At 57.9% G+C, this 1,011,581-nt stretch overlaps 296 protein-coding genes and 4 non-coding genes across 300 annotated transcripts; 156 read left to right on the top strand and 144 right to left on the bottom strand.

Moving 5' to 3' along the window:
- Nucleotides 1-5,857: 5,857 nt before the first annotated feature.
- On the bottom strand, nt 5,858-7,630 carry THITE_2112431 (uncharacterized protein). The gene is made up of 3 exons (XM_003651731.1): nt 7,023-7,630; nt 6,892-6,956; nt 5,858-6,825 (listed from the first exon to the last, which is right to left on the bottom strand). The coding sequence occupies exons 1-3, from the start codon at nt 7,025-7,027 to the stop codon at nt 5,996-5,998; spliced, it is 900 nt and encodes a 299-aa protein (XP_003651779.1). The 5' UTR covers nt 7,028-7,630; the 3' UTR covers nt 5,858-5,995.
- A 4,505-nt stretch (nt 7,631-12,135) lies between these two features.
- Nucleotides 12,136-13,313, top strand: THITE_2127637 (uncharacterized protein; the record flags this gene model as incomplete). The annotated part of the gene is made up of 4 exons (XM_003651732.1): nt 12,136-12,239; nt 12,760-12,899; nt 12,937-13,013; nt 13,092-13,313. 4 exons carry the CDS (start codon nt 12,136-12,138, stop codon nt 13,311-13,313), a joined length of 543 nt encoding a protein of 180 aa, XP_003651780.1.
- A 5,582-nt stretch (nt 13,314-18,895) lies between these two features.
- On the bottom strand, nt 18,896-22,292 carry THITE_68231 (uncharacterized protein; the record flags this gene model as incomplete). The annotated part of the gene is made up of 5 exons (XM_003651733.1): nt 18,896-19,394; nt 19,611-19,744; nt 19,976-20,198; nt 20,273-22,045; nt 22,116-22,292. The coding sequence occupies 5 exons, from the start codon at nt 22,290-22,292 to the stop codon at nt 19,230-19,232; spliced, it is 2,472 nt and encodes an 823-aa protein (XP_003651781.1). The 3' UTR covers nt 18,896-19,229.
- Nucleotides 22,293-23,643: 1,351 nt separating this feature from the next.
- THITE_2169983 (uncharacterized protein) lies at nt 23,644-24,797 on the top strand. The gene has a single exon (XM_003651734.1). It carries the CDS (start codon nt 24,061-24,063, stop codon nt 24,583-24,585), a length of 525 nt encoding a protein of 174 aa, XP_003651782.1. The 5' UTR covers nt 23,644-24,060; the 3' UTR covers nt 24,586-24,797.
- Nucleotides 24,798-24,810: 13 nt separating this feature from the next.
- On the top strand, nt 24,811-25,996 carry THITE_2112439 (uncharacterized protein). Its single transcript, XM_003651735.1, has 2 exons — nt 24,811-25,272; nt 25,391-25,996. Exons 1-2 carry the CDS (start codon nt 25,259-25,261, stop codon nt 25,740-25,742), a joined length of 366 nt encoding a protein of 121 aa, XP_003651783.1. The 5' UTR covers nt 24,811-25,258; the 3' UTR covers nt 25,743-25,996.
- THITE_2112440 (uncharacterized protein) lies at nt 25,986-27,702 on the bottom strand. Its single transcript, XM_003651736.1, has one exon. It carries the CDS (start codon nt 27,322-27,324, stop codon nt 26,221-26,223), a length of 1,104 nt encoding a protein of 367 aa, XP_003651784.1. The 5' UTR covers nt 27,325-27,702; the 3' UTR covers nt 25,986-26,220.
- A 1-nt stretch (nt 27,703) lies between these two features.
- On the bottom strand, nt 27,704-32,271 carry THITE_2112444 (uncharacterized protein). The gene is made up of 6 exons (XM_003651737.1): nt 31,245-32,271; nt 30,867-31,139; nt 30,435-30,752; nt 30,317-30,380; nt 28,437-30,257; nt 27,704-28,084 (listed from the first exon to the last, which is right to left on the bottom strand). Exons 1-5 carry the CDS (start codon nt 32,093-32,095, stop codon nt 29,091-29,093), a joined length of 2,673 nt encoding a protein of 890 aa, XP_003651785.1. The 5' UTR covers nt 32,096-32,271; the 3' UTR covers nt 27,704-28,084; nt 28,437-29,090.
- Nucleotides 32,272-32,831: 560 nt separating this feature from the next.
- On the bottom strand, nt 32,832-34,202 carry THITE_2112447 (uncharacterized protein). The gene is made up of 4 exons (XM_003651738.1): nt 34,062-34,202; nt 33,521-33,975; nt 33,199-33,421; nt 32,832-33,129 (listed from the first exon to the last, which is right to left on the bottom strand). Exons 1-4 carry the CDS (start codon nt 34,090-34,092, stop codon nt 33,104-33,106), a joined length of 735 nt encoding a protein of 244 aa, XP_003651786.1. The 5' UTR covers nt 34,093-34,202; the 3' UTR covers nt 32,832-33,103.
- Nucleotides 34,203-34,330: 128 nt separating this feature from the next.
- Nucleotides 34,331-36,352, top strand: THITE_2112449 (uncharacterized protein). The gene is made up of 3 exons (XM_003651739.1): nt 34,331-35,077; nt 35,144-36,026; nt 36,080-36,352. Exons 1-3 carry the CDS (start codon nt 34,434-34,436, stop codon nt 36,221-36,223), a joined length of 1,671 nt encoding a protein of 556 aa, XP_003651787.1. The 5' UTR covers nt 34,331-34,433; the 3' UTR covers nt 36,224-36,352.
- A 2,402-nt stretch (nt 36,353-38,754) lies between these two features.
- On the top strand, nt 38,755-39,636 carry THITE_2112452 (uncharacterized protein). The gene is made up of 2 exons (XM_003651740.1): nt 38,755-39,497; nt 39,586-39,636. The coding sequence occupies exon 1, from the start codon at nt 39,262-39,264 to the stop codon at nt 39,487-39,489; it is 228 nt and encodes a 75-aa protein (XP_003651788.1). The 5' UTR covers nt 38,755-39,261; the 3' UTR covers nt 39,490-39,497; nt 39,586-39,636.
- A 514-nt stretch (nt 39,637-40,150) lies between these two features.
- Nucleotides 40,151-40,523, bottom strand: THITE_2112454 (uncharacterized protein). The gene has a single exon (XM_003651741.1). It carries the CDS (start codon nt 40,502-40,504, stop codon nt 40,310-40,312), a length of 195 nt encoding a protein of 64 aa, XP_003651789.1. The 5' UTR covers nt 40,505-40,523; the 3' UTR covers nt 40,151-40,309.
- A 2,897-nt stretch (nt 40,524-43,420) lies between these two features.
- THITE_2112457 (uncharacterized protein) lies at nt 43,421-46,242 on the top strand. The gene is made up of 3 exons (XM_003651742.1): nt 43,421-43,498; nt 43,904-44,807; nt 44,909-46,242. The coding sequence occupies exons 2-3, from the start codon at nt 44,002-44,004 to the stop codon at nt 46,008-46,010; spliced, it is 1,908 nt and encodes a 635-aa protein (XP_003651790.1). The 5' UTR covers nt 43,421-43,498; nt 43,904-44,001; the 3' UTR covers nt 46,011-46,242.
- Nucleotides 46,243-51,498: 5,256 nt separating this feature from the next.
- On the bottom strand, nt 51,499-53,394 carry THITE_2112464 (uncharacterized protein). Its single transcript, XM_003651743.1, has 4 exons — nt 52,590-53,394; nt 52,036-52,376; nt 51,914-51,972; nt 51,499-51,661 (listed from the first exon to the last, which is right to left on the bottom strand). The coding sequence occupies exons 1-4, from the start codon at nt 53,306-53,308 to the stop codon at nt 51,593-51,595; spliced, it is 1,188 nt and encodes a 395-aa protein (XP_003651791.1). The 5' UTR covers nt 53,309-53,394; the 3' UTR covers nt 51,499-51,592.
- Nucleotides 53,395-53,952: 558 nt separating this feature from the next.
- On the top strand, nt 53,953-54,047 carry THITE_t42. Its single transcript has one exon. It is a non-coding gene; the product is annotated as a tRNA-Ile (tRNA).
- A 559-nt stretch (nt 54,048-54,606) lies between these two features.
- On the bottom strand, nt 54,607-57,838 carry THITE_2112467 (uncharacterized protein). The gene is made up of 2 exons (XM_003651744.1): nt 57,640-57,838; nt 54,607-57,546 (listed from the first exon to the last, which is right to left on the bottom strand). Exons 1-2 carry the CDS (start codon nt 57,654-57,656, stop codon nt 54,651-54,653), a joined length of 2,913 nt encoding a protein of 970 aa, XP_003651792.1. The 5' UTR covers nt 57,657-57,838; the 3' UTR covers nt 54,607-54,650.
- A 125-nt stretch (nt 57,839-57,963) lies between these two features.
- Nucleotides 57,964-59,562, top strand: THITE_2112469 (uncharacterized protein). Its single transcript, XM_003651745.1, has 6 exons — nt 57,964-58,149; nt 58,291-58,532; nt 58,611-59,033; nt 59,090-59,190; nt 59,239-59,287; nt 59,338-59,562. Exons 1-6 carry the CDS (start codon nt 58,088-58,090, stop codon nt 59,415-59,417), a joined length of 957 nt encoding a protein of 318 aa, XP_003651793.1. The 5' UTR covers nt 57,964-58,087; the 3' UTR covers nt 59,418-59,562.
- Nucleotides 59,563-59,636: 74 nt separating this feature from the next.
- THITE_2112471 (uncharacterized protein) lies at nt 59,637-61,946 on the bottom strand. The gene is made up of 7 exons (XM_003651746.1): nt 61,613-61,946; nt 61,543-61,562; nt 61,452-61,472; nt 61,226-61,400; nt 61,010-61,171; nt 60,760-60,947; nt 59,637-60,687 (listed from the first exon to the last, which is right to left on the bottom strand). Exons 1-7 carry the CDS (start codon nt 61,825-61,827, stop codon nt 59,708-59,710), a joined length of 1,761 nt encoding a protein of 586 aa, XP_003651794.1. The 5' UTR covers nt 61,828-61,946; the 3' UTR covers nt 59,637-59,707.
- Nucleotides 61,947-63,456: 1,510 nt separating this feature from the next.
- On the bottom strand, nt 63,457-65,299 carry THITE_2112476 (uncharacterized protein). The gene is made up of 5 exons (XM_003651747.1): nt 65,058-65,299; nt 64,542-64,997; nt 64,376-64,487; nt 64,266-64,321; nt 63,457-64,175 (listed from the first exon to the last, which is right to left on the bottom strand). The coding sequence occupies exons 1-5, from the start codon at nt 65,176-65,178 to the stop codon at nt 63,607-63,609; spliced, it is 1,314 nt and encodes a 437-aa protein (XP_003651795.1). The 5' UTR covers nt 65,179-65,299; the 3' UTR covers nt 63,457-63,606.
- Nucleotides 65,300-65,750: 451 nt separating this feature from the next.
- On the top strand, nt 65,751-67,552 carry THITE_2112481 (uncharacterized protein). The gene is made up of 4 exons (XM_003651748.1): nt 65,751-66,142; nt 66,212-66,479; nt 66,538-66,725; nt 66,794-67,552. Exons 1-4 carry the CDS (start codon nt 65,903-65,905, stop codon nt 67,145-67,147), a joined length of 1,050 nt encoding a protein of 349 aa, XP_003651796.1. The 5' UTR covers nt 65,751-65,902; the 3' UTR covers nt 67,148-67,552.
- An 807-nt stretch (nt 67,553-68,359) lies between these two features.
- THITE_2112484 (uncharacterized protein) lies at nt 68,360-69,334 on the top strand. Its single transcript, XM_003651749.1, has one exon. The coding sequence runs from the start codon at nt 68,554-68,556 to the stop codon at nt 68,812-68,814; it is 261 nt and encodes an 86-aa protein (XP_003651797.1). The 5' UTR covers nt 68,360-68,553; the 3' UTR covers nt 68,815-69,334.
- A 40-nt stretch (nt 69,335-69,374) lies between these two features.
- On the top strand, nt 69,375-69,617 carry THITE_27672 (uncharacterized protein; the record flags this gene model as incomplete). The annotated part of the gene is made up of 1 exon (XM_003651750.1): nt 69,375-69,617. A coding segment is annotated over one exon (243 nt), but the record flags the coding sequence as incomplete, so codon positions are not given.
- A 1,080-nt stretch (nt 69,618-70,697) lies between these two features.
- On the top strand, nt 70,698-72,107 carry THITE_2112485 (uncharacterized protein). The gene is made up of 2 exons (XM_003651751.1): nt 70,698-71,226; nt 71,317-72,107. The coding sequence occupies exons 1-2, from the start codon at nt 70,858-70,860 to the stop codon at nt 71,785-71,787; spliced, it is 840 nt and encodes a 279-aa protein (XP_003651799.1). The 5' UTR covers nt 70,698-70,857; the 3' UTR covers nt 71,788-72,107.
- A 1,516-nt stretch (nt 72,108-73,623) lies between these two features.
- THITE_2112490 (uncharacterized protein) lies at nt 73,624-78,406 on the top strand. Its single transcript, XM_003651752.1, has one exon. It carries the CDS (start codon nt 74,338-74,340, stop codon nt 78,106-78,108), a length of 3,771 nt encoding a protein of 1,256 aa, XP_003651800.1. The 5' UTR covers nt 73,624-74,337; the 3' UTR covers nt 78,109-78,406.
- Nucleotides 78,407-84,182: 5,776 nt separating this feature from the next.
- Nucleotides 84,183-84,954, bottom strand: THITE_2086945 (uncharacterized protein; the record flags this gene model as incomplete). The annotated part of the gene is made up of 3 exons (XM_003651753.1): nt 84,183-84,397; nt 84,586-84,789; nt 84,903-84,954. The coding sequence occupies 3 exons, from the start codon at nt 84,952-84,954 to the stop codon at nt 84,183-84,185; spliced, it is 471 nt and encodes a 156-aa protein (XP_003651801.1).
- A 7,985-nt stretch (nt 84,955-92,939) lies between these two features.
- Nucleotides 92,940-94,635, top strand: THITE_2112492 (uncharacterized protein). The gene is made up of 3 exons (XM_003651754.1): nt 92,940-93,687; nt 93,775-94,229; nt 94,305-94,635. Exons 1-3 carry the CDS (start codon nt 93,137-93,139, stop codon nt 94,436-94,438), a joined length of 1,140 nt encoding a protein of 379 aa, XP_003651802.1. The 5' UTR covers nt 92,940-93,136; the 3' UTR covers nt 94,439-94,635.
- A 438-nt stretch (nt 94,636-95,073) lies between these two features.
- On the top strand, nt 95,074-95,512 carry THITE_2112494 (uncharacterized protein). The gene has a single exon (XM_003651755.1). It carries the CDS (start codon nt 95,295-95,297, stop codon nt 95,451-95,453), a length of 159 nt encoding a protein of 52 aa, XP_003651803.1. The 5' UTR covers nt 95,074-95,294; the 3' UTR covers nt 95,454-95,512.
- A 977-nt stretch (nt 95,513-96,489) lies between these two features.
- THITE_2127658 (uncharacterized protein) lies at nt 96,490-97,346 on the top strand (the record flags this gene model as incomplete). Its single annotated transcript, XM_003651756.1, has 3 exons — nt 96,490-96,606; nt 96,844-97,058; nt 97,094-97,346. The coding sequence occupies 3 exons, from the start codon at nt 96,490-96,492 to the stop codon at nt 97,344-97,346; spliced, it is 585 nt and encodes a 194-aa protein (XP_003651804.1).
- Nucleotides 97,347-102,125: 4,779 nt separating this feature from the next.
- Nucleotides 102,126-106,541, bottom strand: THITE_2112496 (uncharacterized protein). The gene has a single exon (XM_003651757.1). It carries the CDS (start codon nt 106,252-106,254, stop codon nt 102,598-102,600), a length of 3,657 nt encoding a protein of 1,218 aa, XP_003651805.1. The 5' UTR covers nt 106,255-106,541; the 3' UTR covers nt 102,126-102,597.
- Nucleotides 106,542-106,669: 128 nt separating this feature from the next.
- Nucleotides 106,670-108,691, top strand: THITE_2112499 (uncharacterized protein). Its single transcript, XM_003651758.1, has 2 exons — nt 106,670-107,447; nt 107,828-108,691. The coding sequence occupies exons 1-2, from the start codon at nt 106,812-106,814 to the stop codon at nt 108,425-108,427; spliced, it is 1,236 nt and encodes a 411-aa protein (XP_003651806.1). The 5' UTR covers nt 106,670-106,811; the 3' UTR covers nt 108,428-108,691.
- A 303-nt stretch (nt 108,692-108,994) lies between these two features.
- Nucleotides 108,995-110,602, bottom strand: THITE_2086949 (uncharacterized protein; the record flags this gene model as incomplete). The annotated part of the gene is made up of 1 exon (XM_003651759.1): nt 108,995-110,602. One exon carries the CDS (start codon nt 110,600-110,602, stop codon nt 108,995-108,997), a length of 1,608 nt encoding a protein of 535 aa, XP_003651807.1.
- Nucleotides 110,603-110,747: 145 nt separating this feature from the next.
- Nucleotides 110,748-112,614, bottom strand: THITE_2112505 (uncharacterized protein). The gene is made up of 3 exons (XM_003651760.1): nt 112,309-112,614; nt 112,189-112,222; nt 110,748-112,100 (listed from the first exon to the last, which is right to left on the bottom strand). The coding sequence occupies exons 1-3, from the start codon at nt 112,391-112,393 to the stop codon at nt 110,894-110,896; spliced, it is 1,326 nt and encodes a 441-aa protein (XP_003651808.1). The 5' UTR covers nt 112,394-112,614; the 3' UTR covers nt 110,748-110,893.
- Nucleotides 112,615-112,697: 83 nt separating this feature from the next.
- THITE_2112508 (uncharacterized protein) lies at nt 112,698-115,115 on the top strand. The gene is made up of 5 exons (XM_003651761.1): nt 112,698-112,905; nt 112,960-114,125; nt 114,190-114,448; nt 114,514-114,725; nt 114,785-115,115. Exons 1-5 carry the CDS (start codon nt 112,878-112,880, stop codon nt 114,809-114,811), a joined length of 1,692 nt encoding a protein of 563 aa, XP_003651809.1. The 5' UTR covers nt 112,698-112,877; the 3' UTR covers nt 114,812-115,115.
- A 615-nt stretch (nt 115,116-115,730) lies between these two features.
- Nucleotides 115,731-117,218, top strand: THITE_2112511 (40S ribosomal protein S13). Its single transcript, XM_003651762.1, has 4 exons — nt 115,731-116,081; nt 116,154-116,186; nt 116,388-116,434; nt 116,535-117,218. The coding sequence occupies exons 1-4, from the start codon at nt 115,880-115,882 to the stop codon at nt 116,706-116,708; spliced, it is 456 nt and encodes a 151-aa protein (XP_003651810.1). The 5' UTR covers nt 115,731-115,879; the 3' UTR covers nt 116,709-117,218.
- Nucleotides 117,196-118,074, bottom strand: THITE_2127665 (uncharacterized protein; the record flags this gene model as incomplete). Its single annotated transcript, XM_003651763.1, has 3 exons — nt 117,196-117,271; nt 117,462-117,781; nt 117,973-118,074. 3 exons carry the CDS (start codon nt 118,072-118,074, stop codon nt 117,196-117,198), a joined length of 498 nt encoding a protein of 165 aa, XP_003651811.1.
- A 227-nt stretch (nt 118,075-118,301) lies between these two features.
- THITE_2112518 (uncharacterized protein) lies at nt 118,302-121,256 on the top strand. The gene is made up of 2 exons (XM_003651764.1): nt 118,302-119,000; nt 119,074-121,256. Exons 1-2 carry the CDS (start codon nt 118,453-118,455, stop codon nt 121,121-121,123), a joined length of 2,598 nt encoding a protein of 865 aa, XP_003651812.1. The 5' UTR covers nt 118,302-118,452; the 3' UTR covers nt 121,124-121,256.
- A 2,661-nt stretch (nt 121,257-123,917) lies between these two features.
- THITE_2112522 (uncharacterized protein) lies at nt 123,918-125,371 on the bottom strand. Its single transcript, XM_003651765.1, has one exon. It carries the CDS (start codon nt 125,115-125,117, stop codon nt 124,095-124,097), a length of 1,023 nt encoding a protein of 340 aa, XP_003651813.1. The 5' UTR covers nt 125,118-125,371; the 3' UTR covers nt 123,918-124,094.
- Nucleotides 125,372-125,989: 618 nt separating this feature from the next.
- On the bottom strand, nt 125,990-127,426 carry THITE_153029 (uncharacterized protein; the record flags this gene model as incomplete). The annotated part of the gene is made up of 4 exons (XM_003651766.1): nt 125,990-126,207; nt 126,366-126,486; nt 127,185-127,197; nt 127,269-127,426. 4 exons carry the CDS (start codon nt 127,424-127,426, stop codon nt 125,990-125,992), a joined length of 510 nt encoding a protein of 169 aa, XP_003651814.1.
- Nucleotides 127,427-130,316: 2,890 nt separating this feature from the next.
- On the top strand, nt 130,317-131,959 carry THITE_2127668 (uncharacterized protein; the record flags this gene model as incomplete). Its single annotated transcript, XM_003651767.1, has 6 exons — nt 130,317-130,341; nt 130,797-130,898; nt 131,032-131,090; nt 131,408-131,427; nt 131,551-131,558; nt 131,652-131,959. 6 exons carry the CDS (start codon nt 130,317-130,319, stop codon nt 131,957-131,959), a joined length of 522 nt encoding a protein of 173 aa, XP_003651815.1.
- A 4,832-nt stretch (nt 131,960-136,791) lies between these two features.
- On the top strand, nt 136,792-136,953 carry THITE_2014610 (uncharacterized protein; the record flags this gene model as incomplete). Its single annotated transcript, XM_003651768.1, has 1 exon — nt 136,792-136,953. A coding segment is annotated over one exon (162 nt), but the record flags the coding sequence as incomplete, so codon positions are not given.
- A 36-nt stretch (nt 136,954-136,989) lies between these two features.
- On the top strand, nt 136,990-138,590 carry THITE_2112524 (uncharacterized protein). Its single transcript, XM_003651769.1, has one exon. The coding sequence runs from the start codon at nt 137,239-137,241 to the stop codon at nt 138,199-138,201; it is 963 nt and encodes a 320-aa protein (XP_003651817.1). The 5' UTR covers nt 136,990-137,238; the 3' UTR covers nt 138,202-138,590.
- Nucleotides 138,591-139,703: 1,113 nt separating this feature from the next.
- Nucleotides 139,704-140,833, top strand: THITE_2112526 (uncharacterized protein). The gene is made up of 4 exons (XM_003651770.1): nt 139,704-139,898; nt 140,170-140,317; nt 140,492-140,594; nt 140,702-140,833. The coding sequence occupies exons 1-4, from the start codon at nt 139,885-139,887 to the stop codon at nt 140,731-140,733; spliced, it is 297 nt and encodes a 98-aa protein (XP_003651818.1). The 5' UTR covers nt 139,704-139,884; the 3' UTR covers nt 140,734-140,833.
- Nucleotides 140,834-141,117: 284 nt separating this feature from the next.
- Nucleotides 141,118-144,530, bottom strand: THITE_2112528 (uncharacterized protein). Its single transcript, XM_003651771.1, has one exon. The coding sequence runs from the start codon at nt 144,409-144,411 to the stop codon at nt 141,457-141,459; it is 2,955 nt and encodes a 984-aa protein (XP_003651819.1). The 5' UTR covers nt 144,412-144,530; the 3' UTR covers nt 141,118-141,456.
- An 80-nt stretch (nt 144,531-144,610) lies between these two features.
- THITE_2112530 (uncharacterized protein) lies at nt 144,611-147,104 on the bottom strand. Its single transcript, XM_003651772.1, has 3 exons — nt 146,619-147,104; nt 145,287-146,529; nt 144,611-145,213 (listed from the first exon to the last, which is right to left on the bottom strand). The coding sequence occupies exons 1-3, from the start codon at nt 146,842-146,844 to the stop codon at nt 144,910-144,912; spliced, it is 1,773 nt and encodes a 590-aa protein (XP_003651820.1). The 5' UTR covers nt 146,845-147,104; the 3' UTR covers nt 144,611-144,909.
- Nucleotides 147,105-149,835, bottom strand: THITE_2112534 (uncharacterized protein). The gene is made up of 7 exons (XM_003651773.1): nt 149,620-149,835; nt 149,143-149,364; nt 148,988-149,075; nt 148,421-148,918; nt 147,728-148,201; nt 147,320-147,537; nt 147,105-147,235 (listed from the first exon to the last, which is right to left on the bottom strand). Exons 2-6 carry the CDS (start codon nt 149,276-149,278, stop codon nt 147,450-147,452), a joined length of 1,284 nt encoding a protein of 427 aa, XP_003651821.1. The 5' UTR covers nt 149,279-149,364; nt 149,620-149,835; the 3' UTR covers nt 147,105-147,235; nt 147,320-147,449.
- Nucleotides 149,836-153,665: 3,830 nt separating this feature from the next.
- Nucleotides 153,666-160,136, top strand: THITE_2112540 (uncharacterized protein). The gene is made up of 2 exons (XM_003651774.1): nt 153,666-154,417; nt 154,485-160,136. The coding sequence occupies exons 1-2, from the start codon at nt 153,935-153,937 to the stop codon at nt 159,942-159,944; spliced, it is 5,943 nt and encodes a 1,980-aa protein (XP_003651822.1). The 5' UTR covers nt 153,666-153,934; the 3' UTR covers nt 159,945-160,136.
- Nucleotides 160,137-163,309: 3,173 nt separating this feature from the next.
- On the top strand, nt 163,310-165,710 carry THITE_2112541 (uncharacterized protein). The gene is made up of 2 exons (XM_003651775.1): nt 163,310-164,100; nt 164,178-165,710. Exons 1-2 carry the CDS (start codon nt 163,431-163,433, stop codon nt 165,560-165,562), a joined length of 2,055 nt encoding a protein of 684 aa, XP_003651823.1. The 5' UTR covers nt 163,310-163,430; the 3' UTR covers nt 165,563-165,710.
- A 583-nt stretch (nt 165,711-166,293) lies between these two features.
- On the bottom strand, nt 166,294-169,518 carry THITE_2112545 (uncharacterized protein). The gene is made up of 8 exons (XM_003651776.1): nt 169,033-169,518; nt 168,811-168,923; nt 167,885-168,730; nt 167,796-167,826; nt 167,681-167,736; nt 167,544-167,618; nt 167,286-167,482; nt 166,294-167,217 (listed from the first exon to the last, which is right to left on the bottom strand). Exons 1-8 carry the CDS (start codon nt 169,150-169,152, stop codon nt 166,457-166,459), a joined length of 2,199 nt encoding a protein of 732 aa, XP_003651824.1. The 5' UTR covers nt 169,153-169,518; the 3' UTR covers nt 166,294-166,456.
- Nucleotides 169,519-181,077: 11,559 nt separating this feature from the next.
- Nucleotides 181,078-181,944, top strand: THITE_111467 (uncharacterized protein; the record flags this gene model as incomplete). Its single annotated transcript, XM_003651777.1, has 4 exons — nt 181,078-181,099; nt 181,147-181,241; nt 181,324-181,351; nt 181,487-181,944. 4 exons carry the CDS (start codon nt 181,078-181,080, stop codon nt 181,942-181,944), a joined length of 603 nt encoding a protein of 200 aa, XP_003651825.1.
- Nucleotides 181,945-183,779: 1,835 nt separating this feature from the next.
- On the top strand, nt 183,780-183,947 carry THITE_119654 (uncharacterized protein; the record flags this gene model as incomplete). The annotated part of the gene is made up of 1 exon (XM_003651778.1): nt 183,780-183,947. The coding sequence occupies one exon, from the start codon at nt 183,780-183,782 to the stop codon at nt 183,945-183,947; it is 168 nt and encodes a 55-aa protein (XP_003651826.1).
- A 5,572-nt stretch (nt 183,948-189,519) lies between these two features.
- THITE_2112550 (uncharacterized protein) lies at nt 189,520-192,726 on the top strand. Its single transcript, XM_003651779.1, has 2 exons — nt 189,520-192,503; nt 192,563-192,726. The coding sequence occupies exons 1-2, from the start codon at nt 189,639-189,641 to the stop codon at nt 192,656-192,658; spliced, it is 2,961 nt and encodes a 986-aa protein (XP_003651827.1). The 5' UTR covers nt 189,520-189,638; the 3' UTR covers nt 192,659-192,726.
- Nucleotides 192,694-193,460, top strand: THITE_2112551 (uncharacterized protein). The gene has a single exon (XM_003651780.1). It carries the CDS (start codon nt 192,742-192,744, stop codon nt 193,330-193,332), a length of 591 nt encoding a protein of 196 aa, XP_003651828.1. The 5' UTR covers nt 192,694-192,741; the 3' UTR covers nt 193,333-193,460.
- Nucleotides 193,461-195,925: 2,465 nt separating this feature from the next.
- Nucleotides 195,926-196,591, bottom strand: THITE_2112552 (uncharacterized protein). The gene has a single exon (XM_003651781.1). It carries the CDS (start codon nt 196,386-196,388, stop codon nt 195,996-195,998), a length of 393 nt encoding a protein of 130 aa, XP_003651829.1. The 5' UTR covers nt 196,389-196,591; the 3' UTR covers nt 195,926-195,995.
- A 203-nt stretch (nt 196,592-196,794) lies between these two features.
- On the top strand, nt 196,795-199,344 carry THITE_2143208 (uncharacterized protein; the record flags this gene model as incomplete). Its single annotated transcript, XM_003651782.1, has 2 exons — nt 196,795-198,734; nt 198,816-199,344. The coding sequence occupies 2 exons, from the start codon at nt 196,795-196,797 to the stop codon at nt 199,342-199,344; spliced, it is 2,469 nt and encodes an 822-aa protein (XP_003651830.1).
- Nucleotides 199,345-199,748: 404 nt separating this feature from the next.
- Nucleotides 199,749-201,245, top strand: THITE_2112553 (uncharacterized protein). Its single transcript, XM_003651783.1, has one exon. The coding sequence runs from the start codon at nt 200,088-200,090 to the stop codon at nt 201,063-201,065; it is 978 nt and encodes a 325-aa protein (XP_003651831.1). The 5' UTR covers nt 199,749-200,087; the 3' UTR covers nt 201,066-201,245.
- Nucleotides 201,246-201,708: 463 nt separating this feature from the next.
- THITE_2112556 (uncharacterized protein) lies at nt 201,709-203,003 on the bottom strand. The gene is made up of 2 exons (XM_003651784.1): nt 202,472-203,003; nt 201,709-202,412 (listed from the first exon to the last, which is right to left on the bottom strand). Exons 1-2 carry the CDS (start codon nt 202,622-202,624, stop codon nt 201,825-201,827), a joined length of 741 nt encoding a protein of 246 aa, XP_003651832.1. The 5' UTR covers nt 202,625-203,003; the 3' UTR covers nt 201,709-201,824.
- Nucleotides 203,004-204,473: 1,470 nt separating this feature from the next.
- On the top strand, nt 204,474-206,046 carry THITE_2112557 (uncharacterized protein). The gene has a single exon (XM_003651785.1). It carries the CDS (start codon nt 204,577-204,579, stop codon nt 205,834-205,836), a length of 1,260 nt encoding a protein of 419 aa, XP_003651833.1. The 5' UTR covers nt 204,474-204,576; the 3' UTR covers nt 205,837-206,046.
- Nucleotides 205,998-207,760, bottom strand: THITE_2112559 (uncharacterized protein). The gene is made up of 4 exons (XM_003651786.1): nt 207,084-207,760; nt 206,907-207,000; nt 206,602-206,799; nt 205,998-206,472 (listed from the first exon to the last, which is right to left on the bottom strand). Exons 1-4 carry the CDS (start codon nt 207,295-207,297, stop codon nt 206,160-206,162), a joined length of 819 nt encoding a protein of 272 aa, XP_003651834.1. The 5' UTR covers nt 207,298-207,760; the 3' UTR covers nt 205,998-206,159.
- Nucleotides 207,761-207,762: 2 nt separating this feature from the next.
- THITE_2112562 (uncharacterized protein) lies at nt 207,763-209,708 on the top strand. The gene is made up of 2 exons (XM_003651787.1): nt 207,763-208,198; nt 208,271-209,708. The coding sequence occupies exons 1-2, from the start codon at nt 208,171-208,173 to the stop codon at nt 209,689-209,691; spliced, it is 1,449 nt and encodes a 482-aa protein (XP_003651835.1). The 5' UTR covers nt 207,763-208,170; the 3' UTR covers nt 209,692-209,708.
- A 3,727-nt stretch (nt 209,709-213,435) lies between these two features.
- Nucleotides 213,436-215,473, top strand: THITE_2170004 (uncharacterized protein). The gene is made up of 4 exons (XM_003651788.1): nt 213,436-213,836; nt 213,895-214,322; nt 214,384-214,508; nt 214,565-215,473. Exons 1-4 carry the CDS (start codon nt 213,688-213,690, stop codon nt 214,910-214,912), a joined length of 1,050 nt encoding a protein of 349 aa, XP_003651836.1. The 5' UTR covers nt 213,436-213,687; the 3' UTR covers nt 214,913-215,473.
- Nucleotides 215,474-215,561: 88 nt separating this feature from the next.
- Nucleotides 215,562-216,822, bottom strand: THITE_119644 (uncharacterized protein; the record flags this gene model as incomplete). Its single annotated transcript, XM_003651789.1, has 2 exons — nt 215,562-216,280; nt 216,762-216,822. 2 exons carry the CDS (start codon nt 216,820-216,822, stop codon nt 215,562-215,564), a joined length of 780 nt encoding a protein of 259 aa, XP_003651837.1.
- A 231-nt stretch (nt 216,823-217,053) lies between these two features.
- On the top strand, nt 217,054-218,373 carry THITE_2112572 (uncharacterized protein). Its single transcript, XM_003651790.1, has 3 exons — nt 217,054-217,299; nt 217,365-217,512; nt 217,600-218,373. Exons 1-3 carry the CDS (start codon nt 217,270-217,272, stop codon nt 218,235-218,237), a joined length of 816 nt encoding a protein of 271 aa, XP_003651838.1. The 5' UTR covers nt 217,054-217,269; the 3' UTR covers nt 218,238-218,373.
- Nucleotides 218,374-218,430: 57 nt separating this feature from the next.
- Nucleotides 218,431-221,632, bottom strand: THITE_68146 (uncharacterized protein). Its single transcript, XM_003651791.1, has 5 exons — nt 221,455-221,632; nt 221,226-221,296; nt 220,835-221,066; nt 219,141-220,723; nt 218,431-219,065 (listed from the first exon to the last, which is right to left on the bottom strand). The coding sequence occupies exons 1-5, from the start codon at nt 221,457-221,459 to the stop codon at nt 218,845-218,847; spliced, it is 2,112 nt and encodes a 703-aa protein (XP_003651839.1). The 5' UTR covers nt 221,460-221,632; the 3' UTR covers nt 218,431-218,844.
- A 2,293-nt stretch (nt 221,633-223,925) lies between these two features.
- Nucleotides 223,926-225,631, bottom strand: THITE_2112577 (uncharacterized protein). The gene is made up of 4 exons (XM_003651792.1): nt 225,314-225,631; nt 224,850-225,236; nt 224,297-224,753; nt 223,926-224,221 (listed from the first exon to the last, which is right to left on the bottom strand). Exons 1-4 carry the CDS (start codon nt 225,522-225,524, stop codon nt 224,101-224,103), a joined length of 1,176 nt encoding a protein of 391 aa, XP_003651840.1. The 5' UTR covers nt 225,525-225,631; the 3' UTR covers nt 223,926-224,100.
- Nucleotides 225,632-226,481: 850 nt separating this feature from the next.
- Nucleotides 226,482-227,324, top strand: THITE_153004 (uncharacterized protein; the record flags this gene model as incomplete). The annotated part of the gene is made up of 3 exons (XM_003651793.1): nt 226,482-226,756; nt 226,995-227,180; nt 227,234-227,324. 3 exons carry the CDS (start codon nt 226,482-226,484, stop codon nt 227,322-227,324), a joined length of 552 nt encoding a protein of 183 aa, XP_003651841.1.
- Nucleotides 227,325-227,730: 406 nt separating this feature from the next.
- THITE_2154078 (uncharacterized protein) lies at nt 227,731-228,859 on the bottom strand (the record flags this gene model as incomplete). The annotated part of the gene is made up of 4 exons (XM_003651794.1): nt 228,679-228,859; nt 228,330-228,600; nt 227,838-228,211; nt 227,731-227,792 (listed from the first exon to the last, which is right to left on the bottom strand). Exons 1-4 carry the CDS (start codon nt 228,785-228,787, stop codon nt 227,731-227,733), a joined length of 816 nt encoding a protein of 271 aa, XP_003651842.1. The 5' UTR covers nt 228,788-228,859.
- Nucleotides 228,860-229,388: 529 nt separating this feature from the next.
- THITE_2086982 (uncharacterized protein) lies at nt 229,389-230,983 on the bottom strand (the record flags this gene model as incomplete). Its single annotated transcript, XM_003651795.1, has 3 exons — nt 229,389-229,845; nt 229,918-230,882; nt 230,960-230,983. The coding sequence occupies 3 exons, from the start codon at nt 230,981-230,983 to the stop codon at nt 229,389-229,391; spliced, it is 1,446 nt and encodes a 481-aa protein (XP_003651843.1).
- A 1,394-nt stretch (nt 230,984-232,377) lies between these two features.
- THITE_153001 (uncharacterized protein) lies at nt 232,378-233,159 on the bottom strand (the record flags this gene model as incomplete). The annotated part of the gene is made up of 4 exons (XM_003651796.1): nt 232,378-232,443; nt 232,516-232,718; nt 232,796-232,931; nt 232,995-233,159. 4 exons carry the CDS (start codon nt 233,157-233,159, stop codon nt 232,378-232,380), a joined length of 570 nt encoding a protein of 189 aa, XP_003651844.1.
- Nucleotides 233,160-234,081: 922 nt separating this feature from the next.
- On the top strand, nt 234,082-236,316 carry THITE_2170008 (uncharacterized protein). Its single transcript, XM_003651797.1, has 11 exons — nt 234,082-234,232; nt 234,303-234,338; nt 234,398-234,453; nt 234,520-234,556; nt 234,620-234,930; nt 235,002-235,147; nt 235,179-235,181; nt 235,257-235,301; nt 235,356-235,507; nt 235,565-235,833; nt 235,898-236,316. The coding sequence occupies exons 1-11, from the start codon at nt 234,230-234,232 to the stop codon at nt 235,914-235,916; spliced, it is 1,077 nt and encodes a 358-aa protein (XP_003651845.1). The 5' UTR covers nt 234,082-234,229; the 3' UTR covers nt 235,917-236,316.
- Nucleotides 236,317-236,776: 460 nt separating this feature from the next.
- THITE_2086985 (uncharacterized protein) lies at nt 236,777-240,150 on the bottom strand (the record flags this gene model as incomplete). Its single annotated transcript, XM_003651798.1, has 2 exons — nt 236,777-239,703; nt 239,769-240,150. 2 exons carry the CDS (start codon nt 240,148-240,150, stop codon nt 236,777-236,779), a joined length of 3,309 nt encoding a protein of 1,102 aa, XP_003651846.1.
- A 2,272-nt stretch (nt 240,151-242,422) lies between these two features.
- Nucleotides 242,423-242,863, bottom strand: THITE_32294 (uncharacterized protein; the record flags this gene model as incomplete). Its single annotated transcript, XM_003651799.1, has 1 exon — nt 242,423-242,863. A coding segment is annotated over one exon (441 nt), but the record flags the coding sequence as incomplete, so codon positions are not given.
- An 832-nt stretch (nt 242,864-243,695) lies between these two features.
- On the bottom strand, nt 243,696-243,976 carry THITE_2047936 (uncharacterized protein; the record flags this gene model as incomplete). Its single annotated transcript, XM_003651800.1, has 2 exons — nt 243,696-243,803; nt 243,872-243,976. The coding sequence occupies 2 exons, from the start codon at nt 243,974-243,976 to the stop codon at nt 243,696-243,698; spliced, it is 213 nt and encodes a 70-aa protein (XP_003651848.1).
- A 688-nt stretch (nt 243,977-244,664) lies between these two features.
- THITE_152995 (uncharacterized protein) lies at nt 244,665-245,219 on the top strand (the record flags this gene model as incomplete). Its single annotated transcript, XM_003651801.1, has 1 exon — nt 244,665-245,219. The coding sequence occupies one exon, from the start codon at nt 244,665-244,667 to the stop codon at nt 245,217-245,219; it is 555 nt and encodes a 184-aa protein (XP_003651849.1).
- Nucleotides 245,220-246,089: 870 nt separating this feature from the next.
- Nucleotides 246,090-248,137, top strand: THITE_2112596 (uncharacterized protein). Its single transcript, XM_003651802.1, has 4 exons — nt 246,090-246,394; nt 246,559-247,231; nt 247,287-247,527; nt 247,665-248,137. The coding sequence occupies exons 1-4, from the start codon at nt 246,160-246,162 to the stop codon at nt 248,007-248,009; spliced, it is 1,494 nt and encodes a 497-aa protein (XP_003651850.1). The 5' UTR covers nt 246,090-246,159; the 3' UTR covers nt 248,010-248,137.
- Nucleotides 248,138-249,184: 1,047 nt separating this feature from the next.
- On the bottom strand, nt 249,185-251,014 carry THITE_2143224 (uncharacterized protein; the record flags this gene model as incomplete). The annotated part of the gene is made up of 3 exons (XM_003651803.1): nt 249,185-249,583; nt 249,646-250,695; nt 250,757-251,014. 3 exons carry the CDS (start codon nt 251,012-251,014, stop codon nt 249,185-249,187), a joined length of 1,707 nt encoding a protein of 568 aa, XP_003651851.1.
- Nucleotides 251,015-251,858: 844 nt separating this feature from the next.
- THITE_2149928 (uncharacterized protein) lies at nt 251,859-255,742 on the top strand (the record flags this gene model as incomplete). Its single annotated transcript, XM_003651804.1, has 5 exons — nt 251,859-251,975; nt 252,030-252,524; nt 252,578-252,709; nt 252,761-252,986; nt 253,053-255,742. Exons 2-5 carry the CDS (start codon nt 252,405-252,407, stop codon nt 255,740-255,742), a joined length of 3,168 nt encoding a protein of 1,055 aa, XP_003651852.1. The 5' UTR covers nt 251,859-251,975; nt 252,030-252,404.
- A 324-nt stretch (nt 255,743-256,066) lies between these two features.
- On the bottom strand, nt 256,067-257,951 carry THITE_119631 (uncharacterized protein; the record flags this gene model as incomplete). The annotated part of the gene is made up of 5 exons (XM_003651805.1): nt 256,067-256,776; nt 256,836-257,016; nt 257,073-257,408; nt 257,513-257,794; nt 257,877-257,951. The coding sequence occupies 5 exons, from the start codon at nt 257,949-257,951 to the stop codon at nt 256,067-256,069; spliced, it is 1,584 nt and encodes a 527-aa protein (XP_003651853.1).
- Nucleotides 257,952-260,247: 2,296 nt separating this feature from the next.
- On the bottom strand, nt 260,248-263,583 carry THITE_2045058 (uncharacterized protein; the record flags this gene model as incomplete). Its single annotated transcript, XM_003651806.1, has 2 exons — nt 260,248-260,630; nt 261,165-263,583. 2 exons carry the CDS (start codon nt 263,581-263,583, stop codon nt 260,248-260,250), a joined length of 2,802 nt encoding a protein of 933 aa, XP_003651854.1.
- A 1,026-nt stretch (nt 263,584-264,609) lies between these two features.
- THITE_2112602 (uncharacterized protein) lies at nt 264,610-266,456 on the bottom strand. The gene is made up of 3 exons (XM_003651807.1): nt 265,826-266,456; nt 265,174-265,759; nt 264,610-265,090 (listed from the first exon to the last, which is right to left on the bottom strand). Exons 1-3 carry the CDS (start codon nt 266,267-266,269, stop codon nt 264,795-264,797), a joined length of 1,326 nt encoding a protein of 441 aa, XP_003651855.1. The 5' UTR covers nt 266,270-266,456; the 3' UTR covers nt 264,610-264,794.
- Nucleotides 266,457-268,898: 2,442 nt separating this feature from the next.
- Nucleotides 268,899-269,802, top strand: THITE_152988 (uncharacterized protein; the record flags this gene model as incomplete). The annotated part of the gene is made up of 4 exons (XM_003651808.1): nt 268,899-268,961; nt 269,025-269,149; nt 269,277-269,367; nt 269,428-269,802. The coding sequence occupies 4 exons, from the start codon at nt 268,899-268,901 to the stop codon at nt 269,800-269,802; spliced, it is 654 nt and encodes a 217-aa protein (XP_003651856.1).
- Nucleotides 269,803-270,507: 705 nt separating this feature from the next.
- On the top strand, nt 270,508-272,562 carry THITE_2112607 (uncharacterized protein). Its single transcript, XM_003651809.1, has 2 exons — nt 270,508-271,841; nt 271,915-272,562. The coding sequence occupies exons 1-2, from the start codon at nt 270,612-270,614 to the stop codon at nt 272,440-272,442; spliced, it is 1,758 nt and encodes a 585-aa protein (XP_003651857.1). The 5' UTR covers nt 270,508-270,611; the 3' UTR covers nt 272,443-272,562.
- Nucleotides 272,563-273,365: 803 nt separating this feature from the next.
- THITE_2095021 (uncharacterized protein) lies at nt 273,366-274,605 on the top strand (the record flags this gene model as incomplete). The annotated part of the gene is made up of 1 exon (XM_003651810.1): nt 273,366-274,605. One exon carries the CDS (start codon nt 273,366-273,368, stop codon nt 274,494-274,496), a length of 1,131 nt encoding a protein of 376 aa, XP_003651858.1. The 3' UTR covers nt 274,497-274,605.
- An 847-nt stretch (nt 274,606-275,452) lies between these two features.
- On the top strand, nt 275,453-276,545 carry THITE_2076806 (uncharacterized protein; the record flags this gene model as incomplete). Its single annotated transcript, XM_003651811.1, has 1 exon — nt 275,453-276,545. The coding sequence occupies exon 1, from the start codon at nt 275,496-275,498 to the stop codon at nt 276,543-276,545; it is 1,050 nt and encodes a 349-aa protein (XP_003651859.1). The 5' UTR covers nt 275,453-275,495.
- A 69-nt stretch (nt 276,546-276,614) lies between these two features.
- THITE_2112611 (uncharacterized protein) lies at nt 276,615-278,285 on the bottom strand. Its single transcript, XM_003651812.1, has 2 exons — nt 277,932-278,285; nt 276,615-277,861 (listed from the first exon to the last, which is right to left on the bottom strand). Exons 1-2 carry the CDS (start codon nt 278,158-278,160, stop codon nt 276,684-276,686), a joined length of 1,407 nt encoding a protein of 468 aa, XP_003651860.1. The 5' UTR covers nt 278,161-278,285; the 3' UTR covers nt 276,615-276,683.
- A 377-nt stretch (nt 278,286-278,662) lies between these two features.
- Nucleotides 278,663-279,421, bottom strand: THITE_2112612 (uncharacterized protein). Its single transcript, XM_003651813.1, has one exon. It carries the CDS (start codon nt 279,188-279,190, stop codon nt 278,930-278,932), a length of 261 nt encoding a protein of 86 aa, XP_003651861.1. The 5' UTR covers nt 279,191-279,421; the 3' UTR covers nt 278,663-278,929.
- A 1,928-nt stretch (nt 279,422-281,349) lies between these two features.
- Nucleotides 281,350-282,580, top strand: THITE_2112613 (uncharacterized protein). Its single transcript, XM_003651814.1, has one exon. The coding sequence runs from the start codon at nt 281,494-281,496 to the stop codon at nt 282,187-282,189; it is 696 nt and encodes a 231-aa protein (XP_003651862.1). The 5' UTR covers nt 281,350-281,493; the 3' UTR covers nt 282,190-282,580.
- A 350-nt stretch (nt 282,581-282,930) lies between these two features.
- THITE_2112614 (glycoside hydrolase family 2 protein) lies at nt 282,931-286,031 on the top strand. Its single transcript, XM_003651815.1, has 7 exons — nt 282,931-283,423; nt 283,482-284,134; nt 284,192-284,370; nt 284,428-284,834; nt 284,907-285,233; nt 285,295-285,425; nt 285,520-286,031. Exons 2-7 carry the CDS (start codon nt 283,617-283,619, stop codon nt 285,797-285,799), a joined length of 1,842 nt encoding a protein of 613 aa, XP_003651863.1. The 5' UTR covers nt 282,931-283,423; nt 283,482-283,616; the 3' UTR covers nt 285,800-286,031.
- Nucleotides 286,032-287,314: 1,283 nt separating this feature from the next.
- THITE_2143236 (uncharacterized protein) lies at nt 287,315-287,843 on the top strand (the record flags this gene model as incomplete). Its single annotated transcript, XM_003651816.1, has 2 exons — nt 287,315-287,504; nt 287,560-287,843. The coding sequence occupies 2 exons, from the start codon at nt 287,315-287,317 to the stop codon at nt 287,841-287,843; spliced, it is 474 nt and encodes a 157-aa protein (XP_003651864.1).
- A 203-nt stretch (nt 287,844-288,046) lies between these two features.
- On the bottom strand, nt 288,047-290,217 carry THITE_2112616 (uncharacterized protein). The gene is made up of 5 exons (XM_003651817.1): nt 289,833-290,217; nt 289,456-289,774; nt 289,019-289,366; nt 288,441-288,909; nt 288,047-288,375 (listed from the first exon to the last, which is right to left on the bottom strand). Exons 1-5 carry the CDS (start codon nt 289,888-289,890, stop codon nt 288,262-288,264), a joined length of 1,308 nt encoding a protein of 435 aa, XP_003651865.1. The 5' UTR covers nt 289,891-290,217; the 3' UTR covers nt 288,047-288,261.
- A 499-nt stretch (nt 290,218-290,716) lies between these two features.
- Nucleotides 290,717-292,486, top strand: THITE_2112618 (uncharacterized protein). The gene is made up of 2 exons (XM_003651818.1): nt 290,717-291,156; nt 291,213-292,486. Exons 1-2 carry the CDS (start codon nt 290,909-290,911, stop codon nt 292,369-292,371), a joined length of 1,407 nt encoding a protein of 468 aa, XP_003651866.1. The 5' UTR covers nt 290,717-290,908; the 3' UTR covers nt 292,372-292,486.
- Nucleotides 292,487-293,371: 885 nt separating this feature from the next.
- Nucleotides 293,372-297,451, top strand: THITE_2112620 (uncharacterized protein). The gene is made up of 5 exons (XM_003651819.1): nt 293,372-293,803; nt 293,866-294,827; nt 294,887-295,435; nt 295,490-296,601; nt 296,688-297,451. The coding sequence occupies exons 1-5, from the start codon at nt 293,800-293,802 to the stop codon at nt 297,100-297,102; spliced, it is 3,042 nt and encodes a 1,013-aa protein (XP_003651867.1). The 5' UTR covers nt 293,372-293,799; the 3' UTR covers nt 297,103-297,451.
- A 1,944-nt stretch (nt 297,452-299,395) lies between these two features.
- On the bottom strand, nt 299,396-301,292 carry THITE_2112626 (glycoside hydrolase family 61 protein). Its single transcript, XM_003651820.1, has 6 exons — nt 300,962-301,292; nt 300,660-300,830; nt 300,537-300,610; nt 300,434-300,478; nt 300,151-300,368; nt 299,396-300,064 (listed from the first exon to the last, which is right to left on the bottom strand). The coding sequence occupies exons 1-6, from the start codon at nt 301,072-301,074 to the stop codon at nt 299,771-299,773; spliced, it is 915 nt and encodes a 304-aa protein (XP_003651868.1). The 5' UTR covers nt 301,075-301,292; the 3' UTR covers nt 299,396-299,770.
- A 6,264-nt stretch (nt 301,293-307,556) lies between these two features.
- Nucleotides 307,557-310,143, top strand: THITE_2033176 (uncharacterized protein; the record flags this gene model as incomplete). Its single annotated transcript, XM_003651821.2, has 2 exons — nt 307,557-309,683; nt 309,784-310,143. Coding segments are annotated over 2 exons (2,487 nt in total), but the record flags the coding sequence as incomplete, so codon positions are not given.
- Nucleotides 310,144-310,954: 811 nt separating this feature from the next.
- Nucleotides 310,955-311,891, bottom strand: THITE_2127715 (uncharacterized protein; the record flags this gene model as incomplete). The annotated part of the gene is made up of 2 exons (XM_003651822.1): nt 310,955-311,104; nt 311,250-311,891. The coding sequence occupies 2 exons, from the start codon at nt 311,889-311,891 to the stop codon at nt 310,955-310,957; spliced, it is 792 nt and encodes a 263-aa protein (XP_003651870.1).
- A 3,605-nt stretch (nt 311,892-315,496) lies between these two features.
- Nucleotides 315,497-316,924, top strand: THITE_2030560 (uncharacterized protein; the record flags this gene model as incomplete). The annotated part of the gene is made up of 2 exons (XM_003651823.1): nt 315,497-315,713; nt 315,936-316,924. Coding segments are annotated over 2 exons (1,206 nt in total), but the record flags the coding sequence as incomplete, so codon positions are not given.
- A 459-nt stretch (nt 316,925-317,383) lies between these two features.
- Nucleotides 317,384-317,698, bottom strand: THITE_152972 (uncharacterized protein; the record flags this gene model as incomplete). The annotated part of the gene is made up of 1 exon (XM_003651824.1): nt 317,384-317,698. One exon carries the CDS (start codon nt 317,696-317,698, stop codon nt 317,384-317,386), a length of 315 nt encoding a protein of 104 aa, XP_003651872.1.
- Nucleotides 317,699-318,982: 1,284 nt separating this feature from the next.
- Nucleotides 318,983-319,623, top strand: THITE_2143242 (uncharacterized protein; the record flags this gene model as incomplete). Its single annotated transcript, XM_003651825.1, has 3 exons — nt 318,983-319,042; nt 319,128-319,274; nt 319,384-319,623. The coding sequence occupies 3 exons, from the start codon at nt 318,983-318,985 to the stop codon at nt 319,621-319,623; spliced, it is 447 nt and encodes a 148-aa protein (XP_003651873.1).
- A 970-nt stretch (nt 319,624-320,593) lies between these two features.
- Nucleotides 320,594-322,599, top strand: THITE_2045470 (polysaccharide lyase family 4 protein; the record flags this gene model as incomplete). Its single annotated transcript, XM_003651826.1, has 5 exons — nt 320,594-320,819; nt 320,886-321,313; nt 321,384-321,422; nt 321,483-321,608; nt 321,694-322,599. 5 exons carry the CDS (start codon nt 320,594-320,596, stop codon nt 322,597-322,599), a joined length of 1,725 nt encoding a protein of 574 aa, XP_003651874.1.
- Nucleotides 322,600-323,328: 729 nt separating this feature from the next.
- On the bottom strand, nt 323,329-324,394 carry THITE_2112630 (uncharacterized protein). Its single transcript, XM_003651827.1, has 2 exons — nt 324,162-324,394; nt 323,329-324,092 (listed from the first exon to the last, which is right to left on the bottom strand). The coding sequence occupies exons 1-2, from the start codon at nt 324,243-324,245 to the stop codon at nt 323,580-323,582; spliced, it is 597 nt and encodes a 198-aa protein (XP_003651875.1). The 5' UTR covers nt 324,246-324,394; the 3' UTR covers nt 323,329-323,579.
- THITE_t43 lies at nt 323,336-323,406 on the top strand. Its single transcript has one exon. It is a non-coding gene; the product is annotated as a tRNA-Gly (tRNA).
- A 1,331-nt stretch (nt 324,395-325,725) lies between the features above and the next one.
- On the top strand, nt 325,726-328,448 carry THITE_68116 (glycoside hydrolase family 17 protein; the record flags this gene model as incomplete). Its single annotated transcript, XM_003651828.1, has 1 exon — nt 325,726-328,448. The coding sequence occupies exon 1, from the start codon at nt 326,130-326,132 to the stop codon at nt 328,446-328,448; it is 2,319 nt and encodes a 772-aa protein (XP_003651876.1). The 5' UTR covers nt 325,726-326,129.
- A 1,812-nt stretch (nt 328,449-330,260) lies between these two features.
- THITE_2112633 (uncharacterized protein) lies at nt 330,261-332,149 on the top strand. Its single transcript, XM_003651829.1, has one exon. The coding sequence runs from the start codon at nt 330,579-330,581 to the stop codon at nt 331,902-331,904; it is 1,326 nt and encodes a 441-aa protein (XP_003651877.1). The 5' UTR covers nt 330,261-330,578; the 3' UTR covers nt 331,905-332,149.
- A 514-nt stretch (nt 332,150-332,663) lies between these two features.
- THITE_2047521 (uncharacterized protein) lies at nt 332,664-333,914 on the top strand (the record flags this gene model as incomplete). The annotated part of the gene is made up of 3 exons (XM_003651830.1): nt 332,664-332,802; nt 332,884-333,562; nt 333,623-333,914. The coding sequence occupies 3 exons, from the start codon at nt 332,664-332,666 to the stop codon at nt 333,912-333,914; spliced, it is 1,110 nt and encodes a 369-aa protein (XP_003651878.1).
- Nucleotides 333,915-334,641: 727 nt separating this feature from the next.
- THITE_2143248 (uncharacterized protein) lies at nt 334,642-336,807 on the top strand (the record flags this gene model as incomplete). Its single annotated transcript, XM_003651831.1, has 6 exons — nt 334,642-334,827; nt 334,904-334,929; nt 335,005-335,388; nt 335,465-335,790; nt 335,870-336,170; nt 336,249-336,807. 6 exons carry the CDS (start codon nt 334,642-334,644, stop codon nt 336,805-336,807), a joined length of 1,782 nt encoding a protein of 593 aa, XP_003651879.1.
- A 1,170-nt stretch (nt 336,808-337,977) lies between these two features.
- On the top strand, nt 337,978-339,272 carry THITE_2112638 (uncharacterized protein). Its single transcript, XM_003651832.1, has 3 exons — nt 337,978-338,312; nt 338,401-338,716; nt 338,801-339,272. Exons 1-3 carry the CDS (start codon nt 338,300-338,302, stop codon nt 338,838-338,840), a joined length of 369 nt encoding a protein of 122 aa, XP_003651880.1. The 5' UTR covers nt 337,978-338,299; the 3' UTR covers nt 338,841-339,272.
- A 568-nt stretch (nt 339,273-339,840) lies between these two features.
- On the top strand, nt 339,841-340,616 carry THITE_2112639 (uncharacterized protein). The gene has a single exon (XM_003651833.1). The coding sequence runs from the start codon at nt 340,079-340,081 to the stop codon at nt 340,307-340,309; it is 231 nt and encodes a 76-aa protein (XP_003651881.1). The 5' UTR covers nt 339,841-340,078; the 3' UTR covers nt 340,310-340,616.
- A 1-nt stretch (nt 340,617) lies between these two features.
- THITE_2112640 (uncharacterized protein) lies at nt 340,618-341,878 on the bottom strand. Its single transcript, XM_003651834.1, has 3 exons — nt 341,500-341,878; nt 340,778-341,432; nt 340,618-340,721 (listed from the first exon to the last, which is right to left on the bottom strand). The coding sequence occupies exons 1-2, from the start codon at nt 341,786-341,788 to the stop codon at nt 340,840-340,842; spliced, it is 882 nt and encodes a 293-aa protein (XP_003651882.1). The 5' UTR covers nt 341,789-341,878; the 3' UTR covers nt 340,618-340,721; nt 340,778-340,839.
- A 405-nt stretch (nt 341,879-342,283) lies between these two features.
- Nucleotides 342,284-344,952, bottom strand: THITE_2112643 (uncharacterized protein). Its single transcript, XM_003651835.1, has 2 exons — nt 344,122-344,952; nt 342,284-344,054 (listed from the first exon to the last, which is right to left on the bottom strand). Exons 1-2 carry the CDS (start codon nt 344,688-344,690, stop codon nt 342,512-342,514), a joined length of 2,112 nt encoding a protein of 703 aa, XP_003651883.1. The 5' UTR covers nt 344,691-344,952; the 3' UTR covers nt 342,284-342,511.
- Nucleotides 344,953-346,106: 1,154 nt separating this feature from the next.
- THITE_2112645 (uncharacterized protein) lies at nt 346,107-347,542 on the top strand. The gene is made up of 3 exons (XM_003651836.1): nt 346,107-346,419; nt 346,504-347,198; nt 347,259-347,542. The coding sequence occupies exons 1-3, from the start codon at nt 346,376-346,378 to the stop codon at nt 347,321-347,323; spliced, it is 804 nt and encodes a 267-aa protein (XP_003651884.1). The 5' UTR covers nt 346,107-346,375; the 3' UTR covers nt 347,324-347,542.
- A 1,788-nt stretch (nt 347,543-349,330) lies between these two features.
- On the top strand, nt 349,331-350,819 carry THITE_119606 (uncharacterized protein; the record flags this gene model as incomplete). The annotated part of the gene is made up of 8 exons (XM_003651837.1): nt 349,331-349,377; nt 349,450-349,504; nt 349,590-349,826; nt 349,891-350,093; nt 350,153-350,294; nt 350,362-350,447; nt 350,533-350,705; nt 350,782-350,819. The coding sequence occupies 8 exons, from the start codon at nt 349,331-349,333 to the stop codon at nt 350,817-350,819; spliced, it is 981 nt and encodes a 326-aa protein (XP_003651885.1).
- Nucleotides 350,820-351,830: 1,011 nt separating this feature from the next.
- Nucleotides 351,831-356,363, top strand: THITE_2149938 (uncharacterized protein; the record flags this gene model as incomplete). The annotated part of the gene is made up of 5 exons (XM_003651838.1): nt 351,831-352,056; nt 352,148-352,447; nt 352,516-352,877; nt 352,939-355,122; nt 355,283-356,363. Exons 1-5 carry the CDS (start codon nt 351,976-351,978, stop codon nt 356,361-356,363), a joined length of 4,008 nt encoding a protein of 1,335 aa, XP_003651886.1. The 5' UTR covers nt 351,831-351,975.
- A 704-nt stretch (nt 356,364-357,067) lies between these two features.
- THITE_2112646 (SPT8-like protein) lies at nt 357,068-359,850 on the bottom strand. Its single transcript, XM_003651839.1, has one exon. The coding sequence runs from the start codon at nt 359,567-359,569 to the stop codon at nt 357,461-357,463; it is 2,109 nt and encodes a 702-aa protein (XP_003651887.1). The 5' UTR covers nt 359,570-359,850; the 3' UTR covers nt 357,068-357,460.
- Nucleotides 359,851-360,767: 917 nt separating this feature from the next.
- Nucleotides 360,768-362,289, bottom strand: THITE_2112648 (uncharacterized protein). Its single transcript, XM_003651840.1, has 2 exons — nt 361,793-362,289; nt 360,768-361,730 (listed from the first exon to the last, which is right to left on the bottom strand). Exons 1-2 carry the CDS (start codon nt 361,920-361,922, stop codon nt 360,790-360,792), a joined length of 1,071 nt encoding a protein of 356 aa, XP_003651888.1. The 5' UTR covers nt 361,923-362,289; the 3' UTR covers nt 360,768-360,789.
- Nucleotides 362,290-362,905: 616 nt separating this feature from the next.
- On the top strand, nt 362,906-365,693 carry THITE_2112650 (uncharacterized protein). The gene is made up of 3 exons (XM_003651841.1): nt 362,906-363,107; nt 363,174-364,284; nt 364,346-365,693. The coding sequence occupies exons 1-3, from the start codon at nt 363,060-363,062 to the stop codon at nt 365,635-365,637; spliced, it is 2,451 nt and encodes an 816-aa protein (XP_003651889.1). The 5' UTR covers nt 362,906-363,059; the 3' UTR covers nt 365,638-365,693.
- Nucleotides 365,694-366,500: 807 nt separating this feature from the next.
- Nucleotides 366,501-368,148, bottom strand: THITE_2065215 (uncharacterized protein). Its single transcript, XM_003651842.1, has 3 exons — nt 367,638-368,148; nt 367,255-367,568; nt 366,501-367,158 (listed from the first exon to the last, which is right to left on the bottom strand). Exons 1-3 carry the CDS (start codon nt 367,774-367,776, stop codon nt 366,919-366,921), a joined length of 693 nt encoding a protein of 230 aa, XP_003651890.1. The 5' UTR covers nt 367,777-368,148; the 3' UTR covers nt 366,501-366,918.
- Nucleotides 368,149-369,597: 1,449 nt separating this feature from the next.
- THITE_2112654 (uncharacterized protein) lies at nt 369,598-370,707 on the top strand. The gene is made up of 2 exons (XM_003651843.1): nt 369,598-370,160; nt 370,223-370,707. Exons 1-2 carry the CDS (start codon nt 369,779-369,781, stop codon nt 370,600-370,602), a joined length of 762 nt encoding a protein of 253 aa, XP_003651891.1. The 5' UTR covers nt 369,598-369,778; the 3' UTR covers nt 370,603-370,707.
- Nucleotides 370,708-371,113: 406 nt separating this feature from the next.
- Nucleotides 371,114-372,634, top strand: THITE_2112655 (uncharacterized protein). Its single transcript, XM_003651844.1, has one exon. The coding sequence runs from the start codon at nt 371,469-371,471 to the stop codon at nt 372,309-372,311; it is 843 nt and encodes a 280-aa protein (XP_003651892.1). The 5' UTR covers nt 371,114-371,468; the 3' UTR covers nt 372,312-372,634.
- A 1,301-nt stretch (nt 372,635-373,935) lies between these two features.
- Nucleotides 373,936-374,460, bottom strand: THITE_2112656 (uncharacterized protein). The gene is made up of 2 exons (XM_003651845.1): nt 374,112-374,460; nt 373,936-374,030 (listed from the first exon to the last, which is right to left on the bottom strand). The coding sequence occupies exons 1-2, from the start codon at nt 374,393-374,395 to the stop codon at nt 374,018-374,020; spliced, it is 297 nt and encodes a 98-aa protein (XP_003651893.1). The 5' UTR covers nt 374,396-374,460; the 3' UTR covers nt 373,936-374,017.
- Nucleotides 374,461-375,518: 1,058 nt separating this feature from the next.
- On the top strand, nt 375,519-377,194 carry THITE_2112658 (uncharacterized protein). The gene is made up of 2 exons (XM_003651846.1): nt 375,519-376,625; nt 376,681-377,194. The coding sequence occupies exons 1-2, from the start codon at nt 376,009-376,011 to the stop codon at nt 377,111-377,113; spliced, it is 1,050 nt and encodes a 349-aa protein (XP_003651894.1). The 5' UTR covers nt 375,519-376,008; the 3' UTR covers nt 377,114-377,194.
- A 69-nt stretch (nt 377,195-377,263) lies between these two features.
- On the bottom strand, nt 377,264-379,243 carry THITE_2112659 (uncharacterized protein). The gene is made up of 5 exons (XM_003651847.1): nt 378,945-379,243; nt 378,643-378,882; nt 377,619-378,558; nt 377,468-377,561; nt 377,264-377,399 (listed from the first exon to the last, which is right to left on the bottom strand). Exons 1-4 carry the CDS (start codon nt 378,973-378,975, stop codon nt 377,483-377,485), a joined length of 1,290 nt encoding a protein of 429 aa, XP_003651895.1. The 5' UTR covers nt 378,976-379,243; the 3' UTR covers nt 377,264-377,399; nt 377,468-377,482.
- A 9,994-nt stretch (nt 379,244-389,237) lies between these two features.
- Nucleotides 389,238-389,510, top strand: THITE_2047704 (uncharacterized protein; the record flags this gene model as incomplete). The annotated part of the gene is made up of 1 exon (XM_003651848.1): nt 389,238-389,510. A coding segment is annotated over one exon (273 nt), but the record flags the coding sequence as incomplete, so codon positions are not given.
- A 7,899-nt stretch (nt 389,511-397,409) lies between these two features.
- THITE_2045382 (uncharacterized protein) lies at nt 397,410-397,959 on the top strand (the record flags this gene model as incomplete). Its single annotated transcript, XM_003651849.1, has 2 exons — nt 397,410-397,757; nt 397,855-397,959. Coding segments are annotated over 2 exons (453 nt in total), but the record flags the coding sequence as incomplete, so codon positions are not given.
- A 1,810-nt stretch (nt 397,960-399,769) lies between these two features.
- Nucleotides 399,770-400,383, top strand: THITE_2112661 (uncharacterized protein). Its single transcript, XM_003651850.1, has one exon. It carries the CDS (start codon nt 400,033-400,035, stop codon nt 400,306-400,308), a length of 276 nt encoding a protein of 91 aa, XP_003651898.1. The 5' UTR covers nt 399,770-400,032; the 3' UTR covers nt 400,309-400,383.
- A 451-nt stretch (nt 400,384-400,834) lies between these two features.
- Nucleotides 400,835-404,099, top strand: THITE_2112663 (uncharacterized protein). The gene is made up of 5 exons (XM_003651851.1): nt 400,835-401,400; nt 401,478-401,498; nt 401,558-401,615; nt 401,685-401,744; nt 401,803-404,099. The coding sequence occupies exons 1-5, from the start codon at nt 401,359-401,361 to the stop codon at nt 403,743-403,745; spliced, it is 2,124 nt and encodes a 707-aa protein (XP_003651899.1). The 5' UTR covers nt 400,835-401,358; the 3' UTR covers nt 403,746-404,099.
- Nucleotides 404,100-404,573: 474 nt separating this feature from the next.
- On the top strand, nt 404,574-404,847 carry THITE_2048650 (uncharacterized protein; the record flags this gene model as incomplete). Its single annotated transcript, XM_003651852.1, has 2 exons — nt 404,574-404,671; nt 404,754-404,847. Coding segments are annotated over 2 exons (192 nt in total), but the record flags the coding sequence as incomplete, so codon positions are not given.
- A 682-nt stretch (nt 404,848-405,529) lies between these two features.
- Nucleotides 405,530-408,490, bottom strand: THITE_2143262 (uncharacterized protein; the record flags this gene model as incomplete). The annotated part of the gene is made up of 3 exons (XM_003651853.1): nt 405,530-406,990; nt 407,021-408,340; nt 408,467-408,490. 3 exons carry the CDS (start codon nt 408,488-408,490, stop codon nt 405,530-405,532), a joined length of 2,805 nt encoding a protein of 934 aa, XP_003651901.1.
- Nucleotides 408,491-412,126: 3,636 nt separating this feature from the next.
- On the bottom strand, nt 412,127-413,005 carry THITE_2112667 (uncharacterized protein). The gene is made up of 2 exons (XM_003651854.1): nt 412,718-413,005; nt 412,127-412,649 (listed from the first exon to the last, which is right to left on the bottom strand). The coding sequence occupies exons 1-2, from the start codon at nt 412,842-412,844 to the stop codon at nt 412,171-412,173; spliced, it is 606 nt and encodes a 201-aa protein (XP_003651902.1). The 5' UTR covers nt 412,845-413,005; the 3' UTR covers nt 412,127-412,170.
- A 2,062-nt stretch (nt 413,006-415,067) lies between these two features.
- THITE_2112671 (uncharacterized protein) lies at nt 415,068-418,649 on the bottom strand. The gene is made up of 6 exons (XM_003651855.1): nt 418,385-418,649; nt 417,874-418,316; nt 416,646-417,781; nt 416,461-416,579; nt 416,172-416,406; nt 415,068-416,060 (listed from the first exon to the last, which is right to left on the bottom strand). Exons 2-6 carry the CDS (start codon nt 418,123-418,125, stop codon nt 415,322-415,324), a joined length of 2,481 nt encoding a protein of 826 aa, XP_003651903.1. The 5' UTR covers nt 418,126-418,316; nt 418,385-418,649; the 3' UTR covers nt 415,068-415,321.
- A 923-nt stretch (nt 418,650-419,572) lies between these two features.
- Nucleotides 419,573-421,749, bottom strand: THITE_2112675 (uncharacterized protein). The gene is made up of 3 exons (XM_003651856.1): nt 421,518-421,749; nt 420,372-421,336; nt 419,573-420,309 (listed from the first exon to the last, which is right to left on the bottom strand). Exons 1-3 carry the CDS (start codon nt 421,621-421,623, stop codon nt 419,959-419,961), a joined length of 1,422 nt encoding a protein of 473 aa, XP_003651904.1. The 5' UTR covers nt 421,624-421,749; the 3' UTR covers nt 419,573-419,958.
- Nucleotides 421,750-421,883: 134 nt separating this feature from the next.
- THITE_2112678 (uncharacterized protein) lies at nt 421,884-423,664 on the top strand. Its single transcript, XM_003651857.1, has 3 exons — nt 421,884-422,732; nt 422,790-423,268; nt 423,345-423,664. The coding sequence occupies exons 1-3, from the start codon at nt 422,169-422,171 to the stop codon at nt 423,631-423,633; spliced, it is 1,332 nt and encodes a 443-aa protein (XP_003651905.1). The 5' UTR covers nt 421,884-422,168; the 3' UTR covers nt 423,634-423,664.
- A 1,761-nt stretch (nt 423,665-425,425) lies between these two features.
- Nucleotides 425,426-427,518, bottom strand: THITE_2112680 (uncharacterized protein). The gene is made up of 2 exons (XM_003651858.1): nt 426,114-427,518; nt 425,426-426,016 (listed from the first exon to the last, which is right to left on the bottom strand). Exons 1-2 carry the CDS (start codon nt 427,290-427,292, stop codon nt 425,576-425,578), a joined length of 1,620 nt encoding a protein of 539 aa, XP_003651906.1. The 5' UTR covers nt 427,293-427,518; the 3' UTR covers nt 425,426-425,575.
- A 3,688-nt stretch (nt 427,519-431,206) lies between these two features.
- On the bottom strand, nt 431,207-433,584 carry THITE_2112686 (uncharacterized protein). The gene is made up of 5 exons (XM_003651859.1): nt 433,165-433,584; nt 432,726-433,083; nt 432,539-432,656; nt 432,404-432,468; nt 431,207-432,286 (listed from the first exon to the last, which is right to left on the bottom strand). Exons 1-5 carry the CDS (start codon nt 433,330-433,332, stop codon nt 431,778-431,780), a joined length of 1,218 nt encoding a protein of 405 aa, XP_003651907.1. The 5' UTR covers nt 433,333-433,584; the 3' UTR covers nt 431,207-431,777.
- A 1,544-nt stretch (nt 433,585-435,128) lies between these two features.
- Nucleotides 435,129-435,907, bottom strand: THITE_35330 (uncharacterized protein; the record flags this gene model as incomplete). The annotated part of the gene is made up of 2 exons (XM_003651860.1): nt 435,129-435,593; nt 435,701-435,907. Coding segments are annotated over 2 exons (672 nt in total), but the record flags the coding sequence as incomplete, so codon positions are not given.
- An 817-nt stretch (nt 435,908-436,724) lies between these two features.
- On the bottom strand, nt 436,725-438,445 carry THITE_2127744 (uncharacterized protein; the record flags this gene model as incomplete). Its single annotated transcript, XM_003651861.1, has 2 exons — nt 436,725-437,933; nt 437,978-438,445. The coding sequence occupies 2 exons, from the start codon at nt 438,443-438,445 to the stop codon at nt 436,725-436,727; spliced, it is 1,677 nt and encodes a 558-aa protein (XP_003651909.1).
- A 3,173-nt stretch (nt 438,446-441,618) lies between these two features.
- Nucleotides 441,619-443,121, top strand: THITE_2046868 (uncharacterized protein; the record flags this gene model as incomplete). The annotated part of the gene is made up of 5 exons (XM_003651862.1): nt 441,619-441,746; nt 441,849-442,011; nt 442,063-442,149; nt 442,213-442,376; nt 442,533-443,121. The coding sequence occupies 5 exons, from the start codon at nt 441,619-441,621 to the stop codon at nt 443,119-443,121; spliced, it is 1,131 nt and encodes a 376-aa protein (XP_003651910.1).
- A 284-nt stretch (nt 443,122-443,405) lies between these two features.
- On the bottom strand, nt 443,406-445,296 carry THITE_2112691 (uncharacterized protein). Its single transcript, XM_003651863.1, has one exon. The coding sequence runs from the start codon at nt 444,884-444,886 to the stop codon at nt 443,546-443,548; it is 1,341 nt and encodes a 446-aa protein (XP_003651911.1). The 5' UTR covers nt 444,887-445,296; the 3' UTR covers nt 443,406-443,545.
- A 1-nt stretch (nt 445,297) lies between these two features.
- Nucleotides 445,298-447,287, bottom strand: THITE_2112692 (uncharacterized protein). Its single transcript, XM_003651864.1, has one exon. The coding sequence runs from the start codon at nt 447,149-447,151 to the stop codon at nt 445,982-445,984; it is 1,170 nt and encodes a 389-aa protein (XP_003651912.1). The 5' UTR covers nt 447,152-447,287; the 3' UTR covers nt 445,298-445,981.
- Nucleotides 447,288-447,908: 621 nt separating this feature from the next.
- On the top strand, nt 447,909-449,602 carry THITE_68084 (sterol 24-C-methyltransferase). The gene is made up of 4 exons (XM_003651865.1): nt 447,909-448,276; nt 448,337-448,371; nt 448,437-448,758; nt 448,820-449,602. The coding sequence occupies exons 1-4, from the start codon at nt 448,058-448,060 to the stop codon at nt 449,393-449,395; spliced, it is 1,152 nt and encodes a 383-aa protein (XP_003651913.1). The 5' UTR covers nt 447,909-448,057; the 3' UTR covers nt 449,396-449,602.
- A 379-nt stretch (nt 449,603-449,981) lies between these two features.
- THITE_2112699 (uncharacterized protein) lies at nt 449,982-451,726 on the top strand. Its single transcript, XM_003651866.1, has 2 exons — nt 449,982-450,606; nt 450,720-451,726. Exons 1-2 carry the CDS (start codon nt 450,229-450,231, stop codon nt 451,476-451,478), a joined length of 1,137 nt encoding a protein of 378 aa, XP_003651914.1. The 5' UTR covers nt 449,982-450,228; the 3' UTR covers nt 451,479-451,726.
- An 852-nt stretch (nt 451,727-452,578) lies between these two features.
- Nucleotides 452,579-453,378, bottom strand: THITE_2112701 (uncharacterized protein). The gene has a single exon (XM_003651867.1). It carries the CDS (start codon nt 453,269-453,271, stop codon nt 452,600-452,602), a length of 672 nt encoding a protein of 223 aa, XP_003651915.1. The 5' UTR covers nt 453,272-453,378; the 3' UTR covers nt 452,579-452,599.
- Nucleotides 453,379-455,482: 2,104 nt separating this feature from the next.
- Nucleotides 455,483-456,852, top strand: THITE_2076863 (glycoside hydrolase family 61 protein). The gene is made up of 2 exons (XM_003651868.1): nt 455,483-456,463; nt 456,522-456,852. Exons 1-2 carry the CDS (start codon nt 455,819-455,821, stop codon nt 456,594-456,596), a joined length of 720 nt encoding a protein of 239 aa, XP_003651916.1. The 5' UTR covers nt 455,483-455,818; the 3' UTR covers nt 456,597-456,852.
- Nucleotides 456,853-457,152: 300 nt separating this feature from the next.
- THITE_2112703 (uncharacterized protein) lies at nt 457,153-458,390 on the bottom strand. The gene has a single exon (XM_003651869.1). It carries the CDS (start codon nt 458,207-458,209, stop codon nt 457,259-457,261), a length of 951 nt encoding a protein of 316 aa, XP_003651917.1. The 5' UTR covers nt 458,210-458,390; the 3' UTR covers nt 457,153-457,258.
- Nucleotide 458,391: 1 nt separating this feature from the next.
- THITE_2112705 (uncharacterized protein) lies at nt 458,392-460,354 on the bottom strand. Its single transcript, XM_003651870.1, has one exon. It carries the CDS (start codon nt 460,149-460,151, stop codon nt 458,904-458,906), a length of 1,248 nt encoding a protein of 415 aa, XP_003651918.1. The 5' UTR covers nt 460,152-460,354; the 3' UTR covers nt 458,392-458,903.
- Nucleotides 460,355-465,953: 5,599 nt separating this feature from the next.
- Nucleotides 465,954-467,560, top strand: THITE_2112708 (uncharacterized protein). The gene is made up of 3 exons (XM_003651871.1): nt 465,954-466,169; nt 466,242-466,472; nt 466,759-467,560. The coding sequence occupies exons 2-3, from the start codon at nt 466,283-466,285 to the stop codon at nt 467,526-467,528; spliced, it is 960 nt and encodes a 319-aa protein (XP_003651919.1). The 5' UTR covers nt 465,954-466,169; nt 466,242-466,282; the 3' UTR covers nt 467,529-467,560.
- Nucleotides 467,561-470,851: 3,291 nt separating this feature from the next.
- THITE_2112710 (uncharacterized protein) lies at nt 470,852-471,432 on the bottom strand. Its single transcript, XM_003651872.1, has one exon. It carries the CDS (start codon nt 471,328-471,330, stop codon nt 470,863-470,865), a length of 468 nt encoding a protein of 155 aa, XP_003651920.1. The 5' UTR covers nt 471,331-471,432; the 3' UTR covers nt 470,852-470,862.
- A 4,120-nt stretch (nt 471,433-475,552) lies between these two features.
- THITE_2112714 (uncharacterized protein) lies at nt 475,553-479,961 on the top strand. The gene is made up of 4 exons (XM_003651873.1): nt 475,553-476,788; nt 476,856-476,927; nt 476,980-477,198; nt 477,262-479,961. The coding sequence occupies exons 1-4, from the start codon at nt 475,771-475,773 to the stop codon at nt 479,778-479,780; spliced, it is 3,828 nt and encodes a 1,275-aa protein (XP_003651921.1). The 5' UTR covers nt 475,553-475,770; the 3' UTR covers nt 479,781-479,961.
- A 2,754-nt stretch (nt 479,962-482,715) lies between these two features.
- On the bottom strand, nt 482,716-484,234 carry THITE_2112718 (uncharacterized protein). The gene is made up of 2 exons (XM_003651874.1): nt 483,668-484,234; nt 482,716-483,569 (listed from the first exon to the last, which is right to left on the bottom strand). The coding sequence occupies exons 1-2, from the start codon at nt 484,118-484,120 to the stop codon at nt 482,871-482,873; spliced, it is 1,152 nt and encodes a 383-aa protein (XP_003651922.1). The 5' UTR covers nt 484,121-484,234; the 3' UTR covers nt 482,716-482,870.
- Nucleotides 484,235-484,634: 400 nt separating this feature from the next.
- THITE_37833 (homoserine O-acetyltransferase-like protein) lies at nt 484,635-486,305 on the top strand (the record flags this gene model as incomplete). Its single annotated transcript, XM_003651875.1, has 2 exons — nt 484,635-484,732; nt 484,811-486,305. 2 exons carry the CDS (start codon nt 484,635-484,637, stop codon nt 486,303-486,305), a joined length of 1,593 nt encoding a protein of 530 aa, XP_003651923.1.
- Nucleotides 486,306-486,370: 65 nt separating this feature from the next.
- On the bottom strand, nt 486,371-489,822 carry THITE_2112722 (uncharacterized protein). Its single transcript, XM_003651876.1, has 3 exons — nt 489,726-489,822; nt 489,550-489,636; nt 486,371-489,489 (listed from the first exon to the last, which is right to left on the bottom strand). The coding sequence occupies exons 2-3, from the start codon at nt 489,588-489,590 to the stop codon at nt 486,765-486,767; spliced, it is 2,766 nt and encodes a 921-aa protein (XP_003651924.1). The 5' UTR covers nt 489,591-489,636; nt 489,726-489,822; the 3' UTR covers nt 486,371-486,764.
- A 1,894-nt stretch (nt 489,823-491,716) lies between these two features.
- On the bottom strand, nt 491,717-492,949 carry THITE_2112724 (uncharacterized protein). The gene has a single exon (XM_003651877.1). It carries the CDS (start codon nt 492,833-492,835, stop codon nt 491,879-491,881), a length of 957 nt encoding a protein of 318 aa, XP_003651925.1. The 5' UTR covers nt 492,836-492,949; the 3' UTR covers nt 491,717-491,878.
- A 2,256-nt stretch (nt 492,950-495,205) lies between these two features.
- On the top strand, nt 495,206-495,850 carry THITE_2112726 (uncharacterized protein). Its single transcript, XM_003651878.1, has 3 exons — nt 495,206-495,432; nt 495,509-495,543; nt 495,611-495,850. Exons 1-3 carry the CDS (start codon nt 495,391-495,393, stop codon nt 495,789-495,791), a joined length of 258 nt encoding a protein of 85 aa, XP_003651926.1. The 5' UTR covers nt 495,206-495,390; the 3' UTR covers nt 495,792-495,850.
- A 330-nt stretch (nt 495,851-496,180) lies between these two features.
- On the bottom strand, nt 496,181-497,675 carry THITE_2112728 (uncharacterized protein). The gene is made up of 3 exons (XM_003651879.1): nt 497,365-497,675; nt 496,376-497,245; nt 496,181-496,281 (listed from the first exon to the last, which is right to left on the bottom strand). The coding sequence occupies exons 1-2, from the start codon at nt 497,455-497,457 to the stop codon at nt 496,412-496,414; spliced, it is 927 nt and encodes a 308-aa protein (XP_003651927.1). The 5' UTR covers nt 497,458-497,675; the 3' UTR covers nt 496,181-496,281; nt 496,376-496,411.
- A 109-nt stretch (nt 497,676-497,784) lies between these two features.
- Nucleotides 497,785-498,624, top strand: THITE_2112729 (uncharacterized protein). The gene is made up of 2 exons (XM_003651880.1): nt 497,785-498,129; nt 498,248-498,624. The coding sequence occupies exons 1-2, from the start codon at nt 498,049-498,051 to the stop codon at nt 498,380-498,382; spliced, it is 216 nt and encodes a 71-aa protein (XP_003651928.1). The 5' UTR covers nt 497,785-498,048; the 3' UTR covers nt 498,383-498,624.
- A 1,114-nt stretch (nt 498,625-499,738) lies between these two features.
- On the top strand, nt 499,739-499,830 carry THITE_t44. Its single transcript has one exon. It is a non-coding gene; the product is annotated as a tRNA-Pro (tRNA).
- A 1,282-nt stretch (nt 499,831-501,112) lies between these two features.
- Nucleotides 501,113-502,790, top strand: THITE_2095046 (uncharacterized protein; the record flags this gene model as incomplete). The annotated part of the gene is made up of 2 exons (XM_003651881.1): nt 501,113-502,117; nt 502,174-502,790. The coding sequence occupies exons 1-2, from the start codon at nt 501,265-501,267 to the stop codon at nt 502,788-502,790; spliced, it is 1,470 nt and encodes a 489-aa protein (XP_003651929.1). The 5' UTR covers nt 501,113-501,264.
- Nucleotides 502,791-503,801: 1,011 nt separating this feature from the next.
- On the top strand, nt 503,802-505,310 carry THITE_2112730 (uncharacterized protein). The gene is made up of 2 exons (XM_003651882.1): nt 503,802-503,860; nt 503,921-505,310. Exon 2 carries the CDS (start codon nt 503,944-503,946, stop codon nt 504,904-504,906), a length of 963 nt encoding a protein of 320 aa, XP_003651930.1. The 5' UTR covers nt 503,802-503,860; nt 503,921-503,943; the 3' UTR covers nt 504,907-505,310.
- Nucleotides 505,311-505,984: 674 nt separating this feature from the next.
- THITE_68068 (uncharacterized protein) lies at nt 505,985-507,399 on the top strand (the record flags this gene model as incomplete). Its single annotated transcript, XM_003651883.1, has 2 exons — nt 505,985-506,135; nt 506,231-507,399. 2 exons carry the CDS (start codon nt 505,985-505,987, stop codon nt 507,286-507,288), a joined length of 1,209 nt encoding a protein of 402 aa, XP_003651931.1. The 3' UTR covers nt 507,289-507,399.
- A 658-nt stretch (nt 507,400-508,057) lies between these two features.
- On the top strand, nt 508,058-509,152 carry THITE_152912 (uncharacterized protein; the record flags this gene model as incomplete). The annotated part of the gene is made up of 1 exon (XM_003651884.1): nt 508,058-509,152. The coding sequence occupies one exon, from the start codon at nt 508,058-508,060 to the stop codon at nt 509,150-509,152; it is 1,095 nt and encodes a 364-aa protein (XP_003651932.1).
- Nucleotides 509,153-511,031: 1,879 nt separating this feature from the next.
- Nucleotides 511,032-512,835, top strand: THITE_2112733 (uncharacterized protein). The gene is made up of 2 exons (XM_003651885.1): nt 511,032-511,741; nt 511,828-512,835. The coding sequence occupies exons 1-2, from the start codon at nt 511,377-511,379 to the stop codon at nt 512,498-512,500; spliced, it is 1,038 nt and encodes a 345-aa protein (XP_003651933.1). The 5' UTR covers nt 511,032-511,376; the 3' UTR covers nt 512,501-512,835.
- A 1,195-nt stretch (nt 512,836-514,030) lies between these two features.
- Nucleotides 514,031-516,552, bottom strand: THITE_2112735 (uncharacterized protein). The gene is made up of 2 exons (XM_003651886.1): nt 515,283-516,552; nt 514,031-515,227 (listed from the first exon to the last, which is right to left on the bottom strand). Exons 1-2 carry the CDS (start codon nt 516,417-516,419, stop codon nt 514,037-514,039), a joined length of 2,328 nt encoding a protein of 775 aa, XP_003651934.1. The 5' UTR covers nt 516,420-516,552; the 3' UTR covers nt 514,031-514,036.
- Nucleotides 516,553-518,034: 1,482 nt separating this feature from the next.
- THITE_2112737 (uncharacterized protein) lies at nt 518,035-519,137 on the top strand. Its single transcript, XM_003651887.1, has 5 exons — nt 518,035-518,284; nt 518,366-518,392; nt 518,464-518,493; nt 518,563-518,653; nt 518,720-519,137. Exons 1-5 carry the CDS (start codon nt 518,230-518,232, stop codon nt 518,865-518,867), a joined length of 351 nt encoding a protein of 116 aa, XP_003651935.1. The 5' UTR covers nt 518,035-518,229; the 3' UTR covers nt 518,868-519,137.
- A 1,549-nt stretch (nt 519,138-520,686) lies between these two features.
- On the top strand, nt 520,687-523,059 carry THITE_2112741 (multicopper like protein). The gene is made up of 5 exons (XM_003651888.1): nt 520,687-521,079; nt 521,142-521,698; nt 521,761-522,553; nt 522,607-522,764; nt 522,825-523,059. Exons 1-5 carry the CDS (start codon nt 520,985-520,987, stop codon nt 523,004-523,006), a joined length of 1,785 nt encoding a protein of 594 aa, XP_003651936.1. The 5' UTR covers nt 520,687-520,984; the 3' UTR covers nt 523,007-523,059.
- Nucleotides 523,060-523,460: 401 nt separating this feature from the next.
- On the bottom strand, nt 523,461-525,446 carry THITE_34894 (uncharacterized protein; the record flags this gene model as incomplete). The annotated part of the gene is made up of 2 exons (XM_003651889.1): nt 523,461-524,990; nt 525,057-525,446. 2 exons carry the CDS (start codon nt 525,444-525,446, stop codon nt 523,461-523,463), a joined length of 1,920 nt encoding a protein of 639 aa, XP_003651937.1.
- A 761-nt stretch (nt 525,447-526,207) lies between these two features.
- THITE_2065268 (uncharacterized protein) lies at nt 526,208-528,239 on the bottom strand. The gene is made up of 5 exons (XM_003651890.1): nt 527,723-528,239; nt 527,569-527,619; nt 527,464-527,513; nt 527,303-527,392; nt 526,208-527,227 (listed from the first exon to the last, which is right to left on the bottom strand). The coding sequence occupies exons 1-5, from the start codon at nt 527,773-527,775 to the stop codon at nt 526,854-526,856; spliced, it is 618 nt and encodes a 205-aa protein (XP_003651938.1). The 5' UTR covers nt 527,776-528,239; the 3' UTR covers nt 526,208-526,853.
- Nucleotides 528,240-529,055: 816 nt separating this feature from the next.
- THITE_2112745 (uncharacterized protein) lies at nt 529,056-530,796 on the bottom strand. The gene has a single exon (XM_003651891.1). It carries the CDS (start codon nt 530,609-530,611, stop codon nt 529,205-529,207), a length of 1,407 nt encoding a protein of 468 aa, XP_003651939.1. The 5' UTR covers nt 530,612-530,796; the 3' UTR covers nt 529,056-529,204.
- Nucleotides 530,797-530,965: 169 nt separating this feature from the next.
- Nucleotides 530,966-532,790, top strand: THITE_2112746 (uncharacterized protein). The gene is made up of 2 exons (XM_003651892.1): nt 530,966-531,365; nt 531,426-532,790. Exons 1-2 carry the CDS (start codon nt 531,108-531,110, stop codon nt 532,656-532,658), a joined length of 1,491 nt encoding a protein of 496 aa, XP_003651940.1. The 5' UTR covers nt 530,966-531,107; the 3' UTR covers nt 532,659-532,790.
- Nucleotides 532,791-535,086: 2,296 nt separating this feature from the next.
- Nucleotides 535,087-535,473, bottom strand: THITE_2087076 (uncharacterized protein; the record flags this gene model as incomplete). The annotated part of the gene is made up of 1 exon (XM_003651893.1): nt 535,087-535,473. The coding sequence occupies one exon, from the start codon at nt 535,471-535,473 to the stop codon at nt 535,087-535,089; it is 387 nt and encodes a 128-aa protein (XP_003651941.1).
- Nucleotides 535,474-536,244: 771 nt separating this feature from the next.
- THITE_111374 (uncharacterized protein) lies at nt 536,245-537,638 on the top strand (the record flags this gene model as incomplete). Its single annotated transcript, XM_003651894.1, has 5 exons — nt 536,245-536,283; nt 536,680-536,782; nt 537,060-537,171; nt 537,250-537,373; nt 537,417-537,638. The coding sequence occupies 5 exons, from the start codon at nt 536,245-536,247 to the stop codon at nt 537,636-537,638; spliced, it is 600 nt and encodes a 199-aa protein (XP_003651942.1).
- Nucleotides 537,639-540,090: 2,452 nt separating this feature from the next.
- On the top strand, nt 540,091-542,871 carry THITE_2112754 (uncharacterized protein). Its single transcript, XM_003651895.1, has 4 exons — nt 540,091-541,207; nt 541,300-541,386; nt 541,452-541,515; nt 541,582-542,871. The coding sequence occupies exons 1-4, from the start codon at nt 540,770-540,772 to the stop codon at nt 542,688-542,690; spliced, it is 1,698 nt and encodes a 565-aa protein (XP_003651943.1). The 5' UTR covers nt 540,091-540,769; the 3' UTR covers nt 542,691-542,871.
- A 1,749-nt stretch (nt 542,872-544,620) lies between these two features.
- On the bottom strand, nt 544,621-546,337 carry THITE_2170030 (uncharacterized protein). Its single transcript, XM_003651896.1, has one exon. The coding sequence runs from the start codon at nt 545,891-545,893 to the stop codon at nt 544,733-544,735; it is 1,161 nt and encodes a 386-aa protein (XP_003651944.1). The 5' UTR covers nt 545,894-546,337; the 3' UTR covers nt 544,621-544,732.
- Nucleotides 546,338-547,900: 1,563 nt separating this feature from the next.
- THITE_2112758 (uncharacterized protein) lies at nt 547,901-551,045 on the bottom strand. The gene has a single exon (XM_003651897.1). The coding sequence runs from the start codon at nt 550,821-550,823 to the stop codon at nt 548,211-548,213; it is 2,613 nt and encodes an 870-aa protein (XP_003651945.1). The 5' UTR covers nt 550,824-551,045; the 3' UTR covers nt 547,901-548,210.
- A 565-nt stretch (nt 551,046-551,610) lies between these two features.
- THITE_68045 (uncharacterized protein) lies at nt 551,611-552,701 on the bottom strand (the record flags this gene model as incomplete). The annotated part of the gene is made up of 2 exons (XM_003651898.1): nt 551,803-552,701; nt 551,611-551,739 (listed from the first exon to the last, which is right to left on the bottom strand). Exons 1-2 carry the CDS (start codon nt 552,217-552,219, stop codon nt 551,611-551,613), a joined length of 546 nt encoding a protein of 181 aa, XP_003651946.1. The 5' UTR covers nt 552,220-552,701.
- Nucleotides 552,702-552,790: 89 nt separating this feature from the next.
- On the top strand, nt 552,791-554,247 carry THITE_2112761 (uncharacterized protein). Its single transcript, XM_003651899.1, has 4 exons — nt 552,791-552,952; nt 553,068-553,179; nt 553,255-553,608; nt 553,671-554,247. Exons 2-4 carry the CDS (start codon nt 553,088-553,090, stop codon nt 554,185-554,187), a joined length of 963 nt encoding a protein of 320 aa, XP_003651947.1. The 5' UTR covers nt 552,791-552,952; nt 553,068-553,087; the 3' UTR covers nt 554,188-554,247.
- Nucleotides 554,248-557,044: 2,797 nt separating this feature from the next.
- THITE_152897 (uncharacterized protein) lies at nt 557,045-557,350 on the top strand (the record flags this gene model as incomplete). Its single annotated transcript, XM_003651900.1, has 1 exon — nt 557,045-557,350. The coding sequence occupies one exon, from the start codon at nt 557,045-557,047 to the stop codon at nt 557,348-557,350; it is 306 nt and encodes a 101-aa protein (XP_003651948.1).
- An 857-nt stretch (nt 557,351-558,207) lies between these two features.
- THITE_2112764 (uncharacterized protein) lies at nt 558,208-559,961 on the bottom strand. The gene is made up of 5 exons (XM_003651901.1): nt 559,897-559,961; nt 559,704-559,819; nt 559,329-559,621; nt 559,009-559,263; nt 558,208-558,916 (listed from the first exon to the last, which is right to left on the bottom strand). The coding sequence occupies exons 3-5, from the start codon at nt 559,575-559,577 to the stop codon at nt 558,278-558,280; spliced, it is 1,143 nt and encodes a 380-aa protein (XP_003651949.1). The 5' UTR covers nt 559,578-559,621; nt 559,704-559,819; nt 559,897-559,961; the 3' UTR covers nt 558,208-558,277.
- Nucleotides 559,962-560,893: 932 nt separating this feature from the next.
- THITE_2112765 (uncharacterized protein) lies at nt 560,894-562,267 on the top strand. Its single transcript, XM_003651902.1, has one exon. The coding sequence runs from the start codon at nt 560,927-560,929 to the stop codon at nt 562,130-562,132; it is 1,206 nt and encodes a 401-aa protein (XP_003651950.1). The 5' UTR covers nt 560,894-560,926; the 3' UTR covers nt 562,133-562,267.
- Nucleotides 562,268-562,563: 296 nt separating this feature from the next.
- Nucleotides 562,564-564,809, bottom strand: THITE_2112766 (uncharacterized protein). The gene has a single exon (XM_003651903.1). It carries the CDS (start codon nt 564,663-564,665, stop codon nt 562,626-562,628), a length of 2,040 nt encoding a protein of 679 aa, XP_003651951.1. The 5' UTR covers nt 564,666-564,809; the 3' UTR covers nt 562,564-562,625.
- Nucleotides 564,810-565,951: 1,142 nt separating this feature from the next.
- THITE_2112768 (uncharacterized protein) lies at nt 565,952-567,453 on the top strand. The gene is made up of 2 exons (XM_003651904.1): nt 565,952-566,669; nt 566,751-567,453. Exons 1-2 carry the CDS (start codon nt 566,334-566,336, stop codon nt 567,393-567,395), a joined length of 981 nt encoding a protein of 326 aa, XP_003651952.1. The 5' UTR covers nt 565,952-566,333; the 3' UTR covers nt 567,396-567,453.
- Nucleotides 567,454-568,302: 849 nt separating this feature from the next.
- On the top strand, nt 568,303-569,172 carry THITE_2127786 (uncharacterized protein; the record flags this gene model as incomplete). Its single annotated transcript, XM_003651905.1, has 1 exon — nt 568,303-569,172. The coding sequence occupies one exon, from the start codon at nt 568,303-568,305 to the stop codon at nt 569,170-569,172; it is 870 nt and encodes a 289-aa protein (XP_003651953.1).
- A 2,154-nt stretch (nt 569,173-571,326) lies between these two features.
- On the top strand, nt 571,327-572,226 carry THITE_2127787 (uncharacterized protein; the record flags this gene model as incomplete). The annotated part of the gene is made up of 2 exons (XM_003651906.1): nt 571,327-571,461; nt 571,966-572,226. The coding sequence occupies 2 exons, from the start codon at nt 571,327-571,329 to the stop codon at nt 572,224-572,226; spliced, it is 396 nt and encodes a 131-aa protein (XP_003651954.1).
- A 1,309-nt stretch (nt 572,227-573,535) lies between these two features.
- On the top strand, nt 573,536-575,031 carry THITE_2112770 (uncharacterized protein). The gene has a single exon (XM_003651907.1). It carries the CDS (start codon nt 573,596-573,598, stop codon nt 574,643-574,645), a length of 1,050 nt encoding a protein of 349 aa, XP_003651955.1. The 5' UTR covers nt 573,536-573,595; the 3' UTR covers nt 574,646-575,031.
- A 6,525-nt stretch (nt 575,032-581,556) lies between these two features.
- Nucleotides 581,557-583,221, bottom strand: THITE_111359 (uncharacterized protein; the record flags this gene model as incomplete). The annotated part of the gene is made up of 6 exons (XM_003651908.1): nt 581,557-581,583; nt 581,882-581,977; nt 582,325-582,339; nt 582,404-582,642; nt 582,876-582,894; nt 583,123-583,221. The coding sequence occupies 6 exons, from the start codon at nt 583,219-583,221 to the stop codon at nt 581,557-581,559; spliced, it is 495 nt and encodes a 164-aa protein (XP_003651956.1).
- A 16,107-nt stretch (nt 583,222-599,328) lies between these two features.
- THITE_2044078 (uncharacterized protein) lies at nt 599,329-601,244 on the bottom strand (the record flags this gene model as incomplete). The annotated part of the gene is made up of 4 exons (XM_003651909.1): nt 599,329-600,036; nt 600,396-600,415; nt 600,470-600,963; nt 601,027-601,244. 4 exons carry the CDS (start codon nt 601,242-601,244, stop codon nt 599,329-599,331), a joined length of 1,440 nt encoding a protein of 479 aa, XP_003651957.1.
- A 1,266-nt stretch (nt 601,245-602,510) lies between these two features.
- THITE_2087092 (uncharacterized protein) lies at nt 602,511-604,803 on the top strand (the record flags this gene model as incomplete). Its single annotated transcript, XM_003651910.1, has 2 exons — nt 602,511-602,825; nt 602,899-604,803. The coding sequence occupies 2 exons, from the start codon at nt 602,511-602,513 to the stop codon at nt 604,801-604,803; spliced, it is 2,220 nt and encodes a 739-aa protein (XP_003651958.1).
- Nucleotides 604,804-605,063: 260 nt separating this feature from the next.
- On the bottom strand, nt 605,064-608,151 carry THITE_2112771 (uncharacterized protein). The gene has a single exon (XM_003651911.1). It carries the CDS (start codon nt 607,843-607,845, stop codon nt 605,764-605,766), a length of 2,082 nt encoding a protein of 693 aa, XP_003651959.1. The 5' UTR covers nt 607,846-608,151; the 3' UTR covers nt 605,064-605,763.
- Nucleotides 608,152-609,716, top strand: THITE_2112772 (uncharacterized protein). Its single transcript, XM_003651912.1, has 3 exons — nt 608,152-608,340; nt 608,431-608,833; nt 608,915-609,716. The coding sequence occupies exons 2-3, from the start codon at nt 608,548-608,550 to the stop codon at nt 609,409-609,411; spliced, it is 783 nt and encodes a 260-aa protein (XP_003651960.1). The 5' UTR covers nt 608,152-608,340; nt 608,431-608,547; the 3' UTR covers nt 609,412-609,716.
- On the bottom strand, nt 609,683-612,105 carry THITE_2112774 (uncharacterized protein). Its single transcript, XM_003651913.1, has 2 exons — nt 610,166-612,105; nt 609,683-610,026 (listed from the first exon to the last, which is right to left on the bottom strand). The coding sequence occupies exons 1-2, from the start codon at nt 611,923-611,925 to the stop codon at nt 609,954-609,956; spliced, it is 1,833 nt and encodes a 610-aa protein (XP_003651961.1). The 5' UTR covers nt 611,926-612,105; the 3' UTR covers nt 609,683-609,953.
- Nucleotides 612,106-614,139: 2,034 nt separating this feature from the next.
- On the top strand, nt 614,140-617,701 carry THITE_2170037 (uncharacterized protein). The gene is made up of 2 exons (XM_003651914.1): nt 614,140-616,584; nt 616,669-617,701. Exons 1-2 carry the CDS (start codon nt 614,989-614,991, stop codon nt 617,092-617,094), a joined length of 2,022 nt encoding a protein of 673 aa, XP_003651962.1. The 5' UTR covers nt 614,140-614,988; the 3' UTR covers nt 617,095-617,701.
- A 228-nt stretch (nt 617,702-617,929) lies between these two features.
- THITE_34542 (uncharacterized protein) lies at nt 617,930-618,791 on the bottom strand (the record flags this gene model as incomplete). Its single annotated transcript, XM_003651915.1, has 2 exons — nt 617,930-618,218; nt 618,328-618,791. Coding segments are annotated over 2 exons (753 nt in total), but the record flags the coding sequence as incomplete, so codon positions are not given.
- Nucleotides 618,792-620,143: 1,352 nt separating this feature from the next.
- Nucleotides 620,144-622,729, bottom strand: THITE_161819 (uncharacterized protein; the record flags this gene model as incomplete). The annotated part of the gene is made up of 6 exons (XM_003651916.1): nt 620,144-620,956; nt 621,031-621,302; nt 621,366-621,590; nt 621,695-621,915; nt 621,984-622,335; nt 622,509-622,729. The coding sequence occupies 6 exons, from the start codon at nt 622,727-622,729 to the stop codon at nt 620,253-620,255; spliced, it is 1,995 nt and encodes a 664-aa protein (XP_003651964.1). The 3' UTR covers nt 620,144-620,252.
- A 689-nt stretch (nt 622,730-623,418) lies between these two features.
- Nucleotides 623,419-625,433, top strand: THITE_2143312 (uncharacterized protein; the record flags this gene model as incomplete). Its single annotated transcript, XM_003651917.1, has 5 exons — nt 623,419-623,586; nt 623,654-623,730; nt 623,798-624,120; nt 624,203-624,709; nt 624,814-625,433. The coding sequence occupies 5 exons, from the start codon at nt 623,419-623,421 to the stop codon at nt 625,431-625,433; spliced, it is 1,695 nt and encodes a 564-aa protein (XP_003651965.1).
- A 208-nt stretch (nt 625,434-625,641) lies between these two features.
- THITE_2112781 (uncharacterized protein) lies at nt 625,642-627,250 on the bottom strand. Its single transcript, XM_003651918.1, has one exon. The coding sequence runs from the start codon at nt 626,876-626,878 to the stop codon at nt 625,781-625,783; it is 1,098 nt and encodes a 365-aa protein (XP_003651966.1). The 5' UTR covers nt 626,879-627,250; the 3' UTR covers nt 625,642-625,780.
- Nucleotides 627,251-629,134: 1,884 nt separating this feature from the next.
- THITE_2112782 (uncharacterized protein) lies at nt 629,135-631,326 on the bottom strand. Its single transcript, XM_003651919.1, has 2 exons — nt 630,297-631,326; nt 629,135-630,226 (listed from the first exon to the last, which is right to left on the bottom strand). Exons 1-2 carry the CDS (start codon nt 631,205-631,207, stop codon nt 629,464-629,466), a joined length of 1,674 nt encoding a protein of 557 aa, XP_003651967.1. The 5' UTR covers nt 631,208-631,326; the 3' UTR covers nt 629,135-629,463.
- A 446-nt stretch (nt 631,327-631,772) lies between these two features.
- On the top strand, nt 631,773-632,516 carry THITE_2112784 (uncharacterized protein). Its single transcript, XM_003651920.1, has 2 exons — nt 631,773-631,998; nt 632,062-632,516. Exons 1-2 carry the CDS (start codon nt 631,882-631,884, stop codon nt 632,332-632,334), a joined length of 390 nt encoding a protein of 129 aa, XP_003651968.1. The 5' UTR covers nt 631,773-631,881; the 3' UTR covers nt 632,335-632,516.
- On the bottom strand, nt 632,517-633,484 carry THITE_2112787 (uncharacterized protein). The gene is made up of 2 exons (XM_003651921.1): nt 632,824-633,484; nt 632,517-632,734 (listed from the first exon to the last, which is right to left on the bottom strand). The coding sequence occupies exon 1, from the start codon at nt 633,160-633,162 to the stop codon at nt 632,839-632,841; it is 324 nt and encodes a 107-aa protein (XP_003651969.1). The 5' UTR covers nt 633,163-633,484; the 3' UTR covers nt 632,517-632,734; nt 632,824-632,838.
- Nucleotides 633,485-633,813: 329 nt separating this feature from the next.
- On the top strand, nt 633,814-634,990 carry THITE_2112788 (uncharacterized protein). Its single transcript, XM_003651922.1, has 2 exons — nt 633,814-634,162; nt 634,230-634,990. Exons 1-2 carry the CDS (start codon nt 634,130-634,132, stop codon nt 634,851-634,853), a joined length of 657 nt encoding a protein of 218 aa, XP_003651970.1. The 5' UTR covers nt 633,814-634,129; the 3' UTR covers nt 634,854-634,990.
- A 663-nt stretch (nt 634,991-635,653) lies between these two features.
- On the top strand, nt 635,654-636,271 carry THITE_2127803 (uncharacterized protein; the record flags this gene model as incomplete). Its single annotated transcript, XM_003651923.1, has 1 exon — nt 635,654-636,271. The coding sequence occupies one exon, from the start codon at nt 635,654-635,656 to the stop codon at nt 636,269-636,271; it is 618 nt and encodes a 205-aa protein (XP_003651971.1).
- A 961-nt stretch (nt 636,272-637,232) lies between these two features.
- THITE_2112789 (uncharacterized protein) lies at nt 637,233-640,224 on the bottom strand. The gene is made up of 4 exons (XM_003651924.1): nt 639,185-640,224; nt 638,998-639,102; nt 637,555-638,926; nt 637,233-637,481 (listed from the first exon to the last, which is right to left on the bottom strand). Exons 1-4 carry the CDS (start codon nt 639,914-639,916, stop codon nt 637,282-637,284), a joined length of 2,409 nt encoding a protein of 802 aa, XP_003651972.1. The 5' UTR covers nt 639,917-640,224; the 3' UTR covers nt 637,233-637,281.
- A 2,790-nt stretch (nt 640,225-643,014) lies between these two features.
- Nucleotides 643,015-644,372, bottom strand: THITE_111343 (uncharacterized protein; the record flags this gene model as incomplete). Its single annotated transcript, XM_003651925.1, has 6 exons — nt 643,015-643,133; nt 643,164-643,285; nt 643,360-643,496; nt 643,697-643,907; nt 644,097-644,117; nt 644,215-644,372. The coding sequence occupies 6 exons, from the start codon at nt 644,370-644,372 to the stop codon at nt 643,015-643,017; spliced, it is 768 nt and encodes a 255-aa protein (XP_003651973.1).
- Nucleotides 644,373-644,620: 248 nt separating this feature from the next.
- Nucleotides 644,621-646,699, top strand: THITE_2112792 (uncharacterized protein). Its single transcript, XM_003651926.1, has 3 exons — nt 644,621-644,875; nt 644,936-645,015; nt 645,101-646,699. Exons 1-3 carry the CDS (start codon nt 644,779-644,781, stop codon nt 646,514-646,516), a joined length of 1,593 nt encoding a protein of 530 aa, XP_003651974.1. The 5' UTR covers nt 644,621-644,778; the 3' UTR covers nt 646,517-646,699.
- Nucleotides 646,700-647,406: 707 nt separating this feature from the next.
- On the bottom strand, nt 647,407-649,160 carry THITE_2112794 (uncharacterized protein). Its single transcript, XM_003651927.1, has one exon. The coding sequence runs from the start codon at nt 648,989-648,991 to the stop codon at nt 647,585-647,587; it is 1,407 nt and encodes a 468-aa protein (XP_003651975.1). The 5' UTR covers nt 648,992-649,160; the 3' UTR covers nt 647,407-647,584.
- A 191-nt stretch (nt 649,161-649,351) lies between these two features.
- Nucleotides 649,352-649,540, top strand: THITE_2112795 (uncharacterized protein). Its single transcript, XM_003651928.1, has one exon. The coding sequence runs from the start codon at nt 649,372-649,374 to the stop codon at nt 649,531-649,533; it is 162 nt and encodes a 53-aa protein (XP_003651976.1). The 5' UTR covers nt 649,352-649,371; the 3' UTR covers nt 649,534-649,540.
- Nucleotides 649,541-649,989: 449 nt separating this feature from the next.
- THITE_2112796 (uncharacterized protein) lies at nt 649,990-651,598 on the top strand. Its single transcript, XM_003651929.1, has 3 exons — nt 649,990-650,019; nt 650,179-650,342; nt 650,406-651,598. Exons 2-3 carry the CDS (start codon nt 650,265-650,267, stop codon nt 651,522-651,524), a joined length of 1,197 nt encoding a protein of 398 aa, XP_003651977.1. The 5' UTR covers nt 649,990-650,019; nt 650,179-650,264; the 3' UTR covers nt 651,525-651,598.
- Nucleotides 651,599-652,212: 614 nt separating this feature from the next.
- Nucleotides 652,213-653,277, bottom strand: THITE_2112800 (uncharacterized protein). The gene is made up of 2 exons (XM_003651930.1): nt 652,761-653,277; nt 652,213-652,596 (listed from the first exon to the last, which is right to left on the bottom strand). Exons 1-2 carry the CDS (start codon nt 653,095-653,097, stop codon nt 652,316-652,318), a joined length of 618 nt encoding a protein of 205 aa, XP_003651978.1. The 5' UTR covers nt 653,098-653,277; the 3' UTR covers nt 652,213-652,315.
- A 739-nt stretch (nt 653,278-654,016) lies between these two features.
- On the bottom strand, nt 654,017-654,346 carry THITE_2087110 (uncharacterized protein; the record flags this gene model as incomplete). Its single annotated transcript, XM_003651931.1, has 2 exons — nt 654,017-654,169; nt 654,230-654,346. 2 exons carry the CDS (start codon nt 654,344-654,346, stop codon nt 654,017-654,019), a joined length of 270 nt encoding a protein of 89 aa, XP_003651979.1.
- An 895-nt stretch (nt 654,347-655,241) lies between these two features.
- On the bottom strand, nt 655,242-655,945 carry THITE_2112801 (uncharacterized protein). The gene has a single exon (XM_003651932.1). It carries the CDS (start codon nt 655,490-655,492, stop codon nt 655,316-655,318), a length of 177 nt encoding a protein of 58 aa, XP_003651980.1. The 5' UTR covers nt 655,493-655,945; the 3' UTR covers nt 655,242-655,315.
- A 2,021-nt stretch (nt 655,946-657,966) lies between these two features.
- THITE_t77 lies at nt 657,967-658,056 on the bottom strand. The gene has a single exon. It is a non-coding gene; the product is annotated as a tRNA-Asn (tRNA).
- A 653-nt stretch (nt 658,057-658,709) lies between these two features.
- On the bottom strand, nt 658,710-663,128 carry THITE_2112803 (uncharacterized protein). The gene is made up of 3 exons (XM_003651933.1): nt 662,883-663,128; nt 660,188-662,726; nt 658,710-660,116 (listed from the first exon to the last, which is right to left on the bottom strand). Exons 2-3 carry the CDS (start codon nt 662,531-662,533, stop codon nt 658,875-658,877), a joined length of 3,588 nt encoding a protein of 1,195 aa, XP_003651981.1. The 5' UTR covers nt 662,534-662,726; nt 662,883-663,128; the 3' UTR covers nt 658,710-658,874.
- Nucleotides 663,129-663,842: 714 nt separating this feature from the next.
- On the top strand, nt 663,843-665,867 carry THITE_2112805 (uncharacterized protein). The gene is made up of 3 exons (XM_003651934.1): nt 663,843-664,306; nt 664,523-665,566; nt 665,635-665,867. Exons 1-3 carry the CDS (start codon nt 664,205-664,207, stop codon nt 665,686-665,688), a joined length of 1,200 nt encoding a protein of 399 aa, XP_003651982.1. The 5' UTR covers nt 663,843-664,204; the 3' UTR covers nt 665,689-665,867.
- A 547-nt stretch (nt 665,868-666,414) lies between these two features.
- On the bottom strand, nt 666,415-670,757 carry THITE_2112807 (uncharacterized protein). The gene is made up of 4 exons (XM_003651935.1): nt 669,706-670,757; nt 667,118-669,645; nt 666,829-667,069; nt 666,415-666,733 (listed from the first exon to the last, which is right to left on the bottom strand). The coding sequence occupies exons 1-4, from the start codon at nt 670,349-670,351 to the stop codon at nt 666,522-666,524; spliced, it is 3,627 nt and encodes a 1,208-aa protein (XP_003651983.1). The 5' UTR covers nt 670,352-670,757; the 3' UTR covers nt 666,415-666,521.
- A 7,351-nt stretch (nt 670,758-678,108) lies between these two features.
- THITE_2112812 (uncharacterized protein) lies at nt 678,109-679,056 on the top strand. Its single transcript, XM_003651936.1, has one exon. It carries the CDS (start codon nt 678,325-678,327, stop codon nt 678,670-678,672), a length of 348 nt encoding a protein of 115 aa, XP_003651984.1. The 5' UTR covers nt 678,109-678,324; the 3' UTR covers nt 678,673-679,056.
- An 8,371-nt stretch (nt 679,057-687,427) lies between these two features.
- Nucleotides 687,428-690,264, top strand: THITE_2112819 (uncharacterized protein). The gene is made up of 3 exons (XM_003651937.1): nt 687,428-687,814; nt 687,873-689,288; nt 689,345-690,264. Exons 1-3 carry the CDS (start codon nt 687,510-687,512, stop codon nt 690,222-690,224), a joined length of 2,601 nt encoding a protein of 866 aa, XP_003651985.1. The 5' UTR covers nt 687,428-687,509; the 3' UTR covers nt 690,225-690,264.
- Nucleotides 690,265-694,250: 3,986 nt separating this feature from the next.
- THITE_2143328 (uncharacterized protein) lies at nt 694,251-696,558 on the bottom strand (the record flags this gene model as incomplete). Its single annotated transcript, XM_003651938.1, has 3 exons — nt 694,251-695,064; nt 695,270-695,503; nt 695,552-696,558. 3 exons carry the CDS (start codon nt 696,556-696,558, stop codon nt 694,251-694,253), a joined length of 2,055 nt encoding a protein of 684 aa, XP_003651986.1.
- A 7,399-nt stretch (nt 696,559-703,957) lies between these two features.
- Nucleotides 703,958-704,908, top strand: THITE_2112823 (uncharacterized protein). Its single transcript, XM_003651939.1, has 2 exons — nt 703,958-704,454; nt 704,535-704,908. The coding sequence occupies exons 1-2, from the start codon at nt 704,093-704,095 to the stop codon at nt 704,695-704,697; spliced, it is 525 nt and encodes a 174-aa protein (XP_003651987.1). The 5' UTR covers nt 703,958-704,092; the 3' UTR covers nt 704,698-704,908.
- A 4,414-nt stretch (nt 704,909-709,322) lies between these two features.
- Nucleotides 709,323-710,748, top strand: THITE_2149978 (uncharacterized protein; the record flags this gene model as incomplete). Its single annotated transcript, XM_003651940.1, has 2 exons — nt 709,323-709,774; nt 709,876-710,748. 2 exons carry the CDS (start codon nt 709,323-709,325, stop codon nt 710,336-710,338), a joined length of 915 nt encoding a protein of 304 aa, XP_003651988.1. The 3' UTR covers nt 710,339-710,748.
- A 5,974-nt stretch (nt 710,749-716,722) lies between these two features.
- Nucleotides 716,723-718,785, top strand: THITE_2095073 (glycosyltransferase family 32 protein). Its single transcript, XM_003651941.1, has 2 exons — nt 716,723-718,081; nt 718,185-718,785. The coding sequence occupies exons 1-2, from the start codon at nt 716,980-716,982 to the stop codon at nt 718,223-718,225; spliced, it is 1,143 nt and encodes a 380-aa protein (XP_003651989.1). The 5' UTR covers nt 716,723-716,979; the 3' UTR covers nt 718,226-718,785.
- A 314-nt stretch (nt 718,786-719,099) lies between these two features.
- Nucleotides 719,100-721,753, top strand: THITE_2112827 (uncharacterized protein). The gene is made up of 2 exons (XM_003651942.1): nt 719,100-719,566; nt 719,619-721,753. Exons 1-2 carry the CDS (start codon nt 719,378-719,380, stop codon nt 721,578-721,580), a joined length of 2,151 nt encoding a protein of 716 aa, XP_003651990.1. The 5' UTR covers nt 719,100-719,377; the 3' UTR covers nt 721,581-721,753.
- Nucleotides 721,754-722,221: 468 nt separating this feature from the next.
- THITE_2112829 (uncharacterized protein) lies at nt 722,222-723,223 on the top strand. Its single transcript, XM_003651943.1, has 2 exons — nt 722,222-722,789; nt 722,939-723,223. The coding sequence occupies exons 1-2, from the start codon at nt 722,520-722,522 to the stop codon at nt 723,023-723,025; spliced, it is 357 nt and encodes a 118-aa protein (XP_003651991.1). The 5' UTR covers nt 722,222-722,519; the 3' UTR covers nt 723,026-723,223.
- A 165-nt stretch (nt 723,224-723,388) lies between these two features.
- THITE_2112832 (uncharacterized protein) lies at nt 723,389-725,026 on the bottom strand. Its single transcript, XM_003651944.1, has 2 exons — nt 724,286-725,026; nt 723,389-724,220 (listed from the first exon to the last, which is right to left on the bottom strand). The coding sequence occupies exon 2, from the start codon at nt 724,202-724,204 to the stop codon at nt 723,422-723,424; it is 783 nt and encodes a 260-aa protein (XP_003651992.1). The 5' UTR covers nt 724,205-724,220; nt 724,286-725,026; the 3' UTR covers nt 723,389-723,421.
- A 284-nt stretch (nt 725,027-725,310) lies between these two features.
- THITE_2046268 (uncharacterized protein) lies at nt 725,311-726,996 on the top strand (the record flags this gene model as incomplete). Its single annotated transcript, XM_003651945.1, has 3 exons — nt 725,311-725,481; nt 725,585-726,467; nt 726,527-726,996. The coding sequence occupies 3 exons, from the start codon at nt 725,311-725,313 to the stop codon at nt 726,994-726,996; spliced, it is 1,524 nt and encodes a 507-aa protein (XP_003651993.1).
- A 36-nt stretch (nt 726,997-727,032) lies between these two features.
- On the bottom strand, nt 727,033-729,086 carry THITE_2112839 (uncharacterized protein). Its single transcript, XM_003651946.1, has 4 exons — nt 728,896-729,086; nt 728,585-728,771; nt 728,402-728,485; nt 727,033-728,293 (listed from the first exon to the last, which is right to left on the bottom strand). The coding sequence occupies exons 2-4, from the start codon at nt 728,733-728,735 to the stop codon at nt 727,284-727,286; spliced, it is 1,245 nt and encodes a 414-aa protein (XP_003651994.1). The 5' UTR covers nt 728,736-728,771; nt 728,896-729,086; the 3' UTR covers nt 727,033-727,283.
- Nucleotides 729,087-730,004: 918 nt separating this feature from the next.
- Nucleotides 730,005-731,762, bottom strand: THITE_2112843 (uncharacterized protein). The gene is made up of 3 exons (XM_003651947.1): nt 730,439-731,762; nt 730,266-730,322; nt 730,005-730,166 (listed from the first exon to the last, which is right to left on the bottom strand). The coding sequence occupies exons 1-3, from the start codon at nt 731,248-731,250 to the stop codon at nt 730,091-730,093; spliced, it is 945 nt and encodes a 314-aa protein (XP_003651995.1). The 5' UTR covers nt 731,251-731,762; the 3' UTR covers nt 730,005-730,090.
- Nucleotides 731,763-735,341: 3,579 nt separating this feature from the next.
- THITE_2112846 (uncharacterized protein) lies at nt 735,342-736,404 on the bottom strand. The gene has a single exon (XM_003651948.1). The coding sequence runs from the start codon at nt 735,907-735,909 to the stop codon at nt 735,481-735,483; it is 429 nt and encodes a 142-aa protein (XP_003651996.1). The 5' UTR covers nt 735,910-736,404; the 3' UTR covers nt 735,342-735,480.
- Nucleotides 736,405-737,103: 699 nt separating this feature from the next.
- Nucleotides 737,104-738,771, bottom strand: THITE_2112849 (uncharacterized protein). Its single transcript, XM_003651949.1, has 3 exons — nt 737,667-738,771; nt 737,368-737,601; nt 737,104-737,250 (listed from the first exon to the last, which is right to left on the bottom strand). The coding sequence occupies exons 1-2, from the start codon at nt 738,481-738,483 to the stop codon at nt 737,495-737,497; spliced, it is 924 nt and encodes a 307-aa protein (XP_003651997.1). The 5' UTR covers nt 738,484-738,771; the 3' UTR covers nt 737,104-737,250; nt 737,368-737,494.
- A 371-nt stretch (nt 738,772-739,142) lies between these two features.
- THITE_2112852 (uncharacterized protein) lies at nt 739,143-740,966 on the top strand. The gene is made up of 2 exons (XM_003651950.1): nt 739,143-739,899; nt 739,956-740,966. The coding sequence occupies exons 1-2, from the start codon at nt 739,222-739,224 to the stop codon at nt 740,808-740,810; spliced, it is 1,533 nt and encodes a 510-aa protein (XP_003651998.1). The 5' UTR covers nt 739,143-739,221; the 3' UTR covers nt 740,811-740,966.
- Nucleotides 740,967-742,613: 1,647 nt separating this feature from the next.
- Nucleotides 742,614-745,772, bottom strand: THITE_2112855 (uncharacterized protein). The gene is made up of 2 exons (XM_003651951.1): nt 743,015-745,772; nt 742,614-742,862 (listed from the first exon to the last, which is right to left on the bottom strand). Exons 1-2 carry the CDS (start codon nt 745,608-745,610, stop codon nt 742,807-742,809), a joined length of 2,652 nt encoding a protein of 883 aa, XP_003651999.1. The 5' UTR covers nt 745,611-745,772; the 3' UTR covers nt 742,614-742,806.
- A 1,057-nt stretch (nt 745,773-746,829) lies between these two features.
- Nucleotides 746,830-748,084, bottom strand: THITE_2112860 (uncharacterized protein). The gene is made up of 3 exons (XM_003651952.1): nt 747,945-748,084; nt 747,171-747,467; nt 746,830-747,114 (listed from the first exon to the last, which is right to left on the bottom strand). Exons 1-2 carry the CDS (start codon nt 748,020-748,022, stop codon nt 747,234-747,236), a joined length of 312 nt encoding a protein of 103 aa, XP_003652000.1. The 5' UTR covers nt 748,023-748,084; the 3' UTR covers nt 746,830-747,114; nt 747,171-747,233.
- Nucleotides 748,085-749,555: 1,471 nt separating this feature from the next.
- Nucleotides 749,556-751,102, top strand: THITE_2112862 (uncharacterized protein). The gene is made up of 2 exons (XM_003651953.1): nt 749,556-750,665; nt 750,722-751,102. Exons 1-2 carry the CDS (start codon nt 749,690-749,692, stop codon nt 751,015-751,017), a joined length of 1,272 nt encoding a protein of 423 aa, XP_003652001.1. The 5' UTR covers nt 749,556-749,689; the 3' UTR covers nt 751,018-751,102.
- Nucleotides 751,103-751,183: 81 nt separating this feature from the next.
- THITE_2112864 (mitochondrial 37S ribosomal protein MRP2) lies at nt 751,184-752,039 on the bottom strand. Its single transcript, XM_003651954.1, has 3 exons — nt 751,747-752,039; nt 751,493-751,664; nt 751,184-751,413 (listed from the first exon to the last, which is right to left on the bottom strand). Exons 1-3 carry the CDS (start codon nt 751,851-751,853, stop codon nt 751,351-751,353), a joined length of 342 nt encoding a protein of 113 aa, XP_003652002.1. The 5' UTR covers nt 751,854-752,039; the 3' UTR covers nt 751,184-751,350.
- Nucleotides 752,040-754,807: 2,768 nt separating this feature from the next.
- Nucleotides 754,808-756,463, top strand: THITE_56097 (uncharacterized protein; the record flags this gene model as incomplete). Its single annotated transcript, XM_003651955.1, has 4 exons — nt 754,808-755,168; nt 755,246-755,361; nt 755,473-756,158; nt 756,221-756,463. Coding segments are annotated over exons 1-4 (1,113 nt in total), but the record flags the coding sequence as incomplete, so codon positions are not given.
- A 21-nt stretch (nt 756,464-756,484) lies between these two features.
- Nucleotides 756,485-758,901, bottom strand: THITE_56092 (uncharacterized protein; the record flags this gene model as incomplete). The annotated part of the gene is made up of 2 exons (XM_003651956.1): nt 756,485-756,787; nt 756,911-758,901. One exon carries the CDS (start codon nt 758,896-758,898, stop codon nt 757,150-757,152), a length of 1,749 nt encoding a protein of 582 aa, XP_003652004.1. The 3' UTR covers nt 756,485-756,787; nt 756,911-757,149.
- A 1,033-nt stretch (nt 758,902-759,934) lies between these two features.
- Nucleotides 759,935-761,918, bottom strand: THITE_2112871 (uncharacterized protein). The gene is made up of 2 exons (XM_003651957.1): nt 761,154-761,918; nt 759,935-761,094 (listed from the first exon to the last, which is right to left on the bottom strand). The coding sequence occupies exons 1-2, from the start codon at nt 761,487-761,489 to the stop codon at nt 760,117-760,119; spliced, it is 1,314 nt and encodes a 437-aa protein (XP_003652005.1). The 5' UTR covers nt 761,490-761,918; the 3' UTR covers nt 759,935-760,116.
- Nucleotides 761,919-762,949: 1,031 nt separating this feature from the next.
- On the top strand, nt 762,950-766,159 carry THITE_2112873 (uncharacterized protein). The gene is made up of 2 exons (XM_003651958.1): nt 762,950-763,006; nt 763,232-766,159. Exon 2 carries the CDS (start codon nt 763,362-763,364, stop codon nt 765,987-765,989), a length of 2,628 nt encoding a protein of 875 aa, XP_003652006.1. The 5' UTR covers nt 762,950-763,006; nt 763,232-763,361; the 3' UTR covers nt 765,990-766,159.
- Nucleotides 766,160-766,966: 807 nt separating this feature from the next.
- THITE_2127834 (uncharacterized protein) lies at nt 766,967-769,751 on the top strand (the record flags this gene model as incomplete). The annotated part of the gene is made up of 5 exons (XM_003651959.1): nt 766,967-767,052; nt 767,197-767,265; nt 767,360-768,202; nt 768,264-768,446; nt 768,518-769,751. The coding sequence occupies 5 exons, from the start codon at nt 766,967-766,969 to the stop codon at nt 769,749-769,751; spliced, it is 2,415 nt and encodes an 804-aa protein (XP_003652007.1).
- Nucleotides 769,752-774,772: 5,021 nt separating this feature from the next.
- Nucleotides 774,773-777,115, top strand: THITE_2112877 (uncharacterized protein). Its single transcript, XM_003651960.1, has 2 exons — nt 774,773-775,074; nt 775,155-777,115. The coding sequence occupies exon 2, from the start codon at nt 775,347-775,349 to the stop codon at nt 776,886-776,888; it is 1,542 nt and encodes a 513-aa protein (XP_003652008.1). The 5' UTR covers nt 774,773-775,074; nt 775,155-775,346; the 3' UTR covers nt 776,889-777,115.
- Nucleotides 777,116-779,695: 2,580 nt separating this feature from the next.
- Nucleotides 779,696-781,036, bottom strand: THITE_2046563 (uncharacterized protein; the record flags this gene model as incomplete). Its single annotated transcript, XM_003651961.1, has 4 exons — nt 779,696-779,917; nt 780,011-780,206; nt 780,232-780,239; nt 780,293-781,036. The coding sequence occupies 4 exons, from the start codon at nt 781,034-781,036 to the stop codon at nt 779,696-779,698; spliced, it is 1,170 nt and encodes a 389-aa protein (XP_003652009.1).
- A 1,420-nt stretch (nt 781,037-782,456) lies between these two features.
- Nucleotides 782,457-784,028, top strand: THITE_2112880 (uncharacterized protein). Its single transcript, XM_003651962.1, has 3 exons — nt 782,457-782,685; nt 782,803-783,795; nt 783,861-784,028. The coding sequence occupies exons 1-3, from the start codon at nt 782,658-782,660 to the stop codon at nt 783,926-783,928; spliced, it is 1,089 nt and encodes a 362-aa protein (XP_003652010.1). The 5' UTR covers nt 782,457-782,657; the 3' UTR covers nt 783,929-784,028.
- A 1,503-nt stretch (nt 784,029-785,531) lies between these two features.
- Nucleotides 785,532-788,492, top strand: THITE_2112882 (uncharacterized protein). Its single transcript, XM_003651963.1, has 7 exons — nt 785,532-785,860; nt 785,932-785,985; nt 786,060-786,678; nt 786,734-786,924; nt 786,978-787,746; nt 787,807-787,956; nt 788,052-788,492. The coding sequence occupies exons 1-7, from the start codon at nt 785,744-785,746 to the stop codon at nt 788,330-788,332; spliced, it is 2,181 nt and encodes a 726-aa protein (XP_003652011.1). The 5' UTR covers nt 785,532-785,743; the 3' UTR covers nt 788,333-788,492.
- A 401-nt stretch (nt 788,493-788,893) lies between these two features.
- Nucleotides 788,894-792,358, bottom strand: THITE_2112885 (uncharacterized protein). The gene is made up of 2 exons (XM_003651964.1): nt 789,252-792,358; nt 788,894-789,098 (listed from the first exon to the last, which is right to left on the bottom strand). Exons 1-2 carry the CDS (start codon nt 792,246-792,248, stop codon nt 789,054-789,056), a joined length of 3,042 nt encoding a protein of 1,013 aa, XP_003652012.1. The 5' UTR covers nt 792,249-792,358; the 3' UTR covers nt 788,894-789,053.
- Nucleotides 792,359-792,883: 525 nt separating this feature from the next.
- Nucleotides 792,884-794,954, bottom strand: THITE_2112887 (uncharacterized protein). Its single transcript, XM_003651965.1, has 2 exons — nt 794,228-794,954; nt 792,884-794,170 (listed from the first exon to the last, which is right to left on the bottom strand). Exons 1-2 carry the CDS (start codon nt 794,782-794,784, stop codon nt 793,081-793,083), a joined length of 1,647 nt encoding a protein of 548 aa, XP_003652013.1. The 5' UTR covers nt 794,785-794,954; the 3' UTR covers nt 792,884-793,080.
- A 529-nt stretch (nt 794,955-795,483) lies between these two features.
- Nucleotides 795,484-796,019, bottom strand: THITE_2112889 (uncharacterized protein). Its single transcript, XM_003651966.1, has one exon. The coding sequence runs from the start codon at nt 795,995-795,997 to the stop codon at nt 795,653-795,655; it is 345 nt and encodes a 114-aa protein (XP_003652014.1). The 5' UTR covers nt 795,998-796,019; the 3' UTR covers nt 795,484-795,652.
- A 3,826-nt stretch (nt 796,020-799,845) lies between these two features.
- Nucleotides 799,846-802,160, bottom strand: THITE_2112890 (uncharacterized protein). Its single transcript, XM_003651967.1, has 3 exons — nt 801,043-802,160; nt 800,812-800,981; nt 799,846-800,748 (listed from the first exon to the last, which is right to left on the bottom strand). Exons 1-3 carry the CDS (start codon nt 801,992-801,994, stop codon nt 800,125-800,127), a joined length of 1,746 nt encoding a protein of 581 aa, XP_003652015.1. The 5' UTR covers nt 801,995-802,160; the 3' UTR covers nt 799,846-800,124.
- Nucleotides 802,161-802,593: 433 nt separating this feature from the next.
- THITE_33902 (uncharacterized protein) lies at nt 802,594-804,328 on the top strand (the record flags this gene model as incomplete). Its single annotated transcript, XM_003651968.1, has 3 exons — nt 802,594-802,844; nt 802,981-803,729; nt 803,820-804,328. The coding sequence occupies 3 exons, from the start codon at nt 802,594-802,596 to the stop codon at nt 804,326-804,328; spliced, it is 1,509 nt and encodes a 502-aa protein (XP_003652016.1).
- Nucleotides 804,329-804,627: 299 nt separating this feature from the next.
- THITE_2112897 (uncharacterized protein) lies at nt 804,628-806,006 on the bottom strand (the record flags this gene model as incomplete). The annotated part of the gene is made up of 1 exon (XM_003651969.1): nt 804,628-806,006. A coding segment is annotated over exon 1 (962 nt), but the record flags the coding sequence as incomplete, so codon positions are not given.
- A 788-nt stretch (nt 806,007-806,794) lies between these two features.
- Nucleotides 806,795-807,932, bottom strand: THITE_56072 (40S ribosomal protein S27). Its single transcript, XM_003651970.1, has 3 exons — nt 807,818-807,932; nt 807,508-807,570; nt 806,795-807,452 (listed from the first exon to the last, which is right to left on the bottom strand). Exons 1-3 carry the CDS (start codon nt 807,818-807,820, stop codon nt 807,270-807,272), a joined length of 249 nt encoding a protein of 82 aa, XP_003652018.1. The 5' UTR covers nt 807,821-807,932; the 3' UTR covers nt 806,795-807,269.
- A 307-nt stretch (nt 807,933-808,239) lies between these two features.
- THITE_2112901 (uncharacterized protein) lies at nt 808,240-809,261 on the top strand. Its single transcript, XM_003651971.1, has 2 exons — nt 808,240-808,395; nt 808,465-809,261. Exons 1-2 carry the CDS (start codon nt 808,331-808,333, stop codon nt 809,177-809,179), a joined length of 780 nt encoding a protein of 259 aa, XP_003652019.1. The 5' UTR covers nt 808,240-808,330; the 3' UTR covers nt 809,180-809,261.
- Nucleotides 809,262-810,380: 1,119 nt separating this feature from the next.
- THITE_2112905 (uncharacterized protein) lies at nt 810,381-815,399 on the bottom strand. The gene is made up of 3 exons (XM_003651972.1): nt 814,373-815,399; nt 813,289-814,228; nt 810,381-813,209 (listed from the first exon to the last, which is right to left on the bottom strand). The coding sequence occupies exons 1-3, from the start codon at nt 814,928-814,930 to the stop codon at nt 810,517-810,519; spliced, it is 4,191 nt and encodes a 1,396-aa protein (XP_003652020.1). The 5' UTR covers nt 814,931-815,399; the 3' UTR covers nt 810,381-810,516.
- A 4,596-nt stretch (nt 815,400-819,995) lies between these two features.
- Nucleotides 819,996-823,740, top strand: THITE_2112908 (uncharacterized protein). The gene has a single exon (XM_003651973.1). The coding sequence runs from the start codon at nt 820,067-820,069 to the stop codon at nt 823,520-823,522; it is 3,456 nt and encodes a 1,151-aa protein (XP_003652021.1). The 5' UTR covers nt 819,996-820,066; the 3' UTR covers nt 823,523-823,740.
- A 1,585-nt stretch (nt 823,741-825,325) lies between these two features.
- THITE_2112909 (uncharacterized protein) lies at nt 825,326-826,431 on the bottom strand. The gene is made up of 2 exons (XM_003651974.1): nt 826,150-826,431; nt 825,326-826,086 (listed from the first exon to the last, which is right to left on the bottom strand). The coding sequence occupies exons 1-2, from the start codon at nt 826,243-826,245 to the stop codon at nt 825,469-825,471; spliced, it is 714 nt and encodes a 237-aa protein (XP_003652022.1). The 5' UTR covers nt 826,246-826,431; the 3' UTR covers nt 825,326-825,468.
- A 1-nt stretch (nt 826,432) lies between these two features.
- On the bottom strand, nt 826,433-828,001 carry THITE_2112913 (uncharacterized protein). Its single transcript, XM_003651975.1, has 3 exons — nt 827,629-828,001; nt 827,021-827,551; nt 826,433-826,959 (listed from the first exon to the last, which is right to left on the bottom strand). The coding sequence occupies exons 1-3, from the start codon at nt 827,905-827,907 to the stop codon at nt 826,786-826,788; spliced, it is 984 nt and encodes a 327-aa protein (XP_003652023.1). The 5' UTR covers nt 827,908-828,001; the 3' UTR covers nt 826,433-826,785.
- A 293-nt stretch (nt 828,002-828,294) lies between these two features.
- Nucleotides 828,295-829,762, top strand: THITE_2112916 (uncharacterized protein). Its single transcript, XM_003651976.1, has 2 exons — nt 828,295-828,608; nt 828,691-829,762. Exons 1-2 carry the CDS (start codon nt 828,375-828,377, stop codon nt 829,678-829,680), a joined length of 1,224 nt encoding a protein of 407 aa, XP_003652024.1. The 5' UTR covers nt 828,295-828,374; the 3' UTR covers nt 829,681-829,762.
- Nucleotides 829,763-829,851: 89 nt separating this feature from the next.
- Nucleotides 829,852-843,498, top strand: THITE_119498 (uncharacterized protein; the record flags this gene model as incomplete). Its single annotated transcript, XM_003651977.1, has 16 exons — nt 829,852-830,235; nt 831,058-831,643; nt 831,729-832,141; nt 832,407-832,684; nt 832,738-833,881; nt 833,938-835,416; nt 835,780-835,858; nt 836,007-836,481; nt 836,585-838,685; nt 840,527-840,551; nt 842,071-842,109; nt 842,354-842,489; nt 842,578-842,682; nt 842,752-842,827; nt 842,889-842,975; nt 843,028-843,498. 16 exons carry the CDS (start codon nt 829,852-829,854, stop codon nt 843,496-843,498), a joined length of 7,878 nt encoding a protein of 2,625 aa, XP_003652025.1.
- Nucleotides 843,499-845,917: 2,419 nt separating this feature from the next.
- Nucleotides 845,918-848,222, top strand: THITE_2112930 (uncharacterized protein). The gene is made up of 3 exons (XM_003651978.1): nt 845,918-846,920; nt 846,990-847,777; nt 847,879-848,222. Exons 1-3 carry the CDS (start codon nt 846,380-846,382, stop codon nt 848,137-848,139), a joined length of 1,590 nt encoding a protein of 529 aa, XP_003652026.1. The 5' UTR covers nt 845,918-846,379; the 3' UTR covers nt 848,140-848,222.
- Nucleotides 848,223-848,656: 434 nt separating this feature from the next.
- On the bottom strand, nt 848,657-851,155 carry THITE_2112931 (uncharacterized protein). Its single transcript, XM_003651979.1, has one exon. The coding sequence runs from the start codon at nt 851,052-851,054 to the stop codon at nt 849,102-849,104; it is 1,953 nt and encodes a 650-aa protein (XP_003652027.1). The 5' UTR covers nt 851,055-851,155; the 3' UTR covers nt 848,657-849,101.
- Nucleotides 851,156-852,204: 1,049 nt separating this feature from the next.
- THITE_2112932 (uncharacterized protein) lies at nt 852,205-855,266 on the top strand. Its single transcript, XM_003651980.1, has 4 exons — nt 852,205-853,218; nt 853,323-853,790; nt 853,890-855,017; nt 855,083-855,266. The coding sequence occupies exons 1-4, from the start codon at nt 852,505-852,507 to the stop codon at nt 855,128-855,130; spliced, it is 2,358 nt and encodes a 785-aa protein (XP_003652028.1). The 5' UTR covers nt 852,205-852,504; the 3' UTR covers nt 855,131-855,266.
- Nucleotides 855,267-856,986: 1,720 nt separating this feature from the next.
- Nucleotides 856,987-858,827, bottom strand: THITE_111291 (uncharacterized protein; the record flags this gene model as incomplete). The annotated part of the gene is made up of 8 exons (XM_003651981.1): nt 856,987-856,992; nt 857,052-857,080; nt 857,133-857,163; nt 857,214-857,236; nt 857,366-857,388; nt 857,443-857,483; nt 857,638-857,795; nt 858,806-858,827. The coding sequence occupies 8 exons, from the start codon at nt 858,825-858,827 to the stop codon at nt 856,987-856,989; spliced, it is 333 nt and encodes a 110-aa protein (XP_003652029.1).
- Nucleotides 858,828-866,816: 7,989 nt separating this feature from the next.
- Nucleotides 866,817-867,068, bottom strand: THITE_2043440 (uncharacterized protein; the record flags this gene model as incomplete). Its single annotated transcript, XM_003651982.1, has 1 exon — nt 866,817-867,068. A coding segment is annotated over one exon (252 nt), but the record flags the coding sequence as incomplete, so codon positions are not given.
- A 7,436-nt stretch (nt 867,069-874,504) lies between these two features.
- On the top strand, nt 874,505-876,438 carry THITE_2112937 (uncharacterized protein). Its single transcript, XM_003651983.1, has 3 exons — nt 874,505-874,912; nt 874,972-875,363; nt 875,428-876,438. Exons 1-3 carry the CDS (start codon nt 874,650-874,652, stop codon nt 876,294-876,296), a joined length of 1,524 nt encoding a protein of 507 aa, XP_003652031.1. The 5' UTR covers nt 874,505-874,649; the 3' UTR covers nt 876,297-876,438.
- A 997-nt stretch (nt 876,439-877,435) lies between these two features.
- Nucleotides 877,436-882,073, bottom strand: THITE_2112938 (uncharacterized protein). The gene is made up of 6 exons (XM_003651984.1): nt 881,573-882,073; nt 881,200-881,506; nt 879,936-881,079; nt 879,387-879,872; nt 878,176-879,328; nt 877,436-878,057 (listed from the first exon to the last, which is right to left on the bottom strand). Exons 1-6 carry the CDS (start codon nt 881,793-881,795, stop codon nt 877,495-877,497), a joined length of 3,876 nt encoding a protein of 1,291 aa, XP_003652032.1. The 5' UTR covers nt 881,796-882,073; the 3' UTR covers nt 877,436-877,494.
- An 827-nt stretch (nt 882,074-882,900) lies between these two features.
- On the bottom strand, nt 882,901-885,513 carry THITE_2112939 (uncharacterized protein). Its single transcript, XM_003651985.1, has 2 exons — nt 883,555-885,513; nt 882,901-883,490 (listed from the first exon to the last, which is right to left on the bottom strand). The coding sequence occupies exons 1-2, from the start codon at nt 885,389-885,391 to the stop codon at nt 883,000-883,002; spliced, it is 2,328 nt and encodes a 775-aa protein (XP_003652033.1). The 5' UTR covers nt 885,392-885,513; the 3' UTR covers nt 882,901-882,999.
- THITE_2112942 (uncharacterized protein) lies at nt 885,514-885,865 on the top strand. The gene has a single exon (XM_003651986.1). It carries the CDS (start codon nt 885,657-885,659, stop codon nt 885,819-885,821), a length of 165 nt encoding a protein of 54 aa, XP_003652034.1. The 5' UTR covers nt 885,514-885,656; the 3' UTR covers nt 885,822-885,865.
- Nucleotides 885,866-887,505: 1,640 nt separating this feature from the next.
- Nucleotides 887,506-888,623, top strand: THITE_2170059 (60S ribosomal protein L14). The gene is made up of 3 exons (XM_003651987.1): nt 887,506-887,549; nt 887,705-887,831; nt 887,927-888,623. Exons 2-3 carry the CDS (start codon nt 887,718-887,720, stop codon nt 888,239-888,241), a joined length of 429 nt encoding a protein of 142 aa, XP_003652035.1. The 5' UTR covers nt 887,506-887,549; nt 887,705-887,717; the 3' UTR covers nt 888,242-888,623.
- Nucleotides 888,624-888,837: 214 nt separating this feature from the next.
- Nucleotides 888,838-891,414, top strand: THITE_133152 (uncharacterized protein). Its single transcript, XM_003651988.1, has 6 exons — nt 888,838-888,872; nt 889,054-889,319; nt 889,451-889,509; nt 889,621-889,888; nt 890,681-891,163; nt 891,244-891,414. Exons 2-6 carry the CDS (start codon nt 889,074-889,076, stop codon nt 891,271-891,273), a joined length of 1,086 nt encoding a protein of 361 aa, XP_003652036.1. The 5' UTR covers nt 888,838-888,872; nt 889,054-889,073; the 3' UTR covers nt 891,274-891,414.
- A 2,478-nt stretch (nt 891,415-893,892) lies between these two features.
- Nucleotides 893,893-895,088, top strand: THITE_2170062 (uncharacterized protein). Its single transcript, XM_003651989.1, has 2 exons — nt 893,893-894,251; nt 894,358-895,088. Exons 1-2 carry the CDS (start codon nt 893,985-893,987, stop codon nt 894,436-894,438), a joined length of 348 nt encoding a protein of 115 aa, XP_003652037.1. The 5' UTR covers nt 893,893-893,984; the 3' UTR covers nt 894,439-895,088.
- A 791-nt stretch (nt 895,089-895,879) lies between these two features.
- On the bottom strand, nt 895,880-898,905 carry THITE_67951 (uncharacterized protein). Its single transcript, XM_003651990.1, has 11 exons — nt 898,752-898,905; nt 897,807-898,678; nt 897,533-897,670; nt 897,430-897,457; nt 897,327-897,379; nt 897,132-897,257; nt 896,904-897,067; nt 896,814-896,848; nt 896,556-896,748; nt 896,391-896,502; nt 895,880-896,330 (listed from the first exon to the last, which is right to left on the bottom strand). Exons 1-11 carry the CDS (start codon nt 898,874-898,876, stop codon nt 896,062-896,064), a joined length of 2,115 nt encoding a protein of 704 aa, XP_003652038.1. The 5' UTR covers nt 898,877-898,905; the 3' UTR covers nt 895,880-896,061.
- Nucleotides 898,906-902,016: 3,111 nt separating this feature from the next.
- THITE_2150001 (uncharacterized protein) lies at nt 902,017-903,267 on the top strand. The gene is made up of 2 exons (XM_003651991.1): nt 902,017-902,606; nt 902,700-903,267. The coding sequence occupies exons 1-2, from the start codon at nt 902,346-902,348 to the stop codon at nt 903,147-903,149; spliced, it is 711 nt and encodes a 236-aa protein (XP_003652039.1). The 5' UTR covers nt 902,017-902,345; the 3' UTR covers nt 903,150-903,267.
- Nucleotides 903,268-904,852: 1,585 nt separating this feature from the next.
- Nucleotides 904,853-906,892, bottom strand: THITE_2112966 (uncharacterized protein). Its single transcript, XM_003651992.1, has 2 exons — nt 906,508-906,892; nt 904,853-906,424 (listed from the first exon to the last, which is right to left on the bottom strand). The coding sequence occupies exons 1-2, from the start codon at nt 906,692-906,694 to the stop codon at nt 905,043-905,045; spliced, it is 1,569 nt and encodes a 522-aa protein (XP_003652040.1). The 5' UTR covers nt 906,695-906,892; the 3' UTR covers nt 904,853-905,042.
- A 118-nt stretch (nt 906,893-907,010) lies between these two features.
- On the top strand, nt 907,011-908,338 carry THITE_2112968 (uncharacterized protein). The gene is made up of 2 exons (XM_003651993.1): nt 907,011-907,502; nt 907,589-908,338. Exons 1-2 carry the CDS (start codon nt 907,102-907,104, stop codon nt 908,253-908,255), a joined length of 1,068 nt encoding a protein of 355 aa, XP_003652041.1. The 5' UTR covers nt 907,011-907,101; the 3' UTR covers nt 908,256-908,338.
- A 29-nt stretch (nt 908,339-908,367) lies between these two features.
- Nucleotides 908,368-910,115, bottom strand: THITE_2112971 (uncharacterized protein). Its single transcript, XM_003651994.1, has 3 exons — nt 909,364-910,115; nt 909,167-909,280; nt 908,368-909,076 (listed from the first exon to the last, which is right to left on the bottom strand). Exons 1-3 carry the CDS (start codon nt 909,427-909,429, stop codon nt 908,573-908,575), a joined length of 684 nt encoding a protein of 227 aa, XP_003652042.1. The 5' UTR covers nt 909,430-910,115; the 3' UTR covers nt 908,368-908,572.
- A 327-nt stretch (nt 910,116-910,442) lies between these two features.
- On the bottom strand, nt 910,443-911,903 carry THITE_2154157 (60S ribosomal protein L6). The gene is made up of 3 exons (XM_003651995.1): nt 911,699-911,903; nt 911,090-911,425; nt 910,443-911,019 (listed from the first exon to the last, which is right to left on the bottom strand). Exons 1-3 carry the CDS (start codon nt 911,816-911,818, stop codon nt 910,867-910,869), a joined length of 609 nt encoding a protein of 202 aa, XP_003652043.1. The 5' UTR covers nt 911,819-911,903; the 3' UTR covers nt 910,443-910,866.
- A 77-nt stretch (nt 911,904-911,980) lies between these two features.
- On the top strand, nt 911,981-913,009 carry THITE_2112976 (60S ribosomal protein L35). The gene is made up of 4 exons (XM_003651996.1): nt 911,981-912,194; nt 912,343-912,482; nt 912,588-912,813; nt 912,883-913,009. The coding sequence occupies exons 1-4, from the start codon at nt 912,192-912,194 to the stop codon at nt 912,889-912,891; spliced, it is 378 nt and encodes a 125-aa protein (XP_003652044.1). The 5' UTR covers nt 911,981-912,191; the 3' UTR covers nt 912,892-913,009.
- Nucleotides 913,010-913,609: 600 nt separating this feature from the next.
- Nucleotides 913,610-917,234, top strand: THITE_2112979 (glycosyltransferase family 66 protein). The gene is made up of 6 exons (XM_003651997.1): nt 913,610-913,837; nt 913,981-914,004; nt 914,118-914,792; nt 914,870-916,013; nt 916,088-916,397; nt 916,878-917,234. The coding sequence occupies exons 1-5, from the start codon at nt 913,708-913,710 to the stop codon at nt 916,356-916,358; spliced, it is 2,244 nt and encodes a 747-aa protein (XP_003652045.1). The 5' UTR covers nt 913,610-913,707; the 3' UTR covers nt 916,359-916,397; nt 916,878-917,234.
- A 2,200-nt stretch (nt 917,235-919,434) lies between these two features.
- Nucleotides 919,435-924,124, bottom strand: THITE_2112983 (uncharacterized protein). The gene is made up of 5 exons (XM_003651998.1): nt 923,665-924,124; nt 922,901-923,592; nt 922,498-922,839; nt 919,709-922,434; nt 919,435-919,501 (listed from the first exon to the last, which is right to left on the bottom strand). The coding sequence occupies exons 1-4, from the start codon at nt 923,696-923,698 to the stop codon at nt 919,747-919,749; spliced, it is 3,756 nt and encodes a 1,251-aa protein (XP_003652046.1). The 5' UTR covers nt 923,699-924,124; the 3' UTR covers nt 919,435-919,501; nt 919,709-919,746.
- A 5,093-nt stretch (nt 924,125-929,217) lies between these two features.
- Nucleotides 929,218-933,264, top strand: THITE_2112987 (uncharacterized protein). The gene is made up of 3 exons (XM_003651999.1): nt 929,218-929,403; nt 929,475-932,709; nt 932,791-933,264. Exons 1-3 carry the CDS (start codon nt 929,401-929,403, stop codon nt 933,159-933,161), a joined length of 3,609 nt encoding a protein of 1,202 aa, XP_003652047.1. The 5' UTR covers nt 929,218-929,400; the 3' UTR covers nt 933,162-933,264.
- A 615-nt stretch (nt 933,265-933,879) lies between these two features.
- Nucleotides 933,880-935,980, top strand: THITE_2112991 (uncharacterized protein). Its single transcript, XM_003652000.1, has 3 exons — nt 933,880-934,694; nt 934,773-935,584; nt 935,659-935,980. Exons 1-3 carry the CDS (start codon nt 934,102-934,104, stop codon nt 935,712-935,714), a joined length of 1,461 nt encoding a protein of 486 aa, XP_003652048.1. The 5' UTR covers nt 933,880-934,101; the 3' UTR covers nt 935,715-935,980.
- A 378-nt stretch (nt 935,981-936,358) lies between these two features.
- Nucleotides 936,359-937,482, top strand: THITE_2112992 (uncharacterized protein). The gene is made up of 4 exons (XM_003652001.1): nt 936,359-936,796; nt 936,888-937,100; nt 937,174-937,233; nt 937,292-937,482. The coding sequence occupies exons 1-4, from the start codon at nt 936,608-936,610 to the stop codon at nt 937,352-937,354; spliced, it is 525 nt and encodes a 174-aa protein (XP_003652049.1). The 5' UTR covers nt 936,359-936,607; the 3' UTR covers nt 937,355-937,482.
- Nucleotides 937,483-938,235: 753 nt separating this feature from the next.
- On the top strand, nt 938,236-942,847 carry THITE_2112995 (uncharacterized protein). Its single transcript, XM_003652002.1, has 2 exons — nt 938,236-940,648; nt 940,734-942,847. The coding sequence occupies exons 1-2, from the start codon at nt 938,534-938,536 to the stop codon at nt 942,204-942,206; spliced, it is 3,588 nt and encodes a 1,195-aa protein (XP_003652050.1). The 5' UTR covers nt 938,236-938,533; the 3' UTR covers nt 942,207-942,847.
- Nucleotides 942,848-943,861: 1,014 nt separating this feature from the next.
- THITE_2113000 (uncharacterized protein) lies at nt 943,862-945,639 on the bottom strand. Its single transcript, XM_003652003.1, has 3 exons — nt 945,227-945,639; nt 944,639-945,167; nt 943,862-944,573 (listed from the first exon to the last, which is right to left on the bottom strand). Exons 1-3 carry the CDS (start codon nt 945,522-945,524, stop codon nt 943,958-943,960), a joined length of 1,443 nt encoding a protein of 480 aa, XP_003652051.1. The 5' UTR covers nt 945,525-945,639; the 3' UTR covers nt 943,862-943,957.
- A 1,340-nt stretch (nt 945,640-946,979) lies between these two features.
- On the top strand, nt 946,980-948,279 carry THITE_2113003 (uncharacterized protein). The gene has a single exon (XM_003652004.1). The coding sequence runs from the start codon at nt 947,053-947,055 to the stop codon at nt 948,106-948,108; it is 1,056 nt and encodes a 351-aa protein (XP_003652052.1). The 5' UTR covers nt 946,980-947,052; the 3' UTR covers nt 948,109-948,279.
- A 578-nt stretch (nt 948,280-948,857) lies between these two features.
- On the bottom strand, nt 948,858-950,158 carry THITE_2113006 (60S ribosomal protein L9). Its single transcript, XM_003652005.1, has 4 exons — nt 950,009-950,158; nt 949,482-949,785; nt 949,170-949,347; nt 948,858-949,107 (listed from the first exon to the last, which is right to left on the bottom strand). Exons 1-4 carry the CDS (start codon nt 950,052-950,054, stop codon nt 949,060-949,062), a joined length of 576 nt encoding a protein of 191 aa, XP_003652053.1. The 5' UTR covers nt 950,055-950,158; the 3' UTR covers nt 948,858-949,059.
- Nucleotides 950,159-951,226: 1,068 nt separating this feature from the next.
- Nucleotides 951,227-952,832, top strand: THITE_2154163 (uncharacterized protein). The gene is made up of 4 exons (XM_003652006.1): nt 951,227-951,669; nt 951,741-952,213; nt 952,303-952,444; nt 952,519-952,832. The coding sequence occupies exons 1-4, from the start codon at nt 951,453-951,455 to the stop codon at nt 952,641-952,643; spliced, it is 957 nt and encodes a 318-aa protein (XP_003652054.1). The 5' UTR covers nt 951,227-951,452; the 3' UTR covers nt 952,644-952,832.
- Nucleotides 952,833-952,950: 118 nt separating this feature from the next.
- THITE_2113013 (uncharacterized protein) lies at nt 952,951-956,903 on the bottom strand. Its single transcript, XM_003652007.1, has 2 exons — nt 956,163-956,903; nt 952,951-956,098 (listed from the first exon to the last, which is right to left on the bottom strand). The coding sequence occupies exons 1-2, from the start codon at nt 956,791-956,793 to the stop codon at nt 953,040-953,042; spliced, it is 3,690 nt and encodes a 1,229-aa protein (XP_003652055.1). The 5' UTR covers nt 956,794-956,903; the 3' UTR covers nt 952,951-953,039.
- Nucleotides 956,904-959,151: 2,248 nt separating this feature from the next.
- On the bottom strand, nt 959,152-960,663 carry THITE_2113018 (uncharacterized protein). The gene has a single exon (XM_003652008.1). The coding sequence runs from the start codon at nt 960,084-960,086 to the stop codon at nt 959,364-959,366; it is 723 nt and encodes a 240-aa protein (XP_003652056.1). The 5' UTR covers nt 960,087-960,663; the 3' UTR covers nt 959,152-959,363.
- Nucleotides 960,664-961,767: 1,104 nt separating this feature from the next.
- On the bottom strand, nt 961,768-963,185 carry THITE_2113023 (uncharacterized protein). The gene is made up of 2 exons (XM_003652009.1): nt 962,979-963,185; nt 961,768-962,849 (listed from the first exon to the last, which is right to left on the bottom strand). The coding sequence occupies exons 1-2, from the start codon at nt 962,999-963,001 to the stop codon at nt 962,018-962,020; spliced, it is 855 nt and encodes a 284-aa protein (XP_003652057.1). The 5' UTR covers nt 963,002-963,185; the 3' UTR covers nt 961,768-962,017.
- Nucleotides 963,186-963,537: 352 nt separating this feature from the next.
- On the top strand, nt 963,538-964,112 carry THITE_2087193 (uncharacterized protein; the record flags this gene model as incomplete). Its single annotated transcript, XM_003652010.1, has 2 exons — nt 963,538-963,603; nt 963,735-964,112. The coding sequence occupies 2 exons, from the start codon at nt 963,538-963,540 to the stop codon at nt 964,110-964,112; spliced, it is 444 nt and encodes a 147-aa protein (XP_003652058.1).
- Nucleotides 964,113-964,382: 270 nt separating this feature from the next.
- THITE_2113026 (uncharacterized protein) lies at nt 964,383-966,491 on the bottom strand. The gene is made up of 3 exons (XM_003652011.1): nt 966,264-966,491; nt 965,843-966,166; nt 964,383-965,779 (listed from the first exon to the last, which is right to left on the bottom strand). The coding sequence occupies exons 1-3, from the start codon at nt 966,375-966,377 to the stop codon at nt 964,862-964,864; spliced, it is 1,356 nt and encodes a 451-aa protein (XP_003652059.1). The 5' UTR covers nt 966,378-966,491; the 3' UTR covers nt 964,383-964,861.
- A 2,098-nt stretch (nt 966,492-968,589) lies between these two features.
- On the bottom strand, nt 968,590-969,772 carry THITE_2047498 (uncharacterized protein; the record flags this gene model as incomplete). The annotated part of the gene is made up of 4 exons (XM_003652012.1): nt 968,590-969,053; nt 969,159-969,480; nt 969,578-969,596; nt 969,732-969,772. 4 exons carry the CDS (start codon nt 969,770-969,772, stop codon nt 968,590-968,592), a joined length of 846 nt encoding a protein of 281 aa, XP_003652060.1.
- Nucleotides 969,773-971,278: 1,506 nt separating this feature from the next.
- Nucleotides 971,279-972,627, top strand: THITE_36621 (uncharacterized protein; the record flags this gene model as incomplete). Its single annotated transcript, XM_003652013.1, has 4 exons — nt 971,279-971,334; nt 971,403-971,434; nt 971,531-971,584; nt 971,930-972,627. 4 exons carry the CDS (start codon nt 971,279-971,281, stop codon nt 972,625-972,627), a joined length of 840 nt encoding a protein of 279 aa, XP_003652061.1.
- Nucleotides 972,628-973,030: 403 nt separating this feature from the next.
- On the bottom strand, nt 973,031-974,038 carry THITE_2113039 (uncharacterized protein). Its single transcript, XM_003652014.1, has 3 exons — nt 974,001-974,038; nt 973,682-973,932; nt 973,031-973,626 (listed from the first exon to the last, which is right to left on the bottom strand). Exons 1-3 carry the CDS (start codon nt 974,021-974,023, stop codon nt 973,532-973,534), a joined length of 369 nt encoding a protein of 122 aa, XP_003652062.1. The 5' UTR covers nt 974,024-974,038; the 3' UTR covers nt 973,031-973,531.
- Nucleotides 974,039-979,011: 4,973 nt separating this feature from the next.
- Nucleotides 979,012-980,287, top strand: THITE_2127887 (uncharacterized protein; the record flags this gene model as incomplete). Its single annotated transcript, XM_003652015.1, has 3 exons — nt 979,012-979,393; nt 979,712-979,930; nt 980,241-980,287. The coding sequence occupies 3 exons, from the start codon at nt 979,012-979,014 to the stop codon at nt 980,285-980,287; spliced, it is 648 nt and encodes a 215-aa protein (XP_003652063.1).
- A 1,031-nt stretch (nt 980,288-981,318) lies between these two features.
- THITE_67903 (uncharacterized protein) lies at nt 981,319-982,853 on the bottom strand. Its single transcript, XM_003652016.1, has 3 exons — nt 982,601-982,853; nt 981,834-982,529; nt 981,319-981,595 (listed from the first exon to the last, which is right to left on the bottom strand). The coding sequence occupies exons 1-3, from the start codon at nt 982,644-982,646 to the stop codon at nt 981,339-981,341; spliced, it is 999 nt and encodes a 332-aa protein (XP_003652064.1). The 5' UTR covers nt 982,647-982,853; the 3' UTR covers nt 981,319-981,338.
- A 161-nt stretch (nt 982,854-983,014) lies between these two features.
- Nucleotides 983,015-984,158, top strand: THITE_2113044 (uncharacterized protein). The gene is made up of 4 exons (XM_003652017.1): nt 983,015-983,207; nt 983,300-983,345; nt 983,444-983,727; nt 983,839-984,158. The coding sequence occupies exons 1-4, from the start codon at nt 983,117-983,119 to the stop codon at nt 983,991-983,993; spliced, it is 576 nt and encodes a 191-aa protein (XP_003652065.1). The 5' UTR covers nt 983,015-983,116; the 3' UTR covers nt 983,994-984,158.
- A 493-nt stretch (nt 984,159-984,651) lies between these two features.
- Nucleotides 984,652-986,628, bottom strand: THITE_2113048 (uncharacterized protein). The gene is made up of 2 exons (XM_003652018.1): nt 985,777-986,628; nt 984,652-985,709 (listed from the first exon to the last, which is right to left on the bottom strand). Exons 1-2 carry the CDS (start codon nt 986,180-986,182, stop codon nt 984,730-984,732), a joined length of 1,386 nt encoding a protein of 461 aa, XP_003652066.1. The 5' UTR covers nt 986,183-986,628; the 3' UTR covers nt 984,652-984,729.
- An 857-nt stretch (nt 986,629-987,485) lies between these two features.
- On the bottom strand, nt 987,486-988,938 carry THITE_2113051 (uncharacterized protein). The gene is made up of 3 exons (XM_003652019.1): nt 988,400-988,938; nt 987,919-988,343; nt 987,486-987,850 (listed from the first exon to the last, which is right to left on the bottom strand). The coding sequence occupies exons 1-3, from the start codon at nt 988,840-988,842 to the stop codon at nt 987,561-987,563; spliced, it is 1,158 nt and encodes a 385-aa protein (XP_003652067.1). The 5' UTR covers nt 988,843-988,938; the 3' UTR covers nt 987,486-987,560.
- A 498-nt stretch (nt 988,939-989,436) lies between these two features.
- THITE_2127891 (uncharacterized protein) lies at nt 989,437-990,163 on the bottom strand (the record flags this gene model as incomplete). Its single annotated transcript, XM_003652020.1, has 3 exons — nt 989,437-989,708; nt 989,789-989,874; nt 990,006-990,163. The coding sequence occupies 3 exons, from the start codon at nt 990,161-990,163 to the stop codon at nt 989,437-989,439; spliced, it is 516 nt and encodes a 171-aa protein (XP_003652068.1).
- Nucleotides 990,164-990,453: 290 nt separating this feature from the next.
- Nucleotides 990,454-992,840, bottom strand: THITE_2170077 (uncharacterized protein). The gene has a single exon (XM_003652021.1). The coding sequence runs from the start codon at nt 991,939-991,941 to the stop codon at nt 990,967-990,969; it is 975 nt and encodes a 324-aa protein (XP_003652069.1). The 5' UTR covers nt 991,942-992,840; the 3' UTR covers nt 990,454-990,966.
- Nucleotides 992,841-995,929: 3,089 nt separating this feature from the next.
- Nucleotides 995,930-997,831, bottom strand: THITE_2113056 (uncharacterized protein). The gene is made up of 2 exons (XM_003652022.1): nt 997,491-997,831; nt 995,930-997,422 (listed from the first exon to the last, which is right to left on the bottom strand). Exons 1-2 carry the CDS (start codon nt 997,727-997,729, stop codon nt 996,021-996,023), a joined length of 1,641 nt encoding a protein of 546 aa, XP_003652070.1. The 5' UTR covers nt 997,730-997,831; the 3' UTR covers nt 995,930-996,020.
- A 3,418-nt stretch (nt 997,832-1,001,249) lies between these two features.
- Nucleotides 1,001,250-1,003,227, top strand: THITE_2113061 (uncharacterized protein). Its single transcript, XM_003652023.1, has 2 exons — nt 1,001,250-1,003,073; nt 1,003,147-1,003,227. Exon 1 carries the CDS (start codon nt 1,001,542-1,001,544, stop codon nt 1,003,012-1,003,014), a length of 1,473 nt encoding a protein of 490 aa, XP_003652071.1. The 5' UTR covers nt 1,001,250-1,001,541; the 3' UTR covers nt 1,003,015-1,003,073; nt 1,003,147-1,003,227.
- Nucleotides 1,003,228-1,003,614: 387 nt separating this feature from the next.
- On the bottom strand, nt 1,003,615-1,005,226 carry THITE_2113062 (uncharacterized protein). The gene is made up of 2 exons (XM_003652024.1): nt 1,004,285-1,005,226; nt 1,003,615-1,004,213 (listed from the first exon to the last, which is right to left on the bottom strand). Exons 1-2 carry the CDS (start codon nt 1,005,065-1,005,067, stop codon nt 1,003,674-1,003,676), a joined length of 1,323 nt encoding a protein of 440 aa, XP_003652072.1. The 5' UTR covers nt 1,005,068-1,005,226; the 3' UTR covers nt 1,003,615-1,003,673.
- Nucleotides 1,005,227-1,005,754: 528 nt separating this feature from the next.
- On the top strand, nt 1,005,755-1,009,241 carry THITE_2113066 (uncharacterized protein). The gene is made up of 3 exons (XM_003652025.1): nt 1,005,755-1,006,847; nt 1,006,905-1,007,301; nt 1,007,376-1,009,241. Exons 1-3 carry the CDS (start codon nt 1,005,962-1,005,964, stop codon nt 1,008,868-1,008,870), a joined length of 2,778 nt encoding a protein of 925 aa, XP_003652073.1. The 5' UTR covers nt 1,005,755-1,005,961; the 3' UTR covers nt 1,008,871-1,009,241.
- THITE_2113068 (uncharacterized protein) lies at nt 1,009,190-1,011,543 on the bottom strand. The gene is made up of 3 exons (XM_003652026.1): nt 1,011,471-1,011,543; nt 1,009,550-1,011,306; nt 1,009,190-1,009,446 (listed from the first exon to the last, which is right to left on the bottom strand). The coding sequence occupies exon 2, from the start codon at nt 1,011,190-1,011,192 to the stop codon at nt 1,009,612-1,009,614; it is 1,581 nt and encodes a 526-aa protein (XP_003652074.1). The 5' UTR covers nt 1,011,193-1,011,306; nt 1,011,471-1,011,543; the 3' UTR covers nt 1,009,190-1,009,446; nt 1,009,550-1,009,611.
- Nucleotides 1,011,544-1,011,581: the final 38 nt, after the last annotated feature.

Genomic DNA, 1,011,581 nt, shown 5'->3' on the forward strand with positions numbered 1-1,011,581 from the left:
TACGGACAGCAAAGATTAGGCCTCAAAACCAGACCTTCAAGCTCCAACAGGATAACGCCCCAGCTTACAACTCCAGGTCGATAGTGCGTATCTTGTCACCTGGCCTCCCCACTCTCCGGGCCTCAATCCTATCGAAAATGTGTGATCTGGATGAAGCGGTGGATCGAACGCAACTATCTCCCTGGCCAACTGGCCAGGCGTTGAAGGAAGCTGTTTCGCTGGCGTGGGTTGCGGTCCCCTGACTCTCCGTTGCGGTCCATGCCAAGACTGCTGGATGAGGTGGTTGAGAATCAGGGAGGGGGGTTACACGGGGTACTAAGATTGACCTGTTCTCCTTCTGTTTTTGTATAAAGGATCGAGTACTTTGCTGTCCTTTCAATACCTCGTTGATTGACTTGCACATGCCTGTCGTGGACCGACCTGGAAGCTATACTACACTAAAGAACAAACTCGGGGAGGATTGTATTCCCGCAAAGGCAGGTGCCCATACCAAGGAGCCAGTTTAGTTCTGTTGCTAAACGTTATTCGTTATCCGGACTTATTCGCTGTTCCCGATTCCCCGTCCCTGGCTCACCTGGGACCCTGGTACACATGCCACGCCCCGCTCCGAAACAAGCAGCAGGTAAAAAAAATCATCCGGTAGCATCGGGGTTGTGGGGGTTGTTATCCGGCAGCCATGTGGGAGGCCGGTGTGTACCTCCGTACGGAGTAACTCTCCACACTAGTGCAACTCCGCCAGTAGGCTGGCCTGGTTGAGAAACAGCAGAAGCGGTAACGGTACTCTGTAGCGAGGTGAGCACAAACTACGGATCACCTTCTCTGTATGTATTCCGGGTCCCATGATGTGTCTTGGCATATCGGGTGAGCAGTGACCCGAAATGACTGCCATACCACATCACTCCACAGGACTATGGCCATGGCTATGGTTACACAACTTTATCTCGGCGGGCTCATAAGGGAGGTAGCCATCCTGGCCCCCGCCGTGCTCGAAAACCAGCCAGGGCAATTCTCCGCCGGGTTTCACCGCTGCAAGTAACTTACACTAAGTGTATAGCATCGTCTCAAATATGTCCACTACGCTCTCTCTCTCTCAGGCAGAGAACCGAATCTGTTGGCACGGCATGAGGTTGCTCGTTACCAACCACGTGCCTCGGGTTGGCTTGCTGTGCGGCACAGTCCGGGGGGAGCGGGCCAAGGTGCGACCTTCTGGTAGCTGTATGGAACACCGGGCTCGCCGTTGCGGCGGTTTCCTGGGCAGTTGCGTGTGGAGAAAGCCGCTGACGCGGGGCCATGTCTCCTGTCTCCCTGCGGCGCAAAGCTTCTGGAAAAACACAAAGGCACCTTCCAAGAGAATCTGTCTTGTGCGTGCCGCTCTCTTGCTGCGCTGTTTCAGACCTCTCCTGTTGTCAATGCTGATTTGCCTTCCTGTTCTGCACCCTCATCCCAGTACGGCTTAGTGTATGTTCTGTGATGAGCCAAGAACGCCATGCCGCCGAGGGCGATGCACCTCTATCCGCTTCGCCGAGACACGAGTGAACCCGTGTCCGGCGCGGCAGTTGATATTTCGATGCAAGCGGCGGGCCCTGGCCGACGGGGGCCATTTGCTGCTGCCTGCTGGAAAGCTCCGTCCCGGCGGCCGAGCCAGGGGTTCGTTTGGTTCCGACCCCATTAAATCCACAACCCCTTTTCATTAGAACCACAACCCCTCCAGGGATGGCCCGTGCGCTCCCACCCAAATTTTGCAGCGCGCATCACCACGAGCCCGAGTTACATAAGCACATGTCACCCTAACCCTAGGTGCGAGTCACCACAGGATTACATAACAATGTCGTTACTACAGTAAAGAACAAAGCTATGGCCACGCCTTCGAAGGCTGGTCCAGGGCTTCGGTGTCTACCGAGTACGTTTCTAAGCGCCTTGCCTAGCGTATTGCCCCTTTAACAATACTAGCAGTGTGTGCGTTCTCTGTCTGTACGTTTCCTGTGTGTGCGTTTCCTATGTGCGCAGTTCCTGCGTGTGCATTTCTTGGGAGCGCACGGGCCGCCCCTCGGGGGTTGTGGTTCTAATGAAGAGGGGTTGTGGATTTAATGGGGTCGGTTTGGTTCTGGCGAAGCGAAAACTTTGTTGGCGCCGCCGTGCAATCGCATCAGGTCCCTTTCTGCCCGCCGCCGTCGAGGCCGGGCGGTCGGTGGAGTCGTGTTCGGCTCCGACGCCCAGGCGGTGCCGGCGATGGTCTAGTGTACACTAATGCTAGTGCACACTAGCGGATGACATAACGCGCAACGAAAATAGAAACGAAGTCGCAGATTGTTACCCCGCCAAGGACCTTGGTGAGGTTGACGTTGCATTGTGCCGAGCTTTCCTTGAGGCTCGAACATCCCGTATGTAGTGTACCACAGGCACACGTGGCTCTGTAATGAGAATGTCTGTCGACATTTGCCGCAGGTATGTACAAGTGTACATACAATGCTAGGTCAGGTAGTCTCATGCCACAGCACACTAGCACCCAAGCACCTCAGCAGTAGTGTAAGTTCCGATGTCTCCGAGATGCCGTTACACAGTAGTGTAGTGGTTGGTGCAACAAGGCAAAACCCTTCAATGCCAAACACCATTAGTTAGAACCTTTCTCGCAAGCCTATCCGCAACGATCATGGAAAGCCCCATTGGGCGGCAACAACATCCCTATCAGTACGAATTAACTACCTTACTGTGATGCCGGATTGGACGGCAATCGAAACCGCCGTGGACGTCCTCTCCGATTCGTGCGCAACTGCCCGGGGGAGAGAGAAGAGACCAGTGTAGTGTATATCGAGTGGCCGTCAACAAGGGCCAGCACAACGGGCCTCCATGCTCATCTCGGTAGCCGAGCTGCCGGTGCGTCCCCTGCATGGCAGCATCGGCCCAGCAGGGTCCTGGTAACGTCATGCACATGCACTACCTGCTGCGTCCGGTTAGTGCGGCCGGGGGGGGGGGGGGGGGGGGGGGCGGGGCGGGGACGGGGAAGCTCGCCTTTTGAAGATATCGCCATCACGGATCTGGGCACCTTGCACTACTGTACACTACTATCAGATTTGGAGCAAGACCAGTGTTAGTATGGATGATGGGCAGCGAACCTGGGAACTTTTCCTGCGCCATTCCAGCTTGATGCCTGCAGTGAATCTTGGTTTTAACTTTATTCAGTTGCAACACAGCTAGGTCCCCACACACTGTGCTGCACTGTACAGTCCAACAGCTTGTTTTTGTTAGCGTGGTTCTTCCCCCCGCTTCCATTGAACAGGGCACCAAAAGTCGGCCTTTTCCACCATCCGTTCCACGCTAATGAACAAGAGGGGAGTGTAGGATAGACGGTGGGCACCTCCGGCCTTACGCCCACGTATGTCCGCCGGGCTAAGGACCCTGTTGTGAGTGAAGTTGAACTTTGAGCAGCGGTGAGCTGTTGTCCGCTAAAGCCGCCAGGCGAATGAGAGCGCGAGATCGCCTGGGGAAGCCGCCGCGGCCCGGCGGGATGCACTCCGTGAGATCGGCCGAGCACGCCCAGTAAGGCCGGGGCCCAAGGCAGCTCATTGCACAGTACGAATGTATACTATGTGCAGATGCACTACACTACCACAGTAGCGTGTGGCTTCTTGCCATGACTGCCCCGAAACCAGCGATCGGGTGTATTTTCACTGTGCACTCCGTAGTGTAGTCTCCTGGCTGACGGTGACAATTGCAATCGACAGACAGTTCCCGCGGGGTCTCGGGCAATGGGACTCGGTACGCAGCCATTGAGGTACCACTACCAACGGCTGTGCCACGGGCGGCCGGTTTCTCGTCGCCTCGGCACCCTGTCCTCCGGGTAAGTGGTGAGATCTCGGAGTTTGCCGTGTGTGCCGTGCGTGGACCGTTTCTTCGTAACCAACTGAGTGGTTACGGAGTACCAGGTAGTTACCTAGGTAGTCAGCGGTGGCGGCAATCTGATGTCCCCGCCAAGACCTGCTATTTCCAGAGGGGCTGTGTCGCTCAGACGCCAAAGCCTCCAGAGAATTGGGAATGAAGCTCATGCTTGAAACAAAGCTTCCCTAGATTCAATGTGTGAAAATCAGTCAACAGCATTCTCTCAACGATCATTGGCGGGCGCCGCGTTCCCCAAGCCTGCCGCTTCCCCCAATGAGCCTCGCTCAGCGACCGCGTCTGGCCAACCCTTGTTTCTTCGCAGCTGCGGGTTCTGATGCCGAGGGCCAACCGCTCGGCGTGATGATCTTGATGTCCTAGCAGTCGCCGAATTGCTATCAGCATTCGCGACGCTCGGCGCTTCCCCATGCCGTCCATGGGCTAGACCGCCTCGCTGGAAATAGTCGGTGATGACGGGGTGTCACGGGCAACGCAACGGCGCGGGTCTGGGTGGCATCTTCGTCGACCTCCTGCCATGGTTGGCCCCCTGCTTAGAGAGTCGGGCGGCCTTGACTTTGACGGCCTCAATAGTTCCGCGCCCGCAAAGCTTCCCGATGAATGGGGGTGCCGAGCCTGCTGCCGCAACGAACAGGGCCGTGAGTTGCCTTTCCAGCTCCACTGGGCTGTGTTACCCTGTTCTCTTTAGGTCGAGGCGCGTCTTCGATGCGAGAAGGCGAGTTGACTTCAGAGTGGCCCCCCCCCCTTCCCCCCCGCGTGGCCGACGCATGCTGTTGTGCACCGAAGTTGGGGGCGTCTGGACGGAGTGTGGGTGGTTACGGCAGAGAAAGGGGGGTTGTATCTTCGAGGGCGATTCAGAGGAATCGCACGCAAACCCCCTCCCGCAAATTTGCGTAGTGGTGCTCTCTCCATGGTTCCACAGCATGTCTTTTCCCTTTTGATCATCCTCGATCCTGATATTTGGCGGGCGGTCGCTTGTGTTGGCCGGACCTGCGTCATAAGCGCCGGACTGCTTGGTGCAGGCTCTTCACTGCCAATCGCGATCTCCAGGACAAGGCTTCGCACACCCGAGGTTCAGGCAGTTGCAGATGTGATGGATGTAGTTATGCATCTGCCGAACGAATGCCAAGGGATAGGATCGCCTCAACCATTAGGAACTTGCCGTTGTCATCATTGACCGGCAGCAGCCCCCATCCTTCCCACTCTCTTTGGACTGACTGTTGGTTTGCAAAGCCGGTAGGATCGGCGGCCTTGCCTGGGATTGGCTGTCTGCAAGTGTTTGCGAGTGTGTGCAGGAGGGTGTCGTGAGTCCAGGGAGTGCTGTGTAGACGGCATTGGTCGTCTTGTGTAAGTGGGAACGTCTGCAGGTGTTGGATGTCAAAGTGTGCTTGACTGAAGTTTCCGTCTTCCGCCCGTTGATGCTACGGATCTTACACCAAAACTCTGAACCGGGCAGGAGCCGCCCTGCTGTTTTGGAATGGCAAAGTCACGGAAGTCGCCCAGAACGAACTGCTCTTTCTGTGTTTCTCATTTCCCCCGGTCGCTCAAGGAGGTCCAAGCTTGATGCAAATATCTCGCCGCTTGAGGCGCAGATGAAATATAATACAATCAAGAACAGAAAGATAACATGATGTCCCATTCCATCCCATCGCCAAATGCCTTGCCTGATGCGGTGGTCAAATATGCCTAACGATCGGAGATTTTTTGCCCAGACCTATGCCTGTGTATGTACCTGGTATTTCCTCCTTTCCTTCCGTGGATGTCAAGCCCGATGGTGTAACCCCTGTCCAAAATCGGCATTCGAGCGCCAAACGCAGGTAACCCGTTAACCCTGATATCCCGGAGCGAACGACAGCCGCTTTTTGCGGCTAATGCAAGAAAGTTTATGCAAGGGCAAAGATGAAGAGAATAAAAACAAAGAAACCGAAAAATAAGAAAAAAAAATAAAAAAAAAAGGACTCCAACACTCCACGGCAACCGAATTGTGTGATCCCCGGAGACCGGTTTGGTGACGGTGTCGTCGCCAGGATTCCCTGTTCCTTCCGCCCCATTAGTCCGCGTGATTTCCAACCTCCTTTTGCCCCGTGAGGTCGTCCGGGTCGCCCTAGTTGTTTGCGTTCTTCTTCTTGCACTTGTCGTGTAATAGGTGGCCGTTCCTGGCCGTCGTCCTCGTGAACTCGGCGCCGCAGTTGGGACACGTCGCCTTGGCCGCCTGGCCCGACTTCTCCCGCTGGTGCCGGAGGAGGTTGCTGAAGGTCGAGAACTGCCGCCCGTTGCAGCCGTGCTCCCAGCACTGCGGCTTCGGCCGGCTGTGCACCACTCGCACTTGCCCGCTCGCGTCCGCCGGTCCTGGCTGCATGACCGGCGCCACCGGGTACATCCCGAGGTTCGGGTCCGGGACAAGCGGCCTGCTGCTGGGCTCCAGATGAGTCTTCGGGTTCTGGAGCGGGCTACACGCGCGAGACACATACCCATAGTGCGACGGCAGGCTCGGCGCGGTTGTCGAAGGGTACCCGTAATCGGAGATGTAGGGCTGGGAGGGATAGTGGTTCGCGAACATGGTCGCCTGGTTGGGGTCCGGGATCGGTGGCGAAAAGGGAGGCAAGTACTGCTGCGCTGCGGGCTCGGCCAGCAGCGAGATCTGCGGCGGCGCCGTTGTGTACACGGGCATGCTCGACGTGCCGGTCGTCATGTCGGCCAGCGAGACTGGTGGAGAATAAACAGATGACGCGCTCTCAGTTCTCCGGACGCGGGCCTGCAGTTTGGCGTTGTGTCGTGCGTGGTCTCTTTGCCGCTTCAGTTCCCGCTGCTCCGCGCTGAGCGTCCTCGGCGGGCTTGAGGTAACCGATCGTGATCCGCTGGGAGGTGTGAGGCTCGCATCCGAGCCGTAGTGGCCGAGTTCCGGAGGCATGAGGCCACCGCTGGATTCCAACCCTGCTCCGGTAAGCATCCAACCTGCGCATAGCGAGCGGGACGGCATGGAGAAGCCGGATGGCGTACCAGGCCAAGTGAAGGATGATCTGGTGCCCATGTTGAATGCCGGGTCGTAGGAGACGGCGACGGCGCTGCTTCGCGCGTCAGCAAACGTCACGTGGAATAGTAGGCCAGCTGAGCCGACGAGAGGGTGTTACCTCATAGTTTCTGTCTCGATAGATGCCCGTGTCGACGACGGTGATGGCGCTGCGGGCTGGTCGTGCGCGGGCTCAAGTCGGAGGAGTGGCGCTCCTCGGGCTCGTGGCCGTTCTGCCTCGAACCAACAATCTGCGTCTGAGACTGCAGCTGCTTCGGATGGGAGAGACGGAAAGGCGGGCTGATGTTGGGAGAGAGGAGTGGTGAGTAAGCCCGGCGAGTGGGACAGGCTCGGACTTAAGTAAGCGGGCGAGGCCAGTTCACGGCTGGACGTAGGCCTGCTACTGCTGTACGGGCTGGTCTCGAACGAAGCCGACTCCGCCAGCAGAGGGCTCTGGAGGAGGCCTTGTGTTGTTGATACTCCGCTGCCGGCTCTCGACCTGGGGCTGCGTAAGTGAGTGACGTCGAAAGCTGGGCTCGAGTGGGCCGGGTCCGTCATTGAAGACGCTGTGTCCATGGCAGGATGGACGGTATGGGAAGACTGAACGGGTATAAACATACGTGGACCGTCAGCGTTATGTCGACGACGTGGCTGTCGAGGCGTACGAGGACATATAAGAAGCGACGAGACTAGTTGGCGATGAACCGCTGGCGGCGGCGAGCGACTAGGTAGCAAGATTTCAACGACGCCCAAGATCTATCTTTGGGGTAGGTCGAATGTCAAGATGCACCACAGCCTCAACAGGTCGTGGAGCAGGACGGCTTTAAGTGTGAGGCAGTACCTACCGCAGAATATCCCCACAGAACGTGGTGCCGTCAGTGCATGGGGGAGGGGCCTGGTCAACGAGGGCACTGACATCGCTGACTGGGGGGGTGAAATAGAGTGTGTACTGTGTACCGCGGCCAGCAAGGGACATGGATGTGTGTAAGTGGATAGCAAGGCCAGTGACAAGGGCGGTACGTGTAGGGACCAGGGACGCGGACTGGGCATGCACCGGGGGTAGAGGGGTGTGTCGCCCGCCGGTGGCAGGGGCAAGGAGACCACCCCACCCCTCCCCTCCGTCTTTTCTTAAGTGGGGAGGCATGGTCTGCCCACGGTGATTACACTAGTGTAGTGAAGTTAACGTCAGCCGGGGGCCGGCGAGGGGGAAGGTAGCGCAAACATACACACGCAACGGTACTGTGGATCATTATCCAGTATGCCCTGGAGGGGAACATGGAGGTAGCTAGCGATTGCAAGTGCTAGTGGGCAGCGCAAGTGCCTGGTGCACTTCGATGTTTCTCGCTACTCGCTCATCATGAGCAAACGCTACTTGGGTGATAATTGGGCCTTGCCCCGAGTATGAGGGAACAAGAAAGCGAGGTCGGCCAAAGTGGCGAAGGGGGGGAGGGGGGTAGGGGGGCCGAAACGACCGTGGCTGCTCTTAGGCTCCAGCATTTCTCTCAGGCTTGGCTGGTGGACAGCTGTGCCGCTCGCAGTGCTCTGAAGCCAAATGCCCTGCGCCGTGCCCGTGTCAAACAGTGTCCTGTGGCAGAAGCGGTAAGGAGCTTGCGTGAGGGACAGTCGAGCTGGTGATTGGGATGTGGGAGAGTCCCTTGGCCCCATGTCCTTGCGTCGCACGATGTGGACGTCCGAACGGGACGGCTGACGGCCTGCCGCTCAACAAGAGGTCTGCCGAAGTCACGGCAGCGACATGGCAGCGGTTGTCTCACGAGCTAGACGCGCAAGCCAACCTGTCACCGGAGGCGCGGCAATATTCGCGGCTGCTTGCTCGCTTTGCGCGGCTGGCGTTTGTCCCGCGCATTGCTTCTTGCGGTCTGTGGCAACAACGATCCTCTCGCCAGAACCTGCAGGGCATCCCCGGAACAGTGGTTGCCCCTCGCGCAGTGAGATAACGGGGCAGGATCGGGATGTATTGTACTGTACATACATACAGTGCAGAGCAGGGGGAGGGAGATGGAGGGAGGCAATCCACCAGAGAGCAGTGGGAGAAGAGCGGGCGGGTTGGAAAGGGCGGATATCGGGGGCAGCATCAAAGACGGGGAATTGCCACGGGGAATTGCCGATGGCGCCGGCTTGCCCAGAGTTGATGCCAGCTCATTAGGTACCTCTAGGTAGCTATCCGCAAGCTAGTGTACGCTACTGAAAGAGTGAATGAAATGAGGAGTGAACCGTGGCGAGAAGCTTGCTGGATTGACGCGGTCGAAGGATGCGGATCCCTGTCCCGACGCTGGCGCCTTCCCGTTAACTCCATACCTGTACGGAATAGTTACCTTGACTACGGGGCTATTCCCCGGAGTGTATCCGTAAAGATTCGGATACTGTAGTATCTTATCGACGCCGCCAATTGCTTGTGGCAGCCTCACTCAGCATGAACCACAGCAAGCAGACAAGGGGACGAGGTGAGCTCACAAACGGGGCTCGCGCATAGCTCGCCAGTTGGCGGATAAGCAGGCGCAGCTAGGCCGCCACTTTCGTGAGACTGCAGAACCGGGCGTCTCCTGCTGACTCGAGCACGCACGGTGATTCGAGGACTTGGCGAGATGCGTTCCTCACAGTGTGTGGGAGATTGTAAATGCTGTATGTCGCTGAGAACTGGGAGGTGCGACAACACCAACAACAATACACTACCTTTTCCAAGCGAGGTTGGTGAAGGACTTGACGTTGCTGCGGCGGCGTCTTGAACGTGTTCTGTGGTTGTTCTGTGTTCTGTGGTTGTTCTGGAAGCAACAGCGACGCTGCCAGGGCTGGGCACAGCGCGCCAAAACCTGCTCGTGTGCGGCGCTTACCCACCACCGCGGTCGCCGCATACCCGACATGCCGTCCTCGGGTGCTGCAAGGAGGCGACATCTTCGCGAAGTCCGTCTCATGGCGATTCCAAATACCTGCACTACTGTGATAGGCGACCAAGTTGTAGGTGCAGTTCGTAGATCAGGGAACCTCGGTGGCCCAAGGACCCCTCGGCGGTGATTGGCTACGGAACACCCTCCGACCGGGTTCTCTCTCTCACTGCACATGTCAAATGTCAAACGAGAGAATTGCTGCGTCTGCCCAATGCAACATCTGGAACGGTCTTCTTCAATTCCAAATACACACATCAGGTGCGTGCGTAAGGAAGTGAGAGCGGAGCAGAAGGCCAGAGTCGAATGGGCTTGCTGCAACCCCACTGGCCAGAACGACCCAATGACTGCCACAAACCCGCTAGCTCCATCTCGCTAGCCTCCTGTACACAGTAGCGCCGGCGCTTGCGATAGTGGTGGATTTTTGTTTGTCCCGTGGTATTGGGGGCCACGGCAGAAGATCATGCCAATTCAAGGCCGCCAAGTGCTTACAGAGCACAAAGTACCTTAGGCATGTACGGATTACGTGAGTGAGGCATGGTAAGCTCTCAAACCATTTGCACGTATTCTGTACACTAAGATACTTAGAAGCGCGAGTGTAGGTCGTCTTCTAAGGGGAATTGCTGTGCCCAGAGCGAAACTCCTCGGTCGACTGTGTAACACCGTGCTGATCCCCGGTGATAACGGCCGACTTAGTAGTGTCATATGCTACTAAGCAACTTTGGAAGGTGCGACCAACCACCGCCAGGCCCTGCCTCGTCCCAAGTACCCAGTGGTCTGTGCTCTGGTGTTCCTCCACAATCCTCTTGCTCTTTTAGGACAATCCCGAAAGCCCGCGAAGCGATCTGCTCAAGCTCATGTCGGATTGACATTTTCCTCCCTTGCTCTCGTTTAATCAGATCGTGCACATGCGCATACTTAGGCTGAGTCCCGGGTACATGGGCTGGAAAACCAGGGCGCAGCTCCCGCGTCCAACCGCAGCAGCGCCATGCGACGATCCCATCGTCATGGTCGGCCCGTCAACGTTACACTCTGCCACCCCAAACCATGATACCGGTAGAGCGCCGCCGTATCCGTATATTCCTGTACCGAGTCTTCCGCATAACCACACAGTAGACAGGTAACACGACTCGGTAAACAGAAGGCTTCACGAGAACACCATCTTTGAATTACTCGTTGGACACTTTTCTAGCCCCCAACAGCAGGAAAAATCGCCATGGTGCTCCTGTGTAACTCTGTGCTTCCATCGGAGTGCACAGTATGGATACCGAACATACGGAATACACCCAGGCCCCGACGAGGCCGGTGTGGCAGGACATAATGACTCTCAATAAGGGGGGTGTGGCTTGGCGATGCTTGCTGCCAGACCAGGACTTGGACAAGCCTCATCAGACCATTCGCCGGTGGAGCAGGCTGGGGGCCCGGGGGGCCAGCGAGAAGGTAAGTTATTCTGCTGCCTGATGGCAATCTCCCCTGAACCACGACCCCATGTTCCAAATCGGGCACAGATCTGGCTTCCCACGCGGGCAGTGAGAACCCAAAACTTGGGATCACGAACGGCACAGCGCTTGGCCAATTTGCGACAGAAGAGAAGTGGAGTTCCACGCCGCCAACCGGGTGACATTGCTGATGAGTTTCAAGCGCTCGTTGGTTAACGTTAGTTATATACTGTAGTAGTTCGCCTGTTTCGAACATCGCCGATGCCGAACGATGAAACGCTCGGCGACGAAAACGTTAACTATACTACTGCATACTGCGTAGGGAGTTACCGAGCCCGCCATCTCGAGCGTCTTGGCAGCAAGGTGCTCTTACTAAGGTAAGTATGTACACAGTACAGAACTAATGTTGACTACCTACACTACACAGTACTAGTGTAGTGTAGTGGAAGTTGCTCAGCTTCCTCACTCGGCTGTTCTCCTGCATGGCGCCTGCACAAAGGATCCAGTGCGGTGCGCTGGGGCGCCCCTCCACCCACGCGAACAAATGCACTGCAGGCTGGCGGCTAATCAGTCCAATGACAGCCAGTCCCCAGTCCAGCTTTGGAGTCCGACGTGGCGTCCGGTTTGGAGCTGGATCCGGTGAATCACGCACACCCACCCAAAACAGACGCCAACCGCGCATATGCGGATTACACAAGCAGTCATTGGCAAGCGCATGGCGCTAGTAGGCTTCGCAATCAATCCCGCCCCACTCAAGCGCGCGTGTGACCGCTTCTCGGCTGGCCCAGGTCATGAAAATCTCACGGCTGCGTCCTGCGGAGTGGGTGGCGCGTTTGTGTTGTTCGTGTGAGGGCAGCAGCCGCAGGCGGTGAGCGAGCGACTTGCGAACAACACAATGCGCGCGCGGTCCCCACACAGCAAAGACCTCAAACCTCAGACGGAAGGTGCCAGGGCAGACCAGGGGGGGAACCCGTGGCTTCCGAAAATCCCGCCGCCAAGGTAAGCGTGCTGGTGGGGGCCAAAGTGGCTTGCTTGCCGGGACGGGTATGGCGCGGGGCCTGTTTTTTTCTTCCGATTGGTCCCGGCGCCGCGTCCGGCCAGTCCCTCGGGGTTTCCTTGTCGGGTTCCAGGCGCACTTGAGCAGCCAGTCCCGGTTCCGAACTGATCTCGGGTCCGGGTCCCGCGCCTGGGCGGGCTGTTGCCGGCCGCGGACAATCACCGCGACAAAGAAGGCCTCTGCTACACGAGGATCCCTCCAGGCAACAGGACCCATCATATCCATGGCAATGCGGATGCTCGACTCGAGTTGAGCCGCGCATTCGACAATTTTTTTCGCTTTTTAATTTCACCTATCCAGAGTTTTGACGAGGAATGGCGGCTTCGACCCGCCTTCGCTTGTTTTCGCGGTCTCGGATTTTCATGGATTCCTCAGCGCCCGCCAGCGGAGTTAGCGACTCTCCACCTAGCGCACTGCACTACACTACTGTGTACGCTAACGTTACTGTGCTTTTTGTGTCAGCACTACTCCGTACTCCGTTCGCAAAAAGTTACCGACGCCGTTTATCGTCACCGAGGAAACTTCGATGGTGGCGGAAGGGTACACTAAACGGTCGTGTCTCTCCGCACTCTCGACCTCGACGCCGCAAAGCTGCGTCGAGGGTGCGTGTCCACTGGCAAACTCGAGGCTTGCTTCTAGAACCGATTGCGGCAACCAATCCATCAACCACCGTCCCTTCCCCGCCTAGTGTAATGCCTGATCTGGTGACGCCCAATGTTTGTCGCAGCTCATCAGCCCAACGCACCGCGTCACCTCGGTAATTAAACATTGACTGGTGGGCTCGCCTGTCCCAGTTTCCCCCGCTCACTGAAGCTGCACCTGGCAGCTTCACCGACTCGTCGCCTCCTCTCTCCAGCTTCGACGCTTCTGCGCGGAGAGCTTGCATTGTCAGCGGGTCGCAACCCCACACGCGGACTGCGACCGTGTCGCCGCAGCGGCTTCATTGGAGAAGGCTGGCACACGAAATCCTGACCGTCCCGGGCGTGGCGCCATGCTCTCCCGCGTGCCACCAATGAGGGGGACGCAGGGGAAGAGGACGTCGTCGAGTCCTGTCTTCGCTGACACACGTGATACATGATCTCGCAGTCCATCTCGTCGCCCGCATCTTGAGTAGTGTAACTAGGTACTTGTTACGGAGTAGCTGCGACGCAGTGCTACCTACCGCGCGACTGCGTGTGCAAAGAAGATCCGCGGTTCACTCAGCAGCAACGCGGCTGCCCCTCGCGAGTCATGCACCCACCTCATCACGGGGCCTCTCGTCGGCTCGCTCGTCTGATGATCCTGCGCGGCCGATGTCAGAAGCTTATTCGCAATCCTACAGCCCTGTAGGGAACCGCAACGCAAGGGTCATGATCGTGCCATCTCCTTTTTCGAGTTTTCGATCCCGAGGCGTGTCGGCGGAGATAGTGGATGGAGATAATGGGAAACCTGGTATCGCCCTGCCGGATGACGCGGTTGGTTCATCGAGAGGGGAACCTTGCCTTGGCGGAGATGCTCCCTGTCGTATCATGGCCAGTCGTCGCGTCCGTTGTGTTGACAGGGAGCGGACTTCCGCCAGGGGCCCCGTCTCCGTCCGTGCAGACGCTCGGGAACGGATTAGGCTCTCCGCACGGAATATGCCGTCGCATACCGCTTACACAGCACAGTCGTGTTGTTATCCGCGCCTCGAAAAGACACTGGGCGGGACACAACCCGTCGGTTCACGCAGCAGCCTGGTGGCACCAGCCCCAACTGACGAATATCCGCCACACGCGGCGCTGCGTGGCTGCGTCCTCGTGCAACTTCCATTCCATCTTCGCAAACGTTACGGTTACCTTAGGTAGGTAGGTCCCTCGGCGCTGTACGGAGAACCAGTTACAAATGACTACCAGGCACGGAATACTTACTTGGCAAGAAAGATCGGCCAGCACCATGCCAACCGCTGATCTGTGTAGCTACTAGGCCGCCTCACAAAAGTGCGATGCGAAAAGCGGCCGAGTCCGAGCGAGGCCGAGCGGTGGCTGCTCCGGGCTCGGGGTTCGGGTTCGGGTCCGTGTCGCTGCCCCGGAGGTCTGCTGTGTATCTGTATTGTGTAGTTATTCCTGACTCATAACTAGGTAAGGTATGTATTCCGTAGTCATAGCGTTGTTTCAAACCGTGCGCCCGCGAAATGCATCCGCAACAAGCGCCGCGCATAACTACACTAACATGGAGTTGGCTGGCGTGACAACAAGCCTCGCCGACCCTCCGCGGAGGGTCCGGCGAGCCGGGCATACCTCATGCGCCTGACGCGGCCGCACGAGACACAGACAAAAACAACCAAACAAGCGAACAGTGATCCCTCACGTCTAGTTAACTCGTCATGCTAGCACTGTTGATCGTTGACACAGCGTATACCGTCCCATCCACCATCTTGCCGCATTGTTTAGTCAACCGCCAGGTACGAGACACAAGATGCGAGATGGCGAGGCTTCAGATGCCAGGCCAGTCCGGCAGCCGAGCCAGCTATCAGCCTTCCTACTATACGAGGGCAGCCCCTTACGTAGGGAACATGGACTGGTTGGGTCAGGTCGGGGGAGGGCAGGCGGGGGAGGCAGGAAAGCTTGTCGCTGCTCGCTGGTCGATGGTACTGGGGTAGGTGATTTGCCGTACCGTTGGATGCTGAATGCTCTAGTGTACATACACTGCGGAATACTCCGTACGGTTTGTTTCGGCTCTAACTTTCATTATAAATGCGCCCAGGGATCAAGAGGGTGAAGTGTGATGGCGGAATCCTACTCAACAACCAACAAGCAACAAGTGAACAAAGGCATGCGTACCCCCACTCCGGCATTCCGTTCTGCCACTCTGTTCGGGATACTATATATGGATGTACTGTACCAGCCTGGCCGTTATATCCGTGACTATCTTCAAACCGTTGGTAGGGGGGCTTCTCGTCGGAGGATCTGCCACGCGATCCATACCCCGGTAGGCTGTTTACACACTCCTATTCCGGCCAATGGGCCATACGGGTTTAAGTGAACCGAGCAGGGGCGCAGCGCGGCGGCCGGTACACTAACGCCGGGAACCGTCTTTTCCAGAACTACATGCAGACCGCCGCGGCCGGGAACGGCAGGTCCGATCTCGCGGGCTTCATAACGGCTACGGCACGCCTGGTATGTATGTATCGTGAACATGGCAGGGGTGTGAACAGCTTCGGTTGAGATTGGGATATGCAGAGCAGGCCTCGCGGGAGGCGCAGCGCGCTTGCCGCTGCTTGTACGGTAGTATTGCACATACTTATTGTCAAGGGGAGTGTGCTTAAGGGGAGGACTGGAAGTATCGCAGGACGCGGCAATCTCCGTGGCTCTGCGGCCGACAGACCCAACAGACTGACTGACTAACTGCCGGCAGGATACATCTCAAATTTGATCATCCGCATTGCTCGCTGCCTGGAGGAACGGGGCCCGAGCTCTGATGTTTCAGGGGCACCATGTTGTATGTACGGAGAGCACGGTCTCTCTCAGGACTCCGACGGTCTCTCGCGGGACCGAAGGGCCAAGTCCTCGGGGAAGTTCAAGTGACTTTGTAACTCAACGAGTCGAGCATCGGCCAACGCTCTCACGTCTGGCCACCTCTTCCCCTGCCAAGTCACTGGGTTTACAGATTAACTACACTCAGGAACACTGCCATGGCTCTGGCGTCCTGGGTCGTCTCGCCTGCGAGCCCCGTGCGGAGGATTCCCTCGAGAAGGATTCAGGACCCATGCGCTCCCTCCCGGGTTCGAGGTTCCCGGGCTCGTGGCTAAATACCATCGCTACACTGTAATTCCTGCGCCACCCAGCCAGATCTCAAGACGGAATATTCCATGTTCCTGCTGGCCAAGCTATCCGGGGTAGGAGTGTGTATAGCAGCACGAGGGGTGAGTTGTGGTAGGGCATGCTCGGCAAGTCAAAGGTCAACAATTTAGCTTGGTGATCCTTCGAGCGTTTGCTGCGAGTCGAGCACGCCGTCCGATGTCGCCTTCCTGCGCTTGATTGCGGCCTCCTTCTTCCTGTGTGCATGCTCTCCGACTGATCCGTACATACTTCATGATATCCTGGGATATCCTCCCATCTCCGGCAGCATCAGCAGCAGTGGGATGGGTCCTCGACAGAACACATCAATCACTTACACAGTAGACCCTGTTGTTGCAAAAATAGTCTGGACATCAGAACCTGTCAGGGGACAGCGTCCAGGTTGCGCCGCTCTCGCTTTCGCTCCCCAGGGGGTGTGCTCTGTTGCGGCAACTGAGACCTCCAGGGGGGCGCACATGGGCCAACAAAGGCTGGGCAGCAGCTTCACACCTTCCTTGACAGGCAGTGCCTCTCCACAGCTCTCCTGATGTGAACTATGCCATTCCCGACCAGTTCCCACTCACAAAGTCACGACGTGGCAGGAGGTTCGCCCCCGAGAGATCACCGGCTGAGTTGCTGGCCAAGAGTTGGGAGGTGGGAGGGAGGGGGTGGAGCGCTTAACCGCTCGGAGTCCTTCGTAAACACGAAAGGGGCGAAGGGGCGAAGGGACGAAGGCTCCAATGTGCCCGGCCGGATATGGGGATTGGAAAGGGGGGCCGAGCCCGACGTGCGCAAGAATCAACTACGTTAATGCTCTGGCACAGTCGAGAAAGATGCACAGCCAAGCGACGCAGCTTAGAAGTGGACCATCCCTGCCTCATCTCCCCATCTTCAACCAGCAATCCGTTCACCGGGGAGGGGTGGAAAGCTTGGAATCCCTCTCACACCGACGCCCACTCTCTCCTGGACCTGCCTCGGCCCAGTCATCTAGGCGCCAGCACCACGCCCTGTCTTGCCACAGTCGGTGAGCACTTGCGTCATAAGCCAGAGAGTGGCAGACGCGAGGGCGAGGGCGCAAGCCAACATCATCCGGATACCGGTCGCGTTTGATTAGGGCTTGACTGGCAGGTCACGAAGATGGGGGCCGTATCAGGCTCATTAGGTCCCTCGGCGGTGCTTTCCTCCTCCTGTAGCCGTGGTGCGTAAGTTGAAGCACGCTGGGCACGCATGATGAAGAAAACTGCTGCTCAGAACCGTGTAACACATCCTCGAGGACAAAGCCGATGTCCGTCAGTCACATAAGTCCCTGTTCAGCCCGTCCCGTTGCCCAGTCCCCCGGCCCCCGACCTTCGTGTTTACTCTCCTGTTAGTCCCTACTCAACGTTATTCCTTCATGTGAACTGTTGCCATGAAGTTGATACTGCTCGGGAGCAAGAGAAAACCGACTCTTCGTAACAGGCTGCCCTACAGCAGCAGCCCCTGAGCCCGCCATGGAGGGAGAACCGTTCCCTGCCCTCCCTTGACAAAGGCATAAACCACGTGAAGCCGCTAGGAAGCAAGCTGTTGTCCATTTGTTGTTTACCGCCTCTCTCTCAGATAACATCCGTTCCCGCGTAGCTGCCCTCGTTCCACAGCAAACCAAACCACATCAGAGCCAGCATCAAGCGTTGACACACGACGCATACTAACCATTATACCCAGATTAAAGACCTCAAAAGAGTGAATAGGCCACACTAGGAATGCAGCAGCAGAACGCTGCCGCTGTTGAGAGGACCTGATGACCTTACGTAACTGCCTGTCGGTCCTGACTCGGACATCCCAAGAGTAATATAGCAAGCTACTACCCTCAGCGGTACAATAGCCACCTGCCCTGAGTCTCAGCAAAAGTCCTCGAATGTGATGTGCCACGTGTCGTTACAGTAAGCAAATACGTTATGCGTTGGCTCAACGGTCTCAAGCAAACCCTGATCGCCGTTGGCCCCCTTTTTTTTGCCGGCCCTTCCACCCCCTTTCACGCTTCTGGGGTGCGTCGCTGCTCCAAACACCTTCCTCACTGGCTGCAAAAAAAGGGGAAAATAAACTCACAAAAAAGAAAAGAGAGAGAGGGAGACAGAGAAGGACGAGGAGAAGGCAAGAAAAAGAGAAAGAGAGAGAGAGGTATGTACAGTGACAGTGTAAACAAAGTAGACAAGCACACCTACCTGCATGTACGTCCGTCCACCGGATCGAGCTACAACCATTATTCCCTTACCTCGCTTCCTGACAATCACTCTACACAACAAACAAACCAAGCCCCGCAGTCTCCCCAAAGCTCCCTCGTCATCAAGCGAGATCAAGACCGGGCAACAAGGCAAGGAGGAAGGCAGCAGCTCAGCAGAAAGCCGAGCTCATTGGGCAAGCAATCTGCTAGCACACAACACGAGACAACAGCGGCCTAACAGGCCAGGAACTACACCCCTGGCCAGCTAATGTGTAACTGGTTGTTCCATTCGAGGAGGAGAAAAGCGAAATTCAAGATAAAGTAGGCAGGCAATAAGGCAAGCAGGTGGGCAGGCAAGAAGACAAGAAGTCAAGAAGGCAAGAAGGCAAGCAGGCCCCCGCCCGCAACGCCACTCACCTCCTCCACCCGCCAGGGTGACATCCCTGGCACTGTTGAACCATCAGTCAGAAAGTGAAAGCGGCCGCCGCCCTCCCAGCACGCACCTCTGTAGAGCGCCGATACCGCAGATGGCAGCAGGCAAGTGTGCGACGGCCCTACGCCACGGCCGAGTAACGCAATGTTCACAAGGCCATGCATGCAAGATGGAAGAAAACGTATGTATCATGTAGTTAACTGTACGGGTATGGGTATGAGCATGACGAGGAAAAAGAGAAGGAAGATAAAAGGAAGTCCGTCCACGCGATATCGCTTTGATCAGCCCGGACCGGCCCAGCCCAGCCTAGCAAGCCATTCAACTGTTTGACGAGATTGCTTGACGACGATGCCACGACGCGACTCGCAACCCAGCCCAACGCACGGCCAGCCCGTCTCCGTCCTGCCCTGTCCAGTCCTATCTTCCGTCCCATCGAGCGCCTAAATCCCAGGCCAAATCCAGACCAAATCAATCAAATCAAAGCCATCTCAAGCAGATCAATCCATCACAGTTTGCCGTGTCGGGCCCTGAAGATGGCCACCTTGTCGTCGTAAAACAAGATCTCCCTCAGCTTTAGCTTGATGCCGCCGGGCTCGACAAACCCGTCGTCGTCGTCATCTTCGTCCTCCTCGTCATCATCATCGTCGTCCTCTTCCTCGTCCTCTTCGTCCTCCACAGCTGGCTGTTGCTGCTGCTGTTGCTGGTGGCCAAATCCCACACCAGTGCCGCCGAACGTAACACCGGGAGCAGCAGCAGCCGCCGCCTCCGCGTCATCCTCGCCCTCGCTCTGCGTCTCGTCCGGATCGCTGGTGGTAGTGGTCGGCGTGGTGCCCATCAATACTCCGTTCCCCCCCGGATGCCCCCCTGCCACCGCCACTTGCTGCACCTCGCCGTTGGTGCCTCCTACCCCCTCACCCTCGCCTTCTCCTTCCTCCTCGTCATCATCATCATCCTCCTCATCACTGCCCTCATCGCTGTGCGCCTCAACACCGGCACCGGCTCCAGCAGCTGCACCTGCACCTGCGCCGGCCACGGCCGCGGGCGCTCCCCCTATCTCCCCCTCGTCGTCCTCCGACTCGTCCGGATCGAACGCGTCCGTCACGTCCGGGTCATTCCCACCGCCGCCGCCACCGCCACCGCCAACGACGAGACCGCCGGTGGTGCCAAGCGGGGCGTGCAGCGGAGCGGGCGTGACAGGCGTGGTAGCGCCGCTGGCTCCGCCGAAAGCGGAATTGAAATTGGGGCGGGAACCTCGCTTTCCAGTTCGAGCGGGCTCCGTCGACTCGAGGATCTCGAAGCACTTGGGGCCGACGCCGATGTAGCAGAGGCGGATGTCCGGCCGGAGGGTGATGATGTCGACGAGCTGAAGGGCGAGCTCCCTGGGGTCGAACGCGCCGCCGGGGTACTCGGCCATGTGCGGGATGTTGATGGAGCGGAGCTGGGGTATGTTGGGCAAGCGCTGGAGGAATGTGTGCTACAGCGAATTGTTAGAAGGAGATTGGCTAACGAGGGGTGGACCACAAACGGGCGCGAAGTAGTGAGGCTTACCCAGTCTTTGTACTCCAGCGAGACAGCCAGCTCGCGCAAGTTACTCATCCGGCCGCTCGTGATGTACTGCACCATGTCCGTGGTGAGCGCCCAGTGGACCCACCGGTTGTTGACTGCGGTCTGTCTGGAGGAGCTGTCCAGGAGGAGCTTGCGCAGGCTGGAAGCGTGCCGTTTGATTGCTCCCCTGAAGATGTCATTCAGCGGGATCGGGTCACCGGTGTGCCTCACATCCTGCAGAAACAGGAGCTCGAGTGAGTTTGGAGCGAGTGTCTCTTTGATGAATGTTACCAGAGCGTGCGTCGTCCTGTCTGTGTGGATAGCCTTGAGTGCCAGGTGGTACTGAAGGGAGGTGGTACCCGTAGGAGACGATTTATTGCGCGGCGATGCGCCCGAAACAGCGCCCACCGGCGTCGGCTGGAACTGTTTGTTGAGCATCTTCCAAAACACATCGTGATGCTGGGCGCAGTTGAGCAGGGTGAGGGTCGTCAAGACGGACCAGTCGATAGCAAATCGACAGACTTGGAGCGACAGCACCACTCCCTCAAGCTCCAAGGTGTGCAGCTTCAGCTTGCCGTCCAGCCTCTTCTTGCGAGCGGTGCTGGACCTGCTAAGCTTCGATCCTTTGGACGGGCCGTGCGAGTTTGACCTTTCATCGTCCGGCGACGCTTTTCCGGCGCTACCGGGCTTTTGGGTCTCTGCCCCGTCCTTCACATCTAGATGCGTCTGAGGGCTTGTCGATGGCGGCAAACTTGGAGAGGCGTCTCCGGGAGCGGAACCTTCGACCGTCGACTTGTGCTTGGTCAAGTGACGCTTCCGAATGTCATAAATCCTGCCTACCAGCACGCCAAGCACTCCGCCCAGCCGTCTGTCGCCAATGGTACTCTCACCCGGCCACCGGGCTCGGTGGTCGATCTGCTTCAGCCCAGGACCATCCCATGGTTGCGTCCAGGCCTTGTTCCGCACCTTGGGCGACATGCTGACCCGGAGCTCGCGAAGGCAGTCCTTGGAGCGCTCGATGAGGACGGCCATCTCGTCCAGATAGCCGATCTCGTCGATATCCAAGACTGTCAGACTTTTGAGCGGCGGCAGCACGCTGAAGGTGGGATACTCGCAACGGTACTCGGAGTACCGCACTGGTGGTCGTGGAGGCGGGTGGCTGGCAGTCGGTGGCAGGAGGAAACCTACAGGGGTATGCTGGGTCCCCTGATGAGGAGCGAAGCTGGGGGGAATGACGGGAGGCAGCTGTTCGGGATTATCAGAGTTGTCGTGCCATCGCACCCACACCCGATTGAGCTTGCACTCGCCATCTGGTTGATTGGCCAGCGAAGCCAGCGCTTCGAAGACTCGCGACGGGACGCCGGTGGGCATATCCCACACGAAGGTCTCGAGGTTCTTCATCTTGGTGATGGCGGTAGCGGCGAGGGTGCCGAGCATCTTGCCGCTTTCCTTCGAAATCACGTACTCTGCGACCCATTCCCTCGGGCCGTTACCCAGGGAGAACTTCTTGGTGTAGGAGGCATAGTCGTTGTCGGCGAGCTTGGACAGGTTTGAGGCCCTCGGGTCGAAGGTCCTGCGCACGGTGCGTGCAAACGAGCTGCCGAGGCTGAGGGTCGACAAGCCGTATGTGAGAGCATCGACGCTCTTAGACTCGGTGGCTTCGGACTGCCCATCCGGCCAGACGATGTCGAAGCGAGCGTAGATGAGGGGGATGGCGAGACTGTACAGGGCCGAGTTGGTCAGAGCCAGCTGCGTCAGGTCATTGGTATGTGTTATCTGAGACGGGACCACGGTCAGCAGACGGGATAGATGCACTCCGGGGGCAGGAACCACGTGCCTCCTTGACGATCAGCTGCAGGATGTCGATGGGAAGTTCGAGGAGAGTCAAGGGGCGTTTGCGCTCGTAGATAGCACGCCATTGCTGGGTCCTCTCCCTGAAATACTCGGACACGGACACGGCCCGAGCCGTCTTCTCCCGGGTGGACTCGGCGGCGCCCGTGGGTGAAAGGTCCGTTGTGGACATTGTGGAGACCGGGAGTCTCGCTCAGGTCGGGCGAAGAAATGGCATGCCCAGCCTGGCAGGACGCCCTGCTTAAACTAGAAGAACTACCGATGGGTCGCAGTAGTGGAGGGTGAATTGAATTGGGCTGTAAAGATGCCGACAGCGCGGTATACGACTCGGGGATGCTCGGTTCGGTTGCAAGCCCAGGCGTGAGAGGCTCGGGCTGCCTCCGGCGGCTGTTGTTGGCGTTGCCCAGCTGGCCTGTCGGCTGTCTTGGATAACTTACAACACCGCAGGCGAATGTGGAGCTCCGGCGCGCGGGACGAGGGAACGCGGGCCCAGAACCGCGCACTGCTTGCAGCTTCTGACGTTCACGTTGATTTTCTCGCGGAGGCGTCGCCGTCGGGAATCGCGAGGCGTAGGAGGTGGCAGTCAGAATATTTCTAAAATTTGTTTTGCCTGTAGCTTTGCACGGCACGAGGCTGCCGATTCTGGGGAAGGTCAAGAAAGGCAATGCTGCGTCTTGGTCCGATGTCAGGGTTAGTATTACGCACTTACGGCCGGGCAGCTGGCCAGCAGCTTTGGTGGAGGTTTCGAGAGCTCCTTCCGGAACCGAGCGGCGGGCGGAGCCGGCGGAGCCCTTGGCGGTTGGCCAGGCGCCAACAAATTCTTCCTAAACAGGTTAGTTCGCCTTAACTTACTGAGTTAGTCACTGACTGAATACACTAACTACCTTAACTTAACTCTTACTATTTTGCTACCGAGGTATGTTTGTAATCCATAAATCGAAATGGAAGGTAGGCCTTCAGATTTACTGCATTAGGAGTATCCATGCATGTCCACTGCTCTCTAGGCAGAGGCAGAGCTTCAGTAATGAACCCAACGAGATCTGATGTGCTGAGAGATCGCAATCCGTTGGTTGGGCAATTTTCCTATCAGGTGAAGACGGCTGACTTCTCCGTTTGTGGCAGCGCGTCCAGGCAGACCCCGCCTGACCATGATTCCTACCCCGCCGTTCCATTGGCGTCGGGCAGACCAGACACGGCCGCATGGCGCGCAAACGCTGGGCCGCTGAGTTTGTTGCGGTTTTCTGATATATTCCGGCGCTTCAGCATCCTGTTGCTGCCCGGACTACTCTCTGGCACCACGCACAGTGACCAGTTGCGGTATTCTCTGCCGTCGCAAGAGTTCCAGGTTCATTCAGTTGTGTTTTGCATGCTCTCCGCTGGCGCGGTTGCCGCAGCACCCTAAAGGCTTGGCACTGCGGAAAGCTGCCGCTCCACGGAGGACCCTCCAGCGTCACGTCATCATCAGTGCCTGACCTCCCGCTGCTGCTTGACACGCTGTTTCTCCCCGAGTCCACCATTGTCTGCCCAAACAAACAGACCACGTTGCCCCAAATCACGAGGCGAATATTGTGTGTGGTCGACGGAGTCACCGATTACTTCTACGAGTATGCAACCGTGTCATGCAGATCTCATTACCGGGTTTTCAGGCTGCCCGATGGCTGGCTCGGCTCGTTTAAAATGGCCGGGCCGCGCCCTGTGATCGCGCGCTGACGCTGTTTGCTTTCCAGCCTTGCACGCCCACACGCCGACTGCCAACGCGCCGCTCAGCATCCCACCGTTTCAAGTCCTCGCGCGGAGTCGCAACACAATCGACGAGACACTATCTGCCCGCCGCGGTGCAACCGTTCTCGAAGCCAGTCCTATTCAGCGCAGAGCGTCAGCCGTCTCTGTCGCTAGCCCGAACCTCGGTTAACCCCTCATTGAGTATATCGCGGGGAGCCATGGCATCCTTCTTCGTGGGGCTCTGGGAGTCCATCTTCACGCCCGGCCCGACGCCGACGCTGCTCGTGACCACAAACGTCACATTCGCCGCCCTGCAGGTGGTCCTGGCCGCGCTTCTCCTGGCCACATACAGCGTGCACTTTCTGGTGCTGTCGGGGCTCTGCGGCGGCCTGTGGGCGGCCATCAACTGGTTTGCGCGCGAGCTGAAGGCGCACCAGTTGCAGGAGGAGGAGAAGGCGCGCCGCGCCCTCGCGGCCAGGCCGTCACCGGCGCTCTCCCCGGACGACAGCGAGACCGAGGTGGAAGCGGCAAAGTCGACGGCAAGCCTGCGCAGGGGACCGCCCGGGCCGGCGCCGTCTGCGAAGGCGGCGGCCGTCAGCAGCGAGGTGGAGCCCGCCGAGGCACAAGGGGAGCTGAAGCTCAGGACTGTCCAGGAGGTGCCGAGTCTCAGCCAAGGACAAAAGAGCGGGGTCAGCACGGAGGACGAGTGGGAGAAGGTGTCGGAGAACGAGAAGGAGAAGTAGACAGGCCCATATTCCTGGGCAGGGTCGGAGGCAATGGCGGTGTGGCATTTGGCATATAGCATGACGTGGCTTGGTATCTGAGTTGTATATAACGGAGGCCGGGCTGCGATCTGAGTGTGCATTTAAATGCGCCGAGTTCCCGGGCCTGGAGAGTAAACCCCGGGAGACTTGAATACAAGTGAAAAGCAAAGTTTGCAAATTTGGAGTGGTTTAACCCGCGCGCTGAACCTGGCGCCACCTGAGGTGTCTCTCAAATCTCTATGCTACTTTGTGCGGTATTGCAGCTTCCTCAAGGCAGGTTGACGGCGGAAAGTCAGTCTCCTTGGAACAGCGGACGGAGCGTACGGAAGGCGGAAGGCGATACAATATTTTACCGCGCACACATGGAACGTCATTGCCCAAGCCGACCCGACCAGCCGGACCGGGAACGCAAGCGGAGCCGACCACGTGATCATAAATTTCAGGCTTGGCAGCGATCAAATGCTTGGACCTCCATCAGCCTCGCCGCGAACCAAGGTACTTCAGGAATACCGCCATACAGAACCAGTTCGAGCTGAGACACGCTCAACTGCGGCCAAACTTTACAATTTCCACTTCCGTCTCTCCGACCTTCACACGCAAGACAACGGGTTGATACCGGAGCAGGCCGCCTGTCTCCACCAAACCCATCAAGATGAAGCTGGTCAGGTAAGCCATGTTATGCTTTCTCTCACCGTTTCCTGCCCTGCTGCCTGCACATGCACTCGCCGACTGCGCTGCGCCTGCGGAGTGCTGACCCTTCTCTCTCGGCCACCCGCGCACACAGGTTCCTGATGAAATGCGCCAACGAGACGGTCACGATCGAGCTCAAGAACGGCACCGTCGTGCACGGCACCATCGCGTCCGTGTCGCCGCAGATGAACACGGCGCTGCGCAACGTCAAGATGACCCCCAAGGGCCAGGACGCCATCTCGCTCGAGACGCTCAACGTGCGCGGCAGCACGATCCGCTACTTCATCCTGCCAGACTCCCTCCCGCTCGACACCCTGCTGATCGACGACGCGCCCAAGCCCAAGAACAAGGCCCGCAAGGAGGCCGATCGCGGCGGCCGCGGCGGACGCGGCGGGAGGGGGCGGGGGCGTGGCGGACGCGGTGGCCGTGGGAGAGGGAGGGGTTAAGGGGTGCATGTCGGGAGGCTGGGCATTGATGGGCTGGATTGGGTTGCGCTGGGGCGCATTGCAGTTTTGGCTCTGCGCTGGCGGGTCGCGCGGTTTTGGCCCGAGGCTGTCTTCCGGTATCAAGCGGCGGGGAGGGGGGGGAATAAATCTGGTCAACCACGAGGATGGTCGCAAGCCCGATGCGGGAACGTCGAGAAAAAAAACGGACAAGGGGCTAGACTATGCCGGCTGGGTCTGATGTGGACGGAGTTGTCTTCTTTTTTTTTGGTGATAGCTGCCCAACATCTATGGGCGGCAGGCAACTATGGGCGTTCTAGGATGGACTGAAAAGTAGCCAGCATGGCAGCCAGCATGGCATGTCACGGAGAATAGACCGAATCGTCTGCTGGCGGTTCCCGCTCCGAGACGGTAGCGGCAGATAACCGCAAACAATACGCCCCCGCTTCCCCCCTGCCATTCGACGTTACCCATGTGACTACTACGCCCTCCATATCCTCACGATTTGCAGCTTCTCCCACCCGGCCTGCTTCCCACTCGATCCGACCGTCTCCGCCCTCCACCTGCCGCCGCCCTCCATCTGCCTGATCCTCTCCTTCACCTCCTCCGGTCTGTTCTGCGCGCACAGCAGCAGATACGCCACGCCGCGGTCCGACAGCACCGCCGGCAGCGCCGCAATCACCCGCTCCGTGACCTCCATCCCGTCCTTCCCGCCCGCGTAGCTCAGCGCCAGCAGTGCCGAGTCTTCTTCGAACGTCGTCCTCATCCTCTCTCCGTCTCCGTCTCCGCCGCCGCCCCCTCCCGCCGCCGCCGGCACCGCCGGCACCTCCTCGGTCGGCACGTACGGCGGGTTAAACACCAGCACGTCCACCGTGCCGGGGCGCACCGCCCCGACGAGATCGCCTTGCGCCACGCCGAGGAAGTACCCGGCCGTGTCTCCTGCCTCACCCTCCCCCTCGCCCTCCTCCTCCATTTCCTCCTCCTGCTGCCCGCCGTCGTCGTTCTCCCCGGTCCCACCCTCATCACCAGCAGCACCAGAACCTCCAGCAGCACCACCACCACTACCACCCCCATCAGCATCACCCCCGCTTCTCCTCCTCCTCCCCTTCCTCCTCCTCGGCACCGAGGAAGCCGCCACGGCCTTGCGCACCGTCTCGCGCGTCGCGCGGCACGCGAAGCGGTTGACGTCGATGCCGAGCGCGAGCACGTCGCGGCGGCCGCCGAACAGCGCGGCGGCGTGGGCCGTGGCGAAGGCCAGCACGACGCCGGAGCCGGGGCCGATCTCGAGGAGCAGCAGCGGTGCGGAGGCTGTCGTTGCCGTGGCCCTGCTGGCCGTGGCTGTTGCCGTCGCCGTGGTCGTGCCAGATAAGGGGTGTGGGGACAAAGATGATGATGACGGTGGAGATGGTGTGGTGGTGGTGGTCGTGGTAGTGGTGGTCGTGGTCGTGGTGACCGCCGGGAAGTGCGCGGCGAGAAAGGCGGTCTCGGACGCGGACGACAGCGTGTCCAGCAGCAGGAAGGAGTCCTCGGCCGGCTCGTAGACGCGCTCGTAGGGCACGTGGGAGGTGCACGGAGTGGGCAGCATTGTGGGTTTTTTATTGTTGACTTGTTTCTGGCGGCGGGTTGTAAAAAGAGGGGCGTGCGGGTGGTGATGGCTTCGGTTTTGGGGACGGTTGTGGCAAGAGAGAGGTGAGCTGCGAGTGAGCGATATGAGTTGTAAATGAGTGCTTTGAAAGTGCTTTGAAAATTCGGCGGGTGGGGCACTTGAGAGGGTGTAAGTCCTCTGACGGGAGACTTGTTTCCCATAAGTTTTAAGTTGTCTCTTTCAATGTCAAGTGAAAATGTAACTGGAGTACACAGCACTATTCAAGCTTTGTTTTCGCCTGAATGAGTGGCGGGTGCTCTATTTGCCCGTGTTTACCTGCAAGTATAATGAACCTGTCTAGCCGCGCTGTACTGAGGCACAACTGCCGAAGAGCCTCTCGACAACAACAATACAGCTTTTAGCATTCACATCTTCGACTCACTTTCCCAACTCTTGATTAGTGCCAACTTGACTTTGCCAACTTGACTTTACTCATGAATCGGGGTCTGTTGCTAAGCAAGTCAGCCGTCACCCTCTGCGGCCGCAGCCCCTCGCAACGTGAGCTAGGTCACCCCTGAGCGAGCACCACCCCCTACCCCAACCGCCAACACATCACCTCCTATCCGGCCTACATCACATCAACGAACACACAATATCACACCCAGGATCCGCCGCGTCCGGCCCCAGCCCCCAGCGGAACCCGTAGCGCACCTTGGCCACCATACGCGTCTGGTTGCGATCATACACCCCGCCGAGGTCACTGCACATTCAGTCAGCCAGTCAGTCAGTAAGCACACAGACAGGCCAGCACAAGCGAGGCCGTTTTTGTTTTTCCACACACGGCAGCTTTGACCACGGAAGAAGGAAATGAACAGAACACAAGTGAAAATAAGAAAGTAAAAACAGCAGGGTAGGAAGGGAAGAAAAAAAAAAAAAGGACGCACCACTTCGGACAGAGCTCGCCCTGCGCCACCAGCCGCGACGGCAGCGGCCGCGCCCGGCCGTCGACAAACCCCGGGCAGGTGTCGAAGCCCATGCCCGGGCCGCACGGCACGGCGATGGTGGCCCAGCGGTGCCCGCAGTGGAAGTCGCGGTAGTGGGTGACGACGCACATTTCTGTTCACTGGCTCCGTTTCTTCGTTGCCGTTTCCTTTCCTTTCCTTTCCTTTTCTTTCGTTTCTCGACCTCGACCGGAGGAGGGGGCGGGGGAGGGAATATTGGGAGTTTTTGCTGCAGTGGTGGAAGGAGGTTGGGGTAGTTTATCCTGAATCGTCTCTGCTGCTGCTGCTGCCGCCGCCGTTGTTTCTGCTCTGCTGCTGCTGCTGTCGTCGTGGAAACCCCGATGTTGCAGGACGCGCAGCGAAAGGTGGTAACACCGATGCGTGTGTAGGTATCTATCTCAGAGTCGAGGACGTGTGAGAGCACTTTTGGGAAGGCGCAGGCCTCATGAACTGTGATGTTGTGTGTTTACTTACGTTTGGAACGTCAGGCGGGTTGGGCTGCCCAGGTCACGAACGAGAAGTACAAAGAGGCTTAAGTCCCTCCACAGCTTCGCGATCGATAGGACCTCAACATACCACGAGGATCCGGACGAGACACAGCACAGCAGAGCACAGCTTCCATTGCCATACCAAAGTGCGGACTGGACAAAGCACAGCGCTGATCAACGCCCAGCAATGCAAATCCAAACGGATGCAGCCCCCTTCCCCGGTTCCCTATATCCATCCCATTGCATCCCATCTCACCTTCCCCGACAGCGGGCACGGTCACTCCTCCTCCGCCTCACGATTCAGCTCCGCCAACGACTTCCGCCGCCCGCGCGCCTGCCTCTCCCCTTCCCCTGCCCCCTCATCCAGCCCATCCCGCTCCCCCGGCCCGAATACAGACCCAGACCTCCCATCACCACCACCGCCGCCACCACCGCCGCCACCGCCGCCACTGCCATCCACACCCGCCAGCTTCTCCAGCAGCTGCTGGATCCTGGCCACGCTGCCCTCCAGCGCCTCCAGCCGGGCGACGATGTCGCTCACCTCGTCGCTCTCGCCCAGCACCCCCTGCAGCTCGGCCCGCAGGCCGGGGAAGGGCGCGATGCTGTCCCGCCGGCCGATCACGCGGGGTCCGCCTTGTTGCGCCGCCGAGGCCGGGGCCGGGGCCGGGGTCGGGGCCGGGACTTGTCCTGCTGCTGTTGTTGTTGCTGTTGCTGCTGGTTGTGGTGGCTTACCAAGCTCGGGAGAAGGCAGAGACGGGGGTGGCTGTTGCGGCTGTGGCTGTTGGAACTGCGGCGGCTGCGGCGGCTGCTGCTGCTGTGTTCGTGACGCCGACTGGCCGGCCCCAGCCCCCTCGACGGGCGGCGCGGGCGCTCGGGCCGACGCAAACTGCCTGCGGATGAGGTGGCGCGTCATGTCGTCGTCGGTGGCGATCTCGTTGAGCACCGAGTCCGGCAGCGGCACCTCGAAGACGGTGGAGATGTCGCTGTGCGCGCTGATGCGCCAGCGGTCCCAGAAGCGCCGGCGGAGCCGGATGGTGGTGTGGCCCTTGGAGAGGCTCGGCGCCGGCGACAGCGGCGGGAGCTTGTGCGGCGAGAGCGAGCGGCGCTCGGCCAGCGCGATCACGAGCAGGATCGGCAGGTTGATGAGGCGCACCGACATGACGTGGATCTTGTGGAACCAGCGCGGCGAGACGCAGAACTTCAGCGGCACGAGCAGCAGGATGGCGAGGATGTTGAATGGCGGCGGGTACGCGAAGATGGCGTCGCCCTTGACGCCTTCCAGGGTCATCACGGCGCGGCGGAACTGGATCTCGGCCGGCGCGTTGTTGACAATGTGGCTGAAGGTCGTCGACAGCATGGACACGAGGATGGTCAGGAAGAGCGTATTCCCCAGGAAGGCAAAGGTGATCATGAGGGACGGGCCGAGGATCCTGTGGAAGTCGGTCTGGATAGGTAATGCTGTTAGCCGTCGGGGTAGTGCGTGTGTCATGGGGCATGACAAACCGAGTGTTGGATGCCGGACCCGTCCAGGCCGAACCAGATGTATATCATCCACTTGCTGATGGTCCTGCTTGCGTGTCAGCCAAGCTCGCTCCCGACGCACGTTTTGGACCACACTTACGCGGGACCGAAGCTACCGTTGCCGAGCCAAAACAACGACAGCAGGAAGCCAAGGAAGCACCAGGCAGCCAGGCCCGACAGCAGGGCGAAGTCGGACATCATGGACCGGAGAGACAGGAAGACCAGGTTGTCTGAGAGCAGGTTGAAAGCCAGCCGGGGCACCAGCACCGGCGCGCCGATGGCCAGGACGTCTAGCGCCTGCTGCCCGGCCTCGAGGCTCCCCGTGCTCCAGCCGTAGAGGCGAAGGACCAGGTAGACCCAGTAGATGATGGAAAACGTGACGTCGAGGAAGGACCACAGGTTCTGCGCATACACGTCCCTAGGTAGTCACCGGAATGTCAGCCAAGAGATTCCCCCCTGAATCAGGGGTGTTTAGCTTGGTTCTGCATACCATCCGTGTTCTAACAGCGTGGCAAACTGGTCGAGCACCCACCCCAAGGCGTAGACGGTAAAGCACACCTCGAGGGTGCTGATCCGGGCCGCGTCGCGCTCGCTCATAAAGGCGAGATACAGTCCCAGCAGCACCACGAAGTGCATGATCTCGAGGTAGTTCCTGGTCCGCGGCACGACCAGGCGGTATTGATTGAGCAGGGGCGCCTCGCGGGGGTTGTACAGCGAGATGGGCCGCTGCTTGTAGCGGTCGGGGATGATGTCCATGAAGCTCGAGGGCGTGTAAATGACACGGCCTTCGTAGATGGCGTCGACGCTTTTTTGCACGTTGTGCATTCTGTCAGCCACCACAGCAACAGGCAAGCCTTGCGTAGGGAGGAGGGGACGGGGGGAAGGGGGGGATAGAAGACGAAAGACTTACATCTTCTGGCAGCTCGTCGATGCCAAAAAGATGCGGCTCTCGCTCAGGATGGCCACCTCCAGGGCGGGCAGCGTGCGGTTCGGGGCCGTCGACGCGCCGACCTCGCGGCGGATCTCCTCGGGGGCGTTCTGGAAGGGCTCGAAGCCGGCGATGAGGATGTGGGCCAGCACCAGCAGGTTCCGCGGGCCTTCGTTGTCCTCGTTGAAGCGGCGCAGGATGCGGGTGGCGATCAGCTCGCACAGCATGGCGCGCGTGTAGTTGACGTTCTGGCGGTTGCTCAGGTGGGCCTGCTCGGCCAGGAACTGGGCGCGGTTGACCAGCAGGCAGTAGACGATGGAGATGTCGTCCTGCTCGTACAGCTTGTCGACGAGCGGGCGCAGCACGCTGACGTTGAGGCGCACGTCGCGCAGCTGGTCCAGCGACAGGTAGTCCTCGACGACCGAGATGATGTCGCGGCGGATGCGGTGGATGGTCGTGTAGACGGGCAGGTGGCGGTGCGGCGAGTTGTGCGGGCCCGGGCCGGGCCCCGTGCCGTAGCTGTAGCAGCTGAAGACCTCGCCGTCGAGGTTGTGCGGGAAGGCAGCCCGCTGCGGGAGGAGCGGGCGGCGCTCGGGCGGCTCTTGGATCCGGATGGCCTGGTGGCGGAAGCCTCCCGGGGCGGCGGCAGCGGGGGCGGCGGCGCTGTTCTGGGCCGGAGCGGCGGGTGTCAGACCCGTCACCCCCGTTCCGGCCCGGCAGTTGCTGCGCGTGTTGCGGCGCGTGTTGCTGTCGTGGCTGTCATTGCTGTTCCTCCTGGTGCTGCCACCGTCGCTGCTGGTTTGGCTGCCGCTATCGCTACTGCTGCTGGACATGAAGACGGGCCCGGGGCTGAGCCGCCGAAGCCCCGGTCTCTTGCCAGTAACCCTTTCGCCGGCCGTGGCGGTTGGTCCTTTGGCCTCCAATTGCTGTGGCCGAGCTCTGATGCCGCGTTCAGCAGGGGTAGGCAAGCCTTTCGAGAGGCCAAAGTGCGTGCAATGCGAACCAATGTGAGGAAGAAAGGGGAGAAGGAGGAAGAAGAGGAGGAGGACGCAATTACGGATGTGATTTTTCAGATTCCGTTGCTGCAAGGGAGACACCAAGCTTGGAAATAGCTATTCCGCATAAAACTGGTGCGAGTGCCCTCTACTGTGTAGCGACCCTAACGTTAACCTAAATTTCGTGACCTTCATGAGGTCATTCTTGTATCGGGCAGGTGAACTGAATGAACCACGATGGGGGCCGTGCTTGCTCCCGTGTTGGCCCCAGCGGGGCAGAGAAGTACTCCGTAGGACGACTTGGGACGGGGGCTAAGGAAGCTCGCTGTGCCCCACTCACAACAAAGAGCAACAACGCCTTCACTCATGATGCTGCTGCTTTGTTTGGTTGACACTCGCCTGGACTGCAGCGGGTTACCGCATTTTGGAGATATCGCGATCCCACAAAACCCAATTGGGAAGGAAACCAGCCCCAGGACGGAGTACAGAATACTCCGGCCCGCTCTATGTGGGACTATCAACCTTTAATCGTCAAGCCTCCATGGTTAGCAGGAATCTCAACTGAGTGGCGCCGCAGCTGACGAGATGGGAACGGTGAGTCCAAGTTGTCTGGTCCCTTCCCTTCATCAGCCCAACAGCCCTGTACACTAGCAGGGCTCTGCATGCTATTGACTTCACAGAGAACTCGATGAGCAGGCACATGCCACTCGAACAGCGATGGGGGCAACGGCCGTCGGGGCGAGACAAAAGGAGGCTGTATTGGGGGGCTAATGCACAGGTATGTGTATGGACACGGGCACAACAAAGGGAATCTCTCTCGCTCTACCGCTCCGTCAGAGCAACTGTCTATTGCGCCTTGGAAGAGACGATTTCTGGCGAAGCCGTTAGTCACTCGTCATTCGTCACTCGTCGCTTGTCAAGCAAGCAGGATGGCAACTCACTCTCAACATCCGCCACGCTCTGCTGCAGAATCTGCTGCAGCACCTTGGGGTTCTCGAGCTCCTTCTGCACCTTGGCAATGACGGTCTGGGCGAGCTCCTTCTGCTGCCGCTGCTTGACCTGGCTCTCGTACCGCACCCACGAGTCCAGCACGTTCTTGGCCTCGGCGGCCAGCGCCGTCCGCTGCTCGAGCTCGTAGGCCTGGGCCTCGAGCCTGGCAGTTTCCTGGGGGAAGCTCCCGCGTCAGCCAAATCGCCCGCGGCGTGTCCGCTCACGTCTGTGCGTGTGCGAGAGCATGGTCATCATCCATGATCTGCGACCCACCTTGGACACCTCGAACAGGGCCTTGGTCACGTCAACGACGCCCGACATCTGCTTGACGTCCTCGATGCGGGTCTTGACGGCCTGCGTGTGGTCGGCGCGGGCCGAGTTGAGGATGTTCTTGATCTTGGCGTTCTGCGCCTCGGCCCACTCGCGGTACACGGGGCCGCCGTACTTGATGAGCGCGGCCCACACGCTGAGCAGGCAGAAGGCCACGACCGTCTCCTCGTTCATCACGTAGTATTCGTTGCTGAGCGCGTAGATGGACAAGCCGGCCGCCGACGAGAGGATAGCCGTCTTGGAGAGCAGGCTGCTGCCGGGGAGCGCATCGATGATCGACTGGGCCTTAGACTTGGGGTCCTGCGACGGCACGTTCGAGTTGTAGCGCGCCGTGACGAGCGACGAGACGGCGGGGAGGGCGCGCGGAGCAGCGATGCTCGGTCGCAGGCGGGCAGCCCCTACCGGGAGTTGCGCAACCGCGCCTGCGTCAGCTTCGGATCCGCTGCTCAATTGGGGCACCGCCGGCGTTCCATCTTGCACTCACCGACAGCACTCCTCGCCAAGCGGGACGCCATTTGTGAAGTGGTGGGATATCGGGCGGGTGACGGCTGCGAGTCGTTTGTCGGAGCTTGCTCTCGTTGGCCAAGTGCGAATTGAGGTTTTAACGGAATGCCTTGGCCCGGCTCTTTGCCGTGGTTGTGTCACGTGCACTGACATGGAAACGCCAAAGCCCCGCAGCGACACAGCGAGCTCCCCAATGCTCGTCCCTGAGTGGATTGGGTGCGACCCACTTAAATTTTGGCAGTACTCCGTAGCGCATTCCGCAAACTCGAAAGTGCACGTCGAAGCCCCCGACCACGACACACGACACACGTGTTCCCCACGGTAGGAGTGCCAGGTCGACGAATTCGTCAAAATGCCGGCTGCTGTAGCGGAAGCCGCAGCAGTGAAAAAGACCGCGGCCAAGCGGAAACGCCAGGAGAACGGCGACCAGGCCACGAAACGGCGGAAATCGTCGTCGGGCAACGCGGATGACCCCAACGACGACGGCGAACATGTGCTCCAGGCGCACATCGAGAAGCTCGAGACCGAGGTGCAAGAGTCCCGGAAGCACTACAACAACATCGCAGCCCTGATTGAGCTCGCGCAGAAATCAGGCGAGGACCCAAGAGCTGCCCTGGCCGCTGCGGAAGCGCTATGTCGCATCTTCATCCGCCTGCTGGCGGCCGGCAGCCTGGCGAAGAGGAAAGACGTGTCGGAAAAGGACGCCACAGTTGCAAGCTGGCTGCGGGACCGGCTGGCGGACTACAGGGGCGCTCTGCTGCCCCTCTTTCGGAGCAAGACGCTGGCTCTGCACGCCCTCATGCTGGCCATGGCCCTGCTCAAGGCCGAAGCGCAACACCTAGGCAACCGGGACGACGCAGTGTTCCCCCGTTCTTTCTTTGCCGAGATCGTCGCCGGCGTCCTCGAGTCCCCTTTCGAACAACTGCGCGAGCAATTCTCCGAGAAGTTCGTCCATGAATACGACGACATCCGCTTCTACACCTTCGAGGCCATCAAGTACGCATAGCTCGTTCTCTGCCATGTTCTGGAGTCTGGGGGCATTGATGACTGACCTTCAAATAGAACCTACCTGACAGAGCGCGAGCATTCCGTCGACGAGGATGTCCGGAAGACCGTTTTTGAGATGCTAATCAGCATGCAAGATGTGCCCGGGGCGAGCGAGGACCTGAAGGATTTCTACATCGAGCCGCCCCAAAAGAAGAAGCACCCGCTACGCTCCCTGACGCAGCACAAGAAGCAGGCTCAGGAGGCCTGGCTGGCGCTCATGCACCTCGGCCTGAGCAAGGACCAGAGGAAAAAGGTGCTGGAGGCCATGGCCGCCTCCATCGCCCCCTGGTTCACCCAGCCGGAGCTGCTCATGGACTTCTTGACCGATTGCTACAACGCGGGCGGCTCCCTCTCGCTTCTCGCTCTCTCGGGCGTCTTTTACCTGATCCAGGAGCGCAATCTCGACTACCCCGAGTTCTACACCAAGCTCTACTCCTTACTCGACGCCGACATCCTTCACTCCAAGCACCGCTCTCGCTTCTTCCGCCTGCTCGACACCTTCCTCGGGTCATCCCATTTGCCCGCCGTGCTAGTAGCGAGCTTTATCAAGCGTCTTGCCCGGTTGGCGCTCAATGCCCCTCCCGCCGCCATCGTCGTGATCGTGCCTTGGTTCTACAACCTCTTCAAGAAGCACCCTCTCACGACCTTCATGATGCACCGCGTGCCTCGGACCAAGGAGGAGAAGGACCTGCTGGAGAGTGAGGGCCTGGACGACCCATTCCTGCCGGACGAGAAAGACCCGATGGAGACGCGCGCCATCGACAGCTGTCTGTGGGAGATCGTTCAGCTGCAGTCCCACTACCACCCAAACGTCGCTACCATCGCCAAGATCATCTCGGAGCAGTTCACCAAGCAGGCCTACGGTCTGGAGGATTTCCTGGATCACTCTTACGGCAGTGTAAGTTTTTGTTAACGTCCTTAAGCTATTGAATCGAACTAATAGCGCCACAGCTTCTCGAGGCTGAAATGGCCAAGGATGTCAAGAAGCCCCCTGTCGTGGAGTTCATGATTCCCAAGCGCATCTTCACCAAAGCTGGAGCGCCAGAGGAGAAGGACAGCTTGCTAGTCAGTCTCTGGGATTTTGGGTCGCCATAGGCGCAGCCTCCTGCTCAAGCCATCGGACTTCGCATGCCAAGGGGAGCGACAAAAGCCGTTAAGCCACTACCCTCCCAGAAGCCTCGTGGCACTCATGCGGCCCTCACTCCTGTGCTGCTCAGCACGTGCTGATGTCTCGGATACAGAGGTGCGCAGGGCGTGCGACGTGAGCAACGAGGGTTGGGTCTCATCCCGCGGTTGCGAAACCCACGCCCGCTTCCGACGCTGCACGCTGCGCACCGTAGTGCGGGAGCACAATGGCGCGGCCCCTGGCGCACAGCGCTGCGCGACGTTACTCCGACCGGCTCAAGAGAGAGGTGTGGTATCCCCCAGATGAAGCATCTCGGGGGATACGCTCGACTTCCACAAACCTGCCGGGTGACTGCTCACGTCTCACTTCCATTGCCGATATGGGTGGAACGGTATCACTGCGCTCTACCGAGCCCCCCTCTTTCTGTCACCATCGGAAGCGGGTCCGGGTCATTCGCTGCGGTGGACAGCCTCGCTCTGTGTGACGGGTAGCTTCTCACAAGGTCACGCAAATCTGGGGCACTGTTCCACCGATGCTATATCCGGGGTTGCTGTCATACGGTGGGAATGTATCGCCTTATACCCGTGGGTGTGGGCCGTGGCTCCATCACTCTAGGGGGCCGCGCAATCAGGAGAATACATGTGCTACTTACTATCCCGCGCTTCGGTGTTCCTTTTTGCTTTTCTTGATTCCGGGGCGATGTGGTTTCCATCCATAGCTGTCTTCCTCCGCCAGTGGCGTGAAAGGCAGGGCGAGAATGCAGTCGAAGCGCCGGGTCCCGATTGCATTTGCTGCATGCCATCTCGCTCCACCAATCCAGCAGAGCCTCACAACGCTGTTGCGCGTTTGTCTCTACACCAACGAACTCCGGTCTACCAACGCCGTGGCTCTAACCCGAAACCAACATGCCTTGCGCTCAACGCGTCCGCAAACACAACTACCAGACCTCCGTGAGGTTGGTTGATGCCTACTGAACATGCAACTCGCGATGTCCTTCCTCGAGGATTCAGCCGGGGCTTCTTGTCTCCCGTGTGAATCGTTCTTGCTGCGCCACCACCCGGCTTTGCTCGCTGCCTGCCCGCCTCCCTAGCGTACTCCTGCTTCCATCTTCGCATTGCGCACATACGCAGACCCGACCCACCGCTTCGTCGAGCCACCCGCTCAGCCCCGTCATCGCGAATGACGGTGACGGTGATGATGACGGGTGACTGCACCTCCCCGGCGTGAGGAAGGAATGCCATCCCCACAGGGAAGGGAAGTTTAGCCGCTGACCGCCAGATGGTCGCCGGTCGATGCCCAGTCTCATGCGCGCCTTCTCCGTCCGTCGTTTCAGAAGCTGCGGCGCATCGTATGGACATTCAGACACAGTCCAGAGTTGCATGCCATGCAGTGTGTTTGTTTCTGCCTCTCTCAAGCAGGGCTCCTCCAACAACCTGACCTCCAGGAGAAGCCGTCGTCAGATGTCCCATCCAACATCCTCCGGGCGCCACCCCTGCTCTCCTTGTCCGTTGATTCCGGGTTTCTTGGCCCTTGAACCGGGTCCGGCCGGGTTCGGAAATGTCACCCCGGTCTGTCTGACATGAGATGGGCACGACAGGGCGACACGGCAAAGCATTCAGTCCACTTTCGTTTGTACATACATCGTGTACAGACACAGAAGAGGAGACCGCCTTGAACCCTTGCACCCTTGAGTGTACCTCTCCGTACCGAGCGACCTACACAGTAGGCTAGCAACCTTCTTTCTTCCCCGACGACCCTAGTGTATGTATGTACAACAGAATACTGATACCCGCCTACCACACCACAAGCCCACCCAGAAAACACAAGGGTAAGGGAAGGGAGAGAGGTCCGATCAACGTGCTGCTCGATCCCTTATCACCAGCGATGGGAATAGGGATGGGTAAGGAAGGACGGAGCCTGCCAACCGACTCCATCTGAAGCAAAGCAAGGGTGTTGTCGAAGTGTAAGTTGTGTCGGGAGCAGTCTCATAACGCCAAAGACAAGGGCAAGGGAGGAAAAGGAAAGGCACCAGAAATCCGGAAACACTGAAGGGGTGGTGGAAAGGGGACCAAAAAAAGGAAAAACAATCCGACAAAAAGCAAGGGTCGGCAAGATCTAACCGAGCCGATCGGATCAACAAGGGTTGTCGTGAAAAGTCTGAAAACGCCGGCGCCGTCGGGGCTTCCGAATCTTCTTCACCGCTAGTTTGCTCAGATCCGTACCGCCTTCCTGGGACCCTCACAGTGAACGAAGAACAACAGAGACACACCGGATTGATGTGGCAGCAAAGGAGGAGAGACACGCAGCAAGTCATGGATGAGTTCTTATTCCTCGATACTGGCAATACACTGTCAAAGTCTCTCGAGATCTGATCGTGAGGGATTACCAAACATATAAGGACGCTTCACCGCGCGCCTCTGGTTTCTAGAACTCGCGCAAAACGCGCTGAAATGACCATGGCGGCTCTCTCGGAGCAGGACCAACTTGACCAGCGTGACAAAGATCTCTCCGTCACCAACTTCCTGGCCGGCCAAGGGGGGAAGAGAAACGAGATCCAGACCGGAGACCGACCCCAAAACATTCGGCCGAATCCCGCTCGTGGAGACACCGCCGCTGACACCGAGTTTGTTTAGCGACTTGTGTCTCACACGAACCCCCCGGCCCTGCGCGGCGCTGCGCTGCACTGCATGTCGCACGTTGAGAAGCGCTGCAGCCAGCCGCCAAGCAGGACCAAGCAGGAAGCAGGGAAGCACGCAATACGCGAGACAGCAGCCCCGCGAATTCCTGGCTGCTGCTGCCTGCACGGATCGAGAGAGCAGCGGCCGACCCAGGCTTGCGGATCGAGGCGCCAGCTGACGGGACCCTTCCTGCTGGGACGAAGGAGGACAAGTCGGTTCAAGGGTTTGTCGCCAAGGTTATACCCGGCGTGTCCCCGTGCGTCGCCGTCCCGTGAAGATGAGACTTTTCGATGCGTCTTCGAAAGAGTGGACTGTGGGGCTTCATGGAAATGCCCTTCAGCTCGGTACACGGTCGTGGTGGTACCGAGTCAGGATCACAACCTCTCATGCGCTCACAAGCCCACTCGCTCGGCGTAACAGCCCATTTTGGCGCCTTCCAGCCGAACGTGGACTTTGTCTCTCAAGGGTTCGAACTTTGCGAGTATGTCGGCAATCGAAATGGCACTCTTAGCCTCGTCAACTTGAGCATCGCGACCTCTGGATTCATTGCGCGGTGACAGACAAGCTTCACAGTAAGTTAGCATGACGGCTAGAAAGCTAACTCACCAGAGGAAAGGCGGCCATTGGGCGTAGAGCCGAGGAAAGACTTCAACCTTTTGCAGAGCGTGTCTTGGGGTCTTGTGCATCACGATCCCTTCCAGGATCTTTTACTCCACAGGGGAAGAAACTCGTCTACCTGTGCACAACGGGGAGCACAGTTGACCCTGAAAACGAGACCGCCAGTATGACTCAGTCTTCAGACAGACGGAAGCCCGTCGCGGATCGTTCACCTGGGCGCCTGATACGCGACATGCGAGAATGCCGTTCCAGTATTCCATAAAAAGGAGCGAATAGGAAGCTTCCCTCAACTCCCTATGCGAAGACTCCAGCGTGACGTTGCCACCCCGTGAAGGGTCTCTGGACACGCCCGTATTGGTAGGACTGCGGGAGTTGGGCCGAACACCTGACACTTGTTGATTTGATCCCAGCTGCGACCATTGAGAAAGATCCAAAAAGCAGTCTCGGGCCACGAAATCAGGCCTTGATCGCCCTGGAGCGCCCAGTCTCCAGATTGCATGCAGGACGTCTCACGGCCTGGTTCTTGAAGCTTCGATGACGTGCCAGCTTCGGAGAGGAATTCGATGCAAACATCAACACCGCGAGGCCGGGCACTGGGACCAGCAGATGATGCGCAAAGAGATGGAACAGGAAACGGGATCGATCGGTGGAGGCTCTGCAGCTGTGTTCCGTCGAGAATCCATGTAAGGTGTTGTTCCCAGGATGCCGGGACCCCGGCTTGATGCGTGGCTGATGAGTCACGCTGCTTTGGGGAGCCACTCAAGGAATGCCGGAGCCGTTCAGTGCAGGATGGTGTCCGATGGTCTCAATATGGTGATTGGGCGGTACAGCGTAGTTCGCGCACTTCTCAGTGGTCGGGTTCCCGGAACGGTCCCGGAGTGAGGCTTCATCCGGCAGGCTTGCCGCGTGGGCCACTGCTCGCTCTGGTGCGCACCGTGATGAAATGCGGATCATTTCAAGGTCCGTATTCCGGGCCCAGGGAACGAAGCAATCGCCGCGAGGAGGGCGGGAGCACGGAGGCCGAAGTGACTGAGCCGGCTTTCAGGGTCTCCTCGCCCCGGTTACTCAGCGAGTCAGCTCATGCCCCAAGCCCATCTCAAGTGAAGTGAGGTGACCAAAAACAGACCACCAAACTGAGGGGAGGAGCGGGCCGCGTCCTGCCCCTGGTGAGGATCCAAGCTCTGCTGTTTGGGAACCGGCTCGAGATCCGACCAGACGCGTTCCTTCGCGTCTCAGAGGAGTCGAAACAGAAACACACCGACACTTTGTGTTGGGTATGAAGGGTTGTTTGGGTCGCCATGGCCCGGGCCTGAGGATATGCGGCCAAATGCACGCCAGGGTCTGGGCAGGCACCGCGACTGGCCAGCAGCCTTCGTCGCAGCTGCACACGCTCCGTTCTGCCGTCAGGTTATCCGCAGTTGGCAGTCGACGGCGACAAGAGTGGACCCGGGGAAACATGGACGCGCCGCAACCAGCCACCGCATTTTCCTTGGGCGAATTTCTGTTGACAGAGCGGGTGGCTCCATCATTCTCGCGCGCCGCAGCGCGAGAAAAGAGGAAGGACGCGAGTTATTGCCATAACAATCCACGCCTCTCCGCGGATGCACGAGAGGGACGAAAACAGACGCTGCGGTTTCAGGCAGGAGCAGGGTAAGAATGGTGTGTTTGACGCTGTGTTGCGGCGTGGTGCAGCTGTCTGGGGCGGTTTGGAGCGAGAAGGCAGGAGCGCCTCACTGGCACGGTCAGATGACGGCTTCTCGAAGAACCCGTTGTGGAAGGCACAACATGGGCAACATGGGCTGGGCGGACAAATCTATCTAATCACGTGACTCGAGTGTTTCCTGGCTGCTGCAGTGGCTGTTTGGCTGTGGTGGGGTTTGGCTTGTCGCAATCCACCATCTGGCGACTCGCCAGCTCCTTCCCACTTCACGGCGCCGCTCACGCAACGCTGCCTATGATTGGAACGCGGATGGAAGCACGGCGTCCCGCAAGGGCCCCCTTCTGTTCCACTCAATTCCAGTTTGCCGGACTGCCCCTCGCGCTCGCAGCCACTGCCAACCACCGCCAGCCGTTGTTAACGTTGCGTGGAGGAGAGGCAGAAAGGACACAGCCGAGGGTTTTGCGAAACGCTTTGCTAGTCTGCTGTTGCAGTTGCGGTTGCTGTTGCTGCTGCTCTTCGTGTTTCTGTTCCCTGGTTCTGGCCGGTTAGACAATGTTGCGGGCGGAGATAATGGCGAGAAGGGAAACATGTCTCGCATCGCGTCAACAATCCCCCATTCCCATTTGACCGCCCACGCCTGATCCCGCGGTTCTGCGCCGATCAACGACCATCACGCAGTTGAAGGCAGCGTGACAGTGTCTTCGAGGTCATGCTCCCCGCGACATCAAGTGGTGGTGTTTACTAAGACCAAAGGAGCACCGTCGTGCTGCCAGCCTCGGAGCACGCACGCATGGGCCTATCGTTCTGCTACGGGCACGGCGCCACCCACTAGTTGCTGCGCGAAGAGGATGGCCACCTCGTTGGATACTGGCTGATTTTCGGTTGGTGCCCTCGAACTCTTTCGGTCGGCGCCAGAGACAAGATGGGGGTCTCTGCTCACGGGGCTCGGCTGGACCCTGGCACGCCCCGTCGCTAGAGGGTGGGAGCAGCTGCGCGTCTGCGGCAGGCGACTGGTCTAAAGCGTGCCTTTGGGTATCGATGCCCCCAAGGCCCATTTCTGCCCAACCTGCCGGGGCGGTCATCCACGGCCACTCCTTCACACCAGCCCAATCACAACGGCTCAGCATTCCTCGTCCTGGGCGCGCAGTTCGTCGTGCTCACCCCTGCGAGATATGGAGTACTCAGCGCTCTTGTTCCTCTCCAGCGGGCTCGAGGACTCTCAGGGCTTGCACCCGCGATCGGTCGCCGCTCCGGCCACGCCCCCCGTCGGTGCAGCGGCCAGCCGCTCCTTTCAGCCCATCTTGCCGTGTTGGGCCACTCCGCAACGGCAACTACTTGGTACACGACGGGAGCGATTCCACACCCGGCCCGGCGGGCGATCAGTGATTCGATCTCGGGTGCCACCACTGCGCACTTTTTCCAGTTGACCGCAGCTGACAGGCCGCGGGGGTCGCGCCACGGTTCCTATTGGAGAGCCCGAATACGACTGTACTTCCGTCCTGTTCTTCAACCCGAGAGATGCTGTTCTTCTTCACGGTGGCCGCGGCGAGACGTCCCTCTCGGAAGCGAAGGGCAGCGGGCAAGACAGCTCTTGAAGCTACCGTACCGCGGATACCGCCGCCCAAGGAGGCTCTGGCTCTCTGCTCGTCCGACATCTCTCTTTGTGCCCTTTCCGGTGCACGGAAAAGTACGAAATACTGTGGTACACTACTGTGGTGCAAGCTAGGGGGCCCCCCGCCCCTCCCCGACCCTTCCCAGATCGGATGTCTCTTCTGGTCACACTCCCATGCCAAGCCCAAGACTCCACCCCTCCCGCTCCGAGAAGGGCTCCCGACCCACAAGTTCCCGCGCTGAGCAGGTCCTCCGCAACTTCCACTCGAGGTACACTACCACCACCCGGCCGCAGTTCTCAGAGCCCGCTTCCGCTGCCATTGGGCAAGCCTCGGATACACACCCCGTTTCGTGAGGGCTCTGCAGACGATGGCCTGACCACAGTCCCAGCGCAAAACATATAGAAAGAGGAGCCCACATCATCCCATTTCCTTGTCCTGGTGTCCATCCACAGCCAGACCAGAGTCATCTCCCTTTGCACACTACCATCTCTCTTGGACAGGAGCAGCATTGTGACTGCTCGGCTGACGAAGAGTCACCGAACCTTCTTCACCCACTCAGTGATCCCCTACTTTCCGACCTCACTCACACAACCCGGGTTCTGGTCCGAATCGGATACCCCTCTTTCCAGAAGACGGCAGCGTTGTGCGACTTACACACCAGGAAAAGTGTGCTGTGTAAGTAACATTTGTCTCCCGTTCCATGTTAAAAACCCTTCCCGTGCCTCCCGCTCTCCCCGCCCCCGGTGTTTCCCCCACCAGACCTCTTATCGTTGTTACGCCCAAGCACTCTTGTTTCCCTTCCAAATCCTCAAGTGCATCGCTCAGTGAGCCGAGTGCTTGACTTTCCCTCCGTCACCAACGCAACACATCAACATCAACAAGCACTCCAAGACCCCAGATTTCGGAATCTGAAGGGTAAGCGCTCTCAGAGGCTGGGCCCTTTTCGTGGCGTTCTTGGTGCTCCCTTGCTCTCGGCTCTCATCCCCCTGCAACCACCCCCGCGGGCCGCTCCCCAAAATAAAAACGCTCACCGCTCCCTTCGGATTCTGTGTGCCCATGCACTGCTAACACACACAACAGGAACTGTCCACACTTTTTTTCCACCCTCGCTCACCCTCTGCCGGGAGCCAACCTTCACGCACACACTCATCACACTCTGACACACTCGGTGGCCCACCATGGTCTCAACATTCCAGATGCAGCCGTTCTACAGCAGGACACCATTATCGGTAGACACCACCCACGCGCAAAAATTCTTTGAGGACGAGGACGGTACGCTAGACGACAACATCCTTGACCAGAGCGCACTCGACTCGGGCCTGGAGATGTCGCCGCCGATGGCAGAGAGCAGGAGAGACTCGTTCGCGGTCGCCCCGTCACTGTTTTCTCCCAAGACGGAGGACTGGCAGTCAGTAGAGATGCAGTCCGTACCGTCGAACAACCCCTTCTTCGACCAGCAGAGCAACAACCCGTTCCTGCGGATGGACCAGAGCCAGCAAGCGGCTTACCAGAGCCACGCCTGGCCCATGGCCAGCTCCGGATCTGCGACTCCCCAGCTCCAGGCCTTTGACGGCCTGCCGGTCGAGTACGACTCGACCAACCTCGCCATGTTCCACAGGCCAGCCACCATGCAGACTCCGACGCCGACGCCCTTCAATGTCCCGGCCAACCCGGTCCCCATGTTCCAGCAGCTCGGACAGCCGGGGCCACAGTCGATCCCGACGTCGCCCCAGAAGGAGGGCTGGATGGCCCAGGACTTCAAGGCCCAGGCGATGGCCAAGAAACCGCGTCCGGCCAGCCCGCTGATCCGGTCGCACAACGAACTCCGGCGGGGCGACGGCATCCGGAAGAAGAACGCGCGCTTCGACATTCCTGCCGAGCGCAACCTCAGCAACATCGACCAGCTCATCGCCCAGTCCACCGACGAGCAGGAGATCAAGGAGCTCAAGCAGCAAAAACGCCTGCTGCGCAACAGGCAAGCAGCGTAAGTGCCCGAAAGAGAAGCACACCTCTCCTCTGTCTCCTCTCTACTCTTCCCTCCCCCCGAGGCTGGTTGGACCAGTCGATGCTGACAGATACCCACAGCCTCGACTCGAGACAGCGCAAGAAGCTGCACACTGAGCGGCTCGAGGACGAGAAGAAGCAGTTCACCGAGATGATTGCCAACATGGAGGAAGCCATGGCCAAGATGGAGAGGGAGATGCAGAAGCTCGTGCTGGAAAAGCAGAACTACGAGTCGTACATCCACGAACTCGAGAGGAAGCAGGAAGAGATGATCAGCAGACACACCATCGAGACGGGTGAGCTGCGCAAGAAGATCAGCATCCTGACCAACGAAGTGCAGTCGATGGGTCGTGCCGCCACCACCGCGCCGGGATTCTCCGGCGCTTTTAACGAGATGGACGGCATCACCTTGGACTGCTCCTGGGACAGCATGCCGATGTTCGGCGACTTCTCCATGGAGCAGCCCGCTGCTGCCACCGAGGTCAAGCAGGAGATGCAGATTGTGCCGGCCACCAAGAAGTCCGAGGTCGTGCCCCTGCCGGCCGCGGCCGACTCGGAGAAGCCTGCCCAGCACGGCGGGCTCCTCTTCATGCTCTTCCTCGTCGGCGCCTTCGTGCTCTCGAGCCGGTCCTCGACGCCCAGCATCCCGCGTGTCTCGGAGGACGTCCGCGCCGCGTCCGCGACCCTCCTGGAAAACGTGCTCAAGGATGCCGGCGTGTCGCAGGTCGGCTCGGGCCTCGAGACCATGGCCCCGCAGCCGTCGGGCGCCACCAACTGGGGACCGCAGCCGTCGGCGCCGTCCCTGAGCATGGCGACGCCTATGGTCGAAAACGTCGCGCCGTCGACACTGGGCGACATGGCCGACGCCCTGACGCAGCCCACCGAACAGCAGACCAACGAGCAGGTCTTCTCGCTGTCGGCTGCGCAATACAATGACCTGACCTCGCAGGATTTCCTCCCTAGCGCTCCTCCAGCCGAAAGGTCGACGAGCCAGGGGAGACGCAATCTCGCCGAGGCCCTGGCCAGCATGCGCAGCTCGGCCAAGCAGTCGTCTGCCGCCGAGGTCTACACAAGGTCGCTGCTCTGGGACCAGATCCCGAGCGACGTCGTCCGGACCTTTGCCAAGATGGTCGCGGAATGTAACAACGCCGCGGCCGCCGGAGGCAACGAGGACCGGGCTTGAACGTCTCCGTCTCCTCCAACGAGTTCACGATTGTTATGACTTGCCACGCCCAACCCACCCAGCCACGGGTACGACCAGCATGATGCCCATGAACGGAACAACAGCTTGAACACCGCGGGAGGCATGCAACAGCACTCGAGCGTCGTTTTTATCGCTTCTTGTTCCTCCTTGATTTTCTCCTTTCCGGCTTCGCGTATTTCCCCCTTCTCGGACCACAATACAGTTACTCCGCTCCCGCGACACACAACCACAGACATCTGCAGCTCACGCACCGGAAGTTTGTTGCTTCTTCTGGCAGCACCTGCACTGGGACACAGGTGCTGCCTCCCACCTTTCCGTTCTCCGTCTCTGATAGTTATGTTTGGCTTTGGTCTTCTGAGAAGAAATTGGCAAGCGAGCATTTGGCTTTTCTGTTACTTTCGGTTCCGATCTCGGTCTCTTTGGCGGCGCATCTCAACTTTTAATGGTTGTGCTTGTATTTCAGCGGTTTCCTTGGCTCATTTCTCTTGTTCACTTGGCGCTGGCATGGGATCGGATGGTTAGGGTTCTGCGGCACAGCCTTGCTGCGAGGTCGGCGGGGTTCACGGGGATAACGGCGAAAACTGGCGGCTATGGATCTTTTGTGTTGTTGCTTTTCTGGGGACCGGCGACGGCTGGACGGCAGCGTTGCCACTTTTTTGTCTTCTGTTCCTCTCTGAAGGGGGCTGGCTGGGGTTTCTGTCTTGCTCGCGAGCGGAGAAATCTCTCGCTGACACACAGACGAACAACCCAGCACGCATCCATCAGCTTGGCATCGGGGATTTCTGGAAAGGGATTTTCCACGGCTATGTGGAGCAAGGCTGCGATCCTGGCGGGGAGGAAGGGCCCGGCCACGGAACGCTGTTGCGACACAACCCACATGTCTGACGACACCCTGTTTCCTTTGTCCACGACAACGCCATCGCGCTCGTTTTGCTTCGCGTTTTACTTCGGGCAACGGCCTGGCCGTCACGAAACGGATTTCAGTGCCTGCCAATGTTGGAGGGCACCTCACCGGGCTCGGATGAGTGGATTGCGACGTCTACCACCGAGATGCCTGCAGATGAGGATCCCCGACAATATTTTTTCATATACCAACAACCATCGATCCAGAGATGGAGTCTCAACGACAGACACATCTGACGAACGAACGGCGAAGGAGGAAACCCGGACGCCCGCGGCTGGAAGAGCTTGAAACAGCTCGTCAGGCCTGCTTTCGACATTCCCTTTGCTTTCCTTTGTTCTCTTCACTTCACTCCTTGACACAAAGACCCTCAAGATCTTGTAGCTAGGCTAGGCAGCACAGAACCTTGGCAGGAGAACTTGAAAAAATAACCGAGACTGGATATGACAGCTTCTGCCGCAACGTCGAAGGCCACCGCTGTGCGACGCATTTCGTGCAGGTGATAGTGATGATTTGCTGAGCGGTTACAAGCACCAAATGCAAGGCAAGTAGGTAAGGCACTTGAGAGGTAGCTACTGACATGAAAGCCACCCGGCAGAACAGATAGTCGAACATACACCAGGGCCCAGGAACTCTGCATGACCAGCCCAGAGGGTCATATCGGTCCGTTAGCGAGGGGCGCGGAGCCGAACGAGTCCGCTGGAAATTGAGGGCAGACACGCTGCAGGGTGCCCCGGTGGGTGCGGCAGTTGTATTATTGGGGCGAGCGGGGGAATGATCCGCCTGTGATGGGGGGATCCAGCGTAAACTTACCACAGGTACTGATACACCCGCGCAGTTGATGGAGGGACAACCGCCTCTCTTATCCCCCTCACCCCCCTCTCCTCATTCGCTGTACCATGCTCGCCAGGCATACCACGTTGTCCTCCGTCCCCTCGCGGAGACAAAGCCGACACCCGCGCTAACACTCACACACTCACACACACACATGACTGATATGACAACTCACCGCTCACGAGGGCAGCATCAACCCTCCACAACCTTCCTGCCTCCCTGCCTCCCCGCCTCCTCCGCCTGGTAACACAACAAGCACAGCACAGAAAATGGCCCTGAACGGGTTCCGAGCTCCGCTCCCGGACCCGACATCATGGAACCCGATACCCCTCATCGCTCACACGGTCATCAGTGAAATAATATGGCACCCCCCCCCCCCAGGGTCTGACACATCCTTACCTAAACACACCGTTCAGTCATGCTGTGTAAGTAGCGAAGGTAGTAGTAGTTACCTCTAGGTAACTATAGTAGTAGAGAATGAGTAGCATTTCCGTCTGCCCGTTCGCTCGTTCCGGACTGGACGAGGCTGGAGTGGGTGCACCTCCCGTCCGCCCGGTCCAGCAGGAGCAGGTAGATATCATGGGTTGGCAAATTTCCCTTTTCTCCTCCTCTCTTTCTCTTGCCTCTTCCAATCCCGTTTCCCGAGTCCAACCCCCAACTCAATATCACCGCTAGTAGCTGCTATTGTAGTTGGCAAGTGCAATGGCGTGGCAGGGGAGGACGATGATGATGATTGCTCTGCCGAGGGACTGGGCCGGGTTGGTTTCGTGATTAACTTGCTCCCAGAGTATAGGCTTGCAGGTATAGGAGGTCGGGTGTCCAATCCAGTATGTAGTATGCATGCGTGCGAGCGGAGGGGGGATTGGGCAGCGACCGCTGCGGCTGGGCTGAGGGTTCGAGGGTGCTTCACGCAGTACACAGTAGTTCGCAGTCGGTGGGTTCCGCCAGCCTGTGGCCGCTTTGCTCGGCTGAGGTAAAAAGCTTGTATCTTTTTTTGGTCAATCTGGTTGCTGGTATATCTGAACGTTCGGGAAGGTTAAGAGTCCAACGGAATAAGTGGCTTGGAATGGATAGTGGCCGCCTGGTAAATACTTCTGCTGCCCCTTTCAGCCCCTTCTCAACGACCATATGGAGAGTAAGGCACTGTACATACATCGCTTCAGACGAGAGCTGATCTGGGCAGTTGGGCTTGAAGAGCGGGGGAATGGATGAGCGACTGGCCCTCTCCTGGGGAATGGAGATACAGCACGGCACTGCTGCGTCCCGCGCACATTGCAGTCTGCCGTGGCACATTCCAGTTACACGCACGCAGATGCTCCCCGCAAAGCGGCTGTGCCGTTGATCAAGCATAGGCGGCCAACGAGATGTCAGCATGACTTGTGTACTGCTGTGGCACGAAATATGCTGTGGAACGCGATCAGAGAGAAGCCAAGATCTGGTTGCTCCGGGATTTCCGAAGAGGCCTGGCTCAGACCGGTCACCATTGGAGGCAAGGAGGGGATGTGGCCGGCAAATGGTGAAGAGGAAGAGGCTAACGGCTACGAACGAACCCCTGGTTTTAAGGACTCACACCACTCAAGGAAGCCCTCCCCCTTGTCCCCTTAAGCGAGTCGCGATTCCCTGACAGAAGACAGTCGGGGATGTGTTGTAAGATTGCCGGTGGCAATGGGGCAGTTTTGGTGACAAGAAGCCCAAGAGAAGCTGCTCACTTGTCTCATTGCGCAGCACTAGGTAAGCCTTGAGGCAAGTATTTGACATTGGCACGTTTGAAGAAAATACACTCCGCGTCCGCACTTCATTTTTTGAACACATTCCGAGAGACCAGCACTTGCTGGTGGGCTGCTTGGGCCGGAGACTGGGCCAGCCGAGGACAAGCCCCTTCTCTCAAACACGGCGTCCTCGCGGTATGGCGCATGCCTAGGCCCCGACCACTTACATGTTGATCCTCGCAAACTGAAAATTGCCCACAACGGCGTCCTCAGAAAGTACTTCCACTTGACCAGCCCGTCATGTCATAGAATAGAATCCCTGTGTATGCTGGCGTCATACCCCAAGGGGGGGTGCCAAGGGCAGGCATTCAGCAACGCGAGCCCGTCTTCACTTCTCCCTTACTCGACTGGTGCTTCTCCTCTGTGCGTCCAGAAGGGCAATGCGGTAGTACTGTCACAAGTAGACGGACATGCCCCATTTCCGGTGCGTCAAACCAAGGTGCAAAAATTGACAAGACGAAGATCGAAAGTGAGATGCGGCGGAACAGTGGAGGCAACCTAAGTTCACAGCGGCAAAGCTGCCCGAGCCGAACCAGCAGAGAAGCTAAGGCCTGCTAGGAAGAAAGAGAAGGGTCCCACGCAACAACCCTGCTGCCTGACCCAATGGAAGTCAGTCCTCTAAAGGAGGGAGGGAAGAGTGAAAGTGCAGAAACCATCGGTGGGGCAATGACAGGAAAGAGACAGGAGGTCTGACAGGAAAGAGACAGGAGGTCTGACAGGAAAGAGACAGGAGGTCTGACAGGAAAGAGACAGGAGGTCTGACAGGAAAGAGACAGGAGGTCTGGAGCTCGAGCACACCCAAGGGTGGTCAGGGAATTCAGCGTTCCGGCCGGGCGTACTGGATGGTCGACAAATCCTGAGCAGCGTCGAGACTTCGGCACCCAATACGTACCAGTCATCGAACAGGGGCGCTCTGCATGCAAGATACCTGTACCATAGAATATGGAAATGGCGACGTGATCAACAATGCCCAGCAGTAGGAGTCATTCGACGAATCCGATATCCAGCAGAGAAACACCCAGCCGCCACAACAAGCGGTCCTGGCAGAAGAACCTGTCCCCGTCGGCCCGGCCATCCCGGCAGCCGTAGATCTCGACACGCAACAGCTCCTGACACGCCTAACAAGAACAACAACAAGAATAACAACAACAACAACAACAACAACAACAACAACAACAACAACAACAACAACAACAACAACCAACCAACCTCAGCCAGTCGTTTCCCTCCACCAAACTCCGAGACCTGGCTGACAAGACGCCCTACTTCTTGCCATGACCAGGGTCATACTTTTCCTTCCAAATCCTACACAGATGTGCGGTCAGCAATTAGTGAGCGCACGGAAAACCCAAATCACGACCACCCACAACAGCAAGGAAAAACAGCCACGAAGATGCACGCCTCACAACAATAACAATAACAACGATCCCCAACCCGCGAATCAGGCGCGTTGTAAACACGGCCACAGACGAGACAACCACCCTCCCAAGTGATGATGATCAACGCCAGGTCCAATCCGGCCTCAAGATATGGGACAGTTAAGGATAGTAAGCGAAGCCCATCGGGGAGGGGACAAGAACTTGGGCGGGACCACTCAGGCCGGCCAGTCAGCCGGGCGGGCGGGCGGCCGGAGTGGCGGGCCCGCAGCCCCCAGTCTCGTCGTGGTGGGTGGCCCCAGCAGCAAGTTAAGCTGTCCGGTTATCTGATTGGGGGGGGGGGGGGGGGGGGGGGGTGGGTATGAGAGGAGAAACAAGAGGGGGAAGCGGATAAACAAAAAACAGAAGCAGAAACAGGAATAGGGCACGAAACGCAGGGCGAACAGCGACATGAGTGGTAGGGATGGGGCGCGAGAGGCATTTGTCCCTGTCATAGGCCGGCAGGCCGGCAGGCAGGCAGGCAGGCTGGTAAACAAACACACGAGCAAGTCTGTTTGGACTGACAGGCTGCCTGGCTGACTGACTGGCCGACAGTTTGGGAAGGGGTTTACCCCTTCGCGGGGGTGGTGTCTGAGACCGAGGCGTGGAGAAAGGAAACGAATGGTAAGGAAAGAGGCAGGCTTACCAAGAGTTGCCAAGGATTTTGTTCCCGTTCTTCTCTGCCAGACGGTAGTACTTGGCGGCTGCGTACTGTTGTTGCGGGAAGTGTCAGCCTGATGTGATGGATCGCAAGCGCAGAGAGACTGAGGAGGGGGCTTTGAGGATGTGATTCGTCGAGAGCTGCTGCTGAGCCTACGGCCCGTTGGTGCCCAACGCTCCCGAGTTTTGGGACGAGTGAGCGAACACGAACGGTCGGCATCACCGTCGACAATCGGAACGGAGATGCACAACCGGTCCAGCTCCTCTTGTGCCGAAATGGTGTGTCTGGGGCGTCTGACTGACCTTGTCTTTCTTCGTGCCGAATCCTTCCAGATAGCACCACGCTACCTCGTTCATGGCATCTACAGTGGGATGTTGGTCAGTCTCGAAGCTGGGTTCGATCCCCGAATGTACTGCCGACATACCGGTGTCTCCAAGATTGGCGGCTGTCTCGTAGTACTGCGGTTTCCCCGTCAGCGCAACGGACCACAATATCCCCTCCACGCACGACCACCGCTCTCCGTCGCCAGTAGAGCAAGACAGGCAACCCACCTGCTTGGCCGCAACTGGATCCTTGGGAATGCCCCATCCGTGGCGGAAGCAATTGGCCAATTCGAAGATGGCCAGAACCAGCTCGCCCTTAGCCGCACCTCCTTTCTTGAGCCCCGCCTGCAGGGCAAGCTGCTCGATGTCGGCGGCATTGGACGCCGCCGCCGAGAGGTAGCTCACGGCCGCAGCCGTGTCGGGCTTGCAGCCCCAACCGTGCCTGGTTCAGCGTTAGTTCCTGATGCTCGTCTGACGCTCGTCGTCATTGGCCAATTCCCCCGTTGTTGTGGCCAACGACACACCCGCGAAAGACGCACCAACGCCGGCGTGACGGACGTGCATGGGCAACCCCGCGCGGGCGTGGAGCGACTCGCTGAGGAGACGAGTTGGAGAGCGTTTTGGGGGTGGCGGGATGGCTGATGCATGCACGCACCTCAGAGCGAGACCATACAGGACCTGGCTCAGCGGGTTGTTGGCGCCCTTGGGGTCGGCCAACCGGCCAAAGATCGCGGTGGACTCCTCCAGACGCCCCTCCTCATGCAGCCTGATGGCCTCTTGAATGTCTGCGTCGATCTCCTTGGAGGACACAGCCTTGCCTAGCGGGGGCGCCAAGTCCTCGCTGGCCCGGCCGTCCAACCGCAGCCCGGAAAGCGCGGGCGGAGACGAGCCGTGGACGGGGGTGCCCGGGCGGCTCCGGTGCTTCTCGTTCTCGCGGGCCAGGATGGTGGCGCGCTTCTCCCACTGCGACTCGGTGCCATCCTTGTCCTCCTCGCCGCCCTCGGGCACGACAATCTCTGGCAGGTCCTGGGGCACGTTCTCGGAGCTGGGGGGGCTGCGGCTCAGGTGCAGGCGTTCCGAGAGGCGCTTGTGGCCGGAGCTGTGGTTGCTCGACACCGAGGCGCTCCGGCTCCGGCTGCTCCGGAAGACGTCGAGGCTGCGGCGCGGCCTGGAATCGGACCTGGGCTCGGCCGACAGGAAGTGGCTGCCGGCATCCAGGTGGCCGTCGGCGCTTGGAGGATGGATCACCTCGGCAGTGTGGGTGTCGGTGCGGATGAAGGTGAACTCGGGCGTCGAGTGGCCCGCGAGGGCACCAGCCCCGCCGTCGTCCTCGGAATCATGCCACCTCCTCAGTTTCTCGCGGAGTCCGACCATCACGGCTGCGGCGACGCGGCTGAAAGAGCGAGCGCTAGGTCGGTTGGATTGCGGGGCGGGGCAGGACCAGGGAGGGCCAGGCTCGAGACTGTGAGACACGAACGTGCAAAAGAGCAGAGAGGAAGAAGCAACGGCGTATCGAGATGGAAATAACAACAACAACAGAAATTGGCTACAAATACGGATTCACATGAGCTGTCGAAGGAGGCGCCATTTTAAATGGCAGGTTCAGCCCGCCGCGACGCGCACTCAAGAGCGCATCCACGGATCCGTCGTTCTGGGATTCGGTCTCGGGAGCTGAGCGGGGCTGTGCCTCGCTCAGCTGAATGAGTGTTGGCGGAGCAGCCTGCGCAGTGGCGCCCCTGCATCCTTTGATTGACCCCTGGAAACGTCCGTTAATGGATGATGCGCGTCTTGGCTCGTCGCAAAGTCCGAGGATCGAGTCCCAGGAACGAAAAAAGAAATGATGAACCAGATACAAAGTAAAAGCAGAGTGAAAAACAATCCAGGTCGAGATGAACTTATCTTGGGGACGGGAAGACCATGATGTTCAGATGGCAGGAACGTCCAAGCACCAACGATCGGGCAGTCTGGCTGCTCCGCAATATGAGTCAAAGAACTGGTGTCTAACTTTTAATCAACAAGCCCGATTAGCTCAGCTGGTTAGAGCGTCGTACTAATACCGGGTCCACCTGTATATGGTATGCGAAGGTCAACAGTTCAATCCTGTTATTGGGCACATTGGAATTTCTTTTGCCCCCCTACTTTTGCGCTCCTGCTTTTTTTTTTTCCCTAACTGGCCTGGTATGTATAGCGTAGCGGCAAGTTAAATACCAGAACGTTCGTCTTGATGGCTCCGACGAAACCTGAACCTGAACCGGGCCGGATCCTGCGACCTCGGCTCGGGAAACCGGATGGACGTTGACGCACCTATGTGGCCATATCTCCCCATCTAACCGAGGACGCAACACCTCGTTGAACAATATGGGACAAAAAAAGCGCTGAGAAACTGCTCGTATTTAGCAGTCAATTGATCTTGTGCTTGATTCGCCGCGGATGTGCCGAGCGGGACGTCAGGGGTTTCCTCGCTCAGGGGCTTGTTTACTTCCGCTGTTCAACAAGCGTGCTCCTCCATGGCTACTCCTTGGCTATCGCTCGTCAACACGATTTGGCCACCGAACTGAACAGCCAGTTTCAAATCAAATCATATCTAACTCCGATCTATTCCTCCCCCACCCCGCAACACCTATGTAGCGGAACAAACAAAGACTAGACTATTCCAACCCCAAGGCTCCGAAATGCTACACCATCGTCCCCTCGCCCCTTCCTACTAGCAGAGAGCCTACGAAACATTCGCAAAAACCCTCTTGCGCCCGCCGCCGACCGCCGCCTCCTGACCGGCCTCCCAGTTCTCGTCGACGTACTCCTTCACGCTGCGCTCGCGCATCTGCAGCTCGACGACCTTCAGGGCGGCCAGGTTGAAGCCCATCTCGTCCTTCTGGCGGCGCAGGGCGGCGCGCAGGTTGGCGCGGATGCGCTCGAGCATGGCGCGCATGGTGCGGCTGGCGACGACCTGGCGGTGGTGGGTCTTGAGCATGAAGAAGAGGATGCGGCAGGTCAGCGGGACGGCGGCGGCGCGGGCGGCGAACAGGTTGAGGAAGGTGAAGAGCATGGGCACAGCCGCGAAGGGCAGCACGAGCAGGGCGTCGTGCAGCGCCGCCGGCTTGATCCGCTGCAGCGTCGAGAGCACGTACGCCTCGGCCGAGATGTTGCCGAGCGCGACGAAGACCGGGTTGCGCTGCGGCGGCGCCACCGCCGGGTTGCTCTGCCGCGCGAGCTCCCACTCGCGCATCGTGTTGAGGTCGGCCATGCCGAGCTCGAGTGCCTCGGCGATGCGCTCGCCCGCCTTGAGCGTCTCCACCGTCTGCTTGCTGGCCGCCGCGACCTCGCGCTTCTCGTCCTGCTCGTCCGGGTCCTGCTCGAGCGATGTGGTGAGCGTGGACTCGTAGAGCTCTTCGAGCTCCTTCTCGCGCTCTTCTTCCAGGAAGATCTGCTCTTCCGTCTCCTCCCACACGCGGATGCTCTTGTCGTGGCTGGCGCTGACGAGGAAGGTGCCGCTGTGGCTGACGGCGAGCGCCCAGATCTCGCCGTGGTGGCCGTCGATGCGCTGGATCTGCTCGAACTTGTCCCCGTCCCAGTACTTGATGGTGCGGTCCTTGCTGGCGCTGAAGAAGTGGTGCCCGTTGCCGTCGGAGTTGTGCGGGACGAAGGCGACCTGCAGGATGCTGTCCTGGTGGCCGAAGAGGGCCTTGTGGCAGTCGCCGAAGTCGAGCCCCCATATCCTGATGTTCTTGTCGGCCGAGCTGGTGACGATGAGCTTGCTGTCGTACGAGATGTCCATGCTGAGCACGGGCAGCTTGTGGCCGTAGAGGTTGAGGTACAACTTCAGCGTGTCGGTGAAGAAGACCTTCACGGTGCTGTCGAGGAGAGCCACGGCGAGCAGCTTCGCGTCGGGGGAGAACCGCAAGCTCAAGATGTCGTCGGACACCTTCAATATCCTTGACTGCACGAGCTTCAACTTCGGTGTTGTCCGGGTCGTGCCAAGAACTTGTTCTTGCACAATCTTGAAGTCCCAGAACTTGGCCGTCTTGTCGGCGCCGCCCGACACAACAGACTTGCCGTCGGGGTGTACTTGCAGCGACCAAATGGCGTGCCCCTCGTGCGCATTGACCGTCTCGAGCAATGCCGCCGAGGCGACGTCGTAGAGCTGGAGGTCGCCCTCCTTTGTGCCAACCACCACCACCTTGTCGCCGGGAAGGAATGCGCAGCAGAGCGCATACCCGCACTCGAAGGTGCGGATGCATGCCTGGGTCCGAATGTTCCATATTTTCAAGGAGCCGTTCGCGGCAGAGGCCAGCATCTTGTCGTCGGAGCTGATGGCCAGCGAACGGACGTCTGTCCTGTGCCCTGGAAGCTCGACAGCCAACGCTTTGTTGTAATCGGGGACGTCGCTCTTGGACTTGAGCTTGTCCTTGCCGACAATCGAGTAGAATTCGAGCAGGTTGTTGGTGGAACCGACGAGGAGTTGCAGGTCCTTGCTGCTCCCCTGGCTCGTGGCCCAGTCGACCGACCGCACCTTGCCGGTGGTTCTGACGATAACGTGCTGCACGATCACGTCGGAGATGTCGGCTTTCGTGATGTCGTCGGCCCTGTCCTCGGCGTCGTCCATGTCAATATCGCCCTCGCTTTCGCCCTTCTTATCCTTGGCCAGCTTTTCCCTCCTCCTCCTCTTTTTCCTGGCCAGACTCTTCTTTATCTCCGCCTCGTTCCGTATCCTCCAGATCTCGACCGACTTTTCTACACCATGCACGGCAAAGTAGTCGCGCCGTGGGTGGAAGGTCACCTCGACCGCTCTCTCCTTGCTCTGCCGGTGTAATGTCCCCCTGTCGCGAAGGAAGTTGACGGATTGCGACAGGTCGATCTTCTGCGCTGCGGAGGCAAGAGCGGCAACGTCCAGTGCCCATACTGTCATCTCGCCGTCGTTGCCCGCGGTGACGCAGCCGCTGAGGTCGGGCGTCACGCCCAAGGCCCAGCACTCGCCATTGGTCTGGGCAACATGGGTCTCAATGCAGTGTCGAGACGTGAGGTCCCAGAGCTTGATCAGCGCGTCCTTCCCGGTCGTGAGGAGGAAGCCTTCTGCGGCCTCGCTGTCCACAGCCATCAAGGCCTGCTCCTCCTCGCCCTCGCCCTGCACGACGGGGTCTGGTTCGACAAAATGCAGGCCGGTAATCTGGTCCTTGTGCCCGCGCAGCTTGTACTGTCCCACCTCCGCGACCAGGTCCCAGATGATGACGTCGGTGTCCTTGGCGCCGCTGGCGAGGCGCACGCCGGCCCTGTCGAAGGCGAGGGTCGTGATGGCGGACTTGTGACCGTTGAAGCTCACCACCGAGGTGGCGATCTTGCTGTCCCAGAGGCGGATGCTGCCATCTTCGTAGCCGACAGCGAACACGTCCGGATCGGTGCGGCTCTGGGCGATGGCGGTCACGCTGGCGCGGCAGTTCTCGTCACGCCAGCGGCTGAGCAGCTCGCCCTTCTTGATGTCCCACACGAGCACCTCCTCGTTCGCCGCGACGATGGCCTGGCCGGCGCCGGTGCCCGTCTTGCCCCTGGACGGCGACCAAACGAGGTTCGAGTTGCTGGATGCGACGACACCGAACGACTTGGAGGGCTCGAATTTCCTGAGGGTTGTTGCGAAGCGTCCGTTGTTAGGGAGGAAAGGGAAGAGGAAACGGGGAGCATTTGGAAAATAGGGGGAATAGCATGCGGCTTACAGGTACGACTTGACCATATTTGCGACACGCGGCTGCCAACTTGCAATCCAGTCCAACTGCAATCCCGTCCCGTCTCTCGCCGTCTCAATCGCGTCCTGGAACGGGTGCTCAGCGGGATGGTCCCCTGTTGCACTTCTCACAGTAACTTTTTTTGGCGGCGATAAGATAAGCAAGCAGCCAGAGGCCCGGGGAATTCCTGTGCAGCCTGAGAGAGCCCTTGCTCTGCACTGCTTGGTTGAAATGCGGGGCAACTTCCAGGGGTTGGGGTTCGGCAGCCTGCTCTCCTCCCCCCCTGCCCGCCACAACGTCAGCCTCTGGCTCAACGCCGGCCCCACTAACATTACCGTATCTACAACCTCCCTCCAGACACAGCGCCCTCATTCACCTCCCGGCGACAGAACGACACAAGCCAACGGGCAAGCGATTGGAGCGGGGCCCACCATCCAAGATGCTCCTCCTCGACTACCAGAATGTGCTGATACAGTCGGTGCTCACGGAGCGCTTTTCCGGGTGAGTAGCCGGAGGCGGGCTGCTGTGTTGTTGCGACTTGCGTTGCTGCGGTTTCCGATGCTGCCCTGCGCACTGAAGCTGCTGCATGCCCGTGTGGCCTCTTCATCGCTGACCATGGCCTCGTGCCTCCCGTGACCGTAGAGCGCCGCCCGTGTCCATCGACCAGACCGTATCCGACTTCGACGGCGTCACGTTCCACATCTCGACCCCTGAGTCCAAGACCAAGATCATGGTCTCCATCCAGATCCGCTGCTTCAAGGACCTGCTGCGCTACGGCGCTGAGGAGGTGCTCAATCGCGAGTACGGTCCCTACGTCGTGCCGCCAGAGCCCGGCTTCGACTTCTCCATCGTCGTCGACCTGGAGAATCTGCCCGCAGACAAGGGTCGGTGGCCCCCCTCCCCGCGTGACCGGGTGACCGCGCGCCGAACCACATGTGTAGTGTGCTGAGACAGGATTGCAGAGGCCCGCGACGAGCTGGTCAAGAAGATCTCGCTGCTGAAGCGCAACGCCATGGCCGCCCCCTTCGAGCAGGCCTACCAGGAGCACTATCACCTCAAGGCCGAGGCGGCCAAGTTCACCTCCGAGGAGGCTCCCCAGGGCGTGCGCGAGGGCGGCGAGGTCAAGGCGATCCACTACCGCGAAGAGGAGGCCATCTACGTCAAGGCCAGCCACGACCGCGTCACCGTCATCTTCAGCACCATCTTCCGGGAAGAGACGGACCGCGTGTTCGGCAAGGTCTTCATCCAGGAGTTCGTCGATGCCCGCCGGCGCGCCATCCAGAACGCGCCCCAGGTGCTGTTCCGCAATGACCCGCCGCTCGAGCTGCAGGGCGTGCCGGGCGTGAAGAATACGGGAACCGGCGAGATCGGCTACGTTACGTTTGGTACGAACCTCACAGGTTACATGCGGTCGGTGTGGTGTGCGTGCTGACAGCGGCAGTCCTCTTCCCGCGACACCTGACCCCGCAGCGAATGCCCGAGGTCATCTCGCACATCCAGACCTTCCGCGACTACTTCCACTACCACATTAAGGCCTCCAAGGTGCGTGCCCGTCACAGGCATGATCCGACAGAGCTAACCGGCTCCTAGGCGTATATTCACTCCCGCATGAGGCGGCGGACAGCAGACTTCCTCCAAGGTGGGCAGCCTACCCCGCTCGGCGACTCCTCAGGGCTGACAGTGTCTCAGTCCTCCGCAGAGCCAGGCCGGACAACGAAGAGAAGGAGCGCAAGACGGCGAGCGGGAGAACCTTCAAGGTCGGGAGCTGAGGATCTAACGTGTATAGACCTGACACGACAAACGACGATAGCATATGCGGACGAATGCAGATTAAATTGCCTGAACTGCCTGCGTGTTGACCTACGCCGAGAGGTTCCTTCTCTCCTCCCGTGCAAAAAAAGGGTTGCTGTGCTTTGAACGTTGCGGTCCCACGCGTGCCGCACGGCTGAATGAAGCCCGGTAGGCTGCCCCAGAGAGCGCAACTCCCTCCCTCAAACTACTGCATGATAATAGCCACACAGCGCCAGCGAGTCCAAAAATTCATTTCACCTCTCCACCCTCAATACGACCACGGCCTTGCCCGGTACCGCTTATTGTCCTCCGGCCGCCCCTCCACCGGCACCTCGACCTCATCTGGATTGATATACCACGACGGATCACCCGGCTCGCTATTCCCATTACCCAGCCACCTCAGTGCATTGCCCCCCTCGCCCTCGAGGCTCTCGTACTCCCAGTCCTCCCAGCGCGGATTCCGCAGCGTCTCGAGCGCGTGCAGCGTGGACCCGGGCCACAGGCCGACCACCTTGCCGTCGCGCGTGTACCAGCTGCGGCACTGGTCCGTGTAGACGGTGCGCTTGAAGTAGCCGTCGACGTAGGCCATGAAGTCGCGCACGCGCGCGCGCCGCGGCGCCATGCTCGCGTAGTCCTCCTTCTGCAGCTTGCGCACCGCCGCCAGGATGTAGTCCGCCTCCGCCTCCAGGATCTTGGTCAGGCTGCCCGACCCGATCGCGCTGTTGGGCCCGAACAGCATCAGCAGGTTCGGGAACCCGTCCACCGCCAGCGAGAGGTACGATTCGGCGCGCTTGTGCCAGCGCGCGGAGAGCGGTAGCCGGTTCAGGCCTAGCAGCGGGAAGGGCGGCGGCGACGAGACGTGGAAGCCTGTCGCGCAGACGAGGACGTCGAGGGGGTGGTGGGCGGTGGCGTCCGTGGTCTTGGTCTCGACGCCGGTGGGCGTGATTTGTGCGATGGGCGAGCTGACCACCGTCACGTTGGGCTCAAGCAGCGACTCGAGGAAGCCCTTGCCCGGGGTCAGGCGGCGGCAGCCCGGCGCGAAGGCCGGGATCAGCAGGGCGAGCAGGTCGGGCCGCGTGGCGAGCTTGACCTGCATGGACTCGCGGAAGGACTCCTGGAAGGCTATCTGCATAGGCGTGCCGCGGATCGTGCTGTCGTGGATGATGTTGCCGCCCGTCTCGAAAACCTTGCGGACCTTGAAGAGCTCGTCCGGGTTGGCGGCCAGCTTTTGGCGTTGCTCATCGGAGACTGTGGTGGTGGGAAGGTTGGTCAGCGGAGGGCAGGGACAAGGGGGCCGCCGCAAGATGGGTTGGGCATTACAGGCTGTCTCAGCGGGATCCAAGCCCAGTTCAATCATTCCTTGATCTCCAAAGGGTGACGCGATCCAGGTCGGCGAGCGCATGAAGCAGGTGAGCTTGGCGCCCTCGACCTTCTGCAGGTTTGGAATAATCTGGATGGCGCTGGAGCCGTTGCCGATGACGCCGATTCGCTTGTTGCGGAAGTCATAGCTGATGCGTGTCAGTTGGCTGGCGCCGGCTTGCTGAGAGAGGCAAGCAATGACAACGCCTACCTCGTGTCCCACTCTCCCGAGTGCATAACCTTTCCCTGGAACGTGTCAAGGCCAGGGATGTTTGGCCACGACACGTTGTTGAGCTGGCCCCGCGCCGTGATCAAGACGTTTGCTGCGTCCTCGAACGTCTCCCCGGTGGCAAGGTTCGTGACCTTGACCCTCCTGGTGCACGTCAGCGAATAGCTTGTAGAGCAAGGATCGGACTGGAGGACAAACCATTTCTTTGCCGCATCATCCCACTCGCCGTGGTCGACCCGGTGGCGCGTCTTGATGAACCTCATGGCGCCAAACCTCTCGGCCACGCCCTCGAGATACTTCTGGATCTCGCTGCCGGGCGCATACAGGTTGCTCCAGTGCGGATTCGGGGCAAACGAGTATTGGTATGAGTGAGCTGGCGGCGAGTTAGTTCCGGCTGGCTTATCTGCCTGAGCAGGCGACTTACATGGGATGTCGCAGGCAACTCCTTCGACTGACTGTTAGCCATCCTCGAGCTTTCCAATGCAGCAGTAGTCCTATTCAAGTCCTGTTCATACCGGGATATCTATTCAGCCACCTAGCAACGTCAGCCTTCTTCTAGAGCTGTTGGGCGAGTTGAACCCCTACCAGACTCCACCAACACCGTCGTTCTTCTCGTACACGACCAGCTCAACGTTCCTCAGCCTCTCGGGTATCCTGATGGCCATCAAGATGCCCGAAAAGCCCGCCCCGACGACGATCACCTTGAGCGGCCGCAGGTTCTCGACGGGAGCTTCCTTGAGCAGCAGCTCGTCGCCGTGGTGCCCATTGCAGGTGCCGTTCACAGCCGGTATGTCGCCCATCGTGTGTCACTGTCCGCTGACGTTCGGCTGTGGAAGTTGATTATGTGGAGAATAAAAGCTTCTGTAGATCAAGGCTGACGAACATCCGAAGTCCGTGAAACGAAGCTACAAGTTCTGCGACTCTATCTGCGTGCGTGCGCGATCCCGCTCCACCATCACGGCCTCCGGCGGACAACGGACAAGGGCCTCGGTTATATAACTGCATGTAAGTATGTGACCGCACCACACCCTTGACGAGATCAGTGTAAGTCCGCTGCAGCCCGCAGCACGGGCCCAAATACCCGGCAGAAAACCCGCCGAGGGAGGCGGCCGGCCTGCCACCCCAGGTGCCGGGACGCCGCATGCCCCAGCGGCGGGGAGCTATATCCTCGAGTGTGCTGACACAGACCAGACTAAGACTGTCTCCCCTCCCCTGTTGGTCTGGGTCAGGCACCCGAAGGCGGCCACCCCCGAGCACTGGGGCGTCCACTTGGCATTGGGACCGAATCTGTAGGTAGCAAAGCCTACTTAGTACTACCGTGACGTTAGTGTAATAAAGGAGGGAAATCAAGAAGTCATCGATGTAACTTGACGAGGGACAAGGTGACAGGCCAGCTTCAACATCGACCAAGTAAATCTACCACGACCAGGGTTGGATAAGATCAGTCTCCTCTGCACCCTCCAAGTGAAGAAACGCCTCTGAATACACTATAAACCATTCCATCTTCCCAGCCCTTCCCCGTCCTGCTGGAACCTAAAATCCCTCGGCGGACTTTCCATGCAGCCAAGCCGGGGGACCATAAGCACGACGTCCAGAACCCCCCAACAATCACACCACCCCACCAGCCAGCCCCACGATCATCAGCGCCTCAGTACACTAGTGGAGAAGCGCCCACCCACACCGGGGGAAGAAGAAGGAGAAGAAGAAGAGGGGCACGGGGAGCAGATCATGGCAGAGCAGAGCAAACCGTGGAAAATAGTTGCCGGGCACACTGCTTGTCCTTTTGCTGCCCAACCCCCTTTTCCTTGACTCTTCTTCCCGGGAATTGGTAGCTTGGCTGAAGCCGTCGCAAGTGATCATCTACCTACCTACATGCATACAATACAGAACCTCCCTAGGTAGGTAGGTAGGTAGCTACCTGGCACGGGAAAACTAAGGGACGGACTGGCAGCTCCCGGTGCGCATTCTGCCTGGTAACTCACTCACGTTTGGACAACTCTGAGTGTGCGCTTGGTTATGTAGTGTACGTAAAGTCCGGAATGCTGGGGGTCATCAGCTCCGTCGCACCCCAGATCTTGGCCCCCGATCACCCCCTCAACTGCCGACCCCGCCTGCAACCAACTGCTCTGGTGCACCCCGGTGGATAAGGGGCGGGCGTGAGACGGCAAAGCACACCCGCCCCGAGGAGAGCGGAGGGGACCGAGGTGTGGGGTCAGTGGAACACCACCGCAGGGGACCACGAGACGTTGCTTGCATGTCCAGTTCAGTACTCCGTACATCTTTCTTCATCCATCTACGGAAGCTATGGATGTATGACTTATTCATGAATAACCCAACACGACTGCTCACACGAGGCATCGCTGTGCCGCCATTATTTCTTTCTTTTTCTTTTTCTTTTTTTTTTTCTTGTTTTCCCCTCTTTTTCCCCTGGCGCCATCACCGTGGCCCAACTCCGTTTCTTTCCCAGTAAAGACGGCAATAAGGCAATGGGGGGTATCGATGCCAGCAGGCAATGCAAGGAAGAGATGATGGACGCAACGCATCAGACATCAGGAAGGAGCACGGCAGAGGGAGCAGCATCATAGAGCGATGAAGTCCCTCTGCTCCGCGAATTCAAGACCCTCGTGCTCGTCGTGGCCAATAAACTCGTCCACCTCATCCGAGTCGACGTCGTCATCGTCAATCGACTCTCCGTCCTCGTCGCTTGAGAGATCTGCCATCTCCTTGTCCTCCTCCTCCATGCTGGACAGATCCCGTCCGCCAGCTCCTCTCCGCAGGACGCTTGCCCTCTCCCGATGCGGCAGCTTACAGCCCTTGATCTTACAGGTGCCCGTGTTGCTGAAGTCGGGACACTCGAAGACGTGGCGGTCCGGGCAGCTGGCGCCCTTCTCGCAGTAGCCGTAGAAGCCGAAATCGCGGCACACAGGAGCAGCTGGTGACACTTTCACGTGAGCATACTTGCAGTCAGGTTTGGTGCAGCTATCCCGGGCAAAATGCAGACAAGTCGGCGTGCGCTCGGGAATGGGCTCATGCGACAGATCGCAGTGCTCGCCGCTTTGGCAGCCACCGCCTTGCAAGAACTCTCGGCAAATTGCCACCTTGTGTGGGTCGTGGACGTAGCGGCAGCGCGGGCCTTGGGTGCAGGAACCTGAGTCTCGGTTAGCGAGTCCCGCGTCACTTACCGAAGCCCGGTCGGTCGAATGTCGCGCGGGGCGTCGGTCGAGGAAAATGGAGTTACCCGTCATGGAAAATTGCTTGCAAGGCACGTTGACTTTCTTGACGACGCCCGATTGCCTGCCGCGAGACGCTGGAGTCAGTTGGCCGGCCCCACGGTTCCAGGAAACATACCGCTGGGCTTTCACGATGCCGTGGCGGTACAGGTTACCGTTCTTGCTTCGATAAAACCTGACGCCTCCAACGACGGCAATCTTGGGTGTCGCCTTGGCCGAGTTGTTTTCGCCTGCCGATTGGTGAGCACCCTGCGCAGCCCGTGGACATGGTGAGAAGAACGCACCGGGAACCCTGATAAGCTTGCTGCCGTTCTTGGCGACCCTGAAGCGCACGCCCTGAACGGCAATCTCGTACTTATCGGCCGCGGCCTGCTGGTTAGCGGACCCAAATCCTCCGCTGTTTACCATGTGGTTGAGGTGGCTGATCAGTTTAGCGCGCTCTTGCTTGTCCCTGAGAGCAAGCTTCTGGCGCCGCGCCTGCTCCATGGCAGCCGTCCGCACCGGCGCATCTCGCTTGTAGACGTTGGAATTGATAAGCTGCAAATGTCGATCGTTTTTCGTAACCCACGAGGACGAGGACGCGTCCGACGTAGCTCCGGCGTCTTGGTCGCCCGATTGCTTCTGCTGTGAAGCGCCGTTCAGGATGAGCGTCTTGTTGCGGTAAACGGGCATCCGCGCGCTGTGATGGCCGCCACGATGAGGAAATCCACGCGCGCGCCATCCGTCAACAGGTCCTGTGTCTCGAGGCACGTCAGCTGGGCGGAGAGGAGGGCGGACATGCCATCGGTCGATTCGCGTACGGTGAGGCGGCCGGCCGGCAGGCGTCGGGGCGAAGCCCGCCAGCTCGTTCTTGTAGCGATTGATGCGGCCAGCCAAACGGCCGATCTTCTCCATCATTTCGCGGTCCTCTGCCGACGCCATCGTGAATGCTGCGAAAGCCAGTGCTTGCCGATCTATCCGTCTTGATACCGTGGGAAAGCGCAGCCTATCCAGCGCTAAGTCCGGTAGATACCTTAATATCAAGTCGTCGTTGAGGAGGGTCGTGGATACAAGGCAAAGAGCGATCGAAGCGCGAGGGTTGGAAATGATGTTGGGAAAGAAAGTGGATGCACTGAGCTGTGGCCAGGTTTTGAAAGCTTTTATCACGGCCGTCAGGGTCGCGCTTAACGCAGCCAATCAGGTGACCGGAGGTGCTGCCTAGAGCATGAGCATGCAGGTTTGTCATGGAAAGGGGCCCGAAGGGCATGCGAAATCCACCATGGAAGTGACTGCATACAAGTAGGATGCCGCTGCCCGTGGTTGACTTGCGGAGTCAACTGCCTACGTGGTCGGGTGTTGAGCAGCCTTCCGAAATTCAGGAGCAACAACCTGTCTGGGGAAGCCTCCAGCACAAAGCACCTTCTGCCGCCACTGTCCGCAAAGGGAAAGCGTAGCGGGCGCCAAGCTAAAGGCCCCACTTTAGTTAGCCTGCAGCCGCCTGCAATGACCTCAGCAGACAAGGCAAGGCGCAGCCGTGCTCTGTGCTTTGTCACGCCCCTCGGATCTCTCGCCCCAGTCACACGCCCTTCGTTTTACCCAACACCAGCGTCAACCATCGATTTCGCTCGATACACGCCCTGCAGCGCACTGCACTGGTGATATCAGGATGGCAGAACAGCCGCAGATCAAGCCGGAACCCGACGCCGGCCCGCAGTTCATGGACGAGGCGCTGGACGAGACTCCGGATTTGGAATTCTACGACAAGCAATCCGACGCGGACGGCTACAGCCGCATGTATCTCGCGCGACTGCCCAGCTACGTCTGGGATGCCTGGTCGAAGCTGGACGATGACGCCGAGATCGAGATTGGCACAATTCGACAGTGGATGGACAAGGATGGCAATCTGGTCAGTCGTGCCGTCTCGGGAGATGGAGGGCGCCGATTCCCGCCTCTGACACCTGCCTCTGGCTTCTAGAGACTGCAAATGCGCCTCAGGTCGGACCTCAAGGCCCACAAGAAGGTGCCCAAAGAGTACAACATGGACGTGGTAAACCACGACGTCAACAACACCTTCGTCTTCACCGAGCAGGACCTGCCGAGCTTCGCTGCGAAGAACAAAGAGAGGGCCAATGCTCTGGCGCAGGGCATTCCTGCCCACCTCCTGCGGAAGCAGCAGAGACTGATGGAGCAGCCCGTCGAGCGAGGCAAGAGGGGCGCGCAATATGCGCGCAGGCCCATTCCAAGTCGGTCGCTTGCTTGCCTCTCCAGGGCGGAACAGACTGTGCTGACTTGGCGATGCAGAGAAAACGAGAATTGCAGGCAAGATCAAACACGAAGTGGTCTGCACTCCGGTGCAGAACGCCGAAGCCAACCGATTCCTGGCCCTCCGCGCAAACGCCGCCGAGAACACCCAGAAGAGGACGAAGATGGTTAACGGGTTGATGCCATCTCAGGGTCTTACGAATCCGAAAGAGTGGGACGCCTTCCTCGTATGTGGCCGTGTTTTCATCCTCTCTTCATCCTCTCCTTCCGCCCGGCTTGCTGACACGCGGTGCAGAAAACCCGGGAGAAGCCGACCAAGGCGAAGAAGCTGGAGAACAAGGCGACGCGCTGGCCAGAGAACCAGCTCCTGGACGCCATCGCTCGGTGCTTCTCGGAACACAAGTACTGGTCCATCAGGGCCTTCCGCGGCAGGATCCCGCAGCCCGAGGCCTATCTGCGCGAGTGTCTCGACAAGATTGCCGTTCTGCAGCGGTCCGGCACGTTTGCCAACCACTGGTCTCTCAAGCCCGAGTACCAGAGCATGGTGGCTTCGTTGCCTAAGCCGGCCGATGACGCAGCGGTGCCCAAGGCTGACGCACTGTCGGACGAGGAGGAGGATGAAGACCTCAAAATGGAAGATGTTTTGTGATGGATCGGGCATCCGCCGATTGGAACTCTGACTCTGGAACTCTGACTTTGGCATCTCTGGGCTGGCGTTCTAGGAAACAGCGCTTAGGTTTGCGGGTTAACCGGGGCGGCCTCTGAGCAGGAAAGATAACACGATAGATACCCTGGGTCAAAAATGACAGCATCAGCAATTAGGCATGTGACTTCGGTGTCTTGGATCCCAAGATGCGTGCAGTGACCTAGGAACGAGAGACGTGGCAGCCGGGTGCCACTCATACACTAGCAGGGCAACCGATGAGAGAGCACGGTGAGTTCCAGGAATTGTGGGGATCCTTTTTCGACCGGTTTTGAGATCTGAATGCTATGTAACTTCCAACTGGAGCTCAATAAAACCACCCGGCTTAGAGTCTCCTGAGACCCTTTCTTCAAGACTGCTTCTGTCTTTTTCACCATCAATCCCACCGCCACCACGTCCCCAAGGTTTAGCATACCAGTCACTCCAATATCCCCAATCGCACAATTGAAAAAATGGGCCGAAATCTGCTGCTCCTAGACTTCGACGGCACAATCACCGCCCACGACACCCTGGACTCCCTCGTCACCCTCGCTATCTCCGCTACAGCCACCACCACCAGCAGTACAGACACTGCTACCTCAACCCTCCCCCCTAACTCCAACTCCAACCACCCCAACCCCAACCCCAACCAAACCCACAACCTCACCTCCCCAACTCCCACCACCAACCACGAGCCCGACCCCGACCCCGACGAGTCCGCTGCAGACGAAACCAACATCAACAAAGCCACCACCACCATCCCCTCATCCCAGCAGTCCCAGACCGCCCTCTGGCAGCGCATAGTGGCGGACTACGCCGCCGCGCGCGCGGCGCACGTCGCCGCGTACGCGCCGCCCGCGGCCGCCCGCACGACGCTCGCGGACGAGCTCGCCTTCCTCGAGGCGCTGGGCCCCGTCGAGGCGCACGCCGTGTCGCGCGTCAGCGCCGCCGGGTTCTTCCGCGGCTTGCGGCCTGCGGGGCTGCGGAGGCTGGGCAGGACTGCTGTTGCTTTGGCTGGGGCGTCCGGGGAGGGGGAGGGTGGAAAGGAGGGTGGAAATAGGAAAGGGAGTGGGGATGGGAAGGAGGGTGAGGAGGAAGGGAGGGTGAGGGTCAGGAAGGGGTTTGCGCGGTTCCTCGGTGCCTTGGGGGCGGCCGGGGGAGACGGGAGGGAGGGGAAGTGGGATGTGGCAGTTGTGAGTGTCAACTGGTCGGGCGAGTTTATTCGCGGGGTTATCGAGGGGACTTGTGGGGGCGGGGATGGAGGAGTGAGGAGGGTGGTGGCGAACGGGGTGAGTTGGCCCCGGGGCGAGGTGGAGGGACCGGCGGAGCTCGGCGGACAGCCGCTCTCTACGGCAGGTGATAAGCTGCGGGCGATGAGGTCGCTGCGGGAGGGGCTCGAGGAGCAGACGGTGGTGTACTTTGGGGACTCGACGACAGACCTGGCGTGCCTGGCCGCCGCGGATTTCGGCGTGGTCATGGCGGACGATGCGGAGAGCAAGTTGCTGAAGACGTTGAAGCGGATCGGCTTCGAGGTGCCGCATGTTGCGGACGCTGCAGCGGGGAGTAAGATTGTTTGGGCGAGGGACTTCGACGAGGTTACCCAGAGTGGTCTCATGGACAGGATAGGGGTTTGAGAGCTGCCGTTTACACGGTAGAAAGAGGGACAGCTGCTGTCAGCTTTGCTGGGTAGCAACCGACAGATACAGTCGTGCGTAGTTTTCTTTTTCCCTCTTGGGTTCCCTTTCATGCGCGCTTAGTTTCTGGACACAACACAAGGTGCTCATCTGGGGAGAATTAACTATCAGTTACCCCTGGGTTGTTTAGATCAGCTGAACAAAGACGCCATGCGCAGTTCGGCAATGCACCTAGACAGACATACACAGGATCAGAAAGCAGCGACTCAAACAAAGCGTCCTGTCCCCTGCTGTTTACTGCAATATCCCCTACCATGCGTGGAACAATGCCTTTCACCTGCCAACGACTTCTGTGCCAACCAACGCATGCACTATCAGGATAAGCGAACAACCATGCCACTGCTGTGTAGCATATAAACAAGCATGGACAGCTTCATCCATCCCCTCAGTCGAAGCATCAGCCTACTACTCATCTCCCCACTCGCCCACCACCTCAACTCACCTCACCTCACCTCGCAAGCAAGCAAGCAAGCAAGCAGGCAACCCAGCCATCGCCGACCATGTGCTTCCACAGACGCGTCGTTTTCGGCTGCGGCCACCACGCCTGGCAGGGGCTGACCCGGCCCTGCGAGCGCGAGAAGGCGTTCAACCGCGGCGAGGTCGACACGGGGTGCAGCGTGATGTGGTCGCACGGATTCGACACGACCCGCGTCCAGGAAGACTGCGCCAAGTGCAAGGACACCAAGGCCGGCCAGGAGTTCCGCCTGGGCGTGGTCAAGGAGCAGATCAAGGCGCTCAAGGAGCACCTCAGGCTGATCAAGGGCGGCGAGTCCGAGGAAGAGGCTGAGGCTGAGGCTGAGGCTAAAGCTGAGACCAAGGAGGAGGGCGCTCAGGAACAGGATTCGTCCGCCTCGGGCTCGGGCTCGGGCTCGGGCTCAAGCTCCGGCTCCGGCTCCGGCTCGGACTGCGGCACCAAGGATGCCTCCTCCGGTTGTGCTTCTTCACCTCCGGACACTGAGGCGACGGCCTACACGGCCTACAAGGCCTACACGGACGCGCTAGAGGTTGACTGTCTGGAGGAGACCATGGACGAGGTGAGATACGACCCCAAGCACCGGCCCCTGAAGTTGCCCCAGATTGTTTCCGAGCAGATCGTCCGGGAGGCCGAAGCGCGGGAGGCCGCGGCGGGGGGATTAGCTTAGGGTTGCGAGTGTTCCGTACTTGCGTAGGTAACGTTTGCCACCCGGTTTCTATCTCATAATAGACAGTATATCTGCTTTGCTTTGCTTTGTACAACTGTCTTCAGTCTGCTAATTCGTGAGTGACCAAGAACAAGGCGTTTATCAATTATCAATTGTAAATGCATTCGGCCACGTCCGGCCGCTGACTGGTCACGGACGCGAGCGTCAGTGAGCAGAAAGATGCGGAGGCGCGCAGCAGGAACCGGAAGCGCCGACTGACACAAATGTGAGCTAGTGTTACCGCCACTTGTCAATGAATCCATCATGTATCCGTAAATGAGAGTGTATGGAACACGTTCCAGACGTTCCTGATGAGATTGCGGGGTGACGTCCTTGGCAAACGTTTCTGGCGAAAATTAGCCGAAGAGTCGTAAGATAGTGCTTGGGTCATCTAATAGATGTTGAGGCTGCTAGTTGTTCCTCTTCGGTTCTGTACAGGCAAACAGTTGTTGTTCTGAGAGTTGTTCATTCAACCAGCTCCGAACCAAAGGGGATGTTTGGAGATCTGGGCCCGCCAACGTGAGTGCTGAGTGCGAGTGCGTTGCGCCGTTGAAAGCCCGCTAGCGTGCAGGCCCCACTCATTGAGTGTCCGCCGTTACGGAGCTTACCGATTAGTTAATCCCACAACATCGCTCCGGATGGGGCGCATCTGCCGACTGCAACCGCCGCCGTCCAAGGTCAGCCCGCCCCATCAAGCCGCGGCAACACCATGCCATGGGGCCATTCGTCCGCTCCAACATCGAGCGGTCGTGGAGATGACGAGGGAGATCCAAGATTTACGCGGAGCAGAACCGGGGCGCAGATGACAGAGAACGACCGTTCGAGGCCCTCCTCACCGCCGCCTCCAGCAAAAGAAGACAAGTCGTGGACCGACTCAATACCACGCAGCATCCGGGACCATTTCAGTGTCCCGCACAACTGGCTCGCGCCGGTTGCTGCTGCGGGCCTCACCTTGGGTCTCTGGACCTTCTACCAGTCCTATCTGCGCCGCTTTCCCGGGACGGACCATATCGCGCCCAGCTTCTTCCGCCGCCGCAGTCTGTTTGGCACGGTGACGAGCGTCGGGGACGGCGATGGCTTCCACATGTTCCACACCCCCGGCGGACGCCTGGCCGGCTGGGGCTGGCTGCGTCGTGTGCCCAAAGACCGGAAGGAACTGAAGGACCGGACCGTGAGTGAAGCCGAAGCCGTTCCATTCCCATCGACGAGGGACTTTTGTGGGTTCGGGCCCATCCTAGCCAACGCTGACCTACCGCACCAGATATCCGTCCGCATCGCCGGCATCGACGCCCCCGAAGGTGCCCACTTCGGCAAGCCGGCGCAGCCGTTCGCGGCCGAGGCGCAGGCGTTCCTGGAGAGCTACGTGCTGCACCGGCGGGTGCGCGCCTACATCTACAGGCGGGACCAGTACGAGCGCGTGGTGGCGACCGTGTACGTGCGCAGGCCGCCCTTCTTCTTCCCGCGCCGGGACGTCGGGCTGGAGATGCTGAGACGCGGGCTGGCGACCACGTACGAGGGCAAGACGGGCGCCGAGTTCGGCGGGCCCAAGATGGAGGCGCTGTACAAGGCGACCGAGGCGGCGGCGAGGAAGAAAGGCAGGGGTATGTGGTCGGCCGAGAAGCAGCCGCTGTTTTTCTTTGGCATGGGAAAGCGGCACGAGGAGCCTGTCGAAACCCCGATGGCGTTCAAGAGGCGGATGAAGAGTTTGGATGAGGAGAAGGGCAAGGGGTGATTGGCATGGCAGGGCATGACGTGGTGTAGCACGAATGAATGGACATGATACCCAGGAGATCAAGGATGGAGTTGTTGAGAGATCTACGGTTCGATCCTTAGTTGGATCTCAGGAACGGACATGCACGCCCGCGGCATGGTTTTGCCAGCCACATGGCAGTTTGGCGCATGGAAAACCAGCCAGAGATGTTTTTCCACAAGACAGCGGGAAACATTCAGCACCCGGTCGCGCAGCTCGATCAGTTGATGCAAGCTCACCTACGTGCATCCACCTATAACTACAGCCCTTGCATATAGGATGGAAGTCGACCGTTCCGAACCATTTACCTGGGTGTCCGGTCGCCATGTTTCGCATGACGCGGGAGGGCAAGGTTACCACGCCGGTATCCGGGCTGCAGTTCACGGGATTGGCGTGTGATCTGCCGGTAACTCAGGCGTGGCCGGAGTGATCATATCACGACGCACGCCTTGTTATGGACCAGGAGGTGCCTTGGTAATCGGCGCCGGCGTCTTCAAAATCGAGCTGCCCTCAAAACTGCCACGCCATGAAGCCCTTCCATTGACCTCGTCCGACCAAGTCACGGTGGACCCCGGTCCTTCTTGCGGGCCGGGGGTGGGGGTTGAACAAGGCGCAGGGCATTCAAGGCGGACTTCTCTTCAGATGACAGCCGGGCCATTGCCGTGGATTGTATATATCCGTTTCGCAGAATCGAGACGTCAGTGTTGAGCATGTTTTCCACGTATGTACACGTGTGGACAGCCGCCAGTGCAGGATGCGGTGGAGAGAACTTGACTGGGCGGGCGTTTGGCTCTTATGCAAGGGGCTGGACCTCCCCTGTCGCCATGCGCAACATGTCGCCCCATCGACACCCAATCGCCATGAGCAACCCCTGAATCTAACAGCGGTGGACCAGAGTAGCAGCGGTCTTCCCTCTCGTGCGTTTTGTTTCCATCGCTTCTCTCTGTTCTTTCTCTGAGCTGTCGTGAGAGAGGAGCTGGGAACGGTGAGGGACAACATATTCTTTTCTAATAACTTCTGCCAACTTAGTGCCGCTCTTTTTCTGCTGGAGTACAAAGTAACGAAATCTGGGACCCGGAAACTCAAGAAGCTCCCGTCCCCTGACGCTCACTCGTTTTTTCTGCAGGTGCGTTTCTCAAGCCGCCCATTCTGCTCCAATCGACGGCGAAACGGCGCGGGCCCCTGATCCCCATCTCCCAGACCATCACAGCAGGATCTCTAACAGGAACCTCCAGACCAGGAATCGCGCGACACATCGGCCTGCGCAGTAACCGCCCGCGCGACCTGTCGTTGCCCGTTTGGTCCCCCACACTCATTTTCGAGATACCATTACACCGTTCATTCGTTCCGACGCAACCATTTCCGGTACACACAGCGCACCGGGCCAGGCTGTACGACGCAGCCCGTCGCATGCACGAGATTCGCACGAGTGGCTGGAGACCTGACTTCTGCTGGGCACAGGAACAGGATCCCGCCCGAAGGCCCCTTCCCAGCCTCCCGATCCGAGATCTCAGGCGCCCGAGCCGGTAAACAGCCCAGGAAACATTCGCTGGGAACACGAGGTTCGTCCCACATTCTCCACCACAAGCTGGTCGTTTGCCTCGGACGGGGAAGCGTCATTACTCCGGGGATACGTACCCCTCCAGCAATGCCGAAATATTGAGCCGTCCGGTATTTCGTGCAGGTGGCATCGAGCCACGCCACTTCATACGAGAACCTGCCGCATCGCGATCTGTGGCTGACATCGAAGGGGGCAGGGCACTGACGTCGCAAGTGTTGCAAAGTGGTTGCAAGTGTGGCTGCAACTGGTGAGGTGCGAACCGTTTTGCTCTTTCCACAATCCCGTCCCATCTTTCTCAAACTTCTTCTAGCCCGTTGTGGTCTAGACCCGCCGCGCCGACCAGTGAGCGCCAGCGCCGCAGGTTCGCAGGGTCGTGTCTGCTCCGCCCAAATCTCCGTTGCCGTTCGTTAGCAGGGCTGCTGCCGGCTGGCGGGCAGCCACATTGGCCGAGAAACCACTGCAGCTGACGGAACCGCAACGCCCAGCTCACGATGCTTGATTCGTGATTCGAGGCCCAAACCACCACCAAGCAAATCCGCACGGCTCGCGACACTCGTTTTGCTTTTTTTTTCTTTTCCCGCCCGAACCTCCACCTGAATCGAAGCACTTTCGCGATATTGCGATACCGCAATCGCTCGAGTCATTCCCGTCATCTCGCGTCTCGAACCACGCCACGCTCGTTTAACGTCATCCCGTTCAAACCCCCGTTTCTCCCGCGACGAGCTTCCACGCGTGTCTCGGCCGACAATTCCTGTGCGACGAGCCCATTTCATTTCCAGCGACGCAGTAGTTACACGGCATTTCCCTGCCACGCCCGTCATAACAACCTGGAAGTAATCGACAGGTGCGCGGCCTGTTATGGCCTCCCACTGATGACAGACCGCTTGGGCCAGACCGCGACTCCTTGGGCAACTTGACTGGTCGTCGGTCACCAAGCTTGATCTCTGCTCCCGGATCTCGACCGAGGCACGATGCGATTACCCTTCAGGCGGCGCCGTGCCGCTCACAGCGACCCCTTATCCCTAACCTCCCTCGCCGTCTCGCTATTCTCGCTTGCAGCATCACCAGCAGCCGCCATCTCGTTCACCCCTGTGCCCTCGGCGAACCTCGATCTCTCGCAGCTCGGCCGCGTGGTCCTCGCTGGCGACTTCTCGGGAATATCCCTTTACCAGTTCGCGGAGCAGAATGAGCAGCAATTCCAAAGCAATGGCAGCCAACAGCTCCTGGCCCAGATGCCAAATGGCCTGTTCGCCCCGATTGCAAAGACTGATGCCAGCATCCGCACAATGTGCACCTTCAACACCGACCACGGGACGGTAGTTGTTCTGGGCGGTAACTTCACGAGCATCCGTGCTCCCGGTGCTGACGCGAAGGCCATGCAATCTACCGCCGTCGCCCTGTTTGACCCAACCACTGCCGCCATCACCCCGCTGCCCGGCTTATCAGGGCAGGTCAATGCCCTCCTCTGCGACCAAGACAGCAACACGGTCTACGTCGGAGGGAGCTTTGTTGGGGCGAATTCGACCAATGCGCTGGCCTGGACGGGTGGACAGAACTGGGTCAACCTACCGTTTGCGGGATTCAACGGACCCGTCACCTCCATCGCCAAAGCCTCCAACGGGAACATCGTCTTCGGCGGCAGCTTCACGGGGTTGGGGAATGCCAGTGCTCCGAGCACGCCCGACGGTCAGGTCATCAACCTCTCGACAGCCACCATTACCAGCGGATCTTCGAGCACAAGCGCCGGCTTCAGTGATCCGAGGAACATCATCTGCAAGACGAGCGGCGCTGACGGGCCGGGCAATACCTGGCTGCTGCAGGACAACGCCCCGGGCTTCTGGCAGGCGACGTTTAACCACGGCTTCAGGCCGACGAAGTTGCGCCTGTACAACACGCACCAGGACGGGAGAGGCACGAAGACGTGGCGCTTCACAGCCTTGCCGATCAACGGCATCATGAACTTCACCTACATCGACCCTGCGACCAACCAGAACGCCAGCTGCACGAACGAATGCCCCCTAAGCAGCGACAAGACCGTCACGTTCCAGGACTTCCACTTCGTCAACGTCATCGGCATGAACGAGTTCCGCATTGACATATCGGCGTTTTATGGCAGCGGCGGCGGTCTGAACGGGATTGAGTTGTTCGAAGATGACATCTTCTCCTATGCCGTGAATGACTTCAACGAGCCGACGTGCGCCGGCATCCAGTTCCCATCCACGGCGACCGCGACTGGCCCCTGGACTGTCACGCCATCCTACTCGAGCACCGCCGAGTATCTGACCGCCCAGCTGGCTGCGCCGATCTCGAACACATCGGCATCGGTTGTCTTTGAGCCTGACATCAGAGAGTCGGGACACTACTCGGTCAACCTGTACACCCCTGGCTGTCTCCAGGACAACACTTGCTCCACGCGAGGTCAGATCAAGCTGACAGGGCAGATGACGGCCGACCCAACCAAGAGCTCACCGATCGACGTGAGCCTGTACCAGACCAACAACTTTGACAAGTATGACCAGATCTACTTCGGCCTGATCGACGCGAGCTCGAGCAGCTTCCGTCCCCGGGTGACCATGACTCCGTTGGCGGGTCAGTCCCTGACAGAGATGACCTTCGTTGCTCAGCGCGTCGGCTTCACCTTAATTAACAGCACCGGTGGCTTGAACGGGCTCTACGAATACGCCCCTGGGGCCGCCGTTAACACCAGCGACTTCACCAAGTCCGCTTTCGACCGCCTGGGAGCCAGCTTCTCGACCGGTTCTGCCGTCAACGCGCTGGCAACGTCGGGAGATGTGATGTATATTGCAGGAAACTTCACGTCTCGCAGTGCGCGCAACATCGTCGCCCTGAAGGGCAACGACTCGGACGCTCAGTCTCTCGACGGGGGCCTCAATGGTCAGGTCCTCTCCCTGTTCTCCAACGGCACCAATCTGTACGTGGGAGGCGATTTCAACAACACTCTGGACAAGTCGACCGATGGGTTGAACCACGTTGCCGTTTACGACACGTCGAAGAACAGCTGGAGTCCGCTCGGCGCCGGGGTCAACGGCAGGGTGCTCCGGGTGGTGGGCATGACGATGAACGTGACAGGCTCCAACCCCGAGGTTGTGGTCAGCGTGAACGGCGATTTCGATCAGCTGCTGGCTTTTGGTAGCAACTCGGCAGTCGACGTAGACGGATTTGGCATCTGGGTGCCCTCCCAGGGGAATTGGCTGCAGAATCTGAACCTGGCGGTCGAATCGGTGGACGGCATCCTCTCCGCGTCCATCCTCAACTTCACTGGTGGGCCGTCGCTCTATGCTGGCTCTCTCTCCTCCTCCACTCTGAGCGCTAGCGGTGCCGCAATTCTGGGCAGCGGAAGCCTGGGCCGCCTTCCTGTGGATATTCAGCCCCCGACCAATTCCTCGACCTCGACCGGGCTGACGAAGCGTGACGAGACGTTGGCCGAGGGCAACCTCCAGGGGGTTGTCAGTGTCGTCTTCGACGTCAACAATGGCAGGAACCTCACTATTCTTGGCGGCCATTTCACTGCAAAAGCCACCGACGGCTCCACGATCCACAACATCCTCCTCCTTGACGGCGCAGACCACGATCGGGTTACCGGCCTCGGCGACCAGATCTCGGCTAATTCAACCTTTGCGGCCCTGGCCGTGGAAGGAGACATCCTCTTTGCCGGAGGCAAAATAGCAGGGACCGTGAATGGCGGCAATGTGAACGGCCTGGTCACTTACAACCTCGCCAGCAGGACCTTCAACACGCAGCCGCCCGTGCTCTCGGGTGGTAACGGCACGGTCTCGTCCATCGCCGTACGCACGAGTACCAAGGATGTCTATGTGGGCGGGTCGTTTACCTCGGCCGGGTCTCTCGGCTGCCCTGGTGTGTGCTTCTTCAGTACCACGGCCTCGCAATGGAACCAGCCGGGCCGGAACCTGGAGGGCAACGTCAGCGCTCTGATGTGGGCTACCGACAGCATTTTGCTGGCTGGCGGCGATCTCCGAGTCAACAGCTCAGTCCCGTCCTTCCTCGCGAGGTACGACGCCAGCACCCAGACCTGGGACAAGTATCCCGGCGCAGACCAACTCCCCGGTCCCGCCACCGTCCTCACCGCCGGCACGAGCGACGGCGCCCAGATCTGGGCGGCGGGAACCTCGTCCAAGGACGGGTCCACCTACCTCATGAAGTACGACGGCGCCGCCTGGCAGCAGGCCGGCCAGTCCGTCCTCCAGCCGGGCACCGACATCCGCGGCCTCCAAGTCTTCTCCCTCACGGCCTCCCACAACAGCTCCGCTCTCGTCAACGAAGACGAGGCCCTTCTCCTCACGGGTTCCATCGTCCTCCCCAGCTTCGGCCCCGCCGCAGCAGTTCTTTTCGACGGTAACTCATTCACCCCCTTCGCCCTCGCCACCACCACCACCACCACCACCAACGGCGGCAGCAGCAGCAGCAGCAGCAACCCCGGCAGCATCGCGAGCGTCTTCGCGGAGCGCAGTAACTACTTCGCCAAGGGCGGCGGCAACATGCCGCTCGTCTTCGTCGTGCTCATCGGCCTCGCCATCGCGCTCGGCCTCATGCTGCTGCTCGTCCTGGCCGGCCTGCTCCTCGACCGCCTGCGCAAGCGCCGCGAGGGGTACGTGCCCGCGCCGACGTCCATGTTCGACCGCGGCAGCGGCCTGCAGCGCGTGCCCCCGCGCGAGCTGCTCGGCGAGATGAACCGCCAGCGCGGCGGCGCGCCGCGCGTCTGATTTGCGTCTGGCCGTCCGTCCCGGCCGTCGGGAAAGGTGGTTTTTTGCTGCTGGCTGGGCGGCTGGGTGGCTTGGTGTAATGGTAATATGGGGGGTTGGCCCAACATACGGGTGCCGGGGGGGAAGTGAAGGAGTGGGAGTTAGAGGCTTCTGCGCCGCGCCCCCCCCGAGCGCGAACGCGCGAGCATCATCCATCATTTGCATCGGGAGTGGACTGGACTGGACTGGGGGGCTGGCGTTTCAAATGCTTTGTTCACTTCGCCTGGGCGGGCATGGTAAAGGGACTACACGGATGGAGTCTGGGGTTTGGGCTTGCTTCAAGGTGCTCCAATTGGAGTCGGCTCGGTGCAAGGTGCTTCAAGGTGCTTCAAGGTTTCCTTGCCGGCTGCAATTTACAAAAAAGGTTTATTTCGGCTGGTTATATTTTCGTGGTATTGATTTTTTTTTCTTTTTTTTTTTTTCTTTCACCCCCTTCTGTTTCCGTCTCCCTGGTTGCGGACGTTGTCCTTGTTGTCCAAGCTGCATGCCTGCGTTGACTGGGTGGTTTTGGTGGTTGTTGGTGTGTGTGTGTGTGTGTGTGTGTGTGGAGTATACATATGTGCTGTACATACCCTACTGCGGTACATACATACTTGTCGGCTCCAGCGAAGGGTGGTGTGGGAGGGTTTCACACAGCGAACGGGAGAGCTAGCGAACGGGAGGGAGCTGGAGGCGAAGGGGCAGGGAACAGGGGAAGCGGGATGGAGAAGGGAGGAGGAACACGGGGGTGGAGGCGGGTATTTCACATCCCCCCCTTACCGGCCACGGTTGTCTTCGCATCCCTCTCAGTGTCGTCGATGGGAAATGGCGGCAGCGAGCGGTTCGACTTGGTCTCCTTCCGGCCTGCCCTGCTGGGGTGTGTGTGGGCAATACCTTGCTTGGCTGAGCGATGGGGATGCATCTGCCCTGTGAAGGGAGTGGTTGGTTGGTTGGATGGATGGATCGCTCTCCTCTCCTCCTCCTCCGGCTTGGAGCGGCGGCAGGCCTGCGAATGTCTACCTACCTTTCTCTGGGGTGGTTTCTTCACCCTTCGTCCTCTCTCTCTCTCTCTCGACGAGGACGACATCTCGGTGACGGGGGGGTGGGGTTGAGCGGTCTATCCCTTTTCTCAGCCGTTGCTGTTGCTGTCGTGGTAGTGGTCGGGTGCTGCTCTGCGCAGCCTAGCCTGGCTTGTTTAATGTTTAAGATAGTTTACATTTTTACCTTGCTCCTCCTCCGTTCCGCATACCCCTCTCTCCCCTCTGTCTGGACTCACGGTTAACTTGTGTGCGGTGTGCATCATGCTTGCTGCCCGGGTTCAGCTCTATTGATAGTCCTTTTGTGTTGCTTTCCCCCAGGCGTGTTTTGTCTGCGCGAGCGTGTCGTTGGCCCTCGCTGTTGCTGTGTCCCTACTTCCCTGCTGTTGCCGGACGAGGTCAGGAATGGGGGCTGGGCAGGCAGGTGATGATGGCACAGGGGCCAGCGAGGCCTCGCTTAAAAAGATTCGGGTGAGTGTCTTGATAGGGCCCGGATGGATGGATGGATAGTCCTGACTGAGGACCGGTGTGTTCTAGCGGGTGTGTCTAAGGTACGATGGTAGCCCCTTATCCCCGCGCTTCATATTCTCTTCCGGTGACGAAAGGTCGGTGAGTAAGGACGTTGTAGTAGAGGACACCTTGCCTGCTCGCCATAGCTGGGAGTTGAGTATGGGTGTGTTGGGTCTGGTCTGTCACGGTGGCTCTTACGTGGCCAGCTGTTGGTGTCCTGCCTAGTTGTGTATAAATGGGTGCCTCTGGGGTAGATACAGACCTTGCCACCTGCTGTAGCCTATGGTACGTTGTTTCTGTTTAGCTGGAGCTCGACATGGCTGGAGCTCGACATGCTGTTGTGTCTATCATTGTTTTATACAGAGGCCTCGGAAGTCGCTGTTTGAGGGGGCGGGTTTCCGCGGCGAGGCCGCGCTTCCTTGTTTACCTTGAACCAGCTTCAGCATCTCGCAAACTCCTGAACAAACATGATCTGTTTCCCAGCATTCAGTATTCACTAGCAGTTGGCGACTGTTGATGATGTTCAGGGCAACAGTGAATGGGAAATATCTTCCCAACGGCTCTCTCAGGCCAGCAAAGCAAAAGAATAAAGTGGGAAGCCTTCTCACTCGTCCACTTCACTTCTTAAGGCAATCCCGTCTCCTTTCTTTGCCTCCATGCCCTCTACAACCCGTCGGCCAAGTGAAGGATGTCAGAAGTTGGACACTGGCGCGGTGCTGTCACGAGAACAGAAGGCTTCCTCAATGTGCTGGTCCGTTAATCTCAGGGGCTTACCCACCAAGCCTCCGGAGTAGATCTCAAAATTCCCTATCACATTAGACGGGCTGCCATGGAGCAGAGGATGTTATGTAAGTTATTGTGGCCATGAAGCTAGCCACTGCCGGGTCAGAGGTGCTTCCCTCCTCATGTGGCCGTCTGCCTGCGTTGGACTCACTTGGCGGTCTCTGCAAGACGATACCTCGAGGCAGCACCATTGTTGCGCCGTCCCACATGGTCAGGTGAACTCGCTCCTCTGCATCCCATTTCATTCCCACCCCGAGGCACGCCCACAGCCGGGCCAGGGAGCCGTCCACCGCGGGCAAGAGGATGGCGGTGGTGGCCTAGACGGCATCAACAGAACGTGATGACTTACACCCACAGCACAAGTGCTGTGTAAGACAGGCAATCAAGCAAAGACAAACAAACCTGCATATCAGACCTGCATGCGCCACTGTTGACGACCGAGCAATTCGGATTACAGCCGAGCCATCAACCCGCGTGCTAGGCGCCTGTCGTCGAATTCCAATTACAAGCTTCCCCTTTCCTTTTCACACTCTATGGCAAGCAGTGGCCCAACCACGGCTCCCCACCGCCCTCCACCATCCTCCCCCACCCGATGTTTACCTTTGTCACCATCGTCATCCAACATCCGACACCGGGCCAATGACCCGCGAGAATGAACTCCCGCGAACTGGGTTACCCGATGGTTGAGTGAGACAATCATTTACCCTGCCTTTCCTCGTTCCGAAGGTCGTCGATCTAGCTACGCCGGGCAAGAGAGAGGAATGGCGGTCGGATGCCACAACAACGACATCAGCCACTTACACGACAGCCTACACTACGCATCTTCCTCTCTTGCCTCCCGTGGCAGCACTCAGCATGCCGTCAACAAGGCGCCTGCGCACGAATCAGTCAGCGTGGGTAATACCCCAGGTCCTTTCACTCCCGCCCCCTTCCTCCATCCTCTGCCCTGGCGGAAGGAGGCCTGGGTCTGGCTCTCGAACGTTTTCGCTTGATCCTGACTCTGATCTAACCGGACTTGACCACAGCATCACAGTGCGCTGCACAGCATGACATGGCATAACGCTTTCATGTAGCTACACAGTAGCTCAGCCATGCTACTCACCAACAATCTGGGGGATCGAGGCAGAGGAATCTTGCCTCGCATTGCTTGTCTGCAATGCTTGCTGCTGCTGTCTCACACGAAAAAAACCCATCCTCCCCAATTCCATTCCCCATATTCCGTCTCAACTCCGAGCCAAAACTCCGTCCCGCGCTCACCTACCAACCTACCAACACAGTACGCCCAAGCAAACTCAAGGAAAAACAAGCGCCACAGCAGGCGGCAGAGATCCCGGTCTCCTCTCACACTCTCGGAAGCTTCTACCAACCCCGTTCTTCACCACCCACACGCTGGCCCAGCCACAAACCACAGCCAAAGACCCGCCGGCCGAGAGGGAAAAGAAAAGGACGAGACGAGACGAGCACTGGGCGAGGCAACGACTGGATCGCGTAGACAACGCCGTCGGCCGGGCCCTCGCTGAGATTTGACGTGCCGCTTGCTTGGGGGCCCCGTCCCCGTCCCTGCTCCCCGATGGAATGTCTAACTAAGTAGTTATCGTGTCGTGTATCAAGTCACCAGAGACCCGCCATTCATTCCAGTTGGCTACGTTCTTCCCTCGGGCACGGCAGGCACACCGGGTTGGCTGGAGGGGGCGGGGCGACTACTCTACCCGGCCGTGTGCTATACGGAGAGGGGGGCAAGACGGAGGCGGGCGAGGTTAAGACGGCGTTTCTCAGAATGGCTGTGAGGCAGCTAACAATAATGATAATAATGGTACATTCGGGATGGCTCTCCGGAGTTGGCGCCCGCATGGGCACGGGGAAAGTATGTACTGTACGCGAAAGAACAGAGCGGAGGGGGAGGCGGAGAGCAAGATCATGCCCTTTCCCCTCCCCCACAACACACACGCAAACAACACATGCCCGCCGGCCTGCCTGCCTGCCTGCCTGCCGCCCTGGCGCTTCGCAGCGGTGGTTAACCACCGGCGTGACCAGCCGGCCGGGTCCGGCGCCGGGGACTGTGCGGAGATACAGATTGGTGGATAGGTACTGTGTAGGTACGCTCCAGCGGAACGGGATGGTTGGGCGACACGGCTTCCTACGACGCAGTACTGAGCCTACGCTAAGTCTTGGCTGCTGGCTGCTGGACGCTGGCTGTTGGCTGATGGCTGATGGCTGCTGGACGCTGGGATGCTGGGTGGTGGGCAAATATCCCGCAGTGTGGGCGCCCAGCAGCCAGATGTGCGATGTCCTCTGCGGTGATGATGTGTGATGCACGATGGCCCATCGGCGGCGGCAGCGGCGGCCTCACGGTGGTTGCTGGCGGCCTGTTTACACAGTCACTAGCTAGCGAGCTGTCTGTCAGCCTGTCTGTTTGTTTGGCTGGCCGTCTGGCAGCCTGTCCTTCGCGCGCTGGGCAGGAGATTGGACAAGACCCGAGAGGAGAGAACAGAGAGGAAAGGCAAGGGGAGGGAAAGGGACAACAGTGGCCCAGCTTGTGGATGGATGGATGAATGGGATGAGCTGGACGGGTGTGCCGACGTGAACTGAACTGCAGCGTGCTGCGCGTCGCCCAGCGGCCGTCACACGCCGGTCGAGACTAACTGGCTACTTGCTTGTCTGTGTCTCTCCTTTGCAGCGTGCAGAAGTGATGGCGGGATTCACTGGTCCTCGCCCGCGCCCGGATTACACGACTGTGGAGGCCAGCCTGGGGCTGGCAGCGATCCACGAAGCATGCCGGGCTTGCATACATCACGACTTAGTGCATAGCTTACTCCGTACCTTAGGGGCAGTTGCCAAGCGGGCCACTTCGCGGTGGACCTGCTGCTGCTGCTGCAAGATGGCGTCGACGATGGGCGATCAAGGGGACGGAGCTGCTGCTGTTGCTGCTGCTGGTGCTGCTGCTGCTGCTGGTGGAGACAGAGCTTGGTACTGAGTGGTGAGGTAGGTAGGGAGGTATCCGCGCGACGGGTGAGTGAGAGTGCCAAGGGAGAATTGCCGTTCAACCGCCATCCCGATCCAGCAGCCGTCCACGACACACACCCACGGATGGCGTCCAACGTGCTTTGTCGGGGCCCGAACTCCACAGCGTGCCTCCACGTACACTACCGTGTATGCTCTCTTGTCAACCGCGCCCCCCGCTCCTCCCCTTCCTCCCCTCCCCGTCGGGCCTGGGGCCCCGCCAGTTCGGCTACGATGCGGCCCATGACCTGTCCTGCCTGATGCATGTACAGTACCACCTCCATGTCGGCCTCCCTCCCTCCCTGCCTGCCTGCCCGCCTCCCGGTGTGCGCTGTGTGACGGGACGGGGAGGGGCAGTAAGCTCCGGTTCGGCGGGAAGCAAAACCCGCGTGTTGGGAGGAGAAGGGAGGGGGGATTGGGTTACAGCAGGTCTCGGGATTTCCTGTGGAGCGAGGTCGTATCAGCCAACTACAGAGTAACTAACTACGGAGAAGTTACTGTAGCTACACTAGCGGCAGAAGAACAGACGGGCGCCGGGGCCCTGGACCAGTGTGGCCGGTTGTCTCACAAATGGCACGGGACACACATCTGCTCCTCCGACTTCACGCTGCATCCGTCTATCCCGAGTTGAGAAGCTGCGGAAGACGAGAAGGCACGGGCGAGTCAGCAAGTTTTTCTCTCTCGCGCTTTTCCCACGTCCCGTCTGTCGTCCGTCCACTCACACCGCTAGTCTCGCGCCGCGGTCGCCTTCCAGCAGCTTGAGGGGGCGTCCACCTGTGCTCTGAAGGGGTTCATGGTTGGCTGGAGGGAGGGGGGGTTGGTGAGAGGGTTCTTAACGACCTTCCTTTCTGGTCGTGGCGAGCATGAGTGAGGGTGCGAAAGCAGCCTTGCCCAGCCGGTGGGGAGGAGAGTGTGGCTGCCTCGCTTGGCGCCTGCTCTGCCTGCTTGGCTAGTCAGTTACGGATACCTGTGTGGGTGCGTGCGTGCTTGCCAGCGAGCCGGGGGGGAAGGGAAAGCATAAGCATTCTTCGACAGGCACAGGACAGGGTTACGACGGCGATGGATCGGGGGGATGAGACAACGTGACCAGCGGAGTGGACGCCTGTGTCCGCCGTCGCCCACGGCCCACGGTGATGTCTCGGGGGGATCCTCGTAGGGCAGATGGACGCCCGGCACTGCGTCGTCGACGACGGCATGCAGCTCTGGGTCGCTTGGATCTCGCTGGCGAAGCGGGACCATCCCAGCCCCGTGGCGCGCTGGGCGTGCGGATCAACGCTACCCCCTGCGTAGTGGAGCGCACGGCGATGCTCGCGGGCGGGCGGCGTGCCGATCACTGGCCGAAAAGGGCCATGGCTCAAGGTCGGGTCAGCAAAAATTTGCCAGGTCGAGCTTGTGGTGCCATGGAGAACTGATGAGTTATTCACTCACGGCACAGGCACGACTCACCACGTTGCGTCCCTCCTGAGGCATGAGTCGGGAGTTGATGCACACCGCACATGTCTGTCGATGACGGCCAACGTCAGGTATCCACCCCTGAGATGGATGAGAGAGCAAAAGTGTGTGCGTGTATGAAAGGGAGAGCAGCATGGCCCCAGCACGGGACCTGCGGTTGCCGCCGAGAGACGACGGCGGTGCGGCTCTGGGGTTCGGTAATTTGGCTGCTGCCAAGCCGCCGGCTGTTTGTGCGTCGCCGTGGCAGGAACGACCAGGGACGCTTGTGATCAAGCCCATCCGAGTGAACAGCAGATGAATGATTTTCTTTTCTGGCGGCGGAAGGAACAGGGTCGAGAGTGCGGACCAAACCTCTACATTGCCAGATAAGGGGAATGCCCCTGAGTTGCTGATGATGCCCTTACATGCAACACGTTAGCACATATCGAGTTTTGTGTGGACGTACATAGTAAGAGGAGGATAGTAACCTGACTAACGCCAGGTAATAAATTACCTCCATAGTAGCTTCACACAGTACCGTAGTTGCTCCGTACCACATATACTACACTACTTGTATCTATGTACACGACGCTAGTCCTGCCAGAGCCGTGGTGCTGGGCGCGCAACGGGACCCACCCCCACACGAGATGAAACAGAACAGACGAGATGATGCTCATAACTGCCGGTCCCACGGCTGGCAACAAGCTCAAAACGTGAGAAAGCTTGGGCGTCTCAGTACGGAATACTTCCGTACTCTCCTGCACATTGTTAGTGTAGAGGTGACGCGACCGGAGCACTTTTTATTTTCTCCGCTGTGTTTCCTGCAATGACCTTCGCACGTGTAACCCGCCGAACTGAGCCGGTCTGGTGTGAAAGCAGGCGAGCCTGCAGGAGGGGAAGACCGCTTCCTGTGGGTGACGGCGTGGTCAGCGCACAGTAGATAACTCAGCCGTCTCCCTTGGTCATCTGTCCGTGAGTTGCTGGCGGTTGAGGGATGGGGTGGGAATGGGTGTGTCTCCCGACTCGGCCCGGCTTGTCGGTAAAAGCCGTTTTGTGATCAGCGACTAGCCAGATCTATCTCGTCGCTGAGCTGAGGCTAGGCTACTGTGTAGTTACTGTGCAGCGGAGTGTGGCCGGCGTTGAACCCCTGTCGGCGGAAGTGGCTTGCCATTTCTTTTCCTCTGGCGGAACGGGGCAGGCAAGTTTGGATTTCTCTTCTTTTCTTTTCTTTCCTTTTTCTTTTTTCTTTTTTTTCGTTCGCATTTTCTTTTCAACAGGAGAAACCAAATTACACTAGGCGCAAAAAAAAAGGGATATTGGCGTCGATGCTCGGAGGACAGCCAGGTGGGCGCACGGCGCAAGGGCGAAACCCATCTCGCTGCATGACAGATCTTGACAGATGCAGCGGCGCGTCGATCATGATGCGAGGGCGCTCTCCCGGGGTTGCGTCCCAGTGCCGGGTCTTGGCGGTGCAGAAGAGGGAAGGTGGGCGCGCCGAATCGAGCAAGCAAGTGCCAGGCGAGACACTGCCATGCCAGGGTCATCGCTGGCCTGCCATCCGTTTACGGCATTCCGAGATGCTGCTGTGTGCTCTGGACACCTTGATGGCCCGCACGAAAAGGAAAAGGGGGGGCGTCCCGGGTCGTCGTTAAAGAGGTCCCGCCAAGACTAATTTCGGAGACTGCCACGTACAAGTAATTACAAATCGGCAGGCTACGACGACTTCGAGTAACATCAACAACGAACAATCGCAAAGACTCGTCGCAACAACTTTACGAAAACTCAACTAAATCGAAAAAAAAGAAAACGAGGATAACCCGCACTCTAACTATAACCCGTATCCTAACCTTAACCTAAACCCTAACTAGTGGGGGGCTGGCGCCGCCCTCTGTACCCCCGGCGAACTAACCCTTGGCGATAGAGCAAACGCCTTGGCGATGGTGGCTACGTAAAAACGTTGTAAAAACATTGCCGACAATTGGCCGAAATTAGTCTTGGCGGGACCTCTTTAACGTCCACCGCGTCCCGAGCAGTGCTTGCGGCTTGCATTGCGCGCTCATCTTCCCAACCATCGAGCTCAGTGGGGCCGCACTCCCTTTCCCCCACCCCACTCCCCGGGACGGGCGCACATCGCACATCGAGGGACAGCATCCGCCGTTCCTGCAAGCCTCCCAAGGCCGTCTCATTCCAACACGGACCACGTTGGGCGCCGGTTGGTGTTCCCGTTCGTGGGCGAGTGCGCTTTAATGTGATCTTTGCACGGTTGAGTTTGTTGAAGGCCCGAATTCCCAAATTCGACGCGGCTGCATGCAGCATGGCGTTCTGAAGGGCGCTGGTCGTGTATACTAGTGTACCTAGTGTTCAAGCACATGTAGTGTACCTGAGTGAACGCTGGCCTCGATCAGGGCCCACTCCGAGCGATGATCTCCCTCGAGCTTTTCGCGGAGCCGGCGCCATCCCGTGATCCCTCCTCCTGCCCCGGACCACCACTTTACCACTTTAACTGACTATACTATACTAGTATAACTAGCGCACGGCTACTGAGAGTGCAATTCCCGGAGCCGCAGCTTGGCTTGGGAGAGGCCCCACCTCCCACCATCCGGCGTGCATGTGTTGAGATTGCAATCCCAAGCTGGCGGGTTGGCCAGGGACTCTTGGATCGCGGTGACTGCGGTTGCTTTTGCGCGTTGTAGTGTAACCCCACCGCCAGCGCCAAGTACTGCACAGTATGATGAGGCCCTCGTATCAGCAGAGAAGTCATTTGAAGGCTAGTGTACTACACTAAGTTAATGACAAGATCTCTTCGGTCCTCTGCAAAATTCTTGGCGGGCTTCAATGAGCCGATGCTCAGCAGCAACAAGCAACAACTTGGCCAGCCAACTCAGTTAGCGACCATGAAGCCTGTTGGATTCGCCGGCGCCATCCAGATGAGTTCTCGTCACTGGCATGCCTAGGTGCGGATAGGAATGTCCCGGGTAACTCAGTTACCTACCTGAAGTTGGCACTGGAAATTATTCCCTCAGTCAGTCCCGGAAGAGCTGCGATGCGGTGCCCAGGTCGAATCCAGCTGCTCATGCATAGCGGTATCAACACGCTACTCTGGGAGGTGACGAGCAGGAATGCTTGCGCTTATCGCGCTCGTACCTGACTATCGCAGTACGGGATACCCACAGCCTCATGCGCGCGGAATAACTTCTCGTTAGTGTACCTGAACTACGGGACACGGCGATCCAGGCGAGCAGCGTCGGCAGGTTATGGCTGCGGATGACTCGGTACGCGGTAACTAACCAGTGGAAGATGAGTGCCCCTGCCCCTGCCACCATCACCATTTCTTGATCAAGAAATCTTGTCCTGCTTGACTGCCTCTTTTGCATGGCCCATCCCCAATGCTGCTGGCGACACATCTCGTGATGCTCGGACACCCATTTGCATTCCGCGGAATTGCGCCTCTCGGCTCTTCCTCGCTCAAATTTTAACGGGCCCAGCCGCATGGCAAGTGCGCGGGGGGCTTGACCGTTGCCAACTGGCGCTTGCCCTTCAGCGCGCAGAGACCCGTCCGCGCTTGGCTCCTTTTCGCGAACCCCCCCTTGTCGATTCTGTAACGCACCCTTGCGGGTCGATCCTGGGCCCTGCATCCATTCCGGCAGTCAGATTGCAGAGTGCCGGCTCCACATATGCTCCTGCCAATTTCCCGTCCCCGGCAAAGTTGAGATCGCCTTGCTTTTGCCTCTTTGGAGATCTCGATTGAGATGACTGCTGGAGCCGCAGAGGGAACAGGACCCCGAGATTCGGAGGGCCAGAGCCCCGTGAACCGGCACGTGAGAAGCCCCCGGGATGTCTGGGCACGGGCTGTTCTCACCGGCGAAGCCGAAGGGGGCGGCCGGGACCGGTTGGCACACTGCTGGTTCCTGGTCCGCACCCGGTGCCTGACAATCCGCACTGGTCATGCGAAGCCGGCATCCACGGACTGCCCCCTGTTCTGTCTGTGCCTGCTGACAGTGAAGTGAATTCCGCAAGTCGCCTTCCGCCGTCAATGAGCTCATCGAGTCATGTGCGGGGCTTGTTGCTTCGGCTTGGTATCAAGGGCAAGTTCCGAGACACTCCATTCCACCTGCGGAATCTGGTTTGGCGTGTAGTGTACGGCGTGCTGTATCCGCACGCACACAGTTGCCAGTTGAGCTGGTGAAATTTGCATGCTGGCTGTCTTGTTGAAGCCTGCGAAGGCTGAAGAGCCAATGTCGGGCTGAGTTGAATGACATCGGCGACCTACCGGGGTGCCCTGTCCGAGATTTGTTGGGCCGTGCCTCATTGCGGTTTAGCTCGCGAAGTCGCTTTTGCAGCAATGGGAGAGAAACATCGCACTCCATCTTGGCACAATACCAAGAGCAGCTGCCGTCGCTGTCATCACCACTTGCTGCGTCGTCGGGCAGGAGCAAGATATCCCACAAAGAGGTCCACCGTAAGTTGGTTCACTGTCTCCCCGGCCAGGGCGTTTCTCAGGCCTTGATCCCTAACAGCAAAATACTGTGAAGTTAACTGACGTTATGTACTTACACAGTACGGAGTAGTTAGTGCGCTGTACTCTACACATTTGTGTAGAGGCGAGATAACCCACAGCAACGGCGGCTGCATTGAACCCGCTGGTTGTGTGGGCGCTTGGAAGTTATGTGTTTGTATTCCGTACTCCGTAGTGTAGCTACACTACTTTGGAGTAGTGTAGCATCCGGCAGAATGCGTCGCGTCGTCGTGAATGTTATGTACTGTACACAGTCAATACCCGCACGCTAGTCAACCCATGGCTGGGACGTGGACGCGGTGACGGCGCTCGTCGCGAACCTCATGATCCCCGACGAAGCACTCGTTGTCCAGGGCTGCAGAACGGGACTGACCCGCCGACTGTGCCGCCATTGGCTGCCGGATGCCGTTGGCTTGCTGGGGTGCTGCGCGGGACCGGGCTGCCGTACCCTTGCTTTTGGTGGCATTCGGGTGGGCTCCTCCCCAATGCGTTGTCTTGTTGCTGCATTTTCCCGATGCCTGCGTCGTGGTGACTGAGAGACCCGCTTCCCTGTTGAGGTCGCCGGTAACGCGGCCGGTCGATACTCCGTAGAGGGCGCCGGGCGGCGCCGGAGAACTTCACAGTCAGTCAAGGTTCACTGATCTCGAGCTGAGATCGTTGTGCGTTTGAGGACGTCAACCACCCTTGGTCATGCGAGATTTACGGCGGTGCTCGGAGGAAGGGAACCAAGAGGACAGAGCGATTGCAAAGCCCAGAAGGCGGAGGCGACCAGTCGCTCGTTACTCGGTGGAGTCGATAGTTATGGCCTTGCTGTCTCGCTATGTTTGCTCGTCGCGAAAAGCATTCAATGCCGCGCCTAGGCCGGGGATACCGTGTAACCAAGGTGGTTTTGGTTTTACGCAACATCAGCGGCTGTTTTTGATTCGGGCATCGGTGAGCAGCGTAAGATACCTGCATACTTGGATTACCCGTCGGGTAAGGTAAGAACGAGAGGTGGGCTCTCCGCTCCGAGCCGAGCGGGGATGGGCTTGCACGGCCAGCTGCCAGGGACAGAGATTGCCGAAGCGGTCAAGAGACTCAGAACACCGACATTCAACATTGAACTGGTAACGAGCAATTTGGTGACGTCCGTATTCGATGACCATGCGTCATTGCCGACAGCGCGGATTGCACGGTAATAAGAGTCAATGTAATCCGTACAATGTGGTTTGGGCTTCCGCATCTCAAAATCAAGGCTCTGGCAAATGTTTGCACCATGTTGGACAGGAGCCCGGGGCGCCGACGTCACAATCAGAAAGAAAACTCGAAAATGGGCCTCCGCATTCCCCTGTTTCCTCTGTTTCCTGGCAAGTGCGGAATGGCTCCACAGCGCTAAGTTCAACCGTAACTTCCTCGTGAGGAGAGAGTATGTTCACACACTCACTTCACTGCCTGTCCCTGCTAACTTCCAGGATAAGGGAGTTAAATGCAGTGATGGTTTGCTCAGCTGACCGGAGGTGTAGTAGCGAGCAGCCGCAATGTTAAGAACCTAAAGAAGTCGCAGAACTCGGTCGAGCCCTCAGAGTAAAGGAGCTTGGGAGATACTTGGCGGAGCAGACGCTGCTACGCCATTCAAGACTACAAAGTAGGAGTAAGAGGAATCACGTATTGGTGTGGATGTATTCCGTACGCAGTACACTGCCTGGCAGTTACCGATAAAGTTACTTGTTCGTGTAACACCTCTGTACGGAGTGCGTAGTATAACTCGTGGCATTGGTCAGAGCATGTCCAAGTTTCCCGAGCATTGACTGACCAGGGGTTGGCGCAGCGCCAACTCAAATGGGTATCGGTTACTGCCATTTAAGGCTTAGGCAGGGCAGACGCCACTCATTCTAACTTTGATTCGCCCATCTTGCTTTGCTCCTGCCAATTCTGGCATTTCCTTCCCAGTGTCAGCATGCAATTCACACAAAATTCGATGCCAACCATTCCCGTGGAGTGAGTGCCTGGCAACCACACAGCAGCCACCCACACTTCGTCCTCCAACAGATCAGGTTGCTTACCCGACACGGTCGATGCACGCAACAAAGCAAAAGATGGACAGGCAGCTTGGTTTTCAACTTTCAGCCGCCTGAGCTGAATTCGTCCAGCACAGTCCCGAGGCAGGCCCCTTGTTTGTGAGGTCTGCCGCAGCGAGCGTTGCCGAGTTCGACCGAGAGACTGTGACTTGGATCCGATCCGTAGACAGACCAAAAGAAGGGCTCTGCCTGGTACCTGGCGTGCGTTCGATCTCTGGGTTGTGCCAGCTCGCCCAGACTGTATATAAGTAGTATGTAAGAGGCGCCAGATAGCACAAACAGTGAAGATTCGAGGGTTTCCCTCTTCGCCACTCTGAATCGAGCAAGGAATGCTACCAAGTCGTCTCTGTGTCAGTAGCCTTCCAGGCAATTCACATTTCACCGCATTTCACTCCCGCAGTCCTCCGGATGGAGAACCTGCACAGCAACAACTGGCCTAGCAAATGCTGGCAATATCTCATGGCCCCGCCAGACTGCGTCGTAGCCACTTGCATCGGCAGGGAGACCCTGACCCAGCTCCACCGCATACATCCACCCCCCCTCCCCTTCCCAAATCCTCCCTTTTCAACACGCCTCCAGAGTTTATTGCCTCTGAAGCCCTGCCAGGGTCTTGCTATATACACTAAGCTTGCGAGGTGCAGGATACTGCGGTAACGCACCCACAAGAGCACCAGCTCTTGCCTGGCTGCCGGCTAGTCCACTGACTTCATTGTTTTTTTTGCACGACCAGTGTAGTCGTGTGCAGGGCAAGTGGAGGATTAGGTAGGTACGGAAGTTAAAAGCCTGTCCCCTTGGGTCTCTCGTCCCGACACGTAGTGTAGTTACTCGAACTACACAACACGCCCAAATTTGACCGTTGATTCCCCGGATCGTCCAAAAGCCGGCCCCCTCTCGGCTGACTCCCAAGCCCTGGTCTCCTCAAGTTGTGTTGGGCTAGTGTAGTCAAGCGCGGTTGATATCAGCACCGTCTTGCCCACCTCGACCAAGGTACACTACACTACGGAATAGTGTACACTGCATACTCTAGTGTACACTCCCGGACCCCACGTCCCTTGGTTGGGTGTGCCGGCATCAAGCATCACCGGATCTTGAGCGAGACCCACACGGCGTACATCGGGAGAGGGGTGAGTTCGCTGCGGATCTTGAGAGGGCGTTCCACCTTACTGCGTTCACGCCATCCCGTCCGGCCTGTAAGCCCTGCTCCGCGCCGTTCAGACGACATTCCCCCAAGTTCACACCCATCCCAATTGGCAAGCCCGCCCTGACAAGGCCCCTTGGCAAAAGGGATATTTCAACCGTCGATCGCTCTCACGGTACCGGACAGTCGTCAGAGGTTGCTTGAAACGCCATCCCCACCGAGTCCCGCCCGCCCAAAGAGGGTAATAAGGTTCGGGCGACACAACTGCTTGGCTGGGGAACCGATTGGCCCCAGCGCTCAACTGGTCCAAGCCCTTCCGCGTCGATTCTGTCGCGCCCCTCAAAGACTCTTAAGGCCGCTGATCCGTCCCTTCGGACTCGCGGCTGCCACACCTGATCAGCATCTACCTTGGTTGATCTCACTTCCCAGTTCGGCCGGAAGAGAGACAGCCTGTCGACCGTACTCTCGGGACCTCACCATGACGATGACCCTGGATGACCACAGTCGGCGTCGCTTCGGACCCTTGAGCTTCCACCACATGCCTGCCTACTCGAGCCAGCCTCACTTCACGGACCCGTGGACGTCGTCGTCCTCGCCGACGGGACCGGCTCCCCAGGGCGGGAGCCAGCCACATGCCCTCTACACCGGCAACCAGGACAGCTCAGGCCTGCCTCACCTCAACCTCAGCCCGCTCCCAAGACAGCCGCCGAGCGCGCAGCACCCGCACCACCACCACCCACAACACGCTCAGCACGCCGGCTCAACGGGCGGCAGTACCTCAATGGCGCCGTACGGCTCGCTCCCGGTCACTGCGGCGTCGGCGGGCAGCGCGCCCATGGCAGGTGTCTACCGGCAGCAGGACTTGCTCTCCATCCCGCCAGATCCCTTCAGTCTGAACCGCCTCCAGCCCCCCTCGACGTCGGCGGCGTATGACGCATCGGCATACACCAGCTCCTCTTCGCCGGTGAGCGCGACGTACGCAACAACGTCGGCGTCTCCGTACGACCAGCTCGGCTACGCGCCGGCGCCGTTGAGGGGGACGGCGTTCGCGCTCGGACAGGAAGACGGCTCGAGGCGGTATTCCCAGCAGTCAGTAGCCTCGGACCTCCGCCCCCCTGCCGAGGGAGCCGCAGCCGCAGCCGCGGCGTGCTCTGCATGTTCTGACCGTGATCACAGAAGTCTGCAAGCAGACGACCGGAGGAGCTTTCAGGATGCGCTGGAGGCGAGCCACGGGATGCTCTCGATGAGTCAGGAGACGCCGCGGAACATCTACGACGTGCGTAACAGGGCGCGGGGGTCGGCAGACTCATACGGGTTCCCTTCGACACACTCGTCGACATCCAGCGTCTCGTCGACCGGCTTCAGCGGCTACTACGGCGGCTCTGTCGACGGCTCGATCAGCGACTACTCGGCGACGGGCTCCGACATCGAGTCGCTGTCCGGCCGGACACTGCCCCGGCCACAGGGGCTGATGTCCACCCAGCCGCCGGCGCCCCAGTCCATGATGGGGTCCTTCAGTTCCAGGGTGTCGTCGAGCGCGCAGAAGAAGCACAAGTGCAAGGTCTGCGACAAGCGCTTCACGAGGCCCAGCTCGCTGCAGACGCACATGTATAGCCACACGGGCGAGAAGCGTAAGCACAGCTGCCCCTGGATTCGCGACGTGTCTCCTTGGCCAACAACTCGTACTGACTTTGGTTTCGTCACAGCATTTGGGTGTGAGGTGGAAGGCTGCGGTCGCCGGTTCTCGGTTGTGTCCAACCTGCGCCGCCACAAGAAAGTTCACAAGAGAGGAGGCGAGACGCCATCAGACACGGGCTCCGAGGACCACCAGTCGCCGTAACAAGATGCCTCGATACCCTTTGCTACCACCCCTCAAAAACAACAGACGGCCTTGCAGCACACGCGGTCTTTCCCCCTTGCACGACATCCTTGATAGACTTCTTTTACATACGACCTTTTGATTCCGCATCGCTCGCTGCATGTGCGCGGTCACTCGCCAATATATCACCACGACGGAGAGCAAAACCGATTCTCGGCATTCATCCACGGCAGCCGGGCATCGGGTTCCCGCTCTCTCTCGGCCCTCGGTGCACACCTCAGTGGCGGGCCTCCCGACCTACCTCCTGCTCTCCTTTCCCATCACTTTTTTATACCATCCTTTTAATACCGTTTATATTTGGATGTCTCGAATGGTTGTGGCAGAGAGACGCATCTTCCAACAGGCGACTGGGGGATGCGATGCCGTGGACGATACCCTCATGGATTGGCGTTTCGGGGTCATTTTTTTTACTGGGCAGTCGTTCTCCTGCGGTCGAGGAATATCTTTTTTAGGTTCGGGCCCCTCAAGGAAGCGGTCGGAGGTTTCTCAGTGTTCAGTCCTCTCGCTGCGTGTTACCTTATTCTCTTTCATCTCTGCCCTCTCAAACGGTCTTCGGGGGGAGGTTCTGGAACTGGGAACTGACGCGAGGGAGGGCGCGGGTATGTCATCTCACGGCTGGCCGCTACGCACACGAATTGGTGTCCTGAGAGGACGTGGGAGCTGCATGGAAGGAAGGCATCTGGCGATGACAGGATGGGAATTGGGAGGAATGTACACGCTTACAACCCTAATCATGTATACTAGTACCTTACCTCTGGCTGCGTGGTCCTCGTTGAGGCGATTGCAGAGGAGAGAAATACCTAATTGGAAGAGAAACATGTCCCCTGGGCAAACATTGGCAGTCTTGGGTTCCTTCCCGTGCTCTCCTGGCCCGGTGGCCGCTGCAGTCTCAATGCTCCTTCCACAACTTACCTGTGGGAACCACCTTGCTCATTCTCGCTGCCTGGAGTTCCGCAGTACCCTATCCGTTAGCTAACAAGTGGGACGGTCAAAGGCTCCGCTGCCTTCGGTGGTGAAACTCCCCGCAAGGCCGCGAGTCATCGGCTGAGCACTTCCCGCAGCAGCATCACGGCCGGCCCGATCTCCCATCGAGAACACTTCCACACCTCATCTGAGCGTTGTTTCAAGACAATTACCTTCCCCGACCACGAATCTTGGTCTTGCAGCGCGCTGCGGCGCGTCCCACCGCGGGCCATGCCTGCGGCTTCCCCGATACGTCGAAAGGATGCAAGCACGGTTGCGTCTTCTGCAACGGGATGTTCAGCTCAACGCTCAGCGGAGCCGTAGGAAGCACAGAGGATGCATTCAGGATGGCCGGTTCCCCGCCGGCGCTGCTTTGGGTTGGCTTTGGTTGGCCCCTCGGAGCCGCGCAAAGATCGGTAACAGCTGCCCACTGGCCACTGTGTACACCAGAACCCCTACATTACGCTCCCTACCTTCTTAGCCGTTGTTACGTTAACCGCCCGTCTCGGCAACGATACCACAGTAACAAGGGGTTATCTTCGTTCCGGCCACGGCAGTTTATCTAGCAGCCCGATGCACACTGGCTTCAGCAAATGGTGGTTGTTGAAAAAGTCGACCATGGCACATTGCAGCATAGCCTGTATGAGACGGCGAACTATCGCACAGGAGCGTATGTCTTGCCTCATCTCCCCACGCCCGGTGAGGTCACCAGCGGTCGGAGAGGCGAGCATGACCAGGGAGGCAGGCCGTTGCGTTGTGTGGATACGGTTGAGGGAGGAAGCAAGAGTGGAGGACTCCCTTCGGCTCAGTGATGCCCCGGGCAGCCCGCCCGCCGAAAAAGGGGCTTCATCCGGCAGGCTCGTCCTGGGTGGGGAGACTTCCGGAGGGTGAAGGGGAAGGCGAAGCGACCAGAAGAGGAAGGGGATCTTCCCTTCCCATGCTGCGTCCCCCTGGCCGCGCTCACCCGCCTCGGTTTTCGATCCACCCCCAAACAGCACCCCGAAAGCCTCATTACTGCGGAGGCCCCTGCCCACAGGTGAACTAACGAGATGGGCAAGAAGTCGAGAGCGGCGAAGCTGGGCACACCTGACGCTTGGTTCTCTCGGGCGAACAAGTTTCGAGAAGGGTGGTTGTGGGGCGAGTCACGGCCGCCTACACAGTACACCGTGCCTTGTGCGAGGAGCAGTAGTGTAGTGTACCTCGCCAGGGATGCTGACCCGTGCATGTTTCAAGCAGTTATTCCGTACGCACATCAGTGCGTCCCTTTCGAAGGGGCGGCTCTCCGATCTTTACCCCCAAGGGCAAGCACCGACAGAATAGGCGTGTACAGCGGACAGAATAGGCATTATACAGCGTCACAGCGGATGCGAAGCCTAAACAACCTTCTGGAACACGCTGATCAGCCTCTTTTCGGCTTCGGCTCCGGGTGCTTTAACGCCGGACGCCGTCGCGGAGGCAAGGAGCGGGGATCCGGCACGTGGACGGTACGGAGCCGTCTTGTAACGAGTCGGACCACGCGGCCACTGCTCGACTCGAGCTCGTCCGTAACCGGTCGCAGGATACTGCACGGTCGCCCGAGTGGCAACTCCGCTGGATATTACACCGATATTGGCCCTGCGTGAGTTCTTCCTTCCTTTCCTTACCATGTATCAGTGCGAGAGGAGGGGGCGCGGGGCGACACATCTTCGGAAGCCAAGTCACACGCCCATACCGGGTTCGAGCAAGGAAGAAAAGACTTGAGGAGGAGGAGGCGACGCCCGATGTCCATGGATCCTACCACAGAGCGCAATTACTATTCGACAGCGGCGGCGCGGTGACGCAACCTGCCGCTAGGGCAAACCCGGCATCCCGCCCCGAACGAGACACAGCAACCCCGTTCGGATGGAGTTCGGTACCCCGCCCATGAGAAGTGCCTTGGTGGCCAAACGAAGCTTGTTGCAGAAGAGGCTGCTCGAGTCGCCGCGCCCCTAGAGAGAGCACATTGGGCGAGATAGCGCTGGCTCATGCTCGGACGGCTTGAAGCGGTGCGGGGGTTCGCTCATACCAACAACCGCAGCCGACGCCTTGGAACTTGTGGCATCCTGCTGACAGAAATGTGCTGCCGTGCCAGGTTTGACGTCGTCTCGAGACGTCACCTTGCACTTCTGTTGGCTGCTGAGGTTGGCGGCATCGCTACCGACGTCCCCGCCCAATGACGTCGGCGTGTGCGATGCCGCCCGACAACGCTGAATCAGGGCTCTCGCCTGGCGTTGTCTGCTGACTCTCGTGCACTACAGTACTGCTGAAGTGCCCCTTGGGGGCAATTACACTTCAAGTTTGGAGTTTGGTCTGGCGAGATAGTGGCGACCTTCAAGTCAACAGACGACGCCCGCCCACAATCATTTCGGACCAATCAGCAGCCAGCGATGTTAGGCTGGCAAGACGGGATCTTCAGGGTCCTCCTGTTTGGCAGCCCACAGCCCCGGGTGGAGGATGCTCAGGCGGGAGAACTGCGGGGGGCAAGCATGGAAATTTTTCCTTGTACGGCAAACCGCTTGATGCTACGGCACAAGGAACAGTTTAACCACTTTCCACTGCAGGGACAGCGCGAAAGACAAATTCCCTCGGCTCAACAGCACCCAACCACAACCCAACGCGGTCACGTCATCTGCTGAACTGCGAGGGCTGCCGCAGCGAAATTGGCTGTCTTCCGCAATGTCACCACAACCATGCACGTCCCCCAAGCCGGGCGCAGTGGTGTGTTCAGCCAACCTGCATGACTCCACATTGAGCTCTCCCAGCCGCGTCGAGCAGGAAGCTGCCTCGGCATCGCGAGCACAGTTGACGGAGCATTGTGAAGGACGGCCGGCGAGTTAGCTGTTCACCAGAATGTTGCCCCTTGTTTGTCGAGGAAGCCTCGTTCAATGGGACTGATTCAATTTTGTGGGTTGCCCCCCTCGGGATGACGTCTGGATACAGCCCGCTGGTAACTCCGTACCGGCGCGATCTGACGTCATAGGGCTCACAGACGCCAAGGCGGTTAAGTACCCTGCAGTTAGTGTACAGTAAATAATCTGTAGCGCATGCACTGTACAACAGCGCTGTGGTTGGTCGCTGATGCGATGAAGGAAGGTCAGCTGTGGCTTGGCACATAACCAGGAGACGGGAGACGCCCAGCCAGCCAGAAGGTGCAGCATGGTAACTGTGGCAATTGCCTGCACCATTTGCAGGCCGACTCTCATCGGGCGTTGGAAAGGCCATGGATCATCTATACTACCTTACACTAGCAATGTGCGGAATAGTGTACACTACTCCGTAATGTATGTACAGACACCGACTCTCTGGTGCACCTCTTGCTTCTTTAGTCTCCACAGGAGTGTAGGGCAACGCAGCTTACATCATCACTATCAAGAGGACGCAGTCTGTCTCTCTGGAGTGTTGGCTGACAAGATCGAACTGACGTGGCATCTCGTCAGCCTTCTTTTTTGTGTGCTTTTTTTTTTTTTTTCTTTTTCACTTTTTTTTTTCTAATGAAGGCTTGTTTTCCCAACAATCCGCGGGAAATTAGACAAAAAAAGACCGAAGAACGACCGCTTGCCGCTGTCGCACTCGATCCGGTATTAAATCATTTCGAGAATCAGCTTGGGTGCGTGATGACCCGAGTGGGAAATGGGATGCTGGATGCGGGAGTGGAAGGGGAAAGGGCTGCTGTGTGTAGGTGTGTACTGTACACGAACGTAGTGTTGTTAGTGTACGGAATAGTCCGGAAAGTAATCTGTAATTTTGCCGAGTGATACATCAAATGAACCCCTTTCCTCCATTTCCAGGTTCTTTGCGTTTTCGCCTTGTCCCTCTTTTTTTCCCCTCGAAAAGAAGACGGGTCACGGGGAGGAAAAATGAACACGGCATCATCAAAGAAAAGACCCGCCAAAACTCGGAAGCTAGTACAGACACATATCTAGCGGGCTGTCTACCCCATCCATCCATTCGTATGTCGTTTAACTCCTCCGTACCGCGTGAGCAGTGAGCGTTCCATCGCACCGTTACACTTGTACTCCGGAGTTACAACCTCGGTGGACACCGCAAGGCGCAGCACCCCATGCACGTGCAGAATCTGAAACAAACTATGATGTCATCCGCCTGGGGGGGCCTCACGATGGGGGCGGGTTATGCTATTACACCACGTTCAGTAAATTGTTGGAGCAGGGACATGGGCGGGGGGGAGTGTCGATGGGTGGATGGTTGTCGGATTGGGGGTTCTCGTTTTCTGGGGTGGGTGTACACGGATGAACTGCAGAATACACACTAGACAACTGTCCACCGGGCACTACACTAGGGAGTCTAATCTGTACACTAAGTGCGATACGGGCTGTGGCGTTGCAGTGATCCTGGATCATGGCGGTGATGCCGAGTGGATTGGACGGGTTTATGGGAGTGAGATGACGACGGGATGGATGTGGGATGGGAAATGTACTGCTCGTAGTGTAGTGTAGTAAAGAGGCGGAGGGGGTGACCCGTTGGATGGGGGCTTCGATCAGTAATACTTGGCGAGGAGAGGTAGGCATGCATGTCATTTTTTATTTCATTTTTCCTTGTTTTCCTTTCAAGATATATTATTTATTTTATCCCGAACAGCACACCTACCCGGGCTGTTCTTTGACGTCGTTATCTCGCCCCCTGCTCTGGGAAATCTATCCATACACTGACCTGCATGTTCCCGGCTTTCCCTCCCCGGCGTGTGCGAACCGGCATGATCATGACTCGAAACCGCAAATTCGCAGATTGCCATGCCATGCCGGCGCGGCTCCGCGAATTGCCATGCTCCAGCATGGCCAAAAGTGAGCCGCGGGTGCCTCGCTGAGGAGGAGGACCCTGGATTTGCTCCGCTTCCTTCCTGTGGGACGCCGTTGAAGCCCCTGGCGTCCGAGTTCGGGTTCGACCGGGGAACGCCGTGAGTGGGTCTTGTCACTCTTTTGTGTATTGTATCACTCTCTTACTGCCTTTATTTTCGAGACGTCCCTGTCCAAAGAGTTGTGCTTCCCTGCGTTCGTTCCACATGGCGCTCCATCCATTACGGCGTCGCCGCATCCCGGGCAGCAGCATGACATAGGTTCTCGACTCCATGCATGGCGAGCCGCTCCCTCGAACCATGTCCAGTGGTGTAGCCCCCTTTTTCTCCTGACTTTGGGGTCCATCATAGTGGTGGTTTCCCGATTCTGTCTTGTACATGAGGTCCTTGAAACCCCCTTTTCCTCCTTCACCTCCCATTCGACGGGCGACCTCCCTACCGATACTTGGCCTCCGGGAAGTACGGGCGAGCTAACGCGCTCCGCTACCATACACCGCTTCTTCTTGGGCCCCGGGGGGTGGTTCATCGCTCAGCGTGTGGGGTCAACAATACATGTACGGAATACTAGTAACTGCATGCACACGGTACATTGCTCTGGGGGAGAAAAAAGGCCTGTCATCATCCCGGAACACGCTCCGTAGCGGTTACGTATTCACTGCACCTTTCACTCTGAAAATTACTGCACACAATGCTTGACCATACGCCGGAATAATACAGCGAGATGATTTCCTCGCTAGCGAAGGATGAATGTCCGAGGCCGGCCTGCTTTTAACTGATATCTCGATCTTGTCTTTTTCGGGTCCAAGGCCCCCGACAGGTGACCTGTGCCATGGTCCGCGGCTGTCCAATAGCCAGATGTGGATGGTCGAGGACTACCGTTCTGTGGGAGCGCGTTGGTACGGCCGCGCCGAGGCCGAGCTGGATACAACCCGCGGCCCGAAAAACACGTTTAACCTGAGCCGGACAACGGAGATATGCCGGTTCAATGGTGTGCTGCATCGTGAGCTGTGTTGCAACTGCTGTTCTGTGCTGGTTCCGCGGGAGATAAATGGAGGATTGGCTACCGAGCGGGCTGGGTGCAACCCTCGTTGGCGGCGTACTTACGCGTAGTAGTCGGGAAATACACCAATGTTATGCAGACACTAGCTATGATGGTGGGTGTGTACCGGTGAGTCTGTGCGTGAGTCTCGTAGTTATCTGGTGACACAGGCGAGTTCTGATGCGTAGTTCGGCTTTAACTGGTCCGGCACGCCGAAGGTCTCTCTGTCCGGGCCGTGTTCAGAGACTCGAAGAGACCTTTTGGGAGATGAGACGTCTCCCGCAATCTCCACGATGGAGTCTACAATGGCGGAACCTCTCCAGAGGCGTGTTGGGGGTTGCAAACGGGATTAGGAGCATTGTACCCCTGAGACGTCCTGCGGTTGCCCCGGAAGGCAGATGCTTCCGTTACACTACCTTCTTTGTGTACGGCGGACAACACGTGAAAATTATCCGGCGTGGTACGGTGAGTTGTTGCGGAAGCAGACTGCCAATGTTCTCCGAGACGCGGGCCGACATCGCACAGCCTCCCTTGGCGGCACCCCTGGAGTCCGACATGCTGGCAAATAGTCACACCGAGGTTTCGGAAGTCGTTGTTCAAGTAAAGTTGGTTGGAGGCTCTGGCCCAACAGCGGTGTACCATGTATCAAGTAACTAGTGTAACTACGAGTAGACAGTAAACAGCGTCTTGCAGGTTCGGAAGACATGCTGCTGCCCCTGAAAGGTAAACTTGTGCCACAACAACCGCTCGGGAACAGACCACAATACATCGATACATGCCACACTTCAGGATCATAATCCCAGTACTAATCGGTAGCTATGATATGAGGAAAGAGAAAACCAAGGGCCAAGCTACGCATTAGCCAAACACAACGAGGCAGACAGAGACAGTCACATAAACTTACACGCAGCTGGCAAATACATCAGCCTAACTAACCACAACTTCAAGGGACCATCAACTCCCCAGGAACAACCCAAGTCGGTGACACAAACACATATTGAGTCCCAGTGAGACGAAACCATGTGATATGTATTGCCTGCTTTACCCAACCCAACACCGCTCAGTCCCAGTCCCAGCCCAAATGTCGCCCCGTCACACAATCACACACTTGCTTTTCAAGCCCTCCACTCTCACCTGCCCTCATCACTATTGATGATCCTCCACCATTTATACTGATGCCACTAATGCTACTACCTACTGTCCCGAGTGCCGCAAGAGAGGGAAAAGCAAGAATAGAAAAGGAACAAAAAACCAGCCCAATGCCAACTTAGTCAATTAGCACACCGTAAACTACAGCACGATGGCCAAGTCGCCGCGATCAATGCCCTCATCGACCAGATTCGGATAATACGGCACCATGGCGTCGGCGCCCCACACGTACGCGTCGTTGTACAGGCGCCAGTAGGGCGTGCGGACCTTCCTGGCCGGATGGAAGAGGCCGGCCCAGACGTAGTTGAGGACGAGGCCCGGGCCGACGGCCATGCGGATGGCCTCGATGGCCTCGATGATGCGGTCGATGACGTGGGGGCTGGTCTCGAACAGGTTGGGGTAGAGCAGGTTGAGCAGGTGGACCATGGCGTCCTCGCAGCCGAGGCCGACGACGCCGAGGGCGATGTGCTTGACGACGGAGGCGGCGGTCTGGCGGTGGACCTGGTCGCGGTCGATGAGCGCGTCCTCCAGCAGCGGCGTGACGGCGTAGACGTAGTCCTTGGCCATCTCGCCGATGTACTCGAACAGGAAGGAGAGCGACTTCAGCACGCCGTTCTGCACGTTGAGCTCCGGCACGCGGTACTCGTTCATGAGCGCCGGCAGGACGGTGAAGGGCGCGCACGTCTCGGCCACGATGCCGATGGCCACGGCCGTGTTGACGCGCGACTGGCGCTCCTGCACCCGCAGGTTGTTGAGCAGCGTCGCCAGCACGTCCTGCGGGCCGATGGCCTTGGCGATGAAGCCGAACGTGTTGTTGGCCGCGCGCCGGATGCCCTTCTTGTGCGCCTTGAGCATGTCGAGCAGCTCGAAGCAGATGCGCATCCACTCGCGCGCGTTGACGCTCTCGGGCCCGCGGTCCGCGATGCGCCCGACCAGGTCGATCGTGTTCTCCTGCACCTTCTCGTGCCGGTTGCGCAGGATTGGCGTGAGCCGCGGGAGGAGGTCCTTGATGGGCGGCTGCATCTGGCTGATGCCGACCACGGTGACGATGGAGCGGAGCGCGCCCAGGATGGAGCCGAGCACCTCGGGGTACTCCTCGCCGAGGTACTCGTAGAGCACGACACCCAGCTTGCCCATCAACGCGTCCTCGCCGCACTGCTTCATGACCATGGCGATCCGCGAGACGAGGTCGGCGGCCTGCTGCCGCACGGTGGCCGACTTGTTGTTGAGACGCCAGAGGATCGTGCTGACGATCTGGGGGAGGTACGGCTTGCAGCGGGTGCCGAGCGCGTTGACGACGGAGCCGAAGCCGTTGAGCATGACGATGTCCTCGACGCTCTGCTCCTGGAACGCGTGCAGGATGCCGTCAATGAGGCGCTCCTCCAGCCGCTCGCCAATGTCGGCGGCGCCGAGCGAGGCCACTAGCTTCTCAACCGTCTCGACCGTCATCTTGCGGTAGGCCTCGCTCTCGTCCTTCAGGTTGACCACGATCCTCTCGAGAATCTCGCTGACGCCCACCTTCTGGCCGATGTCGACCGTCGTCTCGACCACCTGCCTATAGTTGCGCTTGTCGAGGGCCATGCGGCGCACCCAGAAGCTCTTGAAGAACTCGTCCAGCACGTGCTCCTTGAGGTAGCCAGCCGTCACGCCGTCGGTGGCGGCGCACTGCGAGATGACCTTCAAGACGACCTTCTTCATCTCCTCGTCCGGGGAGGAGAACTCGCGCAGGAGGATCTCCATGATCTGGCTGGTGTAGTAGTTTGCGTAATCTTCGTCCATCAGGGGAATGATGTAGCCGACGGCCTTGAGGAAGCCGGCCAGGCCCTTACCGCGCTGCTTGCGCGCGCCGGTCCACAACGGGTTCAAGATATCGTCGAAACTCTCGATACCGTACGGGTTCGATGCCTCGGCCAGAGCAGCGATGGCCAAGCTGGTCACCGTCCGGACCTTGGTCTGCTCGTCGTTCAGGTTCGGGCCGATGCAGTCGACCAACTGCTTGAGGTGCGGCAGGACGGCACAGCCCATCAGGATGGGGATCTGCTGCACGATCTTAACGCCGGTGTGGCGAGCCTGCCACGACTTCTTGCTGCGGCAGACGGCCCGGAGGAACGGGAGAAGGGCGGGGATGCCAAGAGCAGAGGCGACAACGGCGAACGCTCGGGCGGTCGTGTTCCTCACGTACTCGTCTACGTGATCGATGTCGGGCCGCATGACGCTGATCATGGTGGCAAGGCCCGCGGCTTTGGCGAGGTTGGAGATGATTTCGCGACCCTCGACGCGCGCGTAGTAGTCCTGGTCGATGAGGAGCGGCTCAATGACGACCAGGATCTTGTGGACGTACGGCCGCACCATATCGTCCAGCTTGTACAGGATGCGGTCGATGACCTTGACGAGCAGATGGCGCTCCTGGTCCTCGAGCGTCTTCTCCATGAGCAGCGGGAGGATCTGGTTGAAGAGAGGTCCGGCACCAAAGTTGCGTGCGTTATCTGTGAGCTGTCTGAGCGCCGTCTTCCTCATCGGAGGAGTGCCATTCTTGACCTTCAGCAGAAGACGCATGATCTTCCTCTCCTTGAGTTCCTCGACGCTGAGTTCATCCTCGTTGGCTCCGTCCGTCAGCTTGCCAAAGTAGGCCATGTCTTCGGGTTTGAAGAACTGCAGATCGCCGACCCCGGGGATCTCTTTGGGTATCTGCTGGCCGAGGATGCGGCTGCTGCTGGGGTCCTGCATCATGAACCCGGTCGCCGGGGTGGGCACCGACGCCAGTTTGTGCGCGGGAGCCCGCACCGGAGCGTAGCCGGGCGGAGGTTCGAGGATCTTGTAGCCCTCCTCGGGACCGGGGAGCATCGCGTCGAGCTCCTCGTCGCTCAGGGGCATATAGCGGCCAGTGGTATCCGTGCCGAAGGCGGCGGGCAGCACGGCCGCCTGGGACGGGTGCATCGGGGTGGCGAGACCGACGTTGCCGACGGGTGTCGCCGCCGGCGCCTGGTCCCACCTGGACTTCTTCTTCGGTTCTGCGCCGGGCGCCGCGCCGATGACCGGCACCGACGGGGCTTGGTCCCACCGCGATTTCTTCTTGGGCTCGGCTGGGGCGGGAGCAGCCTGGTCGGTCGTCTCGGTCGACGCGACGTCCCACCTCGTCTTGCGCTTGCGGCCAGCCGTGGCGGCCGCACCCTCATTTTCCTTGTCAGAAGTATCCTTCAGCACAGGTTTGTGCTCTTCGACCGGGCCGTCCTTGAGCTTCTGCTCAATAGCGCGGCGGACGCGCTCCTCCTCCCGCTCGAGCTCTCGGCGCTCCATGACGTCGCGGTAGGTGTCGCCCTCTTGGGCAGCGCCGTCCTGGCGGTTGGCAGCGAAGGGGTCTGCGCGGGTGGGGGTCAGGGTGCGGTTGAAGCGGCGTTTCTGATAGTCAGTCTCGCGGTCGGTGATGCGGTTGCTGCGCTCGCCACGGCCGGCGAGGGGGTCGTCCTCCTCGACTCCATTGCCGCGGGCGAACTCGTCGATCTGGGCGCGGGTGGCGGTGTACTGGCCGACGAGTCGGCGCGAGGTGTCGGCGTCGGCCATCTCCTCGTCTTCATCGCCGTCGGCAGCGGGCAGGCTGCGGTGGTAACCGGCGAACTTGTCGCCGCCATTCTCGCGGTCGTAGAGCTCCGTGTCCCAGGCTTCGGTCAGCTTGGCCTTGGTGGAGACGTCAGCACGCTGGGTGGCGGGATCAAAGGTCCGCGACCCCTTCTTTGCCGCGGCGGCGGCATTGCGCTCGGCCTGGAGCTTCCGGATCTGCTCAAATTCCGCGTCCGACATGGTGCTGCTGCTGCTGCTGCTGCTGCTGCCCGCTTGGCGCCGAGCTCATCCCATTCGGTAAGTGGCTGGGTGGGTAGCGGCAAGGGTAGTTGGACGGGCGGACGGGCGGACGGAGGGGCGGATGGATGGACGCGTTGCGCTCGCTAATCTGCGTTGGGGGAAATCCGCAGTTGCGTGTTGTTGCGTCGTCGCGGGGGGAGATGGAAGTGGGTGTCGTCGGTGCTGAGGAAACGGTCGTTGGCTGGAAGAGACGTGCACTTCCCGATGGAGCTTGTTCGGCTGCGTTTGCTGACTGAAATTTTGTTAATGGTAGGGTCGGGGCCAGTGGCAGGCCAGGCTGCCGCGCTAAAAGGCTTGGCAGCCTATGAGGCAACTAACGTTACACCACACAGTTCTGGTCAGCAATCCAGGCCTGTTCTCATTGGCCTCACCCACATGCGGCTTAAGTCGGTTCTTTCTCAATTCAACGCAATCCAAAGGAAGCATGCTTTTCTTTCTGATTCACCAAGGATGTAATCGAGTTTCCGAGGCAGCAACAGTGCGCAGCCGCTGAAATCATGGCCCCGTCCGGCGAATGTGCGCTTTATGCCGAGCTGCTGGCCAACATCCGGCAGATTTCTCTTGCCGCCTCGCTTTCTTCACCAAGCGACGCCTCAACCCGAGTCTCAATATCCGCCGACTGCAGAACAGTCGAGCTGAGACATCGCGGTGTTGTCAGCCAGCTGCAGCTCCCCGCGAAAGCATCGCTCGGCGGCACGCTGCTCCCCATCCAAGACAGGCAGAGAGGCACCACAACGCTCTCATGGCGCCTCCCTCTCGATGCATCATCGTCCCCCTCCCCATCCCGGCAGGGCGATGACGTGCCTTGGTCAGCGACAGACCTGGTCCCGGGTTCCGTGGTTTCCTGCAGAGCCTGCACCGCTGCTGTTGTTCCGGCTGGCGCGGTGAAAGCGTGGAAGGATCTCCCCAGCGAGAACTGGGCCGAGATGATGGAGTTCTGGCATTGCCACAAGCCGCATCATCACCACGGCCGCGGCCACAACCACGAGGGTGAAGAGGGCGGTAAAGCCGATGAGCAAAGTCTTGCTGCCAGGGGCTACGGCGCATCCTCAGCAATCTCGGCTCAAGAAGGTGTCGGCTTTATCGACCTCACCGCCCTGATGTTTGCCGAGAGCGACTGCCGAGGTGTGACGGTAAGCTGTTCTTGCTGCGACCGAGTGCACAGTTCCAGTGCGCTTGGCCGGCCTCCCCTATTGTGAGCTACATTGCAACACGCTGCCTGAAGGGCATCAAGAAGGTAGCCAAGCCGGCGCACGCCGCCTTGATGGCGTGGATATCGATGCAAATGCCCGAGATCGAGACGAACGGGCATACCCTGCCTTCTATGCAGGCCGTCGGCGGGTTCGGAACCTCCCCGCAACGGGACGGATCCGTTCCCACCGGTGGACAGCCCGCCCTCCGCGCTTCGCCAGATCATTCACAAGTCAAGGATGCTCGGGGATTAATGGAGGGACATTCCTGTCTATCTTGCTACGGTCCCGTTCAGCCAGTCGCTGACCGCTGCCTCCTCTAGTTCTCCTTGTCCACCTTCGAGCAGGGCTCCTCTGACAGACAGAGTGTGCCGTTGACTGATCCCCCAACATCCCCAACCCGCAACCTAAACATCTTCTGCTCGTCCTGCCGTGCCCAACTGGGTTTGTTCAACTTCCGCACTGCCGCAGTAACCCTGCTCAAGTGGCAGATCTCCTGCCAGTCCACGTTGGATGCGGCTCCTGGCATTTCGGAATGTCTTGCCGCCACCCTCACGTCCACCATTGCCCGGTCCGGATCCTCCAAGTCGCTAATCACGCCAATACCGGAAACCGTCCTCGACGCAGATGACACCGCGCTTCATGCCTGGGTCCTCAACGGCAGTATCGTGTACTCATCATCAGGCGGCGCGCCGCGGCCTACACCGGCCATCAAGCTCCTCTACAGGCAGATACACCGCGAGGAGGCCGACAGGATGCTGGATGCGGTCACCTGCGAAGCCCAGGAGATAAACCTGCCGGCGCAAGCCCTGGGCGAAGTGGTGCGGCGCCTGGAGGCGAGCAACGGGTTGCTGCCGCCAACCGAGCGGGTGTTTAAGGAGTGGAAGGTCGGCTTGCTGACGAAGTGGGAGGCCAAGGTGTAGTCTAAGGGCAGTTGCAGTGTGGAGTTGTGGAAAGTAGGTTGTGCATAGCACACACAAGAGGCGAAGAACAAGCCTCTCGATTTATTTGTTTACATTCAGAGGTGTTCGCCGCCGAGCAAGGATGCACAACACGGCAAGTACCTATATATGGAATATGTGCTCCTAGCGCGGGACCAGCAGTACTCCGTAGCCTAGACCCCGACGTCTTGAGTTTTCTAATCAACAAATAGTGGAAGATCATAGTACAGAGCTCGAACATCTTCAACGATCGGCGTATTCTCGGCTGTTGAATCTGACGTTGTCCTCAAGGACGACGCACACCGTTAACGAAGTCATAGGTGCTATAAAGCGCAAATCCCGAGAGTTCATGTACATAGGGATCTCGCCAACGCAATGGCCAGCGAGACCCGGCGACTCGGGGTCCATTGTGTTCGACAGGGAGCGGAGGCATTTTATATACAGAATCATACACACCGCTACGCTGGCTTCATACTCGAGAGCGACGGCAACAAGCCAAGCAGTCTTCAATGAATAATCAGACGCTTGCTGTGAAACATCGCTGCCACGCTAATCCTCCCAGTAAATATCCTCCTTCAGGTCCGCTAGACACGGATCAGCCATCGGACCGACACCCCTCGGCGGCCGGTCTGCCCGTCCTGACTCCCCATCTTCGCCCTGCAGAAGCGTTCCTCCCGGCATCTCCGCCACGGCCACCGGCGCCGCCGCCGTCGCCGCCGCCGCCCGATGTTGCTCCGTCGTCGTCGCCGGATCATCAGTCGGGTCATTGGAGCCGTCATCAAGCGCCTCCTTCGCCAAACCGGCCCCGCGCAGCGCCAGAGAGTCAGCCGACTTCGCATCCTCGCCGGCCTCCCCGCCCTCTCCACCCCCGCCAGGCACCCCAGCCGGCCGCCGCAGCAGCCCCGCACACACCAAGATCCGCTCCAGCAGCCTGCGCCGCGCGTCCCACACCCGCGGCGTCGTCCGCGCCTGCTCCCCGTCGTCCCAATAGGAAGAAGAAGAAGAAGAACAAGAAGACGACAACGACGACGAGGAGGAGGCGATCATCCGGCCGGCGCGGGCGAGGGCCGAGCGCAGGGCCGGGTCGGCGTCTTCTCCGCGGGCAAGGAAGCGCGCCGCGCAGTCGACGGCGGGCGGCACGACGGCAGCGTCGTCGTCGTCGTCGCCTGCTGCTCCCTCTCCCTCTCCCTCTCCCTCTCCCTCCTGCTCTCCCGAGGACGAGGAGGAGCGCGCGCGCCGGGGGTGGTGGTAGTACCGGCCGGCGGCGAGGGCTGCGACGCAGCGCACGAGCGGGTGGTAGCAGGGCCCCTTGCGCGGGGGCACGGCGCGCGCGAGCAGGGCCATGGTGGGCATCGGGTTGGGCAGGCGCCACAGGGCGAAGTTCATGGCGGCGCGGACGGCGCGGGCCACGACGGCGGCGGAGGCGGCGGTGTCGTCGGACGGGAGCAGCAGCACCTGGCGCGCGAGGCGGTCGATGACGGGCTGCGCGCAGGCGAGGGACGCGTGCGAGGGGCAGCCGTACCGGTCCGCGGTGCGCTCCAGCAGCAAGGCGGCAGCGGCTCGAGGCTGCTGCGGTGGTGCGGTGGTGCTCGCCGCTTGGGCGCCGTGGTCGAGGAGGCAGAGCATCGTCGCGGCTGGGCAGGTTCCCCGGCGGTCTGTGCTGAGGGCACCGTCCAGGGCGAGCCGTAGCGGGGTGTGCACGATGGGCAGCTGGCGCAACCTCGCGGCGGGGGCGTTGGGGTCGCCGCCGAGGGCGAGCAGTTGCGTGACGCGGTCGGCGAGGCCGTGCCAGGCCGCCATGCCGACGAGGCTCCAGGCGTCGAAGCCTTCGATGCCCTTGCCAGCGGCGGGGTAGACCAGGCGGTTGGGGTCGGCGCCGTACCGGACCACGGCGAGCTCCACGAGGGTGGCGTCTTGGAGCTCGCAGACGGCCCACGACGCACTGGCGTATGTCCCCTCGGCGATGTCGTCCTTCCACATTTTGGGATGGAGCTTCCTAGAAAGGTGTCGACACGTTAGGGCCATGGAGTTTGCGTCTCCCCTCGAAAGCTGCTCGGCGATGAGGAGCAGAAGCTCGTCGGGAAGGGCGAGAAGGGAGGGAGAGGCGGCGAGGGAGGCAACGGCGTCGCGGGGAGCATCAGGCTGGCATCTGTTCATTGCGCCGTCGTCGATTAAGTGCTGGCCGACTTGAATGGTCCAGCGTGCCTGAGCGTGGAAGGGTATCTCGCCCACAGGAGTCTGAGCTTAGGGCGGATTGATGCCAGTTGCGGTCTGAGGGTGGGGGAGGGGGAGGGTCAGGGACCAGAATGACAACAACGGGCCACCTATTTATCCTCACATTGACGGCTTATGCGAGAGTCTTGCGAGAGGCAAAGTTCAAGATGGCGTACATGATGCGTCAATTGGAGGCCGAGACACGAACCAAGAAGCTCAATTGCGTCGTGTGCGCTAGGTCGCAGCTGTTTTCCGCCTCTTGCTCGCTCTCCAGGCGCTGCGCTCGTCCCCCTGCCTAGTATCAGATGATTGCTTCATCATTGTCATGGCCAGGTTGCTGGATCCGCTGCGTGTCCTGAGCGTAGTCGTGTGCTCGCTCCCAAAGACCTGCCCCGTGTCTGTGCCTCCATCAGACGAGAGTGGAGGACTGACAAGCGCCGTTCTCTCCACATTCGCCATCTCGACGACAGCCTCTGACTTGGCGGCAGAAGCTTGCTCAGCGAACGACTTCAGGTTTGCGGTAAACAGCACGCTTTGCGCCCAGCCCGCCTGAGGACCCCATATCTTGCGGAAATGGTCGCCGACTGCATCGTACATGGTCTTGCTCAAGGTCTTGCTCTTGTATCCTTTCCCAAAGTTGTAGTCCCGCTGGGCGATTTGCCAAACGTGCGTATCGACAGGGACTGCTTCGCCCCAGCCGAGTCCCATCAGACATACACAGTCGGCAACCTTAGGCCCAACCCCAGCCAGCTGGAGGAGGGCCTCGTGAGCAGTCCGGTATGTAGGTGGTGCTGCAGCGGTCTCGTCATCACCCTCACTTAGGCTGCTGAGGGGAGCGCCCAATGCTGCACAGGCGGGGTTTCTGAGCTGCAGAAGCCAGCCCGCCGGTTTCTCTGACGACACAATACGCGCGGTCTCGGCGATGTACTTCGCGCGGTAACCAAAGCCGAGCTGCCGAAGGTGGGCCTCGACCTCGCTGCCCGACAAGACCTCGGGCCCGGGAAAGTCATGGAACGGCTCACCCTCGATGGACCCGATGTAGGGACCATAATGCGCACAGAGCTTCAGCACCATCTGGCTGATGCGCGAGATGTTGTTGTTGCTGCTGCAGATGAAGGCAACCAGGGTCTCCCAGGGGTCCTGGTTCAGGATGCGGATGCCCGTGAACGCCGGGGCACGGCGCGCAAAGTTGGCGTCAGAGGCAGCCCAGTGTTTGTAGAGCGACGATAACGAGTGCGACAGAGCGAAATAGCTGCGTAAGAGGGATTCAGTGTCGTCTTCTTCCGCACCAACATCCTTGCCGCGTGCTGGAGGCACGGACGGAGGTGGTGTCATGGGCCCTGGGGCGGGGCCGGTCGTGGGCTCGGGCCATGTTGCTCGGTAATGCAGATGATCAGAGTCTTGCCTGAGCGAGATGATGCGGCCGCGGAGCACACAATGCCTAGGAAGCGTCAGGCAGCCGTCAGGACCCTGTCATCGGCATCGTTGCATAGTCCGCCCTTCACTGGGGACGAAGTCTTCGTATGTACCATTCATCCTTGATTTTCCGCCACCGGAAGGATTCTAACAACCGTGTTAACAACTGGCTGGATAAGAGACTACTTAGATCGGGGCTCCAAGAGAGAAGAGACAAGAAAGATGCAACATACGACCGCAGCGGAGAGTGGTGTCGATGCAGAGCTCGGCGAGGCTCAGGGGCAGCTTGCGCCAATCGGAGACCGCTTGCAGGCCCATTAAGGCAGAGGAAGTTGTTCAAGAGAGAGAGATCAATGAAATGAGTGTTGCCTGCATGTGAATTGAAAGGAAAGGACACTGGTCTCTTCGCTGGATCGGCCTCGAGAGTTGAGCGAGTGTTGAGTTTCCGAGAAGGAAGGAAGGTTTGTGCTATACTCTGCATAGGTCGATGCGGGCACTTACCTAAGTTGCTCTGTGTCCGAGTTCACTGAGTGACCCACTGAAGCCCAGGTTCTTCTGTGTCGGGTCGGGTGTTGTGCATGCCTGGAAGGAACAAGGTGCGGCGCTAAACCAAAAGAGGACTCGCGTGGCAAGCAAGCCGCAACCTGCACCAACCCAAAAAAGTTCCAGCCTCGCGGTTCCTTGCGCAGCAGTATCAGATTCACGCCTCGCAACTTGGCTTGGGTGTGCTTGCCTTCCCTTCCATACCTATCTGCGCTTCACCCATCGCATCAAAACTTGGTCACCGGGAGCCGCTGCGACGATGAACGGAGACAATTACTCGGCCAGAGGTGCGCCCAGCCTGCGTCCCAGTGCACGGATTGATGCTGACGGACGCGACGCAGACAGCGGCCGACACGGCTCGTCTCGCGACTACCCCGCCTCCCGGAGAGACCGCGACGACAGGCGCGAGCGAGGAGACACGCGAGACCGAGGCAGCGGGCGGAGGAGGTCGCGCTCGCCCGACTACCGCAGCAGCGGTCGGTCCCGTCGCGAGGATGGAGATGTCGACGCTTACTCGTCCAGTCGAAGCCATCGCGACCGTGAGCGCGAGGATCGCTACGCGGCGCGGGACCGCCGGGGAGACGACCGGGGTGAGAGAGATTGGGAACGCGACCGTGGCGCCAGGAGCAGGCGAGACGACGACGACCGGCGCGACCGTCGTCGAGAGCGGGACCTGTTCGACGATCGCCGTGGGAGCAGGCGTGACCGGGACCTAGAGAGGGAACGCGAGCGCCGCCGTAGCCTGTCGCCTCCCCCCAGGAAGCGCGAACCGACCCCTGACCTCACCGACGTCGTCCCTATCCTGGAGCGGAAGCGGCGTCTGACACAATGGGATATCAAGCCGCCCGGATACGACAACGTGACGGCCGAGCAGGCGAAGCTTTCCGGCATGTTCCCGCTGCCCGGGGCGCCGCGACAGCAAGCCATGGACCCCACCAAGCTCCAGGCGTTCATGAACCAGCCTGGAGGCTCCGTTAACAGCGCCGCCCTCCGCCCGACTAATTCTCGTCAGAGCAAGCGCCTTGTCGTCGAAAATCTGCCGGCTTCAGCCACCGAGGAAAGCATGGTCAATTTCATCAACCTCCAACTCAACGGCTTAAATGTCATCGAGAACACAGACCCATGCCTGCAATGCCTCATTGCGCCCGACCGCTCCTTTGCCATGCTCGAGTTCAGGAACAGCCCGGATGCGACGGTGGCGTTGGCGTTCGACGGAATCTCGATGGAGGCCGATGATGCACACGCGGCTAATGGCAACGGTGCCGCCCCGGCCGGTCTGCGCATCCGTCGGCCGAAGGACTACATCGTGCCCGCGGTGGTCGAGGACCCCAACTACGACCCCGATTCGGACGTTCCGTCGAGCGTGGTGATCGACAGCCCCAACAAGATCAGCGTGACGAACCTCCCGCTCTACCTGACCGACGACCAAGTCATGGAGCTGCTCGTCAGTTTCGGCAAGCTCAAGTCCTTTGTGCTGGTCAAGGACAACGGCACGCAAGAGTCACGGGTAAGGCTTGTCGCCGGATCAGGGAGATCGTTGAGCTTGGGATTAGTTAGCTAATGAGCCTCAGGGCATCGCATTCCTGGAATATGTCGACCCCTCCGTCACCAACGTTGCCATCCAGGGGCTCAACAACATGATGCTCGGCGAACGCGCGCTGAAGGTCCAGAAGGCCAGCATCGGCATCACCCAGGTGGCCGGCGAGATGGGCGTCAATGCCATGTCCATGCTCGCGGGCACGACATCCACCGACTCGGACGTGAGCAGGGTGCTGCAGCTCCTTAACATGGTGACGGCCGACGAGCTGATGGACAACGACGATTACGAAGGCATGTCCCTTTTCGCCCGCCCATTGCTTCCATTCTACCGTACGTTTTTGCTAACTCTACTGCAGAAATCCGCGACGACGTCCAGGATGAGTGCGAGAAGTTCGGCACGGTCTTGTCCCTCAAGATCCCGAGACCAACCGGCGGCGGCAGGCAATCGGCTGGCGTGGGCAAGATCTTCATCAAGTTCGAGACTCCAGAGGTGGCGACCAAGGCGCTACGGGGCCTGGCGGGCCGGAAGTTTGCTGATCGCACCGTCGTCGCTACCTACTTCCCCGAGGCAAGCGGCCCGTCTCTCCCTTTCGACCATGTTGTTCCGCTCGCTGACACTTTAAACAGGAAAACTTCGAAGTGAATGCTTGGTGATGGAAGGGGCTGAGTGGAGGGATGCTGGGACAGAGCGGGACGAGGTCTCAAGCAAGGACGTGTGCGCTCGTCTCGGGATAGAGCCGGACACAAGTAACGGGATGTCCCGGGGCTCTCTGCGCTTCTTTGGGGTGTTCATCTTTGCGAAGGGCGAACTCTTGGTATCATGTCAGGTGTACGATTACAGGCGAGGAGGAACCGGAACGGGGTGCACTGCGAAAAGTATCTTGCTTGGTGGGCCAGCATTTGCAACACTGGGCTGCCAGGAGCTAAAGAATACGGCTGATGCTATCCATCGAAAATTGCTATCTCGCAGCGGATGAGCGATACTCATTAACAAGAAACAAGGAGACTAAACGGTGAAGCGGCATCCTGTTGGTGTCGACTACCGGACGAATGAACCTACGAGCAGGTCAGCTCTGAGTATCGCAATGGGTGTTTTGATAAATCGAAGTGTTTGATGCCAAAAGATCAGAAGTCCAGTTCATTCATTGAGCCCCGAAGGGCTCTAACATAAGAGGTACCAGAATTTAAAGAATTTGGTTGTTGCTCATCATAGAAATGGCGGCTGCGGAGGGGAACCAACTATCGATGGCTTACCTGCACAGATGTGTCGAGATGCCGAGTCTGCTGGTCAGTATTCGAGGGCAACCGTCACGTCTATCACACAGACGTCTAGCACCAGGGCAACGCAAAACACGAGCGCAAAGGGTAACGCGTTATGGTGCCGGCGGTTGACAGTTGTTTTTCAACAGCAACAGGAAGAGAGCAGGAGCTCTTTTTGTCGCTGAAAAATTCCGACTCAAATCCAGGCACTCTGGGCCCACCTGCCAGAGGTCTTGGCAAAGGGATTCCGCACCACGTGACTTTGGCAGCCATCAACCAATCACAGCCGGACCCTAGGTAATTTCTCCGCCCACACGAATTATCTTCGGTGCCCCGTCCTCCGCCTGGTGTAAATTTCGAATCGGAGTTCCCTCTCGGCCAGCGACCAACTCGACAACCCGACGACGACGACAACGACAGATCGCCCGTCTCCCACCTTAACACACAACCACCGCCGCCAACATGGGTCGTCTTCACAGCAAGGGCAAGGGCATCTCGTCCTCGGCCATCCCCTACTCGCGCAACCCGCCCTCGTGGCTGAAGACCACGCCGGAGCAGGTCGTCGACCAGATCTGCAAGCTCGCCAAGAAGGGCGCGACCCCGTCGCAGATCGGCGTCATCCTCCGTGACTCGCACGGCATTGCCCAGGTCAAGGTCGTCACCGGTACGTTTTTTGGGTGGCTTTTTGGCCCGGCTGTTGGAAGGGTCGCGATGCTAATGACCGTGCGGTGGGCAGGTAACAAGATCCTTCGGATCCTGAAGAGCAATGGTATGGATTGAGAGGGTTTCTTTGTGAAACTGAGAAGAGGCGGACCGAATGAATGCGTTCTTTGTGACGCTGCCGCCGCTCAAGTGCAACCCGATTGCACGAGCGGGCATGGCGCTCGCCAACATGGGACACCGGCATATGGAGAAAGAGATGGAGTATGCCTCTGTTTGGTCGCCAGGCTGACAGAGTGATGTGTGACAGGCCTTGCCCCCGATATCCCGGAGGACCTGTACATGCTCATCAGGAAGGTAAGATATCCCTCCTCGCGCGCCGGCTGCCGTGTGCTCTCTCAGCTGCGAGGGGCCCTGCTTGAAGTGAAAGAAGTGCCTGTGCTAAATTATCCACCAGGCTGTTGCCGTCCGCAAGCACCTTGAGCGCAACCGCAAGGACAAGGACTCCAAGTTCCGCCTGATTCTCATCGAGTCCCGCATCCACCGCCTGGCCCGCTACTACAAGACCGTCGGCGTCCTCCCGCCCACGTGGAAGTACGAGTCCGCGACCGCCAGCACCCTCGTTGCCTAAGCGAAGGGCTATGTGTTGCGCACGCCGAGTCAGGAAGGGAGTCATTGGTCGGGGATGTTCTGGGAACGGTTCTGGTTCTTTGCAGCTTTCGGCTCGCCGCTGCGTCGTTGTCCGCAGGTCAGGCGGGACCATTGGAGTTGGGGCACGGAAAGGAAACCTGCATTCTAGAACACTGGAACGGGCACAGGGTATCGCTGTTTCCCCGTCATGAAAAGCGTGGGAGCGGCGGCGACGACAATGACTTGGAGGGTACCAATGCAAAGCATGATCCTCTATTCCGATGCTGTCCTGCCTGACGTGGTATCTCAAAAAATCCAACCGGAAAATTATCAATTGCATGCCATTGAACGCCGTCCCAAAATAACCGCCAAGGATTCTGTCCCGCCAACACTCCTCCGATTCCGTCCCCAGATGTAGCCGCCCCCTCCTGGCCACCTGCTCCCTTCTTCCGGCCAGAGCCGTGACTTCTCCCTGACAAGCACGGGCGTCATGGATCCTTGCCCTCCAATTCCTTCGACCGCTGTAATAGATACTCCCCCAGCACCCGCAGCGGATCCTTCGGCCTGTTGTTGAATTTCACACAGCGTCAGCATCCGCTCATCACTCGTTGTTATCTCCCACTGGCACTTCACTCCAACCCCACCCCCAATCTCTCTCTCCCCACTCTCACCAGCTCGGTGATGCAACATATACTCGGGGTCAAACCAGGGGAATCAGATCAGGGTTGGCCGGTCGTTAAAAAAAAGCACTTACTGCTCCCGCGCAACCATCTTCATGCCCTCCAGCAGCACGCCCGTGATCCGCCCGTTGATGTACTGCCGCACCGGCGCGCCGTGCGCCGCTGCCTCTGCTGGCATCGCGAAGCCGGCGGTCGTCCCTGCGTGAGGTGGCATGCCCGGCGCCGTCGCCGCCGGGGTTGTGGTTGTGGTTGGTGTGGGCACGCGCGCGGGTGGCGCGGCGGGGGGTTGCGGGTGAGAGGGCGAGGGCGAGGGCGCGGTCGGCGGGGCGGAGAGGAAGGGTGCCGCCGCGTTGTTGTTGTTGTTTGGTTGGGCGTGTGCGGTTGAGGCTGGCGGCTGGAGGCGGGGAGTGTGGGTTAGCTTCTTCTCTGGCGAGAGGCCGGTTTTTGGGCGGAGGGAGCGGAGGAATGGTGATCTGTCAGGATGTTTTGTGTTTATAGGGTCAAAGGCAGTGGAACTGAAAGAGACTGCTCAAACGAAGGCCGGTTGAGCGCCAATTAGAAAGTTGAGAGGGAAAGCAAGCGTACAGCTGTTTGGGCGGGCGCATCGGTCATGGGCGTGTCGTGTGCCTCAGGCGCGGCCGCGGCGGCGGTGTCGACAGCGCTGTGACCGGCATTGGCGTTTTCCATCCCTGGGGGCTGCTGAGCAGCACTTGAGTCCGCCATGTTTGTGAGTTTTGCGAGATTCAGGTAGCGAGGGCAATTGCAATGACAACTGCAAGCTATACACGGCCACCAGTTTCGGCGTCGAAGGCTGTTAGGCGGGCTTCCATGGAGTGGGACGAGAGTTGAAGTTGGGCCCCACAAGGCCCCACTTACAATGGCTAACGCGAAGTCACGGGTTGGCGCGCCTCGTGTGCCTGGAACCTGTTCGCGCTGTCCTTTCACGTTTCTGACTGGTCTAAGTTCAAGGCAGCCTGATCGCGCCAACCTTCCCTGCTCCCAATTCCTGCCCTGCAAGCGCCATGTTTTCCTTGAGCTGTCTTTCCCGCCCTTCGCTACCACGAAATGGATCGGTTTATTCAGCGATCCAGGCCCGCGGAGACTCGCACCCAGGGGCCAGCCGCTGCAATCCAATCCTTGCAGGCACAGGAAGCCCTTGAACCGCCGAAGAAGAGGCTGCGGGTCGGGGAAGTCGGGGACAGCGACGACGAGGATGAATCTGAAGAAGACGGAGAAGACGTGCCGGTCTCCCGGGAACTCACTCCAGAAACTCCTGCACGTGAGTCTGCGGCTGACAACGATGACGGTGTGCCGGTCCGTCCAGAACATCAGACGGCGTTTGAAAGCTCGCTGCCCGCAGTCTCAACAGACCAGGCGGCCATCGAGGAGTACGAAACTCTGCGTGCTTCGCAAGCCGCTGAGGACGAAGGCGACACCGCGCCTGCCAGGACTGGCGAGAAGGGCGAGTGGGTTCGAGGACGCAGCTCCATCTACGTTGACGCATTCAACCTCGCGCTAGACACTGTGCTGGAGGACGAGGCGCATCTCTTCGACGAGAAAGAGAAGTGCGTCTTCAGGCAGTGGCGAGGCCTGAGTTACGAGGCTCAGTATCTGTTAGTTTCTTGCATCCCTCCAGGTCTCCAGGTGCGCGCCTTCGTACGTGGCCGGTCGTCTGACAAGGCCCAGGTACGTTCGTTTGTTTCTGCGCAAGACCGCCGTGTGGCATCGTGTAGAGTGCTTGGGATACCACAGTGACGTGTCCGACATGGCTCTCGCCGTTGCCCAACTGCTCGAGTCTCGACCCTTGCCCGGCGCTTCCGATTCAGTGCTGCCGAAGAAGCCCGGGGCGGACCTGCAGGACTGGGCGTTGGGCGCCAGTTTTCGCTTTGCTGATGACTCTGAATCATGCATCAAAACGATGGAGGAGGCCGTCGCATTACTGAGCCTCGATGAGCTGAAGACGCTTGCAAAGGAGGCCAAGGTCCAAGGCAAGAACAAGGCCGATTTGATGCGGTCCTTCTGCCGCGCGAGCGCTCAGCAATCAGGACTAATGGCTGTCGGCCTCCGCCGGTCGGGGACGAACGGGACGACCGAGTCTGGCGGCAGTCCAGGCAACCAAGACTTGAATCGAAACTCGCATTTTCTGACCAAAATTCTTGCCGTGACGGGCCCGCTGATCAGGCTGTCTGAGCCCGTCTTCAAGCTGTTCGAGCGTGTGCATCTGGTCTTCTACCGTTCGACCGAATGGACCGAGAAATCCTTAACGACCATTATCCTGGCCAAGATTGCGAGAAGGAATTATCCTGAATACATTGTGTGCCGTTCATCCAACATCTTTGCTTCCCGACACCACCTCCTCGAGTTCGAACTGTCCATGAGAAAAGAGTACGAGGTCGACAAGGTTCTCGAGTTCAATGGGCCACCGGGGGAAGAAGGCTTCCTCAAGGTCCTCGACGTCTTCGACAGCATAGCGTCTCGCTGGAGGGAGTTGGTCAAGGAAGAAGGCCAGCGGGAGGAACAGCTCTATGAGTTCGGCGAGGGCGGGTACCTACGTCGGTTCAGCCCAGGCCACGCTTTCACGCGCATCGCACACAAGGCGGCCTACGCCCTTGGCCGTCTACACAGGTACAGAGAGGAACACGAGCTGCTCACCGAGCTCCTCGATCAGCGTCTTTTTCACCCCGCTCGGCGCGGCTCCTGGTACCAGCGCAAGGCACTGCTGGAGGAGCGGTATATGTGGCAGGCAGAAGCAGAGCCGATATCGGCTGACCCGGAGGTGCGGAAGAAGCACTGGCAGAGGATCGCATTGACCACATGCGAAGCCGCTCTCGAGGACCGCGATTGCCATTTGATTTATCATTACGACCTCCAGAAACGCCTTCTCAAGCTCGAGAAGAAGCTGCGTGTTCCCCGACGTCTGCAGCACGACTTTGGCCACGTCAAGCTGCGCGAGCCCGAGGAACACACGGTGAGTGGTGTCCAGCTCGTACGAGACAACCTGGATGTCAAGGGGAAGGTTGGCCGCGGACCGAGCGCCAAGACGGTGTGGCTCGATGAGTTGAGCGACCCGGGCGAGGACGGCCAGCCCCTCCACGTCAGCGTCGAGGAGATGTGTTTGTCGCACTACCGCAGCCGGGGTTGGAAGGGTTACCACAGCGAAGGCGGCATCCTGCGGACGCTCTTTGCCTACCTGTTCTTTGACGTGCTGTTCGTCTACGTGCCCAACGTCTTCCAGACCGCTTACCAGACCTGCCCGTTGGACTTGCACACAGACGCCTTCTATCCCGCCCGTGCGAGCCAGATAAACCACCGGCTGGTGGAGATCGAAAACGGGGATGCCGAACGGATACTGCGGGAGGTCCACGGGCGGGAACATGAGCGGCGCACCTGCGTGGTGGGCCTGAACTGGGACTTCGACATCGAGGATCTGGTGGAGCTGGTGACCTGCTTCGATGGCGGGGCGCTTGCGGCCGTGTGCAAAGTCATGGCGCAGGAGTACAAGGCCCGCGGAAGCGGCGTGCCGGACCTCATCCTTTGGAGAGTGGGTGGAAACGAGGCGCCTGGCCCGCGCGACGGTGACAGCCAGAGAAAAGGGGAGGTCATGTTTGCCGAAGTCAAAAGCGCCAACGACCGGCTCAGCGACACCCAGCGGCTCTGGATCAACGTCCTCGCGGGAGCGGGCATACGTGTTGCCCTCTGCAACGCGGTGGCGCGCGAAGTGCGGACTGTGAGCTGATGGCGGGACTTGTCGTTTCTCGGCGTCGCCGGGCTGTCGAACGTCTCCTCAAGCCCGCCGGCTCGCGGTCTGAAAATAGCAACCTCATCTCCGAGCAACAGCCGTGTGCTCTCTGAGCAGAGTCCCAACTATCTATCCGCTGCGTGACGACTCGAGAGACGACGGCTCATCACGCACAGCAGCCGTGACCCCTAGCAGCAACCGGCGTTGCCAGGCGCGAACCAATTGAGGAGCCTCCCGCGCGCGGAAAGGCGGGAGGAGATTAAATGACTCCAAATATAGAGGACCCCAGAGCAGACTGTTTCGAAACCTTCGGCCAGGCTTCGAAACACGGACATCTGGCGTCTCCTCCTGTGGTGTCAACCCCACAAAAGGGGCAATGGGCGCCCCCTGGCAGGCAGATGTTTCGGCTTGAGCGTCGTTTCAACCCCATGGGCTACACTACACTACCTCCTGACGAACACAGCACAGCGCGCCGGGGCAAAATACCTCGGGGATCTCGCCTATCTTACTTGCCCAGGATGACGCTCCGAGGGCTGGCCTTGTTTACGATGACCTTCTGCACGCCGGCGAGCAGCCGCCGCCAATCGGATGCGCTGGCTTGCGGCCAGACGTGACGCGCTGCGACCGCACTGAGTGGGTGGACCGGATGAAACACTGCCATCGTTGTTGCCATGCAAGTGGTTGCACACCGACACTCGCCTGCTTCGCTCACCTGCGGACGTCTCCTGCCTGCGGGGCGGGAGGGATCACCTCCGCTCAAACCAAAACCCGGTGATGCAGCAGCAGGCGAGCTTGTGCAAATGGAACAGGCCTCTCGCGTCCAGTCTCTCCTGGAGCAGTGGACACTGACGGGTCGTTGGTGAGTGCTGTGTCGTCCGTACTGTATGGATGGTAGTCTACAACAGTTTCGGGCGCTCACTCGCTCGACAGGGTGCAAATGAATCTCGCAGCAATCTTGGGCCATTAAAACAATCCCGTCGCCAGTGCCGGAACTGTCCCCGACTGAATCATTTGCCCTCAACCTTGTCATCAGCTGGGCAAATTAACGACGGATGCCGCCCAGTCCCCACCTCCCCTGTATACCTACATACCATGCACAGCACAGAGCAGGGCGCTTAAATCCCCAAACCCCAGTCCCCCTTCAGCCAATCATCGCTCTCTGCTGCAGACTGCAATGAGAGTGGTGATGACATTCCCTCACCCACCCAGCTACACCAGGAGTGTAATTGGTAGTTAGTTACCCAGCAAGTCAGCCAGCGATAACCGATCCGATCGCACTCACACTCGCACTCATACCGCACCCGTACCACACCGCAACGAGTGGGAAGCCAGAGGAAAGGGGAAGGGAAGTCAACATGGAGAGACCACCAGCGCCTCGAAGGGGTGGACAGGGGGGCAGTTCCTTAACCAAGCGCAGTGGGGAGGGGTTGAAGTTGGGCGCTTAGCAGCACGATCTGGCCTTGCCAGTGGCCACTCAGACACGCGCCGGTGGGGCGGCAGCCGGCGTCGGTGGGGGCTCGCTTGAAGCTTGACCATGCGGGCGGGATGGCGCTAGCACGGATTGGGGTGCTGGGGTGTGCAGGGGTGCAGGGGTGCAGGCCCCTTGCCGCTTTTACGGTTTTGGGGGGCGCTTTGGTTGCTTCTCTGTGTGTCTGTCTGTGTGTTCTAAGTTAAGGTACCTGAGTTATGTGAGAGAGAGAGTGCGTGTGTGTTTTGCGGCTGGGTTGATTCAGCGCACTCACACACATCTAGAGATCTTGGACGCAAGCAAGAAAGCAAGCAAGCAAGCAAGCATTGTGTATACACTACATACAAGTAACTACACTTCCTACCTACCTAAGGCAATAATTGCGAGGAAAAGAAGGTAGCCAACTCCGTTTCTTTTCTTTCTATTTCTGACATGGCACAAGCTCAAAGTCCAGTGCATTCCCCCGCCGCATGCACTGTACAGTCTGCGAGACCAGATCTCCGCCGCCCCAGAGCAGCAGCACAGCGAGATCATCTGATCACCCGATAGTTGGATAATAGTTGGTGGAAAACGCGCCCTCTGCGCGCTTTCCGTGTTTGTGCAGAAGAAAAAAAAAGATCAAAACAAAAACAACATGGCCGAGATATCTGGCCAGGCGGCGGCTGTGCTGTGGCAAGGGAGGACAAGCAAGGAACCCCACAAACAAACAAAACAGATAAGCAGGTGGTGTAGTGTAGTGTAAACAGATCAAGGCAAGAGAAGCGGCCAGCGACTTGGTCACGACACAAGCGCGTCGCCAAGCAACTTGGTTGATTGTTTAGATAGATGAAATGGTATTCACCTCTCTCATGACCTCCCTCTTCTCATCTCTCTGCCCGCCTACCCCGTATGTGCACACACACAACCCCGCTGCTATGCACACGTACACTAGATGGATACATGTGTACAGACAATACAGTACCGCTACCACCTCTTTGCGCACATCAGCCTCCTTTCCAAGCTAACTACAGCAAAACAAAGCCCATGGTATCGAGAGTAAATTCCCTGCCTGCCTGCCTGCCTTTCCCTGCAATGTGGACGCCGTCCTGCAACGCCAGTTACTCCGCCGCGCCTTCCGGCCATCATCACCATGAGAAAGTTGTTTAAGAGTTAGTTGACTTAGTTAAGCAAAGACGGTGCAAGTTCCATCGCCTCGTGGGGGCCAAAAAAAGTCCATCTCTTTGTGAACCAACGTGTCATAACTATCCCCTGCTCGTTGTCCCACCTGTTCCGCCCAGATCCTCTCCAACCCAAAGCGGGCTCTGACCCTTTTTTCGCAGGTGTGCGGTTTTGTTGTGTTGTTGTTATTGTTGTCGTCGTCGGTGTGGTGAGACAAAGGCAATGCGCCGTAACTGATACGCTCCGCCGCTAAGGAGTAGGAGAGGTGAACAGCGGTAAACCAGTACCGCTGCAAAACATTATGTACGCGGGTTTCCTTGATCTGTCCTCGTCCAGTCCTCTTCATGATTTGACCCCCGTTTCCTCCGGGTCGATCTTTCTCCTCTTCCCCTTGGGCGCGGGCCCCATTCGCGGGGTGTAAGTGACAGTCCTCGTGACGACCTCGCGAATATGCCGGATGCTCGACCTCGAGTCCCTCTTCGTCTGCCCTGCTGTGCCTGGCGTGGCGGCGGCGGCAGCCGGGATCCCGGGGGTGTCTGGCGCGGCAGGGCGCTTCGACCCCGGCGTCTCGGCGAACCTCCTGGCCCGCAGCGCTGCTTCCCAGTCGAAGGGAGATTTCACCGACGCGGCGCTGAGGGGTGACCTTGGCGAGTACAGGCCAGAGGCGGAAATCGCCGGGGACGCGGGGAGCTTCATGCTTGGGAATACTGTTGGCCCCACAGGCGGCGCAGACATAGGGCAGTTGGAGCTGCGAGGTGAAATTGGCCGCTTTGTCTCGGTTGACGCAGGCTTCGGATTCCTCGCCTTGTCCTGGTCCTTTTCCTTTTCCTTTTCCTTGTCCTTGTCCTTGTCCTTGTCCTCCTCACCCTCGCAGCTGAGCTCGGATCGCGCTGTCGTTGGCGCGCTCTCGATCTGCTCGCCCTTCTCCTTCTCGGAATCATCCGGCTCCGTCGAGGCGTTGGTAGTGCTGCTGTCATTGCTGCGTGTGCTGCTGGCAGTGCTTGTCCGGTTCAGCATCGACCTGCCGGTCTGTGGTGGCGAGGCGATGCTCGGCGACGCCAGCGACATGCCCTTCAGGAAATCCAGGTACGCGACAGGAGGCGTGATGGGCGTCTTCTGGAGGTCATGTTCGAGCTTGATGGTGGCGCTGAAAGGTCCCGCCGAAGGTAGGCCGGCGGAGGGCAGTCCGGAGGATCGGATCGGATCCCGGAAGGCCGAGCTGCGCGAGACAGCAGAGAGGGGTGTGGTGGTGGAGACGGCCGAGGGAAGCGACGCGGCGGAACGCAGCTCTGAGGGTGTCGGCGGGATGTGAGGGAAGTTGGCCGTGAGCGGCGTCGACACCCGTAGGGTAGGTTTGGCTGACATCTCGGCGGTGGTATGGATGGAGAAGAGAGGACAACCGACCGATGGCTCCAATGTATGCCGTGCCGCGTTGATGGGCGACTCACCTCGCAGGTGGGCGGGAGGGGGTCCGGCAAGTGGGAGGGAAGGGAGGTAGAAGGTACAAGAGGATGGGTAGCCAATGGCTGAATATATGAAGCTCTGGGTGGAAAAGCGGAGGAGCGTCCGGGCTCCAGTCCGAAGGATCGCGCACTAGCGCCCCGCGTGGGCTAGTTTGGGGCGAAGTTTCTAGCGCGGTATCCTTGTCCCCCAAATCCCAGAGCGCCGGGCTGGTGCACCGGGGTTCAGTGGTGTGGCTTTCAACAACAGCAACCAGTGCCGTTGATGCCTGGAAAGCGGCCGCAATGAGGCCTGGTGGGGGGTTGCAAACGCGAGTTGGACTGAGCAACAGCTGGAACAATGTTAGCAGTGATTCGGCACCCGGAACATGCCACAAGGAAGAACCAAGTAGCAGCAGGCCCAAGGCCACTTGGAGAAGCATTCGCACTGCAGGCCAGCCATTGGCATTGGGGCAAGTGGGTGACTGCGCACCTCGTCACTCGGAGGGGCTTAAAGCAGCGGGCAAATCAGGAGCGTGGCCGGGGTGGGACGGCCCTCGACAAGGAGAAACGACAACTCGACAGGGGGGCTCAGGCGGCAGTGAAGTGTGCTGAGATGTGACTCGGGTTGCAGCTGGCAGCCCCGTGTCGATGCCCCGTGCTTTCTTCGCTTTTGATCCTCCGCCGCTTCCTTTTGCCAAGATGTTTTGTTTCGGCGGAAGCAGGCCAGGGCAATATACTACGTTCCTGGCCGGGGGGCGGATAAGGAAAAGGAGATGAGATGAAGAGACGATGCACTTACTCCCTGGTTAAGAGAAGCGCTTCGCCGCGTCCAATATTCCGAGCCGCCGAGGCAGACACGGCGGTGATATCCGTGTCTGGGCTCAGAGCTGTCCACGGGCGGGCGCTCCGGTCCACGGGCTTATTTGCTGGTCTGCGGAAGGCGAAGCTCCCGCTTCCGCCGTCTTTCCCAGTGCTGCGGATGGCGCTGGCCGGGGGGAATTGCCACAAGTGGCCTGGGCCACGACAGCGGATCCTGATACGTCGGTCTTAACCGCCCAACGTGGGGATCTCGCGCCTGATTGGCGCTGTCTGCCGGAAGTTTTGCAGGGACGGGCGCTAAGGTCATATTATTAGCATCACGGCATTCGATTGGTCACAGCCTGCCGCTTACCAGCAACGACAACAACACTGGACGGAAGCGACCGCGGCTCAAAGTTGATGCCCTCAACAGTCGTGGCACCGCAGGTGAGCACCGAAAACACAAGTCGCCGAGGAGAGCCGATAATTCTCAGCTGAGGGGTTGTCTGTGGTGTTGCCGCTCGAGATGGACAGCGTCCGTCAGGGCAAGTGAGGCCGGTCGAAGATCAGATATAACGAAATATGTGCGTTCAGGGGGCCGGCCTCTGAATAACAAGATGCCTTTTTTTCGGTTCGAGGCGGAAGTGGGATGCGGCTGTTTGCGTTTCCACGTGAAGAGCCGGGGGTTGATCCTTTCCCAAGTGGCAGTTTGTCTTGAACTTCAGTCCCTTGGTAACTCGGTCTCGTGGGAAATCGAGCGCATATATGCACTTCCATCTGTGGCAAGCGGAGTCTAGCCGCCTCGCTGGCTGCAGCTCGGAGATTACGGGCCTTTGGCGGGTAGGCGTCCGCATTGCTCTGCCATGACCACTGGCCAGATCCTGTCCTCGAACCGCCTTCAAAATGCTTCAGCGGAGCGCGCGCCATCCTGCTGCATCTCTAAGCCATCAGAGCCCAAGCAAGCTTCCTCATTTCCCTTTGCCGCTGGGCAGCCCGGCAACTCAGTGGCTGTCCTCCTGCGAAGCCGATACTTGCAGGTGCGCTTATTCCTCAGGCCGCCGCTGCTAACCCCTGATGCAGCCGCGACCAACGCTGCGCGCGGCTGTTGACGCGCCTGCAAGAAGCAGCGCAGGTTTCGATGCTTCCGTTGGTTAAGGTTCCGAGATGGGAGCATCAAGGATGGGCTACGTACCTTGCCGCGCTCACTGCAGGTCAACCATTGGATCACCATCTCCATCATTCCGTACCACCTTGACCCTGGAAATATAACAACCACAGAGCGCGCGCCTGTTCCCCGGGTAACAATTCTTCGGCATATCGGATGGCGGCGGTCGGCCCTCCCAGCGGCCGGGTCGGCGATGCGTCGATGGCGGCTTCGCCCGACCCTTCCGCGCGCAAGGCCTTCCCCGCTGGCCGCTGCCCGAGGACAAACATAGTTCTTGGTCGAGCGAGTCCGATCCGACCTTTCCATCCCATGTCTCGTCCCGGCCCTTGTGCGCAGGTTCTGGACTGAGCAGCTACACCCGGCTGAATCGTCACGCGAGCCCATTCCAGCGCTCACGCAGACAAGCCTTCGGGATCTCGCGAACGATTGGCCTGTCAAGATGTGCGGTAACCGCTATCGAAAGCAGGGCGACAGCATCTCCCCCACTCAGCCATGTGGGTAGCCGCGTGGACATGCCAGCCATCTTCCATGTCGCCCAGCCGCCACACGTTGTCGAAACCCCCCGGCATCTCCGACTGATTGGACTGGTCCACATCTCGCAGGATTGTCATGCAGCGGAAGCGGCACAGCGCTTCTACCCACCTTCCATGGCTTTTGCGCCATCACTTCCTTCACGCTGTCGAGGCAGAGCATCACCACCCTGAATGCTCCGGCGTCCGGTGGACGAGCACTTCTGGCGTCAGGCGGAACACGAAATATCCTGGGTATGTGATTCGTGACTCTCAGGCATGCCTCCAATTCCAAGTTTCTCCGGCGGTCGGTCGTAATACTGAATTGAACCCAAGGATGGAGGAGTCTCTGGACACGGAGTGACGCAGCTCATTGCCTCGCTTGCCGCCTCAAGGTGCCCGAGCGTCGAATAATGGCGGCCAGAATCCGCGCTTAAGCGGCTTTGGCCAACTGCCTGCAGCTAGTAAACGCCACAGGAGCCTCTCAAAATCCTCCGCCGGAGTTCCTGGACCGGGCCGGATGGAAGGTCACGAGTGAAGGCTTTGACTCTGTATTTCTGCGTTCGCATGGGTCAGCCACTACGTCTTCTGCCTTCCAAGGCATGTTCGATGTGTGCCTTTCTCCGCCTCTTTTCCGTTGTGGCTCGGTGCCCGCGATCCAGCCCGCAAGCCTCTCTCTGTGAGCTCAAGTTGCATATCCTTGGATCCTTCTGCTGCATGGCGCATCCTACTCAATCCTCACGACGCTGGCCGCTGCATGGTTGCCAGTGGGGGATACTGTGCGCCGGCTCAGGATCCCCTTAAACCCGTGGTTGACCCTCAAGATGGGCGGACGGTGGGCCACACTTCCAGATGCGCCGTCTGTGTGAGGGGAAGCACGGCCACAAACAACCTCGGTTTCCCCCGTGGAGCCTCGGGGCAGTGTAAGTTATGCATTCCAAGCATCAGGGCCCGGATGTTGGCCTTTTGGCGTCCAACCCATAAGCTTTGCTGTTCAACGAGGGTGCGTGCTACAACTCATCTCGGCAAGGCATCGCCATGAGAAGCAGCCAACAGATCGGATAACCCGGCGGCGTATGCTGGCACTTTCTGGCCTTCCCAAGGAGTGGCCCGATGCTCCGAGTTCGCGGGGTCGGCATCATTGATCTCTTCTTGGCCGTGTGGCCAGGCCTGGTCTTTCCGGCCCGGGCCCTCCCTCGAACGTTGGCTGCTGCGTTGATTTGCTCCCCCTGTCGTGAGTCTTCGTCAATAAAGTATTTTGAAACTTCGAGAGCTGCTTGGCATGGGGTGGATCCCTAACCTTCCATTTCATGGAGTTTGACTTTGGAGTCGGATTTGCCTAGCGATCAGCATCAAACGCTTATCCGGGTAGGAGTTCGTATTCATTAGGTGTGGACTCTGCGCGGGTCTGGGAAGTAGATTTACTGAGCAGGAAGGACCGAACTTGTTGTGAGCATTGGCAAATTTGGGAAGAGCAGGATCATGGGGCCTTTCGAGTTTTTCCATTGGGAAAGCACGATCTAACCTCTGCCATCTAGCAACCACATGGGCGACAGGTACGGTCTGCCAGCCGGACTCAGAAGGGCCTGGCTCTTCGAGAACCGTTTGACAGGGCAAGCACCTGTACAAGCTCGAGAGTTCAAAGACTCGGTACACAGCAATGGCATTCATGGCAGCGTACATGCGTGAGCCTTGCAGTCCTGATCCTTTCCGGAACAACCTGGTGCTCATTGCGCGTATTGCAAAATCACAGAAACTCCTCTGCAGAACACGGAAGGAACCAGGTTATGGCCATAAGCAAAACATGTCCGTCTGCATGGAACCCGCTTTGATGGGCAAACAAAACCACCCCCCCCCCCCGCCAGGGCACCAGTTTACAGGCCACCTCTGCCGCCTCGAGATCACAACATCGAGTAATAGACAATGTGACATTGGAACCTGAATTGTCCAGCCCCCGTGCATCATCTTGTGGACCCTCTGCTCTCGTTCCTCGAATGGGCATCACCACACGCGGCATGTTGAGCCAATCCATGGACAAGCTGACAGCCGCTGAGCGAATGATGTTCCAGCGCCAGTCAAGTTCCACACTTCCCAGGAACAAATTGAGTTCGTGAATACGAGGCTCATGGATCAGAGGAAACAGTGCCCGTTAATGGCAACTCATTGTCTCCCCGCTCCCGTAACCTGCCCTTTTGGGGTGCCAGGCGACGTCTTCAGGGCCGGTCGCTCATCACCCCAGCCAGAGAAACACACCAATTCAGGAAAGTTCCCGCAAGATCGACAATGATGGGGCGGTTGTGACTGATAAAAAATCTCAGTGGATTAGTTGACCCGGCCCATATCGCCACTTTCGTCACACAATGCCGGCCGGAGGCTGATGAAAGCTAGTCACAGAGCAGGCAGCTCGACAGGTCTTTCGGGACAAATTCAGGCGACATCTGACTGCCATTGCCAGTAGCGTCCCGAGAGAAGGGACGGACGATCAGCATCCTTGTTACAGCCGTCTCTGAAGCGGAGTAGCCGCACGCCTCCGTATCCTGAATAGTCTCGACTGGTTTAGGAGTTCAGCCGAAGGGCTGATATACTCCGATTCCCAGCCTCAGCGGAGATTGACGATGATACTCGGTGATGGGGCGACAATTAAGCCGAAATGACGAGCACAGCAAAATCTGTTTGTATGTATCTACACTAGACCATTCCTCCCTGTGCCTGTCCCCGCTTGCTGATCGTGTCACGTCCCGCCGGGCAGCTAACGAGTTCAAGTTCTATCTAGCGTCTCGGGGGCATCTCCCGTTGCACAGATGCGGCGTGACTTGTCCTTATTGCCTTCCTGAATGCGAGATTGGCCGCGATTTAGAGGCAAGGGGCACCGTTGCTCGCCACGCCTGGGTTTCTGCGCTGTTTCCCATGCTTGTCAGGACAGGAGGGTGAGCGGCTGGTGTCACATATGAGCGTGCCCAGGTGAAACAAAAAGGATAGAATCCTAAGCATAATAAGCTGTAGAACATTCTCTGATGCTGACGGGATGATAAACGCATGTTTGTGCCCTGCCATATCCGTCCAGGGGTAAAAAACCGAGCGCTCAAGCATAATGGGGAAGTAAACAAAACAAAACAAAAACAAGAATTAGGGGAACTGATGCAGGGGAACAACGCCGAACGGAAGGACGAGTCAGAGCCGCAATCAGGACCTAGACATTACGCCGATGGCCATACTACCAGGCCAAGCCCGTGTACGTTCGCGAGGGCCGTCTGACCCAACCAGCTACAAGACGGGAAGCCAGCGCTGCGGCGGCTCCGGAATGAACGCGAGACCACGACGAGACATGCCAGATTAAAGAGACTTCCTTGCAGGAACCACCGCAGGCGGCATCGTCGTGCCCGTATTCGGTCATACACCCCATCACTGCAGGAAGTTCCTCGACGTGCGTGATCTACGACGGAGTAATGACCCTGTCTAAGAGACGCCCGATCCGCCCCGAATTCCAATTCCCCAAATGCAGTCAATTCGCCGCGCCGTGGCTGACCCGTCATGGCTTGGATGAGGCTAAGGCGGCCAGATCAACTGACCTACGGGCGCCTAGCCGTGGTCTAGGCCGAGGAATGTCGGCGTCCTTGCCGTCCCTCGTGCTTAGCAGCCGCTAGCCCACCGGCGAGGCCCGCCCTTGAAACAACGCGATCGGTGCCGAGGACGCAAGGAACACGTGTGAGCGGGACTTTGAACAACTAAATTAAGTTGCAGGTTCAACTGCGCCGTGATATGTGAGATCGAATAGCACGGCAGAACGCCGAATTTGCACTCTCATTCGCCCGGTGGAAGTTTAAACTTCGAACAGGGGGACAGGGGGGAAACCGGGGAGCTTGTTGCCCAAATCGGTAAGGCAGGCTGGCAGGTAAGCGGGCAACAAAGCTCACGAGACAATGAAGCTCTGGGAGGAGGGCTTCATTGCGCTCCGAGCTGCTGGGAGCTTTACGTAGCAAAACAGGGTCGACGGGCTGGGCTGGAATCCAGATTGCAATCCGCGACGATGCGATGGATCATGTGCGCCGGCTCCGGGTTTCACACATTGCGCTGTCTGGTTGCTCATCTCCGGTCGCTGAGAGCTACCTCGGGAACTTGCGGTCGAAACAAAGCCATAGCTCCTTGCATCACATCCGCAAAATCCGGGGAAAGACAATCTGGAAAGCCAAGAAAGCTAGGCTCGGTGGGCTAATTTGGAGCACGGCAAGAGCCTCGCATCCCAACCAGTCCCCGTTGGAGAAGCGAGGAGAGCGAAACCGTGACACGACGTGACGTCGATGATCATTGGCGCCTGGTGCCCCCGGGCTGCTTCTTCGCCGTCAGCCTGCCGGGAAGGGCCCGATTCCGCGCTACGCGGCGGGGTCTTGCGCCGGCCGATCCCGCTCTTGCACAGGGCCATCTACACTTCACGACACTAGTTAGTGTAGTAGACGGAACACACTAAACCCCAGACACGAGCCAAGCGTGACAAGGCTGCTTGGCTGCTTGGCCGCTGACTGCTGGCTTCCGAGGCTGCCGGGGATGGCTCGCTCACGGCGGTAGCTGCGGGAAGTCGTGCATGGCACTTCGACCCTTTGACGGGATGGATGAGCGCGGGAGCGAGATTACGCCGGTGATCAGGTCAGCATGACGAGCGGCATTGACTGCAATTTGAGCCAGCCTTTTCCATTATTGACGTTACTGCCGCGGGCACGTATTACGCCGAGTGCACGCCTTGGGAAGAGGGATGGGTGTGACACTGCAACGGACCAGGGTTCGCGTCGCGTCCAGTGGTCGCGACCTTGCAAGACGGTCGTGGTAACGATGGGAATTTGGGGAACTTTGCTGGCGGCTGAAGAGGGGGGTTCAAAAAGAGGGTTAGGGATAGATGCCAGCTGACAGCCGCACAAAGTGATTCGCCCAAAAAGCTGTCAGAACAAGCGTGCCTTTCCAGCCATTCAGGACCCGCAGCAGCCCGGCATTTGTGGAGCACTCTCGTCCAACAACTGCTGCCTGCTCCGAACCCGCCAGCAGCCGAGGGCCTGCGGAGAAGTGGCGCCGTTCGGCTCCGACCAACTTCCAAAAAAGTTGGGACAACTCATCCTGCGTCTCCTACCTTGACATTGTGTCATCACCTGATCGGGATCGGGACTTCGTGCATAAGGACCAGAGGCGTCCCTTCGTGTTTGTGATAAAGACAACTGCGAGGTCCCGCTTATTGTAAACTGATTAATAAGAGCGTCGACTAAGTTGACCTGGCTCGGTCGACGGTTCTGGCGCCTCGGCTGACGTGCACTCGACTCGGCACCCTATGGAGTTTAGATGTAGCTAGAATCTGACGTCTATGCGCCCAGCAAGGAGAGAAGGCAAAAAACCTCCGGTGTATGCTCTGAAATTGTCCGCTGTCTGCCACCGCGGAGGCCAACCACATCTGAACGAACAACGATGACGCTGCCATCGGATCGCAAACGATCGGCCTTGAGCATGAGCCGGATGATTGGACCGCATGTGGGGCCCACACCGACTTTTCGGGCTGCATATTGGAGCCCGAGCTTTTCCTGCATTTTCGTGCTGGCGCTGTGTTGGCAAGTTCCCAAACTTGGCGCTTGCCCCCCTGCAGCCCTGGGCCCCTGGTCCAACACCCGGCCACGCCCAAACTTCCCTGCCCGGACGTGCCGACCCCATCGAGTGGCGCTTTTGTCAACTGCTGAAGCTGATGAGAGTTGATATTCGGGCTGGCAGTTGACTTTTTGGGAGCACATTTCAACTCAATTCTTGGGGTTACTTCACTATAGTACGGATAGTTAGCTCGAGTCCTGTAGTTACAAGAGACGGGTGCGGGCAGTCAGAAGTTCGGCTTTGGTAGAGTTGGATCACTCGGCTACAGAGCAACAGTATTCGAATATTCCTTGTCGGTAGAACTTCCAGAAGACGTCACAGCATCTTCCTTGCTTCGCACTCTCGAGGCTGAATTCGGGTGACGTTGCTTGGGCTAGATTTAGGCCTGGTCCGAACAACCCACGGCAGACGGAGCAGGAGTTGTCCGTCAGCAGCAGGTGAGCTCCTCTATCTGATGTCCCCAAGTTATCGTGCACTCGACTCTGCCTCCGCCGATCGTCGGTGAAGCTCACACCTGCGTGTCCCAGACACGGCGGAGCCAGTGACCGCCCTGCCTACAACGTACACGGAGTGTGCCTCAGCCAGGAGTGTCGTTGGTATTGCTGCCGGCCTCCATGGAGAGGGAGCGCAGCGCCACGGACCTTGCCGCCTTCGTGTTTATCTCAAGTGTCCCCAAGTCCGGGGAGGCGGTCCGCGGCTTGTCGTCCGTGTGCCGTGTTCAGTCGACTGCTGCTTGAGAGGTCTGAGGCGAGGAAGTTAAATGCCGCAATTGAAGGTCGGTCATTCGATTTCCTTCCTCTTCTTGGATACTTGATCCGATCCAGAACACTTTGAATTGGGTCTTGCCTTGTCTGGTCCGGCTTCCCACTATTTCGTGTGTACTATAACCACGAGGCGCAACGCCAAAAGTGAAGGGTCTTCCATCGCGGTGGCCCACGGCGTAGTTCTTCCAAACCCTGGTTCACACACCCGCCAGGTTTGTCAGCTGTTGACACTGGCATTGAAGATGTAAACGCGGCCATCGCAGCTGCCAGAATTGACCGCTACGTTACAGGTACCCGACCGACTGCTGCCAGCACATCCCCCGCTTCCGCACTTTCCTGCAGTGAACCCCCGGGCCCCTCATCTCACCCTCGGAGCTGGACCCTCCCTTTCCAGGCTTCAACCCCACCAGCCACCAGCCTGCAAAATCCTCCTGCTGCCGCCCCACTCGGGTCGCTGATTCACCCAACCATATCCTCCAGTTAAAGCAGTCTGACCGCGCCCTCAAATCATCGTTCGGCTCTTCCCTCGTCTCTCGTCCTTTCCCTCGCACAACCAATCAATCCGCCGCTCGCCCTCTCCACCGTCGAACGCGAGAGCCGGTCCGTTCACCCCCCTCCCAAATTCATCAAATCAACGGCCGTCTCCAATCGCAACAACAGCGACTGACGTTGGGCAGTCCAATTAGGAGTGCCGAAAGCGTCCGCAACCGCATTTTGCGCAGCCTTATTCGGAGTCGCCCGTCGCATCGAGTCGCTTTACTCCCGTTTTGGTCGATTCAGGCCAGGGGCACCGACCACCATCGCGCCAGCACTCGAGGCGCATCTTGCGCGCCAGAGGCTGCAGCTTCAGCAAGCATCAGAACAGGTATGTGTTGTGTTCAATGCTGTGAACCCGCAGTTTCCATTCTACACGCGCCGTCCTCCCTGGGCATCCGAACTGCGGTTCTTCTCTCCGTCCGGGCCCTCGGGATTCCAGGACAGTTTGCGCTCCCGTCTTTTCATGATGCAATGCCCGCGCATCCCCAGCCTCCGTCAGCCTCCCAACGTCGCAGCTTGGGAGGCTCAGCATAAGCATTCTTTCCCAACCCGTCATCAGTCGAGGCCGAACAAATCCACTCACAGCTCGCCGCAGACACCGCTTGGTTTGACCTGCGGCTAGCACGATCGCCCTGGGTATCCACTTGGCAGCGACTGTGCGCGTCGAAACAGTTCCCAGACTTCCCTGCCAGCCAGTCAACAGCCGAGCGCAAAAGGCACCAAACATCGCGCAGCAAATCAGCCCCCGGTCCTCCCGACATTGGAAGGGGAAAACACCACCAGCCCGGATACCTATCAACGGACTCAGCCTCGATACCAGACGCACCATTGGCCGCGGCCCGGTCCCGTGATAGTTCTTGCCTGCGGACGTCAATTAACGCTATCTCACCGGGCGTGCAATCAACAGAGCCGTTGTTTAGATCCGCTGCGGGTTTGATTTCGCGCCTCAACCCACTGCAATTCCATCCTCGGCGCAACTGCCCATCAGGTAAGTTCTTGACCCCTTCCTGATGTTCTTCCAGGGTCCCTGCACGTGTCTGGCCTTTGTTCCTTGCCTTGCCCTGCCTCCCGCCCGCAGATGATATGCCTGCGCTTCTCGCGACGCGCCGTTGACTAGACCAATCTACGTGCTCGTCTTTTATTTTCACAGTACCCCCACGGTCAGGAACTGCATGGATTTCCCACTGCCTGCCCACGCGCTTTCCCGACCCTCGTGCGGTCGCACTGACTCAACCAGCTACAGTTCTGAGGCCTGCCTCAGTCAGCGTGGATAGGAGAGGATTCTGCTCGCAGAACCTCGGCGGTATAAGGTATCCGCAGATCCAAAGAGGTGCGTTCGCGCTCTTTCTTTTTCTTCCTTATTTACTCTTCGGTCACGCTTCTCAGACCCATCCTCCCACCTGGGGAGCGGTTCTCCAAGCACAGCACTCCCCCACACCGTCGGACCTCACGAGGAGCCCATACACATTGCGTGTTGGAACTTCCCCACTCTCTCCAGAGTCTCGTGCAACCCATAAACACCCTCTCCTCCTGTTCTCGGCCCTGCAATGCAGCCTAGCCGCAGGGTAAGGAGCGGCGGCAAGGAGCTGCATGCATCAGTGGATGAGCTGCGGCGGAAGATTTGTTTGGCGGCGCTCTTCTGCTTGCTGATGTCTCGGGGACCAACCGTTCTGCTGCGGCTCGACTCCGCGAGAGAGTCGACATGGACAACCAAAAGTCCATGGAGCAATCAGCCTCGCGCCCCCAGAGTCCAAGAGCTCTGTGTCTTGGTTGCCTCTGCCCCTCCCACCCTAACCCCGTGTTATCCCCTCCTGTCCAATTTTGGTGCTGTTGTCCCGACTAGGCTAGGGGCGATGAGCTGGTTGACGGGGTGGGCCCTCCTCTTGCATATTCCGTCATGCATGCCAGCGCATCAAACTGGCCCTGGCCCAAGGCGCCAAAGACGAAGGCGCCCACGCCCCGGCCTGCCATCTGAGCTTCTTCGTTCATATACTGGATGATCGCGTATTAATGCTTTGGGTTCATAGATCTGAGGAAGCCAGTCGAAACTCCCCCCTGCGGTTACCCGTTGGGGCATCATCCGGTCGACTGATATTTCGTCTGCACGACCGTTTGTCTCCCCTCTGCTGTCGCACCCGACTTCGGCCCTCGGGCATTATTAGGCTTGTCCCTCACGACAGAGCCCAGTGCCTCCGCGCACTCCCATCCGCCCTCACGTGGCTGCGCTTGTCCACGCCATCTTCCGAAGAGAGGCCTGTGACTGAGCCACCCAGGTTTCGCCTTGCAACGACATCAGCCTGCATAAGCTGCGGTGCGACCAATCGCGCAGCTCCGCTGCCATCCCGTCGAGTGCCAACGCATCACTCCAATAGATTGGGTGCACAACCCGCCCAACCCACAGGTACCGAGTGACCTTGGAGTGTCAGTGCTTCTCGAGCCCAAACAGGCTCAGAATCTCGAAGCCTTATTATCAAAGGTCCTGAAGACGACTGGGGATCAACACGAGTGGTAAAACTTTGTGTTGCATCTTGAACAGACAGGCTGGATCAGCTTCCGAGCCAACCTGCTCTTCCCGCCGTCTTCATTGACTGTGCCGCAGCTTACTCAGTCGCAACCTGATTCGACGAATACGTCAGGATCTCTTCGAGGATGATGGAATACGCTCAATATCAGCAACAACCGCAGAGCGCACATTCACAACCACACATTCAGACGGGTTATCCCAGCACCGCCGCCGGCAACAGCATCACCTCTCCATCAACTCAGCACCTCTCGCAGACATCACCGATCCTTCCGTCGCAGCAGCACCAGCCGTCGCCGACGCAAACACACAACATGTACCAGGCACAGTACACGGTCCCCCAACAAGGCATGCATTATGGCATGCCCGGGATCCAGGCTGCAGCCATGGCTGCAACTGCGGCGGCGTCCGGGTCCTCCTATCCCTACATGGCATCGGACCCAAGCCTGCAGCAGTCGCCTAGGATGTCGGGGGTTAACGCGAAGAAGGACGCTAGGGCAGGGCCGCGGTCGCCGCAGCAGATGAATAGCATGTCTCAGCAGCGGCGGCTCAGCCAGGTCGCGAGTCCCGGCGTTCCGACGGCGCCGACAATGCTGAACCACGCCGGACCGCGCCCCGCGGTCCCCCCTCCCATGACCGCCGCCCAGCAGATGCCACCGCCGCAGTCGCCCGAGATGCCGTCTGGGACGGTGGAGGAGTCGCCGCTCTATGTCAACGCGAAGCAGTTCCACCGCATCCTGAAGCGGCGGGTGGCCCGGCAGAGGTTGGAGGAGGCGCTTCGGCTGACTAGCAAGGGCCGGAAGCCATACCTTCACGAGTCGAGGCATAACCACGCGATGCGGCGTCCGCGCGGCCCAGGAGGGCGCTTCTTGACGGCCGAAGAGGTCGCGCAGATGGAGAGGGAGAAGGCGAACGCCGCAGGCGCAGGTGGCGAGGCAAAGTCGGAAGGCCAGGACCAGTCCGGTGCGAGCACCAAGACGGCGTCGGGCGCGACAAAGCGGAAGTCGGAAGGCGCCACTTCAAGCCCGCCATCCAAAAAGACGAAACAAGCGGCGTCGTCGAGCCCCGAGGATGAAGAGGACGAGGAAGAGTGAATGATCGAAGCGCCGGCTGGGCAGAAGCAACGAAGATCGCGAAAACGAAAAAGCCACATGCTGCTTGGGCTTCTATTATACCTATACCCCGCTCTCCCACCTTGTCCAAGACAGGTCATGAAGTTATGACAAAACCGCCCGCATCTTGTTTTATCTAGCACCGAGATGTTGTGCAAACAGGTGCAGTTTGGTGAGAACTCTTGGCGCGAAGGGGCGGGCTGGTGAGGCGAACTTGTGTTGTGGTTTGTGACTGACGTGTGCATCTCTTCTTTTCCGTTTTTTGTTTTCCTTTTAGCAGATTGGGAAACCTTTCTTCTCTCTGTGCATCAACCAACACGGCTGGCTATCGGGGCGAGGCGACACTCGTTTTTCTCTTGCCTTCGGTGCGAGCGTATCTTTGGGTTTCTGGTTCTGGTTGGCTCCTTGCTTCTTCCTCATCAATACACTTGGCCTCACAGCATATCAGCGACTGCATTTGCGCACTCCCTGTTTGGCAGGCTGGGGTTTTTCGGACTTGGGGGAGTTCCTGGCATGGTGGGAGGACTGGATCAGCGACGGTCGGCAAGGTGAATGGGAAGATTGTGCATGACGTCGGATTTGGAATGGGTTACGACGGATACCCTTAACATACCCCCCTCTCCGTCTATGGATGTTTTCTGTTCTTTTGCCCCCATTGATGCAATTTATCTTACATTTTAGTTTTCCACTGGACGGGAGTACATCGTTGGTGCTGTGCTCCTGCTCTGGCGGGAGGATGTAGATGGTCTGGCCACCGGCATGGGGCAATTGGGCGCTGCGGAGGGAGCAGTGGAAGCAAATCGGAAGGCACAGAAGGACACAAGAGAAAAGAGGTCACCCCAAAGACGATCACAACAAAGCAAAAGAAAAAAAGGAAAAAAAGAAACAGCAAGGGATTCTGGACGGGGCTTCAATCGCAGTGCTGCCGCGGGTTATCCGGGCTTGAAGGTCTTGCGTACTGTGGAGGTCTTCTTTCTCCTCTTCATGACAATCCCCTTTTTCTGTTTTCACACCTGGTCTGGTGACTGGGCACGCTTATTATGGAAGGATGGATGGATGTTAGACTTGACTGGCCCAATCCGTCGCCGGAATATAATCGAGTCGCAATTGAGATGTCAGTCTCGACCATGCGCCTCAGGTAGACTACGCTTGCTTGAACCGGACGGAGACTGACTGTTGATGTTGACCATTTACCCCTGCGACCAATCCCTGCGACGAACGTTGCTGCGTTGCGGCCCGCAATAGGAATGTGCCGATGGCTGGCAGCCGATTCGATGAGGCCGGTGAGATCTAGGGAACGGGACGGCACGCGGGGGTCCGCTCGGAGGTTTTCTTGCTTTCGTCCAATTCGAAGTCCGTATTGCCATCCGGTGTTTTTGCGGCGGCGTGGTCAGACAGCACCAAACCCTACCCCTAACCCGAACCCAGAGCGATAAGCGATCTCGCGATCTCCTGGTACGTCAGGCAGACTCTTGCTTGGGTTTCAAGAGTGTGCCCCACCTCGATGATTCCACTTCGGGGATGTGGGTCCTCTTGAGACAACGGCACACAGCGCCTGAGTGGGTGGTTGACAAGACAACTGGACTGCTGCTGCTGTCAAGCTTCAACCTCTCTCATTGCAGCTGCTCTTGTCGCTGGCTAGCTGACGGCAGCGCAAGAGCCAAAATGTTGTTCTTCAGGTGCGTGATCATTTCTCTCTCCCTTTGGCTCAAACAGCGTCACCCTTGCTTTTTTTTTTTGGTCTATGGCGTGCGACTGGATATTGGCTTCATTCAACCGCGCGTGCGCGAGTGGGCAGGCAAAGGAGGCAAGCATTAGTTAGGGATTATGATGAGGCTTCCAAACCTCCTAGAGCGAGCATCAGTCAAACGACCAACAGCCCGCTTCACACACATGCACATCAACCAACTAAACCGGCAACATCAATCCCGTGCGCTAACGGATGAACAGCTTCTTTAAGACGCTCATCGACCACGAGGTCACGGTCGAGCTCAAGAACGACATCCAGATCCGCGGCGTCCTCAAGAGCGTCGACCAGTACCTCAACATCAAGCTCGACAACATCCAGGTTATGGAGGAGCTCAAGTATCCGCACATGGTGAGTCCCTCATCCATCCTCTTGCATTGTTTTTCTTTTCTTCTAATATTTTCCCCGCCTCTTCTAACCCCCCCCCCCCCCTCTCCTCCTGCCCCTCCGGCCCCTCTTCTGACCTCGACGCGTAACATTGCTGACTCGTTATGTCCCGGGGTGGACGGCTGGGTCCTTCTCTAGAGCGCGGTCAAGAACGTCTTCATCCGCGGCTCGGTCGTGCGCTACGTCCATCTGCCGGCGGCGGCGGTGGATATCCCGCTTCTGGAGGACGCGACGAGGAGAGGTAAGGCCTTGTACCTTTTTTTTTTTTTTTTCCCTCCGCATTCTTTCTTCCTCGTCTTTGCTGCGCTGCGCTGTTTCTGCTTGACGGGATGGGCTAACTCTGCGCAGAAGCTGCGAACCAGGCGGGTAAGGGTAAATGAGGGCGCAGTGGAGATGAAGGTTCGGGGTGGGTGAGCGAGAGACATGAGGCTTGCCGCAACTACGTAGAACTTACTGGTCTGGGGTGGAGCGAAGCTGCGCAGCGGGCTCCATCGTCAGGTACCGGCCGAGGTATCATCTTATTTTTAACTGCTTTGCGTTGCCACTGGGATTGCAATCCGGGCGGGAAAGGTTACTACGATGGCGTTTCGATGGCAACTCGGGCTAATTGCCCGTGGGGTGAGTGCTGCGGGAAGTTCCTCGAGATATCGCACATCTACAGGCAGTCTTGAGTCGCAGTTCCCTCACCGTGTTGCGTGTCTCCTCCGGCTGAGCCAGTTCCGTACCTCTTCTCTATTCGATTCCTGTCTAGGAGCCTGGAACTAACTGACTCGGATCACCTGCCGTCGCGAGTCCGTGCTGTCCAGCTCCCCAATCCCCAGTAGCTTTTGCTTTCGTGCTTTTCAAGGTCATTTCTGAGTTGCATGAATCCTCCGGTCTCTACTTTTTTGCTTAGTTGTCAATGCGAGTCGGAGTGCTCGAGCAGGAGTTGAACAACGAAGGCCGAAAAAGGGGGTATCTTTTACGGAATACATGTACTGGTTTGCTACACAGTATGCACGTCTCCCGACAGAAAGATCATTACGGCCGGCAGTCCTGCAGACACGAGATCCCCCCAACTCCCTCCTCAGAGAGATACACCATCACCACCCCAGCCTCCTTCCCTACCAATAAACCCCGCCGCCGCGCCCGTCCTTGCCCTCCCACAACACCACCTCCCCCGTCCCATTCTCCTCCCCACCGCCCTTCAAAACCCTGACGAACCCGCCCCTCCTCCGCTCGGCCAGCCACCGGTCGATCCAGCCCTTCATGCGGCGGCGCGCGGCCTCGCTGCCGACGTTGACGGTCGGCACGACGCGCTCGATGCGCAGCGCCATGACGAACAGCGCCAGCTCGCGGAAGCTGCTGTGCTCGCTGTACGGCACGGCCAGGCACAGCGCCTCGCGCGAGCTGCCGCGCTGCGGCGCGAGGTCGCGCGCCGTGAAGTGCGTCCGCCAGCGCGGGCCGTGCAGCAGCTGCGCGGTGGGCAGCGCGGTCGGGGACAGGTTGGCCAGGCTTCCTTTGGCGGTGGCGGTGGCGGTGGAGTTGTTGTTGTTTTTGTTGGTGCCTGCGGCCGTGGCGGTGGATGGGGAGAAGGACGAAGAACCCGGGGGAGGGGGCCGGTAGTTCCAGCCCGACGGGCGGATGCCGACGATGCGGGCGAACTCGCCGCGTGCCTTGAACGGCGCGAGGTACTCGGCCAGGGTCTCGGCGCGGATCTCCATCAGCATCTGCATGTGCACCTGGGCTTCGCTCGGGTTGGGCGTGAGCAGCGCGGAGAGCTCCGCGTCGTCCAGCTGCGCGCACATGCGGATCTTGGCGGGCGTCGCGTAGATCTTGGAGCGCAGCGCCTTGGCGATGGCGACGCAGATGCGCTCCTTGCCGATGCTGTATGTGCCGCAGACGACGAGGAGGCGGTTGGGGTTGTGTGGTTTTCCGTTGAGCGCGGTGAAGGCATTGTCGGGTGGCGGTGGGGTGGGTTGCTGTGCGGGCGAGGCTGATGAGGATGACGCGGTGGCGGTGAAGAACTTGGTGACGCTTTCTGTGCCTGCTGAGCCGTTAGTGCCGCGTTCTCGCCGTCGCAGCAGGGCGTCCCATTCGCGGTCATCGTCGGCGAGGAGGCCTTTGTTGAGCTGGGCGCAGAGCTCGGCGCACGCATCCACCACTTCATCCTGCGGAGGGAAGGAGTAGCGCGGGTTGAGATAAGTCGTGTCGAGGTAGCAGACGTCGATTTTCTGCTGTTTTGTCCGTCCCGAGATGGCGTCGACCGTCTCGGGCCGCAGCTTCGGGTGCTCGACGTGTGCGGGACAGGCGCGGAAGTCACCGCAGTGGAGGATCCGCTGCGTTCTTCCGCCAGTGGTCTTCTCGAAAAGGAAGAGCGAGCTCCCGGGGCAGTGGTTGGCGGGTATCATGGTGACCGTGACGCCGTTGGTCTGGGGCACCGGCACTGTCTTCTCGAACTCCAGCTCGACCACATACTTTGCTGCCGTCTTCAGCTGCGACTTGACCAGCGAGCCCGTGACCTTGCTGCAGTAGATGGGGCCGTGCGTCCAGCTCGCCGTCAGGCCGATGTAGTGGTCGCTATGAAAATGGCTTAGAAAGTATGCCTGGCACCCTTCAACGGCGCCATACCGAAAGGCGTCGACGCAGATGGAGAAGCCAGGCATGATCTTGTAGAACGGACAGGTCCGCTTGTAGGCGGGCATGCCCCTGGACGCATTCTCTGCCGCCGCAGCGGTCGCCCAGGCGGCGTCTTCGGCGTGACCGGACATGAGCTTGGTAAATGCCGAGCTGGCTGAGCCCTCGCCTGCGTCGTCGCCGAGACTGATGGGATTCGGCTGCCCTGGCCGCGCGACGGCAGCTTTGGCGAACCGCTTGCCCACAATTGCAGCCTCCGCCTCGATAACATCGCCCGGCGGCCTCGGCAGCGGCGTCGGATTGCCGTCCAGACAGGAGTTGACGTGCGCTGTCGCCTGGTCCGGCGTTGCCCCGGCGAGGCTGCCGTTGCAGACTGGACAGCTCTCCGTCATGGGCTCGTCGTTGCCCTCGCTATTTAGACCCGTGTACTCCTCTCCCTCAGCCTCCGCCTCCAGCCGAGCCTGCTCTTCCATATATCGCATCGCCAAGAGCTCTTCGCCAGTAAATTCCTCGTCCTCGGTTGGGCCGACGACGCCGCTATCTGGTCGCTCGGCAGAGTCACCGCCTGCGCTATCCGCTCCCGATGTCTGCTGCCGTAGTAGCGGCACCTCCCTGGATCCACTCTCGCCACTGGTAAGCCGGGCCGGTCGCGAACACGGGTCTTGCTCGTAGGGATCATCAAACACAGGCGGCGGCGATCTCACCCTGTCGGTAGCCGACGGCTCATTTTCCTTGTTGTTCTCCTCGTCGTCGTCGGAGGAATCATCGTCCAAAAACGGATTGCCCGCCTTCTTCGCTCTCTTCTTCTCAACTGGCCTCCTTGTCGCAACCGCAGGCCCTTCCACGGCCGCCGAGGAGGATCTCGACCCCTCCAAGCCCAGCTCAGACCCGGAACCACCACCCAACCCAGCACTCATGACCTTCCTCCTCTTCACACTCCCCTCGACCTCGTTGAACCTCTCCTCTTCCCCCTCTCGCCCACCACTACCCCCCTTCCGTGGCGGACTAGCCCCATACAAATCCTCAACCCCCTCCCCGTCCCCCATCCCCTCCACAGTATCGTCGCCATCCCCAGCCTCCAGACCAGCAAGGCCACCACCACCCCCCTCGCAGCTATCCTCGTCCTCCCCGACCGGCCACAACTCGCCGGCGGCAGCAGCAGCAGCACCCCCGCCAATAAACAGCCCGTCGTCCGCGTCGCGCGTGCCCGCGGGCGCCGCCTCCTTCTTGAAAAAGCTCAGGATGCTCTGGTTCGGCTTCGGTTTTTGTTTCGGCTGCGTCTTCGGGCTCGGTCTGCCGGTGGTCGGGAAGGGGGAGGAGGTATTGGCGCCGGTGTTGGTTTGGGCTCTGGGACCGGGGGCAGGCTTCTTTTGCGGGGTGAGTAACCGGGTTTGGGACAGTTTCTGCTGTCTTTTTAAAGGTTTCGCTGCCGACGGGGCCATGATCTAGCTCCTTTGCTGTCGGCCGTTGTAGCTATGCGGGGAATTGAGGTCGGGTTGTCTGAGGGAGATGGGAGGGGAGGGGAAGATGAATGAATGGGTGCACGTGTGGAGCATGGATTGATGGATATGGACGGGAGAGGTTGATTCCGGATTTCTGGGCAGACGCGGTTGGACCAAAAAAGGTGGGGGAGGCAGACGCCCCTGAGCGCGCGCTGTCACGTGGAACAAATTTACAGGAGTGAATGCACCATGGGCAGAATTCATTACCTCCAGCCGAATTCAGGGCAAGTCCAGAGGACGGGAGCACCGTCAAGATGGGAAGCGACAGTAGATCAAACTCAATTCATCAACCCGCGCTTAACAGCGTCGGACCCGATGCGGACGAAAACCGCTGACCCATTTTCATTCTATTGCGCTTTTTTCCGGCCCCAGTTTCGACCACCTGCTGCCCACTCTCTCAGACCGTCTACTTTGACTGCTCTTGTTGAGCAAGTATGTTTACTCCTCGGCCTCCGCCTCCGCGTCCGCCTCAGCCTCCTGCTCACCCTCGGCAACCTCGTCGTCCTCGTCCAGGCCGCCGGCCGGGACCTCGTACAGGCGCAGGATGCTCTTGTTGGGGTCCTTGACGAGCACGTACTTGCCCTCGTCGCGCTGCAGGCACATGTCGGCGATGGTGCGCACGATGCCCCAGCCGTTGGACAGCTGCAGGTTCATCTGGCTGGCGAAGTCGCGCGGCTTCCAGCCGACGACGCCGAGGATGACGTGCTTGTCGTTCACCTTGGGCGACACGCGGGACACGAAGCTGCATGCCAGGTCAGTCACACAAATCCATTTTTTTCACGGTTGAGACTGGAGAGAAGATGGAGGAGACGCACCCCAGCTTCATGACATCGGCCTTGGCCAGGATGCTCTGCACCGTCCAGCGCGCCAGCTTGCAGCTGTTGTTCTTCATCTCGGTGGCCACGACGGCGCCGCGCTGCGTCACCAGCTTGGTCCGCCAGTCGAGCGCGCCGCCGCTGCCCTGCGCCTTGTTGTCGAACTCGTTGAGCGCGTGCACGGTGACAAACTGGTCCTCGCCGCTGATGGCGTTCTTCTGCACCGCGTCCAGCTCGGTGCGCACGATCAGGTACGTCGGGTCCTCCTCGCTCGTCGACAGGTCGAAGCGCCGGTACTTGTACGCCTTGGACGCCGGCGGCTCCGTCTCGTGCGACGCGCTGTAGAACGGGTTCTCGTGCGCCATGTCGACCTTCTGGGTCTCGCTCTCGATCACCACCTGGTTGGCGAAGTTGTGGTTGATGTACGTCGCCTCCTCCGCCAGCGCGGCCGGCTGGTTGATGCTCTCCTTGGAGCCCTCCGACGCCTCGAGCGGCGCGTCGGCCGCGTTCTCGTTGACCGTCACCATGTCGAGCGCCGCGTTGTCGCGCTTGTCGAGGAACACCTTGTTGCCCTGCCGGAGGATGACGATGTCCCACGGGTAGACGGACCGCGGCGCGCACATGAGCATCGACAGGATGCTGTCGGTGGCGAAGATGGTCGCCTCGTCCTTCTCGGCGAGCTCCTGGATGATGGGGTCCGACGACGTCGTGACGTTGTACACGGCGCGGTCCACGACGGCCAGCTTGCGCTCGGCGCTCTTGACCGGCTGCTTGTCGAACGAGCGGTCGTAGTAGTACAGGAAGCCGTAGCTGTCGATGTCCTCGCCGTCGTCCGCGTCCAGGTTGAGCTTGCTGAGACGGTTAAAGTCGATCTCCTCGAGGAGCTTCCAGTCGGGCTTGATGTTGATCGACGCGTCACGGCTGCGCGCCGGCTTGTCGTAGTCCTTCCAGCCGAAGCGCCGCGCGCGCGCGCCGCCGCCCTGCCGTGCGCCGCCACGACCGTCGTAGCCGCTGCCATACTGCTGCCCAGCGCGCCCCTGACGCTGGAGCTGCTGGCGGCCGCCGGCCCTGGCGTCCTGGCGAGCGCCGCCACGCTGGCCGCGGCCGCGGGTGAAGACGGCGCCTCGCCCGAAGCGGGCCTTGCCCGTGTCCCTCACGTTGGAGACGACCGAGAATGAGGCCTCGTCCTCCGCCATGGGGGCGGCAAAGAGCGAGGCAGAGCCGGCACCGTAGACTTGCTGATCTGTGAGAGAGAAACAAAGAGGAAAAGGTCAGCTGCACGTGCTGGGTCTACTCCGCATCGCGACTCGCAAATTCGCAACCGCAACGCACCACGGTAGTTCCGGTTGTACTGTTGCCTGCCACGGCCGTCCCTGCCGTCCTTGGAATCGGTCCAGTCGGCCATGCGGCCGAGCTTGTCGCTCTTGGAGAACGGGGCGTAGGGGACGCCATTGAGGGTCGTCTCGGTCGTGACGGGCGGGCCCCAGGTGCCGTCGGGGTCGGGCAGCGAGTTGATCAGGTCGACGAGCGGCGACAACCCGGGTGCTGGTTCCGCCATGGCTGGTTGCGCAAGGATTCAAGAGAGCAGGAGATGCTGATCGGTTGGGATATCTCGGTGGTGCCAGCGACGCAATTCGACCGCAGAATCCACGAGCGCGCAGTTGCGTGGAGGGAGTCGGGGCGATAGCTCGCTGAATCCAGAAATGGCTTGCCCTTGATTTTGGTCGAAATTCTCTTGTGGTGGGTGTTTGTGGGTGGGGCACTTACCCAGTGCCACTCAACGGCGCTCCTCAGCAGCGCTCACAGCTCCCAGCACTGACGTGCAAAGCCTCTGCTCTTTGACAGGCAGAGCGCGGATTCCATGCATTACTGAGGTCTCGGCCTGCTTTCGCTCTGGCCGGCGATGCGAAGCTTCAGAGACACCATGCGCCAACAAACATTGTAATCGTCTGGCGGATTAGATCGAAATGGCTCCTGATGTAACAGTCCCGCCTGTTATTACAAACGGTATTCGCCGCCATAGCACAACTTACACTTAGCGAGATAACCTCCGTCTAGCCAACCAAGCGAGGCAACAGACTTCCATCCAACCTTTAACCCTCTGCCCGAAGTGTACTTACCACGACAAAAGCCAACGCCATAGATAACCATAACCATAAGCATTCAATACCCAGTTCCAAAATCAGGTTTAGTGGAGAAAATGTTTTCCAGCGCATCGCGCACCTCGAACTCCTCCAGCACGGCCCCGAATCTGTCCCAAAAGCCACAGCGGTCAGCCGAAGGGCACCCTCGCAGTGTACAACTCACTCTCAGCTCCAAGGACAAAGAATAACAGCAAGAGAGAGTAAAACGGAAAGATGGGCAAAAAGGTGCAAAAAAAAAAAAAAAAAAAAAAAAAAAAAAAAAAAAAAAAAAAAAAAAAAAAAAAAAAAAAAACGTACCCATAACAGCGGACTTTCCCGAGCAGCTCCTCCGCCAGCCGTGCGAAGTCCTCGGCCCGCAGCTCGCCCAGCCGCGGGTGCGCCAGCACCATGCCCCAGGCCATGACCGGCGTGATCTCGCCGTCCAGGTTCAGCCGCCGGCTCAGGTCCAGCAGCGTCGCCAGGTCGCCCTTGTTGAGCGTCCACGTGCCCGGCGTGGAGGAGCCGTCGTTGTCGATATTGACATTGTAGTTGCTGTCGTTGGTGGTGTTGTTGTTGTTGTTTTGGCTGTCAAGGCGCTGCTGCTGCTGCGCCTGCTGCTGCGGCTGGTGCAGCTGGTGCTGGTGATGGCTGAAGGGGATGTCGGACGAGAGCTGGGAGAAGGGCTGGGGCGGGCACGAGGCCATCAGCGCGTGCCCGCACGGCTCGCGGCCGCCTGTTTCGGAGTTGCGCTCCAGCATCCAGGGCAGGTGGTTCATGCACGGCTTCTCGAGGCTGCGCGGCGGCGGTTGTGGTGTGTTAGTAACGTTTTTCTTCTCCTCAAGCTTGCCCTCGCCAGATATCTCGCGCTGAAATGTCATGTCATGGGGAGGGGAGTGAGCGGTATTCGTGCACTCGGGCAACAGGACGCTAGGATATCAGGGGTTGTATGTATTGGGGTGGGTGCTCCGTGCCACGGGGGCGGTGTCAGGGGGGGGGAACAGAGGTTCATACGTTAAGACAAAGTCAATGCCGGCCTGCTCATAATCCAGATTCAGATTCTGGTTCGGATGGCTCCCCACTCCCGCGCCGGCGCTCGGGTTCCCCTGGACGGATGGGTGGTGCTGGTGGTGGCCGCCATGGGAGTATGCTGCGCTGTGCGGCGACATGCCGCCGCCGCCGCCGTGGCTCCCGTTGCTTGCTGATAGCGGTGGCGGCGTAAGGGCGGTTGTGTTGCTGGAGGCCGGGATGTAGCTGCCCGCCATGCTGCTGCTCGGTGAGTAGCCGACGCTCGGGTTGCTCACCGAGTCATCCCCAACACCGCCGCCGCCGCCGCCGCGGCCAATCAGCGCCCCGACACCGAGCCCGTTCTGGGCGAGGATGGCCTTGAGCTGCCGGTTCTCCTCGGCGAGGCGCTCCTTGTCCTGCGACACGTGGCTGAAGATCTCCTTTAGCCGCAGCACTTCGTCCTCGAGCGCCCTGATGTAGAGCTCCTTGCGCTCTCGATGGGTTCTGCAGCAAGGGAGAGAGAAACGCTAAGCGTTAGAGGAGACATGCGAGAATGGCAGCTGATGCGCTAACCTCTGGGCCTGCCGGTTCAACTCTTGCCGCCTTGTGAGGGCTGGCTTGCTGTCTGGCTTTGGCCCCCTTCGTTTCTGCGGCTGTCCATCTGGAGTCGAGGTTAGCCCGACAGGGCACTTCCTGGCGGCAGAGCAGAGGCACTTTGAGCGGCGAACCTCGTGTGGTTCTCTTCTCCGTCAGGGTCCTGAGGATGTCGAGATTCATTGTCGAGAGCAGAGGCCTATCCTGAGTGGTGGAGGAGCCGCCACCAAAGCTCCGTTGAGAGGGCTGGTTGGATGAGACAGAAGCCATGGCTGCCGGTTGGTCGAGCGACGGGGCTGAAGGCTCCCTGCGCAGAGGGTACGAGTAGCTTGGCGGGGACCTGTACGCCGCGGCAGCTATGAGGCCCAGGTCAGCAGACATCTCGATACGACGGTTTCTTGAATCGCGACGCTGAGGCTGTAGATGAATTCAACAAGCATGCACCGGTGGTTCCGTGCTTTTGTCGGGACGATGACAGCGCTTCGTGGTAGGGCATTGGCAGGGCATCGACCGGGAAGGGGGTGTCCAGCCCCTTTTCAGAAAGCCCAGCAAGTCGGGAAGGGTTGTAGGATGAGCGTAGTAGCCAGAGCAGAGACGGGGCGCGTATGTACCTGGACGTTGCTGAGACTCGTTCCGGGCCGGTTCACAGTGCAATGCGCAAGTAAGCGGCTGGTGCTGAGTTCTGAGTATCGGTACCAGTTGGAGTCAGAACCGTCTCGGCGGGAAGGGGTATCATCTGCAATGAGCATTTGAGAGTCTGAGCTGCTGCCGGATCATGCGAACAACATGCTTGGCGTTGTCGAGGGTGAGGGAAGGACGGCGTGGCAGCACGGTTACTGGAATCATGAAACCGTTCTGACCGACCCCTTGTCTGAGATCGAGCCTTGCCCCGCGCCACGCGCCCCGCGCCGCACGCCTCGAGCCCCGCTACGCGCTGAGCTTGCGATGAGATGGAGTGTTCTTGGGAACGCGAATTCTATACGTCAAGCTCTGCAGGAGGACATGAAGTCAAGGATTGTCGAGGGCTGAGATCCGGCGGATGTACATTGCGCATTCGTCTATCCGGGGCCAAAAACGTTAAATAAGCTTCTTACAGCACTGTCCGAAAACACTCCAAGCTTGGTTCTCAATGGCACCTAGCCTGGAACACCAGTCAGTCAGACAGACGTGCGGTGGCCGAGTCGGAGCTAGCGGATTTCAATACGCTCAAAATGGTCGGTCTTGTGGGATGTCCGTCCGTTCCTTTCACAGGATATCGTGGATGCTGTCGGCCGACTCTTGTTTGCGCGATCACGTTGATAGCTCCGGATGCCTGAGCAACTGTCGAGGACTGTCCCCGGTCTCTGGATACGAGCATCGACGCGCATTTCCATCCTGTGCATTCAACTTCAACGCAGCACCGTGCGTGCGGTACCTCTGTACACTGTGCTTAAAGTGCCGCTACCTGTGGTAAAAATTCAGGGTCCCCACAGTGCGGGGCCCAGTGAGCGAGGCAGGATTATCCGAGGCCCCACAACTGTTTAAACCAGACATCAATCTCCATCCAACAACTTCAGTCGATCGATCGACAAGGCTGTTGCGGCGCTGCAAGTTGCAAACCGTCCTCTGGTGTCCTAAGACTAACGTGACACCGCGGAACCGTGGCTATGGGACTTCCAACAGATAGGTGCAGTGGACACCATGTGCTGTGGCTCTCGGCATGTTCAGCGAGTGTGGAAAGCAAAGGGTTCCTTCTTTTCCTGCGTAATCCGGAGCTAGACAGTACGCACTCGGAAGACTCGTCTTGGAGCTTCGCTTCAATACACTCCAGAGCAGGAGGGGGGAGGGTCCTCTCTGGCGTTACACAGGGCTCTGACGCAGCGCAGCCAGTCGATCGGGATCAACTCATTCTTCTGGAGCAGGTCGAGGCCCTCTGAAAGGGGGCTTGCAGTCTGCCGGCCATCACGTGGTCGGTGGTGCCAGACCACTTCGGGGTAGCTAGTGTATGGTTAAATGGTCGAACCGTTTGGTTCGCATTGAGGGGCTTGTCGAATCGGAACCCGCCGGTGTTGGCCGATCGTCCCGGCAGAATCGAACACGATGGTGTGTAAGTCATGATGGAGCGAGCAGCGACTGGAGGGGAACTCGGTCGTGTGGGACCAATGCTGTGGTCGAGAGCTCTCTTTGGTGGCGACCTGATGCAGTACCACTTCCCATACAGCTGCCCCCGCGGGCCAAAGCAATGTTGTGCGCGCTGCTGTGCGGTTTTCCGGGAAACCCAGTTTCTGCCGCCGTCACCCTTGGGTGGCGATTCCACCCTTCTCTTGTCCTTGTGGCCAGGGCGTCACTACATTAGTTATCCACGTAGTCAAGCCGGCGCATCGGCACAGGTGGGGTCTCTCGGATATGGTTGCTGCATTCATCACGTTCCTGTTACTGTGGTATATCGGAGGAGTGTGGCAGTAGTTATCCTTTCGCATGTTGCTTATTTGGAGAAGCGGGGACGAAACTGTTGGAAGATACAATACGTCCCGTGCCTTTCCGGGGCACCTCATCTGTCGATTCTGTGGCAGCCTGGGAACCTACTTCCCGAATAACGTCGAGCGACCTTCTGGATGGCACAGTCGTTGGAGTGGAGGACGCAGCGGGAGAGCAGAGAGCCTGGAGCTTGCTGTGCAGCACGGCCAGTGCCACCCTCGTGCAGAGAATCCTACCCAGCATCTGCAGCTGTGAGCCGGGGAATGCTCTGGGCTGGAGCGGTGACGGCCTCGTCCAATGGCATCAACGTGACCTTGGTCTCTGCTGCTGCCCCACGAAAACGGGCGCGACTTGCTTGGCGGGATGCTGGACGATGTCGTCTCAGCGTTTCTGTCTACTCCGTCTTCGAGCTGTTTACATATCCCCAGGTCAATGTGCGGATATGACCTATCCTCAGGTCAATGTGAGGATATGGCTAGACACCCAAAGCTGGGAGAAGGAAAATCGAGGAGACAGCCATAAATCCACAAGGATGATCCCAAGTCGTCAGCGGCCGATCCGTGGTGCGTGCGTTGCCCCAACGTGGATCTGGCTTTCATCCCATTGCTCGCTTGCAACACTCGGGGCGTCATCTGTTCAGCTCTCGGGAGCTATGAGGTCACTCGAAAGCTCAAGTTGACGCTAGGGTAGTTAGTGCGAGCATGGAGAAACAAAGAAACGGGCATCTCGTGCGACCTGGCACGGCCGCTCTTGGCCGAAGTCAGGAAGGTCATGTTGAAGTCAAAAATCGCCGACGATCAGCCTGATGCTTTCCAGGCCCAGCCCATGCCTTTCCAAACCCCAAAACTAAACGCTGTCGTAGAAAAGCAGGAGGGAGAAGGAACTGTAATAAACATGTCTGTCGGAATTTGGTGGTACGCGATAAAGCGTCGATCGTCGGACTCGACATGAAGTCTCTGGGAACCTCGCCTGGGTACCCTAATCACCATTGAATGAGCCGGGGAAGACCGCACAGTGGGTGCACGTTGCCTTCGAAGAGAGAAGGGAACAATTGAGGGTCCTGTCGCGCTTCTGCTTTCATCTGATAGTTACCAGGTTACCCGGTGTTTCTCCGTGCTAAAGCGCTCCAGGCCCGAATCTCCCAGGATGGGTGGTAAGCCGTGAAGCACTGGGCTGCCGGCCTGTGTTGGCCTCTGTATTGGAGATTCGGCGGGAAAAGCAAGGGCAAACACCCAACCTTAGTCGCACAACCTTGGTTCCGGAACGCCTGCTAGCACGTTCTACACTAAGGTTGTGTAAGGATTACTGTGTACGGAGTTAGCGCTCGTTATTAGTGTAGAAGCATCCCCCCAAACTGAGGCCAGCGCCTCTATGATTGGCCAGCTGTGGTTTCCCCGCTTCCAACGGCACCCCACGATGCGAGCGCCGAGCACATTTTTCAAGGGAGCCAAGCCGCCACACAGTGTGATTCGCTTTTGCGAACGCGGTGGCCGTTCCGTTCCCTCGTGAGGTCTCTCGTGCAGCCAGCCTGCTGTCCGTGTGATTCTTTCTGTTGTTGGTCTGCAGGGTGGTTGATGGACCAAGTCCAACACACCAGAGCCCTCGACAACCACGCAGCAGAACCGGGGAGTTTCTCTCAGAAGTCGGCAAACTCGGCTGGCTGCTCCACGCTGGTCTTGGCTACCGCCAACGCAAGGGCCGCCTTGCTCACCCGCCCGATCTCTTTCCCGCTCCCACCATCCCACTGGAGAGGTGCGCGGAGCCGAACAAAGAAGGAATCCCCACTTAAACTTTGGCTTTCTGGATCAACAGAAACCCAATCTCGGGTCGAGTCGCCGGCGACAAGACGACACCACCACCGCGACACCAGGCATATGCGTGCTCTGGCACCGGCGACGCCTTCCTCAGTCCATCCCGCGGCCTCAATCTAGGAATTGTCGCGTCCGGTTCGGCCCAGGTACCGTCCCAGGTGCCGTCCCAGCGCCGCCCCGCGTTTGCCGTGATCGACCCGCAACGACGCCGCCCCGTCGGGCACTGAATGCCATCGACGACACGTCTCGCGTCCTCCTGCGTTTGCAACACCCTTCTCGTGCAAGCGGAACCCTCTGTTGCCGTCGATGCACACACAGCCACGAGACGCATCCCCCCGAACTCGCCAGCACGCCCAATCGGTGCCGATAACCCTCAGCTGTTGATCGCGGGACAATTGCGTCTACCGCACCGCATTATGTCTCAAGTTTGTGCAGCGCTCTAGCTTCTGGCACTTTGGCCGGAACCCTCCTGGTTGGTTCCATCTGGACCTCCAGACCGACCGACCGACCGCCCGCCGGCCCACCCGCCCTCCGGGGCAACGAGTCCCGCCAATTCGCATAGGTTGCCGCGAGAACGCTGCGGCAACGGCTGAGCCATTGTTAAATCGCTGCAAATGGTATCGGAAGCATTGATCTCCGGAACAGTCTCTACGCTGTCATGGAGGGAGAGTCCGCCACTCCGCCCAACACGCTGGCTCCGCCGGCCGTCGCCTCGCTGAGGGCCGGCATGATGGAGCGGTCACTGAGCGAGAACATCCGCGAGGAGAGGAAAGAGCTCCGCGAGGCTGCTGAGCAGACCCTCAACGTCATCCTAGATCTCAACATCGACGGGACCATCAGATGGGTCAGCCCTTCCTGGGTCGACGTCATTGGGACGCCTCCGGATTCGGTCGTGGGCACCCGGATTGCCGACCTTATCGTGAGCGACAACCCCAACATCTTCTCCGAGGTAGTCGAGGGCATGAAGCAGGATGACGGGCGGAGCCAGTTCATCCGCTTCTCCGTCCAACTGGGGCCGCTTTCCAAGCTTCTGCCCCTGGAGATGGTCAAGGAGCCCGAGGGGCCTGTTCAGCCCGTCGTTGTCGACCTGGAGGCCCAGGGCATCGTAGTTTACAGCGGCCCCTCGGGCGGGGAAAGCCATGTAAGTCCCTTCAAGCGTCTCCATTATTCCCCGTGGTTCCTGCCTACTAATTTCTTGCGTTCTCCAGACCATGTGGATGATACGCCAATGGGTTCCGCCACGCGAAATCAAGATCGACTTGCCTCCAGTAATCGTCGACTCCCTGGGATCCGGCGCGCAGGTGCTCGCGAGCTACCTCACTCAGCTCGCAGAGTCGGGCCTCGATGACCCGGCACAGCATCCTCCACCTCTGCCTGTCCTTTGCCGGATCTGTGAACGCCAAATCTCGCCTTGGTGGTTCGAGAAACATACGGAGCTCTGCTTGCAGGAGCATCGCGCTGAGATGGAGGTCCAGATGTCACAGGAAGCCCTGACTGAGCATCGCCATGCCATCGTCAAGGTGCTTGATGCGCTCGAGGCGAGACACAGCCGGTCCCTGGCGGGAGGAGACCAGACAAACCTACCACTCGCCGAATATAAGGGCCTGCCGATTGGCCCTCCGACCTCGTCAAGCTCGTCTTCTGGCAACTCGTCCCCCGTGCCTGGTTCAGTCCCTGGCCGGTCGCGTGATCGGTCTTCCGGCTTCGGACACGCGCGAGCTCGATCGTTTGCCATCCGTAGACCGCAGGCGAGGATAGTCGAACTTCTGATGGACTTGTGCGACACGGCTATCGAGATTAGCACCCCGGCGATCAAGGAGTCGTCCCAAACTCCGGGCGACTTCCGCACCCAGTCGCCGCAGTCCGAAAGCCGGATCGCTCAGGTACTCCAGTGGGAGACGCCCGGCACGAATACTCTCGAGCAGGAGCAAGGGCTCGCCCTGCTTTGTGCCGACACCGAGAAGGTTGCCAAAGATAAGGTGGAGGCCGTCTTCCGTCACCGCCGCATCCTCGAATACTCCGAGCGGATTCGTATCGAGTTTGCCTACATTGTCCAGGACTGCATTGATGCCGCTCTGCGCAAAGCTGCCAAGATTGCGGCTGGCCGTCTGAGCGACTCTACCGACGAGGAAGTAGAGCTCGAAGTCCCGCCACCTGCTGCCGAAGAAGGCATCTTCCCGGGCTCGTTTGATGCCCCTTCTACCCTGGCCTTGGCCCTGCAGAACGCCGATCTCAGCGAAGATCCTGACAAGCGCCAACTGTCCATGCCGCTGCACTCTCCGAGGTCAAGCAGCCCTAAGGAATGCCCGACGCCCCGGTCCGGCCGCGGCCCCCTTGGCGGTCTGGCTGGTGCCAGTCAATCTCGGCGCGAGTCTATGATCTTCGAGAGCGACGCAGGGGCGGATAGTGACGGCAGTCTAAGGTCTTCTTCGGTAGCCTCTAGGCCGCCCCAGCGGACGGACTCTCCCATGTCCGAATTTGGCGATCTTCGCCGGCAGGCGAGCTCGCGACAACACCACCGCAGGAGTCTGATTCTCCCCGGCGCCGTGTCGCCGCGCAGGCAAGAGTCGCCCTCTCGAAGCGGACAGCCATCCTCACCCCTGCGGATCCACAAGCCTCGGAACCTCCCTTTCCCTTCGGACGCTCTGATGTCTCCCGAGGCATCGCCGATGCTCCCGAGCAGCGAATTCACATCCCCCAGCATATCCCACACCTACCACCGCCATCGGAGGCAGTCGTCGGCCGCGGTTTCTTCGAACCCAGGGGAGATAGCAGCATCGAAGCCCCCGCCTTCGCCCCGGCTGAGCGCGGTTGTGGGCGGCCCGCAGGCCAAAGCCGTCCCGCCTTCGATCAAAGACTTCGAGATCATCAAGCCCATCAGCAAGGGCGCTTTCGGCAGTGTCTACCTGTCCAAGAAGAAGTCAACTGGCGAGTATTTCGCCATCAAGGTGCTGAAGAAAGCCGACATGGTGGCCAAAAACCAAATCACAAACGTCAAGGCAGAGCGGGCCATCATGATGTGGCAGGGCGAGAGCGACTTCGTTGCCAAGCTGTACTGGACCTTCTCCAGCAAGGACTACTTGTACTTGGTAATGGAGTATCTCAACGGAGGCGACTGTGCCTCCCTGATCAAGGTGCTGGGCGGTCTTCCTGAGGATTGGGTCAAGAAGTATCTCGCGGAGGTCGTTCTCGGCGTCGAACATCTGCACAGTCGAGGGATCGTCCACCGGGATCTGAAGCCCGACAATCTGCTGATCGACCAGAAGGGACATCTGAAGTTGACCGACTTCGGCTTGTCGCGCATGGGCCTTGTCGGACGCCAGAAGCGCGCGTTGAATAGCGGCGCAGAGGCGGCCCCCGACCTCCTCAAACAGGGCCCGTTCGCTCGATCTGCTTCGATGGCGTCATCCCGTTCCACTTCGCTCGACCTCCACGGCCGAAACCAGTCTCCCGGTTCTACGCCGCAAATGACGCCGAGCGACTACGGGGCGAGCATGGGACAGCCGTCGTACTTCAACCTGGGCGCGTACTCGCAAGAACCGCGTCGCGTCTCCAACCAACGCAGCGACAGTGGCGGGAGCGAGGCCTTGACGCAGATGCTCGGAGGCTTGTCCCTCAATGAGGCCCCCCAGGCGAATGGCTCGCAGGTCGTTTTGTTCCCCGCCGAGGGCAGTGAGGCTGATACTACCGGCTCCCCCGACCTCGCCTCGCTCTCGCACGCGACCACGCACAGCAGCGTCGAGTCCAAGGGCACCCCTCCGCAGCCGGCCATGCCCCCGCCAAACTGGTCGCTCTTCGATCCGGAAGACACGAACCGTCGGTTCGTGGGCACCCCTGACTACCTGGCGCCCGAGACGATCAAGGGCGAACCGCAGGATGAGACGAGCGATTGGTGGTCCGTGGGGTGCATCATGTACGAATTCCTGTACGGCATTCCGCCCTTCCACGCGAGCGAGGCGGACAAGGTCTTTGAAAATATCCTGGCGCGCAGACTGGAGTGGCCGCCCGAGAGCGAGGACGAGGTCTCGCCGGAGGCCAAGGATCTGATCAATAAGCTCCTCTGCACGGATCCCCGCCAGCGGCTGGGAGCCAACCGCGAGGAGAAGTTCCAGTCGGGGGGTGAGGAGATCCGCAACCACCCCTGGTTCCGAGATGTGAACTGGGACACGCTGCTGCAGGACGAAGCCCAGTTTGTCCCGCAGCCCGAGAATCCCGAGGATACCGAGTATTTCGACTCTCGTGGCGCCACCTTGCAGTCCTTTGCGGAAGAGATCGAGGACCAGCACTCTCCGCCTGCGACTGCACCCGCGGCCGATTACCCCGATCGCCCGCACGACGCCCTTTCCCGCGTCCGGGCTCAGGTCAACTCGATGAAGCGCGGCCTCATACCATTGCACATTCCCCCACATGTTCGAGACTTGAAGACCAGGCGGTTGAGCGAGCCAATCGCCGCCGATGACTTCGGCAACTTTTCGTTCAAGAACTTGCCCGTCCTCGAGAAGGCAAACAAGGACGTGATCCAGAAGCTGCGGGCCGAAGCCCTGGCTGCTCAAAGCAAGACGCCCAACCTGGGCGGTCTCGGCAGCCTGACATCTCCGGGGCCGGCGCTCGATGGCAGCCCGACCATCGCGAACCCAGTTCAGAGAACGCTCTCGAACGCCAAGGCATCACACAGGCCGCATTCTCCTTCCGCCGTGAGCCACGCAAACTCGTCTCCAAGCCGAGCCTCGCAGCCGTCGTCCCCGTTGATGGTCTCATTTGTCGCCGGGCCAGGGGCAGAAGGCCGGCGAAAGGCGTCAAACAATGCCTCCAACTCATCTCAGCCTTCCAACAACTCGCTGCAGCCAGGAAACTTCATCGAGGTGCCCCGCGTGCCGCCTAGTTTGCAGAAAGCGGCCACCACGATTTCCGCCACGTCGTCGCCGGTCAAATGCAAGGGAGGCGCACCCGCTCCGCTGGCCCTTCCGGGGCAGAAGGCCGTGCCGAACCACGTCATGTCCACGCCCCGGCACAGCAGCAGCTCGTCCGGCGGTCGTTCACGCTCGCTCACGGTTGGCTCACAGGAAGGGAGCCCCGTGACCACGGACATGCTGGCGGCTCATCACCGGAACCGCCGCAGTCAGGTGTTCGACATGTCGCCGTCGTCTTCAGACAACGAGGCGGACAAGGCAAACGCGCTGCTCAGGGTGCAGCGACGCCGTCAAAGCTCGCGGCGCATGTCGTATATCGCCGCGGGAGATGGTCCCGTTTTCCGGCCTCTGGATGTGCTCATTTGCGATGGCCATCCCGTCTCCCGGATGGTGATGGAGAAGCTGCTCGAGAAGCTGCGCTGCCGCACCATCTCAGCGGCGACCGGTAGCGAAGCGATCCGCTATGCGATGAGCGACATCAAGTTTGACATCATGTTCCTGGAGTTTGAGCTCCCGCAGCTCTCCGGGTCCGACGTCGCGCGCATGATACGCGATACGAAGCACACCAACACGCACACCCCCATGGTCGCCATCACCTCGTACCTGAAGGAGCTGCCTGCGCCTCAGTACTTTGACTCGCTCGTGGAAAAGCCCATCAGCTCGTCGAAGCTCACGGAGGTGTTGAGTACGCTCTGCCACTGGAAACCTCCGGCGCCCGATCAGACCAACTCGTTGTCTCTGACGCTGCCGCACCCCGTCCCGTCCGGCCTGCGTCAAGAGAGCCTGCGTGTCGAAGACAGTCCGACGTCGGCCTCGTCCGGCTACGCGATTCGGTCGGGCAGCAGCTTCCGCGAGGACTCGATCAGCTCCAGCCTCTTCGGCGACTCGGAGTCCGTCGCGACCGACGACATCCCGGTCCTCATCAGCAGGAAAGCGACGGGCGACTGGGACGAGGGCGGGCTCGGCATTACCGGGCCCGAGGAGACCCTCTTGGGCTCGAGCAACGCAGCGCAATTCCCGCTGCTCCCTCGCCTCGTCACACAGCAATCGGCACCCCCGCAGATTGACTCGTCGCCGATCCGCGCGAAGGGGCCCGTCCCGCAGCGCTTGCTGGAGAAACTGAAAGCGAAGCGCGAGTCGATGGAGAAGCGCAGGTACGAAGGCAGCGTCGACTCGGCCGACGACGAGGACGACGAGCTCGGCCTCGGCGCGACCCCCAGCCAGACAAGCAGCGGGAGCGGGAGCGGCAGCGGCAGCGGCAGCGGGAGCGGCAGCAGCCCCGGATCGCCGTCGGGCCAACCGTTCCGCAGCAAGCCGGTGCTGCCGTCGTCCAAGCTCGGCATCGAGATGATGCGCGCGAACAGCCACGACAGCTTGACCGCCGGCACGGAGAGCGTCAGCACCGTGGAACCGGCCACCCAGGTGGTCACGCCGAGTCAAGAGGCGCAACTGCAACTCGGCTTCATCCCCCAGCACGACCCGGCGGCGGACGGTGACCCCGCAACGCCGGGCTGTAGTCCTGCTGCCGCCGAGGCCCGCCGCCACTACCCGCCGCCTGCCGTCTTGCGCACCCCGCCGGGTCTCGAGTCAGGCGTGGTGAGCAACCAGCCCTACCTCGACGTCGACGAGACGCCGCGGCCGAGCTCGTCGCTCGGGGGGCGGGACCTGGTCGAGGACGAGGACCCGACCCCGCGGCGCCCGCCGGTGAGGACTGCCGACAGGGACGATACTATGTCACCGTTTCCCGGCGCCATTTGAGCTCTGACCTTAACGGCTAGAAGAACACGTGGACCGGCCGATTGGGGGGGCAGCAGGCGTGGCTCTACAGATGCTCATCTGCTGCTACTACAACACCACCACAAGAGGACAACACTACTTCACGACTCAGCATCATCGCCAACTTGCTTGCTTTGATGCTATCTTGCTGCCATTTTCATCAATCTGTCTTGCTCCGCTACCAGCTAGGCCTATATTTAGGCCTTTATCTCTGATCTTTTTTTTTTTTTTTTTTTCGTCATTTCCTTTGCTCACATCACAACTAGCGCGGCGTTTCTCGGCGGGGTATTTCAACCACGGACAAGCGCAGGCAGGCAGGGAGGGAAGCAGGCCGTCGGACGGGACGTATATGCCGAGATTGCATCATCAGTTTACTTTCATTTCCTTTTCATTTTCACGGGCATTTCTTTTGTCATGGTCATGTGGGGGGAGTAGTGTAGATTGCGTCGTCGGGCGCGAGGCATTGGGCGGCTGGTGGCCTTCTTCTTCTGTGGGAAGGAGCGCCGTTCTGGGTTGGTTCTCGCTCATGATTTGGACTTGGGAGGGGGAGAGGTGGCGGGCTGTTTTCGGTAGGGAAGGGAGGAGCATGATGAACAGCATTCTTCGGAGCTGGATGCTGGACGTGTGTGTGTGTGTGTGTGTGGTTTGCAACAGAACGCCGCCCAACGCCGAAGTCCTGTGCCGCCGGCCTCGCTAACTGCTTGCGTGTTACTCATCCAATTTTTTTTTCTTCTTTTCTCCTTTCCGTTGCCACAGTTACGCCTGCGGCAAGCTCGCCCAGGTCGATCACGAGCGAGGGTTCCACGAGTCGTTGACGCGGCTGCATTATGTCATGTGCTGTCTGGTCGGTTGGTCTGTACCCCTATCCTGTCCTGTCTGTGCGGTTTCTGGGTATCGTTTCCTTTTTCTTTCCTCTGTCTTTCCTTGCGGGCGTCCGAGGCATGTGAGGGGAGCGGTGGAAAAGAAGGGGCGGTCGGGACTCGGGACGCGGAAAACTGCGCAACTTTGCTTGCTTGCCTGCTTTCTTGCTTGCTTGCCTGCTTTCTTGCTTGCTTTGCAGCCGGCTACATCTATCTGAATGAAATGCGTTTGGGAGCTGCGGCGGTAACCAGATATCTATCAGCTACGTGCATACAGGATCCCGAATATAACTGGTAGGGAGGAACGGAAATATACTGATGTGAGATTGCATGTGCGTGTGTGTGTGTTCTTGTGGTTGGGTTACTGTGTGACACTTGCATGGGCAGGAGATTTATTAGCGTAGACGGAATAGAGCTGTGCACACACTAGTTAAGCAGTTATTCCGTTAGTGTATGTCTGGACAGGACAGGCTGCCTGCTGCACTGTTCTGGTTGAGGCTGAAGGTTTGACGATTCTCCGAGGAGTTCTTGATTCCCATCTCGTGTATCCGGACCCACGTCGCTCTCTCTGAGGATGCGGCGTCCAGCATTTTAGTGTGTAGTTATGTAGGATCGTCGACGACCAACGCTGGCATTTAGCCACACCGAGACCAAGGGAGCTCGGTGTGCTATAAGGAAACTACAATCACGATCTTGGTAAGTGGTTTCATGTCTACCGTTCCCCTGGCAAAAGGATCCGAGCCGGGCAGGGGGAAGGGGGATCAACATTTGATGTACTAGTCGATCCGAACAGGACCTGAGTTGCTGCCAACAAAGTATTGCACCAGTGTCAAGAACGTCGGGGAGGGAGCAACGCTGTAAACACAAGACCTACATGTACATGTATGTAGTACCCGTAGAATGTGTGTGCACTTTGCACAGTGAAGTCCTGTTGGTCCCGCCCTCCTCGCCCCCTTCCCTTTCACCCCGCAAACCGAGGACTCTGAATGTGCCTCGCGAGACCTCTTACGTACGACACGTGGGTGTGAAAAGAACCAGGCACGGTAACTACTGCGTAATAGTAATATATTGCAGCGTCTGCTCGGTCGCTCGAATTGGGAAAGCAAGCACGCGACAGCCGGACCACCGCCAAGCAGCCGCCAATGCAAGCCCAGAAGCCAAGCCCGTGTCTTTTGCAGACCCGAAGCGATGCTTGTGACACCCACTAGTATCCATATCGAGTGACATCGCGGAAGCGGCAGCCTGGCACTGCGGGGCTCGGGGGAGGGCTGTTGTGGGGTTTGGTGGTTGGCACAGCGTTGATTTTCGGCCTCGGGCTTTTTTTCCTGGCCCCAATCATTGCACCACGTGGGCGGGGCTGGATCTGTGGTTGGCCAGATTTCGCTGGGTCCAGGGCCGCACCGAGATCTGCGCTCTTTCCCGTTTTGGGTCGCAGATGGTGTCGCATCTGCGCTTGGCATGACCGGGGCCTTGGCGCGCGGGCGGCGACGGGCTTGGCGAGGGCATTGGGTGCGCCATTCTGCCGGACAGTTGTTAGGTAAGTTAGTTAACATCATGATATGCAGATCCCGGGCCGCTGTGGCGCTCGGGGGCCAAGGAAGCTTGTCACTGTTTGGCTTCAGAGGTGTGCCGGATGCTCCATTCCACTGCGGCGGCCGACGGTTCGTTGGATCCTTGCGAACGTAGTATACTCCATACTGAGCATTCAGATGTGTGCTCAATCTGTGCGAGCGGAGAGGAAGGCGGTGAGCGCGTGGGGTGGTTGTGGAGAGCCGGGTGGGCCCGCGTTTATCCCTCAAGTTCCCAAGACGGCGGACCTGTCTTGGTTCGATTCGGCATCGACGGCCGGTGAAAATGGAAAATTGAATCAAGCGTGGGAATTGACAGGGAAGAGTACGTATTACACTAGTGTGTGGCACTGCCCACAGCGCAGTGTAGCTGAGCACGCACCTCCGTACGCAGTATTCCGTCATATGTCGCTGTATGCATTGTCTCCGTCGCAGGCCATGTGCGGTGACTGAGCAATTGACGAGTCCACGCACTGCCCCATGGTTCCCCGGGAGGAAAAGGAGAACAATCTAGGCCGGCGTCTATGGACATGCATGCCTACACTAGAGTTGCGCATGTTGCTGGTAGCACGCGACCTCCTGCCGAACGGGGTAACGGACATCGTGAGTGGTCAGAACGGCCAAGACCGAGAATCAGGTGCAGAGAGACGTAAGAGGGATTGTCCCATCTTGGGACACCGAAGACCCGATCCACAGTGCGTGCTGCAAGCAGTGGGGTGCGTCCACGGGTTAGACCCGAACCGCCCGCACAGCTTCGCCGCTCAACTAGTGTATTTACTCCGTACGGAGTACGCTCATTTTGGTGACCGGGGCATGTGCTCCTGCCATGTTGTCGCAGTTAAGTAGGGAAGTCGCGCGCTGATCTCGTCCCTTCTTTCCCTCATCCGATCTCCCACTTCACACATTCTTACCTCCCTGGTACCTACCTTAGCTTCCTTAGCTTCCTTAAACCTTACCTTAGAGTGGAATATTAGCAGCCCACACACGACATCTCAACCACCAACCACACGCAACCGTCCCCCCTCTTCGCAACCGCAGCGATGGCCGATCTGATTCGGCACCATCGCCATCACGACCCCGACGTGGGCGAGGTCCCCGTCCCTCACGGCCCCGTCACGGGCGATGAGCATGGACACTACCCGCCGCCCCCCGCACCCGGCGCCCCGGAACAAGAGCACGCCATCGTCGCGCAGCTGACCCGTCCCGACGACATCTACACAGAGGATGGCGTCTACTGGGCAGACCTCCCGCTGAAGAAGCGCATCGCCTTCGTCAACAAGGTCCAGAACGCCGAAGCCGCCAAGGAGCTGGGCGCCATCGGGTCCATGCTCAAGGCCGACCCTCTCAGCCCCATCTCTTGGTACTTCCGCAACGCCGTCCTGCCCGGCGCCGGTCTCGGTCTTGAGGGCTACGTGCTCTTCAGCATCGGCAACCTCGCCCCGCTGTTCAGCTCCACCTGGCCCACCTGCTGGGGCAAGAAGCCCACCGAGTGCGATCCCAACTGGATTGCCTCCGTCACCTATCTCGAGGTCATCGGCATCATGGTCGGCCAGATGGTCGTCGGCGTCATTGGCGACTGGATTGGCCGCCGCTGGGGTCTGATCCAGGACGCCGCCATCATGTTTGTCGGCCTGCTCATGATCACCGCCAGCTGGGGCCTCAACCTGAACGGCTGGGTCATCTGCTACGCCTGGTCTTTGTTCTTCTATGGTACGTCGTCGAGCCGACTCCACCAGACGCGCGCTTTCTGTCAACATCGTGTCCCTCTAATGCCCCCGTCTCTGCAGGCTTTGGCGTCGGCGGTGAGTACCCCATCACCGCGACGTCGTCCATGGAGAACGCCGTCTCCGCCGGAAAGGTCTCGACTCGCGAGGACCGCCTGCACCGCGGCCGCAAGGTCACCATGGCTTTCCTGATGCAGGGTTGGGGCCAGCTCATCAACCAGGTCATCCTCATCCTGCTGCTCCTGATCCTGCACCACGGCGACGGAAACCCCCCTTACGGCACCACGACAACACAGTGGATCTGGCGCCTGTCCTTCGCCATCCCGGCCGTCGGAACCCTCTGGCTCGTCTACTACAGAGCTTACAAGATGCCGCACGCCAGCCGCCAGCTCACCGCCGCCAAGAAGAAGAGCAATGTCACGGGCTACGATGTCGACTCGCTGCGTCTGACCACCACCTTCTTCGGTGGTCGCCTGCTCGCCACCGCCGGCACCTGGTTCTGCAACGATGTGTTCTTCTACGGCAACAAGCTCTTCCAGTCCCAATTCATCTCGGTCATCAGCGACAACCCGTCGTCTGTCTTGACCGGATGGATTTGGAACCTGTACAACGTCATCATCTCGCTCGCCGGCTACTACTGCGCCTCGCTGCTCATTGACAACAAGTTCTATGGCCGCAAGATGATGCAGCAGGTCGGCTTCCTCATGTGTTTCATTATGTTTGTCATTCCGGCCTTCAACTACGACTACTACACCTCCCCCGCGGGCATCAAGTCGTTCCAGGCCATGTACTTTTTGTCTAGTTTCTTCAACCAGTTCGGCCCCAACAGCGTCACCTTCCTGGTGGCCGGCGAGGTGTTCCCGACGCCGATCCGCGCCTCGGCCCACGGGTTCAGCGCCTGCATCGGCAAGTCCGGTGCGCTGCTTGCGTCGGTGTTGTACAACTACATCGACACCCAGACCAAGTTCTACGTGGTGCCCTGGTTCGGCCTCGCCGGCATGCTCCTCACGTTCCTGTTCCTGCCCGACACGACGGGCCTCGACCTCAAGGAGCAGGAACGCCGCTGGGCGTACATCCGGGCCGGCCGCGGCGATGACTATCACGGCATCGCCATCCACCCCAAGCACCTCTCCGTCTGGGAGCGTCTGCGCGGCGTCCACAAGCGGTACGACGCCGCCCTCGACGCCCGCCAGAAGATCGACGACTTGCGGGAGGAGTGGGTCGGCAAGGAGCGCGCCCGCCGACACAAGGAGGCCGGCGGCGAGCCCACCGGCGTCGACGACCTCGACGACGACGACGAGTGGTCCGACGAGGTCAACGACTACTTCCGCCGGACCACTCACGAGGGCCTGTTGGTGCCGGAAGGCCACGCCGCCGCCGACGCCGCGGGGGGACAGGCGCTGCCGCGGGTGCAGGAAAAGACGAGCTCGGTCGGGTCGAGCAGTTAGTCTTTTCCTTGCCGTTAGTTCTCTTTTTGTACAGTTTTGCATCTTAGAATCTTGCCGATGAGCATCCTGGGCGTTGGGGGAGTCTCTTGGATAATTTACTTATATTGCATCATGACCATCGGTAGAAGTGTTGATAGACTGAAGACTTTATTGATGTCGTACCTCGTCTTTCTTGACCCGCCTCTTGCGTAGGTTGTCAAGCTGGTGAGGAGATGTACCGAGCAAGATCATCGAGAAAATATTTGTCTTGCTCATGTGGCATTTTCTCCTGAATCTGGTCATATTTGCTGCGTCTTGTTTGTCCACTCAGTGTATTCTTATATTGATAAGCTGCCTATATCTAGCTTATTTCGCGACTAAACCTGGGTATTATCCCGGCTCACTACTTCTAGAATCCCTTATGCTGAAGACCCCTCTGTCTCTTGTTTATTTTGCGGCTAAACTCGGCAATGATCCCTGCTGATTACTTGGAGATCCAGTGGTGTTGATCGGTGGTGCTGTTCTGCTTCTGAGCACACTCGAACGAACACGTGGTGTTGACGATAGGTCGGTCCCTTTGTTTGCTTTGCTTCTGAACCTGGCGATTGCTTAGTCGGCGATGTTCTTATGTACACAGAAGAAGCCGGCCATGAGCTATGCTGCTGCCTCTGGTATACAGCTAGCTCATCCAGTCTACCTTCGCATGCTGTAGCGTTCAAACACCCACGACGCAGCCGCGGTTCCAAGCTCGCCGACGCCCCTCGCCCACCGTGCCCACCATGCCATCCTGCCCTGTACTACCCTACGCTACAAGGGTTCTCTCCAACCCCTCCAAGTTCCTTGATCTATCCCACATTCTCATCCCACATATCCTCTTTATGCTGAGACAAAACACACCAAGAACAGTTCCGCCACTTAGTTGTCCAGCCCGTAGATCGCCTTGATAATCTCCCAATGCCACTGGGTGCTGGCGTCGACAACATGCAGATCACGCAGCCAGTCCAAGTACAACCCGACCGTCTCGGCCGCATCGATCTCAAAGCGCTCGCCGCAAAGTGTGCTGCGGATTCGGCGCAGGATCGGCACAGTGGTGCTGAGGTGCAGCAGGACGAGGATGCCGAAGAAGTTCTGCGTGAAGAAGAAGCTGCACGGCACAAGTCGCTTGTGTCGGCAGGTGGGCGACATGGCTACAGGCCACTTGAGGCACGCCTTGAGGCACTCGGCCGCGCCGACCGCGTCGTCGTTTCCCACGGCGTCCGGGTGCTGCAGCGCCTTGTACAAGAACGGGCGGTGGATCAGGTACTTGGTGTAGTAGTACCGCGAGCGCAGGAGGGCGGCTTGGATGTCGAGGACGTAGGGGTATCGTGGCGGCGGTGCGTCGAGGTCGGTGGTGAACATGAACCGGGCGGTCACGGCGGAGGCGGGGGCGGGCTGCGCCGTAGGGATAGCGGGCGACACGGGCGTGGCTGCCGGGGTGAAGAGCGCCGTGTTGCACACCTCCTCGCCAGAGTTTGGGAAGGACTCCAGCGAGTCCTCGTGCCATCGCAGGTGAGCAGGGAGCATGCCGCGCCATTGTTCGAGTTGCAGCGCAAGCTGGCGTATTGTGACCTGATTGACCCCAGAATAGGCCGCTACTGGGCTGAACGGCCCAGATGTCGGCCCGATCGACGAGGATGCTGACCCGCCTGAAGTATGAGCTAGTTCGGGAGGATCAGTGCAATAGGGGGTGAAGGGCAAGACATACTTTGACTCAAGACGCCGTGGAAGTCCACCAAGAGTCGCCGGAGAACGATTTGGGAAGCAAAATGCTCCTGGAAATGCGACTCTTGGTTGCTGATGTAGTCTTCGTCGGAGAACGGGGCGCTGAAGTCGGGCAGGCCAACAACAGATTCCATCTTGTCCAACCCCGTGAGAGGAAATCCAAGCTCAAGATTCAGGCCGCTAGACAAACGATGGGTCAGACAAACCTCGACAGAGTCTTGCCAAAAATAAGAGGCCATACCTTTCCATGATCGAACAGTGCCAAAATGCGCGCCGCGTTAGATCGGCCTGCCCCGAGGACAACACGCCAGGATGGCTGACATTGATTAGCTACAAGACGACAACGCGGCTGAGAGCGAAGGGTGAGTAGGCAGATACCTCGTAATGAGCGCCTGGCAGGCCATAGATGCGGAAGTAGTCATCCTCCAGAAAGCCTAAGATGTGTCAGCAGCAGCCGCTGCGGGGGTTGCGCGAAACGAGAAGGCCGCCATACCAGGGGATAGAAGCAGGTTCCGTAGTAGATGCTGTGTGACAGTTAGCCATGCATAAGACGCTTAACCCGCAGCAGGGATGCGGCCGTACCTCGCAAGCTCAAAGATCTGGACATTCTCGAGGCTGCACTCTGTCAAGTGAAAACCCATGCGCCGCCTCGCTTCGTTGAACAATTCCAAACCCGGAGGTCGGTCCTTGCTGCCCCCCCTTATGCCGCTCGAGCGGCCGTTGTAGGCATGAACGGGAAGTCCTTCGACTCCTGCGATGGCGACCTCCCCCAAGGCGAAGACAAGAAGCGCGACAGTTGCCGTTATATCTTGATTGAAGCCGTTGTTGAACAGGGCAGGCAACGTGTCGGACATGAAGGACTGGCGGTTGAGAATGGGACAGAGAAGGTTGAAGGTGTCGAAGTAGGCCTTGCTCAGCTTCTGCATAGCTTCCCAGTTCGGATTCGAAAGATTCAGCGGCGCCTGGGCATTCATCGGGTTATGAAGGCCGATGCCAGAGCCTCGTCCGGCGGGAACGGAAGTGTCTGTCAGCAAGCCTTGCGTTGTGGAGCGGCGAAGAGCGACGATGCTGGCCGGCCCCTCTCGCTCAAGCGAAGACAGGTCGATGTTCGGTAGCTTGGGCTGTACCGAAGCGAAAAGCTGTCGTATGGCCGGCCATTTGAGCATCTGATGAACGGAAGGGACATATTGGTAGTAATTATCGCTTCCCGTTGCGACGCTGGACGTGTCTGAGAACTGGAATGCTGAGTTTGGGGCAGCAGACGCGCTCGCGATGGCCGGAGCAGCGGGGAGTGGGGAGGGCAGCGAGTTCGGCTGGGCGGAGTAGGCCGGCGTTGACGGCGGACCTGCCCCGCGGCGGCTCAAGTTGTCAATTTTGCCCTCCAAATTCTTGATTCGGTCGAGTATCTCGACTAGCGTCCTGTCTTTTCTGTGACTGCGTCAGTTTGCGGGCCAGACGAGGGCCGAGAGCTTGAACCTTCTGTGCTGAACATATATATAAGAGCATACTTGGTTGGCTGAGGTTCCCGGTAGTTGCACTCGAGGCGAAACTTTTGGCATGTGCCGCACTTGGGGCGCTGCTCGTCGCATCTCTGCTTACGGCTCCGGCAAGTGTCGCAGGCCTAGAGGGAATTAGACATCCGTAAGGGAAAGAGTGGGAGTGCTGGAGCTGGGTGTACGAAGCGGCAGACTGGCGGCAGGCAAAAGCGGGCTGGCAAGGCTGCGACTAACCTGGGCTGCGATGGCTCCCCGCTCCTTCCTGAGGCTCGAGGCCGACGAGACCAGCGAGTTCAAGGACGGCGGGGGCGCTTGGGAGGACTGGGTGGCAGGCGTGATGGGAAGGCCATCCATCTTGTTCCGCGGAGGAGGCCGTCTCAGACTGGCGTTGACCGCGAGCCCGCGGGGCTGGTTGAGTAAGCTGCGCTTGCCTGTGGTTCCTGCCACATGGACACGTGCGGACACGGGACGGGGAAGACCAAGCGGCGTTGGTGTGGGATGAGGATGGGGATGCGGATGTTCCTCCGGTTCAAGCCCGCTGCCCCGAGGCGTCCAAGGCATCAATTGCCTGCACGCCGGCCATGCCTAGGGGACCAAAAAGGGGTTGGGCGACGGACAAGAGGCTGGCAGCGCCTCGAGACGACCGGTCAATGGCAACTTGGCTTATGAGGTTGAACAAGAGCGGACGGGTAGCCAGCCGCCGGGCGGGGCGATGCAGCCGATGCCGGGAATGGGATCGACTGGGAGGTCTTGGGAGCTGTCGAGTTGCGCGGTGCCTACACCGTTATTCAGGAGAGGCAAGATGGCCTCCTGGCTGCAGAAGGGGCCTCAAGGGCGCCAAAAGAGCACAGGTCGGGATTGGAAGAGGCGCTGGATGCCGGTCTGGGCGCTCTTGTTGCCGAAGTAGGAAGGAGCGTAGTGGCCGAGAGGAAGAAGCTGCGCTGGCAAGGCCTGGGGAAGATTGGCTTCAGTGGGATCACGATGTTGGTACGGCGCGGCAGCCACGACCCGCGAGATCCAGGCTGCCTAGAATTTCATGGCTCTGCGGAGTTCGCTGTGCCCGGGGTTGGAACTGCGAACTGGCAGGCGACTACGTCATCGAGCAGCGGGCCAGGCGACGATGCCCAGCTGGCGCCGTCAACCAAACAACACAACTCAAACAGTTCCAACTCGCCCCTTCCGTCTGAACTGAGCGCCACTGCATTCCCATCTTAAGTTTGTTTGGCGTGTGCCAGAACTTCGATCTCGCCGCCGGCTAGTGTGCGGAGACCATGGCCAATAAGGACTGCATCCTTGGGAGATTGCTCGGGCTCGAGGGTCTCATCGTGGCGGTAAACTACCGTGCTGGTGCCGATCCTTACCTAAACCTAGAGGCAACGAGCTGGCTGCCCGAACCCGCGCGGCGACCGTTCCTGAATATCGTTACATCTCCAAGCCATGGTCGTGCTGTGAACTTGCCCATGTTTCCATGTCCAGGAATGCAATTCGCAGCTTGTGGGGCGGGATGTTCAGGGATCCGGAATTGCTCTTTTGAAGGAGGGACTGTCGCTCAGTTGTCGGGGCGCACCGCACAGACCTCGCAGGCTCGTTGATCTTTCTTATCAATCACGGCGAGACCCACCGCCGTCGCTACGTCAGGCAACAACAACGCTGGGGGATCTGCGTTCGCTGAAGGATGTTCTACGGAAGCAACAGAGAACCAGCAATGCAAGTTCCATGTCGTTGGATCTTAAGCCACCAACTTTCAGCGGCTTTAGATTAAACAGGCACTTTATTCTAGCTCTTCACCGTTCCGCCGCTAGAACCTTCCAATGAACAGACCAGAACCCCAGGACCAGACGGGGGGCACGGCTTACAAAGAGGGCTCGAGTAACCTGAGTGGACAGAGCCCAAGGTTTTCATGGGAGCAACGCGGGGAACTGGCTGCCTGCACACGAAGTCAGTCGGCTCTGGCATCGATTGGACTGTATGTGATTGCCTCCCAGACAGGCAAACCCGCTACTCGGGCAACCGGGCATCCGCAGGATCGGGCAAAACCATATTCTACGCACAAGCAGGCAGGTCACTTCAACCCGTCTGCTGGCTGGCCAAAGAAACTTTTGGGTACAGAAGAGGCAATTGATAGAGAGGAGCCGAGACAGAGCGGATACTCGAAAATAGGAAGAGTTGGGAGAGGATAGAAGAGAAAAGGAATGAAAGGTACAAGGCAGTAAATTGTACAGGGAGAGAGAGGGGTCTTCAAGGTGAGGTTAACTGGAGGAGAGACTATATGGTAAGACGAGGTAAGAAGAGGAGAAGAAGTAGGGTCCAGCGGGCTCACTCACCGTGACGACAGAAACACCATCCAACCAGGCCCACAAATTTCAGAGAGCAAGCACGGGTTGTGGGGCCAGGAGATAGTCGGCGAGGACGATATTATGGTCAATTACTGTCTTGTCCCCGAAAGGGAAACCGGCCTCCGTTGAAGAGACACACAGGAAAGGTGGATCATATACCCGCCGCCCATAACGATTATTTTGCCAAGAGCTCTTTTGGACATGATTGATGCTTTCCGCCTTGGGGAGAAAGCTAGGAGAGAGTTACACTTCCAAACCCGTCCCAATCCCCCGGATACCCCGGGGCCCCACATCTTCGCCATCCCGCCGGCACGGTCCGCCGCCAAACGCGGTAAGGTTCAGCCCTATGAAGGCTTTGGGTCCCGATTGGTCCCCCTCGTGTGCAACGCGGGATCCTTTCGGCTTACTCAACGGAGGAATAAGTGCGGGAGCAACCAATGTGCACATATGTAACGTTTAGCTCGCGAACGAACCAGAGTCTGCTGCACGTGGTAGCTACGGAGGTAGTTTTCACCGCAGTCCTTAGTTGCTCACTAAGCCACTGCCTAGTCTCAGCTGCCTGTACGTTTGTATGCACATCCTTGGGTGTAGAAACGAGAGTGAATAAGGTGCCTTGGCCGTTCGGGCAGGGACAGAGGCCTTAATTAACTCAGACCTGGGTCGGTTCGGATCAATCGCTTTTCTCCCGAGCAAACTTGAGTTCGAATCAAGCTTTTCCGACCCGACCTTGATGGCATCCGAGTTGGAGGGAACTACACATTTCAAACAGCGAGTGCAGGTATTTTTTCGTACTGCTTCCCAAATTAGCGTCCGCTAATTTCCAAGAATCTGTGGTCTGTTGGCAATGCTATTCCAGCCTGTAATGTGGCGTTGGGTTGATAAGGGGAAGTGCTGAGGAGGAGGGCATAGGCACTGGGAGCGTGATGCCGTCCGTTGAAGTAGAAAATCCAGCGACAATGTTTGATTCGTGGCATTTCAGCGCATTTAGAACTCAGGGAAGATGACAGGGAAGGGGGCTTGTTCGGACAACCACCGGAACCTTCAAGGGAGCCGTCCAGCGGACAAAACAATTTGTATTGTGATAGCCAGAAATACAACTATCCTACTACATCCCAAAGGAAAGCCCATAGAAAACGACGATGCAAACACTGTGAATATGATATTCCCCTGCGGACAGTAGACCCTCATCAACTTGCATTGGGACTTCTATCAGCTGCATCTTCTCGCCGCTTTGTGCGACTCGATAAGTCGTGTGGTTCAGTTTTGCTGCCCCGTTGGCTGGATGGGCCGCAAAAGGAACCTATATGAGAGCCGCGTATGTGTTTCCAGCCAGTTGAGCTCACTTATCTAAGTATTATCGTTCTCTTTCAGCCTATTACCAGTTCTTTGATTCTGTCAAGTCCTCCATATGTGTTTATGTGTTTGTATCGCGGTCTAAGGGTATGCAAGACGTGTGTCTCTACTCTCCAAGCTTGACTTCCTCTCATTCCGCAGCGCAAACCATCCTATTTCTTTGCCCGTTTTTCTTGTGTTCTCATGTGAATAAACAGGGACAAAAGCAGAGCAAAAGGACGGTCATCAATTGTTCTGTAATAGACTCGCGAAGTAGCACCGGGACGTCGGCGAGCACACTCGAAGGGCGCTCTGCCACGGCACAATCGACGAAAAAAGGTGTGGCTAGGAGCAGTCAAGGTTACTTCTTAAGTGCTAGGTCAGTTGCGCGTTGGTACTCGCTGCGACAGCAGCGGTGCTTGAGGACGACTGTAATTACCGTGGTCACCGCAGTTGCCCCTGAGCGCATGCGCTTGACAACAACCACCGGCAGAGCATCACCTTTCTCAACCAGACTCTTTCCTTTTCCTTTCCCCTTGGCTCCCAGATTTCATCGGTCGTCCCTGGTATTGATTGGATTATGTCTTTTACTGCTTTTACTGTTTTGCTGGGACATGTTGGTGATCAACAGGTGGGATTCTTGCCTTTTTGCCCTTCGCCTATGTTTCTTTGACGTGCCCCTGATTCACTTCTACCAATTCTCACACTGGTTCCGACATCTATCACAGGACCAGAAGGTCCTATACAGTTTCGGCAGCCTCACTGCTGCTGGCTTCCCGGGGCCTTCCCATCAATATAATGTCCCTCTCCAACAATCCTAGAGGCTGAAGCAGGCTTCATGTGGAACTACATCGAGGCATAAGATATGCTACTAGGTAGTTTCTATCACGTTTGTATCCAGAGATGCTACGGAGTTCAACAGCTTTCCAATCGTTTCCCGCCCTTTTGGGAAGTTGGACAACTTGGGGAGCCATTCCTGTGCATCCTACGATACTACTCATCACTGGGAGCGCCGTCTCCGACAATGTTTGCTTTGAGATTGCTCCTGACTTGGGCAGGATGACGGAATGTAGGCAAGCGAGAAGCCAACTCCTTTCTCCTCCTCCGGTATAATTCTGACAGAGGGTGGCCGGCCTTTCGCTTGTCGCCTGTTCATCTGCTTCTTCGTAGGTCCCGCCAGGGGTTTGAACATATCCCTGGCAGCCGAGGGCATTTGGCGACGGCGAGCTGGCCGGCATTGAGAAACTCGCAACGCACAGCACCGTTTCCAGTTATTTCCCCTGCCAGAAGTCCTGTTCCCAAATGCCGAGGAACATCGCGCATGAGCAAGGGGCCTCGAGCGGGGAATGAGCAGAGATGACGAAGACCCTGACAGTGGAGAACTTGGGTGAACATCAGAAACACAAATAAGCGGTGTACGCGCTTGATGTCAGCGACACCCCCAAGAGCGCAATGCACACTTTTAGCCCAACGTTGAAACGAAGTGGAGAGGGGTACCTCGGGTGCCATTATGGGGCAACCCCGGAGTGGTGTCTCGGAAGGAAAACCTGATTTCAGCACCTTTCCGCTTCTGATATTTGTCCGAGCTTGTTCGGCCACAGGAACTGAGCTGCAGGCCGCGTTGACTAGTGTACCATTCCCGCTGTCTCTTCTGCCTCACATGAGTGGATGAAACTTAGAGAGTCGGGCGAGCGACCCTGCTTTTTGGCAGTTACAACTGTGCTGAGAATCCTTGTGGTGGAGAAATTTGGAGAGGAGCGGTAGGATTGGTGTGCCAAGGACAGGGGTCCGCTGCCGAAGCCGCCGAGGGAGAAGGGCAGTCGTGAATGCCTGACCGATCCGAGTAGCGTCCAGTAGGATTTTGCTGACACATTGGGAGAGAGGAGAAGGGGTCCAGTGCGGCCTACGGGTTACTGCCTGGGTACCAGGTGCCTTTCTATGGATCTTACCTAGGTATATTCCGCACTGCGTGCCGTTATCTGGCCAAGCCTTTGGCTGTCTGTGCTTGAAGGCCAAGGGTGCAGTGGCGAAACATGCGTGGGGGTTCACAAAACTCCCAGGGCTTCCATTGCTCTGTGCGAATGCCCACTGCACAGCAACTACGTCGCATCTAGGTACTGTACCTATCTTACCTACCTCCGCACTCTGATATCCCAAGTGAGTTGTCGTTGTCCCTGGCTGTTTGTGCCACGGTGAGCATCCGTCGGACCGAAGTGGGCTGACTGGCCAAGTGAGCTACCGAGGAATGACGAGTACCTTCGTCCTACACCAGAGCCACGCCTGAACACGTACAGTGACTTCCAGGTTGGTACACTACCTTACCGGTGGACGGCTCGTGGCTTGTGGGGCGCTCAACCCCCACCCTCCAGGTTGGACATCAGGTTGGTCGGCCGACGCGTGAAGAGTTGAGACGCTACCCGAAAGAGAAGTTTGCGTGCTGGGAGGCGGGGGCATGTCACCGCGATCCCGGCTGGGACGTCCCCCCCAGCAGAGGTTGAGAAAAGGCTTCGTGTCAGACAGATATCGGCGCGTATATTTTGGTCTGGCATTTGAACAGAAGACGAGAAACAGCACCAATCGCTAGGACAGAGTAGACGCCTTTTTTTTTCTTTTCTTTCTTCCTTTTTTGTGGGGAGGGGGGAAGCCTGGTGCAGGGGACCGGAACTAGGGTGCTGGCTTCCGCAGAGCAGATGCCGTCCGCCCCCCGCGCGGCCTGACTGAGCAGCGGGACGCGAGGATGCTCTGCAGCTGGTTGAAGAATCATGCAGAGGACATCATACACTCCGGATGTACATACAGTACATCGCAGGGCGGGCCGTTCCTTCCCCCGTCCGTTTCGCTACTGCCTGATCGAATCGGAGTCTCTTGCAGATTGCGGCCTGGTGCGGTGTTCCTGTGACGGAAGGAGCGCGTCAAGAGACCGCTTGACACCGCCAGGGATCGTGCTTGGTCAGGAAATGCGCTGCGCCTCTCACTCACTCCCTTCAGATGTGGAATCTGCCAGCGTCCCGACTGTGGATTATCGCATACACGACGACGCGCGTCACATCTTGCGTCGCCTTGCCTGACAGCAGCTCCGCCGCATCCTGGACCGGTGCAATGTTGGCCGTCGGCCGATCACTGTCCTCCCCCGGGGGGGGGGGGGGGGGCAGCGTTACGGGATACTGGTTGTCCGCCGCACCTCACCTCCAGTATGTTAGGGAACCGACTGCGGTACTCCGTACACTCTCGCAAGTCCTGCGCTCGCCAGCCGTCCTGCATGGTTGGTCGCGGAAGCGCCGCCCGCAGTGCATGTATCCTGTGTACTCTATGTAAGGTTATTCCCGTAATGTATCCGCATTCCGTATCCGTCTCCATGGGCGTCCTATCGCCGAGCCGCCGAGCCGATGGAGCCCGGCCGCAAGGACCGGGGCCTGGGGGCCATGGACCGGGAAACCGAGGCCGTGACATCTCAAGCCTGACGCAAGGTGCTGCCCAATCGCAGCTGTCCAGATGCCAAATCTGTGATGACGCTGGACGTTGCATTCGGCCGCCATTGCAACGATGAGATCGCCATTTTGGGCCAGGACTGAACACGGACTGGCGCCCCGAGGCTCTTTCCTGCTGCAGCAGGACATTGCGTGGCAGCGCGCACAGGAGGGCGATCAGCTTTAACGGCATACAACCAGGATGGAGGTTTCGTAACACAAGGGACTGCAACCGCCTGACCATAAGGGCCGAAATTGACCAGAAACACCGGCAGATCCTTTTCCGGCTGCTCCGCCACAGATCGAGCATGCGCCGGCGGGAGAGGGCAGATCGGTCGATAAGACCGCCGTGACCGTTTGCGGCTGTTGGACAGGCGCACTTTGGTGGATGCTTCACCCGTGGCCAGTGCCGAGGAGGGGTAAAGGGTTAATCATCCAATGGGTTCTCCACCAGGATTTTGACGTCGCGTGGCGTGGAGGCGTGGGGCGGGTCCCGATCTGCCAAGCACATGGGGCTCCTGCCCCTCTGCTGCAGTTTGACATGCCAAGCAGCTGCACCACCATTTTGGAAAGCCGGGACCTCGCTTCCACGAATTGGATCGACCACATGCGGCCAAGAGGAGAGCTTGCTTCCTGCAGTACACTAGGTAGTGTATACTATACTAGTGTACACTAAACTACCTAACACTACACTAGCGTACTCTGGAGAGTTCAATGCTTTTCGGAGCATGCCGCGGACCCCCCCACCAGGATTGATCACCACAGCAAATGGATGCCCCGTGCTCGGGCGTGCATGCACGCTGCGCACGAACTCGGGTGTTTGGTCCAGGACCCCTCGTGGCGTCACCTAGCATTTCTGGTGCGAACCACACCTCCATGGATGTGTACTGTACGCCACATCGACTACCTGACGCATTACATTACACTCGTGTACACTACTGTGTATCTCAGCGCTACACTAGGTAGGTACTGTGTAGCGCAGCTCCGCAATGGCCAGGGCTCGGGCTCTTGTGCCTGTAACTGGAAATGATCTTTGCCGCTCCGGCAAAGGATCCGAGCTGTGCTGTCAAGCCCGCCAGCCAATGGACTCACTAAGGGCGATCGAGATTCGGATCTTGGCTCCTGAGAGCCAGTGGCATGGCTGCATGAAAAACATTGCGGAAGATATCTTGCGCTTTGAATCTCATCGGCGATCTCGGCGAACTCGGACGGCGAATCCGAACTAGTTAACGTTACTGTTGCAGTCACTAGTATAGCGTAGGTAAGGGAGTTACTGCGCAGGGTGGACTTGGGTGTTGAGGGGCAGGGCTAAAGTAAATCCAACACGGCCTCCCATTCAGGGGTTCCCTCACCTTACTGTGTATCCATATCACGTTAACGCTACCAGCCGACCAAGAGAAAAGCTTCCGCGGGCTCAGAGTATGATCGGTCAGAGCGTCCAAAGCCATGCCAGAATTCTCCTAACGCAGTAAAGTTTCGGGCCGGATCCTGTCAAGAGGCGGACGGGCGGCATCCGTAGCGTTCCTCAGCTGGATCGATCCTGCCAACGTCAGCCCAGATTCCAGGGATATCCGCAGGCTTATCAAGCTCAGAACTCCAGCGGCTGAACGGCGCATGTACACTACAACCTGGAAGTACCTCGTTGAGAAATACTGTGCCTGCGTGCACTACGAGTTGAGACTCCACAACTTTGCGGCACGGGGTGCTTGGACCTTGCTTGGTGCTCGAGAATGGGGAACGCCGTTGACAGCGGCAAGGGTGCGGGTTAAATTCGTGCAGAAAGAATACCGCTAGTTAACCCCGCCGAGATTCCGACCCCTCGAAGACAACCTGGAAGCCAGTCAACAGGGCATTGCATAACCGCTACACAGTAGGTAACTACACTACACACATACATAGGTACCTCCGCACCATTTGTGATGACGGCCGAGAGTGATGATTCTTCGCCAAATCAGGTAGGTGACGGGGATCAGGCGGCGCCTGAAACGTACCTAGACGTTAGTTATACCCTCCCTGCCCGTTTGCTCAGTGTCAGTGCGCTCGCGAGGCGCTGCGTCCTTGGAACATCATTTGACACGGCCCATCATCGATTTGTCAATTTGGAGCCCAAGGTCCTGGCCGCCCCCGGAGGCTTGGGAGGAGGGGGCACGGTCCTCGCGAATGTTTGCTGAAGCTCCATCGGCGCCTTTCTTATCCAAGGTAAAAGGGATGGACGGGGGGTCGTGTTAGCGGACGGATATTCCAGGAGAGCGCGGCGCTGAGTGGACCAAGATCGGCGTCCCGTTTAACGACACTAGTATACAGTACCTTAATGTGCACTACACTACGCTAGTGTAGCTCGAAGGTGGATGTTCCTTTACACTAAGGAGGAGTTAATCCGCAGGTACTCCGGACCCTCACCACACCTGCACGCCCCTCCCTCTCCATCACTTTCGCGCATCTTCCCCCCTGGCTCAGCACGCTATGACAGCACCCCACTTGAGACCCCTTGCACCAAGGGCGCCAGCAATTCCGACTTTTTTAAAATGACAACCCCCTTTTTTTTTAGAATGACAACCCCAAGGGGCGGTCCGTGCGTCTCCCACTAAATTTTGCAGCGCACGTTACCTACACTCCCTAGCAATGCGTCGCTATAAGAAATGTTGTAAATCGACGATGTTGCTGGCCTTGTTGAAGAGGCTAGAAAATGCAGATTTAGTGGAAAACGTAGAATTGGCTGAAAAGCTTAAAAATGTAGTAAAATCAGCGTTGCAACTAGAAATAATGCCGCTATTGACCGCCTTGCCCGCCTGTGCCCGCCTAGCCCTACGTTCCTTGTATACTATACGACGCTAGCTCGCCCTAGAAAATGAAGCTGTAGATAGTTAGCCTCGCCTATAGATGTGGGATCTTGATAGTGGTTAGCCGTACCCGCCTTACGTGCCTAGCCTTCCTTACGCGCCTAGCCAGAACTGCGTTCTCTATGTGCCTGATGGTGCCTATGTTCCTTGCGTGCCTTGTGGCGCCTACGTGCCTAGCTAGAACTACGTTCTCTGTGTACCTAATGGCGCCTATGTTCTTTACGTGCTTTATAGCGCCTACGTGCTTGGCTAGAACTGCGTTCTTTGCGTGCCTAATGGCGCCTACGTTCCTTGCGTGCTTTGTAGCGCCTACGTGCCTAGCTAGAACTATATTCCCTACGTTCCTTATGTACTAGGCTAGACCTATATGCTTTATAGCGCCTATATACTAGGCTAGACCTACGTTCTTTACGTTCCTAGCTAGCCTTGTAAACTGAGTGGCAGCAATGCTAGCTACAACAACTAGGCTTGGGAGAAAGTAGCCAACTGCTATTTTATAATCTATAACTCTACCTCCTTTTTAATAAGCTTTTTAGTCGTTGTAGGCCTTTTTATCCTCTTTGCTATATAAGGTGCCTTATTATAGGAGAGGTCCCGCTTAGTACTAGCGCTTATACCCTGGCTATATAGTCTTAGAACACCGCCCTCCTCTTGTAATATATATATCTTAGTAGGCAATGCTTGTAGGCCGTTTTTAATAGTATACTACTGTCTATTGACGACCTTCTTAGGATTACCCTTTTAAAGAATAGCTTTAATGTTAGGATCAAGCGGCTAATATAGTTAGCAATATATATAAAAACCTAGTATATAAAGACTGACCTACTCTAACTTAAGCTACTAGTGCTGGTTGATATCCTATAGCTTAAGCTATATAGTAGTATATATCTTAGCTAAGATTTCGTATTAGTAAGGAAGGCTATATTGCCGCCTCTATACGTCTAAGTATAGCGATAGTAACGGCTAGTTTTCCTTCAACGCCTTCTCTATAGCTTTAATATAGCTATTAAAAAGGAGAAAGACTTTGAAATATACCTTATACCTCAACTATAGTACAATAGTGTATATATACTTCGTAAGTTTCCTCTTCGTCTCTTTATAGAGCCTTTCCCTATAATTCTCCTTTAACTGTACTAAGGTTAGTTTAATCGCTAAGAGCAGGGTATTTAGGCTAATGTTCTAGTTCTTAATAAAGGCCTTAAGTATACTGTATACGCCTTTAGTATATATGGTCGCTTAAATGCCAAAATTACAGTGGTTTTTCGTCGAATACTAGGCGAATTCAGTATAGAGAGGGAGGTATATATCGCGAACATAGTTGACGAGAGCTATATAGGTGTAAAAGAAAAGAATTATAGCTAGATATAGCTAAATTTACTAGGCTAGTCCCTAAACTTATTTTCTAAATCCCTCTATATATTCTAAAAAGCTTCTTTGTCAATAGTATAGACTATAGTACGCTAGGTATAGAGAAAACTATCTACGTTGTTAACCTACTTATATAAAGAGCCTATAGGAGCCTTGCTATTAAGCGGTAGTAAATAGCTATTTATAGCGGTTTTCCCTAGGTATTAGTGGTAGTTGTTATCGTTAAGAAGGCGTAAGCCTATAGTATACGCTACTTTGTTAAAGTTAGCGATATTAATGTATATATCGTCGTTATTATCGTTATATAAATAGCTTCTATCGCTCCTTCTTTCTTTTAAAGCAATGCCTTCCAACGGACCGTTCTATTTCTTCTTAGTGTTGAAGGCAACGTTCTTTATAATGTACTATATATAAATTTAGTGCTAGACATTGTAGTTGAAGATCCTTCTATATACCTTCTTAAAAGCCTTGTTATAATCTAAGATGATGATATAGGGGCGTTGAATTTTATAGATCTAGAGGAACTTCTATAAGACTGTAAGTACCTATATAAAATAGTCCTCCTTCTTACTATTAAGCAAGTAGTATACAATGTTGAAGGTTATATAGAGGTTAGTTATACTATAGATCTAAAATAGTGGTATATCGAAGATGTTGACCTTATATATATAGTCGAGGGACTACAACTTAGGGTTTTTCTTCTATTGTTCAAGGTACTAGTTGTAGGTCTAGAAGATATATTCAACTATGCTATATTGCAAGCCGCCTTTACAGTAGAGGCGATGATAAATATCTTCCTTTGTCCTTAAGGTATAGAGGAACTATTGTATAGCTGATAATAGCCTAGCCTAGCGAGCCTATATAGTATAAACTACGTTAAAGACGTCTTGCCTAGTAAACTCGATATTAGGGAATTCTAGCTATATTATAGTAGTAATGTTCAAATACGTCAACTATAGTAGCTAGGTATACTAGAGGATACTAGTAATAACCTTAGGATTATAGTCTTTACGTCGATAGGCTATAAAAAGCCCTATAGTCTCTTGGTCAAGAGGATAGTTGTAGACGGGTTTAAGCACTTCGAAGTGCTAGAGTCCATTGTACTTATAGCGTAGTACCCTTGCTAGCTAGGGGTAGCCTTTTTTTATAGACGAGGTGTTCTAAGTGCTTTTCTTAGCCTAGGATTTGAAGGTCCTGCCTTTGCAACAGTGTAAGTCAAAGCGCCTAACCTTATTAGTATAGCGATCGTATATACAACGGCGCTTCTAAATAGCGAAGCTGTGGCGCTGTGCAAAGTCGTAGGCAAGGTTGAGAAGGCTCTTATCCGATGACTGTGGTTCGATAGCAAGGAGAGGCGCGTTGCAAGGCGCGTTGAGAGTAGGCAAGGCACTTGGCAATGCGGTGGGCGATGCGGCAGGCGAGGATCTGGGCGATGCGCTAGGCGATACAGTGGGCGATACGGGAGGCCAGGCGCTGGGCGATGCGGCAGGCGATGCGGCAGGCGATACGGCAGGCGATACGGCAGGCGATGCAGCAGGCGATGTGGCAGGTGATACGGTGGGCAATGCCGTAGGCGATGTGGTAGGCGATGCGGCGGGCGATGCGGCAGGCGATGCGGCAGGCGATGTGGCAGGCGATGCGGTGGGCGATGCCGCAGGCGATGTGGCAGGCGATGCGGCGGGCGAGGATCTGGGCGATACGGCAGGCGATGCGGCAGGCGATGTGGCAGGCGATGCGGCAGGCGATGCGGCAGGCGATGTGGTAGGCGATGCTATAGGCGAGGCTTTGGGCGATGCCTTGTAGCTATCGAGGGCGGCGAGGTTGGCGATGGCTTCGTTCGATGGCGATATCGGTATGTACTCTACCCTGTGGCGAGTTTCTGGTGGCGACGCATTGCTAGGGAGTGTGGGTGACGTGCGCTGCAAAATTTGGTAGGAGACGTATGGACTGCCCCTTGGGGTTGTTATTCTAAAAAAAAGGGGGTTGTCATTTTAAAAAAGTCGCAGCAATTCCCCTCCGACAGGCCGCGGCACCCTTTCCCCCCACCCCCCCCTGAGGGACCGTTAAGGGCGCCAATGCAAGGTTGCACAGATGAGGCGAGAAGCAGATTTACCTCGCAGCATGCACACGTTGTTCGAGGAGGGGTGCATGCTGCGCGCAGTGCAGAAGGGTGTGGCATCATCAAAGCGGTCCAGCCATCGAGGTGTTCAGCATGCAAAAACGGGTTGAGCGCATTTCTCGGACTGAACACACGCGTTCAACAGGCGTGAGACGTCCATCCGCAGGCCTCGGATAGGCGCCATACCACAGTACGGCTGCCCAGTCACTTCTCTGATGCGGATTCCCTGGGAGGAGACCCTTGGAGAGCCGGCTGCTCCCTGCGTCGGACTGCGGGGATTCATAAGAGGGCAGCAAGATTTGCCATATCCGTACCACTCAGGACGACCCAGGACCCAGGTCCCAAGCACGGAACACGACCGGGAGAAGTGCTTTTGCGACCCACCTGTCAAAAATCCAGGATCAAGGCCAGTGCGTGCGGGCTTCCTGTTTGCGTTACCGCATCCTACACGAGAGGGAGGTACACTACTGTGTACAGATATCCAGTGTACTCCGTGCAATTTGGGCGTTTCCTTGTCGCCCCATCGCCAGCGGTACACTAGATGGGGCCACAGCTCCTCCGGCGCGTCATGGCTACATTTGCGCTGTGGTGTCTCTCAGACGCGGAACGTCTCCCGTTTTCTTCTTATGGTCAGCGCGGCCAAGAGGGTCTTGTCTTATTACACACCCCCCTCCTCTTTTTCGATTTCTGTTTCCGGCTTGTTTGATGGATCTTGCTTCTCTTTCTCTTTCCGTCGGTCAGCCGATTCCGCCCTCCCGCTGTCTGGTGTCACCGGCGACATCTGCACGAGTTACACGTCACTCACCTTCCCAGAGATGATGGCCGCCGAGAGGGCTGCTTCAAGTGCCTAAATGCCGCCGTTCAACCTGCCTTTCCACCCAGCTCTTTGTCCGCTGCCCGCCGTCGATAACGCGAGCATTACAACTCCCGTGCTTTCTCACAGCTCGGACCACCATCTGACACATCTGATATTGCCCTGCCTTGTCGTTTCTTGTTTTTGGCCTGGCCGCCACAGCAAACAAGTCCCGAGCTTTTGCGCATGGTCTTATCATACTATACATTCGGGATCGCTATAGACCCGTCTTGATTCACCCCTCACCTTGCTTTTGCGCCGACTCTGTGCTTCTGGGTGGGCCCATAGCGCCTGTGGCCTCGTTTCTGATATACCCTTTCCGTCTGGCTCGGTTGTTTATATAAGTCGGCAAGGATTGCCGGATCCTTCCGCCCGCTTTAGTAGCCCCAACCCATCATCGCACCACCAGCATCAGCATCGGCTCATCGTCTTCCCCTGACATTCCGCCGTTGCATCCGCGGGGGGCCCCTCTTGACCAGCCATCCCGCCATACGCTCACGTACTTGGCGATTTATATCTACCTGTAGGCTTCGCCCCTTCCCGCCTCTGCTCCTCGCTCGGTTCCCCCCAGGCGCCGCCTCCCAGGAGCTAACACCAGTCCAAGCCGCTTGCCAACAGCACTTCGCATCCCGTCTGCACAGGGCAGCCTCTTCCGGGCCGTCAACCATGTGCGACTTCACCAAGAACTACTACGTCTACACTACCTGCGTCGACCCGGGGGCCCACTTCTTCCGCACCTCCGTCGACGGCAGCCGCAAGAGCGCCTGTCCCAAGAGCCCGCATGAGCGCTACATCATGCTGCCGGGACAGTGCCCACTCTGCCAGGGCGGCTGAAAGCCCGTCGAAGCCCCGGGGGGGGGGGGGCAGGCGGAAAGCACTGCAGGATCTGGGCACCCTACTCTCTCTCTGCTGTGCGGCTACGGGGTCGGATTTCGGCTCCTTTCTTCCTCCCTGCTTGTTCTGAGGGAAGCCGGGCCATGACTAAACGGATGGGGCGAAGGAACTAAACGGGCGGAGGAGGGATGGAGGGAGGGAAGGGAAGGAAAGGAAAGGAAAGGACCTAGTGGTGGGATGGGAAACGAACGAGCATCAACCGGGCTGAGCTGCTTGGCTCGTCCTGGACGGAACCAAACATGGTACACGGCACGGCACGAAACCGCTCGGATCTCAGCTGTCATACACACACACACACACACACACACGCACACACACTCGCACTCACGCAGCATCACTCCCTGATCTTCATCGCTAAAACGAAACATCTACCCGCTCACCTCCCCTGCTCACCACCATCTTTCCCCCGCAACTATTCTAGGTTTTTTCTGAGTGTTTGAGTGAGCAAAGCGAGCACAGCGAAGCGCAGCGTTCCAGCAGGTTAACTACACTACACCTCCTCATGTAATGACAACGGACACGAATAACGGCCGATGTTTCTTTTTCTTCCCTTTTTTTTTTTCTTCGTTTTATTTTCTCTCAAGGTCTGCGTTCTGGCTTGTCACTTTCCTCTTTCCTCCGCCATAATTTTTTTTTTTCCCATGGGCAACTCGGTACAATAATACATGGTCCAGCACAGCACAGCACAGCACAGCACAGCACGGAGCGGCGTTGTCTCTTCCATTTTTCCTCCCCAGCTCTCATATTTTCCTCCTGTCTTTCCCTTTCCAGGTTCCTTCTGCCCCTGCTACCTCATGTACCTCTCTTTCCGCAAGCACGGCACGGAATGGAACAGTGTGTGGGACCGATGACGTGCAGCGTCGCCTTGCTTATGTTTTTTGCTTTAGTCCTTTTCCTTCTCCTTCCGTCTCTGCATGTTTGTTTGCAGATTCGATCAGCTCACGGTCTACGCGAAACCTGACTGTCTGTAGAAGTGGAGAAGCAGGCCGGGAGTGGAATGGAAAGGACGGATCGGACGGGCTGTGCCGAGACACGGAGCAGAACGACACACCAGCCTGGCGGGCGAGGAGGAAAGAGAAGGGGCAGGGATACGGCGAGAGGCGGCTCCTGGATGTGGGTTCTGCTGTTACGGTTACGGGAACGGTCTTATTCGAGAGCCTGGTTAGTCTAGGAGGGTGTGTGGGTGGGTGTGGAGGTTGGGCCCGGCGCATGCTCCTGCATGTGTCCTCGCCCGTCTATCCGTTCACCCGTCCTCCCATCCTTCCAAGAGGGGCGGACAGCGCAGGGGATGTATTGGGGTCGGGCCAGTGTCTGATAGGCAATCGTGATGTGTGCATACCTCGGTCGTCTGAGAACGAAACAAGTCGCAATGCATTCGTGGGAACAACCTGTGGTGTATGCCACCATCCTGGTTGTGGTTGTGATATGATGATGATGACGCCACATGATTCATCCTGGGGTTCTGTCTGGGCGTGTCTCGTATTCCTGTGGCCTCATCGTTGATGTCTTGGGAAGGGGCAACTAAGCTTGTCTGTATCTTAATGAAGGGGACAGCTACTACCCCGGAGGAATCACAATGCTCGCCCCTCTCCATCATCCCTTTCCCGACGCGTCGACATGCATAAGTCGTCGGTGGTCAAGCCAGGCCAAGGCTGTATGGAAGATCACGGAAGCGTGACTGGAATGGGAGAGGTCCCATCTGATCCCGACCGATGTCCGCTTATTGTCGGCGCACATATGAAGCATCGTAAGTGGAGGTAGGGTATAGGTGGTGTTGGGCTCTTGGTCCTCACCCGGCCTTTGCCTCTTCGCGAATGAATGGCCCTCCAGGTCGATCTCGGGGCCTGGTCTGAACGGGGGAGGGGGGGGGGAAGGCGAGCATGGCTCCTTTCTCTCACGGCGGCGAAGATCACTGCTCCAGTAGGGACCAGGCCCCCTAGGCCTGCCGAGGAGCAACCCGATCCGAATTCCGGTCGACGTGGCAACCAAAGATCCACCCCAGGCATGCACGTCCCCCCATCCGTAGGTCTGAGCCCTGCAGCGTCGGGTCCCATTATTGCCTCTCTTAAGCCAGCAACCCGGGCTGAGGGTGGTAGAGGGGGCGCTCACTTGAGTGTCCCCATGATCAGGTTCCTTTCACCTGTGGCTTGGGGCTGATTGGCGGGAGAGAAATGGTTCCGACCTTGCTGACTGCCTCGGAGGCTCAAGCCCGCCGACATGGTGTCTGAACAGTCATCATCGCCAGGGTACTGTTATCATCACTGGTTGTCTAGCTGACCGTGTGCCAATATCTCGGTAGATTGAGTTGACCCGTTTGTGGTCAGCAGCTCAACCAGCAGCCCAGTCAGAGACCACCAAGGCGAGCCGAACTCATTCTTGGAGGCAATATGTGCCGCCTCGTAAAAGGCGTGTCCGTCAGCCCATGAGCGATTAACCACAGGTGATGATGGCCTGGTTCAGGCGGCCGCCATGAAGCGGGAGGCGGCGTAGAGGCATGCAGGAAAAGGGGGGTCATATGGAGGGGGAGGGCTTCCGCTCCGCCCGTCGGTGGGCCAGAGCCAGCCCGGGAGGGATGGAAGGGCGCCAACAAGGACAATGGGCCCCGTCACGGATGGCACCATGATGAGCTGGCAGGCGTCACTGTTCGGACCCCCACGGTAGGGCCTTCGCCGGCGATAGCAGCAAGCTGACCTCGTCAACGGCCCAAGGACGCGCCCAGAAGGGAGTATAGCAGCGCCAAGCTATAGCCTGGAGCCGAGCGCCCACGTTCCCCTCAGGTCCTGCCCTTCCGTGCCTCCGGCTTCCCCTCTTCAAAAACGAACCGGAGCCTTGCACAGTGGGTTGGTGTTGGGACTGCGGCGCCGACCCCTGAACCTTAGCGGGCTGCCCCTCGCTCGATCTGGCTTCAGGCTTGGGGGTGGCTCGGACGCATCTCGGAGCAAGTTGACGGATGGTGTGTGAGCATAGAAACGGTCGGTTTCCCAGCTGGGCTCCCGGTTTGATGATCCGTGGATCCGTTTATGATGGGGTGCAGAAAGACATCTGCACATCATAGCGAGCCAGGAATGGGGACTGGTAAGGTGTCCGTAAAGTATCCGGAAGAGTACTTACCTCCTCTGCATTCAGCATGCCGCAGGAGAGCCGTGCGATTATGGCGCTCCCACCAGAAAAGGCGAGCAGTTGTTTCGCCGAGGAGGAAATGATGTGCGTAGCTACAGGCAAGAGGCTGTCATGCGTAGTGGTCTGGCTCCGCAGCACCGTTGCCCCCTTGGCGTAACTCGGGACCTGACATCCTTGTCTCAAGCCAACGATCCGCAAATCTCACTCGAGCGGGCGGCCGGCGGGCCGATGGTCTCCCCAGGGCCAAAGGGGCGCCAACTTAAGGTTGATGATGATGTGCTGATTCAGTGCCATGTCAGCGCGACGGGAACACTCGTAGCTGGCGACAGGCATGAAGAAAGAGCAGATCCTTCTCGCCGCACGACGTCGGTGGGGGACAGGGGCAGCCCATGTCCAGAACGGGACGGGCAAGCACGGACGGGTATCGGGCCTGGGTGGACGCTCATGGCTGATCCGCGATTCGGCGGCCTGACGGGAACGTGGGGATCAGAGCTGGAACGGAGCCCTTTGCAGAGGGCGTATCGGGTCCCGGAAACATGGCTCGAGCGTCGTGTAGCAGTGTAGGTGTGGCCCAAGGAATGTGGAAAGCTGGTGCAGGGAGATTAGCGACAGAGCGGTTGCTCTCCCGCCCGGGGCGTATGATTGGATACGAGATGCCAATTCGATCTGGGTGAATCGGATGGACAGCAGGTGTCTGCGGACGTGGAGCAACATTCTGCGTTTCCGGCCATGGTAGCCAATCCCGTCAAAAGCCGGGCTGGCGCGGTCCGTAACGCTGAGCTTGACAAAAGCATGCTGCCCCTCCGTGCGGAGCTGGATTTGCCAATCTGTTGCTGAAAGCACCCCCGATCCCTTGACGATCGATTTGAGCCGAGACTGGGCTCATCCACCTGAGCTCGGCTGCGCCCAGGCCCTTGTCATTTGCCTTCAATGCGCGAAGGCGTGCTGGTGGGCCGTCTTGAGCGATTTGGACGAGCAAGACCATTCCACAGGGCGTCCTACCCCCGCTTGACAAAACGGTAACGGTAGCAGAATGGTCAGAACGCACAGCCGCGACGGCGAGCACTGATCCTCCCAACGTTTTAGGCAGCTGGTCGATCATTGAGACGAGCAGTGCTCTCCCGGATCGGGAAAGGCGTCGTCGACATCAAACGGACTCGGACCGGGCCCTCGGGCGGGCTTGGCATGTTGTGGAGTGCGGGGCCGTCTTTTTTTGGGCCCCGCCACGGTCATGCTGTCACCGTCCGATGGCGTCCAAGGCGTGCGGGGGGAACGCTGGCTGGGGTGAAAATCCCGGCGACGGGGCGTTCCTGGCTGGCGTATCAGGCGTGTTTTCCGAGATCCCTCGCTGCAGCTGGGGAAAAGTTGTGAATCCGTCTCGCCATGCTTCTGATCTCGCCGATGAGACGCCAGGGGTCCCGAAGGGGTGCCCGCGCTTTGACCCGCAGCCAAGCGGAGCATGCCGAGGAAGAAACGGCCCCCCAAGTTCCTGGATCCTGTACGGAATATTCCGTAGTTATTTTCGCTACACAGTAACGTTACTGTGGTCTGCGCTTTTTGCGAGCTGAAATGCTCCGCAATTATCCGTAATAACCTCTGTATGCGGCTTTGCGGACTCCAGTCAGGCACGCCCGAAGGGCGAGCACGGCCTTTCAGACCCCTGATCTGGTCCTTCAGGGCGCCGTTCCTGGGGACCGAGCGACGGTGACTGGCCGGAGAGCTGTTCAACTCGTCAGCGGCTATTGAGCAGTACCTCTAGTTACATGGCAAGCCAATTGATCACCGGATTTGGGTGCAGAGGAGGCGCGTGCCCCATTCGGTGTTGCCTGAGTCTGGAGCTGCATGCCGCAACACAGAGCGCAGAGCGAAGGATGCAGAGCGCAGAGCGTTTCTTCACTGCAGCTATTGTGGGAGGAGACCAGGGACCGGGGACTTAGGCCGAGACTGAACCCGGCATACTGTCGCTGAGGTGAATGCTGCGAGACTGATGACAGGAAGTCGGGTTCCTCGCCGCAGAGATCCTCGTTCCCAAGTTGCATTCGAGTCGATGACTTTAGCGCCATTAAGACCGAGTCATCCCTTCGTCGAAACTGGGTGCGGGTCGCAGCGTTGAATGTTGGTGGGATCAGAGTCCGAATTCGCAGCTGTTCAAATGGTTGCAAGCCCAGCAGGATGTGTCAATTCAATCATCATGGTTTGCATTTCTGTCCCATGCCTGATCGGCTCGTTGTGAGCAGTGCAATGCAGGCAGACCTCCGATATTTTGATTTGGCGCAGGTGAAGCTTTCCCCGCTAAAGTTAGGCGGCTGCTGCCTGCCCGCCAGCCAATCATTAACTCCGCAGCCACATCGGTGCTTTAAGGTTATCGCTGGGTCGTGGCTTGATCCACCCAGCTCTCACCATCGCGGCAGGCAACACTCGAGCTCACTCCTTCTGGCCTCCTGCGGGTGCGCCGACATGAGGATGACTGCCTCCCGATTTTTTGTTCCGGCTTGTCAATGACCGGAAACGATGCTGCCGACGGAGCTTTCCCGCTACGTCGCGGCCGGATGCTTGAGTCTCGCCAAGACCGGGAACCGACTTCCCGACGAGATTTGGTCGCTTGTGCAGCCCGGAGAATGGCATCATCTCGTCTCTTTTACGGACTCGGATTCGGATGAGCAGGATGGGATTCGCAGTCAGCATCAACGAAATGGCAATGGCCATCACCAGGCAGCCCAGGACCATGCTGGTTCTCACCGTCTTGTCTTTCTTGATCCTGGGGTCCAGCATTGCCTAGTCTCCCATCCCGGGCCTCTCGCCCCCTTCGGCGCTCTTCTGCGCAAAGGTTGGGTCCACATGAGTCTCGGCATCAGCTTGAACGACCCGGAAATGGCCCTCGTCCGGGTCTACCTCCTTCCAGACGATATTGAGAACCGCAGCATCCCCCGCTCGGATGCCGCGCTGCGGAAGGCGAGGCTCAGTCTGCTTGCGCAGCTGGACTTCTCACGGAGCACTTGGCGAGGGGAGACAAGTGCGCACTGCTCCCCAAGCCCATTGCCCTTTGCCGATTCCGAAGAGACAGCCGCCCTGCAGGTTGGCGAAGAGCAGCAGTCTTTGTTGCAGATGTTCAACAGCATGCCGTCGCCTGATCCGAGGCCAGAAGATATCTGCGATCTCGATGTCCGTGATGCCGCCTACAGACTGTTGAACAGCGATGTGCCCGGTCTCACAACCACTTTATACCTGTACCAGCGCCGATCGGCAGCCCTGATGCTCCAGAGGGAGTCGCAGACCCAGCAGGTGCTGGATCCGCGCCTGGCCGTGGTCGCCGACCAGCTGGGCTCTCCATGGTACTACGATGCCGTCGCGGGCACCGTTCTTCGGGAGCCAAGGCACTACGACGCGCCGTGCGGTGGCATCCTTGCCGAAGAAATGGGTTCGGGAAAGACACTGATATGCCTGGCGCTCATCCTAGCCACGAGGCATATTCCATCTGCCACCCCGGACCATTTACGGACGGATGAGCCGGTGATCCGTCGTCGAGTTGGGAGCCTAGCTGACATGGCTGCGGCGTGCATCACGCGTAACTCCGTGCCCTGGAAGCATGTGTTCTGCGGACTCGGGTCGGACGACGTTGAGTATCCTCGTTGCGTCGACGCAATCCGGCGAAACGAGGGTTTCTATCATCTGCCTCCACCGCCGCGCCGCCGAGTGACCCGGCAGCCGGCTACCACTCCACCGCCAACAAAGATACGGTTGAGTCACAGCTCCCTGGTCGTCGTCCCGCCCAACCTTGTGCAGCAATGGAAAGAAGAAATTGCCAAGCACACGATGGGCCTGAAAGTCCTGATCATGGACAAGAAACAGCAGCTCCCGCCTGTAGAGGAACTCGTCGAGTACGACATTATTCTGTTCTCATCGACGCGCTTCGAGAGGTTGTGGGAGGACCACCCGGACTTTGATCGGACTGGTTCTCAGATTCTCTCGAGCCCTCTGGCGACCATCCACTTCAAACGCTGTATTGTCGACGAAGGCCACAAGCTGGGCAATTCTACGATGCACAAAAAGAGCAACTTGCACTTGATCATCGATCACTTGCAGATATCCGCCAAGTGGATAGTGACTGGCACGCCGTCCAAGGGGCTCTTCGGGGTTGATAACAAAACCCCTAGTCAACATCCTAATGGTGGGCCACGTCACCCCACCAGACAACAAGTCGAATCCTCGCCGGATATGGAAAGGGAAGATCTCAGACGTATCGGCTCGATTGCGACGCTCTACTTGCATATGCGGCCTTGGGCTAACCAGTGGGCCGAGGTCGGGGACACACCGGCGGACTGGGCAGTGTACGTCATGCAACCCAGGCATTCTGCCCGGAGCACTGGGAGCGCAGCGTGCCTCAGGACGACGCTTGAGTCGCTGATTATCCGGCACCGCTTGTCCGAGATTGGTGACCTGCTCCCAAGTGTGGACGAGAAGGTCGTCTGGCTCGACGGGTCGTTCCAGGATCGACTGGTCCTCAATCTCTTCTCTATGATGATTATCTTCAACGCTGTCCAGTCTCAGCGGACGGACCAGGACTATTTCTTCCACCCCCGGCAGAGGAAGGCCCTGATCGAGCTGGTGTCCAACCTGAGACAGGCGAGCTTCTTCGGCGGGTCGTTCTTCTCGCCCGCCCAAATCCACAAGGCGATCGACACGGCCGAGGACTTCCTGAGAGAAGGCAAGGTTCCGATCAGTGCCGCGGACGAAGCTTTGTTGCGGGATGCGATAGACTTCGGAAGGTTAGCGGTACGGAACAGCATCAAGACTTGCGCCAATCTGTTTCGCGAGGTGCCGCTGTACATCCAGAACTTCCCCTTCGGAGCAGGCCGTGAGTGGTCCCTCGATCTGGAGGATGGTGACCCAGTCCTCACCGATTCGCGCCTGGTTTCTGCGCTCCAAAAGTTCCTCCACCCCTTGGTCGACGCCCCGACGTCATTGCAGATCATGTTTGACAGCGGCCGGTTTGCCGAGCGCGGCCGTGAAGAGCGGCTCAAGGGAATCGAGGATCAAGTCCCGAACGGAGAGGCGGCGGCGCAGCAGAAGGGTCAGCAGAAGAGGCTTGCTGGAAATACAGAGCAGGGTCAGGATAACAGCTCTCCGGGCAGACGGCGCTCCGCCATCTTGACCAACCTGATGATCCCCAAGAGCGACGAGACTGCCATCAGTGCCGAAACAGCCGCCGAAGCAGACGTCGCCGCCTCCTTGGCAGGTGTCCAGCTCATCGCCACGGCGTCGGCAAAGCTCTCTTACCTGGTCGACCAGATCGTCAAGCACCAACAGTCGGAGCAGATCATCATCTTCTACGAGAACGATAATGTGGCATACTACCTCGCCGGCGTTCTTGACGTGGTAGGTTTTCCCCTCCGACTCATCACCGCACAATGCTCGCTAACAGACGACAACTGCAGCTTCAGATTCAGTACCTGATCTACGCCAAGGGCTTGACACCTCAGCGAAGGGCGCAATACGTCGCAACTTTCAACCATAACCCGAAGTTCCGGTAAGAAAGATAGACGTCCCCGTCCCCATACCAAGCGGGAGGGGGGAAATAGTACGCTAACAAGTCTACGTCGGCAGGGTCCTGCTCATGGACATCACGCAGGCGGCCTTCGGGTTGGACATGAAGTCGGCGTCGCGCATCTACTTCATCAACCCGGTGCTGAACCCGCAGGTGGAGGCGCAGGCGATCGGGCGGGCGCGGCGCATCAGCCAGACGCGGGCGGTGACGGTCGAGACGCTGGTGCTGCGCGGCAGTGTCGAGGAGGTGATCGTGCGGCGCCGCGGCGAGATGACGCAGGCCGAGCAGCGCAGGTGCCGCTCCATCCTCGACGACAGGCCGATATACGAGTGGATCCTCAACGCGCGGATCCTGCCCCTCCCTACGGGCGAGGGTGGGCGGGAGCTGTCGGGCCCGGAGCAGATGGCTGCGCTGAGGGAGCCGCAGTTCATCTTTGGCCGCGGCTTTGGGCGCGAGCTGAGCCACCCGGACCAGGATCTGGTGACGGTGAATGGGTCGCCGGTGGGCAAGAAGCGAAGTAATGGCGTGGTCGTTGTGGAGAGGGGTCTCAAGAGGCCGTCTCCGCCGGCGACTCCGCCGCCGCGGGAGGGCAGCGCTACGCCCACGAAGAAGAGAGTTCGAGTACGGTTTGCTGAGTCTGGCCACGAGGAGGGAGGATGAAGAATAGGATCGCTGCCGGCTGTCTCGAGGGCTAATTGTATTCTGGTGATCGAGTCAAAGATGTATCGTGTTGGCCGCTACGGCGGCGCAACCCGACGGCGGTGGTGTCAGGGGCCATTCCAATCGACAACAACGGCGGGGATTCGAGCAGCAATTTGGGCTACCGAGCCAGGCCGTGCGATGCGAGGTTGGAATGTGGCCCCCTGTTTGGGTAGATTCATAGGCCCAGGATTGGCCACGATCTGAGACTCCGTTAGCTAAGCGGCCTGCTCCTGCGAAGAGACTCGAAAGGGGGGGGGGGGGGGGTTATAAAAGACAGGGTGGGGGCTGGCAGCTCGCAGTCGTCTCGTTCCCTGCTTCTGTGCACATCGAAACTGCTGCTCATCAACCATAGGAGTACTACGGGAACAGTGGTGAAGAAGGCTCTTCAAACAAACTACGGCGGACCGAGGGTTTAAACAATTCTTTGATCTCAGCTGGGAATATACCACAATATGCGCATTACTCTGCATACCCATGTGATCATCCGCACTGCAGCGGTGCATTAGCGCTTCCTGCCAACATGGCGAGCTCGCGGGATACGAAGGCGCTAACTACACTATTGTAAAAGGCCTGCTGCTGTTCGCTCCTGTGTCTTGGCCCTGGTCCGAGGCACACGCACAGCCGGTAGGTGACGGCCACTCGGCGGCTCTGAAAAGTTGCAGGTTGCAGGTCGACGGAAAAAAAGGGAGAAAAAAAAAAAAAAAAAAAAGGAAAATAAAGGGAAAGGAAAAGCAGGCCGCGCCCGCCCAACTTTCCAGCTGTCGTGCCCCGCGGTTACTCAATAAATAAACTTAAGGCAGGTTGCTGGCGGTCTGACCTTGCGCGCGGCAACATTCCACTCAGGACAACGCATCTCGTGCCTTGTTGCGGACCCGAACTGGAGGGCCGAGCGAGACACCACGCTGCATGTCGGCGCACCAGCAGCTGGAACCATTCAGCAGTGGAGTAGCAAACGGAACTGTGATTTGTGGAGGGGGGCTTCCGCAGCGCGGAGGCCAGAGGGCAAACAGGCAACGCTAGTGGTGTACTGTGGTAGGCAGTATAGGCAGGTGACTTGCAGACACGACACAATTCGCATCGGGCCTTTCAGGTTTTTTTTCCCCTCTCGGCCTGAGTGGGTGTTTGCGGGGGCGATGCATCGCTTTGTTTTTCCCACCGAGCGGGCCGGTGGTGCAGGTCCGGTTGGTGGTTGGGCGAGGACGGGAAAACGGCATTTTTTGGAAAAGCCAAGATCTCGATCGCGGCTTGCCCGCTGCTGGCGCGAGTTTAAATGTGCTGATGCCCACCCCCGTTGTGCGTGTGCCCCCTCCGGCTCGAATCTTGAGATCGATGCCATCGCTGAGAGCAGGGGGTTGGTGAGCACAGAGGCGCCTTCAGCGTTGCATTGCAGTCCGCCCTCTCACGACCGACGGCCGTCACGGGCATTGACCGTGCAACCAACCCGCTGTTCCGCCCTCGCCCTGCTGATCCACAGCCTGTGTCCAGCAGAGCACCGCCCGGTTGAGGAACAAAGGCGGAGGAAGACTGGAACCTCAACAACGTTTAAGGCCAGCTGGCTCGGCCAGCCAGATATGGCTGCCTGCGCTCCCCGACCATCCATCCACACCGTCGGGTCAGCAGCTCAACACCGTCGAAACTTGATGCCGACGACAAAGGGAGGATGTGCGGCTGAGGCTTCGATTCGGGAACCGTCAAATAACCTTCGGCCGGCTGCATGGTGGCGTCGGTAAGGCTGCGCCGAACGCCAAACCCCGATCTCGACGCGAGCCCAGCATCAAACCAACGAGGCCATGGCCGCCAAGACGGGCAGCAGCTCTCCTCCGCCGCCGCCGCCGCAGAAGCCCTCGTGGCCGTGGAGCAGCGGGCGCAAGAGACGCAGCAGCGAGAGCTCCGTGACGACACTCAGAGAACTCGTGACGGGGAGGCGGAATTCGCTCTCGAGTGCCGGCGCCGCCGAGCCTAACGTGCTGCGCAAAAAGCCGCCGCCCGAGCTTGCCGCTCCCAGATCGCGGCCTCGAACAGCAGAGGGTGGCCGACAGGAAGGAACGGACGAGAAGGGGGCAGCGGCGGGTGATGCGAAGGATAAGAGTCACAGCGGGAAACCGCAGAAGCCACAGTCTCGGTGAGTATATCTTTTTTTCCGTCGCTGTTCGATCCAGTCGATCTACTTCATTTTCGCCACACCGGCGTAAATTCTCCATTGTCCAGTCCGGCTCAGTTCTTGAGCGCCCGCGCGCGCGGGCGGCTGAAGATGGGTATGGTGGAGTGGACCCTGGACATTTCCGGGTCTCGTCGCTTGCAACCCTGTCCCCTAACCATGTCTTCCGTATGCCCCTGCCCCCTGTCCCCTGTCCATGGAATTGCTGCTTTCGGTCCAAGGAAAATCTCCATTTGGAAATACCAGCCCCTTTTTCTTCCCACACATGCAGCCGCAACCTTGGAATGAGGGACAAGGGAAAAGAGAAAGAAAAAGGGGGCTAGGATCGCCATTGTCGCCATCAAGTGATCTGTCGTTTGGGATTCGGGCCTGTGGAGAGTTCCTCCAGGCTCCAGGGAAGACCCTTCGGCAGTGCATTGCAAACGGCGCCGATGCTTAATTTCCACCGTTGGTGCCCGTGGCGCTATTGCTGTCCACTCCCACCCTCAGCTCTTCCAAAGCGGTTAGTGCTGGGCCAGTCGTGTTCTCGAGCAAGCGCTCGGTCGACACGAGGCTCGCGTTCCTGCATCGAACGTGGACTATTTCCTCTCTCGGCTGCAGGACGTTGCAGGGCCCGCCTGGACTTGACGCCGGCTACACTACTGCGAACACGACAGGCTGCCTTGTCAACCTGCTGCTGAGTAACGCCTGACTGGTCCGCTCGCCCGGCAGGCCAGAGAGCAGTGCAAGCAGTCAGATTCTTCTTGACTTTGAGTAGTTCAGACTTTCGGACGTTGCGCTTGTGGCCGTCTGCCTCCGCGTCTTGCGGCTGAGATCTGCGTGTCAATTTAAAAAAACGCGACTCGGCCCACCCCATCGTCCCATCGCCACGGCATCTATTCCGCACACTACCTATACCTTGAATCTTTCTCTCCTTTCCCTTTCTTTTTCTTCACTACGTGCATACCAGTACCTCCAACATTCGTGGCAGTTGAGGCGGACTGAATCCGTTGCTGATCCCGCGGTTCAACACACTACCCGCATCCAATAGCCCGCCGCCCGTGTTCTTCAACAAAGTCGGCCGCCGGCACACCTTCTCGGCCTCGGCAATCCTGCGCTGGTACAAGATCAGCAACGACGATGACGCCGCGCCGCTGAACCCGCCACCAACGCGATTCCGGCCCTCATCCTCTGGCGGCCCACCCTCGCACCTGAAGCCCACCCCCGCGCCTGCGTCTCTGCGTCCACCACCCAGATCCCCGTTGGACAGCAACCCGCGCGCTATGTACCCGCCCGATGAGCACGAGTTCGTGCTCAGGACACAGCGGGCGAGTACGAGGGTCCAGCAGATCGCCGGCTCCCAACCCAACCCGGCCGGTCCCGGTATGGAGCACACGCCCATCGTGCACAGGCCCACGGCCTTCTCGGAAGCACCGCTGTCCGGCCCTGAGCGCCCGGGCGGATACAACGTACCGCGGCGGCTGTCGAACAGCAGTGCCAGCTCAGCCACGAGCAGCGTGGTGTCCGGCAGCGACGGCTTCGACGGCCGGGCACGCAGCGCGTCGTTTAGCAGCAGCCAGACGAGCATCGACTCCTGGCCGAACAGCCCGGGCGCCGCCAACCCGCGCCCGGTTTCGTCGCCCGTGACCTGGGCGACGCAGAACGGCGCGGCGGGGCCGGGTCCGAGCTACCCATGGCACAGGCCGGCGCCCATCAAGACGTACCGCCGGAAAGCGCAGCCCGGCGAGCTGTTCGCCGCGCTGCCGGGCGAGGTGCTGGAGTTCATCCTGGAGGAGCTGCGCACGCTGCACCTGCAGCCGGGGAGCAGCAGCTGTGCGACGTGCTGGATGCGCGACTGCTGCGCCGTCGCCGTCAGCGCCCGCAAGTTCCTCAAGTACGCCCGCGAGGCTCTGTATCGCCACATCCAGCTGGTCGGCCATGAGGGCCCGAGCATGAAGAAGAGGACCAAGACGACGTACGGGTCGAGACTGGTGCTGCTGCGACGGACGTTGAGGGCGAACCCCCAGATCGCGGCCATGGTGCGCTCGCTGAAGCCGCCGGCCCGGCCTCTCTCTGTCGGGGCCGTTGCGTACAACGATCTGGTCGCCTCGGTGGTGATGGCGTGCCCAAACCTCGAACGGCTGGTCGGCTTCTACCCGACCTACGACCACTCATTTCAGCGGCTATTTCACGCCCTCTCGACGAGGCCGAAACTGAAGGAGATGAACTGGATTCTGGAGCCGTCGCCGCTTCAACGACAGCAGAGGACGCGCTCGGCCGGCCCCAGCGACGACGACCACTGGAGACCGGCAGAACTGCAGCCGCAGGAGTCGCAGTTGTTCCTGGCCTTCCACTCGGATTGGAGCCAGCTCACGAGCCTGGTCGTGCATTGTCTACCAGGGGCGGCGCTGAGTCCCCCCAACCTGCTCGAGTGCGCCATTCGGTCGCTGCCCTCGCTGCAGAACCTCTACCTTTCGCAGATACCCCCCACGACGTTCAGCGATACCAACCTCCTCTCGCTCCCCGCGCTCAAAAAGCTGTCTCTGAGTCACTGCCCCGGCGTGACAACTGCCGGCCTCTCGCTGCTCGCCACACGGCCCGCCAGCGCCTCGATCCAGACGCTCACGCTCGTGCACATGAACGTCGAGTCCCTCCCCGCCATCGCCCGGATCTTCTCCTACCTGCATGAGCTCGAAACGTTCAATTTCGTGCAGACCTACCCCCCCGAAATGCCTCCCGACGAGCTCATCATGCTCTTCCCCTACCTCGCCTCGGCGTCCCTGCGCAAGCTGCACTGGGACATCCCGTACCTCCCCACGGCCGCCGCCCCCGCCGACACCATCCTCGCGCGGAGCATCAGCGCCGGCGGCTTCCCCTCGCTCCGCGCCCTCTGCACGCCCCACGACCCAGAAGGCCTCTTCCAGGCGCTCTGCTCCCCGCGCGATCGCATCGACCACCCGGCAGACCGCTACCGCGCCGCCGCCCGCCCGCGCACCGCCAGCCCGGGGCCCGGCGCCTGGCACGGCTTCGGCCACACGCGCAACTCGTCCAGCTTCTCGTCCACCCGCACCGGCGGCAGCACCACCGCCACCACCCCCACCACGACCGCCTTCAACTTCCGCAACCCCTTCCCCGGTGGCAGCAACAGCAGCAGCAATACCACCAACCACACGCCGCCCGCAAGCCCGCTCTTCCCGCCGCCCTCGCCGCTCTTCCCCCCGCCGTCCCCGCTCTTCGCCCCGTCTCACGACGCCCTCCTCGGCCCGCTTGCCCGCGAGCACTACAACAGCATCAGCAACTACAGCAACAGCAACCTGGCGCAGGCGCGGCTCGCCGCGCAGGCACGCCTCGAGGCGGCGCAGCGCGGGCCCGCGCGGTACCTGGTGCACGTGACGGACGAGCGCGGCGCGCCCGTCGAGCGGCTCGCGGTGGGCGCCTTCCTGGGCACGGTCGAGTCGCGGGTGCGGTACGTGCTGGCGCCGGAGCCGGGCACGGGCGCGACCGACGAGGGCGGCGGGCTGGTCGGCGTCGAGGACATGATCATGGGCGACGGCGGGGAGGGGCTCGGCGGGCTGGTTTCCTCCTCCTCCTCCGCTGGTGCTGATGGTGGGAATGCTGGTGTGGGGAGGAAGGGGCGGGGGAGACGGAAGAGTAGGGGGGATAAGGATCGGGATAGGGAGGAGAGCGATGTCGAGGGCTCTGGCGGCGGTGGTGGGCGGGAGGGGTGTCAGGGGAGGTGGAACACGTTTAGTGGTGCCGTGGTGGACAAAAAGGATCGCGAGCGGTGGTGGCATCAGGAACGGGGGCGGTGGAGGGGGGTGGTCCTTTCATGATGGGTAGTCGCGGGAGGGAAAGAAAAAGAAAAAGGGTGGCCACGTCGAGGCGAAGGAGGGAAATTTCGAGCTTGGGCTTATGATGTAACGACGGACGCTGGCTTGGATGTATTATATCACTTGTACTTACCTTAGTATTATCGTAATCACGACGGCATGAGCGCTGTACTGTTCAGAGTAAAGTCTGGTATGAAGCTATCTGAAATCCATCGACTTCTGCGGAGAGTCTGCTGACGGCAGGAAGAGGACTACTGTGGTGTGACATGGTGTTTGAGGAGACGCGGCCTATAAAACTTATGCGGACATGCATGCCCCTGGCCACCAGGCTCTGGCTGATTTCCCTGGGGTGTTTCGAGTTGTTTCCTCAGGGGTAATCTAGGGTTAGGGTTGGCTACTCTCGGCCGTCGGAGTGGTTTTATCGGAGAATCCGCGGCGGAGACCGTGGCGAGAGAGGGAGACCGACGTCATTTCCTCACTCGGCCTCCTGCAAACGCCGAATTTCTTCTCGGAGGCGAACTCCCAGCAACTGAACCGAAGCGTACACAGCAACCCTTGACCCCGGCCATCCGAGCCTTTCCAGCGCACACGCAACAGTCCCGCGCAACAGTCCCTGTGCTTCTTTGCACGCAGCACAATTTGAGCGCCATTAAGGTTCATTGTATCGCCGGTAAATTATTCTGCGCAATTGCAGTGAAAAAGGAGGGAGTTCATCGACCGTGTTGGGCTTTGCCTGCTTTTGCAAGATGAGAGCGTCCCTGATCTCGGGCTCCGCTCGCGCAGCCGCGGACCTCTGCGCCGCCTGCCGGAGAGAGGCGGTCACGGCCCTGACAGCCCGGAGCGCGGCGGCTGGAGCTGCGGCGACGTGGCCTTCGCGACGGACCCTCCGGACAGCTGCGTCGTCGCACATCCAAAGTACTGCAGCCGCCGCCGCCGCCGCTCGGCGCTGGGGTTCAACAGCATCCCAGTCCCGGGACAGCGTCTCAACCGACTCGGCCTCCGCCGCCCCAGCCTCCGGCGAGTCCCCTTCGCCCTCCTCCTCGATCCCGCTCTACTACGCCCTCTTCCCGGAAACCCTCCCGCACGGCCCCCCGCCGGCCGGCAAGTTCGACATCGACCTCCGCGCCCTCCGCCGCGAGTTCCTCCGCCTGCAGGCCGCCTCGCATCCGGACTTCCACCACCACGCCGCCGAGGAGGCGGCGGCGGCGGCGGCGGAAGCGGCCCCAGGCGATGACTCCTCCTCCTCCTCCGCCCAACACTCGAACGCGAACAACAACAAATCCGCCGCCCGCCTCCGCGCCGAGGCGCACTCGGCGCTGCTCAACACGGCCTACCGCACGCTGTGCAGCCCGCTGTTGCGCGCGCAGTACCTGCTGCAGACACGGCACGGCGTGGACCTGGCGGGCGACGAGACGGGCAGCGCGAGCGCCAGCGCCAGCGCCGGCGCCGGCGGCGCGTCCGAAAGGAACGACGCGGCGCTGCTGGCCGAGGTGCTGGAGGCGCGCGAGGCCATCGAGGAGGCCGAGTGCGAGGCCGATCTGGAGGAGGTGCGCGCCGCCAACGAGCGGCGCGTGCGCGAGTGCGAGCAGAAGCTCGGCGCCGCGCTCGAGGCCGACGACGTCCCCGCCGCCGTGGAGCAGGCGGTCCGGTTGCGCTATTGGGTTAATATCCGGGAGGGCATCGACGAGTGGGAGAGGGGCAAGCCTGTTGTTTTGCAGCATTGAATTCACTGATTGGGTTCGATAGGGGGGGAATCGTTGGATTGGGTGAGTTACGGGTGAACAGGGTGTGTGAATGGTTGCGTGCGCGGGAAAGGGGCTGTCTGGTTTGGAATGGGAATCTCGGAAGATAGACGGTTTGGGCTGCTGCTTCGCAGGCGGTGGCCCGCGGCGGGCCCTAGCGAAAGATCGGCCATTTGATGTACAAGTTACTGCTTGGAAATAAATACCCAACTCGTGGATCGTTGCGCCGTAGTGCTGGTATCAGCAAGTGGTGATGAAAATGGCTGGAGAGGGAACCGGGCCGGAGCGTGCTCGTGGTAGAATCTGCACTCGAGTTATGGGAGTCGAGAGGGAAGAAGAGCATGGGATGCAAGTTCCGAGTCCGAATTGCTCAAGAGTGCGGCCGTTTTGTGGCGCCAGCCGGGCATCGTACGATGTTGACATCAGCGTTAGACCCGCGTAGAGGATCGCCCTCGGCCCCCGCACCCGCCTGCCCCCGCCGCACTATGTACCAAGTAAACACACGTTGAGCACTGCGAACGGTTCTGCAAACTCGATCTCGTTCAAAACACGCCAAAGAAGGTACAATACAAAAAGCACTCCTCTTCTATGTACAACCGGCACTGCTCGGCCTGCTCGGCACGCTCAGCACTCTCACTCCATCGCCAGCTTTGACTCCTATACACCGATCAGCTAGCTCAGATGTCATCCCAGCCACAAGGAAGCAGCCCATCCACCCCCCTTCCCCTTACATAAGGCCGATCAAGCCTGGAACGACCGAGCACAGGCCGCCGCGGCCGACTGTTGGTTAGCGGCGCCGCCGGCCGCGGCAATCTGCACGGGCACGACGCCGCCGAAGGGGCCGGCCTTGTTGGAGTTGGCGATCTTGACCAGGCACACGTTGGTCATCCCGGCGACGGTGCCGGTGCAGTTGGTGCCGGCGGGCACCGAGAATTTGAAGTCGAAGCTCTCGTTGACGTTGGCGGCGCGCTTCATGATGCCGGCCGCCGCGAGCGCGCGCGCCCACAGCGAGCGCTGCTGCTTCTTGCCCGGAGCGATGTTGCCGTTGGTGCCGGGGATCTGCTGCAGCACCGTGAGCGGCACGCCCTGGGAGAACTTGCCCGTCGCCGTCGGGTCGAGCACGGCCTGGATGGGCCCCGCGCCGTCCGTCGTCACGATGTGAAACGTGCCCGAGATGTTGCCGCCATTGCTAATCTGCGGGAGGGTGGGACCCGACTGGGCCATGGCTTCGACGATCATGTTGAGGCTGTTCTGGCCGGAACCGGTGGTTCGGCCGAGGCCGTCCGAGAGGATGTTGGTCTTGCTGAAGACGGTGGTGTCCACCTCGGTCTGTCGTCTTGGTTAGCTGAGGTGCGTGCGGCGAGACGGCGGCTGTGGGAGCCCCTGACCTTAGAGTTCGGGCCGGTGCCCGGGACGATGCCGCCCTTGATGGCGAGGGCAGTGCCGTTGCCGCCGGCATCGCCCGTCGCGACGATGACCTTGCCATGGGCGGAAACGAGGGGAGCAATGGAGAGGGCGAGGACGAAGATCTTGGAGAACATCTTGACTGGAGCAGGAGATGGTAGCGGCAGAAGGAGCAAGGAGATAATGATCAAGAGTCTGACAGCTCAGCGTCAAGTAGAAGTGAATGAGAAGGGAAAGGGAACGAATCAATCGCTGCCCTGGTTGGAAAGGAAAGGCTTGCGTGTGATGAAGAGACGAGCGTGTTGGTGATGGAGAGCGAGCTGGGACACAGAGCGGAGATCTGAGATGATTTATACTTGTGCAACAGGCAGACGCCCACGAGACCCCGGTGCTGTTGTCGACCATCTCACGATACCGCCCACCTCCCCCTTTGTTACACACAGACGAAGATATGCCGAGGAAGACTTCTCAGACTACCCTTCCCCGCAGCAGTCGAGACAAACGAGAAGCGAGAGATGGGTCCGAAACAGGCGGCGACAGCCCTGATGACAAAGCTGAGGTGCCAGTGCATGGTGTTGGTCCAGGGTCACGGGAGATCGGCTCCAATCGACGGATCTTCGGCAGATCAACGCTGGCGTGATGAAACCAGCACGGCAGAGGCAGATCCCCTGGGGAAGGCGGCGGGAGTGCTGCCGCTGGACCAGGCTACGACGTAAAGAGCGCCGGCCATTGCGGCGGCCCTATTGCCCCTGGCGGACGAGATCCCGAGATGCCAGAACGCGAGCACGGGGACGAGAGCGGAAGGAGACAGTTCGCGTGGGACCGCGGCCCACCGCCTCAGAAATCGAGACAGAGGCGGGGCAGCTCTCCTCGTGTAGATGTTTCTTTGACAGTTCTACATGCACTAGGCAGCTGAGGCATGTAAGTTACGGATGCATAGGGGGGTGCATGGGGGGGGGGGGGGGGGGGAACGGCAGTTGGAGCGGAGGATGCTGGCCCTCGTTGGCTACGCGACCCCAGACCATCTGTCCGTCTCCGCGAGCCCGAGATCCCCAGATCGAAGCGAGAATAGACGAGGGCCGCTTCTCCTGCGCAGGGAGAGCAATGCATCAACGGAGACGATGCTAGCAGCCTGGTAGGGACGTGCCCAATGGGCTGGACGGACTTTTCGGCACATTCGGCACAGCTACCATGGCCGAAGCCGATGCTACTGTGTAGTGGAAGGGGTGAAAGGAGGAAGAAGAAACGGTCTAAGTCGGAGAGCGTGGAATCGACAACGGCCAATTGGCCCAAAGCGGGTGAACATGAGGCAGCAGCTGGTGCCCCCTTGATGGTGTTTTGCATTGACGCCGCCAAGCGCGCTTAGAAACCCGGGGAAACCGAACGGTTTCATCCCACGGCGCACCACTGGGAACAACGATGGAACCGTGGGGCTTGTGCAAGGGGGGAAAGCGATGCAGGAGTCCCTCCGGATACACGAGAAATGGGAAGTCGGATTCTTTGTGCGGAATAAACAGAACTGGCGTCAGGACCTAAAGACATCGCTGGCTGACCAGGCAAGTGCGGGCCGTGCTCGTTTCACTGGCCACTACCAGGGGGCTCCATCAATGCAAAGTCTGCCTTCGCTGAGAAAGAGGCGGCGCTTGATGCCCGAGGAAAGCTTTTCGAAGGAAGAGTACCACGGTAGGGGAGAATGGAACGCATGCCCCATGATGGATGGCTGGGAAGCGGCGTTTGTGTGCAGTCGGAGAGTTTCCACTGTTGATCTTGCAGTTTGTTGCTCTGAGTTGACACCGTGCTGGGGTCTGAATCGAAGCCCCTTTTGGTCCAATCGCCCATGCGTTTCTTGGCATCCGTCTCCACGACCCCGCCAAACCCCACATCAGGCTGCAGCTCACGAAGCTGAGCTTCCCATCCGCAACCTCCAGCTTTCAGCCTCAGCTGACGACGAGACCAGTAACGCTGCCTATCTGGTTCATTTCTGCCGCCAATCCCTGGACTACACAGCGGCAGATTTGGATACTGGATACTGGAGTTTGGTTAACACCAACCTTTTACCAGCTCCTCGGCATCGCCGCCCAGACGCGCCATGGCGTCACCCCGAGTGGCGGAAGCTCTGGGGCGGGCTCGGACGGCGAGCCCGGCGATTGCCGAGTACCAACAGCTCATCCCCAACATCAAGTCGCTTTCCACGCCATCCAGTCTGGCTGACGACTTCAACGCCGTCTTTGATGCCATCCTTGCCGACGGCCTCGGCGTCATCCACACGCGCACCCTCCTCAACGACCTGATCGCCAGCCTCCGGACCGTCGAAAACCGCGACGTCCAGATCGATGTCGGCCTGCACGCGTTGCGCGTGATCCCCACCGCGCCCCAATCCTCCTCGCTCGTCGAGCAGTCGGCCGCCCTGCGCGAGCTTATCGCTGGCGCCTACGAGGCCAACGAGGACTTCCTCGCTGCGGCCAAGGTGCTCGCCGAGATCCCGCTCGACAGCTCGCAGCGGCGGGTGCCCGACGCCGACAAGGCGGCCGTGTGGATTCGCATCGTGCGCAACTACCTCGAGGTCGACGACAGCACGTCGGCCGAGACGTACCTCAACAAGCTCAAGAACGTGATGCACACGGTCGACGACGCCGAGCTGAACCTGCATTTCCGCCTGAGCGCCGCCCGCATCCAGGACTCGAACCGCCAGTTCCTGCAGGCCGCCAAGAGCTACCACGACATCAGCTTCTCGCCCGCCATCGCCGAGGAGGAGCGCCTGCACACCCTCGCCATGGCCATCAAGTGCGCCGTGCTGGCCCCCGCCGGCCCGCTGCGCAGCCGCACCCTGGGCCAGCTGTACAAGGACGAGCGGTCCGCCGGGCTCGAGGAGCACGGCATTCTCGAGAAGATGTTCTTCGACCGCCTGCTGAGCGCCGCCGAGGTCGAGAAGTTCGCCCAGGGGCTCGCCCCGCACCAGCTGGCCACCACGTCCGACGGCTCGACCGTGCTGGCCCGCGCCGTGGTCGAGCACAACCTGCTGAGCGCGAGCCGGTTGTACAGCAACATCGGCTTCGACGAGCTGGGCCTGCTGCTCGGCCTGGACGGCGACAAGGCCGAGGACACGACGGCCAAGATGATCGAGCAGGGCCGGCTGGCCGGGTCGATCGACCAGATCGACAGGATTATCTGGTTCGAGGGCGGCGAGGCGTCGGGCGAGAAGGGCAGCGGCCGAGCCGAGGTGCCCGTGGGCAAGGAGATGCGGCGGTGGGATAGCAATGTGCAGGCCCTGGCTGAGGATTTGGAGCGGCTTACCGATGCGCTGCAAGCCGAGTTCCCCGAGTTTGTGGCGGCCCAGATTGCGGTATGAGAGTGAGATTTGGGCGATATCGGATGACGGGATGTATGGAGCAATACCCGCTGAGATGGGTAACGCTACCTCACGGAGACCAAACCAACATTGGTGGCGTCTAGAAGCATAGATCCATTAATCATGACCCACAAAGATGCACAACCAATTGCTTCCCAATCATTCCCAGGTCCATTTGCGCTCAAATACCATCCCAAGTCATAAACCTCCCATGTATCCAAACGCCAAGTCCATCCACCCACTTACTCCCTTTCCAGCCCTGTATCCCGGCCGATCATCGCTCGTCACGCGCCGCTAAAACCCTCAGCCCCGCTATCCGTAGTTCAATCCAGGTCCGCGCGGCGGACCACGACATAGCCCTGGTCAATAACGGACGGGTCGCCGGCCTCCTCGTCGAACGTCTTGTCGTCGTCCCTAAACATGCGCCGCCGCTTCGGCGGGCGCGCGTGCGCGTCGCCGCCAGCGGCAGCCGCCGCCCGCTCGGCCACCAGGATGCTGACCAGCGCCACGCCGATCTTGTTGCCCATCAGGTCGTACCCGTCCGGCGTCAGGTGCAGGTGGTCGTCCCAGTACCGCTTGCGGTCCGTGTCCGACATGGCCCAGTAGGGGATGGCTTTGTGTAGGTCGAAGACATGGCTGTTTTTGTTGGCGTGGAGGGGGCGCAGGGTGTGTCAATAACAGCAGTGGAATACGGATCAATGGATTGGTGGGGAGGGAGGGGGACGAGAGGTGAGGGGTGGGGGGGAGGAAGAAGGCAAGACTCACAACCCCTCCCGACTGTACCCCTTGATGAGGTCGTTCAGCGTGTTGCGTTTCGCGTCGATCCGCTCCCGGATCTTGCCCTCCACGCCAGCCTCGGGCACCGTAAGCGCGAGCACTTTGCACTTGTGCGCGAGCGGCACCGCCCACACTTTCTTGAGCGCCTCGAAGATGTCCTCGGGGGGCACGCCCATGCCGAGGTCACTATTGCGTTGCACCGTGTCAGGGCGTCCATGTATGCGCGGCGTTGTGTGCGGATATTTAATATGCAAGGCAGAGAGTGGGTGCCGTAACGGGGCAAGAAAACGTACTTTGTCCCCCCCAACACGATCGCCCAGTCGTACCGTTTCCCGTCCTCCTCCTCGTCCTTGCTCTTGCTCTTCTTCGGCCCCTTCGGCGGGAGGACTGTTCACAATGAACACACAGCGCACCTAGTTAGCCATGGGCCCCACACAACACAACAAAAGACAATCCACCCGGCAACCCACACTGCGCATTCATCCGCGCCTGGTAGCCAAACTTGACCGTGGCGCCGGACACGCCGTCCTCGACCGTCTCGATCTTGAGGTCCGGGAACGCCATGGCCAGCATCTGCACCAACGTCTCCTCGTATGGATGGTGGACCGCGCCGTGCGAGGTGTAGCCGGCGGTGAGCGAGTCGCCGAAGCACAGGACGCGCAGCCGCGGGCGACGGGCAGCCATCTTGGCGAGCAGGGCGCCCATGCGCTGGCGCGCGGAGCAACGCGGGGTGGTGGTGTTGTGCTGGACTTATGCGGCGTCGGGGGGTGTCGGGGAACCTGCTGGTTGGGACATTCACCCTGTCGTGGTGGAGGGAGAAGTTGAAGCGCGCAAACAAACGGGCCACGGTTTCGACGAGATCGGTGTATTCCGTACACGGCAACGCCTGTGTAGGTCACCGGTGTGTTCGTCGCCCGTGCCTGGCTTCCAGGTTGGGAGTGTCGTTCACGCGGCTCAGGCAGGTGAGACCGCTTTGGGAGCTGTTGGATGGCGGGGGTGGGGCGGTTGCCTGACCGACCCCTGGTCTGTCACCAAACTGTGGGGGCCGGCCCGTGCATGTTCGACAGAGGACTCAGCTCAAGTTCCGGGAGCTGGTTGCACTCTTGGTGAGCGCATAGGAAAATAAGAGAAATTCACAGTATGAAACACGACGGATAGGATTCTGCTCAGAGTCAAATGACGTTCGCGGCCGGGAAATATAACTTAGAGCGGACTATCTCCGGAATACCTTGCCAAGACCCGGACCGGGTCCCCGGCGAGCTGCTGCCGTCCTCGGAGGCCGATTTTCCCTCCAATCTCCCCGCGCGGAACCCCGCGACTACCCCAATTAGGGGTGGATATGGCGACTCCACAGCCACCGATCCACGCTTCAGGATAACAACATCCAATCACCAGGCACGAATTCAACTCTGGCTCCGACTCCGCAGGCGGCCAGGCCCTGGTGTCGAAATAAAATGACCGCCTTGCGAGCTGGCAGTCCCGGGATCAACTGAACTTTTTGCGTGTTGTCCAACTTACATCGGGTGCAAAGCCAGTGGCGGTCTGGTGCGCTGCAAGATGGCGAAGGTCTTCAGCGCGGAGGAGGGCAAGTGAATTCAACCAACGCTGGCTGCGGTGCCCGACACTAGACAGAACCGCTACTGACACCTCCGCGCAGTCGCAAAGCACAACACCGCAGACAGCTGCTGGGTGGTGATCCACGGCAATGTCTACGACGTGACCGAATTCCTGCCCGAGCACCCCGGCGGGTCGCGCATCATCCTGCAGCTCGCCGGGCGAGACGCCACGGCCGAGTTCGACCCGATCCACCCGCCGGGCACGCTCGAGGAGAACCTCAAGCCGGAGGCGAAGCTCGGCGTTGTCGATCCGGAGAGCCTCAAGCAGCTGCAGCGCCAAAGCGGCAAGGGGGCAGCCGAGGAATCCAAGCCACCGCCGCCGCCGCCGCTCGACACGCTGCTCAACCTGGACGACATCGAAGCGGCCGCCAAGACGCAGATCTCCAAGAAGTGCTGGGCCTACTACTTCTCCGCCTCGGACGACCTGCTCAGCAAGACGCTCAACAACACGGCCTACCGCTCCATCCTGCTGCGCCCGCGCGTCTTCGTCGACGTCACGCGCGCCGACACGCGCACGAGCCTGCTCTCGGGCGCCCTGCAGCTGGCGACGCCGCTGTACGTCTCGCCGGCGGCGATGGCGCGGCTCGCGCACCCGGACGGCGAGGCGGGCATCGCGCGGGGCGTGGCGCGCTTCGGCGCGCTGCAGATCGTCTCGCACAACGCGAGCATGACGCCCGAGCAGATCGTCGCCGACGCCGCCCCCGGCCAGGTCTTCGGCTGGCAGCTGTACGTGCAGACGAACCGGGCCAAGAGCGAGGCCATGCTCGCCCGCATCAACCGGCTGCGCGACCGGTACAAGTTCGTCGTGCTGACGCTGGACGCGCCCGTGCCGAGCAAGCGGGAGCACGACGAGCGCGCGGGGATCGAGGCCAGGATGGTGCTCGAGGGGAGCAAACCGCCCGGGGATCTGGCGGGGGCAGGAAAGAGTAATAACGCTCGACCAGACGCGGACAGCGGCGTCGGGAAGCAGCTGTTCTTCGGCACGGCGGCGGACCTGACGTGGGAGACGACGCTGCCGTGGCTGGCGGCGCACACGGACCTGCCGATCGTGCTCAAGGGCATCCAGACGCACGAGGACGCCTACCTGGCGGCGCGGTGGGCGCGCGCCCACCCGGGCTCGATCCGCGCGCTGATCCTGTCGAACCACGGCGGCCGCTCGCTCGACACGGCGCCGCCCGCCGTCCACACGCTGCTCGAGATCCGCAAGTACTGCCCGGAGGTGTTCGACGCCGTCGAGCTGTGGGTCGACGGCGGCATCCGCCGCGGCACCGACGTCGTCAAGGCGCTCTGCCTCGGCGCCAAGGCCGTCGGCGTCGGCCGCGCCGCCCTGTGGGGGCTCGGCGCCGGCGGCTGGAGAGGGGTCGACCGGACGTTCGAGAGTGAGTCCCATCCCATCCCAACCGCGCGAGCGCGCGCGCGCGTGTGTGCACGCATCCCTTCTGGTTGGATGAGACCTGGCTAACCGACTTGCGCGTTTCGTGCGTGTGCGTTGTTGCTAGTCCTGCAAGGGGAGATCGAGACGTGCATGAAGATGCTGGGCGCTAGGGACCTCTCGGAGCTGGGACCGCGCTTCGTGAGTATTCCGTCCTTCTCCCCTCTTATGAAAATGGGTTACACTGGACATGGCGTTGTTGGAGCTGACGCAGCCGATTCCCCAGATCAACACTCGTGCGGTGGAGCGCGACATCTTCGACGGCGAGGCGGGGCTGGACCGGTCCGGCCTGTGGACATCGTCGCGCGCCAAGCTCTGAGCGGGCTGAAAGCGACCTAGCTTGGCTGGCTTGTCTGTCCCTGCCAAGCAGGCCGAGGAGGGTGATCTCTGGGGTTGGTGGTGGGGGATGTGCTGGATCTTAAAGAGGTCCCGCCAAGACTAATTTCGGCCAATTGTCGGCAATGTTTTTACAGCGTCAGTACCCCGCCAAGACCGCCAAGGGGTTTGCACTATCGCCACGGGTTAGCCACGGGTTAGTTCGCCGGGGGTGCGGGGGGCGGCGCCAGCCCCCCGCTGGTTAGGGTGAGGGTTATAGTTAGGGTGAGGGTCAAGGTTAGGGTGCGGGTTAACTTCGTTTTCTTTTTTTTCAATTTGGTTGAGGTTTCACGAAGTTGCTGCTACGAGTCTTTGCAATTCTTCGTTGTTGATGTTGCTCGAAGTCGTGGCGACCCCGCTCCCTCGTAGCAATTTGTAAATACTTGTAAGCGGCAGGTTCCGAAATTAGTCTTGGCGGGACCTCTTTAAGAATAACCGGGGATGTCGTGGCAGCCGAGGGTGGATGTTTGGCCGACATGTGGGCAAGGAGGCGAAGGGATAGGCCGGTCACGCGGGGAGTTCGGACCCGGGCCCCAGCCAATCTTGGCCTTTTGTTTCTGGTTTGAGACATATGTACGAGGGAAGGGTTCAGGAACTGCACTTGGGAAGACTTGATAGAGACGATAATGTTCCTAGAGCGCGTTTTGTCACTTATGACCGTTATTTGTGTGACCCGAGGCTCGCGCTGTGTTCTGTGGCACGTGGCACATGACATGAGGCATGCGTGTCTGCCTTGCTTGGTCTGTCGCGCTGTTGGCCTCATGCTTGTGTGGTATGTGTGTCCAGCATTGTTGTATAAGCTACTGGCATCGCCGAGTTGTCGAGCCTACGATGGAGGTGGCACCGACTTGCAATAACTTTTGCCCAAGTTCTTCTCTATAGTCTGTCTGTCCCTCCATCCTACATAGCGTTCATCATGCCGCAAATGCGGGTTTTCCAAGACAGTTTTGTGGGACTGCTGTCTTTCGTCCCACCTCCCGATTTCAGATGGCCCCTTTTCCATGCCAGTTCGGATGAACCGATTATTGTGTACCAAGTACGGAATACTCCGTACACTACATCCGTTCTGCGTGCACTCACTCCTGCAGGTTGGCAATTGTAGTGCATGCAACAATTCGGCGCTGCAATAACCTGGAGATTGCAGTGGTGTTTACCATGTTTCATTCTGGAAAAGTGGTCTTCAGGCGCAGCACATCGGAGTCGCGAATTTTGCCCCTTCCCCAAGTGCGGCTGGTCAAAGAAACAGGCGGAAGGGGGATGGCACGGGCTGGTCGGCCGCCGATTGGCTTGTCCAAATTGTTTTGGGAAGGTGTGAGGTCATGCAGCTCATGCACCGGGTGGCGAGTCGGAGCGGTCGAAGGGATGTGTCCTCGAAATGTGGCTTTTGCCTGACGATTCTCTTCGTCGACTGGCAACCGAACGCGCTGCTCGTGGTTTTCAGGTCATTTATCACTTTACCCCCATGCTTGCTGATACGGCCCTGTTTTGCAGCGCAGTTTCGTGCCCCTGGGCCGCCCCGGCAAGCACCCCTGGACCGGCCGGGACCTGGGCGGAGATTGGACTTCAGGGAATCCGTAAAGATCGAGGTTAACGTTACAGTGTAGTGGAGTGTAGGTTTTGGATGCTGCTCAAATTTCCGAGCGGCTCCAGTCCGACCTCAGCCGCTGAATCATGTCTTCTCGCGGACCGTGCCGTTGAGGGATGCGTGTGGAGGAGCGATATGCTGTTGGAGGGGCCAAGAAGTGCAAACCAACAGCAGCAGGCAAAAATCAAAACCCGCTGCCGCCAGACACGACCCGTCTTGTCTTTCCGTTTGGTGGCGCCGCCAACCTGAATCCTGGTTGCACATGCCAATTCCCCCGGTCATTGTTGGTCCTTCCTTCTCCTCCGGTTTGCAGTAGTGTACACTACCACTCCCCATTAAAATCTCCCAGAGCTTTTCTTGGCTGACCGCCGTCACCGTCAAGTTTCCCGATCGTCCAAATCGTCCACTGATCCGTTTAGGATGGAGGGATTTGTGAATCTCAGAAATTTTCATGTGCTCCATCGCAACCCTCGGCATCTGGTGAGGATCAACAAGGGTTGCTTCACACCCCTGCCGCCACCCCCGGACGGAGCGGGGCACACGGCCAAATCAGCTCTCGGTATCATCTTCTTCAGGCAGTCACGCCCGTCGCGGGCGGTGTGAAACCGTTGCAAGGCCCGCGAAACTGAAGTACAGTTATAGTGTATTCCGTACACAGCAAGCAATTCGGCGAGACGTTGCCCAGGAAAAGTAGGCTTCGCGACAGCAAAGCACAGAACACAGCGAACACTGCGGGCGCCTTCAACCTGCTTACACGAGCGAGTGCCCAGTGATCTGCCCGCGTGAGGGTGTGCAGTGCAGTGACCGTGCACAGTGCAGGGCTCCATCGCGCACCGCGGATCGCAACACATCAGACAAATCATCGACACCGAGAAACCGGGTTGGGAGGGTTGCTCGACTCGCCTGCCCCAGTCCTCCGGCGGGAAATGACGCCAACAGCGGAAGGAGCAACTAGACTGCATCCGGCAAAGGCAGCGACAGTCAGCTGCGCTGCCGATGGCTCCCGGCGAACCGTCGACCACGCCGCACCACCACCATCCCCACACCCCCGGCCTTCCAAGGTGTCAATTCAATGGGCGAGGAATCGAGGATGGATGACCATCCCATCTGGGCAACCGGTTTGCCCCCCCCGCATGTTCTCCGCCTCCCCCGCAGTCCCTGTTCCGGCCATGCCCTGACAAGTGCCGTTTGTTCGGCTTTCCAGGGAACGAAGACCGTAAGACGGGCGTACACAGTGGTTAACTACACTACTGCGTAAGACGGGACCCACCGCCAACAGCCGGCTAACTGCGGTGCAATGCACTCGGTGCTTCCCGTCGTTACACAGTACCTCATGTATTCTGTACGCCACGCGCATTCTTGGGTTTCCAGAAGTCATGCGACAAATGGGCATCCATTTCCTGGTTTGCCTTGAGCTAGAAACACAGCCAGCCTGTGGCACCTGGGTTAGGGTTCTACGCATGGGTTGCCTCCCTATTCCATGGAGGGCCAGGGTTCGGACGACCTGCTCGAACGGGCTAGCGGTCCCCCGGTCGAGGGCCGAATCAGGCCCGGCCAATGGCCGGGTTGGGGTGGCTCCGCCATCGTGCTCGTGAACTGCTCGTTTGTCCGTTTACTGGGCTTGGCGGACGGCTTGGTGGCAACAAGGTTGCTCCTTCCTCTTGCCCTCCACTCGGGACCGTCGATCCCATCTTCCCCCCCATGCCCATTCTCAGATGGAAGGCCTGCAGGGTGGGGAGCCGCAAGCAGCTGTGCCCCTGCAAAATCGGCCGAATCGACCCCCTCTCCTCCCCCCCAACCGCGAGGGCGGCCGAGGACCGTATTTAGAATAAAGTGGGCGCGCGACCCCAGAGCCTGGACACTAACGTTATCTCGTTTTGTCCGGAATGCACCCCTCTGCTTCGCTCTCTCAACCTGCCGCCCGCGCCTGCCTTGCCGTCGTCGCCGTCGACGCTGGCCCTGTCGACGACACACTCGTTCAGTGAGAGGAGGAGGAGTGGTATCGTTATCGCCGAGCCACGAGTTTGAATTAATAAGGGAACTGCCACCGAACGAAGCTCGCCATCATGGCAGAGGTCGACAAGCCGGCCGTCTCGCAGACGGAGAACTTCTCCGGCAAGCCGCGGCGCCGCGGATGCCTGGGCCACTGCGCCCGGTTCTGGTGGGCGTATCTGATTGCCCTCGCCGTCATCGTCGTCGTGGTGGTGCCCTGCGTGTAAGTCTCGGCACCGCATCGCGGACTTGCCTGACTCCTGTCCTAACCGTCATCTCAGCATCCTCGTCGCCGTCCCCAAGCTGGCGCAGCAGAAAGTCGACGAGGCCCAGTTCGAGGTCGACAGCATCGTCGTCACCAACACGAAGACGCAGAACTTGACCATGGCCATCAACAGCGTCATCAGGACCGATGGCTCTGTGCACGCCACCATCGATGCCTTCCAGGGCGTCATGTATCTGGAGGACATCCCGTCGCACACCCCGTTCGCTACTCTCGACTTCCCCCAGACGACTGCCGATGCGTTCCAGACGGTCAACGTCAGCCAGTTCCTCCCCATCACCGACGTCAAGGCCCTGACTGTCTTCAACACCTGGCTGCTCGCGAACGAGTCGCTCCGTGTGACCGTCTCCGGCGACACCCACGTCCACGTCCGCGGCATCTCGCGCGCCTACCCCATCACCTTCAAGAAGACGCTCACCCTCTCGGGTACGCGCGCCGCCACCAATTGCCACTCGATGCTTGGGGATTGCCACTGACAGGAAGCCAGGCCTGAACGCGCTCAACGGTCTCGTGGTCAACCAGAGCTCCATCTCGCTGAAGCCCGACGCGCAGGGTGACAATTTCTTTGCAACCGTCTATGTCCCCAATGCCTCGCCTGTGACCTTCGAACTTGTGAGTTGAATGGGCCTTCATGGACGTCTCGGAGCGGTGATGCTGACCGGTTCCAGGGCAACGTGAGCTTCCACAACTACCTCTTCGGCCAGGATATCGGCACCGTCTACATCGACAACGTCATACTCAAGTCCGGCATGAACGTCTACCCCCTGCGCGCCAACATCTCTCAGACCCCCGTGGTCAATGCCCTCGGGCAGAAGGATTTCTGCCAGGGCCCCAACCAAGGCATTCTCCCCTTCGTGCTGTCGGGCAAGTCGGTGGTCAACCACGGCCAGTCGCTGCCCTACTTCGCTGATGCCCTGGCTGCCGTGAACAAGTCCGTGTCGATCGACATCGGCACGCCCATCAAGAAGTTGCTGGGTCAGAGCATCCCTTGCAGCAAGAACGACACCAGCAGCTAAAAGGAAAAACCGGACCAATCTTTTTGTTTCATTCTTAATCATGGGCTAGTTTGTTCAGATGTCTTAATATTCCCGTCCTTTTTTCTTTTTTCCCTTTTTTTTCCTATGTGCGGGTCAGGAGATACCATTTAACTTCGTGATCGGTGGGAGATACCATGCATGAGCTGGGGTCTAAGCTACGGCGGGAGGCATACGACGAGGGGATTGCAGTCGGAGCTGCCTGTGGCGGTTCACGACGGGCCCGTTTTGGGTTGGCAAACGCGGCAGGCGGACATCCATGTAGCTCTTACGCCAAGTGCGGGCGGCGGCATCAGCGGCGGCAGCGCTCCAGTAGCAGCTAGACAGGCCATCAAATGTAATGTGGAACGCTAATGGATGAAGGGCGTTCGTCTGTGCGCACGCCGCCCAGTCGCCGCTTTAGCATGGGATTGCTGAAACGCCAGTGTGCCTTGGTCTCGTGTTCGAGTCCTTGGGAACCTGGCGGGGGAATTCCTCGAAACTAGACCCATTCATGTCAACTATCTAGGCAAGACGTGCCGAAATAGCATTGTTCCTACCGGGTATCATGGACCTCCATTACAGTCTGTATGCTTAACACAACCCACATCCGTACACAACAGCCTTGCCAAACCCTTCCCTGCCGGCTGCATCACGTATCAAACCTCCCCTTCCTCTTCACGCCCGCCACGCCAGGCGTCCCAGCCCTGCTCCCGGCCTTCGACCCGGCCGCCGACCCGCCACTGCCCGTTCCCGAAGCAGCAGCAGCTGCAGGCACAAACTCGACCGGCTCTCCTTTACCCCTCTCCCTCTCCCGCGCCGCCCGCTCCTGCGCCTTCCTCAGCTCCCCGCGGTACGCCCAGGCCGGAAACCCGTGCGGATCCCACACGTCGGCGCCCAGCACCGTCGCGTACTGCTCCGTGGGCCGGCGCTTGTTCCCAAGACCCCCACCACCACTAGCACCACCATCCTTATCCCCCTCCCCATTCCCACCCTCATCCCCCCCAGCCACCGACGCATCATCAAACTCGGTCTCGACCCCAACAAACTGCAACAGCCGACCCATCAGCGCCGGGTTCCGCATCCCCACGCTGCCCGCCAGCCGCGCGTTGAAGTGCTGCTGCTGCTCCCCCTCCCGCTCCCCCTCCCCGCCGCCACCACCCTCGCGCCGCCGCCTCCTCTTGAGCCGCAGGAACCCCTCGACCTTGGCGGTCAGCGCGTCGTCGGCGGCCGACGGCGCGCCCGGCGGCGAGCCGGGTATGTCCAGGTCCGCCACCGCCGGCAGCGTCAGGTCGCGCAGCAGGGCGCGCGTCGCCGTGTACGGCGAGCGGCTTTGCTCGGGCTCGGCTGGGTCGGGGACAGAGGTGGGATCTGGGGGGGACGGCGCCGAGAGGAAGGCCAGGTCTACTGCTGCTGCTGCTGCTGCTGCTGCTGCGTCGGAGGAGGAGAGGGGAGGCGGGCGGGAGGGGCCCAGGACGGGGCCCAGGACGGGGGCACGGGGTGGAGTGGTGGGCGCCGGTTGAGTTGCTGCGGGCTGTGGTGATGGTGCTGCTGGTGGTGATGCTGGTGCTGGTGGTGCTGCGGAGGGTTGTTGTGGGGGGGTAGATGGGGGCTTGGGTGAGGCGGTGGGTGCTCGTGCTGTGAGGTGGTTAGCAGCTGTAATGTGTGAGGCGGCTAAGCGGGGAGGAGAGGTCCCTTACCGGGTGCTTCCTCTAGGGTGGATGTTGAAGGCTGGACTGGGGGTTTTGAAGGCTGCTAATGCGATGTCAGCTGACCATTTCTCTCAGTGGCCGATTGCCTGCTCAAAGACGCGCGGGAACACTGAAATGGAGACGACTCACCTGCGTCTCACTTGGAATCGGAGTCTGGACTTCCTCCTCTTCGTCGCTGCTGTCGTACTGCACGAGACCCATTGTATTTTATCTCTCGAGTAATTCGGCAAGAGGTGGGTTTATTCGGCCAGAGAAGTCATGAAACTGCTCTTCAATCGCCTGGGTTGTTTCGTTTTGTCGGTTGAGCAAATAGGTGTCACGTGCGATGGTTTATGAGTGAAGTTACGAGCGAGAGTCTTGTTTGGTTGCAAGGTTGGATGACTGTGGGCGGGAGCCTGAGGCAGGGGTGCGGTCTTGGCGCATCCGCCCAGGCTGGCGGTTCCGGAAGGCAGCACTCTGACGCGAAGCTCCAGGGAGCTCCAGCCGCAGTGCAACCGCAAGCTTCCAACCACGGCGAAACCACCACCACACCACCGAGAACCCGACTTTCACCAACAATTCCTCGCCGAATCGCTTGCCGCTTGACGAGCGCAGGACAATAACATTCCGCATCTCACCCTTTGACGTATCTCCGCATTATTGTACAGGATGGATCACCGCCCGCAAGCATGGGGTCGTGTGCGTTTGTCCCAACTCCGTCCCAATCATCGCCAGCGATGATCGCCAGGCTGACGCTCCTACAGCCCAGAGATGACGTCTACGGCCCGTACGATGCCTCCTACCTCCAGACCAGCGGCCCCAAGACGGCGACACAATCGCCCGTCGTAACCGGCACCTCGGTCATCGCGATCAAGTTCAAGGACGGCGTCGTCATGGCCGCCGACAACCTGGGTGCGTCCCACTCACTCTTTCCACTCCTCCCTTGTGTACACCACAAATATGCAACGTCCGCTAACCATACTCCCCCCCCAAAAACAGCCTCGTACGGCTCGCTAGCGCGCTTCACCGACGTCAAGCGGCTGCGCCCCTTCCTCTCGACATCAGTCGTCGGCTTCGGCGGCGACGTGTCCGACATGCAGTACCTAGACCGGCACCTGACCGAGCTGGCGATCGACGAAGCTTACGAGCACGAGTCCTCGGCGGCGGGCACGTCGGGCGGCGCACCGGGCGGCCAGCTCAACGCGGCGAACCTGCACAAGTACCTGTCGAAGCTGATGTACCGGCGGCGCAACGACTTCGACCCGCTGTGGAACCAGGTGCTGGTGGCCGGGTTCGACGGGGCGGGCAAGCCGTTCCTGGGGTCGGTGGACCTGCGCGGGACGGCGTTCGCGGCGCCGTCGCTGGCCAGCGGGTTCGGCGCCATGCTGGCGCAGCCCATCATGCGGCGGCACGCCGCCACGGACGCCGACGCGGCCGCCCTCAGCCGCGAGCAGGCCGTGCAGATCGTGCGCGACTGCATGAAGGTGCTCTTCTACCGCGACGCCCGCTCGCTCGACCGGTACAGCCTCGCCGTCGTGACGCGCGACGGCGTCGAGATCAGCGAGGACGAGCGGCTCGAGCAGCAGAGCTGGGCCTTTGCCGAGCGCGTCCGCGGCTATGGTACGCAGGTCGTCTAGAGGAGGGTGCCGGTGTTTATGAGGAAGTATGGCGGGGAAAGAAAGATAGGGCTCGGCGCGTAGGAGATATTCATGCATCTAGAATTGCTCTCTTTCTCTCTCCGTGCGAGTGAGAGATACTAGGGTAAACCGTCGGTTGCCGTGGTCCACATGGCACTTGTGAGAATTCGGACCCAAGCCGGTTCACCAGCGTCCCGATACCACTATCGATTTCAACAGAACCGTTTGTGATTGTCCGCATAACAAGTAGATTATTATCGCCCACAGCAGGTATGAGTAGTTCCCCCGCCCGAGGTTTCCTGACACGCTCAGTACGGCTACTATTCCTGATCCCAATCAGGCCATCCCGGCATTCAACACCGGACCCCCCCAAGCCCCAATCCTCCGCGGCGCTGCAAATCCTTCAACCCCTCAGTTTTCGTCGCGCGCCGACTCCTGACCACCGTGGGGACTGGAGAGATGGCCAATAATACTGATACATGACAAAACGGGTCACTGTCCAAGAACAGGAGGAAGAACCTGTCGGCGTCCTTGCTTATCGCTCGGACGACACCTCCTCGCTTCTCTTTGACAGAGTGGCAAGAAAGTCCCAGCTTGCCGATTGCTTTCACTCGACAGTCACCGACTTGGCAAGGTTGCGCGGGAAGTCGACGTTGAGGCCCTCCATGACGGCGAGCCAGTAGGCGATCAGCTGCAGGGGGATGACGTTCAGGATGCCCTGCAGGACGTCGACCGTCTTGGGGATCTCAATCTTCTCGGCCTGGCTTGCCTTGAACTCCTCGTCGCCCGGGTTGCAAATCACGATAGGCTTTCCACCGCGGGCGATGACTGTGGGAAGCACGAGTGTTAGCGGGAGTGAAGAGAAAACGAATGAGACCGCAGCATTGAGACGGGAGGACATACCTTGTTGGTAGGCATTCAGACTCTTCTTGAAGAGGTCGTCGCGCGTCAGGATCATGATGATGGGCAGGTTCTCGTCCACAAGGGCGAGCACGCCGTGCTTGAGCTCGCCGCTCATGACCGCCTCGCAGTGCAGGTAGCTGATTTCCTTGATCTTGAGGGCGCCCTCCAGCGCCGTGCTGTACTGGCTGCCGCGGCCGAGCAGCAGCAGGCTCTTCTGGTTCTTGAACTTTTGCTCGCACAGCTGCTTGATCTTCTTGTCCTGCGCCAGCACCGACTTGATCTGGTCGCTGATCTTGCTGAGGCCCTCCATGATCTCCTCGCGCCGCCGCTGCTTCGACGCCCGGTCCTCGCTAAGCGACAGGGCGAACATGACCATGGCGATGAACTGCGACGTGTACGCCTTGGTCGACGCGACGCCAATCTCCGGGCCGGCGTTGACGTGCACGCCACAGTGCGTCAGCAGCGAGATGCTCGAGCCCACCACGTTCACTATGCCGACGGTCAGGGCGCCCCGCTCCAGGCAGTATCTCAGCGCCATAAGCGAGTCAGCCGTCTCGCCCGACTGCGACACGAACACGCACGTGTCGTCGCGGAACACGGGCGCCTGGCGGTCGAGGAAGTCGGACGCGAGCTCGACGGCAATGGGGATCTCGGCGAGCTCCTCGAAGATGCCGCGCACGGCCATGCAGCTGTGGTACGAGGTGCCGCAGGCGATGAAGATGATGCGGCGGCACCGGCGGATCGTGCTGATGTAGTTGCGCAGGCCGCCCAGCGTCACCGTCTTGTTGGCGATGTCGAGACGGCCGCGCATCGTGTTGATGACGGACTCGGGCTGCTCAAAGATCTCCTTCTGCATGAAGTGGTCAAACTTGCCCTTCATGATCTCCTGCAGCTCGAGCTCGAGCGTCTGGATAGCGCGCACGTTGCTGCTACCGTCCGCCTTCTTCAGGCGGTGGATGTTGAGCGAGCCCTCGTGGATGTGCGCGATGTCGTCGTCCTCGAGGTACATGACCTTCTTGGTGTGCTCGACGATGGCCGACGGGTCCGACGACAGGAAGAACTCGGTCGGCATCGGCAGGCCGTCGTCCGTCATAAAGGCGCGCGACTGCGAGCGGTGGAGCAGCGACTTGTCGGGGGCGCCCAGCAGACCGTTAGGCGAGAGGAGGCTGCCGGCGCCCGACGACTTCTTCAGGGCCACGTTCTGCGACGCCGTCTCGGCCGGCAGCGGGCTGTTCTCGTCGGCATACTCGACATCGACAAAGTCGACCTTCATGCGCTTCTGCGTCTTGACGCCGATGACCAGCGGCGAACCCTTGCGGGCGGCGATCACCTCGTGCGGGAAGTGCACGCTCTTGATCAGCAGACCATAGGCGCCCTCAAGCTCGCTGATAACGGCCTTGGCCAGGTCGGTAAAGCCCACATTAGGGTGCTGGTCGTAGATGAACTTGGCCAGCTTGGCGATGCACTCGGTGTCGGTCTCGGTCTCGAACCGGAAGCCCTTGCTCTCGAGCAACGTCTTGAGCTCCTTGTAGTTGGTGATGATGCCATTGTGGACGATGGAGAACTCCCAGTTGGGATCGGACCTGGTTGCGGGCAATCGTGTCAGCTGCGTTGCGAAACCAAAACCACATCACTCCACTCCACGCATGCCAATGCCGCTCGGGTCCCATTCCACATCCGGCAACGCAACCTACCTGTGGGGGTGGCAGTTCAGGCGGGAAGGCGGGCCGTGGGTAGCCCAGCGGGTGTGGGCGATGCCGCAGTGCGAGTCGAAGACCTTGGTCAGGTCGAGATGGGACTCATCAATGAGCTGCTTCAGCTTCGCAACCTTGCCGACCTCCTTGAAGGCAAACACCTCCTTCTTCTTGTCGCCATCGATGGCCAGACCGGCAGAGTCGTAGCCGCGGTACTCGAGACGGGACAGGCCTATTTTCCCGGAGAGCGGCGTACGTCAGCAGCGGCACCGAGTGGGTTTCTGGCAACGTGCCGGCTTTGCGCAGAAGAGGGTGGGGAAGCGATGCGTTCCTGCAGCATCAGGGACGCCAGGTGCCGCGCGCAAGGCGCGGAACGCAATGTGGGACGCACCGTTTATGAGGGTGTCGATGATAAACTTCCGGTCCTTCTCGACCAGGTAGTTGACGTAACCGAAAATGCCACTGCAGGAGATCCCAGGACTCGTCAGCAGACCGTTCCAAGCGCTTTCTCAAGGGCCGGCTGGGATCTGTCCAGCAAACGGGCTTGCTCTCTGCTGACCACCGGGCAGCGAAACAGAGCCAAGGCGCAAGGCGGGGTTGGGGCCTGGAATTGTTCCTACCACATGTTGACGGGCCAACCAGCGAACGACGGGAAGAGGAAGCGAACGGGAAGGATGGCAAATGCGGGCGCGGCAAGCTGGGGGGTATCACGAAAAGAGCTGGTACAGCAAGGCCCGAATGCCAGAGGGCGGACGAGATTTTTGCACGACGCTGGCGAGGGACAGGATGATGATGATGGGATGGGCCAGATGGGCTGCGGCGGTCGCGCCGGGGAGCTTGATCTTTATGCTTGGCCGATTTGGGAGGGGGGCTCAGGTAGGAATGCTGCAAGGCCAGCAGGGGGGATGTGGAGCCCCCGCCAGCTCGCCAGCCAAGCATGACAGGGGTCAGACCCGAGCCAGGCCAAGGAGCCAGGGACAAAGTCGTCATTGCCCTGACTGGCAGACAGGCACCTTCATCCCAAAAGCATCCTCAATTCTGGAAGGAGAGCTCCCAAGGAGAGCTTCCGTCTTTCTTTGTTCTTCTCTCCACGCAAAGAATGACTGGAGGTCGATCGCACTCAGAAAACGCACAACATGTTTCCAGTTTTCTCTCTCTGGCTCTGGCATGTACCTGACTCTGCGCGCGGCCGCTCATTGCAGGGGATCCACATGCTGCATGTGTTTCGGGCGCCTGGAGCAGCCCCTTCCCCGCCTTCGTTCATCCTTTATCGCATTTATTGTGGTAGCTACTGGTCACAGAATTATTGTTTTGTCCCCAACACGCTCGAGAATTCGGTCGTTTATTCTGCAGTCGCTTGAGACATGAACAAGATGGATGCAGTAACATGTCTCACTGCGATAAAGAGAGTCGTCATTTCAGTTGCTGGATCAGGAGATTCAAGGCGTTCATTGTGCAGGTCTAACAGCACTAGAAAGGTCTGGACGCTGCCTTGCGAGTCGATTCACCGCCCGATCTTGACCTTGACGGGCAGTCTGCCTTGTCAGCGCATGGCGCCGTTAGCACCATGCCGTCTTTGGGTCCGGACAAGCAAGATCTGGGGATCTCCGCCTTTCGGACTGTCCATGGTGGATTCCACAACTCCCATTGGCAGCGTGCTGGCCCTCTTTGGCTGTTTACCCCAGCAACAATGCAAGCCTGAGGCCGGGCGGCCGATCTGGTAACTTGCGCGTCGACCGTGCAATGCATGCCAAGAGCCTGTTGTGCAGCTCAACAATGGAAAATGGCTTCACCGCCACACCCCATAGTTATTGGACTGCTTGACCCGCTGTTGCTGACTACGGATACCGCTGATGATCCAAACGATGCTCTTGACACTGAGCCTGGGGTCCCTCGGCCACGGCAGTGGAGAGCTTTTGTGTCTTGGTGGGCCGGGCCTTCCGCCCTTTGCTGAGCAATAATGAGCATGGATGGCCACGGCATTTCCTTGGCTGTCAGTTTTCTAGCCGCATCCGATTGACGTTGTCGGTTACACCAGCAACGGGCTCTATCAACGGAGTATTCCGCAGTGTAACTAAGGGACCTACGGAGATTCCGCACATGTGGATGCCTCAGCATCTGCACTAACATGGTTAAGCCAAGATCTCCGGAGGCGATGCAGCAACCGCTCGGAACTCTCAAGCAACGTCGGACTGGCCCCGTTTCCGAGCATCCGTACCGCGGCCGCGGCTCGTGTCGACCAGGAACAGCCGCGCAGCACAACGTTTAACGCTGACCAATGCAATGGCGATCACAGCCTGTCCCTCGCTCTTTGGGTACCAGATTCAGGGACCGAGGGTTTGGGAGCCCACTTTTTGCGGCTGTGAAGCGCCCACAAGAAAGGGGCAGCCTTGCCTGGCCGCTATTCTTAGAAACTCCGCGGGCCAATTACTGAACACGACATGGCTCATCAATGAGCCAGGCCAACACGAGGCATCGCTGCCATGGGGAATTTCATAAACTTCCCGATAGGGCCAACTCTAAACTTGAGCCAACGTCAGTCGCTTGTTGGGATAAACGGAGGGATCACCAACTCAGGCACCGCCATTCAATAGATCCATCGCCAATTTAATTGATCATCAGCACATCAGCATATCAGCGCATCCGTAAGTTCGTCAATTCGCGTATAGCCCCTGACAGCAACCGTTGGCCCAGGGGCGGGCTGCAACGTCATGGCTGCTTAACTCCCTTCTTGCATTCCTCTCCAAGTGCGAGCGTCTCGGGATAGGCTCTGCACCGGGGCGCCCTCCCCGAGCGAGCGGCACCGCCGCACCGCCTCAACGTCCGAACGGGTTGGCTTTGGAGAGCGAACGACCCGGGGGTATACTGTGTCCAGGTTGAGGTGGTGCTTAGCGGAGGACTCGGGAAGGAAGCCATTTCCGGGAAGCGAAGCAGGGCAGCTAGTCGATCGGATCCCGGAAGAGGATGTCTTCGCGACCTCCAGCCGGAAGTCCAGATATTACGCTGGCGGCCAAGGTACGGAGTAGGTGAGATCCGGACATCTCAGATCCTCACCACTCACCAACGAGCCCTGGCCGGTTCGCTTGCGGGTGGGATGCCTCCCGTACATACACGTACAATATTACACTCGCCGCCGACGCTGATTGAAGTGTATCCATGGCGGCATCTACTGCGTTGCCCACGCGTCGCGTGGCATGTCTATGCACATTCATGCACCTCAAGCCTCGGCACACAGCCATGCCGTCCAACCCCAGCCAGCCCAGCCCTTACAGCTTCTGATATTCGAGCTTGCCCTCCAGCTTCTTCGCCTCGACCACCTTGCGCACCGCCTTATTGAAGTCGTCCTGGTTGATGGCCTCTCTCTCGGCCTTGATGGCGAATAGGCCCCTGCAGAATAGCAAATGTGAGCAGAAGCGGACATGGAAGGAGAATACCGTGACAGAAGTAGAAAAATCCACTTACGCCTCTGTCACCACGTTCCGCAGATCGGCGCCGTTCAGGCCGTCGCTCATCTTGACGACGCTCTCAAAGTCGATCTCGCCCTCCTTGGCCACGCCGGCGGCGTGGATCTTGAGAATCTCCAGCCGGCCGACCTCGTTGGGCAGGGGGATCTCGATTTTGCGGTCGAGGCGGCCGGCGCGCAGCAGCGCCGGGTCCAGCGTGTCGGGCCGGTTGGTCGCCATGATGATCTTGGTCTTGCCGAGGTAGTCGAAGCCGTCGAGCTGGTTGAGCAGCTCCATGAGCGTGCGCTGAATTTCGCGGTCCGCGCTGGTGCCTTCGCTGAACCGCCGCCCGCCGATCGCGTCGATCTCGTCCATGAAGATGATGCACGGCTCGTGCTCCTTGGCGTAGCCGAACATCTCGCGGATCAACCGCGCCGACTCGCCGATGTATTTGTCGACGATGGCCGAGGAGACGACTGAGAGGGAGGAAAAACCACGTCAGTAACACATCGCACGAGGGGACATGGGCTGGACGGGAAAAGCGAAGAGGAACAGAACACTATCACTCCCACCTTTCAGGAAGTTCGTCTCGAGGCTGCTCGCCACCGCCCTCGCGAGCAGCGTCTTGCCCGTGCCGGGCGGCCCGTAGAGGAGGACGCCCTTGGGCGGCTTGATGCCGACGCGCATGAACAGCTCCGGGTTCTTGAGCGGCAGCTCGATGACCTCTCGCAGCTCGCGGATCTGGTCGTTGAGCCCGCCGATGCCGGCGAAGCTGACCTGGCCCGGGTCCTCGAGCGACATGTTGTACACGAGCGGGTCGACCTCGCGCGGCAGCATGCGCATGATGGTCAGCGTCGTCATGTCGAGCGCCACGCGCGTCCCCTGCTTCAGCTTGCTCTTGTCGACCTTGGATCGGCAACCGACGACATAGCGCGGTCCTGAGGAGGCCTTGACGATGACTGCAGCGTTCGGAGAGAGGTCAGTCGCTGCAACAGGGGAATTGAGTTGACCTGGGGGTTGCGGGCGTGCCACGCACATCTCTCATCGTCCAGCTGCTTCAGCACCTCGCCAATAATCTGCCCGACGCTTTGTAGCGCCTTGATGTTCTCTTCTGTTTCGTCGTACTTCTTCTGCAGGTCCTTGATTTCTAGCCGGAGGTTCTTGAGCTTTGTTTCCCACTCCCGCGATTCGATCAGCTTTTGCTTGAACGAGGCCAGGGCGTGCTCGCGCTCTTGGTCCGACGCCATGGTTGGGGTGGAGATGATCTGGCGCCGATTTTAGGGGCTGCGGTGGTTGAGTCCAGCAATGCTAGTATTCGCAACCTGAATCTTGTACCGGAATGGGTATCGTCGGTTCGGTGCGTCGCGGTGGATGGGTTCGATCGCCGAGGTTCGTCGCTCTTAGTTTGGGTTGCAACTGCAGCTTGCTGCGGTCGCGGCGCACGCCGGTCAATGGACGAGCTTACTCAAGCTTCTGTTGCCTTGCAAGAGTGGGCCCGTGCTGCATGCGCTGGCCCCACTTTCTACATAAGTTAACGTTAGGTGGCTAACAAAGAGTTGCTGCCACAGATTCCAGGCGCAGCGAAAAGCGGGTCAAAATGCAAACCAGACTCCTGTCCGTGGGACTCACTCCGCGGCTCGTAGAAAGACACTCTGTTGAACCAGTCTTGTCGAACGGCGCTATCCGGAATACGTTATTGATGGACTGGAAGAGCTAGAGATTCAGGGGCAGCCTGAATTCTGAATCAAAAAAAAAAAAAAAAAAAAAAAAAAAAGCCATGTGGTTGCTTTTCATCCTTCATTACGAGCCCCGGTCTCCGCTCCTATTTCATTCCACTGGGCCAAAATAAGTTCCGTAGGAGTCCTTGCCTTGTGGGGTTGTGCGTGGCTCAGGCCGACCTTTGAGACGGGCCATCTACTGCTTGATTTCTTCGACCTCCTGAGAGGATGAAGACGCTATTCATTCAACCCGAACGGTGCCGGGTAAAATCAGCCAAGCTACCGATGCTTCTCTGCAGACTTGAACTTCCGTTTTCGATACGCTTGTTGGGTTGCTATTTTATAGAATCACTGTTCTCGGGGGTTTTGAGGCCATAGTAGCAACTCACAACTCTAGCTCCCAGAGTCAAGTTTAACATCTTTCCCCTGAATTCAATCAGTGGTGTTGAGGAACTCTTTCTGCGCCGATTCCCACCATTGACTTGAATGGCGCCTCCTATCAACTTCGACGCCCCCTTGGCCGTCATTCACATTGAAACGGTCACCGCCGTCGTCTACGTCGACGGCATCAACCTGCTTACGGATCCCTTTTTCTCCCCGGCCGGCACTGAGTTCGACGTCGGCACCACGACGCTCAAAATCGCCGAGGGCCCTGCCTTTGGACCTGGTGACATTCCCCCCATCGACGCGGTCTTGCTTAGCTACGAGGACAATCCAGAAAGCCTGACGAGCTGGGACATCAACTCCTGGATGGAAGGCATGTGTTCACCACCGTCGACGGGGCGAGCTAGCTCGCGCCGCGCCCGGGGGCGAAGCCACTCAAACCTTGGCAAGCTCCAACTTCGACCTCAACTCTCTTCCGGTTAATCGTATGCGAGAGGCAAATGACTGGTCTCCAACTTGTGTTTGCTCCATCGAACACCACCCCACACATTCAGGGAAACGCTCATTCTCGAGATTGGCGCCCGCAGCTTCGTGATCACCGGCACGCCCTGCGAGCACATTCCCGGCGCCGACCCGGGAAGTCACCGGCTTCATCGTCACGGCGCCATCTTTCGCCACCATCGAGGGCAAGCCCAACGCAATCTACTTCTCCGGCGACACCATCTACGTGCCCGAATTGCAGCAAATGCGCAACCGCTTCCGTCGGTTCCCCTCTTTCCTGCGGCGCGGCTGTGCCGGGACGTCGGCGCCGACGTGCTGCTGCCGATGCACTTCGAGTTGTGAGCGCATTTCAGCGAGAAGGCGGAGCTGGCGGAGGCGCTGCTGGTGGAGGGAGTCATGCAGAAGGTGGTGCCGGAGCCCGGGGTGAAGACGACGCTTGCTTGAGGGGCCACTTGAGACAGGCTCGCTTGCCAGCACTTTCTGCGGCTATAAGGAATTTGCGGCTGGTTCCAGGGGATGTCGGTAGGAGGCTAGTTGAGCCAATAGTGCGCGTTGCTCTCCCGAACGTCTTACTGCGAGGGAACAAGCGACATGAGAGCGCTTCACAGGGCTTCCTTCCCCCCCTCGTTCCCATTTTGCATTTCCTCCGCGAGCCTCGTCTCGAGAGAAAAATGCACCGGCCTCCAAAGCCAACCTATCCGGGTCGATATCTATAGTACATACAAGAATGCTTCCGACGCTGTGTTTCAAACCACTCGCTACTTGCACAACTCGATGCGCATCCAGGAGCGGATTCTGGACATCATCAACGAGGGTCACGCCGGGCGCAACACCGTCGGAGGCAGCTCACCTAGGGCAGGGCATGGTCGCCTCCCGAGAAAGGACAGCCCCCCTCCACCTTCGCTTCTTGCCCTTCTCCCCGCGTCGTCCCATTACTCTCAGAAGGACAAACGGTACTATCACTCCCCTCATCCTCACCCTTCCCCTCCTCCCCTCCTTCTCCCCCCTCCTCATCCTCATTCACGAGCACCCTCTTGCCATGCAGCCAGCCCTCCTTCTCGACGCTGCGCACGCCGGCCGCCGGCCCGCCCGCGTCGTCGTCGGCGAAGAACTCCTCGCCGTCGCGCACGTACCACTTGGCGAACAGGTCGTTCTGGATCCAGAGCACCTTGCCGACGGCCTTGAGGATGGCGGCCTTGCGCGCCAGCGGCAGCCGCGGGTGCGACAGGATCGCCTCGCCCAGCACGTCCTGGATGATCGCCAGCGTGGGGCCGATGTGCACGTACTCGATGCGCAGCGGGTTGGCGCGGCCGACGCCGGTGTGCATCATGCTGGGGTTTTTGAAAAAAGCACGCCGTCAGCAGGGTCCGGTCGGTTCATTACCTAGTGGTTGTTGCGCTGCGGCCCGGGCGGGGGAGTCTTGCAGGAGGGGATATTTTGCCTACTTACCCTACTTTGTCGAGGTACTCCCAGAATTCCATCTGAGTGGGGTCCGAGCACAGCTTCTTGAGGTAGGCGCGGAGGAAGGACTTGCGGTGCAGGATCTGCGGACTTGTCTCGTCCGGCTCCTCGTCCATGGGGCCTTCGAACGCGGTGCTCCTTGTTTGGAACGCGCGCGCGGTGATGTCGTACTGCAGCAGCTTCCGGTAGACGATGTTGACGACGGCGGGGATGAGCGCGTGTATGTATTTTGCGCCGGACCGGAGGGCTTCGATGTCGCCTGCCGAACCGAGGGGTGTCAACAGCCTGGCCGCCGGCGGGGTTGGCTATTCACGAGCAGGGGTAAGGTTTAACGTACTGGAGCCAAAGTCGAGGAATGAATGCAGGTAGCGGATGCGGGCCTCGAGGTCCGTGTACAGCGACTTCCGGTCGATGTGCTGCATCGGCCGAGTCCTTGCCGTCGACATCTTCAGACTCGCGTCCTTGGTGGGAGGGAGAGTTCGCAGACGATTCAGGGGAGATTGCTAAAACACGGTCTCTCTGGCTTGACGACCCAGAGGCATCAGTACAGGTGAGCCAGACATATGTTTATCTTTTAAGCTCTACACAGACAGGCTTGGCATGGCACTAGCAGTTGGCGTTGGTGGCGTGAGCTCTCTGGTGAAGCGGCGGTGGTCTGATGGCCTGACCCTGAGCCGGCGTCGAACCACTCGCACCCGCTGAGAAAGCAGGGCTCCCAAGACGCTGATTGGCCGCCTCGGGAATCTTCGGCCAAAACAGGAAACCACGCAGCAAACGGCTTGCCCCGGACTCTTCCGTTGCTGCCGAGACTTCTTGCTACTGATTCTGGCTCGGGCAGCCTGCATTATTGCTCTCCCGGACCGAAACTGAAGTCGGCCTCCGCGCACTGGGAGCATGGAAAAAGATTGAGAGGCGGAAACATCGTCGGCATCTTGCCACTCAGGAGTCGGGGGCCATGCCCCGGCCTAACCTGGTAGTAAATGCATGCTGTAGCTTGTCCGATGACACATTCGGCTCAGTTCGTTAAGCAGCCTTCGCTACCTTACCTTAGTCAAACACCTTCTTCCACACCCAGATGCTTCTCGAGTTGGTGAAGTGCCTGAAGCCCTCCAGCCCCCACTCCATGCCAATGCCGCTCTCCTTGTGCCCGCCGAACGGCACGTCGGGCGCGACGTCGAAGTGCGAGTTGACCCAAACGCTGCCGGCGTCGATGAGGCGCGCCATGCGCTCGGCCCGCGCCAGGTCCCTGCTCCAGACCGACGCGCCCAGGCCCGTCTCGAGCCCGTTCGCCCGCCGGATGACGTCCTCCTCGTCCGACCACCGCAGCAGCGGCACGATCGGGCCGAACGGCTCCTCCACCACGATGCGCGAGTCGTCGGGCGGGTTGTCGATGATGGCCGGCTCCACGAAGTAGCCCCTGCCCGGCTCGCGCACCCGGCCCTCCAGCGCCGCCTTCCACCCGCTTTTCGCGATCTGCGCGTACATGTCCTTGACGATCTCGAACCTGGGGAGGGTAGCGACGGGCGCTGGATTAGAGAGAAAGAGAGAGAGCGTTCAGCGTGAGGACGAGACGTACTGCATGCTGTTCTGCACCGGCCCGACCACGACGTCCGGCTCGAAGCCGCTGCCCGTCTTGATGTGGTTCTTGGTGAATTCGACCATGGAGTCCCGGAACTGGTCGTAGATCTTCTCGTGGACGTAGATGCGCTTGCACAGCATGCAGATCTGGCCCGAGTTGAGGAAGGCCATCGTGGCGATCTTGGGAACGCACTTCTCAATGTCCACGTCGTCGCACACGATGGCGGCGTCGTTGCCGCCTAGCTCGAGCACGTAGCGCTTCAGCGTCTTTGCGCAGCTCGCGGCCACCTTCTTGCCCGTCGGGATCGAGCCGGTGAAGCTGATCATGTTGATGCCCGGATGTTCGGTCATCCACGGGCCGAGCTCGTCGTCGCCGCTGAGCACCTGGAACACACCGGGAGGGAAGATGGTCATGGCGAGCTCGCCGAGCTTCAGGTCGCAGTAGGGCGTGAAGGGCGACGGCTTCATGATGACGGTGTTGCCAGTCATCAGCGCCGGGCCGACCTTGCCCAGGCCGAGAAGTATCGGCCAGTTCCAGGGGACGATGGCGCCGACGACTCCCAGCGGCACGCGGGTCGAGTAGATGGTGCGCTCTTCCGTGTCCTCGAGCACCTCGTCGGTCAGCTGCATGGTCGCGAACGTACGGAGCCAATGCAGCGCCATTCCGACTTCGGTCTGGGAGAGGCCCAGCGGCTTGCCCTGCTCCAAGGTCAGCAACCTCTCGAGGTCCTCGCGATTCGCCTCGACGGCGTCGACGAAGGCCCTCAGGAGCTTGGCCCGGTCCTCGTGCGTCGTCTTGGACCATGTCTTGAAGGCGGCGCGCGCATGGCTGACGGCCGCATCCAGGTCTTCCTTGCGGGCCACGGGCACCTCATAGAGAGGCTTGCCGGTGGCCGGGTCGATTGAGTGCCGCGTCGTCTGGGTCGGCACGAACTCGCCGTTTATGATGTTTCCTGGGTAGGTCTGCGATCGTCAACCAGGGGTGTCAACCCGCTGGGAAGTGCTAACGAATTAGCACAGATATACGGATCCGGGCGTACCGTGATATCGATCTTGGGGGCCATAATGGTGGTTGCTCTGTCGAAATGCCTTGCTGATCTGGGCTGTCAAGCTGAGGGGAGGAAAGGTCCTTTGCATATACACAAGGGCAAGTGGCATCGAGGTTCATAACCTCCTCGTCTCTCCACACCCAACATCGGTCTTCCCCTCATCATGTGGATACGTTACACATCGCAGGCACACCCGTGCGTGCTACCCTATTACCGAAGTGTCTCGGCGCGAAAGACAAGGTCGCGTAGTTCCCTACCGCCCCCGCTTCCCCGCTGCCGATGGCTGTGGAAATCGAGTCGTGTGCAGTTTGTTGTCCAATCGCGAGCCCCGAGGTGACCGGGTTGTGTGGTGGCTCTGCATTCAATTTTCGTTTCGGCTTCCAGGGTATTGTCGTATTGCTGCAAAGCACGAAGTGTAGAGGCTCGCATAATACACTCCTGCGAAGATCATACCTAACTAGACAATAGGCAGTATCCATAGCTGCGCTTTCAACGGGCAACAAGTTCCATGCTTCAATACAACTGTTGGCATACATGGCATTCCCGCTCTTTGTCTTGATGTAGTATAGCTCCCTTTGAAGAATTCCGCCAGGCGACCTGCAGCAGCCGGGTACCAACCCCTGCCGTGGACCGTTGACGCTAAAATGTTGGTGCATGTAGTAAATAGTCACACCTCGGGTCCTCCCTCCTGAATGTAAGAGCCCGGGAACAGACCGCCAAAGAGTTGAATTCTCGTATCATGTTCGCCTTGCCGCTCCTGGGCCCAGGGGCAATGCCGTCAGCACGCGACAGTGGGAAAAACGACATGGCCTAGCTCCCGATGACTTTCCCCGGTAATCATTGCCATCGTGCGTATTTTCCTATATCGGGGAGCTGCGGGCCATAAAACTGGCGCTGCTGGCCTGGCAGAATGGCTCACGATGTCGGCGCACAATGGCTGGTTTGGCCAACAGCCCCTTGCCATGATTAGTGCCAAGCCAACCACCTCAGCGGGATTCCGTTCGACTTCCGCCCTCGTTTCGCGGTCTGATCGATGCAGAGCGCGAGTCATAAACTTTCGCAGCCTCAAATACCATCTCTGTGTTAGGGGCTCGCAGACGCGACTGTCTGGTGGCTAGTTATGTGCATTGTCCTCCTGCGGTAGTTCAAGACGCCCTGAATGTACTTCTCTAAGCTTCTCAGCGATGGCGGGGGCCCGGATGCGGCGCAAGATAAACATCAGCTCCATCTTTGTCGGTACGACTCTTTTTGCTGTCTTTGGGTCTTTGGATGGTGTCACATAATGTGCCGGTAGATATATGCTAACCTGAAACCTAAAGAGAAAGTTCTTTCGCCCTCTCCCGGTCTGAGTCCCTACCTTCTCTCAATAACAAAGCGCCAATAGCTGGGCTGGACGGAGCAGACGTCTCTTACCGCGCTGTATCGGACTCCAGGGGGCGAAATTCGCTCAGCCCACCCCCGAAGGTCCTCAGCCGCTATACGACGAGTATATAGCCAGGGTAACACCTCGCCGCCGACCGCCCCTGCAGGCTTGCTAGCCGCCGCACCAAGAGTGAGAGACTTGGACACCGCCTCCCCGGCCTATTTATCTCGGACAGCAGAAACCACCACTTGAAGCCGAGCTCGCGGAGGAACCAGCATAGGTCCATCACCGTTTCGTCCTCGTCGGCCGCGGCCCTCGTGATAAGCTTGGGGTTACCGGCCTCGTAGCTGGGGTCAGAGTCGTTTTGACGAGATTGAATGTCGTCAACTGGACGGCTCGAGGTAGACGCCCTTGATCGTGCCCGTCATCCACACCATCAGCAAGAACGCCAGCCAGTCTGCAACCGAGCTCATGGTGGAACCAGCGCAGGTCCTTGACGGTCTCGTCTTGGCCGGCTGCGGCCCTGGTGATGATATGCTTCGGGTCGCCAGCGTCGTAGCTGGGGTCGAATGTGTCTTGGACGAGGCCAGATGTCGTCAACTGGACGGGCTGGAGGGATATATCCTTGATGGCTGCCGTTGTCTACACCATCCAAGAAATCACCTGCCAGCCGGTCACCCGGCTCTTGGCTGGCGTGGCTGTTTTGAACCCGACCGCGTCCTTTGGCAATGCGTTGATCATGCGCCATCCCAGGCTCTTAGAGTTCCGCAGGGCGGCGGCCTCGTTGACGATGACCGCCCGCCAACGGAAGTCCGTTGCGACCGTCATCCAAATCACGTACCGCTTGCACTGGATGATGCAGCCCTTGCCTCATGTCGATCCCCATGCCCCCAGGGGTGAGAGCGCCTACAAACAATAGCCCACTGCAACCAGCAGAGAAACATCAGGCTATACCGCGAAGAGAGTGTTATAGGAGAATTTTCTATTTTTCTTCCTGTTCTTTTCTTTAATTCTTTCTTCCACTTTCTGTGTTCTCTCTCATTTTTTTCTCTATTTTGTTTATTTCTTCCCCCTTCTATTTCCCCCCTATCCTTATACTCTTTTTCTTTTCTTTCCTTTTTTTTTCTTTTCTTTTTTTCTTTCTTTTTTTTTTTTTTGTTTTCAAATTTTTCTATTTGTTTTTCCCACTTGACGAGGCAAGAGAGGTGCTGACAAGCGCTTGCAAGTTGGAACGAACTGTGCGTCTGAAAATGAGAACGGAAGACAGGTCTTGGCGTGCCGAAACCGGTTGCACCGACCCCTCTGAACAAGCAGCCGCACTGCATGGTGGAGTGATATTGCATTCGTCTGCTGGTCCGCGGATGCACATGGGAAGGGAGGTGGCGGGACCCTGCAGGCTCCAACTGGCCAGGCGGTATCCAATGACTTCGCGGGGATGGTAAGAGCATGTGTTGGGCCAATAGGGGGAGGGCGATAAGAGGCATCCCCCGCGGAGGGGCATCCGGGCCACGTCTAGCCCAGGGGCTTCTGCGGGGGATCCTATCTCGGGGAAGATAGCACCGCACTGTCTCAGCCGGTAAGTCTTTCCTGCCGTCGCCGGTGGGATGTCCAAAGTCTTTATTCCAAGCGGCGGGAAAAAGATAAGCTAGTATACGAGGCACATGCACCGTTATCGGGCGCCATGCCGCAAAAAATTTAAATACCATCTTCAAGCCCTCTGTTCCCCATTCGCTGAGCGCTCCGATTTTCACCGTTCTCCGTCTCTCGAAATCCAATCCGGGATTGCCCTATAGCGATTTGAAGCCTTCTCTGTCCTCTCGGTGAGAATAAAAGAAGCTCGGCGTGCTTCGAAACTCGGAAGCAGTTTCTCGATCGCGGCCAAAGGTCAGACCGCAGCCATGGTACGTGACCGTCGTGACCTGAGGCCATCCCTGCAAGTTGATGACATGAGACTGACGGTGCCCCGAACAGGCGACCTCTTCCTCCGTCGTCTCCAACGCTGGCCTTGTGAGCAGAACCAAACACACACGGAAATGACTCTCACTCCATACTCACGCGTGGACCAGCTCGAGAAGTACTTGTCGCTCGACCAGAAGGGCACCATCATCGCCGAGTACATATGGTATGTTTGTGCTTGGTTTATGTTCGACTCCTTTGCCCTCGTGACACAGCTGACAGTGATGGCCAGGATCGACTCCGAGGGCGGCACCCGGTCCAAGTCGAGGGTAAGACTGCCGCAGCGACTGGTTCTCCCCACCGTGTAACCTTCCTGACCTCGCGTCCCACAGACACTCCCGGAGAAGGACTACAAGCCTGAGGACCTGCCCATGTGGAACTTTGACGGCTCGTCCACCGGCCAGGCCCCCGGCGATAACTCGGACGTGTACCTCAAGCCGGTTGCCGTGTTCCCGGACCCGCTGCGGCGCGGCAAGAACATCCTGGTGCTCGCCGAGTGCTGGGATGCCGACGGCACGCCCAACAAGTACAACTACCGCCACGAGACCGCTAAGCTCATGGAGGCCCATGCCGAGCACGAGCCGTGGTTCGGGCTCGAGCAGGAGTACACGCTGCTGGATTTGAACGATCGGCCGTATGGCTGGTACGTGGTTCCTGCTGTCTACCCACAGAATCAGGGAAGTTTAGTTTGGTGCTGACGGGCGGATGAACCAGGCCCGTGAACGGCTTCCCGGCTCCGCAGGGGCCCTACTACTGCGGTGTGGGTGCCGGCAAGGTTGTGCAGCGTGACATCGTCGAGGCGCACTACCGCGCCTGCCTGTATGCCGGCATCAAGGTGTCGGGGACCAACGCAGAAGTAGGTCATTCAAGGTCTTCATCATCAAGGGTCAATGCTAACAGTGACCTAGGTGATGCGTATGTATATTTACAGGCCTTCATTTGTCAGGTCCACTTACTGACGCTTATCAGCTGCCCAGTGGGAGTTCCAGGTCGGGCCATGCGTCGGCATCGAGAGTAAGTCTGGACGCAACTCTAATAGTGCAAAGACCCGTGACTAACCCTTTCTAGTGGGTGACCAGCTCTGGGTGGCCCGCTTCCTGCTGCACCGCATCGCCGAGGAGTTCGGTGCCAAGGTGTCGGTCCACCCGAAGCCGATCCCTGGTGATTGGAACGGCGCGGGTCTGCACACCAACTTCTCCACCAAGGAGATGCGCAAAGAGGCAAGCCTATCCCCGCCCGCTTGAATCGTCTCCCTCGGTCTAACCCTTCAACCACAGGGCGGCATGAAGCACATCGAGGCGGCGATCGCCAAGCTCGGGACGCGCCACCAGGAGCACATTGCCGTGTACGGCGAGGAGAACGAGAAGCGGCTGACGGGCCGGCACGAGACGGGCGCCATCGACCAGTTCACCTACGGCGTGGCCAACCGCGGCGCCTCCATCCGCATCCCGCGCGAGTGCGCCGCCAAGGGCTACGGCTACTTCGAGGACCGCCGGCCGGCGTCGAACGCCGACCCGTACCAGATCACGGGCATCATCATGGAGACGTGAGTTTCACCGAAGCGTGAGACGATTTCCGTCACGAGTGTTGTGCTAATCCATGTGCTGCAGCATCTTCGGCCCTGTCTAAGATGGCAGAGGGCTCGGAGGGGTGGACGGTGTTTCGTGTGGCTGTTTGGCGGGGAGTTGCTGGTGTTGTGGGGCATTGGGAAATCTTCAGGGTCAACTGGACTCTCAATAGTGGCAATTGTATTGCTCAGTTGAGTCGACGGATCTGCTCGGTTGCCCCTAGACCGCTAGGGTGCGCCTGATCTTTATGGAAGGCAGATCCACGCAGTTTTCCGGGTGGGTTAAGGGGAGGCTGAAGATTCACAACTCTCGTCGAGTTGGATGGAACATGGATTGCTGGATGCCTCCTCGCGGGGCGCTAACGGAATTCAACCTTGTTAGAGGAAGTTTGACAAGGATTGGCACTGAGTCGTCATGCCATTCGTTGCTACACCCGTCTCCGTATACTACGGTACTTCCTTATTTATTTGCCTATTCCTGGCAAGCTGCACTTGCAAGTACCGTCCCGGGCCCGGCTACGGATACCCGCAACGGCCGGCCACCGAACCGCCATTGGCCAGTGGCGGCGAGCATAACGTCGGGATCATTGGTCCCTGGAAGTCAACACGACGCGTTTGGAGAGCACTTCCCCCTCTATGGTAGCGACGCCCGGTTCGAGCTCCTGGACTAACAGAGCATAACATATTTTGATTCCGGCGACTCTGCTTGTTCCAACCGTTCTTTTCCCACACGCCACTTCTCCTCTCTGTCCAACCCAGAGCCCAAGAGAGAAGCGGCAGTTGTTGGTGGAGGTTCCTTTCTGTGATGTTGAATCATCCCCTTACGCAACACACCCTAGGAGCCCCCCATTTCCATCCAGTACTCCATCAGATGCTAACATTTCGTGGCGCTCCACGCCAACCAAGCAGCTAGCTGCCGTGGTCAGATCTTGGACCATCGCAGCAGCGTGGCCGCAGCGATGACAGGCAAGACACTAACCAGCTCGCCTAAGCCGGCAAACTTGGGCGGGATCCTCGCGTGGACAAACGCACCGGCGGCGAGCAGGATGGCAAAGAGGTTGTAAACGAAGCCCCAGCCAAAGTTGAAGGCGATCCTGCGAATCGACTTCCTGCTCACGGCGATGGTGGTGAGAATACCAGCGAGGTCGGGGCGCATGAGGACAACATCGGCCGCGGACTGGGCGACGTCGGTTCCTCCCTCGCTCATGTGCACGCCAACGGTAGCCTGGGCTAGGGCAGGCGCGTCGTTGGTACCGTCGCCGCAGAAGAGGACGACCGGCTTCTTCTTCTTCTTGCTCTTCGTGGTGTGATTCGGAGAGGTAGTGCCTCCAAGAAGCGCCTGGATGTAAGCTTGCTTGTCAGACGGGGTACAGCGGGATCGGATGTTCGTCTCCGCAATGTTCAGCTGTGCTCCAACGCGGCGCACGGCGGCATCGTCATCGCCCGAGACGATGTGGATCGATATGCCACGTTCGAGCAGAGTCTTCACCGTAGAAGCGGCGTCGGGTCGGATCGAGTCTTCGAGACCGAAGACTGCAGCGACAGAACCGGCGATGGTAAAGCAGAAGGCCGTGTATCCTTGCGACAAGACCGACTGCACTTCTGGATGGGGACCGAGGTTGAGCCACCGTGAATTACCTGCTCGAAGGAGCAAGCCGGACCCCTTGTCAACGCCTTCTACACCCCTTCCTGTCAGGGTCTTCGGCTCAGATACGGGGGAGGGTAACACGTTTTGAGCTTTCAGATGGGCTGCTACAGCAGCGGAAACGGGGTGCTTGATGCCCCCCGCCAGGCCTAGAAGCAGCGATTTGGTGGTGTTTTGGTCGCCTCCCGCATACCATTCCCGAGTCACGGAGAGTTTGCCTTCGGTAATCGTGCCGGTTTTGTCGAGAACGACATGGGACGTTTTGTAGGCAACCTCGATGCTCTCCGCCGATTTGAAGATAACTCCTCGCTCGGCGGCAACGCCGCTAGCAATAACGATCGCCATAGGGACCGCAAGGCCGATGGCACAGGGACAAGATACGATCAGGACCGCGATCGCGTATGTGATTGCTTGAATCGTAGCCTCGTTTCCCGGCTGTTGGCGTACAGCGACACCGATGGCAATCCAGACAAGGAACGTGACAATTGTCAGGGCAACAACAACCGGGACGAAGTAGCTCGCAACACGGTCTGCGAGATCCTGGATTTTCGGCTTGGATAATTTTGCCTCGTCAATCATTCCGGCGATAGTACTGATGGTATTGTCGCCGGGGAGTCGCGTCAGCCGAACAAGCAGCGTACCTGGACCGTTCACGGATCCGGCGATGACTGGCGATCTGACGTGCTTCACGACTGGCCTGGACTCTCCGGTGATCATTGACTCGTCGACTTCCGATGAGCCTGACACCACCGTGCCATCGGTAGGGATTCTCGAATCAGGAACAACTTTGAAAACATCCCCGTACTGAAGGAGGCGGGCGTCGATTTCCGTTTCCCCGTCGTCGCTGACGAGGAGGGCGGTAGACGTCTGAAGGGATCGTATGGAGATGGACTCCACGGCATTCTGACGGGCCAAGGCACCAACCCAGCGGCCCACCATGATCAGGGTGACCAGTAGCGTGCTTGTTTCGAAGAATTCGCCCGTTGACAGCGGCTGGCCCGAGACAAGGTAGCCGAACGAGACAACCGAGAAGATGTAAGCCGCGCTAGTGCTCAAAACAATGAGCAAGTCCATTTCGATAACCCTCGAGAATATGAAACTCTTGAGGGCCTTTGGGTAGAAGGGGCCCGCGATGACGAACTGAAGGATAGTCGCCAAGGCCAAGGATGCCGAGCCGTACTCAATTTTGTGCTCAGGAAGCGGAGCCCAAGCCATGGTCAGAACAGGAACGGTTAGGCACGCGGAGAGCAAGGTCATGTAACCGACGTGACGAACATGTCTCCTGCCCGCTTCGAGCGTCAGGTCGCGGCGAGGGGGGCCGAGATGGACTTGGCTGTCGCCCCAGCCGTTCTTGACGAGATCCCTAGCTCCGATGATCTTGGCGTCGAAGCTGACGTTGACGGTCTTGCTGTCCACTACTCTAACTTCAGTAACCCCGTCCGGCCAAGGCTGGTTGATGAAAGCAGCTGCATCGCCGCGAGAGACGACAAGATCAAGGTTAGAGCCGTTGTTCGTCACCCTCTCGCACTTGAACTCGGTCGTTCTCTCGAGATGCTTCATGACTTCGGTGGCGGAAGTAGCACCAACTACATCAAACTCGGCGCGAGAAAGCACTAGACTGGTCCTCAGGTTCCTGACCGCCGGATGGGTGCCGAGAGCCCGAGCAAGTTTGGTCTCGCAGCCGGTGCACGTCATACCGGAGATGCTGAGGATGACATGGTCCTTCTCATTGCCCGTGGATCCCTTCTCGAGGTCGGTAGCGTGCGCTATGTCCGAGAAGATTTCCATCGCCCCGTTGACGCGGCTGGCTGGTCGCTCCCCGGCGCAGCAGGAATCGGCACAAGCACCTAAAGTTCTAGGAGGCACAGGCTCGGCATCCGTCCCGTCGGAGCTGCGACGTCCTTTCTTAGAGCGCGGTCGCCTCTTCGCGGAGCAACCGGCTGCATCTACGCCGCTGGCAGCGCAGCAGGAGTCGGTAGAGGTGCGGGAGCGCGACGGTATCTCCTTGGGCCGGCGGCGAGTGCTGCTCCCAGTGGACGAACGGCGCGGAGGCAGGCAGCAAGACTCTTGTCCCAGGGCGATCAGAGCACGGCAGATACAGCCGAGAGCCTCGAGTCTCTCCGCGTACGCCAGGCGGGTCTTGTTCGCGTGGTTGACGCATGGCTTGCCGTCCTTACCTCGGCCACAAGCAGAGGCAGTCGAGCCTGTGAAAACAAGCCAGCTTAGCACCCACGAGCAGGGGGGTGGGCGTAGGTGGTGGAGAACTTACCGTGGGCTGTAAGGCCAGGCCCGTACTTCTCGCATTCGCGCAGCGCGAGGCGATCGAGGCAGGACTCGTCGCAGCAAGGAGCGGCTTTACCCTCGCAGCAGCTGGGCACGGGCGTGTCATCCGGACGCGGCGGCGTCGGCGCAGAGCAGCAGCCCTTCCCGCAGCCAGGGGTTGCGTGCTTGGGATCGCAGCAGTCATCCTCCTCGGTAGGCCTATTACGCGCGGCGCCAGCAAGCCCGAGCTGGTCGGGGTTTTTGTCGGCTATCGGGTTTGGGTTGCTGCAGCAGCTGTCGCGATCGTCCTGCATCGGAGCGGCGGCGGAGTTGGACTGCCGGGGAGGAGTTGAAGCTGGCTTCCCGCAACAACAGGAGCCGCAAGCCATGATTGATGATTGTGTAACTAGTGTCAGACTCTTGAACAGGTAGCTGGGAGATTAATTGAAGCGAAGCTTAAAGATGAAGCTCCGTAACAGTGGTTACATACATATAGTGTATACACTGTAGGAGCGAAGCTAAGCTTCGCTTTATTTACCGGGGAAATCCTCCAGAGTTTTTGGTGTTTCGATTGGCCGAGAGGCCCAAGTCATGTGACTTAGCGCGGTTTGTACAGTGCCAATTTCTCTGTAAATTACCGCGCGCTTCGCTTCACACTTACGGGGGCAGGGGCAGACAGTCACCGTAGGGTCTAGTAGATTGGCTGGCCACTTAGGAGGAGACGTTGAGATGAGTTGGATGTGCCTGGAGGAGCATTTTGTTCCGAAAGGTTCCTTTGCCTGGAGGAACGACGTGCGAGGATGCGAGTCTGATGCAGCGCTATACCCGATCTGGAGGGCCGCTACACAGTACACCCGGCGGGCACAACAGCATGTTCTGCATTACGAAGTGCATGTAGACGTCTAGGGTAATGGCGATTGATTGTCTGCAGTCTATATGGTGGGCTCCGCGGCTGTTCTACATGATCGAAGCTCCAATGACGAGCCTTTCGAATGTGTACTGTGTACATACACAGAGGAAGTGAGGAAGGAGGCTCCGGTTCATTTACTGGGCAAATAGTTCGTTGTCCGCTTAAGGTGGATATAGGATCATCAATGGCCATTTGACATATCTTGAAAATGTAGTGTAGTAAACGCTATTGAGGGTAGTGTTAACGTCATAGTGTTGATAGCGTTGTAGCTTAGCTACTGTAAGTCGATTCAACAACTACAAGCAGGTTCAACTACTCTAAGCTAGTTCGACCACCGCAAGCAGGTTCAACCACCTAGGTTAGTGGTTGGGTCAGGGTTAACGTTTCTTTTTTTTCTTTTTCTTTTTCTTTTTCTTTTTTTTTTCTTGTTTTTTTTCTTTTTTTTCTTTTTTTTTTTTTTTTCCACACGGTCCTCGGCTACAGTAGGCTGGTGGGGGCGATGGCATCGGCCTCGACCCTATCAAACTTCGCTTCACCACTTACTGGGGCGTGGCACAATCAAATGCCTTGTAGGGAGACAAGGCTATGAGAAGGAGACGGGCGACAGGACGGACTTACCTGCCTGAGCCTGACTACTGCCACGCGGGCGGAACATCCATGTCTTTCAGCTGTTCGACGGGGTCATTGACCTCCAGCGACGACGCCCGCAAAGCGGCCCTCTGCTGCCTCTCCAGTCTCTCTCGTCGCAGCACGGCCTCGACGTCGGCACGCCACACCTCCTGCGGGCACCGGCAGTCGGGGCCGTGCAGTAGCCTGTGCAAAAAGCTGGTCCAGCGACCATCCGATGTGGCGATGCGGGCGCGTCCTGCCCGCCGCCGGTCGTAGTGCTGCTCCCCGTTAAAAGGTTCATCCTCGCTGTTGGGGCTGTCCGCCTGTTTTTTCTTCCCATCTTTACCTTGTTCGCTCTCCTCCTTTCCGCTCGCGTTGTCCGTCGAAGAAGGAGTGGCTACGGGAGCCGGATCGTCTCCCCCGCTCGAGGAAGAGGAGGGCTGTGGCGTAAGCTTGCCAGAGGAATCCACGGAAGACGTGTACGAAGCGCTGCTTTTCTTTCTCCGCTCATCGACCGAGCTATAGAGCTCGCCAAGCCATGGACCCTGTTCCGGCTCCGGGTTGGTGGTTGACAGGTCCTCCTCGCCATCGTGCAGCTTCACACCGTCTCGGTTGGGCCTGTGATGCACGACGCCGTCAGCCTCAGCGGGCGCCCAGTTGCGGTCGGCGTGCACCAGCGACCAAGGGCCGTGAATTGCCACGGGGGTCGGCTCGCGATCAGGGTGAAAGCGCCGGGGCCGCAGGGCGTCCGCCTTGGTCCCTTGGACAACAAACGGGCGCTCCTTCTCCACCTGCAGCGCGATGCGTTTCTCCTCGGTTGTGTATTTGACGTAACACTCCGACTGTGTTTCGTCGGCAATCCCGCCCTTGCCAAACTCCTGCTCAAGGTCCTTGGCCCAGTTGATGAGCGGGATCAGGTCGGGCGGTCTATCCGAGGCAAATGATTTCAGCTTCCACTGGTGGATGGCGTCGGAAATCCCGTCCGACAGCCGCCGCAGCGCCTTCACCCCTGGGTCGCCGTGCCCCCGCCGGCTGCCAAGCATGTCGACCAGCACGGCGAGGCCGTGCCAGAAATTGTGCAGGTCGTCGATGGGGCGGCCGGCCCAGCCGGGCTCCCCGGTCTCCAGGTACGGGCGCCTGTGTTCGGCGAGCGTGGCCTCAGAGAAGTCGCCCAGGTAAAAGTCCGGCAGCGGCTCCTCGGCCGTCCAGTGCGCCCATATGTTCCCAAAATGCGAGTCTCCATTGAAAATGGGCTCGGGCCCGGCCGTGTACAGGTAGTGGAGCGTGCTGAGGACCTGCCGCACCATGCGGGCACACGCAACGACCGGAGGGTTTACCTGGCCCGACAGCCAACGCGTGTAGACGGACCTTCCGTTGTACAGCTTCCAGTACGAGACGGAGTGGTATCTTGGCCGCCCGTCGTGGTCTGGGTGGTTGGAACGAATGTACTCGTGCCCGTACAGCTCGGTGATGTAACAGGGAAGACCGGGCTCGGCGGGGTTGAACGTGGTCTGAATCGTCCGGAGAACTTGGATCTCGCGCGGCGCCTCGAGGCGCTGCGCTTCTTCCGTGGAAGCATGCCAGCCTAAGCGCAGACTGTGGACACCTACCTTCCGGATCAGGTTCGTGTTGGAGTTGCAGTCATGGACCAGCTGGGCCACGGACGTAACGCCCGAACCGTAGTTCCGGACGAAGAGCAAGCGCTGTAAGCCAGTCTCCTGTAGGCCTGGGCCCGCGGGACTGCTCCACGTAACATCCCCGAGTCCGGCCCTGAACAGGTACGCATACTCCGCAGGCTGCTCCATCGTCTTGGACTGGGAATCCATGGAGTCTGCCATGACGCGTGCCAGTGCGAGCAGAAGAAACCGGGCATTAAGTTGGTAGGGCTGCTTAGAGATTGAGGCGAGAAGGGAACCCACTTTTAAGGACAATTCAGCAGTAGTATAACCCTGCTCGGCCTGTGCGTCCGATTTATTGTTCAAAACGCAGAATAAAGAAGGCTGTCCGGGAGGGGGAGACATTTTTGAGACAACTGCCCAAGGCAACAAAGATTAGGTTGTCGGCAGACTCGTTCCTCAACAATTCCTTTATGTCACGGTGAGCCCGGACTCTTCAGGACGATGTTGAGAATCAACTCCAAGCTTCGACCTCAGAGACGCGGGATGGGCAGCAAAAAGTCACTCGTGATGTGTGTACTGTACCAAGCTCCGACTAGGTAAGTCCATAATACCCCGTGCTCCAAGGGCCACGGAGGCTGTGACTGTGTGGAGATACACCACTGGGTTGTAAGGGACTCGGTTGAATATTCGGGTAACTGCCTGAGTTGTAAATGTAAATATTCTTTGAGAACTGAAACTGCCAGCCCGACTGCCCGCAAGCGCCAAGCGGCCCATTCAATGATCGGATCTGAGACCGTCAGTCACCCCCGGGAACGCACAGCGCTTCGCCGTCAAAGGTGGCACATCGAAGGCCGGCGCAGCAGTCGACAGCCGCGCGGCAGGAGCTCAGTATCGGGTGGCATGCCTGCCGTCTAGCGTCAGCCCTGTCCTCCCCCATGCATAATAGCCCGATCAGTCGCCCGTTTCACACACCTCCTTGCCAGAGAACTCGACGGTAGAAAACTGCTCGGGAATCGCCAAGCCGGCAACCAGGCCGAGTAGGACAAAGAGAAGGACCGCCCGGATCGAGGACTTCATGTCGGCCTCCTCGAGTTGTTGTACAAAGCGAATGTAAGAGACCTAGAAGGAAGTGACAAGTTGGGTAGACATCCTCCGTCCTGGGAGGCGTGGAGAGAAAAAAGAAGGTGAAGCTTAGCAGCTCAGAACAAGCCGTGGGGAAGCTTTCAGGCCGCCGTTGGCGAGGTGGATGGGCTCCGGCGGCGCGGCTTTAATCACCGGCCCATCGAGCCCCTGGGGTGGGGATCTTGAAACGTTCCAACCTGGAACTCGGGGACCGTTAACGAATGGGTCCCCTATACCCCGCAAATTCTGCTAACTACGTGCGATGCGGCGCCACATGGCCCGGAGGAACGCGTTTCAAGTTAAATGACGGCCGAGGAACACTACGGCAAGGGCTGCGTAGTGTATACTAGACCACGAATGTTCGTGAATATCTGGTGATCGACGAGATCTTCCGATCGCCGATCGCCGATCGCCGCCGCTCACGACTGCGTCAACTCGCAATGACCATGTAACGTTAGTTAGTCGGAGCCCCGGATAACCATGTTAATTCATGCCACCGAGTTCTTTGTGAAGATGAGGCGGGAAAGTAGGTAGCCAAGCCATCCTCGACCTTGGAGCACCGCCAGTGACTCTGCTGGCGCTGCCGTCATTGCACCTGCATCGGGGCTAGGGCGACCCGGAGAAGTTCGTTGCCTACCTTCAAATGGCACTGCGCGAGCTCATCAAGGCCTTGGAGAAACTTGAATCAGGAACTGCAGGATTTGATGCTGTGGACGAGCAACACGCAGCCCGGAAGGCCCAGGATGCCCGGCTGGTACTTGAGCGTCTGGAGGGGAGCAGAGACAACGGCCACACACGCAACCGGACACACTACCGAGATGTCTTCGCCCGATCCGATGGTAGCCATTTCGTGATGGGCAGGCTAGTTATGGAAGTCGACAAAGCGCAGGAGGGACAGGGTCTACTGCGGGATTCTCATATGGTCTTCCCTGCTTCTTTCGAGTCGCAGTTGTACTACCTGCCGTTTGTCTTGCTCGGCCGTGCGCCGAAGCGCATCGTTGACGACGCATGGGTCGACGTCTACCCGCGCCGGCCCATCATACCAGGCTGGTTCAACACGGGCCTCATCTTCGTCGCGGGGTTCTTGTACTGTGCAGCGCGGCTCACAATCATCGGCGTCGCCTTCTCCTGCCTGCGGTCGATGCCCGACTCGGTCTACGTCCAGACGTGGGCCAAGAACATACCGAGTTTCCAGTGACCTATGAACATCCAGCCCAGAACGCCGGAAGGAGACTGCTGTCATCGGGCCCGACATCATCGGCGAGTGAGAATCAAACGTTGCTGCGGGAAGGGAGGGCGTGAAGATGCAGGACGGCTGCCTCGCAGGGAGCGCGAGACGACAGACCTCAGTTTGTTCGATCTTCCCTATGACGTGCGCTCGAAAAGGGAACATGATTCGGGAAGCAGGAAATGATAGATGGTGGAAATGTACTATAGGTGGACGGGATACAGCGCGCCTGCCGCAACCTCGAGGAAGCAGGGTCCAGACGGGATTTTGGAGTTTCTGAGCGGAATGAGGGAGGCTGTGTGACTCTCGGTAACTGCTCGTGGCTCTGACCTGCTTTCGGCCCTTGGGCTCGGTGACGAGAATAGCGGCCGAGAAGGCCGGCTGGAAGACGTCGTCAATGGCTGTCCAATTTGACAGATATGTCAGACGCCGACACCAAGCCTGAGCCCACAGTCACGGGCCGGAAGCCAACGACGTCGCGAGCATGCATTCAAATCCCAGGTTCCGAGAACCCCCGTTGCTTCTTAGCACCGTTGGCACCAGCCCGCTTCGAAGGTGAATGGCCGCCACGCGTTGTCCTGCAAGATAGAAGGTATTGCGAGGTTGCCAATAGGTTGTACAGCGGTGACCGTTTTTCGCACAGGGGGTAAGGAGGAGGCAATCATACGCTATCTGCGCGGTAGCGTCATCCTTTCTGTATTCAGGGGCCAATGCCCTCACACCAAGCAGCCACCCTTGGAGGTTGCCCGCTAGGCAAGCGCACAGACGTCTGCTCCACTGCTCGGGTGAGCCCTCAGCTGGAACTCGGAACCGTCGGGTCTCTTCTTTTTCCCTCCCGAAATCGCGATTGACTCGGAAGGCCAACGCAACGTGACACCACAAGAAGATGGACCTCACGGGATGGCCGCCCATGCCAACGGCCGTCGCGATTGTGGTGTTGTTGCTGGCCTGTTATTTAATCCGTCTCAACCAGTTGCTGCTCCGCACCCCCGACGAGGTCCGGAAGTTGACGCCAACGCGATGGACGAAAGACCTACTCTTTGACACTTACCGGCGGATGGAAAACCGCCCGGTCACAACCGGCAGCTATGCCACACGCATCCCGCCGAAGCTCGATAGACGCTACATCGTCACCGGCGGCTCTGGTAAGTTCACCTAGAACGTCGCTCGCGAGTCCCGACTGCGGCCTCCACCCCCCTGGGCCGAAATTGCGCCCCGCAACCCCCGCCGCTAGGCGCAGCTTCTCGTTCCCCCGGACCGAGGAACTTGACGACGTCTCTCCACCAAGTAGGTTAACAGGATGGCCTAGGTCTTGTGGGAGGCTACATTGTCCTGCAGCTCCTTGAGCGGGGCACCCCTCCAGAGGCCATCCGTATCGTCGACTTCCGGCCCCCCAACCGAGCCGACATGAGCCACGGACCGGCCTCGGAAGTCGATTTCGTCCAGACCGACATCTCGTCGGCCGAGGCGACGGACAAGGCGTTCAGGAAGCCCTGGGATCCGTCAATAGCGAAACTGCCTCTGACTGTGTTCCACACGGCCGCCGTTATCGTTCCCTCGGACCGCTCTAAGCTTGTCTATGGCTTCTGCGAGGCAGTCAACGTAACGGGCACCCAGAACGTGGTCGACGCCGCGCGGCGGGCCGGCGCTGACGTGCTCGTCTCCACGACGTCCGGCAGCATCAGCATCCGGCCGGTTGAGTTGTTTGTGCCCCCCTGGAGACTGTGGTCGAACGGCGGCGGGAGCTGCTGGCCACGCCACTTCTGGCAGGTCCTGGACGTGAAGGACTTCTTCGAGCCACTCCGGCCGCACGAGCAGTTCTTCGCCAACTATCCCGCCTCGAAAGCCGCTGCCGAGAGGATTGTGTGCGCGGCGAACTCCAAGGAGCTCCGCACCGGCTGCATCCGCCCCGCCAACGGAGTCTATGGCAATCCCACCGACAACACCGTCGGCGGGGCGCTGGCAAACGCTGTCCTCCCAACGTTTGAGCCACCCCCGTCCTTGTCACCAGAGTCTATGCGCTGACTCCTCAACCAGGTGGACCTCCCATATCGTCCAAAGCTTCGTCCACGGCATCAACGTGGCCGTCGCCCATCTCGACTTCGAGGCCATCCTCGCTGCGGAGGACTCGGCCTCGCGCCCGCAGGCGGGACGCCCGTTCGTCGTCACTGACCCCAACCCCCCAATTACCTACAGTGATCTGTACTTTCTCGTGCAGACTCTGGCCGTCACGCCGTTCCGCATCCTCTCCCTCTCGCCCGTCGTCATGGTCTTGCTGGTCCGTCAAACCCGATCTTTCTTTTGCCGAATACGGTCTCGGGTAGCTCTTAGTTGCTCCCGAGACAGTTCCTTTGCTCCCGAGTTTCTCCAAATGTCCCGAATAGGGGAAGAACTAACTCGTATTGTTGACCTAAGTCGTACCCCATCGAGTGGTACTCCCTGTTGCGCGTCAAGTACCCATTCGTGGGCCGTCTGCTCCCCGAGCTCACCGGCGACGTGAAGCATCTGAAACCGGGCATATTCTCCATCTGCACGCACCTCGTGGCGTCCAACGCGGAGGCGAGCCGGCCGGTGAGCGAAGGTGGGCTTGGATATACGGGCGTGCTGACGACGTTGGAGGGCATGGTGCAGGAGGTGGTGGAGTGGAACCGCGATCATAAAGACGTGCCGGGAACGCGAAAGGCGTACCAGACCAGTGTCTCGCTCGCGGACGAGATAGCCAAGGCTGCCGCGGCTGCTAAGTTGGTCGCCGGCGGCTAGAAAGCTCACCTGAATACACATTCAGTACATGTAATATAAGGGTAGCCGCCGTCTTCCGTTGCTGCTGTCCCCTCATCCGCGGCTTAGGTGAAGTCAGTACAACAACAGTTGCGCTTCTCCGAGGTGGACCAGGAAAGCGTTAATGCGCTCCCCCAGGATTACTTGGACAGCGCCAAGAGTTATCCTATTGGAGGCCGCGGATCTGGATCAGGGGGGTTCCATATTCTCCAGGCTGAAGCCGAGCTCGAGGCTGTGTATGTTGCGTCCTAGCCATTGAGGATATTGCCTCAGTAAGGGCCGAGCTAGCCCAAGACCGAGCCAGAGTCAGGGAAGTGAGATGGCCGAGCCAGGCCGAAGCCCAGATGGCAAAAGCCGTCGGAGACTTCGGCGGGAGTCGGGAGGCGGCTCGCTGGCTCGGGCGGTCGTCAGCTACAGTAGGCTGCGGATGGCGTTACGACCAGTACAAAGTGACCAAGTACGAGGAGCTCATCAACTTCTTGGAACGGGAGCTCTGGGAAAACAACGATGTCATCCCCCTGCGCTTCCGCCGTTACGTGTACATACAACCGGTGCCGCGACACTTTCGGCGCTGCCGACTTCGTCGCAACAACCCTAGTAGTGGCCAGCAACCACGTTAAGGGGATGTCCAAGCCGGACCTGATGTTTTTCGACGAGTCGCCCTATACCCACGAACTCTACAGCCTAATTGCAATTGCGAACTCTAACCCCATGGTATAGTTCTGCTATAGCGACTACCGCGTCCAATGACCGGGTAAGGACGCTGTCTTTAGCGGGCCTCCCACGACCGGGCAAGGGCCCCGTCGCCGAGCACAAGCCTCAGTCTCTCAGGAAGGCTTGAAAGCCCACAAGGGAAGCTCTCACGCGACGGAGATGTCTATCAAATGCCGAAAAGGTTGCTCAAAGGTGTTCACCACCACGAGTAACAGGCTGAAACCCGCGCAGCGGTTCCAACATGTCTTAAGGTAATCATAGACTACATGCTTCAATGGCTCTGTCTTTGCCGGCAGCGCTGTGACATTTGCGCTTATGTGATTGAGATTAACATTAATTATCTTGATCCTCGTGTTGCAGATCTCTATAAGTAGGTAGGTAGATGGTCATTGAGTGGCAGTTGGAACAGTTTAGTCAACGCATTTATTGGTTCATGAGACCCGTCAGTGTTCGAACCGCTGCCGGCCCAGCTCCGTCCGTTTGAGGCTGACGTCCTCGATGAAAAGCGAGGTAAACAACCCGGCCGCGCTTAAGCCCGTCATGGTGTAGAAGACGGCGCGCATGGACGCTGCGTAAGCCTGCAAAACGGGCCCCAGGACGTCGGCGGGGACGTTCAAGCTTCTGAGCTGCGGAATGAAGGCGATGGCCTGGCTGGCATCCCGCACGGTGGCCAGGGAGTCTGGAAGCTCCAGGTGGTTGATGGACGAGGTGAAGACGCTGTTGAAGATGGTGGAGGAGAGCGCGAGGCCGACGACGCCGCCTAGCTGGCGAATGACCAGAAGCAGGCCGATGACGAGGCCTGTGTCGTTGACATCGGACACGCTGGCCTGCATGGGGAGGTGCTATCGACAATCTCAGTCATCTGGCTCGAATATTTTGGCGTCTCTTGGGCCGTGTTTCTCACCAGAAGACGCATCAGCGCGCCGATTGCTGCGCCCCAGAGGACCGGCAGACCCAGCAGCATGCTGGTGGGCGTGTTCACACCCGAGAGGCCTAGGAGGCCGCTGCCCAGTGTGAGAAGGAGCCAGTACGCCCGGATGGGCCACCGGTATCCCTTTCCAATGACGCCAACCATGATCACGCCGCCAACGGCAAACACGACGCTCGTGACGCTGGTGGGAAGCAGCTTGATGGCAGACCCGAGGGCTGTGTTGACAGTGACGGCTTGGAGGAAAAGTGGCAAGTACTGCAGCAGCGAATAGAGCGAGGCGCCCTGGATGAAGTTGCCAAGGAGGGTTAGATTGGCCGTCCGAGAGCGAAAGAGGCGGAGAGGGAAGATGGGCGCTTTGGGCACCTTGAACTCGTACAACAAGAAGGCAAGCACAAGCAGTATCCCCACAACCAGGGGGGCGATGGTCTCCCACGACTTCCAAGGGTACAGGGCACCGGCCCAGCTGAGGGGCACGACGAGGAGGGCAACTCCCACAAGGGAGAGCCCGGCCCCGGCCCAGTCGACACGCTTGAGCTTAATCGCGATGGAGCTGTCCACCGGGCGCAGGCGCAGGAAGAAGAGGAGCAGCAAGAAGGCAGCGGCCAGGATCGGCAGGTTGAACCAGCCGATCCAGCGCCAGGACACGTTGGTCGTGAAGAGGGCGCCCTGGGTCGGGCCCAGGATGCTGCCGACGGCGGTGGGGATGGCGAGCAGGCCGAGGTAGAGGGAGCGCTCCTGCAGGGTGGTCATGTCGGCCACGATGACCTCGGCCATCAGGTCCATGCCGCCGCCGCCGATGCCCTGGAGCACGCGCCCGGCGACGACGGTGATCATGCCCCGGGCGACGGCGAAGACGAGCGAGCCGACGGCGAAAAGCACGAGGCCGAAGTAGAGCGTCGGCTTGCGGCCGAAGACGTCCGAGACGGCCGTGTACAGCGGCTGGGTGACGACGACGCACAGCAAGTACCCGATGTTTGCCCAGAAGGACTGCAGCGTGGTGCCGCCGAGCTGGTCGGCGATGACCTGCGGCGAGCTGAGGTCAGCCGGGGGTGCTGCCTGCTCTTCCGAGCGAGCCGGAACTCACGGGAAGTGCCACTGCCTGAGTGGTGGCATCGAGAGAAAACAGAAAGGCAACCAGTGCGATGCCGACGAAGCTCAGGTGGAATGCGAGAGACTTCTTGTTGCCGTTGGCATTTGTGGCGGCGTCCGCATGGCCGGATGGCAGCTGGGCCTCCTGATCAGGATTTGCGTTGCTGCCGCCGTTCTCGCCGTGCTTCTCCTGAGGCTGGGCCTCCGGCGGAGCTGGATTGTCACCGCAGGCATGCGATGGTTGCGGATCCATTGGGACCCGTGCCTTTCAACTCTCTCTGACCCAAATTTGCAGCCGCAATGCCGTGGAACTTCGCCTTCGTTACGAGATGAGAACTGAAGACAGCTTGCTGGCTGTTGATTGATACACCGCGCAAAAAGAAGGCTTGAAATAGAACGCTGGTGGGGGCTAAGCAGGGGTGATACCGTGGGATGGAGATCATGTCGCGTTCCGGTATTTCCCAGGTTTATTTGCAAGACGTTAAGCCTGAGCTCGCACAGACCGGCGTTATAACACTGTTAATGACTGACATGTTCGACGGAATATAGGGCAGTTTATGTTGCGTTCGGCGCTAAGTTGTACGTCCCGTTTGCCTGGAAAATGTCAAAAGCTGAAGTCGCGCTATCCAACGGCATACAACCCGCACATACCCAGGTATGGACCGTAGAGCTGTGGAATGATTCCACAGCCAGTCGTTATGTGGCTCGAAGGAGAGGACACTTGCAGAGTCCGATTCGGAAGCACACAGAGACTACCTCCTACTGTTGCGGCGGTTTGGGGCCGAAAACGCAGTATAGATGGCCTGGAATCTCTGCGGGGCGCCCCCAAATGGGGGCGCTCGAGAGTTTGGGGGCGCCCAAATTGCCCCTGAAAGTGAGTAACCTAAGCGACAGTTACACTCCGTGGTTCGCACACGATGATTCGATGAAGCCTGGAAACAGGCAGAGTGGTCGCCGATGCGTTTCTGCACGGGTAGGTGTGGCTCGCTTAGACCCACTTTTATTAGGCAGCGAACTCTCAACACCTAAGGGCAAAGGTGTGGCATCGACGAGACACAACTTACCCAACAACAATTCACAGGCCAGCTGACAAAGACAGCCCTGCGATCCGCTCGGGCCGGGCTGTCACACCGTTATTTCATATGCCTCTCTTTCATCGTGGGGATGCCCCCGGGGAGGGGTTATTGAAGGTTGGGTTTGGGTCTTGATTACTTGTATTTACTGTGTCACACCCACTTCGCAACCTCTCCGCTGACCGACTCCCCCAGCCGGAACGCCGACGAGACCGCATTCGCAGGTTGTTCTCGCGGTCAAGACCACCATCGCCGTCCCCGAGCCGTGTGCAAGCTGGGAATGAAAATGAGACAGCATCTGCCGCAAAACCAGCGTCTGCCGCTAAACCAGCGTCTGCCGCAAACCAGGCGGATCCTCGGACGAGCGGTGATCAGCAGGCTGTCGCCGAGGCGCTCGAGTTTGACGGCAAAGCGGAGGAGCTTCCAGAGTCTGCCTACCAGCGCGCCCTATCCTCGTTCTCCGAAGACCAAAAGGCGAAGTTGACGAAGCAGGAGACCTTGCGGAGCCTCTTCCAACAGCTGAATCAAGCAGACCAACAGCACGAGCAGCAATCTTATCTGCGGAGAGGGATGAAGGCTGTGAGGCCTTACCTTGAACGGCTAAACACCATGATCGACTTTATCAGCCCCTTCACCAGCACGGAGCCCGCGGTGGGCACGGCCCTTGGGCTCGTCAAAGGTGTTGCCTCGGTACGTGTCCATTTCATAAGCCAAGCGGATGGATCTAAGCTGATGGATTGCAGGTTGCCATTGGCATTTGCGGACGCTTTGAGGATATGACAAAGGACATTGCAGGTTTTCTTGAAATAATTCCAGCCATCGACCGCTGCGCCGAGGTCGCACGAGATGGTGGACCACTAGCCGAGATATACAATGTACGCTTCTCCCACTTCTCTGCAACCGTCCCTCCGCTGACCACGTGATAGGCATTGGTCAACATATATAAAGATCTCTTGCGATTCTACCTGAAAATGGTGGTGCTGTTTGAGGAGTCCCGGTTCTTTCTAGACACGGCGCTCGAAGTTTTGCGGCCCGCCGTGGCCGACATTACCTCGTCCTTTAACACGCATATGGCCCTTCTCTCCAAACTAGTTGAGGCCGAGAACTTTGCCTCAATTCAAGAGATCAAAGATGAGCTGGTGGACACCTTGAGTGAGCCTCCTTTCTTTGTCCGGCGCGCGCGAGGAAAAACACGCAGTTACTGAGACGGGTTGCCAGTCCGAGACAATTTAGAGCGCAACGCGGAATACGAATGGTCCTACCACGCCAAGCTTGAAGAGCGCACCGACGAGGCCTGCCGCTGGCTCCCGGCCACCGACGCCTTCGCGTACTGGCTGCTCAACGCGCGCGACTCCAACATCTTCGCCTTGTTTGGCGACATGGGCACGGGCAAGACCATGACCACAGCCTTCGTCGCAGACACCCTGACCCAGCCGGGCCGCACGCTGTGCGTCTACTACTGCAAAGACGAGCACGAGGCCGCCCAGCTCGGGACCATCTACCGCAGCATCCTGCGACAGTTCCTAAACCAGAAGCCCGAGCTGAAGCGCTTCTTCGCGAAATGGTACAAGGACACGAGCCTTGTCAGCCGCGTGAACCCCACGCAATCCCCTGAGAAGCTGCGTGGGCTCTTGCACGACATCATCTCTTCCTCCAAGTCTCCCGTCTTCCTGGTGCTGGACGCACTCGACGAATGCGAGGCCCATTGTCGGAAGCAACTGCTCTCCTTGTTTCAGGACCTGTTCGACAGCAATGCCCGCCTGAAAGTCTTCGTTTCTTCGCGATACGACGCCGCCATCGAGGCAGCCCTCCCGTCAGGGCTGACCAGGGTGGAGATGCGTTCATCTCGAGACAGAGACAGGGCCATCGCGGCATATCACGTCGGCGAACGCTACCCGCACTCCCCGTTCTATTCAAAAATCGTGGATGTGCTTGCCGAGAGGGCCGACGGCTCTGCCATCTGGCTGCGCCTCGCAGCCGAGTACATCGCCGAGTGTCGCATCGACAACGATGAGGGCCTCGAGAATGCCCTGGCCCAGCTGCCTTCATCCAAGCGCCTCGCCGAGCTGTACGGGAGACTCTTCGCCAAGCGCTGCAAGGGGATCAAGCAAAATAAGACCCTTCTGCGGCTCGCGCTCGAGCTCCTCGCCGTTGCCCGACGGCCCCTCACCCGAGAGGAGCTCCTCTTTGCCATCTTCGTCGTCAACCCCATCGGCAAGGACAAGGCAACTCTTGCCGAGCTGGACCGCCTTGCTCACAGCGTCGACGTGGTCGACATCGGCCGTCCCTTCCTCAGCGTGGTCGACATTGGCCGTCCCTTCATCAGCGTTGCCGACGGCAAGGGGGGGAAGAGTCCGCGGTTGCGCCTGGTCCACCAGTCTCTCAGGGAGCTCATTCTCGCCGCCCCGCCTCTCCAATGGGATTCGGCTGAAGACAACGAAGATGAGGAGCGCGCCGGCGAGCTGGAAGCGAATCTGCTGCAGCGCTGCGTCAAATATCTTCTCTTCAATGAGTGCGAGGAGAGCAGCCTCTTGCCGGCGCCCGCCCAAGAGTTTAGCGAGACCGGGCTGTCCGCTTTCGGCGGCATGTTCGACGACGAGGCGGACGAGCAGGCGGACGCCGAGGGCCCGACGCCCTCCGGCTTCGACCCATCCGAGCGTGGCTTCGGACCCTTCTTCGCCTACGCCGCCAGTTACTGGACGAGCCACTACGCCGCCGCGCCAGCAGGACGACGGCCCAGTGCTCGGCAGCTCGCAGCGCTGTGTCGCAAAGGTTCCCGGCGGCTAGAGAACTGGGTCGAGCAATGGCAGAGGCCATCGTGTTCCTCCGCCCCAGAGCGAGAGTTCCCTGAGGACATGTCAAGCCTTGACCCGCTCACCGTCGCCGCCATCTTCGGACCTGCGGGATCCGCAGCCGACCTTCTCGAGCTCGATCTCGACAGTTCGGTTCTCGCCCGAGATTCGGCGTGGACGGCGGCCCGGCGTTTGATCAAAAGAGCCGACGTGCGGACCCTCCATGATCTGGCGCGGCACAAGGACCTGCGGCCGATCCTGTGCTGCTGCAGGCTTCTGTTCATGGCAATAGACGTTTTCCAATGGCCCGACGCGCCGGACGACGATGCATTGGCAAGCGACTGGGCAGCGCTCTTCGACTTCGTGATCGACCAGGCCCGCGAGGGCCTCCTCACCCAAGCGAACGACATGCTTCGGCGGGCCGCTCGGCGCGGGTGCTTGGTGTTGATCAAGAGACTCTGCTCCGCGGCGGCCGCGGACCCAGACCTCCGCGACGCGCTCCTGGCGCCGGGTCCGGACTACGCCCGGGCCCTGTCCCTCCAGGTGCATCAGTCTATTGGCGAAGCGGCGTACGGCGGCCGCGCGGCCGTCGTGCGCTTCCTGTGCGAGCAGCCCATGTTCGAGCCCCACCTGCGCCACGTCAACAAGCACGGCTTCACCGTCTTCCACCAAGCCGTCTGGAAGCCCGACGAGGACATCCTGCGCACGCTCGTCCGGCACTGGCCCGAGGGGGTCGACGTCCGCGACGTCGACGACGACACCCCGCTGGGCTACCTGCTCTTCAACATGGGCGGAACCATGGAGGCCACGCTGCTGCGGAGCCTCGAGGTGCTCCTGCGCGAGGGCAAGGCGGACGCCACGGGCCGACACGATCCGCCGGGGTCCTCACCGCTGTGCACAGCTGTGCGAGCGGGGGTTGGGGAGAAGGGGCTGAGGTTTCTCGTCGTCGAGGGCGGCGCCGATGTGTGGGAGGCCGTGGGCGTGGACGAGGCGACGGGCAGGCCGTTCCTGCTGAAAGAGGTGGCCAGGTATCCCGACGAACAGGTGCGGGAGAAGGCGTTGAAGGTGCTGTGCTCGCTGCTGCCGTTTGCGGCGTCGGTTGACTATCTCACTTGAGCGAGCCATGCACCGTCCTCAGGTAACGCCTTGACGCACTCTTCCGTTGGCATACCTAAGTGTTCGAGACAGCGCAAAGCTGCGCGTTCAGTCGCCGTCAGCGGACGATTCATCAACGTGGGGGTGTCGCACTCAAGTGTCATCAACAGAATCGAAATTCCCGAGGGCGGAGATCCGTTCTATGCTACTATACAGTCGTGGCAAGAGGATTGAATGGAGTGCGACATTTAGCGTACACGCCTCTCCGGGTCCGGCACATAACTAGGCCTGGAACATGAAAAGCAGCCCAAGCAGATGTTTACCTGCCTTTGAAAGAGCGAACGTTCAAGCGCTGGCCTTCTCTTGCTTGCCCTCCTCAGCTGCCCTCGCGCCGTCACCACCGTCGTTTGGCGGCTGGGGCTTCTTTTTGACGCTACGCCATTCCATTGCGAGGGCGCAAGGGATGGACAGGCAGGCCATGATGAGGGCGACCCGGAAGCATACGCGCAGTGAGTCGTTGTAAGCGACTAACGCCGCGGCGTAGGACGAGGGGGGGATGTGCTGAAGGAGCTCGGTGGCGCCCGACCCCTGGATCAACTTGGGGTTGATGCCCGGAACAATACTGGCAAGGCGGTTAGCCAGTTGGTTGTCGAGCACGTTCTGTCCGACCGTCGTAAAGACGGAACCGAAAAGCTGCTGGCCGAAGAACATGACCGACGCGCCAATTGCCACGTCGACGCGAGGCAGCACCGTCTGCGCCGCCATATTCGGGGCCTGAGCGGAAGTTCCGATACCGAAGCCGTAAAGGATCTGGTAGCCGATCCACTTGCCCTTCGAGGTCGCAGTCGCGTCAAACGTGGTGAAGAGCCCAGCGCCGACAGCCGTGAGGCAGACGCCGAATATCATGAATGGTGTATAGTAGCCGATGCGGGAAACTAGGATGCCCGTGACAATGGAAGCGACCACCAGCGGAATCACCATTGGGAGAATGTGAATGCCACTGCTGACAGCCGAGTCGCCCTTGATGGCCTGGAACCAGATTGGGAGGTAGTATACTTACGTCCCTGTATCAGAACACCACGGCCGTGCTTGCAGGGAATCTGACACGACTTACCGATTAACATCATGTGCGAACCGACACAGCTGCTGACCAAGAACCCGGAGGCGATGCTACGCTGAGAAATAATGGGAGGCGGAACCGTAGCTTGTGTGGGTTTCCAAATCTGCACCAAGGCGAAGCCGATCAAGAGCGCAAATGCGAGCACAAGTAGTGCGATAATCCGCCCCTCGCTCCACTAAACAACGTGTCATCCTTTTGGATCTGACGTACTGGGCCGAAGACTTTACTCACAGCATATATAGTGCCACCCCATTGAAGGGCCAGACACAGGCAGACGACTCCGGGAAGGAGGAAGACGAGGCCGATGGCGTTCAGCTGTCGGAGCTTCTCTTTGAGGGGGACCTTCGTCTCGGGCCTCTCAGGAATATGGAGCAGGAGGAAGACGAACAATATCACGGCGCCGCCAAAGGGCAGGTTCAAGTAGAAACACCACCTCCAAGTGACGTTCGTGGTAAAAGCGCCACCAACAAGAGGGCCCAACACCGACGAGACGCCGAAGACAGCACCAAAGAAACCCTGGTACTGGGGCCGCTGCTGTAGCGGAACCGCATAGGTAATAATGACGATCTAATGGCCGCGGGATTAGTACGCAAATCACCCAGACCAAGCCCTGCAGACAACAGCAGGAAGGAAAAATGGAACCAAGAGGGGACGAAAAGAGAGAGTCGCACAATCCCAGCCGAAATCCCACCAGGTCCCACGCCCGCGATGGCCCTCCCGAAGATGAAAGCGATGGAGTTCGGAGCGGCGCCGCAGACGGCCGACCCGACTTCGAACAGGACGATCGAGCCCAGGAAGACGGTCTTGACGGCGAACACGGTGTACAGCTTCCCAAACACCAGCTGGAAGGCGCAGCTGGTGAGCAGGTATGCTGTGCCGTACCAGCCGATGTCGCCCGCCGAAGTGAACTCGTTTGTGATCTGGGGAATGGCGGTCGAGACGATGAGGCGGTCCTACACATACATCCAGGTGGGCTCGTTAGCTGGCGCCATGTGAGTCAGAACAGAAAAAATGGTAGCAAAGGAGCGTATGTACCAGGGCCACCAGGAACATAGAGATGAAGGTCGAGGTCATCAGCAGCGCCAGCTTCAGACCTGAGGGGTAGACCATTTCCAGTGTGGTGTTCCCCTGATTCTGAGCCGTGGCGGTTGCCTTTTCGTCCGAACTCGTCGGGATAGTATCAGCTGGCGGTTCGCCATCCTTTGGCGCTGCCGGAGGGAGTCCGGCCTCCTTTTCCTGCTCTGAGGACAACATGATGCCGTGGACAAGCGGGTTTAGCCGGCGAGGAGAGAGCTTGTCAACGACAACTACCTGTGCATTGTTGCGCTGTGGACAACTAGGTGTACAATTGAGCAATGAGAAGAAGAAGAGCAGAAGCAGAAAACAAACGAAGTGTGCGGAAAGAGAGAACGCACTAAGATCCACGCCAGAAAATTAAGATAGTGCGTAACAACTTCGTACTGGCTTTGAATTCGCTGCCTGCATCCCGTCTTCGGGCACCATCGTTACATCCGGTCCTCGGACATCTAACAACGCCGACGCTCTGGGCCCCTTGCTATTTTGCTCCTGGTAGTTAGTGTAGTGGCACTTCCAAGGTTCATGGCCTCTGCGCAGGCATCAAAACAGCTCGACCTTGCAAAGCATCCCTCACTTGCCAGACAACAACGCCAGCTGCTCCGAATTAAGCCCCTAGGAAATCCAATTTCAGTGGGACGTAATGCTGTATGTACATAGGTACATAGGTCGTAATTCCGACGTAAATGTAGTATAGACAGGCCATGAATCCAGTCCTCCCTAGCACGCCCCCGCCATCACTCCCCCAAGAACACTAAAAGTGTGTCACATCGCTGAAGCTATTTTCGGCCTCTGAGTTCCGGCAGAGATGCCCCGGGCCGGAACGCATGGTGGAGATGAATTAGAGCAGAACACACGCGCGTTAGCCCCCTTTGTAGGGCGATGTCGATTTTCACTGGCGCTGGGCCCTCAATGGTAAAACGCAGCCATGCCTAACCACCTCTGATCTAGCGTCGCCGTTTATTCTCATGGACAGCGGCGTTCACGACCGGGATGAGAGCGTCCTCTTCGCGAAATAGACGAGTGCGGGGCTGCTATCAGGGCCGGTGGCGGTGACTCAGAGGACCTAGGTGCCAATTGTTAAGGCGCAAGCAGGCAAGAAGGGGAGAGGCGGAGATGTAAGGGTTGGAAATAGTGAATTGTACCTATGTATGTTCTCGAGGGGGGACTGCTGAATTTCTGGCGCAGAGGTTGGGAGAGTACAGTACAACGAAGACGGATGGATGCGAGACGCGGAAGGCAGTAAGGCGATGGTTTTAGACACAGCTGGTTGTACATAGATATTAATAGAATAAGCTTAATGAACTCAGGAACTTACTGAAAGGCTCTAAAGGTGATTCAATTCAACTCTTCAGTTGGCTTACTCTCTTCTTCTCCTCTTCGGTTTCCTTCTCTTTTTTCCTCCTCTTTTTTTTCTCCTTTTTTTTCTTCTTGCTCTCTTCTTCTTTCTTGTTTTCTTTTCTTCTTATCTTCTTTTTATATATTTTCTTCTTCTTTTGTTTCTTTTCTTTCGCTTTCCTTCTTTACTGTCTACCATCAAAATCTATACCGCCTCTCTGACAGGTCAGAGCTAATATCTTAAGGCGTGGGTCACCGCCGAGGCTATTTCATAACCTATATCAGGGCCACGGCACTTCAACTCCGAAGCTTCGTCTCGAAGATCGCTGTTCCCCTTAGGCATGGTCTCCCGCTTCCGTTGTCAGCGCGACCTAGCGGATGAGCTACGCCAAACACTTGATTGTTGTCAGGACATTCCTGGACCTTGGCCCTCGTTGGGTCCAGCATAAGCCAAACCAGTCGGGACGGACAGGCCGGCGGCGAGGGCCTGGCCGGCCCGCTGATGATCTCGCCCGGCCTTCAGGTCACTGACGAATGGGTCGTCGGCATCGCCGCCGCCTGCCTGCCGGTCTCAAGACTTTCTTCTCCGCCCTCCTGGCGAGGCTGGGGTTCGCTTCCCAGCAGACACAAACCACGCAGGCCTAGGGGGCATACAATTGTCCTCTGCCGACCATCGGCTCTGTCCGGGCTCTCTCAGGTCGCCAGACGACCGGAAGGGGGCCCTAAATAGCGAGGAGGCGCTGTGTACGGATGATTTGATCGATTGGTTACCTCACTAAACGCCCTGCCAACGCCTTCTTCGATTTTACATGGGTTTCGTTGTTCGGAAAGACTCCAAGTTGGTTTCATGAGTCCTAAGGCCCTTTTTCCCTTACAAGATCAGTCTGTAGCTAATAAGGGTAAGCCCTGGCAGAGAGCCGTAAACTGCAGATACCATCCGCGTCCAAACTCCAAGACCCAGCCAGTCAACCCCCTACCACCCAACCCAACCGGCCTACTTCAACATCGACCCATCCCCGCACAAGAGCAAGGTCCTCGCCTTCTCACAGTACACCTCCAGGGTGAAAACCCCGCCATTCCGCAGGTCCTCGTCCAGCCACTCGCGCGCCTTGTCGGCGAGCATCTCCCACTCGTCGCGCCGGTCGGCCAGCCGCAGCTCCAGGAAGGCCAGCACCAGGGCGGTGGCCAGCCGGTCCGACGCGCCGACCAGGTCCGCCGCCGCCGCGCGCGCGGCCACAAACTTGGGCCGCTGGAACCCCAGCAGCTCTAGCAGCCCCTCGTCCCACCGCCACGCGCCGGTGAAGGTCTGCAGCGCCACGAGCTGCGCTAGCTTGTCGCCTTCACTGGCGCTGGCGCTGGCGCTGGAGCTGGCGGTGGCTGGGCGGTGTTGGTCGGCCTTCTGAGCGTTGTTGTTGTTGTCGCCTTCGACGGCGCCGTCCAGCACGGTGGCGCCAGGGGCGTGCTCCCGGCCGAGTTCTAGGTCCAGGAGGTCGTTTCTGGCGACGGGCGGTGCGCGGCGCGCGGCGGGTTGGGACATGCCCAGGCTGAATAAGGCACTTGTGCGAGACGCGGCACCGGCAGCTGGTGGTGGCGGCGGGGGTGCTGGGGCAGCTGCCGAGTGGGACTTCGACATCAATCCAAATAGACTTGGGTTTTGTCGTTGTTGTTGTTGAATGGAATCTTGCGGGGCGCCGCTTCCAAAGAACGAGGCCGTCGGAACGGCTGGCTGTTTTGACATGAAGCCTTGGGGAGTGGCTCTTGGAGGGGGCGGGGCACCAAATAGATTTGAATGTTGTTGTTGAACGAAACCCTGCTTGGCGCTGCTTCCAAAGAGCGAGCTCGTCGGAACGGCTGGTTTTGACATGAAACCTTGGGGAGTGCGCCCCTGAGAGAGCGAGGCACCAAATAGACTTGGCTGTTGTGGTTGTTGAGCGAGAACCTGCGGGGCGCCGCCAAAGAGCGAGCTCGTCGGAACGGCTGGGAGAGAAAGAGTCAGCGGTTTCAGCTGGCTACGGTACCGGGCGGCAGGTTGAAGTCGGGGAGACTTACATTGCTGGATGCCGTGCTGGAAGGGAGCCGAGGAGGCTGGAGTGCTGTTAATATCGTGGCAGGGCGCGACATCAGGGGAGCGTGGAGCACCGGGCTGCAGGGACTTACAACCAGGAGGGATTCTGCTGTCTTTCTCAAACTGAAAGCCAGAGGAGATAGGAGTTTTCGTAGCGCCCTCGTCGTTCGGGTCAATCGCGACAAAGCTGCACCACTTTCCGCCGACCTGATAGGTAACGCCCAGCCTGACGGCCTCACGCTCCACCATATCGGAAAAGAGGCCGGGATACCTGTCCTTGAGCAGTGGGCTGGGGCTCTGGGTTGCGTCCCTGGCGTGGTAAATCCAGCCGCGGCCCTCCTCCAGCTCCTTCACGGCCTTGCGGGCGGCCAGCTGATGAATTGTCTCGCCCCTCTCGGAGAGCACCGTCACGGGGATCTCAAGCTCCAGTGGTCCGTGGAGCGACGTGCCGCGGAGGACGACCGACTTGGGCTGCTTTTGAGCCGTATCGGGGGAGAGGAGCAGATACACGGTGGTGCGGCTGAACGGATAGAGCGCCGGGATGACGAAGGGCGCCTGCAACAGCTTCGGCTCGGGCACCGGCGGGACGTGGGAGTACCTGCCCCCGGCTGCGGCGGACGCATCGGCCATCTCCATGTCCAGGTCGACGTTTTCGTCAAATAGGGAAATTGGCTTTTTGGGCGGCGCCTCCTTCTGCTCAGGAGTCTGGCCAGGATTCTGCACGTCAAGGGCCAGCGCATCCATGGCTTTTTCAACAATCTCAAAGTCATCGTCGCTGCTGCCGGTGCTGGCGTTCGTATCGACCTCCGGTTCTTTGCCGTACTTGATCTCCAATGTGTAGTCGGAAACATGGGGCGTCAGCGCGGCCTTCAGCATCCGCACCACCTTGCTGTTCATGTTCTCGTGCTCTCCCACGAATTGAGCGAAGCCGTTGCCCGCAGCCGCGACGCCCTCAACCAGCGCATGGCTGGCGTCTCCGCCGATGCCCAGGCTGAACACGCGAATCGTGCCCTTGCTCTCGGCGACCTGCTCGTTCACCAAGCGGAACACGGCGTTCTGATTCCAGACGTCGCCGTCGGTGAGCAGGAAGACCTCCAGGTCCATGTCGCGGTAGCGTTTACCGAACACGTCCTTCAGTGAGCGGAGAATCTCGGTGCCGCCGAAGTTCGCGGCGAACGTGTTTACGTAGCGAGTGGCCTCTTCGAGGGTGAACGCGTCATAGGGCCGCGAGCCGTCGGGAAACAGAAACTCGTGGCTCGTACCGAAGGAGCAAATATTCAATTTGACGCCGACGGGCAGACTCTTTAAAAAGAGATGCAGGGCAGACTTGAGGTTGGGGATCTTGTTGCCTTGGCCCATGGATCCAGAGCGGTCGCAGAGAAAGACGATTTCTGGCCGACTGGAAGGGAGGGAGAACTTTGGCACAAGCGTGGCCATCAATGCTCGGTGGTTGGGAATGGTCGGGTGAGTCTCGAGCACCGCACTCGGGTTGCCGGTGTTTGCCGCAACTAGGAGAACGAAGTCTTTGTCCAACTCCATGGTGTTTAGCGCCAGAGTCGCCGATGCCTTCTGGAGAGACATGTCGGCACCGCTCGAGGCTCCGGTGGAAGTGTTGCCCAACGTGACAGCGATGGGGTGTGAGGGCGACTGGACGCTCTTGATGTTGGAGCCGTTTGGCATCTCGACGTCCACGACAATGCGGATTCCGGCGCTGCTGTCGACGTCACTGGACCGCAGCAGTTGACCAGGGTAACTGCCGTATCGCGGAGCGATGTGAGTAGGGATGGTAAAGCGGACCCCGTCGAGCTCGGCGTCGTGCCTGAGCTCCTCGAGGTACGTGATGTCGATTTTGATGGTCGCCTTCGCTGGGACGTTGCCAACCGTGGTGGTGAAAACGTCGCTCGCCTCGGGCAGCTGCTCCAGGAGACCGGCAGTCTCGCCACGGTCGACAGCAGCCTGGAAAGTGCGCTTTGCCTCCTCACGCTCCTTGACGACGCCACGGATGATGCGGTCGCCATTGATGGTGCAGACAAAGCCGACGACGGACACGCCATCGCGCAGAGGGAACGTGTACCTGAGCTCGGGGATCGGCTCCGGCTTGGGGTTCAGAAAGGTCTGGGTGAGAGTGGTCCGGCTGGCCGAGGAGACGATCTTGGTGTGGGCCGAGAGGGTCAGCTGTGGCAGGTACTGGCGAGATGGCGCGAAGTGGCCAGGTGCCGGCACAAGGCAGTAAACGCCACATATGTGATTGTACCACCGATCCATGGTGGTTTCCGTTTTGGAGGCCCGCTATCTGCTAGGTTCGGCGGTTATCGACCTCAGTCGGTGTCAAGACTGAAGTCGGTGTCAAGATGGTGGTGCGCAACGGCGGAAAAGAAAGAGGAAGAGGAAGGAGGGGGAGTTGGGAAATAAATCGTCCAGTTGAGCCTATGGTGACTCAGAGCGAACGCGGTTGGGAATTGGGAGCTGGATGGACGAATCGTCATGCGGAAAACAAACGAGGCCAGACTGGGGAATCTTGCCAGTTTTCCCCTCTTCGTTCGATCAAAAATGCTGATTCTTGGAGGGGTCTTCTCTCATCCCACCTGCAGCGATTAGGCAGCGGAGCGGCTGAGGGTGGCAGTGGGTGGTGGCAGTGCTGCTGCAGGTGCCGGTAGCCAATCATGGGCAGTGGAGGTTAATAGGTTGGTGCCTCAACGTCATGGCGGGGCAGCCGTTTCGCACAATTGAGCAGAACTTCACAACCGTGGCTGCAAGTTCTTCGATTCTTTTGCTTTGGTCTGTGTGGATCTCAATGCTCATGCCACGTGGCAACACCGTGAACGTGAAGGACCGGTCATCCTTATTTACCAGCAATGCCATGTATCTGCTGTTGAGAATGTCTGTGCAACAAGCCAGGCTTGAGCTGAACAGAGCATTGCGAGCGCATCCTACCTACCTACCTAAGGTACCTAGAGGTACCTGGCCTGCTCCAACTCGCCCAAGCTCAGCAAGTTTGGGGAATTATCTGCGTTGGCTTAAGCGGTGCCAGCCAGTGTTGCGCCAGGCAACCAACGAGCCTGAGAAACTACGCGGCAGGCCACGCGCGATCATTAAGGACAGGTAATAGTTAAGGTATCACAAGTCAACGGTATCTCTCCCGGTAGCTCGGTCAGCTCGACTACCTGATCCGGCTCGGTCAGGGACTGCCAGTCCAGGCACGGCTTCTGTCCCTTTCAGTCTCTCGACTTCGGCTCGGCGCACGGGGGAGGCAGGTGACCTCGGGTTTTCTGGAAAGACACTCCTCGGTACGTGAGAACGGGCCTTGCTCACAATTAGCCTCCTGGGATGCGAACCACCAGGAGTCCAGATTAACGCCTCTCCCAAGTGCAGCGCGAGAATTATGCACAGCTGAGCGCTCCTCTCCGGAACCCAGTCCGGCACCAGTAATGCCCCGTCCATAGTTGCCGGTGAGACCACCCTTGGAATCTCCGACCTCACGGCTTGTGTATCCTCAGCATGGCCAAGAAGTAGTCCTCGAGCGGCAGCAGGTTGAGCAGGACACCATTGCAGTGCCAGGCCAGGACGCACGCGCCGGCACCCACCACGGCGTCCAGCACGAAATGGTTGGCGGTCGCGACAATAGCTGCAAGGATGATCGCCGGGTACACCATGCCGGCGGCCGCGATGGCGAGCCGCCTCCAACCCAAGCGGCCTCTCTTCCGCAGCGGCACCGTCGCGATCGTGAGGCCGATGAGGAAAGAATAGCCGAAGTGCAGCGACGGCATGGCGGCTATCCCAATCCCAAGTTATTGTGACAATCAGCAAGCGGTCTAGCACCTCAGAGCGCAAGAAATGGACAGGGCAGGCGCTCACCGTATTGATTGCAGAACCGGTTGGTCGTCCACACGCTGCTGTCGCCATCGGCGCCGTGCACCGTGTCGACGAACCCGAAGCTCTTAGCCTCGGCCGCGTGCTCGCCCTCGTAGTCGGGATTGCTCAGCAGCCGCGGCGGCATGCACGGCCAGAAGGTGAAGACGATGAAGGCCAGCAGGTTGCACATGGCCATGGTGCGCCGCCGGCGCTCGTACACGGCGGGGCCGAACGGCGCGGCGAGGTCGCGCCAGTTGGCGGGGGTTGGGGTCGCCTGTGTTGTTGTGCGGTCGCCGTCGGGTTGTGGATGCTGTTGTTCTGCCGCCAGCTTGCGCCTTGGCCGCGCGGTCGTGACGTGGTAAAGAACGATGAGGAAGAGGATGGTTCCCGGGATGTGGATGAACGAGTACGTGCGGTTGGTCCACCGCATCAGCGTGGGGCTCGCGAGGAACCAGCGCTGCACCGCGGGCTCGACGAAGATGCCGAGGCGCTGCTCCAAGTGGATGATTTGGAGAGCGTGCTCGCGGGCCGCGTTGACCGTCGACGTCTGCAGCGTCACGGCGGTGAAGGCGCGCCCGAGTTGGTACACCTGGTTTTGGCATGAGCAAAGGGCCGTCAGGCAGTTGATACGGGACCAGGAGAGGTGCATAGTTACCCAGTATATCAGGGCCCAGTACCAGACTTCAACCAGGAAGGGAAACCGCTGGAGCACCCAGCTGAGAAGGCGGTCTCTGAAGATCTCGGTGTTCGGCGTGGTCACCTCCTTCTCCCAGCCCAGCAATCGCACTCTCCGCTGTCGCCACCCCGCGGTACTGTTGTTCGCCTTGTCGAAGATATCCTCCGCCAGCAACCTGTCCGAGCTGCTGCTCGACCTACTCGACGTCGACGACAGCAGGCTGCATTCGTCGTCTTTCCCGTGGCCCGCTTCAACACATTGCTGCTCCGGATCTGAGCCGTATTTGACGCCCCGCCACGCACTCGGGCGAACGGACGACCATGGCGACCGGGTGGACCTATAGCTGTTGTTGCGGTTGAGGATCGTGCCAAAGGCCAGCAGGCTGACGACGACCAGCGGCTCCAAGACGGCGCCGACCGCCATCTAAACGGGCGGGAAGGGGGGCGAGAGGGGCTTCAGCCTGTCGACACGAATGCGGGACGTTCAGGGTCGAATAGAGGAGGGTTGGCAAGAATATTCGAACGAGCGGCGGAGCGAGATTCTTACCAACGGACATCGGAGGCATAAATCGATGCGGCCCGTCTCGCATTAGCGAGGCGGGAGGTAAGGTTGCTCCGGCCCAACATTCTTGGTCGTTCCAACATCCCAGCAGTCCCTTCCCGCATGATGTCGTCGGTTGCCCCACTCGCCTCGTGCGCCCGGACGGTGGAAAAGAGCGACAAACCGGGTTCGACTGCTTGTTCGCGGACACTGTGTAGTTGGCCCACTTCACCAAGAACGAGAGCCATTCCGCCGCTATGGTCCCGGCGAAGGCGCCATCTGCTACGACAGGGACGTGTCCCGTTCATCTCTTGACGGATGGTGACCAGTCGTTACCGCCAAGAGCTTCCAAGACTCGTTCGGATATGTCGGAATATGTGTTAGTGGTGGGGTTCCAGTTGTTGGCCCTGAGCACCAGGTCTGCGGAAAGGGCAAAAGCACCGGCAGTGTTCTCTCATACATGGAGCCATGCACAAACGAAGGTCGGAGGTGATCCATGTCGTCGTGTCCTTCGTCGCCCTGGAGTGAAACGTCCTGGCCGAGCGACAAGGAGAACTGCAAGACCGTGTAAGGATTGTCGTGTTATGAGACCAGGGATGCAGAAAAGGCAAGCTGATCAGCCCGTTGTCTCCTCGTCTACCTCCATATTCGTCAGCTTCCACGACGACTGTCTGGATTCAAGACCCTGTTCAGGGGTTGGTATCGCAACCCCTTCAAGGCCGGTACGTCAGTCGTCATCAGACGCCGCGATGGAGGGAGGGAGTACTGTGTAGTCCCGTCAATCCTACCAGACATGGTATGCGAAACCTAGAAGTGGAGAACATACACCATAAATCAGGAATAGCGGAATGGGGATGATAGGAGGGATTGAATGAGATACGTCATTATTGGGTTACGTGGACTCCGTACGGAATACCGCGAGGGATTTGAAGTGGAGCTACACTAATACACATGTGGTGTCGATACAGATTCGGCTCCGCATCCGTGTAATTACACTACGGAGCTACACCAACTCTTGGCCTAGGGAAGCTTGCCCCATGAGGCTGATGGCTAAAGAGGTCCCGCCAAGACTAATTTCGGCCAATTGTCAGCAATGTTTTTACAACATCATTACGTAGCCACGATCTCCAAGGCGTTTGCATTATCGCCAAGCGGTTAGTTCGCCGGGGGTACAGGGGGCGGCGCTAGCCCCCGCTAGTTAGGGTTCGGGTATATAGTTAGGATATAGGTTAAGGTTAGGATACAGGTTATCTCAGTTTTCCTTTTTTTTCGATTTAGTTGAGGTTTCGTGAAGTTGTTGCTACGAGTCTTTGCGATTGTTCGTTGTTGATGTTGCTCGAAGTCGTGCCCCCCTTGGCGATTTGTAAATACTTGTAAGCGGCAGTCTCCGAAATTAGGTAGTCTTAGCGGGACCTCTTTAGCTATAACCCCCATGAGACAGATAGGTGCAAGAGGACATGCGAACATTTAAAGTCGGAATGTTTGACTCGTCCCTCTACATTACGTGAGACTGAGGCACAGTGATTGCAGAACGTGCAGTGTGCATATAATAGACGCAAATGTTTCAAAAATCGTTGCTTCACACTGCGATCGGGAAGCAGACATGGTATCGACATCTTGGAGGGCACAGTTCCAGTTCCTCTCAATTCTGGGTGGGTCTCTGGGCTCGCTTTCGGATTGGTGTCGGCGCACACGTGTCCGCTTTCCCGATCCGCATCGCGCGGTCGGCTTGGCGTGGCCGTCCTAGCCTCTTGGCAGCGGGAATTCGGCAAGATCAGGACCCAACGCCCAGGCTTCGGGCGCTTGGGAGCTCCGAGGCGGCCAAGACCTCGGGGGGACGGCGCTTCCCACATTCCGAACGACCAGGTAGGGTGCTTTTCGTCGAAGACAGCATCAAAGCTTGCGAGCGCTAAGAGTACGCTACATCTTGGCCCAGCGAGCCGCTTCTAATAAGCTTTGGTGAGTTTGAGTGTTCCGCAGCGGTGAACGGGGTGGGCGGGTTCACGAAGAAGAGCACTTCACGAACGTTTAAGCTGGCGGTGTAAATGAAGGACGTGACCGGCCCAGCGCAGACTCGGAACTTTCTGGCATATGTGAACTGTGAGTGGCCAGACAAGAGTGGGAGGACTGAGAGCAACAACTACCAGGTAGAAAACTACACCACTTGAGTCATTTGTAAACAGACTGAACTGCCTTCGGCCTAGTCCAGCAAAACAATGGAGAAAATAATGGCTCCAATTCTCGAGACCTTCTGCATGGATGTTAAATGCCCCGAGTCGGGTTACACAGTAAGCCCCGTTTACTGCGACACTCAGAGCTGAGACTGGAAAAATCCTGTCGAAATGGCGCCGGGTACGCATATACCAGACGAACTTAATCCTCTCTTATTGGCATTGCGGCGGTCGAAGTTTGGTTGGAATCATTCTACCCAAATCTTCCTACCCAGCGCCTAAAGCTCCCTCTCAGACGGTCAATCCAACCCCTAAGACTGCTCAGCCAAGGAGGCCGACCCATGACAGTGCTGGAGGGGCGCCCTGCGCGCAGAGGAGGCACCGGATCCATGTCCTTCAGTCAGGTTCTTCCCGAAACCCATGGATCATCCAAGGCCTCCGTTTCCCTGGGCTGAGACTTCTGCAAGCTGATGGAGGCAACTCTGGCAGCAGCGAACAACGCCCCCGAGGTGCTCCGAGGGGAGGTCGTGTTGGATCTCAGCGTCGAGCTCGCCGTTAAGCGGATATTGCCGCCTGGAAGGATGATGTGGAAGTGAAAATGCACATTAGAAAGAGCCGAGGCAGCAGCCGTGTTCGAAGTCTCGTTTTTTTATCCCTCTTTATTGTCCTGGACGTCCGAGTGCCCAACGTGGTTCACGTTCGCGCATTCTTACCCGCAGATCCACGCCCGCGTACGCGACGACGCTTGTCGACGCCCTCTGCCCGTCCGAGGATCCCATCCCCATGCCGACGCCGCCCGTGGCGGGCCACGTGCGACTTTTGGGCCTGATGTGACGGGCGGCCCTCAAACCCGCCGTCCTCCGCTGCCAGCGCGACGTCGCTGATCCGCCCTTGCTGCGGGAGGTGGGCTATTTGCCTCACTTGATGAGGCGCTGTCGGCATGCGGATGTTATTGACACGGCCAGCACAAGTGACGACGAGGACTGCTGGGGCTTGGCAGTCCTGGAAGCCGGGCTGACTCCGGACGGAGCCACGCAGCTCGACGTCTTCTGTATCCCACTGTTGAGGATGATCTGGAACCGGCGGGGCCCTCCGTACCTGACCATCAGCTTGGTCCTTGTGTGTCATGATGCAGACGCGCGGGCAGACTCGCGGGTAGGGCCCCGGTTTATCCCCGCCGATTGGTGGTCTGAGAGTGACGAACCGAGTTGTGTGAGATCATCTAGCGTGTTTATGGCGTTGTAATTGGGAGCAGAAGTCGCAGGATGCAGATACCGCATTCAAAGCTATACAAGTTCTGTGTTTTCATCCGATATTCTTCTACTTCCTAGGCATTTTACTCACGACTCCATCCTTCGAGTTGGTTTGCTTCATTCATGTCGCTCCTGGCCGTGCTTAGCTCTCTATTCGAGCAACACAAACAAGACCGCCAACGGCGATACAGGGAATCTAACTTGAAGAGTGAAAAGGACACAACAAGGCAACAAAATGGGATGCCAAGTTACCCCAGATCCGGGAAGTTTCTCGGGTCGGCGTAGAAAGTGCCGCTTAGCTGCTAATCACCTTCAATCACGCCTCCATGCTGAGCACTGAACAGCATAGCGAAGTGCCTCTCCGTCTCAATGTCGAGATCGGCGTTGGGTTACTTAGGTACTCTGCAGATATACTGGCGCCCGACGCTCTCCATTGGCAACTTGGTGAAAAGGAAACGGGCACAATACACGGTACTTGCAAGTATGCAAACTGGTTAATTATTCTCTGCAGAAGGCAACGGAGACCAGGCTTCCTCTGGCAGGTTGACGGGCACGCAAGGTCGTCCGCAGGAGAAAGATCTTAAAGTTTTACACCTACCCCAGCTTCTCGTGTAAACCCTGCATGAGGTGCATTGTTGATTTGCAGGGTGCTGATCCCTGTCCCGGGTCCCACTGGTCCCAGACCCCCGGAGCTGCTGACGCGTCAGCCTGACGCGCGTCATGGCAGCCATTGACACCAGCTCCTGCACAGTCAGCACCTTCCTGCGGCACGGAAACGGCTGTTCCGTCGCGAGCCGCCCAATGCCGCCCACAAGGAAGCGCAGTTTCAGGGCAACGTATCTGGACCATGGCACGCCGCCGCCACCGAAACGGACGCGGTCCGTCGAGGTCATCATCCTGAGCAGCGATACCGAGGTAGAAGAGCTCCCCGTGAACCCGCCGCGGCTGCCGCGCCACCGCATTTTGTCCCGGAAGCCTAAACAAAGGGAAGCTTCCGTCATCGACATCTCTGACGACGCCGAGGACGTCGCCGAGGACGACGAGGAGGACAACGACGAGGACGACGAGGAGGACGATGCCGAAGGCGACGCTGAAGACGACGAGGAGGAGGACACCGAGGACGATGCGGAGGACGACGCGGAGGACGACGAGGAGGACAACGAGGAGGACAACGACGACGACGATACCGACGAATCCCAGCCTCACCGTACGCTTTCGGTTCTCAAGCAGCTGCAGCAGGACGCCTTCAACGACTCCAAGGCTGGTCTGCGCGACAATCAGCGCGAGCCCGCCGGTGCCATCACCGAGCCTGCCGCCGATGACGACGACAGCGACGACGACGATACCGACGGATCCCAGCCCCACCGCGCGGCATCGGTTCTCGAGCAGCTACAGCAGGACGCCTTCGGCGACTTGAAGCTCGACCAGTGCGACGAGTCAGACGATCTACGCGAGCCGGCCGGTGCCATCAACCCCGCCGCCGCCGCCGCCGACGATGATACCGACGGATCCCAGCCCCACCTGGCGCAGTCGGTTCTCGAGCAGCTGCAACAAGACGCCTTCCACGACTTCAAGGCCGATCTGTGCGACGAGCTCGACAATCTGCGCGAGCCCGCCGCCGACTCCCGTGACGACGACGCAACATCGTGCGCGCCGCTCCGCGACGTGCTGCGGCAGTGGGTTGCACCGCGGCAGGACAAGGCGTCGCGCTATACCGACTGTCTCTGCTACAGGCTTGACCACGCGTACAACAGCGCGCGGGGATTCTCCCAGCGGGCCTTGGTCGGCCGGGATCGGGCGGTGGTTCGGACGCTGTGTCGGCTTGCGGGCGAACTGCCGTTCGAGGTCTTCCTCGCCGTGCTGGAGACGGAGACGGGGGCTGGCGGCGCCGCGCCCGAGGACTACCTCGTCTCCAGTCTTGTTGACCTGCAGGGGAACGAGGTTGTGTCGTACATCGTTGTGGACGAACAGAATTGGGTGCAGGCGCGGTTTGGTGCCTCGACGTCGCGTGCTGCTGGCTACCTCGATGCCGTGAGTACATTCCTCTGCTGTCTCCCATGACCAGCGACTGGGCGGTGGAGCTCACCTCGGCTTCGGTTTGCAGGCGGTGGTGCTGCTTCCGAGAGACAGCGTGGTCGACTTTCTGCTACGGTGGACTGAAGCTCCTGCCGCGATGCCGGGCCGAGACTCTCTCGAGATGCGAGAAGTCCAGGGGCTTGTTCAGTACTTCGCGGCTCGCATCTTGGAGACGGACAGGCGCGACCACCGGCTTCTGCCCATCTTCAAGGAGCTCTGTGTCCGGGTCTGGCAGCTCGACGAGGCAAAAGGCCTTGCTCTGCTTCCCGGTTCCGTGGTGCAGACCGTTTTGCAGGCCGTGCTTCATGCGCAAGATTGGCCCTTCTTTGAACAGGTCGCTTCCCGCCTCGGCGGCCAGCCCCCTGTGCCGTTTTTGCAGTGGGTGGTCCAGGAGGTAGATTCCGGACGTCTGCCCCTCCAGCCAATACAGAAAGGGTATGCGCCCGCCCCTTGTGCCCTTGAAAAAAAGAGTGTAGCTGACCGCTTTGGAGCTTGCTGGCCGCCGCTCTCACTTCCACCACGACCGTTGCTAGATATCGTATCGCCTATCAACTGATTTTGTTGCGGCCGTCAGAGAGCGGCTGGGAGGATTTCCTGCGACAGTTAGTACTCGGCTCGCTGGACGATATAAGGCTAGATGGAGGGTGTTCTCATGACGGCCGCTTCTTGGTTGGCCTCGTCCACGGTGTGCTTGGCTCCGAGGCTCTGGAGTCGAGGTAAGTGGCCGGTGGCCCTTCCGTCCCAGCGGGTGGTGAGATGCTGACATTGAACAGGCTTGTACCGCGTGCTAGAAAGACTGCTAGTCATACGTCTGTGTGGCTAGGTGCCCTATGTGACGTTCTTGACGCCTGTATGCGCTGTCCGTCTCTAGCGCCATCTCTCGAAGGTTTTTTCGAGCAGATAGCAGGCCTCGTCACGGACGCGATTCAGGTTCCCAAGCTCTTCCAGAGGGGCGCGCATGGCCCGAACCCACGGAAAGACTACTGTTGTGAGTGTGCTCGCTCGGTACCTCCAGCATCAGTCTCTCTTGGGGCACTCGATGGTCGCGACCTCGCCAGGTTCGTCTCCGAGCTCACCACCCGCGGCCTGCGCAGTGTTCTGGCGCGTTTGGCTCTCAAAATCGTCTCTAGCGTGGAGCTCATCAGGTCTCGGGCCCTCGCCATCCTGCTGTCATTTCTACGACACCTGCTGGACATCTTTAAAACACGCAGCCATGTCCTGGCCACCCCTCTCTTCCGCCACCTTTTCGACGCGATCCTCCAAGCGTGCATTACTCGCTGGGTCGGAGTGCCGCCGCTGGGGTGGGAACCGAAATCTCGACAGGTTGACTGCTCGTGCAGGCCCTGTACCTTGTTTGCTCGCTTTCTCCACAGCGACGTTCCCTGCACGAGTTTTCCTATGCTTTCATGCGACGAAACCCGTCACATCAGTAGGCACCTGGTGCCACACGCCCGGGAAAGGTACCGATGCGAGTTCACGATGGAAAACCACGGCTTAGTTGTCAGGAAGTTGGAGGACAAGGACTCCCAAAGTTTGCGGGACTGGGCCGACAGGGCGGCCATGGTTAAGGCCAAGTTAGCGAAGCTGGATGGTCCTGCTTTGCGTGGCATCCTCGGCAGGGAATACCACGACATTTTCGGCGCCTTGACATACCGGCCCGCCGGAGCACGGCCTCCCGTGCCCATGGAGGAGTTGGAAGAGCCCGATGACGATACTCGGCGATGTAGCGCTGCCGAATCTCGCACCCCAACGCAGCCAAACACGATGGCAAGTTCTGCGCGGTGCCCGCGCGGAAGCAGTTGCCGGTCCGACACCGACACACAGCAGCTTTTGAAGACGTCCGCCCACGATTCCCGCGCATGGTCAAGGCCAGATCATGCATCACCTTCCGCCCGTCACGCAGTGAACGATCCCAACAACCCGAAACCGCCGTTAACGCCGGCCGCTTCGTCGCCTTCCGAAACCTCCCCCGGGTACCAGCTCTTCGCCGCCGAGCTCGGCCAACGTCTGCGCAAGCTGCAGTCATTCACCACTCCGGAGTCCGTCCAGGCCTCCATTAGGAAGCGCTGGCAGGCGCTTAGCGCCCAGGACCGGCAGTACTACGATGCAAAGGCTGCGCGGATGCGCTCTTCAGCTGTCCCGTTCGATCCGCGCCAGGATCGCTTACCGTTGTCCCCGAAGGCCTCGCCCAATCCTCCGTTACCTCTGACCCAACCGGCGGCGCGATCGACTCCTCGCGACGGCGGACACGCCGTGCCCGACAGCAGCAGGTGGCGTCAGCCGAGGCCACCGGCCTCGACTCCGAGACCTCGCCCTACCCCGTATGCAGCGGCGGCGGCTGCCAAGCCACCACCATCTCGTGCGTTGGCGCCTGTTTCATCGAGCCGCCTGAACTCGGCCGCGTCAAGAGGGGTCCAACCGAGAATCAAGGCGGAGAAGCCGCCGCATGGGACTTCTTCGCGGGGCGCCAAGGGCAAGGCTGTCGGCGTCATCGACTTGACGGGAGGTAGCCAAGCGAGAATCAAGGCGGAGAAGCTGCCGCATGGAACTTCTTCGCGGGGCGGTCGGCGTAAGGCTGTCGAAGTCGTTGACCTAACGGGCGAGGACTGACGGCTTGGATCACCCTTGGATTACCTTACACATTTTGTAATTGCCGTATAACATCCATTACACGCCTTGTGTACGCGGGAATCCACACGAGCTTGCATATTCTTGTTGGCGTGACGCTCAAGACCTCCCATTATTTTTGTCTCACGATGTTCGTCCATGGTTGCTTTGCATCTGCAGATTTGCCTGAACACAGCATGCGGGGCTGCGGCCGCAGGGCTCTTGGCTGAATCGTTACATTTGCCGCCGGGAGCTGCACACACTACTGGCTGGCCCCCCCGGGCTCCTGCAGAGAGGGCTCCATCGATCGCGCTTCTCAACGCGCCAGTGACTCGCCCGTATTTCCAACGAGTTGGCAGTCAGTTCGGGAGCTCTGCATACCTGCCTTCCACCTCCAAATATGGATGACTGGTCCCCAGTGGCGGGCGCTCCCGCGGGAAGGGTGGGCCTGATGGACGGGTCAGCCGCTCATCCCCCCGGTCACCCGTCTCGGGACGGTGGGGCTGCTGCGGGAGGCTGGGCTGTTAGGTCGGTGTGATGGTGCCCGAAACTTCGTCCGCTAACGAACGTGAGGGGATGGTGCCGGCGCCAAGAACAGCCACTCAAGAACATGGTTGGTTACACAGCCGGGAACATGCTCGCGAGCTCTCGTGCCGCGCTCTGGCTGCCGACAGTTAAAGATGTCGGCTCGGCTCAGCCCAGAGCTTTTCGTCCTGCTCTGTTACCGCTCGCCACGACCGAGAACGTCGAGAAACCTCTAGTTGTCCCCCCATATCTGTATCGCGACGACGACGACGACGACGACGACAACGACGACAACAACAAGGGCAGCAGCATTTTCCCACGTCTTGTTCCCCGCGTCTTGCACATCGAGATCGGACCCCACTTGCACCGAAGCTTGAGACCATGGCGCGGATCTCGCCCACAACTAGCGCGAACGCGGTCGAGGCCGCGGCCGCACCGTCCAAGACGCCGAGCCCCGGGCGCGGCACGTCGTCCACCATGACCCCGTTCGCCGGCCTGCCGCAGGGCTTGAACTTCAACGAGGACCTCGAGGTGGTTATCGCCGAGAAGCAGACGCGGAAGATGCTCCGGGCCAAGCAGGGCAAGAAGCAATACCTACCTGGCCAGCCGCGCGTGCGCCTGGAGGGGACCGAGCACAATGCCGACGCCAACACGGACGGCCTGCTCGAGTACCTGCGCGAATCGCACAGCACGGCGGAGCTCGACGACCTCCTCCCCTTCATGCGCTACATCTTCGTGCAGACGCCGTCGTACAAGCACATCATGCCGCTGCACCACCAAAAGTCCCACGCGCGCGACCTCAAGGTGACGGAGCACCCGGGCCTCCACCTGGTCTGGTACTACGAGCTCATCTTCGTCAAGCCGGTGCCGGCCTACTTCTACTCGCCGGCGTTCTGGGAGTACCTCGAGAACGCCGACCAGGGGCTGTACCGCGCGTGTCTCGGCTTCATGCGGAGCTACTACCTGCTCATCAAGTACGAGATCGACTTCGAGCTGGCGCGCGAGCTGCGCCTCATCCCGCGCAAGGCCGACGGCGAGTACCCGACCTACGAGGAATGGTGCAGCTTCATCGAGCCGTTCGGCCAGGTCGGCGACCACTGGGTCAACCGGCGGTACCACTACGGCGAGCTGCGGCTGACGCGCATCAACCGCGCCGCCTTCCTCTTCCGCGGCAGCCTGGCCTACTTCCACATCTACCCGCAGTGGGGGTCGTTTCTGGAGCACACGCTGGCGCCGCTGCTCACCCTGTTCGCCGTCTGCTCCGTCGTGCTCAACTCGATGCAGGTCAGCCTCGCGGCGCTCGTCATGGCCGACAGCCCGCCGGCCGGGCGGTGGTCCCACTTCGTCGACGCGTCCGTCTGGTTCCCCATCGTCGTCATGCTCGCCATCGCCGCCGTGCTGGCCGCCGCCGTCGTCGGCATAACCCTCATGGGGTTCAAGGACCTGTTCCGCGCCAATTACGTCCGGCACCGGCGCAAGAACGGAGACGCCGACGCCGGCACCCGCACCCACGGCATGGTCTGGTAGTCACGGACCGACCGCTTCTTCTTGGCTCTATCTATCTATCCGCAGCGCAACGGGCTGTCTGGCAACAATATCTTGGCTCCTCCTCCACCTCCCCCTCCTTTCCCCCCCTTCTAATCTGTGTCCCGGGCTCGTCATTCATCATGCCTGCCCGCCCAGACCTCCATCGGTGTTTCCTCCCCTCGCTTGGTCGCTCGGCTCGGCCCGCCGCACGCCGAAGCGCTCACTGATCGTTACCCACGCCGCCACGGCGAGCAGCAGCCTGAACGACCCGCGGTCCGCGTCGTCGCCGAACGCCGTGTCCATGGCCGCCTTCACGTGCTCGTAATCGACAAACCCGAGCCTCTCGACCGCCTCCCTGGTGCAGATCTCCCTCATCTTCTTGTCCAGCGGCCCGTCCTTGGGCCACCGGTTGGGCGCCACGTACGGCTGCTTCTTGCGCTCGTACAGCTCCTGGGTGATGAACGGCTTGCCCGCCTCCCGCAGGATCCACTTCTCCGTGAACAGGTCCGCGAGGACGTTCCCGTTCTCCCACGGCAGCCCGCCGCTGCGGGCCTCGTTCTCCCGCTCGGGGGTGTAGGCCAGCTTGACGCTGGGCGGCAGCCCGTTCGCGTACTCGGACAGCACGTGGTCGAGGAACGGCGGGCGCGCCTCGATGCTGTGGGCCATCTCGGTGCGATCGCCCAAACACGTCAGCAGCATGTTGGCGAGCAGGGACCGGCTCCACAGGTACTGCGCCGTGTGCAGCGGGTGCCACGTCTCGCGCATCTTCTGCTTCGCCTCCTCCGGCATCTCCGCGGTCTGCGCCATCACAGGGTCCGCGCCGGCCCACGCCTCGCGCACCCACGAGCTCCAGAGGGCGGGCGGCGGCAGGAACGCCTGCGTCAGCCCCAGCATCCTGACCTCGTTGACGGCGCGGAACGCCTCCGGGTTGGTGGGGTTCCTCGAACCCAGGCTCCGCTCCCGCTGCACCATCGCCATGAACTCCCTGCGGCCGCGCTCCCGCAGGCTGTCGCGCAGCGCCGCGTCCCGGGCCAGCTCGGTCCCGGGCATGGCCGGGTCGGGCTCGCGCAGGAACTCGCCGATGAGCCAGGGGTAGCCGGCGAAGTGCTCGTCGGAGCCCTCGCCCGTGAGCACGACCTTGAAGCCGTGCTCGCGAGGGAGGGTGGACAAGACGAACTTGCCGACCGAGTTCAGGTTCATGTTGTGGTGCTCGCAGTGCCAGACCGAGTCGGCGAAGTTGTCGGCCAGCGTGGCCTCGTCCATGCGCTTCTTGAGGATCTGCACGCCCAGCCAGTTGGCCGTCCGCTCGGCGACGTCTGTGCTTGCGAGGTTAGCGCCGGCACTGGTCTCTGTCATCGACTTTTGTTGCTTGCGGAGCGACGTTACCCGACTCGTCGTAGCTGCCCTGGCCGGGGAACTCGATGCTGAAGCAGCAGATGCGGCTGGTCGCGTCCTGGTTGCCGAGCCGCGCGCCCTCCTCGCGAACGAGGTGCGTCACGATGCCGGCCACCAGGGACGAGTCGATGCCGCCCGACAGGTAGATGCCGACGGGCACGTCGGCGCGCAGCCGCAGGCGGATCGCCTCGGTCAGCTGCTCGCGCACGCCCAGCACCATCTCGTCGACGGTCCGCGTCTCCGGCTCGCGCTGCACACAGCCACACACAGAGAGAGACCACGTCAGCCAGCCAGCCAACCCTCTTCACCACGCTCTAAGACTTCCTACTCACCTTGTCCCTGTACTCCATATCCCAGTACCGCTTCTGCACCACCTGCCCGTCCGGCGTCACCCGCATCCAACACCCCGGCTGGATCTTGCGCACCCCCTTAAACAGCGTCCGCTCGCCCACCATCCACGTGCCCTCGACGATGGCACCGACGTCCCACTCGGGCGTGTCCCAGCCGGTGGCCAGAAACGCCTTAGCCTCGGCGGCAATCAGCAGCCTCTTACTACTGCTCGCTCCCCGCTCTCCCTCCGCGACAGCATCCTCCTCCTCCCCCTCCTCCTCCTCCTCCTCGCGGCGGTGGTGGTCGTCCACGACGGTCCAAAAAAGCGGCTTGATACCAAACCGATCGCGGGCCGCGATCACGGAGCCGTCGCGCTCGTCGAACAGCACGAGCGCGAACTCGCCGCGCAGGCGGTCCAGGAACCGCGGCGCGCCGTGCGCAAGGTACAGCGCGACGACCAGCTCGGTGTCGGCGCGCGAGGCGAACACGTAGCCGTGCGGCGCCGCCTCGAGCTCCCGCCGCAGGCTGTCGGCCGCGTCGTCGTAGATCTCGCCGTTGACCACGCAGTGCACGCGCCCGCACGGCGAGTGGTGCGGCTGCGTGCCCGACGCGGACAGGTCGTTGATCGAGAGCCGGTTGTGTGCCAGGCCCGGGGGATGTCAATAGGGGTTGAGAGGCCGCGGGGGTGGGGGGGAGGGGAGGAGGGGGAGGGGGGGTGTTGTGGAGAGGGAAAGGGACAGCCTACCGACGGTCGCGTCGTCGTTGATCCAGATGCCCTTGGCGTCCGGGCCGCGGTGGGCGATTAGGTCGAGGCTCTTGCTGAGCTGGGTCTCGAGCGCGGCGCGGGCCTGGGCTGCGGCCGGGCCGCTGGTGCGCGGCTGGCGCCGGTCGAGGGTTATGCAAGCGGTAATGCCGCACATTGGGATGACTTTTGGTGTGTCTAGGTGGTTTGGTGGTTGCTTAATTTCTCAGTGACGGTCTTGCTGGCGACGACGACAGCTCCAGGTACTACTTTAATCAATATATCTGTTCCGCTTGGATAATTACATGAGTTGTTTGACTCAGGTAGGCTCAAACAATGCGTCACTGTGTCTCTTCGGGCCGTTCGGCGGCCGACCTTCCGACGCACCACGTCCCTACCAACGTTGTGTCATCCGCGTTGGGATCCCCAAAGAAGGGGTGGTCACGGGAAGACACGGGAGCTACTCCTGGCACTGCCACGGAGGAGGGGCTTTCAACTGCCGGGCACGGCGCAGGCCTGGCCGATCGCCGCCAACAGCTGGCATGCCCCCTCCTGGAGGCCCCGCCATGCAGCAACGCTTTCTGCTTGGCCGGAGGCAACCTGGATCCGTTCCGGTCGGTATTTGACCAGTGGGGGAAGCGCTGGCTGCCCCGCTTGGATGACCTGAGTGGGGAGTTGGGGCTGGCTTCCACCCGTTGTCGGCGCTGCCGGGGCTGACAGCGCCGGGTTGCTGGGGTTGCTGTGGAGACAAGCGCTGGGATTTCCAGGGACTGACGGAATTGATCCGCACTGGCGGAAGCACGTCACTGTCCCTGAATCTGGGCGTTGGCCGAGTGACCGGGATGACTCGATGGACAGTCGAATCCCGCAGCTTGATCTCATCTTCGTCAAGTGCTCAGAAACCGTCAATTGAGCTTGACCTCCGTGCCGTTGAACGTCTGCCTCATTTCTGGCATGCGCGCTGGGACTGGGTGGAACTTGTGGCACGGACTTCGACACAGGAAGTTGATTTAGCAACCGTATGCCTCTCGGTTGCGAACTTAAGCTCTAACTCATTCTTAACTCTGGCGCAAATCACCTCAGGCTTTGCTCCCTTGCACTCGTCTCGGTCAGAGAACGACCTGACTGGACACCTCTGTCCCCGGGTATTGTGATGAAGAGAACTCAACAGCTGGTCGAGGAATGCCAAATTTGACAAGCGGTTTGCCAACAACTTCTCTGTGGAGCGGCACCTAGATCCTCGCGAGATTATGTCAACACCCGAGGATCGTCCGGTAGCCGCTACTATGAATCCCATATATTTACTACCCCGTCCAAGAGGTCATTGTTACCTAGCTCGCCCAGTGTAGTGTAGACACCTCGGCCTGCAAAGAGACCGCAGCTTTTTGTTCGGCGAAGCTAGGTAGTCACGGCAACTTCCAGGCCTATACCGACGGGCACCACGCGTACATCTCGCCGGAGAAGCGTCTACTCTGATACCGCCAACTCGCCTAGTCCGTAGTTTTCACTCACATCCGTGGCGTCCTACACTCCGGCCTCCGCCCGGGCAACATCCGGATCCTTGAGTCGGCACCGGGCTCCCGGGACCTGCTGCTCGCCGACTTGGGAGGTTCGGTTGTACAAGGAGCTCGCCTTGACGGTCAATCCGGGCCTATGGCCTGTTCTGCAGTCCCGGGTTCAACTGGTAGACAAGCGTCTCGCTCGTGCGGTTTCGGGATGGGCTCAATAGTCCACACAACTCATACCAGGCGGAGGCTGTGCAAGCCAACGCCGGGCGGCTCGAGGAAGTTGGCCAGGCTACCTAGAGTAGGAGAACAATGTGGCGTATCCTAACTCCCAACAGGAGAGGTTTACCGGATGATGCTGCCAAAAACCGGCGGGTAGTCGGAATATCGTGGTAGTTTGCTGGGGCTCACTTTCCAGACACTCATTTTGCGCTTTTGATACACCGTGCCGACGAACTCGGTTCTTCTCAGACTTCGAAGTATTCCGTATACTATGTCGCTCCCACTCGCCTGGCGGATACCTGGTGTCGAATCGTTATTTTGAGTATGATGCCGATCAGTGCAAGGACGGGCCGTGTAGTGTACTAACTCGTGTGCGACGGATCGGCACTCAACCTCGGGTCGAGTGCGAATTGTTTCCCATTCCGTTGCTGACAGGCGGGCGGTAACCCACTGAGGGTCGCTCTGACAGCGATGCCAGCGTAGCAGATGTAAGATCACCGGCTGACTTGTTCGCCAATACGAGGGGCGGCGGCGATGCAATACGAGCAATGCAACGTCGACTTCCCCGGTTCCATCCACGCGATGTCCAGTAGCAACCCGGAAATGGGGGCCGCCAGGGGGCTCAAAACGACTCTGATCTGCAATGGACACAAGATAAATATCCGCCGCAATTGCCGCATTGCTCACCACGACACCACGCAAGTCCTCACAATCTTCACCACCTCCTCCCACACAACTTCACCGACCCACGACCATGCGCCTCGCACCCACCCTCGCCCTCACGGCGGCGACAACCGCCACGGCGCTGCCCAACCTCGCGCCCCGCGCCACCCCGACGGCACCCGCAACAAAACCCACCCTCTCACACTCCAACGGCTTCTACCTGACCGCGCGCCTCTCCGACCCGGCGCACGACCTGAACCCGTCCATCGACGGGTGGACGCTGGGCACGGCGCACACGGGCGCGGGCCTCAACGCCGCGGTGCTGTACGCGGCGAGCAGCGGCGCCGGCCGCCTCTTCTATGAAAACGGCACTCAGGCCCAGGCGGTCGCGGGCCAGACGACGCTGGTCACGGACGGCGGCACGCCGCTGGCGCCGTCCAGCCTGATCGTGCAGCCGGCCGGGCAGCCGCCGCGGATCATCGACATCGACTACAACCAGGGCACGCCCGCCGCCGTCGAGGCGGCCGGCAACGGCCTCGGCCCGCAGCTGGTCAACGGCCTCGGCCAGGGCACGTTTCTCGCCTGCAACGCGACGGTGCCGTACTATGGGTACAAGTTTGTGACGCTGCAGTATTTGTATGGCGAGCCGGGGGATAAGGGACAGGGTGCCGTGCCGGCGGACTGCGTGCCCATCTCGCTGGTGCCGCAGTGCACGACGCTCAATGACTTGCCGCCGGGGAGCTACTCGAGCCATGAGTTTGCGGTGGAGGTGGCGTGCTATGCGTGAGGCGGGATATGGGCGGGTGATGCCGGTTAGTCGAGTGGAAAGAGGAGAGAGATGGGAGGAGTGTGTATCCGTATCGGTCTGTTCACCCTTGCCAATAGAGGAATCTTCAGGGCGGCATTAATATAATTATAATAGTGTACACACCTAGGCTCGTAAGGATGTTCCTGAGCCTTTGATGTTGATTTCCCTCTCTGACGCGCTAGGCAGTCATCGTCTTGGGGCGCTCCAAGTTCGCCACCAAGCTCGAGACTTTTCTCCTTGACTATTCTGCAATCATATAGACCTCGTTGCACGGCTCCTCATAGAGTGTGTAGTTATGCAGTGAAACCAAGTGTTGGCCACAGATTTCAATAGTGAGTGCTACAAATTGCTGATGCCATGCCACGCGAACAATATGTTGCACAGATAGAGTCCATTTCGGGCTCATAGCTTTCTCATCGCGAACTGTTATCTTCCCTTCTTCTTTGCCTATCCCGTCTGTTTCCTTTTCATTTTTGCGAGAGCAGGTTCTGGGGCGTTAACATGTAGATAGGAACACGTCGATGCTTGGGGCATCTTCTATTCGGCCCTCGAGTCTAACCAGAGGCTTGGCAGCTGTGGCTGCAGCTTGTCTCAACTCCATCAGTGGCTTATTGCGTTCCACTCATGCCGTTCCACACGGCTGACTCGGGAAGGTGCTGCGGGCATGAATCTCTCCGCTCCACGTTCTTCCGCTCCACGTTCCTGGCGGTCGCGCTCGACGTCACACCAGCCATGTGCCGTCCTACACGGCCCTCCTTCGCGCAGCCCAAGAACTGCTCCGTCATCCCCGGATCCTGGCTGGAATATGCGGCCGGCCTGCCGATGCAGTCATCCAAGTTTGCTGGCAGCGCATTGCCCAATGCGGCAGCTGTGAAATGTCATCGCGCCAACCAACGTCCCAAGCCTCCCCCTCTCGTGCCCCCCTTGCGCCCCTCTTCAGCCCCTCTCGTAGGATTCCTCTGCATGCTCCGCATCAAGCTGCACTTCGGCCGATCTCAGACCCCGCGATGCACCCCGTGACGGGGCGATCGCCAGTGCCGGTCCCTCGGCCGCCATCCGGTCCTCTCGGCAGCGAATGGTTGTCCTCGCCAAGTCGCATGACCGCTCCGCTTCAGATGGAAGTTGGATGGAGGCTCGAACACTCTGCCTGTTCACGTCGCAGCCAAGCAACAGTCGTATTGTTCCAGCACGGGAGAATACGGACGGCAGAGAAGTGCTTCCACGGCGTTGAATTGCTATAAAGCCAAGTGACTGCTGACTTATGCTGCCAGTTCTCGATGCTCCATTACCATGATCTTACCCTCACGCCACACCATCATCATCGGGTGCTGCCATTGCTATCTGCCAACGTTGTCTCATCCTTACAATTGGCTTTCACTCGTTCTGGCACAGTAAAGGGTTTCGCCATGCTTATCCTCTTGCAATTGCCCCTCCTGCTATGCGCCTGGCTCCTGGCGGGCGCCGAGGCCGCCGCGCCGTACAAGCTCCTGGCGCCTCCGCTGGACACGCCCTGGACCAGCAAGGTCGGCACCAATCCCTGGCCGCAGTATCCCCGCCCGCAGCTCCGTCGTGATGCCTGGCAGTCGCTCAACGGAATCTGGACCTACCAGCCCGCTCAGGGCGCCGGCGATGTCGCCAACCCCCCGGCGCTGCCGCTCTCCCAGGAGGTGCTCATCCCCTCGTGCATCGAGAGCGGCATCTCGGGCATCATGAAGATGGGAGTGACCCACATGTGGTTCGGCACGACCTTCACGATTCCGCCTAACTGGCCAAAGGGCCAGCGGGTCCTGCTCAACTTCGAGGCCGTCGACTACGAGGCCACCGTCTTCGTCAACGGTACTCAGGTCGGCTTCCACCGCGGCGGCTACTCGCGCTTCTCGCTCGACATCACGAGCCACGTCGTTCGGAATGGCCCCAATCAGGTGTAAGACCCCAATTTGAGATGGTAATTGTCCACAACTGACAAGGCACATCGGTCAAGGCACGTCTTCGTCTTTGACCCTACCGATGACCAGAGCATCCCGCAGGGCAAGCAGACCAAGCGGCTGTCCCACATTTTCTACACGCCCTGCACCGGGATCTGGCAGACTGTCTGGCTCGAGACGGTCCCCGACAACTACATCACGGGCGTGGATATCGCAGCCGACATGCACGGAACGGGCAAGTCACCGGATTGTCAAGCGCGAAGCAAGTCAGGGGCTAACACCGCGTCTGCAGTCAACGTGACTGTTCACAGCCGCACCCAGAAGTCGACGCCAGTCAAGGTTTCCGTGGAAGGCGAGCAGGGCGGCATTATCGCCTCCCAGTTGCATGCGTCCGACGAGCCCTTCACCTTCTCCGTTTCCTCGCCCAAGCTCTGGTCGCCCGATTCGCCCACCCTGTACAACGTCACGATCACCATGGGGACCGACGTGGTGAAGAGCTACACCGGCTTCCGCACCATCTCGTCCGGCGTGGTCCACGGGATCAAGCGCCCGCTGCTCAATGGCGAGTTCGTGTTTCTGTTTGGCCCGCTAGACCAGGGATTCTGGCCCGACGGCATTTACACGCCGCCGACGATCGAGGCGATGGTCTACGATCTGAAGGTCATCAAGGGCCTGGGCATGAACATGCTGCGCAAGCACGTAGGTCTACTTACCTTACCCAGTTTGCCACCGACAGCCTGTGCGTCTGTGCTTACTTAGCCTCCATCTCAGATCAAAGTCGAGACCGACCTCTTCTACGAGGCGTGCGACCGGCTGGGCCTCATGGTAATCCAGGACATGCCGTCGATGCGCGTGTACACCAACGCGCGGCCGTCCGACGCCGAGCAGGCCGAGTTCCAGCGCCAGCTCGAGGTCATGGTCAACGACCACAAGAGCCACCCCAGCATCGTCACCTGGATCATCTACAACGAAGGCTGGGGCCAGCGGACCGACTACTTCCCGGAGTTTGCCATCACCGACCGCATCCGCCAGCTTGACCCGACCCGACTGGTGGACGCCGTTACAGGCTGGTATGACCACGGCGCCGGAGACTTCTCTGTGGGTGCTCTCTCTTGCGTGCGCTTTACCCGGTGCCAAACGCTGACCCAGGGGCATACAGGACAACCACCACTACGCCGACCCGCAGTGCGGCACGCCCTTTTACTCGCTCAACTCCTCGCCGTTCGATCCCAACCGCATCGGCTTCCAGGGCGAGTTCGGCGGCATCGGCCTGCGCCCGGCAGACGCCAAGTACGTGCACACCTTTCTGTCCCCTCCCCCTCCCAACTATTCCTCCTTACAACTCATACTAACCACCCACCCTTCACCCTTGCTGCACGGACAGCCTCTGGCCGGTCCCGGAAGCCGTCGCGACGATCAACCAGACGTACGAGCTGCACGAGGGCGCGGACTCGTTCCACTACCGCGCGCACGTGCTGCTGGGCCTGCTGCGCGACCAGGTCGAGCGCTGGGCCTGCAGCGGCGCCGTGTACACGCAGACGACCGACGTCGAGGGCGAGGTCAACGGGCTGATGACGTACGACCGCCGCGTCGTGCGCGTCGACCAGGACCGCTGGCGCCAGGACATCGCCGCGCTGTACCGGGCGGCTAAGGCGAGGGCGTGATCGTCCCTCGCGGTGGAGAGATGGATGGATGGATAGATGGGGGAGGGGTGTGTGGGGTGTTATTTAGGCGGGAGGGAGGAACAGGGGACAGGATGTGTAGGTGAGCTCGCGCGATCGTGCGTAAAGAGCTGGATACGGGGTTGAGTAGAGCGTTATCTTGTCGTCTAGTCTTCAGCCAGCTTCGTGGTTCTGGCTGAGCACCGACAAGAAATTCAGAGAGTTATCCCTCCCACTTACTCTCGTAGTAGTGCTGCTTGACACCTGTGCCTGATGGCGCTTCCAGAGGACCGTGAAGAGGGAAGGGGCGCCTTGCGAGCGAAACTGCTAGGGACCGGTAAAGGGGCTTCCTGGTGGCGGACGACCACCCTGTTGGAGTGATGGCTGTGTTGATGTCACCTTCGTTGAATTCTGCGGCTGGACAGTAAAGGACCTGAATCAGCCCGGGGTCGAAGCGAACGCTAGTCAGACGAACAAAGAACGCAAAAAGGCAAGGCTGCCAGAGGGAACTTGATGAGACGGCTGGGTTGCTGTCTCGGAAACCCTAAGGAGGAGCGTTGCCGGGTCCTCAAGGATTTTGACAAGGTATGCCCTAAGTAAGTTGATTCGTTTCGAAGTTCGATTGGGTCGATGATGACGCAGCGGATATGTGAAGAGACGGATCAACATGGACGGTGGGCATATGTGCTCGCTGTACCAGAGGGGGTTCCGCTGTATGCTAAGTTTGGCCTTCAGACTGTGGGTCGTGTTGAGACCCCCCGAGGAAGAATCACCAGCAAGCTTCGGCCAGCTCGCACCACGACCCTATAATGGAATTCTTCCGCTTTTGATCGCCCAACCGCCTGTAGTTAGAGTTTGGCGACGCCATCCAGACCGGACTTGCCAAGATCGACGAGACTCTCAGTTCTTGCAACTGCGCCATATGTCGCATGCGCCAGGTGACCATGTCCGCAGTGTAGAATGTTGACAAGATCACAACTTGATCCTTGATTCTGCTCGGTGACCGCAGGTGTCCTGCGGAGTGAATCTGGCAGCCAGCTGCATACGTCGCACGTCGCCCACTTCAGCCAATCCCATGCTGCTGCCTGATGGCCAGCTGAAGGTCAATCCAACATGCACTCTGTCGCTGTCGCGATCCCCAAGATGGAATGGAACCTGGAAATCGGGCTCCGTTGAAGAGACTGCAGTAAAGATGGGTCACATACCGCCGGGCAGCAGGTATTTCCTTCCGGCAGGCTCAATCTTTCGCCTACTTTTTGACGCTGCATCATAATCATTAGCGGAAGGTGCTGTTCGCTAAAAGGGCGGACGGAGGTGGACTCGGACTTCCGAGATGGGGAAGACTATCATAAAGATTTCAGACTGGCGCCTCCCATGGAACGTGCCACCAGGCAACGAACGAATCAGTCCTGCGATGATGCTATAGGAAGGCCAACGCTGGCATCATCGTTCTTAATCTCTCCTCGCTGTATGACCGACAAGACTGACCACAGTCCTTGAAGTTTTCAATCATACATCATGCGTATCACGCCCGAGGAGTCGCATCAAATCGCTGTCTACGCCGGCCAGGGGGAGGTGGCCAAAATGACAGCCGCAATCAAGCACTTGGCCGAACGGGAAGGCGTGTCCCCGGCCCAAGTCCTGTTCGGCTGCAAAGACGACTTCCAGCAGACAGCGGCCCACACCGCCGCCAAGGGAGGACAAACACGTCAGCCGCCGACCCGGAATTATCTTCTCCTCAGCGCGAAGCTGACAGTTCGCAGGCTCCATCGAAGCTCTGGCCGAGCTGCTCGGCAGCCGGGAGCACCGGGCCACATACTTCAACATAGCGAACAGATTCTCGGGCGATCGGCCGGTGCATTCTGCGATGCGGCACGGCTTCTTGGACGTCTTGAAGGTGCTGGTGGCCAACGGGGCGGACCCGACGGCCAAGAATCGCTTCGGGGACACGGTGGCCGACTACGCGGGCGATTTCGAACCGGAGGAGGTGCAGCGGGTCATTGACGAGTATAGGAGAAGCCAGGTTGCTACGGGACAGGGTAACTGATTGAGACTTGCCTTTTGCCGAGCTCCAGAGTATCCGCAACCTTCCTCGTTTTCAGCATGGTCTCCGTATGGAAGACACTACGAGGCACAGATAGTTGGCCTTAAGGGTTTTGCGGACAGGGTTTTGGCCCTGGAACCTTGGAGGCTCAAGGCCATCACACTGAACATCGCGTCGCTTTTATCGACTGGAAAGTATCCTTCTTGACAAAGGCGCAGAGAAGAGGATGAGTTAAGCTGGGCTGATTCAGGTTCCCGAAGGGATCCAATTCGGTTCCAATTCCTTTAATCCTCCCTATTACCCCCAGTTCACCACTAGGAGTTACCGGATGTTGCATTAAACCGCTCTTTGGGGGTTCCATTGCCCCTGGCTGTAGAAACCCTTCATCCCCCCGGGTGCCTCCAGCACAGCGCGGAACCTACTAACAGAGCGGCTCTATCTTACCCCTGGAAAACTCCTCCCGCACCCTCGCGGAGACTTCACTCCACTTCTCCTTCGCATCCTGCTCCGAGTCAAACGAGTATAGCGGGCGGTTCTGCCGTATGTTGTCAGTCACGGGGTCCCTGCCGACGGAGAAATGGGCCGGATATTGTCTCTGACCTTGATCTTGACCACCTCGGGATCGATCTCGACGTTCTCGTCCACGTTCTTTAGCACATTATGCCACCGATCGCGGAGGTCCTCGCCGTGCGTCTGGCTGACGCGGATGCGCGGGAAGCGCAGCTTCTCGTACGCGCGCGTGGCGATCTTGACCTCGTCGCGGCCGGCCATGGCCAGGCAGGCGGCCAGCACCCCCGCGCTCTCGGTGGCCTGGCTGGCGCCCTGCGCCGACGTCGGCAGGTGCGCGTGGCAGCTGTCGCCAAGCAGCACGATGCGGTGCGACCGCGGCGACACCCACGTCGGCAGCGGCTTGCGGTAGCAGATCTTCCAGTCGAGGCACTTCTCGGTCGACTGGATCGCCCCGCGGATGCTCGGGTCGATGTCCGCCACCAGCCGGCGCACCTCGTCCATGTCCCCGGGCTGGAACCACGACTCGGGCACGTCGCCGTCGTCTTTGTGGGTCAGGATCCTGGGTATGTCAATCAGCTATGCCTCGCAGGATAATTTGCAGTAGTGATAACCTAGCGGCAAACGGGACAAAAGTGAGAAAGAAGAGGGAAAGCAAGAATGGAAATTACCAGTTAAACTCGCGTCCCCCGCGGAGCGTGTTCTGCACCACATGCATGTCCGGCCCGATCCAGAAGTTGACGCAGTCGCCGTCCAGGTAGGCGTTGCGGGCCGGGTCGGCGCGCATCTCGGCGGTCGTCTCGAAGAAGGCGCGGAAGCAGGCGTAGCCGCTCGAGACCGGGTCGTCGCGCGCGCCGAGCACGAGGTGCCGCGCCAGCGACTTGATCCCGTCCGCGGCGACGATCACGTCGGCCGTCAGCGTCTCGCCCGAGGCGAGCGTCAGCGACGGCGCCGGCTCCGCGTCGTCGTACGACGCCACCTCGGCACCCATGCGGATGGGAATGCCTCGTTCCCGGACCCTGGGAGGAAGTGGTTTTAGGTGGAATGCGGCGGACAAGTGGAAAGACGGGTAGGAGGTAGTCATAGGAGATGGGGAAAGGGTACGCACCACTTTAGAAAAATATCGTGGTAGTCCCCCCGATGTCCGATATAGCCCGCCATGTCCATGAGCGGCTGCTCGGCGAGCACCTTCCCATCGTGCCATCTACGGATCTTCATGGTCGGGGCCTGGTTGCCGATCTCCTGGATCTCTCTAACATCACAGCCCCAGCGGGCCAGCAGCCGGAAAGCATTTTCACCCAGGCCAAGCGAATCCCCGAGTCGGTGGAACTGGCGGACTTTGTCCAGAACAGCGACCACCTCATGGCCATGGTGGTGAAGAGCAATGGCAGCGGCACACCCGCCCAAGCCTGCCCCGACGACGATCACTGGTATCAAGTGGAGTGTCAGTTACAGCGCCATCTGCAGACCAAGGACCATACATACCCCGCAAGGGAGGATTATGAGGAGATGGGAGACGCGAGTAAGCTTCCTGAGAACCCATGATGACAGCCGACGAGGAGACCAAGAAATCGATGTTTCATGAAACCGATTGAGAGCTCGCGTGCTGCAAACCTTGCATGAATACCTTGTTTGTTTAGAAAAAGACCCTACCGGATTCCTCTTCCGACACCGTTCGACCGTTGACAACCATATCCGTGCCAGTTCGAACCATCTTGTGCGGGGCACTGTCGATGTTCAACGGCAATTGGCATCCCGAATGCCGATTTGGCAGCTCTGAGATGCAGATTTATTTCCGGTTTTGGCTGGAAAAGGGCTGCCGAGACGAAGGGTACGCCTTCCCCCTTCGTTCGGGGCATGCGGGGTTTGCCCCAACGGGCGTCGAATGGTAGCGCTACTCGAGTAAGCATGATGGACGAGGATAAAGTCGTGTTGAGTTCCAATGGGCCAAGAGCCCCGAAGAGAAATGAAATGTCCGTCATTTTTCATCGAGTTTCAATCCCGGCGTAAGTCCCACCAACGAGACCTGAGGCTCCCAATGCGCGATGTCGTCCGAACCCTCCTTCCCGCCGCCGCCCACGCTTGCCACCCGGCATTCCGGCCTTCCTGAGCGGCTTCTAGACTTCGGAACCGAGTCGAAAAACCGCCTTCTCAGCAAGCGGACCCTGCCAGAAAGTGTGCCTCGCCAAGGGGAGCTGCCCCGGCTCCCGCCCGACACCACTCGGGCCGAGTTCAACCAAGCCATTGGCGAGTTGAAGCAGATCCTTGGCGACGAGCATGTCGACATCAACGACAAGCCGCTCGTCGACGGGTGGTATGTGGAGCATCCGTAAGTACTCTCCCTGCGCCCCGCTGTGACTGGGAAACGGGGAGGGAGGTTTTAGGTCTCTGACCGGCGGCGGCGGCGGCGGCGGCCGAGCAGAAACACGCACGATGCGTACCATATCGCCCTCCAAGAAGACCTCGTTTCCAGCGCTGTCGTGTATCCAGGGTCGGTGGAGGACGTGCAGGCGATCGTGCGGTGGGCCAACAAGCACAAGATCCCAATCTACCCCATCTCCATGGGGAGGAATATCGGGTATGGCGGCACGGCGCCGCGAGTCCCGGGGAGTGTGGTGATCGACCTCGGCCGGAGGATGAATCGGATCCTGAACATCGACGCAGAAAATGCCTCGTGCCTTGTTGAGCCGGGCGTTTCGTACTTTGCGTTGTACGAGGAGATCCAGCGGAGGAAGCTGCCGCTCTGGATCGATACCCCGGACGTCGGGGGAGGCAGTGTACTTGGTAATGCCATCGACAGAGGCGTGGGGTGAGCATCGGCGTCCCCGAGAGGAAAAAGCACAGCCCACGCTGACAAAGCCCAAGATATACGCCGTACGGGGACCACTTCGCAAACCACTGCGGCATGGAGATCGTCCTTCCGAATGGCGAACTCCTTCGGACAGGAATGGGAGCACTACCGGGCAAGGATGGGGCCGACAACCCAACGTGGCAGTCATTCCAGCCGGCGTACGGGCCCTACGTCGACGGCATCTTCTCGCAGAGTAACTTCGGCATCGTCGTCCGCATGGGTATCTGGCTGATGCCGGAGATTGGCCATCAGTCCTATGTCATCACGTTCCCGCGCGAGGAAGACTTCCCGGAGATCGTCGAGATCATCCGGCCGCTGGCGCAGCAGCGAATCCTCGGCAATATCCCGCAGCTGCGGCACGTCATCCAGGAGCTCGCCACCACGGCCAGGCCCAAATCTGACTTCTACAGCGGGCCGGGGCCGATCCCCCGCGAGGCCATCCGGGAGCATGCGGCCAAGCTGCCGCTGGGCGACGTGTCCTGGGTGTTCTACGGCACGCAGTACGGCGACGCGGCCAGCATCGCGAAGCAGCTCGACGTGATCCGGACCGCCTTCTCCAAGATCCCGGGGGCCAAGATGCTCCTTCCGGAGGACCTGCCGGCAGATCACTACCTGCACTCGCGGGTGAGCGTGTGCAGCGGCGTGCCGGTGCTGCGCGAGCTCGACTGGCTCAACTGGGTGCCCAACGCGGCGCACCTGTTCTTCAGCCCGATCGTGCCGACGCGGGGGCGCGACGCCAAGATCGTGCACGACATCGTGGTGCGGCTGCACGCCAAGCACGGCCTGGACCTGATCCCGACGCTGTGCGTGGCGGGGCGCGAGATGCACTACATCGTCAACATCGTGTACGACCGGTCGTCGCTCGACGAGAAGCGGCGGGCGGCGGCCTGCATGCGCGAGATGATCGCCGAGGCGGCGGCCGAGGGCTACGGCGAGTACCGCACGCACATCCTGTTCGCGGACATGGTGGCCGGCACGTACAACTGGGGACAGAACGCGCTCATGCGCTTCAACGAGACCATCAAGGACGCGCTCGACCCGAACGGCATCCTGGCGCCGGGCAGGAACGGCATCTGGCCCAAGCGGTTCCGCGGGAAAGGCTGGGAGATTCTTGGCACCGAGGTCGAGGACGCGCTGGAGGGCAAGGGGATTGGCCCGAAGCCCAGAGCGTAAGTGTAGGCAGGGCTGGCCTGCCTGTCGTGTTGTCGATGGTGTCGTTTGTTTTGCCGTGCAGAATCAAGATCCGAGGTGATGTTCAGCCGTTCAAGCGTCTGGGACTGATTGGTTGGGCAATTCCGTGGCTAAAATAGGACACGAGCTCAGGGGTGATCATTCAGGGACCTAAGTTCCCGAATAGCAACCTGGAAAGAGAGACCAGCGTAGATCAGATCTGAGACAGCTGCTAACAAGGCAAGCTGCAAATCACAGCATTGCCGTGTGACCGGGCTTCATATCCCTTACTGTGCGGTACAATCGGGTGCTGAACTGGAGACGAGCAGCGCCGGGCCTTCGGCACACAACACGTGAACTGAAGACGAGCAGCGCCCGGGGTTTGGCACACAACACGTTGGGACCCTCCCTCGCATCTTTTGCAGCGGGCTGGCATCCGTACAGTTGCAGGATGGCGAGCACCCGACTGAAGGTGGGTGGAGAGGGTGCCAAGGTTCGAGCAAGGCAGCCAGGCAGCTGCTTCCGGCTGCATGGCACCCCTGCCAGGCACGCGGTCCTCACGAACCACCTAGTCTTGCAGCTGCAGCACATTGCAGAACCGTGCTTTTTTACGGTGCTCGTGCACTGAATGCTGACGGCAGTTGGTTAACTCGTGGAGGGCTGCGTTTGGCTCGACCATGCTGAAACTGCTTACATGTAAGGATGCTATAGAGGTTATAGTTTTCCTCTCTTCTAAGTGCTGTTGTAGTATTCCGTTCTTAGGTATTGAAGTTCCCACTGTAGCCCGACTCTGACGACTATCATGAAGTTGGGAGTTAAAGACGGCAAGAAACTGAGCTTCCCAGGGCACTGTCGATTTATCTCGCGCCGGGTACGACTGCCCGTTCGAGGCTGCCCCACTCTTGGCAAGCCCTCGCCGAGTCGGAGTAAGCAACGAATTGGCGGCCGCCTTGCTCTTCCCGCCGTGAAGCTTAAACGTTAACATTCCCCAACCGGGCGTCCCTGCGTGCTCCTGCACCTGCAGAATCCCACCGAGGACCGGCCGCAGCAGTTCTGCGGAGGGGTCGCCTCCGTTGTGGAAAATCACGACCACCTCACTTCTCGATTGGCGCGTTCTAACCCTAGAGACCTGAAACAGCACGCACGGATACGCCGGTCATCTTCTCGGTTTGACGACCTCAGTCAGAGGAGGAATGGCTTGAATACAGATCGGAGTTCTGTTCGGTGGATGGAATTGCTTCCACCGTCGGAGGCGCAGCAAGCTCTTTCGAGTTTTGAGCCGTTGTGGGCCACTCCTCCAGGCACCGCAGTGGACGCGCTGTCTCAACTGCCCGAAACCAGTGCCCTACCCCACTTTCGCTCTCCTCGCGACTCCAGCACGCACGCGCGGCGGCCCGCTCCGGGGCCCTGCACCCTGAAGCAATTGAACCCATGGGTATGGGAATGGCCCCGGTGCGTGTTCTTGATGCTCAGGCGCTCCAGCTCACTCAAGAGTAGATGCGCACTTCCACGATGATGGCGCGGCCAGCCGGTTCAGTGCCCTCGGCCAAGATGTCGCCGCTGTTCAGGCGCTTGGAGACCCCACGGATCTCGATTTTGACTTCGACAACTTCTGGTCTGCGGGCGTCATGGACCTTGAGCCCGATCTCAGCCTGAACTACGGTTCCCAGGCCACGTCCTTCCCCGCAGATCTTCTGTTCGCCGAGGACGAAGGCGTCTTGCCGAGTCTCTCCGGCTACGATGGCCAGCCTCCATCCACCTCTACCGCCAGCACCATGCCGGTCGTCCAGCGGGCTCAACCCTCCCCCACGCCCACCGATTTTTCAATGTCGCGCTGTGATGCAGGGTCCGAGGATTCGAAGCACCTCGACGACGGCGCGCACGGCCACGGCATGGCGCACCAGCGGTTGCGCCGGCAATTGTCTCTTCTGTCCAAGGGCTGGGCCGGTGATGAGATCAGGTTCAAGAATTGCGACCCCGCCAAGGCCGTCGTCCTGCACAGCCTGGCCATGGAGCTGGGCTTGGGTTACAGCCACGATGTCAGGAGTCGCGAGGTCGCCATGTCCCGGCTCAACCATGCTCCCCCGCAATCACAACCGCCGCTCGCCTCCGGATCTCTCGCTTCCTCGCTTTCCCGTTCCTCCACGGAGCTTGATTCTACTCTTTGCCTGCCTGACCTGCCCGTGGTTCCAGAGTTCCTTCCGATCCCCGAGAGCGCAGTCCCGGACACCTACGGCCCGAGCCTTCTGCCCTCGCAACCAACCCCACCCAAAACCGTCCCGACGGACCAGCCATTAGCACGGCGCCCGAGCCGCAGCGAACGCATCATATCAACCCTCAAGACGTCCATTTCCAAAGGCGGACGACGAGGGCCCCTGAGCGAGAATGGCCGGCGGGATATGAGGGCCCTGGAAGGCGCTGGCGGCGCTTGCTGGAGATGCAAGGTCCTCCGCCGCAAAGTGAGCTTTACTTCCTCGGCCGCGGCGCCTCTGTAAATCCGCGACTGATCGTTCTCCAGTGCGACCCTGGCGGCCCGTGTAGGTGCTGTCTGCAGAGCGTCCCCACTCCGCATCTCGGGGAAGATGCGCCTCTGTGGCCGCTGATCGGCTGCCGGCGAGGTCCTCTCCGGGATTCGGTCCCGCCACAACTGCTGTGTCCCGGCTCGACCCGGCCATGCGGCCTTGAGGCTGGGGAAAGCCCTGCTGTGTCCCAGCGGTGCCGCTCTGTTGACGCGGCTGACCGATGTCTCCTCGCTGCCGAAAGCCAGAGACTGGCCGACATGAAGGCCGTTTTCGAAGGCGCATCACACAAGCTTTCGATCACGGACCATAGTCTTCACAATTCCTTCTGCGCTTTCATCGAAACTGGGCGATACCGCGACCGCGACTCGCTCCAAAGAAGCTACTCGTCGGGGGGTAAAGCGTTCACGTACACCGAGCTGATCGCCGTGATCGCCTGGGAGCTAGCAGAAAACCAAGGCCTCCTTTCCTTGCTCGAGATCAAATCGTGGGAGAGCTTCATGCGGATGCTAGAAGCCGCGTGCGTTTACGAATCAGAGGTTGGCCAGGTAAGCTGACGCCACCCCTTCACATAAGCGGCTGCAATGCTCACGCAGTCGCAGACCTCCCTGGTGATTCTCTCCATGGTCTGCCTCAAACACTGTCTCGAAGCACTGCGGCTCCACGCAGCAAATCTTCTCTCACCCGAGGCCCACGAAGATTGCCGCCGCGGCCAGTGCAGAGTCGAGTGCATACGCAACCTCAGCTCGAAAGTTGCAGCTTATGTCGACGAGCTGTCCTCCGTCATCTTCAACAAGGAAAACATGCGGGATCGCCGCTGGTGGCTTTCGACCTTCTACAGCTTCCATATCCAGGGGCCTGTGCGGCATGCCTTGATCGCCATCGAAAGGCAGCTCCGCTTCCAGTCCGCCGACGACGTGCCGGCCGAAGAACTTTCAGCCACCCAGTACCTGCACCTGCCTGCGGTATTGTTCACCGCTGCGTCGGCCAAGTACGATCCTCTCCTGGACGGGAGATTGCACTACGCCCTAACCGATAGTTCGGTAATCCCGGAGGCTTCGGTCCCAGAGCTTCATCATTCATCTGCACGGGTGGCTTTTGAGGTGGATAAGTGGCACGAGGCCGGCATCAGGTCACCGTATCAATTTCTCAGGCGACTTCTTCAAATCGGTTCTCTAGACTTCCCTGATTCAGGGCCTTTCGCCCCGGGCATGTCAGGGTCGAGATCCCCCATGGCCATCGACACCCCATCCGCGGCTCACGCCAAGATCGAACCGCCGATCTCCCCCAGGCTTGTTGGTGGGCGGGATAGCCTGGCCTTCCAGCGGCCGTTCCCCGGTCACGGTAAGAGGGATTCGATCGGTAGCTGTTACTCGGCGCAACCCTCGAGCATGTTCTCCAACCAGAGCTCGGACAGCTTGCCACGGACCTTCACAACCGATATGACGAGCTTGTACGAGTCCTCCTTGGTTGCCAGGATGTCCTTCTCCGGCAGTGTCACGAACCTGAATGCCGACCTGGGCGTCGACCTCGGCACTGTCGATCCAACAGCGCTGTTCTCGGGTCAGCATAACGGCTCGTCGCAATCACTGGATCAAATACTGCGAGAGAGTGCACTGAAGAAGGAACCGCCAGCTGTCGGCCAAGACCCCACCTTCGTCTGCAGCTGTTGCCCCAGGGCACCGAGGCAGTTCCACACGAGGGAGGAATTAGCGTACGTTTTTCCTCCGTACTTTCCAAGAAAAAAAAAAAAAAAAAAAAACATATATCTACTGACCGAGATGCTGACCCCCTCGCTAGACTTCACGAAGCCGAGAAACCCCATCCGTGCTCGCAGTGCAAGAAGCGCTTCAAGAGCCCCACTGAGGCCGAGCGGCACATCAACGCCATCCACGTCAAGTCCGACTTCTGGTCCTGCAAGGGGCTCGAGAACCCGCTGCTGGCGTTCCACGCCGACGTGTGCGAGGGCGTGGTCTGGGATCTCTGCGGCTTCTGCGGCGGCGGCTTCGCCCGCACGGCCGACGGGCAGCGCGACGAGGCGAGCCTCGTCGACCACGTCGAGTCGGTGCACCACGTCGGCCAGTGCGACCGCAACAAGAACTTCTACCGCGCCGACAACTTCCGGCAGCACCTGCGCAACTCGCACGCCGCGGCCACGGGCAAGTGGTTGAAGACCTTGGAGAGGGCGTGCTGGAGCACGACCGATGCGGTGTAATGCGTCGATGGCTAAAGCGATAATAGGGGTTGGTGCCCCTACCGGCGTTCATAAAGTTTTGGATATATTTTCCTGGGATATTAGCGAGTATCAGGCGTTCTGGATACTGCGATACAGCGCGCGGGGCCGGTACTTCCCACGCGACAAGAAAGCATTAATACTCCATGTTCGAATCTCAGAAACCATGTTGCAAGCAGATTATACTGTCTGCACTCACTCACCACCAGGGGCACCCAAGAGCATTAAGTGGAGAATAGAACTATACAATTAGATCCTCAAAAGAGAGGAATAACATTATAGCCCTGATCCCGGGCCTGAAGAAGGAAGGTAGTTGGCTACGATAACCCCCAAGGGAGTTTTGCTTCGACGCCCCTACAAGTCCAACCCAGGACAGGTGCCTTCGGGTGCTAAGTCCACCGGATTCACCCCGCAAAGCCGTCCGACTGCTTTGGCGGAGGTTCATTGATCCCGGGGTGGCCATGGGAGTCTATGTGGCGGGACTCGTATGTAAAGTGGTGGCAGATAGCGAAGGCGCGGCAGGGCGCTCGAGACGATAGAGGTGCTTGAGTTTGAATGAAAAAGCGCGCTGGCCAGGGGGACGGGGGAGGAGCAGCACACGTTGCCTAAGAAGGTAGTACCAGACACCGGATTCTAGCTGTCCCAGGGAGAGCATGCCAAACTTCACGCGGCCGAGGACTACGGTATGCTCAGGTTTAAAACCGTTTGCAAGACAAAGAGACGGAAGCCGCCTAAAGGCCCAAGCTACTATGCGACGGAGAAAGTGGAGGCGGGTATTCCCTATCGCGGCGAAGATGGGGGATGACTGAGGGCCGAAGGGGAGGGTTATTGATACCTAGACTGGTGAGGAAGCTCTGGTGGCATCTTCATAGCTGCCGCTGGGTCTGGTCACTCTGGTGAGGGAGCTCCAGCTCAACATACCACGTCTCTCTGCTTTTGTAATACGAAGGGCTGTTTGCTAGCCCTTAACAACGATACCTCGTTGTTTTTACTGTCATAAAAGATATCTAGTACACTTCTAACCGTGTTTTATGCACGATTTTGTCTCTCTCCCTTTCCTTTTTGTTCGATCTTTTGCTATGATTCCTTTACTTTTCATGACTGCAACTGACGCTGCAGGTCGTCCTCTTGATGACAGGATATAACTGGCAATATCAGTAGGCCCTGGTGCTAGCACGGCTGATGAGCGTGCCAAAAGAAACGGCCATCTAGGCCTATATGTAGGTAGGCAATTGACCACCTGATGGTCTAAATTGATTGTCCTGATGACGCCTGTGGCACGGCAGACTAATGATTCTCACCCAGCTAGGTGTGAAGTGGCATCTGCGTAGGTGAGTTTTGCCTCCTGCTGACTGAGGCAGTGAGGAACTCAGTCTGCTACCCTCTAGCTCAAGACCCTGATTTGGTGCCTAGCAGCTCCATCTCAGACAATCTCAACAGTTTCCCGACCCAGTAGGCTGGTCCAGTGAGGACGATCAGGGTTCACATTTTTTGCACTTTAAAATCTGAAATCTCCTCTCACCACTGGTATTCGTATTCGCCTGAAGAACCAGCTAGTGTTGTATTGTATCCCAGAGCTTCTGGTTCTTGCCAACCGCCCTATGTGTCTGTGGGCCACCTGACGTCACTCTTGTCGAGTCTCGACCGCACCTGACGACGGTGAACTCTCGACATTAAACTTCACGCCCCATCGAACTTATTGCCCACTACGGCATCGAAGTGATGCTGCTGATTTGGGACCCGACTTGGCTGCGCTTCACAGCGTCCGCTTGTGGGTGCGGCAACCTTGGAGCTGAGCACTACTTCACTCACGCTAACCAGCACGGCTTTTTGTATTTGTACCTGCATCATGCCAGTGCCTTGATTGGTTACCCATTTACTGTCGGGATACACCTTACGAGCTGCTTGATCGAACTTCAAAGCCAGCGGCCTGCTCGGTAATGGGACACCCGGGGCATTCCCACCCCCTGGCGCCCTTCGAGACGAGCAGAGATTGAGCATTGTTCTTGACGACTGGAAATGGCAGGGCCATTGCCATCGTCCGTGCTTGAGCAAGGCAGGAACAAACATTGCGTTTAAGCGCTTGTTGAGTCTAACCTGGCATGCTGCTACGGAAACTGGAGTCCAATTGATAGTTCTCGTAAGGGGCATGCCGGTCTCCAACGCGACCTGACAGTCGTTACGGGGATCGGATGTCTCGGCAAGCTTGATATCTTCCAGCTGGGCCTAGGCCTTGCACTCCGAAAAGTTGAAGTTTGCCGCTGCGCACAGAGCGTTTCGTAGCCTGCCGCAGCATGTAGTGACGGACACCATCTTTCCATCCTAGATAGCTGTGAAAAGGATGGCCGTTTACCATCTTGAATTTGACCTTGTAAACCGTTCGAGGCAACTGGAGGGAAGACGGCGGCTTGAATGCCAAAGGGCCCTTGAAAGAAAGCGCCGACATGCCAGGAAAAATGATCCACATTCGACGCGAATATGTACAGTGAAGTATCAAGCTATGTGCACCGAAGATGTCGGGCAGCCGGGCCCGAGGCCCCTAGTGAGCCCTTGGACTTCCCGCCCCTCTCAGTTCCCGCCCCCTGACCACTCCGCCGTTCCTTCCGACCCCTCTCCTCCTCTTCAAACACCTCATGCTTTGCGGCCTCCCTTACAAGCACTGCGAGTAGTAGTCGTTCTGCTTGCTGCAGGTGGACCCGGCCGCGCAGGTCGTGCAGCCGGTGTACCCGTTGCCGCCGCACTGGCCCCACTTGGCGACGGTGCAGCCGCCGGTCGAGGCCGGCGTCGAGGCGGAGGACGTGGAGGACGTGGTGCGCGTCGACGTGACCAGCGTCGTGGTCGCGGGCGTGCTGCTACTCACCGGCGGGGGCGGGTTCGAGCCGCCGCCGTTGCAGCTGAAGACCTCCGGGCCGGGAACCGTGTAGTTGTGGAAGTTCGTGTAGATCTGGTGCGCGGCTGGGTTAGCAAGAGAGCAGAAGCGAAGAGGCTTGCGTGGGGTGGAGCCCCAGCCGGGCGGGCGCGCGCGCTTACGTTCACCGTGTAGCCCGGGTCGGTGTCCTTGAAGGCGCCGGGGATGAGGGCCGTCGGGCCAGGGTTGCCGTTGCCGCCGCCGGTCACGGTGATCTGGGCGCAGGAGATGTAGAACTGCGGGATGCCCGCCGGCCAGGGGTTGTGGATGGCCAGCGACTGGATGCGGAGCAGATAGTCGCCGTCGGGAATGCAGGTCGGGATGTTGTAGGTGTATGAGCCTGACGGAGTTAGACACGCGCGGTTGATGAGGCGGGGCGGGTCATGAGGAGAAAAGTAGACATACCGGCCATGTCCCAGGTGGCCGTGCCGTCGGCGTTGAAAGTCGGGCCTGTGACTTGTTAGTTTGCTTGCGAAGAATGCTAGATGTGTGTGTTGGCCGTCCTCACCCCAGTCCTTGATCTTGAACCAGCCGCCGCTGCCATCGTAGTCTGACGCCGCGCCCGGGGCCTTGGACATGTAGCTGCGGACTGTTAGCCGGGGCCGATGTCCACCTTGTAAGCCGTACTCACATGGAGATGGGCCCCTGGTGGTAAACAGGGGTGTCAAGGGTGAAGGTGAACTGGTCGCCGGCCTTCACCGTGACGGTGTCTGTCCCAGCACCCTGGGCGCCGACATTGCACCGAAGATCGTCGGACGTGAGATCGGTAACGGGACTGTTATAATTGGTGTTCTTGCGAATACTGCCGGCCCAATGTCAATTTTGCTTCTTAGATCAGGCCACCGACCGGTTCCCGAGGAGGTTTGGGGTCAGGGGCATCGAGAAGTTGGGGGTGGGAAACCAGAAGCAAGAGAAGACATGGCCATAACGTACTATTGGTACACCGGAAACTGGTTCCCGTTGATGGAGAGTTGCTGGAAGATGTAATGGGCCGAAGCCTGGCCGACGGCCAGGGAGAGGGCGGCGGCACTGAAAAGTCCCTTCATCGTGATGGTGCTGGGGCAGGTAACTGGGGGGCTTTGGAATTCGATATCTGGCACCCTGAGAGCTCTCCAAGGAGCCGCCTCGATGGCAAGGCGAGTTGGTGTCAGATAGATATACGGATACGTGTGGGTTGGACGTGTTGGTCAGATGAGTCCCGTGGAGTCTGGACCCCGGTTCCGCCTTGCAGGCAGCACTCTACCCTTCTTATCCTGGAGGTCCGCAAACATCCAGGAGGTTCCAGTTCCGCCATTCCGGACTTAGGGAGTGACATTGCAACCGTGCGGCGGCATCGCGGGAGGTTGGCGTCGCCAACGGCCCGGCCGCCGGGTCACTAGGCGACCCCTGCCCCGTGGGGCGTCACCCTGAGATCCGGGAAACACACTCCGTATGCTTAAAGCGGCAGCCGGCATGTCGAGGTTGGCCAATTGCGGCGGAATCCCACGCGCTCGCTATTTAGCCGACGCGAATGGAGGGAACCATGCACCCCACAACCAGGTTTGCGTGCATGAAACAGTAACTACCTAGGTACACTACCACGGCCGCCTTGGATCCCGTGGCCGAGCTCTGGGGGCTTCATGAGACATGGGTCCGGATCGGTCAGCCGTCATTGCGAGGATCATCCGCAATATGTTTTGGGCAAGCCGGGCATGGATCTTGATCCCCGTTTCCTGGTTGGGGGACCTTGAATCTTTGGAACCGACTAGCCAAGGCCGCGCTTGGCAATCATCCCTCGGGGAGTTCCGAACACACACAGCCTTGAACCTGAATGCTGGACAAGGTGCCGAGCAAGAGGGATATAAGAAAGAGAACGCCAGACACGCATTATAGGGGAATCTGAATGTTAATCTCCCTCAATCTTCGGCCAGGACGCATTCGTCTCAATCTTGTGAGAGCGTGTGAAGGGAAAGAGGTGTGGTGGCGTTTGTCGATGTGAAGGTCCATCAAGCGGCCCGCTATCTCCGGGACCGTCCAACTTGGACTCGAACAAGAGGCAACCCTTTGGGACTCTTACGAAGACAGCGTCTGGCTGGACCGCAGGGGAAGGACCGACCAGTCCAGGAAGCTAATGCAGCCTTTCGGCCCTGAAGTCGGCGAGTTGACTACCACGTGTCCACGATCCTGTCGGATTTGTTCCTTTGATGCTAACGTGTTTTTCCTCTCGAAAGTTCTCTCTTGCTGCTCAGGTTAATCTTCAGCCCAGCGGATGTTGCCTCCCTGCACCACCTGCTCGCCGCGGTGGGGCCCGGCCTGTCCAAGACGAGCATCCAACGGTCCACCCGCTGAGGCTCCAGGCAGAGGACGGGGCCGTCGATTCCGACAACGTGGCCACGGCCCTGCAGCGCTGGGCAGCCTCGCTCAGGGAGTTGAGCATTTTGCTGAGCGGCACCGTGTACACCCGCCCGCTATAATGACCGCACCCGATGTCGACAGCTTCGATCAGACGGGGTTCATGATGGGCATTATCTTCGCGGGCATGGCGGTTACAACCTCGGATGGCCGTAGCAGGACTAAGCTGGCCCAGCCTGGCACCCGCGAATGGGCAACGGAGTCAATGCCCTTGGATGGGCCATCCCTCCGTTCACTATCTTGGCCGCGCAGTACCACATCGGCAACTGGTACACCGAGTGCAACCTCCCAGCCGACTGGCGCATCGCAACTACCGACAATAGCTGGACTGCCAATGCAGTGGGCCAAGATTGGCTCAGGCACTTCGATTTCCGCACAGCACCTCGTACGAAATGCACATACCGCTTGTCGATTCTCGGCGGCCACGGGAGCTGCCACTGAACCGAATTTGAACTCCATTGCCAGCCTAACAACATTCTCACCCTCTATATGCCTCCGCACTCCTCCCAGATGCCGCAGCTACTCGATGTTGGCTGCCCTGGGCCGCTGAAAAAGGCGTAGGGTCGTCAGGTTGAGGACTTGATATGCGCGCAGGTCAGCCGCGTCACCAAGCTCGAGTCCATGCGTGCCCGTCGCGAGACCTTCTTTGCCTCTATGACGGAGAAGAATATACATGATGGCTTTGCAGGTGCTGGCCTTGTGCCGTACAACTAAGAGAGGGTGCTTTCCAAGCTAGATGTAAAGCTTCGTACGCCAACACTACTAAGCTCACACGCCAGCACTCCACAACCTTGGGTGTTCCAGACACCATACGACCCCGGAGAAGCCGAGCCGCAGTCTACGCTTATCAAGACTTGCATTTGCCAACCATCAAAACAGCTTCCCGACTCCGATGTTGGCTGCTGTGGCCCAGCTTACTAAGGCACAATAGCTGTAATGCATCAGGTGGCCTCCTTCTGTCAGAATGTCTCTTGGATCCACAAGGCCAATGAATGAGGCACTAAGCAAGCTCGCCAAAAAAACGCATGTGCAGCTTGGAGGCTCAGTTGGTTTTCAGGATGCCCAGGAGGCACTAGGCCAAACGGCTATACGTACCTAGGGAGGGAGTACAAGAAATGTAGCTGTTGATGCAAGGGGGTTTGTGCGAAGGTTCGCTGCTGTGGTGAGTGTGACAAGCATGACCATCATGCCCGCACTTGCCGGGAGGTTGCAGAAGCGTCTGATTGAGCTGCTTCTGATGTACCTATTCTCGTTGATTCCTGGTGTCGTAGTATTGTAACTGAGGGGAGTCTTAGTAGGGAATCGCACACTCGTTGATACTGTACACTCGCTGATAACTTGGAAGCTACGTTACCTAGTAGTCTCAAATACACAGAGAACTGAACGAAAGTGTTCAGATCCTTGAAGATCGTATACCCAGGGAGTTGAACTATACACTCTGTTTCATCTTGAACATCACCGCCCGTTAATCTTACCCACGTAAGGATGCCTAGGGGATTGTTATCTCTAATACCTACCTGGTAAGTACCCAAGAAATACAACGTGACATACAAAGGCAAAGTAGCAGTGACGGAAACACTGAGAACAACGTCTTTATTGCCCGACTCAACTGCGGTCAAAAACCGTACATGGCGCCCTTCAAGGCTCGACCGTATCAATGAAACTGTCTTCGAAACGAAAGGAATGGCTTGCCGATTTTCTCGCGCAGGTGGCTACACAAGCAGATGGGGAAGGCAATCCCCAAGGAGACGAACATGAAGAGGTTAAAGAGGTTGAAGCAAAGGTAGCATTATACCTCAGACAGTTGATACGACCACTGAGGCTCGACGAAAGTTACCTAAGTTTCGATGTACTTGACCCGGACAGGATTTCTCCCACACATCCCACTCTTTCCCCCCCTTGCCTCCGGAGTTGAGCTCAGCCGAAGCACCGAACATCGCTCGCGCTGTGGTGAGGCAGGGAGTAATAGATAGCGACAGCGCTGTTCGCGCAAGCGCACTGGTGGGCGGGAAGTCCAAATGCGTTGCGTCCATCGCTGCAGAGCATGCAACCGTGTCCAGTCCCGGCGGGGCACCTCAGGCCTTTGTTCAAGCAGTCCTGGAGATTGTTGCAATGGGCTACCGGGCACGCTGGTTAGTCTCCACACTAGGCGGGGGCGAGATGTGACCTCCCACCGATGGAGGTGTAGAACAGGGGGGATCATGGGAATACCTCTTTTCTCGAGGTTGGTACTCGACTCCTCCGCTGGGATGGCTGGAACCACCGAGCCGGGTGCTGGAACCACCGAGCCGGGTGCTGGGGCAGCGGGCGAACACAAAGCCGAGGCGGCAAGGGAAAGGACGGCCAGGAAGTGGGCCAGGCGAGCCATGGTTGTTCGATTAGAAGTATTGTAAAGAGCGTAGACGAGAGTTATCTGGAACTTCTCGATGGCGAGCCAATGTGAAAGAACGAAGCCGGTCGGTTGGGAGACGTCGGTGGACGCTGAGAGAAGTCAAAGCTAAACAGAGAACGACCTCCCAGACCTTCTCATAGCCATCGACGAGAAGAAAGGCTTGGTCTCCATGATATGATCTCGTCTCTTGAAGTGTTGCCGATATTACGGAAGCTTGTGATGGATCGCCGGATTGCAGGGATCAGATGCCCGCAGGATTTGTGTAGAGTCTCGGGAAGCTGATCCTGTTGAGCCAGGGCCGGTAAGCCAAAGAGAGAGCCTCGATCTCAAACAATTGGAACGGATCCTGCCTTGCTACGCGGTCAGAGGTAGGGCTGCTCGGATGGGCTGGACGTCCTGGTGTAAGCAGCCGCCGCCTGCGTCCTCACCTCCCAGGGCCATGCATGAAGGAGAAGAGGCATGAGACTGGTGATCGAGAAAGCTACACTATCTAGTGTACACTAGATGAAGAGGGTGGGGCAGTGGGGAAGGGGATCTTCGCCTTCACGACCAGAACGTCTGTAACGTCTGGAGGAGCATCGGGAGTGCGGGCAACGTCTTGGCCAAGCCGCTGGTTGCGCCTTTCCTGTTTCTATTATGTTCTACACTATGTGGGTTGGCAACCCGCTTGGCTGCGCCGCCCACCTTTGTTTATTAGCTTTTCTTGGCAGGGCCCCAGCTTTTCGCAAATACCTTCCCAACTTCCTCTATATCACATGACTTGAGTGCAGCAACTCCTGGTTTCCTGCCTGCCCGTGTGGTGCCCACACCGTGCTCCCATTGGCCCCAGTGCTTTTGTGGTTGGTGCCTGCGGTATGCTCCCGCTGTCCCCGGTGTCTACGCTTTGACCGCGGTATGGCTCAGGTGCTGCTGCCTGCGTTGTGCCCCTTGTGCCTGCGTGGTGCCGGCGTTGTGCCCCCGGTGCCGAGTTCCTACCTGCTATCATTACCCCTACCTGCCTCGACAGCGGCGAGTGCTTGGCGAGCAGAACCACCGGCTCCAACCCCGACCTGGAAGGGCCTTATCAGACAGGCCACCCGCGGACCCGGGTGGGCAGGCAGGAGCCTTGATGGAATACGCGCGTGCAAGCCCTCCTGAATGGAGGGGAGGGAAGCAGCTAGCGTGGCGGTTGGCACGCCGCCGATCGTGCCCTGCTGTGTCTGGGCTAGAGTCACTGTCCGGACAGGACAGTACGGCCGGGGGGAGGCTCCTCCGGAAAACCCGGGGCACAGTGGGCTGTCAAGAGGACAGAGGAACCACACGGTCACGTAGTCTCTCGTAACATAAAATGATGCAGGATGGAAGATCCGGAATGCAAATGCAGATGATAGGAGATGAATGGTATTCGTGGTAGATGAAGTGGATGACGGAGATGAAGGAAGTGTAAGTAGCACCAGGAAGAGGTGGGTAGATGGCCCTACAAAAGAGGTTCTCCACAAGGAACCGCACAAGGAGGACCTCACAAATGACAATGCCGACGTTAGTCCTTTTTACAAACCTGATCCTGAGTTTTCTTTTTTCCTAACCACATGCAAAACCATTGGATCAGTCAAATAGCTACTCAATATACCTTCCTTACCTTTGCACCTTGAAGCAGGGCGAGCGGAGGCAGGGCGAAGAGGGCAGGCAGGGCGAGCATGGCCAGGGCTCATACTTGGATGCAGGAGGATTAGGATCGCTCTGAGCGGTGCCTTTGTGACCGATTATGTTTAATCCGCTTCCTCGGCCGGCTATCTTCTACCTCATCTACCCTGTACCTCTTGTTTGGTCGGCCAGTCAGTCTTATGCTACCCTGTCGATCTGCTGGAGTGGACGTCGCAGTGGCCACCGACTTGCGTGTACTACACATCCCTCTGTCTGTATAAGAATTTGCGACGTGGTCTCGGCTACCATGACAGGATTCGCCGGCCATGGACCACCAGCTTGCCACAACCGCAGATAGATGAAGGCATGTATCGCGCTGCGGTGAGTTGGCGTTGTCGAATGCGTCCTGAGACAGAAGTTCGCAGGACACAGCAGGGGCGCGGCAGTCGTGCCCGCCAGCGGGGGAGGACGCTCTTAATACAGCACGCTCAAGCGGCGCCATAACTACGGGTTCTTTTTTTTTTTTTCTTTTTTCTTTTTTTTTGTTCCTTTCTTATTTATTTTTCGACTTTGCTGAACTCAGGATTCTCAAAAGCTTTTGGTTGGTTGCTTGGGGTGAGGGAGAGGGAAAGGGAGGGCAGGTAGTCGCCGCCTGCAGCTCAGCCTGCTCACCCCTGCTCACCCTGGCTCACGCGACTGGAGTTTGAGGGTGAACAGTATCTGCTCACCCGGTCCGCTTAAAGCGGCTGGAGCCTGGACGAAGCCGACCACACAGGGGTAAGCGGCTGAGCGCCTACCCCGCCCGGCCTTAGCAACCCGGATTCTGACCCCTGCCTGGCATCAGTACCCCTTTTGTGAAGCCGGTTCAGGGCAGCGATAACCACTCCCGGCCCGGCACCGGCAGCGATCATGGAAGATCCCGCCGCTCAGGGATTTATCCCGCTCTCCGCCCTCGAACATGTCCTCGAAGGGGTGTCAACTGCCTCGCGGGCACCGAAGGAGTACGTCGAGCCCGTCGCCAACTGGCTTTCAAAGGGCAAGATCGATCAGGAGGTCGATGCTCGCTCGCTCCCAAGCTGGCACTCTGCCTTCGAGGCGGAGCTTCCTTTGGGAGGCCCACTAGAGGTCGCCAACATCACGCTTGCCGTCGCTTTCATGCGTGAATCCGGCCGCCGATCGCTTCCCGTAAGCGCCGACGACCTTGACCTCGTTTGGAGCCTCATCTACGGAGCACTCACCAGCCGCATGCTTCCACACCCTCTCTGCACAGCATCCCGCAGTGCCCAGGGCTTTCTTGCCGTCCCACTCTGCAGTTTGTTAAAGGATGGCGCGATCGATGAGCTCTTCCGGCTCCATGCCTGGCTGCCCGACGGCTACCGCGGCAACCCCGACTTCGCCGTTCACTCACACCAGCCTTTCGCCCAGAGCTGGATCCTGGCCGGCGAGGGAACAGATCACCGGTACGACGTTGAGCCCACCGAGGATCCCACGCGCAGTACCCACGCCGTATATCAACTGGCCTGGAGCGACGGCAAAAGACAGGACGCGGCATACAAAACCCACCAGACATATTCGATCGTGCAGAACACGGGAAAACCGGTGCGCGCGACGCGGACGGCCTCCGAGACGCACTCCCGCAACATGGCGTATACCGTCCCCGCCGGCGCGTTCCATTCAACGAGCGTGGCGCCGAACATCTTGCACGCTACCCTGTTCTTCTTCGATTCCCACCGTGGATTCATGCAGCTCGCGCCGGTGCTCGGGCCTCGGGACGCCGAGTCTTATAAGCAGGTCCGCGACCCCGCGGGCACCACACCGCAAATCCTGGCCGAGAAGGTTCAGCTTCTCCGGACGTGGGAGGTCCTCGTGGAGCGGGGCCGCCGCCTCGCCAAGTCGGCCGAGCTGGAGTTCGCTCTGGTGGCCTTGAACGACGCGCTCCAACTGTGCGAGTCGAGAGTCGACTTCCCGAACGCGACGCTCTACAGACGCCGAGTCCTCGGCGAGCTCGGCAGCCTGAACAGGCGGCTCGGGCGGTACGAGACGGCGAGGGCGATCCTGGAGGCGGCCATCGCAGAGACGGAGCCGAGCGTGCAGCGGATCGAGATGAGCGGCGAGTTGGGGGTCGTGTACCGCCACATGAACCGGCTCGAGGACGCCAAACGCGCGTTCGAGATGCAGTACCGCACGGCCGAGGAGCTCGGAGCGGAGCAGGCCATGTGCCGGGCCATCGGCAACCTAGGCATGGTCAACTATCAACTGTCGCAGCAGATGCTGCAGCTGGCCATCGAGCAGCTGAACGAGCGCGTCGACAGGGCACGGCGCATCAAGGAAACGCCGGCGCAGGCCAGCTTCGCCGCGACCCAGGAGATCGTCGGCCAGGCCCGTCTTTCCCTCTGCTATGCCTCGCAGGGGAATACAAAACAGGCCGTTGCCTCGGCGCTCGCGTCACTCCGTCTGTCGTCCGATCTGGAATCCACGCAGCGAGATTCGACGCTCGTCGCTTTCTCGCGCTTCTTCTACGGGCGCGCGCTGCTGTTGGACGGCCAACGCGACGAGGCCCTGAAGCAGTTCAACCCCCCTCCACCGGCGTGCACGCCAGCCATGGCAATGTGCAAGGAGCCGTCAGAAGAGCACCGCAAGTACCTCGAGGAGCTGGTCAACGCCGGCGCCGACATGGACCTGGTCGACGAGCAGGGCTACACCGCGCTCGACCACGCGGCCTTCAGCGGCGACGTAGCCGCCGAGGAGCTCGTGCTGGAGGGAATCCGCCGCAAGCTCGGCGGGGACCCGGACGCCGAGAACAAGCTCCAGCAGCGCCGAGCGGACGCGAGGATCCGGCGGAAGTACCGCGAGCTGTTCCAGGAGAAGATGCGGCCGGTGCTGCGGCAGCGCGGCGGCGCCGACGCGCTCCGCGAGCTGCGGCGCGTGTACGCCGACACGCTCGCCACCGACGAGCAGGCCGGCCGCATCTTCGACCACCTCAAGTTCATGCGCTGGCCCGACTTCCGCCGCCACGGCGCGCTCCCGCGATCCAGCGACGCCCTGACCCTCCGGTTCGAGCCCAGCTCGGGCGACGCCGCGACCCGCTTTGTGATTTTCTTCTCGTACCGCTGGATCAACAAGGACAAGAAGAAGGGCGACTCGCCCGACGATGACGCCAAGACGCAGTACCGCCGCATGACGGCGGCGGTCGAGGAGTTCCTGAAGCTCCATCCCGCGGTAGACCCCGAGACGCTCGGCATCTGGGTGGTGCGCTTCACTCTCCTGACTCCCCTATTCGTGCCCGAAACTCTAAACCTGCTCCGTCCCGTGCTTGGACTGTGCTGACTTCGCCCCTTTCAAATCCCAGGACCATGCCTGCGTGGACCAGGACGACCCGATGCCGGGCGTCACCGCGCTGCCCATGATCGTGGCCCAGTGCAACGCGCTGATCAGCCTGGTCGACGACCTCTACTACACGCGCGCCTGGTGCGCCGTCGAGGCCATGATGATCCAGAAGCTCAAGCGGGCGTACAACGTGCACCTGTGGTACGAGCAGGTGCCGAGATTGCCGGGAGAGCGCTCGGATGAGAACGACGACGCGCAGGAGTGGTGTTTGCGGGAGGCGCCGATGGATGTGGAGATCGTCATGGCGGACAAGCAGCTCACCTTTGAGGAAGACCGGCCGAAGGTCTTGTTCCTGGAGAGACAGAGCAAGCTGTTGGCATAGGTAGGGAGAAATTGGACTGGAGGAGGCCGTTGCCAAGGCCGAAGGGGGCAATGGGATGGGATGCAGCGGTTGGCGGTTATCTGGTTATTTGCCTACGTTTTGACTACGCGCTGGCTGCTACTGAGGGTCACGGCCTCGCAACCTCGGAATAGGAGTATCGCAGCCCTTCAGATGGCCGGTGACTTCAAGGGATGTTCCGCACCGCTCCCAGCGCGTAGCCAGGTGCCGAGGTTTGCTGTATTTTCGCAAAACGGTGGTCAGTTCAGTGTTCCCTCCTGATCCGGCTAATCCAAAAGATTGAAGAACTGTCTCAGGGGTAGGACGTCCGCGTAAGGCAAGACAGAAGGACTCAGGCCAGCCAAGAGAATTCAAATGCGGTCGAGCTAGAGGGAAACCCAACCCTCAGCTGCGAGGCGGGCTGGCTTTACCAGCAGCGCGCTCGCAACACAATGGAGCATCAGACATCCTCAGTGACACAATCCCCAACATCGCCAGCGACAGTGGATCAAGCTTGCTCACGAGTCACCGGTGCCACAACATCGACCTGCCGTTCTTCTCCCACCTTGCTCGCCACCAACTCCAAGTACCCCCGTAAAGATACATTTCTCAATCATCACCAAGCGCATCATCCTACCCTCTCAGCTCATTTCATCGTCGCTCAAGGTGTCCAAACCGCCAACATTGACGCGTATACCCCCGATTCTGAATGGACGCCACCCTCGGTACTCCAGGCTCAGCTTCTGAAAGGCTGCCGTCAACAAATCCAGTGGAACCTCAAGGTAAAGGCGGTGCATGTCCAGCACGAGCTCGACTATCCGAATGTCCAGCGCGGAGACACCTCGTGCGACGACACCGGTATCGTCACCATTCCCGGCGGTGGCGGGGATGCCTCGCGGTTCAGCCTCCACCTCCATCGCCTCCCCGCCGTCCTCCCCAGCCGGGCTAGGACGTCCAACTCCCACTCGGCCCCCGAACACATCATCATCATCATCATCCAACTCCATCACATCCCCACCCGCCCCTCCCCCTGCCCCTTCCCCATCCCAGCCCCTATCCTTTAGATCCCCCCCAACGCCATACCACCCTTCGTCCAGCCCACCGCGAACCAACCACTCAGCCAGCCCGGGCCCAGCCCAATCCAGCACGCCCTCGACGGCAACAAACGCGTCGACGGCCCGCGCGAGCCGGCAGTGCCGGCCGACGTCGAACGGCGGGCGCGGGCGCGCCCGCCACGCCAGCCGCGCCGCGCGCAGGGTCAGGAACAGGCGCGCGAACAGGTCTGCCGAGCGGCGCGTCCAGGGCTCGTGCAGTGCCGGGCGGGCGCGGAGGAGGGCGGTGAATGCCAATGGGTTGAGCCCATCGTCGTAATGGTGGTGGTGGTAGGTTTTCTTCTGCTGCTGGAGGAGCTGGAGCAGGTCGGTTGCCTCGTGGAAGATGGCGGCCAGGATGTCGTCGAGGAGAGCCGTGGACAGGGTTGGGGTGTCGAGGGCGTTCTTGATGGCGCTCAGCACGGCAACGTCGCTGCGCGGGCGCTTCATCAGGGTCTTCGCGAAGGGGTAGATCATCCCAGCTTTGGGGAGGAGGTCTCGGAGGATGGATTGCTTCTTTCTGTTTGCGGCTCTGTAATGCTCATGTTGCTGTCTGGTGGGCTTGGGGGGAGCCGTCGTGGTGGGATGGTGATGCGGGCGCAGCTTCTTGGCGGCGTGGCTGTCCCGGCCGATGGCGTCGGCGCGTCGCTTCTTACCCATGGCTGTGGTTAGTTTGACCCAGAGCAAGTCGTAGAGTTTAGGAGGGAAATATCTGAGATTCTTACACGTGGGTCGAAGATAGAGTGGTTGGGGAACCGGCTATTCTTTGGATTAAGTTTAAGGCCTTAGAAACCGCGTGATGGCACTCCTTGGTGCCACCAGGAGGGCATGTGAACTCGGGTGACTTCAGAAGGCCAGTTGATGCCTCCTCTATCGTTTCTCCAGGGCCGGCCGATTTGTAGGGGATGGAGACGGGATGCTCAACCTATTCAGGCCCGTTGCGAGTTCTTGCTTCTCTTGGACATGAGCCAGCAGCAAGCAGCTCACCAAACCCCTTTACTTCACAAGTTCCGAAGGAGACTAGGGCACTTGCCCACCTGTTGCCGGCACCCTCTCGTACACCCCAGCCACCTATTGTCGAGCCAAAAGCAAGACAATCAGAGCCACGTGGTGTTTAGTCGTTAACTCACAACTTCCAAGTAACAAAGGGGGGCAGCGTTGATTACCTCCTGTTCTCACCTTGTCGCCGAGAGTCTCCTTGTTGAGCTCACCCTGCTACAAAGGACACATCTGCCATCTGTCACCAGCGAGCTGCCGTCTGTCGTCTGCCACCTGACCACCGAGTAAGAACCTTGTGGGTTTCCTTTTCTCTCTAGTAAAGTAAGTCAACACTGGGGTGGTTGGCTAAGTGGTCTACCGATCGTGGCACACTGTTGTCTCCCACCCACTGTGTCCCAGCAGGTTTGCGGGTTTGATTCCCCCCACTGTCGCTGTTATGCCCAATGCTTACGGCCGCTGGTCTATCTGATTGTGCTGCCTACTCTTTCGGTGCAGCTGACGGCCCAGCTTGAACAGCAGCTCGCGCAGTTGTTCCACACGCAATAATCCTCCCTAGAATGGCATAGCTGTTTTCTCCCCCTCTCCCCTCCCCTGGGAACGGTGCTCGCTGCGCGCGTGGCTGCACCCCTACGCTCTTATGACTGCGAATTCCAACATCTGACGGCCGCCACCAACGTTCTTGTGCCTCTCCATTTTCGGCCTCTTACCACGGACAGAGCATGTAGAGACTACTCACCGTGGCGAGAGCATTGAAGATTAGCTCTTTCCTCATTCTGCGCGCAGGAAGCGAGCGATTCAACGGCACCCCCACGCAGGAACGAACTGGGAGGCCAATGTGACTGGACTTGGAGATAGGCGCGCTAGCATGCATGAGCTAATGTTAAGCGCCCACGGAGCTCCAACGGGCCGATGTTGGCGGGCTTCGTCCATTCCAAGCGCCTTCGCAGTAGGGCTCCGAGATTATCCGCGAACTGGCAAAGGGGGGTTTGGGTTTCATCCGGCGCGGCACGCAGTCCATTGACCAGCATAACAGATGCAACGTTTCCGGATTTTAGCTTCTAAGGTTACGGGCCCCTTCCATTCATTTTTCACCGCTTCGCAGCTACATTTACTGCCAACGTCCTCACGAGGGTCGACGTGCTCGTTGAGCTGTTCCGAAACCAAGGGGCGTTGTGTGGAGGGTGGCTGGAGAAGACAGCCCGTCAGGGTGGACGCCTCCCCCCTTATCCCCCCCCCCCCCCCCCCCCCCGGCCCCGACCCATCAAACCCGTCGACAGTCTTGGGGTTGAATAGTGCGCACACAATGTGCAATGTGCAACATATGCTGTATTCCGTCAGAACTTGCGTCCGTTGAGGTGCAGTATTCCGAATCCTCGGCAGCACTTTGGAAGTGCCCCTGGAAAAACCGAGCGCCCGAAGTTCCTCGGGACAGATTGGGGCAGGATTGTCTGTGTGGCGGTGGCGAGGCACGATCTTCCTCCTCTGCAACTGCGTGAGTTAACTATCGCGTCCCCAGGGGCCTTGCTCGTTATCTCCCCACCTGCCTACACAGGACATAGAATACTACTCAAGTCGTCCATACCCCTGATCGTTCAACGGCACCCCACCACACTAGTGTATTCCGTCGTCTCCTCCCGGCTGTCGATCGTCGGAACAAGCGTTCCAGCGGCTCCAGGCAACAGTCATGTCGGTCCGTTGACGCTGAGCGCTAGCAACGTTGCTGGTCGGAAAGCAACCTCTTGTGGTAACGAGACCGAAACCGAGGCTGCCCGGCATTGAGGCCTCATGCCAGCACCGGGCATCTCCTTCCATGTTCCAATCCGCACCGTGTATGGATGTACACTACACTACCCTAGACGCGATCAGGAATTGCCCCCTGGCGTGAGTGTTCTCTTGCCGCCGGCGTTCACCGAGCGGCGCTTGATTGATCGATCGGGGCCGGCCATCTGGCGCAGCGCTTGAGTGCCACGCGGGTCGTCGTTAAAGAGGTCCCGCCAAGACTAATTTCGGAGACTGCCGCTTACAAGTATTTACAATCGCCACAGGGTAAGCGGGCCGCGACGACTTAGAGCAACATCAACAACGAAGAATTACAAAGACTCGTCGCAACAACTTCGCGAAACCTCAACCAAATCGAAAAAAAAGAAAACAAGGTTAACCCGTACCCTAGCCTTAACCCGAATCCTAACCATTAACCCGAACCCTAACCAGCGGGGGGTTGGCGCCGCCCCCCGTACCCCCGGCGAACTAACCCTTGGCGATAGTGCAAACCCCTTGGCGGTCTTGGCGGGGTACTGACGCTGTAAAAACATTGCCGACAATTGGCCGAAATTAGTCTTGGCGGGACCTCTTTAACGTCTACCGCCATGCGAATGAGTGATTGGCCGATAGGCCTTGGTGCCCCCTTCTCCGGCAGGACCCGCACCCATTCCTGCGGCCGTGTTGTTTCCTGCTAGTGGGGGCCAGCCTGCAGATGCCAAGGAGATGAACTAGTGTAGGTAGTGAAGTTAACGTTAGAGAACAGGGGTCGCCTCAAGGCAGGGACTGGTCTGCACTCAAAACCGACCTTGTGAACGCTCCAGATCCAGGTAGTATCATCGCAACCTGTCCGGGGAGCAGTGTAACTAGTATACATGACACACTCTGCAGCAGGCACTCTAACCCCACTCAGGTCGACGCAAGCCTGCATGCTTCCTCGCTCCCGGTATTCTGTTCGCATGTACAGTTGTACACTCCTGAACGCTGAGTAAGGGGACCGGTGAGCAGCCATTCTCGACCAGGGAGAGCATGGTAGCTCAGCCTGCCAGTTTGTGGCTCTCGAGCGAGGAACTTTCGGGAACACATCACTCGAAAAGTCCTCGGCGCCGCTACGGCACGGCGTCGTCTATACACTGAAAGTATGGTTCCAGACTAACGCCGGCCCCCACGTTGTCTCAGTGGTCTGCGGCACATGCTGGGTTCGCAACTCCCGCTCTCCCACAATATGTACCTTAGGTTGGGTACGCCATGGATGCAAGTACCTTGAAGGGCAGGAGCGGACAAGATGCCATTGACACCCCGGCCGGCGGCCCCGGTCTCACAGCGCACCCCAGACCGTACATACCTGCGTATATACATGGTAGTACTGGAATGCTCACCCCATGGGAGCCAACGGATCGCGATTGAACCACTTCAACTTGCCGCTTCCGGCGAGTGTACTAGGTTGAGTTTGCAGAGCAATTCCGAATATCGCCTCGGCCAACATGACGGTCTCGCTGCACTGCTCAGCGCCACTCGTCGATGCGGCGCACCCTCCAATGCCTCGCAGGCAATCGTGCGACCGTTGCCATCAGCAAAAGGTCCGATGCGTTACCGAAGCGGCGGACGGCGCCTCGGGCCGTGAAGGGACCACGGAAGCAAACAATTCAAACACAGCTGAGCATATGAGCGCAGAGACTCCATGCGTGCGGTGTAAGAATGCCGGCGCCGTCTGCATATACAGCCGTAGGCTTCCGGATCGCACGCCACCGCGAGCCCGCAACGCTAACAGCGAAGCCACAGCCCAGCTACGTTCCGGCCGCCCAAAGCTTCACCGAGATTCACCGACACGAAGGAGGCCGAGGAGGGTCTCGAGAGGCGCACCAGCGACCCCGCTATCACCAATCTCGTCGCCGTCAAGCTCGAGCCCAGTGTGGTCTCAGCCGCCATCTGTCGTTCCCTCATCAGTGGGAACTGGGTTGGCGAACCAGGGGCATCTCCCTCTTCGCGAGTCTTACCACGAGGCCGCCCCCCAAACGGTCCCTTTGCTCTCCCCCGTGGCTACTCCCACAACTTGCGAGTCCTGGAGCCAACACGAGCTCGGTCTGGATGGGCCATTGACTCCGGAGTCGTGGTTCCTATCGCCGTTCAGTCAGAGTGCCAGCCAGGCTATGACCGACATGGCCCATCTCACCTCGTTCTCGGACGCCGCCACCGCCACCTCTATCCCTTGTGTGCCCCTATTCGAGGGGCCCATCCCTGACAGGGCTTCGGAGACGGAAAACGCCTTGGGAATATATTCATGGCTCTATTCCAACCCGGTCGACTACACCTTCCAGGAAATAGCCCAGATCACTCAGCGCATCCACGCTGCAGCCCTGCGCATAACATCGCCAGCCACGACGTCGGTCCCGCTGTCATCACCAGCAGTCAGCGACATCCTCGATGCCGCCAACACTCTCGTCTACCTTGTACACGCCTACGCCTCCAAACAGCCAACCCTCCCCTCGCAAGCACCCTTAGACAGCAGCAGGACAATTCCCAGACCCGAACCGGCAGAAGGCCCCCCCGTATCACCACCAACCCACAACACCAACCCACCGGACCACTGCATCAGCAGTTGCGTTCCCTCCTCCCCAGCAACCGCCATCGACGACGCGCTCGACGCCTCGATCCGTCTCACCATCCACGCAGCCCACCAGGCCCTGCTCGGCGTGTTCGACGCGCTGTCCGCCTCCTGCCTGCTCTACCTAACAGCGGGCCCGCAGCAGCAGCAGCAGCACCAGCACCAGCAAACCAACCCCCACGCAGCGCCACCACAAACCGGCTGCCCGTCCGTGCCGCCATCGCTCTCGCAGATCGCGGCGACGACAAACCTGCTGCGCTCCCTGCTCGACCAGCTGGACCGCGTTGTCCTGGCGCTGGGTAATGCAGGGCCGGCTCAGGCGCAGCAGCAGCAGCAGCAGCAGCAGCAAGAGGATACGTCGTGTGGCGAGTCGCTGCCGCTGTCCATGACAGCCGGGGAGGAAACGGGGGCGTGTTATGAGCGGTTGGATCAACATTATCAGCAGCATAATCATTTTCAACACCACCAACAGCATCATCATCGCTATCATCACCCCAGCGGAAAGACCGGGCTAGGAGGGGCCTGGTTGGAAGATGGCACAGGCTCGCTTGTTCATGAGATGGAGCGGCGGCAGACACGGGTGAGGGAGCAGGTGGAGACGGTTGAGCTGCTGCTGAGGCGTGGGGGTGTATTATTCTGACTTTGTATGATTATGTATGTACGAAGGATGATGCCCGATTCTTTCAACCATGAATCGGTGCAAGATCCAGCTCCTGACATTTTGTTAGGTGCTGTTTACTTAGATAAATTAGTGATTGTGCCAGCGTGTATGTTCGCTGCAATTGACTCATTAATCGAGCTGGCTCAGCACCGAGTCTCTCTGGCATTTGAGCAGGTTCTCGAGGTCGCCGCGATATTTCCCCCACTTGAGCAAGTGCTTGTCAGGGTCCACGGGCAAACCGGGAACAAGCTCGCTCATGTTCTTGGAGTCATCGCCTATCATGTCGATGTACCATTTTGTGCGACGGACGGTTGGCCGCCGCATACCTGACCTGGGGTGTGAGTCTGCTACAGTGCCCTCGAAGCAGGTCTTGCGGAGCCACATGGGTCCCTGGATCACAAGGGGAAAAGGGCAAGCCGAGTCCACAGGCACCGTGAGACACATGCAGTCGGAGCAATCCGCTAGCTTGCTGGCTAATCATTGCTCGTGATGCTGCACATGTCGCTGACCGCACTGACAACAGGAGGGTAAGCAATTCTTGATACGGGCAGGTGAGGAATTGCTGTCTTATTCAAGGAGCAAATCTTATACTTCAAATCTGCCCTGGCTGCATTCCGCGCACGAGATACAATTGGAAACCAAGAGCATGAGAAATGGGCGTCCCAGCTCCCCCATCTGGCTTCAACGGAAAGACGTACCAAGTGCGAGCAACTCTAGCAGCGCCCGTGGGCCATTCTCATCCCAAGGTTCAAAGAGAGGCAGATCTATGCAGCCCACCACACCTATCATCATTGGGGGAATGCATTGCCGCGGGTAGTGGGCTCGGTTCTGAAGCTGGGTCGGATGCTAAGCATCCCTTCTGTTGGGCGAAGGTGGTAGAGAAGCGCGTTAGCCAAGGCTTGTGGAACTGATATAATCAGGTAGTTCAGACCCGCCGTCAGCTCTAAATGGAGCACAGTCTCCTCTAACTGCCCTATAACTCCGTCTAACTTCATGCCTAGGTACCTGGTAGTTTTCCGTCAAAGAAACTCGTTCGATACAGCGCCTCAAACATGGGTGAGCTTGCTTTTGGAGTGAGTCGCATGCACCACGCTCACTACTTCCCCCCTCTCTCAAGGCTGCTCCCAATAAATACTACAGCGGCCGGTCGTGCTCGTCACGGAACGGTTGATGCCCAAGCCTTAAAACGTTCTAGCAAAAAACCGCCGTCAAGGCCAGAGGCACCTGGTGAGAGCAGTGGGACGCGAAAGACTGTGTCAGGCTGCCTGATGCTGCGAGCCCAGTTGAAATCTTTCTCTCCGCGGACGATTGGCCACTTCATTTAAGACATCCGAAGTCTGGCAAGCCGAACCGGGATCGCGGAGAACGATACCGCCGGTCAAGGACGCCGTATACTCAACGAAACAGATTCTTTCCTCACGAAGGCTTAGCTACCACTCGACTTACTACATAGCAGTGTCCCAGCCAACACATAATTACATGGAGTCTGTACTGTCGAACTGGCCAATATTTGTGGCTTCGGTAATTTTCGGCTGCTCCGACGGCGTCAGGAGCCCGCCGGATTTTTCGGCGTTGAATTCCGGTCCTGCGGATTCCCTCATTAATTCCAGCGATCCCAGAAGATCAGTCATTGCATATGGTCCGCCGGCGGGTTCATCCATCAAGAGGCTGCGGGCACAGCTTTTTGGCGTGGTTGGCTTTCCGACGCCCGTGTGGCCTCCCGCCAAGATGGTACATATCAGCTCCGAGATCGAAATAAACCGACCCCCTGCCGATGTCCGAGCCGTGGTAGGTAGTCAATGACAAGCCCATCTGGTTGCCTCTCTTTTCTTCATCATCTTCGATCTGTGTGGTTCCTAACCCGGTGTTGTAGGTCCTCGACTTCCCCAACTGGCCTCAATGGCTCAAGACCGGGCTCCTCCTCAGGCCGCTCGACACGACCAAGCCCGGGACAGCTCTAAGGCGCGGAGACAAGCTCCACAGCGACTTCGAGGGCATCGTCGTGAAGCCCGTAGTGGTGGTACGTTACCCAGTCCCTCCCACCTCACGCGTCAATCCCCTCTCAGGCATGAGCAAGCACTGTTCGTCAAAAACACCTTGACAATCCTGCTCTCACACTCTGAACGCAGGAAAACACACCCGCAACCTTCCAATGGCGGGGATCCTTCCACGGCCTGATCAAGGGGCATCACAGCGTCTTCTTCAAGGACAGCGAGAAGACGCTCGGCGGAACGACGCTCGTGCACAGCGAGGAGGTCAAGGGCGTGCTGGCTTTCATGTTCAGGAAGAAGGCTAAGCAGGGCAAGGTTACCCAGGAGGCCATCAGGGGGTTCAACAGGGATCTGAAGGCAAGGGCTGAGGCGCTCTGACTGTACTACTGGTGGTTTACTGAATGTCCAGGTAGCTCGGGTTGAAGCCAGGCCGTACAAGGCGTTTGTTTTTCTTCTCGGGATCCAACCCCTCCGTCTCCTGGTTCCGGCATATATGGCACAGAAGCTGCTGCTGCGTCCTTCCTGGAGAACAGTGTTCGGAGAGCGGTCGAGAACTCCCCGCCTCCCGGGGGTGTCCGAGCGAGTGGATTTCAAATTCGGACTCGACTTCCCCTGAACTCGGGATGATAAACCACGGGTTGGAGGGAGCAGCCATCACCAGAGCGGTTTAGCGAAGGCGGCCCCAAAGAGCGACGCCTTTCTAGGTTTTGACATTCTGCGCAGCTTACCTGCCTGTTGCCGAGGGTTCGGATACACCATTCCGGTTGAAGAGTTGCTCGGACTTGGATGTCTTCCCTCCCAACACTGGTGTATTAGCAATTGATCCTACCGCAACGCTGTGGATGTCCAGATAAAGCTGCAGTGTTTATAATTCGGCTCTCGCTCGCCCGAGCTTCGCCAAGCTTTACGCCGAACGAGAGGCGGACTTCGGCTTATCTGGGTGCGAAGCTGCGTGGCCTGTGGGGTAAAACCTGGGGTAATTCTGGGGAAGACATATTCCCGGATTAGCTCCTCGAAGCTATCCCTACTCGATGCTAAACCACCTGCGCTAGCAGCCGACGCTACCGACCCGGTCTGCTGTGATGACCCGCTGCCATGGCTGCGGAGAGGAGGCTCTCCACCCCGTTCACCCCGTGGGGAAGCCCAGAGTGTTCCATTGGCTCCCTAATTTAGAGCATCAAGGTTCTGCAGACCACCATCAGGGCTTGAGCTGGAGACAGCTCGGAGCTTATTTCCCCTGGCGTATATAAGCGGGCCTGCCCTCTCCTGGATGTTATCTTCCTGCACTACAACCACGGCGGCCTGCATGCCAACTGAGGTTCTCAGGATCAGCATCTCCTTGCCCAACATGCGGAGTCTCGCGGTGTCTCTGGCGGCCTCGCTGCTCGCCAATGTCGCCAATGCCTCGCCCACCAAGAAGGCAACGGCACCGTTCTTGACCTCGATTGGCAACCAGACGTGGGTTATTGGCAACGATGTGTGGAACATGACACAGGGCCCGCAGTTTGGCGTCAAGCTTTATTACAAGGACCACGACTGCGTCGGCGATGCTTGGGGCCACTACGTGAGCTACAGTAGGTTCTTGCCACGCTGGAGAGTCCCGACAGAGATCCGGGTTTGCTCACCAAAGCTCGTTCCAGATGGCGCGGCCGACAATCTCGTCTGGACCTCGGCAAGCATCGTCAAGAACGGGAAGTACAAGGGCGTCCCTTTCATCGACATCCAGTTCACGTCCGACGTGGGCGACATGCACTGGGTCATCTTCGAGGGCCAGCACGGCGCGTACCAGTACTTTGTCAACCACAATCTGCCGACCCTCGGGGAGTTCAGGACGCTGTGGCGCCTGGACAACACGACCTTCCCCAAGGGCAGGACCGTCGACAAGGACGGCACCCTGCCGCCCCTGAGCGACTACATCGCGGCCAACAAGGTGCAGGACGAGACGTGGCTCGCCCCGGACGGGAAGGGCTACATCACCAAGTACGACTGGGCGAGCTGGGTCCGGGAGCAGGATTACTACGGCGTGTACGGCGATGAATTCGGCAGCTGGTACATCAATCCTGGGAAGGTAAGACGACGTCCGGTGATTGGAAGTTTGTTCTATTTGCAACAGCACTGAGGACTGACGCTCCGCGCAGGACTACTACAATGGCAACCAACTCAAGCAGGAGTTGATGGTAGGCGCGCCTGCATGTGTACTTAGATTCCGCTGTGTTTGTGCTAACGAGCATGGGCAGGTCCATCGCGAATCCTCCACTGGCGACGCTGTCCAGCTGAACATGGTTCACGGAACGCACTTCATGGTTTCCTCGGCGGACGTCTTCCCAGACGGCAAGATGTGGGGGCCATGGCTGTGGTACCTGGTTTGTCTCCCAGTGCCCCCCCTCTACTACCCCCTGTTGCAAGCAGTGTTGTTGTTGACAACTCCGCTTTCCCCCCCTCCAACAGAACGACGGCTCCAAGCCCGACGCCGCCGCTCGCGCAAAGGAAGAGTTCGCCGCGTGGCCGTACGCCTGGCTGGACGACGAAGCCTACCACGCGCGCGGCAAAGTCTCCGGGCGGCTGGTGCTGTCGGACGGCCGGCCCGCGGCGGGGGCAGCCGTGTTCCTGGGCGACGACGAGCCGACCAAGACGGCGCTGGACATGGGCTCGACGTACTACTACACGACGTACGCGGACGAGCGGGGCAACTTCGAGTTTGCGGACGTGCGCGCGGCAACCTACGGGCTGCAGGCGTGGTCGCACGGCGGGGAGATCGCCGACGTCAGCACCAGCCTGCTTCACAACGGCGTCGCGGTGGCCACGGGCAAGACGACGCGGCTCGGCACGCTCGCGTGGGCCGTGTCCAACCGCACGCGCCTCTTCCAGGTCGGCGACTTCGACCGCTACAGCTACGGCTTCCTGTACGGCGGCGCGCCGCGCCAGCACGCGCTGGTCGCCTCGTGCCCGGCCGACCTGGTCTACCGCGTCGGGACGTCCAAGACGGCGGACTGGTGCTTCGGCCAGACGTACCAGGGCAACTGGACGATCGAGTTCGAGGTCGCCGAGGACCCGGCCGCGGCACCGGCGCGGCAGCCGAACCTGATCGTGTCGCTGGCGGGCTACTCGAGCGGCGCGAGCTCGACCGTCTGGGCGAACGGGCACGTCATCGGGAACATGACGAGCGGCAGTCCGGAGCTGCAGAACGATCCGTGTCTCTACCGCAGCGCCACCGCAGCGGGCGAGTGGCGGCTGCTGGAGTTCCAGTTCGATCAGAGCGTGCTGCAGAAGGGGCTGAACACGGTTACGTTCCAGATGACGAGGAACACCACCTGGCATGGGTTCATGTGGGACAGCATCATTCTGGAATGGTGACGCGGCAGGGGAGAAGGACAGCTAGCAGCTCGTTGCTGTGATATGGGAGTAGAGCAACACGGACACAGAATTGAACGCCACGCGGTCTGAATCTGACCGTGGGGAAGTGGATATTGGACGTAAGGCCGACTAGGCAATCCCCTTCACCTGAAGTATGGCAGCGGCGTACGAGGTATGCACAGAGACACCCAGACTGCGCCGCCAAGTGGCTGATGACTACTTCTTGGAAGCTGCATATCTAGCACCAAACTCCCAGGTCGTTGCCGTGCAAGACTCACTTTCGCACGCTGCGGTCGACGTGTACTGTGTGTAGAATCTTCTGATCCTCCCCTGAATACCCTAGTGGTGGCTGCAGCTGTGTTGGAGCGAGATGCTGCGCCATAGCGTGGTGCCAGAGCAGATTTGTGTCTACGGAAGCAGTACGCTCCAGAAAGCTAGATAGTACTCCCAACACCTAATTGTCTGATCAATATGTGAGACGATCGGATTCTGCGTTGGGGTGTATGTCTGTAGCCCCTCCAAAAAGGGGCCAGCTAAGGTATCCGCGGAGACCCAGACCCTGATCAATACCAAGGCCACCGTCTCCTCGCCTTTCCTTCAGTTCAATCTATCATATATTCTGGCAACCTGTCTTTGACCTCCAGATTCTCGCAGCAAAGGGTTGTGCAAGTGGCTGTGTCATTTGCTGATTTGAAAAATTGTCCTTTCGGTGGCAGTTTTCAAGAAACGAGAGAAAGCGTCAGTGGTTTAGTGGTAAAATCCATCGTTGCCATCGATGGGCCCCGCGTTCGATTCGCGGCTGACGCACAGTTTTTGACGGTCATCTGCTTTTTGACACCTGAGACATCAATCGCAGTGGCTGCTGAGATTTCCCAATAAAATTCTCCTTTTTTACTGCCCGGACTCTCTTGCACCATCTACTTACCGCCTATCGTAGTGTACAAGGCGCGGACGCGGCCAGCCAACCCGCACGACACCGCTCACGACGTCCTCTTCTCGGCCGCGACCTCGGCCGCCGAAGCCGGGATCATCTCCTCGGCGGCGGGACCCGTGCCCCTGACGCCGCGCTCGACGCCCTCAGGCAGGTCGGCGCCGAGGGCGCGCGCGCGGCCCTCGACGGTCTCGTCCGAGGTCGAGGCGGTGGCGCCGACGCCCTCGAGCCCGCTGCGCTCCTTCTTGCGCTTGCCCGCGTGCATCTTGGGCTCGCCCTTGCGGCCCGGCATCTGGCTGTGCGCCTCCCGCCCCGTCTGGCCCTGCATCGGCCGCGCGAACGTCGACTGGCTGTATACCTCGCCGCTGGTCGCGCCGGGCATGTCGAGCGCCCCCGTGCGCCCGCCCGTCTCCGCCGTCGCGTCCGGGTTCAGCGCCTGCCCCGGGACCTCGTGGATCGGGTTCGGCTGGTAGCTGTCCTCTTTGGGCGCGGTGCCCGGCGGGTAGGTCTTGGCGCGGAATTCGGGCACGGCCTCGTTGCCGACTTGCTGGCCGAGTTGGTGCTGAGGGGTAGTTATGCGGTGTTAGATGGTGGCAGACGGAGAATTGATTGGGCGGTGGGCCCGACTTACACCCGAGGTCGTCAAGGGCTGTGCCGGCGGCACGCTGGAGTGAAACTGGCCTTGGTTGCCGACTGAATCCGGGTTGGCAGACATGGTGGCGTGTTCTGGATTCGTTCGAGATCTCTGCCGAAACTTTGTGGGAATGCTGTACTAATATCAACCTCACAATGTCTCAGTTTTCACGAGCGATTAATGGACCCTGAATGCTGCCGTTTGCAGGAGAGAGCATATTTGAGGTATTGAATCAGGCACTTAAAGTATCGTCTAGCTGCCCGTGGTCTATGATATCACTTGCCCGCTGCTCTGCGTCATGCTGTGGGACGCTCCCTGTATACTCCGTGTACCGTTGTACTGTAATGTTACACCACCCGACACGAGGGGTCGATTCCTCCTCAGTAACTAATGTAAATAGTGCCTTTCAACATAAAGAAATGCCCGCTTGCTGTTCCACTATCAATGTTCATGGCAGTTATTGTTGTCTTCATCAGCTTTCCATGAATGGACAGAATTCAACCTCCAGATTGTGTTGACTGTCGTGCCGGGCTTGAAGCACCAGCATTTGGCTAGAGCGTTCCAGGTTGTTTCTGGAAACTGAAGAGACATCGGCATGAACGGCATAGTTACAGAGCTGCCCGTAATCCCTCCCAGTAAAACCTGAAACCTCGCACATCCAACAGTCGAGCAAGGTGAAAAACACCCAACATGTTCACAGCGTTTCCAACAAGCATTGTTGGTTGCTGTTGTGTCCCGAGGCACCGCAGCTTAGTTATGATGTAATGTGCCGGAGCTTGGAGGGGGACTGGGAGCAGCTGAGTGCTCCGTACACCTAACAGCCCGGGCCAGGCTGTTACGAGAACGTACTGCGGAGTGGACATGTATACTACACTACCGTACGAGCCAGCCAATGCCAAACCTCCTCACCCGGAACAAGACCACTCCCCGTCCGAACGCATCGATGAATGCACAAAGAAGTTGAATAACGTGGAGTTACACGGCGGAGGCATAGACGTGATTGGATACCTGGCATGAACACAACATGACGGAAGCATGCAGTCGACCGTTCCCGTCCTCGTGCTGTGGCACGAGTCCTCTCCGCGAGTGTTGGGATCGCGACATGGCCAAATGGGGGGCGCAGCGCGACACACCACGACCCCTCAGAGTTCTCGCCGAGGGCAGATGCATCCGGTGAATCATGAAACACGAGGGCTGAATTGAGATCGGTGTGTGCTGGCGGCGCCGCAGAAAGCCACTGCCAGGGGGGTGGGGCAGAGGCTTGCGCAGCCTGGCCCGCTGCCCAGCCAACCGTTTCCAGCCAATCGCGCTGCGCTTTGCCGTTTTGAGCAATGCATCCCAACTTCAGCCGTAGCTTCCTGCCACAGTCTGGCGTTGGTGCTGACAGGCGCCAGGACAGGGCCCCAAGCCGTTGCAGGTCGAGGCTTGGATCCCCGTCCGAAAATGGTCTGCAGCCCTTCCTTGGCAGAGCAACACTTGTTTCTTTCTCTCGTTACTTGTTCACCTTCAACCTTTCCAACGATTTTCTTTACTCCTTGACTTGACACCTACGTCCGCCCCTCGTTTCGCGACTCCAGCTTTTCGCCGGTCAGCGTTGGTTAACTTGAGGGGAGGGGTTCGAAGCGTCGTCTCCCAGTTGTTCCAGGCAACGAACCGGGGGGTCGCAGCCCAAATACGAGGGCCCCGGCCGAAAGGGCCTGCTGAGCCACTTTGCTCTCCGACACGAGTCCCACCAAGCCACGGCGGTCACCTCGAAGCGCCTGGTTTTGCTCGATTGAGCCCGCAAATTTCGATTCCCCTTTTGCTTGCCGAAAACGAGCCCATTTCGAGCCAAGAAAAGAGGTCACGCGTTCCGCAGTCTGTCGAAACAATCTGCGATACTCTGGTGGAGAACGGAACTGAGCGGCCAGCGACCGGTGATCCTCGCGCCGCGCTGCGCCCCGTCTCAACTCCCAATTTGCCATCATGGCGCAGCCGCGGTACTATTCAGAAGACGACATGGCCGATGAGCGCCAGCCCCTGGGTGCCTCGATCCCGCCGTCTCCTCCCCGCCATCGGCAACAATACCAGCAACAGCAACCGTACAGATACCCACCAGACCGCTACGCTCCGCCGTCGCATTTTCGGCCCGGAGCCCACCCCGACTCGTCGTTCGAAAGACTGCGCGACCAAAGACGATACAGCCAGGAGCCCGCGATCGGGCCGCGGGGCGCCCCTGCACCGTACGCTACCGCCGCCAACGCACCCATCGGCCAGGGACAAGCAGACGCCGTGTCGCCCGTGTCTCCACTCCAAGAGTCCCCACAGCGCGACCCGGACGGACGCTACTGGGGCCAGGGGACCTCGTATCCGCCGCCTGTCCAGCGCCGACTTTCTCACCAGAGCACCGTCACCCCAGGCTCCGACAACTTCAGCAACGCGGCTGCCGGGGGCGTGGCCGGGATCGCCCTGAGCGTCGCAGAACAGAACGCCCGGGAAAGCGGCCTCAACGCAATACACGGCTATCAAGGCCAAGAACCAGGACCAGCACCAGGACAAGCGTACGGCGATCGAGGCATGCTGTCGCCCCACGACCACTACACGCCCGACAGGAATTCACACTCCAGCTTACAAGCCCTGAACGCCGCGGCCCCGGGCCCCGGGTACTCGACGCCGGGGCAGCGGACGTCGGGGATAGGCGACATCTATATGGATGATCCTTACCAGAACCTCTCGCGCCACCAGGACTCGACGCTGGGCATCGTCAACCCCAACGACATCGCGGACGACGGCGACGACGGGCTCGAATACGGCCGGAGAGGGCCGCGGACTAGCATGCTCAGCCTCGGATCCAGCCACAAGGGCCGCGACGGCGCCGCTGCCGCGGGCGGGGCGGCCGCCGGCGGGGTGCTGGGAGGCCTGATCGGCCGGAACGGGAGCGGGAACGTGAGCAACCAGTACGCCCCGGTGAACAACGGCGTCATCAGCGACCGCGCCTCCGGAGGGTCGGGATCGGGATCGGGATTCGGACCAGGTTCCGGACCAGGTTCGGGAATGGGAGCCGCAGGCGTGTACAACGCCGCCCCCGTCGGCGTCGGCGTCGGCAGCGAGAAGGCCGCTTGGCAAGCTGCAGGCGTATCCAAGAGCAGCACCCGCGGCAAGAAGTGGAGGATAGCGATCATCGTGCTCGTCCTGCTCGCCATCATCGCGGGAATCGTGCTCGGCGTCCTATTCGGCGCCGTCTTCAAGGGCAAGCGCGTCGGCAGCGACAACAGCGGCGGCTCGTCGTCCGACACGGCGACGGCCGCCGGCGACACGCAGGCGAACGGCGACCTCGGCGCCGACTCCGCCGAGATCCAGGCGCTCATGAACAACCCGAACCTGCGCAAGGTCTTCCCGGGCATCGACTACACGCCGCTCAACACGCAGTTCCCGGCCTGCCTCTCCAACCCGCCGTCGCAGAACAACGTCACGCGCGACCTGGCCGTGCTCTCGCAGCTGACCAACGTGGTGCGGCTGTACGGCACGGACTGCAACCAGACCGAGATGCTGATCCACGCGATCGACCGGCTGAACCTCAAGGGCAAGGTCAAGATCTGGCTGGGCGTGTGGCAGGACAACAACGCGACCACCAACGAGCGGCAGCTGAGCCAGATGTGGAACATCGTGGACAAGTACGACGCCGAATACTTCATGGGCGCCATCGTGGCCAACGAGATCCTCTTCCGGCAGCAGATGACGGTCACGCAGCTGGGCGAGCTGCTGGACGAGGTGCGGACCAACATGACGCGGCGCGGCCTCTCGCTGCCCGTGGCGACCAGCGACCTGGGCGACAACTGGACGCCGACGCTGGCGAGCCAGAGCGACGCCATCATGGCCAACATCCACCCCTTCTTCGCCGGCACCAAGGCCACCGAGGCGGCCGACTGGACCATGTACTTCTGGGGCAACAAGACGGAAGGCTTCCTCAAGAAGGACAAGTCCATGAACATCATCTCCGAGACGGGCTGGCCGTCGCAGGGCGGCACCGATTGCGGCACCGACCAGATCACCGTCTGCCCGGACGCCGCCGTCGCCGGCATCGACGAGCTCAACACCTTCATGGCCGACTTTGTCTGCCGCTCGCTCGACCAGGGCACCAACTACTTCTGGTTCGAGGCCTTCGACGAGCCGTGGAAGATCCAGTTCGACACGCCCGGAAAGGAGTGGGAGGACCACTGGGGCTTGCTGACCGTCGACCGGAAGCTGAAGGACGGGGTCAACATCCCGGACTGCGGGGGGAAGCGCGTGTCGGAGTTTTCATAGTACCTTTGGTACTCCCCCTTTTTCTCTTTTCTCTCTCTTTCTCTCTCGCAGCGGAGCCGCACCTATGGAGGTATCCTTCGACTTTATCGTTGCATCATGCCGTGTATTTGTTTCATGGTCACGTCCAGTAGGGGGTGGCCCTAGTTTTGGCTTCCCAGGTATGGGGCTGTGTATATTGCCCAGGTTGGGACGCGGGGACGCGATGCCTTGCGGTCGAGCATGTTTTGGTTACAACGAACGCGCGGAATATCGGGACATCGTTGTCAGCGGTTAGCATTGCTTCCATGGGATGGCTGGGATGACAGATGATTTCGGCGTCTTGATATCAGCACTTGTAATAACATGGCGCTTGCTATGCAAGGATCTTGCCGTATGCGTTCTCTTTAGCCCAATGATTGTCGGAGTGTATCCTCGATGTAGGTGTGTCGCTGTACAGTTCCGGCGGTTCTGGAGGACCAGGGCTGAGCCGCTGACGCGTCCAACGGACTTGGAAAGTGGTCAATGAGAGGTGGCATGTCGAGCGAGGCGGGCACAGCGAAGCACCGGCCAGGTGGACGTCTCCTGCTGACGATAAGAGAGACGACGAGGAGGCTCTTTGCGTCCGAGCTTACCCGCTCCTCCTAGGATTGGGTTGTTTTTAGATCCGTTACACGGCATTGCTTGAGGAGTTCCCGGCCGCCTTTGCCGTGGCTTACGTCTGTGCTACAACGCATCCCCATCGTCTGAACTCCCTCGAATGCAGCCACTGGTCCAAATGGGCTGACGAAATCAGGCATGGTGATGTCCAACTTCTTAACGGTCTTATCGAGCATCTTGACAGGGTGGTAACCTGGCAGATGCCATGGCTCATGGAACGCTTGCTTCCAGCAGACGACTCAGCTCCAAATCGTTTACCGACCCCAGCATTCCCAGCGCCCATATCATGTCCGCGTTATCGACGTTAAGGCGGTCCAACAAATAGTTATGCATGTGACAACCAGGTTTCGCCGTTGCCCGGTTGCTGTTTTTGCCTAAATTCCCATCACACACCTTTCGAGTGAGGGAGGCAAATCGCATTCGTGGCCTGATCCTGACTGACATCTCGCCGGAAAGCACTCGCACTTTCTTGCTTCGCGAGATCGCGAGGAAGTCTGAGCGCTTGACCCTGAAGCCTGCACGTTCATCTTTCGCGTCGCGGAGTTGTTTTACCGACCATTCGGCAAAACGGGCAAGCGAGTGTGGGGGTGCTGACAAAGGTCCCCAAGTCCTCGGCCAGCCGTGCAAAGCGTGCGCCGCAGCAGCGCTCGGGTTGGTCCGGCAGGGTGCCACGGCGAGGAGCCGACTGACCGCTCTCTCGTCCATGGAATCGGTGCTGACAGGTGGGTCATTGCTTGGTCACGCGTGGCAGGTGAGCCGGTTTTCTCTTCTTCTGGTGCTTCCCGTCCCGGAGATAAGCTAGGGTCACTATCACGCAAGGCGTGGGCGGCAAGTTGCTGCAGACGGTGCGGACCTGCGGTGAGCAGCAAAAAAAAAGGGCAAAGGCCGCTAGGGAAACAAACGGGATTCGTTCTGGGCCAGAGTGGCCCAGAAGGAGTGGGCCAACTGCGCTGCAGCATACAGCAATCTGTTGGCGGCATCTTGCAGCGCAGTTAACGTGATGTCTAGTGATGGGGCAGGGCTGCACGGGGTCATGCACGTACCCACGCGAAGGTGTGTCGTCTTGCGGAATTTGCTGCCCGAGAGCAGCCGAGAGATGGGGCAGAGGGGACCCTCTCGAGCCAACCGCAGGCCGGTTGTCAGCGTGGGTGCAGGAGCGGTATAGCGCGCTCCCAGACACTTGAGGCTGTACTGGCATCCTTCAGTACCCGGCTAGCTGGAAAAGATGGGGCGCTTGGCCGCATGGGAAGTCGACTTATCTTTGCGCGATCCCGCATGTGTCAAAGTGATCGAGCTTGGGTCACAGACGAACGACAGGGTTGAGCTCGAAAGTTGGGGAGGATATCACTCGCCAGCGCCCCCACGTCAAATCATTGGGGCATTTATCCCTCTCACTTTTCCCTTTCAGCTTGAATTGAGGGCGGCCCGGGGGACGAGGCATGGATGGTTCGATTTCTCGTCCGCGCAAGCGCAGAGGAATTGCTCTTTCGAAGAATGGCGCCTTTCATTCATGACGACGAGCAGAAGTTCTTCTTGCCGACACGCGAGGCTCAGAGAACAGGCGGTCATGGAGCCGAAAACCGCGCGGATCCCGATATGTTGCTGGGGACGGACAGCCGAGCGGCGATGCTCGACCGGGCTGAGGACATATCCGTCGCGCTGGAATGGAAGTTGCTGCTTCCGCTGCTCGCCCGCGGGGTGAAGGACCCACGGCCGAGCGACCGGCGACAAGTTCTTGAAGCGCAGGACGAGAATGACGTACAGGCCTGCATGGAACAAGCCTACGGATCCATTGCCCAGGCGATCAGGAAAGCAGGCGAAACAGCCGTTACCATGCACTCGCTCCTGAAAGACAACCTTGAGGAGAAGGATTTCTGGGCCTCTGGCTGGGTGGTCAAGAAGGCCAACTCGGCCGAGCCTCTGGAGGAGGAGAAGTCTTTCAGCGGATACGTGTGGGTGCCGGTTGAAATCTGCTCGCCCAAGATGCGATTTCAAGACCCCGAGACCCAGGCCCGCATGCAACGGGTGATGGACGTGTTGAACTCGAGCCATCGCTTGGCTGCGAACTGCACTTGCGAGGTCCACATACACCTGGGCCGGATGGATGGCCGACCGTGGTCATTGCCGACCCTCAAGAGACTCGGCACGCTCTTGTGGCTGGCGGAGCCGACGTTGCGGAGCATCAGGGACCCGAGGTCGCCGAACTTCCACAACGTCTATACCTGGGGGTTCGCGATGAGGCGGCACAGCCGGCTTGCCAGGCGGGTGGGCGAGCTGGCAACCTTGCCCAGCGATGAGCAGGGAACGATCCCAGAGACGCATGTCTTGGACGCTCTCCAAGGCCCCATGGCGGTTCCTGCTGAGGAGCGCATGGCGCTGATCGAAATATGGAAGACTGCTTCGCATCTCGAGCTCGGCCAGCTGCTATCGGGACCAGCGAAGAAAACCCGGCGGCTTGGCTTCAACTTCAGCGCGTTTGGCGAGGAAGACGAGCGAGCGAGGCGCAACCCACGGACCGTGGAGTTCCGGATGATGGACGGTTCGGTGAGGGCCGACTTGATTTTGGGATGGTTGGCCATTTGCGGCAGCATTGCCCAGAGCGCGGTCTCGACCTCCGACGGCCGTTTTGCTGCGGCTATCCGAACCTCCTTGAGGCAGCGAATAGACGAGGCGACAATAAGAGACACAAGAGAAACGGTGGGGCATCGACGGGGACGGGAGTTCAGGGAGTTGATGCAGGCGCTGGGCGTGGCTGCGGAGCACTACCGCGGCCTGGAAGAGAAGGTCACGCGAGAGCATTGCTTGCATCTCTGCGCATAAGCAACCGTGGGATCTGCATACGGTGGTAATCTGGCTTTGTAGAGCAAACGCATCTTTGAAGGAGGGGGACTGATCGTGGTTTTGGGCGGCATCGTTTTCTGTTGTTCGAATGTTCTCAAGTCGGCCGATGCCGCTGCTCAGTCGCTTGAACTGGATAGAGTTTCAGGAGCCAAGGATTTCTAGCCGAGCGTGGAAGCTGAGCGACGTTGTGCAGCCCGTCCATGTGACCTCGAGACCGATGACTCGCTCCTTCCTCAGCAGCTAATTGGGGCTCCGAAACGGCGGCACAGGGTAAGCTCGAGATTTCGAATTTCAAGATCCACCGTTCCTTCCTGTATGGGCGATGAGTTATCGCCTGAGCTCACGCTCAACAATGGTTCCAGGTACCAACTGTATGGATGGCACAGGACTGTGAGACTCGTTTGCATGGGGTACTGGTTCCTGCGCTGGCGCTGGGGTTCTGGGGTCCTGGGGATCTATGACATCACAAGATTCCCCTATGAAAGGAGAAAGCTCTGGGCCGCACACGACTGCCGGAGACATCGATCCAATCTACACTCTGTGATGATCTCCGCAATTCGGCAGGAGGACAGCATCTCATATCCTCCCGCACCGGGCACCATTAGCTTTGCCTCTTTCGAAGGACAGCAGAATCGCAGTTCCGGCTCCTCACCCACCGTCGCTGCACCATCAATCAGTCTCTGCAGCAGCGATTCAGATTGCCTCTCATTTTTCGTCTGCTACATCATTCTGGCGAACATGACGATCACGAGGTCCGCAGCAAAAAAACAAGAGCAGACGGCCCGGGCGGCTCCGGCTGACGGGGCTCAGCCCGGCTCAAAGCACAAGACGGAGGAAGCCCCAAAGCCTCCAAGCCCCAAGCGAACCAAGAGACAGGGTGGAAAGACTGCTACGGGGTAAGCCCATATCCCCGTCAATACGTTGTTCGTCTAACCCGTCAATGGAAGTGAGGAGGAAGAACAGGAAAAGGTTCAAGTGGCGCAAGAGACAGCTCCGAAGCGAGAAGATCTCAAGGTCGAGGAAAAACCCCGAGAGCCCGAAGTTAAAAAGGACGACGCCTCGGCTGTGGAGCCACAGGGTCGTGAGGAAGCTGTCCCATCGAGCATCCTGGAGAAGGGGATCATCTACTTCTTCTTCCGCAGCCGCGTCAACGTCGACGAGCCCTTGGACGTGAGCGAGATCGCCCGGAGCCACATCATCCTGCGGCCGATCGAGAAGGACGCCAAGCTCGGGAGCGGCCCGATCGGCGACGCCGGCAACAGCCGCGTGTGCGTGATCCCAAAGAAGACGCTGCCGCAGAGCGGCCGCGACCGCTGGATCGGGTTCGTCGAGAAGGCGGGCGCCTCGTTCCAGCGGCTCAAGGACGAGTTCCTGGCCTCGGCCGACTACCAGACCAAGACCCGCGGCGAGCGGCACGCGCCGGCCGCCACCCCGGTCGGCGAGGGCGTCTACGCCATCACCAGCACGGGCCGGGAGAGCCATCTGGCGTACATGCTGACGCTGCCCGAGAAGCTGGGCGAGGTGCAGAAGGAGATCGGGCTGAAGGAGAAGGGCAGCTTCATCATCAGCACCAAGAACCCGGAGTATCCCGGCCCGGCGAATGCGCGGCTTCCCAAGGCACCCGAGTACCCCAAGGAGTGGGTTGCCTTCTTCCCTCTTTCTCATTCGTACCACCGTTGTCTAACCGAGCTCGGCAGGTTCTTTGAGGAGTTCCGGTCTCTCCGCTGGGTCCCAACCCAGCCGAAGCACCTTGATTACGCCAACACTCAGTTCCTCCTGGTCGGGGAGTCGTCTGGCGTGGAGAAGGCCCTGGCGCAGCAGCGGGAGGACCAGAAGGAGGGCAAGGCGGAGCCAGCGGAGGAGATGGAGAAACTGGAAGACGAAGACACGCGGCGGATGAAGGATCTAAACGACAATGATTCGAGCCGCATCTTCGAGGATTTGCAGGTGCATGCGGGAGACTACCCCAAGTTGCAGACCACCTTTTGAGGTGATAAGTCTAAAGGAGAGAGGATGCTGATTCGTTGGGAACTTGGATATTTCACATCCATCGCTTTAAGCACAGTCTTTCGGAGTATGAGATATGAATGAAACCCTTGGACAGGTCAGGTGCCTGATTGTATAGCATCCTAGGTAGTAATTGGATGCACGGGGATGATTTAGGGTAGTATTCATCCAGCAGCATGGCATTGAATTTCCCTGGCGAATGCGATTGATAAGTCAAAAATGCACCCCTCCTATCGAGCTTTAAACCAGTTCAAGGTGACATTTTCTAACCGTCGCAGCGTAAGGATGCATTGGTCTTTAACTCGTGCGCTGTGCATCTCCCGGCAGTCATGCAGTGCCGAACAGACTCCTCACCAGTGGCTTCCCCGGGATTTGGAATCCGGGGGCTGAAAGACACTAGCGCACGATCCCCCGCATGTCGTTGCACTAGGGCCACGAACTACCGGCCCGGCAATGCGGTGCGGACACTCACCACTGTGTAGTGTAGATGTAGTCCCAGCGTTTGGGCACGCTAAATTAGATCCCCTGGATCTGCAATTAAAGCCATCCCGTTTCCCAGGGGAGAGAGGCTGGCGTTGGTGTCTTCCCATCACCGGCTGTGTCTTGCCAACGACTCTGCCTGCTTTGTTGATACGTTGAACTCGCAAACCCTCTCAGGCTACCGTCCGCGGAGCGATCAACTTGCTTGCTTGCCTTCTACGCCAGCAAGATGGCGCCAGACACGGACGGAAAGCAGTCTGATCAGGGCCAGCTGGAGGTGCACGAGGCCGAGCAGGTCAGCAACGGCTCGTCCGGCGGCCGTGAAGTGCACCGGCCACACCACCTCGAGGTGGTGCCCATCGAGGAGGAAGCTCACCAGGGCGACGTGCACATCAACCTGAGCTGGCGGTCATGGGTACGTTCGGCGCTCCCATTCCCACCCTGTCCCCTCTAGATCGAGCAGCAGAAGGACTTACGTGTCACCACCAAAGCTCGTCGTGTTCATCACCTGCTTCGCGTAAGTTCAGCTGCTCCCGAAACACTCCCTGGCCATCTCACCGCCATGCTCTAACCAACCCCCTCCTCCAACCAGGATCATGGCCCAAGTCTTCGTCGTCGTGGCAGCCGGCTCGGTGATCGCCTTCATCATCCGCGACATCGGCTCGGCGTCGCTGGCGGGCTGGGTCATCCAGGGCCCGCTGCTGATGCAGTCGGTGCTGTCGCCGATCGTGGGGCGGCTGTCGGACGTACTGGACCGCAAGATGCTGGCGGCGGTGCCGCCGCTGATCGCCTTCGCCGGCGCCGTCGTGTCGGCCCGCGCCACCAACATGAACATGCTCATCGGCGGCGGCATCCTCATCGGCACCACGCTGTCCACCATCTCCATCGTGCAGGCCATCCCGTCCGAGATCTTGCCGCTCAAGTACCGGGCGCTGGCCAACGGGTTCGCGTTTGTGGGAGGCGCCGTCGGGGGCATGTGAGTTTCGATTTTCTTCTTCTTTGCGGCACAAAAGAATGGCGGCGTTGACGGCGGCTGACCTGGTGATGTGTAGTGTCGGCGGAATGGGCGCCGGCGCCGTGACAAATGTCGATGCGGGCGGCTGGCGGTACATCTTTTGGATGCAGGCGGCGTTCCATGGCGCCACGGCCTTGGGCCTGTTGGCGTTCTACTGGCCGCCCAAGCAAGAGCGGCCCAAGGTCTCGCTGCGCGATATCCTGTGGTCGATCGACCCCATCGGCTCGTTCCTCTTCGTGTCGAGCGCGACACTAATGCTACTGGCGCTGGACTGGGCCGGCGGAGCATACGCCTGGTCGGATCCCCATGTGGCGGCGCCGCTGGCCATTGGGCTGGCGCTGTTTGTGTTGTTCGGGCTGTACGGTGCGTGCTGATACCCTTGGACTCGCTGTGCTGTCAAACGCCGAATATCTCGCTGATGCCTTTTCTTTTCGCGAATCAGAGTGGAAGGGCCGCGACGATGGCCTGGTTGCGCACGTCTTCTTCCATCGCGATGCCAACTTTGCGCTGTCCGTCTTCGCCTTCGCCGTCGAGGGCTGGATCTTCTACAGCGCGGTCAACTCCATCACGCCGCAGCTGGTGCTCAACCTTGGCTTCGAGAGCGACTCGTGGCGCATCAGCGTCCGCCAGCTGTCGTACTCCATCACCACGCTGGTCTTCTCCTTCGTTGTGACGTGGTATTCGACCCGTTTCAAGGACCTCAAGACCCCGCTTCTCGTCACTTGGGGCTTCTTCCTCGTCGTGTAAGTCACTACAACCCCTATTCATTCATGACACCCCCCCACCGAACAGCCCAACCCAAACTGACAGGCGCAAACCAGGACGATCGTCTACGCCGCCTTCCAGCCGGGCTGGAACCGGGCGCAGATCGGGCTCAACATCATCGCGGGCATCGGGCAGTCGGGCCCGCTGACGCTGCTGGTGGCGTGCATCCAGTTCAGCGCGCCGCACGCGTTCCTGTCGACGGCGACGGGGCTGGGCTTCTCGGCGCGGGCGATCGGCGGGGCGTTCGGCTCGGCCGTGCTGGACGCCATCATCAACGGGCGCATCGCGTCGCACTACGCGCCCGCCGTGGCCGCCGCCGCCACGGGCGCCGGCCTGCCGGCCGCAAGCGTGCCCGCGCTGCTGGCGGCGCTGGCGGCCGGGGAGATCGGCACGGGCGACGTGCCCGGCGCCACGGCGGCCGTGTGGGACGCCGCGGTGACCGAGAGCAGGGCGCAGTACACGCAGGCGTACCGACTCGCGTGGGCGTCCATCATCCCGTTCGTGGTGCTCGCCACGGTGGCGATCGTGTGCATGCGCGGTGTGAGCGAGCTGATGACGGAGAAGGTGGAGGCCACGGTCGAGCGGGTCGAGGCGCGGGACGAGAAGACGGTCTAGGGCAGGCAGTGGAGTGAGTGGAGTTGGATGCCTCTCGCGGTCGGTCCTCCGGGCCTCAGCTGTGCCAACCTGGCTTCCGTAGTTTGTGAGTTGAAGCTAATACGCAGATGTGCTCGCTTGCATCAGTATCTCCAAGCAAGCAGTTCACCCCGCGACGGAGGCCGCCATCCCTACTTCGGCGCGATGCTACACTCAGTACCCAATCGGGCATGACTTGCTGCTCCTGCACCTGCCACCGCCGCAGTGTGTGGAGGGGTGCCCGGAGAGGTGGAGGGGTGGACCTGCATGCATGGCTAGGGACCAGGCTGCTCAGCTGAACAAGGGTCGTGAGGAATTGTTCCACCCCGCAACCCCGCAGCATGAAGTCAGCGGTGCTCGAGGGAACAGCGGCCAGTGTTTGAGAATCCCAGTCTATGAGCATCCAATGCTTCCAATGCCTCCTGGCGCCTACTGCTAGTGCCGGGCTGGCGAGACAGGAAAGGTAGGAAATTGCGTGGCGGCTTGTGCTGACCGCAAAGGATCGGAATGGACGGTTGACGTTGACACCGGTATCTCGGTTCCAATGCGACGCGGCAGTGTTCCAGTGTTCCGATCACTTGTGCCTGTTGCCTGTTGGTTGATCGCCCGAAACAAGCTCAATGCAAGCTCAATCCAAGCTTTCTTGGCTGCCGTTAACTATTCTTGGCCCTGCGCCAAGACCAGCGCGGGACGGCACAGCCCATTGGGCCCCTGATGAAACATGCTGGGAGGGGCAGAGACATGGCGCATCATTGCGGTTCCTGTTTCCACCCAAGCGGAGTGGCAATTCCTTTGAGCGACGCAAGTTCCTGGGCCCAAACGCGGAGGTGTTGTAGGGGTCCAAAACGAGGGGCAGAGGCGCAGGCGGCAGGAGGGGTCGAGGGGTCTCATCAGCGGGGCCCAACGGCTGCCTGTGAGTGGTCGACTGCCCCACTCACCGCTGCCGTTGCGCGTCTCTCGTAACTTGGTTTTACGACATCCCGACTGCGATTGAGGGGCTCTTTCAATGCGCAGCACCCTCCAACACGGCGCGCCGCTTCCCAGCCATTGGATGAAGCCACATGCCTAATGCGTCAAGCTCGCGTTGTAGTGTACGTAGCTTGATCGGCCCATGCCGGCTGCAGCTGCGGCCAATCAGCTTCGGGGTGCGCGACGCGCGCGGATCAGGGACGAGGGACGGGCGATGAGGTGGCGGACCCACGGCGGGGAACCTGTTGATGAGCTAACTCGTGTAGTGTGCTGTACAATGGGGTCTGTGGCCCCATGGTGAGGGGCTAACCATCAGGGTGGTGAAGCGGCCGCAGAGGAGGGCTGCTGCTGCGTATATAACATGCCCCTCCTCTGCCCTCCTCCTCTGCCTTTCCCTCCTCCTTCTCCATTCCATCAACGCTCCCACACACACAATCAAAGATACCTCGGCTCGTTCTACCTTGCAAAAAACACACACACAAACACTTCATTTACCACAATCACCATGTTCGGCTTTGGTATGTGTCCCCAGCTCTTGCACCAACTCGGTTCAGCCCCTGAAGTTTCGACCTCCCCCGGCTAACCTCACCTTCCCCTCACTCACAGGCGACGCGAAGGAGGCCCGCGACGAGGTCTATGACGGCCAGCCGCACGAGTCCAAGCTCTCCCACGAGCTGATCGGCTCCGCTGCCGCCTTCGAGGGCATGCGCCTCTGGGAGAAGAAGCAGCGCGAGGAGGGCAAGACGGTCAACCACGGCCTGGCCAAGGAGCTGCTGGCCGCGGCCGTCGGCTTCGAGGTCGACAAGCTCGTCGAGACCAAGGGCCTCGACTTCATTGACCGCGAGCGCGCCAAGCACCACGCCAAGAAGCAGGCCGAGGAGCTGTATGAGCAGCACTACGGCGGGCAGGACCAGTATGACCCGTAAGTTGCATCCTTTTCTTCTGCCTTTCCCCCCCCCGTCTCCCACGGATTTGGTTGCTGATTGCGTGCGTGTGAAACATACAGGAACCAACGGGAGGCTCCTAGCCACTTCGACAACTACTGAGTGGCGCGGATATGAGACTGTCGGAGGAAGAACATGACGTGATGAGGTTACGTGCCGTTTTCTCGGCATACGCGGTGTCTTAGCGCATGAAGCAGCTAGCTCATGAAATTGACGAATCAAATTCAAGTACTGTGTTGAATGTAGTAGTCTGCGAGATGCGCGTTGTACATAAACCACCCCTTGGAAACGTCCAGAATGGTGACCCTGCTCCTCCAAAACCCAATTCACCATATCTCGGTAGTTTTCACTTGGACACTCCCGGGTGACAGATAGCACTCAATGCCCCGATTCGAACATCTCTTCGGCTTCGTTGATTCCGAACGCACCGGGCCCGTCCGGACCCGAAGTAGAACGCTCTGCTGATAAGTCCGATGTTTCACATGTATGCCTAGCACCCTACACGTGGCTAGCCTTGTAAGCTGGACGCGCGGCTTGCAACACGTCCTGCTCGCGGCTGCATTACATCCCGGCTCAGATGGGACGATATGAGGTTGCAGCGCTCCGGCTTCTCATCCCACAGGGGAGCCACCTCGGTCTCGGTTCCTTGTACGCTCTCAGCCAGGAATTATTGAATTCCAAGACTGCTAGTCCACCTCAGTGTGCTCGCAGGGTGCTACAAGCCGGAGATCTCTGCAAGATCCTGCCACGACATTACGCTGACGGTGTACAGGGCTCCCTGTCCTTGAAGATCAACGTGCCCTGCACAAGACACACTCTCGTGTCGTGTCCAGGTGACACCCATGCCGTTGTGCAAAGTTCCATCCCTTTCCTTCTGTGAGAACATGCGTGGCCTGACACGACCCTGCTCGTTTTTGAAACCAATCAATTTGTTGCTTGCCCTACGTGTCACTCAGGGACAGCTAGATGCCCTCTCCCAGTACCGGGAATTGCGTCGCCTCGGGTAGTGCGTTTCCTTCCTTGCCAGATGTGTAAGCTGAAAGTACCTGACATGTGGAACTGGGTCGATCCCGTCTTCCGCCCGGGGACTCTGAGTGAGCTCTGTACTTGGCTTGGTCTCCTTGGTTCTGCTATTTCCTAGCTTGTCCGCCGCTCAGGTCGTGCCGTCTTCCTCACCTCCTCGGTCGCCGGGGAGAAGATGTCCCAAGCTGGCCTGTGGAGCGTTTTGACGACGTCTTCTTGCTCCGAGTTACCTCTGAGGTGGCGCAAGGACACCGACCGACAACGGTTTCCCCGGAACAGTTCCCGATGGCGTGGCCGGCTATCCGCTGGATCAGATCATGTTCAACTCAACCACGACACTCCCATCCCTCTTCCCCTACTACACCACGTCTCCCGAGCTGGCCCTGGCAGGGGTGGCGATCCTCGGCTGGTTGACAGTCGTGCACGTGTACCTGACCTGGCGCACCAAGGCGTTCGTCTTCGCCATGAACATCTACGCTGCCGCCGGTATGCTCACTTCTTCCCGCCATACCCCTCATACGATGCCAAGTCAATGTGATGTTCACTGACCGGCCGTCCACCATCGGAAAGCCATGACAACCGGCTTCGTCCTGCGTGCTATCTCTCCACCCTCCCAACCCTCGCCTGGCCTCATGTAAGCACCGGCGCCTAACTATTGCTTTGCTTTCCTCCTGTCCCTTCTTGGTAGCTCGGTCTAAACCCGGTCATCCGCCCCGCGACGGTATACTTCCCTCAGGAAACGAGCCCACCTCCCTCATCCCTAGCAGGTCCCTGCTTATCCGTCCACACCTCATTGCCGTACCGCTTTATTTGCCCTCATGCCCCAATTGACCAACGAGTCGGCGGCAGAGGTGCAAAGGCGGTTGCCACGGGTGGCTGGTAATAGGCGATACAAGGGGAAGTCAAGGGCGTGGGTGGCATCAAGGAAAATTGCAGCTGTACTTCTAGTGTGCCATGTGCCTGAGAAGCGGCGTTAGAGGTTTGACTTGCAATATCAGATTTTAGCGGCAGCTTACCATGAGTCCCTCACTGACGAGCCGAGCTCATACTGACCCTCCCCGTGGCCCGGACGGCCACTTCAACTGCCCTCCGCAACAACCGGATCAGCTTCAGCAGGCCAGACCAGCCACACCAGTATCGCGACCGCCTTGAGCGCAGCAGCCGTCCACAACGCGCCGGCGACGCCAACCGAGCTCAGCGCGAACCTGCCGCCGGCAAACGCGCCGAGCAGCAGGAACAGCGGCGCGGCCGTGCGGCGGTTGCGCTCGACGTTGCGCAGGGCAAACAGCTCGGCGTCGGAGAACAGGTCGCAGTAGATGCTGGTCAGCACCACGCTGGTCAGCGCGTTGTACCGGAGCGCCCTGCTCAGCACGGCCTGGCCGCAGCTCTGGAAGGCGACCAGGGCGATCGGCACCAGGACGTGCCAGCCGATCTCGTCCTGGCCGGCCGGCGGCCCCGTCGCGGTCACCACGCCGGCCGCGGCAGCGGTGAGCAGCGTCTGGGCGGCGAACGAGGCGCAGAGCACCCAGCGGCGCTTGGGCGAGCACAGGCGGTGGAAACGGCTGAAGAGGAAGGAGCCGGTGCAGAAGGACAGCAGCGATACGCCGGATTTGATCCACCGGGTGGACTCGGCGGGCGCCGCCAGGCCGAGACCGATGTAGACCGTGTTACCTGCGTGGGCGGTGTTAGTTCCCCCCGTCGTAGAACTTATCCCTGGAGTTGATAATCAAAGGCACACCTGTCTGCATGGACACGAACGACCCCCACTCCGAGATGGAGGAGCTGTCGAGCAGGCCGGTGACGAAGTAGCACAGCACGAGCACCACGTCTGCCCAGTCTCGGGAGACATCGGCCATCAGGTGGCGACGACGCCTGACGACGGAGGTGGAGGACTTTGCATCGTTGGTGTTGTTGTTGTGGGTAGGGAGGAGCGGCATCTCCTCGTCGTTGACAAGGTCCGGGACTGGCCGAGTCCGTTCGAGCTCATGGCGCTCCCAGAGCCGCGGCCATGGGCGGCCGACATTCATATCTGGCTATCATTTTGAGATCTCTCTGGACCATGAATAAGACACAATGGCACCCCTGTTGCCCGCGCAGCCGGCAAACGGCGGCTGTCGGCACCGACAGCCGCTCAACATCATTGTTGAGCGACAGGGGCGCCGGCCAATCGAAAACCAAGTCGATGACATCATGCAAGGGCTCGTTGACAACTTCGACGGCTGGCGCGCGCTCAGTCGATGGTCGCAGGCCTTATTCATCGCCCTGAGATATTGCATGCCTTTTCATGACGAGTGAAGAGGCCGGGAAGTGCGGCTGTCGGTCGACATCTCCCACGGTCGCATACCGGAGACAAACCACGCAATGGCAACGGCGCCTGCGGGAATGGAGGGGGAGAATGGAGATGGGGTGAGTAAGGGAGGGTGAGAGTCAAAAGGCGGGAGGATGAGGTGCGAGGGAGTTGGGCGGTGGAAGGGGCGAAGGAAGGGTTAAAAACGCACGGCAAATCATAAGACTGGCAACCTTTTTCTCTTGCCACTTGTATTTATTAAATCCAATATGATGCGGAATGATAGGTACGCACGAGAAACCAAGCCCCAACGCCTCTCATGAATGTACAATTCAGTATATCGCATGATCCCACCGAGATGGACTCTCCATCGTCATAACCCAACCGTGTGCCATGTGTCCCACGCCCAACGCCAGTGCGCCAGCCGACCCGGACCCGCCAGAGAACCGGCCAGAGAAGCCGCTCAAAGGTAGTGCATCATCTGCTGGGGCGCGCCGGGCCGCTTCTTCTCGATGACGAGGATGGTCTCGATGAACTTGCGGTCGAGGGTGTCGCTCTTCTTGCGGGCGGCCAGCAGCTGGGCGGTCTTGAGCACGTTCTTGATCTGGCGGCCGTTGAGCTTGAGCTCGGCCAGCTCGGCGATGTCCCTGTCGGTGAGCGAGCTCTTGATGGTGGAGCCGCGGAGGAAGTTGGCCCAGATGGCGCGGCGCGAGGCGGCCGTCAGGTCCGGGTACTCGATGCTCACGTGGATGCGCGACTGGAAGGCCGCGTCGATATCCTCGACCCGGTTGGTCGTCATGAACATGATGCCCTCGTAGTACTCGAGCGTGCGCAGGAAGATGGACACGATCTTGTTGCGCTCCAGCTCGTGCGTGCTGCGGGCCTCGAGGAACACGTCGCACTCGTCCAGCAGCAGGATCGCGTTCCACCGGGCGACCAGCTCCAGGATCGAGTTGAGCTCCCGCTCGACCTCCCACGGGTCCGACCCCAGGTCGCCCGAGCTGAGCGTGTGCAGCGGCACCCGCAGGTTCTCGGCCACAGCCTCGGCCGTCAGCGTCTTGCCCACCCCGGGCGGGCCTGACAGCAGGCAGATGATGCCCTTGCCCTTGCCCTGGATGACGTCGTCGAAGCGGCTGCCCGCCAGCTGCGACTCGGAGAAGGCCAGGATGAGCTCCTTCTGGTCCGGCGGCAGCACCAGCCGGTCGAAGGCGCTGCTGTTCCACACCACGTCGCTGATCTGCTCGACGAAGAAGTCGAGCCACTTCTTGAACTTGAGCGAGTAGCCGCGCGTGCGCGAGCGCGCCAGCATCTGGTAGTACGGCGGCAGCACGAACTTGTCGTCGGTCAGGCCCAGCTGCTCCTTGTGCTTGCGGAACTTCTCGAGGTCGTTGGCGTTCCAGTCGTTGAGGTAGCGCACCGGCCACGGGCTGAAACGGTTGAAGCTGTCGATGTCGACCACAATGCGGCCCGAGATCTGGCACTCGACCTCGTGGCCCTCGCGGTTCCACGTGATGGCCTTGCCGGAGTACTGCTTGTAGTGATGGCCCGCCAGCTTCTCGAAGAGCTCGCCACGCTTGATCAGCTTGGCCGCGACCGCCTCCCTGTCCTCGTGGAAGTGCAGCGGGTACACCTTCAGGCCCGTGATTTTCTTGGTGCCGATGAACTCGGGGATGTTGATGGCCTCCTGGAAGCGGCCGAACTCCTTGCCGCCGTAGTCGACGCAGTCGCAGCGCACCTGCAGGAACTTGCCGCAGTTGTTCGCCATGTACTCGGTCTCGACCATCTCGAAGGCGCTGAGCGGGCCGGCGTGAGCCGAAATCACAACGGTGCCGGGCTGGAAGATCATCCACAGGTCTTTGAAGGACACCACGCCGTTCTTGACGTAGTCGTGGAACGCCCTGACGTTGTCGCCGATTTCGTAGTTCAGGATGTCGGCCAACAGCTTCATATGCTCCCTGGTTTTCTCATCGAGGTCCGGCTTCTCGAGATACTTGGTGAACTCGGCCCTGTTCAGCTGTCAGCCGGCCGCTGCATGCCTCAGAGAACACTTTCCCTTCGGTGATTAGCACGTACCATCTGTGGACAAAAGGCTTGAACGGCGCCTCAAACTCGAGCCTTGTGAGCTCGCACGCGACGCCCGGGTAGTCGGCCATGATCTCGGCCAGCGCCGCCCTGATCAGGGGGCTTTGCACCACGATACTGTGGGCCTCGAGCTTCTTGCGGCTGTCATTGCTCTTCTGGTTGCGCACCACGATAGCGAACGTGGCCGTCTCCTCGTTCTCGGCAGCCTCCTCCACGTCGTCGGGGTACTTGTCAACCCAGGTCCAATTCCCGTCCTCGTCGGAGGCGCCCTTGTAGATGTTCTTGACCTCGCTGACCGAGCCCACTGGCACCTTGGGCTTCTCCTTCTCCTTTTCCTCCCCGTCCTTCTTCGCCTCGTCCTTCTTCTCCTCGTCCTTCTTGTCTTCGTCCTTCTTCTCTTCTTTCTTGTCCTCCTTCACCTTCTTCTCCTTAGAGTCGACCTCGCCAGCGAGGGTGGACCCAGATGCGCTCGACCCACTGTCCGGGAGCTTCCCCGACTTCGCGGAGCTACCCTTCTTCTCCTTGCCGGAGCGGGGCCGGAAGGGCCAGCAACGAGGCATGGTCAAAGAAAACTCGAGCGGAAGAGAGAGGGGGAAAAATAATGGTGCTTAATCTGAGTGGCACCAAAGTGCTTGGAGGGAAACGCTGTATTCTGACAGGAGGCTCGAGAGGCCTGGGATTCACTCTTTTTATCTTCTTCTCAGAATGCTGCATTCTGTCAGGAGGAGGCTCGAGAGGCCTGGGAATCACTCTTTTTATCTACTTCTCAGCAATCCACAGGCACCGGCGTAGAGCTTTGGCTGTCCTGGTGATTGCCTGCGTGGCGGCCAGGCAGCCTGGGGCTGAGGGCGTAATCTCCACAACTCGGTTAGTGACTCACAGGCCTCATTGGCTCCATGGCGGTCGCCGTTGGCGGGGGCCAGAGGATCTCACTGCAGCGGTGCAGCGGCTGCCTCACGTCCTGCACAAGGGTTCCACGCCTGGTCCTCTCTCGTCCTCAGTCAGTGGTGGCGTCTTCCATCTTGCTCGCCAGGCGGATCGCTGAGTGAAATTGGTCATCTTTGCGGGACTTCCCCGTCCAAGTCATTCGGCATGGCAGATGCTCACGAACGGACCTGGGGGCAGAGCTGCAATTCCCCGGACACGGCCATGGGTTCCCGCAGGCACATTGAGGTCAATTGAAATCCCCTGCAAACTCCCGTCTCCATTGTGTCCTCCGTGCTCACGTACGTTTTCGCACTCCGACGCCCAGAGAAGCCTTCCAGGCAGCTGCGCCGCAAACGAGCTGCTTGGCATTGGCCTGCCCCAAGGTTCACTAGCGTGAGTTATCTGAACCGGGCCGGGCGGTTCCGCGGGGCGTCGCTTCAATCCCCAGGGTCGTGCCCCGTCGCCATCTCACCTCAGCGGATCCGTCCTTGCATGCTGACAGAAAGAGAGGCCACCAATCCATGCTGCGGATTCTGCTTGCAGCTTGCAGTAATCGTAGCACCATTGAGGCAACTCTCTGCCGCCCACCGAGCCAGGGCGAGCTGCATATTACCGTGCCACAGTATCCGTGTCTCCGCAGAGTCTCCCGGAGGGCGGTGCGGGCCCGGTTCTCGCCAAGACCGGCGATTGGCGTCCTCACATCTCCAGAACAGGTCCCGGATAACTGTCAGAGGATTGAGTAACTGAAACTCGATTCTCGAATGCGACAAACCGTTTGTGATGCTGCCGTGAGAGACCTTGGAGTCAGCCGACGAGATGCGTTGAGGCTCTCGTCAAGCGGTGGTGGTGGTTGGGGAGGGTGCGTGGTCCAAGAACCGGGTGGAAGCTGGTCACATGATTTCGCGGGGTTTCCGTGTCGGCAGCGATGCCAGCAGTGGTCGCAGAATTGCCGAATCTGAACTGGTGGAGGCGATTGCCGGTCGCTTATCGCCACCCAGGAGCATCGATCCATTGACCATCCATCTGCATCTCCTCAGTAACACTTGCAACCAATCCTCCGACTTCTCATCCTCACAGCCTCGTCCCAAGCAAGCCAATAAAACATCCTCTTCTATGCGGGTTCTTGGAGATCGCCACTATGGGAACAAGTACCGATGTTAACGGTGGCGTGGCACCGCCTTCAATCGCCCCGCCATCGAACAGGAAGCACAAGCATGCCGAGGCCGCTGTCGCTCAAACAAGCGCTAGCTGCGCTATCGCATCCTACGCCGAATACGACGGCAGTCATGTCTTTACCCCCTCAAAAAGAGCGCGCAGCATGAAGCCGGCCTCCCCCACGTCGACCGAGAAACGACTCCGCCGGTACGTCCACCTCCCACTCGCTTCCCCTCCCCCACATCAACGTCCCGACGCAAGTCACTCACTAACCAACCTCACCCTCGCTAGATTCCGCCCTCAGCCCCCGCAATCCTTCCACGAGGTCTTCCACCGCGCCACCACCCAGCGCTTCTACGTGCTGTCGCGCACGCGCCACGGCACGCCCGACTGCCCGGAGGAGACGGTCGAGCTGACGGGCTCGACGGGCAACGTCTACACGGTCGAGATCGCGCGGCAGCCGCGCTGCGACTGCCCGCACGCGCGCGCGGGCAACCAGTGCAAGCACGTGCTGTACGTGCTGGCGCGCGTGCTGCGCGCCCGCTTCGAGCTGGTGTACCAGCTGGCGCTGCTGGCGGAGGAGCTGCGGGAGATCTTTGCCGGCGCGCCGCCACCGCTGGCGGAAGATGATGGTGGGGGTGGTGGTGGTGGCGGCGGTGCGCAAAATGGGAGGCGCAAGCCGGTGGACGGCGACTGCCCCATCTGCTTCTGCGAGATGGAGCCCGCCGGCGGCGAGCCCCTTGTGTGGTGCCGCGCGGCGTGCGGGCAGAATATCCACAAGGCCTGCTTCGAGACGTGGGCGGCTACGAAGAGACGGCAGGCTGCTGCTGCTGGCGGCGGCGCGACCGGCGAGGTGACGTGTCCGTACTGTCGGAGCGTGTGGGAGGGGGACGAGGATATGGTGAGGAAGATCGTTAAGGACGGGAAACGGAACGCGGAGGGCTACATAAACGTGGCGTCGCAGTTGGGCATCAGCACGCAACGAGGTGGGCGACCATTTTCTTTACTTGGTTTGCTGGGCGCCGTGCTGACAATCGGCTGTCTAGACTACAGCACGTACTCACGATGGTGGTCTGGTCATCCAGATAGTTACCGCCGGGGCTATTATTGAGCTTGAGAACTGGTGGATGCAGGGCAGGTCGCAATGAGTTTAACCGATGCAACGCCGTCGGGGAAGGACAGCCCAGACAAGCCGTCGCCGCGCTGGACCTTTTTGCTGGAACGACAAAGTTGCTTTACCGTTTTGTGGTCACCGTTGGGGGATCGCAGGAACTGCAGGTCGATGGCTCTGTGCGGGATGTAGTGCTCCCTGCCCGTACTAAACGGGACAGAAAAAGACCATACGACATCTGGATCGCGGCGATGAGTGTACGGATTATGTGCGGACGGAAGGCAGCGTCTGCCGGTGTGACTGCACAACAACAGTCCCCAGTGCCTCACAACTGCTGCCCACCGCAGGCTGCGCCGACTTGATTATCGTGTAAGTAAACAGCCTCAAAGCCTGACTTGGTCTCGTTGGCACCTCCACACACTCACAACCGAGAATTCATGGAGCAAAGTGGCCGGCGTGACATTGAGCAAGCACAATACGGCACATTGTGCGCTCTGAGCGAGTATGTCAATGGACGAAGCCCTTCCATCCTGGACGACACCAAACTGGAGTCGCTACGTGTAATGAGGTTCGCGAACCTCGACGTTCGACAGCCGGTTTCCGGGATTTTTGAGCCGCGACTCTTTCACCTGGCTGCGATGAGGACAGCTGCCTGCAGGAAACGGCCGACCAGGAGCGAGCAATGTGGCGCAAGACTCTCGACAATCAAAAGCGCATCAACCCAGGATGGGTGCAAAACGCGGGCTACGTCTACCCAGCGGTGCGGGACCAGCCTCTGGGACTTTCCTGGCTCGGATATTGAGAGAACGTAAAAGGATGTAACAGTCCTCCGCCAGTTCTGAGGACGGCTTCATAGATGCTCAGGCCCTCATAAAACGCCGAACTATGCAGGTAGCTGCAACAGCCCTAGACATCCTTCGCATTGTTGAAGTAGGAGTTCTACATCTCCGGGCTAGAGGTACGACAACTGACAACCACGTAGGGCATGATTGTATGTCGGCAAGGCGCTGTAGAAGCTTGTGTTGCCTGGATCAAGAGCATTTGTCACTATCAAACCAAGGCCTTACATTTCGAATTCAGCTATATCCATATCGAAATCGCCTGGTGCCAATATCTTCTCAAGCTCAACTGGCGTCACCCAGCCTCGTTGAGCTTACGGGCTTATGAATTGCAGAATGGCTCCTTACAAACTGATCCATGGAGGGTTTGTGACGTAGAAGGGAAGTCCGACCGCATTTCTGAGGCGTCTCGTGCCTCGTGTCTCTTTGTCTTCGCTAGGCGCCGATTTAGGGACGAGGCCGACAGCCTACAGGTCGTCACCTGCTGGGGAATTAAGTGGCTGGAAGTCTAGTATCAGCCAGCTCTGTTCCATCCGAGTTGCTCATGGCGCTGTTTGAGGCAGAGAGTGCAGCCTGTCTCCACTCCAGCTGTCGTTGTGTCGTGCCATCACGGCCAATGCTAACCCCCGACTTTGAGCTCCATGTAGATGCGATAAGCTGCTCAGACTATTCGCATCTGACCCGAGGTTGTCGAATCCGAGGACGCGGCAGCAAGGACAAGGGGGTCAAGCCGGCAAAATGGCGCTGAGCCGGATATCAACGCCCAGGCCCATTCTCATAGGCCAGGGCTGCCTCTTCTGGATATTGCCCATATACAATGAAAGTCACACACAGAGTCGATCAATCTACGCCGCGTGCGGCAACTCTCCTCAGCAGGCCGTGGTTTCCGAGAGGGATGTTCAAAATAAGTACCGAAAACTGGAACGAGCAGGTTCCCCATCATGGGCACTCCCACATGCCTCCACGCTTCTGCATTCCTAGGTTCTGCGTGTTGCCGACTGTCTCCCCAGATTAGCTGAAGCTTAGAAGTTCCTCCCCGATGTTTTTCTGGCGTCGCGCCCTGGCGCTGTCGGCGCTCACGACGCGGGTGACAGCCCAATACTACCTGGGATATGACGGGGATAAGCCGATGCTAGAAAACTCGCCGCCAAGGACCGGCACTTCGGCGATGCTACGGTTCGGCTGCTCCCAGGTCGTGATCGAGCGCCTTGATCCGTACGTCGACTCCTCCATGGGAAGAGGCCGGAACTCGAAGAGACAGGGATAGCACTGACAGACGGACCCAAGTCTCGTGAATCCCGGCATGTCGCCGTCTGCACACATGCACCAGGTTGCTGGAGGGGTATGTGGAAGAAATTCACATGGGCCCCGCCGATGTGTTCGTTGTTTCTGCTGACAGTCAACGACGACGTATGGGAGTTACATAGAACGCCTTCGCCGCCTCGATGCCCCTGAGCGACATTTCTAAGCTCGGCAACTGCACAACCTGCCACTTCAAGGAAGACGTGTCCAACTACTGGACGGCAAACCTGTACTTCCGGGCCCGCAACGGCACCTACAAGCGCGTGCCGCAAATGGCGAACCAGTTCAACGATGGCGACAATGGAGGCATCACCGTCTATTACACATCGCCTGGAGCAGGGCAGACGACTGCGTTCAAGCCGGTAACATGCCAATAACTCTGGTATGAGCAGGGAGCTCCGCCTCGCTGACTCGTTCATTTCCCAGGGTTTCCGCATGCTCACGGGCGACTCGACTCAGCGCACGTCGAGCAACCTGGGGAACAAGACTCAGCAGTGCTACCGCTGCTGGACGTCGGAGAACTACGGCGGCAGCATGTACTCGCCCTGCATGGACCCTAAACTGGACACCGACCACTTCCCCAAACAGCCCTGCGCTGGCGGGATCCGGTCGAACATTATCTTCCCGATGTACATTCCCTCCTTCCAGGCATGGAAAAGCGGATTAACACGACTAACGTGGACGGCAGATGCTGGGACGGCAAGAACCTCGACACGCCGAACCACAAGGACCACGTCGCTCACCCGGTTGGTGGACCGACCTCGTTCGCCGTGGTCACTGGCCAGTGCCCCAGCAGCCATCCTGTGAAGATCCCACAGGTCATGCTAGAGGTGCTGACATGCCCCTGAAAAAAGCCCTCCCTCACTTTTCACGGAAAGAGACTCACCAATTGAGCAGGTAGTCTGGGACACCAGAGCCTTCAACAACCCGGACGACTGGCCCGAGGACGGCAGCCAGCCGTTTTATCTCTCGAACGGAGACCAGTAAGCCATCATCAATTAACTCGAGGGGCAACTGATGACAGGGCTTTCTCGAATATTTCCAATTTGCTGACACACAACGAAAAAGCACGGGGTACGGCCAGCACGGCGACTACGTCTTCGGGTGGAAGGACGACTCGCTGCAGCGGGCCATGGACAGCGGCTGCTACCTGCGCAACTGCTCGCTGCTTACGCCCATGGAGCCCAGGGTCAAGAACCTTTGCCAGGTGCCTGTCACGGTCAACGAGGATGTCGACGGATGTACGTTTTGGCCTTCTTCCATGGGCACGGCCGGGAGTGTAAGACCGAATGCTGACCCGATCACCCGCTGCTCCAGGGCTTACCGAACTTCCGGGGGGAGGCATGGGCGTGTGATGTCTCTTGGTGCGGCGGGATTGATGCAGAAAGGGAGTTCTCCAGAAAGGGGTTGAGGGGGGAATCCAAGGACCACCAGTACTGGGGGCAGATTGATAATTATCGCTCGTCGGGCAAGTATCCCAAATCCCACCACTTTGCAAACCGGTCAAGGGAATCAGAGATAGAAAGCCACGCTGGCCCGTTTTGCCCAATGTCCGGTAGTCGGATGTTGCTGCGGTGGCTTCCAAGTCCTGGACCACCCTGAGTCTTCGGCAGGCGCCCGAAGAGATGCCCCTGCGGGATTCCGCTCTTCCAACTGCAACCAGATGACTCATGATCTGATTGCAATACGCGATTTGGCAAGCAAGCGCACATCAGTAGCTCTGCAAGTAGTTAGCACTGACACTGGATCTGCCGGCCAACTCGAGCCCGGCAGCTACTTTGGCGGCCCTGTGTGGCCAATGGAGGTGGTGTTCGATGATTGCTGAGATGAAGTTTGACAGACATGTCCCCTCTACAGCCAAAACCCACGCAAAAGTGACCCGAACGACTGGTGAGATGAGGTTGATCAAGAGGGGATTATGAGGGCCGCTGCATTTTCGCCCAAATGTTGTCATTGTAATGATTAGACCGCAGTTTGTACGCGCGACTATCTACCCCGGAGACCGTCCAAGTGCATTTATTGTGTTGAACAGGACCCTCTTCCCGAGGTCGTCCAGTGAAGCAACATCAACCAGTCCCACCCTTTCTAAATTTCAGACTGAGAGAACCGAATCAAGCATTGGATCCGAAGAGACAATCATGCTGTTCGATGTGCGACGCATGCCTGCACCCACCGCCGTGCCAGTTGTTTTCAGGTTTGCGTGCAGCGGTCCGATGATTGCGGCTGCCTGCGCAAATAGGATGGCAAGTCTCAAAGCTCCTTCCTGATGACAATTAGGCAGATACTGAAATGCCAAACTCAGAATCGGTAACTCACTGCCAGCAGTTTCCTCGTCCTAGATAATCGCCTACCTACCTGACCTTACTTGCCCAACCGATTCCACCCTAACTTCAGCAGCATCTGCCAATCCGGTTGGCAACGTCAACTACCTTCCTGCTCCCTTCCCGATTCCTCCCGCTCCATAGTCGTTTACCTTTCTCCCTTTGTGACTCTGTCGGTGGCATCAAGTCAATGAACCTTGAGCCAACCGCTCAGACAGGCAGCGTTAACCTTGACATCATGCAGACCATCGGGACCGACACAAACGCTCAGGTCAGTCCCTCTCCAAACTCCCGACTCAGGCATCCCACCAGTCGGTCTGTTATTTTCCAACTCCACTACCATTCTTACTCATCCGTCGCAGTCTGCAATAGACATTATCGAAAATCATGTCTTCTTTCGACCCACACCGGGCCAGGGTTGGATGTCGAAGCCCGAGCTGCCCACCGTAGACGAGATTCTGGCCAGGCAGTCGGACATTGAGCAGCTGCCCGAGAACCCCGTCGATGCCCCATGGGCATCCAAGGGTGAGTATCTCGCTGCGCAGTATGGCATCCTCCGCTGTGAGGCAACCGAGGGATTGCGATACTCGGTAAGAAGCTTCGCCGATTACGGCCGCAAGGAGCCCATGATGGACGACGACTTCACCAATATCTACACCAAGGTACGCTCCTTCTGTACTGGCTCTCTGGAAATACTGATTTCAGCTCTCTAACCTCGCTTGGGTGGCAGGTCCGGGTCACCCAGTATGTGATGTCTAGTATTGGGCCCCTGGCGAGGGTCTCGTTCTCAACGGAGCGCTCGCTGTACAAGATCCAGTGGCAGCAATCGAAGCGTCTTCAACCAGGAAAGATTGTCGCCCTCTCTCCTAAAGACGACAACTTCAAGACTGTCTGCAAAATTGCCACGGTTGCTCAACGCCCATATCGCGATGGGCTCGACCAGGACCCTCCAGTTGTGGATCTCTTGTGGGCAAGGCCTGAAGATGCCGTGTTCGATCCGAGCCTTGAGATGGTCATGATTGAGTCGCTACATGGGTACTTTGAATCGGCCCGTCATGCACTGGTGGGATTGCAGCTTGCCGCCCAGACTGAGTGAGCCAGTTCGGACAACGACCCCGGGGCGCTGCCCAACGCTAACGCCAAATGTTCCCAGCTCACCCCTGGACAAATACTTGACTGGTGCTTACACCAAAGACACCTATCCGAGATTCCTCAAGGAGGATCCCATCATGGACCTCTCGTCCCTCGCCAGCCGTGCCACGGAGGCCGATTCGGAGGTGGTCACGGAGTTGAAGACACACGATATCGTCAACGGCAAGATTCCGGTCTTGAAAGATCTCACCTTCTTGGACGATTCCCAGCTACTCGCCCTCAGCCGTATTATATCTCAGGAGCTCGCCATTGTCCAAGGGCCCCCAGGCACCGGCAAGACCTTCACCTCCGTGGAAGCGATCAAGATCATGGTGGCTAATCGACGGAGGCACCGAGGCCCTCCCATCGTGGTTGCCGCCCAAACAAACCACGCGCTGGATCAGATCCTCGTCCATTGCATCAAAGCGGGCGCAAATGTCATCCGGATGGGGGGAAGGACGCAAAACGAGCTGATCAAGCCGCGCACTTTGTTCGAGCTGCGTCAACGCGCGCAGATCCCCGCGGACCGCAAATGCAACTCAATCGACCACCAGAGACGCGAGAACGTCAGGAAGATCCAGGAACTTGTCGACACCCTCTTTGGTGACAGCCTCCTTGACCCCGACGCCCTTCTGAGATTCGGCATCATCACGGAGGCTCAGCACCAATCTCTCTGCGACGAATCCATGGAAGCACACCCGGCGCTGGAGGCTCACGGCCCATTTGCGCTTTGGCTGGGTGACAGTCTCATCCCTGCCAAAATTCGCGAAGATCGTCATCCAACGCAGCTCGAGGTTACCGAGGCCGAAGCCCGCAAGAACCTGCCGGAGTTCGAATACGAGGACGACGAAGAAATCGAGAACATCGCCGACGACGAAGAAGACCTCGTTCGCTTTCGAGGCCCCGTCATCACGCTGAAATATGTCTGGTCAGGGAAAGATCCAGCCAACCTGTCGTCGTGGGGCCGTGCCGTCAAGCGCGCGCTCCGAAACGACGACCTCTTCGCCATCGAGAAGAACTTGCGCGGCGCCGTCTACCAATACTTCCAATCCAGACTTCTGGAGGCAATGACACCCGAATTTGCCGCACTCCTTGCTGAGAACGTCGTTCTCTGTAAGAAGCGCAAGGCATTCAAGTTCTTGGGAAATACCCAGCTTGTCGAGCAGCAGAGGATTGACATCGTTGGCTGTACCACAACGGGTCTGACCAAATACCGAGGGTGCATCGCCGCAATGCAGCCCCAGTCTCTGCTCATCGAAGAGGCAGCGGAAACCCGCGAGGCGAACATCGTGTCCGCCTTGTACCCTTCGGTCCAGCAGCTGATCCTGGTTGGTGACCACAAGCAGCTCGCACCCAAGTGCGACATCCAGCGGCTCGGTGATGCGCCCTACAACCTCAACGTCTCGCTCTTCCAGCGAATGGTCAACCTCAACATGTCGTTTGTCATGCTCAAACAGCAGCGCCGCATGAAACCGGAGCTGAGGGCGATCCTGAACCCCTTTTATCCCGAGCTGGTCGACCATCCTTCCGTGGAGTCGGGCGAGAACCGCCCGGATGTGCCCGGGATGGGCGGCCGCAACTCTTGGATTTTCCATCACAACTGGCCCGAGGATGTCAACTCGGATTTCAGCAAGCTGAACGAGCAGGAGGCCGAGATGATCGTCCACTTCTTCGCCTACCTCGTGTCGAACGGGACGCCGGCCGAAAAGATCACGGTTCTTACCTTCTACAAGGGCCAGAGAAAGGTGTTGCTGCGCAAATTGAAACGGCATCCGTCCCTCATGGGCGCATTATTCAACGTCTGCACCGTCGACTCGTACCAAGGCGAAGAGAACGACGTGGTTCTCCTCTCCATGGTCCGCAGCCCGCAAAAGGGTCGTTTTTATGCCGTGGGCTTCTTGGAAGATGAGCGGCGAGCCGTCGTGGCCATCAGCCGTGCTCGTCGGGGATTCTATGTGTTTGGCAACGTCGACAATGTCCTTCAGGCTCATCAGCTCTCGCACGATCTCTGGCATAAAATTTGCAGCGGGTTTGTTGCCCAGGGGCGAGCCGACTGGCTGCGCGGTCTGCCGCTCGTGTGCCAATCCCATGGTGAAGAGACTTGGATTCAGAAGGTCGACGACTGGGGCGACAACTGCGGTGGATGTAACCGTTTATGCAAGCAAACACGTCCTTGTGGCCACCCTTGCACACTGAAGTGCCATGCGTAAGTGAGCCATCCCGCGGTGGAGGACCATGTGCTGACGACCATCTTCAAGTAGTATTGGCCACGAGTCACTCCAATGTGGCGAGGCATGCCGTGAAATTCTCGCTTGTGGCCATGGATGTCAAAAATTATGCGGACAGAAGTGCTTCTGCGACTGCAGGGCTTTTGAAAACATGGCCCGTCAGGCAGAGGCTGCGGCTCAACAGCACATGTCATTGGAGCAGAAGATCCTGCAGATGGGAGCCGAGCCTACGGAGATGCTAATGGCGTCCTTGAACCGTCGCAATGCCTCGCGTCAGCAGGAACAAGGAGCTCCGACGCCGCCCGTGCAGCGCGTGGCTGCCAAAGCGGGCCAACCATCTGGCCGAGGACAAACTATAGCTTCTAGCGATAGTTCCAGGAGAACTGCCAGTCGCGGCCAGCGAGGCGGACAATACACCTACGCCCGCGCGGCGCAAATGGCGGCACAATGGGGACATCTCGTCGATAACATCGGACAGCACGACGAGCAACTCCGCCAGGAACGTCTAGCCAGTGCCGAGCATCAAGGAGGATCTTTGGAGATGATCATTCGCGATGTTTACCAGCCGACCGCTCTCGTGGAGGGTCTGCGGGTGGGCAACGGCGACACACTCATCAAGCAGATCCTCCTGACCAGTGCCGAGGCAACCCGGGCTGCGGCAATCAGCCGGCAGGAGAACGAGGGCGAGCTCATCCCAGGCCTGACCGACTTGGCTATCTCCAACCTGTCCCCTTCTCCCCCTGAAGAAGGCTCCCCCACCTCATCCAACATCACCAACAAAGACAGCTACCAGTCCAGCGCAACGGGCCCCAACACGCCTAGAGTCTCCAACACAAACTCCGCCCGGAAGAGCCCTCACACTTCAATAAACAGTGCAGCAATCCCGCCCAGTCACCCTGCGCTCGTCCAGCAGCAGCAACCGCCCCCTCCGCTTCTGGAAGGCGTCAATCCCCCGGCCGCCGCTCTTGAGTCCCTCCTTATCGACGACCCCACCGCTACCATGTTGGACTTGGACTATGTCAACAGCGAAAAAACTGGCCTTCAGGCAGGACACGAAACAAATCCGTACCTTCTCGCCCAGATTGGCGCTGCGCCTGCCCGCCCGCAGGCTCAGGAGCTCACAGCTGGGGTCCCAGAGCAGCAGCAAGCGAACGGCACCGGCACCAGCAGTGGAGCCGGGGGTGATGGTGACGATGACGAGTGGCTGATTGAGCTCTAATGGTTTGTTCGCGGTGCGAAACATACCTGCCCAGGCTGCGCTGGCTGATCACCACCTTGTGAGGAGCGTGTCTCCGCTGCTTCGTCGCGATGAGGACTGACAGATTGATATCTTCTCTTTTCCTTCCCTCTTTTGAGAGCGGGAACGGAGAGACTGATTCTCGCTTCGGTTTCCCTTTCTCCCTGACGATGAGGACTGACAGATTGATCCGCTGTTTTTGCTTTGCTTGCTCATTTCTCGCGATGAGGACTGACAGATTGATATCTGTTTCTCTTCCTCCCCTCTTTTGAGAGCCAGGACTGAGAGACTGATTCCTGATTCATCTTTCTTTGTTCTCCCTTCCCCTCTGACGATGAGGACTGACAGATTGATCTTGTTTCTTTTCCCGCCTTCTTCGAGCGATGAGGACAGAGAAACTGATTCACCCCTTTTTCTCCCTTCCCCCCTGACGATGCGGACTGACAGATTGATTCTGCTCCTTTTCCCCCCATCTTCTCTTCTCGCGATGAGGATTGACAGACTGATCTGCGCTCTACTTCACGCTTGTGCTACTTCTTTTGAAGTGTTGCGCTTGTACGGCACCTTTGGCTTTTCCGATCGTTTGCTTACGGCGGTGTGCTGGGTTGCGCCCTGGACATCCTACACTACAGCAGGGGGACTGTGTGAGGGGAGCAAAAGGGAGCCCGGGTATGGATGGAACTGAGGCCTTGTAAGGGTGGTGCGCTGGCAAATGTTAGTATTGCGTTCGTGTTTGCTCCTCTTTTCCTGTGCAGGGTGAAGTGTGTGTGTGCTGTGTGAACCACAGGGACGGTGGACATGGTCACCGCAAAGGTTGGCTACTTCGTATAAACAAGAGTTTCTCCGTGGCTCCTCTAAACGCCATGTCCCCTTCGCCACTTCCAGCAGGGTATTTGAACGCCAACCTATTTACATCGCCAACCCGTGTTCAAGCCCCAGTAAAGCAGCCATCAGCCTGCAAACCCGCCGCAGCGCCGTCCTCCTCCTCGCAATGGAACCGCTGTCCAACACTCATCCGCATCCTTTCCAAGAGCCAGTCCCGGAACCCTTCTTTCATCCACCGACGCCGCGCCAACCTCCTACCTTCCGCCCTCCCGCGGAACGGTAATCTCATACCCAATCATCACCTCCGTCGACGTACCATCCCACCCCCTAGTCCCCGCGATGGAGATCATGATGCGCGAGGTGGGATCGATGTACAGGTCGGCGGTGACGCCGGCGCGCGGGGGGCCGGGGATGATGATGAAGGGCACCTTGCTGTGCTTGAAGGCGGAGGTCTCGCGGAGGTCGTACAGGCGCAGGATGTCGTGCGAGGCGCAGACGAGGTGGCGGCCGTTAGGCATGGGCCGCACGCAGCTGATGGCGCCGGAGCCGGCGGGGAACTTGAGCGCGCGCTCGGGCTGCCAGCCGCTGGTCGCCTTGTGCAGCGAGAATTCCTCCACCGTGCCGTTGCGCCGCCCCGCGTACAGCCAGTTGCCGTCAGGCGACCAGCACGCGCCCATGCACCAGGGCGGCACGCCGCGCCGCGGGTGGATGCGCGCCACTGGGTTCGGCACTCGCCGGTCCCAGATGCGGATCGTGCCGTCGATGGAGGCTGAGAGGAACGTGCTGGCTGATGTCTGTGTCGGGTCGGCGTGCGGTGGGGGAGGCGCGGAGTTGAAGACCATGGAGGGCGAGGCGGGAGGCTGGGGAGCGGGTTCGGAGGGTTGTTGTGTCTGTTGTTCGGGAGCGGAGGGGACGGGCTGTTGCTGGGTTGCTTCGCTGGCTGTTGGGGCCTGGCTCAGGTCCATCGGTTGGTCAGGGATGGTGCCGTTGGTCACCGTGTCGCTGTTTGAGACGTCGCCGTGCGAGTCGGTCTGGGTAAGGGCGGCTCCGTCTTGGGGGGGCGGAGGCGCGTCTGCCGCGGCAGAGGTGCCGACGTCTAACGCTGGCGCGGTTGACATTTCGGCGTCGCCCATGGTGAAGTCGCCTGAGTGGTCATGGAGATCCATGTCCATGGCTCTGGAAAACTCGTCGTCCTCGTCTCCAAAAGCCCCGCCTCCACCACCACCCATTGTGTCGTTGTCACCGAAGAGCGACCCAGCGGGGCTGCCAAAGAGCGATTCATGCTCGGGCGACCCAGGGGCATCTCCGGTCGCCTCAGCACCGCTGCCGCTAGCGTGCCCTGGCCCTGCCGCCCCGTCAGTCGCGCCGTTGGTGAAGAAGCCGTTTACTCGCGGCTGGGTGTCGGCAGAGAGAGTGTCGCTTTTGAGCTCGACCTCGCCCGCCTCGGCCGGAATGGGTGCGCCGCTTGCCGGACGCAACTCAATGGCCGAAATCTGCCCTCCGATGCCCTCAAAACGGCGTTTGATGTGGCCGGTATCCAAATCCCAGTCCAACACGGTCTTGTCCCAGCTGCCGCTGAGTACGCTCCTCTCGTCGGGCGCCAGCCGCAGCACGCTGACGGCGTTGGTGTGTCCGCCGTCGCGTAGGCAGTGTATCCTCTTGCCCTCGTCGTAGCGCACGCTCTGCAGGTTGATGCCTCCGCTCTCGAGCCCGCTCAGGAGCCACAGGGCGCCACTGTGCACGGCCAGGCTGTAGACGGGCGACAGGATCCTATCCTCGGGGCGCGCGTTCGGCGGGGCCGGCTCCTCGTTCTCCCAGTAGCTCATCAGGACGCCGGCCTTCACGACGCTGTCGACGAATGGGTGCCGCTGCGCCACGGTGAGCGGCTGCTTCCCGTTGATGGTGTCCATGCCGTTGTACTTGCGGATGTAGCCGTCGGAGCCGCCCGTCAACCAGTAGCGGAGGTCGGGAGTAATGGCCATGGCGTTGATGCTCGTCGCCTGGGGCGCGGCCATGGTGGGTACGATGTCGTAGATGGAGGCGTCGATGTACTCCTGGCGGAGGACCGGGCGCCATCGAGATGCGGTCAGCGGTGTCGTGGGTGCGGCCGTGGTGTTTGTCCCGGTTGCTGCTTGACTGTCGCCGGCCGGTGCTTGCGAGTCGTCGAATGGCTCGGCTTCTGCGTCGGCCTCCTGTTCGCCTTCCTGTAGTTCGGGTTCGGGCTCGGGCTCGTCCTGTTCGTCCTGGTCCTCCTCTTCCTCCTCGTTGTCCTCCTCAACCTCGTTCTCGGCCTGGAGGTCCTCTGCCTCCTCCATGAGCTCGTCCTGCTCGTTCTCCGAGCTTGCGTAGTCGTCGTCGTCCATGTTGAATGCGGGGAAGTCGGCCAAATTGAGCTCCCAACTGGTGCAGCAAGATGTTGTTGGTTGTCACCACCAGTGTTTGAACGATCGCAACTAAATGTCTGGTCCCGAAGCTCCTGTTAATTGGGAAGTTGGCGGTTCACCCAGCGTTGAGTGTTGGATTGGGTCACGCAGCCAAGGAAGCGGGTCAAGCTTGCATCTTGCGATGTGAAGGCGTAAAGTACCTACCGAGTGCAGATGACAGGATCCCTGACCCTGCTTGCATGCACAAAAAGATGGAACTACCCCGCAACCCCCACTTCTGCAGTGAGGTATGAGGGGCAGAGATCCGCTGTGACGGGATACTAGAGAGTCCCGCGCATTCACCAGGATGCCCTGAAGGTATCATGAGATGGTTCAGGCATGAACAAAATGACATAAAATGCTTCGGTTGCGCATTGCACGGAAGCATCATTCACAGCAGAGTGCGAGGCACTGATCGTTATTTGCTTCTGTTTATTGCTGTTGATATCCTCCATGGCAGGCTCTGTGATTTAAGCATCGGTGCCTCGCCAACCAAATTTGCTGATTTCCCTCCCTCCCAGCTCTCCGTGGGAGTCAAGCCGCCGAGATAACCAGCTGAAGAGACCATGGAAACCAGCTGACGGCGGCCAATATAACTGAAAGTGCAGAATCTGCAGGCCGGCCCACCGACCATCAACTGTGGACATAAGGCAGCCCGGCGCAAGGGGCAAGCAGATAACAACCCGAGATAACGTATAACTGGTTTTCTGACCAAAGTCTTTCCTCTAAGACAGAGGCATTGCCGCGTTGATCATATGAAGGGCTGACCGACGCATAAATTCCTCCAGCTTCTGCTTGCCCTCTGGGCTGTCTCCCAACTTAGCCTGTGGGCCATGCTCTGGGCATGAGGAACAGGTGCAGCGTGACTGTCGCGGCTTGCCAACCTCTGGCAAGTCCGAACAGGCCGATTGAGAGCCGCGGGTGCGAGGTGACGGCGACGGTGGCAGAGGCTCACCGTGTTTCTCTGCAAGCTTCTCAGCTGAGCAAGCCACAAGCGGGTCTGCCATGTCGCCCACAGAAGGCACAGCTGTGGTCTCGGAACTCGAACGATCGGCCAGAAAAGCGGCAGCACGGCACTCGTCCCTCGATGGCGTGGCGTTGCGAGGCGCCTTGGTGACGATATCGTCAGGCGGGATGGGAGGAGCGCGATCGTCCGCCTCCTAGTCTGTGCCGTTACCTGACACGCCCCCTCTCCAGAGCCCGTAAAATCCTTCGCAATTTTTCCACATCTTGATCGTGCCATCCTCTGATCCTGTCGCGTAGAGATTTCCGTCGGGCGAAAACGCGATCGACCAAATGGGGCCGTGATGACCCTTGTGCACGTCAAGCTCCTTGCCGTCTTCCCAGTCGTAGACCCGTGCCCAGGTGCCCGGCTCCTCCCCAACGACAAACTTCCTGCCCTTGAGGTCAAGACCGACGCTCGCGATCCCATGGGGAAGCTTAATCTGCTTCAGCTCGTCCTCGACCCTCGGCCCGCCCCAGAAATACGCCGTCTTCCCAGCAGCGACCGCCAAGACGGGAAGACCGCCACCAATGTCCGTCGGAGAGCTGTGCGTTGGTGCGAGGGACACCAGCTCGCAAGACTTGATCTCGCCCTCGAGCCTCACCTCACGGATGCAACGCCGACTGGGCAGGTCAAACCAGCGGAGTGTATCGCCGGAAGCAGTGATTATGACACTGGGATCCTGCGCCCAAACGATAAACTTGATGGCATCCTTGTGCACGCCCTCGCCGATCTCAAACGCTCGGGAAGCCTCGATCGTCACAGGGGTGGTGGTGGTGGGATCTGCAGATGTCGGCGAGCCGGCTGGTTTTTGGTCATGCAGGTCGAAGATCCGGAGCTTCTTCTCAAATCCTCCCGTCGCAAGCATTCCGGATTGCTCAAAGGGGTAGGCGATGGCACGGACGATGTGATCATGCTTCAGAACGTACAGCAACTCGCCTGTATGTGTGTCCCAGACCTTGGCAGTGAAGTCGGCCGAAGCGGTCGCGGCAGTTGCGGCATCGGGACTTAATCTCGCCTGCCACACAGCCCCCTTGTGGCCGAGGAACGTGCCGATCCAATCGCCCGTCTGGCCGTCGCGAAGCATTGGGTTTCCATCTGTAATGCAGCCCAGATATGTCAGCGATGGGCGGTGGGTTGGAGGAGATGGAAACGCAAACCTTTGCATGCGGATATCATATAGTAGACATCTTCTTTTTCGAGGGGGGAAAAGCTCAGGTGTGGAACAGGCCGAGAGTGGCCGTGGCAGGTCAACGGCACGTATTGACGCGGGGCAACTGTGTCACTCATGCTGGGTATCGAGATAAAGGCCTCAAGGAGCGCGAGAATCTGAAGCGTAAGCTCTGAGGTGCAGCTGGATGGAGATTGCGCGGTTGGATCGCGTAAAGTCTTCCACAGTCGGAGGCAAAACACGCTGCTTGCGCTGCTCGATGATGGTAGTTGGCGTGTCGACGAAGATCGGGTTGGTGGTTCCAACGACCGGCCTGGACTCGACCTGTGTCCGGAAAAAGAAGGAAAGGAAAGAGAACCAAGACGGCGGAAAAGTAAAGCAAAGAACGGCAGGTCGTAACAGGTCGTGATGAGAGGAGTGAAAGAGAACGGCGGATGAGGCAGAATTTGAAGTGGAAATTGGGAAAGTGGAAAGGGTCGTTTGCGGTTGCGGCCATGGCAGCAACCACAGCAGCATTGCGGCACACCATCACAGTCAGTGCGGGGTGCAAGCCAGGCGCACTTGCCGAATTGGGCCAAACAACCCCGCCAAGCACTGGCCAGGCCCCATGAGGTTTGCACCGTCCAGAAAGGGGGTCGTAACTTCAGATTGTTACTGCAGCTGCCCCTTCCTGTTATGGGTGCTCCCTGGGACGATTGGCCCCGACCACGGGAATAACCCATGGATTGTTTCTTTAAATCTTGAATAATAAGACAAGCATAGAATGCAAGTAACTAGTGGAGAAAGCGGCGTAATCAAGTAAGTCAGCTTGCTAAACCCAAGAACTGAAACCTTCCTGCCCGTTACACGCTCTCTGCTCGTTACCTTGGAGAAGGGAGACAAGGAAGACAGAGGACGGGAGTTAGCGTGACAACCTGGAATACACCGTACCAGCAAGGTACACTCCATACAGTGCCCCGCTCTCCCAAGGGCAGACCACTGCTGTCATCGCCAAACTGGAAGCTCCCTAGGCGCGATTCCACACAGTTCCATCGCGAAGTTGACAAATTGGCATCCCATCACGGTCAGACCCGTTCGACCGTGAATGTTGGAAGTACTTAGGTGACTCTGGTGCCAACCACCAACAGCTTTCAAGTGCAGCCACAAATCTTGAAAGCCCGGCGACCTCGGTTCCAGGGAGTTACATGCACCAGCATCGTTACCCCGCCTCACCACCGACCGCCACGGCTACGGATTGAGCACTCCTGCAATCTGCGATGCCAGATTTCAAGCTCTCAGCCCAGCTAAAGGGCCATGACGGCGATGTAAGTGTTCTTGGCGCACAGCATGGCAAGGTGCAAGGTGCCAGCGCTGATCCAGTGTCCGCGCAGGTCCGCGCAGTGTGCTTCCCCGTGGCGAACACAATTCTCTCCTCGTCGCGCGATCAAACAGTCCGGCTCTGGCGCAAAACGGCTGACAAGCCCCCGGCCTTTGATGCGACAATAACCAGCCAGGGCCACGGCTACATCAACTCCCTCACATACCTCCGCCCTTCTGCGACTTGGCCCCACGGCCTCATTCTCTCCGCCGGCCAGGAGACCATCATCGAAGCGAAGCAACCAACCCACACCGCGACCGACAACGCTGACCGTCTCCTCGTTGGTCACAACCACAATGTCTGCGCACTCGCCGTGTCGCCCCGCGGGACATATGTTGTGTCCGGCGGCTGGGATGGGAAGGCGCTCGTTTGGAGCGTCGAGAAATGGCAGGTGACCTCGCAGCTTGTACACCAGGGAGAGGTCAGGAGCGTCTGGGCCGTCCTCGCCTACGACGAGCACACGATAATCACAGGTAGCGCCGACACCCATATTCGCATCTTTGACCTCCGCCAAGTCCGCCATGATAATGAGGTGGAGCCACGACGCACTCTCAGCACCAACTCTGTGGTGCGGGCGTTGTGTAAGCTCCCTAGCGGCCTCAAAGGGCACCCGAGCGGGGCCGATTTTGCAAGCGCTGGTAACGATGGCATTATCCAGCTCTGGAAGATGAATGGCACACAGGTCGGTGCGCTGCAGGGCCATGATAGCTTCATCTACTCTCTTGCTTGTCTGCCCTCCAGCGAGATTGTCAGCGCAGGGGAGGACCGGACAGTGCGCATTTGGAGGGGTTCGGAGTGCATCCAGACGATAACACACCCTGCTATTTCTGTGTGGTCCGTGGCCGTGTGCCCCGAAAACGGAGATATCGTTTCCGGCGCCAGCGACAACGTGGTGCGCGTCTTCACTCGGAATGCCGACCGAACGGCGTCCCCTGAGACGCTGTCAGCGTTCGAGGAGTCAGTTCGAGAGTCTGCAATCCCGCAACAGCAGCTCGGCCAGACCATCAACAAGGAGCGGTTGAACCCTAAATCCTGGCTTCTCAACAATGCGGGCAAGAAGGACGGGCAAGTGACGACGGTCCTGGAAGACGACGGCACTATCGGGGCCTATCAATGGTCACTGGGTATGTTGGCAGACACCCGTAACGTCCCTAACGTGTGCATATGCTGACTTGCGTCGCCCAGGTGAGCAGCGGTGGGTGCACGTCGGAACGGTGGTCGACTCGAGCGGAAGCAGTGGGCGAAAAGTCCAGTACAACGGCAAGGAATACGACTACGTCTTCGATGTCGACATCGAAGAGGGCAAGCCGCCCCTCAAGCTGCCATACAATCTTTCTCAGAATCCCTACGAGGCGGCAACGAAGTTCCTTGGAGATAACGAGTTGCCAATATCCTACATTGACGAGGTCGCAAAATTCATCATCAAGAACACGCAGGGCGCGAGCATCGGCCAGAGCACGGAGGCCCCTTCTGCAGACCCCTACGGCACTGACTCGCGGTACACTCCCGATCAAGCGGCGCAGCCGAAAAAGTACCTACCGCACACAGATTACCTCTCGCTAACCCAAGCCAAGTGGGAGCCCGTTCTGAAGAAGCTTAAGAGCCTCAACGAGAAGCACATCATGGCTGGAAACAAGCATATTGCCCTAAACCCCGACAGTCTAAGCCGCCTCGAAACAGTCCTACAGGCAACGATGGGCACAGCGAGCCAGAAGACGGGGGCTCCCCCGGCACTTCTCGAGGTCCAGCGTAGCGTGTACTCGCTCATTACGCAGTGGCCCTACGGCGACCGGCTCCCTGCGCTCGACGCCCTTCGTTGCTTCGTTGCGCTGCCGGGCTCAGCGACGCTCAATGACACCAAGTTCGGCAGCGTGGTGGATGTCGCCCTGAAGGGCGCCCTCGACACAGAGGACCCCGTGTATCCCAGCGACGAGCCCCTGGCCGAGTTCATCAAGAAGTTCGACGCCTCGAAACCTAGCGCGAACAACCTCATGATGGCCCTCCGCACCGTCACCAATCTCTTCGCAACCGCCGAAGGTCGCGCCGTCGTCGCCGCGGAAGCCCCCGCCGTGATCAGCCTGCTGGCCCGCATCGCGGGCGTCGAAGGCGACCCCATCGGCGTGGACAACAACAACCTGCAGATAGCCCTTACGTCGGCGGCCTTCAACTTCGCCTGCCTCGCGTTCAACCAGAAGCAGCAGCAGCAGCCGACCGCCGCCGCCGCCGCCGCCATTGACCTCGAGCAGCTCATGCTTCTGTGCCAGGTCGCCGAGGCCGTCGTCCGCCGCCAGAGCGAGCCGGAGGTGCTCTTCCGCGCGCTCATGACGCTGGGCATGGTGCTGGTTACCGGCGCCGAGGCGCGGGAGCTCGCCCGCACGCTGGAACTGGGCGACCCGGTCGGCGAGGCGGCGAAAAAGGCCGGCGAGGCGAGGATCAAGGCCGTTGCGCAGGAGTGTTTGGCGCTTTTGAGGGGGTGAGAGGGATTCCTAATTGAGGGGGTGGTGCTGATGGACTGGAAAGGGGGTGGGATGTGACGTGGTAGATGAGACATGAGCATTATGTCTTGCGAAGATACATACGTTCGCACGATCACTGCTGGCGTATTCTTTCCCCAGCAGCGCTGAAGCACGTAGCTAACCTCACTGGACGAGTTCCAAGATACGCAACACGTCCTAACATAAGCCCGCGGTAGACGTCATCTTCGACCAGCATGCATACATCTGCCACCGGCAACTTGCTTACTATCCCCTGCATAAGCGTAAGATCGCTTACATCCCGGGTCCCTCCCTTCCGTGAACAATGCAGTAACATTCCCGAGGGAAAATGTTGGCAGAGAACTCCTGCTCGGCCACAGTTAATGACGCCGGCGTAGAGTGAACATCCGTCAGGCTGGCCCCTGTCGCGAACCTTCTGACTACTAACCCTCGCCGTGCAAGAAAAGGGAGCATGGTAGAGGAGGCTGGCCTCTGCCGGACTTCGCGAACCAACCAACCAGGACAGAACCTTAAGCCCGGTTGGTGTTCATGATACGATGATCATGTGCCCATGCAAGCGCTGGAGAGCAGCAAAGAAGACGAATCCCCGTTTCCAGACGCCGGTCAAACAGCAAGCCAAACAAACACCCCTACCACCTCCGCCGGCGGCTGATGATACGCGGCGGGAGTGGTGGAGCCCCGGTTCTCCCGGTTCGGCCGGGCGAAACTGCGGGAGCCAGGGGACTGCGCTATGGAAAAGGGATGAATGAGGGAAATCGGCGCGTTGTGAAGCGGAGGGTTGAAGATGGGTTATGGACCAGGCGTTCGGACAAGTCTGGACAGATGCTGCGCCGGGATGTTCTTGTGGCAGGTACCGAAAATGCTTCGATATCGAGTCAGCTGCACGGGTAGATCACCGCTCCACGACCTCAGAACATGTAAGAGACAGGTCCTTGAGCATCACCACCGCCTAACTCGAGCAGATGGTGGTGATCATCTCGCATCCAAGTGTCGATCCCCTAGTCCGTTGACAGGGCAACAGATACCGCGCTGGGAAGGATCAGCGCCAGGTCCTCAAAGTGGCCTCCTGAGCCCACAACGTAAAAGAACAAGGAAATCAAGGAGAAGAGCTCTCGCCCGGATATACCCAACCGGTCAAACCCGACACTAACCCATGAACGCCAGCCCAGAGATGCCAAATGTACAGACAGTCACGACCAAACACGGCCGCCCATCGAACACCCTACATAACCTCCCCGCTCTCCGCTGCAACGGCACCGTTCATCATAACAATGCCAGCAGCCCGCCCAGAAGCAGCGGCAGGTACCCCAGCCAGGTCAGCGCCCAGCCGTCCAGCGCGAGGGCGCGCACGGCAGCGCTGATGGTGCCGTTGCCCTGGCCGATCGGTTTGGTGGTGATGGTGTAGAGGTCGGCGAAGCCGATGTCGGTGCTGTTGAAGCAGTTCGTCTCGTTGACCTCGGGGATGCGCGGGTCGCCGGGCTCGACAAACGTGATGTCGACGCACTGCATGCAGCGTAGCCTTCTCGTTAGCCTCTTTAATCTCGGGGAAGCAGGCTTCCAGCCTTGGTGGTAGTAGTGGAGGGCAGTTGCAGAACGCACCGAGTACAGCGCCGCGCCGTGGACGGCCAGCTCGACGAGTTGGATGGTGGCGTTGTCGCCCACATTGACGGACGCGTTGACGGGCAGCGGGACCTGCGGCAGGCAGACAGTGCCCGGGTAGGGCTGCTTGCTGGGGCCGAGGATCTGGAAGGGGGGCACCATCGGGTTGCTCATGTTTGGAGGCTCAGTGCCAAACCCGAGATTGACGTAGATGAAGGCCGTCGCGTGGCCCTGGAACCAGCCTGGCTGGAAAGCGACGGCGCCGCCCTTTGTTGACCAGTACGTCCTGTTCGTTGTTGTGCCGATGCCACCGCCTGGCGAGGAGCGTTAACCAAGCACTGAGGAGCGGGAGGGAAGGGGGGGCGCAAGCAGTGCGCACTCACATGGATACATCCATTGCATGCCGTAGGGGAAGGTTGCGTTCGTTATCAGGTTGTCACCTCTCCAACCGGGGTATGTGATGATGGTGTGTGCGGACGCCAGCGCCGCGCAGGCGACAGCGAGAAGTGTTGATGAGAGCATCGTGGGCTTTCGGTGTGTGTGTAACTGGAGTATTGCCGGAACGGCGAAGTCTCCCAATCCCCAAAGTTTCGCCGTCACTCCCAAAGGTGGCTTCCTGTGGGAAAACCTGCCGCTCTCCTCTCCACTCCAGAACCGGGAGTTCCCCGAGTCGCCGCTCTGGTCGACCTTTGAGTCGGGCGTGTGCGGTCTGTAAATGGCAGCAGGCTTGAGTCTTACCAAGCCCCCCAAACACGATGACAGTCGGGACAAACTCGGACTCGACGTTGAAAGAAGTTATCTGGGCGCAGCTTCAAGGAGTTAAAGCAGCGGAAACCAGGGAACAGGTCTCTGGGCAGCCAAAGGGCAATATCAGGTTGCGCATCGAGCACCGACAGCCACTCCCTTCCCCCCTCCAGCCGCCCGCCCTGGCTCGTCACCTCGCCGGAAGCTGCACGTCCACCACCCCCGCGCACACGACGTCGACAGGAACCGTGGGCCGGCCATGTGCATGCCGAAGGGGTGTCCACCCGCCCAATCTGTGATCAGGGCGGCTTTTCGGCAGCAGGTGCTTTCGAGCAGCTCGGCCACTCAGAGGAGGGCAAACCGGTTGCACAGCTGCAAGCCCGTGCATGCCGACCCTCCCGCCCCCTGTCGCCTGGAGGTTGCTGTGGCCAATGGCCGGCCGCATCTGGCCGCTTGGCTGCGGGCGAGTCGCTCTGCTGGGGCGATTGCAGGTCAATCACATCGCGAAAACCCCTCTTGTCAGTCGAGCAATCACCAATTGTCCAACCAATCGACGGCCTCGCCGCCTGGTTGTTGGGCAGCACAAGCACTGGCTTCAATGAAGCCAGTGTCACCTTAAGGCCGTTGAAACCATGCCGTTTCCTCGTCTCGCCTTATTCCTCACCCCGCTGGAGAATCGTCGGACGGACAAAGAAACCAGTGGCAAGTGGCATCTGCGGAACCCGCAGTCGCCAGCGCGGCGGTGCACAAAGCGCAAAAACCCGGAGGCATGGCGAAGGCGCGGTGATGCAGCGCAGGTTTGTGTCCAGGCCGCATCCGGTCGTCCAACCCTGTCGCACGGTTAAGCGCCGACTGCCCAATGCGGGAGCCAATGATGTGCCGTAGCCAACGAATCCCTGTCCCGGCGGCCCGACATGCGAAGATCGTTCTGATCTCTCGGCTGCTGCCGTCGAACGACGCCGTTTTGTCCGTTCCTCCCACAAACCTCCATCCGGTGGGGGCAAGTGCTTGCAGCAGCGAGTGCAACTCCGCCAGCTCTTTCAGACTGGACGCGTCGTGTTCTCGCTTCTGATATTCGCTCCCGCCGACGAAACAGGAGGTTCTTTGGGCGAGGTTCTTTGGGCCGACTAATCCGAGTTTGCAGCCCTTCTTACGACAGAAAGCCGAACTCGGCGCTCACTGGGGCAACCTGCCCGAACGATTCTGTCTGTTGACTTGATTCAGGCGGGCGGGCGACATCGATTTCATGCTTAAAGACGCGACTGGCAAAGGTCTCCGGCTGTAAGCTGGCGGCGTCGCAATCAGGTGAAAGACGAAAGGGATGGACAAATTCAGTTCCAACACCACACGGTTACTGACTATGAAACCGTGCAGCTGACATGCCGCACGCATCTCGATGAAGACGTGCTGATGATGGGTTCTGACGATGGCGTGGACAGAAGGATGGCAATTGGGATCGAACACTGCTAACGAGCGAACAAGCAATCCCACTGAACTCCCCTGGTTGAAAAATGGCAGGCGGTGGGCATTTCGCCCTATCGGCGGCTTATCGCCGGCTGCCCCACCAAAATTTGGTTCTTGAGTTATACCCTCAATGGTCGCGATTGAACCAGGTGCTGTCCAATTGCCAACTTGAGCTTTGGCACTCAACGCGCTTCCAACTCGGACCTGTTTTGAATATCTGAAATGATTTACCAGGGCTGACATTCTTTCATTCTTGTTATTTGCCCCCTCCGTACTCTTGCGTACTTCAATCGCTGCGAGACGGCTCACATCCCTCATGGCGGGGCACGTCGAGGAGGGATGGAACCAAGTGAAGCGCAAGGGCGGCCGTCTGCGCAGCGTGCCTGCGCCAGCGAATAACGGCGCTGATTCCACTGTCGACGATGGCATCCGGCCGAATCCGAAACCAGAGCTCTCCGTCGATGATCTCTGGCGGTATCACGGAAGCGTGGCGAAATCGGAAGAGTGGCAGGTATCCCAGTGGTGGCATACGGTGCGCCAGCTGCTCGAGGAAGCCTCAAGCCAGCCCAACCGTCCTGTCATCACGCAGGCCGTCTGCTTGGGCCCCGGCCCCTACGAGCCAAGCAACGGTAGCTCCAGGGCGAGGCGCACTGCCCACATGCAAACAGCCGCCTTTTGCTTTATTGTTGACCATCTAAGTCGGTCTTCTCTTGCCTACCTCCTGCCCTGGGCCAATGCTGGATTGCTGACATGAGTGCAGAAACTCGCAGCGGCCGAGAAATAAAATGCGTAGTCCAGGAGCCCCGGTTCACTCAGACGGACAAGGAGTTCTGCGCGAGGCTCGGCTTGCAGGTTGTAGAGAACCCAGATGCCTTCGCGCTTGTGGACGAAAATACGCTACTGTTCGGCATCCACATGGAACTTGACATCTACAACCAAGCCCTGGCCAGTCTCCCAGGCATTTACGTCGGCGCTGGTCTGGAGGAGTGGGAGAAGGTCGTCGATCACGACGACGGGGACAGCAAAAGCCCCCTGGCAGCCTTCTCGCGGATGAAAGCCGCTTACGATCAATATCCCTTCCCTGATTTGGATTACATGTTTTCCAGCACCGTCATGTACTGGAGAAGGGAGCAAACCTGAGTTAAACTCCAGGTGCATCACGACGCTGCGTCTCAAGTGACCTTGCCGCTCCGGGGACGCTGCTGCTGGCTGCTTTGCAAACAGCATCGAAGCGGGCCGCCCAGTCATAGCTTGGGGACAGGCCTGTTGCCGTTCATCAGTCACTAGCTGCTGCGCATCTGTAGCCGCAGGAGATATCGAAGTTGAAGGCGTTCTATTGGCGTCACGGAGATGGTCGTGTACCTCTCTGCACACGGGGCTCGCGCTCGCGTGCCTGGCTATTCCCGACGCGGATGGGAGCTCAACCCGGATGGAAGCGCAACGACGTTTGACTCTGGCTTCCCGTATCGTGGAACAGCCAGCCTCTTTATGCTGGTTCGGATTGCTGCCGCTCCTCTTCATCATGGTGTGTTCGATTCCTTTGGGGTGTTACGTGGCCTGGCTACTAGACCCGCCACTACCATGGCCTGCTCCTCTAATGAGATGTCCTCAAGAGGGCCGTTGGTTGATGACCACCACCAGGTTGCTTGTAAGACCAAGAACATACGACACGTGTTGGCTAGGCAGAGCCGCAAGCCTGCCGATATAACTCAGAGCAGTGTCTGCCTAACGCCGCTGGACTCGATCCCTTGTCCAAGCAATCCCAGGAGGAAGGTAGGCAGCCAAGCGACGCAGAGGACATTCAATAGCTCCCCGGGCCTTGAGTGGTGCGCCAAGAACGATCTTTTCTCGGCCAACCTGCAAGTCCCCAACACCTCGACGGAATACAGGATTACCTTACCTAGCCCCACCCATGCGCGCGACTTCGTTCTCCCTCTTCCTAAAAGCGTTGCCACCACGCATTTCACTGCTGCCGCATTGACAGCTACGGGCATCACAAACCACTGATGGCAACTCCTCCAAACCGATACTTTCCCTGCGCATTTCTGCGCGAGAAAGGCATTCCATCCCTTGTCTGGTTTGAGGATGCAATCGCTCCATACGGTGTTCCCACCGCAGTTTTCGACCTGTACCTCCTTGTTCCCGATATCGACGAAGCTGAGCGCGTCCTCGTCGGTAGTGGATGGGTTTATGCCGGACCCAAACCCGAGAAGTCCGTCTGTCACTTCTTGGAGGATGTTGTCTCTTACCGCCGCTTGAATCCTCCTGCTGCCTTGACGGCCCATATGGAGAAGGATGACTTCAGAGGGCCCCATCCCCCCACAACGACGGTGCTCCTCCCAGCCGCTGGCTGGAACGTCGCCGTCGACGAGTTGCGTGGATCTTCTCCCGATAGCTTCGTGCCCCAGCTGGAGCTCCTCCTGGACGCACTGATTGACAGCCTGCTCGATTCGCCTCCAAGCACAACCCTCCGAATGCACCTGGCTGTCCAAGTCGCTTATTTGTACGGCCACTGTACGACGCTCAAGACTCAAGATTACGCCCAGAATTTGCGGCTAGACCATCGGCAGTTCCATTATGACGCGCTCTCAAAAGGGGGAATTGGAACGCTCCCCTTCCTCAAGGAACAGCGCCAGATCAGGGACGAGATACGACAGGGGGTACGGCAACCGCAGCGCAATTCCTGGTACCTCACTCCCGCCAACCTTGAGAAACGTAAGCCAGGGCAGCTGGACACGTCTCGGCTCGAGAATATGAACCATCGCCTTGGTCCTGTCTTTTCTCGATTTATGGCATCAGCAAAGGAGGAGACGTCCGACACACAGGACAGGACCGAGGCTGAAGTCTGAGACTTTGAATGTTTGTCTGCCTAAAACGTGCGGGGGTTTCTGCGTGTGTAGGTAGTCTTAGGATCTGGCAAGTTTCAGTGCTCGCTAAGAATGGAGATCAACACAAAGCCGACTTAGAGTTGCGCGTGAGCATAAGAGTTTCAAGGCCTCAGCATAAATATGCTATCCTGTCCCGTGTCTACCTCAATGACTGAGTAGTCATTGCTGCTAGGCCTGCGAGATCTTGCAAGACCGATCCAAAGCCCCATCGAGGCATCACCGCATCAAAACTCTCTTCCGCGGGATCACAGCACAGCTAGATCCAGCCGCAAATGAATAACGCCGCCATTCGCTCCCAATGGTTCAACCTTGCTGATAGACCGGTCCATATTGCCTAAGTAAGCAGGCAGATATCGCCCTCAGTCCCTACACCCACACCCCGATCCGTGTCAGCACATCACTATGCTACTCAACCACCACACTTGAAGCCGTTCCCCAAGGAACTGAACGATGAACAAAGCAAACATACCTCCTGCTCGCATGCCTCCCCCTCACACACCTCGAACAGATCGAATGGGGCTTGTCGGTCCTCCTGTTGCACCAGCACAGACACATGCACTCGAACTCGCCCCGCCGCGACGATCTGTGCTTGCCCTTGTCCGCCTTCTTGCCCTTGTCCTCGTCCTCGTCCCTGTCCCTGTCTTTGCTATCCTTGTCGTGTTTCTGATGGTGGTGGTGGCCTTCATCTGAGCCTTGTTTAGCGAATCCGTGGTCTTCGTCTTTGGCCTTGTCCCTGGCTTTGTCTTTGCCCTTGTGGGATGCAGATGCTGAGGCTGAGGTCTTGGACGCCATTATCCTTGCCTGTCTCGAGTTGCCACGATCCTCGGCTGGCTCGGGTGGCTCACGGCGTGGTGTCAGTGGTTCGCGATATGGAGCAGCGTTATGGCGGGTGTGTGTGCGGATCGGGGAACGGGGTGCTGTCAGTGAACGGTGTGTGCTGCGTAAGAACGAGTCTGCTCTGGCTTTTATAGAATATACCTATGCTTGACGGAAATCTCGCGGGTCAACCGCATGGCTCAGGCACTTTCCCAAATGCCACGTTCCTGCGTAACGCCCCTTCGGCGCCACCTTGGTCATGGGGGGCTCACATCTTTGAACACATCGATGCGTGGACAGGCTTGGAAAGCCGGTGCGTAACACAGGCTTCGTCCATGATATAGAAACTTGAGGGTCTCGACAACGCAAAGAAAGGGGAAAGAACGATAAGAATACTCCAACGTGTCGACGGTTGGACACGTCTTGAAGGAACTGGTGCCACTGATCATTCGGGGAGATGAAGAAGAGGATTCGTAATAACTCAACGCTTGAATTTGAGCCTTCGCTTCTGCTAGTTTGCTCTTGAATGCCTTCTCTAAGCGCTCCAGCGGTAAATAGTCTAGCTGTGCCTGCACAGCTCTGCCAGAAAATCCCATCCAAATCTTCTAACCGGCCCCTCAAGGGTATCAATATTGGAATTCCCAACCACGCCCGCGTGCAATCAAAACAACGCCATCTTGCTTCCTAATATCACTCCGATATCACCCAGCCTTTCTCGTCAAAGAACTCTCGCGCGAGAAGACCATAGTCTTCTACAACAGCACAAAACTGCGTCCATCAGGGGTATCCTGGAGCATCACTCCGTTTCCAACTCGTCCACAGAAGCCAAGGAAAGCGCTTGAAACCAAACTTCAACAATGATGCCTGCACCTTCTTGTCAGCGGTTAATGCCTTCGCAGTGGAGGATGAAGTAGAAATGCAATGGAGCGCAGTGGGCAGTAATACCTCCTATGTACGCCAGTCTCGCAGTCACCACATATCGCGTAGGCAGTCGCGGTCGTCCCGTGGCATTGGCAAATGCACATGCACGGGTAGCGATGCGATCCGTCGCCCTTGTCCTTGGAGGAACGGCGGGCCTTGTCCTTATCCCGGTCCTTTCGATCTTTGCCGTGGTCCTTATTATGCCCGTGGCCGCTCTTCTCCTTCTCCTTGCCCTTATCTTTGTGCTTGCTGGAGCCGGAGCCGGACTTGGACTTGTCGGCCGGCTTTGACGATGAGGACTTGCCCATTTTTATGGTGGCTTTCTGAAGAGTTCGGGTTGGGGGTTCTCGGTGTTTCGGGGCGGTCGGGGTGGCCGTAGGGTTTCTGTGCAGTGCATTGGTGGATGGGGGACTAGGTCTACCAATCTACCTGAGGAACTCCTGGAAAGCTTGGAAGGGCTTGAGCTTGATCGACAGGGCGAACGCCGATATCTTTATAGTGTTGAAGAAGTTGCTGGAGTACAAACTGTCGACTTCGCTGTGCTCTACGTTGCAGTTGGGTTGGGCCACATGGCTCCCCTGAGTCTCGGATCCAACCAGCGGGCCTCATGCTGCGTTACCTAACATCGGGCTTCATTTGGCACCGGGTTCCCTGCGGGAGAACCCGTGATCAGTCTCGGCTGTGTTGTCACTGTAGCAAAGACCAGCTCGCGGCACACAGGAATGAGTAATGCCTGGAGGTTCTCAAGTCAGAGGGTCCGACTCATAATCTGCACCAGTAAGGTATACCGCCAGATAGCTCCTACGGGGCAGTGACGCCGACCTGAAGCCTGCCTCTGTATCACGACAAGCCCAACGCACTCGGTACGTTGCCGCCCGCTACCTCGCTTCGGAAGCCGAGCCTTAATTAGGTGCTCATAACAAGAAGCAGGGCCAATTACCTTGGATCAGTTTTTTCGCGAGAGGTCGACAGACAGTTCGTTCCGCCGCTCAGCGGCTTGGGCATCAATCGAGTGAGATGTCATCTTGCAGCAGATGAGCCGCGCCCAGCGAGGGAATGAAGGCTCACCCTCGTCAAAAACCTTCGAGCCTCAGCATCGCCTTCAGGAACGGAGTCCGGAGTATTCCGAACGGAATGCTGGGAGCCCTTCATCAATCGTGCACGTTGGCGGGTTCCTGGCGGGAACGGTGGGACGGTGGGGCCCATCCAGATTCTTTCCCGGTTCCGGAGCACCAAGTGCGGCCTAACGGGCGATGGTGTTCGATGGCGGCGAATCATGCTTCGACGCTTTGCCCAGGTCGGGAAAGTGCACCCCATTAACAGCAACCCGAGGCTTGGCTTCCACAAACCGAAGCTGGATTCCTCATCCCCATCCAGACAGCAAGCCGGTCCAAGGTCTCGACCACAGCGAGCAACTTCTTTGAAAAGGAACTTGGTTCTCTGCCGCATGCTGAGCTACACTACTGTGTCGTGTACCACCGTCAGCTGTGCGGCGCAGGTCTGCAGCACAGTGAGTGAGTCTGCGCTTGCGAGTCCTTCGCGTGGTATTCAACGCCCGATCGGGACACGCTGTGCCCCCACTTCCCACATGGCGCCAAGCTGGCAGGCCCAAGCGTGGTATTCGCGATGCAATTTTCGCGAAATTACGACGACCGGGATTTGGGGTCCTTTGCGGACGGCATGTGCGACCCTGGCGGCGCAGTGTTCAGGGTGAGAATCCGAACCGGCTGTTGGCTTGAGAATTCCTTCTCGTGCACCTCTCAGGCTCTCTGTCTCTCGTTCACTGCGCTGTGGCGCAACTGATTGTCCCCCGACGCGCCCGAAAACTCCACCCGCGACCGACTCGGGCGTGGAACCCCACGGGGCACTCAGACTTGTTGTTGATCGCCAGCGAGATGGAACCCCGGCTCTGAAGCAAGCCATGGACCCGTCGCCGCCCAGGGGATCCCCGTCCCATCCGCACTCGAGCAACGACGACAACATCAACGACGACGGCGAACAGAGCCAACCCCGAGTGCGCTTTGCCGAAGGCGAGCCCCAGGCGAGCTACAGGATCTACCAGCCAACCCCGCGACGTGAGCGGCCGGCCACAGCCACAACAGGTTCAACCGACCAGCAGCCTGCCGTGTACTGGGACGACCGGGAGAACGACCAGGAGAATGACCCGAATCTTCAGGCATACACCTTCTACCGCGAAGGAACGCCGACGCCGCCGGAATATGAGTCTCATGAGAAGGCACTGGGTCCTGGGCCGGGGCTGGGAGCGCCGGTAGCTGAGAGCTCGACACTCGGGGGAGGTACCATCGGGAGCGACGGCGACCTCAATGTCAGAGCGCGAAGGCAAGGGGAAACCAGCCATTGGAGTCTTCCAAACAGCATGGAGACATCCGTGGTTGGCGGGAAGAGGATGTTTCGGACCGTCATCGCAATTGGCGTCTTGGTGCTCCTCTGCGTTGCGCTTGGCCTTGGAGTGGGGCTCGGCGTGGGCTTGTCGCAACGGAAGTCTGCTGTCGTGGAATCCGTGCCAGGGCCCTCCAGGTCCGTCCTCCGTAGATGCATACGCTGGCGGATAGCCATCTGACTTGGTTTACAGCAGCTTGTCTCCTGCTTCGGCAGTAACGTTAGCCCCGAATCCGACGCCAACGAACCCGACCCCCGCTGGCACTGAGGGTGCGTCAGAAACGACGACCGAGTCGGCCACCAGCCCGCGGCCGACATACAACTCCGACTGCCCCTCTCTGAACAACACAGTATATCACGTCCCCGGCTCGACGAGAACCTTCTTGCGCATCTGCGGGGTGGACTACAGCGGCGACGAGGCCACCGACCTCGCCCAGGTCTACACGGGCAGCATGGCGGATTGCATGAACAGCTGCGCGTCCTTCAACCAGTGCACGGCATGTTCATGGGGTTACATCCAAGGCGACGAGGGCGGCGAACACCGTTGCTTTATGAAGAATAATCTGAAGAAAGGCCATACAGCGGCGAGCGACTGGTGTTTTGCGATCTTGCAAGAGACTTCATGACGGCCTGGCTTACGCTCCACGGATAGATGCATGAGATACCCCCCGCGTACGAGTACCAGTATTGCTAATAGATAATGAGTTGATGATGTCGTTGCATGCACCTCCGCTCGTGGCTTGTGTACGAATGAGGGCCGGGCAGAAGGACGACCGACAAACTACTCGATGATATCGTTCTCATCAATGCTTTCCTCACTCGCAGTCAGATCCTCCGTTTGGCGACGTTTCGCCGGAACTCTCGAGGTACACCTCGTCAACCTCCGCAGTTCTTATCGTTGCAGAGACGATTCTGCGAAAGAGGGCGCATCGCCAGTCAACATGAAAGTGACCTCGCACCCAAATCGGTTCACTACCAACCCTTTGTCAGACAAATCAGTGGGTCTTGGGCAGCACATTCGCCGCCTCCAGCTCGCCGAAGACATCAGAGAATGACTTCCAAGTATCCTCGTACCTTGGATGTTCGTCAGCCTCTCGCGCTTCGACCTTTCGTGAGAAAGACAATACTCACCCAGTCCAGCCCGCCTCTCTCGCCTTGCTCATGCTCGAGACAATGTCATAGTTCCGGCCCAGCACAAAATCGATAAACGCCCACGTCGCCTTCTCGAACGCATCCATCTGCAGCCCCTCCCTCTCCGCCAGCCTCGCCCACGCCTTCTTCACGTCGTCCCGCTGGCTCCATTTCACCAGACTCACCCTCTGCTCCAGCGCGCTCGGCCGCACCCGGCCCACCAGCCCGGCCTCCTCAGCGAAGACGCTCAGCGGCGGCGTGTCGTTCAGCGCCGCGTGGCTCGCCAGCTCCGCCTGGCTCGCCAGCTCCGCCGCCCCGCCGCCGCCGCCGGCGAACTGGTCGCGCGGCACGCGCATGCCAAACCGCCGCGCCAGCCGCGGCCACATGTCCTGCCAGCTCTGCACGTCGCCGTTGACCACGTTGAACGCCTGGTTGGCGGCGCGCGGCTCGGCCACCGCCCACTCGCAGAAGCGCGCGTGCAGGCGCGACGACGTGAACGTGTCGAAGCGCGTGTAGAACGTCTCGCTGCCGGGGAAGGCCAGCTCCGGCTCCGGCTCAAAGGTCTCGCCCGCCCGCCCGGCCCGGCCGGCCTCGGCCAGCTGCAGCTCCTTGCTCACCACCGCGTACAGCCCCAGCCCCGTGGCCAGGTTCATGAAGTTGCCCGTCGCGAAGCCGATCACGTCGTTGGGGTAGGTCACGGTCCAGGCCAGGTGGCGGTGCGCGGCGCAGAAGGCGCGCAGGATGTCCTGCTGGCGGTAGTAGAAGTTGGGCGGGAAGGGCGGGTTGGCGGTCAGCCACGGGTCCGTCTCCCGCAGCGGGTTCTTGGGCTGCCCCAGGTGAACGCCGTACTGCTTGGCGCCGGTGACCAGCAGGATGCGCTTGGTTTGCGCGATGGCCGAGGTCAGCTCGAGCGCGCGCAGGAAGTTGTGCAGCATGTCGCCTGGGCGCGGGGTGGGTGGGTTTCTGTTAGTGGGAGTGCTGGGAGGACCCAGAGGTTGGGGAGAGAGGGGGGGGGGGTGTTTACCGTTCACCTGCCAGTTCTCCTCCTCGCTGTCCTTCTGGAGGTAGGCGGCGAAAAAGACGTACTCCGCTTCAACCCCCTGCAGCTCCTTGGCCATCGCGTCGGCCGAGCTCAGGAGGTCGATGTGGCGGTGCACCACGTTGGACGGAAACTCGTCCTTCTTGCTGCGCGAAAAGGCGTAGATCTTCTTCCATTTCTCGGGCGTCTGGGCGAGCTGCTTAACAATCTCCCGGCCGAGGATCCCTGGTTGTCGTTGTCCGTGGTTAGCAGGGTGATATGGTGGTTTTCCAAGAGCTGCCGCTCACCGGTTGCGCCGACGACAATAGCGGAGGACATGGTTGAAACGGAGTATCACACAATGGAACTTTGGCTAGATGAAGTTTCCATCAGGAGTTGTAGGAAAGATGTTGGGGCATCCACCAGTGTACAATTCCAGTTTGGCTTGATATATCACGGTTGCAACGATCACAGTGTATGACGTCAAGCTCAGGAGACAGCACTGTCTGTTCGAACTCGACTTGGTACGAGCTACACCTTGGGAAAAATGATGTCCCGTTCTGAACTAATACAGCTATTTCTCGGACTTGACACAATTTCAGGCACATACAACCCAGAAGGTTGCCCTGTATGTACAAGCTACTACGGCTGGTGTGTTGTGGAGATGCGCCGCAAACGACGAACGGCATACACGGGCGAATGGGAATATTGAGTTGGGGGGTTCATCGCAAGCGCAATGGGATGAACGTCTTCGCCGCCTTAATCTCTCCTGATTGACTCAGGCCGGCCCAAATAGGTAGGCGATGGAGTGTGTAAGTCTAAGCACTATGCCTCAATCATCTGACCAAGCTGCATTCACCTCCTGTCTGATGTGCTCCGCCCGTTGATCGTCGATCGACCGCGCGCCGCAGAAGCACTACCTACCTTAATTGTCGCTCTGGTCTCGCTGCAAACAGCAGTGACAGATGCAATATTCGGTGCTTTCTCGGCGCGGTTCGTTCCTTCCCGCGGTTTGGTTGGCATGATCCCGATCTTGGCATGCTTGCTGCTGCCTCTGGTGTCTTAAATTCTCTAGGACCGTCTGTGGCTGGCGGGCCGCATCGGCATCGCCGTCTCCTTCCGCTCTCAGCGCCCAACGGTAGCCTGGCGGCACCTGCCCGCTCGGCGAATGCACCACCTATCTCTCTCCCTCCCGTTGACCGCCGTTTGAACTTGAGAAAACTTCCAGGTCCTTTCCCGCTGTTCGAGGGCCGAGCGCCAACGGCTCCTGCCTGTTGCTGCAACAGGCATCGATCCAACCTCGGCGGCTTCCTTTGAGGTGGGCACGCTAAGTCCGCCACTTCCATCTCGACTTGTAGCATAGCGAACTCCTGTTGGAACCGCTACGTAGGCTCAGGAAGATGAAGCTATTACGATGCAAGCAATACATACAATAGGGATCAATCGTGGTATTAAGGATATTGTATTGTAGGAGAGTTCTCCTGATTAGGAGCCTAGTCTTAGGCGGCAGTTGGGCATCAAGCCGGTGGATCCTAATCTCGGTGGGCTGGCCCGGTGCCCTAGGCTAGGCTAGTTCTAATATACCCCCCTAGGTCAAGCCTCTGGCTCCGGCCTACCAAATCTAGTAATCTATAAAGCTATTCCCAACACTACGTCCTTCCTAATCTAGCAATTCTATAGTATTAAGGTCCTTTTACTATCGCCCTAATCTACCGAGCCTTATACGCCTACCCTTCTTAATCCTATATATTATACTACAAACTAAACCCTCTGTTTAGTTAGAGCCTTTTTCTAGCTCTATATTTCTTCCTTCTATATCGTTTAGTAGATATAGATTTCGATAAGGGCCTAGATATCTACTAGATTAAGTATTTCTACGAACTTCCTATAGGACTCTAGTTCTAGTGCTTTTGTTAGGCCGTTAGCTAATATCTAGTTCAAGGGTATATAATCTATACTAACTCTTTTATTCTAAGCTTCTTAGTATAGCTAATGGTTATAAATGTCGATATATTTTAGCTTTGTCTATAGTATAGGCGTTTTAGCGTTGATTAGCTAGATTATCTACTTATTATTATACTAGATCAATAGGATTTTGTTATCTAGATAGATCTCTAGTACCTTTAATAGGTATTAAAGGAATATACCTTCTTTTATTGCCTATATAAATGCTAATAATTCTGCTTTTATAGTCGATATAGTTACTATATCCTATTTACTAGCTTGCTAGACGATTAGTCCTCTAAATAGGATAATAGTATAACTTTATAAGCTTTTATAATCGATACTATTGTCGACGAAGTTAATATCGTTGACTACAATTAGGATATCTCCTCTTCTTAACTAGAGGGCCTAGAACCTTATTCAATAGAGATATTATAATATTCGATTAGCTATACGATAGTATTCTAGTCTTAGGTTCTAATTGAACTATATAAGCTTAGAGGCTACAAAGGCAATGTTTAGGTGTATATTGATAGCTATATATAGGATTGAGCCGACCTTCCTTTGATAGAGCCTAATAGAGCTATAGCTAGTAATATCATTGTATAGAAGCAATTCGCCTTTAGCTATTAGAGTCTTTAGCTCTCCTTCTTCCTAGGCTAACTTTATAATCTTCTCGATATATACTGTCTAGCTAAGCTAAATTAAACGTCTCTTATAGTTACAATAAATCTCTATACCTAGGAACTATAGGAGGTTATCTCCTCCTATAAATTTATACTTTTCTTATAGCTAGTTAATTACTTCGTTAGCTTAGAGTTAATCCTTTTTATAATAGGCAAAGACAATATTATCTATATAGAAGAAGATAATAATGCCTTTGTTCGTTATAATATAGGGCTCTTATAGTATAGCCTAGAACTCTAAGTTCCTTAGAGTAGCTATCAACTCTTATTGCTAAAGGAGAAGAGCCTTCTATAGGCTATAGAGCGCCTTCTTTAGCTTTAGGATAGTTCCTAGTTTATAATAGCTATATAGTATCTCTATATAAATGTCTTTATTAATCTTTACATTAACAAAGGCGTTGACTATATTAAACTACTTTAATTCTAGGTTGAACCTTGCTATAGTAGCAAATATTGTTCTAAAGGATTATATAGTAAGTATAGCTATATAGTTCTCTTTAGTAAACCTCTTCTTTTACTAATCGCTATATACTATAAGCTTTACCTTATATTTAATAAGGTACTTACTTTTATTAAACTTATAGATATATACTTATATATAATCTAAGATCTATTTGCCTTAGACCTCTTTGTTATAGTAGCGAATCTCTTCCTAGGAGCTTATTACTTTATAGCTTTGAAGATAATTGTATTTAGTTTCTAAGAATAGTTGGCCTAGTAGGTGATCTTCGAGTTTAGAGTACTATCGAGATATAGGTAAAAGCATTGACTAGTAGATAGATCTAAGCTTGCCTTTTTACTATAGATAGTCGACTTCTTCTTAGGAGATCCTCTTAGTATCGCTATCTTCCTTTTTAATAGCACCGACTATCTTCTTAGCCTTCTTTTTACTCTTTTAAGTAAATTCCTCTCTCTCTTCCTTTATATAGAGGACCCTCTTTAAATATCTATATTCGGTAGCTCTAAGGCCTAACGTTTCTACGTTGAAGGTAGCCTCCTATAGCTAGAACGCTCCTTTAGAGGCTCTAGGCGAATATAAGCTTAGGAAGGTAGCCGCGATTAGGGCACTTAGCAAAGTAGGTAGAGAAGTTGGATATTAGAACTCTAGGAAGGTGCTTATAGTATTGCCTTTTACTACAATAGTATCTAACACTTCTTTAATAGTAGTTAAGCTCTTTTCTAGCTCTTCGAAGGTTGTTAAAGGCGTATTAAACCCCTCTATTATATCCTTTTCCTTAGTCGTAGGTATAAGATCGCTATTATCTAGCTAATCGGCATTATCAACGCCTTTAGTATTGAGCTAGCGCTTTAGCTCTTCGAAGTCTACCTAGGAGATATCCTATACTATAAGCTTTAAATCGCCTAGGTATATCTACTTCTTATTAAAGATTATATTATATATATATACTACTTGGTTGGTAGTAGGGTTCTAAATACAATAGATGTTTAAGGAATCGTATCCTATAAGGTAACTGATCTAGGCTCTTAGTTAGAACTGTTTAAAGCGTCTTTCTTTCTTCTTAGTAGTATCTGTTATAGCGAATGCCTTATAACTATAGACCTTTAAGTGCCCTTAGTATAGCTTATACTCTAAGGCTCTTAGGCTATCTCTTTTAGTAAAGAAGGTATAAAAGCGATCTAGCGACGTTATTTACTCTATTGTCAAGGATAGTGTCTTATTGTAAAGATATACTATAGCTCTAGTAACCTTTAGCTATAGTTGCCCTAGCAACTATATACTAATAGCCATCGTTCTAGCCTTCTCCTTGATTATACCCCTTAAGCGTTTAGCACCTCTATTCTATATAGGCGTATTAGGCGCTAAAGGCTCTATTTAAATGCCTTGTCTCTCTACCTAGATAGTAATAGCGCTTGCCTATATAAATTCGTTGTTATACTCTAGGACCTTGATATATAGCTAATACTGCCTTTCAAGTAGTATAGCAAGGTGTTTAATAGCTACTAGGATACCTAGCGCCTTATAGTTATATAGATAGTAGTCCTATATTATACCTAAATAGCGATTTGTTGCTAATAGCAAATATTTAAAGCGTTGTTAGCCTTCTTAGAAAGGGTATAGATCTAGGGCGATCTTATTGCCTAAGCTATAGTTCAATAGTCTAGGAATACGATTAGGCCTATATTTTAACTTACTAAAGCTATAGCTATTATACTCAAACGTTGGTACACCTTTGATATACCCTCTTTATAAATAATTAATAAAGTGTTCGAAGGCCCTTAGGCCTATATAGCCAAGGCGTAGGTACCAAGTTATAGCATCTACTACGCTATCTATATAGTAAGCCTAGCGATCGAGCCTCTTTATTTAGGTAGCAAAGGCTATAGGCGTATAGTCTTTAGGTATATATTCGAGGATCTATTATTAAAGCTTCTTTATAGTATATCTAAAGAGCGTATAATCTTAGCACCTAAGTAGGTAGTTCGGTATACTCTTTAGCCTATTGTCCTACTAGATCCTTTGTTAGTTAAGTTGCTCCAACGATACGATATTATATATAAAGGTTGGGTAGTAAGCTATATTATATAGTATAAGGACTATAATACCCTTATTGTTCTATAGTTTAATATCTATCTCGCTATATTCTTTAATCTAAATAGAATATTCGCCTACCTAGATATAGTTATTAGGTATAGCCAACTTAGAAAGTCTTTTAAACCTACTTAGATAATTAGCGATATAAATAGTTGACCCTAAATCTAGGATTACTAAGTTGATTAGGAGATATCTTTAGCCTATCTAGAATATAGCTAGGATTATAGCGAAGCTCGCTATATATTTGCCTATAGCTCTCTATCACTATATTCTTACAATATACTAGTAGCTAAATATTGCTATAATGTTGGTACCTACGTTAGGGACATTGCTTATATTAGAGGCGATACCTGCTTTAGAGGCAGTGCCTACTTTGGGGGCGTTACCCTCTTCCTAGGTAGTACTCTCTTTAGGAGCAATGCCCTCTTTAGGGGCGTTGGCATTTGCTATATCCACTTTAGAGACCTTGAGCTTCTTCGTCGAGAGCGTAGCTATAGCTCTCTTAGAGTGGTCAGCTAGTCAATGTAGTAGTAGGTCTTCGCCTATATCGCTCTTTGCGTTGTTAGCGAGGCTACTCTTAGATCTCTTTATCTAGAGCCTATTAGCCTCTATTCGTAGAGTTGAATCAGCCTTTAAATTAGCCTCTATATAAGCCTTAATATATTCTCTAGGTTCCTATTTAGGTAGTATATTCTTAGAGTTTAAGTAGTAGTACCACTTAGTTAGATAGAAGTGATTATAGGTATAGTACTTCCTTAATATACTTAAGGACTTTATAGAGGTGCTAAAAGCTATAGGCGCGCTTAGCTTACGTTTAGAGCGGGATTAGCTAATTCTAGCTCTCTTGTCATACGCAACTGTAGCAAGGGCACCTATGACTATATCGCAGTTAGGGGTAACGAGCGTTCCCTTAAAAGGGGAACCTCGCCTGCAACCCCTTTGTAGAATAGTAGACTGCATTAACATACTTTTGTAATATATACTAGTGTTTAGGAGTGCCGCCTTATTAGCTAACGAGGCTAAGAGGCATTGATCTTTCTTACCCTTATACGTTTACCGCTAGATGGTTACCGAGCACCATCTACGTATAACAAGTGGTGCCTATTAACGATTTGAACCTATTCGCTTCCTATTAAGGGGAGCTAAGTTTAGATTAGGAGACATTATAAGTTATATCTAATAAGTTGTATAGAGCAACGCCTAAGGCAAATAATACTCCTTTTTAAAGGAATAAGCTTTAGGAAATATACTATATAACGAACTAGTTCGCTTTACTAATACTGTTAACCTAACCTTAGGCACTCTCAAGGTGTTAGGAACTAGACAAAGTTAAGCCTTATAAATATAAACATCTATAAGAATATATAGTAGACTCTTAAGTTTATTAAGGACTTTAGAGTTATCTACGACGTTCAATAGGTTACTAGTATTAGCCTATAGAAACTTAAGTACCTAGAAGTTATAATATCCCTTAAGACGGTACTAGAAGAAGACGACTATATATAGTAATACGCCTAAGAACTATATATCTTAGAGTATCCTCCTTCTTAGATACTTAACAACTATATTCTATACGTCTATCTTATATCTATTAGGCGTAAAGTCTAAGTAGCTGTTAATAAAACCTTATCCTAGACCCTAGGATCGAAGACACTGCTTTAAAGACTAAGGATTTAACCTAAGAAACGTTAAAGACCTTAGTACTAGAGAGTCGAGGACCGCTAGAGACCCTAAAGCCTTAGGAGACTAGCAATTAGCAACTAGGACTAGCTATACCATTAGAAATATCGGTAAAAACTAGATATAATCCAATTAAGAATTAGCTAACAACTTTATTAAGCTTAACCTTCTAGGAGCAACTAGAAACCTAGGATATACCAACTATTTTTTAACAAGGATATAAAACCTATATCGTTAGTAGCTATAATATTAGTAGACGCTACTAAGGACTGCTAAGAGGATTATAGGATCTACTGTTTTAGAACCGATAACCTAAAGAAGAATACCTATTATCTTCGATAGCTTAGCTAATTAGCGTTTTCGACTAGGTTCCCTAGCTACTACTATAGACGCCTAGTCAACTATCCTAATACCTATCTAAGCTTCCTAGACTAGATATAGTTATCTAGAACCCTAGAACGGAATATATAGACAGTTTAGTCGATTCTAATGTCTCTTTACTATTCTAAAAGATACTAAGCCTACTATATAGATAAATAGCTAGACCCTCTAGACAAGGAGCTAGACCCTCTAGACAAGTAGCTAGAGCTATAGATATCTAGGCTACTTTCACTATATAGGACTTTCTTACCTAGATAGCTAGAATAATAGAGAACTTAAACATTATAATCGAAAAGGCGAATAGGGCTATAGACGTAGAAGACTATTAGCTTAAAACCAAGAACGAAAGTACTATATCTTCGTAGCTATCTATACCTATATCGAAATAGAAGATTTAGGACACTAGTCTCTTCTAGCTAGATATAGAGAACGAGTCTAAGGAACCCTAGGACCTATAGTACAACAAATAGTAGCTATACTATAGGGATATCAACCTTTAGGTTAAGTAGGTAGATTAGGTCATTAGATACTACTTAGTAAAAGAAAAGACTTTATATATAGAGATATAGACCCTGCTTTAAAGCTTAGCGCTATAATAGTACAAGTAGTAGCTCTCTATTATAGAAAAGATAGTATTAACTATATCTATAAAAGTATAGATCGAACACTTAAAAAAAGAGTTTAGTATTAAAAGATATAAAACAGAAAAATAGCTAAACAAAAACCGGTATACTACAAAGGACAACTATAAAGATAAGCTAATCTAGAAATTTGCTATAGAATACTTCAAATATATATATATTTAGGGAGATACTACTAAAGAGCAACATCTAATACGCCTATACAACTACCTCTATCTAGAACTTCGCTAACTATACTCTAAATTAGATATAACTATAGAGATAGGCGTATTCCTTAGCATTTTCGACACTAAAGTATATATCGTTAGAGACAAGCTCCGCTAAGACGTTGCTAAGGGTTATATTATCGGCTATAGTCCTATTGCCAACAACGTAGATATAGAGTACAACGATAAAGGACAAAGAGATAACTAAGAGGATAATAGAGCCTTCTAGATAGAAAGAGATAGAAGAGGATATTATAATCCTTAGAGAAGAGATAGAGATAAACCTTAGCGACCTAGAAACAATTAGTATAGAGATAGTGACTAAATATAGCTATTTAGTAACTAAAACTTCTATAATATAACTAGATATAGAAGAGGATATTGACTATTTAACAATTGTAGAAGAGGAGTTAGACTATTCAACGGCTAGAGAAAAAGCGATAATAGTAATTAGGGAAGACGACCTCGACGACTCTAATGGATTTAGATATATATATATAAGAAGCAGTTCGAAGACAGTACTTTCTTATACTATAGCGAGATTATAGTAATAGGAGACAACGAAGACGTTAACCTTTACTATAAAATGCTAGAGAAGACTAGGTATATTCTTATCGACGAATATAATACTAAAGCTAAGGACGAGGAATTAGAAGACGAGGAAGCTAATAGTTCTTATTACTTATATTACACCTTTCGCTAGCCTAGACTAAGTTAGAATAAACTGCTACAATAGCTCCTATAGATTTAGCAATATACCGTCTATAGCAGAGTCTTTACGATATATTATAAGCTTTTTAAATATATAGCCGACAATAGCGACGAAGACAAGTATAAACCTATATAACTTTAAACGGACTACTAGCGTAACCTTAGTAATAATAAAGACGAGCTTAATAGTAAAGATATAAACTTTATACTAACTAAAGGACAGATCATAGAAGTATAGCTATATATACTACTACTAAAAGCATTAGATAAATAAGCTATATACTTTATAATCAATATTAGTATAAACCTAGGCGAGCTAGGTACCAAGGTTTACTTCGATATAGGTAGTAATACCAACCTCATTGACAAAGAGTTCATCTCTAAGTAGGCTAAGAACCTACGTTAGATTAATGTAAAGCTATACTTTATTAAAGGCGTTAAAGCCTATACCAAAGTCAAGAAGTAAGTCGAGTTTAACTTCTATATCTAAGGAATTGTCTATAATACTAATATAGACAATTACTTCACTATAATAGCCAACGTCATTAAAGGTTTAAGAGCGAAACTATTGATTAGAACTAACTTTATACTCTATAACAGAGTAAAGATTGACTTTAATACGTCTACCTATTACTTCTAGTCCATTTATAATATAAAGGTAAGAGTATATATAGAATAGAAAAGAATAATCTAGAAGGTAAAAGCTATAAACACTATAACGGTTATACCTATAACTAAATACCTGATCAAGACTATGTTCAAGCTTATAGACACTAATAATGATAATCTAGGTAGCTAGAAATACGAGCTCTACTTCGCTTTATACGTCGAAGGTATACTAGACGCTATTATAGATACGAAAAGTATATACTAAGCCATTGTAAAGAACAATATCGCTCGCCTAATCACTATTATCAAAGGACGATGTATTAGACACCTTTTTTAGTATAGCCTAGAGGAGGATATCTAAGTAATAGTATAGAACTTTATATAGTAGACTTAGAATAACATTGTAGACAACAAATATATATAGATAATAACAATTATACAATAGGAGCCTAGTAATAAGGAACCGATAATAGAGACACTGATAGAGGATAAGTATAAGCTACCTACTAAGTAGGAGTTCTATACACTATTCTATAGTATCGAGAAACTAAACGATATCCTATATATCAAGTTAGTAGTAAAGGTAAACGTCTATAGTAGAGATAAATAGTATATAAAAGAGATAAAGGCATTGCTAGATAAGTATAACGTCTTCTATAACTATAGCATTGTTCCTATACTAGAGGATTAGAAGATAAGAATTCCGCTTGTCGACGGATAATAGAATTAGCTTAAGCCTATTCGAGTTTACCTACTAAACGCTAAAGACTAAGCGATCGTTAACAAAGAATATAACAAACTATATACGTAAGGAAAGATAGACTTTATAGACTAGCCAACCCCTATCGCTTACCTAGTCTTTATAGTCTACTATATAGTTGCTAGAAAAACGAAAGGCAGAGCTATAGTAGACCTCTAGCCCCTAAATACGTTGGTAGTACCGGATATATACCTATTGCCTAACTAAGACGACATTATAAATATAATAATAGATAATACAATCTTTATAGTATTCAACACCTCTAGATTCTTCTTCTAGCTTCTAGTTATAGAAGAATACTATAACTATATAGTGGTTATTAGTCCTAGAGGTTTAAAACGTTTAAACATTGTACTAATAGGATTTAAAAACTTACTAGCTTTCGTATAGCGTTTTATAGACTACTTGTTCTATAAGTATAAGCATTTTGTCTATATCTATATCAATAACATTATTATCGCTAGTAAGAATATAAAGAAGTACTTTAAATATATCGAGACAGTTCTCAATATCCTCGACAAGGTATATATTTATATTTTAGTAGAAAAATTCTTTATAGCCTACCTATTAGTAAGACTTCTTAGCTATATAGTCAATAGTAAAGGAGTAGCTAAGATAGACGACAAAATCGCTATATTTAAGAAACTTAAGTTCCCTAATACCTTTAAGACCTTAGAACAGTACCTTAGTATAGCTAGATAGCTATATAAGGGCATCCTATAATATATAGCAAAAGTATAGCCTTTATAGGACTATAAGACTAAGCTCCTTACCTAAAGGAAAGTAAGCGGAGACCTTCCTATCACTAAGTCGAAGAATACTAGGAAAGCATTTACTTTAAACGCTAAGTTCAAGCCTACGCTAGCGGAACTAGAGTCCTTTAGGTTGCTATAGGAATATCTATATAAGTAGTACTTCCTATATTATTACCACTTTAACAAACTACTATTTATTAAGCTCGACGTAAATAGTAAAGGATATAGAGTAATCGTCTTTTAACTTTATAGCGAATAGGACGGCACTAGTATTTCTAGCTAAAATATTCTAAATAGCGAGATCTAGCCTATTATATTCTTATTCCACCTAACTTCTAATATAGAAAGGAAGTATAGGAGTATAAAAGTAGAAGTCGCTACTATTGTATAGGTAGTTAAGAAGCTCTAGAAAATAGTATAGTTAAACCAATATCCTATAAACATCCTAATAGACTATATAGCGACCAGAGGCATTGTAAAGTATATATCTCTTGCTACTATAGACTTTGCAAAGGCTAACCTAAAGCTCGTTAACGCTATAAACTGGCTATCCTAGTTTAACCTCAATATCTTCTATATACTAAGAAAGCTCAACGTTGTACTAGACGCCTTGTTACACCTCCTAACCTTCGAGGAGGATGCCTCTAACGAAACCTAAGACGCTACCAACGAACTAGAGGACATTTAGTCTACTACCTAGATCGATACTAAAGAATACTATACTATAGATACTAGTACCTTCGAACTAGTTATCAGTGACGAGTTTAAAGCTAGGCTAACTGTAGTTTACCTTAACGATCGTTAGTACAACAAGATCATTAGGAGTCTCTATAATATAGAAGAACAAACTAAGAAGATCGCTAATTAGAGAGAATATAAAAAGTAAGAAGAAGAGCTATAAAGAAAGTAGTACCGAAAGCTATAGCTTAGACTCTATAAACTGAAGGATGATCTCCTCTACTATATTGACTATAAAGGAGTAAAGAAGCTTTATATCCCTAATAGCTATATTAAAGACATTCTTACCGTTATATATAACAACATTTACTACTTTAGTATAGACAATATAATGGTGAATCTCTTTATATTTACATTTAACTAAAAGCGCTAGATAGTATATAAGTATATTCGGCACTGCCCTATATATAGAGAGAACTAAACCTTAAAAGAACTAAAGCCTAGAGACCTTTAGCCTATTTGAACGCCGCTATAGCCTTTCTATACTATTACTATAGACTTTATCGTCGGTTTACCTACTATACTCTCTAAAGGGATACTATAGTTAATAAAAAAGTACCTAATCCTCAACGCTATATACACTATTATCTATAAGTTTAACAAAAAGAAGCTTCTTATAGCTAGAAACAATAAAATGTTAGTAGAGGAATAGGCAATTATAATCTTTAAAGCGCTAACGTATATAGATTAGGGACTCTTAGCGTAAATTATTAGCGACTAAGACACTAAGTTCACCTCTAACCTATAGAAATAAATCTTTTATATCCTAGGCGTTAGCCTCCTTTTCTCAATAGCTTATTACCCCTAGACGGACAGTTAGTTAGAGAGGACGAACTAGATAGTAGAAATTGCTATCTATATAGAAGCTATAGAAAAACTAGGAACGCTATAGCCTCTACTTCTCCCTACGTTATAGTACAACCTTAATAATACGCTTATAGTCACTATTAGAAGATCGTTAAACGAGTTGGTATATAGCTTTAAACTATACTCTATCCTAGATATACTTCACTATAAGAAGAGTACCATTGCCTCTACTAAAGCTATTAGTGTCCTTAGACAGCAATATTAGAAGGAAGTAGTAGAATAGATCGATTATATAAACGCTATTATAAAGATATATTATAATAATAAATATATATCTACTAAGTTCAAAGTAGGAGACACTGTTTACCTACGACTATACAACGGATACTATTTCCTAGGAAAGCCTAAACGAAAGTGGTTACTATAGTGGACAAGACCATTTAAGATTATCTATAAAATCGATAGGAATGCCTATAAGCTTAACTTCCTAGCTAATTGGAAAGTCTATCTTATAGTTTTAGTTTCCTAGTTATAGAAACTAGATTAGGGGAAAGACCCTTTTAACTATAACGTAGAACCCCCTAGCTTTATAATCGTTGATAGAGACGAGTACTAGGAAGTTAAGAAAATTATATAACAGTATATTACTTAGAGGAACTAAAGACCTAAGGTCGAGTATCTAGTACAATAGAAAGGATTTACTACTAAAGACGACTAGTAGATCCTATATATCTAGCTTATTAACGGTGCTAGGGAACTTATTAAAGAGTATAAAAAGGTATACCCTATCGACTAGGAGAAGGAACACTATAACAAAGGTATCGCTATTAAGGAATAGAAGGAAGTAAAGGAGATTCTTTAATCTTAGAACTAAGTTGTCGTTGAGCTACTATAGAGGAAAGGTAGCGACTACTAACAGCTATACTATTATTGACTTTCTCTTTCCTTTTTTCCTATTTCCTTCTCTTCCTTTTGTTCGTTTATACTTTCTTTATTAGAATATATTCGCTTTAGTATATCTATTACTACTATACTACTACTAGATATATAAGCGTTATCCTCTATTTTATAGATCTCTTAGTTTTTCTTCTTTTTACCCCTTATTTAGATATTACCAACACTTTTAGTTATAAAACTATAGTCATTTAGTTCGTTAAGTACCTTGCTTATTCTAGTTTTCCTATATATAGATTTGCTACTAACCTTAACTAGTAAATAGTTAGGGAAAGCTATCCTATTGCTATAAAGGCATAGGGCTTCGAGCTTTAAAGGTACAATGTTCTATTCTTTAGCTACTGCTAGATAGCAACACTGTTTATTAGCTATAGGCACTGTACTATTGTTTTTATTTACTTCTAGAATAGCCTAACGTAGGCCACTACAATTTCCTTTCTCTTTATATATCAACCTCAACGTATTTATCTTCCTTAACAATTCCTTATCGTAGTTATTCGCGTTTACTATACAATCGATTGTTAAACCTTCTTATCACTGAGCTATATATATTTATATAAGCTACTGTTAGTTAGTATATACTTACACTACATTTACAACTTAAAATAATCCGCTATACGTTCTTATAGTACCTACGTCACTGATAGAAGCGACTATATAGTCGATTCTCTTAGCTCGCTAACGTTATTGAGTAGCGAAGCGTTTAAATACAATTATATCAATATTATAGAGGGAGATACCCAACTAGCCTTCGTCGTTTATAAGATATCTCCCTATATAAGAAAGACGCCTACCAAAGGCTATACTACTAACACCTAGAAGAGGGAGAGCGCTTGACTTATAGCTAAATAAGTAGGAGGAGCAAAGGAAATCGATAGTACGCCTAGCGTTCCTTTATACGCCCTAGGAGCTTCTATATCCTACTAAGCTATTACTAAAGACATTGCTACTAGAACTACTTACAACAACGAAATAATAGCCGCTAAAGAAGCTAATATAGCTAAAGTAATCTAAAATAGCTTAGAGACTATCTATAAAGAGTAGTAGTAGAACGTTACTATAGACCCTATTATAGTGTCTAACAATGAATAGGAAGTCTATAAAGACTATAACGAAGCATTGAATAGTAATACTATATAAGAGCATTTAGGAACTCTCCTAACTTATAAATATATAGAAGGGGAGTAGCCCCTACAATATATACTAGGGATTAAGTATCTAGAAACTAGCAACGTCACCTCCGCTAGCGTATAGCGCTAAGAAGTCTAGTAAGCTCTATATATCGCGTTAGAAGACGAGGCCGCTACAACTAACGACGACCTAGACATCTCTAACAACGATAGTGCCAATTACACTAGTAATAAGGAGGATATAGCAACTAAACTATACTATATCCTAGAGCTTTAGGAAACCTATATATTGTATAGGTACTTTTAACGTCTAACTAAAGCTATAAACAAGTATATCGCTACTATAAGCGAAGTACTTACTTATACGTATACAGATTTCAGTTATGATAACAAGTATATAGCTAAGCTAACGATATAATTCACTAGGTTTTATTGTATAGTCCTAAAGAAGGATTTTAATAATAAGCCTACTAGCTTTATATACAACCTATATATCTAGAGGATTAAAGGTATAATCAAGAGAGCCCTTAAAGAGTTCTAAGAGATAGGCATAGTTATAGCAAGCTATATATCAATAGAGATTAAAATCCTTACGTTGTATTACATCTCGCCTAAGGGTAAGGGCAACCCTTCTATAAATATAATGCTAGTAGAGCTTAGGTTTACCTATTACAACAACGCTAGAGCTATAGATATAGCGAGCAGTGCTAATTATACAGTTACTATAAACGATAACGCTATTAAATCTCTATAAACGGATATAAAAGCAGTATAAACGTTGACTAAAGATTTACTCTAATTCGCCTAGAAGTACTAAGTCTATATTAAGGAAGTCGAAAAAACCGTAGTAGAATTAGTAAAGCTTATTAGTACATTGGAAGCAAATAGCAAAGCTAGTAATCTAGATCCTAGTAGTCTTACCTTTTAAAACGACCTTAATAATATATACTATTATTAGATAGTAAAGATCAGTGACTTATAGCTAGTATACAATAAGACTATAACGGATCTCTATTATAAGAACAACGCCCTTCTAAAGAAGATCGACCTTACTACCTAAACGACAGTAAACTTATACGATAGTATCTACATAGGACTAGTATAGTGTATACAGGACGTTGAACGTCGTTTAGTAACTATCAAGTCCTAAACTACTATAATAGATTTATCCGCTACAAAGATAGATATTACAAAGTAGGCTACTATAGCTATCTAAACCATTAGACGCTAAGAGGTAGCGCCTAAGGTTAGCTACACTGCAACTGTAACGACTGTACACTCTACTAAGACTATATAGCCGCCCACTTAGAGAATGCCTACTAAGGTACCCGTCGCTAAAGCCATACCGCTAGTTACACTAACAACGCTAGCTAAGACGCTATAAAGCTAACGTAATAAAAGTACCTATTCAACGTTAGGAGCTAAAACGGCTAAAGTCACTGCTACTAAACGCTAATGTAAAGTAACTATTAACAACAAAGTATAGAAGATATTGATATATCCTCCTAAGAAGCTTAAGAAGACGCCCGCTTCTATTGAACGTAAGGCGGCAACAAAGGTATCTAAGGTCGGAAGAGACGACCCTTATACTAGTAATAGTATAGTCGATCTTAATAAGTAGAACAAATAAACGAATATATTGCAATAGAGGACTTTGCTATAGGACAAGATAACGGATATAAAACTTATATAGAGTATAATATAGATTAGTTTCCTTTCTTTCTATACGCTCCTTTATCCTATATTAAGTTCTATAATAATAGCGAGGACACTATCTTTTCTTCTTGTCCTTAGGCACTTGTTATACGCAACTATAGCAAGGGCACCTATAACCGTACTACGGTTAGGGGTGACGAGCGTTCCCTTAAAAGGGGAACCTCGTCTATAACCCCTTTGTAGAATAGTAGACTACATCAATATACTTTTATAATATATACTAGTGTTTAAGAGTGCTGCCTTATTAGCTGACGAGGCTGAGAGGCATTGATCTTTCTTACCCTTATACGTTTACCGCTAGATGGTCACTGAGCACCATCTGTGTATAACATCTCTCCTTATAACTAGCTTAGTACCTAAGGCGATTCTCCTAATCTTCTAGTTGCTTAGGGTCTTTGTTTTCTTTCTCTCTAGGGCTATATATTAGGAAGGATCCTTTTCATATATAGTTAGGCGCCTTCTTAAGGAATAGGTATATACCTTTATAGACTTTTATAGCTATATCTTGAAAGGTTAGCTTCTTAAAGATCTTTATCTTGTTTATAGTATAGAGGAAAATAAAGCTTAGGAATAGCTTCTCTAATATAGCTATTAGTTCGTTGAACTATAGGCTAGGATCTTTCGCCTTATTTATCTTCTAGAGAGAGGCCTTATCTATTAGGCTCTCCTACTTAATAAGCTACTTCTCGAAATTAGCCTCCTTAATATATATATTCCTAAAGTATTTAAATATATCGAGGTAGATATAAATTTATATTCGAAGCTTAGTTATCATTTTAATAGTTGGCTAAATAGTCTTTTTAAGATTATTATACTATATTCGAAGGTTAGTATACTCTATAAAGTAGGTAGACTAGTAGTTAACCGCTATTATAGTAGTTATAAAGGTTAGTATCTAGGTAAAGTAGTTGGTCTAGCGTTTATAATCCTTATATTTATAATTTAGATCCTTCTCGACCTATATAATAACGATAATAATATTATTGTTAAACTACTTTTCTCTTTTATTATAGAGCTTCCTCTAGTAGCTATTCAATACCTTAATACTAAGCTACTTTTATAGACCCTCGTTCTTAGAGAGGGTCTAGAAGTCTATATCGTTATTCTAGGCTATAGAGGCAATACTAGGCCGCTACTCGTCTATAGTAGACGCTCTTAGATCGGCTAGAGCTTCTACGTTAGCTATAGCTCCTATAGCTATAGCTGGTATAGAAGCTTATAGTTCAACGATATATTCCTAGAGCTTACGCTAGATATACTTATAGGCGAGATCGTAGGTATCGGCTAGTATAGGCTTTAGGAGGAGCTTCGTCTTGCCCTTAAAATAGTCGAGTAGGTCGAGATACTTAGCTTTGTTGACGAACTCGCGGTTCTAAGCTACCTAGTCATCTAGGCTAGCTAGGATAATATCGATCTTTATATTAGCTTTCGAAGATATAGTAGTTGCTACTAAGCGCTATATATAGGGCTATATACTTAGAGATAGGGCTAGGTTTTCGAGCTAATAAGACTCTTAATTGTTAGAACCGTTGTATAGGCTTAGGAAGATAAAGCTATTACAATGTAAGCAATGTATATAACAGGGATCAATCGTGGTGTTAAGGATGTTGTATTGTAGGAGAGTTCTCCTGATCAGGAGCCTAGTCTTGGGTGGCAGTTGGGCATCAAGCCGGTGGATCCTAATCTCGGTGGGCTGGCCCGGTGCCCTGGGCCGGGCTGGTTCTGACAACTCCCAGTAAGCTTCCGTGCCATTTTCGGATGTACACTGCGAGCTGAAAAGCGGTCGAGATGCACGCCGGGCCAATCGCCGTAGAACGAGTGCTGCTCCGCCCCGGTGCAAATAAGCATGACCCCGAGAGGCAGCTTGAAGGCAGCTCGAAGCCAATCACGGCCATCGATCTCTTCGATCCATCAATGCCGGCGACTCCAGCACAGTGGGACGGGACGCTTGGCATGCACCTTGCTCCCCGGTAGTTGGCACGTTACGTTCGGACTTGAAGCTTGGCTATGCATCCATGCACGAGTCGTAGGGCTGAAATCGCAGGGTCCAGACTAAGCGGCGAGAAGAGTGACAGCCGAGATGTCTCAGCGCCGTAGGGCAGGGAGGTGGGTATTGAGGTCGCCGAGATGCATGATGTATCGCCATTTGAATTTGCTACATAACGTCCGCGAAGCCGTCATTCGAGGTGAATATCTCCGCATCAGCGTTCCGGTGTCACGTCGAGTCGTTTAGAAACCCGAAGTCTACGCATTTGCCCCTGCACCGGTACTGTTCGCTACTTCACCTTGCTGGAAGGGGCACTTCCTCTGCCGTTGCACAAGCAGCACCCCTCTTACGCACAACGGAGCACAGAGGACGGAAGATGACTACGTCAGCCAGTGTTATGCCGGCCTCGCGGGAATCTTGGTCTCCGGAGGCGAAGATTCCAAATCGCTGGTGCCCCGAAGAAGACCAGCTTCTTGCCTGGGCGGTAGCGAAGGGTACGTAGAGCCGACAGAACATGGAACCTTCCCTCTGGCCCTTCCTACTGGTCAGTCATCCCCTGACGATCCTGGCAGAGAAGCCTGAGCAGGGCACCATCAGCTGGCACCGAGTCGCGTCCCACCTTCCCGGGCGGACCAACAAGGACTGTCGCAAGCGATGGCACTTCACGTTGGCCAACACCATCCGGAAGGGCACCTGGATGCGTGACGAAGACGAGCGGCTGGTAAAGGCTGTCGAGGTCTACGGCACGCGGTGGAGCAAGGTCGCTCAGGCTGTCGGCACTCGCAACGGCGACCAGTGCTCGAAGCGGTGGTACGACTGTCTCGATCCACGCATCGACAGGAGTCCATGGACGCCAGAGGAGGTATGTCAACCCCTGCTCTTCTCCCTGGTTACAGGATACCTCGTTGTCATAAGCAAACACCTTTACTCTTAAATGAGACACTGATTCAGCATCCCAGGACGAGAAACTAGTCACCCTCGTGGCCTGCCACGGCCGCAACTGGAGCGACATCGTTCAGCGGCACTTTCCCAATCGCCCACCCATCTCCGCAAAGAACAGGTACACCATCCTACAGCGGAGGCAACAACCCAAACAATCCACCGGCACCCGCCGTCCAGAAGCGTCTCCTCTGCGCTCCGCAACCCCGTCATCCTTTCCCTCGACCCCATCCTTAACCCCCTCCTTAACCCCTCCCAGCCCCTACTCCCGCGCCCTTGCGACACCGTCCCCCTCCCCGTCAGCTACCTCGTATACTCCCCCTGAGCCACAGACGGCCGCGCTTGAGGAGGAGTGGATGGCGGCGTTGCCGGCGGGAATCGAAGGAGAGAACTGGAGCTACGCGATCGACGAAGCATCGACCGTCTCCAGCGCACAGACCGGGATCGGTCTGGAACTTGACCCGCTGGGCTGGGCCACAGCTGCGGCTGTTGGCTGGGCCGCGGATGGTTCGGCTGCTGCGTGGGCATGTTTGGGTTGTGATGACGCTGATCGTGCGGCTGCGCAGCAGCCGCGAGGAAACGGGGTTGAAGCTGGCGGTTGGGGTGGGTACTTTACCCATAACCAGGGGCAACAACAACAACATCAGCTGCCCAGCGGGCCTGGTTATGGGTATGGCAATGGGTTTTGGATTTGCGAGGACGGGGGTGTTGGGCAAGTGTCAAGTCAGGGGATTAATGATGCTGGCAGCGCTTTGACGGCTTACGAGGGGATGGGGTATTGGCAGTGCGTGTATGATACGGAGAGTTGGTAAGCCGGCTGAAGAGGGCCTGGTGTAGTTCACCGATGTCTTGAGACACTGAAGAAAAGTCACTGCTGGCCTGTGGCTTCCGAGTCAGCGGCCCGCCGAAACCGGTTGCTTCTGGAACGGGAACGGGAACGAAGGAACGTGGTTTGGACATGTTTTGCTAGGTTGTCTGTAGTGCCTGTGTTTCGCCGGGGTTACCACGAGCCGGTTGTTGCCATCCTTGATTGAATCTCCGAAACGTACATCCAGGCGGCCCTCGCAAGGTACCGGACCGAGACTTTGCAACGAGCTGAACCGGCCCTGCCCCTGAATGCCCCTGAAAGCAAAACAAAGGTCCAACTTTCAACCACCACGGCATGAGCACCTGTCCAGCCCTGTTGTAGGTCTCGATCACACCATCCACAGACACCAAGACGCTTTGAAAGCCCCAGTCTTGTCTCCGTTGTCGGCTTATCCAAAGATCAGATCAGATAAGATCCTGATTGATCATCTTATCAACGACTGGCATCGACCTGTCAACCCTCTCACATCTTTGATTTTTCCCTTCTAACGTCCGCCTCTGCCGTCTTCCCCGCTCTTCAGGGCAACTGGACGGAACCCAGTGGAGGCAACGCAACTCTCTCAACCAGCAATGGACCGAACGCACCCGTCCTTGAAGGCGCAGGCGGCGTCGAGCCATGCATTCCCAGGCTTTGTCTGCGCTCTCTGCCCGCTGACGCCTTGGTCTCCAGACTCCAATGTCCCTGAGCGAGGGCAACAACGATGGCTGGTTGGATAATCCAAGAAAGGTGGCATATATCAGGCTGCTGGTCGAGACGCTGTACGAGTCCCGCACGATTGTTGTGTGTTATAATGCCGCGATTCTTAGACTTCTTTCCGCATTTGCGCTCTTGCACTGGGGGAGTCGAGGAGGCGGCGAGCCCACCATTAGCCGCAAAAGCGTGTTACAAGCCTACTAATTGTGAACGTGCTTGGTTACCATATGATCTAACCTCCCAAGCTGTTGTTCTCATAAGCTTGCGGTTAGTTAAAGCACACGACGGCCTCTACAGCCGAGATGCTCAGGGCGGCCCTTGCGTTACTCCTGGCTTGCCGAAGAATTGCAAACTGCCACACGAGACATGCAATGCAACATACGAGTTGTCCGCAATGATTAGTCTTGCTGATGTTCTGCTGCTGCCTGGTCGTAGTTGTGAGGCGGCCAGCGGCTTCGCCGAGTCATCCATGCAGTTGGTACTGCGTAAGGTGGGAGTTGACAGCCTCCATTCCCCGTGTCAGGACTCTTTCTCAGCCTCGCAGGGGGGTGCACCGTCGCTCTCCGATGGAGCACTGGCCGATTCTCTATCTTGTGCTGGCCAACACCATCTATCGAGAAGGTTCCTGTCTGTCGGGATGCCGTCGAACCCCTTTGATTCAGAGGTATCTCGCCGAGACAAGCCAAGAGCTCCGAGTGAGAACGAAGGCACGACACTTCCGACCCGCGCTCTCATCAGCATGGGCGGCCAGGTCGGGTCCAACCCGCACCCTCTCAACAACTTCGTCCCGACCACGGTGACGAACAACGTCTTCCGGGGGAACATTGGCTTCTCCATCGTGATCAACAGGTGGGTCGACGGGCTGATGGTAGGCCGCCCGTCAAGCTACTCCGTACCGCCGCCAGAAAATTGACCCTCGCTTACTATTCATTCTCGTCGGCATCGACACGGCGGGCGGCGTGTGGACGGCCAAGTGGGCGAGCGGCCGCTACTCGACCGCTTGCGGCAGCGACGGGGCCATGTGCGAGGTCGGTTTTGGTGGGGATGGGTATCTGGTGCTGTATCATGCCGGTGGGCCGCTGAGGGATGCGAAGACGTCCGGGGCAGGTAAGGTGCTGGTGTTTAATGCCGTTTGATCATGCCGCGCCATAGGTGGCTGTCTTCGGGGCTGGTGGGACACGCTATGGATGATTGCAGATCTGATCAACTGATGCTCTTGGGGAGTGTTTATGTGCAACAAGGGAAAGTGCACAGCGGAAGGGAAAAAATGATGCAGAGGGTCCTCGGGTGCAACGCTGATTCCCATCGTGGGCAGGAGCCACCATCAGCATGCGAGCGGGGAGTTCGCAGAAACAAAAATCACTGGCCCATGGTTGGCTAATGCCCCCACTTACGTGCATTAGCAGAGGATCGGCCGAGCTTCGACCCCAAGATCACGCCGCAGCCAAGCATCGCCGAAGTCTCCTCTTGTCCCCCGCTTTGCGTTTTGTTTTCTCCCCCTCCTCGTGCGCCATGCTCTGCAATCACCCGGCGAGTTTGGGTATCCAGCGTCGCGTCGGGAGGGTGTGTGCTGTGGGTTTAAGGATCGGTTTTCTGTAACTGCCGGCCGGCCGGGTTCAGAGCCCCAGAGGCGCTGGGAAGGAAAGCCTGCGGTCGCCGCGATATCAAATCCGGCGACCCATCCCACGCTGCATCCGACGCGCTGGACACGCGTATGGCACCCACCGACCAAGAAGCTCGTCATTTGGCGACAACATCCTCCGGCAATAACAACCTCGTCCCGCACTTTCCTGCCATTTCCAAGCAGGATTTCAACAAGGCTCCCGGCGAGGCTCCGTCTCCCGGTAGTCGGTCTTGCAGTTCGCTCGCCACGACCGTCGTGTCCAGCCCCGCGCCGAGTCCACGACGCCGACAACACTTCCAGGTGCCACAACCCGGCGCCCCAACTTCCGAGCCGGACACCATGCCGTTCCTCGTGGCCGTGGCCAAATTTGCTGCCTTTACCGTACGCATAGTTAACCGTCTTCAAAATTGACAATTGCTGGCCGTATTATCGTTGCTGACCTCGGTGTCTGATCCCAGGATGTCTTCCTTACCGGGCTGGTACGCTCCCATGGGCCCTTGATGTTCATTCGACTCGTCAGGCGCTAACTGATGGCCAGATCATCCCCTTGCTTCCCACCATCCTCGAGAGCCGGGCCCATGTTCCCCAGCATCAAGGTAGATACGCCCACCCTTGGTGGCCAGGTGATATTTAACACCCGGGCTAACATGTGCTTGTGCTTTCAGCCCAGATATGGACCTCTGTCCTTGTAGCCGCCCATGGTGGCGCCGTTGCCGTGATGTCGCGTAAGTCTTCACAACATCTGGCTTGGAGCCTTACTTGCGGCTAATCTGCTCTGCACAGCATTCATGCCCCTCCTCACGCGACGGGGTCCGTCAGGCTATGCAGTGCTTCTTGCCGGCCTCGCCGGCGCAGCTGCTGCCTTTGCCCTCCTGCAGCTCTCCCATGACCTTGGCCTGTTGATCTTCGCCCGCGCCCTGCAAGGACTCTCTGCCGCCGCCATCACCGGCGCCTCATCCGCCATCCTCGCCTCGGCAACGAGCAGCAGGCCATCATCTTGCGGCCTCGCTTCACTGACGCCAGCCTTCCTCCAGAGCGTGGCTATGACGACAGCACCCGCCTTGGCTGGAACCTTGCATGACTACTATGATGCAGACGCTGTGTTCTACTGCGCGTATACCATCATTGCGCTCAGTGGTGTGCTGGGCTTGGTAGCGGTGACTGCCACACCAGCTAGGCATCTCCGTGCCAGCAACGGGCCCGAGCCTCGTTCGCGCTCGGAAGTCCCAGCCGAGCGGAGTGGGTATGGCACAATATCGGCGGGGACAGGAGAGTCCAGTGAGAGCTCTTCTCCAAGGTCAATCTCCCCGAGGACACGTTTACCCGCTGTCCCCAGCCAACAAGATCCTGCAACTGCCGTTTTGGGAGCCGTTGCGTTGAGCCCGCGGCTCCTGGTCGGCCTGTACGGATACCTCGTCCTTGCTTTGCTTACCTCCGCGCTGCAGGGCGTCCTCCCCCTTTTCGTTGAGCGGCGCTTCAACTGGTCGGTCTTGGCCACCGGGTACACGTTCGTCCCGCTTTCGGCACCTGCTGCCTTGATCGGACCGCTTGCCGGCGCCTTGGCTGTCAGGGTCCCCAAGTCAACCCGTTTTCTGACGACGGTCGGTTTCTTGGCTTGTCTACCCGCGTTCCTACACCTGGGTCAGCTGGGAAAGAACACCAAGCTCATACAGCACCCGTTCTTTCTGACGCTCGGAGGTCTTTCTCTGGCCACCGGTCTCTGCGGAGATCCCTTGGCCAAAGAGATCACCAGCGTCCTGGCTTATTCTGCGAATGACTCTTGGAGCGCCACGGCGCTGGCCACTAGCCTTCCGAGCCTCGCGCATGCATGGGGCAGCCTGGTCGGACCGCTGCTCGCCGGTGCTGTCAGCTGGCTTTGGGGCTGGCAGACCATGAACACGACACTGGCCGCCATTTCCGCTGCCACGGGTGTGGCATCGCTCTTGTTCTTGCAAGGCTGGATTGGGAGCCCGAGCCCGGAAATCCGGGCGCACCGGACCGAGGCTCGCTCTGATGAGGAGTCGGCACCTCTGTTGACGAACGATCGCTCAAGCCGTAGTTTGTACGGATCGAAGGAAGAGTATGGCGGCGGTAAAGGAGACGATGGTAAGCAGAGACAGGACTCGGATGGCGTCTCCCCCCACTCGCGCACCGGTGAGGACCGCAAGAGTCGCACTCATCGCCGCCATTTCAGCGTCGACAACTTCTCCGTGGCCACAACAACAACACCAGGCAGCATAGACTCTTCCGCGTCGTCGGTCCGCTTCCAAGCTGCTCTAGAGACGCCAACACTCGGCGCTTCCACCGGAGTTGTTAAACGGCCGTCGATGGATAGCGCCGCCGGCAAGAGCGCCGCCGAGCGGCGGTTCGTCATGCGCGAGGCGCCGCACGCGCCCGCCACCGACCCGCTGCTCGCTGCCGGCAGCTTGTATGTCATCGACGAGGAGCGGGACACGGGGCGCGGCGTCGAGAGCCGGCGGCACAAGCGCCGGGTCGTGGTGTTCGCCGAGGGCTCGGCGCCACCGGAGCTGTTGGCGCGGCACCGCCACCACGTCGTCGCCATTAACGCGCTGGACGGGACCGCGCAGATGGTGGCGGATAGCACGGAGGACCATGCCGTGCACGTCACGGAAGAGGCCGCCGGGGATGAGACTGCGTTTTCGGACGCTACGGCCAGGCGGTATGTTGTTGTTGTTGTGGAGGGCGAAGATGACGCGGAGAGGTGAAGGACGGAGGGACATGCTTCGGCTTGTGTGTGAAAAGTAGGAGGAGCGAGCGGCGGCAATGGTGCTTGCTGATAATGATGGTGCCGACGATAATTACGTTATGTATTGTGAGATGTATGATGACAGATGCAGATCCATGAGACATGTCGAAGTCTTGAATTCATCGCCCCTGAATTCCTCGCATCGAAGAATAGCCCGCGGCGCAAGCTGTACCGGGTGTGACCAATGGTCGAGGTCTTAAAGACAAGATCTCGAACTGTCCAGGTGAGCAGGAGTGGCAAACTTCCTGAAACTCGGCCAGTCCTGGATGACTCAGGGGCCATTTCTCACCTCCACTGCTGACGCCATAACCCATCGGCGACCGGGCAAACAAGATATGTACACGACGGCAGCCTACGCGAGCTTACTGGGAATGCAGAAATGGACCGACATCCATCACGAGCCGAAGTAGATACTAGACTGCCAGCCAACCTCCGCCAGGTTGGAGGATACCGGCCTGTCCTTCACCGATCAGCCGAAACCACAATACCTTACTTTATTTTACCTGCCTTCCGTGACCCGCCACCGCCCACGCTTCATCTTCGTCAGCCGCCCAGAGACCAAAGATGTGCCGCTCCTACAGCAACGCGCCGCCGAAGCCGCGCACCGACCGCGCCTGGAAACCGATCCGTTCGTCTCACTTTTTCTCTTTTCTTCCTTCCTTCCCATCATCATCATCATCATCATCGTCATCATCCATGAGAACAGCCGCGACACCTCCGGGGGCCTTATCCCTGAGTCTCCAGTTGCCCCCGCACCGTGAATGCGCCTTCCTTGTCTGATTTCTGGCCTGCAGAATGGACGGACGAGGTGGCGCACAAGTACTGCGGCACGCTGGACGCGGGCCGCGCCGGCAAGCCGAACAAGGTCCACCTGTGCGGCAAGTGGTACGTCGGTCATCCCCATTTTGGGCTTCTGGTTGGGCTATTGGAAAGAAGGAAGAAACTTTTTGCTTACGGTGCTGGGCAGCATGGCCATTAAGGGGCGGCAGATGCAGGCGGCCGGCGGCGACGGGGCGCACCGACGGCGTGAGAAGATGGGCTGGCTGGCTGGGGGCGGGTGATTGATTGTGGTCATTACCACTCAGATAGATATGCCAAGGTGACGGTTTAGGGTTGGCGGCCTGTCTATCGCCTTGGACTGGGGCTCGGTAGGATACCAGATGATTCGATTGGGCAGACGAGTAGTGACGGGAGTAATCAGTACTCATGGGACGAGTGATTGCTGCTTGGGATGATGAGCTGAGAAACATCCCGTTTTCGTCTGTGGTTGGTTAAATACTATGCACAATCTTCCGTCTCATGAGCAAGTTCTCCTCTGAGCCGGCGATGATTTTCCCGAAGTCATGACCAAGGGAGGAATCATTATCTCTATAGGCGTCATCCTGAGTTCAGATGCCTGCCTCCAGATATTTGAGTCTGGGGGAGGGATTTGGTCCCGTGTGAGTCTCGTTGCGGCGTCTGCCATGGAAGTCAGCCGGTATTACTATGTTACCACAATGTTATGTGTGAGGCTCGGAGGGCGACAGGTATGAGCCAGTGAGGCCTTGATCACGGCTGCGGACGCCCTGGGGTTCTACCATCCCTATTCCCAAGTCTTTCGCATGGCAGATCACATTGCTCGCAAATCAAAAAGACCTATCAGTAACCTCTCCCGAGAAGCACTCACACAGTAACATATACCATAAAATCCCACACCTGGTCCGATATCCACCAACCTTCCACCCCGAGCCACGTCCTACATCCTTAACTGTGGTGACAGCCACAGCACTCCCCACACTTGCCCGGCTCCACATCAGCCCAGTAACTACGGTGCCCGAACTCGCCGCTGACGTCCTCAAACACGGCCGCCATCACGCTCAGGCACTCGTCCTCCATGTCGTGGAGGGCCTCCAGGGTCAGCCACTGGCGCTTCCCGGCCAGCCGCTCGCCGGACTCCTCGTACGAGCGCAGGTACACCTTGTTCTGCCGCGACGCCAGCTCCTCCTCCATCATGATGAACATCAACAGGCCCTCCACGGTGACCCAGAGGTAGTTGATGCTCGACAGCGGCGGAACGCCGTCGTCGGCGCCCTCGCCCTCGCCCTCGCCCTCGCCCTCGCCGCCGCCGCCGCCGCCGCACACGTCGCGGAAGATGTCCTCCCGCAGCAGCGCCAGCAGGTCCCGGCCGGAGAGCTCGCCGCCGCCGCCGCGCCCCGCCGTGCCAGCCTCCTTCGTGGTGCGCTTGTTCGCGAGGTGATCGGACGAAAGATGGGCGCCGCGGCCAGCGCCACCGGGCAGCTGCTGAAGGATCTGGCCAATCGACGCCGCCATGCGCAGCAGCTCCTGGTCGCTCACGCCCTGGGCGCGCGCGCGCCTGACGAGGTCGGTCTCCTCGAGCCGCACGGCGCCGGTGGCCGGGTCGACGGTCTGCTTGGTCTGGCTGAGGCGGACCCTGCCCAGCATGGAGCGGACGGGCACGTCGGCGTCGGGGATGCGGTCCACGTTCCAGTCGGCCTGGCGGTACAGGAGCAGGTTCGACTTGCGCTGGATGAACCGGTTGGTGTCGGGGCTGAGCGTGCTGTGGACGCCGCCGCTCCTGGCGTCCGCCCGGCGGTTGGCCCGGGCCAGGGTCGCCCGGTATCGGCCCGTCTTGTCGTAGAGCGTGGTCAGCGCCTTGCCGAAGCCGGTGGTGGGGATCTTGCCGTCGAGGAAGAAGGCGGACTGGAAGAGCGTCGAGATGGAGGCGAAGATTTCGACCGGCTTCTTCAGCCGGCCCGTCTGCACGAGCATGTTGTGCAGGTGCACGAGCGACATCTGCTCCGGGATCCGGTCCCAGATGACCATGCTGACGCGGTAGGCGAGCTCGAGGGCTTCCATGAGCCCTACGCCGCACAGGAACGGCGAGTACTCCCAGAGGCCGTTGGGTCTGGTGTCGGAAAGGCGGGACGGCGGGATGCTGAGCCAGAGACGCAGGTATTTCAACTCCCCGAGCCCGACGCCAATGTCGTGCTCAATCCACCAGAGCAAGTGTTTATGCTTATTGCGTTCCTTGTCTCCGAGCTCTGCGGCGTCCCTTTCGAATGACTTCCAGAGGGCGTTCACGGCGCGCAAGAATCCTCTTCCAAACCGCTCGTATTTCGGATCGAGAAAGATGTCGACGTCGCGTCGAGGGCGGAAATTGGGGGCCGGCGGCGCGAGAACGGGACCTTGGTCGGCGCTCGGCGACTAGCCGCGCGACACGGTCAGGGAGTCCACGATGCACTGCAGCTGGAAGACGTGGTGCGGGAGGATCCGGTCTCGAACGTCCGTGCTGTTCTTCCGCCTGGCGAGCGAGCTGATGGCGCTGGCGAACTGGTTCAGCCCGAAGATCCTCGGGTGCGGGTCCGGCTGGCCGTAGCACTCCATGTCCTCCCGCGCCTCTTTCTCGCCCTCCCGCGTGGAGGTGTTGTTACGCTGGGCGACCATGCTGGAATGGACATTGACCAGGTCGTAGAGCCAGCTGATCGTGTACGCTCGACGCCAGCGCAGTCTCTCTTCCTTCCTGGCCTCCCGGAGATTGAGCTCGGGGTTCCAGTCGCCGATCTCGTCGAGCATCCGCTTGGTCGGTTTTCCGTTGCGGTTCTTCTGGAAATCGGCGAGGAAGTCGACGAGATCCTGGTAGGCGTGAAGGAGGAAGTGCTCCTTGACGTCCACCTCGGCTTCCCCAGCCTTGGCGTCCTCGAGGCCGTCGTCGCCTTCCCGGGGACCTGGGCTCAGGGCGGAGTCGCCCTTCGCTTTCTCCAGGTCGCCGCGGGTGATGGCGTTCACGACGGCCTCGAAGGAGTCGTGGCCGGGGAAGTCGACGAACATGGCCGCCGCCGACCGCTGGATCATGGCGACCGCGAGGGTGGAGACGGCCCCGGCAACCGCGCTGTTGAGGCCGTCGTAGGCGACCTCGCGCCAAACGCCCTGCAGGTAGGACCGGAGCTCGGTCCACTCGCGCACGAGCGCATCGACGGCGATCAGGTAGTCGGCGCTGATCCCGTCCTTGCCTTGGATGATGCGGTAGCTTTCCAGGGGGACATCGTCCAAGGCCGGCGCCTGCTGCTTTTTCGCCTTCTTGCCCCGCTTGCCCTTCTTTCCCTTCCCCGGCTTTGGTTGACGGCGCCTCTTCGGGGCGGAGGCAGCTTGAGACTCTGTTTTATCGGATTCTTCATCGCTCGCATCGTCACCGTGTCCACCAGCCGCTGTCTGGCCCTCCAAGTCGAGGGCGCTGAATCTGTTGGTGAGAAGCAGTTGGTCGAGGTCTTCGCGCTTGAGATCGGACCCGTCATCCGCCGGTCCGTCAGTCATCTTCCATTCCTTTCCGCCTAGAGCTTCAAAGGCCTCGACCAGTGCGTCGATGAAAGCTTTGTGAGAGGCGTTGCTTCTTTCCATCTCCGGGTTGGGGTTTTGAGCCGCCAACTTCTGAAACATGGCGTAGCTGGCAGTCCTGGCATCGATGACAGATTGAAACAAGCGGTAAATGGCAGGAGGGACGGCGCCGATGTGCTTGGCGATGAGCTTGGAGAGGAATACGAGACTCGAGACGGTGATCTCACCCGTGGTGTTCGCGACCGCGGGGACATCCTCGTCAGGGCCGCGAGCTTGAGACGATCGGATTATGGCGTTCGAGGTTTTGATGATCCAGTACAGGAGGCGACTGGTGTCCCGCTTGTAGGCGAGATACGCGTTTCTCGTAGCCATGGCGAAGAGGCGGAGAGTATCGTGATTTCCAGGTTGGGATCCGGGATGTAAGTGTCAACAAAAGACGACGACAAAGAAAGATCGCGGGTTGTCTCTCAGCTGGCGTTCTGGCAATCGGGCGGCGCTGGAGGCAAGAAAGGATTCAGGGAAAAACTTCGCGAAGCATCGATTGTTGCCTACGTAAAGTTGGTTAACCTCTCATTCACATCGAGGTATCTATGCAGACTGAATACCGTGTAAGTCACAGTGCGCGGTATAATATAGTTAAGGTATGTGAAGAGGCACAGGAAGGAGCTCAAGCACCACACTCCGTCCGAGTCACAGTTGTTCCCCCTCGGCGACAAGTATCAGACGAAACCAGTTCTGGCATGCCTTGGGGCTTCGTACTCTGGGACAGTGCTGACACATGCCTGGACAAAGCTAGTCGAACACTTCTCATTGACTGCTGGGTGAGGGAGGACACCTCAACGCTCAGGGGGACGGACCCCTGATGCCGAGACGGTCCTCAGGACAGCGCGGCCACAAGAAGCAGGGATCATATGCATACAAAGTACCTAATGGTCTTGCTTGAAGCAGCCAGCAGGAGCTCCTCGCACCGCGAGATGCAGTCAGAATATAGATTGTTATGCCCTTCACTTATTTCTCCCCATTAGTCTGACCATGACCTTGTCCGGGCTGAGGCTGGCACATGTACCCCCGCGGGTTTGTGTGGTTCCACGGCTGTTGGAGTTTGCTCTCCCCAAGCCAGCGATTCAGGGAATAGTAGCCTGAGCACGCTTGTCCGTGGCCCGATCCGCTGCTCGCCGTCGACTCAGCGCGCGCTTGGGTGCCAGAGGTCTGAGCCTGCGTTCTGGAAGCATCCATGGCGGGAGAGTGTTCGAGGAGAATCAAGGCTCTGTCTGTCCTGGCCGTTAGGGTCAGTGGGTGCTTTGCTTCAGAAAATGTGAACTGGTGACTAACTTGAACTTCGGCCTTAACAAGTCAAAGCTTGCAAAGCTTGGACAAAATGACGCGGGCTCTGTCGTTTCGGCTAGAGGCGGTACCGTGCTGCAACAGAATGGACGGAACCGAGAGGGCGGCCCAGGAGAAAAGATATCCGAGTGGTTGGAGTCCCCAGTAATGGGCAAAGAAGAACGGTCTTGCAGGCCGAACTTCGATGAGTTGAGTCCGGTTGCTCATATCGAAGCGAGGACTGGCAGAGAGGCTCCAAGCTTTTGTCCTTCACATACACAGGACTCGGCCACAACGGATATTCAATGCACAGCTCGTCATGGAAACTTGTACACCGACATGTCTCGTCCGCCTCAGGTGCGTCAAGCGCACCCAAGTAACCCCTGACTGTCCAGGTCTCCCCACGGGATTCAGAGAAAATGGCAAATCCCCTGATTTCGACCAGCCTAGCCCAAGCCAGAACCTAAACTTGTACTGGAAGCTGAACCTGAATCTGAGCCAGACCGACACTCAGCGAGACCAGGCCAGCCTGCCCATCCCGTGCCAGCCTTACGGAAGAACGCCCCACACTGGACCAGTCTCCCGGTTCCCCTACCCTGTTCCATACTAAATATGCACCGGACACGCGTGATACACAGTAGATGCAGTGGCGCAGCAAACGTGTGTACAAGGTTACAAGGTGGAGGGTAGTAGTCATGATGTCGATCCCGGCCAGGGGGTAAGGGGGGTCGAGGACACGGCACCGTAGTGTAGGGTATTCCGTAATCGATGTCGAGGCCGATTGGTGCCCAAACACAATCCCGTCCCACCACCGGGGTTGGCCTGAGATTTCCGTCCTCACGTGGTTTTGTTTGGCTTGTTTCTCCCGTGGCGCAGGCCAGCCAGCGTGTTCGTTTCAGGTTCCGGTGACTTACACTACACTACCTACACTGTCAGTGACCAACCATACGCCACCTGCTGCAATCGGCTGAGTTCTGGAGCGAGCTCAACCCCACTACCCCTGCAGGGGGCCTGCTCAGAGTGTTCGAGGCTGGGCTGGTCACGGAATGGGCAGCACGCAGGACATATGGATTAACGTAGTGCGCAGTGGCTGTTGTGGGATATCAGAGCCGGTATAGCAGGGACTGGGGGGCCACCGCACGGATCTGTGGCAAGACGGTTCCCAGGTTTGTGGTTCGCTGGGTTGTTTGGTCTTCCGGACGATATCTGATTGTATTTGTTGTGTTTCACGCGGTGAGTTTGTCCAGTTTTGTCATTGTTGTCGTTGGATGAGGTTACAGCTGTGTTCCTGCTGGCGTCCTGACGAGCCAGTTGCCCGTTCCGTCCATGTTGAGCGGTGCTGCTCTCAAACTGGGCATCTAGCGGTTCTTTGCCCGCTTTGGGTGCTAAATACAGATAATACTTTCGCCGAAACGCTCCCGAACTCCAATGCGATGACCCTTTTTTCTGGTCCCAGCCCGAGTCAAGTAGGTATTCCGTCCCAAAGCCAAAACAGGCCGCTCACGCACGCTCAGCCCAGTCTTCGCTTCCCCCATAATAATCCCCTCCAACCACACGTATATATGCATATACATAACCCTGCCCGTTCAGTTCCGACCCCCTGACCCACAAATTGACACCGAGGTACCGTCAATTGTGATGCCAAGTCGAGTCAGGAACTTAACCCCCCGCCCCCGGCTGCGTCCCTTGCCCCCTCATAAGGTTCATGTCTGGCTGCCACCCCATCGCCATGACGCTTGTGAACACCGACTCGTCGACGACCGTCCCCGCCATGCTGCTCCAGTCGTCGTACACGTTCATGGGCACTGTCGGCTGCTGCGGCTGCTGCTGCTGCGGCGGCGGCTGTTGCTGCTGCTGGTGTTGGTGTTGAAATTGTTGTTGTAGTTGCTGTGATTGCGGCGGCTGGCCGCTCTGCTGTGCCATCTGCGACATGAGCTGCATGTGCGGATGGACGTGGGTGACCGCCAGGTCGTAATAGCTGTCTTGTGTCATCGGCGCTTGCATGTCCATCATCTGCTGGGTGAACGGCGACAGGAGGCCGGCCTGAGGCGGTTGTTGCTGCTGTGGCGGTTCGAAGAAGGGGTTGTTTTTGGGCAGCGCTGACGACGGCAGGGGTGGGATGTTGCGCTGCTGTTTCGGAAACGGCTCGTCGTTGTATGACGGCGGCGCGGGCGGGCCTGGTTGGGGCGTGGGCAGGTGCTTCACTAACGGCGACGACTTGGCCTTGGGCTTCTGTTTCGGCGGCTCGGAGGCGGGTCGGGATTGGGGTAATGCCGGCGAGGGAGCCGGCGCAGCGGTCGGCTGGATTTCGTGCCGCCACCGGATGGTGGCCGAGTCGTGCGCCAGGCGAGCGAGGAAGACCGGGTTGTCGCGGCCCTCGCAAAAGAACTCGAGCAGGTCCTGCAGCTTCCCGGGAGCCTCCCCTTCGAGGAAGCCCTGGGCGTGGCCGGTCGACTTGGGGTCCCATTCCAGCATCGGCTGCTGGTTGCGCGGCAGGTGGCCGTAGAGCTCAGCGTCGAGTTCCTTCCACGCCTTGCTGATGGAAGGCTGGTGAAGCAGGCCGTAGATGACGAGCGAGTGGTTCCAGTGCGACTTGTTGTAGCCGTCCTCGTAGTGCCGGGCGACGTGGTCAAAGAATCGGTCCCGGCTGGCTAGGAACCCGCCGCAGAAGCCGCAGGCCCTGACGGATTGGGTCAGTTTGCCATGCTTGCATGCAGGATGGGGGTCGATCAAAGAACAAAAGCAAGGAGAGGATGATCATACCACGCCGTCTTCCGGTGCGTATACCGCACCACACGGTCTGCGTGCGGGCAGGTCGTGCAGCCATGCGCGTTCTTGTGGTGCTGGTTGAACGTATTGGCGCCCCAGAAGATGCGGTTGCAGTTTGGACAGGGGTAGCGCTTGTAGCGCTCGTGGAACTCGTCCTCGTGCCGCTTCCAGTCGAACTTGCGCTGGAAGGCGACGTCGCAAAACGTGCACCAGTAAGCGCCCTGCGGCTTCGAGCTCCCTCGGTTGTTGCCCTTGACCGGCGGCGCGGGCGGCACGGGCAGTGGCGGTGCAGTATCCTGGTTGACCGCCCGAGTCCCGCCGCGGGACGACACCGAGCTCATCGAGGTCGCCGTCGAGATGACGCTCGCCCTCTCGGACGATGACATTGAGCTGGTGGTCGAAACCGAGAGTCTCGTCGTGCTGAGCTCCGCAGCATTCCCTGTCCCATGTCAGCCGACCAAATCCGCGGGAGCAAGCACAGAAGGGCGCAGAAAGCAAGAATCCTACCGTCGTCGTAACTCTCCAGCAGCGCGCGCAACAGCGTTTCGCGCGAAAGCCCGCACTCGGTGAGGGCCCGGACATGAACGCGGGCCGCCGCCAGGCTGTCGGCGGGCGGGTTGCGGGAAGGATCCATGAGCGCAGCGCGGCCCTCGGCTCAGCCCAGCTCAGCTCAGGGCGGCTCACAAAGCGTAGTGGTCGACGACGAGTCGTAAAAAAGAGGAGGAGAGAGAATTGGAGGCTTCCGGCGCAATCCCACGTCAACTCTCCATCACGGCGGCAGCCGGCAAGTTACCAAACACAAAAGAACAAGAAGTTGAAAGAGAAAAAGCGAGGTTAGCTTCAGGGAGTACGGCAGGGCAGGGCCGCGTGCTCGCGGTAGGCGCCCAGGATATAATACGGAGTACAAGCGAGTCCACTGCAGCCCCCGGCCTTGGCGGGAGAGGAAGAAGGGAGCGCATGCGGCGCGGCTCGGGGGCGTCGCACCGAGGAGCCGGGAGTGAAAGGGATGAATTGATGCCCAAAAAAAGGCGGCGCAGAACCTGGCCCCCCAGCAGAGGTGCAAATGAGCACACTCCATTTGACGGAGGTATGGAGGAAGGGAGACCACGAAACCCCCCGGACCCTCTCGCTGCTGACAGCGGCTGTGATCCAGCACCAGCGCCGCAGCCGGGAAGCATGCCGTCACGCAAACTCATCAGCACAGCAAGACAGGCCAGGCGGGAACCGGGACAAGGGGCGGCAGATCGGCTGGAACCCTCTCTCCCTCTCACCTCTCTCAGTGGCTTGTCTGCGCTCTGGAGACTTTGAGCAACGACCCCCCCGGCTCGCTCAGCCAGCGCCTCAGCCGCCCATGATTGGACAGCAAAGCAAGCTGCCTCGCCTCGCCGAACATCCCCCCCATGCCACACCACCTCTTACCCCTGTCCCACCTGAAACGCTCCCCCCCTTCCAGGGTTTTGTCCCGTTTCGAAACACGCACAAGCTTCTGCATGCAGGTGTCGGCGCGCGCCAATCAGCGCGCGCCAAGGGCATGCGCAGCATGCTGTGCTGGTGCTGGTGCTGTGTTTGATGTTTGCGCCTGCACCGCCCCTCCCCCGCCCTGCTCGTTCGCGTTCGCCCTTGGGAAGAAAATACGTGTACAATGCCCCCCTTGTTTGTTCGTTAGTTCGGTACTTATGGTGGATCACGACAGGGGCTCTAAATCACAGGTACCTACCTAGCCGTCTTGGCACAGAAGAGACTAACCGCAATAGAAAGTCAGGGGCATTGCAGCCTCTGCCCGAAATGCAGCTTCCTTCGGTACCTAGCCAGTTAGCTAGAGAGGATAATTGCGTTCAATCCACTGCTTTACTATACTCGAACGTTCCTCACTTGATCTTGGAGTCTGGAGAGTGGTGAGGCTAGAGAACGGAACAGGCGGGTCAAAAGGCCGACTTTGGTTGGCTGTAGCCCCCTGTCAAAAAGTGGGGGTAAGAACCAAACTAACAAACAAACAAGCATTGTATTGTACACGACATGGGACGAACGATCGATCGAATGATCGGAATCGAAACCCACACTGATGGGCGCCGCTCCCGGCCCCCGCAGGCAGCTGCTGTGGGTGTTGCTGACGGATAAGACATGGGCATGACAAGACACACCATCTTCCCCCCCCCCCCCCGCGCACACAACAGCCGATGGATGACAGCCTTGACCAGTTCAAAATGACCAGTGGTGGACGATGTGAGGTGGGCCATTCGAGTCCAATCCCGCAGGGTTCGGAGTCGCCTTGGTCTGGAATCTCGATTCTCAATTCTCGATCCGACATCCCATCCCCATCCCTCCTTTGTTGGCATGGATCTATCTCGCCAGGCTGCTTCCGTCCTGTGTAACAAGCGTTTCTTGGAGCTCGCGCGAAGTTTGCTTTGCCCCTGAAATTTGTGTGCGAGTCCAGAAAGACAGGCGTCGGGAAAGAAGGATCTGCTTGCTCTGAGCGACCACCCTTGCGAGCGCGGGATGGGTAGTTCACAACTGCGCAGAGTCAGCAAGCAGGTCCTCCCAGGAAGGATTCCGATCCCGCTGCGTCTCACCCCGGACCCGGCCGTCGCCCGATCCATGCTCATTGGACGCGAACCTCCAGATGAAAGAAACCTCGCCAAACCCGGGATGAAGCCAACTTCTTCGGACGGTATCAGCAAACAATACGGTGTGCTTCGTTCTGGATGGAGCGAAAATGGGGGTATCGCAGGCAACAATTCGCCCCAGCCCAGCGCCCATCCACATGCTGTGTTGTAGAGACATGAGGCAGCAAGAAAAAAGTGACCACCCGTCTCTGCATCATCCCCATATTGTTGTTGCCTTGGTGCGATTGCTCTCCCTGGCCTGATCCTGCGGGATGTCCCACACCCACAACTTGCATATTCCACACTACACTAGCTGCTGTGTAGGTAGCTATACTTCCACCAGACATCTGAGATCCGTCTCTGGCCTGGCTTCTTCTGGCTAACTCCTGAAGCCAGTGCGGATGCCAAAGCCTCCCTTAAAGAACCTTAACTTGTGTATTTAGGGTTCTGGCATGTAATCCCACCGGATCCTTGCAAAGGGCCTTCCTCAAAAACCATGGTTACATGGTTACAGCACTTCGAAGCCTGCCTCTTCCAGCTCCTTCCCGGTCGGCAGCATGGGGCGGCCTTGCATCGGGAACGGCCAGAACAGCGGGTTTTCCGGCGCGTCCGCCAACTGTCCGGCGTCGCTGGGCCGGGTCCCAGCCCTCGAATCGGCGGCGGGCCGCGACGGTGTGCCGCCGCCCCATGAGCAGTTGAAGTCGGATTCCAGGAAATTGGGCGCAAAGAAGTTGAGGCTGTTCGTCCCGGGGCGCGTGCTGCGCTCTACGTCGCGGAGTTCCACCTGGCGCCGCTCGCCGCTGACCGTCGCCTCGATGTCGACCTCGATGTTCCATTTCATAGCAAGGAACCGGAGTATGTTGAGTGCCTGCTCGGCAAAGTGATGGCAGGGCGCCATCTCCGTCAGGTCGGCGATGCCCCGTGCGAGAGCGTCTGTGACGCGCCGATCAAGCTTGGGTGCCGCGCGGGAGGGCTCGCCGCCCCGGGCCGTCTTCATGCTTTGCGCCGTTTGCTTACTAACGTCGGTCGCCGCGATGGCTAGGTGCATGATCGATGACGTGAGGACGAAATAAGGGACGAACGACGGGGTCCGCCTGAGTGTGTAGAGTTGCGAGTACGAGCGCAGGAGGCCCGTAATAGCATCCGCGGCCTGCCAGCAGACATCCCTCGGCGATATACTCGACCCAATGATGCGCAATTTGATCAGAGGCCGGAAGAGCAGAAGGATCGCAAAGTGGTAGTACATACTGACACCGACCGTCAGAAAAACTTGAACGAGACGACCAAGGACCAACGAAGCCCAGCAGGTGCCTGCTCTGCACTGGGCGCCTGCGGGAAGTCGGGCGACGGCGACTTACTGCGCAAACAAGACGGCCGGAGTGAAGTTGTGGCCGAGTCGCAGGACCTCTGGGATCTTGTCATACCAGTTCAGATACTGAGTGTAGATGTTAAGAAGATCCTTGCTTGTGAGCGGCCTGCCGGGAGAGTAAAGGATATAAAGTGATTGGTGTACGAGCTCGCTGAGTTCGCAGAAGCACTTGTAGACTGAGCGGACATTGGATGGTTGCTCGCATGAACGCTGAAGCGGGGCGCCTGGTCATCGAGTTAGTCTTCGTCGACACGTCTCCCATGACAGTGTCTCCTTACCGTCATCCGTGTACGGGATCCACAAAGACGCCTCGATATCATCGATTATCGCCGGCTTGGGTGGCAGCCGGGAAAAGCAAGAACATTGAGGGAGTGAACCTGTGGCCAACGACCAAGCGCTAACGGGGAGATCAGCGAGGTCGTTGAGCAGGGAATGGGGGGGGGGGGGTTTCTGAAGTGCTTACTGATCCAGGGCGAACGCGCCCCAGAAGGTGGCTGCCTGCACGGCGCTTTCATCATCGTCTTTGCCATCGTTTTGTAGCTGGTGCAACCCCATCTCGATGGCCAGGCGAATGCTCTGACCGGCATAATACCAGCTTTCCGAGTCCCTGCCGCAGCTCGCTTCCCTGATGGACATTATCCCCAGAGCTTGAATGGTGGTGAGTTTGTGATGATCCTGCTCCAGGTAGAACAGCCGTTGGCACTCCTTGAAGAAGTGGTTGCCCGACGTGTGGGGGTCGTCAGGGTTGGATCGCGTGTTTGGCTGGCTCGAAAAGCGGCACCCGAGGGCCAGCAGCGCGTTAACCAGGATGGAGGAACAGAATCGAGGCCTACCCTCCATAAAATCCTTGAGAAAGTGCTCCTTGGAAAGTGAGGCGAAGGTCGGGTACTCCCAGCAGAAATAGAGAGCCAGCAGGTGCTGGACAAGCCTCGAATCACCGGTTATGGTCGTCCAGGTCCCTGGAGGAACCTGCATCTCTGGAACCTGCTGAAGAAGGACCTGGTCAGGACGGTTGCTAACCCTGCTACCGTCCGAATCGTCGGCCAGACTCTCGACCCATGACCCCACACGCGACTGAGTGCTCTTGACAGCCTCGGGATTCCAGGTCAAGGGTTCCGGTTGAGAGCCGCTCGAAGTCGGGTGGCTTTGAGTAGAGAAGCCGCCCCAGGGGCTCTGTTGTTCGCCGTCATGCCTGATAGTGTGGGGATTCGGGCCAGACACCGGGCTAACCGCACTCAAAGCAGAGGGAATCTGCGCGTAGCTGCTCGACGCGGGAGCGTACCCAGAGATGTCAGCTCCGGCCCCGTGGCTGAGCAGGTGGCTGATGGAAGGCAGCGCGCCGCCACCAGAGGGCAGCGTCCCCCCAAGCCATTCCGAAATTGATTCCACGCTCTGGCCGTTCCGTAACCGCGCGAGCACCTCTTCCCAGGCATCAGGGCGGACCAGCGCGGCAAAGACCTGTTCGTTGTTGCGCTGCTGTCGTCGGAGCTGGTCGATCTCGCGGCGCAGGTTCTCCTTCGATTGGCGAACCGGGACTTGATAGACGCACTCGACGTCCTTTTGACTCTTGCATCGACCACAGGGTTTTTGTCCGTCGCACTGAGCAGATCAGGGGATAACTCGTGAGCTCCGAGTTCGATGGGACCATCATCAGCAACAAGGAGGCGCTCTCATTATCGCGCTGTACGAACCTTGGCGCGTTTCTTGCGACATTCAGTGCACGCATTCGGCGTAACGACGCCCAAGCCGCGCTTCCTTTTTGAAGCACTGGGCGCGCTCGCTGCCGTGAGACCAGGCGCAGAGCCTGGCGGTCGGGGAGCTGACGCGCTCGAGCCAGACCCGGGGGGGTTACCGCCCGACGCGGCACCCGACTGCGAAGGGACCGGCGGTTGTGGAGGCGCGTTGCGATCACCCCCGGGCGTGTCCTCGTCCATGGACTCCATGTTCCCAAGAACCAACGCGCCTCCGCCTCAGTCGTCATCCGAACAGTAGACTCGAGAGATCGGCCTGCCGGCGTCTACCAGCATTGTTAGAGAGGGCTGGCGGAGGCGGGCGCGTCAGGTCGAATCATGCGCTTGCGACCTGAGGACAATCCAGGCGAGGTCAACTTGAAGATACGGCAAGTGGGGAACAGCTGGCGGAGTCAGGGTTGGGAGTTGCAACAGGCGGGCTGTGGGCAATGGCACGAGGAACTGTACCTACCTGAAGAAGCTACCTTAGGATGGGGAGGCGACTACGGCAAGCGGCAGTGGCATCCATCCCGGGGCAGCCTCCAGAACGAAAGCTTGGGAGATCAGCTTGTGGAGCTCGAAGACCGCGGCGGCGGAAACGGGATATAGGGGGATTCGAGGCGGACGAAACTTGAGAGCTCGGCTCCGTTGGGCGGCGATCTGGAAGTCGAGTCAAGAGTGTCAAGGAACAACACTACCTACCTAAGCTCACTGCGCGAAAACATGCAACCCCCCCCCCCCTGCCTTGGGTGCAGCTTCCGAAGCCCTGGGCTAACACGATTGGCTCCCGCGACCTAAGCTCCAAGCGCCCCCCGCAGCGCTAATCCCACGCCAAGGCTCAGATAACGTTACGGCCCCCACGGCTGATGGCTAAAGAGGTCCCGCCAAGACTAATTTCGGCCAATTGTCGGCAATGTTTTTACAACGTTATTACGTAGCCCCGATCGCCAAGGCGTTTGCCCTATCGCTAAGGCGTTTGCACTATCGCCAAGCAGTTAGTTCGCTAGGGGTATAGGGGGCGGCTCCAGCCCCCCGCTAGTTAGGGTTCGGGTTATAGTTAGGATACAGGTTATAGTTAGGGTATAGGTTATCTCGGTTTTCTTTTTTTTCAATTTGGTTGAGGTTTCGTGAAGTTGTTGCGACGAGTCTTTGCGATTGTTCGTTGTTGATGTTGCTCGAAGTCGTTGCGGCCCCGCTCACCCCGTGGCGATTGTAAATACTTGTAAGCGGCAGTCTCCGAAATTAGTCTTGGCGGGACCTCTTTAGCTATAACCCCGCCACGAGCCCCTGAGCTGCTTGCTTCTGTGTAGCCATTGAACGTTCAGGAACACACACTGGCACATGGCAGGGCAATGAGAGCACATGTTCAATTTCAATGTGAAGCCAATGTAGTGCAGTGTAGTCCTGAAGCTGCACGGGCAGTCCCAACATGCGCAAGTTGGCTCTCGTTCAACTTTCCCACATGCACAACAGTGGAACATGGAGATTCAGTGCCCTTCAACCCCGGCTGTGGAGGTCTGGGGTTTGTTAGCACGGTAATTCGGTACCCAGCGTCATCAAGACGTCAACGTCAAGTGGGGTCAGGATCAGCCAACGGCAACAAACATGGGACGATTACACTACACTTCGCAGCCGAACCCTGTTTTGGGGGCACTTGAGCCAAGGACACCAGCCATCTGCGAGCCATTGGTTGATGAGGATGCCAGATCGCAGAACACATGGCCTCGAGATCTTCATGCATGGCGAGCATTCTCTAAGAGTTATACTGAGCGAGGACTAAAAAACAAAGCTGCACGGCCCAGTGTGAAGACAGGGATTAAACAACATCTATGTAGTGTACACGAGAAAGTTCCCTAGGTGCCTAGGTCCCAAGTCACCACCCGACCTGATCTAGTACATACCGCCGCCAACCAAATGCCCAGCGATTCCAGGTTATGTTGCCAACTCCGACCAAGCAAGACATAAGAAATCCAAGAGTACAAGTGTACAACACAAAGTGGAGAAACGGAGGCAAGGCTGTCAATCCAACGAGCCCCGTCGGCCTCCCTAATACCCCTTAATCGGGCTTCGATCCCTATCTCCCTTGCTGGGACTCCTCCTTCCGGACGGAGTCTGTGGCGGCATAATCGCCCTGACGTCGGGCGAAGCCTCCGAGTCCGTCGCATCGTTGGCAAACAGATTCCTGCGCACATGGCGAGGGGTATGGCTGATAGGCGCCCAGATGTAAGCTTGTTGAGGGTTGTGCGCCGCGGCAGATCCGAAGATCGGAGGCACTGCCGGTTGCGAATGCACGGGTTCCGCCGGCTTCGCCGGGTGAGCAAGCGCGGATTCGCGAAGGAATCCGAAGCCGACGTTGCTAGCGACGACCGTCACCAGAAAAAGCGAGAGGATAAACCCCTGGACAAACGAACCGTTAGCTAGTACAAGGGAGGGACAGGAGACGGGCTCGATCTACTCACCCAAGTTTTGAAGGTCAAGACACCAACAAACTCGTTCAAGATCTCGGCAATGTTCCTCGCCGAGATCTGAAGCGTCTTGGTGGCCGATGGGTCCTGATTCATGCACACCTCCCATTCATTGCAGGGTCCATCGAGAGCCGGCGGCCGATTTTCCCGGGGGGAGCAACCGTTCCTGCTGTAATTGTCGGCGCAGATCGACATCTGGTTGATGATGGCGGCCCGGGCCTCCTCGCTCGCTCGCGACAGGTCGGTCCGTATCTGCGAGATGATTGCGAAGATGGCAAAGAGCACGATGCTGAGCAGGATGATGTTGACGCCTAGTTGCAGCCATTTGGACAGGATTGCCGGGGCGCTCGGGTGGTCGCTGACCGCTGACAGGAAGCTGCTGAACCAACCCCGCCGTGGAAGTTTTCCACTCTTCGTCCGCTTCAGTCCGCCACTTGATCCCTCTTCCCAATCGCTGTCGGAGTCGTCTGATGCGTGCGGAAGGCGAGACCGGCCGCTGCCCACGTCTCTGTCGCTTTGCAGACGCTTCCTCTTCCTGACCTTGTCTCGATTCCCTCGGGCAATTTCCCCTTTCCCCGAGACATGATTCCGTAGGAGGGTTTTGCTGAACAGATTCCTGCTGACAGACGGCGTAAGAGTCAACTTTCCAACGTCCTCCTCCGTTCGGTCCAGTTCCGGGGTGTCCGCAGGCATCTCGGATGTGTCGGTCATGGCAGGGCTGGATTCGGCGCCGGAAAACCCCGAGTACGTAAGCTCGTCCACGCGCTTTTGCGGCGTCGTAAACGCAGGATTTCGAAATGCCGGTGCCGATGGCTTGCTCGGCAGCTGGGGGTTGAAGAAGTCCGAGTGCGGCGGGCGCGGTTGAGCTTGCAGCTTGACTGGTGAGCCGCTCGAGATATTGCCGGCAGCGAACGGGTTATTGCTGCTGAACTTCGACGGTGAGGAAGAGCTGAAAGATGCTGTCGGAAAGGGTGCGCGGTCAGCATGCTCCATTTTGTGCGCAGTCTGCGACGGTACGACCATGCGTCCAGGCAATGACATGTCGCGGAGGCCGGCGCAGTCGTTGGGAACTTCGACTGCGCTGAAGAGAACTACTCAATGATGGCGAGGAAGCGCGAAATGTCTCCGACAGGAACTTACACGCTGGCTGGTTCCGAGATAACTTTGCAAAGGGACTTGAGTGGTCCATAGGTGGCGGGGCATTGTACTGCCACTCCATCAAGCCATCGTGCGTTCGGCGTTCCATGGTGTCAGCGAGTAATGCGATCAGGAGAAGTCTTCACAGCGTTTGGGTTCGGAAGGCGGCCGGGTAACGCCGTGTTTTCTCCCGCCGCAAGCTAGAGGCAGGAAGGTGCAACGAGCGGCGTCGTTTGATGGCAACCGGTTTTCCGAAGTAAACAAGGGGGGCCCATTTTTCTGGAATTGCCGCTGGCCCGGCCCACCTCAACCCTGGCTGCCAAGACCGCTGGGGCACATGCCTGCGGCTAATCTTTCGCACAGACCACTCGCCTCGCGAGCCGCTGCAACAAGTTCCATTTGGCTAGGCGGACGGATTGAACCAGGCCGGCAGCTGGCACCTAACTTTACAATTGCCTCCCACTCAGAAACATTCAACAATTCTGATTTTCTTTGAAAAGAAAAAGGACCGTCAAAAACCAAGCGATAATCTACCTACCACCGCGATCCTCTCGCTCTCTGTCCTCGATTCTCAACCGCAATCCTCCACCACCGACTCGCTCTTTTATCCAGCCACGGTCATTGACCTCGGTCGACGCGTGGCCCGAACTCGCGATGTCAGACGCCCACTCTCCCGCTGGCTCGCCGGCCGGCTCGCCCGCGGATCGGGATGAGCACTTCGAGAATGAGCACCAGGATAATCCCGAGCACCAGGAGAATCACGTCGAGGCCCCAAAGGAGGAGGCCGGAAATGACTCCGACAAGGATTCAGACGTCCTTTCCGAAATTGACGAGGACCAGTTCGAGGATTACGACCCTACCCTCGAAGAGAGGCCCGTGGAAATCGACGAAAATGTTGCAAAGACGCTGAAAGCCGCGAAACGGAAGCGGACCGACGGCGAGGCCGTGAGAAAGCCGAAGGAGGGGCGCAGGCCAAAGAAGCGAGCGCGCGCCGTTGACGACGACGGCGGCGACGTTGAGGAGGGACAGCGCCGACCCCGGAAAACTCGTGTCGCCGCCGGCGGGGAGCAGCGGGCCGCACAAAAGGAGGATGAAGAGGAGGAACAGGTAAACGAGGAAGATCTCACGCCCGAAGAGCGCCGTCGTCGGGCCATCCAGCGAGCCGTGGATGATGCTTTGAAGAACCCGACGAAGCGGCGGCGCAAGAAGGATGACATCGTACGTATCGTTGCCCTGGCCCTCCTCTGCAGAGCACGTCTGACCCGTAGTATCTAGGACCTCGAGGACCAAATCGATGACCAGCTTGCGCGCCTGAAGGTCGCAATGGAGAAAGCCTGCATAGCGGATAATGAAGCCCGCGATAAGGGCATGGCCGCCACGCATAAGCTCAAACTTCTGCCGCAGGTCACAGCGCTCCTCACCCGAACCTCAGTGCAAGATTCAGTTCTCGATCCCGAAACCAACTTCCTCCAATCGGTGAAGTACTTCCTCGAGCCATTGAACGACGGCAGCCTCCCTGCCTACAATATTCAGCGGGACATCTTCAATGCTCTTGCCAAGCTCCCCATTAACAAAGATGTCCTCCTGAGCAGCGGCATCGGCAAAGTTGTCTACTTCTACACCCGGAGCAAGCGACCCGAACCCGGCATCAAGCGCATCGCAGAGCGCTTGGTCGGCGAATGGAGCCGTCCGATCTTGAAGCGAACGGATGACTACAAGAAGCGCCACATCGAGACCCGCGACTTCGACTTTGCGTACGTTCCCCCCCCTCTCAGCGCCCTTTCTTCCTTTCTTTCTCCACGTCCACATACTGACCACCTCTTCAAACAGGGCCGCAAAGCTCGCCCAGCGCCAGGAAGCCGCCGTGTCGGGCTCGCAGATGACGCTCGCGCAGCGGCCCGCGGGCAAGACGCGCTTCGAGCTCGAGCGCGAGCGCCTGCTCGCGCCCGAGGTCAAGAGCAACCGAGCCAGGCCGGCCGGCCTGCCGGCGAGCTACACTATCGCCCCGCGGAGCACCTTTGACGGGTCCCGTGCCGTCCCCGACGCCCGCCCTATTGGGGCCGGAGGGATGGAGGCATTCAGGAGGATGACTCAGAAGGGGAAGGGCGGTCGCCGCTAACTCTGAGCGGGTTGGGGCTGTAGACTTTGGTCTGATGCGCGCCGAGCAGCGCTTACTCAGGGTCAGGTTCTCGGTCTTTTTTTCCTTCGCTGTGTTCTTGCCACGGACATGTAATATGGGACGGGCTTCAGGGATTGAGTTTTCTGCGGGGGTTTTGTTTGAGGGTGCAGTACCAGGAAAGGGAATTTTTGCTTTGTGTTCGCCTCCAGCGCCCGGTCTGAAAGTTTCATTGGAATCGGACACCGTCGTGTTGACGGAATCAGCTCCGATGCCGTCCAGACCAGGGCCATGAAATATATGGCGGTTTTCCATCATGGTTGCCAGCCCCAGTCAGGTAGAGTCGGCCAGTGCCAGGTCAGGCAGAGTCTGTCAATGCCAATCCAATGCCTTGAATGAACACAGTAACCCAATTAAGCATCAAGAACGATACCAACAACTGGGAGAGCAGCCCTCAATGTTTCATGGTTAGGTCATGTGATGCCTCCTTGTGTTGTCTTGTAGCTTGTGATCTGCATGCCCCGACAAACCACAGAACCGGCCGCAGCAACAACACGAGGAGTACCTGGCTATAAAATGTAACAGCCATGTTGTCTATCCCTATATCATAAACCTCTCAAAGAATATAAGGCAAAGCGTAAACTTGCCCAGTTGCTAAGCTAAACCCGGTCCCTGCAGCAGGCATCATTACTTGTAAGGGAGGAGGGAACGAACGAAGGAAAGGTTCAGGCGGGCAGACAGATAATAATCCCATCCAACCTACCAACCGGTCGCCAGCCAGCCAGCCCGCCCGCCCGAGGAAACGATGCAGCGCAAGAGAGAGAAAAGAGCACAAAAGAAAGATTTCATCACTTCAGTCAAAGACATCGTCGTCGTTATCTAAAAAGAACAAAAAAAGAAAAGAAAAATAACCCGCATAACTAATCTTTTTCTTTCCAGCCACTTCTTCATCAGCCTCGCCCTTCCCCCGCTGCCTTCGCCTCCCTCCACAACCCCCATAATAACAAAAGCAGTGACGGCTGGAATGGGAACAACCCAAACCAAACCAAACATCGAGAAAGAAAAAGAAATAATCACAACGGCGGCTCATCGAGGTAAGTGTCGCGTCCGCGGGGGCAACGACAGAGAGGTGGGTAGAAGTGTGTGTCTTTCATGCTTACCAAACAAGAGAAGATCAGAACCAACCAAACCAGACAGACAGGAAGGCATGCGGGGGTACCGTGTCGCAAGACTATACCAGCAGGCAGACCGACAGGTAGGCAAGCAGGCAGGCAGGTAGGCAGGAGGGGGTTAAGACAAAAAAACGAAGAAAAAAAAAGCTTCGTTGCGCGCGTGCTGTCTGTCGTCAGGTGTGTGTGTGTGTGTGTGTGTGTGTGTGTATGCAAGGAGAAAAGAGAAACAGGACAAGCACCCCTCCAACCCCTTTCCCAACCCCCACCGCCACAACCCAGACGCTTTCCTCATCCCATCGTCCATCATTTCCTTCGTCCATCATCCATCCCGGGCTGTCCGTCCATCCATCCATGCATCCAGATCCGTCCGTCTGCGGCCGGGTAACCGGTTCGGCGCCAGTTGAACTCCAGACAAACAGCGAACATGCCGAGGGGGGAGGGGGAGGGAGGAAAGAGGAGGAGACACCGACTCATGGACACTGGTGTTGACGGGAGTCTTGGCCCCCCTCCCCCTCCCCACCCCCGGAGGAAAGAAACAAGCGCTGATCGGTGACATGTGTGAGTTCCCCTTCCCCCGCTCGCAGCGCGCTCAAGCAACCTGCAACCGACCCACAAACTGACCGACCAAGAAGTGGACAGACACACAGACAGACAGGCGGACAGACATGCAGCCGAGAAAACACACAACAAAAAGGTAGACAAAGTGGTTCTTTCCCCCTTCCCCCTTTCCACTCCCTCCTCCGGTTTCAAAACACGTTTCCCCGCGCTATTGTCTACCGCTTCCTGACCTCGCAGGCCCAGCCCTCTATGCCCTCGCCGCGGCTGCCGACCTCGACCTTATCGATGCGGATGCCCTTCATGCCGGGGGTGTCGTCGAGCCAGGGGTGGGCGGCCATGCCGCCGGCGTTGGCGCGCTTCTCGGGCACGAGCTCGAGCATGGGGGTCATGAATTCGGAGATGCGGCGGGCCTCTTCCTCCTTGAAGTGGTACTTCTCGCGCAGCACGTCGGGCAGGGCCCAGTGGCGCAGGCGGTGGATGTTGCGCAGCTCGCCCTTGCGGTTGAAGATCTCCTGCGACCACTTGCCCGACAGGCAGAGCGACTTGGGGAACGGCCCGAGCAGCTCGATGATCTGCGCGATGTGGTCGTCGTCCTTGCCGTACTTGGTGCCGGACTGCGGGTCGAAGAGGTAGTCGCCCGTGATGAGCTCGAAGACCTGGAGTTGTGGGGGGGAATGTCAGCCGGTTTGAGGGAGATTCGGAAGCGAGTTATATGCACGTGGTGCGGCAGGAGGAGAAACGGAAATCTCGTACCATAGCAGCCATGCTCCATACGTCGGTGCTCGCTCCCCACTTAGCGCCGAGGATCACCTCCGGTGAGCGGTACTGCCGTGTCTGGATGTCGTTGGTGAAGTGGTGGTTGACCCAGCAGGCGTTCCCGAGGTCGGCAATCTTGACGCTAATGATGTCAAAGCCCTGCATGTCATCGGCCTTGCGCTTCTCGCCGGTCGTGGAGGGCGGCGTGCCGGCCTTGTCCAGCGAGATGCCCGAGACTTCCCTAGTCAAGATGTCGGCGGTCTTCTCCCGCTGTTTTTGGCTCTCCTCCGTGCTACCTGCACTGGGTTTTGGCGACGCGTCTTTCGATTTAGAACCTGCGCGAACCGAAAAGTCAGTAGGCGTGTCACGGACGCAAGAGGATGCGGCGCGGAGTCGGGCAAGAGACTCGCCTTCGTGCAACATCTGGCCAAGGCTGTGCGAGCCCGGGGAAGGGAACATCGAGGACTGGCTGAAGCTCGCGTTCAGGGGCGATGGCAGCGGCTGGCTACCCGTGATAAGTGTCCTTCGCCTCCTTCTCCCGTTCCTGTTGCTCTCCTTGTCGTTCGGTTCGTTCTTCACCACCCGCTTGACGATCTGCTCGACGTCGCCGATCTCGATCAGGACGTTTTCGGGCTTCAGATCTGTGTGGATGATGCCGCATTCCCGATGAAGATAGTCCAGCCCCAAGAGCACCTGCTTGGTGATCTGCTTGACCAGCGGCATCGGGATGCCCCGGTGGTTCCACTTTTTGATCAAGCCCAAAAGGTTTTCCCCCAGCACCTCGAAGACCATGCATACGTGGGTCCCGTTTGGCCCCTTATGCTCGAACGAGTCCAGCAGGCTGACGACATGCTTGCGGCCGGGGTGGTTCGGGTTCGCTTGGACGATCTTGTTGAGCAGCTTGATCTCGTCGATGGCGGTCTCGGTGTAGTGGGCAGCTGACCGCACGACCTTGAGCGCCACATGTTTCCCGGTCGTGTTGTCTCTCGACAGCCAGACGGTCGAAAAATGGCCCCAGCCGAGCTTCCGCACGACCGTGTACTTTCCGTCCTTGAATTTCTCGCCGATCGTCACCGGGTGGTAGCCTCCCTTGCAGTAATCCTCCGAGTCTTCCTCGTCGGCGGTGTTCTCGGCAGCGTCCTCGGGGGACGACGATGATGTCGGCGAATGTGTCATGGCGGATGCTAGGTGGGCGGCCCTGGAGGAATGCAATGCGTAAGTGGAAATGTCTATCATGTACTTTCGTGCATTTGCCGCAGTCTGGTGCTAAGCATCTGGAAGATAAAGGCAGATGAGGTAGAGGCAGGCACCCGGGCTGGCGGGCTGGCAGTTGATCTGGCAGTTGATCGGGTGGCGGGGTTGGGGCCCGGTTGCGCCTGCGCGCACAGTGCCGAACTTTCGGGACCGGGAACAAGGACAACAAGGGCAGTGGTGGAATGCCGACTTTGTTTCAAAAAATAAAAGCGGGCGAAGAGACCTTGTCTTGAGCATCGTTTTCATTTGGGCGGGTTGGCTGTGCAATCGCAGCACTGCCCAACACACGCAGGTCCCGTGGAGGCGAGGCGGTGGATGTCGAGCGTTGTTTTCGCTCAGCGCTGGATGCAACCGTCACAGGCAGGCTTGAAGAGGTGTCTTCCTGCCCCTTGTTCGTGTTGCGGGGAGGAATCGAGGAGGAGGAACCAGGGGGCCGGGGGCGGTGCGACGATGCAAAAGTTGCCCCAGAGCTCACTCGAGCCACACAGGCACCACAAAGGGCAAAATATTCAAGGGTCGGACCGTCTTGAAGAACTGGGATCCCACATGCACCGGACCGGTGTCATGTCGCAGCATTGCGCGCATGGTTGCCCTCCAAGGCTCACCAGGTCCCATGGGACCTGGGGTCCCATGGCCCGCCTGTCGCACCCCGCCACGCTGCACATGGTTTGTGTACGCCACTTCGAACACCAAAAACCTGATGGCGCAAAACCCAACACTGTTGGCGGGACTGCAGCGGCCATCCTTGTGGAAACGAGACAGGATAAAAACAAAAACCATGGCCCCGATCGGTCCGTGGATCCTTGCCTGCAGCGGGACAGAAAGCGCAAAATGCATGCACGTACCCAGGGCCCTCGGTGGTGATGATAGGCTTCAGACCGTCTTTCTTCCTCTTCTTGTTCAATGCCGAGCTGCCGTTCGCAGGCGCAGCCGCTGATGGAGGCGCGCCTTGCGCCGGCGGATCCTGTGCGCTCTGTGCTCCGTTCATTGTGTGTGCGCGCGCGAGGAAAATCGGACAAGTCGAGCTCAGGAAACGGGACGGGGCTTGGCTGATGGAGGACGTGCGCGCGGTGGCAGACCCGTCGATAGCGAATTCGATGGGGGCCGGGTGGGGAAAGGCGAGCTCAGACGGAGGCGCTTGTTCGACCCAGAAAATCTCGAAGGGGCCTGTTCGCGACAGCTCGAGTTAGCCCCCTTGCTGCCCAGGACGTCGGGTCGTGGCCAGGTTAATATGCAACAGCGACTTGGTTCGACGTCGGAGAGCGAGTGGCCGGCAAGGGGAAAGCTCAGTGGCCAGGTCGGTGGGATGCGCGCGCTGTCACTCGACTGGGCCTCTGAGGCTGGCCCAGCCCAGGCAATGCGGAAGGAGTGGCGGAACGATCGCGTTCGTCAGCTGGCGCCTCCAGGCATGGGACTAGCCAACGTTCAGACCCTCGCAAGCAATCTTTCTTTCCCACGCCAAATCCAGGAGGGGATTGTTGGCAACCAGCAAGTCGGATTGCTGGCCTGGTTGGTTCTTGGACACTAGGTCGGGTGGTATGATTGTCGACCAATGCGACAGGTCCGTCGTGCCCGGGTCGGGTGCGGCCTTTGCTGGGTGGTCGCGGTTGATGGGCGCGCGATGACGGGGGTTGCTTCAGGGGGAGGAGGGGCAGCACCGGCGCCCCGGGACTTGTTGTGATCGCCTTACCTGGGGTGAGTTATCGAGCACTGGGGATTCTGCACTGCGCATGCGATATTCTGCTGGCCCGGTGTTGGAGAGACGTCATAAACGGCGGCACATGGAACGTGGGATTGTTGGGTCTGACGGCTGCAGGAGCCTGCTCAGTTATGTCCGAAGTACCAAATGGCGCCTCGGTGCGTTTTGCGCGCGACAGAAGCAAGCTGCCCGACAGTGGAGCTGCGGCGTAGTTGTCTTGCTCTGCTTGTTACGGCTATGTCGAGTGACCAGGGAGTTATTTCATGGCTTGGTCACCGAGAGGACCGATGGGATGCAAAGAATAGTTGCAATAAAGGTAGGGTATGTAGTAGGAGAGACAGCTAAATAAACTGCTATGTCGAGGATTATTTTTCCGAGGCGCAAGGGACAGGAAAGCGGCCTGGGGGACAGTGGGGGACCGGGAACGGTCTGGGAATGCAGCTGACGGTTCGTGAGCCGCCCCTGCTTGGTGGATTGCGCTCGACACCGAATTGGCGGGGTCTGCTTGGCGATCGAAGCTGGCAGGGGCTTGCAGCGCTGGATTGTCGCACCCCACTCTGAAACGCTGGGCTCTCCGTCTGGAAGCCCAAACGCCAAACGTGCAATTGTGGAGCACCAGTCGGATTCGGTTGAGGGTGCAACGTGACTTGCAGTGTGTCAAGCCCTGTTTGACTAAGCGCCAACAACCGGCCCTCGTGGGCGCCTTCCGACCGCTTCTCAGACCTGGCAATGGACTCTTCTATTTTCAAAAGGGGGAAAATGCGGATGAATTCTTTTGACGGGGTCCAACTGTGAACCTGGCCCCTGCCTATGTCCCTGAAGCTGGAACAATGCCGTGCCGCCGTCGAGCTCTAACAATCAAGACTAGGTAAGCCAACATCATGGAACGACGCCGCTCTGGGCCGAGATATTTTGGAAACGCTGAGTAGAACATCCACGGAAGTGTAGCTCGATGAGAACAACTAAGCAATATCACCCTGAATGGCCTCTGGTCGGTTAGAAGTCGCAAGTAGCCTCCGTTGAGAGTATAGTTGAAGTCATGGGCTCGTCCGCGCGGATCGGGGAACGGCGGATTTAATCCGGCGGAAAGAGAGAGACACCCAACTTGACGGAAACCGGCCTGAAGGTAAATAGATATCTACAACTTGCGACGGAGCACATGGTACATGCACTGTAGTCTTGTTGGCTTTGACGAATGCAGGGAAATACGAGAGGTTGAGCCGGCCAGCTACCTTTAAAATCACATGAAAATCATGAAGCGTGAATTTGAATCTTTGTCCGATTCCCAAGACGCAGGGTTCCCCGACGTTCCAATTCCACTCCGCCCCCAGCTTGTCGTAGACCATGCGCTGACTGAAGCAACACCCGCCGCCATCTCCTGGATCGCCGCGTTGGAGCCTTGGAGGATATGGAGGGGCCCCCGACGCCGGTCGGCCGTAACCTACCTACTCTCGTGTGGCAGGGGCTGCAAGAAGATAGCGTCTCCTCCTGAACCTACCGTGCTGTCCGAACCAAAAACTCGCCGAGGCAAGGCCTCGCGGCAACGGCCATTACCTGGCGTCATCGAACAGGTTTCCCGACGGCGCACTGAGTATCTGGTGCAAGATCACGGCTCACGAGCGGTGGAGCCGCAGCGAGGCCGGGGGGGTGCTTCCCGAAGGGCTCCAGTTCGGGCTGTTTCTGATGGCTGAGTGGAGGCCCGAGGGCTTGCAAGGGGAGGGGGTGCGCTTCTTGGAGGGAGAATGTCAGGGTTGTGGAGGGTGTTTGGGGAAGTATGGGGGTTGATAGTCTGTTGGGCGCTGCAGGAGTCGCCTGGGGACGGAAGCGTGGTGGAAGATTATGTGGTTGATTCCATGGAGTTCTGATACTTGCCTGGGAGAGGATGAGGCGTCTCTGGAGTACTATCCTCGACCCAGACATTGCCAGCATCATAGGGCACCCGCTGGCAATAGCGTACAATGCTGCGTTGAATATACTCTGTTCATTAGAAGCAGGTATCAAGCATCAACAAAGCCATTCACATAGAGTTCTCAGCCCAGGGGTTATTGCTTATTGCTCCCGAAATTCAAGTTCTGACGATGCTTCGGGCAATACTCCGTCCTTATCCCACAACGCGCCCCCTTCTATTCTCGCAAAGAGGATTGATTGGCGTCTTTCACGACAACCAAGAAGTTCTGTTTGATAGTGTATACGTCTTGCAATATCAAACAAGGTTTCTCAGTGACCCCTTCTTTCAGTTACACAGAAGCTCTCAAGTCCGTCAGTCAGACCAAAGAGCAAAGCAGGCTCCAACTCCAACCCGAGGATTCAATCAACCAACAACATGCCGCAGAAACAAAGCACTGTACATGTATAAAACCCCAACACCTGAACCTAGCAATTAATTGGTAGCCTGTCCCCAAAGGCATATATAATCCACCGTCCAGGCATCCCAGGCATCACCACAAGCGTCTTCGGATCTACCCATGACCCTGCCCCATCACCCACAAACGAAAAGAGACAAGATGCTGTTGTAGCTTATCCCCCAAACGCCACGCTTTCCCCCCTTCCCCTATGAGCCCAACGGACACATGCCTGCCAAAAACCCAGCGATTACAAATACCAATTATTACAACCCCGTACTGCAGCAGCAGCAAGCAGGCACGGTTTGGCACCGTTCCCTTCCTTTGCCCCCCTTCACCCGCGCGTTTCAGCCCCCCCGCCCTTGCCTAGGTATCCAACACCGCAAACCTCTCCAGCTCGTACACCCCTTCCTTCTCCTTCTCCTTCTCCCCGTCTCTTTCTGTCCCCGGCCCTGACGGCGCGCTATTCCCCTCCCCAGCCTGCCCCACCGCCTGCCTCTGCTGCTGCTGGTCTGTCCCCTGCTGGTCCTCCGGCTGCTGCTGCTCCGGTCGAAGCCGGCTCTTGTAATGCCAGCGGGCGCGGTCGCGGTCGCGGCCGTCCAAGCGGTTGGTGGTGCCCGCGTCGCGGGCGTCTACGGGGTTAGGAGGCGGTTGCCGGCCGCGTCGACAGTTATCGTCGTTGCCTATGTGGTTGTTGGGGCGGTTGTTACTGTTGTCATTGGACAAGGCGGCGGATTCGCCGGAGAGGGAGGGGGAGCGGGAGAGGAAGGAGTGGTGCAGGTGCTTGAACAGGTGGCGCATCATGGGGATGGAGGCGGCCACGATGGTCAGGGCGGGCTCGATGAAGCCCCAGAGGATGAGCGGGAGCAAGTGGTCTAGTTTTTTGGTTCTTGGGGTGAGTAGGAGGGCAGGGAAGGAGAAGCGCCGGCAGGTGGGGGTTGGGGGTTGGGGGTTGGGGGTTGGGGGTTGGGGGTTGGGGGGAAGGGCCTTACAGCTGAAGTCGCCCTCGTTGAGGACCGGGATCGTGGTCATCTTGACGATGCAGCTTATGCCGGCGCTGGTTGGGAGTACGTGGTCAGCAGTCGGGTTTGGGAACGGAGCAGTCGGTGGGGGTGAAGCCGGCTTACACGACCCCCATGCTCATGGCGATGGCCACGCCGATCTTCTCGCGGTTGTACATGTTGAATCTCAGCAGCAGCCGCCAGGGCAGCAGGGCGAGCGCGAAGTCGCAGAATGCAGACATGGCTGGAATCCGGTGCGTCAGCAGTAGTGCGGTGGGGAATGGAGGAGACGCGGAGGAGTGGCCCTGCTCACCTCCCACATACAGGCTGTAATCAACCACCGCAGCGGACGGCGAGCACTGCCCTGGAAGCGGCGGACTGCGCCAGGGGGTACACCACACCAAGAACAAGGCGGCGGTGCCGGCATGGCCGAGGTCGTGGATGACGGTGATGGCGATGACGAACCATTTCATCCAGCCGTCGGTCAGCCTCAGCAGGGTGATGGCGAACGACGTCTTGCTGCAGGCCACGGCGATGACCGAGGTGAAGGCGGCAACGTTGCTCTGGATGCTGAACGTGGCCACGTTCTCCAGCGGCACCTCGGAACCATGGCGCCCCAACCCAAGGCGCACATTTGCGGTTGAGGTGGAGCAGCTGACGAGCAGTACGATCTTGAGCATGCAGAGTAAAGGTGTTAGAACCGGGGGACGCCTGGCGCAGGTTGAAGCGGTTGGGGGGTGGTTTCTCCGTACCCAGGAGAAGACGATGATATGATCGTCCCACCACAGCTGCCGGCTGCGGGCGAGCTTGCTGTAGAGGCGGAGTCCCAGGAAGATAGCGGACAGGCTGATCATGGACCAGAGAACAGCAAGAATGGTCGCCCCGCGGGGGTTGTCCTTGATGGGCATGTAGACAACCATGGCCGCCAACGTGGAGGCGGCTGGGCCGAGCGGCAGTGTCGAGAGCTGGAGAGACAGCGCAGCATTAATCGACTGATTCGATTCATGGTCGGCTCGTGTCGTCGACCCTCATGATCGCGGTCCGCAGGAGCCGCAGGTTCTGGTTGTGGCGGAGCCGTCGGTCGTCCACGCCGGGCGGAGGAGCCGGGGCGTGGTTTGGACGGAGGCTGCAGTGGGAATGTCAGAGGGGTCGTCGTTAAAGAGGTCCCGCCAAGACTAATTTCGGAACCTACCGCTTACAAGTATTTACAAATCGCCAAGGCCACGACGACTTCGAGCAACATCAACAACGAAGAATCGCAAAGACTCGTAGCAACAACTTCGCGAAACCTCAACCAAATCGAAAGAAAAGAAAACGAAGTTAACCCGTACCCTAACCTTGACCCCTATCCTAACTATAACCCGAATCCTAACTAGCGGGGGGCTAGCGCCGCCCCCCGTACCCTTAGCGAACTAACCCCTTGGCGATAGAGTAAACGCCTTGGCGATCGGGGTTGCGTAAAAACGCTGTAAAAACATTGCCGACAATTGGCCGAAATTAGTCTTGGCGGGACCTCTTTAACGTCTACCGGCAAGTCAACAAACAAGAAGCGGGCACCTCCCTGACCCGGTGTGTGGGCATGGCAGCGGGTAGCGTACACGAACGCATTGTACAAAAGTACAGAATATAGTACCTTATATAAGCATCGCGGCTGTGGGAGGCGTTGCTGCACTTCTCTCTCTCAAGCACGCTTTGCAGCCTCCCGCATCTCCAATCAAAGCCGAGTTCTGCCGACGCTGCACGGTGGCGCAAATCCTCATCAGCGACGCGTTCCCCCCCGGCGCCTCCCCGCGGGAAGATGCGCAGTCTGTCGAGGGCCCCGGACTCAAGGCGGGGCGTACATATTATATTATTCACTCTGGAATAGTTATACTACACTACACTGCACACTATTCCGTACATACGCTAGTTCAGGTAGTTAGCGAACATGGCTCTCCCTCGCCAGAACGAGCAAGGGCCTGAAGCGGGGGGGAGAAATCTGGAGACGAACACGCAACGGGGCGAATGCGCGCCACCCACACGGGCAGGGAGAGAAAGGGGTCACAAAATCATCCTGCAGCCATGATCTTGTCTGCCCGGCCAAGTTCGCGTGTTTTCTCTTTCATCCCTTTGCGGGAATGTTAAATAACTACAGCACAGATAGGTAACTAGGCGAGAGAACGTGAGAGACCGTCATGGTGGGATGACCTTTCGAGCTTCACTAGGCCGGTTGCCGCTCGCCTTCGGTCCCTGCGGTCGCCGCCGTCGCCGAGAGGTAGGCTCGCTTGAGCCGCGCGTAGTCCCTCCATGCCTTCCTCAGCATCTTGGGCTCGATCTCGGGCAAAACGATGCTCCCCAGCGGATCCTCCTCGATGGTCAGGGTCTGGCCGTTTTCCACTGTGTCCGTGGCTGTGAGAAACGAGAGACACAAGTTGAGAGGCTGGATGAGCTTACGTTTCAGGAACCACGGCGGGGCCTGTCTCCCGTGGTACTCAAACTCGACAAGCCTTGCAGTCTTCGATTTGATTGTTGATTCCATCTCGCTGCGTTCATCGTCTTCCTTGGTGGCTTCAGAACGCAGCCTAGTGGCCTCGTCAATAGCCCAGCGGTGAAATGCAGCTGGGTCAACAATTTTTGCGGCGGGCGCGGGCGGGAAACAACATGATGCCCCGTGGAACCACGGGTCTACAGGGGAGTTGTAGTCGCCAAAGTCGAGCAGCATTCCGGGGCCTTGCCAGTTGGCCTGCTTGACTGCCTGGCAGCGTTGAAAGCCGGTCCAGTGGAAGAAGTCTAGCTGGCGCCGCACTGCCTCCTGCTCCAGAGCCGCTTTGGGGACATACTCGTACACGATGCCGATATACTGCCGGCCGCGGTCGAAATAGCTAGCAGTGGCTTCGCCCTTGCGCAAGGCTCGGGAGTCGATCGAGATGTAGCGATTCAGACAAGCCACGTCTTCACCCCGCACCACAGTCCAGCCGAAGCAGCGCCGGATGCGCGTCTGCGAGGCGCAGACTTCTGTCCGCTGCTCCGCCGGAAGCGTGTCAAACGGCCGTATCCGGCGGCCCTCGTTTGAAAATGCGAACAAGCACCGCAGGCAGTCACGGCGGCTCTTCCTCTGGACCGGGACGTGCACGGCTTCGGGCGATGCCCCCTGGAGCTGAGCCTGGACTTTCTCGAGCACGGCAACCAGACGGGCCTCCCGCTCTAGGGGCCACTAACCCTCGGCGTTTTGTGGCGTTGTCGAGTTGAAAAACTGTGAGACACATTATTTTCCCGGCCTAAGTCAGCAAGCGGATTGACCGGACATACAGTCTTCAGCGCAAAAGCCGTATCTTGATCTTCACCAAACTTGACCCTGGCAACGCAGCCTTCGACCCCGTGTCCCAAGAACTTGCGGAAGTGAATCGGTTTGCCATCCTGCGGGAAGCGCCTGAGCTGTGGTAGCAGATAGCTGGCCCAGGTGCATGATGGATCGCCTTGCATTGGCTCGCTAGATAGAAAGGGCGGGAGCTCCATCCTCTGGAAGTCTTGCCGCGACTGGATGTTTGGGGTTCGCGCCGAGGAAGGACAAGGGAGTAGGAGTGAACTGGTACTTCAGCTGCCCTGCAGGTGAGAGCCGATCCACTCAATCCCCAACCAATCAATGGGCGATTGTGCGGGTGGTTCAGAGTGAATGTTTGTGACTTTTAAACAACTGCGCAAACAGAAACCAGACCTAGCTCCCACCTAAGTCAAGCTCCGGAGTCTTGGGCCAGGTTCCGTTTTGTTTGCTCTCAACTTTGCAATTTCTCGGACCAACTATTTTCCATTATTCGCTCTATTAAATGCCCGTTCACAGATGTCCCAAGCTGGGATGACACCATCACGATCTTCCACTCGTCCGACCAGGAGCTTCAACAACCACAGGGACTGTCCCTTAGCATGCGGCCTGATCAAGAGCTCCAGGACATTCCCCGTCCTGTGCCAATAAGCTATATCTAAGGGTATCGAGGCGGCAGAAGTGGCGCCATCATCAGACCGTCTAATTGATGCCGCAACCGTCCCAAAGTCAGAGACCGCCCTTCCGTCTCACTGCGAGTGCCCATCCCATCTAGCCATTTTCAGCGAAAACCATGAACTCCTCCAATTTCTCACTACATCATTGCCAATATATCTTCCCGCCAGCTCTGAACCTCCGCTCCATCCCGCCGCAGGACAACCCAGCTCAACCAGCCAAGATACCAGGTAGGTAAGGTACTTAGGTATGTAGGTGATGAGCAAGGCATAGAAGCAAACCGCCCAAGTCGTTAATCAGCGATGAGCCCGGGGCAAAACCTCGGTCGCGACCCACACCTTACACCTCCTCATCGTCCTCGTCACCCGTCTCTGCCGGCCGAGCCGCGGTCGCGCCGACAGCGCCGCCGCTGCCACTCCCACTCCCACGAACTCTAACTCGAGCACTACCCCGAGCACCCTGCCCAGCCGCAGCTGTGTATGCAGTGCTAGTAGTAGCAGTGGCAGCACCACCAGCCGCATCCCGGCTCCCCGCGCCGCTGCCACCGATGAGACGGATTCTAGTAGTCCGCGGCGGAGCCGGGGGAGGCGCGGCCGCGGCTGCGGTGGCAGCAGGAGCTGGACGAACTGGGCGGCCGAGGCGGTCCAGCGGGACGGGATTGGAGCTGGGGGGCTCGAGCGCGGCGAGGGCGCGCCGCTCGGTGCCGGGGGCCTCGTAGCCGGTGGTATAGTTTTCGGTGTGGGTGAAGATGGAGGCGGGGTAGCGGGTGTCTGGCCGGGGGTAGGCTGGGATGCTGGTGGCGACGTGGCTCGCCGACGCGAGGGCGCGGTTGTCGTTGTCGTTGTCGTTGTCGTTGCCGACGGTCCCGGCGGCGGAGTCTGAAGTCGACTCCGCAGTCTGCTCCCTCGGAGCAGCCGCAGCTGGACGATGCTCAAGAACGGGCGAAGGGACGTCTTGACGGTGCTCGGGAGCAGGCGAGAAGTCGTCGTCGCGGAAATACCCTCGCTCAATTCCCAGGACATAGGCGCGGTGAGCAATCGTCTGGAGCTGTGAACTTGTAAGACGCTGCGGCGGCGCCTCTTGCTGCTCCTGCTCCTGCTCCCGCTCCGCTGCCTCCTCCGCCGTGGCTTCGCGGCTGGCCTTCTTGCTGGGTTGAGCATCGTCGGGGAGGTTAGGCTCGCCCAAGGGGGAGCGCTCCTCAACTCCGAGACGCTGAGCCAGGGCTCGCTTCACCCGGAGCGCGCTCTCCAAGTGGGCGTTGAAGTCGTCCGTGATCCGGAGCCACGGCGCCAAGGGCCGCATCAAAGCCTCTATCGCGCGCAGATCGTGGTCGAGCTGGTGGATCAGGCCCTGGTCGTCCGCCGCGAAGCGCTGAGGAGGTTGAGCAGCGAGATGCTCGCGGTGCAGTTGCGGCTGCTGCTGGGCCGGCGCGAGCTGTGGCGCCACGGCAGGGACGGCGGGAGCAGGGACATCGGAAACAGCGGGAGCGGCGACAATGTCGAGCACACTCTCTCCGACTTCAGACGGAGGCTCGTTATCGGCTTGGGACTATAAGAATTATTTGTCAGAAAGCGAACTTGCCTCAAACATACCCTGTCGAGCTTGTCGTCGCTTACCTCGTCGCGGTCGTCGTCGCTCACCTCGTTGTGCTCGCCGTCGCCCTCACCCACCACGGGCTGTCGAGCCGGCTGCTGCGGGGCCGCCGGAGCAGCGGCGGGAGGGATGCCGGGCTGCCGAGGCTCGTACCCACGCTGCTGGTCCTGCTCCCTCGTGGTCAGGAAGCCGCCCAGGTCCCAGCTGTGCACCTCGTCTTCGTGGAGGGCGATCCACTGTTCGAGGCGGCCCCGGTTCGTGTCGGGGACTTGGTACAGGCGCGGGTAGACGAGCGCGAAGTGGCGCAGCTCCTCCTCGGTGAAGTTGACGGCGGTGACGTCGAAGTCCGTGTTGGCCCTCGGCGTCAGCCGTCGCGTGACGGTGCGCACATCGTCCTGCTCCGAGGGCGGGACGGTGCGGTGGTAGGTGCGGCCGTTGACGACCATGGGACGTCCTCGCTTGGGCATGATTGTGGTGCGCCAAGTGTGATCGCCAAGGGGTTTCGTTCACTGAAAGTCGTTTTGTTGTCGATGGGGTCTTGATAACGAGTGAGAGGATACGAGAGAGGGAGAGAGGATGGGTAGCGAAGACGGGAGTGACGAAAAACTCGAAGAGCAAGACGAAGAAGGAAAACAAAGCTGGTCGAGAGGAGGGGAGGAGAAGAGTTGGGCCTGCCTCTCTTTGGCCAGGAAAGAAAACTTTGCACTCAAGGCACAACAGGCCAACCACGGATGGAGCGCCATGAGATCCCCAGAATCTCACTGTAGATAGGCGGCCAATGGCGCGAAGATCTCCGTGCAGTCGGGCCCGCATCTTGCTCACTGACACGATCGCCAGCTGGCGAAGAATGATTATCTCTCCCGGGTGCGTTACCGGCCTAGAAAGGGAGTGCGGAAGCCGTCGACGGGATGGACAGCCGAAAGATGGCCAGCAAGAGGGGCGCCAGGGACGACGGATCCGGGACAACACCATCATGCAGAGCAACATAGCCAGGAGTCAAATTGACTACAGATGATCCGCAACGAGGCAGGCATCTGGCAAGATGATAATGGTGGAGGCAGGGCTTGCGTAAACATATGCCAGTTGAACCGCACACTTGATAATGTACAAGTACGTGAATTCAGCAATAGCGTTGGCCTACACCAGAGTTGGACAAGGCTGAAGGTGATGAATGAAACTGCTATCTTGGGCTGATCTTGTAAGCCTAGGCCGCTGTTCACTTTCACTGTAGTTCTGCGAGCTGTCCTTCTCGCACAGTTGCAGCCTGACAGCTAGAATAGGATCCACAGGCTTAAAGTCCTTGAGAATGGTTCTTACTGTTTCTTAGAGAGACTTAAGGCTATATAGAATCTTTCTAGAGGTGTGAATTTGGACAAAAGCTCGATTTAGAAGTTCGATTTAGATGAAATTCAATTTGATTCGATTTAGATGAAATTCAATTTGATTTAGACAGAAGCTCGATTTACTTGACAAGAGTTCGATGAATTGCTTCCGACTTGAAGTCAGTCTTCTTAACTGGGTCATGTTCTCCAACTGTGAATGAGAGGGATGAAAACAAAGCTCCGCTGTCCATGGTCAATAACCTAAAACCTGAGAGAGCATCTATTCACCCGCTTGCACTGCCATATGTGTTGAAGGACATGTCTAAACTTTAGATTCTCTTCGCTCATTCAGTCACTGCCATGGACAGCTCGTGTGAATTCAACCAGAGCCTGCGATTCCCACCACCCGTATAGCGGGATAGATAGTTACAAATAGCTAGCCGCTTCCATGTCTTTTCCTCACAGCATCATCGGCGGTTCCGCCTTATCCATTAAGCCTCTTCACAGCAAGGCAGGACCTTTCTTTCATGATCAGCAGGAGAAGCAGAGCACGGCTGTCAATTAGTGATAATCAATGAACTGTTTATGCAAGCCCATAACCCGGCACAGGGATTTATCTAGGTTCCCCCCTTTTCCGGGTTCTGGCGAAGGGCATCATTGCCTTGGCTGAGGTCAAATGGACCGTAGAAATACGGGCGACTGTGGATTCCTGAGTCGCCATAGCAGACAACTGATCATTCTACATTGCTTTACGATCCATTTTAAGAGGACCCAGAGAAGCAGGCTGCACCGATAGGACCAAACCGGGTAGACTGGTCAGAGCAAGCACTGTGTCATTGGACCAGGCTCCACGACCATCAACCGCTCATCCTCGTCGGATCTCTCGCCGGCGACCGGAAACATAGAAGTCACAGCACACCTGTTCTAGCCTCCCACCTTCGAGGTTCGGCAAGAAAAGTTCGATGGGTCATTCGCAGGGCGGTTATTGCACGACAGTGCGAGGGCTGCCTAGATGTTACCCTCCTGGCTTAGGCTTTGCACCCGTCAGCCAATTCCGCAGCCTGCATTATGTGCGTGATCTGACCCTGCACTGTTCTTCCTTGGCGTTTCCTGTGGTTTCTCGCACGTCTGCGGCTCTTGGACAGCACGAGCCTGGCACGCCCCTGGCCTAAGTCTGTTTACCCCAGCTCTATTCTGAACCAGGAGTATCACGACTCAGCCTTCATTTTTGTACTTAATAGCTCTTTCAGTTCAGCTCTGGACCAGCCCTCAGGCCTACCCAAGGTGTGCTCCAATGCCGGCGGTCTAGGCGTTGCCCTGGCTGCCCCCCGAGGAACATAGCAGTCATCGTGGCGCAGAATAGCCGGCGTACTTGGCAAATCACACGATCCACCGCCAAGCGCCCAGAACAGCTGGTTATATAGCAATACAACCCCAAGGGCTCTTTTTCAGTCCAACGCAATGTGGCGACATTGACGGTTGGCCCGCGTTCAGGTGTCGGTCTCGTTGAGCGGAGATGAAAGGGTTGCCTTTGCCCCCAACTGTGCTTTTTCTTGCGCACCCAGGGCTGCCTTACACGGGCCCATATTGGCCAAGCCCATCTCACATGGAACACGTTTATTCGATGAAATTTGGGTGTTTTACCCCAGATTTCCCCGCTGACCACTTGATTGCCCTCGATTTGTCCCGGACCAGTCGGCAGCATTGCGAGCCGTCTTCTCTCCCAGCGAGCTGGGTGCCCAGAGCGCAACTGTCCGTGTGTCACAGGCCAGAACCCAGCTCCAAGCCGGAGCCGGGTGGCTCTGCCGGGGCCTACCTCAGCCAGCTAGAGTGCCTCGACACACACATAGAGAGCGGTTACCTAAGGTAATCAACCAAGCCGACATCTGGTAGGATCCCATTCGCTTACGGCGTATGCACCTGCGCTTCCAACCGCCATCCATCGCACAGCATGGATCCATCCGAGGCTCTCCCGTCATCTGCCGGGATCCGAGAACGGGTCATCCGGTACCACACTGATGGTCGCTTGCCGGATGCTTATTTTGTCAACCCTTTTCGACGTCCATACGCCGCCCAACTTGGAGACACGGTATAGCGCCCCGGATCGAATTGCCGATGGCGCTAGCCGGCCAGGGCAGGCTGCGGGCGAGGCGCTGTTATATGGAATATTGAACGATCCCGGGAGGAAACACGGCAGGAGGGAGAGTAAACAGCGGAAAGCCGAGTTAAAACGGCACCAGTCACCCCTAGTTGGACGGTTGACTTCGGTCATACTGCGTGGGAGAGCAGGCCTGTCTGTTGACGAGAACATAGCCGCCATGGCTCGACTCACGCTCCTCAAGCTGCTTGCGGTGCCCTGGCTCCTGCTCGCCGGCCTCGTGTCCGGCGACGCAGTGCTGGATCTCCAGAACAAAGGCAGGCCCAACATCGACGCCCAAATTGCCAAGTCGGCGACCTGCACCAAGGACAAGCTCCAGGTGCGGCGGGAATGGTGAGTCCGGAGTCTCTTGTCAACACGGGAACGGGCCTGCCACTGACCCGACATCAGGGGCGACCTCTCGGTGGCCGAGAGGAAGGCCTACATCGCCGCCATGCTATGCATCATGCAGAAGCCGTCCAAGCTGAATCCGACCCAGTTCCCCGGCGCCAAGTCGCGGTACGACGACTTCGTCGTCGTCCATATGAACCAGACCCTGAGCATCCATAACACGGTGCGTGCCTACGGCCCGAGTCTCGCGTGGTCCAATGCTGAACAGCTTCAGGGGAGCTTCCTCTCGTGGCACCGCTACTACACCTGGTCCTTCGAGCGAGTCCTGCGGGAGGAGTGCGGATTCAATGGCACCCAGCCGGTTAGCAGTCTCCCTTCCAGTTCGTTTTGACGCTCTCTCTCATGCTAACCAAAAACGTAACAGTATTGGGACTGGGGACGCTGGGCCCAGGACCCGGAGAAGTCTCCGATCTTTGACGGCAGCGACACCTCTCTCAGCGGCAACGGCGAGAAGATCCAGCACCGCGCCTCGGGCATCGTGCCCGCGGGCAACGGCGGCGGCTGCGTCAAGACCGGCCCCTTCAAGAAGTTGGTCCCCCCTCTCTCCCTCTTCCCTATCCATCCTCACCCTCCTGTCCCACCATTCCTCTCCTGTCTCATCCACAACTCACCACCCCACCCCGCAAACACACACACACACTCACTCACCCACACATCCACACCACTAACAAACACCCCCTCCAGCATGACAGTGCACCTCGGCCCGGTCTCGCCGCTGACCGACCCCGCCCCGCCGGCGAACCCGCGCGCGGACGGGTACGGCGACAACCCGCGGTGCCTGCGGCGGGACATCTCCAACCAGCTGAGCAGCCGGTACCTGCGGACGCAGGACATCGCGAACCTGATCACGTCCTCGGGGGACATCGGGACCTTCCAGAACACGATGCAGAGCGTCGGCGGCGGCGGCGGGTTCGGCTTCGGCTCCGGGTTCGGCTCCGGTTCCGGCTCCGGCGCCGGGGTCACGGGAATGGGCGTGCACGCGGCCGGCCACTACACCATCGCGGGCGACCCCGGCGGCGACTTCTACACGTCGCCCAACGACCCGGCCTTCTGGGTGCACCACGGCATGATCGACCGCACGTGGACCATCTGGCAGAGCCAGGACCTGGGCGCGCGCACGCAGGTGATTGCGGGGAGTTCGAGCATGATGGGGTTTGGGCGGGCGCAGAGCCTGGACGATCTCGTGGATCTCGGGGTGGTGGGGAATAAGGTGTACCGCATTCGGGACCTGGTCAGCGTGGTGGATGGGCCGTTTTGCTATGTCTACGAGTGAGAGGGAGGCGGAGTCAGGGTTGTGGAAGCGGGTTGGGTGATGTCCATGCCACAGCTGTTGCCGGTGCCCCGGACTTGAGCTTTCTCTCTCATTCATAATGTTTGCTGACCATCAACCTGGAGCGCACTGTCGATCTGTCGTTGCATTCTCCTTCTAGTTCAGCTAGTACCTGAAGCAGGTTCGTCTTCCAAGGACATATTCTGCGGAACAAGATCAGCGAGCCTCCGTCTATCACATCCTGGTCTAGTTGTGTCCCAGCAGGGCGGAAGATACCTCAAGCAGACACTCTTTGCGTTTTCCGTCGTGACCATCAGGCGGACCACGCAGATGGCTGCTGCATGCAGTATTTTCGTACATCATAACGCTAGCGACCAAAGCAATCGCTAATCTAGCCTCGCAAATGGCCATGCCCTCATGCCATGCCTCATGCAACCAGCGCCTTGACCTCGCCCTCCTTGAGCTTCCCGGCCGCCACGAGCCGTTCGACCTCCGCCTTCCAGACGCCCTTGATCTCGTCGGCGACCGTCAGGCCGTTAAGCTTGCCGGCCAGCGCGGCGATCTCGTCGGCGTCGATCTTGCTCTGCACGAGCTCGACGTCGTTGAGGACGGCGTCGATGGTGGCGGCGGACGGGTCGCCGTCGACGAAGTAGTTGGCGTCCTTGACGGACCCGCGCAGCACGCGCTTGTTCTTCTTGACGGCGTTCTTGGCCGCCTCCTTGGCCTTCTTGGCGGCCTCGCGCTCGGCCTTGGCCTTCTCTTCGGCCTCCTTGGCCGCCCTCTCCTCGGCCTCCTTCTTCAGGCGGGCCTCCTCGGCCGCCTTCTTCTCGGCCGCCTCGCGCTCGAGCCGCTTCTTGTTCTTGGCCGCGTTGGCCTCCTGGCGGAAGCGCTTGATGCGCTCGTCGCCGGCCGAGCACTCGTCGAGCAGCTTCCGCAGGCGCGCGTTGTCTTCGGCCTTCTTCTTCTTGCGCGCGTTGGCGTTCTTGCGCTCCATGTGCCGCTTCTGGTCGCGGTTCTCGTTGTCGTCCGGCACGTCCTCGTCCAGGTACTCGAACGAGCGCCAGCTGTCGAAGTTGTACCAGAAGTTGTAGAAGTTCTCGACCTCCTCCTTGGTCGAGTTCTCGTCGCCGAACGACGGCACCGGGTGCACCTTGCTGAAGCGCGCCTCCGACTTGAACACGTTGCCCCAGAGCTTGTAGTAGTTGCCCTTAGCCAATTGCTTCTTGGTCGGCGGCGGAACGTTGGCCTCCTCGTCGACCGAGTCGAACTGGCGCCGCTTGACCGGGTCGAGCAGGATTTCAGTCGCCTTCTGGATGCACTTGAAGAAGTTGTCATCGTCGGCGCGCCCGGCGGCCGCCTTCTTGTCCGGGTGGTGCTTCAGCACCTTCTTGCGATGGGCGCGCTTGATCTGCTCCTCGGTCGCCCTGTATCGGTACTTGGACAGGCCAAGCACCTTGTAGTGGTCCTGCGTCTTCCAGTCCTTGGCGTCGCGCTGCAGCATGATGGGGTCCTCGGGCTCGCTGATGTCGCTTTCGTTGTCGTCCTCGACTTTCTTGGCCCGCTCCTGAGCCTGTATCCGGTCGTCCTCCGAGAAGGTGCGCTTGTGGCGGGCGCGGCGGGCGTGCGCGAGGAAGTACGGGCCCACGGGCTCGAGCGTGCGCTGCGTCGCGCGCTCGTTGGTGATCTTGCCGATCGCCTTGAAGCCGTTCTCGGCTTCCCAGCCCTCCGGCAGAGCCGGCAGGGGCAGCGGTACAACGGTGGCCTCCATTGTGTTGCCGTTGTCAGCGGAACGTTTGCAGGTTCCAGGTTCGTTTGGGATGGAGGGGCAACCTGGAATTTTAACATTCTGATGGGTTGCTGGGAATATTTTTCTGGGCCCCTTGCCCATGGCTGTCTCCACTCACAGAACGTTAAAATGTTTTCGCGACCAATCGCCAGGGCAGCTCTGCAATTGCCAGCCGGCGCATGCGCATCGGGCCATTGAGGCGCGGCCATCATCACAGGCTGTTTGATCATTGCAAGTCCTTTTGTCAACAACTGTGTCAAGGACCGCACGAAGCAGCACCCGAACAATGGCGGCTCTCCAAGCATACAGGAATCTACTGCGCGCGACCAGAATCGCCTTTGATGGTAGCCAACACCCACCCTCTGCAACCCTCCGCTGCGCATCTGCGGCTAACACAGGCCGTTACTGTACGGCTGCCCTTCTCCAGGCGACACCCGGGTGCTCAATGCTGCGCGCCAACAGATCCGCCAGGGCTTCCGGGACAAGGCGTCGCTGCCGGCCTCGGATCCGTCAATACAGCCGGCCATTCAACACGCAGAGGAGGTCGCCCGTTTCCTGAAGACCAACCTCGTGCAAGGGAGGCTGGAAGGGGACAAATACAGTGAGTGCGCCTCCGCCATCTCCCGGGCACCGACCGTCACATGCGCTGTTCGCTGTTGGGGCTTGACGCTAACCGTTTCCTGTGCACAGAACTCCGTATCCATGAGTATACCGAACGGGGAGACAACAACAGCATCAAGCTGGCGAACAAGAACGTCAAGGTCGACGGCGTGAAGTGCTGCTCCGAGAGGTAGCAGCAGGAGGCGCCTCCAGGTCTCGGCACAGACAGCCTGTTAAGAAGACGGACGACAGGAGTTTGCAAGCGGGACTTGGTCGCCTGGCAGGAGCACTGCCCATATACTGTATTATAGCCGTCTATGATACCCCCTTCAATGTAACAACGGAACACACAATGCCCAGCGACGATGCAGCAGAGATACCTTTTCCTCCAACCAACCGGTGACCCAATCCTCAAGCCCCAAGAACCGCCAACGCCATGCCATATACAACAGAAAACAGGAGCGACGAAAAATGTCTTCAGTTGCCAGACAAGCTGGCATATTGCACATCGGCCGCCCCTGGCGGCGCCGCCACGGTCAGGCCGGAGAGGTCGTCGGCCTGCGCAGCGGCCGGCTCGTCTCCCTGCGCCGTTCCGTCCTCGATGGCCTTCTGCGGGCCTCTCCGATTTGCCTGGGCAAAAGCCGATCGGCCGTCGCGCAGCATCTCGGCCCGTTCCTCCCTGTCCATCGTCCCGATCGGTTTGGGCACGCTCCACCGGATCCGCATCGGGCAGCCGGCGATGACGGCTCGTCCCTTGCACTCGGCCGCCGCCTTCTCCGCGCCCTCGCGGGTCTCGTAGTTGACGAACGCGCAGTGTGACATGTGCGACACCACCAGCGACTTGATCTTGCCGAACGCCTTGAAGAAGTCGCGGATCTTGTACTCGGGCAGGTCGTCTTCGATGCCCGTGACAAAGAGCGACATGATGTTCCGGTCGGCCGGCGGCAGCCAGTCCTTCGGCCCCGGCGGCGGGGCATTCGGAGGAATCGGCGGCCTCCGCGAACCACCTTTCCCACCCCCTCTCGCGCCGCCCCTCGCGCCCGCCGCGGCCGCCGCTCTCGAATCCCTCGTCCGTATCGGCCCAACACCGCCCAGGCCCGCGCCGGCCGCCGCATTCCCGCCCGTCGCGCTCCCGCCGACCGGATTCCCCTCCGCATCGACCTCCCTCCCCTTCCTGAAATACGGCTTGCTCTGCGCCAGCCGCCGCAGCAGCTCCCGCGCCTTCTCGTCCGCCTTCTCGTACTGCTCGACGCCGGCGCGGCCCTCCTCGATGGCCCGCTCGTTGTTCTGGGCAAAGTACTCGCGGTTGATCTCGCTCTGCGGGCCGGGCGCGACCAGCTCGAGCGCCTTGTCCCGGATGGCGATGGGCAGGCCGTACTGCAGGTCCATGATGCAGCACTGGCACGCGTTCTTGAGGCGCGCGCACGTCAGGCAGATGCCCGTCCGCCGCTTGCGCCCGTGGGCCCGCCCCTCGCCCGCCCAGCTGAACACGGTGAACGGCCGCGTGCACAGCTTGCACTCGGCCCCGTAGTCCTCCTTGAGCATCTTGACGTAGGGGTTCGCCGGCAGGCAGTTCTCGCACACCGACGGGAAGTCGGTCGTTTCCCACCCGGACCGGTTCAGGTCTTGTTTGATTTGAGGCGGCATTTTTTTTTTTTTCCTCGCGGTTTAGTTCTGAGCTGGTGTCGGGCTTTTTGTGGGTTGGTGTTTTAGTTCGTCCGTCGCAGGCTGGTGACGCTGATCAAATGTGGGGTGATGGATCGATCGCATGTTTGGTGAGAAGGCGAGTTTGGAAGTCGGCGTGGCTGGTTGGATTGATAAGCGCTTATCGGTTGCCGCGTCGCGACTGAGACTCTGTGGCTGACAGGTGGCTGACAGGTGCAGGTGCCGCCTCTTATTCGTATTCGCGTTCTGCGAGCCTCACCGCCTTGCCCTTTCGAGTTCGCATCTGCGACTTCCAGTTGTTACCTCCTTACACAATATACGAACGCGAAAGCCTCGATTACTGTTTAGTACTCCAAAGTGCTACTAAGTCCGAAACAAGAATACTGTGGTAAGCAATTCGTAGTGTAGAGCACCACTAGAGAATGTTCTGGCCACTCGAGATCGGGTTCTTGTTCGCATATCGGTTTCGTATATCATAGCCGAGACGGTGAACAAGCGGCCCGCGACGTTGGTTCTTGGTCCGAGTTCTTGGCTTCAATGGCGCAGTGTATGCGGAAAACAGATCCAAACGTGGTTCACTTCATTTACGGGGCTTTTTTCTCCACAAAGTCGTCGAGCGATTGGCGGAGAGGCTGCATTCATGTGAAAATTAGCGTAGTTGGCGCGGTATCAATTCCGCCGTCGTGTAAATTACGACATGCCGCTTTGCTCAAGACTTAAGGGGGGCAGACTGCTTGTTCTGGATGCAAATTTCCCCTTTCGCTGCGCAACTCCAAAAGTCCAAGAGAATTTAATGTCTACGTCTTCAACTCTCTCCCACGCGCTTGACCTGGTGGCTTGATCCTCTATTCCCGAATTCCTGCTTCGTCCGCTTCCCGGCTGTTCGACATGGCGCCCTCCACCAAGGCGAAGGTGGTCCTCGAGAAGGAGGACCACGCGCGCGACGCGGCCTTCATGAAGGCCCTTCACGGCAAGTCGACCGAGGCGGCGGGTGGCTTCGCTGCTATGCTCTCCAAGGACCGCCAAGCCAAGAAGGTCGCAGTGGACGAATACTTCAAGCACTTCGACAACAAGCGCGCCGAGACAGAGACCGACGCCGACAGAGAGGTAGGCTCGCTAGCGGTCCCAATCGCGCAGACAGACGCATTGCTCACCGCTAGCACACAGGCCCGGACAAAAGAGTATGCGAGCTTGACAAGACAGTACGTTACCTCCCCGAGCACTTACGTTGCAGCCCGAACCGCATTCTGACGGCCTGCGCTCGCAGCTATTACAACCTGGCGACGGATCTGTACGAGTATGGCTGGGGCCAGAGCTTCCACTTCTGCCGGTATTCTGTCGGCGAGCCCTTCTACCAGGCCATTGCGCGCCACGAGCACTACCTCGCCTCGAAGATCGGCATTCAAGCCGGCATGAAGGTTCTTGACGTTGGTTGCGGTGTTGGCGGGCCCGCGAGAGAGATCGCCAAGTTCACCGACGCGCACATCACCGGCCTCAACAACAACGACTACCAGATCGAGCGTGCCAGGCGCTACGCTGCGAAGGAGGGCCTGTCGAACCAGCTCGAGTTCGTCAAGGGCGACTTCATGGTATGATTGCCCATTGGGAGGGGGTCCTTGCCAAGCACATGGCAGGTGCTAACAGGAGCAGCAAATGCATTTCCCCGACAACTCGTTCGACGCCGTCTATGCCATCGAGGCCACCGTCCACGCGCCCAAGCTGGTCGGCGTCTACAGCGAGATCTACCGGGTGCTGAAGCCCGGCGGTGTCTTTGGCGTGTACGAGTGGTTGATGACGGACAACTACGACAACGACAACCTGGAGCATCGCGACATCCGCCTCGCGATCGAGGAGGGCAACGGCATCTCGAACATGGTCAAGATCTCGGAGGCCCTCGAGGCGATGAAGGAGGCCGGTTTCGAGCTGCTCCACCACGAGGACCTCGCCAAGCGGCCCGACCCCATCCCGTGGTACTGGGGCATCGCCGGCGAGCTCAAGTACATGCAGTCGTACTGGGACCTGTTCACCGTCCTTCGCATGACCCACGCCGGCCGCAGGGTGGTACACGTCTTCACCGGCCTGCTCGAGACCATCGGTCTGGCGCCCAAGGGCACCAAGAAGACGGCCGACTCGCTCGCCAAGGGCGCCGACGGCCTCGTGGCCGGCGCCAAGAAGGACCTCTTCACCCCGATGTACCTGATGGTCGGCCGCAAGCCTGCCAACTAGACGGTCCATCATGGACAGTGTTGCACACGCTACGATGGGATGACAAAAGGACGGCATGGTAATCACGCGCATGAGCAGATGCAGGGAGGGGATGGGTGCCTCCGGAGTGATAATCCGGAGTGGTATAATCACTAGTAATACTTGCGGTCCGACGACATCGTCCGGCGCTGCCTTTGGGTATATACCGTAATGATAGACTACTCAACCACGCGTTCTACGACTGGAAGTCCGCAGGTCGTGGTTTGCTTCTCGGGTGTCCGCGGCCGTCGGAGTCGCACAGATGATTAAACGGGGGCCAACCTACCGGTTTTTGGACAGCGCTTGTGCATTTGTATGGTTAGAAGTACACCATACGCAAAACGGTGGAGAATAATCACTGCGGTAATGGACGTAGAATGAACTCCAGCAGGCGAACTTATCCAGAGCACATCGTTGTTTGAACGCACAGCCCAAAGTATCCCCACCGCAGTTCAAGCTTCGCAGGCTGAGCTCCCCCGATGAGCGCGCAGGGGTCCAGCGCACTAAGCCGATCTCGTCCTAGCGTTGATTGGTTCGTTGGGGGCTCAACGTCAAGTCCGGACGCTGGTCCCAAGCTTGTCAATTGATAGCAAGAAAAATTCCCTCCGAGACGAGACGGTCTTGCCCGCTCGCGTTCCGTATCACCACATTTCCCGCCGCTGCCGACGCCGTTGATTGCTTCCGTTCCGTGTTGCGAGCGAGCACTTCAATTGAGCGCGCCCTCCGGTTAGACTGTTTCCCGCCCACAGCCCGGTTCTCCTTTTGTTTTTCTCTCCGTTTTCGTTTCCTCAGTTTCCCAAAGCAAATCCGCCGCTATGTCGCGCTACCTCCGACCAGCGGCCCGCCTGGCTGCAACCGCGCGCGCGTCCGCCGTCCGCCCGGCCGCGACCTCGCCCTTCATCTCCAGAGCCGCTGCCGTGCCCAGCCTACAAAAACGGACGTATGCCGATGCCTCCGGCGTCAAGGAGTACACGGTCCGCGACGCCCTGAACGAGGCGCTCGCCGAGGAGCTCGAGTCCAACCCCAAGGTGTTCATTATGGGCGAGGAGGTTGCTCAGTACAACGGCGCATACAAGGTCACCAAGGGCTTGCTAGACCGCTTCGGCGACAAGCGGGTTATTGACACACCGATCACCGAAATGGGCTTCGCCGGTCTGGCGGTTGGCGCTGCCCTGAGCGGGTTGCACCCGGTTGTATGCTCACCTTCTCCCCTCCTCCCCTCCCCCGGTTGCGCCGACAATCGGCATGGGAAACATGGGAAACCCCTATAGAGTGTAGGAGGATGCTTACCACAACCGTACATCAGTGCGAGTTCATGACCTTCAACTTCGCTATGCAAGCCATCGACCACGTCGTCAACTCGGCCGCCAAGACGCTCTACATGTCCGGTGGCATCCAGCCGTGCAACATCACCTTCCGCGGCCCCAACGGCTTCGCCGCCGGTGTCGCCGCCCAGCACTCGCAGGACTACTCGGCCTGGTACGGCAGCGTCCCGGGCCTCAAGGTGGTCGCTCCGTGGTCGGCCGAGGACGCCAAGGGTCTGCTCAAGGCCGCCATCCGGGACCCAAACCCGGTCGTGGTGCTCGAGAACGAGCTGCTGTACGGCCAGTCGTTCCCCATGTCCGAGGCGGCGCAGAAGGACGACTTCGTGCTGCCCTTCGGCAAGGCCAAGATCGAGCGCGCCGGCAAGGACCTGACCATGGTGTCGCTGTCGCGGTGCGTCGGCCAGTCGCTCGTCGCGGCCGAGAACCTCAAGAAGAAGTACGGCGTCGAGGTCGAGGTCATCAACCTGCGCAGCATCAAGCCGCTCGACGTCGAGACCATCGTCAAGTCGGTCAAGAAGACCCACCGGCTGATCTCGGTCGAGTCCGGCTTCCCGGCCTTCGGCGTCGGCGCCGAGATCCTCGCCCTCACCATGGAGTACGCCTTTGACTACCTCGACGCGCCCGCCCAGCGCATCACCGGCGCCGACGTCCCGACCCCCTACGCCCAGAAGCTCGAGGAGATGAGCTTCCCCACCGAGGAGGTCATCGAGAAGTTCGCCGCCAAGCTGCTCCGCCTCTAGGCTGCTTCATTCAACGTGGTTGACGCTGCATGGTGAGAGGATGGGGGGAGGGGGGGTATATCAGCAAGCTTCGGGGTCGAGACCCGGCGCTGAAGGTGACAAGGAAGAAGAAACCTGCGCTTTCTGCCTGCCACATTTTTTCGTTTGTGTGCCTGGTCACGGACAGGGGCCCGGGATATCTTCGGTGAAGCAGGCTGGTAATGGTGTCTAATAGACAGGCTATTGTTGGGAGTTTGTGTACTTGTACGTTGTGTTAAGCCGTTGCGATGCCTAAACACGAAGCATACCTACTCAACACCGAAGAAACGCACCGTGGCCGGCGGCTGGTTCGGAAATGTAGAGAATGATAAAATGTCATTCTCGCTGCCAACCGATCTGACTCGCCCGTGTTTCCCCTTTTCTCCCCCCAGGCCTGCCGTTTCTCCCTAGAGCAAATGCCAGAGGTGAGTATAATCCCGTCCCTCACCGTGTCCGTCACGCCTTTTATATCCCCGAGCTAAGCAACGCAACCCGCGATCAGAAAAACAAAAGCACTAGGGCCCAGCCCAAACCAACCCAGCCCAACCCAACACGCGTTCCCTCGCCCTTTCCTCTCCCTGCCGGAATGTGCACCCCCCTTCCCGTTCCCACTAGAACCCAACCAAGGCCAACACCAAAGGCTACTCTTGAACCTGCATCTCCCCCCCACACGGCCCCAGACCGGCGACCTCGCCGCCGGCGCCGCCCTTGGCAAAGTAGGTCTCGCCCGTGTAGCCGTCCGGGCAGGCGGCGTCGGCGCGGGCCCTGTTGGCGCCCGTCAGGACGATCTTGGTGCACGGCGTGAAGGGCGAGCTGGCGTTGAACAGCCAGCCGGCGCAGCCGGGCGTGTGGCGCGCGCACGAGTCGCAGCACTGCGCCGCCGAGGACGAAGAGGCGAAGTCCGACCTGTACGAGCTCTGCGCGCCGATCCAGGTCACCGGGGAGAGGAAGGTGGTCGGGTCGGTGCAGTTTATTGCTTGCGCGGTGGGGTTGGCGGTCGGGGCGGCGGTGCTGGCGGTGTTGCTGCTGTCCTGCTTGACCGGGGGTGGTGGCATGGTTAGTTGAGGTAGGTTGGGTCCGGTTTTAGGTTTGGTTGTTGGATGTTATGGGACGCGGAGGGGTGTTTGATTGGGAGGAAAAGGACGGTGAACTGGAGGTGGATAAGGAGCGGTGCTTACTGAGGATGTCGGGTTGGTGGAGGCTCTGGTTGCGGTCGGGGAGATGTCGTTGAAAGGTGCGTTGCTGTCGGTGTCGGGTGAGTCGTAGGGGCTGCTCAAGTCAGTGGTTCGCCTGATGGAATGTGTGCGGTCTTTAGAGGCAGGTTTGACGGACCTTTGCCCTGAGAGTCTGTTCAAGGCTCCGAGAATGGCAAGGATAACGGCGGTGCTGCCGACAAGGCAGATCGCCACCCCAAGCCAACGCCCCTTGGAGATGGTCTTGTACCATGGGGTTGGAGGGGGCTCGACATAGACAGCCTCGTGAAAGACACGCTCCTTACTGCCGTCATTATCGCGGCCGATGGACGGAAAGGTGTCGAGCTCGGTGGCGCCTTCGTGCGCCCCGTCGCCACCGCCGACTCCTAGTGTCGCTGCGAGGTTCTCGGTTCTGTTCGCCGGTTCAAAGCCCAAAAACTCGGGTGGGGGATTCGGCAACGTTTCGGTGTACGGATTGTTCGAATCGGACGGCCTGGTCTGTTCCCTCGGTGGAAAAGCCCCGCCGGACGAGTTGGGCACCGACCTGTCGTTCGGGCCCGCGATCTGAGAGGGCGATGCCATGATGGGGGATTTTTGCAGGAAGGCGCTGTCCCCTCCCCCCAAGTATCAATCCCACACCATGCCACTGGTGGGAATTTCTCGGCTGGATGTGACAATGATGTCGATGCGAGTTTCGACGTCAGGGCCGAGGAGAACAATGTTGAGAATTAATGGGACTGTGATTATGTGTAACTGGAAGCAGAAAATATCAGTGTCAAGCCACACAATCGGTTTTCTAATGAGGGAAAGAGGACCGCGGGGTAGTAATTGTCGGCGAAGCGTGTATGAGGGAACATCCAACTTGCCAGCAACCCGTGACGACTGACTGGGCACTTAAGGCGAGAAACGCTAGCTTAGCTGATTTGTGCTCGCTGTTGAGACCGCCAGCAGACACATTGGCACAAGCTAAAGCTTGTGCGACATCCATGACCACCCGACGCCAGGCAACAGGCCGAGTGGTTGCAGCTGCCCGCAGTGCAGAGTGCGTGCGGTATTTGCTTGCAATGCGCCGCCGAAAAGATCGGGTAGTCGCAGATGAAATGTCCAGGGGAAGGGTCTCACGTCAGGCACAGCATAGAGAGGGAGAAGACAGGGATAGCATCTGGTCCCTCTACGCGGGTTTCAAAAGGATCTAATCAGTGGTTCATGTCTTGCCTGTGACGTGCTTGGGAGACTGGATGGAATGACACGGCCAGTTTAGGTGTGGCAGTCTCAGTCCTAAACCACTTCCCCTGGCGATGTACAACCATGGCATTGTGCGCCCATTGAGAGTAGTGCAAACGGGTACAAAGACCTCACCATCGCGACAAACACCGAGCCGGACTGACTCGCGCATTCCAGCAAAATCTCGCACAGCTCCGCCACACGGTGTCGCAGGCAAAGAGACATCTTCAAAGGAAGGCACGGTCAGGCCCTCGAACTCGACCCGCTTCTTCACCTCCGTCCTTCTATCGCCTCTACGGGCAGCAACCCCAACCTGCACCTTCTCGAACTTCCGAACGAGGGAACAAAACTGCGATATATACTGGGCGGCGCCAAAATGCAAGCTTCTTTCGACAAAGTCGGCAACATCGCTCTAGAAACCCGATTTTCGTGAAGATTTGGAGCTTTAGTTAGTCCTGCTCACGTTAGCCCCTATCTTCAGTTGACGGTTGTGGACAAACATGACGTCGCTGTCAGGGGCGACGCGTCGCGCACTGGACAAGCAGGGCGGACCGCGTGCTCCGGAAAGAACCGAACCTCTTAACGCGCACAAAAATGGCCCCACATCTGCGGCCTGCCAAGCTTCAGGGCCCTGCAAGTGGGTTTGGCTTGGTGAACTCGACGACCCGATTCCCGTGCCAGAGCCAACCAAGATCTGAGAAACAACACTCCAGACACGGGCGCCGGTACCCTTCACTAGTGTATAGTCGCAACGGGCTTTTGACCGAAAGGCGCCGATTTGGTTTGGATCTGCACGGGGCCTTGCCTGGATGCCGGATCCTCGGCCCAACCATCTGCCGTGTTCAGTTTCCTCGAACGGGTACGTCGCCTAACAGCAGCCAACAACTTCACTACACAAAGTTTGTGTGCATAGCACTCACTCACCCCCCCTTTCCTCCAGCATCCAGGCCTCACGACGACACTCTGCGCTGCAATTTTCTGGCAGCTTCTATGCCGCTGTAGTGTTCGCCGTGCTGTCGGCATTGACACAGCCCGTTTCGTGAAGGCTCCGGCTGCCTGCCAATTTAGGGGCCTTTTTATCCTGAATAACCTGCGCCGTGTTATTGGCGCTGGGTATTGCTTCCCCATTGTGCTTCCACTCACTCTACCTTACATGACACTCCCGCAGCCAAGACCTCCCAATCGTCACCTCTCCAGCTTCTTCCCCGGACCCCACGCTGCCGTGCATCCTGATCTGGACTTGGCAGGCGTCAAGCAGGGCCGACGTGAGAAGCAAATGCTGTGGGGGAACACCCCCATCCTCGTTCCAATCCGTCTTGGTCGGAGCCTTGGCCCTCGTTTCCGTTCATCTAACGTTAGCTATCCGCCTCCTTCGACCTGGAAACACCTTTCGCCAAGCACACCGTCGATCCCCTTCCCCTGTCCTTAATATACTTGCTTGCTGCATCAGTGCTGATGACCGACCTGCATCGGACCGCGAGCCGCCGTGTCTTCTCCGTCTCTCGCTCCCAGCGCCCGCGGTAAGGCCGCGGCGTCCGGGCCAGATGACGAACCATATCATTTGGAGGCCAGATAATTTGCTCATGCGATAGATTGCCCGCCTTGACATGGCCTCCCCGTCACGGCAACCCGGTTGCCGTCAGCTGCCAAGCGGTGTGCATGGAATTGCCGACTTGGCCAGCGGCCCGCTCTCGACGACCTTCCCGGTCCTGGGAGCGGAGAGGCTTCTTCCAGCGTCCAGCCAAGTATAAGGCTCTCGTTGAGCCCCTTGGCTGTCCCGGTTCGACTGGTCTGCCAGCCGCTCACTGAAGCTTTGTTCAAGTCTCTTGTCCAAGGAAATCCTCCTCCTCGCCTCGATAACCCCGGGATCACTGCCCCTAGGAACCAGCACACCTCGGTCCAATCATGCGGTTCGACGCCCTCTCCGCCCTCGCTCTTGCGCCGCTTGTGGCTGGCCACGGCGCCGTGACCAGCTACATCATCGGCGGCAAAACCTATCCCGGCTACGAGGGCTTCTCGCCTGCCTCGAGCCCGCCGACGATCCAGTACCAGTGGCCCGACTACAACCCGACCCTGAGCGTGACCGACCCGAAGATGCGCTGCAACGGCGGCACCTCGGCAGAGCTCAGCGCGCCCGTCCAGGCCGGCGAGAACGTGACGGCCGTCTGGAAGCAGTGGACCCACCAGCAAGGCCCCGTCATGGTCTGGATGTTCAAGTGCCCCGGCGACTTCTCGTCGTGCCACGGCGACGGCAAGGGCTGGTTCAAGATCGACCAGCTGGGCCTGTGGGGCAACAACCTCAACTCGAACAACTGGGGCACCGCGATCGTCTACAAGACCCTCCAGTGGAGCAACCCGATCCCCAAGAACCTCGCGCCGGGCAACTACCTCATCCGCCACGAGCTGCTCGCCCTGCACCAGGCCAACACGCCGCAGTTCTACGCCGAGTGCGCCCAGCTGGTCGTCTCCGGCAGCGGCTCCGCCCTGCCCCCGTCCGACTACCTCTACAGCATCCCCGTCTACGCGCCCCAGAACGACCCCGGCATCACCGTGAGTGGGCTTCCGTTCCGCGGCGAGCTCTGTGGAAATCTTGCTGACGATGGGCTAGGTTGACATCTACAACGGCGGGCTTACCTCCTACACCCCGCCCGGCGGCCCCGTCTGGTCTGGCTTCGAGTTTTAGGCGCATTGAGTCGGGGGCTACGAGGGGAAGGCATCTGTTCGCATGAGCGTGGGTACTGTGCTAATCGGCATTTTTCCTGCCATTGTAGCCACTGCATGGTCAGGGCGTGTGGTTTAGTCCGGCGGCTGAGTGGCTCGGAACGGCGAGCCCATTCAAGCTGTTGGCTGCTCGACGTAGCCTGGAAAGAGGGTTGCTTTGATACTGTGCGCTTCCCGCATTGAACTTCGGTACATGACGGCTATTTTGCCGGATTCCGCTTGCTGCGGCCTCGTGCATATATGGCTGTGTGACATTCTTCCGCTCCCAACATGCAACACCAGGTCAAGTACAATATCGCAGCTCCAGAACCTAAAAGCCCGTGAGCAGGCAGCTCCTCACAATGAGCCATATAGGATCCACCATTGCAGTACGCCCCTTTTAAATCACGTTCACGGAGATATGCTTCCTTAATCACCATCTGCCTCTCATGACTGGGGGCCCAGCGCCCAAGATCACGAATCGAACTTGTCCAGTGGCTGTTAGAACGTGTACAGTACAGGGTACTGTACATAACGAGACCATCCAGCGAGATCCCTTCGCTCCTTAACGCGCCTCAACCAACCAGCCTCGCCGCACCAGCAATTCAAAATCCACGCTACCTACAGACAAGTAGGCAAACCCATCTACGGCATGAAATACTTCATATAACAAACCTCGCTCGCCCGCTCCGGCAGCTCCTCCTCCTCCTCGTTCTCCTCCTCCTTCGCCGTCGCCCCCTTCCCAACGACACACCCTCCCTTCTCGGGGGCAGACCCAAACCCCGAACCCGACGCCGGCCCCACCCTCCCCTCCGCTCCAGAATCAGCAGCCAAACGCACTTCTTCTTCCTTCCCGCTCTCTTGGTACTCCCCCCCATCGCCGCCCGTCCGAGCCGCCGGCCTGTCGCCCCACCAGGTAGCAAAGTCCTCGGCCGCGCACGCGAGCGGGACGCACGATTGCAGCAAGGCCTCCATGTGCGCCCGCGGCACGCCGGCGCGCAGCGCGTCGCTGATGAGCGCGATCATGCGCTCCGCGTGCTCTGGTCGGGGGCAGGAGCTGGGGGGTGGGGCGCGCTGGTGGTTGATGTAGATTAGCATTGGCACGGTTGTGGTGGTGGTGGCGGGGTCTGCTGTTGTTGCTGGAGCTGTGTGGTTGTTGTGGTTGTTGCTGCTGCTGCTGGTGGCGGGGGTGGTGGTGTTGTTTGAAGTGACATTGGTGGTGCGGTTCATGATTCTGTGAGTGGTGCTGGGGACGGTGGGAAGGCTGTCGTCTGTTTGCGAGGCGGGCCAGAACTCGACCGGCACGATGCGCTTCTCGGAGGCGTGCGGCACGCCGAAGCCGCGGTCGATCTGCGCCTCATCGGCCGCGCTGAGGGCGTAGACGAAGCCCCAGACCTCGTCGTCCACGCTGGCTCTCGCCGGGTCGGTGATAGGAGCTGAAGGGGCGCTGGTGGCACACCCGCGAGCGTCGTAGCCGCGCAGGCGGCCAACGCCGATGAAGGGCGAGCCCGGGCAGCCCAGCGCCATCTGGGTCCGCCAGAGGTTGCCGCCGAAGGCGAAGCAGAGCGTCGTGGGCGGATCTGCGGTGGATGTCATCTTCCGCGCCGTTTTCTGCTTTCCCCCGCTGCGGTTACGATGGCGATGCGAGCCGAGTGTTTGGTTCTGAGGTCAATCGATGAAGGGGTTGGCAAGCCATTCAACAGCCTCCCTCAAGGGGAGGCGCTCAGTAGCGGAGACCGATGAGCGTGCCGTGCTCTTCCATGAACCCCTTGCAATGTTATTGGGATCAGGCACGAGTGCACATATTGTGGTGGATTGACAGGTACTGTACATACCTTACCTACCAGGCAGTGCAGGCACCTTACATCATGGGGGTAAATTCCTGAAAGCCGCGGGAGATGCTTGAGACAGTGATCATGACAGCGGCTCAATGCGGGGTCCATTTGGACACAGGAACGGATGGACTCGCAGCTGAGGGAGCCCCTAACCCTATGCTGCCCCTCGTCTCCTTTCCCCCATCCGCGAACAACGTCGCACATTAATCATTACTCTCAACAGCGGAGCTATGGAACTTGTTAGACATGTGTATGGCGGTAGACCAACATGTTCTCGGTGATACATGCCCTGCCAGATTGAGACAGAGAGAAACCTGACAACATGCCACAACATGCCACAAAATGCCACACATAAAAAGCCACATAACGCCACAACATGCCGCCCGCCATCGCGCCTTGCAACACAGTTGACCCCGTTCACACCTCCCTCAGACAAACTTACGCAACGCCTCCTCCTAAACCTGCCCCCCGGCGCTCCCTCCGGCCAGCCCCCTCCTCCGGGCCTCGTTCAGCGCCTTCAGCTTGGCCGTGCCGATGCCCGCGACGCCGTCCTTCTGGTTGTCCCCGAGCCACGGCTTCTTGGAGTCGCCCAGGATGCTGCCGGCCAAGAAGTAGATCACCAAGCCGCAGATGATGAGGACGAAGGCGATGGGGTACATCCAGTGCACGGTGTAGCCAAAGACCCGCGTGCCGATGATGACGCCCCAGAAGTTGGCGGTCAGCAGGTTGATGTCGAAGACGGCGGCGCTGCCCATGCGCAGGATGAGCGGCGCCAGCGAGTAGAAGAGGCAGAGGCAGAGCGTGTAGCCGACCAGCCAGCCGGCGACCTGGCCGTTCCAGGTGGCGCCCTGGAACGAGTCGCGGTCGAAGATGGCGGCCTGCACGCCGTTGATGCACACGCCGAACAGGCCGAGGAAGGAGAGCACCTCGTACACGGGCCGCTTGCTGACGAACCACTCCTCGAAGACGTTGCTGAGGCCGTAGAGCGTGGCGCCCAGCAGCGCGAACAGGTCGCCCTTGAGCGCGTCGGGCGCGTCGCCGCCGTTGGCGCCCGTGATGTGGTCGCTCGCCAGCAGCACGCCCATGCCGCCGCAGCAGATGAGGATGCCGGCGAGCTGCAGCAGCCGGTAGCGCACGCGCAGCAGCAGGAACGAGACGGTGACCACGCAGACGATGGACCAGAAGTTGATGAGCTGCGCCGACAGAATCGTCGTGTAGTCGTACCCCAGCACGGTGAAGTAGTTGCCTTCGACGTCGAGGAACGAGAGGATGAAGTACTTCCAGCCGTCGCGCAGCACGATCTCGCCCCACCGCCGGAAGCCGTGCTGGTGCCAGGTGACGGGCAGCCAGATGAGCACCAGGAGCGCGTAGTTGAAGAGCGTCTGGAAGGCCGGGATGATGGTGTGCACGCTCGACAGGAAGCTCGTGAACGTGTTGGTGGCCGTGATGCACAGCGACAGGATCTGCCCGACCGCGATGACGGCCCAGAAGTCGACCGTGAGCAAGTACGAGTACCAGTGGACGTCGCGCGCCTCGAGCTGCGAGAGTCCCGCGGCGACCGCCTCGGCTTCGGCCTCGGACGAGGGGGTTGAGCTCTCCCGCACGTCTTTGACGGGGTCGGCGGCGGCGCCGTAGTCGGCCGCGTCGGGCGCCGCCTTGGAGAGAACCGGCGCGATGGCCTCGGTAGGCGTTTCGGGAGTCATGTCGTCGTCGCTGAAGTCGAGTGATTGATAGCCCCTGGTCCGAGTGGCTAACTTGGGAAGGCCGAGTGGCGCAAGGAACCGGTCGTGGATCGTCTGCAGGAGTCCCGTCTCACCGAGCATACAGCTTGAGACCAGGCGTTGATCACTGGGCCGCGCTCCAACGGTTGGAGTGCAGTACTTGATATTGACGGGAAGAAGCACAGCAAGTTCGTTGATACACCGCGTGTAAGTCTTTCTTACGTCCCCTCGAGCAAGCGCAAAGACTTCAAGTCGCTTGCCGCTTTAGCTATTGCGGTCTGGCTCGGCACATCCGGTGGTGTGCCGATGAGTTGAGAGAGCCGAGGAGTGCCAATCTCGCGTGGAACATATGGTAGGAAGGTATGGTACGTTGGATGCCGAGACGTGCAGCGAAAATGCAAACGTCGGTGGCGGCGCCGCAGGTTACGCAACTCAGACGACCTTCTCGGAGCGGGGCGTGAGAACGCAGCAGGATGCAGGTCCCGCAGCAGAAAACCCACGAAATCACAAGCTCAGAAGTAGGCAGAACTTGTGTTCCACGGGACGAGTTCAGCTTGGCAATGGCAATGCTTTTAATCTGCAAAAGGATGCAGGCGCGAAGCTGAGCAAAAAAATTCTTCGCCTGCGGGGGATGGGGTTCCAAAACGGGGATGTGGAGCCCGGAATCTGGTGTGACGCCGGGGTTGCCTTCCGGCCAAGTGGGGGCTGCCGTGCTGCTCATGCCGGCACGTGTACGGATGACCTGCAGAGCTCGGACGCGCGCCGAGGAAACCCTCTCCTTCCCCTCCGGTCTGCCCGTGATTTTAGCACTCGATGAGCCGCTGCATATGCGGATCCACATTCAACACCCAACACCCACTTCCAGCTCTCCCAGTCAGCCGGTAACCAGTCTCATGCGTTGCAGGTGGTATTGAAGCAGAACACCCGCTATATGTATTCCGCGCCGGCAGCGAACTTGGCGTGTCCAGAACCTTGCTCACTTCGACGCCACCTGCCACGGTCCGCAAACGCCTTTCCCTTCCGGGGTTCTCGCGCGCCAGCGACCCCCGCGCTTTCTGCTGCTCCATTACGCAAGAGCAACCAAGTTGTCCTTGACAGAAGACCTGATGATTCCCCTGTTCGGTCCACATTTCCAGGTGATGGAAGGCTCTCACAGCTTCTCAGCAGATAACCTGTTAGTCCGAGCTGGAGAAGCTTAATTGTTGGTGAATTGTGGAGCTGTTCGCTTATCAGCCAACCGAGAACTACAGTGCACAGCGAAAGGAGCTGATGAGACTCGCGCTGCCAGTCTCAGGCTGTATAATGGCGGGCAGGACAGGGTTGCACATGCTCCTCCTTGAAACGTAGTCCGTTGAGTACAATCGTTGCCACAAGACAGTCGAAATCGCAGTTCATGTGGGCGCGAGGTGAAGTGGCCTCTGCTTGGACTACACTACACTAGGTGCAAGAACAGGGAGGGAAGTAAGCAGGTGAACTGCGTCTTTGCACCCATATTTGAACCTTCACTTATGTAGTACATACAGCCTCGCGTATAGGCTGGGGGAAATAAGCTTCAAGGACAGAGTCTCTCAGCGACAATCGAGACGGCTGGCGGTCGGCGCTGGCTACAAAAAGGGGCCGTCGACCCTCAAATACCGGAAAAGACCGGGTTCCATGGTGTCGGCGACGCTTCTGGAAGGACGGGATGCAGTGGCGAGCCGAAACTGCACCGAGAGCGGTTCATCAAAGCGGGGCGTGTGACACGATATGCTTGGCTTGCAGTTGGGAGGGGAACGTTGCCTGCATTTCGGCTCCTGGGATTGGATGGCAAGGCGGATTAACCCAAACCTGGAACTTACAAATATCGCTCGCTGTTTGTGAAGTGTACTGCGTACACGGTAGGTGCTGGACGTCTGAGTGAGTACGCAGTAAGGCCGTCGCTCAACAGAAGCTGTGGGTGGCGGAAGCATACGCTTCACGAGCTGCCCTCCCTTTCGAGGCGATGCTGGGGAACGCGTTCAGGGAGAAGGGCAGTGTGGAAGATACACGACTGTACGTGGAGATTTCATGAGTCTATCATGCAAGGACAGTTTTGGGAACCCGGAGAACGTGATAAGAAGCAGCTTTCGCTTGGCGCTGGCAGCGCCCGCATATATCCCGCTGATGCCAAAATTAGACTCGGCCCTCCCATGAGGAGTTCTCTGGGGGAATGCATCCACATCGGTTGACCGACACAAGTGCCTTTCCCTAGTGTAAACCGCTCGTAAACCGTGAGAGATAGTTCAAACAGACGGCTGTGTCCCGTGTCAGTGTCGTGTATATTTCCCGGGTAGCCGAGGTCCTGGGGTCTTTTTGCATTGCAAAGCCCGGAGATGCGCTGGACGGCGTAATATCTCATCCAACAACTGGGGCAGCCGAATCCAGAAGTTCCGTCGAGGGGTCACGTTATGAGGTCGTATGCGGCGCTTCGGCGAAAATACAGGCGGAGATCGGTCGGCAAGAACCGATGGACGGATGCAAGGAATTCTTCCATGGCCAACGGAAGTCGGTCACTCCACAGTATGTGCAAACATCCCGTTGACGTTCCTGCTGTAGAGTGCAGTTCGAGCGCAGGTATTTTACCCGGTTAGCGATCCTCAGTGTTCCCGGAGTTCAATCTTGATCCTCTCAACCAGTGGTCTTCTTGTCTAGGAGGGCAAATGTATGGACAGGGACTGGGCCCCTTCTTTGTGTGTCCCGCGTCTGGAGAAATAACCGCCGTTCGGATGATGAAGACCCCTTACGGAATACACTATTGAATGGGGGAGCTTGGGAACGGCCCCACTCGACCCTTTCGAGGGTTTCCGGGTCCAAAACGCCGGGGTATGCCCGTCGCGTTTGTTCCAAGCCAGTTTCAAGGCAGCATGCCTCCCGCGTCAGGCACGAGCGTTCCCATCGACGGCGTTCTGGTGCTGGGCCGCGCCGTCTACAGAACAGTAAGGGACATAGGTGGTTAGTATACTAGGAGACCACTGCTCGCGGCCAATTGCCCGGGCTAATAAGAATGGAAAGGTAGGCTGGCGCGCAAATCAGGCATCTTACTCGGCTCGCTGCAGCATGGCGGGCATCGAGATGAGGCACCGCAGATGAAACACAAGCACACGGACACTTGGGCACAGGGCTGAACAGCAACGGCTCCGGCAAAGCAGCCCGATCTATGCATGTCCCACGTGCTCTTGCTTCAACTGTCTCGGACGGGCGAAAGACGCGCTCTCTGGAGTTTCGGCACTCGAGAATGCCGCGAACGGTTGCGGTCGTGCAGAGGACCTGGGACCTTGAGTTGGAGAGAGCTTTGACGACGAGCTGCCGACGAGGTGCTCGGGAAAGAGCTGCCGGCTACGGGTCGATTTTGGCCGAGCTCCGACAAGCTTCTGCGACAAGCTTCTACGCCTCCGTCGAACCCACCCATCCTAGAACCCCACGCGGGAAGAACAACACAGCCAGGAAAGCGAAAGTCAGTTTGTAGGTAGTTATTCTGAATGCAAGCTACGAGTCTTTTTCCGCGAAGGTCGGCGGCAGCGGGCTTCCTATTCTCGAAGATAATTTGGATGTCCTCTGGCGAAATAACTCTCGCCCGTATTATGTTTCCCAGGACCGTGCCCACCCATGTCCACGTTCCAAAGAATATCCGGATACCCGTAGCGAGAACGATTAACTAGCGTCGCCGAACAATGGGGTCGCCAAGTCGTTGCTTCTCTTCATCAGGGCCGGATGGTTTCCAACGCTGGACATAATCCCCCCTCGAGCCCAAAGGCGTGCAGCACGCGCTTCAGCTTCACTTCCTGCCATTGACGCAATTGGCTCGTGTTGAATGGGGGCATTTCCGTCACCTCTGGTCTTCCACCAGTGAGCGCCCCCGTGCTTCACGGGCCAACGAGTCGAATGAGTCGGCTTTCCCAATCATGGCGCTCCGCTAAAATCGCGGTCTGCGTCCCATCGTCCCATCGATGTATTCCCGTACAGGGTACCCACCTTGCCAGCAACGTCCCGCCGCTGTCCCAGGTTTCGGTTCTCAAGCACCCACTCGCTGGCTGATCATGCAACCTGGGCCGCTTGATCAACGGCGGCTTTGCTGGATGTGCTTTCTGCGTGTCACCTCTGCCTCGTCACCTTGGCCGCGTCTTCCGGGATGTGAAGGCTGCAGATCTCCATCACAGCAGGCTGAATTCCATCGCCGAAGAAACGAATCGGTTGGAGCTTTGGCCAGCCGTCGCTCTGTATACTACCTTACCCTTGGGCCCAGTTGACCTCCGGCAGATGGTGCCGTCTGTCCACGTCGGGCAAAGGCGTTAACTACCTGGTAGTTTCTCGGTATGGAGGCACAATGGCGACACGCTCGGAAGTACAAAGCATCTGGGCGGGTGGCAAGGTTGAGTTAGTTATACACAGCAAACTTGGTCGTCGGCCCTCTCTGCTAATGACCGATTAGCGCCCTAGTTTATTCTGCTCCGGTCTCCGTACATGTTCTAGGTGTATCTCATAATTGCTCAAGATTTTAATTGAGCCTTCCGTTCTCTCTGAGCCTGGGATGGAGGATGGGGTGCACTGTCCATTCATCCTGAACCCCATCCCACGCGGTACTGTGTAGTCCGTACGCGGTACTGTGCGCGTCTTGGGCCGGGTGTGCCAAAGAGGGAAGGCAGCTTCGTCAATGGAGTCGTTCGGTTTCCTGTGGAAATTTCCCCCTTTCCACTAATAACAGGCACACCCTGCCCTCGTTCTTTCCTGACAACGGCGCTGGCAACCCGCTTTGTAACCCTCCCCCGAGCCCTGTTGGCCGCTTCTCGTGCGCCGTGCGCCTCCCACAAACCGAAAAGGGGATCGTTCGCTTTCTGCAAGAACGACCACCACGTCGCCGGGCGGATCGACCCACCTCCCGTCCTTTGCGCCGGGGCCTAAGAACCTCGCCCTCTCCCGGTCTTTCTTCCCTGCTGCTCCTGGCTCGCGACTAAAAAAACCGCCCGCGCATGTCGAGTTGCGTGCCGGAAGTCCTCCTTTCTTTTTCTCTCCCCTTCCCCTTCGTCTTGGGGTTCTCGTCAAAGGTTGCCAATCGGTTTTGGGCCAGGCTGGGATATTTCAGCGACAGGCAGAGTCGACTTGCAGGTAAGTGCGACGTTGGAAAACGCGCACGTTGGGGAGCGGATTGGCAGCGAAACAATTTTTTTCCCCTGCGCTGTGGGTGCGCCACTCCAGATTGATGTCTCTCGCGAGTGCATCAGCTCCTCAGGCCCCTATCCTAAAAGCCCCCAAGAACGCCTGAACCCAGCGGGCAATCGTACCTGACGCATGTCGCGCCGCCCCAGCGCACCATTTCGCCGCCTGCATTGCATCCTGCGTTCTTCGTTGACGGATGCTGACTGACTTGGCTGCAAAGTCGACTGTTGAGCCGGAAATCTCCACCCTGATTCCCATTTCCTCGCACCGCCGACCCTCGCTGCGGCCTTCCGGTCTGCACGCCGCAACCCCAAGGCCCTCGCCCACACCATGTCGGGATACTACGAGCCTTCGCAGTGGCCTCCCGCTGGCCAGGCCGGCTGGGACCACCAGACTCCGCCGCCGGGCCGTTCCGGTAATTACAGAGCTCCTACCTTGCTCGCTGCGTCTCCCCGAGTTGCTCGAGACTCCCGGCTGACTCCCGATCCGGCAACAGGCGCGAGCTCCGCCATCCCGCGCGAAGAGCCCGCTGCCTTCGCTCATCAGCTCGAGGGTATGTATCCCCCACCTGGACCCTTACAGCCTCCCGCTGCGTCCGCTTCGGGCCGTTCGCGCCCCGACAACCCGAGCGTGACGACCGAATGACGCGACTTGCACGTCCACTGCGGGACACGTGCTTGTGCCTGAGCTGAGCTGACCGGGTCTGTTTTTCAGAGGTCGACCGCGCCATCGACAACCTCGTGAAGAGCGGGAAGATGTTCGGAATTCCTGGGGCCCGTCGTGAGTCCCTACCTTTTCCCGGCCCCGCCAGACTGTACCCAGCTTTCGGTAAGTATGCCTGGGACTGGCCGGGCCGACCCCGACGAGCCCGTCCCACTGACCTTTGACCTCGGACGCTAGACGGACGCCCGCCCGCAGGTCCCGGTCCCCGCCCCCACTCGATGGCCGACTTTGGTGACGCGCGCGGCCCGCACCCGTCCTCCAACTTGCAGAACTTCTACGCCTCTCAGCGGCACCAGTCCTCGCGCGGCTCGAGCGAGGCGGAACAGATGATGCAGGCCAAGAGGAGAATGGCCGCTCAGCGGGAGCGAGAGCTTCGGAACTACCATCAAGAGCAGCAATACAACCGAAGTAGGCCGCCCTCTTCTGTATAGCATCAGTTTTCCTACCAGGGGCGTGAGAAAAAACAAAAAGAATTTTAGAGACGCTTCCGGCACCCCCCGGGGCCCGCGCGCTTCCATCCTCCACTGTCTTGCGCCACAAGTGCGGTTCGACGCCCAATGGTCCTGTGCTCCCTGAACGCTGTAATGAGGCACGCTACAGGCGGGGCGGGGGGAGGAAGAAGATCTCTGGTTGCTGGGTTACGAGACGAAACAAGTCAAGAATCTGGGCTAACTTCGAGTTCTCTTTTTCTTAGCCGTCCTCGCCGAGATGTCTTACGGCGCCAATAAGCCCGATCGCACCATAAGCCCCGGCGGCATGTCCGAAGAGGATCGCCGGAAGCTCATCGCCCAGCAGCGTAGTGCCCTGTATGGCGAGGGTCCGTTTGGCGAAGCCGGCGGTTACGTCGACGAGACCGGTGCTCCGCGACCTGGCCTGCGCGGCCACTCGCCGCTGGCGTACGAATACGGCCGTGCCCCGCCCGTCCATCCGGATGCCGGTCCGCAACCCTCCGCCGAAGCCGGCCCGGGATCCCAGTCCGCCGGACCCAACGAGCCGTCGCGCGCCAACAGCACCTCCAGCCCGCAGTCCAATTCCGCCGGCGGCAAAGGCATGTTCGACTCGCCCGCAGCAGTGGCCCAGCAGTCGAGCCGCACCAGCGCCTCGTCGCCGGGCGGCTCGCCGCCGCGGCACCAGGGCGCCCCGGGCAGCAACACCAGCACCAGCAAGCCCGCGCAGAGCTCCGTCGCGCCCATCGGCACGCGTCCGTCCGTCTCTAGCGGGCCCGCGAACGCCGCCCTGAACAAGCGCTCCACCACCCCGCTGCCGTCGCCGTTGAGCCAAGGCTACACCGCGTCGGGCAGCAACGCGGAGGGCGCCGGCGCCCCGACCAGCGGCGCACCCGCCGCCAACCCGTCGTCGGCCCCTGCGGAGGGCCCCAGCGTCGGCCTCTCGGGCTGGGGCGCCCGTCCCAACGGCTGGGGCAGCAAGTCTGGCCTTGGCGTTCAGGCGAGCGTTTGGGGCTAACGGTATTTCTCACCTCGACTGCTTTTGCTTTGCTCTCTCTCACCCCATCACCGGCAAACAACACTATAGCGTTTCGGACACGGAGTCTTTCGGTTTTTTTTTTTTTTTTTTTCTATTCACCAGGAAGTAAGGTGGGATTCGACAGGATGGCGCGGCTAAAAACTGAGAAACGGTGTTTGTTGTTTTCCTTTTTTTTTTTCTTTTTTTATTTTGTTTTTCCATTTTTCCCTCTTTCGGGGAGGCGGCAGGCTGGCACATTCAGGGAACTCTGTCAGGGACAAGGCGGCAAGAGGGAGTGGGGCTCGTGAGTCTTGGTCATCCATGCTTGCTTACACACCAAAAGACTTGGGCGGCCGAGGAGGAGAGACGGGTACCTGGACGGCGAAATTGGGCAGTTCGGCGCGTCTCGGTTTTGCTCTTGGCGGGTTTTGCTTGTTGTCTGCATCGGCATCTATCGATCCTTTGGCGTCTGGCCTTGTTTTCGATTCCGGAATTGGGATGCGTGGCATGGGGCTTGTTCGTGAGGAGACGTCAAAACTGTGGTGACAGCTGGAGCAGTACGGGCGATGCATCGTGGGACTTGACCGACGCCGCTTAGCTTACGCTCGTCCCCGCCGTCTCTCAAGTTGCGGCAGTTGGTTTCATTCTCTCGGCTACTCGACCGGCGGCCGGCAGGGGCGTTCTTTGCCTTGTCAGAAGCCGTTGGGGGTTCAGGACAGCCACACTTGAACGATTCTCGTGGTTCAGCGACTCGGCGGTACCGGCCAACCAGCGGCTTACCTGGGTATCCCATCGAGCAGGCCTAGTTCAAGTCATGAAATGCAATACCACGGCAACGGAACGGCAGTATATCCGCTTAGTCTTCAGCCCTCTTCGGCAACGCACCACCGCCTCACGGCCAAAACAGGCAAACACCGGATTTTGTCAACAGCACAACCTCGCATTCTTTTCCAGCCGCATTAGTATATAGGACACACTCACGGGAAGGCGCGGAGACACAGTACATCCTTATTTTTAGGAGGGAGAGAGGCAAAGAACGGAACAGGTTGTTCGGGGCAGCGGGACGGGGGAATTGGGGTTAAAAACGGTGTGCGGGGTTCGGCGAGTTTCCCTTGTTTTTCTTTTTCTTCTCATTGGGATGGTGTTGGGCGATCGTTCCATTCCAGTGGGTGGGTTCTCGGAATGGTGGACGGGGGATTACCTGGGGTCATCTTGGTTGGGAGGGGGCGTTATCTTTTTTTCCCCTTTTTGCGTTCATTTTTTCCTCTTTGGCAAAGACACTGCACGCCATACTAAGGTCACCCCAGCTGACACTGCACGCTTTTATCTACCCTGCACCTATCTCTTCGCAACTACTAAGTACCCCTAATACAACTCTCGTCGTCCCTTTACGGTTGAGGTGTCTTGGATGGCGGTTTGAGGTGACGAGCGATGCTGCTGGTTGGTCGAGAATGTCTTAGATGGGGGATATGGTCATGACAGTTTGGGCTGGCATGGCGCTACCCTAGGGTTAGGGCTGTGCCCCTATTCACTCTTTCAGGGGCTGGCCTCGCTCATTGTTTACACGAGGACTAACGACCACTCAGCCGACTCGGAAGCATAAAGCAGCGGCAGTGTCACGAGGTATAAGCAGGTTGCACATGACGGCGCCTGATGAGTCCTCCGGTTCTTGCTGGCTTTCTCTTCTGCTCCCTCAGCACACAGTGTCAGTCGCTGTTGCTTTCTCAGACCGCTGCTTGGGCTGAACAGGGGACACGACTTGCTTACGACACATTGGCGGTGGTGAACACGTTCTTGCAACAGACATTGCCAGTAAACTGCACTTCACTAAAACAACTTTATAAGACAGGGAGGTACTTAAATCCGTTGTATCCCGCCTTCTGCAGTGCCCGGGCTCGTGCCCGGGTGGGACCGCACTGACTGCCCGGGCTGCTGTGGTTGTCTAAACTCATTCTGGTTCCCAAATCCGTTGGTCCCTGGACTTTCCAGTGTTAGCTGGGTGGGCTCAGGGGTGCGTAGCTGAGCTTGTCCGGTTCCAGCTTTGGGATCTGTATCTCCTTGCTTCTGGGAAGAATTTCAGCTGCCAGGAAGCTGTGAGTCCGGTTTGACGCAGGTTCCGTCTTGTGCTGGATGCCCAGTACCGTAGCCCCAGCTTTGACTGCGATATCCGCTCAGGCTTGGTCCCTTGTATTGGCGAAGGCGCTTGGCAATTCGTTCCTCAAGCTTGAGCGGTAGTCACTCCTTGAGCATTGATGGTGAGAAGAATCGATGCTTGAGTGCTGGGTAGATACAAAACTCAACTTGGGACCGCGCGGTCGATCAAATCGGGCTCTCAAGTGATCCCAGTCCCAGTCAGTCGTGAGATTTTCTTCATCGTAACTGCGGCTGTCCATGAGGTTTGACACCGCGTCCGATATGACAAGTAAAGAAAACCCCAGATTCCTTGAACTTGACAACAAGGGCCTTTGTATCCGAAGGGATACGGGGCTGCTGGGATGCCGTTCTGTAGGAACCTGGTTGCTGTCCCAGCGGATTCGACTCCGGAAGCAAGCTGCTAGTAGCAGCACGGGTCATACATCTAGTGTCCAAAATTTCGGAGTATCCTACACCGTCTCGACTAATGCAATATCCAGAACCCCCCAAGGCGCCTGACACCGCAGAGGACATAATAATCTCCTGCCAGAGAAACGACCTCTTACCAAAGCTCCAAACGATGAGACCGCCGCTTTCCGAGAAACCCAACTACACAAACCCCAGCGCCCTCGCACCAGCATCCAGATCCAACACATCATCCACCCTAGCCGCCTTGCCACCCCACACCACCTTCCCCCTCCCATCAACCGCCCACGCGCCCGCCTGCTGCCACTTATTCCCCATGGTCGTCAACGGCCCATTCCCGTTCCCGTCGGCATCGGCACCACCACCACCGCCAGTGCCGGCCTGGCGACCGACCACGCCCGCCGCCCCCTTGCCGAGCGACCCGGCGACCTGAGCGCCGAGCCAGCCCTTCTCGCGGAAGCCGGCGACCTGACTGGCCGGGTTGAGCACGTACCAGACGCTGCCGAGGCCGAGCCCCCAGGCGGCGTAGACGGCGCGGTCCTCGTCGATGACGATCTGCACGGGCCCGGCGCCGCGGCCGCCGCGGCCGCCGCCGGCGGGGAGCAGGTCGAGCCACCGGGCAGTGGCGGCGGCGGAGGAGTGCGAGACGGCGATGCAGGTCAGGCCGGCGCTGCTGTGTCTTGTGGCGAGCGCGCGGAGGTGGAGGAAGGTCTTTTGCGCGACTTTTTTTTTGTTACCCCGGCAGATTTGTTAGTTGGTTGGGTGGGAAAGGGGGTTATGCTGGGGCGAAATTGTAGGGCGAGTGGATGGATGGACGACTGGGAGAAGGGATAAGGCGAGGAGGGTGAAATTGAAACGTACAGGCGCAGCCGACGAAGCGGAGGAAGACGACTAGCGTTTTCCTGCCGTTCCCCAGGACCAGCTGGCGGTCACGGTCGAGCGGCGCCATGTCGCCTACACGCGGCGGCTCGGCGACGGGAATGGGCGGCGGGCGTGGTGTAAGCCACGGCTGGACGGTCAGCGGGAGCGATTTCACCGACATCCAGTCGGGCCAGGCCTTGGAAGTGTTGCTGTTGTTGTTGGCGTTGTCGGTCGCTGCTGTCGCTGTTGTCGGCTTGGACTTGGTTATCTTCTTCCAGGACGGCTTGCTGCTGTCGGAGCCGGTCCAGGAGGAGAAGTCGAAGGTGTCGGTGGGCAGACCGACCTTTTTCAGGGCGGCCTTTGTCGCCAGGTTAGAGAACATGGTGTGTCTGGGCTTCTAACCCATCGGGTAGCAAGTTCGTGATTGACTTCGTGGAATGCTGAGTTGATTGCCGATGCTGTCAACCAAATTTCGGCTGGGACTCGGCGAACTTGATGCTGGTGGATGCTTGTATCATGAAAAAGGCAGCACCACAAGCTTGCCATGCTTCCAGCGATCCAGCGCAGCAAGCCGAATACATGGCTACCTACCTAGTGGCCGCGCAGCCGGGCAGAGCGGCAATGGTGAAACACAGATCGTGCCCATCGCCGATAACAACAGGCGGCAGGCCAATATGAGACCGCGGAGCAGTCATTGTCCCTTGACACAGAGAGCGTCGCAGGCCTGCAGTTGATGCTTGGAGCTCTCGAGACCCCTGACCTGGGCCCTGGCTTTTGGCTGGCCATGGGGGAACAAACACTCCCCTGCCCTTGGCGAGGCTGAGGGAAACCGCCCCACCATGCCACGTGTGGCGAATCCGTTCCGGGGCACGGCGCGACGCGATTGGATGGCTAAATTGCGGGGTAACTGTGCAGCGTTATCCGGCCCTTGGAGACATTCCAGCCTTGGCTTGGCGACCTGTATCATTGTGCCTGCGTGCTCGAGACAGGAGGTAGTAGGGATGCGATCATGGAATCACTACCACCACTACCTGAGGTATGCCCGTAGCTACCTGACGGTTGGCGGGAAAATACTCGGCATGCCCAAGCCTCCGAACCGCCAACAATAACGTCGCGAATCCTCGGACCCCTCGCGCGGCACCGCGCTTTCCCAAGAGCCATCGGAGCACCTAGGTAGTCAACTACACGTAATAGTACTACCCCGCCTGGGCTCGGAATTAAGAAGCACGAAGGCCAAAAAGAACGTTCGGACGACCGATTCCGGAACGCTGAGAGTGTATGCTTCGCGTGTTTGCTAGACCACCCAGCGCTGTGCGCCATTGGCAGCAGGCTAATTCGGAAGCGCCGTCCTCTTGCGTGCTGCCTGGGTTATTTATTTGATGGTGCGTCTAGGTTTTCGAAATCCACCAGTATGCGGAATAAACAGGAGACGATCTGCGGTGGTAAATATCGTCCGAACTCCCCATGATCCGGAAATAGAGCTGGGTTACCTCGCACCAGCGGTAGGTGACAAATGGCGCTGCACACCTGCACGCACACTACATACCATTCAGCGATTTGATTAACCAGTCCCGGGGCCCGCCTTGTTACTTGCATCTCGGTTGATCGGCCCTAGGGTCGCGTCTTCCCACCGGTGCTTAGCGGGAATACCCTGCAGTTGCCAGCAAGAAACCCCTTGCCGCATTCCACCCGCTGCATCGGGCAAATCGCTGCATCGGGAAAATCGCTCGAGCACAAGCCTCCGACTGTCCACACAAAACCGGCATCGCCAGACCGCAGAAGGGATGTCGTCGCCGATTGCAGGGTGCGGAGCCCGGAGCGCGCACGGCACGACCGCCGGACAGGACGGGAAGGATTCCCAGACCAACGGAGAAAGGCTGCAGAACTGGTGGGGCGGGGGGTTCTGCGTTTCCGCGCTGATGAACCAGGTTCCCCTGAAGTGGCCGTTTCCCGGCTCCTTCCGCGTTGAAGACCGACTCTGAAGACCAACTCTGGAGACCGACTTTGCAGCATTCGGCTTGGCAGCTGGTCGCTTCCTTCTGCGGAACGACTCCAGACTGCCAGTGGTCGAGCAATCTACAGGTAGCTCATATGTCGTACACATAAAGCAATGTACACGCATAAGCAACACACTGGGTTACCGAGGTCGCGGCGCTGCAACCTTCGGGTGAACTGCGCTGATTCGGTGCGGACATCGAGCACACGAATAATGAGCCAGAGCAGTCGCTGCCTGATCTGAATCCGGTAGTTAGGGGGTGGTTGACTACCTCCGTAGGCACCTCTTCACTTCCCTCGCCAAGACCGGGTTGACGAGAAGCGTGATGCGTGATGAGATCGACCGGAGTGAAAAGACGGCTCGAATCCATGAGTTGCCAAGTCGTCAGCTTCGGGCGCAGCCGCTGGCCAAACCTCACCGATGACTGAGCCGGAGCCGCTGCGGACATGTCTGCGCTCGCCTTGTGTGTGCTGCGGCTCAGTCGATGTGACCGTAAGATGCATGTTGGGCCGGCAGTCACTGCAGTTGGAGTTGAACAGCGACTCAGCATCAGAGACAGGCTGACGCCAGATAGTTAGGCCGACTCATGGCGGGCCCATGAAGCGTCCTGCTGTGCGACCGGACAGGTCAGGGGGAAATGACATGAAGAGGGGAGAGAACGGAGAAGGGCTGGCCTATGAATGAGGAAGACGGATTTGGACAAGGCAGCCTGCGAGACCAAAGAATTGGACAGGGAGGATGGCGGGTTGAGGAAGCACCTGCCCTACGCTCAGACTAACTTCCATCAAGGTTCCTTCCATGCTCAGGCAGCGGTGCGAAGGGGATGGAATTGACGAGAAGGAACTTGATATGGAAGTCAACCCAGCAGCAACTTGGATATCGTTTTGGAAAGAAGACCCAAGTTCCTGGCATTGACGGAGTAATCCGAACCATTACCGATCGACATGCCTGGATACTGCGTAAGGCAAAATACCCGACCTTGTATTGTACCTTGGCTTCTCAGCACCTCCACTACAAACAAACACAAGGCAATGGTATGACCGCACTTCGGGTCGCTTAAGTAAGGCGAGAGACCACAGCCCCTTGTGTGAAGGTTGCGGGGAAGAGGCGCAAAGCAGGCCGGATGAACAAAGCCAGGGCAGCCGTGCAAGGGACGGACGATCCACGCAGACCCTGCGCGTGGAACGGCTGCAATGCGATGCGAAGCGTGTTTGTCTGCAGCTTCTCCAGCCTCGAGATCCCGAGGAATGAAGGCGGGCGGCCGGGGGGTTGCAATCAACTGTCAACTGACCTCAGGTACTGGGCCATTTTCGAGATCGTTCTGTGCCCTGTGCCCTGTGCCCTTGTGAACTGCGGCAACTGTTGGCCGCCCCTGGAACTTGCCTCGCGCTGCTCTGCAATGGTTTCGCCTGAGGCCTGGCGGGGCTCCTCGCTGAGAAAGCCCGCCTTGTGACTGGCCGAGGCACACAACTGGGCTAGGTGTGGAGCGACACGGGGGCTCACATTGTCCTGTAATGTACGTTACATGTACCTTATGTAACTGGGCAGCGGAGGTTTAATATTGGAGGAAGAGGTGGATGCTCCTTTTGTTAATCACAAATGTTAAGCCTTCTGGCTCCAGGGTGTGTGGCGCCTGCTCCGCAAAGCAGTCCGTCCGTCCACAAGCACCACCCAAGCTTTCGGTTTCCTGCTTTGAACGAAGCATCGACTTGGTGACCGCAGGGCCGCATCCCGTCGTTCAATGGAAACGGTCGACCGCTCCCATCTCCCGTGAACAACCCACCATCCACCACCTTTTTACTTCTTTCTTTTTTTGCTTCCTGGTTCCCTTGTCAGCGACCTGTTCCCTTGTGCTGCATCCACGTCTAGCTCGACGCTGGCTGGCATCAATTTCCCTCCTTGCCGGGGCTTCTTTCAGGGTCGATCTCGCTCCTCGCGCTCCTCACGCTCCCCCTTAACCCTCCCCGGCACGCCAACAGCTGTGCTCGAAATAAGACTCCCTGCACGCGCTCGGCTTGGTCCGCTCGAATATTGTTCACGTTCCAAATTGTCGTTATATCTATTTTTCCTGCCGATGCCGACGACGCCGCCCCGGATGTCCCGTGTTCACTAAGCCGAGATTGCGCGTTCTGTCCGTGCCGACATTGTTCTCCTGCGCTGGTGGTCGCACCTGCGCTTGATCGCGATCCTCGAACCTCCCTGTTCACGAGCACGTCACGCTCCGCCCGCACGTCTGCACCCGATTCGGCGCCGCGCCGACTAATTGACGCCCTTGCTCTGCGAGCTTCGACCGTGATTACAGCGACCGCCGACTGCGTTTGTCCCGCTGTCGAACCCTCTCTGGCTTGACCGCTCTGCGGGGGAGGTGGATAGAACGCTTGGAATACCATTCCCGGATCGCCAAAAGCCGGGGTGCGTAGCGGAAGCTCGCATACGCGGCGTCATCTCGCACCGGAAGAAATTCCGTTGCCAGAAGAGGTTGGCACAGGATTAGTCGTGGTTACTTGCGTGCCCGGCTCTGGCGTGCAAGGTTCGGGAACCTCGACACAAGGTCGCAAACGGCACCTGAAATCCCGCTGTCCATCGCCACGTCGAGAAGTCGACCCGAGAATTGCGGCAGCGGTTGTCAAACACAAGGCCCTGGGGAGTGTAGCGCGCAACGCGCGCGATCGCACCACAGCTTCCCTGATATCTGGCGGCCGGGTCTCTCCCGCGGCGACGCCTCGCTACTGGTAGGCAACGCTCTTTGCTGATTCCAGCCGCTTCAGCACCGCAGGCCAGAAAAGTGCACCCGACGCCTGCACTGGTCCTGCCGCGCCCCTCTTCATGGACAGCCAGCCCGCAACGGCGGAATCCAAACATCACTACCAGTCCTACCCTTGGCCAGGCGCACCTTCTGCCGGCACAACCTCGAGGGTAAAACCCGCTCCGGTGCCCGAATCCTCGCCCGGATACTTTCCTGCTCAGCTGGACCTCCTCCCGATCCTGTTTCCCCAGCAGCTTTACCAAGACAAGCTCCTCCAGTACAACAAGCTCGTCTCCGCCGGCCGGGGCGGTGGAGGTGGCTTGCAGACCCCGCCACATCCTCCCGTGCTGTCCTCCCCGCAATCAAAATCTTCCACGCGGTCGAGGTCTTCTTCCAAGGTGTCGAATAAGGACAACAGCGCCCAAGCAAAGTCTGCTCCGCAAAGCTGTCATGGGAATAAGCCAGCGAAGAACTCAGAGCCCGCCGAACGTGCGCTTATGAAATCGGGCAAGGAACCGTCGTCCAAGATGTCGGCCAAGAAGCCGTCCGAGCAAGCCGTCGACGGCGACGCGGCTGTGCGGCAACCGCCGGCGTCGCGCCAGGGCGCACCAGCTACAGCGACCCAATCCAGTTCCGTTCCGTCGACCCCCCATCAGCATCCTCGAAAATTCTCCTTCGAGTCCCGGGAACAATCGCCTGGCGCCGCGCAGAACCATTCCCCGCGTTCCGCTTACTCCGAAACGAACGGCAATGTGCCATCTCTCCGCCCCTTGCCCCCGAGATTGGGAGGCTGCCGGTTTGAGACCGCGATCCCGTTCTCGCGACGCAGGATGCCCTACAGCCTCGGAACAGACAAGCTGGAAAAGGTGGACCCGGACAAGATCAAGAGCAAGCTGTCAGAAGACGTGGAGAGGAAGCTCGAAACCGATATGCGGGAACTGTATGACAGGTTATTGCCGACCGAAGCAATAGAGGTCAACCGGCGGGAGCTAGTCAGCAAGCTGGAGAGGCTCTTCAACACCGAATGGCCGGGGCATGACATCCGTGTGCACCTGTTCGGCTCGTCCGGCAACCTATTATGCTCCGACGACTCCGACGGTACGTGGCTTTTCAGGCGCGGCAGGAGGAGCCTTTCAGGAGAGAAGATTGCGCTGACGTGTCTCAGTGGATATTTGCATAACCACCCCATGGCGGGAGCTGGAGAGCGTGTGCATGATTGCCGAGCTGCTTGACCGACGTAAGGAATCTTCGCCTACCCTCTTTGCGATCGGAAGCTAACCCAGTCCCAGACGGTATGGAAAAGGTTGTCTGCGTCTCGTCTGCCAAGGTGCCCATCGTCAAGATTTGGGATCCTGAGCTCAAATTGGCCTGCGACATGAACGTCAACAACACGCTAGCCCTCGAGAATACTCGGATGGTGCGGACGTATGTTAGTATCGATGACCGCGTGCGGCCGCTGGCGATGATCATCAAATACTGGACGCGGAGGAGAGTCGTCAACGATGCAGGTTAGCCGCTCCAGACACCCACTTCGCGATGATTGCCGCACCCAGCTCACACGTTCCACGCAGCGTTCGGCGGAACCCTCAGTTCTTACACGTGGATCTGCATGATCATTGCGTTTCTGCAGCTACGAGATCCTCCAGTGCTGCCTGCGCTCCACCAGCAACATGATCTGAAGCTGGTCAAGCAGGACGGTGCTCTCAGCGACTTCGCTGACGATATCCCGAAGCTGCGCGGCTTTGGCGCAAAGAACAAAGACAGTCTGGCCGTGCTGCTCTTCCAGTTCTTCCGCTTCTATGCGCACGAGTTCGACTACGACAAGTATACCTTGTCAATACGAATGGGGACGCTGTTGACCAAAGCGGAGAAGAATTGGCAGTATCTGGTGAACAATGCTCTCTGCGTCGAGGAGCCGTTCAATGACGGGCGCAATCTGGGCAACACGGCTGACGAGACGTCTTTTCGGGGTCTCCACATGGAGTTGCGAAGGGCTTTCGACCTGATCGCCGAGGGCAAGCTGGAGGAGTGCTGCGAGCAGTACGTGTTTCCCAAGGAGGAGGAGAGGGTATGGCAGAAGCCCCCACCGGCGCCGAGACCGATCCTCCTGAGGAGTTCTTCCCAGCAGCATGGCAACAGCGGCAACCGCCTCCGTGGAGGCGGCTTCCGCGGCAATCGGCAGTTTCACCGGAATGGAGGTGCGGGTCGGCGATCCTCGTCCAGTGTCACATATGACCCGAATTCGGTCTACTCGCAGGCAGGGATGCCGCCCACCATGAGTCCTCAGGACCTCTTGTGGTACCAGGCCCAGAGTCCGCAGCTCAGCGTGCCTCAAGAGATCTTGACCACGTCGCTCAACGCGTTAGCCGCGCAGGAGTCGATGCGATTCCAGCTCTACACGCAGCTCAACCAGCAGCAGGTGCTGGCCCATGCCCAGCGAGTACAGCAGGGCGCGTCGACGACTGACAGGTCCCGGACGAACTCGCTCGACAACCCGCCATTGACAGCACCCGTCCGGCCGGAGCTGATGTACGGTATCGGCTTTCCCATACAACACGCGCCGTATTTCCATCCAGGATTCACGACGTACCCCTCATCTCCGGCCACGGCGGCTCCACCTTCCAACGGCCAGCCCGAGTTTCGGCGGAGCCTTCATCGGACCGCCGCGGCGAGCGACTCGGGCGTCTCGCCTGGCAGCGGTGCCCTTAGGTCGCAATCCCAGCCAGCTTCGAGAACTACGCTTCCTCCGCACTCGATGGCCGTGTACTCGACATCCAGTCAGTCGCACACCGGGATAGGAGCATCACAGTCGCGCCAGGTGCACGATGTGGCCGTCCCGAGCTTCATGCCCGATGAGAGAGGTGATCTGGGCTTCGACGACGTGCCGACAAAACCGATCTCGGATTCGCCGCCCGAGAACGATGGCCCGCGTTTCATAGGATACTACGTCAATGGCCACTCGGGTTCCAGTCGGCCTGCAAACGGGTTTCCAAGCGTCGGTGTGGCGTCTGCCGAATCAAGTCAGAGCGGCCAGGGCGGCGGTCGCCGGCGGTTGTCGACTGATCAGTTGCCTCAGTCCGTCCTTGACCGCAGGATGAAGCGCACCTCACGTTCTCCGTCACCCATGGGCCATGCTAGGGCCTTGTCTGTGGGCGTGAATTCGGCCCCTCTCCTCTCGGCGCCGTTCGCTCAGTCGAATGGAAAGCTTCCCTCAAAGCCGCTCGTGGTAAATGGTACGGCGCCAAAGACAGCGTCGACCCCGGGTTCGGGCCGTCCAACTGTCGTTACGGAGTCCTTAGTATCGGACGACAGCCTCCACGACAATGCTTTGCACATTCACCAGGGGGTGAGTCCCAGCAGTTCGTGGCCGGAACAGCAGCCTACCCCTCCATCCAGCGCCGCGGAGTCCGTGGCCACGCGCGTGCCGGAACGGCCAGTCATCGTCAATGGCTCCTCGACAAACCGGTCTCCTTCTGCGACGGTGCCCAATCTGCTGGACACCTCGTTCCAACAACGGGTTGCGATGGGAGCCGGCCTCCATCTCCCTTACTCGGCCGTCGTGGGCGACCCCAACGGCCTTGCAGGGTTCTCGCGCGCCCACACGCGCCAGCAGCTAGCGCCGTTGGATCTAGCCACAGGTGATTACGCGGCTCACCAGGACCTGCCGCATCTCTCCCCGGTGTACGAGCACCGCACCCCGTCGCCGACGGTGCCGCGCAAGTTTGAGCCCTCACCCATCAGCCAACTGTCAGGGGCGGGAGCGAAGGACTTCCGGTCCGACTTCTCCCCGAAGGCGACCCAGAAGGCGCCGTCCAGCAGGTCCCCGAACGGCGGCGCCCCGACCCGGCAGCAGGACAGCGCCACGTCGCGATCCCCGGCTCAGGACCAGAGGATCAACGGGCTTGCACGGGAGAACGGACATGTCCGCGCCGCGAAGAGCCAGACCGAGAGCTTCAGCGGCTGGCAGAAAACCAAGACGCGCAAGAAGGGCGGCGCCGCCGCCGCCGAGCTGAAGCAGTCTTCCGCCGCCAACGGCTTCCCGCAGAGCGAGCCGCCACCCAAAAATGAGGCTGACCGCAAGGGCGGCTGAACGCGACCGCGTCTCTCCCGTCCTCCCCCAAATTAGCGAGTCTTTGTGGGTGGTGTGCGGTCGCCGTGCTCAGCTGATAGCGGCTGCGTTGATCGATCCATGGTAGCGGCGAGCCCCTATAAAACCCGTCCAGTCCGCCTCCGCATGAGATGCAAACAAACAGAGACAAGGGGTCAAGGCTCCTGGGGTGGGAGGGTTGGGTTCCTGCGCTTTCTTGGATACGTTGTTGTCCGCGTGCACGGCATGCGGCTTGGGTGCGAGGGCGTCTGCCTCCCTTTGTCTCTTACCCCAGGTTGGACGTTTGGACGTTGGACAGAGCTTGCCTTCAGGATTCTTGGCCTCTGGAACTACGACAGAGCGTGTTATGGCATGGCGTGTCCTTCTACATTGTCCTTGTGCGTTCTGGGGTCCTTGGCCCCCCTTCTCCGCCTTGGTCCTGCGCGCTTGTCGGCCCTCCCTGGAGCTGAGCGTTTTGAATCCGGATCGGGTTTGGTTTGTTGGACAGCGGCATTCGACGGGGTTTGCTGGTTAGGCATGAGCGAGGCGCCGCGCTGCGGGTATATCGATTGAGAGTTGGGCTGGGTGGCCATGGGTGGGGGGGAGGTTATGGAGGCGACCATTACGACGGCCAGCGATGCGCAGACCGGCTGTTGTTCACCTTGCCGCTGATTCGATCCGAACCCGAGCGACCGAAGAAGTGACCGAAGGAGGCGAGCGACCGATACAGCTTCACCCGCAATTGCACATGACCAGCGATTACGAACGGGACGGCTCTGGGGAAAAGGAAAGCGAAAGTGGAGGTTTTGCGTTGGGATTGTTTTTTTCCGTCTTGTCAGCGATGCTGGGGTGGGGTTAAGCGGTGGCGGTGAACGGACGGGACGGGCATGGCGTCTCCAGAGCGGCGTGGCTATTGCTCAGACAGAAGGGATGGGGGGATCGGGTCGGGCAGCGGAAGTTGCTCCTCACCATTGCCCGTTTTGAAGGGGCACTCGGTCGCTCGGTCGGTCGGGCAAGCAGGCGGGCGGTTGAAGCATCATCGGTTCTGTCTCTACATGTGTGTATGCGGTCTGCATGTGTCTATGCGCTAAGGTGGCTGGGGGGTTGGCTTTCTCATCGAGTCGTCTTTTTCTCCGTTTACTCTCTCAGCAGCCCCTCGTCCTCCTCCACTACCACCTCCTCCGTTTCATCTTTTTTTCCTTTTCTGCACCTCTCACATGTTTTGTGCATCATGGACTTATAGAACGGGATACCATGGTCTGGGTCTGGGTTATGGTCTGGGTCTGGGTCTGGTCTGGCCTGGTCCGGTTCGTTCTGCAACTTTTTTTTTTTCTTTTCTTCTTCAGGGGTGCTGAGGAAGCAAGACGGGCAAACGTGAAGCAAGCGAGCGAGCAAGCGAACATTGGCAGGAGAGGAGGGACAGAGAGGTTAGTTGTCATGTCATGTCATGCCATGTCATGGACTACATACCGTCCATCCCATCCCCCCCTTCCCCCCCTCCCGCCGCAACCCCACCCACCCGCATGAGAGAGAGAGGCAGAGAAAAAGAGCAAGAGAGAAAAAAGAATATTAAGATGCAAAAAGTGGTTAGCATGTTTTGTTCCGCTGTTGCTGTTGCTGCTGCTGCTTGGTGATGATCTTGGCGTGCTCTGCGCAGCTCTGTGTGGAAGTTCCACAACCCCCGTTTGTTTGTTTTGGTCTCTGCCGTTGCCGGCAGGGAGGGGGAGGCTTGGAAACAACTATGGCGTGAGTACGCCAGTTCCTTGCCCGGTTGGTTAATGGAGCACACGCGCCGGGGCCTTACATACGGAGTTCAGTGGCTGATTCATGGGGAGCACGTCTAATCCGTGCGTCAGGAGTCAGGTCCCTCCTGGCTTTGGTTTCCCCGAGCGATGTTTGCCCCGTGATATAGACTAGGGAAATCTCGGCAGAACCAGTTCGTGATAGTGGCGAGTGGGCAAGGGATTCGTTGGTCTCATTAACTAGGGTCATACTGGGCGTCATCAACTAGTGGTATACGGAGGATGAAGGGTATAGGAAAGGGGTGTTTTATAGAACATAGGAAAGGGTTGGGCTTCGCGCGGCGTTGGTATCACTCCATTGTATTCAGCTGGCTAGGAGGGTGAGTGAAGACTTGGATATAGATATCTTCTGAGATATCCTGAGTTGGCATCAATGTCTCCTGTATGCCAGAGTGGGAATCAGGAATCCAAGGGAATGGAGTGATACGAGAATAGACCGCCCAAAGCTTTGGCAGCTACTTGCGTGATTCGTGAGGGGACGCTGGGTCATCGTTCATTATTCGGCCTTCCCAGCTCTTCCTTAACTACACTGTGTCTCGCCTCGGGAAACGCTGCAGGTCGGCCAAGTTGTCTTTGTCTGGAATCAATTCAAAAAGAGCCCGGAAGGGGCCGCACATCTATCCGAAGACGCAGCCGCTGGCACATTGACAGATGAACACTTGTTCTATCGAACCACGGAACCAAGCGATGCTGGCGTGCGAAGGTGACTGCTCCTCCGGGTGGCTTTTGTGCTCCAGAGGAGGCCGATCCTAAGATTTCTCCCGGATGAGTGGCGGGGCGCGCGGTCGGGAGGGCAATGTCTGGAATTCAAGGGTGTTTCGTCCTCGGAAGTCCGTTGGTTCCCGAGGCGAGGGCGGCAGGCACGGTTGTTTGACTGAAACAAAGGATGCACCGGATCTCGGTCGTCCACAAGCATCCAGAGATCCGACCTGCAGAACCGTGATGCGGACTGCAGCACGCGTCGATCTGTTGCACGTCCCATCCTGGCTTAGGCTCTTCGACCGGGTGTTGATACGATGAACCCCGAGGACACGACTTGGGCCGGCCCCGCTGAGAGGAGCCTAGAATGAAATCCAAAAAGGGGGTGAGATCGACCCGCTTCGCACGCAGTAGCCCTTGAGTGAGACCTTTCTCTGCCGGCACCCGTGGGCGGCAGGGATCACCGATTCAATCAGGAGGCAGACGCATGCATGCCTGTCTCTTTCTTGGAACAGGCATGAGGCTATCCTGGTTCGAAATCACCGATCACCGCCGCAAGTGAGACTCCAAAAGCACTCGTTTGGGGGGGCTTCTAAACAGCGTAGTAGACATCGACCTTGACGGACTCGACGTGGTTGGCCCAATGAGGGAACCTCGTCTTGGCCCAGACGGTCACAACGTCGCCCAGTTTAAGCTCGCGCACAAATCGACCGTTCCCGGTAGCCTTGCCGCGACCTTTTTGGGCGAGCTGCTCTTCGGCAGCCTCCACGTTGAAGTCAGGATCGATATCGTCGGTGTAGCTCCAAACAACGCGGTGCACCCGCGTGGTTCTCGTCGCGGTCACGTTGCACTGGATCTTGAGGCTTTCGCTCGGAAGGAGTGGCTGATTGAAGACGTAACGGTCCGCCGGGGCGTCCCATACGACCTCGGGAATCACGGTGCAGAGGTCTTCCGGCTGCAGTGACGGTCGCTGATGGTGTTGTGTCTGGCCTGGACTGGTTTTACACCAGCGTTCCAAACCAACCTCGAACCACGTCCACGATCCGTGGTACGTGCCGCGGTCGCCCGGGGCTCCGCCCCAGCCTTGATCATGGCTTCGGATAGTGAAGACGAGGCGGCGACAGGGATGCGCAAGTAGGGACACGGGCGCTGCCACGAGCTCCTGGAAGTCGTCGGTCGAAAACTCTTCGCCGGGGGGCCGGGCCCTCGGCTCCATCTGTTCGGCAGGCGGAACATCCCCATCGCTGGAGGCACGTTCCCAGCGGTGCAGACCAAGGGGCGGGCACCGGAGCTGCAGGTTATCCGAGGACGGTGGAGCGTAAGCCTGTGGTGTAGGGTATATAAAGATGGTATATAATGATGGTCGTCCACGAGGCAGGGCTCACTTACCAAGAATCTATTGTTATTGCCCTCTGTGTGGCGAACAATCACGGTGGCGGGCTCGACAGAGGCGCCGTCAGAGGTTGGCCCGATCGCGGTAGTCGTGTGCGGCCAGTACTCGGCAAGGTCGATGATGGTGCCAATGATCTCGGGCGGGAGGCGAAGGGCCTTGCGCAACATGGCCTTGGTGACGAGGACGTCTGCAATGCTTGGCTCGTAGGTGGAGGCCGCAGCACCCGCAGCACCCGAAGCGCTGTTCTCAGCATCGCCATTAGATGGTCCCCCGGCCTTGCGTGTTGATTGTTCCGGCCCCGGTCCTGATGACATGGCGGCAGTGGCAGCGCGCAGTTGCGTCGGTCTAGATGTCCAAATGAAATACCAGCAGGCCAAGAGAAATGCTCCAACTGTCACGGCGAGTGTTGCGTCAAAGCTCATAGGCGGGATAGTGGGGGACGTTGTCATATTTATCGTAGGTATTCTTGGTGATTAGGCAGCAGCACCGTTCTGGAATGGGATTCAGCCCGTGAGCTTGACGGACGTAAGGTACCTGCGCTGGTGTTGCACACGCACTGCGGGAAAGGGATGAGGTACCATGGAGGAACAAGGTTGAGTGGGGAAGGTGACATCACCTCTCGCCAAGCACCAAAGGTGGGACCAGGCACACTTGGCCAAGATACCTACCCTGTCTTCAATTATAGTATAGCTATCGGGCCTTATCGTGGGGTTAGACTGCGCCAAGACTGCACGTGAAATGGCGACATAGGCACCCTTGCTGCCGCACGCCGGTGGCCGGCATGGAAAGAAAGTGCAACCGCATCGCCGGGAACGGCGGCCCAGGCCGCGGTGGACCCGCTCTTCGCTTTCCCTCTGTGCTCTGCCTTCGAAGACGATTCCTCAGCGGCCGCCGCTGCGGATACAAACGAGGATTTGGCTGCTGTCCTGCGCGAGCATCTCGCGGACACAAACCTAACACAGCATGAGGTCGAGGGGGCTTGCATCAAGTCTGCGCCATGCGTCGACCGCCGTCTCTCGTGCCGCTTCCCCGCGGACAAGGCCCTTCTCCAGCAATGCGCCGTCGCCAGCCATCGGCCGAGTGATCGCGGATGCACCTGTGGTTGCTGCTGCGGGCGCGGGCGCAGGCCCGGAACGCAGACCTCCAGCCCTCCGTGAACAAGCTCCCGGCCGCAATAGCGCGCCCTCGAACCCCGCCATTGAGTTCCCTTGCCTCGATGTTCTCGAAACACGATCGGCAACGTTGCAGAAGCAAGTCTTCGCACGTTCCGACGAGAGCGGCCCCGAGCCGTCCTACACGGTCGGCGCGACCCAGATCTACCACTGCCGCGAGCCGCTCATCCTCGATCACGGCGGCCGCCTCCAAGAGTTCGACATCGCCTACGAGACGTGGGGCCAGATGAACCCGGACCGCTCCAACGTGATTCTGCTGCACACCGGCCTGTCCGCCTCGTCCCACGCCCACTCGACCCCCGATAACCCGCAGCCGGGCTGGTGGGAGAAGTTCATCGGCCCCGGTCTGGCGCTCGACACCGACAAATACTTTGTCATCTGCACCAACGTCATCGGCGGGTGCTACGGCTCGACGGGACCGTCGAGCATCGACCCGTCCGACGGCAAGCGCTACGCGACGCGTTTCCCGATCCTGACCATCCAGGACATGGTGCGCGCCCAGTTCCGCCTGCTCGACCACCTCGGCGTGTCCAAGCTGTACGCCAGCGTCGGCTCCAGCATGGGCGGCATGCAGTCGCTCGCCGCGGGCGTCGAGTTCCCCTCGCGCGTTGGCCGCATCGTCTCCATCAGCGCCTGCGCGCGCAGCCACCCCTACAGCATCGCCATGCGCTACGTGCAGCGCCGCGCCATCGTCAACGACCCCAATTGGAACCGCGGCTTCTACTACGGCCGCGTGCCGCCCCACGTCGGCATGAAGCTCGCGCGCGAGATCGCCACCATCACCTACCGGTCCGGCCCCGAATGGGAGCAGCGCTTCGGCCGCCGCCGCGCCGACCCTTCCCAGCCGCCCGCCCTCTGCCCGGACTTCCTCGTCGAGACCTACCTCGACCACGCCGGCGAGAAGTTCTGCCTGACCTACGACCCCAACAGCCTCATCTACGTCAGCAAGGCCATGGACCTGTTTGACCTCGGCGCCGCGAACCAGGCCCGCACCGCCGCCCGCCGCGCCGCCCGCCTCTCCGGCGCCGCCCTCTCCTCCTCCTCCTCCTCCTCCGACCCTATCTGCAACCTCACTTTACCCGACAAGCCCTACGAGGAGCAGCCCGAATCAACCCTGCCGAGCGACCCGGACGCCGAGCTCCTCGCCCCACCACCACCATCACAACTACCACAGCAACAACGCCAACCACAACCGCAACAGCCGCCCGCGGACCTCGTCGCCGGCCTGGCCGGCCTGCGCGAGCACCCGGTCCTGGTCATGGGCGTGGCCAGCGACATCCTCTTCCCGGCGTGGCAGCAGCGCGAGGTGGCGGAGGCGCTGCGGCGGGCGGCGGCGGCCGCCGGCGTCGAACCCCGCGTCGAGCACCACGAGCTGAGCGAGGAGCAGAGCCTGTTCGGGCACGACACCTTCCTGCTTGACGTGGAGAACGTCGGCGGGGCCGTGAGGCGGTTTCTGGGGTAGCACCTGGCGTGGCAGAGCGTAGCATAGCGTGGTAGCATACCGGCAGCACGGGAAGTGTGGGGGTGGGAGGGAGAATAGGGGGTAAGAAAGGGGGGGAGGGGATAAATAGGTCAAGGGCAAAAAGTGAGTGAGAGGCCTGATGTACATTGTTTGGATGGATGGATGGATGCTTGTGAACATATAGAGCAGATAAACCGGAGGGGTTCTGTGTTGTGTTCGCATTTTGGACAGGCGTGGTGTTGTCTGGGTTATTGATTTAGCATCGGAGCAAGCCATTGCAACGCAAAAAAAAACGAAGATTGCAGAAGAGAACCTTCTTGAATGACTGCCGGCCGCATGTATCAGGATATATAATTCAGCGTCATACACAAAGTGCGATCATCTCATGCGTCGTCGATTGGGTGGGTTATCCTGACAGAGGAGAAATCCATCAAACGGACTGCCTGCCGTGTAAGGAGCTCAGATAAACCCCGTGCCGAACGAATCCACCAGCGGCGACATCGGCGGCCCTCTCCCACCTCCCGCCGTCCCCGGCCGCCTCACCTCCCTGATGCTCGGCCCGCGCGCCACGCCGATCCCCATGAACGCAGCCAGGTCGTCCTCAGCTGGCCTGCTATCATCCCTAGGCACCGACGGCTCCGGGAACTGCGAGATCAGGCGCGGGGACGCGGCCAGCCCACCGCCGCCCTTGCGCCCGCTTCCCGGCCCCGCCGAGGTCGAGGGTCGCCCGTCCGCGGTGGATGCGGCGCCGGGCGTCGACCGCAGCGGCGGGGTCCACAGGCCCGCATTTCTTCCCAGGCTCGGATCGCGGGACGGCGCGTCGGGCGAGAAGTTGAACTTGAGGTTGAGCGGGGGTGGCACGTTGGCGCGGGTGAATTTCGCTGGCGGTTGTTCGGCTCTCGCGCTCCTCGGGGGTGGCTCTGAGGTAGGAGGTGGAACCGAGCCGGTCTCGCTGGTGGGCGAGGCCAGAGGCCAGTTCGTCGAGTCAGGCGTCGGTGGCGCAGCGACCCCTGGGCTGGGGCCAAAACCGAAGTCGAAGTTGAAACCCGTGTCGACAACAGGGCTCGGACGAGGCCGGTCGAAGGTGTCGACGGTAGGCGCCGGGCTTGACGGGTTCAGATCTCGTCGCCAGTTGGGGTGCCGCAACTGAGGTGTGTTCGTCCGGGATGGCGGAGAACTGTGGGAGCTGTAGTTGTCGGTGCTCCCGCTCCTCGACGCCGGGGTAGGCGTGCCGCCCCGGGACTTGGAGACCTGGGCGCCCGGCACGCCATACTCTTCCAATCCGGGACGCCGCGGCAGAGGTCCGCGTCTGGTTGGGCCCCTGAAGGGACTCTGCGGTCGGTCGGACGCTGCGATAGAGGCGGCAGGAGGCGCCGCGGGCGGGGGAATCCGGAGTGGCGCAGGCTGGACCGGGAGGATCGGCCCGTCGTCGTCGTCATCCTCCTCCTCTCTGTTGATGCCTCCGCTGTAAACGCTGCTGCTCGCGCTCGCTCTGCTGATGTGCTGGTCTTGGTTTGTTTGCGACCGGTGGGCTTGCTGCGCGCTCAGGAGCGTTTTCTCCAACTCTTCAATCTTCATTGACAAACTGTGTTGTCGAGGTGTGTTGAGCGTCAAAGTATCGCGTTTAGCCGAGACATTTTGTATGATGGGTCGTGCGGACTGCTCAACTGGCCCTCCGTCGAGGGACGGCCTGCCGGTCGATCCAGAGGGGGATGTCACGGTGGAGGGTGAGGTCAAGCCGGTAATCAGCTGCTCTAATCCCCGTCTTTCCGCTTCTGGTGTGTCCCGTTCGCTGCGTGCTGGCGCTGGGGCTTCTGAGTCAGCCACGGACAGCCGGCGCTCATTCGAGGGCGGGCTTCGAATTGCAGCGTAGTCCGAGCGATGGTTGTCTACAACAGGAGATCTGAGCGGGGGGCTCGGTGACCGAAGACCATCCGGCAGGGGACCGAGTGGGCCAGAGCTCTGAAGGGGAGGTGGCCGGTAGGGCCTGTACACTTTTTGTGGCGGACCTTCGGAATTGGCGACCAAAGGATGTGCGCTCTGAGGATGAATGCTAGAGCTAGCGCCAAAGGGGTTGGAAGCGTGGGAGCCAGGACTGTTAAGTCGAGCTCCAGGCCCTGGCCCGTTGGTGGTCAGTCCAGCTGGGCGCGGACCACGCGCACTGGAACTCTCACCGGCAGGACCGAGAGGACCCTGCCGGGACGGTCCGTGGCTGGGCAGCTGCGGAAGGCACTGCGTAGGAGGGCCGGTGGGAGGTGGTCCTTGATGCAATGAAGGCACCCGAATCGGTCCATTTCGGCTGCCTGGCCTGATATCTATGTCGCCTCTGAGCGCGGGAGCCTGAAGGTTCGGTGCCTCGGCGGGTTTCTTTCGCGGATCGGGTGGAGGCTGTGTAACTGAAGGAGGTTTGGCGGACAGGTTGCTCTCGGTTGACTTCTGCCTCTCCAGCCGCTCCATCTCCAGCCTGGCAGTTTCCCTTTGTTTCTCTAACTCCCTCTCCCTCTCCTTGGCCTCTCTCGCTTCCTGCTCCTGTCTCTTCACAGCTGCCATAACGGCATCCACCATGTCGTCTGCATCCTCGCCAAACACCGACCCATTTTCTGCAGTATCCGTGGTAGGCGTCGGCGGGAGCTGCATCGACGCGGCGAGGGGGGACTTCGGGGTCGGCGGACCAGAGGGGGAACTCCTCGCAAAGTGAACATCCAACGGATTCACCCACGGTTTGCTCCGGTTGGGGGTGCCAGGGCGCGAGCCGAATCCGGGCATGGGCGCAGCAAGACTCGTGGACGATGCGTTGTTTGCGCCGAAGCGGGCACCGAATCCAGGGGTTGGGAGAGCCAGACTTGTTGAGGACCCATTGTGGGCACCCAGCCGGGTTCGCAGGTTGATATCGGAGGCGTGCGGCTTCAGCTGAAGGCTGGTCTGGCTGCCTCGGCGGGCTGGGTGGCTCAAGTCGTACATGCTGACAGCAGCAAGGTTATGCGTGTCGTAGTGGGCGTACGGCGACCTGCCACTGGCGCCGGGCTGGGGGGTGCCAGCTCGCGACACGGAGCGGATGCTGCCATTGATGACGCCCTTCTGGTGGATGTTCTGTCCGAAGAACTGGCCCTCTCCCAGAGCATTCTGGTCTATGCGCTTCCACTGTTGCGGCTGCTTCTGCAGCGCGGCTTTCCCGTCGGACTTCCTGCAACATCAGCGGTTCGCGGGGGGATCTCTCTGTTGTTCGCCTCTAGTGGACACTCACTTCTTCTTATCCCCGAACTTGAGGCCAAAGAACGAGACCATTCTGGGAAGCCGTGATTATTATTGATGGTTTAGACAGAGACATTAACTGCGGCGTCGGTTAGCACAACGCCAAGGGCCAGAACGCCGGGTCGCAGGCATTCTATTTGCGCCAGACTGCGCCAGAACTGTGCTGACTGATTGCCGATGCACGTGGCCGGGGTTGGCGTGCGTCGGCGTTGGGGTAATGCTTCGTCAAGCTGGGAAGCGAACTACAAGCTGGCCATCTCGGGCTTCTTGAGGAGGATGCTCAAGCTATGCCGAAGCTAAGTGTATGTACGGATACAAGGGTAGCTGGACAGCCGGAGAGTGAACCGACAGGGCGGCCGAGCGTTCGATCGTCCGGATTCTAAAAAGGGGTTCGTTGATGTGGGGTTCTTCACGCTTTTGACGCCTTGTCTCTTTGGCGGTGAAGCGAAGTCAAAGACCCTGAAAGTTGAAACTTCGAAGCGTCGAGGTAGAAAGGGATCTTGGACGGGGGCACTTCGCGATAACGAGAGGAAGAGCGGAACGAGCGACAGTGCAAAGTCAACGAATGAGCGACAGTGGGAGAGCGGCAACAATGCTGAGTGGGAGGAGGAGGAGAGACGGCGGAGCTGAGCGGCACAGAGGAGGGAAAATGGGTTGTTGAAGTCTCCTCGTATCCTTTTCTGGGGCTGCCATCCATCTTTGGCTTGGGTGCCGCGTGCTTGTGGAGATGATTCGCGCTGTCCGGTTTAGCGCTGGTGAGCAAGCTACCAGGGCATCCAGGGCACCTCATCTGCTGGCCCGTTAAGTGGTTCGTGGCGTGTTCTGGGTGAAATTCGGTTCCCAACTCGCAGGGCTCTGAGAAAACCACCCCAGTAAGCTGGGGAGGTCAGGATTGCCCTTCATGCTCCCGGCCTACACTACACTGGGCACTGTGTATGTACCATGGAAGTAGGTGTCGGTGGGAGACTTGCGTTCACCCAAAGAGGAAAAGGAGACACTCTCGGGCGGCAGGTACAGATCAGTTTCATCCCTGGATGCGCCAAGCCCGCTCAGGGGCACCTTCCCTGTCCAGCTCCCGATATCCCAGTGAGCAGATCTTTCCCGCTCTTTTTCGCAGTACCTTACACAGTAAGCACTCCCGAGACGCGCTCAACGCGTGTTCTGTTGCTGGCTTGGGGAAAGCGCATCAAAAAGCGTGGCATGGTACCACCGAGGATCACCCTCGTCGTGTCCGTGTCGGCCTTTGAGGCGGGGCAGAACCAGCGTGATGGGCCAGCGAGGGACAATCGCAATAACTGGGGAAGAATACAGAAACGCCGCACGCCAACCAGAGGTGCAGACAGGCCCGTTGCACATGCACGTGCTCCCCTCAAGCCTGCGTGACGAAGGCCAAGAACCCCTGCATGTGTCCAGCTGCAGACGCCGTGATGAAATCGATAGTTTGCGCTGAAGGCTGTCTGAGGAACAACACCGCTGAGAGTTGAGGCTGGCGGGTGATGACGGTCTGTGCTACCGTTAGCATCTGTAATGATTGGGTAGATTTGCTCTCCAGGGATTTCACGCTCTCCAAGTTTGTTCCTGCAGCTTGCTGCTAGGCCTTTGAGCTGCGTGGGTAAGTTTGATGAGCAGGAATGAAGATGGTCCTGGAAAAACCAGCCGAGGCCTGACTTGTTCTCCTTGGGAGCGCGCCAATTTCCCGATTTCTTCCCGATTTCGACGAGCGGAGCCAACCTTGGGTTTACTGAACAGATTTCTGCGGCAGCGGCTCCTGCTGTGGTCCAAAATCTCAAAAACGTCACATTCCCGGCGGTTGTTCTGTCTGTGTACTGTGCTGTGTATGTACACTGGGCTGGCTTGAGCCGCAACCAATCGTCTATGCCCCGTACACCGAGAGCTGCACCTTATGTACCTGTCCCGTTCGTAGGGAGGAGCTTCCCTTGGAGACCGCGCCCGAGACCGTCTTCCAGGCTTCAGGCGACATCTAATGCCAGTAAATAATACACAGTTGATGGACCGAGCATCCCCAGGAACGCCTTCTCTAAACCCAACCCCAACTTCGTCCGATGATGTCTATCTGCTCCAAGGCCAGCTCATGCAGATCCCAAACTCCAAAATGCAGGCACATACGCGTCAAACACGTGGGGCGTCGCCCTCGCGGCCACAGAAGAGGGTCCCCGGGTCAGACCAGTCCTGAAAACCACCACCCTCTTCGGTTGAAGAGGGGAGAAGGGCCATGGCTGCCGCTTCCCCGGGAGACAGACTTCTGCAACGCGGCAACTGCCGGGATTCTTGCGTGCTGTTGTTGTATGACGCTCCTCGCCTCAGCAAGGAGGCTCAACCGTTGTCGACCGTCCGTTCGGCAGCCTGAAAGTCCACAATATCGCGCTTGAGAAGGAGAACATCAAGGCGGCAAAAAGAAACGGCAGGCCTATCCAAGCCCCGCCAAGATTTAGTCCGATGCTTAGGCTCTTGGCCAACAACGGGCCAGCCGCGGTGAGACCGATGTTGTCCATGAAGCTGACGAGCGCGTTGACGGTGCCGACATGATGCTCTTCGACGAGCGCGTTGAGAAGTGAGCGGATCAGCGAGATGATACCCGAGCCAAGAGCAAACCACACGAGCCCCATCGAGAAGAGCACTCCATTCCCCGCCGCGGCGATGAGCAAACACCCCACGATCATGATGACGGCGGACCACCGCGCCAGCCAGAGATCTTTGGCAACGCTGGCCATGCCGAGGCGCTGTGTACAGAGCCAGCTAGCGACGGGCAGCAGGACAAGGAGCGTCACCAAGCTCCCCGCGTTGCGGATCGCGAGGACCATGGACGCGAAGCTCCAGCTCCAGTGGTAGCGGTCCGTCGCGTACTGCAGCAAGATCTCGCCCACGAAGCGGCCCAGGACGACAAAGACGAGGGACATCATTAGGAAGGCCAGCTTCTGGTTGCCGAGCACGAAATCCCAAACCTCAGCGAGGCCGTTACGGGCTTTCCGCCATAGTTTTGCCGCACCCGAGGCGCCCTCTCCGTCGGCGTCTTGGGCCTCTCCCGTCGCCTTCCGATGATGGACGTGGAGCGTCTCAGGAAACACAAAATAGCTGAGGTTCCCGACGATGAGGAGAGCCAGGGCGACAAGGAGCGGGAGCCAGGGGTCCCAGGTTAGCATGGCGCCCCCAATGGGGCCAGCAACCATCTCGGAGGTGAGGAAGAAGGCGGTGAGCTGGAAGAAGACGGTAGCCCGCTCGGCGGCCGGGACGACATCAGCAACGGCGGTGTAAAGCATGGCCACTAAGATACCGCCGCCGCCTCCAATCCTGCAAGCCACCGTCAGTATGGGGAACACATACACCACCACCAACCCAACTCATACCCCGTTAGCAGGGGCACCAAATAAACTCACAATTGAAACGTGTACGAAAACCATATCGCCCACAGCGGCACCACATCCGAGAAGTAAACTACAACCACCGCAGCAGTCAGCACCATCAACCGGACCCTTTTCTGTAACCCACCCACCAACAGAACCGTGCACGCTTACAAACGAGGTAAGTAAACGCCTGCGAGAGCACGATGCCGGCCAAGCTGAGGCCGATCAGCGGCCGGCGGCCCCAGCGATCGGACAGCACGCCGTACGGCACGGCGCCGACGATGCCGGGGACGGCCTCGAACGTGGCCGCCCAGCCGCGCAGCATGGCCAGGTAGCCCTGCACGTCGGGGCTCTTGCAGACCGGGTCGTCGGACAGCACGACGCCGCCGGCGAAGTGCCGCAGCGACGGGGCTGCTGCCCGCGCCGGCGAAAGGGAGGAGAGCGGCGGCGGCGGCGGCGCGATGCCCGGGCCCGGGCTCGGTAGGAAGACGTCCGGGTGCATCTGCCGGCAGATGATGCTCTCCATGATGGCGTTGGTCGGGGGGAGGGCGATGCCGACGGCGAGTTCGAGGAGGAAGACGAGGGCGACGGAGAGGATGAGGACGCGCGGGCGGAGCAGGCTGCGGAGGCGGGTGAGTCGGTCCGGGTCCAGGTCCGGGTCCGCGGCCGCGCCGGGGGCGTCATCGTAGTCGGAGTCATTGTTGTTGGTGTACAGGGTAGTGGTGGTGGACGGGGTGGGTGTCCCGGCCAGCAGCGGGGTCCGCTCCGAGTCCGGCTCCGTCGCCGTGTCGAGGCGGTCGGCTGAGGGACGGCCGCTGCCGCCGCTGCCGGCGCGAGACCTGGTCATTGTGGGACCGAGTTCGAGGAGAGGCCAGATCAGTTACAAGTGCGAGTGCGAAGAACTGGCCGGCCTTTACCTGCCCATTGGGATGGGAATGGAGGAGACACAGAAAGTTGGAGTAAATTGAAAGGAAAACTCAGACTTTGCGCACGATGTGGAAGTCAAACGAGACAAAGGGAGCGACAATAGTAAGAGGTAGTTATTGTGTAAGAAGGTAAGGGAGAGAAGAGTAAGCCGGAAATGTGTACGCAATCGTCGGCTCGGCTTGGTAGTGATAACGCGCCGCGAAGGATTGCCCGCGGGCAGGCCGTCGCCGTATTTGGCAGGTGAATCTCCCGGCTGGAAACGGATATGGAGTCTAGCGGATTGGCCAGTTTCCGCAGCAGTTTCACCTCCCAGACTCCCAGGTCCCGCTGCTTACGCGCATTTCTGGACGCAATTGTGTTGCACCGTCATGCAGCACAATCGCGGCTCAGCCCTGCCAGGATTTTGGCATAACAGCGTTGTAGACACGCCCGACACGTCTTCGACGCTCAGGTTCGATATCACCTTGAAACCCGCTGGGTGGCTAGCACCAACTTTTCACAGCAGGCGCACGACCATGTTCGCGGGAGCATGGAACACCAAGTCGTTGCGAATTGCCGTTGCCGGCAGCGTTTTGCGGCAGAGCGACGGCGCCAAATCGAGAGCTGCCGGCTGACGTGTGTTTGCGTCTTGCGTACCTAGCGTGGCCTGCATCCAGATATGACATGCAGCCAACAGACCGCTCTCCAGAATTTGGAACCCGGCAGAGCAACGTGACGGGCTTGCGAATGGAGACCCTCGTGACGACAACCCCTATGACTCCACGCTGGAAGGGATACCTTACCACGGAAAGTACACAAGCTCGAGTTAGGCAAGAGTCCTGCGATTGACTGTGTCGTCAACCAAGTCTAACTTAGATTCCGGCGTTCGTTGCAGCTTGCGTTTCCAGTTGCCATGCAGGCACCATCGAGGGGCAGGCATTCGACCGCCCTGCGTGAGTCGGGTTACGCATGCTGCATGCAATACCCAAGCACCGACGTACGTTACCAACGTGACGAACCATGAACCTGGAAATGCCTCCGTACGTGGGCTGTATAACTCAGGTACCAGGTAACCAAGACTGGCGGCGCAGGTTCGTGATATCGATACTCTCTGGACAAAGGTCGACACCATAGGAGCATCGAAGGAGGCACATGCACTCTTCTGGAAAGCCGGCCAGTCAAGTGGTTGAAGCGTGTAAGCGGTGTGTGCTGACCCCTTACGGTACTGCAGGGCCACGGCTGCGGAGTGCAATGCGGGCGCCCGCCCGAGCCTGACTTAGATGCTCAGGTCCTGCGCCTGGTTGGTTGACCACCTGCGTCCAAGCCCGCCTGGGCTGCTGCTGGCGATCGCTGGCTCCACTGAATTACACTGAATTAGAGTTTCCGGCCCCACTGCCGGAGACATGTGGCCCGGCGCGACCGGTCGTCCCAAACCTGCGGTGTCCACTCTCGGACGACACAATTCAGTTGTGAAAGATTACAAAAGAAGAGACGAAGGGACCTGGGCCAAATCACGGCGTAGGATGCCACGGGAGGTATTCCCTTGACAGAACATGCAAACGACCATGTCTGAAGGCGAGGCCAAGGTCATATCTACTGAGCCGCTCGTAAGTTGGTTTGGGAAACACAATGCCCCAATATTCACCACGGGTATAAAATCGAGATGCCAACTCGCATGCACAGTCCGAGAGCGAGGCGGTGTGGACCAAGCTGGTGAAGTAAGTTGAGCTGAAGAGCATTCAACTTCTCGCCATGCTATGCCACCCGGGCCTGACACCCGTCAAGAACGACATACAGAGACCCCAAGGGCGTGATACGAACATGGGAATCGGCTGAGCGGCGCACCCGTCCAAAAGACAGCGAGATCGATGGAGTAGGCATAGTCGCCATCATCCAGAAGGAGACTGGTATGCCACTACAGTCTTCTCTCGCTCTCTCTCTCCCTCCCCTCTCTCTGGTCCCCTGAAGCCAACCAAGTCATCTGTCTAGGCCCCGAGATCGTGCTCCAGAAGCAGTACCGCCCGCCGCTGGACAAGATCGTCATCGAGCTCCCAGCCGGCCTAATCGACGAGGGCGAGACAGCCGAACAAGCAGCGGTCCGAGAGCTCAAGGAGGAGACGGGCTACGTAGGCGAGGTGCTGGAGACATCCCCCATCATGTTCAACGGTGAGCCTGTCTTTCAATGTTGACTCCTCCGCCCCCTCCTTCTCATCTTGCATGCAGACCCCGGATTTTGCAATACCAATCTGCGCATGGTCCACGTCAGCGTCGACATGAGCCTCCCGGAGAACCAGGACCTCAAACCCGAGCTGGAAGAGAATGAATTCATCGAGGTTTTCCTAGTCAGGCTCGACTCCTTGTGGCAGGAATGCATCAAGCTCGAAGCCGAAGGTTACGCCATCGACGCCCGGATAGCCAATCTCGCCGAGGGGATTGAGATTGCCAAGAAGTTCAAGCTTTGACAGTCAGTAAGTCAGCTAAGACACTGGGCAGTCGCAAGAAGGCAGACGCGGTAGTTAGACAAAAAAAGACCGGGGGATAGAGCCATACCATAGACAACATACCACAGAAGCGATCATTTCCCTTCTAAATCTTCCCCTCCCTCCTCAGCCCTTCCCAGAGTGCCACCGCAGCAAGACACTTCGCATCCCGGGCGCCCTCCTTCCAGAGATCTTGCATCCTCACCAACTTCAGCGTGATCTTCTCCCCGTGCTCCCTCAGCCCCGTTAACTTGCCCGCCCACTCCCCCAGCTGCTCCCGCGGCACCCTCCTCTCGTGCAGATAAATCTGCATGTACTCATCGCACGCGCCGGGAGATGGGTACATGGCATTAGCCAACTCGGAACCCTGCCCCCCCTCCGTTTCGCCCTCCCGAGCTAGGGCAAGCGCGGTCAGGTCGACCAGCTCCTCCTCCTTGATCACCATCCCGAGCTCCTCCTCCATCTCCCGCGCCGCCTGCCCCACAAACGCCCGCCCGTCGTCGTCCACCATGCCAGCCGGCAGCTCCACAAACGCCAGACTGCCCGCCGCCACCCGCGGCTGCACGGTCAGCAGCACGTACCGCTCCTCCTCTTCCTCCTCCTCCCCAGCAGCCCCTTCCTTAACACCGGCACCGGCACCGGCACCAGCACCAGCACCGCTGGCATCCCGCAGGGTACCGCCGCCGTCGTCCGGCACGAGCAGCACCATCACGGCGACGGAGGGCCCCCGCAGGAACACGGCGCCAGGCAGCGTCTCGCCGGCCGCGTTGGCCACGCGCGCGCTCAGCTTGACGAAGCCGAGGCGCGCGTGCGGCGGGCGGCCGAACAGGTCGAACGCCTGCACCGTGACGGCGCGCAGGGCGTACGGGTCCGCGTGGAAGGGGTGCGACGGCGTGGTGTGCTGCGCCTGCAGGGAGGTCTGCAGGGTTGAGAGCCAGGACTGTTGCGTTGGGGAGAACCCAGGGGGAGGGGGGAGGGGTTGTTAGTTAGCTTACACTAGTTGGGCGGGCGTGGGGACATCATAATGGGGTAGTTAATTGGGAGGAGAGTAAAACTTACCTTAAAGGGAGGGAAGGCGAGGAGTTGCGCTTGTGAGAGGCCGGTTGGCAGGGTGATGGGGATGTTGTAGTCGGGGTGCTGGAAGGTCGACATTTTGAGGGCGGATGGCCTCCAGGCCAGACGTGACAGCAGAGAGGGCAGTGTCAATGCACGGAGCAGAGATATTCGGTTTTGGTAGAGGCCTGCGAGGAGAATGGGCATGATGAGGGCGGGGAAACACAGCCACGCATCCTGCCACTTGCTTCAGCTTGGGATGAAGGTGTTGTGTTCCAGGTTGCTCGCCTATCGCCCACGGGTTCGGATGATTGGCGGCTTGCCCGTGTTGGGCGGCCCCAAAGGGTCGCGATTCAGGGGCATCACTGCACGCTAAATTCACCGCCCAGGACCCCGAAAACGGGCGGTCGCAGGCCAGCTCAGTGAGGTCTCCGCATTGCACTGACTCAGGTCCATCTTCGTCCCACAAGCACCCAGCAGCAGCTTGATCATGACGTTCGATATTGCACCGGGCATGACGTCAGAGCAACCACGCAATGGGTTTTTAAGCCCTTCTCCCTCGTGAGAGAAGAGGGGTCTCAGATGGCAGTCAACAGCATCGCATTTCATTGCCTCCGCCTTTAGACATATTCCAACTACCTACCTAGTTTTCTCACAGTCACACGGATCAAGGAAAAGCACCCAGCCAGCATGCCTCGCCAGGGAGACGGGTCAGCCGACAACGCGATCGAGGCGGGCCACAACATCATCCACGGCGCTGGCGTTGTAGAGGTACCTAATTCACCTCACCCGTTCTCGCACAGGCGTCCCTTCACTTGCATCGCATCCTTTGCCTCGGTAGCCGCGCGTCCTGCACTCGATTCACGTGGTTGCTAACGCTCAGCGGTAGACCACTCGCGTGAGCCGCGCAGACAAGACGGCGCCGATGCCCGAGTACGAGAAAGGGGCCGGGCTCGGGAAGGTGGGCGCGAGCGGTGGGCGGAGCGAAGGGAAGGACCAGGGCGGCAGGAGTCGGACGAACTGAATGCTGTTTCAAGCAGACGATTGAGAGCGCTCGTGCTAGGTACGTAGGTAGTATGACAAGTTAGGGAGCATGGCATTGCAAGAGCGATAAGAATCGATCAATGATGCCTAGGACATGCTTTTCGCTGTCGGTCTTCCGAAACTGCGTCGATGATGACTTTGCGGAGGTCTCCTGTCCCTGAACTCGCCACTAATACGTTTGAAAAGCCTCCTGGAATCCAAATGTGAAATGTAGCCGTGTCCAATGAGGCTTGGAGGTGCTCCGCTGTCTAGAGAGCGCGTTGTCCCCGCCAATCTGCTGCGTCCACGCTGAGGTATGTCCTATGGGAACTCGTCGAATTAGAAAGCGAGGCTACGGGCAGCGGGCTAAGCTGTGCTCCAAGACAGCAGGTTGAGATCTCTTTGGAAACTGGAAGGAGGAGGGTGCCAAGATGCTCCAACCGCGCCGACTCAGCGTCCTTCAGAGTCCGCGCCTGGCCGTTTCTCACAGTAGCCCCAACAAGGCGAATAGAGTGTACGCCGCCTCGTTACCCGCGTTATGGAGTTCGGCCTCGTCATGTAGACACCAAACCTCGGTCAACACCGTCCCCCAAAGTGAGGATGCTGGTAGCGGCGTGGCCGCCTAGTTGAGGTCGACCCGAGGAGCGCGGGCCATGCTATGTGTATCGAGAATTAGCACTAGAGACGCAAGGTTAAGGGTGTTGATCTCTAATCTTTGGATGAATCTGGAAGTCATCCTTTACGGAGTCGCCAACAGTCGAAATATTCCGAAACGGGTCTCAGGGGTAAGGGAACCTGCGGCATCCTCAACACGGGGAGACTAGGCACTAATGGAAGGAAACTCGGTCTGGTCGGCCCGGGTTGCAGGAGCCTGTCCCATTCTTCTCACGAGACCTCAAGGTCGGTCGAAGTGAAAAGAACGTCACTGCGGCAAATGCGGTGCGAGTCCTGCGGTAAGCGCAGGATTCACTCCAAATAGGCCGCCAGCTCGGATATTCTTAATCCATAACAGATCGGCAAGGGAGAGGGTGCCATTGGGAAAGGAAGAGTAGTTCGGCGCATCCTACAGTCCTGGTCGCGTTGGGTTTCCTAGGCTGTTGACTTAGAGTTGTTAAGCAAGACTGACGGGTTCCGGGGTGGCAAACCGGGTCAGCTACAAAAACCAGATGCACGAGCAGCTGATGGTATCTTAAACTTGTAAGCTGAAGCCAGTTTGTTAGGATATTCAAGGTCCGGATAGATCCCAAGGACTCAAAATGCCCGTTGGTGTGAACTGTGAAGTGGTGAGATGTGAGAGTCACGAACCAAGGAAACGCTGTTCTCTTAGGGCCCAGCCCCTTCACCCTAGCTGTTGATAGGGCCGCTGGTCTAGTGGTATGATTCTCGCTTAGGGTCCCAACCTGAAGCATTGCTTGCGAGAGGTCCCGGGTTCGATCCCCGGGTGGCCCCGTCAGTCAAGTTGGTTTTTGTTTGGCTGCTGATATTTTGCTGTATCGTTTTGTCTTATTTGGTTCCTTTTTCTTTGAGGCAGATGCTTCGCTTTCGGGTCCTTATCCGTTTCGCAGTTGCTCTCATCTTCCCTGCCGACTCCAAACAACAGGGTCGTGGGATCCCCTCGTGCTGTAGTTGGCTATCACGTTCAACTGTTTGGTGTAATCCGCATAGGTACGAAAGGTCACCGGCCGAGTTTCATTTGATGACTCGCACTTTCGCCTTCTGCTGCATGCGCATGGGCTTCAAACGGGCAGGTTTCGCCTGCACTTGCCACCACAGAATGTGAAGTCCAGAGCGAGTGCCAGCGTCCTCATCCTTGCCTTCCTGAGACTGGCCAAGACATACAGTCGTGGGGCTGGGGTTGGCGTGTCTCGGCATGTTTGGCATCGAGGCGTGGGAGACCCCAGGGACCGCCCAGAATCCCCGCTGCGATCCCCAGCGATGTGTAGAACTGCTCGACGACTGCGAGTAAGAGTAGGTAAGAGACCAGAGACCATCTGCCAAAGGTTCCGGGTGGAGTTGCGTCCCTCGGAATCCTTGGTTACTCCATTGAACGGCCGTCGGCCGGTCTGGCTGTTTGATGCTTCTTTTTCTTTTTTTGTTTTTGTGCTGTGCCAATGTCTGAAAAGCACAAGCCACCACAGACAGGATTTCGAGGTCAAGAAGCAAGGTGTCGTCTCGGATTTGCATCGTTATGAGTGCCGTGTGCGTTGCTGGAGATCGTTCTGCAAGTACCGAATACTGAATGACTCGTCGCGTGCTCGACCGGAGGGAGGGACCGGGGGTAGGCAAGAGGTAAGCCAATCATTGCACGCTGGCAGCGATGCCTACACCTGTGCACCGAGAACAAACGCCCGCTGCGTGTTGAACGACTCCACCGGTCCAAGTCTGATCGACGCCATCCCACTGCAGAATGCGGACGTCGATTCTCCCTGCTTGGCCTTCGCCTTCTCTTGGCAGTGGGCAGGCGTCTCACCACAGCTCTTGGCTGACACAGCTGCGTCGGGGAGCAAGGCTGTTGTTGAGGCAGAAGACTGGTTTCTTTGTCGCCAGGGCCTGGGTGAGATGCCGCAGGGGCTTGAGGTTCCAGATGATACACGGGGATGATGGATGACAGATGATGGCTCGGCCTCGGGGCGCAACACTACCGTACCTAAGCTTGCAACTTATTATCTGGACTTGGCATCACTGGGGTTGGGGCTGTCACTGCTCTTTCTTTTCTCCTGACAAAGCAGCTGGTCTGCAGTCTTCCGCTTCGTTCTTACTGTTTTTCTCCGCTGCTCCTTTCTTTGTAATTCATTGCATGCTGGATCGGAACCTATGAACCAATATTCGCTTCTCAGGGTCCATTGTGCTTGAAGAGGTTGGGAGACCGGAGACGATCGCACCATGAGGGTGACGGGTCCAACTGTGCGCCGGCGAAACCATGCGTGGCTGCAGATGAGAAGTTTCGAAAGACGGGGCACACGACACTCTCGACGCCAGGCCCAAGATGACGACGAGCCATATGATGCCGATAGCTCTGGAGACGAGTCTGATCCTGAACCGCCTATCATGGCCAGGACCGTTCGACCACCTCTTGCTTCAGCGACTGTAAGGGTCCGGAGCGGGAGGGGTATTGCAATCTTGCCCGCCACACGGGTAGCAACGGTCTCTACAGGTATCACGGTCGCAGCGGGCTCCGCAGACGCCGATTCTGACACTGCCAACTCTGAATCCGATGGGATCGAGTCCGACAGCGAGGACTCAGCAGAGGAATCCACATCTACCTCGGCCAAGACAACGTCTTCGTCGACGACTGTTCGTTCTTCGGCCCCCACCGTCACCTCAGCCGCATCCGCATCGTCCATCGCAACATTGACGCCACCAGCGGCGTCTGTCGGCCATCCCAATGCTGCAGCCCCGTCCGCCGTAACCTCTACGGGCTTGCGTTTGAGTTCTCAGGCGCCAGCTATCTCAACCCCAAGGGCGATTGTCTCTACCAAGTCACCGCTCCCAAGCTCCTCGGCGAGCAAGGTCTCCAGCCTGGAGGATCTTGTGACCTCTCTCACCAAGGCAGCTCCAACTGGATCCAAGTCGGCATTGCCGCTGGCGCCAGTCGTATCAACAACCGCACCGTTGCCTTCCATGCGACCCGAGCGCGAGATGGATGAGCCAGAGACAAGCAGTATCAACGTAGCTCCTGCCGCACGAAACAAGCTCGGTCCGGGAGCTGTGGCGGGCATAGTCATCGGCGTATTGGGTAACTACTGCCCCTAAGCCTGTCGAGAATATCAAGCGGTGCGCTGACCCAGCCAGCCTTTGCCGCCCTGCTAGCCGGGGCGGCTCTCCTCTGGCGCAAACGCCGTCGCGACCGCGGCCTCCCCTTCCTGCCCGAAAAACGCTTCCGACTGGGAGACGGCGACAGCGACGCCGACGCGTCTCACCCGGCCTCCATCGGCGGACCCGTATTCGGAAAAGCAGGCGGCGGCCACCCGCCCGTCAAGACCAACACGCAAATCATGGACGACCTGATGCGCGCGGCTTATCTAGCCGACAGCGGCATGAACGACATGGAAAGCGCCTCCGCGGCCGCGCCAATGGCAACCGCCGCCAGACCGCCACCCCGGGCGCAGCAGCAGCAGCACCAGCAGACGAGTGAGTTATTCCTGGACGAGAAGGCATACACGGCGCTCGCGGGCTCGCTGCCGACGCCGGGGTCGCCCAAGAAGCCGGTCCTGCGCTGGCTGAGCGGGGTGAAGACGCCCGTGCTGCCCCACGGGCCCAAGATGCCGCCCTTGCCGCCGCCCGTATCAGGACTGCCGCCTGGCGGCGCGGGCAGGGGAAGGGTGCCGGACCCGCCGCGGCCGGCGTATTTCGGGCGGGAGACCATGACGACGGAGACGACGAACACTAGCGTGCGCTGGTTTGGCTAGCGGGTGTTATCTCGTGGTGCTTTCAAAGAGAGCAACATCAGCAACGCCAGCAGCAGTAGAAACAACGCACGCGGGGCCGGGCCCTGGCGGCAATGTGTCGGCTGTAGATAGATCTGTACTCGTGGCCAAGGACCTTGGTGCTCCTTGGGCGAAGCGCTCGATGTAACGTTGCCTGATTGACATGCTCCGGGCAAGACCCGGATTGCGTCAAGACTTTGAGCCGCAGATGATTTGAGTAGGTGACGAGTGGGCTGCGGAAGGAGGAATAGAGAGCGATTGACTGAAAAAAACTTCAAGATTCGGTGGTCAAAACGCAAATGAGACAAATTGAGCAACGCCATGTTTGCGGCTACGTATCATCACCTGTAATATGGATGACCTCGATATATATAGGGATCGTTTCGGGGACATGGAGATATTGATCAGGGGCAAATGTGGGAGTTGGGCGAATCATTTGGGGGGCAACGACTAGATCAAGACCATGTATGCACATTGCAAGCACCCTCCAAAGCGCAGTTCTTAGTAGATTCCTTGAAAATTGGCCCTTCTGATAGTTTTAAAGGTACGCCATAGAATTTCAACAGTCTAATCAACTAGTGCACTAATTAGCCCTTGGCCTTCCTAACTGAGTTGACTTTAAGGTACTATCTATCAAGGTATTGACTTTGTGTCATTATTCCAAGGAATCTTCTGCTGCGCTGACTCATTAAGCTGTCCCGGAATCATCTTTGCATACCATCTCTGATGCTTTTCGCGGCAGGCACGAGAAGTGGCAGCCGGTCCCATGGGCAGCGCTTGCGAAAGACAGCTCGTGTCCCGTCTCCACCAACTGATCAGTTGGACATCACGTCATCATCCGCCGCCAGCCGCTGGTTGTCCCTCATCTCACCATCCATCAGCTTTCAGGCTTTCACCTCAATCCTCACTAAGCCCAGCCGGTCTCAATTCCTAGGCCGCTACTCACTACCCTCAATCATCCTCTGATTTCTCTCAGACTGCCCTCACGATTCTCATTTCATTGTCCAAAAAAAATTCCCTGGGTAGGTGTCTCCCCGCCTGAGCTTACCTAGGTAGGTAGCTTACCCCCTCCTCCTCTCTCCGAGACAGAAAAGAGATCTCACAAGCCCAAGACCATCTGTCACCGAAAAAAATCATGTCCACCATCGACACCACCCTCCCACCCCAGCCCACCGGCGCAGCCGCCACCTTCGCAGCCGCCCACGCCGCGCCGCACCCGCTGCAGCTCTACGGCGGCTGGTTCTGCCCCTTCGTGCAGCGCGCCTGGATCGTGCTGGCCGAGAAGCACATTCCGCACCAGTACGTCGAGATCAACCCGTACCGCAAGGAGCCCGAGTTCCTGGCGCTCAACCCGCGCGGGCTGGTGCCCACGCTGGTTGTCGACCTGCCGTCATCATCATCGTCATCATCACTATCATCATCAGCCGGAGGAAAGGAGGAGGCGACGACGACGACGAAGAAAAAGAAGACGCTCTACGAAAGCACGGTCATCTGCGAATTCCTCGACGAGGCCTACGCCGACGAGCAAGCGCACGGCCCCAGGCTGCTGCCGGCCGGGGACGGGCCGGCGGCGGCGTACGAGCGCGCGCGCTGCCGGCTGTGGATCAACCACATCGTCACGCGGGTCGTGCCGGCGTTCTACCGGCTGCTGCAGCACACGCCGCAGAAGGAGTACGGCATCGAGGAGGCGCGGGCGGGGCTGCTGGACGGGCTGAAGGCGTTTGCGCGGGAGATGCTGGACGCCCGGGCGAGGGATGGGGATGGGGATGCGGGTGGGGACGGGAAAGAAGGCCCGTGGTTCCTCGGGGACCGGTTTAGTCTCGTCGATGTCATGCTCGCGCCGTGGGCGAAGAGGCTGTTCCTGATTGACCACTACAAGCCGGGCGGGGTGGGGATCCCGAAGAAGGGCGAGAGGGGCGAGGACGAGGAGGTGTGGGCGAGGTGGGACCGCTGGTTCGACGCGGTGGTGGAGAGGGAGAGTGTGAAGGCCACGTGGAGCGACGAGGCGAGGTACATCGAGGCGTATAAGCGCTATGCGGAGGACACGACGCAGTCTGAGGTCGGGCAGGCTACCAGACAGGGGCGGAGTCTGCCTTGAGTTGGCGCCATGAGGTGCCTACGTGAGCAGCAGGCCTAACTCGACGGTTGCTTTGAATGTGAAGGCGATGAACTAGTTTCGGCGTTCCATCTGGCCCAGTATTTTTTTCTTCTATCTGGCACAATATCTTTTGGTTCCATCCGCGGCGCAGATTGCGAGGAGGATCACTTCATCCTGTTGTCAGCAGCGAACGCTGGACAGAACTCAGATGGCTCAAAGGCATTTTGCTCGCTCCGTGTCTCAAGCTAGCCAAATAGCCCATTAACTAGGCGGACCGTGAACGCTCACAGACACGCGGAATGGCGCAATATGTGGCATATGCGTGTGCTCTCGAGCATTAGGTAGTCTTACAACAGCAACAGCTTCGGCCAGGAGGGCCTTGGCTCTCGTACGCAACGCAACTGTAGACGCCACAGACAAAGGTCAGTCAAATCAAATTTGATTATCTCCGGCTACATATCAACTGAATACCGAGATAGTTTGCCGTTCTGAACTGTAGTCAACGGACGAGGTCGAATCAGTGGTCCACACCCAGCGGTAACCCTAACCCTTGATCTCACCCCTACCCCGCTGTTGGCAATCTCTGCGGGTCGGAATAAGCGTTGCTTGTTGGTCAGCCCGAGGCAATGATGTAGCAAGGACTGGTGACACAAGGCCCATAGCATCGAGCGCTCTGAATTTTTGCACTGATATCGGTGTTTTATATTCACTCTTGATTCGCATTTTAGCCATCGTTTTTTTTCGATTTTGACGGTCTTATCAGCGCAGCGCGGCGACCCCAATCCCGTGCGTGCTCACTCTCGTTTCACCGTTTGTCGATTCATCCCGTCCACTTCATCACCCTGCGCCCCTCATCAGCCGTAGCCACGGCGCACAGCTGCCGATCGCCAAGATAGGCCGCAGACACGGACCAGGGGCGCGCCCAGCTCGGGGCAGGCAGTTCTTCGACGAGGACGACAACTACGACGACCATCGCGACTTTGTCGTGCTTGACGACTTTCGCGTGCAGGGCAAGCAGCGCCAGTCTTCCAAGCCCAAGAAGAACAGAGGCCGGCGACAGAACAGGCGCAGCGCCAACATGGGCCAGGAGCAGTCCTACGTGACCGAGGACACTCCGCCTCTGACCCTCTCGGAGCGCAGCCTCGCCGCCGTCGCCGACTACATCAAGTCGGGCCGCGCCCGCCGCATCGTGGTCATGACCGGCGCCGGCATCTCGACCGCTGCAGGGAGTGCGTTCCCTCCACTCAACCCTCCCTTATTTGATATCCTCCTCACAAACGTTAACACAACCTCACTTACTAACCCCCGCGCCCGCCCCCGCCAGTCCCCGACTTCCGCTCCCCGGACACAGGCCTCTACGCCAACCTGGCGGCGCTGGACCTGCCCGAGCCCGAGGCGGTCTTCGACCTGGGCTTCTTCCGGCAGAACCCGGCGCCGTTCTACGCGCTCGCGCGCGAGCTCTACCCGGGCGCGCGCTACCGCCCGACCATCGCCCACGTCTTCGTCGCCCTGCTGGCCCGCAAGGGCCTGCTGCGCATGCTCTTCACCCAGAACATCGACTGCCTCGAGCGCGCCGCCGGCGTGCCGCCCCACCTCGTCGTCGAGGCCCACGGCAGCTTCGCCACCCAGAGCTGCATCGACTGCAAGGCGCCCTTCGCCGACGGCGAGCGCATGCGCGCCTGCGTCGCGCGCGGCGAGCCCCCCCGCTGCGAGACGTGCGGCGGCCTGGTGAAGCCGGATATCGTCTTCTTCGGGGAGGCGCTGCCGCGGGACTTCTTCGAGAAGAGCGCCGCGGTCAAGGAGGCCGATCTGATTCTCGTCATGGGCACGAGCCTGCAGGTGCATCCCTTCGCCGGGCTGCCGAACATGGCCGACCCGGAGGTCCCGAGGGTGCTGTTCAATCTGCAGCAGGTCGGGTCCTTCGGCACGCGAGCGGACGACGTCATGGTGCTGGGGGACTGCGATGCCGGGGTGCGAATGCTGGCGGATGAGCTGGGGTGGCGCGAGGAGCTGGAGAGCTCGTGGCGGAAGCTGGTCGGTGACGAGGAGGCCGAGCGGCAGCTGCAGGGCGCTAAGAAGAGGGTTACCGCGCTGCGCGACGAGGTGACCAAGCTGGCGGACGAGGTGGAGGAGGTTCTTCACATCGGTGATAAGGAGAAGGGCCGCACGGAGAAGGATGAGCCCTCGGAGCAGGACCTGGGGACTCCAGCCTCACATCATGCCGGGGATGCGCAAGAAAAGGGACAGGCAGATGCAACGCCACCGGCTGTTGAGTCTCAGTCGGAAGACAAGAAGACGCCGCACGAGGGTCCAAGTCCGCATGGAGAGGAGAAGGCAGACGGCCCGGAGGACGCCAAGGAAAAGGAGAAGGCTGTCTTGTAAGAATCTTGAAGGTCTAGCTCTTTGCGATATTTTGTCTTGGCATCAGCAATGGTTGGCATACATCAACGGGCATGGTTGTCTTTGAAAATGGAGTAATGCAAGGTGCTCAAGGGTGACTGCCTGGACGAGTTTGCTCCGTTTCGCCCTCTTCTACAGTTTCTCGACTTGTGAAACTCAGTCCCTTCCTCAACAGCGACCGGCCACCAATGGATCTACGTTGTGCCATTGGTTCACCCACCTCCTCTGCCTGTCGATAGATAGATGAACGTTTAACCGAACCCTCCTTTAATTTTTTTTTTTTTTTTTCTCGACGAGGTTGAGACCTCGGTTTTGCTCTACGATTGCTGCTCGAGTGACCATACTCTGCCTGTGGATGATCAAGTTGTCATCTAAGCGGCTCACCTATTGTGTGGCTGCAAAGTCTATTGTCATCCGATCAACAATGGGCGCCAATGACCCACAGTGTAGTGTACAATCCGATTGTTCCATCGCAACCAACCTGTTCATTCTATTCAGGGCTTTGTTGTGAATAGTATCGCAACCACCCGACAGCAAATTGGAGGCCAAGTCTGTATATTAGACCGCCTCCCGCCATGACGTGGTCAAGCTTTGTTTTGGGTGCAAAACCCTGCGAGAACGGTGACGGTCAACCACGGTGGTGCTTGAAGCCTGTACAGGAGCAGAGACGGTTGTGGCTTGACGGTTTACTCTCGCTGTTGACCACACACGCAAAGGCCTTCGACAACTCGGAGACGACCGAGACGACACGATGATCTCCTTCCAGCTTCCGCAGTCTCGGCGTGGTGGTCCCTTGGGCTTGACCCAGCAGGAATCCTCTGGGAGGATGGCCGCACCGCCAAGGACCCCGCTGCCTGTCAAGGAGGAGATCGAGTACGCCTCTGTCTTCGACAGCGACGACTCAGACTCCGACGACGAATCCGAATCCAACTACCCGGCCGTGCTCACATTCATCCGACGAAGCATCCCCCCGACGGCGGCAGCACGCAAGCAGAACGTGTCCATGTTGACCATCGGACTGAAACGCTATGCCGCGATCGCTAGCCGGCATGTTCCCCCTCCCCATGCCTTTGACGACTCCCAAGATGCCGAAGGACACCGTTTCCAACAACTTGGCAACGGCAACCAACGTCAACGCATCACCAGGCCGGTGCAACCCGCTACCAGAATGATCGAACGCGTGGAGCAGCCCGCCATCACCACCACCACCACCAACCAGCAGCGGACCACAGCAGCGCAAGCACACCATGCTCCGCCTCTGCTGGCCGCCCTGTTCTCCGCCTTCAAACAAGCCCTCCACACCACCACATCAAAACTCCGGCGCTACCTCGACACAATCCACCACGACCGCCAGCCAGCGCCAGCCCTCGACACCCTCGAGATCCCCTACTCCCCCTTCTCCTCCTCCCCCTCGACCACCACCTCCTCCCTCTTCCTCACGCCAGACCCAGACCCGGACCCGCTGTTCCTCAACAAAGCCCAACCCATCGGCATCCCCCCGCGGCCCAAAGCGCGGAACGACCACGCGAACGAGCAGCAGCAGCAGCAGCAGCAGCAGGACATACCCTTCCGCGAAGCCCACGCCAACGAGCAGGCGCAGCTCGCGCGCGCCGGCCCGCTTGCGGGCGCCTTCGGCGGCGGCGCTGTCCGCGAGGAGGAGGAGGAGAGGGTTGGCGCGTATCTCGCGGCCGACACGGACTGGGTGTGCTGCGCGTGCAGCAGCGTCAACACCCGCTGGGAGTTTCTGTGCTGGCGGTGCCGGGAGCACTCGAAGAGGGGGTGCTGTGTGCCGGCGGTGGAAGAGGTGGATGGGCCTGCTGGCTGGGGCGTTGCGGGGCGGTGGTGAGGAAGGATTTTTTTTTTTCTCTTTGGCTAAGCTGTCGTTTATGAGTTAGGAGGTAAGGGAAAGGGCCTCTGGTAGGCATTGGGAGGTAGGAATTGGGAGAAGGAGGAGTGAGAAAGGAAGGGATTTGGGGGATTGCCGGTGGTGGTTATAGCATTGGATTGCATTCACTCTCCATAACCGTTGCATTGGGCTTTTTCTTCGTCAGGGGATGTTAGACGGACTTCACTGGGAGAGTGAACAGAACATGTATTATGATTTGGAGCGTCCACCGGAGAAGCAGGGCGGACAGGTTGGGAGATGGGAGCGGTCGGCCTACCTGGCGGCGATGCAGTACTAGACTGGTATCTATCGACCAGTGTAAAAGGTGCGGACACTATCAGCCACTTCGGCTTTTACCTCACTGGACTTGCCATTGTTGTCTGTGGCTCAATCTGCTCGGTTCCTCTCGCGACCACGACCACTCCAAACCGTAACACAACATTCAAATAGTTGTTTACTGGCTAAAGCACATCCACCATCTATCTGATGATGTAGTGCAGTACCCGTGCTCTTCAACCTAAGAATAGTTAGGCCCGATGTGTAACAGTCAACAACTCCGTTCCCGATAACTCGGTCGGTTTGCCACCAGGTGATCACCGTTGGTGTAATCGGAACCGGAACAGCATCCTGGCTACCTGCAGTGTGTTCAATCCTAGTGTACACTACACTGCGTTGTAGTGAGTTATCTTCCGCCACTTGACTCACCAAGAAAGACCTCGCTCTGGCGTGTGTCACTGAGTGTCTCGAGTGATGCCCCAGACAGAACTGATCCTGTTCTTTGCCAAGCATCACAGGGTGCGTCTTCCAAAATCCGAACCAGCCTGTAAGACGGGGATAAGACGGGTATTAACCATACGGCTTGGGGCCGGAAACTAAGGTAACGCCCAGCCCCCACAGCCAAGCTGGCGTGTCGCCACATGATTGCTTCTCAATCGACCCACTCCACATTCGCTAGCCAGTCACATGACCCTAATCTATCGATAAGGAGTCTATCTATCGATAAGGGGTCCGTTAGAGTAAGCGCCTAGCGAAGGCTCCGAAACAATCTTAAAAACATGGCATACTTTACGGATGTCGCTACCAAAAGAATCCGCACACCGCCCTCCATTGAACCGGCAGAATTAACCGGTATTTACATAGACATACAGATCTAGCCATCTCTCCGATCTGCCCCCTCATCTAAGTATGCAGAACGTCTTTTTCCATCCTCCTCCTCCTCAACAGAACGACCTTGAACCTCCTGAACAAGCCTTTTTACGATAGTCTACTACGACATTGCTACACGGGCTTAAGCACTTATATTCAAGCTGATCGTTCAGCTTAATAATAAGCGGATTGAAGCGCTTACTAGTATTAAAACTAAGGACTTTGAACACCTGGCCGTCAAGGCTCTGGCTCGTAGCTTAGAAGGTCAAAAGCACGTCGATAGGATGTTGTTTCGGCTTCTGGGCCTAGTACTGAATACCTTCATTTTTCCTAGTTAGGTAGTTGGATCCAGGAGAGCGTTGGATTCATGAGAGCGTTGGATCTAGGAGAGCGTTGGATCTAGGAGAGCGTTGGATCCAGGAGAGATTCAGGGTCGGATTCAGGGGGGATGGTGCGGGGTGTAATACAATGGCTTACAGGCTTGGCATTCAAGGCGGTGTGCGGATTCTTTTGGTAGCGACTTCCGTACACTATATTCATTCACCTTTGCCAACCTATGCCTTTCCCTCTGTGATTTTGTAGCGATTTGTCAGCTTGACCGCGTAGTGACGGTCGCCGCATGATTTTGGCGGCGGGCTCACGGACCACTACAGGGTTTGTTGTGTTTTTAAATGAAAGTGTGCACGGAATACTCCGTACACCTCCTCCAACATGCTGAATCCAGTGTGATCCTTCAAGAATGGAGTCGCGAACGGTGCTGCCCAGCGGTTCTGCAGCCAATCGACGCCACGGCCCCCAAAAACCCCCTGGTCAACCAGAGCTGCGAGCGGGCGGCGCAGCGCGGCCGATGCGACGAACGTTGCGCTACGGTGGATTCACACAAGCAACGGCATAAAAGATCCAACTGATGCGTATGTAAGTAAATGCTGGGGACCCTAATATGTAGTTAAATGTTGGGGGCCCCGGCAGCAAGGGCTTCACTTTCGCCCTCGAGCCGTCTGCTTCGACATTCAATCATCCTCCGTCCTCCGCTGGCGCGATGGCCGACATCACCGGACAGCGGGCCGCCGTGCTCGGGCCCCTGACGACGACATGGACGATGCCGGACAGCTGCACCGTGCACGTCCTGGACTGCGCGACGTGCAGCGAGGGCTTCCGGGGCCAGACGTGCATCGTCAGCGACGGCAGCGTGGAGCCCGTTGACTACACCGGCTGTTGGCCGCCCATCACCGATCATGCGCCGTTGCCGCGGACGCCCTTCCTCGGCTGGGGGTTCTACTCGCCCGGCTTGGTGTGCCCGGCCGGCTACACGACCGCCTGCTCGGCAGAGTACGGCAAGCGGGCCGAGTGGGACATCCAGTTCACCCTTCTCCCCGGCGAGACCGCGGTGGGCTGCTGTCCAGAGTGAGTTTGCCCCCGGCCCGGGCGCGGGAGCCTCTCCTTCTCTCCCGCGAGGCTATATGGTGCGAACTAACCCTTGCCGAACGCAGGGGTTTCCGCTGCACCAACGCCAACGGCAACACATGCATCGCGTTCGCTTCCATCGGCACCCAGATCGAGGTGACGACGGGCATGTGCGCCAGCTCCGGCCTCTTCAGCGTCAACCAGGCCACCTTTCCCGACGTGATCACGACGACCACGACGGACAGCGCGTCGAACACAACCGTCGAGGCGGTGACGCGCCAGATGATTCTGCTCGCGCCCATGTTCCAGATGAACTACCAGTCGTCCGACCTCGTGTCGTCGTCGTCATCATCGTCGTCGTCGGCGGCGTCGACGTCGACCCCGACGTCGGGCGTCTCCTCGTCCACGCCGACGCAACCGGGCGCCACCGCCGGCGCGGGCTCTGCCGCCGAGGGGTTGTCGGCAAGCGGTAAGGGCGGGCTCAGCACCGGAGCCGTTGTCGGGATAGCCGTGGGCGCCGCGCTGGCGGGGGTCTTGCTCACGGCGATCGTGGCCTGGATCTGGTTCAAGAGGAGGGGGGAGAGAGCGGCTGCGGCCGGGCAGGGGCCTGCTGGCTGGGCGGGCGACGGCGCCCCCTGGGCCAAGCCCCCGCCAGTGTACGAAGTTGCCGGAAATCTGCACACCTGGCCAACTTCGGAGATGTACGCGGCCCAAGGGAGCATGACAGCCGAGCTGCCTACGGAGGCTGGGCGTGGGTAGCGCTGCCGTACCGGAGTTGATCGAGCGTCGAGCCTTTGCGTCGGACGGAGACGGATGGTTGAGGCTCAGTGCGGGCGGGGAGCATCAATCATGGCACCGGTGATGCTGGCGTCATACTAATCATGATTAAACCCGATGTACATACATATCTACTTACATAGGTACATACGGCACAACCATCGTTGCTCAAGTCTCAGCGACAATGGCATTCCCTGTATGTATTTGCACCTGTAAGGGAACTTGTACACTTGTTACTTCATGACTGAAAGCAAGTGTTTAATGCGGACGGCCCTGTCCTGCTTCTGCCAATGTAGCCAACGGTATCCTGCCTGTCGCGATCACGGTCTGGTGTATCGGGGCTAAGTCATCGGCGGCGGCAGTGGCAGCGCTCGTGCTGAGAGAGCACGCTGCTCTGGAGCATGACTTGTTGGCCAAACTCTCCAGAACGAAACAGGGGAGGCGCCAAGATCTGCAGTTGAGGCAAGCCAGGCATCGCCGTTTCCTGCCTCGGAGCTGCCGAACTCAGAGGTTGTTGTCGAAGCGTTTCGTCGTCCGGTCGGGCAAGACTCTACCTACCTAGGTATGTATGTATGTACCGAGGCAAGTCAGCGGCTGTTGTAGCCAGGTTATGCAGCAAGTACACTGCAGTGGCGTTGCCTAGAAAAGCACCAAGCACGAACGAGTTGCGCAACCGTTTCCACCCCTACCCAGTCTGAGTCCCGGCGAAAAGGCGTGAGTTCGGCAAGAGGGGGCACGCAAGAATGCAAGCGCACACCGTACGGCAACCCGAGACAGGGTAAGTATGCCACGCACGATGTAAATAAGTAACAGAAGTGTCATTGAAGAGAGCATGAACATAAAAGACATCGCAACAGCAACGCCATTCCCGGCCGCCCTCCCATCCTCCCCGCCCCCGGGGCAACGGTTCAAGCCTGTCAAACTCCAAGTAAGCAGCACAAAAGAGAAGACGAAAAGACAAGGTTGAGAAATGTACATATATGGTTGGTTGGTTGATTGGCAGGCTGTCTGCTAGCCTGCCCAGCTGTAAACGAAAGACACTTGCTCAAAAGCGGGTAGTTGTAACTATCACCGTTTTTCCTCCCAATAAAATAAAACTCAACCGTCGCGGACACTGAAGATGCTTTGTCGCCTTACTTATACGTCCAAGTAGCCAGATAAAAACCCCAGCAGCCAAGAAGACAAGAGAAAGGTAAACGACAAAGGAAAGCCAATGGAAGTCCGTCGGGTAGTCGGTGTAGAAAGTAGGAGTGTAAGTCCGTCCATGTCCAGTCATCGCCCCGGTAATAAAAGATGATTATGGGTTCTCTGTGTTGGTGTGCGTTTCCCTTGTTGGTGCTCATCGTCATCATGTCGAAAAAAGAAAAGCCATCGTCGCCATGCCCCGTCGCTTGCGCCACGCTACGCCGTGAAATAAAAGTACGCCATGGAAGGCTCCACACAAGATGCATGTGTAGGGCTACCACAGCTACTGTCGGTGCTGCTGATACCAGCCCACCACCGTAGGCCCCTGGCTAACTAGCGGTCCAGTCTCGGCTGCGGCTGCCACCCGTTGAGGTACGCCATCAGGCCCATGCCGAAGAGGACAACCCCAATCATGGACGCATACGGCAGCGCGTGTATTAGAGTCGCGTCCTGGTGTTGCTGTCCCTGGACCGCCAGCGGGGCCCCACCGGGCCTCGAAGATTCGGCCGGAGAGGGCTTAGGTGCGACGTCAGATGCTTCCGCGTCGTCCGCGGGCTCGTCGTGGTGGGCGGTCGGCGGCTCTGTGGCGCTGCCGTTCATGGTCGCGGCCTGCTTCTCCGGCTCTTTGGCTTCGCTGGGAGCCCGCCGCCTGCTCTTGGACGGCGACCTGCGCCTCCTCTCGGACTGGCGCTTCTTTTCTTCTTCGTCGCGCTGCCGTATCTGAAGGACCATTTCGGCAAGTGTCTTCCGGTCGGCATCCCGTTCGGCCTCGGCCTTCTCCGCCCGCAGCCGGAATGCCTCTAGTTGCGCCCTTAAACTGTCCATCTCCAGCGCCATTGCGTCGATACGGGCCTGGAACGCTGCAGCCATTGCCTCGGACTGGTCTGGCTGCGGCGGGGCCGTCTCTGCCTCGGCGTCGCTCCTAGGCGTCTCGGGCTCCGCGCTTGAGGGCTGTTCGGCAGGCGGGTCGAAAGCTTTGTCGAGTTCTGCGTGGCCATTGACCAACGGCGCTTCGGCCGTGCCGTTCACCTTCGCCTGGTTGCGTTCCTCCATCTTTTGCATCATATCCTCAGCATGCAGCCGAGCCTCCCGCTCCTTGGTCAACATCTCCTCCAAATCCCGTACCCTCGCCGAGTGGCTGTCAAGCTCCTTTTTGGCAGTGTTTAGCGCCTCGGTGAGCAGAAGAATCTGGTTGAGGTTGTTGTCTTGACGGACAGGCGACGTGGTTGCCGCCTTCGAGCGCTCCGTTGTGGCTCGCTTCAACGACGGGGCGTCCGATGCCCGGGCCGCGTCCGGCTTCTCGGGAAGCGGCTGCGATGGCGGCGGAGCGGGCGGCTCCGAGAATCGCGTCTTGGCGCCGTCTGATCGGAACGAGATGTGTCCGTTAGGTAAGTGCGCTTTTGGCGGTTCGGGGGCCTCAGGTTTGTCCAGGTTCTTGATATCTTCTTTCGACAATAGCGCGTTGATGAATTGGCTTGTCCGAACCAGATCCTGGTTTTGTAGACGCGCATTGCGCAACTCGGTCTTTGCCTCGCCGTCAGCGGCCACGATCCACATGCAACCTGTAAAGATAACTTACGTGGAGTTTCTTGACGACATGTTCCGCCGTTACCGAGTTGAGAAAGAACTGCCGCTGTTGCGCCACCGCATTTGGTTGTCCTCCCATGGCCCCTGGGGCCATGCGGTTGCCGCCGGCGGCCCCAGCCGGCTGACTGCCAACTCGTCTGAACGGCGGCACACCCCCTAGCGACGGCATCATGGAACTGCTCGAGGGGTCGAGATCCCCCAAACCCATGTCCAACACGTTGCTAGTCGGCGTGAGGAAACCCGCGTGCTCCACCTTGGCGGCCACCTTGTGGTGCACGACTGTCTTTTGGTCCTCGCTAACAATGTCGATTCCGAGCTCGAGATGGTCCTGGGCCTGCAGTTCGTGCGGCTCGGAGTCTCGGTTCTCGGGCGACAGCCGCGTGCCGTTCACAAAGGTCCCGTTGGACGACTTGACGTCTCGGATCCAGATCTTCCCGTTGGCATCAGCCCAAATTTCAGCGTGCTGCCTCGACAACACCTTGCTGTCGAAGTAACCGTTGACCGGCGTTGGCACCGTCTTGGCGTTGGTCTGGCGCCCGATGCGGAGAGTCTCCGGGTAAAAGGGAACCGCGATGGTCTTGCGTTCAAAACTGCCGTTGAGAGAGAGCAGGTAGAGCATCGGCTGCCGTCCGGCGGTTATGGGATCAACACCTGGGTGGGCTCGCCCACCTTGCCCCATGAGGTGGTTCTGTGGCGGCAGCAACGACTGCTGCTGGTGGACAGCCGACGCGCCATTGACGCCATTTGTCGTTGGCGTGCGGCCGGACGTGGCCCTTTGGAAATCGGCAGCCGCATCCGCTTTCCCACTCGACCATGCCCCTTTTGCGGCCGGGCGCTTGCGAGGCGCGGGATTCGACCACGCGCTCGCATTCGCGTCGCCTCCGCCCTGCCCCAGGTAGCCGTTAGCCAGCGAGGAGGCAGTTGACGTCACGGTCGAGGCCGACCCGGTTGAGGATGTCGACGCGACCGACGACGACGAGTTCGTTCGCTGGAGGGTTTTTCGCTGCATGAACATGTTGATGCCTCTGACGTCGTCCGACGAGTTGATCGTGTTCAGCGACTGGCCCCCATTAAGCCATCCCGGCCGATTGAGATTCGCGAAGCTGGGCGGGCTCGCAACGGCCGTCATGGGGAACGCGCGGCGGGAGATGGGCGATGCAGCGGGCAGCCGGGGCCGATGAGGATGCTGACGAGGTCAAGCCGGCGCGGGCAGGCTCGCCGCGTTCTCATGCGTGTCCCGTTCCGCGAGAGGCTGGCCACCAGGAGCAGGTGCGGTTGCTTGTTCGCAGCGGGGGCCCAACACACAGCATGCAGAGATGGCGGTCGTGGTCGACTGTGGTGGGAGTCCAAGTTGGTTCGAAGATTAGAAAGCAGGACCCCAAACTCGGTTGGTCGTCAATGGTGGAGGGGGAGCGCGATGGCACAGGCGCAGGTTGGGGTAAAGAAGGCCCGGGAAATCGAGCCCGAGCGGCGCGCGTGGCCTCTGCAGAGTGGATGGCTGAAACACGCACCTCGAAGGGATGGCAGCGTCGGAGTCGGTTCGGTGGGCTTCGAGCAACCAGCAACGGTCGCAATGATAGCTAACGCGGCGACAAGGAGACGTAGCTTGATGAGGTTTGACGAATTTTGATGGACCATCTCCTGGGCCGGGGGCGGCCGTCGAGGCGCTTAGCGAGAGGAACTAAGGCCAGAATGTGGCCTGCGCGCCACAGCCCTGCTGCCTCTCTGCTGGCTATCGCTGGCGCTGCCTCCTGTGCTGCCCCCCCTTCTTGAACAAAGGTACATACCCTTCCTTACCAAACTACCAGGTCACGTTAGTTAACCCACTGCACACTGGCTTCGTCCAGCTCGGTGGCCATTCCGTGCGACACTTCTAACAACCAAGCCTATATCACTCTTCTCGGCAAAGTCCCCTCGCTCCTTGAATGTAAGCGAAGTACTCTGTACCTTGGTTTTTCTCTGATTCTTGGACGGTCTCGTGTGCTTGGAGCTTAACAACCATCAAATGGGACGGCTGCAACAAAGAAACCCCCAAGTTTGATGTTATCTAGGTAGTGTCTCAGATTTGGCCCTGATAAACCAGACAGCCGCCATAACGTTATGTGTTGATTCCACTTATCCTATAGTATCTTAAAGGTAGGTAGCTTAGGGCACCAAAAAATCAAGGTCTGAGAGCCAAGTCAAGTAGGATTTTGTTGGAAACACAAAGACATTAACTTATAAACCAGTCCACTAACTCGGTAGACGTTAAAGAGGTCCCGCCAAGACTAATTTCGGCCAATTGTCGGCAATGTTTTTACAGCGTTTTTACGCAACCCCGATCGCCAAGGGGTTTGCTCTATCGCCAAGGGGTTAGTTCGCTAGGGGTACGGGGGCGGCGCTAGCCCCCCGCTAGTTAGAATTCGGGTTAAGGTTAGGGTGCAGGTCAAGGTTCGGGTGCGGGTTAACTTCGTTTTCTTTTCTTTCGATTTGGTTGAGGTTTCACAAAGTTGTTGCTACGAGTCTTTGCGATTCTTCGTTGTTGATGTTGCTCGAAGTCGTCGTGGCCTTGGCCATTTGTAAATACTTGTAAGCGGTAGATTCCGAAATTAGTCTTGGCGGGACCTCTTTAACGACGACCACTAACTCAAGGAACTAACTTTAGGTAACCCACACCTCTTTTGCAGGAGTTACCGAGCTTCAAGGCGAAGCACAAGCCAGAGAGCGTCCCGTGCACGGTCTCTCCAGGGAAGGAGAGCCGTGTGACGTGAGCGCCAAGCTCCCGTGATCCGTGCGTCCCGCGCCGTTTTGCCCACGGCAAGCTCCCACGGCGAGAACGTGCACCGCATCGCTACCGTCCCATTCACTGCTCTCTTAATTCCAGCAAGGTGCCCTTCTTCTTCTGCTGCACTGTAAAAACCCGCCCAGCTCTTGCTTGCAGTGCCCAACCATCCGCCGCCATGCCTCCTCCTCCCAGCCATCCCGGCGGCGTTGGGCCGTCGAACTTCGACAAGTGTATGCGCCTCGGAGCTTTTCCCAGCTTTTCGCAGCTTTTCGCAGCTCCATTTGCCGGCAGTAGCTAATGTTCGGCCACAGTCAAGATGGGCGCCCTGATGGGCGGCAGTAGGTTCCCACTTGCGCCTTGCGCATTGCGCCTTGCGCTTACCATACGGCTAACATCGGGTGCTCCCCAGCTGTCGGCATGATCATCGGCTTCATCTTCGGTACGAGCACTCAGCGCTTGCGGCAGATGGGGTTAGAAGGAGCGGGGGCTGGTCTAACGCGGTGCTCAGGAACGGTCAACATCTTCAGATACGGCGCCGGGCCAAACGGCATCATGAGAACACTGGGCCAGTACATGCTGGGATCTGGGGCGACATTCGGGTATGGCGTGGTCTCCGCATCCTTGCCGGCTGGCCTCGAGGCGACGGCTAACATGCTCCTCTCCAGCTTCTTCATGTCAATTGGCAGCGTAATTCGGTCCGATGCTTCACCTATCGTCCAGGAGGCCTACCTGCGCGCCCAGAGACGACCCATCATCATGGCCTCGCAGGCCTTCCGCCCATACCAGCGCGCTCGACGGGCCGGCGACGACTGATCGGGCAGGCGCTCGGCGTTCGCGCGTTGCCCACGAAGGCGGTAAGCGGAAGGCGATGTAACTGATATGTTGTACATAGGGTTTGCGTGCGGGGCGAAATGGGACGGCGTTCAGGAGGACCGAAAACATACCTACGCAGTATGCCTGCGGGATGATGTGTTAATACATGATTTAGCAAACATCGGCGGTCGTCATACCCAGAAACGCCGTGTTCGATCACCGCGCCTGGGCCCCCCGTCTTCCACTGCCTGCAATCGGGTTCGGCCTTGGCTCCGGCCGGTCGGGGCATGTCTTGCTTCTTCGGCGAGCTCGCTCACCGCCCATCCAGAGCAGCACAGGATTCACAGGATTCATAAGTTTCCTCGTATGACTCTTGGCCAATGCTTCCTGGGCCAATTTTAGGACGCGTTGTTTCCGCACTCCAATTACGAAGACGTGGAACGCACCGGACGCCGGCCTTATCCCTGGATGGGAGACGAGCACTTGGCGTGGCACGGCGCCACCCTTCGGACAATTTTAAGCTCCCCTCGCTAAGGCACATGTAGTGTACATTACCGGCGGCTGGAAGGCTGACGACAGCGTTCAGAGTCTGAATGTCGGGCGGCATCGGAACCCAGCTGCGGTCCAGAGTTTCGAGGCGAGGAAATTGTGAGCTGTCCGGGTCTGGCACTCGTGATATTTGTCTGAGACAGGCAGACGTCAACTCATCCGTACAGAGAAAAAGATCTCGACCACGCAGGCGCCCGTGCTGCATGGAAGCTCGAGCATGGCAGATGGGGAGCGTCGGGTGGCGTCGGTTGCCATTCCGGCTCCGATCCGGGCCCGGCAGCAAGGGCCGCACGCCACGCACGTTCGGGATTCTCGCCCACTCAAATCAACAGGTCCGGCAGCGGCTGCAGCAGAGCACCGCAGCCCCCTGCAATCCGGTTTGGAACTCGGAACCTGGAAATCTGGAATGCGGTGCGCAAGACGAAGACGGTGAGAGCCATATGTGGAAGATACGGACACCTTTGTTACCTACTTGCAGGCAAAATCGCCTCGTGCTCGGCCGAGTCTGGGGCAAGGCAGCTGCTTCTTCAGCGGACCCGACAGTCGCGAGCAGGCTGCGCTCCTTCCCCTTCCGGGTGGTAACGCAGCATCCCGATAAGCTGAGGTGAGGTGGCTTGCCACGGCAGGCGCCAACCTCGATGGGGTGATGGGCTGATGGGGGCATCGCTCGCTGATGGTTTCCAAATTCCACTTTCTCTGGTCATCCGGGACCGAGTCCATTCAGGTTCTATTTTTTTTTGTCTCGCTCTTCCAGAGTCTGTTCCTCCTTGGTCGCAGCTCGGCGATTGTCCAGTCCGACAAGGCTGCTTCTCGCGGATATGCGGTTGGGGATTTCTTTTGCATCCCAAATTTTCGTGAGGATCGTCGCGTTGGCTCAAGCCTCCGCAGTGCGTGCGCCTCTGCCATAGGCTTCCCTTCGGGCTCAGCTGCGCTGGCAAATGCACGCCACGTCGAGACTCTGTGCCAAACATCAATAGTGTGCGCTGGGCGTTGGCGGTGTGGTGTGATGTGCGGTCAGCACTCTGCCACTCTCTGGGACAAGTTAACCGCCTGAGCTTGGCGCTCTTCTCGTCGTCCGAATAGTTACGCACTTGGGGGCGTGCCAACCGCCTGGGCGATAACCGACTCGACCGTCAGTGGCATGCACACACCCGAGTGTCTTGATCTCGTTCCCAGCGCCACCGGTTTGCAGTCTGCAGCGTACACTACAGCAAAAACGTGCCGGACCTGGCCTGCGCAAGACACGGCAATCCCCGGAGCAGATCGCAGTGGAAGCAGCCCTGCTCTCCGGCCATCGATTGTCATGTCTCTGCAGTGCAACATGTGGCGCTTCCAGGGGCGGAAGTCCCGTCGGCCATCACGAGGAGATGCCCTGTCCCGGACGCGCCTTCTGCATGCAGTCCAGCTTTTGATAAATATCTCAAATATCTCGCTGTACCACGCCGGGCTGAGCCATCTGCTCTGTCTCGAGCGCGTGCGTAGCATTCGCTTCAAGTCCTTCTTTTTCTGATTGTTGATCTGGGAATATATTGTGTAATTCTGTCTGTCCTTCTCTTGGTTTGCCCGTCATGGGCCTTTTGCGCGGCCTGCTCGAGAGCGTCTCCGAGACCCTCGAGCTGTTCTACACAGCGACGGCTACGCTGACCCAGGAGAGCACCAACGGGTATTGCAGTCTCAGCCAGCCAGCCAGCTGCCTCTGCGCGAGGTAATTCTGACAGCTCGCAGGCTTTCGCTCTTGGGGACTCTATTGGCCCGCGTCCTGCCCCTTTTCCTGACAAATAATCCGCTTCCCGATGGATTTCCATGGGGCTCTTTATCTGACACCAACACCAATCCGTATGTCGACTACCCTCGGACCGGCGTGGTTCGGTACTATGACTTCACGGTCAGCCGCGGGATCATCGCGCCCGACGGGTACCAACGGGACGTTCTCCTTGTCAACGGCGCCTATCCCGGTCCCCTCATCGAGGCGAACTGGGGCGACACGATTGTCGTGACTGTGCACAACAACATCAGCAACCCCGAAGACGGCACTACCATCCACTGGCACGGTTTCCTTCAACGTGAGACTCCTTGGGCTGACGGGGCGCCGGGGATCTCACAGTGTCCCATCCCGCCCGGGAGCAGCTACACCTACGAGTTCGTTGCCAGTCTGTTTGGCACCAGTTGGTATCATGCCCACTACTCGGCACAGTACGCTGGGGGTGTCGTCGGGCCCATTGTCGTTTACGGCCCGACACATGCCAAGTACGATGTCGACCTTGGTCCGATCATGCTGAGCGGTGAGTGCATCGTTTCCCGATCGAAGGTCCGACATGGCGGCCGAGACTCACTCGCCGGACAGATTGGTACCACAGAGAGTACTTCGACATTGTCAAGGAGCTGCTATCTCCAAATGCCAGCCCGAGGGTGCTGTCGGACAACAACCTGATCGACGGCAAGATGAACTTTGACTGCTCGACAGTTGCCCCTGGAGACAACACCCCGTGCACCGATAGAGCCGGTATCTCGAAGTTCAAGTTTCAGACGGGCAAGACGCACCGCCTGCGTCTGATCAATTCGGGCGCCGACGGTGTCCAACGCTTCTCGATCGACCAACACACTCTGACTGTCATCGCGGAAGACTTTGTGCCCGTGAAGCCGTACAACACCACGGTGGTCACCTTGGGGGTCGGTCAGCGCACCGACGTGCTTGTCACGGCCAACGCTGGCCCGCCCGATTCTCTGTTTTGGATGCGGTCCAACCTGACGACGTGCTCGCCCGCGCGGCAGCCCAACGCCTTGGCGGCCGTCTACTACGACAAAGCCGACACTTCGGCCACGCCGTCCAGCAGACCCTGGGATGTTCCGGATCCAGGAACCTGCGCCAACGACCCGCTCGACATCTCGGAGCCGCTGTATCCGATACCGTTGCCCAAGCCCGCCATTACCCAGACCATGGATATCGAGCTATTCAAGAACGCTTCGAATGTGACGCTTTGGAAGTTCAACGGCGTGTCCATGAGAACTGACTACAATAGCCCGGTGATCCTGCTTGCCAACCAGGGCAACTTTAGCTACCCGCCTGAATGGAACGTGGTGAACTACCAACAGACAACGGCGATCCGCATCATCATCAACAATAAGGGGCCCGGCCCGTAAGTTCTGTTCTGTTTCCCGTGTGCATTTGAAGCGGCTAACCATGGTCAAGTCACCCGATGCATCTCCATGGGCACAACTTCTACATTCTGCATGAAGGCCCCGGCGAATGGGACGGGACCATCGTTCGGCCGTCAAACCCGATGCGGCGGGACGTGGAACTCGTGCGCGGCAACGGTCATCTTGTGATACAGTTCGACGGCGCCCCTGGTACGGTTCTTCCGCCTGACACGTCCCTTGATGCCCCTCCATGCTAACTAACGCCAATAGGCGTCTGGGCTTTCCACTGCCACATCGCCTGGCATTCCTCGGGCGGCTTCCTGGCATCGCTTCTCGTTCAGCCACACAAGGTGCAGCAGATGCACCTTCCTGGCGATGTCGAGCAGAACTGCCGAGCCTGGGACTTATGGACGAAGCACAACGTTGTCGACCAGATTGACAGCGGCACATAACAGTTTGTTGCGCCGCCAGCATCACCCTTCTGGAGGCAGCGTGCTTCTTGGAGGACGTACTGACGGTAGGCGTTGGCTATTGGCGATGGGTCGTGTGTTGGGAGCGTCAAGCGGCATAGATAGTGACATAGTAGTAGTGTGTAGTATCCGTAATGGGGTCTAAACGGACTGGAAAGGCTGTACAGAGGAGGTAAATGTTCTGTACGCTCGCCTCTGGTGTTTGAGACCTGTACGCAGAACCTATCAAGTCATCTTCAAGTTGTGGGAACCAGGCAACGGCAGACATCCATCACCCGTTCGATCAAGGGTGGGCAGGTGGCGGAGACGGGCTCGTGGGGCGACCATCTCACAAATGCCAAAGACGATTCGCCAACTGGTCTAGTTATACATATTCAACCTAGGTTTGACGAGCAGGACACCGGACTCGGTGTCCGATACATATCCCTCACTCGATCTAAGCCACGCCCGCAACCCCAAACCCAGCAGACGCAAACCCCGTTGCTAGATCCAGGTCTAACCCTTTGAACCCGTCCTCGACAACCCATGAGCGGCCCTTTTCCGGCGTGTACAGCGCCTCGCAGGCGTGGCCCACCACAAGCAGGCCCGGCGGGCGGCTCCCCTCCTGCTCGATGGCCTCGGCGACGAATCTCAGCGTCGTCCGAATGACGCGCTGGTCCGGGCAGCTGGCCCGCTCGATGACCGCACACGGCGTGTCGAGCGGCCAGAGCGTTCTCCTCCGCCTCCCGTCTTGCTGCTGTTCGGGAACCGGGACGCTGTTGCTCCCCCCCAGCTCACTGCCCCGCCCCTGCTCCTGCTGCTGCTGCTGCTGCTGCTCCTTCTCCTCCTCGGTGTAGGCCGTCAGCTCCGCCACCAACCCCTCGATCCGGTGCAGCCCCATCAGAAACACCGCCGTCCGGCTGCCGACATACTCAGGTGGCTGCGGCGCCCGGCCCTTCTTGCCCGTGCCGGTGCACACGAGCACCTGGTCGGCGACGTCGCGCTGCGTGGGCGGGATGCCCGCGAACAGCGGCGCGCTGAGGCTGCTGGTGATGCCAGGGAGCACGACGACGCGGTCGCCGAGCCCGTGCTGGCGGAAGAAGGCGACCTCCTCGCCGCCGCGGCCGTAGATGAAGGGATCGCCCTGCTTGAGGCGCAGCACCGTCTTGCCGGCGCGCACGCCGTCGAGCGCCTGCTCGAGCAGCTCCTCCTGCGCGCGGTCGGCGTTGCCGGGGAACTTGCGCGCGATGGAGACGGGCGTGCGCCGCGGGATCAGGTCCAGCACGCCCGCCGGCACCAGCTTGTCCGCCAGCACCAGGTCGGCCGTCTGGATCGCCTTGTAGGTCGCGCGCGTGAGCAGGTCCGGGTGGCCCGGCCCGCTGCCGGCGAGGATGACGCGCCCGCGCTGCTGCTGCTGCTGCTGTCCACCACCGCCGCCGCCACCGGGCTGGGACAGCTTCCACCCACTCTCCCCCTCCCCGGCCCCTCCGCCGCGATACGACCGCAGCACGGCCTCAACATCCTCATCGGTAATGGCCGCCAGCCGCCTCAGCGGCCAGTACTCACACACCTGGGCAAGCCACCTCATCCGGCGGGTCCTCGCGGCCTCGGCATCGTCTTCGCGCACCAACCGATTCAACCCCGCAGGCTGATCAACCGAGTCATCGACGCCCTCATCCGCCACCGCATCCCCCGCCTCACCTGCTCCTCCCGCATCGGCGCTCAAAATCCGCCTGCGCGCCTCCCCGAGCCGCTGCACCGCCGCGCCCAGCCCCGGCGGCAACCCGGCGGCCACCTCGCGGCGGATGCGGCCGGCGAGCTTGCAGCCGCGGCCGTTGGTGGTGACGCCGATCTGCAGCGGGCCGTCGGCGTGCACGCTCAGCAGGCTGAAGGAGCACAGCGCGGGCGCGTCGACCACGTTGAGCGGGATGCGGTGGCGGCGGCAGAGGGCGGCCAGCGCGGCGAGGCCGGCGCGGCCTTGGGATTCCTCCTCTTCGGCGCTGCCGGCGCTGCCGCCGCCGAAGAGCGCCGGCGGCGGGGCCGAGCTGGTCACGAAGACGGCGTCGACCACGCCGTCGACTTCGGGTCGGCCCAGCGTGAAGAGGTCGGCTGGGGTGAAGGGGCGGGCCAGGTGGGTCAGGGCGCCGGAGGCGATCAGGGAGGTGAGAGTGTAGTGGAGGGGTGGTGGTGGTGGTGGTTGCTGCTGCTGCTCTTGGTCTTGTTGTGCTGATGATGAAGGGGGTGATGATGTTGTTGTTGGAGGTGGTGCGATGAGGATCGGCTTTGCGCCGGCCGCGAGGGACGAGTTGGCGCGCGCTGCCGCGAGCGGGTTCGCGCCGAGGATGAGGTGCACATGCCCTACGCAGTGCTGGGCTGTGAGGAGGGATGTCTGGTAGGGCGGCTGTGGTGGCTGCGGTGGTGATGGTGGTTGGGTAGCTGTCATCGTGTGTGTTTGGGCTGGGTTGTGATGTATGTGTGTGTTGCAGTGTGCGACGGCCGAGACCGGGGCGTCCAAAGTCCAAGTTGCCAGCGACTTGAAAGAGATGGGTATAATCCGTCCGGAGTATACAAGACAGGATGAGATGAAACCGATAAAAATTCGGGGAAGCCCCGAGCTATACCAGACTATTTTCCCTCCCTCCGAAACCTCTCTTCAGCGCTGCCGCTTGAGATGACTCCGCGGTGGTGACATGCCCAGCGTCTTTATCAAAAGTGTTTTCAAGTCCGGAAAGTCAACGGCATCTCCAGCCAGTCAGAGCGCCCAATTCCCGACTTACACCAAATTCTTTCTCAGCACGGTTAGCGCCCGCTGACGCCATTTCACGGGGCCAGAAAGCCGCTTCATGTGAATCAGGTTATCGTCTTATCGCCACCCCGCTGAGCCCGGTATCTTAGCACATCCACGGCACTCGACTCCGCGGGGGTTCAGCGCCGGACCGGAGATCCTCAGCACGGAGCGCCGCTGGCCGGTTCCCGGGACGAATGGCTGGTGACCGTCTTATCAGAATGCGCGGGCGTTTCTCCTGTTTCCCCTATGATCCACGGGCGACGCACAGCAGTGGCTGCAGTGGAAAACTGGTCTCCAATGCGCCAGCTTAAGAATCGTTTTCTTAGCCGCATCCGCTGGCTGTGGGAACTACAGCACTTTGCTTCTCTCCACCTCCACGAGTTTCACGAGCACGACGATGGAATCCACAATGTTCTGTTCCAAATTCACTGTGATTCTTATTCCTGCCGCCTCACCGTCGAGGATAGCTAAAAAGGAGCAAACAACCCCGTGGCCGCCCGACGCCCGCGCAGCTCGCCAAATTAAAACATCTAACTACTTTTCAAAAAAGCAGGCCGCCCTAATGTGCACGTCGAGCTTTGCAGTTGCCTCGCATCCTTTGCCACCATCCCGATGTCTCCTCCGAACCATGGGTCCTGCAGCATCTCGAATGATAAACCGCATCGTCGCGGTATCAGCGGCAAATGGGCGGGGGAAAGTCGGCATCCAAAACGAGGTGGCTCGCAAACGTAACCCTGCGATGAAGAGATCGGCATCTGGTCGCACGAGCGAAGGCCGAGTCGAAGTTATATACAGTCGAAAAAGCGCCCTTCAGACGTATCGAAGTCGTAGCAAGAAATATAGAGTGCGCGCCAAACTCCCAGAGCAAAGGTGGTCGAGAAGAGATAAATCGGTCATGGTCAAGTCGTTCGACGTCAACACCAGGAACCGGTGTGGGGTTAGTGGCCGGAGAGCTGTGAGACCTGCTATGGTCGGTTTCGCCACGCGAGGTCTCGCGCTCTGTATGTCGTGTTCAGAGCAGCCCGTCCGATGCCCCCCGGCTGCTGCCAAGGGTAGAGCCGTCTACATGACGACGCACTTGGACTCCTCGCGCTCTTTCTTCACCGACAAGGCAACGCGAGCCGCTTCTGTGAAGGCCTCGTTGACGCCCCGGTTCCGCATGGCAGAGCACTCAAGATAGCGCAGAGCGTGGATGCGGCGCGCCACTTCAAGTCCTTGCTCGTAGTTGATCATCGGCTTCTTCTCCCGTGGGCTGCCGTCTTCGTTCACAGCGTCCTCCTCTTCGCTGGACTCTCGCAGGTCGCACTTCAGAGCCACCAGGACAAGTTTGACGCCTGGGCAGTTATCGGCAATCTCGCCCACCCACTTGCTCTCGACGTTCTCCAGCGAATCTTTGCTATCCACCGAGTAGCAGAGCATGATCAGGTCCGTGTCGTCTGCAGCAAGTCAGCCACAGTCTTGCCCGGCAGGCAATCCTTGGCGCAGCGCATGGGCCCGAGAGCTGAGCTCACCATATGAGAGACTTCGTAACCTGTCGAATTCCTCCTGCCCGGCCGTATCCCACAGTGACAGCTCGATGTGGACATTGTCGACGAAGATATCTAGATAATCGAGCAAATCAGCCTCCCGTGCCCGGCTATGCTCGGATATCGCAACCGCAAGGATGACGCACCATGCACGTAGTTCTCGAAGACGGTCGGCTCGTATACGGTGGGGAAGTAGCTGTGCGATCAAGTCAGACAACATCCGGGGCCGCGCGCCACCGTGTCAAACTCACCCTCGTGTGAAGACGTTTAGCAACGAGGTCTTGCCGCACGCACCGTCGCCTCTAGTGCCGAGAACACATGGCGTCAGCGCATTCGAGGACAAACCCACTATCCAAGTCGGCAATCCGCCCGTCATCCCCTATCCCGGCAATCGAAACAACTCACAGCAAGACCAGCTTGCGCTGGACCGTCTTTGAATCCCCGAAACCGCAAGGCATCGTTGCGACTTAATTGGGCGAGGCGGGAGAATGTATTTGTTCCTGGAGAGGCTGTGTACCGTTTGGCAGGGAGCAGAGGGCAGCGAGATGGTGTGGTGTACTTTCGCTGCGCTGCGCCTTGTTCGCTCTCGACGTTCGTCCTTGTCCCTCGAGTGATCGGACAGTTGATGCAGAAACAAAAGACGGGACGATAGCGAGCGAACGGTTACGGGCAAAAAACGCTGTCGGAAAGTACGAGCGATGGCAGCGCGGGCACACACGGAAGCGAAAAGTTCGAGAGTTTTGACGTAAGCGCAAGGCAGGAACTGCAATTCGATTGATGGATCGGAGCGAGTAGCAGCAGGTAACCTCGAGAAGAGGTAAGAGCGGTCTGTATCCTTAGCCTACTCGCAAAATCTAAGGAACGTGAACAGGGGTATTGTGCGAGCCAGGAGCAAGGCAGTAAGGACAGATGAACAAGCAATAGGGACGAAAGGGAGACCGCCAAAACTGGAGAGAAATTGAATGCCGGAGATGAAGTCAGCATTGTTGGAGCGCGCCAGTTGAGCTGGCAACTCCACTAACATCCCAGGGGTCCACACGGCCCCCGAACGCTGGAGTGGCGCATCGTGCCGGGGTTGGCAGCCCGCTAACGCAGTAACTAACTAATAACTAATTTAGCCCACGTTAGTTACTTGGATTGAAGAACGGGAAAGTGTCGGCGGGGCGGCCGCTGCAGGTCAAGGGCGGAACGGCCCACCGGTTTCTGCTGTATCACGATGCTTGCCTCTGGGCCGAAGCAACATGATATCTGTTGTGTAGTGTAAAGGTCTCTCGAAGTCTGGTGACGTGTTTTCACCTGGCGATGGATCGTGCATGGTCATTCGTCACCCTTTGGTGGGTCAGAAAAAAAGGCTCGGTTCGGCTCCAAGTTTTTTTTCGGCGGATTCTCTACCCACTACTATACAGTACACTACCAAGGTGGGCAGGCACGCAGCACGCCGACAACGCATAAGCAAAGCATTGATCGACGCTGCCGACAGATTGACGACCCGGAGATCTGGATCTCAGCGTGGGAAGAGCCAAACCCTGCGCTCGGCAGGAATTGCTCAGGTATCCGCACACTTTCAAAGTGTGTCGCTCGACGACTGACGCTCCAGGTTACCTGAGCAGGTGGTAAAATGAACAGTACTCACTCCTGTCTTGTACATACACCACCATAGGTGGCGCGGAATCTCAGGTAATTAACCAAGTAACTGAGCACCTTGCAGTGATATGCTAGTGACACAGCACCGCGCACCTTGACAGCATCGTAACACTCGCTCTGCGGCCGATGCTCCCTAGACCGGATGAAGCCGCTCCGCAACCACACCGTGCGTTTTCTAGGTATCATCAATTTGTGTGCGCGCGCTCCCTCTCGCCCACCCCATCCCTTCACATGCAAACCTGCCTACCGCCTTCCCACGCGATCTGCAACCTTCAGCTCTACCGCCCTGCTGTGAAGCTGATTCATGAAGCCCGCATCGCCGCCAAACCGCTTGTTGCGCTGCCGCGCCCGCTCCTCTGACTCTTCTGCTGCCCGTTCCTGCTCCGCGATGAGAGCCAGCCGTCGCTGGCGATCCTTTTCGAGATCAGCCGCTGCCTCCTGCATGGCTGCGAGCTTGCGGGCTCGCTCTTCCTGCTCGGCCTTCTCCCTCTCTGCATCGGCGACGCTGGAACGCCTATCGTGTTTTGGAGGCGCGTGGTCGCGGCGGTCGTCGTAGTTTCTCCGCGACTGATAGGAGTCGCCGTTACGGTAACCGTTGACGCCTTCCTTTTGCCGCCTTGATGGTTCGGACCGCTCCACAGAATAGTCCCTCTTCCTACCGTAGTCACGGTCTGGGGATCTGGATCGATATCTCCGTCTCCGATCATCGCGATCCGGGGAGTACTCCTTCCTCCGCGGAGCCGGAGATAACGATCGGGAATCATCCCTCGACCGGTCATCTCTGTATCGGTCTTCACGGCTCCTGTCGCGCCTGTCATGCCTCTCGCCTCTCTCTTGCCTGTCCCGGCTGCTCCTCCGATCGCGGCCCTCCCGTCGATCCCGCCTGTCCCGAGGATCCACGGACTCAGACCTATCCCGCCTCCGCTCTCGGGAATCTCTCCTCCGCCGCCTCCTATCCTCCTCATCCGAGTCGTATCTCCTGGGGCTTCTCGACCTGTCCCTCGAGTCGGACCTTCGCCGGCCGGAATGCCTCTCGCCATCTCGGTCGTCATCGTGATGGCGGTGTGATCGGTGGTGAGAATGACGATGCTTGTGTCGCCGCTCTTCCTTGCGTTTCGCTCTGTCTGGTGTATCCTCAATACCCATGGACGCCAGAAGCTGTCGTCTCTTGATAGGATCGTTCATCATCGCCTCGTATGCCTCCTGCTCCTGCCGCTTGATCGCAAGCAATGGGTCCTCCCTGATCTTTGCCGCGACATCCCGCGCGTTGGCGACGGCCGCAACCGGCGCTGCAGCGAAGGCGTCTTGGCTCGGCTGCTTCTGCAGCTTCTTGACCTCGTTGTCCTGGAGCAGCTTGTCGATCCGGCGCTTGCCAAGGAGGTAAGCTTCATTCTCAGCGGCATCGCCGGCCTGGCCATCAGTCGGACCAGAGTACATCCATTCTACCCTCTGCAGCCTGGGTTTCCCGCCAGCGGCTTCCAGCGCTTTTTGGATCTCTTCTTTCTTGCGCTCCTCCTCGATCTCCTGGAGGCGTTGCTGCAGCTTTTTGCGTTCCGCGAGCGCCTCGGCTTCTGCCTTTTGTGTCGCAGCGACATTCCCCGATCGTTGGGGATGCCAACTCTTCTTCATGTTCAGATCTCCGGAACCCATCTTGGCGGTGTTGGTGCTGCCGGTGCAGCTCGTACTAAGTGCAAGAAGTAGAGCGCGCGCGCCAAGTAGCCTTCGTTCGTTTCGATATGTGCAATGCGACCGAATTTCCGGGGCGAAATGGTGTTGACGGGCGCAAGGTTGTTTGGTGCGCTTTTGGGCTCGACACGGTTGAGCAGTGATGGAAGCGCGAGTGGCGACTGGGCCCTTGATGACCAGGTTTGCTTTCTGGTGGCAGGAGGCTGCAAGTGGGGCCCCTCCTCCTCCCGCTGCACTGAGCCAAACAATTGATAAGCCGCTAACTTTAGTGTAGTGTCCTTACCCCACACCAGTTTCTCCTCTTGGCTCAGCCTTATCGCTGCTGTCACTTGGTGCCTGCCTCGTTAACCTTGCAACCACTCACCACAACCACATCGGCCGACCAAGAACCACTCATTTCTGCTCATTGCCAGTCCCTGGCACGACACAGCCATTACGCTCCCTAATAAACTGGGTCACCATGTCGGACGACGATTTTATGCAGGCCTCGGATGAGGAGTACGACTTCGAATACGAAGATGAGGAGGAGGAGGACAACGGTGATGTCGACATCGAGAACAAGTACTACAATGCGAAGCAGACCAAGACATCCGACCCCGAGGAGGCAGTGGACGAGTTTCTAAGCATACCGGCGTTAGAGCCGGAGAAGGGCGAATGGGGCTTTAAGGCGCTGAAACAGGCCATCAAGCTGGAGTTCAAGCTGCAGCGCTACGAGAAGGTCGGTCCGCCCCGCGAGCTCGGCACAATCAACGACCCCCCAGATTCTAACCGGTTATAGGCTACCGAGCACTACCGAGAGCTTCTCACATATGTCAAGTCGGCCGTCACGCGAAACTATTCGGAGAAATCCATCGACAACATGCTAAACTTGATCGAGAAAGGCGCGGACAACCCTGCTGCGGTGCAGTCCATCGAGCAATTCTACTCCCTCACCCTGCAGTGCTTCCAGAGCACCAACAATGAGCGGCTATGGCTCAAGACAAACATCAAGCTAGCCAGACTGCTCCTCGACCGAAAGGACTACCGTGCCGTTGCGCGAAAGCTCAGGGAACTCCATAAAGTGTGTCAGAGGGAGGACGGCACCGACGACCCGAGCAAAGGCACCTACTCGCTCGAGATTTACGCCCTCGAGATCCAGATGTACTCGGAGACGCGCAACAACAACCAACTCAAGGCGCTCTACCAAAAGGCGCTGAAAGTCCGCTCGGCCGTGCCGCACCCCAAGATCCAGGGCGTGATCCGCGAGTGCGGCGGCAAGATGCACATGAGCGAGGAGAACTGGACGGAGGCGCAGATCGACTTCTTCGAAGCCTTCCGCAACTACGACGAGGCCGGCGACCTGCGGCGCATCCAGGTGCTCAAGTACCTGCTGCTGGTCACCATGCTCATGAAGTCGGACATCAACCCGTTCGACAGCCAAGAGACCAAGCCGTACCAGAACGACCCGCGCATTGCAGCCATGACGGACCTCGTCTACGCCTACCAGCGCGACGATATCTATGCCTACGAGGACGTGCTCCAGAAGAACAAAGACCTGCTCGCCGACCCGTTCATCGCCGAGAACATCGACGAAGTGACGCGCAACATGCGCACCAAGGCCGTGCTGAAGCTGATCGCGCCCTACACGCGCATGCGACTGGCCTGGGTCGCCGAGCGCCTGCGCATCAGCGAGCTTGAGGCGCAGGACATCCTGAGCTACCTGATTGTCGACGGCCGCGTGCACGGCCGCATTGACGAGCACCGCGGCACCGTCGAGATCGAGTCGAGCGGGGATGTGGAGCGCGCCAGGGCCATTGAGTGCATGGCCTCGGCCGTGGCGGATCTGTACACAGCGATCTTCAATCACGGCGATGGCTTCCGCACCGTCGACATGGCTGCTGGCGGTTACTCGGAATCGATAGCCGATCTTGCTGGCGTGCATGAGGGGGCCCGGCCCGGCGCTGCTGGACGGACATCACGGTTGTTGCGTCGGAACCCGAGAAGAAATGCGGCGGCCATGGGGGCGCTCTGATAGCTCGGATGACGAATGTAGGGAAGGCACGTCGCCGACGTGTATCTATGAGCGACTAATGATTAGACATGAATATTTGCATCCAGACGAGACCCCTTGACGCTGTGAATGGCGAGACCACCCCATGGTGGCACAAACACCGCCGGGAACACAGTGACCATGGCGCCCTCCTCCCAAGATAGCCCACATCCCTGGAAGTGAGGAAGGCAGGGCCGGTGAGCGCAAGTCCGCGCACTGCCGATAGTGACTTTGATCTTGCAGCAATACCTCCTTGCCTCGTGCTCCTTGACCGAATCGGCCGTTGATTGAGCAGCTATGCCACCCGCAGACCGTTAGAGTCCTTGGGCCTGCGTTTTGAACGCAGCCTGGAAAGCAAGACATTTTATTCTTGACAGTTGAGTTCCGTACGACTGTTTTAAAACGTCTGAACTGCATTTCTCCAGAGATTCCTGAGGAACTGACCCCATCGGTCGGCCTTCATAAAATCAGCCCTCGCCTCTCCGAGCACATGGCCCGTGGAAGTTCACGTTCCCATCCGCTAGCTTACGCTGGTCTGGATGTAGCATCTTTCCAAGGAGTGACTAAAACTGCCGAAGAAGGCGCACTCCGATGGATATGTATCGGTATCCTGCCGCTTCATGGACTCATCATTTGGCTCGCGGCTCCATGACGGAGATCGAATCCCTGTAGCACTGCGGACTCATCAAACACCGCTGGGTATCATGGGACCTGTTGGAGCCGTGGTTTGTCTATTGTGTACTCCGCACTCGGAGATTCTTACACACGAAGGGCCGCTGGGTCGCCAACACCATGTCTACTCGCGTCCTCGTCCCGCGAGGGAGGTCCTTGAGCCGACGACATGCCAACCTCCACAGCCCGTCTGTGCAAGTGCCTGGATGCCGTCCACTTGTGCTCGCTGCAGGGATGAGAAACGAAATCCCTCAATGGAACCGCATCAAACGGAAATCCCGAAATGCTGGCGCCCCGCCCTCAGGATCGCTGTGTAACCAAATGCATGGATGGTGTCACTGGCCGACATCCCAGGGTCTGTCGACCACAACCCGGCTGAACAGAGCGCCGTTGGCCCCGACCAACGTCCATACGCAGAAACCATGTGTGCCTGGGCGTTGCAATTTTTCAGCGTGGAAGTGTGTCTCGTGTGTCTCGTGTGTGTGTGTGTGTGGTTCAGAGACAGGGGCCTTCAGTCTGTGTTTACCGAGGGGCGGTGAGGGTCGTCGTTAAAGAGGTCCCGCCAAGACTAATTTCGGAGACTGCCGCGTACAAGTAATTACAAATCGCCAAGGGTAAACGGGGCCGCTACGACTTCAAACATCAACAATGCAAAATCGTAAAGACTCGCAACAACAATAACTTTACGATACCTCAACCAAATCGAAAAAGAAGAAAACGAGGATAACATATACCCTAACTATAACCCGTATCCTAACCTTAATCTAAATCCTAACTAGCGGGGGGCTAGCGTCGCCCCCCGTATCCCCGGCGAACTAACCTTTGGCGATAGTGCAAACCCCGTGGCGATCTTAGCGACGTACTGACGGTGTAAAAACATTGCCGACAATTGGCCGAAATTAGTCTTGGCGGGACCTCTTTAACGTCCACCGCGGTGAGCCGGTGGTCTCGATCGTCTTGGACACAGCATGAGCATGCCGATTATGCACATCGCTACCCCGGCCAAGGTAGCATGGCAGATACGACGCCGCATGGACGTCAATCAACAACAACACCAAGCCGTTTGATCGGCGCACATGAAAAAAATAAAATTAAACAGCTGAAAATTGCCAGCCGAGGAAAGCCAGACCGGCACCGGTCCGCCCAGGAAACCAGCTTCACCCACACCTGACGGATACAGCGCAATATGCAACTAGGGACGTCACCAGGGCCAGGCTCAGGAGCAGCAGAACCAGGACGAGGACCAGGATCGACCGATGCCAGAAGCCAGCGGCCGCTTTCTAATCTGTAACTAGTTTCACTGCGGCGGCGCCCAAGCACAGGACCGGTGACACGGCCGCTGCGAGACGGGAGCCCGCAGCTTCCGCAGACGAAACAAGCCAATGCTCCGTCTTTGATGTCTGGGGGGTGAGAGGGGGGGCGGGGGGAGAAGCGCAGAACTACTGTGTATCGGCAGCACACACGGCCGAGGAGAAGGAGGACGCGCTCGGCCTGCCCTCGTCGCGCAAGGAATACCGAGGCAGGGAGGCAAGCTGCAAACAGATAGCGCCGCGCAGTCCCTGCTGGTTATTAACGACAGTCATATAACAGCGGGCGGGAGCGCGCAGATCACTGATCGTTGATGGTCGGGAGGAAGGAAGAAACAGTCGGGTCAGGATGCAATGACGGTCGACAGCATCGCGGACGGGAAAGCTGGCTGGGATCTGCCCCTCGGGCCGGATGCATGTTTACACAGTCGTTAATGGCATGCACTGCTGATCGGTCCAATGGCTGCTTCCCGGCTCCTTTGCGGCTTCTTGCCGCCCGTGCTGGCCGCAGCGAAAGCGGCCGTCTTGTCCTGCCCGTGGCAGCCATTCCAAACCGTCTTGCAGGTCAAGACCGACAGTCCTTGGACGGGCCCAGGCAGTCCCTGTGTTGAGCGGGCTGGATTTCTGCGGACGGAACGCCAGTGATTTGCCTGCACGCCGAAACCCGCTTCTGATTGAACCCGCTTCTGCTTCTCGGTCCGATCTGGCGCTCGATCCGGGGAAAGCTGCAACTGGCCCACGATGCCGCCAGTCTGATGAATCTGTGGAGAATCAGCTATCAAGGCCTTGTGCTGCGTGACGCCGGTGGGTTGCGACATAGGGCCCTGAATGCACGCGCGGGAAATAGGGAACCGTTCTCCGGACGGAGTGTCGAGGTGAAATGGGCCCCGGCGAGAGTGGAGACGCAGCGGGCGCGACCGACTGCGGGCGGAGGTAGGTCCACCTCATGTTCGGGACCGGCCCGGCAGACAAGATGATCTCTTCCTCAAGGCCCCTTCGGATGTCTCTCCAGCATTCCGTCCATCCTCCCCTACCCACCTAACGGTCACAATAGTGGGCATGGTCGCCTAGGGCCAGTCGCAGATCCCGGAATGCCCAATCGATCTGCTGTATGCACCTCGAAAGTGATTGATCAGACCTCACCATGTTGCGCGGAAGTGGTTGCGATAAGGAGCGCACGTACGTACCTACCCATGGATACCAGGCGCTGATTTGTGAGCAGACGGGAAGCCACAGTGCCTGAAGAGTGGAGGAGAGTTGTGCATGACGTGTTGCGCATCCGACGGGCAGGAAGATCATGTATGAAAGTAGACTGGCACGGAACAGGTGGTCGGGCTTGGACGGAGCAATAGAGGGTGCACTCCCCCAGCGAGATGGCCTGTGGGGATTTGGAGGTTGGGGACGCAGGAGGCGTTTGCAGCGATTTCTCCCGACTCCTGATGCACGCGGGACGACAGGCGAAGATGTAATTGGACACCACCTCCTCAACTCAGGTTCCAGTTGTCGAGCATGTAAACAACCTGGCAGTTCAAGTACGTCGGCAGCTTGAAGATCGCAGGATGGAGCCCGGCATTTAGCGAGAAGCCAGGATGGAAAGACCGACCCAGACTCTGGTATTTCTGCTCCAGGTGGGTCCTGAAACGCATCTTCCGTGCCCAGGGCATCCTCTCTGCGTTCACGCCCCGCGGGGCCTAGCCCTAACTCAGGTACACGGTGCCTAACTGTGGAGTGTAAACAACAGCGGCTCCAAGTTCGCGTTCGTCACCTGAATTGAAGGACGACACTGGAGAGGAGCCAGAAGATGGCTAACGCTTGTTGAGAATGGATACACAGCAAATCCAAAATGGCAGGCTGTAACTCGGTCTCTCCCAAGACCATCCCTGGCCGCCAGAGCGACCCTCGGCTCGCGATCTCTACCTCCGTCCGAGTGTAGCTCATGTCGCATCAAACGAATGTGACCATCGCGAGCTCCCGTGCATTGGCCCGCAACAGAATGCCTGCCCACCCCGCTCCCGCCAATGCAGTCCTCGATGCTGCCCGCCCTCAAGGCCGCTCACACCAATCACCCGCAGCACCCCAACGGCATTCTCGCGAGCCGTGGCGGCGCGGGGCACCACCATGACGAACGTGAACACGAATCGGATGGGACAACCGAACGGGTTGCCTCCGCCGTTCAGCCAACCCGCCGGTTTCCATCGTCAGCCCCAGGCCACCACGCGTGCTCGCGATGCTCACTATACTCACGATACTCACGAACCGCTGCTGTGGCTCGTTGTGTCAGGAAGCGGCGGAAGCACATGGTTGTCAACCGTACCATCATCGCGCACAGAAGCTGTTTGATATGAGTCGCTTTTTGTGTCTCACCCTACTTGCAGTTCACTGGCCATCTAACTGCCCGGGCAAGTGCTGCGGCTGCCGGAGCCCGAGACGGCCCCAGTGGATTGGCTGCCCAGGCTGCATGGCGACGTTTCTTCTGCCCTGCGGAAACCACGGAGCGTGCTTGAGCGGAGTCCATGGTACCTGACCTACCCATTTCTTGCTGAGACCGTCAGACAGTCAATCAGACGCCTCAGGGATAACTAACTCTATCACAGGACACTAAGCCAAAGGCGCTCTCGCATGACCAAAGCCCGGCGGCTCACCTCCCCGACGATCAACCAGTCTTCACGCAAGGAGCTTTTTAGCGCCCGAGCTAGCTTCGGCAACAAGGACACAAGCGTGTGATAGAAGCTTAAAACATCAGCAAATCTACACTACACAGTGTACACCCGACAAGCCATCAGCACCGATCCTCCGTGCCCAGTTAGGACATGGGACGGGGGGGAAACAAGGCGCGGTGGCGGCCCTCCTCGAAAGCCGAGCCCCACAGCAGCGTCCCATGAGCCCGGGACGGATCCAGGCCTTTCAGCCACCCGTCCGGGTTCTGCATCCTCCAACCCATGCTCCGCAGTCTCAACCGAGCATTTCGTGGGGCTACGGATGACTTGGAACATTAAGGGCACCGCTTCGCCCAGAGAGCCTGGATGCCATGCTCTCTGTCTTGGCCAGACCAGCTGCTCGCTGCGATGGTTGTAGGTGCTGCTCTTGCTGCAAATTGCCCGGTGTCCCGGTCCAGTGTGGCTCCGAGACGGGCCGCCAGCGGTGTCATGGGCATCAAATCGCTTTCGCGCAACCGGGTCTCGCATTGACCAGGACACCCGGTTTCCAACAGCACTGTGACAACTTGCAGCGATGCTACCGTACGCATGATGACCCGGTTGAAGGCTACCCATCGCAAATAGCCCGACACTCTATCCCCTCAGCGCCGGCCTATAGTCGGGTACGGGGTAATATCCAGGCCCGAGCATGAGTTGATTGTTGGCTCCGAGCTGGCGAAGGGCGAGCCGATAACTACCTGCATCTGCCTGGGAGAGTGTTGCGTCAGGGCGGGTTACAACGATGGTGTGCGTTGCGCCGCTCCCACGCAACTGATCAGCTGCCCGCTGCGTTTTGTTCCTGAGGTGTGGAAGGAGGGTGTCAGCTTCCCATTCACACGAGTTACCACACCCACCACCAGCACCAAAGCATGAAAGGGCATGGGGGTTACGTACATCACACTGCTACAGTATGTTGCGTTGAAAGAAGGCAGATCTGGGGTTTCGCCGTCAGGGAACACACGGTCCTCCTGCGGTCTCGGTTCCCATGCTACGCTGTGCGAAGTTTAAACATGGCGCGCTAGGCCCGACCCAGAGGGGCTCCGTGGGACCTCCGGGGACCCAGTACGGAATTCCACACCGGATTTCGTCACCACTCCTGGCTCGGAGAGGACCTGCCGAAGAGGCTGGCCCGGCGCTGGATGTCAGCGTCGGGGACGGAGCGAAGTGGTAGGTTAGCTCTGAGGGGCCGGGATCTCAAGCGCTTCGAGGGCTATCGAGCTGAGGCGTCTCCTGCTGTTTACAAACGCTGGCCCCTCAACGAGACATGACTCATCTGTAACGACCATCACCATGGTCCATCTTCCATGTTTCTGCCACAGTGTAGTTGGGATCACTGTCGATTTCCCTGTGGAGAGGACCAACCCGGCAGGCGTCCTCTCTCGCGGCGCAGGGGCCCGTTGGAGCTCTGGCCTTGGACAAACAGCAGCAAGGCGTGGCATCCTCCTCGTTAAGCCCACGCCTCCATTGAATCCCTTTCCGCGGAGACCGCCCCTCCCCCTGTTGCTTTCCCCCAGAAAATGGAGACCTACAATGTGGGTCCGGCATGCCACAATACGACGCTATTACTCCGTAGTGTCGTGCACATCCTCTGGTGCACATTTTCCCCGTTGATGTTACCCACATGCTACCCCGCGAGCAAAACAGGAGGAGCGGGAGCCGGTTCAAGCTTCGCAGATAAGGGGTAGTTATGTGCCAACGGCTGGGCTGCTGAGGGAGGATTCGCCAAGAGCGGTGTTGTCGTACAGTGCTATGTACGGAGTATGTCGTGGAGTGAGTGCTGACGCGGATGATTCGGCAGGCAAACGAAGCCCCTGTCCCAACCTTCAGGACCCACCAAAGCAGGGGACGGGCGGGTTGTGGAGCCCAGGTTGAACGGAGGTTCGCGGAAACGGTCCAGTGGGTCACCGTCCGGCCCCCTGTGGTGTGCGGATCAGACATTGGCCAGTGCCCGTGGACGCACAGCATGAATGCAGCACGCCAAGGATCAGGGGGGCCGGCCGATCGAGGAACAGGCTCAGGGATGACAGGAGAGCAGCATCACGGAATCACGAATCACGTACCGGGTGCCGCAAGGTTCCATCCAGCAAGCTCCGGCATGAGCCACCCAGCTCGCACCGGAGCTCAGACCGCCAGTCCCCTGTCTCGTTGTGTTGTGTCTGCCGGTTTCTTGTCGTCAACGGCAGGGCTCAATGTCTCTCATTTGGTCAAAGATTGGCGACCCCCGGGCCGGTGCGGTTTGGGACGGACCGGCAGGGGCAGAGAGAGGAAACAGGGGTCCTTTCCCAAGCTTTTGCACGGAGCGGAGTGTCCACTCGTGTCGTGTCCTACACTACACAGTAGTTAATTTTTTTCTGTTTCCGACAGGGAACGGTCGAGCTTCACATCGTGGAGTCGCCCCCACACAGCAGTCGAGGAAGGGACGGGACACTTGGAGGGGCAACCGGCAAGGTGGCATCCATGGGACACCCTCCCGCAGCATGGATGGCGTGGCAAGCGGTCCCGGCGACCGCTTCCTGCAACGACAGCCGCGAGTGTGTCCAAAGTAGATTGAACAGCGGTTTGGGCCCAGCAGCAGCAATAATCATGCATCCGGTTAGTGTCAGGTAGTTAGCTCTTGATATGCGTCTCCACTTGACCACAGGTGGGAGGCTCGCCTGCCTGCTGAATTCAACCAAACATCGCTCCAGGCTGCCACTATAACAGACTAACATCGCTCCTTCCTTCCGTGTCGCTTTTTCTATTTACTCGCCCAGCCCTGCTTGCCTCGAACCTGCCCGGCGTCCCATCTTCTTCCCGTCTTCCCCTTCGTCCTTTCCGCCCTTCGCTGCCTGTGCGCTTCCGGCCTGCCATGCTTGTGTGGGTTCCGCCGTCCCAATCGGTCGTTGCCTCCCGTTGTTTTTGGTGTTTCCTGGTTCCTGGAGATCGATACCCATATCCGCGTTCTCTTTTCTAGTTGTTGGTGCCGCCGGCCGTGGCCCTGTGATTTCGCAGCCGGTTAGGGACATACAAAGAGCGGTATACAGTACATTCATAGTGTACAGCCGACTGGAGCTGGCGCAACCAATCTCCACTCTGGCTTCCAGGGGGCCAAGCAGCAGCAGCAGGCAGATAAAACAGGCGTCTCTTGTCCTGTTCGTTCGGCTTCGGCGTTTTGGCTGCGGTTCGCTGCTCGTTGGTGCTTCGGGCTGTTGTTGTTGGCGTTCCAGGCCGAAGGCGTCCCGCCGCTGCAAGCTACCCACTGCCCGTTGCTGCTGTTTCGGTGCGCACACACTTTCCAAATACGCTTGCACTGGACCTGCCTGCGAAAAGGAAAAAAGCAACCTCCTTCAACACCGACCGACACGCTCGACGCTGCTGAATAGCCGGACCGTTGACGCCCGGCTGCTGCTCCGCACTTCCAGGTTGCCGCTCTTCAGGCATGTTTCAGCCCGAACCCACTGCATACCTCCAGGTGCCGGCTGGGTATGCAATCCCGCCCAGTTTACCGGACTACGCATTCGAGGAGACACCCATTCGCCTGAACGACGGCCGAGGTTCCGCTGCAACCGTGGCAGCGGGGGCGGGCGGCAGCGCTGCTGGGGAACCGCTGCTTTACGGGACAACGCCCATCTTCAGCGCTAGCGTGAACAGCGCGGGTCTTGGCCCCGCATCCTCCGCCGCTGGCTCTTTCCCGGCCGACTTCCACCCAGCCTCGTCCACCACGACCACCGCCGCTGCTGCCACCGCGACCGTGTCTGCTCCCTCTCTCCACACTCACCACAGACCGTCATTATCGCTGCTACCAAAGATGGAGGCAAATGCCGATGATCTGGTCGCCCAGGAGGCGGCGGCCCGTGACTACCAACCACAGTTCCAGGTAAACGAAACTTTGGACCCTGCATTTTTGCATTCTCGGTAGTTGTCTTCATTGGACCCCCGCGCTCACCAGGGTCCCCACGCCGCTCATAGGGACCGCTCGTCGGCAAGAAGACTCCCAGCACCGCCATCACGGAGGAATATGCCAAGGCCGACCCGATTTATGTGCAGAAGACAATGGTGGGCAATCCATCTGTGTCGCTTGGCTTGAGGCAGAGACGACGCCGCTGACACCATGATGCCAGGTGCTGCCGCAAACATACTCGCATTATCGGCCGATCCAGGGGGACGGCAACTGCGGTTGGCGGGGTACGTGGGACATATCTCCTCTACCCCGCGGATGATGGGACCTTGCAGCTAATGGCGACCCGGCAGCAATCGGCTTTGGCTACTTTGAGACGCTAGTCAAGAGTGGCAGCAAGGCCCGCATCGAGTCCGAGAGGCAGCGGCTCCAGAGCCTGAACTCACTGATCGAGAATGTCGGCGGCTTCTCGCCCTACGTGTTCCAGGACTTCGTCGATGAGACCCTAACGCTCCTGGAGAGAATGGCCGGGCTCGTCGACCACCAGGAGCAGGCCATGGCGGAACTGCTGGAGGCCTTCAACACGCCAGATATTTCGAACTCGGTTATGTACCACTTCAGGCTGCTGGCAAGCTCGTACCTCAAGAGCAACCGTGAGACATATGGCGCCTTCATCACCACCGGCTCGGGGGTCGACGGCTACTGCCAGGAGGTCTTGGAGCGCCATAACGTCGAGATCGACCATCTCGGTCTGACTCTGCTGGTCAATGTGCTCCTAAAGGACGTCGGCTTTGTCCTGGAGGTTGCCTACCTCGACCGGAGTCCTGGCCCTGAAGTCAACACGTACCGGTTCCCGGAGGAAGCAAACAACCGGCATCCCTCAGAACTGGGGCCCATCATCCACCTGCTTTACCGTCCAGACCACTATGATATCCTCTATGTCCCCGAACCGGTGGACCTGCAGGTTCACCGAGTGGCGAGCTTCTCGCACAATTACGAGATCCAGAGCTCTCCCGTGGGCCTGCACAACTTCGGCGCTGTCGATCTGCAGGCGCTCTCAATGATTCCGGGATTCGGCACGGCTGCGCCAGGCTTAGCCCCGATGCTCGACGCGAGCGCCGCCCCGCTCACATCGTACGGCCCAAGCCCCGTCTCACCGTGGGTAAACTCGCCCTTTGTCGACCCCATTCAGCAGGCGCCGCCAGCAGCGCTGGCAATTCCCACGCCTCCGCCCGCGCCTCAGACACATCCGCTGCGCTTCAGTGAGTACTGCCAGCTCCCAGAGTACGTCGAAAACAACACCTGGCGGGAGCAAACGCTGCAAACCTCGACGTTCAAGAACAGCCACTTCAACGTGGCCCACTACAACAATCCCAATTTCCAACCAGAGGAGTACAAGCCCGAAACCGATGACCACGACACGCAGCCGCGGGGTAGCGGCCGGAAAAGGGGAAGTGTATAGACCGCTTCGCAAGAGGGCTGGCTGTGCCAACCGGGATTCCGAACCAACAGCTGGAAAATGGCAGCGGAGGGATCAGTGCCGCGATGTTAAACCTAATACTGAGGGGTAGCGGGCGGTAACTGGATGGCGTGTGGCGACGAGGTTCCGGGAGAGACTCGGCCTGTTACGACCACTTAATGAGGACGCCCAGAACCAGGCTGGGCATTGGACGCACCGGGGCTCCCTCTGCTCTGCTTTGATGCGTCCTTTTTTTCCATGGCATTATTCACGTCATCCGGCGGCGGCGGGTTTTTTTTCCGATTTCACTTTGTCCGTTTGCCTCTTCATGTTTTTCTTCCGACATTTTGCATGGTGTTACCGGAATGGAGAATTGGGCTTGCTTTCTGTTACTATTTCGATTTTTTTTATTGTTTTTACTCGACATTGCATCCTCCGTGAGTGGTTCCGGTGGTAGCCAGAAAAAAGGGGTGAGCGGCCGAGAGCCGGGGGCCGAGGTCGGCGGTTTGGCATCGAGCAGCACGGCGCACACACACAGGAGGCTGGAATGGCCCCGAAAATTTGGCGAGTTAATAAAAGGCAACGGCCCTTCAAAGAGTGAGGCTGTCGGGGCAGAGGAACGAGAGGAGCGCCTGGACAATGTGGCAGACTGCGTGCATGGGATATCGTTTCACTGAAACATCGGCCCAACGAGAGACGGAGGACAGAGGGTTGGCCTCCGGGCTCATGCTTGGCTGGGATGCTAGAGGGTCGACTCAGGAAAAGTCAGCTTGGGCAAACTGGCTGATACTCGACTGGGAGAGTCCCTGCTGAGTTGGCTTCATGGAGGGTAAGAAGGAAGCAATGGATTCTTTCGGCCGCTATCGTCAGCGCCACCTATGTCAAACCCGGCACTTGCCGTCTCTCTCAGCGTTTTTGGTGCCGAAGACGTCCCGCCTTCTCTTATAACGCTGGCTTGCTGACCAGGACAAGGGCAGTGTGGGCTCCTCACCGGCTCTACACGCGCGGCGTGAACATCATGTGTACGGAGTACACATTGACGATCCTCGCATTGCTTATCCGCCAGTTTCTGCACTCCTGTGAATGCGCAAGACTGGGTGTCCTGTCCCCTTCCACGCAGGACATCACCGCCCTTCACGGCACCACACTTCATGAGTTTAGTTAACGTCGACCTAACTTGCATCTCCAGTGTCCATACATACACTAGTCAGTGCACATGGATGGTGCACCAGTTAACGTGTCAGGTAGTCTAGTTACGTTAGCGCGAGGAAGCTGCCGGATGGCCGGAACAAGGGAGCCCCATGTGTTGACAACCACCTCCACTACACTATTTCACTCACAGGTCGGCTTTCGGTTCGTCCACGACTCCACACCCATGCGGGCGCAGCGCGCCGTCGTGCGTTAGGGTGAAACATGCAGCGTCCAGCGGCAGCCAGTAACCAGTTGCGTGGAGTAATGGTGCTAGCTTGTCGTGGTGCTGATCGTCGAGGTGTTCTCGGCAGACGTGTGTATCATACAGTATGGAAAAGAGTGTAGTGTACTTGGGGCTTGTTGCCAGCGGGAGTGTACATACTGTACGCAGTGAAGCTGCGCACTGATCTGTGACGCGGGAGATGACTCTTCTTCTTCTTCCTTCTCCTTTCCTTCTTTCTTGTTGTGGTTGGGGTTTTTACACAACGGTCTTCTTTGGGAGTATCCTATGGCTGGGGACGTTGCTTACACATGCATCCCGGAAGGGGTCGGGTAACTCGGCTGCGTCGCATCAGGCTGGCAAGGGAAGGGGGGCTGAGCGAGGCGCCGTCTGGGTGCGGTACTATGGATGATGAGGCAGTTGCGCTTGGGCCAAATCGGAACAGGTTGATGATGATTGCCATCTTCTCGTGGACTGTGGTATACCCATACTTGACGGTAAACCGCGACGCTGTTATGGACTGAAGAATGCAATATGAGGTCTGGTTTAGATAGTTAGGCTTCTACATAGATGTTACCGACAGCAAAAGTCCGTTGAGTGGGTGTGAGCCGGTCACAACACGCCCCCTCACCAGTCACCTCCCAGCAAAGATGTCCCTCATGCGGGACAGATACGTCCTCTCCTCCTCCAGCGCCGCCATCTCATCCCGATTTCCATCCCCGCTCCCCGCATCAATCCCCCGCACCAACTCCTCCATTAACCCCATCACCTCCTCCCCACCGACGCCCTCCACCCCGCCGGCAATGCCCATCCTCCGCGCCAGCTCAGCCGCCCACACCGTGGCCAGCCGGCCCTCCCGCGAACTCGGCCAGCACCGCTCCCGCTCCTGCCCAGCAGCCGTCATCGCGCGCGCGAGCCGCGCATCCATCTCCGCCGCCGCGCCCTCGCCCAGCTCCCCGGCCACGGAGGTCACGGCGCGGCCCTCCAGGCCGCAGGCGACGATGCGCGCCCACGGGTTGGTCGTCTCGTCGGCGGCGGCAGCGGTGTACGGCGGCGGGAAGGCGAGGTTGACCGCCGTGCCGAGGGCCGAGACGTGGCGGCGGAGGTGCACGCCGAGGGCGGCGATCTTGGCGAGGCTTTGCTCCCCGTCGTCAGCGTCGGCGTCGGCGTCGGCGTTGGTGTCGCGCGGAGACCGCGGCGCCGACCGCATCGCCACCCACACGCCCGGGTCGGCCGTCGTCCGCCCCGCGAGGCCGTACGCCGCCGCCAGCGCCGCGATGGTGGTCTCCTCCAGCAGGCGGGCGTAGCACTTGACGGTGAAGGACCGGTGCGGGGGCGGGCGGTGGTGGTGGGCCCGCGGCCGGAGGTCCAGCACCGGCCACAGCACCACCTGGCCCGGCCCGTGGTAGGTCGTCAGCCCGCCGCGCGGGGCGTGCAGGACCTTGGGGGTGAGGGAGATCGCATCGGGGTTGTTGTTGCTGTTGCTGTTGCGGTCGTTGTGCGGAGGAGGAGTTGGTGGTGGAGGCGCGGGGATGCGCAGGGGCGCGGTGAGCCGGGCGGTTTCGGATGGGCTGAGCGGTGTGGTTTGGCGGCGGCCGAGGGTGAAGATCGGGGCCGGGGTGAAGGATATGAGGGTTGGGGGTGGTGGTGCTGGTGCTGGTGATAAACCGGGCTTGGCGTCCTTGAAGTCGAGATGCTGGCGGCGGAAGTGCTCCTGCACCCGGCTGGCGAGGCTGTAGGGGATGTAGTGTGGGTGGACGCTGGGAAGGTGCAGGTGCCGAAGGCGGACGCCCATTGCAGCGGTACTCCGTCGTGTATCCGGTACCTTGGTCAACTGCGCCGGTTCCCGTTACGAGGTACCTCCGAACTCGGTAGGGAGATGCAGTCCTCCCGACTGGGGGCCTTGCCTTGCTTCGGGTAGTGTAGGTGGGTTGGGGTTAGCAGGCTGCCGGAGATGCACAGCAAAGCCACCGCGACTCCCTCCCCAACTTTCCGTCGCCCAATTCCAGTTCCCGCGTTCACTTGTTGCGTTGGTGCAGTTCTGCTGTCCTGTCCTGCCGCTTTGCAGATGCAGGTGCAGTCCGTCTGTGCTCCGAGCGAACCGTCAGCCAAGCCAGCTTCGAAATGTCCATGCTCTCGTGTTTTTGCGCATGGTGGAGCCCAGCGCACCAAGGGAGAACGACCGCCAACGCTAACCGACGGCCATCCAATCAAAAGCTGGCTTTACAATTGCTGGGATGATGGTTCAAAAGTCAGGGATCGAACCGAAAATCGCGGTCAAATGGTCTGTCCGCGTTTCATGGGTCGTCGTTAAAGAGGTCCCGCCAAGCCTAATTTCGGAGACTACCGCGTACAAGTAATTACAAATCGCCAAGGGTGAGCGGGGCCGCCACGACTTCGAATATCAACAATGTAAAATCGCAAAGACTTGCAACAACAACAACTTTACAATACCTCAACCAAATCGAAAAAAAAAAAACAAGGATAACCCGTACCCTAACTATAACCTATATCCTATCCTTAACCTAAATCCTAACTAGCGGGGGGCTAGCGTCGCCCCCTATATCCCTAGCGAACTAACCGCTTGGCGATAGTGTAAACGCCTTGGCGATCGTGGCTATGTAAAAACGTTGTAAAAACATTGCCGACAATTGGCCGAAATTAGTCTTGGCGGGACCTCTTTAAGGATAACCTTAAAGAGGTCCCGCCAAGACTAATTTCGGAACCTACCGTTTACAAGTATTTACAAATGGCCAAGGGGTGAGCGGGGCCGCGACGACGTCGAGCAACATCAACAACTATCAACAACGAACAATTGCAAAGACTCGTTGCAACAACTTTACGACACCTCAACCAAATCGAAAAAAAAGAAAACCGAGTTAACCTATACCCTAACCTTAACCCGTACCCTAACCAAACCCGAACCCTAACCAGCGGGGGGCTGGCGCCGCCCCCCGCACCCCCGGCGAACTAACCCGTGGCTAACCCGTGGCGATAGTGCAAACCCCTTGGCGATCTTGGCGGGGTACTGACGCTGTAAAAACATTGCCGACAATTGGCCGAAATTAGTCTTGGCGGGACCTCTTTAAGATCCAGCCTCTTTAACGTCCACCGTTTCATGCTCCATCAGGATGCCCCGCAGCGGCTGAGGCCGTGCCGAGAAGCGGGTTTGCAGGGTTGCAGGGCCGCAGATCTTGGCGCCGGCCCAGGCCCCGCTTGCGATTTTTGACATGGATGTTGGGGGCGTTCCTTTCAAGAGGATTCCAGGGTCTGGTGCCGATAGTGAGCGGGGATGGAGCAAAAATATGTCCTCAAGGGGGGGTGTGTGTAACGCCAACGCTATTCCATACAGAGTAACTATAACAAAAGTTAGTACGTCGACACGACACAAGGTGCCCGCATCTTTTGCACGAAAGCGGCAAAATGCGGACTATCACGGGACTATCGCAGCCCCTATCACAACTTGACCATCTGTACTAGTGTACTGTGGAAGAAGGGCGCCGCCGCTGTTGTCAACAAGCCTTGGAAAAGCGGCTCCTCCTCCGTGGCACTCCATCCTCTCGGTCGGTGACCCGATCGAGGGAAACCCCGCAAGCAGGGACAGGAGAACAGGGGCGGCATGCAAGGCTATACTAGAAAGCGTGGCGGCTTGCAGGAGATTGTGTTGAGAGAGTGCCGATGCAGGGCATCCGGATGCAAGCCGGTTCGTCGACTCCTGCAAATCACGGTCGGCCGGGTCCTCCTGCGTGGAGAAGCGAGCTTGACAGCAGGCATGCATTCACCAAGGCCGCTGGGTCACTATGTCCACTCGTTAACTACACAGTAAGGTAATCCGCATATACACTACACTACACTAGTTCAATAACTGTTAGTCTTAGTTCGTAGTAGGGTGCTGTGCAACGACCTTCCTTTCGTGGGTTTCCTTGCGAAGATGAAGAGTGCGACCACAGTACGGAATAACTAGTGTACATACACACAGACAACTTCCTCCGAATTTTCGTAATGTACAGCGCCCCAAGGAGCGCGACCAGCATTTTGTACGCCGCTGCTCCATAATGTACAGGTACATACTCACACATGCACACAAGCACATCCACAATCATACCGACCCCTCACTCCCCTCCGTCCCTCACGCTCCGCCTGAACTCGGCCTCCTCCGCATCATCCGGGTCCTCCAGCTTGTCGGCGCCCAGCTCCTCCATCAAATCATCAAGCTTGACCCGCCTGCCGCCCTTGGTGCGCCGCTCGACCGGCGCGTGGCCGCCGGGGTGGCGCTCCCTCGTGCCGACGATGCCCAGCTTGGGATCGACCTTGACGTCGACGACGACGGGCCTCTTGCGGTTGGCGGCGGCGGCGGCGCGGGCGCGCACGCCGCCGTCGTTCGGGGCGGGCCCGCCGCGGCCGAGGCGGACGGCGCGCACGGTGCGCGTCTTGGCGCCGAGCGCCCACAGGTCGCCCCAGGCGGCCTTGCGCGCGTCGTGGTACGCCTGCTTGGAGAACGACTTGGGCACCACCCAGCGCTCGATCGTGCCGGCCGGCGTGCACAGGTCCAGCGTGACGTGCCCGCGCCGCTTGAGCGGCGCCAGGATGTTGCGCGGCAGCGAGAGCGGGTGCGGTGCGTCGGAGCTGGTGGCGTTTTCGTAGCCCGCGAAGGCCCTGTCTGCGGCCTCCTTGCCTTGTAGGAAGACGGGTGCGCCCTGCGACGACGGCGCCGTGTCTGGCTGGGCGCCTCTCCGCACCGCGAGGTAGCTGAACCTGATGTCTTCATGGCTGCGGTGCGAGGCGCCGAGGATCTTCTGCAGGAAGGGAGGCCGGATGTAACGCTGGCTGAAGTGGCAGAAGTCCTTGCGGCCTTGGCTGAGGCCGGGAGTGAGATACATCGGGCACTTGCCGTGGTTGGTGCACGGCGCGATGATCATGCCCGGCTCGCGCACGCGCTCTGTTTCCGGTTGGATCATCTCGGCGCGCGGCTGCGTCGAGGGCGGGATGATGAACTCATCGAGGATGCGGTCGCGCACGTTGGCCACAGCCTCGAAGCCTCGCGGGTGTCCCTTCTCCAGCACGATGAGCACGCCGCCTTCCGGCGAGAGCATGGTCCAGAGATTGTCCAGGAGCTCCTTGCGCTTGTACTCCTTGTCCAGCGGCATCAGCAGGTGAGATGCGATGATGATATCAAAGACTTTGCGCGGCGCAGCCCCGCCGCCAGAGTCGAGCTGGCGTTCCGCTGTTTCGACCGAGTGCACGTAGTTGGGAAGACGAGGTAGGAAGGTCGTGTTGTCCAGGAACCGGGAAACGCGCTGTCGCAGGTTTTCAGAGCCCACAACGACGGTCTTCTTGCCCGGAGGCTCCCTGCCCTGGACCTCCCCCTTTTCCCGGAGCACATCCCAGGCGGCCTGTTGCACCTCCTGCCACGCCGCCAGCGCCGCGCCGCCCGCGCCGACGTCGAGCACGCGGGGCCCGGTCCCATCGGGCCGGGTGAGGAGTCCCTTCAGCCACTCCTCGCCGAGGCGCTTGCGCACCTCCACCAGGACGCTCCTCACGGTCGCGTAGAGACCCGGAAGTACAGCGGCGAGGTAGGCATCAGCTTCGATCTGCGACATCCTGTGGTGGCCCGCCTGCATCAGGATCCCCTTTTGCGGCAGGTTGGCTCTGGCCGGGGGCGTCGTCGGACCGTGAGGCAGGCCGGGCCCGCCCAGAGCGCGCTCGGCAGCCGCCTTGACGTGCACAATGTCGGTCCTGGCAAGCAAAGCGGTGATGGGCTCGACAAAGGTCACTTTCGGAAGCTGTACCGTGCTGGGGTTCGTCCTGAACTGGCCCATCCTGGTGTACGCGTGCAGCCGCTCTTGTCGCTCGTTAGGCCGTGCGTCGTCGCCTGGCAGAAAAGTGGCATCCGGCTCGCCCTCGTCCTCGTCGATCTCGTCTTCCTCGCGCGGCTCGTCCTCCTCGATGATGTTCTCCTCCTCATGGATCTCCTCGGCCGGCAGCAGCGAAGCGGCCTCGAAGTCGCGCTGCAACTTCAACAGCGCATCGTACTCGCGCTGGTTGTTGGCTATCACATTGAGGTAGTCGATTCGGTCCCCGCTCGGCGGAGCAGACAGGTCCACTGCCTCCAAAGCCTCAGCAGCTTCGGCATCCTCTTCATCAATCTCAGCCGCTACCTCCTCTTCGGCCTCGATCGCAGTCGAGCGATCAATGGTGTACTCGACCTCCTCCAGCAGGCCGTCCTCCGTCTCTCTCAGCAGGGCATGCTGGCCGTTGGTGTCCGCCCCGCCTCCTCCACTAGGAAAGGGAATGCCAACATCCTCGGGCCGCGTCTCGCGCAGCGGGGGCCCGTACAGTCTCTCGTACACCTTGTATTCCTCGGGCGACAGGTAGTCGGGGGGCAGCGTGTTGCCGAAGGTCTGCCTTGCCTGGCGCACGATCGTCTCGATTTCGTCTCTGGAGGGGGGCGCGGCGGTGCCCGGCGGCTCGGTACTCGGCGGCTCGGCGCTCAGGTTATCCTCTCGTGTCGGCTCCTGTCGGGCGGGCCTGGTTGTCGAGAATTGCCTGTTGGAATATGCCCGCCAGGGCCGGGCTGCAGACGCGGCAGGCGCTGCATGGGAGACTGCTGTGGGCGCGTGCACGCGCCGACGCAGAAGCGGCTGGGACGGCCGGGCGCGCGGCAGCAAAAGGGCATCGTAGAAGCTCAAAAGCTGTGCACGGCACCCCGGGCACCGAGTCTGCATTTTGCCGGCCGAGATCATGGCGTCCGCCGTTCGTTTGATGGAGTGTGCAGAGACTGGCAGCGGTGGTGGCGAGAGCGGTTATTCTTAAAGAGGTCCCGCCAAGACTAATTTCGGAACCTACCGCTTACAAGTATTTACAAATTGCCGCGAGGGAGCGGGGTCGCCACGACTTCGAGCAACATCAACAACGAAGAATTGCAAAGACTCGTAGCAACAACTTTGCGAAACCTCAACCAAATTGAAAAAAAAGAAAACGAAGTTAACCCACACCCTAACCTTGACCCTCACCCTAACTATAACCCTTACCCTAACCAGCGGGAGGCTAGCGCCGCCCCCTGTACCCCCGGCGAACTAACCCGTGGCTAACCTGTGGCGATAGTGCAAACCCCTTGGCGGTCTTGGCGGGGTACTGACGCTGTAAAAACATTGCCGACAATTGGCCGAAATTAGTCTTGGCGGGACCTCTTTAAGATCCAGCGGCGAGAGCAGAGTTTCAATGCTGGTGTGGGTCCAGCTTGGGCTCGTGGGGCCAAATTCACAATCAAACCACTCCACACACCACCAAACTGCCACACCCCTCGTCCCCACATCGACCCCCTGAGGCGGCAAGCAAGATGACAGCAGACCACCGCACTGTCATAACTATTGCATTCACTGGAACGAGAGATAATTGAAACTCCCATAGAAACAAAGACACAAGACGATGCTCAAAGTACAGACCCGGATACCTAGCAATGAACGCCCTAAACTCCGTTACCTTCCCCCCGCAAAAGCCCGGCCCGGTCCGTCAGGAGGCGCCCAGGTCAGACAAGGTCTTGAACCCAGGACGGCCCGCCGGTCGAGTCCCACCGGTCCTCGGCGGTGGAGGCCTGTTCTTGTTGAACGGCGAATTCTCGGCCGCCTTGTAGGGATCAAGCTGTAAACACGTCAGCAACGGACAAAGTCCACCCAGGAGGGAATTAGTTAGGGCCAAACCCACCGAGAACAGCGACCAAAAATACAAGCCAAAAAACCCAATCAGCGCCTCCAAGAATCCGCTCAGAGACCAACTAAACGGCCTCGCGACCGACGCCGCCCCCCTCGCAGCGGGCGCGGAGCCGCCGACGCCGCTACCGCCCAGCCTATGCCCGGTGCCCGAAAACGCCGCGCCCGCGGCGCCGCCGGGCCCGGCCGCCAGCTTGACGGCCTTCTCGACGGCGGCGATCAGGGCGGGCGGGTTGGCGCCCTGGATGGTGTCGACGACGGCGCCGGCGCGCAGCACGAGGAAGGTCGGCATGGCCCGCACGCCGTACTGGCGCGCCACGTCGCCCTGCGCGTCGACGTCGACCTTGCAGAAGGCCACCCGGCCCGGCTTGGCGTGCTTCGTCGCGAGCGACTCGAACGTCGGCGCGATCATCTTGCAGGGGCCGCACCTGAAGGAAGGTGGAAGAGCGTGTTAGTTGGCGGGGGAGGAGGGGTGTACTGGAGGAGGTTCGGGGGGTTGGGTTGGTATGTGGTTCATACCAGTCAGCGTAGACTATGGTCCCGGAGATCGCGAGGTCAGTGGACGTCAGTGGACTGGGATCTTACAGTTGCACTGCGGTGCAAGTGGCGGTTGCCCCACGGAGCGCATGGGGAAGGGGAACTTACAGTCGGCAACGACGACGGTGTGCGAGCTGAGCGTCTGGCGCCATTGCGCCGACGAGGTGATACCGATGATCGTCATGATATGGCGGGTGTGCAGTGCGAGCTTCGCGGGTGGCCCGACGGTGTTGAGCTGTGAATCTTGGAAATGCGATCGCAATTGTCAGCAACTGACCCACTGACGACATCCCTGAAAGCTGGCCAGATCGGCAGCAGTCCAGAATCAAGAATCAAGAGCAAGGGTTAGGGTTGATCACAAGCATGCCCCACTCCTGTTCCCCTGTCTCTGTCAGACCCTGGAAGGCGGTCGAGTTTTTGGATGAAATTCTGCCAGCCAGTCTGCCGCCAGCCAAACTGCATTCAGTTCACGAGACCCCAATTCTTCACAAACGGCCATTTGCAACACAACGCAACGGACGTTTAAGCTTGATTGATAACCCTCTTGCCGTTGGTGTAGCATCAGATCATCTTTTATTATGCCGCCTTCACATGAACACCGGTCAAAAGTAAGTTTACGCCTGGTCTTCTCGGTTTGCGAATGTGAAGACGAGGAAGAAGATGAAGTTGATTGTCTGCATTTTCCGAGCAATAACTGACAGAGCCCGCAGAAACGCCGGCTAGACACCGAAGATGGCGGCACTATGCCGAGCTTCAAGGCGCCCTCCCGGTTCCGGCCCACCGAGCCCAGGGAATGGACTGTCTCCGTCGCTGTGCCGACGAGCATAATCACCGAGTAGGTCTTTATGAATCTCAGCCCCACCAGCCAGCCAACCCAGAGGGGACTGCCATTTCCTGACTTTCTCGCCAGCTGCGTCACGCGGGAGCAGCGGACGACCAATGTCGGCCGCGTCGCCCGCGCCCTGGCTATCTTCTCGGTCGACGAGGTCGTCGTCTTCGACGACAGCCCGGTAGACCAGCGCATCAGCAACGCCGACCCAGACGCCTACACCGGCGATGTCGACCCAGCACACTTCATGGAGCACCTCCTGACGTACCTCGAGACACCGCCCTTTATGCGCAAGGTCCTATTTCCCCTGCACCCGAATCTGCGGTCTCAGGGTCTGCTACCGAGCCTGGACATGCCGCATCATCCACACAAGGACGAGTGGCTACCCTATCGGGAGGGCATGACGCTGGAAACGCCGCCAAAGGGAGGAAAGGGGTAAGCTGCCCGGGTCCGGCTGCTGTGGTGCCTTGACTGACTTGTGCTGACCGGGCGCCCAGGACGGAAGTGGATATCGGCATGCCTAGCACAGTGAGGATCGCCGAGTCGATCCCGCCGAGGACGCGGGTGACGCTCAAGATGCCCGACGACCAGTACGGCACGCCCGAGCCCGTGCATCCCGCGGCGCCGAGGACAGAGGCCGGCTATTTCTGGGGCTTCAGCGTGCGCAGGGCCTCCTCGCTCTCCAACGTCCTCACCGAGAGCCCGTTCGAGGACGGCTACGACATGAGCATCGGCACCTCGGAGCGCGGCGTGCCGCTGTCCAAGGCGTTCCCCAGCTACGAGCCGGCCAACTTCAACCACCTGCTGATCGTCTTCGGCGGGCCGCGCGGGCTCGAGTTCGCCGCCATGAACGACCCCCAGCTGGGCGAGATGGGCATCACGGGTCCGCGCACCAAGGAGCTGTTCGACCACTGGGTGAACGTGCTGCCGAACCAGGGCACCCGGGGCATCAAGACCGACGAGGCACTGTTGATAGCCTTGACCGGCCTAAGGAGGTTGTGGGATAGCAGCTGACCTGTCTGCCGGAGAGTTCCTGACCCGGTACCTATCAGCCTTTCAAACGTTCTCCCACCAGATCAAAGTGGCGTTTTTGAGAACACATAAGGTTCAATAAAATGGTCAGGGATTTAGACTCAAATGTGCTGGTTTTCTAGAGTCCGTCTGGTCAAGCATCCTCTCCTTGGGATGGGTGGATTTGGATGGTCTGCTGATGGTTTCCCCGGGCACGTGTTCTCCCCGCTGTCCTGCCCCTTTTTTTCATCCGCACTCTGACGCGCCTTCCCGTGCCCCCAGCCAGCGCACCCCTTTCCATCTGAACCCGGTCCCCTCACACGCTTTCCCACAACCTCGCTACCTGCCATTGCGTTATAACGAGTCCCGCCACGCAGACTTCCACGGCCCCCCTCCCCCAAATCAACGGACTACCGACTAGGTAGTCAAGCGATTTTGGGTGGTGAATCCGTTGAACTCAGCAACCGAAGGCGTCTGGTTCTGATTACCCAAGAGTTGTGGCAGCCATCGCCAAACGTCAACCGGCCCGGCGGTGATGTTACTTTCCGAGGTTTACGCCTTCCCGCCTCCTTGCACGCAATCTTCATCCCGAGGTTTATGTGTCGACATGAGTAATGAGTAATCATGGCACACGCTGCCTCGGACCCCCGTCAGCATAACGACACACCCCCCTCTCGCCAAGCTCACTTGCTTGTTGGCTCGACCCCGCAAAACTGCAGTTCCAGCTGCAGCGCCGTCAAGTATCCCGGCAAGCCTCGCTCTCCCTTTCTCTGGCTCAGCTTACGTGCTTCACGCTACTGCGGGATTCTGTGCGAGAGTGTCGTGTGTAAGTCGCCGGCCGTGTATGCTCGGAGAGCAGGGACGGAACAGGAAAGGATAGGCTAGCGATGCCACAGTTCCGGTAGAGGATCCTGATGGCGCGGTAAGCGGCAGGAATAGCACGGTTGCTGCGACAACACGATGGTAAGTCCGCGCGGATCACTTTCCTAGAAGAGACACGGCCATTGACCTTGGCGAAGCAGTTCCGAACAGAAAGCCCGATCCTTCGAGATGGGTAGCAGTTCGGTAGTCACACCGCGTCGTACACTCGACATCAGCATTCCCGGCGGGCGTGACAAAGTGAGCGGGCTCATCACATACACCTGCACGTGAAGGAGGAACCATGCAGCTGGATAGTGGTGCGGGGGCCATCCGTCCAACCACGATCGTTACACGCCTTCCTCGGGCCCTGGCATGGATGCATCACGGCACAGGAGATGCTTGGGTCAGGCCCCCAATCTCCAGTAACACACCCGCACTCTCACGCACCCACACCTCCAGCCCGACGAAACGGACCTCCGAGAAGCAGAACCACAAATGAACAACTTTCGGTCCGTTCCAAAACGCTGGATATGTACGAAGCGAACCGAGCTGAGGCTGACACCGCCGGGCAACATGCACGGCTGAATCCCTCTGCGCCAAGCGCTGGTTAGTCAACTTAGCTGAAAAGCAGTCTCCATGCACGACTGACAGCCATCCGGAGACACGGGCCGCATTCCCTCTCGCTTGCGCCGGGACTGGTGCCAACAGGTCGACAAGCAGCAGCAGCAGCAGCAGCAGCTGAGGGGCCCCCAAATGCTTCGCCTCCTCTCTCGCCCCAGGTTTGGCTCCGGCGCAAAGGCCAAGGCTCAAGGGGGTCCGAAACACATGCGCTGAACTGCCGGGCCTGTCACGTTCGTGTAACTAGTTCGGCTCCGAGTTGGTGTTCAGAGAGCGGGAAGATGCAGTTCGTGGCCGCGGGAACTGGCCCGATTTGCACTACCAGTACATGAAGTCATGTACATGCCAGTCCCTGCCCTCTGGGTTACACATCACATCAAAACTGGGTGGGCTCGAACCGATGGCGGCCAGACAGGAAGGGAACCAGCCGAGCAGGGGGGACTCGTGCGTGTCAGCAGTAGGTCAGGTAGTTACCTGGTGTCCAACCGCCCAACTGTCCCGCCGGAGCGACGGCCGGCACGACCCTCACCGCCTGCCCTCGGGTACGTGTACGGTACCCAGTTGAGGGCAGAGGTAGCTCGCCCACTGGCGTGGAAACCACAGTTTTCCTTATCACAGGAACTAATTTGTCCGATATTTGGCGCCGGAGAGAGCTTAACTAGTGCTTACGAACCAGGTTACACAGGAAGGAAACGACAACCCGACCTGCTTGGCTATGTGAGCGGCGCCCTGCAAGGATTCCAGTCACGGTGCAGTTGCAGGTTGCGGTGCAGCAGGGTGTGTTACACAGCGCGCAGCCTGGAAGGTTCTGTTCCATGAACTGGGCAACAAGGGCGGTGGGACGCGCGGCTGGGATTCTGTTCCTTGCTTGCCCCAAGAGAGGGGAGAAGGAAGTTGTAGGGGTGTATGTAGGTCCGTTGGGTGGGTGTCCCTCTTCCGCCCCTGCCCATCGGTAGCCGTCGCACTTCGCCTGCTTGTGTCACCCTCGGATCCCACTCATGCGACGTGAACTGCCGTACCAGACATGGCAGCGTCTTGGCTCGGGTGTGGGGTTGTGCTGGTCGTTCCATTCGTCTGGAGCTCTGGGCGGTGGGTAAGGGGGGTGTGGTAATTGCTGATGATTACTCCAGTGAGTGCTCGTGCATGGCAACGGGACTTATCGTTGTCGCTCCGGAGTCCGGTGTCTGATGCAGCTTCGAGGCACCGTTGGTCAGCTGCTCTGCTCACGAGGGCATCAATGCTCCGAGACCTTACTCGCTTGTCTAGTGCGTATGTGTCCATGTAATCCGGAGAGCAGCCCTGCGGCTCGGCGGTCGAAGCGCCTGGATCCCACAGAGCTGGGCGGCATTGGGGGGCCACCGGGGCCGGTCGGAGGGATAGCATGGAGCTCGGCATCCTCCAGAGCCATACCCCATGTCCGCTTGATACCCGACCTTCTCCTAATTATCCAGGGGAGAGGCACGGAAAGGTGTGCCCCGTTTCGGCCCCGAATGACGCGGCTGCTAGCAGCACCGGCGCCGAAGCAAACGAAAATGTCATGTTCGGCGGCAAGGCCAAGAAGTCCTTCGTGTTCTTCGCCATCATTGCCTCGCTGTCTCTCACCGGCCTCCTCTCGGCCATTGAGGGCATCATCACCCGCAGCGCCCTGCCGACCATCACCAACGACCTGGGCGGCGGCAACCTGTAGATCTGGGTCCCCAATACCTACTTCTTTCGCCTTCATCGCCACGCTGTCCCTCTTCTCTTCTTCCAAGTGAGCGACTTCTTCGGTCGCCGATGGCTTCTCCTAGGCATCTCGCATCTATCCACGCATCCCAGCCAAGTCTCCGACCAGCGCTTCATCCCTCATAAACGTTCGAGCGAAATCCTCTCCATTCCCCTACTCTGTACATGTGCTTGCTCATCCTAGCTTCTGTCTCTGGCGGCTAGAATTGATGATTCAGTAATTGCTCATTATTAATTCCTGAATATCAACGTAGTCCTCCTTGGCAGGCTCCGACCAGGCTCTATGCCACTTCCTTAAGCGGCACTGGTGAGCAAATGCTGCTCACCTTTAAATTCAATCGCCTGAGTCCAGGTGATCAGGGTGAGCCGTAGGCGCTAAGGCGTCCTGTAGGAAACCCCCGTAGTCAAAACAACCGATCTCTGAAGGAAAATAAGCGTAATGGGAGCCCGGAGGTCTACCTAAGCAAAGGAGGACAGGCCTGCCACCTATGTTATCGAGAAGGCAGAGTCCAATGCTACGACTGCCACCCTCCTTACCTTGTAGTCTTGCACTGAGTCCCCGATGCGGCTCCTGTGCGGGTGCGTTGTTCGGACTCCTTCACTTCACCTTCATTTCCTCATAAGTCTCCTCTGGGTCCTGACAGATAAACTCCACCAGAAGCAGCGTCTTGGTTAGAACCAGTAACCAGATGAATTTTGCTAGCTTTAGACCCCGAAAGCGGTGGCGTTGCCGCAGGACACCCGGCTAAAGGGGGACACAAAAACAGAGAAACCCATACTCGCAAGAGCACAAAAACAACATGACGCCAAACCTCCTCTCATCAACTCCCAGCCGAGTCTCTCCCTTCACCCCCCAACCAACCACCCACCCTTCCGTTCCTTGAGCTGCTCAAGTAAAAGAAGGCGGCACCCTCAACCCACTCACGACCGTGTTGTACACGCCCATCACGTCCTCCCCCGTCCCGCTCTCGGCATGCAGATCGATCTGCACCCACGCGGCATGCACCATCCTCCGGACGATCTGCAGATTGCCCAGCGGGCGGCGGGCCAGGCCGTCGCGCAGCGCGTCGCTGACCACGCGGCGCTGCGCGTCCGTCCGCGCCTCCAGCGCCACGACGAACAGCGGCCAGGGCCGCGAACAGCCGGGCGAGGAGCGGCGCAGCAGGTCGAGCGCCTTGTCCACGAGCGCGAGCACGGTCGGGTCCGTGGGCGGCGCGGCGCGCGCGACGCGCAGCAGGTAGATGTGTGCTGCCAGGCGGTAGAGTTCGGCTTGGCGGGTTTCTGCGGATTCTTCGGGCGGGAGTCCCGCGGCGGGCTCGTGTGCGTGCTTGTTGTCGTCCGCGTTCAGGGCGGCGGAGATGCGGTTGGAAGGGAGTTGGGTGAGGGCGGAGAGCTGCTGCTCGAGGGAGTGGATGGTCGCGAGATGGGATGGGCTGAGGTGGCGTGGGTCGGTGCGGTCGTGAACGGCGTCGACGATCTGGCTGAGGAGGACGAGCAGATGGAGGGAGCAGCCTGTTATGGGAAGAATCTGAATTGGGGCCGGTTAACATACGGTAGGGAGACACACCGCATGGAGCGAGAGAGAGGGAGGGGAGAGAAAGAGAAGATCAGGTAACGAACAATATGCCGCATCGGCGAGAGCTTGGCTTTGGAAATGATTTTCTCCTGCTTGGCCAGCTGAACAAGCCGGGGGTGTCTGGGATACCAATGCCGTTCGCTGAACTTGTACAGCGTGTCGTGGTAGAAGATCCAGTCGAGGATCAGGGCCGGGTCCCCTTCGTACGTCGTGTGTGGGACGTGGAAGAGATTCAGAATCTTCTTGCAGCCGCAGAAAAAGATGGTCCAATGCAGGGGCGAACGGTCAAAATTCAGGGTCTTTCAGAGACCATGTTAGCCCAACATGTAGATGTCTCGCAGGTGTACGTTCTATTACGACGTACCTCGAAGATGTTGAGCAGCATGCTGGCGGCCATGGCCCGCAACGCCTGCGTAGCCTCCAGATCCCCGGCGGCGAGCCTGCCGATGACGGTCTGCAATGCGCGCAAGGACTTGGTTTGATGCATCGCTGCTGTCTTGTGCTGGCCGAGGTGCTGATATGACAGCCCGGCGATGGCGTGTCTCGCCGCCAATGCTGAGGGCGTCTCGTCGGCCAGCGACATCTTCATCAACAGCAGGTAGAGTTCCGGCATGTCATTATGGGCAGATGAGAGGATGCGGCCAATTGGGCTATAGCCTGTGCCACCGCGGTCATTTGTTAGTCCTCACCACGGTATGTAGATGTCGCGTAGGAAAGGTGATGTAGGCTAGTTGTGTACCGTAACCAAGGCGAACTGCCTACCCTTGGTGGCGAGAAAGGGGTCTAGTTGTGCGGTAGTGGTAGCCGCAACCCCCAGCGGAGACGACGGTCTCAACAGATTGTCTTTCCATTGTTCTGTTCCCGTTCTGATTTTAGCCCAACGAAGCACACGTACAAGAAGGAACAGAAACCCAGAGCCAGGGGAAGCTCACCCAGATAATAATGCGGCTGACTACTGTCCCAAACCTGAATGTCGTGAACCGTGGCGTTTACAAACTCTAGTTCCCTGGATTCTATAGGTAGGATACGGTGCTGGTTGCCCTGCGCAGTTCTACGTTGGTCATCTCCTCGCGGCCAGGACAGCTTGAGGCCGTAGCCCAGGCACTTGACGCCCCGTTGCCGGCAGTTGCTGCACGCTGGCTGCGTCCTGTCGCAGGCCGTCTTCCGTGCTGCATATCAGGGTAGCCACGGTAGCCACGGTGTTAGTCATTTTCAGTCATTCCTAGGTTCTTTCTATCCCCGCCTCTGTTGGAGACTTTAGTGACAATGCACTCACTGCGACAGTTCCAGCACCGTTTCGGCTTCGTATCGATGCGACGGGTGGACTGCGTCATTGAGCCGGCGAAGATCCCAGGTGACAGTCCGTTATCTCCGAAAGTAGATGAGTAAGGTATGGGGAAAGTTGCGTCGCAAAAAGATGCCCCTCGACGTCGGTGTCTGTGACTCGACGACGCACACTACCTTACACTGGACTCGAATTTTTGAACGGTTACATCGGCGCAAATTAGTCAGCGCGTGTGGCTGGCCCAATGTTTTGCCGGAAGGATTTGGGTCTACTGTGTATGTTCTCGGACCGTGGCCGCCTCTGCAACGACTTCACACCATACAAGCGGCGCCAGTGACGGACGTCGGAAGCCGTCGCCCATTCTACACGTGTACTGTACATACTTCGTTCACACCCATCGAGCTCTCCGGAACACGTCTTGCTCGTTCGCGATGGAGGTGAATTGTCGGCGCCAAGATCCTGTCCCCTGTCTCGGGACCCCGAACTAACTGCATCCGACCTTCGAGGCTCGGTATTGGGGCGGTTGGTTCCAGCCAAGGAGCAACCAGCTCAGTGATTGGTGCCCGTCTCCAAGTGACATGGCCGAAGTTTGCGGCCCAGAGTGCGCTGTTCCTTTCTCTTGCCTCGGTCTCCATCAATGAAGCCTTTGCGCAAGCCGTGTAGGAGGGGTGGACAGCATGACTCTCGCCTCGCTTCTCCAGTACATACTCAATGTTCTTGGCGTCTGCGCCATTGGGTATCTCTGCTTTCTCGGCCTGCTCGCTATTCCTTTCTTCCAGAACCAGGCCATCTACCTCCACAGCGTGAAGCTCACTTGGTTCCAAGATATCAGCATCGCCGAGCAATGGGGCTTCCTCCGAAACCAGGTTACCCCCTTCAAGCTTAGGACGCCGGACGGGGTGACACTGTATGCTTGGCATATACTCCCGCTCGAACTGTACCGTCGACACGAAGAGAAGCTTGTCCAAGAGCCCGACGGCGTTGCGGCCGATATAACGGACCGTGTCTCCTTCCAGCTTCTACGTGATGACCCTGAGGCGCTCCTCGTGCTCTATCTCCATGGCGCGGCAGGCACACTTGGGTCGGGATGGAGGCCGCCGAGCTACCGGGCCATGTCCGCCGGTGCACCGGACAAGATTCACACCGTCGCTATCGACTATCGCGGATTCGGATCTAGCAGCGGATCCCCGTCCGAGCAAGGCCTCTTGACGGACGCCATCACCCTTGCCGAATGGGCAATGCACGAAGCCCGAGTGCCGCCCTCGCGTATCGTCGTATTTGGCCAGTCTCTGGGAACCGCAGTAGGGATTGCACTAGCGCATCACTACGCCATGAAACCCGACCCATTGCTCTTCTCTGGCATGGTCCTGGTTGCCCCTTTTGCCGACGTGGAGCTCCTGACTGCAACCTACCGCATCGGTGGCATCATCCCAATCCTTGGACCGCTCTCGCCTTTTCCTCGCCTCCTCGCCTTCTTCAACACCCTGATCCTAAGCAAGTGGCCGAGCAAGGACAGGCTCGCGGCTTTTGTGCGAGAGTGCGAGAGCATGTCTGGCAACGACCCCAAGTATCACATCACCATCATCCACGCTCAAGACGATTACGATATTCCCTGGTCTCACAGTGATCAGCTATTCTGGAATGCCGTCAGCGCGTCGCTGCCAGAGGGGATCAGCTTTGTTGACCTGGAAGAAGAGAAAGCGCAGACGAAGAGGATGCTCGGCCCAGCTGGTTGGGTAGCGGAGCATCGGACTGCGAAGGGTCTCGCGAGGGAGGAGATCGCCAAATGGGGTTTACACGACAGGATCATGTCGTATCCTATTGTCAGCCTCGCTGTGTTGAGGGCCTTCAAGAACCGGAACAGTGAATTGTCGAGTCAGTGATAGAACAGAGCACAAAGGCTAATTCGAGACATTCAAAGAAAGACATGCAGGAAATGGGACGAAATAGGAGACACGTGGCGAATTCAAAAATTATAACGTGTTTGTCGCCAATTACCCACCACGGTTGAAAGCAGCAGAATGTCTCTCCCCATCTACATCCTGTGAATCATGGCAGGAAGCGGGACTTGGGAATGTCATTTCCATGACGCGCTGAGCACCGTACTTGAGCATCAGGTTCCTCTGCCCGCTGTAGTTGCCGTCAAATTCTCGCCCATTTCCAGGAATGCAGCCTGAGTTCGGAGCCTCCGGACAGACGGAGGGAAACTACTTCCCAAGATCAACGCCTCTGCCGTCGCAAATTAGCAACATCGAAATTTTTAGGCTCAACCGACTTACTCGACTTACACCAAGTCAAGCTTGAGATGTGTCCACCCGACAGAATCAAACACTCGTCACTACCTTGAGAAACCGAGCTTCTTTCCCATTCACTATCCTAAGCAATCCAAAGCTGCTCATACTCTACATCCCGTACTTCCCCAGTATCCAGCCCCAGGAGATCACACTTGCCCAGCAAGGTAACGGACCGAGATGCTGGATCTGAATGTCGAAAAACGAGCGGGAATCTGCAGTGCCGCACCATAAATATGCGGTCACCCGGCTCCGCGTTCTTCGGTCCGCGCCCGATGTACCCTTCCTCCGACTCGACCAACCTTAGCCCATCACACCAGTTTACCATATGGTCAGTGACTCTCCTAGGGTTCGAGAGGTTCAAGGCATCTCCCAATCGGTTCCATCCCATCGATTCTCGCACGTTGACGCCCGGGAACACCGCCTCTGCATATGTTTCCGGAAACTCCTCGCCCCAGCTCAATCCCAAGAGTGACGCTGCGGTCTCAAGTGGCTCGCCCGTAGGAGCTCCCCCGCTGAATATCTTGTTGAAGCTGAAGATGAGCCACGCAATAAAGTCACAAGCGACCTCGTGCACTCGGGTCGGGTACTCGTCCGGCGTCAGGGCTGCGATCTGTTCCTGCATCACCAGACGCACCAGAGCTTGCAGGGGCGGGATACCGGTCGGATAGCGTCTTCCGTTCAACCGTTGCGCGGTCACGTAGTCCATGCAGAACCGGACCATGTCCCACTGCCACTCCAGCTTGCTCTCCGAAAAGCGGCGGAGCTGGGTTACCTTCTTCACGGTACCACATCGAACGGCGTCCACCTTTAACAGCCGGCCATCGATGAGAATCTCCAGGGATGGCCCGCCATCGTGGCCCTGCTGCTCCGCATGGTGCTGACTCCCACCCCATCTCATCCAGTCGACAGCACGGTAGCCCTTGAAGTTGAAGATGTCCGGAACCCACGACGGCAAATCTAGCTCAACGCTGGTCCTGTGCTCTTCTTTGGAAGTCACGTAAGCAAGAAGCTCCAAGTTCCCCTCGGATCGCATGGTCTTGACGGCCCAATCCGCGTACACTTCCCAGACAGGCTTGTTGTAGTCTGGCTCGATGCCATGGTCCTTGATCAGGTGCAGCAGGCCGTAAACAACGTCGCGCGGCTCGGTCGCCGCCCGCGTACCGGCGATATCCAGCACGAACATCAACGACGGCTGCACCAGACCCTGCTGGACAGCCGAGAGCTTCGCTCTCATGGCGAGTTCGCCGCGAACCCCCAGCGTAATGTTGGTCCAGACGCCGGCGTCCACAGCTTCCACCATCTTCCCGCTGAAGACGTTCAGAATGCACTCGGACAGCTGGTCGAGCTCGGCCTCGGTGAAGGACACGCCGCCGCAGACGTAGACGTGCGTCGCCGGGTCGGCGAGGAGCAGCTCCTGCGTGATCCAGATGCGTCTCCAGTACTCCGCCTGGAAGAGCGCAACCATGCCGCTCAGCTGGGCGTTGTGCTCCAGCCAGATATGCTCCGTCTCGCGCAGCCAGGCCTCGAGCCGAGCACGCGGCGGAATGGGCTGCTGCTGCTGCTCGTCAGCCAGCCCATCAGCCAGCCCACCCGGCGTCGCAGCGACCTCCTCCTGCTCCTGCTCCTCCCTGAGACGCGCCCACTCCCTCGCAATCCGGGTAACCGCCCGCGCCCCGTCCGCGAGCTGGTCGTCCGAGCCGAGCCACGAGACGACGGACGCCGCGCGGCGGTAGATGTCGCCCATCAGGCGCAGCTGGCTGTTCCGTTCGGCGACATCGTCCTGGTTGATGCAGAGCGCGTCGATCCACAGGGGCACGCCGGACTCCCGAGAGGCGAAGCCCTGTCTCCGGAGGTGCACCAGGCAGTCGTGCAGGTTCGAGCGGACGCTGAAAGGGCGGCCGTTGAGCTGGATGTGGTGGGCGGGGCCGTTTGCGCTGCCCCATGTGTAGGATAGGGCGTTGTAGGGGAGATTCTGGGAGAGGGAGATTGTGGTGAGGGTGGCATGGATTTCCTCGTCAGGTGTGGGTGAGGGGTTGTCTTCGCTGGAGGATGGGGAGAGCCACAGAACACGGATCTCTTGCCGTGAGGGGTCGAGGGTCTGGTAGGGGAAGCTCTGGGGCATTTCGCACGTAAAAGTTCTGTGCCTGCTGAGAAAGCCTTGGCCAGAACTCTATACAAGAAAACCGCACCCGATGAACAACAACGGGAACCAGAACCTGTCGCTGTTGTGGGGCCGCAAAGCTGGGTTGCCCACTTGGGCATGCGGGCTCAGGGGCTCAGGGGGAGGGAGGTTTTGGTGTGCCCATCACTTGGGGTGAGCACGCTAACGATAACGATAACGTTAATTCCGCTCGAGGTTAAGCGGGGGATCGGCGGTCGTGGTTATAGAGGTCCCGCCAAGACTAATTTCGGAGGTTGCCGCTTACAAGTATTTACAATCGCTACGGGGTAAGCGGGGCCGCGACGACTTAGAGCGGTTATGGCTAAAGAGGTCCCGCCAAGACTAATTTCGGAGACTGCCGCTTACAAGTATTTACAATCGCTACGGGGTGAGCAGGGCTACGACGGGGCTACGACGACTTCGAGCAATATCAACAACGAACAATCGTAAAGACTCGTTGCAACAACTTTACGAAACCTCAACCAAATCGAAAAAAAAGAAAACGAAGTTAACCCTCACCCTAACCTTGACCTTCACCCTAACTATAACCCTCACCCTAACTAGCGGGGGCTAGCGCCGCCCCCCGTACCCCTGGCGAACTAACCCGTGGCTAACCCGTGGCGATAGTGCAAACCCCTTGGCGATAGCGAAAACGCCTTGGCGATCGGGGTTGCGTAAAAACGTTGTAAAAACATTGCCGACAATTGGCCGAAATTAGTCTTGGCGGGACCTCTTTAGCCATCAGCCTTAGAGCAACATCAACAATGCAAAATCGCGAAGACTCGTAGCAACAACTTCACCAAACCTCAACCAAATTGAAAAAAAAAAAAGGAGGATAACCCGCACCCTAACCTTGACCTATACCTTAACCTTAACCCGAATCCTAACTAGCGGGGGGGCTAGCGCCGTCCCCCGCGCCCCTGGCGAACTAACCCCTTGGCGATAGAGCAAACGCCTTGGCGATAGTGGCTGCGTACTGACGTTGTAAAAACATAGCCGACAATTGGCCGAAATTGGTCTTGGCGGGACCTCTATAACCTCCAGCGGATCGGCACTCAAGGCAGCCCCACTAGCCTTCCGTAATCCGCCCTGAGCTGCCTTTCCACATCAGGGTTATCCCTCCATCGCGTTCTCGAATTTTCGATAGGTGAACTAACGTTACATCTGCTGGAGTTAGTCAGCGTACCGCTGCGGCGGTCGTCGCAAAAACTTACCAGACCCTCACCTGCTTACTCCCAATGATCTGACAACGATTTAGCGTTCACAAGCATGTCGCTGCATGCAGTTGGCACTCGGAGACTTGAAACGAACTGCACCCCGCGAAAAGTTTCCCACACAAACATGCGAAGAACGTCTATCAGCTTCTCGCAGAAAGTTGCCCACCCAGAACTTATTGCGAACCGTTTGTCAGCCGGAGCCCGTGTATGCCCGAGTCAATCCTCGTGTGACATGATCGCATGATGGCGGCTGGAGCGAGTGTCTCTGTGTATAAGAGGACCGCGTCGTGGTTTTCAGGAGCCCATGAGATAGACAATTGATCAGCAACACTGCGGCTTCTTTCAGCCATTCCTCTGCACTCTCCAGCCCAAGTTCTTATCTCTCAAGCCCAAGTTCATAATTTCTCGTGCAATGGCGAACAAGAAGGCCCTCGTCACGGCCGCCACCGGCTTTATGGGCGGCAGCTTCCTCGCGCAGCTGCTTGCTTCGACCGACCCACGCATCAAGGAGCTGTCCTTCTCCACACTCGTCCGCAAGCAAGAGCAGGCCGACGTGCTGGCCGCGCAGGGCGTGAACGCGATCCTGTTCTCCGGCCTTGACGACACCGACTTCCTCCGCCGCGTGGCCAGCGAGCACGACATCGTCATCCACAGCGCCCACGGCTTCCACACAGCCTCGTCCAAGGCCCTGATCGAGGGCCTGGCCGAGCGGAAAAAGGCTACCGGTCAAGACGTCTTCTTCATCCAGGTGAGCACACTCGCTGACGGTTTAAATGAGCCATACACACATCAGCGGGTGGACGAAGATACTAACGACGCTTGACTACAGACGTCAGGCACCTCCAACCTAGGCGACTTCCCCATCACCAAGCGGCACGTGCACCCGCCGGGCCGCGTCTTCCGCGACCGCGACGAGAACATCTACCGGTACATGGTCTCGCGCGAGGCGGAGACGCCGTATGGGCAGCGCACGACCGACGTGGCCGTCGTCGAGACGGGCAAGGCCACGGGCGTCAAGACGTACATCGTCATGTCGCCCATCGTGTACGGCGCCGGGCTCAGCAAGTCCTTCAAGAACCAGTCCTTCAAGAACCGGTCCTTCCACGGGCCGTTCATGATCCAGTCCGCGCTGGCCAAGGGCCAGGCCGTGTACGTCGGCGACGGCGCCGAGGAGTGGGGGCACGTGCACATCGAGGACCTGGCCGCGTTCTACGAGATCCTCGTCAGCAAGCTGCTCGCCGGCGAGGACCTCCCCGAAGGCGAGCACGGGGTGTACTTCGCGAGCTCCGGCACGCACACATGGAAGGAGTTCGCCGAGGCGACCGGCAAGGCGGGGTATGAGGTGGGCGCGCTCAAGACGCCCGAGGCGGTGTCCGTGCCGCCGACAGCGGAGGTGTTTGTGAAGCTCCTGGGTGGCTTTGGCACCCCCGAGCAGGCTGCGATGCTGGCGGAAGTGGGCTTCGCGTCGAGGTGAGTCGCAGTGTTTGAACCTCGTACTTCTCTGCAGCAGGGTTCATATCTAACGTGCACCAACAGGGCCGTCACGGATGCTCAGTTGGCCCGCAGTCTGGGCTGGAAGCCGCGCAAGACTGATGAGGACTGGTGGGCGAGCATCAGGGAGGAGTTTCCTGTGATCTGGGCGCAGACCAAGGCTCAGGGGCAATAATTAGGTCATTGTGTGCGAGGAGCATGGCGTTGTGGTATGTACGAAGATCATGACCTGGGAGAGGTTTTTTTTTTTTTTTTTTTTTTTTTTTTTTTTTTTTTTTTTTTTTTTACAAGGGAGGGAAAGTAATTAGACGAATTATTCCTTGTCGAATATGAGAATGATATGACTTCAATCGGGCGGACCAGAACCCAGATGCGACCACAGCCAGCCTGCTTGACACCCCTCCAGGGGCTTTGCCCTCAAAGAGCTCCTCGGCATGATCCTTGTCCCAGAACACCAGGCCCAACCGCCTCCACGCCTTCACCAAGTCCGAGGCCCGACGGTGTGCTATCATTGCTCTTGAGTGTTTTGGCGGGGATGGGGGGAGGGGTAGCCGGCCTGGTGCTCGTCATGGCGGATTTTGACCTTAAACGATCAAACGACTAAAGGTATGGAAGATTTCTTTTTTCACTCTTGGGCCTGGATGGGAGTGCCCCCGTAAGAGTCACCATACTTCTCGTCCGACGACCACCCACGGGTGCAAGGAGGCGCGCGGCGCACCGACCAGTGATTGGGCACATACCCGACACAAGTCACACAACAACTACCAACGAAGACTTCACCCGCAGCTCGGCTCACTCGGCTCACCATTCATCCACATAGGTGGGTGAGCCGGAGCCATGCGCACAAGGCTGCCATCTTCCCCAACCATCTCTCTACATCATCTCCCGCCATGCATGCAACCAGAGCAAGTCTGCGCAATCTGATGCTGCTTGCCATTATCGGCGTGGCCAGCGCCGAAGCTGTCGGCATCTCCCGGGATGTCGCCGTGAGTGCGATCGCCTGGGGCTCCCTGCGCTGCCCGCCAGACGGCTCGACCAATCTGCCCACGCCCACGTACGGCACTGAGAAGGTCGTGTTCCAGGTCTGCAGCCAGGTCGTCATCAACGCGCCGACTGCCGCCGTCTACCACGCGCTGCTCGACTTCCAGTCCTACTCCCTCTGGAACAGCTTCGTGGTGGACGTTGCGCTGCCGGCGGACGTCCGGAGGACGCCCGACGATGTCCGCGTCGGCAACAGCATGGTCTTCACCACGGCGGGGATCCTCCCGCTGATCAACACCACCAGCACCGAGATAGTCACCAAGCTGTTGGACGAGGACGAGACGCAGGCCGGAGGGTACCTGATGGCGGCGTGGCGGTCCGAAGACGGCGCCGGAGGGTTGCTGTACCGCGCGGAGCACCCCACCATCCTCGTCGACCAGGGCGACGGGACTACCCTGTCTGTGTCGTACGAGCCGTACTACGCCGGCCTGCTCACGCCTGCGCTGCGGCTGCTGCAGGGAAAGCTGCAGAGGTTGTTTGAACAGCAGAACGGGGACGTCAAGGCTCAGGTTACGTGGAGGGAAGGCAACATCTTGGGAAATAACGATGTGGCTGGGTTTCGGGGCAAGCTGACCACTCTTAGTCCTGCCTGCTCTCAAGATACTTGCCCACTCGAGTCGTCGAATTTGGATGGTGTCAATCTCCTGTTCTTGCCAGTTCGGGAAATCCCCCAAGGAGTTCAGCGAGAGACCGTTCGATCCTTCCTTAGCCCTTATTGATGAATGTCCTTATTCTTTCCTCGACGGACTCGGGAGAAAGCTTAGGCAGGTGGCTAGTGGGCGCCTTCTCCTTTAACCAAGTGAGGCTCGTCAGATGACCATTCTTGCTTCCATTTTTGGGACTTGCCTGCATTGAAGGAGGCATCGAACCGACTTAAGCTTGGAGAAAGTGCGCACAGCAATTCGGCCCCTTCCCAAAACGCAGGGCCAGTTACAGCCGCTGTTGTAAATAAATGCCTGAACCTCCATCGAATGCGTGCCACTTCTGTGTTCTCTTTTTTTCTTCCTCAGCGAACAACAAGATGTTTTTCAGGAGGTCTGCCAGTTTCATCGTCCTTCAACAAGCCTGACGACTCCTCCACTGTTCTCTCCGAGAGCCACTCACCATCCAAGGATGCCATGTTTGCCTTACTGCTACTAGCACCGACAACTCCAGTCGTCGGTTGATGACAGCGGATGTTGGCCGGCGGAGAAACGCCCCGCCACTCTTCGAAGCACCGCTGCAAGTTCCAAAGGTCGCCGTTCTCGCAGGCGACAGTGTAAGTCTCGCTCTGGCTTCGTCTTAACACGCGTTCCGCAGGAGGACCCTTCGAGTACTCATCAGCTTACGGGCAGTTGATCCCACGCTTGATGCTTCACAGCTCGTGAGGGCACCACACAGCCCCAGCCGCGACACCCGCATCCCCGTATCGCCTCCGCGCGATCTTGCCCGCCACCAAAATTGCCCTGGGCTGCTCTCTTCGCGCCGGCAACCCGTCCCCCCGTCCCGGGCCCCCAATCATCGCTATTCTTCCGTCCTCGATATCCCGCCATCCTCGCTGCCCCCGCCTCCTCGCCGCTGCACCCACACCCTGGCTTTCTCGCTAACCCCTTGCTTTCCTCATCAGTGTCGTTGATCGTTTTGCCGTCGAAAAATCGACGTACACCTGGGGACGCCCAAGTTCCAACTTGGAAGTTATGGACCAGCGCTCGCTCTACTCACCCTGTCCTAACCTGTTGCTTCAGTAGGTTCGGTTCCAGGTCCTCATTGGTCTCGCGGCCAACATCCTCACGAGGCTGCTGCGCCACTGGCATGGGCAGCCCATATAACAACCTGGAACATCTGGTCTTGGACGGCCGGAATTCTTTCTTCCCGTTCCAGCATGACCACAAGCATAAAGTACCGAGTATTCCACATTAAGCATGCTTTTGCAAGTCGTGCCACAGCATCTGATTAAGTTCCTTTCTTTTTTTCCCCCTGGTTTGATCAAGCACTGATCCTTCTCGCAACCTCCTCCCCTCCTTGATTAATTATCCCGTTGAACACCTGGCCGCGCCCGTTGCTGACCCCTTCGCTGCCCCCGTTGCTGACCCCCTAAAATGCTCCCTTGGTCGCTTCGCTAACACTCCACCGTGGACAGAGGAAAAATTCATATTCAACAGCCATCCCGGGAGCCTCGGCCCCCTCAGACACCACCAACCCCAGATCCCGCTGGGGAGCCTGCCGCGTCCTCCGGCCCCCGCCCGTTCTCGTTCCGGCCCTTTGGCCGCCGGTCGGCTTCCGACACCCCGTCCCTCGACCTAGAACAAGTAAGTCACGCACAACACAACCCAGCTCAATCCCCATCCCTCCGCCTATCCCTAATGCCTAGTGCTGCCTCCCGACGCTAATAGCGGGTTTCCCCACAAGGGTGCAGTCGCGGCCGAGACGGTGGAGGAGAGGGTCGAGGGACGGGAGGAGACCGTCCGGCTGCCAGAGGAGCCGGACGGGGCGGCGGGTTGGATCGGGGGACCGTGGTGGGCCCTGGTGATCGGGCGGGGTTGGTGGTCCGCCTGGAGGTGGGCTGGGGCTCCCTGGTGTTGGCTGTTGTGTTCTGCGCGGGCTGCGGCGCCCTGGTGTTTTCGGTCGGCCTCGGGGCGCGGCTAGCCCGCTTGTTAAGCGAGTATATATCTCAGTTATTTCAAAATTGCTGGAAGAGAGGGTCGAGAGAGGGGAGTACCACGGGCCACCGACCCATCCCGCCGCCCCGTCCGGAAGTCCCCTCGAGGGACGGGAGTGGGAGGAGACGTCCGGACGGGGCGGCGGGATGGATCGGGGGACCGTGGTGGGCCCTGGTGGCCGGGCGGGGGTTGGTGATCCGCCTCGAGGTGGGCTGGGGTGTCCTGGTAGTGGCGATGGCGATAGGGGTCGGCTTCAGCGCAGTGGTTGTGTGCTTTGGAGGACTGGGCCACGATGGAGGCCAGGTGGGCGGTGGCCGCCGCGGAAATAGAGGCGGAGGCGGCGGAGTGGGCGGCGGCGGCGGCGGCGGAGTGAGTTAAAATATTTTATTCCCTTGCTTTTTTGCTGTTTGGTGAATATTCTCATCCCATCCGAGCCTGTCACGTCACCGTCGTGGATGGATGTTCCTCATCGGACATGGTCACCGATGAGCACACTATCCAAATGCCAATCCTACGGCTAACAATCACGCGCAGCTTGAGAAACGGGGATCTCTCTTTCTTGACATCCCTTCCCGCACCAGAGGTTGCCGGCACCTCTTCATTCACTAACCCAACTCTCGACCCGTTTTGCGATCTTCTCACCTCTGTGAGCTCCTCACAATTGAGACGATTCAGCAACGCCTGTGATCGTTGACAGCACGGGTCTTAACGGGCGCATGCCCCAACCATCTGCAGACCTGGGAGGAAGTACTGGGGAGGATGGTTTTGCCACCCACCGACGAAGCCGCCGCCATCTTGTATTTGCCTAGTTCACTAGACTCTCATGTACATCTAGCCAATGCAAGAAGTTCTCACTAGCCCGATTTAATACAGTCAAGATCCCTCCCCGCTGCTTTCCCATCCAAGAACTTCAAGAAGCTTCGAGATCTCACCACTCTCCTCTCTGTCATTGGGCCGTTGTTGGGACAGGACCTGGCTGAACGATCTCCGCCACAATGGTGGCTTGGGCATCTTGGGAGGCTCGAGCTGGCAACCGTACGTGGCCGCAAGACCTTGCGCTATCAAGAGCATCCGTTTTTGAAGCTCTCGGTCTCGAACGAATCTCGGAATGAGGAGGTGGGCATCAAGGGCTAGCTTGCGTTCCAGTAGATCTTTTCCCCTGGTAGGGACCTCGGCGATCATCTCCTGTAGGACCCCCGGGTTTCCTATCCACCCTTCCTTGTGTTCCTCGGTGTCAATCGACTTTCGATGACTTGGTAGTAGTAGATCATGGTGGCAACATCCCACACCGGCAGCCCCAGCCCTGAAAGATGTGTCCGATCCCGGTCCCGCGTGGCAAGGGTAATGAGGTTCCATGCCACGTCGCTTGGGAGAGCTTGCCGCTATCTTCAAAATCCCGCGATCTTCACCAAACAGTCGGAGAAACGTTCGAACTCAGACCATGAGTGAAGAGACCACTCCCTTAGGAAAAGCCTAGGTCCGCGGACTAGGCGAGCGCGGAAAACCGTAGTCAATCACGAGCATGAGCTCGAACACCCTCTCATCTCCGTCGGTCCCTGTTTTGAGGTAATTAATGCAGAGTTTGCCGGCCTGTATGCATGCGATATGAAAGCGGGGTTGCTTCAAACACCATTGCATCAGTTGGGTTGATATAAAGGCAATGCCAGAAGAAAATGCACAACGTGTTGGTCAGAATGAGGGGAAGGGGATGTTGAATGTATCCTTGTGATACAACCGGTGATCCAAGTTTTGAATTTGGACTCTTGAGTCCAGAGAGACGGTCTCGCCCTCCTTCTGGTCTTTGTTGTTGTTTAAAAAATGCGGTTCCTATCGTCAAAGCTACTATTAGTTATGAACTCTCCTGACGAGACAGAAAACTTTTTTCGCAATAAGCAGAGCGTAAGAGGTGGCTGTGAAAGCTCTGGAGTGCTAGAAAGGCAGCTACACTAGTTCACGACCGGTTGGATATAGTTCGGGTTGTACGAAACGCATCATAATTGCCAGTCTGCCTCCGTTATCTAGCTACCTTGTCGACTGATGCGGTACGCAGGCAATATGTGGTGTTCAAGAGGTGGTAAGATACCATTGAACTAAAAGGGTCAAGGAGGCACCAAGTGCCGAGGAGCATCATTGGTAGGCGAGTGCCACAACCCTAACCCTGGAGTAATAAATCACGTCCAATGAGAGCGCAAACAGCGTTAGCCCCCTCAAGGCTTTGTTCAATGGCACATCCGACGAAGAAGCCTGAGCGCCTCCAGATCTTGAACGGACGAAAAGTTGTGGTCTGTGTTGTGCACTCCGGACGGAGAGTTGACTGTTCACCACCATAGGAGGCCATGTTTGAGCCGAGGTCCCCACATGCGCCAGGGGTCTCGACAGGGGTAATCATCCCGGAACCACCCAATCAGAACAGCGCCGCCTGCAATTGGCAAGGCCGATGGTCGCGCCGCCTTGTGCCGAACCTGCATCTTCTCTTCTCAAGCCAAAGAACCGCATTCCAATCATGGTTCCCAGGATACAGTACCGCCCGCTCTTGCGGCTGGCACAGCGCCGGAGGAACGGTTGCAGCCTCGCAGCCCAACCGTTCCAATCGCCTTACTGGCTGTCCCCTGCACCTAGTCGCCGACTCCGACCCATCTCGACATCCCCTGTGCGTCAGCAAGACCCGAAACAAACCGCGACGACCCCGGAGCCGGAGACGTCCGCCTTCCCACAATCCAAACCCGTCGACCCGACAACACCACCGCCGCCCTCTCCGGCTGCCAAGCCAGCCCCAAAGAAAGCCCGCTTCACCCCGCGCCTCCTCCTCGCCATCACCTGCACCCTGGCCGGCGCCGCCCTCGGCTCCTCCTTCCGCCTGCTCCTCTCCCCGCCGACCCCTCCACAACCACACACGGAGGAAGACGCGTACGCAATCCGCGTGCTGCACGAGCAGGCGGCGCAGCTGCCCATCGTGCGCGAGCTCGACGCGGACCCGGACACGTGGGAGAGCTGGGACGCGTACGCGGCGCTGACGCCGGAGCACCGGGCGCAGCACATCAGCGCGGGCGCGCTGGCCGGGTCGCGCGGCATCGGCGGCTTCCAGCGCGTGTGGCGGCACCGGCACCGGCGCCCGGCCGAGCTGGTCAGCGTCGTGTACTTCGGCTCCGCCACCACCGGCTGGCCGGGTGTCGTGCACGGCGGCTGCCTCGCCACGCTGCTCGACGAGAGCTGCGGCCGCGCCGCCTTCCAGGAGTGGGGCGGCCGCCCCGGCCTGACGGCCTGTCTCGGCTTGGAGTACAAGAAGGTCACGCTCGCGAACGGGTTCTACGTCGTGCGCGTGCGCGTGCGCCCCGACGAGGAGCTCCCCGAGCACGAGAGGGGCAAGCGGCATTACAAGTGCTGGGTGGACGCGTCGGTGGAGGATGCGGCTACCGGGACCGTGACGGTGACCGCGCAGGCGCTGTTTGTGGGCGGGCAGGGAAGGAAGAACGGGAAGAATGGGATGAAGGCGGGTGGGCCGGCGGAAGAGGTGTTGAGTGGCAACGCGCGGGATACGCATCTTAGGTTTTGAGATGGGGGTAGAGGGATATGACGGGCGGAGGGTGTTGTTGCATCGGAGGGCGTTGTTGCATGGTGGTGTACGTTTCTGTGTGGATGCAAAGGGCGCTGACACAATCCATCTGGCTTTGTTTGCAGCTTCTGTCAGCCCGAGCCCGATTGCGAGCGCCGAGAGATCTGTTGTTGCATTGGACCATGGCGAGCGCGTATGGCGTACTTGAGAATGGTGCCTCGAGCCAGGAATGAAATCGATATGAATCATGTTAATTTTATACGTCCCTTGTGTAAAAGAAGTCGATCTGCCCAGTTTCAAATGACATACCAGGTGCCGAGCTGCCCAGGGAGGCGCCAAGAGTTCGAGGTTATGGAAGTGGTTGTTTAGGAAGCATCGCATATTTCAAGCGGCATGGTTCTAGCTTGATTGAAACCACAAACCTCGCGAACAAGTACCGTCTAGCCTTAGTAGGGTGCCACTAACCGATGTAATAGCGAATACAGATTCAAACAGCGCTGTTTCAACACCGCGCAGGCAACTCAACTCGGTCATAAAAGCTGGAGGTTTGATTTTAAGCGGAAGAGTGGCAATTACACGCATTCAAACATGGCACACTGCCTTTCGAGAAGGCAGGCTCTTGATCTCAACTGAACATGGTCGATTTGGGTGAGACTACCTAGGTAGGTTAAGATTGGCGAGATCAAATGATGCGGTGGCACGCAATATTAGTATGCAGGAAGATTGATAGTAAGTGTGATGGTGGATTCAAAGTAGGGAGGCTCCCACCACTGCCAAGATATTCTTAGCAGTGTGTATAGGACGTATAGGCTATATAGGGCAAACCCTGTATAGAGCAACCTTAACCTAGAGCCTAACCCAAATAGGGTCATCATCTATTTATATATATAGGAGTATCCGGTATCAAGTGCTAGGCCATAAGAAAAAAGGCAATGCCCTTATTGCGCTAATCCTCGAATTGATCCTCCTTTCTAATCTAGTAACTTATTCCTCCTAAACATCCTCCTTCTCGCGGTATCGCGCCGGTTTAGCGCCCTTACTAGCGCACGTACTACGCTGTAGATTCGGGGCTAGGCCAGCCACTACAATAGTTGAAGCTATAGGCGAAGGCGGCTCTATAATATGCTCAACTAACGTAGATATCTTCTTAGGCGTTATAGGTTATAGCACTATTATATACTCAACTAGGGCTACTAGTATAGGCACCTCCTATAAAGAGTTCCTCGTCGATAGAGTAGCTAGTATAGACGTCTCTCATAAAGAGGTCTTCATCAATAGGCCAGCCAATGTAGGCGCCTTCTATAAGGAGGTCCTCGTCGATAGGCTTGTTATAGGTGCTTCTAGCTATAGAGCCTTACCTATAGTCGTTAGAAGCTACGGTGTAGCTAGCGCTATATTCTAAGGGCGGCTATATAAACGTATAACGGGTACTACGGCACTTGCGGCCTTCTCTATAGCCTTGCTTACGGCCTCTATATTCTTCTAGGGCCAACCTCAAAGGCGTTTAGCGGGCAGTGTAGTATCCTCCTTTTTCTATATAGCGCCTATAGGTGCCTCGATGCCTAGGCGCTTCTAGTATTCTTCTACAACCTTAGGAGCGTACTACATCTCGTACAGCAATTTCCAAACGTTGTAGTACGTACCGAGGTTCTTCCACTAGATCAAATATTTGATCTATATACCTATTATAGAGTACTTGAGAATACGCTCTACTTTATAGTTATTGCTAAACTTATAATCTTCTAACTAATTAGAGGTTTATAAGTCTTCTACTAGGCCTACCTCCGGTTCAATATAGCTATAAGGATCCTCTCCTAGTAGCGTAGACAAGAGGTGTTCTACAGAGATGACTAGGTAGATGCCTATATAGCTTAGAAAATCAAGTTCGTACACCAGATAGCTAACGTAGCGCTTAATAGGAAATAGTCTAGTGTACTATTGCAATAGCTTCTAAGGTAGGTTGCTAAGCAGGTAATATCTATAATAGAGGCGAAGATATACCTTATCGCCGACTTCGAACTCTATTTAGTAGTAATGGCTATTGTAATGACGTTTAGCTTATATAGTCGCGAAATCTATTGCCAATTGTACTTTACGATATAGATCTTCTCATAGAATAGGCAAGTCTACCAACGTAGCTACGTTTAGATCGGCTATAAGTACGTCGAATAGGCTCTATAGTTTAAAGCTATATAGCTACTTATAAAGTATTGACTAAATAGGAGCTGAATATACATTGTTAAGGTTCTATTGTAGTAGAGGAATAATGTCGACCTAGTTACCAGTTAGGAATTCGAAGGTATAGAATTGTAGGGCGATTTCTATAGTCTAATTCTTATACTCTACTAGACTATCTGCCTACAGATAGTATATAGTTGTTATTAGTAACTTAGTGCCCTAATACTCCTATATACTAATCTAGAGATCTAATATAAACTTATAGTCTCAGTTAGAGATAATAGCTAACGATATACCCTAGTCTAACAAGAGCAACTAGCGTATAAGAATATAGCCCCAATCCTTTACGAAGTATATTACACGCAGTTGTAGGTCACCTATAGCCACCTGTGGCCAACTACGCAAATGTAGGCCCACTGGGCCCACTGGGCCCTACAACAGCACTAGGCCCTGCAACAGTGCACAAGCCACCTTACGCACAGGCTACTATACTCCTATATTTAGGTAGGCACTTGCCTATATTCTACACTCTTGCAATATATCCATCTTACACTCCTCCAAAGCTCCTACTTAGTTTAAGTGCTCCACTACCTTGGCTAACGAGGCTAGGTAGCAACCTACTTTGTTTATATAACAAGTGGTGCCTACTACTAGACTCGAACCTATATAATAAACCGCGATAAGACTCCTTTATAAAGGAGCCAGTGTTCATCAATAGTATACCTAAGCAGTACCACGTTATATAGCTTAGGCAACTATATATAGGCGTAGATGCCCTAAGTGCCTTACTAGGAAGCACTTGTAGTTTTACTTACTTAGGTGGTCTCTAAGTATTACGAAGCCCTCGAGCTCTTGAGACCTAACCTAGAGGTCGGTATCTAAGGCAACGTAACAATATACGACCTTCAATACTTCATTACCTTGGCTTAGCTCCCTAAGACCAACCGTCAATTGCAACCACTTTTTCTAAGACCTCGTCGCCCTAGCCTAGCTCCTATCCTTCTAACCGTCAATCGCGACCACTTTTTCTAAAGACCTTGTCGCCCTAGCCTAGCTCCTATCCTTCCAACTGCTCCAACCTCCGACTAATCAATCGGCCGATCAATCGCTCCAACTAGTTGCCCTAATCAAAAACCCAACAAGTAGATTGAATAGATTAAATAGATTAAATAGTTAGATAGTTGAGGTATAAGATACAATAGACTTATAAACTAAAGACAGCTTTTCTATTTATTTGTAGAGGGGGCAATTGTTATACGTAGTTGTAGGTCACCTATGGCCACCTGTGGCCAACTACGTAAATGTAGGCCCACTAGGCCCACTAGGCCCTACAATAGCACTAGGCCCTACAACAGTATATAGGCCACCTTACACACAGGCTACTATACTCCTATATTTAGGTAGGCACTTGCCTATATTCTATACTCTTATAATACATCTATCTTATACTTCTCCGAAGCTCCTACTTAGTTTAAGTGCTCCGCTACCTTAGCTAACGAGGCTAGGTAGCAACCTACTTTGTTTATATAACAAGTAGTACCTACTACTAGACTCGAACTTATACAATGAACCGCAATAAGACTCCTTTGTAAGGGAGCTAGTATTCATCAACAGTGTACTTAAGTAGTACCGCGTTATATAGCTTAGGCAACTATATATAGGTGTAGGTGCCCTAAGTGCCTTGCTAGGAAGCACTTATAGTTTTATTTACTTAGGTAGTCTCTAAGTATTACAAAGCTCTCGAGCTCCTAAGACCTAACCTAGAGGTCGGTATCTAGGGCAATACGACAATATACAACCTTCAACACTTCGTCGCCCTAGCTCAGCTCCCTAAGACCAACCGTTAATCGCGACCACTTTTTCTAAGACTTTGTCGCCTTGGCCTAGCTCCTATCCTTCTGACTATCAATCGCGACCACTTTTTCTAAAGACCTCGTCGCCCTAGCCTAGCTCCTATCCTTTCGACTGCTCTAACCTCCGACCAATCAATTGGCCAATTAATCGCTCCGACTAGTCGCCCTAATCAAGAACCTGATAGGTAGATTAAATAGATTGAATAGATTAAATAGTTGGATAGTTAAGGTGTAAAATATAATGGACTTGTAAGCTAAGGACAGCTTTTCTATTTGTTTGTAGAGGGGGCAATTGTTATACGTAGTTGTGGGTCACCTGTGGCTACCTGTGGCCAACTGCGCAAATGTGGGCCTACTAGGCCCACTGGGCCCTACAATAGCACTAGGCCCTACAACAGTGTATAGGCCACCTTATGTATAGGCCACTACACTCCTATATTTAGGTGGGCACTTGCTTATATTCTATACTCTTGCAATACATCTATCTTGCACTCCTCCGAAGCTCCTACTTAGTTTGAGTGCTCTGCTACCTTGGCTAACGAAGCTAGGTAGCAACCCACTTTGTTTGTATAACAGAGTATCTGCCATTGCCTAGCAATAGGAGGGTCCGTTTACTACTCTTATAGGATATAGTCATTATAATGTCAAAGCTGTTATAACTATCTAGTTGCTAAGAAGAACCTTTCAATAGTACGTTTGGAAGGCCTAGGATGAAATCGATAGCGATAACTTATATCGAGAGCGTATCGTTCAATCGAATTGGCTAGTATTCGCTGATCGGCTTCTAGCGATCTATAGTATTAAGGCGGTATAATAGGCAGTGCGCTATATACTTCTTAACTTCGTAGGTTTTATTGACGATCGAAATGCTATATAGGTCGTAGAGTATACGTTCTATACCAAAGTGGTACTTAGCGTTGTATACTAGGCTAAGAACTTCCTTAATTATACCAAATAGTATATAAAGAAGGCGTACACTATATAGCTAGATATTGTAGATAAGACTATCGATTATTGTAAAAGGCAGCCTAGGGCGCGAAAAAACTCTAGTGCCCTCACTAGTTTAGGCATTGGCGAGATTATCTATAATAGCCTTGTACTTCAGATCCTCCTTATATACCACAATGAATTTTTGGTAGAGTAATTCTTCTATATAAGCTTTAGCAAAGGCGAACAGTATATTGTTGAGTATTATAAGGCCCTCTAAGCGTTCGATAGGATCTTATATAGCCTTTAGCCAGCTTAGCACGTCTAGTACAAAGTTCAATCGGCTAGGTAGATGATATAGCCGAAGGTCGTACTTAGAGAGGTAAACGGAGACGGTGATCAGTTGCCGGTTAGCCCGATCTATAGAGGAGGTGTCGAGCTAGGTTTATACAACAATGCTATAGGTGGTTACATAGTCGGTAAGGACATTGATAAGTAGCTAAGCCAAATATATTATAGTATAGAGCTTTTTAACTGCCTACACTAGGTAGGCGACCTCCTGTTCTAAAGGTCTATACTATATCTTGGCCTTTGTTAGGCATCGGCTAAAGAATATAACTAGGAGTACTTGGTTCAAAGGAATTGGAGTACTAGGCTCCTACTTATAGCTATTATATAGGTAATAGACTATTACGCTAAATCTATACTCCAAGTAGCCGTTAATCTATATAAAGAGCTGCTTATCAAAATCGAAGTAGTATAACATAGTAGGGTTCTCCTTGCAAATCGCTTCCTAGATCGCCTCGAAGGATAGCTTCTCTATTAGCGTAGGTTTAAAGGTCGTCTTTACATAGTAATTGGTCCTCTTCGACGGGTTACCGGTCTTAATACGGCCTTCTTTATAGCCCTTCCTTAGCAGTGTAGTCTTGCGAGCCTATAGAGGTTCTACTAGCTATATATAGTATAGAATCAGGTATCGTAGAAAGCCGGTAGCGCCAATATATTACTCGAGTATCTTGAGGGTATATAGAAAGGCGAGTTGCTTAAAGGCTTTGATACACTATATAGTCGTTATAAGGCCTAGGCTATCGATATAGAAACTAAGGAGTTCTATACTTAGATATCCTATATACAATTTAGCTAGTGAGAGGGCGATATTCTTATCTACAAAGAGGCTGAATACTATATCTCGCTAGCGTAAATAGTCTTCTACGTTATCTAAGTAGATTACAATATCGTCGATAAAAGCTTGTATATAGGATAAATATAGTTGTAGTAACCGATCTATAATACATTATATATATATAGGCGAGTTGCAGTAGCCTATCAGGTATACTATAGGCTACTTGAGGCTACGTAGGCTAATTAGAGTAAACTAGTCCCAATACAGTAGGTAGACTCCGAACTAGTAGAAAAACGAAGTAGCGTCGATAGCTATAATAAAGTGCTTACTACGCAATTCGACGATAATCTCTGACTATAAGGGCAAAGGGTAGTTGTTAAGCACTATTATATAGTTCAAGCTTTATAGATCGATAACAACGTAGCCCTTGAGCTCTCCGTTATGCCTAGGTCGCTATACTACGAACATAGGATATACGAAAGGTATAGCTTAGGTAGCCTAGATTATATAGCCTTGCTTATATAAGCTATCGAAAGTCTTGTCGAGTACCTTACAATCCTTCCTACTTAGTAGGTAAGATCGGGCGTTAACTTTCTAGTTTTACTAGCCTTCTACTAAGGGTATATATATTAGCTCGTCTAGGCTCTACTAGACAAGGCCTTCATCCCTCTAAAGGCTAGGATATCGCTTGATAACCTCGATAAACCAGTTGGCGATGTCGGGATCTTTAGTATATACGTATACCCCGTCTTTAGTAACGATCTTAGACAGGCTTAGATCTATACGAAGGCCTAGAGTAGACTGCTTTTCTAGAACGAATAGCTTGCCTACTAGTTCGTCGAGGTCGTTGGTCTACACTAGTTAGAAGACGTAGTCGCTCATTGGCGTAGTAGAGTTAGTGTCGTTAAATTTTCTAGCCAAGGTAGCCTCTACGAGGTTAATAGTCGGAATAGCTAGCTTATATACGCTATAGCTGTATTACGCAACGGCTACAATACAGTTGTCAAATGTAAACTCGCTATTGATTAGTATAACCATGGTAGACTATACTACCAAAGAAGGGGGTTCGATATCCGTAGCTATAGTTGGAGTAGCTATCGTAGCTATCGCTATACTAGCCACTAGCGTAGTTAGGGCGGAGGTCTAGGAGCATACTAGGAAACCGCTATCCTCGTACTCGTGGATCTTGCCTACTAGGTACTGCTTTAGGATCTTGATAATGCTGTACAAGGTGTTCTTAATAGTGGCTACCTTAGCGGTCTTAGCTATAACCACTATATAATAAACGGCTAGGTGCTTCGAATAGAATATAAAGGACTAGCCTTTCGAGAGTAGCTTATACTCTACTAGGATCTCCGCCTTCTAATTTAGCAGGAGTATAATCGTATAGGTAGTCTTGACTTTACGTATATATAGCGTAGAATATACATTAATAGCGAATAGAATAGTAAATTTAAAAGCTTGGAGGTCGACTTTCTTTATATTATAGTCGATTAAGGCGTAGTAGCTATCTAAGAAGTTATTACCGAGCAGTAGATTGGGTCCTAGTGAATCCACTACCTAGACAGAGTAGGTGAACTTATATAAGGTGGGCTTACTATCCTCCGTACTAGCTAAGAAGATAGTAAAAGTGGCCTATTGCAAGAGGGCTAGCTTCTTATTACCAACGCCTATTACCTTGCCTTTATAGCGCTCGATAGAGTAGTTGAGTAGGTTCAATAGGTTGTAGCTAATGATTGAACGGCTAGCTCCTAGGTCGAGGTACACTTCTAGTTCTTCGCCCTCTTCCTTTGCATAGATAGCGATATGAAGGTAGGTATAGTTGCCTAGAGGGCTATCGATGCCGTCGTTGGATTCTAGGGCCGGAGCTTCCTTAACTTGGTATATCGTAACTTTGGGAGTCTCCAGTTTACGCTCTATAGCTAGTTCGTCTATAGATTCTATAGGTTCAAGGCCGTCGAGCCCTACTAAGCAGCGAAAAATGCCGTTCTTTGTGTCTTTGCAATGCTTCAAATGGTAGAATAGTACATTATATAAACCTAGAATAGAGGTGTAATAGCTATAAGTATAGCGTTTAGGTATAGCTTGATTAGCTATATAGTTCTTCTAGGCACGCTTTGAGCCTATGCCTTTATAGGCCTTAATATACTGTCGAACTTCCGCCTTAGCTTAGAAGATTTTATAGTATTTACAGTATATAAGCTTTAAATCAATAACTATATAGGCGATCTCCGATTTAGAAGACGATATAGAAGTAGTATCAGATATAGCAGAGCAATCTAATACTACGTCCAACGTATCAGCGTTGTTCCTAGACTTAGGGTCGCTAGCAAAATGTATATAGTCGTAGCGCCGATTGCGTTTACGTTCGTTATAGCGATCCTTCTGATCGTTACGCTACTCTTTCTGGTCATTGCGCTGATCGTTATAGCGACGATCGTCCTTGTTGCGATCTCGGCGATTATAGTCTTAGGCTTGGCGCTTGTCTTAGTCATGGTTAGTAGAACGGTAGTAGTCCCTGCTATAGCGGTAGCGATCCTTATAAGCTAAGCTTTGCGATTTATTAGCCTAATACCGAGGTGCCTACTTCACTTTGTCCTCTCCTTTCTCTTTACTACTCGGCTTCTTCTATATATTGGGATACTTCTTTGTGGCCACTAACTTTAATATAGCTCGCAACTACTCCTACTCGCATAGGCACTAATTAAGCAAGGTAAAAAACTAGGGGTGACAAATATAACGTTGAATATTTAGATCTATATGCTCTTAAATCTAGTATATAGTGCCTTACTAGTTAAAGCCGTCTATATTGTCGTTCATTGTATATGCTTAGCGCAATTTACGTTCGATAAACTCTATAAAGGCTTCTTTATTAATAGCGATATCTTTAAGATATAGAAACGTAGTGTTAAACTTCTTTGTAGCTACTATTGAATCTAGCTTAAAGCGCTTACTTAGGGCCTCTAGTATCGCTTTAAGGCCTTGCTCTTTAAAAAAGCGACGATAGCTATTAGAAATTCCTTTGGACCACTAGAATTAGGCCTTGCCTTTAAGGAGTATAGGAAATATTTTAATAACTTATTGCTTGATAGATCCATCGTTATTATCCTCGATAAAGGTCTTGATATAGGCTTAAAAACGATAAGCATTGGTATAAGTAATTGCCTTACCTTTGTAGATTACTCCTAGGCTATCGGAGTCTAGGTAGAAAGGGTCGAATACTCCGATGTCCTTACGTTTAACTTTAAATTCGGTTCGACCTACTATATAGCTAAAGTCGAATATACCGTCTCGGTACCAACGGCTATTAGGCGTTGGGCTATTACTCTAAGGGTTCGGTCGATAATGTGGTTTTATACAACGTAGGCTATCGTAAGCAAGGTTATATCGTAAGCCGATAGCTACGCCTTCTTCGGAAATTGGGTATATAGTCTAAATAGGCGTAGGCTATATAGGCTAAGCTAGTAGGTTTGACTACACTAGCGGATAAGGCTATACTAGCTAGAGAGGCTATACTAGCTAGTAAGGAGCCTAGTTGACTAGATATATAGGTGCCTATTGAAATGGTGCAAAACCTCTACACTAACCTACCCTACCACACCTAGGGTCAGGCGCGCAAGATAGCTCCTAAAGGAATGCAGTGTACCTCTGGACGGATAAAGATAGTATATATCGAGTAGTAGGAAGGATGTCTCCTAAGAGGAAGACACGTAGCTTAGGTACGTCTAGTAGGATATAGTAGAAAGACAAAAGACAATAAGAATACAGTTAGAGCTCAATAGCTCGAATGCCTACCGTCTAGATAGAGGTAGAACAACGAAAGGAGAGGCTCAATAGCCTTCCTAGAAGAAGGAGGACTATCAACGTAGTATCAACGAACGTATATTAACAACTACTTAATGTCTTACTTAATAATAAAGAAGATAGGCTTAGCCTATTTAAATATATATAATTAGAGGGCTAGACCCTTTAACAACGAATATAACGCTCTAAGACAAATAGAAAAGTAGAAAAACTAGGTCCCCCCTATATCTAAATAGTCTATTACCCTAATCTACACTTCCCTTTCGAGCTTGCTATACACTCCTATAGGCAAGCTCGTACCTTAAAAGCTCTTTTAATAGCTACTTCTTATCGTCGCTACTCCTTAAGCTACTCCCTTTATATAGCTCGCTTGGCTTATAAAGGTCTAGTTGGCTATAGTGGCTAATTCCACTATCTTTTGTACTCTTCTACCTCCTTAATATATACGTCCTAGCCCTACTACTATATTAGATACTTATACTTATAAGCGAAGGCACAGTTATATAGGTTATATAGTAGTAGGCGAAGTAGACGTCTAGGCTTTATAGGCTCTTTACAAGGGCGCTTACTATAGTATTACACTGAAGATAATATCTAGCTAGATAACGTAGGTGATCTATATACCTAAAGATACTTCTGTACTAGTGTATAAGGCATCTTGAGGTAGTCTAGCCTCCTTATAAGTATATAGACGAGCGTCTCCTCTTCCTAGAGATAGGGATCGAGTACTATCTTTTTAAGGGCTACCTATACTAGTGCCCTAAGGTCCTTGACTAGATCGCTACCGAGGAGGCGCTCCTAGTCTATCTTATCTATAGGGGTATCAACAAACCTTTGTATTATAGTCGTTTATAGTGTAGTAATCTCTATAATCTTAGCTTCAACATTTTACTAGGTCGATATATTGTCAAGATCTTCTATAAGTGTCGCTAACGGATCTAAAGTAGTTTACTAGTCCTCTATTTAGAAGGACGAAATAGTACTAGGTACTAGAAACGTGCTTTATAGCTATTGTCCAAGGTCGCCTATAGGGTCTTATAAAGATAGTATACTACTTAGCTATCTATCTAGTAGAAGTCCTATAACCCTATAGTAGTATACCTAGTAGGCTATATCCTTCTTTGACTAGGGTATAAGGATAATTTAGGTAGTAGCGATTACTCCTTTCTCGCTCTAGTTAGGGAGCTAGGCTTCCCTAAATACTACTAAGTATATAGCTAGGATCCTAAGTTCTATATCGCTAAAGTGGTTATAGAGATATGTAGGTAGGTCATTAAGTCTAGGAACATTGGGTATAAATATGTCGTCGGTCTAGAGGACTTCGATCACTTTATCTTCGTTGTACTCTAAGACCGTAGGCTATATAGGCTCTTTGGTCGAAGACAGTAGGTCTAGAGGGAGCTTATACGTCTTGCCATTGTCCTATAGCAGTAAAGGGACTACCTTAGTACAAAGTAGACAATCCTTAAAGGTATTAAAAGCTAGCTTATAAGTTCCTAACTATAAATGTAATATACATCGCTATATAACTATCTCGCTATCTCCTTAGTATAGCCAAAGCTAGGGTAGCCTGAACTATATCTATCCGTTTAAAAAGTAGAGCTAAAGTTCTTAAAGAAAAGCTTATATAAACTCAAAGGCGAACTATCTATACTCCTATTCTAAACTTTACTAAAGGCAGTAGACGATGACCTCCTTATATAACTATATCTAAAGGAACCTATAGATAGACTAAAAGGCAATCTAGACCTTTGATAAGATATCTATATACGTCTTTGAGCTTTTAAATAGAGAGTCAAAGTAGTAGAGCCGACCTCCAACTTAATTGAAGATTACAACTATCTAATGCCTTCTACCGACGAAGTAAAGGAAAACCTAGAAACGGCAATTGTTGGCAATAACCCTCTAATTAGACTAGTAGAACTCCTTTGGCGTAGGACTATAGTCCAAGACTAGCTATAGGTAGATCTAGAGACAGTCCTTATAAAAGTAAAAGAAAAACTATATAACATCTAAGATCGTCTTATAATCTAGCTATTCTTTACTAAGTAATATACCTTCTACGTCGAAGAGCGAAATACCTATATCTACGAAATAGATATCGAAAAACCGATCTATCGAGGACCTTCCCTTTAGCTAGTCTAGGAATAGGTACTTTACGATCTTAGGGTTTACGCTAAGCTAAGGGCTTAGGATCTAGTTAGGTCGTCGGTTAATTATATTTTATAGGTATTTCTTCGAAGTCTATAAAAATAGGAAAAGCTTAGAGCTAGTCTTACCTAGGTAGCCTAGCATCTTTAAGCCTAGCTCTTGCTATACAAAGGAGATATAATGCTATATCTGATCGCTATCGCTAGTAGGCTTCTACGAACCTTATAGTATATAAAACTTAAGCTCTCTAAACGGCTACTTCTATCCTAGGTTAGTAGTTACATTGGCCTAGAGTTATATAGGCCCTATAAAATCGAGAATCCTACGATAGCCTATAGCGATGCTTGCGATAGTATATGAAAAATTAGCTTATAAGAAAAGTCGCTCTCTAGGCAGAAAGATCTAGATCGATTGAAATGATTATAAAAAAAAATCAGGGCGTAATAGGCGAGGTAAAAGAAATGGTTGATCGTAAGCGAACTAGTAGAAGGATTGAGAAAAAGAAGTAAGTAAGCCTTTAAAGGTAGAAGGGCTACTTAGCTCTTTCTTAAACTAGGCGAAAGAAAACGAATAAGGCTTGTAGTACCTACTAATTAGCTAGAAATAAGTATTCGCCCTCTAAATTCTTAAGGCCTTCCTCTCCTCTTTACTATTCTAGAACTATTTTCTTCCTCTAACCTTCTCGCTACTTCATTTTAGTACTCTCCTCTCTCTAGTCGGATTAGGTTCTTAGCTAGGTCTTCTACTTCCCTTTCGAATTTATATATAGCTCCTATATATAAATTCGTAACCTAGAAACTATAATACTAAGCAACTAGTGTACCTACAATACGTTATAGGAAATTACTAATAAAGTAAGCAACTAGAGGCTACTACTATATAGGATTATAAACCGCTAGATCGATCTCTTGCTAATACTGAAAACAACGATCTTCGTAGCCTAGAAGTATATCTAGGTAGTCCAAAGTAAGATAAGGGATCCGCTAATACTAAAAGATAAACGCTATATTAACGAGTATACTATAATCTTAGTCGAATACAAGGCTATCTATAATATAATTAAGATCTATCGACTAAACGTTAGATTACTATATATCTAGTAGGTTCTACTAAGCAATTAGCAAGATTAGTATAGGATATAGTGATCGGTTTATATTGACAATAGGCTAGTTGATATAGTTAAGCGGTACTATAATATCTAGGTCCTTTGTCTAGTATTTATAGAGTATTACAATAGTAGACTATTTAGACATTAAATATATCATCTTGCTATATACCTAAACCGAGTGTCAATGCTTTTGATCTAGGTATAGGGTTGTAAGTAAACGCTATACTTCCCTTTTGTATTTACCCTCTAAGTAGAGGAAGACTAATACTCTTATAGCAATAAGGTGCCTTGTTATAGCTATAAACTGTCGTATCAGCGTTCAACAACTCCTTTCAATAAGGATAGAGACGTCTATATAACTTAGCTCTTTAATAGCTACGCTTCTCTTACTCTTCTCTTTAGTAATAAATACGCTAACTATATCTAGTTAGAGAAGGAGTATACTTAGACTTATATCTATAGGAATAATTAGAAGCACCTAGCTTAGGACTTGATCTTATAGAACTATCTTCTATACGATCTAAAGAACAATCCTAGGCTAAAGCTACGTTTAGAAGAGGTAGGCCAAGAGTGGTTTATCCTATTAGAGGTTGCTATTAGGGAACAAATAGTATAGTATTAGGTCAACTATAAGAGCTTATATTACTAAGGGATAGAGAAAATAGATAGGGATAGGCAAGGGGTAGGATATAGTCTAGGAGCTTAGCCTATAAATAGTAGATCGAAAGACTATATATCCTAATTGTAGATTTTTCTTAGCCTTGACTTTAGCTCTAAGAAACTTAGTCCTATATAATAGAAACTATCTAATTAGAGGGTAGAAATGAAAAAGAAAAGGCAAGAACAACTATAAAGCCCCTAAGAGTAGGGCTGCCCTTTAGAAAGATAACTTAGGTACTAGCGAAAAAGAATAAGGGCCTAAGGGATAAAAATAAGTGAACGACAATAGATAGACAAAGACTAAGTGAGATATAGCTAATAGAGACATTACTAGTAAGTAGAAGGCTAATATAACAATGGGTATTAGGAAGAAAACGTAGTAAAACGCTAGTGAAACTATCGGAGGTAGTAACTTCTAGGACCTTCCCCCTTCTTAAACTATATATCCTCGTATATCTAGAGGGCCAATGTTAAAAACTAGGTGGTTTTCTATATAGGATTTCTACAATAAGCTCTTAACGAGGTTGCTCCTTCTTTACCCCCTTTGTAGTAGTACGAGTTTAGCTTGCCTAAGGCGCTATAGTACAACTAGGGGTTTCCTCTTTAAGGACCTCCTCCTCTACTATAGTTGCAACGTCCTTAGCGACTATTTACACGATTTCCTTCCTTAGTAGGCTATCGCTATAAGCGTAATAAGGATTACTAAGGTGGTATCGTCGACTAGTTAAGGCGCTATATAGTTCGCTACTATAAGGAAGCTCGACCAGTTGACTACTGTTGGAAGTCTTGGCTAATTAATAGGGGTAATAACCTATAGTCTAGTCGCTAGTATTCTAGTTGTCTTTAGTAGCACTAGACCTCTCTTCGCTATCCTTATAGAGCTTTAAGCGACCGTCGAAGCGGTAGCGTTCTCCTTAGAAGTGTCTAGTATATATCTCCCTATTGTAGAGTACTAAAGTAGCTAAGTCTTAGCTAGCGCTAGGGCTAGGATTAGCTCCCTCGTTGTTCTATACTTCGTTATAGCGACTATTAAAGTAATAGCCTCTATCGAAGTAACTATCGTCGTAGCAACTATTGTAATTATGCTTGTCGTTGTTGTACCCCTCTAAGTAGAGGAATAGGTTTATATCGTCCACTTTTAGCTAGATGTTATCTAGTTTAAAAAACTTCTTTATACGATTTAGAGGATATAGCGTCTAGATAGGTATACCGTCCAAAGTCTCTAGGAAGTAAGTGTTCTAGTCTTTAATTATCTAAATATAGAACGGGCTAAACTAGTGGTACTCTAGCTTCTAGACTAAGCTTATATTTAGCTATTAAACGTTATTATAGATAAGGATAAGGTCGTCGATAGATATTACTATATTTTCTAGGCGAAATTTACGTTTATAGGCTTTATTATAACGTTTAGCTAGCTTTTTATAAGTTGTAGCAACCTATTTGGCAGTAATCTCGTAATTATACTCAATTTCCTAGAGGATATAAGTATAAAGGGCAATGAGCTTCGTATAAAGTCTTATAAGATCCTCTCCCTCTATCTAGGTATAGATAGAGTCTTAGGCAAGAATTTGCTAGATAGGAATATTAAACTTGACTAGACTAATAGACTTATAGTTATAGGTAAGAAAGAAGGGAGATATTCTATAAGAGCCTTTAACGATTATACGATCTATATATAAGATATACGGAAGGAGCTCCCTCTACCTCTTTCCTATACTATTAGTTATCTTTATAAGTAAAATAGTAATTGGGATATAGCTAGCCTCATTTACTCTATTTATATACAAATTATATAGTAAGATAATAACTCTTCTAATCTATAGTTTATAGAGGATCTCCTTAACTTCGCCCTTGAACTTAGAGCCTTTATCGACGACTACGACAATAGGGTAGCTCTAGCGATAAAAGATACACTATATAATAAAGGACTTAATAGCCTTAGAGGACTTATTTAGTAGGATCTTAGCTTCGATATATCCTATAAGATCGTCGTATACCTCGACAAGGAAATACTTCTTCTCCCTATAGCTAGATAGTATATATTAGATATCGAAGTACTATTTAGTAAAAGGGAAAGGCGGAGGCGTAGTCTAGTTTACTACTTCCTCGAACCTCTAGGCATTGTACACCTAATATAGCGTATAAGCCCAAATCTACTCTGCTACATCTTTATATATACTACGCTAATAGTAGTGGTTCGTCACTTATCGGTATATCGCCTCTTTTCTATAATAGCCAACTTCGCTATAGTATCGGTCGAAGATTAAACGCCTCTCTTTAGAGGTATCAACAATATACCTATAACACTATAAATAGTTTATACTTTAGAGGAAAAGGTGACGATCCTCAACAAAGTACTTTACCGCTTCCCTTTTGAGCTAATATCGCTTCTAATATAGCCTATAGCCTAGCGGGGTCTCTATCGTCGATAAGAAGTAAGCAATGTCCTAGGAACACTAGGAGTAACCGTCCTAAAGGCGGATAGGCTCTAGCTTCCCTTCTAGATACAATGCCTCTTCGTCTATATAGTTGACAAAGATCTAGACGTCGACCTAATCGTCGATGTCCTCCTCTACTTCCTTCTCTATATAGTTAGAGGGCCTAGGAGGTTTATAGGACAACACGTTGGCTACAACGTTCTTAGGACCTAGGATATACTTGACTTCGAAGTCAAATAGATAGATCTAGGTGATCTAGCGTATCATTAGAGCACCTAGGACATCACTTATAGTACCATTGAGCTAATAGACTAGAACTAGAGTATCGGTCTCTATAATGAAATATATACTAAAGAGGTAGCGACGAAAACGCTTTAGGAGGAAGAGTAGCCCCTTTAACTCCCTCTTCGTAGCATTGTACCGCTTCTCTGCCTTTAACTAGATACCGCTCTCGAACCGGTATAGGTGTCTTTTACTATTGGGGCCAACCTACTTGAATACCCTACTTTATCTAAGGATACTAGCGTTATAGACTAAAAAGATTATACTAAACCAAGGATTACTATAGACAAGTGTCGCTAAAACTAGAGCGGTAATGATTTTCTCTTTTAATTCGTCTATCGTCTTCTATTTAGAGGGCCCCTAGGTCTATTTAGCATCTTTCTTTATTAGAGCGTATAGAGGAATTGCGATAATCGTAAAACCCTTGATCTAAATCTAGTAGTATCCAACTATTCTAACGAAGATATATACCTCCTTAACGTTAGAATAGGTCTTCTACTCCTTTATCTTAATTACTTTCGCTTCTTTAAGAAAGTGCCCCTCTAGTATATAGAGATAACTAAGTAGGACTACTTTTAGTTACATCTACTTCGATTTCTTAGTAGCGATAGTCGTACCTACTAGCTCTATATTTAGCAATACTACGTCGATATTCTTAAGATACTTAACAATAAATTCTCGATATCCCCTTCTATCTAGACGACTAGTATAATTAGATTAGGGACCTTTTATAGCGATATCGTCTAGATAGATGTAATAGACATTAGGGATAAGGTCATTGAAGATCGTTATTATAGCTCGTTAGAACTAGACAACGGAATTTATATCTCCTATCGGCAATGTATATATATAGAAGAGCCTAATTGACATTGTAAAAGTCGTTAAATCCTAGCTACGTTTATAGAGGTTGACCTAGTTGTATCTAGAGAAGAGATCTAGGAGAGACATTAGTCTATAGCCCCTAAAGTCTTTACTAAATTCCTTTATAGTAGGCGGAACGAAAGTATCGTAGATCGTTATAGTATTAGCCTTTTAAGTATCATTAATAAGCTATAAACTACTGTCCTTTTTTAGAACTAGGAACTAGTTATTATAATAGCTTATATAGCTATATTCAATAATTCCTTATATCTACCTCTCTCTAAGTAGATCAACGACCTTTTATATTAATGGTTTTAGGATTAGGATCGACTTACTCTACTAGGCCTTATATAGAATAATCCTAATATACTAGGGTAGAACAACGTCTTTATAGATATACCTATACTTAGTAAAATCCTATATAAGTATAGCCTCTTAGTTCTATAAAATCTTAGTGAATATCTCTCTCTTCGGCTTAGTAAGAAAATCGTCTATAGTAACGAGTATTTCTTGAAGGCGCTTCTCGGTAAGTCTCGAGCCTAGCTTAAGATCCGAGAAACGAAGGACTACAAGGTCTTCCTAGTCCTTCTCGAACTATATCTTAGCTTCGGCCTTTGTAAGCCACTTTTCTTACTATAATAGGTCTCCCTCTAGCGTAGAGCTATCCGACGATACTAAGTCGATAGGCTAAACCTTATTTATAATATTCTTCTAGAGTATAAACGTCCTTAGGGCCTCTTTAAACTCGTAGTAGAACGTTTACCTTAGCCTTCTATTGGAAAAGGGGTTTCTAATTAGGGTCCCCCTCTTCCCTTTTAAATAGGGCAACAATTTAATCTTACCCTTCTTCTTCTATCTAGACGGAGAAGACAACAAATAAGAATATACAATATAAAAAAGAGTGCTAAGGAGTAGTATATAGGACTTCTATAAAACGAAATGAAAAACCGCTTTACCTATACAATTGTCGAAGAAACTAAGGGTAGTCTTGCTCTCCTCTATCTCTATCTAGTTAGGGATTCTTTTAGGACTCTTCGTCAATCTTTAAAATTACTTCTAAGTAGATAGTTATATTAGAGATAATAGGCGATTCTATTGAACAATCTTCTTAAAGACGATATACGCCTAGATCATCTTCCTCTCTATAATTAGATTAGTAGTGATTAGATTGCTATCGTAGTAATCGAAGGTTAAAGCAGTATCTTTAACGAATAATATACTAAGGATTACTTCGTAGCTACTAACAATGTCCTTAGTTATAAAGAAGTAAAGGTTAATGTCGACTCTTCTTAGGTATAGAGTGACCTAAGTCTCCCTAATGAATAGTACTAAGCTATAAAGACCCTTCGAGATAACCTTAGTAGGCTAGTATAGCATTATATACTTCTCGACAACATTTATCGAGATATAGTTGTACTCTGAACTAGAGTCGATTAGGGCAAGGTACTTATTATAATAGCCCTTCTCGAACTAGATATATAGAGTGGGAAGAGACTATACTCTTATCATTGTACTAAGTTCTATATACTATAAGACTAAAAGCGTTGAGATAGACTTTTAGAACAGAGTATAAATATAATCGTCAACGTCTCTAGGTAGACTTTTATAAATCTAACGCTCTTAGAGGCTTCCTATATAGATGCCCTATACACTATCTTTAGTAACTCTGAAGATTATTAGAACCGTCTTAGTCTAACTAGAGGAAGAGTCGTTAAATATATTTATATTAGTATATAGAGCCTATATATAGACCCCTATATCTTTTAATATAGTAGTCGGTCTATTAGGCTTAGGAAAACTAGACCCTTTATAGTCAATGACTTCGACGTCGATGGAAATACCTTATAGGTATATAATTAGAGCGTCCTTATACTTAGGCGAGATATAGACTAAGTTATTAAAGGTTAGACTAGTTTTCGCCTTTATTGTAGTATAGATTATATCCTTTATATATAAAGGCAACGTAGTAACCTTCAATATAGGCGGCTTAGACTATAGCTCCTTTTTCTTTATATAATTTGTTGTAGCTAGGTTTTTAAGGATAGTTATACGAAGAAGCTCCGCTAAAGGTATAGAAGTGCCACCTATCTAGAAGTCATCTTCCCTTTCGTCCTTAGTAAACCGACGCTTAGTAGACGATATACTTTGAAGTATAGTCTCCGCTTCCTTGTCTACTTCCTCCTTAGCTTCCCTCTTAGTCTGATTAAAGAGAGGAAGAGGTAGTTAGTGGAATTCGTTAGCCTTTAGCGTAGGCTATAGGACAACCTTCTAAGTTAAGATACGACCTCCCTTTAATAGAACTGTATAAAACGACAACTAATTAGACGCTATATAATAAAAGGCGGAGATAAGCTTAGGCTCCCCTTTGTATATAAGACGATTGATCGTCGTCTAGACGGTCGTAGGCTCCTAATATAGTTTAGACTACTAGAGGTAGTGCTTATTCAATACTAAGGATATATCTAGCTTGAATAAACGACTATTTAGGCGTTTATACTCGCGATAGTACACCTAGTATATAGGGTAGCTATTATACTATGGGCAATAGGCTATATATATAAGGATAAGCTAGCCAATCTTGCTAACCTCTTATATACTATTAACATCTGCCTTTACAAAGGTGATCGTCTCGGCTAGCGTATAGCCCTTCTTACTCCTATCGCTAAAGCAGTAGTCTATATCTTTACGATATATTAGACCTATAGCTATAGCTTTTGTAGCTTCTATATACTTAAGGACTATATAGTTAGAGTTACTACAATAGTAGTAATAGCTAGAGCTTATAGGTCTACTATAGCTAGGAGGACGACTATCAATATATAGGCTAGTAACGAAGCTAACGCGTCTCTCCTATAAGCGGCTCCACTATTGGAAATATATTTAGAGAACCTCGATCTCGTTAAGAGTAGGATCGATTCTATATAAACGGAGGGCCTCGATCTTCTATTCGAACTGCTCAACGATCTTTTGTTTCTAGATATATAGACACTAGAGCTAATTAGCTAGATCGTCGATATTATTGGGCGTAGATACAAGAGCTTTCTTTGGCTCCTCCTCTTCTTACTTTTATAGCTTAGGGGTCGTCTTAACAGTAGGCGTAGCCAAAGGCGAATAGTACTTTTATAAATCGATCTTACGTTTATAGGTCTTAAGAAAGAGGTCTTTTATATTAAGACCCTTCTAAAGGGTATCCTAAACGAACTTAAGGAAGTCTACCCACTTTGTAGTATAGATAGAGTCCTTATCGTCCTTCTTTAAGGTACATTAATAGTCTTTAAGAGCTACCTAGATCTATTAATCAAGTGTATACTATATAGTTAGAATAATTATATACTATAGCTCTTTATGAACTTTGGTAAAGGCAATAGCGTATATATAGTCGATTAATTCGAAGTAGTTATAGATAACTTTGTCGACTAGCTAATATCTCCCTTCGATTAGATTATAAAAGTAACCTTTGTCTCTATACTATTTAGGATTGTCGCCCTTCTAGCGCTTTAGGAACTTAGCCTTAAAAGCTGCCTAAGTCTTTTAATCCTTTTTCTTCTAATAACAGATAATAGGCTAGATTATAGTATTGTACTAAAGTTCAAATAGGTATATATAAGTCTTATTATTAGTGACCTAATAAGCCTTATATATCTCTTCGAAAGTCTTGATCTAACGTATAGCATTTTGACTAGAGAAGTAGCTCTAAAGGCTAGCTTTCGCTAAGGTCGGAAAGGTTACGCTAAACATAGTAGTAAAAACGTACTTAGTTATCTTCTTTAGAGCTTTAGCTTCGGAGAGACTAGAAGGTATTACTGTAGGTACCTCTATATAGATAGGTAGAGTAGAGGTATCTAGCGAAGATAGAAGGGGTATCTATACTACTTTAGCTAGATCTTCTTCGCTTAGTATACCTTAGAAAGGCTATAAAATAGATATATCCTTAGACTCTCTCTTAGAGGTTAGCATTAAGATTAATAGTATTATAGAAGATAATAGAATTCCTAGAGCTTCTATAGACAGTATATATATATATCGCTAAAGTCTAGTTATTAGACGCTTAGCTATCGTCTTTAAGAAAGGCAACGACTATATCGATAGACTGTAAAAAGACTAATATATACACTTTTATAGGAATATCGACTCCTTTGACGTCTATCTAAAGGAAGAAAACCTCTTAAGAAGCTAGGTTCCTTCGGAATATATAGTTTAAATACCCCAAAGGATAACTATAGGTTCTTTGTAGATTATCTAGATACCCTTGACAACCAATATACTAGACCTAACTAGTATAATAGCGATAAGAGTATAGCTCTTAAGAAGAAAAGCAAAAGTCTATACTAAGACCTTGTATCTAATATAAAACAATACTAGATATATTGTTAGAAGGAGCTAAGTGTCGTAAAGGTGTAGTCCTAAGCTTGGAAGCTTGTAAATAGCTACTACGTTTGACCGCTTTCGTAATTGGTTTAGCTAGACTAAGGAAGAAAATGATAATCAATAAAAATTCTACCTCTATCTCTACTTAGGAGGATAGAACTGTCGTCTTTCGATTAGGTTAGCGTTTTACAACTACTACGTCGATAATAACGAAGCTTTAATAGGTCTTCGAAGTATTAGGGATAATAGGATATCTTTTCGATGCTCTACGCCATCTAGGCAAAGGAAGGTCTCCTAGGACAAGGTCTCAATAGACCCCTAGGATATATACGCCTCAATAGGTTTCTACGCTTCCTAGAGATGCTAGTATCGATATACTAGAGCCTTAATAGGTCGGCTATATTGTCGTTGTATAGCTATTAACATAGTATCGTATAGTTCTATAATCTTAGAAGACTTCATAGTCTATACTATCCTATTTAGATATAGAGCTAAGCTCCTCCCTAATTAAGCCCCTATTTAAAATAGTATAAAACCTCTATACCAACCTACCCTACTATACCTAGGGTTAGGTGTACAAGATAGCTCCTAAAGGAATATAGTGTACCTCTAGACGAATGAAGATAGTATATATCGAGTAGTAGGAAGAATATCTCCTAAGAGGAAGACATATAGCTTAGGTACGTCTAGTAGGATATAGTAGAAAGACAAAAGACAATAAGAATATAGTCAGAGCTCAATAGTTCGAATACCTACCGTCTAGACAGAGGTAGAACAACGAAAGGAGAGGCTCAACAGCCTTCCTAGAAGAAGGAGGACCACCAACGTAGTGTTAACGAACGTGTATTGACAACTGCTTGATATCTTACTTAATAATAAAGAAGATGGGCTCAGCCCACTTAAATATATATGATCAGAGGGCTAGACCCCCTGACAACGAATACAACGCTCTAAGACAAATAGAAAAGTAGAAAAACTAGGTCCCTCCTATATCTAGGTAGTCTATTACCCTAATCCACTATTAACGTAGATCTAGGCCGATATACGATATAACCGGTATAGTCGTAGCTAGCTACGCTAGAGGCGTTTATAGGAGATAGTCGACTAGCGAGCCCTAGGTCGGCTAGGCCTACCTATAGTAGTCCTCCGTCACTACGCACTATCTCGGTATACGCTATAGGCTATTCAACGTCAAATTATCGAGGCCTAGAATAGTAGGCTAAGGTTGACGCTATAGTAGCGAAATTCCTACTTGTAGGCGATCGATAGCCATTTATTAGGCCTACTACGATGCCTAGGAGCAGGTCTTTGTAGAGCGAGCTATAGATTGTCCTTCTAGATATATAATATAGGCTTCTATCCAATGTATATTCTAGTTTAGATCCTTTATATTCGACTAAATTACTTTGGCTACCTACACTATTAGCGTATCTATAAGATTAATTTGATTGTATTCTAGGTGGTCAAGGCGTCGATCGATATATATAATCGTCTACTTATTGTAGCTAAAATTGGCTAGTTTCGAGAGCGATCCTTCGGTACTATAAAGGTCTTCTTCTACATTATCGTCGCCTAGCTACGAATTGTACCTAGTGACGAAGGACGTATCTATATCCTATAGGTCACGATCGAAGGTTGTAGAGTCTCATATATCGTATAGGCTATAATTCAAATCGGTAGGAAGGATCGGATATTCGGCCTAGGTATATTAGGTGTTATAGGCTTCCGCCACCCAGTATTCTTGGCCTAGATCGCACTCCTTAACTTGCTCTATCGAGGGTATAGTTAGAGCTATAGATAATTAGGCTATCGTAGGTAAGTTGTTAGAAAACTCACCTAGTATACTTAGAGCATCTTTCAAAGGGTTTTATAGCCTAGAAGGCTTCTCTAGGCCCTTTGCTACTTTAGGAGATATATTTACGTTAGCCAACGTAACCAACTAGCCAACTAAGTATATAGTGCAGTGTAAGCGGATATAGATTAGAAAGGGTAGCCGCTAACTATAAAGCACAGTGACGGCTCTAGATACTAGCTATATAGCTAGCTAGGGGACTCCGTGGCGTCAAGGGTGTCGTTGGGCACTTGTAGGGCACAAGGTTTGACGAGCCTCGGATCGGGAGGGTATAGTAGTGCTAAGATATAGCCTTCTTAACCGTAGGAACATAGGGGCTATAGCGCTCGGTGGAGGAGGTGTAGTAGCCGTCGAGATCCTTGTTAGACCCGACTGCTTAATGGAGTTGATGGTTATAGTAGACTTCCGTAGCATACAGAGGCCTCCTGCAGGTAAGCTATCGCAATTTGCGGATACTCGAATGGTTCGATCGATTGCGATCGATCAAATAGATTGAATAAGATGGTGGTCAGCGCAATGCGAGAGTCGTAGCTACCATTTGATACGGTGGCACGCAATATTAGTATACAGGAAGATTGATGGTAAATGTGATGGTAGATTCAAAGTGGGGAGGCTCCCACCACTGCCAAGATATTCTTAGCAGTGTGTGTAGGACGCATGGGCCATGCAGGGCAAACCCTGTATAGAGCAACCCTAACCCAGAGCCTAACCCAGATGGGGTCATCATCTATTTACATATACAGGAGCATCCGGTATCATCAAATGTCCTCAGTTCCATATAATAAACGGCGATTGCTCTGCCTTTCAGATCCTGCAGTCTAACTCTGAAGCTTGCCCCATCAGCCCACATCCTGCCAGTCCTGCCGATACCAATTCTCAAAGTAAAATATTCAGGGGGTGCTCGCCAAGAAGTCGAGTGCGATAGAAGAAAAAAGATATGAGTGGAAAACAGAACAATGATGAAAAAGGAGACGAACAATCTCGATCGCGGGGAGGTCATGAACAGCTTCCAAGCTTGTCGTGCAGCCCTTATCCACGGTTTCCAGCGTCTGGGTATTCAAACCTGAGTTGGATTTGGTCATCTCGCCCGGATCGGGAGATCAAACCGGACCACGCGAGGCCGACCCGTCATGCCGGTCAGGCGCGTGATGCCCGTCCGTCCCGTCATATCAGTCCGCACCGTCATGCCCCCGGTATGACGACGCCGCAGTGCAGGGGGCGCAAACGGAGCAACGTCACGCTCGCGCGCACGATCCGCTTCTCTGGGACGGCCGGCCAGTGCAGGTGCCGCCCCGCTGTACGTGGTCTTGAGCGGTTGCCGCGCATCGGCCGCCGACGCGCGCCGGCCCGGGTTCTCCTCCAGCACGGCAGCCAGCGCGCGCGGCACGGCGCGGCAGTCGACGAGCGACTTGAGGCGCGAGTGCGCCACCTGGACCTCCGGGACCTCGTCGTCGCGGCTGGCCGGCTTGTCGGTGTAGCGCTCGGCGTCGCGCGCGGCCGCCCCGAGGAGGCGCAGCTTGCGCCGCCAGGCCGAGACCGAGTACCGCTCCGGCTCGCCCTCCCTGTGGCAGTAGATGCCCAGCAGCTCCAGCAGCACGATGCCGAACGAGTACACGTCGCTGGCCGCGCTGGTGCGGCCGCGGCGCGACGTCTCGGGCGCCATGTACACCACCGTGCCGGCGATGCGGTGCCGGTCGACCGACCATTCCGAGACGCCCAGGCCCAGGTCGGAGATGCAGAAGGATTTGGGCCTGTCGTGGCTGCCGCTGTAGAGGATGTTGCCCGGCTTGAGGTCCCGGTGGATGATGCCGCGGCCGTGCATGTAGTCCAGGGCGGACAGGATGTTGTCGATGAAGGTCGGGATCCACGAGGCGGGCGCAGCCGGCAGCTCGTCGCAATGGTGGCGCGGGAGGAGGCTGTCAACAGAGCCATGATAGAGCGGGAGGAAGATCTGCACCGGGCGCCCGGGGGACCAGCCCTGGTGGTGTTCGAGGCGGATGATGTTCGGCTAGAGATGGCACTTGCGTTAGCAAGGAATTGGTGGCAGTCCGGGATGGTGGATTTGAAACGTACATGCTTCAGGACAGCGAGTTTCTCCACCTCACGCTTGAAGGCGGCTTTCCAGTCCTCACCTTTGCCGGGTACCTTGCACTCCTTCACGGCCCCTAAAGACAACGTCAGCATTTCTATTGTTGCCGTCGGGTTGAAGGGAAGCGTACACAAGCGGCCGGTGGCCAGGTCAACGGCCTTGTAGACGACGCCAAAGGCACCTCGCCCCAGTTCCTTGTAGACGTGGATCTGCCTCAATGGTTGACCGTCGTACTCCTTTGGCACCTCTGGCGTGTTCTTCGTCCGCTTCTCGAACGCCGTTGGTGCCAAGCGAGGGTCCCTGGGGACATCCAGCGTCATGCCCTGTTCGGGAACGAGGTTGGCCTGAGCGAACCGAGCAAGCTGGCTTCTGATTCTCTCCACTGACGCTTGGTCGAGCCGGACTTGCCAGACGAAGTGGAACCGGATGTTCGTGCCAATCTCCAAGACGATCCTCCCGGAGGGCGCAAGCGGGATCACACGGCGGCGAGGGTCACCCTGGAGGCTGTACTGGTCCCGTTTCTTGTCGTTCTTGTCGCGCCACTCAAGGTACGTGTGGTGACCAGTGGTGGCGTCTTCCAGCAGGAGTTCGCCGGACGGAACGAGCGAGAAGGAGCATTGCATCCTAGAGACCAAGTTAATCAGAGACGTGGGCACTCTTGGGCAAAGAGGAGCGGCTGCAACTCACTGTGCACCTTCATCGAGCAGAACGACGTCGTTCATAGGGGCGAGGCGGCCAATGGAGACGAGACGTCCCGGAAACTTTGATTTGTGATTAGCTTTGAAGCACAGGGCGTCGTTGCCGTCCACGGTTCGACGGTACTTGGGGTTGGCCTTGACGATCTTGCGAGCCCCGGGGTTCCTGGGAAGGAGAGCGAAGAGATAAAAGGTCTCCTCGATAGGCATGGCGTTTTCTGAATTCTGGAACGGTGACGGAGAGACAGGCAACGAGCAGGTTGTGTTGAGACCGGACAGCAGGTAGCTGCCCAGAAACTGAGCTGGTAGAGAAACTTGAGCTGCTAGAGAAAGAAGGTTGGAAACGCTGGAGAACTGTCACGAGCTGTGAATGCTGATGCTGATGGTGATGGACGGTGGGTGATGGCATGGAGGAGAACCCGACTGGCAAGATAGATGCTGGAGTTTAAATATCTGGGAGACAGAGACGGACGCGAGCAGACACCGGATGCCTCCACCACGTGCCCATCACCAGCTCCAGCTCCCAGCATCCACGCCGTTGGGGCCGTGAACGCTGCCGACTCTCCCTACCAGTCCATTCCTAGCCAACGAACACTTCCAATGCTCTTGGACTTCAGACGAGATGTGCACAGCCAAACCGAGGCCAGCAGCCCGCGCGGCCAGGCTGAGGCGAGGCATTCTCGAATCTGGGAGCGAGGCATTCCCAGGAAAGGCAGAACAAAGACTGGGGACGGACACTCGACGCGGCCGTGGGGATGGCCCCGGGGCGTCGCGGGGGCATGGCCAGCGTCACGTGAAGTTCTTCAACGCGCCGCCGCGCCGCCGTGCCTCCCAGCCAGGAGCCAGGACCCGGCTCCGGGTGTTCTTGCCGCCATCGGCCGGCAGGCGGTTACCGATGGTGGCCGGATGGCCGGATTCCGGTCCCTTGGTTCGGTCCCCTGCCGCAGCAGTCGCCCGGTTCCGGGCTGTCGGGTCTGGATGTTACTCCTGATTGGACATGCGGTGTGACGGGCTGATTTGCGTGCTCAAGCCTGGCGCTGAGTTGCCTTGCAGCGCCTTGCGCCGCGCCTAAGACTCAGCGGCATGCAGCTGCTCAGCATCCATTGGCTGGCAATCCTCCATCATCCAAACTCGAGGCGCTGTCGCTGCGCCCCCGGCCAATCTTCCCGGCCGGCCGGCCGGCCGGCGCCCAACCCGTGCGGAGATGCTTAAATACAGAGGTCGGGCGACGAGGTATCCCGCAGGTTGGTTCATTTCGTCTCCAAACTCCCGAGCACCGAGTTAACAACGAACCTGCGGAAGATAACTTGACAGATTTTCATACTTTGAGCTTCGCCCTGTCAAAGCTGCAATCTGCGTCTGTGCAAATCCGAGTTTCGCCTCTTTCTCGTCTTTTTTTCCCATTTTTTTTTCCACCTTTCCTTTTTTTTATTCCCCCCTCGTTGTTCCCCTCGCTCTCCTGATTGACCTGTTGATATGACTACCGACACGACGCAAGACTCTCCCCGAGTCGAGGGGCCCCCGCGCCTGACTCGGCTGGCGCTCTTCAAACATCGCCTCGAGGAGATGCGGCAGCGCGGCGAGCCGACCGACGGCATGTCTCAGCAAGCCCCGTCTGAATGCGGTCGGCCCACCTCGTCGCAGCGACAGCGTGAGGAAGAGGAATGGGACAGGCTGCATCCCGAATGCAAAGATCTCAATCGCCCCTTTTTGCTTACCGAATCCGCTCACCAGGCCTGGATGGAGGCTGGTCGGAGGGCCGAGGAAGAGCGGTCTCAATGGGATATAGAGGTACCGCGCATAGAGCCGCCCCGTGTTTTGTCAATGCGGCTACATCAACGCTAATTGCTGTTAACTTGTACAGGCCAGGAGTACTAGTACCCCTCCCCATCACCGCTATCCCGAAATCTGGGAACGCGGACACCGCCGCCCGGGGAAGCGACGAGCCGCTGCCAAGGTTGTGGGATGGGCACGAACGGGTGTCCGCCGATGCGTTGACAAGCTGCGCGATCTACGGGCCAGGAAGCCGTGGCGGCACCCACGAGACTTCGAGTACGATTCGCCGCGCCGCAGCACGGAGGCCATGTCGCGCTCCCGGAGTCCGTCAAGGAACTGGTCAGACCATCCTTCTGAGCGTGACCCATTTGATGTCCAAGTCGAGCGCGACCGGCTCCAGCTGGATCTGCTGGCCGCAGCGAGGCCCGTGACCCGGCCGCTCTACCAGACCTTGGATATGAACGCCTTCTCCGATGGGCCAGCCAAGGACCTGACCAAAGAGCCCGAGCAAGCACCAGTTCCCGCGGTGCCGCCCGGCCTCCCGCCTCATCGCCCCGTCGACGGCGCCGTCGAGCTGGGTAGCTTTCTGGCCTCATCCGCCTACATCATCTCTCTGGGCGGGCCACCCCTCCCAGACCTCAAATACGGCATCATCATCGTGCCCTGCGGGGAGGAGTCGCTTCTGTTCACCGGCCACGGCGACCACGCCGCCATGCCCTCCGAGGTCAAAAGAGAGGTCTACGCCAAGAGCAAGGCGGCCGAAGAGGAGGAGGCGCGCCAGGGTTGGGAGCAAATGCTGCAGTGTTGGGCCAACGGCGCCGCGGAGGACGACGATGTCGACGACGAGGAGCTCGAATTCCTGCGCCAAAGGTGGCGCGCTAGGCTGCAGCGCCTGCACGGTACGCCGCCGCGTCCCGACCCGGCGGCCCGGCAGGCTGAGGGCGGCAATCCAGACGAGATCGCATCTCTGGCCGGCCGGAGCAAGGGAAAGGCGCCGGCTGACGGAATTGAATCCGTGGCTCGGGACGAGAACTCCCTTGTTGCCGCCACGGGTGCAAGAGCCGAGACTCAATCCGCAAAAGGCGAGCCCGAGGGTCAACTCGATCAGGGCGGAGCCTCCATCGTCATGCCCGAGGAGGAGGAAGCATCTTCATCCTCCAACAAGGAGCACGCCATCGTGGCGGGCCCAACCGGGGACCGCAAAACGGCTGCCGAATCAGACGCGGCCGAGGAAGGGCACTCCCACCCCACGCTCCCCCTCGAGCAAGAGAACGAGGCACACAGCGCGCCCCAGCCGTCTCTCAATCCCACAACACCAGCAAATTCACCCTCCACCAACAGCAAGAACGAGGCCGCACATACCGCCACCATCACCGCCGCTGCCGAAGGCAACAACAATGATACCAACGCCAACAACAACAACGACGCCAAGGAGCCCCATCTCCTCCGCCCCAGCCTCAGCAACCAAGACAACACCACCACCGCAACCGCCAGCGCCACCGCAGCCGCGCCCGCGGCCGAGCTGAGCCCCCCGGCCCGCCAGCTCCTCGAGACGCTCCTCCGGGCCTTCGGCGCACAGCAGGACCGCGCCAAGACTGCTCAGCCCAAAACCAGCAGCAAGAGGAGCAGCGCGCACCGAAGCCGTGGCCGTGACCGGGAGGGAAGAAGAGATCGGGCAGGAGGAGGAGGAGGAGGAGGAGGAGGAGGAGGAGGACTCGAGCGCATCAAGACGCTGATCCATCCGAAGGCGCGGAGGCGCGTGGTCGCCGGCGGCGGCGGGGCGCATTTGTCGCCCGTGCCCGCGGTTGCGGGTGTTGTTGGTTGTGCCGAAGAAGAAGGAGGAGGAGTAGGAGAGCAGGGCCGCCGCGGCGTGCTGCTTGAGGTTGCGGGCGTGTTGGTGAGCCTGGCGCGCGGTGAGATGGGGGAGAATCCTGGGGTGGAGGGGCGGATTTGGGAGCGGGTGAGGAAGGCGTTGGATTTGGAGGTGGTGTGATTTTTTTTCTCTCTCTTTGTCTCTCTCTCTCTCTTTTTGGACCCCTCTAGACTGGCAGCTCTTTTTTTTTTTTTTTTTTTTTTTTTTTTTTTTTTTTTTTTTTTTTTTTTTTTTTTTTTTTTTTTTTTCTCCATAGACTGGTCGAGATTGGATACCGTTTTCCTGATGACTTATGACGAGACGCAAGTCATGAATGATAGTATGATAGAGCGAATTCAAAGCAGATTGATTTACAAGAGACCTCGCAGCGAGGGGCGGGTGAGAAAAGCAACCCTCCTTGTGATATTCGACCGGTAAGTTAGCCGGTGATACCGGAAGGGCCTGTTAGATCATGATCACCTCTTTTTTGAATAGCAGCTTCGGGCCGTCCGAACAATATGCCCCAATAATCAGTCAAAGTCCGCCCACGGCTCTCTAGTTCTCGCATCAACTTCGTTGAGCTCGGTCTATCTCACTTCGTACACACCATTTGACAACTCCACTTCGACCAACTGTCTGTGTGCTGTATTCGTACTTCGACATTCCCCAACAGCAAGGCTACCTCCAAACGCCAATGCTTCAAATCTTCTATCCAACCCGTGAATCATGCGTCGCATAAGAGCGCTACTATGGGGTATAAAGTCACCTCCGTCCCGGAGGGACACTCGACAAACATCTCAATCGCCATGGTCTCTTGACCCAACCGTTATGCCTCTGCTGCCGCTGCCCCTTCAGCCTCAGCATCCTCGAACAGGACGAGGACGGTCCCCGCCTTGCAGATATCCTATGACCCGAAGTCAGTATAAACGCCCTCTGCAAACCGCTCGCGGTGGACTGACCCCTTCCTTGTGCGCCAACTTCTTGACAACTCCCTTCTGCGGGGAGCGGATGACCGTCTCCATCTTCATCGATTCGATGCTGGTGCAACTATCGTCAGCAACTCTTCATTCCCACCTGTTGTTCTCCCAGCGAACCGCAAACTTACACCACAAGCGGCGCCCCCTTCTCCACCTCCTGGCCCTCGGACACCTCGTTCCTCAAGATCTTGCACGGCATGGGCGCCACCACGCTGCCCACCACCTCCTTCGAGCCCAGCGCCTTGTCGAACCAGCCCGGCGGCACCAGCGTCAGCTCCGTCTTCTCGCCCAGCTGGAAGACCGTCAGCCTCTCGGGGGCCGCCGGGTCCTGCACGAGCGTGGACTCGACGCGGGCGAGGGGGAAGAAAGTCGTCAGCTTCGTCTTGGTCGCGGACGAAAGCAGCGGGTCGCAGACGACGTTCTCGAAGACGACGGGCATCTGCGGGTTCGCGCCGCCGGTGCTCCGCGAGACGGACACGCTGTAGAGCGCGTTCCCCCGCTGCGACACGTCCACCTGGACGAGCTCGCCCTCGCTTTCCTCGGCGGCATCGTTCCGCACGCGGAAGGCGAACTTGCGCGTGCTCTGCAATCCGATCTCTCCGAAGCCGAGCGTCCCGCCGTGTGGCCCGGCCGCGACCGCGGACTTGATCTGCGAGCTGAGCAGTCCCAGCGCGGCCTGCGCAAACACCTCGTCGGATGTGCGCTTCGGCTGGAAGAGCTCGTCCCGCCACTGCTCGACGAATCCCGTCTCGACATCCCCGTCGATAAAAGCCTTGCTGCGGCACAGCCGTTTCAGGAATTCGATATTCGTGCTCAGACCGACGACCTCGTAATCGCGTAGTGCAAGCTCCAGCTTGCGGATCGCCGTCTCGCGGTCCCGGCCCCTGACGATAAGCTTGGCTATCATGCCGTCATACGCCTCCGACACGGTATCGCCCTCGACGAACCCAGCGTCGATGCGCACGTCGGCATCCGTCTTGGGCGTGGCGAGGTGCACCAGCTTGCCCGAGTCGGGGAAGAAGCCCTTGTTTGGATTCTCGGCGTAGATACGCGCCTCGATGGCGGCGCCGCGCTCGAGGATGCGCGCCTCGATCTCGTCCTGCGTGAGGGGCAGCCGCTCGCCGGCGGCGACCCGGAACTGCCACTCGACCAGGTCGGTGCCGGTCACCATCTCGCTGACGGGGTGCTCCACCTGCAGGCGAGTGTTCATCTCCATGAAGTAGAACTCGCCGGTGTCCTTGTCGAGGATGAACTCGACGGTCCCGGCGCCCACGTACCCCACTGCGAGCGCGGCAGTGCGGGCCTTGTCCCAGAGGTCGTGCCGAGTGGCGTCGTCGAGCAGGGGCGCCGGGCTCTCCTCGAGGATCTTCTGGTGGCGCCGCTGCACGCTGCAGTCGCGCTCGCCCAGCGCAACGCAGTTCCCATGCTTGTCCGCAAACACCTGCACCTCCACATGCCGCGGCCGCACCACGTACTTCTCCACCAGCATCACCTCGCCGCCGTCCCCGAAACTGGCCCGCGCCTCGGCCCTCGCGCTCCGCAGCTGGGCCTCGAACTCCTCGTCCGTCCGCACGATCCGCATCCCCTTCCCACCGCCGCCCTTGACGCTCTTCAGCAGCACGGGGTACTTGATCTCGCGGGCGCGCGCGCGCAGCTGCTCGGGCGCCTGTTCGGGGCCGTGGTAGCCCGGCACGCAGGGCACGCCGGCGGCGGTCATGATCTCCTTGCTGCGGGCCTTGTCGCCCATGTCGGCCATGGCGCGGGCGGGCGGGCCGACGAAGACGATGCCGGCGTCCTCGCAGGCCTGCGCGAACGCCGGGTTCTCGCTCAGGAAGCCGTAGCCCGGGTGCAGCGCCTGGATGCCGTGCTGCCGGGCGAGCTGCACGATGCGCGCGCCGTCGAGGTAGCCGGACGCGGCGCCGAGGGCGAGGGAGTGCGGCGAGCACTTGGCGTGCTGCGACGCCGCGTCGACGTCGGTGTACAGCGTCGTGGTGCGGATGCCCATGGCGGCGGCGGTGCGGGCGATGCGCAGGGCGATCTCGCCGCGGTTGGCGATCAGCAGGGACGTGATGGGCTTGATGGCCGTCGTTGAGTTGGAGCTGGCCGGGTGGGTGGATATTGAGCGCGGTGTCTGCAGGAGACGGGCCGGCGCGGCCGGGCCGAGGGATGCCCGGACCCGGCGCGAGCTTCGTTTGAGCGAGCGCATGGTGGGTTGAGTCTGGTGAGGTCGCGAGCTTGATCCTGAGTATCGGTGTGAGGATCAATGGCTCGCTGAGGTCATGCCAAAGGTGGGAAATGGGAGAACGGAGAAACTGAAGTCAGATTTCCAGCGGTTGATCGGAGGGAAGTTGGTTCTAGGAAGTGGTGGTGACAGGCCGACAATAGCCGTGACCCCCTGCTAAACCGAACGCCGGAATCAGCTGTACCGTAGAGAACCCGTGACCTGACTTTTTGTACCTATGAAATGGAGCAAAATTGAGGCGTTTACTTGAAAGTCTATCCGCGAGTCAATCTGTCTCTCTCAGCGGGATGCACGCAAGGCTCAGGGCGGCTCACAACATTCCAATGCTCTACAGCTCTTTCTTCTTGACGAGGTGTTCAGCGAACCCGGGACTTCCAGTGGGTCAAGGCACAACGTCATTTCGCTGCGATGACAGGGGTAGTTCCCGCTACCCCGCATTAGTCACCTAACCCTCCTGGGGTACGCATAGCAACGCTACATCCCATCCCCACTCTCTCCAAGCCTGACGCTCCGCAAGACTTCAGCCTTCTGATAGGGAATTCATCACAGCGCATCCCCTGAATCTGGCAGCGTCGGAATCGGGGTCGCTTCGCGATAGCACACATTCATAACACGCTTTTCCTGCGTTTGACACACTTCGAACCTCGCCGACAACCTACATCCACCATGGAGCAGCAGATACCCCTCAGCCATGAAGCCTCCGCGGGCGACACCAACATGCGCGTGACGACGTCTCTACCGCCGGAAGTCGTCCAGTGCCTCGAGAACGCCCGATTCCTCCACCTGGCCACCTGCTCCGACAACATCCCGCACGTCTCCCTCATGAACTACACCTACCTCCCGTCGTCCCGGTACTCCCGGTCGCCGGTGATCATCATGACCACCAACCCAGCGAGCAAGAAGATGAACAACCTGGAAGCCAACCCCAACGTCTCGCTGCTCGTCCACGACTGTGCCGTTTCCCCCCTCCACAAACCCCCTTCCCCCAAAACGAAAGAACCACACTAACTCACATCCTTCCACTTACACACAGGGGTATCCCACCGCCCCACCCCCACCTCCCAAGCGCGGCGCCTCTCTTCCTCCTCCTCCTCCGACAACCAACCGCCCCTGCCGCACCGCGAGCCGCCCTCGTCGCTGGCCGCGCTGCTCTTCAACCTCAACACGTCGGCGGTGTCGTCCATCAGCGCGACCATCAACGGCAGCGCGCGCCTCGCCCCGCGCGGCTCCGCCGAGGAGCGCTACTACCGCGACGTGCACCTGGCCAACAACACGTTCGACACCGCGCCGCCGGGGTTGACGGGAGGGGCAGGGGGAGACGGCGTCGGTGCGGACGGCGGGGCTGCTGAAAACGGCGGCAGCGCTGGGAGGAGTCGGTTTGCGGCCGGGGATGATGAGGTCAGGGTTATTGTGGTGGGGATAAGAGATGTCAGGATCGCGGATTGGAAGGGCGCGGTGAGGGATTGGGTCATCGCGGCGCCTGGGGAGGATGAGCAGGGGAGTACGCCGATGGTGAATGGGGTAGCCTAGGTGTCGTGATGGTGGGAAGCAGCTAGACTGTAATCTATAGTAAAGAACTCTCGAGAGGGCGAACATAGGTACCTAATCAAGCAGAGGTGAAATTGTTGGCGCTTCAGCAACGGTATCAACCAACTCCGCATTGGTGCCGTTCTGAGCCGCATGCTGTTCTCAATTCAACATCACCACGCCCGGTTCCATAGGTATGAACTTTGGTGGACTTCACTCATAGTATACAGGACCTAATTCCTACAGATAGCCCTATCGATACCCCGAGTCCAGTCTGCCCCTTTTAAAGCGCCAGATCTAGGTATCCCTGATTTTCTCCGGTCCCTGCCCGTACCCAACCCATGCCTTTACCGAGTACAGCCGAGGCCGCCGCCCCATCTAGCGGGTCTCATGACCTGCTGAATCAAAGCAGAATGCAAACCCCAAACTCACAAACGCCCCCGCCGATGCACTCACTTCCCAGGTAAATACTCCTTGAAGTCACCCACCAATTCAACGACGAAAGGAAAAGAATAGAGTCATTCAGCGCCGGCGTAGAGCCAACCTTACTTTGCCCACTCGACCACTTCCAACGCACACAGTACTAGAATAAGCGTCGACGGCAAGATCCTATCACGGGTCAGCAACGGCCTCTTCGTTCGAGGACAACGACAGAATGCCAACAACCCAACCCCCTAGCCGCCCCTCCCCCCCCCCCCTCCCCCGAAGAAAAAAGAAGAAAAAAAGAAAAGAAAATAATACTCACCAGATAACATAGCTCTGGAATAGGATCTTGCCCATGACGGTCTCGTACACATTGTTGATCTGGCAGATCTGCGCCAGCTGCAGCGCGCTGGGGGCGCCGGCGAGGAGGAAGCAGACGATGACGAAGATGGGGTCGTCGAGGATGCTGACGGGCACGTACTTGGCGAAGAGGGCGAGGATGGGGGCCATGACGAGCGTCGGCAGCAGCATGCGGGCGACGAGGCTGGCGACCAGCAGGCGGGTGCCGATCTGCTTCTCCTCCGGGTCGGTCTCGTCCTCGCGCACCTGCGTGTTGCGCGCCAGGTTGGCGCCGAGGACCACGAGGATGAGCGGCACCGCCACGCCGGCCGACGAGCTGATGGCGCTCGTGACCGACGTCTTGATGAAGGAGCCCTCGCGGAAGAAGAGCGCCTGCAGGTCCGGCACCGAGGCCACCAGCACCGCGATCAGCATCGCCCACAGTGGCGGGTTCATGAAGTCCCAGAGGAACTTGTACACGCGCTGCCAGACGCGGAACAACTTGGCCAGCGCGACCTGCATGGGCTGCGGGAGCGCGCCATATGCGCGCCGGCCGGTTGCCCGCATGCGGTTCCAAGCCTTGAGCGCCGTCTTTCTCATGAACCGCCGCAGCCGCACGGGGACGCCCTTGATGCCTCCGGGCGTTTCGAATTCGTCGATGCTGCGGATGCGCGGGAACGACAGGATCCTGTCGAGGTCGTCGCCGTCGTCCGGCCCAAGGCCGCTCGCGTACGACTTCCGGTTGCCCTTCCATATCCCGGCGTGCTCCTCATCGTCCGAGTCATGCGGCGATCCTCCAGACGACCCTCCCACAGGGGTCGGGCCGCCGGGCTCATAGGCCTGCGAATCGTCCGTGTGCGTCGGGCTTGACGGGCGGTGGGACGCGCGCTCGTCGTCAGACCCCTCGAGGATGCCGACTCCTTCAAGCAACCCCGCGGTCTCCCTTCCCTCTTCAGGCTCCTCTTCACTGTCGTAACGGCCCTCCTCGAGCGTCTCGTTGGCGTACTCTTCGTATTTGTGTTTTGGCGCCAGGAGCACATGGTATCCCCAGCTCCACCTGACCAGCTGGCCGAGCTGTTGGAAGACCAGCAGATACAGGATGCCGCGCGCGGCAACCTCCTCGTCGTTGTCGCCTGGTATCCTGTCCCAATGCAGCCCCTTGAGTGTCTGCGAGAGTGAGATAACCAGCGAGATGGGCAGCGAGTTGGAATTGCCGAACACGCCCATGGCGGTGACGAAGTTGGAAGCTCGCCGGTTGAAGCCGAAGCATCGTGCCACGATCCGGGAGACAACGTAGGACACGAACGTCTGGATGACGAAGATGATGGGGATGACGCCAAGCTCGACCAGCTTGTCAGCGTTCAACTGCGATGCGAGCTTGGTGAAGACTGTGACCGATTGATTGTCAGCTTTGACATAGCAATTGACGATCCTGGGGGGGAAGGCCAAGGACTCACTCAAACACGGGGTAAATAGCATGACATTGAGGTTTGCGAGGAACTTCTGCTTGTCGGCATCAAAATGGCCCATGCGCGCGATGATGTAGCCCGGCAAGCTGACGCAGACGACCTCCAGCACGGCGCCGAAGACGAGGAGGACCAGGTTGTCAATCGTCGGGTGCGACTCGTGCGGCTGCTTCTTCTTGAAGACGACGAACGGCGAGGGCGTTGTCATGGATGTTGGGTCCCATTGTTCGCCAGCGGCCGACATGGCCAACCGCAATGACGTCGGTGCGCGGATCTCGAGGAAGCCCATCTAAGTGCTGCCTGCTGGCTGCGGGGCTGCAAATCTAGGGGACCGGATCAGGGCGAGTTGTTGAAGGGATAAGCGTGCGCGAAGCACGGAGCTGAAGTACGGAAGCACGATCAATGGGTCGGAGAGTCCGATGCTGCAATTGCGCTGCAATAATGCTGTAACGGCCCCGGACGGGGGACGGACGGCCCTGGCTTGGGTCTGAGACACTCGCGGTCAGGGCGGGAGTGGTGGAGTTTGGGTTCCGGAGGCGCGACAGCGGCCGCTTTGACGCGAATTGGAGCCCCAGAGGACGGGAACAAAGGAGAGGAGCTGACGCTGCCCACAGCGGTCCTACTTCCTGCTTCTGGGAAGAGACGGCATCAGGGAACATGGCAACACAGCGGGATTCTGCATGTTCTTCTACAGCGCCATCCCAGGCCGGATTGGCCGGGGGTCTGTGGCCAACGGCAAGGACGGAAACATGAGGCGCTTGGCTGATAAGAAAATAAACGGCCATGGCCAAGACCAGGCACAGATTGATCACCTGTTAAGCGGAAACTTGTAAATCCACCAAAATCCCGTTAAAAGCAAGATATTGCCTTAACACAGCTCAAAGGAGCCTAGGCGTCTGGGCTGCAGGCCAAGGGGCTGCCAAGAAATGCCAAGAAATGCCAAGCGCACGGCACGATACACTATTCCGTACAACGCTGATATTCCACAAGCACAAGCCTGCAACAGCAATGACGTTTGTTGGCGGCTGTTGAGGTGCCTCTCACATCCAGCTGGGGACCAACTGTGAGACTGTGAGTGCTGTTATGAACTACAAATCATTTACTTCGGGAACTCTCCGAGTCGATGCAGTTGTTCTTCACGGACATCCTCTTAGATATGAGCGAGCCTAATGCTCAGTGGCTTGAGACTGTTTCCTGTGCAGGACCGCTCGGTGAAACGTGTTTTAGTCCTCGCTCCGTGGTTGGCTGGTCTTGACGCAATTCGACGCACAAGATGCTCGATGCAGAGAGCCAAGCACTGACGCGACGCATTCCCAGCGCTCCAAGTGGCATGACTGACTCGGCCGGAAGTGCCCAATGTCGGGCATGGGAGAAAACTTCAACGACCTTCCATACACTAGAGTTACTAACTTAGGCAGGTATCATTCCGTTTGCGATCAGGCGTCTTTCCCGTTGGTGCCCAGTCGTTTGAGAGGAATGCCAATTCAAGTTGTGCAGACAACCTTTCCTCGGCAAGCAGGATCATGGATGGAGTTATGCGTTATTCTGTGCTACAAGTGAAAAAGGTAAATTAACTTTTCCTCTGATTGTCCTCAGAGTGCCACAGGACTATTCAACGAAGTGACTCCATCATGAGAAACAGATGCACAACGCCTTCACAGCCACACATCAAGAGTTGAGGCTTGGCGCGGCCCTTCGGGCTACTTCCGCACAAATTCGCCTCTCGGAGACAGCTGGCTGTGCGACTGCACAAGCTGCCAGCCAACGGCAGGCTGAGCTGACTTGCTTACGTGCGCGTCCATGGTGGCCAATGCGATGCGAACAGGGAAAGGCGGCCTCCGGGCGATCAATTGATGGCCCGTTCGCCACTGCATCGAACACCGAACACCGACCAGTGCCGCGACCAGGATGAACAGATCGCTCCCCACTGGATCCCGGTCCAGCTGTGGAGCTTGTTTCAGAAACAGATGCCAAATCTGGGCGACTTGCTTGCTTTCAGCATCCCACAACGACGGGCAGCCGGTGGCCACCCACTAACTATCGCGGCAGGTTGCGTGCCTTGCTGTGCGAAGCCCTCTCTGCTGGGCCGCACGCCGAACATTGTCGACGCCAGTGATCCGTTGGGTGCAGCACACCGAACCGCAGCCATCCGGGCCCCCGCATGGCAGGCTTGATTGACTTGGCTCGGGTGTCATACCTCGTGCTCTCCTGTGCGCTGCCCTGCTCTGGGGTCTGAGAAATTTGCTTGGGAATCCAGGCCAGCGAAACAGCCACGTTGGACGCGCGTTGCTGCCTTAAGAAAGGATCTTCCGCGCAACCTGGAAGGCCTCTGCGCTTGCTTGCTGCTGATAGTGCACAGCACACGACCAAAGGATCTCGGCGGCCGCAAGCGGCTTCTGATAGTGGGGCTCACCAGACGGAATTGCCCCGCTGCCCACCACATCTGTTTGCCCCATGTTCAAGAGCACGCGAGTTTGGTGTTGGAGATCCCTGGCAGCAAGCCCAATCAATGATCGGGCTCTTCATCCTTCATCCGGAGCAAAAGGCCCTAGCCGGTGCGACGCTGCATTGGAGAACGTTGATTTCCTGGGTTCTGCTCCGGCTTGCCTTGCTGCTCTAGCATTGGGATCTGCATCCTGTGACGGGCTCGCCGATTTTTTTTTGTGCCTTCTGAAGAACCACTTCGCCTGCCAACGGCTTTGCTATAAGGAATACGGAACACAGCACTTTCGCCTGCGTGGAGTGGTCTCGCGGCTTCCAGAACCTCCTGCCTTCTGTTATCGGAACTCCATCTAGGCTTTCGCTGGCCAATCAGATCGCCCCGTTCCCTCAAGATAGGTAGAGATGCGGAGCGTGGGCTCTTCGCTCAGCCCATTCCTCACAAGCCGAAGTCGAATTGGGACACAGGGAGATCGAGATCCCGCTTCCGGCCCAATCCCCGCCGGCGTTGGCATCTCAAAAAGCGGCATGCCACGGTGGAATCTGTGGTTTTGCGACTGCAGCTGAATTTGGGATTCCATCAAGAGTTTTTCCGGAAGCTGTGCGCCTAGAGGACGACCCTGCCTCGGTTTTGAACGCGCGGCCGGCCAAGCACCAACAAACTGAGTTCTTCACACCTCCTGCGCCGGCTCGGCCTCGGAACGACCGCTGCTGCGCGGCCCCGGCCCCGTCATCCGAGTCCACCCACGGCTTTTGCGCTTGACGGCCACCCCACTCCGACTGGCGGCTCAAATAAAAGCAGGCCAGGCAACCCCCCCTCCCCACGCCGTTCCACCACACATGTCAGGCCACAGGTAGACCGAAGCCCCCAGCCATCCCCCCTCTCCCCCTCCGCCTGCTCGGCACCGGCACGATGTCCGGCCACGCCGACAGCTCCGACCCGGTCACGCCGGCCGATGAGGTCCTCCCCACGAGCAACCCTGCCTCGCCGGGCTCCGTCGACGACTCCTCCCAGGCCAGCACGCCGCTCGACCCGCCGAGTGCGAGCTCCGATGCGGCACCCAGTTTCTCCCCCGCCGGCGAGCTTCCCCGCCGGATCCCCTCCTTGAGAACAGTGTCAGACCCCGACCACTCCAGCCATATGAGCCCGAGTTCCAGCGTTAGCGGGCTGTTGAGCACGGTCAGGAGACCGACGCCCAGCGCGGCTGGCCTGCCGTCAGATATCATGCAGAGGGCACGAGCCTTGCAGGAACAGCGCATGAACATGGGCGCCCGCACATCCGGCTCGCCCGCTGGCATGAACATGAACATGAACACGAACACGAACAGGGGAGCGCCCGTCGGCGGCGGGCTAGCAGGCGGCGTGGCGCCGAACCTCAGGTTACCAGCCGGCTTAACACGCCCCATGCACCCCGGGTTTCCCAAGTCGTCCCCCGCCGTCCCAGGCACAAGGAAACCTCCAAGCCTGAGCGAGAGGAGAGCCATGAAGCTTGGCAACCTATCAGGAACAGGAACTCCCTCGCCTGTGGGCACGCCGAAACTGCCAGATCTTGGCGCCGACGCAGCACAGCCGCCAGCGCTGAACGGCGAAGGGCGCGGTTCCAAGCTCAGCGACTTTAAGAACTATATTGACGCAGACAAGGGCTGGATCACGTTCGAGGGAGCTGCGACCATCACGCAGACGGGGGTCAACTTCGCCAACGGCCAGACTTTCTCCATCTCCTTAGACGAGATCGAAGTGCTCGACGAGCTCGGCAAGGGCAACTACGGGACCGTCTACAAGGTCAGGCACGCGCGGCCCAAAGTGCCGCGGTTTGGCCACGGGTTGAGCAAGGTTAAGGCATCGGCCGCGACCGAAACGGAGAATACCAGCGAGGACCCATCACCAAGCTCGACCGGGAGCAGCGGGCGGGCGACTTCCGGGGTTGTCATGGCCATGAAAGAGATCCGGCTCGAGCTCGACGAGGCCAAGTTCACCACGATCCTAAAGGAGCTCGTCATCCTCCACGAGTGCGTTTCCCCGTATATCATCGACTTTTATGGCGCCTTCTACCAGGAGGGCGCCGTCTACATGTGCATCGAGTACATGGACGGCGGCAGCATCGACAAGCTGTACGCCGGCGGCATCCCGGAGAATGTCCTGCGCAAGATCACCTTCGCCACCGTCATGGGCCTCAAGACGCTCAAGGACGACCACAACATCATCCACCGCGACGTCAAGCCGACCAACATCCTAGTCAACACCAGCGGACAGGTCAAGATCTGCGACTTTGGCGTGTCGGGCAACTTGGTGGCCAGCATCGCCAAGACCAACATCGGCTGCCAGAGCTATATGGCGCCCGAGCGCATCAGCGGCGGCGCGCTGGCCGCGGGCGCCGCGGGTGCCGCCGACGGGACGTACAACGTGCAGAGCGACATCTGGAGCTTGGGTCTGACCATCATCGAGTGCGCCATGGGGAGGTATCCGTACCCGCCCGAAGTGTCGAGCACCATCTTCAGCCAGCTCAGCGTAAGCACCCCCAGTTTCCCCCCCCCCCCCCCCCCCCCCCGTTTTCACAAAAGCACAATTCCCCACTGACCCAGCCCACCCCAGGCCATCGTAGAAGGCGACCCGCCGGACCTGCCGGCAGAGGGCTACTCGCCGCAGGCGCGCGACTTTGTCCGCTCGTGCCTCAACAAGAACCCCAAGAAGCGGCACACGTACGCGATGCTGCTCGCGCACCCGTGGATCAAGAGCCTGGGCAAGCCCGAGACGATCGCGGAGGATGCCGAGGCCGAGGCGGCGGCGGCCGACGACGAGCTCGCCGACGCGGCCGGCCAGCTGAGCCTCAGCAACCCGTCGGGCCTCGTCGGCGAGGGCGACTACGAGGTCGCCGCCTGGGTGCGCGGCGTGCTCGAGCGCAAGAGGGCCGCCGGCGGCCGGCTGCCCATGGAGGAGGACCCGCCCAGGAGGCCGGCCCTGCATGCCGCCCCGCTCGACTCGGTCAGTCCGGTCTCGAGTCCGATGCTTGGGCATTGATGTTTTTTACCTCAGGAGTTTGTTTTTAGCACCGCAGGGGCGCGGTGCTGGGCCGGTACCTATACTAGAAAGTTTTTCTTTACTATGATCGGGATCGTCGGCGGTATCGAGACCGGAAGGAGAGAGTGTTCCTTTTGTGGTGTGTGTTTCCTTCTTATGAACGGCAAGCTGCAGGGGTTGTTATTCCTGGTGGATAAACACCGGCTTGCTGTTCCGTCGCAACATGCCGTCTCCCAAGACGGCCATCTCGAATTCTCATGGTCTCTCCTCCGTGGGCCACTGCGATCCTCTTTAATATCATTTATGTGTGCGTGGCTCTCTCCTAATGCTGTAAAATGGTCCCACACAGTTTGTTTGGGGCGTCATCTCGGTATGGCCAGCGTGGAGGCCACGAGGCGAAGCCAAGGGAGAATTAATCGAGTCGGGGGGGGAAGCCAGTTGAGTTCCAGGGGCTGATACCGGGTTTGGAGGTTGGAATGGTTCATACCAGTCCCGGAGAAGCAAGGTGGTCCTAATGGGTGTGAAAGTAAAAGGAAAAGAATGTATCAACTCTGCTCCCTGGCTATTACAATTATTACCAAAAAAGCTGAGAAAAGTTTGACAAGTACTTGGTTACTGCTCGGTTTGGGTTGAGTTGCTTTGGTATGGTAAACAAAAGCATTCGCTTGCGCGGAGCTAGCAGCAATCTTAACCGCCCCAACTCAGCTGCTCCCATCATCGACGTCTCATCATCCATCCCTAAACAAAAACTCGTCGTCCCCCTCACGGCCCATCCCGCCTCCACCCACACCCTCGTCACGCCAACCCCACCACCGTCCAGTCTGATCCGGCCCGTTCACTGGTATTCATCCTTGACCCGGCGACGGTCGTAGGAGAAGGCCCTCCGCCACTGGCGCCTCCGCCACTGGCGCCAGTCCCGGCGCAGGGACCCTGCCGGGCCGGGGGCCGCCATCTTCGCCGCCGCAGCGGCGTCCCTGCGGCGCCTGCGCCAGGACAGGAAGAAGAGGACGGCGCTGGCGAGCAGCGCGGCCCAGGCGCCCCAGCTGAAGCCGAAGGCGTAGCGGCCGAGCGAGGCGGCGCGGCCGTGGGCGAGGAAGACGTTGCGCATCTTGACGAATGTGGCGCTGGGTAGGGGGATGAGTCGTTCTTTTGTCAGCGTCTTCGTCTTCTTCAAGGTCACGCCTCATCCCTTTCGGGGATATTGGGGAGGGAAGAGGGGAGTGGTATACGCACGTCATCAACGACACAGCGACGGTGAAGAACACCAGTGCAGCCGCAGCCAGCAGCCCCGCCAGCGCGGCGCCCAGGCGGCTGCACAGCGCGACCACCCCGGCCCCGAGCGCCAGCACCTCGGCGAGCAGCGCCAGCAGGAAGAACACCCATCCAAACCGCCACATGTACCAGTAGTAGAAGCTGGTGGTGCCGCCGCCGTACGCGCCGACGAGCTCGGGCGGGGCGCCTCCGGCGCCGCCGGGCGCCCAGGCGTCGCCGAGCGGCAGCGCGGGGCGCGCGGGCCCGCAGCCGTCGTTGCCGGCGCTGCAGATGCGGAAGTAGGTCCACTGCGAGACGGGGCGGGCGCCGTCGATGCCCGCCGTGTCGGCGCGCAGGAAGTAGGTCTGCCGCAGCGGGCTGGCGCGCGTCAGGCCGGACAGGATCACGAACCAGAGCATCACCAGCGAGCCGGCGAGGAGGAGGAGGGCCGGCGGGGCGAGGTTGGGTGCTTTTGTTGAGGGTGGCGTATACACTGTGTTTTATTTAGCCATGGGTGTTTTGTTGTCGGGGGGAGGGTGGTTTGGTCTCATGGAGGGAAGGGAGAGGCTTACGTCGTGGCATTTTGAGAGGTTGGTGGCGGTTGTTGTTGTTGGTTTTGGTGTTCGGGAGAAAAAGGATTGAAGTGGTGTGGCTCTATGTAGGTCGCACTCTATGTTGAGGTTGGGGAGCCTTCAGTTCCGCTCAAGCCATGCGATCCATTGGGTTCAGGGTGTCGTAAGTGGGCAAGGCGTTGCTCCGGGGGAGGGTAGAGCAGCTCAGACGCTGGGGCCGACTTGTGCGCTCCCTTACAGTCGCACTGGTGGTGGCCTGGCGATAGAGACTCGGATGGAGGATTGGTTGGGACTAAAGCAGGCGTTCTTGGGGGCTCCCAATATAACCAAGTGACTCTGTGGTGCGCTTCGGGTGCAAAGCACGAGCAATGTGGTCAATGGGTGGAGATTACCGTGTGAGACCCGGAACGGTACGCAAGACAAATTGTGGCAGGACAGTCAGTTGGGCATTCGGGCGAAAGAGAGACCGCGTAGAGTCTCACGGCGAGGAGGGAGAGAGGTCGGGGATAAAATAAAGGAGCCACACAGCCATCGTTACGTCGATGGTGCGGATGCCCAACGTCCCGCATCCCGTCAGGCGGCGCGTGTACGGCATACCCGGTAGACCTCATTTTCAATTCGACTTGCTCAAGCTTCATTCAAGTGGCCACGAACTGAGGCGATCGAGCAAAGCTGTGGTGGGTCCATTGACGAACGTCCAAGTGCTCCGAGCAGCGGCGAGACCCTTGGATGACGCATGCGCCAGCACAGCATCTCGCAGGTGCGGCCAATCAGCGGGCTGTCCAATGCTCCACATCAGAGAGCACCGGTCGTCAATGAACTGCCGGGACCCATGCAGGGACACCCTAGTAACTACCGTATCGACGTCATTCGTCCGATCTCCATGTGCCAACCGGCAGCTTCCAACTCAACGGTTTCAATGAACCGCATGTCTGATGGCTTCCACGTTAGTGTATTTGAACGCTGCTTCAAGCACTTGGTGCATCAAGTTGACCCTCAGCGCTCTGCCATTCTCAACACGGTGATGACTCTCCTAGGTAAACACAAGACTTGGACAATCGAATAGACTCCCGTCTTTTCTGCGTCAGTTGCTTCGTGTAAGTGCGGAGTAACCAAGGTAATGTACATATTATGGAATACCAGGTAGTTTCCAAACCCAGGCAACGCCAGACCCTAACCCCGGCTGCATCGTGTTGTCACCCCCCAGCCCTGCAATACACCGTCCTCCGTGTTCAACAACCATCCACAGCCATCAGCCCTCCATGGCGTGATTGGAGGAGGTGCTTGGGTCCCCGGTTCCCAACGGGGGCCTTCTTTCTAAGCTCCGTGGCCTCTTCATTCCCATAAGAAACCGTTCTCCGGACTCGGAATCAGGTACAGCCCCGGAAGAAACGCGCCGGACCCGGAGCCGGAACCGGAGCCAAAGCAGGAGCCGGAGGCAAAGCTGGACCTGGAGCCGGAGCCATCGGACACCTCCGTCATCGCGTCCCGCGACCCGGCGGGCCCTGCATCTCCTCCTGGCCCCGCCGCCGACAGCTCGCGCTGCAAGGCCGCCCGGAGGGCGCGGAACTTATGAAACCCCAGCGCGAGCGCATGGTCTTCTTCTTCCTCACCCCCGGGGGCGCGGGTGACGCCCGCGTCCCTGATCCGCTCGAAGGCGTGGATGATCCGGTCCACGGTCCGCAGCGGATCCAGCATCGCGCGCGCCGCGGCCGCGTTCCAGGCGGCGTCGCCCCCACCCCCGGCGGCGGTGGTGGTAGTAGTGGGGGTGGTGGTACTGGGGGTGGTGGTGGTGGTGGTGAGCCGGCGCAGCAGTAGCACGACGTAGCACAGCTGCGCGAAGATGCCGAACGGCACCCTGGCCAGCGCCGGCGGGGACAGGGCGAAGAACAGGTCCAGCCAGGCCCGGATGGCGTCCATGCAGCGCTGGTGCGCCGCGTACCGGCGCGGGTCCGGGTCGTTCCGCGCCGTGGCCGGCTGGGCCGTGATCCACTCGCGGATGACGGCGGATGCGTAGTGATGGAACATGAGCAGCGCCGCTTGCTCGTCCCATCCGGTCCGTCAGTGGGAAGAAGGTGGATGGGATCTGGGAAGATTCAAGGTAGGTACTTACTCTCGCCTCCAAACAGTCCTGTGGTCTGAGCGGTGTCGCCGGTGATTTCGTCGATCTGCTGCTGCAGGACATCCATCCACCCTAGGGGAATATCCCCGTTGCTGAGCCCCCACGAGGAGTACCGATGCTGGCTGACGATGAGCTGCATCTTCGCCTCCTTCACGAGTATCTGGTCCTGCGGCAGAGCGCTGCGGCGCGTTAGGCCGGCGATGTATTCGTCCATGTAGGGAGTCCAACGGAACCCGTCGGCGGATTTGAGGGTGTGAGCCAGCCTATATGCGCTTCTCGTCAGTGAGGTGGGACCAGGTCACGACCCGAAAAAAGGAACAACGCACGTAGACGTGATGATGAAGGTCCCTAGAACAGCACGGTGCTCTTCAAGGGTCCGTTCTCTGCCAGATAATGCGTCCGACCGGCCCAAGGCCGCAGTATCGGTGGGAAGCCGATACCTAGAAGCATTCTCGGCCGGAGGCATGTGCAGGCCAAGATCCCACACGATGGACACGGCGAGTTGTGATGCCAGCCCGGCAAACTGCTTGTCCATGGGGGGAAGATGAACCCTGCTCAGTGATCCGAGGGAGAGAAAAAAAAGTCAGTTATCGGAGCCAACAAGCAACCTGCTAATCAGCGGGCACCGGGCTGTCTTTCCGCAAGCATTACTGACCAGTTGACAAAGGTAAGGATCCCAAGCAGCAGGTCGAGGTTCCGTTCGCCGGCGGCAACGACCCTCTCGATCATGATGCGCCTCGTCTGCAGGCTGAGCGCGTTCCGCGCCTTGACAGACCTGGACGCGACCGCCATGATGGCCAACCACAGGAAGGGGTACACCTGTCGAAGCCGCTCGGAGGACATGTCCGGGGGGATGTACACGTACGGGATCGAGACCTTGGCCCGCAGCTCAGCTCAGCCTCGGACAGGAGACTCGAGGATATTTCCCAGAACTGACAACTCACCACCATGTCGTCCCGGAACCGGCACAGACACTCGTCGGCCTCGACGGGGGACGGCGCCCCGAGCGAATCAGGCTCGTCGTCAGATGGCGTCGCGGAGCCGTGGCTTTCCGACGGCGAAGCCGGTCCGCCATCTTGCGCCGCCGTAGACTCCGGCTCTGTCGGCTCTTGCTCCCAGAGCTCGGGCGCCGCGGCGGTCAACGGCTCCCTGGACCGGAGAGCAGTGAGAAGGCTGTCCAGCTTCTGCTCCAGCCTGGCGGTCGGCGTGGGAGAGACCCCGCGGCGCTTCGGCACCCGGGGTTGCTGCTTGGCTGCCGCTTCGGAGGGCGCGCATATCTTGCCCAGGCGATGGCACCTGATGATGATTAGCGACGCCGGGGAGGTCTAGACTCTATTCCAGCTAACTGGCAAAGAACACAATATTTTTTTTCTTTCTTGTTTTTATGTGTGTATGAGTGTGAGTGTGTTTGTGTGTTGTGTATGTGTGCGAGTGTGTGTTTAGTGTTTTAGGGGTAGCTCCATACGGACCTCTCGCAGCTCAAGCCGGCTGCGCGCGGCATACATTTGCATTTCACCCGGGCACAGTTGCCGCAGGCCTTCGTGGGCGGGTTCCGGGCCCGCCGGAACGGGGAGGCGTCCCGCGCATCCATGGACTCCGTGGTGGCCGGTAGGAATCTGGGAGCTTGCAGGAGTTTTGGCCAGCGGCGGACGTGGACGGGGGGCGACCATTTGGGAAGGGAATTGCTCATTGAAGCGAAGCTTCAAGATACAGCTCCGTAACACTGGTTACATACACATAGTGTATGCACTGTACGAAGCTTCGCTTCGTTGAAGCGAAGCTGTCAGAGGTGCTCTGTAATGGGCTACATACATATAGTGTATAAACTGTAAGTGCGAAGCTAAGCCTCGCTTCATTTCCTAGTTTTCTTCGATATACTCTGCAATTTTTGGAGATGCGATCGGTCGAGAGGCCCAAATCATGGACTTTGAGCGGTTTGCACAGTGTCAATTCTTCTGTAAATTTACCGCGCGGCTTCAGACCTCGGAGGGCAGACAGTCACCGTAGGGTACCTGGTATTTTTGCTTGCCCCGCCGGAGCCGGCGGAACTTGTCCGCCCGCAGGAGCCGGCGGGCCCGGCGGCTGGTGGACCCCATGAGCGCGTCTCATTGGCACATCCTCCGAAGTCCGAGGCGATCTACGTGTAAGCGGATTTCCCGATTCGGCGGCCATCTGTTGCCCGTAGGACCCGGCGGACCCAGGCATCCGGTGATATTCGCGGTCCAAGATGAAAGTGAAAACCCGAGGATTTTCAAAACACTATCATTGATGATAAAACCTATCTCGCCTCGTCCATGGCGTTGTCTCGAAGGCAATGAAGTTGATTGATGTGCCTAGCCGTCCGCCGACGACGCCGTTTCGATGCTTGAGCAGGCCGCCATGGACAAGTTGCCACAATCCACAACTGACGTTGAGGCCAGGTCCTCGGAGCCTACCAAATCAGACAAGAGCACGGCTCCTGTAACCGGCATCCGGCTCTATGTCTTGCTGCTCAGTCTGACCCTCGCATCTCTCCTGGTCTTTCTCGACACCTCTGTCGTCTCCACAGTCAGTCGTCCAGCATCAGAATGCCTAGATGCTGGGATTCTCTCGCTGACTTTCCCTCGTCTACCAGGCAGTACCCAAGATCACGGACGAATTCCACTCCCTTCCTGATGTCGGCTGGTACGGCAGTGCGTATCAGCTCGGAAGGTACGCCGAGAAACCAGACCACAAAGAATCAAAAGTTGCTAACAATCAACTCGTCGTGGCCCCAAAGCTCGGTGTTCGGCCCACTGTCGGGGACAATCTTGCGTCACTTCAGCCTCAAATGGTGCTATATCACCTTCTTCGCCGTGTTCGAGCTGGGCTCGGCCCTGTGCGGCGCCGCGCAATCCTCGGCCATGCTGATCATCGGCCGCGCCGTCGCAGGCGTCGGGGCCGCCGGCATCATGAGCAGCGCCATGACGGTCCTGTCGGCGACGGTGCCCCTCGAGAAGCGGCCCGCCACGCTGGGAATGCTCATGGGCATCGCCCAGCTGGGGTCCATCTGCGGGCCCCTCGTCGGGGGCGCCTTCACGACAGGCTACACCTGGCGATGGTGTAAGTAAGAGCAGTATCAAACAAAATAAGTACCAGAAGAACCGCGGCGCACAAAAACAAATGCTAATAAAACGCGGCCCAGGCTTCTACATCAACCTCCCGTTCGCGGCTCTGGTGGCCGTGCCCCTGCTCCTCCTGCACATCCCGGACCAGCACCCCAAGCAGCCGGCCGCCTCGGTCCTCCCGCACCTGCACCGGCACCTCGACCTGGTCGGCTTCGCGCTGTTCGCGCCCGCCACCATCCAGCTCCTGCTGGCGCTGCAGTACGGCGGCAACCAGTTCGCGTGGAATTCGTCGCAGGTGATCGGCCTGTTCTGCGGCGCCGGCGCGACCCTGATTGTGTGGGCGGCCTGGAACCGCCGCCGCGGCGACGACGCCGCCCTGATCCCCTTCTCTGTCGTCGGGCGCATGCCCATCTGGGCCAGCGGCGTCAACTACGCCTTCACCATGGCCACCCTCTTCGGCACCACGTATTTCCTTCCGATCTATTTCCAGGCCGTCAAGGGCGCCAGCGCCGTCATGAGCGGCGTCGACCTCCTCGCCGTCGTCCTACCCCAGATGCTGGCGGCCGTCGTGGGGGGTGCGTTGGGTGAGTTTGCTGTCCTACCCTGCCCCTGCCCTGCCTTGTTGCCTTCTCGTATGCTGCGAGCCAAGCGCATTAGCAGGAAAGGCACGTACTGATGAGGCGATTAGTAAACAAGGTCGGCCGCGTGCCTCCGTTTGCGCTCGTCGGAGCGGTGCTGAGCACCGTCGGCAGCGGCCTGTTCTCCACGCTGTCGCCCACGTCGTCGACGGGCGACTGGGTCGGGCATTCCATCCTTGTCGGGCTTGGCCGGGGCGTGGCTCTGCAGATGCCGCTCGTGGCTATCCAGGCGGTCGTCTCGCCGCAGGAGATGTCGCAGGCCATGGCCTTCGCCGTGTGGTGCCAGTACATGGGTCCCACCATCTTCATTGCCCTGTACAACGCCATCTTCGATACCACGCTGCGACGAGAGCTATCCTTTATTGCATCGGCTCTTAACCCGGAACTCGTCATCGCGGCTGGCGCCACTGGCTTCCGCAGTGTCGTGCCGACTCAGTACGTCCCCGCTGTGATCCAGGCATTCGCCACGAGCCTGGATCATACCTTCTATCTCCAGGCTGGAGCCGGCTTCGTCGCCTTTTGCGCCGCCTTCGGCATGGGTTGGCAGAAGCTGCGATCTAAGTCCAATGAGTCGCCGGTCTCGTCCGATCAGCCGGGGGTCTCGCAATCGGAGACAGAGGACCAAAAAGGGGCTGTGGCTGGCGAAGGACAAACACGGAGTGGTCAGTGAACTTGGAGATGGGGAACGGCCTAGTATACCGCGTTCTTCAAGCGCAGACTCAACGGTATCGACGGTGCCGACCGGCCTCTGTGGTCTCCACGTCCCGCTGGAATGTCCAGCCCACAGCGATCCGAGCGGCCTGCAGGCATTGTCGTGCAGTCCGGGCTGATCATGTAATCCAACATGTACATTAGACACGGGTCCTAGATCGTATCTTAGACTGGATGTTGTAGTTCGAAGCAGACAAGTAACAGTATTCTTGTACGTACAAAATGGGACAGATCAACTGTCGAGAGCCTTCGCCCTCGCGTACCTTGCATTGTCTGCTCATCCAAGATCTCGCGCAGCCGTCACCGTCACCTGCTCGACTCGGCAAAACTCAGCACCTCCTCCAGCGACAGCACCTCGTACGGCCCGATCCGCCAGCCCAGCGCCTCTTCCGGCCTCCCCGGCGTCCTCACCGCCGTGGCGACCATGTAGTCCGGCCCCATAGACCTGAGACACATGTTCACATCCTCCACCTTCCTCCCGCGGAACCGGATCTCGGTACTCCTGACCACCTCTGGCTCCACCTCCGGCTCTTCCTCCTCCTCCCCGCCCGGACCACCCGACTCCTGTCCCTGCCCCTGCCCCTCCCGCGCGGCAGCAGCAGCAGCAGCAGCCGCCCCCAACGGCGCCGCGGCCGGCCACGGCGGGCGAAAGTCGACAAACTCGAGCTCGTGCAGCCAGGGGGCCATGAGCGCGTCGCCCGTCAGCTTGACGTAGGCCTCGCGCAGCGCCCACAGCGCGTAGAAGGCGCGCAGCTTGGCGTCCATGGTCTGCTCGGGGGTGGGCGGGCCGCCGGCGAGGACTCCTCGGAGGGGCGGTCCGGCTCCGGCTCCGGCTCCGGCTGCGGCTCCGGCTTCGGCTGCGGCTGCGGTGTCGAGGTGGGCGTGGGCGCGCGCGGCCTGCGCCACCAGCCCCGGCACGGCGGCCAGCACGCGCGAGTGCAGGTAGCGCACCTCGCCCGGGGCGAACACGTCCTTGTGGATGTCGAGGAAGTCGGCCCAGCCGTCGTCGCCGGCGGCCAGGATGGCGTGGTCGCGCGCGCGGCGCTCGCTGGTGCAGACCACGTCGACGCCGACCTGGATTTCCTGGTCCTGGGCCTGGGCGTCGGCACGGTTGCCGGCTGTGGCCGTGTTGTTGTTGTCGTTGGTGGCCGTGGTGGTGGGGGGGTCTTGCGGCCGTGGGCGGTGGGGGTTAACCACGGCGATGATGGCCACAATCCCCGCCTGGTGGCTGACGTTGAAGGACACGGGCTGCCTGCCGGTGGCCGGGTCGATGTAGACCGGCTTGGTGCGGGCGTTGCGGGTGAAGCCGGACGGGGTGACCAGGAACTGCGACCAGGCGACCGGGGGGTCCCGGGCGAGCTTGGCGACGGCGTACTGCTTGAGCAGGGCCGAGGCGAGAGCCATCTTGGCGTCCGCCAGGCGCAGGTAGCGGAACACGCCAAGGCGGGCTTCCGGATTCAGGAGGGACAGGGCGCGGGCAGCCTGGTGTGTGTGGTACGTTAATGCTCGGGCGAGGAGGGGGAGGGGGTTTGGCACCAGAGCGGCAGAACGATGAGAGGGGATGAGACTCACATGAGTTTCAAGATCTTTGGTAACCCTCGCGTCAGGAAACCACGGGCGCGTGTCGAAAACCCATTGCGCCAGGATTGGCTGCTCCGGCCCAGACATTTCGCCTGTCTGTGCGTGTTTCCGTACAACCGCCTCCCAGTCGGCCAGCAGGAGAACGCGATGAGGTCGAATGATGTTGAGGCGGATCGGCTCATTCGAGGAGTGTGCGGACAGTGTGAAACCGGGCTCGTGTCGGAATCGGCTGATGCTGCGCTGGCACGGCTGGAGATCTCAAATTCAACGACAATGCGGTTCCCAATCTCGCCGTGGCATTTATTAAGCCCGCAGCCCTTCGCCTTCCCGACCCGACCTTTTGGTTCTGTCCTCGTCCCCTCCTCCAGCGTTGCCGGAGGGGAACCAATTGGGTTGGGGTTGGGGTTGGGACTTGCTTTTCGGGTCCTGGCTTGGCATTTGAACCGCAGCGCCGCTGACGGTCCATCGGACTTGCCCAATCTTTTCGCGCTCTGCCCCTGCCCCAGCACCGCGGATGCCAAACAAAAATCTCGGAGGTCCGATCTTCCGATGGCACGGAAAGCAGCAAGCGAGAACCATCTGTTAAAACCGTCTTCGCCCGCTCCACCGAAGATGCCAACACTACCCCCGAGTCCTGCTGCGATTTCCAGTTCCCCGGTCCCCCGGTCCCCCTGCTCCCCGATGGCCCAGGCCTCAGACCCCGCAGCGGCCCGGTCAGTCTGCGGGACACCCCTGTCCCCGGAGCTAGCGAGACAATTTCCGGCCGGACCGGGCCGGACCGAACGGCCTCGGCGTTTAAAATAACCCAACTCAAACCCGCGCTCCGCTTCCAACTTCCTAGGCCGCATGAAACATGGAACGGCACTCCATCACCGCACTGCTTCGGTCGCCAACCGCACTGCACGCACCATGCCGCCTCTTTGGAAGCCCAAAACCCAAGCGTCGAGCGCACCGCTCCTCAGCGCAGCGGGGCATGTTCCCCGGCTCCAATTCCGGCCCCGGCCAACCACTGCACACCCCACAACACCACACACAACCAACCCACCGGACCGTGGGCAGTTATTGTCGAGCCGGGATGCCGGCCCTGGTGCCGAGTCGAGCGTGATTACCTCTGCTCGCTCCGCCTTTGTCTTTGCTTCCTTCCTTCCCCCTTCAAGCCGCGCCACCCAGCCAAGATGTCTCCGATGACAAGGAGAGGCATTCGTCCGCAATTCAGGGGTGGAAAGAAGTTCAGTCTAGACAAACGCGTCGAGCGACAACCCAACAACAGCACCCCCAAGCCTGCCCGCAGGCAGACTCCCGCCGGAAGAGACCTTGAGCTTGGGCAAGCCCAGAGTTCGGTCTCCGCGAGGCGGTAGAAGTTAGCCGTGGGTTGGATGGCAAGATTAACTTGCTTGTTTGTGGGGATCTGTGTGTTCTCCTCCGTCGTCGGCTATGTCTACCGCATTTGTTCTCCTCGCTGGAAGGCCCCATGTCTCTCTCTCCTTCCTTTTTCCCTTTGGTTTCTCGGGGCTGGGGGCTTGAGAGACAAGCCGCCACCGCTCCCTAGACACCCACACACACACACACACACGCACAACGATACGCACTTCCCGGCGGACAAGCCCTTTCCCAAAAAGAAGCGTCGATTCTCCGCCCCAAGAGTGGCCGCGGGATGTGCTTGCTCTTCAGGAGCGGGTCGCGTACCGCGGCCATGGCCTAAGGCGATGCGAGTCCGCATTTTTGGGACAGGCCTGTCCGTTTTTTGTTGAACAGTTGTGTCTGGATGCGAGGTGGTGGCTGGTGCTGCAGCAGAGGCGCAGCGCTTTTGAGGCGACCTGAAGCTTGAGGAGAGACCGCGTGGTGTGACGTTGAAGGAGACACATCAAGACCAGCCCTTCATAACGCCGAGAGTAGGGCACCGGCAAGCCTGAATCTGACCTGGCTCGCTTGAAGGTCGGGTGCAAGAGCTTTTTTTTCAATGCATGAGACGGTTGATGAGGATGGATGCTGCGGGTCTGTGTATGGGTTCCTCCTGATGAGGAACTTCTAGACTGTCAATGAAGATGCGCAGTGTCATATAGCCAGAAATCGTCTGTCGTCTGCAAAGCATGATCATGGGTTGTTCCCCCGAGGGACCATCTCCGCATCTCCCTTCCCGCCAATGCAATCCCTGAGAATTGAAATTTGTATGCTACGGCAAATGTATTCTCTTCGCCAGTTTAATCACGTCATGAGGAGAAGGTGCGGGTGTTTCTGAAGAGAAAAACTCGAAAGCAACGCTCATGTACAGCTCTATGGCTTTTTTGTAAGCACCAAGGACAAACCACATCCACACCGAAGACCCAGACACAACCTGTCCTCTAGAAAGTGCACCAGCCGAGCGAGGAGCCATAATCTATAGCGCAAACAACTCATACGGCCGCGCCTTACTCCGCTCCCTCCGCTCGCCACCCCCTCCTCTTTCCATCCTCCTGCTTTGCCCCCCGTCCCACCCCGTCTTCACCCTCCCGATCCTTCCCCACGACCTTCCCGTCCGCATCCACAACCACAACCACATCCTCCGTATCGAGACTCCCGTCCTCCGTGTACTCCCACATCGCCCGCAGCTCCCCGCGCCACCAGCCCGTCAGCCACACCGCCCCGGCCACCCCGGGCACCAGGTACAGCAGCGCCGGCTGGCCGTGGTTGAACGCGACCAGGGCCGTCAGCGTGGCCAGCATGCCCGCCGCGTAGCCGGCGAGCGAGGCGTAGAAGTAGGGCTTGGGGAACGCCGTCGCGGCGAGGGGCTCGCGCGCCTCGCGCACCGGCGCCAGGCGGCCGAGCGGCGTCGTCCAGAACCGGTTGCCCCATTGGCCCCGGGGGTCGATGAAGGGGGCTTTGATGCGGCGGGTGGCGGTTGTTGTTGTTGTTGTTGTTGTGGTGGTGGTGGTGGTGGTGGTGCTGCTGCTGGTAGGGCTGGTGGTTGCTTGGGCGGAGGATGCAGGGGACGTTTCCGTCCTCGTGAGGCGGACCGGGCGCAGCTGGATTTGCTTTTCATAGTGCCGGAACAGGTCGAAGCGCAGCGCGAGGGCCATGAGCATACCCGGCAGGATGATATCGCCGAGCCCGAGCATGCTGGCGCCTTTGGCGCTGGTGAAAACCAGCTTGATGGGCGCGTCGATGCTGGTAGCAACAGCTACCATGAAAGGCCTGAAAATGGGTTGTTAACAGGTTGGAAGAATGGAGTGTAGAACCGGCTCTAAGCGTGACTGTGACCTACGTGTAAAATACCATGACAACATCGTAGACGAAGAGGCTGGCGAGGACCATGGTGCCGATCGGAAAGGACGTAGGAGTGACGAGTCTAAAGGTGGCGTAGCACATCGACATGCTGAGAAGGTTGGATAGCACCTGGGAGGCAGTCCAGTGATAGGCTGCCGCGATCGACCCGGCGATGGCAAAGGCAAGCAGATCGACGCATCGAATGCCGCCATTGACAAGAGGCGTGCCTATCACAACGAGCCGGACAGTCCATTCTTCGATGAGATAGTGGCGCAGGTCCCACAGCCATTGCCGGGCCCCTTCCGACCGCACCACGCCGGCCAGACAGCCGGGAAGCGGTGTATCTCTTCCCTCGACTTCGGTCTCTTCGCCCGTCTCCCGGTTCAGCACGACTTGGCAGCGGCGCTCCGGCACGATGTGGTAGACGCGCCCGCTCCCATCCGCCCACATGGCCGGGAAAACCATGCTAACCAAAACGTCCAGCGCATCACCCATGAGCATAGTCAGCCCGGTGACGGACATGGCGGACAAGTAGACCCGGATAATCTTGCTCAAGAGAGCCGGATCCTGGAGCCACTGGATCAGGTAATAGAGCCCGACCAGGACGGCGGCGCCCCAAATCGGGTACATGACGGCATCCCATGCGGCCAGCCCTTCGACAAACTTGTCTTCTTTGCGCCGCCGTTCGCCTTTCTTGAGCTTTGTCGGAGCCGCAGAAGGCGGTCGGCGGATCGAGCCATGAGCGCCGAGCCATATGATGCAGAGCGCGCTGAAGATCACCGAGAGGAACCCGGGCTCCAGCAGTCCTGCCAAGGCAAACACGGGCGGCGCGCGAGGGTCGCCCGTGGCCGGTGCCGACGCCGGCGAAGAGATGTCGGCCACGTCTGGCGGGCCGTGATCTGAAGACATGATGTATGGAGTACCTTCTGTAACTATTGGGCGTCGAGCGGCAGACGAAGTGAAGCCCAGAGCATCAGTCTGGTGTGACCATGCGTAACAGAGAATGCCGGCAGAACCAATGTTGCGAAGCTATATTGGAAGATTCTTGGTTTTGATGGGCGCGAATGAAGTCGGGCAGCGCCGACTTTCCAGGCGGAAGTCCGACTCGAAAGCTTCCAGGTTTGTTGCTCTTTCTGTTCGCCGTTGTTCAGATGATGGGTAATGTACAGTACCTGGTACCTACACAGGCAGGGGCAACCTCTAGGTAATTGTCACTGAGCTGCGGTGCACAGCAAGCAGGGTTGGGAAGGCCCGGCATTGCTGTCTGCCCGAAGCTGGTATGGAAGGCACCTAGTGGGGCGTCGTGTAGCGCCTGGTTTCAGCGTTATACGGCGCTAAAGTTACCGGTAGTTAACCGAAGTTTAACGTGCTCAGCAGTTCCGGGCAGGTTACATGTTTGGATTGCTACCTTACCTCAGGTAAACTCGTGTAAGAAAGGTAAGGAGATAGTATTCCGTACAGTCCTGCACATCAACTGTAATATTGAAACTATCGCGGAGCTCTGACATGGACCGTGTTCCTTCCATAACCACTCCGACATCAGCCACTTTTCTATTCCCAGCATCAGCACAGCGGCCATCGTGATGGATTCCGGCCCCATGTCAGTGGACAGCGCACCCTTGGATCCGCCCGAGGCGCCAGGGAACACAGGAAACGAGCCAACACATGGCGGCTTTTCACGATTCGAGCTTGAGCTCGAGGTGAGCACGCCCCATCCTCTTGCGCGCGTATTCTTCCTGTGTCAAGACTGACAGCTTAAACAGTTCGTCCAGTCGCTCGCGAATCCGCAGTACCTCAACTATCTTGCGTCACGCAAGCTGCTGACGAACCCCGCCTTCGTCGCCTACCTCGCCTACCTCCAGTACTGGACGCGCCCGCCCTACCTCAAGTACCTGACGTTTCCCACGGCCTCGCTCAAGATGCTCGAGCTCCTGCAGCAAGAAAGGTTTCGCCAAGATATCATGAGCCCGGACCTCGCCCAGGCCATGATGGTGGAGGGGATGCGGGCCGCCGTGGAGTGGCATCGGGAAGCTTGAGGGGCGTGCGGGGGGCAAGGGAAGGACAGAAAGAACGGTGATGAAGGAGCGCGGATGCTGGAGCATAGACGCGCCCGAATCGCTGCAAAGCACGCAGACGTTTGCACTTCCGACTCCGTGGGCAAGCGCGCTGCCAGCGCAGCATTCAAAGTACGGTGAGGCTCCAAACGTCAGCCCCGGCGGCACTCCGCCCTTGTGAGCGAGGCAGGAAGCCAACAAGCCGGGCCGAGAGGGATAGCCAGAGAGATGTGTCCGTGAAGGCTAAATATTGAGACGCAGGCATGTGCGTGGCTGAGCAGACCCGAAGGATCACAGCGGACAAACAAACTGAAGAGAAAAGACCCCAAACCCGTAACGCCGCCCAATGTTCTTGTGGTATCGTACCCCGGTTGAAAGCAGTCCGTCCACCCATGACCGCCAACGCCCATCCCCCATGCCCATCCCCGTCCAGAACACCCGTTAATTCTCCCTCCACCGGTGCCCACAGGTCATACACTGCCTCCGTCAGCCATCGGCCCCGCATCCCGTGATGACATAGCCGACCGAAGGGGGGGGAATGAAAACGCCAACCTTATAAAACGTGGTCATCGGCTCATCAGCACTGCGGATCTGCACCTGGAAGAAGGCGGCCTCGACGCCGCTGCAGTCGGCGGTCGGGCACTGCACGCGGCCCTTCTGCGCGTTGTCCCAGGCGCCCGGCCCGCCGAAGACGTCCTCCTTCTCGCGGCGCGTGAAGTTCTTGCGCGAGTAGATGGGCATGTCGATCGCGTGCTGGTACGGGCACGTGCGGCACTCGAGCCGGTTGCCGCCGCCACTGCCCGCGTCCATGCGCGAGAGGATCAGCAGGTTGGCGCAGTACGGGCAGACTGCGCCGGGGGCCGGTTAGTGTTTGTGGTAGGGCAGGAGAGAGACAATATCTTATATAGGTATCTTGGTGAATTTGGGGGTCCACGGGCTGAGAGCATACAGAGGATTGGCATCTTCGCAAGTTCGGCTCCCTTTTTATAGGGCGGCCGCCTAGATAAAAGGGAAAGATACCTGCCTGTCTGAGGCTGCGTACGTGTTGCTCCTGTTTGGACGGTCTTTTAAAAGGAAAGATGTAAAAGCTGATCCTGAAATGCTGCGTGGTGGTTTACCGTGCACACTTCTCTGTCTGGATGATGAGAACCTCTTTGAATCTTTAAAGCGGGTCCAGCTGGGCGGCGACATTATCGACCCTAACCCTAGTAGTTAACTGTTGACCTGCATTCCCTGACAACGGCCGGTGCGCCTCTGCGAAAAGCATGGAGGAACTGCTCACATCTACAAACTCAAGAATAAAGCGACCTGGTTGCCTACTCAGAGAAGTAACTAAATTTAAGTAATGATCCATGGCTACCTGACAAGTTCCCTCTTGTGCGCGCATCCACAGTCGAAACCCCGCCATCAAATGAGTGGGTCCTTGAGCTAGCGTTGTCCGCCCCAAACTTGAGACTTGGCGGGGTAACTGCGGTACCAGGTACCGTTGTCTCGCAGTGGGGGGCTGGCTGGGCGGTAAACACTGCCACCTCCTGGCCAGGCGACTTCACGACTGTCTACCGCCCTTCAGGCAACAAGAACGACCAACCGGACGACCTCCAAGCCGCGCTACGAAGGTTCCAGCAGCATTTTACCAGAAGCCTCAGTTCAGTTCAGTCTTCAGAAGCTACCTACCTTGACACCCCGCACGCAGCCGCACTCTGCTACGCCGCCCCTCCCGAGCTGTCACTGAGCTCGCAACGCCAACAGGAACAAACGACGCACAGTCACCGCGGCCATGGCCAACCACGCAAAAGAAGAAGAACACGAGGTGTGTACTCCCGCTACTTCCCAACGCCCCACCGACCGCATCACGCCGCTAACCTGGCCGGCCCTAGGGCGCCTCGACCCGCGAGCTGCTGATCGAAGCCTGCCGGCGCAACAACACGGAGCTGCTCCTCGAGATCCTGTCCAGCCCGCCGCTCAAAGATGATGAGGCGGCGACCGCGGAGATCCTGAACACCACCACGACGGTGCTCGGCAACCACCTGTACCACGAGGCGGCCCTGCGCGGCAACTACGAGGTCATCGACCTGCTGCTGGACCAGCCCGGCTTCGAGTGCGACCCGGTCAACCGCGTCGAGGGCGACACGCCGCTGCACAGCGCCGTGCGCTGGATCAACAGCGAGCCGCCCGCCCAGCGCGAGTTCGGCAACGCGCTCGTCGAGATGATGCTCGAGGCCGGCTCGAGCCCGCGCGTGAAGAACAAGGGCGGCCTGACCCCGCTGCAGCTGGTCGATCCGCAGAACGAGGGGCTCCGGGAGCTCATACGCAAGCACGAGTATGCCGCCCTGAACGCGGGCGATTTCGTCAGCGCGGAGGAGGTCAAAGGGGGGAGGGAGGCGCTGGCCGGGAATGGGGGGCCACAAGAGGAGGAGGAAGATGAGGATGCCGAGTTCAGCGGGAGTGATGAGGAGGAGAGAGCCGAGTGGGAGAGGCGGCGGAGGGCAAAGAGGGGGTGAGTGGAGGGGGCATTCGGGATCGATGTGGAGGCTGTCCACACCGGCTGGATAGGTGTGTGCTCTCGTCTAGGCGAGCCGCCGAGACACTGATCTAGGTAACTTGGCGGTATGTAATGTTGGCGGGCCAATAGATTTTCCTGTCTCAGAACGGCCGTTGCGGAACTCGCAGTCTGGGCGTGTGCCATTGAACACCGAGTGACTGAGCTTTCTAACAAGAAGGAGTCCAAAGGTCTATACAAGCATCCACCTACCAGGGCATCATCTCCGCATCAGCATGGTCGCCATCGTCCCACCCCCCATCACCACAGAGCCTCATGGACCACCACCACTCCCAGCACCCCCATCACCGCCACCACCCACTCTTTCCGCTCCTGCCTCACCCTCCCCGCCTCGCCCCTTTCCCGCTCACTGCGCTGCCCATACCCCCAATCCCGCCCTCGCTGCACATATCCCCAATCGCACACCCTCCGCCGCTCCTCCGCCGTCAACCTCCTCCCAGCGCCCAAGGCAGCGACCTCGTCCAGAAAGGAGGCCAAGATATCCGTGCTCCTCATCCCGCGCGGACAGAACCTCACCTCAATCCCACCCACCAAAACCACTACCACCACTACCACCACCACCATTACCATCCCGACCCCCACCCCCACCCCATCCTGATCTTGATCCTGATCCCCCTCCCCACCCCGCCGCTCTCAACCCCCGTCATGGAAGAAGGCATGGCTGGAAGGCCGGGAGCGGCGGTGGGCTGTTGTCGTCGTCGTCGTCGCTGTTGTTGTCTAGGTAAGGGGATGGGGGCAGGGATGGGTACCGGTGCCGTCGCTGTTGAACGAGCAGTTGATCCTCCCCCGCACACGGCCCGACCAGTCCGCCCCGACAAACGCCGTCCTGCTGGTGTCCGGGGCGAGCTCGAACCCGCCGGAGCCGGGCCCGACGCCACCCTGCGTGACGATGCCGGGCCAGATCGTCTCGCCGCAGCTGTTGGTGACGATCAGCTTAATCGGCCTCTGGTCATTGGCGGTGCGGCTGTGCCGTTGGCTGTGCTGTTCATCGGGATGAGGGTCGTGGCGTTCGCCATTGAGTTGGTCGGCGTGATGGTCACGTTTCCAGTGACGTTGAACGGCGACACGGTCACATTCGCGGCCGTGACATTGTTCGCCTATATGGTGACATTGACAGGCGGGATTTCCAGGGGCGCGCAACTCGGTACGAAGCGAGCCGCAGCAGCTCGTCGAGTCAATACTCATAACGAGAGGAAGAACCCCTTGGCAAATCCGCCGACGGGCTTCTGGGGGTTCCTTTTCCTTCTCCAGGACAGTAGCTTCCGGTCGTCTGGCGGCTTGTTCATCCGCATGGTTAGGGCCATGCGCTGCATCCCTCGCAGGGCGAGCGACAGGTGGCGGTCTACGTACTGGAGATAGAAGAGATCCCTAGAGCAAGAAGAGAAGCCACGCGGCAGGGCACTGATAGTGATAGTTCCTAGGTATGAACTCGAGGGAAAATAAATAGGATCAACGAAGGAGAACGGCAGACGTGAAAGGAAACGAGAAGAGAAAAGAAAATCGACTCCATTCCGGCCATTGCACCCACCCAAGAAGGCGTTTTTAGTCCATCAGGGTGCTCCGACGCCGTCTTTCTTAGCCGGGAAGGAACAGAGAGAGCGTAGCAGTGAAAGAGCATCTTGTCCCGAGTTGTGATCCACTCAGCCACCGTTTCTCCCGGCAAGAGCTGTTCGCAGAGTTGAACCCAGAAGGCGAGGGCGGCATCGAGGCACGCGGGGGGCAATTGACTCCCGCCCGGGGAACTGGTCCCAGAACCACGAGACTCGCCCCCTGGGCCAGCAACAGCTAGGTTTGGACACCAAACGGGTCCCTGCGTTACCATTAGATCTGATGTTACCCTGGAAGGCAACATCGTACGGGCTGGTCGGAAAGTGAAGCATCAAGGTAAGGCCATCATCAACTGGGATAAAAACCTCAGGTTTGGAAGTATTCTATCAGAAGCCCAGTATACCCTCCTGTTCCTGCAACGGAACTGACAGTTGGTGCTCACGACAAAGGAACGGGGAAAACAAATAGGATAGCTAGGTACAGGTCGACATGTCATGGTCATGCCCCACGTCGTCTGGCTCCTTGATTGCTATCTCAGCTTCCTCCGCACACCTTCCTCTGCTCCTTCTCCAATCCAATCCGCCGTCCAGGTATCCGCACTATAAGTCCCCCGGCCCATCTTGCTCCATATATGGGCCTCACACTTTGCCGGCTACCTATGCGACACACGCCCGTTTTGCTACTTTAGAAGAGGTATCACTGTGGAGATCCGATGCGGCGTAAAAAGAAGAGAAATCAACATCACACAACAACTTGAAGCAACCACCCCAGCTTTCGACATGTCCCTCGTTGACGCCGCTTCTCTCTGTCTCTCTCCTTCTTCACCTGAAGCGCGCCCTGCACCGGCCCATGACCTCGCCTTGGCAGACGAGCTCGGCGCTGAACTCGGAGCCGTCCAGGGTGAGGTAGATGTCGAAGTAGACACGGTAGAAGGTGCCCTGTGGCGTGTCCATGCGCTCGAAGTCCTTCTCCAGGTTCTTGCGCGACAGGTCCGACGTGAGCGTGACCACTTCCTTGATCCCTATTAATTGGCAGAGAGTTGTCAGCACAAGTTTCTCTTCAACGATATGCGCACACAGAAGAAATAAACTTACGGGGATCCTTGGTATACTCCGGGCAGACGTCGTCGTCGCAGGCGTACAGAATGTCCTCGTACATGAGCGTGGCGCCGGGCGCGACCTGCCGGAAGAACGAGACCTTGACCGGCTCGCCGATCTTGACCTTCTGGCCCTTCTGGACGAAGATCTGGCGCGTGAACTTGCAGCGGTCCTTGCCGTCGAGCGAGGGCACGCGGTACGCCTCGGGATGGTAGCCTTCCTTGAACGGCTGCAGCGTGGCCATGAGGTAGTGCCGGCGGGCGACGCGGTGTGTGATGACTCTCTCGGTGATGCCGGCCGTGACGGCGCCCTTGACGATGGCAGCGACCGAGTCCATGGGCCGGACCACCTTGGACTGGAACTGCGGCGGCACGTGGAGCTTGATCTGCTGGAAGAGGTACTCCGAGGCACCGAAGCCGCCGACGACCAGGATGTTCTGCAGCGTCCTGTTCTGCGCCTGGATGGCGATGATCTGGTTTCGGACCAGCTCCAGGATGCGGTTCACGACGGGCTCGAAGCACTGCAGGATCTCCTCGTTGGTGAAGGTCATGTAGCCCTCCTCGATGCCGGCCTCGGGGAACTCGGCCTCGATTCCGACGTCCACGGCCCACTTCTGACCGTTATTCCGGAAGTCGGCCTTGATCCGGTTCTCGAAGTCCATGATGCACTTGGCGTACACGCGGCCGGCCGTCTTGGAGCCGTCGGGCAGCTTCATCTTGCGGATCTTGGTCCGCAGGATGTTGCTGAAATTCCTGTTCAGTGCGGTCGAGCCGCACGAGTCGCCCGAACCGGCCGTGCACTCGGCCACCGTGAAGGGGTTCTCGTCCTCGACCTCGTACGCGATCAGGTCGACCGTACCGCCGCCGCAGTCGACGATGAGCACGGCGTCGTGCACCTTGAGGTTGAGCAGACCCGTCTTGGAGCAGAAGAGCGCGGCCGCCTCGGGCTCGCTGACCAGCGTCAGACGGTTGTCGTTCTCATCCCGGAGGAATCCGGCCTGGATGGCGGCGGCACGGGTGGCGGCCTTGCCGGCGTCGTTCCAGATGGCCGGCACGGTCAGGTAGTAGCGGATGTTCCTTTCCTCGCGGTTGAATACCTCGCCGAGCGTCTTCTGCAGGGCAGCGCGCATGGCCTGGCGGAGCTTGAAGAGGTAGTCGGCCGCCACATCAATCTCCGACTTGCCCGGCGGCAGCGGCGGCAGATTGATGGGGTCGATGTACGTGTTGCCCGAGAGCATTAGCTGCAACTTGAACCATTCAACCTTCTGCACGCCCGGCTTGGGGTAGCCGGTGGGGGCGAGGGCATCGGCGATATCGGGGCCCCAGCCAACCACCTTCTGGTACTGGTCATAGTAGAGCACTGTCGGGATCTGGGAAGCAGATGAGCAAATGTTCGGACTAACAAATTTCACACACCTGGCGCGCAGCCAAGGAGTACTACCTTCTGCTTTGTGTACGAGCCGGCGCCGGGCCACTCAGTAATGATGTCTTCCTTGGCCTCGTTGTTCGTCGCGAAGGCGAAGGCGACGCCGGAGAAAGTTGTGCCCTGCAAAAAGCGCGGTTGTTAGGACATCTCCCTGACGCGAGAAAAGGTAAGTAAGTGGGAAGAGGGAACGGTGTCTGCTTACAAAATCAATGCCGACGATCAGCTGGGCCTTGCTGCGGCTGTTGCCCTCGACCTCGGCGGCATTGCGCGCGTAAGGAGCGATGGGCCCGGCGGGCTGGGGCGCCGGGGGCGGGTAGCCGGTCGGGCCGGCGTAGCCCGGGGGACCGCCGGGCACCGGAGGAGGAGGGCCACCTCCCACGACTGGGGGTGGGTACCCAGCAACGGGGGGAGCGGCGGTGTTGATGGGCGGAGGGCCTCCAATCATTTGCGACGGCGGCGCGCGGGTCGGGCCTTGGTTGGCGAGCGGGCTGGTGCGGCCGACGGCGCCTGGAGGGCCGGGCGGGTAGTTTGCTGAGTAGCTGGGTGGTCGCGGACCAGCGCCTGGATGATTCATTGGGATGGTCTGCTGCGGGGGAAGCGATGCACTCGGCGGGAGCGGACCCGGGCGCGGCACGCTTGAAGGGAACAGCGGCGGTATTTGAGGAGCGCCCGTCGGCGGCGGGGTCGGCGTCGGGGTCGGGATCTGGTTCTGGTTTTGTAGCACGCTGAGGCCAGGACTGGCCCTTCCCGTGGGCGGCTGAGGCAGCTGCTGGAGTTGATGGGGGAGGTGCTGTTGCTGTTGCTGGTGCTGTTGCTGCTGCTGCTGCTGCTGCTGCTGCTGCTGCTGTTGGGCTGGGGACTGGGGCTGGATCAAGGCGCTCGACTTCCGTTTACCGAAACCAAAGCCTTTTAGGCGAGAGTTCAAAGAACTCATAGGACCTGGGCAGTCTTAAAAAGAAGAAGAGAGGAAAAGCGGGTGTGCTGGGGAAACGGGGCCGCAGGCGGGCGAGAGAGGGGGTGAGACTGGAGGGGAGGCTGTGGGCGGCGGCGGCGGCGGGACGAGGGGGGCCAAGAAAGAACGAGCTGAATCGGGGAAGGAGGGGGAAAATTAACTTAGGTACTCAGAGGGCAGACCGGGGTAGGACTTGGGTTGCAGCAGGTGGGTTCGCGGCTCGCAGAGCTGGCCGTTCAGGTTTCAAAGAGCCTGCTCGCGATTCCCGTAGCTTCCTTCCTTCAGGTCTAGGTGTGGCTGAGATGGCGATCCGCCAGTCGTCTTACCAAGGCTAATCCTATTAGCACAGCGCAGCGGGGAATTGATGTCCGGGATTATTTTTCACGATAGGGCTGAGCGCCTGTTGCCGTTCGGCGTTGGGTTGCTGGCTGCTTCCAGGTTGGCTTTCCAACGCGGGGCAGCATTTGCACATGAGCAGTCCCCGTTGTTCGGCAACCCGCACAACCTGCACAGGCCAGTCCAGGTCCCAACATGAGATGAAAGTATTAGGACTCCGACCAGGTCAGGCACAGTACCTAAGGTACACAGCGAACAGGTACAGTACCTCGTTTCATGAATGGATCGTGTGGGAAAAGAGGCAAAAACAATCGAGGCACGGCGATAGTTAATTGCCAACCTCCTGATGCCCAGCCCAAGGTTGGCTTTAAATGCTCCTCTTGAAGGCATTCCATAGAGGATATCAAGCGCAACGAGGGGCTGACCCGTCCCGGGTTGGCGGGTTGGCGGGGTTCTGCGCCCGGAAGTTGGGCGTGGGTGAGACATGATGGCCCCCCCAGGCATTCTAACCCCAGGACTTTGAGTTGGCCTCTGTGTATTAATAATTGTCCACCAGCTGGCGATCATGCCAGGCCTGGGCCAACCGACATCTCGAAAGGACAAAGAGCGCATATGTAATCCGTACACTACTTCCCGCCCATATCCGTACCCGTCAGGTAATCGCACCAATTCAAGGGCAAGCAAACGTTGTCCATCTGGAGGTCTTCAGGTGCCTGACCTAAGCCCAAACAGGGCGTCGATGGGTAAGGTAGGACCTTCGTAGGACTTGGAGGTCGCGGCGGGGCTGGGGCGTGGCTGCGCTTCGGAGTGCTGTGCCTGCTTGCCGCGGCACACGGCGAATCAGAGGCTTCGGATCGCTGCATTTCCGATTGGCCGTCCGGGCTGGGCTTGTTCCGTTCTCGGCGTCAAGACGATGAAAAGTCCCCCTCCAGCCAGCCGCCAAGGTGGTTCGATGTTAGATGGGACGAGGTACTCCATGAACAGTACTACGCTGTCCGACCACTCGGCGGCCGTGGGAGAATAAACGTTCGAATAAAAAGTTCTCAACTCTTGATCACTCAAGCTCCCACCTTCTGTCCGATTCAGGATTGGCAAAGTTGGGCGGCGTCGGTTTGATTTTCGGTTTCTAACCCTTCAGACGACCATGTACCCGTCAATGCAGCCTGGCTGATCTCAATGCAACGTCGCTGATGCACCGAGTGGCGCTGCGGCGTCCGGCCAGCAGCTCTTCTTCACGGACGGCCAAGGACCACGTGCTGCCGACCTTACTAGAAGACTGACATTGACGGAAGAGCGCGGACATCTGCGAAGCCGCGGGCGAGTGGACCAACTTTCTTCCCTCGTATCCCAGACTGCCGTCATCGTCATCCAACAAGCGTCCGAGGTCGAGAGGTTCCAGCTGGGGCCTCGCGGTCATCGAAACAGATCAGCGAGTAATTTAGTTCGTCGGCCCGTTAGACGGTGGTATTCGGCGTCGCCAGCGGCGCAGTTCATATCGACCAGTGACGCACAGAAGGTTTCCCGCTTCTTCGACGCAGCGGCAGCTTCTCATCACACGTGGGGCGGGTTACATGTGATGCTCGGGTGTCACCCACCACCCGTACCTTGCCGCCTCGATGCTGGACAAAAGGACCGCCATCCCAGTGAGTCTGAGCCAGTCTGTCAGAGCATCAGGTCCTTCTCCTTCTTGTCTTAGCAGGCTCCAGGGACAGACTCAGACGGCCAAAGCAGACATTCCGTCAAACTCAGGGACAAGCATCGACGGTACCTCTAGGCAGCCCGGACGGCCTCTCCGAAAAGGCCTCATTGACCGCCGAACTCGCAAATGTCGCCGAGCAATCCGAAGCAACAGGCTGGCGGCTACCGCACTCTGTCTAGGTCCACAACAAAATGCGCCCCCGTTACGGGATCCTCATGGGCAGTCCTCGAAGACCTGCCCTCGGAACCGTACCAGTATTTCTAAATGTGTGCAGACTGTAGAGCTTGTCTGGAACACCCTTCATCAGGAATGAAGGCAAGTTTGCGTGCAATGACGGGTCTGTTTTCTTTCTCTACCGAAGAACGCATCAGGGGGTACTCCTCAATCTGTAAACTCACCTTTGGAATCACGTCTGGCAGGTCCAAGGCTTTAAGGTTCGGAGTTTTATTTCAACTTAAAAAAGAGGAAAAAAGAAGAAGAAGAAGAAAAAGAAAGCAAGGAGACTAATCAGACAATGCCCGGCCGACTATTGCCAACATCGGATACGCCGTCGAGTCAGCGTGAGGATACCACTCCGTTGTTCGCGAGGCATCCTCTGGAGGCACAGCTAAAGCTTGGTAGGTAAGGTACTAACACGGCAGCTGCTTGCTCTTGCCATGTGAGGAGACCCAAAGTCAATTGTGGGAGCTCGACCGCCACTGTCACACAACAAGCGGGTTCAACGTCAGCCAAAGCTGAGGTGGATCGAAATCCTCAGAAGTCAAATGTCGCTCCCAGGGGCCTTGGCGTCACACCTGTTTCACAGCCCCCCGCGATGCGGGTCCCTGTTGGAAGGTACGGGGGACCGTGGGTATTCCAGTTCGGTCACTTTTGGGTGTGGGCTCGAAGACCAGCCACCAAACAACAGACAACCTTACAATTTGAATTCAGCCATTTCTGCCCACTGCCCTCTTCATCCCCCGCAATTCCAGGTAAGTCGATGAAGGGCCGGGCATCCAAGTAACCGGGTTTCAAGCGCATCCCAATTCAAAACGCATCAACCTGTTTAGTTGCACCATACGACCGTCGCTATCCACTTCAGGGGGGCGAGCTCGTACACAGTCCTCAGTACCAGTATCTCGATGGCTTCGTTTGCAAACTCCCACTCGCTTGGTGTTTCCTTGGCTGTGTACACAATTAGGTAGTTAACCCTACAAACACCAATCGCGTATTCTGGAGTGGTGACGGTATCCGTAGCTTCCAAGTTTTGTTGGACCCCAGGTTTCTTGGCGCCGATCTGTGGCCCCTTGCTCGGGTCGCAGTGGTTCCATCCCACACTGTCGCTCGTCTCGCTGGTTTATTATTAGCTGGGTGACTTGGTGTAGTGCAGTGTACCTTGTGTATTCCGTACGGAATATTCCGTATGGAGAACGAGGGGTTGCGCGTTCCTTCAGATTCCCCATCGCAGTGGAGCGCGTTCTTCACCAGACCGCTGTTCCCGAACATCGAATTCGATGGCGTTCGGCCTTCTTGCGCGGTGACCTGATCCTACGAATACCGCAATCCATCCACAAGCCCGTTTTAGGAGGAAAACATCTCGACCCACGCGTGGACTGACTGACAAACACCGGTTCTGTGGCCACCAAGTGCGAGAGCGGTCACCTGCTCGCACCGCGTATTCGGGAAGCGACTTGATTGAGGTCAGCCGCAGGAAATCCCTCGTCCGCGGCTTTTGTTTGCTGACCCACTGGCAACTCCCAGACCGTGGATACCATCTCCTCGGACGATAGACGCGTGACAATCAGAGAATTGGCCAGCGACCGGCGATTCGAACTCGGCCGCTGCACTTCGGCTCCAAAACAAAACGCAAGAAAACAGTCGCAGGTGCATATGCGCGGCCGAGCTAGGACCGCACGTTCCGCCGGCTTTATTTTCTGTCGCGGCAGCTCGCTCCGCAGCCTGCAGCCTGCATGCGGCCAGCCCCCGATCTAACGACAATATTACGGAGGGATATCGCGAGCGCCGACGTTGGAGCCTCAGCCGACTCGCTAATGACTTCATTGGGCGCCTGGAACCCAAATCCGGGCCGTTTTCGCTTGGCTGAGGGGACAGGCACGGGAGGAAGTCCACACCAGGTTCACCCCTTACCCCGCTGCGACGCGCCGCGGCCTATCAGGTGCCGTTCCACAGACGGGGTCCCCCGCAACCAACACAACGACATCCCCAAAGCTGTCCGGCGCCGCGGGGCGCACCTTAAAAAGCTCACCAGCTGCAGCTGCTGGGCGCCGCAAGGCCAATTCGCCTCGGCACCGCGTCAATTCGTCTCTCGGCCTCTTCCACATATTCTCCGTGGTCTTTCTCATACTTGTCACTGTGAGTTGGGTTCCCAGACCGGAGGCGCGGTAGCACGCTGGTGCCCCTCATCGCGGGTCCCCCCTCTGCCCCTCTGTCCGTCCCGCGACAGATTGCCCCTCCACGGTCACGTTCTATCTCCCGGCCAACGAAGCATTTAAGCATTTAGACGAGTGACGATATCATTCTGACCACCTGACCTTTGCAGATTTTCCTTCGCCACACAGTGCGCGTGTACTTTCGCGTCGAGCGCGGTCCCGAGTTGGCATATAAGCAGTCCCCCCGCCCGCCGTCCTCCGATTCTCTTCTCTGCCCAACTTTCGACTTTCATCCCACGCAACCCAACTTGCACGTTTGCGAACAACCAGCTGCGACCAACGCTAGCAACCAAAACCACCACGCGATCGCGCAAGACTTGTACATTTGCCATAACCCACAACCGTTTACAATCGCTTCACAGCTTTCAAGTTCTGCCACCATGGCTCTTCAAGCAGAGACGCAGGCCATCGTCACCCAGTTCGACTTCTCCGACGAGAATGTCAACAAGGCAGTCAGGGAATTCCTCCGCCAGATGGGTGCGCGCGCCCCGTTGTCAACACGCTCAGCCTGCGCGCTCTTGCTAACATGATCTCCAGACGAAGGATTGGAAAAGGACGGCACGAGCCTGAGTCAGATTCCGACCTACGTTACTGCCGTCCCCAACGGCACCGAACAGGTTGGTGTTTCTGAGCAGACGGGTTGCTGGGGCAACTGGCGCGGTGACACGTGACCACTTTACTGACCACTCCTCCCCGGGCTAGGGACTCTACATGGCTGTCGACTTGGGTGGCACCAACTTCCGTGTCTGCTCGATCAAGCTCAATGGTGATGGGACGTTTAACCTCACGGCCAACAAGGTCCCGATTCCGAAGGAACTCATGGTTGCCAAGACGGCCTCCGAACTCTTCGCCTTTCTCGCTCTGCAGATCCGGAACTTCCTCGAAGAGCATCATGGCGACCAGTTCGAGCAACACGTCCGACGGCGCCCGACTATGACCGCACCGGAGGGCTACAAGGACGAACACGTCTTCCGGATGGGCTTCACATTCAGTTTCCCCGTGCAACAGAGCGGCATCAACAAGGGCACTCTCATCCGGTGGACCAAGGGCTTCGACATCCCGGACGCTGTCGGCAAGGACGTGTGTGCTCTGCTGCAAGAGGAAATCGACAAACTACACCTACCGGTCAAGGTTGCGGCCCTCGTCAACGACACCGTCGGAACGCTCATGGCACGCTCGTACAGCTCTCCCGGCAAGCAAGGAGCTGTGCTGGGCGCCATCTTCGGCACCGGCACCAACGGCGCGTACGTCGAGAAGCTCAGCAAGCTGAAGAAACCGCTCTCTGGTGACTACGACAACTCTACGGGGGAAATGGTGATCAACACGGAATGGGGCTCCTTCGACAACCAGCTCAACGTCTTGCCGACCACCCCGTGGGACATCGCCCTGGACAAGCAAACCCCCAACCCTGGTCTCCAGATGTACGAGAAGCGCATCTCCGGCATGTTCCTCGGCGAAATCTTGCGTCTCGCCACCCTCGACCTCATCAAGAATCCCAAGGTGTCATTCTTCAAGGACGAAAACTCCGCCTCGAACGACTGGAGAACCACGACCTACATCGACAAATCATCGAGTCTCTACCAGGAATGGGGCCTCGACACTTCCATCATGTCGGTCGCCGCCATCGACGAAAGCCCCACCCTCTCGGCCCTCCGTCAATTGCTCGAATCGACGCTTCAGGTCCACATGCCGGCTTACGAAGACGCCCTCGCGTTCAAGAAGATCGCTGCGGCAATCGGTCGCCGGGCTGCCCGACTCTCCGCCGTCGCCATCGCGGCTATCGTCCTGCAAACCGGCAAGCTCAGCGACCCGGCACACGACAACGAACCCATCGACATTGGCGTGGACGGCAGCCTGGTGGAGCACTACCCTTACTTCACCGACATGATCTACGAGGCGCTGCGCGCGGTCGACGGCATCGGCGAGCAAGGCGCCAAGCGCATCCGCATCGGCATCGCCTCCGACGGCTCCGGCGTCGGCGCCGCCCTCATCGCCCTCGTCGCCGCCGGCATGGAGAAGAGCACCGACAACCTCCTCGGCGACCTGCGCTCCGGCGCCGCCAACGCCTCCGACACCGCGGCTTCCTCGGACTCGGAGGAAAAGCCCACCGCGAACTAGGCGTCCTCGGTGCGGCCGGACGGCGCGACCAAGGAGAGGCGGTGGCGGGACAGGTGCTGCATTGTCATGTGAATACGGATTGTGCTTTTTGTGTCTTTTGGCTTGTCGTCCCAGGTGCGGGGTTGTATGGGAAGCGAATGGTTTTTGTTTTGTTTTGTCTGTTTTGATCGTCCCAGGCGCGGGGTTGTATGGGAAGCGAATGGTTTTTGCTTTGTTTGTTTTGTTTTGACCGTCCCAGGCGCGGGGTTGTATGGGAAAACAAATGGGTTTCTGATTGATTTTGGGCGGATTTTTTCCCAGCGTTTGGCTTCCAGCGTTTGGCGGTTGGGTTCTTTGTTTTGAGCGGTTCATGGTCGCTGTCGGAGGATGAGCGGGAAGCGAATGGTTGAGCGGGGAGCGTTGCCTTTTTCTCTTCTCATTTTTTCTTGGGCTTTGTCTTTGCTTGCTTGGAGGACGGGTTGGAAGACCGGGTTGGAAGGCCGGGTTGGAAGGCCGGGTTGGAAGGCCGGGTTGGAAGGCCGGGTTGGAAGGCCGGGTTGGAAGGCCGGGTTGGAAGGCCGGGTTGGAAGGCCGGGTTGGATCACCAGGTTGGAAGGCCGGGCTGGGAGGATGGTCAGCGTTGATTTCGATCGGAGGCCGACGTCGGGTAGAGGAATGCAGCGAACAGGTTTTGGTTTGGGTTCTTCACGATTGGTCCCACCCCTTCGGTAAGTGACTGTGCATGTGCCTGCCGTGATGTATTTCTTCTCTCCATCTATGCTCTCTAGCGGCTCCGTATCCTGTATCCACGTCTACTATCGGAACTGCGCCCAGCCCAAGTGGACAAGACTCAACCAAGCTCGGCGCTGCGATGTTTATCCATGCTGTCCAACGCCCTACTGCGTAACGTTATAAGCTCCGTCCACGTTCTGTGCTGTATCCAGCTGCCTCGCGACCAATGCTCAACACCTCGTCATTAGTTACCCTAACCCAGTCACAGAATCATCACCGTACTCTTCACCTCCATCCTCCCTCATTCCCCAAACCCCACCGACCAGGCCATCCATACATCCCCCCGGAAGACGTCCCTCACGACCCGCCGAACGCCGCGGCAGGGTACGCCCGCTCCCTCCGCTTCCGCGCGGATGAGCTGCTCCGCGAGCTAGCCCCCGAGCTTGGGCCGGCGCTCCCGTTGGCCCCGCGATGGTTGTTGTTGTTGTTGGGGGTCAGGCTCCGGTTGCCGTTGGCCCTCCCTGCGCTTCCGCCGCTGCCGACGACCATGTCGGGGGGCAGGTCGTTCCACTCTGTTTCAGGGCGGGTGTTTTGGAAGGAGAGGGTGGATGAGGAGGCTGAGGGTGGCTTGGCGGAAGGTGGTGCTGGGGAGGGTGAGGGCGAGGCGGTTGCTGTGGGTGGGTTGCTGCGCGGTTGGGGAAGGGTGGATGGTGGGGTTGATGATGATGCTGGTGGTGGTGCTGGTGGTTGTGATAAGGCAGAAGGGGCGGAAAGGGGTGGGAGGTTGAGAGCTGCGGTCAGAACGCTAGCCGGCCGTGTCTCGGTTGTTGACGGCGGCGCTGAGGCCGTCGGCCCCGCGGAGACCGCGGCCTGGGGGAGCGACGCGAGCACTGAGCTAGGGCCGATGTGTCGCGTGACGACCCACGCGCTGTCGGGCCGGAGTTTAAAGTAGTAGCCCTTCACTGGCTCTGCGGCACACGCGAAGCCGCGGGCTCGGTACCATCGTAGGCCTTCCTCGTTTTCTGTCCAGACGTGGGCGTAAACGGTCCGAGCGTCTATGTTTGAGCCGGCGGCCGGGAGGAGCGCTGCGCTCGCGATGATGTGCTCAAGGGCGGCAGCTGCAAGCCCCAGGGAGCGGTAGGGCGAGAGCAGCGCCAGGGACTGGATGTAGATTGCGTGGTAGGGCGTGTTGAGTGGTACGTCGGCCGGTTTCTGGGGATGAGTCGGTTGAGGCGGCTGCGGCAAGGGCCGGCCCTGGGTGTCGACGAAAGGGTTCGGCTCGAGGCGGCAGATCAGGCCGCCGATGACCTTGGGCGTGTCGGCGTCCGAGTCTTGCCAGAGAATGGCGCGCGAAAAGAGACCCGAGGCGAAGGGGTCGAGCGCCTTGGCGTAGAAGGAGTCGGGGTAGGGGACGGGCAGCAGGAGCGAGTTGATGCGTCGCAGTGCGGGGATGTGGTGCTCGGTCAGGGGCTCAATGGTGGCGCCGCGGGGGAGCGACGGCGGCGACGGCAGCACCGGCAGCCCGTTCGGCGGCAAGGTTATGGGGATCGTGACGGGCTTCGCCGCTACGGGCAGCTTGGGAGGCTCGGCTGGCGGCGGGGGTGGCGGCGCTGGCGGCGGGCCGTTGCTGATGCCCGGGCCCGAGTTGCTCGAAGTGCTCGAGCTCGGCGGCGGCGGGGCACTTGATGGAGGGGCAGCGTACTCGGGCTGTCGCCGCGGCTGGAAGAACGAGCGGATCGACGATTGCTGCAGGGCTCGCGACATCTTGCGAGTCTGGCGGAGCGGAAACTGAGTGCTGCCTTATATCATGGCACAATACTGGCCGCAAAGTGTTGAATGCGTCGAGTCCAGGCTGTCATGTAGCGACCCTTGCCCCCCGTCGCTTCTGCGAACGTGTGTTGTTCCTGCCCCTGGACCCCTGCTCCGATACGGCTACTGCGAGCGGGCCGAGCCCAGGCGCCAGGCATTGCGGCTTACGGAGGAGTCAGGTAACTATCGCATTTCGCGGTCCCACCAGAGCTCTTCTACACTTGAAGTTCCGCTTGGATGTCCAACCTCTCCGCAAATGGCCGTTTCCGGTTTCTCTCAGAATACCTCGAAGACATCACGACGGCCCGAAACGTGGGCTGAGCGGGCATATGGCAATGACGCACGACCTAGCGAATAGCGGGATCAAGTCTTTTGGCCATGCGATCTTCACGAAAACGGCTCGGAATCGTAACCAGTTTAGCTGCAACTGTCTCCCACCGCCCTTTTTGTGCCGGCAGAATCGAGCGTGGCAGGAAAGGTTTAGGTCGTTGACGTGATAAGCTGCTTGCGCGATCTCTACGGAGGCTCATGGAATCATCTCTCTGAATTGCGGTCTCGATGATGTTATAGTGCCCAGACAATAGGTTTTTCCTCTATTGTACTGTCCATGTGAATAGCACTATTGACCTACCTTGGTAGTCTTGAACGTCCAAAACCAGTTCACTTCTTGGGGCCATTCATCGGGATCTGCAAGGGCGGTGGGCCATTCTGGGCAATGACAGCCATTGTCACGCCAAGGGTCTAGCTACCTTATTCTGCCCGCCGCGCTGCGGTTGGCTCCCACTGCCCGGGTCCCTCAACGCCCTTCACAAACAAAACCGCGGCTGGTGGGCTGAGACGGTTTTCCCTTTCCAAGCCAAGCCATTTTGCCTGCCTCCGGATTACCACCCAACCGTCGGGCGGAGATCGTGATCATCGAGAATCTCTGCAGCGAGGACCCGAGAATCCGCTCCTTGGGTGCTGCAGCCGCATTTAGACGCCCTGTTCGCCCGCCTAACCGTTTGTCCTTTCGTTTCCTGTCGCCGCCCCGTTGGATGGTGCTGGCCGGGCTGAGCCTGAGCGCTGGCGGGAGCTTGTCCGTTTTCGCCTGCCTGTTCCGACTTCTGAAATTGGCACCGAGTAACCCCAAAGCCCGGCCACAGGACAATTCGGGTTGGATAGTTGTGCCCCCCTGAGAAACCGCCAGCTTCTTTTACACTACCTCCATACCTCCCCACACACGCACTCAATGTCGTCAGACACAGGGGAAACCGGCAAGGCCGGCGTTATCGTCGCTCCCGAAGATGCGGACCCCATGGGCAAGCTTGTAAGTGGAGCGCCGCTCGACAATGCCCGCCGCGCTGCTGCTGACCTAGCTTTTCACTTGCAGTCCCATGCAGTGCTCGACGACCTTCTATACAACATCGTACATGACCTTCTGATTAAGGTGCACCGAGATGAGAAGATTGCCCGCGCCAACACGGCCGCCATCAAGGTCGAGAAGCTGGCTATGAACGCGTCAGACGGCTCAACAGACAGGCCCGACGTCGAAATAGAGACCGAGGCGGCGACGTACAAGGACGGCAAGGTGGCGCTAAAGGGCAATCCTCTCAAGACGACCAAGGAGATCCTATGTCCGCGCTGCCACCTCCCGCGGCTGCTATACCCCACCGACGGGAAGGGGGCGAAGAAGCCAGACCCGGGCGTCATCTACTGCAAGAAACACCCGTACATCGACAAGCCGGGCTACGACATCTACGGCCAGACGTGGGTCGCTCCTGGCCCCGGACGAGGCAAGAAGAAGAAGGATCAAAAGCTGGACCCGAACGACCCCAGCTCCCCCGCGCCGGGCGAAGGAAGCGCGAAGGACCGGCCGCCGAACGTGCTCAGCTTCCCCAGCGCGACGTGCTCCAAGTGCAAGCGGTGCATCCTGGTGACGCGCCTCAACAACCACATGGGGTCGTGCATCGGCAACAGCGGGCGCAACGCCAGCCGAGCGGCCGCGCAGAAGATCAGCAACGGAAGCAACCCGGGGAGCCAGAACAACGACAACACGCCGCCGGGCAGCCAGAAGGGCACGCCGCTGCCGGCCAGCCGCGCCGCCAGCCCCAGGAAGCGCGACGGCGACGAGTTCGACGAGGACGCCGACGAGTCGGACCCGACAAACCCGAAGAAGAAGAAGCTCAAGCCCAACCCGCTGACCAAGAAGGTGATTTTGAAGGCGAAGAGCCCCGCCACGCCCGGAGCCGTCAAGAAGGACAAGCCTCCCAAGGGCAATTCGATGCTCAACGTGGAGCAGAAGGCGGACGACGGCGCGGCGAAGGACTCGACGACCGTGCAGGTGGCGCCCAAAAAGCCGACGCCCACCCCGAAGGCCGCGTCGCCGGTCAAGAAGATCAAGCTCGGGCCGGCCAAGCCGCCGCTGCCCTCGCCCGCGGGGAAGAAGGCCAAGCGGGACCGTGATGTGGAGAGCGAGTCGTCCGGCACGCTGTCCTCGCCGCCTCACTGAAATCGTTGAGCGTCAACCGAGTGTTCCGAGAGCGCAACATGACGCTCGGCTCTTGAGTCTCCACTGAGGAAGAGGGTTAACAAAGGGCAGCAGTTAACCCCGCTGTTTCCTCTCTCCATCGTTTGCTTTCTTCTTCGTATCGCACGGGTCAGGGTTCCGATAGTTTCTTGCATTGCCCAAGAAGGGGCTGGTCGGTTGGGGGGAAGGGGGATGGAGTGGTGATGGCGTTCGCTGCATTCATGTCCATGGCGCCGGGGGCATTTTGAAAGGGGGCATGTTCTCTGAGTTCATGACGATAAATTGGGCGAAGAAGGAGTACAGGTATGGCGTTGCGCAATTGTCGCGTTGCATAAACGGAGGGGTTGGCTGCACAGGGCCATATTCTTGACCTCGCCCTGTTGCGCTGCATGATGTCTCCGACTGAGGCGGGAGAGTCTCCTGAGTGCCGCGTGCGCGCGTGGCTTGGTTGCTGTTCCGAGATGCGGCCAGCACACTTCTCACGGTGTACATAGTTATCACACTTGCCCTCAGGGAGGGGTATTATACAGACCTTCTCGGGTCCGACACCCCGAGCCAGAAAAGCCATGAAACATGGCTTCTGTTGTTTGTTTCCCTCAGTGACCGTCAACCATGACTCTCTGCCCCGCCACTTCCCCTTGGCCACCGAGCAGCTTAGACCCCAAGCGAAGCCACCAAAGGCCAACCAAGGAGAGAGAAGAAAAAACGTATCCCTTTCATCCACTAGGTAATCAGGAAACCCGCTGCCTCTCTCCCCCTTTCCGTCTCCAGTACTACGCCTCCCCACCAACCTCCTCCTCCCCCTCCTCCCCGCCGCCGCCGCCGTCCCCGCGGAGCACGTACGCCCGGTTGATGCGCACGTCGGTCCGCGGCCGGTCGTCGGCGTCCGTCGGCACCAGGCCCATGCGCTGCACCACGCGGATGCCCTTGCGCACCCGCCCGAAGATGGCGTGCTTGCCGTCCAGCCACGGCGTCGGCGCCAGCGTGATGAAGAACTGGCTGCCGTTGGTGTTGGGGCCCGCGTTCGCCATGCTCAGGATCCCCGCGCCCGTGTCTGTATGCGTGCAAGTAATGTCGAGGGGGGTGGGTTAGTAAGGGGGGTTGTGGAGGGCTGGTGGTTGGTTGGGGGGTTTCTAAGGGGGGGGTTGAGGTTTTGATGGGGCCGGTTGGGCTGGGTTGTGGTTTGAGGTGAGGGAGGAGAGAAGGAATTGGACTTACGCTTCAGGCCCGGGTGGATCTCGTCGTCGAACTTGGGGCCGTAGATGCTCTCGCCGCCGCGGCCCGTGCCCGTCGGGTCGCCGCCCTGCACCATGAAGTCGGGGATGATGCGGTGGAAGATGGTGTTGTCGTAGTAGCCGCGCTCGGCGAGCGCCCTGAAGTTCTCGCAGGTCCTCGGTGCGTGCTGTGTGTACAGCTCGACCACGATCGTGCCCTGTTGGTCGGTGGGTGAGGAAGTGAGTGAGCGAGCAGGGTGAGGGAGTGAGTGAGCGACGGCCTCGGAGACGGAGGGGTTGGGTGCTTCATGGGACTGAAACGGGGTATGAGAAGCGGGCATGGTAGGTAGCTGCTAATGTCACCTACCATGGAAGTCTCCAGGGCTACGTTTGTTGCCATTGTGGATGTCGCTATAGGTGAGAAACCCGAGACGGTTGCTGGTGTGGAGGGTGATGAGAGACGATGCGCATGTTGAGGTCGCGGATGGCTCTTACAGCACAGTGTGTGGACCGTGCTAAACCGATGCAGAAGGCCAAATCCAGGTATGCAGGCGGATCAATTGCACAGTACGAATATCTAACCCGCCACACGTCAACCCTCCATCGTGCCTGCCTACGGTCGACACTGGACATGTAAGTATTAGGCAACAAACACGAGCGTAAAACACATCATCAGCCGTTCCTTCCATCCTTCCCCGCATGGAACCGCGCGTTTTACCACTGAATCGAGGAGTTCGCTCCGAAAGAAGCTCCATTGTTCCAGATTGAGCCTTGGAGTTGCGCCGCTAGCCCCTCGAGCGTCTCCCTCATCGTCCGAGCGTTCGGCCCCGGGTAGGCCGGCGGCACGAGTTGCACCGGTGTCCGACCGCTTTTATCCTGCGCAAACACGTCGGCAAGGCCTCGTTCCCGGAGGAAGTGGACGGCACGCGGCTTTCCAATCTCGGCAACCCAGTGCAGCAGCGTTTTGCCCTCAGCTTGTAGAGGATGCAGCCCAAGCTGTAGATGTCCGAATTTGACGAATATAGGGCGGGTTTCCCATCGTCTCCTGGACCCAGGGGCGCAGGTATTAGCGAGCCACCGATGAGCTGCCGCTCGGAAGCCGTTGGAATACCTACCGGGGCAGTGTAGACGGGTGTTCCAATCCCTTGATGGGTGCCCACGTCTGGGAGGCACCATAAACGCACGTTGTGCGTGGGCTTGCTCAGGCCAAAGTCGCTTACGTGACACCACGGCTTGGAATTCCTGTCGTTCACCCACTCATCAAGGGCTAGTGTTAAACGCCACGTCGCCCGAGAATTTGGCCAGGTACCGATTGTTGCTCCGGCTCAGCTTGAAGGCGATCTCGAGCTCACGCTGCACATGGGACACGTTCCCGGCTGCCGGATCGGAACTCAAGTGCTTACACGCCATGATCTGTGGATGGACTGGTTAGGACACAAGCCAGACACGGGGCAGGGAGGCGTTTCCACTGACCTTACGGTCCCTCAACCGCCTGACCTTGGTCACAACCCCGAACGAACCACTCCCAATCCCGCCCAGGACCTGGTAGTCGGGATCAGTCCCATTGATCTGCCTCATATTGTACGCCATGGCGGAGAGGCGCTATTTTGGCCTTTCCTGCCGACTTCGAAAGAGTGTCATGGGCCAGACAGGGTAGTTATATCACGTATCACACAGGCCAGTCAGTCAGTTCCTAACTGCGGAGCTTAGGCAAATCACTACCCGGGACTATCTTATTAATTTCAAGAAGGCCAAGCTTGTATCAAATCACACGAACACAACGAAGCCCCTCTTCGCATCACTTACCCACGGCAAGGCCGAGACTGGTCCCGGCTCACGACTAACTAGATGAACGCATCAGTCCTTTTTCCCCCAACATGGTCACAACGCAGCAGCAGCCAGGCCCAGCACACCCAACAACGCACCAGCTCCCACGACGGTCGGCACCGCCGCCGCAGCCGCCCCGGCGGTGCTCGCCGCCGTCTTGACGGACGCGACCGTCGTCACCACCACCACCACCGTCTGCGTCTCCGTCTCCATCTCCCTCTCAATCGGCACCGCCCTCGCCATATCAACCATCATCATCCTCCTCCTGCCGGCCCCAGCCTTTTCCATTCCAACTGGCGGGCTCGTCCCGGGTCCCGCTCTCCACACACCGACCGTCGTGCTCGCCGTCTCGTCTCCATCACCACCACCACCACCACCGACACCGACAGCCTTCCCAACAGTAGCGGTAGCAGTCGCAGTAACAGGAACAGTCCCAGTCCAACCCGCGTCGGCGATGCGAGCGGCAGTGGCGGTGGTGGTGGACGTGGCGGTCAGCGAGGCCGAGTAACTCGCGCACTGCGCGGACCCGGCGCTCTGGGCCTGCTGGAGCTCCGACACGGCCGTGCAGCTGGCCAGCAGGCAGGGGGCGGCGGCGGCGCCGATGGCGGACTGCGTCGGCCCGCACTGGCAGGCCATGTCCGTCAGGGCGCAGCCGGCGGCCGTGATGGCGCTGATGATGCAGCTCGTCTGCGTCGCGCGGTTCGGTCGTTCGTGTTAGTGTCAGTGTCATGGTCAGGGGTTGGAAACGGGTTTGGGAACGGGAGCGGGGATGGGGATAAACAGAGGTTGGGGGTTCGGGATGAGAAGGAAAGCACTTACGGCGCACGCCGGCTGGCCGGAGAGGTTCTGCGCCAGGGCGAGGGTGATGCTGGCGGCGGCGGCGAGGAGGGAGGTGACGATGGGCTTCATCGTGGGTGAATTGCTCTGTTGGGGGTGGTTGGTTGAGGTCTGCTGAGGTCGGGTTCGAGCAGTCGCCGGCGTCGACGGGACAGCAAGTCCTCGGGGACTCCGCGGGGCTGGTGAGGAGCCAGAGACCAGGACGAAGACCTCTGGTCCGTCCGCTCTTATGGATAGATGTTGGGGCCACAGACCACAGACGGGAGGGGAAGGACCGAGCACAGCCATCCAGTGTCGTACCGATGTCGTCAGTCGTCGGGACGAACTATTCCCATTTGTTGCAAAGGAGTGAGTCGGTGCGCCCTCGAACCTGCCTCCCGAGTCGAAGCAGGTAATGGCAGGAAGGACCGTGTTCATTGGGAAACACCAGAGGAGACAGAATTCCCTATTTAGACCCGGCACAGAGATCGGCTTGCTTCAGGTCAGACAGTTTTCCGTCGATGTTCCCTGACGAGTTGGCGGTGGAACACCAACAGCCGCTACCTTTACCCCAGAATGGATTCTTGTAACATCCCGCAGAGAGCGCCGTGCATGTGAGACTCGGGCGAGGAGGTGTCACGAGCACTGGACATTCTCTGCCTTCAAAGCCCCTTCCGGGTTGGTTAGACTCGGAGCTATCCGGATGTGTTTCGCATTGGGGCCTGAGAAACAACAACGCTGCCAGCCAAGGGCACCAAAAGTTTGAGTAACCACAAGTACTGCTCCAACTATTCGATCTGCTGTTCACTGTAGAACATGACAGGAACGGAAGAGAAATGAAGCCGGGAATGCCTGTATACCTGCGTCGCGTGCGCTACCTAGCGTCAGAGCAGGAGGTAAATAAGAAAACAGGCAAGCATACAGTCATGCAGAGAATCACCGTTGAGTTGAGTAAGAAAAGTGGCGCGGTGGCTAGGAGAGAGCGAGAAGCCATCAGAGAAAACGAGAGAGAACAACCCGTCCTTTACCTTTGCTCTTTTCCTCGCATGTTTTTTCTCTGATGGAAAATTCTGGGAAACAGAGAAACACCCAAGAGAAGGCGAGCATCTAACCTGCTAAACAACAATCTACGCGTACTGACTGAGGTATAATAATTCTCTTGCTCTAAGTTACTTGTCTTGACTTACACAACGGCAGTTAGCTCTGATAGCTTTATTTGAGGCCACTGCTTGGGTATGTATGATGATATTTGTAGGCATTTGCGACCGCCGCGTCGGCAAACAGATCAAAAACCCACGACCACGGAGAGAGGGAAGGCATGTTCGACTTGCACAGTCCCCGTCTCGTCACACTAGGCACAAGGACATGAGGGCCCCAGAGGCGATGATGGGCCTCAACTCCCGCGCGCCACATTCCCAACCCTTTACTCCACCATTTAACGGGTCAGGGCCCCCTCAGCAACCACAGCCTCCAGACTGCCGGACGCCTTTTGCATCGACATCCGTTCGTCAGAACGATGCCCTAATTGATGAGGTTAGTCGCCTCACTGACTCGACGATGACACCGGTGAGCACGACACGAACGCCCGGCTTGTCGACCATCCTCGACGCCTCGCCGTCTGTCGCCGCGCCCGGCAGCGGCCGCTCGCGTCGTGGCGTCGGTGCCCTTCCCCCTCGGCCGCCAACCGTCGCTCTGCTTCGCCCACAGAGAACGTCATTCGGAATCGCCGTGAACCGCGGTGAAAACCTGTGCCCCAGGCCCCTCGCAAGTACAACCGCGAGCCTCGCGCGGAGGCGATCCTGCCGGCGACGGGAGGACATGTGGGACCGGATGGCGAGGTTACGTTATACGACGAGGAGGGAGAGGTTGGCGCGCACGCATAGGGCCTTGTCATTCGCTCGCCTGTTTTGTCCTTCCGTTCCGTGTTTTTTGTTCTTTTTTTTTTCCTTTTTGTGTCCCCCCAAGTATGCCCATCGGATCTACCGCCGGCTACCTGCTCCGTTTGCGCCTGTGACCGCTTCAATGAAAACCTCCAAAGCACTCTCGCCAGAGGGGGCACATTGCGGTGCCAGCTGGGCGGTGCGTAGCGGTAGCCATGACCAACCTCGCTGTTTGCGGGCATCTACATCTTACTGCTCCACAGCGTGTATTGACTTCTCCTGAGACGCATGCCAGGCCAGAAAAAATTACGCTGAGAACCCTGCGTTCGTCTGTTTACTTCCGCAACTGTTTACTTCTGCAACGGCAAGTGTGAACACATTCATGCGTCAGTGTATTTCTTTCTGTTGAGCAACCTTGAAGGTATTCTGCAGACTGTCTGCCCCGTAAGTTTAAAGCGAAACCATGTGGTGACTTACAGAGATCTTGGCATGGCGCGCTAAGTCACATGATTTCGGCCTCACGACCAATCGCTGCACAGATAACTGGTAATACACCAGGTATGTATAAGGTACCTATGTAACCACTGTTACAGAGTTTATGTTTACCTAGGCTTCACTTCAATATCCACTGTGATGGAGCTCATTTTGAAGCTTCGCTTCAAAAATCAACAAAAGATGAAAATGAAACTCCCCCAGACAGGCTTGAACTGTCGACCTCCCGATTTTTCTGTCATGACCTAACAGTCGGACGCGCTAAACCAACTGCGCTATGGGGGACTGACGCTGGCTGTTTGGCCGCGCCCTGGCAGAACATTGAATGCAGCATACCGGAGTCGCCGCCAAGTACTGATCCAACCTACTCGCCGCACTTCGATCAAGCATGCCAGCGCGAGAGTGCTTTCATGACGCAGTCTCTTCGAGTGTGCTTGTTGATGGTCAATACCTCATTCGGGACATCGCAGGAAGCTGAGGAAGTGGATATGCAGGAGCGTAGAGAGGACATTGCCTCCTACCCGTCCCTTGGCGCTTTGTATATGGAAATGGGCGAGGAACACTTCACTTCTATAAAACAGACCAACGGTTACTGTTCTCGGAGCATAAGGAAAGCGGCAGATGTATGTACAAGAGAACAAATCGGCATGGAGGGAAAGAAGCCAAAAAGGAAAGGAAGGCTAAGCCAACGGGAAGACAACATTGAGGTTACTAAGACAACGCCAACTAGCAGCCAATGTAGAATGAACCAAACAGCCAAGCAAATGTCGTAGAAACAGCTCTATCGTTTCCAGTGTAGGTAGGTAGACGAGTTACAGCACGCAAAGCAGGTTCCGCCTGTTGCCGAGCCGGGGGCGACGGATCCGACAGCAAGCAGCGAACACAACACAACCCCAACAACAACAACAGGCACGCTTCCCAGCCCCGGCAACAACAATAGGTAACCAAAACCCAACAACACCTCCGCCTCACACACGGGCCCTCCGGCTTCTGTCAGCAAATAGGAATAACATCCCTATCCAACAGTCAAATCAAGAACCTCGCCACCGGATCCCATCCCATCCCATCCACAAACTCTGGCCTCCACCGGCAGGGGGGGCGCATCAAAAGATCGGCTCCAGCCCGTCCCATACGCTGGGATCCCCATTGGGCCCCGCCCTCTCCCTCCGCTTCCAGTACTCGCCGTTGAACTGCCAGTACGTCTCGCCGGTGATCTCGCAGCGGGCCTTGCGGAACCAGGCGGGGACGAACTGCTCGCCGCGGGCCTCGCGGGCGCGGCGGCGGGCGCGCTGCGCCTCCTCGAGCCGGTTCTTCTCGCTGGCCGCGAAGTCGTACTCGCCCTCCTCCATGGCGCGCTGGTCCGGCCGGAAGCGCGAGTCGGTCGGCGCCAGCCACGGCCGCAGCGCGTCGTCCAGGTGGTTGAACGTCACCACGAACGGCGTCAGGTTGAACGGGATCCCCTGCGGCCGCGGGTTGGCCTGCCAGATGAGGAAGGCCTTGTTGGGGTCGCTGGCGGCGGCGGCGGTGGGGTCGACGCCGCCGTTGGCGCTGCCGGCGTCGCCGTCGGCGGTGCTGCTGCCACCGTCGCTGCTGTTGTTGCCCGCGGGCGGCTCGACGACCGTGGCCTCGTAGCCCGGCGTGTAGCGCGCGTAGATCTTGGAGCTCCACCGCCCGCCGATGCTGAAGCGCACGCGGCCGTTGGCGTCGACAACCTTGCCCGAGAGTAGGTACGCGCTCGAGGCTTTCCAGCCGCGCGGCTTGAACTCGATGTGGCAGACCTCGCCCGTGGTCCAGTTCTTGATCTCCATCGGCCCGTAGTTGTCGACCACCGGGTTGCCGGTGATGATGCCGACGACCGAGGACGTGACCTTCTTCCAGGTGTAGAAGTCCTCTTTGCCGCCGTGGGTGGGCCGCAGCCTGAGGAACCACGTGCCGAGCGGGTTGATGTCGAACGAGCGGCCGTAGAACTTGCTCTTGACCGCCGATTCGCCGTAGTAGGTCCACTTGGGCGACTCGGCCCAGGCGGCGCCGATGGGCGGGTGGTGGCTGACCTGTTCGATGAAGAAGCGGTAGTTCTTGTCCGGCCGGACGTACTCGAACGTCTCGCCGAGCAGCGGGTTGAAGGGCTTGGCAACGCGCCCGATGGTGGATGCGTACTCGCTGGCCGCGAACGCGGCGACGTAGAGCAAGCGCTCGAGCGAATCCGCCCGGTCGGCGGCCAGATCGAGGAGGTCCGCATACTCCATGTCCTCGCAACAGCGGTAGAGGAGAGAAGTGGGCTCGTTGAACGAGACCGGCAGCGTCATTTTGGTCATGTCCTTACCAACCATGGACTTGAGGATGCTCTGCAATCCGGGTTAGCCGCCGTCGCGAGTCCATACCGACACAGAGCACGCATCCCGTCTCGTCAACTTACCCAGAGCGAGATCTTTGGCCGGTTGTCCGCGTCCATCTTCAGGCGCGTGCGGATGCCATTCTCGTATCCCTTGAAGGAACTGCTGATGTCGCAGGCGCCTGTGACGGCCAGCTGTTTCTCTTCCTGGGGGGCGGTGGGCTCCGTTGGCGGCAGCTGTGATACTTCGACCTGGCCCGCATCGACCGCGTCGAAGAACTCCTCCTCGTCGGTTTCCGAATCCGAGATGTCGGCGATCTGGGTTATCACGGTCTGCTGGCGCGACAGATTCAGGGTAGGTGTCTTCGCCGCCGGGGCTTCGGCAGCAGCCTCGGCCTCCGCTCCCGCCTGGGCTGCCGCTTTAGCCGCCGGAGCCGGGGATGGCGGTGCCTCAGTGCCCGCAAGAATGCCGTTCTCGACAGCCTCCTTAAGGATGCGCTTCGTCAACCGCCGCTTCAGTTCGGCCTCGCCGACGCGCGCCTCGAGTGCCTCTTGCTCCTTGGCCACTTGAGCCATGCTCTCCTCCCACATGCGCCGCATCTCGGATTCCCGGTCGAGGCGGTATTGCCAGTACGCGTCGCGGTCCTTCGAGATCCGGAGGAGGTCGCCGATGAGGCCCGTGAGTGAGCGGATGGCGGCGTCGTATGTCGCTAGTGCCTCGGCCATCTTGGGGTCAGACAACGGAAGCGCCGGGCTCTTGGTGGACTCGAGCAGAAGGGCCGAAGTAACGGCGGCCATGGTGTCGAGCTGCAGCTTGGCCGACTGGGCCGTGATGTTGAAGGCGTCTTTGTTTGCTGGCGGCGAATCCTGCCCACTCGATCCCTCGCCGTACTCTTCCTCGTCGTCGCCCTCCTCATCCGCGACGGTCCCGCCGTTGCGGTCTGTCTTGCCCGCCTCGGTGGCCGCGTCGACGAAGTCATCCTCTTCGTTGTTCCCAAGCGTTGGAAAGCCGCTCTTGCTGGACGCGCGGGCGGAGGAGTGCAACCGCGTGAGCTGGATGCTGCTGCGCGAGGGCTCCCCGAGACTGGCGCTTTCGCTGGCCGGGTCTGGGAGGTGGTGGGAATGCTCAGCTCTCGCCTGCTTCAGCAGCTCCGCGCTCCGGGCCTTCTGCCGTTCTTCCTCCCTGGCCTGGTCCTTGGTCCATTGGATCGAGTTGTTGAGCGCCCAGAACCAGCGCTTCGCCTCCACCTCGTGGTTCGCCTTGAGAGTGTACTTGACCGACGATTTCCCGATAATCTCGAATTTGGTTTTCTCGTCGGGGCTCATGTGCAACTTGGCAATGCGCATGTTGATGGCGCCGCGGCAGGCAGATCCGGCGTCATCCTGATGCTTGTAATAGCTGAGGACGCCATCCTCCAGCACAAACCAACGCAGCTGGTAGCCCTTCCGGTAGTTGGTCCATTTTTTGAGATAGCCCTTCATTTCTCGCGCTTCCCGCCCGGCCAGCGGATCGCCCGGGGTCGCCGTCGTGGCGCCCTGGGTCGTGGAGCCCAGCACGGCCTTCTCCTGAATGCCCCGCTGAGCTGCCACGGCAGCGGGCGACTTCTTCAGCATGGCCCGCGTGATCTCGTCCTTCGTCACGTCCTGCGGCAGCTTGCCCTTGCGGTCACGGCGGAATGGGTCGGCGCCGTGGAGCAGGAGGACTTGGATTAATTTTGTGTTTTTGCGCCGGGCGGCCTCATGCAACAGCGTGCCGCCGGTCTGGACCGTATTTGGCTCCAAGGCAAACTCAGGACTGTTGATGTCCAGCACCGTCTTGAACCGCGGCTCTTCCAGCACCTGCTCCAGGACCTTGAGTTCACCGTGGAGGATTAGATCCTGCACCTGTCTGACCTTGTTCTCCGCGAATATGGACCTCGAAAGCTGCAGCAGCTGGAAGATGTCCGGGTTTCTGGCGAGGTCGATGGGGAGACGGCCCTGGTGATTGGCTATGGCGTCGTTGATCTCCTTGTTTTCCAGCAGCAGACGGACGACCGGAGTCCGACCCTGGATTGCGGCGATGTGCAGCGGCGTGTTGCCATCCTTGTCCCGCGCGTTGATGTCGAGAGAACCGGCGCCATCCGACAGGACGTACTCGATCACAGGCAGCTCGGCGCACTGGATGGCCAAGTGTAGTATGGTGGTGTCTTCGAGGGCGGCGGACTGCCCCGTGAAGGAGGAGGCGCTCATTTGCGTGCTGTTCTCGGAGCTCTCGCGGATGGCCTTGGAAATGAAGGCGGTATCGCCGTTTCGGAGCGCTTCGACGATGCGGAACTTCCTGACGGACGACTCGAGCGAGCTTGCCCTATCGGCCGGGTTGAGGGACCTGCCCCCGGCGGTCGAGGGGGCATTAGAGGGGTTGCGGCTCACGAAGGTCCCGGAAACAGACATTTTCGAGCTGTGGCCCCTGATGGCGTGTTGAGCGGTGGTGATCGACGCTTCGGTGGCTGAAGTCGTGGTGGTGGACACTGTAGTGGTATTTCCGAGGCCGGTGGATGCCGCTTCGTCGGCTGAAGACACGTCGTCGTCCGCCCCCTTTCGCCTCAAGAGCGACAGCGCGGAGGATTTCGTTCGTCGATGGGAGCTACAGGAAGACAGCGCGTGAGCAGCGATCCGTACGATGTTTCTTGTACTTGAGAATCCAGCCAGGCAAAGGGCGAAGCAGCATAACCCTGGAGCCGGGGGAGTCTCGGCCGCTGCGGGAGATACCCGGCTTTCTGGCACAGACTAAGATGCCTACCTCTCCCCCGCGTTAACCATGATCCTACGTCCAACACCCAAGGTCCGGGAGGAGCAGCACAGCGGTGCCGTGGGTGGCCGGAATCCGGCGACAAGTTATAATCAGAGAGGTATGCAGAAAAAAGGGCGCTAGAGGTTCATTCAGGAAAATAAGGAACGTATATCTCGGTGCTCGAACTTGGCGGCAAGGAGCTGAGTCTGATGGGCTGGTTACCAAAAGCACGGATAGTGTTGGTGGTTAGGTGGCTCGGAGACGAAGTGGGGATGTTAGCGTTGGAGCTCAGGGCGATCGCGGCCGCGCTTGCAGCATCCCCTGGCCCAAGAAATGACGTTGGTGGTCCAGATCCGCTTTGGGTCGCCCTGAACAAGCCTGGCCAACCACAACAGTGGCCCCACATTACACTACACGTGCATTGGCGAGGTGGTGATGGTTGGCCAGGGGCTTGGTAACAATGGTCGCTTACCACAGGAGTGTTGTTACTGCTTGTTATATACATTCAATAACTTTTGCGAGTTATACTGGGCTGTACCTTAGTTAGGTAGGTAGGTAGGTAGTCTGCAGATAGCGATCGCTGAAACGCCGTGCAACGAAACAGCCTCATCTCGATGGGTAAAAATAGGTTGCCTACCACAAAAAATTGGTTACCTACCACAGTACCGGTTAGACGAGCTGAAGGGAGGTCCGGCCAGTTGTGACCTCCAGACAATGGAATCAAGCATTTGGGATAGGCACTTCTGCCAACTCGAAGTGGATATCAGATGGCCAATACTGTGTGTGAACTCACTTCTGCACAGACTCAGCATACACGTGTAGGTCGGGTGTATTCCACCTCTGTACCTTATGTACATACACGCCATCCATGGATGTTATTCGCTAAGACCCTGGGGATACGCACTGGGTTCGGCAGTGCATCTGAACTGGACATGGACCCAGGCCCTTGGCTCCCCTCCAATCGCCAAGCCGGGGGGTGCTTCCAATGCCGAACAAACCTCGGTACCGGGAGGACATGTAATCCAGATTCCCCATTTACACAGCAATCAATGGCCGAAACCTACGCTAGCATATGAAAAGCATCTTTTGCATGCTCACTACCTTATTTTGGATAGAAACCTGACGTCGCGCAGCCCGGTTTTCACCTCAGCAACAGACCAGACGCACCCTGCATTTGCATTCATTCAACTCGATCCAACGTCAGCCTTGTTTCACGCGCCGCCGTCGACCGCCCACTCGGCCCAGCGCTGCTCGGTTGGCTCAACCTACCCTCGCTTTCAGAGTCTCGTCACCAGCGCCTCGCATTCGACACCGGGGGGATCGGCAGCACAATGGCCGACCGCCCAACGCTGCTCCGGCCGCCTCCTGAGGACCCGAATAAGGCACCCATCGAAAATGCCCTCGAGGTGACCGAGCTGGCCGTCCTTGGCCCTGTAAGTTCATTCCATCATGCTCCATCCTCCATCCTCCACGCTCCACACCGCGGCGCAGACAACGAGGAACACGAACAAGCATGAAACCCCGTTTCACAGCCCAGACCTGCATCACCCCATTCCAAACCAACCCAACCCAACCCAACCCAACCGAACCCAGCTAGGTACCTTAGGTAGCTAACCACCGCGCCGCACCACCACCCCCACATAAAACAGAACATCTTCACCAACACGCGCCCGCCCTGGCACCCGCCCGGCGCGCGCGGCATCTACGGCGGCGCCGTGATCGCCATGTGCCTGGCCGCGGCGCAGCGCACCGTCGCCGCCCGCCCGGACTTCGTCGTCCACTCGTGCCACTGCTACTTCCTGCTGGCCGGCTCCGCCGAGCTGCCCATCCTGTTCCACGTCGAGCTGGTGCGCGACGGCCGCTCCTTCGCCACCCGCACCGTGCAGGCCCGCCAGCGCGGGCGCTGCATCTTCACCATGACCGTGTCCTTCGTGCGGGAGGCGCCGTCGGCGCCGGCGGCGGCGGGGTCGTCGGTTGGTGCTGGTGGGGGTGCTGAGGCGGAGGGTGGGGATGGGGATGCGAATGGGGATGGTGATGGGAATGGGAATGGGAATGGGAGTCCCGGTGGGAATGCTCCTGCTGGTGAGAAACGCGACGCGGACGGGGTGAGCCACGCGAGCGAGATGCCGCGCGGGGAGGCGGACGGGCAACCGCTGCGGCCGCCGCCGGACGACTACGCGGACGAGCCGGAGCAGCTGACGCAGGGCCCGTTCCAGGGCACCCGGATCGAGATGGTCAACGGCGACAGCGACAAGCCCGGGGAGAAGAAGACGCGGCAGTGGGTGCGGGCGCGCGGGCGCATCCGCGGCGGCATGCCCGCGCACCTGGCCGCGCTGGCCTACGTGTCGGACAGCTACTTCATCGGCACCATCACGCGGATCCACAAGCTGTGGCGGTTCCCCTTCCCCGCCGACCAGTTCGACCAGCTGCCCGCCGACCTGCAGGCGAAGATCAGGACGCTGCATCAGTGGGAGGGCATGGGCGACGACCCGCGGGAGATGGTGGGGCGGCCGACGATCGGGATGATGGTCAGTCTGGACCACACCATCTACTTCCACGAGCCGAGAAAGGTGCGCGCCGACGAGTGGATGCTGAGCGAGATGGAGAGCCCGTGGGCTGGCGACGGGAGGGGCGTGGTCATGCAAAAAATCTTTAGCAAGGACGGGACTCTGCTTGCGACCTGTGTGCAGGAGGTATGTGTTTTTTCTTTCTTCTCCATTTTCTTCTGAGGCCGGAAGGCATTGCTAATCTCATATTCCAGGGCCTCGTCCGTCTGCAGGAGCCCAAGCCAGCCAGCAGGGAGTTAAAGCTGTAGCTTGTGGATCGTCTCTCGCGGTCGCATCGATTTTCCCAGTATTTACTTGTATTATTTTTGCCGCCTACATCCGTGTAGATCAGGATAGACATGAGTGTAATGTCCAAAGACCGAGCGATTTCACCATCGCTTGTGGGACTAATCTTCGGAGTGAGTAACCTGTTACACGGTGCATTTTATGCTGTGTCCATGCTGTACCTTGTCCAGGAATGCTCAGTTTCTCAGCCATTGTGACATTCCCCTTACAAGTCTTCACTGACTCCGTGCGCCCTCCTCAAAGCCCCAGGGTGGAAACTGCGCAATCTTCACATCATTGGAAACTCAAGAAGAAAGAAGTCAAGGATTATGTGAAGATGGATCATGCACTGTCGACACTACTACGCCTGCATCCGCAGCGTATGCGAGCCTTGTGGCCCTGACGGCTTCTCAAGGCTGCGAGCTGCTGGCCTCGGGGATCCACAGAACTAAGGGACACCCATCCCCTTCTCCATATCCTCCTTGGCCCAGCACCCTTTGTTTCCGTCCTCCAGGAACTCCTACAAGCTTTCACAAAGCTGGGTATCGAGTACCTACAGTGCTGGCAACCAGCCTCGTACGGAGGCTTTCCTTCTTCCCCCATGGAGAACGCCGCCGTCCTGGAACGCCAGCGCCGGTAAACCAATGCAACAAGAAGGACCAGTCCAGTGGGCAGAGAGGGTGCCGAAGACGCACCGCACCAGTCGCGCTAAACTGGGAAAAAACAAAGTTGTAAGGTCGAAAAAGGAGAGATCTACTGTCGGGAGCGGGATGAAAAAACCGGATTAATGGTTGAGTGTCGGGCGAAAGGCGTCGGATCAGATGGTGACCCCTTCCAGCGGGAGCACCTTGGACTTGTCCCCCAGGAGTTGGGAGCGGAACTCAATGATCCCGCGGGCTATTGTGTCGAAGTCCTTAACCTTGTCCGCCCTGAACTTCTGAAGAAGCTCCCGCAAGCCCTGGATGAAGCGGCTTTTCTCCTCGCCGCTGTACTCATCGGCATTGCCCAACTCCACGAGGATTTGGTCATCTGCATGGTAGAGGGCTAGGAGTCAGCGTCGAGAGGGGGAGAGAGTCGGAAGGTCTGACGTTAGCGGCCCGTCAAGAGTCCGGCGGGAAACTCACCAGGAGCGCTGATGGCATCAAAATGCTGGAACTCGCAGTTGGGAGGACATTGCTCTCCACTCAGTTCAAAAGGACAGAGCTCTTTGTCGGGGTCAATTCTGTTGCTGTAAGTCAGAGACTTCAGACCACCGGCAACTACACGCTGGAACTCCGGATGGAATCGGTAGGCGTGGAAATATCGGAGCGGGCTCTCGTAAGGTGCCAATGTACTTGCCGACTGTGACGCCGGTCCATCGTGCGCCTGGCAATCTGTCAGCGAAGAGGTGCCGGAGCGGCGGGAAGAAACGACATTTACTTCTCCAGCCGCTTCGATCTCGATTTCCTGCTCGGCTTCACGGGGCTGCGCAACGCCGGATATCTGGTCCGGTAGTGGAGCCGAGAGCTGTCTAGCATTGGATGATTCGCCCTCGGCATCGTTACTGTGGACAGCCTCGGCTACCTCCGGACTGGGTGATCTGGAGTCCAACTCCATTGGCGTGGTCTCGTCGACAATGGTAGGTCCAACTTGCTCGGCCAGGGCGGGCGTGGCGGAGCTGCCCTCGACTAGTTTATCATCCGATGTCGGCATTGCAGCTGAGTCTCGAGCATTCGAAGAGGGCAACACGATGCTCCCCGAAAGATTTGAAGCATCTTGGTCAAGCAGCGTCTCAGCTCGGTCGACGGCAGCATCAGCAGTGGGAGCTCCCGTGTCTTTGTCAGCAGCCGACGAGGACGGTTCCCCTGAAAGTCCGCGTGGGGCTTCCGCCTCATCCGTTGATACTTCACCTGGCTCTCTGCTGCTCTCAGACGTAGGAGAGGACGACGAGGGTTGTTCTGTCTGAATGTCAACCGACGCGTTTCCGGCCTGTACTTGTCGAACACCGCGACCCTCGGTGGCCGAATCCCTGGCGGATTCCAGCCCATTCAGCTGCGGGCTCTCCACCGGAGTGGCGTCGAGCTGCTGCAGCTCGTCCGCCAGCCTTTTCTTCTCCGCATAGTTGCTGTCGATCTCGGCCTTCAGGCGTGCTTCTTCGTCCTGCAACTTCCGGAGCCGGTCCAGCTTCTCCTTGAGAGTCGATTCGACCCGGGGAATCTCAAAGCTCACGATGCGGCCCCGGCGCTCTGCTCGTTGTCGCACATCGAGAGCCGCCCTGTCGGACGGCTTGGCGAGCTTCATTGATGTAGGTTCCGGCGTAAGCTGGGGAGAAGATGCATCAAGCCGATCTACGCTGCTCATGGAGTCGGCACGTTCGAGATGGGGCGCCGGAGCAGTCTTATTCTCCTTCGGCTCCGCCGTGTCCTCCGTTTGTTTCGGCGTCTCCGAGCCACCCAAGGCCTGCTTTGCCTTTCGCTTCGCCTCTGCAAGGGCGATGCGCCGCCTCATCTCCTGGATCTCCTTCTCCTTCAAGTCCAGCTCGGTCTCTCGTTTCCTGTTGTTAACGGGGCCAGCCGGTGGTGTTACGGAAGGCGCAGGGCTCGAAAACTGGCGTTGCGGCAGAGTATCGGTAAGTGGGGGGAAGTCGCGGATAGCTGGTCCGCGCGGTCCCGGAGCGCTGCTGGCCCGTCTCGACGACGACTCATCAACTGGGGATTCCATATCCATGTCCATCTCCATCTCTTCGTCGTCGGATTCGTCGCTGACATCAATGATCAAAGAAGTCTCCTTGCGCGCTTGGCCAAAAGGTCGCTTGAGAGGTGCCGGCCCTGATGAATAGTCGACGAAATCCGCCGCCACCGGGCGTTTTCTCTGAGATGAGGAGTTGGGATGAGGGTGTGATGATGAACTCAAGCCGGGGATAGGGAGGCGTGATAGGGACGAGTTGGACGGGCCGCCGCCAGCCGTCACAGGCGGCGCTGCCGCTTGAGGGCCTGTGGGAGTCGCCGCCGCTGAGGCGCCTGCTGTCGTCGGTTTAGGCAAGGTACTACCCACCGAGTCGGTCGTGTCGGTTGCGGACTTCTGGGCTTGCGCCTCTCGGGACTTCTGCAACGCCGCTATTTTCTGCTGAATCAGGCGTTCTTTCTCGCCCCATACTTTGCTTTTGGGTGCCGTAGAGGGGGTCGGGGCTGAGGCCGAGGCCGGGGTCGGGGTCGGGGTCGGCGCTGGCGCCGGCGCTGGCGCGGACGCTGGCGTTGGCCCCGGCGGACTCTTCTGCACGCTCTCCTGGGCTTGTGGCTTCGTCTCAGTTCGCTTGGGCTCCGTCGTAGTCGGAATCGGCGGTTTTTGCGAAGCCGGCGCCTTGGCAGCCTTCGCGGCAAGGAGCCGCGCGATGCGGTCTTTACGCTCCTCGCCCTTTCCCGACTGATCGGACGTCGCAGCGGCGTCCTTGGGAGCTGATGCTGCCTGTTGTGATTGCGCCTCAGTTGCCAGACTCGGCACGGTCGACTTGGAGTTAGTGCTTTCCTGCCGTTGTGCATCTGCGCGTCGAGCGGGAGGCGAGTCGGCGCGGTTCTTGGGTATGTCGAGGTGAAGGTCCCGGAACAGCCCCTTGATCATATCCTCGTCAAATCCCTCATCGATATAAGTCTGATACTTGATGCCCAGTGGCCACAGCCGCAGAATTGCTTTCTGCGCCTCCTTTTTGGCTTCCTGCACCGATCTGAAGGAGCTTGACAAATCCTTCGGCGATTGCTGGGCAGAGGTGTCTGGCTGGGTGGGACTGTTGCCAGAAGCATGATTCGTATGTTGCAGGCCTGGAACAGGTGGGCCGGTCTTATCCTCGGGTGCTAAAGCGGGATCTCGTTGGGCTCCCTGGCTCGTTGTGGGCTGCGGAGTCGGGATCCCACTCTGAATCTCTCGCGGCGAAAGGAAAGGCGAGTAAGACGCGGACCTCTCACGACCTGCAACCATTAGATCGTCGCCCATCAGACCGGAACCCGATGGTTAACTGAAAGCCATACCTTCTTTACCCCTAGAGTCCTTTGCGCCATCATCCTCGTCGGTGCCATAAAAGCCCCCGTCGGGTGTATCAGCAACGCTCGCGGGTCGACTCGGGTCCATGGCCGGCTGAGGCTTGGAGACAGACTGTGCAGAGGCATCTGGAACCTCGTCCCGAGGCTCGTACAAATCCTCAAACTGGCCCTCGCTCAGCTCGCCTTCTTCCGCCTCAATCTGAACATCTGCGGATCGGCGGGTGGGGCCCGGAGCAGGTTGGTTCGCGAGAGCGGCATTCGTATTCGAGCTGCTCGTTACGACCCTGGATTGGGGCGCTGGGGGTTCCGAAGAAGTAGTTCCATACGGCCGCGGTGGTAAATTCGACGCGGATGCCGAAAAACCAGGTGGCGGACCCCAAGCGGCGATGCCGGATGAAAAGTTGTTGTAAGTCCCAGCAGGAGCTGCGCCTCCTATCCCAAGGCCCGGGATGTGCGTGGCATTCAAGTTGTATGCCGACTGCGAAAGCTCGCGGTGGTTTTGGGGGGTCGAGGCAGCGAAGAGATCGTTATGACCAGGCGCGGGATACCCCGGCATAGTCTGGTAGCCAAATGGCTGCTGCGCATGTTGACCACGGTACTGGCCGTAGCCATACCCATGCGGGTATTGTGACATGTTCGGTGTCCTGGGAGGGGTTCGGTCACGGTCACGAGGGCGCGGGCATCAGCCCTGCCGGGTTGAAAGATCACGCTGGGCGGCGGTCGGTCGCTGGATGGGCTTCGGCAGACACAACGACAACGTTTGAAATGTTTGGCGGTCAATGGCGTCCTTGTCGCGAGGAGACGAAGAGCAGAGCAGCGGATGATGTGTCGGCGGCAATCCCACTCGTCGAGCAGCTGTGGTAGGAAATCAAGAAATCATCAGGAGCCGATATTTAATGTGAGGGCGCACAAGATGGAATCGAGTTGCTGTTATCGCCTGCAGGAGTGCGCTGCACAGCGCCTGCTATGAGTGCTGCTGCACGCTGCCCGAAGTGTCAGAACAGTCGGGTTGAACATCCACGTTCATTTCAAGTCGTCACCGAAATGGACCGTGTTCGATGGCAAAACAGACCCAACCCTCTCAGCATGCGCTAGTCCACAAACAGACTTCTGGGTGCACGGACCACCGCGGTGACATCAAGTGGGCCGAGGATGCCTGCCCACTGCCCACTGCCAACTGCGGCCCGGGGGTTTGTTTACTGTGCCCGGGCGTGCTCGGGGCAACGGGAAGCCAGCTGAAGTTCGAAGCCAAACCACCGGCCTTGTATTCCCCTCCATCGAGCAACGTTCAAGCTGAGGCAGAACTCTGGATTTTTGGCGTTGTCAGCCAAGTTGCCTCTGCTCTGTTTTTTTATTCTGTCTGCAATTGCAGTGTGATTCTCTGCCTTATTTGTGCTTGGCCATTCCATTCCCATATCGCTTGCGCGGGGCTGCACTTCCTGGATGTTTACTTGAAGCCGGCTGCACTTCATTCACGCAATAGCCAGCAACAGCACGCTACGATTTTGCTCAGCATTTTTCTCGGCAGTATCCCATGACCCTGCTCGCAGCTCTTCCACCTCCCCACCTGCTGCTACCTAACCTCACCTCGCTTTGCGTCACATCGGCTCGCCATGTCAGTCCGCAATAATCCGTTTGCGAGAAACGCGCCGACCTCGACTGGCTCGAGTGGCCTCGGCAGGCCGAAATCCGTCCTGGCTCCATCTTCCCCGTCTCTCCCTGCGGCAACACCTTCGCCGCCCTCACATGCCAGGACACAGTCCCACCCCCTTGTTACGGCAGCACTAACACCGCCAGCCCCACTGCGCAACGGCCATGTTCGGGGCCCCTCGAGGGAGGGAACGCCGAGCTCGAGCACGTTCGCGCCGTCGTACCTCAAGACCGAAGACATGCGGAAACCCACCGACATTGTGAGAGGGATTGAGGGCGAGAACGACTTTTCAGGCAAAAAGTATGTCTGGCTTAAGGACCCGCAGACGGCGTTTGTCAAGGGCTGGGTGGTGGAGGAGCTTCCGGAGAACAGGCTGCTGGTTCAGTGCGATGACGGCAGCGTGAGTATCCGCCGCGCTTTTGCTGCCCCGTTGCCCCCGCTGACGCAGGAAACAGCAGCGTGAGGTTGACGCCGAGAGCGTCGACAAAGTCAATCCCGCCAAATTCGACAAGGCGGACGATATGGCCGAGCTGACGCACCTCAACGAGGCTTCCGTCGTCCACAACCTCCATACCCGATACATGTCCGACTTGATCTACACCTACTCGGGCCTGTTTCTGGTGACGGTCAACCCATACGCGTCCCTCCCCATCTACACCAACGAGTACATCAACATGTACAAGGGCAGGAGCAGGGAGGACAACAAGCCCCACATCTTCGCCATGGCCGACGAGGCCTTCCGCAATCTTGTTGAGGAGAACGAAAACCAGAGCATCTTGGTTACCGGCGAATCCGGCGCCGGCAAAACCGAAAACACCAAGAAGGTCATCCAATACCTCGCCGCGGTCGCCAACTCGCAGTCTCCCGTGAAAGCCAGGGGAAAGCAGCATTCCAACCTGTCCGCGCAGATCCTCAGGGCAAATCCGATCCTCGAAGCCTTCGGCAATGCCCAGACTGTCCGGAACAACAACTCGTCGCGGTTCGGCAAGTTCATCAGAATCCAGTTCAACCGCGACGGTTCGATTGCTGGCGCCTTCATTGACTGGTACCTCCTCGAAAAATCCCGGGTGGTGCGCATCAACGCCCAGGAACGCAACTATCACATCTTCTACCAGCTTCTCAGGGGCGCCGACAGGAGAATGAAGCAGGAGTTCTTCCTGGACGGCCTGGATGTGGAGGACTTCGTCTACACGCGCGATGGGCAAGAGAGCATCGCAGGCGTGTTGGATCGCGAAGAATGGAGCTCCCTTATGGAGGCCTTTACGGTGATGGGCTTCTCCGACGAGGAGCAATCGTCCATTTTGCGCACCATTGCTGCTGTCCTCCACCTTGGCAACCTGTCCGTCGTCAAGGAGAGCCGATCGACAGATCAGGCTCGCCTTGCGCCCGATGCCGAAGACGTTGCTGCCCGGGTGTGCAAGCTCCTCGGCGTGCCTCTGGAGCCGTTCCTCCGCGGTTTGTTGCACCCCAGGGTAAAGGCAGGCAGGGAGTGGGTTGAGAAGGTCCAGACCCCAGAGCAGGTCCGCTTCAGCATCGACGCCCTCGCAAAGGGCATCTACGAACGGGGCTTTGGTGATCTGGTAACCCGAATCAACCGCCAGCTCGACCGTGCCGGTATGGGCCTCGACGACACCACCCGCTTCATCGGCGTGCTGGATATTGCTGGCTTTGAGATCTTTGAGCACAACAGCTTTGAGCAGCTGTGCATCAACTACACCAACGAGAAGCTGCAGCAGTTCTTCAACCACCAGATGTTCGTCCTGGAGCAGGAGGAATACGCGAGAGAGCAGATCGAGTGGCAATTCATCGACTTCGGCAAAGATCTGCAGCCCACCATCGACCTGATCGAGCTCTCCAACCCGATTGGCATCTTCTCCTGCCTTGATGAGGACTGCGTTATGCCTAAGGCCACCGACAAAACCTTCACAGAGAAGCTGAACTCATTGTGGGATAAGAAGTCGCAAAAGTATCGGCCATCTCGTCTGGGCCAGGGTTTCATCCTCACACACTATGCTGCCGAGGTCGAGTACGCGACCGAGGGATGGCTCGAGAAGAACAAGGACCCGCTGAACGACAACCTCACCCGCCTGCTCGCCGCTTCGACCGACAAGCACATCGCCAATCTCTTCGCCGACTGTGCCGATCAGGACGACGAGACCGGCGGGATGCGCAGCAGGGTGAAGAAAGGCCTCTTCCGGACGGTAGCTCAGAGACACAAAGAGCAGCTGTCGAGTCTCATGGCCCAATTGCACCTGACCCATCCTCACTTTGTCCGGTGTATCCTCCCCAACCACGCCAAGCGGCCAAGGCAGTTCAGCGGGCCCCTCGTGCTGGACCAGCTACGGTGCAACGGCGTGTTGGAGGGCATTCGCATTGCCCGGACGGGCTTTCCCAACCGGCTGCCGTTTACCGAATTCCGACAGCGCTACGAGGTCCTCTGCCGAGACATGCCCAAGGGTTACCTCGAGGGACAGGCGGCGGCAAAAATCATGCTGGACAAGTTTGGTCTCGACAAGACCCTCTACCGCATCGGCCTGACCAAGGTCTTCTTCCGCGCTGGCGTTCTCGCCGAGCTCGAAGAGAAGCGCGATGCCCTCATCACGGAAATCACGTCCAAGTTCCAGTCCGTCGCCCGCGGGTACATGCAACGACGGATTGCCTTCAAGCGTCTGTACCGCGCCGAGGCGACGAGAGTCATTCAGCGGAACTTCCAAGTGTACCTCGACCTTTGTGCAAATCCGTGGTGGCAGCTTCTCGTCAGGATGAAGCCCCTCTTGGGCGCAACGAGGACAGCAACCGAGGTGAAGAAGAGGGATGAGATGATCCGCCAGCTGAACGAAAAGATCCAGCACGAACACGCAAACCGGCAAAAACTAGAGGAAGAGAGGCGCAATGTGCACGCCGAGATGCTGCGGATCCAGCAAACCCTCGAGAGCGAGCGCGCCTTGGCGCTGGACAAGGAGGAGATCTTCAAACGCCTGCAACTCCGCGAGGCAGAGCTGGAAGATAAGCTGGCCGGTGCTCTCGAGGACCAGGAGAAGCTCGAAGACCAGCTGGATAGCCTGCTCGAGGCGAAGAAGCGCGCGGAGGAGGACGTGGAGCGGTGTCGAACCCAGCTTGAGCAAGCCGCTGGCATCATCTCGAGATTGGAACATGAGAAGGCCGAACTGGCTGGTCGCGTCGAAGATCTCGAGCGCGCGATCGACGACATCACCAAGGCGCAGTCCGACCGCAGCGAGCAAGAGGCAGCTCTCGAAGGCGAAATCAAGATGCTCCAGAGCCAACTCTCGCTCAAGGAACGCAAGGTCCGAGATCTAGAAGCAAAGTTGCTGAAGACTGATCAAGACCTCGAAGTCAAATTGTTGACCGCTCAGAAAGAGCTTCAGTCCTCGAGGAGCAGGAACTCTCAGCTCAGCGCCGAGAACCGTGAGATCCAAATGCAGCTGGCTCAGCTCTCCAAGACGTCAACGGACTACGAGGATCTGGTCAGAAAGAAGGAGAGCGAGCTGGCGCTTCTACGCTCGGACAATAAGAAGTACGAGATGGAGCGGCGCAGCTTTGAGGACCAGAAGAGGACCCTAAGCACGGAGCGAGAGAAAGCGGTCGAGCGGCTCCGCGAGGTCCAGGCCCAGCTTTCCGCCATGAAATCCCAGCAGGCCCAGCTTGCGAGGGAGGCAGATGACGCCAAGAGGCTGTTAGAGGCTCGACTCTCGGAAGACGCGCAGGCTAACGAGAACCGGCAGGTTCTCGAGTCCCAGATCAGGGATCTCAAGGACGAGCTGTACAAAACACAGATGGAGCTCAGCCGAGAGCGCCAGTCGCGTGATGATGTCCTGCTACTTGGCGAGCACAAGTATCAGACTTTGAAGGACGAGTATGACCATCTGAACGAGTCGAAGATTACCATCGAGAAGGAGCTCTACGCGCAGCAGGACACCCTGCGTCGGACCAAGGAGGCCCGTGCGACCGCGGAGCGAGAACGGGATGAAGCTCGGGAGGAGATCCGCCGGCTTCGTGCCGCCAAGATCCAGGCCGAGGAGGCGCGTCGTGAGGCGGAAATCGTTGGAGAGCGGGCCGCCTTCAAAGTCGCGCGGGAACGAGAAGAGAGCCTCCGCAAGGACCTCGAAGCAGCTCACGAGCGGCTGAAGTGGTTCGAAGCCGAGTGTGCTTCATTGAACCATCAGGTCCAGGATCTGAACAAGATAATTCTTGAGTCCGGCGACTTCGGGCTGAAGAACGACCAGGCGAAGGAGCGGCTGGAGCGCGAACTGCACACCGTGAAGAGCCGCCTTGCTGCGTCCGAAAACGACAACCGCGCACTGCTCAACAAATTGCAACAAAAGGGCCTCGAGATTGCTCGCTCGACGTCGAGAGCAAGCGAAGCCTCGCGCGGCCAGGTGCTCGCCCTGCAGCGCGACAAAGCGAAGCTGGAGGAGCAGAACGCCAAGCTCAACAAGCAGTTGGGCGAATCCCAGGTGACGATCGCCTCTTTGGAGAAGCGCCTTGAGAAACTGCAGCTGAACCTTGAAGACCTCAACCATGAGGTTGCGAGGGAGGTGCAGAGCAGCCGCAACGCCGAGAAGGCCTCGTCCAACTTTACGGTTCAGCTGGCCGAGGCCAACCGCACCATCGAGTCGGAGAGACAGCTTCGAGCCCAGGCACAGGGTACCGTGCGGACGCTGCAGTCCGCGCTTGACGCACGAGATGCGGAGCTTTCCGAGCTCCGGACGCAGCTGCTGAATGCATTGAAGACCGTCGACCCCGAGTCTGTGCCCCCTATTCAGGTGGAAAGCGGCGGCGGAGACAAGTTCCTCAGCAAGAACTTCGACTTGGTGCGGAAGATTGAAGCGCTGCAGCAGAAGCTGCGTGTCCAGACCGCTGCTCGCGCGAACGCTGAGACTCAACTAGCGGAGCTGAGAGCAGCTAGAAGCAGCTCGCCGATTAGACGCGGTGTCGATGAAATCAGCGTTGACGAGGCTCCTTTCAACGGCTCTCCCACACAGAAGCGGTCGAAGCTGAACGGACGCCGCTACACCAACACATCGACGCCGCCTCGTCGGTTCGCAAATACCGATACCGACCACCTTCAAGACTCGGTTCGCTCGGACCGGACCGCAGATACCCTCAGCTTCAACAACCGCATGGACCTCAAAGCCGAGGTTGAGGAACTCCAGAACCAGCTCCAGCTCGCGCAGATGCAGAACCGCCACCTGCAAAGCCAACTGGAGCGCGCATCGGCGGCTCCGGAAGCACTCCCAGACGACAGCAGCCGGTTACGGAAGCTGGAACAGGCGAACGGCAGATTGCAGGATATGCTTGACAAGTCGACGAAGCAAGTGTCTGCGTTGGAGAAAGCGCTGCATTCGGGCGAGCTCTCGCTTCGCGATATCCAGACGAGATCGCACGAGGAGATCCTCGATTTGCTCCAGAGCCAGGAGGAATCCCGCCGGGCTCTTCTGCACGACCATAACGATGCAATTGCGGAGCTGACGGAGATGAAGGCGCACCTTGAGCGGCTGAGACACGACCGGGCGAAGCTCGAGGTGGACTTCCGCGACGCGAAATCGGACCTCCAGGAGATGACGCTCGCGCGGGAGCAGGAAGCGGCGAGCCGTGGGCAGCTGCTCCAGGAGTTTGCCGACCTGCAGATTCGCATGGATGCGGAGACTTCCAAGCTGGCCGACGTGACTGCTAGTCTGAATCTCTACAAGAGTCGTGCGGACGAGTACTTCAGCAAGCTGGAACAGGCGGAGATCGCCGTGCTCAAGGCGACCCGGGCCGAGCAGTTTGCCAAGACGCAGGCGAAGGAGGCGGAGGAGAGCTGCGCGGAGATGATGGCCGAGCGGAAGCGTCTCGAAGCGACGATCGAGGATCTCCAGCATCAGACGCAGACGCTTTCGGAAAAGATCGAGGACATGTCCACCGACCTGGAGGCGGCGATGCAGGCGAAGAAGCGGCTGCAGCACGAACTCGAGGACTACCGCAACCAGCGGGCAAATGACATCGAGGACAAGGAGTCGAGCATGGAGCAGCTCCGCAAGAAGTACCAGGCCGAGTTTGCCGCTCTCACCAAGGAGCTGGATCTCACCCGGGAGGAGAAGCTGTTCAAGCAGGCCGAGATCGCGCGGCTGCGCGAGGAGCTCGACGACCTCCGGTCCAAGTGGGACGACGAGGTGCTCAACAGCTCGACCTGGTCCAAGGAGAAAGCTCGGCTGCAGGCGACGCTCTCGGACGTCGTGGCGTCGCGGGACGAGGCAGTCAGCGCGCACAACGAGGCGCAGGGCAAGATCGTGTCGCTGCTGTCGCAGGTGCGCTCGCTGCGCTCCTCGGTGGACGAGATCACGGCCGAGCGCGACGCCCTGCTGCGCGAGAAGCGGAGCATCGAGTCGCGGCTGGAGGAGGCCAAGGCCGGGCTCGAGGAGCTGGCCAAGAGCGAGAGCCCGTCGCTCCGCAACGCGGCCAACATCGACAAGGAGATCCTCGAGCTCAAGGCCGGCCTCGCGCAGCAGGAGGACATCGCGGCGGCGGCGGTGGAGAAGATGCGGCGCGCCGAGGCGCTCGTGTCGGAGATCCAGAGGGACATCGTCGCCGAGCGCGAGGCGAGCGCCGAGCTGCAGAAACAGAAGGCCGCCCTCGAGAAGTCGCTCAACGAGGTGCAGCTCAAGCTGATCGACCTCGAGACTAAGGGTTACTCGACGGCCAGCCAGGACATCAAGTTCCTGCACAAGCGCATCCAAGAGGTGAGTTTATCCAGGAAAAGAAAAAAAAAAAATCACCCCATCCTTTCCTGCTAACACGTTGGGCCACAGCTCGAGTCGCAGCTCGAAGAGCACGAGACGGAGCGCAGCAAGGAGGCGCGCTCGGTGCGCAACGTCGACCGCGTGGTCCGGGACCTGCAGGCGCAGGTGGAGCGCCGCGACAAGCAGAACGCCCAGCTGGCCGACGACGTCGCCCGCATGCGCGACAAGGCCGACAAGCTGCTCAAGACCATCGAGGAGCTGCAGGCCTCGGAGAGCAACGCCGAGCTGGCCGCCCGCCGCGCCGAGCGCGAGCTGCGCGAGGAGCGCGAGAAGGTCCTCAGCCTCGAGCGCGAGCTCGAGGGCTGGCGCGCCAGGGTCGAGAAGGGCGGCGCCGCTGCCGCTGCCGGCGCCGGGAGTGTGTTTGGCGGTAGCGTGAGGGGCAGGCATGCTGCTGCTGCTGGTGGTGGTGGTGGTGTGGGATGGGCTGGCGAGGAGAATGTCAGGATTCCCCAGCGCAAGAGCAGCCTTAGCAGGGTTCCGAGCTTGACGAAGGGGTTCTTGTAGGCTTGTGGCTTGTTTGGTCGTGTGGGGAGAGGGACTTGGGGAACGGGGTCATTGCTTTTGAGTCTGGGTAGCTTGTCTAGGTGCGCTAAGGCCATGGGCATTCTTGGTTGGGTTTAATACGAGTGGTGGGCTTGGTGTGGGTGAGGGTGTTCTGCATATTGGTAGTGGGAATGTTCTGGGCATGCCTTTTCGTAATGTACCAGCTCTTGTTGTCATGAGGGCATGGCAGTGCAGTGCGGGAGTGGCAACGTGCAAGTCATCGCCGTCTTTGTCGGTCAGTGTAGTCATGTCTAATGTTGGTATTAACTATGATAAGCCCGGCTGTGTTGAGCAAAGCCTAGGAGGAAATTTCCTACAACAATCTGGACAGTAGGTATGCATATGTGCATTTCGCGGGCTCCCCGGCGCCTGCGGGACTCCGGGGCGCCAAGGCGCCCGGTGCTGGGATGGCTCGGTTCTGAGTACCCTGGTTCGAACAGTAGTCATACGCAACACAGGGAGGACCGGGGGCAGTTAGGACTGGGCCTTACGCACTCCAACAAGGTGGCTACGAATTTGGTTATAATGATGAGCCTATAATATCTTCGGGTGAACGGAGGAGCTCGCTTTCTTTCTTGCTAACCGGCTCTGGAGCGTTCTTAGCGCCGACCGTTCGGGCAGGACATGGATAGCTGAAAGGGACGAACAGGCCGAAGAAGAGAAGGAAAAGACGATGGGAAAAGGAGGGAGAAAGGAGAACAGGCGGGTATGTATGTATGTACAACGGAATCCGTACAGGATCCATCTTCGCCTGCTAACCACTACCTGGCTAATGCAGCAACTTCTTGACAATACCGCAAGCATGATGACGGCTTGCTACTGCCCCACCGTCACTGGCTGGAATTCACTTTCATGTTGCCTTGTTCAGAGCGTTTGAAATGCCGTCTTGGTCAAAACCATAGCTAGTCGCCGCTCCAACTTTGCCCCCCGAACTATCGGCTGGCGCAGAGAGGATCTGCATGCCACGGTGGAGTATGGCAGATTGTCAGTGTATATACGTACACAGGCCCAAGCTTCATTGTTTTTAGGTTCATATTTCTTGTAGCGGATCATGGTATATACAGAGGGAAGTGCCTCGATTCGGGCACTCAAACACTGTGTGGTGTTATGTGCGGATTACTTGGGACTTGGTTGCTTCGGTGACGGAGGTAAACAAGCCCCTGAATGGCGTTGCAGGTGTGTGCTGCCGAGGTGAGCGCCAAGGTCAAAAAAACCACTGTGACTGTTGGGAAGGGACGGTTTCAAAGCTTTGCAGTCAGATAGGCATATAGCCAGGGAAGCTCTCATTCATGTACACAGTATGCCGGGAGGCAGACAGGTGGGGTCCCCCAGGTTGGACAGCGTCTGGTGGGATGGGCAAGGGAGGGGTGTTAACTGCTCGAAGGAAGAACCCCTGGGATGGAAAAGTCCATGCGATTCCCACTGCCTTCATCCATAAGCTATTGTTGAATAGCTTTTCAAGGAGCGTTGTGTCCAGAAGAGAAGACTTCCCTTTTCCCTTTTCCTTTTCTCTGTTCTTTTCTCTCCCAAGGTACGCTCTCGATATCCGACCCAAAACGGCAACCCAGCTGGGCTGCACCGCGTTTGTGCGAGTATCAGCGGCAGGATATGGGAATCATTTAATCTCTCTCGCGTGCTCGCCAGATTGCATACCAAGTCCCCGCCACCACCAGCGGTACTCTCTCGCTCAATGCCTATCTATGTGTATGTTGTGAGCCCCTGCCCAGTCGTCTGCCGCGGCCCCTAACGCCATGAGCCGCAACGCTCACGCTAGCCTGTGTAACCCAGGCGGTTGCATTCCATTCCGATTCGCGGCTCGGCCTGGCCAGGGCCCTGCATTAAGCGCGATGGTTGCACTGCATGGCTGCATGGTTTTGCCCCTTGCCGCCTTGCCGCCTTGCCGCTTTTTCCAGACCGCGGGGTTACACGTGTGCACCCATTGACTTCGGGCCGTTTCACCGCAGCACACCGAATGGGCGGCTCGGAATCTTGTTCGAGTCCGGACCTGCACGGGATACGGACGAAAACAGGGGGGTATCGGGGAGCTTGTGATTAGCAAGGGGGGATAGCAGGGTAGGGGTGGTGCACCCGGAGTCCGACGAACCCTCAGCCGAGAATTCTTTTCGTATATGCGTCTGTAACGAGTACTGGGTGTGACCAAGCCAAGCATGGTGCTAAAATTCGAGCCATTGTCCTTCCTGGAACTTACCTACCTATATCTGGTGTTCACTATCTACAGACCGGTCATGTAAGCGAGGTGTAATGATCAGCGAGGTGTAATAATCAGTGACGTAAGACTCCTCTCACCGAAAACCCTCCGCATCTGAAGCGGCACAGGAGAGGCATCCAGATTCCAATCGTCATACACAAAGAATTCGGGCGATTAAAGCGGCAACTGTCCCATCACGTCGATGCAAACTCCTTCCGCATCAGGAGACGCCCGCCTAGAAAGGGAGATCGAGTGGCACTCATTGACGCTTGGCCTGGCCGCGGAACCGGCTGACCGGGGCACTTCTGCTCGGTCAGCCGAGCATTTCTCGGGCCGGTGAGGGCCGCTCAGAGCCGCTGACTGAGGTCGGCCGCCGCCTTTCAAATGCCAGGAGCCCCATGAGGCCCCCGGTGTGGGCAGACAAGGTCGGAGGTGGTACGAGACAGCGGCCGCGACGCGTGACCGGGTGGCGACGCGTCGACCCACGCACTTCGCGGCTGATGCCTGCTGGAGGCCTCGTCTCAGTTGATAGGTGTCGGCTCACAGACCTTTGATTCATCTTGAGCTCGTGTTCCAGCCGTGGAGTGGTCGTCATCGCCCGGCGGGCCCGCGCTCAAACACTACCTCGCTGATCCGCCCGGCCGAAAGCGCGGGATTTAATCGTAAACATAAGCCGCGCGGCAATCGAATTGGCCAGAGGCCCAGAATTCCATTGAGTGGGCAAGGCATCAGCGAAATCTGAGTGGAACGAGGCAACCAACAGATTTCACCGAGCAACCCGTGCCCACCTGCGTGCCATCCTGGGTGCCATCCTGCCCAGCCATCTGCGTGCCATCCTGGGTGCCATCCTGCGTGCCCGCCTGCACGCGCGCCTGCGTGCCATCCTGCCGCAGGAGAGGGGGCAACTAAAACTACCTACCGTAGGTGCATGTGGAGCCCCCTGGTACCCCACCCATCCATACATCTGCGAATTACATAATGTGCAGGCAGTCGTGAGCACCTTCCTTACATAAGGTACCTTTATGAATATTCGATCTGCGGCGTTGTTGATGCGACCGGCCGAATTGCGTTGATGCTTCAATTACGGAATACCACTGTCCGCCTTCGTCCTTCGTTCTCCCGTTTGTTGGTCGCCATTAACCATGGTTGCGTACCTAGTTAAGGTAACGTCAGCTACCTACCTGCTAACAGGTTCGGTTCAGTCCGCCAGCCGGGGCATGCCGCTGCAGCGCGACCGCTTGACAAGGTAGGTATGCATGGAGATGGTTCGCGAGCCGATCGATCCTGCAGGCACCTCGTCTCCAACGAGCCCGAAGCAAAGGTTCCCCGCCTCCCAGCCCTCGTGTACACTACTGTGTACACACGCAGCAAGCTTGTTCGGTCGATATGCCGAGGTTGACGGCACGGTGGGTTAACTTGTGGAGGCCCTTCACTAGTGTACTGTGAAGGTTTTAAGGTTGCCTTGTGCTGCCTTCGCCTCGGCGGGCGGCCTGTGCTCTGGGCGTACCTGGGGTGACAGGAAGAATGGAGAATATCGCTGCCGGTGTTGGAATGGAGGTACGACGGGCTACAGTGGAGAATGGGTATTTTCACTAGGGTCCCGTCACCGTTGGCTGGTTCAGGCAGCCAAGCAACCATCCCACCAACCCACCAGGAGTCTATCAATTCAAGCCTTTCAGCCGCTCTTCTTCACCGGGCAACGAAGATCCCCACTTTGCCTTTCGGCAGCCCCTTCAGCCGCCGGGCGGGCGAGTGGAGTGGAGAATGCCGGTCGATGCCGGAGGTTTCAGATCGAGCAGCTTGGGGTCGCACAGCAGACGCCCGGCTGAGCCGCATGGAAACGATAGTTAAAATTGGTGGGATAGTGAATCGGTTTTGTCACTTTTCTCTCCCATTAATATTGTGACGAGTTCGTGTGATTCGCCCTGCATCTATGGAATACAATGCCCGGTGCTGCGGTATTGCGGGGTGACGTCAAGGGTTGATTGGCAAGCAGAAAGGCAGGCAAGGCACCCAGACGGGAAGAGAAAATGAGACAATCACTTGGCACGGACGCAATTGTCTCGCAGCCTTGCGAGATGAAACTCTCTGACATCGGATGAAACCAAACAACCTACCCGACCAGCCGCGCATCGGTGTCACGATTGTGATACCTTCCCCCAACTCAGAGATGATCTCATCCCCAAGTCCTTCCCGCGCCTCGCGGACGGGTGACGAGGCCCAAGTGTCGGCCTCACAATTAGAGGGGCTTGCGGTTGCCCGTCAGGTAAGACAGCGCACGGTCGGGTACAGCCGCAAAACACAAAAACGAAACTGCGCTGGACGCGCCCGAGCACGGCAGCGAGCCAGCAGCTTCAAGGTGTCCCGGGCGATGATGTCGGTGTGGACGGGAGGTGACAGTGGGTTGATGCCGGTTGGCAAGGCAGGTTGCAGTTGAATTTCGTTTGCATCGACGGAAGGGCACAGTCCCACCTAAACAGGACATCCGCGGGATTAAACTTTGTGGGCGCAAACGAAGGCAACCACAATAGTTGACTCAGATCAGCGGACGAGGGAAGAAAGTTTGGAGAGGGTTGGCGTTGAAGCTTCGCAGCGGCTCGAACCCGGAGAATGCGAATCTCCCATGACAAGCAAACAAAGAGTTTTTCCACTAATAAAAGTGCGCCAACTATAAATGTACCAGCTGTCCGCAAGCACTGCGCAAAAGAGGTGGATAATCTATTCCGTACACCGCTGCGTGGCGCCTGGTAATCGAGGCGAACCGCAAGGCGAGCGACGGGTCAGTGAAAGTGCTCCACAATGGACTGAATTACTATATTAGGAATACGTTCGAAGTGCGTGTGCTATACATAACTCATCTGGAGAGTTACTCCCAGGAACTCAAAACATAACCCCGGAAAGTCGCAGGCTGCTCTTCCGTCGCTTCTCCGGCCACTACACTCCACTACACGACAATGAGGGGCTTGCTTGACAGCAGATATCTTGATGACGTGGGCCTTCGGACTGGACACAGGAGGTCGTCCATCGGGTGTCATTGCAGATGCGACCCGCAGCTCCTTCCCTGCCAGCGTTGTCTCTAAGGTGGGGGGACAGAGAGCAAAAAGCAGCGACGTTTTGCCGGAAAGCGCAGAAAAGGAAAGCCGCAGCGACGTCGCAAGGGATGACTGTTTGGAAACCATCGAGAGATGGCGGTGATCAAACTATTGAAAGACATTCCTGGTCGTGGACGCAGTCTGCGCTGCGCTGGACAGCTCAACTTTCTTCAGGCTACGGTGGGGGGAAATCGAACGGGTGGTTGAGGTGAGCGGTGAAGGGGCCGGCTGTCATCTGATTGAACGGACCAGGATCGCCAGGGTTTTCTATTCTCAAACATGCAGCTCCGGAAGCCGGCACGGTCTCCGAGTCGCGGATGAGTGTGCAATTGGTCTAAATTCTCCGATGACCTGCCAGGGATTGCAGTTGAGCGACAAGTAGGGTTGTTCGCAGATTTGCTGGAGTCCCTGAAGATGCCCGACAGCACTCGGAAGGCACAGGTCATTTTGACACTTTGAACTGCCACAATCCAACCATATCAGAAGACTCGCAGCGGCCACCGTGGGAACTTGATATCACCCTTCAAGCATTGGGCGATCCAAACCACTGTCCTGCAAGAACTCCCATCAGCCAAGGCGTCCGCTGTGGGAGGCAAACAATTCCAGGTCAGAGATGAGCGCGCCCAGGCTGAGCAGGGCTGCAGACAGTTGAGCTGGTCTCCGGGAGGCTCATGCACTTGCACGATAGGCGACACCTTGCTGTTGCCTCACCGCAAGTGGCAGAAGGCACAGATGCATTCTCAATGAAGGGCCCCTTCCAGGCCAGCGAGGGAGAATCGGGAGCAAACACTCTCCTCAGCCGCACCGGCTTTCCCATCGCAGCAGCGGAGCTTCGCGATGCGAAAGGCGGAGAAGCGCCACCAGCAGGCACCCGTGTCGACAGGGGATCAGCGGCAGGCAACAGAGGGAGACCGTGCCCAGTCGACATTGTTGTGTCCCTGTGAACCAACATTGCCGGTCCCCAATGACATCAAGTCAACGGATAGCGAAGCCGTGGTGGAAGTCTGCTGCCCTGGGCTGGTGTGCCTCATCGCGGCGGAACGTCGGGCGGCCAGTCGCGCCCCGGAAGCGCTTCGTGTCATTGGAACGCAGTAAACACCAATTGGCCGGTATGAACCGCCTGGTGTGACTTAGACCGTTCGCGAAACCTTGCCACGGCCAGTCAGCGGGGAGAAACAGGTTTTGGTCCCACGGGTGCCTATTGCTCCCTGTTCCGTGAACGTCAGCATGTGCCGCATCTGAGCCGCGTAGAGTCATCCACACACGGCATTCCATCGGGGACGAGCCTGGAACTTCCAGCCACGAAGCTGCCTTAAGTTCGAGCCGTCGATCGCTAGGCGGAACATGCCCTCTCACCGAAAGTCGACAGTCTTCTCAAGCCCCAATATCTCGACCTGGCAACGTCCACAAGGCGAGGCAGAAGTGCCGCTGAGTCACGCGCCGGAGAGAGAGGCTCCGCAACATCAGGTTGACGAAGAACATCGTCGCCAGGAATTTGGTGCCTAAAAGCGCACAAATGAGATGCCACCACACATTGGACAGCTCGATGGCATGTTTTCGGCTCGCTGAGGGAATTGATTGGCAATGCCGCTCCCCGTTCACCGCCTCGCCTTGTGTTGACTGGTCAACATTCGTGCTAGCCCGTTCGAGATCATCGGTCTCCGAGAGTACAGCCCTTGTGAAGATGGACCGCTCAGCGAATCATGCTTGGGAGTGGACGCTGTCGAAACAAGGCAACCCTGCCTCCTCTGGGCGGCCCGATATCTCATGGAGTGACATCGACGAATTCCATCTCGACATGTTTCCTGTTGGGAAAGCTGCTTGCGTCGTCGTCGAGTCGAGGTTAGGAGCCTTGCCGGCAATCGATCAAAGGACGGGGCACAAGAGCTCGCTGGAGTCGTCGTCAGTTTCGCCACAGCTCAGTTCTCGAAGCCGCCACATACCGTGAGCTGTGTCAAGGTTAACTGCGGTGTGGTATGCTCCCTCCCACTTGACTTCGCCTTTGCCAGTCAACTCCGCCGTGCCGCGTAGTCCAGCCAGAGATCGGCGCCAAGTTCATTGAGTTCATCAGTGATTGGAAAACTGAAGACGAAGAGACCTAGCCACTCGGGAGACTGAGGCAGCTTTGGGAAAAAATAATTGACCAGGGAAGAAAGTTGCTGACTGGAGGCAAATGTCCTCATGATGGCGGCTTCTCAGCTCGTGACGAGCAGCCACAGGGGCGAATGGTGGGTAGCATTTCGCCACCACCCGCCACTGGAGCGAGGCCGGGCCTCAATAAGCTGGACCGTGTAACAATAGAAACCCGCGGCGAATGAGAGCTGGTTCCTCGTGGTTGAATAGGCTCCTCAAACCAGCTCCTTCCCCAGGAGGCTGCATACCCTCCATTGCTAACTCTTTGTAAGACGTCAGGCCAGCGGCGGCACATTAATTGACTGGGTCAGTCGGACGGTTCCACTTGACCGAGGCCAACCGCGAACGTGAAAAACCCATGACCATTGGAGCGCGTGGACCTTGCTCCCTAGGTGCTCTGTTCATTGACTCCATTCTTCTTGCCTCTTGGGACCCAAGCGACGCACAGCAATCTCTTTTCGAAGGTAGGTAGCCAAAGGCTCGCCGCGCCGGCACTTGGCCGGGCTGCAAGGCCAGGTCCGAATTGCTGGCAGGGCGAAGCCGACATCCACGACAGTGACTGGGCCGCCTGGTCCCTTCGTTTCGAGGGGACATAGGGCTCTCCCTCCCGTTGCACAAGTCTTTTCTGCGTTGCTCAGTGCAGAGTTATGACGGAAAGCCCCCAGCCGCATTCAGGAGCTGGACTGTTTGACAGAGACGGACTGGCCATCACCACCAGAGCGCTGTCGGCGGAGGCACTTCTTTGAACGGCTGGCTGAGGCAGCTCCGCAAAGGCAGTCAGCTGGGCAAACAACAGGTAAGACTGAGGCGAAGCAAAGAGCAAGTTCGGTGTATACAGTAATTATATAACAACCAACCTGAAAGCGCTGGCAGTTGTGTTCCAAACTCGAAGAAACTTGGGGGCGGGCATGGGCCTGAGACGGGGGTTTGGATGAGGCTCTGCGGTGGTCCGCGAACTACAGGATGGGTCCCGTAAGGCAACCAACACGGTTTCATTGGGCCCCCACTTCACCGGCCTCGCCGCTTTAAGAATCCGGGCCGCAACTCCCTCAAGTGCCGAGGTACGTACCTGACTTGATCAAGTACGCGAACCAAGTGGGCGAACCGCAAGGAGCATCTCGAAACCGTCGTGGCAGTCTCCTCAAGGAACTTATATTACGGCAATCCCGAAGTTACGGCAATCACCGTGGACTCCCTTGATCTTGTACCCTTCCCAGGCACTGCTGAGTCAATTGGAGCTGGTCGACCCCGCACCGCCGGAACACACCGGGCCCATCGCACTGCTCCAGCCCGCGCGCGAGATATTGGAGCGACAGACTCAGACTCGCTGCCCTCTGCAATAGGAGGATTTGCTGCTGCGAGCAATGGATCTCGACAAAAAGTGGAACGCGCATCTGAGGCGAGCATCACGGAAGCCCAAAGTTTGTCCGCTGTGCCGCCAGGCAATCGCGATTTCTAGCCCTCAAACGACGGCGACGGCGACGGCGACTGCGACTGCTGTTCCAGACCAGCCCGATCTCCAGAATGGCAACGCAGAACCCGGTCGCATGGGCTTTGAGAAACACCTCGCAGATTTCCACGCTGAGTTGCTTGAAGAAAAGACCACGCAAGCGGAAAAGGCCGCGTGGATCCAGGAGCAATGGGAGGCTGCGCAGTCGTCAGGTGACAGGTCTGTTCTATGCCTTGCTCTCTTTCTCTTGGAAGACGCCGTCACTAACGCCTACCAGGGACGGGGGCAGTAAACTTGGCGCTCACAGCCCGCTGGCCAGTCCGAGGGCCCCAAAAGCGGCTGCCGCCGGTGAGGGCGTCCAGCCGCACCCTCCCCGTCCCTCTAGCCGGAGAAAGGCCGTCGGGCCCGACTCTTCGGCAGCTGTCCCCGATGACCGCCCAAGCAAGAGCCCCACTCCCAAGAGGGAGGGGTCCAGGTCCAGGAGCGTGTCCCCGCCGAAGCGGTCCAAGGCTCGCGCCGGAGTTCACCCGGGCATCGGCATCGGCGTGGATGAGTTCGACCGGGGCACGTACCAAAAGGGCAGGCTATGGACCAGCGACGACACTACCGCTCCCCCTCTGCGCCCGTACGACAAATCCAATGTTGCGACATATCAACGCCAACGGCAATTCTCAGGCTCGGCTCCCAAGAGCCACCGCCAGTCCCACACGCTCCCGGCCCGGGCTGCACCGACCTCGCCCGCGGATGATGAGTCTATCGAGATGATCAAGGAGCCCGAAACCCGCCCAATCTCTCAGGAGCAGCTGGTGGCAGAGGTCAAGGGCATCTATGCTGGCCTGGTGATGGTCGAGAGCAAGTGCATCGAGGTGGACAACAACCAGAGTTCTCAACACGATCCGGCCAGCAAGCTCAACAACAACGCTCAAGGTCCCCAAACTGGCCCCTCCGGCAAGCTCAACAACGACCAATGGCAGGCTCTTATCGCCCTACATCGCACCTTGCTCCACGAACACCACGACTTCTTCCTCGCGTCCCAGCACCCTTCCGCAAGCCCGGCGCTGAGAAGGTTGGCCGCAAAGTATGCCATGCCTGCGCGGATGTGGCGGCACGGCATTCACAGCTTCCTCGAGCTCCTGAGGCACCGGCTGCCAGCCAGTCTGGACCACATGCTTACCTTTATCTACATGGCCTACTCGATGATGGCGTTGCTATACGAGACGGTGCCTGCGTTCGAGGATACGTGGATCGAGTGCCTGGGCGACCTTGGCCGCTACCGCATGGCCATTGAGGATGACGACATTCGGGACCGAGAAGTCTGGACTTCAGTGAGCCGTCACTGGTACTCCCGGGCCTCCGACAAGTCTCCAACAACAGGGCGCCTCTACCATCACTTGGCCATCCTTGCCCGTCCCAACGCGCAGCAGCAGCTCTACTACTACGCCAAGTCGCTGTGCGTGGAGATGCCTTTCCCATCTGCCCGGGAGAGCATCATGACTCTGTTTGAGCCCATCATGTCTCGGACTCCAAACCCGCAACAGGCCCGGCTCCCGCCCGCTGAGCTCTACTTTGTGAGGACCCACGGCATTTTGTTTAGCGGGAAGCAGGAGGAGGACTTGGAGCCATCCATTACCCAGTTTCTCCAGTTGATTGACAATCACATTAATCGTTCAACTCGTCGATGGCTCGAATCAGGGTACGTAAGAATGCTAGGTTCCTAGACCTTGTACAGCGATTGATTGTTCACGCCAGGTACCACATTGGCATCGCCAACATCTGCGCGATCCTCGGCTACGGCGATGAGACCAACCCAATTGCCCAAGCTCTCAAGATTGCTCGGCCCAAGGATCCCGAATCTCAGGATCAGCCGATGCAAGACTCCGGCTCCGAAGTCCCCTTGCCCCAAGTTGATGCCAGCAAGCAGTTCCCCAACGCCCGCAGACTCTTCAAGAGCACCTACGACATCGTCTGCCGCCGCTTCGGCGACCCGAACACCCTTCCCTTCATCCACGTCACCCTCGTCTTCATCCACCATCTCACGTTCTGCCCGGAGGCGATGGCCCATGTGGCGCCCCACTTCCCCTGGAAGTTGACGGCATTCATGCTCAATACGTTGATTGGTTCATCTCAAAACGTTTCACAGGCTTTGGTTCGCCTTCTGGAAAGTGGTGCAATGTTTCCGGGCTGGAAGGAGACGCAGGAGGAGGAGGAGAGGAACGAGGGGGCCTTTGGGGAGCCTCGGCCGCGCGCGCCGAAGCGGCGGCCCCTGCCTGAAGATTTCGCCCTTCGGGGATTCCCGTTCGTGGAGAGCTACTTCCCCGACGGCTGGTTCTCGACCGAGGAGAAGATCGATGACGACGACAAGTATTTCGAGGTCCCATCGATGATCGAGGAGCGGAAGGAACGGGTGGTGTGGCTTGGACGTCGCATTGCCGAGAGAGAGGGCGGCCGGTGGCTGCGGTTTGACCAGGAGACCGGACGGTTCGGTGTCAGCCCGGAGTATGAGGTAGATCTGGATTTGGAAGTGCCGGGGCCCTTGCCCCCAACGCCCGCGTCAGGCAGCTCCCCACAATCAAAGCCCGCGGAGAGCTTTGATTGTGGGGAGCTGCCCGACGCCGGCGCGGTTGCCTGAACCGGATGCCCAATTCCGGAAGTTCGAGGAAGGGGACACCGCACAGGCAGAACCCGACTGCGACACCCTGCCCGGTCGCTCAGCACGACCGAGAGTTGTCGGGGCTGCAGATGTGGCCGCCGAGGCCTGCCACTTCCTTCTGGCAGTCTGCTCGTGACGCCGCAGTGGATTGTTCGGGCCCATAACGTGGACCAGACACCCAAGGATGAGCGCTCGGTCGCCGGCCACTGGGCACGGCCGCCGTTGCTGCCTCAACACCACCGCGTGCACAGGGCGATGGCGCGGCGCTGCCGAACAGGAGACAAGAAGGGTGAACAGAGAGCAGCCTTGGATCCACGGCTGGTTCAAACACGCTTGGCCATCCGTCTGGCCCTGGGAAGGACACGGGAGGTATTGGAGGGCCCACCAGCAATGCCGGGCCATGCGCAGCGGAAGGAGCCCTGGATTGAGGAGCCAGAGCCCTGGATTGATAAAGCGATTTCTGCATCGCGGACAGCGGTCGCTAAGCCTGACTTCTCCATAGATGGGTAGCAATTTCTTGGAATTCAAAAGTCAATTTGCGTTGGTAATTTAAGCTGGAGTCGGTGGCGGTCCCATTGGTGATGTCCTCTCGAGATTGATCCTAATAGCTTGAGCATGGAGCGACTGCTATGGATGCGAGTAGCGCTATGGACCATGTTGCACAAGGAGAGACTATACTTCATCAGCTAGCTAGGTGATGCAGTGAGAGGTTTCAACAGCTGCGGGAACAGATGGTTTCTGTCACGACTATCGAAAATGAAATCAAGATTTGAAAACACGCACTTCCCGGGCGATGTTGAAGCCAGATGTTCCCAGCTCTGCGATGCGTATCCATCCCGGCGAGGGCATGATCCAGCTTCAAGCCAGCTAGCTCTGCTTAGTCTCTCAGACGGGTCCTTGATAATCAGACACACCACGCACACTCAAATCTTCACGCAGTGGAAGAGGAAGAAGCAGCGGTCGAGAAAGAAAAAAAGCAAAGAATTAACAAGGCAACAAACAGCTACTACCAGCCTGGAAACCATCCCGCGCTCACCCCTCGCCCTCATGAGCTCTATCCCCACGCGTCCGGCCCGAATGTCGATGTCCCGAACCTTAAACAACAAAGCCTTCGGTGACCGACTCAGGCAAGCCAATGAATGATTTGTGTTCCATTAAGATTTCCTGTTCCGTTTTGAAATCATAAGACATTTGAAACCCCACGCCACCGTTCTTGACGTCAATGCTGCCCGCGTCGCCGGCCCTGGTTCTGATACACGTGCGCGCAGGAAAAGCGGCGGGTGGAGCAGCCCTGGGCGCGGGTGGCGCCCGTTTCTGCCCGGGCGCCTGCCGACTGCTGATGGGGGAGGTAGTGTAAAAACGGCGAGGGATTGGGGGTTATGGTGTTTTTGGTAGTTGTGGGTTTCTTTTTGGTCCCAATTTCGTCGTTGTTTTTCTTGTCGTGGCGTCGGTGGCTGTGGGGATGAAAATGAGATATGTTGATGGTGGTTTGATTTTGACTTCCGGCGAGGTTGCGGATCAGATAAGAGGCTAGTGTAGATGGCGTAGCGAAGGGACGGCCCGGAAAAGGTCCTTGCCCTCCACGGAAACAGAAGAGATGATCCCATACACTACCTGCCCGGTTATTCGGCCCCCACACTCACACTCCGGGCGATGGCTGCCTTATCGCGGTGTGGCTTGTTGGGAACCGGCGCGGGACGGCCAAGACGAGGCAACACGGAGGGCTGCTGCCTGTGAGCGGCGTGCAGTTTCATGCTTCCCCGGGAAGCTAGTTTGATGATTCACTTGATAACAAATTCACTGGCTGATTCGCATAGCCGCGTCGCTGGGCGCTCAGTAACAAATCCGACGCCCGAGGAGCGGAAAAGGCAGTCTCGGTCTCCAGTACAGTAATCTGTCTATCTCGGTTTGATTGGTGTCAGAGCGAGGCTTTCCATGGACGGGGTGACTCCGGCTAGGCTGTCGAGTCATCGGCCGGGGAAGGTTGAATTAGGCGGCCGGCGGCTGAAACTGGGTGCAACGCATCACTGGAGGCACAGCCGTTCGTGAAGATGCCCTGGAGATTTGGCTGCTGAGAGGCACCCGGGCCTCGTTCGGTGTGCGGTGAAATGGAGGCGGAGCACAAGGCAATGGAGATTTGATATTCAAGGGGGAAGGCTCACGGAAGGCTCACTTCCCCCTCATGCGGCGATCCTCTTGCCGCTTGAAGGATATCCTTTGTGCTGAAACGCTGCCAAAACTGTTCATGCTTCTGGAACTTTCACCGAGCAGACGCCTTTCGGCGTGGCGTGTTCGGCGTGGCATGTCCGTGGCGGCTGCCAACGCCATCGGCGTTCCGACAATTATTATTAGTGAGCACTGTGAGGATGCGAAGCAGAAACTGCTCCGATGGCCGCCTTGTTTCAGTCCACTAACCCGTTCTCATCCGGAGAGTCTCCTCGGTGAGACGGGCCGCTCTCGCAGCCACCTCCTGTTTCGAGTAAGCTTCACTGGGCTGCTGAACTCGTGAAGCACGGGTGTCTTTCAGGAACAAATTTCTCCGAGAACCCACGTGCTGACGCCCGCTTGAGTTCCAAGTCCGGTTGGTTCCGTCGCTCAAGAAGCGAGATTCACTCATAATCGCGTGTCTTACATTAGGTAGTGTGCCTTACCCACGGGGACCAATCGCCGCTGTTGCCCTTCTGATGTGTCTCTCCGCTTCTCCACGGCCCAAGATTTCCCCCATGGGTTGCCTTGGTCCGGCGCTCGCCCATCTGACCCCACGAGGGACACGAAGACAGACTCAGCCCTACAAGCCTCGCCTGCCTGCCGTGACACATTCCATGGAGTGGAGGTGCTTTCAAATGCTGGAGGTCCTCTCCGCGCAGTTCCTGCACCCTCCCTTCGGTGAATGGCGAGAACCTCACATGTTTGCGTTCCACTCGTCTGACCTGACGTCATCCCAACCTGCTCCGCACCCTTAGAGCGGCGAGCCCAGGCCTGGTGAAGGAACACTTTACTCGGGCGTGGCTGCCTGAGGGAGCGAGCCAGCGGCAGCAGGCCAGTGGCAGCCAATCAAACTCGAAATTTCGACTGTTGCCTGATGACAGGATGGCTTGCAGACAGAGGCGGGGAACCTACCTAACTTCAGCTGCCGCCTCACTTCTTCCCGGCCCGAGCGGCACTTCACTCACAACAACGCGGGTCAAGGTTCATGATCAAAAGAGAACAGCGTGGTCCAACCGGAACCGAGCATCTCTATGACATGATGCACCGCTTGCGACAACCTGACAGAGAGCCCCCCGCAAAACAGACAACGGTTTCCCAATCGTTGTGCAGGTGGACGATGCGCCTTCCACTACCGGGTCCAGTTCCCCGCAAACTGACCTACAAGCAGCCGACGGATGTCCGGAAAGGATGGGAGGCTGGAGGAGGGCCGCCCTCGTGCGTCAAGGCAGATTGCCCGGGCTAGACTGGGCAAACGACTCGCGTTGAGCAAGTTTCGCGCTGATCCCAGCTGGCCTTGTGGGAGCTGGGCGCCGGGGCTCGCAATCTGCTTGCCTGTCGTCTGGACGCCTTCTGCTGTCACCCACCTGCGAGCGGTCACGAGTTGGACTTGTGGTGCAAGTTGAGACGCAGAAGGTTTAGTGTGGACTTCGACCATCCAGTCATCCCACCCTAATGCTTTGCGACACCCTCGGCCTTCAACCTCGCCCAATCAACGAAACAACATCCACTCATACCCGCAGTCGGTGAGCCGCTGCTTCCCGCGCGGGATACGTTTTCTCGGGTCAGGCTTGCGGCTTACGTGCCATCTCCGCCCCTGCCTGATCCGAGGCATCCGAGAGAGAGGGAGGGAAAGAGGGAGAGCGAGAGGGTTGGGGGCCATCGCCACGGCGTCGGCGTTCGGTGCGGACGATGCCCCCGCGTTCGCGTGCTGACGTGGATGATGATTCAGCTCGGAAATAACGGTCAACTGAAGGCCGTCACGCTCCGCGGTCCATTGCCACGCCCACAGACCCCGACTCATAAGGGCAGGGGCGCATGATTGAGCGCCAGAAGCCCCGGGTATCTCGGGGTGAAAGAAGCCTTGACCCGGATAGGCTCCTCAACATCCGCGATCTCAGCGTCCTCGCCGACGACCCGGACGCCTGCAGACGCCACCTCGGAAGTCTCGTCTGCCGTGCTCCATCCAGAGTTGATTGAAGATGAGCTCGAGAGCCCTGGCATCGACTGGTCAGAGGCCGGGGTAAGCTGCATTCCCAGCAAGAGCTGGGCATCGGCGTCCAACCCGGCCATGGAACCGCTACTAGCGCTCCGTGGCGGGGTCGTGGGCGCACTTGCCGCAAGGACGGAGTTTACCGAAGACGCAGCAGTTGACGGACGCGCTGTCTGTCGATCATCTGCTGGCGGAGCTTCCTCGGCCTCTTCGTCTTCCTCGATCTCTAGCTCTGGGACCGGGGGCTCGTGGCCCGGAAAGCGCCCGCGGATCAGGTCCGCTTGATTCTGGCGATGCTGGCGAATTGCGTCCCGCGTGTGGGTGGTCCACGGGTCTCCGGACACGTCCAGCTGCACCACTTCGTGCGAACCGCGGACGTCGACATTCCGCGCCAAGTCGCCGGCCGAGTACGCAGGGAGAGTCGCACGGTCGTCGCCCGTCAGCTTCTCCTGCACGTCGACCAGGACGTCGACGATCGGGGTGAAATACGTGAGGCGGACGCGCTCGATGGGATCGCCCTGATCGTGGTTTCGTCCCCAGATGAGGCCCATCAGAGCGTTGTCGGACCGCCGGATCAGCCACGCCCCGGAGTCGCCCGGGACGCCGATGCCGCTTGTCACCCTGAAACAAGAGTGTCAGCCATTCTGACTGTGGCCAAACAAGGTTTGGTGGAGGAGCAGAAGCGAAGAGGGTCGAGCAGTGGAGACGACAGAAGGAAAGCCAGAGAAGGAGAACCGGAGAGTCAGAGGCAGAGAAGGATGACAAAGGGGGCAGGAATCTTCTCCCTGGGCGGTGACGAAGGATGCACGTCTCGGATCGCACCTACCACTGCTTGAGCGTCTGCCAGGGCGGATCGACGTGGCCATCCTTCGTAGGTGCAAAAGGTGCGTACTGTCGCACGGTCCATTCCCTCCTCAACTGGCCGCTGATTCTCTGCAGGCCCGGAACATCGGATGTGAAGCCGAGCGAATAGCCGCTGGTTCGGGCCAGGGCGTACACCTCCGTGTTGCCTTCGACTGCGGCCGCATGCTCCACAGCAAAGGCGCGATCCATGCGAAAGCTCGGCATCGAGAGCACGTTTGTTCCGTCCACGGGCCCGATCAGACACCAGTCCATCTCCACCAAGGTCAGCTCTCTCGGGAAGTTTGTGCCCTGGAAAGTCAGCGACGGCCGGAACGTGCCGGGCGCCGACCACATGGCTAGCGTCCCGATGCTGTACGGTTTTGCCCGCGGATCTTGGGGCACGATCCGCTCGAGGTCGGGCGTTGCCGGGTGGCACACCTGCAGCTGGCAGGTCTTTAGCGAATCCTCAAATGCGTGGAACGCGCTCATCGCGTACAGGGTGGCGCCGCACCGGACGAACCCGCCCAGCGACGCCGCGTCCTCGACCTTGACCGGGCCGATCGACATGCCGATGACCGGCCGGTCCCGGAAGGTCACGTTCTTGGGCTCGCACACGAAGTCCCGTTCGCCCTGCGTGCCCCACCACGACCGGCGCATCACGCCCCTGCGGAACTTGAGGTACACGGGGTTGAACCGGTCCGGCACGAGCCGCCGCAGCTCGGCGCTGATGGATTGCTCCAGGTCGGAAGTGTCGGCGTCGCTCCCGCCCGACAGCGTGATGTAGATCACCCGCGGCACCGCGTCGCTTGACATCTCGGGGAAGTTGTGCACGTCGACGGCGAAGTCGCACGTGCAGAGCTTCTGCAGCAGGTCGGTGAGCAGCGGGATGATGGACGTCTCCCACGCCGACGCGAAGTCGGCGGGGTCGGAGACCCGGAGGGAGTAAGGGCGAGAGGAGAGATGGTTGAGCTCATCATGGGAGGTGACAGGGGCGCGGTGCTCGGATGAGTGGGTGCCAGAGCGCACTTTCTGGGGCGGGCACTCGCAGATGCGGAAGAAATCGTGGTGCTCAAGAGGGGTTGCGGTGTCGGTCGCCCAGCATTGGGCCCAGAGATTGGCGTTGGTTGGCGTGAAGACGGGAGGGCACGAAGGTGCGGCAGGGTGGTCGTCGTCGAGCTGGAGCTCCGGGGCACACTCGAGCTTGGCCGGTTTCGGGGCGTCGTCGCCGAGTGCACGGCGACGGGGCTGGGACGGCTTGGACAGGACCGGCATTGCTCTTGTCCGTGGGTGTGAGACCTCTGCCTGGAGCTGGCGGTGCTTGTTCCGAGACAACCGGGGCCGTGCTGTTGTATGGTGGTAAGCCGCGTTACCGCTCAAGACAAGCCGGAATGCGGCTGAGCAAGGAATGAGATGAAAGTGTGTCTGAGAGTTGACGTTCAATCTCACGGGGCAAGCGAAGCTCTGATCATGACATTCTGGTCAGAGAAGACGACTGCGCAGTATATGTACCACACAGCCGAGCCGTACGGGCGAAGGACCTCTTTAAATCGACCAGCTCGTGGGTAAGCATACTGGGGAAGGGGAATCGCCACCTTACGGGCTGCGCTCTTTACAAGAACAAGTAACACGCAGTGAATGGTGCAGACTCGGTCTCAGACCGCCCCTGGGTAGCGTGGCAGGGTCCACGCGGTATGTCTCAATTTGGGGGCGCGTGCAGATCGAACCGCGCGCCACTCTCTCTCTCGGCCAAGTCATCAGAAACGGGGGCAAGGGACAGCGGACCAAACGGCACACCCGTCCTCGGTCCCCTCCTCCGCGCAATTGTGAGCAAGGCAGCAGGTTGATCCGGGACAGCAACCATGCTCGGCCGAGGGAACAGGGGCATCTGGGCTGATTAGCACGAGAATTCTCCGAGAGTTGACGGGGTGCAGTGGGCGGGCAGCTTCGCGACCCGCAATCTCCTGGAAGACCGTTGGGCAATGAGCGCACTGACGGAGGGGGTCTCCTCTTCTTGCGAGGGTCGAGGGGGGTGAAAAAACTCGGTCCACAAGATTACCCCCAACCAGCTGCGTGACCCGATGCTGTTGTTACTCGCACGTTTCTTTTACTGTGTAAGATTCGACAATCGGGGCCCGGTTTTTCGGCTTCCTTCTCTTTAAGCTACGCAAGATCTCTGCACTCATCATTGGGCAAGGCATGTGGCCCGCTCAGCGCCCGGGCTCGCACCCGTCTTTGAGCGACGCAAGGACGGCGGACGTTGACGTAACGCTACCTATCACCAAGCATTACCGAGGAATAAGGAGAATGAGGCTGTCCCGGCTGCCCGGTCGGCGTCACCGCTCTGAGACCCCGGGGTTTGAGCCAACCTACACTCTCGTACGGATGCACTACATACCTACCTGAATCTGGACTGTGGGTGCCGGGAGCCGGGCAGAATGAGAGCCGCCTCAGCGCCACCTATGTAAGGTATTCTTGGGGCGACGGGCAGGGTCCACGGTGTTCCAGGTGGCTCGCCTTGCCTGTGATCGAGGCGCAGGTTCCAGCAGATTCCGGTTTCGAAATCGGTGGGCCGCGAATCAGCGGGCCGCGAAACACCCCACAATCTGACAGAGCGATCGTTCATCCGAACTGGTGCGACAATAATTAATCTGTATTAGGCCGTCGCTGGTTCTGCAATGGCACATAACAGAATACTGAGCTAGTCAGGTCGCTGTGAGGGCCGGTGGTTTCGTTCGTTAATTCAACGGATCCGTGGGATTCGTCGGGCGGATGGGCCAATAGATGCAGCAACAAGCGGTTGGTCTGGCTGTAAATACCTGTATTCTATCCGTATATATCGTATGTAATGTATGTATATTACACCACCGCTAGTACAAAGAGAGTACACAGTAGGCCGAGCCACACTACCCTGCAGGGATCTCGGCTTCCTGTGGGGCAGAGTCGAGCAGCTCGGGTACGGTGTCCTTCCACGGAGGTTCCTGGTCCCACATGCCAGTCCTGGAACACTGCATACAAGCAATGAATGCACGATAGGGAAATCGGCACCACCTCATCGGCGCTACTCGTGGAGAGCTTGGGTGCGGTGTCCTGGCTGGCCAAGGGGCCCCAGCACTCCAGTCCCGGGAACCACTGTGGTGTACATGTACACTATCCGGACGCCCAAGCGCGGAATACAGCAATGAGGATGGCCGGGGGTGGCAGAGTTCCGCTGGGCAGCGGACGAGGGTCAATGGATCCCCTCAACACTTCGCCACTCCCTCTGCTTTTATTTTTGCCGCAATAGGTACCAGGTAAACAGCTTATTTAAACAAGGTTAGACGGGGCACGTTAACGGACGCAACGGTCAGCGTTTAGACATAGGTAATGTTCTGGCCCTACCTGACCTTGGGGCACTATCGCTCTGAAGGAGGACACTCCCAGGAACAGAGCACATTGTCACTCTTGTGCAACACTGTGCGCTTGCGGGTGGCGAAATTTTTTGTGCGACCATGATAATGGTGCATGTCACATCCCCAACCCACCGATATGTGCTACTGCGCAGTCGCGAAGCTTTCGCCCATGCGCTCCTCGCGCATTGGCGAGCCGTCGGCGTCTCGCGGCGTTACCTGACTGCCGTAGCTCCCGCACTGCCTCACTTTCCAACCAACGCCCCATTCCTTTCCGGGCCGATCTACCACGGCCTTTCGTTGGACGGCACTTTTTTCGGTCGTGATTGATGTTGAATCAGTCAGTCGTCGCTGCCCCTGAACAGCCCCTGCCGTGTCCGCGTCGTGTATGGAGAATCCACTCACCCATCCCCCCACCCTCCTCGCTCACGCGTCCAAGCACTCGTTTCGGCCAAGTCCGGAGCGTTGATTGGCAGACGGGCCGAGTGATTGGACACTGCATGCCCTTCTGTGAGGTGTCTGCTGTGTGTTGCTTCCTCAATGGTCAATGAGCTCCCCTGTCTGGCGCAGCTCCCCACTTGTTCGTTGACAGAGACGTTTCCTGTTTCACGACCATGCGAGCGACGCGGGGCCATGCCGGACACGCGGGATTGGGCTGCTGTGCGCTGCGGGCCCGATTCTCGGCTTTGCCCGTAACCCCCGAGATGCTGTTGGGAACCCCGGTCGTGCACCCGTTCAAGATTAGCTCCGGCATTTTACGGCCAGATTGGCTCGCCGGCCGATGCCACCCGTGTCGCTGGCGGCCGTGGGGCGTCATGGGGTTGCTGCTCCACTCTGTCACCAATGGCTCGGTTAAGCTCAAGAGATCCAAATGCGCGATGGGCCCACCGCGCCCCTGTCAGGAGTCAGTGGAGACAGCCTCCATACGATCACGCCTCTTGCGGCAGTTCCCACCCCTCTCCCCTGTCACCTCTTCACACAGTAGTGTACACAGGTGAGTGGATATTGCCGTCGCGGTTCGAGAACAGGGACACGGTTGGCCTTGTGCGTGTGCAACGTGGGAAGGCACACACAGACCCGGCAATATTTTTTCCAAAACTCCAAGACTGACCCAGTCGCGATGGCATCCCATTTTGGCTGCGACCATCGGGGTGAGAGTTGTGCAAGGACCCTGTCCAGCGCACAACCCGTGCCACCTCAAGACTTCCGATCCGGGGTTCCCACTACTAAATGATCGCTAACGAAAAGGACATGCTGGCAACAGTTCTGTGCACCACCACACTATCCGTACGGCGATACATACAGTGCGACTGCTGACGTTAGTGTAAGGTTCACGTTGTAAGTATACACTCATGCCCGTGTCAAAGTTCCATCGTTTGGTGGTTGGCAGGCGCTTCCCCGAGCGTGGGGGCCCCGCACTTCAACAAGCCCCGTCGAGACTCACATCCATGGATTGGCCTCAGCGTGTCCGCTTGACAACCACGACAGAGACCCGGGTTTCGTGAGGTACATAGGAGGCTGATGTTAGGCTAAAACACCGCGAAACGAAACTCGGCCGGTTTCTGATTGATGCCGTACCCGGTACGGATACTCTACTGTCCTCTACGGATTACTCGAAGCACACACCACGCCCCCGGATTGTCACCGCTCCGCGCCGTGGAACAAGCCTTTCTCACTCGCCCCTCCCCTAGTGTAGGTGTACTGCGTAGGCCCACATGTCATGAGCGCGAGTTACACAGCTGGAATCTTGTCGAAACGGAGAGGTCGACCCACGATGGATCGGCCAGCATCCCTGTATCCCATTACCCCATGCTTGCCCAGTCCCTAAGCGGAAAGCCCCGACCTGAAAGCGAAGCTTGCTGCGACGTTTCTTCCCTCGCTCGGCACCTGAGCCCTTAAACCCGTCTGCTTCAGGTTCCTCGCGTCCGCCAACGGCAATCGACACTAACTGGTGAGAGAGGGAGAGAAGAGGCAGCATACGAGGCGCGACTCCCATTCAATTGGTGGCCCTGGGCAGCCCGGGGTCGTGCAGAGAACCTTTTGTGTGCTCCGGAGTGCAGCCAGGCCCGTATGTGGCTAGAGGCCCTGTTCGTATTCCGTCATGCGTACCGCAGGCTTGTGAGGTTGGCGTGAGCTTGGCAGCCTTTCCCGCGGGGGTTACGCACGGCGCGAGTACACTACACTACACCAGAACGAGCCACCCAGTTTTTTTTTTTTTTTTTTTTTTTTTTTTTTCCCTGTGCGACCCGGATATGCTGCTCTGCATGACTGCGTGGGTAGGGTACATACCTGCCCAATGCCCGCTGCGCAGGGTGGTGGCAGTGCAGGCATTGCGCCAACGAGCATACCTCGCTTTGCATCTCGAATTGGCACTGCTTGTCTACCGCATAGGCATGTTTCGGCTTAGGTCGCGTGGGATGTGAGACAACCCCGTTTACTCGATGCATGGCAGCCAACCAGATGGCAGCGGAGGCCGCTCCGGAAAGAGGCCGCTCCGGGAAGACGCCGCTACGGGAATAACCAAAGCACCCACACCTGGCGGCGCTTCTTTCGGAGGGTCACCGTCGAGCCAGCCATCTCCGAACGATTGCATCCTGTCTGTGCCCAGGGGTCAGCGAGCGATCCGCCAAGCCAAGTTTGTATGCGCCGCCCTGTGGCAGCGCGCGCCCTTCAGCATGCAGCGATGGCCACAGGCCCATCCTCTCAACTCACTGAGCCGTATGTTCAGCTTCGCAACCAACTGTTCTCACGATAGCTCGACAATCAGGCCACTTTTTCGCGGGGTGAGCTCGGGGTGAGCGTCCAATGACATCCAATGACATCGGCCAAATTGCTGCCAAGGAGATTGACTAAGGTACCTTACCTAGGTAGGCTGTTGACGTGGCATCCGCACACCTTGAACTAGGCAGAACATCGCTGGCAGGACGCATCATCAAAAAAACGGGTGATACCGGAGCCGCTCACCACTGCCCGCTCACCTTTCCTTTCTGCACAAGCCTCCCGTCGGGCGATTGCATGATGGAGGACAGATTCGGCTGGATGACAATGGGTCCCTCCTTTGAGCTGCATACGCGGGCGTCTGCAAGCTCCCGAACACTCGGCGTTTTGCCGAATAATGGCCGAGGCCTTTCTGGGAGAAAGCAAGAGCTTGGGGACCCATGGCTTCACAACGCTCGATTGCTGTGTTCGCTGCTTGTGGGCGGGCACAAATGTGTGACCTCGATAAGATAACCAAGGGGACCAGGGGGTGCGGCCAGAGAACAAAGGGGGGCGTTTGCATAAGTTGAGCCTCCATTTTCTGACGCGCACAGCCAGGGAGATCTCGCTCGCGGCTCGCCTCGGGACTACTTCGGGAAACTGTTCTCGTCACCGCCAGGAGACGGAAACAAGAAGCGTCGTGACTGGTGTAGGAGGGAGAAAGAAAGTCTGAATGCCGCCAGCGCGCTCAAAATTGCACCGTCTCCCGGTTGGCACGGCCAAGGAAGGGCCATACAAGCACCTCTCAGGGGCTCTGAGAGAAAGAACGGTGACTGAAACAGTTGGCAGAGCAGTTGGCTCTGTGACAGCCAAAGTCTGGCGGAAAGGTGCAGCGAGTGTCAGCACGGAAGTGAAGACGCCGTTCGGTGTGCGCCACGGCATCAATACTAGTTAGACCTGGAAGCGTTGGGCTTCAAGGCTGAGAGGTTGATCCCCCCGCAGGGCTTGACTACCCCTTGCCGGTTGGCGCCGGTGCGTCATGCCCTACTTCGCATCACATGTTTGGCGTTTGCTGCCAGCGGCCCACTTGTCACCATCTCGCCTCGGATCATTAGACCACTCCGCTTCTCAAGTTTCTTTTCCTCCCCGCGCCTTGAGTGGGCCGTTGTGCCGTCACGGCACATCGACGGGATCCGCGGCGGCAGGGCTGCCGCACGACACGCCTCGTTGACGGAAACCTTCAACTGAACAGCAAAAGCAACCGCTCCTCCTCTTGCAAAACAGTGCGCACCCCAGGTGAGGCGACCAATAGTGATTCGATTCGCGATCTGCTTTCGACACGTAGGCGGGCGGGACCGGTCAGTGCCTCTCTGGATATGCAGCTTCCCAGTGAGAGGGGACCAGTCGTCTCGTGGGGCAACTGCTCTTTGGCTCGAAGCGACTTGTTGCGAGCCCGACACAGCCTCGACCTCCAGCTCCTGGTGACAGCAGTGGATCTAGAGACCGTCCGACGGCACGGCGAGCAGCCGACGGAGCTGACGCAACTTGCTGCGAAGTGCGGAGAAATGTAGCTGAACAGAGAATTGTTTGTTCACTCCTGTTCCCTCCAATTAGTAATATGTCCCGGTGCCAAGAAAATGGCCGTGGCAGCTCGCGGCCTTGTCGCGCCATAACTCGGTACTGACCCTGGGAAGAGTGGCATCGGGTGCCCCCAGCCAGGGGTTGACAAAAAGGAGGTTTGTTCCCCAACCCTGTAATGGAATAAAGTTGAGTCCCACTGAAATTACATCTTTCGAACTCTGCAAAACATCTCGGGGACGAATGGGGTTGCATATCAGAAGTGCGTCGGAATTTCCCTCTGCTTTTTGGCACGGGGTCATTCGACGAACTCCCGCGGCAGGAACTCCCGCTGCAGCGACGAACTCCTTCCGTGACGGGAGGCAACCCATCTTGACACCTGAGCCCCAGCTCGGCTCTTGATTCGCCTCCCACGACTTCCGGCGAACATGGAACCCGGGAAGCTCCGACACCACCTCGTGTAGCCCCAGAGCCCTCGGAAACGCAGGGCCTAGTTTGACCGTCTGTCCATGGACAGGACGGTGTGTTCACGGCTCGTGCTCTTGGTCCATCAATACCCCGGGGGTCAAAAAAGAGGGGATAGGAGCACAGCCCTCAGCTTCTGAGGCAAAAGCAGGCATCCCATCATAGTGCGGATTCCCGATCATTTCTCGCTTCCTCCAACAACCATGTGACCATCGGATTGGCAGTGTTGGAGCCCAACATACCGGCCAGTTCCGTCGGGCATCGGCGTGGGTAAACAAGCGACGCTGAACCCTCTGTTTTCGCTCCATTTGCCTGATCAGCAGCCAGTCTGAGGACACACCACGGCTTGATTGGGACTGGGGACTGGCCAGCTCGCCCAAGTCCACACCGTTCGGACAGCAGGCGTCCATAAGTCATGGTGCACAAGCCGGGGCCCATATCGTGTGGAGTTCGCTTTCTCTGAATTCCTCTCCATCCATCTCTTTATCAAGAGGAGCCCCTCTCCCCTTCCCCCCCGAGGACAGACCCTCGCGATGTGCGTCGTTCTCGGACTGCTATTGCCAATTTCCATACACAACACAAGGAGAGAGAGAGGAAGCCTGGGTTGCTAAAGGCCCATTCAGTGGTTAAGAGGCGTCGACAGTCCATTCCAACGAGCTCTGTCGCGGCCGGTGAACAACATGGTGTCGGTTCAGCGAAGACCCCCGCCAGCCGGCGACGGCCCGACGAGGAGCAAACAGGAAAGTGTCAAGCCTGACTCGGCCCAAACCCAAGCGCAGGCCCCCGCCCCTGAACAGCGTAGTGGGGTCCCTAAACAGAAGTCCACGGTGCCAGAGCTTCCTGGCAAGACTTCCGCGTCTGGAATCCCGAGCGGCAACGACCGCCAGGTCGGCGTCAACACCACTAGTGTTCCCGCACCCGCGCTGCAAGGGCATGCCTCATCGGCACACTGCCCTCTACCGGTCGGAATCTCTTCCACTTCTTCTCTCACCGACACCCCGCCGTTGCGGCCGTCGCCGCCGCCGCCGAGCATCTCCCAAGCGTAAGGAATCCATCAACGCGTGCAAGGGACAGAATAAGGTTGCCCGGCTTTGCCCGCTGACAGCAGCGTATTGTACGCAGGAGCTCGGCGGGCACGGCGTCGCGATCACCCTCGCCCACCGAAAGAGCAAACCGAGACGGCAACACGGCGCTCTGGCTCGAGCATCAGACGTCCTTGGACGGGCCGCCGTTCCTGCCGGCCGTGCCTCCTCCTACTTCCCCGACCCGGAAGAGCTCGCCTTGAAGCCGGCGCGGCACTTGCCCGTCGCCTTGTGTACCGACGCTCGTCAATGCTCGAGGCGAACAGAAGCTTGTCTGGTGGTGCGGCAAAGTTGGGGGGGGGAGGGAAGCATTGGCTTGGATGACCACTTGGAGGGACGGACCATGGGCATGGCCAGGTCGCAGGATGGATAACACAAGAAGATTGTCTCGGTAGGAGAATGGTGGATAGGATCTCTAATACAAGCCCGTGATGCCAGTACTTTGGAGAAGGAAATGAAAGACGCACCGAGCTCAATGGAGTTTCGGGTGGAGGGATCCCAAGTGTGAGAGCGCGTCGATGAAGAGACTGCCGTACATGTATGTGCCTATCCTCGGGACTTCAAAACGCATTGGGTTCAAGCCCAAGAGCGCCGAGGTTTTGCTGTTTGTGCACCTATGCTGCTGTCAGTCAGGTCTTTCATCATTTATCCGTTTGGTGCTGATTGAGAAAACCTTGGCGCAGCGTCGGCAATGCCCACACATGCACTTTCCCAGGAAAGCCCAATGACGACAGCAAGGTCCTGAAACATGCCTGATAGCTTCACAGCGACTCACGATATAAAAACAATTCGAGATAGATTGAGACCGTCGCAGAAAGAAATCCGCGAGAAGTAGGCATCTTTTACGCAAGGATTGTGGCATCATATTTGTCTGAAGTTGCCCCTCGGGTCAAGCCGGGGGTATCCTTGGGCTTTTATCGCGAACACCCGCAGCGGTGTGGGCCCCTGAACATTTCAGTCAGGCGGCCGGAACTCGGTAGAAACAATCAGGAGCATCTCGTGACTCATGGTTCGACCGAGTCTCACATGGCAATGCTAACCTATCATTCCTTCTCCGTCCCTTTTATCCTACGTAACACACCTCCTACCCCTCTTCTGCCCGGTCAGCACCTGATGACCACCTGGCGGCCCAATTGGTGAAGCATCCTCAACACCAACCCGACGGACGCGGGTGGAGTCCCGTATGCTGCTGGACTCCAGACAGATTCCTCCGTGCTTCTCGCGGCTAGTTCAAAATTCGTCAGCCGCCATGGACAAACAGCAGCGCAAGTAGTCTCCGAAGGTTAGGTGAGCGGAACGTGCCACGGCCTTTATTCGATGCTCGGGAGGTTGCAAACCCTGTGCCATAACAGAGGAATGATGGCCGGTGGGGCCTTGGGGTGGCCGGGTGTGACGGACGAGGCATTTGCTTCGAGATTGTTCCTCCTCCGTCTCAGCCCGACGCCATGCCGATGCATTGTCAGGAGCTGCAGCACGTCTCCCACCCATGCCCGGCACACCGCCCAGGGCGCAGTCCCAGCTCTTCGGCCGAGTGCGCAGCGCCCCCCCCCACGCCTTCAGCTACCTTTTCTCTCCAAAATCTTGAACGTTCTCGCATCGCGTGTTCTCGCATCGCTCATTGACCATTGGCAACCGTTGTCGGTGTATGACGGGGAAGCCGCAGGGGCCCCCAGAGGTATGCTGACAGGGAGCAACCCAGAGCATTCGAGGACGCCGTGGTGTTAGGTGTCAATCCCTTGTCGCCGGCGAATCGAACTGACATAATCAGCATTTCCGTACCATCCCGGCTTCCAGGCAACCACGAAGTGAAAAGAAACGGCGCCACGGCCATGGTGGCAAATCCCTGGCAGCGACCCTGATTGACCACACCCCATCTCCACCGCGGTTCGGGCCGCGGATAGGCTGATCGTCCAGCACGTTTCTTGCGCCAGAGCTTATTTCGACTCCCGGCTGTTCGCTTGCCAACCCTGCGGCTGGAAAAGCAAAAGCAACCCCAACCCACCGGCGCTCCTTGTCTGGATTGATCTGCTGTGGAAAGCCTATCGCAGTCCTCAATTGGCCCCGCCATCGACAACAGTCTGTGTAATGGCGCCAATGCGGCGGGCCGTCAAAGGGGGACTGGCGATCTTCAAGAAATGACCGTGCTCGAGCTTGTCGGCTGTAATGGAACAGCAATTGAGCGATGCGTGTCGGAGAAGTTAGAATATTCGCAACGGTGGAGAGGGTGAGCTCCAGGAAAGGCTGTAATCCAGTCGTGGTTCCTGTCTGGCGGATGTGAAAGTAGAGCTTGAGGAAAAGAAGATTCCTGCACAGTAACAGGAATTCAAACCTCGCTCAGCGACGAATCACCAGCAAAGTGCCTAGGATAACGCAAGGAGCAATGCCAACACAAAGTGGAAGACAGATGTCCATCCGGGAAACATTGGAGCGAACAGCGAGAGCATCGAGGCTGCGGTCATTCAGTCTTAAGGGTAGGTGGGTTCTGCGGCTCTGCGGCCTCCACCCCTTTTTCTCACGGCGGGCTCCCTCAGTGGAGAGAGTTTGTGTTTCCTAACCACCTACCTCGGTAGGTAGGTACCTAAACGAGACCCTGCCGCTCGACGTGATGTGTGTACTCACGCAACACTGCATTCCGTAGTTGGGGCCAACAGCGGCACGACTCCCAATCTGGGTCAAGATGCGCAGGGCTAGGTCAGGAAGTTATGGGTGGCGTTTCGCTAAATACCCCGCTGAATTCCCAACGGGCTGCGCGGGGGGTGGCAACGGTGCGACATGCCGATCAGCCACCGGAGTCAAGCAGCAGGGGTGTCTCATCAAGTTGTTTTCCGGGAAATTCTCAAGCCAAACGATCTGGCATTCATTCCGGCAAGGCCCCTATCTTCCGATGATCTGATCGAGGATCTGATCTCGGGAGCGCTCGAGCCCTTGACTGTAGCTAACAAGCGATTGAACCACACCCGCTCGTGACAGGAGGGGTGCAGCCGCTGTGTGAAGCAACACCGTGCACGGCGTGACGAACCTGCAGGAGCGGCTGAGATGGATACCCGGATAGCCGTTGGCAAAGTTGCCGGCTTGGTATGTGCGTCAGCTAGGTGAGCGGCTATCGCGGGAGAACATCTGTGGAGGGCCAGGCCGGCCATCTGTGACCGCACGTTTTTGCTCAGCCACGCGGAATATACACTTCCAAGGATGGTTGCATCGAACATGTCACGGGGGGGAGGCCGAAAAGAGCATAGCACCGCCAACGCCATGCAGAAACGGAGGGAGCCACATGAGTTCAGATGCCCGTGGACGCAAGAAATAACGAAGCCGCCCAAAGACCCTCGCGTGGGTGCCATCTGCAGCGCCGAGTTTCAAGAGATGCCAACTGATCGATCACCTTCTTATTGAGGGAAGGCGGCTGTTGTTGGGATCCCCTCGATCCCCTCGTGACACACACAACACACCACTTCCCTCGTGCCTTCCGTGGTCTTCTGCGGCACCAGGCTGGCGCCATTTCCAAACTGGGACGGGCCAGAAGCACCGAGATTTTCAAGCCTTCGCCTCTGCCATTCCGGGTTGCCTTCACTGTCGCGCTTCGGGCTCGAAGCAGCCCGGCGCTTGCACCCGCCTCCATCGATCAGGGTTGTTCACACGCAAAAAATAACACATGTGCGGTAATTCCAGTACTTAACTTCCCTCTCCGTCTCGCCAAGAGATCTCAAGCCGGCGTCTTGCCACCAAAAAGGATGGTGGCTATGCGAACGTTGCGGCGGCAACAGAATACTGCAGGCCTATGCAGATGAAGAGCTGCAACCATCTTTCAAGCGATTGCTTTTGGTCAGCGGCACTGCAGCGGCCCCGAGGCCGCCTGAAGCCACCCATCCCAAGATGGAGGTGGAGGGCGTCCCTGCTTGCTGCGACAGGCCCCAACTCGGCAAACTCCCGCCTGGGTTGTATGGGGGGTGGGCGGGAGGAATGGCGCAGCATTGCGTCCTGCAGCTTGAAAATTTCTGCCGTTCCCCCTCGAGACTGGTTGTTGGATCGGAAAATAGCAAGAAGCGACTCGAACTGGCTTCCCCGTGTTCTGGGACGGTTTCTGGCTGGACTTAATGCACGGCCAGCCCCAACCATCACAGGAGTTCCGCTCTCCCTTCTCTCGCCTATTCATCCAACTGCTTTTGCCCACGGAGCTAACGGTGCTTGTATTGCCCTGCCCCTATTCTATCCGAATACAAGCGGTCACGTCCCATGTTCCCTGGCCGAGACGCAGCGATCCGCCGACAAACTGCCCAATTACTTTTGAACATGCCGGCTTCGTTGCCTTCGTTCGGCGAACCAAGCCATCCACCTTGATGGGCCGCGTCATCCCTTATCGCCGGCGACGTCCCGTTTTAGCAACCGAGAATCCTGGGTCAAGCCGACCTTCGACCTCGAACCACGTGCTGATTCCATTCAAACGACACCGGCTTCATAGGATGAGACGCGAACACATGGCAACCCGGCCTCGGAGCCGTGAAATGTGCCACCGCCCCTGCTGGACATGGCCAATAGGGTTAGGTAGAACGCCGGTCTTAGATCCATGAGCTTGGTTGCCTGCTTTTGCCTGCCCACGCACGGCAGAGTTTCGTTGAATGGCATTGCAGCGAGGCGGTCGAATATTCACCGCCTCGAAGTTGGGTTTCTTCCGTTGCGTTCGACGTGTAGACTGGCTGACCGGACAGTGTCGTCTCTCTCCTTTCTCTTCCCATCAACATCGACACCATCAGATCCCGACTCTGCGAGCAAGAGCAATCAGCGCTGCACAACTCGTCAACCTCCCCAAGCTCGAAAGTCTTTGCAAACAAACATGTTCGGCAAGGGGCGTCGGTCAGGCTCCTACCGCAGCTCGCGTGCCGACGGCCGCCGCTCGCGTGCCGACGGCCGCCGCTCCAACGCATCACGCACCTCGGAGTCGGATGGCATCAGAAACGCATCAGGTCATTCGTCAACATCCACCTCACGGACGTCGTCCACCAGTGTCACCGACCAGTCGGCCTTTTTGACGACTCCCGACCCAGATCCGCTGCCAGCCCAGCCTCAAGCTCCTTTTTTCGGAGTTGCCTTCGCCCCGTCACACCTCCCGGCCTTTGAACCACAACAGGTCGGTCCGGGGCAGGCCCCTTTTCTGTTTCCCGGTCCGCACCAGGGATACTACGCGGCGTCGCCGGCTGCAGGAACCGATGACGGGAGTCATGACGGCAGTGATGACTCGGCCGCTTCGCTGGCTGTGTCGCCTGGATCGCCCCAGTCCTCCAATCCGTGAGTGTCCTCCCCTACTCCCCGTACATCATCCCACGGTCGCCGGCGTTGGTGGTACTGGCGTTTGTCTCGAGATCCCGAGTGCTGACCATTAACCAAAGGGAGAATAGCGAACGAGAGACGACGAGAGATGCAGCCACGAGAACAAAGAAGGGCCATCGGAGAGATCGGAGCGTTGCCCTAGGCAACCCACCAACGGACTATGTCCTTGTTGACTACCCCACGGTCCAAGGCGTGATGATGGGAGGATATGATACCTCTTACGCCACAGCTTCAGGCGGTATCACTGGAGGCTACCAGACTTTCCATCGCGACCACCTCTTTCTTGCTGCCGACGGCCAGTGGTATCAAGCGGCGCCCCAGTATCCGATCGCTCATCAGTATCCGGCCGGAATAGCTGATGCAGACCTCGAGGACAATAATGGTCAGCCGGACGAGGAACATTTCGGCTCCTGCATCCAGGACAATCAAGAGGCCCGCGACCAAGAGAATCATGTCCTGGAAGAAGAAAACGATGACTGGGTCCGGTGCCAGGATGACGAGCTTTGGAGTGCCGGCCACTAGCCTTGAGCTGTGTTGGTGTGGTCGGATGGAGAAAAGGAACAAAATGGAATTCCCAGATTGACGAAGAACGGGTAGGCTTTTGTGATTTTTCTTTCGGCCTTGCCACTCCTTCCATTGAACCAGGCCAAGCTAGGCCGGACCAGCTCGCCACTCTCCGGCGCCAGCTGAGGTTCCGAGTTCGTGTCCCGGGGAAGTGGTGTTACTCGCCACTTGCTACCTGTTTCCGATATCAATCGCCAGACGAAAAGTTTTTGAACGCGATACTTTGCTTTCACCTGACTGTTGTTGGGGGCTGGGGCTGGTTGCTCTTGGGTGACAGAGTGGACGACGTTTCAGTCAGGGGCAGTCGTGGACCAGACCAGCTACCATCGAAATTGTTGTCGAGCAATTCATGACCGCATTAGTACGCCAAGAAGCACCACTCGATGCTGTGCTCATCTGCTGGTAGTGCCCGTGCCCGGGTGCTGGATGTTTGCTCAAATTGGATCGGGTGCTTGCATGGACTCTCCAACAAGGGACTTCGCACTGTCGGCTATGGCTTCAGATGTGCAACGTTTCACCGGGTAGTAGGAAGGGCATTGCTTAATCCCCAGCTCCCAACTTGGGGAAGCGTCCTGCTTGCCATCTTTATATCAGTCCTCAACGCCGTTAGCCGTGTGTTGTACAATCCCCAGCCGACACCCGGGCCTTCCTCACTTGAAAGACAATGCATTCGAGACACATGCGGTACAACTTGCACATGTTCATATGCATGGGTCATACCTTGCAAGAGCGTCCCTGTGCCTTGCTGCCTGACACTTCTTTTTGCGCTCGTGGCAACTATTTCATCTCGGAAGATGGGATCCAAAGTGTCACACCCTTCTCCGAGACCGCAGACAAGCGAGCAAATGCCCTATTTTTTAAAAGTATGCTAAGACGGACTTCAAGTTTATAAGCACAGCCGTCGTCAGGGGTGACCATTCAGGGGTAATAGGAGAAAGCCGCAGCAACCGCCGCTAAATATTTGCACCCCAGCTCCCCCCTCAATCGTAGCATCATCAGGTTTCTCGCAAGACCTTCACGTGCCCCCGACGACAACCGCCGCTGGCGCATCCGACGCAGCTCGCCTGCAGTGTGATTACTTGTTGCATCCTCCTTGGCTCCGGGCCTCTATTCCCAGACAGTACTGCTGTGGGTAATGAGCCTGGCCCAGAGAGAACCCAGTCTGGTCCGTCGAATGGAGGAGACAGATGTCTCGCAAATCGGCTAAGATATCAGGCCAAACCCCTCAACTACTCCTGCAGCCCAACTATTTTGATGCCCAACTCTACGCTTAGATTCCGATGCGACGAGCGGCGGATAAGTGCGAACATCAACTTTGACGCTCATGCCAAAGTCTCAGGGAGAAGTGACAAACGATCATGTTTACGGCAAGATTCAGCACCAAGGGACATTGCAACCGTTACCCGTTGTCCACTTACAGCTTCCGGACACAACATACTCGGAAGAACCCGGGACGGCCGTAAGTGGGCCTGCCTTCCTCCTCTTCCCGGGGAAAAGTGGAGAACCATCGGGATTCCTCGCGCCAAGCCGGGAAGAAAGCCATCGGAAGCTGCGGGGTGGCGCCGGGGGCATGGGTGGGGCCGTCCGGCACTGACTCCATCGGTTGCGTCGAAAAAACAAGGCACTGCCCGGTCGTGCAGAATTCTGGAACAGATGCGAATGTTGCTTTATTTTTTTTCTTTCTCGGCAAGGCAGCCGCGGTCAACTTGCAAGCCTATCCGGCGGCAGGACGAGCAGCGCTACATTAGCGGCTGCAACCCGGGACATTGGTGCAGCTTTGGGGTTTCCGTAACGTCAGTGAGTGCCACGACAGCTCCGAGATATGGCACGGGACGAGGGGAGAAGACACCTTTTCGCCGAATCTACCTAGGTTTCAATGACACATTTGCAGCACAGGGCTACATGCACTTTGGCAAGAAAAGGCAACGAGGCACTGCACTCGTTGGTGTCGTGCCAGGTCTCGGTGTGGTTCATCTGGGCAACTCATCGAGCTTGGCAGCTCACACCTTGTGCCGAATAGGTGACGCAATGTACCTGCGCTCACCGAGGAAATCTGACCTGAGTAAAGCGTGCCTTGCGAAAATGTGGCTCCCCGATTTGGTCTGCCGTGGAACTGGACCTTCACAAGCGCCGTCCCAAGATCGCCCACAGCAGGCAAGTTGGCCTTGTGCCCGGTCTGGACGATGATGGAGTTGCACATGCACCCAGCCGCAGTTGCGTGTGTGACGTCGTGAATCATCACAAACAGGCTCGGGTTTCTTCCGCCAATGGGAGGCCGGCCCCCGTGGCTCTTGCTGCTTTAAAAACTACACAATGGGCATTGTTCTCGCTTCCAGAACCGCGGCAAGACAAGGCATCCAGAAATGAGGGGCCCGGTGGTGGGGTTGGTCATTTGTGACCGAACGATTTCGTTCTGCTTATGCTCTTTCAGGCTGATCTGCAGGGCAACCAGCTCTGACGTGATATGGCCTTTCCCGGACGAGCAGGCTTCAGCTGCGGGGTTTGCAGTGCGCCTATCTCAAGTTGGCAACCATACGTTCCGCCAAAGGACTCGAAAGTTTAGTGGCGAGATGCGGGGTTATGGCATGCTGCTCAAGGCAAACTGCACTTTGGGGCGGAACGCGGCTCCATGCCGGCTGTATTGTGCATTACGTCCGGCTTCCAGCCCAGGCCAAATGCGTTTCGGTGCCTTATTATCGTCATTCTTGCTGGTGATGATGAGACCTGGGCTTGCATGATAACCCATCATCGATCTGATTGAAGCGCGTTCGAATATCTATCATTGGGGATGCAAGTGACAGGCTGAGCACCCTAATGCAGTAGCAGTAGGAGGCTGGAGCAGCCAAGGCTGCATCAGCAATGGAGATTGTGCTGAATTGGGAGACATTCAGCTCTGAGCTGATGCTTGCCTCTCGAACTCTGGTGGACACTATTGCAATGATGTGTCTTGGAAGGCAAACGGAGAGCGAAAAGAAGGCAACGGCGTCAATGTGACGACCATGTCTCAGGCCTCAAGTCGCACAACAATCAAACATAGAAGGGCCTCATCCCCGTGGAATTAGACGTTGGAACAAGGCAAGCCATCCAGGCCAGCCGACCTTTGGTTCGACCCGAAATAACGGCTTGGCTGTTGTAAAAACGGTAGGAGATGGATTGAATCTCTAAGCCAGTCGGCTCTATCAACAATCGGCCCATCTGAGTATCCTGGGAGGAGTCCATTCTTATCCAGACGAGACCAGGACTGGGCGTGGCAATCTCTGGGCCAATACACCGGGGCTGGTTCGAGGGTGAAATATAAATCCATACAACAAGGACTGATTAAGTGTCCGCTTGACTCTCATAAGTTTAATGTCTCTTTCTTGTCTTATGCCTACCTCCTACCAGCACCCAGAGAAAGTATGATTGCCTGTCTATGAAGACTTCCCTACGTGTTGCAATGCACCCAGCCCAGAGGTAGCACAAACCCCAGTAGATATTGCTGCAATTACGACTATTGTCACGAGGCAAATGAGATGCTTATATTCTTGAGCTTCCAGGTCTTAGTTTGATATGTCTGTCTCCAACGGCATCTGGTGGCCTACTCGTAGTTCGAAATAAGAGGTCAAGCTTTATCTGGGTGTCTAGCCGTCCAGCAACAGACATGGGACTCGCCTTCCTGGTTGATGATGGCGAGGGCATAGGTCCTAGGTAACTAGGAGGACTAACGTTGTGTTGAGCATCATGTTGGAGGCGCAACCGAAAGGTCTTTTTTAAATAAAGATTTGTCTTAAGAAAATGAGAATGATCCATCAACAATCCTGCGTATTGCCAGCCATAATCCCTATCATACCCAACAGGAGGCGAGCATTCTATCCTCCCATGTACTCGAGTTGTCTCCGTTAGCATTCTATCTAAGGCGAAGAAACATTATCCAGGGGTGTCTATACTAGCCATGGACTAATGCTCTACCCAGTGCCAGCCTGTCATGCTTCAGGACATCATCTACATGTACATTCAACTCTTATCCTAGTGACTCCGGCATTCCGGCCAAGGAAGTGGAGTGCTCTCTGCTTCATGCAATGCCAGGCCCGTTTTTTTGGCATTTGTGTCACGCACAGGGCCATATCTAGATTTACTTTTCAGAGATGAGGCGTCGAGCACCTGCTGTCCGAGACGTTGCTGTTCCGAATAGTTATACTGGACTTCGGTAGTCAGTAGTAGATGTCCGCCTTACCCGCAATTCAGGGAGACGGAACTGGAACTGGGGGTAGACCTCCATTTCACGGTGACGAATAACGACTAAAATAGCATCAAGAGGGTTTCAGCCAGGCAATCCGATAAGACATCAGAACAGAGCCGAGGAGGGAGCATTATGGTCGGGGATCTTAAGAGAAATGGTGACGCGGCCGGATATGGTAGGTACGACTGGGCGTACTGTGGTAGTGTATGGACAATTGGACATGGAGTTATTTGAAGAGCCGGGGGGACTCGGTTATTTCCGACCTGTAGGAAATGCTCACCAACTCTACCTACGTCTAGTGGATAAATCGATGGCAGCCATGCTGCATAACCAGAAGCTTGAATGGATTGCGGACGAACCGGGAATGGTGGTTGGCGAAGCTCGGATTTCGAGTTTGGGAAGCACTTTCCGTGTCTTGGCCCGGGTGCTTGGCAATTGTGGAGTAGCGTAGTTCACTGCATCGTTCTTGGGTTAGCCGCGTTTCATGTTTGGTGACCCCACCTTCAAGTTGGCCAAGAGAGCGAGATCGTCGGGACATCGATCGGCGAGAAGGCTCCCCGAAGCGGCATCCAACCGTCGGAACGTCGGATGGCTTGGCGGCAGAGGGAGGGAAACTCCCTCTATAATCCGTATTCCGTAGTGTATGGAATTCTGCAGAGTAGTGCTCTTCAACGCCACGGCTTTCGTCTTTCAATCCTGGACTGTACTTTGTACATATCCTGCAGACGAAGTGTTTGCCTCAAGGCCTGGACATGGCCGCTTTGGAGCCCTCCTTGTCGTTATCCTGATGCATACGGCATTTAGGAGCGGGAGACGGCATGACCAGCCAGATGGATGACGTGTAACGACCCAGGGAACTTCCAATTGGCAGATCCAGTGTCACCTCGTGCCACGGCCGCAGATCCTGGATCTCTCGGTCTCGAGCACGGTCCAGGTCAGAGGGAAACACAGGCGTGTCGAATTATTCGAGTTGCTGATGAGCTGCGCGTTTTTTTTCGTCCCATCTCTAGCCCATCTCCATCCAGTAGTCCATCCCGCATCGTGCGCATTGTCAACCTCGGTTGCCCTGAGGAGTCGGCTTTGGTTATCGACCGTCGTCGGGCGTGCGCCCGATGGTAGACGTTAAAGAGGTCCCGCCAAGACTAATTTCGGCCAATTGTCGGCAATGTTTTTACAGCGTCAGTACCCCGCCAAGACCGCTAAGCGGTTTGCACTATCGCCAAGGGTTAGTTCGCCGGGGGTACGGGGGGCGGCGCTAGCCCCCCACTGGTTAAGGTTCGGGTTAATGGTTAGGATTCGGGTTAAGGTTAGGGTACGGGTTAACCTCGTTTTCTTTTTTTTCGATTTGGTTGAGGTTTCGCGAAGTTGTTGCGACGAGTCTTTGCAATTCTTCGTTGTTGATGTTGCTCTAAGTCGTCGCGGCCCCGCTCACCCCGTGGCGATTGTAAATACTTGTAAGCGGCAGTCTCCGAAATTAGTCTTGGCGGGACCTCTTTAACGACGACCTGGAATCGGATCCAATCGCGGCTGTTGCTCAGCCCAGCGCAACGTCATCGCTGCAGTGTCTCGGCTCCACAGCTGAGGGACCCCCACGCCTGTTTGCGCAGCAGCAACGCAGCCGTTGACGACTCCTCCATGCCGACCTATGTACGCTACACTAAAAACCTATGTGCACTACCTGCCTCGGATCTACAATAGTCGTCCTGGGAACTTCCAGAAGCGTGATCAGTCGGCTGCAACGCTGAACACGACCAATGGTCTGTTATTCCGCGCCATCGACAGCTCTCTGCCGACACTTGAGGGAGCCGTTGGTGTTCGTCCCGCGGCGCGGCTTGGATTTTTTTGAAACTTGCCGGGGCCCCATCCCCGATTCAGTTACAGAGTGTATGTAACAACAGGACGCGAACCAATCCTCAACTGTGGGGCGTGAAGAGCATCCCTGGCTGCGGCAAGGCTCTTGGCACAGATCTCCGTCGCTGAAAAACAAGGTTTTGAGGTATGATCAACAGCCCACGCAATGTGCATCCCCTGCCCATCCGAATTCTTCGGCTGCAGCTGGAGCGAGCAGCTCAGGGGCAACCTGCGCAAGCCTCACCGCTCAGCATTTGCAGCCTCTTGTTCCCCTCCTGTGCAACGCGGGCTTTTCTTTTCGATTTCTTCCCTCCCCATTTTTGTTTCACACGATTTATCTTTCTCGTATTGCGCTCGCACCACGCCACCTTCGCTCTCTCTCCTATACGAGCGGACGGACACGAGAGCTTAGCCTCCGGTCCGCCCGCCTCGCTAGCTACTCGGACCCCGCAGGCGTGCTCGAGGGTCTAACAAGTACGGGGCAACTGATATTCTTTGCGCCGAACCAGAGACGAGCAATCCCGTCACCATGCTCACCTTCCGACGTGCCCTCGTGGCGGCGGCCTTCTTCATCACGATCCTATACTTCACAACCCGTTCGACGTCCCCAGCTGCCTCGTTATCGGCGATCGAATTCCCTAAAACCCAGTCGGGGTCCGAATCCAAAGCGAACTCGCAGACGACGACTTCGTCGGACCGGCCAACCTCCAATAACGACAACGATGCGGTACCCGCTGGACGGAACCGCAACAGACCATCATCGCCGCAAGGGCAGCAGCCGATGCAGGACATGTCCAAGATGACGCTGCAGGAAAAGCTCGCGTACCAATTCCCCTACGACGTCGAGTCCAAGTTCCCCGCGTACATCTGGCAGACGTGGAAGTGGACGCCGGCGCACGGGCAGTTCGAGTTTCGCGAGCAGGAGGCGACGTGGACGAACCAGCACCCGGGCTTCATCCACGAGGTCATCACGGACCAGGTGGCGGTGCACCTGCTGCGGCTGCTGTACGCGTCGGTGCCCGAGGTGCTCGAGGCGTACGAGGCGCTGCCGCTGCCGGTGCTCAAGGCCGACTTCTTCCGGTACCTGATCCTGCTGGCGCGGGGAGGGATCTACTCGGACATCGACACGTACGCGATCAAAAGCGCGGTGGAGTGGATCCCGGCGTCGGTGCCGCGCCACGCGGTCGGGCTGGTGGTGGGCATCGAGGCGGACCCGGACCGGCCCGACTGGAAGGACTGGTACAGCCGGCGGATCCAGTTCTGCCAGTGGACGATCCAGGCCAAGCCGGGCCACCCGGTGCTGCGCGAGGTGGTCGCGCGCATCGCCGAGCGGACGCTGGCCCGCAAGCGCGCCGGCTCGCTGGCCGGCGTCGGCGACAAGAACGTCATCGAGTTCACGGGGCCCGCGCTCTGGACCGACGTCATCTTCGAGTACTTCAACGACCCGCGCTACTTCGACATGGCGCGGTCGCCGGGCCCCATCGACTGGCGCAACTTCACGGGCATGGAGACGCCGAAGCGCGTCGGCGACGTGGTCGTCCTGCCCATCACGAGCTTCTCGCCGGGAGTGCAGCAGATGGGGGCTAAGGACGTGGACGACCCGCTGGCGTTTGTGAAGCACGGCTTTGAGGGTGAGAATTTTTTTTTGGTTTTTTTTTTTTTTTTTTCCTCTTCTTTTTTCCTCCCTACCTTATGCATTGGTGATCTAATCTGACCTTGGCGGTGGTGGAACAGGGACATGGAAGCCCGAAAACGAGCGACACATTGGCGGGTAAAGGCGTCTGCCCTCCTACATTTGACCATGACGATACCTCCTTTCATTTCTCTCGTTGCGCACACGACGCGTACCCTGTTTTAATCATCCATCTTGACACAAAAACTTGCATGGCTCGGCGTTCCTGTGGCGGTGGCAAGCTGCGGCCCCAAACGGGGTTCTTTCTGGGGGACAGCTATCTTATGTTTCCCCTTTGTTTCTTCGTGGGCTCGGGACGGATAGAGGGTGTATAGGAAATGGGGGCTTGATTGAAAGGAAGGGCGTGCTTCCCTGCTCTGGGGAGTCCTTGAAGTGGCTGTACATTTAGATCAGTTGCGGGAAGGCCAATGACCGGGTTGTCAAAGTGGTGTTTGGATGATCCCGTGTCGGTCATTGGAGGAAGGCTGGAGATACCTTCCTTACGCAATACCGTACATGGTGTGTTGGTCGGCCGCGAGGCCTAGGAAAGCTGGCAGGGATGGGTTGACGACCTCGCCGTCTCCAGGGGTTTGTCGAACGGGAGGGGAAAGACAACTACGTGCAGAAGTGATGGCTCGAGGCATGAATAGCCGCGTTGATTCGAACTGCTGCGATGAGCGAAATTCGGGATTAGCATAACATCAGCATCGTTCTGGTGCTCCCATCCAGGAGTTGTCTGCAGCGTCAAGCGGGAAAGGGACGGCTTGGAACGGCTCATCGGTCTTGTGAAGTCAACTGGACCGCTCTCGGGAATCGCTCCGCTCCTCTGGTGCGACTTTGGGTGCCAGCCGTTTACCCCAACCGTTCAGCCTTCCCCATGCCAAGCTGGTGCCAGATCGCGGGGCGACCCATTGGCAGGCCATGCACCCCGCATTTTGGAGCCGCTCCCTCGCTCGCTAAGAGCGCCACGACGGCGGACCTTCCTTGTTCGGGCTTCGGGGCGTTGCCTCGGGTGTGTGCAACGCGAGAGGGGATGACGATCACCGCGGGCCCTCGGACACGCGACGAGCGAGATGACTTCGGCTCCGCTTTTACTGTCTTCTCTTATTCTTCCCTCAGGCCTGATACATCCGTAATTCATCTATCTCATGATTAGTCCATGCTCTGGGTGATGATCATTGCGCAGTAGTTTGCCACGATCTGGGCCGACTCGTGTGCGGGGAACCTCGGGACAGCAACGGCGCGCAGGTTCACCATGCGTCTCCAAGTGCCCTCGAATGCCAGAGTGCTTCCGCTTGGAAGCCTACGCCACGGCCTTCCCGCTGGGCGCACACTGTGTGCGGCTTGCTACAGGACTCGGAGGCAGAATGAAGGCAGGAGGACGGTCAGGACGGTCCGGGCAGCCAGCACGCTGTCGCGCAGTATCGTCGAGGGACCAGCAGAGGCAAGGAATCACCCTCCAAGTACCAGAGAGTCCGCGGCTGACAGCGACAAAGCCACCCCTCCTGCCGCACACCATCCCCGAGCACTTTGCCTCGGTGGTCTCGCAGTTTGGAGACAGGCCCGCCGTCATCTGCCGCTCGCCGACCACCACCCCCGATGCGCTGCCGAATCTGCCCGCCGACGGCATCCCAACTGCTCTGGAGACGGCCCTCAGCTACGAGAAGCTCGATCTCGCGTCCAACGCGCTCGCCCACTCGCTCCGCTCCTTAGGTGTTAAGAAGGGCGACCGCGTGGCCGTGAGCCTGGGCAACACCCCTGAGTTCGCCGCGCTCACCTACGCCGTCTTCAAGCTCGGCGCCATTCTCGTGCCCCTGAATCCTGCATCTAATGTGCAGCAGGTCTCTGCCGCGCTGAACCATCTCGGCGTCGAGCTGCTGATCATCGGCGCCGTCACCGACCTCGCCTACAAGCCCTGCCGCGGACGGAGCAACCTACCGCTTCTCCAAGCCATCATCCCCGACCTCGCGTCCGGCCGGGTGGAATCCCCTGAGGTCCCCACGCTCAGAACCGTCATCGTCGTCGACAACTCGGCCTCCCACCCGCTGAGCAACTTCCCACCCCTTGGGTCCCTCCGCTCACTTACCCCCTTCAGCGCCCTCCTCCCGGACTTCTCCAGCATCCGCGCCTCCTCCACCTACGCCGCCCGTCCTGTCACCCCCGATGCGCCGCTCTCTCCCGCCGACACCATCAACATCCAATTTACTAGCGGCACGACGTCCCAACCCAAGGCCGCCATGCTCACCCACACCAGCATCCTCAACAACGGCGCACTCATCGCCCACCGCATGGGTCTTGATCCTTCCGATCTCATCGTCTGCCCTCCGCCGCTGTTCCACTGCTTCGGCTCCGTGCTCGGCTACATGGCGACCGCCACCACCGGCGCCGCCATCCTCTTCCCCTCGCCGGCCTTTGACCCGCGCGCAACGCTCCAGATGGCCGCCGCGCACCGCGCCACGGGCCTCTACGGCGTCGCGACCATGTTCGTCTCCTTGTTCGAGCTTCTCCATTCCCATCCCCAATCACCCTCCGCCTCCGCCTCCGCCCCCCAATCCCACCCCGTCCTCTCCCCGCAGCAAATCGCCGCCCTCCCCACCCACCTGCGCAAGGGCATCGCGGCGGGCAGCTCCGTGCCCGAGTCGCTGATGCGCAAGATCTACGCCGTCCTCGGCCTGCGCGACCTGGTCATCTGCTACGGCATGACCGAGACCAGCCCCGTCAGCTGCATGACCAGCCCGCGCGACCCGCCCGCCAAGCGCACCGCCACCGTCGGCCGCGCCATGCCGCACACCCGCGTCAAGATCGTCGACCCGGCCGACCGCGCTAAAGTCGTCCCCCGCGGCCACCGCGGCGAGCTCGCCGCCGCTGGGTACCTCGTCATGCAGGGCTACTGGGGGGACGAGGCGCGCACGAGGGAGGTGAGGGTTGTGGAGAGGGAGGGGGGTGAGCATGGCGAGGAGGAGGAGGTTGTCTGGATGTACAGCGGCGATGAGGCCCGCATGGACGAGGATGGGTTCGTGGAGATCACGGGCCGCATCAAGGACTTGATCATCCGCGGCGGGGAGAACATCCACCCGTTGGAGATTGAGAACTGCCTGTTCCAGCACCCGCTGGTGGCCGAGGTCAGCGTCGTTGGCGTGCCGGATGAGAGGTACGGGGAGAGCGTGGGCGCTTTTGTCATTGTGCACGACGGGGTCAAGGTCGAGGGCGAGGGGCAGGAGGAGAAAGCGGGTACTGGTGTCGGTTGTGATGCTGCTGGTGGTGGTGGTGATAGTAGTGGGAAGGGGGAGGTGCTGACGGGCGAGATGGTGCGGGAGTGGGTGAGGACGCGGTTGTCCAACCATCTGGTGCCGAAGCATGTCTGGTTTGTGCGCGAGTACCCCAAGACGGCGAGCGGCAAGATCCAGAAGTTCAAGCTGCGCGAGATGGCGAAGCAGCTGCTGGAGGCCGGGAGGTAGCCCTCCGGCATGGATGGACAGCACCGGCTGGGAGCACGCAGGCATTGGATAGGTCGAGGCTGGTGGTCAAGCATGAATCTAGCCGAACATGTCTCTTGAAATATGCAGCGGAATGTATCCTCCAGACTTAGACGTGGCTGGGTGGAATGGTGTTCCGCAGAAGGTATGCCTCGTGGTCGGGTGAATCAGGGTATGAGGAATCCGAGAAATCCGCCGGCCACAGGATATGGCCAGACTCGGTTTTTGACGGAGAAGGCCCGATTGGCCAGCAATTGCATTCTTGTGAGATTGCTGTGCTGACTTGATGGTTATCGTTTCGTTGTAGGCCAACCCCTGAACAAGACTACTACTGCAATTTGGTCATCACTGCTGCAGGCAGAACGCGCAGTCTGGGAGGATACGTTGGCTTTCCCAACCTTCTCGGCGTAACCGGCTGGGAGGGCGTTTTTCTCGTCTTAGGGAGCCTAGGAAGCGAAATCAGAGATAATTCCAATTTTAACCCCCCTTTTACGTTGTGATGTAAGGTGCCTCTCTCAAGGAGCGTATTAGTGGCATGCTGGCTGGGCTGGAACCCTTGAATCCAGGGCGATCGCTGGGAATAGGGGCGCCCGAGACATTCAGCGCCCAGCATGCTTAGTCCGCCCTGGCTACCACTCCAATACCGCAGACACTCATCTCGCTCGGCATGCAGGGAGAGGGCAGGGAGAATTCCCAGATGATCAGCCGCGGCACTCGAAGTTCGAAGGCTGAAGGAGGTGAAGGAAAATGCATATATATTCGCCTCGACCTTCAACCCCAACAGCCTCTTCCCTCTCACCCATCGACACCCACCACCACGTCTTCACACATACACACATCCATTCAGCAACAAGCAACCTCCTGACCAACGCTCTACCAGCAGCAGCCCCAGAGAACGAAAGAAGAAAAAGAAAAGAAGAAATGAAGCTCCTGTCCATCCTCGCCCTCGCCGCCGCCGCCCTCGCGGCCGTGACCCCCAACAAGGCAGCGCCCGACGCAGCCGACGTCAACAACGCGGCCGGCGTCAGCAAGATGGCCGACCAGGCCCAGAGCGCCGCCGGCGCCGGCGGCGCCCAGCAGCAGGGCTGGCACCCACACCCCCCGCCGCCGCCGTACTGCCAGCCCGGCATGTACTCGTGCACGTGGGACAGGAGCGGCTGGCGCGTCTGTGACGTGTCCGGTACCTGGGTCGTGAGTTCTACCTTTTTCCTCTTCTTCTTCTTCTCTTGCAATGGCCTTTTCTCCTCTCCTCGGCTTGGGTGGCGTGGGTGCGTGAGGACTTGGGATGGATATCACAGAGGAAACAACAAACCATTGTGCTGACGACGGGGGAAACGTAGTACGGCGGCGCCTGCCCGGCCGGCACCTCGTGCGATTTCAACTACCAGAACGGTAGCCCCTACTGCGTCCCGCCCCCGTACTGGTAAGCGGCGCCGGCAAGGAGAACCTTACGGGTTCCCTTCCGCGATCCGGTGAGCAGGGTGTTTGGAGAGAAGGGATAAATGGCGGACTGGCAAACGGCTGGGCGTTTTTTTTTTTTTTTTTCTTCCCTTGGATACGGAAAGCAAGGAATCACGCAAACAAGGGCTTTGGTTGATATGTTCTGTTGTCGTCGTCGTCGTCGTAATGGGCTAGGTTCTTGGCTTGCTTCCTTCTCAACCCTTCCTTGCCCCTTAGTCAACGTAGTGTGGTCGTCGCGATACTGCGAAGGAGATGAATGGACAAATGGTGGTTCGAAATTCATGATCGGTATTTGATTGCTGATTGATTGCTGATTTGATGCGGCAAGCCATCCGCTGGCAAAACAAGACTGGCCACACCCCCTACGCCTCGGGCCAGTTGTTGTTAAATACAATGCACGACCCGTTGGCGCTCGGGCTGATGTCCTTGTCCGTGAGGAAGACACAGTACTTGGCCACGCTCTCGACGGGCAGGTGCCTGTGCGGCTCGAACGGCGACTGCGACGCCTGGACCTTCTGAAACATCTCCATGTGCATGCCCTGGGCAAATGCGTCGGTGATGTTCGTGTTCATGCCGCCCAGCAGCAGTGCAATGCTGTAGATGCCCTTGTCCCCGTAGAAGCCGGCCGTGTTCTTGGTCAGGGCCATGACGCCCGCCTTGGAGACGGTGTAGGCGACACCGGCCTTGAAACCGTGTATGCTGGCGTTGGAGCCGATGTTGATGATGACGCCGCCGGCAGGTTCCTGCTTCTCGAACTGGGCAATAGCTGCCTTGGAGGCCAGGAAGGGCCCGTTCAGGTTGATGTTCAGCACGCGGTCCCACTTCTCCTTGGAGCAGGCGCCGACGGGGGAGAAGTCGTCCATGATGCCGGCATTGTTGACGAGGACGTCGAGACGGCCGAACTTGGCGACGGCGGCGTCAACCAGCTTCTGCACCGCCGCCTCATCTGTCACGTCGGCCTGCTGAGTGAGGAACCGGCCTGCATAGGACTTGGCCCACTCCTCCTCGACCGAGGCTATCCGCTGGGGATGGACATCGCAGACGACGACATTGGCGCCTGCAGCGAAAAACGCCTCCGCAATGGCCTTGCCGAGGCCGCCGGCGGCACCTGTGACGAGGACCGTCTTGCCCTGAGCGGAAGCCATGGTGTTGCGTGGACGACTGCTGGTCTGGTCAGCGGCTGACCCGAGCGCTCCGCTGAGGGGGGAATTCCTCGGCTACCTGACAAGCTTGTAACGGTGAACTGATGGATTCTCCGCGTACTGTACCTCCAAGAGGAGGTCAGACCTCCTTCATATACCGAGGCAGTCATCATGTCCCCTGACCCCTGATGCGGGGTAGAGCGGTGTGTGCGAATGAAGATGTTTGGCCGGATCTGCAGGATCCCACTCACATAAGCGGCCGCCGTCCCTCGACCCGGAACCGAAAGCGCGAGATGCGTGGGCGTTGAAACGGCGGCCAAGGCGTGGAAAGCGAACCCGAATACGACTGACTTAAGCACTGGTGGTCCTCGGATCCTTGGAACCTGGAAGGTGGGAGGTTGTGCTGACTCGCCTTGCTGGGCCAGGCGGGCAAGTGTAACGGCCTCGCTTCCTTGACTCTTTCTTTCTTCTTTCTTTTCATGTTTCCCTCGGTCTCCATTGCTTGCCACCTCTCTCCCTCGCTGTCCCGAATCTTTTCTCTGTCTCTGTCTGTAGCTTTCGACACATTGCGCAAGAAAAGATAACGGGCTCGGAAACCGCTTGACCACCGAAATGGCTGGATTACATCTCACCAGCACCATAATAGGTAGCGCAGATCACAAGTCTGCCATTTTAGCTCCCTCGTTGGGGCGTAAGATTCTGCTTCCACCATCGTTCTCTCCCTTCGGGGCTGCTCACACCCGACATTGGTTGTTAGGTTGCTGCGAGTGAAGGATCCGAGGGGCCCGGCCCGCCAAAAAGTGAGCCCGGGTACCGGGTTGCGGCTAACCTTAGTATACCTGGTAGTGTAACTGCATTGGGCCATGCCAGGCCCCAACAACCCCTGTCGATCCAGCAATGACGAAATTCGCTGGCTTCCAGGTTGCGCGAGGCTGGCCCGAGATCTGGAGAATTCACGAATTCACAAATTTTGATCACAACCTCAATCCGACACCCAACCACGCCGCCAATCTTGCGGCTTCTCAGCCAATTCGCTACCAATGAAAGACAACGGAGAAATGAACCTTTGTGTCTAATATCTCCGTCTCATCTCTGTTCTCCGCGACACAATGGCCTCGCTGGCCTCCAACCCCAAGCTGCAGCTGGCAGCCACCGCGGCCGTGTCCGCCGTCCTCACAGCCGCCGCCGTCCTCAGCTACCAGCACCTGCAGCGAGACGACCGCGTCTCCCGCCTGAAGCAGTCCATCCCCCAACCCAACGATGCCGAGCCTTCCCTGCCAGTAAGCGCCCTCCTCAGCCACGCCCTCATTTACACGCTTGCACCACCCTCCCCGCCCACCACCCGGCGAAACTAACCCGAGGCCTCCCCCCTTCCACCGCAAGCAGGTAACCCGCATCGGCCCGCTGCCCCACATGGACCGCGAAGACGAGCACAACCTGGCGCTGGCGCAGCGCGCCCAGCAGGGCGACTTCGACGACGAGCTGGTGCTCGAGCAGCTGGCGCGCACGCGCGCGTTCCTGGGCAGCGACGAGGCGCTGGGCGCGCTGCGCCGCGCCTTCGTCGTCGTCGTCGGCTGCGGCGGCGTCGGCTCGCACGCGTGCGCCGCGCTCGCCCGCTCCGGCGTCGCCCGCCTGCGCCTCGTCGACTTCGACCAGGTCACGCTGAGCAGCCTGAACCGGCACGCCGTCGCCACCCTGGCCGACGTCGGCATGCCCAAGGTGCAGTGCCTGCAGCGCCGGCTGGTGGCCGTCGCGCCGTGGGTGCGGTTTGACCTGCGGCTGCAGAAGTTTGAGGCGAGAGTGGCTGGGGAGCTGTTGCAGGGGTGGGACGGGGACGAAGGGAGCAGGCCGGATTTTGTGATCGATGCGATTGATAATATCGACAGCAAGGTCGAGCTGCTCAAGTATTGTCATGACCGGGGGCTGCCGGTGATCTCGGCCATGGGGGCGGGCACCAAGAGCGACCCGACCAGGGTGATGGTGGCTGACATTGGGGCGAGCGTGGAGGACGGGCTGTCGCGGGCGACGAGGCGGCGGTTGAAGCTGCTGGGCGTCACCAGTGGGATTCCCGTCGTGTACTCGACCGAGAAGATGGGCGAGGGCAAGGCCGCGCTGCTGCCGCTGCCCGAGGAGGAGTTCCAGAAGGGGTCGGTCGGCGATCTGGGCGTGCTGCCGGACTTCCGAGTGCGGATCCTGCCGGTTCTGGGGACCATGCCGGCCGTTTTTGGATACACACTAGCCAACCACGTTATTCTTAAGATAACAGGTGAGCTGGGATTTGGGACAGCGGTTCGGCGTGGAAAGTGTATGCTGACGCTTCCTCAGGCTACCCGATGGATTACCAGCCGGCCAAGGCCCGAGATAAGATGTACGACGGTATCCTGGCGTATGTCCAGGCTAGCGAGGAGAAGATTGTCCGCATGGTCGAAGCCGGCCAGCCAGACGCCGCCATCGGCCTCAAGGTGCCCATCACGCCAGGGGACATCGCCTTCCTGGTGGAGGAAGCATTCCGCGGCCGAAGTGCCATCACCGGCATCCCGACCAAGCTAGTGCTGATTCGGTGGAAGAAGCCGCAACAGACCACGCTGGTCCGCATCGGGGAGGGCAAAGACGAGCAGAAGTCGTCCAACCTCCGGCTCCGCGACTTGGTCTGCATGACCAAAGAAGAAGCCACGAGACATCAGAAGGAGATTCTCCAGGGCGACAAGGGCCACGAGGATCTCTACAGCCGCGAGGTGATCGAGGTGGTTGAAGCGCGGCAGAAGGAGGTCGAGGCCTACGAGCGGTATAGATGAATGGTACGAGAAATGTTGTGATCAAGCCTGGCCAACGTGCGTGCGTCGCCGAGGGTGTTGCGTTCCCAGTCAGTCTCCCAAGCTGTCAGTCAGTATGGGCATCACATTGCGCATCTTCCTTTTGAGCATGGTCTATTTTCACTCAGACGCTACCGCTATGCTCTTCTACTAACGCTCCGCAAGATCCGCTGGACCGCCGCTGTGCGGCTCCCGCCTCTGCCCAGATGCCAACGCTACCGCCGCCCGTGATAACGCACCGCAACGCGGATCCCTCCGGTCATTCGGCTTCATTGCTTAATACCGGCGCCTTCGCAAACGATGCCTCTATCGTACCACGCCACGCTCGGCAGCAGCTGCGACGCCACCCACCGCACCGTTGTGGTGTGGTCGCTCCCCTCCCCGATCGGGCCGTCCGTCTTCTCCTTGCGCAGGTCCTCCTCGTCGTCGAGCTGCAGCCTCTCCATCGCCCGCTCCAGGCGGTTCCTATCCTCGCCCCGCGGAAACGATGTCCGGCCCTCGGCGAGCGCCTGGAAGACCACCAGCTGGTCCTGCAAGTACTCGTCAACTACCCCCGCAGTGACCTCTTCGTACAGGTCGTTAGCCAACTGCCGCGAGATGGTCTTTGACAATCCGGCCTTGCTCCGGTTGCTGTTCTTGGACTTGGCATTCTGCGACGCCCCGAGCCAGTCTCTGCCCCAGCGCAACTTCCCCGCCCTGGCGACCGCGAAGACGTATATTCTCGAGTCGGCGCCGCTGTCCTCGATCTTCTTGAAGTTGACCTCGGCGTTGTCGAACATTCCCAGCAACGCATCCTCCAGTTCCTCCGCCAGCTCCTCGTGCAGCTGCGCGGGGACAATTATCGAGACGTCAATCGCCGTGACGTCCCTCACGGTCGGCTGCGACCCGCCGCCGCCGTACGCCGCCGCGTCCCCCTGGAACTTCAACGTCTCCCCGGGCTTCAGCGGCGTGAAGACGAACTTGACGGCGCCACGCTGCTGCTTGCCCGAGCTCCACCCGCGCGCGAGCAGCTTCCGCTCGACGACGATGCCGAAGGCGTCCTCCAGCGTCGGCAGCAGCACCTCGTCCAGGTACTCGTACGAGAGCGAGAAGGACACGTTGGTCCCACCCGAGATCTCGAGCCTGATCGGCTCGCCCTTGTCGTTGCCCGCGAACAGCAGGAAGGGGAACACGGCCTGGAAGATCAACAGCGTAGAGGCTGCCGGGGAGTCGGCCGTGATCTTGATGTTGCGGGATGTGAGGGATGTCGGGGGCGATTGTGGGCTGAAGAGAAGCGTGTCTGGGGGAGTTTGCTGCGTCAGCCTTGCACGGTCGATGGGGCGCATGAGAGACGATGCTTTTGTCTCCGTGTCTTTGTTAGCACAGTCTGAGGGCGGACTGCACCTACCGCTGCCAACGAAAAGGCCCTCCACATGGGCCCCAGTCGCCTTTTTCAAGTACTCAATCGCCGTGACATGCTGCGATTTGAGGCCTGTTATATTTTTTTCCCCCGTCAGTCTCGAGCCCTTACCACTGCGCAGTTACGCTCTGCAAGAAGGGGGACCTCGGGATCGCAACGGAAACACGGTACCTCCTCCCCTTTGCCCCCCTCGCTTGCCTCTCACGTGGGTGATGCGCACAGGTTGGGTAGCGACTGCCGCCAGGGCACAAGCTATGCGCACCAGCTGCCCGCCTCCTTCGCCTGTGCGGCCGTCGAGTGTGATGACCGGCGGTTGGGTCATTTTTGAGTTCAATTCTGCTCTTGTCGGTCGCTGCTCCTGCATGTAAATATGGTCCGTTAGGCGTCGCTGTTCGTGAGTTATGGATGCTTTTAATTGTGTTCAGGGTCGAAGTGGGGGAGTATTGGTCATGTAGGGAGTTCGGCGTGGGTTTTATACTTACAATCAAGCCAGGTGTTGCTTTTTGATTGTGCGTTGTTCGAGGTGAGGTGCGCTGTATGTTGATGTTGATGGATAAAAAAGGAAGGTGGGGATGGAGATGAGTTTGGTGGATCTGCGATCCAGGCTGGAAAGCACAATACAGATTGAGCCTGCTTTCTATGGGCGAAAAGGACCGGAACTGTTTCTTGGGATGTGAGATGCTCTTATAAGGCGCTGAAGTACCTGACCTGGTAAAGTGAAAAGCACCAAATGTTTGACCTTGGCGCCGCAAATCTCTCCAACTCGGTTCTCGGCTCTCCGTTTGTCTGTCGCAAAGCGAAAACGTAGGAGGGAAGAGTTACAGTAAGTACGTACCAACACTACCTACCAAGGGAACCCCCTGCATGCACAGCACCTCTCACAGGCGCTGTAATTCGAGGCTGCTTAGCCTCCGTTTGAGTCACCGGCGGCCTGCTGTGGACCCTTGTCGCATGTCCCAAACATGCTGAAAGAAGGCCGCCGAACAGTGTCATCCACCCCGGTCTTTTAGCGCCTGTTTCCATACTTGTTTGTGTGGGCTGCCTTGGATAACCTTAGTTGCCTCGAACTTCTGTCGATGCAACAGCACAACATTCCCCCCTTGGCTCCGTTCGAAATTCTCGAGTTCTCCGGCTCAAGCAGGTACCGCGCAGGATCCGATTACAGCAGCCTTGGGTTGACTTTCCGCAGCTCCGTTTGCTTCAACGCCCGCCCGGCTCTCGCCAGAGGTTGACTCAAAGCAAGTGCCGAATGAAGCTCATCGAACAAGACATGAGATTCCCCAGAAGACATGGTATCAGCACGTTCATCTCCCCAATGCCTTCGTTATGCTTTGGAGGCCTCGCTCTGAACCCCATCAATCAACCAGCCGTCAAGCCAAGGGACTTTTGAAACAATGGAGACACCCAGCTGACATCCAGCACCCAACCATCAAGAAACACTGGACCGTCCATGCACTGGGAAACAAAACAAGGTCATCAGATCACACCATCACTCGTCACAGTTAGTTCGTTAGCGCCGCCGGAAATAGCACTTGACAACCGTAACCGCTAACAAACTCGGCCCGCGTCATTATCAGCAGCTGCCGGAACCGCGCCGGGAATAAAGTCGGAGCCATTGCATATCCGCTGAAAACGTGCCGAAAAACCACTGACTCAAGGGGACCCGCTCCCGGCTCTTTACATCGCCGGCGGCGCCGAGCCGGCTCTCTGGCCCCGCGCAGTCTCGAGGTAGTGTTTTCGCGCTTTTCGCACGCTGTATGATCCGGCGGTAAGTGAACGGGGGTGGTCAGCGATCTTGACAGTCGTGCCGCTGCGGCAAAAGCAGGCGAAGCGCAAGCGACGAGCGGCTTACATCTCTTTGGGCGCGTACTGCAGGTATTCGTCTATCGCGCTGTCGTTACAGTGTGCACTGGCGACGCCGGGTCAGCCGCGGGGCCCTTGAGCACTCCTCCGGGGAGAGGACGACGGCTCGTTGTCGAGCGAAGGACGGGAGGAGCGATGGAGACAGTGTGGTTGGTAGCTTACTGCGCCAGCAGCTCGGTCATGAGGTCGAGCCGCTGCCCCTTGAGCGCCTTCTCCTCGGCGACGAGGCGGTCGTGCAGGCCTTGCAGCATCTCGGACTCGGTCTTGATCTTCTCCTGCGCCTCGCGCTCCTTGGTCCGGTGCCGGATGTCCACCAGGCGCCGGCTCGCCCGCTTCCGCTGCTGCTTGAGTGCTTGCCAGACGGGGTGCTTTGGCTTGAACAGCAGCGGCAGCCGGGGTAGGACGTGTTGCTGTTGTGCACCCCATTCGCTGGGCGCCGAGCCCGGGTCGATGATTGGCGCCGCTGGCGGGTCAAGCGGCAGCGGCAGCGGCGGCGGGGGGCGCGGCGGCTCGGGAATCTGGGGCGGTCGTGTAACCTCGAAAGAGCCGTGTAACGCGACCGAGGCTTGTGGGATCGACGTCGCTGGACTGCTCATATATGGATTGGGCTCGTATGGAGTCGTTCCCGCCCCCCACGACGGATCTTGCACCACGGCGGTCACGGCGGACGCGGATAGGTTGACCGGCTCGGGATGCTGATATTCGCAGAGAAAGTTGATAGGGGGCTGGTGAACTTGTGGATCAGCCTCCCCATAAGGCAGGTATCCTCCGGAGGTCGGATTCTGAGGGGGAAGGAGAAATTGCGAGTCTGCCAGGTTGCTCGCGAAGCCATGGAGGCTTTCGTCCTCTGCAGGGGGGAGGTGTCCGCCGAAAGTGTCGGCGGTCAGGGCGCAGTGGTCAACGGCCCAGTTGCCTGGGTCAAGGAACTGCGCATCTTGATACCAGTCACAGAGATCAGCCTCAACTGACGACATAGCGGTGCAACAGGTGGAATTCTTCGTTGACCAGACGTGTGTCATTGATATTGCAGGCGGCGCATGGGAAAGTTCAGGGAGACACCACAGGATAATCTTGAGCAGCAAGTCAAGCAGATGAGATATGTGCATGCGGCTCCCAACTACACCATGGGCTTGTAGGCCGGACACTGCGGTCCTCAAGCCATCTAGTTTTCTGTGGCTGCCATTGGTTCCCTCGCGCCACCGTCTATCCCCGGTCAGTCATCAACCCAAAAAGAGCATGGCGAGCGTGTAGTATGTTCGGCTGTCAGCAAGACGATGTGATGATTTCGGTCGCATTGCTGCGGCGATTGCTGCTCCGCGACTGTGGTTGGTCCGGCACGACTCCCCTGGTCCTGGCCATCCTCTCTCTTGTTCCGGAACTGCTGTGAGTTTTGGAGCGTCAAGTCCATGTATTCCGCCCGGGGAACTATTCCCGTGCTAGGGTAACGCCGTTAATCTTACTCGAAGTCTCATAACATATCGCCTTCTCCGCGGGAAGCAAGGACGGGGAGAGGTGGGGAAGAAGGCATCGCACAATGTTCGTGTGGTAGTGTACGGAGTAGTTGGTGGCATTCTCGCCTCCGCAAACTGCAGGCCAGAGTCCGAAACAGGAAACCAGTCGACCCCTGCTGGTCTCGTCCTGGTCTCCTTCTTGAATCTGATTGCCAAACCCCCAGCCCCAGGTTTCCAGAATCGGTAGGCTCTGGCTTGGCGATCTACATCCGTAGGCAAGTTAGCTCCGGGTAGTTAGTTACACGAGATGAGATCTTCTCCGTCCCACCGCTCCACATAAGCGAGCCTCGGCCCGTTCGGGGGAGCGGTCCAGAAAGCCGGGAATCTATCGAGTAGTATAGTCCTCGTGCTCCGTCGTGAACCAGCCAGCTTGACTTGGACAAACAACCGCGGATGCAACTGTCACAGTACCGTCTTTTGTCGGATGGTCAGAAGGCGGTCTGATGTTCAGCTGGACAAGGATATGGTTTGATGAGCTTTGGCAGCTCTGCCTGGAAATCTGGCAGCGCCCGCCTGCATGATTCGGTAAGGCCGCCGCTCGGAGTATGCGGGCGTGGCAAGCCCCAACACTTTCATTCTTTTCAAGTCCGGCCCACGGCATGAGATTGGCTAGACCACCATTCAGACATGTCGACTGCGCCGCTCTAACACGGTCTGGTGCGGGAATGCCGTTCCGGACTCTGAGGGCGGCGGCGGACCCAGTCAACAGGCCCGGCATGAACCTGGTGTCACTTCAGCGATCTGAACAGACTTAGACAATCACAAACCATACCTGAGACATCCCGCCCTCCCTCGCTCCAGTGGTCACTTCTGGGCGCTGAGACAGGTCAACTAGTGCAAATGCAGAAGGGAAAGCGTCCTCTTGGCGTCAGGCGGAGAAGGGATTGTTGTAGCGTTGGGCGAACACGGCGTCGGCAGGCTTCTCTCGATCAGGAAGGCCAAGCATTGTGGCAGATTGATACCGACACCTAGAAGGCGAAAAGTAGACCATGAAGGGCGCCAGATGCGGAGAAGGAGAGCCAGCGGTTATTTGTGTAAGGGAAGGCACGAACGGTACAGCAGAGGAACTCACGGTGCCAGGCAGCAGCACTCAGAAACTCGAAATACCTAGAATGAAAGCAGAGTTTACGGGGGAGAATGAGGGGACCGGTCGCTCCTTCCTTGACCTCCAATACGGTAGCCTGCCAGAAAGCCCAGAAATTCTCCAGCGTCAAGGCTTGGAAACCTCCTGTTCCGTCTCGGTGGGTAAGGGTACCTAAGGTTCTCCATCTCCCCAGGTCTGCCGGCGCGGCCTGCTGCGCTTCTTGCATTTGTCCTCCTCGTCGTTGCAGCGGCCACCACGCGGGGCCGCTCGGACTCGTTCCGGCCTGGACGGGACAAGACACTTCCAGCACGGAGGCGACTCCACAAGGTCGTTGTTACCCACTGCGGCAATTCTCTCTTAGGTCAGTAGCATCGATTTCGAGTTGACGTGAAACTCAGCTCACCAGGTTTCCTCCATATGGTCTCCGCCAGGTGCGGATGCCCAAGAATAGGAACTACCGAGGCCCTCGCTCAACCAACTGCCCGGGAACAAGCCCGTAGCGGCGGTGTAGCCTTGGTCAGCCTCAACCTCGAACTCATCTTCAAACCCGGCTGATGCTCCAGACAACACGTCCACCACCGGGTCGGAACAATACGCTTCGAATGCCTACGGGATATCTGTCTCGACAATTGGCGTCCTGGGCCTCCCGGTCCCCGAAAGCCGAATCAGCCGAAGCAAAGGCGGGATGGCTGGTCAGCTCATCTTCTAGCTCGAAGTTTCGAATGATCTCGGTCTCCACTCAGAGGTTGTTGACTGGTTCAACAGAAATGGGCATTTTGTGACTGTCGTCAGAGGTTATGATACGTTGGCAAGTGGAACACGGCGCCGTAAACAAAGCTTCCGGGATTCTCGTTGCCACCAAGCTGACTGCTTTGGCAAACAAAATCGTCGGAGGAGGTTTAACCCATCGCCCACTTCTTGTAGGCTTCGGTTTCAGTAACGCCACTCCATTTTCCCACGCTGCTTACCCGCCCTTCATGTCGCGACCCGGGACCAGCGAGGCAAGATCATGTGTACCCGTAGCACCTCTGTCGGCGGCCGCTGGGGAAAGATACGCCAAATGATCGTCGCTGTGACCATAACTCCCGTTTTAGGTCCGCAACTTTCCCGGTTCGTTCGGCGACTCGGGAGAGCTGAACGCTTCTGGTACGCTATCCAAACTATCAGCTCGTGGCAGAGAACGCGAGTGGCCGGATGGAACTTGCATGCTTGAAGGTCAGCCTCTTTTATCGAGGGCCACAGAGCAATTGAGCAATATCATCAAAACACAACACCACGTGACGGAGTGTCTCCGACGCCGACACCATTGTCAACGGAGTGTGGAGACATGCGTGTCACATACCTCCCCCCCTTCCGTCCGAGATGCACCTGAGAGCATCCAAAACCCGATCTCACAACAGACAACACCGCAGGCGTGCTCAGTACTCAGAGGGTGCTAAGCGCCTAGCGCAAACTCGTCTCGCCGGCTCCAACGCGCTTCCGTGTCCAGGGCGGCAGCTATCCAAGCACCGGTGTGCTCGATCCCCCGCGTTTCAAGTGAGTCCGGAGTTGTTTCTCCGGGCGGAGCCACCGCCCCCCGGCCGCTCATGGGGGCTGTACTGGAGTTTCCACGGAAGTCCGCCTGTATGTCTCATCTACACTATTGTGTAAGGTAGTGTAGATGGTTGGTTGTCCAGCCATTCCTGTTTTGCACACCAACCCAAGTCGCGAGGAGGAAGGGCGTGGGAAGGGCCACGCGCGCCGGGGGACCTGCGCCACACAGATGCAGCCGCTCACTCGTGAGCTTCAGGTAAGGGAATGGTAAGCATGGACTCGGCGTACACTAACGTTCAGCAGGAAGCCACACCGCCCCCTCGACCGCTGTGCTTCGTGGCGGGTGGCTGCTGCAGCCCTTGGCGATGTGGCGTTGCTTGGCCAACTTTGCGTGCACTTCTGTCCCAGATTAGTGGCGAGACGGGCCACAGACTGAGACAGACTGAGATAACTGGTTGGTTGGGTTGTCAACTGGTACATAATTATCTGATCGACCGAGAGAGAACGGGTGAATACTGCCGACATGGCCCAAGGCTGAGAAATACACTACCCTCTCGGCTAACCCTCCAGGGTGGCTGTTGTCCTCTCAAACCAACCGTGAATGATCTTCGCACGCAGGAGTGACAACAGGAGTGTAATGTGCAATGTACACTTGAGATGAGCAGCCGCTCATCTTTCCTCGAACCCAGCTGCATCCGTTCTGCTCAGATCGCTCCTCGCCATCAACTACCCGTGATTGAGGACGATCCAGGTCCTGGAGATAGGAAAGAATAAACAAAGTCTAATGCATCTCTTGATCAAAGCCTCTTGTCATTAAATGCAGGCCCAGTGCTGAGTTCATGAAGGCGCTCCGACATGACTTATACCACACCTCTTGCAAATCCAAAATGCCTCCTTCTACGCGCAAACCGTCAGCGAAAGCACCCGATTGCAACACCTGCGTCACGGAAGGCTTCAGTGTGACTTAAACCCAACCAGATAACCAGGGCTTTCCCCTGGATCGTCTTGCTTCCCTGCCCACCTCGCAAACAGACAGACAACCCCCGTTGACCTCTCCACCCCGCCGCCCTTTAACTTCATCTTCTCGCTTTAGTCTTAGGACGGCAAGGCATGACGACCGTTTCCCCGGTTTCCCCGGTTGCCCCGGCTGCCCCGGTTGCCGCAGCACCTGTCGCTGCCTCTGCGCCTGCCTGCACCGGTAGACCAACCTCCGCCTCCGCCTCCGCCTCCGCCTCCGCCTCCGCCTCCGCATCAGTCTCGGCGACAAGCACCGGCGCCAGCCCCACCCCCAGCCCGCTCGCGCTCGGACCGAGCGCCTCCCGGATCTTGCGCGCCGCCGCGGCGGTGTACTCGTGCACGGCCTGGCGCGTGTCGGTCGTGTGCTGCTCTCGCCGCTGCTGTGCGCGCTGGGCGGCGGCGACGAAGAGCGCTGTCCTCTCGTCTGAGGGCTTGTGAGTTCCGCCGGGGGGGTCCATGTCCATGTCCATGCCCATGTCCATGCCCATGGGGGAGGGCCAAGCCGGCGAAGGGTGGACTTGGGAGGAGGCCGGTGTGGTTAATAGGTGAGGGAGCTCTGGGGTGTGTTGTGTTAGGGGAACTGGAGGTTTGCGGTGTTGTATAAGTCCGTTCGTTCTTGGACAACGTGAACGAGGGTGGCTGGCACGACGGGAGAAGGACAAGGAGATGGGAGGATACGAACAAGGAGCGAGTGAGAGTGAGGATTCGAAACGCTGGCGTCGAACGCTGTTCGCTGTCCGAATGAGACGGACTTTTTATATGTGGCAGGCTGCCCCAGAAGTTGGGGAGATGGGGGCCAGGAGAGGTCGAAGCAGGCAAGGAGAGCCGCCAAATTGAAGGCGGAAGCATCAACAACGCATCTCTTGAGCCAAACCCGGGCTTGTCTGTGCAAGGGCGTGCTTCGACAGGACACAGGGGGCCATGACAGCTCCGTCACGCGCAAGAATTCGATGTGATCGCGCGCCCATTGCTGCCCGCTACAACCCTGCGGCTCATGCCCGCGCTCCTGACGGTGAATCTAGTGCAAATGGGAAAGTTGTCCGTCTCAAGTGGATCAACCTGCGCCAACCAAGGTTCTGTTGCGGCCCATATCATGCCAGGCAGAATGCCGGGAAGTGTCAGGGGATAGTGTACAATGAAGGCTGCCAGGAAACATTTGGGCAAGCCGGGGGGGTGTCATGCATGGAGCGGGTCGACCGGGATCCAAATCCTCCACCACGTGGGAAAGAGCAGGGATCCAGCAGGGGCTGGGCCCAGCCTCGCTGTCGCCGAGTCCAGCGGATGAGCATCTGCGCCGCAGGCGAGCAGGGGCGGACCAACATGCCGAAAGCCAGTTGGGGATAACGGCACTGAAATGGCGCCGCAGGGGAATCAAGGACTCCGGCCGTGCCGGGGTAAAAGCGGTCCATGGGGTTTGACAGTCAAGATGTCTCGTCTGATTTGCTGCCTGTCCATCTTTGCTGGGCGCCGCGCTGCAGGAGGATAGGAAACCGAGGAAGCACGAGAGGGAATGAGGGACCGAAAGACCCGAGCCTTGCTGTTGAACCCCAGCCTTCACTCCCGGCTGCCACGTGGGCAGACAGGGATCAGCTGCAGATCAGTCCTATGCGGGCAGGTCGAAAGCATGTTCAACGGCCAATCCATCCTCCTGCCGTCATCGATGGTCGAGGTGGCTGATGTTCTGCCAAATCTTGAGGAAGGACCGTTCCTGAATGCTGCTTCAGTAGCTTGGGGGGAAAAGTGAGACAAAGAGATTCGGTTTCACACGTTCTTCTCTGTCAAGTAAACGTAGCATTGAGGGTGCCGGACGGCAAGTTGGACTACCTCCCCTGGCAGTGGCTGACGTTAATTTCGCAGATGCAGGGTAGCATGCAGAAAAGAAGCGGTGAACTGCGAGGCTTGAGAATGCGGCCGCATTCCGCATGCCGTTCAGTTGATTCACCCACCAAGCGAGAGAGTTGACAGAGCCTGCAGCTTCATAGCCGAACGGAATGCAGCGCACACCCGATACCTGCCCAACATTTGTGTAGTCGCAATCGATGGCTGTTACAACAATTGGTTTTTCCACTTTGCCTAACTCGACACCTCCGGGCCTTCGCCTTTCTCTACATTAATCTTGAGAGAGAAGTCGATGTGGCGCACGCCCTGGTGAATGGAGCTTGTCGAGAGGATATCGACATCTGACTCACGTTAGCCAGTTTGGTACGCATCTACAGCTGCTCGCATTTCAAGACGGGCGGCCTACCGTTGCAGATGTAGAGCTCCGCGTTGTCCTCGGTCAAGCCGCCCGAGACCTCGAGGAGGAACTCCCTCTTGCCCTTCCACTTCTCTTTAAGACTCCTCGCGGCGGCCTTGACGCCGGGCCCAGTGAAGTTGTCCAGCATGACCACGTCGGCACCGGCAGCAATGGCCTCATCCGCCTCCTCCTCGCTCTGCACCTCGACCTCCACCTTCACGCTGAATCCGGCAGCGGCCTTGGCGGCCTTGACCGCCTGGGTGATGCTCCCGCGGCTCCACACGTGGTTGTCCTTGAGCATGACCATGGTGCTCAGGTCCATACGGTGAGTGTCCGCGCCGCCCACCAGCATGCCGTACTTCTCGACGAGCCGGAAGCCGGGGGTGGTCTTGCGCGTGCCCGCCAAGGTGCCCTTGTAGCCAGCACTGCGTAAGTTGACCAGTAGGCGGCGGCTCATGGTCGCAATGCCCGAGCAGCGGGCCAGGATGTTGAGCGCCACGCGCTCCCCCTCCAGCAGGCCGCGTGCGGGTCCGCTCACCGTGGCCAGGGCGGTTTTGGAGCCGTGCGTCTCGATGTGCGAGCCTTCGCGGGCATGCCAATCGACGGTACACCCGCACTGCGCGAAGACCTCGTTGAAGAAGGGGATGCCGGCGAGAATACCGGATGACTTGCCCCAGAGGGTGGCGGTGCGGTGGTCGTTGCCGACCACAAAGCCGCCGACGTCGAACGAGGGCGTGTCTTCGGCGAGCCAGGCGGTGATCTGTGATTTCCAGGTCACGGGCAGGATGTGCTCCAAGGAGCCATGGTCGAGAGGGAGGTCAATCATGGTGTTGCAACCCGGTTTGAGGGTTAACCACAGTAATAGATTAGCTAAGAAGACGGCAGATGACGGGGATGTCGCCTGCCCGACTTTTCTTGCTGAAGGAGACGCAGCTGCGAGTACGGAGGTAGATGACGGTTTGCTTGACGAGTGCTCAATTCCACCTCAATCGACGACGTGGTGAGTGGAGCCATTGGCGCAGCTGCGAGGGGAACGGGGAAATGCAGTTCACTGTAACGCCGATTCAAAGCGCCTAGGGCCGTGCAGCTTCTCCAGAAAGCACGCAGCGAAGACGGAATGGGCAGGAATGAGCCGCTGCGGAAAGATGGAGAAGTTCCAGGTTAAGGTGGGCCAGGGTCCACAGCACCTTATCTTCTGTCATCAAGCCTCTGACTTGCTCCGTTCAGTACGCTAGCGGCTCACTTCAACAGGGGAGAATGAAATGAAGGAAACAACGAAGATGGTTGAAAGCCGTCGAGGTAACGATGTGGCACACACAGCCAAGCCCAACGAACCGCAGCGCTGCTTCCGTAAAAATGACTGGTTACCTCGTTACTGGCCAGCCAGGCAGCATTCAGCAAGATGACTAATGGCAAACGTTACGGATTTGGCGTCTCGGACAAACACGTAAAAGGCCCTGTCTTTCTCCTCTTTCGCTCTCATGGCTTTTCTCTCTTTGAAAAGAGCTTCGACACTGTGAGTGATTAGCGACGTGCCCCAGATTTCTCCAACGGGAAAAGGAAAATGGCGCCCAGGAAGCCGCCGACGACGACGGGGCGCACCCGCAACGGGGCCGGCGGCAAAAGGCGGCCCGAGAACGACATCGCCTCGGGCGGGAAGCGGCAGAAGACAGGGTCGACAACCGCTTCTCCGCTGATCCAGGCCCAAGCTGCCCCGGTTGCGCCGCCACCGGCAGCCGGGCCTCAACGAGCGACCCAGCGGCCCCAGAGCGCAGCACAAGCACGCATCCTCACCACAAGACCAACCCAGCCCCTGAACATCTACGTTATGGGCGCCAACAGCGGCGGCGAACTCGGCCTTGGACCTTCGGTCAAGTCGGGAAACGTCGGCAGACCGCGCTTGAACCCGTACCTCTCCGGCCCCGCCGGCGTTGTTCAGGTCTCCCTCGGCGCCATGCATGGTGTCGCTCTGACCCTCGACAACCGGATACTGACCTGGGGCGTCAACGACCATGGCGCACTGGGCCGAGACACGGCCTGGGAAGGGAATATGGTGGACGCCGACGCCGAGGAGAGCGACAGCGATGACGAGGGCGAGCTCAACCCGAAAGAGTCCACACCAACGCCCGTCGACATGGGTGATGTCCCTCCCGGCACCGTCTTCACTCAAGTGGCCGCCACGGACAATGCCACGTTTGTTTTGACCAGCACTGGTCGCGTCTATGGCTGGGGTACATTCCGGGTAAGTGAGCACGTCTCACCCTACAAGCCAAACTTGAAAGGCTGACCTGCTGGCAGTCAGAGGACGGGAAACTCTCCTTTTCGCCCGCCGTCAAGGTGCAGCGCAGGCCAGCTCTCATCCTTCTTGTCCAGGATGTCGTCAAAATCTGCTGTGGCAGCAACCACGTCATGGCCCTCACAGCCGACGGTTATGTGTACACGTGGGGCAGAGGCACCGACGGACAGCTCGGCCGCCGCTTCTCGTCCAGGGTTGTGGATTGGAACAAGGAAGGCTTGATTCCACGCAAAGTTGCCGGTCTGAAGAACATCGTCGAGATCGGATCCGGCTCGAATCATTCTTTCGCCGTTGACCGCGCCGGCTCGGTCTACGGCTGGGGCTTCAACAACGCCGGTCAGATTGGCGTCGTGGACGACGCCGGCGAGTACGAGTCGGCATACGATTTCGCTCTCACCGTGTCTGTCCCGAGTCTCGTCAAGAGTTTAGAGGGCTTACCGCGCATCATCCAGATCACCGGCGGCAACTTCCACAGCCTCGCAGTTACGGCGGATGGAACATGTCTCGCCTGGGGCCGCCTCTACTCCTTTGCCACCGGTCTAAAGATCGACGACTTGCCCTCCCAATTCGTGGTCCGCGACTCGCGAGGCAAGCCCAGCTTCCTCCGGGTGCCGACGGCTGTCCCCGGGTTGTCGCCCGCGTTCGTCGCGGCGGCGAGCGAGCACAGCCTGGCTGTCACAACCGACGAGAAGGTCTACACCTGGGGCCTCAATTTGACCAAGCAGATCGGCCACAAGGAGGAGGAAGTCGAGCTTGCAACACATCTCAACCACCCGGATATTGCGGACAAACGGTTTGTGTGGGCGGGCGCGGGTGCGCAATATAGCATGATTGGGGAGGCTGCTGCTCCCAACTAGGATTACCCAGAATTTTTGCACCTGCGACAAAGGATAGCCAGGGTTCTTGGAGGGGAATGCTGGAAAGATTGAGGGGGGTTAGGGGAAAGTATTATGGTGCCAAACAACAAAAAGAGAAAAAGGAAATCATTGAGAGAAAAAAAAAAAAGAAGAAGGAAAAAAAAAAAAAAAAAAAAAAAAAAAAAAAGGGACACTAGGCTCAGACATAAGCCAGAGATGAGGGACACGCGCTGCATGGCATGCTCCGGCAACAAGACAAGCAAACTCCAACTCGACCAAAAGGCTCCCCTCAGACCCCATATGCTCTTGTCTCAGGCCAGGGCTAACCAGCTCCTAGGGGTGCGAGACCGATCAACCTGGCCTTTCGGTTCCCGTCCCCCCTCGATCACCATCCACAGTGCCTCGTCGTTGAAACGCTGAAACAAGACCGCTTCCGGCAAAGCAAACCGGGACGGCTTTGTTTTGCACTTCAATGCACTGATAACGGATGCCGCAGCTGAAACCCGGGCACCCGAAGCTGGATGATTGCCCGATGGGTGCATACCCGGTAGTCACCGAGTCGGCCTCGACAGATTCCGTATCCCGAGTCGTGCCTGAAGCCTTCCTTGTCTGACCCCCAAGAGACAGCTAGCTCCTTAATTGGGCTCGGTGCTAAATCAGTTCCACAAGATATTTTCAAGACCCAAGCGGTGTCTTGATGTCTTCTCTCGGTGTTTTGGTTTTTATCCACCTGGCCTTACGGTCGCACCCTTAAGCTCCTAGATTTCCCAACTTTCCTTTACACCGGCTATATGAATCTGGCCTGTTTATTGAACCTAATAGGTGGGAGCTCGCCAGTCTGTTGTTGCAGCTTCCCCCGAGTTCAGCAGACTTGTCTCGGCCTCCCGACGAGCTCAGCATGCTCCCCTGAAAGATGGGGCCAGCATTCCCAGCCCATTCCGTGGTCACCTCCAAGTATGTAGGAGCTAGAAGACTTCAAGGGCAGTCTTCAAGTGCGCGAAGGACAACGCTTGACTGGATCGGCCTCGAGTCGAGGCTGGACTCCCCAGCGCGTCAGTGTGAGTTAGAGGGTTAGCCTTCAGTTGTAAGTTAGATAGTTAGCCTTCAAACATAATTATCTTCCCCCCCAGCGAATCTCATTACACATCCCGAGACTCCAGTGTGAAGGCCCAGAAGCTTCATCGTCCACAAGTTGGAGATTCACGTCCCAATTTTCCCGTGCTCACCTTGATGGACCATGATGGACTTGCTCTATACAAGTGAGGACACTGCGAAGATCCACCGCTTCTCTCACCAACCACACTTACACAAGAGCTCCGTGAAACACCGGAGAGGCCATGGCCACCCGCCAGCACAATGAGCAAAGAAATAAACCCACACCATTAACAGCCACGACCTGCCACACAATCAAGCCAACTCGTCGCGCTCACCGGGCCCTCACAATTTGCCAACTCCATCCATCAACACCACCATTCGCATTGCATTCCCCATCCCCATCCTCCCCCACTCAACAACTCACTACGTACTCTACTAGGTCGCGATATATACAAGATACCTGGTCCCGGCCGAAACACAACCAGGAGGAGCAAAAACCCTCACAGTTAGTGTAGTTGCCCTGCTACCCCCTTCACCTCACCACAGCCATGGAAAACTCCCTCCCGTTTTCAGGGAAAAGGGGAGTAAACAAAAACGCAAAACGTTTCTCTCTTCCCAGTCTTTCAAACCAGAGCCCCCCAAAAAAGAGAAAAGAAACTCCACAAGATGGAAACGACGAATGACCAAAAGATTGAACGGACCCTTCCTGCCGACATCGAGGAACAAAAGGGGGGAAAAGAAAGAAAGAAGGGAAACAAAGAAAAGAAAGCAGGAAGAAGCCCGCTAACCAGCGCCTGGACCCCGCATCCATCAAGCCGTGACCGAGCGGATATATGTACCGTTGTTTTTCGTCCCATTTTTACTGTACCACTGTATCGCGAAACAAAAGGAGGGGGGTCATTTACATGACCGGAATACCCTCGTACTCGGCATAGCCCAGGGCGAGGTTCATGTTCTCTGTAGTTTGTTGAACACGGTCGTTAGCAATGTCGGACTGTGTGCTAAGGATTCAGGGAAGGAATTGGTATCAGGGGAGAGGCGGGGAGGTGGGAAGGGGTAGGTAGCGTGGGGAAAGGTGAAAGGGGACGGAGGAAAAGAAAAGAACGTACGCAGACACTGGGTGGCGGCGCCCTTGAGCAGGTTATCGATGGTGGCGCAGACGACGACGCGCCGGCCGGACTTGTCGACCTCGAAGCCGCCGATCTCGACGCCGTGCTTGCCGCTGATGTTCTTGACAAGGGGCGCCTCGCCGACGACCTTGACCAGCTTCTCGCCGGCGTAGCGGTCCTGGTAGATCTGGCGGATGTCGCGCGACGTCATGGTCTTGGCGAGCGGGATGGAGATGGTGTGGTGGATGCCGCGGAACCAGACGGCGACGTGCGGCACGAAGGCGATCTGTGCGCCCAGCTGCGTGCTGACCTCGCGCTCGTGGATGTGGCCCGTCAGGCTGTACGGGATGATGTTGTCGGTCAGCAGGGCGACGTCGTTCTTGGGCGACGGCTTGGTGCCCGCGCCCGAGTAGCCCGAGACGCCGAAGACGTGCGGCATGCCGCCGAGGTGGGGCACCAGCGGCGCGATGCCGAGCTGCGCGGCGGTAGCGTAGCAGCCCGGGTTGGCGATCTGCGTGGCCTGCGTGATGTGCTCGCGCGGGACGAGCTCCGGCAGGCCGTACGTCCAGGTGCTGTCGAAGCGGTAGTCGGCCGAGAGGTCGACGATGACGCTCTTGTGGTTTGAGCCCTTGCGGCCCTCATAGACGGCCTCGACGAACGGCTTGCACACGCCGTTGGGCAGCGCCATGACCCAGCAGTCGATATCGCCTCGGCGTTCCATGTCGCGCACGTCCTCGGGGCTGAGGTTCTCGTAGATGACTTCCCGCTTGTCGTAACCTGCGAGCTTCTGGCCCGCGAGCTCACGCGACGAAACGTGGCGGAGGTCCATGTTGGGGTGCGAGTCGAGCAGGCGGATCAGCTCCTGGCCCGTGTAGCCGCGGGCACCGATGAGCGCTATCCTGGCGGGCTGGGACTTGGATGCGTTCTTCTTGCCGATCGGCGGGTTGGGGTTGGTTTGGGTGACGAACGTCCTGCCGCTGGAGGCCTGGCCGCCAAAGCGGGGGGCCGCGAGGACCGGCCGGCGAGCGAGAGTCGAGTATGCTCGAACCTGCTGGGCCGCCGGATTCGCGCCACTCGTCGCAGCGCGGTGCAGCCGGGACTCGAGATTCGAGTCGCCAAGCATGGCTCTGCCGTGCTCAGCGAAGTCCTTCATCAACTGGAAGACCTCGTCGGTATTGTCGATCCCGTACCAGAACATTACGCTGCCGTTGTTCGTGACGCTGCCCGAGGCCTTGTCGAAGAACCAGCCCAGGTTCTCGTCGTCCTCCTTGACGGTCCAGACGAGCTGGGGGTGGTCTTTGCGGAGGGCAGTGAAGATGTTATCGGCGATGTTCGTCAACCAGCCAGACTTGGTGATGGTCAGCGTGGCGAGCGTAGCTTGGCGGCCGTTGCTGGCAGGTAGCACGATGGCGAGCGCATTCATGGCGTCGTCGTAGTACGCCTTGAAGTCATTTTGGCCCAGGAATTCGAGGTACTTGTCCACGGCGGCCATCGCATTCGGGCCGTCACGATCCCGGACGAGCACCGCCTTGAGCGCGTCCAGGTCCTTGAACTCGGATAGGCTCGTGGCCGAAAGCAGCTTGCTGCCGCGGCGGATGAGCGTGCCAGCGCCCGAGTCGGTAAACAGCTCCTTCTGCAGCTGCTCTGGGTGGATGATGGCGACACTAGACGACCGCGGCAGGGTATCCAGCAGCTCCTTGCTCTCCTTGATCTTTAGCCTGGTGCCGTACTTGACCCAGGGCTGCGACATGAGGTGCTCATACTCCTCGTCCAGATTGATGGCCGAGATCTTCTGGCCGGCCGCATCAAACAGGCCACCCTTCTCGGACAGGTACACGACTTTCAGGGGCTGCAGCGCACGCGCCAGCTCGGCGGCAGCGACGTCGGCGTTCACGTTGAGGATCTGCCCGTCGTCGGTCTCGGCCATGGAGGTGAGGATCGGCAGGTAGCCGTTGTTGATGGCCGTCTCGATCGACTGCTTGTTCACGCCCGTGATCTTGCCCACGTAGCCCCACTTGTCCCTGTTCAGGTACTCTGCCCTGAACATGCCGGTCGTCAGGGGCTGCGCGTGCACGCCCTTCTCCTCCAGCTTGTCGACCAGCTTCATGTTCTCCCGCAGGAACAGATCACGAGCCACGCGCAGCGTCTTGGCGTCGGTCACGCGGATGCCCTCCTCGAACTGGGGCTCGACGCCGGCCTGCTCGAGCAGGGTGTTGAGCTGTGGCCCGGCGCCGTGGACGATGACGGGGTAGAGGCCGACGGTGTAGAGGAAAGCCAGGCTCGAGCAGAGCTCGTCGAGGTAGTCGGTGAGAATGGCGCCGCCGACCTTGATGACGGCAAAGCGCTGGGACGAGACGGAAGTGAACAACGAGAGATACTGCTGGACCTCGCGCTTGGAGCCGACGGACGACAGGGTCTGCACGATCATGGCCCGGGTGCTGAGGTCGGCGGTCCGGGCAGCGGACGTGGAGAATGGTCTGTGGCGGCGGACGGCGCCGGGCACGGCGGAGAGGGCGGGCGCACGAGACCGGAGGGGCACGCGGCGGACGGTGCGGCGGGCGCCCGCCCGGAGGGCAACAGCACTGGCAGAGAGCATGGTTGGGAGCGGGGTGCCGAGAAGGAAGAGGGAAGAGGGAAGAGAGGAAGGTGGAAGGTGTCCCCTGGAAGACTCGTCGAGAACAGCTGTGGGCGGGTTGCTAGGCTGCCGATGTGACTAACAATCCCTAGCGGTAATAAACAGCGCTGCTTGACCGCAACTGGGCCTCGGCTGAGTCAATCGCAAGCGGACCACCTACCATTGACTGCGGGGAAGCCAACGGGACGAGGACAGAGGAGAGGCGGAGGCCCTGCCGGAGGTCAATGGCAAGAGGTCGAGGATCAGACGCGATGCCGGAGTCGGTGGTCTCCCCCCAGGGCTTTTTTAGGTCGGGACCCTGGGCAACTGTCGGTCTAGCGGGGCGGCGGGAGCCGATTGTTGGTGGAGGGGCAGCCACGGCAGAAAAAAAAAATTGAGAACCGAAACCGCTGCAGATGGGAACCTTGGCAGCCGCTCAGACCCCGGTTTGGGGCAGGTCCCTGCAAACCACTGTGGAGCGACCCAGGCAGGGCAGGACAGACACAGAGCAAAGACCTGCAGACGCCAAAAACATGCCGCCTCGCTCTGTCCAATGCCATTCACGACGATCACATTCCATTAATCGCTCATACTGGAGGATGCCGCGTTGTCTACGGAATACTAGGCGGTACCACCACGTGCACAAGCAAGCAGCCCTCTGTATAACCGGGACGGGGCAGGCCGGTGGCAGAGCGACATCGTCTGAAATGTCTCATGCCAAGGCCGCGTGCGCTACTAATGCAAACCCATAGGAGTCGCCGCAGGCAGAGCACAGCGCAGCTATCGTGAGACCTTGCCATTGAGTGCAACGGCGGCTTGCTAGCTGGCATGGGTTAATTTAAGTGTCGAGAAGCCGGTACCTTGGCCAAGCTGGAGCTTGGTGAGGTCAGACCGGACTTTGCCAGGTTCAGCTCCGGGTCTGAGCCGCGGTGTTGAGCGCTCCGGAGTCGGTTCAGGTCAGGTCAATCGAGACGCTGAGGTTAGGTCCTCGCTCTCCCGTGCTCCCTCCCTCTCCCTCGCGATGTGCTCTTCAGCTCGTCACGTTGTACTTGCAGTCCTCTACTGTTCCACAGGACTCGAGCGCCCGCCGCAATGCGACTCTTTTCCATGGCCTGCACACGAGCACGTCATCGAGAACCGTCAAAGTCGTCATGCTCATGACTGCCATCTTTAATTAGCCGTAATGGGGGAACCCGCTGCCTCGCAATCCATCATAAGTACACATGTGCAGTAGGGACAAGTTCATCGCTCCAAGCTGAGGTCCACGCAACGCCGAGTGGCCCGCTGCCAGGCCGTGGCGCCCAGCGAGGAGGCCGTGATTGAAATCAGAAAACAAACTCCCAGAAAGCAAAATCCCAGACGAGCATCAATCCCGTTCCCGGCGGATCGTCATTCCATGCGCAACCCCCGTCCTGTGTGTCCGCTCCGCAACCGCCCTCTTGGTCACCGTAGCGCCGACGCCGAGTCTAATGTCTCGTGGCGAGAACTGAGCCCGTCGTTAATATGCCGTGTAGGCGTAAAGGAAGGCGGGGTAGCACCTACCTGATGGGATGATGATGATGGCAAGAAGGACAACGATGCCGACAATGAGCCAGATGCGCATCTTCATATCCTGCAAAGAACCGTCAGATGCCGACGAAGATTGATGGTGAGCGCGGCTCCGAGGGTTGCGCTCACCTTCCACCACATCTTCTTGCGGACCTGGTTGGCGCCGCGGCGGAAGCTCTGCGCGGACTGCGCCAGGTCGTCTGTCTTGTTTTGCAGGTGGTCCAGACGCGCGCCACGGTCCGCGACCTTGTTGAGGTTCTCGCGCATCACACCGACGGTGTCATCGATTTGCTGGAAACGCAGAGTCAGCCATCCGTTCTCCATATGCCTGACGGCGCGATGCCCACGGCAGAGTGCAAGCAGCATGCGATCGAATCCGTATATAGCCCCTCAACGCGCGCCGGGTTGTGCAAGGTTCTCCAGAGATAGAACTATCGATGCCCCGCTAAGCACATCCAGTGGCCGCGGGCAAACTGTGTCAGGCTGCTGCCGGCTCGCGGCCGCAAGCTCGACCTTGGTGGTTCGTCGCCTGCGAGCATGCTTGGGCGCAGCGACGCTTTCCGCCAGACTTCTCCATCGTAGACAAGGTGGTTGAGTTGGTGCGCTCAGTGCAATTCTCGGCATTCGGGTAGCCACCGGAGGCAGCGAGCGATGAGGGTGCAGCTTGGTGGCCGTTTGAAGCCCGGGACGCCGGATCGGAACCCGTCACATGGCTTGCCTTCCCGCGCGATCGCACACTGCTCGGTAAAGTCCAAGGAAACCACCCACCTCCTGGATCCTCTTTGTTCTGTCATTTTGGCTTCCCTGGCCGCTGGGAATGTACGGGTCATACGGCTCCGAAGACATGCTGACGGGCGGCGGCGGACGCTAATAGTGGCGAGAAGATGGTTCCGCTAAGCGAAGAACAATCGCAGGCAGTCTAGTTTCGCTGGAAAATTCGGCGCGCTACGGCAGGGCGATGGGGATGGTGAATCCGAAATGATGCGGAGGTACGAGATGAGAGCAAGGTCGTTGGTGAAAGACTGACGGGCTGCGCCGGCGGTTGAGAGCCTGTTTTCTGCAGGCGACACGCCAGCCGGAAACGAGCAGGGGATGACCGGGGAACGCGGCTGTGTCAGGTGCCAATTGAAAACGTACCAGGCCCTGCCGATCAGCCACTAACATGCATATGCCTTGTGCTGTGCATGGGACGTTAGCGCCTTAGCTTGCCAAGCCTCTGCAGGCACAGAGATCCATCGGCCGCCCAGGCGCCAGAGATTGCCAACTTGCAGCTCCGCATGTGCTTTGTTCCCAAGTCTCGGAGAGAGGTTGGGGCTGGGAGCTCCTTCGACACGGACAGGTTTTTTCTTCATTATTTCTTTGAATGCTCCCCCATTCATTACCTTTTTCTGCATCTTTCTCGGCGACAGTGCTTACTACTAATTGAATGTAGATGAGGATGGCTGAGTTGGCCACCTACCTCGTGTTATGTCGTCAGCACTCGAACCCAAGCGAGAGCCATGGAGCGAAGGAGGGAAGCCAATAGCGAAAGGACCTAGGTGTAGTCCGTATCCGTACCTTGCTTCCGCACGGATCCGTAACTCCCTGCTCGTTCTCAAGATCCTCCTAACGGTGCCTGTCCCAGCCTTCAAGGTTGCACAGCCCAATGGAAAGCACTGTTCGCCGGCTTGTCGCAACTCTGTTTCATCGCCGCAATGCCCTCCTCTGCGACTGCAAGCTACCGGCTGTTGTTGAATCAATTTTCTCCGCATTTTACCGCCCTGCCGTTTGCTACCCACATAGTATATTGTGGTAGAGGTTGAGTCCGCGACTTTCCTGTGATTTAAGGGTATTGGGGCCGAGTTGGAAACGGCGCAACAGAAGGTCGGGTCGTCGTTAAAGAGGTCCCGCCAAGACTAATTTCGGAACCTACCGCTTACAAGTATTTACAAATCGCCAAGGCCACGACGACTTCGAGCAACATCAACAACGAAGAATCGCAAAGACTCGTAGCAACAACTTCGCGAAACCTCAACCAAATCGAAAGAAAAGAAAACGAAGTTAACCCGCACCCTAACCTTGACCTACACCCTAACCTTAACCCGAATCCTAACCAGCGGGGGGGCTGGCGCCGCCCCCCGTACCCCTGGCGAACTAACCCCTTGGCGATAGAGCAAACGCCTTGGCAATCGGGGTTGCGTAAAAACGCTGTAAAAACATTGCCGACAATTGGCCGAAATTAGTCTTGGCGGGACCTCTTTAACGTCTACCGAAGGTCGGTTGTTGTTGGGGGCTGTTGTGTGAAGCAGGACCAGGATGTCTTTTGGACAGAGAGGACAGTGCGACAGGATTCAACCCTAACCCTTCAAATCTTGAATTTTTTTCCCAGGCCGGCGCCACCTTGCCAAGACCGGAGCCATTCTTCAATCAGCGAACGCACTATCGCCGGTTCTAGCCGACCACCGCAGGTTTTGGCTCACCCCGTCCCCGATTCTTCCGGACACGGGGCATCCCTCAGCACAATGGCGTCGCCCATGCCCATCCAGAGGATGCAGGCGCCGTTGCGGCGCTCTCTCGCACGCGCCGCCGCGCTCTCATCCCGCAGCTATGCCACGATTCCATCCCCCTCCGATGCGCAGCAGCCGCAGCCCCAGTCCGCCACCACATCCCCAGACGCCAGCACCCCCGGCAAGCCACGCCCGACCTACTTCAAAGACACCGTAGTCGCTCCCTTCTCCGACTTCCTCCCCTCCTCCGGCCCGCTCCCGCCCAGCGAGGCCTACGCGCCGCGGACGGCCACGGTCGGGCCCGAAGGGCGCAAGCAGACCATCACGCGGCTGCCCGACTGGCTCAAGACGCCGATCCCGTCGGCGGGGGCGAACCCCAACTTCGCCAAGATCAAGTCGGACCTGCGCGGGCTGGGCCTGCACACGGTGTGCGAGGAGGCGCGGTGCCCCAACATCGGCGAGTGCTGGGGCGGCAGCAGCCGCGCGGCGGCGACGGCGACCATCATGCTGATGGGCGACACGTGCACGCGCGGCTGCCGCTTCTGCAGCGTCAAGACCAGCCGCACGCCGCCGCCGCTGGACCCGCACGAGCCTGAGAACACGGCCGAGGCGCTGGCCCGCTGGGGGCTCGGCTACGTCGTGCTGACGAGCGTCGACCGCGACGATCTGGCCGACGGCGGGGCGCGGCACTTTGCCGAGACGATCCGGAGGATCAAGGCGAAGAAGCCGACCATACTGGTGGAGGCGCTGACGGGGGATTTTGGCGGGGATTTGGAGATGGTGAAGGTTGTGGCGGAGAGCGGGCTGGATGTGTACGCACATAACGTCGAGACGGTGGAGGGGCTGACGCCCTATGTGCGGGACCGGAGGGCGACCTTTAGGCAGAGCTTGAAGGTGCTGGAGCACGTGAAGGCGGTGAGGGGGAAGGAGGGTATCATTACCAAGACGAGCATCATGTTGGGGTTGGGCGAGACGGAGGAGGAGATTTGGGAGACGCTTAGGGGTAAGTTGCGTTTCCATGTCAAGTCCCCCGGGCGAAGAAGCTAACGAGGCTACCAGAGCTGAGGAAGATCGACGTCGACGTCGTCACCTTTGGCCAGTACATGCGGCCTACCAAGCGCCATCTCAAGGTCGAGCGGTACGTCACGCCCCAGGAGTTCGAGCTCTGGAGGCAGCGTGCCCTGGACATGGGATTTTTGTACTGCGCCAGCGGCCCCTTGGTCCGGTCGTCTTACAAGGCCGGTGAGGCGTTCATTGAGAACGTGCTGAAAAAGCGAGCCGGCGAGAAGGCCATGGCTGCCGGGAGTCTCGACCAGGCTGCCGCGGCCGAGGAGGCGAGCGGCAAATCACTGTAATGATATCCATCAAGTTGAAAAAGCAAGTTCAACATTGTCGAATGGCGTTTCACACACCATTCAAAGGTATACGGGGGCACGGGATAGAGGGATCGCAGGGGCCGAGGCGTTTACGGAACGGAATTAGGACATAACATGTTTGATATTGCAACGCCAATCGTACAAGGTAGATGCGTGATTGCGAGTACGATCGCAGCCACTCCAGATATACACGTTTGCGAGCCTTTGCTCACAAACTCCCTTCCGTCATTCTGCCACGCCCTTCTATCGCGAACCCAATGCCGCCGCACCATATCGAAAGGCAGCGTAGTCCGATACCCTCCGGTGCCTCCTCTACCAACTGGCCTTTTTCACACCCGGCAAGTTACCCGCCAGCGCTTGCAACCGGAAGTTGTACTGCGAACTTGTCAGCCTCCGCCGCGGTCCCCTTCCCCTCCCTCGACTTAGATACGCCTGCGGTGTCAACCGTACGTACCCTTGACATCTTGAAATCTCTGAAGATACCCCGCCCCTTCCCGCCGAGAATACACCGGTTCCGGATCTGGGTCGGGCGCGTGTAGCAGTGCATCTGGGTCAGCAGCAGCTGGGCGATGGCGCGCGTGCGGGCGGGGAGCGTCGTGTTGCGGATGATGTAGCGCAGCGCTTGTCTGACGTGGAGAGAGAGAGTTTACTTTGTCAGCTGCGATGCGGTGGGCGTCAGCCAGGGGACAAACGGTATTGAATCTGTACCTCTCCGGCTCGGCGGCCGCAAAGGCCTTGCGCTTCGAGTGGTCGCGGATGATCTTGATGTTGGTGAAACACCCGAGGTCGAACTTCTTGGCCCTGAACATCGACATCTTGGCGGTGGATGTGCTAGAGGAATGGCCGAGAGAATGCGGTCGGACAATGCGGTTCGGTGGACGCTCTGAACGCCGTCGACTTGGGCTGCTCGTCGGTCAATGAGGCCTTTCGCGATGGAGCCATCCAGCTGGCCCGCCCACGCCGGGCGAGGTTTGATATTGCCGGGCGGTGTGCCGGAATGTCCCAACACAGCAACTTGGTTGATGCGTGACCCACCCGCTCTGCTGGCGCGGTGGTCTGTGCACGTTGGCAAATTGTCTGTGCACGCCTGCAAATTGGCAATTTGCACACGTGCACAGACCACCTGGGCCAGCCTATATATTTCCTGCTCCCCCTCCCCCATTTTCGATTTCTTTTCTTCTTCTTTCCTCAGCTCTCTTTGCCTTTTGGCTTAGATCAAGTGTAGTATCTGTTCTTTTCAGTTTAATCTCTGAAACTGCTCTACGGAGCAGAATCGTGATTAATCTTATTTTTGGCCCTCGGAGGTCTTGCCTCTGCGCTTGCGCATGCTCGACCTCCACCGTGTCCCTGGTATTACACTGTCTCCAGGCGACGCGAACTGCTTTGCATTTCTTCATTGCAATCTCGAGCGATGCTCGGGATGCGGGGAAGAAATCAATCTGCTGGCATGTTTATCAATGCAGATCGCTGTGGCGGAAGCTTATGGTGACAGGAACGAACGCTCTCAATCGCGGTTGCCAGTGCCCTCGCTCGTCCCGCCGAAGCGACGGTAGGCAGCCGCCAAAGTCAGCAACGTACACAACAATATAAGGTATGTATTCGACATGAGGGTGAGCTTGCTCCGGACAGAATGTGTACACGATTTAGGACTGCCAACCCCCGGTTATAGCTAAAGAGGTCCCGCCAAGACTAATTTCGGAGACTGCCGCTTACAAGTATTTACAATCGCCACGGGGTGAGCGGGGCCGCGACGGGGCCTCGACGACTTCGAGCAACATCAACAACGAACAATCGCAAAGACTCGTTGCAACAACTTTACGAAACCTCAACCAAATCGAAAAAAAAGAAAACGAAGTTAACCCTCACCCTAACCTTGACCCTCACCCTAACCATAACCCTCACCCTAACCAGCGGGGGGCTGGCGCCGCCCCCCGCACCCCCGGCGAACTAACCCGTGGCTAACCCGTGGCGATAGTGCAAACCCCTTGGCGGTCTTGGCGGGGTACTGACGCTGTAAAAACATTGCCGACAATTAGCCGAAATTAGTCTTGGCGGGACCTCTTTAGCCATCAGCCAACCCCTATCGATGAGCTTGTTGTCTCCCGTCGCTTGTGTACTCCGTCATCCTGTCGGCCCCGAACAAACGGTATCTGAACCGCAAGCCACCCTGATGGCGCTGGCGCATGAAGGAGCCGAGCCCGACCACCCTGCCGTTGCCTTACAGACAGCTCGGCCTGACCGCTCCTCTAACCAGCACCAAGTCCCAAAGGGTCCCGCCCGTCTTGATGAAACCTCAAGCGCGTCCGCTGCAGACACTGGGTACCGCCGGCAGCAGCAAAACAGACTGCCGTCAAGGAGAAGGGCTTCAGCATGCCATGCCCCGTGGTGTCCCGGAGTATGCCGGTATCATTTTTCGAATTGAGGTTCCAACTCACCGGGCAACCCAAAAATACCAGGACTTTGGAGGCCAGAGGCCAGTCGAAGCATTGAGCGAGAACCGGCAGTGCCGAGAGGGCGACTTCGGCGACGCTGCTAGACGCTTCCACTTCCCGGAGGTGCTGCTCTTCGGCCAAAACCCCTCGACCTCCTCTCTCACGTTGTCGTCAACCACAGGATCTAGTCGAACCCCGACAGCGGATGTTACGAAAGGCGCTGAGCAGGCCGCCAGTGCAGAGAGGACAGGGAGGAGAACATGGAGAAGATGGAAAGGAAGAGAGTAAACGCACCGGTATTGCTGACGTTTCCAAGACATCTACTTCTCTAGCCGGTGCTACCGCACATCGAAGTCAAGAAGGGCCGCGAGGTGACGTTGGAAAGCGAAGCCAGCCACGGAGAAGACACCGAACCCACATCGCGGGCAAAGCTCAGGATCCACAAGGACAAAACCGCTGTAGGCTGAGCTCTTGGAGAAATCCTCGCTGATCTTTTTCTGGGCCATCCCCGTCGTCAACAACCTCAAACCCGAGTATCGCGGGAAGCTCATCGACAAGATGCGGAAGCGGCTCAGGAAAAGCCCCAAAGCATGCCGACCTGTTCGGGATGATCCTGGGGCGAGACGGTGAGCATCCAAACTACTGCAGATTTCGTGTCCTGTGGATCCTCTTTGTGACCTGTCCGCTCAGGCCGCAAGAGCTCTACTTCGCCGTCCAGCTCGGCTTCGACAAGGACGGCTGCTCAGGAAGCTAGGACCCTGACATCGTGGACTTGGACCGGGGCTTGGCAGAACGTCACTGTCGTGGGCCGCTTCGAGTGCGATTGCGAGTGTTGTAAAGCCGCTACTGGAGAAGGGCGCCAACCCCAGCTTAACTGATCGTGGTGACATTACGCTGTCGTCGTGTACCATTGAAAAAGGTGATGAGGCGATTATCGAACTGCTTGCTGAGGTCCCGATTTACTCGTAGCATCCCATCCATGATACCCAATGCACAGTTTGTTCTCCAGTGTCCAACTTCCCTTTTCTTCTTTGCTGTCCTCCGGTCTGTCTTCAGCTCCTTAGGAATCGGCTGGATTCGCCTTTTGATGTCCACGCCGTAATCGCTTCACTCCTGTTCCTGTCCGCTTTGCTTCCCAGTATCTTCACTTTCCCTCTTCGCCGGTGCGCCCTGTCTGTTCTGTCACATCGCATGGCCGATTCTTGGTATAGGAACTCGTAGTCGAGATAGACTAAGCTCCTGCACTCTCTTGGTGGTTTGTGGGAGAACCAAGGCCACAACCTCAACAAGAACTTGAACTCGGACAGTCTGTGTTTCAACCGCGCGAATCAAAAGTTGGTTTCGTGGGCACCTCAGTGCGCCGCTGTTCTGCGTGGTTGATTGGAACGGGAGGCTAGAAAGTAAGGTAACAAGGCGCTTCAGTGCCTTCCTTCCTTCCCTCTCCGACCACCCAGGGACCGAGCGACGAAGGAACTGGAAATTCTTACCTTTCTGGTGACTTCCACTCTTCTCCTTCATCCCCAAGAAACCAAAAAAACTTTCCAGCCAACCAAATATCGATTTCTTGACCTCGAGAACCTCCCTCTCCTCTTCCCGTTGCTGCCGTTACCGACAAACCGACCGACCGATCATGTTTCGCCGTCGCTGGTCGGGCCTCCCGGCCGACCCAGTCTTTGCCGCCGACTTCAAAGAACTCGGGTACGTAATCCAGATTCCCGTCTCAGACAAGTCGTTCAGTCTCGCGCGCGTTCCGTGCTGACCCGCATCCACCACAGCTACTTCATCAACGACATCGACGAGATCCGATCCATCGACAACTCCGACTACTACTTCAAGTACTACCTGACCAAGAACTCCCGCTGGAACGAGCGCCAGCGCTTCGCCTTCAACGGTCAGTCCTCCCTCTCTCCTCCCCCCTCCTTCCTTTCTTCCACAAGTTGTTGTCCCTTCCCACTGTCGTCCCGCCATCTTCCCAACCAGGCCTACCCCTAACGCGCAACAGAAGCCGTCCGCAAAACCATCCACGCCCGCCTGACCGCCCCGTCGCCGTACAACTTCACCACGGTGCGGCTCCCGCTCGGCACGCCGCCCTCGCAGCCGCACGTGCCCGTGCTGACCTCGCCACACCTCGCAGCCGCCTCCCGCGTCGTCCTCCTCGTCGGCGAGCCCTGCCAGGCGCTCGGCGTGCTCGCGCACCGCGTGATCTGCGGGCGCGGCGGCATCACGCGCGGCTCCGTGCTGGGGCTGGTGGGCGCGCTGACGGCGGCGGCGGAGGCGGCTGCGCAGCCGCCGCCGGACGTCGTCCTGGCCAACACGGGCGAGCTGTGGTGGTGGCCCGAGGGCGGGCGCGGGCTGACGCCCGTGGAGCGGCACGCCGTGCCGATGGCCAGCGCCGTCCACTGGGGTCGGTGGCATGAGAAGGAGAATGAGATTGAGGGGCATCGGACGGTGCGGGAGCACGTGCGGGCCGTGTTCGAGGAGGTGGTTCTGAACGGGGAGATGGTGGACGAGCGGGCCAAGGTGGATGTCATTGCGGTGGGTGATGCGGCGGATGAGGTGGAGGGGTATCTGGACGATGAGGAGGTGTGGAAGAAGGTTGGCACGAGGCTGAATTGCCTGGTGGTGATGGGCGGGTTTTACAGCTCGGCGAACTTCAAGTGTGAAGGGTTCAGGCGGTTCATGAAGGAGGTAGGTTGTCCTGGACTGACGGGGCTGAGTTGCTGACAAGACACTGACTGACGCATTCGCAGCGCGGACGCGCGTACGTCATCCACCACACGCCCGTCGACACGCCCGTCGCCGGTCCGAGCGGCAACCCTGGCGCCTCCGGCTTCACCTCGTTCGGCTGCCCCGTCTACAGCGCAGGCCCCGCCGCCAAGTACACCGAAACGATGCTCATCGAGGCCCAGCGGGAGGTCGTCAGCTGGATCCAGCAGGTGGCGCTGGCTGGCGACGCGTACAAGAACGAGGTCTTCGCAGTGTTTGGCGAGGAGGGCACCGGTGTCACAACTGAGGAGCTGGATTCGCCGTGGGGTGCGCCGGAGACGGGTGTCGCCGAGACGAAGAAAGCGCAGACCGAGAAAGCTGAAGCCAAGGCCAGGAAGGATAATGCCGTGGGTGATGACAGTCAGGCGCAGTTCCAGCCGGAGTCTGCGAAAATGGCAGACGAGGAAGCCAAGCCCGATGTTGAAAAGGCGACGAATCCATCCGAGAGCGACGGGGCCGAAGATGGGAAGGCCGGCGGCCAGCAGGGCATGTCGCCGCCTTCTCTGAGCAAGGACTTCGAGGTGAAGGACCTGGCGAACGAGATCGAGGATCTCACCATCGGTTAGAGCAGCGTCGAGAATCGAGGCGCAGAGTTTCTCAGGAGGTGTCGATGAGTCCACTTGATGCTCGAGCGTTTAGCGCTCTAGACGCAAACCAGGGCTCCTCCTACATACCGTACAGCCAGTTAGATATTCCCTCAATCTCAAGGCCTGATCTCCCATAGTTGCTCCCGATGCCTGTGATATGCAACTTTCCTACCGTAACACCCGCCAAATTTACCCAACCTTGCTCCCCTTGCCCATCCAGAAAACGAGCGGTTTCTCGACACCATCCACCCGTGCTCATACATATTCACACCAAGTATCGATACACACCCCACCATCCAGGACATCCACGGGCGCGGCTCCACCAATCAAGCCTGCAGGAACGACAGAATACCCCTCGGCGGCGGCTTCAGATCCTCCAACAGATCCTGGACCCTCCTCTGCCGCTCCTCAATGACCTTCTCCTCCGCCGCCCACCGACTGGTCTCCTCCTTCTCCTCCGCTCTCGCGGCAGCCCCAGCAACCCCTTCCCCCCACAGACCGCCAAACCAGCCCGCCCGCCGCTTGCCCGCCTTCTGCCCCGCAGCAGCGGCAGCCGCCGCGGCGGCCTCCTTCCGCGCGCGCTCCTCCCGCGCCAGCCGCGCCACCATGGCCGACCAGTTGCCCAGCCCCGTGGCGAGGCACTCGCGGCAGGCGGCGCGGGCGGGGTCGGGCTTCTCCGTGCGCCGCGGCGGCAGCCGGTGCAGCTGCTCCTCGGCGACGTCGACGGCCTCGCGCGTCCACCCGAGCCCTTCCTCGCGGCCGGCGGGCGAGGCCGCGGTCGCGTACAGGATCTCGCCGATGTGCAGGCTCAGCGCGGCCTCCTGGCAGAGGTCGAGCGGGTCGCGGACCGGCGGGGCGGTGCCGTCCGGCGGCGGGGGCGGGTAGGCCGGCGGGGTGAAGAGCTTGGTGAGGAGGGACCAGGGATTGGAGGTGGTGCTGGTCTTCTTGTTGGGAGCGGTGGTGTTGAGGGCCGCGGCGAGGGATGCGGGGGCGGGGGCGGGTTGTTCCGGCTCGGGGAGGCTGCGTCGGGCTTGCAGGATGGAGACGAGGATGGGGAGGGCCGAGGAGACGTCGCCTTGGCGGGCGCGGAAGGTGGCGTAAGCTGTGAGGGAGGTGAGGAGGTTTTCGGAGGGCGGGCCCGCGGCATCGTTGAGGACCCAGGTCTTTTTGTCGAGCGGTTCGGCGGGCAGGTTTGGCCGCTCAGATGCGGCCAGGCGGACTGCGTCTTCGTAGACAATGCTTGCCGGGCCGGCTATGCCCTTGTACTCCAGCCAGGAGGCATACGCCAGGCCGGCCTCGATTCTCTGCCGGTTTGTGAAGCCCGGGGTGCACAGGATCCGGAGATAGATGGCATCAGGCGGGTCGAAGCGCAGCTCACAGTCTTCCTCTCTCGGCGCGCCCTTGTAGCCCGGGGGGAGGGGCTTGGGAAAGGGGTTCGACGGGCCAATCATGACCCCCGGCGGGAACACAATATTCCTCGACTTATCCAGCACCCAGCCGTCCATGTACTCGGCGGCCTTGGCGTAGCCCATCATGGCCTCGAAGTAACCCCTTCTCCATTCCTCCGACTTGGCCGTGACGTCCTTCGTCCCCGGCGGGCAGTCGTGGGGCGCATCCTTGACGCCCTGCCCGTCGATCTTGGGATCGTGGAGCCGCGCAATTGTCGTCTCGAACCACCAGCCCACCTGCAGCCAGTCTGTGAGCTTGCCCGGTAGGGGTTCGTAGCGGGCGCAGTTGCCGCCGCGCAGGTCCATGCGCGTCCGGAAGCGCCATTCGTGGGGCGTGGGGTACCTGCGCTCGAGACGCTCCTGAACGATGGCAAACCAGGCGGCGAGCAAGGCGGCGCCAGCAATCCAGATGTAGCCCGTATACTTGATGCCCGTCTTGATCTCGTACTTGAGCTGGGCCTTGCGCTCAGTCGTGAGGTAGCGGACGCGGGTGCGCGTAGACGGGACGGAGAGGAATGGGAGTTGTGGCCGGGCGCGGAGGTCGGTGCGGACGGCAGTGCTCTGCGTGAAGGTGCGCAGCAGCTTGCGGGCCCCCGCACGGCGCAAGAGAAGGAGGCGGGAGCGCATCGTGGCCTATGATCGAATTTGCAGCCGATTCAGGGATCAAAACGTCGAACCGTCAGATGGTCCCAATGGACCTGGGGGCAGATGTCAAAGCTTAACACATTTCCGGCAACTGCGCTTGAGTGGTTCCTTGTGTTGATGGTTCTGGTTGTCAGTGGCTGTCAGCCGCTCAAAGCGGGACGTCCGGTCAATGACGATAGACCGAGAGGAGCTGGTGTTGAGCTTGGAAATAAGTTCGCGTACTCCGTCCATTCTTGGCAGCCCCGCATCACACCGGGGCCATTTCACGGTAGTTAAGACCCACAGGAGCTCGACTTGTTGCTTTGATTCGCTGCCCGAACGCCGCTGCAATGGTCTCTCAACTGGCGAGTTCAGGTGCAGAGCCCAGATGCCTCTCCATACCGTCCGAGCACCGTTCGAATTAGTTAGGTACGGAATAGAAGGATCCTGCTTCTAGCCATCCATCACTTATGGCCAGCCACTGTCAGGAACAGATGCGCCGCAATGCCCAAAAAGTGCCCAGTTCGCGGCACTAGACATCGTTCAATTCATCGATTGACCCCCCGGCGAAGATCCTCGAGTCAAAAAGCCGACGGCTTTCCTTGGTTGTGCCGCTCCCGGGGGGAGCCTCCAAGATTCTGTGATCTTTTGTTTTGTTGGCAAGGGTTTAGCTCCCCGCCAGATCCTGGTCGGCGTAGTCACTGGCCAAAATGTGGGTTGAGCCTCCGGGAACAAGCAAGGAGCATCAAGCAACGAGGACTTCGCAGGGTGGTCTGGCTGACAGTCTGGAAAGCGATCAGAATGTCGCCTTAGTCTGGTCCGAAGCAGTGAACTCGAACCAGGCGAGAATGGCGTCATGCTATGTCCTCTGATATCCAAGTTCACGGAGATTCGCGGAGACTTGCCACCTGGCGAACTGATACTGATACTGACCAGACTCGCGAGGAAGGCTGCCGCTGCTCATAACGGATCTTGCGGCCGAGTCGGCGAAGGACACACGCAGGCTTAGTCTTCGGGCGATTGTTCCCCTTGCACATGCACAGGTACCACTGAGCAATAGCGGGAACGGGGGACAAGCAGGACAGCGCGTACCGGATGTTCGGGAAGCTCTGAACATGTACGGCAAACAATCACACGACTCTATTTGGGCATCCCAGCATGGAGCCATGCGTCCTGGAAGCGCCCCCACCGGTTGACAGCAGGTCTTGCAGTCCCTGCCACTCAGCGACTGGACTTCGTTTCAGCATAGCGTTGCAGCGTTCGCTTCTGGAGCGCTCTTTGCTCTCTGATTATCTCCCACAACTCTTCATTTTGCCTCTGCAAATCTTGGTCGCCAGCTGATTCGGTTGCTGGTTGGTAAAAGGCTGTAATCGCGCTTTCCACCGCTTCTTGCGAAAAGCCTCTGGTGTTAAGCAGCGAGTCGAATCTGGTTTCCGGCATCAAACCGGCATCGAATTGGCTGTTGAAAGCGTACGCCCCCTTGGCCAGGCCAGGCTTGACGATGTTCACAGTTTTCGTAGGCCTGCCTGTTGGAAACGGCGAAACAAAGGCGATATTGGTGACGGCGGCGTTGAGATTGGCCAACTCGACGGGCGACTTGTTTTCTGCAATGTTCCATCTCAATATCTGGCCTCTCGGGTGCCCGGTCAGTAGCACAGTGCCATCGTAGCTCAAGCTAAGACAGGAAGCCGGCCCAACGTCGGGTTGCGTCGCGCCAAACGGCGAGGAGACCGGAACGGTTGCCGACAGATCTTCAGCTCCAGCCCCAAGGAGAGGCTTCTCGGCAAACACCTCTGTCACGTAGAGCGAACCATCCTCGCAGGAAACACAGATGGCCCTGGCGGATGGGTCGAGGGACAGACAAAGAGGGGGGCTGGGGAAGAGTACAGTGCGCAACGCATCTCCGGTCTGGTAGTTCCAGATGACGCAGGACTTATCCTTACTCGCCGACACACAGAAATTCGTCTCGCTGCTGGTGCTCGGGCTGGCCGCGAGACCCGTGACGGCAGCCCTGTGGTGAGAGAGGCTCCGTTGTGGCTCGTGCTCGCCAGCCGAGTCCAGCTCGAGCAGTTGAGGCAGAGACCACACGTGGATATTCGAGTCGTCAGATCCTGAGAGGACATGGTAGGGCGTGGCAGCAAGGCAGGACACTGCCTGGACGTGGCGGGCTGGCGTTGACACTAGTCGGCCAGTGCATGTCTGTGGGCCCTGTTAGTGGTCGGGGGGGCCGAGACTGCGAAAGCGGGTCTGCCTCTCACCTCCCAAAGCATTAGACGGCCTTCTGTTGTGCCCACGACGACGACATCGCCGGCCAGCGTCAAGCACCTTATCCGCTCGGGAAAGGGGACAAACGCTTCCTGATTGCCACGGAGCCTGGAGTAGACGTGCACATACGCCTTCTCATGCTGGGCAGCGAACACGTGGGTCTCGCTGACGCCGAGACTGTTCACTGAACTCGAGCTATTCTTGAAGGTCGACTTGACCGAGTACGCGGGACTGAGCGTGTGGCAATATATGCCGACATCTTTGGCAATGGCCGTGTTGGAGGATAGCGGGCCCCCGCAGATAGTTGAGAAGAACTCCTCCGAGAGCATCGTGGCTGCCTTAGTCTTCTGCCACTCCGACTGTCCCTTGGGTATTGTGGCTAGCACAGAGAAGATAGCTGCTGGCTGATTCAACGAACGAACACAGCTCCGGCCAATCGTAGGAGCAAGTCGCGCTCCGCTGAATCTTGTGCGTCGCTCAGGCGTGACGGCTGTGACAACGTGACACCAAAAGCAGTTGGCGCCCCCAAAGTCAAATTCCGGCCGACAGGTGCAGAGGGTTCCACCGGTGTCGCTGTGAGACAGGTCGCCCCTTGACGGGACGGTGCACGCAAGGGGGAGCGTGTGGGCAACGGGCGCGGGAGTGATAGGAATGACGGAAGCGAGTGACGGAATTCCTGTGACTGCTGGAGGAACCACGGAGGAATCGAGTTGTGCTAGGTCGCAACCGCGACTTGCTTCATACGCTGAAATTTTTGGGAAAACGAAGTAGCTCTTTCCTTTTTCCACACGGGCCAGTGCTGCTGATTGGTCACACAAAGCTTTGACGCCGAGTGGGTCCGCTCGGGAGGCTGCGATGTTCGATCTCAGCCGCAAGGCAACTGACTGCTTGGCATCCCTGCGGGAAGCTCCAATCCCCACCAGCTGCAAGTGGATCCGAACCTGGCAAGTTAGACGACCACAATCGGCTCGCTGACCTGGAGTTTTCTCCATGTCCACTCTCGCACAGCTAACTATCACAGTACACCAAATGGAAGGCAAATCCATAGTGTACAGAGTATTGTGCAATCGGTAGCCCCTGGCACGTGGTTGGGCTGGGTGGCAGGCGTGATCACAGATTTTCTTCCCTTCCCGTCATTGAGAACGTCAAACTCTGATGTCTTGTTATGCTTTTTCCCTGCGATGATCATGGCCGCCTGCTGGACGTGTTCCGCATGGTGTGTGCCTCCATGCCGGGAAATGATGCCGCACTAAGGTCAAGACGTCCCTAGAACTTCAAACAGCCACATCGGGATGCACCTTCTAGCCCATTCAAGTCCTCGCCATTCTCGGGAACTGCCTCGGGCGACTGGGGCAGTCGTTCGACCACGGCTTGCCGCAGATCCAGCTAGCTACCATGAGAAGTTTACCATGAGGGCTGCCACTTCGACAGATCAGATCTCGGACTTGGCCATGGGGGGTCTGCTCCTTTGTACGCTCGGTACATTAGCTCCATGCCCGCGCAAGGGATCGGAACAGCGAATCGGATAGATCTCTGTCCGCCACCGACTCCAAGCTCGCCGTCCTTGTGGGGTGGCTTGGACCGCCGGCGATCGCGGCCCAGAACCTCCACAGGGGTTCATTGTGGTTCATCTGCAGGTAAGTCGAGCGGCATGCACCTATCCGCGTCTCTGATCACTGACCCTCTCGACACGAGGCCCGCCCGCCACAGAACGCGACGTTATCCCCAGGATTTCACCTGCCACAAGCTGCAGTGATCGTGTTTCGCGGCTTCTGCGGCCAGAAACGGCGGCCCCAGAGGAAGAATGGCGAGCCGGTGACGGGTGTTGTGCCTGACGAATCTGCAGGTCAGTGATCGTCCTGGCCTGCCGTGATCCGGGTGCCTTCCCCACCCACCTACTACACTAGTGCTGTTGAGGTGCAGCCAAGTCGGACCTCTTCTCTCGCCCTGATTGCCAGTCCCGGCCAGGCCTCTTCCTTCTTTTGCTGTTTGCGCTGTAACTACACGGGGCACGGACTGTAGAGCAGCGCGGCCACCCTCCTTATCGGCGCCACAGCACTGACAAACCCAGGTATCACGAGGTCGACCACGTCGTATCCCCCGAAAACCCCCTGCCTTTCCCCTAATGGGAGGCTAGGGAGACGGGGACACTTATACACCCCGTCTTCCAACCTCCAGGTGCCTCCGCCCCTTGCCGCTGCATGACCACATCGTTGGCCCGAGATGACCAAAGCAACAAAGGCCATTCACGCTCTGCTCTCTCACCTTTACTCTCCGACGGCCGCATTTGGAGCCAATACTCAAGCGCTCGGTTACACGAGATCTCGCTTCTCGAGGCTGGGGAGGCCAAGTCTCGGCAAGGGCGCCGCTCTGGCGCGATCTGCGCAGGGGTATACGCCACGCCGATCGGCTTGGACCCTTTCGAGCATGCGATCCCTGCTACTCTGATGCTGTCCTTGTCCACCTGGCCTGCTATGTCGACCTCCACATCGCTCTGCTCCCTCAGCGATGAGATGGATGAGGGACCGCTCATGGTTGACTGCAACCTACCCGAGCTTCTCGTACGAGACCTAGATGCCTCGGAAGCGATCTTCACGTCCAAAGACATGACCGCCGGCTGCCCCTGTGCCGGCCTCGCTGCGCCCGAATTCGAAGTGGGGCCCTCCTTTCCACGGCCGATTCTTCCGTACCGACCAAGCTATCCGGCACAACTCCCCATGAATCGGCCTGACCAGCGTGCTCTCGTGAGGGATGGAGCAACACCCTGCGTGCCGCCGCATGACGATGGCATGCAACCGGAGGCAAAAACCGGACCACCAGACTCATCCAGTGTGATGTTGCTAGGAATGGGGCCCCTTTCCATCCGAACTCGACAGCAGTCGGGTGCTACAGCGGCCACGTCGCTTTCTGGCCGCTGCTCTTCCTTGTTTTCCCAGAATCTTTCACCCACCACGCCCGTGCTCTCGCCATGCTCCTCAAACCGTGACAGCAGCTCACATGGCACCTGGTACGAGGCCGAAGAAGAGTCGTCCGGGGATCAAGTTAGCTCCGTTTACACTGGGAGGACTTCGATTTCTGATCCTCCCCAAACCATCCTCAACGTTGATAACGACGACAGCGGCATGGCTGCACAGCGTGGTTCGGCCACTAACGAGGCTGAATGCCCTACGGTTCACGACGATTATGACGGCAGCGATTCACGGCCGCACTTGCCCCCGAGCCATGCGCAGCTGGAAAAGCCGCGGATTATCGACATCCCACCGGCGCCGCCTGGCCTCAAACGGGCCTTGTCCACCATGAGGAGAGCGCGTGGTGCGGACTCGGTGTCTGTAGCGTCAGATCCCCAGGAAACGCTGGCAGCGGTCCCGCCCACCATCGAGCGGCACCGGCAGGGCGCGCATTGTGGAGGCTTGCAGGGCGAACCCGTCATTCACTTGCTCTCAACGGCTAACGGCCGAACGGTCATTGACGCATCCGGGCCCGCCTCCACGAACCAGCCCATCAGGGACGAAACCCGCAATGATGTCCCTGTTCGTAATGTGCCTTCCGCGGCGGTTCACGGGGGCAAAATCCTTGATCGCGGAGAAGAATCCAGCGCCAACACAGTCGCTGAGGAACCTACGGCGGCTCGCAAACCCCCACTGCCCGACTTGCGCCGCAGGTTCGATGTCAGTGCCGACACGCTGGCATCGTCGCAGAGTGTCACAGTATGCACTTCACGCGTCCCTTCTCCCGGGATTCCACCGCCTCCGGAAGTAATTGAGTCACTACGGGTGTCGATATCCTGCTTCCCTGAGACGATGCTCCTTACCTCCAGTCTTTCAATCGAGACGATCCGAGCCTACGCCAAAAAGGTAAAGCACCAAGCAAACCTGGCCCGCAATCTAAGGAACACAATCAACGATGCCTTCTATTCCTCAGCTTCCCACAATGCGAGGCCCTCGAAACGATGGAACATGAGCTGGCTAGGCCACGCTCGGCGCAGCTGCAAGCATTACCAGCACCATCAACCGCAGCTGCCGCCTCAGCCCTACGCACTCCCTCGGAGCTCCCAACCGCCCAACTTCGACCTATCCATGCCTACTCTCGCCTCGGGAGCACCGTTGACGCCAGTCTGGGCCCCAATCAAGAATATCTTCCCCTCAGCCTCCGACTACCAGTGCGACGCCCTCTACGCACACCTACTCGCCTACAACTACATCAGCTCACTCTGCTCCGCCACTACCCTACCGCAGACGCCGGTCATCCCGCCAAAGTCAAGCCACCAGCAGGGACCTGGCGACGACTCGGCGCGCAACCTCAAGGTGCCGCAGAAGGCCGCCACTCTGTTGGGCATGGACGACCCTATGTCCGCCGCGGCGGCGTACCAGCACCGTCATCATCGACAGTTCCAGTCTCCGTATTTCGGAGGTTTGTCGCCCAACGGCAGGGGGCTCAGCGGGCTGAGCCGGCGGACGGGCAGCGCAGAGGGCAGTAGCCACGCGCTTCAGGATTCGGTCTTCCTCCCTCCGCGGTCCAGCTCGCGCAGCGCTGGGGTCGGGAACAGCCCCGAGGGGTCCGGATCGGGGTCGGCGGCGATGAGGGAAATCCAGGCCGGGCTGGGGAGGTGTGTTGGCCTGCTGGTTAAGACCATGACTGCGGCTGGTCCTCGATCTCCCTGCGGAAGTAAGAAGACGTTTGCTGGTGGCGATGATGAGTCGACCCCGAGTCTGCCGGTTGGCGACGCATCGTCGGATGGCGAGGTGGGCGAGGGAATCGAGCCTGTGTTGATGAGGGCGCTTTGCGAGGTGGTGAGGTGCGCCGAGGAGGGCAATCTCTGCGGGATGTGAGGAGAGGTTGCGTTAAGGGTTAGCCTCGGTGTTTGGAAGGGCGGAATGGCGGGTCGGGCCGCGTTTCCCATGACGCATCACGAACTGCGGAGGACATGCTGCTTCGTCCAGGGCAGGCTGGTGGGATATATGACTTCTCGTTGCTTTCGTTCTGCGCCGCTTTTCTTTCTTTCTTTCTTTCTTTTCTTTCTTTCTCTTCTCCCCAGCTTTTGGGTCGCCTGGGTTCCGTTTTGCTGCAGCGGGATGAGTGAGGAAGGGTTTTGGCACAGAGGCTAGACCCTAGACCTTTCAAATGATAAAAGCTCCCATCATGATAATGAGAATGAGGAAACGGGGAGGATGTCAACAATATCACTCATAATTTGCCTTGGTTTAGGGACTATGATGCTTCTTTGCAGGTTTCACGATTGCCGTCCATCTTCGCCCGGAGTGCACAATGGAGAGAAGAGTGATGCACTCGACAGTTTTCTTGCAAGCCATGAATTCAAGTGGGCACTGATGGTGCTGCGACGTGCAGATATCAGGTTCTGGATTGCTCTTACCCCGTGTTATCCCCTTTTGTTCCCCTGCCTGCTGAATTGGGAAGTTTCGGCGGGCACCCGAAGAGTCGGCCCCCACCTTTTGACGTTTTTGACGTTAACTTCCGTGGCCTCTCGGGGCCAAGAGGCCCCGCTCCCACTCCTCCGCCCGCCGGATCCGCCCCGGCAACGCCATCTCTCTACTTGGCTATCGCCGAGGCGGCTCGGATGAGCAAAAACGGCAACACACCACCCGTTTGAGCTGAACGCCGTCCTCCCTCGGCAGGTTCCCGACATTCGCCAACCGCGCGCTGCACCATTCTTGGACCATTCTCGTTCCCAACTGCTTGTGCGGAACATGGATTCCATAGAGGTTCGAGTCCAGACAGCGGCCCCAGGGCAAACTCCAGGCCCAGCGCCGGCCCCACGGGCCCCACGCATCACCAACGCTTGCGAAGCATGTCGGGCCGCCAAGGTGAAGTGTCAGGCGAGCACGGAGTTGGGAATCTGCAAGAGGTAACTGGGCCGTCGCAGCAGTCAATATCGTTAGCTGCGCTGCCCTGCCCCCCGTCGTCTCTCGCTAAAAGGCGTGCCACCGGCCACCGGTGCCCGTTTCCTGCCTTTCCCGTTTTCTCGCCACTCAGCGCTGCCCTGGCCTGTCCCCGACTGATTTCGCTCTCGAAACATAGATGTCTTGATTCCAAGCGGGAGTGCATCTTCAAGACAGGCCCGCGGACCCGACGGCCCAGGCAGAAGCGGTAAGAAGGCAACATCCAAACAAACCGTCCCCCCCTCCATCCATTCCACCTCCCCCCTCCTTTACAACCCCCCCTTATTAACCCGCCCCCCAAGCCCAAACCCAGCAACAGCAGCCACCGCCTCCACCAGCAGCACCACCTCCTCTGCCGCACACGCGCCCCCGCATTACCCTCCCCCGCCCGGCCCCTCCAAGACCTTTACCATCGACATCCCCATGGCCGCCGACGACGACATAGCCGACTCGCTCGAGTCCCTGCGCCTGACCCACGACAAGGCCATCGGCATGCTGGTGCCGCACGTATCGGAGGGCGAGGACGACGGGGATGGGGACCAGGACCGGAGGGAGTTCGACGACTTCGACGACCAGCAGCAGCAGCATCCTCAGCAGCAAATGGACCTAGACTACGACTGGCTCGACCAGGTCTCGGCGCCCGGCTCGGTGCTCTCGCACGACTCCTCGCTGCCGGTGGGCGCGTCCGCGCTGGCGACGCCGCCGAGCAGTGTTGCTCCCGTCGCCGCCGCCGCCGCCGCCGTCGCTGCTGCTGCTGATGCTCAAGGGCAGGGGCAGGGGCAGGCGGAGGGCGAGGGCAAGGGAGGAGCAGGCAGTAAGGCGGGAAAGTCGCGGACGCTGGCCAGCCTGCGCCTGCAGCCGCAGTTCAACCTGGACTCGGCACGGCAGCTGCTGGCGACGTTCCGGGAGGACATGCTGACGCACTTCCACTGCGTCGTGGTGAGCGAGGATGACACGGTCGAGGGCATGGCGCGCGAGCGCCCCTTCGTCCTGCTGGCCGTGCTGGCGGCCGCGAGCGGCAGCCGCATGCTGCAGGGGCGCAGCCTGTATGACGAGGAGTTCAGGAAAGTGCTGGGCCTGAAGTTTGTGGCGGGCGGCGAGAGGACCCTGGAGCTGCTTCAGGGGCTGGTGGTGTACATTGCCTGGTGAGTTTTGACGCTTTCGGCTTGGCGTCTTGGTCGGTATCCCGGCTGATTCTTTTCCCAGGTATCCGTTCCATCTCCGGCCGAGGAATAGGCAATCGCGGCAGTACATTGGAATGGTTGTCGACATCGTCAACGATCTAGAGCTTGACGTGGACCCGGGCACCGACTCGATGGAAGTCCCGCCCTCCCCCGAGCGGCTCGACCAGATCCGGCTCTATCTCGCCAGCTTTTTCCTAGTCTCATCGTAGGCCGCCCCACCCCCCCCCCCTTCTTAACCAGCTATCAACTGCCTTCACTAACTCGCTGCTCCGCAAGCTACGCCGCCGCCTGGAGTCGCACCCCGTCGCTGACCTACACCGAGTACACGGCGTGGTGCAGCGACCTCCTGCAGCGCCACAGCCCGCTGCACGGCGACCACGTGCTGGCGTGGCGGGTGCGCCTGCAGCGCCTCGTCGAGGAGACCAACGACCTGCGGCGCACCCAGCGCGGCCGCTCGCAGAGCGAGTACCAGATCAGCCTGATGCTGCGCGGCATGGAGACGCAGCTGGACGAGTGGGAGGCGCGCATCAACGCCACGAGCACCACTGCCGCCACCACCGCCACCACCACGATGGGCCCCCACCCTCACCCGAACGTAGACATCGCCAGCACGCCGACCATCCGCATCGCCCTCCTCTTCACGCGCGTCTTCCTCTCGGGCGCGCCGCTCCTCAAGCTGCCCTCGGTCAAGCTGCCGCCGACGGACGCGGCCTCGTCCTTCCGGGCCGACCCGCTCCGCCTGCGCGCCGTCATCCCCTCCCTGCACGCGCTCTACGACTACCTCGTGGGCCTCGACCCGGCCGTGGTGAACTCCTTCATCGGCAACGAGTGGAGCGCCCTGATCCTGTCCGTCATCCTCGGCTTCCGCATGTCCTTCTCCCTCACCCTCTGCCCGGAGTGGGACGACCGCGCGGCGCGCGCGCGCATCCGCTTCGACGAGTACATCGCCCGCTTCTGCGACATGGGCGGGGAGGGGTATGCCCTGGCGGAGATCAAGGAGCGGTTGGCCGCCGCCACGGCCGGCGCGGGGAATGATGGGAGTGCTAGTCAGCAGCAGCAGCAGCAGCAGCAGCAGCAGCAGCAGCAGCCGCCTAAGAGCAGACGGGGCATGGATGCGCTCGCCGCGAGCAAGGTCGTGCTGGACATGGTGCGGCAGAAGTACGTGCGGCGGGTCGCCCGGCTGGAGGCGCGCGAGCGGCGGGAGCGGGAGGCCGCCGAGGCGGCGATGCTGGCCGCTCCGCCGCCGCCGCATCCCATGCCGCCGCCGGGCCATCACGACCCTTCCATCAGCGGCTGCCCGATGATAGACGGCAGCCTGGAGACGTACATCCCCTACTGGGACGAGACGTTCACGAGCAACGTGGTGGCCAGCGCGTTTGCGGCCGCGGAGGGTCAGCCCGCCGGCGCGGAGGGCGCGGCGGCGCAGGCCGAGGTCGATCCCGCTGCCGTGCCGAATGACTTGTGGACGGCCATGACCACGAACTGGGGGCAGGGCGACGGGAACTTCTGAGACTCTTCTGACGGAGGCGAAGGAGGCCTCATCTGACTTCTGCTATGTCGCAAGAGGGCGGGGTTGGAAGACAAGTAAGAATGCTGCTGGCTGGGCGTACGGAGTAGGGAACGTGTGCTGTTGTTGACTTATCGCGACTGAATGCATGATGGTTATCTTGCAGCGCTCATCGCCCTGGCGCATTCGGAGATGTCTGCTGTCGAATTGGAGCCATGTTGAGAGGTAAAAATGGTTTAGAAATATCAGGGAACTCGTTGCCCACTGACGGCTGCAGTGTCTTCTGACTCCGGCGCTGTGAGGTATGGTGCCTCAGGTCAATGGCCAAGATCGTCTGTTCCGTTGTAAGACCGGAGGGTGAGATGGAGGCTCGTCCTCACTTTGCTTTGCTTCGCTTTTCATCGCCGTCTCTTCTCTTCCACGTTAGTTACACCGTAACTACCTGGGGTGTACTTTTCCGGTTCGCGCTGTCACTGTCGATCTGGGCTGCTTTGGCACAGCCAGCCAGCCACGAGCCGTGCACGCTTCTGTTTGGACTCGGTGGTGTGTGCACTCCATCGTACGATGCCGAAACGCGACGGTGGTCTGGGTAAACTATCCGTATCGGTATTTAACGGTAGTGTATGGAAAAACAAACGCACTGTGTGTGAGCTCGGGTACGCGACGCCTGAGAGGTGGAGACCATGTGACGTGCTGTCCACGCATGTCACGCCCAGGCCAGGCCGCGGCCGCTGATTGGCCGCTTGCCTCAAGACGGCAAAAAGGGCCACTGTCCCTAGCTCGAAAAGCAAGGGAAATCACTCGAACGGGACAATCTGTTCTTTCTCTCCGGAATCACTGGCACACAGAGATAACGGACGGAAACAGCGGTCCCACTCGCACCAAGCTCTCAAGGGTGGAAATTCTGACCTCTGGTCTCTGATTGGGCGATTGCTTAGTGGGAACAAGGCGGGGCAGGGCTCCACCTGGGGAGCTAGGCCCAGACCAAGAGATCTGCGAAAGCTTGTCTCGCAAAGGTTTGGCTTCAGTGGTCAATGCGCGAACTCCAGTCTGGAGTCCTTCCCCACTTGCTGATTTGTTCGCCCGACCCTTTCCGATGGATACGGTTTACTACAGTACTGCGCAGTACTGCGTAGCGTACGGAGAACGGTCTTGCAAGAGCAGGGGACACCTGGGTCGAGCACACTACGGGTCGTGTGATGGGTTCGGGGAATTGACACGATACAAGATCTCGTATCGTTGGGCTGTACGCATCATGCTGATGGTGTTTGGTTTTGCGTAAAGTATGTACGCTATCAGCTTTCTTCGGTTTGCCTCTGCCTGCCAGTTTGGTGGGGGTTGGCTGCCTCTCTGGGACAGATCGCTTCCATCGCCAAAACCGTTTCAGCGTTCACTGTGAGGGAACAGTACCCGGCAAAGTTCTGGGCCTCGGCATGGAAGCTCGCACCAGGGCCGCCTCCCGGTCTCTGGTGCACGCGTAAAAAGGAACCAGACGGAGCACGCGGCCGGCGGTCCAAACAAGCATCAGGGTGCGCTGTGCGTGTCAACGCCCGCGTTGGGTGATCAGGGTGGATCTGCGGGTGGATCTGCGGCAGTCTCGCCCGCAGTTCGATCATGTTTGCACTTGAAGTGCGCCATAAATCGACGCCTTGTGGATTGCTGGGGACCGGGCTGGGACGATAGGGCTGCTTCTGGCAAATCAGAGAGAATGCTCCCTCCCGTCTGTACGCAGTAATTTACCCTCTCTTGGGGTGCTTGGCAGTGTTTGGCCGGCCTGCAACATTACTGTGTAAAGAAGAGGTGTGTGTGGGGAGTGTGGCATTGCTCCTGCATCAACGTCAGGGGTGCTCGAGTCGCGCAACAGCACGGTTATGCAGGCTGGCAATTGCCGGGTCCAACAGGAAGGGCGCTCACAGGACCGTGACGGGCGAACGACGCCCGTAGGGCCGCTGCATGCTCGCGTTACGCAGCAGACATTTCGTTCGCGCTGCTCGCCTCAAAACCCCACGTCAGCGTTCCCCAAGGCTTCCTCCACTCCGACGACGCGGCTCCGTCGAAGTCGACCTGGAAGCACACGATGTGCTGGCGTGACCTGGCGGCGGCCCCCACGAAAAAGCTAACCGGCGCGTGACCAGGGGAGCAACTTCTGTTGGGCGAACGCCGGCGGTGATCTTGGGCTTGAGGCGTCGGGCGTCGGGCATCGGGCGGTGGGCGGGTCGAGCGAACAAACGACCACCTCAGTTCCAGTCCCTGTGTGCGCCCCTTCCCCCGCACCACTCTTCCTCCTCGTTGGGCTGGATGACGGCAATTAATCTTGTACTCACGCGCACACGGTGGCATTAAGCGCTTGTTGTTCGTACTTGCCCTCAGTCAGCAATCTGCTCCCGTCGTCGATAAGGTTTTCCGCACAGCGGGGGAGAGACAGCGGGTCGGCGAGCAGGCTGTGAAGCTGCGCCACTTTCCCCCAGCCTGACCAACGGGTGTTGATGGCACCGCGACTTCGAGTGTTTCAGGACTCGATCGGGAAAGCTACGCTGGAGGAGGTGACGAGTGTGCCGGCCCCCAGGCAGATCCACCGAATCAGCGCCCTCGACGCCATTTCTCAGTGTCATCCAGACGCCCGAAGTGGTTGCGGTTTGCTTAAGCGGGCCTTCCCTTTCCGGCCTCTCTTCAGATCGAGCGATCCTGCATGTGCATTGGGATGCATCCTGCCCACCACACCACAACCTGGGTGGGTGGTGTCACGCTCCGGGCAGATAGAAGCGGCGGAGGGGCCGAGGATAGCCATCTTGCTAAACAAGCCCCAACCGCCCCAGTTGGATTCCATCAAGCCTTCCTCCTCACCCACCACAATGGTGTAGACGCGGTTGGGTTTGGAGGGCCGTGCAGTCCGTTAGACCGCAAGTGAGGGCAGGAACGGAACGGACGGTGGTGAACGTTGAACGAGTCGATTGCATGTACGGAGTATTGCCCGCAACCTAGACTCCCCCAAGCCGTTGGCGCGGTGGATTGATCCAGCGCAATCGTCTGTTGGTTGGCAGTACCTGATTCGAACTGGAGTCTCGGGACAATGAGCCTTGAAACTACTGCAACCTGGGGGCAGTGGACGTGCCCCAGACAGAGGCTCGCAAAAGCCCACATTGGGGCGGGCCTCGCAGGCTGCCATTTTACGGCAGTGCCAACACCGCGCTGAAGACTTCTCAAGCATTGTATTGCGATGAACCGCTCGATACATTGGGCCGGTTTGCGTACGGATTAGACAGGAGTCTATTCAAATCAATCTTGATAGCAGACATGTTATTATCCTCCTTCCCACTGATCGTCAGGAGAAGAGACGAAACTTCGCCCTCCAGCCGACGTGCCTGTACATACACAGGTAGTTAGCGCTGCGGGCCCGCGCCCGTGGACTGGGTGCGACTGTCGCTGCAAGCCTGGGTGTGTGGGGCAAGTGCTGGTGCCAAAGACGCAGTCGCGTTTTCGGGAGAGACTCGGGAGCGCGTGTTTGGGCAATGAGTGAACTCGCCAACGAAAGAATGCCTCGGCGCCGCGAGTCTCTACACGACTGTGTAATCCGAATGGCTCCGACAGGCTTTATCAAAGCGGCAAGAAAGTGAACGCAACCCCTCGTCGCACCAAATATTTCGGGCCGGATGCAGCCGGTGTCGTTCCCCTGCTGCACGCTGGAGTGGGAAGGGTAGCGTTAGCAACGGCCGTTTGGCGCAATTCTCAGGCACCCATCTCAGCCCCTCACCGGTCGATGTCGAGCTTCATCGAGCACGCCATCCATCTCGTAGTCCCTTTCCCGCCCCGCCGCCCTCGAGAGGGAGGGCGCGTTAACGCCGTGGTCAGTCGCGGACACATCTCTCCCTCCGGCCCGGACGCCTGCCGCTTGTTGTCGGGCGATCTCCGCCCCTCCATGTCAGGTGTTGGAATGGCGGCGGCCGTCTCTTCCCAGAGACGGTGGGAAGAGACGGCCGATGCGATGCACAATGCATCCTGCTTGGCGGGAGCCTTGAAGCACGATAATCAGAAACAGCGACAGGGGGTCAGTTCGCAGGACGGGGTCGCTTGCTGCGCTGCGCTAACTACTGCGTAGTGTGCACTAGTTAGCGTCTTTCCCGATCCTTCGCAGGGTGCGCCAGAACCGGTGAGGCAGCTGCTGCCAGAGTTCTGGTGACACAAAACGGTATGTCCTGCCCAGCGCAACATGCCTGGCCAAGCGAGCAATGGCATATTGTGGTATTGTGGCACGGCCTCGACACCTGAAGTCTTATCATTGAATAGGAGCAAGAGCAGGAGCAGGCGGTGATCAGGCTGATACCGTGTAACTCGATGTCCTGGGGCAAACAGCTGAAGCCGGGATGTCCAGAGTTTGACGTGCATTGGTTGGGCATTGTGGGGCGTCCCCGCCCATCCAAATTCCGACCCTTCTTGGGCTATGAATCGACCAGATTCGGTTAGCGTGGATTGTGTTCATGGTTACAGCGTTACGAGCATTCCGCTCAGGACGGATGGATGATTGAGCAGATACAGCCGTGTATCTGTAAGTTTCAACGCAGCACATACCACCTCTTTCCGTATTTTGGTTTCGGAGCTTGCTGCGATCCGGCAGTTCGTGCCCGCCTCAGCAACTACCCCGATTCCGAAAAGCCAACTCCTGCGCAGCACACATCCACTGAGGGAGCAGTAGCTGAGAGCGCGTCTAGGTTTCTATTCTGTATCCAGGAATGATTCATGGGGCTCTCCCAATCGAATCCGACTCTCTGCATTTTCTGCCTTGGAACACGTGCTGTATGGACCCCTCGATTTGCCTTCGGGGGCCCGTTTCTGGCGGAGACTCGTCCGGGCGCAGACATCACGAGGCTGCAAGTGCGCACTGTAATGTAACTACACAGTATTTCTTAGCGCCCACTGGGACTGTATGGGCTGTAACGGTAAGCCTTGTATTATTCCCAGCCTGGAAAGCTTCCCATTGACGGGAGACCCTGGGCTTTCATTCTCTCGCCCGCTCAATCGCTTCCAAGTCCCGCTGCAGCCACCACTGTCTGCACAAAGCTGCCCCCTCATCCCACACCAAATCTTCTCCAACCCCCCAACTTTTTTTCGTTCCCAGTCGTCTTCTCCCTGGCGCTGCTGTAATCTGTACCTGCGCCCGCGCTCCTCCACCCGCTTTGTGATTATTGCGCGCGTCGCTCTCCATCGTCACTCATATTTCCCCCCCCCCTCGACTCGGTGTTCGCTTGTCGCGTTCCCACCAAATAATCCCGCCAAACCAACCACCTCGAGTCCCGCAATCCCCAGCCTCGCTTTCATTTTCCCCCCTGCGGTACGGATACCTGACAGCTTCTCCACCGGTTGTCGCCGCGCACGCTTGCGCGTTTCCACTCGTTCTCACCACTCGATCAGCGCGATCGTCGCTCCAACTGCCTCCATCCCCGCGCCGCGCGGCCATATGCATCGCGAGGAATGAACGTGGACCGCAACGCGCAAAGTGCATCGCCAGGTGCGGCGGCCGCCAACGCCAACAACGCGTTCGCGCCTCTGGCATCGAACCGCACAAGCCCGTTTCCCGCAGCCAACGCTGCATCAAAGAACACAATGGCCGTCCCGGCCTTCCTCCCGCCCTCGCAGCCCTTCCGGGCGCCCGCCACCTCTCAGCCGGGCTATCCACCGTCCCTCCCGGCCGCCAATTCGCTCGATCGCGACCCTCCCAAGACCCTCGGCGCGCCATTGCCCGTCTCAACGCCCACCTTGTCGTCGGCGCTGATTCGAAAATTGCCGCCCAACACGTCGGAAGAGTCGCTGCGCTTGATGATGGTGTTCTCCAAGGATCTTTCGGACGTTGAGCTCTTGCCCCTCGAGCAATCCGTCGATCCAGGTTTCCGATCTGCCATTCTGAAGTTCAAGAGCCCAGCGGGCGCCCAGGAAGCGAAGAACATGCTGGACGGCAAGCCCAACATCTCCAACGATGCCGAGATGATTGTGGAGATTTTGGGTGGCTCAGGCCCAACCTCGCTCGGAAGCGGATTCTCAAGCGACGCGATCAGGGCTGCTTCCAGCGCTGCTCCGTCAGCCCCCTCGTCGAGACAAGCGTCCCGCTTCAACGGCACTTTCCAGTCGCTGGACAAGATTACGCCTCCCATGAGCGCCATCTACAAAGACTTGCCCCCCTATGAGACCAATGCGTCCTATCAGAATATCTTTGGCCCGCAGTCGCCCATCGGGAATCACCTGGCCAATGGCGCCCATGCCACCAGCAAGTCGCTCATCGATGCCGCCGACGATGAGGAGACCGGGGAACTCTTGAAGGACCCTGTTGGCTTCGCCGAGAACGGCCCTCCTCGCCGCCAGACGGTGCCCCAGCTGCCCATTTCCCGCATGGCAAGCCTTTCGCTCAACACCACCCCGACAACCACCCCCGGTCATACCCCGATGCCCCATTATGGCCATCCGGGAATGGCGCCCCTCTCCGCGCATGCAAATACCATGTCCCCCACAGGGATGGCCGGCCCGGGCATGGGATACAATCCGCAGCCGTCTTACCGGATGAACTACCCTCCCGCCAACCCTGCAGATCAGAACCCACCCTGCAACACGCTCTATGTTGGCAACCTCCCTCTTGATACGTCAGAGGAGGAGCTCAAGGCCATGTTCTCCAAGCAACGTGGTTACAAGCGGCTGTGTTTCAGGACCAAGGCAAACGGGCCCATGTGTTTCGTTGAGTTCGAGGATATCAGCTTTGCGACCAAGGCACTGAAAGAGCTTTATGGACAACCGCTCCATAACAGCGTCAAAGGCGGTATTCGCCTGAGTTTCTCCAAGAACCCGCTTGGTGTTCGTTCCAACCAGAACCAGGGACAGAACGGCACGGGAGCCATGAGCAGCGCGAACGGGATGCACCACGGTCCAACTAGCGGCTTCACCACAGCCAGCGGCCCGCCACCTGGACTGGCTGCGCCCCCGGGCCTCGGCATGGGCCGTGGAGGATACACGGCGTCGTCCGGCCTGGGGCCCGGCATGAACAACATGTACAACTCTCCTGCTGGGTCCACCAACCCATGGGGCGGGATGTACAACAGCAACGGACCGGTGATGGCCGGCTCTGCCTCGGCCTTTCCGGGGTATATGCTTGGCCGCTGACCCAACAGCTGTCCATCCATCGGAAAAACTCGATTAAAGTTCATGTCGAGGGGCTGATGTTTCGATGTTTTTGTTTTTTTTCACCCTGTTTCTTCCTCGGCTGTCGAGGCCTTTCGGACGTGCCCAGTTCGCTTGTCCAGGGCCGACTTTTCGAATCTGGCGCCAAACGCTCGGCCGGCCTGAGTGACCAAGAACGAGCAACGATACCCGCCGGTCAACACTCACAGCGTTACCGTCGTCTTCAACGCTGCACTTATCGGCGTACGGTTGGAGGTCAGGCGTTTATGTCTTTGACAAGGAACGATTCCCCCGGTTGTTTTATGATGATTTTGTTGGGCTTCGCGGTTGTTGCATTTTGTCGGCCATCTGCACCTCATTTCGCGGCGGGCATCGGAAATACTAGAGCTGGCTTTTTTATTTCATCCCTCTCTGGCATGGGGAAGAGAGAGCACAATGGCTTTGAGAGCTCCCTCGTCGAACAACGCTCTGGCGGCTGTCCATCCATGTTTGGTTTTTCGCACGCACACCGTCATGGCAAGCAAGGCGCAAGGTCTGGAGGGGAGGCGAGAGAGGGGCGGGGGGCAAACTATGGTGGCCCACGGCGTCGCATCGGTTCAACATGGTTATCATCATACCAGAGGCGAGCATATCAAGCGGCACGGGTCTCATTTGCGGTCATTCGGGAGCCATTGGAGTTCTGGGCATGGGCTGAGTGTGGTTCCACGCAACAAAGCGCTGGGCGATCAGGGGCAGGCGTGGGTTTGCCCTTGGGGGAACCAGACAGGCGCGCAAAACAGCGGTGACATTGTCGCTCAAGTTCCTTCGCGGGCCCCCGTTTTCGCAAATACGCTTCTACCTAGACATGTACGACAGCGCCAGTCCTTGTTTTCGACTGTCTCCTCTTTCTTTACTTTTAATGGCGGTATGGTACGACCGGAATACAACCAGCTCAACAACGGAGACAAAGAACAAAAAAAGAAAAAAAAAAAAAAAAGGAGAGGAAATTCAGCACATTGGGAGTTATATGTCAAGGGGACAGGCGCACACACTTGCACACACTCGCACACACTCGCACACTCACGCAAACGCACATACGCGCACACGCAAGGGGCACGCGCGCGGGGCAACATTAAGGGGAATGCAAGCAAAAGACTTGGGAAAAGGAGGATCGATACAGCACTGGCGCTTGCTTCCATCGCACACCATCGGGAAAAAGGGGATTGCATCGGGGATCTTGTTCATTTTGCTTCATGGCTGGCTGGGCATGGCTTTTGTTTTCTCCCGGCTGGGCTTGGAAGGGTTGGTTTATCATGCATTTCGGGATGGCCATTTTATCATTGTTTCGTTTTTCACCCCCCTATTTCTTGTTCTCTTTTTCCGTTTCCCCTTCTGTTGGATCTCTCATGGGCTTCTCTGGGCGGGCCGGCTTCAATTCTCTTGCTCGGGTTCTGCTAGAACTCGGGTTTTTTTTACCGCCCAGGGCTGCGATCCAGCTACACTCATGAGGTTCGAGAGGGTCTCACAAAAGCTGCTTAACCTGCTCCACGAGGGCGGGTGTCCTAGGGGTTGATGAACTCTTGGCCCCCGATGTGCTTTTCCCCCTCTTTTTCCGTGAAAACCGAAGGGGGTGCAAGCTTTTATGTTTTTTTCTTGTCTTGTTCATGGCGGTGGTGTTCCTTTGGTCCGGCCGAGTTTCGATTATTGTTTTGCTCTTTACTCCTTCATGCGCGATTTGCTGATATAAAAGGGTTCATTGGGAGGGGCTGGACTTCTGGGATTGTGGGAATTGTTATTCGCGCTCGGGTTTGTGGCGGAGGTTCCATTGCGGCGGTGGAGTTGGGGTTCTTTTTTCTTTCACCTTCTCGCGGTTCGATCTCCTGTATTCTGCGGCCTGAACTTTGGGTCAAGCGTCGGTGCTGGTGCTGCATGGGAGGGAGGTGTCTTGGATGGCGTGACGGGTTGAGCGGCGGCCTAGCTTAGTTTCCTTCCTCTCTGTCTAACTCTCCTGGTGTTTAGACATTGGATTTGGGGAAGCGGTCTGTCTTCTGCGGCTCGTCTACAACTGATACACTTCTCGGCCCATGCTGGACCGGGCGTCGCTTGAATGCATGGGAGCGTTTAGAGCAGTCAAGATTAATCGAGAAGTTTGCTGCCGTCTCTGCGTACTGAACGGAATACGCCAGTGTCTCTAGATCTCCTCAACTCCGCTGCGGTTCGTGAGGATGATACCGCTTGTCGCGAAGACGATACCACCGGTGACCCGCTGCCTACCTGATGTTAGAGGACTTGGTACAACCACGCACAACACTCCGTACACGATAGTCCACCGATCAGGCGCTGGTTCGGATTTTCTTAGCAATGGCCGATGCTTACCGTATTCACGAGGACAGACAGCTGCTCAGGAGCACCACGCGGCCTGCTAGAGGCCGCCAGTCCCCACGTATCCCGCAGCGTGATGTTGTCGCCACATTGTCGCAGGACCTTGATCGGAGTCTCCGGAACCCAACTTAGTCAACACCATTCAGGACATGTGCTTCTCATCGGCCTCTTCGCTGGACCTTTTGAGTGTTGCGGTGTAATGGCTACAGTGGGAGGGTAACAAAAGGCTTGGAGCAGGGGAGAAAGCAGTGTCCAGCCCAGCGGTGAACCCCGGAATTGATCAAAACGTCAGCCAGGCGCAGACGGCAGACACAGGAGATGACAAGACTTTCGAGATATATACCGCTAACAAAAGCCGACTACATGCCTCCCCCCGTATATCCAAGACCAATGGACACCAACACGCTCCCCCTGTTCCCCGCAATATCCTACCTCCTCCCCCGCCGCCCAACGAATATCCCACACAAGTCCCTCACGAAGCCAACCCACCCCCTCAGCCGCCGCATCAGGTTCAGCACCCACAGGTACCTCCACACAAACACCTCCACCCGCTCATAGTCGTGCCCATACACCTCCCACACAGCCTGCCTCCGCTCGCCCTCGGTCCTCGCCTCCCCCTCCACGACCCTCAGCCGCCCGCCATCCACCAACTGCCAATCCCCTGCACATGTGCACGCACCGTTGCGACTCCCACCCTTACCCCCAACACCATTACCATAACCATCCCCACCCTCGCCCTCAACATCCACGACCCTGATCTTCGGCCCAACCAGCAGCGCCCGGCCGCGGATGCCCTCGTCCGCGACCAGCCGCGTGGCGGCATCGACCACGTCCTCGAGCGCGGCCGTCGCGGCGCCGGCCAGCAGCGCCAGCCCGGCGGCGGGCAGCAGCGGCGTGTCGACGAAGTAGGGCGTCAGCGCGTTGACGCGGATGCCGCTGCTGCCGCTGATACTACTACTACTACTACTGCTGCTGCTGCTGTTGCTGCTGCTGCTAGTAGTAGTAGTGATAGTGGTGAAGGGGACGGTGGCGCGCAGGGCGCGGAACAGACCCATCACGGCGTGCTTGGACGCCGTGTACTCCGTCTGGCCGGGGAGGGGGATCAGGCCGGCGATGGAGGAGATCAGGAGGAGATGGCGGTCTCGGGCGGCGCGGGGTGGGGTGCTGCTGCTGCTGCTGCTGGTGGTGGTGGTGGTGGAGGGGGGAGGGTTGAGAGAAAGGTAGTAGAGGGCCAGGTGGGTGGTGTACATGACGCCGGTGAGGTTGACGGCGAGGACTTTGAGCGGGGGCGGCGGCGGGGGTGGGTGGGAGGCGTCGAGATTGGCGGGGTGGTCGAACACCGGAGAGGTGGCTGAGGGGGCGAGCGGGTTGCCTCTCTCGATGATGCCTGCGCCGGCGACGACGGTGTCGATGGTGTGGTTAGGGGAGGCGGCGATGGCGGCCCGAAAGAGCGCGAGCTGGTCAGTCCAGGAGGTGACGTCGCAATGCTGGTAGAAGATGACCTGGTCCGGGGCGGTGGACGGGGAAGAGCGCAGCTCGGCGACGAGCTCCTCGCCGGCGCGGTCGTTGATGTCGCCGAGGACGAGGTGGGCGCCGTGGCGGGCCCAGTGCCGGGCAAACGCGGCGCCAAAGCCGGACGCGCCGCCTGTGATGAGGATGGTCTTGCCGGCGAGCGTGGACGTGTCGTATGGCTTGGAGCAGTCGACAGGGGGTGACTGGCTGATCAAGTCGACCACGCTTGAGGGGTCGTCTGTCGGAGGACCGGACATAGTGGACAAGGTGCTGGGCTGGTAGATGACAGGTGTATGTACCAGTGTGTATATGTGAGTACCGGCATGCGTTTATGAAGTCTGCTTCGTCGCGTATTAGTCTCGCGACCATCAATGTTGGGCTTCGCCACATCATTGCCTTCCGAGGGCACTTCTGGCGGCACGGCTCAGTCTTCCGAGTCGAGCACTTACACCGCGCGGGTGAAGGAGAAGAAACGAGGCGCGAGCTTGTGGAAGCAATAGATTCTATCTCACCTCGGCGTCAAGGCCCGGATGTTATTGTCCAAGCCCCAACAACTGTCTTACGGCATAAGAATATTTCCAGCCAGAACTAAAGGAACAATGACGGTTCCGAGACACCGAGCTGGGCCTTGCAAGGAAGGAGGGAAAAGACTCAACCCGCGCACTGGCGTCCGGACCCATTTTGAAGAGGCGCCATGATCCCGGTCGGACGCGCCGAGCTAATGCGAGCTGGGACGGTCAAGCGGGCCTCGCCGCGATCTGACGAGAGCCGTAACGAGCCACCGTCTTTCAGTTAGTCGTGTGGAATTTTGTCGGCGACCGGTAAATGGAAATACGGCTGGATCAGGACGCCCAGGGATAACGGCTCGCTGGGGGCGCCCCGAGCAGGAAGCAGTGCGACGGCAGCCAACACTCCCTAGGGGTGGTTGAAAGGGGCATGCAGCTGTTTTTCCCCATCTGGTATCACAGAGACGGCAGCATGTCATGCAGATGGGCGCAGCCTCGTCCAGCCGGGGGTGGAAGAACTTCACCGACTGCTTTGACAATATCCGACAAGCACCACCCAGGGAGAGGGTGTTGCTTTTTCTCGCTTCCCATTCCTCATTCCTCAAGCTGAGTAAGCATTGTGTTTGGCGCAAAAAAACCGCGAACACGAAGCCAGCTTTTGACACAGATCTTGGCTGTGTCGCCACGCGGGGATTATTGCGAGGCGGATACACACAAGATGCTGTGCCAGGAAACAAGTCGCGTGGGATCGGTGTCGGAAAGGGTTCTGGCACATGTCGAGCGCGTGGAGGCCCCGTCACTTGTCACTGTCACCGCAGCTGTCTAAGCCTGCTGTGGACGTGGACTTTGAATTTAAGCTGCTTGCGCGGATGATTGAATTTCAGAACCGAGAATCCCGGGATATTGAATGGTGCGCGATGAACCTGAAGAAGGCACCGTCTCCGGCCCATCACCGCCTTTCGCTCCTTTCCGTCTCGCGTCAGGTACAAGGTAGGTACTGTCCATACTCAGCCCTACAGTCACTTAACGTTACGTGATGGGTGTCGGAGCTTGTGGGCGCTGTGGACCGCCGCGCCCTGTCCCTTGCTGCTGCTGCTGTTGGAGATCACCCCACGTACCCCACCGTCTCCGATTGCGGGGCGTGGCGGGGCAGCAAGCGGCAGCGGATGGCGAGCAAAAAGTTCAGACACCGACAGCCAGATTGGGGAAGAAACTGACTCACCAAGTGTTTGGCGATGTACCTACTGTAGCATATACCTATTTATAAAAACTTCTTGTGATTCCCTTCCCGGTGCTGGAAGGCCTCCCGACTGCGCATCCTAACGGCAGCCAGCCCCGTCGCACTCGCACCAACTCACAGAACCGGCCCAGCATGTCTCAATTGCCCACCAAGAACTGCGGTAAGCGCCCGAGACATGCCCCCAGCTGACCCCCCCCCCCCTGGAGAGTCTCGGAAGAAGAGAAGAAGAAAAAGAAGAAACTGACAGCTGCTTGTCTCTCTTACTCTCTCTGCCTAGGCGTCCTGGGCTGCACCGGCTCGGTCGGCCAGCGCTTCATCCTGCTGCTCCAGCAACACCCGTGGCTGCGGCTCGTGGCCGTGGGCGCCTCGTCGCGGTCGGCCGGCAAGAAGTACCGCGACGCCGTGCGGTGGAAGCAGTCGAGCCCGATCGCGCCCGAGGTCGGCGACCTGGTGGTGCGCGAGTGCAAGGCTAGCGAGTTCGCCGACTGCGACATCGTCTTCAGCGGCCTCGACAGCGACGTCGCCGGCCCCATCGAGCGGGAGTTCCAGCTGGCCAACCTGGCCGTCTTCTCCAACGCCAAGAACTACCGCCGCGACCCGCTCGTGCCGCTAGTGGTGCCGACCGTCAATCTCGACCACCTCGGCTTGATCCCGCATCAGCGCAGGACGCTCGGCCTGCAGAAGGGCTTCCTCGTGTGCAACAGCAACTGCGCCGTCATCGGCCTGGTCATCCCGTTCGCCGCCCTGCAGGCGCGCTTCGGCAGGATCGACACCGTCTCCGTCGTCACCATGCAGGCCGTGTCGGGCGCCGGGTACCCGGGCGTCAGCAGCATGGACATCATCGACAATGTGGTGCCCTTCATCGCAGGCGAGGAGGACAAGCTGGAGACGGAGGCGCGGAAGATCCTGGGCGGCATCAACGCCGAGGCGACCGCCTTCGAGGAGCAGACCACCCTGCGCGTGTCGGCCGCGTGTAACCGCGTGCCCGTGATGGACGGTCACACGGCCTGCGTGTCACTGCGCTTTGCCCAGCGCCCGCCGCCAACGGCCGAGCAGGTCAGGGAGGCCATGCGCAGCTACGTCTGCGAGGCCCAGCGCCTGGGCTGCCCCTCGGCCCCCGAGCCTCCCATCAAGGTGTTCGACGAGCCCGACAGGCCACAGCCTCGGCTCGACCGCGACCTGTCCAGGGGTTATACCGTCAGCGTCGGCCGTGTCCGCGAGGATGAGAGCGGCATCTTCGACATCAAGTTCGTCGCGCTCAGCCACAACAGTGAGTATCACCGCCGGATCGAGGAAGCCCGACTGGAATGGAACCTGCCAACTAACCTTCTCCAGCCGTCATTGGCGCCGCCGGGTCTTCCATCCTCAACGCCGAAGCCGCCATTTTGAAGGGCTTCATCTAAAACCGATTTACGCATAGGAAAAACACGTGTGTGCAAGCATCCAGCACCGGCGTTTCGCTGCGCAGGTATACCATAGACGATTCTGGGGCGGCCACGTGGTGAAACCTCGGGTTGTTCATCGTTTAGTCGATTCCCATAGAGGGCAAGCAACAAAACGCGCAGGTTCTGGCGTGGTCGTGGAACCATGGAAACATGCCTCTCTAGTCGATGCACATAGCCGGCTGCTCGTAACCCAGTGCAAACTGCTCCTCGTGACATTGATACCGCATCGGCAGTCCGACCCCAGGATCCCCGGTTCGAAGGTTAGGATGCAGGGCCGAGAAATCCAACGTAGTACTGGGTACAATACTGCTCATCCGTATTGCTTGTCAGACGGGGAAGTTCTTCGGCCGACGATCCTGGTCTATCTTTAGTAGTTGTCGTCCGCAAGAGCGGAGCTCACAAGATTGCAGGCGTGCAACAATTGCTGTTTTCTCGCCGGTATCAGCTACAGAGGGAAACTACCCTCCCTCGGAGTTCAACACCAGCGCTGCTGCCGAGCCCTTCATTCCTGCACTACCCATCCCGGCCCTGCTATCTCGGGACTGAGCCGAACCAACGGCGGCTGGCCGGATTGGCAGTCGGCAGCGTTCCCCGCCAGGTCGGGTTTCCCCTGGCTGCCGGAGACGGGCCGCAGGGCCGGGGCGGGCGGACACACAGTCGCCTCCAGGCGGTCACCATGTGCCACGGCAGGGGGGGGCGCTTTGAGCGTTCTGGCCGTTCAGGGGCACGGAATACGCAGCTCGGAGTACGGATACACAACCTGGCTTCCACAGCAGCGCCGAGCCTGGCCAGACCGGAAGTTTGGTTGGGTGGTCGGATGCGCAGTCCCGAAGGCGGGAGCACTCCCACTGGAGTGGAAGCTTTGGGGAGACCGCTTACCACAGTACACAGTACTGGAGTACGGTAGTTGACGAGAGCTGAGACAGCCTTGGCCGGGGCTGGCAGGCTTCGAAACGAGGCGGTTTCCCCTCCTGGTAAGCGAAGCAAGGACCATTGATACAGCTACAGGCAAGCGATGGCTGCCAGCCAGTGGCATTGCTTGAATGATCGCCGTCGAGGATGCGCTGTTCAAAACTGCGTGGATATTTCTGGCTACCGCGAGGCAACCAGGAAGTTCCAGGCCAGAACCGCAAGGACTGCTGACTTGGTTTTGTTTGGTTTGTCGAGGCATGTCGAGGAGTTGAAACTGTAGCAGTTCATGCCAAATTCGTCCACATAATCCGGGCCTTGGGCCAAGATGCCTTCCTGCGTAACTAACTGCGGTACCGTAGCACAGCAAGATATTGAGGTTGTAGGGCCGACATGCGGCCCTTCGTTTGTTTGCCAGTGATGAAGAACGGAAAACAACTGATCGGGGAAAGGATCAAGGATGAGCAGCGGAACCTCAAGTTAAAGGGGTGCATGCTCGGCCGCAGGAACCCGCGGTTTTGGCTGCTTGAAAGTGGGTGCCTGGACCCACGCCAACAGCCCAGAGCTCGGCCCGCCAATGGAAGTTTCCAGGTTGGGCGATTTCAGGCCCACAACACACTGGCCGCTGCGGGCTGCAACGGTCTCCCGTCCCCGCCCAAGTTCCCCTGTCGCTGACGGCGTTGGCGAGCGGATTGGCCGTGTTGTAACGTGTGCCGTGGGAACTGCCCCAAACTTCCAATGCAACTCGGCCGATGAACCTACACTAAACCACACGACAACCAAGAGCACACAACAACAGCATACCTTGATACCTCCGTGCAGTCGCCAACACGCGCGGCTGCCTCAATCCTAGGCGCCGTCGCCATGTCTTCTGCAGAAACACCAGCAGCGCCTCCTGACAATGGGGCCGCAACGCAGCCGGCGGCCACAGCGCCGAGCCACGAGACCAAGGCGCAGGTGCAAGACGTCCTGACATCAGAGGTGCGCATCTTTCCCGGCCCGCAGTCGCCGTCCTCGCCGTCGTCTGCCTCGCGCTTACCGCTCCCGCACAGATCGGAATCTCGGTCATGCTCAACCGGCTAAAGCAGAGCATCGCCTCGGCAAAGGTGCGCCAGACCCCTCCTCGCGTTCGTAGCTGACTACCCCCGCTAACCCCCTGATGCTTCTTACGAACGCGCAGGAGTTCTCCCTGTTCCTCAAGAAGCGTGCCGCGCTCGAAGACGAACATGCGAACTCGCTGAAGAAGCTGTGCCGGGCGTCGCAGGACGCTATGCAGCGCGGAGAGCATCGCGGCGGCACCTTTGGCCGGGCCTACGACGACATGATGGCCGTCCACGAGCGCATGGCCGACAACGGGATCCAATTCGCCGCATCGCTGCAGCAGATGTCCGAAGACCTGACCGAGCTGGCCCTCATGGCCGACAAGTCGAGGAAGGGGTGGAAGCAGAGCGGCCTGGCCGCCGAGCAGCGCGTCGCCGAGCTCGAGGCCGCCATGCGCAAGTCCAAGGCCAAGTACGACGCCCTGGCCGAGGAGTACGACCGCGCCCGCACCGGCGACTCCGCCGGCCGCCAGTCCGGCAAGATGTTCGGCTTCAAGGGCCACAAGTCCGGCGCCCAGCACGAGGAGGACCTGCTGCGGAAGGCCCAGGCCGCCGACCAGGATTATCAGGCCAAGGTCCAGGTTGCTGCTGCGGAGCGGAGCGAGCTGGAAACGAAGACCCGGCCAGAGACGGTGCAGGCGCTGCAGGACATCGTGAGAGAGTGCGACTCGGGATTGGCGCTGCAGATGCAGAAGTTTGGTATGTTGGTCGGCGTCGAGTCAGCAGCGGGCATGGATGCTAATGAGTTCCGCAGCGTCGCTCAACGAGAAGCTGGTGCTCAGCAACGGCCTCTGCATCAGCCCCCTCAAGCCTGGATCCGAGGCGCGGAGCTTGCGTGACACTGTCCTCGCCATTGACAATGACAAGGATCTGAACGACTACCTGAGCAGCCAGCACCCTAAGCTATCGCCAAGGACGGGGTTGCCCAAGTACGAACGCAATCCGGTAGGTCCTTTCCTCCTCGGGGGATTTTGGTTTTGTGACTAACATTGTGTTAGCTCCTCGAGGCGTCACACCGAGCACCCGCCGTCACTCACAACGCCCATCAGCAACAGCAACAGCAACCAGCGCAAAGCGCCATTCAAAGCCAGCCACCGCCCTCGGGCATCTTCCAGAACGCCAGATCAAGCACCTTTTCTGACCCTGCCGCCCCCCCACCAAGCCAGGGGTCCTTGGGCCACAGCTACGGCCAAAGCAGTGGCTCAATCCCATTGTTCGGCGGTCCCCCGCGGCCCTCCTCTCAGTCGCAACACGAGAGAAGCTTCAGCCAGGGGAACGCCGTGAGCCAGGCCAGCAGCGGCCTGAATCAACAGTATCGTGGGCCGGGCACGCAGCCACAACAACAGGGCCCGGGCCCGAATAGCAGGTTTAATGGGCCATACAGCTCTGCCGCTTCCCAGGGACCGCCGCAGCTGGGCGCTCTGCCTTTCCAGAGCGCACAGTCCCAGCAGCCCCAGCAGCCGCCGTACGGACAACTTCCCTCGCAGCAGGGCAGTTCAGGGCCGAACGCGGGCCCACCGTCTCCCGCTATGGGTCCCCCCCAGGCGCTCAGGCAATCGCCGCCGGTGGCACCCCAAATTGCGCCGCCGCGGCCCGTGTTCGGTGTCTCGCTGTCCAAGCTCTACGAGAGGGATGGGCTGGCTGTACCTATGGTGGTATATCAGTGCATTCAGGCCGTGGACTTGTATGGCCTGAACGTCGAAGGCATCTACCGGCTGTCGGGCTCTGTGCCCCACGTCAACAAGCTCAAGAACCTCTTCGACACGGGTACGTACCGTGTGCTCTCACTCTCTGCTTGTTCTGTCGTACCTAACATGTTTTTGCTAGACTCCGGCTCCAGCAACCTCGACTTCCGCAACCCCGAGAACTTCTTCCACGACGTGAACAGCGTCGCCGGCTTGCTCAAGCAGTTCTTCCGAGACCTGCCGGACCCTCTGCTGACGAGGGAGAACTACTCGGCCTTCATCGAGGCAGCCAGTAAGTCACGCACACCCACCACCCTCCTTCTCTCATCTGCTTCATCGCGCCCACCTACCCGCCCATTCTAACCCCACCCCTTACCTCCCCGGCAGAACACGACGACGACATCGTCCGGCGCGACTCGCTGCACGCCATCATCAACAGCCTGCCGGACCCCAACTACGCCACCGTGCGCGCCCTGACCCTGCACCTGCACCGCGTGATGGAGAACTCGGCGACGAACCGGATGAGCTCGCAGAACCTGGCCATCGTGTTCGGCCCCACCCTGATGGGCACCGCCCCGGGCTCCAACATCGCCGACGCCGGCTGGCAGGTCCGGGTAATCGACACCGTCCTGCAGAACACGTACCAGATCTTTGACGATGACGATTGAGGCAGGTCCGGGTAATCGACACCGTCCTGCAGAACACGTACCAGATCTTTGACGATGACGATTGAGCCCGGCTCTTGTCTGTCTGTCTGTCTGCTCTGTCTGCGGGCTTTTGATCTTGGGAGAGAGGACGGGAATGGATGCAATGGGAGGGAGCTGGAAATTGGGAGGGAGAGGGAGAGGGTTAAAAGGGAGGTCGTCTGGTAAGAACAACTGGGCGGGGTGTATCTGTAGTATTGCAAGGGGGCGGATCAGTGCTGGATTTTCAATGATGACGAACCTCTCGGCTGGCGAGGACTTGGGAGCGGGGAGGTCGGTTTGTCTACTGCCTGCTACGAGACGAGCTCCATGAGCTAATTTCGGTCTTGCATTTTCCCTCACAGAGTCGTCGTCGTCTTTCATCATCAAAATGGCAAGCCCGGTGTATCACGGATGGCAGGCAGATTGTTACCGTTGCATTTCTGGAGCCATGACACAGAACGGTTGACATGCTCTCCGCTTTAGCGATCTCGGTCATTTTCCAACTACATGAATCCAATGAGATATATTTATCGGCTCGGCGTGGTGTGTAGGTCATACGCGCAACACAAACAATGGCATCTGAAAACAGGGGACCTATAAAGCATCAAACTTACAAGCCAGAACTCTCTGTATTCCCAATATGGTTGCGATCTATCTTTGGTTACCCCATAGTACAAGATTTTCCTTCATATCCCAGCATCATTTACATGGGCGCCTGCCAGCGCATATTAATCTGTTTCCTCCTGACCTGTCCGCGCAAAGAAACGGTCAGCACATCCGCATTCTTCTTTTCGCCCTTCCACCCTATTGATATACACTACCACCGCCATCCCCGGAAAAGCAGTCTGTCGGGAGCCAAAAAAAAGAAGGAAGAAAAGAAAAGAAAAGAAAGTCAACTTACCACGGGAGCGAGCAAGAGCACGCCGCCCAGCAGCGCAAGCACGGTGCCGACGAGGGTGGCCTTGCTGAAGCCCTTGCCGAGGATGTCGAAGAGGAAGCTGGGGGCGACGCGGGTGCCGAAGATGTCGACGAGGCCGTAGGCGAACACGAGGCAGGTGCTCTCGACGACGGCGGGGGCGGTGACGATGCGGCGCACGCCGAGCACGTCGCGCTCGTGCGTCACCACGCTCTTGGGGTCGATCTCGACCGCCGGCTGGTAGCGCAGCAGGCCCTCCTCGGCCTCGGCGGCGGTGGGGTCGCGCCCGACCGGCCGGCGCGGCTCCAGCACGACGCGCGGCAGGCCCGCGATGCCGTGCGCCTCCGGCAGGTAGGCCAGCACCTGCCGCGCCGTGATGCCCTGCCGCGTCGTGGTGACCTGCAGGGCGGACACGGGCGCGCTGAGGATGTAGGCCTGGGAGACGACCGCAGGGCGGACGACGCCGCCGTCGGCGGTGGGCACGTCGAGCGGTTCAAGCGAGGAGGAGGCGGTCGCGGCGCTGCCGAGCGGGCCGCGGTTGTTGGGCTCGTCGCTCTCGTAGAGGTCCGACACGACCATCTGGTAGCCCTTGACGGCCTGGGCGCTGTTGTCGTGCAGCGCATACTGGCCGAAGAAGGTGCACACGAACCAGTTCTCGGCCATGGCGCACTCGATGGGCTTAGTGGAGTCGACGCCGTCGTGCTTGGCGGCGGAGAGGACCTGGCCGGAGACAGTGTCCAGCAGGTACACGGTGAGGACGTGGGTCTCGTCGTTGATGGCGGCGAGCACGAGGGTGTTGGGGTTGAGGTACTTGTACTTGACCCTGCGGTCGCCGAGGACACGGCCGATGGAAGCGACGGCGTCGTGGGCTGGTCTGGTAGCGATGTGCACTATCCTCTGGCCCTTTGGCGGGGAGAAGGTCCAGGAAACGGACTCGTACGAGCTGTTGCCGTTGGGCACAAAAACGATGCCCTTGAGCTCGCCTTCTGCACCGCGAGTGACAACGGTCTGTCTGGGCGCCCGGTCCACAGGAAGCTCGCCGATCTTTCCGCCGCGGCCGATCCGGATGAGGTGCTGGCCGGAGGACGTGTCGACGAGGGCGGTCGCCTGTGTCGTGGCATCCCGGCTCGGGGCCTTCGCCTCGATGATGTCGCCGGTATCGCTTTGCAGGACAATGACGTCGTCGTTGGAACCGAGAATGGTTACTTGGCCCGTCGAATCGTGCGCTTGAATGCCCTTGACGTCCCAGTTGCGGCCCTTGGGAATCGGGAATGCCCGCTTTTTCCACACGATCCTCCCGTTGTTGGCGACGTCCAAGCCATAGAGCATCCCGCGCCTGGTGGCTAGGACGACCAGCTTGTGGAAGCCGAAGCTGTCCCGCTCCAGCTTGCCTGCCGTGGAGCGGACATCCGTGCCCAGGATACTGCTCATCACCCTCGCGGGGATGGCGTTGAGCCAAGCCGGAAGGTATTGCAGGTCGTGGATGTGGCGTTTGACACGATGGATATAGGCTTCAAGCGGGTTGCTGTGGGCCTCCTGTTCCAGCGACCTCGCGAGATCCTCGCTCTCGGGAATCTCGGCGAACGTGGCTGCGACACCTCCAGTCATGCCCTCAGGACGGGTCCAGGCGGCTTCGCCGTTGCGGATCAGCATCCAGTCGTCCGCATCGGTCACCGCGGCAGCGCGGACCGCGTAGCTGTCCTCCGCACCGGCTCTCTTAATGACCTCGGACACGGCGTGGACAGCACTCGCCTTTGAGTCGCCCGTCTTGAGGGGCCAGCGGGCGAGCACGCCATGGGACTGCGACGAGAGCAGGATCACCTCGTCGTCGGTGATGCGGGTGAAGTACACGTTGGCGCCATTCGAGCTGGTCGAGAAGGCGCCCGGGCCCGGAAGAAGCGGCAGGGCGTACGCCTTGGAGACGGCGTTGGTCTTGAGATCGACATGGAAGACCTCGCCGCGGTGGCCAGTCGCCGTCCTGCTGTGCACCAGAAAGTGCGGGTCCGACTGGACCAGGTGCGGCGCGTGGATCTCAACGGCGACCGTGTCGGCCGGTAGCGCGAACTCCTGCCTGGCCTTGGTTCCCAGCACGTTCACGCGCAGCGTCGTGCGGGCGTCGTCGGTCCAGGCCACGATCGGCGCGGCCGAGTTCGCCCCCACGAACATGACATCCTCCTTGCCGTGCACATCCGCCTTGGCGCCGACCACCATCTCGTCCAGCTTCCTCCCCGTGAGCGTATCCAGCACCGACACCTTCAGGTTATACGCGCCGGGCGCGCCCTTGAGGCTGACGACGAACACCTTCTCGACGTTGGTGCTCACCTGCAGCGGCAGGTCGCGCGTGAGCTCGCGCCACTCCCAGACCACGCAGCCGTCCTCGGCGCTCAGCCTCTTCAGCACCGAAGCCCCGCCGCGCTCCTCCACCAGCACCAGCACATCCTTCCTCCCCGGCCCGCTCTCCGTCATCTCCATCACCTCCAGATCCCGCACCACGCCGTCCAGCGGCACCCAGAACCTGCTCCGCCCGCTGACCGCATCCCACGCGTGCACCGCCCGGCCAAACGCGCTGACCACCCACCCTTCGCCCTCACCGGCGCGTAGAAACCTTCCCCACCCCGCCTCTTTTCCCTCCTCCTCCTCCTCCTCCCTCTCCTCCTCTCCCTTCGCACCACCACCACCCCCCAACAAGGACGATGGAGAGAGATAGGCATCCTGGCGCCAGACGACCTCGCCGGAGCCGGGGTTGACGGCGCCGACGACGCCGACGTCGCTGAGGGTGTAGAGCAGGCTGGCGCGGTCGTCGCGGCGCGGGCGGTGGAAGAAGGTGGTCTCGCGCAGCGGCAGGCCGAGCAGCTGGTGGTGGTAGTCGGTGTGGCCGACCTCGTCGCGGAAGACGGCCTGCGCGGGGCGGGGGAGGTGCGCGAGGAGGGCGAGGGCGGTGGTGAGGAGGCGGGTAAGAGGGGCGTTGTGTGGAGGGCGCATTTTGTTTTTCCTTCTTCTTTTTCTCTTGCACGGTATCTTCTGAAAGGGAGTTGAAGTGTTGTTGTGTTGGGGCGCGCAAGAGCCCGACACGCCCTGCCAAACAGCACCGGGCGCTGAGTTGTGGGCTGCACAAATCGTTCGTTCGGTCGGTCGCTCGGTCCGTCGGCTATGTTGTGTCTACCGTGGCAGGTCGGTTGTGCTCCATATCCAAGGCGATTAAATGGGCGGTGGTCTAGATCTGCTTGGAGTTGAGGTTTCGGCCGATGACCCGTTGAGGAAGCTTGACCTTGGAGCTCAGCTGTGGTGGGACGGAGCATGTGTTTGGATCCAATCGTGGTGACGTTGGAACTGCGCCCCTTGGCCCTGGCGACCCCTGCCAGCGCAAGCCTTGGCAGTACCGTTAGCGCCCCTTGCAGCTGGTGATGTCAACCATGAATAACACAGCTCAACTCAGGCAGGCCTCTGAACTGACCAGAGGCAACAGAAGCCGTGATGAGAGAATAGATAGGCACATGAAGATGCTGAAAATCAGACAAGCACAATAAATTTACATATGCTCTCAAACTCATGCATCTGGCAATATGACTGGGCGACGGTCCTTTAACTTCTTTTTCCGATCGAGTAATTCGACATCCCCGTCACCTGCCCAGCCCGTCCACAGAACCAATACAGCATACTCCGTGCTGCGTAACGCTTGACCATATCAATGGTGCGTCCTCAACCAAACAGGCATCCTCCGCTCTGGGTATCAAACCACGGAACATCTGCGCGCACATGCAAAGCACCGCTTCCCTCCGCCCTACCCCAATCAAGACGGACAGCCCAACCTCGATCACTGCTTGACCCTTAGGTCTCCGTTCTGTCCCTGCACCTTCTTCCCCTTCGTCTGTTCCACCCGCGCCGGCACGCACTTCCAGGAGCATCCCACCCGCAAGAACGGCACAAGCAGCGCCCTGTCTCCGTCGCCCAGCCCGACGAACTTGCAATCCGTGTTGCGCCCCGCGGCGTCGACCGTGATCGTCGTCCTGCCGATCTGCCGGAACTCGAGCCACTGCGCCAGGGGCATCAGCGTCGCGCGGCCGCACACCGCGCAGCGCAGCCCGCCCTCGTCGTGGATCGCCGCCGCCCTCTCGACCACGGGCGCGAGGTAGTGCGGGACCCTATCCTCCTCGCGCAGATACCGCACCACGCGGTCGGCCTGTCCCGACGCCGCGCACGCCCCGATGGCCAGCTCCAGGAGCGTCTTGGGTCCCCGCGGGTTGATGAGCTTGCTGGTTGCGCCCTGGAAGCGCACCTCCCTCGCCAGCGCTTCGGGCACGACGAGCTGGCTGAAGGGCTCCAGCGGGCACACTGGCTCGGCGTCCGAGTCGGGTGCGGGGATGGTGAAGGTAGAGCCAGCCGCGTCGCGGACGCCATCCGCGAAATGGACGGGGGTCCGGGATTGGAGCTTGGTGGTCAGCCCGCTCCAGGGGAGTTCCAGTTCCGCCTCCGGCCGGGCGCCAAACGTGAGCCTCTCGTATTCCTCTGCGCCCTCGCTGTCGACGAGGACGCCCTGCGGGCGCCATAACGGGTTGGGCTGGAAATGAAGGTTGCGCAGCTTGCTGCCCTTTTGAAGAAGCTCCAAGAGCTCCGCGGGGAGGTAACGGATGCGATTCTGGGCGATATTGAGCGTTTCGAGGTTCCTGAGCTTTGCGATTGCCGGCGGGAGCTTGACCAGATTGTTGGCCCGCAGGCTGAGCACTGTGAGGTGCTCGAGATTCAAGAGGCCAACGGGGAAACTCGCGAGCCTGTTATTCGATAGAAACAACTTGATTTGTGGATCCCTCTGCTCGAATCCAACGTCCTTGGCCACGGTAGGGATGGGTGTGATTTCCGAGATTGGGTCGAGCAGACCCGGGGGAATACTCTCCAAATCCAAGCCGCTGATATTTGTTTAGACTGAGAACTCAGCATATCCTCACGTATGGCACCCGGCTCACCTCAGATCAACCTGCTCGGTGCCGTTCTCAACACACGCGAGGATCTTGTCGCGAACAATCTGCTCCATTTCCCAGCCCTGGGGTTGAGCCGCAGAAGATTGCATGGGGCCCTGGGTTCGCGGCAGGGCCAGCGGTAGCCTCGCAGCAACGGGCTCCAGGTCGACGCTGTCGTCGGTATCGGTGGAGCAGCCATCCGCGCCCATCCACACACCGCTGTCGAGCTGTCTCTTCAACTGGCGCTTCTGCTGCTGCGGACGCGCCCTGCTGCGCGCCCTGCTGCGGCGCGGGGGATGGTAGCTCGGACTCCCGTCTTCGCCCACGCCCGAGTCCGACGACGCCGGCTGCTGGTCATACCAAGTGCCTACGTAGCGCCTCTTACGACGCCCATGGTTTTGGTAGTTGTCCAGCGCAGGATCGTCGTCGCTCGAGAAGAAGGCCGGGTCACTCGACGTCGACGACGAGTGCGTTGGAGGGGAGCCCATGCTCCTGCCACGCTTCCGTCCGTCATTGACGAGCAGGGAAGGAGGCAGACGGGGAAGGGTGGGTTCGTCGGCCATTTCCTGCCTGTCCGAGGGCGCAAGACGCGGATCTGTGCTTTCCAGGTCTTGCATGGTCGCGGCTCCGCGGGATGCGGGGCGTCCAGGTACAAGATCCGCTGAAAAAGATGTTGATTAGGACGTGGGCGCACGCAGCTATATAGACCGTAGAAAATGGGAAAAGACGTCGCAGCGGTATGAAGGGCAGGAATTGAGAAATCGGATTCAACGGGCGAGGGCAAATTGTGCAAAAAAGAGCAAGTCCACTGGAGCTCGGGGAGGTCGCGTCACGCGTCTGAAAGTCAACATGCCGGGGCTCTTGGAACCCCACGGTGGCGCCCCGCCCCAAGCCGAAAGTAGCACTAACCAAGGTTCGTTAGCGCGCCGGAAACGCGATCCGCGCGCCTTCGTGCGGCGCCGGTCCCGGGGCTTCGGAAACCCCTGTCCCGTCAGTTGACAATCCCGCTCTCACAATCACATTGTTTCTCGAAAGACTAGCTCAGTGAAGTGGGAGCATCGGCATTTTTCTCTCATGTTATTTTCTCTGTGTGATTCTATGGCATGCATGCAAATCCACGCGTATAGGATGAATCATGCGAGTGAAAGCAGCCATGTGACCAGCAAAAAGCAATATCCCACCCCAGCCGTCCCAAATCACAGCGCCTTGGCCATGGGTGCCGAGTCTCTCACCCTTGGCCTGGGGGCCGAATGTCCTGGACAATGCCAGATATACTAAACTTGTCAGGGAAGCCCTTGACTGAGATATCCCTCCCCCTTGGCTGCCCTTTGGCCTACTCGTGCTGCATGCCTGTCCCTTTTACTCAGGATGTGAATAAAGTCACCTCGCTCTCCTCGAGCTCATCAAAAGGGCCCGCGGTTCAGTGAGCCCTTACTGCGGAGGCAGAGAAGCCGCGGCCCGGTCAGCCAATTTCATGAGCTCGAGCTCATCCTCCTCATCCAGGTCGTCGAGCTCGGCCTCTTCGTCCAGGTCGTCGAATTTGACCTCCTCGTCCAGATCGTCGAACTTGACCCCCTCGTCCAGGTCATCGTCGCGGGAGTCGCTGGCGCGGTCAGCGGCGTTGCCGACGCGGTCAGCCACCTTGATCAGCTCCATTTCGTCCTCGGAGCCCAGCTCGTCGAATCCGGCGTCCACGGGGGAATCCTCCACGCGGGGATGATTTTCCACGGGGGAATCGTCCTCGATGTAGATCGTCTCCTTGCCTCCCACCTCCATGGGTGTGGCAGGCAGGGTCTGCGACGAGGCGCCGACCAGTTCCTCGTCCTCAGTCAGATCCACCACCACCTTCTTGCAGCTGCCCTCCGGTTCGGCTATGACGGCCGCGGCCAGCGGGTTGTTGCGCACCTTCTCCATCTTCTCCGCCAGCCACTTATCCTCGTCCTCCTTCCTCTTGGCCTTCTGCTCCTGCTGCATCCCTTTACCGCATGGACCACGGTAGGCAGCCACACCGCCGAGGACTTGGCCACCACCATCCTCCTTCTCCTCGACGCCGTCGTCGTTGGGGCCGTTCTCTATCTCCAACCGGTAGCCGCACCCGCCGGTCCACTCCTGCCCGTTCCACACCTTCTCGCACACCAGCACCCGCTCCCGCCAGCGGAACGTATCCTTGCACTTCTGCACCAGCTGGCCCATCATACACTCAGGGCACCCCAGCCGCTGCTGCGGCGTCTTGTCCCTGCCGGCCGCCGCCGCCGCCGCCGCCGCCGCCGCAGCGCGGCCCTGACCCTGACCCAGTCCATGCTCACGTCCCAGTCCCAATCCCTGGCCCAGCCCCAGTCCCTGTCCACGCCCATGCCCGTCAAAACCAGCAGCACCACCCTCCCACATCTCCCCTTCCATCTCCATGTCCACGTCCATGTCCATGTCCATGTCCACGGCGCGACCCTGACCCTGACCCAGGCCGCGAGCAGGACCCAGACCGGGCCGGTACGCGCCGGGATCCTGAAGCGGATCCCGCTCCAGCACCTCCCAGTAGTCACAACCGCCGCCGCCGCCGCCGAGGCCGAGACCGCCGCGGTTGCTGCACACGAACCGGAACTTGCCCCGGTGCGGCGACGTGCCGTGCGGGTTGAAGCGGCTGCGCACGCGTCGGCCGGTGCGGCACTTGGGGCAGGGGCCGTACTTGGCGCTGGCCGGGGACGGGCCGGCTGGAATGGATGTTGGGGGAGCTGCTGTGGCAATGTTGGCGGTGGCAGTCCTGGCGGTGGTGGTGGGAGTAAAGGTCGGGCTGGGGTTATTGCCGGCCCCGGAGGTGATGGGGCTGGTCGCTGTCGCGGTCGTGATGGCGGTGGCGGCGGTGGTGGTGGTAGGGGTAAGGTTGAGGTTGATGCTGCCGCTGCCGCTGCCGCCGGGGGCACCAGCCGGGATTGTAGTATGCTTGGGGGTGAGAGGAGGAAAAGGGATAGGAGGAACGGTGCTGATAGCGAGGAGTTTGGCGTATTTCCGGGTGGTGGATTTCGGGGTGCCTTTGGAGGCCTGTTTGTTCGTTTCGGGGGTCTGGGTTTGGGACGGCGTCAAAGGGGACGACTTGGCCACGCGGCCGGTGAGGGTGGTTTGGCGAACGCGGCGCGGAGTGGAGGGGGGCTCGCTCTTAAACTCCTCTGCTGGAAAAAGAAAGGAAAATTCGTCAGTTGATCTGGTTGGACCGGTGAAACAAACGATAAGGGAACTGCTGCACCTACGTTTGCGAGAAGGCATCTTGGCGGCGCTCTTGAAAACGTGGCAACGAGAGATAAATGTAGCTGCTCTGCCTAGACGTGGTGCCTGGTTAGCTGCGTACCTTCCTAGCGTATTGCGGGGTGGCAGGTTAGAGTTGCGGTACCTAATCTTGGCAGGTTGCTGTCTGCTTGGATGTTAGACCGTCGGCTGCCCAATGCGAGGATTCAGTAACATCTGCGGTTGAGGCCGTTGGATGCCTCATGTGGCCATAATCGGAATCGATAGGAGAACTGCCCTTCCCCTCTGCCGCCAGACCTGATAAGCGGGCAGAGAAGATGCCAGAGATGGCACGGCGCCTGGTGCTGAAGCCTCCGGGGACAGCGTTGGAGGAAGTCGGAAGAGACCTGAGGGATGGAGAGTAGAGAAAAGTCGTTACCTTTGGGGATTTTTATCGTTTTAATTGTGTTAAAAAGCGTGCCGCCCGCTCTGCTCCGACCCTCAGGCTCGAGGCATGCGCAGAGGTGCCGGTACGAGAGCAAGGATGCTGTCTTTGAATCGAACGCCGTTGAGTGTTGAGCTCAAGAGATTCGGTCAAACAGCGGAAGTTGTAGAGAAGAAGGAGGCGGTTGAGGAAAAATCAGAGCAGGCAGCAAGAGGGTGTTAAAAGGAAAGAAGAAAAGCGGAGAAACAGGCGAAGGGCACCTCGACCTGAATTTTCGAAGAGAGCTGGTCCAGCTATTGAGCTGCTCTTAACTGCAGTGGAAGGAGGGGTAGTAGTCTTCCAACACCTAGGGAGGTGGTGTGTGGGCAAGGGCTTGGCGACGTAGAAGAGAGGACAGGAAGGAAAGAAGGGAATTAATATATTTGCTCTGGGATTCACCGGGACAACTTCAGACCGCGAATGATAGAGCAGAGGAGGCAAGCCGGGACGAGCCCGGCCGAGAAGCTTCCGAGGCCTTTCGCTGCACTTCCCGTGAGTCGATGAGTCAAATGGGACGGCCGTGATGTGATGTCGTTAAGGAGGACGCGGTGAGCATTCGTTGTTTTTCCCAGGAACTCGACTGCGGCGTGCCCAGATGTAGCCTTTCCGACCCCGGCATCGATCTCCTGGAAGAAGTATAGGACCAGCCACACTGCGCCGGCCGTGAAATCTTGACCAGTAAGTTCCCATACACTAGCTGGCAGTTTCCCGGTTCTTGCTTCGGGTAACATTGCCAGAGCTCTGGACACAATGGGCTGGCTGCTCTCCCGGCTGGGATTTGCACACTTGATTCATACAGATCTTGGTAGCATGTCATACTTTGGTCATCCCCCTCCCCTCCCCTGATCCCGGACTGAATTCCAGGTGTGCATTGGAGCATTGTGCAGGCTGTACTGATGATGAGCAGGACCTTGGGCATATCAAAACACTAATTACGGAACGGCCTGTTGGCTTCATGATCAAATACTGGCATGGTTCCCTCATTCGCACATCAACTATCTTAAAAAAAGATGTATTGTCGTGGGAAACGCTATTGCAGTATGTCCCTTCAATAGGAGTATTGTCAAAGGGGGAAGACGTGTGTTTAGCTTTGTCTACCAGCCATTCTCCTCCAGCTTTGCCCTTGTCTATTGATGAGGAGTTGTCCATGATTTTATATCACAGCTTTGAAAACAGAAACGCTGAGAGGAATGACGGCCGCTCCATAATGAAACATCGTGACTCTCCTGCCTCGCAGATGCATTCTCCGGGGGCAGGCATACGGGATCAGAGACTATCCTGACTGCCGGACATCTGGTGCATCTGGTGGGAACATCTCGCGGGAAATTCACCATGTGGCCAAGCTCACACAACCATGTGAGTTTGCGAATCTCACACTTATCGGTATGCACGAGGTTGAGAGCAACTGTGAGCCACACACGGTTGGGCTATTGCAGAGGTCGGGCACACCTCCGGGAAGGAGTGAGAATCAACCTGAGTGGAAGTTAATGTCGGCTACCTCCAGACTCCAGTCCGCCCTCGGAGGCCTTTCACTCTGCCCTCGGTATTCTGATAATGTCAAGGCAGTGCCCAGTGTCCCCTGTAGCATGCCTACCAAGATTGAACAGCACAGGCCATCATTGTCCATGCCGAGATCATTGATACGTTTTCTTTCTACTGTAGCTCATCAACTAGTGTCCATTGCCACACTATCATAGTCAAGAGAAACACTGAATGGCCTGGACAGCATCCTGTTGTGAACTCTTTGGAACCTCGGATCGTTCGTTGACCAGATTGCCAGTCCATGAGTATCAGGAGGTAATTTGGTGTTTAATAGGTAGCTTTTCTGAGCATGCTGCTTATGGGGCCTGCGGAGAAAAAAAAAGCCGAAAATGCAAGAGTACAACGTTCCCACCTCCTGAGGCCAAAGACGTGCCTCAATGCTCCCTGACGTATTTGGCGTGAATGCTAGCAAAGTGATGGACCCCTGAGCTTCTGCTCCAAGATATATGGATAATATTTTCATTCACTCATCTCTTTTCTCCTTTTTCTTTTATCCATTTTTTTCTTCTCTCACAACAACTACACACAGGATCTATTGCACCTAATGTATCCTCTATCTCGCTCGCTCGTCACACAAAGGAGCTATATCCCATGAAAACACCTCTCGCGTCTTCTTCGACATCTCTTTCCCACAACAACAACCGCAGCCGAACCCCCAATTTTACGGCAGCAGCCTCTTCGGCGTACGCGGGAAGAAGGCCGCCAGATGGATGCTCGGCAAGTTGAGATAGAACGCCACCACGCGGTCCAGCCCAATGCCGCCGCCGCCATGCGCGGGGACGCCCGCCTGCCTGAAGATGTCGACATACTCCTTGATGCCCGGGCTGGCCGGGTCGATGCCCTTGGTGCGGATGCGGGCCTCCAGCTCGACCGGGTCGTTGATGCGCTGGCCGCCGGAGCAGATCTCCTGGCCGCGCATGAACAGGTCGTACGCGTTGGTGACCTTGCGGTTGGTCGGGTCCTCCTTGGCGTAGAAGGGCCGCGCCGACTCGGGGAACTTGTCGAGCACGTAGAAGTCGGTGTTGTACTTCTTGCGGATCAGCGCGCCCAGTGCCTTCTCCTGCGGCGTGCTCATGTCCTCGTCGTCGCTGACGTTGCGGAACTCCTCCGGGCCTTCCTCCCGCAGCAGTTTCTGGCCTTCGGCGAAGGTCAGCCGCACCTCCTGACCCGGCTCGGGGAGCAGGAACTCCTCCGACGGGTAGACGGAGCGGACGAGGGCGATCTCGTCGGCGCAGCGCTCCTTGATGTTGCGGAACATGTGGAGGAGGACACCTTCCAGCACGTCCTGGTGTTTGTTAGCAAGAACCAGCGAAGCAAAAGAGGAAGCCAACCGGGGGGCGGGGCATACCAAGACCTCGCGGTAGTCCTTCTTGATTTCCATCTCCATATCGAGGCCGGTGAACTCGGTCATGTGTCTCGGCGTGTTTGAGTTCTCAGCCCTGAAGACGGGACCCACGCTGAACACGCGCTTTCGGCCACCCGCGATCTCAATCTGCTTGTAGAACTGCGGCGATTGCGCTTGTGTGCGTCAGTATAGTGGGGTACCGGAAGGTGTTTCGAGCATACTCGGTAACCTTACCCAGATATGCCTCCTTCTCGAAGTAGGGCAGCCGGAACACGTTGGCGCCGCCTTCGGACGCCGCGCCGATGAGGCAGGGCGGCTCGAACTCCTTGAAGCCATGTGACCGAAGGTAGGAGCGGTACAGCTCCTTCATCTCGGAGCGAATGTCAGCAATTGCTTGTTGCACAGCCGAGCGCTTGTGCATGACAATGTTGTCAAGGTGGGTGAGCATCGACGCAGCCGGAATGCCCGTCGCGTCGCCGGCCGAGGCAAGGCTGAGCTTCTCTACCCCCTGTTCGACCGGGACCTCCTCATCGCTGAAGTTGGCCACCGGTCGGTTTGCCGCAGCAAGTGTCATGCCGAGCACCGTCGGCGCAGCAGCATGAACGAAGCACTTGGTGATGTGCAGCTCGTAGTTTGAGACGCGGCAGGCCTTGACGGGCTCGAGGGGCTTCTGCACCGTGGCCTCGACGACAACAAAGCTCTCGGGGTTGATGGCGCCAACCCACTTGACCATCTGCCGGCTGACAGGGGTGCCCTCCGGGCTCGCGGCGACGACGCCCTGGATCGCCCAGTTGCCCTCCTCGCGCAGCTCGACGAACGCCATCTTGGAGCCCTGCATGCGCGCGTTCTGAAGCCACGCGCGCAGCTCAACCTTCTTGCCCACGTGCTCATCGCCAAGCGTCTTCAGGTTGATCTCCATGGCGTCAGCCGACAGCTTCGTCTCGTGCGTCTCCTGGCCGTAGTTGTCTTTTGCGAGGTCCTCGGCCTGCGCTGCGGAGGCGGACGCGGCGGCGGCAGCTGCCTGCTCGGCGGCCCGTCGCGCCTTTTCGGCCTCCTTCTTGGCCTTGGCCTCGGCCTTCTTGGCAGCTTTCTTGGAGATGGTACCGCCCTCGCCGCCCGTGGCAGGCGGCGCCGCAGCAGGCGTCTCGGCCGGGGGAGGCGCAGAGTTCGCGGGTTGTTCAGCCATTTTTCAGAGTTGGAAAGGATGGGAAGGGTAAATTTCAACTCCAAACAGCAGAATTGGCTGGATTGTATTTGAAGCGAGCGATGTGCCTGGCGGCTTGGGCGGTCGTGTGAGTCGATTTTCGAGTCAGCAGATCCCGGCCTGACACAACACGGAGTTGAGGGGCAACCGTCTTTTTGGCGGGGCATCGAGGGGCAGCCCACCGATTCGTCTTATCAGCGGAGCCTCCGAGCGCGCACAGCCCTAACCCTGAGCTGGATTGAGCATCGCAGGACCTCGGTATGGTGATAACATGATGGTTGGGCCTCGATCAGGCGGTGGTGAAAAGCATCGGAGGACTGACTGAAACAGCGGCAATGTAGGTATGGAAGAAGCTTCCTTTTGCGGGAGACCAGCTCATTTCTGCGTGTCGGACACTGTCATGAACTACCATAGGCGCATTGTGAGGTTACCATAGGTTTAAGTGTTATCGATAGTAAACCGGATAAGCAAACATTCTTTATAGCGAATTTTTATAAGTTACTAGACAGATTATGAAAATGAGAGCCAGGCAACCGACGCGATCGGTCCCATTGGCACACTCTTGGGACCTACGCCACATCATGGGCTCAAAACGCGACTACAGTGACCTTACGGCCGATGACAACGATGATCTATCTTTGTCCTCCTCCAACAAACGGCGACGCGAGCAGCAGGGCTCGAAGTTGAGGCAAGCCGAGAGCAAAGCCGACCCGACCTACGGTCAACGCGTCGCCTTCCCGGGCCTCGACGACGACGAACCCGCGCAATTAACAGACGACGACCTGGAATTCGAAGAACATGACGAGGCGCTTGCCTATCTACGAGCCGTCCGGTAAGCCTTATCCTTTTTCCCGAATCCGCCATCATCTTCGTCCAACATCTGCTAAACCACTCTCCCCCTTCTTCCTCAGCCGACCATGTCGCACATCAAAGCCATACATGGTAAGCTAATGGTAAGTATCTCATAGACAAGAAGCAAGCAACGTCCCGCACGTTCTGGTGGCGCCTAAAGCCGGCCCGCAACTACCTCCCCATCTTCAAGCCGCCAGCGACGTCGACCGCAGCATCTACGATGACGGCGTCGGCGACTCCCGCGGGTACTACCACGACGGCGCCTACACAGCGGCGCCCTCAACCCCATCCGAGTCTTCCTCTCCCGAACCCTCTGATATCGACGACTCGGCTTCCCAAGATGCAGACCGCCTCGCTCGAAACAAGGCGGCTCTGCGCAAAACCTATTACGCCTCCCTCACCGCCCAATTCCTCTCTCTCCGCGCCCTCCTCCACCGCACCCCGCCACCGCACCTCGTCGCGGCCCTGCCGCCCGACCACGGCACGGAGGTGGGCGCCTTCGGCCCGCGCTCCTGGACCTTCCGCGTCTGGAGTCGGCGCCTGCGCCACACGGACCCGCTGCCCGTGCAGGTCGCCGCGCTGGACCGGCGCGCCGTGCTGAGGCTGCTGCGCGTGCTGCTCGCCGGCAAGTTCCTCCGGCGCGGGCACGAGCTGCGTGAGCGCACGAGCCGCTGGCTCTGGGCGCTGCTGGCGCGGCTGCCGGACCGCGGCGAGATGACCTACGCCGAGGTCGGCTGGGTGCGGGAGCTGGGCAAGCGGGCGGTGCTGATGATGATTAGCATGGCACAGGCCGAGGCTCTGAGGGAGGCGGTTGAGGGGGATCTCGAGGGGGAGGAGGCAGAGGATGATGATGAAGGGGAGGCGGGTTTTATAGGAGAGATGGTGGTGGATGATGACGACGGGGGCTGGGCTGGAAATGGGACCATTGCTGCGGTGGGGGAGAATGGGGACGGAGAACCTCGCTCCGCCGGCGCCGCGGCGGAGTCCGAACCACACGTTACCACTACCTCCGCCACTGATGGGAACGGCGATCAGGAAGAAGCAAAGGAAGAAGCAAAGGAAGAAGAAAAGGAAGAAGAAAAAGAAGAAGGAGAAATAGACATGGACCTCGACGAAGGCGAAGTCACCGACGACGACGACCCGCCGGCCTCCGCAGCCGCCGAAAACAAGGCCATCGAAGCCGACATCGCCGCCGCCAAGGCGCGGCTCCTGGCGCGGCTCGAGGCCGTCCCCGAGACGCAGCAGGCGGATGCCGATGCGGATGCGGATGCCGGCGCCGACGAGCAGCCGGAGCGCGAGCAGGGCGGGGGCGAGGACGATGCCGACGACAACACCGTGTTCGACGACGCGGCGCGCGCGCAGGCCAACGTGCACGCGACGCTGAACATGATCCTGACCGTGGCCGGTGAGTTGTACGGGCAGCGGGACCTGCTCGAGTTTCGGGACCCGTTTCCTGCGCTGTAAAACTGCTGCCCCTTCATATTGGTGCGCATGGTCCGGTGGCGGTGCGGATTTGCGCTTCACTTTTGTGCCATGTCGACGCAGATATCGTTCCATATTAGTTGGGGCTGAGGCCTTTTGCAGAGCCAGTCTGTCAGTGGTTTTTTTTTACCCGTCGACTTCGTCAGCTTGCGCTTCAGATGCGCAGATACGGTGGAATGAGAACAATAATTAGAATGGCATTATTCTGCCTCCTTGAACCCCAGATGATCGCTGTGAATGATAACCCTTCTTGCTAAACGCCGATCCTTCTGAAAAAAGACAAACGTAGGCAAGCCAATATCGGAATCGTGCCTCCTAAACCATGGTATAATGCAACATCCGTCCCTCCCAGCCAGAGCAGACCACACCTGGTTAACGCAGACCCATCACCCCATCCATGAACGCCGTAACAAATGGCAATGCAGAAACCGCCCCGCTACTACCCATTGCGTCTCCCAGTAAACCTCCGAGCATATCCCAGCACTTGCTCACTCAACATCCATCCTCCCGTCCGCCATCAGGCCCCCGTAGTCGAGAAAACTCGCCTCCTCAAAATCACTCCCCCCACCATCAACAACCCCCTGACTACCCTGCACGACAGCCATGATATTCATCACATTCTCCTGCTCCTCGGCCTCGGCCTCGGCCTCGCCGCCCTTCCGGAGATGCCGCGGCCGCCGCGGCACGGCCAGCACCCGCGCGTTCTCCCACACCCCCGGCGGCGGCGCCAGGCTGCGCGGCGAGATTTCCTCGTCCAGCCAGCGCGTCGGCGGGCTGTTGTCGCTGCTGAGGCGGAACGGACCGGCGTGCTGGAGCGGGTTGCTCGCGGGGTCGTCGTCTTCGTCCTCTTCCGAGGTGAAGAAGCGCTTGCGGGTGGGGAGCGAGACGGGGCCGCCGGCGGCGGTGGTGGTGATGTTGAGGGGAAGCGTGGCCGGGGAGAATGAGGGGGAACGGAAGCTTCCGTTGCTGGAGACGGTGTCTTGGCTGCTCGTCAAGTCGGGCATGGCGTCGGAGCTGGCTTGGTCGGTGCGGGGGTGGGCGGTGTAGGCGGGCTGGAAGGCGAGCCCGCCGACTTTGTTGATCCCGCAGAAGGGCTCGAGCTCGCGCATGGCGGGGGAATAGTATGTTGTTGTGCTGCGTACGGAGGAAGCTGGGCGGGAGGGGTTCGTGGCGCTGCCGTTGTGGTTCTCGGCCCAGAGTGTGAAGGCGCCGTACTCGCTGCCCGTCTTGTAACCCTCGGGAACGGCCTTGCGGACTCGCATGCCGACGGTCAGGAGATCCGTTTGGACTTGAGGAGGGAGAGCGGGGCCACGGGAGGTGGACTGCTTGGAGGCCCCCCTGGCACCATCGCTAGTGGACGTCGATGATGTGGTTTTGAAGAAGGATGTGATCTGGCGCTGTGAGGGATCGCTGGCTGCCCCGGCGAACTGCCGCTTTGTGCGAGGGCCCGACATTTCGTCTTCCGTTGGGAACAACAATCAGCGCTTGTAACGTCGATGTTGTGCTCAGTGATTCCGAGACCAAGTGAAGTTGCGGATTTGGCTGGGGTTATCGCGGAAGTTGAGTGTGCTTGGCTTTGTTGGGGTGGGAAATGAGAACAATGAAGAGGCTGGGACTCGATCAGGTGGTGGGCTGTGTTGCAGTCGCGACCGCGTTTTGACGCGTTAATTGCGATCTTCTCGCGTTTGATTGGCCGGTTTTGTGGCTGGGAATAACTCGCGCTATCCAAGACCGGCGTTGGTTCAATTGAAACGGGGGATTGGGAGTGGAGCCGGAACCGCATTTGAGCTTCCGGTGTTCAAGCGTTGTCCCAGTGTTCAACAAAGGTCGGGGACCCTTTATGAATGAGACCGCGGATTTGCCCATTTAAGCGTATTGTTGTCTTCGGTCGAGAGCCAGCAATGCCGAGACCAGCACGGCACGCCCAGGGAATCGCCAGGCTTTTGTGAAACAAAACATTGCAGCTGCTCCAGCTCCTCCGACTCTGGGCTGCATAGAACCCCACAGCGTGAACGACCCGGCTATCTGGCTGAGGTGTGCTTTATAAAGTATGCAGGGAACTGAATGGCCTGGCCGCATGCGTGCATGAAACATCTCACTTCTTCGCTGCCCGGTAGAGAGAAAGCTTTGAATTGGCCAGCAGAGCATCGGCAAGTGTCAGCCACTGGCTTCGGCCCCGAGTTGGCCTTGCTTGCATGAAACACAATCCAAAAATACGCCGCTCTGCCAGGCCAACTTCCCCCCATAATGTTTCGGTAGTAGCGATGAGCTTCGTGGCGCCAAACCAGTGGATACGGGATTTACAGCCATGATCCGAAGGATCGATTTCGAGTTTCACAGCTGGATTTCTGTCGTTGCTTATGATGGACGGGGTGGCCAGGGGGCAGGAGGTTGCGGCTCAGCCAGCACTCGACAGCGAGTCCCTCACATCAGGTGGCAGCGCATGGGCATGGACATGCAATCTCGTCAATTTGTCGTAAACCACACCGTCCCCCCTTTTTCCTTGCCGCTCCACCGAGGCCCTCGGCGGTCCTCAGCTCTCCACATCCTCGCGTTCAGCAGCCCGCCACCCGCCCGTGGCAAGTCCGTCTGGACACTTGTGAAAATGCCTCTGCCACCGATCCTCCCATGCAGTATCACCTGCCTGTACAGCAAAAGACGAACGTCGGAAAACGCAGATCGCGGAGAAAAAAAGCCGGGAGAAGTCGATGATGCTAGATATCCGGACCCCCAAACGCCATCCCAGGGTTGCTGTGCGGGGTGATTTTTGGCGAATCCATCTTCTATCCGCAAACGAGATTCATTTGACGATCGAGAGTAAAGTGTCTAGACGCCCGGCTCGAACCGGCCTTGCAGATACCGAGATGATCCCATTACCATGCCCGTGATTCCCAGAGAAAGAAAACAGCCGCGAGCGAACCGCTTACTTCCTCCGGAACGAGCAGCCCTCAGTGAGTCTGGCCTTGCCACCGGTCGGCTGGCAGAGGACCGTCGTGCAGCCCTGGCAGATGACGACGGTCTGGGCGTGGGAAAAGACGGTGGTGATGGTGAAGCAGCCGGGGCACTTGACGTCCATGAAGAAGGAGCGGGGAGCAGGCACAAGGGTCTGCCGCTCGTTAGCCTCTGAACGGGCGACTGATCAAGATGCTGGTCGGCGTTACCTTGAGCTTGTGCTTGCGGGCCTCGGCGGCCGGGCTGGGGTTGAGGAGATCAACGGCGAGAACCTGGAGAACCGTTCCGTCAGCATTACGCCCGAAAACCCATCTAGTTCCATCCATCCCGCCGATGTCCCAGTCGCCCAACGATCCGCGTCACAATTCCTTGCACTTTGCGGCGCTGCCAAACCGCCCGACGCTCTGCACCAAATTCCACCTCTTCCCCGGCGTAAAGTTGATGCAATCCTCGTGACCTCGGAGGGCGGGACTCGGACGTGCAGGAGTGCGCAAAACTGGCAGAGATTCAGCTTCTTACCATCTTGACTAATTATTCCGTATGTCGAAATGACGAGCGTGCGCTTGATTGATGAAATCTGGATGGGTTTAGCGGCAGACTTATGCTCGTTGATGGTTGCGGAGGGGATTTTCAGAGGCCCAGCGGGAACGAAAGTTCGAAGAGGCAAATTTTGGGTCTGTGAGGAGCGAAAGGCAAAATTGGCTAGCCTCGGACACTCTCTGTTAGGGCTTGCTCGCGTGACCAATCAGAGATGGCTTACCCTTGTAATTGAGAGTCAAAGCGGGGCCAACTCTCCGGGCACTCCAGCGGGGCTGCAAGCTGGGGGAGGAGGGGCTGTTCGCGGGACATGTCCGCTGCCTGGAGGATGTGAAGGCTGCGGCGACACCTTCAGGCAGCAGCATCAGGGACCAGAAAACAGGCGCGGATGTGGCTAAGGGCGATTTACGGAGCCAGCGTGAACGCATCCAGAAATCACTGAATCATACGGTCAGGAGCACCCTCGATTCTAGCTCCGACGAAGCCTTGGTTAGAATGGCGGCGCCAGCAGATCAGCGGATTGCGGTCCCCGTTGACGACCCCAACGCCGACACCGAATGGTAAGACCGCCCCGGCCGCACCCCGTCCTCAATGATGCTGATGCTAACAGTTTTATGTACAACTCACAGGAATGACATCCTCCGCAAACACGGCATCATCCCCGAGAAGCCGCCCTCCCCGACCCCGCTCATCGAAGAAGCCATCCTCGAAGCACGCCGGCTCGCGCACGAGAACCGCCTCGAAGGCAAAGACCTCTCCGACCTGTCCGAGCTCGAGGACGAAGAAGACGAGACCTTCCTCGAACAGTACCGCCAGAAGCGCCTGCGGGAGCTGTCCGCGCTGCAGAAGAAGTCGGTCCACGGGTCGGTCTACCCGATCTCCAAGCCCGAGTACCAGCGCGAGGTGACCGAGGCGTCGCAGGACGGGCCCGTGCTCGTCAACCTGACCTCGGCGCACGGCAACGTCGAGTCGCGCGTGCTGTCGCAGCTCTGGCGGCAGGCGGCGCGCGAGTACGGCGACGTCAAGTTCTGCGAGATGCCCGCCAACCGCGCCATCGAGAACTACCCGGAGCGCAACTGCCCGACGATCCTGGTCTACAACAAGGGCGACATCGTCAAGCAAGTTGTCACGCTGGCGACGGTGGGCGGCGCGCGAATGAGCATGCTGGATCTGGATAAGATCCTGGTCGAGGTGGGTGCTGTCAAGGAGGACGACATGCGGGTGCTCAAGCGGAGGAGGGAAGCGGAGGATGCCGAGGAGGAGGGTAAGCAAGGTGCGAGAAGGGCGGTCAGAAGCAGTAGGGATGCGGTGAAACGGAATGATGACGACGATGATTGGGATTGAAAGGCCTCGTTGGTTCGGCGGGTGAGTCACTCGGTGAGAGCAAACCGCGCGGGATCAAGAGCTTGGTCCGAAAGACCAGCCAGTGAGAGGACGAGCAGAGCGAACAGACCGTCGTGTCATCGGTTTGGGCCTTCTTAGGGCTCTCTCCCCCTTCCGATGGAACAATGGACCGACCGGTTCGAAGAAGAAAGCCACGAGCCGAGGCTAGGCCCGGTCGATCTTCCAGCTCGTCCAGCCGCCCCAAGCGCCGGAGAACTCGTTCCAGTTGTCGGAGAGCGCTCTCCGGGAACAGGATATTGGCAAGCCTTGTGGCCACCCCGGCTGTCTAGAGTACCGTGGGCTGTATGAGGGGGCAGCTTTGTGCGCCTCGAGACGGCCAATTTGCGCCGCGTCGACAGAGAAGCTCAAAGAGCATCGTGGACTAGAACATCACCGAAACTGCATAGTTTGCTCAGGATCGATGCTGGTCTCGACACCCTTGATAACTACACATACAGAATAAGACCAGTCATTCAGTTGCTTTGTCCCTCGAAGTCACACGCAATGGCGACCCCTGAGAGGCGCTCAATGCCACTCCTTGCAGCATCATCATCCCCGGCGCAGATTTCAACACAGAATCCAACAAGCAACGTCTCGCCCACGTAGACCTCGGCTAACAATAACCTTGGTGTGTATTATATTAGCGCAGAACGGCTCTGCAACAATCAAACTAAACCATAAAAAAGAGATTCTACTCTCTCTTCCAAACCCAACTAGTTGAACCAACCAAGCGATGCGCCCCCCCAAGCCGATGTCTTGTTCCCGCTCAGAGAAGAAAAGGACGAACTCCAAAAAAAAAAAAAAAAAAAAAAAAAAAAAAAAAAAAAAAAAAAAAAAAAACGCCATCATCAATGCCTTCCGCCTGGAACCTGAAATTAATGTCCACCCCACCAAGACGCCAAAGCAACCCCTCCAAGGATTAACAGAAAAGCCAGTTTGATCCGCTGAATTAAAGCTATAATCAAAAGAGAGGCGGCACTGGATGACCGCGTGCCTCGCAATTACCCGACGCGCTCGTTGCCGCATGTATAAAGGCTGATGTGATGGTCGCCGCGGGCCGCACAGCCCAGGAGCATGCGGTGCGGGTGGAAGGCGGTGGCCGCGAGCGGGGCGGCCTTGTGGCCCTGGAGGAAGCCCGAGTAGGGCTCGATGCGCGTGATCTCGCGCCCGTCGAAGTCGAAGATCTTGACCAGGTGGGCGGAGGTGCCGCTGTAGACGGAAGGAAGTAACATGGTCAGCCTTCGGTCTGTTGGGGGAGGGGTGACGGGAAAAAAGGGGCGGGGTGAGAGACAAGCCACTTACATTGCAAACACGGGGAGATGCTCGTGGGTGCTTGCAGTGCGCAGCACGTCCTTGGTCGTCTGGAACGTCTTCAGGGGCTGGTCCATGCGGATGTCCCAGAGGTGGACCTTGCCGTTGCGGCTAGCGGAGAGGAGCTCGCGCTGGCCGCCGCGCTGCATGTGCACCGAGCGCACCCACTGTCTGCTCTCGTCCTTCCACTTGCGGACCATGCTCTCCTGTGGCCGCAGGCGAGTGTCGAAGACGCGGATGGCGCCGTCGCCGAACCCGGCGACAAAGATGTTGCCCGTCATCTGGTCCGACGTCAGCGACGTCACGCAGGAGCCCGACCGCGCGGGGATCTCGTGGGTGCACATCTCGTGGCCCGCGTTCCAGATCCGTATGACTCGCTCGTCGCCGGCCACCAGCACCTGACCGTTGACCTGTTGCCAGTCGAAGACCATGCCGGAGTTGACGTTGGAGGGGACCATGTGGGTGAGCGCGCGCCACGAGGACGCGAGTTCCACGTCCGTGTCGCTGTCGTAGTTGTGATAGACGCGAATCACGCCGTCTGAGGAACCCGTCATGAGGAGGGCCTGGTCATCCTCGTTGATGAACCTCATGTCGGAGATCTTGGACCCCTCCGGGTTGCCGTTGGAGAAGCGGCTCTTCCGGGTGTTGTTCTTCCAATCCCAGACTGTCACGGTGTTACCGTCGTCCGCCACAGCGACGTGGTTTTCGAATTGGTGGAAAGTCATCTTTGACGGCTGGGAGCCAGTGATGATCACGCCGGCCTGGCTGTTCCACTTGTGCGTCCTAGCATGGGTTTTCTGCGGCTGCGTCTCTCTGAGGATGGCTTCGTTCCGGCCCCGCCGCCACAGCCGTTCATTATATTCGTTGCTGCCGGGCTCTTCGGCTTCGGGCGCCTTCATCTGAGGCTCCCGGAAGTACTCGGTCGACCAGTCCAAGAAGGTGCTCACCAAGGGAAGGGTGGGCACTTCCTTCAGCTGGCGTTCTTTGTAGCCGGCGCACAGCGGCTCATTTGCGATATGGTAGTTCGACGGAGGTGCGGCCTGGTCGTGCTGCTCCGGGGGAGCGTCCTCAAGACCGGGGCCTCTGCGACTCCGTTGAGAGAATGTCCGGTGCAACCCGGGAGTAGCCGGAGGGGTGGGCGCACTGGAGGAACCGTCCAGCACGCCCATCAGCGCCAGCGGCCCGAAGAGATAACTTGCGGTCCGCTTCAGGAGGCCTGGCGATGGCATCGGCTGAGCCACTGCAGTGCGCGTACCAGCCACGCTGGTCCTTTGGCTCATGTCACCCCTCGACACTTTTCTAGCGCGTCGGAGGATCTCGTCCATGAGATTCTGCGCCCGTGGACCAAGAGGAGAGTGCAGCAGTGCGTGGTGGATATAGTCCAGGATGATGGTGGCGTCCCTCTGCACCTCAGGATGCGGATCCACGCTCAAGATGTTGATGTGCTTCAGGCATGCTGCAAACACGGAGTCGTGCGCCACACCGAACGCAGTAGGCTTGATGGTGCCATCTCTCTCGCGGTTCTCGCGCCTCGCATAGTGCAATCCCATCTTGTGGTCCAGGCCATCCTCTGGCGGGGGGAAGAGTTGGTACTCCCTCTCCTCCAAGAGCTGCTCGTAGGCTGCGACCAAGAACTTGCTCTCGTAGCGGAGCACGAAATGCGAGAAAAAGACGAGGAGCTCCTTCCGGACGATCGGGCTCCCGTCTGTGGCGAGCTCAAGCATGGCCCAGGCGATGCCCTCTTCGATTCTGGCCACCTCATCGGTGAGATCGGGAATGCCGAGGAAGGTGGTCATGGCGTGCGCCATGGCGGCGCGAACTTCGGGGCACGGGTCCTTGATCAGGTAGGAGAGCTTGTGATGCGCGTTCTCCCGGATGCCTCGCCACTTCGCATCCGCGAGATTCTGCCAGAGCTGGCTGATGCAGAGGCACGACCATTGCCGGAGCAGGGGGTTCTCGGGATGCTCAATATGATGCAGGCAGTAGGTCATGATGTCGGTCGAGTTGCAGACGATCTGACCAGGCTTGAAGCCCTTGCACAGCATCGCGAGGATGAAGGCGCACATGGCCTTGTGCTCGTCCAGAACCACGACGCCGACGACGGGGAAGGTCTCTTGCGGCTTCATGATGGCAGCGAAATAGGTGTAGCCGTTGTCCTTGATCAGGTCCTGTTGGCAGGAGATGTCAACGGCGAGGATACGGGTCCAGATGAAAACCATGACCGGCTTGAGCTCTTGTGCAGCCGATTGCAGCAGCTTCAGCACATAAGGGAAGATGCCTATACTCAATGCTAGCTGCACCGCCCATGGCCCGAGGTCAAGGAATCTGCCCAAAAGGATCAAGGCCCGGAGCCGATGTTGCTGGCTGAGGAGGACTTGGAGGACCACGGGGAGCTGCTCAGGGGGCTTTTGCGAGACTGCGTCGCCTCTAGTCAAGTAGATCTCGAAAGCCGTGAGCTGTTCGGTGAAGAAGGTCGAGTTGACGTATTCGTACGGGATGCCCTCGGTTTCCTTCCTCTCCAGCATGGGGAGCTGCGCTAATGCCATGTCAACGGCGAGGTCCCAGCTCTCCCAGAGCGGGTGCCGGCGGGTATCTGGCAGCTCAGGGTAGGACTGGGGTCTGCAGCCGTAGACGGGCATGATACGCTGAGCAAGGAGGAAGTTGCGGAACAGGGCGGCCACTGGACGGGGCGGTAGTCAGCAATGCGTAGACTCGACGGGAAATCAATCAAGACAGCCCATGACGATGGCCAGGCTTACCCATCAGGTCCTGACGGAAGAACTTCCGGAATAAAGGTCGGGGCAGAGTCGTCCAGGCGATGGTGTCGGTAATGGCCGTGAAAATCCAATTTAGCTCTCCCAGGGGCGTCCGTCGTTCCTGGAGCTTCCCGGGAAGCTTCCTCGCTCTCTCGGGCGTGATGTCGGTCTTCAGCGGATTCTGCAGAACGAAGAACCACAGGGCCATCTCGATCGGTGTGGTCAAGCAACAGGTAAAGAGATCCGCCGGGAGAAGAGGATTCGTCGGGAGGTTCTCCTTGGAGTCGCAAGCCGCGAGATGGATGTAAGGGCGGTAGTTCAGCTTCTCGTGGTTGGGATCCCTGACGGTCTGCTCTTCTTCCTCCTGCTCATGCTTCTCGACAAACTTGTGGTAGTTCTTGAGGATATTGCCCGCCTCGGAGCAGTCCCACACAAAGATGGTGGGCGCCTGCAGCCAGTGCTGAAGATCGTATAGCGACACGGGAATGTACTGGGTGTAGTTTTTGTTGAAAACCCAGATCTCGCCGGAAGCAGTCGGCTTCGGGACTCCGTGGCCATTGTAATGGAAGAGCACCCGCTCGTCCTTCGCATTCCGGCGCAGAGATATGCAGAATTTCTTGGTTTCCTCGATGGACGGGTCCAGGTACTGCTTGTAGCGGGTTCGGAAGGCCAAAGTCTCATACTGCGTCTGAAGCGACTTGCCGATATTCTCGAGCGCCTTGCCCACCGGGGGGACAGTGGGGTCTTGCCAGGCCTCGAGCTTTGCGCCGGGCGTTGTGCGCAATTGGTCAGGGGGCTCAACACCGATGTTCAGGCATACGGCGATGGCTGCTGAGACCGTCTTAAGTCGATCACGCATTCGCCAGTCCTGAAGTTCAAACGCAGGCGTCTTCGGCTTGCCTGTTGTTTCGTGCCGCTTGTCGGTGAAATACATGTACCAGTTCTAAAAAGCGTCAGCCGCAACTCGTCTCAACCACGCCGCGAATGGATGGTGCACGAAAGCAGCGGATTCAATGTCTCATGAAGACGGGATGGATGCCCAGACCACGTGCTCGAGCCGGCCAGTCGGAACAGAGACAGCACTTACGTTCGCAAGCTGGGCGATGATGTCCTCGGACAGATAATGATCCTCAAAGCCATGCCGAGCACCCAAGTCGTAGTATTCCTCATCGGGATCGGAACCGGTCGCATCGTGGCGCACGGCGTGCTCGCTCTTGGAGCGGAGCAGTGGCGGTTTAGCGGGTCGCGCGACGGCGACGTGGTCGCTCTCGTCGGTATGTCCGCTGTCGGAAATAACCTCTCTGTCTCCCGGCGCGCTCGAGGGTCGTCGCGAGGAAGGACCAGGCGATGCGGCCCTTTGCCTCCCGTTGGGAAGCGGCGGCCCGGGCTTCGGGGGAGCGAAGGCGGGAGACGCGGAGCGCATGGGACCGTTTTGATGCGCCGCCGATGCAGACGCCGATGCCTCGGCGTACTGGGCCTGTAGTTGCGATACCGCCTGGGTCGTCTGGCGCGAGAAGGAGCCGGGATGGCGTGCAGGAGACGACGCAGCCGACATTGCAAGAGCGGCGGTCCGCGGGACCTGGGCTGCGCTCTTGGCTCGGCCGAACTGACCGGGTCGCGGCACGTCGAGGGAAACTGCAGACATGGCGCAGGCTAGCGGCGGCGAACAACCATGATCCAAAAAGTGGTCGACAACAAATCGGGAGTGAAGCACAATGGTTCGTTCGTTGCTTGTCCGAAGCCGAGCCGAGTCGACAAGCCGTTCTGGCGCAAGATTGAAGTGGTTCACGTCAAGGTCGACGGGGCCAGCGGCAGCGGCAGGGACAGTGGCAATGAGTGAATAATGAATAGGCCGGTAGTTGTTAGTTGGCACCGTCACTACGCACCGCTGTTCGCGTCTAAAACGCCGGAAAATTGAAAAATAGGAACACAGGCCGAGTGATCGACTCGGGAGCACAATGTGTCTAAGAGTTATGTGTCCGGCAATGGGTGCTTCACCCGAAATGCACGGTCCGCGTAGACGGCCTCGACGCCGGTCGTGGACTCGTGGTCCTGTGGTTGAGGCCCTGGAGCCTTGCGCGCATTCTTGGCTCGCTGCACTCAGCTTCACCGCCCTCCCGCAAGTACCCGGGAAAGTCAGGTGGAGCGACACCCCGCCAAGGGGGCAGGCGGGTAAGCCGGCGTCAACTCAGCCTCATCGGGAAGCTGCCACTAGCCAAGGCGTGGTTGCGCACGTGAGAGACCGCAACCCAAAGTCTTAAAAAAACAAACTCGAGACAGCTCCCGTACTTTATCTCAGACCTCAGACCAGTATTGGGCTGTATTGGCCCGCTGCGCAGCCTCAAACCGGCTTAGCCTGCACCACTGCCCCACTACACTGCCAACAGCCAATCAGAGCGCCCATTGCAATTTGAGCCCATACTGGTCTGAGGTCAAAATTCGCGATTTGACCCGATCAGGGCACGCAACAAGCAAGGCGAATTACGCTGACGGCCACAACGCCATCAAATCGAGGTAGATTGGCAAGCTGTAAGTTGATCCGCAATAGCCAGATAATACGCTTTCTAACGGTGCCCAGGAAGATGCCCGCGTACCCAGGAAGATGCCCGCGCACCCAGGAAGATGCCCGCGTTGGCCAGGATGCCTACGAACCCAGGAAGATGCCCGCGAACCTAGGATGCCCACGTTGGCCAGGATGCCTACGAACGCAGGAAGATGCCCGCGTTGGCCAAGATGCCCGCGAACCCAGGAAGATACCCGCGTTACCCAGGAGGATGCCCGCAAGCCCAGGATGCTCGTAAACCCAGGAAGATGCCCGCATTACCCAGAAGGATGCCCGCAAGCCCAGGATGCCCGCGATCAAGCTCGTTATAGGCCATTTTCCACACCCTCCGGGCTAGGGTTCAGCCAAAAGGTCTGATCAGGGGGCGGAAAAACAGGCTCTAAGGATCGCCTAGAGCTGGGCAACGTCGCTATCAAATTTGATCGAGTTTAACGCAGTGGTATGGAAGTTGAAGGGGGGTCATCGACTAGAAAGAAAGGCGTGCCCAACCCAAGGATTTACGTTGGCAGTTACCATCTAGGAAGATACTGCAGCTCTATATACAAAAATAGGCTCATTAGAATCTCCTATCAATGGCGATCCTCAGACTGTAATTGCCTTCGCGATGCGACATGTGGTAGTGGAGATATTGGCGAGTGATTGAATCACCTTTTTACGGCTCCCATACAAAACCGTGCCCAACCCCCCCGATTCTGGAATTTTGTCCTCAGACCTCTTTCAAAGGCGTTCTCTGTAAAAAGTGGGCCAGGTTCTAGAAAGGGCTAGCGCGACAGTGTTACATACAAACTAGTATGGGATTACGTCTTGGCAGCCCTCTCCTGGCCGTAGGCCAGGAAAACAGAGAACGCAATGAAAGAGGTCTGAGGGCTGAGATAAGGATTGTCCATGTTCGGAGTACATGCCTAGGTTGCTCTTGGGAGAGGAGCCCGGCCAAATGGGATTGATCAATATGTAATGGACAGTTCGCTAAGAAACATGAAACAGCCAGGCCGAAAGGAGCGCCGCGCCGTGTTCCGCCAAGTGTAACGTATACAAGCTCCCTATGAGCCTATCGATGCAGCGTTTGAGCAAGTTGCCCGACAAGCCGCCGTACGAGATAACCTTACACGATTGTGTCTAAGTGTAGTGTATGACAGGATGGAGAACACTCGAATTCAATGAAGTGTTCCCTTGCGACACTGTCTCCGTACCTTTCTGACATACTCTCTCGGCAAGGTACGCAGGTAAAGGCACCTTACACACCCGGTAGACGCCACAACCAGCGAAGATCTGCATGGATGAGCGAAGCACACGTCCTTTTCGGCACCGGATCCAGCGCTGCAAATGACAGAGGAGGGCGATGGCCATGAGAGAGCCACCTGCCTCTGAGGTAGTTATCCGGCTAACTATTCTCACACGTCAACATGAAGATCTCGGCATGTATGCTCTGCTAACAACCGTCCCCAACAACAAATTCATGCCCTCTCTGTGCCTAAGTATGTGGTGTACGGTCCTGATCTGTATGTGTGGTGGTTGCACTGCAGCTCAAGAGTTGCAGCGGCAAGGATGCGCTACTTGCAGCGATCAAACGAGCTGTTTTCTTTTCTTGGCCGGCTCAAGTTGGCAAATTCGTGCAAGTTGTAACCGCAGGACGGGAAAACCAGAGGAACCGTTGAGATTGTCACAGCCGGCCGTCCCGGAGCGCGCAGCGGCACTTCAGAGGCGTCTGCCCGAGGAGGATCGGCTCCATGAATAGAGAGTCAATCAGCGCGTGAGATTTTTGAGCGGAGCAAGCCTCCCTCACGCCTGCGCCAGGCTGCAGTTGAGTGCATACTGTGTGAGCACTGTGTCTGCCACGTTGTCGACTTGGTGGTTGTTCTCACATGGGCTGTGGAGGAGGAAAGAGCCAAACCCCTGACAAGCCCCTTTTATACACTCCGACCCTTGTTTGTTTGTTAGCTTGGTTCTTCGCCCCACTTTTAACAGGGGCTTGCAGCCAACCAAAATTTGGCTTTTTACCCCCCCTGCTCCATTAACTGGCTCCGGCACTTCACACCCTGCTGTCCCAGAATCGACCAAAATCAGCCACGCTAGCCAACTCAACCAATCAATCTGCCCATGATGATGGTGATCCACTCTAAGTACCAAACTAACAAACAAACAAGGGTTGGAGTGTAGCGAACCCAGACGGAGCCTGGCTTCCCAAGCTGGGAGCCTGGAGCCAGTGGCTGCTTGTGATTGGCTGGCTGCCCAGCTGCTGCAAGGCGCGGAGGTGCATGTGGTGTGCTCCGCTTGGCGTCCGCGACGAGGTCCCACCGGCTCTTCTCTCCAACCTGATCCCCTTGGTCTGCAACTTTAGTGTAGGTGCTGTGGTTGTAGTGAAGTCTCCACTAACTTACATCGCTCGCTGCACGGCCCGGGCGCCCTTGGCTGCGCGCAGCTTGGTCCCATTTCCCAACCCAGCGCAAATGGAAGGTTTGGACATTTGCATCGACCAAGTCTGCTGAACTGCAGTCGTCAGAGACATCTGAAACGACTGCATTCACAGGCAGTGATGCATCTTACGCCACGCCGCTGTCGCATGTGTTTGCTTTCCTTGTGACGCTTTCCGCAGGCGCTTCTCGTTCTCGTTAGGGGACGCAGCGGTGGCTGACAAGGAAGCCCCCTCATTAGAGAAAAAAAAAGGACAGGAGGTTGTCCAAACCTCCATACCTTACCAAACTTCGTCCTCCAACCGACTCCACCCACGAGCACCAACGCTCTTCCAACTCTCACTCTCGAGCGTCAACTCTTGACACTATCGCCAGCCCAGCGGTGTCTGCGCCGGCCCACACTCAGCAGCACAAAACCGCTGCACAATCCCGTTTGGTTGTGGTGTGCGACGCCGCCTCCTGTGTCAATTAAGGGACCCGCACCTGCCCTGCTCGAGATCCGGCCGCCGGCAGATCGTCCACCTCAACGTCGCTCCGTCCCTCTGCCGCCGACCACATCCCGACGACGCTGTAGCCTGGTGAGCGACGCCATTGATTCGCTATGGCCTTTCTGTTCAAGTCGAAGAAGCATCAGGACCGGGGGCTCACGAGCCGGGATGGGCCACCGGTGTCCACGCCGGGGGCCGGGAGCGCCGCCGCGCGCGTGAGGGACGAGAAGGGCTCGCGATCAACGCCCACCGGTAGTGTCAATTCGATAGATAACGACGGCAGCATGGGCAGCCCAGACCAGGGCTATCCTCGCCAGCGCGGGCAGAGTCTGGACCAGCAACCACAACAGCGTCCGCCGCAGATGCAACAACAACAACCCGGCGATCCCCAGGTTCGTTTTGCTGTTCTGCGCCAGCCTCCCACAATCCTTTTCGTTTCCGCGCAGATATACGTGCTGACGACTGGAACCTGCAGTTTCGCAATGGCGCGCCTCAGCAATTGGCCGCCAACCCCAATGCCTCGCTGTACCCGTGGTCGCAACGGAGGCTCACCTACACCTCGTCACAACCGAGTCCGTTCCCCAGATACGGCGCCGCCGTCAATTCGGTATCGTCTAAAGAGGGCGATATCTATGTGATGGGCGGCCTGATAAACAGCTCCACTGTAAAGGGCGACCTATGGCTCATCGAGGCCGGAACCAACATGGCCTGCTACCCGCTCGCTACCACAGCCGAGGGGCCTGGTCCGAGGGTCGGCCACGCCAGCTTATTGGTGGGCAACGCATTTATCGTATTTGGCGGAGACACCAAGATTGAAGAAACGGACATCCTCGACGAGACGCTCTACCTCCTGAACACATGTAAGTTCGGCGACCTTGTCGCACCTTGCTTTGCTGGGCTAGGTAGCGTTGCTAACAACTCCCAGCGACGAGACAATGGTCGAGAGCGCTGCCCGCGGGGCCCCGGCCTATCGGTCGGTATGGCCACTCGCTGAACATCTTGGGCTCGAAAATCTACGTCTTCGGCGGTCAGGTGGAGGGCTACTTCATGAACGACCTGTCTGCCTTTGACTTGAACCAGCTGCAGATGCCGAACAACTGCTGGGAGATGCTCATTCCGAGCAGCGACAGTGCGAACCCGCCCCAGGCCAAGATACCGCCGGCTAGAACGAACCACACCATGGTGACATTCAATGACAAGCTGTACCTGTAAGTGCCACCTGCATTCGCTCCCGCCGAGAGCGCCGCTGACTCCGGTCCTCCAGATTTGGCGGCACGAACGGATTCAAATGGTTCAATGATGTCTGGTGCTATGACCCCATGACCAATCTCTGGTCTCAGTTGGACTGCATAGGCTACATCCCATCCCCGCGGGAAGGCCACGCCGCGGCCCTTGTTGACGACGTCATGTACATATTCGGAGGCCGCAACGAGGAAGGCGCGGATCTTGGCGACTTGGCGGCATTCAGGATCACCTCGCACCGATGGTACACATTCCAAAATATGGGCCCCTCGCCCTCGCCACGATCCGGCCACAGCATGACTACGGTTGGGAAGACCATCGTGGTCGTCGGTGGGGAACCGAGCTCCGCCGCTACCGCTGTCAACGACTTGGCGCTCGTCTACTGCCTGGATACGACCAAGATCCGATACCCGAACGACTCAGGGGCCAACGCGCCGAGAGTGAGACGGCCTAGCGACGTCACGGCCCAGAATGTCGGCCGGAGCACCCCTTCGCGCGATGGCTCCAACGGACCGCCGGATGCTCGGAGGCAGACCGGAGCTGCTGGCGCTGCCAACGGATACAAGTCCCCAACCAACGAGCCGAACCCGGCCACTGTTCAACAACCCAACGGTCCCTCCAGACTCCCGAGGTCTGCAGGGCCACCGCCACAAGGGCAACCCCCCAAACCAGGGCTTGGGGCTCCCCCGCCCCGCCCAAGAGCCGGCTCGTTGGAACGCCCAGATCAACCCACCACGTCCCCTCTGGCATCGCCCGTTCCCCAACAAGTTGCGGCTCTCAAGGAAAGCGAGGGTGCCGCCGTCAACGGGAGACGCACACCCACGCAGAATCCTCCACGGTCTTCCTCCAGACAAGCCGACTTCCAAGCTGCCGATGCGCCCAGGCAAAAACCGTCCAAGCACGGTCGGAGTCAGGGGTCTGTTGACAGCTCAACCGAGCCAGCTCTCAAGCAGGTAACAACCCGACCATCGTCCCCGCCACCACCGACGCGACAGGCCAGCAACCCTCTAGCTCGAAGGTCGTCGACGAGGAATTCCCAGACGGTTGCCCTACTGAAGGAGCTTGACGCCGCCAGGAACCGCAATGCATGGTATGCCTCGGAGTTGGAGTTGGCGCGCAAGGCTGGTTACGTTCCCAGTGCTTCCCTGAGCCCCGTGCTCGACAGCCGGAGCATGGATACTTTCGACGACGAGGACAAGCCGCTCATCGAAGCGCTACTGGCCATGCGGACCGAGCTGGCGAACGTGCAGGCATCCGTCGACAAGCAGGCGGTTCTGGCGGCCAAGCAGATCGCCGAAGCCGAGAAGCAACGAGATGCCGCCATCCAGGAGGCAGTTTACGCCAAGGCCAAGTTGGCGGCCAGAGTAGGAGGGAGCGCGAGCAGCACCCCGCAGCTCGGCAGTGAAAAAGACGTGGGTGATCGGGTGGATGAAGCAAGCAGGAAGCTTGCTTATGCGCTCAACGCCCAAAAGGAACTTCAAGACCAGTTGGACCGACTGAGCGTCGAGTACGAGGCCGAAAGGAAGGCGCGGAAGCTCGCGGAGGAGACCGCCAACGCGACGCAGAGAAGGATGGCGGACCTTGAAAATTACAAGCAGCAGAATGCTTCTGAACTCGAGCGGCTAAAATCCGAGCTGCATCTGGCGCAGCGGGAGGCTCGGGAGCAGTCGGTTGCCGCTGCGGAAGCTGCCGCCACAGCGCAGATGTTGCGCCTTGAGAAAGCTGAGTTCGAGCAGAAGTACACCGAGGCGGCCGGCAGCTCCAAGGAACATGCTGAGACTTTTGAGACTTTGCGTGGCGCGGTGGCGGCTTCCGCGGAGACCAAAGCCCTGCTGGAGCGGAAGCTCGACGAGGAGCGCGCGCTCAGGGAGGCGGTCGAGTCCAAGCTTACCAAGCTCAAGGGCGAGCACGAAGCGCGGACGGCGGAGCTAGTCGCCGCTACTCAACGCCTGCGGGATGCGGAGGAGCTGGCGGAGCAGTACGCCAACGAGGCGCGGCTGCACCGCGAGGCGGTGATGGCTGGCCTCGAGAAGATCTCGGTCAAGGATGCAACCAAGTCGTCGGAAAGGGGCGACGGCGAACGGGTCCTCGCTCTCCAGGGGCAGGTGAACGCGGCCAACGCCCTGGTCAAGAAATACCAGCAGGAGGCGGACAGCGCGGCGGACAGGTTACGGGGTGCCGAGGAGCGGATCGCCGGGCTGGAGGCGTACCAAGAACAAGCCAGCCGCGAGGGCGTGTCGATCCGTCGGCAGCTGCAGAACGCTCTCAGGGAAACGCAGTCTCTGCAGGCCGCCAACTCGGAGCTCAAGCAGCAGCTGGCCAAGCAACAACTCGAGACCAACGCCATGCTCGTCCAGTACAACGCTCTGAAGGACATCCTCGGCGAGCGCGGCATTTCACCCACGGCGGCAATGCGGTCGCGCGGCAGCCCCCGGGGTGGCTCGCCGGAGCAAATGCGTCTCCGCGAGCTCGAGCAGCAGCTCGCTGCCGCGGAGGCTGCGCTCGAGGAGACCAGGGCGCAGGCCGCGGTACAGGCGCAGGAGACCGAGTCGACGTACCGCGACAAGCTCGCCCAGCTCGATAACGATTATCAGTCGACCGTGCACTATGTCAAGGGCCTCGAGAAGATGCTCAAGCAGCTCAACGAGCAGCTCTCGCGCTACAAGACCGAGAACGGTCGGTTGAAGGAACGGGTGGTGGAACTCGAGGAAAAGCTCGAAACCCAAGACCCTGCGGCCAAGAGCGGGCAGGCACCGGAGGGCTGGGAGACGCAGCAGAAGACGTTGCAAACCGAGATTAGCCGGCTCCAGGCCGAGCTCAAGCAAACGGCCTCCAGACTGGAGCAGCAAGTCCAGTCCATCCGCCAGGAGCTTGCCGACACCCAGCGGGAGCGCGATGCGGCCGTCGAGAACGCCGAGGACGCCCAACGCCGCCTGGAGTCGTCCAAGCGGGACCTCGACCAACTCCAGCAGGAAAACGCGCTGCTGGAGCGCCGCGCCCAGGACGCCGAGCACAAGGTCAGCACGCTACTTGACCAGGTTGAGCTCTCGGTGGATAACTACCGCCGCCGCAGCCGGCAGGCGCCGAGTCTGAACTCGGAGTCCGCCGGCTTCGGCGTCTCCGCTTCGCACCCGTCCACCGGCACCGGGGCAAACGTCAACGGTGGGGGCAACCAGCTCCACCCGAATAACAGCAACAATCAACACTACACCGTCCCGGGCCACATGCGCCAAGACTCCGCCGCCAGCGAGGCCGAGAGCCTGTACGGCGCCCTCTCCGGCGCGGGCGGCGGCGCGCGCAACAGCGCCGCGCTCGACAGCCTCGCCAACGAGCTCGAGACGCTGCGCAGCCACTGGGAGGCGACCAACAAGAACTACCGGCTGAGCAACGCGTTCGACTTCGAGGCGGCCACCAGCACGACACCGGCGGCGGCGAGGAACGAGGAGCGTGCCGGCGGCGGTGGTAGTGGGCGGGGGCTGAGTGAAAGCTTGGCGGATTGGCGGAAGAGGTTGGATGAGAGCCATCCGGAATAGGCCCCGTGGAGGTCTCTGGGGGAGGAGCGGGGAGGAAGAAGAAGATAATGGCTGGGATGTGGGAGGGGAATTCTGTTCTGTTTTTTTGGATATGTGGATGTCTGTTCCTCTGGGAAGGTGAATGGGGGGTGTACTCTTATTATTCTGCTTTGTTTCCTGCGGGAACGTTTTTTTATCTCTTTTCCTTCTCTTGTCGTTTGATACGATATTTACCCAAGGACAAGAGGGAGGGAGGGACGGGCGGGGAAGGATTTGACATCCGCACATCTTTCTTTTTCTCCTTTTTTTGCTCCTTTTTTTTTCTCCTTTTTTTTTCTTTGTTTTGCTTTCTCTATTGCCAACTGACTGGCTGGTTGAGCTTTTGAGATGCTAATGTCATTCATCTCATTTCATTCCAAGCCATCTCATGTCCTGTGCTGAGTGAGACCAAGTTACCCATGCTACCCCCTCACATGTCTCCGAGAGTCTTGTTGTACTTTCCTCGCTGTTTTCTCTCGTCGTATTTGTTTGACGATCTGGGGTTCTCAGTTATAGTTTGTAACAGGAACTACGAGCCCGGAAGGGGCCTACGTTGTCAGGACGGAGCCCTCGAGGGTTGCTTGGTTGTTGTGCTGTTGCTTGGTCCTGCTCTGCATTTTTTGCTTGCCTGTCTTTGTGTTTTGATACTTTAGCTATTCCTATACATTAACTATAGGCGAGCTGCCTTTTGTCGGTTGCTGTTGCTACGCGGGGTGTTGCTGGTGAAGAGGAGCGGGTGGCTGGACGGATTGATGATATATGGATGGATGTGACGGGCGATGGACATGTGTAAGGGGAAGAAGTTCCAACAGATTGGTTAGGTCCACTGGTTTTTCCTCCTCTTACTCTTCTTTCCACTTGACGGGCGGGAGCAGAATGGGACAGTAGCTGAGAGGGAGTTCACACTGGTGTTTAATGTATATATCACTGTCTCTTCCGTTGTTGTTCACCTGGGCGGAGGCTAGTTAGCAGTACGGTATGCTTGGGTAGCATTGCGTACTTTCCATGATACTGGTGCTCGAATGCGTCTGAGAGACTGAGAAACGGATCCGCGGTCTGGGTGCGATAGTGACTCGAGCCTAGGCAAAGTGCCGCTGTCAACAGTTTGTCTCAACATGCTGTGCCCTCCAGGGAGGTGGCAGCACATTCGATGCCACTGCTGCGACAGGTGCCTCAAGCTCATGGACGAGTGCTTCGCTGATCAGTCAACGGCCTGACATCACAGACGGACATATCGCCTTGGACTTCCAGCACACCCTTCTCATTACTTCCGACTTTCCATCTCCTCCGCTTGCGTGCTTTACATTTTGGGACCCGAGCCCCAGTGGCTCGAGAAGCGGGCCTCTTTTCCCTTGGGATTCCACTCGGACTATCCTCGTAAGAATTGCGACGTTCTTCACCTCCCGCTTCTCGCTTGATCCTGGCTGCACAGGTATCCGTCAAGTTCGAGGACAGCGCCGAGCAAATCCTTGAAATTCGTATCCGGCCGGGAGAGAGCAGCTTCTCGATCCCGCCCCGACATGGCGCAACGGGAGAGGAACGACGAGGCCGAAGACCGCCGCATTGCGTCAATGCTCAACATGGCCCTCAAGGTGCCAGGTAAACCATGGCAAACAAAGCGGTTATAATGCACCATTTGCATCACAACTTGCTAAGACGTGTCGCTCGCTATTTAGAGTCTAGACGGTCAAAACCAAGCACCCCAAGTACAGCGGACGGTCACCGTTGCCACCGGGGAAGAACAAGCAGGAAGCTGATAGTATATACACAAGACAAGCAATGTGCCCTGGAATAAACAACCCTGTATGCTTTTCGATACCACCGCGTAACTCATCTATCCGCACCACCCACCGGCCGGAATCTGTATGCCGTCACAGAGCAACATTCCCCCCACCCTCACTCAACCCCAGGCCAGTACCCCCGCCCGCTCACTTTCCAGTATACAGACTGATATACACCCCCCACGCCAGCCCGGCGAGGGCGCCCGCCAAGCTGCGCGCCCCGACACTCGTCAAAAACACGTAATTCACCAAACTCACGAGCGGCCAAAACCGCCACCCGGCGCGGATCAGGTCCCAGAACTCGCCGCGCGCGCGCGCCCACACGACCGGCCAGCTGACCGCGCCGAGCCGCACCACGTCCCCGCCACCCAGCAGCGCCGCCCAGCCCACCACCGCCTCCCCATTACCGCCGGCTCCGCGGTAGTGGTGGCCCATCCCCTGCCGGATGGCGTGCATGAACAGGCTGAAGAGCAGGGTGTTCACGGCGGCGCCGACCGTCTGGTCCAGCGCGGTCTTGAGCAGCGTGTGGCGCACGTTGAGGCGGGGCGGCGCCGCCGGGGGCGCCGCCGGCTCGACCGGCTTGGCCTCGACGGCGTCGATGGTGGTGGTGGTGGTGGTGGTGGTGGTAATGGGCTGGGGCTTGGGCTGGTGGTAGGCTGGGAAGGACGACTCGAGCAGTTCCTGCCAGAGGAAGTTGGGCGGCGTGGAGAGCAGGGCGAAGAGGGTGTATTGGAAGATGGGCAGGGGGTCGAGCGTTAGAGGGGTCTGGTGGGCTGTGTTAGTTATTGCATGAGGGATGTGGAGAGGGGGGAGGAGAAAGAAACGGACATTGGTTTGGCGGGCCGAGATGGCTTGTGCGATGATGTTGGAGACGGCGCTGATGACGGCCGTTTGCACGGTCGCGGTTACGATGGGCGCCGGCATGGTTTATGCCACTGCTGTCGCTTTGGTTGTGAAATTTTTTGAAGCGATACAGGGCTACTGAGGGAAAGGGCTCAGTGTAACCCCCCGGCTCAATGACTGAGCTGTTTTTGAGGTATGAGTTGTGAGCAGTGAGAGGTGAAACGGTGTCAAGTTGGGGACAGAGCCCGCAGCGGTGGAATGCAGACCCACTTGCGCTCGGCTGCTCTTCTCGGACTGCACGGAATATAAGTGGGTGGTTTGGCCGTAGGTGTCGATTCAATCGTTGCCTTCAAAAGGAAAATTGTGGTATACAAACAGCAGACTTATTGAGCCAACTCGATAGGGGTTAGGAAACATTTCTGGACAGCTTTGCCACCGGGATAGTGTGGTCACCATAGCCCCAGTCGCAATTCATGCATTTCCTGCTTGCATCAAGGTGTGATATTCAGTATTCCGTACATGTCTTCTATCCCACAGCCGCTACCGAACACCGCTGCTTTCGCGATAGCCCATCAACAACATCCAGCCCCCAATCCTTAGTGCCGCACCTCAGATTGCCGCTTAGGACCGGCAGAGGATCCACATGAAGAACAGCTGAACGATATACGAGTAAAAGAAGAGGAACTGGGTGCGCTGGTTCCTCTTGGCCCGCGAATCAAGCGGGTGCATGGTCGGCATGGGCCCGCGGCTGTCGCTGTTGATCTCGGGCAACAGGACGTACTTGAGCGACCGCATCTGGGACGGAGCGTCAGTGAGGGGCCGGCCGATCCAGAAGTAGTAGCGCGCAGAGACATACCAGGAACAGCGAGTTCGCCAAGAAGGTGTAGATGAACACGGCCCACCCGATCCAACCGCCGGTGCCCTTCCCGCCGTTAACGACCTCGGCCACGCTGATGGTCACGATGACGCCGACAAACTTGTACCCCGAGTACGCGACCAGGTCCAGCAGCTGCGACTCGTTCGAGATGTTGAGCAGGTAGCAGCCCAGCTTCAGGCCGAGGATCTCGACGACGACGGCCACCAGCGCGACCGTCGCGATGTAGCCGAACAGCTCCGGCTGGAACTGGCCCTTGAGCCCCGAGATGAGGGCCTGCAGGAAGATGTACGTGACCAGCGACATGACGGGGATGTACATGTCCGGGCTGTTGATATCGTCGCGCGGCGGCAGGTACCAGGCCTCCTGCCCGGACGGCCCCCCCGTGGCCTGGCGCCGCGTCCAGGGCTTGTGCCGCCACGGGAACAGCACCAGGAACAGCTTGCTTATCACGTACGAGTTGGTCACCACGAAGTAGTGCTTGAGCGCCGAGACGTTGACGAAGCGGTTAACCTGCGCGCAAGTGGTTTTTAGTGTCGTGCGGATGAGTGGTTGCAGAGGGAAAACGAAGGGGAGCAGCTCGGGCGTACGTTTTGCTCGATGTATTCCTGGCCGTGCCGGAACGCCGTCTGGCCGAACTGCGAGGCTATTTGCGCGGCCGGATCGTTCATGAAGTTGCCGTACTGCCCGAACATGTTGGCCCCCGACGACGGCGTGGGGGCCGGCTGTTGCTGGTAAGGGCTGCCAGCGTAGCCATGCTGTGGTTGCGGTACCGGCGGCGGCGGGGATCTGAGCTGGGGCACCGTCGAGACGTGCTGAGGAACGGGATGGTGTAGCGGGGGCGAGCGGGCGTACGTTGCTCGCTGCATTGTTGCGGAGAGCGCAGATGGTTACCGAGGAGAGAGAGGGCGAGGGCGAGAGGGACGTGGAGTCGAACAAAGCGAATTGGCAGTCGGTTGGGAGAGAACCGAGACGGTGTCGCGGACGGTAAGCTTAGCTTCGTCGGCCTGGCCTGGAAATACTGCGAGTCCGTCAATTTCTGGATATGTGTTTTCTGCATGGAATTGGAGAATGCTGTCATCCCTGCTTGGGCCCCTGGAAAACGGGGGACTTGGCGGCAAGTGCTTGGATCGGTCAATCCCCGGAAGCCCCCACCAGAAGGCGCCTCGCCAATCACCCACAGCAGTCGCAGCGTCAGGGCTTAGTTATCGATACGGCCGCCGCCCTCGGCCGGCATCTTGGTCTGGAACGCGCAACTGACAAGTTTCGAGATCCGCAAACCTCTCGCAATTCTCCACTTCCAGGGCCCCAACGAGAGCGCCGGCCGAGCAACAAAATGCTGGACGCATTCGAGATCATCAGCACGTCCGGGGTGGTCCTGTGGTCCAGGAGCTATGCTGCCGTCAGTCCGTCGGTGGTCAACAGCTTCATCTCGGATGTCTTCATCGAGGAGAAGAGCGCCGTGGCCGGCGCAAAGGATGGCGCATCTGCTGCCGCCAACCCGCCCTATCGGCATGACCAGCACAGCTTACGGTGGACGTTTGTGAAGGAGCTGGGCCTAATCTTTGTCGTGCGTTCTGATTCTGAAGACCAAGACTCGCCGGTGTTGTCTCCCCTAGTCCCATCTTACCCGGGCTGACACCACATCTCAGGCAGTCTACCGCTCGCTCCTGCATCTCCCCTGGATCGATAAGCTCGTCGACAACATCAAAGCTATCTTCGTGAGCCTGTACGGTGACCAGCTCAGGAAGCCAAACACCACGATTGTCGAGTGCGCCAAGTTCGACGAGTACTTTGACCAGCAGCTCCAGGAACTCGAACAAGGCGGCGCCAAGTCGGATGTGCGCGCATTCAAGGACGAGGCCATATCTGGCAATCTTGGAGAGGAACCTCCTTTGCCGCCTATGCTCGCGCAGGGTCAGAAGCCTCAGGGCAAGACCTCGGCGGATTCCAGCCCCGCGGCGACGCCCACCGTTTCTCGCCCTTCTACGCCAAGCGCAAGCCACTTGCTGGTTGCTAAGCCCGGGCCGGGCGCGAAAATGTCGAGGCGAGCGAGGAAAATGCAGAACAACGCCTCAGCTCCGGTCTCCTCGGGTGACGAGGGCCCGGGCCGGAAGTCGAAGCCGGCGAAGCCAGCTAAGCGCGGGCGGAAATGGGATGCTGATGGGCTTGCGGACGAGGGCGAGGATGTGCAGCTCGACTACTCTGCCCCGGCTGTGACGAGCGACAGCGAGGCCGAGGCCGGTGCGCGGCCTGGCGCCGTCGAGGAGGTCGACTCTTCAACCTGGGGTTCGCGGACGAAGGGGAAGTTCGTGCTGAAGGACCTGGGGGATGAGGTCCACTCCATCCTGGCGGACGCCGACGCCAAGAAGAACGCTGCAGCAAAAACAGAGCCGTCATCGGGTGGGCTTGTGGGATCGAGTTTGAGCGCCATTGGCGGGCTGTTCAGGAACGTGGTTGGCGGCAAGGTTCTGACCAAGCAGGATCTGGAGAAAGCCATGAAAGGCATGGAGGAGCATCTGCTCAAGAAGAACGTTGCGCGTGAGGCTGCGGTCCGGCTATGCGAGGGCGTCGAGAAGGAGCTCATCGGGGTGAAGACGGGAAGCTTCGAGAGTGGGTCCACCTCTCTTTCAACCCCCTGAGGACGTCTTCCGCTCACATCACGCGCAGGCATTAACTCGAGGATACAAAAGGCCATGGAGGCTTCCCTCACCAAAATGCTCACACCAACATCCTCACTCGATCTTCTCCGCGAGATCGATTCGATTACGTCCCCGCCGGCGACCTCCCTCCGCAAGCGGCGGCCCTACGTCATGTCCATCGTGGGCGTCAACGGCGTGGGCAAATCGACCAATCTCTCCAAGATCTGCTTCTTCCTGCTGCAGAACCAGTATAAGGTGCTCATCGCGGCTGGCGACACCTTCCGGTCCGGCGCCGTCGAGCAGCTGGCCGTGCACGTGCGCAACCTCAAGGAGCTCACGGCGCGCGAGGGCGGCCAGGTCGAGCTGTACCAGAAAGGGTACGGCAAGGACGCCGCGACCGTGGCCAAGGACGCCGTCGCGTTCGCCACGCAGGAGGGGTTCGACGTGGTGCTGATCGACACCGCGGGGCGCAGGCATAACGACCAGCGGCTGATGTCGTCGCTGGAGAAGTTTGCCAAGTTCGCGCAGCCGGACAAGATTCTGATGGTTGGCGAGGTATGTATTCATCCGCGCGCTTGACTATGCCATGCCGCAACGGAACGAGAGTCGAAGATGCTAACTGCCCGTGCTCGGGCAAAACAGGCGCTCGTCGGCACCGACTCGGTTGCGCAGGCCCGCAACTTCAACGCCGCGTTCGGGACCGGCCGGTCGCTGGACGGCTTCATCATCTCGAAGTGCGACACGGTCGGCGACATGGTCGGCACGCTGGTCAGTATCGTGCACGCCACCAACGTGCCGGTGCTGTTCGTCGGCGTCGGCCAGCACTACTCGGACCTGCGCAACTTCTCGGTCAAGTGGGCGGTCGAGAAGCTGCTGAGCAGTGCGTGACGGCGTTTGGGGCTTTACTAGGCTTAGGATACTTGATACCTGCTGATTTCTTTTTTTGGACTGTGTCTACTGCGTACTCCATGGTTAAAAGGGGTCCTCGCAGAGCTTCGTAGAACGGAACTCTCATCCTTGACAGGGTTAGGGTTTGCACGTCAGCCAGACAGACCAGGCAGTTCGTGTATCAGTTAATTGGATTCACGTGCTCTCGTGCCGTTTTCTTGCCGAGTTCCCCGCAACGCGTCTCGCCCAACACGTCGTCCGTTCGCTTCACTTCCATCCCACAGGCAAAATTGTCTGAGGCTGTCCGCCAGCGACGCAAGTCGCCTCCATTCGCTTCCACCTCCGCCGCACCAACGATGCGAGCGACAAATGGCTTCCGAAATGCATGGCCAAGCAGGCCGGCCCGCCCCGCAGCGGCACGCTGTTGCTCCGACCGTAACCGCTGCCGCCGCAACCGCTGCCACCACCGTCATCACCACCACCAACAACAGCAACAACCACAACAATAATCTTAACCCCGCCGCCGCCCCGCCCCCCTCCACCCTCGCCGCCCAGCTGGTCGAGAACATCTCGGCCTCGGCCCGCACCACCACCTCCTCCTCCGACGAGACCGCCGACGAGCTGCGGCGCCTGTTCGCCACCATCGAGCGCGTCAAGGACGACCCGGCGTGCCTGCGCACGCCCGCCGACCGCCTCGCCCACAACCACCTGCTGGTCTACGTCTGCGGCGCCGTCGTGCTCGACGGCCTGCCGCTGGCCGACGCCTTCGCCGACGCCGAGCGCCTGCGCGCCGACGCCCGCCGCGCCGTCGCCTTCCTCCGCGTCACCGTCGCCGAGACGCCTGCTGTGCTCGAGTGCGTGACTGATGGCGGCACGTTTCTTGCCCGCGGGCGCGAGCCGCTGTGGGTGTGGATCCTGCCTAGGTTGTTGAGGATGTTGGGCCATCGGCGGTGTGCCGGGGTCGAGGGCGAGGTGGAGGAACTGTGCCGGTTTGTGCTGCTGCTGGCGGCGAGGAATGCGAAGTTGTGGGGGTTGGGGAGGGCGGTGATGGGGTATTTTAGGGCGAATTTCAGTGGTGAGTTTGTGCGGTTTTTCGCTCCTCTGGGATGTCCTTGCTGTGTGCTGTGCTGCGCTGTGTTGCTGATCCTGTCCGTCGGCAGCCATTCTTGCCCGGTTAAAGTCAGCCCTCTCGTCGTCGCGAGAGAGATCGATCGAGACCAAGCTTCCGCCCCAAGCTGTCCTCGAGGCCTTGCCTGGTGGTCCGCCCCGCGGGTGCTCCTTCGCTCTGCCCGACGCCGATCACGCCCTCCGACACGCGCTGAGCCTCCTGACGATCCTCAAGGGCGTGGTTTTATCGCCAGAATCACCGGCCGCTCTGCTCTATGGCCAGAATTTGGTGTGGCTTTTGGACGCCTTGCAATCATTAAGCTCGATCTTGGCCACATGGCCGACACCGCTGGGAGCTGGCCTGGCGGCTGTTGTCCAGGTTGCCCTAGACTTGGCTCAGGCTCCTAGTAGTTCGTGCGGCCTGGACGAAATGCTCTATCACAAGGCTACCACTACTTTGGCCTTGGTCTGCGCTGATTTCTTGCAGCATCCAAAGCCATTCCTCGCTGAAGATGAGGAGGGCGCATCGCTGAGACGAGCTCTTGCTCTTGCCCTGGTCCGGCTGTCATCTGCCTCTCATGAGCACGAACCGCTCTCCCGGCTCATAGCTTCCAGCTTGCTTCCTCACGCGCAGCGGTTGGTCTCGGAGAATTCCTTGGTCGGAGATGGCACCGATTTTTGGGTAGGTTGAGGTCCTTTGCATGCAGTTCGATCACTAAGTGGCGCCCTAGCGAGCTGTTCTCTTGCTCAGAGATGCAACTGTCCGTCCTCTACCAGCACAGCCCAGCGCGGAGACCGTTCCGGCTATGTTCGTCGACGGCGAGCTGCGGCAGCATGTCCAGAAATTCGCGACGCGACAAAAGAGCGATGTCCCCAGGGGTCCGGTTGCCAAGCGTCGGAGAGTCGATGACGAGACACCATCGGTGTTGCTCGAGGTGGCCAACCAGCTCTGCCGATTAATAGATGCTGATCCTTCTAGCGAGATCGAGGAGCTGGAAGCCTATATCGTGTTCGTTACCCCTGCTTGCTCAAACGGCGGCCAAAAACTGACTGTTTCGACAGAGACCGGTTTCCGCAGATGGACGAGAAGCATCAGTGCCATCTTATCAACCTCATATCCCGTATCCCGTGCGCTGCTGACGATACCCTGAAGCGCAGGAGGACTGAGCCCTCGGGGCCTTCAGCCTTCCACTGCCCCTTCTGCTCCGAGGAAAAGCCAAGCGAATTGCCGCCCTCAAGCCGCCATGATGCCGCGAAGGCCCTGGGGATTGCTATCTTCTGCAGGCTCATTAAGCTTCCAAGCTTTCTAGAATCAAAAAGGCCTCGCGTGTTCGCCATGGTCGCCCTCCGGCGCATCGCAAGGCATTCGACTGACAGCGAGTTCTGGGACCTGGAGAAGTCCGGTCCGGGCCAGTGGTGCCTGCAGTCTCTGCAGAGCTCCATCCGGGAGCTTCGCATCGCTGCTGGACGAGCCCTCTCCGTCTTCATCTCAGAGCCGCCGGCCGCCGGGTTCGACTGGGAAGTCCTGAAACGCAACAGGGCCAATGTTCTGAGTATCCTCAAATCCCTCTCAGATAGGGGCGTCGCAAATCTGCACGAAACTTGCATAATGGCTTGGGGCCAGGTGGGCAGAGTGGTGTCTGCTGATGAGCTCAACCTTGTCCTCATCAAGCTGGTCGAGTACCTCGGGCACCGCAACATGTTGGTCTCCGGCATTGCCTTCAATGAGCTTTTGAATCTTGCCGATTTCAGAGGGGAGACGACAGCACAACTGTTCCAGCCCTTCTGGGCGAGCCTCGCCTTTTCGGTCGTCAAAGACCTGGTTTCTAAACCACATGCTGCACGCCTCGTGGCTGATCTCATGCAGATGAACGTGCCAGGCCTCTTGGTTATGCTCCAAACACATGCCCTTCCGTGGTTGGTTCTGACCAAGAAACGCGAGGTGGTCCAGAAGATTGCAGAGGCTCGGGGGGACACCGACACTTTGCAGACTTGTATGGATCCGGCAAACCTCTCGGCCATCTTGGCTCTGCTTCTTATTCAGGATGCCCCCGACATAGCCGCGCATGCGATGTCACTGCTCGGCCATGCTTGCCCTCAACTTGAGGGATATGAACTAGTCGATCTGCTTCGCACAAATCCCCTTATGATCGCCCTTGAGCTCTTCAAGGCCGGAGCCCAAGCCGATGAAACGCGGAAGGCAAGGGTAGGTCTAGATGGCGGGCAGCAGCATGGAGCGATTGGGAAGCTAACACCACCTAGGTCCGCACGGCGCTCGCTACTATGGCAAACCTCCTCTTGGTGGATCAGAAAGACAAGCGGAAGAAGTCTCACGTCTTGGGGCGCTATTTCCAACAGCACGCGCTCGGCTTAACCGCGCGGCTGAGCGAGGTCATCAACGACACTTGGCAGTCAAATCCGCCTGTTTCGGAACAGCGGCGCTGTTTGGGTGCCTTGGAGGAGATGATCAGGATTTGCAACTCATACGTCTGCATTGCCCGTCCACAGATCTCGGCCTGTCTGATTTCCGCCATGAGCTCTGACGAGCTGCGGTCGGCCGCCTTCTCCTGCTGGGACGCCATGCTCACTCACATGGAAGAGGCAGACGTGGAAGCGCTGATTGAGACGACCTTCTTCATTATCGGCACCTACTGGAAGTCCTTCGATCCGGCGACGAAGAAGAAGGCGAAGAATCTAATCTCGACTCTGCTGAACGACTATCCGCGTGTCTTCACCGAGTATTCCAACAAGCTGCCCTCGCTGAGCCATGTGGATGAACTGAGAGACATCTGCCAGGCGCTAGACACCCTTCGAAAACCCATAGACAGCATGGGTGCTTTCGCGGTGTTTGCCGAGCGGCTGAACCACGAGAATCCCGGGGTGGTCGAGCAAGCGCTGGTCGAGCTGATCGCGTTCCTCGAGAAGAACCAGGACCATCTCCAGACATCGGCCATCAGTGAGCAGCCGGACCCCGTCGTTACCACGCTGGCACGCTCGCTGCTGGATTGCTCCGCCAAGTACAACGGCTGGCACGCCGACATCGCTCGTCTCTGCGCCCAAGCCGTGGGCCTCGTCGGATGCCTGGACTCCAACCGGCTCGAGACCGAACGCGAGCAGAAGCAGTTCGTCGTCATCCACAACTTCGAGGACGCCCGTGAGACCACAGACTTTGTCGCATTTTTGCTCGAGAACGTGCTCGTCAAGGCCTTTTTGTCGACAACGGATACCAGGTTCCTCGGCTTCTTATCCTTCGCCATGCAGGAGCTTCTCGCGAGGACCGACTTCAAGGCCGCTTGTGCCCATCAGGGCCAGGGAGACACCGAGCCCCTCTACAGAAAGTGGCTCACCTTCTCGGAGAGCACGCGCGAGGTGCTTACGCCTTTTCTATCCTCGAGATTTGTCGTTGCGCCGATGACGTACCAAGCCACCGAGTACCCCATATTCAAGCCCAAGAGGTCGTACGCAGTCTGGCTGAGGGCCTTCGTCCTCGACCTCCTGCGCAACGGTCAGAATGTGTTCAGCCAAGCTGTCTTCGAACCCCTCTGCCGCCTGATCAAGGTCCAGGACCTCGCTGTGGCCGAGTTCCTGATGCCGTATGCGGTCCTGCATGTTATTGTGGGACAAGAACACAAGGATGAATACAGGGATAAGGTCTCGGCTGAGATGGCCGCGATCCTGAAGCACCAGCCTCCGGAGACGGCTTCGTATGTCGAGAAAGAGGAGATGAAGCAATTTTACCAGGTAAGCCTTCATTGTCGCTTGGCTTTCGCAAGCTCAAAAGGCTGACCATAGCAAAGGCCGTGTTTCGCATCCTTGACTATTGCATGAGATGGCTGCAGAGGAAGAAATCCCAGCAGGGTCTGACAGCAAGAGACCAGAAATGGATCAAATGGGTCGAGGGGGTTATCGGCTCTCTCGATCCGGAACTGATATCACAGCGCGCTGTTGACTGCAATGAATATGCCCGCGCTCTGTTCTTCCTGGAGCCACACATTGAGAGCCGGAGGAACAAGGCGGATAAGGAAGGGAATGACCGGATCCTGCAGTCTCTGCAGAACATTTACACGCAGATCGATGACCCGGACGGCTTGGAGGGCATTTCAGCGCACTTGCAACACGTCACCCTGGACCAGCAGGCCCTCAACCACCGCAAAGCCGGCCGGTGGACAGCAGCGCAGACGTGGTATGAAATTCGACTTGCCGAATCGCCTGACGATGTGGACATCCAACTGGATCTCCTGACTTGCCTCAAGGAGTCTGGGCAACACGGTGAGTGTGTTGAGCGTCTGGTGGATATGCGGCCCCGTGTACTGACACACTTTTGCCTGCAGACGTTCTGTTGAACTACGTTGAAGGCATGACGGTCAACACGGTCAACAGAATTGCGCCATTTGCTGTCGAGGCTTCGTGGGCAACCGGCAGATGGCAGACGCTCGAGAAGTATCTCCGCCTGTACAACGCAGGCGACGTCTCGGAAGTGTTCAACCTCGGCGTCGGCCAGGCGCTGCTCTGTCTGAAGGACGGGAACGTGGAGAAGTTCAAGGAGCACATTCAGATGCTGCGCGACAAGGTGGCCGGCTCCATGACGTACTCGGCCACGTCTTCGCTCCGGGCGTGTCACGACGCCATGCTCAAGTGTCACGTCTTGAGCGATCTAGAGATGATCGCGAATGAGAATCTGAAGGGAGATGGAGACCAGCAGGGTGTGCTCGCGGCGCTGGATCGGCGGCTGGAAGTTCTCGGGGCGTATGTGAGTGACAAGCAGTATCTGCTTGGGATCAGGAGAGCGGCGATGGAGTTGATGCGGTATGTCCAACCTTCGCTTTGTTTTCCTTTCAGGCACAGTTACTGATCTCGCGCCCAGACCGAAGTATGGCAACGAGGACATCTCTTCACAGTGGTTGTCCAGCGCTCGGTTGGCGAGGAAGTCTGGGTCAATGCATCAGTCGTTCAACGCGGTGCTGCACGCCCAGCAGCTAGGTGACGGCTCCGCTATGATTGAGAACGCCAGGCTGTTGTACAAGGACGGCCATCACCGCAAGGCCATCCAGATCTTGCAGCATGCCATTTCCACCAACTCGTTCATCAGTGAAAACGCTGTCACCATTAGTGTACCACCAACGTCTAGCAAAGGTCCGGAGACGCAGCGCAATATGTTGACGGCAAGAGCGCATCTCCTCCTCGCGAAGTGGCTCGACTCGACAGGCCAGACACACGCCAGCGCCCTCCGTTCCCAATACCAGCAGGCAGCCAAGACGTATCCGCAATGGGAGAAGGGCCATTACTACCTTGGCCGGCACTATAAAAAGGTTCTGGAATCTGAGAAGGCGCTCGAGCCGGATGACCAGACCGACGAGTATCTGACTGGTGAGACGGCAAAGCTAGTCATTGAGAACTACTTGCGGTCTCTCAACTTCGGGGCGAAGTATTTACCCCAGACGTTGCCCAGGATTCTAACCCTGTTTCTCGAGCTCGGCGCTCAAGTTGACAAGGCGCCGACTGGCAAGGTGTCGCTCTCCAGGGAGCTGCATATGAGGAGAAAGGCCATCCTCCACGAGCTTTACAAGAACTTCCAGAAGCATCTGTCTCGCATGCCAGCATACATATTCTACACCTCTCTGCCGCAGATTGTGGCAAGAATAGCGCACCCCAACCCCGAGGTCTTCAAGGTGCTGGAGCAGATGATCCTCAAAGTCGTCGAAGCCCATCCTCGCCAGGCCATCTGGAACCTCTTCCCGCTCATGACGACGAGGCAGGCTGGCGAGCGACGAACCCGAGGGCTTCAGATTCTGCAGGCTGCCCGCGGCATCAGCAAGAAGGTGGATGGCACCTCCCTCGATCTGAAGATGCTGCTCAGGATGGGCGAAAAGCTGGCCGAGCAGCTCTTGTTGGCTTGCACCAACGGCGATTTCCAGAGCAACAGAACCACCATGGCGAGCATCACGAGGGATCTCAACTTCAATCACAACTGCACGCCGTGTCCGCTCGTGGTGCCGGTCGAAGCTTGCTTGACGGCCACGTTGCCGACGCTGACCGACAACGTCCGGAAACACAAAGCATTCTCCCGAGACGTCATTACCATCGACTCGTTCCTCGACCAGGTCCTGGTCTTGGGCTCGCTCGCGAAGCCGCGCAAGCTGACAGCCCGCGGCACGGACGGCAAGCTGTACGGGCTGTTGATCAAGCCCAAGGACGATCTCCGGACCGACCAGCGTCTGATGGAGTTCAACGGGCTCATCAACCGGTCCTTGAAGCGAGATGCAGAGTCCAGCCGCCGTCAGCTGTACATCCGCACCTACGCCGTCACGCCGCTCAACGAAGAGTGCGGTATCATCGAGTGGGTCGACGGGCTCAAGACGCTCCGCGACATTTTGCTGGCCATCTACAAGACGCGCAATATCCAGCCCAACTACAGCGAGATCGCGCAGAAGATGAAGCAGGCCGCGCAGTCGGACGCCAACACGCGCATCTTCACCGAGGATGTGCTCGGCCAGTTCCCGCCGGTCCTGCCGGACTGGTTCATCGCGCAGTTCCCCAACCCGTCGGCGTGGTTCGCCGCCCGGCTGAAGTACACGCGCTCCTGCGCCGTCATGTCGATGGTCGGCACGATCCTGGGGCTGGGCGACCGGCACGGCGAGAACGTGCTGCTGGAGGAGGGCAACGGCGGCATCTTCCACGTCGACTTCAACTGCCTGTTCGACAAGGGCCTGACGTTCGCGCAGCCGGAGCGCGTGCCCTTCCGCCTGACCCACAACATGGAGGCCGCCATGGGCTTCCACCGGTACGAGGGCCCGTTCCGCCACTGCAGCGAGCTGACGCTGCGCATCCTGCGCCAGCAGGAGGAGACCCTCATGACCATCCTCGAGGCCTTCATCTACGACCCGACCCTGGACCTCCAGCGCACCAAGAAGCGCCACTACGACGTCGTCCGCATGAACCCCACCGCCGTCGTCGAGAGCATCCGCCGCAAGGTCAGGGGCCTGCTGCCCGAGGAGAGCATCCCGCTCGGCGTCGAGGGCCAGGTCGAGGAGCTGATCAAGCAGGCCGTCAACCCGAGGAACCTGGCCGCCATGTATATTGGGTGGTGTCCTTTCTTGTAGGCTCTGGAGGGACGGGTGGCGTTGGGCGTTGGTTTTGAATGGGGGTTCAGGGTTGGGGCATTGTCAGGAGTTAGTTAGTCCCATCGTTCAAAGAAGACCATATGGGGATTGCAAACCAACTGCGTCCGACCCTTGAGCTTCGGTGCTGGCCTGGCCTGCTCATACCGTCTTAGTCTCGCTCCTTCCTTTCCCCTTTCCAAGGCCTTCGAATGCCCTTTCTCTCCGCTTCCTGGTAATCACAGTAACTTATTCCCATCAGGTCCTGCAATGCCCGGATGTGACTGGACTTGATCATGAAACGAGTCACCTGAAGCATGATCATGAGGCACTCAACCCAGGGAATTGCGAAATCACTTGACAGCGTTAGGTGACATGCATTCAGCCCAGATCGAGACCACAAGCAAGGAGCCCGAGGCCATATCAGTCATCATAGTCCAAGACTTTGCCCGGAGTGGTCGGCGGACTTAACAACTGGCCATGCCACAGCCGGCATTGTCTATAAGAGAACCACCACTCCAGCGTTCCGCGCCAGGCGACGGGGAAGTGCTGCGGTCCGACCACCGTCGGAGGCACGAACTCGATGGCCTCGATGTTGGGACAGTTCTCTGACGAGACGCTGAAGTGAAGCCACATCGACCTCGATGGGTCGATTTTGAGAGGAGGCCGCTGCAGCTTGTCCAAGCGGACTTGGCCCAGAGCCGCCAGACGGCCGTCGTGGTAGTGCAGTAGGAGGCCGATGACGCCCAGGTCAGAGCGGCATGGCGATATCTCGGCGACGCCGTCAAGCGTCGCAGACGTGAAGTAGTAGTTCTCGTCGTAATAATAATGGCTCGGACAGGCCGACCTGGGGGACGGGAGCTGGGGCAGGGCCTGGGGCAGGGGCAGGTCAACGCGGACACGGGGCAGAGGAGCGCCGAGGATTATCTCGTGGATACCGAGCAACGAGATGTCGAAGTATATCCGGTCCGGCGTTTCTCCCGCTCGGTAGATCAGCGTGTATACCCAGTTGCCATACCTAAGTTCCTGTGGGTGCGGACCTAGCACGAAGGTACGGTTTTGATTTGTCCGTATCTAAACCGCGCCGTGTATGAGATGGAGCTCAGATCGAGGCGCTAGAATCAGAACGCTTTCGCGAATAGTGGACTTACGATGAAAGCCGCATGGCGTCTATGGTCATCAGTGTCGAAGCGGCGCGTCCAGATCTCGGCTACTTTCTCGTCCCGCCAAAGTGGCATATACAGCCATACAGCCGCGAATCGTTCTGGTCTTGCCTCGGCGGCGTAGTACGCCAAGTCTTGCTCTCCCGTTCTGTGTGCGTGGATGGTATATGGACGGTTGTCACAGCACACAGAGTAGGCTGTGGTGTCCGGGCTGTTGCACACGAACGAAACCATGCGCATAGCGTGGCTTGTGTAGAACAGGTCGTGCCAGTACAGTTGCTGCGTCCGCGGGATTGGCTGCTCGAAAGCCTGCTTATCATTCGATGCCTTTGAACTGCGCCCGGGGCTACGCAGACCCAAGAAACGCAGCTTTATGCTCTAGGGGGATACGTTCATATGAGCGCTAGGAACCGTTTATTGTGTTTTGACCAGTGAATGCACTTACATCAGTCCAAGCGTCGAACTGAGTGCCAGGGGTGACTTTGTACCTTTTCCACCAGACGCCGGGACAAGGCTGGAGGGCCGGCATCGCAGCGGACGAAACGAAAAAGAGGTCTCGAAACCCCCAGGTAGTCCTCAGCAATATACAAGGTATCGACCTCCTCGTCCGGTTGGGGTGAATACACCAGGGAGCATGTGGTTGTCTCTTCGGCCGACTCATTTGTCAGGTACGAGATGTAACTCACGCCCTCAAACTCAACGCGGCGAGCCCACACGCTGCTCGATATGTTGAACTCGTGATGCTCTGGTACGGGCGTGGCAGAGTGTCGTTCCCAAAACTCGCTGGCTACCGCGGCAGCCCACTCGCGGAGGGAGCAGTGTTCGGCGATCACCTCGCATACCTCAACAGGAACCGCAAACCGTCGTCGCAGAATGCGGTGCAGCGTTGGTGCAACACGGCACGTCCGGAGCCATCGTTCGCGGCGCCTAACTTCGTCCGGACGGGGCCAGTAGTTGTACGCCGTGGAGAAGAACCGGGCGGGAGGCGGGGTGCAGGGCTCACGGGCGAGGCATTCCGCATGACAGCCCACGCCCCCCGGAAGCCCAGAGTACAAGTTGTCCAGGACCAGTGCATTGTACGCGACTCCTGGCACCTTGTCCGAGTCTCTGTAGCACCCCCAGGGCACAAACGGATACTCTCCCCGTCTTCGGCCGTCCTCGTCCACTGGTCATTGCAGTTGAGTCAGGAGCGGCAGGCGGCGATTTGTAGGACGAGGGGTTCTGTAGTTCGTTACAATATTGCAATACTAGAAGAACACGCACCAATGACGACTCGGTCACCCTCTAGCAGATCGAAGCTGCAGATGCCGCAGCGAGGGGTCACGTAGACATCTATCGGCTGATCGGCCTCCATGGTCGCAAGCCGGAAGCCCTCAAGGATCAAATCAGTATAGTCTTCGAAACCCGGCGAGTCTCCAAAAGAACAGAACGCCCAAGCAGACTACGAGGGCGAGCCGGCCACAGGATTGTATGTGACCTAACTATTTGGGTCACGTAGCATAGACTGACGGCGGGCACCCCTTCTCGGTCTTGAAGCAGCAAATCGGGACGGGGCGACGGGGTCGAAGTTCAACGATCGGGTGCTGATTGCACTCAGGAAAGAGCTAGACAAGACACGCCGGCGAGGTAAGTGACTCACCAGTCTCAAATTAACGAGAGTTGTGAGAATTCTGGCTGCGAGGAGGTAAATCGCAAGCAGACCTTTGGTTGCTGGGCGGGATCCAAGTAATTAATCCCAGCCAAAATTGTCGAGGATGAGATCGTCCCCCTGCTGTCAAACCCTCTAAACATCAGGCCGGTTTCTGCTCTGCCGGTCCGTCGCACCTTCCCTCTATAATTGCATACCAATTTGCGAAATCCATGCTGCTGCCTGGAAACAATTGAGCAATCCAGAGGGAGTTAAACACTCTCTTCCCTTTCCAGTGTTTCATTGCTTCCAGGGCCTGATTCTCCCCCCAGGTACGTTGAACAAAGACTGGAACGCGGCGAGCGTCTCTTTCACGCCCCAAACATTGCCGCGCAGGCAAATCGTAGTTGACCACTGTTTGAGCGACGTCAGAAAACAGCGCCAAAAACCTCATTTCCCAACCACTTTTCCCCTTGCACCCCTTCTTCATCACAATTGTCGATTTCAGAATACCTCTCAATTTCCGACGAGATGTCCTATCGCATCGGTAAGGTTTTGTTCATTTCAGCCGATTTCTTCGCGACATCTATAGCTCTTAAGCTTGCATCCCAGCACTGCAGTGGGCCAGGGAGCTCAGAGCTCTATAGCTTTGCTAGAGCTCCAGTGCGCTTTTCCCCACACCCCGTCGACGCCGTCGCGCATCCCAGTGTCCAACACACGCTTCATATTCAGTACCTTGTTTTATGATAATAGAATCGTGCCCAGCAATATACGAGCTGACAGCCCAACAGAGATCTCGCCCAACAATCGGGCGGGCTGCCAGGACAAGGTCTGCAAGGATGCCAAGTCCAAGATCCCGAAGGGCGAGCTGCGCCTGGGCACCTGGGTGGAGATCCAAGATCATGGCGGTTGGCGGTGGAAGCATTGGTATGTATGCATGCAGCCAAACATCGCCTTGCCTGTCTACCTAAGTTTGCGAAAAGGGTGGAAACACTGACGGCAATGTGTCCACCAGGGGCTGCGTCTCGGGGGAGCAGGTTGTGAACATGCAGGAGAAACTTGGGGTAGACAAGAATGGAGAGTACAACTGGGATATGCTTGATGGCTGGGAGGAGCTTGAGTAAGTTCAACTTCTCTGCCTTTGCTTTGGTTTCCATCGGAAGGGATACTGAGTGCTGACGTTGTCAAGGGACCACCCTGACTTGCGCCAGAAGGTGATGCGGGTCATCAAGCAGGGACATATTGATCCTGAGGACTTCAAAGGCGTCAGTATCTTGTGCGGTGTGTCCCTCGACAAGGTGGCAGTGGCTGATGCGCGTGCTGAAGGATCCTGCGTACAACAAACCTGGCCAAAAGGGTATCCGCCCGCGGGCGAAGAAGCCAAAGGCTGATGACGAGGCAACCGAAGCTGAGGTACCAGAGACTCAACCATCGCTTCCCGAATATCACAACTGACACATTCAAGGACACCGAGACCGAAGCCAAGGCCAAGCCCAAGAAGGCCGCCGCTAAGCGCGGTCGCAAAAAGGTCGAGAATGATGACGAGGAGGCAGAGCCGGAGCCTCCCGCAAAGAAATCCAAGCGTGGCGGCAAGAAGAAGCCCGAGCCCGAACCCGAACCCGAAGCTGAACCGGAGCCGGAGCCCGAGAAGGAGAAGCCGAAGAAGGCGGCCAAGGGTAAGCGTGGCGCCAAAGCCGCGGCTGCCGTCAAGGAGGAGAGCGAGGCAGAGCCCGAGCCCGAGCCAGAACCCGAGGTGCCCAAGAAGAAGGCCGGAAGGGCCAAGAAGGGAAAGAAAGAGCCCTCGCCTGAGCCGGAGGCGGAAGAGGGAGAGAAGGAGGCGGAGCCCGAGCCGAAGGCCAGGGCCGGTCGCAGGGCTAAGGCTGCCGAGAAGAAAGAGGCCGCTCCTCCCGCGAAGAAACGGGGCCGCAAGTCGTGAGTCCAAGCCGAGTGACCTTCTATAGCGGATCTGGGCTGATGTGTCTCTGAGGACAGCGCTGCTTGAACATTGCGCGCCTCCAACCGTGATGGTGCTTTGCTACATCCAAACCGTTGGACTGGAAGGGCACGGCTGGTGACCGACAACTACACATTGATGAGGCAGACAGGGGTGTAATTGCTCGGTTTGAGCGTGTTGCTACCACCCCCTTTTCCTTTCGTTCCGACCCTTGATGCGGGCGGATGCTGTATCATGTCTTTCCTACTTAGTTAATGCGGTTTGCTTGACGATTCGTGCGGACGGCACAGACGCGGCAGGAGACTGGGTATGGGAGAGTGAGGGAGGAGGGGGCTTGGCTGATAAAGGAGCGTTGCGCTCCGGCGTTCTGTTCGTATAATCCGTACTTACACTTCGAAGCATGCCGCCAGAAGTGGATTAACTAACCGTCTAATTGGCCAGTACATATGTACACACGTCCGACCAGGTTCTTCTTGACTTGTGACATTTTGTGGCCGTTCCGCGGGCCCGACACATGGCATTTGGGGTAGGTGCTGTTGAGGTTGAGAGAGGCGCAAAGCAGGGAGCTGAGACGAGTCGTTCGCATCGTTCTATGTCCATGTACACTAAGGTAGTTACCGATCGTGTCCCTGCCACTCGCCTCTTTGGGAATTGGCCCGGAAGTTGCGTGGCATCAGTGGATGGTCACAGATTGGCGGCACGGGGGTGCGGTTGGCCCGGGACGGTGGGCCGATCCGATGCTTCGTGCCGCTTTGTTGCCGCATCCATGTAGCTATCCCTGCTGTGTACTACGTGGATGGGGGATGCGCATGGTGAGTATGAGGTTTGATAGAATCGGCGAGGGGGGGAATCTTGCGGCACATGCGGGTGCTGTCCGCACAGGTCTTGGTCCAAGGGGGATGTGAAGTATAGGCACGGAGGACGTAAAATATGGTCTGTCTGCCGCAGCGGTGTGGGATTCGTCTGTTCCAGCGGACAAGGCTAGGCATCTGCCCGAGTTGCGCACCTTTTCTTTTTGGCTTTCGGAATATCAGAGGAAAATTGCGAGGCTGGAAATGGTCTGGCCCGAGGGCCGAGATGGCTCTGGCCATTGGTGTGGTTTACGGAGAGCCCCAAGAGAACCCTCGGATTGGCGTGGACTGTCTTACACCGGCATGCAGCATGACATCACCGCTTTGGGTGTCTGCCGCTACGAGCGAGTGAAACGTTGGCATTGGCGCGCAGTGGGATCCATCCATGTCGGGGTCGTTAGCTCTTTGAAGGCGGTTTAGGGGCGGTTGAGTGAGACCAGCGCGAAGGTTTGGTTGAAGCAACGACCCATGACCTCTGACCATTTTGACCAAATTCGAGCAGCGAGGGATTCGAGTGATTCGCCGAGCCTCGGTGTCAACTGGCCTGGGCTCAGGGAACCCGTGGGCAGCGGCGAGGTGTCTTGGTTGGTCGGTCTGTGCAGACGCCAGTCAGCCGCGAGCGAGCCACCGAAGCAGTGTGCTTGCCGCCTTCATTCATTCCGAGCCCCACTGGACACTTAGGTGCTCCTGCTTGAGGCGGCTCATCTGCGTTTCGGCGGCATGTGGCACACCGCAGCCTACCTGACCTTTCTGTGCCCGCAGTTCAGTTCTGCATTGCCGAGAAGGATCTGGCAGAGAAGTTTCTAGTTCTGCTGGATGGGCGGTGTTGCAGGCTGAAATGAAGGTCGAGTTCAAAATAGGTATCCAGAAGTAAAATCCCTAAGGTAGTTACCTACCTTAGTTACGTAAGGTAAGGTAACTACTACCTTAACTTTACCAACCTACAGGCAAAGAGCTTGAGGGGTTACTGTGGATACAAGCTTAAATCTTGCCCTGTATTCCGTATATAACATACACTACCTACACCAGATACTGATGGTAATCCGTACTTTAGGTACCTACGTTAGCTCCCCGTGGAGCGCACCGTGTCAGTAATACAGCAGACTCTTGGTCCAAGTTCGGGCTGCCCAGTTCATCCCAGGCGCTAAAAGACCCGGTTAGGCGGATCCAGGGTGCGGGCGGGATGACGTTGGTTTCGAGCCCAAAATTAACATGCCGAACAATTGGCCAGCTCCGACAGCCTGGCCGCCCGGGAGGCCCTGAAACCTCGCCAGGCCGACCCTGTCTTCGGCGCTGAGCCGCCTCGGTGGGCGCGATAACTACCTGGCACCTACCTACTCAGGTAGCGGCCTATCAACGCCCTCTGTTTTCGGGGATCTTACTCTCGAGTTTGTCAATACCGAATACAGGACAGGGTTCAGGACTCCTCGAGTACACTAAAGCACGCCGGCTGATCGCTCCCAGAATTGTGCGAGAAGAGGGAGAGAGGTCGTGTGAGAAGCAGGCGCTTCGCTGCCAAGGTTGCTGCTGGTCACATTGGGTCACAGCCCCCTCCTTGGCTGCCGAGTTGCGCGCCCACGGCTTCCCCTCCGCTCAGCCCAGGGCCCCCAGCCCCCGATCCGCTGACCTTGCAACATTGTACCGAGCAAGGCCACAAACGTCACAGGCGCCCTCCCCAATCTGGCCTGGACTTACACTTTCTACCCTCAGCGGCCCAATTCCTGATAGCCGCGGAGCAACATCGAACTCTCGCGGCTTGCCCTCACTCGACACAACACAAAGTCACAACTTCAAACTAACGTGTGGTTTCCGAAAGACCAAAGGTCGACGGGTGTCTTCGCTCTTGGATCTCACCTACCCCACTGCTCAGTCCTCAGCCAGGCCAGCCAGCCCCGCTTGGGTTCATCAGCCAGCTACACAGGACTTGCTGCCCAAGTGATTCCACAGTACTTGCACCACACACCGCAGAACGGGGCTGCCGAACCTACTTGCGACACCAAACAGCAACCACCATGTCCAGGAGCCGAGTTGACTTCGGCGAGAGGGAGTACATTAGGGAGCCTCCGCGCCGCGCCCCGGCCAGGGAGTACGATGAGGTGGACATCCGCGTGCGCGAGCGGGAACCGGCCGGCGACCGCCTGCCCGCTTTCATGCGCGAGGAGAACAGGCGGGCCGAGCCGGGCCCGTTGGTGCTCAGGCAAAGAGAGATCGAGACCATCGAGCGGCCGCGCCGGAGGTCACCCAGCCCCGTCCGCATACGGGAACGCATAGTCGAGCGTGCCAGGAGTGTCAGCCCGAGGCGGCTGGACGAGGAGGTGCGCTTCCGCAGGGTCGTCCGCGAACCCAGCCGGGGCCCCGTCGAGAGAGTCCGCTTCGTTCCGCCCCGGTCGCGCTCGCCGTCCCCCGAGGTCCAGCAGCGCATCCGGATCGTCGAGAGGGAGAAGGAGCGTTCTCCGAGCCCAGCTCCGCCGCCGCGACCACCCACACCAAAGGTCATCAAGGGTCCGACAATCGAGAGAGAAGTAATCACACACTACCGGGATATCGACCACGGTGAGCATTCCCCCCCCATTCATATGCCTCTGCCACGACTGGCTCGTGATAGCTCCTGACTCGTTACAGGAATTGTGGCCGTCCGTCCACCAACCCCTCCTCCCGCCCGCCACAAACACCGCGACACGGAGATCGACGTGTACACATCGCGCGGCGAGACCGAGGTCGACATTCACAGGCGCGCCCCCTCGCGCTCCCGTGGCCGGTCCCCATCACGTGAGCGGGTATCACGGCGCCCGCCCCCGGGCTGGGACGACGAGGTACTCGTGGAGGCGGACCGCAAGCACCTGTTGGTGGACATCGAGCACCGGCGGGGGCGGCGGGCGCACTCGGCGGCGCCTCCGCGGATCGACTACGACGACGAGGCGTACGAGATCACGTCCAAGATCGACAGGCGCGGCAAGATGGGCGAGGCCTCCAACGGCATCACCAGGGACTGGACCATCATCGACGTGCCGCCGGGCACGGAGCGCGTGCGCATGGACGGCGCCGGCGGCGCCTCGGCCGAGGTGACGTGGCAGAAGTACAGCGGCGTGCGCCGCGCCCGCTTCATTCCCGAGCGCGACGACAAGGGCTCGGTCGTGTCGGCCGCGTCGACCGAGCTGCGCGCGCCCGCCGATCGCGAGCGCCGCCTGAGCGTGCACGTCGTCGACAAGGACCGCGGCGGCGGCGACCGCGAGATCGACATCGAGAAGGTCACGGACCGCCGCGTCGCCGTCCGCGGGCCGTCCCCCCGCCGCTCCGAAACCTGGACCGAGATCACCAAGGACCTGGTCTGCCGCGAGGCCATCCAGGAACTGGGCTACGAATTCGAAGAGACCGAGTACTTCTACTACATTGTCGAGTATCTAGCCTACGTATGTCCCCCCTCCCCACACACCCTTTCCCTTCCCCCCTTCCCGTTTCCATAGCTCAACCGAACCACCAACTAACGCCGCCATGCGCAAAACACACACAGGAGGACGTCCTCCGCCTGGTCCAGCTCTCGGACCGCATCCGCGCCGCCCGCAGGGAGCGCGCCCGCGAGATCGCCTGGGAGCGCGAGTGGCGCGACGACTGGGACCGCGAGCGCGAGCATCGCGGTCGCCACCACCACCGCCACCACCATCACCGCAACCGCTACTCGGTCGACTACACCGACTACACCGACGACGAGCGCGTCGTTGAGCGCGAGATCATCTGGGATACTCGCCATCCTGGGAAGGGGTACCGGCATTGATTTTTTTTTTTTTTTTTTTTTTTTTTTTTTTTTTTTTTGTGGGCTTCGTTGTTCGCGCGGCTTTTGCATCATCGGGTTGCTTGATTGATGCTTAGCTTACGCGGGGTGGGTTTCGAGCTGTTTTTTGTTGGGTTGTTGTCGGGTTGGGGGGTTCGGCTGTGATGGGTCATGAGGCATGATCAGGATGATGATTGGGGATGAGCTGTCTAGACTGGCTGTTTTGCTTGGACGGATGGAAATTGTTGGTGATGATACGCATGGTCTTTTTGCATGCTGTGGCTGGGTAGGTAAGGGGTATATGAGGGGGATCTGACGACCTGATGGAGCTTTTTCGCGTGGTATTATCTCTTGTTTCGTCCTTTCTTTTCCCTTGCTGCATCTCTTTGCTTGCTTGATTGATCTTTTCGTCTCGCTGATGAGCTCATGTTTGGCATGGAATCGGGCTGTGTGTGGTTCATGTTCTCTTAACGACTTTGATGACCTATAAAACGAAATCTTGGACTGGGACACGAGTTTGTATATGCTTGGGTGCATGGTGGGAAGTTGTGAATGAAGAACGTGGCGTGGTACAAATCCGATGAAGTCTTACGGAGGGGAGCTGACCTCTGATTCCTGCCTACTCTTCTATGCGTTCTGAGGCTTGCTTGGGATGCTCCTTAGACTGAGGCACTTGAGGCGCAATATGTACGGAATTTAGCTGAAGCTATGAGTGTTTGGTGTTTATTATATATTACGTGTCTTGGCTGAGAACGGTCGTATCAATTCTGGACCTGTCACCCAGCTTGTGTGTTCCGAATCTTCGACAACTTCAAGACTATCGTGGCTGCAGTGATGGCCACTATGATCGGCTATGGAGAATACCAGTGATCGCCGTGATACTTGGTCGTCTGACACATGACACATGAAGGCACATCACCGGAAAATGAACAAGCGATGTCTCATTTCTGGCCCGGAGGACTGTCCTAATCGTCCGCTTCCGGAGGGCCGCTCGACAGCAGCTTCTTAAGAACCGTGTTGATATTTGCCCCCGTCCCAGGCCAGGTCCAGTCCATGTGCACTTTCTTCTTCCCACCGCCCTCCGCATCCTCGAGGGAGTCCCACGCCACCCTCAGCTCCACGTTGCCCGTGCTCGGGTTGGGGCCGCAGTCGAAGTGGACGCCGTACTCGCCCGTTTCGACATCGACTATGCCTTTCCTGCTGTCGTGGATGGTCCACCTGGGCGGCGGCGCGGCAGCGGACGCGGAATCCAGGGCGGGCTTTTCGGCCGCCTTGACCGCGAGCCTCAAGTACGCCGCCGCCAGCGCGCAGGGGACGGCGCTGTAGAGGTACGCGAAGAGCGCCTCCATGCGCGGAAACTCCTCAACGCCCAGCGGGGACAGCGCCAAGAGCGGATTCTGGACGCCGCGCATGCCGGTTGGGAGGAGGAAGACGGAGAATGACGCGGCGCCGGAGGACGTGTACGTGGTAGGTCTGAGCAGGATGCGCACTCGTCCGACTGGAGTGAGCGCTACGTCGAACTGGACCGGCGGCGGCTTGAGCAGGGCCGCGGCGAGGGCTTCTGAGGCCGGAACCGTGGGGAAGGGGGCCAGCGGTGGCTCCTTCATGGTGACGGTACCACCGAGACCGCTGCCGCGAAGAACGGCAATGAATGCTGCTAGCTTCTGTGCACACTGCTGGACGCACTTGTCGTACTCGAAGTATGTTACTAATGGCGTGAGGATGGAGTATGGTGGGGCAGGGCCCTTGTCAAGGCTTCGCTCGGACCGTCTCTGTTCGTTGGCTCTGTGCGAGTTGCTGAGCAGGAGGTTGAAGGTGGTGCATAACCAGTCCGCCAGGGCGTCCTGTTCCCCCGAGCGGTCCTCGGCTGCCGCTTCTTCCTCGTCCAGAGTAGCAAGCTGTATCGAGGCAGACCTTGTGGCATCCAAGGGACAGGCCACGACCGAGCCCTCGAAGCCGATGGTGCGGGTGTTCAAACCGCGGCGCTCCCTATTGATCTCCTGCCACAGCTCCTGAGCAAAGATGGTGTCGCGCGCTTCCTTGACACGGTCCTGAAGCGGCGCATCGGGAGGCAACGGCCGGGGCAGCGACGACCTGCCGACGACCACGCCGTTCTCCAGGATGCTCACGCGGAGCCGTTTGGAGCCCCGAGCCATCTTGCCAGGCTCCAGGCGTACGGACCCGTCCGCAGCCCGCCTCATGGGCGCGATACTGTTCAACTTGAACTCGGGAGCGGCGTTCGAGAAGCCGAACTTGACGCCCATTGTCTGCGGCTCATTGGGCATGCGGAACGTCTGCCAGCCACGCTCGCTCACGGCCAGCACCTCGGACCAGTACTTGGTCTCATAGCCAATCTCGCGCTGCAGCCTCTTGGACGCTGCCAGCGCCGTGTCGGCGGCCTTGTTCAGATCCATCAGGCGCTTGCCGATGGCCACCATCTTGTTGTCGGGCACTCTGGCCTGCGTCAGAACCGTGGGGGCGGCAAGCATGGTCGCGCCGAGGGTACCAATGCCAACCATGTCTCGCAGTCCCGGGCTGAACGTCGCGACGGCCTGGGCGGGGTTCTCCTTGGAGAGCAGGAGCGACACGAAGTCGAGGGCGAACATGGAGGTCTGGTGGGTTTGGTGCACTGCGCGGAGCAGCTCGTCGCGGGCGATGGCGACGTCCTTGGTCTCGGCAACGTCGCTGCCTGCCTCGGAGGAGGCGCCCGTCATGTCGATGTCGCGGTCATCGCCATGTGCATCATTGTCGCCGTCGCCATTTTGCTGGCGATTGAGCAGCTGCGCGCGCAGCTCGGCGGTGTTGATGCCGCGGAAGCCGCCAGGCTCGGCGTTGACACGTCGGATAAACTCGGTGATGGACTGAGGTCCGCGGCCCGGGGGCGGGCGCGGTTGGAGCGAAAAGGGCCTGTCGTTCATTGTATCGCGTTCGCGGAGCTCGAAAGACGCGGTGGGGAGCTCAGTCGCAAATCCCACGCATCCCACGCCGGCACCCCTGTTATTGCCAAGCTCCCATATAGTATAGAGTGTGGTTAAGAGCTGCGAGCCAGACGAAGGGAGCTTTGCCCCACTTAACTAACGTTAGTGTATTACCCAATATAACGTTTAGTTAGGTACCTACGTAATACGGATTACACTATGTAGAGTACCGTGTAGGTAGAGCACCTAGAGCGGGCAGTGTCAACCTGAAGGCACGCGGTGCTTGGGGGTCTGTAACGTTCTTCTTCTAAATCTCCTTCAGAATCCATCTGGAAGGTGCATCTCCAGCTACCTTTTGCCGTACTTTCGCGAGCTAAGGAGCGGGAAGCTGATATCAAATCCAACACAATGACCATGTCTCTGATTCGATTGTAAACGACTTCCACTCTTGACATGATTGCTCGAGTGACATCAGCGACGCGGGCATTTGTCGAACTAAAAAGTCAGCCGGAGCTGAGCTTGATCACATGATTGTACTGCGTACGGTGGTACTCCTCTACTGCATACTCGTCGCTCATTCCATGCATTCCAGGTTCGAGTTACACTACTGCAATACTTCATATACGTGATTTACCTAGCATTGCATCACAAAGAAACCCTGGTTCCGGGTCACAACCCCACCAGTCCATGCGCCGCGGTTACATAAGGAGCTAACTAACGTTAACTATGTCATGTCCGCTGGTGATGGGTCCATGAACGTTAAACCCCTCATTCACGGGCGCAGGTCCAGCCTCGCAGCTCCACCACCCAAGGACGACAGCTCATCCCGATCTCGTCAAAAAATTCTTGAGCTACACCAACAAATCACAAATCACGTAGCGAGGCCGGGGCAATTGTGAACATGCCGCGCTGTCCCGTGCGCAAAATATCTCGCCGAGCTGGCCGTCAGCCATTTGTAGGGGAAATACTCCGAAGCAGCTTCCAGCGGTGTCGGACTGTGCCCCGCGCTACCGATAAGATAAGAGCTTCTGCCACGGAGTTGGCCCATCCCAAAGAATTGTAGTCCGATGGAGTTGCGTGTTGCTTTTCGCTGACCCTCCGTGCGATGTTGACCGGCCTCCTCCCTGTCCGCTAGTCTTCATAGTCGCCGGCGACTTCCTCAGGTGGTTTTGTGCTTCGTCACAGCCTCTCTCCTACCCCTATTAGGTGACGACCTAGGATTTTTTCATCCCAGGCGCGCAACGCCTGGAGCATGCCAGTCCCCGGCTTGCGCTTTCCGGTTCGGGCGTTTCCGTACTCTGTCATCGCTTCTCCCTTCCAGGCCCTCCTTGCTCTGGTGCTCCTCTCGATCCCCGTCGGCGTGCTCTTTCGCACGCACCGCGCCATCGCCCACCGCTCCCCCTCCCGCTCCTCTTCCACGTCACAAACACAATCCACGGCGGCGACCAAAATGGCGGCGAAAAAGAAGATCGCCATCATGACCTCGGGCGGCGACTCGCCCGGCATGAACGGTTTCGTCCGCGCCTGCGTGCGCATGGCTATCCACCTCGGTTGTGACCCCTACTGCATTTACGAAGGCTACGAGGGCCTCGTCCGCGGCGGAAACCTGATACGCAAGATGGAATGGCACGATGTGCGCGGCTGGCTGTCCGAGGGCGGCACGCTGATCGGCACCGCCCGCTGCATGGCCTTCTACGAACGCGCAGGCCGCCTAGCGGCTGCGAGGAACCTGATCTCGGAAGGCATCGACGCCCTCATCATCTGCGGAGGCGACGGCTCGCTCACCGGAGCCGACAGGTTCCGTGCTGAATGGCCCTCGCTGATCAAGGAGCTCGAGGACAACGGCGAGTTCACGGCGCAGCAGCTCGAACCCTACAGACACCTCAACATCGTCGGCCTGGTCGGATCTATTGACAACGACCTGTCTGGCACGGATGCCACCATTGGCTGCTACTCGGCTCTGGCGCGTATCTGCCACGCCGTGGATCTCATTGAGGCCACGGCTTCCTCGCATTCCCGCGCCTTCGTCATCGAGGTCATGGGGAGACACTGCGGTTGGCTGGCACTGATGGCTGGTGTTGCGACCGGTGCGGATTTCATCTTCATTCCAGAGAAGCCTAGGGCGGATAACTGGCGGGAGGAAATGTGCAGCATAGTCGAACATGTTCGTGATGATAAGCCGTTCCCCCCTCCCCATCCCTACCGAAAGCCTTCTTCCCCATCCCAAACCTCCACACAAGGACTGCAGAGCTAAGTGGTTCATGGCAGCACCGGAAACTCGGCAAACGGAAAACCATCGTCATTATCGCCGAGGGCGCCCTCGACCGAGAAGGCAACAAGATCACGCCCACCATGGTGAAGGACCTTCTTGCCGACAAGAACGGGCTTGGGCTCGACACCCGAATCACCACACTCGGCCACGTCCAGCGTGGTGGCACTGCGGTCGCATACGACCGCATGCTGGCAACGCTGCAGGGCGTTGAGGCTGTCAAGGCCGTCCTGGAGGCTACGCCGGACACGCCAACTTGGGTCATCGCTATCAACGAGAACAAGATTGTCCGGAAGCCACTCATGCAGGCGGTGCAGGACACCAAGAGGGTGGCCAAGGCGATAGAGAACCAGGACTTTGACCTGGCCATGTCGCTACGCGACTCTGAGTTCTCTGAGCAGTACAAGTCGTTCATGATGACGACGGCGGTTCAACTGAACAAAGATCTCCTGCTGCCAGAGAAGGAGGTGCGTGGTTTTTTCTTTTTCTTTTTCTTTTTTTTCTTTCTTTCTTTTTTTTAACACCAAGCCGCCCTGCTTAGGCTTTTTGCTAACGAAACTTTGAAGCGCATGAGGATTGGCTTCATCAATGTGGGCGCGCCTGCAGGTGGCATGAATGCGGCAGTTCGCGCCGGTGTAGCATACTGCTTGTCCCGGGGGCACGAGCCTATCGCCATCTACAATGGCTTTGCCGGGTTTGCGCGTCACCATGGAGACAAGCCGCTAGGTGCCGTGCGGAACTTCGACTGGCTCGAGGTCGACGGCTGGGCGAGCAAAGGCGGTTCCGAGATAGGAACGAACCGCGAGCTTCCCAGCGAGTCGGGCATGGAGACCGTCGCCAACCTGATCGAGCACTACCAGTTCGACGCCCTGTTCCTCATCGGAGGGTTTGAGGCCTTCCACGCCGTCTCCCAGCTGCGGAAGGCTCGGGACCAGTACCCATCCCTCTGCATCCCCATCACGCTCCTGCCCGCCACCATCTCCAACAACGTGCCGGGCACCGAGTACTCGCTGGGCTCCGACACGTGCCTCAACGAGCTGGTCGAGTACTGCGACAAGATCAAGCAGTCGGCCTCGGCCACGCGGCGGCGCGTGTTCGTCATCGAGACCCAGGGCGGCCGCTCCGGCTACGTGGCCACGCTCGGCGGCCTCGGCGTCGGCGCCTCCGCCGTCTACACGCCCGAAGAGGGCGTCAGCCTGGAGATGCTGGCGGCCGACGTGCGCCACCTCAAGGAGGTCTTCGCGCAAGACAAGGGCCAGTCGCGCGCCGGCCGGCTGATCCTGATCAACGAGAAGGCGTCCAAGGTGTACAACGCGCGACTGATCGCCGAGATCCTCCGCGAGGAGGCGCACGGCCGGTTCGAGAGCCGCGAGGCCATCCCGGGCCACATGCAGCAGGGCGGCGTGCCGTCGCCGATGGACCGCTGCCGCGCGGTGCGCCTCGCGATCCGCTGCATCCAGCACCTCGAGCAGTACGGCCGCAACGTGCACAACCGCGTCAAGACGGACCCCATGAGCGCCACCGTCATCGGCATCAGGGGCGCCAGCGTCGTCTTCACCCCCATCACCAAGGTCGAGGAGGACGAGACCGACTGGCCGAACCGGAGGCCCAAGTCCGCCTTCTGGACCGAGATGAAGGAGATTGTCGATATCCTCGGCGGAAGGCCCAGCCACACCGCTCCCGAGCCCGACCTGGTATGTTTCCCCCCGTTATCCATGTTTTAACTCAGAAAACGATGTCTGCTGACAGTGCTGGCTAGACCGGGCTTAAGGCTAAGGATGTGAAGCGGGGCATTGAGAACGTCTAGTGCCCCTGCAGCAGGTGCCCGTTCATATCTCATCAGGGAAGAGGCATAGAAAGGAGCTAGGTAGTTTTTTCCGTCGTGACTTTTTTGCATCATTGCATGTATAGTGCCGAGGGACTCTGTGAGAAAGTTGTAGGCTACCTTTCCAAAGTACCTTGGCTAAGGAAATGAAGGTAGTGTCGGAAGAAAATTAAAGGAACTAAACTGTTTGCACAGTAATCCGTAGACACTGCGCTATCACACACGCTTCGTTTGGTACAATCACCCATGGTGAATGCCTCAGAGCCTCAGAGTATCACTTTGCCGGGATGAAAGTGGCAGTAGGTACTCCGTTTCCAAGGCTAAGATGAGCTACTTCAGATTTGCGTGTTTTGTGTGTGGTGAGGAGTTGATCTCCAAGAAGGTTTTTGCTGTGTGCTTGATCTTCTGCCACCTTCGCTTGGGTTTTGGGTTCGCAGCATGCACCCTGTTTCACTCCAGCTGAGCTCAGTGAGAGACGTGTTGGTGTGCTAAACGGCGAATCCAACTCCTACCTACAATGGGACTTTAACGATACACAGCATGCACCTGCATCTCGGCATGCCCATGACGGTGTGGTGGGCGGGATGCGCGAGGTTGTTTTGAGACGGCGAGGAGATGGGGGATCGAAAGAGGCGGACGAGATGAAATGCCAACAGAGAGAACACCAAGAGGCAGGGGTGCGACATTTCATTCCAGTCTTATAAAACTGCTGAATTCGTACACCTCCGCCGGGGTCAAAAAGGTCGTCGTTAAAGAGGTCCCGCCAAGACTAATTTCCGGCCCCTGTCAACGCCACCCCCCTACTACAACTCGAAGTACTGTAGCAGTACCGGTAGGGGGTCTTCGCGTATATTCCAGGGTGCAGTGCGCTTAAAGGTAGGTAATAGCGCGCTTACGCTACGGGCTAGCTACGGGCTATCGCTGTATCTACGCTATATTAGTTAAGTCTACGTAGTAGGTGATATAACCTACCTTAGAGCTACTACCATCTTACTATATAAGAATAGGTTATATATAGAGGCTATAGCTAGGCTAGGAAAGTATAAGACTAACTATATTTGACTTAGGTAAAGCCTAGCTAGCTACTAGGTAGTAGTAGAAACGTATTAAAATAAAAGAATTAAATTTAAATATCTATATCCGCTTTACCCTTATCTTTACCTATATCCTTACTACCCTTCCTACCTTAGATTTCCCTATACTATACTAATTAGCTATTAGCTAGCTATAAAGTAGAGGTATAGTACATTTATAATATCTTCTCGATATTTATAAAGTACCTATATACTTAGGTTAAGGCTTTAATATATTGCTTAGCCTCTATTAGAGCATCTCGAGCTAGCTAAGCTAACTCCTTAGTAGTAGTGGCCAACTACTTAGCAACTATAGCCTAGCGCTCCACTACTAGAGCAACTCTCTCCTTAATGCTCTACTAGGGCTTAGCCCTAGTAAGCAAGAGGTAAGCTATAGAGGTAGTAAGAGCGCTAAATATAGGTATACTAGTGCTAGCTAGAGGTAGGGCGACGACGATCTCCTTATATATTGTACCTTTTAATGCTAGTTAGTTGGATATAAATATAAGGTAGCTATAGAGCTATATAGCTTATAAATAGTTATAACTAAACGCTTACTCTACGCTTTAAAGTTAGTAGGTAAAGGCTTATCCTCGTCGACTTCGAGGACTTGCTTATACTACTTAATAATCTCTAGCTAAATTATAGAGGGTAGCTACTAATAGCTTATTAGTATTAGACTAGTAGTCGTTTATTAGTTAATATTACTTATAAAAATATAGAACTTAGTATAGCCCTACTTAGTGTACTTCTAATATATATTGCCTAGATCTATATACTAGTTAGCAAATATAAACCTAATATATTAAAAAATATAACACTATACTTACTCTCTTAGAAGTAGCAAGCCTATATATCCCTATTATAGATATATATAATATAGACTATATATAGTACTATTTACACTTCACTATAGTCGAGCTCCTCTTTCTTCTTCTTAGCCTACCTAACGTTAGCTAGCTATTAACTAATATCTAAATAGCACTCTTTACTAAAGACTTTGTACCTAAGGACCTAGCTAGGCACTTCCAAGGGTTGTTAGGCGTAACTAGCTTCGACTTACCCTTGTTAGCAGGGGTAGTAGAGGTAGCAGGGGTGGCGAAGGTAAGAGAGGCAAAGGGAGGGGGGGGGGCTAGCTACTTACCAACAACGTTCTTACTACTAGTACTAGTGTTAGTAGTAGTAGTAGGCGCAAAGCGTATATAAGAGCGCTACTACTACTGGCTAAGGGCAATAGAAGCTAGGGGGGCGAAGGGGGCTAGCTATTTACTAATAGCGTTCTTGCTATTAGTACTAATGTTAGTAGTAGTAGTAGGTATAGAATATATAGGGCAAGTATAAGAGCGCTACTACTATTAGCTAAGGGCAATAGGAGGGGTAGCGGCTAGGGCGGGGGGGGCGGCGGGAGCTAGCTACTCGCCAATAGCGCCTTTGTTGGTAGTAGTAGTAGTAGTAGTAGTAATAGTAGACATAGAGCGCGTAGAGCGCGTAGGGCAGGGCTAGAGGCGCTACTGCTACTAGTCGAGGGCGGCGAGAGGGTCGGTGGCGGGGGCCAAAGGGGCGATAGGAGCTAGCTACTCGCTAATAGTAGGAGCGTCGTTATTAGTGGTGGCAAGGGGGTTGTTCTCCTTATATAGCTCTATATCGTTGTATTTGAAGTTGCTATATAATTTAATTAGCTACTGCTAATTGTAATACTACTACTACTATCGCGATTTCGACTGATTTTTCGACTTAATCGACTTATAGAGCGTATAAAAAGTATAGATTAAAGCTATAATATAGCTAATTAACTTCCTAGCGATAGCGACAATAGAAATAGCTTTAAATCAACTTATATAATAGTAGTGTATCTAGGTAAGTAGGCGGTAATAGCTATAGCTATAAGGTTAGAAGAAGGAAAGAAAGAAAAAGTAAGCAAAGGGCTCTAAGGCAATAGAAAAAGGTATAGCCTATATACCTATATAGTTCTTAAAGAATCAAAGGTTTCAATATCAACTATATAGAATAAATATTGTTTATTTTTTAGAATTATCTAACTACAAAGTATCTAGACTAGCAATAGAAAAGTAGCTAGCTAGTACCTTCTCTATACTTATATTCTTTCTCTAGTTTCTCTATAAAGCTAAGCTCGAGGGTTAAGATAAAATTTCTATTTGTCTATAATTTTATATAGTATTAAGCCCCTTTTTAGAAACTTTGATCAACTCTATAAAGTTTAGCTATAGAGGGGCTAAGACTTAGACCATTGGCAACACTTGCTATATCTTAGCATTGTAGAAACTTCTTTCTAAGTGCACTAATTAGCTAGGAACCGAGCAATTCGCTTATAGTCTAGCAACTAGCTAGCTACTAATCCTCTAACTTCTAGCTATTAGTTATTACAAAGTTCCTTAAAGTTGGAGGTAGAAATAAGGATATAAAGTAGTATAGTCTAGTGGCTAGCTAGCACTTAACTAAAGAACTATATATTGCTACTTATTGCTAAGATATAAAAAAAGGAATATTTAACGCCTAAACCCATTGTAGATCCTCCTAAACCTTGTCCAACAGCTTCCCTAGAATATAGTTAAGATCCTCTTACGAGCTATATATTGCCTATACATTATCCTAGATCCTATATATCGTAGTTTATAGCAACTATATTAGCTCCTAGACCTATAGGAATAGCTATCGATTAACAGAGACCTCGTCTAAGCTAGTAAGATCTACTAGCTATAGAACAACGCTATAGTATATCCTAAACCCCTTCGCTTCTAAGATACTGACTAGCTACTAGAAGTGCTTTAGCTATAATGAGTTCGTTAACAAATAATAATACTAGATATATAAATAGGGGAGCAACTAGCTCTTAAACTATATACACCTATAGCGAGGGATATCAACTAGCTTTAGAATTAGGGTATCCTATAAGAGCTAAGCCACTTAATCCGCTTAGTTGACTACGTTGTAGTAGTCTAGGTTACGACGTTCGTCTAGAGTAGCCTATCTAAGTATAGAGACCTTAGTAGCAATGTTGGTAGTACCCTAGGCAATTAGCTATAGTAGCTAGACAGCTACTATACTACTCTACTATTGCCTATCGTTGTACTATAGACTAAGGAACTAGTCCAGTATAAAAACGCTATTGAAGTCGAGAAGCTCGTTGGTATCGAACCATTTATATACTATCAACAGCTTATATACAATTAGTGCTTAAGCCCGCTTAGGTAGCCTATTAAAGCCCTAGCCATTAAACTGCTCTATATATATAGCTAGGAGTATATAATTAAGACTTTTAAACTTAGCCTAGATTACCTTGTTTTAGTAGTCTTATATATAGTGATCAAAGTAAATGATTAAACTAGTAAGAGGGAAGCTACTAGCTATCTACTACTTTAGTATAGGCTCAACGTTCTTGACCTTCGAGTACTATCCTTCGACTATATTTGTTATAGTGATCTAGTAGAGTAGGGGAGTTGTATCTTATACCTAATGCGCCTACGATCGAGTATTACTTAGCTAGTTGTTCTTCAAATATTGTTTAAGCCTATCGGTACTAGCGTAAACAATAGTAGCCTTAATAGACTCTATATAGCCTTTTTCCGAACGACGGCTTAGAAGAGTAGCCGCTATATAGCTAAGACACTCCTTGTTAGTACTAATCTAGCGCTTTAAAGTCTCCTAGCAATACTTTATATAAAGGAGATGTTATATATATAGGAGGCTATATTTATCGTAGCTAAATGCCTCCTAGACAATAAATTGTTTAGCTATAGAGTTGTCGATAATTATATATTTTAGGAGCTAGCCTCTATTAGCTACTCCCCTATACTACTTTAGTAGTATATCTAGATATACTACAATACTATCAATAGTCTACCTCTCTATAAAAAAGTAAGTAGAAGGGAGCTAGTAGCTATTAAAGTCCTAAACTATAATTGTAAATAGGTGCTAACCGTTATAGGCAGTTTTGTAAATAGTATCTATAATCGCTAGTTGGCTATACTTTTTTAGCGTATCTAATAGGTCTCTATATACGAAGACCAATATAGAGGAGTTCTCGCTAAGTATAGTCAGTGCCTTATACTTATACTGATCACTATAAGCTAGTAGCTAGGTAACGGCTTCTATAAATTCTACCTCCCTAAAAACCTTGTAGGACTATGCCTTACAATTATTACGTTTATAGAGCTTAAGAGATCTACAAAGGTTACGAATCTCCTAGGTTGTAATATACTAGCTACCTATATAGTAAAGACGTGCTCTAGCCTTAGGAGTTTCAGCGTAGCTATATAGCTAGTGTTTTATAGCGCTATTGCTATATCTAGTAGTAAGGAGGTAGGCAATATACTCTATAATAGTATATAGGCGTTTAACTATCTCGATGTTTTCTATCAAGTAATTATACTTATAGCAAATTACGATATCAACGGTACTATCGTTGTACTAAACCTTATAGAGAGTATAGCGGTATAGCTCTATATTCTATAGCGCTCTATTGTATTTGCCTTGCCCTTTAGTCTTTTATAGCATTTTCTAGAGGCGGTAATAGAAAATAGTCTTCATTTACCGTTGCCTTGGGACATCTCTTCTACTATAGAAATATAATACCTAGCGCTATTCGGCTTACTAAGCTATATATAGGAGAGTAAACTCACCTTCTTTGAACTAGCGTTCCTAGATCTCTTAAATATTATTAAGAATTGCAAAGCTACTATTTAGCGCTCTAGGCTCTAGTCTAGATAGGCGAATTAGGGATATATACCTATACCTACATCTAGAAGCTAGTTCCTCTATAGAGGAACTATCTCCCTTATTAGATAATTCATTGGACAGTACAAAGCTATCTAGTAGCTAAGTGTTATACGCAGATAGTGCTCGGTGACCATCTAGCGGTAAACGTATAAGGGTGAGAAAGATCAATGCCTCTTAGCTTCGTCAGCTGATGAGGCGGCACTCCTGAACACTAGTATATGTCATAAAAGTATATTGATGCAGTCTGCCGTTCTACGAAGGGGTTATAGGCGAGGTTCCCTTTTTTAAGGGAACGTTCGTCACCCCTAACCGCGGTACAGTTATAGATGCCCTTACTATAGTTGTGTATAACAAGTGCCTAGGGACAAGAAGAAAAAGATAGTGTCCTCGCCATCATTATAGAACTTAATATAAGATAAAGGAGTATATAGAAAGGAAGAAAACTAATCTATATTATACCCTATATAGAATTTCTATATCCGTTATTCTAGTCTATAGCAAGGTCCTCCGTTGCGATTTGCCTATTCATTTATTCTACTTATCTAGGTCGACGGTACTATCGCTAGCGTATAGGTCGTCCCTAGCTGCCTTCGACGTCTTTGTAGCTACTCTACGTTCAACGGATACGAATATCTTTTTAACTTTCTTAGGAGGACGCGTTGGCGTCTTCTACGCCTTGTCGTCGATTATTACTTTTCTCTAGCGCTTACTGCCTATAACCTTGACAGTTTTAGCTCCTAACGTCGATCGAGTGTCGTTGTTACGCTAACTCTATAACGTTTTAGCTAGCGTTGCTAGTACGACCGATAGCACGGCTTTAGCTATAGGTGTCTTGCTTAGTATCTTTTATATAGGCAATTATATAGCTTTAATAGCGTATACTATAGTCGTAGTTGTAGTATAAGTAATCTTAGGTACTGCTTTATAGTGGCTAGCGGTCTAAATAGGTGTTCTAGCTTATTTTATAATAGCTACCTTTATAGTAGGTAAGTCTATCGTAGCGGCTTAGGTCTCGATAGCTATTAAACAACGCTCAACGTCCTATATACACTATACTAGTCCTATATAAATACTATTGTATAAGTTCACTATCGTTCGAGTAGCGAGGTCGATCTTCTCTAAAAGGGCGTTGTTCTTATAACAGAGATCCATTATAGTCTTGTTATATACTAGCTATAGGTCGCTAATCTTTATTATCTAATAATAGTATATATCATCAAGGTCGCCTTAGAAGGTAAGACTACTAGGATCTAGGTTACTAGCTTTACTATTTGCTTTCGATATACTAATAAACTTTGCTAATTCTACTATAGTTTTTTCGACTTCCTTAATATAGACTTAGTACTTCTAGGCGAATTAGAGTAGATCCTTGGTTAACGCTTATACCGCTTTTATATCCGCTTATAGAGATTTGATAGTATTATCGTTCGTAGTAACCGTATAGCTAGCACCGCTTACTACGTCTATAGCTTAGGCGTTGTTATAATAGGCTAGTCTAAGCTCTACTAATATCGCGTTTATAGAAGGGTTGCCCTCGCCCTTAGGCGAGATGTAACGCAATGTAAGGATTTCTATCGCGGTCGATATATAGCTTACTATAACTATACCCGTCTCTTAGAACTCTTTAAAGGCTCTTTTAATCGTACCCTTGATCCTTTAAATATATAGGTTGTATACGAAGCTAGCGAGCTTGTTACTAAAATCCTTCTTTAGGACTATATAGTAGAACCTAGCGAATTATATCGCTAGCTTAGCTATATATTCGTTATCGTAACTAAAATTTATATATATATAAGCAAATACTTCGCTTATAGTAGCGATATACTTGTTTATAGCTCTAGTTAAACACTAAGAGTACCTATATGATATATAGGTTTCCTAAAGCTCTAGGATACAATGTAGCTTGGTCGCTATATCCTCCTTATCATTAACGTAATTAGTACTATCGTCGTCGAAGACGTCTAGATCGTCGTTAGTTATAGTAGCCTCGTCTTCTAACGCGATATATAGAGCTTACTAGACTTCCTAGCGCTATATACTAGCGGAGGAGACGTTGCTAGTTTCTAGATACTTGATCCTTAGCGTACATTGTAGGGGCTACTCTCCTTCTATATACTTATAAGTTAGGAGAGTTTTTAAACGCTTTTATATAGCGTCGCTATCTAGCGCTTCGTTGTAGTCCTTATAGACTTCCTGTTCGTTGTTGGACACTACGATAGAGTCTATAATAACATTCTGCTATCGTTCCTTATAAGCGGTCTCTAAGCTATTTTAGATTACTTTGGCTATATTAGCTTCTTTAGTAGCTATTATTTCGTTGTTGTAAGTAGTTCTAGTAACGACGTCTTTAGTAATAGCCTAGTAGGATATAGAAGCTCCTAGGGTATATAAGGGAACACTAGGTATATTATCGATTTTCTTTGCTCCTCCTATTTACTTAGCTATAAGTTGGGCGCTCTCCCTCTTCTAGGTGTTAGTAGCGTAGCCTTTAACGAACGTCTTTCTCGTATAAAGAGACATCTTATAAACGACGAAGGCTAGTTAAGTATTTTCCTCTATAATATCGATATAATTGTACTTAAGCGCTTTGCTACTCGATGATATCAACGTACTAAGAGAATCGACTATATAGTCGCCTCTATCGTTGATATAGGCACTATAAGAATATATAGCGGATTGTCTCGATTCGCAAATATAGCGTAAGTACATATCGACTAACGGCAGCTTATATAAATGTATATAGCTCAGTGATAAAAAGGTCTAACGATCGATTGTACAACGAATACAAATAACTATAATAAGAAATTGTTAAAGAAGATAGATATATTGAGGTTGATATACAAAGAGAAAGGAAATTGTAATAGCCTACGTTAGGCTATTCTAGAAGTAAATAAAAACAATAGCGTAGTGCCTATAGCCAATAAACAGTATTGCTATCTAGTAGTGGCCAAAGAATAGAACATTATACCCTTAAGGCTTAAAGCCCTATACCTTTATAGCAATAGAATAGCTTTCCCTAACCATTTATAAGTCAAGGTCAATAGCAAATCTATATATAGGAAAACTAGGATAAGCAAAGTACTTAACGAACTAAATAACTACGGTTTTATAACTAAAAGCGTTAGTGATATCTAAATAAAGGATAAAGAGAGGAAAAACTAAGAGATCTATAAGATAGAGGACAGCGCTTATACGTCTAGTAGTAGTATAGCGGTAGTAGATATATTAAAGTGAATGTATTCTAATAAAGAAAGTATAAACGAACGAAAAGAAGAGAGGGAAATAGGAAAGAAGGAAAGGGAAAGTCAATAATAGTATAGCTATCAGTGGTCGCTACCCTTCCTCTATAGTAGCTCGACGACAACTTAGTTCTAAGATCGAAGAATCTCCTTCACTTCCTTCTATTCCTTAGTAGCAATACCTTTATTACAATGTTCCTTCTCCTAATCGATAGGGTACACCTTTTCGTACTCCTCAACAAGTTCCTTAGCACCGTCAATAAGCTAGATATATAGGATCTACTAGTCGTCCTTAGCGGTAAATCCTTTTTATCGTACTAGATACTCGACCTTAGGTCTTCGGTTCCTTTAGATAATATATTGTTATATAATTCTCTCGATTTCCCAATGCTTATCTCTATCAACGATTATAGGGCTAGGGGGCTCCGCGTTATAGCCAAAGGGGTCTTTCCCCTAATCTAGTTTCTATAACTAGGAAACTAAAACTATAGGATAGACTTTCCAACTAGCTAGGAAGTCAAGCTCGTAGACGTTCCTATCGATTTTATAGATAATCTTAAATAGTCCTGCCCGCTATAGCGACCACTTTCGTTTAAGCTTTCCTAGGAAATAGTATTTATCGTATAGTCGTAGGTAAATAGTGTCTCCTACTTTGAACTTAGTAGATATATACTTATCGTTATAATGTATCTTCGCGATAGCGCCTATATAATCGATCCGTTCTACTACTTCCTCCTAATACTACTATCTAAGGACATTGATAGCTTCGGTAGAAGCAATAGTACCCTTCTTATAGTGAAGTATATCTAGGATAAAGTATAGTTTAAAGCTATATACTAACTCGTTTAGCGATCTTCTAATAGTGACTATAAACATATTATTAAAGTTGTACTACAATATAGAGAGAAATAGAGGCTATAGTATTCCTAGTTTTTCTATAGCTTCTATATAGATAGCGATTTCTACTATCTAGTTTATCCTCTCTAACTGACTATCCGTCTAGGGATAATAGGCTATCGAGAAAAGGAGGTTAACGCCTAGGATATAAAAGATTTTCTTCTATAGGTCAAAGGTGAACTTAGTGTCTTAGTCGCTAATAATTTGCGCTAAGAGTCCTTAATCTATATACGTTAGTGCTCTAAGGATTATAATAGCCTATTCCTCTACTAACATTTTATCGTTTCTAGCTATAAGAAGCTTCTTTTTACTAAACTTATAGATAATAGTGTATATAGCGTTAAGGATTAGATACTTTTTCATTGACTACGGTGTCCTTTCGGAGAGTATAGCGGGCAAATCGACAATGAAATCTATAGTAATAGTATAGAAAGGCTATAGCGGTATCCGAATTGGCTAAAGGTCTCTAGGCTTTGGTTCTCTCAAAGTCTAGTTCTCTCTATATATAGGGCAATGCTAAATGTATTTATATACTATCTAACGCTTTTAGTTAAACGTAAATACTAAGAGGTTCGCTATTATATTGTCTATACCAAAGTAGTAAGTGTTATCGTATACAATAGTAAGAATGTCCTTAATATAGCTGCTAAGGATATAAAGCTTCCTTATTCCTTTGTAGTCGATATAGTAGAGGAGACTATCCTTTAGTTCATAGGGTCTAAGCCGTAGCTTTCAGTACTACTTTCTTCGTAGCTCTTCTTCTCGCTCTTTACGTTCTCTCTACTTAGCGATCTTCTTAGCTTGTTCTTCTATATCGTAGAGACTCCTAATAATCTTATTATATCGACGATCGTTGGGGTAAGCTATAGTCAACTTAGCTTTAAACTTGTTACTAATAACTAGTTCGAAGGTACTAATGTCTATAGCGTAGTATTCCTCGGTATCGATCTAAATAGTAGACCAAATGTCCTCTAGTTCGTTGGTAGCGTCTTAAATTTCGTCAAGGGCATCCTCCTTAAAGGTTAGTAAGTATAATAGGGCGTCTAGTACAACGTTGAGCTTTCCTAATATATAGAAAATGTTAAGGTCGAACTAGGATAGCTAGTTTATAGCGTTAACGAGCTTTAGGTTAGCCTTTATAAGGTCTATAGTAGCAAGAGACGTATACTTCATAATACCTCTAGTTGCTATATAGTCTATTAGAATGTTTATAGGATATTAGTTTGACTATACTATTTTTCGAAGCTTCCTAACTGCCTATACAATAGTAGCGACTTCTACTTCTATACTCCTATACTTCCTTTCTACGTTAGAAGTTAGATAGGACAAGAATATAATAAGCTAGATCTCGCTACTTAGGATATCTTAACTAAGGATATTGGTACCGTCCTATTCGCTATAGAGTTGAAAGACGATTGCTCTATATCCCTTGCCACTTATATCGAACTTAATAAATAGCGGCTTATTAGGACAATGATAATATAGGAAGTACTATTCGTATAGGTATTCCTATAGCAACCTAAAGGACTCTAGTTCTATTAGCGTAGGCTCGAATTTAATATTCAAAGTGAATACTTTCCTAGCGTTCTTCGACTTAGCGACGGGAAGGTCTTTACTCACTCTCCCTTAGGTAAGAAGCTTAGTTTTATAGTCCTATAAAGGCTACGCTTTCGCTATATACTATAGGATGCCTTTACATAGCTATCTAGCTATACTAAGGTACTACTCTAAGGTCTCGAGGGTATTAGGGAACTTAAGTTTCTTAAATATAGCGATCCTATTGTCCGTCTTAGCTACTCCTTCGCCATTGACTATATAGCTAAACAATCTTATTGACAGGTAGGCTATAAAGGATTTTTCTATCGAAATATAAACGTATACCTTGTCGAGGATATCGAAAACCGTCTTAATATACTTGAGGTACTCCTCTATATTCTTATTAACGATAATGATATCGTCGATATAGGCGTATACAAAGTGCTTATACTTATAGAATAAACGGTCTATAAAGCACTATACGAAAGCTAACGAGTTTTTAAATCCCATTAGTACAACGTTCGAGCGTTCTAAACCTCTAGGACTAATGACCACTATACAGTTACAGTATTCTTCTACGACTAGAAACTAAAAGAAGAATCTAGAGGCGTCGAATACTATAAAGATCGTATTGCCTATTATTATATTTATAATGTCGTCTTAGTTGGGCAATGGGTATATATCCGGTACTATCAACGTATTTAGGGGCTAGAGGTCTACTACAGCTCTACCTTTTGTTTTTCTAGCAACTATATAGTAGACTACGAAGACTAGGCAAGCGATAGAGGTTAGCTAGTCTATAAAGTCCATCTTTCCTTACGTATATAGTTTGTTATATTCTTCGTCGACGATCGCTTAGTCTTTAGCGCTTAGTAGATAAACCTAAATAGGCTTAAGCTAATTCTATTATCCGTCGACAAGTAGAATTTCTATCTTCTAATCCTTTAGTATAGGGACAATGCTATAGTTATAAAAGACGTTATACTTGTCTAGTAGTACCTTCATCTTTTCTATATACCGTTTATCCCTACTATAGACGTTTACCTCTACTACTAACTTAATATATAGGATATCGTCTAGTTTCTCGATACTATAGAATAGCGTATAGAACTCCTACTTAGTAGGTAGCTTATATTTATCCTCTATTAGTATCTCTATTATCGGTTCCTTACCGCTAGGCTCCTATTATATAGTCGTCGTTATCTATATATATTTGTCGTCTACAACGTTATCCTAGGTCTACTATATAAGGTTCTATACTATCGCCTAGATGTCCTTCTCTAGGCTATACTAAAGAAGGTGTCTAATACACTGTCCTTCGACAATAGTAATTAGATAAGCAATATTATTCCTTACAACGGCCTAGTATACGCTTTTTACGTCTATAACGGCGTCCAGTATACCCTCGACGTATAAAGCGAAGTAGAGCTCGCGTTTCTAGCTACCTAGATTATCGTTATCGATATCTATATACTCGAACATAGTCTCAATTAGGTATTCTATTATAGGTATAACCGTTATAGTATTCGTAGCTTTCACCTTTTAGATTATTCTTTTCTATTCTATATATACCTTCACCTTTATATTGTAGATAGACTGGAAGTAATAGGTAGATATATTAAGGTCAATCTTTACTTTGTTATAGAGTATAAAGTTAGTTCTAATCAATAGTTTTGCTCTTAAACCTTCAATGACGTTGGCTATTATAATAAAGTGACCATCTACATTAGTACTATAGACGATTCCTCGGATATAGAAGTCAAACTCGACTTACTTCTTAACTTTGGTATAGGCTCTAACGCCTTTAACAAAGTATAGCTTTATATTAATCTAACGTAGGTTCTTAGCCTACTTAGAGATAAACTCCTTGTCGACGAAGTTGGTATTACTACCTATATCAAAGTAAACCTCGGTACTTAGTTCGCCTAGGTTTATACTAATGTTGATTATAAGGTATATAGCTTACTTATCTAATGTTTTCAATAGCGGTATATATAGCTATACTTCTATAATCTGTCCTTCGGTTAGTATAAAGTTTATATCCTTATTATTAAGCTCGTCTTTGTTGTTACTAAGGTTGTATTAACGGTCTATTCAAAGTTATATAGGTTTACATTTATCTTCGTCGCTATCGTCGGCTATATATTTAAAAAGCTTATAATATATTACGAAGACTCTACTATAGGCGGTACATTGCTAAATCTATAGGAGTTGTTATAGTAGTTTGTTCTAGCTTAGTCTAGGCTAGCGAAAAGTATAATATAAGTAGTAAAAACTATTAGCTTCTTCGTCTTCTAATTCCTTATCCTCGACTTCGGTATCGTATTCATTGACAAGAATATACCTAGTCTTCTCTAGCATTTTATAGTAAAGGTTAGTATCTTTGTTATCTCTTATTACTATAATCTCGCTATAATATAAGAAGGTGCTATCTTCGAACTGCTTTTTATATATATATATCCAAATCCGTTGGAGTCGTCGAGGTCGAAGCGGTCTTCCCTAGTTACCGTTGTCGCCTCTTCTCTAGCCGTTGAACGGTCTAAGTCCTCTTCTACGATCGTTGAACGGTCGGTATCCTCTTCTATATCTAGTTGTACTATAGAAGTTTTAGTTACTGAATAGTTGTACTCGATTACTATTTCTATACCAATTGTTTCTAAGTCGCTAGGGTTTGTCTCTATCTCTTCTCTAAGGATCGTAATATCCTCTTCTACCTCTTCCTATCTAGAAGGCTCCGCTATCCTCCTAGTCGTCTCCTCGTCCTTCGTCGTCGTACTCTATATCTACGTTGTTGGCAATAGGACTGTAGCTAATAATATAGCCCTTGGTGACATCCTAGTAGAGCTTGTCTCTAACGATATATACTTTAGTGTCGAGAATACTAAAGAATACGCCTATCTCTATAATTACATTTAGTTCAAAGTATAGCTAGTGAAGTTCTAGATAAAGGTAGTTGTATAGATATATTAGACGTTGCTCTTCGATAGTATCTCCCTAAATATATATATATTTAAAGTATTCTATAGCGAATTTCTAAACTAGCTTATCTTCGTAGTTGTCCTTTATAGTATACTGGTTTTCGTTTAGCTATTTCTCCGCTTTATATCTCTTAATACTAAACTCCTTTTTTAAACGTTTAGTCTACGCTTTTATAGATATAGTTAGTACTACCTTTTCTATAGTAGAGAGCTACTATTTATACTATTATAGTGCTAATCCTCGAAGTAGGGTCTACATCTTTATATATAGAGTCTCTTCTCTTACTAAGTAGTATCTAATGACCTAATCTACCTATTTAACCTAAAGGTTAACGTCCCTATAGTATAGCTACTGTTTATTATACTATAGGTCCTAGGGTTCCTTAGCCTTGTTCTCTATATCTAGCTAGAAGAGACTAGTATCCTAAATCTTCTATTTCGACGTAGATATAGATGATTATAAAGACATAGTACTTCCGTCTTTGGTTTTAGGCTAACGGTCTTCTACGCCTATAGCCTTGTTCGCCCTTTCGATTATAACGTTTAGGTTCTCTATTATTCTAGCCATCTAGGTAAGAAAGTCCTATATAGCGAAAGCGGCTTAGATATCTATAGCTCTAGCTACTTGTCTAGAGAGTCTAGCTCCTTGTCCAAAGGGTCTAGCTACTTATCTATATAGTAGGCTCGGCATCTTTTAGAATAGTAAAAAGACATTGGAATCGACTAAACTATCTATATATTCTATTCTAAGGTTCTAAATAACTGTACCTAGTCTAGGAAGCCTAGATAGGTACTAGGATAGTTGGCTAGACGTCTATAGTAGCGGCTAGAGAACCTAGTCGAAAGCGCTAATTAGCTAAGCTATTAGAGATAATAGGTCTTCCTCTTTAGGTTGTTGGTCCTAAGACGATAGATCCTACAATCTTCTTTATAGTCCTTAGTAGTGTCTACCAAGATTATAGCTACTAACGGTATAAGTTTCGTATCCCTATTAAGGAATAGTTAACGTGTCCTAGGTTTCTAGTTACTCTTAAAAGGTTAGACTTAGTAGAGTTGCTAGCTAGTTCTTAGTCGAATTATATCTAGTTCTTATCAATATTTCTAGCGATATAGCTAGTCCTAGTTATTAATCGTTAGTCCCCTAAGGCTTTAAGGTCTTTAGCGGTCCTCGACTCTCTAGTACTAAAGTCTCTAGCGTTTCTTAGATTAAATCCTTAGTCTCCAAAGTAGCGTCTTTAATCCTAGGGTCTAGAATAAGGTTCTTACTAACAGCTACTTAGACTTTATACCTAATAGTTACAAAGTAGATATAAGGAATATAATTGTCGAGTATCTAAGAGGGAGGATACTCTACAACATATAGTGTTTTAACGTACCGTTAGGTATAGACGTCTCCTTCTAGTACCTCTTCGAGTAATACTATAGCTTCTAGATATTAGAGTTCTCAAGAATTAATAGTAGTTACCTACTAGACATTGTAAATAACCTCGAAGTCCTTAATAAACTTAAGTATCTACTATATATCCCTATAGACGTTAGCGTTTATAAAGCTTAAATTCATCTAGCTTCTAACTCCTCGCGAATACTTAGTACTAGAATAATAGTAGCTAAATTGTAAACTAGTTCGTTATAGATTATATACTCCGAAGCTTACTCCCTTATAAAGGAGCATTATCTACTTTAGGCGTTGCTCTATACAACTTACTAAGCGTAACTTATAATATCTCCTAATCCGAACTTAGCTCCCCTCGATAAAAAGCGAATAGGTTCGAATCGTTAATAAGCACTACTTATTACATATAGATAGTGCTCAGTGACCATCTAGCGGTAAACGTATAAGGGTAAGAAAGATCAATGCCTCTTAGCCTCGTCAGCTAATGAGGCGGTACTCTTGAACACTAGTATATGTCATAAAAGTATGTTGATATAGTCTACCGTTCTACGAAGGGGTTGCGGGCGAGGTTCCCTTTTTTAAGGGAACGCTCGTCACCCCTGACCGCAGTGCGGTCATAGGTGCCTTTGCCACAGTTACGTATAACACTAAGCAAAGGCTAGAGTAGGACTAGGAATACCGCTCGATTATAACGATTGTATAATTAGAGGCTTAAAGATAGAGAGGAGCTAGGGCAACACCTACTAAGCAGCTAGATCGAGGTTAGGTTCGGTAGATATATGTTCTAGGACTAGGGAGCTCACTATAGGTATAGCATTAGCAATTCAACGCTAATAATCAAATTCGCTATTTAACTAAATAGCATTTATATATTAAGGGGGACTAATGGCGTTAATAGGCTATAGATACTACATCGTTTTATTGCTAGCTATATAGCACGTCGTTTTGCTACTAGCTATATAGCACGTCGTTTTACTACTAGTCGTATAGCACGTCGTTTTATTGCTAACTATATAAATTGAGCTAGTCTATAGCTAGATCAATGCTAAGCAACTGCTAATTAGCAAGTAGTAAAACAATAGAACTTACCTAGTGTATCGTTTTACTACTAGCTATATAGCATATCGTTTTACTATTAGCTATACAATATATCGTTTTATTGCTAACTATACAAATCGAGCTAGTCTATAGCTAGATCAATGCTAAGTAACTACTAATCAATAGGTAGTAAAACAATAGAACTTACCTAGTATATCGTTTTGCTACTAGCTATATAGCGCATTGTACTACTAGCTATATAGCACATCGTTTTACTACTAGCTATATAGCACATCGTTTTATTGCCAACTATACAAATCTTAGAGCTAGTCTATAGCTAGATCAATACTAAGCAACTACTAATTAGCAAATAGCAAAACAACTTACCTAGCGTATCTTCTAGTTGCTAGCTATACAAAGTAAGCTAGTCTATAGCAGGATACTAGTCTATAGCTAGATCAATGCTTAGCAACTACTAATATATACTAATAGTAAACCAATTGACTATTTACCAATAGGATCTATTGGATATAGGCTAAATGTATAGTTCTATAGCGATACAACGTCGTAATGTAGGTCGGAGTACAATAGAGGGTAGGTATAGACGCGGATTGGTTAGGGAAACGTAGGCAAGATGCAAACCAGCGGCTAGGCAGCTGTTGACGCGACGCGGGCGTAAGGACCACCGCGTAGAAATTGTTAAGCGGCGGCAAAAGGAGTGACTTCTAAGCGCGGGACCCACGGGTATCTGTAGGGACTACGGAAATTAGTCTTGGCAGGACCTCTTTAACGTCTACCGTCAAAAAGCACACAGGCAGGGGTTGGATGCTAGGGTGCCAACCAGGGTGCCCGCCAGGGTGCCGCGCCAAGGAGCGACAATATACTGGGCCAACAAGGGAAGAAAATCAGTAGTTTATTGTACGGCCCTCGTTCTCAGTGCACATTTGCAACCTCCTGGGCATCATCTGTGCCAGCCGCAGGAGCCAATCTTCCGGCACAGTCAACCAAGAGAGATGCAATGCAGTTGTAGAAGCCCTCCTAGGATTTCAGCTCTAAGTATTCCGTATTTTCCTATAGAAAGCGCTAGAAAAGAGACTTGGAAAGTGAGATCGTATGTGGCTGACTAACCTTGTCAACACCCTAGCTGGCACCCTTGTATCCAACCCCTGCCTGTGTGCTTTTTGACCCCGGTGGAGGTGTAATCCGTCATCTTCCGTCCATCCATTGAGAGGCCACCAGTTAGGTCTTTGGGCTGAGGCAAAGGCGGACGGGGGACCGGTTGACCCCGTGCTTGCATGCAGCGGAGGGGGACCGGCCGACGCCGTGCTTGCATGCGGATCACCACATGCCCGTTCGCTTTCTTCGCTTTCCGCCTTTTGCTTCCCCTGGTGCTGAGTAAGCGCACTCACTAGTGTAGTTAATGAAGTTGCCCTATTCGGAATCCGATTGGCCAAAACAAGCGGCGATTCGTCAGCCAGCCAGTAAGTTAGTGCGCTAACGCTCTGATTTGGCGGAATTCGTGGTAGAGCCTGTGATGTTGTTAATGGCACATCTTATTCCGGAGAGAGTCCCTCCCTGTGGTAAGCTGACGGGTGCAGCAGGGAGTGGACATGCATCAAAAGTGCAGGGAATAGACCGGGGTTAGCTTCGAGTCTTCGTGTAAACAAGTTTGCATGTCGTCCAATGGATGATTTCTTTCCTTCCCCGGGGCTGGCACTTCTTTTGCCCCGGAACGTGTTTACTAAACAGCCTTGGGCGATTGCCCGCAAATGCCGTGGTCGAGTCGCTGCTTCTGGAACTATCGTAACCAATGGCTTGACCTTGGGTTCTCGCTTCTGGGTTACAATTGATTGCGAACACGAAGGTCCGTCCTTCAAACCAGACATCTACAGTATTGTCGGAGGTGCCGTCGACATGTCGAACTGTGCCCCGCGTCGGCAGCATGTCCCGCGGCAGAAGCAGCCCTCACCACCATCTCTCGGTCTTGCATGGATCCGCAGAAGAAGGAGGACAGCAACAACTGCAAGCAGCAAATGTCGCACAGTCTAGCCAAAACACCTGGTCTGGAACGAAGTGGACAAGGGGGAGGAAGAAAAGTCCCATTAGTCCCACCTGAAACGAGAGACGAGATGCCCGTTTGGGCCTAGGCCGCTCAGCGTTGTCAGCGCCCATCAGCTTGGGAAAGGAACATCGCCGATGAGTGAGTTGAGCGTGAGGAGGCGTCTGGGTCGCACCTTCCCCGTCCTTGACAGCACGCTCCCGCCCTCCCGCCTTCCTCCCGTTTCTTGTTCTTCCCCCCCGCGTTGCCTGTCTGTCCATCGTTCATCTTTCCTCCACCACAATTCATCCACAAGACACCGCAAAGTGCGAAGAGGTGGGCGGCCTCGACGTTGAGCCCATCACGGCAGTGAAAGTGTGAGTGGTGGGACGGTTTCTCCCCTTGCTGCCTCTGTGGTTTCCCTCCGCCGGCCGTGGAACGAACCAATTCCGTGCCCTAGGACTTGAGACCCACCGCGTGACTGGGTGGTCCTGCGAGCCCTCGCCGTAAGCGACACTGCTGAGCCATCATTGTTGCTAGGGAAGCTCGACGGCTCACTGATCGCGGCACCGATGGCGTCCCTGCTACCAACATTGCTCCTGGTCGGAGCCACCGTCTCGCCGGCGCACGCGAGCATCGCGGCGTGGTGGAACGGCTACGGCACCCAGGTCATGCTGCTGAACTCGACCACCAACCAGATCCGCTACAGCACCTGCAACAGCCAGGACGAACCCAGGTACTCCTATACGGACGGCAGCGTGCTGTCACTCTCCCACAAACCCAAGCCCGGCACTCCGCTGGCCGGAACCGGATGGTGGGATGAGTCCAAGACCATGTATATGCGACTTGTTTGCCCCTCGCCCCGCGCCGCATCTGGGCTGACGCGACCGGCAGCGCTTCCATGTTCTACATCGACAACCAAGGCGACATCATCAACGCCCTGTTCAACTGCAACATGAGCACTGGCCTTTTCCAAAACCAGGGCGAGTGGCCCATCAGCACCAACGTGCCTTCTATTCATGCCAATTCCGGTCTAGCAGCGGTTCTGCTAGGCGACACGGCCGGCTACCGTGTCTACTTTCACGACAACGATAGCGCCATCAATGAGCTCGGGTACACCACCGCGGACGGCTGGAACTATCGCGGCGTCATCTCCCACGATATCAATTCCCTGCCGGGCCTCGGCGCCGCCTTCAGTGGCACCGACAACATCACAGTTGTGTCTCCGCGCGACAGCCAGAATATTGCCACGACGCGGCTGAACGCAGATTCCACCTGGTTTAGATGTATGCACAAGTTCACTAACCCATGCTTCTTGCCCTGCGGTCTCCGGCTAACGTCCGCCAACAGCGACCCTGCCACATCCGCTCCAGGGAAACCCGACCACAGCCGACACGAATAGGAGCGATATAGCCATCAATGAGACGGCCTCCGCCAACTTCAGCCTGCCCGCCTGGGACGGCACGACCAAAGGCATCGGAATCAGCATTGACAAAGCATTCACGCGGTTCGTGTGGTACATTGGCAACGACGGCAATCTCTACTCGGTCGCGAATCAGAATTACATTTGGGCTCTCCGAGCCAACCAATCCAGCGCCTTCTGGCCCAAGGCAGATGACCCGAATGCCGAACTCGCCGTCGCCTACGACCAGAAGAGCAGTACGGTGCGCATCTACTACATGGTGAAGGACCGGCTCAGCGAAGTCCTCTACCAGGACGGCGTTTGGAAGGCGTGGTCCACCGTCGCGGCCCCTCCGCCTCAGGCGACGGTCTCCTCTACAACGAACTCTACGAGCTCGGCAGACGCTTCCACAGACGGCAGCGGGCTGTCTACTGGTGCGAAGGCGGGCATCGGTGTCGGCGTCTCGCTCGGCGCCATCTCTCTGGGTGCCATCATTGCTGTCATTGTCCTCGTGCGAAGGAAGAAAAATCAGGGATTTGAACAGGCAGACGAGGGATCCACGACCCTCGGACCGGGCACGCCCGCCCCGTCGTATGGGTCCCCAGCCGCTGCGCGGGCCTCGGCCGTGCCACACGATCAGTACGCATGGGAGAAATCTCGCGCTGCGATCACCCCACAGCCAGAGCAGCAGCACATACACCAGCTCGACAGCGTGACAGCGCCCACGGAGCTGGACGCGGTACAGCCCATTTATGAGCTGCCGGATCAGTCGTATTCTCACGAATTGGTGGCCGAACCACCACGGCCGAGGCAGTGATGCCGTCGATTTCAGCGAAGAGGCTGGCAAGATGGGATGCGGGGACAGCAGCAACAGTCGATATTCTACCGTTAAGAGAATGAATGGACGGTTTTGATGACGGAAAACGGGGTTGGATACCCGAAATGTCTTTCCGGGATCTACCTAGCGTCCGCATTTTCTCTCCTTGTAGATACCTCTACCATTTCTAATACGCTGCAAAGCAACTCTCACATGTTGAAAATAATTTTGCCTCGCAGCATCCAATGGCTGCCTACAGCCTGAGTCTCGCAGTACGTCATGAACTACCTGGCCCCGGAGTTCGGAATAAGGCAACAAGAGCGGAGCAAACGCAGACTCGGAATGGCGGACGCTTTGTACATATGTCCAGAAGCATAGCAAGCTCGATATTCTGGCCGGTTGCTACGTAATCTGCCGGTCCTGGTCCAACTGCCTTCTCGCCCTGTTGAACAGCGAAGAAGGCCAGAGTCACTTGTACACGGTAATAAGAATATTATAGCATCTAGGTAGTTAACCCCGAACACACAACCGATGTCCCTTGTGGCCCACGCACATTCAGACATCAAGAACGGAAAGCCAACGGTTCCCACAGCCCACAACACTGCTCTGCTCCTCACCTAATACACACAAGCTCGAGACACCAGCGCCTCTAAAGCAAAGCCGGTCATCATGATGAAGAAGGTCGTAAACGAAGACAAGCAATTTCATCGTCATCCCCTTGTGATTGCCACAGCCATGTATGCAAGTTGCCAATACACACCCTAATAGCAACAACAAGCAAGCACCACCAACTCCATCCAGGTGTTTAACTTGACCCCTGAACCCCCGTGCGGACCACCGCGGCCCTAGCTACCATCCACGCGTGAAGACCGTGAGGTCTTTTTGTCTGATGATTGAGGGTTCAAACAATGGAAAGCAAAAGCCATCCGGTAACTACCCGAGCCATGATTGTGTACAGCACAGAAAAGGAATGAACAGAGGTGGCAAGAGGAAAAAAAAAAAAAAAAAAAAAAAAAAAAAAAACACCAGCACCGAACACAGAAGAGTAAAGACATGGATGGCCACAGCGGCAGGCAACTGACCCGGTGCCTGTCTGTACCTAGCAAATACACCTCCGTCCTGTTCTCACCCAACAGATTAAAGGGAGAAAAAAAGAAAAAATTCGAACACGGACGTACTACCCTTCACTAACACTCGCTCACGAACGGCCCGCCCTACCAGCAGTGGCACCGGCAGTGGAACCAGCAGCGGCATTGGCGGCGGAACCAGCAGCAGCGTCCTCCTGCGCCGGCGGCGGGGGACTCACGCCGAACAGGTAGGCCAGCTCCTGCTCGCTGAGGCGGCCGAGGCTCTTGCTCTGGCCCTCGTCGAGGGCGGCGTCGACGAGGCGGCGCTTGCTCTCCTGCAGCTCGACGATGCGGTCCTCGACGGTGCCGCCGACGAGGACGCGGTGGACGCGGACCTCGCGGGCCTGGCCGATGCGGTGGGCGCGGTCGACGGCCTGCATCTCGATGTACGGGTTCCAGAACGGGTCGCAGATGATGACGCGCGAGGCGGCGGTCAGGTTGAGCCCCGCGTTGCCGGCGCGCAGCGACACGAGCATCACCCGCGTGGCCGGGTTCTCGCTGAAGTCGCGCACGGCCTCGTCGCGCTGGTTGCGCGACATGCCGCCCGTGTAGCGGCGGTAGCGCAGCCGGAGCGTGTACTTGACCTGCACCTCGACCAGGTCGAGCAAGCTGGTCCACTGGGAGAAGATGATTGCTGGAGGTCAGACGATGTTAGCTATTTTCTTTCTCCCCGGTGCGTCGCGAGTACCCCGTGAATCCCCGAGACGGGCCCGAAGACGCGGATGGTAGATAGAAGCACGGCTTTGACTCACTCTTCTCGCCTGTTTCCTGGATCTGCCGGAGCAGGTCGACGATCTGTGTCAGCTTGGCCGAGTCCTCCCAGTTGTCGCGCAGGTAGTGCATATAGCGGCGCCGGGCATCCTTGTTCTTGTTGGCATCCATGCGGAGCTTCTTGAGCACCTGGGGCGTAATCTGCTCGCTCTTCTTGGACTTGCTTCTGCTTTCTCCATCGGCCTTGCTTTTCTTGGCCTTTTTCTTGCCCAACTTTTTCGCCTTCGTAGTCACGGCGGGCTCCTTCCCATTTTTGGTCCTGATAGCAGCATCCAGCTCAGCGTCGATCAGGTCGTCGTCATCCACGTCTTCGACCTCGCCATCCGGAACAACAAAGCCTGCGAGATTGCCGAAGGAGTCCACGTCGGAATCGTTTTCATCGTCAAAAGAAGAGGTATCCGAGTCGTCCGAGTCGTCCGAGTCGGTCAGTTCGGCCGACGACTCGGCATCATCTGGCCCAAGTGCGTCAGGTGCATGGACCTTCCGGAAGGCCGTGAGGTTGATAACCTTAGTGGGCTCGACGGGGCCGCGGCACACCGGGCATTTGGCTGCGCCATTCTCTTCCCCAAACCTGATGTTGCTCTGCGCAGAGTCCTCCGTGAGCGAGGTGAAACACTCCGGGCACGTGTCGTGGCCGCACGGGAAGATAAGGACCGGGTCCGCGACGGCGTCGAAGCAGATGCAGCACTCGAACGCGTCAATCCCCTTGACCCGCTCCACCACGGCGGCATCCAGCTTCTTGGCCAGGTCCAGCATCTGGTTGCTGTCTGGAGCAGAGTTGCCCGCGCTCTCGAATTCCATCAAGTGAGGGTGACAGCAAGCCTGGCGAAGTCGCAAGAGGAGTACAAGGATGTCAGAGTAATTTTTGCCCACAGTCCCCGCGCGGAGGTAGCGGTTGAACACGATCTTGGACCTCGACTCGATATCGTGGTAGAACTGCCGCTCGTCCTCGTTGAAGGTGACATATTCATCGTTCTGTGTCTTCTCCGGCAGCGTCAAGATCGGCTTGCCGTCAATCGTCGAGCTCTTCGTCCGTCTTAACATTATAGCCTTGAGCACTGCCTGGAGTTTCCGCATGGCTTTGTCCCGGGTGAAGTCTGAAGTTGGACCCTTCGCACTTAGATTTCTGAAATCCTGCAGATACATTAGGGTTCCGCTCCGGGTTCGAGGTTCGGAGCGAGGAGAGTCTTACCCTTTGAAACACCTTGAATTCACAGTACGGCCTGATTTTCAGGAAACGGACCAACGGGTACAGTTCCGACACGCCATTCATCATCGGAGTGCCGGTAAGGCACCATCGATAGGTAGCGCTGATCTTGTGGGCTGCCAGAGAGCCCTGCGTGTTTCTGTTCTTGATGCATTGAGCCTCGTCTAGAATGACGCGGTAGAACTTGCTTCGGGCATGAAGCAACGGACATAGCTTGGCAAGCTCCGTGTCGCCCTCCTCATCGTACTGGGGCGACTCCTTGCGTGGCTGAACATGCACAATGTATCGGCGCCACTCGGAGGCCAGCGACCCATACGTGGTGAGAACAACGTCGTATTTCTTGATCTCCGAGTAAGGTTTCTTTTTCTGGTGAAGAAGGAGAACGCTCAGCTTGTGCGCCGCCTTGAGTTTCGTCCTCACTTCTTGTTCCCACTGCTTAATAAGGGCAACTGGTCCGACGATCAGGTTTGTCTGCGAACTGTTAGAGGGACCACTCATCGACAACCTCGGTTCATGGCAAGTAGAACCGCATACCTTGATGTTCCTATCAGAAGACGGGCGCGAGACCATCAACGCCAGGGTGGAGATGGTCTTGCCGAGCCCCATGTCGTCTGCCAAGATGCCGCCCTTGTTCGTCCCTTCTTCCATGTCCGTCATCCACTTGAGTGCAAGCTGCTGGTGGGCATAGAGAGGATATCTCATGGCTTCGGGTGTTTCGCCACGCTCCTCCTCGGGGATCTCCATATCGGGACGGATATTAGACAAGAGCTGAGTAATGTCTTCCTCTGTCTTCCGGGGATCATTCACGTAGTCGTCGAGAAAGTTGACGAGGCGCTCGCTGAACGGATTTCCATCCGCATCCATCATAGTGGTGAAGTCAAAATTGCTGACCCGGTGGATAGTCGCGGCAAGAGTCGAAGAAAACGGGGACGGTGCGGGCCGGGGCTGAGGATGATATCCTCCGGTATTCCCCAATGCAGGCCTGTCGAGTCCTAGACGGTTTCCGATGGGGCCGATAGGCGGCCAAGCGGGGGTGGCTCCCTGCCCGGCCATCGAAGACTGTCGCGCTAGCTCGATGGCAGGGAGGTTATGGGTGTACTGAGCGGTTCCTGGAAGCGTAGAGGCCCGCAATATGGACGGGAGCGTTGGGGCGGTGAGGGCTGGGTTGCCGACTGCGGATGCAAGCGAAGGCAGCGAAGGCCGGGACGGTCGAGAAGGGGTATCCAGGGATTGGGGGAGTCTTCCAAAGCTGGATCCTTCGCTCCCGCTAGCGGAATCATCTACCCACGCACCAGGCATTGGATAGGGGGTCTCTGTCCGCTCAGACATGCTGGTAGAGAAACCAGGGGAGTACCCACCAGCGCTCCCGAACGCGGACGACCCCTGTTGGCTCCCAGCGGAAGCATGAGGTCTCGACGGCAGGTTTGGCCCAAGTCGGTCGGTTTGATATCCTATAGGGTAGATGGAGGAGGAGGCCGCGTCTGCAGCGCGCTCGGAAGTGTTATCCGGACCGACCACTATGGACCCTGGGAAACCGGGCACACTCGGGCCCGGCGATGCCCGCCCGGAGAGCTGCCTGGCGAAGGCAGCATCTCTGTCCGCTTCCGCTTTTCGCCGACGCGAGCGTTCCTCTTCTTCCTTTTGTTGCTGGATGATTGCCCGCCACTCGTCATCGTCTCTGGTCCGGGCGGTCAGCATTTGCCGCATTCGAATAGCTGAGCGGTCGCGGTGCCCAAGGCTGTTTCAGAAAAAGGGAAAAAAAGGGAACAAAACGAGCACGAACAGCGAACCCACTTACCCAGTGAGGTCAATCACCTCGGCAGTGTCGTCTTGATCGAACTCTTCAGAATCGAACACGGATGTCTTGGTGCCCGGACTCGGAGAAGTCCTTCTCGATTTAACAACACTCGAACCGGATGAATCGACGCCGAGATGTGAGCTCCCGATGGAACGCTTCCGCGACGAGGTTCCCGAGCTTGGCCCAGAACCCCAGGCCGGGCTTGAAAACACAGAGTCCGAAAGCCCAGTAGTCGATGATGTCGATGTGCCGGGGGTCCGTTGATCGGCCTGGTCTGTGGAGTCCATCCTCGCACTCGTTCCCTGGCCTGGGCGAGAATCGCAAGTTAGCCAATGTGGTGGCTGCGGGTTTGGAGAAGCTAGTGGGATCGAACCTGTGCTGCGAGCTTTAGCAAGCTGGCGCTTGATGTTTGCAATTTCGGCCTTGACGGCGGCGATGTCCTCTCTCGTAGAGGCCGACTGGGGAAGATCCAGGAGAGAGTCCAGAACAGCTTTTTGGAGGCTCAGGTCCTCAGCGAGCTGCTCGACGGAACTGGGAAGGCTGCTGGAAGAGGGCAAGCCAGACCTAGCCGCAGGGTTGTGCTCGCCGGGAGCCATGGTCCTGGTCGTACAATAAGGGACAAGGCTCTGGCTCTTAGGGGGGCGGGAGGTTGCAGGCAGCAAAGGCGCCTTGCCGAGCGAGACCGGTGGTTGGGCGTCGTTCTTTTTCGTTGGAATGAAAACTGCAGGTTGCGCGCTGCCGAATTTGCCGTCGCCAGGGTTAGAAACCTGGAACGGACTAGTCAGGCAGTAAGTGGCGGTTTGACTCGGGAATGCCAACAAGGCTGCCACCAAGAGTCGAGGCTGTCTCGAGGTGCAGCTTTCAGGGCCAGCGGAATGCGTGAAGAGAGGAAGACCTCGATGAATTAAATCGAGACTTGCTCTGCCCTCAACAACTCGGACGGTTCCTTCGTACCGCCTCCCAGGTTGACCGTTGTTGCTCGGGCTTCCCGGGCTGTATTGTTCGACGCGATTGCCTCAACATGAACAGAGAACAAGGAAGGCTGCAGGCTTAAGTAATGCCGGCTCCAGGCGCGTTGCGCGACACAGTGCTGTGCACAAGCACTTCCAAGGTTATGATGGCTCCACTTACAAGGTGGCCATCTGCACAGAACTTAGGTAATTGACACCTCAGCAGCACGTTGGTTCGTATCTGTTCCCGAATATTTGGTCGCTGGATTGATTCTTACGATTGATCGCGTTGATACGGAGCATGCGCGTCGAAGTGTAAATCGAATGGAACAGACCCACCTCAGGTGCGCGCCAGGCTGTGGGGCTGTGAGGTTCCCCTGACGCCTGCCCATGTGGTGGGGCGTGTTACATGGATAGGCTGTGGGGGCCCTTTCAATTCCGGCTGGTGCAGCCTGCAGGCAACCTGGAACAAACAGGGCCGCAACTGCTCTTTGCCTTCCGACACGGCCACAAAGACTTCGACTACGAAGCTCGGCTTTGAACCTGCGAGAGACAACGTGCATTATCTTCACATCGACTATGTCGGGTCTTCTTTCGAGGATAGACGCCCTTTCTGGGTCCTTTGTTACAAGTACCCTAAATGGCAACACTGAATTGCCTTGGCACCACGATGGGGGAAAGGAACTGCCGATGGGAACTTCAAAACTCCTTCAGCGATGCTTTCAAGGACATATCCGAAAACGCCCAACGCCTTGCCGCACCCGAGACAATGGAATGAATACTCTCAACGGCCAACACCAGCAACGTAAGCCTGCATGCGGCGTGACCGAGAGCCAACTGCAGAACATTATTAGTCCGAGGAAGAGCCCTGTTCGGTGCTTCCCCCGCCTTGCCCCGTAACCTTCCCCCACCAGTCCTTCACCTTCCCAGTGAACCAGTCCCAAAAATCCTGGACAGCGGACTCCACCTTATCGATGGGAGACACATTATCTTCATCGTCGCCATCGCCGTCGCCGTCGCCGTCTTTGCCATCCGCGGTCCCTGAGGGCTGGTTGGTGGGCTGGGACGTAGGCTGGTCAACGCCAACTGTTTGTGTCGGCGGGGCCTGCTCGCTGCTGCTTGTTGAAATCGGACTGACCGGGATGGGCTTATTAGTGGGCTCGGCAGCCGCCGACGTTGAGAATGTATGGCTCTCCACGGGGTCCGCCGGCGTGTCCAACCCGCTCGCCGAGGGGTCACTGTGCAGCCCGATGGGCTTGAGCGGAAGCCGGAGCGTCCCGTTGTTCGGAGCGGGCGATATTCCAACCGAGTCACAGAGCATGTTGTAGACCTCGATGTTTTCTGTAACGATCAGCGAGGAGGAGCTACAAAGACACGCAGGGGGTAAGATCAGACTGGAACTTACGAAAGACATCAACCCTGCTGTTAGGCTGGTGCGGAAACGCCGGGCCTCGGGCGATAAAGATCGCCCTCATCAGGGGGTGCTCGTGATCATAGCCATGGAGGCCGCGCGGGTGATAGACGTCGCCTCTAGCCTGCGCCTCCTTCAAGTTCATCTCGTCCATCTTGACGAGCGCCCAGCCGGCCTTGGGAATAATCCATAGCGGAGCAATACGCTCGTTCTTCGAAAAGTGATAGCGCTCGGGCATGTTGACGTCGCGGAGGTACACTTCAAGGTTGGGGTTGTCCCTGGTCTTTTGAACCAGCTCGTCGTAAATGGGATGTAGGTCGTCAGGGTTCTTGGGCCGCAGCCCGATCAAGGGCCATCCATCCGTGTGTTCGATTTTGCTGAGATCCACCAGGTCTTCAAGCTGTACAAGTCGAGAGACATCGGTGGTGGCCATGCCGTGGTCAGAAACCACGATGACATTGACAATGTGCGTCAGATTCCGGTCCTCCAAGCCCCTGAACATGTTGTCGAGCATCTTGTCCACCTTTTGAATGGTGAACTGAATCTCGGTGCTGTTGGGCCCGTACTTGTGCCCATCCGCATCGACGTTCGGCACATACGCGGCGATGATCTGGGGCCGGTCCGTATCGGGCATGTCCAGGAACTCGAGGATCCTGTCGACCTTCTTCGAAAGCAATTCTTTCCCGTTGTATTTATCCATGTATGTCGGCTCCATGCCGAGGACATGGGCCTCGCTGCCCGGCCACATGTGGATGGCTGTCCTGAGCCCTTGCTTCTGGGCTGTAACCCAGAACGGTTCTCCACCCCACCACTTCGGATCCATGCTCCGGGCCGGATCCGTGTAATAGAACTCCTCCTGTAGCGTTGGGTCCCAGAAGGTATTGCCCACGACACCGTGAGCCTCCGGATACAGGCCGGTCGCGATAGTGTAGTGGTTAGGGAACGTGACGCTCGGGAACGAAGGGAGCATGTACAGCGGCGACACGCCCTCCTTGATGAAGGCATTCAGCCTCGGCGTCAGATTCCTGTTGAGGAAGTCGGCCCGGAAGCCGTCTAAGCTGATTATGATGGTAGTGGGCGCAAATATGGCGGTCCCGTTGCTGACTAGGTTCTGGTTGTGGCGCGAGCTGGCTCGCGCCAACGACAGCTTCCATGCCACCAGGACAAGGATCGCAAACGCGACGGCGATGATGGCATGTAACAGCAGCCAGCGGCGGCAGCTGCGCTGCCGCTTCGCCTTGGCGTCGGCGTCATGCAGCAGATGTTTCCGGTCGACCTCGTCGCTGTCGTCGCGATCGCTGCTGTCGCCTGTCGAGCTGCCATCCTTCATACCCCCTTCCTCCATCTCGTACATCAGCTCGCCGTCCTCACCATGCTGGGCATCGGCCAGCAGTCTCTCCCTCTTCGCCTGCCTCCGCTGCCGTCTCGCCCTCCTCTTCTCCAACCCAGGGTCCTCCACCGACTCAGCCGGCTCGCGGCGCGCGGACGGACTCCGCGACCCTGACGGCGACGCGTCGCTCAGCCGCCGCGCCAGCAGCCGCAGCGGGTTCGGAATCGGCAGGCCGGACCCCCTGCGCTGCCTCTCCTGGCGCCGGCGGGTCTCCGTCACCAATTGGTCGAGCTCCTCCTCCTCCATCAGGACCAGCCTGTCGTGCGCGCGCAGCTCGCGGCTGTTGCGAGCGCGCAGCTGGCGCTCGTCGTCGTCGCTGTCGGTGTCCTGGTCGCTGCGGATCGAGACCGCGTCGGCGTCGTAGTCGGACGGCGAGAGCAGCGTTGACGGGTCGCGGCCGCTCCCCGGCGCGGCCGCCGTTCTGAGCGGTTGGAGTGGCATCGTCCTGCGTGGCAGTGGTTTCCCTGGAAGTCAGTCGGTCATGATCGGGAACTGCGGGAGCAGTGGGTATGATGGTCGCCGGCTGGAACGACGCGAGTCTTCGCTCCGATGTTGAGTACTTGAGACGATAATAAGCGTGTTATCGCTCCACAGTCCTTGCCCCTGGCCGAGACCAGGATCCGAGCGGCTGGTTGGTTCCGGGCCCCAAAGCGCTGCGAAAGCGCATTTGTAACCCCAACCCTGGATGTGCCTTCCAACACAACTCATGTCCATATGGAGGAATCTGCACTCTCCTCCGTCCGATGACGAGAACAACTTCCTCCCTGAGAAGGACGAATACTGCATGTGTATAGTATGTCCACCGCCTGCTCAGCAGCAAGCCCGTCCAGTGCACCCCCGGGCGCGGCAAGTCTTGCGAAGAATGCCATAAACAAAGCCCACGCGACATGCGAATAGGATTCCGCGTTGTAGGCTGCAAACCTGCACCTGCGTGCTGGACTCAAGCGCATCTTGAAGGCCTACAAGGACGACCAGGCCATCGACTTCCCTGCCCAACCCAAGACGGACACGACTCCCGCCAAACGCGCAGTTCTCAAGCGGGATTTCAGAAAGCTTGCCTGCACCTTCCGGACCGCCCTCGGAAACGCCCGAGCCCTCCGGGTGCCCGCTCGTCCCGCGCTGCTCCCCCAATCCTCCGCTGGCCGCGCCCCGACCCGCGCCCCGACCAGCTCCCCCATGACCCCGAGCCGGCGTGGTGCTGTCGCCCTGGCACTGCTATGCCTTCCCTGACCACCACCTGGACGCATCCAGCCATCTTCACACCACCTTCTCCCACCCAACCCGGGATTCCTTTCCCACCATGTCCTCTCCAGAACCACGAATTGTAGAGTTGGCCAAGAGGATTGCCGCAAACACCTTTTCGGAAAAGCTGCAGGGTACCTGACCGCCCACGGACTTCCCACCCCATCTTTTGACAGCGACAGACCGAAGGACAGCTTGGTGCCGGACACTGTAACAGAGACCGAGGCAGAGCGCGTCGCCATTATAATGACACGCAGGAGCTGCGCCGCCTGGTTCTTGGGCCTCGTGAGTACCTCATGAGCTACTGGGTTAGTTCCACCGTTTCAGGATCCACCGGGATATGTGCGGTGACATATGGTGCCTCCTGTCACACGGTTGAGGTACACAGCCCAATGAGCTTCTGAGCCAGCAAACCATTGTGCGCTTCCGCCTAGCGCACTTCTTTCCCCCCGGCGCCGAAACCTCGTTTGCAGACATCGCTGCGGCTCGGGGCAGCCCGAGGTCAACGTCCGCCAGACTATCCGCCATGCCATGATCACGGACAACTTCGTAGAACCCCGCCTGGGCGTCGCGTCGTCGCCCACAATGCCGTGTTGCGCCTGCTCGCAGAGGACCCGGCCATCCACGACTGGGTTGGCACGAGAGGCGACAAACTCTGGCAGGGCGCAGCCCAGGCTTGCAACGCCCTGGAGAAGTATCCCGGCTCGCAGGAGCCTAATGAGACAGTACGTTCCTATCGGATGGGGAAATAGTACGTGAACACGCCAAGTTCTGATCGGGTTGACGATGTCGTCGGGCTTCGCCTTGGCGGATGACACCGACGCTACCGTCTTACCAGCTGTTTTCCCAGTCCCTGGAGCGCGCCGTAGGTTCGGCAACGCCATGCGGTCCTTCACCGAGGGCACCGGCTTCGAGCTCAGTCATATTGTCGACAACTTCCCCCAGGCAGAGCTTGTAAATGGTACCGATGTCCTGCAGCCTCCATGGTCATATCCCGGTTTCGGACAGTGCGCAAGATATCCAAAATTCATTGCACATATGCTTTCGGGTGTTGTGGAGAAGCACAGCGGGATCGTGGATGAGACAGCGATGTGCAGCAGCGAGAGAATTGGTCAATCTGGGAAATATTGTGGACGAATGAGAGTCATCGGAGAGGTGATAATGGCGAGCCACAATGCCAAGCTGTCCCTTGCCACTGTTGTGGCTGAAGCTATGGGCGGGGTCGGAACCGGCACCAGCCGTTCCGCAAATTTTGGCTGAGCCCTGCCAATTACCAAGACGCGCACAAAAATTGGGCTCGATATCGGCGACCGGCAGCGACTCGGATTCTTTGACGGCCAAGGGAACAGCATCAAAGGTACGCCGACAATTCCTTTGCTACGCCCTCTTGTGATCCAAGACGACCGATCACCTTCGCAATTCTTGCCTCGGGCAGTGCACCATCCTAACGACCGCCGCCGCCGCCTCGTCCTCCTCCAGGGCTCCTGTCGCTAACATCGCCAACCGCATTAGAACGTCGACCAAAATGGCATCGATCGAAATTGAAGCGACAACTTGGCGCCGTGTCGAGGTCGGCCGTGTTCTCAAGCTCGAGAACGGCGGCCTCGCCACGATCGTCGAGATCGTCGATCACAAGCGCGTATGTGGAAACCGCCCTACGCCGAGACGGCGAAGTCGATCGGGGTGCAAGTGACATTGGAGAAGGAGACTAAAACGTTGTGTTTGGATTCTTAGGTTCTCGTCGATGGCCCCTCCGCAGACCCCAAGCTCGCGACTCCCCGCAGCGTCGTCCAGCTCTCCCGTGCCCTGCTCACGCCGATCGTGATCGAGAAGCTCCCCCGGGGCGCCCGGACGGGCGCCGTCAAGAAGGCTTGGGAGGCCGCCGGTGTCGACGCTAAGTGGCGCGAGAGCAACTGGGCCAAGAAGCAGCTGCAGCAGGAGCGCCGCCAGTCACTCACCGACTTCGACCGGTTCAAGGTTATGCGGTTGAAGAAGCAGAGGCGGTTCGAGGAGCGCAAGGCTCTGGCCAAGATCAAGGCTGCGGCATAGAGAGGCGGGTTCGATGCGTTAGAGTGGGGGAGCGTTTGGTTCGACTATGGCTTTTCTGGGGGACTGAGGAAGGTATTCTGGAACGGGCTGCATGAACATCAGCAATAAGGGCTGCTGGAGTTTATCTTTGCGTCGCTTTCGGAAGACCTCTATGTCACATCATCAAGGGTGACCGGCGTCATATGGGAATGCGAAATTGAGACAAAAACACAACAACACCCAACGGGCTGTTGCCCATGCCACAAGACAACGGCGCCATATGGCGGCGCCAGTCTGTGAGCTACTACTATCGGAAGTACAAAACCCCGGAAATGCCATACTGGCAAATGCTTCCCTGCTATATCCGTCTTGGTCGAAATCTCGCAGTCTTCGTTCCTCAGTGAAGCAGTGATATTCACCTACCTAGGTAGATACCTACTCCGGACATGGTTGATGATGCCAGTTGAGGCAGCGGGTATTGGGATTCAAGAGAGCAGGTCAAAGTGATTACTAAATCGGGACTAGCGTCGTGGAGCCTAACAAACCCTACCTGAAAATTGGACCTGAACATTTCTCTCCCACCACGACCTGCCCACCTAGCTGTGCCTTCTCATCCCCGCATATCCCGTTTAGCGGCATTTCTGACATCAATGTGAGTTTGGTTCGAGCACTGAGCTTCATGTTGTTCCTCAGGCAGAGCCCTGCCACTTTTTGCCAGTGTTTCTGCAATGATCTGAGGAGCAATGCGTGTGCCGTTGCGAGTGCGGCATTGCCTCGAGTTGCGTTTCTGTGAGGGTGGGGACGGGGGCTGACACAACGATGATGTTTGCTAGCTAGCTCTCTCCAACTCAAGATGGCTGACTCCCGCGTTGAGGAGGTCCCCGAGGAGGAGACCAAGAAGCCGACGGTCGAGGAGCTCGACGAGTCCTCCAGCGATGAGTCCGAGGCCGAGGCCGAGGCCGGCGACGCCAGCGTCCCTGCCGGCTCGACCGCCGTGATCCACTCCCGCAACGAGAAGAAGGCGCGCAAGGCCATTGAGAAGCTGCACCTCACCCGCGTGCAGGGCATCACCCGCGTGACCCTCCGCCGCCCCAAGAACGTGAGTGCACCGGAAGACGAGAGTGGGATTGATTGGTGGTCGCTGCTGGTGCGGGGCACCGCAGCTGGCTTCATGGCGGTGTCGGGGATGAGAGATGAGAAAGACGGGCCCAAGCTGACGTGTGGGGATAGATCCTCTTCGTGATCAACAACCCGGAGGTGTACAAGTCGCCTAACAGCAACACGTACATGTAAGTCTTGCTCACCTTCCCGTCCCCCCGCCCCCCTCTCCCCCAACCAAACACCCCTCCCCGAGCGCCTGGCCACCTAAGAACTTCTGGGGCTGACCCGGCCTTGCACAGCGTCTTCGGCGAGGCCAAGATCGAGGACCTCAACGCCAGCGCCCAGGCCGCGGCTGCGCAGCAGCTCGCCAGCCAGACGGCCGAGCACGACCACGCCGGCCACGCTCACGACCACAAGCACGAGGCTGCCAAGGAGGAGGAGGAGGATGATGGCGAGGAGGTCGACGCGGAAGGCATCGAGGATAAGGACATCGAGCTGGTCATGACGCAGGCCAACGTGTCGCGGAAGAAGGCCATCAAGGCGCTGAAAGAAAACGACAACGACATAGTCAACTCGATCATGGCATTGAGCGTCTAGTCCCGGGTGGGCGCCTTTATCGGGGGGAAGGTCGTTGATGCGGTTCTTGGGTTCTCGGGTACATTCTGCGGACTGCGGACAAAGGAAAGAACAAAGTCCCTGCTACCTGGCAGCGCCGTATACTCCGGTTGCTGGTCAGTAAAGCGGCCACCTTGTGAGCTGCTGAATATAGGCTGTTCTGTCACGGTTTGATTTATGCGCTGTTCAGCTTTTCAATGCTGCTGTGGGGTATGTGTTGCGTGGACGGAGCAGCTCAATGCTCGACGACAGTTCGCTGCAAATGACCATCGCCCAGCTTAGGCCCAAGCAAATCCCGTGATGTTGTTCTTCACTGTCATGGAATGCCGTGAGGGAATCGCGGCAGGCAGGCTTGGAGCCAAGAAGAGCCCAGGTGAATGACCCCTGGTCTCGGTGCTGGCACTTTCCCCCAACTCGCCCGGTTCGTCCCTCGAGCCATCACGTGACTTGACCTTTGGGCGGCGCCGGCAGCCGTGCTTTGCAATCGGCAAACTCGAAGCAACAGCAGCGACTGAACTCCCCACTCTCCCGACCACACCAGAACCACCACCAAAATGGCCGCAGTAAGTCCCCTACGTCAATTGGAGTTTTGTCAAGGGGGCGGGGGGGAGAACCTGTGTTCGGCGAATTGCCGGGCCACAGGGGAAGACGGACGGCGCTGCTGGGCGTTGGCGATTGACGCGAAACTCGAAAACCTGAGCTAATTTTGGGTGCAACCGCTCGTTGCAAAAAAAATAATTACAGCGAAGCGCAGCTCTCAAGATCGACTGGGCCAAGATCACGACATCGCTCGGCCTGCGCGGCCAGACGGTGGCGGGGCTGCAGGCCTTCAAGAAGCGCAACGACGACGTCCGCCGCAAGGTGCAGTTGCTCTCTGAGCAGCCGACGACGGTCGACTTCGCGTACTACCGCAGCGTGCTGAAGAACACGGCCGTCGTGGACGAGATCGAGCGCCGCTTCAACGCCTTCCAGCCGGCCACCTACGACCTCGACCGCCAGCTCAAGGCCATCGAGGCCTTCGAGGTCGAGGCCATCCGCAACGCCGAGGCCACCAAGGAGAAGGTCGACCTCGAGCTCAAGGACCTCGAGAAGACGCTCAAGAACATCGAGGAAGCCCGCCCGTTCGACCAGCTCACCGTCGACGATGTCGCCGCCGCCGAGCCCAGCATCGACGAGAAGACCGCCAAGCTCGTGTCCAAGGGCCGCTGGTCCGTGCCGGGGTACAAGGTGCGTTATTTCGTCCTGTCGCTTTCTCTCTCTTTCCCACCATTATGGTCGTTATGGTTCAATGCTGACGGCGCCTACAGGAGAAATTCGGCGACCTTTCTATGCTATAACCGCCTGCCGCCTGCTGCTCGATTCGCCGTTTTCTTTGTTGTACTCTAGCATTGTAGATAGCCTGCGCGTTGAGGGACGGTCTTCCGCAGCCGAGGGGGGAATTTCACCTTGTTGATCAATCCTGGCTCTCTTCTGGAACGAATTGCTCTCCACTGCTCTCTTGTTCGCTGATCCCAGATACCCTTCCTCCCAGCCAATGCCGCCTGTATCCTAGACCTCCGTCCCCCACCGAGAGTCGGTCTGTCTTGTCGGAAGCCTCAATCTAGTCCTGTCCCTTATGGCTTCTCGCCGCCTCTCGCCCGGCATCTCGCCGTGCCGGTAGCAACGTCGTCTCGGGGATGGAGGATCAGCGAGCTCTGGTTGATCCTGTCCGGATGGGGGAGCAATAGGATTTCACTCGAGCCTCGCCCGGGATGGAATGGTGGAGGAACTGGAGGTTGGGGTTCCGGGTGTCTTCAGTGTGCCGGCGGTTAGTGAAGTCTAGCGACCTCGGGAACAGGGTTGTCAGCGCTGTATCAAACCGGGGCGTCGGTGGAGTGGGCGGTTACAAAGCTATCTGTGGAAGAGCATGTATGCATGTAAATAAAGCCGGCCCAGCTCCTTAGCTGGTCGACTCCTGAGGCTCGGGAACAGAAGCTGCCGCAGGACTCGTCGGGAGGTTTGGGGCTTTGTCCGGGACACTCCCGAGAAGGCTAGGGCCGTGGCTTGTCTGTCGTGCTTGACGTAGCTCTCTTTCGTTGCAGTCTGGAGCGGAGAGTGTACCTAGTTACACCGGTTTTGACTCGGTTTCGTCTTGGTTCGACGGCCCCCGGGAACACCTGCAGATGTCGGATGTCCCGGGAAGCTATAAAAAGGGGATGGAAAGAATACCAGGCTACGGGGCCAGAAAACGCACCGAGTTTCATTTGCACTCTGAGCCAAACCACTGGCCTGTACCCAAGCCACATGCTATATTGCTGGCCACCCTACGCCACTAGTTCCGAGTTCCTGGACCTTTTGTCTTGATACCATGCAGTACGGGGCTTTCTACGGAAAATAGCAGTCTAGATTCCCCCTTTCATCAGCCGTGCTCACTTTCCCATCGACTATCCGCTCAGCCACAGCAACTAGCTGTTGATTAAGTTGTCCCACGGCACCCTGGTGCTGGTACACTCTCGAGAACACTCGGTGTAGGCGCTGTGTGGGACTTGATCCCCTGCTTGGTACTGCCGCGCGAACACCCGAGTCGTTCTTCCCGGCAAAGCATGTGAGTGTTGCTGTTGACATACATTTAGTTATCACTCCTGACGAGCCAGCCCCAAAATGGCTATGCCAGCTGAATTGGAGGAGCCCACTCGGCCGTTCAAGGCATCAGAGGGCTGTAGAAACCGTAGGTCATTCGGTGCCCAATGTTCTGAAGGGGCTCCCTTCGGTGGTTCGAGTCAAGGAAAGCTCTCATACTGATCACGCATGATCAAACGTTCGGCGAATGCTTTACGTCCGCTTTTCCGAGATCCAAACCGGTCGTAATTTTGCTCTCATTTAGCTAGATGGAATAGAAACCTGTCGAGGCCTTTTCTGCTCGCTTCAAGCCTTTGGAGAGGCAGCAGAATTCACAGGGTAGTCGCACCCTCGTGGCCATGACCTCTCATTGGGTCAAAACCCAGCTGTCTTGATCGGCCTCTTCTCTCGCGTCAGTGTCTTCGTCGGCCATGACCAATATCTGGGTGAACGCCATCCCATTCGGCTTGTTTTATTGCGCTAGAGGGCGCAGCTGACTTCTGCGGACTTCCTGGCCATAACTGCAGCAGTCCAAGTGGCCGTCCAACTCGGTCTGCGCGACTCTTGGACGACGTAGAATCGGCCGAATTCCATCAACGAAGTGGATGAGGAAAAACAGCATGGCCCGAGACGTGGACGATTCCGTAGTTAAAGTAACTACCGCACCGTAACAGCGGTTCCGTACATATTTTGGGTGCTCCGCAACTTGGTGCATGATTCACATGGAGGCGGAGAGTTACCAATTTGGTTGCGAACAAGTAGTACAATCCTCTGACAATAGCGTCCAGGAGAGGAACCTGGTAGGGGGGAGGGGGGAACCTGTGGGGATCCGCGCCGAGGACCGGACACAGTACAGTAGCGTGCGCCCAGCGCTCGCTACCCAGGTAGGTAGAGACTGCTGGCATAACATGATGGCCTTGCGCAAGTACGGATGTAACTGGGAGCTAAAGCTCGAGGAGCAATCCCACTAAGGCTCCCCATACAGTACTTCGCACAATCCCAATGCTTAACCAAGCCCCGTTGATAGTTCAACATAAACGGCATTCAGAGTCAAGGGCGAATGATTTAAAGGTGCGCAAGTTAATGATAGAACTTCACAAAAATAGCCACCTCCTTCTCTCTCTGTATCTCAAGGGAAAAGGCTCGGCCACAACATAACGCGTGGAAAGGTGAAAGTATTCATCCTGGCCGGTGCTTGTTTACTTCAGGTCCTGTTGCCCCTTAACGCTCAGGGGAACCCTAACCCTGAGCAGTTCTGCTGTCTCCCGCCAAGCCTGAGCTCCACATGTGACTTTCCGAAATTCCCCTGTCCCCTGTTGCATTGCTCCTCAAGCTCGTGTTTCATTCACCAACGGTCACGCCACAGCAAGGAGCAATACCCGACCACCGCAACCCACGCCCGCACGAACCCGCAAACAAAGAGTTTCCAGGTTACCTTTGTCGCACCGGCATGGCCGTCTTCCAGAGCCGCAAATACCGCTCGGCGGCCGACTCCCGCAACTTTGGGGCGCGCTACCGGGCGCTCATGGCCAAGCATCCGTTCCTGCTGTTCGGCCTGCCGTTCCTGACCACCATCGTGGCCGCCTCGTTCGTGCTGACGCCCGCCACCGCCGTCCGCTACGAGCGCCACGACCGCAAGGTGCGCCAGATGACGCGCGAGGAGGAGCTGGGCGTCGGCAAGGCGGGGCGCAAGGTCGACATCCGCGAGGAGTACTACGTGCGTGGACCTGATTCCTTTGTTTCTCTCTCGCTCTCTTTCTTCCTGGGTGGGGCTTGAGGAGGGATAGCATGGGACATTCGCTGATGACTTGCGAGATTTGCAGAGATTGGCGGCCAAGGATCTCGATAACTGGGAGCAGAAGCGTGTCAAAAGGTTGCCTGGCGAGAGCGACGGTGTGCTCTAGGAAAGAGGGGGCATGTGCTTGCGAAGCGCCGACGGAGAGGATAGAGAGACGCTCATTGCTTCCCATGGGATAGTATCGCCGCCTTCGCGTCGCCTCCGGACGAAAAGCTCCTCTGACAATCGGAGCAGTTGTCCGGATCGCTGCCGCCGGCGCCAATCAAGACGGCTACACTGCAAACGGCCTGAGCGCAACTAAGGCTCATTCTCGGAGCATCTCGCTGCAGCCGTTCGTGTGGCGCCCAGCTCTTAAGCTGGAATATTCAGGAAGCAGCGAGCGGGCAATGCTGGGATCCTGCTCAATCCCGCCAGCCTCGCCATCACATGCAGCTGAGTCAGTTTCGTCCAGCTCATCTTCAGCCGTCGCTCGGGCCAGGCGTTAGGCGCCGCACCCTCGACGCAGGTCTCAGTTGTTATCGTAGCCCTTGACGGGTGTCACGGAGCCAAAGGGGCGGGACCATCGGGGCATTTTGTCGGGTTCTTGCTTCGCAATACTTGAGAATAAGCAAACCAGTCTGCAGATAACCCCGCTAGCAAAGCGGGAAGCTGCAGCATCGAGCTGCCCAAAGGCGGACAGTTCTGCAGGAGCTGAAGACTCGGACAGAACCAGACAGAGATCATCGCAACAAATGGAGATTACTGTGGTACACTATTGCGGCCGCTTTGGAATCCGCGCTTGCAGCACGAGGTGGCAATGCCAATACCGTAATGGATTACCCATGGTACACGAAGGGCGTGATCACGTATTGACAGCCTCGATGGCCCACGACGCCATGGGGCAGTCCTGGCTACACTACGCCACGCTCAATGTTTGCTCAAGTTCGCTGCAGCAGCAGACCATAGCGCAGAAGAGTGCAATGTGAGATGCTCCAACCTCTCCGTTTCAGAACACGCGCTGTTGCGTCACTGCTTAAAAATACGCAGCAACCACGCTGACGCAAGTACGGCAACTTGAATGAAGCGTCCCTGAGGATCGGGTAGCGATGGCGAGTCCTGAGAACTCGAGTCGGTCATTGAGCCCGACTAATCAGGCCGACCGTCCGAGTCTCTCCCCATCGCTGCTTGCTCGATTCACGCTGGCCCTGAGCGGTCCCTTGGCAATGAATGGCTGCCAATGCGGCTTCTGCTGCTCCAGACGCCCTGCGCCGTCAGATCATGCGATTGGGCCCGAGCGCTCTGGCAGAACAGAACCCGCGAGAGGCCATCTCTTTGGATAAATCTCGAACTGAAATGTCTATCATGGGCGAGATGGGCCCAAGCCCGGCAATTCACGGAACAGATGGTGTTTCCGAAAGTTCCGTCGAGGGCAATCGGAAGCATACCGAGGTGACCGAAGACGAGGCGGTCGTCTCTCGAACCCGCGATGAGAAATCCCACCGCCGCCATGGCCTCCGCACAAGACCAAGCCAGCCGAACCTGCTCAGACGGCATGATGAAAGTTGCTTAGCTGAGCTGCCGTTGGCCAGTGTTCTAGGCCGAAGAGGCTTTCGGACTAACGTTAACGTACACCAAAAGCTGGCCGCAGCGCAATCCAAGTTGCTTCGGTGCAAATGGCCTTCTCCCGTTCCCATAATGGCATACCGCATGGCAACCGGTGCACCCTGCGCGGCACCCAACCGCTAGCCGGTCAAACGTCTCTCTCAGCCCAGCTTTGGATCATTCCCTCAGGCGTGGGCTCGTACTGCTTGAGAGTGACCTGGCCAGTAGCCTCGTCCAGGAAGGTATTCGCCTGCACGAATACCTTCCGGGGCTGTTTGTTCTTCAGCACAACGTCTCGCACCTTGGTTCCCCAGTACTCCAGCCCAACACCGGACATCTCGGTAAAGAACTTGGTGCCAGCCTCTACATCAGCCGTCGACTTGTAGATGTGGAGCTTCTGAAGGAAGCTCGCGACGGCTGGTAGGTTTTCGTGTCAGCGTGGGTCATGCCCCAGTCCCCATTGATCGGACAACGTACCCTTCCTGCCGCTGGTCAGGATCTTGGAACGGTCGAGCCGAATAGTGAGGTCGGATAGGTCGTCATTCTTGTACTCCAGCCTGCAGAAGTCATCGCCCGCCTCGAGGAATGACTGACCCAAAGTCAGTGAGCGAGCTCCCAACACCCTTCTCTCGCGGGGATTACCTTAAGGATGGCAAAGCGAGCCTGGCAATGGGGCTGCCCCCATTTCTGGCTCTTCGGATCCCAGAATTCGATTGAGGTCAAGCCTGCCCTCGCCATGCTGAGGTATGACGTGTAAAGGACATCGCCCGCCTCGCCATCCATGTCGACGGAGCCGTCCCCGAAGCCAAAGATCTTGAGGGCGGAGAATTCGCAACTGCGCAGACGTTAATACCACAAGTACTATAACCGCGAATAAGCGAGCTGCTCCTGTCCGCTGACCTCAGATGCATGGCCACAAGCTCAGCTCGGCACTCCTGTTGCACAAATGAGTGAGTCTAAACGCGCCAAAGACGGGTGAGAGAATCGCACCTCGTAAGCGCCAGCGAGGCCGCCAAACACGGAGCCCCAGGTTTGGCCAGGTTTGTACCAGGTCGTGATGGGCTTTCCGGTAAGAGGGCTAATGGGGGGGTTCGCCGCGTCGAAGTTGAAGACGCCGGGGGATGTCTCCTGAAGTAGCTTACCACAGCCATGACCTTGTATCATACAGCGTTAGGACGGCGCCAATATGCACCATTGTATGAGATCGCCCGATCTTACCCGTGAGCTCATGGAGGCCAACTTGAACCTCGAAGGCAGCATCCCGGTACTTCCGGTAAAGCGGCAGGTCGCTCTCGGAGATGAACGGGATTTTCTCATCGGGGGCCTTTGCGCTCAGAACATTGCCTGCAGTGGCTTCAGTGTAAGCCTCATGCCCCAGGGGGGTCTTGAAGTAAGGATGAGGACGGCACGCACCTAAGCTCACGTTCTTGAATCCTTCCTGTTGCCGAATATCGTCATAGTTCGGGCTATACGGGGGTTAGAGCAAACCTCGCCTAGTGGATATCGCGGCACTTACATGTTGATGCCGGCAGGGATCCCGGAACCTAAGGCTCGGGAGTGAGATTCCTGGCGTTTCGCGGCCACCACCGGGCTTGAAGCGAGCGTTCACTTATACGTACCACAAAACGTCAAGACCTCCAGCGAAGTGAAGTCCGGCGACAGGAACTTGTCCTTCTCGAAGTCCTTGGACCACGGGAGCAAGGGGATCAGTTCGGGGGCAGACCGTACGAGCTCCCCAAACGCCCGAGTTCTCTCAACTAGTTGATGGTGTAAGCTTGTTAGGCTACTCGCCAGTCTCGGATAGTCCGATGCGGGAGCTTACGGTTAACAACTGCAGCGTTGGTGAGTAGGGGTTCTTTTCGACTCGCACCAGTTGTCTGGGGCTTCACTTACCTGCGGCAAACCCTTCCCATTCTCCACGCACGCCTGCGGGGTCGCGGTACGTCTCGATAAAACCGATGTTGCATTCCACCATCGGGCCTTGGTCACGAATCCAGTGCCTCTGGCTGTCCTTAAAGGCGAGGAGAGAGCCTGAGTCGAAAGACTCGGCATACGCAAGATGCATCTTCTCCTGTGTCTCGTTCTCCGCGTTTTCCGCAGCCTTCTTGATGTAACGGGCAATTGCATCCATCTCCTTTGCGTGGTCTCCGTAGACCAGCTTGACGGTCTTGCCCTTGAGCAGCCCGTCGCTGATGACATACTCGCTCTCCTTCCCGATGTCGCCGCCGTTGCTAGGGATACCAGTTTGGGCCGAGGCAATCAGAAGCTCAAAGACGCCACCCTGGGTCTTCCGCAGCCTGGTGTTCTCCGGGAGAAGGCCCTTGTCCTCCATCCACTTGGAGATCGCGCCGATCTCCTCCTTGGCGATGTCGGGAGAATCCGGGTAGTAGGTTGTCAAGTGGCCATCATCGGGGAATCCAAGGTGCAGGAGGCTGGGCTTGTCAGCCGAGAAGATGGCGCCGTTGGTCGCCTTGTAGTGCTTTTCAGCCTCGGGCGACGTCGCGGCCAGAGAGGAAAACACAGACTCGTCGCACCGAGGCAGGAACTTGGAGTCTCCGAAGCTCTTGTAGTTGCCGCTGTTGCCCAGAAACTGGGCGGCATACTGCAAGAAGGCCGAGAGCCCCTGCTCGTCGACGCCGGCCTTCTCGGCCAGCGCCTTCCAGTCGCCGCCGGCGCTCTTGTACAATGCAAGAATGAAGTCATAGATGCTCTCAGACTCGGGCGAGACTTGGCGCAGCACGATGCGGTTGCCAGCAAACGAGGCCCTACACCCATGCATCAGCAGGGGTCGCAAGAACCATGCAGCGCTCACACGAGTAGGTCAGGTAAATTTCATACTGGCTGATAAAGTGGGCATAGCGCTTTTGCTTGTCCGAAAGGGCGTTGAAGTGCTTCTCGATCTCAAGCCTAACGACTGAGGGCGGGGCATCCGCCAGATACTGGGTGAGCTCTTGGGCGTTCATGGTGGACAGAAGGCGCAATCGACACTGCTGAACTCCAGCGAAGGTGGTAGGGAACGTAGGGAACGCAGTTGCACGGAACGCCGGATGTGCCAAATGCGGAGGTGGACGTAAACGAGTTGCAGGCTGGGAAAGCCTCAAACCGGGCGATCTGAGGGGGAAGGAGAGACGCATCGAAAACGGCAGCCCAAGAGGAACACTCAAACGCCGGCTTAGGCTTCTCTCGGCCTCCGCTCTCACCTTTGGTTGTCCCGCCTGTCTGCATGCGTCGCGGCTGCCGAAGTTGGCAATTGGCAGGCTCCTGCGACTGGCCAAACCCCACCGTTTGCACGTGCTGTGTTCCGTTTGGGTCGTAGCGCTGGTCCTTCCAAGGCGGGGAAAGCCGGTGCGCCGCCGGGGATGAGATGAGTTGTGTCCGAAACGCTCTGTGCTTCCCTTACCTTAGGTACCTAGGAAATCCCCCACGGTGGCACGGTAGATGCATGCCCGGAACACTGCATGCCACGGCACGCTCAAACCATGGTAGGTAGGTAGCCTTGTCCAATGACACTAAGCCGGTTTGCTTGCCAGTACTCCGTACACCATCGAACATTACTGACTTGCCTCAAGTACGCAGCAGTTGCTCAATGACGAGAGCGTCGGTGGTGAGGTGATGGGCACTGCCAGCCCCTCATGTGGAACTCAAGCCAGCTCTCCCCGCAACAAGCAAGTCGCTGTTCTCAAGTAACTCGCTGTGTAGGCAGGTGACCGGCCTGCTGAGCTGGGCTTGGATCTGTCGCTTTCGCCGACGGCATTGCTTATTTCCCTGCAGCGGCTGGATGACAGCTCACAATTCTATCACAGTATTCCGTCCAGTACGCAGGACGTTTCGTCTCGGATTTCCAAAAGGAAGTACCTGTCGGAAGCAATAGTTATGCAGGAGGCATCGCCCCTCCAATCAACCGTTGTTTTGGAGCAATAGGAGGGGTCGTTCGCTGGCTTCTCACACAACGGCTCACCTGCAGGGTGAGGCGGATGCACCTCGATGAATTGAAGATCCGTGCAGGAGGCTCTGGGCATTTGAGTGGCCCATCGTTTCAGGGGTCGGAGAGACATGGCGAGAAGTCATCTTGTCGCGACTCGGAACGTACTTGGTCATTGAGCAGTGAGGACGGTACTCGGTGATCCGTAGTATATACCTATCAGGTAGTGTTGCTATGGGACTTGATGTGCACTCGGGACATGCGAAGCGATTCCCACTGGCCGCCGCTGATGAGACCCAGTCGGCCTGCGCCTCGCATATCCTTTCGGGAAGCCCTGTTGAACCGGTGTTGACTACCTGACCTACCTTACATACACAGTGGTGTCTACCAAGGAGGGTTTGCCTGCAGGACACAACCTTGAAGCCGGTGAGCGGCGACAGTGCTGCCTGCAGAATTGCGAGGCGATCTCGGCGCTTGTGGCCCGCCGCAACGGAGAGCGCTTGGCTGTGCGTGAGCCGCACGTTCCCTCCCGCCATTCAACGGAGAATATCTCGCACGGATCTAACTGAATACGGATTACACTCTGAGCCACACCTAGCACACCGTGCCTTTCAATTCGCTGGTGCCTACTGTAGACGGTACGACGCACAATAAAAGCCGCAGTTCTGTGCACCGAGTCGTGTAAGTCACAGGGCAGTAGTTGCGTACTGTCGGAGGCCCACTGATCCGGGCGATTGGAAGCCCAACCCGTCCCATCCGGCAAGACCGGAGCCCAGTCCGAGCGGAGCAACAACCCCACTGTGACCCATATCCCGGGACCTGGGGCCGGGTGGAGCAGCGGCGGAGAGAGGGCAAAAACCGGGCAGTCACGAGGCCCGCCAGCATCTGCCGCCCTGGGAACGCTCCGGTTTGTGATGCGGAATGCGCTTCCATTTCTGTCTGTCTGTCAGAGAGCAGGACTTGAGGAACATATTCTCGGGACCTTAGGTATGTTTGTCCGGCTGACTCCCCCTGCCGGAAATAAAACCCAGGTCTACAAGTACAACGCAAAGTTCAATTTTTACCTTGTGCTCTTACTTTTTCTGATGCGTCTTTTCAGCGCTGCATGCTGCTCGCAATCACAGATGCTCAGGAGAGTAAGTCAGTGTGCATGAGTTGCTTGCAGTGTTCACGCACGGAGCACTGTGTAAGGACCTGGGTAACGGATGCTCCTTTGGCGCACACCGTCAGCCGCGAGCTAACCCCCAACCTTGGAAACTCTTCGTCATGAGCCCCCCACGCAATCCCAAAATTTCAGCACCTCGGACGTACCTGCCTGGAGCGTCATTGGATGTACACTACTGTACGGATTACACCTCACTACCTTAGTCCAGTGGACCTCTCCCAGGTCGCCCAATTCTTCTTCCCCTTTGAAGACTTCTGGGCACCGGGTCTTCGGACTGCCCAGTCGCTTGTCGCAGACCAACACTGATAGGGAGCAGGGCAAAGGAAATTTACTCCGGCCCTCTGGATGGCGCACAAAAAGCACCGTGGACAGGACGCACCTAAGGTCGGTACCTTACTGACCGTTACCTGATGTACACTAGTGTATGTAATCCGTATTCCTTTTCAGCTCGCTCGCCCTTGCCAAGTTCGTTCCCCACACCTTCCCACGACCGTCTCAGGAAAAAGCTTTCCCCAAGCTTCGACACGGAATTCCTGACCTTGATGGGCTATCCCCACACCATAACCTGCACACACCCTCCCCTGTCTGCTGTCAATTCCACCAGTCGCAGCTTCGGCCCAAATTCGATCCTTTCAGGGGAGGCGGAGCACCAATGGGGTGGCAGGCGGAAGTGTACTTCGTGGGCCTCGAGGGATTCACCCCGCGAATGCTGCTTTGTGACCACGCGCAAAGTGCGGGATGTCAATGCATGCATTGGGGCGGCTCGGCGAGCATGTCCTTGTGAGCGAGGAAAAGACGCCAGGGTACCCCTCGAGTGTGTGAAGGTCCGAGTCTGCAGCCCTGGGCCTGCTTGGGACAAATCGTTATGTCATCGCTGCCAGATCCGCGGGTCTGCCGGCAGGCCCCCCCGAGAATAAAACACCCGCGATCCGCAGCCCGGCTGACCTGTTTCCAGCGGCTTCGATTTCTTCTGTTGGCTCGTACTTTTTACCCACTGCCTTGGTTATCTTCTTGTTGTGGTCAGCAGGTTCATCTTCTTGCGCTCATAGTGTATTGGCGACTCAACTAACTACCGGTTTGAGTCGCATACTGTGTTGTCCGCGACGCTATTCCCAACTGTATTCCCACATCACTTACACCGTCGCTTACACCGCCGTGACACCTAGCCGCTACATCCCGCCGCCACACGCAACGTTTCTACGTTCTCCATAGTCTCACAGAACTCCCCTCATAGTCCGCTGCGATATGCAATAGCGTCATTTTTAATACCTTATCCGGTATTTCCACCTCAGCAGCGATCCTGATATACCCCGACTCCTTCGACCCCGGAGGGCTCGCCGTGACCATGCTTTCCTACAACACCTCTGCCGTCAACGGGCAACGGCCGTCATCCGCTGGCAACATTCCTCCTTCACCAAATACCGCAGGACTGGCCACGACGACGCTCTCGAACGGGGTGATGGACAACGGTGCTGCATCGACCGAGGAGTCCCCGGCCAAGGCGCAGCACATCTGGCTCGTCACGGGGCCCGCGGGGTGTGGGAAGAGCACAGTAGCAAAGCATATCGCTAATGCGCTTCAGCTGCCGTTTATCGAAGGTGACGAGGTATGTCAGACACCGCGAGAGACGAGAGACTTTCCGAACCCCCCCCCCCCCAAACAAACAACCGGCGCATACTGACCAGCCTACCCCTTGCAGTACCATCCAAAGGCAAACATCGACAAGATGAGCGCCGGCATCCCGCTGACGGACGCGGACCGGTGGGACTGGCTGACGGCCCTGCGCGAGGCGTCGATCCAAGCGCTGAACCGGGGCAGCGACGGCGTGGTCCTGACCTGCTCGGCGCTCAAGCGCAAGTACCGCGACGTCATCCGGGTTGCCCCCTACTTCGCCCCGAACCTGCACCTGCACTTCATCTATCTCGACGCGCCCGAGGAGCTCCTCCTGCAGCGGGTGTCGGCGCGCAAGAACCACTACATGGGCGCCAACATGGTGCACAGCCAGTTCGACATCCTCGAGCGGCCCGGCCCGGACGAGGTCGACGCCATCACCATCGATGTCGCGCGGCCGGCCGAGGAGGTCATGGCTGACGCGCTCGACCGGGTAGTCAAGACAATAAACCGCGGCGGCTCGGACGGCCAGGAATGAGCAATTGTTTGCGCCGGGGGGGAGGGGGAAGGGCCAAGGGTGGAGAGAGCGCGGCTCCTATATTAGAGGAACAGTCCGACCAAATAGGAAGTTGGTTTCTGTTTTCGTTTCTTTTGCCAGTTTCTTTTCCTTGTTTTTTTTTTAGCATTGGGCAAGGAGTTGGCATCGATCTGCGGTGAATTTCGGCGACGCTATCAAGTTGCTCTTTCCAGTTTATCTTCCATTAGGCGTACCATGGGGAACCGGCAGCGGGACAGCTTGGAACAGGCATCAACAACAACGGGAAGCTTGCCATCTGGTTCGGGCCTCACTTGGATGGGCTGCAGGGTCACTCTCTTCGGACTCGGGCATTGCAGAGGAGATCTACATAACATACGACATCCAGGTTGTGGAGGGTGAGGTTTCAGAACAAGCGCAGCGTGAATGCGATGGATTCTCACCCCCTTCTGCGGCTCCGGGTTGAGCTCTCTGTCCTACCCCAGGCTGTCCGCCCTCCCAAACCATACGCCTACTCACATGATGCTGACCACTCGTGGATCACACCAGGGGGCTGTCAAGTTACCGAGAAAGCCCAAACATCTGGCAGCAAGACGGCGGCGGGACGAGCCGCTCCACCCTCGGATTGCTCCTGGGGGAAAGCGGCTGGTGAGACAGTGCCCACTGCCCCCCCTTTTCTGTGGTACACTAAAAAGGCTCAGAACCACTGTGACGGCTTCGGCCGCGAAGCAGAGGGCAACACCAACCACGCAGCCAAGGTGAGCGTGCGGGGGGAGCACCCAGGAGCAAGGAGGGAGCCTGACGCAGAGTCGACGACTGCCGAGGCTAAACGGGTTGGGCTGGCGGGTTACTGCGTATGCTGGCGCCAAACGGCCTGGATGCGGGAACGGGTGAGACAGGATTCCGTCATTGGAGCGGGATTTATTTAGCCTGCCCCTCGCAGCGTGCATTCTTGGTCTGCAGCTTGGCCGCATCCGCTGGCCTCCTGCAGCTTTTCACCGGAATTGCCTCATCTGGAGAGGTATCTGCTCTGTACTACTACGCCTCTGTTCACATGCCGTTCATGGCCTGTTTACCTACGCGTTTGGCACCAACCGACCGCTCCCCTTGCCGGGCCATTTGTGAGAGTGATGGGACGCATTGGAAGTGGGCGTTTGAGTGAGCCGCAGTAACCCTTGCTAAAACTTGAACGAGCAGAAGAGTCTGCGGGGAGAGGTGGTTCCGTTCCGTTGCACATCACGAGCTTGGCAAGCCAGCACTGCAACTGCCCCACGTACATATATGCCTCGGCCGCGATGGAAGTGAACACTCGTGTATTCCGTACATGAGCTCTCGTCCCGGGAGGGGTGCAAGAAGGAGTGGGCCTGCGGGTCTTCGGCCCGCAGAAGGAACGAGTTCATGCCCGAAGCACAGTCTGGAATTGGGCAGGCGAGTAGTCGAGACGGGATCCCGAAGTCACGGCTGGCAATGAGAGAACTACAGGTTGCAAATGAAGAGCTGCCGGTTCGCAAAAGCATCGAGGATTGTAGCAGAAAACCAACACTCCGTGGAGACACAAGAAGAAACAAAATAAAACCAGGAGAGATAAAAACCAGACAGGTGGAGTGCTTGCAGGATGTCGGAACGAGAATCAACTAACTGGCTGTCTATCAAGGAAAACTTGCTTGCGAGTCTACTACCGACCACGTATGCAGTTGCCATTCGTGCTTAACGGCCTCGGCGCTGTTGCCGCCGCCTGCTTGCGTATAACCGGGTTAAGCGAGCGAGTACGGACGGGTCGGGCGGCCGGGTGAATAAGGTAAGGTCAGGACTTGCCAGGCCCGGATCCTGCTCCTTCGTTCCTGCTGATGCCCAATGGCGGGTACGAAAGTACGGAATACGGCACCTGCCGCTACCCTACCGCAGGTGCATGACCATGACGTCCGGCTCCTCGACGATGCCGCGCACAACCTCGGCGGCCCGAGCCATGGTCGCCCCATCGATGACCCTGTGGTCGGCGCTCCAGCTGAAGTTGCACACCTGCCGGCGCACCACCCGGTCCTCCTCGCCCGGCACGGTCGAAAACGCCGGGACGGTGCGCATGCGCCCAATACCCAGGATGGCTACTTCGCGCTCGACCACGACCGGCGACAGGTACGTCCCGCCGATGCTGCCTATGTTGCTGACCGTGATGGTGCCGCCCGACATGTCTTGGGGCGTGAGCTTCCCGGCCACGGCCAGGCTCTGCAGCCTGGCGAGCTCAGCGGCAATCCCGAGGATGTTGAGGCCGCCGACGTTCTTGATGACGGGCACGAGCAGACCGGAGGGGGTGTCCATGGCCACTCCGATGTTATGTTGGCTGCGCAGGACCAGCATGGGCTTGCCGCTTCCGTTTCCGTTGCTATTGCCGTTGCGGGCGCTCTCGACGTCGACCCGGGCGTTGAGAATCGGGTACTTGTAGAGCGCCATCGACACGGCTTTGATGATGAAGGGCAGGTAGGAGAGCTTGGTGACTTGGCTGTCGCTGAGGCCGGACTTGGACAGGGCCTTGTTAAGACGCCCCCGGAGCTCCACGAGGGAGGTGAAATCGACTTCGTCGGCGTAGAGGAAGTGAGGTATGCTGAGCGAGCGCGTCATGGTCTTGAACATCATCTCTTGCGTCCTGGTGAGCGGGATCGGTGTCTCTTGTTGCGGCCCGGCGGTCGAAGCGTCTGGTGACGAGAGAATGTCCGCCTCAGCTGCGGCAGGAGCGCGCTGCGGAGATGGCGTTTGTGGCGATGCTGCCGCTCTGCTCTCAGCATACTTGTAGAGATCTTCCTTGAGGACACGGCCATCCTTGCCCGTGCCGTCTACTTCTGAAATGTCCACTCCAAGTTCCTTGGACAGGTGCCTGACCGCCGGCGTTGCGAGTGTGGCATGTTTCCCCTTGACCTTCGGCGTGCCTTGCCGCTCGTGTTCTGTTTGGGCAGTAACCTGTTGTGCTGGGGTCTTTTCTTCGATCGGCGGCCGGGCAGGTGAGTGAGCAGGCTCGGGCTCCGCACTCTTCTGTGAGGACTGAGGATGCCCGCCAACCTCTGGGCCCTCCTCCTCGCCATCTCCCTCGATGTCGATGTCGACAAACGGCTTGCCGACCTTGGCCAGTTCGCCCGCCTCATAGTGTAACTTTTTGACAACGCCCGCAAAGCGGCTAGTAATCTCTACCGACGCCTTGTCGCTCTGAACCTCGCAAAGGGGCGAGAACTCCTCAACGCGCGCCCCCGGCTCGACAAACCACTGGATTATCTCGCATTCGACAATACCTGGAGGGGAGGGAATGTTCAGTCAGCAGGCCAAAGAGGCAGACGAGAAGAACAGAGAACAAGAGTAAGAGAAGGGAACATACCCTCTCCAATGTCAGCTAGTAACACCGGCTTGACGGCCAGAAGAGGTCTCGCTGCGTGGAAAGCCCGTGCTCTCGACAGTGCCAGTGGTGCCAGCGGGGTCAGCGTTGCGCCGGAAGCGCGCCCACTTAGACCTCTGCAAAGATGCCATTGCTGGCGCGCCACGCGAGAACCACGGCTCCAAAACATATCGGACGGGAAGGAGAAGATATTACCAGCGTCAGGTTTTCGGACGGGTCACATCTCAGGAGTTCAATTTCGTCCCTCCGCACATCCACAGGCCAAAGGAAGTGAGGGAACATACCAAGCAGCTCCGACCCAACCTCTGGCTTGCTGCGGCTTAACAATGGTTCACCTGCTGTATGACGTTTGAGCCGAGCATCCCAGGGGCAGCCCCGCGAATAACCGAGCACTTGGCACCCCTCATCAACCAATGCCAATGCGCCGCAGCACCCCGGACTCGAGAAGGCGGGGTGTCGCGGACAAAAGTGGAGCCCCTCGTGTATGGTTACCAGTCGCGCGGAAATTTCTTGGGGACCGAGCTCATCCGAAGTCGACGAACACTACCAGCCTTGCGGCTGCATTGCCTGCGCAACATGATTACACAACCCGCCATCCGGCCAAGCTTCCGGGCAGCAGCTTGTCTTCTCTGTCAATGGCGATCTTTCAGCCTGTCCTACCGCCGGCTCGCCGACAAGGCGCCGGGCCCCGCACCCGAGTCAGCCAGTGTCGCTGAATCAAGCGCCCCGGCGAACGCACCTACGGCGATCAACAACGGGACCGGCAACGCTGGTGTCGCAGAGAGCCCGCTGGCCCATGCTCCCCGATCATACGGCAAAAAGCTCAAAGAGTTCACGCCGACGCCGCTTGCGAGGCCAATTGGCATGAATTCCCCCCCGAGCGCCGGCGAAAACACGGGCATCGACAGGCGTTCGCTCAAAGAGCGCCACGCGGACTTTGTCAACTACGAGAAGCATCTGCAGCGCAGGGAGTACCTGTAAGTAGAAAAAATATGAACCTCTCGCTTGTCGTCTGCCCACTCAAGAGGCACCCGGAAGCTAACCTGTCCCTTCCCGCGGCCAGCAAATCCAAAATCTCGCGGCCCTATTTCCGCGACTGGGGCAACCTCCAGTTCCACGAAGGCAAGACCTTCCTCGCGCCGCCGCGCCTCTTCCGCGCCGACCTGTCGCTCTACTTCCCCAACCTGCACGGGCGCACGCTCGCCAAGACCCCGTCCGCCAAGGCCGCCGACACGACGCCCCTGCTCGAGGGCCGCGCCAGCGTCGTCTCCATCTTCAGCGGCATGTGGGCCGAGAACCAGGCGCGCTCGTTTACCTCCCCGGAGGTGAATCCGGCGCTGCACGAGCTGGTGGGGTCTAGTTCGGGGCGCGCACAGCTGGTGCAGGTAAACGTCGAGGAGGACTTTTTCAAGGCCTGGTTGGTGCGGCTGTTCTCCGGCTCGATCCGCAGGCGGATCGGCAAGGAGAACTGGGACAAGTATTTCCTGGTGAGGCGGGGGATTACCGACGAGATTCGCGAGTCGATCGGGCTGCTGAATAGCAAGGTTGGGTATGTCTATGTGGTGGACCATCAGTGCAGGATACGCTGGGCAGGGAGTGGGCCTGCGGAACCTGGGGAGAGGGAAGGGCTGGTGAAGGGGCTGCAGAGGATACTGAGCGAGATGGATAAGGAGGGAGTCGGTGAGCATTTCGTGAGGAGGATCGTTGCGAAGAAGCAGGCGGAGAAGTAGACGGGGCAGATAGATCGTCGCGGATGTTGTGCATGATACCCCCCCATTTTTTTATTTTCAGCTGTACCACCGCCGCCACTCATGCTCCATATTAGGGATTCGCTACGAGAGTAAAATAGATGAGGCGTAGAACGCCTCTGTTTGTATGTTAAGGTACCTCGGGATATGAACTGCGCAGTGCCCAGACGCCGCAAACGCCTTTCCCCCGCCATGCTCTTGCTAGATTATACAGGTTCATCCCGTCCTCTCGGCTCTCCTGTGGATGTCTTACTCGCAGCATCCATCCTCGGTCATGCGCGCGCGTGCCTGATCTCGAGTCACAAAAAGAACCAGAACACCAAGAAGCAGAAGGCGATAAACGACCCCATGATGATCCCGTCCCGCCTCTTCTTGGCCGAGATGCGGCCGATGAGCGCGTTGATGCCCGGCACCTGGCTCGCGGCCAGCGTGATGCGGCGGTTGATGCTGGCCAGCGTCTCGCGCTGCAGCGCGAAGCTGTCCTGCACCGCGTACGCCTGGCTCAGCACGCTGTCGGCCGCGTCGTGGCTGCGGTCCAGCCGCGCCCGCTCGTCCAGCATGTACTCGGCCTCGGCCGCCGCCGGGTTGGCCGCCCGGTACGCCGAGATGTCGTCGCGCACGCTGCCCAGCAGGTTCGCCCGGTCGCGCGCCTCCTGCAGCGTCGCGCGCAGCCGCGCCAGGTCGCGCCGGTGGTCCGCCAGCTTGTCGCGCAGCAGCGCCAGGTTGTTCTGCTTGAGCGCCGAGGACGTGAGCGTCGCTTCCGAGTCGAGGAGGCGGCCTAGCTGGGCGACGACGCTCTCGCGCTGTGAGGAAGCGGTTAGTTTCGCGTGTTCCGGTTCCCTCGGCTTTCGCGCACGCCGGCCGGCCTGTTTGCGGACTTAGGGGGGTCTTGCCTTGTCGAGCAGCTCCTGGACCCTGGCCTCTGCATTCTTCTCTTCTTCTGTCGGCTTCGCGGGTATGTTCGCTTGTGTGGAGAACTGGGAATATGTTTGCAGCGACGTCTCGGTCTGCGCGGCGTCGTCGTCGTCAGTAAATCGACCGGCTCCTTGTCCCTCCCTCCCTTGCTCCCCTCAACCTTGGGTTGCATTACCTGCGATTCCAAAGACCGCGCTTGTTGCCTCAGCTGAGCCCAGCCCTGACCTGCCGTTGTCGCCATGTTGCCTGCAATGACGTGGGACAAGCGGGCAGAACCGATCGCTGATTCCGGCGGATGGGTTCCCTGGCAAGATGTAACGGCCCCACCGGCTCCGTTTCTGTGAGGTCAGCCCCTGAATCCTTTGTGGCTTCGCAGCGACGAGGCCCTGAGACCATGGCTCCCAAGAAGTCAAACAAGTCAAATAGGTATGAGGCTCGATTTGATTTGATCTGTGTGCATGTGCGATCATATTTGACTTGTTTGTCTTTGATCAAGTCGTCGTCGAATCCAGTCAAATCGCCATATATACCCCTAACCCTGACAGCTGCCCCTTGCTTTTTCTGGGCCTTACCCACTTTTTCCATACCCTCCCTGCCTGGCTCTCTGGCTCCCTGGCTCTCAATCGCACGTGCAACAACTGGCTCAATCACGAGGCAGTCCTTCGAGGTTGGTGCCAGCCAACGCTTCCAACTGCTTGGCAACGCATCGCTTGGGCGGCCACGTAACCTACCTTTTAGCAGGCCTGCAGAGGTCTTGGATGGATCTGTTCGTATAGCTGTGGCTGTGGCACTTGCTGGGCTCGCTGGGGCAGTCGGTTGGCCTGGTTAAAGTCGCTGTGATGTGACTCGTCTCTCTGGCTGGTTCCGTTTAACATGCCAGGCTCCTAGGGTGGGAAGAAACGGGGCGATGCTGGTGGCTGTGGTGGCTGTGGTGGCTGTGGTGGCTGTGGTGGCTAGCTGGGCTGAGCTGGGCTCCAAACCACCAACCCGACCTCCCACAATCCATCTTGCGTGGCGTTTAGGAGGCCATGCCTGAAACGAAACAAACCAAAGGCTGCCATCAAGGGTTAGGGTAACAATGCACAGTACAATGACACTGGCGAAGGGTTGGGGTTCTAATGAATATGTCGATTTGAGATTCAAGAGCAAGCTACGAAACACGGTAGCTCAAACACTGAGCGAACAATGCTTAGCTCCATGGTGCCCAAACTATGCTTTCAATACCCGGTGATCAAGGGCGAAACGCCGCCGCCTCACCAATTCCTTGGATTGCCAGCGAGCCTTGCACTCATCATCATCAACATTGGCCATGGAAAGACATATTCACAGAGAGCGTGTGAGCTCATATCGCTTGTCTTGCTCTCAATGGCCTTGTTTGGCACTGGAACTCGGGTGCATTGGCAGTGCCTGGTTGTGCCCCATCCTGCGTGCGTTTTCACAGTTGTCCCGTGTACGCATCACCAGGGGCAATCCATCTGCTCTAAAACCCGAATTGTTGCCCATGGCTCCGATCCTCTGTAAAGCCCGGTGATTCTGGGATCTCGATGACTGTAAACCCTCATTACAGACGCCGTAATGGACCGAGAACCGTCAAACGTCCAAATGCAATTGGCCAAGCCATAACCGTAACCCGCGCCATCGACCCTCCCATCGCGTCGCGCCCGCTCCCAGCACCGCTCTACCACTTCATCAGGTGGGGCTTGTCGCCCTTGCGGAGGCTGAACGAGGCGGCAAGGTAGCTCGCGAGCATGTCCACCTTCTTGATGTTGGCAATGAGGGCCTTGTCGATGGCCTTCTGATCCGCCGCCCGGCTGCTCGACACCTCCTTCTTCTGTGCTCCGTGTCAGTCCAGCATTCCCGCCTGGTGTTTTGTACCCAAACCCGGGCTCTGGATCGCGTACCTGGGGCTTCTCCCCCTGCTTGAAAAAGGCCTCCTCGCTGGCCTTCTCCTTCGCCTTTTCCGCTGTGAAGTACTTGGGCCGCGAGATCTCCTCGAGCTTGGCCTCGTCGATGCCGGTCAGGTCGACCTTCAGGGATGTGGCGATCACATATCTGGAGTTGACGCGGCGGAGGGGAACACCGTTGATCTTGAAAGGGCCAGTAACGAGCAGGACACCCTGGTCGAGGACCTTGAGGAGAACGACGCGCTTGCCGCGGAACCGACCAGCGAGCAGGATCAAAACGGTACCGGGCTGGAGGGACTTGCGAGGGACCCAGGGACGGACGGCCTTGCGGACCTAAGAACCAAGCAATGTTAGAACCGAGCATGCATCCGAGGAGCCGGCCCAGCGATTTCGCCCTCCCAGCAGTCCTGCCATTCTCGCTTTTCTGATTTCCCGTCTGTTCCGTTGCCTCCTCTTGCCGCCCGCTTCTGATGATCGCTTTAGAACCCGCCGTGCCCACCCAATCCGTCCATGAACGAACTGACGTCCAGCTGCACCCAAAGTTCCGCATCCCAGAATGCTTGCGACAGTCGAGAATCAGTTGTGAAATTGTTCGCATCCACGTACCTGGCGAGGCTTGGCCTCGTCCTCAACAGGGTACCATTTCTGAGCCTTCTCGGACGGGTGAGGGACCGTCCGAGTCGACTTGCCAAAGGTCTTTGTCGTAGCAGCTGCCGTCGACGACATGTTGAGCGCTTTGGCTGTGTGTTGGGTTAGTAAAATTCGTTGGCCGGTCGTCAACGTTCACTTGCTGCTGCTCGAGATTTTGAAATGAGCGAGCCGCCGATTGTGCGCAAGTTTGAAAACCATCCAAGCCCCAAGCTAACCGCTTCTGGAATTGCGGGAGACCCCTGCACCGAGTTTGTAGCGGCGCACGGGCCATTTCTTGTGGTAGGGTTTTCCGCCCTGTACCCATTTTGCGAATCCACACCAGTCAGATTTTGTTAGGGCCTGGCGAGCAGGAAAGGCTGTTGTTCCCTTCCAACGACCCGAAGACTCGTCGCTGTCAAAGGAATCGTCGCCCCATCGCCCATTTGACTCGACAAACGATCTTTTCGCCATGGTAAGCATTCTACGGCTCTTTTCCGTTGTTTTGATGGTCGAATCAGTTTCCATCTTGCAGCCTCGGCCAGCGCTTCTTGTGTCGAACCGCCCTACTCCGAGCCGACAATCCTCCACCGCGTGTGGTCGCTGACAGATGATTGTCACAGTCTTCCGGCAAGGTCAAGACGGGCCAATTATGGTCCAAGAGCAAGGACGAGCTCATCAAGCAACTTGGCGAGCTGAAGACGGAGCTGAGCCAGCTGCGCATTCAGAAAATCGTCTCCTCGGGCACCAAGCTCACCAAGATGTATGTCGATTCGAATCCGAGCACGCCGCGATGGGATATTCGAAGTCTCGAGGGTGGAGGATAAAGGGCAGCTTTTGCTGACATGCGTCTCTCCCCAACCGCTAGCCACGATCTTCGCAAGTCGATCGCCCGCGTTCTCACGGTCATCAACGCCAAGCAACGGGCGCAGCTCCGCCTGTTCTACAAGGGCAAGAAGTACCTGCCGCTTGACCTCCGGCCCAAGCAGACTCGCGCCATCCGCCGCCGCCTGTCCCCCGAGGACGCCTCGAGAGTTCTGGAGAAGACCAAGAAGCGCCAAACGCACTTCCCTCAGCGGAAGTTCGCTGTCAAGGTACGAAGAAGTCGGAGCAGCGGGTGAAGAGGTTTAGTCGCTTGGTGCACTGGCTGACTCCACGTTCAGGCTGCGTAGAGGCGTTTTTCATGGGTCAAGCGAGGGATCTATTTACGGCACATCCGGCGTGGGTTTTAAAACTTTGGCACTCGACACATTGCATCATCCCAGGGAATCTGCTTTGGGGGTTTGAGGGGTTATACGAGGTCAATGAGTTATCGGTCATGGTGGAGGTATCTACACCGCTGCCGAATGAAAGCGCTGGGCTGAACACCCCACATTCGATGCTCCCCGTTGATGATTCAATATGGTGAATGATGGCCGGGTTTGTGAGTGGGCATTTCTGTCCCTCAGATGGGCCGTTGGCGATGGATCAATCCGGGCTGGATGTGGACGTGGTTATGGCCCGTTTCATACCCCGCCAGCTACATGATACGGAACACAGTTGCCGCAGTACAGTTGCCCTGAGCAAGTGTCGTGATCGAGTCTGTCTTTTGCTGCCGGTCTCATTGTGTTTCGTTAACAGTGCCACATTAGTTCGAGATGAGGACGTGGTTCGGGGACCACCTATCCCCAACTGTCTCCTGCGCAGACTCATGTCTGCCCTGTCAATACTGGAGTTGTCTCGAGAGCAGTTCCTCACAGTAGGTACTTTGTCTTCACGGCGGTTCATTCATCCGGGTTCTGCCGGGCGGTGAAGGATCGAAGACCGGGGCTGGGTGGGTCCCGCATTCAGAGACCCGAGCCAAGCACGCCAAGGCCAAAACCCCTGGAGCTGGGCTGCGCAAGCTCCAAACTGTCCTCTCCAAAAGTGGGTGCTGTGATTGACTGCTTGCTTGTCCTCCCACTGGCAACTGGCGAGGAGCAAGCACCACAACGCCAACTCAGGCCACCATGTCGGCCGATCTGCTCCAGGTCCTCGCCAGCGCGGGGAAGGGGAAGGGCACTCGCAGTTTGCTGCGGGTGATCATCCTCGCGCTCATCGCTGGCGCCGCAGTCTCCAGCCGACTCTTCTCCGTTATCCGTACGTGTGTGCCATTGTCGTGTCCTTTTGGGGTGTCCCATAGGGAGCTTGGGTGCGGCCGCATTGGCGAGCGCACAGCACTCCGTTTGCCCAGCACATGCATTCCCAAGCTCATTGTATGCTGACCAGCTGTTGTCGTGCAGGATTTGAGAGCATTATCCATGAATGTGCGTAACCATCCATCCCTGTCAGCCCGGCGCGGCTGTCGCTGTCGCTGGCGCTGTCATGGTCGAGGATATCATATCGTATCAACACTAACACACCACGCTGCTTGGACTAGTCGATCCCTGGTTCAACTTCCGTGCGACCAAGTACCTCGTTGCGAACGGCTTCTACAAGTTCTGGGACTGGTTCGATGACCGGACATGGCATCCCCTGGGCCGTGTGACGGGTGGCACCCTCTACCCCGGCCTGATGGTGACGAGCGGCGTCATCTACCACGCCCTCCGCGCCCTGACGATTCCCGTGGATATCCGGAATATCTGCGTTCTCCTTGCGCCGGGCTTCTCGGGCCTCACTGCCATCGCCGCCTACCTCCTCACCAATGAGATGACCCCATCCTCCTCGGCTGGGCTCCTGGCTGCTCTGTTCGTGGGCATTGCCCCCGGCTACATCTCCCGGTCGGTTGCTGGCAGCTACGATAACGAGGCAATTGCTATCTTCTTGCTCGTCTTCACCTTCTACCTCTGGATCAAGGCGCTGAAGCAGGGGTCCATGTTGTGGGGGGCGCTCTGCGCGCTGTTCTACGGCTACATGGTTGCCTCGTGGGGAGGCTACGCCTTCATTACCTGTCTCCTTCCGCTGCACGCCTTCGTCCTGATCTGCATGGGCCGCTACAGCACCCGCCTGTACGTCGCCTACACGACGTGGTACGCCCTCGGCACCCTCGCCAGCATGCAGATTCCTTTCGTTGGCTTTCTGCCTGTCAAGACGAGCGAGCACATGCCCGCCTTGGGTAAGTTTTTGACCGTCCGCTGTGCTTCAGGGGGGGGGGGGGGGGGAGAGAAGTTGAGTTGCTGACCCGAGAGGCAGGCATCTTTGGCTTCCTGCAGCTGCTCGCGTTCCTCGACTACGTCCGTTCTGCAATCCCTAGCCGCCAGTTCCAGACCTTTCTGTGGCTGTTTGCCGGCGCCACCTTCGGGCTGGGTTTGCTTGGCCTCGTCATCGCTACCAGCGCAGGCTTCATTGCCCCGTGGAGCGGCCGTTTCTACTCTCTCTGGGACACGGGCTACGCCAAGATCCATATCCCCATCATTGCCTCGGTGTCGGAACACCAACCGACTGCGTGGCCGGCCTTCTTCTTCGACCTGAACATGCTGATCTGGCTGTTCCCCGTCGGCGTCTACCTCTGCTTCCAGGAATTAGCCGACGAGCATGTCTTCATCGTCGTCTACGCCTTGTTTGGAAGCTACTTCGCAGGCGTCATGGTCCGTCTGATGCTCACGCTGACTCCGGTGGTCTGTGTGGCCGCCGCCATCGCCGTGTCGACGCTGCTCGACGCTTACCTCAACGCCAAATCGCCCAATCCCGAGGAGGTCCAGGCTCTTGAGAGCTCCGAGGGGAAGCGGGCGGTCAAGTCGGGCCTCAGGTCGACGAGCAAGCCAGTGGTTGGCGTGTACGGGCTCTGGGGCAAGGGCATGGTGGTTGGCGCCATGGTGGTCTACCTTTTGGTTTTCGTTCTTCACTGCACATGGGTGACGTCGAACGCCTACTCGTCTCCGTCGGTCGTCTTGGCGAGCAGATTACCCGACGGCAGCCAGCACATCATCGACGACTACCGCGAGGCCTACCAATGGCTGCGCCAGAATACGCGAGAGGATGCCAAGATTATGTCGTGGTGGGACTACGGCTACCAGATCGGTGGCATGGCGGACCGGCCGACCCTTGTGGACAACAACACCTGGAACAACACGCATATTGCGACCGTGGGCAAAGCCATGAGCTCGCGCGAGGAGGTCAGCTACCCGATCATGCGCCAGCACGAGGTCGACTATGTTCTCGTTGTTTTCGGCGGCCTCCTGGGCTACTCGGGCGATGACATCAACAAGTTCTTGTGGATGGTGCGCATCGCCGAGGGCATCTGGCCTGACGAGGTCAGCGAGCGGGCGTTCTTCACCCCTCGGGGCGAGTACCGCGTGGACGCCGAGGCCACCGAGACCATGAAGAACAGTCTGATGTGAGTACCAGCTGGAGTTCACTGGACAGCGAGGGGTTGAATGAGCAATATATACTAACTGGGCTGCTGGATAGGTACAAGATGTCTTACTACAACTACAACAACCTCTTCCCTCCGGGACAGGCGGTGGACCGTATGAGGGGCGCCCGTCTCCCCGAAGTTGGACCGACACTCAACACATTGGAGGAGGCGTTCACGAGCGAGAACTGGATCATCCGCATCTACAAGGTCAAGGACCTGGACAACCTGGGACGGGACCATGCCTCGGCGGCAGCATTTGATCGCGGCCACAAGAAGAAGAAGGCTACGAAGAAGAGAGGCCCCCGGCTGCTTCGGGTGGAGTAAGGGGCTGGCCCAAGGGGAAGATATGTGTGTATCAAAGACGTATGTTCGACTTGGTTTTCTTTTCTTTTTCTTTGCTCGCAATTCAACGGATGGACTGGGAAAAAGAGCCGGTTTGGCAACTACATGTACAGCCAAAAGCGGGTCGGATGGAATAGACGAGGATTGTGCAGACTCATCCGCCCGCCGCGACTTCTTTCGGCGCAGGTCCTTCTCACGATCTATCTGCCTCACTCACCTCGCACACCCTCACACCATTGCCCACTTTCTTCCGTCCCATCACCACCACGATCGCATCCTGTGAGTGGTTGCGGCGTACAGTGCGACGCAAGCGTGCTGCTTGAAATTCGTACGGTTTTCCAGGCCTGAAGGCGCGCGCCTGCTGCCTTTGAGCTGTCTCGTCGCTCAACAACCTCTCTTCTCGCTCACTCTACCTCATCACATTTTTTCACTCGTGCTGTTCTGTCGTATTCTTCTGCAGTTTTGTCGACCTTACCCCAGCAATTTTGTTCGGTGTACCAGATCTCTCCAGCTGCGAGCTTCGGCTCTCGTACCAGCCAAGATGCACCTCACCCTGTAAGTCGGTCCTTTCTTCTCGATTGCGACGTCGTTTGTGATTATTTTTCCCCCCTGGTTAGAGCCCTGCTCGACGCCGCTCTGGGAAGCGCCCCCTTCCAACAAGCAGTGCTGGGAGTTCAATTTGGGCTTTGCGTGTTGTATGTATCGCCGTTTCTTGCTGACAGTTTCTTCAACAGGACCAAGGAGGTCGGCTGGGAGACCGACGATGACGGCGATATCTCTAAGTCGGGCTCCAGCGTCAAGCGCTATCACTTGATTCTCGACTTCTCCTGGCGCTCCTCCAGGGCCAGCCGCGGCCGCGGCCGCAAGAAGACCGCTCCGCGACTGGAATCCAAGAAACGCCGGGACGAGCAGCACCACGATGGCGTTGATCCCAATCGCCATGCTTGCTATGGCTGCGGCAAAACGCGCTGCTCCGACTACCATGCCCAATATCCGCTGAAGCGCGGCAAGGAACCCATTCCCAGTCTTTGCACGGCGTGCCGCTACAATCGAAAAGCAAGAATCGCCGACCTTGTCCGCGGCGGGAAGCGCCGGCGTCACAGGACCAGGCGCGAGGCGCGCATCGACGACTGGCAGTGGTGCGCCAACTGCGGCACGCTGCGCTCGGACGAGTACCACGACATGTATCTGTCCGGCACCAACTTGCCTCCCTGGGCCGAGGTCTGTGGCAAGTGTATGATCATCATTGAGAAGAAGATGGAGAAGCAGAAGCTGCGAATGTATTATGACGAGCTGGATACCGAGCACCAGACGACGAGCCAGAAACGCGACCCCATTCGCGACAGCCTCCATCAGCGTCGGAGCAGCCCGTATGCGCTCAAGCCGGTTTGCCCTCGTGTCGAAATCGAGTATATCTCTGTTCCCACCTCCACCCCGGATCTCCCAGCCAAGACCGATCCGTCGAACGGCCCAAAGAGTGGAGAGCAGCTCCCTCTCGCTACTGGACACCCCGAGAACGCGGCCAGCTCTCTTAGTGTGGGCAAGGCCCCCGAGCGGGCCCATGCTCAGCCCAATACCTGTCAGGCCGCGGTTAAACGGGACATGTCAGGCGAAAGCCGCAAGCCGGCGAACAACAAGGAGCGCCAGGCGATCCAGCATCCCGACGGTCTCTCGAAGACCGACTCGACTCGCCGCCCCCGACAGACGGAGAAGCGACGGGAGCAGCACGAGCAGCCGTCGAAGAAGCCCCAGCCAGGGGAGACCGCTGTCCCAGCCTCAGCCACAACACCGGCCACTGCAGCGCGTGAGAACAAGGAGCGCAACGAGGATCGCCAGCGCCAACGCCCCGCCGCCCGGACGACGCAGAAGTCCAATACCCCATCGTCGTCGTCCTTCACCGCCAAGCCGCCCAAGCCTCAGCAATTCCAACCACCCCACCACCAGCAGCAGCAGCACCACCAGCAGCAGCAGGAGGAGGAGGAGGAAAAGGCCCGACGGCCCATGGGCATCTCCGACATGTACTGGGCCTCAGAAGAGGGCCAGGCCGAGCAGGCCTTCGCGGCGGCGGCGGGCGGCTACTTCTACTACCCCTTCTTCTCGGGCGCCGCCGCGGAGCCCGAATTCGAAGCCTCTGCGTCGGCCGGCGGCGCGTCTCGCCCTTGTGGAAGCATGTACAGCGGCGACTTGTCGTCGGGGGGCGACGAGCAGGAGCAGGCGGCGGAGTACTGGCGCGCGCGGCCGTCTGATCGGGGACGTGATTTCGAGCCTAGATTCGAGCAGGTTTGGGAGGTCGACTCGGACGAGGAAGAGGAGATTGAGCGTGGCCGTGCGAAGCTCTTTGCGAGCAAGGTTCGTGGTCACGCCTAGGGAGGGAGGGTTGATGTTCTCTTTTTTCTTTCTTTCCACTCCATCTCCCTCCCCCCTCTTTCTTTCTTCATTTGTTGCACTTGCTGTGCTGTTTGTTTCTTTCAGTAACACACAGCTTTATTCCCGTGTCTCCTTACTCGAGGAGAAATGATGGCGAGCTCTAAGTACGCACTATGCGTTGCTCGGCTACGAATGTTGATCCACCAGAGGATGTGGGCAGGCAGGCTTCACCGGGAGGGATAGTTAAGCCTACATACAGCTGATTCGACTAACTAGTTAGTCTCAAGTTGATGTTGCTATTTCCCATATTAAGATCGCTTGCTGTGAACACACACTTGTGTATCGTGACCTCATTTACATAGGTGCTTGATATGGCTAAGCCCCTCAACCACCTGTTGAAAGAAACCAACTCCGTCCACTGCCCATCGACCCTCAAAAATCCCAAATCCGCTTCCAAGCCATTAAAAAACACCAAGAGATAAAACGCCCCGCCACCCAACGATATCCACCATTGCAGTGTTAATGAGGTACTCCGCCAGCTCCAGACATCGTCCGGTACACCGCGATTTCGCCAGCGACAGCTCATCCGGCGCCGCAGCTATTTTTTTTGTCTTCCCCGGTCCGTGAAATGCGAGTGGACTGCCCTGTTGTACCTCTTTTCCCGAATCGCCCTTTATCGTCTTGGGCTTTTGCACTCCCCCTGGCCGCTCCCTCGTCTCCACAACACCGGCCGGCCTTGGAGAGAAACAGAATGAAAACTGATATCAGGACACGGAGATGTTAGTGCCACATGCCGCGAGATCCGGGCTCGCAATAGCGTCCAGACGCCTCGCTTCCAGCCGCCAAAAACAGACAGAGGTAGAGATAGTGAGTGGTTGTATCTATAACAAACCAGTAGACTTATGACCCGATAGACAGACACTCCATATGAAAAACGAGGAAGCGGTCGGGCCAGGAGCGTATACCCAATCGCAACAAGCAGGCAGAACAAGGCCGCGCGCGGTCAGCCCCTCCTCGCAGCCCTCAAGAGCTCGACAGTACTCGGCGACGCATTCCGAAAGGTCGGCACCGTCCGACCGCCAGGCACGTACGACGACCAGGGCGTCTGCGTGGCCGAGTCCTCGCCGAGGGTGACGCCCGGGGCGGGGCTGACCCTGCGGATGCCGAGGGCGCGGCAGGCCTCGAGCCTCTTGAGCTCGAAGTCGCGCGAGCGCTGCCGCTCGCGGTCGATGGCGCGCATGCGCTCCTCCACGTCGTGGTTGGCCTCCTCCATCTTGAGATCGTGCTCGCTCAGGCTGCGCATTTTACGCTCGGCCCGGACGCAGACCTCGTCCAGCTTGTCCGCAACGGCCGCCGGCGCGAAGGAGACCGGGTCGCCGCCTTGCCGCGGGCGCGCGCTTCCGCCCCAGCCGCAGCGGAAGACGAGCTGCGTCGCGCAGGAACCGTCCGAGTTCTGCCACACCGACACCCGGTCCCCGTCCTGCAGAACCATCCAGTATTTGGATGGCGCGGTCGGGTTCTTGCAGTCGTCCGACGGAAGGTGCACGCCGTTGACGTAGATGCCCTTGCTAGCTTTCGTCGAGATGTAGAAATAGAATGACTTCTCGTCCGCCTCGGGCGCGCGGTTCCAGGGCCGAAAATTCTTGGCTGGGTCATAATCCCGCTTCCAGAGGAGGATCTTGAAGGCGTACTTCGGCACCTTGCCCTCGCTCTTGGGGGAATAAGACCGCGTATTCTCCAATGCTCTGCCCCAGGACACCATGGACTCGGTAATCATGATCGTAATTCCCGAGACCGCGGAACCGGGCACAGACTGGAGGCACGCCACCACCGGTCTTCCTGGATCGGAATGGAGCGGCACGACGAGCTGCGGCCATGGTTGCTCCGTGTCCGGCGGAGTAATCGGGACGTGCGCGTCTGCGTTGGCGGTGGAGGGCATCAGAGAGGTTTTTGCATCACCGTTCCCGGACTCTCTGGTCGAATCACCCCGACGCTCGTAATTGGTTGCTGGAAAGTGCTTCATGGCCAAGTCCCACAGGGGTGTTTTGCCTGGACCGAACTCCTCGTCCCTCGCCGAGGCGGCCATCTTGAAGGCGTCTAGCTGCAGTTGTGTCATCTCCGGGTAAGCGAGATGCCAAGTCTTCCTGTCCTGCGCCGACCAGTAGGTCGATTTGTGCACCGGGTTGTCAATTTGCCGGCCCGATTGTGCCCGGATAATGGATGGCATCTGGGCAAGCAGCTCGTACTCGCCGTCCTCGATGGCGCTGCCGACCGCGGGTTTGGCGGAGCCTTCGGACCGCAGCCTCTTGAGGCCGCGCCGGTCCTGGGCAACTGGCAGCTCGTCTTCCTCACTGCCGTCGGACGAAGGCTTCCGCTTGCTGGAATTCAGATCGCCCAACGTATGGGACCGAAGGAGAGAACCACCGCGTGACTTCATGTTCAAGTTCTCTAGGATCGACTCGGCGCCGCCGAGACTTTGCGACGCGACGTCAAACGTCATGTTGTTGAGCTCGTCGACCGACCTGCTCTGACTGGCGGAAAGAGCCGAGACCCGCAGGCCGCCTGATGATGGCTGTGACTTTTGCGACTTCTGGCGAGGCGTGGGACTGCCCTCGGAATCGAAACTGTCTCTTATTTCTGTCTCATTGCCGAGTATCTCGGTCGTGCCTGTCGACTCAAAGCTCGCACCAGCCGATACAGGCAGGTTCAGACGGTCTGCCGGAATGGCGCCAGAACTACCCAGTGCCGAGGCGTTGACTTCGCCAAACAGCCGCTGAGGGTGGTTATTCGGGCCGAAGGTGTAGTTCTCCTTCTCGGACTCGTAGCCGGGCTCGTTCCTGTCGAAGTCCACATCCTCCTCGTCCGAGATCTCGTCATCGCTGGGCACGCGTAACTCTCGACGCTCCTCGTGGCCCCGGTCGGGGTCCTCGAGGCTCAGCTGAGAGGCGTTTACGTGCAGTTCTTCTGATATCTCCTCGAATGATTGCGCGACGGTGGTGAAGGAGCCGGAGATCCACGCATGGTTCCGGAGAGCCTCCACCGTGGCCCTGGATTCGGGGCGGCGATCGAGCATGCGGCGGAGAAAGTCGATGCACTCCTCCGAAACATCCGCCTCGATGAGCGGGGTGATGTCCAGCGGCTTGGTCATGATTTGGTGCAGAAGCTCCGAGTGGCTGGCCCCGTTCCGTGCCGGGAAGGGGGGCTTTTTCGTCAGGGCGTAGAAGAGGACGCCGCCCAATGACCAGATATCGACGGCATGGTCGTAGCGCTGGCCCGTGGTCGGCCGGAGGCGGCGATTGCGTGGATGGCGGCGGCCGTGGCTGTCGTACTCGGCGTATTCGGAATAGACCTCGGGGGCGCAGTAGAGAAGCGTTCCGCAAAATGTTCGCAAAAACGTTTGCTCGTTATCGACCATCTTGGACAGCCCAAAGTCTGTAAGCTTCACGACGAAGGGCTCTAAGGAGTGCACCAGGATGTTGTCGGGCTTCACGTCGCGGTGAGTGATGTTCATATCGTGCAGGTAGCCGAGCGCGTCCAGCAGCTGTCTCGCCATCGTCTTCGTCGCGCTCTCCGACAGCGGGCCGTTGTCCGCGATCAGCCGGCCTAGGTCACCCCCGCCCACGAATTCCATGATAATGATAAGGAGGCGATCGTCCCAATCGAGGTGCTCGATGTATTCCACGATGTTTGGCTGCCAAAACAGTGAGCAGGACATCAACACATGCCGGCGGGGCGGGGGAAGATGCTGGCGTACGTGCTTGATCCTCTGCATGATTCTCATCTCGTTTTCTACTTTTTGATCGAGGACGCCGTTCTTCATGAACTTGCGCTTGTCGAGCTCCTTCGCAGCGTACGGCTGGCCGGTGAGCTTCATGGTCACCTTATGCACCGTGGCGAAGGCACCTCTGCCGATCTCGCACACGCGGTTATACTTGTTCGAACCGTTCCACGGTCTGGGGAGGCCGTCGGCACGGGCACGGCTTCCCTGCCTCGCAGGGCCGTCCTCCACCTGCGCCCTGCGCGCCGCGACGGCATTGTTCGCGTTGCGGGCTGGGCCGGCAGGGTGCCTCGGCGCGGCTGGCTTGAAGATGTCCACCTACCGGAGCTCGTTAGCTTGGGACAGCCATCCGAGAATCGGCGGACGAGGCGGGTCTTACCTGTCCTCCCGGTCCCGGCACGATGGTCTCGTTCGCATCGACCGCGAGGCGGGCCTGATCTGCCAGATACGCGTTCACGTTGCGCTGGTAGGCTTCCTCACAAGGGCCGTCGCGAACCGGGATTCGAACCAAGAAGACGATGTCGCGGCCGGGCTCATGCATGAGAATCTTGATCTTGGACCCGCTGCCCAGAGTCCTCATCGTCTCTCCCGTAGGCCCGTCTTTCTTCTTCAGAAGGACCTGGTCAACCACAGTCCCGTTTGTCGACAAATCCTCCAACATCAGCACGCCCCACTTGTTCAGGAAGATGCGGAAGTGCACTTTGCTCAGCCGCCGGTTGGGGTCGTTTTGGAGGCAGATGTCGCAGCAGCTGGGACTCCGGCCGAAGGTGAAGCCTCGAAGGGGATCCTTGACCCGGGACGAGAATCGCAGAGCTATGTGGTGTTCCCCCACGTCCGTTTGCATGGCGGCGAAGTTGCGCGACTCGTCCTCCAGCGAATAGTCCAGGTTGAGTCCGTCCACATCTTCCCTCCCCACCATGTGTTGCAAGGTCTCGGCGGCAATTCTCTTGACCTCCTGGCGTGCGGATTCCGAGTATGGCAGGAGGAGACATATTATGTCCGATATTTCTTCGTCTGAGAACCCAGAGCTCTGCTGGCCCAGTCGTCTGGGGTCGACGACGGTTTGCGTCGCTGCGCGCGTGGTCAGCGAGAAGACTCAAAACGGCGCCATGGCTCCATCAAGCGAAAGCCGGAGGAACAAACCCTGTGTCGGTTGCGAATCCCTATAAGGATCCATTGGGAACGTCGTGGCCCCGGAGCTTGGGGATTCTGCTCGCTCTTGGGCGGCGGCGACGGCAGCAACAGCAGCGGCGTGAGGGTGTTGGACAAGCTCGGCGGCAGCGGACCGGCGGCGCTGGCGGCGGGAAGCGACCGAGTCCAGCAAGATGGTGTGCGCTTTCTCATTGGAGCAGCACAGTTCCGAGGCCGTGGAGCGGCATGCGCCTGGGTCCTCGTCTGAGGACGGGCTACCGAAGGTGAACGCGGCGCGACCAGAAAGCGGGTCGGTTGAGGGGACGACCAGGCGGCAGGTCCCGAGCGGGACTGGGGTGGGTTGCCCGGTGAGGACGGGTGGCGTCCGCGCGGGCGGGCGGTGGGGGCAGTGATGGTGGTGGTGGTTGCCGGGTGAGCAGCAAAACGGAAGCCTTGCCGGCCACTGGGTCAGCTGCCGCGCTCGCTCGGGACAGCGCCTTCCTCAGCAAATCACGCGGGGACGAAGCGCGTTCACCGAGCGAGGAGACGCGACGCGGCACTGTGGTGAGCCTACCTACCGATAATATTACACCTACTGTGTAACGATGAAATCCATCAGGAAAACACAAGATCCCTGGGGAGGTAGGTTCGAAAAAGCCCTGGCAGACTTGCGGCAGCCCATCCCACTAGGAGTCCTTCCAGGTGAAATTTGTCAGACATTGGACCTGCAGCGCTGTTGAGCAATTGGTCTCGGTTGCCCTGCGCTGGTACGCTGGCTGCAGCCCCGCAGCGCACGGGGCGAACCCTAGTCCAGCCCATCCCTCTGGATCTGCGCAAGGGCTTGACCTCCAGTCGGGAGGTGCGTCCGGTCCTATACCACCAAGTCGGCATTACCTAGCAACGAGAACATTCAGTACACTAGGTTGCGCCTTCATGCCGATAATAACCATTGGGTTTGGAGGTCGAGGTTCGCTTTTGGGTTCATGGTTTGTTCAGCTCCCGGTTGACAAGGATGCGCCTGACAAGACTCGAGCTGGCTTTGTGGTGAGCCCAGGGTTTCCACGGTGGCATGCCTAGGTGTGAGAGAGAGCCCGAAAAAGCAATGGGAAAGGGGATGGGAGCTCTTCACATCCTGGAACTCACTTGCATTCGCTGCCTGGCCCGACCACCAAACCTTGAAGCCACCAGCAGTCGAGGTCAGAGACAAATTGCTCTGATCGACCTCGAGGGCTGACCAAGAATTGAACCAGTTCCGCGAGACAGAGGCTCCGTTTCAGCTGCACGTATCCGGTAGTTCACAACGTCATTCCGCAGACACCTTTCCACACAGAAAATTCGAGACGCCCGGGGCCCCAAGCTTTCAGCTCAGCCGGGTGGAGCAGAGTTGATCAACAAGGAGTCCCAGCATTCCCTCCCCGTCCCACGGCGGGTGACACTCAGCAATTCCCATAGGGCTGTCCTTCCCGCGTTCGGCGCAGGTCCAGGCACATTCAGTGCGAGAGCAACATGCTTAGCCGAACGGAGGTACAGCAGCACACCGGTGTATCCCGTACTCAATTCCTACCAACAGGTGGGTTAGATAGGTGTCGCGGTTACGGTTACAGGTATGTAGCTGTTGGCGCGCAGATCTGGGGTGCACCCCTCGAGGCGGAGAGGATTCTATGGACTACATACGCTACGTCACCTGCCTTCCAAGCCAGACCAGCTTACACACATAACTGTCATACTGAGGTAACTGATGTTATATCGTGTGGTTGTGTATCGTGTGGTTGTGTGGCACAGCCATTTGCCGTGGCCTGGACCCATGCAAGGGCCATCGCGCCTCGGTGCTTACCGGAGAACCCAACGGGTGAACATGCAGGTCCAACAAGCTAGGAGCGAATCTACGGTAGGTAGTGTAAAGGTTATCTTGTACATACCACTGTGTGATCGACAGATAAGAAGAATGTCTGTTGCCCTTGTAGCCATGCAAGCAGTAAGGCAAGGCCTCTCGGTTGCCCAAGCGGAAGCTTGACTTTCCCTGAAGCTACCGCCTTTGCTAACCTGAGGTGGGTACAGAACACTGCGTAGGCAGGAAGCTTTGCTAGCTGAATGTGGTGGGTTGATGACTTGGTTATCACACCTCGTTGCGGCCGAGTCCGCAACAACAAGAGCGCGGGACACAGCGGGAGGCAACCCAGCTAATGCACCCGGAGGTAACTTCCATAATTTGACCCCGCCCTCGATCATCTACACCATCTTCTCAGGCGCCTGGCTGTGTGCCATGAACCTCGTTACTGGGGATAACTTATTCCGGCCGTGCAAAGACGTCCACGTCGGTTCTGCCGACAGCACAAACCTTCCAGTTAGCACGTGTAGCGAGACAACGCGGAGGGAGTACATAAGGTAGGTACATCTCAAATCTTCGCAAAGCGAACATGATGTCGGAATGACACTTGGTCGCTTGGCTTTACAGTGTAAACATCGGTAATGTTACCCCCAACCCCTTGTTGTGCTCGCCCAGCCGAATACGGGTGCTTCCCGAGTGCGCCGCCTCAGTCTGTCTCAGTCTAATCCGTATGCGCACAAGTAACTTCGGGCAGCGCGTGAAACAATTCGTATTGCCATTGGCGAAGACGCGGGCTTGCCTCCCGCGCGCCAAGGACACGCTCTTTGGCCCAGGCGCTAACTGTGCACCTATTGGATGATCACACTACACTCCCAGCACTCACGACAGCCATGCACCTGGCCTCACTTCCTCTTGTACATACGTCAGGTGAGCTGTGTTGTGGGCAAGTGACAGGGGAAACGGCCCATTCCCGATGCTTCCATCTGGGTCATCAACCGACTGGTTTCAGGTTATGGCGCCTGCCGTTGACCGGGCACCAGTCCGACCGTCATGGACAACGCAAAGCCCCTCCGTGAGCTTTCGACACATCGTCCAACGTCCATCTTGGCTTGCGCCATGCGGCAAGTGGCGGCGGCTTGACGTTCAAAGACCGGGAGGCCTGTTGCTCCTGACGTGTTTTACCAGAGTTCAATGGCGCAAAGACGACTGGCATTTACAGCGTCTTCCGTCATCCCCAGCCGTTTTGGGTACCGTGAATGGCCAATCATTGTCTGGGCGCCACGCCGATGGGCGGTGGCCCAACAGGGGTGGTATCTCGATTCAAACAACCCTGGTCCGGGGCTTCCGGACACGGCGAAGACGACAGAGAGAAAGCCAGGGAAAGGGAGAGGGTGACGACAAAGAGAGACTGCGCCCCAGACAGCGACCGGACACAGCCGGCGGGCTTGTGTGAGTACATACACTCCTAGGTACCTATGAGAATAGCACACCGAGAACGGTCACGGCGCTGTGCCAGAGTTGGCGCCAAGCCTTCAGTTCCCAGGAGGATGATGCATGTGGTGCGCACGCCTCGCGCCCGGCTGATCTGGATCGACCACTAACAGCCGTTTACCCGCTTTTCCTCTGGAGGAAGAGCTTCTCTGGATCTGGATAAGGAATCCTTTCAAGGGTCTTGACACTGGGTAACAATCATGAATGGGTGGTGGAAGTGAGCTGCGAGGTCGTTCTTGGGCTCTCCAGAGATGGGATCTGGCTTTTTGAACCCTGGAAAACCACGGTGGATCGCATACGAATGCTGCCCCGTGTCCCGCCGCTAAGTGGAGGAGACTCTACCAAGTACAGCGCAATCACCGCATGGTGCATGTCGTCGCACCCGGCAGACCGAAGAGCCCGGAGTTTCGGGCAGAAAAGCTGCCAGGCCTGGCTGGAAATAGTAAGTCAAATACGAGAGGTATCCTGCCAGCGTCTTTCTCTAGTTTCCACTCATCTTTAATGCGGTAGACCGTCCTGCGCTGTGCGCTCTGCAAGAAGCCTGCACCAGATCCCCGTGTTCTTCAACTTCTGCAAGTACCCTGGTACGTATCTCACTTACACAGTACAGCTGGGAACTAGCGCAAGTCCCCGGAACGCCCGGGTGTCTGGGACAGAAGCCGGAACTGCGAGACGCTGTGTCAAAAAAAAAGAGGCTCATGTGCAGAACGGCACAGCCGAACCGTGGTATCCGAACCGTGGCGTTCAGACGGCCGAGCAGAGAAGAAAAAGGTCGATTTCCATGTCTTTCTATCCTCTGCGACCTTGGACTTCGGGCCGTGACATGGGTGATAGCCCGGGCTGCCCTGTGTCCGCGGCCAAACTGTTCGACGCAACACCGTGACGAACAGTGGTCTACGCTGGCTGCCTACGGGAGGTCCATCACCAACTTGCAAGACCAAGTGGGCTTGGCGATCGTTGAATTGGCCTTCCGCACCGCGACGTGTACTGGGGAAGCCGGTCTAAGTTGGCATCGGCACTGACTGACCTGCCATTGACGTAGGCCACAGCGATCAGCCGCCCACCGCGCCGCCCTACCCCCTCCACCAGTCGGTGGAATCAGTCGAGCAGCACACAATCAAGGCTTCCGGCCTTTGTCCTGGTTTTCCCGCGCGCCTTAGACGACCTACTGTAGTCCGGATGGAGCGAGAGCGACTGTGACGGGCCAGAAAATCGAGCCGTTGGCCGCCGACGCAGACCTTGCACACAAACTTTATCGACCCGGCGGTGCAGAATTAGCGAGTGGCCCGCATCGCGTGTGTTCTTAAATATCAACATCTGCGCCGGCAGACAGACAGACAGACGGGATTTTGACCGTTGTCGATTTGACACGACTGCCAATCGAGAAAGCTCCCTTCAGCGCTGGCGCCTTGGCCCCTGACACCCGTTTTTGGGCAGAGAGGAAGGAGCAGGGACCCCAGCATGGGTCGCAATCGAGGTATGTGGCACTTTCCGTCCCCAGCTCAGTGCCCGCATTCCAGCGAAGCAGAGCACCCGACACCACTCCCGCTGGCACGCAGAGTCTCGCTGCCGGGGCAATCGTGCATTTCTGTTTTCGAAGGCCGTGGCGTTGTCGCCGTTGTTCCTATGCGGTGTGCAGTGCCCAGTGTCAACAACCTAGGAAAATTATTTCCTGGGTTTCTTTTCACGCAATAATAATAATCTGCGCCCCCGGCCACTCTGCTGACAACCACGGGTCCCGCTGTAACCGACTAACTGTCAAACAGTCCGGTCGTTTATTGCCCAGCTGTCAGCGACTCACAGGGATTCGCGGACCCCTCCTCCTGCGTCATCTCCCAAGAACGAAAGTTTTCCCGCCAAGCGCTTCTCGAAACCGGCCTCAAGTCCAGACTCGTTCGGCACGCCCTCGCCGCCCCCCGTTCCGGACGCCTCGAGCGAGCCGCCGTCGGCGTCTTCGTCTGCGACATCGCCGTCCGACGGCGAGCATGTCCCTGCACCGAACTCTCTGAATAATTCGCCGTCATCGATCCCCGCAGGGAGATCGAGGAGGACTTCACGACCCCTTTCTATCGTGCAGACCTACCAGCCGCCCGTCATGGCCGTCAACGAGCAGACCCTGCCCGAGCTGCAGCCCATCTTCACCCTGCTAAATAGCCACTCCAACAAGCTCTATCAAGAGGGCTACTTCTTGAAGCTGGACGACCAGGACATTCGTAAGGCGCCTCTCCCGCGTCTTGCACGTGTGACGTCGCTGATTGTGATTCTCGCGTGTAGGAGGGAACCCGAACCCCGATCGAACCTGGACCGAATGCTTTGCGCAGTTGGTCGGCACTGTGCTGTCGCTTTGGGATGCTGCCGAGCTGGACGCGGCGGGGGACGATGGCGAGGTGCTTCCCAAGTTCATCAACCTGACGGATGCGTCGATCAAGATGGTATCGTGGCCCGCGCTCTTGGCCCTACCAACGTTGAGCCGGTGCGGACCGAATGGCTGACACGGCAGCAGATTGAATCGCTTCCAACCAAGTCCAACGAGCAACCGCTTCAGAATATCCTGAGCATCTCTACCGCCGGCCGCAACCGCTACTTGCTTCACTTTAGCTCGCACCATTCCTTGATCCAATGGACGGCGGGGATCCGCCTTGCCATGTACGAGCATTCGACGCTCCAGGAAGCCTACACGGGCGCCCTGGTTGCGGGCAAGGGGAAGAGCCTCAATAACATCAACATCATCATGGAGCGGGCGAGACAACCGATTCAGGAATGGGTGCGCGTGAGATTCGGCGCCGGCGTTCCCTGGAGACGGTGCTATTGTGTGATCGAACCGCCGAGCGAGAAGGAGTACCAGAAGGCGCAGAAGGAATTCAAGAAGCGGTCTCCCTACGACCGCTCGCACGGTCCCGTTCTGAAGGGCGAGATTAAGTTCTTCGACACAAAGAAGGATGCTGAGAAAAAGAAGAAGCACCAAAAGCCCATCGCGTCCATCACCGACGCCTACGCGGCCTACGCCATCTACCCGCAAGCAAAGGAGCTAATCGACAGCTCGACGCTTTTGAAAGTTGAGGGCGACATCACAATTCACTCCGACCCCCCATCCTCGACCGAAGGCTTCGTCTTCATCATGCCCGAGACGCACCCTGCTGTGTCCGGCTTTGAAATGCTTCTTCGCTGCCTGTTCCCGACGTGGGATACCTTCGCGTTGTACGGCCGGCCCGGCCGCCTGGTGGCGAGCTCTCTCGACACGCGCTCGTTGATGTTTGCGATGCCGAAGCATAAGCGATATGGCTACCTAGAGATCTTGGATGTGAGCGGCCTGATCTTGACCAATGGGAGTTCTTCGTGGTCAGAGCGGGAATGGCGGAAACGCCTCAAGGAACTGACGGGGCAACGAATGGCCGCCATGGAGGATGCCGCTGGGAGCCAAAGCCGGAACACAAGCAATAACAGCAAGCGACTGAGCCACGGGGCTCAGAACGCGGGATCCCGGCCGAGGGTGGGATTTGCGGATGACACTGGCTCTGTCCGGTCGTCGCGGTCCATGTCGCTCTCGCGACCGGGTCCGCGGACCGACTCGGCACCTCCTGACCCGAACCGGGAACGGGCGCCGTCAGCAATGGCTGAGAATGCTCGACACTCCCGGCACATTTCTGATACCCAAATAGGTGAGGCTCCGCCGGGATTCGGCCTGGAGAGTGCCCCGCCGCACGGCCCGCCGGGGATGCGCGGTCCCGAACGGGTCAAGGCCTATGCGAGCGACTTGGCTTCGACTCCCGAGAGGGTCAGTTCCGAGGATGACAGCCCGGTGAGAGAAACCATGGCCGGTCACATTGGCGAGATGCAGCGCATGGAGACGCCTGAACCGGTCAACGCGCCTCCAGCATTCGCGCATGGCTCAGGTTCTCTACCGCAGCAGAAGCCGTATCCGTCGCCGGAGATGCGCAGGGCAACCAATCGCTTGTCCAACACGACGTTGTCGCACATCGCCAAGGCCGGAGGCCTTAACCCGGATGCGCTAACGGACGAGTGGAATGAACCACGGCTCGAAACTGCGGGCGAAGGTCCAGGGCCGGGACACACCGACCCGCGAGGTCTAGCGGTACAGCCACAAGCCAGCGCCAACGCCGTGGGGACGAATGCTAATATCAATGGCTCTCCTGAAGTTCTAATGTCCCCCTCCATTGCCTCCTCGGGCCGCAACGGGCCCGCCCCGCCGCCACCCCTCAGGGATCCCGCTCGAAAGCGGTCGAACTCTCCTCTCAGAGGTCCCCCGAGGGAGGGTCCTGGCAATGCCCCCCAGGCCTTCGGCTTCCCTCCCCCCGCTCCCCCACTGTCCGGTCGTCAACAGCCTGCCGATGGACGCCGCACCCCTTCTCCCGGCCCGAAACAGCAACGATCCCCGCCGGTCTCGGGGGGTTCGCCCCCAATAAACAGGAAGCCTCTGCCCGCGAGAACGACGAGCCTGACATCTCGTGCTGTCGGTAATGGCGCCCATCCGGTTCCCGGTCAATCAGCACCCCCAAATCATGCTGCGCCGCCCCGTGGACCGGCGGCGCACCCTCGGCAGCTTGACGGGTTTGCCTCGCCGCCAGTTTCTTCACAGGCCCCTTATCGACAAAGAGACCCGGCCAAAGCGGAGGGCGGCTTCGACGACGCCTCCTCGACAACCAGCCCGGACTACGCGAGCACTCGTCCCTCGACCGACACCCAAGATTCGACCGATCGGCCCAGAGCCGGCGTGCTCAAGACTGTCGGGGACGGCTCTGCAGGCTCATCGGGGGCGGCTGCAGAGAAGGATTATGACATTCCTGAAATCAATTTTGGTCGGACACTGAACTACGGCGCACCCCTTCTCCAGGTCGACAAGTTGTCGTCCAAAGATTCGTCAGGACGAAATGACGGTGCGCCAGCTGTCGGTCGAAGATCCCCCGCGCCAACGACTGCACTCTCGCATTCTCGACAGCAATCAGACGACACTGTTCGTCGGAGCGTCGCCTGGCCGGGTCCTCCGCCGGCCGGATCATCTACAACGCACCAGCGCATTCCGTCAACGAATACTCTGACCGAACTGCGACCGTCTCACTCTCGGCACGGCTCGGCTGATCTGCTTTCGTCGGGCCGATCTAACGGTCATTCGCACTCTCGACACAGCTCCGTTGATCTGCTTTCTTCTGGACGACCGGCCAGCCGGGGGATGGGAGCTGTATTATCTGGGGGCGACCCTAACAAGCGACCAGCCAGCCGCGGCGCCCTACATTCGCGGAGCAGCTCAGCCGACCTGCTCTCCTCCGGGCGGCCCGTCAGCCAGGGAACGGGCGCAGTCCTTTCTGCGGGGGAGATGTCTTCGTCCCTGTCGGCCCGCGAGCAGGAACACGTTGCACGGGTCACTGGCACTCCGCTGATCGCCTTCGCCACAAGTAAAGGTCCGTCTCAAACACAGAACGGGCTCGTTGGTGCGATCGAGGTTAGGGAGCGCGAAAGAGCCCAGATGAAACAGGGAATCGGCGGGCAGGCAGTTGCCCAGGCCATCGACCAAAGGCAGCGAGAACAGAACCAGCAAGCACAACGAGCCGCACAGGCTGCATATGCCCAGCAGCAGGCTCAGTTCGCTGCACAACATGGTCCGGTCCGCCCGCAGACGCCGGGCGCGATGGGCATGATGATGGGCGGTGCACCTTCGGTTTATGGCCCGCAAGTCCCAGCCCGTCCTCAGACCCCTGGTGCGATGAATAGGATGATGGACGGTGCTGCCCTGCCGCTTTACGGATCACAAGCGCAGCCCGGCCGCCCGAATACTCCGGGGGGCATGGGCATGATGGCCGGAGGCCCTCCTCCCACTGCGTACGGCCCGGGCATGACTGGCATGGGCGGCCGAAGCATGAGCCCCGGGCCTGGCATGATGGGACCGGGGCGCTTTGCCCAAGGGCCTCCAACACCGCGGCATCAGATGATGCCGCAGTCGCCGTCATACGGCGGAGGGCTTCCGCAGGGAGGTGAATGGAGCGTACCGAGCATGCCGTATCGCCAGGGACCGCCGATGCCCCCGCCGACCATGGGCTTGGGAATGCAGGGTGGGCGGCCGCAGTCGCCGGCATTCCAGCTGCCGCCTCAGGGTCAGTACGCGCCCCCGGGCACTCCAGGCGGTCCGCGGCCAGGGACACCGGGTCGCATGCAGTTCCAGGGCCAGGCTTTCTAGGGTGGAGCCAAGGTCAAGAAGCTGAGAGCCATGTTCGAGTCCGAGACGGAGCGCAAAGAGAAGGATTCCGAGTCTACAATCGGTGCCGAGGAGTGAGGAAAAGGGGATCGAGAGCCTACCGCACAGGTCTATCTATGCTGAGGAGGCAAGGAGGGAAGGTGTCCTAGACGTTGCATCGCTGGAGCACGATTGGATAGGAGAAGTATATGGAGTACGGGTTCTGTTTCTGCTTCGCATGTGCCGCCGACAAGCAAGTGGTTTCTTTTGTTTTTCAGGCTCTGCATTTGCATCAGGGGCTTTGGCGGGACTGGTTGTGCGTCGAAGCATTCTTGACATCTTCATTTTTCATTTGTTTGCATTACCCGGGGTCGATGCGCATACGGTGTTAGAAGCTGTCTAGAACTGGTTTTTCTTTTGTCTCGTCTCTTCCCGTTGTCTGGCTCTCACTGTTCAGTCTCTCAGGGGTTGCATAGGGGGTGTGGTCTCTCCAGCATATCAAGGTACATACCTAGCATTGTTCGGCCATCTCGGCGCTGGAGGATGCTTTCGCGAGCAAAGTCATTTTTCACCACGGTCGAGTGGTAGCCTGCACTACTTGATGGTACACCATCTCCGATGTACTTACTTTAGTGTGATTCAATATTCAATCTTGGTGGATTGACGGGGAGGCACAGGTGCAGTAATTGTGACAAACGGAGCAGGTGCTGTGGTCGAGTTGCATGATACATTACCGTACATGTAACATGTACCTTATGTACATACTGGCACCAGCCAGGCCCCCCCACTTTCATCATCGAATGTAAGGTTACATTGGCATGCCTGCTTTTCTCGCGCTCCGAGTCCAGCCAGGAGAGCGCCCGGTAGTTGTCGCTGACCATCCGCTCTTTCGAATGCTGTCCGTCAGCGCCACGGCTTTTCAGGTCGCGCGCGCGCCGCTGGAATGAGAAGACTACCTGCTCGATTGCCCGGCCCCGCTTCACACGCACGAGTTCAGGCGACAACAGATACTATTGTCCCAGCCTTCGTTCCACAGTTCGTCGCCGCTCTCCATGTCCCCCCCGCCGCCCGATCGACGGCATGGCGTCCTCGCTCTGCTCGACCACAGCGCAGTGGCCTGCTGGCAGCGCAACAGCGCCGGATACATCTGACCGCGCCGCTCTCGCAAGACAAGGCGCCTTCGCCGACCACAGCGACCCCGTCGCCTCCGGTCGCATATCCGCCCCTGGATGAAGACGGCAGGCTCGACCCGTCCGCCTTCCAGAAACTCCCCTTTCGCTTCGACACGGGCATCGCGCTCTTTGCGAAGCGCGCCCCGCGCCCGTTCCCGCCTCCCTACCTCTCCCCGCCCTCGGGCTCCTTCAGCGACCCGCTCAGCACGCACGATCGCAGCCGGGACCGCCGGCGGGCGTACGTCGACGGGCACCTCATACAGGGGCTCACCAACGGTGACGATGCCGTGTTTGCGAGCGACTACTTTATCTGCGCCAACGACGGCGTCGGCGCGTGGAGTACGCGGCCCAGAGGGCATGCGGGGTGCGTGGAGCTTTTTTTTTTTTTGGTCGCCAGATACGGGTGCTAGGGGTATCTGCATGATGCTGACTTGAACAACAGATTATGGGCGCGCCTGATCCTCCACTTTTGGGCAACCGCCATATTTGAGGATGCCGCCCGGCAAGGCGCCTCCTACCGCCCCACCCCCGTCGCCTACCTCCAGCGGGCGTACGAACAGACGATCGAGGCAACCGGCCCACCCAATGACTGGCAGGGCACGACCACCGCAGCGGGCGCACAGCTGCACTACCGCCAGGTGCAAGCAAAGGATCGCAACAGCGGAGACTCGGGCTCAGGAAACCCGGGGTCCGCCAGGGCTGGGGCCGGGGCCAGCCCGGGCGCCGACGCCGACGCTGACGGGGCGGCGGTCGAGCCGCTCCTGTACGTGACCAACCTCGGGGACTCGCAGGTCATGGTCGTGCGGCCGTCGACGCGCGAGATGGTGTACAAGTCGACCGAGCAGTGGCACTGGTTCGACTGCCCGCGGCAGCTGGGCACCAACAGCCCGGACACGCCGGCCGACTGCGCCGTGGTCGACGAGGTGCCCATCCGCGAGGGCGACGTGGTGCTGGCCATGTCGGACGGCGTGATCGACAACCTGTGGGGCCACGAGATCGTGGAGAAGGTCTGCGAGAGCCTCGAGAGGTGGCGCGCCGGGGAGGGGCGGGGGCGGGGGCGAGGGTTAGGAACAGGTCTGGGCCGTCGGGGTGACGGTCGTGATGATGATGAGGTTCATGATGATGATGATCATGGGATGATGGGGTTTGTCGCCGAGGAGCTGATGGAGGCGGCAAAGGCGGTCGCGGTGGATCCGTTCGCTGAGAGCCCCTTTATGGAACATGCTATTGAGGAGGGCCTGGCCAGCGGCGGAGGTGAGTTGGTCATTCTTTTCCTCGGTTGCTGCGTGTTTTTGGCATCGACTGACGGTTGTTGTTGCTGAACGCAGGCAAGCTCGACGATATCAGCGTCGTGGCTGCTATCTGCCGGAGAAACCAGGGATGAACAAATGGAGTCTCATATGGAGACTCGGCGCTGTTGGGCCTATGGCAGGTATGTACAGCGCAAACGAGGGTAGACTTGGACCCTTGTTTCTGGGCCCGCCCGTGCTCGAAGTGTCGAGAAGGGGAAGCATGGTTCTCTATCATGGTGGATAGCATCGGGCTTCTTTTGGTGATGTTATGAGCGGACATTTGGTTTGACATCCGGCAAATGTTTTGGGCCAGGGACGGTTTAGATGGCTGGCGTAAGGAGGAACCTGGAATGACGGAACCCGGCGTCCGGTGTTAGGCTGCTTGGTGAGCGGCAACAAGTACGGCGTGACGACCGAGCTGATGAACGTCTCATCCTGAAGCGCACTTGGCAGCAGAGTCTCAACCTGGAGTGTTGTCCTGTCGAAAACACAGATGATAATAGTGTGCACTATGCCAGACTAGTACCCGAGCTTCTGCTACGGCAGCTCCCGGCTGATTGGAACAAGGGCCTAGTTGAGGTAACGGCTTGGACGAAGTTCAGGCACGGTAACGTGGAGATACACTACCTAGGTACTTCAGTGCCTGCCCGGTAATGGAGAGAATGATGCTCGGGTTCAGCACCCGTAAATTTAGTGGGGCTGAAAGCTTGGCCTGCGGTGCGCTGCTTGACGGGTTAAGGAGTGGCCTGAGCTCCTGGAAATTTTTCGGCTTTCCAACTGGAGCCCATTCAACACCAGCAATCGCGGCTTGCAGAGATCAAGTCAACCTTGGGTTCTCAACCCCCCAAACTACCAGATTCATTCTCTCGCGGGGTCCTCTCACTGGGCTATGCCCCATCACGTCCATCTGCATCCATCTGCGGCCCAAAATTTCTTTACCTCTACCCTTCCACTGCCCCAAACTTAAGGGGCGCCCGCTTTCACGATGGGCAAGCGCACGAAGCAGTACAAGAAGCTCATGCGGGCGTTTGAGCTGCTCGGTTTCCGCCAGCCATACCAGCTGCTCATGACCAGCGACGTCGTCCTCGACACGATCAAACTCGACTTGATTGGCTTGTTTGAGAAGACGCTGTCTACCAAGGGTCTGAAGCCCATGATTACACAATGCTGCATTGTGAGTCCCGCGTGAGATATCCTACAGGAAATAGGATTCCGTTGCCCTTGTCGGAAACTTATTTATTTCTAACTGAGACGTTGGCGTGTAGCGGGCGTTATATGCAAAGAACGTGGGCCCAAACAGGGACCCGGCTGTGGTCGCTGCCATCGACCGGGCAAAGACGTTTGAGAGGAGAAGATGCGGCCATTTGATGGATAAAGATCCGCTGACGGAGCGCGAGTGCATGCTCTCGGTTGTGGACCCCAAGGGGAAAGGGGAGAACAAGTTCAGATATGTGGTCGTCACGCAGGACGAGTGGTTGGTATGTGACTCCTGCCTCCTCCTCTCCGACAGCTTTTTCCTTGCTTCCAAGCTGACATCTGCGGTCGTAACAGAGAGATAGGCTGCGTTCGGTGGTGCCTACTCCACTGATGTACGTGCGCCGGAGTGTCATGGTAGGTCTTGTTATTCTCATTTCGCGGGGCTGGGGTGGGTAACTAATGCGCTCGGCAGATCCTGGAGCCCATGTCGTCCTCGTCGGTGCAGGCCAGGGAACGGGAAGAGCGGGCAAAGTGAGTTATCAACCCTGTGTCTGCTTCGGGTTCACACGCCCTGGGGACATCGACTACGGTGACACCCTACAGCGGAATCGCTGACGGGAGGATAGGTTCCTGGCTGGCATTGTCCGACGACCTCAAAAGAGGAAGCGGGAGGACGACGAGTCTGGCGAAGAGGGTTCGAGCAGTGAGGGCAAAGAAAAGCGTGACGGCGAGGCCGGCTCCTCAGTCGGAGTCGGAGGAGAAGATAAGCCCAAGAAGAAGAAGAAGAGGTATGGCCCCAAGGGGCCAAACCCGCTGTCAGTCAAGAAGCCCAAGAAGAAGGCTCCGGCAGACCAGAAACCCGCCAAGCCGCCGGCCTCGAAACAGCCACCAACAGAAACAAAGGCGAAGCGGAAGCGGCGCAAGAAAGCCGGAGGGGCCGGGGTTGGCAGCAGCGAGCAGGCAGCGAAGGGCGAGGCCAGCGCCGTTGAGTCGGTCGACTCTTAATCGGCTATTGCAGAGCGGACGGGAAAGGAACTTCGTGGTAGCTTTCATGTGATGTTGCCAGCTAAAGTTCCTAAACAGTATCTCTAGCTACCTGCTCACCGGGTACCTGGGAATGCGGGCTGCGGGTGCCCTCCGGGAGTTATTTTGAGCGGAACATCAGCTGATGGGACAGGCCCCAACGGCCAGCCGTTGCGGGGGCCACAACTCTGTGGGCATCATCCTGGGCACCCTTGTTTTGTTAACGTTCGTTATTGGGAGCGGCCCCTGCGTAGTTATAACCTGTTTCAGCAGGCCCATTACGACACTGTCACGCGAGGATCTCAAGGAAAGATGCAACTATGAATGAAACGGGCAATTTCTTGAACTACCTACACAGTATGGTCCTCCAGTGTCTGCGAAAACGGCAGCGGGGCCCCTCCATGACCCGGTAACCTTACAGGTGCCTCGTCCGTTGCCGTGACCCAATTGCCTGTTAGGGTGCCACCTCAGGCTTACACTAGAAGGCACGCGCTAAGGGGCTCACTGCTCCGTAACCCGTAACCCAAGACAGGGAGGGAGCAAGTCCAAGCTTGCCCCCAAGGGGGAACTTCAACCTTCTACTCTTCGAAACAAAGACCCAATTCCTGTCGCTGCCAGCCCCCGATCGTCTACCACACCGGCAGCCTCCGTGACGCCTGTTGTGCTTCTTTTTAACTAGCAGGAAGCAGCCATGCCGGGCGCTGACGGGGCCTCGGCTGGCAGTGACCAACACGCTTCGGCCTCGAATGCAACGAAACATGGAGCGCCCGCCGCAACGCCCGCAGCCGACCCGAAGACGACTGCCAAACCCGTCACCGCCGCCATGGCTGTGGAGCTCGACGACTTTGGCCTGCCTGTAAGAAAATACCCCGCTCCGGAGGTGCCAGGGCCGAGGGAGCGTGTAGCTCCCGCAGGCACCGCTGGTGAGCCCGGTCAAGCAACCGCGGCCGTGCCGAGGGATAGCAAGGATTCGGTCCAGAGATCCGGCGCCGAACCTCCGGACGCAGCTCGGATATCTACGGCTGCATCTGCCGCTGAACATTCGGTATCGGAGAAGACCCAGCCAACACCACAACCACACGGCGAAGCAAAGCTTCCGGCTGTCACATCCGACGGTGCGAAGCCATCCGTCAACGGCGGCCCGGAACCAGCCGGCGGAACAGACGAAAAGGCGGCGAAAACGGATGTCCAGGAAGACCAAGCAGTGTCCGAGGCGAGAAAAACCGAAGTAGTGACGACAGACCCGAAGCACGACACTAGCAAGAGGGAGAGTGGGGTCGGCGTTTCCGGGTATTCACACCAGCAGCTTACGTCGCAGCAAGCCGAAAAAGAGGAGGACGATGACGGCGGGTGGCAGACCATGCCGGCGTATGCGCCGTACGACATATACGACGACAACAACAAGCTGATTGCCAAAGAGTACCACGAAGCCGACGACGAGAGCTACGGGTACGCCAGCTTAGGCGGAGCCGGCAAGGGGTATACGAAGGTGCTGCTGGACGACGATGCCGAGTCTGCAACCAGCATGGACGAGAACACTCAGTACCTGTTCAAGGAGCCCGGCGGCGGAACAAGCATTGTGGATGACGACGACGTGCAGCGTGATGCCGTGAGCCAGCTGCAAGCCACCAAGGAGCTGTTGACCGAGGGGCAGAGAATCGCCTACGTGGGGATTACGAGGCTAGAGCTCTCGGCGATGCTGCAGGAGGCCGAGTCTATAGTAGCGAACACGGTCAAGGCCAAGAAACAAGTGTCGCTGGCGGCCGAGAGCATGAAGATGTGGGGCCAGAAGATGATGATCAGGCTCTATACCCACATGGACATCAGCCCGGCCGAGCAGGTCATGATCGAGCAGCTGAGCGCGCACGGCGTGGTGCCCCGAGACCTGACCCCCATCTTGATGGCAAATGCTCGTGTGCGCAACCCAATGGCGGCCGACGAGGACGCGAGGTCATCCATCTCGAGTCCCACCCCGTCTCGCCCGGCCTCGGTCGCGAGCCCCGCGCCCTCCGCGCCGGAACGGACTGCCGAGCCACCCCCTCCCTATTCGGTGGACGACGACTCGGAACTGACAGCTCCCGTGAGGACGCCGTCGCAGATGCCCACCACTCAGCGGATCGACATCGACATCCGGTGGACCGTCTTGTGTGATCTGTTTCTGGTGCTCATTGCGGACTCCATCTATGACGCGAGGTCTAGGACGCTGCTGGAGCGGGTCGCCAAAGACCTCGAGATATCCTGGCTGGACATCTGCCGTTTCGAGAAGAAGGTTACGGACGCGCTAGAGATGCAGGCAAACGCCGAGAATGAAAACTGGAACGAGGGCGAGCACATGGAGAACCGCCGCAAGATGGCTCTCAAACGACGCTACATGATGATGGGGCTAGCCACCGTGGGCGGCGGCTTAGTGATTGGCCTCTCTGCGGGCCTGCTCGCTCCCGTCATCGGCATGGGCCTGGCAGCCGGCTTCGCGACGATAGGCATCGGCGGCACCAGCGGCTTCCTCGCCGGTGCTGGAGGCGCCGCCATCATTACGTCGAGTGCGGCCGCGTCCGGGGGGATCATCGGCATTAGGGCCGCCAACAGGAGGACAGGAGCGGTCAAAACATTCGAGTATCGGCCTCTACACAATAACAAGCGGGTGAACCTCATCGTTACCGTCTCAGGGTGGATGACAGGCAAGGTCGATGATGTCCGGCTTCCCTTCAGCACGGTAGACCCGGTCATGGGCGACATCTACTCGGTGCTGTGGGAGCCCGAAATGCTAAGCAGCATGGGTGATACCATCAACATCCTCGCAACCGAGGTGAGTATTATATAGAAGCCACTGGCACGCCTGCGGTATCAACCCGCTTTATGGCAGCTCCGGCGTGTGCTAATTCTCTCGCCAGGCTCTCACTCAGGGCCTTCAGCAGCTGCTGGGCAGCACCATTCTTGTCAGCTTAATGGCGGCGCTTCAGCTGCCTGTCGTCCTTACCAAGCTTGCGTACCTAATCGACAACCCCTGGGCCGTCTCCCTCGACCGTGCCACCATGGCCGGTTTGATCCTAGCAGACTCGCTCATCGACCGGAACTTGGGCACGCGCCCCGTCACCCTTGTTGGGTACTCCCTCGGCAGCCGAGTCATCTTCTCGTGCCTCCAGGAGCTCGCAAGGAAGGGCGCCTTCGGCCTCGTGCAAAATGTCTACCTGTTTGGCAGCCCGATGGTGGTCAAAAAGGACGAGTACTTGCGGGCGCGCACCGTGGTGTCGGGCCGCTTCGTCAACGGCTACAACCGCAACGACTGGATCCTGGGCTATCTGTTCCGCTTGACCAACGGAGGCATCAGACGCGTCGCCGGCCTCGCCGCCATCGAGGACATCCCGGGGGTCGAGAACATGGATGTGTCCGAGTTCGTCGTCGGACACATGGATTATCGGACGGCGATGCCGCGCCTCATGCGCGAGTGTGGTTGGCTGGTCGAGAGCGACGAATTTACGGAAATCGAAGACCCCGATCCGGACAACTACCGGGAGAGGCAGCGCGAGCTGATCAGCGAGATCGAGGAAGCACGAAGAGAACTGGAGAAGGAAGGGAAGGGGTCCAAGGGCGGTGCTTTTGGCTTCTTCAAGCGGAAAAGGGCTCCTCAGAAGCAGGAGTGGGAGGTGTACGAGGAATCCAAGGGGGCCGGCAAGCGCGGCAAAACAGAGGACAAAGAGGGAAACAACCACGGCGTGCTCTTCGATGTCGACGCCATCCGCGCCGAGATCGCAAAGGAAAACGAAAACAGCAAGGACGCACACATTGACGAGGAACTACTACAGATCAAGGAGATCAAAAGCACGCTGCCGCCCATCAAACTTGACCTACATTCCGCGGCTGGTGGTGGCAGTGGGACCGACCCGGGCCTGGTTCCTCCCGCAAAATCGGCGCGACCGCACAGTCTGCGTGAAACCAAGAGCGCCGAGGCCATCCCATCCTCGAGCGAAGACCGATCGACGTCGTACTACGAGCCCCGTTCGTCTCACGACCAGGCCGGCCCCTCCCGAGAACGGACGCCCACGTTACCCACCACCACCAGCAGCAAGGCAGAAAGAAACAGCCCGTATCATGCCTATGGCTACCCGGCGTACGGCGGAAACGACGGGCTGGAAGATGACGGCATCCAGATGACATTTGACACGGGCTTTGACGACGAGCCGAAGCCGTCGGCGTCGGCACCGAGTGCTATCACTGGCGGGGCCTCATCCGCCGCTACCGCGCCGGCACGGCCGGAGTTCAAGTCGGCGCAAACGCTGCCCAATATCACGCTTGCGGATCCGTGGGCGGATGATGACGACGAGGAGTTCGGGAAGGAGAAGGAGATCCAGATGACGTTTGCTTAGTCCGGAGCCGGAGTCGGAGACGGGCCGCGGTGATGCATGCATTTTTCACTTGTGGGAGAGTGGGATCGAGGCTGCGTGCCGGTGGTGGTGGGTGTGGCGTTGCCAGCGGACTAGCTAGCTGGCTGGGGCATGTCGGTCGGTAATGGGCATGATATTATTTATGGATTTAGAGGGGTCATGTTTAAATGAGGTACATCTGGGAGCGAGACAGCGGTTGCATTGGACGGGTTTGAGAGAGGAGTCTATACACATATATACCACTGCTTCACGATCGAGGATATGCCGGCTGGTCGTCACCAGCACTTTTCGCCTGCAGGTATCAATTATTACCCCGTGCCTAGCTAGCTCACACACTCAACTCGCTCCAAACTCCAGGTAATCCGTACAACGAAGAATAACAATCAAACCACACATCAGTGACGAATCACGAACTCAGTCTCGCCCTCCACCACCTCCCTATCCTCCTTGTCCAAGCGGACCACATGCGCGTGCCGCGGCCCCTTATCGACATGCTTCAGAAACGCCGCAATGGCGTCCTCCTCGCCTTGGACTTCGCCTTCGACCTAGAACCCGCGGCAGGGTGGGGGAGAGAGGAAGAGCATGTTAGAACAGACAGACAAACCGCCTAACTAACTAGGTACATGAAGAGGAGGCGATGGAGCCGATTATTTACCTTGTTGTTGTCCGTGTTTCGGACCCAGCCGGTCAGCTTGTGCTCGATGGCGCGGTGGCGGGTGAAGTAGCTGGGGTGGTTGGTGGCTGGTGAGTACATGTACTGTACATTCCTCGCTTGGGAAGGGGAGCGGGAGAAAAACCGTGGGATAGTAGGTAGGTATGTAGGTATGTGTGTGTTCGCTCAGGAAGAAGGTCCAGAACCCCGAGCTTACCGAAAGCCGACGCCTGGATTTGACCTGTATTAGCCAAGTGAATCGTTGACATTTTCATGATGTTTCACGGCTGCAGTCTCAAAAAGACGACGTGGTCAATGGAAGCAAATATGAGAGCATCTCACCTTGCACCACACCTCCATGTACCAGGAAATAGACCTAGGTATCCATAGTTGTGTAAGCGCCCGCTCCCAGTAGGCACCCCAGGGAACCCCTCCTCAGATGTGCGTACCCTCTTGGCCATGGTCGCCACTTTGGACAGCGTCTGAAGGGCCTGCCTCCGATATAGTTATGAGCTGTTTGAGAACTGTTGATGGAATTGAACAGTGCGAGAGATGGAATACGCAGAGTGATGAGCAGACAGGACTGGTACGAGCTCACAAGTGATTCGAGTTGATTCCGGGGAGGTGCCCAAGGAGGGGAGCATCGAGGAAGCTCCGATAAGATAGGGAAGGGCCTGCGGGGCGAGCTGCTGAGAGCTTCGATTCCGTACTGCGGTAACAATCCACAAACCATGGATGGAGGCAAACCAGACAGGCCGCCAGCTTCCAAGTGGCGTCTCGACAGCCCACACTTACATGTTATCTCGTATAGATAGACGCAATGGCTGTCACTGGGAACATGTTGAAGACCTTGGTCTCCACCAGCTGTCTTCAAGTACCAGGTACACATACAGTCCGTCCACGAAACCAGGAGCCAGTCTAAGTGCCCATTCCCAAACGCGTCATATGCTTTCACCTTTCACCTAGGCCAGATGGGGGGCGCCAAAACCACACAAAGAACAAAAAAAAAAACAGACAAACCCCCCCCCCCCCCCAGCCGGTGGCGGAACATGTAATAAAAACAAAAGCAAAAGAGACGGTCTCACTTCGTATCAAAGCTGTACTGCAGCCACCCGCCCAGCGCCCGCAGGCTCTCCCACCGGACGTTCTCGTCGGCCTCGCCCATGAGCTCCATGACCCTCGTCTTCAGACCCAGCCGCTCCAGCTGGCCCCTCTTCTCGGGCACCTCGCGCACGAGGCAGCCGATGTCGTTGCAGGCGATGGCGAGGACCGCCTTGTCGTTGTCCCACGGCTTCCTCATGATGTCGGCCAGCTTGCGCACGAGCTCGCCGTTCTCGTGTTCGAGGATCCTGCGCGCGTTCTCGGCCCAGAAGACCGTGTTGCGGTGCGGCGGCGACCAGCGCAGGTGGCCCGAGTTGATCTCGCCCACGTACTCGTCGAACGTGGTCTTCGTCTTGGTGTATTCGTCCAGGAGCTCCCGGAGCTTGTCCAGGTCTTCTCGGAGGTCGGGGTCGGCGAATTGCCGGGTCTGGAGGTTCTGCAACAGCGCGGGCAGCCGGGCGAGGACCGCGGTGGGGAGGAGCGTGTTCTGATTGTGCACCAGGAGGTTGAAAAGGGTGGCGACGAGGAGGCGGGTGGTCTTCTCCTTCGGCGAGAGCCGGAGGAGCTGTGTGTAGAGAAGAACGATGTCGTATTCACTAGCCCAGGTCAGTAAACCGGGACAAGTCCTGAATGAGGGGCAGCAGCAGGGGCGAAAGCATACTCGTTCAGGTCATCCCCAATGTTGGCAGCCTCAAAACTGAGCTGCCACATCACCAGCAGCACCCTGTAGAGCAGCTGCAGGCCGACACCGCCACCCAGAGACCCCTCGAAGCCGCTGCGAGCCGCACCGGTGGTACCGCTCCACAGGCTGGCCGAAGCGTCGCTGTTACCAACCCCAGCCGCGGCCCGGAGGATATCAATCAGGGGCGTGACCGTTTCGCTCCTCTGCTTCCAGAACCGGCGTCTCGGCGCGCGGCCGTAGAGGAGGGACGAGTACTCTTGCACGCCGATATCCTGCAGCCCCGCGTCCGCGTTCCTGGTCAGGGAGGAGAGGTAGCTGAAGATGACGGGCATGGCCTGGTCCACCGTGGTCGGCGACTCGTCTCTGGAACCGGCCATGAGACTGACGAGCACAGTGGACGTGAGGAGCGGGACGGGGTCTTCGGTGTTGGACGAGCGGGCGAGGAGAGGCAGGAAATGCCGGTAGGGGTCGTCGGTTCGGAGGATAGCTTTGGCTAGTGCGGGAATGCCTTTCCACGCCGTGGGTTAGTGTTTGTCCGAGCATGCAAGCGACGTACGGAGTACGCACTGTTGAGCAGGTCGCTCAGAAGCACCAGAAGGTACTGCACAACGTCCTGACGCTTGGCGGCCGATTCCAGCACGCTCTTCGTCTTCCCGGACTCCCCTACAAACAGCGTGCGGTAGCCGTCCAGGTCGGCCTCGACGGTCTGTATGCGGACATCGCGCTTGACCTTGTCGACGGCGCGGATGCGGGCGAGCTGGTCTTCGGTCAGCGTGCCTGCGCGCACGGCGCCATCCCACGGAATTGGCCGCTGGCGGATGTTGCTTTGCAGCGATGCCAGGTATGTCGGCGGATCGAGCAGCATGGTGCGAGGCTTGGCTGCTGTGCGCAGTCGTCCTGAAGCTCAATCAAGCTCGGGATAGCTCGCGGGGCTGTTGACTGTGTTGGTGTTGGGATGTTAGTGGAGCGTCTCGGCCAAGCCTGACCGAGCGGCCAACCCCGGTTACACAGTACGTTAGGTAGGTAACTACTTCCGTAGCGCTCCAGCGGCCCACCGCCGTTACACAGTTGTCACCTGGACGCTGCGCTGCTGGTTTGGAATTGCGACAACCTAACAGCCGACTCTTTTGTCACGACCGAGGCTTTTGCCGAAGAGCCAACAACAGGTGACTTGCCCACTACCCTTACTACACCGGAGGACACAAAAATTCAACCACGGCATAATGATAACTGCCACAGTGTCGCGTATAATATGTTACCGTGAAGAGGTAGACGCAGGACCCCCAAGCGACGAGTTACTCGCACAGGGGTGGCGGCGGGGATAGCTGCTGGCCGCTAGTTAGGTACAACTAACGTTACCCTTGAGTGAACAAGATGCTGCTGACAATCGTCCAGTGCGACGTGATGGCGGGGCAGTATCCAGTGTCCGGGAGCTTGGGGCGACCATCCACTGGGGAATAAACAGCTGGCGGCATGCTCAAAATGGGTGGAACGGGCAAGCCTGGCAAAGCAGGTTTCTGGGAGTTACACTTGGAGGCTCCGCATCCCGCCTTGCAGCATCCAAGCTGCATGTCCAGGGTTTGCGGCCCGGGGCCCAGACCTTGATCAGGCGGGAAGGCGGTGCCAGGAACAAGAGACAGATCCCCATCTCAGTCTGCATGGCGGAATCTGGTCGCAAATCGAACTGCGTACCTAACTGTGCCGGAGATTTCGAAGTCGAGCAGGGATTGGATTGTTTTGTGACGGTGTGACGGGGCTGTTGTGGGGTGGGCAGGAGAGGCTGCGAAAATCCAAGAGGTTGGGCGCGCACCTCGGAACTTACAACAGGACAGCTTTTGGAGGAGGTTGGGAACACCACCAATTGCGCCCGACCACCAAGCATTCACCTCACCAGCCATCCCATACGAATAAATCCCGCCCTGCAGAATTCCCCGCCCACTTTTCCTTCCTTTTTTTTACTCGTGAATCGATAATTCGAGAGCTGGAATTTTCTGGCGACGTTTTGGACCTTTCGCAACAGTGCTCTGGCCTGCCCGCGACCTTTGTTACGTTCCATTTCCCTCCCGGTCGAATTCTGTCAGTCGCGCAGCAGCCGACCGTCGTGAAGCTCGCAGGTGCAGTGCCAACGTTCTGGAGGAAACCCTGTCGCAGCTGGACCGAGCATATTGGGTCCGTCGGTCTTACACAAGTTGGCTTTGCACCAAACGACAGACAGACGAAGCGAGGAAAAGCAAAGCGCCTACACCGCCCGTCCTGCGCCGAACCCCACACCTGCTCCGCCCGGCTCCGCCCCGCCCCGCCCCGCCGTCCCGTTCCGGGAGCCCGGCCGCCGGCGCACGGTGTCGGCCACCACCGGAAAACGGCCGAGTCCACTTTTCGGGAGTGCAGCCATCATGGGACATCGGCCGTCGCTGCTGAGCATCGACTCGGCGTTATGGCTGCTGCTCGCCGCCAGTTGCGCCCGCCGCGCGACCGCGCATCCGTACCCCAAGGACGACTTACACGCCGCCGGCTATGGCTACCTCATGCCGCGCCAGTGCGCCGAGTACTGCGGCTACAACAACCAGTATTGCTGCCAGTCCGGGTCGCAATGCTACACCTCGAACGGCATTGCGGGCTGCTCGGCGGCCGGCGGCGGCGGCTATGCCTGGTACACGACGACATGGACCGAGACCAAGACATTCACCCGGACATATAGCTCCTTCTTCCCAGCCGCGACCGCTCCGGCAGGCGGCGGCAACTGCGTTCCGCCCGAAGGCTCCGGCCAGATCGCCTGCGGCAAGATCTGCTGTGCGAGCTGGCAGTACTGCGCCTACGAGGGGCAGTGCATGGCGAACGTCCCTGTCACCACTGGCGGCGGAGGGTCGGTCCCGACGACTATTGTCACCGGGGGCCAGACCATCACCACCCAGTTCGTCGCGCCAGACCGAGTGACCGGCTCGGCGACATCGACGGGCACCGCTGAAAGTGCTACCACCAGCACGGGCGCAGTAAGCCCCGGGGGCTCGGCCGGCCAGCTGAGCGGCGGCGCCATAGCCGGCATCGTCGTCGGCACCATCGCCGGCGTTGCGCTGCTGCTCCTGCTCTGCGCCTGCTTCGTGGTGCGCGGTCTGTGGCACGGCCTGCTCGACCTCTTGGGTCTCCGGCATAAGGAGAAGTCCGAAACCATCATCGAAGAGGAACGGTACACCCGGCGGGGATCGACGCACTCGCGGCGGAACGCCCACGGCTCATGGTACGGCGACCGGCCCAGCACGGTAGCGGCGCGGAAGGAGAAGAGCAGAGGCGTCGGCCTGCTCGGCTTGGGTGCTGCGCTCGGCACGTTAGCGCTGCTGCTCGGTCTGAGGAGGAATAAGAACAAGAAGCCCCCGCCGCCGCGGACCAGGAGCGACGTTAGCAGCAGCTACTACTGGTCCGACTCGTACACGGTAGACAGCCCAAGTGAGTAGCCACCCACATTTACTTGCCCCCACCTCAAGTATCTCCGAGGACCGTTTTGCTAAATTTTGTATCAACAGGCTCAAGAAGCAGCGACAGACGGACCCGGCAGTCGGCCCGGCATAGCAGGACCGCGAGCAGGGTGACGAGGACCACGCACACCCAAACCCAAACCCGGGTGTCGAGAGCGCCATCAGCGAGATCACACCGATCGCCGAGATCGCCGAGATCACCGAGGTCGCCCAGGTGATGATTGCCTCTCCGACAGCCGTCGCATCAGCAACACGCCTTTCCAGCATTTGCACGTTGATCATCACGAACATGACGAGATGCCGACACGAATGTAGATTTCACCTACCCCCCCGCCCCCGCGTACATGATCTTCCCAGAAACACAACAGCACATGCCTTTCACGATACGTATATATGGCGCCCTGTTTTGTTCCCGCTCATGTAGCCGGCGTTTACGGAGTTGCTGTAGACACAGGACGGAGGACTGCTGTATCCAAGGGTGGTGAACGACGAGATGCAAGGACAGATGTATGGAACACGGGAGCATTTACGCAGCCGGGGAAGATGGACTTTGATGAGATAACGAGGAATCAATGACAGCTGGACATGACTGATCTTGACTTGTGGTTGTCTTGAATGAGAATCAGAGCTCTTTAATCTATGAGGATCGGTTGTTCCGCATGGGATTGTCCGAGCCACCAGTTCGAGATGTCTAGACTTCCCCGGCCCGGAGCCGAGTATCCAAGCATTTCGTGATCACCGAGTCAGCATGGTGTGCAGGTACGCCGAGAAAAAAAGTGATATTGGCATGCACCCAACACCCGTGGTTCAAAAGGTTGCCCATTTTGCAGTAGCGCGTTTTACGCTACAAATCATGCAAATGCCGATTGACCCCTTGCCACTCCGGTTGAGACCCATAAAGCACAAAGAAACCCATGGCCGCATGTCCCATCACTCCTCGATGTTACCCTTCTCCGAGACGTAGAGACCGTCCAAGAACTGCGTCGAGCGTTAGCCACCGTCAGGGCAGCCCAAAGCGGAGGTTGATTATCATAACGCACCTTCCGGATATCCTTGTTCCGCACTCTGCAAATCTGCTGAATGTCGGCAGCGCTCTGCGAGACAGCCTCGAGCGAGTTACCGGTGAGGATCAGCTCGTCCTTCTGGGCCGTCGAGATCGCGACATCGACACCAGGCTGCATGATGACCCTCCGGACAATCTTCTCGCCGATGAAGTTCCTGCCGTACATCCCAACATCAGCATTGGGATTCCCTGACCCAGATGCGGTGTAACGACCCGCTATGCTCAACACGCCAAACACCACCAGCACTCTGTCTTGAATTCCCTGGGAACTTGTCGACTGCCCACGTACCGGATCTCAACCTCGAAGCACCCCGTCTCGGCGTTCTTCTCGACGTTCACGTTGATCGGAAAGTGAGCGTAGACATATCTCATCTTGTACTTGAAGCCCTTGGTGACGCCGATGATGAGGTTGTTGATGATTGTCCGGACGGTCCGAAGAGCGGCAACATTCTTGCGGTTGCCGTGGTGGATCTCGATACCGATCACGCCCTTCTTGGGGATCGAGAAGTTGACGGCGATGTGGCTCAGGTCCTTGGAGAGCTTTCCGCGGGGGCCCTCGACCGTGACGAGCCTCGACTTGATCGAGACCTTGACTGTAGACGGGACAGTAGGTCAGCAACCGCCCGTTTCCGTGCTGCCCGCCCAAAACAACCACGCCAAACGTTCCCCCGACAAATCAACCCCGTTTTCCTTGCCAAGCACCCTCCTCGATGGGTCTAATCGGCGTCGGTTGTCGGTCGTGGGCGGCCAAGCCGGCCCAAACTCTCCTCGTCTTTCGAGCTGCACATTTGGTTGAAATCTGGCAAACAAACGTACCGTTCTCGGGGACCTTGAGGGTCTCCTCACTGTGGATGTAGCGCATTTTCGCTTCGGGGCCGTGTGTGAGGAGGGATAAGGTGTTGGCGGCGTCGTCGAGGTGGACGAATTGGAGTTTGCAAGCCCGGCAAAAAAAAGGTCGATTTTGGGGCCCCGGATTAATTCGAGTTGTGCGCCGACGCACCTGCTGCTCTTGTTAGGGCAGATTGGTGCTGCGCTGCTGTGATTGGCCGGTTGGCGTCGACGGCTGGATAAATGTGGGGCCAGCTGGCTTGTGCCTCTATTTGCAACGATGGGAGCATGCTCCAAGAGACTTCCCGCCCGCGCTCAGTAGAGGGGAACGCACTCAGTAGAGGGGAATTCCTCTTCAAATTATGCTTTTCGTCTTTTTACAAATTCTCAATTACACAGTACACCGCCTTTGCAACTTCATGCCGTTTTCACGGTTCCGCCTTTGTGCTTGCGACTTCATTGCCGCCATGGCGAGGCCAACGAACTTCTCAGAGGCCATGTTCCCTACCTCCGCCTCGAGTACTTCATCCGTCAATTGAGTCGAGCAAGAGGAAACACCGGGCCTTCAGTTGCTGGCAGCTATAGTGAATTTAAATTAGACACCAATGCAAGGATTCGGAAGATTCAGGGTTCACTGATCTCCCTGTATCCTGCCATCATCGTATCTTCGCGGCTGACGCCCAAAACCTGACATCAACGCAGCTGTCAAGATAGCTGGCTGTCAAGATGTCGCGATCGTTAACGAGATCGTTGTGAAATTAGTTGTCAAGATCGTTATTGAGATACTTCTCAAGTTGGTTATCGAGATATGCTAGTCGTCAAATGTGGCTGTCAAGAACGTTGAGATGACTCTCAAGGTAGTTGTCACTGTGGTAGTCAATTGATGTCAAAAGACCCGGCTTGAAGTTCAGACATCAATGGTCCTAAGGTCGAGAATCTCAGACTAGCGGACGACATAATTAAGCCCAGGAAATTAATCGTGCACCGTCACCTCAAGCACATGAAACATGTCTTCCTGTTAACTCAATGTCTGTGACCGATGACGCAGCCCACGAGGCAGCAAGGTGAGCTCAGGAACAGAAGTATAACTAAGGTATTCGTACAGTGCGAACATTCCCTATGCGCAACAAGAAGCAGCCCCACTCAAGGTTGATGTGATTGCGCAGCCATCAAGCAGAGCGCTCACGGCAGCTTCAGGGACTGGACCACGGCTGATCGAGGATGCATGCATCACAAGTCGCTTCGTGACCCATGAATGCGACGACTTTACGCGAATCAATTCTCTTGTAGCATTTGCGATCCCAACAACTTTTACTGTCCAAGCTTGAAGAATTAGCTGGCATTCTGCGACGACGGCTTGGCCCGCCGCGCGTCTCGTTCCAAAGCTCTCTACAGTTCGAGGAGGAGTATCGTGTATCACGCCGCCGCCGCCATGGCGTACTTCTTCGCGACACCGGTCGATATCGACATTGTCCTCGACGATGCCGACGAGCGGGCAATGGTCGATGTCAAGCTGGACAAGAACCGGCGCGAGAAGGCCCCGCTATACATGGACGGCGAGTCCGTCAAGGGCGCCGTGACCGTGCGCCCCAAGGATGGCAAGCGGTTAGAGCACACGGGAATCAAGGTGCAATTCATTGGTACAATAGGTACAGGCTCCTCTGTCCATCAGGATGGCACACTGCTCGGGCACCAGCTGATACGCGCTTGCCGGCTGCAGAGATGTTCTTCGACCGGGGCAACCACTACGAGTTCCTGTCGCTCGTCCAAGAGCTGGCCGCGCCAGGCGAACTGCAGCACCCGCAAACCTTCGACTTCAACTTCAAGAACGTCGAGAAGCAGTACGAGTCGTACAACGGCATCAACGTGAAGCTGCGCTACTTTGTGCGCGTCACCGTCTCGCGCCGCATGGCCGATGTGATCCGTGAGAAGGACATCTGGGTCTACAGCTACCGCATCCCGCCCGAGATGAACAGCAGCATCAAGATGGATGTCGGCATCGAGGACTGCCTGCACATCGAGTTCGAGTACAGCAAGAGCAAGTACCACCTCAAGGACGTCATCGTGGGCCGCATCTACTTCCTGCTCGTGCGCCTGAAGATCAAGCATATGGAGCTCAGCATCATCCGCCGCGAGACTACCGGTGCCGCCCCGAATCAATACAACGAGAGCGAGACGCTGGTGAGGTTTGAGGTACGTGCTGCTCCAGGGTTGATTTGGGACACGCACACGTATATACATATGTATGACATACAGAAGCGCTGACGTCCACGACTGGGCAGATCATGGATGGCTCGCCATCGAGGGGAGAGACCATACCGATCCGGCTGTTCCTTGGCGGCTTCGACCTGACGCCGACTTTCCGGGATGTCAACAAGAAGTTCTCGACGCGATACTACCTCAGTTTGGTCTTGATCGACGAAGGTAGGCCACCCCGCCATCTCCCATCGCGATCCCTCTCTGGGACCAGTCTAACTAACAAATGGCTCTCGTCTCAGACGCAAGGAGATACTTCAAACAGTCAGAGATCATCCTATATCGGCAAGCGCCCGAAATAGCTGCCAATGGGCAAGAAGCCTTACCAGCACCTGAAACCAAGCAAGTAGCGGCGGCGCCTGCTTAGTTTGAGTTGGCAGTAGTCGGGAAGGGCCAGGAGGAAAACGCAATGGGTGGTCGGTTTTGTATGTATGTATGGATGCGAGGGGTAATATTCTTCAGCATGGGCACGGCGTTGGTTCGTTCAGTCACCCAAGGAACTCCTACGTTCTACGTTCAACTTGACATTCAAGGGAATTTCGAAAAATGTTCCTCGAATTGGTATGAGTGCTGTATTCCGTTGTAATCAACCCAGATCCATCGCATTGCGCCCTTCGCCACCACAGCAGTGCCAACGACCAACCGAGTTTACACTTGCCTGACTGAGTTCTCTAAGCCTGCAGTAAATAGGAAAATCATTACACAGTCCCGTACCCCAATACATCCTTCTCTCCATTCTACACCCAAACCCCGCTTCGCACACTCAGGCCAAGTCCATCAAGTCATCCTCGGCAGTGAGCCCAAACTGGTTGTTCTGGATCGCCACGATCCTGTCCAGCTCCTGCTGGTACTGCTTGCGGATGTCCGCCAGCATGAGGAGCCGCCGCGCCGGCAGCTCCTCCGTGTTCCGCGCCGGGAACCTGTGCATTTTCTCCAGCAGCGCCGCATCATCCTCCGACACGGCTGCCCCTTGACCGTCCGCCGCCATTTCGGCGTCCAGCTTCCGGGCGAGCTCGTCCAGCTGCGCCTCCAAGTCGTCATCACCCCCGGCGGCCCCGCGGCGCTCGTCTTCCACCCCGCGGAGCACGTCCTCCATGATGTAAGCCTCCTGCGGTGCGACGCAGCTCAGCGCGTTGATCAGCAGGAGGTACTGCCGCGTGATCTGGGTGTCCAGGGCGTCCTCGGCGCCGTCCTCTCCGCCGCCGATCCTGTCGCCCTCGCCCGCGCGCCGCAGCTTCTGCAGCCGGTCGAGCAGGATGGCGGCGGCGCCGCGGTAGTCGTTGTGGCTGATGCGCCAGGCATAAAGGATCTGGTGGTAGGGCACACCGTTGAGCACGTCTCTGGTGGCGCGGCACTTCTCGAGCAGGATGTCGTCGACCTTGGTCTGGAGGCCCGAGAACGGCAGGCTGATGAGCTCGGAGCTCTGTCCCGTCGCGCACATCTTCTCGACGAGCTTCCGCAGGCACGACTTTTGCAGCGCTTCGTCGTCCATGGAGAGCAGGGCCGAGTGGGCCTCCTCGAAATGCGAGATTGCGACCGAGGCGGTGAACAGACGGCTGAGCATCTCCGTCTTGGTCCCCGCAGCCTCGTGGTTACCTGCTTGGACAAACTGCAGGGCGAGACGGGAAAACTCCACGACGTACGAGTAGGCCTTTTGCCTGTCGTAGAGACTGACTATGTGGGCATAGTAGTTCGGAAGCCCGCTGTTGAGGAGATTCCATTCGGTGTCGTCGAGAAGCCCCGCGCTGTGCCTGTCCAGGTGCTTGATAGAGATGCTCAAGCCAATGGCTGCTCTCCTGAAGTAGTAGGCGGCAGTGTCGTGGTCCCTGAGCGCAAGGAAAACGCGGCCTTGAACGTACGTCGAAAAGGGGTCTTGATCAGCAAAAGGGTTAAGCTCCAGAGCAAGGTCTGGCCGTTCCTGCTTTAGTAGTCTGCACTGGAGGAGCCAGGTGTAGAGCACAGTAGTGCTGCTGGGGGCGCACAGGTCCAGCACCAGATCCGTGATGCTCGACAGCAGCGGCATGTTATTGCTCTCTGGAAGCCCGAACAGGTGTCCAGTCAGCCCTTCCAGAGCAGTGATGGTGTTGTTTTCGTCTTGGCCGCGCCTGGCCAAGGCTGGGGACGAGGATCCGGATCCGCCCGTTTTGGATGCCGAAGCGCTCAGCTCCGTCTTTGCCATCCACCTTAAATGTTCCAGCCTCCGTAGCGCGTCGATCAACCGCCTGTACACGGAACCGACGTCGAAGCGCGAGTGTAGCGGAGATGCCTCCTCGCTTTCAATGTCGAACTCCATGTGGACAAGCAGGATGAGCTGGCTAAAGAGGATCTGCCAGTGAAGTTCGATGGTCTCCTGCACAGCACGGACAACCACTTTGCGTCCAAATCCAGTAAAAGGTTCTCGAAGCTCTTGCGAGTTCGCTTCGCTGGTCGCCGTGATAAGATCGAACAAGTCCTCATAAAGCCTCGCCGTCACCATTTGATAGTTCTGGCCGAGAGTGTCGATTACTTGAGCACAGTCGTCGTCTGTGACCGACGGCCAGAACCCTGCACGGTCCAAGAACAGCTGCATCCGTTCGCTGTCGGATCTGGCCGAGTCTTCATACAATTCGGCCCTCAGGGCGGCTCTGCTCAATTGGTGCATGCTGTCTGAGAAGCTTTCGACGAAGGTTAGTCCGGCGGACACCAGCGCCGCAACATCTTCGTTCTTCTTCTCTGGTGACTGGAGATTATGATAGACTCGGTCCAGGTCGCTGCACTGCCTTACAGCAGCGATCAAGTCGGCACAGGCAACCCAGACCATGCCCTCCACAGGATCGAAGACCAGCGAGAGCGCTTCGCCCCGTTGTTTATCGAGCTCAAGCAAGAGACGCCAGAAGCGCATCCACTGGGTCTCGCTCGTGTTCCTGAACTGATCGTAATCCGCGGTACCTGCTGAGCTCCGGTCCAAGGCCGTCGTGGACCCCAGCACGGAGCAGATGGATTCCGCAATGCTCCTGCCAGCCTTGGGCACCGTTTCCTTGTAGGTACCCAACCCTTTCTCATAGATCGCCAGCGCTGTTTCGAGGGTCGACTTCGCGAAACGTCCTGGGTAGAAGATGAGATCCAGCCATTTCTCGGCGCAGTCCGTAGAGTTCCAGGGCCCGGATGCTTGCACAGTGGGCACTGTATTTTCGACGTGGACCGCCTTCCAACCGCCGCTGAATGGTGCTGCGCCGTTCTGAGGCTGTACCTGTAGCCGGTGCACGCGGTAGCTGGTGTTGTTCTTCCACAGCGTCCACAGCTCGGGCCCTTCTGCTTGTTGCGCAACGGCGAAGTCGGCCAGGGACCACACGTCCAAAGACGACGGACTTGGGGGCACCAAGTGCGTTCCTGGGAAGCAGTCCGCGACGAGTATCGACCCCTGATCGTTCGCCTTGACCTTCCAGAACTTGAATTCGCCGGCCCCAACCGGGGAATATGTTACGGCCAGACACTGGCCATGGCCGTTGTCCAGTATCCGAATCAAATTGCCCTGGGAAGGATCGACAGTCCATTTTCCAACCTCCTGCGAGTCGCGCCTCGTATTCAGGATGTCGCCGGTGTACAGAATCTGACCCGTACGCACGTCCCATACCCTCAATCGGTGATCCAAGCAGACGGTGAATAGAAAGGCGGTGTCGGGATGGCCCATGGTCGTAACTGCGGTCGAAGCGGCTGCTGTCAACTCCATGTTGACCTTGTCGTACCTGATGGTGGGATTCCGCTGGAAAGGAACCAGTCCCCGCAGGCTCTGGCCCCATCCAGCAACGTTATAGATGGTCTCTTTCCACAAGGCTCCATTCGCTGGCAATCGATGGATTGATCAGCAATCGGTAGTCCTCCAACCGCAAGCCAGGCACAGACTTACAATCATGGCCCTTGTTCCTGTCGAACTTCAGAATGCCGCCATCATGCATTGTGACGATCAACTGGTCTGGATGTACAACAGCCAGCCTATGCGGGTGCTTGAACCCGAATCCGGGTGGAGAGCACGACCTGCAAGCATCGCCTAGGCCGCCATCCGTGGCAGTCCTCTTGCGGAAGTGATCCGGCCGCAGCGTGATGGACCACAGCTGATTCGAGTGGTCGACGACATAGACGCATAGCGCATCGTAGTCCTCGGGGTCGGCAAAACCGACGCAAGACGTCCGAATTGCGGTGGGGAACCGGAGGTTCAGGATGAGGGGCGCATCGGATTCCTTCTGCTGCTTGCAGACGTCGGCAACACGGAGGCTGAGGACGCAGCCGTCGTCCAAGACCCGCCAGAGGAACGCGCGCGGAGAGCTGTTATGCTTGCGGTAGTAGATGGATGATGCGGTGGCCAGATTCCTGGACCGGTAGCCCTTCTCGTCGTCGGCAGCGGCGCCGCTCCGACCCGAGCCCGACCGTCCGTAGGCGCTCTGCGGTGCGACGCGGATTTGGATGGTCGATGATTGCGCCGCCGGTTCTAGATTGAGGCGCGTCTCCTTGTAGAGCACCTCAAATTCCCTCGAGGCCATCTTGGCCCCACGTATCGTTGTCAGGCGACAATTGGCGGATGCGAGGGCGCTGTCGCGTGTTGTTGAAATGCAGACGCGGCGTGATCTCGTCTTCCAACAAAGGGCAGAATTCAAGCCGTGCAAGGAAAGCTTGGCGGGGAGCTGCAAGCCGATCTTGGCGCGCCGCTGTGCACTGTGTTAGTTCCAGGCTAACGTGCACTAGCTACTGTGGTAGGCCCCTCTACTGCAGTTACCTACCACAGTTCGTGGGTGGGTGGGAAGCTCAGCGTCCAGACACGCAGACGCCCACCGCAGAGCTGTCTCAGTGGGTTAGCTGAGTGGAATTGAAGGTTGCCAGTGCACGGAAAAATCGAATAGATTCGTCTAGCCATACGGACTCCAGATACGCAGCTCCTGTCTCATTACGCCAGCCCTCCATGCAAAGCCGAGCTCAAACTCCCAAGCCAAAGAAAAAAGATTCCAGTAGGCGTGCATTAACTTCCCCGAGACCATGAGCCATGCCATAATTTCTTCCATGCGAGCTAACAGTTGATGCAACATCAGACTCCTCATCCACTGTCCCCATTGGGCTCACTTGTATCGGGCTACTCCTTCTCCATGTCCTTCGGGCTCGGGTCTCCAATGCCGTCCTCGTTGATGGCGAACACAGTGTCGCTCTCCGGCAGGCAGGGACTATCGTAAATCTTGGCTATCCTGGTCTCGCCTCGGCCCTTCTTCAGACTGATCCGTGTTGTGCTCGCGTGGGCGATGATGTTGCCGCCGATCGGCTTCTTGGGATCAGGGTTGAACATGGCGGACGGGCCGCCGTCAACCTGCGCCACCACCTGGTTGGTGATAACGACAGCAATGCCGAATTCGTCGGCCAGGCGCTGGAGCGTCCGCATGAACTTTGCGAGATGCGTCTGTCTTGAACTCAGCTCACCGCGGCCGAGAAAATCCGTCCTGTACAGAGAAGTGGCCGAGTCGACGATGAGCAAACTGAAACGAGTTTCGCACATCATGGCCGCTGCCTGGTTCAGAAGTTGGAGCTGGTGGTCCGAGTTGTAAGCCCGCGCGTAGGCAACATTATCCAGAACCTCCTCGCCTGAGAGACCGTAGCGGTTGGCAACGGCGAGGAGACGCACGGGACGGAAGGTGCCTTCGGTATCGATGTACAGGCACTTCCCCTCGCCGCCGCCCATGTCGAACGGCAATTGACAAGTCACAGCCAGTGTGTGGCATATCTGCGACTTCCCAGTCCGGAACTCGCCGAAAATCTCGGTCACGCTGCCGGTCTCGATACCACCGGCGAGCAGAGTGTCGAGGTTCTTGGAGCCCGTGGTGATGGATATCAGCTCGCTGCGACGCAGGTGCATCTCGGTGGCTGTGGTGAAGCCCATCGGAACAAGCTTTGACGCCTCAGCAAGTATCTTGGCCGCCTTCTGCGCGGAAATGTTCTTGATCTGCTCGAGCACTCGCTGCGGTGTGTATGCGACAGACTCGACCGTGTTATAGCCTGCCTCGACGATTGACTGGATATCGCGTTTTGTAAGCCCTGCTACTCCCTGCGAGTCAGTGCCGTCAGCAGAGCTCTCGATTCTCCTCAACTAAAACACTGAGAGGGTGGCTTGAAGTCGGGGCTTACCTCCAGCTTGGCAAGGGGTGTCGGCGCGCCAGGCCCCATCTGCCCTCCATCCTCGCCATTGGCTCCATCGCCGTAGTACTCTTCCTGCCCAGACATTTGCAGTCGTAACCGGAGACAGCGGCGTGCGTTGAGTGAGTTGTGGCAGAAGTTGACTACGCGTACTCCTCCGGGAAAATCGGGTTGTTGTGTTGACAGCGACAAGGCTGGCAGGCATCAACGCGTTTAGCGCGGGGCGGTACTGACGCGGAAACCCGTGACCACTTGCGTGGTCCGTGGATGCCAAGCCTAAATTCCCCAGTTTACTTTACATATGCCAGAACAACACAAACGTAAAATACGAATGCAAACGTAATGCTCCTTCGCCGTCTGGTAACCCGTAGTTACACGTTACTCGCTTCGCACATATTCGGAGAGCTTTCATCACCATCGCAACAACCACGACTACCTAATTATCGCGAGATATATTCATGTACATGCGTACCCAAGCAGTCCACTCTTTGCGCCGTCTCAAAGTGCCTTTGATTAACTAGCATGCCAAACATATTTATTTGCCCCCCGCTCGTTAAGCACAGCAAAGCCTCCCCGCGCCAACCACTCGAGAGTCCGAGACCGAATGCTTTCTAGGGTTGCTCTGTTTCACCCGCTTGATCCATCCTTCCCTACCTCCCAAAGGTCCCGGCAGAGAGGATCGATCCATCATTGACCCTCCTTGGACCCCGGTTGAAGTGTGCGTCGCCCGGGCCGAAGGTAGGCTCCGGAGCGGGCAACTCCTCCTGCCCTTGCTGCAGAGACGCATGTGTTTCAGCCTGGGAAAGCGCAGAGAAGCCGCTCGGTGTCCGGGCGGGCGTCTCAAAGGGGTCGCGCTCACGCCTTTCTCTCTCAGACCATCGCCGGGGAGCTGCATCATGTCCTGCCCGCCCATGGAGCGGATTCCTGGCCATGTACATTACAGCCTTGAGCTGTGCGACGAGGACGTGTAGCTCCTGGCGCTCGTGCTCTGCACCGACGGCGGTTGCGAGTCCACCGATTCTTCGGAAGAGGACCCGGTGCTTCGCTGACTGGGCCGGCGCGGGCTCCGTTGAGCAGGAGACGCGGGGACGTACGTGTCGTACGGTGGTTTCGCTGCTGCCGCTTGCCCTTCCAACTTGCGCAGGGTATCCTCGTTCAACCCACCGACCGGCCGGGACGAATGTCTCTTCGCTCTGGTGGAAAATTTTGAGACAGGGATGGCAACTCCCAATTGCGCGCTCTCCAGCGAGTCGGAATCCGTGACCTTCTGCAAGACGGAAGCGGCAGATGGGCTCTGCTTGGTCCCCAGGCTTGTTGTGCTCACCGGCACCGACTTCTCATCCTCCGAGTACTCGCGCCCCTTTTTCTGCGAATCCGAGTCCCGGCCAACAACCAGGGTGGTCGAGGAAGCAAGCTTAGCCGATGCCCCTTCATTGAGCGATGCTGGCCTGGATATCCATATCCCGTCCACCTCGACCCCGCTCTGGATGGCGCGGACGCCGAAGGGGACGTTGTTGGCTCGCTTGGCCGGAAGTCCTGCCTTGCGCATCTCCTCCAATCGAGCTCTCTTTTCCTTATCCAGCGCTTCTTGTTTCTTCATCAGCCGGTTATTCCACCACAGCTTGCACAGCCCAGCGCAGAAAACAGCCACGATCGCCATGGCGAGCACCTACGTGAGCCCGACGTTAGCAAACAGTCTGTTAACTCAGTTACGGCGGTGGGCTTGGAGCGCATACGAAGGTCATCTGCTCCCACAGCTCCCATGACGTGAAGAACGTGCCGGCCATCTTGTTTGCTGTGTCGTTGTCGCGCCAGATATGGCGGGAGCGTCGCGAAGGAGGTACAGCTCTCCGCAAGCTTGACAAAAGTGCCCTGGGCCTTGGCCTTCCTTGCGTCTCCGTCCTGAATATCGGCCGAAGATTGTGCTGAATCTGTGAAGATAGCCAGCCGGGCCGCGGCGCGGCAGCACCGTGGTCGCTTCCAACGCCAAGGTCGCGATTATCGACTTCCCTGGTCGATACGAGGGTGTGTAACGAGTGACAAGGACTCGTGATTGCTGCTCTGTTACCGAAACGAGCTTCTTCCCCCTTCGACCAGGGCGGGTAGCTGCATTCGCAGGGCTGATATTCCCGTTAATGATCCATGAAGCGCCACTGGAAATAGCTCAGGTGGTACGACACGGATCGAACTGAGCAACGCGCAGTAGTGGCCGGGAATGACACCGAAGAGAGGCAACTGCCATTCCTAGTTGAAGGATAAGAGCATCAGGAAAACGAGCGGACTTGGGGGCGGGCGAGGGAGTATCTGCATGGGCTATGGGTTTGTCACTCTCGTAACAAAGGGCAAACGAGGGAAACCACTCATAAGGCCCGACAAACTGGCGGTCGGACAGGCATGGCCGCTTTTTGTATCCACAGCTTGATATTGAGCCCGGCTCGCGGGTACCGGCATTCGACAGGCACGGCCCGGGGAAGAGATATCATGGAAACCCGCAATCCGCAACTCTACAGCAACGTGCTCCATAACCCCCCTCCCCCCGCCCCCCCGGGCGCTGACGAGTCTCAGCCCGTCCAGCCCGCCATTTCCGCCACATACCAACGTTAAGTAGTATTCAGAGGGTACAGCTTCGTCTTTTCGTACGACAGCGCGGACCTACCCATTCGACTCAGTGGTCGACGACCGCTGGCCCGTGGGGCGTTCCTTGCAGCGGATGGCAGCCAGCTCCGCAGGCTAAATAGGGGGCACGGATCGCGATGACGAACAAGCTGGCGGTTCCCATATTGTCCTTGCCAAATCCCGGCCGCCCGGCAGAACCTGGTTCGTGGATCCTAGCAAGCCCGAGCCCAGCTGCTCCTCTCGCCGGCATTTGAATGATTTTCAGCGACATGGTACGGAGTAGGTAGGAGAAAGCAAAGTTGTGCAATGCGGGACAGAGCTGTGTTGCCGTGCCCCTGCCTGAATTGCAAGAGGGACGCAAGTAGTTGTATGTAGGGAGCTGCGGCCATGGGGTCTTCCAACAATGAACTTGCGCCGTTGCCATCTGATTGGGGCGCAAAATTGCTTCCACATTCACCCAAATTGCTGATGCCATCGAGATCCTGATGGCGGCAGGCCCAGCGCGGCTCGGCAATTTTCGCACCCTAGCCTTGTAGTCTACCGTAACCAGGGCCACTGGCCCACATCGAGCATCAAACAGACAGACGGGAGAGGAAGCAGTGAACAGAAAAAAAGAGAAGAAACAAAGTACTAGCGTACACTAGTTCGTGCTTACACTAGTGTATCTACCCCAGATCGGCAGCTCGGGATCGGATCGCCTGAAGCGACTGCCGAAGATGGAGCTAGGCAGGATAGGGTGATCTTGATCTTGGCTGACCCGCCAAGGAGTGCAGTGAGTGGTTGAAGCACTGAATGGTTGAGGCTGCTGGTGGATCCATGGATCCCTGGAGCCCCAGTCCGAACGCCCCAGGCAGAGAGAGCTTGGTCGAGAAAACTCTGAAGCCGGTGATGACTGGCACAACTGCACTTTGTCCATGGGTTCAATAAGTACACGACTGAGAAGCGGACTCGGCGCTTTCACGGTGGTCCCTCCACCTAGCGACCGTCCTGTACGCGACCCTCCGAGATGACTTTCTCCTCCTCATCTTCCCCTTCCCCTTCCTCTTCTTCTTTGTCTCCGGCCTCGTTCTCTTTGTACAGCTCGGCCACGTCCTCCTCACTCACCCCAGTCACCGTTGGCCCACTCGCCCCAGTCACCGTTGGCCCACTCGCCCCAGCCACCGTTGCCCTCGTTTGGGCACGCTTGGCTGCAAGCACTTGGGCTTTCTCCAAGAACTCTTCGGGGCTCTTCATCAGGTAGATTTCCGAGAAAGCAAAGGAGCACAGGAACGCAGGTACAGCTGCGTCCTCGGGCCCAACGTCCTTGAACCTGTGGCCGTCGTGCTTGCGCTCACCGCCGCCGTAGACCTCGAGCACCTCCTTGTCGAGGTCGATGACGTAGACCCACTCGCAAAAGAGGGTGTCGTTTGCAAATTCGAGTTCGAGGTGCACGGGGATCTTCTTCGGCTTCTTCTCAGCGCGGTCCTCTTCTTCAGTCTGGGCCGCGCGGGCAATGATACCCAGGATGCCAGCTGAGGTGTCCCGAGCCAGGCTGGGGTAAAGCTGGTTGATGCCGTACATGTTGCGCTCAAATATGGAGGAGGGTTGCTGCTGCTGCGCCCGGCGGTTGGCGTCCCAGGCCTCGCACTCCTCCCAGATGGCGTCCAGCTCCTCAGACGTCGGCTCATAGATGTGCTCCAGGCCGGCTTTGAGATTCTCGACGTTGCGGGCCACCGACAAGAAGTTGATGATCTTGACGCCTTGGCCCTCGGGGTAGCCGTCGAACTGGCCGTATTGCGCGAGGTACCATTTCCCCTTCCAGAAGATGCTGCACAGACCTGTAAGTTCTCTCCGCCCCGCTCCAGCAGACAAGTCGTATGCGGCTCGGAGGTTTCCGAGGGGAGGGGAGGAGAAGAGCGAAGAAGCAAAGGAGGCAGGGGGAAAGCGTGCTGCTCACCAAATAAGGTGCCGGGTGCCCATGATGGTGGTCAGTCAGTCGGCTTCGGTCGGCAGCTAACGTTATGCTTGCGGGCGAATTGGAATCAGGTTCGCCTGCCAAATGAGGACTGCTTGCACTGCCGGAAGAGAGCTTCAAAGCAGAAAACCCTTGGGTATGAATCAAAAAAGACTGAAGGGCAAACCAACTCGAGCACACCACGATTTATACCTTGCGCTTGGTTCTGAAGGCGGGCGACGATCAAATGTTTGGTGCTTCTGGCAGTCGGCCGTCTGCATCTTGCATTTGATGTTGGCACCAACGTCAAAGGCCACACCCCCCGCACATGGGCTGTGTCTGCCTGAAATCACTTCTGATTTGGGCAAAGGCGGGGGGCCGCCAAATCGTTTTCGATGGCTCTTGTTGGAGGGGTTGGGGGCGCTTCTGAGCATCTTGCCTGCCCTTCTAGGCAGCCGAACAAGGTTTCTCTTCCACTCGTTGAGCGGTGCTTGCTGTTTGCACCAGGCACCTATCCGCCGCGGGCAACTTCACCACCAACCAAGAACGCCGATGCCACAGCATGCCTTCGCCGTTTGACAGCATCCCTCCATTTCCAGACAACCTTCGCCTTTCGCCCATCGCTGTCGTTTCGTATCAGAAACTGCTCAGCGGCGACCGGGCGAGGCAGTCCGCGTCCTCCAAGCAGCCAAGACACATGCGGCTTCTTCTACCTCGACCTGCGAGGCACCCCCGAGAATGAGGCGCTCTTAACTCAAGTTGGAGCAGCTGCAGGACCTTGTCCGGGACACCTTCGCTGCACCGCTGCACGAGAAGCTACAGTACGCCCTCGAGCGAGGCGTCTCCCTGTTCGCTACAAGCCTGCCGGCACGGTCAAGACGACCGGCAAAGGACCAACGCCCAGACTCTTCCGAGTTCATCCGCATTAGCAAGGACCATCTTCACGGCGTCATTCCGAGCAGGAGTTACCCGCGCCAGGTCGAGCAGCACAAACCTCTCCTGCAGTCCTTCACCAAACACGGCCATGCCTGCGGCTTGGTCTGCACGCTCGCCGTGGAGCTCGGCCTGGAGGCTAACGCATTCGCCCTGCTGGACCTCTTCGACCTAGTTGCGGAAAGCCTTCCTCCTTCAGTTTGAAGAGATCGTAGGTTGTCCTATCATACTTAGTCCATTTATAAAACCCAAACCAAGCAGGCATTGAAAACCCATCCCGCTATCGGTAATGCACGTTGGGTAAGGCGCCACTGTGGCATAGGAGAAAAGCCCAGCGGGGTTCAGAAAAAGAAAACAGCCCTTCCGATAATCTCCCTTGGTGATCTTAGCTCTTTGCTTTGGTATGCGGCAACCAATGAATCGAGCAACAGCCCCAAGGGCGTAAAAGCGGGCTCGGCAGAAGAACGCTGGTCTTGACAAGCCAGCCCCAAGCAATTTCAGTAATGATTTCGATCTTCCCTTGTGACCTGAGACCACAGGACCCCGCGCCAATACGCCGAAGCCGCCAGTGTGAAAAATCGTTTGCCAACAGCACCGTGTCGTGGTTGAGTCGTGCTGCACGATCGCGTGTATGCAGCACGCTGCCGTTCCTTCCTTGTTTGTGCCGGTGTCAGGTATCCGTTATAGTGTCGTAAGATGGGGGTTGCTGATCCTGATGCCCCTGCTCCCAAGCCGAATAAATGCACTGATTCCAATGCCGTGATGGTAGAACTCCGTTGTAGCCCCTTCGAGGATTGCTGTTGGCGATGCAACAAGCCGAGATATACCGCCAACCTATGACTCCGAATGTGTGCTGTAACAGATGAAAAATATAGAAAGCGATAGGGAAAGGAGGAAAATTTGGCAGGAAAAAGAGGGTGCCAACCCCAAGAAACACGGAAATATCGGCGCAACTACCGAATGTCCAGCTGGAACGGCTTGAAACGCCCGCCTATGGTAGCGCATCGGGGGCATTTCCTGCGCGCGCCTTGCTCGCCCATCAGAACATCAACACAGGCCTGACAGAGACCGCAAATGCACTCGGTACATGCATACGACTCCCTCAGCAATGAAACGCCCTGACAAGCAGCGCAGTAGATCTGTGTGTTCTGGGACGAATAGCTTGGCGACGAGTTCGACAAGCCCCGCGATCCCATGTGGAAATTATCTCCGCTTTCGCCGCTCTCGACCGACGGAAACGGTTCAGGGGCTTCAGGGTTGTAAGACGGAGGCGTGAGAGCTCGCTGGAGGGGGGAGGCTTGGTAGTTTGCAAAGGCGCCCTGCGTGAAGGGCGGCAGGGACGACCTCTGGATGGATACCGGCGATTGCGGCATCTGGCTCGTCAGGCGCGGGTCGAGCATCGAAGGGAACCTGAGACTCACAGGAGTTCTGTCCTCATCTATGTCTTCCGTTGCCGACGCTGCCGCATCGATCAGATCCTCCCAGCGCTTACCAAAATCCCCCGACGGCTCGGCCGAGAGGGCCTTCCGATCGTGGCCGCCAGGCCGCAGCAAGTCAGCGTTGCCGTCGTTCTGTATTCGACGGAGCCAGTCCGACCCTGGGCCTTTTGATTTCCTTCTATGGTGAAACCTTTTGGAAATCGACTGTTTCCGCGGCCGATTGGGCCCGAGAGGCCTGTGGAGCGGCGGGAGCGTAGAGGACCGGCCGGGAGGCGAATTGGCCATGATGGAAGGGAGCAGATCGCGTTGTCTCGCAGATTCGAGACTGGGAAGCGGCGCACTTGTCACGTCGGGCGGCGATAAGTGTATTGGCGGGAGTTCAACGGACGACCTAGAGATCCTGACCCCCTCTGTGTCTGAGTGCCAGTCCTGCTGTCACCAGGAGTCAGCAAGCTTGCAATGCACTGCGCTTAGCGAGCGAAGCCAAATACTCACCCCGTCTGAATCCCACCCAAGGTCGCTTTTATGGTTGTGCAGCTGAGCGAGCGCAGCAGCGGCTGGGTACATGGTGCCCCCAGCATATTCATCAAACCTCCGTGGAGTCCCGGGGCCGTTGGAATCATCTCGCCGGAAGTCGTGCGAAGGTCCCTTGGTCGGGTGCGCATGGGGCGGACCCGAGCTAGGCTGTGCTTGCTGTCGCTCGCTCGGTGAGGTGTTGATCATGAGCAAGAAGCTCTCCTCGGTTGCGGGCAGCTTGGCAATATAGTGCTCGGGGTGTGCGCGACGGATGTGCTCCTGCATGGAGCGGTAGCGTTTCTCCTGAAATTCGTGCTGCGTCAGTATTATGCACGAGTATCTCGAGGCGCTGCGGCGGTCCGCTTTGAAAGGAATTCGGGTGGCGACAGGAGCGACTCACCCCAATGCAGCGCTTGCGGCAGCTGGAGCCATCCTGGTTGCGCAGCGGGCAGACGACCTCATTGTTCGCATCGGTGATCGAAAAGGACGATGTCAAGGACGACCTCGGCGGCATCTTCAATGTTCGGCCGGCTTCAACCCCGCCGTGAGATGAACTTCAAGCTTGGGGCGGCGTGTATCGAGGGGCGCTGGTGGGGAGGTGTGAGCGATGGATTGATAGCTTCTATCCGATAAGATAGATAGCAGGTAAAATCGCAGCGGTGCTCAATTGAGATGTTGGTAGCCTTTGATGGCAAAAGCTATCATGTTTAACCTGCACTGGCTTTGAGCTCCGGAAGATGCGTTCAAGGGCTGCAGTCATCGAGAAGTGAGCTCCAAAGCTTTCTCGCCAGGTGTAACAGGCGGTGTTTCGAAGAAGAATAGGGAGGGCAGGCGGTGGCAACGACCTGCGGGCAAGAACAGCCCTGGGGGACAGTGCATGGCGCAGCTCCCATGGAGAGCGGGGAGCGGAGCGGGGACAGGATGCAGGCATGGACCCGGCTGGGATAACAGGTGCTTGGCGACTCGATCCCAGCCGACGGAAGCCCCGACCTACCACCCACAAGCTCCGCAGCTTACACTAACGTTACCTACCTTGACAGCAGACCGTGGCTTTGCATGTGAGTCCAATAGTCAGCTTCAAACGACCCAAAAGAGAGACATTAACTACCTGGTATGGATGCTGGGCGGTTTTTATCAATCCCTAGGTAGACATGCCTTCCTTTAACTATCATCAGTCAGACTCCGTTTTTAAATTCAATCAGTCCAGTTCAAGCGTAACGTCATCCCTGCTGAGTTAATGTAACTTAGTGAAGAACCAGCTTGCTGGGGCTTCGGCTGTGAGGAATCGAGCTAACAGGCGCAGCGTCATAGGACCGACACCGATAGGGAAAAGCGGGACGATCACCGATACGGAATACAAAGGTGAGCTTCAGTAATCCGTACCTCCCGTGTACCCAGCACACATCCCGTTATGCCGCAATAAGTCCGGTTGAGAAATCCGGCTTCGGATGTGTCTACCTACTGCGTACATACTCTTCTCATGACGCAAGTCTCTCATGACTACCGCGTAACTGTAGTGCCTGTCCACCTTTTTTCAGGACTGCCTTAGCTCGTGGATGGGTGGATGGCTGCAGCAGAGGTACAGTACGGTGATCCGTGCATGATTTTTGTGACAGCATGGATTCTTGGCATCCTGGCACTTTCAGGGCGCCTCGTCGGATTTGAACTGTCAGCAAACGAGTCGGGCAAGTACCTGGCAGGAAAATCAGATCCGTTTGGCCCTGAACATCGGCATTCATTGCTCTGAATCTCTGAGAAGCAATTGGCTGGAATCGGATGACGGAACTCGCCAATGACGAGGATGGCTGGCTTTCTTGACTCGGACGAGGAGCGGGTCGCAAAGCACCCGGAACTTGGTTGGAAGGTGGGGGTTGCTCATGCTCTTCACTTCACGGTGGGTGTCATGGCTAACAGAGCCTACGATTGGATGATGGAGGGGCGCTGCTGGGATCCTGTAGCTTCCCTGGTCAGCAACGGGCAAGCTGTCGAGGAGCTCTGCTTTTGCCTGCTGGACGCAAATACCATGAGCACAAAGCGAGACAGCAAGCTCGGCAACCCAGGTGCGAATCCCGGACCTCGACCACCCTTCAACGCCATTATTAGTGTATTGTCTGTTTCCCGGATTCCTCCGTAAGGTCCAGAAGCATCGACCGCATCGAGTAAGTTACCCTGTGCGTACATACTGTGTAGTGAAGGTATACAGGATGGGGCGTGTGTGGCAGTGGGAAAGTCGGAAATGCGCGGCGGTTTCTTTATCACAGCACAGCCTGCACTCTCACAACGAACCATGTAATCCTGGTGTGGCACTCACAGGCCGCGAACGTGGTTTGCAGCTCTGGAACCCTCTACGAGCGTACTGCGTACACTACCTAGGTAGGTAACCAAGATTAGGTGTGTGCCACCATCTCCGCCATGCTGGTTGAGGATGTGAGGGGTTGTACAAAAGATTCAGAGCACAACGCTTCCAGGGCATGACCAGGCGGGGTGCAATGGAACAACGGCTACCTGTTGTTGGCGACTCGTACTGACGGTACTGGGGTATCAAACGCCGGCGTCATTCTTCTGTACCGGTGATTCTCTGTCGTCACTTTTATGCAACAAAGTTTGAGATCCCCTCCACCCATCTAGTCATCCTCGACAACTCCAATCATCATCAAATAAGTCATACCAAAGGAGGGCGGCACTCCCAAGCGCAAAACAAGGCCCAAAAGACCAGCATACCTGGATTACCTCAGCTGGCGCAGAATCTCGGTCAAGAAGTCCTCGAAGCTCAGAGTGATGTAGCCGTCCCGGTCGTCGTCGTAGCGCTTGAACACGTCGGTCATGCGCTTCAAGCTGATGCAGGCCTGCACAAACAGGTCGAAGCTCATGACGCCCTCGTTGCGCTTGTCGTAGGTGCGGAAGAGAGTCTCGACGAAGCGGTCGCTGAGGCGGTACCGGAAGGCGACGAGCGCGTTGCTAAACTCGTCCAGACTGATGTTGCCAGAGCGGTCCGTGTCGAAGCGGTCAAAGAGCGACCGCCACGAGGCCAGGAAGGACCACAGGCCGCAGAACTCCTCGAAACCAATGGTGCCGCTGCGGTCGCTGTCGAACATGCGGATCATCATGCGCACCGTCTGCGGGTCGAACGCAGTCCAGTCGCCGTTGACGAGCGCCGCCGAGAGCTCTCTCTCTGACAGTTGACCGGTACCTGTACGTAAAGCGTTATGTGTAAGCGGCCGTTCAGTAAGTATCGGCAAAAAGGGGCCAGGGGCTGCGCAGACGCCGAGACCCCCAGAAGGGCAGGAGCACTCACCATCTTTATCCACCGCTCTGAAAAGCGGCAGCAGAGTCGGATCAATGGAGCTGTCGCGCGGCGCAGGACTCGGCGGTGGCCTCGAGGAAGCGGCGGGGAGGTTGTGATGGACCGGCCGGGCCGTGGCAGTAGGTGGCGGACTCATGCCAAAGCGGTCGGGCGGCGGCTGGGTGTGGCTCGGTGATAGTCGCTCTTGCGGGCGCGGACCGTACGGATCAGAAGAACCTCTGTGGTCTACAGGGCGAGGCGGCGGCGGCTTGTTCTCGTATCTTGAAGAAGGGTTCGAGACCGAGGTAGAGACGGGAGACTTGACGGTTCCTTTCTGCAGGAGGCGGGGGTTAGCCTCTGGAGAGAGCTGGCAACAGAGAGCAGGCAGCAGCGCGGTGGACTGAGTGTCAGTGGAAGAGGTCGCGACTCACTTGCTCAGGCTCCGCGAATCTAAACGCGTTCAGCGTTAGCAGGGGACTCTGGTCGCGGATGTGCGAATGGCAAAGGGTGCCGTCGCGATAGCGGGGCTTGCGCTGGGCCTGGAGAGTCGTTTACAGCAGCAGCGCAATCTTTTGCATTACTCACCTGGGCAGCTCGTCTGGGTTGTACGGTCGGTTGTACGCCATGTTTGCTGATGTGCGTTGGTCACAGCCGAGCGCGAGATCGTCGCCGGTTGTACTCCTGAAGGTGTGTCAGGGCCAGGAGGGAGGCGAGAGGGGGTTCCTCCTGGATCAGAGGCCGAGCCGTCGCAAGGCAGCAGGTGGGATTTAACTAACGTTAAGCAACCTGCCAGCCTGTCGATCCAGCGAACTCAGCCGCAAACTAACTCGCTGCAACACGCCGTCGCAACTCCTTCCTTGACAATCACCCCGCAGAGAGAATACGGGGACTTCACTGTCAAAACCGGGAAGGGTTCCACTCGAATCGTCTGTTCTTCACTTCGTGATGGACTCGGGCTTCAGAATCCGCGCGCGTCCTGGCAGGCAAGCGTTCCCAGTGGCCAGTGGGGTTCACGGGAGCCAGGTTAGCTCAGTGTGCAAACCCCGCGGCGGCGTTTCAGAAACCGGATCTGGATGCGTCCGCACAGCGGACACACCAGTCTGCCAGAGGTACTTCAGGGATGGTAACCACATATGCGTAGCAACCGAATGAGCCCATGTGATTCGATTGCTAAATGTTGTATCTTACAGGGACAGTCACTGGGCTGACGTTGTAAGGCAACCTGGAAGTGTGCAACCCGTTCATACCAAGTACATGTTCTTTCACAGAAATTACTGAGATAGGGTTAATCCGTGGGCGCACGTGGGCGATGCGCCTTGCCCACCAAGCCTCCACAACAGCGCGTTCCAAGGGTGACCAGGGTCCAGGTCCAAGTTTTAGGGCGTCTTGGCGTCCGGTGTCCCGGGTTTCAGGGCGTTGTGGCAAATTTGCAGACAGCCCCCGTTAGTTACGTTAACGTTACAGTCAAGTAATCCGTCCACGAGGCCAATACAGAGCTGTATTGTACGTACGCAGTTCAAACTGCCACTGTTCTCTTGTCATCGGATGGAATGTCCTACTGTATAAGCATGCCAGTAGTTATACTCAGTCCTTCCACCCTGCCTAACATAGAGATAATTGGCACGATTAACAATGTATAACTTCATTGTAGCCTGGTTGTTCATATTCTTGCTGCGGACTGGGGCAAACGACGGCTTCGAATGAGGTGATACCCGGGCCGAAGCACGCTCTTATAAATTTCTCCACTAACGTTTACTTCAGCGATGCCTCGTCGCGTGCAAACACCGCATACAACCTGGAAGTTTCGGAGCTCCACGCGGTAGGAGCAGTCTCAGGTTATATGAAAAAGCAAGAGCGTGTGTGTGAGTGTGTGTATCTCAACTCAGGCTTGTTGAAATGCTTCACGTTCCCTGACCTCGCTGGATTATTGCTGTAGAAGCGCTTTGTCCCGCTCGCTTGGACTCGGGGGAACATCAAACTCACGGATGAGGCGAGGTGCATGACCGGGCATTGACCTTGTACCAACTCTAAACTGTCTGAAGCCAGCATCGCACAGGCGCAACGGGTACCGAGCGATCATCTAAAGTCCTTTTCTTGGATCCGGTTTGTGGAGCCCTCCGTGAGGTACGAGGATGTCTGTCGAAGACCCTTCCGCTCAGACTGGGGAGTTCTGGCTGTTTGGATACGGGTAAGTGATGCGACCTGGGACCCGTCCTCACAGCGTAGAGTTGGCGAAACTGACCCGGGTCCGAGCAGGAGCTTGATTTGGAAACCACCGCCGCATTTTGGTAGCCCTGCCCGGTCCTCTCGGCTCAAAACCCACAGGCCCCCTTCCCCATGGGATGGATGTCTGGTTCGGTAAGGTGAGAGCTGACCGGGTCAAGACAGGAGAATTCCAGGCTGGGTGACCGGCTATGTCCGGAGGTTCTGGCAAGTAGGTCGACCTGCCACCCTGCCGTGGCCCGTTTCCCCCTTTTCTCCCCGTTCCCCGGCCATCGACCCGCCCTGCTCCTCGCCCCCTTCCCCCCTTCCCCCCCTGACGTTTTCCTCGCCAATGCCCCGGATCCATTCCGTTCCCCGATACCCGTCCCGAGGCTTCTCGATCGGATTTTCCATATTAACCAAATTATAGGCAAGGTAGTTCAGCCTCATCCTGTGACTGTTGCTTCTCCCAAGACTCCCAACCACATTTCGGGCGCGGTCAGGTGTCTGGATCCCAAATTTCGAGCCAGACCTCCGTGATGATTCTCTCCCTGCCACCGCCACGCTCAATGGCGTAAAAGCTGACCTTCCTCCCCCGCCCCCCAACAGCCAAGACCACCGCGGCACTCCCGAGGCCCCAGGCCGCGTCGTCACGCTGATCTCGCGCTCCTACTGGGAGCAGCTGACCGACCACCACGACGCGGCGCCCGAGAAGGTCTGGGGCGTAGCCTACCGCATCACGCCGGACCGCGTGGCCGAAGTCAAGCAGTACCTCGACATCCGCGAGATCAACGGGTACACGATCCACTACACGCCCTTCTTCCCGGCGCCCGGCGTCGACCCGGAACTCGTGCCGCAGCACGGGCCCTTCCAGACGCTGGTGTACATCGGCACGCCCGACAACGATCAGTTCGTCGGGCCGCAGGACCCGCAGCAGCTGGCCGAGCACATCTACCGCAGCGAAGGCCCCAGCGGCCTGAACCGGGACTACCTGTGGGCACTGGAGCAGGCCCTGGACGAGCTGAGCCCCGAGAGCGGGGACGCGCACGTCACGGACCTGTCGAACCGGGTTCGGGCGATCGCGGCGCGGGAAGAGGAAAAAGAGAAGAAGAAAAGAAGAAGCACCGGGCCTGACGCCGAGATCATGAGTCCGCCCCTTCCTGTCCGCGTCGGCCCGGAACAGGTGCTGCAGCGGGAGCAACAGCATCATGAGCAGCATCACGACTTCGGGAGGGCCAGCAGCGTAGATGAGCAAGAAGAGACAGAGAAGACTTCGTGACGAAGTGAAGGAGGACAGCATCTCAACGAGAAAACAGAAATCAGCTACGAGGTTGCATCCCCCGTCCCCCTCATGCCTTCTCCGATGTTCGGGTTGCCTGTGGCTACCCGTCATCCTCACTGTCTGTTCCTTTTCCTGGCCCACCGTTTCCCTCCCTGTCATCCGCCTTCATGGTTTCCTGTCCGCGTGCAGATATTGCACGGCAATGCCAACGTTTTCTCCACGTGTCACCTTAGCATAACGTAAGACTCAACCTCAGATCACATCCTCCATCTGCCCACAAGTGTGGCAAGGAAATGTCAACATCTCGGTATGGTCTCATAGTGGCTTGATCCATGATTCCTCGACAGTCATCATGCCCCGTTTTTGCCCTGCCCGCCTACCTTTTGATCGGTAACCCACCACCCAGATGCGTCATGAAATAGGGGACAATCAGTTCTCTTAACAGGAAATAAGGCGAGGCAAAGGGGTGAAGGAACATGACGAAAACATAAAGCACTCAACAAAATGAACAACAGCAAACAACGGGAAGGAAAAGAAGCGATATATTCGTTCATACCGAGGCCACCATGGAGATCTCGGGTTCAGTAAGTCGGACCGGCCGAAGACGACAGAAGGCTGATCAGGAAAAATGAGAAAAAAAGCATGAGGCCTGAGCAAGCGAGAAAAGAACAGAACACGCAGGGGTATCTTGCGGGTGGATCGTTCACAGAGCAGCAACGCCTGATCGTACAGAATCCTCGACATGGCGAGCTTGAGCAAGCAAGGGGTGGGCGGAGGAGAGGCTCAAGGTGTGTTGATGTTCTCTTGTCGTCGGCGATTTTCTATCGGTTACTGTTCTCTCAAGCTCCGTTTCGGCTTGGTCCTTTCGAAGGAGGTCTTCAGGATTCGGTGCCGGCGTCTCCTAATATCCGCCCTGACCCGGACCTTGGTTCGGCAGCTGAGGGGGTTGGCCTTGCTGAGACGGGTCGGGGTACCCGTAGGGCTGCCCCGTCCAAGCTGTCCCTTGTCAGGCCTTCTCGGTCCCTTCACGCGTGCTTTTCCGCTCACATACCTTGCAGGGGAACGGCGTATCCGGCCGGGGCGGGCTGAACATAGCCTCGCCCATACGGCTGAGGGTAGATATTCGGCGGCATCCCATATGGCTGATGGGTGCCGTACGCAATTCCGGGCACGGGGCCGCCGGCCATGGGCATAGACTGGAATCCGCCTCGGCCATAACCGGTCGGGACACCACCCCGCCCGCTGCCACCCTTGGGACCGGTGTCTGAGGCTTTGTCGACACGGATTTGCCGTCCATCGAACCTGAAGCGGCTGGTTAGACGCGGACCACCGGAAGCAACGGCATTCAGATCTGGCGAGCAGATACTCACTCGACATTGTTCATCGCGGACATGGCTCTTTGGGCATCCTCTTCGTTTGTGTATCGCACGAAACCGAAGCCCCTACTCCGGCCAGTGTCGCGGTCTTTGACGACAACCTAAATCAAGCGGCTCGTTAGGTTTCCTTTCCAACCCGGCAGACGACACGATACCCATCATCAGCAGCAGCCCTCGGATGCGAGGACTCGTGGAGCTGGGGCAACGAATAAAGGAGGCAGCACCAAACGAAAGCGCACCACAAACATACTGCTTCTTCCACCACGCCGAACTCTTCAAATTTCTGCCTCAATGTCGCCTCTTCTGTGTGCCATGCCAGGCCGCTACACACAAGTTAGTGGCCCGCTCCCCAACAGCGGACGGGAGAATGCGAGTTGCCCTACCCGATAAACAACTTGGACATCTTCGCGAATCTCCAAACGTCTGGGAACAGGGTTTCTGTCAGCTGTGTGGCGAGATTTGACCCTCTGCGTGTTAAAGAACAGCAGCAGTGTGGTGGATGCTGGATGTGTGCGCTCGGCCAGAGCCGGGGACAGTTTGTTATTGGGGGATGAGTGGGATTTCTCAGGGTCGAGGGGCATGAGGTGTTAACTCGCTCACGAAGAGGATGACGCGCCCTGGACTGGCAAAAAGGGCGAAAGGCGGGGGAGGCCAACGCCGCCTTCTGCCGCCTAGCAAAAAGATGAAGGAGGGGACCCGTCTTACCTCGGAACTCCTCTCCTGTCAGCCGTGTGACGCTTGGAGATATCGTGGGTCCAGTGGCTCGATGACTTCAGCCGGGGAGGAGGTCTGTCTTGGAATAAATCGCGACTTTCGATTTCTCCAAGCGAGGCTAGGAAGTGTGGCAGGATCTGGGGGGGAACGAGACGGGCAAGTGTGGCCGGCAGGCCAGGCAGCGGCGGGTGTTAGCGGCGCGCTGCGTCTATGGTGACCCAGGGTCAAGGATTCTCCAGTCTCGCTGTCAAGCCCGGTGGTTGGTTGGTGGGAGAGAACGTCGGGAAAGAACGACCAGAGCCGCCGGTATTGATGTTACCCATCTTATATGCCAGCGGGGGAATTCCTGGGGAAGGAACCAAAATAACCCAACCCCCCTGGCTGGGCCGAGTGACAGAGTAACCTACCGGATCCCCCGAGTTTGCGGCCCTCCAGCGTGGTAACGTTATATGCCTTGGTGGGCTCCCGGGCACGCTTGTTGCTGCCCTGGCCAATGTTTCGACAAGCATGAAGGTGTTGGCATGGTTAAGTCCAGGCAGGTATCAAACAGGTCACGAGAAGCGCGACCCGGAACCCCAGGACGGGATGCGACACTTGCACCCTGCAAGAGAATTGCTCTAGAAGGGTTCGACATGCGGTCGCCCCATTCTCTCCGACATGGACCGCGGCGCAAGGCGCAGCGCCAGCGTGAGAACACCAAAGATCTTCTGAGGCTTGTTCGGTCCGCAGTCCGCAGTCCGCAGTCCCCAGTCCCCAGTCCCTAGGTACTGCGTACCTAGGTAGTCCCCAGTCAGTCCCCAGTCCCTCTGCCGAGTCGGCCGGACCCACCTCCAGGGGGCAGCCCTGGTCTCGTGGCCGCCGTCCTTGCAATTTGCACTCCAAGCAGTGCTGCACAGCTGGGGTTTGCTTGCCGGGAATCCTTGTTGCGGCTCACCAAGACGATCGAAACAAGCCGTTCAGCGGTCAACGGGGTCCCGAAGAGCTTACTCATTCCGCCGTATCCAGGAAGGCCGCGCTGTCACACTTGCTCATCCAGGTTTTTCGGATGGACAAGGCCAGCATACCGGTCGACAGCAAAGAAAGAAACGCTGACATCGTCGAGGCATTGTGATGATTTTGCCGGCATTGGCAAATTGGGCATCTTGATTATGCGACCCCCTTCATATTAGGCTCTCAGCGCGCCAGCTTGTTGAAGGGTCTGGGAGCCTCAGTCCCAAGCCACGAACGGTGCTTGAGGGCATGTGGGAATCCGAGAGCCACCATCTCGGGCAGAGGTTTGCGTTCTCCGACTCACCAAGGTTCTACAACCTCGGTACGGTCCTCTCATACAAAAACGCCCTGGGAGCCTGATGACCATTGATGCGAGACGCGAAGGAGCGCAGGGGTGCTGTGCTGCTGATGGCAAAGTTGAAGCCGCCTCCTGCGATATTCGAGCCCCATCCAATACCTGGGTAGCATGAAACCGAAAACCGCATAAGAGGCGGCTGTCGTCGACTGTAGCATGACAGCTACTGTGAACTGATCCTCATACCTTCACAGAGACGCAGAAGGCGCACGCGAGTCCTCCTATTATCGCCTTGAATGTACTGGAACTTTGGATGTGTCCAATGTACCTACACAGTACACTACTGCGTACCTCGGTATCAGAGGGAAACCTGGAAGCTACCATGCCTGGCGATCAACTGCAGTAACAGGAAGTTTGATCTCGGAACTGAAGTGGGGAAACATGGGTGTGTAGTGTAATTCCAGGGATAGCGTAGGTTATGCCAAACGCGCAATCAACGCGAGAGATGAAACTCGATGCATCAATCGTTTGGCCGGTTTGAATTGGCGGTGCCAAACATCTGTGTGTCGTCGAGGCTTCCAGACGAGGCAAGTGGCGGTATGTTGTGTGAAGGAATCCGAGTGTTTGCCGGTCTCGCAATCCCATGAACTACTGTGTATTCCAGGTTGCCAGACCTAGCCAGTGGGCAATGAAATGAAGCCTCGGGTTCTAGAAGTCCAGTGAAGCTGCTGCGGCACTCATATGTAATGGGAACGGGCGTGTTGCTTCCTTGTACCACTTGTCATACACTATCGTCCGAGTAGAGGGATGATATTGGATGTCAACACACCGCGCTGGTCGATGTTCGAGAAGGGGGTATCATCATCAGGCATGTGGACCTTTTACAGTGTGGCGTGCGGCTTCGACAGGGAGGGGCTCCTCGATTGGCGGTAGACGTTAAAGAGGTCCCGCCAAGACTAATTTCGGCCAATTGTCGGCTATGTTTTTACAACGTTATTACGTAGCCACCATCGCTAGGGCGTTTGCTCTATCGCTAAGGGTTAGTTCGCCGAGGGTACGGGGGGCGACGCTAGGCCCCCGCTAGTTAGGGTTTAGGTTAAGGTTAGGATATAGGTTATAGTTAGGGTATAGGTTATCCTCGTTTTCTTTTTTTTCGATTTGGTTGAGTTTTTATAAAGTTGTTGCGACGAGTCTTTGCGATTGTTCCGATTGTTCGTTGTTGATGTTGCTCGAAGTCGTCGCGGCCTGCCAATTTGTAATTACTTGTACGCGGCAGTCTCCGAAATTAGTCTTGGCGGGACCTCTTTAACGACGACCCGATTGGCAGCCTGGCAGGGATTCGACACACGAGGCGTTGCGCAGGGGATAGTTAGCGTTAAACTAAGCCTTACGCAGTCAAGCATGGCTGCCACGGTGGATTTGCTGCGTAACCTAACTGGCATTACGTTATTCCGTACACTACAACAGTATTGTGTTGGAGAACCAGCATGGAAGCCATCGATACACTACCTAACACTGGCGGGGAAGTTACGCATTGCCTCCATAATCCCGCTGTCGATCACCCTATTAACCGCGAGGTTCCCATCAGGCCGCGGCGAGAACCCAGAGAACGCGGTGCCGCCGCAAGTTTGACCCAGGCTTCAATGAACTCTAGCTCCAGCTACATCCCCGTCCAGAGGAAATGGCAACGAGACTCTCAGGGGACCAAGTTGGCTCCCGGCTTCAGCGTTGGCGAGCGCGCAACAAAGGAGCACATTTCCTGGAAGTCGTATGTTCGGCCAGCGCTTCCGTGAGCTCAGGTCAGGACGGTAAGGAACCGGGGGGTTGCCCAAGGTGGAATTGCGGAGCCGGAGCCCGTCTGCAAGTTGCCAGAAGTGGCGACGAGGAGACGCTCAACGGCGGCGCCTGTCGTTGATGCGTCCTAAGTGGTCAGGCAGCATGGATGTACGAATGTATGTACGTACACCTACATGTCGACATGCGTGCTTTGGCTGCATGGTTCATCTGGAGAAAGCGCACGGCCGACGGTTTCGAGGATCTCTGTCCCTTCCCGGCAGTCGACGACGGGAGGGGGCCCTACAACAACGGAATGGAACGTCGTCAGGGGTGCATTACATCTTCCACTTGACGTGGTTTGAAGTCGGGTCCCACGGCGGTCGCTGACATGCGACAGACAGGCATTAGTCTCACCCGGATTTTCACCCCGAGTTCTCGACGCCCCAACCTCGGTTATGCCATCCGTAGGAGCTGCGCAGACTTAGGAATGTCAGTATCAACACCTATGCGTCGTGACTGATTGTTCGCCGTTATTGGGCCTTGTTTGGGGGCGTTTGACACAGATCACGACTGGCAGAAATTGGGGCAGGCTTGATTAGCCGTGCTGCCATAATTACCTAGGTAGGTACCTGACTGCTGTATAGCAGGGATACAGTCCAAGTGTCCATGGGTCTTTGCTGCTGCAGAGTCGCAACGCAGTGGGGTGCGGTGAGGGAGGGTGGCCATCCTGATCTACAGCCAGGTCGTTGATCGAAGCACCGCGGCAGGGACTTAGATGCAGGGTTGAAAAGCGTCGGCCTGACGTACGAAACCCGGAAGTCTGGCCCGGCAGACCTACCTTGCCTTTAGGCAAGGAAGGTGCCTTGGATCTGCACTTGAAAACCGTCAATGGGGAAGAGGGCATGTTTGCCCTCTTCTACACCTTTTCAGGTGCCCAGCGTTGCATGGGAACCGGATCGTGCTTGCCCGTGGCTAAAGCGTCGGGTTTCTGAGTGCACCATGAAGCATCAAGATGGCTGGCAGTTCCGGCTCGACGGATGGAAGGCTCGACCGAGAGACACTGCTCGGCGGCCAACTTCGGCAACAAGGCATGGGCCGCACCCGCCGCTTTTTGCAACTCAAACACTTGCACTCTCGTTGTACATTATTAGCGAGCTGATGATATTGTACCATACGCAGCGGAGATTTCCTGCTCTGCTGCGTGGTCACGCTTCTAATGTGTCTTGAGCCATGGAGGAACTCCAGTGGCGCCCATCAAGGACAGCTTCTCGGAGGCGCCACGAGCGCCGACACAGCCACGATGACGACGGACTACACAATCAGATCAACAGACGCAGGACCAGTGTGAAAGGGAGCACAAGACACCTCGGCATGGCCCATGGACCTCTCGGCCCCCTAGAAGAGGGCCCAGCCCTCCGCTCCAAGCATCAGAATGACGAGTACATTCAATCTTGGTTACAACAGACCCAGGCCCGCTCTTCCCCTCTCCCCGGGCTAGAACGCCACGGAGGGCAACCTCGGGCCGGATCCCTCGCGTACAGGCATGGGAAGAGATCTAGGTCTCCGTCAGAGGCTGGTCTGCCGTCACCAGGCACAGCCAAACAAGCTGAGCGTCAGTATGAGAAGAGGGCTCGCCGCAAGACTCGTGAAGACAAATACGAGTATAAGGCGCGAACCGGCCGGACGCGTGTTTCGGATTAGGAGCTCCGAGAACACGGAACGACAGACGTTGCCCCGGGAGGTGAACGGCGGATCGGGGACCGGCGCTCGGTGGGTGTCAGTTAGGGGTGAACCAGCGTGGTGACGCCGTCCTGACACCACGATACCAGGCACGACAGGAAGTCTCCGGCCCCACGGCTAGCCATATGCTTACGCGAAGTATGAAGCCTTCCCCCCAAAAGGAGGGCTCGTCGTCACTGACATGGTCCAGCGAGCAATCGGATACCGAGGACTAGCCGCATATCAGAAAGCCTCACGCGCAAGGCTTCGGAGCCCCGAAAATCGAAGACGAAGCTCAACAAGAGCCAGAAAGAGGACAAGGAACTGGAGGAGCTTGCTGCATTTTTCTCCCGCAGAACGTCCCAGACGAAAGCCAGGGCTAGGGAGCCCGACCCTGCGTATCATGCGAGGCGTTCACGACGTATCCTCAGTGAGATCGACTCAAGCCCTCATCCTAGGTGGTCGGGACGCTCTTGTTCCGCCCAAGGTTCACCACGGTCTTACAGAAGCACCACCATCGGTGAAGGCAGGGTGGCGTCGGTCCATTCGAGCTCGGCAGCGGTGACGCGAAGCGCGGTTTCCGAATCCTATCCTCTGAATCGCCCAAGAAGCAAGCCCAAAAGCTGCTCTTCACAGCAGCAATACGGCAGCAAACTGCCCAAACACGAGTCCGGCCTTTGCCATTCTGCAAGGTCTCGTCCCCACCGCAATATCTTGGACACTGCCGAGGAGCTTCCCAGGCAACAAGGAGACGCTGGGCTACCGCTGGCAGGAGAGCAAGCAATGAGCCGCCTCGGGAATGCTCAGGCTATCATGAGAAGCGCTTGCAAGGATGCCGCGGTGCAAACGGACGCGACCTTGGGGGCAGAAGATGACCTTCCAACTCGACAGCCATCGAATCAAGATAAGGCTCAAATGGCAGTCAACTCCGCCTTCGAATATGAGAAGCACTGCGCCAACGCCCCCTCGCTCAAGAAGGGCGGGCAGAAGGCCGCGGAATCTCCTGTCCTCAGGGTGTCGGAAGACTTGGCAGCGTCAGGGCCAGGGAGTTCCGAATACGTTCAGCACGCTCAGCCCGCTGTCCGATGGCAACAGCTGGGTGGGGGGACAGGAAGAGATGAGCTAGGCGGCAGCTTCGCTGCGCCTGGCTGGAGCTTTTGGGGGGAAGCCATTCACGATATCGACCCATCTACGTACACTCACAAGGCAGCCCGGTCTGGTTGCGGCCCAGGAAGTGGCCGAGGATCTCATCCAGACCTCCAGGTCCCCTTGGAGGAGCCTTTAAGCTGTACCACTGGGCACCAATACCCTTCTGAAAGTGTCCACGGAACGGATGTTGTGTGCGGTGGGGGCGCTGTTCACGGGGACTGTGGTTTCGAGAACCTGGAGGATTTTATTCGAAGGATCGAAGGTGAAGCAGCCATGCTTGACGAGCAATTGGGAGTTAGCCAGGTACTTTCGCACTGCGGCTATGGTGGGTTGGATGACTCGGCACCCCGCCTACCGGCGTGGCCCGATGCTGTTTGTCATGAAGCTGCGGACGACACACATACCATGCTGAGCAGAGGTCGGATGCCGAAGGAGGCAGAGCTGCCAGCTCCCGTCACAGCTGAGGCGTCAAGGTCATGCCCGCAAGGGGTCAGCTTCGCCTCTTCGCGCACGCTCGAAGGGTTGGAATCACACATTTTAGGGGACCAGGACGGCTACTTGGCGAGCCTTTGGAACCAGAGGGATTTGATGTAGGGAGTACTTATCTTTTCATACCAGGTCGAGACTCACGACGGAGGCTTTGTCTGGCTGACGCGTGCACGGTGGAATACATTAAAGGCATGACAATGCTATTCAGGTTCCTGATGTTTCCAGCCTTGTTCGATACTATCAACATCAAAGCCGCATCTCTTTGCTATGGCAACCGTTGCACGAGCTTTACCAACCACAGGGGCGTCAATCATCTTCCCGTCCAAGGACCAGGCACCTCGCCCGGCAGCCGAAGCCTTTCCGTCAGCGACCAGCACGCGGACGGCCCATTCAACCTCGCTTTTGCTAGGTGAGAACATGCGCTGGACAGTTGGTACCTGATTGGGGTGTATACACTCTGCAGAACAGAGTCAGTTACAGTGTCTCTTGCCGCATCTTTAGACGCTGGAGAGCAGGAGGGAGGAGAAAAAAAAGGCAGGGGAAGGACCCACGCCAAAATAGATAAAAAAGAGGAAAAAAAAAAATAGAGAGAAGAGAAGGCAGAATGGGAAGCAAAATAGAGAAGGAAGAGGGAAAAACCAATAACAGAAAAAAAGAGACAGAAGAACAGATAGCCAAGAAACGGGGAAACTCACGTTTCCCGGTAAACCCCAGATTCCTCCCATCCTGACATTCGAACTCCAGCCGTTCTTGTCCCTCAGCCCCGCGATAGGAGGTGCAGACCAGGTCGATGGCGCTCTCGAGCCCGAAGGCGCGCGCGGCCGTGACGACGGCGCTGCGCGCGTACAGGAACTCGGCCAGGCCCGGCGTCCGCCGCAGCGACAGGTCGAGCGCGAAGTCCTCGGCCGCGAAGATCAGGCCCGCCAGGCCGCCACCGCCGCCACCGGCGCCGCCTCCGCGGCGGGACGACGCGCCGCAGATGTCGCGCAGGTCCATGACGGCCCGCGCCGACTCGACCAGCGCGAGCAGCTTGAGCGGCCGGGTCCGCGGGCCGGCCGAGGCGACGGCGTCCTCCACGAAGGCGAGGTCCGCGGGGCTGTTGACCTTGGGGACGACGAGGGCGTCGACGCTCGCGAGCGCCGCCACGGCGCGGATGTCGGCCTCTGCGTGCCGCGTGGACGCGCCGTTGATGCGCACCGCGATCTCGCCGATGGAGGCCGGCCTGTTCTCCTGCTTCTTCTTGTTGTCTGCGAGCGCGGCGAGGTGCGCCTGGAGCGCTGCGCGGGCTGCGTCTTTCATGGATGCGGTCACCGAGTCCTCCAGGTCGTAGGTCACGTTGTCGGCGGTCAGGGTGAGGCTCTTGGCCAGCATCCTGGGGGAGGACGCGGGGACTGGCGCGGGCCGTTAGTGACGGATCTGGTGTAAGTGCACGAGGGTTGGATAGCTTGGCACACTGGTATACCATAGAGGAGTGCCCGGCGGAGGGCGGGTATGGCTGATGATGACATTCCAGGTTGTTTATTTATGAGGCCGAGAGGGGGGCTGTCAAGAGCCGCTTTCGCTTTCAAGGTGCCGAGGTTGTTCTGTTACAGAGGGAGGTAGTCCAACCTCTCCCATGTAGCTTGCAGATGCTCAGCTCTAACCATGACATAGACGAGGACGAAAATACCGTTACATGCCGTTCATGTCTCATCAACAGGCTCGTTCTTAATTGCAATGGCTTAAGTGGACTGAACTGTGTGCCAAGTTGGAAGTTGTAAGTGGTACTTAAAGCGGGCGTGAACCACTCACGTCGTCCGGTGAGGGACAGGGTGGTGCTGACGTTGTCTTCCCAGCTGTCGCCAGCTGACGATAGCTTGACTGGAGTGTGTTACGTATCGCCTGTGTTTGCCAACAGCATCGTCTGGGAAGCTCTGGCCCCAGGTGTACACTACGGAATAGAGCTGCCGCAACACGCAACGACGACGCCGGTCGCAACATGGAGCAGCCACAGCCTGCGCCGGGCTCGCTGAGCTGGCGCTTGAGCTCGCATCCAATAACGCTCTTGACCTTCTTGGGGTTTCGAGTGTGTAAGTGTTGTTACTGCTGCTGTTGTTGCTGCTGCCACGGCCGCTGGCCCTGCTGTGGTTCAACTTGCTGACCTTGCTACCCTCGGCGACAGCTAGCCTTCTCGTCTACCTCTTCGGCCTCCTCTTCACCAACAACCTGTAAGACAGCCACAGCGCCAGATTCACCCGTTGCCCAACTCCCAAACGCCGCGGGCAACCGCATGCTGACGTGGAGCCTAACAATAACAAAAAAAAAGGGTCATGATCTTCATCATCACCATCCTGCTCCTCGCCGCCGACTTCTACTACCTCAAGAATATTGCCGGCCGCCGGCTGGTCGGCCTGCGCTGGTGGAACGAGGTGGACCCGGCGACGGGCGAGTCGCACTGGGTCTTCGAGAGCAGCGAGCCGGGCACCAAGGTCGTCAACGCGACCGACAGCCGCTTCTTCTGGATCGCCATCTACGCGCAGCCGCTCTTCTGGATCGCGCTGGCCCTCGTCGCCGTGCTGACCCTCAAGTTCATCTGGCTGCCGCTTGTTGGTGCGTCTTCCCATTTTCCTTCCCGTCGGGAGACAAGAGGAGAGAGCGAGAGCGACGTGGTGAAAAAAGGATGTTGGGCTGACGTTACTGGGGGCATTTGCTGTTTCTCAGCTATCGCGCTCGTCTTGACCATCACCAACTCGCTCGCGTTTTCGAGGTGCGACAAGTTCAGCCAGGCCTCGAACTTGGCCGGAAGCGCCTTCAGTAGCGGCAACCTGGCTGGGAGTATCGCGAGCAACATGGTTGGAAGGTTCTTCTCCAGGTGAAACGGTACGCTTAGGACGTGTGAGGGCCGACTTCTGCGGTACGAAAGGCGCTCCCTTCCTCTGTGATGGAGACATCGCAGCTGGGGCGTCGTTACGGCAACGCCGTTGCTCCAAAGACCCGGGTTTGGTAAAGTATACGATAGGGACATTTTGACAGTGGGGTATCTCAAGGGTTCTCGAGTGTATGTATATGACTTCTTCGCGACGGGGATCTGGCGTTTGCACGGTGGGTGGGCTTCATGAGAGCGTTTCTACATGCTGTGTTTACCTATGCCCATAACTCTTTGCTTCCGGGTTGTGACACGCCAGTCGCTTGGGGTAATCTCAAGCCGGACCACTGAGCAGAAGGAGTCATGCGATCTACGGTGGGCGTGCTGCCCAGCTCCGAGGACTTGTCCAGGGATGGACTCTGCCATATTACCACTGGTGAGTCTCCGTTAACTCTCTCAAAGTCTAGCTCGTCTGGGACAAGGCAGCGAGAGCGGGATATCTCTTATGCAGTATCAAGGCTAACGACGGTAGACGGTAAGGTCGGAAAGCGAACGACGGCCCAGTGCAAATGCGAGACAACCCTTTCCTGACCCTTTCCCGACATGAACTCCGCCAGCAATCGTCCTGAAACAGCTCCGGCCAACCCAAACGATCGTCAGGGGAAATAAAAATATAGATATAGATCATCAAGAAAACGGAAATCATAAAACGCCTCCCGTCCCGTTGACCGTTGTCGGCAGGCGCCTCAGCGCCTCGCAGCCTGCTCGATGGCGGCATCCAGCTGCCGCTCCTCCTCCTCGAGCCTGCGGATCTCCTCCTCCGTCATGCCTTCCTCAACCAGGTGCGCATACGGCGTCGTCAGCGCCCGCGGTGTGGCCCTGCCCGGGGTGGAGCTCGGCACGCTGACGCGCGCCTCGTCGGCTGGCGCCAGCGACGCCGCGCGTACGCTGGGCGTTCCGGCCGCCGGGGCGGCGGCGCCGCCGACGCTCGGGCGGTCCGAGTACGGAGTGAAGGACCGCGGCTGGTCGCCCTGCGGTTGCTGCCGAAGCCCGCCCGCAGCAAGCCCACCGCCCGCAACGCCCGCAGCCAGGGCTTCCCCGTGGACCGAGCCGTCCTGGTACGCGCTGCTGCTGGGGCCGGCGCCCGGAGCACCGTCGTCCGAGTAGGGCGAGTGCGGGCCGGCATCGACGTCGGCGGCCGCCTCTTTTTCGGCCATGAGGTCCTCGGCGCGGTTGCCGGGGACGTACGCAGAGTCGACGGGAAGCATGGCCGTCTTCTTCTGGCGCCGGCGCAGTAGGCACCAGACCAGGCCGAAGAGCAGAGCGAGGCCGACGACACCGCAAGCAACAGCGATGCCGATGACGGCGCCGGTGGACAGCCCGCTGTCGCCTGCGCTCTTCGCGGGACTCCCGGCTGGCTGGACGCCTGAGGCGTCGGGGCTCTGGTCACTGGCGGAGGGCGAAAGCATCGTCGTTGCCGTCGGCGTCGCCGACGCGGTGTTTGTCCCCGCCCATTGGTAAGGGGCTGGGTTGGAGAAGTGCGAGTTGTTCTTGTATTCAAGGTACTCGCTTTGACCTTGCACAAGGGTAAACACCCGACTGGTGGCCTGGTTCCCAGTCCATGTAGCCTGGAAGAACAGGAGCGTGCCGCTAGGGATTATGTCTTTTAGCGAGGAGATGGACAGCTGGGAAAAGGACACCTGACCGCCGGATGGACTCTCGGAGACTACGCGGTCAGTGTCAGCATATCCATATTGTACGGCCCGCAGAGAAACCAAACCGGGGGAACCGACCTAAAAGCGTCATGTTCTGGTTTCCGTCGGTATGCGCCTGGCGCTTTTGGAGATCCCTAGCCTTCTTGCCCGATGCGCTGCCGTCCGGGTTCGTGGGGCCGTCCGTCGGATTCGGAGTCGAAATTGTGGCATCGACTGACGGCTCTTGCGCTTCCGATGTGGCTTGCCCCCGGCCTATCTGCGTTGGATGGTCGTCCTGGTCGGTGAACGAGAACAGGAGAATCTCTGCGGCGTTGGCGCCCGACGCCGTCCATTTGAACGGGTTGCTCTGCGCTTTCTCGTAAGACAAGATGGCCTCAGGTCCCCAACTCCCGACAAAGCTGTTCGGGTCGAAGTTGACGTCTGCTTTCACGGTCAGGGCGAAGGCCACCGCCGCCAGCCAACCCCTCCGCCTTGATATCCGCATCGTTCGTAAGCCGCCCCCGAGGCGTCGAGCGCTTTTCGATCGATCAAACTCGAAGTTTCATCGCACAACCAACTCGTCTTTGTTTCGCTGCTTGTCAATCCGGAAAACAAGGCCGTAGGGCGTCTCTGGATGGGGGATTCGCAAGCCGCCAATGGCGTGGAGAATGCGAGGCAGGAAAAAAAAAGGTGTCCCAACCTGGTGTCTCGCGGGGAGAATGTGGGCGACGAGGCTGGCTCCGTGCCAAGGTCAGCAGCACCACTCCCGCACTCCCACGGCCAGCTCAAGCGCTCTCAGCTGGGGTGGGAGGACTGCGCGGTTCCATGCGCACAGCCAAAGGCAAGCAAGAAGAGGCGCAGCTTCACCAACCAGAAGCCCCTGTCCTGGTAAGCCATTTGCAGTGCGCCATCCCCAAAGCGGCACATGGTTTCGAGGTTTGCTAACTAGCGGCTGCCTTTTCTTCGACCCCAAGCTGGTGAAGCCTTGAAAGAGCCCCGCGACCCTCGACTCCAGACTGCGGATGTAGTAGTTACGGATACTCCGTATTGAGTACGGATTATGCTTCTGTCAATCAAACGGAAGCAGAGCCTTGGCCAAGATGCGGATTCAAAGTCTTCTTCCCCTCTTCTCTGTTTCTTTTTTCTCTTCTCTTTCGCTTACTCAAAGGATTCTTTTCCAACTCCCGTTTCCCGTCGCTGTCCAGGCCTTGAACTGTCCTGTGGAGATCCGCGTGGTGGTGCTTACTCCGAGTTGCGAGCGCAACCAATCGTTGACCGGACCACCTACTCGCCCTTCGCCAAATATAGTAGTATGTACTGTATTCCGTACACATGGGAACATACCAACACAGCACAGTGCAGCCCGCAACAGCAATGCTTTCCATGCTGGGCAAATCATCCTTAAGCAGAGTCAACGGAACCCTTTTGGCTGCACGTCGCAGCACCGGACGCAGAATGTCAGAGAAGTAGCGAGCAGGAAGCGCCAGAAAGAGGATGTCTCTGTTTGCTGCCCCCCCCGTCGCCCCCCAGCATTGTTGCAGCAGCGCTCGGTGGAAGAATTGATGGACCCGTCAGCAATCAGCCAATTCCCCCGGCTGAGTCCCGTTCTGGCACCAATCGACTGTTCCGGTAGGGGAGCGGCTGATCCTCGCTTGCAAGACGCCAAGCCTTGGCTGCTCAGGCCCTTTCTCTTCACCGTTAAGCTTCCACGTGACTTGTCGATAGTGTCATGATGTGGCTTCAGCTTCAACACAACATCTCCCCGAGTGGGGCAATCTGGGAGAAGCACGGAAGGGAGGTAACGTGCACGCCATGGCAGTCGGGAGTCGGGTTGTCGAGGTCCGACCCAAGTCTGGCCGAGCCATGACAAGGTAGCCCAGGCTTTACCTCTTTTTCTTGTTCACCTGCTCCTTCAGCAACAGATCCCGCATGGCTGCTCGGTCGTTCCGGCTTCCTCCCAGCTTCGGGCCCCGGAGGATCTCGTCCTTGTTCCTGGCGTTCTTGGCTCCGGGTTTGGCAGGATGCGCCGGTCTTCGCCTCCGGTTCCGCTGCGCCATGGCCTCCATGAATTCGCGCCGGAACTCCTCGGCGATCCGGTCATCGGCAGCAACATCTTCCTCTTCGACGCTGGCCGGGTTGGCGGCCTGCTCGGATTGGTTGTCGTACAAGCTGACTATGGAATGCGTTAGCCTGCTGTTTCCGATCGCTAGGAGGAAATCGAGGTGATGAGGGCAAACTTACGCCTGTTCTCGCTCAGGAACTCCTCGACGAGCTGGTCGCGCTTGATATCGTCACTCCCGCGACGATTTCTCGACCGCAGTGGCTTGCCGTCCCTCCCGAGACGGGCTTTCCCAGACTGTCCTTTGCTCTCGTCGAGCTCTTCCTCCTCGATCTGACCTTCCAGCCGCCTTCGCGCGCGTTCGGTCATGGCGACGTTCCGCGCGCGGGCTTCTTCGCCGAGGTCGATCTCGAGAATTCGGCCTTGCAGTACCCGCTGGGAATCGGCTTGCCCGTCGGGACCTGCTGAGCTAGGCCCCGGCTGGCCGTCGGTCGTAGATGTAGTGCTGCCGCTGTGCATCTGCTGCCGCTCTTGCGCTTCCTGCTGGGCGGCGGCTTCTGCGGCGTGCCGCATGCGCCTAGCTAACTCGGATTCTACGTACTCCTCCCTTGCTTGATCAGTCGCCGTCCCATTCTCGAGGTTTCGCCATCGCGGGACACTCACATGTGTTTGTTGACCAACTCGCCAACCAGCCCCGTTTGCGGCGCAAATCGTTTCGAGATGCCGCCGATGAGCGCAGCTTCCGCTCCCTGCTGGGCATCTGCGCTGCCGTGTAGGACGACGCTCTGTTCCGAGTCCTGCTCGCCTGTCGCCGGCTCGTCGCCATGGGAGGACGGTCCTGCCCGGAAACCGACGCCACCAGACCGATGTTTGCGCGCGTTCCGCAGACGCAGCACCTCGGCGACTGAAAGACCTTCGTCGTTCTCGTCGTAGTTGGCAGACGCGGCATGTGTGGTAGAGGATGCGGCGGGGCCAGTCTCGGTGGCGGCTCCGCCGTTGCTCTCATCGATCGGCTGGTCCGCTCGCAGGCGATACATCTTTCGTTTCTTTCCCGACCGAAATAGGACCGGAGGCGTAGCCTCTCCCCCGTCGTTGACCGTCTGCATGTTGGGCTGATGGCCGCTGATTATTGCTCGGCGGCAATGGATGATGATGTTGTGCAGGAGGTGGCGTTCAATTATGTTTGGATCCAGCTTCCGGTCGTGCAGACTGCGCCTTCAAGGATCACCTATGTGAGGGTAACCCTAACCCTCCGTGCCCAGAGCAACCTCTGCGATGCCCCATTCCTTTCCGGGTACTGAGCCCTGTGATTCTTCCTGTCCCGCAACTCAAAGAAAATGATACTTTCGAGCGTTATGTTGTGATTCTCTTAGGTGGTATCAACTTGCCGTTACTTAAGACGTACGTATGTACCTTAGGTATTTGTGCATTTTTTAGTTTCACAAACGGTCCTGTGCCTGCAGGTAATGAATGACCCAGGGACAAGCTCGGTGAACAGGAGTAGCCATCGAGAAGAGAGAGCTGGGTTAGCAGGCTTTACATGTCTAGTCCGCGGTCGCCCATCCACAGGCCAGAGAAACAGCTTGCACCTTCAGACAGCTGTACATTAGTTGACCGGGAACCCGAAACCGGAAATAATTGAAACGCCAGGTCGGCGCGACGTCAAGATGACCTCAAATATCAAGTGTCCCACAAACTCCTCATGGAGGTTTGTCCGTAAAAAAGTGATCTGACAAAAATAGCCTCAACCGGCCGCCGCCAGACGTTCGAGCCCGGCCCATGCGACCTGAGCCCTTTGACCGGCAGCCGACCGTATTTGCAGCCGGGGGACCCACCCGGACGACCGACCGGTCGCCACGGCGATCTTCGGCCCACATTTCCGGGCCGGCCCTGACCTTGCCCGCCGCTTCCGAGCGCAAGCCGAGCCACGGCGGATCGTGGTTCGGCGACTTGAGCTCTCCATTTGCACCTTCTAGAAAACCGGGATGGAGACTATGGAGCAAGGTTGCGGGCAGCTACATCGGCCGTTTTGTGGGGGAAGATAGCACTGACGGAAATAGTACTTGGCCGGATGGTCGAATGGTCCGTTGATGTCCGGCCGGGTCTTGCGGGAGGATACTGCGTAGCATGGTGGAAACCTGTCATTCATCACCCATCACGCAAATTTGGGTGGGGTGGTGGTTAGGTTGGGGGAATTCATCGTTGGTGGTCGTGACCTCCATATCTTACTTTCCGATGCCGTGTCACTGGAGGCGGGACACCGACATACCCGATCGCCCCTCCCGCGAAGTACCATGCAGACCCGAACCGCTGCGGATTTTCTACCACACAGCAACAAATCTCTGCATTCCAAGTCCGCTGGATCTTGGCACTCGAGATCTTGGGGATTAGGTGTGTACAAACAAGATCGTGCAACACCACAAGCATGGGGACGAGATGCCACAGGCTGGCCGGATAGGTGTTGAATGCGATAGCCTCATCCCGTTGTGGCCCGCAGCGGCCTGGCCGTAACCTACATTTCCATGGACGTTTCTATTTCGGTGTCCGGGGTCACCATCGGGAAGGCCGGTACGGTACCTACAGTGTCCGTGTCCGCATAAACGGCCGCTACCGGCCGTACGAGACCACCCCCACAGACCGCACAAACACACCGATCCGATGCACGGCGGTTGACACAAACACAAACTTGAAGAGTTTGCAAAGCCAAAGGCAGGACGTATCGTGAAACCAGTGCAACATTTGCCGCCAGCCAGCGTAAGGTGTATCTCGGAACTGAATCTAAACCACAAAACTCAGAGGAGTTAGGTGCCCCCAGGTTTTCCCCCCAACGCCGCCGTGTACCGCTCCCTTCCTAAATGCATGCGCATGATGTGAAGCTGTCTCGCTCGCATGACAGCCAAGTGAGCGAGTGTAGCGTACCCCTTTCTTCCCCCGTTTTCACGGCCGCGAAAAACAACTTCGCACCTCTCCGTGCAGTGCTTGAACCCCCCTGGCTGGTGACAAGATCAACATCGGGTGCCGCCAGAAACATACTTCATCCCATCAAAACGCCCGCCCCCCTTGGGGGAATCACACATCCCATGCGGGGCTCCCTAGGAGCCCGAGAAACACTCGTAAAATATATACAGAGAATGTAGCGTGTCGCAACGTCGATTCGTCCGCACGCTTTAGCCGCCGTTGTTGTTGTCGTGTGGAGCGCCACGGCCCAAATTCAGGAAAGAAGAGAAAAATCAAATCCATGTGGTCGCCATCGGCCTCGGCGGAGCAAAGAAGGTCGCAAACAGGCCGCGAATTTCGCTCAGATACTCGTCGGCGCTGAGCTTCAGGAGGCCCTTGGCCTGCATCTCCTGCGCATCCGTGTCGACCACGTTCACCACCTGGTCCTTGACTCCGTACTCCTCGGCAATCTCCGACACCTGCGCCAGCTCCGGCCCAAAGGGGTGCTGCGATTCCGAGTAGTCTTTCTTGTGCTGTTGCTGGCGCTGGTGCTGGTGCTGGTGCTGGTACTGGTGCACGTGCGGCGGCTGCGGCCGGGGAGGGGAAGCAGGGGCGGGCGCCGCAGGGACGGGAGCCGCAGGGACGGGAGCCGCAGGGGCGGGCGCCGCAGAGGCTGCGCCGGAGAGCTTGGACTTGTGGTAGGCGGGGATCGAGCTGTGCGACGTGACGCTGGTACTTGTGCTGCTGGACGATGACCGCGAGAAAGTGAAGCTTGCCTTAGTCGAAACCGTGCGCTGCGACTGTTGAGACATGTTGGAGGCGGATCGCTGCCGGACCAGCGTGTTGTGCGGCTTCTTCGAGTGAGAGACCGTGCGCTGCGGAACCACTGGCGCCTCGGACTGCGCGGGAGCCTTCGCCGGCTGCTGCGCGGGAACGGTGAAATAGCAGGACAGGTGGTTGGGCTCCGGGGACAAAGACCTCTTTGGGGATGACTCGACATCGGGACTCGTGGGAGGAGTCGTGCCGTTTGTGAGCGCGCTGTCGGACATGTCGTCGTCCAATCTCTGCGATGACCCCGTGGATGACGCCGACAAGGGATGGATATCCGGGGCATTGTACGACAACATGTTGGTGGTGTGAATGAGTTCGATGGGGCTCGAGATCTTGTGGCGGATGGAATTGCCACGCTGAGGCCCTTTCTCTGCCAGCTCCGCCGCCTGGATACTCTGCTTGACCCGTCGGGTCGTAAACGCCCTGGCGATCGACATCCTGCCTGACGACTTTTCCAACTGCTGCTCGCCGAGAATTGACGTTGTGAGAAAAATCTGGGTGGAGAGGCGAATTCGAGGAAACCCGTGGCCTCGAAGCGATGATCGAGGCGGCAGGTGAACTATCGAGGTCGCCTTCCACTCAGGAAATGGAAATTGAGAGGGGATGAATCAATCGGTCGATGGCAATTCCTGGTGTTCTGGGTCGAAGGAGGGCGCGGGTGAGGAACGGACAGGCGCTTGTTAACAACGCACTGTCGCTTCCTGAGAGGTGGGAAACCGTGGCACGTCCTGTGACCCAGCACCGGTGCGACGTTGCGTTCGGCGTGGCTCGCGCAAGTTTCGCTGCACACCTCCCGACGATGGTATCCTCCCCCGCCCTACCACGGCAGCCCGGGTGAGACCAGGTGACGGCGGACACGGCTTGCACTCCTCGGAGCGCCTTTGGCCTCCTGACGCGGTCGCAAATGAGTGGGAGGTGTGGTGCTCAAACGTGACCAGGCCCAAAGAGATTGAAGAAAGAGAGCGCTGAATGAGAAATAAAGTACCCTCGGCGGCTTTCACAAAGAAGTCGAAGACGCCAATGAAACCGGGGGTTTTATAAAATGCGCGTGGGATCCAGTCCGTTTCTGCGGTGGACGGGCTTTGATGCCGTCAATATATACGCGCAAAAGAAGACGAATAGAGGGAATGTGTTGGAGAATGGCTATGCTGCCGTGGTCGTTGACGACTGTCGCCGGGCCCGTTTCGTTTCCAATGAACGAGAAACGAGTCAGAGAGTGTGTGTTGGGTAAAGGAATGGAAACTGCTCAGAGGAGTCCAGATAGGCCCGCGATGAGGAACTCCGAGTAGTTCAAGAGAGCTGTTGAAGGAGAGTGAGGCGGATCCGAAAGATCGATCGGAAGCACCGTCGGAAACGGAAAGGTTGAAAAGAGGGAGGGGAGCGCATCGACAAAAAAACTCTGGAACGTTACTCAAGGAAAGGGCATGAGGTTTGGCCCAAAAGCGCAAACCTTCCTGAGCACACGACGAGGACGGGAGAAGGGGGGTTGTAGCCGGTACATCTTTGGCCGCTCTGAAACAGGTGACGCCCGAGGTATCCGTACCCCTGGTGCCTCGGCTGGTTATCATCTTGGACCAGGGGACTGGCCTGTTGGATTGGCCGCTGGCCGGGCAGGCGGGAGCAAACCACAATGCGCAGGGTCGCGGTGGTGGTGATCGCTGGCGGGGACCAGGCCCGGTCACGCCGTTTCCAGTGAGGAACCCGCCCACCGGACCATCGAGGCCTGACCCGCCATCCCTGCCGATGGGTCCGTAGGTGCTCTATCCCGGTATTCTGGTTGGCCCACCGTTCTTAAGCCCCTCTTGACTGAACGAATCAGAATCGACATTCCCGCAAGCCGCCCACGGGTAGACGTTAAAGAGGTCCCGCCAAGACTAATTTCCAGCCCTGGTCTTACACCGTCAGTACGTAGCCACCATCGCCACGGGGTTTGCACTATCGCCACGGGTTAGCCACTGGTTAGTTCGCCGGGGGTACGGGGGGCGGCGCCAGCCCTCCGCTAGTTAGGGTGAGGGTTATAGTTAGGGTGAGGGTCAAGGTTAGGGTATAGGTTAACTTCGTTTTCTTTTTTTCAATTTTATTAAGGTTTTATAAAGTTATTACAACGAGTTTTTACAAGTATTTATAGTTTGTCTTCGTCGCTAATGCTCTAAGTCGTTGTAGCCCTACTTACCCCTTAGCGATATATAAAAGCCTATAATTCTTAGTGTCTTAGTAGGACCTCTTTAACGACGACCCGCCTACGTTCCCCTTTTCTCCCAATACAGTTCTAGTCGTCGTTAAAGAGATCCTACCAAGACACTAAGAATTATAGGCTTTTATATATCGCTAAAGGGTAAATAGGGCTACAACGACTTAGAGCATTAACGACAAAGACAAACTGTAAATACTTATAAAAACTCGTTGCAACAACTTTACGATACCTCAACCAAATTGAAAAAAAAGAAAACAAAGTTAACCTATACCCTAACCTTGACCCTTACTCTAACTATAACCCTCACCCTAACTAGCGGGGGGCTAGCGCCGCCCCCTGCACCCCCGGCGAACTAACCAGTGGCTAACCTATAGCGATAGTGCAAACCCCGTGGCGATGGTAGCTACGTACTGACGGTGTAAGACCAGGGCTAGAAATTAGTCTTGGCGGGACCTCTTTAACGTCTACCGCGGTTCTTCCAACCCGGCGGGGCATGACAATTGAGAACTGAGAACCCTCTCACATACACTCGTGCATCTCAGCGTTCCTGGAGGAACGGAGAAATGAAGCGATTCAGCGCTGTCTAACGAGGTAACTTTGATGCCGAGTGAGCAGGCCATCAGTGTACTTATAAGCTCCTCGACCGTATCTTAACTCCCTCCTTCACACTTCGGCAGCGTGTTGGGCACAGAAATACCGCTCGGCCGGCGACCATGGGCTCCGCTTGGGTTCATGCAGGGACCCCCGCATGAGCACGGAGCACGTTGCGTCCCTGCAGACGGCATTTTTTCGAACAGGCAAGGACGTGGCGCGATCCAAAGGTCCCACGTTAGCCCCACAGGAAGGAATCCCTCCACTCCTCCGTACGTACACTACGGAGCACCGATCAGAGGTTCGGACGGCTGCATCATTTATCTCCCCACTGGGTACATCCTAGAACAGATATAAATCTGCCTCTGCTCATCCCACAGCAGAAAGCCGAAAACCGAGATTTCGCGCCGAGCTGAAGGCCAGGAGGACTCCATCCTCCACCGAAATGCTGAAGCAACTGGCCGATTCACTCTTCTTTCGTGCATCTCCCACCTGGTAGTGTAGTGTAGGCCGCCGCCCCGTGGGCGACCAGGGGGATTGATTACCCTGGTCTTCCCGTCCACTGAGAGCTCGAGAATCAGTTCTGTTCCTGCAGTTGAAACGGGCCTAAAGCCCCGATGGGCGCTGATTGGCCAGGCGTTTCACTTCCGGCCACCACCGGCGTGTTTCTCGACCATGCGCGCGGCTGATCCACGAGTGGGTGAACATCGGCTAGAGGTTATAGAGGTCCCGCCAAGACTAATTTCGGCCAATTGTCGGCAATGTTTTTACAGCGTCAGTACCCCGCCAAGACCGCCAAGGGGTTTGCACTATCGCCACGGGTTAGCCACAGGTTAGTTCGCTGGGGGTGCGGGGGGCGGCGCCAGCCCCCCGCTGGTTAGGATTCGGGTTAAGGTTAGGGTGAGGGTCAAGGTTAGGGTGCGGGTTAACTTCGTTTTCTTTTTTTTCGATTTGGTTTGAGGTTTGGTGAAGTTGTTGCTACGAGTCTTCGCGATTGTGCATTGTCGACGTTGCTCTAAGTCGTTGCAGCCCCGCTCACCCTGTGGCGATTGTAAATACTTGTAAGCGGCAACCTCCGAAATTAGTCTTGGCGGGACCTCTATAACCACAACCGAACATCGACTAAACGTCATGTCGGTCGAGCGCCTTGTCCCCGAGGCCCCGCTAGCCTTTGAGCAACGTTGTGTTGAGACAAGCGCCCGTCCTCCTGGCGATGCGCTCGTGGGGTAGCGGACCCTCAGGGCGGCGACGCATGACAATCGCTCCACAGCAAATGTATAAGGAAAACTGCGGGAGGATACTGTGTAAATGCAGCAACAAGCGTTAAAACCACAATATACAGCAGTTTGACCAATTCTAGCACAGGCACATAATGTATATACCTGGCAGGTAGTAGATGTAAAATTTTGGGTGGGCGCCCGCTGAGGACGAGAACGATCTCCACATTCCTGGACCAGCTCCCCTGAGAACGGGCGATGCATGAATTGACTCGTCATTAGTATAAAGCGGAGCTTTGTGTTATGCGCACCCTTTTGGACCGGAGTGAGCATCGACTCACGCCACGGAATACACAGTACGACATTGCCCCGGCTGGGTGGGTATGTGCCTTCGTTATGCGGAGCTCCGTAAATGCCATCCAAAACAGCCAACGCAGAGTGCGGATTCCCGTTCCGGCCAGACAAGAAGGCTAGCAGTGCAGTACCATCCGCATGATATCAAGGCTCTTCAGTCCTAATCTTCGTCCATCGAGTCCCCATCATGGCTTAACGCGGCGCCGTCCTCCTCGTCATCGTCCTCTTCATTCTCCCCCTCCTCCTCACTGCTGCTGCTCTCATCGTCATCCACGCCGACCAGGCGATCCTCAACCTCGCCATCCCCGGAAGCCTTGGTCGGCACCCTTTGGCCAAACGCCTTGCGGACGCCGGGGTTTGTGCTGGTGTCCCAGACAGAAACCGTCCCCTTGCTACCGGCAACCGCGAGCCTGAAAGCGACTTCTTTGTCCGGCGCAAAGGTCGTGGAGAAGACCTTGCCGACGCCAAAGTCGCGCGAGACGACCAACGAGGGTCCCTCCGCGCTGATGTTCCACAGCTTGACCGTCTTGTCGGTGGACCCGGTGGCCATGAACCCGGGGATCACAGGGTTCAGGTCGAACGACGAGACGGACTCGTCGTGGGCCTGCAGCTTCCAGACCGTCTTGCTGGCCGCGGGGTCCTTGGAAGCATTGCGCACATCAAAGTAGTGGATGACGCCCCGCTCGGTCGAGACGTAGAAGAAGTTGGGGTCGTGCGGGTCCCACCTCACGTTCTCGACGTCGCTCTCCACGCCCACCTTCATCGGCTGCTCGCCCGGCGCGCGCATGTCGGCGACGGCGGCGGTGCGGTCGTAGCTGCCGCTCAGCAACACTGTGGACTCGACAGAGTGCCAGGAAAGCGAGCAGATCTTGTCGGCGTGGTAGCTGTACGACTTGGCGCACTTGGCCGTGTGCAGGTCCCAGAGCTTGACGGTCTTGTCCGCCGAAGCGGATGCCAGGAGGTTCCGGTGTTTCCTGTTCGCGGCGAGTGCCAAGACAGCATCGACGTGATATTCGTCATTCGCCTTTTTGGACTTCTTTTTCTTCTTTTTCTTCTTCTTGTCCTCCTCGGCGTTGCCCCCTTGCCCCAGGATCGCGTTGGGGTACATGCAGTCCACAGTGTCGAGGTCCCATATCTCAATGTCTGGGTCGAATGTGCCGATGGCGACGAAGTTCGCCGCTGCGTCCTTCTCGACGCCGGGTTTGCTGACGGGGATGTCCAGCCACTCGACGCACAAGGGGATCGCGGGCAGCATGATGTCGTGGTGCACGTAGAGGTTGTCCGCCTCGTCCTCGTAGACGTAGACTTCCAGGTGGGCAAGCTCATCCTCGACCTTGGCGGCTAACAGCAGGTTGTCAGTTGCCAAAATTTGCAGGTCCTCGCGGTCTTCCTCGTCTTCGACGTCGTCTTTCAGGGTGATGTACGGATCGTCCTCGTTGGACTCGTAGTAGGCTAGCGACTTGACATTTCCAAACATGGCCATGGACTGGCCCTCGCCCTGCTCGTCATCATCGTCGTAGTGCTCGAGGTCATATTCTTTCAGGTCGTCGTCAATCTCGGTGCTGTGCCTCCTTGTTAGTGGCGACGACCCTAGCGGCTGCTGCGCATGACGGGGAGGGCTGTTACGAACTCGGAAGCGTTGTCGTCTTCTGCTGAGGGCTTGTTTTCTTGCTCCTTTTTCCCTGAAGACTTCTCCGGTGTGGCCTCGTTCTCTTGCGCCTCCTCGAGGTCCTCCTTGGCGTCGTCGAGCTGCAGTTTCGCCAGGCTCGCGATGCGCTCGAATTCCTCCTCGTCAAAATTATACTTTGTGGGGAACGGTGCCGCAAAACCCCGCGGCACCCACGTGGTAGTTGTTATCATCGACGACATTTTCAAGATTAGAGAGACTCCTTGGCCACTGGTGGATGGCTCCGATGAGGACTAGGTAGGCCGCCTGCTGCGGCCGGTGCTGGCTCGATATCGAAGATTTCCTCACTCTCCCAACTTTTTAGCGGGGCGCATCACAGCGGGGCCCAGTTATTATCTTATCGCCCGCCCAGGGTTTCACAGAGACCAGGTCCTATGCTCCATACAGGTACTCCGGAGTCCGCTGTGGCTCCACAATTATCGAGAGACGGGCGCGCCATTGTTCCGCGTATTAGCGGTACCTTAATAGCAGTGACCAAGAGTCTCGCAATCAGGAGCGCTGACGACCCGACGTCCGGGCGGAACAGCCGTGCATCTGATCTTCGCAACAATGGTCCGCGACTACGAGGATGACCGCTCCATCAAGCGGCGGAAGCTTGACTTCAACCCTCTCCGCTCCGATGATCGATTCGGCGACCTGCCGTCTCGCCTTCACAGCAAGACCAATGGCGTTTCCCACTCTCGTGGCTCGACTCCCCGTGCTGGCTCGAGGCCTGCGGGCGCGGCCACTCCGCGACAACGAGAATTCGATGGCCCCGAGGCCGGCGTGGACGACATTGACGCCGTCAACGCGCTGGACCGCGACTGGTACGGCGGCGACGACGACTTGGGCGGCCACACGTTTGGCGACGAGACGCACAACCCATTTGGCGACGACAGCGGCTGGGCAGCGCAGGAGCGTGAGGCCGCGCTGGCGGAGAAGAAGATCGGCCTGTTTTCCCGAGGGATGAGCGCGCGCCAGATGCAGAAGCAGAAGGACGTGGATGCCTGGGAGACCAACCGGATGCTCACCTCGGGTGTGGCGCAGAGGAGAGACATGGGCCACAACTTTGAAGAGGACCAGGAAGGCACGCGGGTGCACCTCCTGGTGCACGATCTGCGACCCCCGTTCCTGGATGGACGGACCGTCTTCACGAAGCAGCTCGACCCGGTCCCGGCTGTGCGCGATGCTCAGAGCGACATGGCTGTTTTCAGCCGAAAAGGGAGCAGGGTCGTCAGGGAAAGGAGACAGCAGCGAGAGCGCGCGAGACAAGCCCAGGAAGCAACCAAGGTGGCGGGGACCGCGCTTGGGAACCTGATGGGCGTCAAGGACGAGGACACCGATAGCGCGCTTCCCATCGCCAGGGAAGAGGATACCAAGGCGCAGAACACAAATAGGTTCAGCGATCACCTGAAACAATCCGAGGGCGCGAGCAGCTTCAGTCAGAGCAAGACCCTGAAGGAGCAACGGGAGTTTCTCCCAGCGTTTGCTGTGCGCGAGGAGCTACTGCGCTGCATCCGGGACAACCAAGTGGTCATCGTGATCGGGGAGACGGGCTCCGGCAAGACGACGCAGCTCACCCAGTTTCTCTACGAAGACGGCTACGGCAAGACCGGCATGATTGGCTGTACGCAGCCCCGCAGAGTCGCGGCAATGAGCGTCGCCAAGCGCGTTGCGGAGGAAATGGAGGTGAAGCTCGGCAGCACGGTCGGCTACGCTATCCGCTTCGAGGACTGCACCAGCAAGGACACGGTCATCAAGTACATGACGGACGGCGTCCTGCTCCGGGAATCGCTCAACGAGCCGGACCTGGACAGGTACTCGTGCGTCATCATGGACGAGGCGCACGAGAGAGCACTCAACACGGACGTCCTGATGGGCCTCTTCAAGAAGATCCTGCAGCGGCGGCGCGACCTGAAGCTGATCGTCACCTCGGCCACTATGAACTCCAAGCGCTTTTCCGACTTCTTCGGCGGCGCTCCCGAGTTCACCATCCCTGGTCGCACATTCCCTGTGGATATCCTGTTCCATCGGTCGCCTGTCGAGGACTACGTGGATCAGGCTGTGCAGCAGGTCCTGGCCATCCACGTGGGGAAGCCGGCTGGCGACATCCTTGTCTTCATGACGGGCCAAGAGGACATCGAGGTGACTTGCGAGCTCATCCGCGAGCGGCTGGACGCACTCAACGATCCGCCGAAGCTCAGCATTCTGCCCATTTACAGCCAGATGCCCGCCGATCTTCAAGCTAAAATTTTCGATCGAGCTCCTCCAGGAGTCCGGAAGTGCATCGTGGCGACGAACATCGCCGAGACAAGCCTGACAGTCGACGGCATCATGTACGTGGTAGACGCCGGATATTCCAAACTCAAAGTGTACAACCCGCGGATGGGCATGGACACGCTTCAGATCACACCCATATCGCAGGCGAACGCCGCCCAACGGGCGGGCCGTGCGGGGCGAACAGGACCGGGACAGGCATATCGGCTCTATACCGAGAAGGCATTCAGGGATGAGATGTACATCCAGACGATCCCCGAGATTCAAAGGACGAATCTGAGCAACACTGTTCTGCTCCTCAAGTCACTCGGTGTCAAGGACCTGCTGGACTTCGACTTCATGGACCCGCCGCCTCAGGACACCATCACGACCTCGCTGTTCGACCTCTGGGCATTGGGTGCGCTGGATAACCTCGGCGAGTTGACGGCGCTGGGGCGCAAGATGAACGCGTTCCCGATGGACCCGTCGCTTGCCAAGCTTCTGATCATGTCGGAGGAGTACGGCTGCAGCGAGGAGATGGTGACCATCGTGTCAATGCTCTCGGTTCCCAACGTCTTCTACCGGCCCAAGGAGCGGCAGGAGGAGTCGGACGCAGCGCGCGAGAAGTTCTTCGTGCCGGAGTCGGACCATCTCACGTACCTGCACGTATATACGCAGTGGAAGGCCAACGGCTACAGCGACCGGTGGTGCACCCAGCATTTTCTCCACTCCAAGTCGCTGCGGCGGGCCAAGGAGGTCCGAGACCAGCTGCTGGACATCATGAAGATGCAAAACATGGAGATGGTCAGCTGCGGCAACGACTGGGACATCATCCGCAAGTGCATCTGCTCGGGCTACTACCACCAGGCAGCCCGGGTCAAGGGCATCGGCGAGTACATCAACCTGCGCACGAACGTCACGGTGCAGCTGCACCCGACCAGCGCGCTCTACGGGTTGGGCTTTCTGCCGGACTATGTCGTTTACCACGAGCTGATCCTGACGTCCAAGGAGTACATGTCGACGGTGACGTCGGTGGACCCGCACTGGCTGGCGGACCTGGGCGGCGTGTTCTACTCGATCAAGGAGAAGGGCTACTCGGCGCGGGAGAAGCGGATCACCGAGACCGAGTTCAACCGGAAGATGGAGATCGAGGCGCAGATGGCGGCGGACAAGAAGCGGGCGGAGGACCGGCTGCAGGCGGAGGAGGAGCTGAAGCTGGCCAAGAAGGCGGGGCCGAACAAGGAGAAGAAGACGGTCACGTCGGGGGCCGTGGTCAAGCCAGTGCGCAGGCGCGCCGGGAGGGGATTCTAGAGATCGCCAGCGCAAGCTGCTCCAGCTCTTCTCCCCCTTGCGCAGCGTTGCAGTGCCGTACCTACCGTAGCTAGGTAATTGGATATACACTAGTGTAATAAGGCATGTTCACTGGTCTATGGATCCCTTCGCTTTGAGTTGAAGAAGACCAGATCTTCCCCGCTGCAGCGCCATCGGTCAGGGGTGAGGGGGCGGGCCCACCTCTGCTGCCAAGTCGGAGCCGGTCCGGGGCGGCAGCTCGGCCAAAGTCGGCTAACTGACCGTCAGCAGAGCGAATCGGCGGAGCCCCAGTGAAGTCACTTTCAGTTATCTTTCCCGCTCTTTCCTCCGTTTCCTCCTCCCCTCCTCCCCCCCTAAAATCGTGGGTGACGAACCACCTTCTGTTACCCTCTATCCCTCCATTGCAATCTTCCCGCCGACGCACGGCTGGATCGGCCCAATTGGCTCAATGCAGAGCGCAAGGTCCCCCGCGCTCGCCCGGGCCCTCCGGGGCACACGCGGAACGCCGTCGCACTCGGCCAGGCGATACAGCTCCCGCGCGGTCGCCACGTCTCTCTCACAGCATGCGCTCCGACAGCATCAGCCACAGCAACAGAAGCACCCTCTCCAGTCCACCCGGCCACTCGGACTGCGACAGTTCCCCGCTGCCTGCTCCCAAACCCGCAATGCCTCCTCCTCCTCCTCCGCCGACTCCTCCGAACCGCTCCGAAAGACGCCCCTCTACGACCTGCACCTCGCCCACGGCGCCAAGATGGTCCCCTTCGGCGGCTTCCACATGCCGGTGCAGTACGCGTCGCAGTCGGTCAGCCGGTCGCACCTGTTCACGCGCGAGCGCGCCTCGCTCTTCGACGTCGGCCACATGGTGCAGCGCATCTTCGCGGGGCCCGGCGCGGCCCGCTTCCTGCAGCGCCTCACGCCCAGCGGCATCGAGGCGCTGCCCGAGCACCGCAGCACGCTGTCGTGCCTGCTGCGCCCGGACGGCTCCGGCGGCATCGTCGACGACACCGTCGTCACCCGCCTCGCCGAGGGCCGCTTCTTCGTCGTCACCAACGCCGCCTGCCGCGATAAGGATAATGCCTACTTGGACAGCGAGCTGGCCAAGTGGAATGGCGAGCCGGGCCACGAGGACTTGCAGGTGACGGAGGAGCGGCTGGACGGGCAGGGCCTGGTCGCGCTGCAGGGGCCCGAGGCGGCGGGGATCCTGGCGCGGGTGCTGGAGGGCGGGCCCGGCGGGCTGGACCTGAAGAAGCTGCTGTTCGGGCAGTCGGCGTACGCGCGGCTGAAGCTGCGCGGCATGCAGCTCAGCAGCCCCGTGCTGATCAGCCGCGGCGGCTACACGGGCGAGGACGGGTTCGAGATCTCCATCCCCGGCGACGAGACCGTCGACGTCACCGAGGCGCTGCTCGCCGCCGGCCCGGAGAAGGTGCAGCTCGCCGGCCTCGGCGCGCGCGACAGCCTGCGCCTCGAGGCCGGCATGTGCCTGTACGGCCACGACCTGGACGAGACGACGACGCCCGTCGAGGCGGGGCTGAGCTGGATCATCCCCAAGGAGCGCCGCACCGCGGACGCCGGGTTCTACGGGGCCGACGTCATCGCCAGCCAGCTGGTGCCCAAGAGCAAGGGCGGGTCGGGCGTCGAGCGCCGCCGGGTCGGCCTGGTCGTCGAGGGTGCGCCGGCGCGAGAGGGCGCCGAGATTGTCAGCCGCGCGCAGGAGGAGGGCAAGGAGCCGGTCAAGCTTGGCACCGTGACGAGCGGGTGCCCCAGCCCGAGCTTGGCCAAGAACATCGCCATGGGCTACGTCAAGGACGGGTTCCACACGCCCGGGACAGAGGTCGACGTGCTGGTCCGCGGCAGGCCGAGGAAGGCTGTCGTGACTAAGATGCCATTTGTGCCGACCAAGTACTGGAAGGGAGAGGCGTAAGGCGGATCAGATGGGGGTTCTATCTGTTTCGGTTTCTGTTTCGGTTGCTTTCCGCAAAGGTTCGTGAGGTCCGTTCAACACCACATTCTGCGTTCAGGCAGGCGCCAGGCTTCTAAATCATTCAGGTTCAAGGGATGATGGCATGGGATGCTTCAACATTCGGCGGGGTCCATGGGTTATTGGGGAGGCGATAATTAGACAGCTTGCATTGCCTGCAACGCCGTGAGGCGAGCCAGCTCTTGGCAGACGAATTTCACGGTGGTCCTTAAATGGAGTCGCCAAGATGTTTGTCTGGTCGCAGGTGATTTCCACCTGTGCCCCGGCAACGGAGCCAGCAAGTTGTTGAAAACTAATGGTGTTTGTTTTCGGGTCCCCTCCCTTACCCCCTACACCCCCAATTAACTCCAACCGTCGCTACGCCCTCGCAAGGACGGGCGGGAACAAAAACCGTAGGTATCATAAAGCTCCGTACGCGGCATATCCGAGCCCATGTTGGATGATCGCCCTCTTAGCCATGCTGAACTCCCCTCCCCTGACCTGAAATGAAATGCTGAACCCAAAGCGCCTTGAACACCTCGCGTGCAAAGTATGCTCTTAAGATGCCAGACATACTTTCGACGAAGAAGGATGCTGTTTCACCGGCGACGGCTGTCGCCGCTCTATTCTTCCTGAGCCCATCTGCGCTCCCGCAGAGGCATCTCCTTTCCGGATCTTTGCCGCTCGCCGGTCACCTCGGCCCGCCAAGCGTAGTACTCCCCTAACCTGGTCTCAGCATAAGACGCGTAGTCGAAGTCGATCTCGGAGATGGTCGCTTGGATCAGCGCCCAGATACCCCAGTAGAAGCCGGGCACCCCCCTGAAATAGTCCACCTCCGTGAGCAGCTTTTCGATTTCGACTGCCTTGTCGACACCGGCGGCCGCACCAGGCGTCTTCTTTTCTAGAAGGGTGAAATATGAATCGATATACTCGGCAATGAAGTCGCGCCGCTGTGCGCGCGTCGGCAGCACGCTGAAATCACAGTCAAAACCACCCCACTCGGCGAAGTGGTTGGCGATGTCGAAGGCGGCCGGCGACGGCGTTGCGTACTCGTAGTCGATGAAGGCCACTCTCGTTTCGGCGGACTTTTCGCCATTTGCGGCGCGAGACTTGGGCAACACAATTATATTCCCGCTCAGGAGGTCGCAGTGAGCAAAGACGAGCTAACAGGCAGCCATGTGTCAGCATCAGCGTGTCGTCGCGCGGGATGTTTTTGCCGCCTGATTCAACTTACCCCATTCACACCCAGGCCCGGCCGCTGGCTCAGCTCGGAGACAAGCGTCTTTAACTCTTGTTGCAACGCAGCCTGCCGGGCCCTCTGCGCTTCTGTTTCGGTTGGCAAGGCAAAAATCCACTTTTGCATGACCGTCCAGATGTTCGGCGGCGGCTTCCCAGGGGCAACTTCGTCAAGGGCCCGCTGAAACTCGGCATCGCCAAGGTTGCTGTCCAGAGCCGGAAGTGCAAGCCCGTCCAGCTTGGAGCTCTTGCGGCTGTGCCCCGTGCGACCTGCGATGCAAGGCACAATAGCGTGCCACTCGGCCAGACGGCGCGCCACAGCTCTGTAGACGTCAGGCTTGCGCAAGTCGTCCGGGTGGGTGACGGTGCCCTGGACGAAGCCGTACATCATGCCATTTTCGAAGCGGGCGAACAGCTCCGGGGCCAGCCCGTGTCTCATGAGCAGCTCGTGGTTCTGCGCCTCGCGGTGCCGGTCGATGATCACATCGGTGCCGTGACCGTACGCTCGCAGCAGGACGGCCTCCCTGTCGACTTCTTCCTTTGTAAGGCCAGGGCGCTTGTTGACCGCCTTCAGCAAGGTGTTTGTGATGCCGTCAGTAAAGCGCACGAACTCGACGTTGGAACCCGGTGCCTCCCACTCGGGGCGGACGGACAGGACGAGCCGGAGCGCGGATTCTTCCGACTTGGCGCTGTTGTAGGAGAGCGGGATGTAGCGGATCGGGGGTGCGTGTCCGTTCAACTCGCCATTGCTGTGAACGCCATTTTCGCCGCGGACAGGCATGGTGGGTAGAAGTCAAGCCGTGGCAAGGTTGCACAGCAGGTAAGGCGGTAGGTGCCGCGGTGGTGCCCTAAGGACGGGTCGGCGGCGGTGGGGGTCGCTGACCGGTGTGCTCTCGGCTTTCTATCGAACTCTGAGCTTCGACACGTCTGCGAGAAATGGCGTAAGACCGCGGTGGCGAGCTAGGAATAATGCCAAGTGACAGATGCGCAAGACCATGAGAAGACTCTGAGTTGGTAAAAGCTGTCGGGGCAGGGAGACGCAAATACTCCGTCAAGCGAGCGAGTTCGGACGCACAAGGGCGCACGAGAACGGGGTGAGCTAACGATAAATTGCAAAGCTCAACGGCCAGAGCTCGGACGGCAGCAAATAGCAGGGAACGGGCGAAACGGCGGGCAGCATTGGTTGCTGCTGCTTGCAATCGACTTGGTGAGGGCGGTTCGGGGTGGACTGGCGCACACGACCAGTTGCCCTTCTGTTCCTTTTGAACGAGCCAGGGGGTGGAGTCCTCGCGACAGCGATTGCCCTGTTGAGTACCTAAGGTAGGTTCATCTGTGGCCCTGCGCTTGTGAACTTGGCCCAAGCGCAACAGCAGTGAACAACCCCACGCTGCCCCACTTTCCAGTTCTTATGTCATGGAGTGACTCCATCCCTCCCATGTCGTTATTGATCCGAGGCAGGGGGCCAAGGCCGCAAGGGCCAGTCCTGCGTTTCGGCGTCGGATGATCGCCGGCCCCCGTCGCTTTTCTTCGGGCGTCTGCTCGCAACTACCGACCCCCGTGAACTCACCCGGGACCCACAACAGGACCTGCCGATGGCCCGGCCGCCGCCCTGAAAACCGAAGGGCGACTCGAATCGGAGTCGGAGTCCCCAATTGCGCATGCGCATTCCGTGGCCATGGCCGCCCCCGTCCTCCCAAACACGGACAACTTCCTGGGCGTCGCCCTCGTCATCAACCGCTCCCGTGACGGGCCGCAGTTCGTGTTCCACTACCCGCCGTGCGTGCTGCCGGCGGATCGCTCCAGAAGGACGACCGTCGGCAGTGACGAGCCCGACGAGGACGACGACATCCTCTCGGGCGTCCCCTCGCGCGGCGCACGTTTGGAGACCGGCTCTTCGGCCGCGAGCGAGGCCGCCGAGCTGGCGCAGTGGAACTATGACGACCACATCATCACCGAGAGCGGCACCCAGATCGTCCCCTGGGAGCGCGTTGCTGGGTTCCCGACCAAGGATCTGGAGAACATCCTGACGCCAGCCCGCGCATACCACAAGAGGCTGTTTCAGGTGTCGCTCGACCCCGTCCACTGCGTCTCCTATCCCATCTACGTGCCGGAGAACGGCGTGTGGCGTAAGAAGAAGAGCAAGAAACCTCGGAATCAGCCGCCGCAGTCGCAGCAGCACCGGGAACCCGGGGTCGGGCCTGGGACCGGCGCCGCCAAGAAGGATGACGACGATGCCTTGCCAACCGACGCCGGCGCTTCAGCCAGGAGCGGCGGCGAGAAGGGCGCAAGCGACGCAGAAAAGATCGAGGCGCGCGACATGCTAAAGCCCCCGGTCAAGCCCGCCGACGAGACCGAGGACAAGAAAAGCTCCATGACCATGTTCAACCTGGTGTTCTTCCTCCACCCCAAGAAGCACGAGGTCAAGCCCCTCGTAGACATAATGTTTACCCACATAATCAAGAAGATCAACAAGGCCTTCAAATACTGCCAGCAGCGGAGTGACTTTGTCTGGAAGGAGTCGAAACGGATCCTCGCCCTCAAAGACAAGGGTCGGGAGGACAGTGCGTAGCCGTTCCTCTCCCTCTCCCAGCTTGCCGGTCGACTGACGTGCGGCACAGAGAGGAAAATGAGTTCCTTGTGGGAGGAGATCCTGTCCACCTCATCCCTGGCAGCGTCCATGCAGGATATTTACGAGGCTGTCTCCCAAAACAAAATTGCCGCCCTGCAGCTGGACACGGTCGAGGGCACCGTAACCCACTCTGTCCAGATCCCCGTCCCATTTCATGTCTCGGACCTGCCGCAGGAAGGCGAAGAAAGTCAGCGCGGCCTCTGGCTGACCACAGTAAACTCGCTAATGGGAGAGGAGGCGGCTGAGACGCCCGGCTTCCTGGACAAAAACTTTGCGCTTCTGCTCATGATGGACGAGAAGAGGATCATTGCGGAGTTGCAAAGCGATCCGGACGAAACCACGCTCGCCATGATTGAGTTTGTGCGCCATTGCAAGCCAACACTCTCGTAAGGACCTCGGCCCTCACGCCGACCTTCTACTTTTTACCCTTTGGAACAGCTTGCTCACACCACCGTCCCAGCTTCTATCAAGTCTGCCAGCAGTCCAGCAACGTGCTCACCCCAGCCCAGGTGCGCAAGTTTGCCCAGCACTTCATCTTTTGGCGGCGCGCCATCGCGATCCCGCCTCTGCACGCCCGTGACACGTACATTGTCAGCCCCAACTGCGACCTCCGCAAGCTCCCTCAGGCATCCGCCGAGTGGGCGCGCCAGTTCCCCCTTTCGCCGGCTCTGCCAAACTTCCTCGCCGAGCTCAGTGTCGCCCCCCGGCCATACAAGCTCCACTGCCCCAGCAAAGCCCACCGTCCGGTCTACATGGCCATGCTGGCCTGGCTGATGCGCGGCGGCTGGGTCACACAACTGTGTACCTTTGCCTACGTCGTTGTCTGGCCCGAGATCATCTACGAGGTTGAGTACGAGCTTGAGGCCGAAGAGATTGCCCGCGCAAAGCACGCCCAGAGCATGGGCCATGAACCGGGCAGTGTAGAAAGCGACGACGCGGCCACCGCCGCCCTCACTTCCTCGGTGCCGGCCGTACCAGCCCTTGGCGACGCGCCCGTCGCCGGCTTCTCGTCCCGCTTCCTCCCCTTACTCCACGACCCGTCCGACTCTGTCTCTTCCTCCACAGCCGCCCTCCGCGACCTCGCCCTCTCCCACTCCCACTCCTCGCTCATCCCCGCCAGCGCCTCTACCCCGACATCCCCATTTCCCGCTCGAATCATCGGCGACAACAACAACGACAACCGCCACTCCCCATCCCCGCCACCGCCAGCGCCGCCCTCTCACGACACCAATACCAACCCGACCTCAGCCTCTCCGACCCCGACCCCCGCCGAACAGGCCGCCGAGAAGGCGCGGCTGGCCCGGCTCGCCGACAAGGCGGCACGGGAGCTGGCCGAGCGGGCAACGGCGCACGCGCGCAAGGCCGTGCCGCGGCAGACGGCGCACCCGAGCGTCAACCACGCGCGCCACCTGGAGGGCATCACGCCGCACATCATCCTGGACGCCAAGCAGGCCACCGGCAAGGAGAGCCTGTACCTGAGCGCGATCGGGCGGCGCTTCCGCGACCGCGTCGGCGGCGGCCGCCCGCACGGTTCCGGTTCCGGTTCGGGTTCTGGTCCGGGTCAGGCCCAGGCTCAGGTTCAGGCTCATGGTCGGGAGAGGGAGAAGGACAGGGGTCCGGAGACCAGTCAGGGGCGCAGGGATGGTACAGATGGAAAGAGGGAACACCATCCCTCCGGCGCCGGCGGAGGCGCCAGCGGAGGAGGAGGAAGAGGGGTGGCAAGAGGGGGTGGCCTCGGCGGTCCCCATAGCGGAGGAGGGGCTGGAGGAACGGGGCTCCGCGACAGCGGCGACTGGGACGAGCGAGTTGCCAACGCCTGGCCGGTGTTTTGCAAATACTTCAACGGGAGGACGGCGCTGGAGAGGATCGCGCTGCAAGAGGACATGAAGCGCAAGGACGTGTGGAACTTGCTGACGGCCATGAGCGAGTACCTGCTTTGCGTTCGTCACTGGTAAGATGGTGGAAGCATAGGTAAAGCCAGGATCTCGCGGGGACGAGAAGCCAGCTCTGTGATACCAAAGGATTATCGTTGAGATATATCTAAAAAGGCAGCGCCACGCAACAACAGACGGAAGGAGATAGGAACGCATGCGGGACGGCAGATCTTCGTAAAAGCATGTGGTAAAACATGTGTATTCGCCCAAGGGGTATTATCATGCTACGCAGTGAAACAGGCCGTGGTCAGCCAGCAAGCCCAACACGCGCAGCAATCGATGCCATCGCAACTACCTAACGACTGACGGAGGGGCTCGCCAACCAAAAAGAAGCCAGAGATCATGAAAGCCAAAAGCGCCCTGCCCACCCTATCCACCTTGTTTCCATGTGCCGAAATGCTCGAGGTATCATTTGTAAGCTAGGAAACGCCAGCAAGAGCCAAAGGGAAAGAGAACGACAATGTTCCCCGCCGAATCTCAATGCATGTAGGCCCCTCTGATCAACCTGCCCAGTTCGATCCGACCACGCCACGACCGCTGTGCCTGAACGACCCTTGCTATGCTATATAACCCCGAAAGTGCAGCAGCGATGCAGAACTAAGCAGAACTAAGCCTTAAGACCAGAGCCCATTATCGGAAAGCAGAAGAAGGAAAAAGAATAAGAAAAAGAAAAAGAAAAAGCTCAAAGGAGAGGGGATACCCCAGAAGAGCGCGAGACAACGAGCCGCAGGAGACAGGATAGCAGCAACGCGCTCTCGGCTGCTAGGCAGTCAGATCCATGCCCAACTCGTCCTCTTCCTTGAAATTCAAGTCGGCACTGCCGTCGTCATCGTAATCAAGGAAGTCACCATTGTCGAGCATGTCATGGGCGAGCCCTCCCGCACCCTCATCCCCAGGGCTGACCGAGGCGTGATCGCCGCCGGTGCCATTGGTGTTGCCGTTGAGAGGCTCGCCCTTGTAGTCCGTGTGATGTGGCACCCGAAGGCCGGACCCGGCAGTGCGCGAGTAGGAGAAGGTCCTGGGCTGCCCAGTTGTCTCGTCTTTCCTGGCCATCGCCTCCATGAGCTCGGTCTGCATCCTCCGCTCATCATCGGTGATCTCAAACGGCACCCGGCCTCCGCTCTCGAGAATGGTGTTGATCAGTTCCTCCTGCTGTTGGATCTTCAGGTGGAGCATCCACATCAGGTCGCGAGTCCAGCTCACGGCGCCATTCAGGATATCCCCTTTGTTCGGGCCTTTATCCTTCTCTTCCACGGGTAAGCCGGTCGTGATGTTCCCTGCGTTCCCCCCCGCTGCCCGTCGAGCGCCGGGGCCCGCAAGAGACGAGGTCGCCTGCGATCCGATCCCAGCCAGGGTTGGCGAGAGCGGCGTCCCGTTCTGGATAGCCTTCCGGATCTTCTCATCCTCCAGCCGGTGAGCAGGCACCAGCTTGCTCAGATCCTGGATCCGCTCATTGATGTTGTCCCGCCTCCTGCGCTCGACCAGGTTGTGCGACTCGCGCCTCCGCTTTCGCCGAGCCTCTTGAGTCGAAGCCGCAGCCGACGGAGCACCCAGTTTCGCGGGCATCGAGGCGCCGCCCTTGAGGATCATGTCGCTGATGTGGTTGCTCTGCAAAGGAGGCTGTAGGGGCGACGAGAAGCCGGAACCAGGAAACGACGAGAGACTGTTGGGGGTCTGGATCCACTGGCCGGAGTGTGACTTTTCGTGGTGCACGCTGCTTGTCCTGATCGGTTGGGCACCAAAGGGAGCCTCGGCAGTCACCGGCAGCCCAGCCATGGCCGCCGTCTTGGGGGTGAGAGAGCCCCTGGCGCTCGAGGGCTTGCGCTGCATAGTTTGTGCCATGCGCGCGCGCGCTTGCACGCCGAGAAAGCTCGAATCCACGTTCTCGTTCATTTCCGAGTTCGCAAGGGGGGATCCAGCATAAGAGAGGGGTGATTTGAGCGAGCCGCTAAAGGACTGAGGGTGCTGGAGTTGGCGGTATTGGCCAAAGTTGTGCACAAAGGGGCTCTGTATGGGATCGCCATCCGGCGTGCTCGAGTATCCGTTCATGGGCTGCTGCTCGATGGGCAAGCCGTGGTGAGAGCCATAAACGCCTTGCGAAAGGCCGGGACCCATCTCGTTCATGTTGTAGTCCTGAAGCCCTGCCTGGGGCTCCGTGGGACTGGTCAGGCCTTCCAGCAACTCGTCATCCCCGAAAACAGCCGAGCCGGTTGAGAATGCATTTGGCGGATTCGTATGGCCAGAGAAATGATTTTGGTACTGCGTCTGAAAGTTGCCGGACATGGCCAGATCGTTGGGGTCGATCCCACTATGCCCGGCCATTTGGAAACCGTGCTGGGACATCTCGACCACGTTGGTGACGAAGACTATCCAGGATCGCGTGCAAATGCGCTTGACGGGGGACCGTGCCTTTCGGCTGCCAATGGAACAGGTAATCGACGTGGCGTCCGATCCAGGCTACGGCGGGGAGAGTTTGCAGCCACTCGCATGTCAGCTCGGGCGATACAGAAAAAGAGAAAAAAAAAGGTTGTGTGAGCTGGGGACCGCCGAAGCAGGCCGCGACTGTGCGGCTCAAGCCGGAATAGCCGGGAAAGCCAGCGACAGAGATGCGTTGCACGTACCTAGAGAGGGCGAGGTATCTTCCGGTCTGCCGGCGCTGGGCCGCTCTCCATCAGGTGGAGCAGGAAGGCGAAAAAAAAAGAGAGAGTGAGCGACTCGAAGGGAGCGATGGC

Source organism: Thermothielavioides terrestris, chromosome 2, assembly GCF_000226115.1.
Source record: "Thermothielavioides terrestris NRRL 8126 chromosome 2, complete sequence".
Taxonomy (NCBI): Eukaryota; Fungi; Ascomycota; class Sordariomycetes; order Sordariales; family Chaetomiaceae; genus Thermothielavioides; species Thermothielavioides terrestris.

What these genes read in the sequence shown, in the direction of transcription:
- THITE_2112620 (XM_003651819.1), top strand. An exon ending in GCAAGGTCCTCCGCCGCAAA is followed by an intron (nt 294,828 to 294,886) that starts GTGAGCTTTACT and finishes ATCGTTCTCCAG; the next exon opens with TGCGACCCTGGCGGCCCGTG. An exon ending in CACACGAGGGAGGAATTAGC is followed by an intron (nt 296,602 to 296,687) that starts GTACGTTTTTCC and finishes CCCCCTCGCTAG; the next exon opens with ACTTCACGAAGCCGAGAAAC.
- THITE_2112746 (XM_003651892.1), top strand. Translation starts at nt 531,108, where the DNA reads ATGTCGGACGACGATTTTATGCAGGCCTCGGATGAGGAGTACGACTTC. An exon ending in AGCTGCAGCGCTACGAGAAG is followed by an intron (nt 531,366 to 531,425) that starts GTCGGTCCGCCC and finishes AACCGGTTATAG; the next exon opens with GCTACCGAGCACTACCGAGA.
- THITE_2112556 (XM_003651784.1), bottom strand. Translation starts at nt 202,624, where the DNA reads ATGTTCTCCAAGATCTTCGTCCTCGCCCTCTCCATTGCTCCCCTCGTT. An exon ending in GCACCGGCCCGAACTCTAAG is followed by an intron (nt 202,413 to 202,471) that starts GTCAGGGGCTCC and finishes CCAAGACGACAG; the next exon opens with ACCGAGGTGGACACCACCGT.
- THITE_2112788 (XM_003651922.1), top strand. Translation starts at nt 634,130, where the DNA reads ATGGCCAACCACGCAAAAGAAGAAGAACACGAG. An exon ending in CAAAAGAAGAAGAACACGAG is followed by an intron (nt 634,163 to 634,229) that starts GTGTGTACTCCC and finishes GGCCGGCCCTAG; the next exon opens with GGCGCCTCGACCCGCGAGCT.
- THITE_2112819 (XM_003651937.1), top strand. Translation starts at nt 687,510, where the DNA reads ATGGATCTCGACAAAAAGTGGAACGCGCATCTGAGGCGAGCATCACGG. An exon ending in GCGCAGTCGTCAGGTGACAG is followed by an intron (nt 687,815 to 687,872) that starts GTCTGTTCTATG and finishes AACGCCTACCAG; the next exon opens with GGACGGGGGCAGTAAACTTG. An exon ending in CGTCGATGGCTCGAATCAGG is followed by an intron (nt 689,289 to 689,344) that starts GTACGTAAGAAT and finishes TGTTCACGCCAG; the next exon opens with GTACCACATTGGCATCGCCA.
- THITE_2112758 (XM_003651897.1), bottom strand. Translation starts at nt 550,823, where the DNA reads ATGCAGACTCGGTGCCCGGGGTGCCGTGCACAGCTTTTGAGCTTCTAC.
- THITE_2112843 (XM_003651947.1), bottom strand. Translation starts at nt 731,250, where the DNA reads ATGTCGTCAGTTGAGGCTGATCTCTGTGACTGGTATCAAGATGCGCAG. An exon ending in ATGACCGAGCTGCTGGCGCA is followed by an intron (nt 730,323 to 730,438) that starts GTAAGCTACCAA and finishes CGGCGTCGCCAG; the next exon opens with TGCACACTGTAACGACAGCG. An exon ending in CAGTACGCGCCCAAAGAGAT is followed by an intron (nt 730,167 to 730,265) that starts GTAAGCCGCTCG and finishes CGGATCATACAG; the next exon opens with CGTGCGAAAAGCGCGAAAAC.
- THITE_2112807 (XM_003651935.1), bottom strand. Translation starts at nt 670,351, where the DNA reads ATGTCACAATACCCGCATGGGTATGGCTACGGCCAGTACCGTGGTCAA. An exon ending in GGACTCTAGGGGTAAAGAAG is followed by an intron (nt 669,646 to 669,705) that starts GTATGGCTTTCA and finishes TAATGGTTGCAG; the next exon opens with GTCGTGAGAGGTCCGCGTCT. An exon ending in TGATGCCATCAGCGCTCCTG is followed by an intron (nt 666,734 to 666,828) that starts GTGAGTTTCCCG and finishes TCTACCATGCAG; the next exon opens with ATGACCAAATCCTCGTGGAG.
- THITE_2112444 (XM_003651737.1), bottom strand. Translation starts at nt 32,095, where the DNA reads ATGTCCAGCAGCAGTAGCGATAGCGGCAGCCAAACCAGCAGCGACGGT. An exon ending in TCGACGAGCTGCCAGAAGAT is followed by an intron (nt 31,140 to 31,244) that starts GTAAGTCTTTCG and finishes CGTGCAAAAAAG; the next exon opens with CGTCGACGCCATCTACGAAG. An exon ending in TTTACCGTCTACGCCTTGGG is followed by an intron (nt 30,753 to 30,866) that starts GTGGGTGCTCGA and finishes GTGACTACCTAG; the next exon opens with GGACGTGTATGCGCAGAACC.
- THITE_2112645 (XM_003651836.1), top strand. Translation starts at nt 346,376, where the DNA reads ATGAAGCCGGCCTCCCCCACGTCGACCGAGAAACGACTCCGCCG. An exon ending in ACCGAGAAACGACTCCGCCG is followed by an intron (nt 346,420 to 346,503) that starts GTACGTCCACCT and finishes CACCCTCGCTAG; the next exon opens with ATTCCGCCCTCAGCCCCCGC. An exon ending in GGGCATCAGCACGCAACGAG is followed by an intron (nt 347,199 to 347,258) that starts GTGGGCGACCAT and finishes TCGGCTGTCTAG; the next exon opens with ACTACAGCACGTACTCACGA.
- THITE_2170037 (XM_003651914.1), top strand. Translation starts at nt 614,989, where the DNA reads ATGTCCGGCCACGCCGACAGCTCCGACCCGGTCACGCCGGCCGATGAG. An exon ending in CCATCTTCAGCCAGCTCAGC is followed by an intron (nt 616,585 to 616,668) that starts GTAAGCACCCCC and finishes AGCCCACCCCAG; the next exon opens with GCCATCGTAGAAGGCGACCC.
- THITE_2112855 (XM_003651951.1), bottom strand. Translation starts at nt 745,610, where the DNA reads ATGCTCTCTGCCAGTGCTGTTGCCCTCCGGGCGGGCGCCCGCCGCACC. An exon ending in CGCCGCCACCCAGTGTCTGC is followed by an intron (nt 742,863 to 743,014) that starts GTACGTTCTTTT and finishes AACAAACTACAG; the next exon opens with AGAACATGAACCTCGCCCTG.
- THITE_2112901 (XM_003651971.1), top strand. Translation starts at nt 808,331, where the DNA reads ATGGCGGCGCCAGCAGATCAGCGGATTGCGGTCCCCGTTGACGACCCC. An exon ending in CCCAACGCCGACACCGAATG is followed by an intron (nt 808,396 to 808,464) that starts GTAAGACCGCCC and finishes TACAACTCACAG; the next exon opens with GAATGACATCCTCCGCAAAC.
- THITE_2112976 (XM_003651996.1), top strand. An exon ending in GGCACCAAGCTCACCAAGAT is followed by an intron (nt 912,483 to 912,587) that starts GTATGTCGATTC and finishes CCCAACCGCTAG; the next exon opens with CCACGATCTTCGCAAGTCGA.
- THITE_2112667 (XM_003651854.1), bottom strand. Translation starts at nt 412,844, where the DNA reads ATGGATCCTTCCCGCAACCCGCCCGCCGACAGCCTGGCGGCGGCCCGC. An exon ending in GCTGGAGAGTTACGACGACG is followed by an intron (nt 412,650 to 412,717) that starts GTAGGATTCTTG and finishes GACATGGGACAG; the next exon opens with GGAATGCTGCGGAGCTCAGC.
- THITE_2112852 (XM_003651950.1), top strand. Translation starts at nt 739,222, where the DNA reads ATGGCGCCCAGGAAGCCGCCGACGACGACGGGGCGCACCCGCAACGGG. An exon ending in ATGGCTGGGGTACATTCCGG is followed by an intron (nt 739,900 to 739,955) that starts GTAAGTGAGCAC and finishes ACCTGCTGGCAG; the next exon opens with TCAGAGGACGGGAAACTCTC.
- THITE_68146 (XM_003651791.1), bottom strand. An exon ending in CTGAACTGCCACCCCCACAG is followed by an intron (nt 220,724 to 220,834) that starts GTAGGTTGCGTT and finishes GCCCGCAACCAG; the next exon opens with GTCCGATCCCAACTGGGAGT. An exon ending in TCTGAATGCCTACCAACAAG is followed by an intron (nt 219,066 to 219,140) that starts GTATGTCCTCCC and finishes TGCTTCCCACAG; the next exon opens with TCATCGCCCGCGGTGGAAAG.
- THITE_2112729 (XM_003651880.1), top strand. Translation starts at nt 498,049, where the DNA reads ATGCCTCGCCAGGGAGACGGGTCAGCCGACAACGCGATCGAGGCGGGC. An exon ending in ACGGCGCTGGCGTTGTAGAG is followed by an intron (nt 498,130 to 498,247) that starts GTACCTAATTCA and finishes GCTCAGCGGTAG; the next exon opens with ACCACTCGCGTGAGCCGCGC.
- THITE_2112464 (XM_003651743.1), bottom strand. Translation starts at nt 53,308, where the DNA reads ATGGTCGGACTCCGCGAGAAACTGAGGAGGTGGCATGATTCCGAGGAC. An exon ending in CTGTATGGTCTCGCTCTGAG is followed by an intron (nt 52,377 to 52,589) that starts GTGCGTGCATGC and finishes ACGCTGAACCAG; the next exon opens with GCACGGTTGGGGCTGCAAGC. An exon ending in CGCCAATCTTGGAGACACCG is followed by an intron (nt 51,973 to 52,035) that starts GTATGTCGGCAG and finishes ATCCCACTGTAG; the next exon opens with ATGCCATGAACGAGGTAGCG.
- THITE_2112663 (XM_003651851.1), top strand. Translation starts at nt 401,359, where the DNA reads ATGCCGTTCCTCGTGGCCGTGGCCAAATTTGCTGCCTTTACC. An exon ending in CCAAATTTGCTGCCTTTACC is followed by an intron (nt 401,401 to 401,477) that starts GTACGCATAGTT and finishes GTCTGATCCCAG; the next exon opens with GATGTCTTCCTTACCGGGCT. An exon ending in CGCCGTTGCCGTGATGTCGC is followed by an intron (nt 401,745 to 401,802) that starts GTAAGTCTTCAC and finishes TGCTCTGCACAG; the next exon opens with CATTCATGCCCCTCCTCACG.
- THITE_2112654 (XM_003651843.1), top strand. Translation starts at nt 369,779, where the DNA reads ATGGCGGGGCACGTCGAGGAGGGATGGAACCAAGTGAAGCGCAAGGGC. An exon ending in CTTTATTGTTGACCATCTAA is followed by an intron (nt 370,161 to 370,222) that starts GTCGGTCTTCTC and finishes ACATGAGTGCAG; the next exon opens with AAACTCGCAGCGGCCGAGAA.
- THITE_2112905 (XM_003651972.1), bottom strand. Translation starts at nt 814,930, where the DNA reads ATGTCTGCAGTTTCCCTCGACGTGCCGCGACCCGGTCAGTTCGGCCGA. An exon ending in TCATCGCCCAGCTTGCGAAC is followed by an intron (nt 814,229 to 814,372) that starts GTAAGTGCTGTC and finishes GACGCTTTTTAG; the next exon opens with AACTGGTACATGTATTTCAC. An exon ending in CTTCCGTCAGGACCTGATGG is followed by an intron (nt 813,210 to 813,288) that starts GTAAGCCTGGCC and finishes CGCCCCGTCCAG; the next exon opens with TGGCCGCCCTGTTCCGCAAC.
- THITE_2076863 (XM_003651868.1), top strand. Translation starts at nt 455,819, where the DNA reads ATGCGGTTCGACGCCCTCTCCGCCCTCGCTCTTGCGCCGCTTGTGGCT. An exon ending in AGAACGACCCCGGCATCACC is followed by an intron (nt 456,464 to 456,521) that starts GTGAGTGGGCTT and finishes ACGATGGGCTAG; the next exon opens with GTTGACATCTACAACGGCGG.
- THITE_2112658 (XM_003651846.1), top strand. Translation starts at nt 376,009, where the DNA reads ATGGACCCGTCGCCGCCCAGGGGATCCCCGTCCCATCCGCACTCGAGC. An exon ending in TCCGTGCCAGGGCCCTCCAG is followed by an intron (nt 376,626 to 376,680) that starts GTCCGTCCTCCG and finishes CTTGGTTTACAG; the next exon opens with CAGCTTGTCTCCTGCTTCGG.
- THITE_2112494 (XM_003651755.1), top strand. Translation starts at nt 95,295, where the DNA reads ATGTCCCCTGGGCAAACATTGGCAGTCTTGGGTTCCTTCCCGTGCTCT.
- THITE_2095073 (XM_003651941.1), top strand. Translation starts at nt 716,980, where the DNA reads ATGCTCACCTTCCGACGTGCCCTCGTGGCGGCGGCCTTCTTCATCACG. An exon ending in TGTGAAGCACGGCTTTGAGG is followed by an intron (nt 718,082 to 718,184) that starts GTGAGAATTTTT and finishes GTGGTGGAACAG; the next exon opens with GGACATGGAAGCCCGAAAAC.
- THITE_2112505 (XM_003651760.1), bottom strand. Translation starts at nt 112,393, where the DNA reads ATGGGCCTGCAAGCGGTCTCCGATTGGCGCAAGCTGCCCCTGAGCCTC. An exon ending in CACCACTCTCCGCTGCGGTC is followed by an intron (nt 112,223 to 112,308) that starts GTATGTTGCATC and finishes CACGGTTGTTAG; the next exon opens with AATCCTTCCGGTGGCGGAAA. An exon ending in CGGAAAATCAAGGATGAATG is followed by an intron (nt 112,101 to 112,188) that starts GTACATACGAAG and finishes GACGCTTCCTAG; the next exon opens with GCATTGTGTGCTCCGCGGCC.
- THITE_2112686 (XM_003651859.1), bottom strand. Translation starts at nt 433,332, where the DNA reads ATGGTTGTCTACATGCCCATCAAGGACAACCCCCGCGGGGCGACCATT. An exon ending in ATATCATCGTCTTCTCCTGG is followed by an intron (nt 433,084 to 433,164) that starts GTACGGAGAAAC and finishes TGCATGCTCAAG; the next exon opens with ATCGTACTGCTCGTCAGCTG. An exon ending in CAACGAGGGCGACTTCAGCT is followed by an intron (nt 432,287 to 432,403) that starts GTAAGGCCCTTC and finishes CCAAAAAACTAG; the next exon opens with ACCACTTGCTCCCGCTCATC.
- THITE_2112454 (XM_003651741.1), bottom strand. Translation starts at nt 40,504, where the DNA reads ATGATCCGCATTTCATCACGGTGCGCACCAGAGCGAGCAGTGGCCCAC.
- THITE_2112938 (XM_003651984.1), bottom strand. Translation starts at nt 881,795, where the DNA reads ATGGCTCCCGGCGAGCACAACCCTGCGGCTAGGTCTGGCTTGCCCTCT. An exon ending in GAGGTGATTGACCTCACTGG is followed by an intron (nt 881,080 to 881,199) that starts GTAAGTGGGTTC and finishes CGCCCGGACCAG; the next exon opens with AGACGATGACGAGTGGCGGG. An exon ending in CCAGGAAACAGGCGAGAAGA is followed by an intron (nt 878,058 to 878,175) that starts GTGAGTCAAAGC and finishes TCTGACCTCCAG; the next exon opens with CAATCATCTTCTCCCAGTGG.
- THITE_68084 (XM_003651865.1), top strand. Translation starts at nt 448,058, where the DNA reads ATGGCGCCCTCCACCAAGGCGAAGGTGGTCCTCGAGAAGGAGGACCAC. An exon ending in AGACCGACGCCGACAGAGAG is followed by an intron (nt 448,277 to 448,336) that starts GTAGGCTCGCTA and finishes GCTAGCACACAG; the next exon opens with GCCCGGACAAAAGAGTATGC. An exon ending in TATGCGAGCTTGACAAGACA is followed by an intron (nt 448,372 to 448,436) that starts GTACGTTACCTC and finishes CTGCGCTCGCAG; the next exon opens with CTATTACAACCTGGCGACGG.
- THITE_2112968 (XM_003651993.1), top strand. Translation starts at nt 907,102, where the DNA reads ATGATTACACAACCCGCCATCCGGCCAAGCTTCCGGGCAGCAGCTTGT. An exon ending in CTGCAGCGCAGGGAGTACCT is followed by an intron (nt 907,503 to 907,588) that starts GTAAGTAGAAAA and finishes TCCCGCGGCCAG; the next exon opens with CAAATCCAAAATCTCGCGGC.
- THITE_2112484 (XM_003651749.1), top strand. Translation starts at nt 68,554, where the DNA reads ATGAGGTCGCTGCGGGAGGGGCTCGAGGAGCAGACGGTGGTGTACTTT.
- THITE_2112643 (XM_003651835.1), bottom strand. Translation starts at nt 344,690, where the DNA reads ATGCCTCGTTGCTGGCCCTTCCGGCCCCGCTCCGGCAAGGAGAAGAAG. An exon ending in AAGCCTTTTGTCCACAGATG is followed by an intron (nt 344,055 to 344,121) that starts GTACGTGCTAAT and finishes ACAGCTGAACAG; the next exon opens with GGCCGAGTTCACCAAGTATC.
- THITE_2113066 (XM_003652025.1), top strand. Translation starts at nt 1,005,962, where the DNA reads ATGGCCGCCCCCGTCCTCCCAAACACGGACAACTTCCTGGGCGTCGCC. An exon ending in AGACAAGGGTCGGGAGGACA is followed by an intron (nt 1,006,848 to 1,006,904) that starts GTGCGTAGCCGT and finishes CGTGCGGCACAG; the next exon opens with AGAGGAAAATGAGTTCCTTG. An exon ending in CATTGCAAGCCAACACTCTC is followed by an intron (nt 1,007,302 to 1,007,375) that starts GTAAGGACCTCG and finishes CCACCGTCCCAG; the next exon opens with CTTCTATCAAGTCTGCCAGC.
- THITE_2112639 (XM_003651833.1), top strand. Translation starts at nt 340,079, where the DNA reads ATGTTCAACTCAACCACGACACTCCCATCCCTCTTCCCCTACTACACC.
- THITE_2112726 (XM_003651878.1), top strand. Translation starts at nt 495,391, where the DNA reads ATGTCTGAAGGCGAGGCCAAGGTCATATCTACTGAGCCGCTC. An exon ending in TCATATCTACTGAGCCGCTC is followed by an intron (nt 495,433 to 495,508) that starts GTAAGTTGGTTT and finishes TCGCATGCACAG; the next exon opens with TCCGAGAGCGAGGCGGTGTG. An exon ending in GTGTGGACCAAGCTGGTGAA is followed by an intron (nt 495,544 to 495,610) that starts GTAAGTTGAGCT and finishes ACACCCGTCAAG; the next exon opens with AACGACATACAGAGACCCCA.
- THITE_2112540 (XM_003651774.1), top strand. Translation starts at nt 153,935, where the DNA reads ATGGAGGGAGAGTCCGCCACTCCGCCCAACACGCTGGCTCCGCCGGCC. An exon ending in CCTCGGGCGGGGAAAGCCAT is followed by an intron (nt 154,418 to 154,484) that starts GTAAGTCCCTTC and finishes TGCGTTCTCCAG; the next exon opens with ACCATGTGGATGATACGCCA.
- THITE_2113013 (XM_003652007.1), bottom strand. Translation starts at nt 956,793, where the DNA reads ATGGCCTCGAGGGAATTTGAGGTGCTCTACAAGGAGACGCGCCTCAAT. An exon ending in CAGGAACAAGGGCCATGATT is followed by an intron (nt 956,099 to 956,162) that starts GTAAGTCTGTGC and finishes ATCGATTGCCAG; the next exon opens with CGAATGGAGCCTTGTGGAAA.
- THITE_2113061 (XM_003652023.1), top strand. Translation starts at nt 1,001,542, where the DNA reads ATGCAGAGCGCAAGGTCCCCCGCGCTCGCCCGGGCCCTCCGGGGCACA.
- THITE_2112577 (XM_003651792.1), bottom strand. Translation starts at nt 225,524, where the DNA reads ATGGCGTCGGACCAAGAGCGCGAGCACGCCCTGGCCTCGTTCAAGCAA. An exon ending in GCAGCTGGACGATGAGAGAT is followed by an intron (nt 225,237 to 225,313) that starts GTGCGTGGCACG and finishes CGAACGCTGCAG; the next exon opens with TCATCGTCAAGGCCTCCTCA. An exon ending in CGAGACGAACTTCCTGAAAG is followed by an intron (nt 224,754 to 224,849) that starts GTGGGAGTGATA and finishes CCTCCCTCTCAG; the next exon opens with TCGTCTCCTCGGCCATCGTC.
- THITE_2112616 (XM_003651817.1), bottom strand. Translation starts at nt 289,890, where the DNA reads ATGGGTTCTCAGGAAGCTTACTCGCGTCTCCCATCTCCTCATAATCCT. An exon ending in GGGGGACGCGAGTTTAACTG is followed by an intron (nt 288,910 to 289,018) that starts GTAATTTCCATT and finishes TGACATACCCAG; the next exon opens with GATCCTGACCCACAAAGACG. An exon ending in CCGAGGTGGTCAAGATCAAG is followed by an intron (nt 288,376 to 288,440) that starts GTCAGAGACAAT and finishes AACATACGGCAG; the next exon opens with AACCGCCCGCTATACTCGTT.
- THITE_2112457 (XM_003651742.1), top strand. Translation starts at nt 44,002, where the DNA reads ATGGTCTCAACATTCCAGATGCAGCCGTTCTACAGCAGGACACCATTA. An exon ending in CTGCGCAACAGGCAAGCAGC is followed by an intron (nt 44,808 to 44,908) that starts GTAAGTGCCCGA and finishes AGATACCCACAG; the next exon opens with CCTCGACTCGAGACAGCGCA.
- THITE_2112528 (XM_003651771.1), bottom strand. Translation starts at nt 144,411, where the DNA reads ATGGCCCCGTCGGCAGCGAAACCTTTAAAAAGACAGCAGAAACTGTCC.
- THITE_2112766 (XM_003651903.1), bottom strand. Translation starts at nt 564,665, where the DNA reads ATGCCCCAGAGCTTCCCCTACCAGACCCTCGACCCCTCACGGCAAGAG.
- THITE_2112971 (XM_003651994.1), bottom strand. Translation starts at nt 909,429, where the DNA reads ATGGCGACAACGGCAGGTCAGGGCTGGGCTCAGCTGAGGCAACAAGCG. An exon ending in CGCGGTCTTTGGAATCGCAG is followed by an intron (nt 909,281 to 909,363) that starts GTAATGCAACCC and finishes GACGCCGCGCAG; the next exon opens with ACCGAGACGTCGCTGCAAAC. An exon ending in TCCAGGAGCTGCTCGACAAG is followed by an intron (nt 909,077 to 909,166) that starts GCAAGACCCCCC and finishes GCTTCCTCACAG; the next exon opens with CGCGAGAGCGTCGTCGCCCA.
- THITE_2112680 (XM_003651858.1), bottom strand. Translation starts at nt 427,292, where the DNA reads ATGACACATTCGCCGACATCATCGTCGTCCCCCGAGGACGCTGCCGAG. An exon ending in TATGGAGCATGGCTGCTATG is followed by an intron (nt 426,017 to 426,113) that starts GTACGAGATTTC and finishes CCACAACTCCAG; the next exon opens with GTCTTCGAGCTCATCACGGG.
- THITE_2112701 (XM_003651867.1), bottom strand. Translation starts at nt 453,271, where the DNA reads ATGGCATCGCCCTCTCAGATCGCGGGCCCGAACGACAGGTCGGTGCCC.
- THITE_2112770 (XM_003651907.1), top strand. Translation starts at nt 573,596, where the DNA reads ATGGTTCCCAGGATACAGTACCGCCCGCTCTTGCGGCTGGCACAGCGC.
- THITE_2112754 (XM_003651895.1), top strand. Translation starts at nt 540,770, where the DNA reads ATGTTTCAGCCCGAACCCACTGCATACCTCCAGGTGCCGGCTGGGTAT. An exon ending in ACTACCAACCACAGTTCCAG is followed by an intron (nt 541,208 to 541,299) that starts GTAAACGAAACT and finishes CGCCGCTCATAG; the next exon opens with GGACCGCTCGTCGGCAAGAA. An exon ending in TTTATGTGCAGAAGACAATG is followed by an intron (nt 541,387 to 541,451) that starts GTGGGCAATCCA and finishes CCATGATGCCAG; the next exon opens with GTGCTGCCGCAAACATACTC.
- THITE_2112794 (XM_003651927.1), bottom strand. Translation starts at nt 648,991, where the DNA reads ATGTCGCGAGCCCTGCAGCAATCGTCGATCCGCTCGTTCTTCCAGCCG.
- THITE_2065215 (XM_003651842.1), bottom strand. Translation starts at nt 367,776, where the DNA reads ATGCTCTCATCAACACTTCTCGCTGTCGCCTGCGCGGCGCTGGCGTCC. An exon ending in CATGCAATGGATGTATCCAT is followed by an intron (nt 367,569 to 367,637) that starts GTGAGTGCGCAC and finishes GCTCCTCGCCAG; the next exon opens with GCGGTGGCATCGGCACAACA. An exon ending in ACGGCGCGGCGCTGTACTCG is followed by an intron (nt 367,159 to 367,254) that starts GTGCGTTCTGCA and finishes CGCTGCATGCAG; the next exon opens with TGCGTCGACATCACGTTTGT.
- THITE_2112987 (XM_003651999.1), top strand. An exon ending in GATGAATAGGATGATGGACG is followed by an intron (nt 932,710 to 932,790) that starts GTGCTGCCCTGC and finishes TGATGGCCGGAG; the next exon opens with GCCCTCCTCCCACTGCGTAC.
- THITE_2112431 (XM_003651731.1), bottom strand. An exon ending in ATCATCCTTCACTTGGCCTG is followed by an intron (nt 6,826 to 6,891) that starts GTACGCCATCCG and finishes TTACCGGAGCAG; the next exon opens with GGTTGGAATCCAGCGGTGGC.
- THITE_2113044 (XM_003652017.1), top strand. Translation starts at nt 983,117, where the DNA reads ATGGAGCAGCCACAGCCTGCGCCGGGCTCGCTGAGCTGGCGCTTGAGC. An exon ending in CTTCTTGGGGTTTCGAGTGT is followed by an intron (nt 983,208 to 983,299) that starts GTAAGTGTTGTT and finishes CCTCGGCGACAG; the next exon opens with CTAGCCTTCTCGTCTACCTC. An exon ending in CTCCTCTTCACCAACAACCT is followed by an intron (nt 983,346 to 983,443) that starts GTAAGACAGCCA and finishes ACAAAAAAAAAG; the next exon opens with GGTCATGATCTTCATCATCA.
- THITE_2112781 (XM_003651918.1), bottom strand. Translation starts at nt 626,878, where the DNA reads ATGGCTCTCGCCTCGGCCCTGCTCAAGCAGTACGCCGTCGCCAAGCTC.
- THITE_2112889 (XM_003651966.1), bottom strand. Translation starts at nt 795,997, where the DNA reads ATGGAGGTGGGAGGCAAGGAGACGATCTACATCGAGGACGATTCCCCC.
- THITE_2112916 (XM_003651976.1), top strand. Translation starts at nt 828,375, where the DNA reads ATGCTGGACGCATTCGAGATCATCAGCACGTCCGGGGTGGTCCTGTGG. An exon ending in AGCTGGGCCTAATCTTTGTC is followed by an intron (nt 828,609 to 828,690) that starts GTGCGTTCTGAT and finishes ACCACATCTCAG; the next exon opens with GCAGTCTACCGCTCGCTCCT.
- THITE_2112447 (XM_003651738.1), bottom strand. Translation starts at nt 34,092, where the DNA reads ATGGCGTCCCGCTTGGCGAGGAGTGCTGTCG. An exon ending in CTTGGCGAGGAGTGCTGTCG is followed by an intron (nt 33,976 to 34,061) that starts GTGAGTGCAAGA and finishes AACTCCCGGTAG; the next exon opens with GGGCTGCCCGCCTGCGACCG. An exon ending in GAGCGTGGCGGATGTTGAGA is followed by an intron (nt 33,130 to 33,198) that starts GTGAGTTGCCAT and finishes CGGCTTCGCCAG; the next exon opens with AAATCGTCTCTTCCAAGGCG.
- THITE_2112942 (XM_003651986.1), top strand. Translation starts at nt 885,657, where the DNA reads ATGTCCATATGGAGGAATCTGCACTCTCCTCCGTCCGATGACGAGAAC.
- THITE_2112626 (XM_003651820.1), bottom strand. Translation starts at nt 301,074, where the DNA reads ATGAAGGGACTTTTCAGTGCCGCCGCCCTCTCCCTGGCCGTCGGCCAG. An exon ending in GTTCAAGATCAAGGACTGGG is followed by an intron (nt 300,479 to 300,536) that starts GTGAGGACGGCC and finishes AACAAGTCACAG; the next exon opens with GCCCGACTTTCAACGCCGAC. An exon ending in ACCCGGGCTACACGGTGAAC is followed by an intron (nt 300,065 to 300,150) that starts GTAAGCGCGCGC and finishes GCCGCGCACCAG; the next exon opens with ATCTACACGAACTTCCACAA.
- THITE_2112735 (XM_003651886.1), bottom strand. Translation starts at nt 516,419, where the DNA reads ATGACGGCCGTTGCGAGCCCGCCCAGCTTCGCGAATCTCAATCGGCCG. An exon ending in ATGTCGTCAAGAAACTCCAC is followed by an intron (nt 515,228 to 515,282) that starts GTAAGTTATCTT and finishes GGCGAGGCAAAG; the next exon opens with ACCGAGTTGCGCAATGCGCG.
- THITE_2170059 (XM_003651987.1), top strand. Translation starts at nt 887,718, where the DNA reads ATGGCATCGATCGAAATTGAAGCGACAACTTGGCGCCGTGTCGAGGTC. An exon ending in AGATCGTCGATCACAAGCGC is followed by an intron (nt 887,832 to 887,926) that starts GTATGTGGAAAC and finishes TTGGATTCTTAG; the next exon opens with GTTCTCGTCGATGGCCCCTC.
- THITE_2112839 (XM_003651946.1), bottom strand. Translation starts at nt 728,735, where the DNA reads ATGACCCAACCGCCGGTCATCACACTCGACGGCCGCACAGGCGAAGGA. An exon ending in AGGGGGGCAAAGGGGAGGAG is followed by an intron (nt 728,486 to 728,584) that starts GTACCGTGTTTC and finishes AAAATATAACAG; the next exon opens with GCCTCAAATCGCAGCATGTC. An exon ending in GGGCCTTTTCGTTGGCAGCG is followed by an intron (nt 728,294 to 728,401) that starts GTAGGTGCAGTC and finishes AAACTCCCCCAG; the next exon opens with ACACGCTTCTCTTCAGCCCA.
- THITE_2112792 (XM_003651926.1), top strand. Translation starts at nt 644,779, where the DNA reads ATGGCTCTTCAAGCAGAGACGCAGGCCATCGTCACCCAGTTCGACTTC. An exon ending in GGAATTCCTCCGCCAGATGG is followed by an intron (nt 644,876 to 644,935) that starts GTGCGCGCGCCC and finishes CATGATCTCCAG; the next exon opens with ACGAAGGATTGGAAAAGGAC. An exon ending in TCCCCAACGGCACCGAACAG is followed by an intron (nt 645,016 to 645,100) that starts GTTGGTGTTTCT and finishes TCCCCGGGCTAG; the next exon opens with GGACTCTACATGGCTGTCGA.
- THITE_2112765 (XM_003651902.1), top strand. Translation starts at nt 560,927, where the DNA reads ATGACTCTCGCCTCGCTTCTCCAGTACATACTCAATGTTCTTGGCGTC.
- THITE_67903 (XM_003652016.1), bottom strand. Translation starts at nt 982,646, where the DNA reads ATGTCATCATCAGCCATACCCGCCCTCCGCCGGGCACTCCTCTATG. An exon ending in CCGCCGGGCACTCCTCTATG is followed by an intron (nt 982,530 to 982,600) that starts GTATACCAGTGT and finishes GGCCCGCGCCAG; the next exon opens with TCCCCGCGTCCTCCCCCAGG. An exon ending in TCTGGGGTTTACCGGGAAAC is followed by an intron (nt 981,596 to 981,833) that starts GTGAGTTTCCCC and finishes TCTGTTCTGCAG; the next exon opens with AGTGTATACACCCCAATCAG.
- THITE_2112559 (XM_003651786.1), bottom strand. Translation starts at nt 207,297, where the DNA reads ATGGCTGCCCGTCGCCCGCGGCTGCGCGTCCTGTGCTTCGGCGACTCG. An exon ending in GGCGCGGATGAATGCGCAGT is followed by an intron (nt 207,001 to 207,083) that starts GTGGGTTGCCGG and finishes CATTGTGAACAG; the next exon opens with TCCTCCCGCCGAAGGGGCCG. An exon ending in ATCGTGTTGGGGGGGACAAA is followed by an intron (nt 206,800 to 206,906) that starts GTACGTTTTCTT and finishes GCAACGCAATAG; the next exon opens with TGACCTCGGCATGGGCGTGC.
- THITE_2112678 (XM_003651857.1), top strand. Translation starts at nt 422,169, where the DNA reads ATGTCAGACGCCCACTCTCCCGCTGGCTCGCCGGCCGGCTCGCCCGCG. An exon ending in GGCGCAAGAAGGATGACATC is followed by an intron (nt 422,733 to 422,789) that starts GTACGTATCGTT and finishes CGTAGTATCTAG; the next exon opens with GACCTCGAGGACCAAATCGA. An exon ending in ACCCGCGACTTCGACTTTGC is followed by an intron (nt 423,269 to 423,344) that starts GTACGTTCCCCC and finishes CTCTTCAAACAG; the next exon opens with GGCCGCAAAGCTCGCCCAGC.
- THITE_2150001 (XM_003651991.1), top strand. Translation starts at nt 902,346, where the DNA reads ATGCTTTCCTACAACACCTCTGCCGTCAACGGGCAACGGCCGTCATCC. An exon ending in CGTTTATCGAAGGTGACGAG is followed by an intron (nt 902,607 to 902,699) that starts GTATGTCAGACA and finishes TACCCCTTGCAG; the next exon opens with TACCATCCAAAGGCAAACAT.
- THITE_2113039 (XM_003652014.1), bottom strand. Translation starts at nt 974,023, where the DNA reads ATGTCCGCGATGAACAATGTCGA. An exon ending in TCCGCGATGAACAATGTCGA is followed by an intron (nt 973,933 to 974,000) that starts GTGAGTATCTGC and finishes CAGCCGCTTCAG; the next exon opens with GTTCGATGGACGGCAAATCC. An exon ending in ATACGCCGTTCCCCTGCAAG is followed by an intron (nt 973,627 to 973,681) that starts GTATGTGAGCGG and finishes GACAAGGGACAG; the next exon opens with CTTGGACGGGGCAGCCCTAC.
- THITE_2113006 (XM_003652005.1), bottom strand. Translation starts at nt 950,054, where the DNA reads ATGCGCTACATCCACAGTGAGGAGACCCTCAAGGTCCCCGAGAACG. An exon ending in CCTCAAGGTCCCCGAGAACG is followed by an intron (nt 949,786 to 950,008) that starts GTACGTTTGTTT and finishes TCCCGTCTACAG; the next exon opens with TCAAGGTCTCGATCAAGTCG. An exon ending in GGAACAAGGATATCCGGAAG is followed by an intron (nt 949,108 to 949,169) that starts GTGCGTTATGAT and finishes CGCTCGACGCAG; the next exon opens with TTCTTGGACGGTCTCTACGT.
- THITE_2112913 (XM_003651975.1), bottom strand. Translation starts at nt 827,907, where the DNA reads ATGCAGCGAGCAACGTACGCCCGCTCGCCCCCGCTACACCATCCCGTT. An exon ending in AGGAATACATCGAGCAAAAC is followed by an intron (nt 827,552 to 827,628) that starts GTACGCCCGAGC and finishes ACTTGCGCGCAG; the next exon opens with GTTAACCGCTTCGTCAACGT. An exon ending in TGGCGAACTCGCTGTTCCTG is followed by an intron (nt 826,960 to 827,020) that starts GTATGTCTCTGC and finishes GCTCCGTCCCAG; the next exon opens with ATGCGGTCGCTCAAGTACGT.
- THITE_2112534 (XM_003651773.1), bottom strand. Translation starts at nt 149,278, where the DNA reads ATGGCTTCTGTCTCATCCAACCAGCCCTCTCAACGGAGCTTTGGTGGC. An exon ending in GGAGAAGAGAACCACACGAG is followed by an intron (nt 149,076 to 149,142) that starts GTTCGCCGCTCA and finishes CCTCGACTCCAG; the next exon opens with ATGGACAGCCGCAGAAACGA. An exon ending in GGCATTGACTTTGTCTTAAC is followed by an intron (nt 148,202 to 148,420) that starts GTATGAACCTCT and finishes GCCGCCGCGCAG; the next exon opens with CCTCGAGAAGCCGTGCATGA.
- THITE_2112761 (XM_003651899.1), top strand. Translation starts at nt 553,088, where the DNA reads ATGCCGAGCTTCAAGGCGCCCTCCCGGTTCCGGCCCACCGAGCCCAGG. An exon ending in CCGACGAGCATAATCACCGA is followed by an intron (nt 553,180 to 553,254) that starts GTAGGTCTTTAT and finishes CTTTCTCGCCAG; the next exon opens with CTGCGTCACGCGGGAGCAGC. An exon ending in CCGCCAAAGGGAGGAAAGGG is followed by an intron (nt 553,609 to 553,670) that starts GTAAGCTGCCCG and finishes CCGGGCGCCCAG; the next exon opens with GACGGAAGTGGATATCGGCA.
- THITE_2112553 (XM_003651783.1), top strand. Translation starts at nt 200,088, where the DNA reads ATGAGAGCGTCCCTGATCTCGGGCTCCGCTCGCGCAGCCGCGGACCTC.
- THITE_2112646 (XM_003651839.1), bottom strand. Translation starts at nt 359,569, where the DNA reads ATGGACGACGACGACTACGCAAGCTCGGAGAACGAGCAGGACGAGCTC.
- THITE_2112862 (XM_003651953.1), top strand. Translation starts at nt 749,690, where the DNA reads ATGCCCATCCAGAGGATGCAGGCGCCGTTGCGGCGCTCTCTCGCACGC. An exon ending in GATTTGGGAGACGCTTAGGG is followed by an intron (nt 750,666 to 750,721) that starts GTAAGTTGCGTT and finishes CGAGGCTACCAG; the next exon opens with AGCTGAGGAAGATCGACGTC.
- THITE_2112481 (XM_003651748.1), top strand. Translation starts at nt 65,903, where the DNA reads ATGGCAGAACAGCCGCAGATCAAGCCGGAACCCGACGCCGGCCCGCAG. An exon ending in TGGACAAGGATGGCAATCTG is followed by an intron (nt 66,143 to 66,211) that starts GTCAGTCGTGCC and finishes TCTGGCTTCTAG; the next exon opens with AGACTGCAAATGCGCCTCAG. An exon ending in TGCGCGCAGGCCCATTCCAA is followed by an intron (nt 66,480 to 66,537) that starts GTCGGTCGCTTG and finishes TTGGCGATGCAG; the next exon opens with AGAAAACGAGAATTGCAGGC.
- THITE_2112995 (XM_003652002.1), top strand. Translation starts at nt 938,534, where the DNA reads ATGCCGGGCGCTGACGGGGCCTCGGCTGGCAGTGACCAACACGCTTCG. An exon ending in TCAACATCCTCGCAACCGAG is followed by an intron (nt 940,649 to 940,733) that starts GTGAGTATTATA and finishes TTCTCTCGCCAG; the next exon opens with GCTCTCACTCAGGGCCTTCA.
- THITE_2112789 (XM_003651924.1), bottom strand. Translation starts at nt 639,916, where the DNA reads ATGAGTTCTTTGAACTCTCGCCTAAAAGGCTTTGGTTTCGGTAAACGG. An exon ending in GCTCGTACACAAAGCAGAAG is followed by an intron (nt 638,927 to 638,997) that starts GTAGTACTCCTT and finishes TCTGCTTCCCAG; the next exon opens with ATCCCGACAGTGCTCTACTA. An exon ending in GGAGTATACCAAGGATCCCC is followed by an intron (nt 637,482 to 637,554) that starts GTAAGTTTATTT and finishes GCCAATTAATAG; the next exon opens with GGATCAAGGAAGTGGTCACG.
- THITE_2112607 (XM_003651809.1), top strand. Translation starts at nt 270,612, where the DNA reads ATGCCGCCCACAAGGAAGCGCAGTTTCAGGGCAACGTATCTGGACCAT. An exon ending in CTGCTGGCTACCTCGATGCC is followed by an intron (nt 271,842 to 271,914) that starts GTGAGTACATTC and finishes TTCGGTTTGCAG; the next exon opens with GCGGTGGTGCTGCTTCCGAG.
- THITE_2112638 (XM_003651832.1), top strand. An exon ending in GGGCAGGACCAGTATGACCC is followed by an intron (nt 338,717 to 338,800) that starts GTAAGTTGCATC and finishes TGAAACATACAG; the next exon opens with GAACCAACGGGAGGCTCCTA.
- THITE_2112741 (XM_003651888.1), top strand. Translation starts at nt 520,985, where the DNA reads ATGGGCCTTTTGCGCGGCCTGCTCGAGAGCGTCTCCGAGACCCTCGAG. An exon ending in TGGTCCGATCATGCTGAGCG is followed by an intron (nt 521,699 to 521,760) that starts GTGAGTGCATCG and finishes CTCGCCGGACAG; the next exon opens with ATTGGTACCACAGAGAGTAC. An exon ending in ACAGTTCGACGGCGCCCCTG is followed by an intron (nt 522,765 to 522,824) that starts GTACGGTTCTTC and finishes TAACGCCAATAG; the next exon opens with GCGTCTGGGCTTTCCACTGC.
- THITE_2113048 (XM_003652018.1), bottom strand. Translation starts at nt 986,182, where the DNA reads ATGCGGATATCAAGGCGGAGGGGTTGGCTGGCGGCGGTGGCCTTCGCC. An exon ending in CCAGAACATGACGCTTTTAG is followed by an intron (nt 985,710 to 985,776) that starts GTCGGTTCCCCC and finishes CTGACCGCGTAG; the next exon opens with TCTCCGAGAGTCCATCCGGC.
- THITE_2112659 (XM_003651847.1), bottom strand. Translation starts at nt 378,975, where the DNA reads ATGTCCTCCGCTATTGTCGTCGGCGCAACCG. An exon ending in GGAGAACTGGCAGGTGAACG is followed by an intron (nt 378,559 to 378,642) that starts GTAAACACCCCC and finishes CCCCGCGCCCAG; the next exon opens with GCGACATGCTGCACAACTTC. An exon ending in AGAGAGGCGGGCTGGACTGG is followed by an intron (nt 377,562 to 377,618) that starts GTGAGTATTGTC and finishes CGAACATCCAAG; the next exon opens with GTACGAGGATACTTGGAAGT.
- THITE_2112745 (XM_003651891.1), bottom strand. Translation starts at nt 530,611, where the DNA reads ATGGGTTCCGGAGATCTGAACATGAAGAAGAGTTGGCATCCCCAACGA.
- THITE_2112552 (XM_003651781.1), bottom strand. Translation starts at nt 196,388, where the DNA reads ATGGGGTGGGCCGAGTCGCGTTTTTTTAAATTGACACGCAGATCTCAG.
- THITE_2112518 (XM_003651764.1), top strand. Translation starts at nt 118,453, where the DNA reads ATGGATCGGTTTATTCAGCGATCCAGGCCCGCGGAGACTCGCACCCAG. An exon ending in AGTTACGAGGCTCAGTATCT is followed by an intron (nt 119,001 to 119,073) that starts GTTAGTTTCTTG and finishes GACAAGGCCCAG; the next exon opens with GTACGTTCGTTTGTTTCTGC.
- THITE_2112499 (XM_003651758.1), top strand. Translation starts at nt 106,812, where the DNA reads ATGGCCCCGTCCGGCGAATGTGCGCTTTATGCCGAGCTGCTGGCCAAC. An exon ending in GCGACTGCCGAGGTGTGACG is followed by an intron (nt 107,448 to 107,827) that starts GTAAGCTGTTCT and finishes TGCCTCCTCTAG; the next exon opens with TTCTCCTTGTCCACCTTCGA.
- THITE_2113068 (XM_003652026.1), bottom strand. Translation starts at nt 1,011,192, where the DNA reads ATGTCCCAGCACGGTTTCCAAATGGCCGGGCATAGTGGGATCGACCCC.
- THITE_2112966 (XM_003651992.1), bottom strand. Translation starts at nt 906,694, where the DNA reads ATGTTTTGGAGCCGTGGTTCTCGCGTGGCGCGCCAGCAATGGCATCTT. An exon ending in ACTAGCTGACATTGGAGAGG is followed by an intron (nt 906,425 to 906,507) that starts GTATGTTCCCTT and finishes CCTCCCCTCCAG; the next exon opens with GTATTGTCGAATGCGAGATA.
- THITE_2112648 (XM_003651840.1), bottom strand. Translation starts at nt 361,922, where the DNA reads ATGAGTGACACAGTTGCCCCGCGTCAATACGTGCCGTTGACCTGCCAC. An exon ending in TATGATATCCGCATGCAAAG is followed by an intron (nt 361,731 to 361,792) that starts GTTTGCGTTTCC and finishes GCTGCATTACAG; the next exon opens with ATGGAAACCCAATGCTTCGC.
- THITE_2112508 (XM_003651761.1), top strand. Translation starts at nt 112,878, where the DNA reads ATGAACGGAGACAATTACTCGGCCAGAG. An exon ending in AGACAATTACTCGGCCAGAG is followed by an intron (nt 112,906 to 112,959) that starts GTGCGCCCAGCC and finishes GACGCGACGCAG; the next exon opens with ACAGCGGCCGACACGGCTCG. An exon ending in ACGGCACGCAAGAGTCACGG is followed by an intron (nt 114,126 to 114,189) that starts GTAAGGCTTGTC and finishes AATGAGCCTCAG; the next exon opens with GGCATCGCATTCCTGGAATA.
- THITE_2112714 (XM_003651873.1), top strand. Translation starts at nt 475,771, where the DNA reads ATGGACAGCCAGCCCGCAACGGCGGAATCCAAACATCACTACCAGTCC. An exon ending in ATGCTCCGACGACTCCGACG is followed by an intron (nt 476,789 to 476,855) that starts GTACGTGGCTTT and finishes GACGTGTCTCAG; the next exon opens with TGGATATTTGCATAACCACC. An exon ending in TGCCGAGCTGCTTGACCGAC is followed by an intron (nt 476,928 to 476,979) that starts GTAAGGAATCTT and finishes ACCCAGTCCCAG; the next exon opens with ACGGTATGGAAAAGGTTGTC.
- THITE_2112887 (XM_003651965.1), bottom strand. Translation starts at nt 794,784, where the DNA reads ATGGCCGACGAACCCACCCTTCCCCGTCTGCCTCCTTCCCTGCTCGTC. An exon ending in ACCGAGCAGGTTGATCTGAG is followed by an intron (nt 794,171 to 794,227) that starts GTGAGCCGGGTG and finishes AACAAATATCAG; the next exon opens with CGGCTTGGATTTGGAGAGTA.
- THITE_2112827 (XM_003651942.1), top strand. Translation starts at nt 719,378, where the DNA reads ATGCGTCTCCAAGTGCCCTCGAATGCCAGAGTGCTTCCGCTTGGAAGC. An exon ending in TCGTCGAGGGACCAGCAGAG is followed by an intron (nt 719,567 to 719,618) that starts GCAAGGAATCAC and finishes ACAGCGACAAAG; the next exon opens with CCACCCCTCCTGCCGCACAC.
- THITE_2112873 (XM_003651958.1), top strand. Translation starts at nt 763,362, where the DNA reads ATGACCACATCGTTGGCCCGAGATGACCAAAGCAACAAAGGCCATTCA.
- THITE_67951 (XM_003651990.1), bottom strand. Translation starts at nt 898,876, where the DNA reads ATGAACGCCCAAGAGCTCACCCAGTATCTGGCGGATGCCCCGCCCTCA. An exon ending in TATGCCCACTTTATCAGCCA is followed by an intron (nt 898,679 to 898,751) that starts GTATGAAATTTA and finishes GCATGGGTGTAG; the next exon opens with GGCCTCGTTTGCTGGCAACC. An exon ending in ATGGGAAGGGTTTGCCGCAG is followed by an intron (nt 897,671 to 897,806) that starts GTAAGTGAAGCC and finishes ACCATCAACTAG; the next exon opens with TTGAGAGAACTCGGGCGTTT.
- THITE_2112614 (XM_003651815.1), top strand. Translation starts at nt 283,617, where the DNA reads ATGCTTATCCTCTTGCAATTGCCCCTCCTGCTATGCGCCTGGCTCCTG. An exon ending in AGCCGACATGCACGGAACGG is followed by an intron (nt 284,371 to 284,427) that starts GCAAGTCACCGG and finishes CCGCGTCTGCAG; the next exon opens with TCAACGTGACTGTTCACAGC. An exon ending in ACGGCGCCGGAGACTTCTCT is followed by an intron (nt 285,234 to 285,294) that starts GTGGGTGCTCTC and finishes AGGGGCATACAG; the next exon opens with GACAACCACCACTACGCCGA.
- THITE_2112522 (XM_003651765.1), bottom strand. Translation starts at nt 125,117, where the DNA reads ATGTCAGCCAAACCTACCCTACGGGTGTCGACGCCGCTCACGGCCAAC.
- THITE_2112613 (XM_003651814.1), top strand. Translation starts at nt 281,494, where the DNA reads ATGCGCCTCGCACCCACCCTCGCCCTCACGGCGGCGACAACCGCCACG.
- THITE_2112557 (XM_003651785.1), top strand. Translation starts at nt 204,577, where the DNA reads ATGGCGTCACCCCGAGTGGCGGAAGCTCTGGGGCGGGCTCGGACGGCG.
- THITE_2112832 (XM_003651944.1), bottom strand. Translation starts at nt 724,204, where the DNA reads ATGGCTTCCGCTCAGGGCAAGACGGTCCTCGTCACAGGTGCCGCCGGC.
- THITE_2112550 (XM_003651779.1), top strand. Translation starts at nt 189,639, where the DNA reads ATGCTGCCGACGGAGCTTTCCCGCTACGTCGCGGCCGGATGCTTGAGT. An exon ending in TCGCCGGCGTTCTTGACGTG is followed by an intron (nt 192,504 to 192,562) that starts GTAGGTTTTCCC and finishes CGACAACTGCAG; the next exon opens with CTTCAGATTCAGTACCTGAT.
- THITE_2112526 (XM_003651770.1), top strand. An exon ending in AGCTCAAGTATCCGCACATG is followed by an intron (nt 140,318 to 140,491) that starts GTGAGTCCCTCA and finishes GTCCTTCTCTAG; the next exon opens with AGCGCGGTCAAGAACGTCTT. An exon ending in GGAGGACGCGACGAGGAGAG is followed by an intron (nt 140,595 to 140,701) that starts GTAAGGCCTTGT and finishes AACTCTGCGCAG; the next exon opens with AAGCTGCGAACCAGGCGGGT.
- THITE_2112671 (XM_003651855.1), bottom strand. Translation starts at nt 418,125, where the DNA reads ATGGAGTCCATGGACGAGGACACGCCCGGGGGTGATCGCAACGCGCCT. An exon ending in GGCGCGTTCGCCCTGGATCA is followed by an intron (nt 416,580 to 416,645) that starts GTAAGCACTTCA and finishes TCTCCCCGTTAG; the next exon opens with CGCTTGGTCGTTGGCCACAG. An exon ending in GATCCCGTACACGGATGACG is followed by an intron (nt 416,407 to 416,460) that starts GTAAGGAGACAC and finishes CTCGATGACCAG; the next exon opens with GCGCCCCGCTTCAGCGTTCA.
- THITE_2112511 (XM_003651762.1), top strand. Translation starts at nt 115,880, where the DNA reads ATGGGTCGTCTTCACAGCAAGGGCAAGGGCATCTCGTCCTCGGCCATC. An exon ending in TCGGATCCTGAAGAGCAATG is followed by an intron (nt 116,187 to 116,387) that starts GTATGGATTGAG and finishes GATGTGTGACAG; the next exon opens with GCCTTGCCCCCGATATCCCG. An exon ending in TGTACATGCTCATCAGGAAG is followed by an intron (nt 116,435 to 116,534) that starts GTAAGATATCCC and finishes ATTATCCACCAG; the next exon opens with GCTGTTGCCGTCCGCAAGCA.
- THITE_2112655 (XM_003651844.1), top strand. Translation starts at nt 371,469, where the DNA reads ATGGCAACTCCTCCAAACCGATACTTTCCCTGCGCATTTCTGCGCGAG.
- THITE_2112880 (XM_003651962.1), top strand. Translation starts at nt 782,658, where the DNA reads ATGTCTCAATTGCCCACCAAGAACTGCG. An exon ending in ATTGCCCACCAAGAACTGCG is followed by an intron (nt 782,686 to 782,802) that starts GTAAGCGCCCGA and finishes CTCTCTGCCTAG; the next exon opens with GCGTCCTGGGCTGCACCGGC. An exon ending in CGTCGCGCTCAGCCACAACA is followed by an intron (nt 783,796 to 783,860) that starts GTGAGTATCACC and finishes AACCTTCTCCAG; the next exon opens with CCGTCATTGGCGCCGCCGGG.
- THITE_2170030 (XM_003651896.1), bottom strand. Translation starts at nt 545,893, where the DNA reads ATGGGCGTCCGCCTTCGGCACCTGCACCTTCCCAGCGTCCACCCACAC.
- THITE_2112492 (XM_003651754.1), top strand. Translation starts at nt 93,137, where the DNA reads ATGCCTGCCTACTCGAGCCAGCCTCACTTCACGGACCCGTGGACGTCG. An exon ending in TCGAGGCGGTATTCCCAGCA is followed by an intron (nt 93,688 to 93,774) that starts GTCAGTAGCCTC and finishes CCGTGATCACAG; the next exon opens with AAGTCTGCAAGCAGACGACC. An exon ending in TAGCCACACGGGCGAGAAGC is followed by an intron (nt 94,230 to 94,304) that starts GTAAGCACAGCT and finishes GTTTCGTCACAG; the next exon opens with CATTTGGGTGTGAGGTGGAA.
- THITE_2112849 (XM_003651949.1), bottom strand. Translation starts at nt 738,483, where the DNA reads ATGATTGACCTCCCTCTCGACCATGGCTCCTTGGAGCACATCCTGCCC. An exon ending in GGAGCTCTACATCTGCAACG is followed by an intron (nt 737,602 to 737,666) that starts GTAGGCCGCCCG and finishes AACGTGAGTCAG; the next exon opens with ATGTCGATATCCTCTCGACA.
- THITE_2112611 (XM_003651812.1), bottom strand. Translation starts at nt 278,160, where the DNA reads ATGGTGCTGGGCGTGCGCGAGCAGCTGACCGAGGCGATCCGCCTGCGG. An exon ending in GGGCAGCTACGACGAGTCGG is followed by an intron (nt 277,862 to 277,931) that starts GTAACGTCGCTC and finishes TCGCAAGCACAG; the next exon opens with ACGTCGCCGAGCGGACGGCC.
- THITE_2112829 (XM_003651943.1), top strand. Translation starts at nt 722,520, where the DNA reads ATGAAGCTCCTGTCCATCCTCGCCCTCGCCGCCGCCGCCCTCGCGGCC. An exon ending in ACGTGTCCGGTACCTGGGTC is followed by an intron (nt 722,790 to 722,938) that starts GTGAGTTCTACC and finishes GGGGAAACGTAG; the next exon opens with TACGGCGGCGCCTGCCCGGC.
- THITE_2112708 (XM_003651871.1), top strand. Translation starts at nt 466,283, where the DNA reads ATGGCCGACTTTGGTGACGCGCGCGGCCCGCACCCGTCCTCCAACTTG. An exon ending in AGAGCAGCAATACAACCGAA is followed by an intron (nt 466,473 to 466,758) that starts GTAGGCCGCCCT and finishes TCTTTTTCTTAG; the next exon opens with CCGTCCTCGCCGAGATGTCT.
- THITE_2112909 (XM_003651974.1), bottom strand. Translation starts at nt 826,245, where the DNA reads ATGCCGGCGCCCATCGTAACCGCGACCGTGCAAACGGCCGTCATCAGC. An exon ending in TCTCGGCCCGCCAAACCAAT is followed by an intron (nt 826,087 to 826,149) that starts GTCCGTTTCTTT and finishes ACAGCCCACCAG; the next exon opens with ACCCCTCTAACGCTCGACCC.
- THITE_2112722 (XM_003651876.1), bottom strand. Translation starts at nt 489,590, where the DNA reads ATGGTCTCGTTCTTTGGCCTCAAGTTCGGGGATAAGAAGAA. An exon ending in AAGTTCGGGGATAAGAAGAA is followed by an intron (nt 489,490 to 489,549) that starts GTGAGTGTCCAC and finishes CTGATGTTGCAG; the next exon opens with GAAGTCCGACGGGAAAGCCG.
- THITE_2112630 (XM_003651827.1), bottom strand. Translation starts at nt 324,245, where the DNA reads ATGTCTGCCAACCCGGATTCAGTCGGCAACCAAGGCCAGTTTCACTCC. An exon ending in AGCCCTTGACGACCTCGGGT is followed by an intron (nt 324,093 to 324,161) that starts GTAAGTCGGGCC and finishes ACTACCCCTCAG; the next exon opens with CACCAACTCGGCCAGCAAGT.
- THITE_2112983 (XM_003651998.1), bottom strand. Translation starts at nt 923,698, where the DNA reads ATGGATCCTTATAGGGATTCGCAACCGACACAGG. An exon ending in GGATTCGCAACCGACACAGG is followed by an intron (nt 923,593 to 923,664) that starts GTTTGTTCCTCC and finishes CCACGCGCGCAG; the next exon opens with CGACGCAAACCGTCGTCGAC. An exon ending in TCATGCAGAGGATCAAGCAC is followed by an intron (nt 922,435 to 922,497) that starts GTACGCCAGCAT and finishes CTGTTTTGGCAG; the next exon opens with CCAAACATCGTGGAATACAT.
- THITE_2112596 (XM_003651802.1), top strand. Translation starts at nt 246,160, where the DNA reads ATGCCAACGGCCGTCGCGATTGTGGTGTTGTTGCTGGCCTGTTATTTA. An exon ending in GCAAACGCTGTCCTCCCAAC is followed by an intron (nt 247,232 to 247,286) that starts GTTTGAGCCACC and finishes CTCCTCAACCAG; the next exon opens with GTGGACCTCCCATATCGTCC. An exon ending in CCGTCGTCATGGTCTTGCTG is followed by an intron (nt 247,528 to 247,664) that starts GTCCGTCAAACC and finishes TGTTGACCTAAG; the next exon opens with TCGTACCCCATCGAGTGGTA.
- THITE_2112485 (XM_003651751.1), top strand. Translation starts at nt 70,858, where the DNA reads ATGACAGAGAACGACCGTTCGAGGCCCTCCTCACCGCCGCCTCCAGCA. An exon ending in AGGAACTGAAGGACCGGACC is followed by an intron (nt 71,227 to 71,316) that starts GTGAGTGAAGCC and finishes CTACCGCACCAG; the next exon opens with ATATCCGTCCGCATCGCCGG.
- THITE_2112718 (XM_003651874.1), bottom strand. Translation starts at nt 484,120, where the DNA reads ATGACAACGTCCCCCACTATCCCGCCTATGAGCTTTGACGCAACACTC. An exon ending in GCAATAACAATAGATTCTTG is followed by an intron (nt 483,570 to 483,667) that starts GTAAGTGAGCCC and finishes GATAACCTGCAG; the next exon opens with CTCCGGTGCCCGCCCCTTGG.
- THITE_2112699 (XM_003651866.1), top strand. Translation starts at nt 450,229, where the DNA reads ATGTCGCGCTACCTCCGACCAGCGGCCCGCCTGGCTGCAACCGCGCGC. An exon ending in TGAGCGGGTTGCACCCGGTT is followed by an intron (nt 450,607 to 450,719) that starts GTATGCTCACCT and finishes ACCGTACATCAG; the next exon opens with TGCGAGTTCATGACCTTCAA.
- THITE_2170077 (XM_003652021.1), bottom strand. Translation starts at nt 991,941, where the DNA reads ATGTCGATCGCCAGGGCGTTTACGACCCGACGGGTCAAGCAGAGTATC.
- THITE_2112675 (XM_003651856.1), bottom strand. Translation starts at nt 421,623, where the DNA reads ATGGAACGCCGAACGCACGATGGCTTGATGGAGTGGCAGTACAATGCC. An exon ending in ATCTCGGAACCAGCCAGCGT is followed by an intron (nt 421,337 to 421,517) that starts GTAAGTTCCTGT and finishes CCTTTCCGACAG; the next exon opens with CATCTTTCAGCTCTTCCTCA. An exon ending in TCTTGACCTTCAAAACTTGG is followed by an intron (nt 420,310 to 420,371) that starts GTGAGTAGATCG and finishes TCGTTTGTCCAG; the next exon opens with GGGTTTATCCTCTCGCTTTT.
- THITE_2112705 (XM_003651870.1), bottom strand. Translation starts at nt 460,151, where the DNA reads ATGACTCCCGAAACGCCTACCGAGGCCATCGCGCCGGTTCTCTCCAAG.
- THITE_2113018 (XM_003652008.1), bottom strand. Translation starts at nt 960,086, where the DNA reads ATGGCGATCGTGGCTGTTTTCTGCGCTGGGCTGTGCAAGCTGTGGTGG.
- THITE_2112800 (XM_003651930.1), bottom strand. Translation starts at nt 653,097, where the DNA reads ATGCCCGCTTCTCATACCCCGTTTCAGTCCCATGAAGCACCCAACCCC. An exon ending in GATCCACCCGGGCCTGAAGC is followed by an intron (nt 652,597 to 652,760) that starts GTAAGTCCAATT and finishes GCACGCATACAG; the next exon opens with ACACGGGCGCGGGGATCCTG.
- THITE_2113026 (XM_003652011.1), bottom strand. Translation starts at nt 966,377, where the DNA reads ATGCCGCCGAGGTCGTCCTTGACATCGTCCTTTTCGATCACCGATGCG. An exon ending in GCCGCAAGCGCTGCATTGGG is followed by an intron (nt 966,167 to 966,263) that starts GTGAGTCGCTCC and finishes CACGAATTTCAG; the next exon opens with GAGAAACGCTACCGCTCCAT. An exon ending in TTGGGTGGGATTCAGACGGG is followed by an intron (nt 965,780 to 965,842) that starts GTGAGTATTTGG and finishes TCCTGGTGACAG; the next exon opens with CAGGACTGGCACTCAGACAC.
- THITE_2112703 (XM_003651869.1), bottom strand. Translation starts at nt 458,209, where the DNA reads ATGACATCCACCGCAGATCCGCCCACGACGCTCTGCTTCGCCTTCGGC.
- THITE_2112932 (XM_003651980.1), top strand. Translation starts at nt 852,505, where the DNA reads ATGGCGGCGAAAAAGAAGATCGCCATCATGACCTCGGGCGGCGACTCG. An exon ending in TGTGCAGCATAGTCGAACAT is followed by an intron (nt 853,219 to 853,322) that starts GTTCGTGATGAT and finishes GGTTCATGGCAG; the next exon opens with CACCGGAAACTCGGCAAACG. An exon ending in TCCTGCTGCCAGAGAAGGAG is followed by an intron (nt 853,791 to 853,889) that starts GTGCGTGGTTTT and finishes GAAACTTTGAAG; the next exon opens with CGCATGAGGATTGGCTTCAT.
- THITE_2112784 (XM_003651920.1), top strand. Translation starts at nt 631,882, where the DNA reads ATGGATTCCGGCCCCATGTCAGTGGACAGCGCACCCTTGGATCCGCCC. An exon ending in GATTCGAGCTTGAGCTCGAG is followed by an intron (nt 631,999 to 632,061) that starts GTGAGCACGCCC and finishes CAGCTTAAACAG; the next exon opens with TTCGTCCAGTCGCTCGCGAA.
- THITE_2112618 (XM_003651818.1), top strand. Translation starts at nt 290,909, where the DNA reads ATGGGGAGGAATATCGGGTATGGCGGCACGGCGCCGCGAGTCCCGGGG. An exon ending in GCCATCGACAGAGGCGTGGG is followed by an intron (nt 291,157 to 291,212) that starts GTGAGCATCGGC and finishes ACAAAGCCCAAG; the next exon opens with ATATACGCCGTACGGGGACC.
- THITE_2112877 (XM_003651960.1), top strand. Translation starts at nt 775,347, where the DNA reads ATGGCCGTCCCGGCCTTCCTCCCGCCCTCGCAGCCCTTCCGGGCGCCC.
- THITE_2112496 (XM_003651757.1), bottom strand. Translation starts at nt 106,254, where the DNA reads ATGTCGGACGCGGAATTTGAGCAGATCCGGAAGCTCCAGGCCGAGCGC.
- THITE_2112864 (XM_003651954.1), bottom strand. Translation starts at nt 751,853, where the DNA reads ATGTCGATGTTCAGGGCCAAGAAGTTCGACCTCGGGTGTTTCACCAAC. An exon ending in GCGGCCGCCGAGCCGGAGAG is followed by an intron (nt 751,665 to 751,746) that starts GTACAGATTCAA and finishes TCTCCACGTCAG; the next exon opens with ACAAGCGCTGCGCTACATCA. An exon ending in GAGATTTCAAGATGTCAAGG is followed by an intron (nt 751,414 to 751,492) that starts GTACGTACGGTT and finishes ACAAGTTCGCAG; the next exon opens with TACAACTTCCGGTTGCAAGC.
- THITE_2112471 (XM_003651746.1), bottom strand. Translation starts at nt 61,827, where the DNA reads ATGGGCGACATACCGGCTGTGAACGGCACCTGCAATGGGCACCACGGC. An exon ending in GACGGTGTTGGTGGAGTCTG is followed by an intron (nt 61,563 to 61,612) that starts GTAGGGGTTCAA and finishes TGACGTTGCTAG; the next exon opens with GTGGCTGAATAGATATCCCG. An exon ending in AGTTGCCTGCGACATCCCAT is followed by an intron (nt 61,401 to 61,451) that starts GTAAGTCGCCTG and finishes ACTCGCCGCCAG; the next exon opens with CTCACTCATACCAATACTCG.
- THITE_2113056 (XM_003652022.1), bottom strand. Translation starts at nt 997,729, where the DNA reads ATGTCGTCGATGATAACAACTACCACGTGGGTGCCGCGGGGTTTTGCG. An exon ending in GAAGACGACAACGCTTCCGA is followed by an intron (nt 997,423 to 997,490) that starts GTTCGTAACAGC and finishes AAGGAGGCACAG; the next exon opens with CACCGAGATTGACGACGACC.
- THITE_2113000 (XM_003652003.1), bottom strand. Translation starts at nt 945,524, where the DNA reads ATGCTGCTCGATCCGCCGACATACCTGGCATCGCTGCAAAGCAACATC. An exon ending in TCTGAGCGACCTGCTCAACA is followed by an intron (nt 945,168 to 945,226) that starts GTGCGTACTCCG and finishes CGGCGTGGAAAG; the next exon opens with GCATTCCCGCACTAGCCAAA. An exon ending in ATTGGGGATGACCTGAACGA is followed by an intron (nt 944,574 to 944,638) that starts GTATGCTTTCGC and finishes GACCTGGGCTAG; the next exon opens with TGAATACGACATCGTTCTTC.
- THITE_2112612 (XM_003651813.1), bottom strand. Translation starts at nt 279,190, where the DNA reads ATGTGCGGCATTACCGCTTGCATAACCCTCGACCGGCGCCAGCCGCGC.
- THITE_2112890 (XM_003651967.1), bottom strand. Translation starts at nt 801,994, where the DNA reads ATGGCTGAACAACCCGCGAACTCTGCGCCTCCCCCGGCCGAGACGCCT. An exon ending in CGAGAAGGAGGCATATCTGG is followed by an intron (nt 800,982 to 801,042) that starts GTAAGGTTACCG and finishes GACGCACACAAG; the next exon opens with CGCAATCGCCGCAGTTCTAC. An exon ending in AGGACTACCGCGAGGTCTTG is followed by an intron (nt 800,749 to 800,811) that starts GTATGCCCCGCC and finishes AACAAACACCAG; the next exon opens with GACGTGCTGGAAGGTGTCCT.
- THITE_2112692 (XM_003651864.1), bottom strand. Translation starts at nt 447,151, where the DNA reads ATGCCGCCTCAAATCAAACAAGACCTGAACCGGTCCGGGTGGGAAACG.
- THITE_2112764 (XM_003651901.1), bottom strand. Translation starts at nt 559,577, where the DNA reads ATGCCGGAACTCTACCTGCTGTTGATGAAGATGTCGCTGGCCGACGAG. An exon ending in TGCTGCTCAACATCTTCGAG is followed by an intron (nt 559,264 to 559,328) that starts GTACGTCGTAAT and finishes GGTCTCTGAAAG; the next exon opens with ACCCTGAATTTTGACCGTTC. An exon ending in TCTCGCCGATGCGGCATATT is followed by an intron (nt 558,917 to 559,008) that starts GTTCGTTACCTG and finishes GCCCCAATTCAG; the next exon opens with ATTCTTCCCATAACAGGCTG.
- THITE_2112490 (XM_003651752.1), top strand. Translation starts at nt 74,338, where the DNA reads ATGCGATTACCCTTCAGGCGGCGCCGTGCCGCTCACAGCGACCCCTTA.
- THITE_2112803 (XM_003651933.1), bottom strand. Translation starts at nt 662,533, where the DNA reads ATGTCTGTTTCCGGGACCTTCGTGAGCCGCAACCCCTCTAATGCCCCC. An exon ending in GGCCAAAGATCTCGCTCTGG is followed by an intron (nt 660,117 to 660,187) that starts GTAAGTTGACGA and finishes CCCGGATTGCAG; the next exon opens with AGCATCCTCAAGTCCATGGT.
- THITE_2112801 (XM_003651932.1), bottom strand. Translation starts at nt 655,492, where the DNA reads ATGAAGCCCATCGTCACCTCCCTCCTCGCCGCCGCCGCCAGCATCACC.
- THITE_2112656 (XM_003651845.1), bottom strand. Translation starts at nt 374,395, where the DNA reads ATGGGCAAGTCCTCATCGTCAAAGCCGGCCGACAAGTCCAAGTCCGGC.
- THITE_2112545 (XM_003651776.1), bottom strand. Translation starts at nt 169,152, where the DNA reads ATGGATGGCCTTCCCATCACGCCTGCCACCCAGTCCTCCCAAGCGCCC. An exon ending in GGGGAGCCATCGCAGCCCAG is followed by an intron (nt 168,924 to 169,032) that starts GTTAGTCGCAGC and finishes AATTCCCTCTAG; the next exon opens with GCCTGCGACACTTGCCGGAG. An exon ending in CCACGGCGTCTTGAGTCAAA is followed by an intron (nt 167,218 to 167,285) that starts GTATGTCTTGCC and finishes CAGGCGGGTCAG; the next exon opens with CATCCTCGTCGATCGGGCCG.
- THITE_2112728 (XM_003651879.1), bottom strand. Translation starts at nt 497,457, where the DNA reads ATGTCGACCTTCCAGCACCCCGACTACAACATCCCCATCACCCTGCCA. An exon ending in TCGCCTTCCCTCCCTTTAAG is followed by an intron (nt 497,246 to 497,364) that starts GTAAGTTTTACT and finishes CCAACGCAACAG; the next exon opens with TCCTGGCTCTCAACCCTGCA.
- THITE_2112772 (XM_003651912.1), top strand. Translation starts at nt 608,548, where the DNA reads ATGGAGCAGCAGATACCCCTCAGCCATGAAGCCTCCGCGGGCGACACC. An exon ending in CTCGCTGCTCGTCCACGACT is followed by an intron (nt 608,834 to 608,914) that starts GTGCCGTTTCCC and finishes ACTTACACACAG; the next exon opens with GGGTATCCCACCGCCCCACC.
- THITE_2112530 (XM_003651772.1), bottom strand. Translation starts at nt 146,844, where the DNA reads ATGGCGGAACCAGCACCCGGGTTGTCGCCGCTCGTCGACCTGATCAAC. An exon ending in GTACAACCGGAACTACCGTG is followed by an intron (nt 146,530 to 146,618) that starts GTGCGTTGCGGT and finishes TCTCTCTCACAG; the next exon opens with ATCAGCAAGTCTACGGTGCC. An exon ending in GCCGATGTCATGAAGCTGGG is followed by an intron (nt 145,214 to 145,286) that starts GTGCGTCTCCTC and finishes CCTGGCATGCAG; the next exon opens with CTTCGTGTCCCGCGTGTCGC.
- THITE_2113003 (XM_003652004.1), top strand. Translation starts at nt 947,053, where the DNA reads ATGGGACATCGGCCGTCGCTGCTGAGCATCGACTCGGCGTTATGGCTG.
- THITE_2170004 (XM_003651788.1), top strand. Translation starts at nt 213,688, where the DNA reads ATGGCAGAGGTCGACAAGCCGGCCGTCTCGCAGACGGAGAACTTCTCC. An exon ending in GTCGTGGTGGTGCCCTGCGT is followed by an intron (nt 213,837 to 213,894) that starts GTAAGTCTCGGC and finishes CCGTCATCTCAG; the next exon opens with CATCCTCGTCGCCGTCCCCA. An exon ending in CGCCTGTGACCTTCGAACTT is followed by an intron (nt 214,509 to 214,564) that starts GTGAGTTGAATG and finishes GACCGGTTCCAG; the next exon opens with GGCAACGTGAGCTTCCACAA.
- THITE_2112449 (XM_003651739.1), top strand. Translation starts at nt 34,434, where the DNA reads ATGCCGGCTGCTGTAGCGGAAGCCGCAGCAGTGAAAAAGACCGCGGCC. An exon ending in TACACCTTCGAGGCCATCAA is followed by an intron (nt 35,078 to 35,143) that starts GTACGCATAGCT and finishes ACCTTCAAATAG; the next exon opens with AACCTACCTGACAGAGCGCG. An exon ending in TGGATCACTCTTACGGCAGT is followed by an intron (nt 36,027 to 36,079) that starts GTAAGTTTTTGT and finishes ATAGCGCCACAG; the next exon opens with CTTCTCGAGGCTGAAATGGC.
- THITE_2112991 (XM_003652000.1), top strand. Translation starts at nt 934,102, where the DNA reads ATGAGAAGACTACCTGCTCGATTGCCCGGCCCCGCTTCACACGCACGA. An exon ending in CGGCCCAGAGGGCATGCGGG is followed by an intron (nt 934,695 to 934,772) that starts GTGCGTGGAGCT and finishes CTTGAACAACAG; the next exon opens with ATTATGGGCGCGCCTGATCC. An exon ending in GGGCCTGGCCAGCGGCGGAG is followed by an intron (nt 935,585 to 935,658) that starts GTGAGTTGGTCA and finishes TGCTGAACGCAG; the next exon opens with GCAAGCTCGACGATATCAGC.
- THITE_2112469 (XM_003651745.1), top strand. Translation starts at nt 58,088, where the DNA reads ATGCTCCTCCTCGACTACCAGAATGTGCTGATACAGTCGGTGCTCACG. An exon ending in ACCACATTAAGGCCTCCAAG is followed by an intron (nt 59,191 to 59,238) that starts GTGCGTGCCCGT and finishes ACCGGCTCCTAG; the next exon opens with GCGTATATTCACTCCCGCAT. An exon ending in GACAGCAGACTTCCTCCAAG is followed by an intron (nt 59,288 to 59,337) that starts GTGGGCAGCCTA and finishes ACAGTGTCTCAG; the next exon opens with TCCTCCGCAGAGCCAGGCCG.
- THITE_2113062 (XM_003652024.1), bottom strand. Translation starts at nt 1,005,067, where the DNA reads ATGCCTGTCCGCGGCGAAAATGGCGTTCACAGCAATGGCGAGTTGAAC. An exon ending in CGGGCCTGGGTGTGAATGGG is followed by an intron (nt 1,004,214 to 1,004,284) that starts GTAAGTTGAATC and finishes GCTGCCTGTTAG; the next exon opens with CTCGTCTTTGCTCACTGCGA.
- THITE_2112860 (XM_003651952.1), bottom strand. Translation starts at nt 748,022, where the DNA reads ATGTCTTCGGAGCCGTATGACCCGTACATTCCCAGCGGCCAGGGAAGC. An exon ending in GAACAAAGAGGATCCAGGAG is followed by an intron (nt 747,468 to 747,944) that starts GTGGGTGGTTTC and finishes CTGCGTTTCCAG; the next exon opens with CAAATCGATGACACCGTCGG.
- THITE_2112939 (XM_003651985.1), bottom strand. Translation starts at nt 885,391, where the DNA reads ATGCCACTCCAACCGCTCAGAACGGCGGCCGCGCCGGGGAGCGGCCGC. An exon ending in CAGCAGGGTTGATGTCTTTC is followed by an intron (nt 883,491 to 883,554) that starts GTAAGTTCCAGT and finishes TGATCGTTACAG; the next exon opens with AAAACATCGAGGTCTACAAC.
- THITE_2112871 (XM_003651957.1), bottom strand. Translation starts at nt 761,489, where the DNA reads ATGCTCTCGGAGGAGTTCTTCTCAACTATCTGCGGGGGCCCGCTATCC. An exon ending in GCCGTCTAATGCTTTGGGAG is followed by an intron (nt 761,095 to 761,153) that starts GTGAGAGGCAGA and finishes CAGGGCCCACAG; the next exon opens with ACATGCACTGGCCGACTAGT.
- THITE_2112572 (XM_003651790.1), top strand. Translation starts at nt 217,270, where the DNA reads ATGGATCACCGCCCGCAAGCATGGGGTCGT. An exon ending in GCCCGCAAGCATGGGGTCGT is followed by an intron (nt 217,300 to 217,364) that starts GTGCGTTTGTCC and finishes ACGCTCCTACAG; the next exon opens with CCCAGAGATGACGTCTACGG. An exon ending in CATGGCCGCCGACAACCTGG is followed by an intron (nt 217,513 to 217,599) that starts GTGCGTCCCACT and finishes CCCCAAAAACAG; the next exon opens with CCTCGTACGGCTCGCTAGCG.
- THITE_2112979 (XM_003651997.1), top strand. Translation starts at nt 913,708, where the DNA reads ATGTCGGCCGATCTGCTCCAGGTCCTCGCCAGCGCGGGGAAGGGGAAG. An exon ending in TGAGAGCATTATCCATGAAT is followed by an intron (nt 914,005 to 914,117) that starts GTGCGTAACCAT and finishes TGCTTGGACTAG; the next exon opens with TCGATCCCTGGTTCAACTTC. An exon ending in CGAGCACATGCCCGCCTTGG is followed by an intron (nt 914,793 to 914,869) that starts GTAAGTTTTTGA and finishes CCCGAGAGGCAG; the next exon opens with GCATCTTTGGCTTCCTGCAG.
- THITE_2112885 (XM_003651964.1), bottom strand. Translation starts at nt 792,248, where the DNA reads ATGCGCCCTCCACACAACGCCCCTCTTACCCGCCTCCTCACCACCGCC. An exon ending in TGCTCTTGCTCGCTCCCGTG is followed by an intron (nt 789,099 to 789,251) that starts GTAAGTTGACTT and finishes TTGCGCGGACAG; the next exon opens with GTCAGGAGGAAACAGATTAA.
- THITE_2112882 (XM_003651963.1), top strand. Translation starts at nt 785,744, where the DNA reads ATGTCTTCTGCAGAAACACCAGCAGCGCCTCCTGACAATGGGGCCGCA. An exon ending in GCTGCAGATGCAGAAGTTTG is followed by an intron (nt 786,679 to 786,733) that starts GTATGTTGGTCG and finishes TGAGTTCCGCAG; the next exon opens with CGTCGCTCAACGAGAAGCTG. An exon ending in CAAGAACCTCTTCGACACGG is followed by an intron (nt 787,747 to 787,806) that starts GTACGTACCGTG and finishes TGTTTTTGCTAG; the next exon opens with ACTCCGGCTCCAGCAACCTC.
- THITE_2112795 (XM_003651928.1), top strand. Translation starts at nt 649,372, where the DNA reads ATGACGCACGACCTAGCGAATAGCGGGATCAAGTCTTTTGGCCATGCG.
- THITE_2113051 (XM_003652019.1), bottom strand. Translation starts at nt 988,842, where the DNA reads ATGCAGACGGTCAACGACGGGGGAGAGGCTACGCCTCCGGTCCTATTT. An exon ending in GAGTTGGTCAACAAACACAT is followed by an intron (nt 988,344 to 988,399) that starts GTGAGTGTCCCG and finishes TGATCAAGCAAG; the next exon opens with GGAGGAGTACGTAGAATCCG. An exon ending in GTTCCTGAGCGAGAACAGGC is followed by an intron (nt 987,851 to 987,918) that starts GTAAGTTTGCCC and finishes CGCATTCCATAG; the next exon opens with TCAGCTTGTACGACAACCAA.
- THITE_2154157 (XM_003651995.1), bottom strand. Translation starts at nt 911,818, where the DNA reads ATGTCGTCGACGGCAGCTGCTACGACAAAGACCTTTGGCAAGTCGACT. An exon ending in ACGAGGCCAAGCCTCGCCAG is followed by an intron (nt 911,426 to 911,698) that starts GTACGTGGATGC and finishes CTTGGTTCTTAG; the next exon opens with GTCCGCAAGGCCGTCCGTCC. An exon ending in AGCAGGGGGAGAAGCCCCAG is followed by an intron (nt 911,020 to 911,089) that starts GTACGCGATCCA and finishes CACGGAGCACAG; the next exon opens with AAGAAGGAGGTGTCGAGCAG.
- THITE_2112661 (XM_003651850.1), top strand. Translation starts at nt 400,033, where the DNA reads ATGCCGTCGAACCCCTTTGATTCAGAGGTATCTCGCCGAGACAAGCCA.
- THITE_2112771 (XM_003651911.1), bottom strand. Translation starts at nt 607,845, where the DNA reads ATGCGCTCGCTCAAACGAAGCTCGCGCCGGGTCCGGGCATCCCTCGGC.
- THITE_2112787 (XM_003651921.1), bottom strand. Translation starts at nt 633,162, where the DNA reads ATGGACGCGGGCAGTGGCGGCGGCAACCGGCTCGAGTGCCGCACGTGC.
- THITE_2112633 (XM_003651829.1), top strand. Translation starts at nt 330,579, where the DNA reads ATGGCGCCTTTCATTCATGACGACGAGCAGAAGTTCTTCTTGCCGACA.
- THITE_56072 (XM_003651970.1), bottom strand. An exon ending in CCCGCAAGCACAAGCTCAAG is followed by an intron (nt 807,453 to 807,507) that starts GTAACGCCGACC and finishes AACGAGCGGCAG; the next exon opens with ACCCTTGTGCCTGCTCCCCG.
- THITE_2112541 (XM_003651775.1), top strand. Translation starts at nt 163,431, where the DNA reads ATGGCCGATCTGATTCGGCACCATCGCCATCACGACCCCGACGTGGGC. An exon ending in CTGGTCTTTGTTCTTCTATG is followed by an intron (nt 164,101 to 164,177) that starts GTACGTCGTCGA and finishes CCGTCTCTGCAG; the next exon opens with GCTTTGGCGTCGGCGGTGAG.
- THITE_2112782 (XM_003651919.1), bottom strand. Translation starts at nt 631,207, where the DNA reads ATGTCTTCAGATCACGGCCCGCCAGACGTGGCCGACATCTCTTCGCCG. An exon ending in GTTGTCATGGTATTTTACAC is followed by an intron (nt 630,227 to 630,296) that starts GTAGGTCACAGT and finishes ACCCATTTTCAG; the next exon opens with GCCTTTCATGGTAGCTGTTG.
- THITE_2112730 (XM_003651882.1), top strand. Translation starts at nt 503,944, where the DNA reads ATGTCCACCATCGACACCACCCTCCCACCCCAGCCCACCGGCGCAGCC.
- THITE_2112562 (XM_003651787.1), top strand. Translation starts at nt 208,171, where the DNA reads ATGGCGAAGGTCTTCAGCGCGGAGGAGG. An exon ending in GGTCTTCAGCGCGGAGGAGG is followed by an intron (nt 208,199 to 208,270) that starts GCAAGTGAATTC and finishes ACCTCCGCGCAG; the next exon opens with TCGCAAAGCACAACACCGCA.
- THITE_2112930 (XM_003651978.1), top strand. Translation starts at nt 846,380, where the DNA reads ATGTCCAGGAGCCGAGTTGACTTCGGCGAGAGGGAGTACATTAGGGAG. An exon ending in CTACCGGGATATCGACCACG is followed by an intron (nt 846,921 to 846,989) that starts GTGAGCATTCCC and finishes GACTCGTTACAG; the next exon opens with GAATTGTGGCCGTCCGTCCA. An exon ending in TTGTCGAGTATCTAGCCTAC is followed by an intron (nt 847,778 to 847,878) that starts GTATGTCCCCCC and finishes AAACACACACAG; the next exon opens with GAGGACGTCCTCCGCCTGGT.
- THITE_2112768 (XM_003651904.1), top strand. Translation starts at nt 566,334, where the DNA reads ATGGCGAACAAGAAGGCCCTCGTCACGGCCGCCACCGGCTTTATGGGC. An exon ending in AAGACGTCTTCTTCATCCAG is followed by an intron (nt 566,670 to 566,750) that starts GTGAGCACACTC and finishes GCTTGACTACAG; the next exon opens with ACGTCAGGCACCTCCAACCT.
- THITE_2112650 (XM_003651841.1), top strand. Translation starts at nt 363,060, where the DNA reads ATGCCAGATTTCAAGCTCTCAGCCCAGCTAAAGGGCCATGACGGCGAT. An exon ending in TAAAGGGCCATGACGGCGAT is followed by an intron (nt 363,108 to 363,173) that starts GTAAGTGTTCTT and finishes GTGTCCGCGCAG; the next exon opens with GTCCGCGCAGTGTGCTTCCC. An exon ending in GGCCTATCAATGGTCACTGG is followed by an intron (nt 364,285 to 364,345) that starts GTATGTTGGCAG and finishes TGCGTCGCCCAG; the next exon opens with GTGAGCAGCGGTGGGTGCAC.
- THITE_2112476 (XM_003651747.1), bottom strand. Translation starts at nt 65,178, where the DNA reads ATGGCGTCGGCAGAGGACCGCGAAATGATGGAGAAGATCGGCCGTTTG. An exon ending in CAAGCTTATCAGGGTTCCCG is followed by an intron (nt 64,488 to 64,541) that starts GTGCGTTCTTCT and finishes ACCAATCGGCAG; the next exon opens with GCGAAAACAACTCGGCCAAG. An exon ending in GGCATCGTGAAAGCCCAGCG is followed by an intron (nt 64,322 to 64,375) that starts GTATGTTTCCTG and finishes GTCTCGCGGCAG; the next exon opens with GCAATCGGGCGTCGTCAAGA.
- THITE_2112931 (XM_003651979.1), bottom strand. Translation starts at nt 851,054, where the DNA reads ATGAACGACAGGCCCTTTTCGCTCCAACCGCGCCCGCCCCCGGGCCGC.
- THITE_2170062 (XM_003651989.1), top strand. Translation starts at nt 893,985, where the DNA reads ATGGCCGTCTTCCAGAGCCGCAAATACCGCTCGGCGGCCGACTCCCGC. An exon ending in ACATCCGCGAGGAGTACTAC is followed by an intron (nt 894,252 to 894,357) that starts GTGCGTGGACCT and finishes CGAGATTTGCAG; the next exon opens with AGATTGGCGGCCAAGGATCT.
- THITE_2154163 (XM_003652006.1), top strand. Translation starts at nt 951,453, where the DNA reads ATGGCGTACTTCTTCGCGACACCGGTCGATATCGACATTGTCCTCGAC. An exon ending in GCAATTCATTGGTACAATAG is followed by an intron (nt 951,670 to 951,740) that starts GTACAGGCTCCT and finishes TGCCGGCTGCAG; the next exon opens with AGATGTTCTTCGACCGGGGC. An exon ending in AGACGCTGGTGAGGTTTGAG is followed by an intron (nt 952,214 to 952,302) that starts GTACGTGCTGCT and finishes ACGACTGGGCAG; the next exon opens with ATCATGGATGGCTCGCCATC.
- THITE_2112908 (XM_003651973.1), top strand. Translation starts at nt 820,067, where the DNA reads ATGACCAATCTCTGGTCTCAGTTGGACTGCATAGGCTACATCCCATCC.
- THITE_2112691 (XM_003651863.1), bottom strand. Translation starts at nt 444,886, where the DNA reads ATGGAGGCCACCGTTGTACCGCTGCCCCTGCCGGCTCTGCCGGAGGGC.
- THITE_2112440 (XM_003651736.1), bottom strand. Translation starts at nt 27,324, where the DNA reads ATGCTGCCCACTCCGTGCACCTCCCACGTGCCCTACGAGCGCGTCTAC.
- THITE_2112846 (XM_003651948.1), bottom strand. Translation starts at nt 735,909, where the DNA reads ATGGGCATGGACATGGGCATGGACATGGACATGGACCCCCCCGGCGGA.
- THITE_2112640 (XM_003651834.1), bottom strand. Translation starts at nt 341,788, where the DNA reads ATGAATGTCGGCCGCCCATGGCCGCGGCTCTGGGAGCGCCATGAGCTC. An exon ending in GTTCGTGTCCATGCAGACAG is followed by an intron (nt 341,433 to 341,499) that starts GTGTGCCTTTGA and finishes CCGCCCACGCAG; the next exon opens with GTAACACGGTCTACATCGGT.
- THITE_2112710 (XM_003651872.1), bottom strand. Translation starts at nt 471,330, where the DNA reads ATGTTCTCTAACCTGGCGACAAAGGCCGCCCTGAAAAAGGTCGGTCTG.
- THITE_2113023 (XM_003652009.1), bottom strand. Translation starts at nt 963,001, where the DNA reads ATGGGCACCCGGCACCTTATTTG. An exon ending in GGCACCCGGCACCTTATTTG is followed by an intron (nt 962,850 to 962,978) that starts GTGAGCAGCACG and finishes AGGTCTGTGCAG; the next exon opens with CATCTTCTGGAAGGGGAAAT.
- THITE_2065268 (XM_003651890.1), bottom strand. Translation starts at nt 527,775, where the DNA reads ATGCCTTGCGGTTTCGGGGATTCAAAGACGGTCCAGCGCAAGCTGGTC. An exon ending in CTAAACGTCTTCACACGAGG is followed by an intron (nt 527,514 to 527,568) that starts GTGAGTTTGACA and finishes TTGATCGCACAG; the next exon opens with CTACTTCCCCACCGTATACG. An exon ending in CTTCGAGAACTACGTGCATG is followed by an intron (nt 527,393 to 527,463) that starts GTGCGTCATCCT and finishes TCGATTATCTAG; the next exon opens with ATATCTTCGTCGACAATGTC.
- THITE_2112551 (XM_003651780.1), top strand. Translation starts at nt 192,742, where the DNA reads ATGGACATCACGCAGGCGGCCTTCGGGTTGGACATGAAGTCGGCGTCG.
- THITE_2170008 (XM_003651797.1), top strand. An exon ending in TCGTCTCCAACGCTGGCCTT is followed by an intron (nt 234,339 to 234,397) that starts GTGAGCAGAACC and finishes CGCGTGGACCAG; the next exon opens with CTCGAGAAGTACTTGTCGCT. An exon ending in AACGATCGGCCGTATGGCTG is followed by an intron (nt 234,931 to 235,001) that starts GTACGTGGTTCC and finishes CGGATGAACCAG; the next exon opens with GCCCGTGAACGGCTTCCCGG.
- THITE_2112823 (XM_003651939.1), top strand. Translation starts at nt 704,093, where the DNA reads ATGGTGTCGGTTCAGCGAAGACCCCCGCCAGCCGGCGACGGCCCGACG. An exon ending in CCGCCGAGCATCTCCCAAGC is followed by an intron (nt 704,455 to 704,534) that starts GTAAGGAATCCA and finishes TATTGTACGCAG; the next exon opens with GAGCTCGGCGGGCACGGCGT.
- THITE_2112796 (XM_003651929.1), top strand. Translation starts at nt 650,265, where the DNA reads ATGTCGTCAGACACAGGGGAAACCGGCAAGGCCGGCGTTATCGTCGCT. An exon ending in CGGACCCCATGGGCAAGCTT is followed by an intron (nt 650,343 to 650,405) that starts GTAAGTGGAGCG and finishes TTTCACTTGCAG; the next exon opens with TCCCATGCAGTGCTCGACGA.
- THITE_133152 (XM_003651988.1), top strand. Translation starts at nt 889,074, where the DNA reads ATGGCTGACTCCCGCGTTGAGGAGGTCCCCGAGGAGGAGACCAAGAAG. An exon ending in CCTAACAGCAACACGTACAT is followed by an intron (nt 889,510 to 889,620) that starts GTAAGTCTTGCT and finishes GGCCTTGCACAG; the next exon opens with CGTCTTCGGCGAGGCCAAGA. An exon ending in AAGAAAACGACAACGACATA is followed by an intron (nt 889,889 to 890,680) that starts GTCAACTCGATC and finishes AAATAATTACAG; the next exon opens with CGAAGCGCAGCTCTCAAGAT.
- THITE_2112737 (XM_003651887.1), top strand. Translation starts at nt 518,230, where the DNA reads ATGCCTCCTCCTCCCAGCCATCCCGGCGGCGTTGGGCCGTCGAACTTC. An exon ending in GGGCGCCCTGATGGGCGGCA is followed by an intron (nt 518,393 to 518,463) that starts GTAGGTTCCCAC and finishes GGTGCTCCCCAG; the next exon opens with CTGTCGGCATGATCATCGGC. An exon ending in GGATCTGGGGCGACATTCGG is followed by an intron (nt 518,654 to 518,719) that starts GTATGGCGTGGT and finishes GCTCCTCTCCAG; the next exon opens with CTTCTTCATGTCAATTGGCA.
- THITE_2112733 (XM_003651885.1), top strand. Translation starts at nt 511,377, where the DNA reads ATGGCCGACATCACCGGACAGCGGGCCGCCGTGCTCGGGCCCCTGACG. An exon ending in GCGGTGGGCTGCTGTCCAGA is followed by an intron (nt 511,742 to 511,827) that starts GTGAGTTTGCCC and finishes TGCCGAACGCAG; the next exon opens with GGGTTTCCGCTGCACCAACG.
- THITE_2169983 (XM_003651734.1), top strand. Translation starts at nt 24,061, where the DNA reads ATGGCATCCTTCTTCGTGGGGCTCTGGGAGTCCATCTTCACGCCCGGC.
- THITE_2112602 (XM_003651807.1), bottom strand. Translation starts at nt 266,269, where the DNA reads ATGGCGGTCGGCGCCGTCTTGGAGCCGCTGGTCGTCGTCAGCCTGCTG. An exon ending in ACTGGGCCCTGATATACTGG is followed by an intron (nt 265,760 to 265,825) that starts GTAACTATGCAC and finishes TGCCAAAACCAG; the next exon opens with GTGTACCAACTCGGGCGCGC. An exon ending in CCGGTTCTGCAATCAATACG is followed by an intron (nt 265,091 to 265,173) that starts GTGAGCGCCTGC and finishes GGATTGGGATAG; the next exon opens with CCGCCATGCCGTCGCTGCAC.
- THITE_2112524 (XM_003651769.1), top strand. Translation starts at nt 137,239, where the DNA reads ATGGAATACGCTCAATATCAGCAACAACCGCAGAGCGCACATTCACAA.
- THITE_2112774 (XM_003651913.1), bottom strand. Translation starts at nt 611,925, where the DNA reads ATGGGCTTCCTCGAGATCCGCGCACCGACGTCATTGCGGTTGGCCATG. An exon ending in GGCAAGATCCTATTCCAGAG is followed by an intron (nt 610,027 to 610,165) that starts CTATGTTATCTG and finishes GCCGTTGCTGAC; the next exon opens with CCGTGATAGGATCTTGCCGT.
- THITE_2112812 (XM_003651936.1), top strand. Translation starts at nt 678,325, where the DNA reads ATGCGCGACAAGGCCGACAAGCTGCTCAAGACCATCGAGGAGCTGCAG.
- THITE_2112452 (XM_003651740.1), top strand. Translation starts at nt 39,262, where the DNA reads ATGCCCTTCAGCTCGGTACACGGTCGTGGTGGTACCGAGTCAGGATCA.
- THITE_2112724 (XM_003651877.1), bottom strand. Translation starts at nt 492,835, where the DNA reads ATGCTTTACACCGCCGTTGCTGATGTCGTCCCGGCCGCCGAGCGGGCT.
- THITE_2112937 (XM_003651983.1), top strand. Translation starts at nt 874,650, where the DNA reads ATGGCGTCCCTGCTACCAACATTGCTCCTGGTCGGAGCCACCGTCTCG. An exon ending in TGGGATGAGTCCAAGACCAT is followed by an intron (nt 874,913 to 874,971) that starts GTATATGCGACT and finishes CGCGACCGGCAG; the next exon opens with CGCTTCCATGTTCTACATCG. An exon ending in AGATTCCACCTGGTTTAGAT is followed by an intron (nt 875,364 to 875,427) that starts GTATGCACAAGT and finishes GTCCGCCAACAG; the next exon opens with CGACCCTGCCACATCCGCTC.
- THITE_2112805 (XM_003651934.1), top strand. Translation starts at nt 664,205, where the DNA reads ATGGCCGACCGCCCAACGCTGCTCCGGCCGCCTCCTGAGGACCCGAAT. An exon ending in AGCTGGCCGTCCTTGGCCCT is followed by an intron (nt 664,307 to 664,522) that starts GTAAGTTCATTC and finishes CACATAAAACAG; the next exon opens with AACATCTTCACCAACACGCG. An exon ending in TTGCGACCTGTGTGCAGGAG is followed by an intron (nt 665,567 to 665,634) that starts GTATGTGTTTTT and finishes CTCATATTCCAG; the next exon opens with GGCCTCGTCCGTCTGCAGGA.
- THITE_2112992 (XM_003652001.1), top strand. Translation starts at nt 936,608, where the DNA reads ATGGGCAAGCGCACGAAGCAGTACAAGAAGCTCATGCGGGCGTTTGAG. An exon ending in TGATTACACAATGCTGCATT is followed by an intron (nt 936,797 to 936,887) that starts GTGAGTCCCGCG and finishes GTTGGCGTGTAG; the next exon opens with CGGGCGTTATATGCAAAGAA. An exon ending in ACGTGCGCCGGAGTGTCATG is followed by an intron (nt 937,234 to 937,291) that starts GTAGGTCTTGTT and finishes TGCGCTCGGCAG; the next exon opens with ATCCTGGAGCCCATGTCGTC.